Genomic DNA, 1,153,433 nt, shown 5'->3' on the forward strand with positions numbered 1-1,153,433 from the left:
GAGACCTTGGATGCAAAGTGCTTATAGCACTAAGCACTATGATGTGTGTCTCTCTGCCCACACAAAGCTGGGGTTTCAAGCGCACAAACAGCTAACCAGGCAAGTATTCAGAGTAAAGGGATTCAACAGATGCCTTTGGAATGTAGCCCTTTAAGTATGCAGCTCTCTAGCTTCCTATGTTAGTGTTTAGCAGGCTTCACATCCTCTTCCTTCTCCTGCTGTTCCCTTGTCCAGCTGCAGCTCCATTCTCTCCCCACTCCCTTCCAGGCCTCAGGTGAGACTCTCACATTTCCCTTTGTCCCATTTTCCTCCATAGCTGTGATCTCCCTTACTTCTCAGGGGAGAGCCAGGGGCTGAAGGGAAATGGGGCTGGCCCTTTAAGGACACAGAGGGGTCCCTACCATTCCTGCTCCCCCCCTCAACCCCAGCCCCCCCTCCCACTTCCAGCCCCCCAACTTCCTCATGGCTCCAGCCCCTAGCACACCTCCCAACCCAGCTACTCCTGCCCCTCAACCTTCCTGCTGCTGCAGAGTCCTGATTGCCTCTGTTCCTCCAACACCCTCCAGTCCCTCCCTGCCCCCAATCTCTGCCCTCCTGCGCTGCTCCCTGCCCAACCCCTACCCCCAACTCCCCCCAGTCCCTCCCCGCCCTCAATCTCTGCCCTCCTGTGCTGCTCCCCGCCCCCAATCTCTGCCCACCTGCGCTGCTCCCCGCCCCATCCCTCCCCCCCAATCCCCCCCATCCCTCCCTGGCCTCGCCCCCACCCCGTGCAGCTCCCCGCCAACTCCCTACCCCCCAACTCCCTCCCCGCCCCCAATCTCTGCCCAGCTGCGCTGCTCCCCGCCCCCCAACTCTACCCCGGTCCCCTCGCGGTCAGGACTGTCCCTCCCCCAGCTCCCCCCAGCAGGCGGGACGGCAAATGGCCGCAGCCCAGCCCAGCCCCTGCCCCCCGCCGGACCTTTCCGCCCCGCCCTCCCCACGGGGGGCAGTTGAGGGGGCTCGGCGCAGGCGCCCTGCCCCAGGGGGTTCGCCGGCCGGCCGGCCGGCCCTCGGGAGTGGGGAGGGGGTGAGGCGAGGGAGCCTGGCCGGCGGCGGCGGCGGCGGCCACACAAAGCCCCGGCTCCTCCCTCCCCTCCCCGCTCGGCGAGGCGGGCAGCGCCGGGCCGCTCCCGCCGCGGTGGGCAGGAGGCCGAGCGAGGTAAGGGCCTGGCGCGGCGCCGCCCCGCGGGCTGTGCGGACGCGCGTGAGGGGAGGGGGCCCGGGCCGGGCCGGGCCGAGCCGAGCGACGGTCCCCAGCGCTCCCCCTTGCCCTGAGGGGACTCCCCCGCCTCGCTTCCGGGGCACGTCACCGCGCTGGGCTGGGGCCGGCTCCTCTCGGTGGCTGGGGGGGGCAGGATCTGGGCCTGTGTTGGGGCGGCGGCGGCGTGGGGTGGGGGGATGTTCACACCCCTCGCCGTGAGTGAGGAGCCGCTCTGGAGCGCTTACGTGGCTCCGCTGCGTTTGAAATCCCCCCCCTTTGGCCCAGGGAGCCACCCGCTCTTCTGAGCCCCTGCGTGTCGCAGGTAACCTCAGCCACCGTGGGGCGTGAGACCAAAGGCTTGCAGCCTGCCCGAGACTAGGCTGTCCTGTGCCGCAGGCAACAGGGCCGCCCCCGATGCCTGGTATTCAAGGCCCCCCCTCCCCCCAAATGGCAAGGGCATGGCTGAGCTACACCTCGCTGGTCCTGGCAAGTGGCCCGCACCCATACGCTGCTGAGGAAGGGCACTGCTGTGGGGGCACTGACCGGGGGGGGGGGTTCTTTCCTGACCCCAATATATGGTGATCAGTAAGACTCCTAACCTCTGGGTAGCTCGAAAAACTGAATAGGAAGTTGTTCTTATGAAATGCCAAGCAAAAATATGTTTCGGAGTGGTAGCCCTGTTAGTCTGTATCAGCAAAAACGAGGAGTCCTTGTGGCACCGTAGAGACTTAACACATTTATTTGGGCACAAGCGTTCGTGGGCTAAAACCCACTTTAAGGTGCCACAAGTACTCCTCGTTGTTTTAACAAAAATATTAGCATTCTTATGAAGTCCTATTTTTAACCACCCTTTAAATTATCTTATCACTTTCCTTTATTGGCTGGTTTCAGTGGTAGCCATGTTAGTCTGTATCAGCATGAGGAAAACTTCTTGGTTGATTTTCTCTTTAGTAGTTTTAAGCGGTAGATCCTCCCCAAAAAACACACAACTTTAAAATGATTCACAATGACCAGGTCGCACATGTAACTGACATTGATTATCACATGATCTCACCTTAGTTTGCCTTCTGTTGTTGGTCATGCATACTTGTCACTTTGTCTTAACTTAAATTATAAACTCTTTGGGGCAGGGCCTGTGTCTTACTGTGTGTTTGTACAGTGCCTAGCACAATGGAGTCCTGATCCTAACTGGGTCTTTTGAAGCTGCAGCAATACACATGATAAACAGATTGACCAAAGGTAGTGTAAGATTACTTGGTCCAGTAGTCTGTTCCAGTGACTGTTAGTCTCTTTCAAAATGGAATGGGTGTTCCCGTCTTCAAAAGGAAGTGACACACACGCAATATCACCAATTTACCGTCTTTTAAATCTTTCCTTAAAACCTACCTATACTATGATATTTACAGATTGCTCCCATCTGGGATTGGCAAGCAGATGGAGAACTTTGACTTCTGATTTTCTGCAAAATTTTGTTTTTTATTGTTACCTCATCCTCCCAACACAGCCAGCCTCCACTTATCTGTTTTGCCCACCTGTTGCATCCTGTCTGAGGTGTAGATTATGAGTTCTTTGGGCAGGGACCATCTTCTAGTATATGGCGTGTAGCACAATGGGGCTCTGATCATTGAGTGGGGAATTCCAGGCCTACAGTACAAACTTTTGCCAGCATAGCTATGTTAGTAAGGATGATCCCTGGCCAATGTAGCTGTGCAGGCAAAAGCCCCTGGTGTAGAGTTATACTGGTATAATTTATTTCACTTGGTAATTAGGGGTAGGGCACTGGAATAAGCTATGCCAGCAAAAACACATTTTGCTAGTATAAGCTTCATCCACGCTAGGGGCACTTTGCCAGTACTATTCAAGTCTGTTCTAGGTTTTGTATACTGCACGCATCACTGTACTGTCTAACTGCCTAAAAAACAATTGCTCCTTAACAGGGGACAAATATATACTGGCATCGCTATACCAGGAAAGTGCTCCTTGTGTAAACCTGGACTGAGAAAAGGCAACCACTTCTTTAATATGTAGGATCTGTTTATGTTGGAGATAATTTAATTATTTCCTAAATAGTAGACTCTATTTGGGACAGATTTTTTTGACTGCTACTTGATTATATGGGCAGGTAGGACAGTACTAGCTAGAAATGTCTATTAATAACATGTTGTTTGTAGTGTTGTCATTATAGCAGCCCTGTTGGTCCCAGCATACAAGAGAGACAAGGTAGGTGAGGTAACCATTTGTTGGTCCAGTAAAAATATATTACCTCTCTACTGTCTCTCTCTCTCAATCACATAACTAAGCAAGAAAAATGGGTCATGTTTCTTTCTGAATTGAATTTCTGATTTGGAGTTGTCCTCTTTAGCTGTACAATATTAAATACAGAATGCATTTGATATCACTTACAAAAGGTGTTGCTAAATGCATTGATTTATCTTTTATATTACTTAAAAATAAAACAAAATGCTTACCAACGTTAGCATGGGGGGGGGGGGGGAGAGAAATGAATCTTTACTTTCCTCAAAATATGGAGGAACAGTTATGTAGATCAAAATCCTTAATCTTGCAACTTTCCCTGAATCCACTCATCGAAGATTCTGTTTATAGCTTTCAGTGCTCTCATCATAATTTTGTTGGGAATCTATCTGGCAACTTGTTCACATTTAATAAACTAATAAGAGATTATTTATGAGGTTGTGAGGAGAGCTGGTCAAAAATGTCAATTAATTTTTTCCCCCCAAATTTCCCAAGGAAGTTTTCTGGTTTTATCAAAAACTGAAATAAAAACTCAAAATTGTTCAATTTAAAGCAACCCAACTCTTTTAAGAACTGAACACCATATACTGTTACCGAAAGAAAATCAATTTCTGGCTTTTCATTGGAAAACTTGAAGAAAAAACAAACTTTTTCTGTGAAAAGTTTTGCTTTGGTGATACAGCCATTTTTCATCTAAAAATGTTTAGATGAAAAAATTGCAACCAGCTTTTGATATGATCATTGTGAAATGAACTGGTGGATTTGTACAGCTAAATACGCACCTCCTTTTCCCCAAGGACCTTCCATGTCCCATGGTGGTGGGTTTCTGAGGATTCCCCACACACATACTATTATTTTTAACATCCCTTCAGGCCCTGGGTTGCAGCTGTAGTCTTTCAGGATGAGGAGAATTGGACTGGTATTGGTATTCTATAGAATGTATTGTTCTGAGGATCATTGTTGAGGGAGAGAAGGTAGTTCCTTCTCTAGGGCCTAACTGTGATCTTTCTGCAGCATTTTTTGTGTCTCCTGACCCAGATGATAAGGATGGAAACGGGAACCCAGCTAGTATGTCTTGCCTGGAAATGGCAAGTATCCCTGATAGGTCAGTGAGTCAGTAACCCACATATGTTGTGGAGCAAAGTAATCTAGCATTTAAAAATAGCCTCTAAAAGTGCTTGTATAAAACAAACCAAAGTTACTGATTGATCAAGAGTTTGGAATGGCAGAGTAAATATTCAAGTCCAAGCAAAAAACATTGAAAATTTCATATTGGTCATATCTTTGAACATGAGAATTAGTGGACTGACTTGACTATGTGAAATGAGTTTGGTGGTCTCAGTCCAACTCTTAGGGCACATCACAAAACCAGTGCCATAATTACCACTAATTGGTACCTTTATTGGCAGTCTCTGCAGAGGGATAAGGCCCTATCTAAAGCCTATTAAAGTCATGGGACACTTTCCATTGATTTTTTTTTCCAGTGGGCTTTGTATCAGGACCTGACTGGCATGGAAACTGAACTGTTGCCTCACCTCCTAGAGGTGGTAAGATTAGGTAATTTGCTAAGGAAACAAATTGATATAAAATAACTTAATATGACATAGTAGCAGTGTGATGGATATGTGGTTTGTTCGTTTTGTTTTTGTTTTGAGGGCAGGGGGAGTATCTATCCAATATTTGTCTGAGTTTAGTTCACTGAAAACAAATGCCTCTGTGCTCACAGATGGTAGATAATAAGGTAAAACACTTTAAGCAGTACAGTTGCTATTGAAACTGTGCTTTTGTATGCAACAGAATATCAGTGCTGAAAGAGACTGTTTATACATCCAGTTCTTACCCTGCTGTAATTACACAGTCCTATCTAAAGAGCTGAGTTTCACTGTGAATGAGTTCTGCCCCTGCTGCACAGAGTCTGAATGAGGGTTGAGGGGGGAATGGAAATCTCTCCTTCAGTGTATAAGCAGGCTGTGAGGCTGCAGCACAGTTCATCTATGAGTACTAGTCTAGCCTTTATGCTGGAATAGTGGCTGCTATTGCTTCATATCTCTGTTACTGGATTGAAGTGTCTCTGATGTTGTGACCCTTCTTTCAGCCTGGACCTGAAACTTCTCTTGTACTGCAGCCTATTATGGGCTGGCACAGAGGGATCTCGCCAAGATGCATAGCCTCTTCCCCTTCTGCGCCCCCACGCCCTTTGTAGCCCGACCACAGAGCTGAAATGGGTTGAAGGGTCCTCGTTTGCATCAAAAGTGAATCTCGCTCTAAGGTTGTGTCTACCCTAGACCTCTTATTCTTAAAAGTTCCTATTCTTTCTACCACTGAGTCATCTGTATCAGTGGTAGCAATGGTGGGAGCACTAATGCAGCCACTAGTGCCTTCTGTTACAACTACCATGTAATCTAATCCCCCACACAGCAGTTCTAGACAAAACAGTGGTTAAAATACAAGTTGTCTACCTATGCTGATTCTCCCACTCTTCGATTCATCCACGGACCCGAACCAGTTAGTGCAAAAATGAGAAGGCCATATGAAAAGAAGGCTAGTATAGACAGGGTGCTGGTAGGTAGCCTTTCAACTATTAAATGTTGTTGTTTCTTAAAGACAGGGTGGATTTGATTTAAATCACAAGTCAGGAAGACTAGATTTAATCATGGATTTCTACATAAAAGTGCATTCTGGAATATGCTGCTCAAACAGTTTCACTATTGTTTCTACTGCCTGTCCCTCCCTTCTCACATTTATCTCCAGACATCTTCTCCTTGTCCAGATCTATTCTGCCCCCACCAATCTTCTATTCATTGAATTTTTTGAAACTTTGCACTTTCAGAGAGAGGTAAGGGATTGACTCTGTGTACACAAATTTGCAGAGGGACAATAGAGTGAGGTCTGTTGTTTCTCACCTCTGTTTATTAATTTAAAAACACTTTTGCTGTTAACAAGCATTTTATCTCTGGGGACACAAATCCATAGTTTGAGAATTGCAAAACTAAGCATCTCTGATGGTATCTTCTAGACTGAGCACTGAGTCCCATTGGGTAGATAGAAAGATTAAACTTCGTAATCTATACAGAAGCCCCTGGAACCCCATAAAATTGCGTCCCTAATCCATGAACTATTGGAACTTATTTACAAAACTTTTCTTAAATATTACATAAATATATTGTCTCATACTGTAGAATTAGAATTTATAATCCCTATTCCATGATGAGACATCTTGGAGCCTTAATGTATCATAATTAAAACTATCTTTAGATATTTTTTTATAAAAATGCTTTTTGAGGAAAAAACCTATGATTTTTTGATTAAAAAAATCATTGATTTTTATCCACCCTGCTTAAAGACATTAATCAGGATAAAAGCAAAAGTAGGGAACAGTGTGAACTTTGCAAGGTTTCACAGCTTATTACAGTATTTGCACAATAACAACAGCAGAAAAGAGCCTTTATTAGATCCAGGTTAGGGGTTGGATTCTCCTTTTACACTTATTTACACTTCAAAGGGAGTTACTTCTGATTTACACCATTGTCAATGAGAGCTGAATCAGGTCCAAGTAGTTGATCATCTCAACTTGCTTTTGCCTCATTGTACTTGCATGTAAGCGTATATATTATTCAGTGCTCTTACATTGAGCACATGCTGTACTTTTAAGTACAATTGAACATTTATTTTGCAAAGAGAGTCCCTGAAACTATACCCTCATTTAATCTAACCAATAGTATGGGGAAAAAGATATTTAAATCTTATTTCAAAAATGGGTGGCTTTAAGTAAAGTGACAAACAATTGTGATATCCTCTTAATGCATTTTCATGAATGGATTTTTGTGATGTAGCCCTTTCTAAAGCCATTAAGGAGCAGGTCAGGAATATTTTGCATTCTGTGTCTAGTCATTTAAACAATAGCATAATCAAAATTCACTTCAGTATTGTTGACATATGGAACATATTCCTCCATTTTTGACTGCATGCTGTTTATATGGACTTTACTGTTGCTTTGATCTTCATGCGGAGAGTGCAGTTTGGAAACATGGTCCAGGTGTCAACATGCTGTTTGAAACTGAGGGCTTGTCTACACTGGAAGTTTACAGTGCTGCAACTTCTCGCTCAAGCGTGTGAAAAAACACCCCCCCTGGGCGCAGCAGGTTCCAGCACTGTAAAGTGCCAGTGTAGACAGTGCACCAGTGTTGGGAGCCGCGCTATTCCCCTCGTGGAGATGGGAGTTTTTTTAGAGCGCTGGGAGAGCTCCATACTGGCAATGTTAAAGCGCGCGCCCTGAGTCCTTCTAATCTTGCAGCTTTCTAAGAAGAATGTTAAATCAAGACCTGTGGGCCTGGATTTTATCAACTAGAGAAACTTTCCAGTGAAAACAAGCAGGTTTGATAGAGGAGAGACATTCCTTTTCCCTATTCCTTTTTAAGAATAAAATTTACATGTATCAAATTTTGAGGAAAAGAACTTTTGGAGTACCAAGCCTATTTTCCCTCTGGTAGGTGATCTCTATTCTCTGTGGGTATCCTTGGAAATAGCAGTCTCCTATCCTAAAACAGATATATGGATGGGATTTTCCAGAATATTCAGCATAGGTCTAATTCTGCTCCCCTTGGAATCGATGGGAGTTTTACTATTAAATAGGAACAGAGGTTTTGAAAATCCCACAGTAATTTATATGCTTTTGCAACTTTTTTCCACAGATTGTACCAGAGTTCAAATAACCCTTTAACTGAGCCTTTCCTGATATGTATTATTTATTTATACATACTGTGGTGGAACCAAAGAGCCTCAACCAGGTTGAGGCCCCATTGTGCTGGGTGCTGTACAAACATATAATAAATGACAATTCCTGCCCCAAGGTACTTGCAGTCTAAAACACAAGACATAACACGTGGGTGAGACAAAAATGTGGGTGGGATGGGAAGGAGGACAAGGTAGCAGTAATGAAAGGGAACTTAATCCTCTCCTTCCTTAAACCTCAGAACACAGGTGAGTGCAAAATTCCCTGCAACAATAGATTCTTTTCAGAGTAGCAGCCGTGTTAGTCTGTATTCGCAAAAAGAAAAGGAGTACTAGTGGCACCTTAGAGACTAACCAATTCAGTTGAGCATAAGCTTTCGTGAGCTACAGCTCACTTCATCGGATGCATTATGTACTCCTTTTCTTTTTACGAATAGATTCTTTGGAGAACATGTGTTTAAATACCCAGTTCAGGTTCAATATCCAATTTTGCCCTTGGGCGATGATTATCTCCCTGAATTCAGAAAAGGTCTGCCCCGTGTAATTTTGTAAGCTATTTAAATACTGAGAGCCAGATCCTCAGATATAAATCAGTCCAGTTTCATTGACATTAATGAAGCTATGCCAGTTGACACCAGCTGTGGACTTGGCCTGCACTGCACATGCTAATTTGAGGCCTGTTCAATTTTCAAAGCCTTTTCTCAAAGAACCTCTTTTTGCTCCCCTTCGCACCATCTCCGGAATGTGTATGTCTCTCTTTTGGCTTAACGCCTGGGACTAAGCACAACGCTAAATGTGACCTCACAAGTGCTTCGCAGAGAAGAATTGTCTTTCCTTACTTGTAAAATGGTTCCCCTGCTTCTGCATTCTAAAGTATTCTTTTTCCTTTTCCTTTGTTTTTGGTCAACACAGAGTCCCTATGTTCAAATAATTAACTCTGGGGTTCTTTTCATTCTGTATTAGAGCCAAAATACATTTCAACATGCAAATAAGCTATAGTCTCATTGGCTTTCCCTACCTGCATGACATTACATTTGCTGACATTCCCCATCCGATGAAGTGAGCTGTAGCTCACGAAAGCTAATGCTCAAATAAATTGGTTAGTCTCTACGGTGCCACAAGTACTCCTTTTCTTTTTACCTGAACCTAACATCCTCTTTCAGCTAAACTCTTGCTTCCTTTGTTCTGCTAATGATTGACTCTGGGCATATGCCATATAAGATATTTAAATACCCAGGTAGAGAAAAGTTCCAAAGTACCCAAGCTGCATCTTGGCCAGACTTAAAATAGCAGATTCAACTGTATGCTTAGGAGGGCGAATATATGGAGAGACTTAGAAATCCCAGCTTGGCCAACCTGAGACTGCTTTATGTTCCTCTAGGAGCTGAAGGGTAGGGCAGATTGGGTAATGAGTGGATGGAGCCTGGACTCAGCCAGCTAACATAGCGGAGCCAGTGCATAGGGGGAAGTAATTTGTGTCATGTAATGGACTGGCATGGATTAAATTCCCCCATGGAGTAAAGAACAAAATTGTGCCTCTCTTGAGTCCCAGTTCAGCCTCATATCTGCTCCTGGGCAAACATAACTATGCTATGTCCTGCCTTTTACTGAGGATTCACAGGCACTCCATAATTGAGTCATGTATTAGGTTTGACCTGATAATGATCGAGGGCCAGATTGCGATAGGAATATTTCCACTGGCATTAATTAGACTGTGTGTATGGAACAGCTCATCAGTTTGAGCAAATGAATTCAGTTTGGGATAAACATATTGTTATAAAGAAGAACATCAAGTTCACGAGAATAAACACCCACTGCTTTTGGTGATTGGGCCCTTGCTACATTCCTGACCCTGAGTTTATTTGGCCAATAATTTCTTGGGGAAAAGTTTAGATGTTGGCAACTGTGGGACATAGACAAGGAGTAAAATTTTTATAATAAGTTGTTCTAGCAATGGTTGGGGATTTAAAAAATACCTGTTTTGCAATGTTCAGAGCAGTTAATGCAAGATGGAAAAAACACTGTGATTTAGACAGTTTAAATAGCTATCAAAAAGGAAGCCAAAATTCTTAGTGTGTTCATAAGGCCCACATCTGCTTGGGGAACGCCACAGTACCATATATCATTTAAAATTTCTCTGTCCAAGTGCCAAGTCATGAGCACTGCTGTTGTACATGGCTGTTATTAGGGTCCAGAGAAAACCTTATAAGTTGTGATTACTTTGGAATTGGAATTTGATCAAAACCTCAGTATTTGACGTGAGTTTCAGTTTTGGAAAGTGTAACTTGGTGATGTAATATTTTTGGTCCTGTAATTTTTATAATATGAGCTGTTCAATCTTGATTTTTGTACATATGAAGCAGTTTATTGTAGCTAAGATCAAGTATCTTTCATTACGTACATTAGGAACTGGGAGCTGAATGCTTTGTAACTTGGCTATAAAAACTGAAACTTGGAAAATGTCTTAGCAATGAGCAAACCTTTCCTCTTTTAGTTAGATTTGTTGAACTATAAATATCGATGTGGGAGTTTGTAAGTCAAATGCCAAAAATGCAAACACAGGCCCAGGACCTGCAAAAGGAGCACAGGCACCAATCCTGGAAAGACTCCTGTTGACTTTGATTGGCTTTGTATTAAATCAAATGTAGGCAGAACCCATTGGAACTTGTAGGAAGGATCTGTCTGCATGGATACAGTTGCAGGATCAGGATCCTTACTTGCACAGAAATCTGCCAGAGAAGGCTTTGGTTTTATTGCCTTTCATAATTTCAAGAAATCCCAGAGAGTTCTCTGTTTTAATATCAGGGAATGGAGTGGTGGAAATTGTTCCTTGGTGACACTTGATTTTTTCCAAGTGTCAGCACAGCAAAAGAATAGAAAACTCAGTTACAAATTTCTGAGAAACAAACCCTGAGCTCAGAATGGAAGAGCTACAAGAAAATTACCTACAGTCGCAGTGACAAGTGCACAGGTTTCGTGAAAGTCACATGGCACAGAGCAAATTCAGGCTGTAGAAGATATATTCCATTGCCACATTACCCCATCCTGTGTTAAGAGCCATAGGAGGGGGCTCTGTGGGAGGAAATATCTGAGGAGACTCACAGCATCTTATGATGCCTCTCCCTCCCAGTGTAAAAAGTGTGTGATGCCCATGCCTGAACTTGGAGTGCTACCAGGCATGAAACCAAAATATGCTAATTCTGTGATGGTATCAGGGTTATTGAGAGTTATATTTAGTAGTGGCAGTTCTATTTTTCCTTGATGCAAATATAAAAATGTAAGGAAACTCCCTATAAAAGTTATCGTTAATAGACCACAAAGGTTGTAGATACCTATGTATTACATAAAGAAACACCATCCATTGAAACCTGGTCGGTTTTAAATTTGTGATAAAAATAGCTTCAGGTATTTCATGTATTCTTTAGTCCTTTTGACAAGTTTTGTGATTTTACAGCCTCTCCTTTTACCATGTGTTTAAAATATTTTTCTCTTCCCACATGACCCGCATAGGCAAAGAAAACAAGATTTTATTGGTTATGCAGAGTAAATAGTGGAATTGACTACGTACAAAACAGAGTCAGATGCACAAAATTAATTTTCCTAGATCTTTCAATTATAATAATGTTAGGTTGTGGTCCTGCAAACATGAACCCAGTCCCGGAAAGACTTAAGCACATTGACGTCAGTGGGATTACTCGTGTACTTAAAGTTAAACATGTGTACGTGCACAAGTGTTTGCTGGATTGGGGCCGTGACTAGTTCCACTGAGTTTCCTGGGACTATGTGTGTGTGTGTGTAAGTGCTTTTAGGAATAGGCTCTTGACTCTTGCCTGTCATTGGTAAGTATGACAGGTTTCAGAGCAGCAGCCGTGTTAGTCCGTATTCGCAGAAAGAAAAGGAGGACTTGTGGCACCTTAGAGACTAACCCATTTATTTGAGCATAAGCTTTCGTGCCTCCGATGAAGTGAGCTGTAGCTCACGAAAGCTTATGCTCAAATAAATGGGTTAGTCTCTAAGGTGCCACAAGTCCTCCTTTTCTTATTGGTAAGTATGACATTTTCAGACAGGTTTTTTCTAAAGTTGACAGAATCCCTTTAAAAAAGTAAAGTTGTGATTATAAAAAACAAAACAAACCCCCAAATGTTTGAAAGCCAGGAACTAAAGTGAAGTAAAAGTTTTGAAAAAATATAACAGAAATGTTTCAAAATCTGGCAAATTATAAACAATGATCACTAAAGGTTTCACAGTCTCAAGTCTGAGGGCTGGTCTACACATACAGTGCTGCATTGGCACTGGTGCGGTGATGCTGCTGCAGTGCTTAGTGAAGATGCTCCCTGTGCTGATGGAAGAGCTTCTCTCATTGGTACCCCACTTCCGTGAGAGTCAGTAGCTATGTTGATGGGAGAAGCTGTCTCAACAGGAGTTTGGGTGATATAACTGCGTCACACAGAGGTGTGAATCTTCCACACCAGTGAGCGATGTAGTTATACTGAAATAAGTATATAATATAGACCAAGCCTGACCATGTCTCAGTTCCCGTTTACTTATCCACAATGCTTTTTGCTAATTACTGTGCTTGGAATTATTGGCATAGTATCTGGAGAGTAATAAGCCTTACTCAGGTTAATTCAAGTTTTCACATAATTTTTTCATCAAATTTTGCAATTATAATCAAATTTCTGTCTTGCTCAGGCAAGTGGATAACCTATCAAATTGAGTAGGAATTATTATTAAACATATACTTACCATTTTTTATATGTGTCTTTGAAAATATACATGTTTGGTGTGGCTTTTTCCAAGACATGCAAACTTCCAAGATAAATATTTGATTTACTAGATTTCAGATTCACTTTTTTTATGTTCAGAAGAAAAGGATTATTTAATCCCTTATTATTTCAGCAACTGTTGCACACATGTAAACTATCATTTATAATATATGTTTCCCATATGGTTAACAGTGGTTCTAGAAACCAAAGAAGTGACTTGGCTCTACTTCACATCTCTTGTTCCTTGCTAAACATAGCTTAATGATATGTATACACCTTTCTTCTAGACTAGGCATTTCCCGTTTACTGCCTTCCTTTTATTGGTAATTTTATAGTTGCCATGTGTTGTGCTGACTGAAAATCCCTACAGTTTCTGTGATGTGGCATATAGTGGAGATTAAATAGCCCCCAAACACCCCACCTTGACAGTTCTGTCAAACTAAAGCCTTATTCTGCTTCAGCTTTCTTTTGAGGCCAACCAATCCACAAAAATATTCTGATCAAATTTATCAGAGAATCATAGAATATCAGGGTTGGAAGGGACCTCAGGAGGTCATCTAGTCCAACCCCCTGCTCAAAGCAGGACCAATCCCCAATTTGTTGCCCAGATCCCAAATGGCCCCCTCAAGGATTGAACTCACAACCCTGGGTTTAGCATATTCTGCCAAGTTTCTTGATTTTGTATGACTTAATTTTCATAATATATTGTATTTTGCCAATCACTGAAAGTTATGTTACAGGTTGTGTAAGAAACAGTAATAACACAGTAGCAGTTACCTTCTTTAACAGTTACAGCTACTAAAACCGCAGCTTTATTACTAGCTACTCATGTATTTTGCAGAGCTGTCTGTGATGAGGTGGGAGTACAGAGGTTTACTCTATAGAATTGTGGAAAAGTTTGGAGCCTTTGAATATGCCATTAATATGTTTAATAGAAGACAGAAAGCAGAAAGTGCTATTCTAAGTGCTCATAAAACACATTTATTTTCTACTAGTGACTAGAAAGGGCTGCTCTCATAGGACCAATTAATATACTTTGTCATACAGCCACCTCTTCCTTCCAAATAAACAACTTTATTGACATCATTATAACTCCACCTACCGGGAAACTGTGTGTCAGTTGTGACTGGCAGACTTCTATTTTATTTTTTTGCCTCCTTGCTTCCTGGTATAGGTCTAGCTATAATACTGTCTGCTGGGATGTTTCCTTTCCGGGATGGGAGAAGAGGCAGACCGACAAAATACATTACAAGTAAGTAATTATTTTCTTCTCTGTGTGTAACTAAGCCTGGTGTACTCCTTTGAATTCTGTCAAATTGTATGGAAAGAAAAAAACTTTACTTCATTAGCAGAGCTTGATTTGGATTTGGAGTAGTTTCCTGACAGAAATCTGGATTTCATAGGACAAGTGTGATGAATTTAAGAAAGGCAGCTGAAAGGAACTCAGCCCTGCTCAGTAGTGCCCTGATGCAGTGAGGTACCTGACCTTGGTGGGACTATGCACGTGTTTAAAGTTATGCACATTCTTAAGTAAGCATTATCGTGGCATAGGCCAAGAAGAGATTTTGCTTAAGTGTAACTGTTAGAGTACCTACAATGGTCCTAGTACGGTACTGGCCTTGGTGGTTTAGAGGTTGTATACCCACTCCCCATTGTTTTTAAAACCTGTACAATATTCAAAATGTGGTTGCTCATTTAAATGTATGATTGCAAAGGTCTCATTATGGTTGGTACCTTTGACAGCTATACGTAAGTGAATTTTATAAAGGCATTTATTCCCTATGAATTGAGAAACTCGGGGCCAGATAATCACAGGTTTAAGGTTAGTACTTTAATTTTACTTTTGGGAGCACCAGACCTGATTACTCAGCAGATGTTCTTTTAAAATTATACAAGATATTGTTACTTGATAACTAAATAGCACAAGTACATGTAGAATATTGAACTTTACTAAATGCAATACAATGAATGTTTTTTGGGGGTTAATTCATGATGATGGATTTAAATGTCTAATACTGTGAAACTCTGTGCCAGTGAGAAATCACTCCTTTCAACCGTATTAAATGTTTCCACTATCTTGCACTCTAAACTTTTCTCTGTATTGTAGTAACCCAGACAGTGAACAAACTCAGACTTTTTTGGTTCCAGGTAGCTACTACACAGTCTATTAATCAAACCCAAATAGCAGGTTTACTGACTTTATCTCCTCTGGAAGATTTTGGTCCAAATTTTCAGAAATAGGTACCTAAAATTTGGCTTCCAAATCCATGTTCGCAAGAGTGTTTGATTGCTCAGTAGCTCCCATTGACATCAATAGAACCTTCTGGGTGAGCAACACTTTTGAAAGTCAGGTCACTTATTTAGCAGCCTAAATAAAGACATAGGAGCCTAACTTTATGCACCCTTCTTTATGGAGGGCGAGATTTTTTCAAAGGCATACAGGGCAGTTAAGCATCCAACTCCTTTTAACTGTGGATAAAAGTTGGGTGCCTAACTGCCCTTTGTGCCTTTTGAATATCTGCCTCTTTAACTAGGGCTCCTAAATCCCTCCATAGGTACCTATATAAAGTGTCCTGATTACCAAAGGTGCTGATCAGTGAAGCTCTCATAGATTTCAGTGGAAGTTGAGAGTAGTCAGCACCTCAGAAAATCAGGCCACTTTTATTTAGGTACCTAAATACCTATTTAGGCACCTAATTTTGGGCACTCAAATTTGCAAAACGTCCCCTTTATCCCTGTCACTGCATCCATTAACTAGGATCTCACTCTGGTCTTCAGAATAGAAAATATATTTGGAAGGTCACTTACTCAAGAACAACCTGACTCTCACATTTGGTTGTATGAGAAGAAAATATAATTATTCCAAATGTCTGGTTTTCTTAAAATTAGTAGTTTTGGTTTTTAAAATGTTCCTTCTTCAAGAGCAAGATGCTGAGTGAATCTAGAGGAATGATGGCCCGGAGATCAGAGTGCTAGTCTGAGACTTAGGAGACCTGGGTTCCATTCTCAGCTCCTCCACAGAGCTCCTTTGTGTAAAGGAGGGTAATATAATTAATGTCAGTCAACATGGGTTTATGGGAAATAGATAATATCAAACTAACTTGATATCATTTTTTTATGAGATTGCAAGTTTGGTTGATAAAGTTAATAGTATTGATGTAGTATACTTAGACTTCTGTAAGGTGTTTGACTTGGTGCCACATGACATTTTGATTAAAAAACTAGAACAATATACAATTAACATAGAATCATAGAAATGCAAGGTTATAAGGGACCTTGAGAAGTCATCAAATTCAGCTCCGTGCTCTGTGGCAGGACCAAATAAACCTAGACCATCCCTTACAGGTGTTTTTCCAACCTGTTTTTAAAAACCTCCAATGATAGGCATTTCTCCCTTGGAAGCCTATTCCAGAGCTCACAATTAGAAAGATTTTTCTAATATCTAATCTAAATCTCCCTTGCTGCAGATTAAGCCCATTGTTTCTTGTCCTACCTGTAGTGGACATGGAGAACAATTAATCACTATCCTCTTTGTAGCAGCCTTTAACATATTTGAAGACTGTTACTGGGTCTCCATCTCAGCCGTCTTTTCTCAAAACTAAACATGCCCAATTTTTTTAACCATTCCTTTTGTAGACCTTTTTATAATTTTTGTTGCTCTCCATTGAACACTCTGAGATTTGTCCACATCTTTCCTAAAGTGTGCTGTCCAGAATTGGACACAGTGCTCCATCAGAGGCCTCACTAGTTGCAATGCACACGTTAAATGGATTAAAATGGGGAATCATCACCAAGTTGGTGCATTTGTGGTGGGATCCCGCACGGATTGATTATTTGCCTTATACTATTTAACATTTTTTTCAATATTTTGGAAGAAAACATAAAATCATCACTGATAAAGTTTACTGATGACACAAATTGGTAAGTAATGAAGAGGAAATGTCATTGATACAGAGTGATCTGGATCTCTTGGTAAACTGGGCACAAGTAAACAATAAGCACTTTAATATGGCTAAATATAAATATGTACATCTAGAAATAAAGAATGCAGGCCATACTTACAGGATGGAGGACTCTATCCTGGGAAGCAGTGACTCTGAAAAAGGTTTGGGAGTTGTGGTGGATAATCAGCAGAACATGAGCTCCCAGTGTGACACTGTGGCCAAAAGGGCTAGTGCGATCCTTGAATGCGTAAACGGGGGATACAAGTAGGAGTAGAGGGGTTATTTTACCTCTGTTTGGCAGGGTTGCGACTGGTATTGGACTTCTGTGTCCAGTTCTGGTGCCCACAATTCAAGAACGATGGTGATAAATTGGAGAGGGTTCAGAGAAGAGCCGTGAGAATGATTAAAGAGTTAGAAAACAGGCCTTACAGCAATAGACTCAAGGATCTCAATCTATTTAGCTTAACAAAGAGAAGGTTAAGGGGTTATTATACTCTGTAAGTACCTTCGTGGTGAACAAATATTTGATAATGGACTCTTTCTTTCGTCTTTTTTGATCCCACGTCTAAATAGCAGTTACTCCCAAGACTGTAGTTTGGGAACAGTGCACATACTGTATAGTTGGTCATTTTGTCTTCTCAAAGTGCAGGATGGGGTCTGACTGAGCTGTCACAGAGGAGTTTAGGAAAAGTAGGGAGCCAAATGAGCAAATCAGCTTTCTTTTTGCATCCAGAGGCGTTTAAATTACCCTAAGGTAAGGGTGAGCTTTCATTTCCAGCCTTGAAATGGACTGCACCCATCAGTCCATGCTCTCAGTATTACTAAGTGCAGAGGAGCAGCTTGTCTGGGAGGCAGCAGTTAATTGTCACTTTTCTGGAACTAGTTTTGGGTTGTCCTGACCTGATGGACAATAGAATTTTTTTTGGCTTGTTGTTTTTCAACAGTTGAATGCTTGGCATCCAAAACACGTGCACAAAGCTTCAGAGGCTCGGTGAAAAATCTGGTCAATGTAACACCCATGACAATGAAGTAAATATCGGATATGTTCCAGCAGCCACTGGGCTCTATTGGCAAGCATTCAGTTCTGGAATAGATCTGACTTGTATGGTGGAGATGTTTAATTTACATGTATGCTGACAAATGTTATTAGCTGGCATTACAGATGTCTCTCTTAAAATGTTATTTCAAAAACCTACCTTTTATGTTGGAATCCCAACCTCTCCCTCGTGTAGTTTTGGGACTGGCAAAGCTGCTTGAATGAATCACAAGGGTTATAAGAAATGTTAATTTTATAACATTGTTAATCTACAAGGTATACTGCACGATACTTCTTTTGCCTAATATGAACAAATTTGTAATTTATCCAGTTATATGTACTTTATTTTGGTTTGCATCACCCTGCCTGCTGTTTTGTGGGATCATTTCTTTATTTTGTTTTGATAAATTGGCATTGGATTAAGGTTATGTTTTAGGCCCTGATTCTGCAAATACATAAGCACGTGCTTAACTTTACACACAGGCAATAGTTCCATTGACTATAATGAAACTATTCCCAGTGTGTAAAGTTAGGCACGTACTTAAGTCTTGACAGGAGTGGGGACTTAGACTGTATGTTTTTCAGGACAGAGTCTGTATCTTTCTCTGTGAGATTACAGTTGCACTTGAACAAGAGAAATATCAGTTCAGATCTTCCTTCAACATCTCAAACATTGAAGATGAACCTGCTGCTTCAGGATTCTCCAAGACAGAAAGTAAACATGTTTTCTTCTTCTGAACTACTCCCTCTTCTGACAGATGTTTTCTCAGTGATCCAGCACAAGGAGGCACACTTGTTACGGCAGGTGTCACCAGGTGTTTCTTTTAAATGTAGGGTATGTGTACACAGCTGCTGGGAATGAGTCTCTCAGCCCAGGTCAACAACCTCATGCTAGAGCACTAAAAATAGCCATGTAGACATTGCTTTGACATATGGGCTCAGCTGGAGCTTTCCTTAGAAGTGGGTGAGTAAGTTTCAGAGCCTGAGCTGAAATGTCCATATTGCTTTTTTAGTTGACCTGGGCTGCAAGACTTGCTCCTAGCAACTGTGTAGACAGATCCACCATGTGAGCAAATGTTTAGTTTTAGGAAATCGTGCTTTGTTGTAGTCAGTTTTTGTTGTGTCAGGTTCTGTGTTGAAGCAGTGAGTGGCCCTTAGAGCATGAGCTCTGTGAGCAACAGGGGAGTTTGCTCTCTGGTTAGAGCCAGTTCATGAGACAGAGATGTTTCCTGAGAACTGGGCACTGGAGTTAGGCTGAGATTCCTGAAAGGATGGATTGCCTTGCATGCTGTTTGACACTTCTGTTCCAGGACTGGTGCATATGTATAAATAAAAGAAGTTACACATCAAATACACTCATCCTGGGTGTCGGTGATTTTTTTCCTGTGACTGAGGCTGATTTGCTACCTCTTAACAGAAGGGCAGTGTTTGTATCGGAATGTAACACTGGTGTCAGAAGAAGGAGCAACAGTATAAATGAGAATCAGACCTCTTGTCTGCTTTTCCAACTCATTTAGTATATTAGGCCTCTGTCACACCATACACAATAATTCCTTTTTGAACATACTTATCTTATTTTGAAACTTTAATAAAATGCAGACGGAAATACTAAGCAAGACAGACAACATCTGTTATGTACAAGATAGCTTTATAGAGCTATTTATAACCTTCACAAGACAGACAGGCTGCTAGGGGTTTACCTTTCATAGATAGTTTACCCCCTTGAAAGCTTTCAAACCTCCACTTTTCTGCATTAAAATTGATGCAGATAATCTATACCCATCAAATTTTGCACCGCAAAGCAGAGTCCAAGATTCAAATTCTAAGCATAGTCTGCAGAACCATTCTTTGTCACGTGGGATAGTGAAACACAGCTGCTTTCCAGCTGAGTCTGTTGTGAAGTTGTTAGTTTAACTCTATCTATCTTGTCATTTCTAATTCCCTTTTTGCTATCTATCTTGTCATTTCTAATTCCCTTTTTGCTAGCAGACTGAGTTTAGTGCTGCGCATGTTTTTGTAGTATCATTGTATTAAAGCACCGTTTCTCAAACTGCAGTGCACGGACCCCTGCGGGTCCTCGGAGGGTACTCCAGGGGGTCCGCAGGCCCCCTCCCTCCCCTCAACTCCTCTCCCTCCTTTCTACATGCTGGGGAACAGGCTTCCTACCTGCTCTGGCTCTGCGTTGCTCCTGGAAGTGGCCAGCACATCCCTGCAAGCCCCTAGGGCAGGGCAAGAGGTCTCCGTGTGCTGCCTCCGCCCCGAGCGCCAACTTCACAGCTCCCGTTGGCCGGGAACTATGGCGAATGGGAGCTGTGGGGGCAGTGCGCAGAGATCTCCGGCCCCCCCCACCTAGGAGATGCTGCCAGAGGGATGTGCCAGTCACTGGTTAGAGGGATGTGGGAGTGGCCCGAGGTAATCGCCGTCCGGTCAGAGCCCCTCACCTTCTCCTGCACCCCAGCCCAGAGCCCGCACGCAAACTCCGCACCGCTCCTGAAAGTGGCCTGCACGTCCCTGCAGCCCCGGGGGAGGGGGGAGAAGGAGAGGGAGGGGTCTCTGTTCACTGCCTCAGCCCCGAACGCCAACTCTGCAGCTCCTATTGGTCGGGAACTGTAATTCTGAAATTGTGTGTGTTGTTAGAAGATTGGAGAGAATATTGTGCATCACAGCAAGACTTCTCATTCTTTGATGCAAGTACTGAGGGTGGCAATCTAATTGAATGTCAACGTGTTGGAGAAGGTGTTTAGTGTGCTGAGCTGGGTGTCATGATGGTAGCAGGCTGATGCTTGGAGGTTGTTGTATTGGGTGAGAATGTTGTCTTGACTTGTTACTTCCTTATTTTTTAGTGTCTGTGTTTTGTGAGGAAATACACATGAGAAGCCTAACTTTTAAATTAATGGATTTCTGAAGCGTGGGATTATATAGCGAGAATCTGTGGGTGGCATTGTACAATTTTGTTTGGCATGAGTTTGTTATGGCTGTATTACCCATGATTGCTAGTGAAACCACAAGTTTTGGGATGAACTGAGTAACTTGCAAGTTCCCCCGAAAACTTCATCTCTTATTATATGAACATGTATTCTGTAAGTAAAACCAACAGGACAGGAGAAATATGAGCTTCCACGTGATCCCTCTGACCACTTTGCTTGTACCTTGTATCTTTTTCCCTCACCTTTTTATTGTTTTACTTTGGGGCAGGGACAGAGTCATCTTGCATGTCTGTACATTACCTAGTACCCACATTTGGAATGTCACTGGTATAAAAATAAAGTCTAAAATAAGCTACATATAACAGGAAGCCACTTAAAAGTATTTGAGTACTTAAAATTTTTTTGATTATTTTTTGTGTACCTCTGTCTGTAAAGCCAGGTGCCTTATGTATTGTGTCCAACTGTGCTTAGAAGCAGAGGGAGAGAAAGAAATATAACTAATATGTTTTGTAGAACTTCTGCAAATAACCTAAAGTAGCTTTTCTGGACATAAAAGAATCATCTTTAAATATTTAATATCTCTAGACAGCCCGGGACTAGATGCATGTGCTTTGTCTTAATGGAAAGCAGCAATGTTCCAGGGGTAAACTCCCCAAGATCTAGCCTTGGTAGTCATGAGATCACAGATCTTAAACTCACTGTTCTAGGAGTGACTATGAAAAGGTGCCACCTGTGTAACTTGTATGTGGGTGTGGGATGGGTATGTTCATGTGAAATTCCGCATTGGGGGGAAGAAAGAAAGGAAGCATGCTTGTGGTAGGCTGCTTAAAGAAATGGCAGCTGTTTGAAGCTGCTCACAGGATTGGAATGTTAGTAATCCTGGCAAAGAGAGATTAATGGGCTGAGGCAGTCAAAGGTCTGCAGTAAATTCATTTTATCAGACGGATGTTGCCACTAGATGTATGCTTATTATCATATTTTATACTATGGCAGCACGTAGAATGCTGCCTCTTGCACTAGGCACTCCACAAATGCATAGTAGGAGCCATTCCCTGGCCCAAAGAACTTAGTCTCAATCAGCAAGGTGGACAGTGGGTGGGAGGGGAAACAGAGGCACAGAGAGGGGAAAGTGACTTGTCCAAGGACACGGCAAATGGGGCAAAGCTGGGATTAGAATGCGGGTCATCTCCTCTGAGTCCCGGTCCGCTAGGACACGCTGCCTCTGATTTGTAATAGTATCTTTGGGCAAGGGAGACTAATGTGGTCAGGTTCTGCAGAAACTCAATTTATTTAAAATAAATGTTAAAAAAGGTTCTCGCCCTTAAGGCTGTGAACAAAACCTTAAAAACATGAGCTGAGTGTAACCAGCTGCCAGGCAGTAGGAGAGGAGCTGGCGCTGCTGTTACACTTTTAAGCCTGTCCCTTGCTCTGCCTTCAGCAGCAGAACATGTGGAGGGTCAGTTGTGTAACAGCTGAATCCTCTGGTCCCAAGAGGAAGGGGAGGGATTATCAGCAGCCCTTCCGGGCTCTACCTCTCCTGGGCGAGGATGGTGCCCTCCTCACCAGATGCCATACCAGTGGCGCTCCTACTTAACCACTCTGAGGCTTTCTCCCATGGCTGGTCCTAGCTGGCTCCTCCTCTTGCCCAGTTCCAGCGATTGCTTCCCCAGGCTTAGTAAAAGGAACAGATAATACCCAGCTCCTTACCCACCTCTAGGGAGAGGCCAAAATATTCTAGCAGCCCTGGTGGCAACTCCTTAAGTGGAAGAAGGGACAGAGCAGGACCTCCAGCCTTTTTTGGGGGGACTGGGGAAGGGGAGCAGCCAGCAGGAGAGGTGAGAGGGCTTCCATTAGGGGAAGACTCAAGGCTCAACTGAGGGAAAGATGCTGCAATCATGAGGAAGCCAGGGTAGGGCTTATATGGCTGGTGCAACTGTGGATAGATGGTACTGAAAGGTGGGTCGGAGAAGAGAACTGGTGAATTTGGGGTGTGGGTAGAGAATTGATAGGCTGAGGGTAAATGGAGAGGTGAATGGCAGGCATGTGCCTGAATGAGGTAGCCTTCAGAACTGAGTGAATGATGGGGTGTGTGGTTGTGTAGTTTGAGACACAAAGAGGATTTGTGTGTGTGGGTGAGAGATTGGTATGAAGTTTGCATGTATCGGTGTCCATGAGTGTGTGCATGTAGAAGTGCACGTATTGGTGTTTAAGGATACGTGAACAGATTTCTATCAGGGATGGTGAGATATATTTTTGGACCATTTTGCCAGGGTTGTTATCTATCGAGAGAAATACTGTTGGCTGGCACTAATGGCAGTAGCAACAAAACGTTGTCTCAATATTGCCATATTAAAAACAGGTCTTGAAATTATGGCATACAACTGAAAGAACAATTTTTACTCACAGGCAGTTTTCTTTTTTATGGTCTCTGGAAAGAGATGGGATTTAATCACTTCCCCCAGATGTTAGTTGCATTACTCAAACAAGCTAACTTATTCTTTTCCAGAAGAGCACTAAAACCTATTTCCCAGCACCCTCAGCGATTCTAACAACTCTACTGTTATGGCACTTCTCTAGTGAGTGCTTGGGAAGAGCCCACTGTGGTTGTTCATATTGGTACTACTAATAAAGAGAGGCCTAGGAGAGAGGACCTGGATGCTACATTTCCCTGGTGCTAAACTAAGAAAATGACTCACATCCAGAACCCCTATGCTAGATTTTTTCCAGTTCTGTGGATAAGGACAGCAAGACAGTAGGGACTGCAGCATGTCTGTGTGTGGAGATGATATCAAGTGGAGTAAGTTACATTTATAAGGCACTGAAGAACTGTTTAGAAAAGGGAAAGATCTCCCTTAACCAAAGTGGAACCAGATTGCTGGCACAGATGGTTGGCTGACTATGTTTTGCAGGGTTGATTATTAAAACTAGGAGCTGGAGGAAAGCTGGCAGGTGCCAAGGGACACTGGCGTTTGCCAAAGACATCTGGTAGGGATCTCAAGAATACAAATGTATCTGTCTCCAGCACAGGCTAGGAGAGAAATTAAACTGCAGGAGGGGCAGGTGTTGAGTACAGGGAATAGAGCCTTGACAGAATAGGCATCTCTGAAACATGAAGGGATGGCAAAACTCAAGGGGATGCTGTAATACTCGCTATGAACTATTTAAGAAGGGTAGCTGAGGTCCTAACAGTGTGAGAATAACACTCTATCAAAAAGATTCCACAGGGTACCATTACTAAAAAGATTCCACAGGGTACAATTGTTTCCGTTTTCCTATGATATATAAACTGCTGTAACCTCAATAACATGGAGCAGTGCCTTGCTGTGTTATCGTCCAGGTTGCAGTTATGTTTCTGTTTAAAGCCAAATTTTGCATTAATCTCGGGTACCTGTAAAGTTTGCTTTAACGTAGCAGAACAGTGGTGTGTTTAGTGCATTCTGGAGAACTTCAGAATCTTAGAGCACCAAACATATTAGATGAGAAGTAAGGGCCAATAAAACGTTTTTTTTCCAGAGGTTTCATCCACTGTGATATGTAGCTAGCCTCACTGAAAAGACAAGAAAATGGTTGTGCTTTGAGGATTATCCTGCTTGGTATGTTGGCACACTTGTCTGTGAATCAGTGCAATGCTGTACATGGCTCAGTCCCTGTTTATTTCCATAGTTTAGTTGAGAGAGTATGATTCAAGAACAAATTACACGTTCTGAGCAAGACAGTAATTTTCCCTAAAGGGATCTTAATACCCTATTGCCACCAGTACACTTTAAGGGGAGGGGCAGTGGGGTATTATGATCATTTTATTCATCTGTGTGGCTTACTCACATCACCAGTCTGGTCCTGTTCCAAAGTGAAGCTAAATAATAGTAGTTATCTGATACAGAATGTTTCATACCAGCATATCACCAATGCATTCTAACTGAATATAGGACAATCAAAGCTGTGTGTGTTTAGAGCTCTGTTTTAGGCCTGCTCTCATTAATGTCTATTAAATTTAGTTGGAGGGTTTTTTGTTATTCTGTGGGATAATAAAAGTCTGTTTTCGTTAGATAAAGTATTTGTCTGCGGCAGTCTTTGTGTGTGATAAGGCAGAAAATGAATAAATAGAGACATTTACCCACCATCGTTTCATGTCTGTGGTTTTTTCCAATGAAAACCTTTTCTTTCAATGAGTGAGTCATAAATGTGCTTTTCCCTGGTACTAAACTTAATGACTCACTGTATTTATACAGTGTATCTTCAAGAGGAATTGACAGCAGCTTAGAAGAGTGTGCTGCAGAAGAGAGGACTAAAAGGAGCTGATGGTATTTTTGCAAAATATCTTACAGGTGAATGTTCAGTGAGAAAATAAGTGAAAACTGGCTGTAAATCCTGTCTCATGTGGGTGGTGGGGATGAATAATAGATGGCCTTATTTATGGTTCATATAATGTGGGATATCCATGCATTAACTTTCTCGGCAGGAGGTGAAGGTTCTGATATCATAAAAACAACTGGTCTCTTTGTTAGAAGTATTTCATGCACAATTGTTCACGAACAAAAAGCCCCCTGAGACTGGAGGGTGTGTGTGTGTGTGGAAAGGGGGGGTGTCGTGTGGGGTCACATGCCCTCCCCAATTTGCTGCTTCACTTGTACTGAACATGCTCACACGGACTGAACATGCTCAGTAACATCTGCTGAAGCCACTGCCCTCCCACTATCGGCAGGCCAGAGTCGTCTCTGCCGGAGACTATGTAATTTGTATGTATAATTTACTAACAGTAAAGTTAGTAAACTGTAACTGCTTGTGAGAATTCAAAGTCAATAATGTTTCCCAACAGACATGATGAAAATTCAACCATGATATTTCTGAAGTCAAAGAATTTCAAAAGATTTACACCAGCTGGTCCAAAATGTTCAGTCTGTTCTCTTTCTTGGTTGGGAGGGGGGGAAGGTACCTTTCCATTTTTAAATTATTATTATTATGCAGTCACAGACTTTTAGTGTTGTATGGTAGTCACATGTTGTCTCCTTATCCTCATCTCCAGTGTTTTTACTGGAACAGGGTTCCCTGTTATGCACAACCATCTTTTCTCCTTTCTTTCTTGTGGCCTCTACTGATTTTGCTCTCTGCCCTCACCCCACTGTTCTTATGTTTTCCCTCCTGCTTATTGCCTTCCTGTATTTTGCCTATCTACTGCTGGTACTTACAGGGCCCCCAGAACACCATAGTATCTGAGCGCCTTATGTTCTTTGATGCATTTATTTTCACAACACCCCTGTGAGACAGGGCAGTGCTGCTATTCCTGTTTTTACAGATAGGGAACTAACACAGAGGGACTGGGGACTTGCCCAAGTTCACAAAGGAAATCTGTGGCAGACCACTCAAATCCAGGTCTCCCAAGTCTTGGTTACTGCCCTACCCACTGGATCTTCTTTCCCCTCTTCCACCATATGGTTCCCTATCCTCTGACAAAGATAACTAATATTAAACTTTAACCAATATGAGAGTTAAAACAAGAACATTAACTTGTGTTCCTAGGACATGCAGCATGCCAGCTGTAAAGGGGCAACCAGCTCTATACTGGGAGTTCTTCAAAAAATAAAAATTCTGAAAGTACTGGGTTTTTTAGGACAAGCAGGTGATACCCCACTTCATAAGTAAAATGTTAGAGTAATGGGAGCCAAATTATTTGAAATTCTAAAAGATAGGCTCTTAGAATGTCTTACATAAGACAAGGAGTACTTGTTGCACCTTAGAGACTAACCAATTTATTTGAGCATAATCTTTCGTGAGCTACAGCTCACTTCGTCAGATGCATGCTGTAGCTCATGAAAGCTTATCCTCAAATAAATTGGTTAGTCTCTAAGGTGCCACAAGTACTCCTTTTCTTTTTGTGGATACAGACTAACACGGCTGCTACTCTGAAACCTTACATAAGACAGTTCAAGGTTAGTAGCACAATTAGAATTTACTTTTCCTTCTAGTAAATCATTACCTCAACTTCTAATGCTGTGCTGAAGTCCAGATGCACAATTAATTGTAGCAAATACACTAAGAAATTGCATGCAACAAAAACGGGTGAGTACTATAAATTACTTCTATTTTAAAATATAATTTGGAGTGACAGGTTTACTGTCTTAAATACTTCATTGGCTTTTTGTGCAAGCTGTTTCGTGCACTGTAATTTGGGTCCCAATCCAGTGCCCGTGGAAATCGATACGAATCTTTCTGTTGACCTTAAAGGCATTGGATTTGGCCTCTAATGCATTAGCTACTTTAAATGGAAAAATCTTTCACTTTCTTAATCTCCAGAATTTAGTGAAAAGTAATCACTAAAAATATCCTCCAGGATGTTTTCATCATAATAAATTTGCAGAACGGAAAAAAATTAAATACTAATTATTTTGCATTTACATAATAGATACTATAATTCTAAAATAAAATGATCTATTAAACAGAACTGATATATCTAGAATAGCAGACTAGTAAAAACTATAAACTGCTCCAGTATTATAATTTGACAAATAACATTTGATAATTATGAACTTGAATGCAATTATATTTAATAGTCTTAAAAATACTGAAATGGCAAAAAGATGCATGTTTTCTTTTCACTGAAATACTACAGAGCATCTAAGCAGCTTTTTCAAATTACCTTGGTATCTTGTGTGTGTGTGTGCTGAAAATATCAAGGTGGCATTTCTGAGCACTAAAAAGTCAGGAGATACAAAGTTAGGGTTGCTTATTTAACTCTGTCCTGCATAAGAGTAGTATCTTTTACTGCACGCTACTTAATGTAAACAAACAGAATCCTGAAAGTCAATCATATACAGAATTTGGAATTTTCAAAACCATTTGCTATTGGCCTAACACTGGGATCGGAATTGTCTTAATTGAGAACCAGCCAACAGCCATTACCGAGGACCTCTGAAAATTCCTGTCTAAGTGCGGCGTGAATGAGGCAAGAGCTCCATTTCAGCAAAAACCCTACAAGTCTTTGAGAAAACACTGTAAAATAGGAATACCTGCTTCACAGGGGAGCTGGAGGACTAGTTCATTTGTGTTTGTAAAACTGTTTGTAGGCTGGATGGAAGGAGCTCTAGAAATGCAAATTATTATTGTTTGGGCTAACCAGATTGGTGGGAACCATGACAGGTCTTCTGCTTATGAATAAGGCTAAGATTTAGTCATCGGTATTTTTAGTAAACGTCACGGACAGGTCATGGGAAATAAATAAAAATTAACGGTCCGTGAACGGTCCATGACTTTTACTATATAAATAGCCCTGATGACAAAACTTAGCAGCTCCTGGGGCCCCGGATGCTGCTGCTCTGGGGGGCCCCGGATGCTGCTGCTGTGGGAGTCCCGGGGCTGACTGCCCCCAGCCACCCCTTCTCTGAGGCCCTGGGCCCACTGCTCAGGTGCTTCTTAGGGCTGCCCCTGGGACTGCTGCTACAGTGCTCCCCAGGGGCCAGCTGCTTGGGCAGCTCTGGGATCAGCTGCATCAGCCATTGCAGCTGCGAAAGTCACGGAGGTCGCAGAAAGTCATAGAATCCGTGACTTCCGTGACTGAATTGCTGGCTTATTTATGACCTAAGGCCTGGCTTGCTGCACTCAGCTCCTCTCAGTGTGGTCTGCGTATCACAGTTACAGTGTAGCAGGATGGATTTAAGAGTGAGAGCAGTATCCAAATATAAGGAGTGCTTTTAGTCATCACTTTGATTGAGTTGAACCACTGGGTTCCTGACATGAGGGCAAAAAAGACATGAATATAAGAAAATAGTTAAGTGTTTTCAGGCTAATTAGACAGTGCATGGCAATTTTAGATCAAGATTTTCAAAAGAAAGTAGCAATTTGCAAGGGCTTAAATTTTTGAAGTTTCAACCTCAGTCAGACATCTTAAAATGGCCTTATTTTTTCATGTGGTGGGTGCCCTGGACTTTCTGAAAATCAGGCCACGTTTTGAGATGTCTCAGGTTGGGCACCTAGAAACTGAGGCACCAAAAATCACTAGCTATTTCTTAGAATCTTGACCTTTATGCTTGAGTAACATACTGGCCATTCCTGCTCTCAAAATTAATAGAATGGATTACTTACAGAGCATGCCTTCAGCACAGTATTGAATCTCCCCTTTCTTCAGACAAATATGCCGTGGCCATTGGATGGCAAACACTTGTGTAAGGACACTGCTTCTGCTCTGTGGACGTATGCTTCATTTCACCTCTATTCTCTGGTCCCTGATTTTACTAGGTTGCCGTTGTTGCCATTTTGTGGTCAGTCTAGGGACAACAGGAAACTGACTCTTTGGAGGCTTAGACAAAAAATGCCACTTCGTTGTAATCTGAGGACGTCTGTGTCAGTTCTGGCAAGTTACTTAAAAACTTGGTTTAAAGATTGGTTTAAAAATATAATCATCCATAGGTTTTATACTTTATAGGTTACTTACTATATTGAGTAGATTTTATTTATGTTCTCTATTCTCAGTCCCTTGGAGTTCATGTGTGTATATGTGTACAATATAGGATATAGGAAATTACTGTTGAGTGTGTGTGTATTGCTGAATTTAATGTTGGGTAAGCAATTATATACAGGTGCATAGAGAGAGTATAGGAACTGTTAAACTGTCAGTGTTAGGATAGTATTATATAGTATAAGTATATGTAATCCCTTAAAGCTAGATTGTGGAATTACTGTGAGACCAAAGTAAGCAGTGGGTTGTAATTGCACTGCTCTAGGAACAGCTCTGGTCCCTGCTTCCTCCATGGTTTGGGAGGAGGTGGGAGAGAAGTTATCTGTGACATCACTATAGTCAATGCCCAATGCCTGCCCCAACTGCCCACCTGCCCAAGAAGGAGAGTAGTTGCCCCATGGGAGCTGCTCTTCCCCCTTCTCCCCATAGTCCGATCTGTGATGCAGGTACCCCATGCAGGGGAGTAAAGGGGCACCTTACATAGGGGCATAAGACAGTTACATAATTTGAAAGAATGAATATAATCTCTTTCTGCAGTCAGAAAACTGACGGAAGTTGGAATCCTTTTTAATATAATTCTCTTACTTTTGCTTGTGGATACAGCTGTACTAACACAATGCAACGTTTGAGTTAAGAGGTCTGTTAAAATCCTGGCACCAAAGATAGTTTTCATACTGAGGCCCTTAATTGATAGATATTCAAAGTGATACTGTGTTTGGTTGCATCAATGTGGTGCTTGAACTAGGCCTTCAGCTGACCTCCAAAAGGAAATAATTTCAAAGGGAAGAATTTAAGTTTGCCAACATCCAGATAAGGACATCGGAATTAGACAACCTAGGGCTTTGTGGATTAGAAATAAAATACAATTCTTTTGATGGGGCAATGCAGTTGCACCAAGAAAATGGGAAATAAAAGGTGTGAGGCTCATATGATGTGATTACAATCTGAAGTTTTGAGTCTGTCTTTTAATTTACCCCGAAGAGCAAATCTGATTTTTAGAAATGTTCCTTCTCATTAAAAAGAGTTTGAAAAATGTATGTAGCCTACATTTTCTTAAAGCTAGGGAGCTTTTAATATAACCCCCAGAAAAAAGATTCACTGAAAAATTGAGTGCAGCTTTGTTGCTGGGGTTGTTGTTAGCATTTTGTTAATTTAAGTTAAAAAACCCTATATTTACTCTTTATTGCTGTAACATTATTGCTGTGATGTGATATGTGGTGGCGATTCACAATGGCCTACTAGGTACATAAATAATACTTCCAGACAACTAGCATATCTTTCTGTACTGAGGTGGTGAAGAGTATATTTCAGCTACTATATCATAATCAGACACTGGATAAATGAAAGGCAAGGGGCCAGATTTTAAAATGTGTAAATGATTATAACTCCAGCAACCGCAATGGAGCTATGCCAGTTTGCACGTGCTGAGGATTGGCCTTATAGTTGGTACTAGGGTGACCAGACGTCCCGTTTTTATAGGGACAGTCCCATTTTTTGGGACTTTTTCTTTATAGGAGCCTATTACCGCCTCTCCCCCCGACCCATTTTTTCACAGTTGCTATCTGGTCACCCTAGTTGGTACTATTCTTCCATGGCAGGGAGTAACAATAATTATCTATTAATTGCAGTGCAGCAGCTCCTAGTAGCCCCAGTCATGCATCAGAGGCTCCATTATGCTAGGCACTATGCAAACATAACAACAACAACAAAAAAGACCGTCTCTATCCTGACAACTTTTAAGTAACAAAAATGGGATCTAGAGTGGGATTTTCAAAAGCACTCAGTGTTGTCTTCAGTGGTAGAAGAGTTAGGTCAGTGCTGAGCACTGCCGAAAATCCCACCCCTGATCTTTTTGAGCCAGCTGGGATAGTAGTTGAGTTTGACAGTAAAATTGTTACTTTGTAACAGAAAAAGCAATTGCAGCATCAAATGCTGCATTGCACTGACTTTTTCTCCATTGCTTCAGTTCAGAGCTTTCAGATACCTAGCTTATGGGCTGGATCTGGGCTGCTTGATGTATTTATGCATTCCCTGTAGCATATTCGATTCTGTGGAATCTGCTTATCTTTTTTTAAAGTTTCTAGCACTCATAGTGTCAAAGGAAAGCTTGTAAATATGAAATGAATGTATCTAATTCAGTTCTGTCTTCCTGAGTCTGCAGACAGCCTGAAACAAGGGCACTGCGAGGGTGTGAACTCATCAGCTTCTCCATTAATCTGATTGGGGTCTTAACTCCAAATCCAGTGCATGCACTGTACTTGCTATTGTTAACTGTTTCATCACTGGTCATTGTATCAGATGGGATTGGGAACTGGGCTGCAGTAAACCCACAGGTTCCAGGAATTGGTAGCTCCTGCAGGGAAGGGAGAAGAAAGGAGGAGAGATGCAAAGACAGAAAAGGGGAGAGAAACAGGAAGGAGGATGTGGAGGGAGAGAAACACAGGGCAAAAATGAAAATGGTCCTAAAGACGAGTTTATTTTCCCCATGAGGGATGCTAAATGAGACCTAATAAATAACAACAGTGATAACTAAAAGTACAGGACCTACTCTTCCCTGATAATGTGCTTTGGGATTACTCTGACTTTGATTATTGTTCGATTAGGTTGTGTAGCTTTCCAGGCTGGTCTGTCTAGACTCAGAAAACTAGGTAGGGCTCCTTTATCCTCTATTCTTGTGTGTAGCTTCCAGTGATGTCAGTGGGAGTTGGATGCACTGATTGAGGCATGATATGGCCCCATAAGTGTGTGAATACTAGAAAAAAAGTACTCAGTAGACTGCTCAGAGTTAATGGATTCTACAAATGTTGGAGCTTTCCTCACTGGGATTATCTACACGACCCTAACCACAGTAGGTTCTAGTGATTTTTAAATGGGCTTTGGATCAGAAGCTGTGTGGCGTTAGCAAGCTAACATTTTTCACAGGTGGGTCTCTTACTCAGGAGAATACACATTTTCTAACTAGCCAGGGTTAGGTAGGTCGACACAGGTAATATAAACTACATGTTCAGTATAATTAGATAATACTGCTTATGTGTATGTAATTTGTTAACTGAAATTATTAGAGCTTTATGCAATACTGTTGTTCTGGTGTGTCTCTGTCCCACAAAATGGGCCAAAACCTCAGCTGGTATAAAATGGCATAGCTCCATGAAGTCAGAAGCATCATTTTTCTTTCTTTGCCTATCTGTAAATTTCAAATATTATTGATGGAAATATTTTTTGCTGGTTTCTGTATGTACAATGAAGTGGATATTTACTGACCTTTATCAATAAAGATCTAATCCTTCCAAGCCTATTGATAGTCATTGTTTCCATGGCACCAAGGGAGCTTCCACTGGTCTTCATTAACACTCTTCATTGAAAAGATTATTAAATTGAACACCATTTCACAACTGCAGTGTGACAACTGCTTCATTGTTGATTGTTGTTGGAAAAGAGAACCAAAGGATTTGACTGGTTTTTGGAAGCATTTTAAATTAAAAAAAAAAAAAAATCTCTGAACTTAGTGGACTTTGCCTTTATTAATATTACATTTTTAATTTAAAAACCTCTTAACAGCCAGTTTTAGTATTTGTATCTTTCAAAAGATATGCAGATATGTTCAGATTAAGATTAAATGTGTATTTCTTAAACAACACATTTACACGGATAAATAGATTAGTTTTTTTTAACAAAGTAACTCACCACCTTTTTGTTGCATTCCTTATTAATATATTTTATATAATTAATGTGTTGCATGAATTCCTGGAACAAGACTTAAAGTAGAACATTCTAATCTGCTATTCCTCCTCCTCCTCCAACATTCCTGCATAACTAAGGGCTCCTATACGCTTAAAGTGCTACAGTAGCACAGCTGAGCCCCTGTAGTACTTCAGCGTAGACCCAACCTATGCTGATGGCAGGGATTCTCCAGTCAACATATCCATCTCCCCAAGAGTCGCTAGCTAGGTCTACAGAAGAATTCTTCCATTGGCCTAGCACAGACTACATGGGCTGTAGATTGGCTTAACTATGCTGATCAGGGGTGTGGATTTTTCAGACCCCTGACCACCATAGTTAAAACAACCACATTTTCTGGTGTAGATAAGGCCTAGACAGCACTTTGAGATTGTAGTCAGCATGGATGGTAGGGGCACCAGTCCTCTCACTTCAGGTAGAAAAATTCAAGTGAGCTGTAGCTCACGAAAACTTATGCTCAAATAAGTTGGTTAGTCTCTAAGGTGCCACAAGTCCTCCTTTTCTTTTCACTCTGCACTGAAATTAGAAATATCTGGTTTTAGGCACTGATTCAGTAAAACATTCAAGCGTGTGCTTAACTTTTATTTGCATGCCTTGGCTTTTAAACTTCTGTTTTGCAATCATTTCATAGTATGAGCAAAAATATTTTTTGGCCTGAATTCTCATTTACACTAAGAATCTCTTGACATTGCTTTAGCCATGTACAAGGGCCAGAAAGGTGGAGTGAATTATAGTTACACCTAGTTTCAGGCTTCTTTACTCTCAGGCTGCCTTTACACCTGATCTGCATGTGTAAAGTGCCTGTTTGAGTGAGGAAAAGGAGGAATTGTAGACATCCTGGGCCTGATTCTGTGCTGCGTTCCACCAATTTTATATGGCGGTAACTTCACTGAAATCAGTGGAGTTGCTCTGGGCAAAAACTGGTATGACAGCAGAATCATATTTAACTGACAATCAATTTTAAAAATATAATAAATATGCATTCATTACATATAATGTAATAAATGCTTAATTGTATATAGCATACCAACCCCAGAACAAATCAGATTATTATAACCACTCTCTTTAAAAGGCCTGACCTTTTCTTCTGGCTACTTACTACCCAACACAAAAGTAAGCCTGCAGAGATGATACTCAAATATGTGAGTAAATTGTGTTTTACCCTTTCATGAGGTTTTTTCAGAGTCTCTTTTTTTAAAAAAAAAAGATGAATGTCCATATAAATGCCTTTTAAAAAAATAAATATAAACCCTTATCTCTGTTTACTGTATAGCTTCAATATGATTTTATGGCTCTTTTCGTGACCTAAACATAAGTTTCCACACTTAATGTTTTTCTCAGTAACTTCCTGATCCAGTCAACTTACTTAGCAAAGTTTGTTTTGTTTTTAACTGTTAGTCCTGTAATCTCACCCCAGGATCTGAGAGCCAAACTGTTTTCTTTCCTTCTCATGGATTGTCACAAGGAATCCGGGTTCTGTAGGCCAAATTATGCCCCCTGTTACATCTGTGTCATATTCAGCTGAACCACGACTGGGTCTGCACGTATGTTCCTCAGGGCATGTTTGAAGACAAGGGAATTGCACAGGTGTAACTGAGGAGATGGTTTGACCAGCAGAATCTCTATTACCGAGGATGATGCTCGCACAGGGAAAATCCCAGTTTGACTTTCAGATCTCAGAGTGAGTTTATGAGGTTGGCAATTAAGAGAAGAAAACGGAGTGTTTCAAACAGAGTACATTTAATCTGGAAAGTAGAGAGATACAATAAACAGAATTGCACAATGACGTTTTTCACAGCAGAACAGCATTTTGTGTGTAACTGTAACTAATGGGAACTATCTGTGTCCGTACCTTTTGTCTACCCAGCTGGAAGGTAGCATCGGTAATCTTGCTGGTTTCGTGTTCGTGAAAGTATGCAGTGCATTAGCTGCATTGTAACTCATAGAGCTGTTGGTTCCTGAAAAACAGAGGCAGACGTTATCACTGACATCTTACCTGATTCCTGGGTGGAGATGCAAGTCCTCTAATTCCTGGATGGAATTGTTGTTGTAGAATTGTGGTAGCAATGCTATCGCTCAGCCCCCAAAGCAGCAAAATGTGTAAGCCTGGGTTTAAGTCCCGTTAAAGTGAATGGGACTTAAGCTGTTAGTGGTTAGCTGAATTGGGGCCTTAGGTCACCATAGCACTTCTGTTCTTACAACTCTCTCTGTACATCAGCATTTTAGCCAAAATTTCTCTTGCTTCATTTTAGCACTACGTTTGTTTTTTTTTAAAGTTTCATTAAAATTCATTGAGCCGTTTTTTAGGATATGGGTGTGAATATTTTTCACTAGTTAAGAAACTTTCCAAATCTTTTTTTGCACTCTGTCTCTAAGGCTATGTCTACACTGCAAATTGGTGGTGGGATTGCAGCTTGCATAGGCTCAACAGTCTAGCTAATGTGGCTAAAAATAGCACTGAAGAGGTAGTGGTGGGCTTCAGGGTCTGCTGAAAAAGCCCACCTGGAACCATGGGTACATACTTCCATTTCAAGCCAGGGCTGAAGACTGCACCTTCACTGCTATTTTTAGCCACGCTAGCTAGACTAAAGCTAGTGGGGGTATGCCTGCACGAGCTGCAAAATCATACCTTTGATTGCAGTGTGGACATACCGTAAAATAAGAGGCTTAGATTTAATGAGGGAACCTTTTTCTCTTGTTACATTTACCTGTTGATAAGAAAAGCCAGAGGGCTGTTACCTTGCTTGTGGGTTTTCAGAGTGTGGCACTAAAATATTCATTCATAGATTCCAAGGCCAGAAGGGATCACTGTGATCATGTAGTTTGACCTCCTGTATAACACAGGCCATGGAACGTCCCAAAAAATAAGACCTAGAGCAGATCTTTTAGAAAATCATCTAATTTTGATTTTAAAATTGTTATGCAGTTGTTCCAATGATTAATTACTATCTGTTGAAAACTTATGCTTTATTTCCAGAATTCATGAGACTTCTTTCCTAATCTCCTGGTTATATGGTTCCATATGTGCTGTTTTAGGAGAAAGGCAGTTGCCACTGCTAAACTGAAGGCTTTTGTTCTTTACCTACTTCAGCCTGTTTTACACCTTTATTTGAGTAAATGAGTGTGTGATCAAGTGTGGCTCAGTTCATTGTGAAATGCTAGAGTATGCATGGAGCTTACTCTGGGCAGATTAAGCTGTTTCTTTCTCTGGCAACAGGGGAGATGAAACAGGATATTTTAGAGGAGGAATGGATGTAATTTAAGTAGTCTGTGTTTTTCACAGAAACTAGGGCTTGGCTGATGTATAAAGTTGCACTTCGTGCTGGATCTTGAATAGAGAGGCATATTTGGAGCTGAAAAGTTCTGTTTTAATGTGAAGCACAAAAGGAAATATACATTATTATTTATTATTTAGAAAGATCTTCTAAAGAGGATAAGGGACTGGTGTGGAAGAGGAATTAAGAGTACTGTAATTGGTTTAGCAGAAGGTTTTTGAGTCAGATTTTGGGGGAAATGTTGAAGAGTCAACTGAGTTTGATCTTGGGTTTTCCTGTACACTTTAAGAAATCAGCTACCTTGCTGGGAATTTGTTTATTATAAAGTCTCTGAAAGCAAAGGTGATCAATTTCTTTGATTGGTTTACCGCAGTGAGGCTCTCTCTGTAGCAATTCAGTAGTTGAATCCTGAAATACATATTATAATGTAAATCAACAAAATTTGGATATTATAGGGATGAAGTAACAGCCTAATAGATAGCGCACTAGACTGGCAGTTGGGAGAGCTGGGTTCTGTTGTCAGTGCTGTCATTCACTTGCTGTGTGACCCTGGGTAAGGTAAGTCATTTCCTGCCTCTGTTTCCTCCCACCCTTTGTCTTGTCTGTTTAGACTGTAAGATCTCTGGAGTACTGTTTGTACAGTGCTGAGCACAATGGGACCGTGATCCCAGTTGAGGCCTCTGTGTTACTTTAATACAAATAATAGTAACCATAGCAGCCATGCAAACGTATACAGCCTTGAAATACCCAACAAGAAAAGGATGCAGTTTTCCAGATGCTATTTATTATTGATGCTGAATCTAACACCTGCGCTGCTAGACTTAATGGTTTATAGATCTTCACACTGTAAATGTTGCTCTTTTTCTTAGTATTTGTAACATAATATATTTGTTTTGTGTGTGTTTGAAATCTTATAACATACTTTTCATTTCTACAAGTGGCAATAGTAAAATTAATTTAAAAATAAAAATCTTGGCGTCATCTTATTTGGTAGTACCAGTGCTGTATGCAGATATACATCATGTACAGTAAAACTGAAGATTAGATTTCCTGTGAAAGGGCTATTTCTTACAAATGAAGTTATTAATGACACGGTTTTATGTGAATGTGTGGAGAGGGATGTGTAATTAAATTACATAGCTCATAAATCTCCAGTGTAAGGCTCTTGAAGTTTGTGGTGTTGCATGGGGGATGAATTTGATGCTGTCTTTTAAAGGGACATCATCAACTTGGAAATTGCATTTCTGTCTTAATTTCTTTTTACCTATACTTGTTACAGAGAACTGCCTAAGATGCCTGTAACTGAAGGAAGATAGTGAGGAAATAAATATTTGTTTTGTTTCAGTTTATGTACTTTAGGCCAAATCCTCAGCTGCTGTAAATGGGTGTAGCTCCCTTGCAGTCAGTGCCAGCAGAGGATCTGATGCTTAGTCAGTTTTGCAGTTAGTTGGTCCTCATTTGCACTTCCTGTCTAACGTGCTGCTGTGGGGATGACTGAGGTGGAACTTGCATACGTGCCCCAGATCATGCTCTTCCCCTTGATCCACCTTTCTGACAGAAGCCCATAAAACCCTTTGGAGTGAAATTGGGGTGTGTACTTGGGGCACTGGTAATGGCGCAGTTCGCCTCATAATATGAGCACATCAGCAGGAATTACCAGCCTGGGATATGATCTGTGGCCTTTTCCTAGAGCATCTAAACCCCTTTGGTATTCTTCCTGTGCTGTGGTCCCATATCTTAGATTCTCAGCTCAGTGAGCTGTTTAGAAATCTCATTGTAGAGCTTGCCACTTCTGTTCTTCCTCCCAAATTTATAGGCCCTGGTAGCCTTGGTGTCTGCCGCTAGCGAGCTGGCTACAAGTTGTGGTGCTGTCATCTTTGGGGATGTTGTCAGAAAACCAGAAAAGAGGTAGATTGCAAGAAAAGGACAGAGGGAAGGGATCTTAGTGGTTGTGGGAAGGTATTGGAGGATGAACAGCTCTTGACGGTTGTGTAGTGGTACTAGCCTGCATCCACACTACATACAGATCAAGTTAGCAGCTCTCACGAGAAGCTGACTCGAGGTCTGCACACATGGTCGTGCCAACCAGCTAGTCTTACTACAGCCAGTACACACAAGTGATGAGTCTGCATGTGTGCATAGGGGCCAAGTTAGAGAGAACACTTGAACTATATCTTGTGTTAACTCACTAGTGAAGGCAAGCCCCTGAATTGGAGGTTGGAAGAATCTCTCTCTTTACTGGGATCCCTACGCAGAGCTTGAGAGCAAGAGGAGTCCTGGGGCATTGAAGGGTGGATGGGAGAGTTGAGAACTCCCTTCTGTGCTTCATGGAGCTCCCAGACTCCTGCTTGGAGACAAAGCATGACCAAAACCTTTGGGGCTGATCTTTCCTCCAAAGCTCCTCAACACTTCTGGGATGTGTATGTGTGTGGGGGGGTGGTGGTGTTAGCATTACAGTAGCACCTAGCAGCCCCAGCTGCGACCAGAACCCTCCTGTGTGAGATGATGAAGTGGGTTTTAGCCCACAAAAGCTTATGCCCAAATAAATGTGTTAGTCTCTAAGGTGCCACAAGTACTCCTCGTTGTTTTTGCTGATACAGACTAACACGGCTACCACTCTGAAACCTGTACATGAACATAGGAAACTCTTTGGGGGCAGTCTCTTACTATCTAAATGGAGAAGAGGGTGGGAGAAGGGAAGAGGTTTTATTCCCATTTTACAGATAGGGAACTGAGGCACAGAGAGATTATTGTGGCACAGAGAGGCACAGAGAGATTGAGGCACTCTCTGTACTGAGGCACAGAGAGATTGAGCTAGCATGCTAAAAACAGAAGTGTAGCCATGGTGGCACAAGTGGTGGGAGAGGACAACTGCCCCATCCAAGACACTAGGCGCATAGTAGGGCAGCTAGCCTCTCCCAGTATTCATGCTGCTGTGGCTATACTTCAAGCTACCGTGCTAAAAATAGATCAGAGCTAACATGGGTATGTCTCCTTCCGCTGGAATTTACACCTCCACTTCGAAGTGTAAAAGTACCCTGGTAAACCAGTGGAGTTTGTGTTCAGTTTGGTTAAAGGTACAGAATTCCAGATTCGTATCTGAACCTCTGCAGTCTGCAAAATCAGATTGAAAGTCTCTTGAAAACAGGCTTGTTCATGAGTTTCCCAGCCCTTCTACTTTTCTTTCTAGACGCACCTTGTAAGTGAAAAACGGTCACCTTTTCTAATGTTCTGCACTTTCAGAGTAGCTCCAGTAATGGGCACAGGTTCAGAGTAGGGCGAATGGTAAGCTTCCTGCTACATGCTAAAATGAAAGAAAATCTTCCGTTTTATCTCTCTCCTCTTCTAGCTCATAGTTTTACCTCTCATTCTTTTGTAGGTCTTTTCTTTTGCTTCTGCACTCTTTTCCGTCACCCGTTTATTATTTTTTTTTAAACTCCTCCTTCGTCCTTGACCTTGGTCTTTGCCCTTTTTGGGTCCTTCTAATAATGCCAATAAAGGAAAGCAAGAGTGTCTGTTGTTTTGGTTTTTTTCAAGCAGACATTTTTGGCTCAGCTGCTACTTTCACTCAGACTTAAACTGCAGCTATTCGATGCACTCAGTTTTTCACTGAGTGCATCAAAATAATCCAAACAAGCGTCATGTTTTCTGTGGTACATTTTGCACATCCAAGATTTGGTGCAATAATTAGGTGAAAACTCCAACATAATAAACTAATGTAATTTAATGAAGGGGTGGGCTGGGGGAGGAGAACGAGTTTTTAACTTACAGTGAAAAATGATGACTCACGACTGCAGATTTTGGCCTTTGTTTACTATGTTTGCAGGAAATACAAACTTGAGTCAATTGAGACGTTTTTTAAACATTGCTAATCAGCTAAATATATTTGTGGATACATGCATATAGTATAGATATGTTTGTGCAATCATTATATTCTTCTGGATAGTGAATCACATTTTATTCAGCTATGGAAAAAAGTGATATCTTTGTAATTGCACCCCCCATATACATTTCGCTGATGCAAGGGTCAGAAAGGTTAATGATTACTTCACCGTCTTAAAGTAGGATATTTTCCCCCCTCTTACATTTACAGTAACTTGTTTTCTGTCCCTTGCTGGTGATATTTTTTTTCTCTGATCAGCTACATTAAAGCTGTAATCTTTGGGAGCAGATTGTGGTGACATCTAACATTTGTTCTATTTGTACTTCAGACTGAGGTCAAGCAAACAAACAAAGCAATCATTATGTTTTAGCATTCTTCTTTAATGAGTGCATTAAAATCCTCTCAGAGAGCATTACAGGATCAGTTGTGAAGGGGAAGGGGGGGAAAACGGAACTCCTAGTAGCTGTCTTTTGAAGCAGTGCAATTTATAGGAAATAATAGACAAAAAGGATATGTAAGGGCTTTGGTGGGAAATCAATGGCACTATGTTGTTGACGGAAAAAGATCTTGGCAGCACTGTTGTTGTGACTGTTCCTGTGGCTTAGAAAGGAATTTCCTACAGACTGGACTAACCATTAAAAATGTCTCTACTTTTAGGAGTTCAAGACGTTCAGTGGAGTCTTCCCAGGGTAGATGTCGTCTGTGACAATGGAAGCCCGTTGTCTGGAAAAGAGAGGAAGTTTCTTTAAGGTAAAAGGAAGATCTGATTTACTTCAATAATTAGGAAGACACATTTGCTTTGAAAAGTATGGCTGTTTATAATCTCACTACCAGCTGCAGAGAACCTTGGTCCTTTTACAAAGCTATGCTGCGAGAACTTGCCTTAGCACAGTTGGAAGTTTATCCTGTCTTCCAGCAGTTGAGGATTTTGTAATTGAACGGACAAATACAAACACAAAGCACATGGCTTTATGTGAAACTGATGCTGCAGAATATGCCAAACAGCCATTGATATGTAGAGAGCTTTATTTGTAAATTGGTAAGCATCTTACTATGTGTCTCTTTTTACAAGTTTTGAGGTCTGATTTAAAGTCCAGTCCTTTCATTTGTATGTTTTTGCTATATACTGTATATAACGATACATTCTGTGTAAAGGTTTCTCGTGGCTTTTCCTGCAGCTGCTACTGACAATATACATCTCTCACACACACACCCCCAAACACCCCCCCCCCACATGTTCGTATAGTTAGTTCGTACAGCAGGTATTGCTGTCGTTAAAGTTGCAAGACAACCTTGACTTTTTTCATTCTAACTCCTGATTTTGCTTTGTTCATAATTTTTCTGAAAAAATTCTCCCTTTGGTTGAATCTTTCTGTGCTTAGTTTCAGTCCATAGATTATTTTATGAAAACTCGTAGAAAAACTCTTTAATGGTTTTTGAGTTATCTGAGCATGAAAAAATGTATTATTTTTCTACTTTAAGCAGATATTTAAGACTTTTTTTAATGTACTGATAAACTCAAATGCCTGGACTTTTAAAATTCTGGATTTCATACATGGCTAGTCCTCAGTGAGGAATAGCTGTGTTCATTCTCAAAAAGAAAACGAGTACTTGTGGCACCTTAGAGACTAACCAATTTATTTGAGCATGAGCTTTCGTGAGCTACAGCTCACTTCATGGTTCATTCTGAGACCATATTTTAAAACACCCAGTTAAAAGTGACCTGAAAAAGTGGGGTTCATGCATTTACTGTTAAATAATGTACTAAGTTTAAACTACATGCTCACCTGCAACACTATGGAATAATTGTATAATACCACAGTCCTACAATCAGGATTTTTCTTTCTTCCACTCCTCTGAGTTATATATTTGTAAATAAAAACAAGGAAATTAAATGCAACAGCCATTTTTCATGTGACATTAAGACAGCAAATTTCAACACAACAGTCACAAAATTGGAACAGTTAAAATTCTCACAGCAACATTAATTTACCCCCATGATGCACAAAGATATAAGAAGATCTAGTGGCTGGAAGTTGAACTTAGACAAACTCAGACTAGAAATAAGGAGGAAATTTTTAACAGTGAGAATAATTAATTGTTGGAACAATTTGCCAAGGGTTGTGGTGGATTCTCCGTCACTGGCAATTTTAAAATCAGTACTGGATTATTACTAAAATAGATGCTGTAGTCCAAACGGAAACTATTTCAGGGAATTATGGCCTCTGTATTATACACAAGGTCAGACTAAATTATCACAATTGTTCCTTCTGGCCGTGGAATCTATGAATATGTTTTTATTACTACTGTAGTTGGTATGGTAAAAGTATACTTAATGTGCAGAGCATGCCCCAAGTTAGTTAACTCACTGTTGCACCAGCAATGTATTGCTGGAGTGCATTTCATTTTATATGAATATTTTCATTTTATTTAAGAAATCCTTTTTCCCCCCTGAAGATAAGGATATAATGAAAGCTTTTACACAGAAGGTGGTTGCATGCTGACATAAAAATCATTCGTTTGTGATGTGGAAAATGTATTTGACTCCTGGGGGGGGTGTGTGTGTGTGTGTATGTCTGAGGTTTTGATGATACTTGCCCTTTTGCATATTATCCTCCTGTACATTACAGTGAAAACGGTGTTACAATATACAGTGACACTCTGATTCTTAGGATACTGTTTTTAGCTGTCATGGTGGCATACAGGTCCTGATATCCTGTGTTCCAATAAAAAGGGCCAATGAACCCCTCCATTCTACACTGCAGAATAGAGCTAAAGTGTAAGAATTGCATGAAATGGGCCAGGAGGACATTTATAGAAGAGTGGAAAAGAACCAACAGCCTGGCACACTGTCTGAACCGCTGACACCTGTTGTGGGTTCTGTGGATTTGGAGGGGAGATCTAACTGCTCAGAGCTGGGTGACAGTGTGCAGCCCCGGCTGTACGCATCATAGTCTCCTCAGAATCCCACTGAATACATCTTGGAAGTGCCTGAATTCCTCAACAGCATTAACTTCAGATACAGTGTTTTTTACCCCCACTAAGCTAATTATGAGCATCAGCTTGGGGAAGGTACACCCTGTGGATTCCCCAAACCAATGGGCCAGAGCTTTCCACAGATCCTTAGGCTCCCCATGAACAAAAAGTCTACTGCGCCCACTCTCCCTCCACCGCCAATCCCACCCTTTGTGCACAGCTACAAATTCTTACCACCCCAGGGCGCATGTGTCAGGAACTGTCCTGCTGAGTTTTTGACCTAGCTGAGTTTTTGACCTTTTCTGTTCTCCCTTTTCATTGCCGAGTCAACCCAAGTGATTAGAACCTGGGTAGCTCAGCCTGGGTGTGAGCAGCCACGCTGCAAAGCCATACCCCATTTACTGCATCTACACTGGCGCTATGCTTCCCCATGTGTGTTGCTAGGATGCTGTGCACGCCAACTGCTCAGATTCTTTCCCAGTGATTTGTGGGAGAACTTGTTTGTCATTTTGGGCACATGGTAGGGAATTGTGGGAAGGAACTGGAGGACACTGAGTGGTTTAGCCTGCATTCTTAGTGCGAAGTAGGTGGATTACCCACCCAAATGAAAGCAACACTTGGGTTTTGGCTAATGGCTCAGATGAGCCAGCTGGCTTGGACTGAAAGTCCCACTAAACTTGGGAGAGAGGATTTTGTGTGGATGGGAGAGGAATTGCGGCAACACCTGCTTAGAAGCCTGAGTTAACTCTGCAGTGAAGAGGTATGCACAGAGTGACTCTCCACTAGGACTATCTGTAATTCTGCCCCAGCTCTACCGACAGCATAAACAGTAGTTCAGACCAGACACAGGCATTTCTGTTTCATTCTGCTCCCAGACCAGTCTGCGCTACACCTTACACTGTTGGTAACACCACTGCTGAAAAAAGGACAGTTTTCCCTAATGTAGACAGGGCCTGTAAGTAGCGACTGAAATGCTAGGAGGGCTGGTTGGTGCTGAATTAATGTTTGGATTGTTTTTGTCTCAGAATATTGGCATACTACTGCAAACTTGGCTACTTGACACTGAAGAGCTGGATCTTTCAGAAATAATGGTATTGACTCTCTTCTCCTGGCATTGCTGCTACCATACATAAAAAGCTAAAACGTAATAGATGCCTGAGTCTTAGTTGCCCAGCCTTCCCCATCTGTTCTAGTCACACCCAGCAGGTTACATTCCAGACATTTCACAGCTGTGACCCTTCCCACACCAAGGCTGAAAACATCTCTTGCTGTCTGAATCTGAATCCCTCCCAGGAAACTACCGTAATGCCTTGTCTACAGAAGAGACATTTGGTATGCCTAGCATGCCAGCAACACTGCACGTGCCCATGAACCTCCGTGCTCCCAGTGGTGCAGAGACAAACACAGCAGTTTGGATTAGACTTGCTTCCAGCAAAGCTAACCATGGTGTGCCTCTCACCAGTGTCCGTATGAATGGGGATAGCTGATATAATAGCTCCACTGTAAACAGTCTTCCCAGAAGGCATTCTGAAATTTCCCAAAAGCCACTGCTTCAGGGAACTGTGCGCTATATGTATGCTGGAAAGTGGAGGTTGTCCAGAATAGTGCAGTGGGACATATGGGTATGGCAGGTCAGACACAACCTACTCACTGTCTGTCCTGCAAGATGGCATAGGATCAGAACTACTACAGCGGAGAAGTTAAAGCTTCTATAGGCATTTCGTAGCTAGTATGTCGGGTTTGAATTGTAATGCTATAGCCTGGGGTTTAAAAAGAAAAAAACCTAAAGGAGTTAGGTGCCCATCTTCCTCTGAATTTCAAAGGGATTTGGACACCTTAAGTTCCTTGTAAAATCCCAGCCATATTCATTTTAAAATATATATTTATCTATCCAACTGTTTTAAAACCAAAGTGTAATTCTTCCTTTTAAGTCCTTAGCTGGCAGTGGATGTGCCTAGACTCCCCAGAACATAGGGGCTAATAATGTTAGTTGACAAAGCATCGTGTCATTAATTTTCACTTTGACAGCCTCATAGTACGATTACAATGACATACTTACACACTGAAATGCTCAGTTGATGCATCACAGATTTTGTTTGTCTATTATTTTAACACAGTCTTATTAGGCAAGTCATTGGAAAACAAATGAGGCATGAGTTATATTGGAATGATAGAGCTTTTTCCCCTGTGGTAGCTTATGCAAAGCCTCATGCAATCAAAAATAACCAGGTTCATCTGGGGACAGAATTAGCTTCTCAGTTTTTGGAACACATTCTGGTTATGTCCTGCTTTGTGTAGACCCAGCCATTGTCTTTATTTGGTGGCAATCAACAGTCTTTTTCATTTCGAGTGAATGGCCAGGCAATTCATTAATATGATCAAACTATCTCAATTTCTCAGGAGTATGCAGAGATTATCTTCAGATATGGTGGAGGCCGGGAGTTTAGGAGGTTGGAGTGGGGAGTCCTATTCTGTGTATTGTCTACATTGACTTCAGTGGGACTTAAGCACAAGCATTGTGCTTTGCTGAATCGGTCTTGATGAAGGGTTTGTTTTTTTTTGGTAAGGGAGATGCTCTCCTTAGTTTATGTATAATTATTGAAAACTATTGCTGTTTTCAGCTAAGAAACAAAAAAAGCAAGACCTCATGGTAACTAAAACAAACAAACACAAACGTACCATTTTATCTCCTTTATTTCAAGCCTCCTTATTGTCAGACAATTATATTAGGAGACCAAATTCTCCAGCTTACTAAGGCTTCTTTTTGACACTATAGCAACATAAACAGCCGTAACATAAATTTAACTGGTCACTGAAGATTTCCACCCTCCTTTCCCCTCCCTCCCCATGCAAGGGAATTTTTGGGTGGTACAGGCACCTCGCGCCAGCCTTGCCCACTGGTATGTGGGTAACTAGACAAAAAAGGGTATGATTAGGGCATGTGTGCCCTAGTAATCTCTAGCTACCAGAATGTCCCCTTATGGCATTAGCAGCCAATGTAAAAAAACAGCCCCAAGGCTGCTCTAATTTTTGCCAGGGACCAGTAGGTGGCTGGCCCTTGGATTGGACGGAGGGAAATGTGGCCCAAAAGTACCTTTTCATTCCCACTGGAGAATTATGCTGAGTAGACTTTGGCTGTAGCTCAGGATATAGGCTAGAACATCTTGGTAGTTTCAAACAATTTGTGTATTCAGGCTGACTGCATTCCTTTTGTATTGTACAGTTGGAGAGCAGATGTATTGGTGACTTCTTTCACTCTACAGGGGTGTTTCCTTCGCTTTCTCCATATGTGAAGTCATTAGAGCACAGCTAAGTAACTTAGCTGCATCTGGATGGGTTAGACAAGAAAACACTTCCAAGTTCAGATTTAAAAAAGAATGCTATATTATTTTATCTTTTTTAATTTGTATTACTTCACCCAAATATTTTACTTACTCTTTCATTGCTTTGTGTTTGGAGAGCATATCAGAGACATTTCCATATCCATTATGACTCCGAAGATATATTTCTCAGAATGTCCTCCCAAATTCACAGCCTGTCGTCAAAGGAGAATTTAGGGACATTTTGCTAATATATTTTATTTTACATTTATTCAAGTTTCATTTAATCTGCTGCCTAGTTTCTGAATGTACTTAAATCTATCTGGACTGTCTTGCCATTCTCAGTACCTTTTACTATTAAAAAAAACTAACCAACACAAAAAAAACCCCTAGCAGGTGTTGATGGCAAACTTCATGAACTTGTTGTCCTTTCTCAAGAATATTGAAATGGTCCCCATTGTAATAGCTTCTGAGCACCTTGCAATTTTTAGTGTTCATTCTCAACAGAGAAAGGTAGGGAAATATTACTGTTCCCATTTTACAAAAAGACTAAGAGCATGTCTGCATTTACTGGGGATCAGTGCTGTGGTGATCGATCCGCTGGGGGTTGATTTAACAGGTCTAGTGAAGACCCGCTAAATTGACTGCAGATAGCTCTCCCGTTGACTCCTGTACTCCACTGGAGCGAGAAGTGGACTGGGGATCAGCACGGGTACTCCACAGAACAATAAGCGTAAGGTAAGTCAATGGGAGAGTTTCTCCCGGTGACCCAGTGCGGTGTAGACACCACAAAAGGTCGACCTAAGCTACATCCAGGCCTGCCGAGAACAATTCTGGGCCCTAGGGCCAGGGTTGTCCCTGGTGAGGGCAGGGCATGGGGCAGAAGTGATGTTTCGTCACTTCTGGGACCGACCGCGCCGGCCTGTGGGGACCCCCAAAGTGCAGGGCCCGGAGAGCTCGTTCGCGCCCGTAGGAGCCCTGCAAGCCTCCTGGGTGATTTAAAAGGGCCCGGGGCTCCTAGCTGCCACCACTCCTACTGCAGCAGTGGTGGTGGCCAGGGGCCTCCAGGCTCTTTTAAATCTCACGGGTCCCTGGGCAATTGCCCCTTCGCACCCCCTCCTCCCTACCCCCTGTGTAGACCTGCCCTAAGTGACTCACTCACCTGAAGGTCACACAAGATTTTTTTTTTTTTTGGCAGAGCAGAGAATTGAATCTTCATCTTCCTAGTCCCAGATTAGTACCTAATCAGCAGGTCATCCTTCCTCTCTGTTGGCTCTCCCAACCGTTAAAACATTTTAGAGGGACCCATCTATTGTCTGTCTACCCTGAAAATAAGCAGTTTCTGAGACTTGCTTATTACTTAACCAGATTTTAATCCATAACAGAATTAAATGTTACCAGCCCAAGGGGGGATATTAGAAATTCCTGGCTCACAGCACAAATTGCAAGTTGCTGAAGTATATAAATACTTCAGTTCTATACAGACATTGGGAAAAGTCCACAAATAGGAACTCTCAAGCATTCGGCCATCATTGGCTTTTTGCCAGGCTCTTATACAGAACGCCCTTTGAGAATTGCTGCACTCTACTTATCAAAACAGGAAGGAAAAAGCTCAGATGCCAAAGAGGATGCAAGGCTCCAGAAAGAATGAAAAATGGAAAAGCTGGGGGGAAAAGGCGCAAGAGCAGGGAGTTGCTTCCTGATTAAGTACAGCATTGGTCCTTGTTTTTAGGCCGTGCTCCCTTTCCAGGTTAGAAATGTTTATCCTCCTTTTTCCATCTTAGCTATTTTAAAGGTCTGAGTTTGATCCCTTGAAAACATTCAGCGGTGGCTACTACACTTGGTCCTTGAAGTGCATTATGAGCAACTTGGAGGTTTCATAAATTCACAATGAACTTTTAGTTACATTGCAGTACAGAAGCAGGTACTGTAATGCATCTGCCATGCAAAGATAGGAATAGTTTTTCTTTCTAACAATTGTCCTGCAACAACCGTCTAGACAAAAGGCAGCTCTTCTGCAACACTGGGACTTTTTGCTCCAGTCTAACGAATAGAAAGATCCACCTGTAAAAATCAATGGTATGGATATCTTTCCGAGGGCTATGTGAGACCGTGGATTAGATTATCCATTGTGGCTGCACTCCTCTAGACACAGGGCAGTAGTGTATGGTGGTGGGAGCGGGACTTCTGGGAGATGGTTATAGGTCCCTGATTCTGTGCTGCTTGGCCCTGAATTCTGTTAGAGTAGCTTAGAGCAGCAGGTCTCAAACTATGGGTTGGGACCCCAAAGTGGGTCGCAACCCCATTTTAATGGGGTCACGAGGGCTGGCTTATGTGCCAGGGCCTTAGGCAGAAGCCTGAGCTGCACCTCCTACGGCCGAAGCCAAAGCGTGGGGACTTCAGCCCTGGGCAGCATTGCTCAGGTTACAAGACCCCTGCCTGAGGCTGAAGCCCTTGGGTTTCAGCTTTGGTCCCCCCACCTGGGGCAGTGGGGTTCAGGCTTTGGCTTTGGCCTTCCCCCACTCAAGGCGGCAGGGCTCAGGCAGGCTTAGGCTTCGTTCTCCCCTCCCTTGGGTCATGTAGTAATTTCATTGCACCGCGACCACCTTCTGACAGCAAAAGTTTGAGAACCCCTGGCTTAGAGGCTGCTCTGACTTATACACTGATATAAGGTCCTGAAGATGTAAAGCAGAGTGGAAGAGCAATTTCATCAGCTCAGTAGCAGAGGAAACTGATGTGCATGAATAGCAGTGGTCTACTCCATTTGTGGACAATGTATACTAATCACTATACCATCTGCACAAGCCTTCAAAGGCCAGGTCTATGGGGATGAATATTCTTGGCTGACATCAAGCATAATGGGTTGCAGTACAAAAGAAAACATTGTATGTGTGTGATTTTGAGATGTTTGTATTTTGTAATTTCATTCCTGGATTTTGAGAATGTAAACAATTAGTACTTGGGTATTTCAGGTAATGTTTGGATGTCTGGCAATATCATGCCAGAGAAGAGTTCTTTGGTTGCTGATGTATACTATGATGTTATTCAAGTATGTGACATCATGTACTCTGTGTCACGGTAATTATCATTTGGGTTTATAATGGCTGTGTATTTCTTCAAATGAAGATGAATGGCAAAATGATGGTATTACAGAATTTGACCTTGAAAAGGGTTTTCCTTTTTTGGATTATTTCTGAGGAAGCATTGTGGACGTGAAACTGGTTGTTATATATGTAGAAATTACTGACTTAATTTAAACTTTGGCTTCCAGATGATGACTTTCTATTTTCACCTAGGAGTTTGCTCTGTGTTGTTTGTTTTTTAATGTTTTTATTCTTTGTATATGTGCATCAATGGTCCCAGTTTCAGTAATTTCTGTATCATTGGCTTTGGTATCAGTATCTCATTGCCATGAATAATCCCTGCAAGATCTCTACAGATCACTTCCATGGTCTTAAAGCTTATGATTGCTATGAGCTTGGTACAGAGCCTGCAGACAGAAATGTACTTCCATCTGATCTTTTAAGAAAATGTCCTTAAAATATTAGTCTTTTGGGGCCTGATTCAAAACTCCTTGAAAGTCAGTGGTCTTTTTCCATTGAGTTCAATGAGATTTCAAACAGGCCCTTTGTGAAGGCAGAACTGAATTTCAAGAATTCAAATATATAGGGCCTTTTGAGGTTAACAAGTGACTGCATTGACCTCTCACCATCATAACTGTTGTCATCATATGTTCAGCGTTCTAGCTGGTACTTTTGGGTAGAAGTGTGTTTTTTAAGAGCTCCATGTAAAGATCTGCACACAAGCTGCCCTTTGTGGTGTACAACTGTGAGGGACTGGGGAATCTGTCTGTACAGCCGTGGTCAGCAACTGGTAGATCGCGATCGACTAGTCGATCCTGGAGCAGACTCTGACTGTCGATCATGATCTCCGGCCACTAACCAGGAGCTGCCAGAGGTAAGTGCCGCCCGGTGGGAGCCCGTACCCCTCCCACACCCCAACCCCCTTCCCCAGCCCTGAGCCCCCTCCTGGAGCCTGTAACCCATACCCTCTCCTGCACCCCAACACCCTGCCCCAGGCTCAGCCCAGAGCCCCCTCCCACACTCCGAGCTCCTCGGCCCCAGCCCAGAGACCGCACTCCTTTCCTGCACCCCAACCTCCTGCCCCAACCCCATGAAAGTGAGTGAAGGTGCGGGAGATTGAATGACAGAAGGATGGGGGAATGGAGCGAGCAGGGTGGGGCCTCAGAGTAGATCCTGGGTGGCACTTAAATTCAAAAAGTGATCTTGTGCGTAAAAAGGTAGAAGACCACTGCTGTACAGTCTCTGCATTCTGTGTGAGATTATGAACTCTGTATATACCAAAATACAAACTCCATTTTGAATGTGCAGCCTTTTGCCTTGTCTCTTGTCTGTTTCAGATTATCCATTCATATGGGTAGGTTCTATTCAGTTCACGTTAATGATTCTGGTCTCGAACCAGAATGTTAAGTGATTCAAATATCTCATCCCTTCCCTTTTACAATCAGTGTGCAAAGTGCATAGGGAAGTTCAGGCACGCATACTAATCATTAATATATTATCAAAATTTCCGCATCTATCCCATCAACAAATACATTTATTGATCCTAGAAAACCCAGGAACCATGCTACACATTCTTGAGCTCCATCTGCTGGTACATCAGCTGTTAGCACCTCTTGTAACAATATCTGCCTGTAAACCGCAAAAATGTAAACATTCTTATAACAATTTCCAGTTGGAATTCTTTCAAGACTAGGTCAACTATTTTTGCTTTGACTTTTTTGTTTTGCAAAAAATTGCTTGTGCTTTCTGTGAAAAATTCATTTTTCTTTTGTCAAAACAGAAAACAAACAAACCTGAAAACAAAAAAATTTTGGCCAAAACCAGATATTTTTATTTGGATATGTTGCCACAATGCCTTCTGGGAATTGCAATTCAGTTGACTTATGTCCCCATTCTCTTCTGTGGTTTGTACATCTCAGCTGGGCTTCAACTCCCATGATGCATTGTGGTCAAAGGACTCCCATGATGCACAGCCTCCCCTTAACAAATCATTGCATCCTGAGCTTGCGCCAGCTCCCTGCCACTGTGACAGGGAGCGATGTTGCTCCCCACCTCCAGTGAGTACCTCAGCTGCAGGTACCCCCTCGGCTGCCCCTCTGGCAATGTCCTCTTTTTGGGAACCTGAAATATAGTAACCCTAGCATGGGGTCACAATGCCACTCATTTTTAGCCTGCCCACCCCTCCATTGTGGACCTTGGGTGGATTGCCAAAAAAGAGAAAATGCAGTTTATGGGCCACCTTCATAAAACGTTTGGGAACCGCTCCCTGAATAAACTCCACACAGACTCTCTCATGGCTAACACCAGTCTTGTCTGGAGCAGATTTAATAACAAACCGTTCAAAATAATCCTCAAAGTCATAAAACAAAGTCCATCACCACAACAACATAAACATTCATACTCTGCTCTGGAACATTCAGCTAGTCCTGAGGCTCTTTTGTTCCAGTAGGCTCTTCACCAAGCAACCACTCCCAGGCCTTCCTAGCTGGAGCTGAGCCTTTTTTGTCTCTTGGTCTCTGGATAGCCCCTTCTGCTGCTCTCCTGGCCTTCTCCTGGTTACTCAGGGTCTCCTGCAGGAACTTTTTGCTCTCTACGGCCTCTGCCACAACTTTCTTTAGCAACATCCTCACCTCCCTGCATTGAGAGAAGTCAGCAGGTAGCCAGCCTTCCCCTTTTGCTGTCTTCCCCTTTATAATGCCCAGGAGCTTCTCCTTAAGCCCAGTTGGGTAGCAGGTAATCCGTCACAGGAGCACTGGCCCCTGCTCCCTCTTAAAGGGGTCAGTCATCCAGTGACAAAAAATTGCTTTCAATAGAAAAATAACACAGGGCTACTATATCACTTGGTTGCTTTATTCCAATATTTAATTAATTAAAAACCTTAATTTTTCAAAAATAGGTGAAGCTGCTGCAACAGGGACAGTTTGATGCACCATGGATTCCAGGGATTTTGCTAAAGAATTTAGGGCCAGCTTTCTGTGGGCTAGCTAGGGCCTTTTCTCAGATGGACAAATGGTTCTCTAGCTAGATGAGATTTTGCGTGAGTCAAACTTAAGAGGCCGTGAGCAAACAATTGAATAGCAGAACTTTGGAGAGGCAACCCACGTTGTCTTTAGATTCCTGTTGCTTCCTTGGAGTGAAGAATGCCGTGATTTTAATGTTCTCTCCTGCTGTTCAGACATTTCCTTTTGGCTAGTTTTTCCCCCCTCTTTGGTTTAGTTAGGCATGGCTAAGAGGAAAGCAACCAAGTGCTCCTATTATGATGAGAGTGCACAGTCAGGTCTGACTAGCTTCTCTGTGTTTTATATGGCAAGCTTCTCAACTGTAATGCATGATCATGGCTGAGATATCTAAAACACCCAGTTTTGCCTCCGCTGTAGCTACTGAGGAGAGCAGAGCAGACCTCTACAATTGAAGAGTGGGCAAGGTTGGTAGACCTCTGGGATGCCAAAGTCATACAGGTAATTAGAGAAATGACTTTTTTCCTTCCCCCACTCCTGATAGACTTCTCTGTACCAATTGCCTTTGTGGCGGCCAGAGGGCAGCTGGAGAATCCTTCCTCTGTTCCTGCTAAATCCTAAGAAAGCACCTGAAATTAAAAGGGAGACCTATCGTGGAAGTCACATGGGTTGCTAGTCACTGCTCAAGTAACCTCTGTTCCCTTTGCCTCATTTGATAATGTCTTCTTAAAGACTGTGGCTCCCTCTTTTGATGAGCCAATTAAGAGTAGTCCACACAGTTATTCTGAATCTTTGCATTATGTAAGATGCTTGCAGGGCAGACCTTAGGGCTTATGAGACCTTGTGCAAAGAAGCGTGAGGTACTATTGTAGTTCCTCCCTCCTTGCGATCAGGCCCTCCATTCTCTGTGGTGTTGTTGGGGGCACTCTAACAGGAGGATTGAGTAGGAGGAGCGGGGACTCTGTGTCACCACGTACATAGCATAGGTCTAAGGATGCTCCTAAAGATCCAAAATGTCACACTCTTGATTTCAGAGATGTCCCTGTCATCTTAATACTTCATATTGCAAAGGTCAATTTTAGAGTTGGTATACTGAATTAACCAAATAATTAATTAATAATATATTTTAAAAATCTGCTTCTGTGTAGTGATTTTCATTGGAGGATCTCATACTTTATAAAGGTAAATAGAATTACAGGTCACACAGTGCATCATTGGCAATCAAGAGTTCGAATCCAGGTTTTCTAACTCATAATCTTCCATTTTAATAATTAGCTGATGATGTCTCTTTCTTAAATTACTTGGATTGAAGAAATAAGGAAGCAGCAAATGTCCTGGAAGTAAGTGGTTACTCATCCCTTCCAGCATTTCAGCCACTTAGCATGCTCAGGGTTTGAAAACTCTATTTTCCCACAGTGAATAGGAAACTTCTGAGGACAAGTGCCATCGCTTTCTGCAGAACCGAAGCTTTCTTCTTTTTTCCAAAACAGACCCCCCCAAATAACCATTTCAAGCCCTTATTGTGCAAAAAACCTGCTAATCCAAGGTTAATCCATTGCTCTGCTGCCTTTCTGAATGTGCAGACAGATTGTTCCAGTGCCTCTGCTGCTGCTCATTGCTGTTTTGAACAGGCGCAAAGTGGAAACAAGCCACAATCTTTCAGGTTTTCAGTTCTCTGCAATGATCGTGAAACTGACTAAAATAGTTTAGTTGCATTCTACTGCCTCTTTGGAAAGCTCTTAGCAACAGCAGAGATGGACAGTTGAGGTATTTGCTGTGAGGAGAGACTCAAAAAATGAAGGCTGTGGGAAGGGTAGAGTAGTGGAAACACCCATATTTCAGCCAGAAAGCTGAGGGAAGAGGTAGAGTAGTAGACTCACACTTCTCTGTTGCAGCAGTCAGGAGACAGAACTGAGGTATAAAGTACTGGAACCTCGAGAGAGAGAGAGAATTCTCCTTCATTCTTCCAGAAGTTAGGCAGGTTGGAGAGGGAGAGAGAAGGTGCATGAGTTTTCCAATTTATCAAACACCTACTAGCTGGAAGCTGATATGAAAAATGGAGAGTCCTGGAACATTACCCTTTCCCTATATCTTGATGGGGTGGGGAAGGATGGTACAGTAGAACTTCGAAGTTACGAACACCTTGGGAATGGAGTTTGTTCTTAACTCAGAAACGTTCATAACTCTGAACAAACATTATGGTTGTTCTTTCAAAAATTTACAACTGAACACTGACTTAATACAGCTTTGAAACTTTACTATGCAGAAGGAAAAATGCTGCTTTTAACCATCTTAATTTAAATGAAACAATCACATAAGCAGTTTCCTTACCATATCAAATCTTATTTTTTAAACATTCCCTTTATTTTTTTTAGTAGTTCATTTAACACAGTACTGTACTGTATTTGCTTTTCTTTTCCTTTCCTTTCCTTTCCTCTCTGCTGCTTCCCGATCGCATAATTCCAATTCTAAATGAGGGGTGGTGTTGACTGGTCGGTTCGTAACTCTGGTGTTCATAGCTCTGAGGTTCTACTGTAACTGATTTGCTGAACAGTGAGATTCTGAATCTCTTGTCTCTGTCTGCAGCCAGAAGAGTTAGTTCTCTGAAAAAATTTCCCAGCCTTGTGTTTGAGTGCACAGATGATGGGATAAGTTTGGGTGAGGGTGAGGGAAGCACTCTGTATGTATTTTGTGCATATCTGTATAAATACGTGTGAGATTTTATTGTGGGAGAGAGAAGTGACAGAAAGAGAGACAGAATATATAATGGAGGAGGTAGCATGCACAATTTAGGGAAAAGGAGAAAAGAGAGAGAAAAGTGGAAGCAGACCCTGAAGACAATTCATAAAAAAGATACACTATGATTTATTACAGGAAGGAGAGAGGAAAAACTAGAGTGGAGTCAGGAACAGCAAGAAGGTTATAAAAGCCAGAAAAGTGCAATAAGTCGTACTGGTTGTGTAGGACTTGGCATATATATTTCTTGACTAGTTTAGCTTATGATTAAATCTAGCCTGGTGATCTGGTTTCAGTTCCCTGTTATGTCACAGACTTGTGTGTGACCTTGGCCAAGTCACTTAATCTCTTTGTGGCTCAGTTCCCCACCTGTAAAATGGGGGATAATAGCACTTCCCTGCTTTGTAGGGGTGCTTTGAAGATAAATGCATTAAAGATTATAATGTGCTCAGATACTGTGATAATGGGAGGCACATAAAATAAATAATACCTCAAAGGGATCATTCATCCTTGTGGCCTAGGTCTATCAAGGACTAGCCTGCTTTTTTCCCACCAACAGGGTTGCCAATTATTTCTAGGAAGCGTCTCCTACCTAGTACTTCACAGTAGCTGGTTGGTTGATTGGCTTGTTGTTCACGGTTTCTAACCTCAGAAATACATGACCACGTGCTAGAATTGGATTAGGTTTGGCCAGCGATGTCTTTTAGTTCAGATTTTCAAGTATGGGAACAAGGGCTCTTTATTTTAATCATATAAAACAGGACTGCCTGGGCTGGATTCATCCCTACTGTAAAACAAGGAATGAATTTGGCCCCATGTAGTAAAAGCCAACTGAATACACGGCTCGGTTCTTGGCAGTGAAGATGCCATTTCCATTGGTGTGTAGTGCACAAGAGGTGGGTTGCCTTCTAGTCTAGGGTGAGAAAACGACTTCAGTACAATTTCACTGTCGATGTGGCTACATCTGATGCTTTGAGACTGACCGTGCTTTTTCCCAATTCGCTGTAGTGGTTCAAAGGATGCACTATGCACATTTTCCCTACTCAATACAAGGAAGTCTTTTGTAAATTGTCAAAACAGTAGTACACTGGTACTTCATATTACTTACTGGGATAGTGATCCTGAAATGGAAAAAAGCCTATGAAAAGATAGAAGGATGTACTGTATTTCCTGTAATTTTATTATATAAACCCTGGGGCCTATAACAGGACTGGAGAGCTGTAATCTAAATGGAGACTGAAACCTTTCCTTTGGATTGATCAAAATAATCATGTGCAATAAAAGAAGGCATGCCTGTCTGAGGTCGGAGGAAAGTATCCGTGTGATTATGACATAATGGGGAAAAATGTTGTTTGGAAATAGTACAGGACTTTGAAAACACTGCTCTTGTAAGGCTACCGATATTACTGAGATCTTGTTATTGCCTCTTATGTAATGAAGACGATAGCTTTGAGTTGGGTTGGAAAGGGTTTGGTTATTTATTTATTTATTTATTTATTTATTTATTTATTTTTAAAGCTTTGCTTACTTTTGGCGATTTTATTTTTAAAAATCTGACTACTCCTGTATTTATTCTATCTCACTTGAATCATGTACCAAGCACACTTTGATGCTATCCCTGTGGAAAGTATAGGAGGCTGAATGATTATGACTTGTAAACTTGATGGGAGAATCAATTTCTGCTATTTCCTATCAAAATATTTGCAAACTTTTGATTCATATATGCCATAATTCCCATAGTTGCTCAGTCACTGAGAATTCTCAGTAACCCTAAACTGAAGCCTCGTTCTGATCCCTCAGTTAAAATACAGGAACACGGCATCATTTAACTAAGAACCAGTCTGTTCAGCTGCAGTCCAAGAGTTAGTGCAAAAAGTAATTACTCTTTTATTTGTGCAAATATATTTATATTTATTTTTGTACCAAAGAAAGTTGAAAATATGGTTTTGTGTACCTGTGAAAGAACTTTTGAAGTTTGTGGTTTTTTTAAAAATGTTTTTATGGAACTTTTTTTTTAATTGCAGAATTGAATGTTACAGTAGTCAAAGCATGTGGTTTTTTTAAAATTAATACCTTACTATGTTTGTGCCTATTGAAACTACGGTATTAATATATCTAATTAAAATAATAATCTGATCTAATTTCCTGGGATGTTATATAGTGTAGTTAAACTTCAATTGTCCTGCCTCCAAGAACAAGTACAGTCTGTCCCTCACCCTTATTTTTTCTATTGTAAGGGAAGTCCAAATAGAATGGGATAAAAGGTTTGTAATGTCTAGTGACTAACCTTGTCCATTTGGTTTCCACGCCTCTTCCGCTTGCTTGACGTCATACTATTTTTGTCCCTCTCTAGCTCATTGACACAATTGCCTCAGAAATTGGAGAACTGAAACAGGAGATGGTACAGACAGATCTCATGCTGGAAGATGGATCCGCTGATTTGCAAAGGTGATTAAAAATATAATATAATAGTTGCTGCCTATTTTCACTGTGCCACTTTATTCGGGAAGCTGACATTTCTGTCACATTCTTTAGCTTTCCTCCTGCGAACACAAAACGTTGTAGGTGCTTTGTAGATCTGTAATGAAGGTGTTTGCCTCTGAGCAGTGGGAGTGTCTGCTGATTATGTTGTATGTGTATTTGTTTTAATTTCTTTTAGAAGCAGTTGAACTTTGTGCACTCCCAGTTCCTCATAACAAACAACAGAAACCTAGGAAGGAGATACACTTTTAAACACAGAAACTGCTAACATTATTACTACTGGTTGTGGAAATGAATCTAACTTTTACGTTGTAAAGTGTTCTAGAAATATTCATTGCTCCAGTCAACTTCGTGAAAATTCAATGGAACTTTCATACAGTAACACCTGGTGAAATGGTTAGTATAGTGAAGTATCGACTGCTATAATGTGACCCTCATTAAAGTATTTGTGAGATATGTGTGAAGTTAGTTTAATTAAGACCATCTTTAAATGTAAGAACAGTAGACTGATGAATTTTGGGAAGGCTAAGAAAGATGTTACAGTACAAATAAAGTTCTGACTCTTTTTTTAAAATGAAACACCGAGTGCAGGTGTGGGTTATTATAACTGTTAATCTAAATCTATTGCTTTCTGTTGTCAAGCTAGGGAAATAGATAGTGTACGGTAAATATTAGGGCCATACCTCTTTGGTTTTATCTTTTTTAATGTCTTTTTTAGCAGTACTGATAGGAGAAATGTTTGACAATTCATTATGTTGAATTTTAGGGGATTTTTATTCCTCCTAAAAGTTGAAATATTAGTTGTGAAAGGAAAGTAACAGATTCAGACCTTTGAGTGTATTGAGTGAATACGCAGGTTTCTAAGTAACTGATCTTTTATAATATGCAGCCTTGTTGTAGCTATGTGGGCCCCAGGCTATTAGAGAGACAAGGTGGGTGAGGCAGTTTCTTTTATTGGACCAATAAAAGATATAACCTTACTCACCTGATCTTTTATAAGGCAGTGAAATGACTTCTTGTTGCAGTACCTATTCATATCTCTGTAGCTAGGGCTTAGTTGCTATTTTCATTGCAGATGCTCATTCAGGCATCTATAACTTGATACTGGAATTTGAATCCAGAGAAAATTTAACATACAAATTGTGAGCCAGTAGAGGTCTGTGTGTGTGGTTTCCTTTTAAAAATGGTTTAAACCCTCTTAACCGCTTTTCAGATCTCCAGTATTTTAGAATTGTAGCGGCTGCAGGTACCGGTAGTTGTGTTCTAAAACCAGCTCTAAGGAAACGTTCAGATTGTGACGTTTCAGCTTCCTGTGAGTCCTAGAGTCATAGAACCTCAGGGCGGGAAGGGCCCTCAGGAGGCCGTCTAGTCCAACCCCCTGCTCCAAGCAGGACCCATCCCCCATAGTTGCCCCAGATCCCAAATGGCTCCCTCAAGGATTGAACTCACAACCCTGGGTTTAGCAGGCCAATGCTCAAACCACTGAGCTCTCCCTCCCCCATTCCATTCATTTCAGCAGTTGTGGGGCACAAAGAAATCTTAGAGAGACGGAATCAGCATCTTGGGGAGTGTAGCTAGTGTTGCCCCACCTTCTGTGAGTTGACTCCCTTCATCAGCTGGCGTGAGGGGGAAGGGCATACTTTTTGGGGTAGCAGTAAGGAGCGCCGCAAAGCCCATTGCTCTGCATGCTTTCTGAGCCATCCTGCTTTGTGCCTACAGGATAGCTCAGGGGGCTTCTGTTTGATGCTGCTATTCTGTCTGTCCGTGTCCTCCCGCACCCCCCGGCTATTGTCCTGATAAGGCCAGAATTTGGCCCTGCCTCTTTCAAATGGAGTCTCATGTAGTTGTATTGTTTTGTTTTTTAACTGATTAAGTGAGACTTGCAGCCTTATGTCCCTTATGTCTGTGTTTTACATTTCTCCCGGCCAATTAATATCGTATTTAAATAGTTTTCATGGTGTGGTATTCTAAGGTATATTGTTCATATTAATGTCATCTGGCAGAGATGGCTTTTTTTTTTTTTAAATCAGTGACCCATTCATTTCCTTCCAATCATAGCAGCATGGAGAAGATTCATCACAGAGCTACCCCTTCCTGAGTGGAGGAGAGGAAACAACCATGTCTGCAGCTCCGTTCCCTCTCCCCTCCTTCCTCCCCCAACCTTGCCCTGACCCCTGTAGTTGGGAGAGAAACAGGCTGGGAGAATGCACATCACCGCTGTTGTATGAGGAACTTGCTGTCATACGCTACACTGGAAAGTTATGCAGCTAGTTGCTGTCTTGACTGCTGTGCAGCCCTTCCACTCTAGTGAAGTTTCCTTGAGGAGCTGGGACTCAGAGGTTCTGATGACTAAAGGAAGAGCTGGCAGCAAGTCTTCATTAAGCTGCGCTGTCAGGGAGGTGTGAGGACCCCAGAGTCAGATTCGAGACACAGGGCCTCTGTTTGTCTGTCTAGAGACCATGATACCCATCATCCTAGTATCTGAGGAGTGGAGACAAAGTAAAAGTGGCCTGGAAACCAGTTGAGGTGGTGTCTTGAACGTGGGCTAGCTGGCCTGTCTGGAGCTGTAGGCTACAGCGCTACCTTGGGGCTGGTAACCTAGCTACATTGCTGAGGACACAAGCTAAACCACTCAGGTTGCTAGTCTTCCAGTGCCTTCCCAAAGTTCCCCCTTGTGCCCAGAAGGACAGACAGGTTCTCCCTCAGTTTACTGAAAAAATGATTGAGTGGATCAGCTTATTGCAGCATGGAGAGCCATGGGATATGCCCACAGACGTTCCAGTAACACACTGGTGAGAACAGCACCTGTGAGAACACAGTAACTTGGGTAGGAATTTGCAGTGTGCTTGCTCACACCTGGGCTAGGCTAACCTGCTGCTCAGACCCAGGTGCTGATCACTGAGTTCGCTCTGCAGTGAAGACATACCTGAAGTTACAGAGCAGGGAAAAGACTCGATGTGTTTTGTGTGCATGAAGAGGGAAAGCTCCACCATCCTCTCAGGGCTTGTCTTGGCTGCGGCTTTGCTATAACGACAGTCATCCGAGCTGCACCAGCACAGTCCCTAGTATAGTCAGACAGTCTGCAAACAATTACTCTATCTGTTTACACTCCAGGGTGGACCAGTGTAGCTACACTGATAGCTGTCATTGGAGCAAATCCTTAGACAAGGCCTTAGACTTAGGACACATCTAAACTGCCTAATAGTTTGGACTACAGGGGTGTGAACAGAGTGAGCACCAAAGTGCTTTGCTAGAACTCCCCCATGTGGACGATGCAGGCATGAACTGAAAGGTTCCTAGTTCTCCTTAACAGTCTTCTTCAAACAGAACTACATTAATGCAAAGAAGGAACCTTTTAGTTCACACCTGCAGGGTCCACACAGGGGAGTTACAGCGCAGCCCTTTAGTGCACATTGCTGTTCACACCCCCAAAGTCTGAATTACAGAGCGGTGTAGATATGCCTTTACACAAGACCTTAGACTCCAGGAAGGGACAGCAGCTCAGTTATTGCTACTACAACTACAGCAGCATAATTCATGTCTCTGAAATATGTGCAATCAGTAATGGCCCTTTAAAATTCCTGTGGTGCAATCTGTTAATCATAAATGTTGAACTTACAAATGTAGAATTATGTACAAAAAAACTGCATTCAAAAATAAAACAATGTAAAACTTTAGTGCCTACAAGTCCACTCAGTCCCTCTTCTTGGTCAGCCAATCAGTCAAACAAACAAGGTTGGTTACAATTTGCAGGAGATGATGCTGCCTGCTTCTTGTTTACAATGTCACCGGAAAGTGAGCACAGGCATTCGCATGACACTGTTGTTGCCGGCATTGCAAGATATTTACGTGCCAGATGCGCTAAAGTTTCATATGTCCCTTCCTGCTTCAACCACCATTCCAGAGGACATGCTTCCATGCTGATGATGGGTTCTGCTTGATAATGATCCAAAGCAATGTGGGCTGACACATGTTCATTTTCATCATCTGAGTCAGATGCCACCAGCAGAAGGTTGATTTTCTTTTTTGGTGGTTTGGGTTCTATAGTTTCCACATCAGTGTTGCTCTTTTAAGTGTCAGGGGGTAGCCGTGTTAGTCTGTATCGACAAAAACAACAAGAAGTCCGGTGGCACCTTAAAGATTAACAGATTTATTTGAGCATAAGCTTTCGTGGGTAGAAACCCCACTTCTTCAGATGCAACATGAAGAAGTGGGGTTTTTACCCACGAAAGCTTATGATTAAATAAATCTCTTAGTCTTTAAGGTGCCACTGGACTCCTTGTTGTTTTTGCTCTTTTAAGACTTCTAAAAGCATGCTCCACACCTCGTCTCTCTGATTTTGGATGGCACTTCAGATTCTTAAACCTTGGGTCGAGTGCTGTAGCTATTTTTAGGATTCTCACACAGGTACCTTCTTTGCATTTTGTCAAATTTGCTGTGAAAGTGTTCTTAAAACGAACATGTGCTGGGTCATCATCTAAGGCTGCTATAACATGAAATATATGCAGAAAGCGGGTAAAACGGAGCAGGAGACATACAGTTCTCCCCCCAAGGAGTACAGTCACAAATTTAATGGACGTATTTTTTTTAACGAGCATTATCAGCATGGAAGCATGTCCTCTGGAATGGTGGCTGAAGCATGAAGGGGCATATGAATATTTCACATATCTGGCATAAGCGATTAATCGCGATTAATTTTTTTGAGTTAATCGCGTGAGTTAACTGCGATTAATTGACAGCCCTACTTTTTACAGTTGAGCTCACAATTAAGGTAAATTTGTAGGCCCAGTTATTACAACAGACTTTACAGTGAGCATAGATTAAATTTAAAGATCACTTTAAGGTTCTTTTCTGCTTCCTGGGTGGTATATAGGGGCCTTCGTGTAAATGGGAATCAGACCCACCATCCTGTTTGCAACAGTCCCGGGAAACAATAAGGACTCAGCTTTGAATTTCCTAACCTTTGTGGGTTAAACTCATTGTTATATGAACAGCAGACTAGCCAGATCTCCTGTGTTTTGGGGTGTGTCTATCCTGCCCTTTTGCTCTGAGAAGATAATTTTCTCTCGGGAAGGGATAAACTATCATAGTAAAGCTTGCAGGAATTAAGAAGAGACTTGGCCTAGGAATGGGCAAAAACCTTTAAAGATTCTATAATCCCCCATTTGTATAAGAGAACAGCTATTCTTTTGTGCCCTCTCCTGAAAAGGTATCTTTTTCTTAGATATCACTGATTTCATATTAGATTTCTAACTACAGGTGTTTTAAAATCAACACTGGTTGATTTCAGTTTCTGCAGTTTTGGTGAGGGCTTCAGTGGGGCTTTCTTGGCTTCACTGACAAAGAACTGTAGTTTTGATTCCAAAGCCCAGAATGGACATGGCTGTTAAGCACAACAAAATCCTGTTATATCGGTTTCGGTTTTTTTTGTATCACTTCCTGGACTAACAAAGAGAAATACTGTATATGGAGGTGGTCTGTATTGATAATGCCTGAGCAAGTCATCTGAACTTAAGCAATGATGGGTAGAGATAGCAAAAGCAACTAAAGGCCTGCTCCTTCAGGTAAAGAAGGGCCAGCTGAGGCCCGAAATGAACTGATTATAGGGGACTAAGAATGAAAAAAAACAGAGTCAGGAGTACAGGTTACAGGGTCAAAGCAAGAGATCAAGAGGGGATTGAGAAACTGATGAAAAAGCCACTATAGCTGACAATCCGAGGGGAAACAGACGTGTTAGGTGGCAGAAGTGTGCGCATGGATGTGGACACTCATTCCAGCCCTCTGTTTACAGGCAGTAGATCATACTGATTACAAGTTTCAACCTGCGCTGTGGACTTATTACCTTGAGTTAATTGTAGTTAAGATACAGCTAATTATTCATTTCAGCTCTTACCTTCCAAGTATTTCCCGCATAATTGTGGGGTTTCATGAACATAAACAAACTAGGCAAAATGACTGGTTTTCTTTAGTCCCCATGTGAGTTACGCTGAAACCTAGGGAGAATATAAATCTTTCTCGGGGGATTTGAACATAATCAGTGCAAAACATACCAGAATCTATAACAGTTTTATCTCAAACCTACAGAACTTCCATGCAGATATGTTTGCTTTGGTTTTCTGGTTTACTTGCCACTCGTCTTGAATATCAACAGAAGATATCCTGATAAAACACCGGGAGAGTCATTAAATAGTAAAATGAAATGCATTTTAAACTTCTTCTGCTATTGCACAATGTAAGTTGTATCAACTTTTTAGTATCTACTATCTCAATCAAATACCCTTCTAACTTTCTATTGTTCGGTGTTAAGGTATTGTTGTTTTCAAAGGTTTCAGAGTAACAGCCGTGTTAGTCTGTATTCGCAAAAAGAAAAGGAGGACTTGTCTCTAAGGTGCCACAAGTACTCCTTTTCTTTATGTTGTTTTCAAAGAAACAATACATAACAAGATCCCAAGGAGTTTTTCAGCACTTCTCCAGTTTCGATTGTATATCTGTAACCCCCTTCTCGCTGGAATAGTCCTTATTCCTTTGGTTTGTGGACCATTTCTTAAAGAAAATGCAAAGACTAAGGGCTTGATTCTCATTTACACTATGGTGGTGTAAAAGTGTCCTTCTAGTGGTGTAAATGGCTGGCTGGATTTATCCCTTGGTGTCTATTAAATTAGCTGTGCATAAATGATTTGCAGGTTATATAATCATTTGCCAACTGGTATTCCTGGAATTTTAGTTCACGCATGACTGGTTCATGCAAGACTGGTGTCTCTTCCTTCCATCTACTATGAAGAAAACCTGTAGGGAATGGGAATATTATATATTTAAAAAGGGCAATTTGTTCCGAGTCAACTTGTGTGGGGTTGCTAAGATGAGCCACTGCTGATCCTGCTCTAAAGCATTAGTTCATGTGAATCAGAGAGCATTTGGTAGGGGTGGAAAGACACTTTACACTGATGTGTCCATAATCCTTTGTCTCTATGTGAGAGGCCAACGCACACAGCTGCAAGGAGCTTCTGCAATTTAATTTTGTGTATCTAGGTTACGGAGGTGTGGACACCTGTATTATGTTTCTTCCTGTACCTGGCATGTGGAATGGTTTGTGTGGATAGACCTTCTGATAAACACTCTCTGGCTTAAATAAGTAGATGTCAAGGTTAATCTTCTTACATATAGCATAAAGGGCGTGTATGACTGTGTGTTTGGAAGCATTAAGATCTGAGTTGCTTTTAATCCGCTGGTAAATAGTGGGGAGCTAGGACACATGTACACGTACGTTATCCCTTAGCATTCTTTAAATATTGGTATTTAAGCAAGCAGTGCATTGCTGATGCCAGTAATGCTGCTTCTCTTACAGTTAACATTGATGTTCTTACATGAGTAAAACTTACTCCCTCTGTCTCCATCGCCTGAGTAGGTAAAAGGCAATAGTCTTGACGTGGTTAAGTTTGCAGCCAATGCTATTAAAAAGATCTTCTTTAGCCGCCCCCCCCCCCCCACCACCACCACCACCAAAAAAAAAACCTCTCTGGCTTGGAAAATTCATTTGGCTTGAGTACTGCTAACTTGCTCTGAAGGCAAAAGCAGAAAGTTTCTGTAGAAAATGTGTTAGACTGTTTGAGTTTCAGCTTCAGAAAACATGACTGTGATTGCAGAAGTAAAAAGTCTCTAACTGGTTATAACTTATCATTTGTTTCTGGCAGCACCAACAGCAGCCTAGGTATTTTGCAAATATAAAAGGTACTGTCTCTACTTATAGCTTGTATTCTAATGTAACAAGCAGAGATGGAGGGTAGGGGAATGGGGAAATGCAAGCCAGGCAGGTGGTGATTGGACACATCGTGGTCATATACAATTTTAATGACTGTTGCAGCTCTTACTTAGCCATGGAATAAGAGTGAGTAAGGCGTGCCCCCCTTCCCCCAATTTTCCTTCTGAGACTTTGACCATAGTGGGGAGAACTGGGACTGTTTGTTTGTCCAGCTGTCCTGGCTGTGAGCAAGTAGTCAGGGAGTGGGGGAGCAATGGGGTGTGGGGCATGGCTCTGCCCCTCCTATTCTGACTAGAATGGCTGGCTGGGTGCATAGTGGAAAATGAGCTGATCCATGAAAAGGGGTGAAGCAACTTACTCCCCCTTCAGAACAAGCAGGGAGCATGGAGGAAATGTGACCTACAATTTGGTCCCTGGTCTGTTCCTGGGGTGGCGGAGCTACATGCCAGCCCTTCTTACTCAGGGCAGATTGTAAAGGCACAATGTAGTCTGGTGTGACTGGTAGGACAGAGAGCCACGTTCTTTCATTAGGAGGGACAACATCTCTGCTCTTGATCTTTAGGGCATACAGCACTTGTGCTCAGAGTTTTCCTGTGCCTGCTCTAGTTTTTGCATCAGGAGATCAGTTGCCAAAGTAACAGTTCTGTAATTGTTTCGAACAACACAGGATGTTCTTTAGTTGGGAAATAAGGAAGGACTGCAGACATTCATGCGCAAGCCATACTGCGTGTTCAAAAGTTTGGAATTGAAGAAGAAAATTTGAATAAAACAACCATACAGTGCTGGGTTCATTTAGTTTCTTTGCAAGTGCATGTTTTTAGTATGTAGTATCAGCAGCCCCAGCGCGTGTTGTTATTATTCAGTTAAACAAGTATTTTAATAACTTGCTACCCTGCCACAAAATAAATTTAACTCAGATTAGCTTGCCAAGTTCCCCTTTTAGGGACAGCTTCTGCCTTCTTTCCCTACTTGGGAAGAATTAAGTGTCAAAACCAAAGCACTTTAAACTTTATACATCTGTTTATCTGTTTATTTTCAATTGCGAGGCAAGGACATTTAAAAAAAGGTAGTGATGAAAGGCCTCACTTTGACGCACAGTAAAATGTCTGATAGAGAAGCTGGAAGAAAGTGGGTTTAAAATGCAGGCCATGTTTGTTTGCATTACTTTAGTACCTACAGGCCCTGGTCAGGATCAGAGTCCCATTGTGCTTGGTGCTGTTCACACAGGAAGGACAAAAGTAGTCTCTGCCCCAAAGAGCGTACAGTCTTTGATTATGATAGAACACAACAGATGGGTAAATGGGAGGATGAGGGATTGGTGAAACAAGCCAGTTTTGCACTGTAAGTGATAGTCACAGCTCATTGTGGTCAGCTGGCAACATATTGTAGGCATCATAGTCAAGGTGAGTCTTAAGGAGGATCGTTTGAATTTTTTTGGAGGGGTTTCTCCCATGCACAAGGGTCATCAAGGGAGAAGGCATAGAGGTGTTTGAAGGAGAAGCTGAGTGACCGGCGCACTGGTGGAGCAAAAGTGGCAGTCAGTGTTGTGATAGATTAGTAGAGTGGCTAGTTAGGGGGAGCCTAAGCCATGAAGAGCCTTAACAGCAAAGAGAAGAAGCAGGTGTATCGTGTGGAGGAAAAGGGAGTGCCAATTGAGTGGTGCAAAGAGGGGAGTGCCATGGTAAGAGCACTGAGCAGCATTTTGAATGAACTTGAGTGGGGCAAGGTTTCTGTAGGTGCTAACTTTGGGATCCAGATGGGAATAAAAATATCTGAATAATAATAAAAAAAACTCTCTTAACATGAACATAAGAGAGGAATGGATATTAAAATTGATACCCTACTTAATTAATATAGACAGGCATGCATATAGGTGTGTATAGTATCTCCTTGTAGTTAATTGCTGGACTTCAAAAGGCTATTGTCCACCTCACAGTAATGTACTCTAACTTGCTCTTGAAGAGAATTTGTGATAAGATACTAGTGATATGAAATCTCAACAGAAGAAATACCTAGTAAGGGGGATACCCACAGTGTTGTCATTTAAGAGAATTCCCTGTTTGTAGATTTGTTTGTTCTTTGAGTAATGTACCTGCCTACATTTTAATTGTTGTTTAATTCTCTTCCTCGTAGCCCGGTAAAGGACATGGATAATGTCTGTCCTGAGAAAAAGGACTTAAAAGGCTGTCCCCGGGACTCTGGCTATGACAGTCTTTCCAATAAACTCAGCATACTGGATAAACTTCTCCACACCCATCCTGTGTGGCTACAGCTTGGCCTGAATGATGCTGAAGCAGTGGAAATTCTGCAGTCCCAGCCTCCTGGAGTAAGAGACAAATCTTCAAAATGTTTTAATTTATTTAAAGGTTTCAGAGTAGCAGCCGTGTTAGTCTGTATTCGCAAAAAGAAAAGGAGTACTTGTGGCACCTTAGAGACTAACCAATTTATTTGAGCATAAGCTTTTGTGAGCTACAGCTCACTTCATCGGATGCATAAAGTGGAAAATGCAGTGAGGATGTTTTATACACACAGACCATGAAAAAATGGGTGTTTATCACTTCAGAAGGTTTTCTCTCCCCCCCACCCCACTCTCCTGCTGGTAATAGCTTATCTAAAGTGATCACTCTCCTTACAATATGTATGATAATGAAGGAAACCTTTTGAAGTGATACACACCCATTTTTTCATGGTCTGTGTGTATAAAACATCCTCACTGCATTTTCCACTTTATGCATCTAGTGAAGTGAGCTGTAGCTCACGAAAACTTATGCTCAAATAAATTGGTTAGTCTCTAAGGTGCCACAAGTACTCCTTTTCAATTTATTTAAAGTATCTCTTCCTAATGTAGCACACACTCACCAGTGGGTTGCATGCATAAAAGGAAGCTCATCCCTTAAAGCCACAGCAGTTCAAGTCTGGGATGAGTCATCCCCCTTATGTGATCGCCACCATCTTGGCTGACGCTTTGTGGATTGAACTAGGGCCAAAAACATGAGCTGATATAGCTACAGAGCCCTGCCTCTCTAGCTGGGGCTGTAGATGACTCATGTTCTCTATGGATCACGCACAGAGGAGGGACCTGTAAAGCACACTGACCAGTGGGTCACACTATTATTAGATTTGCTGGGCTGGACCCTGGGCCCAGCTAAAAATTCTCCCAAGGTGAGGGAGCTCTGGGCTAGTGTAAAGCTGGAGTAGCCAGTTCCGTCTCTAGGTGCACCCCACCTCCAGGTAAAGGGAACTTGTCAGAGGTGGGAGTGCGCAGCGTGAGGTGCAACTGCACTCCATTAGTTCTTGGCTGGTGTATGAGCCTTGGGGACTCTGAGACTCCAGATCTCTCTAGCCTGTGCCGGAGCTGGATTAGATGCAGCATGTTAATTCGGGGAGCCTTATCTGGCTCTCTTATGGTACCCCTCTTTCTCGTACCCTCAGCAGATCTCTGTGCAGGAAAGAATCTGACCTGCTAGGCTTACAAATGCAAACAAAAATCTGTTTCTATCAGCACATCACACTTGGCTTCGGGCCTAAAAGGGCCATCATCAATTTAAATAGCTCATTTCTGTCTGAAAATGTTGATCTTCCATTATTATGAGTAATAGTGTGCCTAAGCTGAAAGCAATTAGTAGAAAACCATTTTTTCCTCCTTTTGTTTACTTTGTGCCAGTGACAGCATTTGTGTACAATCACTGTCATTGTTTCCCCTCTGCAGTTAGGCTCCAGTCCTTCAATGAGCTCCATGTGGGTGGACTTCACTGTCCATGTGGAGCCCTGTTGACTTATATGGATTATTCCTCAAATATGTGAAAAGCAGCCTGCAAGACTGGGACCAAAGTTAGTTTCTTTCTTGATGAAAAGCCCCTTATAAACATTGGGAGGGGACCAGAAAAGTGCTTATAAAGCCATTTAAAAAAGCAAACCTTCAACTGAAGTGAATTTCAGTGGGAATTGGGCACCTTAACTCACTTAAATTCCTTTGAACATCCCAGATTTTACTTTTTCAGCTCTATTATCCCTGTAATCAAATCAAAATTTACATTTTATTAAACATATTTTGGGGGATTGAAATTTGCATTCTTGATTATAGCGGTTTACATCCTCAGATATTTGTGTTGTGTTTCAAAATGTATAACCCTGGAAGTTGAAGCTAGAGAAATTCAAACTAGAAATAAAGCTCACCTTTTTTTAATAGTGAGGGTAATTTAACCATTGAAGCAGCATACAGATGGATATAGTGGAGACTCTGTCATTTTGTCTTTTAAAATGAAAATGGGATCTTTCTAAAAGATTTCTGTAGTTTAATTCCACCATAAATTACTGGATTTAAGAAGACAGGTTAGTAGTGGAGAGCAAGCTAGATCACTTAATAAACTGGATATAAGCAAACAATATGCATTTTAATACAGCTGAATGTAAATGTAGACCACTGGGAACAAAGATGTAGGCCACACTTATAGGATGGGGGACTGTGTCCTGGGAAGCAGTGACTCTGAAAGATGTGGTGTGTGGATAATCAGATGAACATGAGCTCTTAGTGTGACTCTGTGGCCAGAAAGAACTAATGCAATCCTGGGGAGCATAAATGGGGGAATCTCAAGTAGGAGTAAACAAGTTATTTTACCTCTGTTTTTGTCACTGGTGTGACCACTTGTGGAATACTGTATCCAGATACCCACAATTCAAGAAGGATGTTGATAAATGGGAGAGGGTTCAGAGAAGAGCCACAAGAATCATTAAAGGATTAGAAAACATGCCTGTAGTGATGAGCTAAATAGACGGAGCTCCTTGTATCTATATGGGGAACAAATATTTAATAATGGGCTCTTCAATCTAGTAGAGAAAGATATAACATGATCACATGGCTGGAAGTTGAAGCTAGATAAATGTAGACTGGAACCGAGGTATAAATTTTTAATGGTGAGAGTAATTAACCATGGAACAGTTTACTAAAGGTCATGGTGGATGCTCCATCACTGACCATTTTTACATCAAGATTGGATGTTTTTGTAAAAGATCTGCTCTAGGAATTTTGGGAAAGTTCTCTGGCCTGTGCTATGGAGGAGGTCAGATTAGATTATTTTAATGGTCCCTTCTGGCCTTAAAATCTATGAAAAGCATCTATAATAAAGATTTCTAAAATCTTATTTTTCCCCCCCCTCGATAGATCTTTCTGGTTAGGAAATCCACAAGAATGCAGAAGAAAGTCCTATCGCTCCGTCTACCCAATGAGTTTGGATCTCGCCTCAAGGAATTTGCAATAAAAGAAAGCACATATAGTAAGTCATGTATTATGGGAGTCATTTGCTATACTGTATGGGCCAGATTTACTTTGCATCGATGAAACCCAGCTCTAGACTGTAGGCAGCGCAAAAAAAAAAAAAAAAAAGTCAACCAGGGTCAAAGGAATAACAGTGCAAGCTGCCTACAACCCCCACTCTGCTGAGGGTTCCTAAGCCATCTGGGCAGACCTTCACGTGAGTGAGGCTGGCCCTGGAGGGGTTGGGCAATGGGCAGAGTAAGGCTTTGATTAAATAAGGTACTTAAAAATATATGCCTAACTTTCCATAAGCAAGTGAGTAGTCCCACTGAAGTCAATTAGAATACTCATATGCTTAAAGTTAAGGCATGCACATAAGTACCATGCTGAATGGGGGCCTCAGTGCTTGTTATAGGCAGTCTCCACTTGTGAGGCTTCCATAGAACCCTACCAGAATTTAAAACTGTCCTTCCATGATGATGCCACCATCACCCTCCACCAGGTGACTTCTCTTCTGGCACATCTTTGCCCTGGGCACAAAGGAGAATCTGGGTTTATGTATTATTTTTAGTCATTTACTTGTTTCTCAGACTTAAGAACAATTTTCACCAATCATGGGGTCAGAAATTTAACCCCATTGAGAAACATTTCTAATAATCTTTGGTTTTCATGATGATGCAAGTATTATTTGTTCCATGTCTCAGGCCTTGTCTACACTGCCACTTTACGGCGCTGAAACTTTCTCACTTGGGGTGTGAAAGAACACCCCCCTGAGCAATGCAAGTTTCAGCACTGTAAAGTGGCAGTGTAGACAGTGAGCGGCTCCCAGCGCTGTTAGCTGCTCCCCTCATGGGGGTGGGTTTTTTACAGCACGGGGAGAGCTCTCTCCCAGCGCTGGTGCCGCGACTACATAGCCAGGTTAAAGCGCTGCCATGGCAGCGCTTTGGCATCAGTAGTGAAGACATACCGTTAGTTACTAGAAATAAAACATAGGCAGGGTTCCAGTAAGTTTCAAAACAAAGCTGTAGTGATCTCTGTGAAAAGAGGGAGTGAAAAACAGTTCTAGGTAAAACTGAAAATAAAAAGAGGAAGCTGTATCTTCCTCAGATTGGAGCAGAGTTTGGAAACTGCAAATAGAACAAAGGGGGGTTATTTTAACAATGTGCTGGAAACTGCGACTGAAATTTAGCAACAGTTTCAGCTAAGCAGCCTTCTTCATGAATGATCTATGAAGGAAAAGCTATCAAGACCTTTATCCTTTTATAGTGTCCTTATGTGATTGAGCTTTTTTTCTTTCATATGTTTATCCATTACTATTCCCCTGAGTCTTTACTTACATGGCTTCTTTACTCAGAGTGACATTTACTACTGACGGGAATGGGTAGCTCTGTGTTTGAAGTTAATGGATTTGTACCAGCTTGTATTAATATTTATCCATGATCTGTAAACATGTATTGATATCAATACAAAACCGTGGTGGAAATTACATGGTAAAGATCTTTATTATTTCTGTGTATTTAAAATAACAATGTTTGAATTTTTAGAAAAGTTCTAGTGCAACTTTATTAGAAAAAAATATTTAGCTAAAGAATTCGTAATGGCTATCACAAAGCATTCGTATGAATGAGACTTGATTGAAGAGTTTTGTTAAAAGGAGAATGATTCATAGATTTGCCACCGATCCTTACCAGTGGTTACTGTATTGCTGCTAATGTAATTGAGGCAAAAAATGGAAAGGATGGGTGCCAAGAGAAGGAAAGAGGTTTTTAATTAACTTGTCTATATTAGTACTATGAATAACACAAGGTCTCAGTGTTGACTGGCTGTTCTGTTAGAAGTTGTGCAATTTTAATCTCTTTGATTCATTTCCCAAGGATTAGAACACGTTTGGAATGTAAAAAACAAACCCACTGCCCAGACTATCAGTATGTTTACTAGAATGTTTTTGACTGAGACACATACTCCTCCACACAATTGTTTTTGATTAACAAAACAGTAGTCAGTTTGATGCTGCAAACTACTTACGCTGTGCAAAAGCCAGGAGTGTTTATATTAAGCCTGGTTTCTTGGAATGTGCATTAAAAGACTGATCTGTTTTTTTCATAATCTTTCTTTGCAGCCTTTTCTTTGGAGGGCTCTGGAATAAGTTTTGCTGATTTATTCAGGCTCATCGCTTTCTACTGTATTAGCAGGTAAGATTGTATTATGTTATGTTTTGAGTAGCATTTGCTAGACATCCTTAAAAATGAGTAACCGTCCATAAGGATTTTCTTGATTAAATATGGTATAAATATTCATCATCATCATCTCCTTTTGCCAAGGTTGGGTAGGGTTGACTTCCATTTGTTTCTTGGCTTAGATAAGTACCTAGACTGCTAGCCACGTTAAGTCTAGTATAAATATTACTAATCTATAAATATTAGTAGACTGTTTTAGAGGATAACTGGCTAAATAACAAGAGAGTATGAACTGAAGCTAAGAACAAAAGATTTGTAAACTGAAGAAAAAATGTGAAAGTTTTGACAGATTTCAGTGTTATGATGGTCTTGTTAAACAGTTGCCTCACTGGTTCTCCCTGTTGCGTGTGTGTTGAAGTGCCTGATATGTGCCCCTTAAATTCATCTTACTGTGAATTCAGTACTTGTCACAAGTCCCGGATTGATAGCTCCGGGGACTCAAGTCCTATGTTTAGCCATAGAACAGGTAGAGTAAGGTCAAAATTCATATCTTGGGGAATCTGTTCTAAAGGCGGAGTTGGATCTCCTTGGCTCAGACTGCCAACAAGGTTGCCAATTATTGTTGGTTATGGTGGTGATTTATGGCAGTGTGAATATTTACCCACTGGAGACTGAGAGCACCAACCTTCTTGTTGTTGTTTACGTTATGGAGCACACAGAACCCCCAAGATCAGGACCCCATTGTGCTAGATGCTAGAGACCAGGGGTCGGCAAACTTTTTGTGCAGAGGGCCACATCTGGGTGGAGAAATTGTATGCAGGGCCGGGGCAGTGGGTTGGGGTGCGGGAGGGAGTGCGGGGTGTGGGAGGGAGCTCAGGGCAGGGGGTTGGGGTGCAGGAGGAGTGTGGGGTGCAACAGCGGGCTCAGGACAGGGAGTTGGGGTGCAGGAAGAGTTCGGGCTCCAGCCCGGTGCCACTTACCTAAAGTGGCTTCGATGTGGCAGCAGCACGCACCGGGGCCAGGGCAGGCTCCCAGCCTGCCTGCCCTGGCCTCGCACCACTCCGGGAAGCAGCCGGAACCATATCCCTGTGCAGCCCCTGTGGGAGGGGGAGCACAGAGCTCCGCACGCTGCCCTTGCCGTGCCTCCAGATACCTCTCCCGAAGCTCCCATTGACCGTGGTTCCTTGTTGCCAGCGAATGGGAGCTGCGGGGGGTGGTGCCTGGAGGCAAGGGCAATGTACAGAGCCCTCTACCTCCCCTTCCCCAGGGGCTGCAGGGACTTGGTGCTGGCTGCTTCTGAGAGCGGCGCGGGGCCTGCGGCACCATGGGGGGGCAATCCTGCGGGCCGGATCCAAAGCCCTGACGGGCTGGATCCGGCCCGCAGGCTGTAGTTTGCCCACTCCTGCTATAGATGCACATGGTAGAAGACAAGCTCATTCATATAAATAACTTAACAGCACTCAGAGAGTGACTGAGCCAGACTGGATTGAAACTGGTAACCTAGCAGTGAAAGGTCCCCTATCTCATCCCCATTCACACTCTGTTTAAAATTCCATTTTGTCAAAATAGCTTTTAATTTTCCATATGGGGCTTTACATTCATTTTTGTTCAGGGCAAGGTTGATCCTGAATTTCCAGTTAAGGCCCAGCAGTTGCATGGAATCATCCTGCCTGGGAAAATCAGGAATTGCAAGACTGCACCGTCCCTGCAGCTGTGCACCAATTTGCAGCCCTGCTTCCTTTCTTGCTGCACCCTCATACAGAGAAAGACAAAGAAAAGTGAGGAGAAAATAGAAGGGTGATGCAAATCCACACATAGCTGTAACTATTCCAAAATGCTACACCTGGATATTCATAAAGACACCCGCACCTGAAATCATATCCAGGGGTTTTAATAGATTTTTTTTTTTTTTTTTTTTTTACCTTCCGACATTAGCAAGATGCTCCTAGAAGCTTGCGGTTTATTTCCCTGCCAATGTCTTTCTTTGAATATCTTATTTTGCTCTTTCTCAAGCAGCAGAAAACATTCCCGTTCCTATCCTTTTCAGACTGTGTCTTGGCATCATGTGGGATATAAGTGGGAATATGCAAAGTACTGGGGGAAGCTGTAGTCAGTGACTGTGACAGAGCAGCAGAGGGAGTATATGACATCTCTTAGTATATCTAAGGCCTTGTCACACTACCGGGGTAAGTAGACCTAAGTTATGCTACTCCAGGTACGTGAATAACAGAGCTGGAGTGGACGTAGCTTAGATTGATTTACTGCGGTGTCTATACCACACTGGCGTCAACGGGAGACGCTCTCCCATTAACTTACCTTACTCCTCTTGTTCCAGTGGAGTACCGGAGTCAACCAGAGAGTGCTCTGCGGTCGATTTAGCGGGTCTTCAGTAGCCCCGCTAAATCGACCCCCACTGCATCAGTCACAGCTGTGTCGATCCCCGATAAGTGTAGACATGGCCAAAGAGAAAACAGGATAGATTCTTGACAAGAATGGAGAATTTAAAAAAATACAGCTGGGGTTTGCAAAGGAGCCTGTGAGAGCTGGGTACCAAAGTCACAGTGCAATTCAGTAAGATTTGGGTGCCTGATTTCTTTAGGCTCTTTTGAAAATCCCAGCTGATGGGTGAAATCTGTGCCCCGGTGAGATCAATGGGAATTTTGCCATAGCCTTAAGGAGGATCAGAATTTTACTCTGTATATTTAACATTTGGAGACATTCCTCCCTAGATTAAAATGGACTTCAGATTTTGGCCCATGGAGATGTTGACAGTGTCCTTTCAATTACTTGTTAGTAAGTGTGTCAACTCACTGCAAACGTTTGTGATTTTCATCGGTTTGGAGTTTGCTGTTGCTGATTTTTGAGGGTGTAAACATCAAATATGGCAATTCATTGAGCAAAGAGCTGTTGTCTGTATTACACCAGATGCTCAATGTGCTTACAGTTCTGAAAATAAATCACCTGTATTGATACCAGTTGTATCTGAATGTACATAAAAGTGTGTAGGACATTTTTGCTACATGAGCAGTTCTTATTTCCTTACTCTCAGTACACAGGTACTTCTAATACAGATTTTGCAGTTTTTCAGACTCTGGTGTTTAAAAATGCACTGGTACCAAGTATAAACAAGTGGGTAGAGAAGAGATTTAATATACAATGTAATAAATGCTTACACAAAGTACTTAGACAAAGTAATTCTTAAGTTCTTGTTTCAAAGATTTATATAGTCGATGTGGTTTGTAGTTAAGTACCATTTGTGGAGTCCCATATGTAAACATCCATTTATTATTTTAATACGTATTGAGTAGAAAACAGATATGGTGACAGTAGTATGAATGTAGTTGTATTTATTGTAAAAAATTTTTCAAACTAAAGGTATGTTCAGACTGACAGAGTTTACAAGCACTTCTGTATTCTCTGTCTTAAGTCTTCATTCAGGTTCTTTTTGAAAACTGGAGGTTAAATTGGAACAAAACTCAAGTTTTATGCACAAATAGGAATTTTGGGTAAAGTGCTGATTTTGGCAGATGAATGTTTCAATAATCAGACTGACATACTCTAAAAGAGCGGTGGAAAAGCTACTGCTGTAATAAGAGGAAAAGTGGGTGGGACAGAGAGAGTCAGTCCAGAAGAAAGGAACATTGGGGGACTGATTCTCATTTACACTAAAGTTTCTTTACACCAGTGGGGCTTAAAAGATTGTTAATTACATCATACTCACTTTATGGCCCCTTTAAACTGGCAGAGCAGTTCAAAGTAGCTTTGCTGTAAATGAGAATCTGACCTGTAGTCATTGCATATGCTGGAAATAATGAAAAATTTAAAATATGGAAATAATTGCAAAAATTACCAATACTGTTCTTCCTTTTAAAACAAGGGATGTCCTGCCATTCACCTTGAAATTGCCTCATGCTATTGCGGCAGCAAAGACAGAAGCTGAACTTGAAGACATTGCTCAGCTGGGACTGAGTAAGTGTGACTATTTACATAGGTTTATTGCCTTGTGTCATTGTAAACATATCAGTCAAATAGTCCTTTCACAAAAAATTGGTAAACGATGGCCCAGTTAGTTTTTTTAAAGATGATTTTTTTGTTGCAAGTAGCTTAATTCTCCCACTTAGTGGCACTCTATTGCCTTCCTAGCCTGCTGATAAGCTTCTGTGATTTTGTTTGCTATACTGCTGCCCCCTACTTTCTGTATAGCTATATGCACTCTGTCCAACAGAACACCTCATACTGATCCAAATACAGTCCCATAGTCCCGAGAGCAAGGGTTTGGTGCAGTCCCACATGCATTGTAAGTTAGAGCACATGCAGCTGAAAGTGGAATGGCTGTTATTGGCTCGTACAGCATAGCTCTTAGTTTGGTAATTGCTGGAAGGTTTTGAATGGAATTCATCATGAACAGCATTCTGTACACCGATTGGCACATGCTTACATTTGCAAAGCGATTTAGGACTGACTGTTCAGAGGTGTGCTGATCTGAACGCAAGTAGAAACACATGTCAAATATATGTATTCACAATGGTATGATGAGTATTTTCAAGTGGGAGGGAAAATGCAGGGGAGTGTCCCTAGGAAATGCTTAGTTCTACTGCTAAAACAAATATGGGCACATCCCAAAATGTGCCTTGAGCCTAAAGCAGAAGTGAAACCTGGCAGAATTTGAACATGGGCCTGAAACAGATATGGTTGAGCACCTCGGGGACATGCTGAATTATATTTGAAGTCAGTGGGAGTTGCGAGCACTCAGCACCTTTCAGGATCTGGCCCTCTTACTCATTTAACTGAGAGCAGAATTTGGCCTAATAAACTTTTGTGTGCACTACCTAGCACAGTGATTTGCACTGTAATAGGACTTGAGCACAGGGAACTTCACAGGATTTTATACAGCAGTGAGCCCCTGAGGTGGCTCTGGATTTTGTTTTGCAGCAGTAACCGTGGTGATCATTTTATAAGACTCTGGTCACTGAAGTCAGTTTAAAGTGTGCTGAAGAGTGTTGTCTTTTGCCTTGATAATCTGCAACTTTAGGTAACTAATGAAAGTTTAGACTTACACTGGCTGCAGCCAGGCTATGGGGCAAACACTCTCTTGGGGGAGTTTGTTTGGTCAGTGTATCCAAAGAAGGGCATGATGAGCTGGGTTGGAGTGTCATTGGCATCTCAGACCCTTGTATAGATGGCAACACCTACTAGAGGAATCTGTCCAAAGGAGGGGCATATGCCACTGTTCAGAAGCTCTCCTCTACATCCATACCTAGAGTTATTCTGCTTGTGTTTGTCCTGTGCAGACAGAATACCTGAGAGCACCACTGCTTGGGTGCTGCAGGTCTGTAACCCCTATCCCTAGACTTCCTCTGGCTGAATTTGTGCCCTTGGTTTTGAAAACTAATAATATGTTTGAAAGCTGAGGGAGTAATGGTCTAGTGATTAGGTGTAAGCATGGGAGTTAGGAGACCCAATTTCAATTTCCTGTTCCACCACAGACTTCCGATGTAACCTTGGATGATTCACTTAGGCCTGGTCTACACTGGGCCCGGGGATTGATCTAAGTTACGCAACTTTAGCTACGTGAATAATGTAGCTGAAGTCGACATACTTAGATCTACTCATTGCAGCGTCTCCACTGCAGTGAGTCGACAGCTGACGCTCCCCCATCCACTCCGCCTGCACCTCTTTCTCTGGTGGAGTGCCGGAGTCGACGGGAGAGCACTTAGCGGAATTGACCTCTGCTGGATTGATCGCTGCCCGTCAATCCTATGGGTAATGTAGACAAGCCCTTAGTGTCTCTGTGCCTCAGTTTCTCATATGTAAAATGGGGTTAATAGCATTTCTCTGCCTCACGGGGTATTGTGAAGACCAATTGGAAGGGAGTGTTGTTTACTTCTCTTAACACAAGAACTAGGGGTCACCAAATGAAATTAATAGGCAGCAGGTTTAAAACAAACAAAAGGAAGTATTTCTTCACACAACACCCAGTCAACCTATGGAACTCCTTGCCAGAGGATGTTGTGAAGGCCAAGACTATAACAGGGTTCAAAAAAGAACTAGATAAATTCATGGATGATAGATCCATCAATGACTATTAGCCAGAAAGGGCAAGGATGGTGTCCCTAGCCTGTGTTTGCCAGAAGCTGGGAATGGGCAACGGGATGGATCACTTGATGACTGTCTATTCTGTAATTCCTTCTGAAGCACCTGGCATTGGCCACTGTCAGAAGATAGGATACTGGGCTAGATGGACCTTTGGTCTGACCCTGTATGGCTGTTCTTATGTTAAATTTGTTTGTGTGACACACTCAGTTGCTGTGATAATAGGGGCCATATAAGCATCTAGATAGTTTTGAACATTGCTGTCAGTTAATGCCCGAATTTATTTCTGTCTGGTTTCTTCATTTTTGAGTCAAGCTGAAGCATGTTGAACACCTGTAGTATAGTTCACAGGAGTCTATGGGGTTGCTGAAGGAACTGTTGTCTGATTTCCATAGACTCTCACAGATGTTTTACTGAGGGCTATGAGGAGACTGCAGTTACAATTTGTCAAGCTAGTACAGATTTTAGTGTTAGTACAGTTTTTGCTGATGGCCCTGCATATTCAATCTATTTATATGCTGCTGAGTATCTTAAAAAACTCAAACAAATTGTGTAATTATTACAAATGCACAGCTGCAGGTTGAAACACTTAGAGACATGAACGCCTGATCAGCATGGCTAAAGATAGTATCTGCCAAGGGGAGAAAAACTGATTCCAATCTTGTCATGCTTAACTTGTTTTATTTTTTACTCCAAACAAAAAATATAGTTTATTTGCAAATTCCCAGGTCTTAACCTTCAGGTTGTGTAAATCAGCATAGTCCTGCTAATGATGATGGAGCTACGCTGATTAACACAAGCTGAAAATCTGGCTCTTATTTTCTAATCAAGGTCGGGGGTATTATCTCAGGGTCTATTTGAGTCTCAAAACAGGAATAATGCATACTTTATAGCAATCATTCTTTTCTGTATATCCCAATTTACTTGCTATGAAGATTCACATTGGCCAAGATATTTATAAACTCTGTAGACAAATAGCTGCAGCCTGAAGGTTTAGCATTCAGTTGTGTCTGGCAGTGTTTTATGAGGTTTATTAAGAAAAAAGTTTAAAAAAGAAAAGTTTGCCTAAAGTTTTCCATGCTTCAACATTGTTATATTGAGTTTAATGTTCTGAAAGCCAACTGCATAATATCTAAATTCTTATGTTAACACAATAATGATTTTCAGATTTTTGGAGCTCTCCGGCTAACAACAACCCCCCAAATCCTTCACCTCCCCGTAGGCCTCTGCCCTCAGACAATGCTTGCAAAGACTCACGTCAGCTCTGCCTTATAAATGGAGTGCATTCTATAAGAACCAGAACGCCTTCGGAGCTGGAGTGTAGCCAGACCAACGGAGCCTTGTGTTTTATTAATCCTCTCTTCTTAAAAGTGCACAGCCAGGATGTTAGTGGAAGTTTGAAAAGACAGAGCCCAAGAACTCAAGATGTGAATGGGACAGAGAAGCCTCGCTCCCCCCCACCCAGACCTCCACCACCTTCTATTAATAGCCTTCTCACAAGTCCACAGCTCTCCATGTCTATAAAGCAGGCGAGCATGCCAGGAACAGTCAACCATAACAAATATAGGAACTTGGATTTGCTGCAGAAGAAACCAATCCCTGTTCCGCCTCCTCGTCTAAAGAAGCAGGCTGTTAGCTTAGAAGGGGAAGGTAATGCAAAGACCGTGGCAGTAATTCAATCTAGTCATAACTCAGTGCGAGGGTCAGAAACTGCTTGCGATCCAGGTGAAGCCCTGTGTGAGCAAAATTTAACAGCTTGCAGAAAGACCTTGGCTACAAACTCTGAGTCACTAGTACAGTGGAATGGAGGCAGGCAGAGACTGAGCGACATGAGCATTTCCACCTCCTCATCTGACTCGCTGGATTTTGATCGTAGTATGCCGTTGTTTGGCTACGAAGGGGACACTAACAGCAGCCTGGAGGACTTTGAAGGGGAAAGTGACCAGGAAAGCATGGCACCCCCTTTGAAGCCCAAAAAGAAACGGAATAGTTCATTTGTTCTTCCCAAGATTGTGAAATCCCAGCTGAGGAAAGTAAGTGGGGTGTTCAGTTCTTTCATGACCCCCGAAAAGAGGATGATCAAGAAAATTGCAGAGCTGTCCCAGGACAAGCGCACGTATTTTGGGTGCCTGGTGCAGGACTATGTCAGCTTTCTCCAGGAAAACAAGGAATGCCACGTTTCGAGTACTGACATGTTACAGACAATTCGGCAGTTCATGACACAAGTTAAGAACTATTTGTCACAGAGCTCTGAACTGGACCCCCCCATTGAGTCACTGATTCCAGAAGACCAAATAGGTAAGAACCATTGTGTCTCTATTTTCAGGGCACTTAAAAAGAAAAAAAAAAAAATCTGAATCCGTGGTCTGAGTCTTTGAACCAGATTTGGGGATATAGATTTTTCTAGCAAAATTCAAAACCACTGATTTTTTTGTTTTGTTTTTGTGTTTTTTAAAGCTCAAATGCAAAAGTTCCATACAACTATGTTAGAATGAAAAGAGTTTTTGAGAAGTTGCCTTAAAACTGTAATGATGAATGTTGGACTTAATTTACAAGTGACTAACTTTTTTAAAAAATTTCAGTGCTGAAATGTTACATTGACGGATTCTACACTGCGTTTTTTCTCTGAAGTATGTGGAAATATTTTTAGTATTTAATTAAAACAGTGTACATACACACACGTGCACCCCCCATATGTTAATCATATATGGCAACCATAAAATTAAAATACATTGGAAATGAAAAACAGATGGTGACATGGAGAGATTTCATAACTTACTTCGAAATACTCTCTCATTCACTATTGGCAACTTTCACTGTCTCCACAAGAGATTTTTATAAAAAGGAGAGGGAGATGCTAATCTCTGGATTTCTGTGCCCCTCTGTTTGTAAGTGTTTTATAAATGTCTGAAAATGAACTGGATGATTGGGTTCACATTTTACTAACAGAGAAGGATTTATGTATGAACAAAAGTGAAATAGTTGGATATACATGTTTATAACAGTCAGGGATTTGTGTATGCACAAAAGTGAAATAGTTGGATGGATACACATGTTCTACTAACAGACAATGACTTGTGTATGTACAAAGTGAACTGGTTGTACAAAAACTGACTGTCCCTTAGTCTTGATGTTTCTCAGCGGTGTTAGTGAAAGAGTTTGTAAGCCACATTGACGAGGTAAACATCCTTGAAGGAGAAATACTTTCCTCGTGAGCTCATTTCAGTCATAATTCGCTTGTTTTTCCCCTTCACTTCAGTGTCCTAACAGTTTGGCCAGTGAATAATTTAGTGACTTTTAAAATTGGCAGATATTTCTTTCACTGGCAGTGGTTAGTGTTTTTGTTTTGAAATTTTGGAACGTATTGAGTAAGAGGTGCTTTTGTCACATTGCTATTCAACAATGAGGGAGTGAGGTTAACAAGTACTGCCAGGCAAATAATACACTCTGAAAAGTTTCCTGTAAATCAAGAGTATTTAAAAGATTCTGATTGCTTTAGTTAGAAAACTAAAAGTATTGTGTGGACGTTGTCTGTTGGGCTTTTGCTCTATACAAGTATCGGTTCTATTGTGTTTCTGCATAATCTTAGATATTTGACAAAGAAATAGAGCTTCTTTTTTGTGATTTGGTCAAGGTTTAATTTTAACTTTCACTGTTCTTTGCAAGGGTGTGGTTTAATCCAGCCGGTGCGTCTCATAATAGCTTGCTAAAATGATGCTTGCTTTTGAATGTCTCGGTAAATTAGAGTGACTGAAGTTATTGAGCACTGTAACTAAACTGCCTTAGTTTTCTTCAGCGATTGAGCGTCTGACTTTCTTTGTGCAGCTTCTTCTAAATAATTTATACAGTGAGGAAGTTTAAGCAAACATGGAACTTGCATTTGAACAATCTGTTGCTTTCACCACTCCTGAAGCCCGCAAAACACCACAGCAGAGCAGGAACATTAAATGTTGCTGACCTAAACAGATAGCTATGTGGCAGACAGACTTAGTCGTCCTACATAGCAGAATCTTTTACAACAGAACAAAGACCAGTCTAATCTCCCATCTAGTGTTTTATTTCACGGTTTTGGTACTGAATTGCGACCAGACTTGTGACTACAACTAAATAGTTCGTTAATTTATGATTCCTATTAAAGTTACATTATGAGACAAAGGGCTGGTTTATACTACACAGTTAGGTCGACATAAGGCCCCTTATGTTGGCCTAATTATGTCAGTTTCTACACTACAGCCTTCCTCCCACTGATCTAAGTGCCTTACTACACTGACATCATAACTCCACCTCCACGAGAGGCATTAGGTTTATGTCAGTGTAGTTAGGGCAACACTATGTCTGTGTAGACACCACATCCCTTACATCACCTGTCTTGTCAATTTCATGGCAGGAGCCCTCAAATTGGAAAGCCGGGGTGGCTTTGGATCCCGCCCAACCCCAGTTTGGAACTGGGCAGCTTTGTCAGTTTCACAGCTCAGTGAACTGTGAAACTGACAAAGCTGCCTGAGTCCTGGGGAGCAGGCGGGGGTGGGGTGGGAGAGAAGCTGGGGCAGTGGAACTCCACTCCCGGATGGCAAGAATCCCCGGGCGGCTTCCCCCTGCTCCCGGCAGGGAATGGGGTGGGGGCGAGGAGCCCCAGGCAGCTTCCCCCCATTCCCAGCGGGGAACAGGCATGGGGCAGCCCACAGAGACCTGCCCCTCAAACGTCGGTGGAAGTGCTCCTGGTGAGGACATGCACCACTGACCCAAGGGAAGGCAGTGTGGACATGCACCACCACAGTAATTACTGCGGTGGCTGTAAGTTGAACTAATATAGGTCGACTTATATTTGTAGTGTAGACATAACCAAAGGCTCTTACTGTAGGTACATCTAACTTGCTTATAGATATGCCGCACCTTCTGGCATGTTTGGAAGATGTTTCCTTTTAATATCCTTCATAGAGTATGCCGTGGTGTTGGTGGTGGTTATTAATAAATGTTTATTTTATGATTATATACACTTGTTCTGATCCCATTGTGCTAGGCTATTTACAGACATAAGCCTGGTCTACACTACAGCTGCCGGTCAATATAAGCGACCCAGTTTGAGTTACATTAGTAGCCTAACTCAAGTCGACGTAGTTTAGATCTAGTTACTGTGGGGTCCACACTACGTTATGTTGACAGAAGATGCTCTCCTGCCGACATTGCTTCTGCCTCTCGTTGAGGTGGAGTACAGAAATTGATGGGAGAGCGCTCTCCATCAATTGAGCGTGTCCTCACTACACCCACTAAATCGATGCCACTGCATCGATTGCAGCAGTGCCGATTTAGCTCCATAGTGAAGACAAGCCCATAGAGGCAGTCATGGTCCATGCCACAAAGAGTGGATAGATTTAGAGCCAGTAGGCCCAGCTGCACCCCATTGAGAATGCTCAGGAGGAGGAGAGGTGACTGCCCTCCTGTGGGGAAGGGCAGCTTTATGTTGCCACTAGGCCTGGTGGAGGCTGGATACAGGACACTTTGGGCATCTTGACTGTTTCCTCTTCCCTGGCCTGTTCTGCACACTTTGAGAGCTGCACTAGCCAGTTCCTGCCTCATTTTCCCCCCCAACAGAAAAAGTGTTTTGGCCAGCTTGTTCCACTGCAGCTGGTCAGACTTTCTTCAAGAGGCTCCCCCATATCCTAGGTTATGCTTCAGGAAGCTGGTGTAACCCTGGGCTTAGTCAAGCCCCAAGTATTTAGGCATCAGAGCTCCAGTTTCTGAGGGTTCTATTTAATTATCTGCGTGACCATGTGTAGTTTTTCTCAGACTCCTGAAAACAAAAAATATTGGAGAAAATCTTCCAGGTTTTCCAGAGAGAGGCAGATGAAATAGTTTAACTTCTGCCAAACCGTCAAAAGAACATGCACCAGCCTTTCTAATTATTCCTGACAGATGCAACCTAATGTTAATGCTGTAGACTGCTACCCCTTTACGAAATAACAACCTTCCCCTGGTAAGAACAAAGAGTAGGCTCCTGTGCATTAGGACTCGGCAGAGAATGCATGTATTCCTCTTTTGCACCAATTTGGAAATGATGGGGGAGATTTGTGGAGGCATAAAGGGGAGTTAGGTGCCTCAATTGCATAGGAGTTGGGTGCCTATCTGCCCTTTGTGCCTTTGAAAATCTCACTTCTACATCTGGGAACTTGTTCTTTTTATTCTGTATTGCTAGGATAGTAAAAGTGTGGGTATGTTTTTACATTGATGGATAGTAAATTAAAGTTGATCAATAAAATAAACTTAAAATAAAGCTCTAAGGTGGGATTTCAAAGAGCTTAAGGGATTTGGTTACTTAAATCCCATGGATTTTGAGCACTTAATATTTTAGGATGCTTTGAAAGTCCAGTCCTAACCCATTTTATTATTTAAGTCAATAGAAACTAAACTGCGTGTAAAGAGTTGAATCCATGTCTAGCTGTATAAGCACAAAATAGAGATTGAGACTGGTTTTGGAAAACCCAGGTTGAATTCAAAGTTCACTGATGTTTGAATAGCAGACATTGGATGCTTTATTTATGTTTAATCTCTGTGGCACCTGACAAAACAGTAACAACAACCCTGATTCTTCTTCTGTCTCTGGCCAGAAAAAGATTAATGTGAATGCTTATTGAAGGCAGTTGAGGCTAGAAAAGATCTAAACAACTCAACATCTCCTGACCCCCAAAATCTAGGTCTATCCCAAGAAAGTCCTGGTTTAAATACAAACCGGTAACAAAACGTTGAGTGGTGGAAAAAGGCACCTACATATAAACTAGATTGTTTGTTTGTTCTGGCACTCTTAGCTGTTCACAGCATGCTTTTTAAGGTTTGTATTTTAATGCAGGGCCTATTAGTATCAGTGTGGAATTGGCCAGTCCCTTCATTCAGGACATCCTTTGTCACAGGCAGTTCCACAGTTGAGAAATGGAGTCAATGTTATCCTGTGGGGAGAAATCAGAACTGAGAGATGTGACTTCTAGTTTCTTTTCCTGACTTGCTATGGGACTTTGAGCAATCATTTAATTACCTGTCCTTCAGTTTCTTCTTTCTGTAAGAAGAAAGAAGAGTGTAATGAGATATACCTATCTCACAGGCAAACTGTGCAATTTAGTTTAATGTCTGTAGAAGCTTTAACATACTCTGATGAAAGGCACTGTAGAAATGCCAGGAAGTCCACCAAGCGTAGGAGGCACAGCCTTTCCGAACTAAACTGTATCTCTCTCGAAGCTCCATGTGGTGTAATACCAACCTGCTGATGTATGCGGGGTGTTGAGAAAAACCCAAATTAGGCTAACAGAGTATATAGTGTGTAGCAATCAGTTCCCCCACATTTCCATCTCCACTGTACCTAGGTGATCTTTTTGTTTTCAGCCTTCCAAGAAATTCTGTTCCTACAGGCTGCATCTTGCTGTGACATTGCCCAGACTGGGCACATCTCCCCTCAACACTGTCAGTCTTAAATTATCAAAGTGCTGAATAGAACAGTGCATGCAGTCATAATAGAGGGAAATAAGGCGTGTGTGTGAGCCTGGAGGCTGAAGGGGGGAAGATAATCTCAGTGGAGGAGCAGTAGTTGGAAACTGAGTGCAGAGAAGTTTTAAAATTGGGACCTTGGAGAAAGGCAGGGGAAGGTGGAAGACCATGGTATTCTCAGTGCAGGGAGGACTGCAAAGACACTTGCTATGACCAGTATATCAAACATCCCAGATTTAAACTTGTCCTTTGTTGCTCCTTTGCAGAGTTACACAACAGCAGGTCAACACAGGATACAGATGTATTTCTACAAGCCACAGCGAAACTCGCTAGCCTTTCATTTCATTTATCAAAGCACTTCCTGTTCCCAATTTGTGGCTAGTGACTAATAGTAAATATTGAGTAAAGAAGGCTTAACAAGACTTAATTTAAAATTATGTACGTGGAACCCCTCAGTGAGTGTGTGTTATAGGTCCCCCTTTGTGCTGATCCACTGAGGAGATGAGTTGTTACAGCCCCCGGCTAGGGGGGCTTGGGACTTAAGCTGTAGCAGCTCATGCTTTTAGCTCTGGAGGTTCCTGGTTTGATCTCCAATGCATTGGCCAAGATGGTGGCCCTCACATCAGCACTTAAAAATGTGAAGTATATGTATTTTTTTATAACATCCACTGAACGCTCTCGCTATAATTTTCAAGAATGCTGAGCACTGACCAAACTCTGCTCTTGTTTAAATCATTCGGAGCTATATCACTGATTCCAGTGGCAGTTGAGTCAGGCCAATGCTGAGTGCTTTAAAAAATCCCACCCTCAATACCTTAGAAAAACACAGGCAACTAAGGCTGTCGGTGCAATATATCCTACAAAATATTCATGAAATGCCATGTTTTCAGTTCCCAGATTTCCACTGGTCACCAACGCAGCCCATTAGGAAGACAGTAATTGCCAGACTGAGGGCTATCTAACACAGTATCCTGTCTCTGACACTGGCCGGCACCAGGTGTTTCAGAGAAAGATGTAAGAACCCTACATTAAGAACATTAGTGGGTCTCTAATAGCTGGAAATTGCCTTATGATATGAAGCATGAGGTTTAATAACTTTCCCAAGTTTTTGTAATTCATTGTGATCACTCTGGATATTCTTGTTTATCCATATAGAGGTCCAATCCCTTTTTGAATCTAGCTAAATTCTTGGCCTCAACAACTTCCTGTGGCAATGAGTTCCACAGTCTAACTTCACGTGGTGTGAAAAAATATTTCCTTTTATCAGTTTTGAATTTGCCACCTATTAATTTAATTGAATGTTCTTTTGTTCTTGAGTTTATTCTGATAGTTTGGGAGGGAGGAAGAAGAATTTTTGCAATAGAGACTGAGATTAAAAGAAAAGCAGCTGTTTACAATAATTAACCAATGGGAAATAAAGCAAATGCCAGTGCAGTCAAGTTGTCAGTTATATTCTCTTTGGCAGTGAAAAAGTAAATGACTTCCTTGGTCATTGATTATCTCTGTGCAAAACCACTATATTAAAAAAGGGCCATTAGCCTCAATTTGTCTAGTCAAGTCTAGGCGTGATCAGTGTCTCTTGAATTGTGTATACATTTTCTTTCTCAAAATGTGGTTTTCCTTTATTTAATTTTCATCTTTCTTATTATGTGTCATGAAGTAATTGAGCCATATGGAGGATTCCCACCCTCACCCTACTCCTTTCCACACACACACTTACGAATATCTCCCAGATACTCTGATTTGTAATGTAATAGAAGACATTAGGAACAGACTTGTATTAAACTTTTCACTCTGTGCAGAAAGGATGAGAACAGGTACTGTCAACATTCATGAATCACCAGCAATTATTCTGTGAATCCCAGTTAGGAGATTTCTGCACTAGACCATGCTGCTGCTCATGCTGCTATGCTGCCTTCCTTATGGCAAGATTGTCTTGACTGCTTAGCAGAGGAGCTGTCACATCTACAGGCAGCTGGCTAGTGGTTGTGTGGGAGCTTGCGATGCATAGCACTGTCAGCAGTTGCACTTGGCAGTTCAGCCTCTCTCTATGTACAGTTCAAGATAGGCTAAGTTCCTTGAAAAATTGGCAAACCTGATTCATTGGGTATCGCTGGCTCCAAAGGCCATGCCTGCGGATAACTCAGGATTGTTAGGAATCACTATGACAAATTGCAGATGTGATGGCAGAGGCAAAGACCTTTGCCTCTTTGCCTTCCTGCACAGCCGCAGTATGAGAATTAAAAAAAATCTCAGTGATGCATTAAGGATACGATTCTAACATGATGATCACAGAGGTCACAGATTCTGTGACTTTCCAGGACCTCCACGACTTCTTCTGGGGCTGGAGCAGCAGCCCCTGGAACAGCTGGCCAAGGGCCAGCCTCGGGGCTGCTGGAGCAGCAGCCAGGGAATGGGGGTGGGCGCCTGAACAACTTGACCAGTGGTCAGCCCTGGGGCCGCCAAGCAGCTAACTGGCAGCCAGCCCCAGGCCCGCCAGAGCAGTGGCCCCTGGAACAGCTAGCCACTGGCCAGCCCCAGGGCCCCCGAACAGCTGACGGCTGGGTGCTGGAGTAGCGGCTGGGATGTGTGTGTGTGTGTGTTACTAGAACAGCTGATCAGGGCTGGTCAGTCTCAGGGCCCCCATACAGCTGATGGGTGGCCAGCCCTGGGCCCGCCAGAGCAGCAGCTGGGGTTGGGACAGCTGCAAGCCCAGGCAGTGCTCTGTTTGTCCTTCCTCTCCGCAGTTATTTTTAGTAATAGTCAGGGACAGGGTACGGGCTTCCATTAATTTTTGTTTATTGCCCACGACCTGTCCCTGACTTTGACTAAAAATACCCGTGACAGAATCTTAACCTTACCTGTTTTTTATCCATAAAGCAGGGTGACCCGTGAGACTGAAGTCAGGGAAGAGAGTACCACCCATACAAAGGTTAGAGCTTCATCATAATCTTTTGTCCTCACTAACTTATTGGTAGAGTGAGTCTGCTGGCAGTATTCTCCCTCTCAGCCCTTTGAGACTGCTCACGATCTGTTAGCCTCTGAAAACTGGCCAACATAACAGGTCCCTTGCCCCAATAGGAAACAAGTGCACCAGCTTCAAACTACAGGAGGTAGTGATTAATCCAAGATGTGGGCAAGTGTTCTATTCTCAGATCCTAGCCCAGGTGCTCCCTTATATGCGTGCTTCAGATAAAGACAGTTATCACAGACATCCAACTGCCATTAGAACCAGGAGATGTAGGGAATCTAAACTGTACCTGTTACATTTCAGTGGCCTTGGTATCACCAAACATGATTTTAACACAATTTGTTTAGATCGTGGTCTTTGTTAAGGGTCAGATCCTGCTAGCTCTCTATGTAAGGAACTCCAGTTGAAGTCAGTCAATGGGAGTTTTGATTCACAGGGAATGGAAAGTTCAGGTCCTAAATGTAATGTTTGGCAGCACTTAAAAAATAGCCTTTGATTTTGAGTTCAACAAATTCCAGCAGATGAAATGCTGGCTACAGAAGTGTCTCACTTAAAAGCACACAAATTACACAGAGCTTTTGATATTTAAAGAGTCAGTTGGTAAAGTTTTTTTTTTAAAGGTAAACTGCCAATAAATACATAAATAAATAAAAAAATCGGGCATTAATGATGTTAGCAAGGAATAGTATGTGGCATATTGAAATAGGGTTATCCTAGTTCATTTACATTGAGGATGAGGGTGTATATTTCCTGGATGGGAACAAATCTCTCTTCTACCAAGTATGAATGTAAGTACTTTCTTATCAAACCTGATCTTGAGTGAATGTCTGCAGCCCTCACCCGTGGAGAGGTGAGGGCTGCAGGCTCCGGGGGCTGAGGGTGGGGCTGGTGGTGGGAAGGGAGATATGCGGGGGTGTGTTCTCTGGAGTTGGGGGGTTGGGGAGCCCGGGGGGGGGCGATGGGGGAGGTCTGGGGAAGGGTCCGGGGGAGAGGGGGATATAGGGGAGGGTTCTGTGGGGGGATGGTGGAGGTCGGGCGGGGGTTCTGGGGATCTGGGGCAGGCTGGGGAGGGACCCATGGTCTCTGGAGGTAGAGGTTTGGGGAGCAGGGGTTGGGGGGGGGGATGAGAGGCTCTGAGGAGCCAGGGGTTGATGGGGGAGGCTGGAACCAGGGAGTGGGATGGGGGGGGCGCTGGAGTGGGGGACATATGGGTGGAGCTGGTTGAGTGGTAGAAGCATAAGAAGTGGCTCTGGGAGGCTAAAAGATGGGAGATGGCTTAAGGGAGTCAGTGGAAAGAGGGCTGGGAGCCAGGAGATGATGGGGGTGGAGCCAGGAGCCCTGGAGAGGAGATGACCTTGGGGAGCCAAGGGGGCTGGAGGTAGGGGTTGAGGTGAGAGATGGGGAGCCAGAAGATGATTGCAGGGGGGAGGCCGGAGCTATGGGACCAGGGGGTAAGCAGGAGAGTCAGGGAAGTAATGAGAAGGTGGCTGGAGCCAGGAAGTAGCAAAGGAAATGGGATGGCATAGGGGAAAGACAGGAGCTGTGGGATGGAGGGACGGCTGTGTGGCTGGAGGAGCTGCATCCAGCGGGTGTTGGGTGAGAGAACTGGGGGCAGGTCTCTAGATGCTGTTGTGATCCATGTGCTCTACATGGATGGATGTGTGGGGAGCAGTCTTGGGTTATTTTCATTTACATAGGCTGGGGTTACTGGATGCCAACAGGGGGATCATGTTAATCTTTTTCTCTCTGGTTAGGCAAGTAGAACTTGTGTTAGCATGGGCGTGAGCCCAGCAGTGTCTCAGATGGCTATGAGGAGGATTAGTGGGGGTTGTTAGGGGAAGGATGGTGAGGTGTAAACTTTGAAAATTCAGAAGGCTTGGAGAATTTGTCCAAACTGAAATTCTAGCTGTTTTAGGGCCCCTCAGCCCCCTAATTCATTTACAACCACTTCCTGCAACCCAAAATGTAGACACTTTGGTTTAAAGGTTCTGTATAAACAAAACAAAATTACCTGGAAAAACTAGCTTTGTGTTCCTGCTTCCCACTCTGTTGCTGGTGTATTGGAAGCAGCATTCTGAATAGTCATATTCAGTGTAGCTACTTGTTTTGAGAAGAAAGCATGATATTTGAAATTATGTTGAACGTTTTATTGATTCCATCTCTACATTCAGTCAACTCAAGTTAAGCACCAGTTCGTGTGCACCTGTTGGGGACATATCATTTGACCTGTTCTGTTCATTCCCTCTGGGGCACCTGGCATTGGCCACTGTCGGAAGACAGGATACCTGGCTAGATGGACCTTTGGTTTGACCCAGTATGGCCGTTCTTATGTTAGTCCAAATGGGGTCTAAAGATTCTCACTCTATTCTGGAATCCACCATTTACACCTCTGTTCCTTCCTGGTATTCCTTTATGCTCTTCTTCTGGCTGGGTGGGCAGTTGATCTCAATGGATGGGTCAGGAGGGGATTGGCTGGGTCACTCTCTAATGCTGTAGATAAGATGCAACTCATTTGAAACGTCACATCTTGTCACAATTGGCAGCTATGGCATAATGGAGACTTACGGGTAAGTTAGCTGAATCCACCCTTCATGTTGTATCTTGTATACTTTGACCTGGACAGACCATCAGTGTGCCTGGTCTGTGGACAGCTGGCGGGTCACATGGTAGTTGCTTCTACAGGCTCCGTTGCCAAGCGCCTGGATGCCTATAAAAGCAGATGGAAATGAGGCAGAACCAGCTTCCTACCTCCATGAGGGGTTGCTACCTAAGAGGAGGAGTGGCAACAGGAGATTGGAGCCACCAGCAGGACTGGAGCATGCTAGAGGAGGCAGGAGCTGCCTATAGGACGGGAGCTGCCTGTGTGGGGGGAATAGGAGTTGGTATTTTGGAAAGTATGTGCAGGGAAAGAGGAGATGGGGTCATGTGGTGGAGAAATCGGTAAGCATTACTGACCTCAGCCTCAGCTCCACCCGTGCGGCCCCAGCGGTTAACCGATTAAATGATATAATTTTAATCGTTTAAATGGTTAACTTTTTTACATCCCTAATTGTTACCCTCATCCTCCCTCCCTCCCTTCCTTCCTATTGGTTTTTGCCCTCACTTGTTAGATCTCCTAATTTAGGCTCCATTCCTGCAATGCAGTTGGTGGGACTTGGCAGGGGTCTGGCTCTGGTGGGTTATATTGCAGGATTGAGGTCTGAGATTGAAAGCTCTGCAGGGTATAGATTCTTTCTATGTATTGGTACAGTGCCCAGCATAATAGGGCCTCAGTCCTGATTGAAGCCTTTGGGAGCTACTGCAGTACAATTAATCATGTAGTGACCATATACTTTCCTAAAGTTGTTTTTCCGTATGATCCACTATTGTCATTGCCATAAGAATGCTAGATGATTGTGAATGAGAGGTGATGTGGTCTGTGTGACTGCGAAGGATAGAAGAGGAGACCTGTGCACCCATGGTTTGGAAAGGAGGTGATGCACAGAGATGGGGTCCACACTGAAAAAATCAGAGAATCTGTTGTTAAACCTAGGTGAAGTAGCAATAAAAGCCAAGTGGTTGCTATAGCATGTGCACCCAGTAGCTAAACAAAGACCATTAGGATTGATGACAGAGTTGTGCATAACTTCCATAATGAAATCTGAACTGGACAAAAACAGTTTGATTTTCATTTCGGTTGAAAAACCTATAAACAGGCCAAAGTTCACAAACCTTTTGGCAAAGCTGGGCTAAGTTTTAGCAAATCTCGATTGATTTATGGCTTCTGGTGGAAACTATGCAAAACTGGATGGTTTCAACCCCAAACCAGAGAAAAGTTATGGTTTTTGACTGAACTGTATGGAGTTGGGATTTGTTTGAAACTGAAACTCAAAGCAAAACTCAGTCCCTAAATCCTTGTCCATCAAATCCAAGAGGATAGGTTTGCCTGAACTCCTGTGAACTCAAGCCACTATGTTCCATACACCTGAATAGTCTGTTTTTATTTTGTTTTCCATATTTGCCAGACTACTGTGAATTCAAATGGAATACAGATTCTGTTTTGCCTTTTGATTCCTTCTTAGCAAACGTCTGGAAACTCAACTGCATTAATACATAGACTTGAGTGAATAGCGTCTACTCTAATTTCTCCTTTGGGAGTGGATACGTTAATACTGATTCTACTCCAGGCGATGAAATCAAATGAACTTGTGTTTCCCTTTGCAGATGTTGTGCTGGAGAAGGCCATGCACAAGTGTATCCTGAAGCCCTTGAAAGGCCACATTGAAGCAATGCTGAAAGAGTTCCATACTGTGGATGGCTCTTGGAAACAGTTAAAAGAAAACCTGCAGCTGGTGCGGCAGAGGAATCCTCAGGAACTGGGTGTATATGTCCCAACACCAGACTTTGTGGACGTTGAAAAGATTAAAGTCAAGTTCATGACCATGCAGAAAATGTATTCACCTGAAAAGAAAGTCATGCTGCTGCTGAGAGTGTGCAAACTGATTTACACTGTGATGGAGAATAACTCAGGTAATGCTCTCTTCAGGTTAGAGCTCCCTGCTTTGAAACAGTTAGGAGGGGGGAGTAAATCCTTTTTCTCCCTGCTGATTGGAGTTCCCCTTTCTTCACTTAGCTTTGATCTCTTGTCATCTGCCTCTCTGTTCCCCGGAGTCTCTGATAGACTCTGCGACTCAGTTTCTTTCTAGAGTGCTGTGCTGCTCCTGGCAGCGGATCAATTAAGATACGCAGATTTATGAACTGCAGGAACAGCCCTTGGAAGAACAGCTCTGGTTAACTACTGGCGTTTGAAGTAGACATTGAAGCTATGAGCAAGGCTTTCCATAGCTGTTCTTTGGAGCCTGAATTTGAAATTCTTAGGCTGTATCTATACTACAGCTTATATCGGCAAAACTTTTATGTTACTCATGGGTGTGAATAAACCATGCCTCTGAGCAACATAAGTTACGCTGACATAAGCGCTCATGTGCACAGCGGTATGCCGGAGGAAGAACTTCTCCTGCCGACATAGCTTCTGCCACTCAGCGAGGTGAGGTTTTTTTATGCCGACGGGAAAGCTCCCTCCCATCAGCATAGAGCATCTTCACCAGATGCGCTGCAGTGCTGTACGTGTAGACATGGCCTAAGTCTGAATGCTTTCTGGAAACCATAGTAGATTCAGTTAAACACATTCTGTGTATTTCAGTAGTGGAGTCTAATAAGGTAGAAACAGTACTGCAGCGTGAAAAATACTTTGTAACTGGAAGGTGGCAAACAAAGCCTATACTTCTGGCTAGCAGTGCCTTGGATGTTCTACTCCGAGCACTATCTTTTATGTTTTAGATCAAAAATAACATTACCACTTCTACACTGCAACAAGTATCTAAAATACAACCCCAGACCTTGAAAGCTAGGTAATGAAATGGAGTTACATACCGATAAGAGGCATTTTTAAAATACTTGTGCAGAGTCAACAGGAGGCATCCAGCTAAAATATGCTGCTAGGTGGTGAGAATGCAGGGGTGTCACCCTGTTCCCAGGCTGTGGCCTTATGGGGTGTCACGAACGAAGCTGGGTGAAGCTTGTGTTGGGAGAGTTCCCAAGGCAAATACAAGATGTTGCAGGAAGTGATGTTGGTAGGTGCATTTTCCCCCTCTAAGGACGCACTGAATCTGGACCCCAGGATAGGGTGACCAGACGGCAAGTGTGAAAGATCGGGACAATGGATGGGGGGAGGGGGGGGTAATAGGAGCCTATATAAGAAAAAGACCAAAAAATCGGGACTGTCCCTATAAAATTGGGACATCTGGTCACCCTACTCCAGGATGGTGCTAAGGGCCCAGTGCTCTTGGAGGTGCCATCTTTCCATCCTATGGATGGCACTTCTGCACGAGTCAGGTCCGGTATTCTGCCCAGCTTATATTCTGCCTGTCTGAATTCCTCTTGCAGTTTTAGTCTGATTTAGTAGTGTTTACTTCCTGGCCCTAAACTGCTGCAGGTTGTTACTTCATGGTATTTAAATGGCTGTTACGTTACAGTGTTGGGTGAAGTGTTTCTTGCATGGATAATAAAAATATTGACTGTCTAAGAAGGCAGTATCAGTAAGTTACTGCACTGTGTGATGGGGCTGGGAGCGGGTGAATGTTCCTGAGTTGTGCTCTGTTGCTAGCAAGCACATTGGTGCTCCTAAGTGTTATGGTAATATAACTCATGAGGGGTGGGGTGGGAGGGCTGGTTCAGGGGTTAGGAGTGGCTTAAGAATCTCTGCTATATATCCAGCCAGCAGAGGGCTCTCTAGGGGGCCATTTAGCTGGTGTAACGTAGGGTCTGTCTACTCAGCAGCTGGGAATGTGTTTCACAGCGTGGATAGTCAGACATGCGCTAGCTCTGCTTCAGCGAGTGTGCTAAAAATAGCCGTGTGGCCATGGCTGCAGAGGTGGCATTGCTACTATACAAGTGCAAAGTACCATTATTTTTATTATTCTTAATAATAGCAACAATGGAGCTCAGGAGTCTAATGCTCCTGTAAGTTCAGTCTTCTATGCTGGGCTATCTGGTTCAAATGCAGGCTCTAGGATTTCCAGTAGGGTCTTCCTAGAAATAGAATTTTATTCTTAAATATAAGAGAGAGAAAATTGTTGTTTTCTGTTAATCTGCTCGTAGAAATCTATGCGGAAAACATCGGAATTGTATGGCAAGCTTAGCCTCAGTGAGTCAGTTAGCTGCGTGCCATCAGCAATGGATACCAACATAGGCCTTGCTCCTAAATTCCTTGTGCAGCCAAAACTCAGTTTTGGGCATGTCAGCAATATAAGATCAAACTCCAAGTTGGTATATTGCAATAGCCGATTTCCAGAGACTCCCACCTTGCCACACACCAATAAACACCATTCTGTAAAATAGTGTAATTGTGCAGTATCGTGAAAACAGCAACAGAATGTAAGCTTTGACCAGCTGAAAACAGCAAAAGGGTTTGGCCATTGTATCAGTGTCTGTGTTCCTTTTGCTCCAGGGAGGATGTATGGGGCGGATGACTTCTTGCCAGTGCTGACCTATGTAGTGGCCCAGTGTGACATGCTGGAGCTTGATACTGAAATTGAATACATGATGGAACTGTTGGATCCGTCTTTACTACATGGAGAAGGTAAATGTTTGTTTTTGTTTTTATTAAAACCAGGTGGAAGTGTGCGTGGCGGGAAGTGGAGGGGAGTTCCCCCATAACATAATTTTAACCAAAAGTATTTAAAGGAGCCCCAAAGCTAATGGTGTGCTGCCAGTACGTTATCAAGAGACTCCCAAAACTGTCCTTGTTCGGTTGTGATATAACCTGAGTCCCAAGGGTGCATGTGGTTGCAGCGTGTAGAGGTGATGGACTGGAGAATCTGTTTGTGTTGGTTCTCATTTCCGTGACTAGGATTTCAATAACCTGGGAGGGACGTGGCATGACTTGGCAAACAAGCTTATATTACGTGCACATGCTGGATGTGTTTATACTTCAAGTCCTGAAAAATATTCTGAGTCTATTTATAGTGCAGCAGCTTTCAATTCACATGTAATTTGGAATGGAGGCTGGGGTGAATGCCTGGGGGATTCTCTCCTGGGAAATACTTTGAGAATACCTCCCATGTGATACACCCATTCCAAAGGCAAAATATTTGCTTCTTGGGAAGTATTTTTTTGAGTCCCTGAAACAAGTCATCTGTGGCAGGGAAGACAGAGAGGGCTAAATGTCATCAGAGGCAGGAAAATCACCCCAGCCCTCTCCTGTTTCATAGCGATATTTAACAAGGTGCTCCTGAGAACTGCCCCTCGCTATCTGTAGCTAGGAAGATGGTTTTTAACTCCTGTGGTCAAGGTCACTTTTGAGTCTAAATTTATGTATTTTTGCCATCAAGAAAATTTGACTTCCTACTCTCATTAGACTGAACAAAACTGCTGTATCCCATTGGATGTTGGCATGTTTGAGAGGATTATGTCAGGCCTCCTCCAATCCTACAGTTGTCTGTTCCCTGCGTTGGAGTATAGAGCTCCTCCAGCACATTGTTTAGAAATCTCATCATGGAAAACATTTGATGTATGAAGCTGGAGAACATTAACATGCTTGAAACGCAGAAACATCTGCTGAACTAACAGGAAGTTTTGTTTTTAGTTCAATAAAAGGAGAAGTCCACAGTTGATTGGCTCTTGTCTTTAACACCAGATGCTCTGATAATTTGTAGGAAGAACTGTCTAGTGATTTGGGACTATGCGATTCAAAAGGAATGTACTGTTCACTTTGGTGGGGTTAGTGGTTTTGTCACATTTTATGTATGAAACTTGTTCGGAGACTAAAAGACAAGAGGACACTAACTATAATCCTGAAACTACTGCCGCCGGCAGTAGTTTAAATGGCAGTGAATGGCTAGAGCTTCAGCTCAGTGGAAATCTCCTATTTGACTGCCTTGTTTAAAAAAAACAAAACAGGGCGTGCCTGTGTCCCCCACTTGCAGAGAGCTCAGTCCCATCAACTTCACTCTGGGACTTTTACTACTTCGGGCTTGCATTTTCTGCTGTAATTCTGTCTTGGCTTCATTTAAATCCCTAATAAAGATGAAGTAAATAGCAAGAGAGGATTCCAGAGACCACCTCCTGAGCTAGACAGAAACAAGAGGATGCGGAGGAGATAAAGAGGCCATGGGAGATTCCTTTTAAAAAAACACAAACTAGGGCCAGCCTTCTGGCCAACAGAATGGATTGTGTCTCAGCCTCCAAATTGTAGCAGACTCTCTGGAATATTTCCTGGGTGTAACAAATTAAATTCTCAGCTGTTGCTTGAGGGCAATTACAATAATTTGACATAAGATCTGTGTACTGTAAACTGCAGATTTTTGTTTTAAAAACCAGCCTGTTAATTTTACCCCTACCCAAAACTCAGGAGGGGAAAAAAAACACTATTTGAAAATGGGGTGTTCAGATTAAGGGAAAATAATATCCAACTTCAAAGAGCATAGTGCAAATGCTCAGAAAAAAAAGAGCATTGCTTATGTGTCGGGTTTTTTTTTAAAAAGTAACTATGCACAGTACTGCTGCGCCTAGTGATATAAATGTCCCATCACTTCATAACATGCAGTGTCTATAAAACTGAGAAACACGGGTAAAGAGCAGGGGTGGCCAAACTTACTGACCCCCCCAAGCCACATGACAATCTTCAGAAGTTTTGAGAACCGAGGCACGCCTGCCGGGGCTTGGGGCTTCAGCCCCACTCCTGCCCTGGAAGGTGTGCCCCATGGGGCTGAAGCCCTGAAACCCCCCCTCCTCGCTTGGCAGAAGCCCCTACCCCACCACTGTGCTACAAGGCAGAGGTCCCAACCTCCCCCCGTCCCAGTCTGGTAGGTGGAGAATGTGTGTGTGTGGCAGGGGGGTGTAGGGAGCTCCACGAACTGGAGTTTAACTGTAAAAGAGGGGCATGTAGCTCACAAGCCATGGTTTGGCCACCCCTGGTACAGAGCAATTCTAATCAGCCAACACATTAACCAAATCCATTACTGCAGACTACATGGATGGATGGGTGGATAGACTGATTTCAACAGATGAATTTGTGTTTTCCAATAGTGTTAATAAAAGTGTTGTCTGGTTACATTGTTAAGAATGTTCATATAGGATAACAGGCCCACTGCAGTTTGTTTGTTTTTCTTTAACCAGAATATGACTACTTTGGAAATAGTATAAAGAATTTTATGGTATTCTGATTATAGTTTTTCCCCTGCTATATCAGCAGGGCTGACTGATTTCATATTCCTGAATATTCTGAAAATCTCTTCTCTTGCACTACTTCACAGGAGGCTATTACTTGACAAGCGCGTATGGAGCACTTTCTTTGATCAAGAATTTCCAGGAAGAACAAGCAGCCCGATTGCTGAGTTCAGAAGCCAGAGATACTCTTCGGCAGTGGCATAAGAGGAGGACAACTAACCGAACAATTCCTTCAGTTGATGATTTTCAGGTACTGCATATGGCTTGTGAGAGAAATAAAGGGCCAGATTCTCTGTTGCAGCTATGATCTCTTCGGTGCAACAGTTAATTTGGCCATGAGGAAAATGGTTATGGCTCCCTGATTCTTGTCCAGCTCTGCCTTGGCCGTGGCACAGCTTAGAGCAGCCTAGAGGTTGCTCTAACCTACAGCAGTGGGCAGTAGCCCTTCAGGCCACCTCCTCTGTCATTCCCCACCATATTCCCCAGTATAAAGGAGTAGTACGGGAGCCTGTTACACAAGCTGTATGCCTACTGGAGACAACCCCATGCTGGGAGAATTCCCAGCTAGAGAGGAGATGTTAGTTTTCACTCCAGAATCTGACCCAAAATGTCTCACTTAGTTTCTTTGAGAGTCCTTGGATCATATTGTAAAGTTGAATTACTGAATGGCCTGGAGAAAACATATTAAGTGAAGGAACTTAATTTTTCCCTCCCCTTTGTACAATATAAAGGCTCACAAGTGTGCTAACCTGCGTCATCTTCATTTGGTTTCACTTCTCTGTTTGCTTCACTGTAAGATAATGGAGCCAATCCAATTTATGCCAGCTGGGGATCTGGCGCACTGTATTTCTGAGAAGCCTATAATAGTGAGCTGAATTGCAGACCTTTAGTAGTCTTTCTGCCTTTCCTTGCTACCCTTTAAGTGTAGGGCAATAGATTCCTCTAAAGATAACTGATATTAGCATTAGGATTGTGTCACCCCTTTAGAGCAGAGCTGAGAGTTGTTCACAGAAATTGTGGTATACCCAAATACTGTCTAGACAGACTATTCTTGCAAGTTACTTCAGAATAGTTGGCTAGATTAAGTAAAAATCTAATTTCTCTCTGTCACAAAGTGACTTTTAAAATCATTTGTTTAGTTGCTCAGACACACTTATTGCCTGGGACGGACTCACCCTGCAACTTCTTGTGAATGTTTTACAGTAACAACTTGTCCTTTCAGATCAGCTTTAATAAGAAAAGCTGTTTCTTTCTCAGTTCCATCCCGTCTCTTCACTAGGTATTTCCTGCCTAAAATTGTGTTTTATGGAAATTTTATTATATTATAATTTGTGAGCCACTTATTCAAATTCCTATAAACTCAGAAACTACACTGGTATTTCTTTGTACCTTCCTCTCCAGGCTGAGTCTGTCTATCCGTTTAAAACTAACACACAATCATTATTTTGCTTTTCTCCTTTTATATAAAAGCCCAACTTCAATAATTTTGCTCAAAGTCTGAAAGTTCCATCTCTCTCTGAATGTTTCTTGCATTTGAAAATAAAGGCCAAGAATTAAAAAATGAGTGCCTAAAGTTAGTCTGTTAAATAAATTTGACTCAAAAGTACTGCACACCCTTAGCTCCTGCTGAGTACAGTGGTTTTGAAAATATTGATAAAAATTGTAATTACAGTTGGAATTTCTAGGCTATCTTGCTAACAGACTGACTGCAGTAATGACATTGGCAGTATTGACAACCTAGTATAAGAGGCTGTAAACACACCATAATCCTTGTGCAAAGTTTAAACATTATAAAAGACCTTAGTGTGGTTCTGCTCTGAAAAGTGTCTGTACAGACCTGTGTTCTGGGTGTATTCAGAATCCTATCAGCTGTCAGTGACAAGGAAGTGTTTTACTTCCTTCGAACACAGCTAAGAAAGGGTGAGCTGGGGACAACATCTGTATTAAGGGAGGATTGTTTTTCAAGTCCAGAGTTAGACAACTCAGATAAGTCAACCGCTGGACTAAAATATGTGGGTGGAGGGTGGATCCATAGAAAACTCTTTGGTTTCAGTTATTTACAATTCACATCATAGTCTCCAAAGTTTCCGTACTAGTTCATGATGACTCTCTAGTGGGAATTGCACAATTAAGGTCTGAGGAGGTCATCAGTCGATAGTGAAAACTTATTTCATTCAAGGCAACCATGATGTTCTCTCTGCCTGCCTGGTGGTTTTCTTGCAAAGAATTAAAGATTGAGGTTGAACATGAGGGAGTTGGGGAAAAGAGCAGACTTGCATGATGTGTCTTTTTAGGAGGAGGATTAATTAACTTAGGCAGTTAACCATGACCACTGCACGGAGATAGTCGCGTCTCGCTGAGAACCATTTTATAAATACATCTCAATTTTCCTGTGCTTATATGACATCTCAATCTACCTGAGTCTACCCTCCCCATCTACCAGAGTATTGCAAACTTTTTGTAGCAGCTTTGCTAAAGAAATGTCCTAATCTTAATACATCTTCCATGGAGGACTTCATCTCAGAATGCTTCTGCTGTGGGCTAAATTCTATACTCTGTGCCACCCCTTCTTCCTGTGCACCCAGATTTCAGAGTCAAGGTGTGTCACATGACTGAGAATCCTGCTGAGTGAGGATGCCTGGAGAACAGATTTGGCACTGTGTAAGAGAGACCACAGCTTCCCTTTCTGGGTGCTTCTTCCAAAACAGAATCTTGAATCATCAAGATTATACCCCAGACAGACTATGCTTGGCAAAATTCATGCACTCAGCTAGCTGCTAGAGATGCCAGAATTCTTCAGATCCTTTCTCACACATCCTGTGTTCCTGAAATAAAATATCCCCATATGGACAGATGTGCAAAGCCAGACCCAGATGATTTGAATTGCTGCATACTTTCTTGGTCCAGCTATTTCTGGAGGAAGACATGCCAGTTTCATCACCATCATTTTTACATTGCACAGCAACAGCCTTGACGCTAATCAAAAAGTTCCTCTTTGGACACTGGAAAGATTCTGTTACCCAGGGTTTTCAGAACTCCCAACAGTGGTAACTTAACTATTTCGCTCTAGGTTGTGTCAGGAATAAATCAATAGGAACACAGCAATTCTGTCTGATCAAGAATTAAATGCAAGTAAGCGTGCCCTTGTCTAACATTGCAGTTTATTAGATTTAAGCACACACAGACATAAGCAATAGGTTTAGAACATCCCAAATATTTACCTAACATCTGGAATGGTATTGAGTAATTAACAGCAGGATCGCAGTGATCCGTTGCTCACTCGCCGGGGAGAAAAGTTGTCAGGAAAAACATTGTTCAAGATGTCTTCAGAGGACTGCTCCAGAGTACTCTATTAGCTAATTTTTTTACAACTAACTTCTACAAAACACACAGGTCATAGTGACACCTACTAAATCATCACTTTTCCTAACTCTCAATAAACTTCTAATATCAGAGTAGCCCAGACTCAAGGTCTTCAAATCACCAAGGTTTTCAGTCTCTGTTGACTTGTCTGTCCCCTCCTAACATTCTGATTAGCAGAAACTGCCAGCTAGTTTTTGACCTTGTATCTAAAAGCCTGCTTCAAATTAACCCTTAACTATGTGGTCTATTTTATTAATTCATGGTGGCTGATTGCACATAATATGGTTCCAGTTAGCTTGATCACATTCTGGGGTATACACACCCCTCATCTGAGTTGAAAAGCAAACTAGCCCTTAAGTTGATGTTGGATAAATAATCACCCTCCTCATATATGTGATCTTGATAGTTGTGAGTTATGGGGGAACTTTTCCAAGTTTTAACTTCTCCTTAAAGCAACCCTGTCAGGGTTCAAATCGTGCATGTTTAAAACTTCTCTGTACTCATGTTAGTAACACATTAAATCATTAAAAAAATGGAGGAGAAATTAAAGCTAATTTACTTTTCCCTATTTATGCTATTTACTTTTTGCATTCACTCAGATAGGATAATGAAAATAGAATAGTTTTGCTTTTATTTACAGTCATGTTCACTCTAGTCATCTCATTCACTGTCACTAGCCTGAAAGGTTTGGGCTACAAACCCCACAGGGGAATATTTAATTATTAAGTATTTCCATTGGAATTTTTAAAAATTATACAGGTGTTATTGTTGTCTTAGCTTTCAACAGCTATGCACAACTCGCATGTGAGTTGGCCCCTTTAATGACTCATTCCATTTAGTCGCACACAAACACAAGTCCCATCTGCAGTTCTCACTCAATGCTAACCTCTTCTTCCTCGATACTACCCCCTCCTTTCTGACTTTTTCCTTTCCTCCAATTCCCCTCCCAGATACATTTTTTCCTGTAGAAACTCTCTGCAGCAGACTTATTTTTTCTTGCGTTAAAAATTTGGATGTTATTTCTCAGTTTCCATATTTTACTTTTCTAATGCTTATTGGAAAGCAGAAAGGTAATATTATTTCTTCTTATGTTGTAGTATTTAGCATTTATATGTAGTGCCTGGGGGAGAGGGTGTCGCTTTGCAAAGAGAAAAAAGATCGAATTCCTGCCTTAAAATTATATCGATGCATTCAAATATTGCACGGTGGATTGTCTTCATGTACTGTCTTTCTGTGCCTCTTAAAGAAAAGTAAAAATGTTCCTTCTTTTAAAATAGGCGGAGAGTTCAGTTTTCATCTGATTTGTTAAGCCAGTTCTGGTGCTTTCCGAAAGTCTCTATCCTGCAGTCTAGCACAGCAGAAGCATTTTTTGGACATACTGCCCCGGGTGTATGTGTGTTGCTTCCCAACATTACAGATCACATTGTTCATCACAAGGGATACCAGTTTTGTAGCAAGATGGTCCCCACTTACAGGGAAGCTTGGAAATGTAGTGTGATATTTCTCACAATTAATGTGTGGTGAGGCTTGCTGCTTACTTGTTGACCTTTCAGTCTGCTGCTGGGCTGAGCAGAACAGTTTCACATTTCTTTTTAGGTGTTTAATTTGACTTTTGGTTTCTATCTGTTTTCTCACTTTACAGAACTACCTTCGAGTTGCATTTCAGGAGGTTAACAGTGGCTGTACAGGAAAGACCTTATTAGTAAGACCTTATATCACCACAGAAGATGTGTGTCAGCTCTGTGCTGAAAAATTTAAAGTGGACAACCCAGAAGATTATAGCCTGTTTCTTTTTATCGATGATACCTGGCAGCAGCTAACAGAAGATACTTACCCTCAGAAGATTAAGGCAGAGCTGCACAGCCGTCCCCAACCCCAGGTTTTTCATTTTGTCTACAAGCGCATTAACAGTGATCCTTATGGTGCCATTTTCCAGAACAATGATGACAACTCCACTTTATAGAACAGATGCTTGTTGTTTGGGTTCCTTGTTACGTAGTTGAAAACATCTCTTGCGTGGCTGCCTTCTTCTTTAGGAGGCAAAAGTCTATAGATTAAATGCCTAGTAAGAACACAAGCAGCAGCTTTTAGCACTGCCTATAGAAAGTATACGTACAGTACTTATGGCCAATTGTGCAGTGTGTGCTACCACTGTGTCTGAGTGAACAACCCATGCAGCTGAGTTTCTTGGTACACAGAAGTTGTTACACTGTGGCCCTCTGCAGGTCTATCCCTGTAAGCATGTTGAGATTAAGTTTCTCATACTTATCCTTCAGCCAAATGTTGTTGTTTTGATTTAAACATGTATTCTAGACAAACTTTTGGGTGAACTGGCTGGTACACTCTCAGTTTCACCAGCATAAGTGTGACAAGACTGTCCGATGCAGGGCATCAATTAATTCCCAATTATGTGGATGGTTGCATCCTTTTCTATCTAAAACTAATTTTTTTTTTTTTTTTTTTTTTTTACAGAAAGACTCCATGTTTTTATGTATTTCATAGAAATTTTATAGCAGTTGCAGGTAAACTGTAAGGGTGGGTTTTTAAAATATTTTTTTAACTATAAAGTATTCTATAATTATGCATGTGACTTTAACATTTAATATACAAAAGTAAATCTCTTGCTGGTTTTAGAGTATCGCATTAAATGTCTGTGGTTTTTCTCTTCCTTGTTACTGGAGGGTTTTATGCAACTTTTGTTTTGAGATTGTTGTGTTTCTGTAAGCCATTTGTATTGTTGACACTGGCCACATAGATGCCTTTATATGAACCTGATGTACTGTTATCCAGACTATTGTTTATATACAGCAGTTTTAGAAAAGCAGATACAAGAGTGTGGAATGGGGATATGAAATAAATGGATGTAGAGAAGAGGTAGAGAATGTAGAGAAACTAATTTAGGAATCAAATGTGTTTAGTCTGCTGGTTCAGGCTCCTTGCAAAAAATGGGTGAAGGAGATTGATAAGGAACAATTGTATGTTTAAAGTACTGTAGATATGCTGATGGGTAACTCTCCCACATATTAGTTGTGTTAGCAAAGGATTAAAAGCACCAATAAAATGGATGAGAACACTAACCATTTTATATAGATTGATACTAGCAACCTCAAACATGTTTTTGACTGAAACAAAGATTGTTGTAGCTTTTGATGAATCTGAGATTGTCTTTAGACAAGAGAGAAACTGTAAAGACATCTGAAAGTCAAAACCTTAAACATAGAAAGGTACAATGAAATGAATGTGTATGTTCTATAAAACCTGTTCAAAATACTGAATATTGTGGTTGAAATTCTGGCCCCCATTGAAGTCAATGACCGTTTTACCATTGACTTTAACAGAGCCAGGATTTCTCCCTAAATTCTTGTAGTAGTGTAATTGAAGACAGGTGGTCACAAGAACATAGACCTTGGACTTGTATGGATGTGTATATATAAGATCTGTACCTTTTTTCATGTTGGTTTGCCACATATCTGAAATTGTTGGCACATGTTTGTGTTTTTATTTCATTTTGTAAATGATAAATGAGTTTTGCACATAATACATTGTAATACTATATTATAACCACAGGCGTTGTGTGATTATTTTGAAGACAGTCCACGTGTTGAATTTTTGTTCATCAATAGAATTTTATGATACAGATCTCATAGTGTTTATCCGTGTGTAGCCCAGCTGTAAGAGAAGGCTCAGGAAGTATTTGCTAGTCTGTATAAAATATAGTTGTGAGGAGAAGCTGAATGATTTCATTAAAGGAAAACAGCTTTTCATTTTTATTGAAATTAGGAATAATTAATACAAAGAAAATGATTGAGTTGGATGGTACAGGAAGGCAGCAGCAATATGAAGGAGCCTAAAGTTAGATTCCCCCATCCAATGTCTTCCTCCATAAACTGGAAGCAGTGCTTATTTATAAAATGTCAGTGCACATTTTGTTAGGCCTTAGCCCTGCACTGACTTTTGAGGACCATGCACATTGAAGGTAACACCTGAAATTCTTGGTGCCATGGACTAGAACCAGTCAGTCATTCTCCATGATAAAATCCTAGAAATGCAGGGCTGGAAGGGACCTCGAGCGGTCATCTAGTCCAGTGGTCTCCAAAGTGGGGTGTGCGAGACGAACAATTGGGGGGTGCAGCAGGAGGAGCACCACTGGAGGGGGAAAAAAAAAAAGGGAGGGGGGGCTGCCCTGAGTCCTCCGGCCTGTGGAGGAGCAGGGGCAGCCAGCGGCTGGAAAGAAGTGGCACTTTCCCCTTCAAAGCTGGCCGGAGAGAAGCGGCACTTTGAAGGGGAAAGCGCTGCTTCTCTCCAGCCGCTGGCTGCATGGCTGCCCCTGCTCCTCCTGAGTCCTCCAGCCCGTGCTCAGGGCCACATTTTGAAAGGGGCTTTACAGCTGCAGGCCAGGGCCTCGGGGCCCCCTTAGCCCAGGGCCCTGAAGCCCCTAAAGCCCCTGCGTTCCGGGTGGCCCTGCCTGCCATTGGAGGGAGGAGGGGGCACCTCCCAGAATTGCGGCTCCCAGAATCGTGGCCATGGGGGAGGGGCTGCGCTGTGTAGAGCCACCTGCACACCCCCTGCACCAAACAGGAGCTGCCCCAGGTAAGTGCTCTGCACCTCCTGCCTGCCCCAGCCCTGAGCCTCCTCCCGCACCCCCACCCTGAGTGCCCTCCCACACCCTAACTCCCTCCCAGACCCCGCACCCCACCCTGAGCACCCGCTGTATCACAAAGTGTTAAACCAAGATTTTCAAAAATAATAAAGCATGTTCAATCACATTGCTCTCACTAAAAATATTAATATTTTTTTGTAGTGAGAGCAAAAAGGTTTTTTGTACTGTTAATAAATAAAATAAAATAATTTTAATATTGTTTTTCATCTTTATCTCATCGTTTTTTAATTTTTTTGTGTATGTTTTATAATTTACATAATACATTAGTACAATAGTACATGTATATAATTTATACATATATTGGGGGTGCATGCTCAAAAATTTTTTACTTATAGGGGTGCGTGATCAAAATAGTTTGGAGACCACTGATCTAGTCCATTGGTTCTCAACCAGGGGTCTGGGGCCCTCTGGGGGGCTATGAGCAGGTTTCAGGGGGTCCTCCAAGCAGGGCCAGTGTTAGACCTGCTGTGGCCCAGGGCAGAAAGCCAAAGCCCCACCGCATAGGGCTGAAGCTCAGGGCTCTGAGCTCTGCCACATGGGGCTGAAGCCAAAGCCTGAGCAACTTAGCTTCGCGGCGGGGTCCTGTGGCATGGGGCCCCAGACAATTTCCCTGTTTGCTGCCCCCTAATGCTGGCTCTGGCTTTTACATGCAGAAAAGCAGTTGTTGTGGCACAGATGGGCCATGGAGTTTTTATATCATGGGGGGGGCTCTGAAAGAAAAAGGTTAAGAACCCCTGATCTAGTCCATCCTCCTGTCTGAGGCTGTGACTTATTTTTAAAAAAAAGGCAAGTGAAACGAGCTGCTAACTTCATTGCTCAACCATTTCTTGCTTAGTCAGGAGTGACACTGGCTCCACGGCTATGATATGGGAGGGAGGAAAAGAGAAAAATTGTTGAATAACTTCAGAACTCCAAATGTGAAATGCAGGAAGGCAAAAAAGGAGCCGGGGTGGGAGGGGGGAGACACGTGCATTAACCACCTCAAGATGACTCTTCTGTACACTTACGCAATTAGAACACAATGTTTTTTAACTAATTTTCTTCACTGGGCAAACATTTCTCACTTCTCATAAAGCCAGGAAACAGATGCTAGTAAAGGTTTGGAAAGGGTACATTACAGAAAAAATAAATTGCTCACGTCTTGTGGGAGGAACAAAAGAGCATGCCATGAAATATTATGAAACCAGGGAAAGGTTTTAAACTACGTATTATTTGGAAGTTATATAACTTATTTTTTGAAAGCGCAGTCCCTATCAATTTTCCTTTCTGAGTTGGAGAAGCGACCAGGGCCTAGGTGTGAATAAAGCTAAACACCTTAGAAGACCGCTTCAAATTGAATATGAGTCAACAATGTGATGCGGTTGCAGAACAGGCTAATATTCTGGGGTGTATTAACGGGTCTGTAGTATGTGAGATAACTGTCCTGCTCTACTCGGCACAGGTGAGGCCCCAGCTGGAGTACGGTGTGCAGTTCTGGGCACCACATTTCAGGAAGGATGTGGACAAATTGGAGAGTGTCCAGAGGAGAACAACAAAAGTGATAAAAGGTTTAGAAAACCTGATCGATCAGGAAAGGGTTTTTAAAAATAGCTACTGGGCATGTTTAGTGCGGAGAAGAAAAGAGGGAGGGAGCAGGGGGACCTAATACCAGTCTTCAAATACCTGGAGGGCCGTGATCCGTTGTTCTCTAACTCCACTGGAAGTAGGACAAAAAGTAATGGGCTTAATCTGCAGCAAGGGAATGGAAATTTAGACATCCGGAAACCCTTTTTACCTATAAGCTTTGGAACAGGCTTCCAAGGGCGTTTATGGAATTGCTGCCTTGGGGGGGAAGAGTTAAGAGCAAGTGGGACAAACGCCTGCCAGGGACGGTCTTGGTGTGCTTGGTCCTGCCTTGGCGCAGGAGGGCGAGAGAGCGCTCCCTTCCCAAGGTCCCTTCCAGCCCGCTGGGGTCTGTAATTCCTTGGTGGAGCCTCGTGCTACCCAAAAAAGCTCAGCCCCCACCCGGCATCCGTTCAGGCCCAGTGCTGGAGCTCGCTCCTCCGCCACCACCTCTGACTTCAGACACAAGGGCTTGACGCTGGTACCACACGGCGGCGAGGTGGTTTCATTTAATGTTTTATCTGTGCCCTGAGGCTCATGGGCTATCGGGCTTGGAAGGGACCTCAGGAGGCCAAGCCCCGGCTCACAGCAGGGCCAATCCCCAATTTTTGCCCCAGCTCCCTAAATGGCCCCCTCAAGGCTTGAGCTCACGAGCCTGGGTTTAGCAGGCCCATGCCCAAGCCCCTGAGCTATCCCTCCCTCGTTTCTCCGCTCTCAGCGTGACCGTTTTAACCTTCCTCGCGCTGCCGGGGTTCGCTGCCCGCGCGGGGGGGCTGTGACCCCGCCCTGTCCAGGGCGCTGGCCCGCGCCTCGGAGAGGAGGGGGGGGAGGGCGCGGCCCCCTACCCCGCGCGCGCGGCCCCAGGCGCCGAAATTTCAGAGGGGGGCGGGGTCTATCTCGGCCAATGGGGCGCCGGCTTCTCAGCGGCTCGCAGGCACAGGGTGTTGCTAAGCAACCCCAGGAGGACGGAAGTGAGCCCGCCCGCCCGGGCGGGGTCAGAGGCAGCAGTTCCGGGTCGGCGCCTGGCCGGGCGGGGCGGTACCATGACCTCGCTCCGGGCCTTCACCTGCGACGACCTCTTCCGTTTCAACAACATGTGAGCGGCTCCCGCCCCGGCCGCGCGCTCGGGGGGAGGGGGGCTTGGTCCGGCGCGGGAGCGGGTTCGGTGTTGGTAGAGGGGGGGATGGGAGCTGCCCCTGCCCGGTGGGACTCCGCCGGGCCCGGCCCCCCCTCACCCGCGGCAGCGCACTCGCGGTTCTGGGCCTGCCGCCTCCCCCCGGCTCCGTGCCGAGCCGCTCGGTCCCGGCAGAGCCCCCGCCGCCGCCCGAGGTGGGTTTCCCAGCCGCCGTGGGAAATCTGTCTGCAGAACAGAGAGTGAGCCGCTGACATGTCCCTTTATGAGCTGGCTCCCGGAGTGAGCCTGGCGGACGCTGGCCTGTACGAGAAGGGACAGTCCACAGAAGAAAAAAGAGCAGGAGGACTTGTGGCACCTTAGAGACGAACCCATTTATTTGAGCATCAGCTTTCCTGAGCTACAGCTCACTGCATCGGATGAAGTGGGCTGTAGCTCAGGAAAGCTCAGGCTCAAACAAATGGGTTCGTCTCTAAGGTGCCACAAGTCCGCCTTTTCTCTTGGAAGTGTGTTGTTTGGAAGTAAAACCTAACCAGGTAAATATTCCACGAGAAATATATTTTGTAAACCTTTTTAAAGTTTAATCTGTTTTTACTTTTTTACAGTAATTTGGATCCACTTACAGAGACTGTATCCTTATTAAGGTTTTCATTTTACTGTACATACAATGTTGGTATCAGCAGCTTTGTTTCTTCCCATTATTGTAGTTCTTATTACTACACACATCTAATGTACCCAAAACTGTAATATGGTCTTTACTAAATTTATCCAAATTAGGTAAATTAATTTACAATAATATGTAAGTTTCAGAGTAACAGCGGTATTAGTCTGTATTTGCAAAAAGAAAAGGAGTACTTGTGGCACCTTAGCAACTAACCAATTTATTTGAGCATAAGCTTTCGTGAGCTACAGCTCACTTCATCGGATGCATACCGTGGAAACTGCAGCAGACTTTATATATACACAGAGAATATGAAATAATACCTCTTCCCACCCCACTGTCCTGCTGGTAATAGCTTATCTAAAGTGATCATCAGGTGGGCCATTTCCAGCACAAATCCAGGTTTTCTCACCCTCCACCCCCCCACACAAATTCACTCTCCTGCTGGTGATAGCCCATCCAAAGTGACAACTCTTTACACAGTGTGCATGATAAACAAGTTGGGCTATTTCCTGCACAAATCCAGGTTTTCTCACATCCCCCCCACCCCCATACACACACAAACTCACTCTCCTGCTGGTAATAGCTCATCCAGGAAGTGGATCTCTTGTGTGGACTGGACCAGGCTGAGGTTGGTGGTGGGATGGAAATTGTTGAAATCATGGTGGAATTCCTCAAGGGCTTCTTTTCCATGGGTCCAGATGATGAAGATGTCAGGCCCTACGCTACCAGCACTCCCAGCTACCTTCGAGACACCACTGACTTCCTGAGGAAACTACAATCCATCGGTGATCTTCCTGATAACACCATCCTGGCCACTATGGATGTAGAAGCCCTCTACACCAACATTCCACACAAAGATGGACTACAAGCCGTCAAGAACACTATCCCCGATAATGTCACGGCTAACCTGGTGGCTGAAGTTTGTGACTTTGTCCTTACCCATAACTATTTTACATTTGGGGACAATGTATACCTTCAGATCAGCAGCACTGCTATGGGTACCCGCATGGCCCCACAGTATGCCAACATTTTTATGGCTGACTTAGAACAACACTTCCTCAGCTCTCGTCCCCTAAAGCCCCTACTCTACTTGCGCTATATTGATGACATCTTCATCATCTGGACCCATGGAAAAGAAGCCCTTGAGGAATTCCACCATGATTTCAACAATTTCCATCCCACCATCAACCTCAGCCTGGACCAGTCCACACAAGAGATCCACTTCCTGGACACTATGGTGCTAAGAAGCGATGGTCACATAAACACCACCCTATACCGGAAACCTACTGACCGCTATTCCTACCTGCATGCCTCCAGCTTTCACCCTGACCACACCACACGATCCATCGTCTACAGCCAAGCTCTGCGATACAACCGCATTTGCTCCAACCCCTCAGACAGAGACAAACACCTACAAGATCTCTGTCAAGCTTTCTTACAACTACAATACCCACCTGCAGAAGTAAAGAAACAGATTGATAGAGCCAGAAGAGTTCCCAGAAGTTACCTACTACAGGACAGGCCTAACAAAGAAAATAACAGAACGCCACTAGCCGTCACCTTAGGCCCCCAACTAAAACCCCTCCAACACATTATTAAGGATCTACAACCTATCCTAAAGGATGACCCAGCACTCTCACAAATCTTGGGAGACAGGCCAGTCCTTGCCTACAGACAGCCCCGCAACCTGAAGCAAATACTCACCAACAACCACATACCACACAACAGAACCACTAACCCAGGAACTTATCCTTGCAACAAAGCCCGTTGCCAACTGTGTCCACATATCTATTCAGGGGACACCATCACAGGGCCTAATAACATCAGCCACACTATCAGAGGCTCGTTCACCTGCACATCCACCAATGTGATATATGCCATCATGTGCCAGCAATGCCCCTCTGCCATGTACATTGGTCAAACTGGACAGTCTCTACGTAAAAGAATAAATGGACACAAATCAGACATCAAGAATTATAACATTCAAAAACCAGTCGGAGAACACTTCAATCTCTCTGGTCACGCGATTACAGACATGAAAGTTGCGATATTACAACAAAAAAACTTCAAATCCAGACTCCAGCGAGAAACTGCTGAATTGGAATTCATTTGCAAATTGGATACTATTACTTTAGGCTTAAATAGGGACTGGGAGTGGCTAAGTCATTATGCAAGGTAGCCTGTTTCCTCTTGTTTTTTCCTACCCCCCCCCCCCGCCCCCCAGATGTTCTGGTTTAACTTGGATTTAAACTTGGAGAGTGGTCAGTTTGGATGAGCTATTACCAGCAGGAGAGTGAGTTTGTGTGTGTATGGGGGTGGGGGGGATGTGAGAAAACCTGGATTTGTGCAGGAAATAGCCCAACTTGTTTATCATGCACATTGTGTAAAGAGTTGTCACTTTGGATGGGCTATCACCAGCAGGAGAGTGAATTTGTGTGGGGGGGTGGAGGGTGAGAAAACCTGGATTTGTGCTGGAAATGGCCCACCTGATGATCACTTTAGATAAGCTATTACCAGCAGGACAGTGGGGTGGGAAGAGGTATTGTTTCATATTCTCTGTGTATATATAAAGTCTGCTGCAGTTTCCACGGTATGCTGCATCCGATGAAGTGAGCTGTAGCTCACGAAAGCTCATGCTCAAATAAATTGGTTAGTCTCTAAGGTGCCACAAGTACTCCTTTTCTTTTTGCGAATAATATGTAGGCATTCCTCAGAGCCTTACATTTCCCTCCTGCAAGCCAGCCTAACCTTTAATTTCTCCTAACATATTTAAAACCATTTTGTTTTATGTTGCTCTCACGTAGACTATTTCCTGGCTTATCCCTACTCTTCTCTTAAAATCTTCTCTTAAAATCTGGGTGGGAGACCCAGACATAGGAATCTACTTTGTCTGAGTAGAAAGCTGGCCATCCAATATACTGATAAAAGGAAGGTATAAATGCAACCGATGGAGCTAAGACTCTCAACAGACAGCACGTGCTGTTCAGTGCATGCCATTTCAGTGCTGTTCTGTGGCAAGCCATATTCAGTCCAGCATTGTGTACTGAAGAAAGTAGTATTGTCAATTAGCTGTATACTTCTTAACAAGAACTCTGTAGTATGGGATACCTTTTTACCTACAGTATCTGGCTCACTGGCCAGAGTATTTTATTGTTGCAGAAGCACCAGGTGGAGAGCTAATGGGTTACAGTAAGTGGAGTATTGTACACTTAGTGTGACAGCTTATAATTTTTAACCATTTAAGATTCTATTGCATTTTAATACTTAGGGGCTATAAATCAGATTTCAGTTCACTTCCTGTTTTTTAATATTCACACCAAACTGGAGCATTTACTGCTAACACCACCTCAGAGATGTTGAAGGGCATTTCATAAATTATGCAGTTATGTTTTGTGGTGTTGGTCCTTGTGTGGCAGTGACGCAGGACTAATGCTGAGCTCTAGCAAGACACATGCTTAATGTTTCATTTGTGTAAGTCTTTGCAATATCAGGGCCTTTGTCATTGCACTGGACCTTGGCCTACCATCCTTCTGCTTGCATGTGAGGGGAAATGTTATCCTTTTGTTCACACTCTTGCCTTTAACAGGACACAGTCAACTGGATTTATTTTTTTAAATTAACTAATTTCAGCACATTCAGATTTCTCAGAGTGCCCTCCTAATAGAAAGGGTTGGGGTTTTTTTGGTTAGTTCCTTAAAACTGTTTTTCTGCTCCCCTACTGCATTTATAAGAGGCTTGTGGGAGGGTCTGAGAGCAACACTACCTAACATGCTCAAGCCTGCCTCTTCCGCCCCTCCCTTTTCCTGTATACATGCCCACCTGCTTCTGCTTCACTTTATTCAGTTCCTTACATAGCAGTGAGAGTGAGTGGTGTCATTATGGTAGTGCATGAGACAGGAAGCAGAAATGACCCTTCGTAAAGCAAAGCTGGTCAGGCACAAAGTGCTGTCAATCACATTAAGTAAAGACATTGAAAAAACCAGAGAGACACATTTTTCTCTAATGACCCCATCTGTGCAGAATTCACTCTCCTGGGGTCTTGGCTTTCTGGTGTCAGACTGGCAAAATTCCCCATGCTCTAAAGGTTTTTGTCCCCTAACAGCAGCAATATTGGCCAGGGACATGACTGGCTAGTCTCCGCTTCAGGGGGTCTTTGGGCTTCCAACTACTGTCCCTTGACTATAACAGTCCAGAGGACTGATTGAACACTTATCAAAGTCTTACCATAAAATGTATCCCTTGAAATTTATGCTTCAAAGACAGAAGCAATAAGCTTAGCTGAAAGTCAAGCATGAGAGTCTTGCAGGATGGTGTCTGGAGAGGAGCAGAATTACAGGAAAGCAGTTTTCCCAATTTTTCTAATCTCTTTCAGTTCTAGTGTTCTAACGACCTGATCTTGCGAGGAGCTCTACCCACAGACAATGTGAAGGACCAGGGCCTTGGTGATTAGGGTTACTAGTAACAGTCAGAAGTACACAATTTTCCAATGGAAATGTGATTGTTTTTTTTGTTTTTTTTACGTTGCCTGTCCCCTGTACCGTCCAAATGAGGCTTGTGCAGTTAACTGTAGTAAAACCATTTCATTCCATCATTGTGAAACACCACTACTGCAGTCTTCACAGGATCACTAAAACATTTTGGCTTAGAAAGCAGTTTGAAATAAATCTGGGCTTTCCTTTGCGGGGACGTCGCTGTGGGGATGGGGTACGTTAATTCCAGCGTGCTAGTTAAGTGCTCCTTCCATTTGCAGTAATGGGTAAAGCTGAAGGCTCCGTGGCCAGGGAGGAGTGGCATGGGCATGTCACTGCTCTCTCTGTTGCGCCCGAGTTCCGCCGGCTGGGTTTGGCCGCTAAGTTGATGGAGTTACTGGAGGAAATTTCAGAAAGGTGAGCACCATGTACAAATTCTAAGTAACTTTTTCTTGTGTCCCAGAAAACTGACCTTGCTTGCCCACTGAACATGTGATGTTCTGATTATAATTCCCAGTGGTTACAAAGCGCGAGGTTTAAATGATAGCTGGCAAATATTAAGACATTCCTTAGCTGTTGTTTCTGAGTGGCAGCCGTGTTAGTCTGTATTCGCAAAAAGAAAAGGAGTACTTGTGGCACCTTAGAGACTAACCAATTTATTTGAGCATAAGCTTTCGTGAGCTACAGCTCACTTCATCGGATGCATGCATCTGATGAAGTGAGCTGTAGCTCACGAAAGCTTATGCTCAAATAAATTGGTTAGTCTCTAAGGTGCCACAAGTACTCCTTTTCTCTTAGCTGTTGTGAAAGCCTATTTGTGGGGATGAGAGGGAAGAAACTCCAGGTCCCTGTAAAAATTTCTTGTCTGGGGCAGAGAGAAGATTCCCTTCACAAAGAGTCAACTCTTTTTCCTGTGGTGCTCACAACACTGTGTGCAGTGTGCAGACAGGGTGGGAACTGTCCCTGCCTCAAAAAGCTGACTGTATGAGAGAAGTAGAGAAACAGATGAAATCTGTGAGGCTGCTGAGTTTACTGCTCACAGTTTTGTTTTGTGTGTGTATTGGGAATGAGATTGTTTCCCGCTGATGTGATCTGAAAACACTGGAGTCTTTTTTTAAGAGCAGATAGTGTGATCTTTCGCTTAAAATCTCTACAAAATGATCACGACACAGCTTAGCGATAGATCAGATAACCACTGTCTAGGATAAATATACATAATGCAAGGGGAAAGGTAAAACTACATTTTTTTGCAGAGCTGCAGTCGGCAGTAGAAATACAGAAAATAATTACATGGATGACTAAGGCTCATTTCTAGTGTACAGGACTCTCCCCTTTCTTGTTTGAGAGATGAGGCTAGCAGGGAAAGTTATTTATGTAGGTCTTTAAATGAATGGATAAAAAAATCTGCTCCCTCTCTCCTTCTGGAGTGCAAAATATATCAAATAACTCACCCGGTGTTTCTTTGGTCACTTGTACACAACTCAACTCTGCAGAGTTGTGCATTGTGTGAAAGCCTGAGATTGTTCGTGTGGCTAGACTCCTCAGTTGTACCTCAGAAAAATACATCTGCCTGTAATATAAATAAAAAACACACCTTTTATCATCACTGAATAGGATGTATTCTGTGCAGAATCTTTGAAAGAATTTGTTTCTCTTCTCTTTGATTATTGGCAGTAGATTCATCATATTATGAAATGTATTCTTTTGCTCTTCCTCATTGTTTTTTTTTTTTCCCTTCACAAAGAAAGGGTGGGTTTTTTGTGGATCTCTTTGTAAGAGTGTCGAATCAGGTTGCAGTAAATATGTACAAGCAACTGGGCTACAGTGTCTACAGGACAGTACTAGAGTACTACTCAGCTAGCAATGGGGAGCCTGACGAAGATGCCTATGGTAAGTACTTGGTTCCGTAAAAGCAAATCACCACATACGTGGAAAGCTCCAGGGTTGTTAGCTTTATTTTCAAAAAAGTAAAGAAAACTCAGACAGTTGCTTATCAAGTACACACATATATACCTTTGGATAGCTCTTTAAAGAACAAATCGGACTTGAAATTACACTTCAGTTACAGAATTTGATTTTCAACAAGTTATACTTTGTGGTATTTATTGTATCAACAATACTTCTGTTTTGAATGGTCCTCATTATTAATTGATACTTACTCCTTTATTCCAATAGATAACTTGTTTAAACTACCAAAACGATTTTGCCATTATAACAAGTACAAGCAATGCCTTCTATAACGATGGTTAAAGTTCCTGTTCTAATCTCTCTTTTCATATGCACAGAACTTTATCTAGCAAATTCATCTTGGGCTGAAATTATCGACGCTTTGCCTCACCGCAAAAGTGAATTTATTTTATAAACAGCAGCAAAATTGGTTGAGTATTTCTGCGGGGATTGAAAAATCCATTCACTTAATCATCAGTGACAAGCAGAACGCTTTCCCTGGTTCAGGATGAGTCCTTAGTCTTCAGTTTCTGCAGAATGTGAACTTGTTGTGTCAAGTGGTTGTGAAGATAACCTTCCAAATGTAAATGAATGCGGTGCTGTCTTCCTGAGACTACAGACACATGCTGTCTGAGCACTGCTAATGCCACTTACAGCTTTTCCAAGCAGCTGAAGCATGATATTGACATGATCCCTGTCCTTTTTAGGGTTACTGTTCAGAAACATGTGGACAGCTGCTGAAGCTGACCAGAACTTGTGTTAATTTCACTCTGCTGCTGCTTGGGAAAGCTGTAATGAGCAACAGATGTGAGGAATAGCAATTCACAGGGGAAGAGGACCCAAAAGAAGTTGGGACAGGAGAGCACCTGACACTCCCAACTTTCAAACACCCAGTAGCCAGGGGCTGATATGAAAGCCCTGAACCTGGGAACCAGCTCCTTTCCAGCTGGGAATGGAGAGGGCTGGGCTTTTTACTAGTTCTATTCGGGGGGTGGGGGCTAAGCCAGCCATTCATATTTTGTTTGGCCTTTCAATAGCAGATGCTGGTAACCCTTTGAAGCCTTGCTTTTCGCAGACACCCTGATCTTAAAATTGTGAATGTTTAAAGTCAGGCAACGATAAATGTGTGCCTTGGAACGGTTCTGTGAACGCATCTGTTAATGATGTATTCTGCTGCTGATGCTTGTCGGTTCCTCAGGCAATGGAGCCCTGGATATTCTTTTCTATTAAAAAACAAAAACCCACATTGATGATAGCTCAAGTATAGTGATGCAAGCACTCAGTTTGAATATTATCTTTGTTTGCTCCCAGAAGTTTTACTTGGCTGCTTTGCACATGTTGTTTTTGTTCCTGCTTTGTTACATGTAAATATAGGTAATGATTTTATTAAAGTATACCGTAAAATACAAAGGAGGTGGCGGCTCACATTCTTGGAGCAACCTTACATCCAGTGTTTACTATTTTGACTTTAATATTGCATTAAAGCTAATATTTTTGCATCTAATTGTATTTTTTTTGTAGCAGTCTTATAGTATTGGAATTTCTCATAAAAGATTAGCTTTTTTATTCTAATCTACAAGAACATTCACTTAACATGGGCTTGTTTAATGTTGTCTGTCTTGTAGTAGTAACATTTGTGTTTGTCAACAGATATGAGGAAAGCGCTTTCCAGAGATTCAGAGAAGAAATCAATTATACCATTACCTCATCCTGTGAGACCTGAAGACATTGAATAACTCTAAGCTGTGGTTCTCAGGCAATTTACCAAAAATAATGTTTATGGACAATTTAGAGCGCAAAGAACATCAAATGTTTTTTTTTTTTAAGGTAACAGAAAAGATCTCGGATAGATGAGGAGGAAGAAGGCACAGTCTTAAAAAAAGGAGTTTAGGCTCAGTTTTTACTTTTCATAAAGCCCCAAAAGAAACAGTAGGAAGTGTACAGTTAATTGTTTATATTTTGATTTCCCCTTGTTGTTTATAAAAAAGCAGACAAGTTTAAACATTCCACCATCATGTTTTATACCACATATTAAAACTCAGTGATGGAAAATATCACTACTTCCTCTTACTGGGCCTGAGAATCACAGCTGCAAATGTTCTTTTTTGTTCTAACAGTTGAAGCTCTAAGGGTAGATATGAAAAAGATGAAGTGCATAATAAAATACAAATTCAGTGTGATACTGGTTTGTGTAAAGTTGATCCATGGCTTTCTCTCACACTATTTTATGTCATGTTCACATGTTTTGTTGTAGCCTTCCTTAATTAGTTTTCTCATTTAAAAATCAGCTTTGGCAGAAAGTGGGATATTGTGCATAAGTTATTGATTAGGCCAATTCAGTTCTGTGTGTGTACTGTACAGTATTATTGGAGGTAAGTCAGCAATGTATTCGCTCTTTACAGAAAACAGATTCTCTTGGCCTGTAGAAGTCCTGAGATCAGAAAAGGTGGCGCCATTTGTTACCAAGCTAGAGTAGCAAGTCCTTTACTCAAAAACGAAAACTTCAGGCTACAGTCTAGTTGTTATTTTAATACTGTGCTCAGCGGCGGAGCAGTACTTTTAACAGTTCCTCCTTGCAGATTTGTAATTGATGGAAAGTTAAACAACTGACAGAAGCTTTGTGTGGGTGCTGTAATGTTTTCAGGGACTGAGTTTCAGTTGAAAGCTCTAGAACATCTCCCTCATGTGGTTAACAGGTCTGTGGTTCCATCAGAATACAGCTTGCTGTGGATAGTCATGATCAGTTGGGATTCCTCAGGTAATTTTAGCTAGGTCCAAAGGCTTGCATGCCATAGGAAGCTAGTGGAAAGCAGAGCAGTAGGGCAATATGTGTTTGGCAGTTTCTGTTGCTGAAGCGGGAGGCAGATGCAGGCCTAGGCTAAGATCTTAATCATATGAACCTCACAAAGTGTTTTTGGCTGGTGTGCTGCAGGCGTGATTTGTTCTAAGATGAGGATTCCCATACTATGTAGCTGTGCTTTGCTCTGTTTAGTGAGAGGCGGGAATAAGAAGTGAGCAGGAATAGCTAAGTCGTGTTCCCAGACTTTTTCCACAGAAAGATTTGAGTAATACATGGAATTTAGTCTGATCATTGAAATAAGCCTCTTTCCTCAGAAGTAGGGAACAAAGGGGAGATTGGCTTCTTGAGGCACAGAAGGGTCAGTAACTCCTCAACTCCCCTCCAAGTTGCCCCTACAAGAGTTACAAAACATATTGGTCGCTTTGGGCGTTACATTGTATGTAACAGTTCAAAAGAAGTGACGTTCATTCACTGCTAGTGTTAACTGTAGAGAAGATCAAACTGTTGGAAGAGAACAGAATCAGGTGTGTTTTAACATGCGGAGCTCCAGGCGTCCTGCAGCCTACTGTTGCATATTAAAGTCTTATATTAGAAGATAATGTAGTATATAGTTAAAATCTACAAAGATGTCCAAGAGCTTTGTCTTTGTTAAGGCAAAGAGTGAGGCAGAGAAGTTTTAAAAAGCCAATTTTTAGAATATAATGTGATGCATTTGACATAAGCTAGCTTAACAGTTTCCATCTGAAGGTATCACCCCTGTTTTACAGAGAGGTGAAATGACTTTCCCGCAGGCCTACAAAGCAACAGTTGGGAATAGAATCCAGCTTTTGAGTCCCAGGACATGTCTGTGGCAATCAATGCACGGGGGGTCAATTTAGCAGGTCCAGTAAAGACCCTCTAAATCGACCACAGATTGCTCTCTGGTACTCCACTGGAACGAGAAGCATAATGTAAGTCGATGGGAGAATGTCTCCCATCCACCTAGCGTAGCGTAGACACTGCAGTAAGTCAACCTAAGCTACGTCGACTCCAGCTAAGTTATTCATGAGTTGTGTAAATTAGGTTGACTTACCCCCATGGTGTAGACATGGCCCCAGTCCAATACCTCCCTGGGAACTTCTAGCTGAATGGAATATTAAACTCAAATTTACCTTTAGCTTTAGAGAGAGGGTGGGCAAATGTTAATTTTTTTCAGTGAGTTAAATATCTGCACACTGGCATATAATGAAAGGGTTTTAAGCCCCCTTTCAGAAGGCTTAGAAAACAGCTGGACTGTATGTGTTCCATTTCCAGCTACTGGGATTAGCGAATGTGAAAAGGAATTTAGGGAGAATTTAGAAAGTGTTAAACGAGGTTCATCCTTAGTCTCCTAGGAAAGAGGTCACCTGCTTGGAGCTTTTCTAACAACTTAGCAGTATTAAAAAGTTACTCAAATACATTTATTCAGTCAATCACAGATGAAATATTGTACAAAAATCAAATGCACAGAGGGGAGGCGGCGGCGGAGAAATGCAGCGTTAGGATTCACTCTCATCAATGTCATTGTCTGGAGCCATCTCTTCAACCTCATTTTCTTGTTGCTGTTTCTTCCAAAGTTTAGCCATAGCAAGCAGTTTGAGGTTGGGCTGGTTGGCAGCATCTTCTGGAAAGATATAATCATAGTATTCCTCCCAGCCAGCGTCGGACTAGAAAAGAAAAGTACAAGCCCCAGGTTAGTTAGTATTTAGTCTGAACGCATGCTTTCACAGTAAGTTGCTGGAGTACTCCGAATACTCCTCTCTAACAAGCATGGCAATAAGGACTAAATCAGAACTGAGGTTTTTAGTCTTCATTCATTAAATGACTGCTAAAACTAAAGAATCAGTGGGGCATGGAGTCCACTGCCCATTAATGTTGCTGCTTCTCTTACATGTAACTAAAAGGGAGAATGCATACAGAACAGAGATTTGAATATACTTCCTTAGCTTTATTCTCAGAAATAACACCATGCATATAGTTCAACTACATTAAGTTTAGTCTCATAGATGTATTATTATAATGTATTGTACACAAACAACTTTCTGTGATTGTAGGTGGCATTTTATTTTCCCACCCTTTACTCTTACCCCATCTTCAGCCTTTAATTTTCTTCTCTTCTTGACTTTGTCTGGCATAAGTTTATCTACTCTCTCTCTATTACAATCTGTTCCAAACTCCTCTTCAAAGTTTCTCCAGGATTCCAGAAGCATGAGTCTCTCCTCCTTCTCTTCGCAGTTTCGCATTGTTTTATTAGCCTCTTCATATACCTGTCTGCATCTTATCAAGCTCTCCTCTTTTCCTGCAGAAAGTTCAAACTGAGCAAAACTGATCCATACCTAGGGGAAAAGCAGAGCAAAATCTAATGGAAATTTCACTGTGAAAACGTCATTAAAATAAAAACCAGGAGGATGTGGCCAAGCTGGAAACCATTTGTTAGTTTCAGCACTTTTTCAAGCTTTGTAAACAACCAGCTAGACAAAACTCATGTCAGAGTAAGATTTGGTTAAGGCCCCATTTTAGTACTGAAGAATATTCTGATTTTACAGCAGAGTACCATTGTCAATGGTTGTTTTTTTTTTTTTTTTTTTAAAGAGGGAAGTGATTTCAACAAGGCTGAAGGTCATCTTTGCAGAAATCTTGTACCAAATCCTATCTTAGAGACTCCACATAATTATAAGAGGGGTGAGACTAGTGTTTTGGTTCACTCCATCTTTGGGCTTTCTACTCAATTTTCTGCCAGTTTTTGTAGCCTGACCATAAGAAACTGGATTAACACTCCCAATTCATTTTCTGTAAGCCACTTAGTTGGTGGCAATTATTTTTGGTCATAATAAACCTGGCTGAATTTAGTCAAATTATAGATCTAAATCACATTGCTAAGGCTGGTCATTTGTCACAGCATCTGCAATTTTTTGAGCAGTTAAAAAAGAGGCCATGGCTGCTCAGAAGAACAGATGAGCTTCTGCAGAACTGATTTAGTTTTTTCTTTTTTAAAATTAATTATATAGCCATTGTGGGGTTGTCAAGATAATCATTCAAATGTGGGAAGCCTAGGAAACCTGGCAAAAGAAGCAGTGCTACCTCTAAGTCCTGGTAACCCAGGGCTTCTGCAGTGTGATCCTTTTTTTAAATAGAAAGCTATAAAGACATCTCTTATCTCTAAACGAGTCATTTCACAATACTAACCTTTTCCCTTACTTATTTCCAATGCCCTGAGTCACGAAAGTCCCCACAGAATAATGTTGATAGCTACTTCAGTGGTATGGCATTTTAAAATTAACTGAGATTCCTTCCCCAATGTAGGATTCTGACTCTGGCACATAAAATGTTGGGAATCATTAAGAAAGGGATAAATAATAAGACAAAATATATTGCCTCTGTATAAATCCATGGTACGCCCGCATCCTGAATACTGTGTGCAGAGGTGGTTGCCACATCTCAAAAAAGATATATTGGACTTGGAAAAGGTTCAGAAAAGGGCAACAAAAATGATTAGGGGTATGGAACGGCTGCCGTATGAGGAGAGATTAATAAGACTGGGACTTTTCATCTTGGAAAAGAGATGACTAAGGGGGGATATGGTAGAGGTCTATAAAATCATGACTGGTGTGGAGAAAGTAAATAAGGAAGTGTTATTTACTCCTCCTCATAACACAAGAACTAGGGGCCACCAAATGAAAATAATACACAGCAGGTTTAAAACAAACAAAAGGAAATATTTTTTCACACAACACACAGTCAATCTGGAATTCCTTGCAGGAGGATGTTGTGAAGGCCAAGACTGTAATAGGGTTCAAAAAAAAAAAACCCTAGATAAATTCATGGAGGATAGGTCTATCAGTGGCTATTGTCCAGGATGGACAAGGACTGTGTCTCTAGCCTCTGTTTGCCAGAAGCTGGGAATTGGTGACAGGGGATGGATCACTTGATGATTACCTGTTCTGTTCATTCCCTCTGGGGCACCTGGCATTGGCCACTGCCGGAAGACAGGATACTGGGCTAGATGGACCTTTGGTCTGACCCAGTATGGCCGTTCTTATGTATGATCAGTTGTGACTACACAAACATTACCTTGACATGCTGTGTCCGCTGAAGCAATCTGCGGTAAAGGTTTCTTGTTTTCTCATACTCTTCTTGCTCAATTTCAAAGTCAATGTAGGATTTCCAAAGAACCTGAGAGAGAATGGGTCAGTCTTAGATCAAAACTCTTGAAGTTATGATTGTTCAATGCACTTCATAATACAAGCCTTAAGAAGTTATAGAGATCACCAAACAGAAAGGTAGCCAAATAATTTTCAACATTAAGGCAGTACTAGGTATTACTGTCACACATAATATCACCTCTAATCTATAGCTCTAGAGGTAAGGGTAACAGGACAAAGGCCAAAAACCACTATCACAAACAAGGGAATCAATAACTGGTTCTGGGCTGAATGAAACATTGGGGTTCCAAGAGAAAGTGATGACATCAAATCATTAGAATTTACAGGGAGGAAAGAGGCTGAAAAGAGATTTAAGAGGCAAAGAGTAGGAAAAACAATGCAAAGACATGAACAATGAGGCAAAGTAAACCATTTGATGCTCTGCTTGCTTTTGGACTGATTGAAGAGAGGATGCTGGAAGACCACCCTTGATATTTCAGACACAGAAGCACAAGATCACAAATGTGGGGGTCGGGATTTTTGCTCTAAGGCAAAACTTGTGGCTTTGTGAGCTGCTTACACTTATATGGAACATTTAATATAATGAGAAATGTGGTGGATTATAAATTGCTCAACAGACACTATCTCAATAATGGGAGCATTGTCCAAATTGAAAGGTGAGCAGTAGAAATAAATGGGGGAGACATTAATTTGCCATTGCGGTACTTAACTTGAGGCAATAGGAACTGGAGAGCAACAACATTCCAGGTATGAAAAGAAGGAGGGACGTAGTTGTATACAATTAGCTTATAAATGACAGCTTAGGCCCATGAGGAGAGAATATGGAGAACTTGAACAGACATCCTATAAGTAACAAATTATTTGAAGATACCCTAGAAGACTGACCAGCTATATAAGGATGAAACTACAAAACACTGGAGTGCAGCCTTAGAAAAGCCATTATGTGCTAAGCAACAGAAATAGACAGGTAAGCTGTAGTGTCCAAAGCATCTAAACTGGTAAGAACAGAAGTGTGAGCTATTTTATTTTACAAATATATGTATTGCACCATTTATTTGTGTGTGTGTGTGTATATATATATATATATATATATAAAAAGCAAACTTGATATTATGCAACCCTGACCCTAGCATCCTCATATCGAATACTACGGCAATATATTTCAAAAATAAATAAATGAATAGTTAATCTTTGGAACTCATGGCCACAAGATATTGAGGCACAGAATTCAGAAAAGAATTAGACACATATAGAATACCCAGTTATACTAGCTAGGATGAGATATAAGTAGTGTCAACTCTCATGCTACAGACACAAGCCTATCACAAACTGCTTACATTAGAAAATTATTCTCTTAGGCATGTTACACCACACTTGTTTATTGTGGACTTATATACCACCTGCTGAAAATGTAGCTGAGCACTGTCAGAAATTGGATGCTGGATTAGATGGACCACTGGTCTGATACGCCAGGACAAGTCCTATGTTCCAATTAGCACAGGGGTGGGCAAAGTATGGCCTGTGGGTCCAAGCCCTCAAGCTCCCACTGGGGAGGAAGGTCTGGGGCTGCTCTGTGCATCTCCTGGAAGCAGCGGCATGTCCCGCCTCAGGCCCCTATGTGTAGGGGCAGCCAGGGGGCTCTGCGCTGCGCGCTTCCCCAAGCACCGCCCATGCGGCTCACATTGGTCGGGAACCACAGACAATGGGAGCTGCAGGGGTGGCGCCTGCGGATGGAGCAACATGCAACAGAGCCGCCTGGCCACGCCTCTGCGGAGGAGCTGGAGCAGGAACATGCCGCTGCTTCTGGAAACCGCTTGAGGTAAGTGTCACCCTGAGCCACCCCCTGTGCCCCAACCCCCGCCCTGATCCTCCTCCCACCCTCCAAACCCCTCGGTCCCAGCCCAGAGCACCCGCCTACACCTCAAACCTCCCCAGAGCCTGCAGTCGGAGCCCTGATCCCCCCCACCGCACCTCACCCTCCCTGCCCCAGCCTGGAGCCCTCTCCCACATCTTGAACTGATTTCTGGCCCCACCCCGGAGCCTGCACCCCCAGCCAGAGCCCTCACCTTGTCCCGCACCCCAACCCCAATTTCGTGAGCATTCATGGTCTGCCATACAATTTCTATACCGAGATGTGGCCCTCAGGCCAAAATGTTTGCCCACCCCTGTATTAGCAGGTTAGTTGATTCCCCCCCCCCCCCCCCCAACCATCCAGTGTGTTGAGGAATAGGTTACTTCAGAGTTCTTCATATACTCCCTTACCTCTGGCATGTCTAACCGAGGTTGACCAATAGCCAATTCGTATATTGCCCGGGCTCTGTCTGTATCACCAAGAATGGTTTCTAACTCAGCAAATTTAATCCATGATGTGCAGTTTTCAGGTGTGAACTCTAGGAATTTTTCATACAGTTTCCGGCAGCGATCGAACTCCCGCAGTTGCAGCTCCAGTTCAATGTAGCCTTTAAATAGTTTGTTCTTTGGGCATTTACCTATGGACGTTCCCTGTAAAATGAAAAAAACAATAACTGCTTATGCCATCTCTCTGAAGAAATGCTTTTTTCAATGTCCATTTACTGTTCAGTACTAGCATTTAAATTAATCTTTGTTTAACTACAATTTCTGTAGACTACTCCAATCAGGACTAGTGTGAAATCTAACTAGTAATGATTCAGCCAGATCATTACAAAACTAACGTGCATAAAGTATCTAAGTGCTCTGAAGACAGAAAAAGTATAACTTGTTGCAGACAGTGTTCACGTGTATAATGTTTCTTCATGAGACGACGTCACTCAAAACTGAGCTTACGCAAATGAGTGCTTCATCTTCTGAGTCTTGAGACTGTTACCATACAGACAAAGTGGCTCCAGCCTCTAATCCTCTAGGTAAGGGGTCCATAAATATATTCAGAGTGTGAACCACATCTTAATAAATATGGTCTCAGGGACCACCTCCCCTCCTACTCACACTTGCACAACCGCTTTTGGGTGCCTACAGTAATAACTACCAGGACAGGTAAGCTTAGAAAAGTACTGAATGTATTTTAGCTCCTTTTAATTCACTTTAGGAGCTGAAAACAAGTAGAACCACCACCACCATGTGCCCAGCCATGATGGGTAGCATTCAACAGGTAGCATTCTGTGATTCATAGTTTGAGAACCTCTCAGATTAAACAGGTTCAGTCAGATAGGAGTGCTTGAGGACAGGAAAGAAAGGGCAAGCCACGTGCCTCCTGCATTATCGGACTGTTATATTGGAAGAACAAAACTCACGCCCCTCCCCAATCACTTTTGAGGGAGGCAATGAAGGCAAGAATATTCAAATATTCATAAAATGCACCCAGTAGCTTAATCTCTGCCCATGAGCTAACGTAACTGACTTTTTACACCAAAGTCCACACACTCCCTCAATATAGTCCCCCACAAAACCTTCCTTACACTTGGGGTTTTTCTACTTGGGGTGTGACTCTTGTGCATTTTCTATCAATATACTCACTACAAATCAAGGAAGCCATAAGTCAAGCTAGCATAAGCATTCAAGTCACATGTATTACCAATCAAGTCATCCATTCCAACAAATGACTACCCATGCTGCACCCACCCAGTTCTTTCCTCCATTTCTCCTACCATTACTTTTGTTTTATCCATATTAAGCTCCAATTTGCTGTCATCCAAGTCCTAATTTCACACAAATACTGGAAAAGCAAAGACCCCACACCATATGGGTCCAATGAAAATGAGGCAGAACAGTGTGTTATCTGCATACTGATGACAACTCAAAAGCCTATCTCTCCACATGGGTGTGTGTGTGTGTGTGTAAAATCTTCAATCGAAAACAGGCACAGTTTTCCTAACATAACCAAATCAAAAACAGGTCTTTGAAAGGATCAAGGAAATCTAAGATTTCTAAATGGGATCACAACTACCTCTTTAGAACCTACTAAATCATCTACCCCCAAATGGGAAGGTTAGAGACAGTGATAATTGGTGAGACTCCCAATGTGAAGAGACGGCATCTTGAGCAAAGCCCTAACAGCAGCACAGGACAGATGGCAGACTGTCCTGCAGGGAGGCATTAACAACTTCACAATGGACTTAACCCTCTACTTCATTTTACCAGCCAAGGGCAAGAGTCCAGCTCAGCAGGCAAAGCTCCCCCAGCATTTCAGTGATCAATCTAGCACACTCAGCCAAAGAAGACATTCATATTTACTCCAAGCCTGCACTGCCACTGTAAAATACAACAAACCTGATCTGTTTTATCTGCAAAGAAACAGATGTCTCTTCACACCAAGAAGAGTGACTCCGTCATTACCAGACTAGTTTTCCCTCAGTCACAAGTAAAATGCCTCAGTTTTTAACCAAGACTACTGGAAAACTAAGAGTGGAAGGAAAGGGAGAGATTTTCATTTAAAAGGGTCTTCTGTCAAAGCCAACTCCATCTTTGGAAAGGCACTAGTGTGTTACTATATTTGGCAAAAGGGCTTGATGCAGTTTCTTAAGAGACTGTCCAAAGTCCCTAGTATCGCTTTAGCTAATATTCTGGATGTTGCACTCAAAACTCCCAGGAAACAAGGCCTGTTACATGGATGCTCAAAGTTCTCACAGATCAAGGGTGGTTTTTAAATGTTTTCAATTTCTATACCAATTAATACTCTTTAAGCACAGAAAGCTGATTCTCTGGCTTCTCAGCCGAATGCTTTCCAGCTGAAACAAGTGGAGCTCCATTATTTCCATTATTATTATTATCCAAACCTCTAAACAAAGCCATGCCTGCCTTTACAATACGCACAACAACATATATGGGATACATGCAGGTCTCCAATAGGCGTAGGCATTTTGATTTGCTTTGATGAGTTGTAAAGAGGAGACTTTTTCAAAATTCTTTCAACTCTTGTTACCCCTAAAATTCTTAATTTCCTAAAACACAATTCAGTAATTACCCTCTTGTCTTCCTTTACTTACCAAAGCTCTTCTGGCAAATGGAAGATTTTTCTGTCTTATTTCAAACTGTGCATACAACAGCCACATTTTGGCAAATGTAAACTGGAAGAAAAAAAAATCAAGACACATTTGGCTTAGATAGATTCTTAGCAAATAATGCTACTTATGTAGTTTCAGAAATTATTTCAGTTTTTTACTGATTGTGTAGAGTCAAGTAATATTACTGTAACTACATGGATAGTCTTATTTGAATTAACATTATTATTCTGATTAACGGGTGAATGTTACACAATCCAAAACAATTTATTATGACAAAAACAATTTATTCATGACTCTGATAAGGTGTTCACCCCACACTGGCAGAGAAGAGGTTAATAGAGTCTAGGGAGGCTGTGTGGGAAGCAGCCAATTAGAGGGAAACTATATGGGTCAGCCTATCAGGGCCCAGCGGGCTCACATAAAAGGGAGATGCAGGGCAGCAGAGCAGATTCAATTGGTGTTGGAAGTGCAAGGAGTGAATACTGCATCTTTAGCAGGCTGAGACCTTGGACAGAGCAACTGCTGACAGAGACCATGGAGCAAGAGGAGCTCCTTGTTAGCTTCCAGGACTGAGCAGCTGAGTGTCCTGAAGAAGGTACTGGGGCCAGGGAGACACAGCAGCAGTGAGAGGAATAAGAGGGCTGGGACCCAGAGTAGTGGGTGGGCCTGGGTCCAGCCCCTGTTGCCACTGGGGAAGTGGTTAGACTATAGAACTGAGATACCACTCCCAGAAGGGGGGGAAATAAGGATAGTGACCTGGCCAGAGGGCCGAGTCATGAAGAGGACACTGTAGTACTTGGACTGAAGCCAGTTAGCAGGTGGTGATGACAATGGGCAGGGCACCACCAGGAGAGGGTACACTGGGTAGCAGAGCTAATCCCTGTGATGGCCAGCAGGAGGTGCTGTGCTGGTGAGTGAATCCATGACAGTGACTGGCAGAAATTGTTCTCCCATAGGAAGAAAAAAAGCTATAGTTTGCAAATTAAGGCTTTTGAGATATATCTTTAAGAACTAATAGAATGCATAGATTAGGACAATGCCACAAGGGAAGAGGAACTGACACACAACTGTTTCCAACAGCCATATACACACAAACTAAAATTAATTTCTTCTTACAAAACAAATCAAGTTCGTACTATCTATACTAGAAAAAAAGAAAATCAAAAATGTAAAGTCTTGAGTCCAAATAGACCAGGCTAACATATGGAAGGTTCTTCTTTAACTATAACATTAAACTTTTTAAATTTAAAAGCAAAACAAAAGGTACATCCACATTTTCTCTAAGTCACAAGTTCCATTTTGTGAAGCAGAATAGCATCTTCCCTCTATTTCACTAGTAGCAGCTTTAAAAAAATTTTTCCCATTAAACAAGGAAACAAGGCTTGTATGGGGACAATATTAAGCAAGTCATTAATATGCTAGACTGTACTTTGATTGCTGTAACAAGGTGAAATAATGTGTTAACTTAATGTTCTGAGAAAAGAAGTGAAAAATACCCCAACAACTACAATTCCTATATTAGGAAATACAAGTAACACATTTGGCCTGCTGTTACTCATACACCATAAACACCTACCAAATTTCTATTAGGCCCATGTAGGCAGCATTTACTGATTAAAAGATCTCCTTTTTTTAAATAAGGGACTAGAATCCATTTCATAAAAGGCAGAAACAAAATGCAGAGAAAGGAAAAAGTAGTGTTTTTATATCTAACATGATGCTGGAAAGGAACCTAATCCAAATCCAGAGTAACACTCTCACTCATATTCCAGAACAAAGACTACATGACCTGTGCACAGAATCACCAACATACCCACTTCTGTGGGTCTGAGTCCTGCATCCCCTGCTGACTGACAAGGGAACAGTTCAATTGATCTCTTGTTACCAGGGAGGAGCATGTAGACCTGGGCAGTATAGGGGTAGGTAATCTCCAGGATTTTGAATAGTGTGTTTTGAACCATTCTGGGTTTTGCACTGGACCCATTAGAAAAGTCATACCTTTTTGTGGGGAATGAGTTCCACACATGCTTGATATACTTGTCTGGTTCGTTCTGGATCCTGAAAGGACAAGCAAGCTGGGTTAAATATTCTATTCAACATAAACATTACCAAAACTAAGGAATTTGTGGAGGAGTAGGTTTAAGGCTAAATGTTTAGAACTGTGCAAACTAAACTTTTTTTTTATACACACAACTCGCCCATCCATTTGTGTGCACAAATCTAAAAAGCTGGCCCTTCAAGATTTAATATTAGATTCAAGAGTACAGACCACTTTTTAGACCAAAGTATTATGGTAAGGGTTACAGACCTTTTACCCTCATAGTGGGAATATTTTTGTAGAAGAATAGCTAAGATGCTATGTAATCATATTAAACAAAAAACTTTAAAGCAACTACAAAATGATTGATTATAAACATGGAAAAGGAGGTTCTATTTCCAATAGTAATTTATATCATTTACTCAATGTCCGAGGCCAGAGTAAGAAGGATTTCAGATATTCCCTGCAAGAGAGTCATTTTTAAAAGAGTTCTTTTACTGAATTTGAAAATGCTACCACAAAACGTGAATTCAGACAACAGCCTGCCATGAGTAATTTAGCTAAGCCTGAGGTGGCTTGGTTCTACTTTTCTATACCAATAGGTTATCAGTACGGATTGGGGAAAATGTTGAAGGATGTACCATTAGCAACTTCACAGCGTACTTCTGCAAAATGACTGTTCAATTCATGGCAGATTACCAGAGATAGGCATATAATTTTAAATGTCTATTCTAAGTAGAAAGGTTAATTTTTCAGAGAAAAACAAACAACAACTCTACCTAGAAAGTCAAACCCCATTTCAGTTTTGAAATCAAATGAGCCAGTATATTTTTCTTATTTAATAAGAAAAACTCAGAACCAGACAGCAATTTAGTAGGTCACAGACAGATGTGGAAAAAGAGGAGACTTATGTTTTTACCTTTGCCTCCAGTTCTTCATACAATGCATAGTTGATCCAGAGATATATGTATCTCTTCCAATGTCTCTTCTCTTGAATTGGTGGAACATTGGCAATGGCTCTTTCATAAACTTCACGTACGGTATCAGGATCTGCATCACTTTCAACCAACCGCAAGTAATCAAACCATGCGTCGTAATTGTGGGGATTAGCCTTCCAGAAAGGGATAGGAGATCATTTCATTAATGCAATTATAACACAGGTAACTCTCCCTATAGTTTAAAGCAGAATTGTGTAAATCTGTAAACTTGTACATCTAGGTTTTTTAAATTAATCACTGAAATATTAATGAAAGGTAAAAATGTGTGTGTCTAAGTCATGTAGGCATTTTTGCAGATTTTACTCAGATTCATGAGGGTTAAATGAAGAAACTAGAGTGGAAGAAGAATTGTCACCATTGTATAGCTTCAGCAATTCAACACCCACACTTAATAGAAAGTGGGCATGCCAGATTTTTCCCCACCACCCAAACATATTTAGACAGAACTAAGATGTTTTGTAAATGTCTGTGGACAAGTATACGAACCAAATTTAAATCTAATAACTGACTATCAGCAATAGTGCTATTTGAAAATATAGTAACTATGTTCCAAAGTAACAAAATCCTGGTTTTGATTTATATTTGATTAATTGGGTTGTCAGGCAGGCTTCAGTCTATGTGATATTATAAGTACTAAGGGAAGTGAGGAAGACAATCAAACTAATTTCATTCCTTCCCTCAATCTTTCCACTTAAAAATTTGAAAATATAACTCCTCCATTGCATCAGTTTCTTGGCAACATCATAGTGGATAAAGAAAAAATTTAATTCATATCCTAGCAGGTAATTTTGGAATATGTCAAGTTAAGGGCCAAAACACTGATCATGAAGCGTAGACCCCAAAGCTGATAAATACCCAGAATGTTTAAGTTTCTAGATGAGAGGGAAAGTTGTCAGGTTTAACTATCAGTGAGACACATTAAATATTTAAAGCCAGTATGCAGTTCTAACCATTTAATAAAAACCCAAAACCAAACAAACCCAAGATTAGCTGGTTTTTGTTACACTTTCTATAGTTAATGTAGTGGAACTGAATCTATCCCACTCAACTGACATGTATCCCCTGTAGCCCAATTCCCATTAAATCCAACAGCTAGACGTTTTAAATGCGGTATGAGGAGCTCCAGATAAACTGTTGTATCACTTGCAGATAAGTTACGATTAAATTAAAAAGTCAATGGTTTCATATGACCAACACATGTCCTTTAAAAGCAGTGCCTCAATACCATGAGACACACGAGAACCTCGTTCAGCACTGGAGATTGGAAAGTGTACCCAAGCATGTTTACACATCTGTAAGCCTCTAGATTAACACTTACCTTCACTTCCTCTTCGTACTGGAATCTCCTTTTACTGACAATAATGTCTTCAATGCCTCTTCTGTCTCCATACTTTTTTTCAAAGACGGTGTAATTTTTGAAGAGTTCTTGGGCCTCCTGTTTCGGAATTCTATCCAGGGCATATTTGTAGATCACTCTCACCCTCTCAAACTGAAAACATGAATACATGACAAATCAGAGTGATTTGTACTACATTTTATAAAACATCTCCTTTCTTCCGGTCTCCGTAATCCATAGCTAGTGGTAGATTAGTTAGGTAAAGGCTATTTCAATCACTCCCTGAGTACACAGCAACTTTCAAACATAAATGTGGTGTTTTTATCACAGGGCTAACATGCATTCTTTCATGAGCTCTGTGAGGAGTAAAACTTGGAATAATTGTATTACTACCATCAATTAAGCTGATATATAACTTTCAACACTGCAAAGCATGGCATTGCTATCAAAGAAAGGAGCAAAATCAAAAGCCACTAGCATATTGAAAAATAGGCACCAAATATCTGATCCTGCACCACAGAAGTAACTGGGAGTTTCCCCACTAATTTAAATGGGAGCAGGAGCAGGCCCAAGGAGAGGAAGAGAGAAAAAAGCCTTTTACCTAATATACAGGAAAACCAGAGATGCAGATGCCTCAGTGGGTTACTACAGAGAGAAAATGAAATGGGGAATACAGCAGAAACACACTCTGGACTACTTTGTTGCACAGTAAGTGTATAAGCTTTAAAAACATATCAAGATGCTCTAGGTCAGGGACTTTGTTTGTAGAGCATCTAGCACCATGAGGTCATAACCTGATTGGCCTCTAGATGCTACCACAATTTTAATTAATAGTAACATGCAAAACTTGTTTTTCATATTGCTGTTAAGTCAACAATCATGATATGACAATGTTAAAAAAACATAACTATAAGCCACAATCCCTGCCTTGCGCCACTAATAAAAACCTACAACAAGCACCTATATGGTAACATCTAAGGGGCTGGAAATCTGACAAACAAAGCAAGGGTCATTGATAGGAGATAAAAGGATGCTTTGATGGGGAAATGTTTTATGGCAAGCAGGGTTCACACAGAAGGAATCTAAAACATCAAATCAACAAGAGAAAATTGTACACTAAGATGTAATGTAATATACCATTGGCTCTAAGTACTGTTTTTCCTAATGAAACTTCTCTCCAGTTTATACTTTTAGACTGAATCCACGCTTTATAAAAATCTGACATTTAAACCAAGAGCAATGAGACACAGCGTATCTTTACAGGGTTCTTTAGGCTCCCTAGCTTCCTAGCTTATCACAAAAGCTCTACAAGTGGGCAGTGTTTGGTGTATACCAGAACTGGAAAACATTAGGAGTTAGAATGAGGAACATGGTATGAGGTACTGTACACAAATCTGTGCAGAAAAGTAGGTACTGAGCCAGACTCTCAGCTGGAGTCAGTGAGTGTAAAACCATGCTGATACACCAGCTGAAGATCCAGCTCATACCAGCTATAAAATGTTGTTAATTTGGGGTCCTATTTTTTCCCTGTGTTGGTCCCACACTCTCTCTCTTCTCTCGTTTAAAGTTTCAGGCTAATTCTTTAGTGGGTGGATTATTTATTTATTTATAACTTTTAGGATGTTTTTAGCGTATTGTTACTAACTCTCCAGGTGGGACACATTTTTATCCCTGTAAGTTTCTCATATATTGGGTAAAAAGACAAATTTCGGCCATTATTAGAGCCCTGTGCAGATAAAAAATTTGTATCCACATCCAATCCACAAACATGGTCTGCAGATATCCACAAATTTGCAGGGTTCCTGCCATGATCCTGCAGAAACTTATCCATGTGAGCGTTCCCACTGAGTTAATCCCATTAGTTCATGTGCATAAGTGTTTGCTGGATCAGAGCCCGAGTCTCTTGATGGCAAGCAATAGTATCTTGCAGAGAATAAGTTTCCCTTGATATCAACAAAAAGCAAATATAAAAAACCAGCCTCCTTGTTACTACATTCTGAACACGAGTACGAAGAACTCAGTTAAGACACCGAGAAACTACAGCCAAAGAGAATTCTAAATGGCACAGAGGACAATATTCAACAAGAAATCTGCATTTTTATATTCGTTCAATACACTTCAAGTCCTTACTTCTTTCTGGTTCTCCTCAAATTTTGCAAAGGCCACAAACAAATGCTCATTCATATGTTCTTCTCCAAAGAACTCCACTGCTCTCTCATACACTTTTCTTCCATGGGCAAAGTAACTGTGTTTCTCTTCAAAGCGGGCGTACTTGATCCAATTCTTAACATCAGGGTGCACAATGACAAGTATAGAAATGTTAAGAAAATGGCAACAGTTCTCCATTTCAAATTCCATTCTTCCCAGGGATCACATGACCATGGATCATGTGAGAACAATAGTTAAAGCTGAACCATGCAAAGAACATGGCCAAGAGGTAGAAGAGGAGGGTCAAGGGGTGATCCACACACAGGGGGTTTTAGACTCAGACCCTTCAGTTTTTAGGAAGGAAAAACAGTGAATAAAAAAGGAGAAAATACAAGATGAGAAGAGGAGGAAAAACTTTTAGTAGCTCTGACAGTAAGGAGGGGCAATCATCTAAGAAGAGATCAGTGACCCTCTACCTCATAGCAATTTTTAAATGCAAACTTCCAAAGCTCTCTCATATGTGACCCACCAAATTTTATTGCAGTGCTTTGTAACATTTACTGTTTTTGTCTGTGTTGAGTTGTTGTTGTTGTTGGTTACAGTGCTTAAACTGTCAGCATCTTCCAAGCCAAAAATATACACCTGTTGTGGCACAGTTAAATTACAAGCTCTTCCAGGACACTTATACTCATTTAACTGAATTTCACTGTGGTAAAGAAAAATTTCCATCCATGTGTACTCCTAGGTATCAGCAGTGTTTGTTGCCCACAATACAACTAAAGTGGAGAAAAGACACACAGAAATTCATGGGCATTTAAGGTGGATAACAATGAAGTGTAAAATGTGGATCTAAGTGCAAGTCTCACTGTTCTAAAAAGGATATATCTCTCATAAATGGTGCGTGCCCTCTCCACCTCCTTGTATCTCAGTTCAAAGTTAATATACGAATGCCAAGCTTGTTCCTCCGGTTGCCACTCCATCCAGCGTTCAAACACCTGACGTGCTCCAGCAACATTCCCCAACATCTCTTCCATATAAGTATACTTATACCTTTAAAAAAAGGCAAACAAGAGTTATCATTGACACAACTATTTAGAAACGTACTTAACAAAATTATTATTTATAGGTAACTCTCTTTTGGCAGTATTCATTATTTGCATCACAGAATTGTCCAGAAGCCCCGTTGTGCCAAACCCCTACCCTGGTGAGATTACAATCCAAGGGGGCGGGGGGAAAAGAGGAGGGTAACTTTCCAATAATGAGTCTTCTTTTTAATATTAGCTTGCAGAATCTCAGAAAAAGAAAACTGCAACACTAGAGATGTTGAAGACTTTATTTGCACACGCAGACATTTCACTTTTTCACTAAGTGAAAGATCAATTGTTTTTATTATTAGAGGTTGAAATAGTGAGTTTTACTATCTGAAAACTCACCAGAACTGGTTGACCCTGGGGAGGGTAGTGATGGCTCGATCCCAGATATTGCGGGCATGGTTAACCTGGCGGTTCTTCATTTCCATTTCTGCATACTTCAGCCAGAGAGTGACATTTCTGTAGTCCACGTCTAAAGCACGCTCGTAGATGGAACGAGCTCTGGAAAGCAAACAACATTGTTGAAGTAAATGCATGTATGATGCAGTTCAAGGATTCTGACAGTATTAGTTGCACATATTCTTGAAGTGCAAAATGCCCATCTTCATAATTACCTTTGTATTTCTTTTAGGCTTTCCTCCCATTGTGCGTACTTTATCCAGTTACTGATAACAGTCCTGTTTTTTCTTATATTATCTTCAAAGGTCTGAGAAGAAAGTTATAATTTTTAAAAGTAAAATGTTTCTCTGTGCAAAAAGATCCCATTATAAACCAAGAGTGACGTACTGATAACTCAAAAATAAGATTCCAATAGATTGGACTAAAAATCCCAAACATATTACAATTAGTTTAAACAGAAGTTACAATAACTGAGATCAAAATGAATAAAAGGTTTCTTAAGTCACGTACTTGAGCAGTTAAAAATATAGCTAGAGTTGTGATAAGTGTAGATCATAGGAGAGCTGTAAGCCTGTAAGAGCCTGTGTCCCTCTGTAACACCAATGGACTAACAATTATAACAACATTCAAAATTCTTTTTAAAAAACCCTATGTTGAGATATTTTAATAGTAACATTAATTGAAGTTATGGGGCTCACTTTTTGCACACGAGACTGAAAATATATTAATTTGAACATGCCATATTCATTCTTTGTGGCTATAAACTGATCACTTGGTGCAAGTATCGTATATCAGACATGCCATCACTTATGGTCCAAACACCTATAACATGTACATACTTTACTAGAGTTTATAGGCCATAAGAGACACCTAGGAACTCTACCTCTTCTTGACTAAGTATGTTATGACTCATGTTTATGTGTCCAAATGTCAGGAGGCAAGTTTTCAGTTCCATAACAAAGCATTTCCACAACTTGATGCACCAGAGATGGCACATTCAGTGTTATAGGTTGCCCCCAACCTATGTCCAACTCACATCACAGTATCATTCTTATCTAACAGATGGGTATGAATGGAGAGAACCCTTTGTATAGCCCTCAGCACAACAGGGCCCTAATCCTCATTTAGGGGCTCTACACACTAATCTAAATTCAGATCCCTTTGGAGACTAGCTTCAATAAGCGTTCAGACACAAGACACCAGGGGTCAACAACCTTCGGCACGCGACCTGTCAGGCTAATCCAGTGGCAGGCCACAAGACATTTTGTTTACGTTGACCGTCCACAGGCATGGCCCCCCGCAGCTCCCAGTGGCTGCGGTTTGCTGTTCCCAGCCATTGGGAGCTGCGGGAAGCAGCGGCCAGCACATCCCTATTCCCTCCCTTTGGCCGATTTTTACTCTTCTTCCCTTTTTCTATAGCCTACCTCTCAAGATTCTAGCACATATGAATAGACTATTTAATAGTATAAATACAGTTTCCAATACAAAATCATAAGTTGTACTGTTAATTTGCTACTAAATCCAAATTCTAAAAAATTATGCATTTAATTGTTTAAAGGGAACAGGTTAAGTACCCTTAAACAGCCACTTGTGGTTTTAAGGTAAAAAATCACAGAATATCTGTGTTCTCTCTTTCCACAGTATGCATCCGATGAAGTGAGCTGTAGTTCATGAAAGCTTATGCTCAAATAAATTGGTTAGTCTCTAAGGTGCCACAAGTACTCCTTTTCTTTTTGTTTTCTCTCTTTGAAGTTCATGAAGAATGAATGAAAACGTTCAGCAAAGTTTAAAAATATGCTAGCTTCTTAGTACTGTACAGGAGTATCAAGTCACTTGTGCACTTACCTTCCTTTTTCGAAGCTTGTAGTCATTTAGTTCTTCTTCATCTGTGATCTTTTGTTGCGGAGGTGGTGGAAGAAGTTCAAGTTCTCTCTCCTTTGCTTCTCTTAACAGCTGTTCTGCTGTGATCTGTACTTCTGCTGGCGCTTTGTTTTTCACCTTTGGAAGAAGAAAAAAATTTTTTTGTGCTCATCTTATATTTTTTTACGGCCATAAAATACCAAAAAAAACAAAGTGAGTTGACCCAATGATTTAATATGTGAAATATACAAAGAAGTAGGATTTGGTGACTGGCTGAGAAATAAACAGAACTGAGTTTACAAACAGACAGGAAATAGCAAGGCCAAATATAATATACTTGTTACTGTGTCCATTTCACCCCATAAAAATGTCAAACTCAGAAGCTATAACCCTACGTGGAGTGCAAAAAGATGGAAAATGTTGGAACAAATCCTAGGCGTGTATTCATGCAAGTATATCTGGGACAGAGGTAACCAACTACCTTGGAAAAAATTTAAATATGAAAATAGATTTGGAAACCTTAGTTTGTTTATCAGATGACATGTAAAGTTGGGAATATGATATCCTCTTTTTTTTAAAAATACTGTAAAGTAAAAAATCATATCACAGACAATTTTACTTTTTACCTATGTTACTGATAACTCCTTGATATTAAATATAAAAATTTTTTAAATCCAACTTGACTGTTTATGTTCTTTCTTTACTTTTAGCATTCCTCTCAGCTTGGACAATGAAAACCAATGTTGGTTGTTTAACTTTGGTTTCACATTTTCAGTACTGTACTGTGTTTTAAAACTGAAGAGCAGTAATTTGTTTTAAAAACTGTTTGCTTTTCAAAAAAAGGTGTAAACATTCTAAACCCAAGCGTTTATAAAACCTGTAATAGCAGTAGAAAGTTTAAACTGGGGACAAATTCAGGCTGATCTCGTACCTCTGAAAAAATGTCATAAAAGCTATTGATTGGATTAGAGATACCACAACTACAAAAAGCATAAATATCCTCTGAGAGAAAAAGTAAAGTATAAAGCCAGGCGTTTCTACATTTTTTGGAATATAGAGTAAGGCTCCAATCCTGAAAACACGCATATACTTAATTTTATGCATGTGAGTAGTTTCACTGAATAACAGGATTATTCACACCCATAAAGCTAAGGACATACATGTCAGAACAACGTGGGAATTTTGTTAGGATACATTTTTGCTGGAAAATGCTGATTTGTCAAAACCAGAACATTTCACAGAAATATATACTTTCACTGAAGTTTTTTTCAGGTCCCAGATGGAATTTCTGGTCAAAATCAGAAAAAACACTCAACCAAAATAGCAAATAGCCAATAGCCCAATGACCAGAGCACTCACTTGGAACGTAAAACACCCAAATTCCCACTCTGCCTGATTCAGAGCAGGAACCTAAACCTGGGTTGCCCACATCCCAGCTGATTGCCCAAACCACCAGAGTATTGTCTATTCCAAGATGGGTCTTTTTCAATATCTCCTGTTGGAGCTGTTCCACTTTATATAAATTAAATATCCATTGAGCCAGAGTGAGAGAGAGAGACTCTATGGCACTGGTCTTCAATTGGCAGCCCGCAGGCTAGATCCTGCCACCAGGGATTTCTGATTGGCCCACTGCTGGCATTAGCTGTTCCTTCATACCCTCAGAAGCAGCCAATTAGAGCTCCTCGGGAAACAGTGGCGCTCACTCCCCCACCCCTCAGGAGCCCAGCCTATCCTCACAGGAAGGGGTGGGGGGAACTACCCCTGCTCACAGGAAGGGTGGAGAAGAAGGGTGCAGAAAGAGCCCTGCAGCTCAAGGTAGTTCCACTCCTTTCTACCCTCCTCCCTCCCTATAACACCCAGCCGGAGGAGCAGGGCGGGACAGGGAAGAAGCCCTGGAGTTGCTTGGAAGGAGGAGGCAGAGGGATAGCACTGCAGCCACCCTCCCCTTGGCCTGGAACAGGGGGGTGGTGGTGGTGGTGAAGAACCCAGTAGGAGCAAAAGTGAGGCTGGAAGCAGGATGGGCTGGGCCAGTGGTTCTCAAGCTGTGGCCCAATCAGCGCACAACTGTGGCCTATGTGACATCCTTAGGGCCGCACAGGTAGAGTGTGTGTGTGTATATATTGTGTGCATGGGACCTACAATGGTAAATAGGTTGAGAACCGCTGGGCGGATGGCAGAAGGCAACAGGGCAGAACTGATGGGAACTGGGCAGATGCACTTCCGTTTATTTTCCCTATGTTTACCATCATGTCATTTATTTAATTTAGAAATTTTTCATTTACATTTAAACAAGTGGAACTAGACTGATACACTTCAACTTATGGTGATACGCTTTTAATCAGGCACTTAATCAAATGCTTATGCAACATAAAGTGATCAGTAATTGATGTACTTTCATAAGTTAAACTGACTGTGCAGTACTTTTTTGGGAAGGTGTGCAGGGGGAAGGAGGAAACACTGCTTGAAATGTTGACACTCTTGCAGTAAGAAAGAGAAATTAGATGTCTCAATTTCCTGTGAGGTTTAACTTCTAATTTTAATGTCATAGTTGTAATAGAATTAACATTAATAGCACAATGTTTTAATAGCATTAGTGTATTTGTATAATAATTTGTTTGCAAGATTTTGTTGTACTACTGTCCACTGGCATGCTTAACCTTTTACTTTGAGATTAATAAATAATATCCGTCACACCACTCTTTAAAGGTGCAACCCCTGGCCAATGGCAGGTTTACTACAGAGCAAACACCAGAAGAGCCCTTTGACCTGGCAAGATTTAGACACTGCCTTATTCAGCCCACCAGAAAATGTAATTGAATACCACTGCTCTACAGTGTGGTAGACAAAGCACTAAATCAGGCAAGCAGGGACCGGGACCTGGACCTGAACCTGGGTCGTCCCACATCCCAGGTGAGTGCCCTACCCACTGGGCAACTGGCTACTCAAAGAGGGGTGCTCGCTCTTGCTCACACTCACTCACTTTTGAATGCTCAGGGTTTTTTCCAAATATTGAAACAAATTTTTTTTCATGAAATGGAATTCTTACTTTCTGGTCTGCCCTAAAGCACACGTGTTTGCAGGACCAAAGTTTTAGACATTCACAATTCTCGTCAGCCTGCTGAAAGTCAGATTAGCTTGCAAAGAATGGTCTGTTTGGGTCAATGGGGCTCCGTGTGGGTGGAGAAGGCACCCATGTGGGGACCGAGTCCAGGATCATGGCCTAATAAATAACTGATGTTATGGTAGCAATGCTACACCTAGCAATAATTATTGGAGGATTCCATTTTTGTGACTTTTGAATGACAAGTATTTTTTAGAGTAGCAGCTTTATTAGTCTGTATCCACAAAAGAGAAGGAGGACTTGTGGCACCTTAGAGATTAACAAATTTATTTGAGCATGAGCTTTCATGAGCTACAGCTCACTTCATCGGAAAGCTTATGCTCAAATAAATTTGTTAGTCTCTAAGGTGCCACAAGTCCTCCTTCTCTTTTTAAGTATTTTTAAAAAATTAACGTGGATGAGTTTGCACTAGCAGGAAATTAAAAATCTAGTAAGGCCCTTAACTGGCCCAGAGCTTCATGGTGGTAGCCCCTGTGTGTACATAAAGTTCTACTGCAGTCAATGGGGAACTATGCAGGCCTTGGAGTGCTAGCAATGTCAATGGGGCACCAAGGAGGTGAAGTGTCTGCCATGGTTTAACTCAGTGTATGGTCATTGCCTATATCTGTGTTTAGTCAAAATAATGACCACAGAAGCAGAGATTCAGAATCGTAATCCTGGAGTACTGACTGATATACATTTGTCACGGTGAGGGGAAAAAGTCACAGATAGCATGATTTCGCCCTCAGCCTGTGACTTCCTTCCATATCCATGACTCACCCTGCAGTAGCAGCTCCTGTGGCTGAGCCTGGCTCCCTGCCCTGGGTATTGTGACCTGGTGCACTGGGACACAGCCCTATTCAGGTTTGACCACCCTGGTCATGATGGGGGGGTGAGGCACAAACTTCAGTGAGTGGCATTGTGATCTGGTGCACAGGGCTGCAGTGCTGCTCAGGTTTGGCCCACCTGAACAAAGGTGGGGGGTGGAAAGAAGAATCCTGAACAGCTTTGCAACCGCACATGCCGGGTTTCAATGCCTGGAGCAGGATCATGGGCCCAGCCTGGCATGACTAGGGGCCGCAACAGAGAGGTGAGCTTGCTCCCCAGCCTCCCCTCCACACTAGACTGGGATTAGGGTTGCGGTGCTGGAAGCAGAGGGTGCTGCTGCAGGGTGAGGAGAGGGGCATTATTTTGTTAATCAAATTTAGGGAGCAGTCACAGTAAATTTAGTGATCTGTGATTTTTACTACATTTACCATGACTACGCTGACTTGATTTTTAAAAATGCCATGGTAAATCTGCATCTCTGTTCATGAATTATTACCCAATTGAGAGCAAAAGATTGCAACATGTTTAACCTTCCTTCTCTATAACTTTCTTAATGTTGGGAACTGCTTGTTACTTGTTGGGAAAACTGATGATTGCTAACATTATTAAAATCTAATCCTTCCAAGACTATTTATTTTGATACATTAATTCAGATGACCTTTCTGAACCATAAAGACTGAAAATCACCATAACTTGACTACATTTAAAGACGCACAATTCTCCACCAGTGGTAGCAACATTGGCAGCTGCAGCATAGACATAGCTCAGGTATTTTTAACATGGTGCCATACAACCCATAAAACTGAGAGGGTTGGCTGATCATACAGTGCTCTTCATTGCCAGCTACTAAGTATGATTAAAATATAGCTTAAAAAATACATTTGATACTTTCCTAATTTTACAGGGAGGTGATGGGATAGGAAAGGGGAGTGGAAATGATCCACAAAACAGTCTCCCCATTAAAACATAGGGATTATGATGGCAGTTAAATACCCTCCCTCTGTACACTACAGTCTCCCCCCTTACTACTTGTGCTGTAGCCACATCAGTGGTTCCCAGGTGCCATTTTTCCAAGAATAAACAGCTGGGATAACTTATCTGTAACCTTGAGTTCAGCTTTGTTCTCCCCCCCGGGTTGGGTTATTTTCACATTCTTTAAACTAAAAATGGCTTTGAAATTGTGAGTACATGGAATCTGGACTTGGCTTTTAAAAAGAAACATCATAAATTGGTTGAACGGAAATAGTGCTTTGTGTTAACTCCATACCAGGACTTTTCTGGTAGTCTCCTGTTTCCTTAACATTTAAGATTTTATTTGAAAAAAGTGTGTTTTGGCTTTTTTAATTGTTGAGAAAACTTTCCCTGGGGGGGCCACGCACAACAATGGGCCACATTCAGATCCAGATGTAAGTCAGTGCAGCAGGGCTGAATTTTGCCCTGTAGGTGGGAGACGGACAAACTGACCTTTTGTATCTTTGATACCTACAACTGTTAATCATTTAAGTGCTGGTCATTTTAGCAGAAGTTTCCGACTTCTTTGGTACCATGGGATGAGGAAAAGGGGCAGCATAACAAACGTTGTTTTTTTTTCCTCCATTGAACAAGGATGGGCCACCATTCTAAGAAATGTCCCATCCCATTGTGGTCCACCGGTGTGTGTTTGATCAGATAAAAGTTAGTTTTCAGGCACCAATCATGAGAAGCATTACGGAGTGGGGGAAAACACATGACTGTGTTGTACCAAAAAAAAAAAAAAAAAGCGAGCGAGTGAGGCTGTTTCTAAAACGGAGCCCCCCCCGCTAGCTGGGCTCATGCTCCATGTTACAGACGACTCGCAGCAGAGTACTATGTAAAAGCTGCTGTATTTCCAGCAGGGCTCGCACCAGCGACTCCCCTTCCCCTCTCCCCACTGCCCTTTCTCCCGCTTCCCCCACTCTGGTCCAACTGGGCACCCCCAAGTCCCCAGCTCCCCTGAGCCCCCCATCCCCTGACCCCCAATTCCTCAGCACCCCTGAGCTTCCCCGTCACGGGTCCCCCCCAATTCCCCGGCACCCCCAAGGTCCCCCACGCCGTGGTCACAGGTTCCCCCAATTCCCTCCGTCCCCCGCTTTGCCCCTTCTTCCGAGTTCCCCTCCCACAGACACCCCGGCCCCCGAGAACTTTCACCCCCCCCCCGTTCCCTCCACTCTGCCTCCCCCTCCAGGCACCCCCGCCTCCTTCGCCTGGGCACCCCCACATCCTACTCCCCCCTCACCGCCGGGTCGCCCCGCGGGGCTCGGTGACACCCATGCCCGGGCCCCTGGGGGCAGGGTAATTCCCCCACCCGCCCAGCACGGACCACCACCCCCCGCACCTTCGCCACTTTGGGGATTCGCTGCTTCCCGGCCGCCGTAGACGCCATGTTGCCGCCGCTGTGAGCCCGAGCGCCGTCGACCCCGCCCTGCTCTTTCACCTCTCACCCCGCGCAGCGTCGCCCGGGGCGTTGCCACAGTAACGGCGGCCGCGCGTCTCTCGGCGGTTGCCGCGGAACCGCTGCGTCCTAGGTGAGTCGTCGCCGGCTCCTCTGAGCCCTGACCCGGTGGGGACCGCGGGACGCGCCGCGCCCGACGGAACAGCGGCGACGCTCTGGGCGTGCTGGGAGGAGCCGCTCCCGGGACTGCGACGCCCCAAACAGGTGTCCCATATCGCACAACTCCCCTCAGCTTGGGACTACACCGCCCAGCATGCAATGCGCGTTTCCCCCCCCCCCCCACGAAGACTACAACTCCCAGCACGCAGCGCGTCCCATTCCCCTCCTTCTCTCCCCCAGGAACTCCTTCTGGCGCCTGCTCTGTGCTGCCCCCTAACCGCCCGCCCGAGAACTGCAGCTGCCCGAGCTCCCCCAGCGGGGTCACGGGCACCCAGGTGTTGGGGATTGCGGCCATCCTGCTCTTCCCTATATTGCTGGGTGGGAAGGGTCGGGGAAAGGGGTTGCAATGGAGAAAACAGGCTGGGTAGCTGCCACCTGGCTTGTCCCTTGTCTTTGCAGCCCCATGTCCTCCTGCTGTTGGCACCTGCAGACCCAGGTGCCAGCGGCAAGCTGGCCTGTCAAAGGACAGTTGTTCCCTGTAGTCGAAGGGTCAGATTCCCGCAGCAGTGTAGCATTTACAGTAAGTGCAACAGGGTTACCACCACAGAATTGTCTCCAGGCAGCAGATCTCTGCTAGCGAGCCAAAGGGAAGACTTCCTGTGAGCTAATGAATTTCCCACTTGCTCTAAAATGCAGCCCAGACTGACGGCAGAGGGCCAAAACTAACCCCCGTCCAGTCCAAACCTCAGCCCACCCCCAGAGTCCTCTCTCCCTCAAACTCAATAGCCCACTGTCAGAATAGCCCAGCGGTTTTCAAACTTTTTGAGCTAGCTCCCCCTTGAGTTGCAATTCTTGGTCGCACCTCCCCAGCCTAAACAAAAATAGACACAATAGCCCTCAGGTTTTCAGGATTGGCGAAGGCGTTTGCGACCAGAGCCAGTGCTGGGTGTGGAGGCTGCTGGGAGCAGAAATCGGTGCGGCCACAGTGGATGTTGACACTGACCCACAGGCTGGGTGGCCCACTATGGTGAGTTAGGGAGTGGAAGTGATATTCCCTCCCCGAGCCCTGCCTGGCGTGGCTGTTCATCCTCCCCCTGAACATTGCACTGTGTCCCCATAGGGGAGTGTTCCCCACAGTTTGAAAACCTCAGGGGTAGCCCTGCTCTGAAGCTTGATGTGTCCAATTTTATTCCTTCCAGTCTTGATGGTGGTGGTGTGGGAGGAGCTGCCCACAGTCCTTGTCTCCAGGACAGTTAATTAACCCCTTCTTAACCTGATCCAGTGTCGAGTTTGTGCATCCCATCACTCTTCCACAGTCAGAAAGTTGGGGCTGTACTAACCTTTTCCTACATAGTCTTACCACAAGTACATATATGACATGTTTGATCTGACTTGGATGTAAGCATCAGCTCACTTAAAAAGAAAAAATGGTTAGGATGGGAAATTTCTGTTGTGTTTGTTTTTTTAATGTTGATAAACCAGTGAGGCAATTACTGGAAGAATTGGAGCAGGCAGGGAGCAGAGTTCTCTATTTATCTCCAATGTTCTCCAGGTTCTCCGCTCCTAAACAGTGTTCCCTGTCTCAGCTCTTCTCCACTCCCCAACTTCCTTCTTTGCCCTTAATCTTCCCTGTGTTAGTTCTACTCTAATGTATGTGTAGCATGGAATGAGTATTGGTGGATGCGAAGTCTGTATCTGGAAAGTGAGGTCTCTGACTCATCAGGATGGTGGATGTGGAGGGTAAAGTGAGATTCCCAGTTCCTGTAGGGACAATGGATGGGGTCTTTTGCCCAATACTGGACTGGCGGATGGGAAGATGTTGATTCTGGAATGTATACAGGCAGTAAGGCTCAATTCTGCTCAGAGAACCACATCAATATAATCCCATTCAAACAAACTGGTCTCAGTGCGAACACAGAGATCCGCAAATATAAACTTGCAGGACTGGAACCTATGATACTATACGGTGTGGTCTCTTGACCATAATGGGAAGTTGGGGTGGGCTCACATCTCTATTCTATAAAGGGAAGATATGAGATGTTGGTGTCTCTGGCACACATTACACAGGAGTGCTGGTAGATGTTCTGAGATGATGTGGGCCATACTTGGGATGGTGGTGGTTTGCAACCCTGGTGGTAGTTTGCCTGAGGTTGCAACTGATATTGGAAATATATATGATGTAGGGTGGATGAGTATAAAAGTTTTTCTAGTCCAGTGTTTTTCAAACTGTGAGTCATGACCCAGTACTGGGTCATGGAATGTAAGGCACTGCGTCGCGGCGGCTCAGCACCACCAACCAGGCTTGCGTGCCTCTGCCTAGGAGCCGGACCTGCTGCTGGCTGCTTTCGGGGCACAGCGTGGTCCGCGGTGCCAGGACAGGCAGGAAGCCTGCCTTAGCACCCCCACTGCACTGCTGACTGGAAGCTGCCTGAGGTAACCCCGTGCCCTAACCCCGTGTCCCAATCCCCTGCGCCAGCCCTGATCCCTCCAAACCTGGTGCCCCTTCCTGCACCCAAATGCCTCATCCCTGGCCTCACCCCAGAGCCTGCACCCCCAGCCCAGAGCCCTGACCCCTTCCCGCACTCGAACCCCCTGCCCCAGCCCTGAGCCCACCCCAAACTCAGAGCCCCCTCCTGCACCCCAAATCCCTCATCCCCTGATCAACCCCAGAGCCTGCACTCCACTGTGCAACCCTCACCCCCGCACCCCAACCTTCTGCCCCACCCCTGAGCCCCTCCCACACCCCAAACCCCTCATCCCCAGCTCCGTTGGGTCGCGGGCATCAACAGTTTTCTTCAGCTGGGTCACTAGAAAAAAGTTTGAAAACCACTGTTCTAGTTTACAGCTAGAGTCTGGGTGGGGATTGGGAGCATAGTGAAGTTTTTTTTTTTTTTGAATGGGCAGTGTTATATTTTACATATAATCTTGTATGTGAGTTATTGTATAAACTGTGATGGTATTTGAACTGTTCATTTTCATACTTTAATGCTTAGGCTTTTTATTTTAAATTGTGACATTATTTGGTATATATACATTTAAACTTTAATGTTAGGTGGCAACAGAATTGAAAGGTAACTAAGTTTTTGTTGGTTAATCACAGTTGGACTGAATTCATATCACATTATCTATTATGAAACTGTTAGGTATACAAAGGACAAAATGGGTTATGAGGACACTACAAACACACTGCACATGGCACTGCAAAATAGATTTTTATTTGCATCCAGGGTTAGGGCTATTCAGAAAAGCCTTCCACTCCTCCTGAAGTATAAATAATCTTATTGATTTAAAAACTTGGCTTTTGGACAAATAGTTTGAAACCATCAGATACTATGATGATGAGCATTATAGAAATGTCTACAACTAAATGTGAAACCATTTCATGCAGTTGTAGGCCATTAAAAACATTCCCTCACTGTTCAGTAATATTTTAGGTGGTAACCATTATACTACATCCAATTTGAGACTGTGGTTTTCAGAGGAGCCTGGGGGAGTTAGGCACTCAGATCCCATTGATTTTCATTAGGATTTAACTGCCTAACTCCCTTCCTTCCTTTGAAAATCTCATCTAGAAATACTAACTTCAAGGCTGAAATCACTGCAGAAGCCAATCTCATTAGATAACATTAGTGTTTTCTTTGTTTTTGCTACAGTGTATAAAATGACTGCAATAACTTCTGCAAGAGGACGTACAGAAGTGGTCAATGCCAGAAGAACAGAATCACATGATGTTTCTGGTATTATTAGTCTCATCAGATATTTTACTGAAAAAACTTTTGGAAGGATTAATGTCATCTATCTTTTGTAAGTAGCAACATTTTAAGAACATACATGACATTCTTCTCAAGGTACCCAGAATCATGAGCCACTGTGTTAACTCTCTGCCTCTGCAAGAGAGAGCTTTTCTGGAACTTAGATTGTGTATCAGCTCCCTGCCACACCTGTCTGTCCTTCTCATCAGCAAATGCCTTGCAACTCTGCCAGTCTTAACCTTGTCTTGCAGGTAACAATCAGTGAACCCCAGTTCTCAAGTTCCCCAAGGAGGTCTCTCTCAGTATCCGCAAAAAGAAAAGGAGTACTTGTGGCACCTTAGAGACTAACAAATTTATTTGAGCATAAGCTTTCATGAGCTATAGCTCACTTTGTCGGATGCTGCATCCGACGAAGTGAGCTATAGCTCATGAAAGCTTATGCTCAAATAAATTTGTTAGTCTCTAAGGTGCCACAAGTACTCCTTTTCTTTTTGCGAATACAGACTAACACAGCTGCTACTCTGAAACCTCTCAGTATCCTGTTATTCTCACTTTATTTCAGTATAACAGCACTGAGATAATTCATAGTAAAACTAAGAATATGTTTCTTAATAAAGAATATAGATTTAAGTGATACCAATGGTGGCAGAGCCTACCCAAAAGTTGGGGGGCCAGGGGCCAGGGCCCCCTACCTCTACTCTTCTGCCCAAGGCCCTGTCCCAAGTCAGAGCCGGCCGGGAGCCACAGATTCTTCAGTTGCCTGGGGTGGGGTCGGGGTCGAGAGCAGCCCCCGGCCTGTGTTCCTGCTCCGCTGGCCCCCGCCCAGGGCAGGTGGAGGGTCCACAGCGTGGATCCCCCCAGTTGCACTCGCGGCTCTTACCATGGCTGGGCTGTGGCCCCCCAGCCGGAGCCAGGTCCTGGTAAGAGCCACATGGGGACAGCTGTGGGGAGCCACGGACCCTTCTGCCCTGGGTGCGGGGCCCATGAGGCAGGGACATGGGCTGGGGGCTGCTCTTGGGCCCCCCTAACCCGGGCAGGTAGAAGGTCCATGGCATGACTCCTCACAGCTGCCTAGGACCCGGCTTGGCTCCAGCTGCCGTGCCAGCCTGGTTGGGGGTACAGGGCCTCAGGGGGAAGAAGAGGAGTGGGGGTTGGGCCCCTGCCAAAAAGTGGGAGGGCCCTGGCCCTCCCCCCCCATTCCGGTGCCACTGTGTGATACTAAGCAAGAGTAAACGAGGTACAGTAGTTGTGGTTACAAACAAAACAAAATAAAATACACTTTCTAATGTCCAATTCTTAACTTTAAAAAGCTACAATCTTTGTCTAAACAGCTTTCTCACTTACATCAAGTTACCAGCACCTCCAGCCTTACAGCAAGAAGATCCAAGGTTCACAGAATCAGAAGGTGCTGTCCCCTTTGTTCCCTGAGTGATGGGTAACATACTAGTTGTGTCATGTGTAGGCTAACAGAGTAGTCAGTAAATACCCAGTAATAAATCAGAGACAGCTTTATGGTCCATATTTTCAAAAGTGGCCACTGATTTTGGGTGACTCGGTTTCTGTGCCCAGCTTAAGATCTCTTGGGCTTGATTTTCAGAAGTGGCAAGTACCCACAGCTCCAGCTGAAGTCAGTGGGAGTTGCAGTTGTACCTCTGGAAAACTGGGTCCAATATGTCTCAAATGTATGCTCTAGGTATACTTAATCCTGCCTCAGCCTGGGCAGATGGACTACATGACCTCTTCAGGTCACTTCCAGCCTTACATTTCTGTGATGCTGTGAAGTTGGGCGTCTAAAATCAGAGGACCCCAGATCAGTGGCCAATTTTGAAAATGTGATTGTTAAACTCTGTTGGTCCCACAGAGAAGATGGATTTACTGGCAGGAAGTGTTTGTATAGTGCGTATCGGCAACCCTATCCTCTGGTTCCCTTATGATGCTGTTGAACAGTTGTTAACTTGAAGACTAAGAAATCTAAAATCACTTTCTGAATCTTCTTTTTGTCATTTCTTTAACCTTTGCAAATCAAAATTGTTTCCACAGAGAAAAAGCTAACCTTGCCGTGACACTCAGCAATAAGAAGAATGAGGTTATTGCCCATGCTGCATTTCTGGACTATCCAAATTGGAATATTGTTGATCAAGCTGATTGGGAATCATTCTTACATGAAAACTACAGTGACAAAAAGTGCACAGTAAGTAATTATTTTTTCAGATGTGTTTTCACTTGAGGGACATCAACTTGGTTTCATTTTGTTCCTTTTGAATACTGTATGTGTTCAATTTTTGGTATAATATGGGGGGAAAACAATTAAATTGCAACAGATGTTAAGAGATGCATTGCCCTTGTTGCATGTATTGCTATTTCCTGGGATTTGGGAAGATCAGTGTAGAAAATGGTATTCCTTTTACTGGAGATTTTTGTTTTGTTTTCCATTCCAAGTGATTTCTTTGTTGTTTGACTAAGTTGGCTAATGGGTTTTTCTACACAAATGTTCTGACTCACTGAAGGCACATCACTTGGGGTCCTAAACATTCTCAACACTAGAAAATTATAACATATTAGATTTTATAACATTACATCTCATTCTAGAGCACTGTACGTTTTTACGGTATTGCCAGCTCTTAGAATTTTATTGAGAGTCTCACTATGTTTGGCATTTTTCTGAAAGCGCTAGTTCCTGGAGTCAAATCATTATGCGAGAATCTCTACTTTCCTTTTTTCAGAAAAGGAAATTTCTAGTCCTTTTTGGTTGTGGAGAAAAGCTGAAAAATTTGAATTCTAAAGGCTCAAACCCCAGAAGGCAAATAGAGAAACCAAAATTTATTATTGTTAAGCCAATCTCATGATTTTTGAACATCTGGGATTGGCAACACTGAAATTATCCAAGTGATAGGCAAACTGCCTTGCAATAATGTTATCCACTAGGGATGTTAGGCAACTGTTTTAAAGAAACTATCAACTCCAGTATTGCCATCTGAAATTGTTGTGTATACTGTTATTAAAAGAAACTCTTAATGTTGTTATAACTGAAGACGCTAAAGGGAAAAATACTATGTTTTTTCAGTTTTTCTTTGTACACTTGACAGTATTTTGAATATCGTTGATCCCACTGTATTGTTGATGGTGCATGCTTTTCCCCAGGCTGTGCATGGGGTGCTTACCAATATTATCATCAACAAAGCTGTAACTGAACCTGAAGAGACAGCTGGCAGAAGTGTGTCCAGAGAAAAGGTGGAAAAGAGAAAGCTTGAGCATGTGTGATGTTATTGCTCCCATGCCTGCCCTGAAGTCCTTTCTGAACATGGGCAAAAAACAGAACCGTATATTTTTAAAAAGAGGATTTTTTGAAATTGAGGATATGTCATTTAAAAAGTGCTTTATGGTCCTGATCCAGAAATAAGGATGAAAGGACAACACTCCTGAGCGAATTGTAGTTTTCCTCTCCACTTCAGGAGTACTCCTCTGGTTGACATTTGTGAGGTTAGCTCTGCAGAGCTCTATATGCCAAATATGAATCTTTAGACTGACCCTACTTTAGATGGAGAGGTAAACATGCATCTAGATAATATATGTTGATATAGTGTAAAGGTTTGATTGGCATGAATTTGGGATGGCTGCATTACGTAAAGAATAGCCAAGCAACATGTGAATTATTCAGGCAATTCGTACATCTTCATATGGTAGCATTGTTTTTGGTACTCATTTTACAGAATAACTGTTTTAGAAATGTTTCAGAATAGCAGCGTGTTAGTCTGTATTCGCAAAAAGAAAAGGAGTACTTGTGGCACCTTAGAGACTAACAAATTTATTTGAGCATAAGCTTTCATGAGCTACAGCTCACTTCATCGGATGCATTCAGTGGAAAATACAGTGAGGAGATTTATATACACACAGAACATGAAAAAATGGGTGTTTATCATGCACACTGTAAGGAGAGTGATCACTTAAGATGAGCTATTACTAGCAGGAGAGTGGGATGGGTGGGGGGGAGAAAACCCTTTGTAGTGATAATCAAGGTGGGCCATTTCCAGCAGTTAACAAGAACGTCTGAGGAACAGTGTTGGGGGGGGGGGTGGAGAGGGCGGGGAATAAACAAGGGGAAATAGTTTTACTTTGTATAATGACTCAACCACTCCCAATCTCTATTCAAGCCTAAGTTAATTGTATCCAATTTGCAAATTAATTCCAATTCAGCAGTTTCTCGTTGGAGTCTGTTTCTGAAGTCTTTTTGTTGAAGAATAGCCACTTTTAGGTGAGAAATCGAGTGACCAGAGAGATTCAAGTGTTCTCCGACTGGTTTATGAATGTTATAATTCTTGACATCTGATTTGTGTCCATTTATTCTTTTACGTAGAGACTGTCCAGTTTGATCAATGTACATGGCACAGGGGCGTTGCTGGCACATGATGGCATATATCACATTGGTAGATGTGCAGATGAATGAGCCTCTGATAGTGTGGCTGATGTGATTAGGCCCTATGATGGTGTCCCCTGAATAAATATGTAGACACAGTTGGCAACGGGCTTTGTTGCAAGGATAGGTTCCTGGGTTAGTGGTTCTGTTGTGTGGTGTGTGGTTGCTGGTGAGTATTTGCTTCAGGCTGGGGGGCTGTCTGTAGGCAAGGACTGGCCTGTCTCCCAAGATTTGGGAGAGCGATGGGTCGTCCTTCAGGATAGGTTGTAGATCCTTGATGATGCGTTGGAGAGGTTTTAGTTGGGGGCTGAAGATGACGGCTAGTGGCGTTCTGTTATTTTCTTTGTTGGGCCTGTTCTGTAGTAGGTGACTTCGGGGTCCTCTTCTGGCTCTGTCAATTTGTTTCTTCACTTCAGCAGGTGGGTATTGTAGTTGTAAGAATGCTTGATAGAAATCTTGTAGGCATTTGTCTCTGTCTGAGGGGTAGGAGCAAATGCGGTTGTATCGTAGAGCTTGGCTGTAGACAATGGATCGTGTGATGTGGTCTGCGTGAAAGCTGGAGGCATGTAGGTAGGAATAGTGGTCAGTAGGTTTCCAGTATAGGGTGGTGGTTATGTGACCATCACTTATTAGCACCGTAGTGTCCAGGAAGTGGATCTCTTGTGTGGACTGGTCCAGGCTGAGGTTGATGGTGGGATGGAAATTGTTGAAATCATGGTGGAATTCCTCAAGGGCTTCTTTTCCATGGGTCCAGATGATGAAGATGTCATCAATGTAGTGCAAGTAGAGTAGGGGCATTAGGGGACAAGAGCTGAGGAAGAGTTGTTCTAAGTCAGCCATAAAAATGTTGGCATACGGTGGGGCCATGCGGGTACCCGTAGCAGTGTCGCTGATTTGAAGGTATACATTGTCCTCAAATGTGAAATAGTTATGGGTAAGTACAAAGTCACAAAGTTCAGCTACCCAGGTTAGCCGTGACATTATCGGGGATAGTGTTCCTGACGGCTTGTAGTCCATCTTTGTGTGGAATGTTGGTGTAGAGGGCTTCTACATCCACAGTGGCCAGGATGATGTTATCAGGAAGATCACCGATGGATTGTAGTTTCCTCAGGAAGTCAGTGGTGTCTCGAAGATAGCTGGTAGTGTAGGGCCTGAGGAGGGAGTCTACATAGCCAGACAATCCTGCTGTCAGGGTGCCAATGCCTGAGATGATGGGGCGCCCAGGATTTCCAGGTTTATGGATCTTGGGTAGCAGATAGAATATCCCAGGTCGGGGTTCCAGGGGTGTGTCTGTGCGGATTTGTTCTTGTGCTTTTTCAGGGAGTTTCTTGAGCAAATGCTGTAGTTTCTTTTGGTAACCCTCAGTGGGATCAGAAGGTAATGGCTTGTAGAAAGTGGTGTTGGAGAGCTGCCGAGCAGCCTCTTGTTCATATTCCGACCTATTCATGATGACAACAGCACCTCCTTTGTCAGTCTTTTTGATTATGATGTCAGAGATGTTTCTGAGGCTGTGGATGGCATTTGCTCTTAGTATAAAGAAATTACAAACTTTTTTCAATCAAGTTTTGTTAAATTAAAAATGTAGCTCTGGTGCTTAAAAGTTATAACTGTAATATTAAACTTGAGTGTAAGTCAAGTTTTCTCGTTTTTGTTTTTTTTTGGTTAATTTACTGCATAGAGAGAGACACAAATCCAATCATTAAGACCCCGCTCCTGCAAACACTTATACACATGAGTAAATTTACCCATGCAGTTAGTCCCATTTAGTCAATGAAGCTACTTATGTGTGTCGAGTTACTCACATAAGTATGTACTGACAGGATCGGCAATTAAATTTGTAAATTAATATTTTAATTAATTAAAAAAACACTACATGCATTATCTTATTTTATTTAATTCATTCGTTTCTTTTTACTATAGCCTCTGAATACACTGTTTCTGCATCTTTTTGTGGCAAATGATGAATATGCGGTTGGATGTGCCCAAGAAATCATTAGGTGAGTTGATGTGTAAATTGATGCATAGGGAAGCATGTACAGTTTCCTGCTAACTCTCATCTGTAGAGACTGTGGAATTAAAAGATGGTCATGTAACAAAAAAAGCTTAAAGGTAAATATTAAAAAAAATTAACTGAATTTCTTAATTTCAGTATGTGACACGACATGACACAACTGTGTGTAGCCTGATATACATTCTAGATTTCAAAGCTAGACTCTTACAGTTCTGAACATATTTTCCTAACAGTGTAATCTCTTGCTATATCTTTTGCTATTATTCTTGACATAAATATCATGCAGTGATTGGGACAAATTGATTTTTTTGAGTGGAGGGAGAAGGTTCATGGTGCACAGTTGTGCAGGAAGCCTAAAAGCTGTGGCTATTTCTGAAAAATCATTGTCTGCAGGTTATTCTTTGAAATGTTTGTTAGGTACAGACTATGCAGCAGAAATAATACAATACAGCAGAGTGCTAGCTCAAATCACAAACAAGAAAGTGCTGCTTAAATTAATGTGGTTCAGCGCACAGCATCGCTACATAAACAGAGTAAATTGCATTTGGTGCTGTTGCTGTCAGTTTTACAGTTACAGAGTAACTGTAAAAGCCAGCTCATCCAGATGCCAGGTCAAATATCTGCCGGCAGAGATCTGCCATCTTTAATTTTTCACCACTGGGGAACTGATATAAAAAGAAAGCTATATGAAATCAAAGGATTAGGAGATTAAAGAGAGAAATGGGGTTGAAAAAACTGAAAAGGCCTTAATAATTTTCATATAATCTTTTTTGAGAAATCACATTTTAATTTTTTAGCCATGTGCATTTATGAGGGAAGATATAGGCACTGGAGAGCAAAGTTTCTTTCATTAAGAGATTTGCTGCTAAATTTGATGTGTAGTTACTGAGACTAAATAAAGTTATATTGTTTGTCCAGGACAGTTTTTAATGCAGTACCAGAAGTGCACTTTATTCTTCTTTTTGTACCAAGTCATGTGGATTTAGGTAAGAGTTTATTTAATATTATTTTAATCTTTAAACAACCACTGTAGTCTTAAGTATCATTATGATTAATACAATTGCGTGGTTTTCAGCATATTAAGGGAAGTGATTGTCCTATAGACCTGTGGAAGAACCAATCCTAACATACCATTTTATACTTCAAATAGCATAATCTCAGCTATATTGCTTAACATTACATAAAAAGGCTAACAGTGTGTGGTCCTGATTTGCCATGGCAGTAGATCATAGTGCAGTATCATGGCCTAAATTTGAAACCATATTTTGCTCCAACAATTCTTCTAATGGGTTAAAAAATTTCTTGGTGAAATTCCTTGATAGTTTTTAACTTGTTTTTGTCATTCTTAGGCCCAGGCTTAGGAACTTTTTTTGAGCGGATGATGAGTGTTCCAGGTTCGATAGTTGATGTGGACTTTACTTTGTTTGTGTGCCACAGGCACCAACATTGTCCCCAGCTGTACATTCGCAAAGCAAGGTAATATGCCTTCGTCTGCTTTGTCTGTATGCGTTTGTCTGGATCAATTGAAGGACTCCCATGACTACGAATCGAGAAAGTGTAGTTTTCATTAAATCACCTAAATATGTCCTCCTCCCATTTTCCAATTTTCTTGATGACCCAATGTTGACTCATGACAGCTACTTTTATTAAAGAGACAAGATGGGTGAGGTAATACTTTTACTGCACCAGGATACTACCTCACCCCATCTTGTCTCTCTAATATCTTAGGACCGACACATATATGACAAAACTGCATAATTACTTTTATTCTAATTTGTCACAAGACTTGTTGTATTTTTTGTAGATAGGTGGCCTTATTTCCATATGATTAAACTGAGTGTTTTATAGCAGTAATATAGTTTCCAGATTTTGATGTTTCTTCTATGCATTTGTTTATTTCCCCATGTCATGTTGCTACATATTTTACTGGGTACAGAACTTTTGTAACTTCCACATTGCCTCTTGGAGTATCTTGCTGTGTAGTTCCTGTTTTCTCTTATTAGGCCAAATTCTGACCAACTGGGCAAAGTCTGGCTAAGTAGATTTTGTTGTAAAGGAATTGCATTTGCATAATAAAACTGAGTAAGGAGGCCTTAGGCCAAACAAGCCTTCAAACATGCTAATACCTGCCTTCCTAAACATTGTTTGGCACTTGTGAATTTACTCTGTGTACAAACCCCCTGGGGAACCCCTTAGCAATATCTACTCACTGTCTGCCTGGGCAGGCCTCCTCCATGCTGCTGAGGGGGTGCAAGAAGAAAACAGGGATAATAATCCTACTTTTCTCCCATCCTTTGTCTGTCTTATTTATTTAGATTGTAATCAGTTTGGAGCAGGAACTGTATCTTACTATGTGTTTGTACAGTGCCTTCCACAGTGGAGCCCAGAACTTGGTTTGGGCTTTGAGGCACTAGTATAATAATAATAATTAATAACAACAAATAGTTAAATAATTAAATAGCCCAGAATCCAGCTGTGTGGCTGTCTGCTTCTCAGTCCTCCAGCTCATTGGAAGTGTAGAGTTTCTGTCACACTGAAGCCTTAGGTGGTCAAGGATATCCCTACAAAATTCATCCCTAGTTCTTTGCTCTCCGTTTTATTATTCTCTATAACATTTTCAGTACGGTTGTTCTGTAGTCTAGGTCCTTATAACCAAGAGGTGTTATTCACAAAATACCTGCACGTGTTTTCTCCTCTCAGAAAAGGTATTCCATTGCATTTCCTTTTTTAAAGAAAAAAATAAGTTTATTTTAACTAGCAAGTTGGAGGAATATGTTTCTTTGATCATTCTGTGTGTTTACGTACTGTGAATTGCTGCTCTAGGATGTTCTTTACAGGTCTGAAACCTACACTTTTCTCCAAAGAGCATCCACCACAGCAGAGCCCCAAATGCAAAACCATTTAACACGTATTTCAACATGCCAGCATTGGTGTGTAGACTGTTTCGAGTTTCTCTGAGTCCACATTCTGTCTTTTTTTATATTTTGTACTCCACACACACTATTGATTAGTAGTGAAGGGATCTTAGTGTTGAAGTAATAGTGCAAGGTAAACTCACTCCTGGGTCTTGAAAGGTATCCATGCCCCTTGATTCTGTCCATTATGTTTGTCTTTTATTAATCTGAAGTACATTTTTACCTTTGGGGCTGTCAAACAATGCAGTTTGGGAAATAACATTTTTGACATGATTGAAAATGTTAAGAAAGCCATTCCAGTATTATACTGAGGGGATACCATCTTGCCTGAGTTTTTGTAATACATATAGGGTAATAATGGAATGGTTCACTTTAATGAAAAGCAGGGTAGAAAACTAACCAACAAACGGTTTACTCCTTTTAAATAATGTAACTACTTGTCCTGTAAAATTCATAGTTTAGTATAGTTTGTCGTGGATTCTTCAAGTAAGCTAAATTATGTTTACTACTGATGCTTTTCCTTCCCTTTTCCTCTGTATTTGCATTTATACATCACTAGCACCCGTAGTGACATTCAGTGGAAACTCTTTAGAGACTTATCCATGAAAGGATTTTGACGCAGTCCCCAGCCACCTGCCTAGCAACACGTTCTGGGTCAATGATATGAGATTAGAGTAATCTCTGTTCCCTCTCCCCCTTACCCACAGGAAAAAATATGCTGTAAATTGATCCTTTGCTTAACCCCTGTATATTGAAGTTATTCTTTATCTGACCTTTAAAATGGGAAATAAAGCTGTAGCATCCTAGAACACAAACCAATGAGCTTTCATATTGAAGTCCCTTGCCTGTACTTTGCCATTTGTTCTAATTATCATTGTTTGTACTTCTCTGTACTTTACAGCTGTGTACAATAGATCACAAATCTGCCTTTACAGTGGTGTTTTGTTTGTTTCAATCTGGGAAGACAGTAGAATAGTATCCATATGAGTGAAAAGCCATTGCCTCTTATAAAATAAAGAAGGAAGGGGGTGGTTTGTAGAGGTAAACATTGTGGTTCCCATTCTGCAACACGTAGCATGTGGGGAGGCTGTTGCACTCATGGGGAGCCCCACTGACTTCAGTGGAGATTTGCATGCATGCCAAAATGATCTCATCATGCTACAGGCTTGTGGGATCAGGGCCCAAATCCTGACATGTGATCTCAGGCAAACTCACGTTTTAAGAGGGAGAGTGTAATTTCAGTATTGCACTGCTTTAAAAGGGCCAGTGGCAGCAGTATAATGAAATGTCATAGTGGTAAATATATAGGTTTAACTCTTGAGTTTAACTGAAAAAAATTGTGGTTCTTATCACTTTCTACCTTTCACTGGTTGGCACAATAAAACAGCAAGTTTAAATTACAGTACAATCTGATTGAATTGAACAGAAAGTCTAGTTTTGATTATTTGAAATTTCATAGTAAACACACTATATAAAATTCAGTTAAAGTAATGAAGACACAGTAATAGACCCCACTAGAGGATTCCAGCCATGAAATCTTCCCTGAGAAGAACGGAGAGACCACCATTTCTGAGTGTGAATTATGAAGTGTGTAGATTATTAGTTTTAGCCAGGGTCTGCTGTACTAATGGAGTCATTTTAGGTAGAGGTTTAATCAGGTGAATAACTAGAGTCACAATTTATAGTGTATTATGTTTACCCATAGTTCCTTCTTGCTTATATAAGCCCATTCAAATTAGGATTCCACCTATCCAAAAACTGCAGTAAGGGATGGAGGTGGAATGTTGGGTGGGAAATTTTTGTCGCTGATGGCAGTTTGTGCTCCCAGTTTGGAGTGGGCAGCTGCAGAATCCACCTGTATAGGGTCCCCAAGATTGTCATCCAAACTTAAAAGTCATGTGAAAGAATCCAGTCACTACTAGCAGAAAAGGAACGAGATCTCTAAACCTATTATGCAGAATGAAACAATAGTCTGACTGCTTGGGTGTATTTGTCTTGACTCACTGATGGAGACAAGGTGGCATGCAGGCACCCACCCTTCCTGCTACAAAAATGGATACGAATGAGTTACTAAGAGAGATCAAGGCAGGCATTGCTGATATTCACTCCAAACTACTAGATATTAACAAAACAACCCCGCCTCCCCGCAAAAAATCCCACTTGGCAGACCTGGATGAGAAGGTCAGCACTACTGAATCCAGTGTAGTAGAGACTGCAGAGGAGACACTGAATATGCCCACCAGAATCAAGCAAATAGAGAGAGAGGGACACGGTGGGATCTTTAAAACTAATGGTACAGAGAATTATAAAAGAAGGAACAATGTAAGAATAAAAGGAATCATTGATGATGGGGAGAAGGGTAGTCTTCTCTAAGGGTCAAATTCAGTCCTGTGCATGAGGTCAGCACATATCATCTATGCACCACTTAAGCCACACTTAAACCCTATGTTCAGTTATACCATTCTACCAATATTTACAAATTCAGACACAATATTTGTCATAAAAATTAATAAACAGAACTTTTGAAACATTTACATCCACTTTAAGGCCTCTTTAAACTGCCAGAGTGGTCTAAGTGGGAATCAGGGCCTATATTTATTTGTTTTTTAATCACTGGCTGCAGTAAAACTTGGTACTAAGGGTTTCATTTTACATACTTGATCAATAGGAACATAAAGGATGTTATGTTGGTTTCCTGAAAAGTTGGAGAAAAGAGTTAACAGAAAAATAGCCATTGAAGAATGGTTATCAGTATGATCTTCAGAAAAAAGCTTATCAAGTATGTACTGTTCTAAAGGAAAATTATTTTTAGATATTGTTTCAATGGCACCTTATTCCAGAAAAGCTTAACAAAAATTATAAAGCAACTGGTAACTAATGGTGATGAGGTTGTGGATATATTGGAAGCTTTACTCATATTTAGTGGGATTGCTCACAGGTAGAATATTATTGGGGTGAGATTACTAGTCAGATTGGGTCAACAACTGTATGTGGTCTGTTTTAAGGGACCAGTAATAATCCTTTTAGGTCTCACAATTAATATCATGGCCTTCAGTGAGCATAATTCTTCAAGATTTTTTAGTAGCACTATGGCTCTTATTAGCCAGGGATTGGAAAAAGAATATTCTCGCTTTTGTTAATATTTTGATTCATTAGAGTTTTAGGACATAGTGGAAATGGAGAAATGGATGCGTTAAATTAAAACACAATAAAGGAGACAAAAAACTAACAAATACCTAGCTTCCCACCTTTCTTCTATTGGATTTTCATACCAGAAACAGCCACTCGCTGTAAAACTGACACAGTTAAACACGCTGCGTTTTAAATGAGCGGTTGATGGTGAAAATCGCCAGTGTAGAGGGCTCTCAACAATTGCAAGAAATACACATGTGCAACTGCCCTTCCTGGGGAAAAGAAGAAAGAAAATAGACTTAAGACTGGTTTTATTATACAACACTTAGCAAATTAGGGCCCTGACCCAGCTGACTTCTGGGAGCTACCACAATATAAATGTTATGTAATAATTAATGGACTAAAAACAAAACAATACGTAATAAACAAGAAAGAAGTGTAAATTAACCAAGGCTTTTATAATGGAAAATATTGCATTGATTCATGTATTGATATTTTTATTTTTATTTTGTAAATCATTTTGAAAAAAAGAAGTTATTTTTTAAATTGCAGGATGGCGCCAATTTTGAGCACTGATCCTGTTTTGTGACCTCTGTTTATAAAAGAAACAAAAACTTGAAGAAAAGGGAAGCTACTATAGTATATCAGGCAATCCTTGTAATCTCTGACCTTTCAATTGCTAGAAGTACAGCATGTAATGATATTTTCTGGTGGTTTTCAAAGGCTGTTTAATAAAAGGATTGGCCTCAAGTTATGAAGGAAGTTGCTGAACTAACAACTAAGAGATTTAAGACCATTAATCTTCTGAGGGATTCGGAAGTTACATGGCCCTAGCCTTATAAAAAGTTTTCTGAGTAATTAATTTACTAAGTTACAGAACATTTTCAAATGTGTTGTAGCACTGTGTGAGTGCTTCGATGAATAATTTATAAGAAATGTGTTGATAGTTGACCACTAGAGGTCACTAGAGACCTTGCAACGAAATAATCACTTACATTGCTTCCAGATGGCAATACATGTCCTAGTTTTGTTTTTATTATCTGAATTGAACCAACAGACAGGCCTAATTGTATCCGCCCCAGCCCTTTATTACTTCATATCTGTATAATACTTGACAGGTTGACATGATGACAGTGTGATAAAGATTATGACTGCATCACCTGTGGGTGTAGTGTGACCACTCTTTGCCAAAAATGTTAACAGTCTTGGGGTACTTTTGGATCTCCAGCTCCTTTTAGATTTCAAGGTAGCAATAGTGGTTCATTCTACTTTTTAAAATCTGTGGTTAGCTAAGAGGTTGTTAGATATTGCTAGTCATCATGCTCTAGTTATCTGCCGTGCATTATACTTGCAAGGTACCTTTAAAGATGGCCTATAAGTTTTAACAAGTGAAGAATGTGCTGGCCCACTTGTTTTAGTGCAGGGGGTTGGTGGGAACATATCACCCACATGCTCAGTGAACTTCAATTGATGCCCATCTTCTCTCAGGGCAATTCATCATGTTGGCTCAAATGTCTAAAGCTTGCCTGAGTTTGCTTCTTGGCCCTTTAGGGACCATCTCTCTCCCTGTGCATTCTGTGACAGCTGAGATTAGCAAATGCACATTTTATAGAAGTTCAGTCATGGAGATTTGGAGGTGTTTTCAATGGGGAGTCCCTAGCTGTAGATCTTATTCCTTCTTGTGGTCCATCACAGCCTGAGTTTCCTGACTCTTAGGGGATAGTGCAAGATGCATCATTTTAGTAAAGCATGTATTTGTTGGACCATTGATGAACTGAATGGTTTGGGTAGTACAGGATTGGGACAGTTTATCGTGTTTATTATAGATAGTTTAATGTTAGATATATTTATTTTGTGACAGGCCCATGGTGATAGGCACATTAAAAAACCAGCAAATAAAACAATCAATAGGTACTGCGTTCCCTGACTGTACTTTTTATCTACATTATTCAACATGCATTAAAATTCTCTTTTAGTCTTGTGCTTCTGATTAAGAACTAGGATTTCAAAAGCTTAATATTGGATTTTAAATGAGAAAACATTAAGTATCAGTAAGTGTGTTAATCTCTTCAGGTATTTCAATGAGAATCTATCTATACACTTTGAGTACTGTAAGACTTTTACTGCCAACAGTGTATGTCAGGCCAAGTGGAGACAGGTTGAGGTAGCTTTCACACTGACAGCAAGTTGAATGTAGAAGGACCAGTAGAAGTAGATAAGATCTGCATCCTGCAAACTGCAACATTATACCTGTGCTGGAGCCTCATTTTGACTTCAGTGGGAATCCATGTGGACTCAGGGGTCTGTCTTTGCAGTAAGTTGCAGGATTGGAGCCTAAGTCTTTACTGGCCCTCTTTAGTTGTACGTGATTTATGTTGAAAAGTTGATTGGCAGGAGTCAGTTAGGCAGAGAAGGGAGAGGAGATTTTGACCACCTTTTCAGGCTATGCCTCCATCTTCAGACATCTGCCACAGGAGCCATGGAAGACAGCACGGGCTCTCCACACAGAAGGAGCTCCACCGAGGAGCTCCTTCCAGTTCTTTGCTGCAGGGCTGACGTGCTGAAACATCCAGCCATGAAGTGGTTCCCCCGCCCAGATGGCTGCCAGTGGGTGCAGATCTGAACAAAGTGACCTCATTTCAGAGCTCCCCTACCAGAGCACAGAGAAAAAGGAGGAAGGGAGTGTAGCATAGGCTAACGTTCAGAAGTAACTTACTGGGCATTTTAGAGGCAATTTCTGGAATGGGAACAGTTTGATGCTAAATCTCCCTTTTGATTGGTCATTTGCTGACTGACACCAGAGGTGAGGAAATGCCCCCATTGCTCACGCTAGCTCACCAAGTCACAGAACACCAACTAGCGAGTAAGCACATTTAATTCTTTTGAGTGAAATTATATAATTTAATGGTCTCTTTCACACAAAAGCACACAGTTACGGCAGATTCTGCACAGGTGTGCTGGGGGGATAGTAAAGGCACAGGGAGCTCCTCCCTGCCCATGTTTGCACCATCTTTGGTATGGCTCCTTTAAGAGATTTCCACTGGCTGAGGATCTGGCCAATTGAATGTAGATTTTTGACAGCCCTGTGTTGTTGTTTTTTTGCACCTGGGGATTTTAGATGAACTGTTTGAGTGTGTAGGCTTGCTTTGTAAATTAGCAGTCACTGCCAGCAATACAGCAGAATATTAAAATGAGAAGTTTTTATTTCTTATCTTCAGGTAAGTAAGCATCCTCCTACCTCAATCATTCTCCCATTTTTTGTTTATATTTTGTCATGGTAGTAGTTATGGACCACTGACAAGTACATGATGATGAACCTGACAAGGCTACTGGTTTGTGAACAGTATTTGTTTAATTCCTATGTTACTGTCATGGGTCAGTATACTCCCCTCTGTTGCATAGCAAAATCACAGAGAGTTTGTGGTAAATGCCATTGGATGCACTGCAGCGAAGAGGGTTATTCAATATGTTCATTCCCCATCTCAGAGTGAATGGCAGCCCCTTTTTAACAGCAGTGTGGAATTTGTGTAGTATACATTATTTTTGGCCTGCAGTAACTTATCCTGTTATCAGAGGCGCCATTTGCATCTGCCAATGGAAATATCACAGCAAAGAGTCCGCTATATTGCCAATACTGGAATAGTGGGTCTGGGAAGTTCACAGAGGTGTATAACTAGGCCTGGCTGTTTGAAGATGCCTGGGGTTAGGTTTCCTTATGGATCCTTGGTTTCTGCTTCAGCAGGGGCCACACCTCCAGTAAGGAAAGAGGTAGTCGATGTTTACAGTCACAGCTTCAGCTACATTCATAAGATCTCTTGTTTAAAGTGTTGTAAAGAGTGTCTGTGCTGTAAGAAATAACAGCTATCCAAATTTCCCTTTTCAGTTACCTCTGGTATGCCCAGGAAGACATCTGTTCTTTCATTCTCTGTAGTGCATCAGAGTAAATTAATAAAGAGTTTTAAAAAATATTTAACAATATACACTGAAATGATCAGTCATGTTTGATTTACAACATTCTAAAAATGACAGTGTAATTGAAATCAAATAAATAGTTGACTTTGTATAGAAGTTATCATTTGTCTACACTCTGAAAAACAAATTAGGGAGTGAAGGATCAGTATTCTAGTATTAGAAAGTTTTAAGACATCATTGATTCTGTTTTACAGGGTGGAAGACCATGATGATCTCATGCCTATCTTCATGCATCAGAATGAAATTCTGAGAGAAACCTATGGAGAATACTTCCTTGCAGAGCTGATAGAAGCTCAGGATGAAAAAAACCATGCTGTTGTTTGTGAGGTAGATCCTTGACATGCAGTAGGCTTGGGTATCCTTAACATTCATTATGCTGTATTTGGTAACAGCTGGTGCACTGGTTTCTTGAATAAAAATGAATTAAGTAGGACTAACTATGCCTTAGAAAGCAAAAATCATAATTTTGATGGCCATTTGACACTTGAGAAATTCAGCCCTTTTCTTAGTAAGCTTTCAGTTCTTTCAGGAAAATGATTGCCCCTTTGCAGTGGGTATCTCCTTTAAGGATGGAACATGACAAGTGAATCAGTAATAAATAGTAACAATACTTGGCATTTCTAAAATGCCTTTCCATCAGAAGATCCTCAGTTACTTTACAAATCTCATTTGTACCTCACAATATTCTTAAGAGGATGACAGGGTCACCCATTCTACAGATGAGGAAACTGAGAATAAGCAAATTAAGGGCCCATTTCTGTGGGATTCTGATTGTCTGTGAGGATCCATATGACTTTAACTCATGGTGACCTCATTACGCTTTGAGGCTGCTCACAGCAAGTGCTCACCCCTTTGCAGACTTGGGCCTTAAGTGACAACAAAATCATAATTGTATGTCACCTGAGAACTTTTTTCAGAAAAGAATGGAAATGTATTAATTTACTCTTGACTGAGAGCTCGACCTTGGGCAGCTCTTCTCTGGGAGGCAGTCAGGAGCATCCCTGTCCCTGCCCTTGTGTAGCTAGTAAAAGAGCTAACCAGAATAGCAGCCCCTCTGGTCAAGGAAGCGTAGCAATTACTGCTGCGATGTTTCCACCAGGAACAACTCATTGAAAAGGGACAGGGAGTCATGGTTCTGCCCCTCCTATGCAGAGGCCAGCAGAGTTGGCTGGACATACTGTGATCGGTGATGCATACAGTGATGCATCCAAAGAAGTGGGTTTTAGCCCAGGAAAGCTTATGGTCAAATAAATTTGTTAGTCTCTAAGGTGCCACAAGTACTCCTCGTTCTTTTTGCTGATACAGACTAACACGGCTACCACTCTGAAACGTGAGCAATATGTTACACCCTTTAAAGGGCTGTAGCAGTTTGTATTCACCCTAGCACAACTGGAATGCGCAGGCAGGCACTGCCTTTCGATGCTCCCCCTGGCATCACGCTTCTGAAGCTATGCCTCCAAAGGAGGACTGTGGCTAAATGCCACCGTCTAACCCAGTGTGATTTGTTTGTATATTTTGTTTCTTATTGTAATATAAATGAAGCTACAATTTGGTAGATTTTTCTGAGATAATTGAAAGAGGTGATCTTAAATCAGTTATTGTTATTTTAGACACTTTGCATTATAAATAACCAAATTACATCCACTAGCAACATTAATACTGCATGTGATGACTGGTAACCAAGGATACATAGTCAAAAATATCTCCAAAAGGTAGAATTAGAGATGCTAGAGATGGACAAGATGAGTGAATATTGTAGTTTGTTTCCATCTCCTGATCAATGCAGAAAAATGTATGCTATCTCCAAAAATCAGGAATTAGTTTCTTAATTAAAAGAGAAATGAGAGTGGCCAGCATGAAAGAGATTTTAAAAACCTTGGTATTTTACAGTGTCTCAGAGGCATGCATTTCTAAAAGAACATTCTATTTTACAATATGTAATTGCCATACTTTATAATTCTATGAAGTATTGTAGGCAGATAGGAGCTATAACCTACTTTAACTGCAGAAATCTGCTTCCTTGAGCAAAACAGTTAAAAAAAAAATCCTTAAAATGTAATCACTGCAGTTTGAAACCAAGCGGTAAACAATAAGCCATTAGTGTAATAACACATTACAAACAGTTATTTTATAATCTTATAAATAATATATTTCTATCATACATTTATGGCTCAACATGAAACCTGCAAAACGTGCTTCAGGTCTTCATAGTATAGACTCACCAATGCTGCTGCAGATTGGAAAGATACCTCCATATGAACCAAGATAGCTGCCAATTTTCCCTGCAGAGAATGAAGCTGGCAACCTCTTTTTGCACATATGGTAGATGGATTGGTTAATCAGCCTCTGCTGAGCCTTGGGCCTAAAATTACACAGCAGCCAGACAACTGCAGAGACCCATCTTTTGTTCAGTTACGCAAACAAGACAAGCAAACAATCACTTGTTGTTTGGGGAAAAAAATAAACTTTTTTTTTATTTTTATTGAAATGTTGATGGCTTGATAAGACAGCTGGACAAATTCAGCCTTTTATCACAAGATTTTATTAAGTATAGGAGGAAAAATACATATAGTGGTTATATGTTTTATCAGTAGGTTGCATATAATACTAAAAATTAAGTTATCTTCTACCTGCCTTATTTTAGTGAAAAATCAGTGATGATTCTTATTGTCAGTGTCTGTTTCTTGTTTACTATTGTAACTTCCAGGAAAGCTCCAATTCCGTGCATTAAACCAATGTCACATGCTATTTCATCAATGCAAGGTCCTTATCGCTGTCATATCTGCCTGTGCAGTTATTAAGGCATTTGTTGCTTGATATGTCTTGAACTTGAAATTATCTAGTGCTTATAATTACTGTGCTTTCTGTCCCTGAATTAAACCATGTCACAGGGAAATAAAGTATTTTCTTCCATTTAAGAGCACAAAGAAATTTTTACACTAGTGTTTAGTAATTAGGCAACCATTGTGTTTAGCTAGATCCAGATTTTCCTTAACAGTTTTAGATTAAGCAAGAATCTGTTCTGAAATAGCTAAAGATGACGCTTTGTAATTCTATATGTTTTGTGTTCATTTATAAATAATTGTTGAGATACAAAACACCTTACAGACCATAGCTAACAATATTTTTTTATTCTTCCCCTGTGCATATTTAAATCAAGATTATTACATTTTCTTTTACCCTCCTCTGAAGTATCTGGTATTAGCCACTGTTAGAGACTGGATACTGAGCTAGCTGGACCTTCAAGCTGATCCAGTCTGGCTATTCCTATTTAAATCTTTCAAACCCTGGAACAAAGTAGCTTTGTTAGGTGGGATTTAAGATAAAAAGTATGAAGTATATTGGATTGTGTGGCCTTTTCTTGTGCCCCAAATTCATGTCTTTATATAGACTTGCAGCTTTTAAGAGTGTGATAATGTTATTTTGATATTTCAGGATGATGGCACTGCAGTAGGTTTCATGAGTGTGTGCTCGGAAGTGAATATACAACTGCTTCATGACTGTTTTGACCTGGGGCCTTTCCATGGTCTCTGCAAACCACATCCTGATGATATTCTCAAACTACCTCAGGAGCCAAGTATTGAAGCAGGTAAAAACAGAGTAAAATATATATATTCAAAATCAGCTAGGCTACATTTATTTTTAACTTCCAAATATATAATTATTTCATGGGGTTGGAAGGGAACCTTTTGGAATGGTCTAGCTCAACACTAGGCAGGGAGGTCTGAGAAGGTTTGACAGCTGTTGTCTCTGGTTATTAAATGCTTGTCACTGTTGAGGAGATTGGAGGATCTTTCAGGATCAGTAGCATTATATAAACAAAGTTCAAATCTTGGAAAGTTAAAGCATTAGACATGTCCCCCACATGTCATCTGCAACTGGTCTGTTAAGTTAAGGTCTCATTTTGAAGCTGATTCTAATGTCTGAGAATAGTTAGGCAGCTGACCAGTATCATCTCATTGTTTCCTTGTGCTCTGTCTGTTCTGCTTATAGTCTTGTACCTAGTCTCTGACTTGAAGAGTTTATAATAAATCTCTTTGTTATGTGTTTGTACAGTGTCTAGTGCAATGGGGCCCTGCCCTTTAAGGGCTACCATAATACAAATAAATGATAATGATAATAATAAAGTTGGTATATGAATTGCTTGAAGAGTAGAAAAGTTCTCTAAATGATGCACTGTCATCCTCTGGCCTCTTTCTTAAGAAGCACTGAAGAGTTTTTTTGCTAGTGTTTGTTTTTTTGCATAGACAACTACATTTTGCTATTTGTTAATAATCAATAATAGAATAAGAATGAGCACTAATAAGTTACCACAATTATCTGTTTCATTGAATGCTTCTAATGCCTTGTCTCAGACCAAAAAGAGGGCCACTGAGCAGCCTAAAACCAGTCACCCACAGATATCCTAGAACTGTCAGCCTCAGGGAAGAAGATGGAGGAAAGAACACACTCCTAGCTATCCTATCAACTTTCCTTTCCCTCCCCTGCAAAGAACCACCATGTTAATAAAGGAACTCCACCATTTTATTCTATCTCACCTCCTTGCCCCTGGAGCTGCTGGAGTGTTACTGCAGACCTAGGTGAAGGACAGTGTTGGGAATACAAATAGGGCTGTGGGAGGAGGAAAAATCATTAGTACAAGTCCACTGTTTGTTGGGAAGCTCCAACCTCTTGACTGTAGTGTGTATGTGGGTCCTCTCTTTCCTAACCTTGCATGCTGGGTCAGCCTTCTTCAGGATCAGTTGGCCAGGTACACAGTCAGCTGAATGGATCTTATAAAGCCATGTAAATTAGGGTCAGGATTGGGTCTTTAAAAGGCCAAATGACTATTTTCCAAAAGACACTAAATAACTTAATCTTCATAACTTTAAGAAACACCTTTAAAACAATAAGCTGCACCAGTAAATTCTTAGTAGGTATTGCATGTACGCTTTAAAGAGTTAGTCTATTGTATCTGGCCAAAATGGGCAAGAGGAAAATGGTTCTTGTTGTTTTTAAAATCAAAGTAAAAAAATTAAGCTAGCTTACATTTATTAATACAGTATAACATCTATTACCAAATTAGTTGATATACTAGCTGCTTGGAGGTTACAAAAATTTGTATGCCCTTTATTTGTTGTCATTTTGCATGGTTTCTTTATTGAAAATTTGCTCTTTATTTGGTAAATTTTCCAAAATCTGCACCTCGGTTGATTATCTTAATAAGAGCATTTCTTCCTATTGTTTGTTAGGTATTAGAGTTTAATGTCTGTTAACAGAAAGCTGGTGTTTTAAACAGTCTGTAGAAAACCCACTTCTGCTCTCAGTTAATCAAGTTTCACTTATGTGGCATATGTGATGTTATAAATCTTGTCGATCTCCACTCATTCATAAAGAATGTCAGGAAAAACAGCGGTGATGCAAAAATTTTAATGTAAAAAACAGCATATTTAAAACCAACCAACCAAACAAAAACTTTCAAGCTTTTTTTTTTTAATGAAGTATTCAGGAAAAAAAGGCATAAATCTAATTCCTCCCCTCCTTTCTGTCATCTTTAAAAGTATATTTTTTAAAAAGCAATGTTATATGTTATAGCTTGATTATGGTAGAAATAGAGTCCATTTATAGCAATTGCATCTTGCTATTCCATGGATGAGTCTTTGCAGAATCAGGGTTTACGTACATGCTTGAAATCAACAGAATTATTCATGTGGCTAAAGTTAAGTGCATAGATATATCTTGCAGGATCAGTATTTTTTTTTTGTGTGTGTATGGGTACACCATTTGTGCACTGCTTTGAAAATATGGAACCAAATTGTCTGCTGGTGTAAAGAGAATGAAGCTGTGTTAATTTACACTACCAGAAAATATGGGCCATTATATCTTTAATGAATTCAAAGTCTGAATATTTAAAATGTGAGCTGTACAAGAAAAGCTTTGTTCAGATATAAATAGCTGTAATAAAGAATTTCCAAGCTGTTTAACTTGCTTTGGCCCTTGTACATGGAGACTGCAGGTGGTTGTTGTTTTTCCTTTCAAAATCTAATACTGGGCAATAAAAATGAAAGAGTATACAACATCTATGTTTAACGTAATGTTGATATGCCACTTGCATTTCATTATAATTATAGTAATTTGGCTGTTACTCTATATGGAGTCAGGAATTGGTAGCTAGAACACACTATGATACTGTGGGAATGATTCAAGAGGTTTTCATCAGGCTTCTTATTGAACTGGCTTTTTGATCCTGCTGACTTTTACATCTACCATCAACCCAGCAAACAGAATCTTTTAATTTTCTTGTGGTTGAAGTCTTTCTTACTTCAGTTACAGTAGATAATGTGCTTCCAGATCACACGTTTATGGTACATATACAAATAACAGTGATGCAACTATATTTGACTGTGTTGGATAGAGGAGCCATTAAGGGTTTCATTTTAGTATAAAATCAGAAACAACATATAAATATTGGTATGTAAAGTAGAGGCATGTATTAGTTAACTTCTGACACCTGCAAGCCTGTTTATAATGAGAAATACTGTTGGATTAATCAGAATGACATTTGATCATTTCTATAAAGGTGCCCATCGGTGATACCCCTAGAGAAACCACATATTATGTATAGTATATGCACTTGTGTTTGCCTGCACATTGCATCAACGTTTATTTCTTCTGACAGTGATTATAGCTTTTTAAAAAAATATCATGCTGAATTATTTTAGGCCTTTAAACTCATTATTTAAAAAATTAAATTGCCTGAGATTGTCCCAAAAACTACTTACCTAAGGGAATTGAACTGTAAGTTAGTTAGGTTTCTCAACACAAAGCATGCATAGAGTTTTTTGAAGCCCCCTCCCAGGGCTCAGAAGTCTTCAGATTCATAGGTTACTGTTTTGGCATACTTTATCTTAAAATCTCAAAGAGCTTTTGTTAATTAAAGCTTTTCTTCAGAGACTTCATTTTAAGTATATGAAAAAATGAACTAGGAATATGTCTTTAGGATTTGGAAAGTGACTTTTAAGGAATTTTGATAGCTAATTAACATATATGAAATGGCTTACATATAGGGATCCCAGATTTTATTGTTGTGGGGTTTTCGTGGTTATTTGCTTTAATTTATTGACTCCATCAGTGTTTTTAACTGTTTCTCACTTTAATTAACTATAATCAGTTAATATTTGGTTCCACATATTGAATATAAATTTGGCAATTGCAGCAGGATTTCAAATTATTTAAAGTAACTCACCTTGATATTCTACTGTAAACTAAGGGACCGTTCCTGCAAGATGTTAAGTAATCTCACCTCTCATTGACTTCAAAGGGAATATAGTGTTCATTACCTGGCAGAGCTGGGTTAGAGACTGTTTTTTCCCAAAATTGTGTAATTGCTGTCAAGCAGCTACCCAAAGGCTGCCAGGCACATGGATGGAATGAAAGTAACACAGCAGTCAACTTCTGCTGCATTGATGTCAGATTTCAGTCATGTCCTATTGCACAAATTGTACATGAGTGTAAAATAGGTAAGTCATATGTACATAGTAGTTAAGCCATTACAAATCAAATGCAATAATGCATCATAAACATTCTGAAATTGATTTTGGACATTTTTCTCTGGATTTTCCTGCCATTTAGCATTTTAAATGTCAGGAAACAACCATGGGCCAGATCATCATCTGATGTAAATTGGCGTAGCATTGATTTCAGTGAAGCTATGCCAGTTTACACCAGCTGTGGATTTGGTCCATGTGAATAAAATGTTGGACATGGTGAAAATTGTGAAATCTGGTGTTTATCAGTATTAACAAAATTAACTCTATTGTTCAAATGTATGCTTTAATTGGATTTTACTCGTTTAAACTGTAATCCAGAAACTCTATTTACACAATATTCTCTCTCTCTCTGTATAAATAATACAAATATCATGTCTTTCAATGGCTAAGTATAAGTGGATAGGCAAGTGACTAAAATTAATTGAATCCTATTGCTTTAGTCATCACTTTTCACACCAAAAATACTATTAACCTGTTAGCAATTGACTAAAACAGAATCCCATCATCATTGCTTTCATTACTAGGAATTGAGCTCAGTCAGTGTGCTCAGTGCTGTGTAGACTTTAAAATCTGGTCTCAATAAATTTTAATGTGTGTTGTCCTTTCCTTTCTTGTTTATAGAGCCCTTTCATCCCTTCTTCACTTACCATAGTTTAAAAACTGGTTTCTTTGTATTTATCTGCCGCCTCTGCTAAAATGGGTGTTCATTAAGGAGATTAGCCAGTGTCTGCCTTTTGGGACTGAAAAATACAACAAAGATCCTTTCTAACTAGTTGTCACAGTGCTTTAAAGTAGTTACTTCAGCATCCCGTGGAGAGACTCCTGGCTGGTACTGAAATCATAGGTAACCAAAACCCTGGTTCATACTAAGAAGGTGAAACCCATTGCCCACCCAGCAGCTCCTCTGGGGCTCAAATGTGCTCCCAGATCCATATGCAGATGCTGCAGTGCTTCAAAGGAGCTGCAGCAGTTGTGTAAAAGGATCCTGGAATATGTCTGGTCTGAGCCCCAAAGGCAAGCACTAGCTGCAATGGAGGAGACAGGGAAGTAACAAGATAGGAGAGGCACCATTAACCCTTTTAGACTGCCAGCCAAACTATTGCCTAGGGCCAGAGTTTAAAAATTGCTCAGCATCACTCCCATAAAATATGGCCTTTAGTTTCCAAAAGGTTAAGAATCCGTTTTAAAAAAACAACTGGAATAAAAGTAGTAGTGGGAGAGGAGAGAAGGGAAATTTTCTTATTTCACCAGGGTTTTTTTTTAGTAAGGGGTGTATATAGCAGTTGGAGTAACTAGTTTATAGTGAAAACTAGTGACCCTTGGATTTAAAAAAAGAATGAGACTATTAGTAGACTAGTACCTTCATTTTTGCCTTTTGAGATGTCAAATTTGTCCGACAATTTTTCAAGCACTGTGTGATAATTTCCCATTAAAATACACATTGTACTTATATAGCACCTATAATCACAGGCTCTCAAAGGGCAAATTCTATAAAATGTAACTATAGTCCCTTTGAGGTAGGGAATTAACTATTTTAATTTTATAGATGATAATCATAATACTTCAGATTGCTCTGGCACCTACCATCTGAGGATGTCACACTTCTTCACAAACATTAATGAATTAAGCCTCACAGCATCTCTGTGAAATATTATCTCCATTTTACAGATGGAGAGGCTGATGGGAGACAGGTTAAGTGATTTACAAAGGTCATATAACAAGTTAGCAGCAGAGATGGGTACTGAATGGTAGGAGACAGACTATCCAATCGGTAGTTCAACCATTGACCACATTGTCTCCCTTCAGTTAGAGTCCAAATATAATTTTACATCTAAACACAGTATTAGTCAGGAATGTTTCCAGGTTATCTTTTGTTCAAATCCTCTGTTTTAAAATGACCTCTACAGTTTTGTCTTCAGAGTAAATATTCAGATATGCTGAAGTCTTAGTAAAGTGAATGTAATGGCTCAATCTTAACCATGATCATAAGAAACATCTTAATGGTGGTGTGCTGCTGAGAGTTATACTTCATGTACTGCTGTGATGCTGATGTTTATGGATCCATTTTGTAAGCTGCTTTGATACATTTATTCCTTTTCATTATTCAGATGAAGAAAAAAGCAGCCAAACAAGTCAAGAAGCAGAATCTGTTTTATCTCAAAACTCTGAGTGTATTAGTGCCCATGACATGGATATTCAGGTAATATTACTAAACATAATTCACTGGACATTTAAATAAATGCCATAACTATCAAATGCAGGATGCCTTTTAAATAAAACACTAGAAACATAGTCATAAATTCAGAAGGATAAAAATTGAGATTTGTTGTTGGTTGTTTAAAAACTACATGCAAAAGAGGAGTCCAGACTACATTTAGTCTCACTATATGTCTCTTTACTCACCCAAGTCATGCCTCCCTGTTTACACTGCTCTTTTTAGCAGTGTAGTGTCCCATTGCCTCCCTGCAGGAAAAGACTGGCAGTGGGGAAGGGATCTGGCAACTGGGAGGTAGCGGGGAAAGGCTCTGCCAGCTCTCTGCTGCTTGGATCCCTTCCCTGCAGCAGGGAAAGATTCCAGGAATGCGGAAAGGCTCTGGTGGAGGGAACGCTTCCCCACTGCCATAGTCTTTCCTCGCTGCAGTGAAAGGCTCCAGCAGTGGGGAGCTGTTTAAACCTTTTCCCGCTGCCTCCCCTCTGCCAGAGCCTTTCACTGACACATATAGCTACACACTGCAGGGTGGACACGACATGCTTTTCACTGTGGCATGTTAGCCATATGCACACTATACCCCGCCTCCAATGGTGTGTAGTGTAGATACAGTCAAAGTAGCCTAAGTATCTAGCAACATCCGCTGGAGCTGGGTAAGTACTTAACTATAAACCTGCTTGTCAAAACTGTTCTAATTGCCTGGGTCTCCTGTAATTTTGAAGAGGTCAGACTATTAGGGTCCCTCTATTTCCAGCTCTTTTGCAGTACTTTACAAGAATTCATACTCACCTGTGCAGTAAGGCTCGGGGAAGTTATGAAGTAGTCATTAGGATTAGTTGGAAACCATTGGCATCTGAATTGTCTTGAAGCCTCTGGAAAACAGAAGAGGAAATAGCTAGAATGAAGTTGGCCCTGGTGCCGCTTTGGGGAAGGCACTGCCCATCGACTGGCTGACTAAGTATGAATATGCTTGCATTCTGTAGCGCTATGGGAGCTGGGCACTTTGGCCTTGTCTACATTAATAAACACCATAGCTGTAACTGAACTCCAGAGAAGCTCCGCTGTGGGAGAAGCACTAGTGTAGACCAAGCTTTGGAATTTTTGCCACTATGCTGTAGAATTAAGTGAAGTGGTAAAAATCCCCACGTCCTGTCTATGCTCCATTGTTGCTATCACTGGTGAAGCTCCAGGGATGGTGAATCATAACTATGACATTTACTAGTTCAGATGCAGCCTTTACAAGCCAACGTAAATCTGGTAAGGCAGATGGCAAGGAAGGTGGAGTTAGGATTGCCAGATTCCAGTTTAGTTGCAGTAACAGCCTGACTAAATGAATCCCTATCTTCCAAAGGAATCTGGGATGAAGAAACCAAATGGAATACTCTGGAATGTTTTTGTACGTGTTTTTATTGTCCTTGGTGTTGCAATAAGCTGCCTTTGTCTGCAGACATAATTGGTTTTAAAAGGACTAAATGGCAAGAGTTATGAGCCAGTTATACTATGTAGTGCTTCATAGAGGGGACTTTCAAAAGCGTGCGAGTTTTTACATTGATTTAAAAGGAATCAGAGTTATCAATGAGAGCTTAATATGTCCAGAATTAGTGATCCATAGGAAAACAAATGATTCATGAATGTTAATTTGTATGTGTTACTGATTGCTTTCTCTTCAGATGGACACTAAAACTGAAGATGTCCTTCTCCAAGCCTTGGATATTGTCGCCTCACATTCTAGTCTGAACACTTTCGGTTGTAATGTTTCAGAGGTGAGGGCCAGGTACAATCAAGAGTTTATCAAAATACTCATCATCAGTGCATTTTTGAATGAAATCTATTTTTTGGCACGTGGGCACCCAAGGCTTTCCCATTGTTGCCAACTTTTGCAATACTTGGTATTTTTTTTAAAGCTTCAGTTCCTGGAGCCATGTTATTACAACAGAATCTCAGCTTACCTTTTTTTGTTTTTGTTTTAAGTGAAAGATTCTAGCCCTTGTGGTTCCAGAGAAAAATTTGAAAATGTGTTACCTAAATGCTGAATAACCAGAGGACAAAGAAAAAAGATGCAGTTGTTACTTTTTCAAATCATTAATTTTTGTGGCCTGGCTCAAGACTTCTGAACACTTGGAGCTGGCAAAACTGTTTTCCATGCATGTCTACCTGTGCATATAGAAAGGTGGGCTCTCTAGCTCATAACGGGACAGCAGTAGGAGACCGCATGGGGCCCAGCTGGGGTCAGGTAATCCATAGTTATGTGACTCCAGTAACCAAGAATCCTCGCAGAAGGGCCACATTGCATTGTACCCCCTGACTAGAGAAAGACAGATTCTAAATTTCCTCCTCTGGCAAAAACCTGCTAGATTTCCCACCCAAATCCTATTTATTTGGGCCTTTTTTGGGGACATGTTAAATTCACTTGGAATGAACAGTGAATTTGAAAGTAAATGTCAATAATTGGCTGTTTCTCAACTGTATTGACACTGTGATTTGCTTCCACTCTTTAAAGTGAAATAATTTTTTAAATAAAATCTTTATTCAATATTAGCATTTATGTGATATAGCAGGTTATAATAAATCAATTGACACGATGCACATTGAGTGGATTGATTATTTTAAATACACATAAGGTATGGATATTTTGTGCAAAGTTCCGTTTTGAGACCTATACAATAGTAATCAATTTTAGTATATTGTTAGATTTGGTATTGGATCTCAGGGAGACCACTATACCAAATCTGAATTCTTCCATGCAGATCTAAAAAGAAATTTTTTTTAAGCAACAAAGAATAATATTTATGAAGTGCAACTACTCATACATAGGAAATCATCATTTCTTTAAGTGAGATGACTCAGGTTCCCTTACTATGCCAAACTATGTCGTGATTTATACCCCATGCTACCCCACTGAAGTAATTTGATTTTGTATGGGGTCAAAGTTAGCAGAGAATTTGGCCCATAGAATTTTAAACAATTGTATCTGTCTTCTATTCTTCCTTTCAGTATATTTTCAAAACTAGTCTCTTGTTCTTCAAATATCGCAGTTGTTAATCTCCAAGATGACATTTTCTGAATTGCTCTCATTTTTGTTCTTTCAAATTTTTTTAAACTTTGGATGGAATCCAAATTTTTACATTCGAAAATATTTCCTGAGATTAAATTTCTGTTACTGTTCCACATAGGGACAGTAATGAGAAATATCTGTTCCCAAACATATTGTTGTCTTTATTTCAAACCTCTTACTGCAGGCATTAATCAATTTATAGCCATGCAGAAATTTCATTAAAAATGCACCCCTAAACTTCTAGATGGGGCAGAATGTATTGTGCTGGGTGAAGTACAACCCTGTATTTCAGCTGGGAATGATGTAAAATAAGAATGATGCAACAAAAGACTCATTAAACAAATACACAAAAAAGGAAATGTGGTTTCAGTTTGGTCCCTTGTCTCTTCTTGCTGCAGAAGGAGAGTGTAAACACTGTTTCCAGAGCTGAATTGCCAATAGATGATGTCATAGACACCGATTTGAAAGCCGCTGGGACACCTACCTTAGAGACTGATGAGAGAGATTCCTTTCATCCTGTGTACAGAGGAGCTGTAACTGCTTTCTGTATTCAGCTATTCTGTATTGATGAGAAACATGAAACAAGGCAAGTATAGACATATAGGTATTCGGTTTCTAATAATTTAACAGAAACCTGATTTATTAAGGCAGTTGGGGGAGTGACTCCATCTGCTGCAGTTAAGGTTGAATTAATTTCCATCTAACTGCTTGCGTGCATTCACTCGTAACTTTATGAAGCATTCACCTTCCACTTAAAATTTTTCACACATCTCCTCTGATGGGGTGTCCTATGAGAGAAAAGTTACCAGGTTGCAATACAAACAGCCATCCTTTTGGGGCAAATACTAATTGCAGCTGTGGAACAAGGCTCACATATCCTGTAATGGGGTATATCTGTCTTTTTAGAGTGGAAGGGGCCAGAAGATCCCATGCCAGGGAGCTGGAATGAACAAAGACCCAGGAAATGGCCTGGTAGAGGAAAAGAGAAAGCAGTGCCAGGGAATAAGGAATTGGATGGCGGGAGGTGGGGGGAGGGGCTCCAGGATTCTATTCCTTTAAGGGCCTGGGATCAGGAGCCCTGTGGGTAGGATGTGCCAGGCTCTCCTCTCTTCCAGTCAATCAGGAGGAGCTCTCTGGAGGAGGACAGTATATAGACTGCCCTCTCCTTCAGAACAGGGGAGACAGTGGCAAAAGAAGGAAGCCAGAGTCAGAATGCTAAACTCCAGGGAGAGAGAGCTGTGAGAAGCTCTACACCTTAATACAAATAATAAATAACAATAATATGTGTTTGCTCTGGATCATGTTGATATTTCCATAAGGATACATCTGAAGCACGGAATGTATTTCAGATTTCATATGGAAACAGCAACAATACTGTGCATTGCCTGTTGGATTGGTATCAGTGTTGCATGTTTCCATCAAATGCTTGGTGATCGTGACCGTGAGCCTTAATAGATGAGTGAATGTCCTTCCTTATCTAGATGAAAGATGTCAGATATACAACCTGCAGGCCAGATCCAGCCTTCATAAGATATTTATGTAGCCCACATGACCTATTTGGATGCTCCAGAATCTAATATTTTTAAAGTAAATTTGTAGCCCGGGCGACTGCAGAGTGTAGTCTTCTAAATATGAACTGTGTGTACACAATATTTGCCTGCTAGTGATGTATGCCTGAGTCTGCAGATGTCTTGGAACAATGACCCAGAGGAGTCAACTCCTCTGTTAATCTGATTGGAATGTCAGTTTTACAGTCCCATGATGACACTTGGGTGTCAACTGTAACTATTCGGTCACTGATCACTCTGCAATAAACATGGGTAAGAGGATGGCAGTGAAACACACTGAATTGGAAGTAGGGGATTGAAACTGAGAGTTGCTGCAGGGAAGGAAATGTAGGGGAAAGAATAGAGGAGACTCACAAAGGCCGAGAAAGTGGTGGGAGAGAGGAGGCTGTTGAAGAAAGAGAAACAAAGAGCAGAAATAGCAGTGGTCCTAATGGGAACAGATTTTCTCACTGATTGATGAATGCAACAATAAGCACCAAAATAACAAAATGTTTCATTATTATTTATAGGTCTTATTGTCCCTTTGATCTCTGTGCATATCTCTCACTGACACTGTGCACTATGTGAAGCATATAGTCCTGAATTTATACCCCAGGCCACAGACCATAAACATAGAATTTGACCCTCTCCTTCAAATGAGTGATGCCCTTGATCTAGATGATTGGTTTATCAGAAAACACTCTAAAAAGTCTCCAAGGATGAGGTAGTTTACTCACTAGGAGCTTGTCTACATGGGGAAATGAACAGGCACAGTTATGCCGCTGTAGTTATATCAGCGTAATTTCTGCATCTACACTCATTATTTGGAAATAAGAGAGTGCACACAATGAGTTTACACCAGTTTAACTACAATGGTATAATTATACATTGTAAATATGTTGGTAAATTTCCCCATGTAGACATACTCAAAGTCCACGTTTGTACCTCAGAAAGAATTATAGTATGTAGCAGCTCTGCTAGATTCTACTTCTCCAGGATGAGATCTGTATCACTATGGATTTGACAGATGATTTACCAGAGCCAACAGGTGTTTCCTAGAGATGAAGTCATGAATTTTGAGTCTGATGATTGTAACATTATTTGAAATACCTGTGGCACATTTCCACATGAGACAGCCTCAGGAGACCCTCAGTGACTGACAAAATCTAAGCTTCACTTAGTGGTAGTCGAGAAACAAAGTACAATTAGCAGTGGACTTCAAAATTCCTTCAATACCAACTGGATTCACCAAAGATGCATCCTGCTTGGAATGGGCAGCCCCCCCCCACTCCCCCAAGGTGTTATGCACCCCATTGAGTATCCGCAACTGTATGTCTATTTTCTGGATATGATGGCAGTCCTAATTGTTCTAAGAAACTTGTGATATTTTAGAATCCCAACAGGTGGCTATGTTTCAAAAAGACAATCCGGTTTTTATAAACAAGCAAGGAGGGCCAGGATCATGCCTCTTAGGTCAGGAAACCCTGTTAAGTGTAAGACTGGGCAGTGTCCCACAAGACATTCCCTTGTTGCGTACCTGGAAGAAAAAGGAAAGGTTGTATCGAGAGGTATATGTGCTACATGTTCAAGTATCCATTATGTTTGCATTCAGGAGAGATGCAAAGCAGCCACATAATCTTCTGTATGTTTTTTACCAAGCAATCTTGCCTAGATTCAGCATCAAGAGAGAAATCCCACTTTGCGCTATCAGTTTTACAAATCTATGGGTTTGTATACCAAGGGAAATTGATGGCACAGCTACCACTGAATTCCACGATACCTATTCTGGAATAATTTCCCCATATGGACACTCTAATCTAAAATAAGAGAAGTGGAGTGATTATTCCATAATAAGATCACTTTTATTTTGTGACAGTGTATCCATATGGGACAGTTATTCCGGAATAGCTCCCAATGTAATGGAATAGCTATAGTGGAATCGTTATTCTGCTATAACTGTGCTGGGAAATTTCCACCATGTATACAAGACCTATTTGTGGGTTAAGAACATCCAGCTCTCCTGTCCTCTAGCAGTTTTGTTTTGCTGGGGGATGTATCTTTAATTTATTTGTCCACCTTTATATTTTTCTCTTGACATTTCCCCCTTCTCACACACCATTGTTAATAATGCTCAAGGTATGTTCACCTTGCTTATCATTATACACTACAGATTGCAGTCTCCTTTAATTTTTTTCTTAGAGACATCTTTGGAATTGTTCAGACTCCAAGATGGATATCTTTAGGAAAGAGATCATTACTTACCTGTAACTATTTTTCTCTAAGTTTAACACTCAAACAGCCTCCTCTCCATTGAGTTGAGTTGTCTGTAAATCTTGTGACTTAAATATATATTATAATAATAATAATATAAAATATATATCTTTCTCTCTTTAATTCACTTTACTTGAGTGTATGTTTACCTTTTTCTGGGAAAGAAACAGGCCATTAGAGCACTGGGGGTAGCATAGGTATCTGAGTGGATGGCATGAGATAACCTAGACTGGGAGTGGTATCTTAGAATTTGTACTGAAGGAGTTCCTGCTGAACTTGCATGCAGAAGCACAGATCCAAGAGCAGTAATTTGCAGAAATGTAACAGTTACTGAGAAGTAACTATCTTTTACCCCTCAAGGGGAATTCAGTAGTGAAGAATTTGTACTATCCATTAGGTTATCAAATGTTTTCATCTCTTTAAATCTAGAGCCAGAATGTGGACTGCAAGTGATATATGAATGAACTAAACTTCCAGTTGATCTGAAATGAGATTCTTTGATCCTTTGCTAGTGACAGAAAAAAGTTTGATTCCTCTGGTGTTTCCCCCCATTCGTGAGCCCATTTCTGTTGAGAAGATACTGAGTGTTGGAGAAAGGGAAATTGCATTGTCATGGATTTACTATATGTGCGGGGGGGGGGAAAAGACTCATCTCAATGAAGCATAGCTTTACATTTATATTGTACAGGATAGGCGAATGTTTTACTGCATTATTTTGATTCTACAATCCCAGTCCCAACATGTGGAGTCATTGTATTTTAGCATGACCAGACAGCAAATGTGAAAAATTGGATCGGGGGTGGAGGGTAATAGGTGCCTATATAATGCAAAGCCCCAAATATCAGGACTGTCCCTATAAAATCGGGACATCTGGTCACCCTATTGTATTTTCATAAAGTTTCACTTTTATCCACTCAATTATAAACACCTGAGTTAAAAATGATTACTCTTTCCATTCTTATTGGGACTGAAACCACAGGAAGGTTATTTACGTTAATTGTTTACTGCCATCATGGTTAGTCTTTTGAAATAACTCTGTGTGTGTTGGATGCATATAAAATACATACTTTTTTCTCTTTTGAGAGCATAGAAATAAAACTTCCACATAACTCTTGCTGGGTTTAGAACAGTTTCATTTTCTTTTATGTAGCAGAAACCGGATAAAATAATTAAGTTTCTATTGTCTTACTCAACTTGAACATTACATTTCACTTTCACCAGGGAAAAGAAAGGGGATTTATTCTAAAACGATAGGTGAAAAGTGAAAAGAAGGGAAATGTACAGGAACAATTTTCAAAGTATACCTATCAGAGGGGTAGGCCTGTTAGTCTGTATCCACAAAAACAATGAGGAGTCCGGTGGCACCTTAAAGATGAACAGATTTATTTGGGCATAAGCTTTCATGGGTAAAAAACCCACTTCTTCAGATGCATGCACTGAAAGCTTTTACCCACGAAAGCTTATGCCCAAATAAATGTTAGACTTTAAAGTATAGATATTCCTTTTAGTTTTATAGGTATTGGATAGGTCTACTAAATGGGTATTAGTGGAACAGTAAGTCTTTTGGTGCATGATGGAAATACCTTAGTCCTTAGCTACAACTGTTTGTACCCCCTGGTGATCAGACTTACTGGGCACTAATGCTACTCAGGCAAAATTTCTAAAAGTCTCCTGCAGGATTATTCTGATTAAACATCATCTTACTTTTATTTCTTTCTCGCGCAGAGGAGACTTCTCTTGAATTAACAAGCTCAAATCTCTAGGTTTACTGTTGCTTCCATTGCTGCCTTAGGTCCTAGAAAATGACAACTGACATACAGCGTACAACTTCTGCAATTGATTAGTGCTGAACTAAATTTCCGATTAGAAAGTATGAGTAAGTGCTGCCTGGATGGATGGGGGAGAGAAATCTTTTGAAATATACAGTATATATTGAATATGATTTTGTTTATTCACATAAAAGTGTTTGCTCTTGGTTGCAGGTCACTGGATTTCTTGCAATATGTTTTCAACCTCTTTCCAGTACGTATAAATGAAATCTTAAGGTGAAACAAGTCTTTTCTTTGAAAGTGAATGAAAATGGTATGATAAGAAATAAAATCACTTGTAACTTGTACATCGCTAGATTCCCCCCTCTTTTTGGGGGGACCCCCCCACACACCAGCGTTAGGGGCCTGTGGGAAGGAAATCTCTGTGAGGAGTCACTTGTTATTGTGGGGTGGTAGCACCACAATGGATAAAGTTGAGATTAGTTTACAGTTTAACGGCTGTTATTTTTTTTTCAAAGTGCTCTGAAATTCACATGCTTACTCTGATTGTCTTGAAAATTGCTGTACTTCATGGGGATCTGGGATAGGGTTAATTATCCAAATTTGATGCTCTTTGGTCAAGGAGTTGTCAAGATACAGGCCCCCCCCAAAAAAAATCACGTAACATCAATGTTTTAGAATTCCTATACTTCGTTGTGTACCACAAGGATTCAAACTTTGGCTCAGATGCACCACAAACTGATTTCACCCTCTTGGGATTGATCTCAGCTAGAGATCAGCACCCACTACCCCTATAAGAAGCAATATTTTAAAAGTTATTCAAGCTCAAAGTCGGATCTACAAGGTGGGTTGAGCTAGGTTGATGAGTCAGAGAAAGTAATTTGTGTACGTGCAGCAGAACTGGGGCTCTGTTGCAAGTCAAAGTATTTGCAGCCAGCCTGATGTCAGAGTAGGGGGCTAACTCAAGGTTACAGCCTGTGGCTATTTAACCTGGGAAGTGCACACGTACTCTGAGTTTGAGTCCTGGCACTGAGGCCATTTCTGAGAATGTGTGTTGTACATATTAGTTGCTCTCTGCCTACATTCTGCCGTGGATCCTCAGGAAGTTTTGCACTAACAAGTAAATTTCTGGTTTGACAGCTGATATTTCAAACTGCTCTAAAATCTACAGAAACAATCCTCCATCCCACAACCTTAACTCTGCCCTCTGAATGATGCCTCAACGTGGTCCTGACAGACCTCATAGCACTCTATCCTTCCAGATGGTATGGAGCACTGTGGGGAAGTGGCATATGGGTACAGTAAGAGAAACTGTCAGATTGGGTCCCCTTTAAGATAAAAGTTGTATTTAGGGGACCTCGGATCTTAAAGCATGAGGTTCAGTTAAAAAGTCTGGTTGGACTTGTAGCCAAAATTCATCAACATCTGTATGTGGTCCAATCACCACTAGAGGGGGACAGAGCGCCACAGAGTGTAGGTGTGAATTATACTTGCAGCACTGTGTCCATTTTAAATGTTGATCTACATTTATGTGTCAGTTTTTTCTTAAGTCTCAGTGGGAACCTTTTTAAAATTTGTTTTTAAAATCACTAATAACCTGTTTGTTGTTTATTGACCGATATAGAGTATTCTTTTTAAATCTTTTCAGGACAAAGACTTTTGCATCATCACAGTGCCACATCTTGTGCCGGAATTCCTTCTGATCCAGAATTTTGTTCGAGTTAATCCTTCCAGCAACTCCACTCTTGATCATGAGCTCTATGTGTTTCACCGTGCAGGCCTGCTCAAGTAAACGCTTTGTTATAACAAATTATATTAACATAAAGGGACTGTATAGACAGTGGCTAAAGTACATTATATTTTTATTTAAAATTAATTAATTAATTACTTTCCTTCAGTGACATTACAAATAGGGAGATGGCTACAAATGCAAAAGCAAACAAGCTTCACTGGCTTGCAAAAATTCATATTAAATGTCTTATAAAGTAATAAGCACAGTAAAATGCTTCATTAAAATGTTACATTAACAGATTCAGATTAGTTATAGATGCAAAGTGGTATAAAGGGATTAAATTCTCTGAATTATGTAATTGTAGACTAAGAGCATGTAATAAACATTTGTTTGTTCTTTAACTGTCCCATCTAATATCTTTCTTTGACAGATGACTGGCCTAGTGGATAATGGGGAAGCAATAGACATGATATAGCTGGACATTAGTAAGGCTTTAGACATAGGTTCACATGACATTCTCACAAGCAAACTAGGGAAATGGGGTCTAGATGAAATTTCTATATGATGGGTACACAACTATTTGAAAGACCATACTCAGAGTAGTTATCTATGTTTGCTGTGAAGCTGGGAGGGGAAGGACATATCAAGTCGGGGCTTGCAGTGGTCTGTCCTGGGTCCAATTCTACTCAAGATTTGAATTAATGACTTAAATGATGGAGTAGAGAGTGCGCTTATAAAATTTGTGGCTAACACCAAGCTGGGAGAGGTTGCAAGCCCTTTGGAGGACAGGATTAAGTTCAAAATGACATTTATAAATTGGAGGATTGGTCTGAAATCAATCCGATGAAATTCAATAAAGTGCAAAGTTTCAGAGTAAGAGCCGTGTTAGTCTGTATTCGCAAAAAGAAAAGGAGTACTTGTGGCACCTCTTGCGTACTTTCCACAGTATGCATCCGATGAAGTGAGCTGTAGCTCATGAAAGCTTATGCTCAAATAAATTGGTTAGTCTTTAAGGTGCCAGAAGTCCTCCTGTTCTTTTTGCGAATAAAGTGCAAAAGTACTGCACTTAAGAAAGAAAACTCAAATGCATAAATACAAAATGGGGAACAACTGGCTAGGTGGTAGTACTGAAGAAAAGGATTTGGGGGTTACAGTAAATCACAAATTGAAAATGAGTCAATGGTGTAATGCTGTTGCACTAAGGGCAGACACCATTCTAGGGTGTATTAACAGGAGTGTTGTATGTAAGACATGGGAGGTAATTGTTCCGCTCAGCTCTGGTGAGACCTCAGCTGGAGTACTGTGTCTGGTTTTGGGCACCACACTTTAAGAAAGACATGCTGCAGATTGCCTGAACTGTAAGGTCCTTATTGCACCTTCCTGTTCACTGTTTTCTGCCTACTGGATCATTACCATTTTAATCAAAGTCTGCCTTACCTTTGAAGCAATGCGTTTCTGAAACACACAGAACACAATGATAACTTCATTGGGAAAGTCATTTCATCACTTTATTTACCTCTTAGTTTTCTCTTGTAGTGCATGTACTTTGTATCTTTTGAGTTTTGAAATACTCTGAACATTGCTGTTTGCTGGGATATTGGCCATGGTCTTATGTCATGAAATGAATAGTTTATTATAACTCTTATGCTGTTTAGCATGATAAAGTTTCTTGCTATGAGATTCATGTCTTCCACCTCTTTCGTAGTGTAGTAGCCGTGCTGGGCCTGTAGCCTGCCTTAAAGGGCCTAGTGCACCCTGTTACAATTATATAGTGTTGTCAAGGTTCCTCCCACACTCTGAACTCTAGGGTACAGATGTGGGGACCTGCATGAAAACCTCCAAAGCTTACTTTTACCAGCTTAGGTTAAAACTTCCCCAAGGTACAAATTAATTTTATCCTTTGTCCTTGGAATATCCACTGCCACCACCAAACTCTAACTGGGTTTACTGGGAAATGTAGTTTGGACACGTCTTTCCCCCCAAAATCCTCCCAACCCTTGCACCCCACTTTCTGGGTAAGGTTTGGTAAAAATCCTCACCAATTTGCACAGGTGACCACAGACCCAAACCCTTGGATCTGAGAACAATGAAAAAGCATTCAGTTTTCTTACAAGAAGACTTTTAATAGAAGTAAATAGAAGTAAAGAAATCACCTCTGTAAAATCAGGATGGTAAATACCTTACAGGGTAATTAGATTCAAAACATAGAGAATCCCTCTAGGCAAAACGTTAAGTTACAAAAAAGACACACAGACAGAAATAGTCATTTTATTCAGCACAATTCTTTTCTCAGCCATTTAAAGAAATCATAATCTAACACATACGTAGCTAGATTACTTACTAAAAGTTCTAAGACTCCATTCCTGGTCTATCCCCGGCAAAAGCAGCATACCGACAGACACAGACCCTTTGTTTCTCTCCCTCCTCCCAGCTTTTGAAAGTATCTTGTCTCCTCATTGGTCATTTTGGTCAGGTGCCAGCGAGGTTACCTTTAGCTTCTTAACCCTTTACAGGTGAGAGGATTTTTCCTCTGGCCAGGAGGGATTTTAAAGGGGTTTACCCCTCCCTTTATGTTTATGACAAGTGTCCATCCCATGGTCTTGTAAATTCAGTTGTTCATTGAATAATTGCTCAGCAACACTTCCATTTTGAACTTGTAATTAGTCACCTCATGAATTACACCAATAATTCATGCAGTAGCGACAGTTACTCATGGGCCTAAGCAAAGCTTATTTCCAGACAAGGAAACTGGGCTTCTGTGTGTTATGTAAAAACAAAAGGAGTACTTGTGGCACCTTAGAGACTAAACAATTTATTTGAGCATAAGCTTTCGTGAGCTACAGCTCACTTCATCGGATGCATACTGTGGAAAGTGTAGAAGATCTTTTTATATACACACAAAGCATGAAGAAATACCTCCTCCCACCCCACTTTCCTGCTGCTAATAGCTTATCTAAAGTGATCACTCTCCTTACAATGTGTGTGATAATCAAGTTGGGCCATTTCCAGCACAAATCCAGGTTTTCTCACACACACCCCCACACACAAACCCACTCTCCTGCTGGTAATAGCTTATCTAAAGTTACCACTCTCCTTACAATGTGTCTGATAATCAAGGTGGACCATTTCCAGCATAAATCCAGGGTTTAACAAGAACATCTGAGGGGGGGGGGGGTAGGAAAAAACAAGGGGAAATAGGTTACCTTGCATAATGACTTAGCCACTCTCAGTCTCTGTTCAAGCCTAAGTTAATTGTATCAAATGGGCAAATGAATTCCAATTCAACAGTTTCTCGCTGGAGTCTGGATTTGAAGTTTTTTTGTTGTAATATCACAACAGACATGAAAGTTATGTCTTATAAGCTTATGTATTATAAGCTTATGCTCAAATAAATTGGTTAGTCTCTAAGGTGCCACAAGTCCTCCTTTTCTTTTTGTGAATACAGACTAACTCTGAAACCTGTGTATTATGTAAAGAACCTATTTCATCTTCCACTTGGCCACATAGGAAGTCATTGAAGTAATTACTGGTAATCTCAGGCACAGCTGTTGAGTAATTCATCAGTGAGAATGGTAGCCATGTGTCCTTTTGATATTTGTGATCAAAATTTAAACTGGTCTTCAAGGTTTTGTAAAAGTCTCTATAGTTCCACATAAATCACGTGCGTTCCAAGTGGTATGCATGTTTCCATGAAAGCACAAGGGTTAGGGCATCAGTGACCTTTCCTCCGACTGCTTGCAGTTCTGGAGGACTTTCCTTCTGAAGAGTCTCTGAAGTCAGACTTCAAAATTAGCTTGTGAGTGAAGTTCCATGATCAGAAAATCTAAAGGGGAAAATGGTTCAGGGTAGTGGGAAGATTCTGAAGAATAAACTCAATGTGCAGCAGCAAACTCGCTGTCACTTAAAGCAAAATATGTAAAGTAAAAGATGAATATATTCAGGGTTGAGTTAAGGGGCAAAGTATAGACATGAAAGGGCAAAATCAGAAAAAGAATGGCACAGGCACAAAATGAGGTACTGATTAGTAAAGACAGTAAAAAGAATAAGAAAAAGTATCAAGTACACAAAAAGAAAGAGGATGGCAAATGGAAGTGTAGCTCTGCTACTTAACAGAGAAGGAGAACAAATAATAGATGACAAAGCAAAGGCTGAAATGCTTAATGGATACTTTCCTTCGATTTTCACTAAAAAGCATAATAATAATAATAGTTTCCTGCCTTTTTGAGCAGTCAGAGGAACTGGACCTCTAGAATGGGTTTATTCCATACTGGGGGAGAGATGAGAATACACAGACCCAGGACAGTGTTTCCTAATCTATCGTAATGACAATGGACCCGACTTTCTTGTTGAATGCAGCCTCCTTTTTTTGCAGGTGCTATTTTATTCATGCTAAAAAATTGCTTCCTCCAGCTAACTGTGGGTACAAACATGACCTCTTGGACATCTAATTATTTAATTTGCTTAAACAAATATGCTAGTGCAAATCGAGTATCTAGAGGTAAAAGAAGCCAAGAAGCAAGATTCAACAGAAGAGCTAGGGAGCCAGGAAGTTCTGGTACAGAGACTAGAGTTCATTGGAGTGGTGCTTGACTCAACCTATGCCAAAGCGTTCCTGCTGCTTGAGAGGTTCAGGACATTACCGGACCTCATTGCAGAAGTCTATGCATTTCCCCTGACCACAGTCAGGGTATGCCTGCGCTTCCTAGATCATGTGGCAGCATGCATGTATGTTGTGTGCCAGGCCAGGCCAGGTACAGTATTTAAATTGTTATTTTTCTCTCCTTTTTAATTTTTTTTTATTTTTGCAGACTGCGCAAAGCTGAATTTGCGCACGTTAAATGCTTGTAAGATGAGACTCGTCTGTATCAACAGCGGGGGAGCTCGATCCTCTGCCCTATGCTAAGAGGCACTCCATCTTTGGGATTTCTGCATCGACCACGGAATCCATCTAGAAGGGTGTCACCTCCCAGTGGTCAAGAACACGTTAGCAGATCACCTAAGCAGAGACTTCTCTCATCACAAGTGGGCACTCCAACCAGAGGTAGCCTGCGCGATATTCCAGAGGTGGGGATCTCCCCAAGTGGATCTGTTTGCCACCAGGCACAACAGGAAGTGCCATTGCTTCTGCTCCAGACGGGGTCTGGGCAAGGGCTCCCTCTCCAATGCCTTCCTCCTGTCCTGGGCAGGAAGCCTGATGTACACGTTCCCCCCGATCCCGCTCGTCAGCAGGGTCCTGTCGAAAGTCAAGAGAGACAGGGCCCAAGTTATCATGATCGCACCAGCATGGCTGCGTCAACATTGGTTCAGCATGCTGTTGAGCTTGGCAGCTGTCCCCGCCGTGGCCTCTGCCGAATTGACCAGACCTGCTGTCACAGGACCACAGTCGACGCTTGCACCCCAACCTCACGTCTCTCCACCTCACGGCATGGATGTTGTGGCTGAACCCTGAAGAACGGACTTGTTTGGAGGGGGTCCAGCAGGTCCTCCTAGGAACCCTCAACTAGACAGACCTACCTGGCAAAATGGACAAGGGGTCCCACTGGGTGGCTGAGTGGGGCATCTCCCCTTCGCATTCTTTGGTGCAGTTGATCTTAGACTACCTGCTTCATTTGAGGAATCAGGGCCTGGCACCCTCCTCTACCAAGGTGCATCTGGCAGCCATCTCCACCTTTCATCCGCCCGTCCAGGGGCAGATGGTGTTCTCCCATGACTTTGACAGTCAGGTTCCTCAGAGGTCTTGAAAGACTTTTTGCTCAAGTTCGGTCCCCGGTCCCTCAGTGGGATCTCAGTTTGGTTCTGTCCAGGCTCACGGGCCCGCCCTTTGAGCCTTTGGCCTCATGCTCCCTGTCTCACCTATCATGGAAGGTAGCTTTCCTGGTGGCGGTGATGTCGTCGAGGCAAGTATCCGAGCTGCATACCCTGACCTTGGAACCGCCATACGCAGTCTTCTATAAGGACATGGTCCAGCTCTGGCCCCACCCGGCCTTCCTTCCCAAGGTGGTGTCTGCTTTTCACATGTGCCAGGACATCTTTCTGCTGGTCTTCTGCCCTAAGCCCCGTGAGACTAGTGAAGAGAGGCACCTCCATGCTTTGGACATAAGAAGGGCCCTGGCTTTCTACCTAGATCAGACAAAGCCTTTCTGTAGTTCGACTCATTTTTTCATCTCTACAGCTGAAAGGATGCAGGACCTTCCGGTGTCCATGCAGAGGATTTCTAACGGGATTACCTCTTGCATAAGGGCTTGTTACGAGCTGGCAGGGGTCCCACCGCCAGTTGTCAGAGCCCACTCGACTAGAGTGCAGGCATCCTCAGCAACCTTCCTGGCACACTTCCTGATCCAAGACATCTGTAAAGCTTTGACGTGGTCCTCGGTGCACATGTTCATGGCCCACTATGCCATACTCAGCAGGCCAGGGACGATGCTGGGTTTGGCAGAGCTGTGTTGCAATGTATGTTGCAATGTATGGGAACTCCTTACTCACCTCCATGGGTACTGCTTGAAGTCACCTAAGTTGAATGAACATGAGCAATCACTCAAAGAAGAAAAGACAGTTACCGTATTCCATAACTGGTGTTCTTCGAGATGTGTTGCTCATGTCCATTCCACATCCTGCCCTCCTTTCCCACTGTCGGAGTTTCTGGCAAGAAGGAACTGAGGGTGGAGGGGGCCGGTGGCATCCTATATGCCGCAGCACACGCACGCCACTCTAGGGGGTGCCAGACCTGGTCCTCTACAGATCCTGCTCAGAGAAAAACTTCCGGCACAAGTGCATGTGGCAAGCAAACACACCTAAGTTGAATGGACATGAGCAACATATCTTGAAGAACACCAGTTATGGAAAAAGGTAACTGTCTTTTCCTGGTGTTATAGCAATTGTTAAATTTTATATTTTTGAACCCTGCTTAATGGAAATACTTGGTTTTGTGAAGGTCAGGTCTGACATCCTCCCGTTGATGTCTGCAGAAGCTCATGTAATGTGCAACAGGAGGCAGATCCTTAGCTGGTGTAAATTTTGATAGCTCTATATTCACTTTATGCGAGCTATGACAAATTACACAAGCTGAAGATCTGTCCCCGGGTCTTTGACTGGAGTTGGAGAGGATGTCAGTTCTGGCATGTTCACTGTAGCCTTTGTGCAAGCTGAACAGCTCTGGACTATAGACAAGCTTTCCACTGAACAGATACACCTCTTGCTGGGCTTGTGGGGTTGCACACATAGCAACCTGTCATCTTACCCGGTGGGCCCTGTCAGTTCCTTCATCTGGAGCTAGTCTGCTCCAAAATGGAGAGCTACTGAGCTTCCAACATACCAAGCTGTTAAGCCTCTTGAGTCTTCAGTCCCCTCTGCTTCATCAGCAAATTCCCCTAACCAAATCGCTGCACATTTAGTTAACTCGCTGTGCACACATGTATGCCATACCTATCCCTTCTTCTCACTGATTATTAAAATAGTAAAAGATTTCAGAAAATTACTCACACTTGTCCCAAGTTCCTTGAGAACATGGTAGCAATAGCAGCCAAGAATACTTTTTTCCACCTTCAGATAAGTCTTCATGTCTTCCTCTTCTTCCTCAAGGGCATGGCAACCATGATCCATACATTCAGCATGTCAAGAATGGGTTACTGTCATTCCCTTTACCCGGAGCTATCAGTCAAAGCCAGTCAAACTCCACCTTTCCAAGACACAACAGCCTGTGTGGGACTAAACTGCAGTGAACACATAATAATAGATCTCCAACCCCCCATCTCCCTTTTCATTTTAGGGTTCATTTCATAGTCACCATCTTTAAACATCTTCTTGGGCTGGGACAAGGCTTCTGTAGCACCTGCCTCTTCATCCCTAGCTCTCCAAGACTGCTGTGCTTATCAGGAACACAGTAGTGGAAGAGTCCAAAGGGAAGCTGTCAGGAGTTGGAGGTATTTTCAGTGCTGGGCGGCTGTGGAACGTGCTAGCAAAGAAGATCAGAATATGATTTTTTTCTGGCCATAATCTGGCCTGTGTTGTAAAACTCACCTCTGCACCAAAGCCTACTCTCGATAACAGATGCCATGACAGTGATTAAACAAAATAATAATTTTGAGTACAAGTGATGACACCCTAGGAAGGCAAGAGTGGAACTCACCATTGCTTTTTGTTTTATGCCCCTATAATTTTACTGTATTTCACCACTATTTAAGAGAGAGTAGCATATGAAAACAGAAGGATGGAATGGAAAACGTTCTGAACCCTTAGTCATAATGGTTGCTATCAGCAAGACTACAGCATTACTTTCTGGTTTAATTTAAAGCCCAATTCAAAACCTATTTTCTGCTCTCTTTTACTTTATTATACCCCACAAGTGACTCTCCTTGCTTCCCATCTGCTAGGCCTTCATCTCTTCTGCACATTAAGTGTTTGATTTAATGTTCCAGCTGAATCTATTTTAACTCTAAATTCAGTTTTACAAATTTAGATTTAAGGCCTGCTATTTTAACATTTAGTGAAAGGAAAACTAACCCTGCAACAGTTTTTTTTTTCCCCCTCCTTGGACTGCAGTAAACTTTTCCTTTTTTTGGGGCCATGTAATTTCATTTAGTCTGTGCCATTTTTGCTGACAGTCTAAGGTCCCAGTCCAGCAAACACGTGTGCTTAACTTTAAACATACAGGTAAACCTTTTGACTTCAGGTTTCAGAGTAGCAGCCGTGTTAGTCTGTATTCACAAAAAGAAAAGGAGTACTTGTGGCACCTTAGAGACTAACAAATATATTTGAACATAACCTTTGTGAGCTACAGCTCACTTCATCGGATGTATCCGATGAAGTAAGCTGTAGCTCACAAAAGCTTATGCTCAAATATATTTGTTAGTCTCTAAGGTGCCACAAGTACTCCTTTTCTTTTGACTTCAGTAAGCCTACCCACATGCTTAAAGTGAAGCAAGTGAGAAGGTGTTTTGCAGGATAAGGGCCTAACACAATGGTTCCTAGCCTTTATTTGTTGGAAACTTTTTGGTGTGTCCTTGATGTCCCCAATGTCCTCTTGCTCAGTGTTCCAGCATGGCTTCTTTAATCTGTTTTCTCTCTCATTATTCTTTTCTGTCTCTGTCCTTTTTTCCTAGTTTGGTCTGATAGTTTCTCTCTGTGTATTTTTCTTTTTTGGTTGATTTCTATTTTACAAGATTTTTTGGGTTCCTTCGTATGGTGGCTCCATCCTCATTCACTAGATTGCTACATGCTGCTTGGGAGTGGTGATGATGGGGTGGGCCGTATGTACTTTAACATTGGCCAAGTATTGTGCAGATCCATGTGGGACATTTTATGTAAATTATGTAATGAGATAATTTACAGGTTTGAAAATAATTTGCATAGAACAGTACATTTCATGTTTAAATAACTGTGTGGAGGTAGTGCTAGCGAAAGGCATTGACTTGATTGAACTGGCAAATGAAGTCTTCTGTTGATCAGCAGGGCAAACTTGTCATTTTTATCTCCTTTAATAGGTCATTTAAGGTCAGAGCAGCAACAACCAGTGATACACCTGCTGTTGAAATGCTCATCAAAACTCTTGACTTGAATGAAAGTATACTGGATGACTTAAAGGTCTTCACTCAAGCTCGCAGAGATCCAGTGAGTACTTGTTGCAGACATACCAGTCGTTGTCCATTGCATTGTCCAATGTTAAACCTACCATATACTAAACAATCTTTCTTAGGGTCCAAACCTATTCCATTGAAGTCAATGGGAAAGTGGCCATTAGCTTCCAGAGGAGCAAGATTAGGACAATATACCTTACATCAATGGGACTCTGTTTCGGCACAGGGGTCCATCCATCTGGAGCTTATTGCAGGATTGGTCCCTATGTTAGGGAAAGATGACTGTAATGCAGTGCACAGAATGTACAGAGAGCAAAGTATTTTAAATTTAGTATGTTATTGGAATTTACAGTTAAGATCAAATAGCAAACTTAGAATTCTAATATTGTGTGTAAATCAGTGATCATATTATCATTTGTCTTTCAGGATGGGACACCAGTTCAGGCATTTGTAGCAGAAGTTTTGGATCAGATAGTTGGCATTTCTGTTATTAAAAATGAAATGGTAAATCTCGTTGTATTTTTTTCCTTTTCCCATTTAAGATGTGTGCCCTGAGTTTGCACAGTGTAATGCTGACTTCATTATTATTTGTATTACATTGTCCCAGCCAAGATCTTGGCCTTGTGCTAAGCACTGTACACACACACCATAGAAGTCCCTTCTCCAAAGAGTTTGCAGTCTACACAAAGATAGACAAAGGCTAGGGGAAAGGAAGGATTATTATCCCTTTTTACAGATGGGGACCTGAGGCACAGAGAGAGATTGTGACTTGTCCAAAGTCACACACGGAGTCTGAGGTGAAGCAGAAAATGGAACCCAAATCTCCTGCATTCCAATCTGAAGCCCTAACCACAAAACCATTCTTTCTTTCTCTCTGTGACTTGATACTTCTTTAAATCTGTTACTGCAAACCTGTATTTTGGCCCATATTTTCCAAACAGAAAATCAGCAGTTTGTCCCAGCATATTGAAAATGGCACTTCCACTCCTCTCAAATTGCCTTTTTTTACAATAGCTTCTGAGTAAAGTGCGTCATACACATTTAATTTCAAAGAAATTAATATTGTTTTAAAAATAGATGATGGGGTGGGAGGGCTGGAGGGTAGAAGCAGACAGAAAAGCTGTTAACTGTAATTGGGAGGTGAAGAGAATGAATATTTCCAGTTCTGTTTTACGTTAGTTGCTGCAAATTTAAAACTTTCCTGGCATTTTGTTGGCACTAAAAAGGCAAAATCTTTCTTGAAAGATTTGTAATATTCAGTTTTAAAACCATATCAAGCAAGGTAAGGAACAACCATCTCTGTTTTCAGAGATGGTTTTTAATTTTTCCAAATGCATTGAAATTAGGGGTTACTGTCTGTAAGGTGGCTAAACTAGCGCAAATCCCTAACAGGATGATGAAGGAATCCATGCATGGGGCTCCTCACAGAGATTTTCTTTCCAAAAGTCTCCTGCTCAGCTTTTACTGTGAGAGAGACAATCTGGCCTCTGTCTGATACCTTGCAAAATTTCTTTGTAAATATCTGTCAGAAAATGTCAGGCACTCATATGCTTTACTGCTGGGGTCAGATATACATTTCTTATAGTAAATAAAGCATGATGAGTTATACAAATTGATTTTGATACAAAGGAAAGATTATGAAGAAACCATTTGTTTAGCTAATGTGCTTTGCTAGTGAATAGCTCTCAAGGTAGTCTTGTTTCAATGTTCAAATTTCATCATTAATAAATATAAAGGCAGTTTGCTGTGACATCTTTATCACAAAAACACAGCTCTTTCATCATCACTGATTTAAAATGTCTTATTTCATAGGATATTGAATATATCCGTTCACATTACAACATTGAAGATTTTATTTACTTCAATCACCACCAGCAGGAGGAACATGGCCATCTGTACCACTTTGCTCTAAATCCCATATTCCATCACTATACCAAATATTTTCTGAAAGAGATCCTTCGCTTAGCCTACAAGTCTTGTCTCTACTACTCTATTTATCCACAGTCTGTGGACGGCGAGGTAAAAGAAAAAATTGGCAGTGATTTTATTAAATATCATACGTCCTGACCTTTATTTTCCTTAGGTTTTTTGTTTTGTTTGTTTGTTTTTCTATGACTGATATATGGCAGGTGATTGGTATAGAGAAATTTCTTCAGAAATGTTGCAAACAACACTTTGTTCTCCTCTCAGATCACACAGTCTCCATTTGTGTTGATGGGTGACACATGGTAGAGCTAGACTGTGGGTTTGCTACAAGCTCTGTGTTTGGGGCAACACATTTAGTGTCTTCCCTCAGTGTGGGAATCATGCCTCAGAGAGGAATGATTTGCTCTCTACTTCCCTGCTTGCTTCAGTGTTGGCAGTAGTTTGGTTTTTGTCCATACCATTACTTTCCCCTCTGCTGACCAGTGCATTGTGGGGACTGTAGCCAAAATATTCCCTGCCCACTCCCAAAGTATCTGCTCTAGGACAGATTAGTAATACCCCATACCACTGGCACATCTGGACACAATATTCAAATAGCCAAATGGGAGCAGTTTTTCCTCTACCTTTTGCCCCTCTATGGATGCATAGTTGAAGGAACAGTCCTGCTCATACTGTGTATTAACTGGGGAATACTCCATGATATTTTCATTGAATTGTTTAAGATGCTGATGCAGCTTGTGTACCCTTATATGACTTGCAGATCAGTTACATGACATATTTTAAAATGTCAAGATATAAAGCATTCATAGCTTCTTTGTCTTCACCTTGTAGTTCTATTTTCTGTTACTTTTTAACCAAACTTTTCTGATCAGTCGTGTTCTCCCACCACATGTTTCTCAGACATTGCAACTCAGTTGCATAGTGGGTTTTGAGATGTACAGATGCTCACTTTTTATTTAGAGATTTAGGGTGGGATAGTGGGAAGAGGAGAAGGGGGAGGAAGGAGGTCACTGACTACAACATGATGAGAATAGATTAAGGATAAAAATTTTAAAAGTGCCTAAGTGTCTTAGGAGCCCTATTTTCAGAAGTGACTTATACACTTATAGAACATAAGAACGGCCATACTGGGTCAGACCAAAGGTCCATCTAGCCCAGTATCCTGTCTTCCAACAGTGGCCAATGCCAGGTGCCCCAGAAGGAATGAACAGAACAGGTAATCATCAAGTGATCCATCCCCTGTTGCCCATTCCCAGCTTCTGGCAAACAGAGGCTAGGGACACCGTTCCTGCCCATCCTGGCTAATAGCCATTGATAGACCTATCCTCCATTAACCTATCTAGTTCTTTTTTGAGCCCTGTTATAGTCTTGCCCTTCACAATATCCTCCGGCAAGGAGTTCCACAGACTGACTGACTGCATTGTGTGAAAAAATACTTCTTTTTGTTTGTTTTAAACCTGTTGCCTATTAATTTCATTTGGTGGCCCCTAGTTCTTGTGTTATGAGAAGGAGAAAATAACACTTCATTATTTACTTTCTCCACACCAGTCATGATTTTATAGATCTCTATCATATCCGGCCCTTATTCGTCTCTTTTCCAAGCTGAAAAATCCCAGTCTTATTAATCTCTCCTCATACGGAAGCCATTCCATACCCCTAATCATTTTTGTTGCCCTTTTCTGAACCTTTTCCAATTCCAATATATCTTTTTTGAGATGGGGCAACCACATCTACACACAGCATTTAAGATGTGGGTATACCATGGATTTATATAGAGGCAATATGATATTTTCTGTTTTATTATCTATCCCTTTCTTAATGATTCCCAACATCCTGTCTGCTTTTTTGACTGCTGCTGCACATTGAGTGGATGTTTTCAGAGAACTATCCACACTGGCTCCAAGATCTCTTTCTTGAGTGGTAACAGCAAATTTAGACCCGATCATTTACATATAGTTGAGATTATGTTTTCCAATGTGCATTACTTTGCATTTATCAACCTTGAATTTCATCTGCCATTTTGTTGCCCAGTCACCCAATTTTGAGAGATCCTTTTGTAGCTCTTTGCAGTCTTCCTGGGACTTAACTATCTCGAGTAGTTTTGTATCATCTGCAAATTTTGCTACCTCACTGTTTACCCCTTTTCCCAGATCATTTATGAATACGTTGAATAGTACTGGGCCCAGTACAGATCCTTGGGGGACACCAGTATTCGTGTTTCTCCATTCCTCTCTCCACTTAGGAATCTAAGGGCTTGTCTACACTGCTCTTCAGTTTGGACAACAAACAAGACTACACTAACGTGAACTAGGAACTTTTTAGTTCACACCTGCAGCATCTACACAGAGGAGTTACCTCGCAGCACTTTGATGCATACTGCTATTCACATCTCAGTAGTCATAACTGGAGGGCAGTGTAGATATAGCCTCCGTGTCACTAAAAGTCAGTGGGGCCTTTGGCATCTCAGTCACTTTTGAAAATGGGACTTAGGCTCCTAAGTCACTTAGACACATTTGAAAATTTTACCTTAAATCTGCTTTTCTTTTCTAACACAGGGCCTGTCTAGATAGAAAACTAGTACATAGCAAACTAGGGTGTAAATCTGTAGCACACTAGCATGCTGTTCATGGCTATGTAGACCCTTCTAGTATGCACTCAAAGTTCCCTAGTTCACATTGACCTATTCCCATTTCAAAGCAGGGTAAATCAAAGCACACTAGGACACTCTTAGTGCACTGGAGCAAGTTCCACACTGCCAGTTAGTGCACAGCATGCTAGTGCACTGTCAACATACATCCCAGCTTGCCACGCACTAATTCTCTGTCTAGACAAGCCCATATAGGAATCTTGATAAGATAAATACACAAATTTTCAGAAGAATCTTTTTGCTTCTCCAGCGTGTGTTCTTCTATACAGATTACCGCTCTGTGGAGGTTTAGTAATTGCCTCCTTGAGGAACTAATCTCACTGAGTAACATTTGGCTAATTGTCATTCACAGAAATGAAGGTAAACAGGAATGGGTGGAGAAGATGAGTTAAATCTTGGTAGTATTTTCTCCTTGGTCTATTTACAGGTTAAAACAATTTAGCTTTAACTCAGCAATGCAATTCTAATAAGTGGTAAAATATTATTTTGTTCAGCTTACATTGTAGTAACATTAATCATGATTTATTTTTTTGGTGTTGTGGCTATGATATAGACTTCAAAGGCACTTCAGTGTAATTTGCTTTCCATTAATGTCCACTCTGTTTCTCATAATTCTCCTGTTTTGTCTTTTCATGTGATGTATAATTGGGCCAGTCATGCTGGAATAAAGCTGCTTCTAATGACCTGCCCTATACAAGTTAACATTTGGAGGTTTTGTTCAGTTCAAATTTTTTCCAGTTTATTAACATTTATCACTTGGGTGAAATTGACATTTCAGTCAGTATAGATTTACTATATAAATTCTTATACCATCGTTTGCCAAACAAGCAAAGGTTAACAGTAAGCAGATAATACAGCTTAATGAGGTCAAATCAAGCTGATTCATGATCACTGTGGAGAAAAATATCCTCCTGGGGAAAATACTTGTGCTGAAAAATCCCATAAACCAAACCACTTGTTTATCTGTCATTCCCACAGAGATAGTAACGTAATTACTCTCATAATTATCTTCATTAGTGTCAGGAATTATCTGCAATTCATTCCTCTGCTCTGAGTATGTTTGTTTGTTTACTGATTTTTCTCTCAGATTTAGCCAACAGAATTAAGAATTTTGTATTTGCAAAGCCATACAACAGACATCTGTGATGCACTGTTCTGACATTCTCTGTGCTAAAATATAGATTGCTCTCTTTCAGTTTCAGAATCCCTATGCCCATTCCCTGACATCTGCCCTTCATTACATGGTTCCCGTGCGACCAAGACGACAGATTGTCTATCCTCTGGAAAAGCTTGGCATAAACGCTCCATCAAAGCAGGTCTCCAAGGATCAGGTGGGTAACAGAAGCAGCAGCAGGCAGGAGGCATAGTGCCAGCTAATGCAGGGTTTGGCAGATGGGATGACATTACTGTCTTAGTGTTGATAGGCTGCTTCTTAATTACATTGAATGTGGTGTTCATACCCTTACAGTCTAAGCTTTGCTTATGCCATACTGTATCTTTCTAAGCATATATTTCAAACTGACGATTATAAAGCACAGCCACTGAACTCTACAGTGTTTCCCTATTAGTAAATATTTTCAGGTTTGCTGTATTTCCTATTAAATTACTTTGAAACTCATAGATTTTAAATTATTTTAATTAAAACACAGATAGCTCTTTGTACTGATGATTTTATCCTTTATGTTGGTGGTCTGCTTTCAAGACAAAAAGTACAATGATACTCTTCGGACAACTCGTGTAGAAATACTGTTTGATGTATTTTAAATCAATTTATTCTTCAGACCCGCAGCCAGGCTTCTTTAATGCTCCAGAACCCCTTCAAAAACCACTCAAAGTGTCAGGAATGATTTAACAGCAAAGTAGATCCCCTTAGTCAAAAGTATATATTTATAGAACTCTCATACAGCTTGAAGATGCTAAACTGGAAGCTTGTTAAAGTTAAATTTGTTACACTTTTGTGGATAGAGTTTTTTAAATGACTAAAATCTACAAAGATGTTTTTTCTGAAGTAACCAATGCAGTTAAAATGTCAGGGGAAAAAACACATCAGTGATGGATATTTTCTGTAAGTGGATGTAATTTACTTGGGGAAACATAATTAGAGAATTTTACATCTCTTTAATGCTGATTCCAGTTCACTGAGACAGGATAATGTATAATATCCTTTAGCACTGTCCCCTCCGTAGTTGGTAGATAGTTTATGGCATTGGAAACTCTTAATTAGATAACAGTTGACAAAGCAGAATCCCAGAACCTGTCTCAGCCAGTTGGATTGTGTGTTGCTCTTTGGAGCAACACACAATCCATAAAAGTCTCTAATTAATCTTCCCCTTCATATGCAAACATTTCTCCTGCCTGCCTATCCTCTGCCTCATTGGCTGCCTATCCTTTTCCTTTAAACTTCTTCCTATGTGTCTTCAAATTACACTCAAGTTGCCTTAATGGCAGAACCCATTACCATTTTTGCTGGAGCCACAAAACACGACCCTCACTTGTCATTTTTGAGAGTTTTGTGTTTATGGGGTTCATAAAACACTATGCAAAGGTCCTTCCTGAGGATTTTGGGTAAGACTAGTGAGAATTGCTTGAAGCCTTCCAAACTTAACTGATTCCTTTTATATGAAAAGGTGTGGACTTTTCAGGTCACCACTAGCCTTTTGCTGAAAGAGAAATGGAGCCCAGCTGCTTCGCTAGGGTCTTCACATATGCACTAACATTCATAAATGATTTTCAAAGGGCTATTTTCTATCTAAACTGGAGGTCTTGGTCTGCTGAGTCCCCAGCAACTTGAGGGTTACTCTAGTCCACTACCACTGCTCATAACTTTTTGAAGTAGTAGCAGCATGAAACTAACAAGACTGAATTGGCTCTTCTGCTAAGCAACTACCGTGGCCTTTGACTACAAAGAATTGTGTCATTTTAATAACTTAGTGAGGTAGGCTGATTGCAGTACTGAAAATAGGAGGCAGCCTCTGCTTTCTGATCCTGTCTCTTTCACCGATTCCCTTTGTGGCCTTGATCAAGTCATTTGCCCTCCTTGCACTCAGCTCTCTCAGGAAGGAAGAACTGTACCCATGAATAATCCTGTTCACCCCACAGAATCCCACAACCAAGTCAACAATGTATTGTGATGAAGGGAACTGGAGGCTACAGCTAGAACTAATACAATCAACTGACATGGATGTGATTATTAAATTTTTATAATATGGTAGAACTCAAAGGTCCCAGTCAGGCACAGAAAGACGGTCTCTGCCCTGAAGAGCTTAAAATCTAGACCAGACAAAAGTGCAGAGAAGGAGGTGGTCAGGTTGAAAAATGTCATTTTGTTTCCACATGTTAAAAGAAGTCTGCAGTGTGGGGCCTAGGTTAAGGTAAGTAGGGTTAGTGAAAGAAATGAGCTAATAGGAGCCCAGAGTAAGAAAAAGGGAAAGAGTATATTGATGAGGGAAAAGAGAGGAAGCAAGCAACTGATCAGCAAAGAAATAAAAATATCCAGTGTTCAAACTTAAAGCAGAGTCTGATGATTATATCCCTTGCATCCAGGGGTTCTGAAGCAGGATATCCTCCTAGCCACATGGATGGGAAAAGGGGTCGCAGTGGGTCGTGGTGTCCCGGAGGGGTGGGGTCACACTTCTAGATCTGAACTAGCTGGAGGGTCCCAGTTTCGCTTCACCCACACATCTGTGTTCTTGTGTTCCCAGCATCTGTTCAGTGGGGGAGCCTTTCTCCTGATTGTGAGAAGTATTTCTTCTTGACCAGTGCTGGTGATCACTTTGTGCCTTGATGCATAAGGACTGAGATTCCTTGTAATTTTCATCTTAACTTGTGTAACTGCAAATCTTTTCCCCATTAAACACAGCACAAAAGCTGTAGTGTCAAACAATCATAATTCGGGAAATGTGACATTTTTCATTTGAATGTCCATTATGACCCACTACTGAGTTTCTCTGTACATTTTTGCTATGGAAACAATTTTACTAACATTCTTGCTTTGGTGCCCATACCCTGCTCCTTAATGCCCATCTGCCTCTGCAGCTTCAGACCTGCTTTCTGCCTCCCTGTTGCCTGCCCTCCTCTCACTCCAGCTGCTGGGACTTGCCCATGTCTGTCTCCTGGAGTAACAGCTTCAGGCTGAGCAGCTCGGAAGTTCCCTCGCTAAGGACAACCTTTGATTTGCATGCACTTGCATGCGCACCCCCCCCCCCATGGACCGTTAATAGCTTAGTATCTTAGGGAACTTCGCAGATTGGAAGCCCTGGGGCACTAGCGACTTGTGCAGCCACTGTAACATGTTCCAGCCGCCTTGCGAGCATGAAGAGATTCACTCCCAACTATTGTTCCACTTGGGGTAATTCTGATAGGGTCTCCAAGGACCCACTTCACCCCTTTCATTCCTCCGAAGATCAGATCAGAGATGTAAACCAGAAGACCTTTGCCTCACTTAATTCACAGTGCATGAGATTGCCAGTCCAGACTGAACTCGGCCTTGTTGGGAGGAGGCAGTTTCCCTGCGAGCCTGGACCGGTTCTGTCACATACAAATGAGCGTTAGTTGTTACCTCTTCTCGTTATGTGCTAATTTTTCTATCTGCCCCCTCCATCAGCTTTTTCTGCTCTCCTTCCATGGCTTGAAAAGAAATCTATCCTCCTGCAGAAGATTCACAACCTGCTGAGCATTAGGGCAGTTCACTCTGTGCCACGCTCAGAGAGAAAGAGCTCTGTTTTATAGTGTCCAAGACACCATGGATCTGTCTCCCCTCAATCCCGTTATATGGAGAACCATACTCAGGGTTGAGACAGTGACTCTTCAGATCCAGGAGATCTGTAATATGATTGCCTGTCTTTGGTGGACCATTACCCCTGTATGTCCATACACCCTGTTCTCCACCCTACATACACCCATACACCCATCCATACACCCTGTTCTCCAGGATCCTTCATATCTGCCTAGGTTAGTATCACTTCTAGTATGGCCCTGGCCTCTGGATTCTCAGTATCCCTTTGCTTATGGTCATAATGATTATGGCTCTGAGGAAAGACTGAATCCACGGTCTCAGTTCTTTGTTGCTTTGAGCTCTGGTGCCTGGCCCCTGTATCAGAGCAGCCAAGGGGCTGTTTTAACTGACACGACTGCCTCTGAATTGCCCCAATCCCTATGCTGTGTCCATCTCATGATAACCCATCTCATGAGGGCCAGAGCCATGTGTTTTATACCCCAAGAGACCTATGAATCTCCACTTTCTTATGGTGTAAATAATTTGCTTCCAGATCCAATAAATCATATTATATTGAACCTTAAAAGCGTGACAGCACTGTGTGTGTAAAAATTGTTTTTCTTCGAGGGCTGCTGTTTGTGATCTCACTTGTGGGATTGCATTTCCTGGTCGCAAGCACATGGAACCATCTTTTGAAGCCAGGTCCATTGTGGAGCACGTGAGCACCCTCGCATGGCAACTTATGTCAGATGCCCTAGTCTATATAAGGGTGATCCCCTCTGAAACTCAGGGGATCACAGAAGTTCCTTTTGAAAGGCATACCCTTTTTAGTGATGAGACTGACATGATGCTGGAAAAAGTGAAGCCTTCTAGAACCACAGCTAGATCTCTTGGCCTTTCCCAGACTTCCATTTCTTCGCAGATGATCCTCCTCCTGTCCAGCCTCCAAATTCCAGAGGCAAGAGACAGCATCTTCTCAAAGCTGCTCTTCTCAAAGGGTGCTCCATTTTCCCCCAGAGCCAAATTATGGAAGGAGGCCTCAGCAACAATATAAGACTAAGAGCACTGGTGTTCGCATACTAGTCCACCGACTCTGCTTCTAAGTAGCAGACTGATAGGCCACCTGAGAATCAAGTTATTGTCTCCAGTACTATTCTCCCTCACCTTTCTCCATTCCCTCCCTTTCAGTCCTTGTCTGTCCTTATTTTACACCAGCTGGTGCATAATCACTTCTGATCCCTGGGTCTTAGAGACCATCCTCAGCAGATATTCCATCCAGTTCTGCACTAGGCTTCCCTCATCCTCCCTCCCTCCCTAGGCACAGTTCCCATGAGAACATACTCCTATAGAAAGTGGACTCTGCTATCAGAAAGGGTAATGGAAGGAATTCCTGCCCCTCTTCCCCCACCCCCATAATCTATCAAGGAAAGAGCTTGGGGATGAGGAAATACCAGGAATAAAAGAAGGTGGATGGTGTAAGAACTATTTTGAGCTTTAAGAACCTGAACAGGTATTCCAGACATCAAAATTCAGGATGCTCGCCTTGGAGGAGATTATTCCTTTGCTTACCAAGGAAAGTGGTGCAGCTCTCTCTTTGAAGGATGGGTACTTCCACATGGCTATTAGGAAGAACCATTACAGTTGCCCTAGTTTCTAGGAAACAGACTCCCAATTAAGATTTTTCCTTTTGGCCTATCAGCAGCCTCATGGATTTTTACCGAATGCCTAGATGGAAGTTTATCTCCTCACCCAGGAGTACATGTATCCCCATATTTGGATGTTTGACTGATAAAAGCCAAATCAAAACAGGACTTGAGAAGAGTCATTGCCACTACTTGCACCCTGTGCCACTACCCAGGGCTTCAAATAAACAAGAGAGTCATTGATGACTTCTCCTAGCAAAGGATTTTTTGAGTGATGCAGTACTGGGCTTGGTACCAGTCAGTGCATTCCTTGTGGAGGAAAGATTCACTGCCATTCAGCAAGCCCAAGTCACATTAAGGGCTCAGAGAGAGCTGTCTGCTCATCTCTTTCTGAGGCTCATGGTTTTCATGGAATCATCAACCTACATGACTGCTCACACTAGAGTACTCATGAGACCTGTTCAGTGGGTAGTGCAGCATTAGACCCCAAATGTAGACAACCTGCACAGAAGGCTGTCAATCCTGCCCCAGTGTCCACCCAGGGATGCCTTCAGATCTCCTGTTCCCACAGCCATGATAACCGTGATGCCTCTACTTTGGGTTGTGAGGAATGCATTACCAAGCTCTGGAGGTGCATGGACTATGGAACTTGTGGGACTCGAGGCTCCATATCAAGGTCCCAAAGCTCAGAGTGGTATGCTGACCTTCAAAGTATTCCTACCCTCATTTCATCATCATGTAATACAGGCGTGACAGACAACAGCATGGACATATATTACAGCAACAGGCAAGAAGGAGCATAGTCTCTACTCTTTCGCATAGAAATAAAAAAAATTAAATGTCCAGTCCATGTATTCTGAATCAGTAACCTGAGTTGAACAGTCAACTTTCATAAGAGGAAAAGACTCAAAATTTTAATTTCCACATTATTGAAACAGGTTTGATAATATTGTACAGGAGTCCTGACCACCTGTCAGTCATTTTTAGTCCTGTTATATGAAAAAAATTAAAATAATGGGAATAAAAAATCTATTGTCATAAAGTGCTACTTGTTTGTAAAGTGCTTATAATTAACTGGAGAGTAGAAAACTATAGATAATTAAATAATTTTATAATGATATCTTCATAAATAAACAATTTATACATTTTTGTTTACTTTCTCACCATCTGCCCCATGGAATTATCAATGTAAGAAAAGAATAGTTTGATATAATTTATGAGAATAACTGACCCCAAATGAAAATATCACGTCTGTTGAATTCTTTTTTGTTTGTCCCTTCGTTATTGTTCTGTTGGTTTTTTATTGCATGGTTGCATTCAAGCTGTTAGTTTTATTGCACACTTCAGGATTGTTGTTTCTGCAACAACTCACAAAAAGAAGGCAGAGCAATTATTAAAGTATTAAGGAATCCCACACAGCTGTGTGTGGATTAATAAAGGGCATCTTTGTATTACTCAGATAATTCTGTACTGCTCTAAATACACTACAGGTAAAGCTACAGAAAACCTTAAAATCAAATGGGATATGATGGAGCGAAGTCATTAAAACATAGGGGTCCATATCCTCACTTGATGTAAATCAGCATAGTTCCATTGACTTCATTGGAGCTATGCCATTTTACACCAGCTGAATATCTGGCTTTGGACTGAATTGCTTAATTTGGATACAGGAATTCCTCTACAGTACTGGTGGTTCTTTGAGTAGTGTTCCTATTGGTGCTCCACTTAAAGTACGCATGTGCCTCTAGAGTCCTTGATCAGAGAGTTTCCGTTAGCAGTGTCCATTCAGCCTGTGCATCCACTCTGTACAACCTTGTGCCATACACTGAGGGTATGCAGGGCTGCACGGGTGAACCTCACTAAGTTCCTTCTCTAATGCCTCGACCTGAGAGGGAGCTCTAGTTTGTCCACCTTGTGTATACCTCAGCATTTTCTACAGTTGTTCTTTTAGTTTAGTTAGTTTAGTGTTAGTGTTAGTTGTTATTTAGTTTAGAATGAATTAGATAGTAATGTGGGAATTGGCTTTTTCCCTCTCCTTCCCACCCCCCTGTTTTTTTTCTAGGGAGACCTATCAGCCTGGCTGGGCATGCCTGGCTTCAAATGCTGTCTCTGTTGGGAGGGTATCCCGGTCAGCTATGGCCACTGTGTGTGTGTCCATTGCTTGGGAGAGTCCCATATCTCCCAAAAGTGTAACTTCTGCCTAGCTCTCAAATCTAGAGCACAGAAGAATTGGGAGAATAAATTGAGGTTTCTGATGATAGAGCGCTCCCTTCAACCTGCTTTTGAGTCAAGTCAGGAGACCCACCCCAGTACATCTGTCTTTGAACTGATCCAGTGCCCCATGGCCTCGGCCCAGGTCTCTCCTAAGAACGTGAGGACTTTGGAGGAGTCAGGGAAAGCTCAGAAAAAGAGGAGCTCAGTCTCCTATCACAAGGATCTGGCTCCCAAAAGGCTCTGGTCTCTCACTACATCTACAGTGTCAGAGGCCTCGATCTCTCAGCTTGGTACCACAGAGGCAAAAGACTCTTCTTCCAGTACCAATGGCATGGGAGATCTCAGAGCATTTCATAGAAGCACAGTCCCAGCAGGTCCCCAGTACCATCTGTGAAGGATCAGGAGGCCCAGGACATACACTCCTCTACAGCGGCACTATTTATATCAGGCTTACTATCGGTGACTTCTCACTCGGCACCTTTGGTACTGGGCAAATCAAAGTGACAGACAATTTTGGCCCATTTGTCAACACGCTGCAGATTGATGGTACCATTCACCTCAGCTGCTGCATTGGTACTGACCCACTGGGTACTGCAGGAATTCCGGTACTCCAGAGACTTCTCAGTCTTAGATGAGCTGGAGTCCCCAGTACTTATGGGTACCAGCCGACTCTTGTTACTGACACCCTGGTCTCTGGATTACCATTGCTTCTTGGTACCATAAGATTCTCTGCTGTTTTTGTTTGTTTGTTTGTTTTTTTACTGGGGCCTCTCCACTGGAGGATGTTGAGGAGGATGAAGCAACATTCAGTCAGTCTCCTGTACTAGTCCAGTATTTCCCTCCACGTCCATACAGGAATCCATAGTTCAACAAAGATCCTCCTCTATGACAGATGGTGTGAATCAGCCCTTATGGGCCTGCAAAAGACCATACTGGGATTCTTGGGCTGCCTGTCAGCAGCAGTTTGCCAGACCTCAGCTCCATTGCACTGAGAATTTAGCATTACACAGCCCCCTTTCTTCCAAACCCGCAACACGGGGAGACCTTCAAATAACAGTAGACTTGGGCGGATAAGGAGGCCACCCCAATAACTTCTGTTACATATTCGTCTCCGGACAAGGCAGTCGTGCCTCCACCACCATCAATGGCCAATGATTTTTGCCAGTTCCAGGACCTTGAGAAAAGGGTGGCCGACACCCTTCAGATACCTCTTGAGGAGTTCAAAGACTTGGAACACAAGCTCCTGGACATTCTGCAGTCAGCAATGCCCAGCTGCATTGCACTGTCCATCAGACCTGCACTATATTACACAGGTTGTGAGTTTGATCCCCAGCTGAGACAAACTATTCCCTTTATAAGTTTAGGGGAGGTTTACTTTTTCTGTCAGTTATTCTTTTAATTCAATACGTTACCAAAGTGAAGCGTACTACCCTCTCCTCCAAGAAAGGATTCTTTGACCCCACTTTGGGCAAATTTTTTAAACTCCCCATCTTTCTACAAACTCTTCTTGCACCATCCTCTGGAACTGCAGCGCTGTTAGTACTCCTGTCCCTCTAGAGGATGAAATCAGGAAAAACCGGAAGCTTGTTCATGACGATAGAGGTGGTAAACGCTAGCACAAGCACTGGTACTACTTGATGGGAGGGGAAATAAGCTGTGTACACTGCATTACCACCATGGTGTTTAGTGCTATATCACAGCATGTGTGTGCATTTAATTGATTCCAGACTGGTACTCATGGCAATTACTGGGGCAGGGGGAAATCCCCCCCCATAAAAGAAAATTCAGAGACATCATCAGAATAGTGTGAAATGAGAAATACTGGTTTGAGATCTATAGAATAGTTTTTGTTGAACAGGAAAAATTATTAATAACGGAATCTTATTCCTTATCCTTTTTCTTTCTAATTCCTTTCATTCAGAAAGAGCCTTAAGTGTTTTACAAACACACACAAACTGTATGGGAGTCAATTTATCCTCCACTAAAATGTAGACATTTCTGGATTTGAAGTTGGCAGCTGTTGTATAGCACTGCTTTGTGCTATACAAGTTTAGTACGGGAAGAGAAGGCAAATCTGCCTAGAGTATTTGGCATGTTATCTAAACACCATATATCATATTCAACTGCAAAAAATCTTAAACTTTTTAAAACTGATGACTGAAACATTTATATGCCACTTCTATCTCAGGAAGCATGTGCAGAAGTTGATTCCTCCCACCAGTATTTGAACTAGAAAGCTGTGGCTGCAAGTTAATTGTTAAATGACTCTTGCAAAGCAAACCATTAACCTTATGTATTGCTCCAGTGCTCTTATTGTTGAACTGGCTAATTGAAATATGCCAGAAGTACCTTATTAATATCCCAGTCGACTTGGGACACACTATTCCTGACCACAGGTCCCCCAACCACCACTTTTTACCTGTGGAAAAAATCAGGTGCGGATCTTTAATGTACTGAATAATGGCTGGACAAGGCCAGCATAGACAGGACCCCTCATCCCAGGCATGTTGCACTGGCAGGGCTCTTTGTTGGTGTAATCAAGCTGGAATGTTCACTCCTTGCAGCTGACATCTTTCATCCCCCTCAGTAATAAAGTAATAAACCTAAATTAGTAACGTCAGTTAGAAAAAAGGGGTGGTCTATAACCTGTGGTCTGCTGGGACACTTCCCACTCTCCAGTGCACTTTCCCTTAGGTCAAAGGATATTTTGATTTTCAGGAATCAGCAGTGGAAAGAAGATCCAATTTGCCTGCATTTCATCAGAGATTTAGTTCTGTGTGGCATGCTGAAGTGACAAACTGTGGAGCACATTGTGACAGGTTGGATCACAGAAACCCCCTTGGGGCTGCCAACTGATGTGCCAAGACTACTTCTGCCCCTGCTTTCCCTGCCAGCTTTGGACTCCAGCACCCTGTCTTGCTGAGCCAGACACTCCAGTCTACTCCAACACAGACACAGGGTCTGAACCACATGCCTCAAAGCTGCAGACTTAACTGAAAGCAATTTAAGAAGTGTTCCTGTCTTTAACACTCAGCTGCCCAACTCCCAATGGGGTGCAAACCCCAAATAAATCCGTTTTACCCTGTATAAAGCTTATACAGGGTAAACTCATAAATTGTTCACCCCTTATAACACTGATAGAGAGATATGCACAGCTGTTTGTCTTCCCCCCCGGTATTAATACATACTCTGGGTTAATTAAAAAGTGATTTTATTAAATACAGAAAGTAGGATTTAAGTGGTTCTAAGTTGTGACAGACAGAACAAAGTGAATTACCAAGCAAAATAAAATAGAACATACAAGTCTATGTCTAAGAAAACTGAATACAGATAAAACCTCACCCAGTAAGCTTCCTTTTACAGACTAGTCTCCTTCTAGTCTGGGTCCAGCAGTCACTCACACCCCATGTAGTTACTGTCCTTTTTCCAGTTTCTTTCAGGTATCCTTGGGGGTGGAGAGGCTATCTCCTTAGCCAGCTGAAGACAAAAATCCCAGGGGTTTAAATAGACTTCATTCTTGTGGGTGGACACCCCCTCCTCTCTCCTATGCAAAGTCCAGCTCCAAGATGGAGTTTTGGAGTCACATGGGCAAGTCACACGTCCACGCATGCCTCTGAACTTACATGTGGCAGCCATGGTTCACATGCTTCCTTGAACATCCTCAGGTAGACTTCTTATGTGGATTGGAGCATTCCAAGATTCATTGTCCTTTAAGTGTTTCTTGACTGGGTACCTAATTTGCACATTCCTTTCTCAAGGAACTGACCAAACGCTTTACAAAGGTTACTTAAAAATCAAGCCAGTACACAGCCAATATTCATAACTTGAAATACAAAATTGATACATGCATACAAATAGGATTAATAGATTCAGTTGATCATAACCTTTACATAGATATGTTATGAGGCATATATAGCATAAAACATATTCCAATTATGTTTTATATATATATATATATATATATATATATATATATATATTTATATATATATATATATATATAAAAGCATATTTCTCTAAAGCCTTATGGGGGGCACCATCACACACATTCCATGTGGCAACAAGTCTCTAACAATCTCTACTAAGCCTAACACAGGCTGCAGATGGTAAATTTTGATAGCATGTGACTGAGTCAAGTCTGAACAGATTTTCATAGGTACAGAAAAAGGCACCTTCCTGGCCCCAGGACTAGCTCCCTGCCATACTTCAAGAACTGCTGTAAACAATGTAAGTATTAGAGGTCTTAAAAAAGTTGGACAATGTTTTTAATAGAAAGAGTTTGGCAACCTTTATATAGTCGCTGCCCTCTGTCATAAGGAAGATGTAGATTTTCAGTTTTATGATTTTGTGTTGTGGCTTTTCTCTTAAATATCTTGCAATGTGGAGCTATTCCTTAGTTATAGTACTGTCGTGTATTGTTTTTAACATTGAAAAATACTTGTGGCCCAAGACATGGTAAAGAGCTGATTCCCTGATCTAAACATAAAGGTTAATATATAGTTACATTACAGTTAAAATTAAATGAAAACAATTCTGTATCTTATAGTGTATGTTTGGGATCATGTTGAAATTGCAAACAAAGGCTCAGGGTGTATGGTTTTCATTTACCAAAAGAGAGGTATTAATTTTTAAGAGGTAACTGTTGCTTAAGATGCTGTTGTGCATGAGTAATAAATTTTTAATGATTTTCTTGTACATGCATGGATTAAAATCCATTATTTATTGTACCTTCACTTGTCTAGTAAAGGTGCTGCTTTTATAGCACCAGCACTCATGCAAACACATTTATTTTGAACTGGTGGCTGATAATAAATTTCCTTACTGTAAATGTCAGTGGGTTTTGTGTGTTGCTGCCATTACATCTTGTTTGGAAGGCTGAATATTACACAATTATGGGAGGCACCAGATGGCATCATTAACAGGAATGCTCTGAATGTTTACCACTTATGTGCATGTGTGTAATTAAAAGTAAGATGACCTATCCTTACTTTGAAAACATGATGTCAGTAGTATACAGGTGTTAATGACATTTGCAGTGAGCTAGAATATTCATTCCTGCCTACAAAATAGGATGGTTTTTTTTAGCTTTTTGAAAACAGCTTGTAGATTGGACCCATGCTAAGTGTAAGAGCAGTTTGCAAAGAGGGAATAGACGTTTTTCCCAAAGAAACTTGCTGTTCAATATTACAAAATGAAAAGCCACAGCTGCTGTCACTAAAATGTAACTCTGTTCCAGTAAGCAACAAATAAATCTCCCCTTGTATCACATTATTTCTATTTAGCCTTGCTGTGCTAATTATTGTCAGTGTAAAATTTGATGTTGCTGGTTTTATTTTTATTGAGGTTTATTTTTAAAGGTTACAGGTTTAGGCCTGTTCTGAGTTTGTCAATGTATTTTGTTCTCAGGCAAGATGCCATTTTGATAACTTTGGAACATGTTGTTATGTGTTTATCTACAGAATAGGTACAATAGGTAGGGTGCTGAAGTCTTTCATTCTGCCCTGCTAACGTGCAACAACCCCGTTTTGAAAGGGGTGAGAAGGTAGTTGTGACATGGTAGGTATCTTTAGGTGCCTCCTGGAGGCATTAATGCCCAGCAACCATGATGTATCCATCTCCAAAGCAGCCCCTACGGGGAGACCTTGCTGAGTCAGACAGCACTGTGGAATTTTCTGAATTAAAGCCCAGCAGGTATTTTTACAGTCCCATCTATTAAGTGCCTCTCTGAGCTGAGGCAGTAAGGTGCAGCTGAGCCAGGTTAGTCTCAGAACCTTAAAGAATCTGGGTTTCTTTCAGGGGTTTCTTTCTAGTTTGCTCTCTAGAAGCCAGGATACAGAGCTCTAGAGAGAGAATCTGCTCTGTTTATATTATTTTGTATTTATAGCTGATCCTTATTTAGTTTTATTTAAAGGTTTTAAGCTGCATGAAGGAATGTGGCCAAAGACTGATTCCCTGTGTGTGCTGTTTTGGTTGCACAATAACAATGTGAAACACTAGAGATATTTTTTGTAGCCCAGTCTAGGTCATCCGTGACATTTCTCTGCAGCTGCATAGACCCTGGCTCTGCCATGGAATGTTATTCTCCATGCTCATGTAAGGCCTGATCCAAAGCCCACTGAAGTCAGTGGGAGTCTTTCCATTTCACTGAGTTTTGGATCAGGCTTTTAGACTTGGGAGGCTGCCAATAAAGGACAAGCTTTGGTTTAAAAAATGCATTTTCAGCTCAGCTACTTAACTAGTGGCTGTATAAATTAATACTAAGAACAGGGCTTCAATAGTACAGAGAGCTTATCTCTTCCTTCTTTCACTGTGCTTTCTGACATCTTGGTAACAGTCATAGCCTCATGCAGGCCTTGATTCTGTGAGCTTTTCCTTGCAGGCAGAATCCTATGCCCATCTAGAGTACTGTTGACCTCACTGAGGCTCTCCATGGTCATAGGGGTCAACCTGCAGGTCGCAGCCTGCAGGATCAGGGCCCATATCTTTTCCTCTGCAGATACTGCCACCTTTCCGTCTCAGTTAACATTCTACCTTTGTCTCAATTAATATTCCTCACCTGTTGACTTCAAGTGGAGCTACAGGTCCTCAGTGCACCTTAGAACAATAAGAAGGAATTTTTAACATATATTAGGAACCAAAAGAATCCTGACAGAGCTATTGGTCCACTGCTAGGTGGAAATGGTAGATTTATCAATAATAATACTGAAGAGGCAGAAGTGTTTGATAAGTGCTCCTGTTCTGTTTTTGGGATATAAACAGATGATATGGTCTCAACTTATGGTGGTGATAGCACTTTCCATTCCTCCATTCTGGAGGATGTGAAACAGAAGCTACTAAAGTTAAACATTTTAAAATCAGCAGGTCCAGATAACTTGAATCCAAGAATTTTAAAAGAGCTGGCTGAGAAGCTCACTGGACTGTTAATGTTGATTTTCAAAAAGTTGTGAAGCACTGGGGATGTTCCAGAAAACAGGAAGAAAGCTAATGTTGTGGCAATTTTTTAAAAGGGTAAATGGGATGACTTGGGTAATTATTGGCCTGTCAGGCCAACATAGATCCTAGGCAAGATTATGGAGTGGCTAATATGGGACTTGATTAAAGGAGGGTAATGTAATTAATGCAAATCAGTGTGGGTTTATGGAAAATAAATCCTGTCAAACTAATTTGATATCTTTTTTTGATGAGATTGCTTAGAGGGGCACCAGATTAATTCTGTAATGTCCGTCTGATTGGAGGTGGACATGGAATTTATTATAGTTGCCCAGGTGAATGGCAAAGGTAGAGAGACCAGATTTCTCTGGTCATTGAAAGTATTGTCAGGGAGTCTGACTTGCTTCAGGAATGAAGTGTGGAACTCCTGGCATTGGGAAAATACAGTATAAAACTCTTGCATCTTTAGCTAAAGTGCATTTGGAGTGTGGAGGATTGGTTGTTGGATTGTATTCTGGGAAATACAAGGATTGTGGGAAATGATGTATTAACTATGACTAAAGCTGTTAAAATTGTAACCCATAGTAAAAAGGAATATTGTTCTGTAATTCCAAAAGGGAATGGTACAGACAAAGAAACCAACTCTTGCGTAGTAGAGGAAAGTAGAATGCCCTGAGGGCTGATGTGGAGGAGTTAAACCCCATCTTGCCAGCATTTTGCAGATGAGCAGAGGGCAGACCCTACTCTAGAAAGTGCAAGGGGAAGGGAAATGGGGCAAGGTTTTTTGAAGAGGAAGCAGATTTTACAGGAAAGCTCCCATGGGGAAAGATAAAAGCCCTGGGAAATCTTACAAGCAATTAGTTGTGCATGCTTAGCACCATGGGGAGTTAATATTCCTGGACCATGACTGCCTTTTTCCTGGTCACTTAAGAACTCAGAGGACCTATGATAGGTTAAAAAGGAATTTTTACTGGCCAAGGATACAGAATAATGTGAGAGACTATTGCAGAACTTGTGACTTATGTCAGAAGAGAGAGAGACCAGTATGACCCTAAAAAGTTACCCTACACCCCCTCCCTGGGATACATGAGGCATTTTTCTGGGTAGCAGTGGACAGTGTGGGCCCTGTGCCTTGTCCTAGCCAAAGGAGGAAGAAATATGGTTTCAATGGATTTTGCCATGAGATACCAGAAGCAGTGGCTCTGTCTAACATAGAGGCTGACGCTGTGTCAAAAGCCCTTTTCATTATTTTCAGCAGAGTGGGTTTCCCTAAAGAGATTTTATCAGATCATAGGTCAAATTTCATATCCCAGCTATATTGAGAATTATGGAAATTGTGTGGCGTGAAACAGCAGAAGGATGCCCCATATCATCCAGAGACAATTGGTTTGGTCAAGTCATTCAATGCAACACTGAAATCTATGCTGGGGATGTATGCAAACACGAGGGCCCAGGACTAGGATGAAATTTTACCCTATCTATTTTATGCTTATAGGAAGGTCCCCCAAGAGTCCCCAGGGTTCTCCCTGTTTGACCTATTCATAGTAGAGCTTCACTCTTGGATCCGTGTTCCAGGAGTGTGACTAGTCAGGAAATGCCTGCACACCTGCAGACAGTGCATTCTGCTCCAGCTAAAGTGATACAGCTGCTATTGTCTCTATGACTTTGATGCAGCTCTGCCTTGAGGAGCTGATCCAGCAAATGATGGAAGTACAGAGGCACTGTTGTTGCTCTTCTTTGAACATAGGACAAGTCAGGAAAACTAATACCAGTGGTGAACTAGATTCACTTGGTGAAAGGGTCAGGAGAGCTGGTCTTGTTTGAACTGCTGGCACATGGAGGGCCAGCACTGATGAGTAAATGGAGCACAGTGTAGCTGACATTGAGAGGAAGATGGGTGGTTACCACCCCCACCAAGCACTTAGGAGCCATGGAGAAGCAGCAGATGAAGGGTTGCTATAGTAAACATTCACTGTGCTGAGGAAAGTTACTTATGGGGCTGTCATTAAGGCCACCACCTGAAGCACAGAGATGTATGTCTGTCCAGTGCTCGTCACCACTACACTGCCCAAAGCAGAGAGGAGCACCGAAGAATACCCCAGTTTAATGGTGTCCATGGCAACATATCTGAAGCATGCTTTCTCTGTACAGCAGACCAACCTCCTGCTGCTATCTCCAGGTGGGCTGGCATGAAGCAACACAACTCTGAAAGGCTCAATGCCATACTTTGCCTCCTCAGATAGGCCACATCTCTAGCTGTCCTCTTGGAACAATCTAGCATCATGTGCTCACTGCCTGAGAGAAACCACGCACCATGCAGCACTCCCCCCAGAGCAGCTTGGTGCATAATAGCATGCCATCTGAGCAGCCTACCAATCTGCGGGGCTACCTCTGAATGGCCTGCAGCCAAGCAATGACGGCAGGAATGACACTGCCAGAGCACAGTGTCTCTGATACATGCCTCTACTAGAGGAATGTGACAGCGATGCTCTCTGGATGTTATGGACAATTACACACTCCTGAGGATACAGTTTAGCCTCTGCATGTGTAACACAATTTGCATTTCTGCTAGGAGAAAAGCCCTGACAATTAGCAATAACTGCCCTTTGGACTACAGTCAGCATTGTGTGTGTTTATAAATGCTTAGCAGCCTTACCTGCTTTTCTACACAAGATGGAAGATGTTTCTCTCCTCCTCAGATGACTGATTAATCAAAGGCAACATCTTGGATTGGATCCCAGGATCAGTCAGTGCCACTAGTAAGCAATATCAGCACTGGCTTATTTGTCCCTGCAAGGAAATGGGATGTTCATGCCAACTGTTATTTTTTTAGGGAGTAACTGAAATTAGTCTCTTTTTGGTCCAAGCTGTGCAGAACTCAGAGTGTTCTTATAGGAGTCCATGCTGTACAGAAGGGCAGTGCATGTTTCTCCCCCACTGTGTACACTTTCAGCATATTAAAGTCAGCTCCTTGAAAAGGATTGTGGAGGGGAGAGTTAGGAAGCCATTCAGCAGTGCTGCAGAGATGCTACAAACAGTAGAGCCCATAGTAATTACCTGCAAGCCCCAGCTTTACTGTTGCATATTTGGGACCAGATCCTCAACTGGAGTAAATCACTATAATTCTACCGAAGTCAGGTTATAAGAGAGCTGTGTTAATTTACACAAGCTAAGGATCTGGCCCTTGTAATACAAAAAAGCACAACCAGGCATGGCTATTCTTTGAGCCTTCCTTTCAGTTCATGATCCACATAACTTTTTGGGTTTCAAAACCTGGATTCACCAAACCCAGCATCCCAGATTTTTCCGCACCTACACTTGGACTCTGAAAGAGCCCTGCTAAACAAGACCCCTCCACCAATCCCATCTTTGAGGGTATCTCATACAAGTTAAAATTCTTCATTGTTACCATTTTAGAAGGTCCTTGAATCTTAGCAGAAAAAAATCTTTTAAAAAATACTTGTAGTATGGTGTAAATTGGGGTAGCAATAAACAATGGATAAAGATGGAGCAGAAAGAGTTCACTATCTCTGTACGGTCAATGGCTTTCTTACAAAAACAGATGAAACCTGATGAAAAAAGGGCTCCCATTCAGAAGTTTCCGTTACCTTAAAATCTGGGGGCAACCCAGAGCAAAAGCCAGCCTTGCTGTGCTGCTCTAAGATGATTAGCTCAAACCCAAGTTTCCTTTCAGGAGATACTAGAAACCACTTTTTAAAAGTGGGCCTGCAAAGAGTAGGACCATTAATTTATGTGGGGAGAGGGGGAAATGTTGGGCCCAGCCACATTACAAAAAACTTTTAATTTAGAGAAGATAGCAATATTTAATTGTGTACAGTGGGCACACTGTATTTGAAACCCCCAAGAAAGGCCAGTCTTCAAGACACCACACATAGAAAAGGTGATAATCAACTGTAGAGTCTCAAAAGGCATCATTTAAAAGCGACATAGTGACTTTATCAAACTAGATATGGAAGGCAAATGTGTAATTTCATGAATATTTGGGAAAAGATAAGGAAATTCCCCTTCAGCACTGGGCCCTTATTTGGCATAAGGCTGCTTTGTCTTCCATATGTGTGAGGGAAAAAGAAAATCATAAGTTACATCTGCAGATTTTCTTTAAATGGGGGTACTGCTAATAGAGTATCAGCTGGCTGTTGGAGAGTGTGGAATTAAAGGTACCTTTTTTATATTTGGTGGGAATGTCTCCAAAGCATAGAGATTTTAAATCTTGTAACAAAAATGAAATTACCAGTGGATCCATTGGCCAGGCTTTTGGGACTCCTAGATTAAAAGACCTACCCACTGCAAAATAGTAAATGGCTGTTTCTCCTTCGGATTGGATCAAGGTGTGCTCTGTCAGAATTTGGAAGTTGAGGGAGCCCTTTATTAGTGGATCAGATCCACAGCTAGTGTAAATCAGTTTTAAAACTCTAAGATTTTGTTTCAGACTAGTAGGCCTTTTGTATGTCTGTCCAGCTGAGACCATTGCATTGCTAGTGGAGAATGTTTCATTGCCTTCACCTAGGTGGTGACCAACTCATCACTGTTCGTGCTGCGTTTGTGTTCTCCCTTTTGTGATGGTCGAAACCAGGACCTTTTTACAGAGGCGACCCTTCATTCTGACTCCACTGGCAATTGTGTTGATGATAGATGCTTCAAGACTAGGCTGGGAAACATACCTGCATCAGCTCACAATCTGTGGCCTCTGGACACAGACTAAGCTTCACATAAATGTCTTGGAATTGAGAGTACTCAACCTGGCCTGCCAGGAATTCCTTCCTTGACTGAAAGGCACGTTTAGATTTGAATGGACAGTATCACCACCATTTATTATATCTGCTGATAGGGTGGGAGCATATTAGAGACCTCTGTCTTGGGAGGCAGTGAAACTTTGGAAATCGGGGGTCCATCATAGGCTTTCACCTACAGCAATATTCTAGGAAAAGAAAATCTTAGCAGATGACCTCAGCAAGAAGTAAAGTGCCTGGCACTTGTGGTCTGTCAAAGAGGCAATAGCCAGCAACTTGTTCTTGAGGTGGGGATCTCCTCAGCTTACCCTTTTTGCTGCAGAACATGGTACCAACTGCAACCAGTCCTGCCCCAGAGGTGGGAAGAGCTCAGGGTCTCAGCCAGACACATTTCTCTTGGACTGGAAACATATCTGCCTATTCAAGTTCCCTCTGATTCTTCTCATCCTTAGGGTCCTGTGGGAGATCAGACAAGACAAAGACAAGATGGTCCTCATAGCATCAAGTTGGGCCCATCAGTTTTGCTACCCAACATACTGGAATTGGCAGTGCATCCTCCGGTCCCTCTGCCTGATCTAGTGAACTTCTGTCTCAGTAGTACAGCCAGATTCTGAGGTCTTTGAATTGGGCATTCTGGATACTTCTGGCTGAGCAACTTGGACTGTGATTGCTCTGTAGGGGGGTTCAGAAAATTCTGCTGGGAAACAGGAAACTTTCCACCAGAAATCTGTATGAGATGGAAGTGGTTTTTCTATCTGGGCAAGGCAAAAAGGACCTGCTCTTCATCAGTCTTTCATTGCACTCCTTCTGAACTACTTGCTTCACCTCAGATGATCTGGTCTCTCCCTCAGACCAATGAGAACTCCCCCGGCTTACAAATTTGGTCTTTCATCCTCTGTTACAGGACTATACTGTGTTCTTTGATCCCACAGCCCTATTCATTTCCAGGAGAGGCGAAGTGACACCCTCTAGGTATTAAGAAAGCTCTGAACTACTATCTGAACAGGACTATGCCATTCCATAGCTAACAGCTAGATAGCTTGAAGTGAATGGGGCACTGGGGGCCAATCAATCCCAATCCAGAAGACTGTCCAAAAGAATCAGACTGTGGATAAAGCACTAGACTGGGACTCAGGAGACCCGGGTGCTATTCCATGGACTATCACTGGCCTGCTGGGTGTCCCTGGGCAACTTACATAACTTCCCTGTGACTCAGTTTCCCCATATATAAAATGGGGATAATGATACTGACCCCTTTGTAAAGTGCTTTGAGATCTACTGCTGAAAAGCACTATAGAAGAGCTAGTTGTTATTTTAGAATACTCTTTTGCTATGGATTAGTAGTTATTCTGATACCAGCAGGCATCAGAGCCCATCCACTGGAGCTAAGGCAGCCTCAACTGCCTGTCAAATAGATTTTGATATATGTAAGCTGTATCCTAGTGTTCCATCCATACCTTCACTCTGCATTACTAATAGGGTCTAGCCTCGTCTTCAGATGCTCTGTCTGGGAGAACAGTCTTGCCATCTTTATTCAAAGACTCATCAGACCCTCCTCCTTTGGGCTTGGGGACTGTTCGTTCATGCTCTGAGAAGGCAGAACAGTTAATTGCCCTAGTAACTGTGTTTTTTCAGGATGATCCACACCTGCCCTCCTTCCCTACTCTGTTGGACTCTCCCAACAAATCCACAGTGAATAGCAATTGAGGGCAAATGGGGCATGAAGACATAAGCAGGGTGTGTATGTGGTCCCAGTGGACAACGTTTGTCAGTAAATTCTGAGGACCCAGGCTTCACTTAAAGTGGGGCTCTACTTTTCTCATCTGTAAAATGGGGATAATACTTACATCATTTGAAAGTACGTTGAGGTTTATGGTTGAAAAGATCTTGTAGAAGGTCCGCAACTGCAAACAGTGCTAACTAGTGGTCAGGTGGGGGTTGGCAGGTTGGTTCTCATTGAAGCACAGTCTTGTCCTTCAGTGCCTCCACCCTCAGCGTTTCCAGTCCTCCTCTTTAGCAGAGGGGATTTTGGGGCTGGGTCCCTGAATAAACAGTCTTTTCCAACTGGCCCCTCACCCTAAGTGATGGGGGGAGGGATAGCTCAGTGGTTAGAGCATTGGCCTGCTAAACCCAGGGTTGTGAGTTCAATCCTTGAGGGGGCCATTTAGGAATCTGGGGCAAAAATTGGGGATTGGTCCTGCTTTGAGCAGGGGATTGGACTAGATGACCTCCTGAGGTCCCTTCCAACCCTGATATTCTATGATTCTATTCTATGATTCTTGGTGTTGTATTGTCCTCTCGGAGTGGACAGGGGAGCCCCGGCCTTCCCTCTGCACTGGGCTCCTGTCCAGGGCCCAGTGGTGGGCAGCAGTACCCAACACCTTCAGGTTCTAAGCCACTGTCCCCCTGGACCACTTCCTTCTCCAGTCTCCTTCAGCTTCCCAGAGTAGATTACTCCAATCAAGTCTCTTACCTGCACACTCTGTCACCTGCCTCTCCTTTGTGGGTTTTCACAGGTCTGTATTGTCAGGATCTACGCAGTGAGCTCCTGGGCAGTACTTCCCACTCAGGGCAGCCATCTGCTCCCTTTCACTGCCTGCCTCTGAACTGCCCTGCTCCCTTTTTTTTAAAGCATTCAAACATGTTAACTGTAAGTACCCGAGCAATATCACTGGATTCAGTGGGGCTACTCACATGCTTAAAATTAAGCAAATGCTAAAATGCTTTTTGCTGGATCAGGCCAGAGTGCTTAGCACCTTACGGATCAAACCTTAAATGCTTAAGTTTTGTTGTATCTAGTCTGCTCTTGGACAAGTCTAGTGACTGTGCCATAACACCATCCCTTGATACGATATTTCAGTGTTTATTAGGATATGTTTCTTAGTATCTGGTTCAAAAAGCCCCACAATTTCCTTTTACAACAAAGCAACAAAATCATCTATCCCAATGTTTACACCTCACCTTTTCATTTTTGGGCCGGTTCATATGCTTTGTCTAAATTTTAACATGTTTTTCAGTTTAAGATGTAATGTGGTCCCAAATAAATGTTCTTTCAGGAAAAATGTTTTTAGGCATATTCTAAATAAACCGTGGGTCAAATTTTAAAAGCCGGGCCAATAGACGGTGCACCTGTTAAAACACTTCCCCCAGAGTCTGCTTCCAAAGCCCGTCATGATCACAAGCATACCTATCTACTCTATTTGCACAAGCATTGGATTTGGCACACACAAAATGGGGTGATGTTTGCTGGTGCGCTTATCACACCCTGCTTTGAAAATATGGCCCCAAAAGTATATCAGGTTATGTCAGAAAAGCAGAAGGCAAAGCATTTCTTTATTTGCATTGATGGTGTCTCTGTGAGAGGGGGAAAAGGGTTAATACTGTAGAAGTTGCCTGCTCAGGCATATGTTGTGCTGTGAGACCATGAGCCTGAGACATGATTTACAGACAGGATTTGCATTTTCACTCAAGTACAGTGCAAATTGAGCAAGCATTTTTAATTGCGGTGAAGTATGCAGTCTTCTAAGTGGATGGAATTGGCTGTCCACATGCAAAAACAACCCCCACAGTTCAATCAAGAAAAGTCACCTTTGTCAGCAGTTGCAATTGAAGCAGCAGATAGGCACTCTGCCCTCCCAGGTGGAAGCAACGTGACAGATGGTACAGTAGTAGGTGCTTTCAGGGACAAGAGTAGGAGAAAAAATATAAAAAGCCATCCTAATAAAAGAAAATATTACTTCTGAGCTGCATATTCCTTTTCTAATAGTAGTAATACTTGTTCTGTGCCTTACTGTAGTTAATGGTTGCTGTTTTATTTAACAAATGGATACAAAAATAAATAAGTTGGAGCTCACTATTGACCTATCTAAGGTGATGTCTGGTTGCTCCTCTGGGGAACTGTCACCGTCTCATGGTATAATCTTTCCAGGGGTCTCTGCTTCTTCTGACTGATCCTCCTTAGTTTGCTCTTGGTCATAGCAGTTCCTGGAACCTCACCTCCAATTACATCTAGCATCCCTTCAATTTTAGGGCTGGCAGTCTGCTTCGGGCTCCTGTCTGTTTTCTTGGAAGCAGCCTGATGAAGGGCTGTCACCCCTTTCTGTCCAAGGCCTTTCTGCCTCCTCCTCCTCTCTACTCTCCCCTTTATAGCAGGCCTTCTTTTCTCTGTTGGTTGCAGCTGTGGGTGCCTGCCTCCATGATTGGCAGCTATGGCAGCTGCGTGGGGGTGTGATCAAGCTGTTTGCTTGTAAACAGGAGAGGCTCTCCTCCCCCGTCTATCTATGCTCAGTATGGGGTTTGTGGACCCCATTACATATCCGCCCCTGCAAGGCCAAGGCCTGGCCTTGGCTGATGTAGGCTACTTCCCTGGACAGAGAATTGGCATTACGATAGAAACTTCCTGCCTGGTGCTGTACCTTAAAGGAGTATGGTTGTAGTGACAGGTACCATCTCATGATCCTCAGCTTTGTCTCTTTCATCATAGTTAGCCAGTATAAGGGAGCATGATCAGTAATTAGTGCCAACTCGTTTCCTAGGATGTAGTACCACAAGTTCTCTATTGCCCAGCTGGCAGCCAAACACTCTTTTTCTATCACAGAGTATAATTTTTCACAGTGGAAGAGTTTCCAGCTGATGTATACTATTGGGTGGTGGTCTCCATTTTCATCTTGAGAAAAGACCGCCCCAGTTCTACCTCCAATGCACCTGTTTGTAGTACAAGTTCTTTTTCAAAGTTCAGGCTATAAGGCACTGGGTGTCTGCAGAGCATGGTCTTGAGTTTTTGAAAGGCACTTCTGCAAGTTGGTGTCCATAGCATCTGTCTTGGGGCAGCACTGTCAATTAGCAGGACTGCTGTGGTGGTGGAATAGGGTATGAACTGGCGGCGGTAGTAGCCAGATGAGCCTAGGAAGGCAAACATTTGCCTTTTGGTCCTGGAGGTCTTGTATGCCTGTAAGGCATGATCTTTAGCCATCAAGGGGCGGAATTGTCCTCCGCTGACTCGGTGTTCCAGGTAACAGGCTTCTTCCTTTCCTATTGTATATTTAGCAGGATTTGCCGCTAACCCAGCTTCTCTGTGATCGGAGAATGGTGGCTACTTTGTCCAGATGAGAGTCCCAATCCTTTCTATAGATAACTAAGTCGTCCAAGTATGCCACCACATATTGACTCTGCAGTTGGAGTAATTGGTCCATCAAATGTTAAAAAGTGGTCACCACCCCAAGTAACCCAAGGGGTGTGGCCTAAAATGAAATAGGTTAAGCAGCACAGAAAAAGCCACCTTCTCCTGGGAATCTGGCGCTAAGGGGATCTACCAATACCTCTATCAAATCCAAAGCGGGCTTCTCCCAGTTGGTATAAGAGTTCATCCACTCATGGCATGGGGTAGGCATCAAATTTAGAAACTGTGTTCACTTTTCTGAAAGTTATACAAAAACGTAACAAGCCATCTGCCTCTGGGACCAGCAAAAATCGGTCTCTTCTAGTCATTCTGGGATTCTTCTATCACCCCAAGTTCAAACATGATTCTGATCTCTTTCTCAATGGCCCCCCTTAATTTGTTGGGAATTGGTCAGAGCCCTTCCTGTGTTACTGTACTGGATTTTGTATTAATGCAGTGTTGTGCCAGGAACATCTCCCTGGGGAGAGCTGAGACTACCTGTGGGAAAGCAGTCACCATTGGAGCACCTGTTCCTTTTGCTTATGGTTTAGGTTCTTTGGGAGGGGTACTGAGCTTTCTTTAGGTAGTCATTAACTTAGTCTAGTTCCTCAGGATATGGTATGAAGAAAAGATTTTCCCTAGCTTTCTAGGGCCCTGCATTCTTTATTACCTCACAAGAGCCTTGGCACTTGGCCATTAACTTCTGAGCTTGGAAGAAGCAACAAGATTCTGTCGCCAATTTTCTCTAGCGTATGTTCCCATAGCAGCCAACCTGTCACTTAACTTTACAATTCAGCTCTCAGTGTTGAGGCTTGGGGCATTTTTCTAATGTTGAAGAGGAAGGCTGGGAATTGTTAGTCCCATGATGAGGATCCTGGGAAATGAATTTGTTGAGCATCTTCTTGTATGTGTATGATTGAATCTACAAGGCTGTCTGTCAGCGGTTGGTACACAGATGTGTGTAATGCTTTAATAATTCCCATACTTCTTTCATCAGTCAGGATGTGAAATTTGTCTTTGGGAACTCCTACCCCCACGAAGACCTTCAGCAGCTCATTAGCAATAGTCTTGGCATTTGTAGAGCAGAGTGGCATGGTTTGCAGCTATCTGGTGGCATGATCTACAGTGACAAGTATATGATGATGTCCAGAGATGCTCTTCTCTAGGGGCTCTATCAAGTCAATTCCTTTTCTTTCAAAGGGAGTCCCCACCAAGGGGAGGAGTACTAGTGGCGCCTGTAGGATTTCCTTAGGGGCTGTTAATTGGCATTCAGGACATGATGCACAGAAATTTTTGACTTCCTTAAAGACCCTTGGCCAAAAGTGCCAGGCCAGGATCCTAGACTGTGTCTTGTCCTTCCCAAGATGTCCCACACATTGGGTTGCATATGCCAGATGCAGCAATTCTCAGTGATATACCCAAGGTAGTAGCAGTTGTTCTGATCTCTTGTGTCTGCTTGTCTTGGTCTATGAGATATAGCAAGAAGTCTGCCTTAAGGGCAAAATGGAGGGCATCCACCTCTTCATCAGCTATCATGACTACTTGTTCAAAGGCTTGGCTCAAAGTCTTGTCATTCCTTTGCTCCACACAGAAATCCATGAGTCTGGTTAGCTTCTCCAGGTTTAGTTGTGGAGGGGGTGTTGTGTTTGGGCCCATGGCTGGCCCTTGTCCCACGGGCATCAGCTCCAGTGTCTGTGTTCTCTGATGCTATGGAAGGGATTGTTTCTCTTACCTCTCTCCACTCTTTCCTTGCTATCCATTACTCTTTCCAGGATTTTTTTTCCTTCGGCCATGAGGTAAGAAGGTCAGTGCCCTTAAAAGGTTAAAACAAAACCCCTAACATCTCTTCTGGGGTATCTTTCTCAGGCTCCTGTGTTAAGGGAAGCCTCTGCAAGAGCTCTGGGAAATACAACCAGTCTTGACCTAATATCACAGGGTGGAGAGGTCTGGAGCCATGCATAGTCTCATCAACAGTCAGTCTTACTGTCATGCTGGGATACTGTAAAATATCTCCTTGGATACATTTAATGGTGATTTTCCATTTCTCAAGTCTCCCTACCGCTTCAGCTATCCATTCCTGGATAAATGTGTGATCATAGCCCGAGTCCACAAGGGCCAGTGTCTTTTGACCCTCCACTTTCACTGGGATTGTGAGTTTCTCTGGGCTTTTCTTCCAGGCCCTATTCTCTCCAGTCAAGACCTTTCCAAAGTTACACTCCATGCGTGGACAGTCATGAAATCTGTGTTCTGTTGTTTACAGGAGTAACAGGTTATTGTGTCTTCCTTATTTTCTAGTGGCTGGGTTACCGCCTTTGAGTTTCACTGGGCCCTCATTTCTGTAAAGGCATGGGGCAAGGCGCTGGTGGAACACTTAAAGGTGTGGGCCTACTCTTGTAGGGAAGTCTTACCTACGGACCTTGAGGTGTTTGCCTGCCCCCATCTTGTCCATCAACTAGTCAGCTATCTGTGTTTTCTTGGTTTTTACCCAAGAGGAGCCACCACTCTTGGATTCTCAGCCCATTTCCTTCTCCACTTTGTCTGGAGCAGTTATTTCCTCCGATGAGGGTCCCCAAATGGCTTGAGCAGCCATATAGTCCTCCATGAATTAGATTGCCTCCACTAGGGTTACCCGTAGGGATCTACAAACCCAGTCTCGGCCAGCAGATGGAGGAATCTGTATGAACTGTTCCATAACTACGAGTTCCCCTATCTGGGGTTGGGTCCAAGACTCTGGCTTTAGCAAGCACCAGCAGAAGTCCTCAAGTCTTTGGACGATCGTCCATAGTCATGCCTTGGAGGCGGGGGTAGCGCTTGTGGCAAAAACATTGGCGCTAGGTCTCTTCATCTATGTCTAACCTGTCCAACATGGCTGCCTTGACTTGCTTGTAGTCCTGGGCCACCATGTCATCAAGCCTCCAGAATGCTGCCTGGGCTTTCCTGATGAGGAGTGGGACGAGCTGGATTTCTGGCTGGGATGGAGGCCAGTGGGAAGCCATGGCTACCTTCTCAAAGGTTACCAGGAATGATTCTGGTCATCGTCTGTCATCATCTTGGGGAGCAGCAGGGTCGGAGTGGTTACCTGAGTTGTGGGGGATGCAGACCCTGTAGGATACGAACTCTGAGGGGTAGCAGCCAGCACTAGATCTACCACCCTTTGCAACAGCTGTTACTGATGAGCTTCCGTTTGTTCAAACAGCTGTTGTTGTCTCGCTTGTTGTTGTGTTTGTGAGTCAGTGAGCCATTGCCATCGCTGATTCACCTCCATAGTTCTCTTGTGTGTATATATAGGCGGGGGGAAAAGGAGGGAAGTTTTGTTCTGTTCAGTTTCGGTTTTTTTGGTTTCCCATTTCTGCATGAATGGTTAACTGCAACCAAGGGGAGCGGGGCTGACTGGTGTGTGCTGCACTGCAGTAATCCCTGCCTCTCAGAGGGGCATAGGCAATCACTGTAGATCTTTCAAGGGGTCTCTGCTTCTCCTGACTGAGTTTGTTCTGTCAGGGCAGTTCGTGGACCCTGACCTCTAAATACATCTAGCAGCACTTCTATTTTAGGGCTGGCAGTCTGCTTTGGGCTCCTGTCTGTTTTCTTGGAAGCAGCCTCATACAGAGCTGTCACCCCTTTACTGTCCCATGTCTTTCTGTCTCCTCCTGCACTGGACTCTCCCCTTTATAGCAGGTCTTGTTTTCTCTATTGGCTCCAGCTGTGGGTGCCTGCCTCCATGATTGGCAGCTCTGACAGCTGCATGGGGGTGTGATCAAGCTGTTTGCTTGTAAACAGGAGAAGCTCTCCTTCCCCCTCTATCTATGCTCAGTATGGGATTTCTAGACCCTAGTACAGGAACATATGTAGCCATTTGTCCTGACATTTTGTTAAAACAGGGTGGTATTCTGGGACCAATTCACCTAATTCCTAACTCCCTGGGGCCATTAGCTTAGCGTTAGAAAGGTGTTTCTGAAGGATAACAGATGCTGGTGTTCGGTCTATTGTGTGGTGAACAAAAACCATAATATTGTGTTCATATGTTGCCTTTGTATCATTGATACAGGAGCCATTTCACAAATTAGGTACAACTCTTCCCCAGCAAATTGCATTACTGCTTTATATTTCATTGTTGGGCTACATTTTTTGAAAATAACAGCACTGTAGTGGAAGAGAACAGTTGAATTTAGGCCTTGCTATAAGGCATGTTGGGTTTTGATCTCATTAGCTGCTGGCATTCCTATCTAGTTTTGTTGGTTGATTGGCTACATTTGCAGAAGTTTCTCATGTCCTTATATGCTTTTTACTACCTTAATAGTTTTGTTTAAAAGCCACATTTCAGTAAATACATTTCTAATCATTTCCCCCCAGAAGGCACTGCTTTTTAGAAAACTGCTGCTCAATCAGCGATCAGTGACTCACATTGGAGAAAGCCTTCCACAGTCCGTGCTTGCAAAGCACAGATAACTCACTGCACACACAAGCATGCCTAGCTTATTCCCAAAGTTCTGCGGACGATGGAATTATTCAAAAATAGTACAGTCCTGCATAGACCATTCTTAGGCCTGACATTTTTAATTTCATAGAATCATAGACTTTAAGGTCAGAAGGGACCATTATGATTGTCTACTCTGACCTCCTGCACAATGCAGGCCATGGAATCTCACCCATCCACTCCTGTAACAAACCCCTAATTTATGTCTGAGCTACTGAAGTCCTCAAATCGTGGTCTTCAAGGTGCAGAGAATCCTCCAGCAAGTGACCCATTCCCACGCTGCAGAGGAAGGAGAAAACCCCTCAGGGCCTCTGTCAATCTGCCCTGGGGGGAAATTCCTTCCCGACCCCAAATATGGTGATCAGCTAATCCTTGAGCATGTGGGCAAGACTCACCAGCCAGACATCTAGGAAAGAATTCTCTGTAGTAACCGAGATACCACCCCATCAAACATACTATCACAGGCCATTGGGCATATCTACCACTAACAGTTGAAGATCAGTTAATTACCAAAATTAGGCTATCCCATCATATCATCTCCTCCATAAACTTATCGAATTTAGTCTTGAAGCCAGATATGTCTTTTGCCCCCACTGCTTCCCTTGGAAGGCTGTTCCAGAACTTCACTCCTCTGATGATTAGAAATCTTTGTCTATTTTCAGATTTAAACTTCCTGATGGCCAGTTTATATCCATTTGTTCTTGTGTCCACATTGGTACTGAGCTTAAATAATTCTTCTCCCTCTGTAGTATTTATCCCTCTGATATATTTATAGAGAGCAAACCTATCTCCCCTCAACCTTCTTTTGGTTAGGCTAAACAAGCCAAGCTCTTTGAGTCTCCTTTCATAAGACAGGTTTTCCATTCCTCAGATCATCCTGGTAGCCCTTCTCTGTACCTGTTCCAGTTTGAATTCATCCTTCTTAAACATGGGAGACCAGAACTGCACACAATATTCCAGATGAGGTCTCACCAGTGCCTTATATAACGGTACTAACACCTCCTTATCTCTACTGGAAATACCTCGCCTGATGCATCCCAAGACCGCATTAGCTTTTTTCACGGCCACATCACATTGGCGGCTCATAGTCATCCTGTGATCAACCAATATTCTGAGGTCCTCCTCCTCCTCTGTTACTTCCAAGTGATGCGTCCCCAGTTTATAACTAAAATTCTTGTTATTAATCCCTAAATGTATGATGATGCACTTTTCACTATTAAATTTTATCCTATTACTATTACTCCAGTTTACAAGGTCATCCAGATCTTCCTGTATGATATCCCGGTCCTTCTCTGTATTGGCAATACCTCCCAGCTTTGTGTCATCCGCAAACTTTATTAGCATATTCCCGCTTTTTGTGCCAAGGTCAGTAATAAAAAGATGAAATAAGATTGGTCCCAAAACCGATCCCTGAGGAACTCCACTAGTAACCTCCTTCCAGCCTGACAGTTCACCTTTCAGTGTGTCCTATTGTAGTCTCCCCTTTAACCAGTTCCTTATCCACCTTTCAATTTTCATATTGATCCCCATCTTTTCCAATTTAGCTAATAATTCCCCATGTGGAACTGTATCAAATGCCTACTGAAATTGAGGTAAATTAGATCCACTGCATTTCCTTTGTCTAAAAAAACTGTTACCTTCTCAAAGAAGGAGATCAGGTTGATTTGACACAATCTACCTTTTGTAGAGCCATGTTGTAATTTGTCCCAATTACCATTGACCTCAATGTCCTTAACTATTTTCTCCTTCAAAATTTTTCCAAGACCTTGCTTTCTACAGATGTGAAACTAACAGGCCTGTAGTTACCCAGATCACTTTTTTTTCCTTTTTTAAAAATAGGAACTATGTTTGCAATTCTCCAGTCATACGGTACAACCCCTGAGTTTACAGATTCATTAAAAATTCTTGCTAATGGGCTTGCAATTTCATGTGCCAGTTCCTTTAATATTCTTGGATGAGGATTATCCAGTCCCCCTGATTTAGTCCCATTAAGCTGTTGGAGTTTGGCTTCTACCTTGGATGTGGTAATATCTACTTCCATATCCTCATTCCCATTTGTCATCCTACCATTAGCTGTAAGCTCCTCATTAGCCTCATTAAAGACTGAGGCAAAGGATTTGTTTCGATACTGGGCCATGCCTAGATTATCCTTAACCTCCACTCCATCCTCAATGTTTAGCAGTCCCACTTCTTCTTTCTTTGTTTTCTTCTTATTTATATGGCTATAGAACCTTTTAGTATTGGTTTTAATTCCCTTTGCAAGGTCCAAATCTACATGGCTTTTGGCCTTTCTCACTTTATCCCTACGTGTTTTGACCTCAGTAAGGTAGCTTTCCTTGCTAATCCCTCCCATCTTCCACTCCTTGTAGGCTTTCTGCTTTTTCTTAATCACCTCTCTGAGATGCTTGCTTGTCCATTTTGGTCTACAACTCCTGCCTATGAATTTTTTCCCCTTTCTTGGGATGCAGGCTTCTGATTGTTTCTGTAACTTTGACTTGAAGTAATTCCAGGCCTCCTCTGCCTTTAGATCCACAAGTTCTTCAGTCCAATCCACTTCCATAACTAATTTCCTTAATTTTTTTAAGTTAGCTCTTTTGAAATCAAAAACCCTAGTCACAAATCTATTTTTCTTTATCCTTCCATTCAGTTTGAACTGAATTAGCTCATGATCGCTCGAACCAAGGTTGTTGTTCTTCTATGAGGTCCTCACTGCTCACCAAAACCAAATCTAAAATGGCATCCCCTCTTGTTGGTTCAGCAACTACTTGGTGAAGGAATCCATCAGCTATTGTATCCAGGAAAATCTGAGCACTTCTCCTCCAGTCTATATCTGGGAAGTTAAAATCTCCCATGATCACACAATTCCCATTAGTATTTACTTCATTAAAAACATTAAAGAGGTCTCTATCCATATCCAGACTGGATCCCGGCGGTCTATAGCACTCCCCAAGCATTATCCCAGGGGAGGCTCTAATAGCTTTCTTCCCCAATGTGATTTTTGCCCAGACAGACTCTGTCTTATCCATTCCATCACTTCTTATTTCTTTACAGTGTACGTCATCATTGATATACAATGCTACTCCACCACCTTTGCCTTTATTTCTGTCTTTCCTAAACAGCACATACCCTTCAATACCTGTTGTCCAGTCATGACTGCTATTCCACCATGTTTCTGTTATCCCGATAATATCTGGTTTCACTTCCTGCACCGGTAGATCTAGTTCCTCCATTTTGTTACCTAGGCTCCTCGCATTAGTATACAAACATCTTAATTTTTGCTGTTTGGCTTCGCTCACATTCTTTACCCAATTGGGCACAGACATTCTACCGCCAATATTACCTATTAGATTGGTATGTACGCTGCCCTTCCGCCTTATGTCCATTCTCCTACCCACAGCTGTATCCTTTCTTACTTTGTTTTCTTCCCTCTGACAGAGAAAATCTGGCTTGGAGATTACCTGGACATCTCCCAACCATCTCCCCCGAATTCCTAGTTTAAAGCTCTCTTGATCTGTTGTGCCATCCTAGAAGTTTATTTCCCTCCTTACTCGGGTGAAGGCCATCCCGAGAGAACAGTCCTCTGTTCATGAATGCTTCCCAGTGACCATACATCCCAAAGCCCTCCTTATAGCACCACTGCCTGAGCCATCTGTTGAGCATCATAATCTTGTCACACCTTTGTTGCCCTTCTCTAGGAACAGGCAGAATCCCATGGAAGATCACCTAAGCCTAGATTTCCTTAAGCGACTTCCCCAGTCTGGCATAGTCTCGGTTGATACGTTCTGGCGAGAATCTAGCCATATCATTTGTTCCCACATGAAGAAAAATCAGTGGATTCTTTCCCGCTCCCATTAGGATCCCCTTCAGCCTCAGGTCCACACCCTGTATCTTAGTACCCGGCAGGCAGCACACCCTTCTGTTCTCTGGATCAGCTCTTGTTACAGTCCTGTCTATTCTTCTCAGTAATGAGTCCCCAATCACGTAGATCTGCCTTTTCCTGGCGATGGTGCGATTCTCCAGTCTATCCCCTGTTCCATCTGGTTGCAAGTCCTCTCGATTCCTATTGTCCCTTACAATCCTCTTCAGCCCATCCCGTATCCTCCTGGGGCTCATATTTTGTGTTATCTCCATTGACTCTTGCCCTCTTCCTATAGGACTATCTGCTCTTCTCTTCTTCCTTGCCCTCTCACCTTCAGTGACCACCTGCTGTGCCCCTTCTTCATGTTCCAACTCTGGAAACCTGTTCCTGAGCACTATTTTTCCTTCACTGCCCCATCTTTTCCTCTGCGTGGTTCTCTTAGTCACATGCTTCCACTGTCCACTTTCCTCACCCAGCAGTATCCCCTCAGAGTTCTTTGGTCCTGCTTCAATCCGCAAGTCTGAGCTTTTCCCTTCAGCCGCCTCATGTCTTTGCTCCATCATCTGCTCAAGCCCCCTTCTAAACTCAACCAGAGTCTCCACCTGCATCTCTTATCCTCCGATCTTCTTTTCCATCAGCTCTATCAGGCGGCACTTCATGCAGACAAAACTCTTTTCAGGTCCCCCCTCCAGGATCATGTACATGCCGCAGCTTCTACATCCAGTCATCTTCATTGTGTCTTCCACTGCTTGGGTCACTATCACTGCTGCCTCTGGTCTGTCATAGCCTTCCCACCTAAGTCCTGTTAGTCTGGGAAACACAAACCAAACCAAAACACCACCACGCAGAGCAACACAAACCCCCAGCGAGCACCAAAACACTGCCAGACCACCACACACTCCCTTCACTAGCCTGTCTGTTCCTCTGCCCCCTCAAACGCCCCCTCAAACTCCCCTGTTTACAGCTGTGTTTGCTGGCTCCTGTGCCCCTGCAGCTGTCTGCAATATAACAGGAAGTACAATGGTGTGTAACATCCAAGCCCTCCCAAACTGGGGTGAAATATTGGTCACGTTGAAGTAAATGACAAAGCTACTGATTTCATTGGAGCCAGGATTTCACCCCTGCTCTCTAACATTGTCTGCCAGTCAGAAAGATCTAGCTCATCGAACCTATTTAGGTGCCTAACTCCCATGGGAATAGGTGTCTAAATGCCTTTGAAGATATGGGACAAAGTGCTTTAAATGTGAGAATAGAAGCATGTGTATTAGAACATCCAAACAGTATTTTGGGTGAAAAATGTAGATGATGAACATTAAAAAGCAGTTTTAATCGTGATTTGTATGTTTGTTGTTTAAACTTTTTGTTGCGATAATACCTAGCTCTCAAATAATGCTTTTCATCAGTAGCTCTCAAGCACATTACAAAGGGGTTCAGAATCATTATCCCCATCTTACAGAAAGGGAAACTGAGGCACAGAGTGGCACTGTGGCCTGCCCAAGGTCACCCAGCAGGCCAGTTGTAGAGCTGGAAATAGAACCCAGGTCTCTTGAATCCCAGTCCAGTGCTCTATTCACTAGGCCACACTGCTATATAGTGCAGCTGTTGGTTCAAATAACTAAAGGAACACCACCAACTTAAAATTCATAGTTCTGCCTGAAACTCCCCCCGCCCCCATTAGTAAAAATAACACCTAAAATAACAGCTGAATGAAATTAGAAGAATGTTTTTCTCTATTTTTTCAATTTGTTTACTTTGTGCATCTGACAGCATGTTCTGAATAGGTAGTTCAGCTGATTCCTGCCTCTGTTATTAATTAGGCCTCAATCCCTACAAATACCTTAATATGCACTTAACTTTAAATATGTGAGCATTCCCATCAAAATAAAAGGGGCTACTTACCATGGGGCAGATCATCAGATTGTCATAGCTCATAATTGTCGTGGCTCCATTGACTTCAATGGAGCTCTGACAGTTACAGCTGCTGAGGATCTGCCCCTATCTGGTAGTAGGACCTTACTGACTTTCCGTTGTTTGTCTGGGTCTTTCACAGAGCAAAAGGTGAGAGGAAACTGTTATCAGAAATGTGATTGTACAACCACAAAAATTGTCAGAGTGACTCATGGATAGATTTACAAATTTATTTGAGCATAAGCTTTTGTGAGCTACAGCTGATGCATTCAGTGGCTTATGCTCAAATAAATTTGTTAGTCTCTAAGGTGCCACAAGTATTCCTTTTCTTTTTGCGAATACAGACTAACACGGCTGCTACTCTGAAACCTGTCATGGATAGATGTAATACCTGAAGCTACCTTTAATTTGTTTTTTTTTAAACTGACCAGATTTCAAGTTCATAGTGTTGCTTAAAGTATATTTAAAGAGTCAAGGGGTTCCTGATCAGGAATCCTAGCAGCTGAAATTTAAAGTTCAAGGCCCTGACTGCAGTCGCCCATGTGTAGAACAACGGAAGTCCAGTGGGAGTTCCATGTAGAGCACTTGCAGGGTTGGCCCCCAAAATATTACATTTATCATATTGCATAAAGGTATAAATATGCACGTTTTATTTTTTAAACAAAACTCTGCTGTAAAGACAATCCATTAATAATTTGAACTTTGTTTCCTGATTTCTCGAATTTCGTTTCAAAAGATTTTCACTTTTTGTTACATTATAAATGCATTCAAACTTCTGAAATGTTGAAACATTTTATATTTTCATGTTCATAAAATAATTTTCCTTAAACATGGAGTTTATTATAACAAATCTTGCTAAAACAAATGTCTAAGTAGGTGAAATACTACTGTTTTTGAGTTAAATTGTTTAAAATGGTTAGCAGAAATTTGTGAAATACTCAGTAAAGCAAAAGTTCTGACAGTGTTGCAGTCTTCTTCATGATCAAACCATTTCTCTAAACATGGGTAGCAGCTGAACAGTTCGGAATCATATGGAAGATGTGCTAGATTTGATATGTTTGACATCTGTGGTGATTGCGTGAATCCTAATCAGAATGGTAAACTTCCTAGAATATCTTCTGGAATATTCTTAGGGAAATCCCATAACTGAGATTAAACTAACTGGCCACTGGATGTCATCATTGTACCATACAAAAATACAGTTGGAGGAACATTTATCTGGCAGTAAAAAAAAAAAAAAAAGAAAACAAAAGTGGAAGGGCAAAAACATGCATTTAACATACATTTATCTCTGGATTTCAAAGATTATAAAATACCTTGTCTGGTACAAAAAGACTTCTCCAAACCTTTCACATTTGTAGTTCCTGGCATGGCCAGCCTCTTTAAAGTCACCTTGTTTGTTGACGCTTGATTTTTAACACATCAAGCAATTGTGTCAACTAATTTATATGAAGAGAAATATTCTCTAATCTAAATACATAGAAATCTTTGTAAGAATAATTTATTTGGAAGAATAAATGTTGTTTTCCCCCTCTTGTCTCCTAAAGGTAATAGAGGAAAACCTGTTAGAAGTTTTAGATTGTATCCTGAATAAGTGTGTCTGCAGAAATGTAGAGCAAGAGAAGAGTGTCTCATGAATAATAAAAGTAGTTCTGTTTCCTATTTCTCCCTTCAACGCACATGTGAATTTACAATTATACATTCTATGGCATGTGAAGTTTGTGCAACCCAAAGCAATAACTAAAATGCAAAGTGTGTAATGCTTCAAAATGGAAAAAGCCTCTCTGCTTTCCATGAGAAAACTGAAAACTATATATAGCACACTGCAGAGATTTTCTGTCAAGTGCACTATTATCTCTTGACCCCTCTCTCACATATTTTCTGGCACCCTCTGTTGGTTAGCGAAACCAAAGGACACCAGTAAAGATGACTATACCAAGTTTTACTGTTTCAACCAGTGTATACTTTAGGAAGAAGTGAACATGAGAAACTATGAATTAATTATTTAAAGTCTGCTGACCAGATCTTCAGTTGGTGTAAATTGGCATAGCTCCATTGAAATCAATGAAGATGAGCTGATTTATACCAGCTGAGGATCTGGCCCTCAGTCTAACTTTTCTTTATTTGGAAAAATGATTTTAGAAGCCATTTCTCAGTGTGCTGCTTGAACACAGAAAAATCCAAAATATTAAAACTATGTTAAATTTATGCTTCAGGTAAAGATATTCCCATGAATTAAAAAAAGGTAAAATCTAAAACAATTGCTCCAGAAAGCATAAAAATAATCAAAAGATTATATGAACATATGCTCCTAGGTGCCAGGTGAATGTTAATAAATCATAGAAAACTCTCCAAGTTCAGTCTCTAGCCACCAACAAATACTTCATAACCTCTTCTCCAAGAGAAGTTGGAACATTAAGTTCTAGTACTTTTCTGTAGCATGTTAAACGTGTATACTTACTCAGAAATGTTTAGCCACTAGGTTGATTTGTGGTATGTCTGGGGCAATTCATAATGTTGGTCATGTTGATAAGCCATAACAATAGTTTTAGAAAAATGGAAGATAATGCATTACTAACATTCTAATGATTCTTAGCTGGTTTCTCCTGGGTTTGTACACATGTCTATACAGTATGTCTTGTTTTTGGTTTCTTTTACAGTTAAGCTATGCTTTGAACCACATAAATCGAAAGCTGATGCTAGAGCCTAAAGTGTCTGTCAATGCTAGAATTGTGGTGGTTGGTGCATCAAATGTTGGAATCTCCTTTCTAGAAACACTGATTTTTTGGTAAGTTTTTTAACTTTTCTGGCTTTCCTACAGTGAGGGAACTAAGCTACTTTTTTAATTTTAGAGGTCTTGATTCGGCAATGAAGCTTCAACTCAGCTTCTATTTCTTTTGGTGCAGTTCTGCACCCACAAAAATAATTGCACCTGCATTTGAATTATGGATGCAAAATTAGTAGTCAGATCTATGACTGTCTGATATGTGGAGGTAAAGAGGTAAATTTCTCCCTATTAATTGATTCAGCAGTTCAAAAGTACTAATGTAATTGTTTGCAAGTGCAAAACTGCCCACAAAAATGAAGGTCATCTCTGAAAATCAGGTCCTCACTAGCAATGGAGAGAACTAAAAATACAAATTTTAGAATGAAAGGACATCCTGTATATCAGCCACTGAAGGTCTCACAGGAGGACTGAACAACGAGAGTGCAAAACTACATTGTATTCTACCTGCAGAATCTTGGCAGTAATGTTGTAGGGTGTGTGTCTTGTACATTCCAAATGGATTTGAAGTTAGAAGCTTGGTGAGGTAAATTAAAAGCCTAGAGCCTATTCTAGAACATGTTTTGGGTCTGTCAACATTGGGCAGCCAGTCATATTAGAACACTCTTTAGCTTCAACTGAGTCTAAGTCCTCTTTGAACATTCGTTGTTTGACTTGGTTGCAAAGACAATATAGATGTGGCTTAATATTCTAGCCATTTCTATATAAACCAGTGTACTGTTGACCTTTGGAGCTAGCTCTGCACAATACCAGGGCTGGTTATGGGGGGGAGGAGGGCGGACGGGCGGGGTGTCATACTGCTGTGTCGCTTGGCCATTTTTTGGTTGTTTGTTTTTTCTTCACTGATTGGCTGGCCCTGTGGTTTTTGTTGGGTTTTGGTGTAGGGGGGTGGGGGCAGGCAGGGTGGGAGGGTTGTTGGCGTTTTTTGTATTTGGGTTGGTTTTTTTTTATCAGCTAGTCCAGAAGAGTGGTACTGAACGTTTTCCACCCTGGCTGGCAATACATTTAGCACCTTTCCTTCTCAGTACTATCTGTATAGTACCAGAAAGAGAGATGAACACTTCTCCTTTCATTTCACTTCATTATGGGATTATTTTCAGAGCTAAGTTGGAACATACATAATGGGCTCAAACCAGAGCCCCACTCAGCTTCCATAGAAGCCATCAGATCTTTCCTGCTGAGGATTATCCTGGCATTTGGGAGTCTTCAGGAAGCACAGAGATGCCATATCTAGCCCCTACACCATTTCCCTTGCAGCCCCTGAGATGGGGGTGGGGAGAGCGTGCTGCACTCCAGTAATCCCTGCCTCCCAGAGGTCCCACTAGGGGCATAGTCAGTCACTGTAGATCAGAAAGCTGCAAACCAAATTGCCATGGTTATTATAAGTTGTCCAAACAAAAGCAAATCAACTGTGCAGGCAGAGTCAGGGAACAAGTACTAATATTTTTAATAGCTAGTACTTTCTAACCTTGACTTAGACTGTTGAGATTTTAATGACCATTATCTTGTGACCTGCCACGGCTAAATACAAATGCTGCTTCCGGTCTGGTTAATTTATAGTTCTCCACACTCATTTCTAATCCTTATGGCTCATGAAATCCTAATGGCTCAGAATTTAAAACCGTCACTGCTCCAGGACCAAATATTGCAAGGTTTGGACCAGAGACCAAGGTCATTTTTGGTCCTTGCACTCATCTGTTCTTAGCTGCCATAAATGGGGACAAATAAATGTTTTTTGTGATAGGATATTTTCCTAAACAAAATTTTGGCTGTGTTAAAATTACTTGACAGGATTAGTAGCAGTCCTCGTGTAATGATGACGTGGATGAGCGGAATTCAGGAGAGAAGATCAAAGATTCATAATAAACTATGTTTATTCGATGGATGGAGAAATAAACAAGTTTATTCCATGATTATCATGATCTCATACACATCAAAACAAGAATCCCGTTCTCCTACAGCACATACAATCTATTAAAGTAAAAGAGGTCTAATTTTATGTCTACCTTTCTTATTGTCATTGTTCTTGGAGCACTCTTCTTAAAGAAAATGTTTGTATAATTTTCATATCTTGTGATATGAATGTCTTTTCCATATGAGTGCATTTTCAAGCAGATTTAAAATGCTTAAATTTGTGTTGAAAAACTTTTTAAAAACCAGTATAAAGTTTTAGATGCCAGATTCTGAGTAGAATCCACACAGCAAAGTATTTGTTACAGAAACAAAATAATGGAAAAAAATATTGCCAGTTTAATGACTCTGTGCCTGCTAAGAGCTGAGTTCAGGGCTGTTTCTACTACCACTGTTGTTGATATTACAATTAGAAATATCTGTATAGCATTGCGGGGGGGGGGAATAAAGCCCTTTATGAATGGTATTGCACTGTTATAAGCAATTGACAGAATAGCTCCCTTTCCCACTCCCTCTTCCGGGTTGCCAATGCCTTTCTTTCTAACATTCGACGCAGTGTATCCCCCGTTGGTGTAAGGCCCTTCTCCTCTGGTGCTTCTGCCCACTGCACCTTAGGCTCTCTATCCCAATGCGTTTTTTAGCTGTTACTCTTTTTTCTGTTTCTCACCATGTGCTGTTACTTACTAAACTCTGTAACTGTGTTATGTATATGACTCTTGCAATGTTGTTACTAATTTATATTATAGTACCATCCAGCGAGCCTAGCTGTTTCCAGTGCCCCATTATGCTAGGCACTGCACACAAAAGGAAGACACAGTCCCTGACAAGCTTACAGGGTAAATAGACAAGACAGACAAAGGGTGGGAGAAAAGTAGTAGTATCCCCATTTTACAAATGAAGAACTGAGGTACAGTGAGATTAAGTGACTTGCCCAAGGTCACACAAGAGGCCTGTGACAAAGCTGGGAGTTGAACCCACATCTTATGAGTTCCAGTCCAACACCTTAACCACTAGAGTATCCTTCCCATTTGTACAGCATTTTTCATACAAAAATCAATTGTATCCTTGACAATTTACTTTTACAGCTCTGAGAGAGTTCCACAGACAAGACTTTTCAGCAGTAAGCCTTATTCCAGCTGTGTTCTAATTAAGAGTTCTCACAAGATCTGTTTGTGTGATATTTAGGAGTACTGGTCTTGAAGACAATATAATTGGAACTTTCAGATTCATGAAACTTGAGTGCTGCCACATAAGAACCATTAAGAACTCAAAGAATCAAAGGAGCTAGTATTCAGCATCAGATTTTTACATATTTTTATATTAATGTAGTATAAGTTTAACAAGCTAAGTTTTAATTTTCATATCAGCAGTTGATAAAGAAAGTCTCCTGGTCAATGCAGAGACCTTTTAATACAATTTAATTTAATATATTCACAATTTTCTACCATTGTTTGCAAAGGTTACATGTACTAAAAATAACTAGATTGAATCAATTTATAAACCCCCTAATCCTTAAAAGAGGAAGTAGTTTTCTCCTCATTTTTCTTCCTACTTAATTATTTTACATTAGTAGTCACCATAGAAACACACAAATATAATTCACTTACCTGCATACAGTCATTACAACTAGATTTTAGAAGTGATTTCAACCTGTTTGAGACTGAGGAAATATATTTTTCATTAAATACTGAATTATATCTACTTGTTTCAAAGATGTAGAAAACTGCTTCTTGGTGCTATATTGCATTGTAGTATAAAATGTGGCAGTAACACTGTAGTTTGTGGAAAATCCATTTGAGGCAGAGTGCTCCAGTTATTTTTCTAAGACATTCAGTGCTTTCACTGTTTGAATAGGGCAGATTCTAGCATCAGTTCTTATCATCCAAATGTAAAAATGTGCTTTGAGGTCCATCCTCCAAAATGCTGAAGTATATTTTGTATTATATTATTTTATTAGAAAATGCTTCTTAAGTCCCTCATTTTCACTCACAGAGTGAATATCAGGAGGTTGTAGGAACACCCGTAATTGCCATACTGAATCAGACCAATGGCTAATTCTGTGTTCTGTCTGACAGGGGGCAGTACCAGCTGCTTCAGAGAATCCTATAGTGGACTATTATACCCTCTAGAGAAGCTTCTTTCTAACACCCCTTCCTTCAGCAAGTGGTTGGTTCATGCCCTGAAATATGAGGGTTTATAGCCCTAATGTTTTACCCCAGTGAATGTGAGTGCAGTGGTTCTTATTTTCCATGTGCCATTATCCAAATAAATGACTCCCGCTCCTTTTTCCTGAGTTCAGGCTCCTGCTTTAGATGTTAGTTTTAGCTCAAAAGTAATTTTAGTTTAGTCCACACAAGAGTGAGAATTTTTTCTTCGAGAATTGACCAAAAAGGGCACAACTGTCAATCATTCCTAGGCAGTTACACAGGAGAGTGAAGACCCACCTTCATCAGCTGCATGGCCTTCCCCGATTGTGAGTCCAGATACAGGTGTGAAAGCAGGCTTCAGGCAGCCACTACACCCCAGCCCTAATCAAATGTGTGGGAAGGGGCAAAAGAGAGGAAGCAAGCAGAGCCTTGGTTCTGCCCCGTAAGTTCATCAGCCAGCAGAGCTGAACTAGTAGGGGGGAATGAGTAGCACCATAAATTGCTACAGTAATTAGCTTCCCTGCAGGAGCAAGGGCAAGCAGGGAAGGAATTGTGACTCCCACAATTCATACCCAGGGCTCCTCCTGGCCAATGCAATTATATGCTTCTCCTCACACAAAGACAGGAGTTAGGGCACTGTCTAGGATTCAGACAAGGTAGTGCAACATCACACCTTTTGTTAAACCAGCACAATGTTTGCATGTACACCAGCCCTAAAGCAGAGGCAGCAGCCTAACAATGCTCTTTTTGTGGAGAAGCAGTTCAACCCAGCAACATGTCAGTCCCTGTTGTTGTCCCCACTCCAAACTGTCGCATTGGTGCTCTTGCCTACCGTTTGTTGTAGAATGTCAGAAGAAAAGACGATTTTGGATTGACTCAAACTAAAGAAGTACCAGGGACAGATTTTTAAAAGATGGACTTTTTTTTTTTTTGCATTGAAATACTTAGTCTGAGAGTTTGATCAGACATCAAGTAAAAATATACAATCTTACATCCTCAGTGTTGTGAACACCAAGATATAAAAAAAAAAATCATGTCAGGACCCCCCAAAACCATGCGATTGGCTTAAAAGTAATGAGATTTTTGAACTAAGTATTGGGTTATTTTTATTTGCCTTCTGGTTTTTGAGCTTTTAGGGCTTATGTTTTTAAGCTTTTGTCTACAACTATGAGTTCTAGAAATGTTCTTTTTTTAAAGCTGAGATTCTGATTACACAATTCCAGGAGCTGAGGCTTTAAGAAAAATACCAAATACCATGAAACTTGTGACTAAACCTGGACAGTTGGCAACAATGGATTTTTTTGGAAGTTTGGGGTATACGGAATGCAAGATCTGGTTCTACCTGAATCTATTTTAGTGTGTGATCCTTGAAATGTTTCCTATTATGGAGCTATAGTCATATTGGAATAAATATACATGCTTCCATTTATGTCACTGGATATTGAAATATCTACTGTAATTATTAAAATAATCACTGCAGTGAACTTAATGTACTGATCATGTGCATTATAAAATTTTAAATTGCTCTTAACTTCCTCATTTCAAACTTGGTAAAATATGCATTCCTTACTGAGATATACTGGCATATACATGCTAAATTTAAAGTTATAAAACAAAGCCATATTTGAATTGTTCAGCAGCAAAAACAGCATCTGAAAGTATTTTTCAAGTGTGAATTCTGTTTTTAAAAGTAAGTACTTAGTTCAGAGTTTAAAAAAAAGACCTTGAAGCTGAGATCAAGCAAGAGAAATGCCAACCTGAGTTAAATATTTGATTTGAGAAAATTATGAGCAACTGGAAACTGAGTATAGAATGAAAAAGACATCTCATTTTAATCACTGTTGCCTCAACAACATTTCCACTTGAACATAGTTTATAGCATTATATTTTATGCATTTTCTTACATATTGACATACTCTGAAAAAATATCCTAGCCCCCCATCCCTCGGAGTACCTGATTTGTTGTTTTTCATTTATTCTAGTGTTCCACAAACATTTAGTGTCAGACAGTATTTAAGAATGGCAGTTACAATAGTAAAGTTAGGCCAGGGAAGAAAATAATTCATGTTATGTCATTTTTAGTTTATTCCAGCATATGATTCACTATACAGCATGCTAACTAGCATGCTCTGCCAACAGTTGATTGGAGTTTGGCTACAAGATCCCAGAAAGTTTCCTCACGGCAGTATCTTGTCATTGGTTCCAGTACAATGAACCAATTCGCTTTTTATTCATCTCTTTGCATTTAGGTGGGGGAAGTGTTATTGTGTCCTCATTATGAAAAAAGTTCCTTTTAATCCATGATTTTAAAACCTTGTTAATCCAACCTGTGGTATAAACAATGACTTATTCTCTGAACTCTATATACATAAATGTACTGTACACATAACAGATAAGAGGTTGCTGAGATCACAAAATGTAAAACGATGACACAGAATAGAACATATTTTGGCACTTAAAGGATCATAGTCTTAAAGTTTATTTCAGTAAGACATTGAATCTGGTCTTAAAATTAGATGGTCTCATTAATTTGCTAAATCCCCGATTTCCTGTCAAGAAATCAGCTTCCCTCTGAAGGTACCTAAGAATAGCTTAGAAATACTAGGGTTTTTTTTAAAGCACTATTTGCAACAGACCAACTACAACTTCTGTTATCTGGCAGCACGCTATTGCATAATATCCTGCACATCTGTCCTGTTTGGCAATAGCGAGCATAATGCTTGCTGTTTAATTAGGCTTTTTATCTTTACATTTGTCTGAGAACATCTGAAGCTTTCCATGTTGCCTGTCACTAATTAGTTGACTAATTAAATAGTTAGTGCTTACTTGCTGATCACAGAGCTAACATGTAATGAAGGGTTTAGTGATCTTTATTGTTTTATTCTATCGGTCTTTGCCACATGAGTTGATATATGTATGGTTCCTTTTGACTGCTTTTTTTTCATACCAAGGCAAATGCAAAACAATGTTGTAGTCTACCATGTGTTCAGTGTCACTGGGCCTGCATCATTCAGACATTGTTGCCTTCCATCATTTCTAGTGAATAGAGATCAAGTTGTGACAGAGATAAATAGGATAGGTCATATCTTGCCTTGTTGTTAAATCAATGTCACAATGGATACTGTCAGTGACTGATACTAGCATAACCTATGGGGAAGGCTATGAGTCAAGATCATCTTTCCTAGCAATCATTTGACTTTATTCTGCCAAAAATAATTCTGAATTATTACAGCCATATTATTATTTTATAATGAAATGGCTTGTTTTAGAGTATATTTTCAACTCAAAACCAAGACTATTTCTGTTTTAAGCATTTGCCATTTTAAACATATTGTGCAAACACCAGGCTGGGACCAAGCATTCTGGCATGCCTTGTATTTGTATATATTTGTAGGTGTTGCTTTTTATTTTAAAAAAAACCCCTATATTTAGGGCAAAGAATATTATACCTCACAAAGGGCCTGTTGTAATGTTCAAAGTAATCAATGAGAAGAAAAGTTGATATTTTAATTCTGAAAAAAAAACCTGGGTGACTAAGCATGATAATAGCACGATCAGCTCATTATGGAGCTTTGTATCTGAGTGCCTTGGAGTTTGTCGTAATCTGGACAATGCAGTTGAGAATAAAAAAGGAGCATTCAAACTGCACCACAATCCATTTATGTTTTCCATTTCCTTAAGTGGCATTGGAAATCATTGCTTTTCAGTTCTATTCATGGTTATTTTTCCTTGTTTAAAGATGCATGCTTTGGAAAAGAGATTTTTCTATCCATAATTGAGATGTGACTATTGGGATCTTCAAAACAGGCTGTCAGGCGCCCATTGGGTGTGGTTTTTTTCTGCTTGATTGTTTGTTTGTTTGTTTTGTTTTTTGAAGTACAGTGGAATTTGCCAGTTGAAATGTGAGATAGCTGGCTTGTTGTGCTAGTAACTCTGCCCTCTGGTGTAACACAGGATTTGATTCTTGCTTATTCATTTTTTAATATTAATGTGTAGACTTTGTATGACAAATTAAGACATTTGTTTGAAGGTATTTGCTTATTTCTTCTTTTATTTTTGGATGCCTTTTTGCAATGCCTTTTAGAGATCACTTTTGGCATAATTACCTCCGGCACCCTATGTTTCTGCAGCGCAAAGAGGAATACTGTGAGTGCAATTTATGTTGAAATGGGATTTGGGGGATGCGCAAGGAATGGTAATGTAACTGCGTAGTATGTTCCCACAGCAACATAACTGTGAACAGCATCTATACACCAACCAGATGTGTGATTTCAGTAGTATGCGAAACAGAAGGCATGACCTGCTGGACGGGGAGGAGTTGGAGAACAGCCTTTGTTTTCAGTATGTTCTCCTTTAAAAGAGGTGGGTGTACCATGACTTAATGTTACTCTCCATGGCAGAGCTCCTCTGCCTCCAGGGAAGCCAATGCCAGCCAAGCAACTGTGTTTGGGATGTTGGGAGAACCAAAAGGGCAGCTGCTACATGTTATTGCCTTTTATTTTATTTAAAGTGAATTTTGTAATGTGGTATTACACCACCGTGGGTTCGGCTCTGGAGGTTACAGTTTCAAGCTTAACAGAGTGAAAGTCACCTCTGCTACTTGCTTCAAACTTAGAATCTCTAGGAACATACAAAGACCAAGGGTAGTGACCACACATACATTCACCAGTACAAAGTCTATTTTGTAAGTTTTAGTAAAGTTACAAAAATTATTAAAGTTATGATTACCCAAGCATACAGAAATTCTATACAGACCTATGAACAAGTTACAAATATAGTTCTACTCACATCCTTAACAATAGTATTAGGGTCTGATAGGTCTCCCATGGCTTGATCATCAGTAGAGGGATGGTTCTTGCAGGAGTCTCCCATAGGGAGCTCAATTTTCCCATTCTGGGCATCCCCTTTTTATAAAGTGATTCTGTCTATACCTATATTCTGTGCATGTCCATAAAAGTGTCAACCCTCTTTTCTCCTATTGGTCTGTGTCCCCTGGAAACTTAAGGGACCATAATTTTCTATAGGGTATGTAAGTTCCCTTTATTCTCATTAGCATTGACGCACAACCTGTATCCCATGGTTAAGACACATGTCTGAGATAGATGTGCCTTTACAGTATCTTTATGATCTAATATTAATCTTCCGGGTAATTTTTCGCAGTATTACCACTTGGTACCTCTTTTCCCGTAATCTTAGGGCACTGGGTTATTTCTTGCTCATTGGCTTAAGTCATCATTTCTTGCCTCCAAGGCCTAAAATAGCTAAGCTAAAGTCTTGCAGGCCTCAACCTACAGGTTGTTGTGTTTCAGCTTGTCTTACTCATGTCTAATACTTGGTTCCTGTAAATACTGATCAATCTTATGCTTTTATAATCCTACAAAGTAACTCTAATTAACATACAATGAATATATATAATATAACGTTGATTAATCATAAAATCACACAATAAATGGACAATAAACTAAAATCATTGGCTACAATGTGGATGTTCTGAGATCAGGGTTTTGGGGCCTAGTTTTTCTTTGGATCTTCAGCTACCCATGGCCCCTCCCCTTACACAACTGCCCACTTTCCAACAGGACAAGATAGCACCCTGCTGGCTGCAAAAAATCATACAACTTTGTGAGAAATGCTCTCTTTCTATGTGGAAGATGTCTGGGGAACTTCTGGCCCTGAGTCAAGAGGGAGAACAAGCATGTAGGACTGAATCTAAAGCCAATGGGAGTCTTTCTACTGACTTCATGCTTTGGATCAGGCCTGTACTTTTTCTCTCAGTCAAGAGCAATACATTCAATATTTGTGCCAAGCAATAGGGAGCATTTCAAAATATTAGGTCCTGTCTTGTAACAACACTGAAAAGGATTCAGGTTAAGCATTAAGGTTTCAAAAATTGACTTGTGGCATAAGGAAATAGACCATAGTATTAAAAATGCCATGTTAAAGAGCTAGAATTTTCACTGGATGTTACTCACTGAAACATTGGGAGCCATTCTTTTGCCACATTCATACAGCAACAACAGAATAGTAGCAGACAGGAAACTCAAACACACTCCTGGTGTCCTTTCCTAATCTGCAGCTTCTCAGTGCCTTATTTGCAGAAGCCAGTATTAGTAAGCATTGTAAGAGTCTACCTCATCGGTGATTTTAACTTTGCTAAGTTCCAGGTGGTTATGTTTAACAAAATCAAGTATACTATTCCCAAGGTGGTCATATACATTCAGCAAGGGTCGAACGGCTGGGCCGAATAGCTCACAGGTTCTGATTATGGTTTGAGGTTAGATAGCATAGCACCATGCCAGATGGTGAATTTATTTCAAAGTATGAGCAAAAACCATTCTATTTTTAAAAGTATTAATAAATTAATAACCTTGCAACATTTTTGACCAGCTCTAGTACTGAAACATCTGGGGAAAGGAAGTTTGAAATTCTGACACCAAAATAGCCCCTCAGAAAGGAGAAGTCATTTTGTGTGTTCTGGTGAAGATAGGTTTTGATCAAATTCTAAACCTTTGAAAATTGCATTTTGTACTCGTTCAGTAAATTCTGCATGAGAGTATTTCTCTTGTAAACTGTGCAGCTAAGGAGGTTCATAAAGTGTGTGTCTGCCTGAATAATTTAGCTGCACATCTTCCATGCATGAGCTGAGACAAGAGCTTTTGTAAGGTACTCTGCTCTGTCAGATAAGCTTACAAGTTCTCTCCTGTGGATTGTTATGGACTAGAAGATCTTGGAAATACCACAAACCCTAAGTGAGGCGTGGTCTATACCTGTGCTGGCCAGGAGGAGACCAAGGACCAAATTATGCCTCAGAATTATAATTTGGTCCCTACTTACTCCTTGTTCCAGGCATGGGGTAAACTGGATCAGACCTATAATGGGTGTAGCTTACTTCTGCTTCTGTGCCAATTGAGCTGTGCTGGCCAGTGTGTTTAGGAGCAGAGACAAGGCTCCAAACATCCTCTCCCCCTGCCCATTTACCTATACAGGACCCTGCATCAGCTATACTTTCCCCATCCCACACACAGACCAGGAATTCAGGTAGCTGGTATAAGGAGGCATCTTATACCACATTACTCCCCTGCACAGGCAGGTAACCCAGCTCATACTTGAGCCTAAAGTGGAGCTTGGGTAAAGGAAGAGAAAGTGCTGTTAGTCAAGATTAGTGTGTAAGTTGGTTTTAGTAATGTGTGGTCCCTCAGCTTGCCTCTACTGTTGACTGTGTTTTTCACTTTATACGTATGCTGTGGGGGTTTTATTGGTATGCATGGAGAAACAATACCAATATTCTTTAAGAATATTGGCAAGATGCTAGGCAAAATGATGATGTTGAGAAGAGGGTTTCAGGAGAGCCAAGGGGCAGAAGGGTTGGGGGTTGAAGACACGTGGGTTGATCAGGGGTTAGATGTCATGTTTGGAAATGAAGAAGACAAAACAGAATAAAAAGAGAACTAATTTAATTATGGGGAAGATAGTCAAAGATGGAGATTGGAGCAGAGTGTGTGTGAAGAAATCCAGGAAAGGAAGCAGGAAATAATTTGTGGGTCAAAATGAATTTACTGGAGATGTAGCAGGAGTTCCAGGGGTATCAGGAGGAGAGAAGGGGAGCACAGATTGTAGGAATAATCCTAGCAGAGAGAGAATCTGTGGGGCACGTATGAAGTCTGGAGTGAGGGGTCATTCTATTGCTCCCCTGGCATTCAGGGAGGCAAAGCTGCAAGACAGGGAGAGAGAGGAACCCTTGTAGCTTCCTTGAGGAGAGTCAGTCATAGGTCAAAGTAAAAATTCCTTGACTTTTTGGAAGAATTGCCAATAAGATAAAGGAGACAGTGACTGCTTAATGGGCTGGTGCTGCATGGTGCTTTCCTTATTCTGTCTGTGAGGTATAGCACTGCCAGAGGGTTGAGGAAGAATGTCATTAGTAGAGCTGGTGTGAAAATTTTCCAACTTAAAGTTTTTCTGTCCGTAAATGACACTTTTTTGACTAAATTTTGTTTTGATGTTTGATCCATTTTGGTGTTGTTGGAACAAAACATTTTTATTTTTTGTTTCAAAAGACTTTGTTATAAAAAATTTTTAAGTCAGAATTGGAACAAAAGTTCGACCAACTCAAAATGAAATTTTTAAAAATATCGTTTTGTGGGAAATTTTGAAAATTTGGTTCAATTTGGAACAAAAACAAATTTTGAAATGTTGGATTTTCTCACAGAACATAAAAAGTTTTGACCACCTCTAGCCACCAGAGCTGGGAAGGTATGTTCCTGTGCTGAGAGAGCCTACATTGGATGATGGTTTTGGGGAGCCTGGGAAAGATAAGGGGTGAAAACCTAGCCCCACTGAAACTCTCGTTGATGTCAGTGGGGCCAGGATTTTATCTAAAGTGTCTGCTACTGAGAAGCCCTATGGAGCAACTGACAACTAGAGTCATTTTTAGCTCTGGTGCTGCAACTCAGATGGAGAAGGGACTGTCGAGGAAAAGCCACTAATGATTGCTGAGAAGTTTTACAGAGAATGCAGCAAATTCTGGTTTTGAATTATTCAGACAAAATCTTTGAGAACCATTCTGTATGCTTGACCCAATGAAGCATAATTCTATACCCGGGAATCCTATTAATTAAAAATTCCACTAGGACAAAAAAAAGTATTTAAGGTCACTTCCTGGAGTCCTGTCTTGAAAGGGTCCTGATAAAAACTCCACTACAATGCCTCTCTTCACCAAAGCCATTTCAAATGCCTTGGCATTTTTTCTCCAGTGTTGGTCCCATGGAGAACTGGTTTATCTTGGAGAACTCTTAATTAAAACTGTATAACTTTTTGATGAATATCTGTGTATCAGTTCTTAAGTAGGAATCCTGTTTTGAAAACCTAAGCTGATGCACATAGGTAGTTTCTTGTCTGCCAATACATTCTTTGGAAGTCATTGTTCACACAATGATCTCTTCTGCTTCCTTCTTGGTTGGCACTCTCACTTATAGCATAGTAAACAAGAAAGTATGACCACAGGTGTGGGGCCTTCATGATGTTTGGTATGACATCCTTTCCACAGAGCGATAATATTGCTGCTTTGTTTTCCCATAACGACTCATACTTATAAAATCATAGAAATATAGGGTTGGAAAGGATTTCAAGAGGTCATCAAGTACATCCCACTGCGCTGAGGCAGGACCAAGCAAGCTTAGACCATCCCTGATAGGTGTTTGTCTAACCTGTTCTTAAGAACCTCCAATGGTAAGTATTCCACAGCCTCCCTTGGAAGCCTATTCCAGAGCTTAACTACTCTTATAGCAAGAAATTTTTTTCCTAATATCTAACTTAAATCTCCCTTGCTGCAGAATAAACCCATTCCTTCTTGTCCTACCTTCAGTGGACATGGAGAACAGTTGATCACTCTTTATAACCGCCCTTAACATATTTGAAGATTGTTATCAGATGCCCCATCAATCTTCCTTTCTCAAGACTAAATATGCCCAGTTTTTTAACCTTTCCTCATAGGTCAGATTTTCTAAACTTCTTCATTACTTTTGTTTCTCTCCTCTATACTCTCCCCAGTTTATCCACATCTTACCTAAGTGTGGTACCCAGAATTGGATACAGTAATCCAGCTGAAGCTTCACCTGTGCCGAGTAGAGTGGGACAGTTACCTCTCATGTCTTACGCACAAACCAGAATGATATTAGCCTTTTTCGCTACTGCATCACATTGTTGACTCATATTCAACTAGAACTAGATCCACTAGAACTTCCAGATCCTTTTCAGCCGTACTATCACATTTTGTAGTTGTGCATTTGATGTTTCCTTCCTAAATACTTTGAGATTATCTTTAATGAATTTCATCTTGTTGATTTCAAATCAATTCTCAAATTTGTCAAGGTTATTTTGAGTTCTAATCCTGTTCTTCAAAGTGCTTGTAATCCCTCACAGCTTGTTGTCATCTACAAATTTTATAAGCATACTCTGCACTTAATTATCCAAGTCATTAATGAAAATATGGAATAGTAGCAGGTACCCAGGACTGACCCCTGCAGGACCCCACTATATGTGCTCTCCCAGCTTGACTACGAAGCACTGGTAACTATTCTGTGAGTATGGGTCTTTCAGTCAGTTTTGTACTCACCTTATAGTAATTTCATCTAGCCCACGTTTCTGTAATTTGCTTGTGACAATATCAAGTGGGATTGTGTCAAAAGCCTTACAAAAATTGAGATATGTCACATCTGTTGATTCCCTCCCTATCCACTAGGCCAGGAACCCTGTCAAAGAAGGAAATTAGGTTGTTTGTCATGATTTATTCTTGACAAATCCGTGTTGGCTATTCCTTATAACCCTATTATCATCTAGGTGCTTACGAGTTGATGGTTTAATTTGTTCCAGTAACATTTACTGAAGTTAGGCTGACTGATCTATAATTTCTCTGGTCCTCTTTGTCCCCTTTTTTAAAGGTAGGTACTATTTTTTCCCTTCTTCACTCCTCTGAGGCCTCAGCTGTCCTCCATGAGTTCTCAAAGATAATTGCTAACAGTTCAGAGATTGGTTCAACTAGTCCTAGGATGAACTTCATCAGGCCCTGCTGACTTGAATACATCTAACTTATCCAAATAGTCTTTAACCTGTTCTTACCCTATTTGGCTTTCATTTCTTTCCCCCTGTTGTTAATATTATTTGTGTTGTATGTCTGGTCATCATTAACATTTTTAGTAAAGACTGAAGCAAAACTGGCATTAAACACCTCAGCCTTCTTGATGTGATCAGTTATTACCTCTCCTTCCCCTATAAGTAGTGGACCAACACTTTTCTTCATCCTTTTCTTGTTCCTAATGTATTTAAAGAACTACTTCTTCTTGCCTTTTATGTCCCTTGCCAGGTGTAACTCATTTTGTGACTTAGGCTTTCTGATTTTGTCCCCACATGCTTGTGTTATTCTTTTGTTCTCCTTCCTAACAATTTGTCCATGTTTCCACTTTTTTTAGGATTCCTTTTTGATTTATCAGGCTATTAAAGAGCTTCTGATGAAGCCATATTGTCCTCTTAATAGCTTTCCTTTGCATCTGGATAGTTTTACACTGTGCCTTTACTATTGTCTCCTTGAGAAACCACCAGCTCTCCTGAACTCCTTTGTCTCTCAGATTTTCTTCCCATAAGACCTTATCTACCTGTTCTCTGAATTTGTTAAAGTCTGCTTTTTCAAGTCCTTTGTCTTATTCTGCTGCTCTTATTCCTTCCTTCCTTCCTTTCCTTAGAATCATGACATCTATCATATCATGATCATTTTCACACAAATTGCTTTTCACCATCAGATTTGCAACCAATTCCTCCCTGTTTGTCAGAATGAAGTCTAAAATGGCTGTCCCCCTGGTTCCTTCCTCCATATTCTGGAAGAAGAAGAAAAAAGAAGTTGTCCTCTATATATTCTAAGAAATTTTGCATTCTGCCATATTACTTTTCCAACAGATGTCTGAGTCATGAAAGTCCCCCCATTACTACCACTCTTGTGTTTGGTATATTTCTATTGTTTGATCTAGAAATGCCTCATCCACCTTCTCTTCCTGATTTATTGATCTGAAATAGACCCATATCATGACATCAATCCAATTTTTCCCCTTTTATCTTTACCCAAAGACTTTCAACTGGTCTGCCTCTCACCTCCTTCTGGACCTCAGAACAAGTGCATATATTCTTGATGTATACTGCGATACTTCCTCACTTTTTCCCCTGTCCATCCTTCCTGATCCCCTGTATACCAATGTTCTGGTAATGAGAACATGATCTTATGTTGATTCTTATATGCCAGAAAAGAATGCTGGTACCTTGAACAATGGGGGAAAAAGAAAGGCGTGTAACTGACTTCAGCTCTGGCTGGCAAAGCAACAAGTCACAAGGCAGCAAGTGGCCAAGAAAGTGGTTAAAATCATTTATAGTATCATAACATAGTTAACATGTTGAGAAAGGTGCACTGAATGAAGGCCACTGTGCCAGACTTTAATTGAAAATTAAAGTGATTTCATTTATCTGTCATATAATGTATGTACTAATTTGATTTTCCCCATTTCCCCAACCTAGGGAGGTTATGGAATCTCCATCACTGGGGATTTTTAAGAGCAGGTTGGACAAACACCTGTCAGGGATGGTCTAGATCAGTGGTTCTCAAAGCCGGTCTTCTGCTTGTTCAGGGAAAGCCCCTGGTGGGCTGGGCCAGTTTGTTTACCTGCCACATCTGCAGGTTTGGCCGATCGTGGCTCCCACTGGCTGCGGTTCACCGCTCCAGGCCAATGTGGGCTGCGGGAAGGGCAGCCAGCACATCCCTTGGCCCGCACCGCTTCCCACAGCCCCCATTGGCCTGGAGCGGCAAACCGTGGCCAGTGGGAGCTGCGATCGGCTGAACCTGTGGATGCAGCAGGTAAACAAACTGGCCTGCCCCGTCAGGGGCTTTCCCTGAACAAGCAGCGGACTGGCTTTGAGAACCACTGGTCTAGATAATACTTATTCCTGCCTTGAGTGCAGGGGGCTGGACTAGGTGACCTTTTGAGGTCCCTTCCAGTTCTGTGGTTCTATGATTATTATCAGCTACCCTTGTTATACTGTAGCTGTGTAGCATTTGCTTCTCTAGTTTGATTTACTGCTCGAAACTGGCAATTTGTTACAATTTTTTTAGAACTGTCTTGAGCTTTCATATTTAGAACCACTTTTATGTGACAAGGTTAGAGTACAATGGAATTCAAGTTGTCTGTGCCTTTGACTTAGTACATCATATAACACCAAATATTAACATGGTTATTTAAATACTGTGCTTACAGGAGACCAGCATATCGGATAACCTTTTCTTGTTATTCAGAGACTGTATTACTTCCTAGTACAATTTTGTCATTTACTTTAAACTACTGGAAAAGATGCACAGGTGTGTAATATTTAGGTTCAAGTAAATGAAATGGAAACATTTAGATCCATGTGGGCTACTGCTCTTTACTTTGTGTTAAAAGACTATTTGGCTATTTATTTGTTCAAATGAGAGGTTTAATGAAAGCAGTTAATTAAATGGCTTGCTTAGACAGATTTTTGCTAAAAACAGCAAAAGCTAAAGAAGAATAATCTGGTAGATTTGCAAATGGCTCTTGCCAAGATCCCTGTAAGTAATATACTAATTTTTTTTTGCTTGCTGTTTTTATTATGCTGACAATAAATTGGCAATAGGAGCCTTTTTTATTTCAAGAACAAGGATGTTTAGGCCTTCTTTTGTAGATGTCCTCTAGAACCATGCAATGAAACTCAATACCTTTTACTTATTTCCCTAGATACTCTAATCCCTCCCCGCTTTACGAGTATCTTTGGCTGTTCTTCCCTTTTGTATCCACAGCAACATGAATCCCCACAGGAATTATTTGCTTCTAAATTGCAGGTGCACTTGTGTAATGTTTCATTGGTTTCAGCTTTTGAAGACTTTTTCACAAAATGGTGACCTCTCCTTTTACAGCACTTGATGTTGGGCATTTTTTATATACATTAAAAGCATATAAGCCACTCTGTTTCCTAATATACAGTAACTGTTTGTCAGTGTCTATTGTTTTTCAGTTATCAGGAGCTTGCTTTTAGACCGGCAGTGAGGAACTAGAGCCAGAATGTATGAACCATTCTTTTATCGGCATATAAATAAAACTATATAAAAAGAACCCCAAATGTATTGATGGAAAGTATAATGATACTCAGCAGTGTCATTGGCCAGAATTTTCAAACCTGGCTGCTTATGCATAAATCTGTATCCAAGCTCCTGATTTTCATAGATGTTGAGCACCTGCAGCCTGCATTGACTTGTCAGGCTAATTATATTTATGTGCCTATATATGGATTTAAGAGCCCAACTTTTGGTGCACTGGGTAAAATTTTCCAAAGCACCTTTGTCACTTAGGCATTTTTGAAAATGGGATTTATGCACCTACGTTACTGAGAGCCAGTTTTTTAACGCTATTTAGGTCCTTATAGCTGCAAATAAGGGCCTAACAGGATTTTCACAAACATCTATCTGCATCTTTAGGTGCCTAAATACCTTTAAAAATCTGGCCCTTTGGCTCTTTTGGAAATGTCACCCACAGACTTGAACATTTTGGCCACTAAATTTATGAAAATGACATAATTTCCATTATTGGGGGGGTTCATAATTTGGCTAGAAGAGATACTTTGGACTCTTGACATACAAAATCTTATTTTAGATATTTAAAAAGATGTATTTTACTATTCAGTGTTAAAGAAGGGCAAGTAGTACAAAAATGTTCACTGCGTTTTCATACTTTCTATATGACCCTATAATTTAAAAATAGCCTTCTATTTAAAATGGCATTGTTCATATTATTAGTGTGATAAATAAACTCCTTTTGGAACACAGAAATTGCCATGTTGGATCTCTCTAGCGGTCAGTCTAGTCCGACCTCCTGGTCTGGTCTCCAGCTATGAATTTGTCAGTTCTTAGCTAATGCCTGCAGCGTGGACAAGAGCTGGCATCTGGTCTGCCAGTGTAACAGTTACACCCCTGTGATGTTCCTCACCGTCTTCTCTAGTATTGCCCAACTTAAATGTTTTTGTGTCTTCTGCTAATTTTGATATCTCATTCTTCACCTCCTTTTTGAGATAATTATGAATATGTTAAACTACACCAGTCCTAGTAGTGAATCTTGTGGCACTCCACTGCTAACCCTTTAACATGTTGAAAACTGGCCATTAATTTCTACTCTGTTTTCTGTCTCTTAGCCAGTTTCTCATCTAAGGAAGTACCTTACCGCTATGAATACTTCCTTTGATTTCTGTTTGTGAGGGATTTTGTAAAAAGTTGTTTTGATAAACTAAGGGTGGTATTTTCAAAAGCACTCAGCATTAACTTTGCTCCCATGAAAGTCAGTGGAGTACATTGACATAAATGAGAGCAGAGTTAAGCCAATGCTTGAGCACTTTTGAAAATGCCAACCAAAATAATTTCAAGTGGTTCTCCCTTACCTTTTTGCTGACATGCTCAAAAATTTCTAATAAATTCAAGAGGCACAATTTTCCTTTACAGAATGCAGGCTGCTTTACCCCTTGTTGTATCTTCTTTTTCTAGGTGTTTTAGAATTCTACTTGTAATTATTCTTTCAACCAAATTATCTGATAATGGGGTAACGCTGACTGGTCTCCAATTCCTATTTTTGTATTTAAAAAATAATTAAAATATCAAAGAATATGAAGTTCTAAACATGGGACAACATGTCAACTACTTATTGTAAGGGCTTTCACTGTGCAATTATGTTTTATTATATGCACAGGAAGCGACACCTAACATTAAGACTGCCCAACACACCCCATCATAAGACCTGGTTTTCTGTTGCTTATAATTAGGGCTCCGTGTCTGTAATGGAGGTTGCGGAAGTCACGGATTCTGCAGCGTGACATCTGCAGTAACCAGCATGGCTGACCCCAGGGCCGCCCAAGCAGCTAGCCCCGGGGCCAGCTACTCCAGCGGCTTGGTTACAGCCACACCGGCCGCTACTGGAGTGGCTCCACAGCCGGCTGCTCGGGGAGCCCCACAGCTGACCGCAACGGACAGTGCTGGAGCTGCTCTGACAGCAGCCGCACTGGCTGCTACTCGGGCGGTCCCTGGGCAGGGACTGTACAAGCAGCTGCCGGTGTGGCTGGCCCCAGGGATGGAGGAAGCAGTCACAGCTCGGTGGCCCCCGGCAGCGGTCCCATGGACGGCCGGAGCAGCAGCGGGGAGGCGGGCGGTGCAACCGCTGCTAGGATGGCCCCCGGCAGCTGGTGCCATTGGCCCCGCTCCCTGGGGCAATCCCCCAGAGCAGTGGCCCCCACCGGGTCTTCCCCCAGCAGAGGGTCCCCAGAACAACAGCCTCCTGGCTAAAATTTAGTCTGGGGTATTTATAGTACAAATCATGGGCAGGTCTCAGGCCGTGATTTTTTGTTTATTGCCCATGACCTGTCCATATCTTTTATTTAAAATACCCATGACTAAATTGTAGCCTTACTTATAACTTTGCAAAACTTTAACCATCTGTGTTGAGATTTTTTGTTCATTTTCTCTGCCTCAGGCTGAATTATTCTAGAAAGTTTCTACAAAAAGAGTTCAACCTTTTCTTAGTACAAGGTTATAGAAAAATACTTTGTTTTCTCATGTTAATGAAGTAGTTGTAAGAAATTATTTTAGATCCTCTAGTGTCTTCATGCCTGGGAGAAGGGTTTTCCAATTTGGCAGGGAGCCTTCCTAGTGTCAGGGATTTGCCTTTCATTGTTCTTGAGAAAAAATGCCCAAATTTGACCAGATTATCAGGCTTTGTAAAATCTCAGTTTGCACATGCTTGTTAGAATATGGAGGCTAGAATCTCTGAAGTTTCTATCTGTACTGAGCATGCTCCAGCCCTTCATATCTTCTAAGTGTGACTGGACTATAGTATGGTCCATTCTGGTCAATTTCATGGTCATAGGATTTAAAAAATCATAAGTTTCATGATTTCAGCTATTTCAATCTGAAGTTTCACAGCATTGTAATTGTAGGGTCCTGACCCAAAAAGGAGTTGGGGGGAGTCGCAAGGTTATTGGGTGGGGCAGTGTTGTAGTACGGCTACCCTTACTTCTGAGCTGCTGCTGGCAGTGGTGCTGCCTTCAGAGCTGGGCAGCTGGAGAGTGACGGCTGCTGGTCGGGATCCCCGGTCGCTGCCAACAGTAGCGCAGAAGTAAGGATGGCACGGTATGGTACTGGCACCCTTAGTTCTGTGCTGCTGCCTGCAAAGCTGAGCCCTCAGTCAGCAGCCCCCACTCTCCAGCCACCCAGCTCTGAAGGCAGCAGCGCAGAAGTAAGGGTGGCATGGTATAGTATTAGCACCCTCCCTTCTGCGCTGCTGCTGGCAGGGCGCTGCCTTCAGAGCTGGGCTCCCAGGTGACAGCTGCCACTCTCCGGCCACCCAGCTCTGAAGGCAGCTCAGAAGTAAGGATGGCAATACTGCAAACCCCCTAAAATAACCTTGCAACCCCCCTGCAATTCCCTTTGGGTCAGGACTCCCAATTTGAGAAACGCATGGCTTCCCCCCTGTGAAATCTGTATAGTATAGAGTAAAAGCACACAAAAGACCAGATTTCACAGGGGAGAAACCAGATTTCACGATCCATGATGCATTTTTCAGGGCCATGAATTTGGTAGGGCCCCAACTATAGGAAGAGGATGACTATTTCATGATTAAGTTGAATGCTACCCTGGAGAATTGGATACTATCTTGACCTCTGCCACAGAGTTCCTGTGTGATGCTAGGCAAGTCACTTAAACCGAAATGTTCAAAGTTGCCCAACATTAGACAGCTGGGGGAAGATTTGCAGAAGTGCTGAGCTCTGACACCTGCAGCCAGACTCAATTAGAACTGTGCTTTTAACATATTAAGTGCTATAAAAATGGTGTAAAAGTATTCTGAAAATTCAGGTCCCAAGTATCTCCAATTGGGCACCAAAATTGGTGAACTTTTTTGACAATTTCGGCTTTAATCTCTCTCTGCTTCAGTTCCCAGTCTCTAAAATGGGGATAAAAAAAACACCCAATCTCACAAAGGTGTTGTAAAGATAAATTATGTAATGTTTGTGAAGCACTTGGATGTTATGGTTAGAACATCCTAGAAATGTTGAGGAGGAAATTAATAATATTTTATTCAGTGCAGTGTTGGAATGGATAATAAGGCCTTGGGCCACACAGTGAGGATGAAAAGAAATATTAAATAACTACGCATTTACTGATGAGCTGGGTTTCCTGTAGAAAAAATAATATGGGATCATGTAATTAAAGACTGTATCAGAGTGAGAGGGAAAGTTAAGTTTCACAAGCAACCTTAAAATTGTCATTTCCTGACTATTGAGTGCCTGACTTCTTTTAGTGTAATTTAGTATGTACATTGAGTAGCACTCAAGATTGGAGCCCCTATTGTGCTAGGTGCTGTACAGCATCCATGAAGAAATGGTCCCTCCCCCAAAGTGCTTACAATCAGAGATAACAAGTGATGTATGAAGGGGGCAGAGGGACAGATTTATACACTGAAACATCAGAAATTTGTATATCAGTTTCCAGTTATTGTCCTGATAACTGTATGTAAATTGTTAAGTATCTGAATATTATGGATCTTTACGATTAATGGTATTCATTCACACTCACACCCACAGTAGCAGCTCCAAATGCATATGGCATACTGTATGTTTTAAAATGCAGATGAATGGATTGGGTCTGATTTTCATTTACACTAAAGCCACTTTAGAACACACTGTGAGTATAAAGCGGCCTTAAAGTGGGAGAAAATTACATTTATACCCACTTTAAGGATCTTTTGCACTGCTGTGTAAAATTACTTTTGTGTAAATGAAAATCAGGTCTATAATCTGTATAAATATATGCACTCTGTTACATTCAGGTTATTTATTACATTGTGCCCAAAGTATGCATGGAGATTTATAGTAGATGATCCATAATCCAGAATTAAACTATTAATATGCATTTATAGAGTGGCAGCCATAACCTTGAAATTCTTTGGTTTAAGTATGACCTTTCACTTTGTTTGAATATATTTTTTTAAATGTATGAATAACAAATTAACATTAGTAGATAAAAAGCATACCATTTCCTTGTAGCACTTATATCTATCCATATTTAAGTTGTACAAAGCCTTGAAGATTATAAGGCTTAATCATTCATAATATTTATTTGTTTTTAAATGTCAGATCTAGGTTACTTTAATATATTGTCAGAGCCCACGTTGTTAATTAAAATGCAGTGGGACAAATTCTCTTGATATGTGCCAAAAAGCACATGCAATTGAGAAAATGGCAGAATCTCCTGGTGCTTAGATTCTGGCCCACTCAAATGAATTGCTCTGTGGAACCTGATGCAGATGGCATTGAAAAATCTGCTGTTCCATTGACGAACCCTCCTAGTTCCAAGAAATCCATTACAGGCAGTGGATATAGTCTCCTTGTTGTCAGGAATCCATTACAGGAAGTGGCTAGAGTATTGCAGGCCACGGGGCTCTCTCATGCCACAGTGGCCTCACTGTCCAGCTATCTTCCTTTGGTGGCTGAGCCACAAACAGCACTGACAAAGTCGGGCTAGCCTTATTTCAACAGTCCCACCAGCAGGACTGCTTCCTACCTTTGTCACATGTCATGTGATGGCACGTTGGGAGGAACCGGTTACTCAGGAAAACACTATATCCTGCTTTGGGCAGTGCTCAGCAGGCATGTGATTCTGGTCTAAGCATAACCTGCACACTGTTGCTAAGGCTCTGTCATTTTCCTAGCATGTACCCAACAAGCCAAGTGAAAGCAGTAATTGTAGCTGTCCACTGATATTCATCAGCTGTCTGAATAACTGCACATTTCCAGCATGCATTGTGTCTGTCTGAACATGCGCTTTGGCCCCAATTCTGCAAACCACTGAAGCACATGTCTAAATCCATTCCTATTCAGCAAAGCATTTGAAATCAATGGAAGTCGAATGTGTGCTTAAAGTTAACGTTGCTTTGCTTAAACAAGGGCTTTATTTCTGCTTTGCCTTCTCTTCACTTTCATTATCTTAACTTTGCATGGATGTGGTGAGCCATATGTTTACTAGAGAGACAGAAAGATATAGCCATGTTTAAACTCCCACATGAAGATAACACAAGGGTCTTCCTTCTACCGTTGCTGTCTGTCAGCAATGAACAACTTTATTTTTCGTGTTATTCCCAGAAGTGAAGCCTCTGAAGGGTTCCACCAGTGGCATAGCCAGGTGGAGAAAACAGGGGGAGCGGAGATAAAAAAAAAAAAAGGCGCCACCCGCTTGTACTCACGCAGCGGCGCTCTGGGTCTTCAGGGGCAGGTCGAAATGCCGAAAAGCTGCCGAAGACCGGAGAGAGTGAAGGACCCGGAGCGTCGCCTGACCCATAGCTACGCTACTGGGTTCCACTTGAGGGTCTGATGCAGGAATGTCAGCCAGGCCCTGCTTACGAAAACATCTGCTGAATCTTAACCTTATCAAAGAATTTGAATTAGCGATCCAGATTGTGGCTGGCACTAATGCAGCTCTACAGTGATTAAAGGGGGAGTAAGATCATCTTCACTTACCAACATGGCCTCCCCAAAACTTGGGTTCAGATGTGAGGGGAAGAACAGGAACTGCACCCCTGAGAAGGTGGGCAAGGAAGGGGTGGAGAGGGGCAGGGAGTGGACACAGCTCCATCCCCTCCACAGTGCCAGCAGGTAAAGCTGAACTGGCATGAGTGAAAGCAATCTGCACCTAGTGACATGTATAACTTTCCAAGGGAAGGGAGGATCAGAGAAGGAATTCTAACTCTATAGAGCTTTGTTTTCCCCAGAAAATTAGGTGATGGGGGTGGGAGCACTAACTAGAGAAGCTGCAGCGACTGGCCTGCTATTAACATTCAGGGTTGACAAGGACTATTGTGTTTAACATCATGCCAGCTACTACAGCTAGCCAACGCTATGTCAAACACAACAGTCCTCCTCTACTCAGAGTGCTAAGTCATGTTTAACACTGTTCATTACTATGACTCGTCAAGGCCATTTTCTAACACAACCTAATTTGCAAGTGAAGGCAAGGCCTGAGTCAATTCCTGCCATACTTCTTGATACTCAAGTAATTGAGCAAAGGCTCAGTCTAGCTCTAGGATGACTTTCAAGTTAAGTGGTGACTGAGGTAATTTATGCCATATAGATCTACGGGGACAGATCATAATGATTTTTATTTTATTTCTTATCTGTATTATGATGTAGCCCAGAGATTCCCAATCAGATTCAGGGCCCCATTGTGCTGGATTCTGTACAGCTAAACCAAACTTCTCAGGAATAGACTGGGAAACCCTGTTGAATGTAAACACTAATTATAACAGTACGTTTTAGCAAAATCAAATTACAAGTATACCTAACTGAACTTCATCAAACTCATGTTGATCTATGTTTTGCATTTTGTTTTTACTTCTTTAGTCCGCACCTGAAATTTAACAATCTGACCCTGATTTCAACTCATGGGCTTCCAGGAAAAAATCCACCAGGCTCTACGAACAGAGGATTTTTAATTGACAGGTTTGATTTAATTTCTAAATATTTGTGATAGTTTCAAAGGAAAATATAAAACGTGATCTTTTTTTTGTGAATTTGTAGTACAATTCAGCATACACAGGTACAGAAATGTGTATTTTCCTCAAGTCTTAGTGCTCATAATAAGAAACTAAAATACAAACATAATCAGAAAAACTCTCCAGGTCCAGGTCCAGTTCTGTTATGAGTCTCAATCTAGATGTGCTTTCTCAAAGGCATTCTCCACGTCTCCTGTCTCCCGAGCAACCACGCCTTGTGGATGTATGTATCTGTACCTACAAATGATGGAAAGCCATGTCACAGAGATTAATTTTGCATGGAGTTCAGAACATCATGAAGTATTGATCATTTTTACCTCTTGCCAGAAGAAATTCCACTGCCAGAGCCTTTTCCTGCTACCACCCACTGCCAGAGCCTTTCAGTGCCATGTATAGTGACACACTGCAGTGTGGACACAGCCTACCTTTCACTAGGGCATGTGGCTACATGTACCCTACACACCCCCATAAGTGTAGGCAACACTTTAGGTCTTTGTCTTCAGGGAGTATGTCAGTCTAATGCTAGGTGCCAGCCCAACTAATAGGACAAGACAAAGGCAAAGAAGATTTGAATTTAATAGATAAACCACATCCCTACATATATGTTTCATACGTAAACAAATATTTCCAGTGACATTTACAAAATACCTACATTTATAGAAAATTGTAGTTCATGACTGTCTAACCAGAGCTAGTTGTTTAATTTGAAAATAGATAGATAATGGATATGAATTAATTTAATTAAGGAGCAGCTGAAAATTAAAACGATCTTTGGTGGGATTTTCAGAAGCTTCTAAGTGATTTTGGAACACAAGTCTCACTGACTGCCAATGATATTTGTGCTTCTAAATCACACATGTGCTTTTCCAAATCCTACCTCTCTTTATTATTCACTTTATGGAAAGTCCTTCCTCTTCCCTTCTTCCTGTTTGTTTATTTCTGTCTCTTATTTGTGTCCTGTCTGAACTTATGGCCAGATTTTCAAGAGCATTGATTGTCCAAAACTCTCATCAAAGTAAATGGCAGATGTGGATGCTGAGCACCTCTGAAAATCTGGACATTGGATCACAGAGCTTGTCAGGGCATGGAAGCACTTTTACTTGTTTCTGTGAAGCATGTATCCCATTTCTGGGTACTCTAATAACAATAATAATTAATAATCATTAGCAATCAGCCCTGTGTTTTGAATATGAATATTTATAAATATGAATGTTTATATTTAATATTCATCTTTAATATGAATATAAAATATGACCGTATTGGTACAAACAATAATCATTGTTACTACTTTGTTCCTTTTCAATTTTCTCTGTTATTGTTTATAATGCCAAAGAACTTAGGGGTTCAAACTTGATCAGGATCCCATATTTTTTAGTCAAGCTGTGTTTGGGACCTGCTCCATAGCTCACTGCAGTGGAATAACTCTCATTGGATTTATATTGGGCCTCTTACCACTATCCACCAAATAAGAAATAAAGTGGTGCTTGAGCCACTCACTGCTGATGAGCTTGGTTTGCTAAATGAAATATTTTATTCCTGGCGGCAGTGACTACAGCTCACAGAATGAGTGAGTTCCAGGCTTTGCACATTGCTTCACAAGGATAAAGGAGTGCTGCAGATTGGTCCTAGATTCTTTTTAAATGTGGCATCTGCATTCCATCTTAATCATTCAGTTACCTTGCCAACATTTTCTGATGTATATTTCCCCATAAAGACCTTACTTCACAAACTTGATGGTAAAAGGTCTATGACTTCTATCTAGACCATCCATTCAGCTTTCTATTTCATTCAAAAGCCACTGTAATTTGAATCTTCAGGGTCCGTCCCTCCATGGACCTGTAAACAGCTTGTCTTTACGAGTAGCACAAACCTCTAGAAGAACCTTGTGGAGTTTTTAATAGATGATTTTCCCTCTTCTGGTGTGAGGATCTGGGTTCAATCCAGACCAGTAAGGTGTTCTGTCACCACCTGTCCTGTAGCCCTGGGTGCCTTTGTACCGTGCAGCTTTGGTTCAGAGCCCTGATACCAACAGTCTGATCATTACCACACTGATCTCACCCTGGCTTCCACCAACTTGGTTGCTCCTTGCATGGTAACACCAACACCCTTCCAGTCCCAAGTTCTCCCCAAACAACGTCTTTCTCTGCAGTGCTCAGCCTCTCTGACTGTAGCACTCACAAAATCTTAACAAGTTCACTGCTCCTTTAAAGTGACAGTACACCGCAGTTTATTAACTTAACTGGGTTTGACAAACTTTCCACTTCAAACAAAGCACTGAGTTGGTTTATAGGTAAAGTAAAACAAGTTTATTAACAAAACGACATAGGTTTAAGTGATACCAAGCAGAAAGAATAACGATAAAAATGGTTATCAACAAAGTAAAATGCATTTTTAAGACTGAAACTTAACTTAATTCGTTATAGTTCTTGTTCAAGATACTTTCCCTACTTAAAGTAAATTCTCCAGCATGACTGGTTTTTCCAGCCAGGATCAACCCTTACAGATTCAAAGAGCTGGCTTCTTTGTTCCCTAGAGATGGATAACTTAGAGGTTCAATCTCCCTCTCTTTGTAGTCCCGCAAACCTCTGAAATGTATTCTTCTATAGGGTCTCCCCATATAAAGTTCCTTTCCCCTGCTGGGTGTGGACACCATGCTGTCTGATTCAGACTCCATGCTGGTTCCTCCCCCTGTTGATTTTTACAATGCAAATGATCTCTTCCTGCAACTTCCGATACAAATGAATAGCCCACTGAATTTGACCGTGCCTGGTTTGAGGTGTTGACCTCTTTCCTTTGTCTGGAGAAAACCTGTTTATGAACTCCTGCTAACATGCCTGGTTTAAACACAGTTTAGTCACATATTTCCAGCATATCTATAAAGTTTTTTGTGGGTTAACCATACAGACCTCACACAAGAATATAAATAATCCACTGAATGCATCCAGTGAAGTGAGCTGTAGCTCACGAAACCTTATGCTCAAATAAATTTGTTAGTCTCTAAGGTGCCACAAGTACTCCTTTTCTTTTTGCGAATAATCAGAGAGTTATTAGTTTTCCAATTATGTATTACATGCCACCTTTTGAGTAAATATCATGACAACTGGCATTGTGGTGCTCTTAGGGTCACATCTGGGTTTTTGTAAGGGAAGTATCAAGACTCAGAGGATTTGAAGAGCAGCCAGCCATGTGGCGTTCTCTACATACTTCCACAAAGCACTATTGCAAAGACTCAGCTCTGTGCAATAATTCAGATTATTATAGTTTCCAGGTTGAAAATGCTTTCTCCCTGGTCTCCTAGATATTTTGTGGGAATAGGTCTACAGATTATCTGTTGTTTAGGTATTTTATCGTCATATATGAGAGAGAAAAACAATTTGGGGCAGAGTGTTTTTCTTCACACCAGTCTGTAAAGCGGTGAGCACACTGTTAGTGTAATATAGTTGAGTTTTAAATGAATTTTGGGATTGCTTATAATTTGAATGCATAAGGGTGCTAAAGAGGCTCTGTTTCTTTCTGGTTTTGCTAGAAAGATCCCTTTGTAAACAACAGCTTCTAAATTTTTGATACCCTCTCTAGAAAATACTGGACAATCACATACCTATTTAAGGAGGCTAGATTTAAAACAGGCAATAATCCCCCTCCCCCATGGACTTTGGTGCAGCAAAAATAGATCTTGGCCAATATTTTCAAAAGCAACCAGTGATTTGGGGTGCCTACCTTTAAACACCTTAAAAAGGTCTTATTTTCAGAAAATACACAGCACCCACTCACTGAAAATCAGAATCCTTTAAGATGTCTCAGCTGGACATCAAAAATTGAGGCAATGAAAATCACGGGTCACTTTTGAATATCTTGATCAAGCTTATCACCATTATCTTCAGTTTATACCTTCTGTCAGACTTTTGTAACAGTACTAAAGGCAATGGTGTTACACAGGTTTAACTGAGGGCAGAAGTTGACCTACAAAATTTTAATTACTGAGATAGTGTGTGAGCCAGAAAGAACCAGCTTTGCTTTCAGAACCCAGACTGAGTTTGCGTGCCTGACTGTTAGGGGTGGGGGAATAGTAAAATTAGCAAATTTGATATGGAGTCATTGAGACAAAATAAATGGGGCATCCCGAGAGGAGAACCACCTTTTAAGATCTCAGCACTAGGATGAATGTCTGTTGGTAGTCTCCCATCTTCCAAAATAGATGAATTTCTATATACAAATGTCATCTGTGGCACCAAAATCCTGTTTCCAAAAGAGTTTTAGGAGGTTGTCGCATTCACTTTCATTGAGACTTAGGCTCCTAAGGGCCAGATTTTCAAAGGGAGTTAGGTGCCTAACCTGCTTAGGTGCTATTGAAAATCCCATTAGGCATTTATCTACATCTTTAGCTGCCTACACACCTTTAAAAATCTGTCCCTGAGTGCCTCATTCACTTTTGAAAATGGGATTAAGGCTCCTACATAACTGGTACTTTTAAAAATTGTATCTAAAGTACAGGTTTTAGCATTCACAGTGTAATTGGGCCATCAGTCTTTATGAAAACCTTGAACAAAATTAATAAATATGACACTTGCTAAGAGTTAGGATAGAAGAAGTGAGTCTGTCTGAACAAAACAACTGAGTAATCCGAGGCCTCTTTCCTCACTTACCACCAAACATGCCAGGGTAAAAAACGGCTCTGTGGCTGCAATTGCTAATTGGAAGAGGGCTTTGTTTATAGAAGAATTGCACATAAACTGTTCTTTGTTGCACTGTATATAAATTAATTGGTTTCAAAATTCCTCTCTCCTTAAGGGTTGGGAATGAATTGCTTGTCAGTCAGTCCCTGTGTTTATGAGGATTATCAGACATACCCTTACGAGAGAGAGAGAGAGAGAGAGATTTTCATTTGCTTGCTAATTTCTTCCTTTTAGTGCATATGATAATCTCCCTCTCCCTCCTGTGAATGGCATCTCTTTGCTTGCTTCATACAGCATTTTGAAGGTTTCTTTAATGTCATTACAATGTTTTTCATCCTTACCATTTTGGAGGAGCTCATCTGGAGAGGGAAAGCAGAAGAGCAGATCTGATGATATCTCTGCCCTTTACTGGCATTTCTGCTGTAGTAGCCGTCTTTGTAGTTGTAAACACTTTCCGAGCAGGGCTCGGTAAGACAGTAGTTATACTAGTGGTTAGTGGTCTCACCATAGCTATTACTGGTGGAGCTGAACTAGTGGTAGCAAAAGTGGGACTATTTTAGCAAAAGAGCATTTCGTAGAGAGAGCCAAAGAGAGGAAATTATCAGGTAAGAAAAACAGTTTCTTTTACAGGTGCAAAACTGCACTGTGCATCAGACTGCAAATTTGAAGCATGGTAAAGTATATATTTGACTTATTTTTAAACTCTATTGTAGTATGGCCTGACATTGGGAGAAATTATTTGGTTTTAACAGGAACTTGTCAGTTTGTACCTGAGAGTTTCATAATGAATAATCTCTCACTATAGGCCTTAGTAAGCTCACAGCAAGACAACCACTTGAACCACTAGGGGACTTCAACCAACTCACCAGATGTCTAATTAATGCCTGCTGTCAGCTGCTAAAATGTCACTTATAGATATTCTTTCTTCACAGCCACTGTTTTAATGATAAAGATTATGCATTGATGTCACTTTGTTCCTGGGTTAATGTTGTGGTTGATAAAATGACTGGCATAGACCGAGCTGCCAAACATGTAGTGGTTTCCAAAGGAAAAAAAGTGCCATACGACCACCTTGTTCTCTGTACTGGGCAGCAATGCCAGGTAAGATTGTGCACATAGTGAATAAATGAACATTTGATGTTTACAGTGATTAACAATTAATATGTTTGTGGAGAGTGTCACAGTTCAGGGCAGCTGCACCCGTATTTTCCCCCCTGATGGTTCAGCAAGGGTGGTCGCTTTAGACTCTCAGCTTTTCAGCAGTCACCTCTCTTGTGTGGGGACCCACATCTCTCTCCTTGTCTGGGGTTTTTCCAGGCTGCATAGTTCCCTGGCTACACTGTGAGTTGCAAGCCAGGTGGTTTAAACGGCCAGTGTCTGTATGTTGCTTTCTCCTGAGGGACTATAAACAGCGTAATTGCCCACTGTCAGGTATCACCCAGCTCTTTCTAAGCAAGGACATTATTCTTATGAGGAAAGCATTACAGAGAAAACGTATTAAAATAATAAAACAACCTACAGGCACGCTACTAAGCTTACATCAGATCACCTCCAACACCAACAAGGGCTCTGGCAGATGATCAGTCCATTAAACCCCACCAAGCAGTGGTTACAAATTCATAACAGCTTCAGCTCGGAACAATCACCCTTATGAGTCTGTTAGTTCCTCCTTTATACAGTTTGGGCCTTTGATCTTGGGATCCTGGGAACAGGTAATCGGCAGACAACTGCCTTGTCCTCATGGTATACCTTCAATGGGCTGGGCTTTTGCAAAACTGGAGGTGGGGGTGAGGATGGAATTTGCATTTCCCCCTAGATATCTCCCAGGAAATCCACTTTACATATATTGTCCCAAAAGATCATTCTTGTTTGCTGCATTGTCCAATATAATCCTTTGGTCATCCAGGCCCTGCAATGATACATTGCCTTTGCATTTAGTACAATAGACTCCAAAGATGGTTAAACTTTATTCAGGAAGGTTTATCACAGGGTAATGCAGGAAATTGTCTTATCTGTCACAGTGAGGACAGGAGCAGAGAAGTCCACAGCAAGTCTGTTACCAAAGGCCAACAGCTGCAGGTCTGTTACCCTATAAAAGGACTTAGGTTTCATCCAACAGTCCTTAATGGAAAACTGTTGTTGAATTCCCTGGGAATTGTGCTTGAATAAGGCCTGCAGAATTAGGTATTACTACCATGACTTTTGGTAAGGGGTAAGATTTTTGACCAAAATAGTTAAATTGATACAACCTCTAATGGGGACATATTTACATAGCTATAAAGGTACTTTATTCCGGTATAGTTTATTCCACCTCCTGTATGGGAATAAGCTATACTGGTATAAGCACATTTATATCCATGTAACTGCATCATCACTGGGGGGTTGTATTGCTTTAACTGTACCAATATAGTTAAAGTGTCTTGCCTACACCAAAAAATTGTATCAATATTACCAAAACCTTCCACCAGTGATCGCATGAGTGGGAGCAGTCGGATGAACAAGGTTCTGGCAGCTCGCAGCCTTTTTGCTACCGTGACAATCAAGCCTGCTGCAAAGCAGGTGTAGTTAATACAACAGTAAAAGTAGGTCCAGCCATGGAAACCTTATCTGTATTAGGGCTATGCCCCGCTAAACCCCTGGTAGCGCTGGTAGGAATTTTTTTGTAAAAACCACCAGCATACACAAGGCTTGAGAGAATTTCAGCTGAACATAATAATATTCCTAAATCCACACAGGCATATATTACAGTAACAAATATTTTCTTTAAGCATAAAATGAAATATATTTCTATTGGAAATGTAGATTCTGTTTGTTATGCAGTGAAGTCATACAGCATTTACTTTACTGGCCAGAGCCTTAGCATAGGAGAGAAGGGGAGCCGTCCGGGGCCATTTCTCAAGCTGCAGAGGTTTTGGCCTCAGTGTAAGCTGAAGCAGTGCTGGGGCAGCTCTAAATTACTACACCTGGCTGTGGTCCCTAATGGGGAGAATTGCAGAATGAGGCTGAGCTCTGCTCTCTCCCTGACACATGCCGCTTTGTGGGTGGCTGGGCTGCTTTCAGTTTTGTACCGTTAATGGGGTTCTGCTCTCAACAGTGACTCTAGAAAGGGCATTGTGGAGTTCCATGTTTATTGTGCCTATGACTTCCATATTAAATGTGCTCAGATATAAATAAAATGATGCTATCTGTCAGCCCTGCATACACAGCTTGGACTCGGACAGCCACATTGGGTTCTTTTTCTTGTGTATCATCACAAGGCAATAAGATTCTAAAACCAAGTTGTGTCCTCTGTGACACATGTGCAGCTGCATTGCCTTCAATGAGTTTACGCCAGTAACTAATTGGCTTTTATGTAAAACCCATCAGAAACCTATTTTTGTCACTAAAATCAGCAGATGTGACTGAATATGTTTTTTAGCCTTTTTTATAGCACTTGTCCCCGTAGTCACAAATTTAATGTTAATCTTCAGCCCCCAAGTGAGATCAGGAATGGACACCACGAACAGAGCTCTTAAGTAAAAAGGTACCATTTTTACGTAGTTGCTTTTCAGAGTAGAACGTCGCTTTGAACAGCTAAATATGTTCACAGTTCGACAGATGGACTAAAAAGTTAAACCAAAATGCATCCTGAACTTGTTTGGATCTCCCTATATAGCTTCTACAGTGTGAAAGAAATCTTTTGGAAGCACCCTACCACCTGCAAACATGTTGGGGACAGTAGCTAAGCTGGAGGAGAGAGAGAGAGAAAAATAAGGAGGGGAAGGGGAAATGCAGAATTTATCCGCCTTTGCTGTTAAAAAGCGCAAGATTTTTTAAAAGTTCAGATGCTAGGAAGAAGTATTTTATCATCCAATTTCTATTTTATTTACGTAGGGCTAGCTTTTGCCACACTTACGAGTTGTACCTTGGCAAGTAGTGGCATTGATTTCAATAGGTCTGCTGACTTAAGATCCTATTCACTATAAATGGGAGTGGCAGAATGTTTCCTTATTAGATAAATAAGACATGGAGATGCCACATCGGTGTTTCATGTGGCTAGATCACATGAAGCCCAGTGGCCAATGAGAGCATTGCTCTGAACAGTTCTTGCCCAATGCTTCAAAATCATAGTTGATTCTTCAATAAAATCATGGTTTAATTGCTTACTGTACTAGTAATGTTAAACCATTCAAATGTTCATGTAATTTTTATCTTACACACTCAAAAAAATTATAGCCTCCTCTCTCACACAGAATTGCGCCAATTTTAGAAATTTTAGTTTTGTTGTGAAAAGGAAAAAAGAGCTCGTTGTAGTTAAAATTTTGCTTGTTAAAATTGCTAACTGTACGTTAAACAAATAGTTACCAAGATGCTTTATCTGCATATTTATACAATTCTGGTAGCCAATTGTTGTGAAGTCCCTTTTAGTCTGTACATTATTCACATTTTTGTTGTTCATTTTTCTTATGTTCACTTCTTAACACCACTATTTTAAATGGACACTTAGGGTATGTCTACACTACGAAATTAGGTCGAATTTATAGAAGTCGTTTTTTTAGAAATCGGTTTTATATATTCGAGTGTGTGTGTCCCCACAGAAAATGCTCTAAGTGCATTAAGTGCATTAACTCGTCGGAGTGCTTCCACAGTACCGAGGCTAGAATCGACTTCCGTAGCGTTGCACTGTGGGTAGCTATCCCACAGTTCCCGCAGTCTCCGCTGCTCATTGGAATTCTGGGTTGAGCTCCCAATGCCTGATGGGGCTAAAACATTGTTGCGGGTGGTTCTGGGTACATATCATCAGGCCCCCGTTCCCTCCCTCCCTCCGTGAAAGCAAGGGCAGCAATCGTTTCGCTCCTTTTTTCCTGAGTTACCTGTGCAGACGCCATACCACGGTAAGCATGGAGCCTGCTCAGGTAACCGTCACCGTATGTCTCCTGGGTGCTGGCAGACGCGGTACTGCATTGCTACACAGCAGCAGCAACCCATTGCCTTGTGGCAGCAGACGGTGCAATAGGACTGGTAGCCGTCATCGTCATGTCCGAGGTGCTCCTGGTTGCCTCTGTGAGGTCGATCAGGAGCGCCTGGGCAGACATGGGCGCAGGGACTAAATTTGGAGTGACTTGATCAGGTCATTCTCTTTAGTCCTGCAGTCAGTCCTATTGAACCATCTTATGGTGAGCAGGCAGGTGATACGGATTGCTAGCAGTCCTATTGCATCATCTTCTGCCGGGCAGGCAAGAGATGAGGAGGCTAGCAGTCCTATTGTACCATCTTCTGCCCAGCAGCCATGAGATGTGGATGGCATGCAGTCCTTCTGCACCATCTGCTGCCAGCCAAAGATGTAAAAGATAGATGGAGTGTATCAAAACAAGAAATAGATCAGATTTGTTTTGTACTCATTTGCAAACCCCCCCTGTGCCCTCCCGTCTAGGGGACTCATTCCTCTAGGTCACACTTCAGTCACTCACAGAGAAGGTGCAGCAAGGTAAATCTAACCATGTATCAATCAGAGGCCAGACTAACCTCCTTGTTCCAATAAGAACAATAACTTAGGTGCACCATTTCTTATTGGAACCCTCCATGAAGTCCTGCCTGAAATACTCCTTGATGTAAAGCCACCCCCTTTGCTGATTTTAGCTCCCTGTAAGCCAACCCTGTAAGCCGTGTCGTCAGTCGCCCCTTCCTGCGTCAGAGCAATGGCAAACAATCGTGCATCTTAGTTGAGAGTGCTGTCCAGAGCAGTCACAATGGAGCACTCTGGGATAGCTCCCGGAGGCCAATACCGTCCAATTGTGTCCACAGTACCCCAAATTCGACCCGGCAAGGCCGATTTAAGCGCTAATCCACTTGTCAGGGGTGGAGTAAGGAAATAGATTTTAAGAGCCCTTTAAGTCGAAATAAAGGGCTTCATCGTGTGGACAGGTGCAGGTTTACATCGATTTAAAGCTGCTAAATTTGACCTAAAGTCCTAGTGTAGACCAGGGCTTATTAAGAGTTGCGGGAGTTCAACAACTATGGATTTCCCCTACAGCCAGTTCCTGTCAGTATCTGTTTCTGGATCATCAGAGCACACCTGGCTTGAACAGGGTGACATGAGATTCAAATTCTATTTTTTCCCATGCCATTCTTGATCATCTTCTTTACTTTTAAACCCCTAAGGCTGTTCAGTTGCAATTGCAAGATTCTTGTGGAACTTTTTAACATTCATCTTCCTCTCATTTATGAAAACTGGCTGTGATGCTTTGCATACTGATCATTGTATATAACTCATTACAAAAAGCAATAACCATGAAATGAAACATAGTTTAATACCATTGCCAGCAATTTTGCTGTTTAGCAGAATGTTTCCACAAAAGTGATAGTCATAAATAACTCATGTCATTTTTTTGGTGAAACCCTTTCAGTGTTTCAAGAGGTATTTTTGAAAATATTGTTATAAACAATGGCCCAGATCCTGTTGTTTACCCGAGCTGTTCTTGTACAAGAGCAAAGGAAGGGGGATCAAAGGTAGCTTTTAGCATTCTTCATACTGGGACTGACCTAGACTCTGGTTCTAATTTATGCCCTGCTGTCCGCAGTGTCAAGAGAGTGTTTTGGCATTCTGGGATAATCAGGTTATAGAGAAAATCCAAGATACATCTTCTTTCAGCTACACTCCCTATGCTGGAGATCAGGAGAGTGGTGGCGTGGAACTAATATTCCTCTGCCACCCCAGTTTTCTCCTACAGTGGAAGAATCCTCTGATAGCTGAACTCACAGGCTGTCCAGCTACTCTGCACAGCCAGAGCAGGGCAAAGCATGAAGAGCATGCCCCGAGATGGGAGCCAATAACAATTGTGGTAAAGGACAATTCCTGTAAAATGGAGAATTGAGGGGTTTTTGTCATTTCCGTTTTTAATTGACTGTTTGAAGATAAATTTAAGCATATGATGTGTGCTGCATTTTGTGTGTGCACTTGCATATACACATAGCAAAAAAAAATGGTTAATCCTTGTAGGTTCTTCAAAATCCTGCATTGCTTCACAGATCCTGCAAGGAACAGAAAATTAGATATAGTAACACTCATCTGTTCTCTTTATGACCAGTGACTTGTTGATTACAAATTATATGTCCAAAAAGAATCAAACTTTTACAGGGCTAGCATTTTTTATATGGTCAGATACTTTGTGTCATTGCTATTCAAAGTCTCAGTTAACAGTTATATGTGCATTATATTTATGTCAGGTTCCATGTCCCACTGGAGCAGAGATCAGTAAACTTTGGACTAACAAGGAAATCATACACCGCTGTAAACAAAGATATACTGGTGAAGTTCCGACCAATCTCTTTAATCTCTCTGATGATCAAGAGTGCTTAAAGGCAGGGCATTGGTTAAAAGAAAACTTTATCAATTCACACGGTAAGGATTTTAGTGTAAACATGTACATTTTCAGAAATGAATTTAGGCTTATTGTTTCTCCTTTTCCAATGTATAATTAGTGCCTAATTAATTCTAACAAAATCTTTCATCTGCCAAGCTTTGTTTTCCATATTAATTTACAATTTGTTGTTATTTTTGGGTATCCAGCATATTTTCCTAGGAAAAATGGCTTGAGATTACTTAATTATCTATAATTATTATATGACACAAAATGAATGTCCTAAAAGCAAAGCCTGGCTAGAATAATTAACTAATTAAAGAATAATTTAATTAGTAAACATGTTTTGCAATTATATAGGAAAATATGTAGATCTGGAAAGCGCTATGGAGAAAAAAATTAGCATGGATATTTTTTCAAACACTATTGTCTCTGTGTTGAATATCATTGTTAGTTACAGCCCTCAGACAGAATTGCCTGTGTACTATATTTTCTGTTAAACTATACAAGTCACACATTTGTGTGAATCTCTATATCCATCATCATATTTCTGTTGTCTCAAACTATCTTCAGTAGATCCTCCATTTATTGCTCACAAGCTATTAAAATTAGACTAAAATACACCTTATATCTTCTTTGAGAGCCTCTTACATTTCACATACATGGTGCTGAGTTCAGTTTGTGTATGCAACAGAAAATATGTGGGATCCTCACGCCTTACTCTACAGAAAAAGAAATAAAATGGGCTCACATTATAGCTCTTCCGAGTTTCTGATCAGAACTAATATATAGCTAGGAGGAGGAAATGTATCTTTAGAGATAGGTATTCTAGCTGATGGTTACAACTGGATTTCCATAAAGGTGTAGTCTAGCCCAGTGGTTCTCAACGAGAGGTTCGGGGGGCCCTAGGGGGCCATCAAAAGGTTTCAGGGGGTCCATCAAGCAGGGCCAGCATCAGACGCACTGGGGCCCAGGGCAGAAAGCTGAAGCCCCACCACCCGGGGCTGAAGCCAAAGCTTGAGCAGCTTAGCTTCATGGGGCTCTCTGTGGCTTGTGGCCGCAAGCAGTTCCCCTGTTTGCTACCCCCTAATGCCAACCCTGGCTTTTATATGCAGAAAATCAGTTATTGTGACACAGGTGGGCCGTGGAGGCTTTATAGCATGCTGGGGGGCCTCAGAAAGAAAAAGGTTGCTAACGCCTGGTCTAGCGTTCATCTACTCACTTTCAACTGAGAGCATAATTAAAAAATGATGGTGACAGTGTATGGTCTACAAAAGTGCACGTCCTACTTAATAGGCCTTTAAGGAGATTGTCAGAGTGCTAGAACTTTTTATTCCTCCTCCAACTCCTGCCCTATGATCTAAAAGTGTAGGTCCTGGATCTGATCTATGCTATCATTCATATAGTCTCACAAATAAATTTTCCACTCGCAGCAGCTTGGCCCAAAATGTGTAAATAAAACATCTTTGCATCTATGTTTCGTCAATACTAAACCCTAAGGTACACGTTTTTGTCTGGTTTCCAGCTGATATACACACCTGCATTTGTATGTAAATTGGGGTGTTAGCTTTCTGTCTACACACTATGCATACACACAGTTGCTGAATTTACCCATACAGTAAATGTGTAAATGGCGCAGTAATGTTGTGAATACACCAACTGAAGGCTTTAGGATATTTGGGTTTAAATACCTTGACAATATATGCTTCTTAAGTATAAAATTTTATATCAGGTAAGTTTGAGTGCTGATTTATTTTGTGATTACTCCCGCCTTTTATTTTAGTTTGATGGCTGTGGTGTTTTGTTCTGATGACAGGATGGATATCTTAATGAGATACTGATCTCGTCTTTAATTATAAGTTTAATCCAAAAGTGCACAGTTACATCAGTTAAAGTTTCTTTCTTAGCAGAGCCATAGTGAGCAGGACACATGGTGCTTTTTCCCCTCACACTACCTCTTTGGCTCCTCCTTCCCTTTCTCCATCTTCCATCTTCCTCCTTTGTTTTGTGTCCCTCTTCTTGCTTCTACATATACTTCCCCTATGTTCCTGTCCCCTCTGCCGTCTCCCTTTCACTGCCCTTGTTCTGTCCCCTCTCCATTTATATCCCTTATAGATCTTGTTCTTTCATACCTCATCTCAGCAGTATACAAGATACCTGCTCTCTGGGGAAAAAAAATCAATTTTTCACCAGCTAACCTATTTGGGAGACAGTCTGATAAGTGACTGGGTCAGGGTAGATTTGGGAGCAGAGAGCTTGCAAAGATTCAGCAATTGATTTGGACATTTATCAGCTGTCTTCAGGCCATACTGTCACTTCCATCTGGCTGACTGCAGCTTGTGGGCACCTCTGGTTTAATCTTATTTTTAACTTTTACTTTTCAACTTGGGAACCTTTCTAGAACTTTGTCATCTTTAAGAGAGAGTAATACAGTAGGTGATACATTTCCTTTATTCAGACTTGATTACTATAAACTGTTCTTCATCAGATTTCCAGTCGAAACCATTAATTCATTTTAAACTTTTTTTGGAATTCAGAGCTTTTCAGATAATGCTGGAAGTTAAAAAAAATTCGTATTAAGATACTACAGTGGGGAAAAATGGATTACCAGTGACATGCTACACTGATTTTTATTTCCAACCTATAGCATATGCACTTCATTTTTCCAGTTCAGAAAAATAATTCTTATTTCTTTGTATTATACAAATTATATGATGCATCCTTCTAATTCCAGTTATTTTCATGCTTCTTTCTAACTAATGCATTGTACTACTCATATTTTAGCTGTCCACTAACTTCATCTAATGAGGTTCCTTTTGTGGTTTCCAGCCTACTGTACCAGACAGATGCTTTGTTGCTTCTCATCTGGAGTAAATCATTGTAGCTCCACTGAAATCAATGCTATGCCAATTTACATTAGATGAGAATCTATACCAGCTGACATTTGTTCCTGACTTAAAATCCCAGGCCTCGATCCTATAACCAAAAGTGGGAGTTGAAGGATTGAGCCCCAGATCTTCAGTTTGTGACTTCACAGTAGGTTGCACTGGCAGTGATTATGAAATTACTAACCAAATATAACAAAAAGTTTTGTTTTCAAATAAATTCCATTCTTGGTTCATGAAGAAAATTGCTTCTTATTTTTTGAACTCTTAGACTGCTAGGTTGAGCAAAATGAATAGTTTTCCTTTAAGAGTATGTGAGGTCATGGGGGACAGATTTAAAAGGCATTTAGGTGCCTAAAAATGCAGATACATGCCTCATGGGACATTTGAAAGTTCCTAACCATGTCAGACACCAACTCCCATTTAAATTAATGGGATTTAGACTCATGTGTCTTTTGAGAAAATCATTCTAGGCACCTATCTGCACCTTTAGGTGCCTAAATACCTTTGCAAGTGTGGCCCACAGTTGTCTCTCTCTGAACCTGTTACTGATGGGGGGCTTTGTCTTATTCACAAAATGGTACCATCCATAATATTAACATTATAAGAGCACAACAGAAGACTGTCATCAAGTTCCATTCTGCTTTAAAGTGTGTTTCTATCCTAACAGGTAGCTTTGTAATAATGCCAGTGTGGAATTCTATATTCATTGCATCCCTCTGGTTTCTATATCAAATATGCTTCATTTGAAAGCATAAGATATTAACTCACCCTTATAGAGGGTGTGTAGTGAGGTTATACAGCTTTATGAGAGGAACTAATTTTGCCCTTCCATTCCCCTATTATTGGTGATGAAAAAAAGCCCATATTGACTCTCAGATGCATTCTGAGTTTGCAGGACTGGCAATTTGTGGGGTGGGGAAACATCCTTGTACTTTCAAATATTCTCAGTTTGCTATAGAGCCCAGGGAGATGCAATAAATATGTAACTTTTTACTGTAGAACCTCACTTTAGAATTGTCAAGGTTCCTTCCCCACTCTGAACTCTAGGGTACAGATGTGGGGACCTGCATGAAAGACCCCCTAAGCTTATTCTTACCAGCTTAGGTTAAAACTTCCCCAAGGTACAAACTTTTACCTTTTGTCCTTGAACCTTTATGCTGCCACCACCAAAGTGTCTAACAAAAATAACAGGGGAAGTGCCCACTTGGAAATGTCTCCCCACCCAAAATATCCCCCAAGCACTACACCCCCTTTTCTGGGGAAGGCTTGATAAAAATCCTCACCAATTTGCATAGGTGAACACAGACCCAAACCCTTGGATCTTACGAACAATGAAAAAGTAATCAGGTTCTTAAAAGAGAATTTTAATGAAATAAAAAGTAAAAGAATCACCTCTGTAAAATCAAGATGGTAAATACCTTACAGGGTAATCAGATTCAAAACATAGAGAATCCCTCTAAGCAAAACCTTAAGTTACAAAAAGACACAAAAACAGGAATATACATCCCATTCAGCACAACTTATTTTATCAGCCATTTGAACAAAACAGAATCTAACGTATATCTAACTAGATTGCTTACTAACTCTTTACAGGTTTCAGAGTAGCAGCCGTGTTAGTCTGTATTCACAAAAAGAAAAGGAGTACTTTGTGGCACCTTAGAGACTAACAAATTTATTTGAGCATAAGCTTTCGTGAGCTACAGCTCACTTCATCGGATGCATTCAATGGAAAATACAGTGAGGAGATTAATATACATAGAGAACATGAAACAGTGGGTGTTATCATACACACTGTAACCAGAGTGATCACTTAAGGTGAGCTATTACCAGCAGAAGAGTGGCGGGGTGGGGGGGACTTTTGTAATGATAATCAAGGTGGGCCATTTCCAGCAGTTCACAAGAACGTCTGAGGAACAGTGGGGGGTAGGGGAATAAACATGGGGAAATAGTTTTACTTTGTGTAATGACCTATCCACTCCCAGTCTCTATTCAAGCCTAAGTTAATTGTATCCAGTTTTCAAATTAATTCCAATTCAGCAGTCTCTCGTTGGAGTCTGTTTTTGAAGTTTTTTTGTTGAAGAATTGTAACTTTTAGGTCTGTAATCGAGTGGCCAAAGAGATTGAAGTGTTCTCCAACTGGTTTTTGAATGTTATAATTCTTGACGTCTGATTTGTGTCCATTTATTCTTTTACGTAGAGACTGTCCAGTTTGACCAATGTACATGGCAGAGGGACATTGCTGGCACATGATGGCATATATCACATTGGTAGATGTGCAGGTGAACGAGCCTCTGATAGTAGTGGCTGATGTGATTAGGCCCTATGATGGTGTCCCCTGGATAGATATGTGGACACAGTTGGCAACGGGCTTTGTTGCAAGGATAGGTTCCTGGATTAGTGGTTCTGTTGTGTGGCTGCTGGTGAGTATTTGCTTCAGGTTGGGGGGTGTCTGTAAGCAAGGACTGGTCTGTCTCCCAAGATCTGTGAGAGCGATGGGTCATCCTTTAGGATAGGTTGTAGATCCTTGATGATGCGTTGGAGAGGTTTTAGTTGGGGGCTGAAGGTGACGGCTAGTGGCGTTCTGTTATTTTCTTTGTTGGGCCTGTCCTGTAGTAAGTGACTTCTGGGTACTCTTCTGGTTCTGTCAATCTGTTTCTTCACTTCAGCAGGTGGGTATTGTAGTTGTAAGAGTGCTTGATAGAGATCTCGTAGGTGTTTGTCTCTGTCTGAGGGGTAGGAGCAAATGCGGTTGTATCGTAGAGCTTGGCTGTAGACAATGGATCGTGTGGTGTGGTCTGGATGAAAGCTGGAGGCAAGTAGGTAGGAATAGTGGTCAGTAGGTTTCCGGTATAGGGTGGTGTTTATGTGACCATCGCTTATTAGCACCGTAGTGTCCAGGAAGTGGATCTCTTGTGTGGACTGGTCCAGGCTGAGGTTGATGGTGGGATGGAAATTGTTGAAATCACGGTGGAATTCCTCAAGGGCTTCTTTTCCATGGATCCAGATGATGAAGATGTCATCAGTGTAGCGCAAGTAGAGTAGGGGCATTAGGGGACAAGAGCTGAGGAAGCGTTGTTCTAAGTCAGCCATAAAAATGTTGGCATACTGTGGGGCCATGCGGGTACCCATAGCAGTGCCGCTGATTTGAAGGTATACATTGTCCCCAAATGTGAAATAGTTATGGGTGAGGACAAAGTCACAAAGTTCAGCCACCAGGTTTGCCATGACATTATCGGGGATACTGTTCCTGATGGCTTGTAGTCCATCTTTGTGTGGAATGTTGGTGTAGAGGGCTTCTACATCCATAGTGGCCAGGATGGTGTTTTCAGGAAGATCACCGATGGATTGTAGTTTCCTCAGGAAGTCAGTGGTGTCTCGAAGGTAGCTGGTAGTGCTGGTAGTGTAGGGCCTGAGGAGGGAGTCTACATAGCCAGACAGTCCTGCTGTCAGGGTGCCAATGCCTGAGATGATGGGGCGTCCAGGATTTCCAGGTTTATGGATCTTGGGTAGCAGATAGAATTCCCCAGGTCGGCGTTCCAGGGGTGTGTCTGTGCGGATTTGTTCTTGTGCTTTTTCAGGGAGTTTCTTGAGCAAATGGTGTAGGTTTTTTTTGGTAACCCTCAGTGGGATCAGAGGGTAATGGCTTGTAGAAAGTGGTGTTGGAGACCTATTCATGATGACGACAGCACCTCCTTTGTCAGCCTGTTTGATTATGATGTCAGAGTTGTTTCTGAGGCTGTGGATGGCATTGTGTTCCGCACGGCTGACGTTATGGGGCAAGTGATGCTGCTTTACAGGAGTTCTGACCTGCATTCCTGCTCTGGTCCCGGCAAAAGCAACACACAGGCAGAGAGACCCTTTGTCCCCTCCCCACCCCAGCTTTGAAAGTATCTTGTCTCCTCATAGGTCATTCTGGTCAGGTGCCATGAGGTTATCTTAGCTTCTTAACCCTTTACAGGTGAAAGGGTTTTTCCTCTGGCCAGGAGGGATTTAAAGGTGGTTAGCCTTCCCTTTATATTTATGACAAGAATTTTGTCACAATTATAATTGTAGCTAATATACAAAGAGCTTTGTTCTTATGCAGTTAGGATTCCAGCACACACAACATACCTGACACAAACCCACAAAAGCAAGGAAATAAAAAGTTCAGCCATCTAGTAACTACTCCTTTTCTCACAATCACACACCTTACTAGTACCACAACTTCATATCACAGACCATGTACCACAGCCTTAACTTTTTCCCCCTCAACGCAGCCTCCTTCACACACCTCTTTATCAAACTTCCTCCGATGGTAACTATCAGTTGTGGATGTTTGGTGTAGTACTATTCAGTGTAGTAGGAAAGGAAAGATAGCCCGTAGTCTAGGGTTCTAGCCAGCAACTTGTGCTTCCCAGGTTCAGTTCCTGGCTGTGCTACATAACTGTGCAATTCACTTAGTCTCTCTGTGGCTCAGTTCCCCATGTGTAAAATGGGGATAATACTTGCTATTTCAAAGGGTTGTTGTGAGGCTGACAATGTATATATGGTAACAGGACCATATCAAATTGCTAGTGTGTTGTGTCTCTCAAGTGATTAGCCCTATGAATTAGTAATTGTTAGCTTTAACTGGGTCTGAATCTATTCCCATAATTTATTGCTGGATCTTAAGAGATTCTAGTAACCCAAAAAATAATAACAAAAAATATATTTCAGTTAGCAGTTACAAAGAACATTTACTCATGGTGCTCTTTGCTCCTCATCAGCTAAAAGATCACAATTACTTTGTTAAACACATCACAACAAATAGAGAAACGCATCCCTTCTCCATAATACAAATTAACCCTTGTAAGCAGGACAACAGAGGAAATCAATCCCTCATCTTACCTTCAAGCACATCATCCTCCAGTACTCCTAAGAAAACACTTGAGAAAATAGATGGCTTTTGCAATGTGTCCTGAAGGTCAACCAGTCTAGTCTATTTGGGATCAAGGAGAGAGGATTGTCTGATAGTAAAACTTGCTTTCCCACCCATAAGCTGGAATTCTTGGCCTTGAAATGGGCCATCACTGAAAAATTTCGAGACTATTTATATGGTGCTCAGTCCCAGGTGTGGACAGACAACAATCCACTGACTTATCTGTTAACAAGTGCTAAGCTGGATGCTACAGGGCTGAGATGGGTGGCTGCCTTGGCTAGCTATGAGTTCAGCATTCAGTACCGATCAGGGAGAAGCGATGTAGATGCAGATGCATTGTCCAGACGTCAGGCACCAGAAGTTGCTGTGATACTCACGGATGGAGTGAGAGCTATTTGCAGTGTGAGTCGCCAAGAGTCAGAGGCCCCTGAGAGCCTTCATGGATGTGTTGCAGAAGCTTTGGGCCTGCCCCCTGAATGCATGCATTCTGCTTCAGTGAACTATATTGCATTAGACCAATCTCCCTTGCCCATGCTCAATGCGGCTGACTGGCAAGAAGCCCAGCTGCAAGATATTGACATTGGTGATACACTACTTGCTAAAAGGGAGGGGCAAAGCCCAGCTGTGGTTTTCCCACCTAACCCGGAGGGTAAACTACTATTGAGAGAATGGGCCAAACTAAAACTGATTCAGGGAGTACTACTCCGAATGACCACCGACCCTTTACAAAAGCAACGAGCACAACTAGTGTTGCCAAAAGAGTACAGAGCGCTGGCCATGAGGGCCCTGCATGATGACTTTGGACATTTAGGGATGGAGAGGACCTTGGAACTTATTCGTAGTAGGTTCTATTGGCCCCGGATGGCTGAAGATGTTCGCAAGAATTGTGAGACTTGCGCTCGATGTGTTCAAAGAAAAACTCTGCCCACGGGGGCTGCATATCTCAAGAACATCACCAGCAACAAACCTTTGGAACTGGTATGCATTTCTTGTCTTTAGAGGTAGACAGGAGGAATGTTGGGAACATTCTAGTAGTGACTGACCATTTTACACAGTTATGCACAGGCATATCCCACACGTGATGAGAGGGCCACCACCGTCGCTCGAGTATTGTGGGACAAATATTTCTCAGTCTATGGATTCCCAGCCCGGATACACTCGGATCAGGGGCGGGACTTTGAGAGTCACCTTCTGAAGGAGGTGCTGTGGATAGCAGGAATTAAAAAGTCTAGGACAACGCCTTATCACCCACAAGGTGATCCTCAGCCAGAGAGGTTCAACCGAACCCTATTAGATATGTTGGGGACTTTGCGACCAGAGCAGAAGGCAACCTGGAGCCAACATGTCGCATTTCTGGTGCATACCTACAACGCCACAAAGAACGATGCTACAGGAGTCACCCCATATCTCTTGATGTTTGGGCGAGAACCAAGATTACCTATAGACTTGTGCTTTGGTGTATCAGAGGATGGAGATAGCTATGAAACTCATCAGCAATATGTATCCCGACTAAGGGAAAAGCTGCGGGATGCTAATCACTTAGCTTCATCTGCAGCTCGGAAGAACGCAGACTGCAACAAACATCGATATGATGCTAGGGTACGTTTGCAGGAGCTCCAGTAGGGGGACAGAGTTCTGCTGCAAAATTTGGGTATTGCTGGCAAACACAAGATAGCTGACAGATGGAAGGCAATACCTTACTTGGTGATGGAAAAGCTGGGAGACCTGCCGGTCTACAGGATCAAACCTGAAGAGGGTCCAGGTCAAATAAAGACAGTGCATAGAAACCTTTTGCTCCCTGTGGGGGAATTGGTAGGCACCCCTTACGAGATGGGCCGCAACCGGGCAGGATAAAGGTGCTAGACCAAAGCCACCATCCAACATGGATAGCCAGCCCCCTGCAGCTAATGTACCCCTATGCAGCACATCTGTGAGTGAGTCTGAGGAGGAAGACACAACCATGGTGTATCCTGGAATGGAGACAGGATTTCAGTCTCGATCAGCTGAACCAAAAGAGAGTTCCCCCTCTTCCACCCTAAACCCCATAGCAGAATTATTTAGGCCCATTTCTGACACCCCTGTGCTGCTGATGGGACCGCTGTATGACGACACAGACAGGTTATTGGATAGTGGAAACACACAGATAGAGGATGTCCTGGGCACCTTGGACCCCCCGAATGTTAGAACTAGAAGTGCAGGGGCCTATGCCAGTAGCCGAGGGACCCTCAAAGGAAACCTCTCCATCTGTTGCTCAAGAGGATGTCCCCCCACCATGGCAACAGAGTTTCTCAATAGACAAGACAGGGTGATAAGACCAGTAGAACGGTTAACTTATGATGCACCTGGGGTGACTAGTGAGAAGCCAATACATTTAGCACACAGGCTTGTGGAAGCTAAAGTGGGCTTCCTGAGGCCCTTTGGAGGAAACCAATGAGTTGGTATAAAGGGAGTGTGATTTGTCGGGACGACAGATTCTCAGCTAGGGGGAGGATGTAAGCAGAGTCAGGATGAGCTCCACCCTGACATCTGGTGGTGAGTTGTGGCAAGTTGTGGAAAAGAACTTCAGGGGCTGATCTCATTTGCGTAGGCACACCCAGCCCACCTAGCATGAGCCCATAGCTGCCCAAATGGTCACTTTGGCTGCTGTGACCACTTTGGCTGTTCGTGGGACAGCTGGAGCGGCTCATGGGGGCGGCTGGCAGAGCGGAGCGATTCGTGGGACGGCTGGCGGAGCAGAGCCCCATGGAGAGGCGGGGCAATCGCCTTTGAACCACGTAAGGTGCCCCCTTAACCCCCCGCCTCCACCCAGGTTGGGAGGTAAAACTGCAGATAAACTTTTGAACTCTGACAATGCACTGACCAGGGACAGAGACTTTTGGGTTGTTGGACTTTTGGGACTTTGGGTGACTTTGGGTTGCTGGACTAAAGAACCAAAGGGAAAGGACACGCCCTGATTTGCTTGGGGTGGGTTTTTGCTCATGGGTTGTGTTATGAATCCTGTTGGTGGTGTTTCCCCAACATAATGCCACATTGTTTCTCTCTGTTATTAAAAGGCTTTTACTACACTCAGACTCTGTGCTTGCGAGAAGGGAAGTATTGCCTCTTGGAGGCGCCCAGCGGGGGTAGTATATATTTGTTCCAGGTCACTGGGTGGGGCTCGAGCTGGTTTTGCACTGTGTTATTGGAATGGAACCCCTAGATACTGAACCCGGTCCTTGTTGCTGCCAACTCTGACGGGTAGAAGGGTTACAGCAGCTTGAAGTGAAGTTTTAGAAATCAGTTGGCCTTCTTCACAGATCAATTTCAACTTATCTCTAAATTTTGAAGATAATCTGTCCTTGAAGTCTGACAGTCTATCCCATAAGATATAATCATATTTACATAGCACGGCCTGATAGCTAGCTATCCTGACCTGTAAACAGGCCAATGAGTAGATTTTCTTCCCAAAGAGATCGTCTTTTGGGTTCTTTCTCCTTGGAAGCTGATTTCCCTGAATGTTTTAACTTCTCATTGGCAGCAGCAACAACCAATTAAGATGGAGCCGGATGAGTATAAAAAAATTGAAACTTTCCGATGGTACTTAATATCTATGATCAACAGGCTTTGAAGTAGCTAAAATCAAGGTGGGATAATTGAAATCAAGGTGGGTTAGTCAAAGACCTTTCATCAGATTCAATATCCCTTCATTAATAAGTAGTGCAACTCTGCTTTGAGAAGTTGGTTGTAAAATATCAAACAGCTTATAAGCTTTTTCTGAACAGTCTCCAATGGAACTTCCAGTATTTTCATCATGCATTTCAATTTTTCTTGAAAGGTTTTTAAATCATCCATTATGAGATGGAAATGGTAGAATTATCAGTAATAATGCAGAAAAGCCAGAAGTATTCAATAAGTATTTCTGTTTTATATTTGGGACAAAACAGATAATGTAGTCATACCATGTGACAATGATAACAACACTCTTTGCATTCCACTAGTATCTCAGAAGGGTTCTAAACAGCACCTGCTAAAGTCAGACATTTTTAAATCAGCAGGTCCATGTAACTTGCACCCAAGATTTTTCAGAAAGTTGGCTGTGGAGCTCACTGGACCGTTAATGTTGATTTTCAATAAGTCTTGGAATGCTGAGGAAAGTTCAAGAAGACTAGAAGAAAGCTAATGTTTCTCTCCCTGCTGAGAAATTGTTTGGAAGAGACATCTGTGCTGAGGGTGCTAGTGCTGTCTTCCTTTCTGTTGAAGAATCTTCAGAGGCTGGGACCACTGGTGCCAAGCTGGATTTAATGAATAATGAGGATGCCAACAAAGAAGAGGAATAGATCATGCTGAGCACTCTGGTACAATGGGGGACAGTGCCAATAAACCTGGTGCCATGGTGCGGTGTAATAAATGTATCTTTGCACGCCTATGCCCTAGAGCCCTCGTTATTGATGAAGATCTCAGTGCTGACTTTTTATTACGGTGCAGCACTGAGAGTTCCAGTCCCACTTTTTCCTGTGCTGATAGCAGTGGCTCCTTTGAGGAGCCCCTCCTCTTACCTGGCAGTGGGGACAAGCTTGGTGTTGAGAAGCCAGCTTGGAGTCTAAATTTCTCAGTTCTCAGACAGCAGGAATCCCTGACTGCTCTGATGGATTTTTGTAGAGTCTCTTTCTATTTCTTTATTGGTCCTGAGCTCAATATCATGTCTCTAGTGACTGGAGCGCTGGAAGGACGAGCCAGGAGCGAAGAAGTCTTTTTGGTCTATGTAGACCCTACTGGTGTGCTTTAATATAGTGCTGTTTGAAAAAGTACTGGCCTGTCTCCTTGCTAACAGAAAGCTCCCCAACCTGAAGCAAATACTCATCAGCAACTACACACCACACAACAAAAACACTAACCCAGGAACCAAACCCTGCAAAAATCCCCGGTGCCAACTCTGTCCACATATCTATTCAAGGGACACCATCATAGGACCTAACCACATCAGCCACACCATCAGGGGCTTGTTCACCTGCACATCTACCAATGAGATATATGCCATCGTGTGCCAGTAGTGCCCCTCTGCCATGTACATTGACCAAACTGGACAATCTCTACGCAAAAGAATAAATGGACACACATCTGACATCAAGAACTGTAACATTCAAAAACCAGTAGGAGAACATTTCAGTCTCCCTGGACACTCAATAACAGACTTAAAAGTGGCAATTCTTCAACAACAAAACTTCAGAAACAGACTCCAGCGAGAAACTGCAGAACTGGAATTAATTTGCAAACTGGACACCATCAAATTAGGCCTGAATAAAGACTGGGAGTGGATGGGTCACTACAAAAACTAATTTTTCCCCTGCTGATACTCACACCTTCTTGTCAACTGTTTGAAATGGGCCACTTTGGTTACATTGAACTCATTAGCACTACAAAAGTGCTTTTTCCTCCCTACTTGTCAACTGTTGAGAATAGCCCACTGTCACCTTAATTGAATTGGCTCTTTAGCACTGACCTCCCACTTGGTAAGGCAACTCCCATCTGTTCATATGCTGTGTATATATACCTGCTACTGTATTTTCTACTCCATGCATCTGATGAAGTGGGTTTTAGCCCATGAAAGCTTATGCCCAAATAAATTTGTTAGTCTCTAAAGTGCCTAAAGGTCTCCTCATTGTTTTTGCTGATACAGACTGACACGGCTACCACTCTGAAACCAGAAACTTCTCAGTTATTAGGAAAATTATGTAGCAAAGTCCTGAAATCCCACAACATAACCCTCTCAACAAAAGTTAAAACTTTATAATGCTTTTGTGCTCACATCTCTCTGCTATGGCTGTGAGACCTGGATACCATACAAATGGCATATGAAACAGCTAGAGGCCTTCGATATGCAGTGTCTGCACACCATTATGAGGATCCACTGGCAGAACAAAATTACCAACCTGTAGGTTCTCCAAAAGTCAAATGCCATAAGCATCGAGGCCATGCTGATAAAAGCCCAACTACGCTGGGTTGGACACATCATTAGGATGCCAGAATATTGACTCCCCAGAAAAATTTTCTATGGAGAATTGGCACAAGGACATCAGACTCAAGGCCTCCCCAGAAAGCGCTACAAGGACAGCATCAAGAGTAGCACACACTTTGGTACGATAAAACTGGATGATCTTAAGAAGGCTGCGTTAAATAGATCAGCCTGGTGACACACAATACTCAGAGCTTTCCAAGCCTTTGAAGAGGACAGAAATAATCAGTGGTTAGCTGCAAGGGAAAAGTGTCATACTACTGCTATAGCTACCAAGATGCTCACCAATGACTTTGTCTGCCCAATCTGTTCACGAGCATGAGAGTTACGCTTTGGACTTCAGAGTCACTCCAGAATCCACAAAAAGAGAGAGCATGAAAATGTCGTTGAACTGACAGACTACACACACACACTTCAGACCATTTCTCCAGTTTGTCCAGATCATTTTGAATTTTAATCCTATCCTCCAAAGCACTTGCAACCCCTCCCAGCTTGGTATCATCCACAAACTTTATAAGTGTACTTTCTATGCTATTATCTAAATCATTGATGAAGATATTGAACACAACTGGACACAGAACTGATCCCTACGGGACCCCTCTCATTAAGCCCTTTCAGCATGACTGTGAACTACTGATGACTACTCTCTGGGAATGGTTTTCCAACTAGTATTCACTCACCTTATAGTAGCTCCATCTAGGTTGCATTTCCGTAGTTTGTTTATGAGAAGGTCATGCAAGACAGTATCAAAAGCTTTACCAAAGTCTGGATATACCACATCTACCACATCTACATAAGTAGGATCCACATGTGCAGAACATCTTGAAGAATCACAGTTACTGTAAAGTAAGTAAATGTTCTTTCTGTGATAAAATCCAGCAACCTAATGCACTGTAGCCTATTATAACTCTAATTGAAACTAATTGAAATTTATCTGCTATTACCTCTCCATTTTCCATGAAAATAAAAAGGTGGGATGGTTGTAAAGTAAAGAACAAAACTTCTCTAATGACCCAAAATGGATCAATTATTTTCCTCTTTAGGTAAAGACAGTTTACTGCCTTATTAAAAGCATGTTTGTAGAAATGCTGTAGCATTAAAATTCCAGTGCACGAATTACCGAGCAGAGCTTCTGTTGTTCTGTCTAATGTGGTTGGGTCTTTATTTTTCCAAGCTGAAAGGATTTAGGTCATGCTGGGGTCATAGAAATCTTGTGTTTCCACTTATAGGAAATGATGAGAATGCTCTGTCGTGGAACATGGTCATGTAATATTAAATGATAAAGTACTGTGATGGTCTTTATTTATGATTCCTGTTTTTCCGCTGAATATTATTATGTTTACTCACAGATGCATTTTCATGCAGTTAAATAATAAAAACATCTTGAGGAATTACTGTCTGTCTGATGGACATAATTTTAGTCTATAATGAATATCTGTAGTTCCTACAGTACAAGCACTGTAATCTAAATTCACTAATATTGTAATAAGCAGAAACCATAAATTGTTGATTTAACAGAGGTCAGTAAAGGAACAATATTTTCCTTAATCAAATGTATTGCATTTAATGTTACTATATAAAACAGCTTTTTAATTTTCCTTGAGTAACTCAGTGCTTAATTCTGATCTTGCATATATAGAAATGCCAACATATATTACAGCAGCTGACCTTTCCACTGAAAATGTTGGCCTACCAAATTCCTAGGATCTGTGGGTTTCTCAGACTTGTATGCCTTATAGCGAGAATGAATATTTTGCTGGATTGGTTGTCAGTGAGTATTGCTCACTCTTGTTTTATAGTCACTGCATCCTCTGCAGCTTTTTTCACCACCCCACAAATTAAAAATTTCTAAATGAAATGTGAGACACTGTCAGCGTCAGCAAAGCCACATTCTTTACCTGCATTACTAATAATGCTTCAGATTTATTAGAAACGAAAATATCAAAACTCACATTTCATCATTGTTCTTTATTTTCGTTTTCCATGGCACTTAGCTTGGACAGTGAAAAAGATGGTTCAGTCTCACTTCTTAATTTCCCATTCCGGGTCTTGTATACTAGCACAATATTGCTGTGTCAGGTCCACGACTAGGTGTTATGGCAAAAAAGATGAGAAAATAAAAGTGCTATCATGGCTCAACAAGAGTATTTTACAATGTACACCAGGAGTAAAATTTCCCATTATCTGTAGTGGGCAAATTAAGGTTCTATGTTAAACTTAGAAAGGTAACAGTCTATTGCCAGTTATTGTCATAATCCCAGAATGGCAAATAAACTTGTTCCTTTCCAGTCGTCATTCATGTGATCAGCAAAAAATGTTTCCCACCACTCATGAGAATCTATATTGATGGTGAAATACTTTTGCATTCTCATAAAACTATGAAGAAATATGTTTATTTGGCATCGACAAGAAACTAATGTAAACAATGTAAGATAACATTAAAATCCATTATTCATTAGCCATTTTGACATTAGCATTCTTCAGAGCTAGGGCTTTGTATAATAACACCTTCTTAGCCTCCACTACAGCACTGTGGAAGTGTCAGCATCACATGCTTCCAGTAAAAACAGTTTAGTTTATGGAATAATAAGATTTAGGTTGTAGGGATTTTCTTGCTTGCAGTGATACCTAAATGTCAATATGAATGTACCAGTTAACTGTACAGGAGAGAGTTTGTCTGTTCCAGTCATTCACTCACCTCTTCACATGAGCACAGTGCTCAGTGCAAAACCAGAGCACTGGCCAATGCACTGAAATGCAGAAAAATAAATCCTACCAGAAAGCAATGTCAAGCCAACTGTGTATAGAAAATAAAGTTATGGGGCCAAACTCTATTCTCACAGCTATGCAACTCCAATATAGCCAATTCCATCCTCTCTGTATATTTCAAATATCATCCCTTATTGCAGTGGTTTTCAACCTGTGGTATACGGACCTCTGGAGGTCCGCAGACTATGTGTAAGGGGTCCACAAAAAGTTGTCATTACCATATAACAGTGGTTTTCAACCTGTGGTCCACAGACTTCTGGGGGGCCTGTAGACTATGTCCAAGATTTCTGAAGGGGTCCACACCTCCATTTGAAATATTTTAGGGGGCTGAGAATGAAAAAGGTTGAAAACCACTGCCTTGTTGGAGTGGCTGCACTGTTTCAACCCTCTGATATCCTTTGAAGCACATGTTTTCCCGACAGATTTTTGTTGAACACCAAACCATGGGCCAGTTCTGTGTGTGCAGGGAGGACTCAAGACTCCTCTGCCACACCATTCCCCCTCTTCCCATATCAGGCAGAACCCCCACTATGGTGTCCGGAATCCTCACTCTGAGGGAAGAGATGGAGACTGGACATGCTGTGGAAGGCTGCAGTGTGCACATCCTACTCATTCCAGTTCTATGAACCGTACCTGAAAAATTACATCCTCAAGCTATAGTACCTTCTCTTCAAATTGCTGTTCTGGAGCTTCTGAGGTCCCCTGCAACCCATTGGTTCCCTCTGTTAGCATGGCTCAAATGGAGCTGTGCTGTCAGAGAGCTGGCAAAGGGATAGGCACCAGGAGCCAGAGCTGGTACAGAGGCTCAGGACCTCCCAATGATTGCCCAGACCTCTTGCAGCTCACCAGAGATCTGCCAGATTTGGAGGTGGGTCATACATCCTTTCCCACAAGGGAAGAGGCCTCCACCCTTCTCCCACTGATGGGACAATGAGGGGAAATCTCTGTGAAGGATTACGCATGATGATTTTTTCCCCTGAAGTCCACTCCTGCGGCTCTTAGAATCATAGAATCCTAGACTTTAAGGTCAGAAGGGACCATTATGATCATCTAGTCTGATCTCCTGCACAACGTAGGCCACAGAATCTCACCCACCCACTCCTGTAACAAACCTCTAACCTATGTCTGAGCTATTGAAGTCCTCAAATTGTGGTTTAAAGACTTCAAGGTGCAGAGAATCCTCCAGCAAGTGACGCGTACCCCACGTTGCAGAGGAAGGCGAAACCCCCCCAGGGCCTCTGCCAATCTGTCCTGGAGGAAAATTCCTTCCCGACCCCAAATATGGCAATCAGCTAAACCCTGAGCATGTGGGCAAGGTTCACCAGCCAGATACCCAGGAAAGAATTCTCTGTAGTAACTCAGATCCCACCCCATCAAATATACCATCACAGGTCATTGGGCATATCTACCACTAATAGTTGAAGATCAATTAATTACCAAAATTAGGCTGTCCCATCATATCATCCCTTCCATAAACTTATCAAGCTTAGTCTTGAAGCCATATATGTCTTTTGCCCTCACTGTTTCCCTTGAAGGCTGTTCCAGAACTTCACTCCTCTGATGGTTAGAAATCTTTGTCTAATTTCAAATCTAAACTTCCTGATGGCCAGTTTATATCCATTTGTTCTTGTGTCCACATTGGTACTGAGCTTCTCCCTCCGTAGTATTTATCCCTCTGATATATTTATAGAGAGCAAACCTATCTCCCTTCAGCTTTCTTTTGGTTAGGCTAAACAAGCCAAGCTCTTTGAGTCTCCTTTCATAAGACAGGTTTTCCATTCCTCGGATCATCCTGGTAGCCCTTCTCTGTACTTGTTCCAGTTTGAATTCATCTTTCCTAAACATGGGAGACCAGAACTGCACACAGTATTCCAGATGAGGTCTCACCAATGCCTTGTATAACGGTACTAACACCTCCTTATCTCTACTGGAAATACCTCACCTGATGCATCCCAAGACCGCATTAGTTTTTTTCACGGCCATATCACTTTGGCGGCTCATAGTCATCCTGGGATCAACCAACACTCCGAGGTCCTTCTCCTCCTCTGTTACTTCCAAGTGATGCGTCCCCAGTTTATAACTAAAATTCTTGTTATTAATCCCTAAATGTATGACATTGCACTTTTCACTATTAATTTCATCCTATTACTATTACTCCAGTTTACAAGGTCATCCAGATCTTCCTGTATGATATCCCGGTCCTTCTCTGTATTGGCAATACCTCCCAGCTTTGTGTCATCCGCAAACTTTATTAGGATATTCCTGCTTTTTGTGCCAAGGTCAGTAATAAAAAGATGAAATAAGATTGGTCCCAAAACCGATCCCTGAGGAACTCCACTAGTAACCTCCTTCCAGCCTGACAGTTTACCTTTCAGTGTGACCTGTTGTAGTTTCCCCTTTAACCAGTTCCTTATCCACCTTTTAATTTTCATATTGATCCCCATCTTTTCCAATTTAGCTAATAATTCCCCATGTGGAACCGTATCAAATGCCTACTGAAATTGAGGTAAATTAGATCCACTACATTTTCTTTGTCTAAAAAATCTGTTACCTTCTCAAAGAAGGAGATCAGGTTGGTTTGACACGATCTACCTTCTGTAAAACCATGTTGTATTTTGTCCCAATTACTATTGACCTCAATGTCCTTAACCAGTGTCTCCTTCAAAAAATTTTCTAAGACCTTGCTAACTACAGATGTCAACTAAGAGGCCTGTAGTTACCCAGATCACTTTTTTTTCCTTTCTTAAAATAGGAACTATGTTAGCAATTCTCCAGTCATACGGTACAACCACTGAGTTTACAGATTCATTAAAAAATTTTGTTAATGGGCTTGCAATTTCATGTGCCAGTTTCTTTAATATTCTTGGATGAAGATTATCTAGGCCTCCAGATTTAGTCCCATTAAACTGTTGGAGTTTGGCTTCTACCTCAGATGTGGTTATATCTACTTCCATATCCTCTTTCCCGTTTGCTGTCCTACCATTAGCCCTAAGCTCCTCATTAGCCTCATTAAAGACTGAGGCAAAGGATTTGTTTCGATACTGGGCCATGCCTAGATTATCCTTAACCTCCACTCCATCCTCAATGTTTAGCAGTCCCCCCTCTTCTTTCTTTGTTTTCTTCTTATTTATATGGCTATAAAACCTTTTACTGTTGGTTTTAATTCCCTTTGCAAGGTACAACTCTACATGGCTTTTGGCCTTTCTCACTTTTTCCCTACATGTTCTGACCTCAATAAAGGTAGCTTTCCTTGCTAATCCCTCCCATCTTCCACTCCTTGTAGGCTTTCTGCTTTTTCTTAATCACCTCTTTGAGATGCTTGCTTGTCCATTTTGGTCTACAACTCCTGCCTATAAATTTTTTCCCCTTTCTTGGGATGCAGGCTTCTGATTGTTTCTATAACTTTGACTTGAAGTAATTCCAGGCCTCCTCTGCCTTTAGATCCACAAGTTCTTCAGTCCAATCCACTTCCATAACTAATTTCCTTAATTTTTTTAAGTTAGCTCTTTTGAAATCAAAAACCCTAGTCACAAATCTATTTTTCTTTATCCTTCCATTCAGTTTGAACTGAATTAACTCACGATCGCTCAAACCAAGGTTGACCCCTACAACCATTTCTTTTATGAGGTCCTCACTGCTCACCAAAACCAAATCTAAAATGGCATCCCCTCTTATCGGTTCAGCAACTACTTGGTGAAGGAATCCATCAGCTATCGTATGCAGGAAAATCTGAGCACTTCTCCTCCAGTCTATATCTGGGAAGTTAAAGTCTCCTATGATCACACAATTCCCATTAATATTTACTTCATTAAAAACATTAAAGAGGTCTCTATCCATATCCAGATTGGATCCCGGCGGTCTATAGCACTCCCCAAGCATTATCCCAAGGGAGGCTCTAGTAGCTTTCTTCCTCAGTGTGAATTTTGCCCAGACAGACTCTGTCTTATCCATTCCATCACTTCTTATTTCTTTACAGTCTACGTCATCATTGATATATGGTGCTACTCCACCACCTTTGCCTTTATTTCTGTCTTTCCTAAACAGCACAGACCCTTCAATACTTGTTGTCCAGTCATGACGACTATTCCACCCTGTTTCTGTTCTCCCGATAATATCTGGTTTCACTTCCTGCACCAGTAGCTCTAGTTCCTCCATTTTCTTACCCAGGCTCCTCGCAGTAGTGTACAAACATCTTAATTTTTGCTGTTTGGCTTCGCTCACATTCTTTACCCAATTGGGCACGGACATTCTACCACCAGTATCACCTATTAGACTGGTATGTACACTACCTTTCCTCCTTATGTCCATTCTCCTACCCACAGCTGTATCCTTTCTTACTTTGTTTTCTTCCCGCTCAATGTTAAAATCAGCCATGGAGATTACCTGGACATCTCCCAACCATCTCCCCCAGATTTCTAGTTTAAAGCTCTCTTGATCAGTTGTGCCATCCTCCATCCTAGAAGTCTATTTCCCTCCTTACTCAGGTGAAGGCCATCCCGAGAGAACAGTCCTCTGTCCATGAATGCTTCCCAGTGACCATACATCCCAAAGCCCTCCTTATAGCACCACTGCCTGAGCCATCTGTTGAGCATCATAATCTTGTCACACCTTTGTTGCCCTTCTCTAGGAACAGGTAGAATCCCACGGAAGATCACTTGAGTCTCGATTTCCTTAAGTGTCTTCCCCAGTCTGGAATAGTCTCCCTTGATATGTTCCAATGAGAATGTAGCCGTATCATTTGTTCCCACATGAAGGATAATCAATGGATTCTTTCCTGCTCCTGTTAGGATCCTCTATCCACCCGGCAGACAGCACACCCTTCTGTTCTCTGGATCAGCTTTTGTTACAGGCCTGTCTATTCTTCTCAGTCACATAGACCTGCCTTTTCCTGGTGATGGTGCGATTCTGCAGTCTATCCCCTGTTCCCTCTGCCTGCAAGTCCTCTCGATTCCTATTGTCCTCTGCAACCCATCCCGTATTCTCTTGGGGCTCATATTTGGTGTTGTTATCTCCATTGACTCTTAACCTCTTCCTATAGGACTATCTGCTCTTCTCTTCTTCCTTGCCCTCTCACCTTCAGTGACCACCTGCTGTGCCCCTTCTTCATTCTTGAACTCCGCAAACCTGGTCCTGAGCTCTGTTTCTCTTTCACTAGCTCACCTTTTCCTCTGGCTTGTTCTCTTAGTCACATGCTTCTACTGTCCACTTTCCTCACCCAGCAGTATCCCCTCAGAGTTCTTTGGTTCTGCTTCCATCTGCAAGTCTGAGCTTTTCTCTTCAGCCACCTCATGTCTTTGCTCCATCATCCGCTCGAGCCCCCTTCTAAACTCAAGCAGAGTCTCCACCTGCATCTCCAATCCTCAGATCTTTTCTTCCTTCAGCTCTATCAGGTGGCACTTCATGCAGACAAAACTCTTTTCAGGTCCCCCCTCCAGGATCATGTACATGCCGCAGCTTCTACATCCAGTCATCTTCATTGTGTCTTCCACTGCTTGGGTTACTACTACTGCTGCCTCTGTATCTGTCATCGCCTTCCCACCTCAGTCCTGTTTACAGCTCTGTTTGCTGTCTCCTGTGCCGCTGCAGCTGTCTTACTGCAAGAGGGGACAATCCAGATCCATTTCTATGTAATTTTCAAAACTTAAAAAAAAAAAAAAGTGTTTTCCTGTTAAGGTGATATTTCTATATTTCGTAGAGAAAAAACATATGTTGTGATTTCTATCCTGTGTCTCTAATACGTGCTTTAATTAAGCAAAACGGGGGAAGGGGACAGAGGGGGAAGGAAGGGTAAGGAACAAAATTTTTATTATAGAGGTTTTCCATCAACATAGTTTCAAGTTCTGGGGTCATAATCCATGTCATACTTCTGCAGTAAGTATTTGCCTACTTTGTAGGATGTTTTGCACAAATTCTTCACTAAATTATCTTAGTTACTGTTGCTATGTAGCATTGTTTGCTTCATCGCATCAGAGCAATAAGGTCAAAGAGAGCAATTCTGTATTATCATCGTCTGAGTTACACTGATAGAGTTGTTGTTGTGTGTCTTAGAATTTTTTTCCCTTTTCCCTCAGGGAATGTCATTGTCTATGGGAATACCATTGACATTTACTCCACAGCACAAACCCTCCTATCTCTTGGAATTCATGGTTCTCGCATACACCTCGTGCAGCCACCACTTAGCTCAAATGTAACTTGCCTTAACAACAATGCAATCGAAAAAGCTGTTAAAGAGGCATTGTCAAAGAACGATGTGTGTGTCTATTATGACAGTATACTGGCACAGTGGAATGAAGGTGACCACCCAGATCCTATAAAATGTGCTTCTTTCACGACTAATACAAGACCATTTAAACTGCAATGTACAGTAAGTATATGCTTTGTATTCCTTTTGTTCAGCCTGCAAAGATAATCAGACCAAGCTAATCCTGGTTGGTTTATCTAGGTTTCAGTGTATCTGGAAGATTTAACATTCACTTATTAATCTGAGGGATTTTTTTAAAAAAATAAAACCATTTTAGATTTCCAAACAGATTTGGATTAAAGAAGTGTTTAAATCAACGGACATACAAATTGCTATTCACTGTTGAATGACAGGTAGTTTTAATTATTTTTCAAAATCATTCTTAAAATACTTACTTACAGTACTCCTACCTATAGTGATCTAAATTTGTTTAGGGAACTGAATTCAAGTCAAATTGTAAGATCACAATGTTAATACTGATATGCATGAAATTTAACCTACACTTATTCTAACTATTTTAAATAGATTTTCTTTACCAGAAGGAAATATGTATCAGCCCTCTAAATTCAGGATTGCAATTAAAATACAATATCGGCACTGCACTATTTGGGCCAATCCTTTAACACTTACTCATCAGTTGGCTTAGTTGTCTGACTAAGAACTGTTTGTATGAATCTAAGTTTCAGGATATGCACTTACAGGCACCCACATGACCATCTTGACATGTCTTTGCTTTGCATGCATTCCCCATTTGTGTAGTAAGTTTGCCCACCAAGTTGGAGGGGAATTCCTCTCATGAGACTCCCAGCAATAAAGTTCCCTCCCAATTCTCTACTCCTGGAATCTATAAACCCTTTCTTCTCCCCAAACATTTCCTCTCGTCTCGCCCTTCCTCCCTCCTCTTAGCAACTTTCCAGTTTCTCCTCCTCCTCCTCCTCCCTATAAACACTTCATTCTTCCTTCCCTTACCCCATCCCTCCCTTCCTTCCTCCCTCCCTTCAACCTATCCTTCTCCCTCCCTCCCACACAGAACCATTAGTCTGCTCTGCCACCAACTCCCTCATTTCCCCTCCATCTCCCCCACACTCCCTCATTCTTTCCCCCTTCGTCTCCTCAAAGTGCCCCTATTGTTCCATCATTCGCCCCTCTCACCTACTTTTTTGTCTCTCCCTTTCTGTTTGCCCCTCCAACTTCATTGCCTTTCCCAGCTCTCCCCCTGTGATGAGTCTGCCATAGTCACTTCCCAACTCCATGCTTTTCTCACCCCAAAGATGGGAGAAAGAGTCCTGCTTTAGTTGCTGCTGATGTCAGGGACTGATCTCCTCTCCTCCTGGCCCCGCCCCATCCCTGTTTGGCGAGGCTCTGCTCTGCTCTGCACTCAGTCATCTGGGTGAGAGAAGCCCAGACACTGAGAATCAGAGCCTGTTCCAGAGAACTGTCTCATTGCAACCGCCTGCCTTCCCAGCCAGGGGACAAAGTGGCTCATAGAGTGTCATGCATGGTAGCAGGCAGCATACCAAAACGTACAATTTTCTTGCCCCCTCTTGACGGATATTATACAGCTGGTAAGTCTAATTTTAGACCTACCATTGTTAGTATTCCTTTAATAATACTGTACTGATTAAATGTTTTAATGTATGAAGAAGCATACATACATCATAGGAACGCTTATCTCCTTCTGCAGTGCCTCTGCTATGCCAGGGTGCCAAACTCCATGCGCCCTTCATTTCCCTCTCCCATTGCAGCCTCTATGTTCTCTTCCATGCCGCCCCATGTGGATGGAATGCTTTCTCCAAATCTTAATGCCAAGTCACAAGTCTCTCCTCAATAACATTCTTCCAAAAGTCTCGCTTCTGCCATGTCACCTACGTTAAAAACTATGTGGGACAATCAAGGCATGTTCATATCTTAATTGTGTAACTGCTCTCATTATTGATCAATCCTTGTTTCATCCAGCCCCTTCCATGCCTTTTTTAATTTGTTTCTTTTCCTCACTTATTATTAGACTTGGCAGCATTTGATTTGTTTAAATAATTTTGATGGATAATGTCAAAGCTTATTTTTAAGCATTTTTTACTATTTTTATCAATTTAAATTTTCATGGTTGTGCATGGGTTAAGAATTTTTTGCTGATTTTTATCACTTTTAAATTTCACAGTTGTGGAAAATTATGGGAGGTCAGACAATGGTGTTTGGAGTCAGACAATAATTATTTAATGACAGCAGAGACTAAGATTCAAAAAGATAAAGCTTTTTAATCATTAATACACAAACCATCAACATCAATGTAAAGTTTTTAGATTTAAACTCTAATAAGCTCTCTAGCAAAAATGTTCTTTCTTTGACTATCAGTAAATTTTTATTATTGATGGAAATTTTTTTCTCTGTTTGTGTGTGTCTGGTGAAATGGACATTAATCAGCATTTACTGATAAAAAAAATCTAATCCTTCCAAGTCTACTTGTAATATGTTTGCATTCAAGGCCTGATCCAAATTTCCACTGATCCTGAATCATCTTGGGTGAACACCCTGAGATCTAGATTGCTGACATGATTGATGAGAGCATTTTTCAGATGTCTAGTGTGGTTTTTCTTTTTTCTTTTTATCAAAAAGGTAATTTTTGACCAAACAATCTATTGCACTTCAAACATTCAGAACTGTGATATGAGTTCATCCAGACTGCATGGGTTGTAATTTCAGCTTTTACACTCATATGCTTGGGTCAACAGGTCCTCACTCACTTGGCAATATCCTAGGTTTTGGAAGGATTGGTCCATGTACCACAGGGGTTAATTGAGGTAGCTGCCTTACCTTCATGGCTGCTCCAAATGACTCTGGATTTCTTTGTAGCAGGATTCTTGTGTTGTGAGTACCCCAAGGTAGATGAATACATTTACCTGCCCAGGGGATATGTCCTCTTGTGCCAGTGTCTCATTTGATTTGGGATGAAGCCTTGTGTGTCGAAGCTCTTGCTCTGCTAGTTGTCAGAGTATTGTTCGCACCATGCACTTGAGGAAAAGACTTTTACTCATAGTCATAGCTACTGACCAGACTTACTGAGGCACAAACCACATGACCAGTCCTCTGGAAACTGTAGTCTATATGTGAAATGTGATTGTGACAGTTGGTACCCTCAAATTCCCATTGTCAGTCTAAAGTCATCTCCATTTCTACCGCGAATAGGCCTCTAATCTGTCTGCATTTCCCAAAGTCTCTTTTACATCCCTATTAAAATATGCCAAGAGTTCATTCACCCAGTTATATCAAAAGTATTCAACTAATTTGAAGACAGCATCCATTGCAGCTCTCCTATTTTTTGTAGAATTTGTTAAGTTCTTGCTTGAAGCTGTAAATGTACATATTTTGCAGAGAGGGAAATGTCCCTCACTGCAGTCTGATGTGGGAGTGTGAAACAGTGGCCACTTCCAATACGCTCTTGGACTGCCATCTACAGCTGATGCCAGTTTGGGCAGGTTTAAAGTCCTCATTTGCCTAGAATGTCTCCTAGGGAGCTGAACTGCTTACTAATTTCCCCAAAAGTGGGGCATATGCAGAGGGCACTTGAAGAAGAGAGGTTGCTTACCAGTAACTTGTTCCTTGAGAGTATTCTCTGAATAGTCATACTACCTGCCCAGCCTCCCCTTTCTTCACAGTCTCAGATAAAGAATTTCAAAATTAGGGAAGGAACTGAAGGGCAGATGGGGCCACACACATCCCTTTTATACCCTTAAAATCCTCCGCAGGGCCCTGGGGGCAATTGGCCCCAATGGGACTGCTGACTAGAAAAATCCTGCAGCTTGACACCAGGGGTGTTATATTCCACCAGATGCTTCAAAGGAAGGAGCAAGAACCCCACAGTTGGCAGATGTGGGATAATCTGACACCCCTCGTAGGTCTCATCCTGATCCCTAATTATTAGAGATTTTCTTAAGCTTTGAAGCATGAGGTTTAATAACCCTTCCAAAATTTTCATCATAATTAATTATAATCTGGATATTCTTGCTATGCATATAAATATCTAATACCTCTATCAATCTTGCTAAATTCTTGGCCTCAATAGCTTCCAGTGGCTATGAGTTCCACAGTCTAAGTAAAAGAAAAAAAACGAGGAGTACTTGTGGCACCTTAGAGACTAACAAATTTATTTGGGCATAAGCTTTTGTGGGCTAAAACCCACTTCATTAGATGCATCTGATTTTAGCCCACGAAAGCTTATGCCCAAATAAATTTGTTAGTCTCTAAGGTGCCACAAGTACTCCTTGTTTTTGTTTTTTTTTTTGCTGATACAGACTAACATGACTACCACTCTGAAAACAGTCTAAGTAGACATTGTGTTATAACATTTCCTTTTATCAGTTTTGAATTTACTAACTTTTTATTCTTCTTCAAGTGCTTGCTCATGTCGATTCCATTCTAGATGTGTACGTGCCCATGTACACAGTTGTCAGAGATGTTTGCCTTAATGGTATCCGTAGGGTCAGCTGTGGCTCCCTCGGGAGTGCTGCGCTCATGCGTTGGTATATTAGGCGCTGCTGGCCCTACGCCCTCTCCGTACCTTCTTACCACCTGTGGCGGTTGGTTGGAGGCCTTTCCCTTGCCTAGCAAGTGGTTAGCGGTTCTCTCCTTTCTTCCAGCTCTTAGCGTCTTGTAAACAGTTTGTTCACAGTAGTTAGTTAGTAAGTACCTGTTAAGTAGTGTAGTTAGTAAGTTAGGCTATGTCTACACAACAAAGCTTTCAGACATTTACGGCTTAATATGCACTTACCCAGCAGGCCCAAGACGATGCTGGCTTTGGTAGAGCAGTGTTGCAAGCCGCACGGCCATGAACTCTGAGCCTGCCTCTAGGGATACTCTTTGTGAGTCACCTAGAATGGAATCGACATGAGCAAGCACTCGAAGAAAAAACAGTTACCTACCTTTTGTGACTGTTGTTCTTCAAGATGTGTTGCTCATGTCCATTCCATTATCTGCTCTCCTGCCCCTCTGTCAGAGTTGCTGGCAAGAAGGACCTGAAAGGGCATAGGGCTGGTGGTGCCTAATATATCGACACATGAGTGCGGCACTCCAGAGGGTGCCACAGCCGAACCTACGGATACTGCTAAGGCAAAAATCTCCAATGACTGTGCACGTGACAGTGCACCCACCTAGAATGGAATGGACATGAGTGACACATCTCAAAAAACAACAGTTATGAAAGGTAGGTAACTGTTTTTTTCATTGTTTTTGTTTTTGTGCTGTAAATAATAGTAAAAAAAATGTTAAGTTAGAAAGAGATGCAAACCTTGTTGAAGAAAGAACATGACATATAATCAAGAAAACTTAAATAGAAAGCTAGCACCTCATAATTCTGATGGAAAAATCTTTTACTTAACTAGTTTATATTTTATCATTCATCTTCATGTACTAATAAATGTTTGAAATTAACCCAAACATTTGTTAGTTGAAAAATAGAATATCATCATATCTACAGAGTATACAAACTAATCTGACAAACATGATAGTTTTGGTTTCTCATAAATATTATAGCTTTAGCATACAAAAATATGTGTAATGAACAAATACCTTTTCAAAGGCATGAAATTGTGTTATTTTCAAGTACACTGTTTTTAAATTTGGCTTGTATGTTGTGTGGGGGAGAGTTTTGTAAAGCCTTGTGTTCTTTATCATATACTTGTAATGACAAAGATAAAATATGTACTTAAGTTCAGGATATTTAAAGTACTAAATAATATATAGCTATTAAAATACAGTACATCTCTTTAACCAGAAAGTAAGAAATTATGAATACTCTTAGCTCAATAAATCTCAGCTCTTTGGGTCCCTTTTACTTTTAATTAATCTCAAAATTTGGTCAGTAGGCCACATCAGGGTATACAAAGTCATGTTGTATTTTGTGCTGTAGTTTGTAAAATAAATAAATAACATGAAATAATGAGTCACACGACCTCATTTATTGTATTAGACAATGACTAATGTAGTATGACCTACACTTATTACATCTTTTTAGGCATTCTTTAACTTTTCCAACAAGGGAGTGGATTATGAAACCTTCAAGGCGATTAATGATGCGTGCCTTGTTTATGATGGAAGACTTGTTATTGATGCCAACTTCCATACTAATGACGTTAGTATCAGAGCAGCAGGTCCTTTAACCAAGTTCTCCAATATATATTATGCAAATGAATGGACACACAGCAATTTCAGTTCGAAAGAGATCGGTTTCCAGCTTGCTGCAGCTATGCTGAATCTCTTTGATCCAACTCTTGAGCCAGTTTCTGAGCCACCAGAAGATCTGGATAGACTCATACCTATGTACAAGGGATGTAAAATTCAAGGTATGTCAAAAACAAATTCTTCAGTCTGTTACACTTCTATGTTTTCTTCAGTACTTTCTTCTGTAGTACAAAATGCCATAGTATGGCATGAATTATATTATTATTGTTGGTATTTTTTGTATAAGTAAATATTAAGTAACAAATTGTTGAACTGTAGTAAATTTTATGCTGTACACCTGAGCTGATGGGTACCTGCAGCAGGAGTAATGTTACTTTATTTATAGTTAACCATGCTAGTGAAGGAAGACTCCATGTCCTCACACTTTTACTACCATCAAACTAGTTCTCTGTTCCATTTGTTTGCTGTTAATTCTTCATCTCTATCCTTAGACTCACTTCTTGATGATAAAGGTGTGTCTAGCTTAACACTGTTTGATGAGAACATGTAGTGCAGCTAATTAGACCACTTATACTTAGCTTGTAACAACACATACAAGTTTTTAGCCTACAGTACTTGAAATCTTTCAGATTTGCCTCTCCCAACCTTGCAGTTTACACCTTTGACCAGTGATGAGCTGCCAAAATCTTAACAACGGGTTCCCTCCTCACCCCACGAGGGGGTCGTTGCCCACCTCTGCCCCCCGGGACTCCTGCCCCATCCAACCCCCCCACATTCCTTGACGCCCCTGCCCCATCAACCCCTGTCCCCTGACTGCCCCCAGAACCAGGCAGGAGGGTCTCGTGGGCCACCGTAGTGGGTGCCCACCCCACCCCTAAGAGCCAGAGGCACCTGCCGGTGGGCAAGGTGGGGAGTCCCGGCAGTGCTTACCTGGGGCAGCTCCCAGAAAGCATCCGGCAGGTCCCTCTGGCTCCTAGGAGTGGGGGAGCATAGCTGGGGGGGAGCAGGGGGAGCAGCCACTCCCCCTACTGATCACATCAAAAGTGGCGCCTTAGGCGCCGACTCCCTGGGTGCTCTGGGCTGGAGCACCCACGGGGAAAAATTGGTGGGTGCAGAGCACCCACTGGCAGCTCCCCACCCCCCACCCAGCCCCACCTCACCTCCGCTCCGCCTCCTCCCCTGAACCCACCACCCCGCTCTGCTTCTCCGCGGCATCCCCCCCCCGGCTTCCCGCGAATCAGCTGTTCGGCGGGAAGCCAGGGAGGGCTGAGAAGCATGCCGCGGCTTCCTGCTCAGGCCGAGGGTGGTGGAGGTGACTGGGGTGGGGAGTGGTTCCCCTGCGCCGCCCCCCCCCCCCCGCCCCGGCTTACCTGCTGTGTCGCGGACGGCCTTCCTCGCGCCCCCCCCCCCCCGCCCGAGCTCACCTCTGATCTGCCTCCCTGGGCCTGAGCGGGAAGCTGCGGCTTGCTTCTCAGCCTGCCCCGGCTTCCTGCACGAACAGCTGATTCGCGGGAAGCCGGGGGGGGCGGGGGCAGAGAAGCAGAGTGGGGTGGCGCATTCAGGGGAGGAGGCGGAGGCACAGCAGAGGTGAGGTGGGGTGGGGAGCTGCCGGTGGGTGCTCTGCACCCACCAAATTTTCCCCGTGGGGGCTCCAGGTCTGGAGCACCCGTGGAGTCGGCACCTAAGGTGCCACTTTTGCCAAGTTAAATTTAGAAGCCCTTTTAGAACCGGTTGTCCCTCGCAGAACAACCGGTTCTAAAAGGCCTTCTAAATTTAACAACCGGTTCTAGCGAACCGGTGCAAACTGGCTCCAGCTCACCACTGCCTTTGACTGATTGAATTTTCTGAGAATTTCATATTCATGATCTAATTGTCAGCAACAAACTCTTATGAAACAACTCAGTTTCTTGCTATCTGTGATTTATCCTTGTTCTTATTAGGGACTGAGCCAACAAGTTCAATAAAATAACTTTTTCTCTAATCTTGCCCCAAAGGAATCAGTTTTGATGCTGAAATCTGCTGTAAATGATTCCTAGTAACACATAGAAGGTTACATTTTAGTGTGTCTCTGCACTTCCTGGTTTAGTCCCAAAACAGAAGGTTCAGAATATACCAAGAAATTCTATTCTCTTGTTATTTCACATCGAGCCAAATCCTGGCGGTAACAGAAATTTTGTAAAAAAACACTTAGACTTGTGAGATTTCCAAAATATAGTTAATCTGAAACAAACTGGGTAGCTGACATTTTGGGGGCCAAACTTTCAAAATCCTTTGCAATGGATCAACCACATTGTGTGAAATTCACCCCTACACAGAGAGCCAGCACTAGTGCTCAAGGCTGAGTTGACTGGTTCACAGAGCCTGTGGAGTTGGCCCTGTGTGCAGGTATGATTTCAGCCAATGCGTGCAGGCCTTTGGGCCCCTTAAAAAATCACAGTAGTGTATGCAAATGGGGTAACTGCAAGTAAAATGTGTCCTCTGATCTATTTGCACATGTAGTATGTCTGATATATGTTATAATTGGACCGGCAGAGAAGGAGATAGTCACAGAGGGAGCAGATAGAAAAACAGCTGTCTGCTGTGGTGGTAGATTTATTGTTCTGGCAGCAAAACTGAAACCAATGGGAAAGTGAGGCAAGGGGACTGCAGAGCACCCAAATGTTTAAAGGGACAGGACATCACATTCCTCCACCCTACTTTAAAGAACTTCACAAACATATATATATTATCATTTACATGACTAACAAAAAACACTCTATAACCCAGTTAGAGGTTACAGGTGGCCTACCTCAGACTCTTAAATTGCATGGGATTATTCTGCCCTGGAATAGCAAATCACTAACTAAACAATTTATAAATTCAGATGCACCACCGATGTTCACACTCTTTTGTGATAACATGGTGATGGTGGTGGGGCAGTGTGCTGAACAACAGGAACAGCGGATGATAAGGAATCAGTTGGACCTGGTAAGGAATCAACTAGACCAGATACCAAAGTTTCTTTCACCAAGCCATCAAAATTAGTAGTTTTAACTGGAGATGATTCAATCAGAGGAACAGAAAATCCTACTGGAACATCCTTGGATTTTGGTACTTGCTGAGACTGCAATTGATCCATATGTCAATCAATAGAGTACCACTGGATAGTTTCACCACAGACAAAACAGATCCCATGAATTTTACAAGATCTCCAGGTACCCATTTAATTCCACAACCATATTTGCAAGTCCACACTAAGTCTCCTGCTTCAAAAGAATTCTGACAAATCTCACATCATTGATCAATATGCACAGCTTGGGATTTGGCTGCACCAGAGGCACCATCAGGATGCACACCAACAGGTATGCAAAGATCGCTTCAAGAAAAGAGTTGCAGGTGACTCCTGGATAGTGGCATGTGGGGCATTTCTGTAGACAAGCAAGAAATTGTCTAATTTCTGCTGATGACTCAAAATACATTTGTTAGCTCTTAAGGCATGGTTAAGTGTCTGTACAAAATGTTCTGGTAGTCCATTTGTTGCAGGATGGTATGGAACAGAGCATATATGATCATTCCATTTGAAGCTAGGGACCTCTGAAATTCTCCAGAACACAGTTGAGGTCATTTGTCACTCACCAACTGTAACAATAAACCAAATTGATTAAACAAGGTACAAAGGTGTCCAATGGTCTTGGTAGCTGTAGTAGAAGTCATTCTGAAAACTTATGGCCATTTCAAATGGGCATCAACTACAACCAAAAGTATGTAACCTTCTCATGGTCCAGCAAAGTCCATGTGAATACGTGTCCAAGGAGTCTGAGGCCAAGACCAAGGATATAGATGAACTGGGCCAGGATCATGCTGAATTTGCTAACACATAGCATAGCACTTGATCTTCCTCTCAACGTCTTTGTTGATCCTTGGCCAGCAGACATGACTCTAGGCTATTGTCTTCATCCAAACAATGCCACAATGATCTTTGTGATGACCTTCTAAAACCAGAGGTTGAAGTGATTCTGGAAAGATCACTCGCATTCCCCGTAAGATGCAACCATGATTCACAGATAATTCACATTGACCTGACACGAACTGTGTAAACTGGGGATTCTTATGTCCTAACACTGTGCCTTTTATTACCATTCCCTTCACAAGAGAAAGCATCAACCTTAGCACTTTCTTTGTTGAAGTCTGTGCTAGTAATGGGTAACCAATACATCAAACAGAGATAAAACACTTCATTGGAAGTTTCTTTGGGTTGACGAGAGTGCTATCTGTGCTTGATCAACTTCTGCTTGCTGAGTGCCTACACTGCAGAATGCAGAATTCTTCCTTTGGCTGCAGTTGGGCACCCTCTGCTGGGTGAAGCCCTCAGTACAGGATAAATCTGTCTCCCTGCCTGCTTGCACATGGTTCAGCCAAGATGGCTGCTTGTTTCCCCATCACTAGGGTTGCCAGTGTTGGTTGGATGTATTCCTGGAGATTTCATCACATGACATAATCTTTAATTACAGATTCATCTTTAATCCCAGAGACTCCAGACCAATCCTGGAGGGTTGGCAACCCTACTCATCACTGCTCTGTTTAAACAATTCTGGCAGCTCAGCAGCAATGGCAGAAACCTCTTCCTTTGTTCTACTTCTAATTGCCTACTTCCTCCTCTCTAGCTGGCTGGTTCCAGCTATGCCTGAAGCACAATGCAGCAGCAGTCTGCCACCTTGTTTCTAGAAGTTTTTTCCGTTCTTAAAATATTATCTGTTTACTTTTTCTTCTTCTTTTTAAGAAAATGGCAGCACTGGACACTCGTGGGATAGAGGGTCCTTATAACCAATATGTTATATTTGGACCCAGCAGAGAAGGAGATAGACACAGAAGGCATGGATAGAAACACAGCTGTCTGCTATAATGGTAGCTTTATCATTCTGGCAGCAAAACTAAAACCAACACAAAAGTGAGGCCACTGGGAAGGGGGAAGTGTAGTGTGTCCAAACATTTAAAGGGACAGGATATCGCAATATATATGCACAAATCCATTGCTTTGTTGATGTATATTTGTGCATAACTGTGTATGTTATTTGCAAGAGTTACATGCTGCACATATCTTTGAAAATGTGTCCTTTGAGATGCACTGTCCGTAGTTTGTCTTTAGTTGCGTACTACATCTTACCAGTTACCAAAAGAAATATAAATAATATATTATTTACTAATAATGGACCAGATTATGATGTCATTTACACAGTTGTAAATCTGGAATAATTCCACTGAAATCAGTGGCTATATTCCATTTTAACACCAATATAACTGGGATCAGAATCTGGCCCAGTGTGACTATTGCACTGAAATACACAAAAATACAAAAACATACACAATATGAATGCCATCAAAAAGCAACATTTTCCTTTTCTCTGAGGAGTTCTTTAGTAAATAACATATGACTTGGGTCAAACTTGCTTGTTTTGTTTTATGGCTGAATAAATAAATTGTGATTTACAACATTAACAAAGATATTAATCTTAGCTGTTTTCTCTGTGGTAGGAGGTGTTCTTCCCGGAGGTTATAATTACTTGCATATTTCCAAACCAGGAATCCCTACACGCTTGGATGTACAAATTGCACAGCCTAATTATGTAAGTATTATTACGGATTTTTTCTTTGCTTTGCCCTTGATTCAGGAACGCATTCTTATTCAGGACATTACTTAAGTACCATGTGCTTGAGTAATGGCCTGAATAATGATGGACTTAAGTATATGCTTAAAAGCTTTCCTGAATCAGGGCTTTTATCAATAGATCCATGAACTGTGATTCTTTATTACCAGTGTCTTTAAGGCATTTTTAGCTTTTCATTTACCAGAAACCTAAATTCACAGGCATACTACAAATACAATATACACACAAACAACCTAAAAGGACTGATTCTCTAAGATACCATCTGTGCAACACCTTCACTCATGGCATGAGGCCAACAGAACCCTCATAGCTTTTCAGGGGTTTTTCGTTCCCTAAGTTCAGAGATCCTTAGTAAGAACAGAGAGTTTAAAGGGGAGAGATAGACTTAGAACGGTGGTTCCCAAACTGGGGTTTGCAGAACGTTACAGGGGGGTTTGCCAGAAAAATTTCACTAATGGCGGCCAGAGGACCCCAGGCATTGGAGGCAACAGGTGAGATCCAGTTGCAGGGCAGACAGCCTGAGCCCCAGGGAGAGCGGGGCAGGGCAGTTGGGGCTGGCAGCCCGAGCCCTGCCCCTGTCAGCGGGAGAGCTGGCAGCCCGAACCCCAGAGCTCAGCGCGGGGCTAGCAGCCCGAGCCCCAGAAAGAGCGGGGCTGGGCAGTTGGGGCTGGCAGCCCGAGCCCTGCCCCTGTCAGCGGGAGAGCTGGCAGCCCGAACCCCAGCGCTCCGCGCAGGGCTGGCAGCCCAAGCCCCAGAAAGAGCGGGGCTGGGCAGTTGGGGCTGGCAGCCCGAGCCCTGCCCCCATCAGTGGCGGAGCTGGCAGCCCGAACCCCAGGGAGAGTGGGGCCGGGCAGTTGGGGCTGGCAGCCTGAGCCCCGCCCCCGTGAGTGTGGGAGTCAGCAGCCTGAACCCCAGCGTTCCATGCAGGGCTGGCAGCCCAAGCCCCGATGGTCAGCGGGACCTGCAGCCCGAGCTCAGTTGAACTCAGTTGACCAGGGCGGTCAGTGGGGTCCAGCAGCAGGAGCCCCACGGAATGCGGAAGAAATTTAAACTTAAATCTCTGGAAATGTTCATTTTTAGGAGGGGGTTCACGAGATTTCACAATTTAGTGAAAGGGGTTCGCAGGCTGTTAAAGTTTGGGAACCACTGACTTAGAAGAAGCTATGAAAATCAAATCATTGGTCCCCCTCTCTTTTGGGTTCTGTGTCATGGATCCAGAAGGAACCTTACAACAGCCCTTTTGGGGGAGGCCTCACAAGGAGTGTCTCCTCTACTCTAAATACCAAAAGCATTATTAGAACTCTTTCACTGCACCTTTTGACTTGTTCACAGTCCTCTTAAAAGATAACATCTTTTAAAACATTCCAAACACTTCATGTACATCATCAAAGAACATACTGCAGAAAGAAATGAGAAGAACTAGCAAAACGCTGTGGGAGTAAGAGAGCTTGCTGTAACCTAGCAACTAATTTTACAAAACTAGAACATGAGCACAGCTCAAAATATACCTGTGAAATATTTGGCCACAACACTGATATATGAGGTTTAAAATGCATGATTATCTTTTGTCTATTCATTCGGTAGCTGATTGATTTTGGCTAAGTGAAAGAAAGCACAGTCACACCAGAATTAACCTCCAACACCATTAGTATTTCAGTTGTAGTGGTCTTACAGTAAAGCCTAGAGTCTCCAGCGAGGATTGGGGTCACATAGTGCTGGGAATTTTAGAAAAATATAGTAAGAAACAGTCCCTGCTATGAAGAATTTACCATTTAAATAGATCAAACAGACTGCATCTCCGAAAGAGAGTGGGTAAGTGATTTATCCAAGGTCACGTGGCATGTCTACGGTAGAACTGGGAGTAGAACCAGGTTTCCTAGTCCCAATATAGTGCCCCATCCACTAGACCACACTACCTTTTGGCAGTTTAAAAGGCTGCTCTGCGGGGTTATTTCTCACAAAATTCAAGCAAAATAGAAACAATAAGCATCCTCTGCTGAGTAGAAGGAAAAGCGAGTTCAATAAGTATACCTTCATTTGTACGCTTTTTGGGCCAGATCCTCAGCTGGTGTAAATCTACATAGCATCATTATTTTCGACAGAACTATGTTGATTTACACAAGTTGAGGATTTGGCTCTGTAATTTTAGGAGGTGCTCTAGTACTTCAGTGATGGAGGTCATAGAAAAACCTACATAGATGTAGCACCTGAACAGATGAATATGGTGAAAGAATTGCATGACTAGATGATAACTGCTCTTGCAGCTTGTCAAGACGAAAGTATCATTTTTAGATACTGTAGTTGATAAATACAGTTTACCCTAAAGGCTGGGATGGCTAAAAGTGTAATATGCATTTCTAAAGTTAGTACAACTATATTAAAGTAATAATAAACAGTGATTTACCAAAGAGAATATTTACTAATGTGGTTTAACATCTATGTGAGGTCACTGTTATCTTTGGATAATAGCAATTCCAAATCAACTCCAGGAAAAAAAAAATCTTATATCAAGGTCATTGCTCAACAAAATCGCTGCAGAAAACCAAAATGCTTGGTTAAGAGATATTTGCTCAATGCACCTGTTTTAACCTTTACATTCTTTTGTAATTCACTAATTTTTTGTGTAATTTAATTATGCTAAAATACTGGACTTTGTGTCTTTTCTTATACTGTTAGCAATGCTAAATGAGTTTCCTTTTATTTCTGTCTGGTTACTGACTTGGCTATTCTTGCATCATAATAGTAGTTTTTTTAATCCACTGTCCCTTGTTACTGTAAGCTATTTTTGATAATAAAAGTAAATAAAAGAGCTTAAGTCTGAATCTTCCAATTGATCACATGCAGGCAGACTTCTATACCATCTAGGTCCCCACTGACTTCAAAGAGGTGCCACAGCAGGCAAATGGCCATTTTTAGACTTCATTCTGACTAACAGGGAGGAAATGGTTGAGAGTCTGAAAAGTTGAAGGCAGTTTCGGTGAAAGTGAGCATGAAATGATAGATCTCATGATATTAAGGAAAGGAAGAAGTGAGTGCAGCAGATTAAGGACAATGGGCATCAAAAAGCAGACTTTAACAGATTCAGAGACCTGGTAGGTGAGGTCCCATGGAAAGAAAATCTAAGGGAGAAAGGAGTTCAGAAGAGCTGGTAGTTTCTTAAAGCAACAATATTAAAGAAGCAACAGCAAGCTATCTTGAGGCAAAGGAAAGATAGGATGAGTAGTCAGAAGCCAGCGTGGCTCCATCAGGAAGTCTTTAATGACCTGAAAATCAAAAGGGAGTCCTACAAAAAGTGGAAACATGGATAGACTGCTGAAGAGGAGTACAAAGGATTAGCAGGGACAAAATCAAAAAGGCTAATTCACGAAATCAGAAGGCCTCAGGTACACCTAGCAAGAGGCATATAAAAGGTAATAAGATGACATTCTATTAATACATTAGGAGCAAGAAAAAGATGAAGGAAAGTGTAAGTACTCTGCTTCGTGGGGAAGGAGAGCTAATAATTGATGCCATCAAGCAGGCTACATTGTTTAATGCCTATTTTGCTCCAGTCTTCACTAAAAAGGTTAATAGTGACCAAATATTCAACACAATTCATATTAACAAGGGGGAAGGAACAAAAGCCAAAATAGGGAAAGAACAGGTTAAAGAACATTTAGATAGGTTAGAGGTATTCAAGTCAACAGGACCTAATGACATTGATCTTAGGATACTTAAGGAACTAGCTGAAGCAACTTTGGATTATCTTTGAGAACTCATAGAGAATGGTTGAGATCCCAGAGAACTGGAGAAGGGAAAATATAGTACCAACAAAGAGAGCCTGGGAAATTATAGACTAACTTCAATAATGGAAAGTTTCTGGAACAAATTATTAAACAATCAGTTTGTACGTACTTAAGGGATAATAGGGTGTAAGTAATAGGCAACATGGATTTGTCAAGAACAAATCATGCCAAACCAGCCTAATTCCCTTCTTTGACAGGGATACTGGCCTAGTGGATAGATGGGAAGCTATAGACGTGATATATCATAATGATTGACTCATTCCCACATGACTTTCTCATAAGCAAATTAGGGAAACGTGGTCTAGATGAAATTATTATAAAGTGGATGCATAACTGATTGAAAGCACATACTCAAAGAGTAGTTATCAGTGGGTGCTGTCAATCTGGGGGAATGTGTCTATTGGATCTTGCAGTGGTCTGTCTTGAGGTCTAATACAGTCAATATTTTTTAATGACATGGATAATGAATTAGAGAGAGTGGTTATAAAATTTATGACTGACACCATGTTTGGAGGGGTTGCTAGCACTTTGGAGGACAGGATTAGAATTCAAAATGACCTTGATAATTTGGAGAATTGGTCTGAATCAACAAGATGAAATTCAGTAAAGACAGGTGCAAAGTACTACACTCAGGAAGGAAAAATTAAATGCACAACTACAAAATAGGGAATAACAGGCTAGGCAATAGTACTGCTGAAAAATGGTCTAGGGGTTATAGTGGATCTCAAATTGAATATGAGTGAACAATGTGATGCAGTTGCAAAAAGGCTAATATCTTTCTGGGGTGTAATAACATGAGTGTTGAATGTAAGATATGGGAGCTAATTGTCCCACTCTGCTGGACACTGGTGAGTCCTCAGCTGGAGCATTGTGTCCAGGTCTAGTCTCCGCACTTTAAGAAAGATATTAACAAACTGGAGAGAGTGCGGAGGGAAACAAAAATGATCAAAGGTTTAAAAAACCTGACCAATGAGGAAAGGTTACAAAACCTGGGCATGTTTAGTCTTGAGAAAAGAAGGCGGAATGGAGATCTGATAACAGTGTCCAAATATGGTAAGGGCTGCTCTAAAGAGGATAGTGATCAATTGTTCTCCATGTCTACTGAAGGTAGAACAAGAAGTAGTGGACTTAAGCTGCAGTAAAGGAGATTAAAATTAGATATTAGGAAAAAACTTTCTAATTATAAGGATAGTTTAGCACTGGAATAGGCTTCCAAAGGAATCTCTGTCAGAAGTTTTTAAGAATAGATTACACAAACATCTGTCAGAAATGGTCTTCGTTTACTTGGTCTTGCCTCAGATCAGGGGGCTGGACTAGATGACCTCTCAAGATCCCTTCCAGTCGTATATTTCTATTATTGTGCCATCAGCTTTACTAAGGCACCTTGCTTTATAAACTACATTTCCTATAGCTGCTATTTGCTACTAAAATCTTCTTAGTTTCAGAAAGAGCTAGTGAACTATCAGGATGTGTAACAACAGTGTTAGCTGATACGATACATGTGCCAATTAGAATGTCCCCTCAGTCTAAATAGTTTTCTTAATATTCATACTATTTTTGTTCCAGGGGATGGAAATCATAACAGGAGATGCAACAAAGGGGAATTACTTCAGGATACATGTGAACCAGTACAGTATTGTAGAAACCATTACCTGCCTTTCAAAGGAGCCCTTCCCTGTCTCCAACTACATTTGTTTGTTTGGCCAGCATGAGCGGGTCCTTAATAATCTTTGTTCTCGCTGGAAGGAGGGATTGATCAAAGATCTTTATAGGTAAGATGAGAGCAAATTCTGCTTTCTGAATAAAATTGTTTCCTTTTATCACAGTATGCATTCTATGCCTAACTACTCTATTTGCTGCCCTGGAATACCTGGAAAACTAAGGCTCTTTAACACACATGTATGTATATAAATCTTTCAGTAAGTTGGCTAAGTCATTCATTGCTGTCTAACAGCAAAAGTATTTCAGAGACTTTCTTTCTGCTCCCAAAATTTTATTATAGATGAGTGATAGCCGCTATGTTATGAAGGTTGCAACCAGCTTTTATTTAAAAAGCCTAATTTTAGCACCCCTGAAACCTGGACTTGGAAAATTAATTTGGCCTCAAAATTACCTAACTTACTTGGAAGGCAAAGGAGAATGTTTATGTAAAGTGTGGTTGAATTTCATGAAACAGTTTTTAGTCATATGTCATCGCAAATATTTGAAGTAATGTGTTATGTGTGGAATTGGGTCTAGTCATGACATTCCTGCGCTGATTAGTTTGTGGCTGCTTACCTGGCAATGTAACAGACTCTCTGGACTTTCCCCTCTAGACTTTCCATGTCCTGTGTGGCAAACTGTGCCTGGACTCTACCTGGACGCACAACAGAGATTCCCGTACCAGTTCTCAGCAGGGGGATGGTTATAGAGATTCTCTATAAAGCTGATCTGCTTGTGCCATCTGTGGTTAGGTATGAGGAAGTCGTTTGGACTAAGAATTTGAGGCAGAGCCCAGTTCCAAAATTCTTCTCTCAAATGATAAAAGACAGTAAACCCTGTTTTGGAAAAGAGGCCTGGTTATTTCCGTTTCTTATGTCTCCTTCCAGAGAATTTTGTGTGGCTTTTGGAAATTTTTCTCTTATTGAACAAGGTATTTCAGGGATATGAGTGTCTGAAAAATGAGAGAAAGTGTTTTTGAAGTCTTCTGATGCTTTTTTGCAGTGTCATATTTCAGAAGTGCCTTGGCCTACAGACACTGCAAATTTATTTTATTTAGCAGTCCTCAGTCAGAGCCAGTGCTTTTAAAGACAGCTTCTGCAAAGGAAAGTTATGCATCAGGACTTTATTAGAATTCTTTGATGATGTCAATAAAATAGTGGATAAAAGAGAACTAGTTGACATCATTTATTTGGACTTTTTAAAAGTCTTTGATAAAATGCCTCACAAGTCTACTAAAGAACCTAAGTAGTCATGGAATGAGAGGCACCAAATACTGTCCTGGAACAGAAACTGAGTAAGAGACAAAAAAGAAAGAGTAGGAGTGGATGGTAAATTTTCATTATGGTAAAAGGTTAACAGTGGGGTGCCAACAGGTTCCAAAGTCAATCCGGTCTTGTTTAGTATATTTATAAATGATTTGCAGATGGTGGCAAAATTTGCAGATAAAACAAAATTATTTAGGTGAGTCAAGACTAGACAAGACAGAGAGTAATTTCACAGGATGTATCCAAGCTTGTGAACTGGCAGCATGGTGGCAGATGAAATTTAATGTTGACAACTGTAAAATAATTAACATAGGAAAGAATAATCTGAACTACTCATACACCTTAACGGATGCTAAATTAGCTGCAACAACTCAAGAAAAAGACCAGGTCTTGACAGAAGACTGTTCAGTAAAAAATCTCCACTCAATATGCAGTAGCAGTTGAAAAAGCAAAATGGGATAAAGCATGATACTGTATATATTACTGTAACCCTTCTGCCAGGCCAAGTTGATAGCAGCAAGGGCCGGGTTCAATACACAGGGGTTCCCTCTCATTAAAGCAAATGCAAAACTGGCTCGAGCCCCCACCCAGTGACCTGGGAAAATCTTACACACCCCCTGGGCGCCTCAAGGAGGCAATACTTCCCCTCTTGCAAGCACAGAGTCTTGGTGTAGTAGAGAATCTTTAATAACATGAGGCAAACAACATCAGCATTAAATTGGGGAAACACCACAACTAGTGTTCATTAACCAAACCATGAACACTGACCCACCCCAGAAAATTTGGGCCACATCCTTTCCCTCAGGCTCTTGAGTCCCAGAACCCAAACGTCTCTTGAGTCCAGCAATCCACAAATCCCCCAAAGTCCAAAAAAAAAGTCCAGCCCCGGAGTTCAAAAGTTCACCTGCAGAGTGTTACTCCCCAATCTGGCTAAAATGTGCCTGGGTGTGGGGGAAAGAGGTAAGGGGCACCTTACGTGTCCTGAAGCTGACTGCCCCACAGGGCTCTGCTCCGCTCCACCACGACCGGCTCCGCTCTGCACAGCTCACCGTCTCACGACCGGCTCCGCTCAGCTCGCCGTCTCACGAACACACCGCTGTCTCACGACCGGCTCCAGACAGCTCGCCGTCTCACGAACACACCGCTGTCTCACGACCGGCTCCGGACAGCTCGCCGTCTCACGAACACACCGCTGTCTCACGACCGGCTCCGGACAGCTCGCCGTCTCACGAACACACCGCTGTCTCACGACCGGCTCCACTCAGCTCGCCGTCTCACGAACACACCGCTGTCTCACGACCGGCTCCACTCAGCTCGCCGTCTCACGAACACACCGCTGTCTCACGACCGGCTCCGCTCAGCTCGCCGTCTCACAAACACACCGCTGTCTCACGACCGGCTCCACTGCACACTAGAACTTCCGGCTCCCCACTACTTGACACAGTGCTCAGTGATTTCAGCTCTCAGTGATTTCAGCTCATAGTAGTGGGAGCCTTAGTGCTGGTGCACTATAAGGCTGAAGTGAATTCAGCACAATACCTGTAACAAAACTCTTAATAGACCCAAAATTAGCTCTGACATTCCACAGTGGAGAGAGACAGAGGTGCAATTGGTGCTTCAGGCCCTCACAAAGGGGCCTACACCACCAGGCACTAATACCTGTCTCAAGTCTCTCTCAATTCACAGAGTTTTGGAACCCATGTCCCTTGCCTAGTGAGTGCTACTCAGTTGATGGTGAGTCCTCCATCATAACAAAAAGGCCAAGTACAGTTCCAAGCACAGTTCCCATAATCAGGGTACTAACAATTTATTCTTCCCGCCCCAATAACAGAGACACTGGGGATCCCACAGCAGCCAAAGTGACGATTTGGGCAGTTATGGCCTCATTCTAGGCGGGGTGGGTGTGCCTATGCAAATGAGATCAGCCCCTGAAGTTCTTTTCCACAACTTGCCACACCTCACCACCAGATGTCAGGGTGGAGCCCACCCTGTCTCTGCTTACATTACAATGCCATTATGTAAATCAAAGGTGAGCCCTTATCAGGATAGCTGTATTCAGTTCTAGTCACCCTGATTCAATATCTTCAATCTTCAGTATCTGTCAGAAAGGGAGGGCTTCGGATATGGGCAGGGAAAATCATTAGAGGCATGGGAAAATTCTTACAAAGGGAGAGTGAAAAGACTGGAACTGTGTACTTTGGAGAGGAGATGAATAAGAGGGATAAAGATATAAAAAATGGTATTTAGAAAGTTGATTGGAAACTTCTGTTCGCCTTTTCTCCAAACACAAGAACAAAGGCGGTATTCAATGAAATTGAAAAGTGAAAAAGGAAATATTTTTTCACACTGCGCACAATTCACTTGTAGAAATCACTGCCACAAGATAACACTGAGGCCAAAAGCTTAGCAGGATTCAAAAAAGAATTGGACATTTATATTGATAGCAAGAATATCCAGAGATACAATAATAAGAATTAAAAACCAAGAGTTTTGGAAGGGATATAAACCTCCCTGTTTCAGGGCAGAAACAAATCCTGACTATTGAGGGTTAGGAAGAAACTTTCCCTATGGGCAGGTTATTCCAGATTTCTTGCATATTCCTCTGAAGCATCTGGTGCTGGCCACTGTCTGAGTCACTAGTCTAGAAGGACCGCATGTCTGATCCAGTCTGGTAATTCATATGGTTCTGTGTGCTTATTTTTGGATTGTTGCATGGTTCATGTTGGAGATACTCAAAATCTTTTGAACTTCTCAGACACTTGTGAGCTCTTTACAAATTTTAGAAATTTCGCCATCAGCATGTGTATTTCCCAACTTCTGCACTCCAGCTGATTTCAAAGACTTTGAAAGCCCTCTTCCTTAATGTACCAAAGCAGTTGTGCACAGATAAACATGGGGATGTGGGAATGCTTCCTGAAAATCACAGGAACCAGACTTTCAAAAATGTAAATATAACCCTCACTTAGAATTTCCTGGCTTCCAGTTTTGTTTTGTTTTATTTGTTTTTAATATAATTGCAAGGTTCCAATAAGGCTTTTTACTAAAGAACAAATGAGCATTTACAGCCTTAAATTATTTTAAGAAAATATGTTGTCTTTGAAGATGGATAATAATTTCAGTTGTGCAGCCTGAAACAATGATAAGAGAGTAACCAGATCAGATACTTCAGAGCGTAAGACTGATTCCCTCTTTCAGGAAGTACTTTATTGCACATATTAAGCATTGCACAGTTGCAGAGATGCATTAAGGACAAGGCTATCCTGCCTATTAAACGTTAGATACTGGCCACTTCAGGGGCAGAATCAGATTAGATGGACCAGTGAACTAATCTGGTATTGCCACCCTGTGGGTCTTGAAGTTACATTTCTACAAGCAGTCAGGGCAGTTTCATGTCTGCCAGTAGTCAGGTTTTTGCCTCTTGTTCAGGCAGTGTGTTGTTTTTCCCAAGCTGTCTGATACCAGCCCGCTTTATTATTATTATAATTAATGTTGTTGTTGTTGTTGTTATTTGTATTACCGTAGTGGCTAGAAGGTCTAGTCACGGAATAGAACCCCACCGTGCTAGGTGCTGTTTTGCATGAGAATACTGGGCCACATAATGCCATGTACATTTGTTAGCTGGCATACATCATCCTCTTCAGTTAATGGTGGAAGGTTTTTTTGTGTTCATTTTGGGGAGGAACATGTTACTAAGTGTCTCCTTAAATAGTGAAGTCCTTTGAAAAGGATTCACACTCCCTTAGCAAGGACTGGACCTACATCTTGTCAAGGACCCTCAGTTGTGTGGCGTTTGATTTCTCCTCCTGATATCTCTCTTCCATGTAAATATTCTGGCATTTATCTATTTGGCTGGTCTGTTCTCCCTATCCTGTGCAGGAAGATAGGGTTGAACCAGATGAAAAAAACCCTCAGTAATGTATTACTTGAACTCGTACATTTTTTAAGTTTCCAGGTCAATGTTTCTATGTTCCAAGTACGAAACATTTTTCTCTAGGTAAGTCTTTCCTATGGCAATCTACATAGAGGATTGTGAAGTTTCTGATTTATTAATATATCAGAGATTGGTTTTGATTTACAGGAAAGGTTAATTTTGATTTACGGAAAAGGTATGGCACATAGAAAATGTGAAGTTAAAATAAAGAGTGCATTACCAATAGCAGCTAAAGAATAAGATACTGAGGGAGAATAAGATCACTATAGTAGGGATGGACTAAGATGGCAACGTTTATTTACATTTTCACTGATACTGCTCAGTTAATACATTTTTAGATTTACCATGAAAATGACTCCATAATCTGGTTGTAGTTAGATGTCATCAGTCTTTTTTTAATTGCTTATATTTGTGTTAGTGTGTGTGCACGCAGCTGTGGCCACATCTTTATCATGAACCACGAATTGTTCCCGACACTTTTGCCTTTGTTATGGCCCAGACATGGTTACAGTGTCACTTGTTGTTAGACATGCTAGCAAGGTTCACACCAGTGGCAGCAAAAGGAAAGATGAATGGTTAGCAATTGACCTTGGCAAAAGCAACAGTTGTTCCCTTTTCCTCTGCTGCTGTCTAAAGTGCCTATACAGCTCTGCAGCAATTCAGGACTGATCGTTAGCTTGTTTTATTGTCTTTCATTCTTTCATGTTAGACATGGTTTCATATATACCACTCAACCAAGTTCAGGACCCCTTCTGGTTCCTCTGTTTCTCCTTCCACTGATTCATTCTCTCTCTTGTAAAGATCGAGCAGTATTAGTGGTGATGCTGAGATCATAAGGCAGTAATCTCAGAAGTGGCAGTGGATGGCAGAATCATGATTTCAATAGCAACATGGTCGCTCAGGCTTTCTGTATGAGAGGAGGCAGACAACAGGTTCAGCAGCATTTATATTAGTGGCAGAAATGCTACACCTACAGTTTTTATCAAACTTGTAATTGCTACTGATGAGCTTTCCAAGGACATGTCATCTTCTGGATGCCAAAATCCACAACCAGATGAATAAATCGTACTGTATTGAGCGCATGAATCACTCCTGACTGCATATTTTTGGATTTACTCTGGGACATGTGAGGGAGAGAACTCTCACCATGTATTAAAAAACAAAACAAAGCAATAAAATGTCTCAATTAGAGCTGTTCAGATCCCAGAATTCCCATTCCATGCGAAAATCCAAAATGTCAAAACTTCAAAATTGTGATGTTTTTCCACTGAACAAAATTCCAAAATTTCATTTTTTAAAAAAATTAAATTTTGTTTTGACCTCATCAAAATGTTTACTTTTGATAAGGTCAAAATTGTTCAACCATTAGGTGACCTGGAAAGCTTGTCTGCTAGCCAGCTTCTCAGCAAGCTGGCCAGGGAGCCCAGTCACCAACCAGGATCCAGGAAGCCAGCCAGGCAGACCGCAACCGGGCAGCTGGAAATCTGGCAGGCTTGCCTGCTGTCCAGTCCCTGAACAACTCCTGCTCACCTTGTGGAAGGGCAGGCTCTCCGGCTGCCCACCTTGCTTGTGTATCCAGGCTTGCCAGGTAGCCAGCCAGCAAACTGGGGAGCCTGGTTAACTAGGGAACCCTGGCAGCTGGACTTCCTGCCTGGTTTCCATCAAAGCTTTTGGCAAGCATCAACATGTTCCTGTGGCACATTTCAGTTCCAGTGAATCAGCATTTTCCAGAAGAAAATTGTTCCAGCAGAAAATTTTCAACCAGCTCTAGTCTCTATACACTTACTGTTTACAGTATACTTGTGTTCAGACAGCTGGGCAAAATGAAATCACTATGATAGATTCCAACAGCTAACGCCAGTTGAATTGTTTTTGCTTCCTAAAAATTAAAGGATTCTTACTGTACATAGCATCAGGATTTCACATTGGGAAGCCCAGGGGAATGACATAGGGGCTGGTGTTTGCCTTCGTTGAAGTAAAGGCGTCCTTATTGCGTACCTTTGTGTCTCCACCCCCCAGGTATCTCAGCACTGTTGAATCCTTTGGGGGTGATGGAGGCATTCTATGAATGTAAAAGTAGTAACAGGCAGAAGATGGCACTGGCCCAGCATGCTCCAGTCAGGGCTTCCTACCCCTGGTCCAAAATGCAGTGGTTGAAACTTCACTTAGGAAAATCTGTGACTGAGAAAAACAGTAATTATAGCCTACTGCTTAGAAGGAATTACCAGTAAAAGGAAGTGAGAGAGAGAGAGCAAGAGATGGCTAATTATTCATCATAGCAAAGGCTCTCAACTGTCATCAGAGAACAGCATTGTTTACTTTGTTCTTGCACAGATCACCCTGGCAGCCTTCCCCACCCCCACCCCCCACAGGCACACGCTAATAACCTTTTGAAATAAGCCTTAATGGGTATCTGGTCTAAACTTCTTTGAGCTTTAATTCTTGGTCTTGTATTGTACCTTTAGCCTGTAGTGTGAACAGGTCTTGCCCTAGATTCTTTGTACAAGCACATCAAGTACTTCTACACAAGGCTTAAGTCCCCTCTCAATCACCCTTTTTCAAGGCTTAACAAATTTGACTCTTGAAGTCTATGCCCAGAAGGCAGATCCTCCCCCTGCTCCATCCAATTAACTTTGCTGTCTTACTCCACAGTTTGACAAACCCTTGAACATACTGTGCAAACAACATTGCACACAGTATTCCAGATATAGTTGGGGTAGATGAGACATTAACTTTCTGAATATGTAGGTCATTTCTTTGTAATTACACCCACCAACCTATAGGTCTCCCTTGCTTCTAAAGCACCTGTGTCCTTATCTTCATGCTGGGATCCCTCCAGAAAGAATCTCCATAGAAACCACAAGCCGGTTGTCAGGGTTGCAAATAAGGACAAGGCACAAACATTTCATAAGACGTACATTTTCAATTGCTGGATAGATGAAGACCCCTTGAGTGGATACATTAATGGGAGGATTTGGGGCAGCCAGTATCATAGAGGTAACAGGGGTGACTGGATCAGACAAGGTTACCTTATCTTATCCCAGGAGAGTCACACATGCAGGAAGAATCCCCAGCTTCAGTCAAGGTTTGGCTACATGTCCCACAGGTCTTGCCTTTCTCCATGTAACCATGGATTATCTGGTGGCTGAAACTCATTCACACCAGGATCTAAGCCACATGCTCAAATTACTTGTTGAGGAGCCAAGGGCAAGACAGTCTACTGCAGCAGGGGGAATGAGACACTAGCAGACAGAACTCAGCTGCTCTTGCCTCCTCCCACTGTAGTCTATTCCTGTACGGCCTGCCAGGGAAGAGGGAGGTCTGAGGCAATAGAGAAGATATAACAAGAGAGAAAAAGATGGAAACAAATTGTCTGCAAAAACCAAAGTGGCAGGCCTTCCTCAAAGCAATATGGCACAGGCAGCTACTTCTGTCAGATGGAGGCAGAACAACCGTCTTGCAGGGCAGATCCTGGCTATATATAGCGGGAACTCTTAGGTGCCAAAATTTCTATTTGGTGAGTTGCCTACATAAGTGCTGCTGGGCATGGTTATCCAGTAGCCTGTTTCCATACTGGTGGATTCCTTGTGTATGAGAATGTATAACATAGATTATGATATACTATTGCCATTTTATAACGGAGCTATCCAGCCACAGAACACAGTCTAAGGTCACTTTTGTTCCAGGAAGTACTGCTACATCTTCTGAGTAATCCTTTTGTTTATTTTTTGAAAAGTTTGAAAATATCTTAATCTTCTGTCAAGTTCAGTGCTGTTGACTTGTTGCAGAAGGTGAACATAAAGTTTAATCAAGAGGAGAAGTAATTGGTGGTGTTAGTTCACTTTCCTAATCTATACATGTACCAGTGAATTCATGCCTGATGACACTTAGTGAATGAGGACAAAATTAGGAGCACAAAGTCTCCATAATTATTAGTATATTCTTTTAGATATTTTATAAATCACACCATACACGCTCACATAAAAAATTTCATTCGAAGAACATCATTAAGGTTGCAAAGTTAAGAACTCCAGAATTAGAATATGCCGTATTCAGGTTCCTTGTGCAACCTTAATTCAGCCTCCTGTGTAAGCATTATGATACAGTCTTTAAACACATGATGACTTACTATTTTTTCCACAGGACCCCACCTCATTCCATGGACAGGATAGACATTGCTCCCTTAATGAGCAGCTTTTCAATATTTTGTTTTCCCCTCATTGTTCATTGTGTGGCCCCAGGCCTTATTTACTTCACACTGTTCAAACCTTGCTCTGAAGACCGAATTATTAATTTCGTCATGGGCTTTTCTGTGGTACTCATCACTAGAGTATCGGAGTGCTTCATAAACATTAATTAATTTATTTTTACAACACCCCAGTGCGGGTGGTGGTAGTATTATCCTCGGCATCACGCCTCTGCCAAATTTCAAGGCTCTGCCCCAAAGCATGAGGCACGGAAGCGTCTCAAGAAAAGGTTGCCAGAAATGTGTAACATGGGCAAAACAAGTATTTTTCCTCCGTCTCATTCTAGGAAATGGCTGAACTGTTTTGGCTGAAATTTTCCAAAAACTTCAGTCCTAACCGACAACGGATATAGAAGAATTCAGCACAAATGTTGAAAGTTTGGCAAAATTATAAGCAACTAAAAAGAGGATCTTACAATGGGAAGTGTCGGGCAACTTCAGTAATAGGTAGTGCTACCTGCTTTGCCTATAATAAATCATTCTGTTGAGACAGGGCAATCTGCAACTGTCCCCGATATCCCTGTCACGCATCTTCCCTTAGAGTACGTCACTTGCATAGAACTCTGAAAGTATTCCTTAATATATATCTTTTTAAAACCTACTCATTAGAAAGAAATAAAACATAAAACATTATGTTTCTGCATCTCTTGTGAGATTCTCAAGTCTTGAGGCTTTGATCCAAAGAAAAAATTCTGTGTGTGTGAGAGAGAGAGAGAGAGAGAGAGAGAGGAAAAAATAATAACTTTACGTTACTGCAGTCAGAAAGCACAAGAGTCTCCTTTTCATTGAGTAAATTACATTTACACCCATTTTAAGGCCCCTTTACATGGTCAGAGTGGTGTAAAGGGACCCTAGTGGATGAGAAGTAGGCCTACAGAAGTGCTCACAGTCTAATCAGTTACATTTCTCATACTTACTGTAATTTTGCAATATGTATTTTCTCTCTCTGTTTTTTTATGACAACTCTGACTTGGGGAAGTCCCTTACTGTAAGGCAAGAAAATCCTAGCTCTGTTTTAATCCCTTTGTGTCTATTCAGATTTTCCCGGCATGACATCCATTGCCAGGAATGGACACAGTGAAACAGCTGTCACCTGGGAGATCATTTGTCTCTGTGTAACATGCAAATGATCTTTTAAATAATTAGAGGCAGCACCTAGCAATGAATTTCCTCACTGCCTTGCATTCAGTAAAAAGGCGGATGGTTAACCCTGTGGTACTGGATTTCCTGAACATAATGTGCCAGCGTGGTTTTCAAATTAACATTAACAACAGGCCCTCAGGATCCTGCTAGCTCTAAGAAGTAGCCTCTTTCTGATGTGTGCATGAAACTGCCACTAATGCTAATAACAGGATAAATCTTGTACTCTGCATCCAGGCAAGACTCCAATTGATTTCAACAGGAGTTCTGCCTGAGTGACAACTGACAGTTGCACATACAAATCAAGGATGAAATCCCCCCTCCACACACACACAAGCATGAGTAAATTTGCTTTGTGCAGGAAACTAAGTGGGGTTGTGGTGAGTCCATCCTTTAGCCCAGGGGCAGGCCATGGGACACCAAGTGCAGCGTTTCCATGAATGCTCTTCCAATCTAGAGATTGGAAAAGCAGCTGCTGTCCCTCCAAGCCCCAGATGGGGTTTCCAGCACTAGATCAACAGATTCAGCAATCCAGGACTACAAAACTACCCCACACCCAACACTTCCCTCCATGCTGGCCTATTCAGCGCTAACGTGGAGCCCACTTCCTCAGTGAAGATGGGGAGAGAGGTCTCCTTTGTACAGCTGCTGTATCCACGTCCCCTTTCCCGAACAGGCATGACAGCTCTGGATCAGCACAGAGGGCTTGTGTGGCCTTTCACTGGCAGATGCATTTCATCCCAAAAGAACTCTTTTGTGGCTTTACAATCTACTAAGAATTCTGATCTCTTAAGTTTAGTTACCATGTCAAACCTAAGTAAATTTGGTTAAATCTTGAACCTAGCAGCTTCCACAACACAGAGCAGGCAAAGCTCATGGCCCTGTGCCCACAGAAGCCTCTGCAGTTCCTGAGAGTTGTGACACTTCTCATCCATGCTGTGTAGTCTGGCTCTGGCTGTCCATATTGGCCTCTTCTGCACGGGAAGTCATGGACTCATTCCCTAGTGGGCACTTGGGAGTGGTGTTAGGGAGGCCCTGAACATGTGCAGCGCCTCTTCAAAGTCCAGATGGTGGGGTTGGTTCTCCTGATTGCAGGCAGCCTGGGGGACCCTAAAGGGGCTACATCAGTCTCCCTGAGTGACAACTAACTGTTTCAGAGTTGTCAGCCAAGAAGAGACTCAAGCCCCAGTGGCTCTTGCATGGGTAAAGATGGGCCTGATGAGCAATGAAGATATGCTTGAGCGTGGAGTCTTGCCATTGACTTGAGATCTGTCCGCCAGTCTTTGAGGGGCTACATACCCTATTCTGGTAAGGTGGTTGTCTATCCCTTCCACAACCAAAGCCTACTGAAATATACGGGAGTCTTTCCATTGATTTCAGTGGGCTTTGAATCAGTCCCCAGATCTGAGTTGCCTGGCCCAGTGGATTTGCACAGCTAAATGACAGAGAAGTAGCAAATATTTCTTGCAATTTCTCTTCTGGTATTGGCTGTATGTATTAAAAGACTGATGTTCTTAAGACTTTAAATTCATGAACTGTCTAAGCAGTAATTGCAAAACAGCATACGATCGTCTGGCTGCATTTCCATAGTCACTTGATTAGAAGATGCTTTAGAATACTGTAGGTTAAAAGCACTGGAAACTTTTATTGAGTTAAAGATACTGTAGGGTATAGTACTTCCACAGCTCAGTAAAAGCTTCCAATACCTTTGAACTACATTTTTTTCAAGGGAATAATGCTTTTAGTTTTCATGGTTAAACCAGCCAGCACTAGATCTGACAGAGCTATGCAGTTTCAGAGTTTAAGATTTTTTCCTTTTTTCTTTCTATTAACAGACAACTAGTATGGATGTTTTGCAAGGGTGCATCAGCGTAGTGTGGTAGATGCACATAAGACCATAACTACGGACATATTGGGACAGACTAATGGTCCATGTAGGCCAGTATCCTGTTTCTGACCGTGGCCAGCACTAGATGCTTCAGAGGGAATGAACAGAACAGGGCAATTATCGGGTGATCCATCCCCTGTCGACCAGTCCCAGCTTCTGGCAGTTGGAGGTTTAGAGACACCCGGAGCATGGTGTTGCACCCTTGATCATCTTGTCTAATGGTCATTGATGGACCTGTCCTCCATGAACTTATCTAATTCTTTTTTTTAACCCAGTTATAATTTTGGCCTTCACAGCATCCCCTGATAACGAGTTCAATTGTAGGTTTACTGCATTGTATGAAGAAGTACTTCCTTTTGTTTGTTTTAAACCTGCTGCTTATTAATTTCATTGGGTGACCCCCTAGCTCTTGTCACGTGAAAGGGTAAATAACACTTCCCTATTCACTGTCTCCGCACCAGTCATGATTTTATAGACCTCTCTTATATCCCTCCTTAGTCGTCTCTTTCCTAAGCTGAACAGTACTGGTCTTTTTAATCTTTTCTCATATGGAAGCTGTTCCATACTCATTTTTGTTGCCCTTCTCTTCACTTATTCCAATTCTAATATATCTTTTTTTGAGATGGAGTGACCAGAACTGCACGAAGTATTCAGTGTTTGGGCATACCATGGATCTGTATACTGGCATTAGGATATTTACTGTTTTATTATCTATCCCTTTCCTAATGGTTCCTAACATTCTGTTAGCTTTTTTGACTGCTGCTGCATATTGACTGGATATTTTCAGGGAACTATCCACCATGGCTCCCAGATCTTTCTTGAGTGGTAACAGATAATTTAGACCCCATGATTTTATATGTATAGTTGGAATTATTTTTTTCTGATGTGCCTTTTTGGACTTTGCCCACCACACCACCAACCAGATGATCTGGCAACAACAACCAGTTCCTCCAGCAGCAGCAGGAGTTTTAGTGGTGGTGACAGAGAAAGTGGGACAAGGAGGAGGAAGAAGAGGACATCACCAAGCAACTGATCTTACAGGAGCTATTCCTTGAGCAGCTTCAGAGTGTGCAGCACCATTTCTGGAATTGGGAAACCAGTTTCGACTGGTGAGAAAGGATCATTCTGCAGACCTGGAATGAGCAGCAGTGGTGTGAGAATTTGAGGATGGCAACGGCAGCCTTTTTTGAGATATGTGCTGAATTAGCCCCAGAGCTACAAAGGCAGCGTGCCAACATGTGGTGCCCCATAACTGTGGAGAAGCTGGTCGCCATTGCCATTTGGAAGCTAGCCACCCCCTAATGCTACTGGTCCATAGCCAACCAATTCGATGTAGGGAGATTGACTGTTGGAGCCATTGTCATACAGATGTGTGATACCATGCATAAGGTCTTCTTGCACTAGGTTATAAAGTTACTAATGCTCAGAAAATTATTGAAATCTCTGTACATATGGAGTTTCCAAACTGTGTGGGGGCAACTGATGGGACCATGTGCCCATTATTTCCCCCCCAACCAGGACTCAGAATGTATAAACCAAAAGGGGTATTTCTCCATGGTTCGCCAAGGGCTTGCCAACCACCATGACAGGTTTACAGACATATGTGGTGGACAATGCAAGGGTGGTCTGGAAAGGTCTATGATGCTAGGATCTTAGAGAATTCAGCTCTAGTTATCTTATTGGATAAAGGATGGTTTGCCTTGAAGAGCACTACGGACATTAATGGTCTGGAGATTGCTCCAGTTGTCCTGGGAGACATGAAGCTATTCACGGGCCATTTGGACAGAAGAAAGGAACTGTTTATCAATTCAGTGTCACCTCAGTGGAATGTGGAAGATGACGGGGTGGAAGATAACAACCTTCACACAGTCCACCCTGTTAAGTTCGAAACCATGACTAATGTCATCAAACCATTGACCGAATGTCAACTGTGGACCTCCCAGTCGAAAGAACCACAGGATAAGCCTCCCCTTTCAGGGCCAACATACTAGGCAGATCGGACTTGGGGTAAAGATCTGCCCGTTGAATGTTGAAGGCCTCTCACAGTCCAAATGTGACTACCTAGAGAAAGACGACCAACATCACTGCTCTCACCCTCCAGGAGACCCATGTTGCAAATGAAGAAAAAGCATATTGTACAAAATCAATGGCTATAAATTCATAGCCAGCAATTACCACCCAAAATATGGGCTTGCAATTTACATAAAGCGGCAAATCAACAAATATGTGGTCCTTCCTCCTATAGCGCACAAAGAAACAACTATAGCCTCCATGCACATCGGCAAGCTAAACATCATTAATGTATATAAACCACCGTGTGCACAGTGGCTTCAGCCAGCTCTGCAGAATGCACAGGACCCTGCTGTATTTGTGGGTGACCTTAATAATCACCACAAACAATGAAACTATGCAGCAAACAACATTGCAGGCAAAGAACTGACACAGTAGGCATTAGAAAATGATATGCTACTCCTTTTTGATGTGAATTGGCATGCCACTTTCCACTCTGCAAAACAGAGCGGAGAATACTGCCATGACCTGACACTCATCTCTAAAGAGGATACCAGCATACCGATACCTCGATGATTTCCTGAACAGCCAGCAGAGACCAGTACTGACGCATATTGGCGTTTAAATCCCAGTTTTCTATTCAAAACTGGCACTGCACTGAAACTTCAAAAAAGCAGACTGGGCCACTTTCTCCATGACTAGGGATAATACAATCTCCTGCATTCTCCCAATGCTGAACACTTCTGACTACTTTACTGTGCTCCTAATCTCCACCACAAAGAAGAATATCCCCTGGGGATACAGGTCATCATACACTCCTTGCTGGACTGCAGAGAGCCAAGAGCTCCTCCACAAATATGATGGGTGTAGAGACCCAGAAATTGGAAAAGCCTTCTTGGTATCACTGGATGCAGCAAGGCGGAAACAGGTCTAAACTTCACACTCTCAAGCAGATTCTAGAACCTGCAGAGATACCTGGGAGCTGCAAATCCCACACATGCCATTAGGCTGCAGGTGAAAGTAGATAGCCTTGTTTCTAAATTTTAGGGACATCAGAACAGCCAGTGGACAAACAGCATCACAGACAAGTCCAGTATCAGCTTTGGCAGGTGACGTCCAGATGCACTCCATCATCTCTATGGTCTGGACCATTCACAAGGAAGAAAATTGATGCAGCCACAAAATTGGGGAAAACAGTGGGAAAAGATGGTATCTATCCTGAGTTCCTATATAAGCTGTGTCTTCTGGCATGGAAATGGATGATGCAGCTTCTCACCAGCATCCTGAAGACCAGTGAAATCCCCTGCGTATGGAGAGAAGCCAAGGTCTTTGCACTCCAAAAGCCTGGAAAATCTGCAGCTCACTCTTCTAGTTATAGGTCTCCCTCCCTCTTGAGCACCACTTACCAGGTGAGGAAGCACATGATTCTGAACTGAATCAAGCCCACTGTGGACATCAGCCTATCCAAGGAACAAACTGGTTTTCGACTGCACAGAAGGGCTGCAACCAGGTCCTGGCCCTCACTACAAACATTGAGGCTGGATTCCAACGAAAACTCAAGACCAGTACCACTTTCATCAATATGACACAGTTTGGAAGGATGGTTTGCTACTGAAAATGAGCAAAATGATTCCTGTGTGCTGATCCTCAGGTGGCTGAACCCCATGCTTAGCAACCGAAGGATGTGCATATACTTTGGAGATCAAACCAGCAAGCTGTGCATTTTGAATAATGGGCTGTCACAGGCTCTGTACTTGCTCCAACACTCTTCAATGTATACACGAGTGATATGCATGAAACGATAGTGCAGAAGTTTGTGTATCCTGATGATTTGGCACTCACAACTCAGGCTTGTAGCTTTAACAAACTTGAAGTGACCCTTACACCTGACCTTAAGATCATGGAGGAGGACTTTCAAAAGTGGCAGCTGAAGCCAAATCTACTTTTCACATTGACAATAGAATCGCACAAAACACTTTAACTTATGAGTTTTGTGGTGAAACTGTGCATTATGACCCAAATACACATATCTCAGTGTCATTCCTGACCACACTCTGTACTGTGGCTTTCTGTATTAGCAAATATTGACCCTACAGCTGTCCAAGATATAACCATAGCATGAGAACTTAAATGCACTGAAGACTACCCAGAACTTCCCCTCTGGCAGATTATGAATAATATACCCCAACAATTCCAGAAATTGCCAAAGCCACTATGGACCACATGTGACCACCTCTTGTCTCTGGATCCAGCCATGGAATGGCAAAATGTCTGGACCTTCTCTTCCATTCCAAAGAAGCACATTATTACTGACCCAACAAACTGTCCTCCCGGTTTCAACCTGCCGTGCAGACTTTGGACCACAGTGAACCACATCAGAACAAACCATGTAAGATGCAGCTACTTGATAACAAGTGGAAAATCAAAGATCCCCCCAACTTGCGGTGATAACATCTGAATCATCAAACACAGCATAATGCAGTGTCCCAAAAATGGATTCAAAGGTGAACTGGGTGATATCCACGGCGTCACAAAGGAGGCCTTGAAATAGCTTATGGACCTTCAACTGCATCTATAGAATGTTGCTGTGCAGATACCATATGTGAGAGAGTGGAGTGTGTATTTGGCCATTTGAAAGGAAGGTTGTGGAATAGGTTGGAAGCTGCAGAAAAAAATGTGCCCACAATTATAGCTGCATGTTGTATTTTGCACAATATTTGTGAGAGTAAGGGGGGCTGAGGTGCAGAGACTTGATCAGTGGTTTGAGCAGCCAGCAAGGCATCCAATAGAAAATGGAAACCACAAAGGCAATACTCTCAGAGATGCGTATAGCTCTTACTTTGAGTCTCAGGCTTGAAAATGTGCAGTTGTATATTCAGCTGTTAATCCCTCGTGCGGGTTGGATGGATTCTGAGCAGGCAGAACAGATACTGGGAGGGAAAAGAGGGAGGTAGGCATGCGCCCGCCGTGGTGCGGTCTTGAAAACGTTCGATAATCGAGGCTTTAGCATGAGAGCCAATTGCCGAGCTGGAGCAGCCACATTTTGAAAATGCGTTTGCGGGAGGGGCAAAGGAACACTGTGGGCCGAGGGATGGGGCAGGGCTGGAGACTCAGAAAGGCACCTAGCTAACATCTGCCTAAAATGACCACAGGCATGAGGCATCAGGAATAGAAGCTAGCATGCCAATTAGCATAACAAATTTTAAAGATAGATACTTGCATAATGAGCTGCCCGCAATAGGATCTGCCTCCTCAGTCCTGGCATGGGTTTCTGGCTGAGAGGGCATCAGGGTCCTGAGCCTGAAGAGACCATGGCTTTCCGGGAACAGCTCTTCACTGGCCACCCCGTGTTCATCCTCAGATGTCTCTTGCTGCTCGGCCTTGGGCATGGGACGGGAGAGGAGGGGGGCAGCAGAGGCAGCAGCAGGGTCCACAACCTTCTTGGGTTCAGTAGTGGAGTAATTGATCAAAATCTTGTCCAGTTCCTCAAAAAATGGACAGGTCACATTTCTGCTGCCAGACCTTTTCCTGGCATCATTGGTTTGTGTACATTCTCCTGAGCTGTTTGCTCTTTATCCTGCACTGGTAGGCATCCCGGTTGTGGCCTCTCATGGACATCTGCTTAACAATGTCCACAAAAAGATCTTTATTCCGGTGGCTGGCCACAAGAGCTTGCTGCATCCACACTGCTCCCCCGATGGCAATGAGATCTAGGGTTTGGGCACAGCTCTAAGAGGGTGCATGAGACATGTGGAAAGGCTATAATCAATATTACATGGTCTGGCCAAGGTTTTCAAAAGTGGCTGCCTAAAATTAGGCTCCTAAATCCATATTGGAGCACCTGAATAAAAGGCCAGTTTTCAAAAGCACTGAGCATCCAGCAGCTCCCTTTGACTTGAGTGTAGCACCTTAGTGAACCCATTTAGTCAATACCTAAATATGAGTATAAAGCCCATTTTTGACTTTTGGCTGTAAAACATCAGTCATGGTACAAATTCTTGGGGGAGCATACTATTAAGGTAGAAGATGAGTGCCCCCATGATCAGGCTGCTGCCCCTTTTATAACTAGTCAGCAGTGACAGTCTCATCACCTTCTCCTCCTGATGGTTTTAGAAAATTCCAAAATCTAATGGGGGGAAATTGCAGATCTGTTACTGTGCTCTCTCTAAGAAGAAAAGTAATGGTTCCCGTCAAAGATGGTCTACTTAATCCAGCTCAAGTAGAGCTGGGTGACATTATAGTGATTTTGCTGAAAAATACGTTTTGGGGGTACCAGAACTATTCGTTAATTTCACAACCTGTTTGTGGGGGGAGAATTAAATGTTTTGACCATTTGGAAATGTTTGGTTTCAACATTTTCATTTTGAAACATTTTGTTTTGAAACAGCATTTTGTTTTGAATTTGGCCAATTTAAACAAAACAAGGATGAAAAACACCTAAAAACAACCAAACCAAAACAAAAAACTTGGAAAAAAAATTGTTTAGTTTTGGGTTGACCAAAAAGTTTCCGGTCAACCCCAAAAAAATGTTGGTTGCTTTGATGTGGTGAAAAAAAAAATTAAAAAACAGTTTTCATTTTATTGAACTGAAATTTTTTGGAGGATTTTTTTTTTCCTCTCTGGCCTCCAGGTCAGTCGCTAACCCCTGTCTCATTCCCTCCAGTTGTAAAAGAGATGATAGGCTCTATCAGATGCCCTAAATTCGGTTGCAAAACCCCCTATATTCTGTGGCACAAGTGGAAATGGGTCTAACAGGCTTGCATAATATCAGGGCAGTGAAGAGCTGGAGAACCCAGAAGAGGAAACACTGAAGCTGAAGACTTTGTATACAAACCTGTTATACTGCTGTACCCCAGGGTCTAAGGACACACTTCACAAGGTATAAGCAGGCAGAGAAATGTATAGGGCTTCTACTTGGAGATTTATTCATATTTTTACAAAATTAGTTTCTTAATGTATGGGCTAGGTCTGATGCCCATGTCAGGAAGGAGGTACTGCAGTCTTTATTTAATTATTTTTCACTGCTCAGCCTTAATGGGTTGAAGCTGCTCCACTGAGGATAAATAATTGTAAAAGTCATTGGGCCAGAGAGAGCACTCACCTGGTAGGTGAGAAACCCAGGATTCAGTCCCCCATGCTCCAATTACTTTTTTATTTATCCACAGTGGAACAGCTTCAAGAGGAGAGGCTGAGGAAGCCCTACAGCAGAATATACCATAGCCCAGTAGCAAGAGGGTCCTCACTATTGAGGGGGCAGATTACTTGTTCAGATCCCATCTGCCCCTCAGTTGGTGAGGGGACTTGAACCAGAGGTCTCCCACATCCCAGATGAGTACCGTAACCACTGGGCTAAAAGTTATGAGCAGAGGGCGCCTATCTCAGTGAGAGTGGTAGGGATTAGGACACACCCCTTGGCCAAATACCTCACATTGGCTAGTTTAGGCAAGGAGCCACCCAGCATGCTGGCTTTGTGAATCCCATTCTGAGGCACCTATCTCTCCCCATTCATTGTATAGGGAGCCTAGATGCCTAGCTCAGGTTTGTGAATCCCAGTGATTTTCTAGGTGCCAAAAAGTTGGGTGTGGCAATGCTGTGAGTCACCCCATCTAAGGTCCTTTGTGACTCAAGCCCTAGATATTTACAATAATTCCCAAAAGAGGAGTGGGGTGAGTTTTGACTGGCAAATTAAATCACTTGTTCCTTAGTTCCTCCCCTTTGTTCTCCTGCAATAAAACAACCACTGTGGAAGCCATAAGAGACCGTGGCCAAATTATGGACCGTAACCTTAGAGCAATGGCTATTAGCCAGGATGGGCAGGGATGGTTTCCCTGGCCTCTGTTTGCCAGAAGCTGGGAATGGGCAACAGGGGATGGATCACGTGATGATTACCTGTTCTGTTAATTCCTTCTGGAGCACCTGGCACTGGCCACTGTCAGAAGACAGGATACCGGGCTAGATGGACCTTTGGTTTGACCCAGTATGTCAGTTCTTATGTTCATTGGCATCTCCCGCTGCTGCATCTTAAGTACAAAATAGATAATTAGAGGATCCTCCTGATACCTGGCAACCAATTGGATATTCTTTGGTATCAGGGCATTAATCTGATATGAAAGTGATTCAGATAAGCTTCATTTTGCATTAATGAAAATCACATTTGTTAATACAATGCACAAAATCTCTCCTTACCAGCTAGTTTCTAAAATACTTAAGTTGCTTATTTAATGAATTATGTGTGAGCGGTTTTCATACGTGAAATCTGTAAAGTATCAGATGAGTGAGTTTGCTTTCAATCATACTATGTAGAAGTTGATTACCATGATATGATGCAGTAATGTTGATGCCAAGGCAAGGCACGACTGCTCCTGAGATTCAGCCTAAGTACCAGTGTATATGTCATAACTGGAAAGAATAAGATAACATAGGACAACGATGAGAAATGTGACTGCCTTTGTTCTCCATGTCCATGTTACATTATAAAAGAACATATCTAGGGGGTGATGTTACTGGAAATACTGTGTGGGAAGCTGCATCATGCCAGTCTTTCTTCAAAAGCCAAAATGGAGGGTTTTTTAAAATGTAATGACAACAGACAATGTTTATTACCCTTATTTTTAGTGTTTACAATCATCAAGGTTAAGGGTGAATTCCTGCGTCTTCTTATAATATTGACTTTCATACACTTTGAAGGTGGTCACATTACACTGTATTCCTGCCACCAACCTCTTTTTGTACATTACTACTGTTTAGTTTAAAGTTTGTGTAGGACTCTAGTGGATTAGGAAGCCTTTGAGCAGATCCGAGATTTGAGTTTAAATCCTAGTCCTTCCACAGACTTTCTGTGCAACTATTGCCAAGTCACTTAATCTCTTAAGTTACCCCCTCTGTAGAAATTAGAAATAGTAGACAGTTCAGAATGCTCTGTTTGCGTATTAAGATGTGCACTGGCTATCGATTCCTTTCTAGGTGAAATTTAAAATGTTGTTTTGGACCTATAAAGCCTTGGTTATTTTAGAGACCTCTCTGTGTTGTACTGTGGCAGTTGTGTTCAGCTCAAGTGCTCCGACGAACATCCTCCTGGTTTAAATGGAAGCAGGATAGGAGTTAGGGGATTCTTGATGATGTGCCCTTGACTTTGGAATCCACTGTCCCCGCTTTGTTCTGCAGAGCAGTGGTGACTTTCATGACATGCCATGACACAAGTCTTTTCCAAAGACAAAGCATGCAAATTTTCAGCCCCAAAGGTAATGTTATAGCCATGTGAAAACAGGAAGTTATAATGGGAACGATTTTGTATTTTTGTAACATTTGCTATCAGAAATAATGCTATAATTCCATCCTAAAAAGCTACAATAAAATGACATTAAGGTTGCAAAGACCAAACAAGTGGAGAACATCACTGGATGTTCTGGTAGCTGTTCTCTTCAGTCTTGTCTACTTGTCCCCAAGTCTATGATCCTAAATGTTCAAAAATATTTCAAAACGATATAAATAATACTGACATTTACAAAATGTAACCATTTGGCCTTCTCTTCTCAGATTCACTTTGCACACAATATGTTTTGCAGTAGGCTAGAATTAATGAATTAGTGTAATTTTTATGAGATTTCTGAGCAGAAACACTACAATAGAATGTTTAATGGCCCAATTCTAATAAATCTCAAAACATAATAGAGACATTAGCGAGGAGAAAAATATTTAATGTTTTTAATTTTATCTTTAATAGGACTGGTGAAAGATATTCATTAAAAAGGACTTGTGGACAGGATAATCATTGCACATCAGGAATTATATTAAACATGGTATAGGCGCTGCATATAAAGATTTAGATCAGCCTTTCAAAAAGTTAAGAGCATTTGTTTATTAAAAGAAATATTAGAATGCATTGCTTTCTGGAATTCACTGGATCCTGTCGCATTAGTGTGCCTCAGTTACATAAAAGGGATTCCACCTTACTCTTTTGTTAACTCCGCAGACCTGTATGAGATATTTTTTCCCTGCAGGGAAAAAAAAGAACGAACGGAAATGGGAAAGGCTGTGAGCATGGTTGAGTGGGACTAATGCTACTCAGTACCCTTTCCAGTCTAATTAGAGGTAAATAGGTGTGCTTTTTATGAAGAGAGAACCAGAATAAGAGGAGCTCATGAGGGATGGATACTGAAGCCCTAACAGCTTTTCTTTTTTACTGGAATTAAATGCTAGCCATGATTCACACTATTAAAGCTGTACTTACATAACAAATCAATATAAATAGCCTGACATCTTTAGGTGGCTTAAATTTATTTTATATATTTAATTAATATTATTTTTAATGAGCAACTAAGCTTCTAATGAACAGCTAGGTTACTAAGAAACTCCAAGGCCAGAATTAATAGGGAAAGGCTAGTCGCATAATCTTAACATAGTTTACTTATGGTAGAACCTTGCTAATAATTCATATTAATAATTAGACAGACCATTGTGAATTACTGAATGTTCTGACTCTGTAAATGAACAAATAATTTTAGATAAGTAATCATACTGCACCACAAAGTGTATTTTATTGATTTGGTTTGACAGTTTTGTTTCCTTTTAATTATTTTTCATAATATATTGAATATACATCATGCAGTATGTTGTGTAGAAATACACAAAACCTTAAAACATCTGCTATTAATTTTTTTTGAGAGAGAGAATAGGGGAGAAACTGCCATTTTGGTTGCCAGCTGTAATATGTTTGGTTTAGCACACTGCAGTTTAGCAAGGCTCTATTGTGCAGTAGCCACCATTAAAAAGTGAACATTTACTAACAGTTCAATCTGTAGTACTGAGGTAATACAGAATATCTGTATAGTGTACTTAGAATAGGAAATAACTGCAGTACCCCAGTTACTGGGGTGAAGTAATTGTTAGTAAATGTTCACTTTTTAATGGTGACCACTGTCTATGATAATATAACATAATATTCCTTTGATATTAAAAATACAGAAAATAAAAATGAGAAATCAGTATGAGATGGATGAATATTTTTTACAATGTGAAGATGCTGGCAAACATAAATAGGTACAAGTATAACCCCTGATTCAAAGCCCATTGAAGACAGTGACGGTCTCTTCATTGACTGCCGTGGGGTTTTGATCACATCCATTGGGACTGTTATTTTGATCAATAGGAAAAACCCCTATCCAATTCAATGGTTGTTTTTCCTGAATGAGGATCACAAGATTGGGCTTATAGTGCAGTGTACTTATGTACTATTATTAAATTATAACAGTATTTTAAATGCGAATAAATCCATGTTGGATTTGAAATCAAATGTTTAACTATTTCTTAGCAGAATTATTGCCAGTTTAACAATAATCCCAGTGTTCTTTTAAAAAATTATAAATATCTGCAAATTTCCTTCTCTGATTTTTATATTCCCATTGAAAGAAGCTTGAAATAAATGTCTTCCTCTCAACTGGTGAATTGTATCATTTTGTAATCCTGCTTCAATAAAGTAAATCATAGGGCCTGGTTGAATATCCCTTGAAGTCAACTGTAATCTCTGTTGATTTCACTAGGCTTTGGATCAGGACAACAGTAGCAGAATGTAGGGTTGTCAATTTTCTAATTCCAGAAAACTGAACACCATTGCACTGCCCTGCCCCTTCCCCCGCACACTGCTCCGCCCCTTCCCCGAGGCCCCACCTCTTCCAGAGGCACCGCCGCCCACTCACTCCATTCCCCCCCCCCCCCGTCGCTTGCTCTCCCCCACCCTCGCTCACAGGGTCATTTTCACTGCAAGGCCCAAACAGACATATTTATTGTTTTGACAGATATATTATGCTAATTTCAGGTTTTATTTGTTAAAGGACACCAGAGCTGTCAGCAAAATAGTCAAAAAGGATAATTTTTTAAAAAATGAAATTTCACAAAGATTTTCATGATTCTTTCCCTCCCCTCTTCCCATTTTTCATAACCAGCTCCATGGTTTTTTTTCACTAAAGTTATTGTAATTGTATGTGTGGAATTAGGACCACACATTATCACAGCAGCAATGGGTGGCCCACTCCTGAAGCCCAAATACAAATCCATAGAGCACAACCACAGAAATGGACCCCTGTCCAGATACCTATATAAATAAATCTGTAGAAACTGACTCCCTCACCTACATGCAGATATACACATGCGTTCACATCTAGCATACACTAACACATATACTTCCACATTATTGATTATTCCAATGATTGTTTAATGCCTAGAGACCCCAACTAAAATCAGGGCTCCAGGGTGGCAGGTGCTGGACATAAAAAGAGAGAGTCTGCAACAAAGAGTTTATAATGTAGCTAGACAAAGATGGGGAGAAAAGTACGATACATTGGCTCTTCTGCAATTACTAGTCAACAACATTCAGTTTTTAAGAAATAATACATTGCTTTTAGATTTCCCTTCTCTTTTAAAAACGTGTTATGAAATGAATACACACATATTTTATGTCATCAATTTTTTTGTGTGCAAGCCAGCAAAAGGAATAAAAGTCAAAGAGTTAGGCTGCAAGTTTTATTCACGCAGGTATACACACATGCGGCAATACACACACCTCCCTACACAGAGACCATCTCTTACACACATACAATGCATGCATGCACACGCTTGCCTACACAGTGATGCTTTTTCATACACTTTTCCAGGGGCTGCCTAAATCACTCAGCCAGGAAGGGAGGAGGGTGGACTGGAGGGGAAAAGATGTTGGCGGGGGAGAGGAGAGAAGAGGATGGGGAGGGAAAGAGGCAAAAGATGAGAGCAGGGTGGCGTGAGAGGAGGCAGTGAAGGAGAGATGAGTGGGTGTGGGGGGGTATGTGGGGTGGGTGGGGATGCAGGCGGAGGCAGAAGGATACAGGTGCATGAGGATGTGGGGGACACAGGGGTGTATAGGGACATAATGGGAGTGCAGCAGTGTATGGAGGTGAATGAGGTGCAGGGCTGTGGGAGGTGAGGGCGGCTCTGGGAGGTGGAGAGGATGGGTGGGAGAGAACTGAAAGGGGTGCTGGGATGGGTAGGTGTGGGGAGCAGGACGGGATGGGGGGTTGGGACAGGGAGGGATGCCTTGATGGGTGTGTGTGTCGGGGTGGGACAGGAGGGATGCAGCGATGGGGGATGCGGGTGCGGTGGGGTTGGGACGGGGAGGGATGCAGTCGGTGGGGATTGGGGTGCAGCCCCATTCCCAGCACTCGGAGACAGGGATACACATACCTCCAATTCCCGGGGGCTGGTGATGGGGTGACAAACCGTGGTTTGCTGCAGAGCACGTGCTGCAGCTCAAGCCCAGCCACAAGAGGAGCGCGAGGAGAAGAGGGCTGGGCAGCTGCGGGAGAGGCACACACCAGGCGACCCCTCAACAGCTGTCTGCTGAGCGCTCACAACAGTTCCTCCCCTGCTAGTGACCCAGCCAATGGGAGCTGCGCCGGGCAGCATGCACACCCACCGTGGCAGCCCCTAAGGCTCGGAGCTGGACAGGCTGTCTGCTTCCTGACCCGGGAGCTGCACGTCATGGTGGCTAGCAGAAAGCCTGCCAGCCCTGCTGCACAGCGCCACAAAACGGACAGGGCCTGGTCAGCAATGCCAAAACCGGACACCTGGTCACCCTAGCAGAGTCCCAAATCTCTGAATTATCCACGGAATACCTGAAATACATGGATAAATAAATGTTCAATGAGTAGTGTTTTTGTGCAAGGAATTAAACAGTACTCCTGCAGTAGTTCTGCTGTAATGTACTTCTGTTTTCTTGTTCCACGATTGTAAATAAGTTACAAGCCCTGTAAAAAAAAAAAATTACAAAACCAGTTAAAAATTTGTATGTAGACAATTTAATATTATTGTTTGCTTAGCCATGCAATATAGCTTTTTTAGTACATTTAAAGTACATTTAAATCAGGTGGGGTTGGTAGCAAATTTTCAGTATTATTTTCTTCACTGTGAATTTCATTTTCTGGTCTCATCATAATCTCATTGTAATTCAGCATCTCACAAGTCAGTCTCTCTCTCTTTCTTCCACATATATGATTCACTGAATAACTTCAGTTTCAGTCAATTAAATTGTAGTCGCAATGCCACAAGCCCAGCAACATCAGGGTCAGTAACCCTGCTATTTATTTCCAGCAGGGTTGACTTTTTGAGTACTTTTTACAATTGTCTTTTTTTACTTTTCGGGATGTGGTGTTTGTTAGCAAGTTTTTTAAAAAGTCGTCTTCCATTGAAAATAAGACATCTTTTGGAAGGTAGTTGCTAAATTCTTTGTTTGTATAGTCATAAATAATACTCTACCATAGACTTAACCAACCTTTACTGTGTGGAGAGGCTGGTTCTCAGCATATAGGGAACGTGATTTTTTTTCGTGATTGTCACTTGTCATTTTTCACAGATCAAAAATCGTTATCTGATGTGTCACCATTACAAGCTTCCATTATTTTCTATTCATGCAGACTGTCTCTGAGTCTAAATCTTGATCAGAGTTTTTTATTTTCAGCCACCTTTGATGTCACTACTTGTTGTAACCCCATTTCCATAATTCTGATCAGCACCGGCTGCTGAAGATGTGATTTTCAGTAGATTTATAGGACCAGATTTTCAAAATTGCACACATATCCTGCACTCTTAATGAATGTGTCTGCACCTTCATAACACACAGTTGTGTGCAGAAATTACCAGAAATGGCCATTTGCATACACATATGTTCTGTGTGCATCTGCAGTTATGGCAATTACATGTTCAAGTTAGGCACATAGTTGTACATGCCTAAATGTCATATAAAACTTGCCCATGTTTTCTGTGACAGAATAAGAATTTTCTTCTTGTGCTTCTTAAATGTCCTTGCAACTGAGCAAAGGCTTTAACTATTTAAATATGGCACTTAGTGTCAATGCGAAAACATACATAGCTGGGGGGCAACCTAATGATAACCTATGGGTCTAATACAATGAATGCTTCAGATTAAATAGAGCTGTATATGTCATCCAAAAGATAATAACCAGTGGTGTGTTGCTGAATAGCTGAGCTGCTGTATTCTAAACTTGAAATTCTTGAAGGGTCAGAAATGTCTTTCCTAGAAATGAGCTACAATATTTAAGCCTAGAGTCTGATGGGATAGGACACAGTCTTCTGACCAGCTCTAGGTGGGCATTTTTAGCAGCTGTAGCTATTTGGATAACTACAAGGAATGCAGAAAGACACTATGATTATGATCCATCTTGATGATTGTAAGGCAGTCACCTTGATAAAGGGCGAAGTTATGGACATTGTGAGTGCTTTGAAACACTTCCTTCTCTGCACCAGCTAACTTCCATCTTTCCATGCAGCTGTTCTTCAGCTAAGTGCCAATGACTCCCAAGCCATACCTAAAACTTTGCCAACCCTATAGCTCAACTGTAGAGGTTCTAAGTAATGTCTTGATGAGACTAACAAAAGCCCCCATGCAAAAGTTTACCACGTAGCTTCCATAGGTGCTGAAACTAGAAGTGCTGGGGTGCTACCACACCCCCTGGCTGGAAGTGGTTTCCAACATATACAGGGTTTACGGTTTGGTTCAACAGCTCTCAGCACCCCCACTATACAGATTGCTGTAGCACCTGCGGTAGCTCGAAATGTGCTTGTTATCTTTAAACACATTGCAGTAGTGATGAATACTTTGCGTGGTCACTAGCATAAAAAAATGGAAAATATCATTCACTACAAAGGCAACCAAATGATTTTGAACACAATAAAATTTTCCCTGCAGTGCTCTCAAGTGAAATTTGCTATTTCCATGTGCAAGTCGAGCTATTTTTTACTTAATAATCACAATTTACATTTGAGCCAATATGAGCTGGCCAGCCTATATGAATAACGGCCACATGTGTCAGTCAGTTCAGGCCAAGATTTGTTGCAACAGCACAGGTGTTTGTCATACCAAATGTCCAGTGATAACACTGGGAAGTGGGGGAAGCAGAGTGTATAAGAGTGATGGCACACTCCAACATTTGGGGGGTTTTACTTTCCACCAGTGAGAAGGGTCTGGCAGACCCACTACTATTCACCTGGCTACATCCCACCTCCTAGATCAAGCCTTGCCAATCTTGAAAGGCTGCATGTCAGAACAACGATGGTTTCCATAAATGGTACCGCATAATTATAGGCTTACGGCGTATAAACAGGTGAGGAAAATTGCTTGGAATATTTTGGGTTATTTCAAATTCTGAACATTTGAGAACTGATATAGTATCTCCAAGATGTACCTGATCAGCCAGGTTTTGCATATTTACTGTATTTTAAAAATCCAATTTTTGTCAAAAATATGGTTAAAACTTTTTAAAAAAATCTTGCTTGGCTGTCCACTGAATTGCACTCTGTATAGGCAGCCATGCCCAGTGGTGTGGGCGTTAAACTTTACCACCCAGGAACTACACCCACTATAAACTTCTATTTCAGTTATGCTAGCTGGTTCTGTGAGCTGAGTGTTATGCTCCAAAACGGAACAACAGTCTACCCTGCACGTACTCTCTATCTGACTAATTGCATAAAGTTGGTGTGAGTGGCTGATGTAAACTATAGCAGCCTGGAAGCTGAGCTGATCTAAAGTGCAAAGCTAGTATGGCTCCTTTGAAGAGCAACACCTGAGTTGGTTGAAATATGGATTTTTCTGTGTTCCTCCTTAATCCCAACTTAAAACAGAGGAAAAGTACTCCTAAGTACATTAACAACCTCAGAGTTTGGGGCTCTGATGTGCCAGTCATCTATTGGCATACTTGGAGTGCTAAGTGAGGAAGTTGAGAATATTTAGGGCCTGATCCACATCCCACTGAAATCAGTGGAAAGACTCCCATAGAGTTCAGTGGAGTTTGGTCAGGTCCTTAGTGAACCATACTGTTGTGGCTGACCCTAAAAGGGGGGCATTTTATTGTATTAATGGTCGATTCACAGCTTAAACATGAGATTCTTCCAATGAGACTGCCTTTTATAAAGATATGAAAGTCAACGTCAAGAGATCCAAACTAATCCTGCTGTTTTAGACAGTGAATTATGACACTCAAACACACCCAGACAAATTTGTCCTGAGTGATAAATTTGTTAGGATTCTGAAATAAAGAGAATTGGGTGTGTGGGAAGCTGGAGGGAAGAGTGGGGAGAGCGGGAGTAGGAATAAGAAAATAACAGACCCTTGCTTTTTACTTTAATTTGATTTTATTATTGCTGCTATTATAAAAGGTTTTTTTAAGTGGACAACTGAACACCAAGCGGGGACTCTCTGTCACCATGGATAAATAACTCTAGCTGCAAGCACAGTGGTAACTTGTGCCAATATTTTCAAACGGCAGTTACGTACCCAGATCCAATTGATTCTTGGCAGGAACTGGGTGCCTAACTACCCTTTGTGCCTTTGAAAAGCCACCAGCCATCACCACACACACTCCTTGGTCTCATCTGAGAGCAGAGCCAAAAAATCGGTAGCATAAGGCAATATAGCAATGGTAGAAATCTTATAATATTTATCTATACAGGTTGTTTTCTACATTTGTTTAAATTATATTAACATGATTCTATTCTAGAAAAAAAACTGTCTCAACAGACACAAAATTCAGATCATTTAATAAACTCACCAGAAGGAAGAGGTTTTTCCTGGGTAGTTTAATGGGTCAGTAAGTCAGCCATTCCCAAAGTGTAGGGTGTACCTCAAAGACAAGCCAGCTTGGGGGACAAAAGGGCCCCTCAACTGTCCTCCAGAATCCCTGCTTGCTTGCTTGCTTTTTTTTAGGTACATTTTTGTCTGTTCTGGTTGTGAAGAAAACCTTGAAAGCATGACCTAAGTGTGCAGCAGCGTTTGCCAGGGAGTCTGAAACTATAGCGCTGAAGTACGAACTGCCATATTCATTACAGTTGGTGCTAACTCAGATGCCACTGATGACACTTTAAATGCCAACATTGTTAAATATACTACTGTTCATTGAAGTATGTGAAAAAGGAGGGGCTATATCATATTAAGAAAATCTACATAGCCTTACAACATCAGTGTTAAAAAACTATAAGTTGCGACACAGACACATACACACACACACACACAGATTGGCTTAAAAATCATGAGATTTTAAAATGTAATGAATATTGGGTACTTTTTATTTACCTTTTGTGTGTGTGTGTGTCTTTATAATACACTTGAGTCATATTTTCAAGCTTTTCTCTACAACTATGATGGCTATTTTCCTTTTTTTATTTACTTATTTAATGAAAGCTAAAATTCTTCCACACTCATGGAAGTCCAGCAGCTGAGACGAAGAGAAACACAAACTATCACAAAATTCATGGTGAAAATCACAAGACTTCACAACATTATACTATCTACTCTGCATGATTGCTCATTTTGGACAGATCTTTAACAACTTATGGTGGGTTTGTGGTGGGGATGTGATTGGTTTAATTTTCCTGAAAGAGGGGCTCATCTTTCAGTGCAGGAGTGGGTGGTAAAAATGAGTGTCATGTCTATATTCCTTTTTCGGAGTATGCCTAAATGGCTAATAACCTGTGCCTGGCAGAATATGGGCTCTGTTGAGAGATCTGTAGTTCCTATTCTCTTTTTTTATCATTCACTACAGTTGCCCATTACTCAGATGTCATGGGACTTTTTTGATGTGATAAAGTTCTAATTAACCCTTTAATTATTTCTGTCATGGTTTCTTGTTGTGGATGCTGAGCTTGGCATTCTCAGTGTAAAAGTACCTCACAACTTTCAAAGTCTTTAGATATTTTTTTTTACATGTTCACATCCAAGGAAAGATCTAATGTCTTGGATGGTGTGGATGACTTAAGTGGTGCAAGTGCGGACAAGGGTCAGTGTGCTGTCCTCATTTCTTTTTTTTTAAAGTACCAGTAAGCATCAGAGAGCTACTGCTGCTTCAGAATTCTTGAAAAAAACATTGTCATATGAAAGTGGTGTATAGCAGTACATTAAATAAGAGTCTGGAGACTAAAAATAGATGGGTTTTGGAAGGGAATCTATTTACATGCAGATTTCAGAAATACCACATTATTATTTCCCAAGATTGGCCAACTTTATCTGCTCATTTTTATCATGTGTCGTCCCCCCCCTTTAAATTAAAAAGATTCAACTCCTATTGCATAGGATGCCAGTAGATAATTTTATTTTTTCTCCCCTTCATCTAATATAGGTTACACATCACAGATGAGGCAGAACAGACTTTATGTATTGTTTGTCAATGAAAGGAGAGAACAGCTTCCTAGCAACAAAAAGGATGTCACATATTGTCTTCAAAAGGAGACCATTTCACCCCATCTAGTTACAAATGCCTTCCAATGATAGCTTCTATAGATATAAAAGCCTACCAGCAGGGGATCCCCCCTTAAGAAGTGACCACGTTTTAAAATCGGTTATGCCCCTGGCAAACAGTCATCTTGTACATATTTAGCTTGATCATTTTGGCAGGTTATGAAAGACTAAATGGTGCAAACACATGTGGCAGATGCTGTTCTCATGATAGTTGAGGAGCCTCTGAGCTTCTGTTGGTAGCATGCCAGGTTCATCTTGTACACTGAAGAGCATTATACTTTCAAGCTTTCTACAGCTTGCCCTTAGGGACTACTGTTGAAGTGGTAATAAAATTTAAAATGAGCCAAAGAAAGTCAACTTGTTGGTTTGGCTTCAAGTGAATCGTTTTCATTATTAAACTTCAATTTAATGGAACATGTGTTGTATTCTGAGAGAGTAAATCTAAATATGGTTGTTAGAAAGGTGATTCTGTCTTAAGGATAAATATGCACTGCCAGAAAGGGAAGAGAATTGCTTATATATTAAAACACTCTGTAATGGTTGCATTTCTCCATTTGAAATAAGGTAAAGGAAATTTTGTATTAAATAGCTGGCTATTAGTAACCCCTGTACAACCAGGCTTGAAAACATAGACAAGAAATTGCCCACTTCCAGAGTAAACACATTTTTATTTGAGCCAAATACTGCAGGTTGGTGAAAAATTTCAGGCCTTAAGCTCCGAAATTTGGAAATGCTGTGATGAACTGTACAAGTATGAGTACCTGAAGATGTAGTTATCAGATGAACTGGTAGGAACAATAATACTCAGTATCCTCAAAGCATTGTACACACATAATTTAATCCTCATAACATCTCAGTGAGGTATGTAAGCAGTTTCATAAAGGCAGGGTGTTTAAAATACTAGCCTCAATCACAAGATGAAATCCATGTCAGGGGCAGAATTAAAACGTGTGAATTCCAGGCTCCCAGGTCTGTGCTCAGATCACTATTTCCTGCTCAATGGCTATTTCTCTGTTAAAACAGATTTACCAGTAATAATTGCACAACTAAAACTAAGATGCCAGGTGAAAATACAGGAAAAATATTTGGCTACAGGGCCATGCATGCCAGTGTAATGTGAGCATCTTTAATTATCTTGGTATATCTTTTCTTGTGCCCCTCCTATCTTGCTTTGCCATCTAACTGTTGACATTAAATGGAAAATGTTTTGAGATGAGTTAGTTGTTTAAATGTTTTGGGAAACTCTTCATGTCTATGTATGTATCTTATAGAGATATGATAAATACATTTTAAAGTACATTTTTTAAAGTGGCTCTTAGAGCTGAGTTCAGCTTTTGTAAGATTTCAGCCCCAAATATAGAGATGAAATCAGTCTTGGTAATGTGCTAGCAGTGTGCTGCAAGATGCTCCTATGTCTGTCAAAATGGAAAGGTAAAGATGAATAGCAGTGGCAGTAAATATTTATATTGTGGAAATGTCCTTCATTCTGTTTGAGGCCCTATTGTGCTGGGTGCTGTACAAACACAGAAAAGAGACAAGCCCTTATCCAGAGGGCTTACCATCTAAAGAAACACCCGGAGGGAAGGAGATGGGGGTATAACACCCAAGTGGATGGGTGTGGTGAAGAATAAGAACAGCTCTGTTAGTTACATACTGTGGTGTTGATTGAGTCATTAATATCTGAAGTCCAATGAAGCTTTTATTTATAGAAAAGTTGCTGATAGGAAATATCACAATTCAACATTTATAAAAGGTTGGCTTCCTTTTAGAAAGCAACTGAATGCTGGTTTTCTGTGGAAATTGTCATTAAAATTATGTAATTTGAGTTTTTATTTTAGAAATTAATATATTTATTGTAAGGACATTAGGCCAAATCCCATCAGAGTTACACATGCAATATTGCTTATTCATGAGAGCAATCCCACTGATGTGAATAGACTACACGCTTCCAATGACACTGTTCACGTCTAAGGACTGTGGTCATAATTTTGCAAACATGTACATGCTTAACATCAGTGAGATGACTGAAATGAGCAAAGTTAAGGATTTGCGTAAGTGTTTGCAGGATCAGGCCCTATTTATCTGGTACCCAGTTTAATAATAAGTTACACTGATTCTTTTGGTCCTATTCTTTCTTCAGTGGGTCCTTTTAACTTCCATTAACATTAATGAGAATTGCATACACACATCAAGCAGAGAATATACCTCGTGTAATCTAAAGATTATTGACACCACCACAATTATTTTTCGTTATATAGGAAATAGAAATAAACAGCCATTTTCTGTGTCATCCAGTTGCCTCTAGCTGCATTTACAGTATCTACTTATATATCTTGTTATGGCCTTAACGATAAATAAATACTTACAGTTTTCTAACTTTTCACAGAAAAAGTGTAATGAATGCTTTCTGTCAATAGATATAATATAAATGTTAAGATAGTTCCTCTTAAGATAGATTCAATTTAGCTTTAGTGCACTAGTGGAAAGAACATATTGCAACACTGTGGTGGCCTGTTTTTCTGGCCTTTATTAATCCAGAAACCTTAATGATGAACAACATTTGTGTCATTGTCTACACAAATTTAATTTGTTTATGCAGGAGTTCAGTTAATCCTGCAATCTGCTTTTCTCAAATGAGGACAGATAATGGAGACACCGTTCTTTACAGGTCTTCAGGCTTTTAAATTCTGATAAAATCAGGATTCTTCACTGGGTCTTGCCACAGCTCTGAATTAAGCCACTTTAAATGTAATTACTGAAGCTGGCTGTACATCAGGAACATCCATTAAAAGAATTGATTGACCATGCTGTTACGGGAGGCATTTTATGAACAAACGATCATGATGGGTCCAGAACTGTAATTTATAAAAGCAAAAAAGCAGGTAAATACTTTATTAGTGGTTAATGAGAGGTTCACTGGATAACTAAATTTCTTCTTTTTCAACCAGCTATTTCAGGGAACCTTGGTCCATGGCCATCTATCATGATCGGTTTATTGATCTTAAGAAAGAACTGCGCCAAATCCTAATATCCAGCCAGGTAAGAAAAATGACTAGCAATTGCTTTTATTATTGGAGTAATTCGTTATTGTTGAGCACTTCTTTTTTTTTTTTTGCTCCCATATTCTGCCTTAAATTTCACTTTTTTCTGTTTAATTACTCACTTTGGAAAGCCTAAATAGACATAGTCTATGCAGCATAAGGGAGATTCAGTAAATACTGGAAATTGCTCATTTTAATTATTTTTACAAATCTCAAAGTTGCTGGTAATGTTTTTTTCATCGTTTACCTTGCTCCATTTTCTTATGCAGCATTTTTATACCCCTTATATGTTTTCTAGTGCAAATTTGCCACTGAGACTTGGAATTCCCATTTCTTTAGTTAACACTGCTTTCCATACAGTTTTGTTCATTTTTTTGCATAATGATATAAAAGCACCCTACGAACCATCCTAAAATTTCAGATCCTGTGAGATGTAAATCTTTCTATAAGTACCTATGGCCACAAGCTACATAGCTGATAAAGTAACACAGAATGGCTTTTCAGTGATAGATGAAATTCCCAAATATAGGGATGGGGAGAAATTAAGACATTTGCTAATGTCATTTGCACTGTTGACCTGAGCATAAATTCATAGTAATTTCTCCATTTTTTCCTCTCCAAGTGTCTGACTCAAAACCCATTGAAGCCAATGGACAGGCTGCCACTTGATTCAGTGGACTTTGGATCAGTCCCTAAAGACAAAGTTGTAAACATATAATTGCCTCTAAACAGAATTTTTTCTCTACAATCTAAAGCTTGCTGCTGCCTAGTGGGTGGTTTAGTGCCATTCTACCGTATCCCTCCACATACCCCCTTCGCTTCTGTTTTACATATCGAAATTCTATATTCCTGCACTACTTTTTAATGGATTGCTGCAATTACCATACAAAATTGTTAACTGTGTATTGAGGTAACATCACACTAGTCTCTAGGAAAGGTTAAAATAAAATACAAAGGTGCTAGATAGTATTGTCTCTTCTGTTGTCATAATATGAAGAGTACTTAAGTGAAGTATTATTTTTAGATTTTCTTGAAAACAACTTACAAAGAACAGAAAATTAAATTCTAAGGAAAAAATTGTGCCTGAAGGTAGTGATTTTCTGCCCTGTTTCAGCAGTGCTTCCTGTATTGTAATGTGAACAGCTTATCTCTTATGTGCTATCTGTTTTATTGTCTATGGACAGCCTGGAAATGGTGTCTTACGTATTTCAGGATTACTGAATCCGTCATGCAAACTGTCTCTTGTGAGTTAGTCATGACACACACACGCAAGTAGTCCTGTTGAGATCACTGGGACTACTCCTATGAATCAGGATTACTCACATGAGAGAGGGTTTACAAGATCAGGTCCTATATCTGACAGGGTGAATGCACATTTGTCATTCCCTTTGTCTGTTTTTATTCTAATTCCCTTCACACAGGTTCTGATATTTAGAAACACTAAGTTTAGTAAATATGTATCTCCTATGTCTGTTTGTACAATACTGAGCACGCTATCAAGTGCTTAATAAATACATACTGCACCGTTGGAATATATCAAGTGTCTTTTAAATTGTCATTATATAATTTGGGAGCAGGAGGACCAGGACCTTTACTACCTGTTGCTCATATTCCAGTTGACCAAGGCATTCAAATAAATGTTCAGTCAAATGCAAAAATAAGTAACATAATAAGTAAAAATGTTTAACTAGCATTGTTATAGTTGAGATTGTAAACTACAAAAGTCAGGAATTTTAAGTTCTGATTACCATAGAAAATGGAACTCAATTAAAATGTAACAAGACATACAGTAAGAGAAACTAAGACATGCATAAGAGCCAAGTTAGAATAATTGTGTGGACCATGTCTGTGAACTTGCGTGTTTAAATTCTCAACCATAACATTGTATTTATTTGAGTGTCTTGCACAGGATGTTCTTCATCTTCAAAAGCCGATCATGCTTTGAATATTTACCCATTTTGTAGGATCCCAAACATGTATTTATTTCAACATGCAGCGCTCCAGCTACGTAGACTTGCAGATGATAGAGCTGAGGTTTTGCACCTCCATCCAGGGCTAGATTCACAAAAAAACTGAGGCATGGTGATGCTGAGTATTACCACATTTAACCTGAAGGGCAGCTAGAAAATTGCTGGGATTCACAAACCTGGGTTTGGCACCTAGGCTTCCCGTGAAAGGAGGGAGAAGGTGCCTCAGAATGGATTCACAAAAGCCAGCATGCTGGGTGTCTCTTGCCTAAACTAGCCAATGGGAGATGCCAGGGAGAGGGGTGTGTCCTCAGCCCCTCCCTTCTCAGCAAATTTGGCACCTAAATCTAGAGAGGCACCTCCTTCTGCTTGGGTTTCTCAGCTACACACCCTGTCCTGGAGTTAGGCACCTATGCTGATTGTACAAGAAGCTGGAAGGGGACGGGAGAATAGAGAACATCTCTCATAACTTTAAGCCCAGAGGTCAGGGTACTCACCTGAGATGTGGAAATCTCCCACTTCAAAGGGATTCCCCACATCTCAGGTGCAAGCCCTTACCACTGGGTTATGGGATATTCTGGTGTTGGGTTCCCTCAGTCTCTCCTGTTGAAGCTGCTGCACTGTGAATAAATAATTTTAAAAGTAACTGGAGGTGGGAGACTTGATCCTAAGTCTTCCAGCTGTCAGGTGTGTGCTCTGACCACCAGGCTCCAGAGTTATTCTTCGTTCTTGTATACGCTCTCGCTCTGGTCCAGTGATTCTTTTATTATTTCTCCATAAGAACAACTTCAACAGGAGAGACTCAGGGAGTCTCACATCACAATATCCTCTAGCCCCGTAGTTAGGGTACTCACCTAAGAGGTTGTGGATACCTGTTCAAATGCCATCTTTCCCCCTTAGGTGAAGAGTCAACTCCCAGATGAGTACTTCAGCCATGGGGCTAAAAGTTATGAGGGAGGTCCTCCCCAAGCCATTTTATGTAAGCTCGCATATAGAGGCCTGATCTGGTAGGCAAGTTCTTAGTCTGCTTTACAGATGGGGTCCCACAGAGGAGGTAAGCAGAGGAACACTTACCTTCCCCCCAATTCATGCGTTGCTTTGGGGCTGAAGCGTCCAGACATCTAGAGCAGAGCTGTAGTGTGCATGCACAGACGGAGCAAAATAGGTGCCTAGGAATGTTTATCATGAAACTTCAGGTGCCAAGTGAGTTTAGGCTCCTACAAGGTGCAGTGGTAGCTGAGCAGGGATTTTGTGAATCCCACTCAGGCCATATTCTGGGTTTTAGGCACCTAAAGTGGCAGCTAGGTACCTGAGTCCTTTTGTGAATCTAGCCCCAGCTGTTAAAGTATTAATAGAAAATTGTATAGTACACATGTGCAGTATGAGCTTTCCAAGCAAAGGCACTTGTCTTCAATAAGAACCACTAACCTGGTTTTCACATGGCAGCTGGGGTTAACTGGAAAATCAGGCCACACGTTGCTTGCAAATTCGACCTTTAAAAACATAAACCGTTCTGAACTATCTGAGCACCAGAACTGTGTCTGGAAATTCAATTTCTAAGAAATTCAAATACTGAAATTGTTGTTTCTTGCTCAAGACATTTGTCAGACTTCGTACACACATTATATGTATATCTGTCCATACACACACAGAAGCCTTTTGAACTGTAAATAGGTGAGAATTTTCAGACCAAAAGATTAAATTAACACCTAAATTTATGGTCTTATCAAAGTGTCCTTTGAGCCATTAGTGTCACCGCACTGCCACAGTGTGATAATCCTTCCACTGCGTTCCTGATAGCTATTGCCACCAAACACCCCCTTCCTCATCCAAGGAATGTGGCGACCAGCTGTCTCTATATTTGTTGCCAGGGAGAATGAAGGGTGAAAGGCAGGCTTCAATGTCTGCCTCAAACGAGCGGCCTAATATCAACAAATCCTAATGTATCTGGTGCCTGAGCCTTGAAGACTGTTGCTGAACTAAGTCCATCGAGTTGTACAAACCATTGAGTTCTGTTACATGTATTTGTTTCTCTAGTGCTGTTTGGAAATGTGTGTGCATATCCAGCCTGCCTGTTTTAGTGTAGTAGAAGCTAGTGTAGCTATACCTGCCCACAATGTTTTGTCAAGTCAATGCTGCTTTTTCAGCTTATTCCTGTCTTTTACAGGTGGATGGCCTTCCATCACTGGACCAGCTTGTTCACCAGATAGTGGATGGCGAACTCATTCTTTCTGAAAAACCAAAGCAATACCTCAAAAGGTTCTTTCAGCAAAATATCTACAAGAGACTGGTGGAGGGAAGCATCCTCAGTTATCTGAACTACAATAATTACCACCTGCCTATGTATGCATGGCCAGGGATTGTTTAGTTATGATTGGCTAAATGAGGCTCGCTTTTCACTCTTGATCCATAGGGCCCCTGACTCCCAGCCCCTCTCTTAGGGAGCACTGAGATGGCTTCCAGCCTGAGGCTGCATTCAGCGAGCACCATGAAATGTTCTCTTTCAATTCTCCAGTAGGTGGAGCGGGCCTCGGATTCTCCATTCAGCAGGAACCATCAGGCCCGGGCCCAGCCATTCCTATGCAAAGCTGGCCTGGCTTTTCAACAATAAAAGCCCGCTCCTATCAGCCATGCCTAGTTCGTGTTGATTTGATCCGGGCCTGGCCGGGCTCCTGGTGGCTTCGCCAGGAGCAGCCGCAGTTTGGCTGCGCGGGGGCAGGGGTTGGAGGCCGGCTCCCTTGCGGGCCGGGGGGGCTGGGCCGGCAGCCCCCGCCCCGCTGGCAGATGGCCGGTGGGGGCTGGAGATCGCCGTGTGGCTGCTGAATTGTTCATGGCCCGCGCGGCCGGCCAGAAGGTGCATTGTGGCGGGGGGAGGGGGGCGCGCCAGTGGGCAGCCTCGTGACCCAGCAGCTGCGGGGTTAACTCCCTGGCTGGAGGCGCCTCGGCAACCAGCTGACCAATGGCCGCCGGCGCTGGGCTGCGCAGCCAGCCAATCGGCAGGCGAGCGCCCAAGGCGGGAAAGCTGAAGCCAGGCACGGAGCCGGGCTGAGGCGCTCCGGCCAGGTGTCGTCTCGCGCCCGGGCCTGGGACGGGCCGGCGCCGGGCTCGCGGGCGCTGCCCGGCATCCTGCGATGGCCGCGGGGGGGGGGGGCGAGAAGGGGAACCGTGACCGGGGGCGGCGCTCCTCTCGCCGCTCAGCGGCATCCCTTCTTCACACGCCGCCCCCCCGGGCCTGTTTAACGAGCCGGGGCAGCCGCCGCGACGCCCTTCTCAGCGGGGTGCTTGTCCGCTGTCACCGCCTCACTGCGTCACTCCTCAGGAAAAAACATGTCCGCGCCTGGGCGAGCACGGGGCCGGCGCCCATTGCGAGTTAGGCAGGGAGCGGGCCCTAGCGGATGCTGACTTCGGGCGAGAGTCACCAGGCACCCCGGAAAGGGAGCTGGCAGGGTGGGCTTGGAGGGACTCGCTTCCCGGCCGTTGTTTAAAATGCACCCACGCTGCAGAGGGCCGAGCGGCCGCGAGCACAACCTGGACCGAAGTGCAGCCGCAGGAACAAAGAGAAGGCCCCGGCCGTCAAGGAGCGGGCCAGCTCCTGCCCATGGACGCTGCTGCGTGGGGCATACGCTCCTTTGGGCAGGGGCAGTAGCCTCCCAGCACCCGCAGAGGACAAGCGTGTTTCTGCCCCATACACAGAGCTGTTGAAACCCCCCCCCCTCCCCCAAGCGGCATAAACTCTGGCAGCACAGGGAGACAGCTACACGGATTAATTAAAAAAAAAAATCCTATGTGGCACATGAAACTAGTCGCTCTGCTGTCCCATGTTTCCAATCTTAAAAAGCGTGACGCTAAATGAGCTTTTGCATCGCAACAATGACTGACGAATGTAAGTGAAAAAAAGATGCTGCCGTAATCCCAGCACGCCTGGTTTTCTCTGTATAACGAATACAGCCCCAAAAAGGGAGATGAAAAAGTTAAAATATTCTTTGCAGCGGAAGATGTAGAACACGTCTATCACTATTCAGACATAGCGGGGGGGGGGAGGGCTAGGAACCGGGGCGGGGGGGGCGAAGCCATGTGTGAGTAGCTGTTGATTGTTTTCTGGTTGAGAGAAGTGATGATAAGCCTGGGCTAAAGTGTACGTTGCTCGTGTGGGGATTGCTCGTGTAACCTGCAGCTGTATGCTAATGATAATAGAAACAAATCCGCTGCCTCCCCCATTAAACAGCGAGGAGGCAGGGACGCACACATCACTGAACAAATACACTCGCACTAGACAAATAAAATACACATACACACACACCAAAACCAAGAGAGAAAGAAACAAGAAAGGGGCAACCCACTCACCAGCATGTGGCTCGATGTGAATCTCAGTTATTCTCTCCTACTTATCTTTACAGGGTATTGCCTGATCACTCAGTTTTAGGACATGCTTATTGGGGAGGCTAAAGGAAATCAGTGCTGGATTGCTGTGTGACACGACTGAAAGGTAACAGTCTTTAGGGTGTTTGTCATGCTGGTCCTGCAACAAATGCCATCGAGTCCTGTTCTCTCACACTCGGGTATTTACTTTTTCCCTCTCTTCCCAGAAACGGTGATCAATTTACCCACCCTGGGCTGAAAAAAAACAAAACTTTCCGTTCATTTAGGCCTTTGGGCAGCTATGCCTGAATAGCATAAACAAATCGCCATAAATACGCCACTTAAAGAGAAAGCTCCTCTACCCAGTATACTTTGCGTAATAAAAGAACTGCTCTCTTCCCCCGCATACAGCCTCCCCCCCCCAAAAGCTGAATAATGGGAGCAGAGCAGATTGCCATTGGGGGATACTTGAAACTTAAGCAATAGAAAATACTTCAGGTCTTTTTCTTCTGGTAGCTGGGTGAAATGGAACAGACTCGTGGGCTCTCTCTTGTTTTCTCTCGCTTTCATGTAGTATTCTTTTGTGTGTAATTATTTAAACGGGAGATCCATAGCAGCTTTATGCTAATCTGCTGAACAAAGGGAGCGGGGCGGGGGAGAGGGGAAGGTGAATAGAAGGCGCGGGGGGGAGGGAGCGGTTGAGGGATTCGCGTGTCTCTCGCGTGGCCCGCAGACAGACACAACAATCGCTAATTCCTCCAAACGCGCTGCGCTCGCTCCCGAGCCCTAGGTCAAACAGTAGCAACCCAGCAATTGTTTATGCGTCATGCAACAATGGGGGTTAGAAACCTGATGAACCTTTCTGATTGCAACCTACAAGGTGTGTGTGTGTGTGTAAAACAATCTCTGGTCAGCTTGATCCGTACAAAAATGGGGTTTGTGAATCTGATGAAACGGTCTGACAAGGGGGGTGTGGGTGTGTGGAAGTAAAAATCTGTAATCCACTTGATACTTACACCAGGAAGGGGGAAAGGTCGATTTTTAAAAAACATCTAATCGGAGGCAGGGCTCTGCTCTTTGCAGGTCACACTTCAGCCCAATTCTGGGTTTGTTCCGCCAAACGCATGAGGCTGGTGCTGTGTTGAGTAATCAAAACCGCTCTGCGCCTGTCGGCTGATACAGGGAGGCATGCTTAAAATCTGGAGTAAAGTAGGCAAATCAATAAAGCTGAGGGGTGGACAAACCGTTTAGCCGTTCGCTCCGATGCGCTCGCAGGAACATTCAAAATAGCAAACTCCTTGACCCAAACTGGCTGTGCTCTCCCCCCCCCCGCCCCGCAATGCCTTGTCACAGGACAGGGTAATAGGGGATCTTGTGGAAACGCGTCTCCCCAGCAAGCCTCGCCAAAAGGAAAACGCCATGCAATTGAGCTTTGCTGCCACTGATTTTCCATCTTGGCAGAATACAAACGAAACCGAGCGAGAAAAACACAACATGCCTTATTCCCTTAAAAAAAAAAAAAGTTGCAAAACGTGGCGCTGAACTGACTCAAGACTGGATCTCTTTGTGAAAGCTGGGCTCTGTTTCAAACAGGAATCCATTCAGAGGAGGCTTATGGCCTGTGTCACACAGGAGGTCAGACTAGAAGATGACAGCGGTCTCTCCTGGCCTGAGGAGCTATGAAATATTCCCTGTGCAAATTCCCACATATGCCGTTGGTCTCGTCTTGCTTGTGAAGGGAACTGGGCGCAAACAAAGTGGTTTGTAAGGGAAGGGGGCGGGGTGGACTCAGCTGGGAATCCCCTGGGGGAAACGTGGAAGTTTTCTGCTGAAGACAAAGAGTTAAATAGGGTTGGAAGAGAAGCTGCTTTGTAGTTTTAGAGGGACTCATTCAGTTCAAACGCTTCAAAAATAACAGTCACGTCTTGAGTTTCAGACACTGATACTATTTGATTTTTTAAAAGGCTCTGTTTATCACAACTGACTGGACAGCGCCTTTCCCCAGATCGGTGCTAAAGTCATTATTACTGGTATGTTGTGCCGCTTCATGCAGCGTGCCGTAGTGCCCGCGGGGTGCTCAGGTCGGAAGCTGCCCAAATGGAAAGGAAGGCCCAGTCCTTGCCCCGAAGACTCCCCAATCAAAAACGGCTTTAGGGTTCAACGCAAGCCGTGTTGTCTGGTGAGCCATAGCGGCCGTGCGAGAAGTACTGCACAGCCCAGCAGCAGCTCCAACTGTCAGATGATGCACACTGCTGCACCTGCTTTTGAAGACGGGTGTCTCCCCCTCCCCAACATTTTTTTCCACTCTGTTGTTGTGAAAATTAGTTTAGAATACTTGTACCTTTCAAGTTGCAATTAATCTTTACCGTAGTACACGACTGAAAGCAAGGAGGGGTTTTTTGTTTTGTTTTGTTTTTTTCAAGCTGGCTGGGGCTAGCAAAACAACAAAAAGAAACGGATCCTTTGACTCGAAGTATCTCAATAGGGTTCAATAGATTCCCTTTGGTTAATTCATAGCACTGTTTGAATTCGCTGTGCTGCAACGGGTTTTTGTCGGGTTTTTTTTTTCTTTGCATTCAGCTTTTTAAGGTTAGGTATTTTGACTTATCTCTTTTAATGAAAAAGAGTGCCTATATTCCTCACATATTATAGAGCAGGAGAAGAGTCTGAGCAACTACAAAACTAGCCAAACTGGAACCTACAGAGTAATAAAACGGGGAGAAAGTAATTGGGGCGGGGGGCAGTACCGCTTCTTCTCTGTCGTTATAGACGCAATATAAATCAGGATTAAAACGGCTAACATCAGTTGCATTTGGATTAGCAGGCATTTCTGGATGTTTGCAATATAGGCAGGAAAAAAATGTTTGATTAGATCCAGTATGAGGCTGATGTGGTGGGGAAGGGAAAGAGCGCTATGGGCCCATAAACATTTTTCTCGTTTTCCCCAATGGTCTGTCATTAACTGACTGTTTGCCCGATAACGAATGGCAGGCAACATATGAATTATTACACTAGGGTCTAGCTTACATGATTATTATCTGAGAGCTACCTTAAATTCCCAATCCTGCAGACACGCACGTGCTTCACTTAACTTTATTGCCGTGACAATAAAGCTTTGGCAAAAGCGTTCAAGCATCCTCAACATCAGCCCATTTATTTTGGTGGTCCATGCCCAACCCTGGCACTGCGCAACTAAGGGCAATGAGTAACCTACAAGCAAAAAATACCACCATGTAGCTCGGCTAACAAACTTCAGCGTTAGGGCACTGGGGTGAGGGGGAAGGGGGGGCTAAGACATTCCCTTCGATTAGGAGCAGACACAAGACTCACACGGGAAGCCTGAGCAGGCTACCTGGCTTTCGATCCAGTTCTTCTAAGGGCTGGGGGGGACAGGAACAGAGAAAATCACTTTTTCTTATCCCTCTCCTACTTCTTTCTCTAGACAAGATTATAGGACAAGCAGCTCTGGGAAGGTTTTATCCCATACCCGTGTAACAGGTATTATTGCCTGAGACTTTTGTCCATGCTTTTCCTTGAGCAATCTGTGGAGTGACAGAGAGAGCCTTTAGAAGGATAACGCCTTTTGCGTCCCAAATGTAGCAGGGAGGGAGGCGGGGTATTGGGGTTTTGTTTGTTTTTTCGCTCTTATGACTTCTGCTGGCTGGCGGGTGTGTGTGTGTGTGTGTCTTGTGCTATTGCAGCCGCTGCCTTGTCTGGTGGACAGATTTCTCTTCTCTCCACCGCCCTCCCGTCTTTCTCCCCCTGCCCCAGCCCAGCAGCACGCGTCTCTTTCTCGTCCAGATTGGCCGCGGGTCGCATTCAATAGAAAGAGGTTAATTTCCTTCACAAAGGTGAAGGGGGTGAGGCTTTGGGAAGCTACTGTGCAGAGACAGACAGACCCTTTCTTTATTTTTTAGCTACTTGATTAGACCCCTTGATTTAGCATCTGATGTCAAACAGCAGACAAAATGCACCAACTGAATTAAAATGCATGAGGCCGCAGAGGATCGTGTACAAGAAGTTTGTCAGATATATATAATGATAAACTAGAGATGCATTGTAATAATAAATAACACTGAGGTTGACACACTGTGCTAAGTGGTAGAGGCTTCATTTACCAGAATGAGTAATTGTATTTTCAGTAATTTAACAAAAGTTTTTTTTCTTTTGTAATTAAAGCCTCCCCCCAAGTCTTACACCCCGCCCCCCCTCACCAGCGCCCAATCTCTTCAACTCCAAAGTGTACCAATTCAACAATTTGCTTTGCTGATAAAGTGTTTATTTACGGTCAGAACATTTCCAAGAGATTCTGGACAGGAACAGCAGTGCTGGATTTTATGAGCGCTTCAGACTAGAATAACCAGTATACCAGCATGTATGTTTCTTCTCGAAATGGCTTCCCATCAGTTCCTGAGGACACTTCCTTGCCAGTATATTTAACGTCCTAATTTTCAGACTCCAGTGGCAATCTCCTAAAATGTGTTGTTTGCAATTATACGCCCCCCCCCCCCAGCATTTCCTTAGGGGTGAGAGCTTTTAAACAATTCAGAACCTACATTTTCTTTCTCTTCTCCCCCACTTCTCCAGTTTGCATATTGAACCCTCCTGACATATTTCTGACCATTCTTCTCCTTTGTTGCTATTTTGCTCCAGAACCGCGGGTAATCCCCCCGATTTGAGATGCTGCTCATTGTCATGCTGATGGACATTTCCATTTGGCAGATCTGTGCCCCCCGGAGGAGACACACAAAGGCCAGGCACGTGTGCCTTCCTATAGAAAACCATCAGACCGTGAAAAGAGGAGGGGCCAGGCGTGTGCCTTTAGCCGGGAGGGGCCAGAAGTAAATGGGGGGAAAGGAGGAGGGGGGGAGAGAAAGGAAAGCGAACGAGAGAAACCCCTCAGGTACATCTGCTGTACCTAGCAAGCGACCCCGCTGTCCCTGCCCCTTTCTGCGAGCCTGCACCCTCCCACACTCCTCCAATCCATAGGAGCCGCAGGAAGCGCTGATTGGCTCGGGGATGGAGCAGGAGGCTCGAACAATGGCATCCTCTCCCCTTAAAAAGAGTGCAGCGATCCGGGCAGGGGCAGACGGGACCCATTTGCGGGGCGCCCACCAGACAACAAGTGCAAAGGGGGACCAGCAGCAGCGGCACGTCGGGGGTCTGTCCCTCTGCTGCTGAGCCCGGACTGGATGGCAGGAGCAGGCAGCAAAGCCTGAGCGAGGCAGCCGGCTGGAGCCAGACGCACAAGCCTTTTGCTGCAGATCCGCGCCCCTGTCGCCGTCGCCTCAAGTGCCTTCCCCGCCGGCCCAGCCGCCAAAGATGCCCCGGGGGTTCCTGGTGAAAAGGAACCGGAGGGCCACGCCGATCTCCTACCGGGTCCGTTGCGGCCAGGAGGGTGAGCCTGAGCTGTTGCTGTTCGCCGGCGGCCAGCAGCGCTGCTCCCAGCCCCTCCCCTGCGCCGGCCTGGATCCGGCGGCCCCCCCAGCGCCCCGGGAGCCGCCGCCGCCCCCGAAACCCGTGCAGTTCGGCACCCCCGAGGCCGCGTGCCAGGCGCTGTACAGCCCCACCCGGCCGGTCAGCAAGGAGCACGAGAAGAAATCCTTGGAGCGCAGCTTCAACCTGGGCTCGCCGGTCTCCGCAGAGTCCTTCCCGGCCCCGGCGGTGCCCAGCACCATGGACCCGCTGCTCTTCGCCCCGGCCGAGCTCAAACTGTGGGTCTCCTCCTCCAGCCCCGCGGAGACCAGCGGCCCCCAGCGCAGCACCCCGAGCGACCCCCACAGCGAGACCCGCTGCAGCGCCCAGGGCATGCCCAGCAGCACCCACGGTGACACCCACTGCAACGGCCAGGCGAGCGCCGGCACCCGCAGCCTGTCCGCCCTGCTGCCCCCCTCCGCCTCCTCGGGCCGCCCCCAGCCCAAGCGGCCCCCCGCCGGCTCGGAGCCCGGCAAGCACAAGCCCCCGGCCGCTAAGAAAGCCAAAGCCATCCGCAAGCTGAACTTCGAGGACGAGGTGACCACGTCGCCGGTGCTGGGGCTGAAGATCAAGGAGGGGCCGGTGGAGCCGCCCCGGGCGCGGGGGGCGGGCGGGCCGGGCCCGCGGCCGCTGGGCGAGTTCATCTGCCAGCTGTGCAAGGAGGAGTACGCCGACCCCTTCGCCCTGGCGCAGCACAAGTGCTCGCGCATCGTGCGCGTGGAGTACCGCTGCCCGGAGTGCGACAAGGTCTTCAGCTGCCCGGCCAACCTGGCCTCGCACCGCCGCTGGCACAAGCCGCGGCCGGCCCCCAGCGCCCCGCCGCCGCCGCCGCCGGCCGCCAAGGCGCCCGAGGAGCGGCCGCCGCCCAAGGAGGCCGGAGGCAGCGGCAGCGAGCGGGACACGCCCAGCCCCGGGAGCGGCGGCGGCGGCGGCTCGGAGTCCGGCTCCGAGGAGGGGCTGTACGAGTGCCCCATCTGCGCCCGCCGGTTCCGCCGCCAGGCCTACCTCCGCAAGCACCTGCTGGGCCACGAGCCGGGGCCCGGCCCGGAGAGGCCCGGCCCGGAGGAAAGCCCCAGCCCCGGCCCCGGCGCGCCGGCTGCCAGCGAGTGCCACCTGTGCCCGGTGTGCGGGGAAACCTTCCCCAGCAAGGGCGGCCAGGAGCGGCACCTGCGCCTGCTGCACTCGGCGCAGGTCTTCCCCTGCAAGTACTGCCCGGCCACCTTCTACAGCTCGCCCGGCCTCACCCGCCACATCAACAAGTGCCACCCCTCGGAGAACCGGCAGGTCATCCTCCTGCAGCTGCCCGTGCGCCCCGCCTGCTAGGCCGTGCCTTCCCCCTCCTGCCCCCCGGGCTGCAGCCTGGCAGCTGCCTCGGACCGGCTTCGCCCTGCAGAGCCGAGCTCTCCAGGACCCCGGCTGATCCCCCCGCCCCTCCTCCAGCGCCTGGTTTATTTATAGATGAAAACAAAGGGGCTGGGGGGGGGGAGTAATAATAAAATCCACTTGTGCCAGTGTCTCCTTGGTGGTGATTCCTCCGTCCTTGCTACTGTAGCTCAGTCTCTGAAAAGCAGCCCCTCTTTGATCGCTAGCGGGATCACGGTCCCCTTAGGAAGTCTCTCTGGTTTTCCTCTGCCCCCATCTCTCTGTGTACGTAGCCTAGGGGTTGGGTTGGTTGGTGGTTTTATTTTTATTTTTTAAAGTCAATCTCGAAGAATAATGCCTTTATATTTCACAGGCTGTAAACTGAATTTACCACATGATTAGCTTTATTATGGCTTGTGAACTGCTGGAAGCTGGCTTTACACCCCCACCCCCTTTTATGTGAACAAATAAAACTGCTTCATTTTGTTTTCTTTAGTATAGCCACAAATGCCTTGACTCTACTGTTGATGGTCTCCAGAATATGCTGTAGAAACTGCCTTAAATATTACCTGCCAACTTTCTTTTTTCGATTGTTTGTCCTTAGCGAGGTAGAATCACGAGCTGACTATATGTATATGTTGATTTGAGTAATTGTTATTTATTCTTTATTTATTTATATTATGAAGATTGATATTATTTGATCGTGAATATTTTGATGCGCTTTTCCCCTTCCCCGTCCTGCCATTTCACTGTGCATTTTAGAAGAAGATCTTGTTCTAAAGGGATCTGCTAAAAGGTTTTAACTTTTCTACCTAGAATAACACACAATCTTGACCATTTTATCCTGCTCCAAGGGCGCAGACAGCTCTTGTGCAACCGACAGCTCTTACTTTTAGATGCAATCTCTTTTCTACACACATTATTTTCTTAACTGTTAGCTATTTATAGAATGCTTCAATAGAACTGTTTCAACTGTATAACTATTTACTATTCAAATAAAATATTTTCAAATTCAAGTACACATCCTTTCACGTCTCATATTTCTCATTAATCAAAGCCTTCCTACTTTTCTTTAACGAAGACTAATCTATTCATTTAAGCTTAAAAGAAGTAAGAGCTTAACAGAGCCCGCTGTGGTATATAAAATATCGCTCTGGTGATTATTTTTCACACACCCTCCTTTGAAGGTGACTTAGCAAGCTAAAACCTAGGCAGCCTAGTTACACCTTCCCCTACAGCTTTAAACCCGCCAAGAAGAACGAAGCTCTTTAGGCATTTGCTAAATCGTTATTTCTTTGAGCGCGCAGCTTGGGAGACCAGAGGAGTTTGTCCATCGTTTGGTAAAATTACCAGGAAGCAAATTACTGTAAACCAACGCCTTACAAAGGGGAAGGGCTAAAGCTGAGGTCAGGCTGGCTAATCCCCTTTCTCTTGCTAATTGACAGTTCCTCACCGAGGGCTGCCTCATGGCCTGGGCCTGAATCAACCAATACGTTAGCTCCAGCCCCAAATCACAAACACAGTACAGCTAATGTTTTTTTATTAAAAAAACCAACAGCCCTCTGTTGTAACGATCAGCGCTAGCATATGGCTTGTAAGCGCGCTCAGCTGATCCGTGGCGAAGGTGAAAGTGAGCGCTCCAGACTTCAGCCATCTCAACTTTCATTTCACTAGTGCCAGGGTCTAACCACCGGCATAGCCCCATTGCAGAAACCTTCACCCGCTCGGCTTCGGGGCCCCAGGTGAGAAAGTTTACTCTAAAGCACTTCCTATTCTCGCCTCGCGGGGGGCGGGGGGAGCTAGATACATGCACTGCCCACCACATTGAAACTACTGGCCGAAGGGTTTGGAGCCGAACAGAAACAGCGGGAAATCACGGTGGAGACACTCTCAGAGTAAATCTCACTTGTTTTGTTTTCCCCCGCCACCAGCAGAGCGACTGCCCTTAACCCTGGCTGGAATTAATTCTCGTCAGGGCTAGTCCTTTTAGCTGCGTTTCTGCTACAGTCCAGAGCGCATCACAAGCAAACACGCGGCTCCCTCCTTCATGTCCCTTTTCGCGGCTCGCCCACCTGCCATTAACCTAGCACCACCTCCCTCCCCCCCCCCTCAGCGGATTCAAACACCCAGGAGTGAAGCACGGAGAAAATAGCATCACCCCCACAAAGGCGACCGCTTTGAGTCCTGATCTGCAAGGGGCCTTGCAGTGGAGACCCACCCTCCACCATTCACAGACTAGCCCTGGCACAGAGCAGCCTAGATTGCACACGTACTCCCAACCCCCTGCCCCAGCCCTGCATACAATTTCCCCACCCAGATGTGGCCCTCGGCCCAAAAACTTTGCCCACCCCTGGATTACACTGTCAGTATGGGCATTGTAGGCTTACTTCTGAAAGCCAGTAAGCAGGACAGTGTCTACACTGAGTCGCTGTAACTACTTCAACAGTATGTTGCTCATGGAGGTGAAGTTATACATAGCAGGGCAGTTATGTCGGCAAGAACCAAATCTAAGTGTAGACACTTCCATAGTAAGGTAGACCAGACCTCAGTTGCTGGGGGTGCAGGCTCTGGGGTGGGGTTGGGGATGAGGGACTGCAGGGACATGTTTCCACTTCTGGGAGCTGTGCAGAGCCATGGCAGGCAGGGAGTGAGGGGACATTCTGGTAGAAAACCAGACACTTGGCAACCCTAACACACGCCCCTAGAAAGTGCTTTTCTCATCTCCATGCTTCTATTGCCACATTGTAATCAGTCTCAGATAGCATTTTGGGGGCGTGATCTGTTGCATCTGGAAAATTGCATATTCAAGCCATAAATGTTTTCTTCTGGCATCTATAAATGGTGAGCAGATGGGCCTGAGGGTGAGTGTTGACATGCATCTTCTTGTTTTATGATTTGTACATAGTGTTGTTTGATTATTGAGATTTCCATGTAACCTATCAGTAACTGCCTTTCCTTGTTGTTAGGTGCACGTGCCCATGGTGACAAGCCAATCTGGTCTAGTGAGAATGCACACCAGGATGATATTTAGGCACATATCCACTGATAAAGTACAGTCTTCTGCAGCATCCTCTCTCTCAGGTACTATGTACAGGTTTAAAAAAAAAATCCAAGGGTGGGATTTTCAGAAGTGCTCAGTGTTGTCCTAACTTTGCTTCCACTGCAGTCAAATGGGACCAATAAATTAGTTAGTGTGCCAGAACAGTGTAAAGGGGCCTTAGGGTAACTGAGAATTAAGACTTAAGTGTTTTACTATAGAGTTTACAGTATAATTTAAATTGTATTTCATTACTTGGAATATCACTGTGGTTTTCTTAAGGCTAGTTTTGGTAAAGTATCAGCACATTTGGACTTGACGCATCTAGCGCATTTCATCCAAGCATCTCAAACCTACACACACACACACACACAAGTCAGATTACAGTTTTAAATAATTTTAATGAAACTTAGTTCACTGTAAAACTCACATAACAAAGATTTCAGATTTGCATCATAAAAATTTTTTGATATGTTAACAAGAAGGATGGGCACTTCAAGCATGGGTTTTCATCTTACAGATGTTATAATACAGGTAAATGCACCAAAACAGGACATTGTAGCACCTGCTTTTTATAACTGAACAGATGATCTTATGCAGTCTAAGATATGTATAGACATCCCAATGTGACTGTACTTCTGGATTCTGATTTTTCCATTATTGTTCAGCATTGAAGCCAAGTCAAGACTAAAACCATGCAGAAAGGAGTTCCACATCTTCCATGTAACCCCACTGCAGAATACAGCACTCTCATAATCAATACATTTTGCCTAGTGACATGTCAGGTGAGGTAAGGTAACATTGGAAAAGTTTTCAGAATGCACCCTTCAGTTATGAAACTTGATTTTAAATGGTTGTCCTGTAACAGTAAGTGCCTACTCTCCAGCATAATACACCTTTGCCTAACATTACTTTTAGAAAAGGATCAGTTACTATTTCTAGAAAAGAGAAAACTACTTTGAAGCTAGCATAGTCTAGTATAAATAAACACACATTCAATATTTTTCACAATGCCCTGGGAATTTAAATGGATTAGTGCAAAATGTTAATTTTACATCACCTTTCTTCTTAAGTTAGAAAGTTGACTTCTTTTTCCTTAATCTACACACAAAACTATTTCAAAGCAAAGCAAAGCTTCTCTCCTATCTCTTAATTGCCTGGCTTTTGTCAGTTTAAAGCTGAAAGTCCACTAGAAGTTTGGATCACTGTAGTAACTGATGACATATCTGCTGTAACACCAAGGTACAGCAGAGTAGGTTAACGGCATACATCAGCGACAGTTCATACGTTGTTGGGTTAAGCCAGCATTTTACTGCTCTTTTCTATAGTTTTTCATTTGTAAATTAAATATTAGTTCAAAAGAAAAAAAATCTCAAAATATCTGGCACCTCCATCTGGTGGGTACTTAGATTCTTTTTAACAATGCTATTTACTTGGCAGACTTAAGAGGTTTGGTCTATTGTATACATTTCTATTTAGGGACATTTATGCTATTATCATTAATCATACAGGCCCTGATTCAGGGTACACAAATGTTCAAGACAAGCACATACTTAAGTGCTTATGTTCACCTTTACTCTGTGAAACATTTAAAGCACAAGTAGCCCCACTGACTTCAACGGAACTTCACATGCCCGATCCAAAGCCAATTCAAGTCTATGGAAAGAATCTGCATCAACTTGAATGGGCTTTAGCTCAGGTCCTCTGTCTGGTGGCAAGTGTTTGTAGGATCAGGCCCATAATCATTAGAGGACTCAGTACTGATCTTCACTATCTGGGTGATCATTTAAGCAATAAGGATCATGATGTGGGTCATTTCTCAGGGAGTGATGTAAATGGGAGAAGTTAATGGCCTGAAGCACAGTTAAGAGACCCTAGGTGATCATTAAACCTGAGCATCAAACTTATTGCTATTTTGCATGCTGAAAAAGAAAAGAAAAATCTCATGGGTGGAGAGACTTGTTATGGATCAAATAATGATACAGTTTCAATTGGAACATACAATTAATGCCCTGTAAATTAGCCAGCACTGCATTCACATTACAGTACTGTTCATCTTACAGAATTAGCGACTGCTCACCTCTGTGCAAGTGCACTAGCTCAGGCATATGGCAATGTGGACTAGAGTATCTGAAACCATTCTTCAGCTGTTCATGTCTTTTGACTACTCAAATGGATTAGTTAAGAATGGCCATAGTGGGTCAAACCAATGGTCCATCTAGCCCAGTATCCTGTCTTCCAGTGGCCGTTGCAAAATGCTTCAGAGGGAATGAACAGAAAAGGGCAATTTCGAGTTATCTATCCCCTACTATCCAGTCCCAGCTTCTGGCAGTCAGAGGTTTAGGGACACCCAGAGCATGGCGTTGTGTCCTGGATCTTGGCTAATAGCCATTAATGGACCTATCCTCCAGGAACTTATCTAATTCTTTTTTGAACCCAATTATAATTTTGGCCTTCACAACATTCCCTGGCAATGAGTTCCACAAGTTGACTGGACATTGTGTGAAGATGTATTTCCTTATGTTTGTTTTAAACCTGCTGCCTATTAATGTCATTGGGTGACCCCTGGTTCTTGTGTTTTGTGAAGGAATAAATAACACTTCCTTATTCACTTTCTCCATATTATTCATAATTTTATAAACCTCTACCATATTCCCCCTCAGTTGTTTCTTTTCTAAGCTGAATAGTCTCAGTCTTTTTAATCTCTCCTCATATGGAATCTTTTTTGTACACCTAATCATTTTTGCTGCCCTTCGCTGTACTTTTGCCAATTCTTATATATCTAACATTAACCCACCCAAATGTAAACATCAAAGATATTTTGGAGCCATACAAGAGCAAGATACTCCTGAATGAATGGCGGGCAACAACCTCCTGATAATAGGCGTGTTTCTGATGGGAACGTTGACATATACCAAGACAGTAGTAACAATGTTAAGACCCTGATCCTGCAAAGACTTAATAGGTGCTAACTTTTGACTTAAACAGGTGTGCAAGTTTTTGCAGGGCTGGGGGGGTCTCTCCCTTTTGATCAACTAAATCTCATGCATGTTACATGTATATAGGGAAAGGAAAGGTGAGATTTTCAAAAGCACAAAGAGAACTTAAATGCTCAAATTCCATTGAGGAGGTGGTTTGCTAACTGCCCTTTGAAAATTTCCCTCTTATTTCTTAAAACATATCAAATATTTTTTTAAAACAAATTAAGGTCCCTGACCTGCAAACACTCGTGTGTGAATAGCCCCACTGAACTCAGTGGGACTACTCATGTGTGTAGTCACTCACATGTGAAAAAAAGTGTGCACAGCATCAGGGCCTTCATCCCCATCAGTGCTGGAGAAAACAAATGTTTTACACAGTCTCACTAACAATTTTACAAACAAAATGACTTTAGAATTCATCTCCTGCTGTGTAGGATTAACTTTCCATTTCAGTATCAAAAGTTCACCCAAAGGCTATTTAAAAGAGAACTCTCTCACCCCCTAATCTCTCCAATATAGACACTAGGGGGTCCTTTTCCCCACCAACAAACAAATACCCCCATAGCATTCCCATTATGACTGAGAGAACTGACCCCCTTCATTTTCCTATGTAAACTCTCTGTAGAGTAGAAAATCAACAGTAGAAAGAGATCATTTTGAATGTTCATGTAAATCACTCTGCAACAAGGTGTTATGAGGCTTAGAAGAGGAGGAACTCTCATTAAGCATTTCTTACACTGAATGGTACATAAATAACGTCTTTGGGGGTTGGTAATGGTCTGTAATTATTATTAGCAAAATGCTGCAAAACCCCCTTCAGAGAAAGCTGAAGATAATGCCATTGTTGCACAGCCTCTGCTGGTTCAAACCATGCCAGAGGCTACGGCTGAGAATGCTTGCCAGGTTCAATACAGTGAGAGTGCTCTCATGAGGGCCTCACTTCTGCACTTATCCAAAGGGCCATTTCTTTGAAAATATTGATCAAATGTACTTACTACTGGCAGCTGAGTGCTGCAATGAATGCTCCTAAATATCATCCAGAGAAAGGGTATCAGTGGCAATGCTGGCTCTAAGTTCAGTAGTCAAAGATCCTTTGGAGGAGGCGAGGCTTACAGACAGCGGGGGGAGGGGCAGGGGATGAAAAAGGAGCAAATTTCAGTCTGAATTGCCTATGTGCATCAAGGACACAGCCATCTGTGTGAATAAAATATGTAACATTCCAATGAAGAATCATTTTGATTACCTTGAGTACCCTGTCTGGGCCCAGTTTGGAACTCCTCACTCAGGCAAATCTCTCTCTGCCATATGGATGGTTAGGGGCCTTGCTGAACATTTCACTTGAAGGCAATCCAAGAGCTATACAGCTTTGCCCAAAAGGGGAGAGAGGCTTTGCTAATTGCAGCAGATTGCATTTTGGACTTTAAAGCATTATGTCAAACATTATTAGTTGATGATAAGGATCAGACCCTGTATTCCTAGTGAATACACCTTGCTCCCATGAGGAGTTCTTATCAAGTCTGATAGGGTGAATTCACCCCTGGGGACTCTCTTTGATTTTGATATGGTCACATGAGGGATGACTCTGACCTTCCTTGTGTGAGAGTTGCATGACTCAGGCCCAAAACAATCTGAGAAACCAACTTTCTCAATCAAGTTCTAAGAGGAGCAAAAGTTGTAACTGCCCTATCCAGTGAAAGTCACCAATAGGGCTGTTTTCACTTTCTCCCAGAAATCATCCTAGCACATATTAAATGGCTTCAAGCGAGGCAGTGCCTAAGAAGCTAAATAATCTGGGACATGGTTTCTGAACAATCACAGGATGCGACATGAGTGCATCATTTGTGCACGGGATTACACAAGTGTGCATTGTGGAGTTTGTACCTTCTTCTTTCATTCAATCTCAAACTAAAAGCACAAATGCAGATGTGATAACATTTCAAAGCCTTTTAAGGGCTGGACTGTGCTTTCTAAGCCATTAGCCACACTGGGGGACTGAGGAAAGGCTCCAGCATAGCACGAACCCCAGATGGAAATTCAACTGGGGCTCTGGAGAAGCACATGCTGCAATGACGCATTGCCACTCTGTTTAAAGGTGCAGCATGTACTGTGCTCCATGCCAGGCCAGCATGGTTGCCGGGAGTGGGATGCTCTTACCCTTCACCCTTTTGGGAAGTTAGTATTGCTGTCAGCATGAGCTGGGCACAGTGCCTATGCTCTCCACTGGGATTGTTCTTGGCCCCTGCCCAGGAGTGTAAGGGAAGGCAAGGCTCTCTGCATCATCACATCTTTGGGCATCGGCCCTTAGGTCTGATCATCACCTAGACCGTAGACTAGTAAAGGATTAGTGTGGTACGTGACACGTTGGAATCCAGTCTCAGAGGGGACAGTTTATTTTCTGAAATTCCACTGTTTGACTTTCGTGAGGATAATGAACTGGGAAGATTGTTTGGTATGTTCAGAGACAAGAAAATTACAAAGCACAGCCATTTCCACTTCACCTGCTTCTGCACAGTTCCGTATACTGGACATTACAAATGGGCCCAATAGGAGAACATATAAAAGATTGAGGCTCTTCAAGCATCCTTTTCTAGTAAAAGCAACAGGAGCCCTGACTTTCTTTATAACTTGTGATAAAAGCAAAGCCACTGTTGTGGAAATATCCATGTAACCAGTTGTATATTAGGAAAACAGACTCCCTTCCTAATGAGCGGAGACGTTCAAGTGTTGTATCTTATTGGTTCCTGGAGGCATTTTTAAAAGACTCACAATTCTCCTGCTTTACTAGAGGATGCAAAATTGCCCCTTCACGCTGAAGATTGCGGCATTTTGAAGGAGGGAAGCTTCCTGAGTTTTCTAAAGATACCATGATTGTTCCCTCCGTTGTTAGAATACAAGCATTTACAAAAGAAATATTGCATAAGCACAATTCACTTATATTATATGACTACCCTTACACTTTGGGAAAGGTATCTACCCAACACACATGAAGGTATATCTAGGTTATATATAAAATTCCTGGATGTCTTGTTTTTGTAAATTATCTTTCTGACAACTGAATGGTAAAAATATATCCACTACAGCACCTTAGCCAAATGACAAATGGAGTTGCACTATGGTAATAAGGTCTTGCATCACAACAGCACACACTTCTGGAGTGTTTTATTTCCCCAGTTAAGGGTACTATGAAGCAAACTGTCAAGAGAACTGGAGTTGGAGAGAATTTTCAGCCACAGCTGTTGTAGAGTTTGGTCCAACAGAAACTGAAAAATATCTTTAGTCTCATGATTTATAAAAGGTGACCCCCTCACCCCAAAGTTTTACCAACTATTTTTAGACACTAGTATTATTGTCACTGTATGCAAGGGTTAATTGGAGGTCTTCTCATGTCATCAGATACTGAAGATGTTCTGGAGATTTCCCTTGAATATTGAAATGAGCATATTTGTAATATTAGTTTTCAAATTTCTAGGAAACCTTATGGAAATACAAATACTGTTATGATGGGGGCAGGGAGTGAACTGTCCTTAGATTACATGAAATCTAGTTGTTGGTGTTTAATTATGCCAAATGGAACCTGGACTAGGCAAGTATGTTGCCGGGTAGCTGAACAGTTTTCACTGATAAAAGCTAAACAAAAACTTCCATCTGTCAGAAGCCAGCTCATTTGTAAAGTATAATACACTCTTACAAAATGGGTCTGATCATCCTGTCAGGTGACTTCTCAAGGACCTGCATGTGCAGATGTGATGGAACAGTCTGGTCCCCTGTACTTTTATGGATTAGCAGTGTACTTGTCTGTCTGTCAAGTCTACAATAGGCCAAATTCACCAGTGGCTTAAGAATGGTGTAAGCAGGACAGAAAAAAGGTACAACTCTTTGGTATTCAGCAGGAGTCCAATTTACCCTCCCACATCCCACCTAACATCCTCATGTTAGCAGTTCTTCCTGCTATACAGCCCATTCTGCTACTCAGCTTCAGTTACAGGAATGCCAGATCTGCATCAGTTACATTGTTTTACCACTTACACCAGATATGTAACTTATTTCACCATGGAAGTCACTAATGAAATTGTTCGGAGCTTTCCATGAGAATTGCATTTATTTATACCAAGTCTGAATTTTGGCCAATAGCTCTGTTCTCTTAGCCAAAATGCAGGTGGTCAAAAATGGTGCAGGTAAGCAAATGACACTCTATTGTATCCATATTCATCCAATGCATTCAAATCTACATTTATTACTGCAATACTGGAAATAAAATCCATTGCCACAGGATCAATGTACCTTGTTTTAACTTGGCATCTAAACAAAGGACCAGAGTAGCTGTATATATCACAAAGATACATTTTTTACATTTAACATATTTTAAATCAGAATTATGCAGTGAACTGAGATTTAATAGATTTCTGAGGAGTTAAGAAAAGGGTGTACTTGTTTGTTTTATACTACCAAAACCCTCAGATTCTAATTTTCATTTTTTAAAGAAGAAAATACACTTTTTTATAACAGGGAAATAATAATTCTGCGCTTTCATTCTTCCCTGCATTAGAGATTGGTGTCGTTTTAGAAGGAAATATTTTGTCTCATTCAGAAAAATGCTCTTTGAGCTACTCCACCTGGTGTGTATTTGACACACATTTTACTGGGTAACTAAGCACAGTAACTCCTTACCCAACAATGATTAAAACGAAAACACATTAGATAATGCAATACACATTTTTTTCTAACTTATTTTATAGACACACAATCAGAAAGTTGCAAAGAACAAGGTTTGAACAGAAAGTCAAATGGCAATCAGAAATGTCAGCAATTCAATTATGCTCTGTGCCAGGAGGCTGGCTGCATTTACCTGTACATGCTAGCTAGTGTAGACTATGTACTAACATCACAAGTAACAATTTCTAGTTTCTGCTCTGGATAATGAGTGCATCCCATTTTAATTTTTCCTGATAAACTGGTTACCACTAGAACCAAATAAACTAATACAAAAAGTCAATAACAAAATGCCAAGCTATAACTTATTACTGTAAAGATTTATCAAATAGCATTCATTATTTACAGAGAATAAGCACAGATCACTGTGAACGTGAAAATAAACATTCACTTAATGTATACACAGAAACTGAGTGCAAAAACAAAAAGCCCAAATAAAAATGGCGACCCAATGGTGCATTTAGCTTTACTTAAAGTAGCTCCCCTTCAGTTCAGGTAAGAAGTCACATTAAGTTTTTCAGGTGTGCATCCAGCTTAATAAACACAAACAAACAGAGACTATGTTAACTAGACCTGAGGAAGATTAGGAAGATTACAGGGGTATGATACAAAAATCAGACATATATATTAACACTAGTAGCCAAAATGTCAAAAAACAAACTTACGGTAACGTTAGGTGTCTGACAACTGCCCCTTGTCTCTCCATCAAACAAAAAAAGGGTCAGGAAATTCAGTTTTGAAACTCCGCCATTTCATACCCTGTTGTTCCTAGGTATTACAGCATTATTATATGGAAAATCAACTTCTGTTTAGAGACCTTTGCAATACAAAGTCATAATGGATGACAGAATTTCAGCCTTAAATCTGAATTCCCTACCTTCTATTAAGTGTTTAAGTGGTTACAGTGTGTGTCTCTTATTTTCCTTGCTTTTATGGTAATATTAATTTTCTAAAAGTACAAAAATTTCCCCTTAACTCCTCAAAACCACTATTCACTGAAATTGTACTGAGGTTTTTTTATATCCAAAACATTTGCACAATATGCAGATCACCAAAAGAACACAATGTAATGTATCCTGGGAAGGTTATTACAATATCTAGGACTAACTAGGGATACTTTAATATGCAGATTATTGCGCTGTTGATGTGCTATGTCAGTGTGGCTACTGAGGATGTGTACTGGCTCCCAGTTACACAAATCTGGTTGAAAAGTAGTTATTGCAAATGTGCAATATTTGCTTTTCTAAATGAAATCACTGGTCATTTTATTTTTTTCACACAAACAGAAAAAAGTGATTAGCTCACATTATGCATTAATCACATGCAACATTTCATATGACAAAATGACCCTATGTCCAAAGATAGTGCTGCAAAAGAAGATTTCTATCAAAAAATAAATGGACAGACATAAACTAAATGGTATGAACCAAACTGTACAGGTTAACATCTCTAACCTGTATTACATTTTATGGTATAAGTATGAATCTTTGTTAAGATACCAAAAAAGCCCAAACCGCAAACCCTTAAATTTACCAGCATTGGCATGTGATGGTTATAACCAACAATAAGAGATAGAATGCAGGGGTCCTAATTCTGCTCTCTGGGATGTTAATATGCAGCATCCCACAAAGGGCCCAATCCTGCGAGGGTCAGCGCAAGCTCAATTTCAGGATTTTACTAAATGAATGGGGACATGCATCCTTGAATAAAAGGGCAAGATTAAGCCAAGTGACTTTAATCCAGGTCTTCGTGATTTATGCAATTAGCAGCACTTTCCTAGATTACAAATAAATTACTTAAAACAGCTATTTGATACTTATGGTTTTTATGCACAAAAACTGTACTGGGGTATCAATTCAAAACAGAAAAGGAAGGGAGCACTTGATGACATACTGAAAAGCACCCAAGTCATTCACCCACACTTAAGAGAAAAAGTCCATCATGTTTAATTAAATGAAAACTTGTTTTCCATTTAGACAAAATTTGCTAATATACACACAGGTGTTAAACTATCATTGGAATGATTAAACGATCAACACAATGAAAGTAAATTAAATAATTGGTTTCAATACTTGCTTTGCATCCTTTTTCTGTGACAGCTGTACTTGCATCTACAGATTCTAAGGGAAAATAAGTGAGTTACCCCACATCAGTTAAATGCCTCACACACTGAAAAAGATCCAGTTTTGACATAGTTATTTTGGTGACAACAATAATCAAGTGTAATGCATGACAGGTAAATCAAGTGATAGCTGTCCATCAATAATTTAAGTTTTGCCACATAAGGGAACTGTACACTTCCTTATATGCTCATCCAAAGCATGTAGCAATGTTCTAGTGATACAGTAAATTATTTTATTCCGATTTTTTTTTCAAATTCCCTTGAATAGGCTTCCCTTTCCAAAGTGCTTTAATTTGAAGATTTGCTGAGAGCACTAGCAGAGTGCCGAAGTTTCCCAGAGGCTTTGTTTTTCGTGGCATTGGGTAGTGTTGGAGAGGTCTGCTCTGCTAACTCTATTCCTGTGGTTACAGTAAGATCAGCACTTGCACTCATAGTGAGACAGCCTGAAAAGCAAGTGGGCAAAGAAAATAAAAAAGTATTATTAGAACAATAGAATGTGTCCAATGACAAAAGTGCTTCCTAAGATACAAAAAAGAAACCAAAATTCATCCCGTACGACTCCACTGAATTGACCAGAGTTGCACTAGGAATATGTTTGGCCCAAGGAACCTAACGGTTAAGAAGAATGAGCTTCTCATACATGGTAAGGAGGCTAGTATTGGCTGCTTCCAGAGAAGGTAACAAAAGACTAGGTTGTGACTTGAACTAAGTGTTTAGGCAGGGGAGGTCGAACCTTCTTTACACCCCTCTGCTGGCTACCCAGACCTTGAGACTGAGAGTGCAGGAATGAGCAGATGCTGCCTGCGCCAGCTCCTCCCCCACCCCAGAGCAGGTGTGTGGGGATGGGTGGAGGAGTGGGTAGAGTCTTGGCTCCACTCTCTCAAAGTGCTGGCCAGTTCAGCTGAGCTGGCACAGAGGCTATATAATTTACTGCTGCCCCCTGAAGCAAGGAAGGAATTGTGTGGGACTCAGAGGAGTGTTTCTGGGTCACAGTGTCTCTGGGGTCTACTCCTAGGTTGGTGCTTCAAGGTACAGTATAGCACTAAATCTCCCTCTTGCACATGTATTATTAAAAGTGCTAGTTTTTGTTTTGTGTTTCACTGAATGGCTCTGCAGTATTTAATTTCTCTGTTTCTGAGGACTGAAAATTAGTTTCCTTAGTATTACTATTTCTGATCATACAACAACAGTAAGGTGCCTTAACTGCTAATGCTGAAGAGAAAAAAGCAACGTATTTTTAAACAATTCCATTAAGGAAGCCGTAAACGAAATCACCATAATTTCTGTTGTATTCAAGAAGGCTATTTAAGAACTTTATGCAAAGCTTAGCAAATCTCTGTTGGCTACCATATAGTCCACATGTATTTACACATTGTTATTTTACACATTTAAGTTACAACTCATTCATTCCCAAAAGGTGATTACAACTAGAGGTCAGGACCAAATAGCTTGTCTGAATGAGAACAGATGAGGACACAGCCATTAAACTCAAAAGTAAATGAATAATATTAAAGCATGTGTGCAACTCTTGTCTTTCCCCAGTGCAATTATAATCATGCTCTGAGGAATACAAAAATGCATGCTGCAACACAGTTCTGTTGTTGCTACTGTCGTTTTGACTTGTCCCAGGACATTTCTGTAAGCGTGAATGCCATTTCATCAGCTCTCTCCTGGTGCAATATTTTTAAACAATGGTATAGTTCTCCCTGTAAATCCTCAATACAAATATTTTTATTAGAGATGGGACTGAAGCAAAGCCCCTTATCCAAACACCTCCAAACCTCTGGGGATGGAGGAGGAAGATTCAGAATCCAAACTCAAATCTGGATCTAAACTTCACAGTTGGCCTCTATGTCTATAAAGGGCTAAGCATCCACAAACTTCAGACCTAGAGCTACATTTTTCAGCGTAAGCCCATCTCTAATTTATCTACATTCTATATTTTCAGATTGCTCCTGTACCTGGATTTAATTTACTTGTGTTAAGATAACGTTTTACATGTTTATAGAACCTTGCATCCCGAATGATCCCAAAATGTTGCAGATACTGTGCACAAACCCCACCACTGAAATGCATCTGCTACTGAATTACATCTGCAGTGGAAGTTGGCAACCAACTGGTTGAATAGCACACTATACAACAGCGGGAGGAGGGAAATAATTGGCCCAGAAACCATAGGGTAAATCATGCCCTTATGAAAGCTATCAGGAAATCCTTCATGTCCAAGAAAAGATGACAGGACATCAGTTTGTAAGGTCTTAACTGAAAGATACCCCTGTACTAAACTGCATGATACTCCATTTACCTTGGAAAGACAAAGGACTAACTTGAGTCTGCTAGGATTTGAACATATGGTTCTAGGTATTTTAAACCTGATGCTAAGGTCCACTAAACTACCTCATCCCATCCCTTCTTGTAGTGACCATAAAACTAATGAGCCAGACTCCCTTGCATACTATGGATGTGTAAAGGAGCTGTAAACCCAGTCTAACGGGTGTTTTGCTTTGCTGAAGCAGTGGAAAGCAGCCTCAGCGCACTGGTGAACCTAGCCCAGTATGTTTCTAAACTAAAGCATTTTCATTTGAATCATTCTTTCCTTATGCTTGACAGAAGGGACCCATTCTAATGATTGCAGCTAGCATTTTAACCATGACTCCATGGCTTTAGTTTCTCCCTGAAGGGGTTAAGATATTTTACAGAAAGAATATTTCATAAATTATAAGTTTAGCAGACAGATTCTCACAAATCAATTACACAAAAAGCAACTCCCAGTGGTGTAGCTGCAAGCAATCCTGGGTTGTCTTCTGAGTGCTTCTAGAAATTCAGCTGCACCACTGTGAGCTAGATGCCTGTATTAATCTTACTTCCTCTCAGAAGCAAAGTCTGGAAATGCAACAGCACAGTCAGTGTCTCAATTTGTTTCCTTACTGTAAGGTTTAAAACACAGCACTTATGACAAGAGTGAAACTTGTAATAATTAAATGCAACTATGTTACTAAATATCATTCTAATGCATGAAAAAACAAAAGAAAGGACAATTCAGTTGCTGTTAATCTGAAAGCATTTACTGCTCATTTGAAATTCTTAAACTAATTAACAAACCCGATACTCACATTTCATATGATAAAATATAAAACTGGTAAGTAAAAAGTCAGTTAACTATTTCGAGCAGAAAAAAAGCACTTCCAAATAAGTGAAAAATGTGATTTAATATGCAAAGACATTTTCTATGAAAAATGTGGACCTATTAGTTTTGGCTTAGAACTGGAAAATTGCTGTGTTTTCCCTAAGAAAGAAAGTGTGTGTGTGGGTGGGGAGGATGGGATGGGGGGATGTGCTGTATTTTACATTCCTACAGCTAAGCAGAATGGCAGATGGTCAAAATAATACAATTTTCACCAAACGGGCAAGCTGAAGCAATAGTCATGCAAGCTCTCAACAATACAGGTCCTGCACATATGAAAAGCAGGGCAGTTCAAACAGTGTGTAAGAAGGCATAGCCACACCTAAGCATTTAGAATCATCCCCAACATTCCTTTAGCCTTTGGAGTTTGTACATTCCATCAGTCAAAACTTTCTTCTGGCAAGTCCTTAACTATGCAATCAACCTTGAAGGTCCCTCTAAACCATCTTGATTGATAGGTAGACAGCAGCTGCAGAATGAGCAAGTAATAACCACAAAAGATAAAGGCTTTCATACAAATATTGTAATTCCACTTGCAAGCTGTCTGGCATGAACTCAAATTACTTGGCCTTCTTCTAGCAATGGAAGCTTGGAACTTTATTCAGATAACACACTCTAGCCCACTTAACTACGCACCAGTTTAGTGACAGGAAACAGGACAATACCCACATATGTAAAAATAAACAATACATTAATATAAAGGTTACAATGAGATTTCAAGATTTTCCAACAGCCCAAAGGAGGTTTATCTAAATTTATATTCTAATTTTTTTTGGGGGGGAAATAGGCAGCACAAAAGTTCTAACTCATCAAAGCAATTATAAAAATGGCCTAGTAAAAAAGTCCATCACTAAATAATGAACATTAGCATCTGAGATTCTGATTCATAGATGGCTCCATTTTCGCCCTCTGAAATACACAATTCAAACACAAACACCTACTAAAAGATACTCTAAGCCTAAAATCCTCATTTCAGGTAATGTAAAACAATCAATCATTTATAAGCATGGAACACTTTTTAGATGATACAATGTGGGTTATAAATAACCATTCATCAATCCACTGAGCTTCTAGTTTGACAGGTTATTATTTAAAGGCTCTGGGGTTGCATCCATCTGTGAATCAGGATTCAAGGAGTTAATTCAGTGTTTCAAGCCCTCTTTGCCTAAACCCAGGCTACCGCTGAGCGTATCCAGCCAGCATGCTGCTGTCAGGCTGCTTCCTTCCATTCGATCAGTGCATTGGAAATTGCCCAGACAAACAAACAGAACCGAGGAGCCTGCAAAGGTCACACCTGGCGTGTGGCCGGCCGGCCTGCCTGCTCTCCGGGTCCTAAACCGCACCCCCAATCGCCAGGTTCAGGACACTCTGTGTTTCCCCTCTTTTGTTTTCTTTTCCTCCCCCAGCTGTTCCATTCAGAGGCCCAAGTTCAGCAATCTGCCCTCCCCAGAAAGGGAGGCCCTTATTAAGCTGAGCTAACTCAAAGGGCCAGCACAGCACGTGCCACTCCTTATCGGCCCCATCTCAAGATCCTATTCCATGGTGCTTAGCCAACAAAAAAGTAAATGGACTTAACTCCCATTGGCTCCCCTGCAGCAATTCAAACAAAAGTGCAAAGCAACAAAGACATTTTCCACTATGGCAGGTGTTGGTGTCAGATTCCGCCTGCAGCAAACAGGAGCAGAAGAAAGAATGAAAAAAAAGTATGCGCTTCTCAGACATGCAGGGGGATGCTAACAGGGCAGGCAGCCGGGCTCTTAGAGCTGTTACTCAGAGGTGAGCATAGTCAGGGTCGCTCTTTTCCAGCACAGAGCTTGGAACTCATGTTTTGGGGGAAGAAAAAGAGACCCGGCCTGAAGATGAGGTGGGACTGCAGTGAGAGAGAGAGAGAGAGAGAGAGAGAGAGAGAATGAACCACACAAACCAAGAGTTGTTTCAGCTTTATATTAGCAACAGAAGGAAGGAAGGAAGGAAGCTGGTTAGTAAATCTAGCGTGATGCCAGTGCGGTAGCCTGCTCGAGGTGTCACTCTTACCTTTGTCAATTACTGTAATGAGACCTTTACATATTTTAATCTAAAGGGAAAAAACAAAATCATATAAATAAAGGAACAGCACACCTACTGCTCTGTTATGAGGCTCATAGACATTGCTTACACCCATTTAGTTGTGCAAGAACACTGTGCATCTTAAAGCAAACTAAACATTCAGAAAGTAACTAAGATATCATTCATAAGTGGAAAATAATGATATTCTTTAAAGTTCACATTAGTGCTGTTATCTGGCGAGGTGTAAGTGGGAGGAGCGGACCCACACTTCTCTCCAATATCGGTTGAAATATGGAGAAAAAATTTGAGCACACAATTATTTCCACCCAGTTTAAGGACATATTACATGCACATTACTATGAAATTATAGACATTATAGTGCTCTGTTCCTGTCAGTCAATTAGTGGCTGTATAATTTCCAAGAGTGGTAAACTCTGAAGTTTCATGAAGATTTAAATAGCTTTTACCTGCTGGTCAAGTTAAAATCAGCAAGTGATTATATAATGTTAAGCTCTTTGGACTACATTTTTATAATGTAGAAGCCCACTTGTGCATGCAAAAATGCATGTACAATTGTGTGCATGGGTGTGCATACAATTTGTACAACCTCATGGACAAATAAGATATTTGCATGAACAAATGATGATTCAGATGATTCTGTGATCATTTGCATAAGCAAATACTTGATTTGTGTGAAAAATTATGATAATTGTATTGTGCAATTGCACATAGTTTTTGTGCATGGATCTCAGGCTTTATATTTCTGTTGCTTTATGTCTAAAAGGGGATTACAACAATCAGTTTGTAATAAAGAGGAAAATTATACTTCTAATGAATGGTTTGTGATCCCTGGAAAATTAAAGGAAGTCAGTTTAAAATAATTCAAGTTTCTGATAGAGCACCCTTTAAACTGCATGTAGATTTTTTTTTAAATCCTTAAAAAAAAAAAAAGAGAGATTTTTCTTCTCTGCTGATATTTATAAGGCTCTTTCCATCTGGGGAGGAAGGGCAGTCCTGAAAGCAATACCAATAAATACGCTCTGTCCCATTCCTTTTTACCCCTCTCCCTCCTGTCTATATGACGGCCTGCTGCCTCAGTTTCAGCTTTTCTGCTAACACCCTCTTGCATTTGCTGTGGAAGAACATACATGTGAGCTCTCCTAGTTCATGAAGGTGATTTCATCCCCCTCGAATATGAGACAGGAAGTGCGACTGACCAACACCAGAACAGTGAAACTGACTGGAAGGGATGTTAAACGTACAAAATAAATAAACTGAAAAATACTGTTTTCTCTGTGATCTCTCTCCATTCCAATAATTTTAGGTGTTAGTGTAAAAACAGATGCATGTTATTCAGTGGAAAAATGTGGTTTTCAAGTTGATAGCATCCTTTTAATAGTATCTTCAACAACTACATTTTAGATGAATATAGTGCATGTCATCTCAAAGAGTTTGATAAATGGTATACACACAAGAAATTCAGTGCTGCCAACCATCAACATTTTTATCATGAGTCTTGCAGTATTTGGTGTTTTTTCTGAAAGCCCCAACTCATCTCATGTTATTAGATGAGAATCTCATCTTTCATTTAAAAATAGTTTCTAGCCCTCATTGGTGCTAAGAAAACTTGGAAAATGTGAACCCTAAAGGCTCAAATACCAGAAAAACAAATGAAGAGAACCCCCAAATTTTTATTTTAAAAATATTCTAATTTTTAAGCAAATCTCAAGATTTTTTGAGGCCTGACTCATTATGTTTGAACACAGGGGGGAGGGGTGTTTGGCAAAACTGGCAATTGCTTTATCACTAATATCTCACGGGTGGGAGGGTAAAAGGAAGCAGAAGATGGACAATCAGACAGCACCGTACAAAATGGGGAAATTTTGACCAAGTTGACAAATCTTTCTTTTTTCACAAGAAAAGCTTGCAGACTTCATCTGAGTGTAACTGATAGAGCAATACCTGCCTGAATCTGCGGAAAGCCTGGAACAATAGTTCAGGTGTCTAATGGGTTGTTAACTCTGACATCTGTTGCGCTGTGGGCAGCCCTGACAACACCCTCTCAGCAGTTACTTGATCATAGCTCTGCTGAGGTGGTGTTGGCAAAGCAGTCTCTGCTTTGGTGGGTAGCGGTTGAATTCTCCCTAGCTCTCGGATGGAACTCAACCTGCCAACATAGGGACAGGTGGTGAGAGCAGGGCCAGGCCTACCTGAAGAGAAGTGGTGGAGAGCTCCCCATCACATAAGTTTATTGGATTGCTCTTGCCCCGTTCCAAGGAAGGCCAGAGCCATGAGGGGGCCTCATTTAGGGAAGTGCCTAGGATCCTTGATTGTCTAACTCTAGTCCTACAAACCAGTAGTTCCACGGTGTTGCAGTATTTTGCACCTGATGTTTAGGTATCTAAGGGTATGTCTATACTGCAATTAAAAACCCATGGCTTGCCTATGCCAGCTGACTCAGACTAAGGGGCTGTTTAACTGTGGTGTAGATGTTTGGGCTCAGGTTGGAGCTCGGGCTCTATGACCCTGTGAGGTGGGAGGGTCCCAGACCTCAGGCTGTAGCCTGAGCCTGAATGTCTACTCCACAATTAAATAGCCCCGTAGACCAATCCTGAGCCAGCTGGCACCAGCCAGCCATAGGGTGTCTAACTGCAGTGTAGATATATCCGTAGAGTCTCTCTTCAGTGCAAAAAGTGTGTTCTTAACTTGGGTTACAATAACAGTGAAGACAAGGCAACTCTGCTTTCAACTCGGATTAGCAGCTCTAGTTCAATCCAGGCTCCTCTATAGGCTTCAATTCAAACTGTTAACCCAAGTTTAAAAGCCAGCTGCCGTGTCTTCACTGCTATTTTAACCTGAGTTAGCTAACCTGAGTTAAACACTCATTGTTTGGAATGAAGACATACCCCAAGTCATCTTTTTTCATTTTATTACATCTTTATTCACGTCAAACCAATAGAAATAGGTTAGCTATCTGCCATTCTCAACCGACTCTTGAGTCTTGGTTCTGAAACTTTCTCGTGAACTCTTCTTTCCTTCTCTTTTCTCACTTTGGTATAAGTGTGTGATTTTGGGGGGTAAAAGGATTCTTCTTATACCAATAATACTGACATTATCATCTGTCCATTTAGTGCATGATAGTGTCTCTTTCCCCCAAATAATTTTTAAATCAAACACATGCTTGAAATAAAGCACGTCATTTTATAGGCGCAATGCCTGAATCAAAGAAAAAAAATACAGTAACCAAGGAAAGAATGCTCTAAGAATATAGATGGACTGCAACTTTGCCTCAAACCTCTTTCACTTGACATTGAAAATCTTAGTTTTAGAATATTAAATGCTAAAAGTATTGAAGATACATTTCCTTGGGGAGGGAAGGCAGGAGTTTCCCAAAAGGGTTCATCACTGGGAAACAACAGGCATGTGTGTTTGGTACTGAAAGGAATAAGCTGCGGACATGTTCTCTCTGTCTGTCTGTCCCTTTTCACAGCAGCATCTGAGGGAGTTTGGAGTGTGGCTGTGTGTTGTTAAGAACGAACAAAAAGATAGAGAACAACAATATCTCATCTGTAAATTCAACCTTAGTCCCTTATTCCTGCCACTCCTCACTTTCCATCATACTTATATGGCTCCCATTACTGTGGTCTCCACCTTTAACACATTAATAATCACAACACTCCTGTGAAGTAGGAAAATACTATTACCTCTATGTAAACACGGGGGGGGGGGGGGGCGCTGAGGCACAGAGAGACTAAGTGACCCACCCAAGGTCACACAGGAAACCCATAGCAGAGCAGAAAACTGAACCGAGGACTCCGAAGTCTGAGACAAACACCCTGGCCACTGGGCTACCCTTCCTCATAAGTTATTCCGTGGTGGTGGTATTTCTTAGGTGGCTGCCTCAGTAGTATGTTCCAGGTTAGGAACTGTTATCTACCCAAATATCCCTGCCCAAAGATTAGAAGAAGATTGTCTTCCCTTCAAGGTTATAATGCAGTGACTTTAACTCAAAACAATTCAAGACTCATAAGAATATAACAGCTGCCAGACTGGGTCAGACCACGATTTATCTAGCCCAGTATCCTATCTCGGACAGTAGCTTGTACCCAACCTTCAGGGGAGTGTACAAAACAGGGCAATTATGAAGCAATCCACCTGTCTTTCACTCCTGGCTTCTGGTAGTCAGAGTTTTAGGTCATTCTGAGGAGGGGGTTGCATTCCTGACCATCTTGGCTGATAGCCATTGATGGACCTATCCTCCATGAACTTACCTAGTTCTTTTTAGAACCCAAGTTATACTTTTGGCCTTCACAACATGCCATAGCAATGAGTTCCACAGTTTAGTTGTACGTTTTGTGATAAAGTACTTGCTCTTGTTTGTATTAAACCTGCTGCCTATAAATTTGTATTGCATGAAATGGTTTTTGTATTGCATGAAATGGTAAGTATCAGTTCTCTATTCACTTTTTCCACATCATTCATGATTTTATAAATCACTATAATACCCACCCCCTTAGTTGTTCCTTTTCTAAGATGAATAGCCCTTATATACACCATATATTTCCAGTGTGTGTATCTTTTTTCCCTTCTGACCCTTTCAACATGTGGCATGTCAGGCAGATCTTCTCCTTTCAGATGTCTTGTGTCATGGCCCCCTCCCTCCCTGACTCACAGCTCTGTTACACTGTTCAGGATTCTTTGATATGCCTGACTTTTCAGACTTGACACCCTCTTCCCCTAATTGTACTGGCTTATGGTATCTCTAAAGAGGGAGATTTTAGTCTCTCCCTAATGTAAGGGATTAATAATTTAGGTTCCTATTTTTCAGAACATCTTTGGGCTTGCCTACAAAAACACTGTGTTTGCAGCAAGCTGGGGTGCAAATATACCCTGCACTAGCTTGCCAAGCAGTAAGGGTCAGTATGGACCCTGCTGCCACATGCTAACCGTTCACTAGTGTGCTTTGATATACCCCACTTTGAAATGGGAGGAGATCAAAGCACACTAGGGAATGGCTAGCGCACAGCAGCAGGGTCCAGAGGCACATACTGCTAGTGTAGGGCAGACTGACACCCCAACTGCCACATACTAAATGTTTTGTAGACAAGCCTGTTCATAAATTGAAGTTTCTTTGTAGGAGTTTCTGCGCTGTAATTGTTTCTCAGTTGACCCTCTCACCTTATTACCCAAAAAGGTGTCCCTCCCTCCAAGGGCCTTCTGGTCTTTCTTCTGGACCAATAACCATGATTTCACATGATGATTGTCCATGCTGGACCTGTTAACCTAATCCCAGCATACTGTCTGTTTTACATCTAAAGTTTAGAGAGACAAAGCTCATAGAATTCTTATCTGTCTCAACATTTAATTCTAATCAAATATGGATTATTCACAGTTTAAATGTAATCTGTCACATATCTGGGGTAATTATTAAAATACAGTTGTAAATGTGCCTTGCTTTAATTTCCATTTGAGATTGGACTTATGCAAGAATATAAACATTTTTTATGATGATCAGATTTATCCAGTGATTCAAACGTTTACAAATAAAATTGTTATAATGATTCTGACACTTCTAATTATAGAGTATATTGGGACAATGGAACTGAGATATCGGCTTTCTCTACAGGAGAAAGACTAGGGCCAAGTCTAAACTACAGACTTTTGCAGTATTAGCTATGTTAGTCAAGAGGTGATGACGTGTGATATAACTGACATAGCTGTGCCAACAAAAGCCACTAACATATAAATGGCCTAAGATATTTAAGGCCTATGAACTATTCCCTGGTACTCTGGGAAAGAACTAAAATCACTCACCCGAAACTATGCTAAGGAGACTCCAGTGCACTTTGTTTTGAGAGCTGGCCTTTTGTCAATAGGTTCTAAGATTGATCAAAGCTGCATTGTTTATGAGGTAAGATTGTTTGGGTAACAAGAATACTGAAAAATCTCTGGAAAAAAGACTGCTATGGACTAGTGCCTAAGAGAGTGTAAATCAGGAATAATCCATAGTTGGGATCTGTATCGATTCTGTCTTTCCTTTTCTTTGCCTTCCTTTATTTCCTTCTCTCAAGCTATCAGTCTAATGGTTGTCATGTCCAATGAACCTGAGGCCATGATGTCTTGTAGGTTTAAGAATGGATCCTAGAGAGTTCTGGATTTGGTCTTTATCTGCTTATCTGACACCATCCCCACTGTATCCTGCTACCGGGAAAGAGGAGAAAACTTACTCTAACAACAGGACTTTGCCTCCAATCCAGCCATCCAGATTGACCTAAGATGTACCAGGGAGTCTGCCTGCCAGAGAAAAGCACAACTCCTACCTGAACTTGACAACAGTCACTGCTTATCTACTTCAGCTGGACCATAAAAAGGAGTACATATTTAAATGTTTTCCTTTTCCTTTCTCTGTTGTCCAAGTTTGGCTGGGGAAACTGATTGGCAAAACTAACATCAGAGTGTTTTGGTTGTAACTGGGTAAACATTTTCCTTCATTTAATGAAAAGATTGAGAAAGAAAAGCTGGGTTTATAACATGCAATACTTAAGTAAATAAAGACAGAAGGATTAGCATCGGGGCGGTGTGATACAACATGGCCAGAGGGCAGCAGGAAGCCTTATTCCCTGTAGAGGGAAGAAAGTTTGCTATAGATTAATTAAAACACCTGAAGCCAATTAAAGCACCTAAAGCCAGTCACCTGATAAAACCTTCCTGCTTCATTCAGACAGGGGAAGGAGTTGAAGCAGAGTAGTTTGGAGGGAAGCAGAGGAGAGTTTGGAGAAGTGCTGCGGTGGGCTAAGAAGACCAAGACCCTAGGTAAAGGGATGCCTGGTTTGTGCAGAGGGAGGGTAGGAAGCCCCACAAGCTGAAGGGCAGGAGAGGGAAGAAGTCCAGGAGAAGAAACCACTAGTTCAAGCGGTTTACCGCTATCCCTAGGGCCCCTGGGCTGGGACCCGGAGTAGAGGGCTGGCCCGGGTCCCTCCCTCTCCACTCCCCTCCTCTAGGACACTAGTGGGGCAGTTAATACCCCAGTTCAGGGGCGAGAAACGGTGCCCTGAACCCTTCCCAAAAAGTGAAAGTGTGAGTAATGCCGGCAATTTGCTACAGCAGTTATTAAAGAGTTTAAAGCCTTAGACTATGAGAAAGAACCTTAAACTATTCTATTACCCATTATTTGTGTTACCGTCGTCACAGACCAGGACATTACTGTGCTAGGTGCCGTACAAAAAGCCAGTCCCTGGCCCAAGTAGCTTCCAATCTAAGTATAAGATAAGAGACAACAGATTGATACAGACAGACAGGGGAGTACAAGTAAACAATGTGAGAACACTGGTCTGGATGGCAGTCAGTGGTCTCTGCACATCAAGAGCTTAACAATTGTCTAGTTTTTTGTAGGATATCAGGGCAAAGGAGAGTGCTAAAGAAGGATCTGAAGGTGAATAATGAGGTAACTTTGCAGATATTTATGGGAAGTGCCTCCCATGTGCTTTGGGCAGCATGAGAGAAAGCACAAAGGTGCTTGTTTGAAATTTTAACAGGTGGACAAAGGAGTCCAGCATCATGGACCGATCAGAGGGGAGTATAAATAGTTTGATAGCAAATGAGAGATGATAGGTAGAGTGGGGATTGACTGTGAGGGGCCTTGAAAGTGAAGACAAGTAGCAAATGAGTTTTAGCTGTGTGAATACACAGGAAAGACTGTATCTTAAAGATCTTATACAGAAAGAATTGGCATGAATTAGCTATAGCCTAGATATGAGTTCCTAGAGTTTTAGTGCTGGCCCTGGTGTGCACAAAACAACATGTAATTAACCTATACGCCATGACAGGTCTATGAAAGTCTTTGGTTTCAGGATATTACTGTCATGTCTACTCTTCAAATAAACAGCCACAAAGAAACTCCCTAGTAACTCTGCTTAGCACTTCAATATCCTGTATTTCTAAACCTGCATGGACACTGGTTACTGCAGTTATAATCACAGTGTAACTGGAAACCTTTAGCCTACGTGTTCAATTCAGTATATTTTGAAGAAACCATCAATTTAACAGACAATTGTGGCTACATTCACTCAGAAACAAACATGTTTTAAACACATTATGATCAGAAATGAAGATCTACAGTAACAAGCTCCAGGAGTGTGGGAAAGGAAAACACTAGAATTCCATTTGCACAATGTGTTAAGAATGTCGTGTCTGGTGTAATCTATTAAAGGATTTGATAATCTTTGATTATACATAACCACTTATTTCAATCTTTATTTGGATCTCTCTCATTTGTATCTTTTTGCTCAAAAAATTTTTTAAACCACATTCACTACATAATCTAACTTTTAGTTATATTTGGAGATTCTTTTTTTAAAATAGTTGAATTTAAACTGAAAAGAATGTACATGAAAATGCTGCATGTGATCTACCGTTCCCCATGCCATAGCTATGACAGCTGTTATGCAGCACATTTCTTTGGGCCAGCAGAACACACAAAGCATATGGAGGATGTCAATGCAAAGGCCAGCTCAGCCCTGACTCTGCTGGAGACTGAAATACGATAGGACCCAGCCTTTATTTTTAGGTTCAGATGCAAAGCCGACTCTTTCCAGGGACTCTTTCCAGTGACTTCAGTTGGCTTTGGATCAGGCCATTGATAAATGTCCAGAGGAGGATGTAAAACTACTGTACAAGAAGGGTTAAGGTAATAATACCTAGCTTTTATACAGAGCGTTTCATCAGTAGATATCAAAGTGCTTCAGTCTTTAAATGCATTTACCCTCACAACGCCCCTGTGAGGTAGGGCTGTGTTACTCTCCTCAATGTACAGAAGGGGATCTGAGAGACAGAGGGGCTAAGCGACTTGCCAAGGTCACACAGGAAGTCTGTGGCGGAGCAGGAAACCAAACAGGGGTCTAGACTAGTGCCCTAACCTCTGGGCCATCTGTGGTTCAGAAAAAGACAATCACCTGACGCTAAGAGCCCCTTGAAATATTTCCAGGGATGTGAACTTATCCTGAGAGAAGCTAATCACCCATGACTCCCACTGATGGCAATGGGTGCTCAACACCCCTCAGTATCAGGCCCTTTGTTATATTAGAGAAGTTAAAATCAAAAGCAATGCTCTGCAGTAAAGAAATAATTAAAGCAGAGAGGGCTCTGATTAGCCTGACATCACTTCTGCAATTTCTCCCCAGCCATCAAAAACTCCACAAGCCTCCTAAGCTCCACAGTCAGAGGAACTACAATCGATCTCAAGGAAGTATGTCCCTCTTGAATGAGGCCATAGAATGCTGGAGATCACCTTAAAATGCCAGCCAACTCTGCCTCCTTCTCGGGGTGGAGTTGGTGAATGGGAATGACACCATCACACGGGGGGCTAGCTCATGGCTGGCTGGCTGACATTTGTCAGCCAGGGAAGAAATTTTAAAGGGGCCATACTGCCTGGAGTGCTCTTGCTGGCTGACAGGTCAAGCAGCTGGAGCTGTCAGCTCTAAAGAAGAGAGAGGCCCATCAAGTTAATATTTCTTCCTCTACAAATTGATTGCTAGGGAGGACGCTCTCCCCACCAATCTATTGTCTCTTCCAGAGATCATGGAGGGGAGAGTTTCCCCAACTCAACCAACAATTTAAAGAAATGGGACCAGGCAGAGAGACTGATTGCTCTTTGCAGATCATAGCCACTCCATGCATAGTGGTTACAACAGTTGAGGCCGGGAGTAGCTCTGTAGCCTAAGCAGCCCTAGGGGGACAGATACAAATTGTGAGCAACGGTATGCAATGGGCAGGGACAACTTCCAGCCATGCACTGTTTTTTCTTCCCTTTGTAGAGCAGGACGGCCTTTCCACATGGCAGGTCAAGCCTGCTGCATAGCTATTGTATACAACCTTCTTAAGCCTCACAATTTTGCCTGACTAGATCCCTAAAAGAGCAGGGCCTAGATCCTCAGTTGGTGTGAATCAGCATGCCTTCAGTGGAGTTCACCAACCTACATTGATTGACACTATCTCAGGATCTGGCCGTTGGTATTTACTACAGCTTTTTAGTCACTGATTTAATAGAACATTCCTGACACAACTTACACATTTTACTACTTAACTCCAGTATTTCTTTTTCCTGAAAAATATGCAAATCATCTGCCAACATACGCAATATTAAATAATTTTTAAAATGTTAAGCGTGTGATCAACCTACAAAAATCAGGAGAAAACAGTGAGTTTAACGTGAGAGTGTCTTCTTCTCACATTCCATTGCACATAGCTAGTGGATGAGTCTCAGAATTCTGAGACTCATCATACCCATTAGCAGATCACTGAATTAACGAGGGTACAGCAGCCTGAAAGAAGAAATTTCATTACTGGAAAAGGAGAAATGACTTTGGCTGTAATTTTTAGTGTTGTCCTTGTGACCATGGCAGGCATTTGTGTTTGAATGAGATTTCTTCATTACTGCCAAGCTTCTTCAGTGAAGTTACAATTTTGCTTATGATATCAGTTTGTTGCCAAGGAAATGACTCTGATCTCACAAATTCACTATTTAGCATCCAGAAGATGGACCAGAATTTCTGTGCTATGTTGTCTGAACACACTGATTCTAAATTTACTATAATGAGCCACACAAAATTATGGAAAATGTGAAATGGATTTATGTTTCAGTCAGATCTAAGATTTCCCCAAGATGAAAGGGTAAATTTTGCTCCTCCCTGTAAAATGTGTTTCTATGGGGGACTCCAACAATCTGAAAACTACAGAACTTTTCCTCTCTTGTTAAATCAGTTAGCTCCACCAACCAGCTAACAGAAACTTTGGCACCTCTTCATCCTCAGCTACCAAAGCACACTCTCTGGCCTGTTGATAGCTTCCCAAGATGGAAGGACCAAAATCTCCCTCTCTGCTTAGGGGGCTCTGACAACTGGGTTGCTGGGCCTGGCCTAGCAAAACCCAAACCCAGACTGGGAGGACTTATCTAGGGAATTTTCCATAGGTTCCTTGTACTACAACACTCAGGATCACTGGCCCAAAAGCTGCATCAGTGGAAGCTTTGATGCAGATGGTAATGGCATGGATGGAACGCCAAGAGTCCATTTGACAGGTTTCCTGTACTGACACAGATTCTCTCTTGGCCTAGGAGGAGACTACGTTATCAGAGGAGGGAGCTCTAATGCCTATGGAATAGGGAGACTGCTGTGTATGCTTCCTTAATACATACACAAACCCATGTAGCAATGACTAAATCTGAATGGGAATGATCTTCCTCTTTTGTGGGAGGGAGGGAGGGAGGGAGGGCAAGGAAACAGAAGAAAGCCTAAATTCCCTGTACGTAAAACTTCAAGGCCCCACCACCACCTACAGAATGCCAAACCCTTTCCCTACACAGAAAGAAAAGGAGGACTTGTGGCACCTTAGAGACTAACCAATTTATTTGAGCATAAGCTTTCCTGAGCTACAGCTCACTTCATCGGTTTCCCTACACAGAGTCATCTGAGGACAAAATGGTAAGAAAATCAATGTCCAGATCCCCATGGAGCTCAGAATTAATCTTGTGAATAGATCTGGGAAGCAGATGAAGGTTTACTTTACGGGATATCTGAAAGAGGAACTGGCATTGCAGAAGAGGGCTGCCAGCTCACCCACTCTCCACGGGAAGGAAATGGCTAACAGGAAGGTCATTTTTATTGAGCCAAAATAAGGGTCCCAACACTACACACTTGAAGGGAGAGGTATGGAGACACAATGGAACTAGCAGCAATGGAGATAGTTACTAAATTGTGGTTTCTAGTTATTGAATCCAAATTTGGAGTCAAAAGGGTCCTTTAGGCATGCAGTACCTTACATAGTGAGAGACGATGACTTTACTGAGGATGCAACTGGAGGATCTATACAGGTCAGAGTATCCCAGAAGATGACACACCTTTTTGGTAATCTATAAAAGTTATGCTTAGCCTTACCTAAGGCTAAGCATGACATAAGGTTTCTTACAGGACTCAGCAATTAACTTTTAAATATCTACGTGAATTTGGAAAACTCTGTCTGGGCTTAGACAGTAACTTTCTCTTATCTATTATCAAGGCTTCAAGAATCTATCCTGAGGGTCTTGTGAATCTCCCTCCTATCACTGATCTATCTCCTGGCACCTAACAATTTTTAGAATGCAAAGTCATATTGAGTTCAATCAGACTTTGCAACAGACTCCGTACTAATCATAATCTATTACGTTTCCTCTACATTTGGAGATAAAAATTGTTTTTGAAATGGAAGAATTGATAACAGGAGCGATCCAAGCACAATGCAGGCATGGGCTATATATGATTCTTCAGCCACAGCACTCCAGGCTGGACATGCAACACCCCCGAGACAATTCTAGTTTTGCCTCTTTCCTGATCAGAAAATGTCAAACTGCCACATGGTGTTGTGAAATGGACCTATCTCCTCCGCAGAATAGGAAGCCACCATCACCCCGGAACCAGCCTGAACCCAAACGTCTACACTGCAATTTTACAGCCCCACAGCCTGAGCACCGCGAGTCTGAATCACCTGACCCAGGCCAGCTGCGGGTGTTTAACGTGTTCACAATGAACAGCGAGGAGTACAAAGAAAATCAAAACTAGAAAAAGTGTCTTTTTAAATAACATGGCTGCACTGAATGTTTCTTTCCCTTTAAATAGCAAAAGGGATCAATGAAAGCTAAACACTCAGCAAAAGGTATTTTAAAAAATAGTAAATATGTCTTGGGCAGAAAAAACATTTTTATTATACATTCTAGAAATAAAAGAAAGATTAATTCTTTATATCATTTTTTTAAAACAAAAGCAAAACAAACAAAACAAAAAATGGAGCAACGAGGCTGCTAAGTTTCAATCTTATGTAAATGAGCATGCAAGATTTCCACAGCCTTAAAAACCTGGGAATGCTGGAAACAGCTACAGTTCCTTAACTGAAGTGTTGCTCCTGGGCAATGCTACAATACTCATTAAAGAATCCCTTTATCAACATATATTATTGGGTGCCACAGTTTTCCTATATAGTTTTCCTGTTAGTCCAGTGACAATAAATAAAGGCTGCCTAAAAGAAAAAAAAAGTGCAATCTGAGATTCATTTGGCTTTCTTTTCATTCTGCAATAGCCATCGGCTACTAAAAAGTAAAGATTTACACTATTTATATGCTTTCTGATAATGTCAAGCATTATGCTTTATTTTCCAAATCATTAGCATGCACAAGAATGACCTCATGGTGAACAGATGCACTTGGATATGGCAGTGATTAGATCAGTCCTCTCAGCAGTCAAGTGTGCCCGTTCCAATTAACCCTTTGAAGAATCAACTGCAAGTCTACAATATTAAAAGAATGCTTGCAGATACAATTTCTGGATTCTCATGGTCAGCAGAAAGCGACCATGATGGAGTATCCAAATGTGCAGCACAAAGCTCTTTCTGAAGGAACTGTTATTTAAAGTCTGAATATTGATTCCCTTTTCTAGAACTTTCAAGTGTTTACATCTCTTAGCAGTTAAAACCACTGTCGGGCTTCTAATCTTATACTGCTACTCTGTTTCATCTATAAGGGCAATTAGACTTGGAAACATATTTTATACACCTGTTTGTACATAAGTATTGACCATTTAGGATTGCTTTTTTGAAAGAATGCACCATCAAGTTGCACTTTCTGAAGTTTGTGTGGAGTACCAGTATTTTGTCCAAAAAGTTGTTTTTGGTTTTTTGACCAGGGGAGGCAGGACGAAGAAGAGGAAAGGATTGTAGCTAAGAACACCCTTTAAAGTAGGAAAATCTGCAGAGGGACAGGATGAGAATAATTAAATACTATAGGACTACTAAGGACTTCTTGGGTTGACTCTTATACACAGCCTAATTAAAATAAGGCATGTAACCTACCAGTTTAGCAACAAAGGATCTTATTCTGATCTTTTGATCCTAAATCTGCACTTCCCATAAATGAGTTATGGGGTGTTCATTCTGCCTAGTATTCTGTATTTTCAATGTTTAAGATGCATGGAGATCTAACACTACATATAAAGAGTTAAAGGCCCTGGTCCTATAAAGAGTTACACAAAAACAATTGGACTACTCCCATGCATAAAGGTAAGCACCTGCATAAACGTCTGCAGAATGGGAGCCTAAATCAGTGCACACTTTATAATCCATGTCACATGCGAGTCTGGGGGCAACATCCATTTTGCAGCATCTTGTTATTTGCTAGTAGTCTGAGGTTGTGTAACAGAACATAAAAGCACAGAAAAGGTAATTAATAATAATATACAAATTGCATACGTTAATGGCTATATTTTCACTGCACTAATTTATAGTATATCACAGGATGCTTTTTGAATCCTATGTTGCATTAACTGCTTAAAAAAATCCTAGATAAAATAAAACTGTACTACTGGGATTGTGTACAGGGCAAATTGATCCCTGGGATTGTGTATCTGTATATGCAGTGATCATGGATTACGATGAGGTGATGTTGAGGATAGCATGGGTGGAAGAATGGGCCCTAATTTCACCATGAAGGCTTAAGCTGTTCAGGGTCAATTTTTTCAGTTGGCTTGCTACTTGGAAGAGGATAAAAACATAGATAGATGGGCCTGCCTTGGGCAGTTCCACTTTTCTTTGCAGGTTTCATTTCTCTGTTTTGGGATGAGCATTCCCCTTGGAGTAACCTGAGATCTTACCAACATGTGTCAAATTTCTTAAATGGAAGAATGCCACTTCCACACAAATTGCACAGCCAACCTGTGCTACATACACATGTAAATAAGGTAAAATTCTGAACTACATGAGACATGATGGATGATATAATGTGTATCTACAAATACAGCACTGGTAATACTTGCTAGCTGAAATTATCACAATTTGTGTTTGCTTGCACTCAAACTTGCTCTGGGAATAGTTCACTTCAAAATAAACCCACCCCCCTTTTCCGGACATTGATGTGAATAAATAAATGGATGTGACCTAATTCAAATGAATTTAACAGTAGCTTGCTTTTTATTTTAAAGGAATCGCATTACCGTCTCATGAAGGATCACAATATTCCATATCTGCTCATAGAGATACAAATACACAATGTTCTGATTCATAGTTTTATATATTGAGTTAGTAAATGGAAGATCTACTGCAAAGTACTAACCTAAAATGTGATGATAATGGAAATATTATATGAATACAGATGTCCCTGATCTTACAGGTGGATGTGTGTGGGCAGACCACTGTGCCCATCCTGAGCTGCACTCACTTCAATGGGGCTCTGTTGGCTCTTTTTGCAGCATCAGGGCCTATATTAGTGCTTAAGCCCTGGGACTATTCAGCATTAACAACGATTGTGGAATTACATCAGTTATATCTGGTTTCAATATTGATTTAGAGCCTAAGAGTTCACAATCCTGAAATCTGATTATAATAGGACTCAGTAATCCTGACACTAAACAATTTAGCAACTAAGCAGTAACAGGTAAAAGTATGGATAGTTTTTCTTTTAATCCTGGAATAGGGAAATTCTTGAGTCACGAAAAGAAAAGGAGTACTTGTGTCACCTTAGAGACTAACCAATTTATTTGAGCATAAGCTTTCGTGAGCTACAGCTCACTTTATCGGATGCATGCATCTGATGAAGTGAGCTGTAGCTCACGAAAGCTTATGCTCAAATAAATTGGTTAATCTCTAAAGTGCCACAAGTCCTCCTTTTCTTTTTGCGAATACAGACTAACACGGCTGCTACTCTGAAACCTGTCTTGAATCACGGATTTACATGTCTTTGTAAAGGCTAATATGACAAGTAATTTTCATGATTTAGGGAGTTGTCTAATCTAGAAAATTCTATTTTAAAAATAATAAATAAATTATTCTCTTCTAATACACAGCTTGAAACCTTACAATATAGAATTTTCTAAAGCCCATAAATGAAATGAATTTCTCGAGTATACAGTTTGCTGTGTTGTTCTTCCAACATTCTCTAATTACAACAGATCTTTTAAATCAGGTATTAGCTGTCTTATAACACTGAGTAGACTAAAGATTTGCTCAGTCAGAACAACTTGAAACCTTGGAGGGGAATAAGGGAGACTGGCAGGGGATGCTTCTAAATTCAAGCCTGGATCTGGATTTTGTGCCTCTGACTATAGCTGGGCAAACTGAAATCCCACATCTGAACACCCCTGAACTTTGGAGACTTGAGTTTTGGTATCTGACTCATGACTGGCCCTAGTATTATAACAGGCTGAACTAAAAATATGCTTCCAAACATACCCAAACTTTGGAAGGCTGAAAAGCAGGATCTGAATTTTGTGACAAGTTCTGATCAAGAAAAATTAAATCACATAAAAAATGATTCTAGTACTTAATGATTATTTAACAGTTCTTCTGAACAATTTAAACAGATCTTAACTAAGTTTTTTTTTTTGCATAACAGATATAGAATTTAGAAAATAATGTCTTTTCTAATTATGCTTAATTTGATCAGAATAAGATGACCAAATAACATATGCAAATGTGGTGGAACAGAAGTATGGAAGACTGATGAAGACAATAAAATATGCTTAAAGTATTTTAAAATTCTGCCAAGATGCCTGTATTTTTATTTGCTGATACCTAAACAGATACATGACTCAAAGTTTCTAACAAAACTGGGTATGAAATCTACACTTCTAATGAAATTGATAATTTTTTTGTCTCAGAGTTTTGGCAGGGTATATAAAAGAATTTAATTCACAGCTGTTCTACTTTTTTAATGTAGAAAACATTAATCAAAGCTTTAAGTTATAAGCTTTTCTAATGTTTAGTATTCCAGTTCAACAAAGATCAATAGAGGCCATCCCTGTGTTTCTTGACGCCTCTCCAGGAAGCAGAGGCGCGATTATGTAAATAGCACTGGTTCCCCTTTACTTCTGCCAGCTTGCTTATCTCCAAAGCCTTCTGCCTGCTGCTACTGGCGACCAATACAAGTACATGCATATACCTCTTATCTCCTAACAAAGCTCTGAAAGCTCAAGGATTGGAGCCAGTAATGTTAAACAATGATGCATGGCTGATTTTATTTGTAAGTGATTTATTTCAGTAAACGTAATTTCTTCCTTCAATTTTTCAGTTTAGATGTCAGAATATAGGGAATAAAGCAGATGTGTTGAAACATTTATACAGGGTTGAAATAATTAGAAAGTGTACACCCAATGGGTGCAAAGAAGGGATTAAGGAATTCATCAGGCACTGACTGTATACTTTTCTGCAAGAGAGGAAAATTAATCCTTAGGGTGCTAGAAACCTACTCTTCAGAATTAATGTTTCCTTTTAAAACCGATTTATCAAGAATTATTAAAATGACAAAGTAGCAACTGGTATCTTACTGACCTTAGAAGTTAACTTAAAATCTTGTTATGATGTTAAGAATATATTCACTGAGTTTTACATAGATTTCCATCTTTCAACAAGATTAATGAAATAATTGTTGAAATAGAGTTTAAAAATGAGATTCCTATCCAGGCATTGGTAGGAAGTTTGAAATTTGTCCATCCATATATCAAATATTAAAAGGAAAATGTTAGCATACTGTATTACTGTTATAATATTCTAACCGAATACTATCCTTACATTTCTTTTGCATTAATCCCTGACCCTGGTATCTCAGCAGCATAATCCCCATTTAGCATTAGTAGCAACGGCTTCTACTGTGAGGAACTATTTTTCGATAAGTAAGCACTGATTCAGGCATTGCTTTTGAACAGCATATTCCCAGCTCAGCAAGAAACCCACACTCCTGAATGAACCAGAGCACATTACTGAGAGAAAGTTCATTAACCTTGCTAGATTCGGGGGTTAACAGGATAGCTGAAGAAAGGAACTGAGTGAATAGCTCTGATGCAAAACAAATTAAAATGAATGTCATCATTCCTTTTGATATTCATTAGTTGATTCAGAGGGAGAATGCTCTTCTTAAATTTGCAAGCATTTATCTACGAAAAACAGGTGTACATCTGCTGCTCAAGTGCTTCTTAGTGCTAAACAGAAGAATAATGTACAGAGACTCACCAGTTCCACTGAGAGAGTAGCTAGGAGAGGGAGAAAAGACCTGAGCTGCAAAATCCTCAAATGTCATTACTTCTTTGTGATTCTGGATTATTGCTTCAAGATACAGAGCTCTTTCCTCATAACTGCAATACTCAGGTTAAGAAAATGCACATGCAAAATTAAATGCTGTTACACAATGTCCTAGAATGCTAACAGTTCAATCCATACAAACACATTTAGAGAACTACATCACTGGTGTGAAAAATATGCCTTTCAAAATTTCTTTAAAATATTTAAGATTTCTAAACATAAGCTCTGAACTGTAATAACACTGTACCTTTTGAAATTATTTATAATATCAATAATTTTTTTTACCTTCAACACAAATATTATTGAAAAAGGCATGGCTTAGTGACTGAATCCAAGAGATCTCTGAAGTTAGTGGGGATGAAAACAAAGACCCTAGAAGTATATTCCTGGGGAAAAAAATGTTATATTTTTAAGGTGAAAAACCATAATGTCAACAGAAATGTATTTCATGATTAGCACGCTCCTGATAGATAATATTTGCATTACAATTATTCTTTTCATCCTACCAACAATAATTGAATTGGGAGTACAGGTTATAGGCAAAGGAAAAGAACAGATGCAACTGATCATTGTGCTACTTAAAATAAGGAAGTATACAGCATTGAATAAGATTCCTCAGCATACGAAGTTTACATTAAAGTTATACTGTAGAAGATATCATTGGATGTACTAATAAATTATACATATTAATAAAATAAGACCTTGTATTCAGTACAGTCTACATAATACAGACAACAAAGCAATCTAAACCAAGACTATTGTCTTTTAATTAAAATTCGGCAACCTGGAACATGCAGCATTCAAATGTGTAATCAAAAACCAGTCACCAATAAAACTTACAAGCGTAACAAGCTGAAGCAACTTTCCAGCTGTCTTAATAGGACCCCTGCTTGCAGCAGCTTTCCACAGTGGAGAAAGCAAATCTTTTCCTTTTGTGTGCAGCTTCTGTTTTCTCAGAAGGTGAATCATGCATTTCCAATAACAGGATAACGTCTGAAACAAATCTACAATGGACTGAAGAACCTCACATAGACTTTATGAATTAACACTTGAAGAAGCCAGTATGACATCTCATTCCCCATTTCCTCATTTAAAAAAAAAAAAGTTTTCAGATCTTCATTGCGTTTTTGTCATGTGGAAAAGCATTCTAATTCTACGAGATCGCATTAAGTAGGAGAAAGTGCCAATTCATAATTACCAAATTATGAGAAGATGAAATAACACCAGTGACTCAATATAATGTAGGTGATTGGATTTTTTTTAATTGAAAAGCCTACATTACTCATTAGAATTATTCCAAGGTGCAAGTTTGTAGTTTCCGCTACATTAATATGATACTTTAAAAATGACTGAACATTCTTTTCAATTCAGAGTAAAATAATGCAGCATTAGATTTCTAGTGCTCCATCTCAGAGGGGATAATCAATGTGTTTATGTCTTAATCATATGCAAGTTAATGTAGTCACTGGGGTTAAAAGACATTTTAGGAAGATTTTCATGCTAATGGAGACAGATACACATATGATAAATCCTTCTATAAACTTCCTTTGGGAAACCGAAGAAAGAAAATGAATACTAAGCATTTCAGAGATTGCACCTGCTGACAATTTATTTACTTATTTTCTTTTAAAGCCCAGCAGAACACATTCCTGATAGCACAAGTATTAGGCTGAGTGTATTTGGGGCTGCTTCACTATTATAGGCTGAACTCCTGATGACTCTTGCTAATGAATAGGCTGCCAAACTTCCTAAGAGAGGAGGCACACGCCTAGACCCTATTCTAAAGGGACTGACTGATGCCATTCACATCTCATTATGAACATGCTTATTCTGCACAGCACTTGGCTGTTGCCAAGGCTCTGTATTCCATACTGCCACAGCAAGCCGCTGGTCCTGTTAACAGCAGGATGTTAGGCCTGAGTGGCCGTCTGGCGAACAGGCACTCTGACACTAAGCTGGCACGTGCTGGCGCAGCAGGAGCAGACCAAGGCGTGACAAATTACTGAAAGAGCCAAGCTAAACTTATGGCTGACAACCACCTGAGCCTTAGGACCTCTATGGGCCTGCCATCAACTCTCAATTCATTGCTCACCCTTTTAGTCTGCAGTATGCTTGTGGGCCAAGTTTAAACAAGGCAGATACACTATAAAGGCTTTTCATGCTATGCCTAATAATATCCTGCTGTTTAATGAAAGGCCTTGCACATCTAACACATAAGCATACAATGCAATAAACCATTGCTGACAAAACAGAAGTTCCTATGTATTTTCCTAAATATTGCATGGAAAGATAGCAAGATGGGGCCCTTACTATGTTAATTCATAAAAAAATGAATTCTTATTTAGGATGCTGAAGATGTCCCTAATATAGAAAAAGGCAGAGGAAATATGTCCATTATCTTACAATAACAACATTAACAAAATAATACATGTATGCAGGCTAAGCAAACATTCAGAAATCTACAAAGATTTAACATGCTTGAACGGCCTAAAAGAATATTTCAGTTCAAAAACCCAAAACCAAACAATTTGCACTTGAATTTCTTGCGTGTGAAAGATTAAAAGCACTACCTGTAGCTCAATCCATGCACAGCGTGGGCAGGTTTTGTGCAAATTTCCCCACACGACTGTTCTCATGCATTTTATTCTTGAATTTAACATATTTTTTATTCCAGTTTAAGACTACCAAGAGGGCCAAGTTGCAGTGATTTTTGTGTTGTAGGCAGAAATCCACTAGGGACTAGACAATGATCAAACTCATTTTCACGTGTAGCCTAAGCCAGGAAATATTAAATGATTAAATGAAAATGAACTAAATTCACTGTTACCTATTTTAAATGTGCAAAAATATTTGTAAAGGCAGTCTAAGAACAAAAAACGGTTTTATCAAGGACACGTAAAAATGATAGCTTAGATGGGAGGTAAAAACCCTAATTATTTTAAGGGAGACTATAGAAGGATTATTAATTATAGTATATAGTATAGTACAGTAATAAATAGAGCCCTTTGACAGTAATATATTTTTTAAATAAAGGTAATCCTAACAAATATATAAATGGGCCATTTTCAGAGAAATTTTCTCCAAAGCTAAATATCTAAGCACATAGGCTAGGATTTTTTAAAAGTGCCTAATGGAATCAGGTGTCCAAATCCCATTGAATTTAAACAACAAACAGCATGACTTCATCCTGAATACCTGTTAATCACTCAGGCCAGGTCTACACAAGGAGAGCTTTGCAGGAAGAGCTATATTGGTATATACTACACTGGCAAAGTGCTCCAACCGTGGACACAGTTTGTTCTGGCAAAACTACACAGGTTGACTATATTTTTTCTGGCATAGCTTATTTCAGCCCTCCCAGAAAAATAAGTTATGCCGGCAAAAGCACAGTTTTGCCACTCTGAGTCGACACTAGGGGTTTTTGCTGGCACAGCATTGTCAGTCAGGGATCACACCTCCTCATAGATCTCACTGGTAATGCTATGCCAGCAAAAGTTTGTAGAGTAGACCTGTCCTTAAAAAGACCTATAATTGTCCAAATGAGTATTTACCAAAGGAAAAAAGGAGAACGGAAGGATCATTTCAAGAACTTTTGTACTGCTACAGGTACTCTGGTGATTTACTACTGTTTAATTTATCAGCTGGAGTAATCTGTCATAGCTCCCTTGTCATAACCACACGCTTATCAGGATTGTTTCTGTTGGTAAAGGGAACAATGTCAGGTGGAGCTGGAGAGAAGGGGAAAGTAGCTACAAGGCGTGCTCCCCTCTCCACCTGAAAGTCCCTCTGCAGATATGTTTGGGTTATGTGGGACTAGAAAGGGTGGAGACATGGAACAATCATTCAGAAAGCTGGCACAGAAAAAAATCAACAGGTCTACTTCACTAGTAATGAAAGATCAGTTCAGAATGGGATACAACATGATGAGAAAAAAAGAATACTCTGCGAATAATAGGAGTGATGAAAAGCAGACAACAGCTAGATGGCTATATACTGCAGCAACCTGAGGCCTGAAGACAGAAGGTATTCCAAAACATGATACAAGTGGCAAATAAAGGAATCTAGGGAGAGACTTGAGTATCACAATGAAAAATGTGTTCACTTAACTCCACAGATTGGAAGGTTTACTATCTACTGTTAACACCTGCCTGCAGGAATGGGGAATATTATTAAAGCTTTCAGACTATTTCCTTTAGAAAATAGTTGATATCAACAGCAGTTCATATTTATATATAGTGTGTTTCATCCCAAATGATTTCGGAGTGCCTTATCAACTCATACACACACATTTTTATACATATACTTTATCTATATAAACACATACATTCTATTTACACACACACACACACACACACACACACACACACACACACACACACACACACAGTACACTCTTTGGGGGTAGGGACTGTATTTTTTGTTGTGTGTACAGCACCTGGCACAATGGTTCCTGGTCCATGACTAAGGTTATTAGGCAGCACAATAATACAAATAATAAATAATCTCTCTCTCTCACACACACATACACGAAATGAGCATTAACTCCATACCTCAGCTCTAGATTGAACTGCTGCAACAGACAGAAACAGACTCCCTGATAGACATTTCTAAACTTGGACATTTAAAAACCAGGCCTGAACTTTCCAAAAGTCCTGAACGTTTGGTTTTAGTACTTGGATTAGGCTAGTTGTAGAGAACTTGGATGCAGACCCCTCTCCAATATTTTATTTATATTATATATATACACACATACATAGGTATATGTGTATGTTTCTATTTTACAGTTATTTTGGTGTGCCGCTCTTGCATACATATTATATGTATAATGTGTATGCAAGAGCGGCACACAAAAATAACTGTAAAATAGAAACATATACAGTAGACAGAGCCATTATTTACCTTATGGTAAGTGTAGTTTTTCGAGATGTCTGCACATGTGGATCCTACTCATGGTGTATGGGCACCCCAGCACAGTAGCTTGGAATAGTTTCACTAACAGTGTCCTGTAGGGGTCATGCTTGCACTCTTCATTCTCTTGTGCTCCCCTACCGAAGGCAAAAAAGCATGACATCCCCAAAATATATAAGACTCTGAGTTGTGGGGAAGGAGGGCAGGTTGTGGGATCCATATGTGCACAGTTACTCTAAGACAGTAACCACTCTTTCTTCTTTGTGTACGACACATGGAGGAAAATTTATGTAAGACTTTTAAAAAAGGCTCCAGAGGTGATCCTGGCAATTACAGGACAGTGAGCCTAACTTCAGTACCAGGCAAATTGGTTGAAAAAATAGTACGGAATAGAACTATCAGACACATAGATGAATATGTTGGGGAAGAATCAACATGGCTTTGAGACAGGGAAATCACACCTCACCAATCCACTGGAATTCTTGAGGGTGTCAACAAAAATGTAGACAAGGGTGATCCAGTCGATATAGGGTACTTGGCCTTTCAGAAAGCCTTTGATAAGGTCCCTCACCAAAAGCTCCTAAGCAAAGTAAGCACTCATGGGATAAGAGGGAAAGTCTTCTCATGGATCTGTAACTAGTTAAAAGACAGGAAATAAAGGATAGAAATAAATGGTCAGTTTTACCAATGGAAAGAGGTAAATAGTGGAATCCCCCAGCGATCTGTACTGGGACCTATGCTGTTCAACATATTCATAAATGATGGGGAAAAGTGGGGGGTCAACAATGAGGTGACAAAGTTTGCAGATGATACAAAATTACTCAAGATAGTTAAGTCCAAAGCTGACTGTGAAGCGTTACAATGGGATCTCAAAAAAACTGGGTGTCTGGGCAACAAAATAGTAAATTAAATTCAATGATGATAAGTGCAAAGTGTAAAAAAGCACACTGGAAAACACAATCCTAAGTGAACATAAAAAATGATGGAATCTATATTAGCTGTTACCACTCAAGAAAGAGATCTTGATGTCATGGTGGATAGGTCTCTGAAAACATCTGCTCAATGTGCACCAGTAGTCAAAAATGTCAACAGAATGTTAGGAACTGGCTAGGTTATAAAACAGAAAATATCTTAATGCTACTATATAAATCCATGGTAGTCCCACACCTTGAATACTGCATGCAGTTCCAGTCATCCCCTCTCAGAAAAGATGTATGGGAACTGAAAGAGGTATAGAAAAGGGCAAGAAAAATGATTAGGGGTATGGAACAGCTTCCATATGAGCAGAGATTAAAAAGACAGATTGTTCATTTTAGAAAAGAGACAACAAAGGGGGGGGATAAGATAGAGGTCTATACAATCATAAATGGTGTGGAGAAAGTGAATAGGGAAATATTATTTACCCCTTCGCATAACACAAGAACCAGGAATCACCCAATGAAATTAATAGGCAACAGGTTTTAAACAAACATAAGGGAGTACTTCTTCACGCACCACAGAGTCAACCTGTGGAACTCGTTGCCAAGGGATATCATGAAGGCCAAAGGTATAACTGGGTTCAAAAAGTATTAGATAAGTTCATGGAGGATAGGCCCACCAATGGCAATTAGCCAAGATGATCACAGATGCACCCATTCTTTCAGTATCCCTAATCCTCTGATTGCCAGAAGCTGGGACTGGACAACAGGTGATGTATTTATTCCCTCTGAAGCATCTGGCACTGCTCACTATCAGAAGACAGGATACTGGGCTAGATGGACCTTTGGTCTGACTCATTTATCAATGATAAAAGGTGAATTGGACAGCTTGGTAAGGTTTCAAAGGGGGGTTCCATTAGAGGAGAAAGCACTAGATTTAAATCCCATGTTTGAGTATTCTTTCTTACATGAGGAAAAACTCAAATCAAGCCTCCCAGAAGTCTGCTCACTGATTGATGAGAGAAAACAGAACCTCCTTTTACAGGCAGATGAAATGCTGATATCACGGCCAAATATACCTTAGTTAAAACAACAGATAGACTCGAGTACTTTAAATATAATAAATAATCCAAGATTATTGAAATAAACCACTAAGAAGAAATGTGACCCTTTGATACTGTCCATAATAAGAAATACTTTTATTTTGCAGAATGCATAATTCCTTTAGAAAATTTCCTGCTCTAAAGTAAGATATTCTGTTCTTCTGAAGAACATTCTGTGTCTAATGTAGACATACAGAATCCATCCAAGCTGTGAGATGTAGCAATGCTGGATTTGGGTGAAGAACTAAGTGGATGAGAAAGCTTCATCATATAAAGAAGAACCATGTGGAGGACCAGATGAATCCTTCTGGTGTATCGATACCTTCTCATCACTGTAAATTCTGTTGTTCTTATCTCAAAATTATAGTAGATCTGGTGCATAAACTTCGGTAGGATGTACTGCACTGCTATCTTCCTGTTGTTCAAACCACTGCAAAGCGATTTCCAATGCACTAAAGTTATTGGATGTGAAGAGATGTTGACTTGTTCTTCCTCAACAGCACTTTTGTTGTATGATTTCCCCCTTCCCCCGGTCAGGAAAAACGGTTCATATAACTGGTCATTTGTAAGACTGGCATTCAGAAAATGGAGATTCTACTGTAATTAGAAATGAAACTGCTGTGGGAACTGAGGTAGGCAGAACATAGTTGCCCAAAGCAGAAGCTGAACATTCTGCTCTCACAAACTCCCATTGGCTCTGCATTCCTTACATTTGGAGATCATCATACTTTTAAGTCTCATCTTAGAAATAAAGGGATTCTAGACAGCAGTTCAGGGTAACATTTAAATACTTTCACCAACATATGGAGCATGAACACCATCACACATGCATATAGCTGACATGCCATTATTTTTAGGAAAACAGAGTTAAACTCTATGAAGGTCTGTGCATAGGGAGAGGAGGGACTGACTGACCACAATATAATTATTTGTACTGGGGTAGTGCGCAGGAGCCCCAGTGACGGACGAGGACCTTATTGTGCTGGACTCAGTCCAAACACAAAACAAAAGACTGTTCTCCAACCAGCCCTATGGGCTTTGCCAAGCAAGCTAATGCTAACTATTAGTATTAACCTATTAGGGTTCCCATCACTGGTATGAATTCCACCCTGAGAGGGGACTTCCGAGTATGTGGCAAGTGGACAAGCTGAGAGGTAATGTGGAGGCAGAGGGCTCCCCTCACGTAGATGGCCGTGCTCTCTAGGGGATAAGCCAATTTGTTTAACTCACTCTTATCCATTCAGTGAGCAGGCAAGCTTTGCCAACTGCAAGAAATTAGGAGGACATTTCAACAGTCCAAACTTGGAGTTTCCAGCTTCCGACATAGGAATAACCCACACAGTTGATTATCTGGCCAACAATTATTGTAGACAAGACCAGGGAAACTCTCGTTTGTGATGACAGATTTCCTTCTGTCAGTTTTTCAGTTTACAGGATACAGAAAGAGTACGAGAGCTTACTGAGCTTTTATTTGTTTTGTTGATTGCTCCTTCAAGACTCCAGTGCCAAAGAACAACTGACTGGTAATATCTACCACCCATCCACATTAACAATTATATCTTTTGGGCATTAAATTTACTTTCTCAGTTAAGTGTAGGAGTGTCCACAACATGCCTCTTGATGTGCAGCTTTAGAATTAGTCGTGGTAAAAATAAAAGAGGCAAGTTCTTATATTACTGGAAATAGCAACAGCAGGACAAACATGGTTTGTTAAAGTTTTGCCATCCAATTTCCATCCTAGGCACTGTGATCCTGTTCTCAATAAAATCAATGGCAAAACTCCCATTGACTCTAGTAGTGCAGAATCAAGCCACATATGCTAAAGGAAGCTGACTCTTTGTTCCTGAATACTCTGAAGTGTTCAGCCTCAGTTCCCATGTAAAATCACCAGAAGGGGAATCACCACACTCATATCTAAAATATGCACTAGATAAAAATGCGGTTAACAGCCAGTTAAGCCCCACCCAAGAGCTGGAATATGGATGTGTATTTTAGTTGTCCTTTTCATTGAATATTGTGAAGCTAAAACATCCTTATTAAATAAAGAAATTGCACAATAAAAATAAAATACGAGCAAATATGGTACCTTATTAAAAAATGGGGACTGGAACACTTCGGAATTGCAGGTCCGAAATATGAATGTAGCTTTACATTTTATTCAACAACCACCTTACACTGTCTTGCAAATGGCAGAAATGGTTCTCTGAAGAGCTATTAACCATAACACCAAATTAATGTAGGAAAACTAATATGGATATAAATGTTAGGGGGTTACCAAAAGGGAACAATGTAGGGACTATAAAAAAATATTTCAACATGAAGTGTTAGTACACAACCCTTATATACCTAATCAGCCTACTGCTCTAAGCACTGTAAAAACATATCATGTCATACTTTAAAATACAATGTCTGATGGTCGATTTATGTCTGAAACTCAATACGCTTGATAGGCTTGCTATCAGTTATGGTCCAGTTACTGCCACTACTGCATAAATTTAACTGAAAACTTTTGGGGGAATTCTGGTTGCATACACCCTTCACAGAACAGGTGCAATTAAACCACATTTGTTAACAGTTACACATTTTTAAAATTATATTTTGGGTAAATAAAGCAAAGCTTTCCATATTATAAAAATATCAGATGCTAGACCTTGTAAAATGAACAAGAGTTTCTCACTGATTGAATTTCACCCCATATTCTTAAACATCCTATCAGCCCTGCACAACTCCCTGAGTCAATGGCTTTATGTGAGGGACTAGGTGGGAGCTGAGGATGAAACTCACTGCTTCAACCCACAGCCAGGCCACAAGAATGTAACGCAGCCCCTCTGTGGCAGCTACTCCAGCCTTTGGGATGTAATAGTTGCTGCTGTCCACAGTGGAATTGGACTGGCTTAGAACAAATACTGTTGCTCCTCCCTAGTCTTTCCCTTATTCAGAGCAAGCACAGAGTCGTCCTCTGCAGAAATTGGGAGGTGCAGACACCTTGCCTGCACACCCCCGCCTCACACACACGGACTTACGTTGGACAGAGGGCCTTGTGCTGCCACTCCATACTACGTTTCTCCTACCCATGAGGAGCACATGCTTTAGAAAAACTAGACAAAGCAGCAAACTTAGAAGGAGGTTTTCAAAGGCACAAAGGGCAATCAGGTGTCCAGCACACATGGGCTTTCAATGGGAGTTAGGAAACTTTGTGCCTTTGGAAATCTCCCCTTTAATATTTTCAGCAGCTAACACCTGAACCATTTGTCTGTTGTACCTGTAGATAATGCTGTGAACAGTGAGAACTCTGCTGTACCTTTTCAACTGTAAATTCCTATATATTTATACAACCCCTAAATACAATGGGACCCCATGCCCAACTGGGGTCTCCAGACACTATCATAATATAAATAATAAAAGTAATTATATATGGGAATGTGTTGAACTGTTCAGCAGTAGTCTGTAAATGTAACCTGAAGGGATACTGCATGTTTCTCAATGATGATTAATTACACTGGCTTTAAAATGAAAATAAGACAATTTTATATTAGAAGTCTAACACCTTGGAAAAGGAATAATGTAATAACAAAAACATATCGTGGCTGCCCTTAGGTGAAAAACTAAGGCGTCTGCGCTTATGTGCTAAAATGCTCTGTGCCATCTGCTCCTGGCTCTGGTTCAATCTGTGGTAGCCCAAGATGTGCTAAGGACTACCAGTTTAGTAGGGGATGCTTCTGCCCTTCTCTAGGATGTCAAGAATATGTGATAAATTAGTCATCTCAAGTGCTTCGGGGGGAAATGTTTCATTTGTTATGAAAAAGGGAGTAAAGCGTTATAATTTGTTTACTACTATTCCTTCCTTGACGGAGACCTCCTGGGAGCAGATGCATGATATCATCTAGATGATTCATTTCATGATAGCATTGAAAGAGCAATGGGTTACTTTCCTGGTACCATCCAACAGTTCTGCATTTTCATTGCATTGACGCATATCCACCACCTTTAGGTGTGGTTTTTGTTCTCGTTCTTTTAATTGCCTTTGTAATAGGCCACTTTTATTTGTACTGCTATCTGTTCTGCAGAAAACCATCACAAATGCAATTTATCTTCATTATAAGTTACTTCTCTTATTACAGATCATTCTTAATATAAAACTCCCACATACTTTGGAAACGATTTTCCACTGCAGCATTTAGAAGGATTGAAAAAAGAAAAAAATCTGTCAAAAAAAATTGTGGTCAAATCAACAAATCTAAGGAATAAAAAGACTGAAATCTCATGAGACACATTAAATTTACCTTAACAAGAAAACTATATGTTAGATAGACTGTATTTTTCATTTTAAAAATATTATGTAGGAAACAGTAGAAAGAAATCCAAACTATTAATACTTATGATTTTATATTCAGACCTCTAATACAAAGTTGTCAAGCTGTGTGACAGACAAGAATAAAATACTGTAATTCTGAGAAAAAGATACTAATTCCTTACTTTTAACTTCTCTGTATAATTCTCCATACAAAAAGTATTTGTCAGTTTGACAAATAAAAAGCTTATTCAAATAACTTGTACTATTAAAAATAAAAAAGAATAATATGGAGCAATCCTAGCTAACAACCCGTACCTACAAATACACTCCCATATAAACTGGTACGCCAAAATATTGTCATTGCTCCAAGGACTTCAATGGGCTCTGACAATTTACACCAAATGCGCTTCTGTCCCACTGATTTCCCCCTGCTATTCAAAAGCAGAGCTCATAACCCAATACATCTCTTCTCCAGGCCTGAGCTTTGCTGAATAGAGATTGCTGTTTGTCAAAAGCACTAGGTGATGAAACAGAATGGAAGCAGCTGGAAAAAGGCAACAATATCTTACTCAATTAAAGACAAGAAAACTTTTTGAAACTAAGGGCTGGAAGTGCTGTAGGTGGGGAATGGGCGAGTGCCTGGTTTGCTCACAGGGACAAAGTCCTTGGTCAGATTCTTCCCAGTCTCATCAGATGGTCAAAAACCGTATGTGATCAAGGCACCAGTAATGTTACCTACCCCTCATTTCAAGAAATGGAGTCCACCACAAAACAGTTGAACCCCCATCAATTTAAGTGATCTGGACGACGTTACAGAAAAAGTAATATATCCCCAGTCTTCCAACCACTATGCAGTTGAGAGATCGCTCCCACGCACCTGAGAGCTGTGTGGTGGTAGCTATTTGGACCCTTTCTGTCAGGGCCATCAACCTGGTTGTCAGCGGTCTAAGAATGGCAGTCTTATGAGAAGAAAGGAAAACTTTAAAGAAATCCCATGCTAATGCATCAGAAAGGAAAATACATAATTGTAGCTGTGCACAAGACAGATAGACAAGTCATAATAATACCTGTGCTACATAAAGATAATGCATTAAGAAAACAAGCCAAAAGCTGCACAACAAAATGGAACTTTTACACCTGAGCTATAAAGAGGGAATTTGTTCACACAAGGCATTGCAAATGGCAGACTCAATCCTCTACAAGCTCCATATTCCACTTAGTACTATGGTCCCTCTGCACCCCACTGGTGAGGTTTTAATCACCATAGTTAAGAAGCCAAATCTGCCTAAGGAATAAAGTTAGCCCCTATTATAGGCATATTATGTGCTTTTGTAAAGATTTCAGTATTTATCAGTGTACAAAGCTAGTATATTAAAAAGCAAGCTTGACAAAACACAAGTGCTGCGGCTTGTTGGCAATGCATTTAGTTGCAGTGTAGGAGACTTAAGTTCACAGAGTCTGATGCAAAATTTCAACAGAAGTCAGTGGAAACTGTGGGTGCTGACCTCCACAGTCTCCTGTGCCTTAGTGACTGCCAGTGCATTTTTGTCCTGGGTTTCCCCTCCTGGCTTCTGTGTGCCTTTATAATTCTGTTACGTAGACCCAAAAAACCCTATTTTGCCTCTAAATTTGATAAATCTGAATAAAACACAAACATTTACACTGATAACTAAAGAAGAGTTCTATAATGGAATGCAAAGCAGAATCCTAAAATTAAAAGATGTTCAATGCCTCTCACTTGTAAATTCATTTTTAAACCATAAACACTCCTTCTAAGCTAATGAAATAACTATGTACCATGCACAGCAGTCCTACAAACGTCTTTAATACTAGGTAAGTTCTCAGAACATCAAAGCGTTCAAATGCTAAGGCATAGATATGTACTTTCAAAAGAGCTCTCTACTCTGGGGTGAAATCCTGGCCCTACTGAAATCAACAGGAGTTCTGTCATTGACTTAAGTGGTGCCATGATTTCACCCCATGTATATTTCAGAATATGGATACCCTCTGGTTTAATATTTTATGTCTAGTCATATGATGTTGAGAGACTAAAGCCACCATTTCTCATTCTGACAGATAAATGTCATAGCAACAGCAAAAAGGACTAGGAACTCTAGAATTAAAATATAGAAGTCCAGACCAATTCATTCATGCCTAGGGGACTTTCCATATTTCAGCCTCACATGGTTATAAGATACTTGATACCTACTTTGAGAACAATAATTCAGACAACTAAGCTTGCTGTTATGCATAAGAAACTGTTGTTACATTCCACTAAAGGACATACTTTCTTCACTGTATTTTGATATCTATCAACATAAATAATCTTAAAAATTTAATAAGTTGTCCTGTTTGCTTTAAAAAAAAATGAGTTCATCACCTGTTTGAGAAAGTATGACTTTTCCGTTGCAGAAAATAAAGGATTCAAAATAAAGAACTTGTGAACAAACAATCAAAAGTGTCAAACATAATCAAGACACTCATGCATCTTGAATGGAGGATGGCCCAGCATTTCCCAATTATTCAATCCTGAAAACATCTCACTTCAGCCACTTGTAAGGTATAAATGATCAATTTAAACCAACCTTAATGGGAGAGAACACAGTGGAAAAAACTGATGAAACTATAGTGCTAAAATTCTGGTTACCTGACAGAAAATGTTTATTACAATATTGTATGATGAAATGACACACACCACTATAATAAATGAACCATATTCAGCAAAGCTTGCTCAGGGAGGTGTAAATACACTTGCCTACACTAGCGTAACTCACTGCACTCCCAGAAGATTCAACTCTGCTGAACCCCCAAAACAGACGTTGGTGCTGCTTTGCATGGCTGCAATCTGGCCCTGGCACCTTCCACTACCAGGGATCTCTGCTACTGTTTACATCAGTGAAAACAGTGGACAACTTACCTTTGTACATATAAAATGTCTATGCATATTGTTCTGAGTCATTTAAAAAGATATTATGCATGAATCAAAACTGAGAAGGGTCTTATATCATTACAGAGCTTTCAAATCAAGTCCAATATTGAATAACCAGAATGAAAAGGAGGTTGGAGATTTTGTTTTTAAAATGTGTTTGATTCCAAAATAAAGCACACACCATTGCAAACGAGGAGCAAAGTTCTATAAGTGCATGGGAAAAAGCTTCTCAACTAAGGGAAGGCATGCCCTGCAGCTTGAGCCATGCTAGCCTGAGTCAGCTGGTACAGGCCAGCCATGGGTTCTTAATTGCAGTATAGATATACCCTAAAGATCCTTAGGGAGTTCAAGGCCACTAATATCCAGAATACTGATGATGCAGAAGTTATTCCTGGAGAGGCCAAGCTGCTTGGGTATCGAGTTCCTACGCAGAGGCTCCTCATCCCAGGATGGACATATCTGTAGTGACTGCAGTTTGAATAGGGGGCATAATGAAGGCCCTGTCCTCACTGAAGATTGTCTATGGACTGCCACTGGGCCAGAGATCATTTATCACCAGTGCAATCTGAAAGACCCTGTGCTGGCTGCTTCCATTAGAGGGCTTTTTGTTCAGTATGGTTGTTAGGTCAGGTTTATAATGCTCAAGACCCTTATATCTAAAGAATTACCAGTTGGGCAGAGGGGTGATGGTGGCTCATATATCAACACAGTACTGCTGCCCTCAAGAACCAAAAAGCTGAGAGCTTGAAGTGAACTGCCTGTCTCACTTAAGGGAGCACAAAACCCAGGAGTGAGAAGGTATATTCAGAGAAACCTAATTACAAACAGGACTTGGGCACCTGTGATCTTTGCCAGTGCAGACAGCAGGTGTTGATTCTTAGGCAAGTGTGAAAGGGACCTGTTGTCATGCAGAGGCTTTATGCAACACTCATTTCACTGCAAAGATCCAGGATGAAAGAAGCCTGATGATTACAGAAGACAAATCCCTACGTCATTTTTCTACAGAGATCATTATAACAATGTGACTGTACCATTTTATCGATGTATGTACAGCTGCCGATGGTCATGTTCTCTAATTATCTAGCTTGTTCCACAAACTAGGTGATCATAGAGGGATAAATAACTGGAGGAAAGGTCACATGTTACTAAGCAATGCTTCCCCAGTGCTTTGTTAACGTGTTAATCTTATTCAAAATACTGGCAAAATACACCCATTTCAACAAGTCCACTAATGAGCTGTTACTTTTGGACTTTAAGAAAGGGGACAAAGTTAATTGAAACCTACTTTTTATTTATTAGTCATTTACTAAGCCCTTCCAGTTCCCTGAACTAGGACATTCTAACTGACAGAAATGGCATGCCATCTTTAGTGGGCTACTATCAAGAACTACATACAGCTAGGTTTCAGATGTCAAGAATTATAACATTCATAAACCAGTGTGAGAACACTTCAATCTCTCTGGTCACGCAATTACAGACATGAAGGTCGCTATCTTACAACAAAAAAACTTCAAATCCAGACTCCAGCGAGAAACTGCTGAATTGGAATTCATTTGCAAATTCGATAGTATTAATTTAGGCTTAAATAGAGACTGGGAGTGGCTAAGTCATTATGCAAGGTAGCCTATTTCCCCTTGTTTTTTCCTATCCCCCCCCCAGACGTTCTGGTTAAACTTGGATTTATGCTGGAAATGGCCCACCTTGATTATCATACACATTGTAAGGAGAGTGGTCAGTTTGGATGAGCTATTACCAGCAGGAGAACAAGTTTGTGTGTGGGGGGGGAATACGTGGATTTGTGCTGGAAATGGCCCACCTTGATTATCATGCACATTGTAAGGAGAGTGGTCGCTTTGGATAAGCTATTACCAGCAGGAGAGTGAGTTTGTGTGTGTGGTTTTTGGAAGGGGGGTTGTGAGAAAACCTGGATTTGTGCTGGAAATGGCCCACCTTGATTATCATACACATTGTAAAGAGAGTGGTCACTTTGGATGGGCTATTACCAGCAGGAGAGTGAGTTGGGGGGGGGGGGCGGGGGGTGAGAAAACCTGGATTTGTGCTGGAAATGGCCCAACTTGATTATCATACACATTGTAAGGAGAGTGATCACTTTAGATAAGCTATTACCAGCAGGATAGTGGGGTGGGAGGAGATATTGTTTCATGGTCTCTGTGTATATAATGTCTTCTGCAGTTTCCACAGTATGCATCCGATGAAGTGAGCTGTAGCTCACGAAAGCTTATGCTCAAATAAATTGGTTAGTCTCTAAGGTGCCACAAGTACTCCTTTTCTTTTTACATACAGCTAATTATTGAAGAGCTGATAAAACTGAAAGTGAAAAGCCAACGTTGTGTCAGGACTGTCTCTGCTACTTTATATATATGCTTAGGGAGGATGAGATATTTCTTTTCCAAGAATGAGATTTTTTCCCCCTTACAACAACATTCTAAGCCATTTATTTATTTGTAAAAACTACAGGGGGTTTTCCAAAAGTGCTCAGCAATGCCCAACTCAGCTCCCATTGTAGTCAATCCCAAAACACCCATTGGCCTCAACTGGACACAAGGTGGGCTAACCCTGAGCGCTCTTTTGAAAAATCCCAACCCTATATCAATTGCACATCTGCGCTATTGCTCATATAATAATTCAAACGGACATAAGACGTGACATTTTGAACCTATGTCATTCCCATATGTGTATTTACTTGACATGGGCCTATTTGCATGTTTAAATGTTTGCAGGATCAAGGCCTTGGTTTAGACAAGGAAGCAAGCTAAGAACCTTTAAAAAGTTGATGGAAAAAACACTGTACAGTCACATTAGGTGACACCCGAATATTTTCATTGCCTTTCATTTTTTTCAATTTAGCGAAAGTGATTAAACACTAAACAGCTGTACCACCTAAGAGACCATTCAACTGCCAGATGTAAATTTTAAAAGCGAAAATATTTCTTTTGAGTTATAAAAGAGTCTGACTGTCAAAAAAGAGCACTCTAGCTGAGCATACGCATACTGTACCAGCCTTCTGCTTAGTATGCTTGATTTCTCAGCATGTGCAAGTTGCATCCTGGTTGTCAGATTGAAAGGAAATTCTTCATTCATTTATTTGTACAGTATTTCGGGACTGCATGTTCAATTAAACTCAAAACCTAATCCATACTCTCACAACACAAAATACATGAAGGTGTGACAAAGATATTATCTGCATGACTCTAGGATAATTGCATTTGGGGCTTAAATTCAGCTGAAGCTGTCCAGAGCGGAGCTCCAGCAAATATTTTCAAACCCTTGGCCCCAAGCCTCATGGCACCTACCACCCTGTATGCGCAAAAGCCGCAAGGTGCCCCCCCACAGACACCCGCACCATGGGCTAAAGCCCCGAGAACCCCCCCACCGCAGCTAAAGCCAGGAGCGCCAAATGGGGTGTATGGATGGCTTCAGGAAATAATCTATGAGAATTTAAGTCCTGGCTGCATTACTTATGAGTAAGGATATGATTACCTCACAGATTCCGTGACTTTAACAGACCTCCATGACTTCCGCTTCAGCTTCGGCCCTGGGCAGTCAGCCCTCCCTCCCTCCGTATAGGGTTTCAACTTCAGCCCCGCATCACTGGGGACAAGCATCCACAATTTATGGTTTATTGCCTGTGTCCTACCTGTGAATTTTAATAAAAATCCCCATGCCAAAATCTTAACCTTATGGACAAATGGTGAAGCCAGATGAGTGTTATGCAGATCATCCCAAATAAGTGGTATTAATTATTGAATTACAGTAGTGCCAGAGGTTTCAGCTAAGAAAGGGGCTCCATTATAAAAGGCAATGTAAGAACATATAGTCAGAGACTGTAAAATATTCTGACAGGGACAATCTAAACAGACAAAACAGATAAAGTAAAGTAATATCCCCCATTATTATCCCAGAGAACTGAAGCCCAGAGAGGTCACGTAGGATATTTGGGGAGAAGACAACCGTTGAACTCCTGAGTTACAATACAGTCCCTTAACCACAAGAATATCTTCTCCTTCAAAATAAAACATTTGTACCATACCACACTAGCATGTAATGTGTATTATAGAGAAAAATCTATTTCAGAGCTGTTTTGATGAGTTTTACAAATGTAACTGGTACTATTTTCATTTCTGTCACTCTGCAAAACCAGGCTCCCCGATTTACCAGGAATCCAAAAGCATAGGTCTCAGAGGAAGAGGACAATTCTGCTAATAGAGCAGAAGTTGAAAACATTTTTCTGGTAGTTTATTATTATTGTTGTTATCTTCATTGACAGCTGTTGGAAGCTGCTGGTCGGAACATTCGTAGTCATTCTTATGAAGATGGATTAAAGGGCACCATACAGGTGAGTAAGCCAAAGATGAATGATAAATGCAGTTTAACACATGGCTCTATTACATGGATGCAACTTCACCTAGACAAGATTGATAATATGGCTTGGTCATGATAGGCACTCAAAAGAGGTGGTGGAATTTATATTTTGTCCTCCTGATTGAAAAATTGCAGCAGTGCTAACACAAATGCCAAATTTATGTTTATTATTTGATCCAGGGAAGCTTTCGGATGTCCATATAGGGTCTGTGACCAAGATCACTTGTTTCATGCGCCCATGGAAGAAGAGCATGATCTTTTCTCTTTGATGTGGTCAGTGCCTCCATGCTCTATGCCTTAGTCACCTCCTGATTACATTGCTGTGATGTGCTATACATGGGCCTACATCCTCAGGCCACTCAGACAATAAAGCTAGTATAGAATGTAGCAGTCCAATGATTAAACAGAATTACATATTAGGAACACATTACGCCAGACTGTCAGGATCTGCATTGGCTCTTGTCATAAATATAAAGGGAAGGGTAAACCCCTTTGAAATCCCTCCTGGCCAGGGGAAAGCTCCTCTCACCTGTAAAGGGTTAAGAAGCTAAAGGTAACCTCGCTGGCACCTGAACAAAATGACCAATGAGGAGACAAGATATTTTCAAAAGCTGGGAGGAGGGAGAGAAACAAAGGGTCTGTGTCTGTCTGTATGCTGGTCTTTGCCAGGGACAGAACAGGAATGGAGTCTTAGAACTTTTAGTAAGTAATCTAGCTAGGTATGTGTTAGATTATGATTTCTTTAAATGGCTGAGAAAAGAATTGTGCTGAATAGAATAACTATTTCTGTCTGTGTATCTTTTTTGTAACTTAAGGTTTTGCCTAGAGGGGTTCTCTATGTTTTTGAATCTAATTACCCTGTAAGATATCTACCATCCTGATTTTACAGGGGGGGATTTCTTTATTTCTATTTACTTCTATTTTTTATTAAAAGTCTTCTTGTAAAACACTGAATGCTTTTTCATTGTTCTCAGATCCAAGGGTTTGGGTCTGTGGTCACCTATGCAAATTGGTGAGGCTTTTTATCCAACATTTCCCAGGAAAGGGGGGGGTGCAAGTGTTGGGAGGATTGTTCATTGTTCTCAGATCCAAGGGTCTGGGTCTGTAGTCACCAAGGCAAATTGGTGAGGCTTTTTACCAAACCTTGTCCAGGAAGTGGGGTGCAAGGTTTTGGGAAGTATTTTGGGGGGAAGGACGCGTCCAAACAGCTCTTCCCCAGTAACCAGTATTAGTTTGGTGGTGGTAGCGGCCAGTCCAAGGATAACGGGTGTAATATTTTGTACCTTGGGGAAGTTTTGACCTAAGCTGGTAAAGATAAGCGTAGGAGGTTTTTCATGCAGGTCCCCACATCTGTACCCTAGAGTTCAGAGTGGGGGAGGAACCTTGACAGCTCCCAAAATGTTTCCAGGTGGAGTTCGAACTGATGGTGTTAACCTACAAATTGGTTTGTGACATGGTCACTGAGGAGATCATCTTCCTCCCTGGGACTTATTGAGACAGTTCAGATCAGTGGAGACATCTGAACTGGAGCTCCCTTGCTATAAACCCAAAGGAGCTGCCAGCACTGCATTGTGTCTGAGACTTTAGAAATTGTTCCCCCACTTGGTATGCCAGAACCCAAATTTCTTAAACTTCATGGCACACTGCTAATGTCCATCTTTTCCCAAGGCTTTTGTAGAAGTTATAGGCTCAGGGCTGCAAAGGTTAGGGTGTATTATATTACCCTCATAGAGTGGGATGAGCAGTATTGTGTATTGGGGCCCCAGACCATAAGATGGGGGCTTATACATGTCTTTATAGATGTAAACAAATGTTATCACATCTGGACATGTGTCCACATATATATATGTTATATATTTATTATTTAATTTATATATGTGCCTATCACATTTTCCAAGCATAGGCATATTATTAAAATTAAATACGTAAACACTTAACAAAATCAGCACAATGTCAGTTAGAGAACTCAAACTCTACAGCAAAAGAAACTCACACTCTGCCCCTCTGCCCACGACCAGGCCTTGCAGCATACCCCAAAGGTCTATCAAATCAATATGGAAATGAGTACCAAAGAAGAGGGCCCTCTACTGAGAATGACTTGCCTTGCAGCCATACAAATCTTGCAGCTGGCAATGATCACAGCTGTCTTTAACTTTGGGGATGGAACAAATGGAGAGGGGGAGAGAGATAAGGGTACTGCTAAGATAAACAGGACCTAAACAATAGAGCTTCATAGTTTAAAACCAATGGTTTGGGAACTCCACCCACAAACTAACTGGAATACTATTTAAGTAAGTAATTCTTTCATTTTTTTCTTTATCCTCCTGCATCTTCATCATTTACCAGTTTCCGACATTTATTTTGATCTTGTGTTTGTCTGTTTAGGTTTCTGAGTCATGTTCATGGTTTTGGTTTTCTCTATTTTGCATAGTTTCTCTAAAGGCTCATTTTTTCTCTTTCCATGGGCTGTTCATATTATCACTTGCCATGCAAATCATGATGGTGGCAACCTTAAAGTGTGTCCTAAATATGTCCATCGTCTTCTTACCATATTTGATGCTTTAGATTGTTTTACTCCACTTAGAAATTCTGATGCTGCAAGAAACGGTTTCCAATGGATCTGAAGATGTTCCATCGACATTTACTTTGGAATGAGTTGATCTGATCAATTTCTGTTGTAGGTTTTTGTGACTCTGCTCCATAGAGGAGCACAGTCATTATGCTGGCATTAAAAATTAATATTTTTGTGTTAATGCCAATCTTGCTACTTTTCCAAATATTTTCAAGTTTATGAAAGTTGTCTGCTGCTTTCAAAATTTGTTAATTAGCATCTAGTGTGGTGTCACCATCACTGCACATCTCATTCCCCAGGTAGGTAAAATTACTTTTTCTAGTGTTTCTTTGTCCTTTCTAATGGTTAACATTTGGGATATTGATAGCCATATAGTTTATCTTCCCCATGTTGATGAACAAACCAACTTGTTTTGCTATATGTGCCAAAAGCTGTGTCTTTTCTTCCATTAAGCAATGTACAGAACTAAGTAGGACAATGTCATCAGCAAAAATGAGGTAATCCAAGTTTGCTTTATCATTTGTCCATACAATTCCTCAGTTGCCTTCTGTGGTTACTTTCCTCATGACATAGTGGCAAACAATAGCGGGGACATAATACACCCATATCTTACTCCAGTAGTCACTGCAAACCTTTGGCGGATATTGTCACCATTTCTGACTGCATATTCAGCATTATCATATAGATCCTTGATGATTCTAATTCTGTTTGGCTGGCACTCCATAGTATGCCATAATTTCCCAAAGACTGTCTTTGTAATTATGAATGTAATTATCAAGTAATTATGATAGAATAATTCAATATTTTAAAGTAAAGATTAATTTTAAATCTTTGATTGTCTGAACACTGTATCCAAATTTCAAGGAAACCAAACATAAAAACTATCAAAAATATTTTTCCATGTATATTTTAGACTTATGGTGACTTTGGTACTTAGGAAACTCAGGATGTGATTTCACCCAACTTGATACACTAGATATGTTTGGAACAATTCAGCAGCAAAATAAAAAGTCTGTACCTACATCTGTAAATAATGAAATAAATAATCCTGTCTACTTTGATATATAGCTCTGTCTAAGAACATAATACTTAGCACTTACATGCTACTTTACATTTTTAAAGCACAGCAGATTCCTTAATCTATAAACTTGTACAGACAAAAATTATCCATAGTAACAAGACAACAGTAGATGACATGGTTTTTTTCCTGCTGGGTGCTGAAAACAGCTCCCTGTGGTTTTCTCAGAAAGAAAAATAGCATTATGGGTTCAAAAACTGTATAAATAGTTTTATAATTGCTAAAAATCACAACTATGATGCAATTTGAAATGATTTCTTGAATAATGTAGTCCAAAACCTTTTCTTGAAACAGAAAATAACCTATACCTTCCCCCATAAACTTATCTAACCTTTCCTTGAAGACATCTAATGATGGAGGAAAAGCTACCTTATCTGACATACTGTTCCACTTAGACAAAGCGGATGAGGTAATATATGTTATTGGACCAACTTCTGCTGGTGAAAGAGACAAGCTTTCAAGCATACACAGCGCTCTTCAGGTCTGGGAAATGTACTCAGAATGTCTTAGCTAGGTACAAAGTGGAACATATTGTTTAGCATAAGTAGTTCACAGATATTTCAAGGGACAGGAGGGGAAAGCTGGGTGGGAGGGGTAAGTGGGCTACAGATTGTTGTAATAAGTCATAAATGTCTCTATTCAGTGTCTCTATTCAGTCCATGAAATTTAGTATCTAGCAAAGTTATGAATTTACACTCCCCAGTTCATCTTTTGAAAGTGTTGTGGCAGGTTTCATTTGAGAATGGGAACTCAGAAGTGAGATACAGAGCGATAACTTTGTGAAAAAAAAGTGTTCACCCACTGGTGATATAGTGTTTTTATCTTTTATCATTTTTCTGAGTGTGAGTTCATTTGAGAGTGTAGTGATTGACTGGTTGTTATTGGTGCATTTAGTGGATGAGGTACACCACATGTTGTGATAGGCACATGAAGGATCCATTGATCTTGAAAGGTGTTGTGGGGGAGGGTGTTGATTACTGTAGCAGTGGGAATATGTCTAGAGGTTTTCCATCTCAGGGACTGGTGCTGCTTTGAGTTGGTGGGACCTGGTTTTGGGGGAGCTTGCTGAGGAGCAGGTTGGAAGGTTGTCTGAAGGCCAGAAGAGGGAGTTCAGGAAAGATTTCTTTCAGGATGTGGTCCCCATTGAGTATGGGTTGAAACTGAAGATACCTTGTTTGGGTTCCAGTGTGGGGTGATAGGGGACAACTAGAGGTGGTTTTATTTCTGTATTGAAGCAGGTTCTCTCGGGATATTTGGATGGCCCATTCCATGATGCAATCTACTTCTCTGGTGGAGCATCCTTGTTTAGTGAAGTCGGTTTTAAGTGTGTTAAGGTGTATATCATGAACTTTCTCCTCAACGCATATTCTGTGGTATCTGAGTGCCTGGCTGTAGATAACAGATTTCTTGGTGTGTTTGGGGTGGTATCTGGATCTGTGAAGGTAAGTGTAGTGATTGGTGGGTTTCTTGTATATAGTGTCTGTAGGGTTCCATTGTTGAAGCTGGTCATTGTATCCAGGATGTTGATGCTAGCATGGGAGTGTTCTAGAGAAAGTTTAACGGATGGGTGGTGATTGCTGAAGTTGTGATGGAAGTTTATGAGAGGTTTTAGATCACCTGTCCAGAGGATGAAAATATCATTGATGTATCTCAGGTATATTATTGGTATCATGGTTCATTTGTCTTCACAGTTAAATAAGATATGCCATTTTAGAATGCAGTAGGGTCTTAAATAATGCATTTTGTCCCCAGCCTATTGAAATATATACAGTAGACAAGATGACAAAAGATTTGGTTCTACCCATATTTATGCCCCAATTCTTCCCTTGATTAGGGCAGCTCTGTGCCATTCCAGGGGCACAAAGGAGTCCTACAGCTGGTGTACCTGGCCACTGGAAAATTTTCAGAGTATTCCTAGATCTTATGTTACTCCACGGACAAACAGCATAGAAAGTGTGCCTGGGAAAAAGTATCATTTTGTTTTGGCTTTTAGTTGAAAAAATAAGTGAAATGACATTGTATGTCCAAATGTTTAGTTGAAGTAACAATTTTTATTTAGTTTTGACTTAAAATGTTTTGCTTCAAAATGTGATTTGAAACAAAAATTGTCTTTTCAAATTGGCTCAAAAATCAGCCTACTTCCTTCCAGAGCCTGGGGAAAAGATGAAGGCTAAAAGCCACCTTCGAACCCTACTCCCTAGGGTTGCACCAAGCATTCCTTAGCTAGACCAGAGAATCTGGTCCTTAATATACTGAGGAGTAAGAAGCATTACAAGGTAGCTACGAAGTAACAAATGAACTAATCTAATGTAATTGAGACTGCAATGCTCACTATCATTTGAACAAAACCCTATTTGATTTCTGATGTTCTATAATGGAGCTTTTAATTATTCACAGTTAACACCTATTTACATCTGAATAACATTTGAGTAGGCCTAAAGAAGAGGATTTAATTTGAATGAAAATGTATGTTTTGTAAAAGTCAAGTTTTAAAAAAACCTAAAATATACAGAAATATTTGCATGCATTCAACATTTCTGTTCAAGATAAGAGAACAGCAAAAAGTGAACAGTTTAATAGTGAAAAGTACATAAAATTTCCTTCAGTCTTAATAATCTGAGGTTTTATCGGAAATCAATATAAGGAAATGAGTTTCTACAAGTGTATGGAGCCTTATTTCCAAAGGGCCTCAAAGTGGCTTTCACAACATTGAGATAGACTTTTGAGCACTAACACACCTACACATGTGATTTGTATGTACCAGTTCTACCACACATCTGCACATTTGTAAATACTCAAAAAGCATAGGTAAAGGGGTTTCCACACACACAAATGAAGTCCACACTTGGAAATTTGGACCAAAATTTGTAACCTGACAAAATTTGTTCCCTGCCAATGTCTATTTAACAATACATCTCTTTGCAGGGATGGTTAGTCTCTAAGGTGCCACAAGTACTCCTTTTCTTTTTGCGAATACAGACTAACACGGCTGTTCCTCTGAAACCTGTTTTTCAACTGTATTTCAAAATCAGTATATTTTTCCCTATTGAAGATATACCATAACTGCCAGTTGATAACAGAAAATGATGCTCAGGCAGCTGTAATCAGAACAAAATGTAACTATACAAAATAATCCCCAGGTAATTTATTACAGAGCTTTTAATTATTTTGAGAAAAATACTAAATACCAAAGTTTTAGGTCTATTACAGTTGATAATTTAATTGCAAAACAGAGATACGTTACCAGGGGGCTTATCACTTAGTACCTTGCCAGTGGTACTCTCTACAGATGCTGGATACTAAATGTATTTTACTGCTGTGGTGCTAGACCACAGGGAATTGTTGCCCCAAATAAAGTTCTACAGTAGAGCTTATGGAGGAAGAACAAACGAACACTCAAAAACATGCTGTCCTAACTTGCATTAAAAAACAGATGAAAATCAGAATCTGACAAATACTCACAACTGCTATCAGTAACCAAAACTATACTGGAACTTGGAATTCCTATATTTATAAAGTAAGGCCAGAAGGGGCCATTATGATCAAGTTCAGCCTTCTGCATAACACTGTCCTGAATTAATTCCTGTTTGATCTGGAGCATATCTTTTAAAAAGCACCCAACCTTGATTTAAAAATGCCCAGTGATGGAGAATCCTCCATAATCCTTGGTAAATGGTTCAAATGATTAATTACTTTCACTTAAAAATCTGCACCTTACTTCCTGTCTGAATTTGCCAAGCTTCAATTTCCAGCCATATATCACGCTGGCTAGCCTCTTGAACACAGACACAGAGCTCTCTGTAATATGAATATCACCTTCTGAAACAGTTTTTCAGCTTTCCATGTTGCATCCCTTGGAAAGCCTCAGCTTTGACTAATATCAAAGCAGATATTCCAGTGTTGTTTCCTTTTATTTGGTGCAGAAGAGTCTAATTTCAGCAAACAGATTCAGCATTAGCTCTACCTGAGCTCATCAGAAACACTTGCATACTCCAGCGTCAAAAACTAAAAAGATAGTTGGCAACAATCTGCAGATTCTAGCCTCCCAGCCATACTGTGAAATCATGCTGTTTATTCCATTGTAACAATCAGACAGACAGAGCAGAACACCTGGTACTCTCAATATTTGGCCTTCCTTGGCAGTTGCAAGCAAAATCTCCCTACCAGGTGGTTGCACTTCAATTAAATTAGCTAGTCATTGTAGGGTTAACAAGTACCAAATGGCAACCTTTTATTCATATAACACAGCATCCTTTGTTGATCACTGAACAATGTTGCTTAAAATCCATTAAATTAAAATATTGCAAACATGCAGATTGTAGTGGTATAAGTACAGCAATAAGTTTCCAATGTGTTCAGTTCGCAAAGTATTGTAATGGTTCCTACCAGTTTCATGATGATTTAATCCCCAAAGATAAATGATTAGGTCAAAATTTGAAACAGCAATTTTTCTTGACGTGACCTGTCCATAGGTAGAGGAAATTCCCTCTCACTATCCATCTCAACCCGAAGTACATGTATTGATGTTTTTCAGTTTCCCCAAAGGAGTAAATTAAAACACTAGTGCACCTTGGTGAAACCTCTAGTTTTCACTTCGGAAGTATGGTAATGACGCAAAACTGAAAGTGTTAGCAACTCCTTTGCAACAAAGTTATATGTGAAAGTTTGCCCTCTTTTGTTGATTTCTTCTAAGCTTTGTTCCTATATCATGATTTTTTTTCAAAGCAATGACATTTAAAAATTTGAAAAAGGAAGAATTTTGTTTAGTTCTAAGGGGGTGGGTAAGAAAGAGGCACAGGTTTGCTGTATGGTCTTACAATCATGCACTGAATCGTGGAGTATGAAGTAGAGGGAATGATTCAGTACAGGTTTAGAACATGCTGTTCACACGAAGAACTCTCTCAGTACTATACCAAAGTAATGGTCACAGTAAGAAGGTGGGAGAATGGGTGGCGACACGAGACACAGAAGTGCAGGGATGGGTGTAAAAGGCTGGTAATAGTCCTGGTGTGCAGAACTGATTGACAGGTCACTGAAGGGAGCAGAGAACACATCAGTTTTGAGCTACATCTATAAAAGGGATGTAAGGCTACGACACATGAAGGCAACAGGCTGTTCCAGGTAGATGATGTGACTTCTGACAGACAAGAATGGAGACTACAGAGCAGAGAAGAGGGCCAGGGATGGCAGAGAAGAATATATCAGTGTATATAGGAAGAGATTAGTTTAGAGAAATACCTTGAAGTGGGTGGCCATGAAGGGTTTCGAAGAATAGGATTTTGTAATGGATAGAGAAGAAGATGGAAAACCAGTGGAGTTTGTTAAAGATAATGGTGATGGTAATGTGTTTCTGTATAAACATTTGAAGGCATGCTGCAGCATAATAAACAAAGTGGAGTTTGGGGAGACAAGGTGGGTGAGGTAATATCTTTTACTAGACCAACTTTTGTTAGTGAGAGAGACCATCTGAATAGCTGAGTGTGGCACGAAAGCTTGTCTCTCTCACCAATAGAAGTTGGTAATCCTCACCCACCTTGTCTCTCTAATAGCCTGGGACTGATACAGTTACAACTACATTGCATACAAGGTGGAGTCTGGATATAAAAGACTGACAGACATCTGAAGAAAAGAGTTGTAATAATCAATGTGTGAAGCAAAAACCATTCAAATACAATGGTGATGAGGCTACACAAGTATTTAGCTAGAAAGACGGATAGAAAGCCTCAGTGAGAACTTCTGTAGTGTAAGTGGTGAGATAAGTTCAAATTCATAATGGCACTTAGATGTTGCTTCTACCCACCTAATGGAATCCATAAATCCTGGATTAGCTGCCTAGACTTCCTAAAAATGCATGCGGAAAAATAGGTGCCTGAGAAGGTGCTAGAACTACAAAAGCCAACATGCTAGGGAGGCAACGAGAAGAGTGTGTCCTAAGCCCTGTCTCTCTCTTGCATTTAGGTTTCTATATCTGGGCTGGAGCAAGATGCCTATCTTTGCTTGGGATCCACAATCAGGAACCTTCTCCTGGAGTCAGGCACCTTTGCCGTTTCTTGATAATAGCAGCAGTGCCTGCCTAACTGCACACAAAATGACTTGTGGGGGTCAGGAGAAGGAGGAGGCTTCCCTTATAACCTTTAGCTTAGTGGTTAGGGAACTCATCTGGGAAGTGGGAGACCCTGGTTTAATTCCCCCCACGCCGACCTAATAAGAAGAGATTTGAACATAGGCTTCCAACGTCTCAGTGAGTGCCCTAACCACTTGACTACAGGGTCACTCATACTCTCTGGCCAAATGCATATTTAGTTTTTTAATTCTTTATATGCAGTGGAACAGCTTCAACAGGAGAGACTGAGAAAGAGTATCCCATAGTTCAGAGGTTAAGGCACTCACCGGAGAAGTGGGAAACCCAAGCTCAAATCCCATTTTCGCCACAGAAGGGGAAATTGAGCCTGGGTCTCCCATATCCCATGTAAATATTCCATCGACTGGGCTAGAGGATGTAAAGGGAGGCCTCCTCCTTTTCCACACCCCAGCTGGCCATTTTGTGTGGAGTTACGTGAGCTTGCAGCATGCCTACTAGACTGGGCCCTGCAGGAGATGGGGAACACACATTTTCACCCGGTTTGAGGATCATGTTGGAGCTTAGGGGTGAAAGAGGTGCATGCCCAGAGGCAGAAACTTAAGCACATAGGGGACTTTTACAGTGAAAGTTTAGGCACTAAGGGATTTTAGGCACCTACAGAGTTAGGTGGCACCTAAAGGAGGAGGAGTTTAGGTACCTAAATTTGTATGTGGATCTGGGCTGCAGGGGCTAAGGGTTTTATATTGCTGCTCATCACTGCAGTATCTGGGCTGCTGTGGAGTATGCTATTGCTGTTGTGATATTAGACTGACTTGTGAAAAGACAGCTCAAGGTTCAACGACAACATGAGGTGAAAATGAGATCAGATTTGAGAAGGAAAATGAATGAAACAGTGAGATGACTGAGGGATTGCTGGAGTTGAATTTTGAAATGATTTGTCCAACTGGATGTTGGTGAATAGAGAATAGAAGGTAAAGAAAGAAGCGGATATCAAGAAAAAATGGTTTTTGGAATTCTACAGAGCAGTGGTCCTAGGTGCTACTACACCTCAATCACAAATTATTTTATGTGCATATTTAACAATGATAAAAATAAAGATTAATTTATTATTCTAATTTGTATGTGCTTCTTTCTACACTAAAGTTTAGTAGGATTTCCTTTAAATATCAGTAATACTATATTAATTAGGTGTGTCAACCCATCAGTTTGCTAGACCATCATCTTTTTTTATTGGCACAAGAATGAAAAATAATCAAATAATGTGATACCAGTTAAATTCACGAGTCTTTTCTTTTGTTCGCTGTTTAATTTACAATACATTTTCTTTTTAAACTTGACTTTTATGAATCATCTCCTTTCCTATAGCCTGAAGAAGAGCATTCATAAATTTTCTGAAATGAGAGTTATTTACCTGTAAACTGAGTTCTTTGAGATGGACTCTGCATATTCACACTCTTGGGGACGTGCAAGGACCGATGCAGCAGGATGGTGGAACCTTCTAGAAGTAGTGTCTATTAAGCACTCATGCTTTCCCACCCTCCCTGTTGAGTACTTGAGTATGTTCTGAGGGTGTGAATAAAAGGGGGCATGGCACCGTTGCCATCTCAGTTCCTTCCACCACCAAAATGGAAAAAACACAGAGATTTTAATTTGGACTCTGCAGGAGCGGGGAAGGTGGGCAGGAAGTGTGAATATGCAGAGTCCATCTCAAAAGAACTCCAGTTACAAGTAAGTAAACTTCACTTCTTCTTCAAGTGTCCTCTGCATATTCCCACTCTTGGGAAAGCATGGCAAGCAGTTGAGTAAATTGGAGAGCTGTGGAGTTCTAATTAAACAAAGATTGAAGTACTGTTCTACTCAGTTCGGTATCCAACTTAGATGCCATATCCAATGCATAATGCTTCAGGAAAGTGAGAACAGACTTCTCCATAGTGGCTTTGCATATTTCAAGTAGGGGAATGTGTTTATTAAAAGCTGTAGATGTCACCTCAGACCTACAATCTGACATTAGGCAAGGAAGATGTAGTCAAGGAGTTCTTTGTCCTCATCCTGGACTAGTAGAACTTTTTTTCCTCTTTGCATTTGAGAGTATGTCAGTTGGTGGTGTTCACAATAAGGCTGCCTCTTCTGGGTATAAGAAGAAGAAAATAAAAGTTTTGTCTGTGAAATCAGGACATAGGCCTGGTCTACACTACAGCAGTAAATCAATCCAGGCTATGCTACTTCCATTATGTGAATAACGTAACTGAAGTCAACGTAGCTAGATCCAATTACCGCTGTGTCTACCCCGCAAGGTGTTGAGGGGAGATGCTCTCCCACTGACTTACCTTATGCTTCTTGGGGAGATGAACTACAGAAATTGACAGGAGAGCGCTCTCCTGTCAATTTAGCACATCTTCACCAGACACGCTAAATCGATGCTGCATTGATTGCAGCAGTGCTGATTTAGCTCCGTAGTGAAGACGTGCCCACAGATGCAGATGTTTTTCTACAATGAGGAAGTAGTAACCCCAAAGATCTCACAGTGTAGTGTGTGTCCTTCACTTTCTCCAGCACTTCATCAGTTTTCAAAAGGTAAATCTCCTCAAAAAGTAAATCCTCTAATTTGTCTTTGTTTCCAAAGGTAACGATGCTGATCGTAGTCGTCATGTCTGTGGAGAACATGAGTGATGCCACAGATCTTAATGCAGTTTCAGAAATGTTGAATGAAGCCCGCAAGTCATGTTTTGCCACATTCTGGCCCTCTGTAATAAGAGCTGTTGTTAATTTCCTCTGATTGTCTGGGAGGTTCTTGGTTAAGAATGAGATCTTCTCCTGCAAGTGAAATTAATATCTTGTCATTATTGTTTGATAATTGTCCACACACATATTTAAAGCCAGCAAGAATAATCTTTTTCCTAGAGAGCCCATTTTTTCCCCCTCTTTGTCATAAGTTGAGTGCTTAAGACCTGACCTGGATCTCTAAATTATTATTGCTGCGACAAGAGTATTAGGTTGAGGGTGCAGATGAAAATAGGAGAACCTTTCATGCGGGACTTGATCTAATTTTTCTGCCTTTTTGTAATTGATTGACATGAAGATGGATTGGAGTACAGAGATTTTGCTGTTGCCAGAGACCTTCCAACATGAACAAAAAAAAGACCTAACTGAGTGTGGAAGAACCAAAATGTCAAAAACTGAAGGTGTGGATTCTTCTAAAGTGACTGATGGTAATTTTAAATTTGATGCCATCCTATCCACTAGCTCATGAAACTGAATTGCATCCTTAAAAGGAGACAATGCTGTAGCTGCACCCACATTTTCACCAGGAGATGAGCCTCTGTCCTGCTCCATAACTTCTTGTTGAAATTCCTGTAGTGGAGATGTTCTCTGATGTGTCCTCTGGTAAAGATGGGGGAACAGTCTCTAGATGTCGGATCTGCAACCCTTAGATTTTGACCCTTCGGATCTATTTGTTCCGGTGAAAGGGGTAATGGCACTGAAGAGTCATGCTTCCTGGAGTGATAGTGGTAAGTAGGAGTTGGCCAATATGGCCCAGGCATTCAAGGTGGTACATGCAATCCTGCCAGTCAACCCAATTCTGCCTCACATCCCTTGTTTGGAACTCAGGGTGCCAAGGAGGAAATCCTTACAGTATCTACCATAATAAGCTGGTTTATAACTGAGTGATTAACCCTCCAAATGTTGCTCTTGTCTTTTCTTTCTTTCTTTTTTTTTTTTGGTAAACAAACATTGCTTTCTAAAGGAAAAGTCTAAGTTCATTGTAAATTACTTTGTCCTCCACAGAATACTATTAGGGTTGAGTGGTCTTAAATATTGCGAGGTTACTCATATCCTATCATCCTGACATTTTCAATTTTTATCTTTATTTATTATGAATTCAGACAACTATTGCTTGGTGCTAACAAATAAAAGGAACACCTAGCATTGGCTAGATCTATAAATAAATATTGTGAAAAATTTACCTGTGCAGATTTCCCAATTTTACTCTTGACAGGCATCAATCCCCTGCTATTCAAGTCCTGGGTGCAGAAACTGCAAAACTGCGTCTGTTTTCCAGAAAGCATCCACCAGGGGCTAAAATGAGGCTGCCCAATTAATTTAATTTCCTAATTAACTTTTCAAATAGATTACAAACCAGTTCTCAAGAGTTACTGTAAAAGGCCAAAAGAAAAAGCGTACTTGTGGCACCTCAGAGACTAACAAATTTGTTGAATTTGTTAGTCTCTGAGGTGCCACAAGTACGCCTTTTCTTTTTGCTGATACAGACTAACATGACTGCTACTCTGAAACCCGTAAAAGGCTAGTGTAATCGCCTTCTATATCATCTCACATTCTTTTTATTTTAAAAATGAATTACATTATTTGGTGTAATAGCAGTAATGCTAATGGAACTACATGTAGTTACTAGACCACGATCAGATTCTTTGAAAATAAATGTTTCAGTTTTTCTTCAACATGTATTTTCAATAAATTTGATGGCATTTATCTTCTGGGGCAGACTACTATCTGGTGCCAATGTATAATGCCATTAACGTTGTTGTTTATTTTTACCCTACCTTGGACAAGGTTTGACTACAAAGGTATTAGAATGTGCCTATTTGAAGCAGATACTCTTCTACAGCTCAAAACAATAACCAGCACTTCTGAATAAATACAGAGAAAGTGAACATTAGCACATCAAAAGGCCCTTTCTGTAAAGAAAAAAAATTGCATGATGCACACTTTAATCTTTCTGACAATCTATGCATGGATTGAATTGAAGTCCATTTTTCATACAAATGTGAATGCTTGGTAACAAGGACATCTTTACCAAAAGTAAAAAAGAACACAAAAAGATAAGCTAGTGCAGCCTTTGAACTTTTAAAATCTTTATCGTTAGACAAAAATATTTAACTAGTGATTAGTAATATACAATTTTCGGTTGTTTCATTAGAAAAACAAAATAATGATTACATGTAATATAAGGAGAGCTTCAAAACAGATATTATAACCTTAAAGTAAAAACACAAACAAACCTTTTTTAGTACTTTTGATCAACTGACAATGGTTTAAAAATCTGTTAAATCATGATTAGAGGAGAGCCAACATGCGAAGTATTAAAGTATATCTTTTTACTCCATTAAACTAACTATTCTTAATATAACAGTCTGAAGTTTCATAGATATCAATTGAACTTTCACCTGGGTAAGAGACAAATTGGGCTCAGACTCAGTTTTAAAGGAACAATGTTAAAAATAAATTTGAAATTTATATCTCACAACGCATGGCTTTGTAGGCCTAACTGGCTTAGCTGTTTTGATCTTCTAATTTTGCACTAATCATTCTTCATAACAATTCTGAGAAAAATACATTTTAAAGAGCTAAATCCTTGGACTTGGAGAACTCTTTCTCAACCAGACCTGGAGAGCAGATACTTTCACAAAATCAAATGACATGCCTGTAAGCCAAAAGTATTTATTACTTCTGGGATGTGTAGTTGATTAGTTTCTCTATCTACCCTAGATCGAATGATTATTTCTTACAGTACAATACTTATTAACAACTTCGATTAACCCCTGTTTTGCCTTGATGAGTAAAACCTCATGTTCCATTCTATTTATTTATTTTGAGTAGGGGAAGTTAAAGGAAGATTATTTATCAGTAACTAGAATATTCTAACTATATTGCCGCAATAGCGTACAGTGCTTTCTGAGTCCCAGAACTATTACAAACTGTTTTTCATTAAGGGTCATGCACGCAGATCAACCCCTAGCCACAAATATTCTGACAGATGGGGTCAGAATTGTATATTTTGAGAGGAAAGGCAAGAATAGCTTGGGGGTGAAGGGTGACAGATTCTTCAACACTTCTCTTCCCATTCCCCCACAAGGATGCTCTAGCTGCTCCAGTGATGTGCTGCCAACATTTTATCAGGGGCTTCCACTCAAACCTTCCCCGTTACACTATGTTAAACCCTGTGCACTGTGGGCTGACATGCCTTCAGAGAGCAGGGATGAGGGAACTAGGGAATCTATTAGTGTGTACTTCCATTGAAATGAAAATGCATTCCCATAATTATAACTTTGGAGGGAGATGAGGGGCCAGGAAGCCTCATGAGAAGGAGAACGGATACTGCTGGGAGATACTAATACCTTAGAAAGAGGCTTGAGTCAGTTAGAATTGGGGCAGTCATGGTGCTGGAAGGAGACTCATGATGGAATAAAGGCAGATAACTGGTGCTCCCTCTAAACAATTCGCACACAGCCTCTGAAAATTTGAAAGACAGGCTCCTGTGCTTCACTCTTGAAAGGAATCATAAGCATCAAAGTTTTGACCCAACCTCTATACCAAGGAATCAAGATTCCTCCCTTATCCTGGATGCAGTCCAATCCCTATTAACATAAGAATTACCATACTGGGTCAGAACAATGGATTATCTAGCCCAGTATCTTTCCAACAGTGGCCAATGCCAGGTGCTTCAGAGAGAATGAACAGAACAGGCAGTCATCGAGTGATCCGTCCTGTGTCGTTCACGCCGAGCTTCTGGCAAACGGAGGCTAAGGACACTTAGCATGTGGTGGCATTCCTGACCATCTTGGCTAATATCCATTGACGGACCTATGCTCTATGAACTTATCTAGTTCTTTTTTGAACCCTGTTATAGTTTTGGCCTTCACAACATCCCTTGGCAATGAGTTATAAATCCTTAGTTCTTGTATTATGTGAAGGAGTGAATAACATTTCCTTATTCATTTTCTCCACACCAAGCAAGATTTTATAGACACTATCATATTCCCTCTTAGTTGTCTCTTTTCCAAGTTGAAAAGTTTAAATCTTATTAATATCGCCTCATACAGAAGCTGTTCTATATCCCAAATTATTTTTGTTGTCCTTCTTTGTACCTTTTCTAATTCTAATATATCATTTTTGAGATGGGAAGACCAGATCTGCATGCAGTATTCAAGATGTGGGCATATCATGGATTTATATAGAGGCATTATGATATTTTCTGTCTTCTTATTGATCCCTTTCCTAATGGTTTCTAACATTGTTAGCTTTTTTTGGGCTGCTGCTGCACACTGAGTGGATGTTTTCAGAACTATCCACAATGACTTCAAGATCTCTTGAGTGGTAAAAGCTAATTTAGACCCCATCATGTATAGTTGGGATTATGTTTTCCAACGTGCATTACTTTGCATTTATCAACATTGAATTTCATCTGCCATTTTGTTGCCCTGTCACCCAGTTTTGTGAGATCCCTTTATAACTTTTTGTAGTCTGGTTTGGAGTTAACTATCTTGAGTTATTCCACCTCACTGTTTTCCCCCTTTCCCAGATCATTATGAATATGTTAAACAGAACAGGTCCTGGTATAGACCCCAGGGGTACTCCACTATTTAGCTCTCTCCATTCTGAAAATTGACCATTTATTCCTACCCTTTGTTTCCTATCTTTTAACCAGTTACTGATCAATGAGAGGACCTTCCCTCTTATCCCATGACTGCTTACTTTGCTTAAGAGCCTTTGGTGAGGGACCTTGTCAAAGGCTTCCTTAAAATCTAATTACACTACATCCACTGGGTCACCCTTGTCCACATACTTATTGACCCCATCAAAGAATTTTAGTAGATTGGTGAGGCAAGATTTCTCTTTACAAAAGCCACGTTGACTCTTCTCTGACAACTTGTGTTCATCTATGTGTCGGATAATTCTGCTCTTTACTATAGTTTCAACCAATTTCAACTGGGTACTGAAGTTAGAATTACTGTCCTGGTAATTGTCGGGATTGACTCTGGAGCCTTTTAAAAAAAATTGGCGTCACATTAGCGATCCTTCAGTCCTATGGTACAGAAACTGATTTAAATGCTAGGGTTACATACCAGAGTTAGTAGTTCTGCACACCTGCCACCAAAATGCATTCCAATCTCCCTGACCTAGGGAAAAAAGACATACCCGAACCCACCCAGCTGTCCTAATTTTGGATGCTGAAAAGTAATTTGACAGGGTTGAGTGGGATTTTGTCCTAAATATATATATTTGGATTTTTGAAAAAAATGTCAAAGTAAGGTAAATAAAATAACACCATGCTACAGCCACACTACCTCAGTATAAACGAATTATCTGCAGATCACAAACCCAAAGTAGGACACCAGGAAAGCATGACCTTTCTCTACTCTACTAGCCTCTTTAGCCCTGAAACCACTAGTGACAGCAATTTGATATATGGATTTGACATATCAATTTCATAATATGAAGTCTTCCTGAATGCAGGAGTTATTACAAAAATGTCAGTGGTTTGAAATCCTGTCTTGATAATTACAGAAATGATAAAGGCTATATCTGACTGTAGAGTTATCGTAGGGTCCAAATTCAACTGGCTCTAATTCTGAAATCCTGTCACTCTTGAAATTTTGTCCTCTCTATATCGGTAAGAAACAACAGTTTACTTGGATTAAAACAAAATATAAACTACTCATCCACTCCTAAGAAATCAGGTACTCAAAGTTATTGAACTATCGGTTAAAACATATGTACAGAGAAATAAAATATGAGAAAGAAATGTTTTCCTAAAAGCTAACAAATCTCCCTTGCTGTAAATTAAGACCATTATTTCTTGTGCTATCTTCAGTGGGCATGGAGAACAATTGATAACCATCCTTGAGTTAATCCTGCCTTCCAAAGTGCTTGTAATCCCTCAGAGCTTGGTGTCATCTGCAAATTTTATAAGCATACTCCCCCCACTCCATTATCCATGTCATTAATGAAGCTATTGACTAGCAGTGAACCCAGAATTGACCCCTGTGAGACCCTAATAGATATGCCCTTCCAGTTTGACAGCAGACCCTTGATAACTACTCTTTGAATATAGTATTTCAACAAATTGTGCACCCACCTTATAGTAATTGCATCTAGACCATATTTCCCTACTTTGCTTATGAGAATGTCACATGGGACTGTGTCAAAAGCCTTACTGACATCAGGGTATATCACCTCTTCTGCTTCTCCCCTATCTACTAGGCCAGTAACCTGTCAAAGAATGAAATCAGGCTGGTTTGGAATGATTTGTTATTGATAAATCCATTCTGGCTATTCCTTATAACCCTATTATCCTTCAGGTGCTTACAAATTGATTGTTTATAATTTGTTTCCATACAGGTATCCAAGTTAGGCTGACTGGTCTATAATTTCCTGGGCACTCTTTGTTCCCCTTTTAAAAGATAAGTACTATGTTTGCCCTTCTCTCGTCTTGAAAATAACTGCTTCAGCTAATTCCTTAAGTACTCTAGAATGAATTTCATCAGGCCCTGCTAACTCGAATATATCTAACTTATCTAAATATCCCTTAGCCTGTTCTTTCCCTATTTGGCTTGCATTCCTTCCCCCTTGTTAATATTAATTGCACTGAGTATCTGGTCACCATTAATTGTTGTAGTAAAGACTGAAGCAAAAGTGACATTTAAACATCTCACTTTTCTTGATGTCATCAGTTCTTAGCTCTCCTTCCCTGATAAGTAGAGGACATAAACTTCCCTTCATCTTTCTCTTGCTCCTAAATGTATTTAAAGAACCTCTTCTTATTGCCTTTTATGTCCCTTGCAAGGTGTACCTCATTTTGTGACTTCACCTTTTTGTTTTTGTCCCTATATGCTTGTGTTATGGTTTTGCACTCTTCTACAGCAATCTGTCCATGTTTCCACTTTTTTTTTTAGGATTCCTTTTTGATTTTCAGGTTATTAAAGAGTTCCTGATTGACCTCTTATTACTCTTCCTATCTTTCCTTTGAATCAGGATAGTCTGCAGTAGTGCCTTTAATACTGTCTCCTTGAGAAAATGCCAACTCTCCTGAACTCCCTTTTCCCTTAGATTTTATTCCCCTGGGATCTTGCCTACCAGTTTTCTGAGTTGTTAAAGTATTGTATGCTTTTTTGAACTCCATTGTCCTTTCTCTGCTGCTTTCATTCCTTCCTTTCCTTAGAATCACAAAATCTATCATTTCATGATCACTTTCACGCAAATTGCCTTCCACAGATTCTCTACTAATTCCTCCCTGTTGATCAGGATCAAGTCTAAAATGACTGTCTCCCTGTATACATCCTCCACTTTCTGGGACAAAATGTTGACCCAATACATTCCCAGGATTTACTGGAAATTTTGTGTTTTGCCACACTTCTTTTCCAAGCGATGTCTGGGTAGTAAACGTGCCCCATAACTACCAGGTCTTGTATGCTGGACATTTCTGTTATTTGGTCTAGAAATTCCTCATCTACCTTCTCTTCCTGATTTGGCCCCTCATATGGTGTCATCCATATTTTTACCTCAAGACTCTCAGTTGGTCTGCCTCCCACCTCATTCTGGATCTCAGAAAAAGTGTATATATTCCTGATATATAATGCAACAATTCCTCCCTTTTACCCTGCCTGTCTTTCCTGAACAAGCGAAACAAACATTTCAGTCATGACACTTATCCCATCAAGTCTCTGTGATGCCAATTAAGTCATTATAGGCCTGTCAGCCTGACTGTGATCCCGGGCAAGAAAACGGAGCAGCTGATATGGGACTCGATTAAGAATTAAAGGAGGGTAATATAATTAATGCAAATCAACACAGTTTTATGGAAAATAGATCCCATCAAATTAACTTGATATCTTTTTTTGATGAGATTACAAGTTTGGTTGATAAAGGTAACAGTGTATGACATAATAGACTACAACGTGTTTTGGTTGGTACCACATGACATTTTGATTAAAAAAACAGAATGATAGAAGATTAACACGGCACACATTAAGCTGATGAAAAACTGGCTAACTGATAGATCTCAACATGTAATTGCAAATGGGGAATAGTCACTGAGTGGGTATGTTTCCAGGAGGGTCTTGCAGGGATCATTCTTGGCCCTACAGTATCTAACATTTTTATCAATGACCTGGAAGAAAATTTAAAATCAACCAGATGATAAAGTTTGCAGATGACACAAAGATTGGGGAGTGGTAAACAATGAAGAGGACAGGTCACTAATTGAGAGTGACCTGGATCATAGAATCATAGAATATCAGGGTTGGAAGGGACCTCAGGAGGTCATCTAGTCCAACCCCCTGCTCAAAGCAGGACCAATCCCCAATTTTTGCCCGATCCCTAAATAGCCCCCTCAAGGATTGAACTCATAACCCTGGGTTTAGCAGGCCAATGCTCAAACCACTGAGCTATCCCTCCCCCCCCATCATGTAGTAAACTGGATGCTAGTAAACAACAGGCTTTTTAATACAGCTAAATTAAGTGTGTACATCTAGGAACAAAGAATTTAGGCCATACTTACAGGATGGGGGACTCTATCCTAGGAAGCAGTGACTGTGAAAAAGATTTGAGGGTTGTGGTGGATAATCAGCTGAACATGAGCTTCCAGTGCAACACTGTGGCCAAAAGAGCTATTGCTATCCTTGGACATATAAACAGGGGAATATTGAGCAAGAGTAGAGAGGTTATTTTACCTCTATATTTGGCACTGGTTTGACTGCTGTTGGAATACTGCGTCCAATGTTCCCTCTAATTTTTAACAGGCCGTGTGCGCAAAAAATTTCTTCTGTGCTGCCACCGAAGCAAAAAAAAAAAAAGCCACCGCCAAAGCCAGAGTGCGTGTGGTATTTCGCCGTGTGCACGGAATTTAAGATCTGTGTTCGTGCGCACATGCTCACAGCTTAGAGGGAACAGTGACTGTGTCCACTTCTGGTGCCATAATTTCAGAAGGATGTTGATAAATTATACAGGGATCAGAGAAGAGCCACAAGAATGATTAAAGGATTAGAAAACATGCCTTAAAGAGCTTAATCTATTTAATTTAACAAAGAGACTGTTAAGGGGAGACCCGATTACAGTGTACAAATGGGGGAACAAATATTTAATAGTAGGCTCTTCAGTCTAGCAGAAAAAGTATACCGCAATCCAACTGCTGGAAATTGAAGCTAGACACATTCAGATTCGAAATGTGGCATAATATTTTAATGGTTAGAATAATTAACCACTGTAACAATTCACCAAGGGTCATGGTGAACTCTCCAACATTGACAATTTTAAAATCAATACTGTATGTTTTTCTAAAAGATACACTCTAGGAATTATTTTGAGGAAGCTCTATGGCCTGCTATACAGGAAATCAGATTAGATGATCACAGTAGTCCCTTCTGGCCTTGGAATCTATGAAAATTATAGCAAACTATGGAAAACTGCAAAAACAATTAAAATAATCTTTATCATAATGCCAAATGTGCAGTCAGAGATGGTGATAACATTGGCTAATGGTTTGCACTGACAACTGGAGAGACAAGGATGTATTATGTCCCCACTTGTTGTTTACATTGGTCACTGACTATGTCCCGAGGAAAGTAATTGCAGAAGACAACGAGTAATTTTATGGACAAAGTATAAAGTCCAATTGGATAACCTTGTTTTGCTGATGATATTGTCTTGCCTAGTTCAACACATCGCTAAAAGGAACAAAACCCCCAGCTTTTGACACATACAGAAAAATAAGTTGGTTTGTTCATCCACAAGGGGAAGATAAGCTGTATGGCTATCAATGTCCCAAAGGTTTCAGAGTAACAGCCGTGTTAGTCTGTATTCGCAAAAAGAAAAGGAGTACTTGTGGCACCTTAGAGACTAACCAATTTATTTGAGCATAAGCTTTCGTGAGCTACAGCTCACTTCATCGGATGCATACCGTGGAGTGAGCTGTAGCTCACGAAAGCTTATGCTCAAATAAATTGGTTAGTCTCTAAGGTGCCACAAGTACTCCTTTTCTTAATGTCCCAAAGCTAACCATTAGAAAGGACAAAGAAACACTAGAAGAAGTACATCGTTTTACCTATCCACGGAGTGAGTTGTGCAATGATGGTGACACCATGCTATTTGCTAAGCAACAAATATGAAAAGCAGCAAACAACAGACATAAACTTGAGAAGATCTGGGAAAGTGGCATGATAAAAATTCATATTTTTGAATGCCTAACACTGGCATCATGTCTGTTCTCCTTTATAGAGCAGAGTTACGGAAACCTATAATAGAAATTGATAAGAAGATCAACTCATTCCAAAATAAATGCCTGTGGAAGATCTTCAGAGTCTATTGGAAAGAGTTTCTTGCAACATCAGAAATTCTAATTTGATGCTTTAGATTTGTTTGCCTCTAATATAACATGACAATGAACTTATTTGGGACACAATTTCAGGATGCCACCAACACAACTTCCATGGCGAGTGATACTATGGACAGCACATGGAAAGAGAAAAAGAGGGCAATCTAGAAACATTACACAGAACAACAGAAAAAGAAGCCAAATCCATCAACATGACATTAAGAAGCTGGAACAAACCAGCACAAGACCAAAATAAATGGTGGAAGCTGAGGGATGCCCTGTGCACCTGAGAACATGGGAGGACAAAGAAAGAGAAAAGGTAGAGAAGTAAAAGCATTATTATTATTTATATTAAAATAGCATCCCAAAGCCTCAATCAGGATCGGAATCTCATTGTGCTGGGTTCAAACAGAAATACAGAGTAAAACGACAGGCCCTATCCTGGAGCTTACATTTTAAATAACTAGGCAGATGAAAAACAAGGGGAAAAAATAAGGGTTTATCTGCCATATCTTGACTTTCATTGCATTCCTTTCAGAAAACACTAAAGACACGCATACTGAAACATGTTTTGACTGCAATTATCCATATATCCTTCTCACCAGCTGTGATGCTGTGTGATTGAAATATGACCATGTAGAACATTAATATTGCTACTGTTAGACAATTGCAACAAATCTTGTACAAAACATATTACGGAAAAAGTTATGATTTGCTAAATAAGATTATCCCATTTAAATCCATCTGAATTAATAAATTAATAAATGTATCTGAAGTTATGAATATTGGCTATATATCTGTACCCCAAATGTGTTTGTTCCTGGGGTAACATACACTAACTAAACTCTACATTGAAGCCAGACAGGTAGGTGTTCATGGCCTATTAAAGACATTTAACTCTCACAATGGGCCACAGAAGAAACTCTTTCCGCCCAGCAAGTCTACCTGTGGACACCTTATCACAGCCTACAGCTGCCACTTTGAATCAGCAAGCCATGTAAGACATGTGACCTGCTCATGTGACCCTGGACTCCATCTTATGCCAGTAACTTTCCACAGACAGGGGCTATGACCTGTGTTTGGACCTGGCAGAGGGTATAAAAGACCCTTGAAACAACTCCATGTTGCCTCTTTCCTGCTCCAATTCTCTGGATTGGGGATTTACAAATAAAAGGAGCACACAGGAACTGAGGACCTTCCAGTCTTTTGGAAGTTACCAGAGACTTTACAAGCCAGCAGTTCACCACTACAAACCTGATATAAGAACTTTGCAATGATTGTATGTATATGATTTATTAACCAATTTAACTCTCTTCTTCTTTCTTACAAATAAACCTTTAGATTTTAGTTATTAAAGGATTGGCAGCAGTGTGATTATTGGGTAAAATCTGAGTTATACACTGACCTGGCTATGTGGCTGATCGCTTGAGCTCCGCAAAACACTTTGTTTGATTAAATTGGTTTTCAGTAACCACTCATCATAAAGTCTAGTGTCTGGGTGCTGAAATAAGGACTGGAATGCCTAAGGAGACTGCATTTTTGACTTCTTGATATCCAAAGTGGTGAGACAGTTTGTTACTAACTTGGTATATCTCATGACAGAATAACCACCAGTTTGGGGTGAGTCTGCCCTATTTCTCAGCAGTTTGTCTGAAATCTGGTATTCTCATCTATGAACCACTGAAGCACGGTGACACTGGCATACACAGGAAAAAAGATCAGAAAGATTTAAAAAATGCTAAAACCTTTAGACATCAAAAACAGTAATAAAATTCATGTGAGAATTTTATTTGTAGCCCCATCTTACACAAATTTTAGTTAATCAAGTAGTCTTTATACAAGTTAAATCTCTCCAATTTGGATCAAGAATTATGAATACTTTGAATGTGACTTTTGGAATTTCATAATTAACACTACTGTAGGTTTTTTTTTAAAAATAAGGTGGAAATGCTGGCATGCATATCCTATTCAACAGCTTGAGAATACTAAGAGCTTTTACAAGGGAAAGAACACATTAAAAGTTCATTAATTAAACAGTGCTTGTGGAACAGATGGAATGGCTATCTGGACTCTAATTACTGTACGTTGGTACAGAGGTTTGCAGACCTTAACGAGGTTCAATAAAATGAATAATTACACATTAGTCACAATTACAGAAACCTGCAAGATGAGCTGAATTATCATGACAACAAGTCATAAAACATGGTAACACAAAGACCAAAAGGCACTCCAAAACCTAATAAAGAAAATGCTTTTGGATTCAAACAATACATTCTCACATCCAACTCCTTGGAAAAAATCATCAGGATTTAAAGTAACTGTTTACCATCTTTATACATGTTGTAGAATCAATTAGTTGTAGCAAAGTATCCAGGAAATGTAGCACCTAAAGGGTTAACCAAATGAAAGCCAACAGGGCAATGATCTGAAAAATAACTAGCTACAGAAATGAACAGAACAGGAATCTTTTTGTCACACATTAAATACATTATTGAAAATGAGACACTGAAGTTTCCTTTTATCTTTACAGGAAAATGGAGATGTAATATGTCAGGCACTGAGGCTGTTTAAACCAGTATGATTAGTAAATGCAGCTATCCAGAAAATTGGATTATTAAGATTACTTAAAATTTATGTTTTTTTCAGTAGCTCTAATTAGACCCTTACTTATATAGATATAATAAGTCCTTAACCTTATTTATTTCATAGCTGATTTTTGTTTCATGTAATACTGAGGAGACAGTTGTCATGAAGGATGAGAAAATATTTTATTCATTAAATACAGTAAAACCAATTTGATGAAGACCTTTGACTATGTTTTCACTTTAATAGAACATTTTTCTTAATGTTTTTATGAATCAAGCACATATTTCATCAGCATAAATTGTCACTGTTCCCCATTTAGAAGACCAGTTATGATGATGTAATTAAAGGTGGCTGCATTAAGTACAGAGAAAATGCTTAGAAGAATGTACAACAATACAATCATCACAAATCAATTACAATCCTGTAAAATACTTTAGACACATTTGTACTTAACTGGTAAAAGTGACATTTTAAAACTAAAATTATAAAATTTAAAAGTAATCTATTTAAATCACTTTAACTGAAATTCTGTCAGACTCTCTATATTATTGTTTATTTTAAAGGCATTTACAACTTGGATGAAAAATCAACATGCACTGAGGTTAAACATAGCATGCAAAATTTTAATCCATTGAAAATTTAATTTAGCATAAAAATTTTCATATATTTATATGGTTATCAATATAAAATTCAACTTTAGGACATATATTTGCTGTGCCAGGACTCTGCATCCATGGAGTACTGTCCATATTCTAAATGGGAAGCACTCTCTATGTAAAGCTAAAGCAGCCATGCAAGTCCTGTCGCCTTCCTGGGGTGGAATCTGTGACTTATTGCCTAGCCCTTTTTGTCATATATGGCACTGGGTTCCAGGGAATGAAGTACAAGCAGGCAGTGGGTATGCTCAACAGGTGGAATTTTTCTCTGAGTGACAGCAAAGAACATGAACTTGGCCAATGAGAAGATAGGTTAGGGGGCCCTCTGGCAATTGGAGGTGAGGAAGGAGATCACCCTCACTGCAATTAAGGGAAGGTGAAAGGGGCCACAGTCACAACTCAGAGATACAGAAGACCTGCCCCTTATCAGAGGCAGAAACTCCCTCAGCCTGACATACCACCAGTCAGTATGAGAGTGATTCACATCATCCCCAACCCTCAAGTTAACATGTTGGTTTGTTTTCTTTAAATAAAAGGACAAGAACTTAGTTTCAGTCCCTTCCTCTCTCTGACATTGGAACTGCTTAGTGGGAAAGGTTTTACTAGAGCCCAGAATTTTTAGGCCAGTAGTAAAACTCAGTAGCTCCAGAAAAATGGAGAAGACGCTCATAGTGGGGAATGGAAATAAGTAGTAGGGCTACTCGTGGAGGGGCTGGGCTTATTTACAGTTCGAGTTCTTAGCATTCCAAGCAGTTTCAGTGCTGTGCCCTGGGCACTGGGTGAGTCTGGCTTCTGTACCTATCTGCTTTGGAAGATGTTCTGGTGCACAGATTGCTTATGTACTCCAGAAATCAACATTCTATATAATGAAGACTAAATAGGGTCCTAAAATATGTAGCAATGAGTCAGAGGTGAAAGTAACCCAGATAACTTACCGGTACGGGGGTCTGGCTCTAGGCCCCCAGAAGGGGCGGGGCCTTGGGTGGAAGGGGCGGGGCTGTGGGGTCAGCCTCCCCCAGCTAGCCCATCCGCGCTGCCTGGCCTGTGCCTCCCAGGGCTCCGGTGGCGATTTAAAAGGGCTTGGGGCTCCGGCTGCTGCAAATCACAGGGGCCCCGGGGCAAGCTGCCCCTTTTACACACACACCCTCATGTCAGCGGTAGTGGGGGAGGAAGGGGCAGCGACATTCAAGCGCTGCTGCAGCAGCGCTTTAATGTCAGCTGCGTGTGTGCCTGTACCGGGAGCCACTTCTTACCGGTACACTGTACCGGCCCGCTTACACCCCTGCAATGAGCCAAAATGTGAACCTCCAAAAATAAGAGGAGAAAAAGAAAGGAATCTCAAGGTCACATGTATAGTTTTCTACAACCTCAGTTTCATAATTCAGCATTTTTGATGTCAGTACTTTGCAGTACGAGCTATGACTATGTTTGCATGGTGGAGTCATGACTTTTGATTTAAAATGGAGAGACATACTACCTAATCCAGCTAAGATGTGCATGAGTGACTGATCCATTTTGCTTCATGAAGTTAGCGATTTGCAAGCTAAGGTCTGGACTACACTACAGACCTATATTGGTATAACTACGTTGCTCAGCGGTGAGAAAAATCCACATAGCTACCGCCTCTTGGGAAGGTGGATTAACTATGCCGACGGGAGAGCTCTCTCCAGTTGGCAAAAAGTATCTTCATTAAAGCACTACAGAGGCGCAGCTGAATCAGTGCAGCTGTGCCGATGCGGCATTTTAAACATAGACCTGCCCTAAGAATCGTTATAAGATCATCTCCCTAGTAACTGTTACTGCTTAGGTGTACAACCTACCAGATTTATAACAGCCCATAACTTTCCAGAAGATACCATTATGGATTCTGAGGAAAATTATATTTTTTCAAATAAACAAGTAAAATAATATTTACCTACCAGGTCTTCAGAAGGAGCCATCATAGTGTATCGGGGAAACTGAAAAAGGTTTTCCAAGTTAGTAATTATACGAAAACATTACTTATCCATTGGAATCTTATTTATGTTTAGATTTAAGTAATCATAAAAAAGGACCACTGAAACAAGAGCTCTAGCCACTCTGACAGTCATCTTGCAACAGTGTAACACACCCACAAGCATTAAAAAATAAACATTTACACAGAAATTAACTCAAGTCAGCAGGCAGGAAATCAGTTGCAGAAAAGTACCTTTCCATCAGCCCTCATTACTACGGTCTCCAAGACCATAGCTTCAACCTTCTACAGAAGCCCTATCAGATAAATAAGCTGAAAGTTGCCTTTTTCAAGAGCTTATAGAGAAAAATGTCATGATGTGCTTAAGAGCGGAGACAAAAAAACCATAATGACGTGTAGTATAAAAGCCCAAAATAATTACCGTATATCCTCATTCATTAGCCTGTTCGTTTATAAGTCAACCCCCCCCAAGATGGATAGGTAAAAATAGTAAAAACTGTATGCCCTTTCATAAGCTGACCCTATATTTCAGGGGTTGGCAGACTTTGGCTCCTGGCCTGTCAGGGTAAGCCACTGGCGGGTCGGGACATTTTGTTTCCCTGGAGCGTTCACAGTGCCTGCAGATGCTCCAAATAAACAAAACGTCCCGACCCGCCAGCGGCTTACCCTGACAGGCCGGAAGCCAAAGTTTGCCAACCCCTGCTATATTTTAAAAGCTGGCGTCACAAGAAACACTCAAAAGTTTTGCTAGAATTATGTAATCTAACGAAAAACCTGTTGTTGTTATAATAATAACTGAACAAACATGTATTCACCTTCAAAATTACAGTCAATATTTAAAATCAGTAAATGGATATTTAAAACAAGTAATTTAGAACAATATGAGACTTTAAAAAGTCTTAAAATCCTTCAAAGTCTGAATCAGTTTCTGATTCACCAAACAGTTCATTAAACTCCGCTTCAGTCACAGCTGCACCTGCAATGTCATTGTAGATGTCGGCAGTGTCATCTTCACACTCAGATTCCTTCTCATCAGCTTCTTTTGTGTCATCATCAAATATGGCATCATCTTCTGACCCGTCGAGTGCATTGCTGATACCACATTTCCTAAATGATTTTTCTATCACTTCCGAGAGAATGGACACCCACATGTCCTTGATCCACTGGGAAACTAGATTGATTTCGGGCTTCATAAGATTCCCACCTTTTGTCAACTTCGCCATAACTGAGCACATCCATTCAGACCACATTTTGCGTAGCCTGTCTTTAAAGGGTTTGTTCAGGCAGACATCAAGCGGTTGTAGAACTGAAGTTAAGCCTCCAGGTATTACAGTCAAAGTAGTTTTCATATTTTTGGCCACATTTTTCACCTCATCCGTCTTGTGTGCCCTGAACATGTCCCAAATGAGTATAGCAAGTTTCTTGAAAAGTGTTCCTGGTCTCTTATTCCACACTTTTTCCACCCATTCAATATTTCCACTTTCATCCATCCATTCCTTTTCGTGTGCATGCATGATGACACCAGCAAGAAATTTCATGTTTTTAGGCAAGGTTTTTCTTTTAAAAATAACAGGAGGGAGCTTTGATCCATTTGCCAAACGCGATAAAACCACCGTAAAATGGATTTTTTCATGGCCAGTGGTTTTAATTAAAACTGTTTTTTCACCAACACCGGTTACTGTTCTGTTGTTGAGGAGATCGAATGTCTTCGGTGTTTTGTCCATATTTCCTATTTGTGACTGTTCAAATGCATATTCCTTTCGATATTTTATAATAAAACTTTGGAAAGACTGGATTTTTTCTTCCAGATCTCTCGGCAGTTTTTGCGCTTTGTTCGCTGAGGAAGACAGAGACTATGACGGTTCATGAAGCGAGTACACCAACCTACTGATGCGACAAACATTGATGGCTTTACTGACTTGAATTTGTCATCTTTCGACATTTGCAGAGCATGCAGACGAATTCCAGTTCTAGTAACAATGTACCCATTTTGTCGACATTCAACAACCCAATTATTGAGATCTTTCTCCAGCTCAGGAAATGAAACGCACCTCGTTGGACATTTTTTCTTGCTTCTTGGCCGGTCTTTTAGTGTTATTTTATTTTTTCACCATTCTCTTACTTGCGTCTCATTGATACAGAATTCACGAGCAGTGGCACAATTATTGTTTGCTTCGGCATATCCAACAACTTTAAGTCTGAACGCTGTGTGATAAGCAGACCTTTTTCTTTTGATTTCACTGTTGTTCATTTTAAATACTAGTATGAAAATAGATTATTATTGTAATTATAGATTTTGTAGGATTTTATATAGGAATGTCACCTGCTTTATCACTGTCAAATTATTATTGTTCTTTGTTTATTTCAAAGCAGCCCTGTAGATTGGCGTGTCTGTGGGGATAACAGGCTATTTCAATTTTATTAGAGATTCTATTGATTATGCACATTATATTTTCATATTGGCTCGAGATTTATGAGGTCCATTGGTAGAAATGCATGAAGAGATCAAATTACACAGTAGCGGACTGACACCAGTGCTATAGTACTATCGTTCATTGTATTTTTCTGATTGGCTTGTAAGGCAGAGCATTTTGTGAAATGCATGGGTCAAATGTCATGAAGATCTGCAGCACTGCTCTTTTAGTATTCCTTTCAAGCCAATCTAGTCCACTAAACAAAGCCTTTGCAACTTTAAAAGGCTGCAGTATTGACATCAATAAATGGGTCAGCAAACTTTGGCTCCCGGCCTGTCAGGGCCTGTTAGGTTCACTCCCTCTGGGGCACCTAGCATTGGCCACTGTCGGTAGACAGGATACTGGGCTGGATGGACCTTTGGTCTGAGCCAGTATGGCCATTATCCTTCAGAGGAAGGTGCAAGAACCTAGCAGTCGGCAGAGTTTGGGGCAGATTATCCTGAAAAGATCTCATTCAACTCCTTAATACTTAGAGATAGGCTTTAACCCTGAAGCATGGCATTTTATTTCTCTTCCAAACTGTTAGCATTAATGATAAGAACTCTGTATATTCTTGAATCTTGCTAAACTCTTGGCCTCAAGGATATCCTGTGACAATGAGTTCCACAGTCCAATGATAAGATGTGTGAAAAAGTATTTTCTTTTAGTCTCATTGACTGTCCCTTTGTTCTTATGTAATAGGGAGAACAGGAACTCCTGATCTATCTTCCCTATTCTATTTCTTATTTTATATACTTATCTCATGCCCTCTCTTCTTTGACTTGTCTCTAAAGTAAGCAATCCTAATCTCTCTTCTTGAGTTTTTTCATGCCCAATACCATTCTTGTACCCACACACTCATTTTCCAATCTCTTTGTTTTATTGTTTTTACTCTGAATCTCTTTGATTTGTGCAATTTAAATTGTCCACGTTACATTGTAAAAATTTGGTTACATCCTCTTAAATATAAATTAAATTAAGTACTCAAAGTAATTTAATGTAGTTAAAATACAGAAGTGATCACTGTATGTTCTGCAGATTGTGATTATATTGGATGGTTTGAGAATACTATAAGCAACATCAGTAGCTCCCTCTAGTTGGAAAATTTGTTTTTGTCCCCCCCCCCACTAAGAAGAACACGGTATTCTGGGGAGATAAATAGATGTTTCAACCTTCCCATTATAAATTGGTGGCCTCTGAATACTATGACATTCAAATATGATAGTTGCACACCCAGTAGTTATATTAATATATTGACTGGTTCTCTTCCTTCTGAAGTACAATTTAAAATGTTCTGTGTTTGTACAGGGTGACTGATTAGCTTTCTGAAACAGAACTATTGGGAAAATTAGAAACCTCAGATTTAGAATAGAAAAATGTCTGGTTTAACTTGTTAGAAAATGAAGCTGGAATTTTTCTATTATTCTTAGTTTTAAAAAAAGACAAGAACTTGCATTAATAAATATAAGGTTTCATATATTGATCCAGAAGCCACCTACTTACATTTCCAAAGCTTTGAAACTAAAGAAGAAGCTTTTTAGCCTGAGGGGTTAAAAGTGTGGGTGTGGAAGTGGGCTTTTGTTTGAAAAATTAGCAATGCTATGAGTCATTGTGCATTAGTGGCAGAATAGTTTTGCATCTTGTATGAATCCAGACACCATATGCCATGCGAGGACCTATTACTTTATTCGGTGCCATTGCTGACAGGCAGACACGTGGGTATCCCCAGTGGAAAGGCTGTCTCCTCTCCGTGGTGTGTACAGGAACCCAGTGATCTGAACACATCAGACATTGTAACTAGCAGCAGGAACAGCTGGTAAGCAAGCAAGAAGCAACGGCAATACAGACCTAGAATGTTAATGAGACTGCATGAGCTCACAGCACAAACCTCAAAAGAGAAAATATCAATTTGAATTTTGTCAGTTTCTGCATCTCAAAATGTGTAAATTTTAATTCATTTTTGAGATCTTAAGGCTGAATCCTGTGATCTTTATTTAGGCAAACTCCCACTAAAGTATGGGAATTTACCTGAGTAAGGTCTGGGTAAAATCTGAGTAAGGGCTTTTGGATTTTGCCATTTAATTTTATTATTTTTAAAACAGTGATCTTTATTTCAGGCCAATAACATAGTAAATGGCCAACTTGGCAATCTTTAGTCAGGCAAAACTTGTGGTAAAGCCAATGAATGTTTTGTCTTAGAAGGGATTACAGAGGAGCTGCACAACAAATTCCCTAAGGATTGCTTTGGAAATATCAGAGTAAAGTCCTTACTTTGTGCTAGTGCGGGGTTTAAAAAAAAAAGCCACAACTGTTTAGAGCTATCAATTCAGTGTTAGTCCAAACATAGGCAACGATGGTTAATTTTCTTTTATGTCATAACTTTAAAATATATTTTACCTGGGAGTATCTGAGTTAGAGGTTCTTTGTTTTTCCTGATAACCCAGGTGTAGGGAGCTGTATTCAGCTCTTTCTTGGAGAGAAAAGAGCCCTACACTCAAGGGAGGAAGTGACTATCAACCATTTTGTTTTAAAAATCTGTTTATGATGGAACCTAATTCTCTGTTTGCTAATCGGCAAACCTGATATTGTAAACACACTTCTGGTGTTTCACCATAGTTTCAAACACAGATCTAATACTAAGAACTATGTGTAGTGAGGGCTCATAATATAAATATTTCATTATTTTAAGAAAATAAATTGCAGTACATTTACTATGTAGTATGAAATTAATGTTAAAAATAAAACTATATTTCTCTTGAAGAGTGCCCAATTTTGCTACTGTAATTTACACAGAGTAGCATTGTGCTCTGTGAGTAACACTACTGAAATCAGTGTAATTACTCACCGAAGAAATCACTACTCAACAAACAGCGAGTGGCTCTGAATGAGCAATGGACATTTCAAAATTCAGGATTACTGTTCAGTATTTCTATAGCTCTTTACAGACTGGATCCTGGCCTCAGAGTCATGAAGACTATAAAGCTACCTTAAATGCAACTGAGGATATTCTCGTGGTGGGCCTTACACAATCCCCCTTTGCAGGCTATGGCTGGGATAGGGGATAGGTCACCTTTGAGCTCTGACAATCCCATGTTATAATTACCCCAGGAGTGCTATTACCAGCAAGTAAAAATTAGAGTACAGTGAAGTTCCCTTTACTCGGTTATTGGTTAAACCAATCTCAAGCAACCCAAGGAGAAAAAAGGTGGTGTACTGTCACTTATGTGCAACTCAATCTGATCCAAGGACTAGGACCTGCGTGTTCAAAGAACTATACACATAACAACTAACAAAATCCTGCAAAGTGAATGGTGCTGTATAAATAAAATCGTTACAGGTGGGAAAAAAAGTCAGGAAGGGAAAGTGATCTGTATAAAACAACAGCGTTTTCCATGACAGAGCTAGGATTAGAATTCATAATTCCAAAATCCAAACCCTGTGCTCACTTCTGTAGACTATATTGCTTCTAAAATCACAATGGACCTTCCAGTCCTCAGTGTGAATGATAGAGGTTTTACTGTATATTTAGGCCAAAAGTTTTAATTTAGTGGAATTACTCCACATGTATACCAGTTTCACAGAATGACTTGGTATCTCACACAGTTACTTTATTATTGGTTTTTAAAATTATTTACCCTAGGACATTATTTAACCACAGATTCTGTTTTATGAACTGTGTTACTAAACCAATATAACAAATAACCACATTTTTAAAATTGCTTTTATTTACTGGAGAGACTACGGTTTTTGCACGTATGGTGATCATCATCAAGAGAGGAGGCAGTCAGAGCAATTGAAACTTCTACCAGTGGATTGGAACTATATCAGTGACATCACTGTTAAGAGTCACATCACTAATAACTACATCAAAAACATGGAGATGCAGAAAATAAGCACTCTCATACTGAGACTATGGCCTATACCAATAAAGGGACCGGGCTCAGTTGTCTGGCAAAGCTCACATCACCTAAATGGGGTGAAGGGTAATGAAGTTCAAAGTCAGGGTGGAAAGATTAACTAGATTGTTTTCGGCTAATTCTAAGGCAGGGGTGGGTAAACTACAGCCCATGGGCTGGATCCGGCAGGTCAGCTGTTTTAATCTGGCCCTTGAGTTCCTGCTCGGAGTGAGGTCTGTGGCTTGCCTTGCTCCGGCGCTCCAGCCGGAGAGCAGGGTCGGGGGCTGCTCCACGCAGCTCCTGGAAGCAGCGGCATGGCCCTCCTCTGGCTCCTATGCATAGGGGCGGACAGAGGGCTCCGCTGTGCTCGCTGCTCCCACCCCAAGTGCCGCCCCCGCAGCTCCCATTGGCCGGGAACCGTGACCAACAGGAGCTGTGCGGGCGGTGCCTGTGGATGGGATAGTGTGCAGAGCTGCATGGCTGGTGCCATGCCTCTTGCTAGGAGCTGTATGGGGGCATGCTGCTGCTTCTGGGAGCTGCAGGGGTGGCACCTGCAGGTGGGGCAGCACGCAGAACCGCTGCTTCCAGGAGTCACTTGAGGTATGCACAGCCCAGAGCCTGCACCCCTGAGCCTCCCCCCGTGCCTCAACCCTCTGCCCCAGCCCTGATCCCCCTCCTACTCTCCAAACCCCTCGGTCCCAGCCCGGAGCACCTTCCTACATCCCAAACTCCTCATCCCCAGCCCTACCCCAGAGCCTGCACCCTCAGCCGGAGCCCTCACCACTGCCGTACTACATCCCCCTGCCCCATCCCAGAGCCCCGCTCCCGCACCCTGAACTCCTCATTTCTGGCCCCACCCCGGAGCCTGCACCCCCAACCAGAGCCCTCACCCCCTTCTGCACCCCCAAGCCCAATTTTGTGAGCATTCATGGCCCGCCATACAATTTCTATTCCCAGATGTGGGCCAACAAGTCCCCCCAACCCCGTGTTATAAGGCATATGAAAACTGGGGGGAGGGGGACAACAACAAAGGCCTCTGTGCCAATAACCTTCTTCAGGGTGGTACACTCACAGTGCAAGCTGGATATATATAACCTGCAAGTCTTTATTCGGTAACCCTGACTATAGTGTCAGCAATGATTTTAAGGACTCAAATGGAGTCTTGAAATCAATGAAGAGGAGCAATGCTCCTGTTATGATGAGAGATTTCAAATTAAAACAAGAATGAATTGGCAGGAGGACTACACAATTCACTACCAGAGACAATCCCTCCTATCACAAGGCTAAGAGATGTTGAAAGTGTGAACTATAATTGTTGTACCTGTTCTATGAATAAAGAGGACTTTGCCTTCTGGGGCTATTGCTCTGGTTCTCAATTCTGTTCTTAATCCTCTTTAACACTGTATACATGAGATACAGAAAGGTAGAAATGGCATCGGTTTTTTGGGATGTTGATCACCCTCAGAAGTGAAAAGGAATTTACATCCAAGATAATGTGAAGAGGGAAGATGAGCAGTCATTAGTACATGAGAGGAAGCAAAAATGTATCTGAAATGTAAAGGTTTAGATTTTTATGAATACTTCAGTGTGAATCTGTGGAAGCGAATATATATAGAACTATACAGTACCACTGGAATGCAATGTATTTCTCTCCAAGTCTAAGTAGTACACTATGAATAAGAGCTGAAGAGCTGCCTCTACAATCTCATGTAATGCCACCTAAACGCTTTGCCTCGCGTGACTTATTACAGGCTGGAACAGATTAGAGCTATTGATTGCTGCCTGGAGAAGGTTCTCACTGTGAGAACGGAAGGCAAACAGCAGAGACAGACAGCTAAAACTATTGATCTACTTCAGCAGGGAAACTGCACTTCAAAATGAAGGTCAGTACTCCTTTACACCACCTATTGGAGCAACTGTAGCGTTCATCAGGATACTTCAGAAATTGGTGTGACTGGACCACTACTCCGGTCTCAAACTCCAACCTGTCTTGTGATAGCTGGTTACAATAGCTGACAGAGAAGCTAAACATGGCAAGTTAAATCTGTTGCTTTCCTGTAGATAAGGTATCAGAGACTGACTATAGATACTCCTGAGAGTCAGAACTGATCATTTCAACAGAAAACTGTCAGGTGCCATGTCAAATAAATTGCCAAAGCTACAGCGATACATTCTTAAGAATTTCATACTAATTTCTAACATGATCTATATAACTTGAAGGTACAAGCTTCACTGGATTAAAAAAAAACAAACCTTTTCTGAAAAGATTCTTAGACTTCTTCCTTGATTTTCAAATCACCATTAGAATCAAATAGATCAGAATGGTATTCTTCTTACAGACCAACAAAGAAAGTAACACACATTTCAAAAAACTGCATCTGGCATACAAAAAATGTTTTAATCCACCAGATAATCTATGTACTTAGAAATATATTTTACACACAAATGTTTAAATCAAGCACAGTGACTATTTACTCTCTAAGGAAAACTATTAAAAATAAGGAGGTGTAATCAGAATTAATCATTGTACGAAAAATTAATATTAAGGGCTTGACCTAAACCAACAAAAGGAAATTTATTCAGAATTAAAGTTGAAAATCTGCTCTTAATCTACCCTATTCTGGACATCATATAAGGTAGATACTTCAATATCTTAGCACAATATGGTGAGCTGAAGACTCTGAACATCCTTGCTTTTGTGGTTCTATAGGTTAGACTTTTATACTTAAGCTAACGTAGCTACCTGTTTTAATATAGCTAAGTACATGTACAGTAGAACCTCAGAGTTACGAACACCTCAGGAATGGAGGTTGTTTGTAACTATGAAATGTTGAACAAAACATTATGGTTGTTCTTTCAAAAGATTACAACTGAACGTAGACTTAATACAGCTTTGAAACTTTACAATGCAGAAGAAAAATTCTGCTTTTAACTATCTCTAATTTAAATGAAACAAGCATAGTAACAGTTTTCTTACCTTGTCAAATCTTTCCTTTTGAAACCTTCCCTTTATTTTTTTTAGTAGTTTATGTTTAACACAGTACTCTACTGCATTTTCTTTTTTTTTATTTGGCCTCTCCTGCTGCCTGATTGCATACTTCTGGTTCCAAATGACGTGTGTGGTTGACCGGTCAGTTCGTAACTTTGATGTTCGTCACTCTGAGGTTCTATGTACTGTATTCACTATAGCACATAAATCTTTAAGAATTGCTCATGTGCCCAACTACTGTACTGGAAGTAAGGAAAGAAGGGGATTACAGTGGACAAGAAGCTGGATATGAGTCAACAGTGTGCCCTTGTTGACAAGAAGGCTAACAGCACATTGGGATGCATTAGTAGGAACACTGCCAGCAGATCAAGGGAAGTGATTATTCCCCTCTATTTGGCACTGGTGAGGCCACATCTGGAGTACTGTATCCAGTTTTGGGCCCCCCACTAAAAGAAGGATGTGGACAAATTGGAGCGAGCCCAGTGGAGGGCAACAAAAATGATTAGGATACTGGGGCATACAATTTACGAGGGGAGACTAAGGAAACTGGGCTTATTTAATCTGCAGAAGAGAAAAGTGAAGGGGGATTTGATAGCAGCCTTCAACTACCTGAAGGTGGGTTTCCAAAGAGGATGGAGCTAGGCTGTTCTCAGTGGCGGCAGATGACCACTTCAGAAAAACAGACTTTGACTCCCTCAGGGAACAGATAGGCAGGATCCCCTGGGAGAATAACATGAGGGGGAAAGGAGTCCAGGAGAGCTGGCTGTATTTTAAAGAATCCTTATTGAGGTTACAGGGACAAACCATCCCGATGCATAGAAAGAATAATAAATATGGCAGGCGACCAGCTTGGCTTAAGTGAAATCCTTCCTGATCTTAAACACAAAAAAAAAGCTTACAAGAAGTGGAAGATTGGACAAATGACCAGGGAAGAGTATAAAAATATTGCTCGGGCATGCAGGAGTGAAATCAGGAAGGCCAAATCACAACTGGAGTTGCAGCTAGCAAGAGATGTTAAGAGTAACAAGAAGGGTTTCTTCAGGTATGTTGGCAACAAGAAGAAAGTCAAGGAAAGTGTGGGCCCCTTACTGAATGAGGGAGGCAACCTAGTGACAGAGGATGTGGAAAAAGCTAATGTACTCAATGCTTTTTTTGCCTCTGTCTTCATGAACAAGGTCAGCTCCCAGACTACTGCACTGGGCAGCACAGCATGGGGAGGAGGTGACCAGCCCTCTGTGGAGAAAGAAGTGGTTCGGGACTACTTAGAAGCTGGACGAGCACAAGTCCATGGGGCCGGATGCGCTGCATCCGAGAGTGCTAAAGGAGTTGGCGGATGTGATTGTAGAGCCATTGGCCATTATCTTTGAAAACTCATGGCGATTGGGGGAAGTCCAGGACGACTGGAAAAAGGCTAATGTAGTGTCCATCTTTAAAAAAGGGAAGAAGGAGGATCCTGGGAACTACAGGCCAGTCAGCCTCACTTCAGTCCCTGGAAAAATCATGGAGCAGGTCCTCAAAGAATCAATTCTGAAGCACTTACATGAGAGGAAAGTGATCAGGAACAGTCAGCATGGATTCACCAAGGGAAGGTCATGCCTGACTAATCTAATCGCCTTCTATGATGAGATTACTGGTTCTGTGGATGAAAGGAAAGCAGTGGATGTATTGTATCTTGACTTTAGCAAAGCTTTTGACACGGTCTCCCACAGTATTCTTGTCAGCAAGTTAAAGTAGTATGGGCTGGATGAATGCTCTATAAGGTGGGTAGAAAGTTGGCTAGATTGTCGGGCTCAACGGGTAGTGATCAATGGCTCCATGTCTAGTTGGCAACCGGTATCAAGTGGAGTGCCCCAAGGGTCGGTCCTGGGGCTGGTTTCGTTCAATATCTTCATAAATGATCTGGAGGATGGTGTGGATTGCACCCTCAGCAAGTTTGCAGATGACACTAAATTGGGAGGAGAGGTAGATACGCTGGAGGGTAGGGATAGAATACAGAGGGACCTAGACAAATTAGAGGATTGGGCCAAAAGAAATCTGATGAGGTTCAACAAGGACAAGTGCAGAGTCCTGCACTTAGGACGGAAGAATCCCATGCACCGCTATAGACTAGGGACTGAATGGCTCGGCAGCAGTTCTGCAGAAAAGGACCTAGGGGTCACAGTGGACGAGAAGCTGAATATGAGTCAACAGTGTGCCCTTGTTGCCAAGAAGGCCAATGGCATTTTGGGATGTATAAGTAGGGGCATTGCCAGCAGATCGAGGGACGTGATCGTTCCCCTCTATTCGACATTGGTGAGGCCTCATCTGAAGTACTGAGTCCAGTTTTGGGCCCCACACTACAAGAAGGATGTCGAAAAACTGGAAAGAGTCCAGTGGAGGGCAACAAAAAGGATTAGGGGACTGGAACACATGATGTATGAGGAGAGGCTGAGGGACCTGGGATTGTTTAGTCTGCGGAAGAGAAGAATGAGGGGGGATTTGATAGCTGCTTTCAACTACCTGAAAGGGTGTTCTAAAGAGGATGGATCTAGACTGTTCTCAGTGGTAGCTGATGACAGAACAAGGAGTAATGGTCTCAAGTTGCTGTGGGGGAGGTTTAGGTTGGATATTAGGAAAAACTTTTTCACTCGGAGGGTGGTGAAACACTGGAATGCGTTACCTAGGGAGGTGGTGGAATCTCCTTCCTTAGATATTTTTAAGGTCAGGCTTGACAAAGGCCTGGCTGGGATGATTTAGTTGGGGATTGGTCCTGCTTTGAGCAGGGGGTTGGACTAGATGACCTCCTGAGGTCCCTTCCAACCCTGATATTCTATGATTCTATGACAGAACAAGGAGCAATGGTCTCAAGTTGCTAGTGGGAGCAGTCTAGGTTGGTTATTAGGAAACACTATTTCACTAGGAGGGTGGTGAAGCACTAGAATGGGTTACGTAGGGAGGTGGTTGAATCTCCATCCTTCGAAGTTTTTAAGGCCCGGCTTGACAAAGACCTGGCTGGGATGAATGAGTTGGGGTTGGTCCTGCTTTGAGCAGGGGGTTGGACTAGATGACTTCCTGAGGTCTCTTCCAACCCTAATCTTCTATGATTAATTATCACACTTTCCTACTAATCTGCAGGATTACCAACTCTCTCTAACATATCTGAGGAGAGAAATGATGACATCCAATGCTCAGCTATTACATAAATCAAGTGTGTGTTCTTATTCTGTATGTACGTATATACAGACATATACACAAATATATAATTTTGCAGTGGAATAGTATGAAAATTCAAGATAAACTTGAGGGGTTTATAACTGGACGAAAAAATCCGAACCCTGGGGTGGGACACCACAAACTGTCATACTGGGAGTGATTTTTTTGCTAACCCAATGAAATGTGGTTCAGCTTTACTTTTTATTTATAGAAGAGAAAACAAAAACAAAACAAAAAAACAAACAAAAACAAACCAATAAATGATACAGTTAATATTTTCAAACTTTTGGAACCTTTTTGCTCTGCTACTAGAAGCAATGAGCCTAGCAAGCAAGAGGAAGAGGTGTGACAGAGTTAGTGCTTGGGCTATCTCCATTTCTGCTGAAGACAGGAGACAACTCAGTACAGCACAGTAATGGAGATCTTACAAAATGAAATGATAAAGATATGCAGGAATCTGAATTTGCAGGACTCAAGTGGCTCGAAAATAAAAGAAAATAGCATGTCCTCTAAAATGAGGCTTTTAAAAAGATGTCTTTAGATTGACCATGTATTTATTAATCCAGAGCAGATATTAATTTAACATCTAATGGTTCTTGAAAACAGAAACTGTAGTTAAACTATTAAGGAAGTAGTTAGGAGACCAGAGTCAGATTACCATAGATCGTAGAAAGCATATCAAGCAGTGTGTGTCCCAGGAAGACAGACTGTAAATCTTATGCTCTTCAATGGATGCCTTGCAAAACCTGGGACAGAACTTCAGATGTGTACCCAAACATTTGATTTCTTCACATTGTTCTAACCAATGAGAGTTAGTGAAACAGTAAATTGGATGGGAATTACTATGGTCACATCCAACCAATGAAGACACCTAGTCAATACCCAAAGTCAATAGAAGACTAGCAGATTTTAGCACCACAGTCTCTTCTGAAGTTAGAAAGAACCGTACTCACCAGAACTATCAGAGGATAAGCATGCAGGCATTTCCATCAAAGAAGTGAATGCTCCAATTAGCTATGTGCACCTCTTAAAGTTGAGGCTCAAGGCAGGTGATCTCCCTCAGAGTCTCACTCAAAGATCCAGTTCACCATAGATCAGTGTGGCCATTCTTCAGAGGCAAGATATGAGATAGGCTTCTCTCAAGTTTAGAAGCAGGCAGAAAGGCCTCACTGTCCTAATAGATTCTGTCCTATTTCAAACTGTATGGGTTTCCCAGCGCAAGTGGGCTGAGTTTATCCTTTCTCATTAATCAATGTAAAGCAGCACTGACTGATTGTACAAAGAAAATTTTGCATAACACCAGCTTTTTGTGATCCATAGACAATCCAGGAATGGTTCCATTTCTAGGATGCTGACATGTAACATGTGCTCCTGGAGGGACAAAGTATCCTGGGTATAAAATTTCCTGCCGAGCGGCCCAGTTGTAAACCATAGACGGCCAGAACTAACTTAGATTTAGGAAGCTAGGAAATTAATCTACTTAGACAGATTGAATTTGAAGTCATGCTAACTCAAAGCAGTATTTTTCAGTTGCATTCTGAGAATATGTGCATAATGTGAAGACACTGAAACTTCAAAATCCTTGTGGCAGTCAATGTGAAATTATGAAACAAATATTGCTTAAGTCCCTGAAACCTGCAGACTGAATTGCACCTTCACCTCCAGAGGATAAAACTAGTACCTAAGATTCAAAAGAACAAAGCAATTTAGATTTAGAACAGTATGAGTGCATGTTAAGATACAACCTTGTTTTGTTTTCTTTTTTAATCTTTACAGATAAACTGAGCTTTCGATGCATTGTAAATGACTGCAAGACAACTTAGGAAACAGTACCTGGATACTCAAAAATACCTTCATAATGTACAGTTCATTTAGGAGAATCTGGAGGAAAGCACAAAAATACATTGCACATGTGCCATTGTCAGAAGTTATACTTACTTAAATTACAAATACATAACCATGTTTAACCTTTCTCCATACTGTATGAGATCTGGATTCCATCAAAAGCAAAGTACATAAATATATTTCATTATGGACTTTAAAGGTATATATTTCTTCTAGGTGTTCCAGCAACAGCAAATTCCAATTTTATATATTTCAGTTATTGTATTTTTATATATAATTCAGAAGATGTATTGTTTAAGAAAAAAAACAAAAGGAGCCAGCCTGAAATTCACTGGGCTAAATACAAGCAATCAATAACTCAGAAGAATCCATTGTTGACTAAATCAGATTTTTACATGCACTCAGGGTTCCAACAAACCTGATCTCTCAAAGTACCTTACATAATTTCATCAGCATATGCCTTGAAGTCAGCAACAGGCCAGTTTGGGTTTTATTAATTGCTTTATTAAATTTACACATACAAACACTAGTGTAGCCCATAATATTTTTTTCTGACATTCTGATTGTTTTCAATTAGCCCCTCTTGCTTTTGTTTTAGATGATGTCTCTCCTACACATACCAAAAATAAGTATTTTCCATAATACAAGGGACTGAGAAACTTGCAGCTTCATACAATCTGTCTGAACCAATTCTTGATCCTCACAAGCATCACTTCGTATCATTACCACATGCTCAGATATTTCTCTAACCAACAAAACCAGCTTCTTGAAATTGTCTTGAACATAAAATACCATTATTTATTGTTTTTTTCCCCACTTTTGGTAGTCATTTCTCAAATTATTCCATGGGGTGGACTCCTATCCAAAGAACACAGGACTTGGTAGTGAAGAATATGATCATGTAGCTTATCTAGATATTGCCTGGTTTCTCACAAGGAAACCAAGCAGAGTTAGCAGAAACAGCAATTTAATCTTACAATATTCCAAATAAGGCCTCAATAGCTTATTATAAAGTACTTATCTATCAAAAAAAATCATGTTTTTTTTTCTTATGACATTACTTGATTAGGCTCCAAAACAATCTTCTTACACAAGGGTAAATCTAGAGAAGGACTTGCTGTCTCAAATTTTTACTGCCATGAGTTTGGGATGGCTGAGTCACACATATGCAGAGGAGTTGTGAGTGACTTATGAAGGTCTTTCTCAAACAGTTGTCTATGAAAACTTTACAACAGCTCCACACGATCATATTTTGTATATATTAGATTTTTAGACTCCCCTCCATTCCCTCTGCCCCAAAGTATAACTGATGCAATTGTTATTTGGGGCAGGGAAGGAGAAGAGGAGAAAAAGGGGAGGAATTTACTGCTGTCCACAAGTACAATATAAAGTCATTTTAATAGTAGTTTGAAAGTTTATACCATGATTTGTGAGATATATGATTTAATGTGGTGGCCATTCTACATACCACTTCACCAAGCACCAATCATTCTCTCTCAGATGCTTAGCTAACTGGTTCTTGCTCATATGCCCAGGAAAGTGATCACCATTTGTGCGGTCAGGAAGAAATTTTTCCCTAGGTTAGATTGGCAGTGACGTTGGGAGTTTTTTGCCTTCTTCTTCAGCATAGATAATGGCATAGAGAGTACACTTATAAAGTTTGCAGATGATACCAAGCTGGGAGGGGTTGCAAGTGCTTTGGAGGATAGGATTAAAATTCAAAATGGTCTGGACAAACTGGAGAAATGGTCTGAAGTAAATAGGATGAAATTCAATAAGGACAAATGCAAAGTACTCCACTTAGGAAGGAACAATCAGTTGCACACGTACAAAATGGGAAATGACTGCCTAAGAAGGAGTACTGCAGAAAGGGATCTAGGGGTCATAGTGGATCACAAGCTAAATATGAGTCAACAGTGTAACCCTGTTGCAAAAAAATTCTGGGATGTATTAGCAGGAGTATTGTAAGCAAGACACGAGAAGTAATTCTTCTGCTCTACTCCACATTGATTAGGCCTCAACTGGAGTATTGTGTCCAGTTCTGGGCGCCACATTTCAGGAAAGATGTGGACAAACTGGAGAAAATCCAAAGAGCAACAAAAATGATTAAAGATCTAGAAAACATGACCGATGAGGGAAGACTGAAAAATCTGGGTTTGTTTAATCTGAAGAAGAGAAGACTGAGAGGGGACATGATAACAATTTTAAAGTACATAAAAGGTTGTTACAAGGAGGAGGGAGAAAAACTGTTGTTCTTAACCTCTGATGACAAGACAAGAAGCAATGGGCTTAAACTGCCGCAAGAGCAGTTTATGTTGGACATTAGGAAAAACTTCCTGTCAAAGTGGTGAAGCACTGGAATAAATTGCCAAGGGAGGTTGTGGAATCTCCATCATTGGGGATTTTTAAGAGCAGGTTGGACAAACACCTGTCAGGAATGGTCTAGATAATACTTAGTCCTGTCTTGAGTGCAGGGGACTGGACTAAACAATCTCTCGAGATCCCTACCTGTTCCATGATTCTATAGGGTGCAGGCCACTTTCTGGGATTATCTGGATATATTTCACTTAATCAACTCCCTGCCATACAAGGGGCATTTGGCAGTGGTGCACCTCAGTCCCTCTTGTTCTCTGCCTCTGGCACATAATAGTTTAGTCTCTTGTGAGCTGTAATACTTTGGTCTAAGTTCAGTTATTGGCTTCAGTGTGGCGGTGCTGTTGGTGTCCTGTGATACAGAGGTCAGACTAGATAATTTGCTGGTTCCTTCTGGCCTTAATCTCTATGACCAATTTGCCTCAATCCTGATCTAGAAGGTTCAGGCCAACCTGGGAGATGTGCTACTTTCACACCTGCTTCACATAAAACCAAAGACAAGTTAGATGTACAGCAGCAACTTGACCTGCAGTCTTGAATTACAAGAATGTATCTGCAAAAAGAAAAGGAGGACTCGTGGCACCTTAGAGACTAACCAATTTATTAGAGCATAAGCTTTCATGAGCTACAGCTCACTTCCTCAGATGCATATCGTGGAAACTGCAGCAGGCTTTATATATACACAGAGAATATGAAACAATACCTATTCCCACCCCACTGTCCTGCTGGTAATAGCTTATCTAAAGTGATTTCCAGCACAAATCCAGGTTTTCTCACCCTCCACCCCCCCACACAAATTCACTCTCCTGCTGGTGATAGCCCATCCAAAGTGACAACTCTTTACACAATGTGCATGACAATCAAGCTGGATGACCCAACACTCTCACAAATCTTGGGAGACAGGCCAGTCCTTGCCTACAGACAGCCCCGCAACCTGAAGCAAATACTCACCAACAACCACATACCACACAACAGAACCACTAACCCAGGAACTTATCCTTGCAACAAAGCCCGTTGCCAACTGTGCCCACATATCTATTCAGGGGACACCATCACAGGGCCTAATAACATCAGCCACACTATCAGAGGCTCGTTCACCTGCACATCCACCAATGTGATATATGCCATCATGTGCCAGCAATGCCCCTCTGCCATGTACATTGGTCAAACTGGACAGTCTCTACGTAAAAGAATAAATGGACACAAATCAGATGTCAAGAATTATAACATTCATAAACCAGTCGGAGAACACTTCAATCTCTCTGGTCACGCGATCACAGACATGAAGGTCGCTATCTTAAAACAAAAAAACTTCAAATCCAGACTCCAGCGAGAAACTGCTGAATTGGAATTCATTTGCAAATTGGATACTATTAATTTAGGCTTAAATAGAGACTTGGAGTGGCTAAGTCATTATGCAAGGTAGCCTGTTTCCTCTTGTTTTTTCCTACCCCCCCCCCCCCCAGATGTTCTGGTTTAACTTGGATTTTAACTTGAAGAGTGGTCAGTTTGGATGAGCTATTACCAGCAGGAGAGTGAGTTTGTGTGTGTATGGGGGTGGGGGGGATGTGAGAACCTGGATTTATGCAGGAAATAGCCCAGCTTGATTGTCATGCACATTGTGTAAAGAGTTGTCACTTTGGATGGGCTATCACCAGCAGGAGAGTGAATTTGTGTGGGGGGGTGGAGGGTGAGAAAACCTGGATTTGTGCTGGAAATCACTTTAGATAAGCTATTACCAGCAGGACAGTGGGGTGGGAATAGGTATTGTTTCATATTCTCTGTGTATATATAAAGCCTGCTGCAGTTTCCACGATATGCATCTGAGGAAGTGAGCTGTAGCTCACGAAAGCTTATGCTCTAATAAATTGGTTAGTCTCTAAGGTGCCACTAGTCCTCCTTTTCTTTTTGCGAATACAGACTAACACGGCTGTTACTCTGAAACCTGTCAAGAATGTATCTATATCTGACACTGTCTCTATGTACAGGTTTCAGAGTAACAGCCGTGTTAGTCTGTATTCGCAAAAAGAAAAGGAGGACTTGTGGCACCTTAGAGACTAACCAATTTATTAGAGCATAAGCTTTCGTGAGCTACAGCTCACTTCTTCAGATGCTTCTTCTCTATGTAGCTGTTCTAGTCAGAAGCTACATCATGTGCTAAAACAAGAAGCAGTTTGAATCCTCTGAATCTGACAGTATAAAATATAGCATATTTTTCTGAGCTCTGTGTACAATATTTAGCAAACATATGCATTACTGTCAACAGAAAATGCTTATAAGTAAATTTTATCAAGAAAATACACTTAGGGAATCCTAAATTGACCAAAAAACTATTGGCTAACCCTGAAGAAGAGACCACACAGAAGGAAGATTCTTTTCACATGGATGCCTTTTTCATTGCATCATAGCTTTTACGTGCTCTTTGCTGTGCCCTGCCTTTTTCTCTGTGTGTAATTAAACTGATTTAAAGTCTAGTTTTACACATACATTGTTTATCAACCCTACTCCTAATAAATGCCTAGGACATGCTGCTCATAGCATTATATTCAAGATGGTACTGACAATTAGCAACCTCAGATTTAATTGCCATTTGATTAGGAAGATCTTTTGTTTATCTGCAGTCAATTGTTTTAGTCTGAGAGAGAATGATATCTCTTGAAGATTACTGGTTCCTTCCGCTCTCCAGGAAACAGAAGATGGTTTTGAAACCCTCAAACTCGTATGTAATACTTATTATGTTAGTATACAGCAATTTCTAGTAGCTTTGCATATTAGTATGCTATATTCTTATTATGATGTTATGTCATCTGAATGCTTATGGTTAGTCATTAAAACACATATAAAATAAAATTCTTGCCTCAAAGAGCATGATAGTGAGGCTACTCCCTGAAGCATATCAGCTAGCACTCAGTAGCATCTTTATGTTTGTGAGAGCACTCCTTAGCGTGGGTTAAAGCCAGGAGTCCAGACGTTTCTAGAAGCTTTACGAATAATCCTCTCATTTTCAGGAGTACATTTAAATGTATACTAATACCTGGCACGTGAACTCTATAACACTTCAAGAGAAGTTGAGTTCAGATCTTTCAAAAGAATACTATTCTATTCTCTGTTTTGTTATTTAAACTTAACTTGAGTACAACTGTATACTTTGATTTTGTGTGATGCCATCTCACTCGGTCTGAATTGTGTAAATGAACCAGTTTCACGAGTGGCTTTGAGATACAAGACAGCAGCTACTCCAATACTTGACAGAAAATTTGAATACGCCAGTTAACTGACACATTTTTGAATACCTTCCGTGCTCTAATAAATGCTTTAACACACAGAAATCGCTGCAGCAACATGAAAAGTATTTAAGAACAAGAAAAAACACTCATACACTCTGAAGTTTTTACCTTTTCCACTTTTTAACAGCTTTCTAATAGCAAAAAATATATTTCGGTACAACAGTGGAATTTGAGTCATCGTGGCCAAATGATTACAGTGCAAACCCCAGATTCTTCTGTGGCTCTGCAGGCTTCTGGTCCCCATGGTAACTAAACCTCAGATATTGTCCTCCACTCAGCTGGAGTACAAAGTATTGGGAGGCTTTTGTGTCTGATGAGATTTCTTCCACAACCTTCTAGCAACAGACCCTAGTGCTTCCTCCTGACTCTTTTCTAATTGAGATGCAAATTAATCTCTGTGGCTGATTACACTTCCCTTAAAAAGAAAAGGAGGACTTGTGGCACCTTAGAGACTAACCAATTTATTTGAGCATAAGCTTTCGTGAGCTGAAGTGAGCTGTAGCTCACAAAAGCTTATGCTCAAATAAATTGGTTAGTCTCTAAGGTGCCACAAGTACTCCTTTTCTTTTTGCAAATACAGACTAACACGGCTGTCACTCTGAAACTTCCCTTAAAGCTACTGATAAGTGCAGCTGTAACCAGAGTTTACAGACTTTCCAACAAGTGACTTCAGTTGCCATTATTTGCATGAGACTGCCAGGACTTTACAGCCCACTATCTAGGAGATGTAGATCACTTCCCCTTCGGCAGTGCCAGATTTTATTCACTGTATGTTGTTTAAATTTAAAGTGAAAATGAAAGCAAACTCTGCTATTTGAAATAAATGTTTTACAATTATTGTACTGTCCCCAAAATTATTTTGCTCTTTGCACCATGTTTCTGACTACACTATCATTTGCCATAATGCAGTTTTTTACTTTATTCTCAAGTCTAGGTCATAAACACATTTCTGAAGCCCCCTAATTGTTTTTGTTGCCGTTCTTGGAAAGCCTTCTGCTTTGTCAATATTTTACTGCTACTGAGATGTCCAGAACTAACTGGAATATTCCAGGTATGGACTTAGCGGAGATACAATGCTCTGCATCACTATAGTTTACCACACCATATAGTGTCAGATTACCAGTTTCCACCTATACACAGAATAAAAAGTATCTTTGGTAATTTTGTGGTAATGGTTGACAAATGTTGACTTTTTAATGGCTTGTACTTTAACGAGAATGGGAACGCCAGGTCTCTGGTTTTCAGCCAGAAAGTCCGGTTGAAAGGAGACCTGTACAGTGGCCAGTCACATGTACTGACCGGATACCAAAAGTCCAGTTGCCATGGGTGGGGGGGCCAAGGGAGGAGGCTCTGGGTCATCAACCCATGCCAGCCCCTGCTCAGTGGGGGCTGCCTCCTACCTGCAGCTCGGGAGCCTGCCTGCCCAGTCCTAGCCCCGAAGCAGAGGGAGCGCTGCTGCTGCTGCTGGTGGTGGTGGATGGGGGAGAGGAGATAAGTGGACAGGACCAAGTAAGGAGGCAGGGGTTGGGGGGGAGAGCCAGGCGGGATGAGGGCAGGGCCTCGGGGGAAGAGGTAGGGCGAGAGGAGGTTCCAGCTCTCCTGCTGCGGTGTTCAGTTTTTAGAAATTAGAAGGTTGGCAATCCTATCCATGAGATGCACTTCTTTTATACATACGTACCCTAAAGCTGCAACAACTTTTTTGGTATCATATCCCCAGTGCAAAGTCATGTTTATTTTGCTGTCCAGTCTCAATCTTAATTCTTTCAGCGTTATTGCTTTCTGGGTTTACCCTTTCCATTGAATATTTTTTTTTTTAATTATTTCACTCCCAGTGGCGCTGGAAGAGTTTTTGGAGTGGGAGTGCTGACCTGCACCCCTCTAGCTCCAGCCCCTAGAGCTGGGACCGGGAGCAGGGCCATGGCTCTGGGAGGGGGGACGGGGCCACAGCTAGGGGCAGGTCAGAGTCCCAGGCATAGGGCTGGCAGCAGAGCCCCGGCAGCAAGGCAAGACCCTGCATGCGATCTGGCGGCCAGTGGATCCCCCGGGCATGGGATCGCGGTCAGATGGGACCCTGTGGCCTGCAGTGGAGCCCCCAGGCTGTAGCGGGGCTGGTGGCCAGGACGCCAGGCACAGAACCTGGGGTGCTGAGGCACCCCCTACATCCCTTCTTTCCGTGCCTACGTTCACTCCAGATTTCCTAACAAGTGTTTTTTCAAAGTTTTCTTTTTCCTCATTTAAGTTTAGAACTTGTGCAGTTTTTATCATCTGAAAAATTTTATTAAATGCTAACTAACCCATTTCTTTTTGTCATTTTAAAAAACTGAACCCCTAAGAATTTATGATCTTAGGGCCTAATTCTGCAACTCACGCCAAGTAGCACTTACTCATGATCGGAGTCCCATTAAGTGGGACTAGTTACTCAGCATGCATAAGCATTGTAAAAATCAGGCCCTAAACAAGGATGTAAATGAGACGGGACATAAACTTCAGCACCTGCTAGACATCGTCCCTGAAACTCAACACATTTCTGTTTATCATTACAATTTGGTTATGGTTCTTCAGCTCATTTCCAGTCTATGTGGCGCTGTCCATACCTAGGAAAATCTCATTAAATGCTGAGAGTAAGCTTTCCTGAGACATCAGAAAAGCTTCAATAATATTTTAACACTGTACACTTATTGAAACTACTGTTTTTTGTAATTTTGTCAAAAATTGAAATAAATGTACCTGGCAATATGTGTTCATGACTAACTCATGATTCTATTAACCTGTAGATGCTTAGAAACTTTTTCTCAGTATTTCTCCTATTATTTTACTGGGGTTTGGAGCAATTCTTTTTTCACAAGGAATCGCTGGGAGATAATTACCAGGATAATTATCCTTTCCCTTTTTAGAAGAAAAGAGGACATTGATCTTCTCAGATCTTATAACTCAATCACTACCTTATTCAAGTACTTCTGTTTAAAAATCACAGGGCGCTGCTCAAGGAACATGTTTAGTTAGTAATCAAATAAAAATTTTCTTCTTAACATAGTCACTCTCAAAACGCCAAGGTTGGATATCACCAAAATACAATATGAAAACTATGGAAACGTATACATATTGAGCATTTCATTATATTACTAATTCCTGAAGTTTCTCCCTTTTGGTTTAAGCATTTTATGAGCATATGTGTGCATGGAAAATTATAGTTGTATATATGAACTTATTGAGCCTATCCTGTCAATCCCCCTCCATTCCTTTCCTATTTCCAAACAATAGCCTGACAGATTCCTCCACCTAACAGGCTGAAGCCAAACACCTGCCTTCTCATCCCATGACAGATCCTCAGGTCCCTAGAGTGCTCTGTTCTATCTTGTTTTCCCCACCAGCAATCACCTGTTTCAACAAACTCCCTCTGGCAGGGGTTTCCAACAAAATGTTCTGTCCCCTTAAGAAAGTTACCAAACCTTTACTTTGTGCTTAAAGGTGAATCTTTATTCTCTCTCACATCCAATAAAAGTTGCTTAGGACTTTCCACCCTACTCCAGCTTTTTCCCTTCTCTGATGTCACCTCCCCACTACATTACCTGTTGTGAGGTCCAGCTGCCTTTGTCAGGCTCCAGTATTTCTACTTTCCATTCACATCACATTACCATATGCACAGTATGGTTTGATGCCAAAGTGCACATGTGCAAAGTAATGATGCTGCTAGACCTCACAATGGCCCCAGAAGGGTACAGTGGCATGTATCATACCTAGTCTGTGTGTGTTGCATTTAAGTAGAGAGAGAAAGAGGCCTGGCGAATGTTGGGTCATAGCAGGCTGGTGAAAACCAAATGCCTATGGTGTGTGGAGAGACTCTAGAGAGCCTTAAGGCCTATGGGAGATGAAAGTCACTATGATCTCTCTGCACATTAAGTGGATGGAGCTGTGACAGTGAAGGAACTGGGGACCTGTTTATGGGGTACTGTTACCTTAATAGGAACCTTAAATATGGTTTGTTTTGGAGAAAACATCTGAATGATATAGTTCCTTATGAAAACCAGTTTATTTATCCCTAGTATTCTTGTATGGATATATTCATTTATATAAAATAAAACTTTTCTTCTTAACACAGTCACCCTCAGGCTCCAGCATATCACCCTCAAATGCTATTACACACACACACACACACAGTTAGATACACACACAAACACACACATATATATATATGCTCGAGTGCTAGGGATTAGTCAAGTGGTTCTCATCAGGTAACTGTATCAGACCTGAGCTCTTTCTTTAAAACTAATCCAAGCCTCTGGGTGCGCGCATGCACACATATATGTATATCACTGCCTATGCCACAGACTCTGACACACAAGCATAAACTGTTAAGATATGTGTTTTAATATGTATACAGTGCTCTGAAGCTAGAAAATGCTACAGTATTTATACTTGCTATGTATCATTGTTTTAGGTGAAGGAGCTCAGCTTTAGAGAAATAGGTTTTGGACTTGATATCCAATGACCATGATTTGATTTTAAAATCATTGGTTAACTTGGGAATTGTAACCATAGCAAGTGGCAAACTTCCAGTTTTCAGCACTCTAGACGTTGAAAAAAGTCTACTGATTGCCCACTAGGGAAAAAAATAAGCAGATGGCAGTTGAGCTAGCCCTCGCCACTGAGAAAGAACAGTGACCACTAGATAAAGGCTAAACTTGACAGATTCTACTTAGCCTGCTGAGGAAGTTATTACAGGAAAATCTAGGAGGAACAAAGGGCAAGGATGAACATTACATCAAATCATATCTTCTGTTTTCCTACTGTGTCAAAGATCATTTTTCCCTTAGAGGTAATGGCATGTTTTTCACTCTTATAATCTCTGTTACTGTATTCCGGTTACCAGCAATACTAGACTGATTGTTTTATTGTCAAACACAGCTTAACACATCTGCTCATACAGTCAAGGTTACAGACAGAGGGAACTACTTTGACAGTAGTACTTAGCTGAATTACCCACTCATGACACAAAAGTGAAAAAGCTAGCGAGTTTTGAGTCTGCTTTTAAGTACTGACATAATCTTATAACTAAGGTAGCGTGTGGGCTTGCCTGTGCAACTCCAAACAACTTCACCTGGTTTAAACTGAAGAGGAAAAACAAAAAAGATAATAAAATGTTATTTAGTGTCTTTGATTCTTATACAAATCTTCATTTCTGAAGCTTTCCACCAACACAATTAATCAAATTTAGCTCTTCTACAAAAATTACAATTTCTTACATAGCCATAGTAACTAGAAAAATTGAACCTAAAATGTGCATGCCTCTGATAAACTCTAACAAAGCCATCTTTTCTTCATCACAAAGATTGAGCATTCCAGTTGTTTCATCTCAGGAAAATCAAGCGAGGCATCCCTCATTACATAATTCAAAAGCCCCCAAATTAAAAGCCTCCAAAATAAACTGAAATAAGATGAGTGCTGATCCATAGAAACATATGGGACTGTTAGCAATGTGGTTAATGAAGCACGCTAGAGTAATTTTATAACATTAGTGGCATTAAGAGAAAAGAAAACCAGAATGTCAAGTAATGAGTGATTTTATGCGATTAGCCTGCATACCACGCAAGAATAATAATTCACACTACACAATTCTACAATATTGAAGCATGCCTTCCAGTTACCTATAACTACTGCTGGAAGAATGTGTTCTCAAAATTCTATGATGCAATGTGGGTAAAATGAAAAATGGAGATAAAGACTGATAAATATCAATACCATTGGCCAAATGCTACCTATCTTAGTGATGTGAAGATTCCCAAAGAAGACTGTGGAAATACTTGCATTATTACATAAGGGAGTAGAACTGGGCTCCTTTTGTAAATATTAAGCTAATATAAACAACTATTTTCTCTGTGCTTCAGAAATTTGCAAATAATCCCTCTTAAATTTTAAAGCACCATTACATCTAACAGTATACCTGTTGACTCTGCAATTAACAGGAAAGTCCAAAAATGCTTGTATTGTTATCCTTTATTTTTAAAGCATACCATATCAGATTAAAGCTCAGCAAGAATGAGTCTAAAAACCTCCTGCTTGATATGAAGAAAGCTTTGACATTTTCCCGATGCACAGTTCTTAGTATAAGTCCAAGTGAAGAGATCTCATTCGCACTTACCTCTACCAGAAGAATATTTGTACTTATGATTCCTACATTCAAATTGCATAAAATGCACAGAAGGAAAGGATACAAGCTCTGGTAGAGGGGTATGAGAGATTTCACAGCCCTGCTGGCATTGATGCATGTGGCACATATAAGGCTTGGCAGCAGTTTTGCAGTCACTATTGCTCCATCAAACAGAGGACCAAAAAATGGCACCTGCAATCCAAAAAATAGAAGTAATAGTATTTTCAGATGCAGCATTCTCCAGTCTTAAATTGATGGTATAACTGGGGGTGGAGGGAGATTTTCAAAGGCACAAATAGAAACTAGGTACTCAATCCCCATTGACTTTCCAAAGGAGTAGGGCACCTAACTTACCTTTGTGCCTTTGAAAATCTATTCCGAGGACATTATATTAAATTCTGCAATACACAAATAGGGATCAATGAGGTTTTGGAAGGGAAGATTACAAAAATGAAAAATATCCAACACATTATCTCTTTATAATGAGCCTGCTCCACTATTTCTGACAGAAACAAAATAAGCATGTTATTATATGTACCAAATAATCTTCTAGTAAGACATTCATGGCGATATTTTGTTTTCAAGAAAACATACATTTGTTGAGATCTGGCATTGTGCTCTCAGCTAAATATTTGTATACCTAAAGTTTTGCCACTGGATATTCTTCACAAATACCATCAGTTCCCATCTCTCTTGGAGACCAGGAAGATACTGCTAAATAGTTTTTCACAGGCTGATTACAGACATAAAAAAATTGATTAGTTCCTACTGCATGCATATTAGGGTTGTAGTCTCTCCTCCATCCCATCACTTGGGCTACAATCAGAAGAAAGGTAAGTCAATCATACTCAGTAGAATTTAGCTTTGGTAAGTACTGCAAAGCAGGTTTTTTGGTCACAGATTTTTCTCCTCAGATTGTAATTTTTGCTTGAGCACAAAGCTATAGCTTAAACTGTAGCACAGATTAAAGTAAGAACAGAAACATTTGTTGGCAGCTGTCAGTATTTGCATTTATATATAAAAGTAGCATTAAGATATAATGTGGAAGTAACTTAGATACTTAGACATCCATAACCTGTTTTGAATAAAGTGAGTCTTTAGGTTTATTCTCATAAACCATAGCATTGGGGTGTAGTCATGAGTTTGGAATGGCTTCCTGTCTAGCTCCCTGAAGAACAGTCACACAAGGAAAAGTATAGCTTAACGAAAAGGTAACAAGTAAAACTGAAGTCTCCATGGGATGCAAGAAAAGAGAAAATCCCCAAAGAGGTCAAGAATCTGGTACAGGTGGTAGGTAAACTTGAGTGAAAGACTGGATTGAGCTAAGTATAAAAAATAGGGCTGTCAAGGGATTAAAAAAATTAATCACGATTAATCACACGATTAATCGCACTGTTAAACAATAACAGAACACCGTTTATTTAAATACTTTTGGACGTTTTCTACATTGTCAAATATAATGATTTCAATTACAACACAAAATACAAAGTGTACAGTGCTCACTTTATTTTTTATTACAAATATTTGCACTGTAAAAAACAAAAGAAATAGTATTTTTCAATTCACCTAATACAAATACTGTAGTGCACTCTCTTTATCATGAAAGTTGAACTTACAAATGTAGAATTATGTACAAAAAACCCCTGCATTTAAAAATAAAATAGCATAAAACTTTAGAGCCTACAAGTCCAATCAGTCCTACTTCTTGTTCAGCCAATTGCTCATACAAGTTTGTTTACATTTGCAAAAGATAATGCTGCCTGCTTCTTGTTTACAATGTCACCTGAAAGTGAGAACAGGTGTTTGCATGACACTGTTGTAGTTAGTGTCACAAGATATTTACGTGCCAGATGCACTAAAGATTCATATGTCCGTTCATGCTTCAACCACCATTCCAGGGGACATGCATCCATGCTGATGACAGGTTCTGCTTGATAACCATCCAAAGCAATGTAGAAAGATGCATGTTCATTTTCATCATCATGAGCCAAATGCCACCAGCAGAAAGTTGATTTTCTTTTTTTGGTGGTTTGGGTTCTGTAGTTTCTGCATGACAGTGTTGATCTTTTAAGACTTCTGAAAGCATGCTCCACACCTCATCCTTCTCAGATTTTGGAAGGCACTTCAGATTCTTAAATCTTGGGTCCAGCACTGTAGCTATCTTTGGAAAATTCACATTGGTATCTTCTTTGCATTTTGTCAAATTTGCAGTGAAAGTATTCTTAAAAACGAACAACATGTGCTGGTCATCATCCAAGACTGCTATAACATGAAATATATGGCAGAATGTGGGTAAAACTGAGCAGGAGACATGCAATTCTCCCCCCAAGGAGTTCAGTCACTAATTTAATTAACGCATTATTTTTTTAACAAGCATCATCAGCATGGAAGCATGTCCTCTGGAACGATGGCCGAAGCATGAAGAGGCATATGAATCTTTAGCACATCCGGCATGTAAATATCTTGAAACATCAGCTACAACAATGCCATGCGAACACCTATTCTCACTTTCAGGTGACATTGTAATTAAGAAGTAGGCAGCATTATCTCCCGTAAATGTAAACAAACTTATTTCTCTTACCAATTGGCTGAACAAGAAGTAGGACTGAGTGGACTTGTATGCTCTAAAGTTTTACGTTGTTTTGTTTTTGAGTGCAGTTATGTAACAAAAAAACCCTCCATATGTAAGTTGCACTTTCCTGATAAAGAGATTGCACTACAGTCCTTATATGAGGTGAATTGAAAAATACTATTTCTTTTTATCATTTTTACAGTGCAAATTTTTGTAATAAAAAATAATATAAAGTGAGCACTGTACACTTTGTATTCTGTATTGTAATTGAAATAGATATATTTGAAAATATAGAAAAACATCCAAAATATTTAATAAATTTCAGTTGGTATTCTATTGTTTAACAGTGCAATTAATCACGATTAATTTTTTGAGTTAATTGCGTGAGTTAACTGCAATTAATCAACAGCCCTAATAAAAAGTGAAGTAATCCAGTATATCTCTCAAAGGGATTCTAAAGACATAACTGTAATTACTTCCTTAAAGAGTTTTGTGCTGGAGACTTTAGGTGACGATGTCCTCAAGAGCCTTACTGTCTAATTTAGGGATTTAAGATATGGATGGAGGATCAGGTTCCAAAGGCAATATACTAATAATAAATACTGTACATATTATGTCTCTTTTAGACTGTAAATTCTTCATGGCAGGGAACATCTCTGCTATTTAGGGTAGTATATACATGATTTTTTCTATAAGGTAGGAGTTAGCTTCTATTAAGCCAAATTTTAACAGGTCCTTACATTTATTAAAACTGAATAAATTCATTAGATATTATCCACCTGTGATCTGATGCCAGTCAAGAAATTTTCTGGAAAGCTGTGGGGGGTAGGGGGGAGCAGGCAAACCAGACAGTGTTGTCATGAGAGCTTAGAAATTGAGTTTCTACTTGGAAACTTTCCACCGTTTGGGAGGTGGGGGGGGGGGAGTTGGCTTGTTATTTTTTAAAAAATGATTTGAACTAGAATCTCCAAATTTGTTTTATTCTGTTGGCCTAAATGAGGATTGATATTTAAAAATACATTAGGGTAGATTTCTGGGTTCATATCTAGGCCACAATCCTGCACCCTCAACTGCACATTGGGACCCTAGTTATTGCATGCAGTGTTCATAAACATTGAAGTCCTTAAAAGGTCTACCAGCTCTGGAACATGGTGCTCATTGCCCACAGGTTGTGGGCTTCCTAAGCTCAGGAATGGAGTAGGGACAAGGGGTCCAGGAAGGCAGAAGAGGAAAAATGAGAGACATGGAGCCCCAAGGGGGTCTAGTGTGCAGATGAATGGAGAGAGACCGAGCCACATCAGGAAAGGGCCATAGACCCACATAGCCATTGTTGTAGAGCTTCTAAGTTCTGCAAAGCTTAGAAACATTAGCTCTGCAAAGTCTGCTGTGATGATTGTTAGTTCTTCAAGGCCAGGGCTGTTTTAAATTAATTCATAAAAATGTAAGGAAAATACATTACTAAAAAGCCTATGACAACTGAATGATATTGAAAATATGTAGCTGTATCTTCAAAGATGCTTTAAAATAATTTACATCTTAAAAAAAAACCAAACAACCACCCCAGCTCTCAGCCACTAGATAGACACCACAAATTCAATCAAGAGCACCCAACCAACCAACCCTAACTTAGCCCCTATTCTCACCATGCAGATACTACTGTGATAGCTTCAATATAGAAACCAAGACAGTATTAGATATAATTCAATGCATGTAAGATAGATACATTTAGCTTAGCAGTTAAACTCTACATAGCTATCCTCAGCAAATCTAATATGTAAACAAATATTTTCATAAGCTTTTTAAGACTTAAAATGTGCTTAGTTTTTATATTCTGTATCACTGCAGAGTTCACCTATGAACTTGAAGGCGGCAGTGTGCTTCTGGTAGATATTACTTTATGATATTCAAGCTAGATATCTATCTATGCTGAATCTTACAAGTGGAACCCCACATAGGGTTCCCTTCCCCTGTACAGCCCCCCCCCCCCCCGGGGAGTTAAATAAGGGAAAAGAATGATCTGGCCCAAGGTAATTAGCTTCTAAGCAAAGGGCCAGTTAATAGCAAAAACAAACCAAAAAAACCCATCTTAAAAACAGTATCTTATAGATACATCTAGGCAAGATGCTGACAGGCTTGCCCTATTACATGAGTTAGAACTGCAACACCTCTCATTGGTTTAGAATCTCTACCTAAGGAACTGATCACGTAAATGTAGGTCGACAACTTGCAGTACTCTCAGTACCTCTGACCATCACAAGTAAATGCTAGAATAAGCACAACACACGGAGAAGCCCAAATTATTTATAAAGTGGAAAAATGTGTGGAAATACACATAAGTAAAATGAATATGGATGGTTAAAAGAAAAATGAAAAATCTTAAGAATATTAAAAATGTATAACAGATACTGATTTTCAGAATAAGTCAACCATGAACTAATTTCTCGACCACAAAAATCTAAATGAAAAAGAAACTAAATGGAACTAGTAGTAATTATCAAAATTTAATCTATGGATTTTTTCCATCTGTACTGGGGCTTATCACATAAATAAATACCCTCTATTATTCTTCTGTAACCGCTTTGTGGGTGACTGTGACAGTCATTCAATAAACGGACAAAAGGAATAATATAAATCCCCTGCATCAGGGGAATCCCTCTAATTAGAAGTGGCAATGAATCACAGAAGAAATTTGATTTTAATATAACATCTGCAAATGACAGCTGTCTTTTCACACAGTTCTTGTTAATGTCATTCCTTTACTTAAAATAATTATTAAAACCAGAAAAAAAATTAATATAAAATATTTCCATAATTTGACTAATTTTGGATCATTTTCAGAACATGCAGTTTAACATTTGGAGCCTTCATCTATTTCTATATGCAAGATTTAGTAGATTCCCAGCTGGAAAAAACAAAACAAACCATCTATGCCACAGACGTTCTACAGCATCAAGTTTTATGCTGACTTTGTTTTTAAATTAAGAATTGCTAAGACCAAAACATTTGTAAATATAAATTCATTTGAAGATCTATGAAAGGAAGAACAATTTTTAAAAGTACTGAGACAGGGAGCAGCGAGTCAGACCTGTTAATTTTGTATGCCAGGTGTGAATAACGAGGGTACACACTTATAAACAACATATGCAGACCACACACACATTTTCAAGTGAGTTATGAACGTAAATGCCCAGAAACTGATATGTATTAGTCAACGTATTAACAGTTAATTTTACAGAGGTTTTAATATCCACATAAACAAACAAAAAAGTTCATAATGTAAATCACTGGAATTATAAAATGAAAGTAATAGTCAAATATTCTTATTGACTATCAGTCATTGCTGGTAAGGTTAAAGAAAATGATTTAAAATCTTGGAAATGTGTTGGGTTGTCTTAAGGCAGCATCATACAACAAGTTACTAAATTTATCATGCCATTTTCTGAAATTCAATAGGTAATCATTAACAAATGTCAAAACATTAAATGTTTCAAAACTGAGCCATTTTCATCGGAAATGCTAGATTCTGACACACAAATCTATTTCAATATTATATACCTAAAGAGAAAAAAGCATGTATTTTTCCATCCATGATTGTATTTTCTTAGTATTCAAGAGAAGTATGCCATTAAATCACCTTCTGAGCTAATGTAAAATGTTTTTCCGAACAATACACAATTTAGAAGGAAAGCAGAATTCTGAAAACCGCAACTATTCTTACTTTGTACCACAGAAGAGATTTTTATTATTATTTGTATAACTCTAGCAGTATCATAGATATTTATGGATAAATGTGAGGATAAGGTTCCTGCCCTGAACAGCTTACAAAGTAAGGGCTCAATCCTGCCAACATGTGCAAGTAATTTTACTCATATAAGTATTACCATAAATCTACTCATCTGCATAAGGATAGGTTCCATAAAAAACGGTTACCTACTTTTTGTAACTGTTTTTCTTCAAGATGTGTTGCTCATGTCCATTCCATTCTAGGTGTGCGCGCACCCACGTGCACAGTTGTCAGAGACTTTTGCCTTAGCGGCATCCATAGGGCTGACTGCGGCACCCTCCTGAGTGCCATGCTCATGCATCCGTATGTCAGGCGTCGCTGGCCCTACACCCTCTCAGTTCCCTCTTGCCAGCAACTCCGACAGAGGGGCAGGAGGGCGGGTAATGCAATGGACATGAGCAACACATCTCAAAAGGTAGATAACCGTGTTTTTTTTTCTTCAAGTGCTTGCTCATGTTGATTCCATTCTAGGCGACTCACAAGTAGAAGAAACAGAGGTGGGCTCAGAGTTCACAGTCTTGCAGCACTGCTCTACCTAAGCCAGCGTTGTCTCAGGATTGCTGGGTAAGTGCATGGTGAGACATGAATGTATGGACGGATGACCGGGTGGCAGCCCTGCAGATATCAGAAACTGGCACATGGGCCAGGAAGGCCACCGCTGAGGCTTGTGCTCTAGATGAGTGGGCGGTTACGATCGCTGGTGGAGGCACCTTTGCCTGATCATAGCAGAATTGGATGCAGGCAGTGATCCAAGATGAAATTTTCTGGGGATGTAGACTGACTCCAACCATGCCTGTAGTGGCCGGAGGTGAAGCTGGGCATGACGGACCACATAAATACAAGCAACCATGTGGCCTAGCAGTTTTAGGCAAGTGCGGGTGGTGCTGAGCGGGTGGGCCTCTCACACGGGAAATTACATCGGACATGGCTCAGAAACAGGTCTCCGGAAGGAAAGCCCTGGCCCGTGTGGAATTGAGAACCACCCTGATAAACTCTATCCGCTTCACTGGTACGAGGGTTGATTTCTTTTCGTTCGCTAACAGACCCAGGTCACGGCATGTGGACCCCACCAGACTGAGACTGCTCTGCACTTGATCTCACAATCTGCCCTTGATGAGCCAATTGTCAAGATAAGGATAGATCTGGACCACGCTCTGCCCCCAATGCCTCAGGTAAGTGGTTAGGGGGACCATACATTTTGTAAAGGCCTGCGGGCCAAGGAGAAGCCAATGGGGAGCACTGTGAACTGGAAATGGTGCTGGCCCACCATAAAACAGAGGAACCGTCTGCATCCTTGGAAGATAGAGATATGGAAATAAACGACTTTCAAGTCAAGAGCGGCATATCAGTCTGCTGAATCCAGGGAGGGGATGTTGGAGGCCAGGGATACCATGCAAAACTTCAACTTCTTGAGATACTTGTTGAGTTGTCGCAGACCCAGAATTGGTCATAGATCCCCTTTTGCTTTTGAGATCAGGAAATAGAGGGAGTAGAAACCCTTTCCCTTCATTTCCTGAGGGACCTCCTCCCGCATAGTTGTAGGAGGTGGTTCACCTCCTGAACAAGGAATTGCTTGTGAGAAGGGTCCCTGAAGAGGGACTGGGAAAGGGGGTTGCTGAAAACTGTAGCCCAGCAACCAGGCCAAACGGTAGGGATGGAGACATTGAGGAAAGGGTGAGGAAGATCTGGGGAGGTGACTGAGGTGTCGCTCTCAAGCGCACCCTCAAAACACCTGCTTCTGGCCCCCATGGTATTTCACCAGGCCAGGTTGCACAGGTGAACAGGAGGAGGAAGGGCTGCGGCAACTGAACCCAGTGTCCCTTCTCCTCGTAGATCCCTGCCAAGGCTGCCAAGGCCTTGGCGGCAGGGGTGGCTGGAATGACTTCCTTGCAGACTGAGGTGTATGCATCCCCAGGGAGCGGAGGGTGGCCCGAGTGTCCTTCAGATCGTGCAGCCTTGCACCCATCTGATCTGAAAACAGCCTAACTCCTTCAAAAGGGAGATCTTGAATGGAGGACTTCATCTCCTGGGATAGGCCGGTGGTCTGAAGCCAGGATCTGCGCCTCATGAGAACTGCTGAGGTGACCACCCTGGCTGCCGAATCGGCCGCATCCCAGGCCATCTACAGGGAATACAAAGCCACTGCGGTACCTTCTTCCACAAGGGCCCTGAACTCTTGGGCCACCTCCTGAGGCATGGAGTCCTTAAACTTGTGGAGAGAGTCCCACAGGTTAAAATTATAACGTCCCAAAAGTGCCTGGTCATTTGCGACCTAGAATTGTAGACTGGTTGTGGAATAAATTTTTCTTCCAAAAAGGTCTAGTCTCTTGGCCTCCTTATTTTTGGGGGTGGAACTAGCATTCCCCTGCTTGTCCTTTTTGTTGGCCGCCAACACGACCAACAACCCCAGGGTGGGTGGGAACCTAAGTATTCGAACCCCTTGTCAGGGACAAAATACTTTTTCTTAGCCCTCGTGGAAGTGGGTGGGATGGAGGACGGCTTTGGCAATGTTCAAGACCCCTTCGTGCACTGGGAGCATGACACATGCAGGGGTGGACGTGGAGAGCACGCTGAGCAAAGTATCTGATTGCTCTGACATCGCTTGTGCCTCGAGACCTAAGTTAGTGGCTGCCCGTCGGAGCAGGGCTTGGTGCTCCTTAAAATCGTCTGGTGGGCTAGCACAGGAGGGCCCCGCCACCGCCTCCTCTGGAGAGGACGATGACAACTGAACCACCAGGGGAGGGCCCAGGGCATCATCTCCCACTGAGAAGTGGGTCTCGTGGTGGGCATCTGTCCTTCCACCTCAGCTCCTGCTGGCACTTCCTGCACCATGATGGTGCCACTGGTGCTGTCAGTGCCGATTGGCGTTTGTCTGATGTGGCGACCGAGGACTGGTGAGATGGGACCATCGGCATAACCAGCATGCCTCAGCTATTCCAGTAAGGCCACTGTGCTGGCCAGTAGCCCTGCTGCCAGGTCAGCATCACTGCGGTGGATGAAACCTCTGGAGCCCAGTCACAACAGCCAACGGGGAGCACCGTGAACTGGAAATGACGCTGGCCCACCATAAAACTCCCTCTCCATGCCAGAGAAATCCTCCTCTGGTGACCAGGGCAGGGCCTGTGTGACCAGTGTCTCGAATAGTCAGACTGGTAGCAGGAGTAGTGGGAGCGGCACCATGTTGGGGAGCATCTCCAACACCTCGGTGACGATTAGTGTCGGCGCAAAGTTGACCAGTGCCAACTGTAAGGTAACCAGTGCCTCCCTTGGGCCAAAGCCTGGCATGAAGGTGGAGACCCGGAGCGTGGTGCCAGTGATCAGTAGCGGCAAACTGGTGACCTGGGCTGATGCAGAGACCAAGGGCACAATGACAAAGGGCTCTGCCTTGGCTCCAGAGACCGGTGGCGCTCACTCGCCTTCTGGGAGGCCTTCACGGCTGGCTTGCCCTCGTAGGGAGCCTTTGCTGGGTCTATCGCAGCACACAGTGGGAGAGTTCTTTGCTCTCTTTGCGCTGAGAGCTGAGAAGGCGTTCACTGGGCCATCAGTCTGGGTCCCCTATCGCTCCCCGGAGTTGGTGGTGGCTTGCGGCTCTCGTGTAGGCAGGCAGACCAAGCAGGGTCCTTTGTCCAATGTGTCTTGGTCCGACTTGCTCGGTACTGGGTCCCTCTTCTTGGTCTTCTTCTTGAGTAACGGCGAGGGGAATCGGAGATGGGAAGAGCCCAGTGCCAGGGGTGCGCTACGCACCGAGGCTGAAGTGCTGGGCATTCCAAGGCTGGGCGAAGAGCGGCCTCCATAAGGGGGCCGCAAGCGAATGTCACACTCTTTCTGTGTCCTGGGATGAAAGTTCTTACAGATGTGACACTTTTCTTTAATGTGGGATTCCACCAGGTACTTCAGACAGCTGACATGCGGGTCACTAACAGGCATAGGCCTGTTGCAGTCAGAGCAGGGCTTAAAACCCGGAGACTGAGATATGCCCTGCCTGGGGCAAAGTCTCCGCCAGGACCATAACTGGCTAGCTATAGTACTTAACAGCTACTTACTAACTAATCTACTACAAAAAACAAACTATTTAAAGCTGGAACATGAGGTTCAAAGAGTCGGGACAAAAAAAGAAAACGGATCACTTGCGAAGCAAGGGAAAGAGGTGCTCTGACCAACCACCACAAGTGGTGAGAAGGAACTGAGAGGGTGTTGGGCTGGCGGCGCCTGACATACTGACGCATTAGCGTAGCACTAAAGGGGGCGCCACAGCCAGCCATACGGATACCGCTAAGGCAAAAGTCTCCGACAACTGTGCACGTGAGCGTGCACACACCTAGAATGGAATCGACATGAGCAAGCACTCAAAGAACATATGATATACAAACAAGGATGTGGTAGGAAGGGGAGCAACAAAAAGTTGTCCTGTCAGTTCCATAGTTTTGTATGGATTACTTTTTATCTGAATATCTTTCAGTACATCAGGTGGAAGGGTGGCCTATGGTTTACAGGCCTCTTTAAAGAAGCATATTTTCAGGAGGACCTTGAAGAAGAAAGAAAGGGGTAGACAAATTTTGGACGAGGTCAAGGGAAGTTCCTGGCAAAGGTTTGTATGAAAAGTATTTAATTCCTGGGTTTTATACAATAAACAAAAGATGACAGGTGCTGTCAACATGTATACACAAACACCCTTTATGCACACATCTCTTTTTCAATGCAGTATGGACTCAGAGAATGTGAACACAGGGAGGTACAGAATTGACTTTGCATGACAGTTAATGAATGCATGCTATGAAAGACAAATATTCAGAATGCCAATATGTAACTGGTGCTGGGGCATCCAGAGCTGTGAGCCTGTGTTACCGCTCTGCCTCATCAAAAGTGAGGAGTTTCTTGGTGAGGAAGACTGGGTCAAACAGTAAAATATGGAGTTAATAGTATTTTATTATTAATAAAAATATGTATGTATCGATGGCCAGGTATACTTATAGCACTTCTCAAAATGTGTTAAATCCATAACATAAAGTGCTTTCAGTTTTAGGGTCCAATCCTCTGAATTGTTGAGAATGCTTAATTCCATCTGAATTCAGTGGATGTTGAGGGTGTTCTGTACATTTCAGGACTGGTGTATAAATCCCCAATTGTGGACTCTGATTCTATGGGAGTGTTAGCTGCACAAGGAATACACAACTGGGCCATAAATCCATATGAAGAAAAAGACTAGAATTATCAATTCCTGTGCACTCGCAATGCCCATGCTGAGGCCCATTGAAATCAATGGGACTCCATGCAGTCATAAGCTTTCACCCATGTGGATCTTTTTGCCTTAATGAGGGAGTTTGGTTGAATAAGTAAATTGAATATATATTACAATGTTCTCTGTTCAGTACTTTATGTGAGTTGATATTATTTTAAGGAGCCAAAACAAGATTACCTCTTAAAGAATCCTAAGTGTCAGAGGGATGAAAGATAAATATAATAACAGAAATAAACTATAGTCGGATAAAATTTACAGATGTGGAGAGAAATGTACCCCTTCTTTGACCACTACTAATTCTGAAGTAAGTTATCCAAGAAACACAAAAATTAATATTCCCCACATTGCAAACACCTGCTTCGTTACAATCACTAACCTAAGAAAAAATAGGGTTTTTTGTTGTTGTTGTACACACTAAAAGAAGGCAAAGTTAAAGAAACCTTTTGAGTATAACTACCTCAGTTCTATAGTAAGCAGCACTAGTTAAAAGACTTGGGAATGGGTAAATTATAGTACCAAATGGCTGAGAATTAATCTCTGACGACTAGCTGCAATCTAACGAGGCATCTGTGTCCCAGGGAACCCACAGTATGTCCCTGGCGGTATGTGTAGTGTGTAGAGTCTGCATGGCATTCTTTGTCCTCTTTTGCAGGCGGCTTTTCGTCTCATTGTTTAGAATATCCTCATGCATCTGTGACGCGTGGAATGCATTCATACTAACAGACTTACTATTGTTTTCTCTCAGAAGCTTTGTTGAGCAAAGACTGCATCACAGTTCCTGATAATTATATTGCTTAATTAATCAAGACAAAAAAAATTTGCAAATCATTGCCTGGTTGCCAAGCAGGGAGATAAAAATGAAAACAATACAAGCTGAAGCAATATAACAAAAGTAACAGCTAGCTGATCAGAAATTCTTATATAATGAAGCTATTAATGCTAAATCGGTTAATGTTAACATTGCTCCAGGTGTCTCTACTTAGATGCAAACAAAAAGGCTAACATTATGTATATAAAAGGCCAAATGTTACCATGGATTCTGTAACCTGATAGAGAGGACAGCCTTTTCATTTGATTAGGGAATGCAATTTAAATACCAGGGACTGAAGCCAAACAACAGACATTTCTCTCTGCAAGCCTCTTTCATTCACCCTGGGGTCAGTAGCTGGTGAACAAAAGGTCAGCCACACTTGCCCTGGAAATGTCTGGATTAATTTTATTACATTGTAATGGTTTGTACTTTAAATGTAGGGATAACACTAAATTTCCATTTGGCTATTATTCTTTATGCCTTTGGGTGTTTTTTGAGTAATATGTAAAAGAGACAGCTTTTCTTGGATCGATTCACACAATTTTCAAACCAGCTTATAATGCTAAATTCTAAAAAATGTTTATGAAACTCGTGACAAGATACTGTTGGCTATATGATTTATAATACTTCAGCATTCTAAGATGTCATTTTCACTACTTTTAAGTCCCTGACAAGTGGATTGCAGATTCTTTATATACCCAAAATAAAGTTTAACAGCAATAAAAGGTCATAATTTAAAAAGTTGCAAATTCTAAGGTTTATTTTTGTAAATGTATACTTACAAATTACTAATTGTTAAACTGTACAATTCTTGTATCTTTCACAGTTCTGAAAGATGCATCATATTCAACTTGAAAAATGTGTCACTGGATTTATGCATCATTTCTGCACTTGGCTGTACTCCAAGATAAATATCATCCTTTATGTATGAAGGAGATGATATTGTGGACTATAATTACTTTTATAAAATAAATTTTGCCTTGAAAAGTTAACATATCAAATATATTAGAACCAAAATTTACACTCACACACACTCACTCACACTCAATTTCTGCATTTCAAATATAAATATTCCATCTTTATCTACACAACTTTTTAGACACTGGTTGCTTTTGCTTTGAGATTTAAACCCACATTTATAAGGAAGTTGAAAAAAGTTATACTATTTTAAATTGTTGACAAAAACAGAAAAGAAATTAAATTAAGTCTTACAAATATAAATTGTTTGACATTTCACACAAAAACAAGGATGCCGAGTGAGAGGAATCACACTCAATCCTTAAATCATCCCAGTGAGTCAGATTATTGCAGCGGTCTCAAACATTGTTTGAGGGTACATACAATACCATATGTGCTGCAGTAGCTAAGCATGATGGGGTGAATTAATGCCTAGTGAAAGCCTGAACTCTAAATTCCCTTGCTTTTATTAGTTTAAATAGATCTTTGCCATTGTTTTAAATATCTTTTTTCATATTTCATCTCCTACAGTTTTAGAAATTTGAAAGGTTGCCCCAAATGCTAAGCATTAATGTAATATTAATATGTTCTTCATTTCATATCTGACCATTTAAATCTCTACTCATATTAAATTCTCGGAATAAAGTTTCCTTTAAGCTACACAAGAATTGTTGGCCATTTGAACAATGTTTATGATGGACACAATAAAGTAGCTTAAAACATACCTCTGGTTTCTTCATTATCTCTACGAAAAACATGTGATTCTTCATTGGATAAATAATAATTAAAACATCTCCAAAATCTGTTGGTATAATACCCCTGCGGTAGTTCCTGGTGTGCTCAGACCAGACGATGTGAACCTCATCATTTCCCAAGTGACGAAGCTGCAACAGCAAATTGGCTCTTTATTAATCAGAGTGATAACAACAGTTTATGAGGGGTCATGGCTTACAAATTGAATTACAATGCTTGACAGTAGAAATATTTCATTACAGAAAAGGTTAAAATATTGCTTTTTCTCTGCTTGTTGGAATTAAAAGCAACTAAATAACTTGCCTCATTCAAAACACATTGTTATTTAATGGTTTAATTAAGTAATTATCAAACTATCAACTTGCATGAGGTGTACATGCACAGTATATATACAGATTTCTGTGCTAATCTGGATTACTAGATCAAAATGTTTATTAGCAGAACATTTTAATTTAGTTAAAATATTATAGTTTTCACAGTGATAGTAATTACTATGATTCAGGTTGCAAACACACTTTCCATTGTGATTTCCCATATCCTATTTTCTCAGACACCTGAAAGATTCACTTTTGGGTCTGACACTTACTGTGCTATATCTGTCAGAAGGCAAACTGTGTTTTGAAAATGTGAGCAAAATCTCTGAAGTAGTTTTTGAGATATGACAGAATGGGAGAAAAGTACCTTTTTTAAAAAAACGTAAAATATGTCTGAAGTTTAAAGTTGAAATGTAGCATAGAAAAATAGTCCTTATTAAGTAGTAGTGCCTTTTCTTTGTGAAGAAAAAAATGTTTGTGATTTAACAAAGGTAAAGTCATTTGAAAATTACATATTGAGCATCCACAATAGACTGTTTCTGCTATACACTTTACCTTGACATTATATCTATTATTAAAGGTGAAATTTACCCCTATGCAGTGGGCTAGCACAAGACCTGTGCAATACTTAAGTTCCATTTAAACCTTAAAATAGATAAAGCTGGTGATTAAAGTGAAGCATAGGCCTTGTTCTGGCCTTCTGTATAGTGATGAATTTCACTCTACTAGAATTGGATGGTAATTTTTAACAGTAAAGGATTTCTATCAAAGTTGCAAAACAACATTGCGAGGATCAGAATGCTAACAGTACCTTTGCTTAGGACATTATAGGTTAATAATACCTGGGATTTATACTTGGGAAAAGCAAAATAAGACCTGTTCATACAATACCTCAAATTCACAGCTCATTATTTGATTTTACTTGACACAGAAAAGTTGCTGAATTTATTTCTCTGATTTATATGTACAAATGAAAAATCCATTTCAATCCTATCTACAAAACAAGTAATCATCAGTCCCTCATTCCTCAGTTTGAAATGTGTAAACACTACACAAAGTATTTTTTTCCTGGACCAACACAGATTAGCGTAAATTAACTTTCTCACTATCATGCCCATGGCTACCAGCATTTCATTATTTTGTAATGATATCTGATGATTGAGATAAAATAACCATAATGTGTGAATATTGTGTGTGTGTGTATATATATATATATATATATATTTAGCAATATTAAGCGGTGGTACTGTGAGAATATACGGTGAAATCTTGGTTCCACTGAAGAATAGCAAAACTCCCACGATTTCACCCATAGTGAGCAAATAGATTCAACTATAAAACATAAGAGTGACCACAAACAAGATGTGAAGCAAATTTGCTACTGAAAAAAGAAACTACCTGGGCTACACTAATACATACATTTCACCTATTCAGAAATAGTCTGTATTAATCTAACAAAAGGTAAAAGGAATGTGGAAGGGAATGTGGTGTGTTAATATATTAGTTTACTAGCTGAACAACAGTAAGGGCTCAAATCAGGCCACCTGTATTCACTGAGTACAATTTTTGAAAACAGTTCAATGGGATTATTTTTGGAAGTGCTATGCAATGTAAATGAGGATTAATATATACAGATGTATAGAAAGCAGTGAGCAAAACATAGGACCAAATCCTTTTAAAAAAGGGACATCTTTTTTAATCATATGAATTCTTCAACCAATGATTTCTTAAATTTATCAGCACTTTTCATTCTGAAGAATCCCAAAATACTTTACAAACATTACAGTGATTGCTCCACCTATGTCTGAAATACAGCCACGTCTAGAGCGTTAACATAGTAGCCATTCTGAATCAGCAACGCCATATTTTGTAGAAGGACTTAGATGCAAGAAAACATCCAAAATAGGAAGAAATTAGGCCAAAAGAATGTAATTTCGCTAGTTGTCATTTAGCCAGGAAACAATGGCTTACGCCTCTACCTCTTGCAAAAACCACAATGACATATTTAATCATCACATGATTGGCGCCTTGGTTTTATCTTTTCTCAAAGATATCTCCCTTCAGCAGCACAGTGCTCCTTAGTACAACACTTTTGGCATCAGTTTAATACTCACTTAGAAGACAGACAGACACCTACTGAATCATGACCCTTACTTCCTATAGCTCCTAGGGTTCTCTGAGACGTTACCCATCCAAGTACTCGGAAGGCTACATTCTGCTTCATCTATGAGATATAACACAATCACAGCCCAAAGTAATGTGCCAGAAACATACACTTGCTTTATATTAGAATGATAATTGCCTTTAAAGCATAAAAGACCATTTTATCATAATATTTCTAAAAGGACATATCTCCTTGATCAGTATTATTATTATTTGTACTACAATAGTGCCTAGGAGCCCTAGCCATAGACCACATTGTGTTAGGCACTGTACAAACACAGAACAAAAAGACAGTCCCTACCTCCAGAGACTTACAGTCTAGCGTACAAGACGAAAACCAACCGATCGATACAGACAGACGGGAGTACAAGGAAACAACGAGACAATATTGGTCAGCATGACAGGCAGTGGTTTCTCCACGCCAACAGCTTAACCATTGTCAGGTTTTTTGTCGATATCATTGCAAAGGAGAATTTTGAGGGGGGATCTGAAGGTGGGTAATAAGGTAGCTTTGTGGATGTTTATGTCAAATGCCTTCCAAACACATGGGGCAACAAGGGCAATAGCACTGCCTGTTTGAAAATTTAACAAGTGGGCAGTAGAGGCTGGCATCATGGGTCATACAGAGGCAAACATCAACATCTCAGTAGTGAATGAGAGATAAGTAGGGTGGGGATTTACTATGAAGGGCCTTGAAAGTGAACACAAGCAGTTTATGTTTGATTCAACAGAGAAGGGGGAGCCTACGGTGGGATTCAAAGAGAGAGGTGACATTGTCAAAGTGATGGGCTAGGAAAAATTTAGCAGTAGCATTCTGAATGGATATGAATGCCAAAAGATCGCATTTCTCAAGGCCAGAAAAAAGAATGTTGCATTAATCAAGGCGCAAGATGATGAGAGCTTGGGTGAGAGCTTTAGTGGATGTACAAAGGCCATGTCTTAGAGATTTAGATATAGCCTGGCTATGAGGACCCAGAGATACTGGAGTTGAAGGTGACACTCAGGTTATGGCCTGTCTGACAGGCATGATGGTGGCACTGTCCACAGCAATAGAGAAAGGAGATAGTAGGGAAGATGTCGGAGGGGAAAGATTAGGAGCTCTGTTTTAGCCATGTTTAGCTAGACATTCACAAGATGTCAGAGAGGCAGACTGAGGCTTTACTTTGAACAGAAGACAACATGGTGTAGAGACATAAATCTGTGAGTTGCTGGCATGGTTGTTAAATTTGCGTTCGCAGATGAGATTACCCAGAGATGAAATGTATAGGCAGAAGAGAAGGGGACCTAGAACAAAAGCCTGTGGAAGCCCCACAGAAAATTAGAGGGCAGATGAGGAAGGATATGCTGAAGGAGAGCTTAGAGAGTTAGGAGGGGGACCAGGAGAGGACTTAGTCTTGTAAACCAATGGAGGAAAAGATTTCACTGAATTTTCAGTTAACTCTGACAATATTGATTATATTGTTATAATACTGTACTTATCAGCTTTTGTGTTTTGCTAAAACATCGTTATATTGCCAGTGACACAGAACAGTAAAACCATAATACACTAACTGTAGACTTCTTACTTGGATCACTGAAAAAAAATAATGTTTTGGATTTTGTGTGATATATATCTAAAGCTTCTGAGCACAAACTAAACAAAAAAGGAACAGTTTTGGCTATAGTCAAATAAGCAAATAAATGAATAATCCAGAGCAAAACTGATGAGTTCTCTCTCCTCCAATATACGTAGTTTGAAAAAACCAACCAACTGACCACGAAAAGGATGAAACTGGAAAATAAGACAAAGAAGTAGATTGTCGTTTTAAATTGAGCCCTGCTCTGAAAGCTACCGGAGATGTACATTAGCAAATACTCAAGGAAGGAAGCTCTTGCAGTTGTTTGCATTTTCCTTCTCAAAACTTAATAGATTAGTATTAATTTATAAACTGCACATAAAGACAACTTTAATAATGTGAATAAGATTTACACACATTTTTAACCACACATTTGTTCAAGTACAGTAGTTTCCTTAATGTCTCAATTAGATCAAACCATGAATATACATATAACTTTGGTCAATTTATAGCCTCTAATTTGAATTATGCCATCATTAATCATGTCTCAGCTGCACTCCCTCAGCTAGAATATGTGCTTCAGAATGTACTTGTCAGTTACAGCACAAATGCTCATTTTTCAAGCCTTACAAAAACAACTCCATGTTCTGAGGCTAGTCGTGCGCCACTTCCACTCACTCACTTGAGTAAATAGTTTTAAAGGCACTCTGCTTTAGCTAGTCTGCATGCTGCCTGCCAGGCAACACGCCACTGCTGACACTGGTCATGGTACACACCTAATAGTCTGACCTCCTTTTCCTACTAATTGCATTACTTAGCCAGCTGGCTCCAGAAAGGAGTCGTCTGTTTGATTGAAGAATTCCTGCTTTTGGGTAGGCATGGCTGCTACTTTTACTAAGTAACAGTGAGGCCTGACATCCCCATTGTTTGTCTGACAGTGAGCCCATCCTAAAATCTAAGTTTTATTTGTAAATTAACCAAGAAACTTCCTGCCAGAACAGCGCTGCCTGGAGACTGATAATGTGTGCCTTTCATTCCCTTTCACTCTTACTGTATCACTGCCAATTTGTTTTTCTGCTGCTGGCCAGCCTTAGGCTATAAAAGCCTTGTAAGACATAAGTGCAATTATAGTCCTGGAGTCAAATGAATTGGACAAATCCAATAGCACAGCTCTGTCCCCACTTTGCAAACCCCTACAGCTGTTAGATTAGCTGCTAAAAATCTAATCTAGCTATAGCTAACAAATTTCTGAAGCGAAGGAGCAAGAGTTCAGTATAGGGTTGCAACCAGATTTCTGAATTGAAAACGTTCTACTATGACAAAGGAGAAGATGGAATAAATCACTTTGAAATTTTGCAGCTCATTTTTAAACTGTTAGGTATAATTTAGTTAGACTAAGACAAGGAACTGTAGGATGCTGTTACTGAGATTGATTTTTATTCTAGCTGTGAGATATCTGATAAAAGTTTTAACACTAATGATACTAAATCTTACAGCTGGAAAAGGTACCAGTTGAATTTTGATTATGTCAGTAGGAAAGTTTTTGTTCAGGGCCAAGTCTTTTAATATTATTTGGAGTTGTAGTATTTATTTTAAAAAGAGCAACAACATTTTTAATATGAAAACCTGATTTTCAAATATGTAAAGGAAAAAATATTTGTATTGTTGTTGTCTACAGAATTACTGGGCCAAATTCATCCCTCATGGATGTGCACTACTTTTAGTGAATTTTAAACCAGAAGTGGATGCATCCCCTTGTGCCTAAAAAACAAAACACCATAACAAAATATTTAGGTGGAGTTACTGCATCAGACTATAATTCCACAACCCATAGAATATATAGCCCGCTGTACAACTGCAGTATTTACAGGATGCTTCCTTGGCTAGCAGAGGTAAGACTTTCTGTTATACTCTTGGGTTTACAACCTCAGTAAGATGATCAGCACTCTGATTCTTCTGCCTGGAGACAGGCAGAAAGAATAGAGCAAAGAACAGAGATATGAAAATAGAGCTACTGGCCTAGGAGCCACCAGGTTTCACGCAGGATAAAGTGTTATTTAGAATCTGCCCGGTGGAAGCAGAGGGAAAGAGAGGAAGAGAATGCTACCCTTCTCCCATCCTTGAGTGGCAGCACACTAGGATTCTCACCTCTCAGTAATAAAATTTTTTTTTTTTTTAAATAGCATTGGATATTTCTGTAGCAGTAGCAAATGAATGAAAACTACTCAAAAACATGAGGTCTTAATGCAACAATATATAATTCTCTTTCTCTACTTCTGTTAGGAAGTTATGACAGGGAAGGGAAGGAGTAGAAAACTCCTCTTGACATTCTTCTCCACTGATTTAAGATGGAAACATGGATTCCTCCTATGTGAACATTTGATACTCTCAAATAACATCAGTCCTGTTGTGAATATGGCAGATACTCTCACCAAGATCTCGCATCTCTCTCTCTTTCTCACTCCTGGACGAGTGACATGACAAACCCAATCTTTTCATGACTTGTTCTGGTCAGGTATTGACTCATGTGCAAAAAAAAAAAAAAAAAAAAAGGTGTGCGTGAGGGCAACTAGGACATTTTTCTTCAAATTGAGCTGCACGGGAGAGTCACATGGACATGTTTATTCAAGCACATAGTCCTATCTGGTTCTATTGGTATATAGACCTCTAACCGTGGGATTTCATAGCTTAGTTCTCTGAACTGGTCTGCATACTGCTGTTGGAGTCCCAGTGGATTATTGTTTTTGGGGATTTCAACATTTATACTGATATCAGCTCTTTTGGATCAGCAAGTAAGATTCGAAGAAACGGACACCTTGGATTTTACTGTAAGGATGAGGAAGGCTCCCATAGGGCTTGTTGTATATTCATCCTTGTCTTTGGAGCTGGTTTGGATATCACAAATACTCAGGCTCAAACCATCAGCTCACTGGTTTCACTGTGAACCTTATTTCATATGTATTATCATTGCTAGAACCAAATCTCACAGACCCCAGTGAAGATATGATCTGAAGGCAATGAGATTGCATAGGTGTGAATGAACACCCACAGGATCTTTATTACAAATATTATGGGAAAAGGAAAAGACACAGCTTGACTATCAAAAAATAGGGTGAGTTTGCAGGGCGAGTAGTCAAATTCCATCTTTCTAATGTTAACTAAGCAAATGTGATATGGAAATCAACATGACAATGAATATGGCACCTCACAATGACATTTTACAGTTATTTCTCAGGGCACAACCGTATTTTAAAGCAAATGAGGTAGCTATGGTTCCATTACTGATAGATCTTAACAATTCACTTTACGAGGGTAGGGTGCTGACCATCCTTAAACCATGCAGAAGTTTGCCAACTGTCCAAAATATCTCTGATCTTCTGGAGTGCCCACCAGTTACTGCTCAATCTTAAACAAATAAGTAGCTGGATATCAACAAAATTCTGAGCTGGTTTCCGTCTGGGTTCTGGCCATCCTTTGAAGCTGACACTACTTGTCAGGATTGTGAATGATCAAATTATGGTTTTAAATTGAAGTCGGTTGGTGATTTTTGCTACTATAACTCATCACTTTTCTTTCACTCCCTTTCTTTTCCTTTATTAGACTCGATTGCTCATTTATTCATCCATGTTTGTACTTTAAGAGAATGATATTTTATCACATTATATTGCATGTGTTTTTATTCTATTGTACTGAACTCTGAAGGTTTTGACAGTGAGGCAAATGAAATAAAATGATTGTTATTATTATTACTAATAATGGTATTTGATGCTGCCATGGAAATGCAGAATCCAATGTTCACAAGGCACTGCATTCGGGGAATCTAGTTGCAGAATTTAACTCCCATGTGCTGCAGAATAAAGAGGGGCTTGCATACATAGTACAATTTATGTTCCATACAAATTTTGATTTGAGCATATGAAGATTAACTCCTATATTTCAAAATAATGTACTAATAATATCTTAGAAATTTCTATCATAGTAAATGATATAAACGAGTTACCTTTTTGGTCAGTGAATCATCAGAATCTGACGGCATTCTTGTGGACACATGAAAAATGACTTCCACAGTAGAGGTAGCGTAATACGGTGCTGTTTGTCCTGTGCTGCCATTACGTTGCAGACCACCCATAAATCCACAATGTGTTGAAAGATCAACCTTATTGATATAAAAGGGGAAACAACAAGGAAAAAACCTTCTCCTTACTGAGCCACATTTAAAGGATATTATAGCATAGACAATCAACTCTGTGTGTGTATGTATATTTAAAGTGTTAAGGCTTTAATTTTCTGCGTGTGTGTGTGTGTGGGGGGGTGTCTTTGCACAACATTTTAGGATACGCCAGCTTTCTGTTTCTGTAAGCTGCTAAAAAGAAATATCTCTAAAACTAATAACTAGACAGTCATAATGGAGACAAGGTGATTTGCTTACCTGTTAATATAGTTTCTTTTAGTCTTTAGTGGGTCATTACAGACAAGTGGTATTCTATGTTTCTACTACCAAATGACAAGAGGGATCAAAATAATTCTGTAACACTATGCTCCTTTATTCTGACTAATTCTGTTTGAGCAAATCAGTTCAAGAAACCTCAGAGTAACGAACCACACCTATGCACCCTTAATTAAAAATCAGTGTCAAATACAGAGAAAACACGAACAGGGAAACATAGGTGAAATGAAGAGCCTCTCTTGCTAAGTGCAGTTACCATTACAAGTTAGTAAAAAATATGAATATCTAAAAGGACACATGCTCACTACTGCTTCAGTCTTAAAAAACCTTTATAACTGTAAAACCCCACTTTTAGGCAAAGGGAAGTCAAAGTTTCCACTCCACTCCACTTCCAGTTCAGCAATCTGGGCTGACCCATTAAAAAGTAAGAAAAGCTAAAATTAGAGCAAGAGAACTATCTGTTTTCTCTTATATCCTATGGATCAGTGCAGACAGTGGGAACTTTAATGGCAATATCACTATAGGCATTACTGTAACAACAATCAACAGACCATATTATAAAGGGCTTCCTTGCAGGCATGCCAAAGTAGCAGTGGCAAGAGAAATGATGTAGGAATGCCTAGGTTACAGCCCTGCAGAGTTCTAGAAGGAAGGCATCTCTCTTTCTGCCTGTAAGATGGCTAAAACCCTGTTAAAGTGGGCTCTGATGGTTGGAAGGTGATACCTGCTTTAGACCACAGAGATGAGAGAATGACTCATAGGTGTATCTGGCAATTAAGTCCTTCAACTCCCTCTACTGCTGTAAGATGAACAAAATGTCAGATGACTGCTTCTAGGGCTTTTTTAAGCATGACCCCCAGTTTCTTCTTTACATTAAAGGTATGCAGTAATTCTCATTATTTAGAGAGGAACAGAGAAAAGGAAGGACTCTCTTCAGCCAATCTGTCAGGGAAAGGATCATGGGAAAGGAATTAGTGAGCGGCCAATGTTGGTTATCATTGCATTTTGATTAAAGATTCAGTAAAGATCTTTGAAGGGAAGGGCCTGAAAATCTTCCATTCTCTTAGCTGAACTGATGGCCTCTAGAAAAATTGTCTGAAGGGTGGAGAATCTTTTGGAGACTTGTCTTACAGGCTTGAAGAGAAAACACAGGAGGACATACGAGACCAGGTTCAGATCGAAAGGGAGTATAAACAGATGGGAAGGGACCAGAGCTTTGGCTTGTTTATTGCCTTACTGCCTTTGGTTCTGATCTAAAAAGAAATGGTTCAAATTTGCTTACCTTACATGTCAAAAGTTGTTTTTTTCTGTTAGCCATGCAGACTCAGCCTCCGAGCTGAAAGCTAAGCTAGGTTCTTTTTACCGTTTCATGCATTATCACTAGCATTATGGATCCCCGAGGTCAAATTCTGCCTTCAGTTGCACCTCAATAGGATTGCACAGCGTACATGAAGACAGAATATGGCCATGCAGTTGGACCTTAATTAACAATCCTCTTGATGGTATGTGATCCAGAACAGAATCCAGCTCACTCTTCCCCTTGCTGCAGTGGCTCTGCAGGGCTAACAAGAGTAAACAGCTGTAAACATGTACTTTTCTCACTGACGCAAGGAGAGTAAGAGGAAAGACATGGAGCAGCTCTGTTGAAGAAGAGGATTCCATTTTTGGAGTCATTTTCTGACCATAATTTTCTTTATGGAATAGGGCCACTTCTGGGTTGAGATTCCACTGGCCTTTCTCGTTGCTAGTTTTAGCACTCTAGCTCACCTGTGCTAACACACGTCTGTCTATTTGAGCTGGAAGGCACACTTCCAGCTGCAGCAGACACATACCCTGAATGGATGAGGTGATATACTGCACCAAGGTGCCCTGGATCAAATGAAGAATACTGGGATGCCACTAGCCTAAGATCTCAATACCTTCTAATGTAACTTTTCCATTAGCAGGGAAAGAGAAAAGACGTACTACCTCTAGCGTATAGGTGGTACAAGGCATCAACCTCAAGAGCATCATCCTCATTCAAAAGGTGGACAGCAGAAGAGGAGCTTCTGTACCTTCCCATTTCCTGGTATAATGTTTATGTCCCTGTGGGGTAAATGCCCATAGCTGTCATATAAGGAGAACACCTAGAGCTTTGGTTCCCCTTAATGGATCTGATGGAGGATTAGCCAGTCTGTTCTGCAATTCCTTTTTTGAGACTATGTGAATGGCAAAGAGGGTGATTAGATTTCTCTCTACCCATAGAAAGACATAACATGCTTTTCATTATTTTCCAGGTTTTTTTAATGCCATGAAGGCTGACTATGCAAGTGACCATGGTTAAGTTCATCTTCATCACTTTGCCCTTTAGATCACAGCTGAAATGAAGGACAAACTACACTGGCCAGTGGCCTTAGTTTCAGAGGTGCTAAGCATCTACAGCTCTCATTCAATTCCACTGGAACAGTGGGTTCTCAACACCTCTGAAAATCAGGTCCTTAGTTCCCAGGCAGTTAGGAGCTCTCTGATTTAATCTAGCAGCCTTATGCTACTTTGTGACAAAAGTGAGCAGTACAGGTCAAGAAGCTACAGATGACCCATAGTAGAGAATATCCTTTCACAGTCAACAGCCCAGGGATAAGTTCAGGTCTAGTGGAAGAGAGAGTAGCTCTAATGGGTACAGAAATCTCATGAGTCAGAGCTGAAGAGAGTACTTGTGGAAGTGAGCCCATAAATAGATGGATCTATTTATTGAAGTTGTTTATTGAGTGCTAGTCTTTGTAGTATGCAAGCTTTCTAGGCAGAGCAACATGAACTTTGAGGTAGGCCTCTGCAAGAGCAGAGATCTGATCCCTGAAAGCCTAGTGACTCAAGGCTCTAGGAAGAACAGCTTGCCTCAGTAAATACTGAGTCAGGGTAGGGGTAAAGGATTTCTTGGACTATAACTTCGCTCTGGGATTACAGTAAGGATCGGACAATACCTCTTGGAATATCTGGTCTCAGAATGTGGCTCAGATGAGTAGGTCTTCCACAGAAAGATGTGTAAAGAGGTTCTCCCACTAATGAGTAACAGTTAACATCACCATCACTTTGATGGAAATCTGGGGGTCAATGGCAAGACCAAACTCTAGGGCTTTGTAACAACAAACCACTGTCTGGCCTGACCTACGGGAAACAGGAGAAAACATGTTTTGTTCTGAAACATGTCAAATGTAACACAAGCTGCTCCTACAGTAATTCCTCTAATAATTTAAAGCAAATTTCTCTCTCTTTCTCTTTTTAAAAAAAAAAAAAAAGTTAATGGAAAGTTGCATTTAGGTTGCTCCCCTGAGCTCAGCTCCCTGAAACACCTGATGGTAAGAAATATTTCACAATTGAATAAACTATTAAAATACAAATATATAAAAATAAACAATTGAAATTAGTACTTTTAGCCTCCTTTTTTTAGAAACTATTTTCTAAAATATTTCACAGTTTACATGTGGCAGGGAGTGCTTAACATATGGACTGTCAGGATTCTGCTTTGTATATTGCTCAGCATTTTTTTAAATGAACTTCTACCAAATATCATGCAGCAAGTTAAAATTATTTCTCTGGTTTTGAAAATTAAAATATGCGTAGGTAATATACAATTTACCCATTTTAAAAATGTTGATTTCAACAACCCTACAAAAACATTTTAAGTTTGCTACTATTACCTCCCAGCCCAATCCAGCAACAAAATCTTCATATGGTTGGCTTCCTCTTGCATTGGACAATATTGAGCATTTGTCCTCTTGTCCTTCTGCAATGTAAAACACTGCAATCTTGTGAGTTTCACGGCTGCAATTAGAGGTAACAAGAAATCTAAGTTCATTTTAAAATGTGGAGGTTACTTACTGTAACTGGAGGTTCTTTGAGATGTGTGGTCCCTAACCATAGTCCACGCATGGGGCACACATGTGCGCCATATGCCCAAGTCTAGAAGTTCCTCAGAGCAATGCCTGTTGGCCTGCACGTGCACAGTAGCTCTCATGCTCCCAACAGAAGATGTGAGGCAGTGAATATTGACGCTTCTCCAGTTCCTCCTCTTACTTCAATCCAGCAGTACCTGCTGCACTACCTGGTTCTAATATGGCCTCATTGATGGGTAAAGTCACCTTACTTGGTCCTTGAGACTGTAAGATGTCCAAGAGCTGGCGTTGAGGGTCCTGGACCTCCTCTAAAGGGATTTGTAGTAACTGGCCACTCTTTGTAACAGCTCCTGGTAATGGCAATCGTCATTTGGCGGAGAAGGAGTGACTGCTTCATATGGGAATGACAAAGAGGTACCCATTGGAACTGTTGGTACCTGCTGATTTGGTTCCACCTCTTCCTCCTCTTCCACTGACAGAACTGGCTGGAGAGAGGGAGAGAAGCAGTACAACTCCTGAGAGGGGCTAGGACACCTTCCATAAAGATTCAATGGACTCCAATGAGGCTAGAAAGAGGGATCAATTGGTTGCAGGGGACCCCAAGGAAATCAGTTTCAGCAGTCCCTGGGGAAGTTGTACAAGGGAGAATGGTGAGTGTAACCTCTTGACTGTCTATCGGGCTTGAGTGCCTCTATGGAGACAATGGTATGTCCATCTCCTCTGATTCATCCAAGTCCAAGAACAGCTGCATTGGTAGTGGCAGTGCCATCAGTACCAGGGCATTCCTGATGGTTGGAGGTGAGACAGCTCCTGGGACAGCGATGTAAGGTCCTCCTCCCGAGTAAGGATATCTTTTAGGACAGTGGTTCTCAACTAGGGGGCCGTGAGCAGATTTCAGGGGGTCTGTGAAGCTGGGCCAGAATTAGACTCGCTGGAGCCCAGGGCAGAAAGCCGAAGCCCCACCACCTGAGGCTGAAGCCTGGGGCCCTGAACCCTGCCACCTGGGGCTGAAGCCTGAGCAATGTAGCTTTGTTGGGGCCCCTGTGGCATGGGGCCCCAGGCAACTGCCCTGCTTGCTATCCCCTAATGCCGGGCTGGCCCTGGCTTTTGTATGCAGAAAAGCAGTTGTGGCACTGGTGGGTTGTGGAGTTTTTATTGCATGTTGGTGGCGGGGGGCGCTCAGAAAGAAAAAGATTGAGAACCCCTGCTTCAGGAGGGCTGGGCCAGAAAGAAGTGGAGACTGAGGATAAGGAGGAATATATCCTCCGATATTATATAAGTCTTGGTATGCCCCGATGTCTGATGGGTTCCTGCAGTTAAGTCTGATGGATCCAACACATCAACAACAACTGGATAGTCTTTAGATGGACGAAGTGGTACCAATGATGGATTTGGAGCAGAACTCAGACAGAACTGGCAAGTGTCCGTTCTTATGCTTTGGTACCAGGGTGACTGACAGAATTGGCGGACCTTTCTTTCTATGTATCTTGCCCTCAGATCTGGGGGACTTCATTGGAGCTGGCTCCTTAGGTTCCGTTTGCGACATCTCACACAACCCAGACTGGCTTGGTGAGGAAATGCGTTTCTTACAGACAGTCCTCAACAGGGATCTGACCTTGCACTCATGAGAGTGCCCTCTACGCTCATGAGGAGCCCGAGAAGAGTCGTCCTTGGGTTTCGATGTTGACGGCACCACTCCAAGGCACATGCCAGGTAGGTGAGGATGGTCTCCCTGGTCTGGATCGGAGAGGGGCCCCATAACTTTCTCCATCAGGTGCTTCTGTAGGAGAAGCTCCCAGGCTTCTTGAGTTCTGGGTGGGAAGAAGCAGCAAATATTGCACTTTGCAGAGATATGCACCTCACCCAAAGAGTGCAAGCATAGCTGATGTTCATGACAGATGGAGAAGGATTAAGGGCAGGAGATACGATTTTTGAATTGCAGGACTTTAGGGCACAGTCCCAGAGCTGGCGGAGGGGATCCCCAACTGGAGAAAAAGAAATACTCGATACTATATTATAACTTTTTAACTACTAACCTAAGAATATAACTATATACAAATAGATTATACAACAAAGTGAAGGAGGACAAGAGTCCGACTCAGGCCATGCGGTGGTAAGAGGGAACTGGAGAGATGTCAACCCTCACTGTCTTTTATAACACTGGTCAAGAACACAAGGAGAGCTCCTGCACTTGTATGGACCAATGGACACTGCTTTGAAGAACTTCCGAACTTGGGCGCATGGCAAACATGTGTACCCCACATGTGGAATATACATAGGGACCATAACTTGAAGAACAACTTGTTAGTTCAATTAATTTTTCTTCAAATTAAGAGCAGTGTACTCTGAAATGTGACTATATAAAAATCACACCATTTTACGCAACAGATCTGATCCTTGTAGGAATACAGTCATGTCCTACTTAAGTGGCAAAAACTAATTTTTATCATGTTTTACTTCTGATTACACTGAAGAGTCAACACCATAGGGGAGAGTGAACTGGATTCTATTCTTTTTGTGCATCAGCAAAAAATTGATTACCTAATTACAATTACAGGATTAAACACTCACATCTGTGCAACCTCACTGAAGAGTTGCCCAGGTATTAATGAGGGCATAATTTGGCCTGTAGAATCTTAATTACTGATGTAGAAGAAGGAAAAAACATTCATGGACTTTCAGAACCCAAGCTGAGTCTGACATACCCAGGTGTGTAAAAAAGGGTTTTTTGGGGGGTAAACTGAGCATATTTGTTCTGAAAATTATTGGGACACAATAATGCCCCACAATGCTATCTTTACAGTCATTTTTCAAAGAAAAAAATCACATTTTAAGTAATGGCAAATAGTACACAACATTCAGAACTCTATTCTGCCATTGCCTAGTTCTAAAGAGATGGGTTTGAGCTTGCTCTTTAGAGGACTGCTATTGTCATATGAATCATTTTGAAGAAAATTCTTCTTTGGGAAAATATTCCTTGGTTAATATACATTCAGAATAGCTCCTTTCACCTACGTCATTATGGACACTGACATGAAAACAGAAATATATATGACTCCTTAAACAAAAATCCTGCTACTTATATTCAGTCTCATACATAGTGGCACCAAAAGTAATTTGCTCACTCCAGCTAAAAAACAACAACCAAGAAACCTTTTCATTTCACACTTGTGAAGAGGGTGTCACCCAAATGGACTGAAAGCATGGGGAAAACAGTAATAGGCTGATTTACTGGTTCTCTCACCAAAAACTCAATATATTGAATTGAATACACAACAACAGGTATTTACATTGCTAACACAGGCAACTTCTTCTGGGAATGATTAGTTTTGGGAATGCTGTTGTGGTGCCCTCCCTTGAAAATGTGGCCTTTAACATTAGAACTGTTGAGTAAGTTTCACTTACCATTGACGGGAGTCCAGATTTTTCAACTCTCTCAATAATTTAGAATTTTTCTTAAGTAGATGAAAGCTTTTTCTATAGATACATAAAACATGGATTTAAGGGAAAATGCATCATAGAATATATGTCATGAGTTTCATAATTCACACAGCTAAATAAAAGGATGACTTAAAATATACATTAAAAAATTCCATGCATTATGACTAAACTGCATCAGTTCTGTCCTTTATACCCCCAACCAGCAAAACACTGAAAAATGCTCTTTCCCCAACTACTAACCAACCTCACAGTTCTCTCTCTTTTTTTCAATATTTGAGGAAACAAGTATTTTTCAGCCTATCCTGAAGCTAATCAAAGTGGGCCATTTCAGACCCAGGGACCCTTCTCTTCGAGAATGCTATGCCAGTGGCTCCATCTGATTAGTACAAGGGGACACCAGCATGAGCATCTTTGTAAATCACAATTGTGGCAGTATAGCACAGGGAAACTGAAGACTTCTTCAGCTTTGTGAGATAGCAGCAGCATTACAAACATATATTCATAGATACACGCTTACCTTCTATCCCAAGAATTCATTCCTAAGTCGTTTAGCAACAGCCTACAGAAATAAAATGGTGCTTGTGGTTCAGCAGAACTTGGTTCTTCTTCACTCGCTATGTTCATATCAAGATCAGAACTGCATTTACGTACATGCTCTTTTTCTTGGGCACTCTGCCTTATTATGGCTTCTATGATCTCATTCTCTTGAACATGGCTCATACCAAATGGTGGTGGTGATGGCTCATTTAATTTTAGCTGTGGATGTAAAAGGCATTCAGGACTAGTGTTACCAATCTTTTCTAGCAATTCGTTAAGAGCATCCTCTCCTTCTTCTGTTTGAGAAAAGTCTGCCTGGGCCTCAAATTGCCCTTCATGACTGCCCAAAACCACAAATGAATTATTTCCAGTCTGACGTGCTAGACAGCCTTCCAAAGGTCCGTATAATATCGTGCCATCCCAAGAATATTTCCCTGAGATATCTCTGACAATTACTCTTACATCTGAGAGGACTCCTGCTGGCTCGGTATCCACAGTCATTTCTGCAGGAATTTGAAGGTAAGATATAAGAGTACTGTCATTAAATACAAATAATTGCAAGTTTGGACTTCTGAAGACTTCTGAAGACAGCTCAGAAGATTCCACATAAAAGTTGTCATGATTCTCACTAATAAGGCTGTGAAGAATGGCAGGTCCTCCACTGAGGGGATAGTGACTTAAGTGGTTTACTAGATGTGTCATAACCATCCGTGCAGTTAGAGGTATTAATTCCAAGCTTCTTCTTTTTTTTTCTAAAAATCAATCAATACAAAGATAATAATCAACCACAGCAGCAAAGAGTAATTAAAATGAACACCCACACATTTCAATCAATATATAGTCCATGGCAGGTTATAAGGCTGTTTTGATTTTTTTTTCTTTTAAAGCCATCTATTTTTCTTTTAAAGCCATCTATTTTTCCATTAAAGAAACATTTTTAAATAATAATAATAATAATAAAAAAAACCACTTTATATTCCTTTTCAAATAATCTTTAGATTTCAAAATTCTCTTTTGGGTATTTTACAGTTATTCTAATTCACATCTCCCTCAAAATGTAGTTATCTGGGTATAAGACTACAACGACATCCTGTGAAAGTGGTTACATTTATTATTGGACCAACTTCTGTGGGTGAGAGAGAGAGAAGCTTTCGAGTACAAAGAGCACTTCTTCAGGTCTTGGAAAGTTACTCAGAGTGTCACAGCTGAATAGAAGGTGAAACAGATTGTTTAACATAAGCAGTTAACATATATTCTAAGGCCCCATTCAAGGTGAAGTGGCCAGTTAATAACCACCACTATCACTGGACAAAAAGAGGGGTTAGTGGGATATGGATTGTTATAACATAATAATTGTTGTAATCTAATGAGGCAGAGCTGATGTATCACTTCCTGATCAATCATAAAGCATTTGTCTATTTGCCATGACAGCACTAGTTTTCCTTGCTAGGTGAGTCGCAATCATGAATTCTCTCTGTATACTGCCAAATTTGATGTAAAACAACACTGATGAAATATTGGTGTGGTCGTGCTGGTCCCAGAATACTAGAGAGACAAGGTGGGTGAGGAAATATCTTTTATTAGACCAACTTCTTTCGGTGAGAGAGACAAGCTTTTCAGCTTACACACAGCTTTTCTTCATGTCTGTGTAAGCTGTATTTCACAAACCCCCTGATTTCCCACTCCTCTTTTTTTTTTTTTTTTTTTGAAAGAGTGGAATCTTCAAGAACACTTAATTTTACTGCCCCTGTCTACCATCAAAGACAGAAAACAGCTGCCTGCATTCTGTCACAATGGGCTGGAAACAGCTCTTTCTGGACCTAATCAATGATATTCCATTCATCTGCAAAAAGAGGTTACACAAGTGTTGTCAGGTGTTTCCTCCTTCCTACGGGCTGAGCACTGACAAGCCTCTTAATAAACAATACTTAACATGTATACCGTGCTTTACATCTGCAAAGACAGACACACAACACACAGATGACTGTTTTCAGATGTTCTTTGCTGCTACTCCAGTCTAAAGTCTCATTAAATCTTGAATACCATAGTTCTCAAACTGTGGGTTGGGACCCCAAAGTGGGTCACAACCCCATTTTAATGGGGTTGCCAGGGGTGGCATTAGACTTGCTGGGATAGAAGCTGAAGCCTGAGCCCCACCGCCCAGGGCCCAAGCCCAAGGGCTTCAGCCCCCGGTGGTGGGGCTCAGGTTACAGGCCCCAACCCCCAGCCTGAGGCTGGGGCCCTTGGGCTTTGGTCCCTCCCGCCTGAGGTGGTGGGGCTCAGACTTTGGTGGGGTTTGGGGGGGCTCTGACTTCAGTCCCCGCTCCTGGGGTTGTGTCGTGATTTTTGTTGTCAGAAGGGGATCACAGAGCAATGAACCCAGCCATAGCGTACTAGCAACAGCTTACTTTCATCTTATTTGACATCTTATCATGACTTCTTAGCTGTGTTACATACTCTTTAGAATGAATTTATGGTCCAAACAAGTTCATAATCTAGATCATCATCATCACCATTACAGGGCGAGCTGTGATTTAGACCCCTTTCAGTCCCTCTTCAGTGCATCTCCCAGGTGACCAGCCTGGATTCCTGCAAGTCACTTTGGGTGGAACCACATCATCCTAGCATTCTTGGACTAGATTCTGAGTTACAGCTCCCTTACCAACTGTGTTAACCTGACAGGCCCAACTTGGCATGCGGGTTTGGCACCTGCAAGACCATTTCCTCTGGAAAACTGTGACAAAATAAGTTTGAAGTGACACAGAAATAGCTTCTTCAGAACAAAGCATTATTTATTCTTTCAGCCAGAGGTACCTAGCAACAAGAATCAAAGTTTAAAATGATAAAGGTCTATATGCATATTTCCCGTTATCTAAACCCTGATCTTTCCTTGCAGGTTGTAATAAGTTCCAGTCAGCCCAGTTACGCCCATCTCTGGGCTGGTAGAGACAGTCTGCATTGCTGCAGAAGCATGCTCACTCTCTCTCTCTCTCTCTCTCTCTCTCTCTCTGTGTGTGTGTGTGATGAACACAACTCCAGCTGCTACGGACACCCCACTCAAACCTGCACTCCCCTTCCAGTCTAGGCCAGCATATTTAAGGTTTTAGTGTACGCTTTGATCCTCAGTTTGGCCTTGGAAGAGTAAACTTTGCCAACTTAGTGGGCATTAAGCCAGGGGTTATTTCCCATTTCCCTACAGTTTCCCAAAGGACCCTTGCTATTCCTTGCAGTTTCCCCATTGGTTCTGCCCTTACAGCATCCTTTGATTTAACTTGCATTCAAACAGGATACTATCAAACTGATATACTGAGGTGCATAAGACATTAAGCGTATTTTTAACTCCCTCATTCTCTACACAGAAAGATGACTATCTCCAAGTTCTTATTCAGATATTCAGCATTTCTTTCACTGGGGCATAATCAATCACCTAACAGGCTTCAAGTTCATCCCAACACTGCAACAGGATATCAGTGTCTGTAAAAGTCAGCTGAATCAGGCTGTGAAATAGTGTCCAGGCCTCTGTCCATAATTCATAGTTCATGACAAAAGAACAAAAAACTTGCCTAAGGGCTTTTAACTAGGGCCCCAACCAAAACAAGATACAACCAGGTCTGTGAAAGATGGCATCTGAGCTAGGTCATTAAGCTTTTATTGTTCAATAGTCATCCTCTCCTCAGTGGGCTACTTCCTGCAAGATGAGCCATGAATCTGGTACCCTACTGTGTGTGTGACTGAGGCAGAGAAAACTGGTTTGAAAAGTGGAGATATCTGCCCTGGATCAAGGATCTTGGTACTGACAGTGAGCAGAGCAGTGCTGAGACAAGGACCAAAGTGGTTAGATACAGAGGACTGCTTTCACGAGCTGTAACTAAGCTGAAAATGCCTTACCTAGTTTATGAGAATTAAAAATCTAGATATGTTAAGCAAACTATTTCTCTTGCTGCAATTCTATTTCTCTCTGTTTTTAATAAACCTTGTTTTTGTTATGATTATTGTTGTATGGGTAGTTTAATGCAGTCTGTCCTCAAAGAGAAGAAAACCCTTACCACCTCCAAGAAGAAGTGCTGAAGGGTAAAGAGGCTCTGGAACCTACACACTCCCCTCTCAGTCTCAGGCAAGGAGTATGAACAAAGGTATTCTATCCCAGCGAGGTGTGTTGTCATTATGCTATAGTGGGTAAACACGAGGTTAGAAGCTGAAGGGCCAAGCAGAAGAAAGCTGAAGGGGGTGGGCATTACTCCAGTGCTTGCTGGTTATACAACAAACAAAAAAAGCGCCCAGAAGATCCAATCAAAAGGGAGAAAAAAATGTCCAGTTTACTGCATAACCTTTGGTTTTTAGAATAAATATGTTTAACATTCCTAATGTTGAAGTTTTCATTAATATAAAAATAGTGACAGTGATTTCAAGCTGTCAGATTTCCATATTGTTGGGGAGTATGTCTAATTTTCTTGTGGATGCTGAGAATATTAAAGAAGTGGGAGAAGCAAACAGCAGAAAGCTTTATTAATTTTAATTGATCTTGTAACAATTAACTTTTTGTATTTAACTTATTTTAATTATCCTGGATAGTTACCTTGCAAAATTAATAATCTGCTTTTTGCCTACACTATTATGATATTTTGAATTAAAATACACACTCAGTATTGCTTCTACAATGCCTGTTGCTATTATAGCAGCTGTTACTGTAATGTGTTTCCTCTTTTCTCTGACCTGATTAAACCTATTGTATTGTTGTAGCTAGCTATAATGAGTGATGAATAATGTGATAGGTAAAAGGCATATGTAAATAACAAAAATAAAAAAAAGCAGGAAGAATCCCTTTTTAACATTAGTCTGAAAATAGCATGACAGTAAAATAGAAGAGTGTACAAGGCACAAACATATCCAAGATGAAAAACATTTTGTTCTACCTAAAATGACAAATCTCTCTCACGTCTATTTTTATCTTTCTGCTCTTCACAAAATGTACCCACTCAGAAAGAAGTGTGTGCAGAGCAATTGGTTTTAATGCCTCTAACCTTTTTGTTAAACTAAAAATGCAGGTACAAGGGAAGTAAAAAGAAAACATGCTGTCGTGATGAAAATTTGTTCCAGCATGAAATACAGAAAGAACTGTATTTCAAAGTAGCATAGAAAGTCTAGCATTATTTTGCACATCCTTATACTGCATCTGTTTCTGAATCCTGTGTAAAAAAATATTTCTGTGAAATGATTTACATAAAGTTTTTAGAACAATATTGTACTCTGGAAGTTATTCTTAATCTAATGCTTGAATTAATGATATTGACCAAGATACATAAATAGATGTTTTCCCTTAGTGAATACATCCTTCTAGCAGTTCATTTTTTTTGTAATGGGTGAATCAAATCATGTGACATACATAGAACTGAATTCACTATAAAATATTGTGAGAGATGTGTCTTTCTCTCTCTCATCTACAAAATGTTATTTGGCCATTTTATGTATTACAATCACAGGAGTTTTTCTTGCAACAATCCCCGAGAAATGCTGCATGATTGAAATGGGCCACCCTGATTACACTGGCCTCATTAGCACGACAAAAGTGATTTCCACCCCTTCCTGTTGAGAATAGCCCACTTCCACCTTAACTGAATTGGCTCATTAGCACTGACCCCTCACTTGGTAAGGCAACTCCCATCTTTTCATATGCTGTGTATTTATAGCTCTTTACTGTATTTTCAACTCTATGCACTTGATGAAGTGGGTTTTAGCCCATGAAAGCTTATGCCCAAATAAATTTCTTGGTCTCTTAAGTTGCCACAAGGACTCCTTGTTGTTTTTGCATGTTTACAGTTTTTTACTAGAATTTTATACCATTGAGCCTGCCAGAATCTATGGATGACATGTTTTGGTTTTCAATAAATCAGATCAGGTCCAATCAGATAAGGTCCAAGTTCTGCTCTCAAAAGTTCCTAGTGAGACTCTCCTTGAAACCAATATTTACAAAGTTAAAGTCATTCTTAGTAAAAAGTGAAGAGCCACTGCTGTTTGGAGAGTTTTCATATTATTCCATCAACATCAGATCACTCATGACTACGTACTTGTTTAGCTTCCCATAAAGCAAAAAAGGTGTTCAAACAAGGTACACAATGGACTAGCCACACAGTTCTCAAAAGGATTTGATTTGGAGTTAATTTTATTCATAGTTTTAATTCTGTATATGTAACCACAAGCAAAAGTGATTACCCAATACCATCATATCTATGACTTTCTCACTTTAGAAAAGGCACATGGGAGAAGTGACATTTTCTTCTTTGTTCATAGATACTAAGGTCAGAAGGGACCATTATGATCATCTAGTCTGACCTCCAGCACAACGCAGGCCACAGAATCTCACCTACCCACTCCCGCGAAAAACCTCTCACCTATGTGTGAGCTATTGAAGTCCTCAAATCGTGGTTTAACGACTTCAAGGTGCAGAGAATCCTCCAGCAAGTGACCCATGCCCCATGCTACAGAGGAAGGCGAAAAACCTCCAGGGCTTCTTCCAATCTGCCCTGGAGGAAAATTCCTTCCCGACCCCAAATATGGCAATCAGCTAAACCCTGAGCGTATGGGCAAGATTCACCAGCCAGATACCCAGGAAAGAATTTTCTGTAGTAACTCAGATCCCACCCCATCTAACATCCCATCACAGGCCATTAGGCCTATTTACCATGAATATTTAAAGATCAATTAATTACCAAAATCATGCTATCCCATCACACCATCTCCTCCAATGATCTTGTGAGGTTGCGAGATCCTAAGAATTCCATACCACATATCTGCAGTCTATTAATGGCTTTGGGAAGTTTTCAAGATGCTCTGACAAGCAGCAGAAACAGAGCTGTCTTGAATTTAGCCCCAAACTGTTGTACAACAGAACCCTGCTTTTATTATTACGAACTCTTATATATCTGAGGATTTGAATTCAATCTAAACTCAGAATTTTTATGTAAATTACATTTGAATCAATAGATAAGGTCATCTTCTCTGTCATACATCACTAAACAACTAAAATTAACATAGAAAGCATATGCACAATTAACATTTTTTATATACGTTACCTCAATACTACTATCCTTCTAGACTCCAAATGAGAATTTCAATTAGACTTCTTAACTGGGACAAATATTTACTCTCTTGCCATTCTAGCTCAAATGTGTTAGGAGTTCCCAGCTCTCTCTCTTTTCAAAACAGTATATCAACTTCCCTATGTGGTTAACTAGTTGATGGTTTTCCCTTCCAAAAGAGGGCTCTTGAGGTAAACATTTAACGTTTGGAGTCGTATTGAAGATGTCTTTATGTTTTCTTTTGACGTATTTGCAGTCATAATTTATGCAAGTCTGTTATCTTTTCTACAAAGAAATTATGGTTTTGACACATTTTAGTAAGCATCAAGAAGTGTCTGAAATTTTCTGGTTCCTCACTGGTATTCTCCTAATATACTGAACACACTAACGTAAGTGAACTCCAGACTATGAATGCGTTGAACCACATGGCTTTCCCTGTAAAACACCTGTAGAATTATTCAGCGTTACCTGTGCAAGCATGTTTTTCAACGAAGAAATGCCACCTACTAGGTTATTAAATCCTCATATTGTTAATGTTGAAATCCTAGCAATATTCAAGTTATTTTCTCTGGAGTTACTTACCTTCAACAACAGTGAGTAGATTTCCCAAATCTGGAGTGGAATGGGAGTGTGCTGGCTCAGAATTCTTGACATTTCCCAATGGCAAAAATGGATCATAGTCATTAGATGAGAGATCTGCAAGGCTCAATATGTAATGGCTTTGCTGCGTATATGTGCTTGAACCATAAACGCAACAGTGCAACACCTGCAAGAAGAAAAGAAATGAAAATTGTACTAGAAATAAATTGTACAAAAAAAAATCAAGTCAAGTGACATAAAGTGATGAGATAAATTTACTATGCTATTAAATTCTGACACATTGTAGTATATTCTACAATATAGGCTATGTCTAAGGCCTTGTCTACACTGCCACTTACAGTTCTGAAACGTTCTTCGCTCAGGGGTGTGGCAGTGTAGACGGTAGCTATTCCCCGTGTGGAGGTGGTTTTATTACAACACTAGGAGAGCTCTCTCCCACCGCTGGAGCTGCAACCATACAGCCATGAGCTTTAATGTCGGCTGTCTAGACACACCCTAAATCTTGCTGCTTCTTCCTACACCACTTTGCTAAAATAAAACCCTAGTCCAGGCCCCCATTTTGTATCGTGACTAGCGCAACAACCTCTGTTTACACCATTCTCCCATCTGGCCTTGACCAATTAAATCTCACCCTGTTTGCATCAATTCAAATCAATGCTGCAAAGATTATCATCACAGCTCATTGCTTTGACTAAGTCACCCTTCTCTTTGCATTTCTCCACTGGCTTTTGCTTCTCCATTACTATTCTACTTGTCATCCCTTTTAAGGTTCTTCATTGCTTATCCTTATCCTACCTCTCAAACTATCAAGATGTTAACTCCTGCCTCCACTATGACAATGACACCCGCCTTTATCATCCACTTGCTAAATTTTCAAACAAGCATCTTTGTGTTTCTGCCCTTCATAAACATTGTAAACTTCTCCATAAAACTCTTCTTTGCTGTGATGTCTACTAAAAACTTGACAACACATATACATCTGGTGTGCTGAGAATGCTGCCCATTATGCTGACCAGTATTGTCTCTGTCTCCTGGTGCTCTCCCAATCGGTCTTTTGAATCTACCTGTTCTCTCGTCTTATATTTAGATTGTAAGTTCTGTGGAGAATGGACCATCATTTTTGGGTGTTTGTACAGCACATAGCACAATGGGACCCTGGTCCAAGACTGGGGCTCCTCTGGGCTAGTACAATGCAAATTATTATTAATAATACTACTATATATTATTGATATAATAATGATGCCCATTGTTAAATTCTCACCGATTCTTTAAGAATGAAAGAAAATGCTTTTTCTTATCAAATTATCTTTTTATCAGTAAACTACTATATTAGCCATGAAAACAAAACTATTTATCATCACAGATCTTGATTTTAAATAAAAGCAATATCAACATGCTATTTTTATATTTGGAAAATGTGTTTATGCATATTTTAAAGGAAGACTGACTTCATGCTTGTTAAGTACAATTTCACAATTAGGACAAGATCTATTGTGGTATATTGTTATAAATTGGAATGTCATTATAGAATATCATCCTTCAGGCATTTGCAGACGTATTCAAAAGTGTATTACATCAGTTATAAACTAGATTATTTTATTTACTTGAAAGATGTACTGATATTTCATAAAACATGTTTAACTTACTTATGGAAAATGTTGCTAATTATATGTAGTTGTACTGTACTTCTTGTCTTCATTTGATTATTATTAGCATTTGCATTAAATGAATAAGTTCTACAAATGTCTTAGGACGAGCAGTCATGGAGACTGCTCTTTATTTTGAGTGGGTGCTTGTCCATTGGGAAATGGCCACAAAGCTGAAACTGGCTTTACACAACTGTAGACTTCTATCTCCTCAGTGTCGGCCTTGAGTATTAAAAGTGTGTGATTCTACAGTCCTCCTCTAGGGGGACCTCATTCAACAGTCACAGCTTTGACAGCAGGAGGTGCATATAGTTTTCATCCAGATCTAGCAGTCCTCATAAACACGCGTGAAAGAAAGACAAACATTGCCATGGATCTCCTAAGGTCCTCAGGACAGGAACTCCTTTCTTTGTGACGTTTACTAGTCATGCCATTAGAATACAGTAACTCCTCACTTAATGTTGTAGTTATAGTCCTGAAAATGCGACTTTAAGCGAATCCAATTTCCCCAGAAGAATTAATGTAAATAGGGGGTTAGGTTTCAGGGAAATTTTTTTTTGACAGACAAAAGGCATCATATACATTTTAAACAATTTTAAACTAGAAATTTAATACAGGTATAAGTTTTAAACAATTTTAAAGAAACAATTTAATACTACGATCATCATTGCTGAGTATGAAGCTCAGTTGATGTGGTGGAGTTAGAGAGTGGAAGAGGGTGGATTGTCCGGCTGCTCCTCTTGCTGTTCTTGCAAGCACACGCACAGACTTTGCCAGGGGCGGGGGGCTCAACCCTGAGCCCGTCCACTCCACCCCTTCCGCCAAACCCCACCCTTAACCTGCCTCTTTTCACCCCCTCCACCTCATCCCCCCCTTACTCCGCACACCATGTCCTTGCTCCTCCCCCCTCCCTCCCCTGCCTCCAGCCTGCGGCAATCAGCTGGTTTGTGGCGTTAGGAGGCCAGGGCGAGGAGCGAGGACATGGCGTGCTGCTTCCTCACGTCTCCCCCAGCCTCTTGAACACCGCAAGACAGCTGATTGCTGCAGGCAGGAAGCGGGGGGAGTAGGGGGAAGGCGTTGATTTGTGGGGTCTGCCGGCCGGCGGGAGGCACGGGGGGGGCGCAGGGGAGCTGATGGGGGAGCTGCCAGCCATGGACAACGCAAGAGGCCAAACGACATTATAGGGGAGCACTGCACAACTTTAAAGGAGCATGTTCTGTAATGGAGCAGGGACGTAACATCAAAACAACGTTAAGCGACAGGACATTAAGTGGGGAGTTACTGTAGGTGCTTCCCCTGACAGGACTCCTAAGCTCCTTGGGAGCCAGGACTCTGCTTCTGTAGTGTTTTAAGATCTATTGGCCAAGGCACTTTCTTTTTTCTCTCAAAACTGCCAACGTTTAAAATTTTATACTCCAGAGTTTGTGTGTGTAACATTTCAGATCTTGGCATCAAATGACTTTTTTTTTTAAAATTGGTATTTATAATGTAATAGAAAGAGTCATGACAACCAATGCTCAGAATATGTTGTACTTTTTAATTTTTTAAACTAACCTATACATACTATTTTGTTTAGTTATTTATCCACCCAATGATTGAAGCATTTAAATAATCATTTGTAAGTCAACATGATCCCCCAAACACTACAAACCAGCCCTGAAATTTCAAAAAGGAGCCATTTTAACTCCTTTAAGCTCCAAAGCTACTGAGCAGACTTACTTGTAACTTTCCAGAAAATAAAATCTACCCCCTAAATGTTAGGGGTGAAATTTTAATTTGTTTTCATAACTAACCCATGGATTTAAACAACAGTAACTGAAAAACTTCAATGTAATTCAAATGATGGAATCATCAGTTATGCTTCCATAATGCATCTGTGCCTCAATGATCCAGAATAGACACATCTTTACACATTTAAAAACTTTGTTAAAAACAATTCATACTGAATCGATTCTTCATACTCACCCTATATACGTAATCCAGTAAGGGAGCTTTGGAGGAATGTTGATCTTCCAGAACAGTAGATACTGGCTCTAGTAAGGTTTTCATTGGTAGTGCCATGCACCAATCCAACAAGCAAAGTAATAATGAAACTATAAACTAAACAGAAACATGCAAATGAACACATAAGCAATACTCATCAAATTCATCAAAATGTTTAAATGTTAGCTTAATATTTTAAAATCAGATTTAGGAATAAATTTCCTTTAATATGTAGTTCAAGAAGCAAAAACAATGATGGAGTTTGTGTTTTATGCCACATACCTTTTTATCTGTTTCTACAGAGGAGTATTCAGCACTTGGCAAAAGAAATGCAATGGTGGCCACAAGAATCTGCGCAAAAACCAAACCCAAGGCAAACAAAATTACAAAAAGACATTTTGTATCTTTAATAAACACAAGGCCTGAACCATTGACCTTCAATAGGCTTTGGATGAAGACTATAAAGAGCGGTTAGCAGCCATTTTTGTAAATAGCATCTGAACCAAACTGAGAGTTCCACATGGTTAGTAGATTCTAGAAATAAATTAGAGCAAATTGGAAAAAAATCACAGTGGCTCCAGCAAACTAAAGCAAAGAACTCTCCTAATAATGATTGCAGAAGGAAGCAAAGAAAGTTAGAATTCTAAGACTGTAATTTATGATAAGCAACAATTCTTTCAATTGTAAAAAATAGCATCAGTTGGACATTCTGTTAACTTTGAAGCTTTTTCAATTCTACGAACAATCAACACAGAACATCAGATGTGTCATTTTCAATTCCCATACATGAGTATTTGAAGAGATAAGACATACCTCAGTAATTTTCCTGGATAGAGAGGATTCATACTTCTGAAGCTTTTCCCAGTAAGAAACTAGCAGTTGAAGAACATCACAGGCTATCTGGGCTACCAGTTTATTAGAAAACTGTAAGAGAAAAAATTAAATTAAACAAGGTAGTATCATGCCAGAAAAAAATATTCACATATAATAAACAGTAATGTCAGAGTTTCTACTATTTTAAATGGTACTACATCCATAAAAACTACATTAAAGGAAAATGAAGTTTACTTGCAACTGGAGTTCTTCGAGATGGCTCTGCATATTCACATTTATGGGTTTTGCACTGCCTAGTGGCGCTTAACAAGAGAACCTTCTCCAAGCTGTGTCTATTAAAGTGCTCATGTGCCCCCTCCTAGCCCACTCCCTAGTGCCACCAAATGTTCTGAAGGTGAGACTATATAAGGGGGAGTGCCCTCTACCAACTCAGTTCCTTTCGCCAACCCAGAGGGAGAGAACGAAAATAACTCTGAAAAAAAGGGGAAGCTGGGTGGGAAGTGTGAATATGCAGAGCCCTCTTGAGGAACTCTGGTTACAAGTAATCAACCTTCATTTCTTTTTTTTGAATGGCTCTGCGTATGGCCACTTATTGGTAGTTTGATAAGCAGTACTGAAAATAACCTGGAGGAGGGAACAGAGTCCAAAATAAATTGAGAACATGCTGATGTGCAAAGCTCTCTTCTGAAAAGTCCAGGGACCCTGAACTATAGGATGACTCAGATGTTGCCCTACCCCAACCACTGTTTGACACATCTCAAGTTATCTTCAATGAAAGTGAAGGGGGATTGAACTGGACACCCTGAGAACGTTTTCTCTGATTGACCATCACATCAATAATTCCAGAATGTTTTGAGGCATGCTGACTAACATCTGGAGATTGTCCAGATTTGGTCTGTAGACCTGAGATAGCCAAAGCTGCATTGGCCTCATTGTGAGTTGTGCAAATGGAGTCACATATGTAGTAGCTGCCATAAGACCCACAAAGGTGGTTACTTTCTGTTTTTTGACATATTTGAATGTATAAAACATATTGACCTATTTTTGAAAATCTGTCCTCTGGTAAAATGGTTTTCCCTACTACCAAATCCAATATGGAGTCTATGAATAAAATTTCTGAGTTGGACAGGGACTTGACTTTTTTGACATTCAGGAGAAATCCCAGGTCTGAAAAAAAGCAATGGGGCTTAATAAATCATCACAAAAAGCCTTTAACAGACAATAATCAGAATAGGGAAAAAAAAAAATACCCTGCTTTCTCAATTGAGCCTCTATGACAGAGAAGTACTTTGTAAGAACCCTTGGTGCTGTAGACAGGTCAAACAACAGCCCTTTGTATTGGAAATGGTGTCCCACCACCACAAAATTAAGGTACTGTCGATGACTGTGTCAAACAGAGATATGAAAATGTGTCTTTTAAATCAAGAGTCACAAACCCAATCCATAATTGAAAGCAAAGGGATTCTGGAAGCCAGAGTTAACATATGAAACCAAAACTTCAGAATATACTTGTTATACCTCTTAAATCTAAAATGGAATGACCCTCCTTCCACCTCATCATTTGTCAGCACCAGAAAGTACCTTGAATAAAACCCCTGATCTTGGAGGTGCTCTGATACCTCATTAACAGCCCCCATGAGAAGAAATTTCTGTATGTCTGAAAGTAGACTAGCTTGTGAGAAGGTTCTCTAAAAAGAGAAAGGCAAGGGAAATTGAAAGGGGTAGTTTAGGTGTAATACGCCTGCATCTGACGATAAAATGGGCTAGCACGTCTCCAAACACAGGAAGGGAAGGGTCCTCACTGATTGGTTCTAGACTTTCAATCCTCATATCAAATTTCAGGGCTAATGTGCAATGAAGATGACAGAAAGGTTGCAGATTGCTTAGAGTTGGGCCTCGATTTAAAAGACCTTTTCTTAAGGTGGCTCTGAAAATACATAGCCTGCTGGTGCTGTTGTCAATGTCTTTGATTTGATAAGAAATAAGCTGAAGATAACTGTGGATAATACTGTCTCTGACAATGGAAATAAAAAAATAGAAGGTCTCTGTGGCAGGGTGGTCACCCTACCATGCCTTGAAGGGCTTAAAACAGCCCTAAGAGAGGGCTGTAGCCGGAGGAAAGCTAGGCTGATTGGGGGAAGTAGCCACAGGTGGGGCCACGTCCCAATCAGGCCACAGCTGGCCCTATAAGGGGGCTGTTAGCCAGGAGCTGAGACAGACACTCTATCTACATGGAGAGAGGAGGACCTGGCTGCCTAGGAAGCTGAGGAGGGTACCCAGGGCAAAGCAATGCTGGGGAAGGGCAGAGGGAGCTGGGGAGCTCCAGCCTAGCAGAGCCCCAGGCTGCAGGCCGAGGTAAAGGCCCACGAAAGGGTACATAGGCTGCAGAGGAGCAGCCCAGACCTAGACAGAGGCAGCTGGTCCGATCCCCCTTGCCGATAATGAGTAGTAATACTGCAGTCTGCCCCAGGGAGCGGGGGCTAGACGATGACTGACAATAGCCACTGAGGCAAGGAAGGGATAGGGGGTTCGGGGTTCCCCTGGGAGGGGAGACCCAGACTGTGGGGGATACTGCCAGGGGGCAGAACCCTAGTCTAGAAGGGCACCGGGGTCCAGGAAGGGCACGGGGTCAGTGGCAGGCGAGACACCGACCGGCAGAGGGCACTCCCGGTTGAAAAGAGCTAACTCCCTGTACAACCAGCAGGAGGCACCACAGCGGTGAGTAGTCGCCCCGTGACAGTCTCCTAGTAGAAGTAATAAAGCACAAAGATCTTGTCTTCTTCAGCTTCTCCAGCAACTCATCTGTCTTTTCACAGAAAAGACCATCTCCTCTGAAGGGGAAATCCTCCACTTTAATTGTAGTATGATGAGTCAGAGAAGAGGAAAGAAGCCAAACATGTCTCTTCTAAGTAACTGCAGAAGTCAGTGATCCAGCAGAAGAATCTAAAGGATCAAATAAAGTCCTGAGAGAGTGCTTTGCTACATTTTGACCCTCCATTAGGATTGCATTTCCCAATCTCTTTTTGTCATTTGGGAAATCCTGCACAAACAGTGCCTTCTTTTCCCACAGGTGAAACCGATATCGAGCTATAACAGTTTGGTAATTTGCCACCCTATTACCAAGAGAACATTGTTCTCCCTAGGGAATCAATCTTTTTCCCTTCTCTACCTACAGGGGGCCAAACCTCAATCTACTACTGGCAGCAGTCACCACCAGTGTAGTTGGTACAAAGTGTGAATACAAATATGAAAACCCCTGTGCTGATATAATTTCTCTGCTTTCTTGGAAATAGGTTGGCAAGAGGCAGGAGTGGACCAAGCAGCCTTAGCAGGCTGCAGCAAACTGTCAAGGATTGGTAACAACATCCTATTCTTGGAGGTAGCCCCAAAAATGAAAACACCAGGTAGAATGTCTCCTGCACAGGCACTAAATCATAGAATCATAGAATATCAGGGCTGGAACGGACCCTCAGGAGATCATCTAGTCCAACCCCCTGCTCAAAGCAGGACCAATCCCTGATTTTTGCCCCAGATCCCTAAATGGCCCCTCAAGGATTGAACTCACAACCCTGGGTTTAGCAGGCCAATGCTCAAACCACTGAGCCAATATTTGTGTGAAGCTTTCAAGTTTCTGTTGTTTGACCAATATATCTCTACGCACATAATGAAATTTCAAACACACATATGTTTATGAAAATTAAAGGCACATGCTAACAAAGATGATCACACTGTGATTATTTCAAAAATGCTCACTAGTTGAATAAAAATGAGTGAATTATTTGAACATTAAAAATAAAATATATTTCTTCCACTTCTTCCTTAGATGGCTGAGCCTTACCTGTAAGATTTTGAAAAATTATTAATAATATTTACTAAATGAAAATATTTACTATTTTAAAAGAACTGCAAGTTCATTCTGTTCTCTATAAGCCGAAAGAAAATATAACTTTCCAATAACTGCACCTAAGTTTGATACAATGAATAACCGTCACTCCCCTGCATCAACCAAATTACCAATCATTTTATTTGACAGAAATGTCATTTAACACAATCTCTAGGCAAGTGTCTCCCACCTCTCATCAAAATTTATTTTCAAATGAATGCCTTGTCTTAGACAGTATTTATACAGCTGCAGGAACTTATCACCCTGTAACAAAACTCTACTTCTTTGCCACTACGTGTCTTCAATACAGCTGAAGAGGCTGTATCCAGAAAGCAACTGTACCACACAAAAATAAGATAATCTTTACACGATTCTTTCATTCCCCCTGCTAATACATTAAAGTAAAACTGTTTCATTCATTCCATCTCAACTGATATTAAAGACAGCATCAAGCAACCTGTGACAGAGTGTTAGGAAACTGTGGCTGATCCGGCACTCTGGTCATTGGTACTCCAATTAGATGCGCTAGAGCTCTTTGAAAAATCGGTGTCTGTGCTAACAGTGCTATTTTAGATAGTCATTGAGTGAAAGACAAGCCAGGTTCACCAAGTCTGTGGAGCAGCTGGAGAACATGTGGAAGATCCTGAAGAAAATTTCAATCAAGCAAAAAAATAAATTCACTGAGCAGTTCCATGGTCAGCAAATTCCTAATAATGCCCAGAGCATTCAAAAAACAAGCTTGCAGGCAGATAATATTGTAAGCATAAAGAACCAAATAATCAGAATACACAAAGGAGCCCGGGCACACTAGCTCACCTTGATCCTAAGTCAGAAAAGTATTTAAGCACATGCTTACCTTTAAACATATGCTTGATGAATATTTCAAATATCTAGAATACCTTGTCCATACAAATGTTCCCTTTGTTAATCACACAAACACAATTCATACTAATACCTTTAGTGTTACACCTATAACATTTATTGCATCCCTCACTTGAGGATGGTTTGTGCACTGTACCAGTTCTTCACATATCCAAACTCCAAGGCAGCAAACAGCTATACACCTTTAAAAAAAAAAAAGGGAAACAATGATTCAGTTATAAGCTTAAAAAGAATATCCTCCTTCCTCAATATTTCTCACTTTCTGAAAAATGTATTTTGGAAGATTTCATAATGATTTCTCAATGACACAGTACAGATCTTTTTTACTGACATAAGATTTTACGGCTAATTACAGAAAGCTACAGAATCAAATAGAGAGTTTGACATTGACATTGTCAGTCAACCTGGGATAAATTTTAAATGAAATTCAGGCTGTCTGTACCCTGAGGGTGTGATTTTTTTTTAAAAAGTACTCAGAAGTGGCCTAACTCTGCTCCCCACTGAAGTAAACAGGAATAACTTTAAAGTAAGCAGAATTAGGGAATGATGAGCACTTCTAAAAACCCACCTTAAGTTTCCCTTTCAGCCAAGGAGAAGAGAAAGGGCCCATCAAGCCACATCTCTCTTTCCTACCTCTTGGCACAACCAATGATTTTTGGAACAGGGAAGAAAGAAAGAAGGCTCCTTAAACATTCAGGGATGATTCTTGCAAGCAACAGAGCTGCCAGCGAAACCTCTAATGACTGTGGGTGGGTAGGAAAATTCCCTTCCTAACAAAAAGCCCCGATAGATTTTCTATTATTTTATAAATGACAGATGGTGTATTAAAGGTGCAGCACACACATAAATGTTGATAACAGACTGGGCTCTGTTTTCTGTCCCCATCCACATAACTGAGGTCAGTTTTGTTACAAAAGGCTATACTCCTGTCATAAGGCAGGACTCCAATGGCTACTGCATCTTCCCATTAAAAAATAATCAACTGTAAATAAAACATCAGCCAAAAACATCAAAACAACAAATTAATGCAAGAGTAAAAGAAAGAAAACAAACCCAAATCCAAACAAACTAACTGATATTTAGGATAAAAAGAAAAGGAGGACTTGTGGCACCTTAGAGACTAACCAATTTATTAGAGCATAAGCTTTCGTGAGCTACAGCTCACTTCTTCAGATGCATATCGGCAGTTTCCACGATATGCATCTGAAGAAGTGAGCTGTAGCTCACGAAAGCTTATGCTCTAATAAATTGGTTAGTCTCTAAGGTGCCACAAGTCCTCCTTTTCTTTTTGCGAATACAGACTAACACGGCTGTTACTCTGAAACCTGATATTTAGGATGGAGGTCAGGCTAGACAACCATAAGCCCCTCCAACAGATGGCAGAACTATTCTGGTTCTTAGCAATCATTTGTTAACTACTGTCTCTGAACCTTTTTTCAGATCGCATGGCCACTTCTTCTCTGTTAATTTAACTTTAGCGGTCTGTTCAGTACTCAAAACCATTCTTCTGCAATAACCCATACAACCATGAGGTGTCTCCACCTCCTGGAGCCTGTGCTTGCTGCTCCTGGTATTTTTCATCATCAGAGACTGAGAGGGCATTCTTTACATCCATAAGGTCACAAGCATGATCAGTAGCATTCTAAATGCTCTTGAGAGACAGAGACACCATGTGCTTGGTTTTGTTTGAATGTCTTCTGTTCCTCCTGTAAGAATGGACTTCATGGGTCACTAAGAAGTAACACCTTGGTGAGGAAGGTATTGCTCTTAGTTCTACAAGTTGACAGTCACTTTATGTTTGAAACCTTACAGTCACTCTCATTTACAATGGAGATAACTGTTTGGCATTCTTGTTGTAGCTTTCCTCTAGTTCTAGGGCTTGGCTACACTTGCGAGTTACAGCACAATAAAGGAGCCCGGGCACACTAGCTCGGCACATAGAGCGCTCTGACTCTGCAGCAACAGCGCTGCTGGTACTCCACCTCAGTGAGTGGAATAACGTTTGCTGTGCCCCTGCTGGAGAGCCATTGCACCAGTGTGGACGCCCCCGTCCTATAGCGCGCTCTGATCGGCCTCCAGAAGTGTCCCACAATGCCTGTGCTAGCCACTCTCGTCATCACTTTGAACTCTACTGCCCTGCCCTCAGGTGACCAACCGTCAGACCCCGCCCTTTAAATTCTCTGGGAATTTTGAAAATCCCCTTACTGTTTGCTCAGCCAGGCGTGGAGTGCTCTCAGCGAATCTTTCCAGGTGACCATGCCTCCATGCACCAGGCGATCCCCAGTATGGAGCAACGACAAGGTGCTGGACCTCATCAGTGTTTGGGGAAAGGAAGCTGTCCAGTCCCAGCTGCGCTCCAACCATAGGAATTACGATACCTTCATGCAGATAGCAAGGGACATGATGGAAAGGGGCTATGAGCGGGATGCACTGCAGTACAGGGTTAAGTGAAGGAGCTGCGGAATGCCTACCGCAAAGCCCATGAGGCAAACAGCCACTCCGGTGCTGCCCGTGACCTGCCGTTTCTACCAAGAGCCGGATGCGATACTTGGGCCAGACCCCACCTCCACTCCGAGTACCACCATGGACACTTCAGAGCCCAGTTCAACAAGGCGGGAGAAGGAGGAGGAGCAAAGCAGGAGCAAGGGTGCTGAGGCGGAGGAAGACATCTCAGAATCCCCAGATGCATGCAGCCAGAAGCTGTTCTCAAGCCAAGAGGAAGGTAGCCAGTCGCAGCGGCTGGTGCTTCGGGAAGGACAAACAGAGGAGGTTCCTGGTAAGTGGCTTTTATTTTGGGAAGGAAGTTATTCAGTGCAGGCTCTTGGTGGGGGGAAGGGTTAGGGCTGCATGCATGCCTAGATGCGGAATAGGGCGTTGATGTGCTCTCTCACATCGTGGTAATCGGCCTCAGTGATCTCTTCAAAGGTCTCATCCAGAACTTGGGCAATGCGTTTGCACAGGTTTCTCAGGAGAGCCACTGTGTTCCTTGTCTGAGTAAGGCTAACTTGTCCACGCCACTGTGCTGTGAGGGGCACGGGGACCATTGCTGCACACTGGCAAGCTGCATATGGGCCAGGGAGGAATTCGCATTGCAGTAGAAGACCCTCCCTTGCTTCCCAGGTCACCCTCAGCAGCGAGATATCTTCCAGGATGAACTCCTGTGGAAAATGTGGGGACAGTGTTCAGTGTAGGAGCTCCCTGCTGCTGTTGGCTCTCCCCAAGGCACAGAAACCCAGAGAACAGTACAGCCGTGAAACAATCAGTCACACTTGACCCTGTGCTTACTCACCATTTTGGGGCTCCTGTGGGTTATGTGCGCTCGCTTTGGGACGGGCAAATTATGCTGTTGTGTAGACTGTGCTTGCCCTTAAGTACAGGGGAATCATTGCTCTGTCTGGTGTGAATAATGCTGCCTCTGTTAAGTGTTGCATTTTCCCTTTACAGGCAACCTTGAGATCTCAGCCGTCTGTGTTATCACCAGCAGAAAGACTCCAAAGAATCAGAAAGAGGCCACGTAGAAGCAAGGAAGATATGTTGCGTGAAGTAATGCAGCATTCAAGTAATGAAAATCACAAAGTGCAGGAGTGGCGGGACAGTGAAAGGAAGATCCGCCAGCATAATGAGAAGCATTGGCACAAAAGCATGGTGCTCCGGCAGCAAAGCACGGATCAGCTGATAAGCATAATGGAGCACCAAGCGGACTCGATCCAGGTGCTCGTAGCCATTACTGTGCCCAACCCCCCCGCAGCCCTTGTCCCAAAATTCTTTCCCTTGTATCCCCATGTCATCTCCAACCCACTTTCCCCAGCATCCGGGTTCTCACCGCCACCAGCTGCCTCCAACACCTGTAGCTTCACCACCCAGCCCTGAAAACTACGACCCTCACCCTCTGCACTCAACCCCCATCACCATGCAGTATAGCCACCCTGAACTGCAGCACTCATTGCACAGCACTCCAGACAGGAAGGCTGAGTACGATAACAGGACATATGCAAATCTGTGATTGTACCATTCCCCACCCCTTTGCCCTTTCTGTTTCCCAGGCAGTTGTGTTTCTTTTTAGTAAATGAATTTTCTTTTCAATAAGTGGATTTTTTGGCTTTGAAAACATTCTTTATTATTGCATAAAGTAAAAGATACTTTAGTCCAGGAAAGAAACACTGCAAGTCAGCGTAGCAAACACAGATTCCTACTAACATTGGAACCATTGCACTTCACACCCGTGCAGGGCACCAGACATTACTGGTGGCTTTCAGCCTCAAATTGTTCCCTCAAGGCATCCCTAATCCTTGCAGCCTTGTGCTGGGCCCCTCTAATAGCCCTGCTCTCTGCCTGTTCAAATTCAGCCTCCAGGTGTTGAACCTCCAAGTTCCATGCCTGAGTGAATTGTTCACCCTTCCCTTCACAAACATTATGGAGGGTATAGCACATGGATATAACCGCGGGGATGCTGTCATTGGCTGGGTCCAGCTTCCCATAGAGCGCCAACAGTCCGTTAAATGGCCAAAAGCACACTCCACAGTCATTCTGCACCGGCTCAGCCTGTTGTTGAACCACTCCTTGCTGCTGTCAAGGCTCTCTGTGTAGGGTTTCATGAGCCACGGCATTAAAGGGTAAGCGGGGTCTCCAAGGATCACAATGGGCATTTCAACTTCCCCTACGGTGATCTTCTGGTCTGGGAAAAAAGTCCTGGCTTGCAGCTTCCTGAACAGGCCAGTGTTCCGAAAGATGCATGCGTCATGCACCTTTCCAGGCCAGCCTGCGTTAATGTCAATGAAACGCCCACGGTGATCCACAAGCACCTAGAGAACCATAGAGAAATACCCCTTCCAATTAACATACTCGGAGGCTAGGTGGGCTGGTGCCAGAATTGGAATGTGTGTGCCATCTATCGCCCCTCCGCAGTTAGGGAAACCCATTTGTGCAAAGCCATCCACAATGTCCCGCACGCTACCCAGAGTCACAGTTCTTCTGAGCAGGATGCAATTAATGGCCCTGCAAACTTGCATCAACACGATTCCAACAGTCAACTTCCCCACTCCAAACTGGTTAGCGACTGATCGGTAGCTGTCTGGAGTTGCCAGCTTCCAGATTGCAATAGCCACCTGCTTCTCCAACGTCAGGGCAGCTCTCAATCTCATGTCCTTGTGCCGCAGGGTGGGGGCGAGTTCCTCACACAGTCCCATGAAAGTGGCTTTTCTCATCTGAAAGTTCTGCAGCCACTGCTCATCATCCCAGACATGCATGACGATGTGATCCCACCACTCAGTGCTTGTTTCCCGAGCCCAAAAGCGGTGAGCATGTCTGTGAATGCCACAAGCAATCTCATGTCATATGCATTACTCAAGTCAATATCATCATTGGATCCCTCACTGTCATTTTGGTTCATAAGGAATAACTCGACTGCCAAACGTGACGTGCTAGCGAGACTCGTTAGCATACTCCTCAGCAGTTCGGGCTCCATTCCCGCAGACCGAAAGGGAAGACAGAGCACGCAGCACAAAAAATGTTGAAAGATGGCACCAAATGTGGACAGAAGCACAGAGATTGCTGGGATGTGAACCGATGCATCATGGGGTGTTGGGACAGGACACAGAATGCCCCGCACCCCCCGCCCCCTTCCCATAAGCCACAGCGCCAGAATGGGAAGAGGTGCTCTGTGGGATAGCTGCCCATAATGCACCACTCCCAATGCCACTGCAAGAGCTGCAGATGTGGCCATGCCAGTATGCTTGTTCCTGTCAGTGTGGACAGACTGCAGCGCTTTCCCTACTGCACTCTCCAAAGGCGGGTTTAACTCAAAGTGCTCTACATCTGCAAGTGTAGCCATGCCCCTAGCCTCTTGAAATATAGCTCTTCTGTAACTACCCCAGGATTAACTGTCTTTGGCTCAAGAAGCTTGTTAGATGCTGTGAGACTTTTATCCACAACTTTCTAAACTGGTGATCCTCCTAAAGTATTATGAGTTGTATTGCACTATTTTAACAATAGTATTGAACCTTTGAGTTGGCTTGGAGTTGTTTTATTTTTAAAATCAAGTTGTTTGCTATTTTTTCCAACTTTCCAGCCAACCCATCTGACTGTGCAAAAGTAACCTTTGGAAGCCCTTAGGAATATATAAACCACTGTCTACAAAAATGATCCATGAACTTCCTGGTTGGGGAAAACCAATGTTCTCACTAATAATGGAAATATTGCTCCAGTAAAGACTCCTCCAATAAAACCCTAGTAATACATTAACCAAATAAACATTTCCTAGATGAGACACACACACTTCTCTTTCACATTATTATATAGTGAATATAGATCTATTTATATCATGGCATATGACTCACCCATTCAAAAAAATCAACTCCTAAAAGGATGTCTTCATCAATGGAAAACATCTTTTTATTCATCTTGGTGACTAAGTCTCCCCTTCAGATAGCAACCCTGCCAACTTACCTGAAAAAAGCTCATTCTTGAAAAACCCAACATTGAGTGAGAAAGACCTTTCCAACTCTCACCCCATGTTCAACCTTGCCTTCTCAGGACAAATCATCAAGGATGTAGTGTGCTCATGCTTGCAAGATTGGGCCCTTGTGATTACAAAAATTATTTGTAAAAGAACTGTATATTGCATTAAAATATATTAGGTCTGATCCTGCTGCCACTGAAGTCCAGGATAAAACTCCCATTGACTTCAGTGGCAAAAAACAGCACCCACAGGAATTTTTTTTTAACTTCTTTCTTTGTCTGGTATCACAGTCTTGATTGTTTACATGTAAAGTTTAGCATTTCTTTTAATTTAGAATCCTTAAAAGAACCTTCTCCCAAAACAGGTGGCAAGCTCTTGTTTATAGCTATGATCTACTCCGTGTATTTTCTGACTTTTAATTAAATGTTTCACGTAACTAATAGCATGTTAAAAATATGCAGATTTTGAATATCTAGAAATAGATCTGATGGATTCAAATGCCTCCTTCAAAACTATATACAATGTTGCTGTAGCCATGTTGGTCCCAGGATATTAGAGAGACAAAGTGGGTGAGGTAACATCTCTTGTTGGACCAACTTCTGTTGGTGAGAGAGACAAGCTTACACAGAGCTCTTCTTCAGGGCTGGGAAAGGTATTCAGCGTCACAGCTAAATAGAAGGTGGCACTGATTGTTTAGCATAAGTAGTTAGTACATATTTCAAATGGACCTGCAAGGTGAAGTGGCTCATGAACACCGTTCCAGTCATAGGGGGGAAAGAAAGCAGCTAACACCACCACTCCCACAACTGACTTCCTCACCCCCTTCCTTTACCCCCTATGACTGGACGGATGTTAACGGGCCATTTTACCCTGAATGGTCCCCCACCTTGTCTCTTTAATAACCTGGGTAACTGGACACCATTAAATTAGGCTTGAATAAAGACTGGGAATGGATGGGCCATTACACAAACTAAAACCTACTTCCCCATGCTATTTTCCCCCCCACTGTTACTCATACCTTCTTGTCAACTGTTTGAAATGGGCCATCCTGATTATCACTACAAAAGGTTTTTTCTCCTGATGATAGTCCACCTTAATTGATTAGTCTCGTTATGGGCTGGTATGGCAACCCCCATTTTTTCATGTTCTCCGAATATATATATCCTCCTACTGTATTTTCCACTGCATGCATCTGATGAAGTGGGTTTTAGCCCACGAAGGCTTATGCCCAAATCAATTTAGTCTTTAAGGTGCCACAAGTCCTCCTCGTTCTTTTTGCTGATACAGACTAACACGGCTACCACTCTGAAAACTGCATACCTTGTAACATGGGCAGTCAACAAATGGACCGCAGGCCAAACCCAGATGGTCAAATACTTTTGAATGGACCACAAAACCTTTTTATTTAATTATTATTATCATCATTGTTTTTATTGTTGTATTATTTTCTCTGGAGTCTAGACCTTGAATATACCTTGAGCAAGAAGTCTGGACCTTGACAAAAAACAATTGATTACCCCTGCCTTGTATCCTTCAAAGTTGTCAAGACACATGTAAATACATTTGACATCCAGCAAGACACGATGAAAATATCTTAGAGTGGATGCCATACTGTTTACCTGCTTTTTACATTATTCAGGATGATGTGCTTTGTCTATCAGATTAACCTTTTTAGTAAGAAAATGCATAGGACAGATTTTATTAAAACTAATAGTTGAAAAGGGAAAATAAAGGTTAAAAAGAAACTTTTGGTTTTCTTTTACATATACGTTTTTTTTTTAAAGTAAGGATTTGAAAACATGAGTTGTAGTGATAGACTCAATTTATTTAGCTTAACAACGAGAAGGTTAAGGGGTGACTTGATTACAGTCTATATGTATCTATATGCAGAACAAATATTATATAATGGACTCTTAAATCTAGTACAGAACGGAGTAACACAATCCAGCAACTGAAAGTTGAAGTTAGACAGACACATTCAGTGTGGAAATAAGGAGTAAATTTTTATCGGTGAGAGTACTAAATGATTGGAACAATTTATCAAGTGTCGTAGGGGATTCTCCATCAGTGGATATTTTAAAATCAAAATTGGATGTTTTTCTGATACGCTCTAGGAATTATTTTGGGGAAGTTCTATGGCCTATGTTATACAGGAGGTCAGACCAGATGATCAAAATGGTCCCTTCTGGCCTTGGAATCTATGAATGAATACAAAATCAAAAAAGACAAAGCTTCAAGGTATGTATGTGGGCTAACAGTCCAAATTCTGGTCTTCCTTACACTGCGATTGAGAGCAAAATTTGGCTCCACTGTCTGTGCTACAAAACAAAAGTTCAAAAAGGGAACCATGGACATAGTTACCTGTTTACAGATAGATGAAATAATAGTAATAAAAAGCACCCACAAGAATATAATATTCTTTTACAAGAAGTTTCAGTCTAATCCGTTTAAAAAACTTTACAACACACTCAGTTTCAACTATCCCCCAAAACATTGTCATCCAACCTATTGTTTTTAATACTGTTCAAGTTGAATGGCCTCCAAAAAGTACAGCCCTTTCACACAAACTTATTTCTGTTTCAATTTGCCATCTTAAGACTCCACAGTATTTTCTCTTTCATTCAGGATTTTACCTTGCAGTTTCACTGGGCTCATCTGTGGCATTCTTCAACAGAATATTTATGAGGTAACACTAAAACAATAAAATTCATTAGAATAAACACTTTTTTCCACAAACAGATTACTTCTCTATTAATTCAAGTGTGTTAGACATTTAATTTGGACTGAGTCACAAGTGAAATAAATTTGGTAGTCTCAGTACACTCTTGTCAAAATATGATATGAAACAAATATCCCTTAGAAAAAGTGAGAGCCATATTGGTTACAGCCAACATTTATAAAATTGGGTGGATGACTCTAAGTACCTACAATTAAACATCGGCATCCAAATTGAAGTCAGCTGATTTTCAGAATTGCTGAGCACCCACTGGTCTCATTGGGAGTGCTCAGCATGTCTGAAAAGTCAAAGTCACTTTTAATAGCCTAACTAGGGATTTATGGGATAGATACACAAAGAAATGTAGATGTGGTGATGCTGAGCGTCTCCACGCCTAACCTCTAGGTGCCTAGAAAATTGCTGGGATTCACAAAGCCTGAGTTCAGGCCTAGACTCCCTATACAATGAATAGGGAGAGACAGGTGACTCAGAATGGGGTTCACAAAAGCCAGCATGCTAGGCAGCTCCCCACCCAAGCTACCCAATGGGAGATGCCAAGATGAGGGATGAGTCCTAAGCCCCTCCTGCTGAGGGAGTTTGGTGCATAAACCCAGTCTGGAGGGAGGCACCTTCCCATCTTCTTGGGATTATCAGATGCAAACCCTCTCTTGGCATTAGGCACCTATGCTGTTTTTGCAATAAGAGGGGGATGAAGGGAGGTTCAGAGGAGACGCTCCCTCCTAACTTTTAGCCCAGTGCTTAGGGTAATCCCGGTTCAAGCCCCACTCCACCTGAAGAGTAGATGGAATTTGAACAGGGATCTGCCATCTCTCAGGCGAGAGATCTGGGATATTCTTATGTGGTGCTCCCTCAGTCTCTGCTGTTGGAGCTGTTCCACTGTGGATAAATAATTTTAAGAAGTCATTGGAGCAGGGGTACTAGATCCTGGGTCTCCCACCTCCGGTGGCTAATCCCCAGGCTACAGAGTCATTCTCATATTTTCTCTCGCTCTCCCTCTGGCCCAACTATTCTTTCACTATTTATTCACAGTGGAACATCTTCAAGAGGAAAGCCTGAGGTAGCCCCACATTAGAATATCCCATAGCCTAGAGCACTCACCTGAGAGGTTACAGGTACCTGTTAAATCCCTTCTCTACCTCAGATGTAGGGGATTTGAACCAGAGGTCTCCCACAACACAGGTGAGTACTCTAAACACTGGGCTCAATGTTATGAGGAGGGTCCTCCCTCCCCCAGCCACTTTGTATAAGTCTGTCCATGGGGGCTCATTCTGGTAAGTGCGCTCAGAAACCCCCTTCCACACTGGGCCTTGCAAGTTAATTAGGCAGAGAAATGCCTATCTTCTCACTGTTGGTACATTGCTCTGGGACTAGGCATCCAGATGGCTGGCATGGGGCGGCAGTGTGCATGAGCAGAGGCAGAAACATAGGCGCACAATGACAGGTTTCAGAGTAACAGCCGTGTTAGTCTGTATTCGCAAAAAGAAAAGGAGTACTTGTGGCACCTTACAGACTAACCAATTTATTTGAGCATGAGCTTTCATGAGCTACAGCTCACTTCATCGGAGCTGTAGCTCACGAAAGCTCATGCTCAAATAAATTGGTTAGTCTCTAAGGTGCCACAAGTACTCCTTTTCTATAGGCGCACAGGAACTTTTGCTGAAAAAATTTAGGCGCAGAGTGAGTTTAGGTGTCTATACAGTGTTCGGAGGCAGCTGAGCAGCGGGGTTTGTGAAACCCAGTTTTGTCAGACTTAGCAGTTAGGCACCTAAGCCCTTTTGTGAATCCAGCCCTAGGGTGTCTCAGTTCTAAGCAGACAAGTCTGAAAATTTTGGCCTACTTTATTTAGTTCAGAAAAGGACTCAACCCTAATTTGCAAAAAGAAAAGGAGTACTTGTGGCACCTGAGAGACTAACCAATTTATTTGAGCATAAGCTTTTGTGAGCTACAGCTCACTTCATCGGATGCATTCTGTGGAAAATACAATGAGGAGATTTATATACACACAGAACATGAAAAAATGGGTGTTATCATACACACTGTAAGGAGAGTGATCACTTAAGATGAGCTATTACCAGCAGGAGAGTGTGTGTGTGGGGGTGGGGGGGACCTTTTGTAGTGATAACCAAGGTGGGCCATTTCCAGCAGTTAACAAGAACTTCTGAGGAACAGTGGGGGGTGGGAAATAAACATGGGGAAATAGTTTTACTTTGTGTAATGACCCATCCACTCCCAGTCTCTATTCAAGCCTAAGTTAATTGTATCCAGTTTGCAAATTAATTCCAATTCAGCAGTCTCTCATTGGAGTCTGTTTTTGAAGTCTTTTTGTTCAAGAATTGCCACTTTTAGGTCTGTAATCAAGTGACCAGAGAGACTGAAGTGTTCTCCGATTGGTTTATGAATGTTATAATTCTTGACGTCTGATTTGTGTCCATTTATTCTTTTACGTAGAGACTGTCCAGTTTGACCAATGTACATGACAGAGGGGCATTGCTGACATATGATGGCATATATCACATTGGTAGATGTGCAGGTGAAGGAGCCTCTGATAGTGTGGCTGATGTGATTAGGCCCTATGATGGTGTCCCCTGAATAGATATGTGGACACAGTTGGCAACGGGCTTTGTTGCAAGGATACGTTCCTGGGTTAGTGGTTCTGTTGTGTGGTTGCTGGTGAGTATTTGCTTCAGGTTGGGGGGCTGTCTGTAGGCAAGGACTGGCCTGTCTCCCAAGATTTGTGAGAGTGATTGGTCATCCTTCAGGATAGGTTGTAAATCCTTGATGATGCGTTGGAGAGGTTTTAGTTGGGGGCTGAAGGTGACTGCTAGTGGCGTTCTGTTATTTTCTTTGTTGGGCCTGTCCTGTAGTAGGTGACTTCTGGGTACTCTTCTGGCTCTGTCAATTTGTTTCCTCACTTCAACTGTAGTTGTAAGAATGCCTGATAGAGATCTTGTAGGTGTTTGTCTCTGTCTGAGGGGTTGGAGCAAACGCGGTTGCATCGTAGAGCTTGGCTGTAGACGATGGATCATGTGGTGTGGTCTGGGTGAAAGCTGGAGGCATGTAGGTAGGAACAGCGGTCAGTAGGTTTCCGGTATAGGGTGGTGTTTATGTGACCATCGGTTATTAGCACTGTAGTGTCCAGGAAGTGGATCTCTTTTGTGGACTGGCCCAGGCTGAGGTTGATGGTGGGATGGAAACTGTTCAAATCATGGTGGAATTCCTCAAGGGCTTCTTTTCCATGGGTCCAGATGATGAAGATGTCATCAATATAGCGCAAGTAGATGCTGGAAATGGCCCACGTTGAGTATCACTACAAAAGGTTTTCTTCTCCCCGCCCGAGCCCCCCGCTCTCCTGCGGGTAATAGCTCATCTTAAGTGATCACTTTCCTTACAGTGTGTATGATAACACCCATTTTTTCATGTTCTGTGTGTATATAAATCTCCTCACTGTATTTTCCACAGAATGCATCCGATGAAGTGAGCTGTAGCTCACAAAAGCTTATGCTCAAATAAATTGGTTAGTCTCTCAGGTGCCACAAGTACTCCTTTTCTTTTTGCGAATACAGACTAACACGGCTACTACTCTGAACCCTAACTTGGTTCATTTTAATATTTCTCATAACTCTATCAAGCCCAATTCATATCCGGTGGAGAATGCAAGAATATGACACCAGGTGTCAAGGAGGGGGTGTGTGGGAGGGTGGTCCTTCTCCTCTTCCCACCACCTGAAGTTCCCTACTTGGCATTTGAAGATTCTCCTACATCTTTACCCAAATTCCCCAGTATATTACTGTGGCACTGTATCTCATGGCTTTTGTGCAATCTTTACCACTAGGGCTGACTTCAGCGTAAATTAAACATTTTATCACTTGTTTAAAACAAGGCCCCCATACTGAAAAACATTATACCCATGTGTACAGTTACTCTCCTATGGAGTCCCATTGAAATTAATGCTCTAAGAAAACACATCAGAGCAAAACTGATTTCTCTCTCCAGTAAATGTACATTGTTTCATACTTTAATATAACATGAAAAACAAATATTGTGCATAGCCCCGTCTGTCAATGATGTACTTATATCTAAGGAACAGATACACTACATCATAATAAAAATAAATAGCTTTTTTATAATTTGAGATTTAAATGATTTGACTGACACAAATGAACAGCACCTGATTTTAGCTAGTTCTCTCTCCTTTAAATGAAAAAATTAACTTCACAAGTTGAAACATTTACACTATATTTTTAGTTCATTGCTAAAAATGGTCTGTAAAATTAAGAAAGTATCACTTATCAATTAATGTATGATCATTTCTTTAATGCATGATAAAAATAATCAAATTATTTAACCAAATGTAAAACTTCACTAGATTAGATAAGAATTAACTAATATAATTTTACTTTACTTTGACATCTGCAGCTCCTGCGATGATTTCATCAGCTTCACTGATGGGTTGTAATAGAGGGATTTCTTGGTAGATATTTGGAAAGCAAACAAGAGAACCAAGAATGGTATGAGCTTCTGACCGAGGGGCCTAAAGGAAAAAATACAAACATAATATATGTTATTTTTTCCAATAAGCTATAAAAAGAACATTTTAAAGAATGGTGATACTGTGTAACATCATCAAAGAGACTCAAAGTTCTTTGTACTTGATCACATTTCTCTTCTGCTCTTTTTTTGCTGAATTTGTACAATAAACTATACCCTCAATAGTAATCAGGCATTACCTTTGCATACTCAGCATAAAGTTTTGGTTTTATTATGATACATATTGTTCCTCCCATTGTTTCCTCCTATTTCCATTTTCAGATGGTCTTTAGGGTCAGTAGTTTGGCAAGAAGAGGCAAGCAACTGCTTCTGTAGGATCTAGCTCTCCAACTGACTGCACTGACCACTCTTGGAAATTAGGCCATTACATCCCACCTCAGGGTTAAATTTTCATTGATCCTCATCTGTTGTTCATGCACAATGCTTTATTGCCAACTCTTCTGGATAATTCTGTAGCTTCACCATTCTGGGGCTATCTGTGCTACTTGGAATCAATTCAAATATACGTGTAATACAGTAGAACCTCAGAGTTACGAACACCAGAGTTACGAACTGACCAGGCAACAACCACACACCTCATTTGGAACTGGAAATACACAATGAAGCAGCAGCAGAGCCCCCCACCCCTGCCAAAAAAAAGCAAATACATTACAGTACTGTGTTAAAAGTAAACTACTAAAAAAATAAAGAGAAAGCAGCATTTTTCTTCTGCATAGTAAAATTTCAAAGCTGAACGAAGTCAATGTTCAGTGGTACACTTTTGAAAGAACTAGAATGTTTTGTTCAGAGTTACGAACAACCTCCACTCCCGAGGTGTTCGTAACTCTGAGGTTACACTGTAATCAGAAACTACAAGATGTGTACTGTGCTTGCTGAACCAACGATAGAGTCATTAAAACCTTTGCTAGCTTTAATTATTTCTCTCAACCAAGTGATATGGAAGTGCTCAAAATGCTAGATACTTTCATGCAGTATCATATCAATAGCAAATTGTGCATAAATTATTACGCTGCATGCATTACAAATAAAATACTGCATTTAGTTTTACTCCATTAACTCCAAAACATGAGCCTCTCCTTTTAAAAATGGACATTAACATACTGATCTAAAATGAGATCTTTTCTACGATTTGGGGAGCCTAATTTTCATACATAAATGCCTAAATAGGCTGTTCAAATCCCATATTTGGAAGCTTAAAACACACAGCTAAACATATAAATGTCTGTTTTATGTGCCTATCTGCCGATTTGAGCATCTAATTGTAGAATTTGGATCCAATGTTTGAAAATTAGACTCACATGCACTGGATGCTAAAAGTGACTATACAATTAAAAATTAGAAGCCTATTGATATACTTGGAATGCCCAGGTAAACAGAGAAAGATAAATATCAGATTTATCTTTAAATATTTGAGTTTGAAATTTTTAAATATTCTTACTTTCTCTCTCTCTAGGATAAGGGGGGGAAATTATTTACTAAATGTTTCTCTTAACCTAGTTATCTGATACATTTGGCATATATGTTGGTAGTTACTGATGTTTATAATTTGAGCTCAACCTATAAATTGATACATATTTACAATCTCTAAATCTAGCTATACCTACCCACCTATCTGACTGTAGTTTTTTAGGCAGTTCTCATCAACATGGTATCTCAGTGCCCTAACTGTAACTTAATTAAGAAGTCTGTGCTTTGGACCTCTTATTTTGGTTACTATAACCTCTCTCTTCTCCAACAACTCCCCACTTACTACCTCTCTGCATTCCTCCCTCTTCAGGTGCTTAATTTAGGTTACTCTCATGCGCCTATGACCAACCAAATTCTCCCTGAAGCACTCCACTATTATAAATTTAAGTACTTTACTTGGAAAGGGCCTGTGCTACCTTGCTCCAAGTTTCTTTCTACACCCCATCTCTACTCTCTAGTGTCCTCCAAATGCTCCCCTAATTTTTCCACTCTGCTTTGCACTCTTTCATGCTTGGAATGTCTTGCCTAACAAATGCATCCTCTCCCTTCCTCCTCCAAGTGCTTCCTTAAAATCAGTTTCTTCTAGAAATCCTTCCTATCTTGTTTCTGCTCTCCAGCCTCTTCACATCCATCCTCACTTCTGTTCAATTTATTCGCAATTTTTGCTATGTCTTTGATAGTCAGCGTTTCTGGTGTAATGTATTTTGTACAGTAGTGTAGATATTTATGGCACACTATAAAACAATTTTAATAATATAGAAAACAGTAATGCTTCTATTTGTTATGGGGTTTTTTATGCAAAATAATTTAATGTAAATATTCTTTACATAAACTTTCTTTGCATTTGAACTGCAGTGTTACAGAACCAAATTTAAATCAAATTTGGTACAGGTTAACAAAAATTGCTCTTAGGTCAGGGTCAAGCATGGAAAATGTCAGCCTACATTTTAGGTATTAATTTTGCTCTCTAATCTAATATTTCCATCTGTGGCCTGATCGAGAAAGTTCATATGCGTGGGTATAATCCTGCACCCATGTGGAGCTTCCTTGATACAGATGGCTCCAACCTCATATATGAGCTTTCAGCACCAAGAGCTATGTGTTTTTATAACATGCCCATTGTTGCAATATCCAAGTGTCATAGTTATGGCTGCAAAACCAATCAACCAAACCAACCAACCTCCCCACATACTCACACAAGAGGTGTGCATGGGTCTTGAATGGAAATTCAGCATTTATAGTAACACTGATAGCATGACACTGGAAGGAGAGCATAGAGCATACACTAGAGTAGACCATATAAATAGACCAGGTATACCACAAAATGTTTCTTATGTAAAGCTCTATTCCAATTAAACTGTCCAAGAAAACGAAGGGCAAATAGATATATGTGCCTTAAGTATATCAATTAATTCTGCATATTTAGTAATCTTTCAAATAAAAATATTGCATAGCAAATATAAAATGGTTTGTGCCCTACAAGTGTTTTGTCAGAGGAAGGATTTTTAAAAAAAAATTCTTTTACATATTTACAAGGTGTTCTGCAGCACTTACTAGCTCTGCAAGCTTTTGATCAATAATCAGGTTGGTTAATTTTTGTGAGAACTGTACAAAATTGACAAAAAGTAAACTAAAACTGATGGCTGTAAATCCAAGGATCACCAAAAAACTCAGTTTATGGATAGCTAGGGGCAAAATGTTTCACCATTTGAATTCTGCTGAAAAAAAGAGCAGGTGATCTTTCTTCTTCCTTAACTCATACTCTGTGCCTATGCAGCTAACATACCTCTACACAACAATCTAAAGTTACTGTGCATAAAAACATCAATAATTACACTACTCACAAACACAGAGAAAGAACACCCTTGTTCTGATGTCCCATTCTTACGCACAAGTTCTCCTTGCTTTTGCAGGCTTGTCAGACTTTTAAACTTATTTTCGCCTACCAGTAATAGTTTTGTATTTTATTAAATTTTTTAAATTAGATTTGATGGTATCTGGTTCACATTGCTATTAACCCTTATAAAATGTAGGAAAATCTGCATTTGTTATGAGAAAGCTTTGTGTTTTCAATATTCATTTCTTGTAGAAAGCTAATGAGATTCTGAAACCCAAGTCTTGCTTTTAGTGTGTAAATGTGCTGCAATATTAGTGAGGATATGATTTCTCACATTTTGGCCTTTTGATGAAACACCTTTGCAATACTAGTGTCACCTTATCCTACAATTTCACACATCAGCTGCCATGGTATCTGCCCTGAGAGCCCAGTTTCACATTGCACTAATGAGTCAACACCTGTTAGAGTAGAGAAATCTGAACCTTGTTAGCGACTGTGCACTCTCCTGGGAACTTGGATGTTGAGCATTGTCATACTCACCTCCAACATGTCTGTACTAAGGATTCTGGCTGCAGCTGTGATGAAGTCTCCTATCAGCATTGTAAAACCAGGTAAACCCAAGAAGAAAAAGCAAGATGGGCAGTGTTTTATGACGGTATTTAAAATATCCTGAAAAGAAGGAAACGCTCTCTCAATTTTTATAGAAAAAAATATTTGAGAATATTTATCGTTGTATTTTATAATGATGTTACTGGTAACAGAAATTAAGTGCTAATACTTGATATATAAAACATAAATATACATATAATGGAGCACCCCAAAACATTGATATGGTTTACTATTCTGTCCTCGAGGTGCACACCTCCTAGAATGGTTTCCAATTCTTACTCCCTTTGAGAAAAATTCATAGATTTCTTTATTTAGAAACACACTGAAAAGGAAACAACTGTTTATAAGATGATGTGTTTTATGTTTATTAGATGTACTAAAACATTCAGTTGGTTTGTAAGTTTATGATACACTGATATACCATCAGAAATGGGCCACAAAATCATTTTATTCAGGCTTCCATGGCTATGTAACATTAATGAAATTACACTAGCTACTGTCCTTGATTCTGAGTAATTCAAGACAATAACTTACAGCCATTATTAAAACTTTAGTATGACTGCTTCATAGGAACGCTCAAATGTCAACACAAAAAGTACCTGGGCATAGCAAAGAGAAAGACAGTAACCGAGAAATCTTTGTTTAACTTTTACCAGAAGTCACACCTACCTATTACCATAATAAACTAGATAGGGGGAAAGATAATTTTTTCATTAATTATTTCATATGCTAAAAGGAAGTCTGCATTAATTTTAAGGAGTAGAACACCATCAAAAGCATTGCTGCCACACATATACGTATTGCGCGCGCACACACTTTCTTGGAGTGAGAATTTTTTCATTCCTTTGCCATCTGCTCAATTTTTTCACTGGCTGTCCTTATCGAGAAATGATCCCAACAATGTCCGAGTTGAAGTTCCACATCTACAAAACTTGAGTGGGTTCAAAATTAGACACAAAGTTTGCATAAACCCTGACTGCAATTATTATTTTTTCAGAAGAATGGAGGTAGTTGATTTCCATTGAAGTTCAAAACCTCGGTTTAAATTCTCATTCCTACTAAAAAAGAAAACTTATTCAAGAAAATTAGGCTCCCTCCCTTCCCCACAACTTTTTTAATGCACTAAAGAAGGCCTGACCTTATTTTAAATCGCAAAATATTCTTCCTGCTTGATTTTTAAATTAGAAATAAAGATTTGTCTACCTTGGAATAGTCCATCAGTAGCTAAAAAATTAGCAAGAATTTGACATCACAGGTATCAAGGCAGTGAAACTTGATTGATAATACAAATAATTTTATTCAAACGGTTTAAAACACTGTTTGTTTGTTTTTTTAAAATCACTTATTTAAACAAAAACACCTGAGAAAAACTCCCTTTGTTAAGGATTCAACATTTCCATCCTTTCAATTAAGATCTGAGAAAGTTATCAATCTACATTAATTCTGAAACCTCCAGTTATCCTCAACAATGAAGACCAGATTTGACATTTCTGAGAAAATTGGTCGTTAAAAAAGCAAGTCTTCTTCATACACATCATAAATAAGCAAAAAAGCATAAACTCAGTCTTTTTCCTACTTGCAGACCATTCTTTTAAATTACATCAGTAATTTGGAAAACATAGAAGTCTGAGCAAAAACTACTTATTATTTCTCCTCTAAAATATTTACATTAGCATACTGTGAAATGATAAACCAGCTTGTCTATTATAAAATTAAGAGATAATTTTTAATTTTGGCATTGCAGAAGATAGTGTTTTCACCTCTCTGAATGACCACAATGCCACTCAAGTTAATGTTTAAACTAGTTTTAATCACTTCCTTTGATACATTTTAAAGTCAATATCAGTCAATGCAAACATTCTAAAAGACTGAGCAGATGGATGCTGCAGCTCATAAAGTGGGTGGTAAACTCATGCTCTGAGGGCAGAACAAAAGATCCACCCTTTTTTTCATAATTAAGGAGCTGATTAATGCATTGGGCTCCTCACAACACACCTGTAATTACTAACAGAGGTAGGTATTGTACTGTGCTCTGAATATCAGGCATCACACTATACAGCAGCAGATGGGAGTACACTTCTGCTGACATATGCTACAATAAAAAAAATGCATGCAAACCTGGCTTAAAAGGTGGGAGAATGTAGCATATTTGATGATGAACACCACAAACAACTGCATTAACTTTGTCCTGCTTTCATTAATTCCATCTGTTCAAGTTATTAAACCAAATCTTCAATTTTCGTTTTGAAATCTTTAAAAGTTGGCTGTGGAAACTACAGAGGGCAGGGCTCTGTATAGACAAAAGGTCTGTGAACCTCCTGACGAGGCTTCAAAGATTCAATAAACACCCAGTCTTTTGGGTATTTATCCAACCTGAACCTGAACCTTTAGGACGATCACCCTTTACTAATGTCTACTGCTAGCACGGTTTTGATTAGGTTAAGAAAGCACTGCACACATGATTATGAAGCTTTAACTTTCGTCCTTTTTACATCACCTTCTGTAAATAAGCAAAGGAAGAAACGAATATAAATGGAAGACAAAGCTGTAGGAGTGAGAATACAGTTGCAATATAAAACAAGATGATGCAACTTTAGCACCAGATATGTTTTTACACTGCATTTTTCTAAACAATGCAAGAATTTAGTTACAGATGCCACATTTGCTGCTGAAGAACCATAGTAAAGTATCTTTTACAAATTTAAAAAAAAAGATTTTTTCCCCTGAAGTAAGTCAGAAAACTTCTATAAAATTGTTTTGAAAAGACTGCTATTACAGTGGAGTGACCCTCAGCTTCTCTTTTTCACTATTCACACTCAGGATTTGCAATTTTACACACGTCATGCTACTGGGTGACGTGGCAGGCTCACAGCTATTGGCACCAAAGTTATCGATGTATAATGGAGTAAAAGTCAGTTTACACTCAGTCTTTGACTTTATATCAGTTTCCACAGTCAAATTCTGATCTCAGTGATACCAGTATAAATCCATGATGGTTCTATTGACTTGTTTAACATTAATCCTGTTTTATACCACTATAAATAAAATCAGAATCTGAAAAAAAAAATAGGAAAAAGGCTTCTGCTTTACTTAAAATTAATACAAATAATATAACCTTAAAAATGAGAAGTTTAATGACAAAGTTTGTCAAATTTTATCTCTTATTTCCTGATTAACACACTTTTGTGCATTATATACATCTAGTGATAAAAGTTAGATTTTATGTAGTAATACAGTAGGTTTGCAGCTTATCAAAAGATTCAGATTTATGAGAAAGCAACCAAGTGAGAACATCTGTCCTTTATTCGTGATCTTGCAAAAATCAAGTAATTCAAACAGAGGCAAGTTGCTTCCTTCCCTTCCAAGCACGGTTCTATAAAAGTAAACTGTATTCAGCAGCTTACAGCCTAGTAAATGAATCACTTTAATTGAATGCTATGTACACAGTAACTGGAAAAACACAAGCAATAAGAAAAACATATGGTGATGGCAATAGAAATTGGTTTACTCATTTTGTACAGTGTTGTTTCTTTACTTCTTTCATAATTGACCTTTAGAAGGATAAATGTGTAAAATAATTTTGGTTTATTATGGCTCCAAACCTTTCAACAATTACACAAAATGAAAATCTAAAATGAAGTATTCATTCTGGAAGCATTTCCATTGTTTACATAATTGCACAGCTATAATTTAGTGTTCACGTTGTTATGGAAAAGTGAAAAAAAAAACCATTATGGACTATTTCAATTCCAAATGCTTCACCGTAGTGTCAAAAATGGAAAAAAAAAATCCTGTTTATGCCAGTCTAAAACGGATTAACCCTATAATTGATAACATAACATATTTCAATACAGAGTATTCTAGCAGTGAACAAAATAACATCATATGGTCATCACCATCCTCGGAGTATGTGAAAAAAATGTTTACGCAAGTTCACTGGAAGGTCAATTATAAAAATATTCTTCACTTAGTTTTTGCTCAGGCTATTGCAGATTATAGGTGTAACAAAATAGCTTGCCATCTGTCTTTATCAGGTTTCCCAACTGTCCCTCATCAGGAACAAGCTGGGTTTTTCACTGAAAGTTCACCTTGTTCTTCAATGAGATATCACCAGGGACTGGAATTTACAAAAAGGAAAATATTCATCACAAAATTGCTCTGTTTGTTTTGAATTTTTTAAAAGGAAAAAATACTTAAATATGTTGCTTTATTAATTTTCCAGAGAAGATTTTTTGTCCTTTTCCTTTTTCAGAGTTTCAATAGAGCTACTATAAGGTTTGAATAGACAAAGGATAAACAGGCTGAAACACTTGATAAAGGAACCCTCACTATTCTAGCTACAATATTTTAGGTTTCTAAAACACTAATCTAGTTTCAACAAAAATGTATAAAAGAATTTTAACTCACATGAAGCAAGGTGATTATTTTGATAGAAGAGCTATGAAAGTCTGTCACTAAAAAGTATTCTCAAAACAGTAATAGGTACTAAAATGTATTTTCATCTGACAGAAGGGAATGGATGTTAAAATTATGTATGGTCAATGCTTTGAAGCTGGTGACACAGAGATGTCATCCTGAGGAAAAAAGAGAGCTTAATAAGTGAAAAGAATGGAACTAGACACGGAACCAGGGATGACTGGAGATGAAAAGGGATAAGAACATAAGAACGGCCATACTGGGTCAGATCAAAAGGTCTATCTAGCCCAGTATCCTGTCTCCCGACAGTGGCCAATCCCAGGTGCCCCAGAGGGAATGAACAGAACAGGTAATAATCAAGTGATCCATTCCCTGCCACCCATTCCCAGCTTCTGGATGGATCTTGGTGCCAGCCTGAAGGGTCAGGGGCATAAAGTAGGAGACTTCAGAGTTTGAAGGGAAGAAGAGTGAAGAGGTGGAAAGAAGAAGGGGGCAGAGGGAGAGAAGAAATCAAGTTGGATGTTATTTATTCTGTACTTAAATTCCTGGGCAAAAAAGGGGGAGGGAAGGGCAGGGATGTGGGTTTAAACAGCTGGGAAACAAAGGCACAGAAGAGACTGGTGAGGCCTTCAGCATAAGAATTGATTAGTAAGGAAAGGTAAAGTTATTTACCAAGGACAAGGGCAGAGATGAGAGGCAAGCAAGGGAATTTAAATTGTAGCATGTGACCATAGCTACCAGACTCACTCCAGAGTTCCTTGTTTCTGTAAGAGACAATTTGCAGCTGGAGGGGAGGAGCTATGGAAGGGGGAAGGGATCCTATTAGGTTGATGTTATAGGAGCTCTCATTCCCTGACCTCTGAAGAAGGTATCTGAAGTTCTACCAGGCATTGGTAGAGCAGCTTCATGGAATGGCTTTAAATGTAGCTTTGTGACTCTCTTTAATACTATACACATAATACCCATATGTCTGTACAGTAGTGTAAGATTTTACTGAAAAAAGGTGCACTGCTAAATGCTTATCTAGAAAATAGCATTTGGGAAGAGAAGGGGAGGGGAGAAATTCATTATAATTTTGGTTGCCTTCCAAGAGTTAACAAAATAATAGTAGAATATGAAAGTCTTATGAAGTTTGATGTTTTTATAAAACTAATAGATCTGTAAAGATGAATGTAATACACACAATGGCTTATGGTTTCTGAAATGCCTCAGAACTAAGGGTCCTGATCTGCAGCACTTCATTAGCCACATAAATATCTACAAAGAGTACTTTTTCTATGGAGAACAAAAGCAAAGCTGCTTGCTTATTGTGTCTTTAGAAAACAATGCTCTACCCAGCTAATACTTGTTCCAGTAAACACCACTAATAGCTTGGCAATCTAAAAGTTCTACACTACTCCTCATTGTATTTATAAATAAGAACTTAATACAAAAAGATATAAAAGCCCACAAGTACTTTTTTTACTTCAAATCAATGGTGATACAAAATAGATAATTTAAATGGCTTCTATAACAGCTGTCACATAAAATGCTTCATATTACAAATTACTAAGATGCCTAGCTAAATCAAAATGACATCTCTCCATACACATTGTTTCTACAGAAGCTTGCTACACAACTACTGTGTTATTTCCTTGCCACAAGTACCAAAAGCATATTCAAAATATGTTAAAAAACCCTCCTCTCACATCTAAATATGCAGACTATATTTATTGACATACGTGGCATAAATAATTTGTATCAATAATGTACATTCACTTTTTCTAAGCCTGGTCTGGTCACACTTGTTATTAAAATGAAAAGAAGAAATGAAGTGAAAATCTAACCCTTAACTTTTCAGTCTTCAGCTGTGCAGCAATTTGTTGGCTTACACTTTCTATATGAAGGAACAAATCCAATCTCTCTGTATTGAAATTTAATCACCAAGTACATCTGTTAACTCAGCAGGGCTTCTTCTTTAGGTTTTAGTTTTACTCTTAACTTCATGGAAGTAAAACATGGTGCAACTGCAGTGCCTTCCCGTTATTCTAAAACTGCAGTTATCACTGAGCATTTCTAAAATCCTGTTCTTTAAGAATATTCTCTAATATATTTTTTATCTTAAAATCCCAGCTCCAAAATGAACTGCTCAATTACATTGAGACTGCAGCCATGAAATCTAATTGTTACACTTCCACATTTTTTATGGAATTAAACCTCAAAGTTTGGAATGTTATCTAACCCATTTACCCACATCTCAAACATTCTCTTTTGCCCAATGGGCATGTATTGTATGGCGTATGTTATCAAGACATTATACTAAGTATATTCATCTATGTGTATAGTTGTGGCAGGAGGCGAAGAATCTCTGAGGGAAACTGACACCAAATCAGGTTGGGGTTCTTTAAAAGAATCTCTCCTTTCAAGTTTAAAAAGAAAAGACTTTAAATCTACACAGTGAAGTGACCCTGCCCAATAAAAGCATAGGTTTGTTTTTTTTGTTTTTTTTTAAGAAGAAAATCCAGAGGGACAGTTTCAAATGGCAGCTAGGCACCCAATTCACCCTGAAAGCCCTCCTCAAACTACATGGTGCAGCTCTTGCCATAATAGCAAGAAGTGAACCATGAAACCTGTGAAGATTTGGTTAAAGAACAAAAAAGCATCCAAAAGATGGAAATGCTTATTCAATGCAGATCTGGAGTTATACAGACCTCTTCTGTCTGGAAATTTGAAAAGAACTGATCCAGTCATAAGATTTCTAGTATTTCTGGTTTCAGATGACACCAGGAAATTACAGAGCTGTATGAAGCACGTCTTTATTAAGGTTTCTGAAATAATAAAAAATGATTTCTTACCACAGTAAATATAGGTCTTTGAATATACAGAGGCAACATTCTCAAACACGTTGTAGGATCTATACCCTTTTGGATCCCTTCTCTGACCTTTTGGAAGACCTGTGTGCTCCAGTGCTTTGGGAACCATCTAGAAAGCCAAACCGATTGAAGCTACAGGTATATCCTCCTGTGGCACTGAACTTTTGAAGCTGAAATCATAAACAGGCCATGCAGCACCAATCACATCAGACCCTTTTGCAAAACCACTATGGCAACAGAAGATGGCGGGAAGGTGGTTGGGTAGTGTGAATACACAGAGGCAAAATTTTCAAAGAAACAGTTATTATGGTAATAATTTTTCCTTCTCTGTAGGGCCTCTGAATATTCCCACTTGGGGAAGATTCGTGAGCAGTAGAATCCCCAAGTGCTAGTAAATAAGCAAGCAAGAATAGATGTAGATGTCAAGTGGAGAAAGCTAGGCTGTGTGAACGAGTGTACCGAACTCCAGGTAGGAGTCCTACAGATATCTATTTTGAATGCATGCCATCAGTCCCATCTTGGTAGTGGTAGTAAGCTCTAAGACCAAGAGATACGGACTTCCTTGCTAAAGCATAACATGTCTCAAAAGACATCCTATTCTACTTAGATAATTGTTGCGTGTAAACAGTATTCAGGTTATACTAAAGGCTACAAAAAGTTTAAATGCCTTAATCCTTCCCAAATAAAAGCTCAAAGCCCTCTTGAAATCTAGCCTGTGCTATCTAATTTTCCCCCAAACAAGAATGAGGTTGTGGGAAGAACACCAGAAGAAAAATGGTCTCAGGTGGAAATCACACACCATTTTTAATATAAATTTGGGTTGAAGACATGGAACCTGCATGATACCATGAAAGAAGGATTATAAGTTTATAAGCCTATAGTGCACAGTTCTTCCAGATGTAATTGCAATTAAAAAGCGCTGGGCCAGAGTCACAGTTGGAGCAAATTGGCATAGCTGTACTGAAGACAGTGGAATAGGATCTCTGACCTTTTGGAAGAGTTTAAACAGATATTTCAGGTGACTAAAACCCATACAGCCATCCACTGGTAGAAGATTGCTTGTTCAGTGTGATAGATGCACCCTGAAAGAGAAGAGGCAGCTGCTGACAACAGAACAAAATAAATTATACAACACAGACCATGGAGACTGACCTCTCTGGTGTACCTAGAGGGAAAAAAAAGACTTCACTTCTCATAATATTTAAGCATTGGTGACTTTCTGGACTGCAGCAGACTCATGTGGAATCTCCTAAAGAACATGTCATGTGAGAATTAGACAATGTCCTATGTTCTAGCCCACAAACAGGGATAACTCCAGATCAGACTCAAACTGTTTTCCTGAGATAGTATGTTCAATGATACTGATGGAAGAAATGACAGGTCTATGAATGGCCAGTCCCAATTCTTCAACAGCAGATTCAGCACAAACTGTTCCAAGAAACACTTATGTTATCTCTGAAGCTTGTGACTGGGGTTGACTGCCAGCATATGCTTTTTGCCGTCCAGATGTAGAGCTATCAGATGCACTTGATGAAGCAAACATTGCTTCCTAACAGGTTTTTTTGAGCATCAGGCTGGTTGTTGATAGAATATATAGATCCTGTGCTGTCTGTTTTCCCTTAAACAAAACCCTTGATGAGTGGTAGAAAATATTTTAGAGCCCACCATTTATAGCTTTCAGATCCAAAACATTTAAACGGAATTCAGTCTCCACACAGTCCACTGAGTATGAACTTTCAGCTCCTGGGGGATGAGCTCCCCAGCTTTAATAGATAACAATGACTATCACAAGAGTTCTTGGTGAAAGATTGAAAATTTCAACACACTGTCTGGAAGCTCCCGCCAATGGAAGGTCATAAGGCTTTCAGAGGAACACATGCTAGAGCTGCCATATCATACACATTTGGGGTGAATTTTGTTGCATGAGATGGGTACTTGCTAAACATCTTGGTGAAACAGACATGAAACGGACAACACCTTGCACTGATGTTTAGTCCCCCCACATAAAAATTGAGATTTTTTTGTGAGATTAGGAAAGTGGCATCATTTGAACCAAGAGCCAAAATCCAACTGGAGTTGGAATGACAGAAGCTAGCGTCAAGCATGTGAAATTTAAATCTTTTGATGAAACTGCTTCGTTTCCAGGAGGCCATCTTTCTTTTCTGGTATAAAGAAGTACTGTAAATAAGAAGCTTGACCTTTTGCCTCTGTACTGCTGAGGAATGGCTCCCATTCTTAAAAAATGTACTTCTAATCTGAAGAGTTTCCAGAGAAAAACACTGATAAGGGAGGGTTTATGCCGTGGAACTGGATTATATTTTGATGAAAAATGAATGGACTCTACTACTGCATCAAATAGCAATTCCATCTCAAGACACCAGGAAACAGCCTCCAAAGGTTGGTGGGTGGAGTACAAGGGAAGGAAACTGTTTATGGGTTCATGGGCAACATCAAATTTGAGGCCTTCCTCAGAAATTACTGCTGTGTATTAACATCCTTAATTCCATTAAATAAGGTCTCCCCCCCTCTATTGGAATAACTAAAAGGAGACACAGAGTATTTAATTTGATATAAAAGAGGAGAATCCTAACAGTTTCTACAAAATCAAGTGTTAAGAAAAACATCATTCTAGTGTATCATCTTTTCAGAGACCATTATACAATCAAGTCCAGAATTTCGATGTTAGCGTCAGTTAAAGGAGTATCATACAATTTGCCTAGCTAGCAAACAAAAAGATTGACATTTAATACACAAACAGTGTACAAAGCATTTGAAATACTCTTAAATAATTTAAAACAAACACCATAACATAGTCACTCTACTACTGTGGTAGACATAGAATGAACTTTGGTTTGTAACATTGGGCTTGTTTTTGTGTCCATTGAAATCAATAGCAAAATTCCCATAGACTTCAATGGTGCAGCATCAGGTGCATAATGCAATACTACATAAGGTTTTAGTATAACATTTATGTATTTATACTTTATGCATACACAGTATGTTCTTTCTCTTCTGATCTTCTTTCAGAGGTCATTTTTCACTTTGTAGTGTGGCCTAAAACGTAGCGTGTCACCTAGATTCTTTAAAACCTGAAAGGAGACTGGAGTGTTTTTCAGTTGAAATCCTCACACCTCTGTCTTGGCAACAAAAAAAAGTCTGGTGGCTCCTTCTAGCTAGTAGCACCCAGTCCTTTGTTAACAGGAACACAGGAATCCCCACACTGGATCAGACCTGGTCCAGTATATGGTCTTTGACAGTGGCCAACACCAGATGCTTCAGAGGAAGGAAGAACCACCCAGCAGTAAGCAGATATGGGATAATCTCTCCCCACATTAGGTCTCATCCTAATTTCTAATAATTTGGAATCAGTTTAATCTTGATGCGTGAGGTTTAATATTCATTCCAAAATTTCTGTTAGTAATAAATAACAAGAATATCCAGATTTATAATTATCTGTTTTAGTATCTAATCAGTTTTTTTTTTTATCTTGCTAACATTTTACCTCAATGCCATCCTGTGTCAATGAGTTCCACGGTCTAATTACATGTTGTGTGGAAAAGTATTTCCTTCTATCAGTTTTGAATTTATCACCATTTACTTTCACTGAATGTCCTTATTCTTGTGTTAAGAGACAGGAAATAGAGAACTACCATATCTACCTTCTCTAGACCATTCATTATTTTATATACATTTATAACATTGCCTCTCATTTCCTCACTAAAATAAACAATCCCAATCTTTTTCAATCTCTATTCATATAAGGGTTTTTCTGGGAATTTGATCATTCTCATCACCATTTTCTGAATCCCTTTAATCTTGCAATATCGTTTTTGAGACAGGGTGACCAGTACTGTGCACAGCCTCCAGATAAGGCTGTCTACATCACTGGATTTATATAACGGCATTATAGCTATATATTATTCTCCATCCCATTCCTTAGGCATCTTAATACCTTTTCAACAGTGAACTTTATTTGCCATTGTGTTGTCCATTCACCTGGCTTGGGTAGGTCTCTCTGAAGTTCCTCAGAGTGCTCTCTGATCTTGGCTGACTTAAAATAACTTTGCATCATCTGCATAGTTTGATACCTCACTGCTCACTTCCCTTTCCACATTTCTGTAGGCAGAGCTGGGAGTGCCACCTGTACTTAAGGTTGCCATTTATACGACTCTTCAGTTCCTCATAATTTTCCAAACTAATTTGTAGGGCTGAAATTTTCCATGGTGGGTGTGTGCCTCAGGTTGAATTTGGGAGGGAGGAGAAGAAGGGAGAGAATTTCAGCAAAAGTTATTCAGCTGTTCCTGAGAATGAGATTAGGGGAAAATATGTTGCCCAAGTTAAAAAACTTCTTACAACCATTTTGTTGAGAAGCTCTGGGGCCTCAGTGCTTTACAGCAGCGACTTAAAATTTGGAAGGGGAAAAAAACATCCCCAGTATCAGGGATGTGCCTTTTGCTGCTTCCACGAAAAATGGCTCAAATTTCACCAAATTATAAGACTATGAAAAATCTCAGTTCACATGCTCAGTAGAAGACAGTTTAGCAGCTAAATTCTTTGAAGCATCAATCTGCGTTAAGCATGTTGCAGCCCAGGAGGGCCAGGTTGAGCAGGACATTTTTTGAAATTGCTGCTCCTGGCTGCTGAGGTGCGAGGCACTAGAATTAAGAGACTGTCTCTTGTGTTCTCAGTGCCCCTCCTGGGCCCACACAAGGGGAAGAAGCAGAATTCAAATGCAGAAGTGACAAAAGCTGGACCTAGGAAGGGATGGGGGAAAAGGAGAGGACGGAGGGAGTAGATTGGGACAAAGAGTTAGGGGACATGCAGCGACTGGGTCTAGGAGCTAATAGTGGGTAAGGAAACTAGGACGGAGAGCCAGTGTAAAATGGGATAATACCACCACTTCACCTCACAGAGGTGGTGTGAAAATAAACGTATTAATGTTTGTGAAGCACTCAGATGATAAAGCTCCACAGAAAAGCTATCAAGAAATTAATAATTCTGTATTCAGAAAAGGGTCTGAATAGTTTATAATAAATAAATCACAGAGCCACACATTGATCAATGTGGACCAAACAAAATGTTGAATAGCTGCTCTTTTCGTAAGCATCATTGCACAGGCTACCCTAATTCTGGCATATCTGCAGATCTAAGAGTTGTCTTTGCCACCTACCTTTCTTTTAACATAGTTTGGGGGTAGGGGGTGGTATACATGTAATTCATTACTATACTTAACACAGGATCTAGTATGGATCCTGGAGGCACCCCACTATTAATCTTTTGCCATGATGAAAATTGACCATTTAATCCTACACTCTTTGTTTTGTCTTTGCCCACCGCAATACTTTGCCTCTCACCCCATGACTATCTAATTTCTTTTGTAGCTTCTTGTGAGGGACCCTGTCAAAGTCTGAAAAACTAACTTGTTTGAAAGTCTAAATTATGTTCACTGGTTCTCCTTTATCCACTACTTCACTGATACAGTTCAAAAATTCTAATAGAGTAATGAGACATGATTTTCCTTTGTAACTTTGAAACTATGTTGGCCAGACACTATCAAACCATGATCTTCCAAGTGTTTTATAATTCATTTTCAATTATTTTAATAGGTCATTCACTCACCATTCCTTACCCATCCTGGCTACTAGCCATTAATGGACTTAACCTCCATGAACTTATCCAGTTCTTCTTTAAACCCTGTTATAGTCCTAGCCTTCACAACCTCCTCAGGCAAGGAGTTCCACAGGTTGACTGTGCGCTGAGTGAAGAAGAACTTCCTTTTCTTTGTTTTAAACCTGCTACCCATTAATTTCATTTGGTGGCCCCTAGTTCTTATATTATGGGAACAAGTAAATAAGTAAATCCATTCCTCCTCCCCCGTCTTTGGGCTTACAAAAGAGAAGTTCAGGATAATCATGTGGACTATGATGGCATATCAGCCCAATATGTTCTCTATCTGTATATAAAATTTTAAAATTATAAGGTGGGAGGGTATTCCCACACCCATATGTTATAATTAATTCTTATTTTCCACTACACAGTATGATTTCTCCTGTCTGAAAAAAGGTGATGCAATTGTTGCATAGGATTGTTCATGTCTTGGTACTGGGATGTTTGTTATTAGAGGCAGGTATGGCCAAATTACAGGCATCTCAGTTACATCACTATCTTTCTTTCTTTCTCCCTCTCTCTGTAAGCTAATTGCTAAATCTTAAACTCAGAATGCCTTTGGGAGCTTTGCATAAAATACTCTCTCTTACATTGCTCTTTTATATACTGTACCTCAAAAGAGGAGACAGACATTTCTGGCAAGTTTGAAATGTTAGGTCACATTTGCCATTAATTATACTGTATTTCTGTATGAACATAAATCAAGAGGATATTTTTTAGTTTTATTCCTTTTCTAGCAATATAAAAATCGATAACACAGAGAAGAAAAAAGTGCAAATTTTGCATACATATAGCCTTCAATAAGGAGTGCTGTCTTTGCCAGTCTGACTAGAGTTGTGAGAGAAATAAAGTGATAAGCAAATAAAGACAGTATATGTGCTTTAACTATGAGGTATTGTCCTTACCGATTTAAGAGTACCTTGTATGCAGTTATCCAGACACATACAGTATGCAGATAAATATGCACACATATCTGGATGCCTGTGCACTGACATAAACCCAACTGTGTTGGCTGTTCAACTAGTATCTTCTTGCTAATACTTTGCATGATTTCTTTTCCGAAAGAAAGTTGTCAAACCTTTGTCAAATTGAAAACCATGCCAGCTGTGTTGTGAGCAACTATTCAACAACAGGTTTGAATCTGTGATAAAAAGTCTGTGGGATTTTTGTTTTTAAATAATGAAACATTTCAGAAAAGGCTTATTACTTATGCCATCTTCCAAGCGGAACCAATGAAACTCTTGATAGCACATTTCAGTGAAAAGGCCCCTGGGCTGTATATTTACTTAAGTATATAAACACAAGAACTTTAGCTCAAATAAGCAACATAGTTGTGTGGTGTTCCTCAGTCTTTATGCTCTCTCATCACTGTGAGCTTTGAAGACCGGGCACTCTCAATGCCCAGCCACCTGGGGATGTGATTATTAGTCAAAATATTTGCTTAGATTGTAAGGTCCTTGGGGTGAGGACTGTCCTTCTGTATGTGTCTGTACAGTGCCTAGCACAATGAGTCCCTGGGTCTATGATCGGGCCCCGTATGTGCTACCATAATACAAATATTAAGTAACAGTGATATTACTATACTGTATAAAAAATAGTTAGGCATTCATTTAAACAAATCTATTAAATACCACTGACTTGTGGGGTTTTTTACCAATATCTACATTATTAATTATATGAGGTTTAATAAGTTGTGCTGATTCTGCCACAGTAATTTGTTTATGACTGAGGCATCACTTAGTTCCCTGAGAAGCATTATCTAAATTCTGCCCCAAAACCGCTGCATTGTAACATGCCATTGCAGTCGTTTTGGGGCATCCTGAGGCAGCTTCAGATAAATTTGAAAATTTAGGTTATTGAATTAAATATGGAAATAAACATGAAAATAAAGATCACAATATCACCTCTATTTTAATGTGATGTTAAATTAGATTGTGTTCTAATGATAAAGTTTAAATTTTGACTGTGCTGTACATTTCTGTATTGAAAATCTACAGCACTGCTATAGACTCTGTCAGGGGAAATCAGAAGCTTTGGCAGATAAGGCAAGGAACTGTTGGGGCTTCCGGCACCAAAGCAGCTATGGTAAACGTTTGAATCTGTGTGAGAACTACTACATTAGCTAAACGTTAAAATGATCAGAAGCGAAATAGTTAACAAGACTGATGATGCAATTTGCATAATTAGATTTCAAAGTAAATACCCCGCTGAGCTGAAAGGAGTAATTCATATTTGTCAGAGCTACTTTTTCAGGCGGCCTGCCGACTCAAACAAATATCACTATATAAGTTTGTACCATTTCTTCTTTGGGAGGCTTTCATCACAACCTTAAGAGCCATGAATTTTTTTTTTTCAAATGAATGTTTAGGTTCTGGTCTACAGCTCTGAAGCAAGGGTGAATTCTGCAGGATTATTACATACTTAGGGCCCTGTTTATGATGCATACTATGTGTCCAATGGTACCTCATCCCATTACACAAATATATCAGTAGGTAGCATGTTATTAACAACTATGTAGGTTCATGTAATCAAAAGTTTACACAGTAGTATATAGTAGTATATTGTAGTTGTTGAGCAGCAGGCATTAAGACTGAGTACTTTGATGCCAGGTTATAATGTTACACCACATTTGGTACCAAATATGCTTGCTGTGTTTCTAGCTGAGAAACAAAGTTTTCCCAAATCAAATCAGTTATTTTTGGCTAATACAACCACCTTCTTTGTAAATATTCATACGTCTATTTATAGCAGATTTTATCCTCAGTTTATGAAACAGATCTGAGTTGTTGATCTGGCAGCACGATATTAATCACAGGCATGACACTCAGATAAATAAAAAATAGTAATAATCACAACAAACATTTATTCATGAGTTTTGAAAATCAAAAGGAACAAAGAGTTAATGATTCCTCTGAGCAGTTTTTCAGATAATTTAAAAGTAGACAAAAAAGTAAGGGAATATAACATGACAGGAAACTTGCAGTCAAGTGTGCCACCAAGAGGCAAAAATCAGCAAGCCACGTAAGAACAAAAGGACAGTGTTAACATGTGACAAAACTGAAAAACTTCAGAATGGTTTATAACTAAGAATCTGCATTCACTATGCAGTCTTTACACCTTGACCAGATTTAAATTCTAGACTGTAAGAATATATTAAAGATATACAGTCATATATAAAAATTAAATTAAATTAAATTAAAAGCGGCTCCAAGGTGAAAGTGTTGTCTGGTAAGTAAGTTCACTGGTTTTAAAAATGCCAGAGAAATTCTACTTTGTGACAGTAAGTTACAGTAAAAGAGAAACAAGAACAGTTTATAGTTAGAATACATAGCAGTGAGCATTTCATTTTACATTTTTGGCACTGATTTTTTAAGAAACACAAAACAAACATTGCAATAAAAAGATGAAAAATACAAGACATTTAAATTAATAGAGCAGTCATTATTACCAACACTAAGATAAAGGAATCCAAACACACAGGGCTAGATTTCCAAAATGGCTCAGCATCATCAACAGAGGCCAGATTTTCAAAAGAGCTCAGCACCCAGCAGATCCCTTTGTTCTCAGCAGAAGCTTCTGGGTGATGCATTTTTTGAAAGTCTAACCAATTTGTGTAGATACTGTGACAAAGTTCTTCCTCTGCCTTGGTGGGTTATGTGCTTTCGTGCGGATTTGCTCGCTTCAGAGGTTCACAGCTGTCCTCAGTTTGGCTCCTTTTGTTAGTGACACAAACCTGCCGTTCACTCAGCTAACCTCATCACTGGCCGGCATGGAGAAAAGGAGGACAACAATCCCTGCAGTCTCTGCTGGCCCACCTAATGGGTCAGGGGACGGGCCAGAGACCTTCCCCTCTGATGGGACCCACAGTCCAGGTCAACTCCTCTTATATCAAATAGGGAGTTGGGGGGATGGGGTGAACCCAGGCCTGCCCTCTACTCCGGGTTCCTGCCCAGGGCCCTGTGGATTGCAGCTGTCTACAATGTCTCCTGTAACAGCTGCATGAGAGCTACAATTCCCTGGGCTACTTCCCCATGGCCTCCTCCCAACACCTTCTTTGTCCTCACCACAGGACCTTCCTCCTGATGTCTGATAACACTTGTACTTCTCAGTCCTCCAGCAGTATGCCTACTCACTCTCAGCTTCTTGTGCGCCTCTTGCTCCCAGTTTGTTGCATGCACTTCACTAACTGAAGTGAGGTCCTTTTTAAAACCAGGTTCCCTGATTAGCCTGCCTGTCCTAATTGATTCTGGTAGCTTCTTAATTGGCTCCCGGTGTCCTAATTAGCCTGCCTTAATTGGTTCCAGCAACTTCCTGATTGTTCTAGAACAGCCCATTATCTTACTCAGGGGAAAGGGACCTGCTTAATCTGGGGCTAATATATCTACCTGCTATCACTCTCCTGCAGCCATCTGGCCTGATCCTGTCACAGTACCGAAATGGAAGAAAGAATTTTGTTGAAAATGCCCCACAGCCAACTTTAAAGTTTCTGTTGGTTCTTTGTTTTGTTTTTAATTTTTGTATGGGGGAGGGAGGGTCCAAGACCACAGTGCCAAAGAATACTAGTTTTCTTCTTTTTGTAATGTCCATGTAACAGCCATGCTACAGCATTAATGCACCCATGACACATCAAATTATAGGTGTGTCTGCAGTTCTTTTACCCATTTGGAATAAACTGGACCTATATTAGCTTTCCATTGTATTAAACCTTTTGCTACCACAAGACACATCAGTTCCCTTTTCTTGGTGTTTGCTGGAAAATTTAATGTGTCTACTAATTGCAATATAAAGATTTATGTTGATATTTGTATTCTTGAACAACATTCTTCAATGATGTGCGCCATGAAAGGGCTCTCTCCCCACGTATCATCGTCACATGAATACATTTTTAGAAGATTTACTAATATCCTCATAAAAAACATGGAAAACTATTTTTAGAGATGTTCCATTTTGTTTAAAATATCTTACTTCCTGTAGTTTTTACACGATGTATATTTGCCCAAAAACCGAAACTTAGTTTAAGAGCAGATCTCTTTGTGTTGCCTGCTCCTCACATTAATCCATAATTTCTAATATCACTCATTTCCTGATTTCCCATTGATTTATTACTAAGTCTTTCACCAAGATTTAACACAGGAGCTAGAAACTGTATTCATGCAAGCCACACAAGTAAGCAGGATCACACTGGTGGCTCATAGTCATCCTGTGATCAACCAGTACACCCAGATCTTTCTTCTCCTCTGCCACTTCCATGTCCGCAGTTTATACCAAAAATTCTTGTTGTTAATCCCTAAATGCATGACCCTGCACTTTGCACTAATGCATTTCCTTTGTCTAAAAAATCAATTATCTTCTCATAGGAGGAGATCAGGTTGGTCTGGCAAGATCTACCTTTTGTAAACCAGGTTGTATACCATTACCCCTAAGATCTTCATTAGCCTTATTAAAAACTAAGGCAAAATATTTGTTTAGGTGTTGAGCCATGCCTAGTTTAACTTTAATATCCACCCCATCCTCAACGCTTAGCAGTCCCACTTCTTCTTTCCTTGTTTTCTTTTTATTTAAATGGATATAGAACCTTTTACTGTTGGTTTTAATTCCCTTTGCAAGGTCCAACTCTGCTTGGCTTTTGACAGTTCTCACTTTATCCCTACACTTTGACTTCCAAGAGGTAGCTTTCCTTGCTGATCCATCCCATCTTCCATTCCTTGAAGGCTTTCTGCTTTCTCTTAATCATCTGTTTGAGATGCTTGCTCATCCAGTCTGGTCTGCAACCCTTCCTTACAATTTTTTTCCCCTTGCTTTGGATGCAGGTTTCAGATACATTCTGCAACTCTGACTTAAAGTAATTCCAAGCCTCCTCCACATTCAGATTCTTGAGTTCTTCAGTCCAGTCACTTCCCAAACTAATTCCCTTAATTTTTTTTAAGTGAGTCCTTTTGAAATCAAGGACCATAGTTGCAGATCTATTTTTGTTTATCTGTCCATTTAGTTTAAACTGAATTAGCTCATGATCACTTGAGCCAAGGTTATCCCCTACAACCAGTTCTTGTTGATTCCATGACTATTTGATGAAGAAATCTGTCAGCTATCACAGGAAAATTGGGGCCCTACTATTATTAGTAGCGCTTGTCCTCTAATCTATATCTGGGAAGTTGAAGTCTCCCATAATCACACAATTCCCAGTACTATTTAGTTAGTTAAAAACATTAAAGATATATCTATTTATATCCAAATTTGATCCGAGGGGGAGAGGGAATTGTAGCATACCCCAAGCGCTAGCCCAGGGGAACCTCTAGTAGCTTTCTTCCCCAAAGTGAGTTTGGCCAACACAGACTCTTCTAGTTTGGAATTGGCCCATTACATCACTTCTAATTTCTTTACTCCACCACCTTTAGTTCTGTATTTCGTGAACAAATACCCTTCAATACCTGTAGTCCACTCATGACGACTATTCCACCGTGTTTCTGTTATCCCTGTAATATCTGGTTTCACTTCCTGCACCAATAGTTCTAGTCCCTCCATTTTGTTATCCAGGCTCCTTATATTGGTGTACAAAAATCTTAATTGCTGCTGCTTGGCTTTGCCCACGTACCTCACCCGACTGCGTACAGTCATTCTGCTGCCAGTATCACTTACCTGACTGTTAGTGCTAATACCAATGATGCTATGATTCCTCTTAATGTCCATTCTCCTACACACTGCTGTTTCTTTCTCCATTGCTGTATCCTTTCTTACTTGATTTTCCTCCAGCTCAATAAAATCATGCATGGAGGTTACCATGAGCATCTCCCAAACATCTCCCCTCCCCCAAGATCCTAGTTTAAAGCTCTTTTAATCAGTTGTACCAACCTCCATCCCAGAAGTCTATTTCCCTCCCTACACAGGTAGAGTCCATTCCAGGAAAACAGTCCTCGGTTCTAAAGGATAAGGTCCTTTAGAGTAAGGGACCTGTTGAGAGAGAGAAGTTGTGCCCATTATTGAACCCAGAAATGCTCCTATAAAAAGAATTTGCTGTGCATGGGCCAAAATTTATTTTTTTTGAGATTTATCTGCAGACTTAGACTTCAGAATAGTAAAGTAGTAGTTTGAACTGCCAACCACACCTGACATGACCAACCCTTGAGGAGCCAGTTGTCAAGACAGGGAAAGATTTATTCCTAGACAATGGAAATAGGCAGCTATGACCGCCAGCACCTTTGAAACCACCCTTGGGATAGATGACAGGCCGAAGGCTGGTAGGACTTGGTACTAGTAATGATTGTGACTGAATGTGAAATGAAGAAATTTTTCATGAGAGGGATTAATCGCTTTGTGGAAGTACGCACCTTTCAGGCTGAGGGTCTAAAGACAGTTCATTGATTCCAGGGAGGAAATTGCTAGGGATACCATCCTGAATTTCAGATGTCTGACATTCTTGTTCAATCATCTGAGATCTAGCATCAGCCCCTCGGTTTTTTGGGGTATCAGAAAATATCTTGAATAGAACATTTCCCCCTGTGTTGAAGCGGAACTGGTTCTATGTCTCCTAGACTTGGGAGAGATGAAATCTCCTGTGTCAGCACTGATTGTGAGAGGGTTCCCTGAAGAGGGATGGGGCAGGAGGGTGGAATGGAGGTAAACTGGTTAGTTATTCCAATGTAATGGTCTCCGATATCCATTTGTCCGATGTTAAAACTTCCCCATGCTTGATGGAATAGAGAGAAGTGGTGCCCAAATTGAGGCAGCGGGTTATGTCATGCAGATGAGAAATCCTGATTAGTGGGTGGTTTGGTCTCAATCAAATCGCACCTGGAGCTGCAGCTAGCGAGAGATATTAAGAGTAACAAGAAGGGTTTCTTCAGGTATGTTGGCAACAAGAAGAAAGCCAAGGAAAGTGTGGGCCCCTTAATGAATGAGGGAGGCAACCTAGTGACAGAGGATGTGGAAAAAGCTAATGTACTCAATGCTTTTTTTGCCTCTGTCTTCACGAACAAGGTCAGCTCCCAGACTGCTGCGCTGGGCATCACAACATGGGGAATAGATGGCCAGCCCTCTGTGGAGAAAGTGGTGGTTAGGGACTATTTAGAAAAGCTGGACGTGCTCAAGTCCATGGGGCCAGACGAGTTGCATCCGAGAGTGCTAAAGGAACTGGCGGCTGTGATTGCAGAGCCATTGGCCATTATCTTTGAAAACGCGTGGCGAATGGGGGAAGTCCCGGATGACTGGAAAAAGGCTAATGTAGTGCCCATCTTTAAAAAAGGGAAGAAGGAGGATCCTGGGAACTACAGGCCAGTCAGCATCACTTCAGTCCCTGGAAAAATCATGGAGCAGGTCCTCAAAGAATCAATTCTGAAGCACTTACATGAGAGGAAAGTGATCAGGAACAGTCAGCATGGATTCACCAAGGGAAGGTCATGCCTGACTAATCTAATCGCCTTCTATGATGAGATTACTGGTTCTGTGGATGAAAGGAAAGCAGTGGATGTATTGTATCTTGACTTTAGCAAAGCTTTTGACACGGTCTCCCACAGTATTCTTGTCAGCAAGTTAAAGTAGTATGGGCTGGATGAATGCTCTATAAGGTGGGTAGAAAGTTGGCTAGATTGTCGGGCTCAACGGGTAGTGATCAATGGCTCCATGTCTAGTTGGCAGCCGGTGTCAAGTGGAGTGCCCCAGGGGTCGGTCCTGGGGCCGGTTTTGTTCAATATCTTCATAAATGATCTGGAGGATGGTGTGGATTGCACACTCAGCAAATTTGCGAATGATACTAAACTGGGAGGAGTGGTAGATACGCTGGAGGGCAGGGATAGGATACAGAGGGACCTAGACAAATTGGAGGATTGGGCCAAAAGAAATCTGATGAGGTTCAATAAGGATAAGTGCAGGGTCCTGCACTTAGGACGGAAGAACCCAATGCACAGCTACAGACTAGGGACCGAATGGCTAGGCAGCAGTTCTGCAGAAAAGGACCTAGGGGTTACAGTGGACGAGGAGCTGGATATGAGTCAGCAGTGTGCCCTTGTTGCCAAGAAGGCCAATGGCATTTTGGGATGTACAAGTAGGGGCATAGCAAGCAGATCGAGGGGCGTGATCGTTCCCCTCTATTCGACATTGGTGAGGCCTCATCTGGAGTACTGTGTCCAGTTTTGGGCCCCACACTACAAGAAGGATGTGGATAAATTGGAAAGAGTCCAGCGAAGGGCAACAAAAATGATTAGGGGTCTGGAACACATGACTTATGAGGAGAGGCTGAGGGAACTGGGATTGTTTAGTCTGCGGAAGAGAAGAATGAGGGAAGATTTGATAGCTGCTTTCAACTACCTGAGAGGTGGTTCCAGAGAGGATGGTTCTAGACTATTCTCAGTGGTGGAAGAGGACAGGACAAGGAGTAATGGTCTCAAGTTGCAGTGGGGGAGGTTTAGGTTGGATATTAGGAAAAACTTTTTCACTCGGAGGGTGGTGAAACACTGGAATGCGTTGCCTAGGGAGGTGGTGGAATCTCCTTCCTTAGAAGTTTTTAAGGTCAGGCTTGACAAAGCCCTGGCTGGGATGATTTAATTGGGGATGGGTCCTGCTTTTGAGCAGGGGGTTGGACTAGATGACCTACTGAGGTCCCTTCCAACCCTGATATTCTATGATAAACCATCAAAAGTGGTGTTTAGATGATGCTGACGGCTGGGATGAAGCAGCTGATGTAGCGTTAAGGCTTCTTCTTTGAAAATCTTGAGCTCTTAGCTGGTGGCCCGCAGAAGGAGGAAAATTGAACAGGGCAGGATCTTTGTGTCAACTGAGACCTGCTAAATTTTCTCTTATTTGCAGGTGTGCATATCACTGAAAACCTGAGTGTTGCCCTAGAGTCACTTAGGGTATAAAGCAAATCATCTTTGCAGTCCACGAAGAACTTGTGCCCATCGAAAGGTAAACTTTCCTCCGTCAACTGTACTTCACACAGCTGAAGCCAGGAAACACTTTTCATGAGTATTGCAGTGGCTGTGGAAATAGACCTGGCTGAAGTGTCCACCACATCAAGTGAAGCCTGCAGAGATGTTTTTGCCAAAAGCTGATCCTCCTTTATTATGGTGCTAAACTGCTCTTCGTGTTCCTGTAGGAAATGGTAATAAAAGCATTAAACTTCCTGTAGTTCAAGCAGCCATATTTTGACATCAGTGCTGGTGGGTAGCTATCATGAGCTGTAACGTTGTTGATGAGTAGCTCTTATGACCAAAAAGGTCCAGATATTTCCAGTCCTTATAAGGTGTGGCTTTTGGGGCATGTTGCCTGCCCCTTTCATTTACTGCATCCATGACCAGAGAATTTGGTGCTGGATGAGAAAATAAAAATTCAGAATCCATGCCCAGGACATAGTAATTTTTTAAATCATTTTATTGGCACACCGGGGGGGGGGGGGGGGGGAGGATTGCTGGAGTTTGCCACACAGTCTTGGCTGACTCAGGAATGGCTTTGTTAACTGGCAGTCCCACCTGTACTGAAGCAGAAGTGTGTAATATGTTCAGGAGCTTACGATGGGATTCCTGTATTTCTTCCAGGGGAATCTACAGGGTGTCAGGGACACACTTCACCAGGTCCTGGAATTGCACAAAGTCATCAGCTAATCATGGCAGTGGTGTCATGACTGCCTCTTGAGGTGACGATTCCAAGATGTTTATAAAGGGGTAACCTCCTTGGCTGCCCTTGCCTCTTGCTTCTCAAAGGTCTCCTCTAGCTAAAAGTGGAGAGCAGGGATAGACAATACCAGGGAACGTGGTCTTCTGTGTTCCTTATGGGACTGAATCAGGGTCCCCCGAAACTGCTGGTGGTACACTGCCCATGGACCCCAATTAGGCCAATGAGAAGGACCACAAGGCATGGGGGAAGGTATCCAACATTGGTCATCCCAAGTCTTAGTAGCCAGGGGTCTCTTATCCTGCCTTTGTTGCATCTTCTGACAAAGTTCCTGCTCTACCTTGGTGGGTCTTGTGCTTCTTGGTGGATTTACTCGCCTTGGAGCTTCACGGCTTCGCAGCTCTCAGCTTGGCCGTTTTTCTGAATTTACAGTCCAGGTCGACTCCTCCTGTGTCTGACCAGGAGTTGGGGAGGATTTGGGGGGAACCCGGGCCCGCCCTCTACTCCAGGGTCCAGCCCAGGGCCCTGTGAAATGCAGCTGTCTAGAGTGTCTCCTGGAACAGCTGTGCAACAGCTACAACTCCCTGGGCTACTTCCCCATGGCCTCCTCCCTTCTTTATCCTCACCATAGGACCTTCCTCCTGGTGTCAGATAATGCTTGTACACATCAGTCCTCCAACAGTCCGCATTCTCACTCTCAACTCCTAGTGCCTCTTGCTCCCAGCTCCTCACATGCACACCACAAACTGAAGTGAGCTCCTTTTTAAAACCCAGGTGCCCTGATTAGCCTGCCTTAATTGATTCTAGCAGCTTCTTGATTGGTTGCAGGTGTTCTAATCAGCCTGTCTTAACTGTCTCCAGAAGGTTCCTGATTGGTCTGGAACCTTCCTTGTTACCTTACCCAGGGATAAGGGACCTACTTAACCTGGGGCTAATATATCTGCCTTCTATTACTCTCCTACAGCCATCTGGCCCGACCCTGTCGCAATCTGTATCAAGAAATAAAGTCTCCTGGAATAAACTGGAAAGCCTTGAACAGAAAATTCAGAGTCTGAGTCAGAATGCTCCTCCACATATTGTATCGTAGCTGACAACCCCTCGTCATGGATAACAGAAGTTGTGGAAGAGGCAAGTTTCACAGCAACATGAGCAGTTGGTGACCCAGCAGACCTTGGTACCGAGAGATGTCTGGAGGTCACAAGCTGTAGAGATTCAGGTTCACTCAGTACCATGAGGTCTTTTGGGTACCAATATTCCCACAGTACTGGGAGCACAACAGAACTTGGTACAGACACCAGTTATGTTCTGGATGCCATTGTCCAAGGCACTGATGTCGGTATTGAGGGGAATCACAGATTCCATTGAAACCGCTTTGTTGCTCATATTATTCTTCACTATAGAGTCCTTTACTGCTGAGGTATGGGACTTAGTTGACATCTTACAGTGCTTTGCAGTGGCTGAAGTTCTCAGAGCCTCATTAGCACTCCACTTGGGGCCTGAAGTCTCTAGTGACCAAGTCGTCTTTGAGGAGAAATTCTCTATTCTGCTCCTCTTATTGCCCTCTTTAGTCTGAGTGGGAAGCTCTCGGTACCCCCTGCACCGTTGTCGGTACCCCACTCATGGACAATGTCGGAGATCAGGGTTTCGATGCCATCTTCACCTTGGAAGCTCTCATGAGTTGTGACCATGATCTTGACATTGACAGGGCACTGACAGAAGTAGAGGGTCTCTGTATAGAGGGATTTCTCTGCAGCCGGGACAGAAGCCAGTCTTAAGGCTTGCTCCATTATTAAGAGCCAGTATGTTTTCCCTTGCTCTTAAAGGATCTTCCCTGAACAGAAGCTAAGATCTTGCATTTGCTGGGAATATGAGTCTCTCAAACAACTAATACACTGAGATTGCCCGTCACTGACAGAGATTGCTTGTTGACAAGAGAGGCATCTTTCAAACCCTGAGGAGTCCAACATTCCAGATAGAATCAAGTTCGTTAGGGCCCCTCAATAAGGGATAACACAAACAAAAATGTATTTTTTTTAAAGAAAAGAAATAAACAAATGTGAACAAACATTCCAAAAGCTATAAGGAGGTAAACGTACTACTACTACTACTGCTGCTGCTAAGAACTAATAATGCTAGGAATACTCATAAAAGAGGAAAAAGGGGCACACTAAATTCCATCTCTCCCAGGAGGAGACTGAGAAGAAATTGAGAGCAGTTTGCCCATGCATCCCTGTATAACCTCTGTATGGGGCTCAACAATGCGTAAGTCGCATGCGTGAGCCCAACGGGCACTGCTACCAAAATTCTCCAATCAAAGGTGGATGCGCAGCTGAAGTGGAGCGCCCACAGGGACATGACTTGAAAAACAACAATTATTCTTACTGATGAAACAAGCACACCAGCAGCAGTTTGAAAGTTTACAAGCTGGAAAGAACAAAAATTGGGAGAACAGAAAAGGAGGCAAATATACAATACACAAATAGGGAGAAGAATCGTTTAGGCTATAGGATAAATAATTTCTAGCCCATACTTTATTTCAGTTTGTGTTACAGCCATTTCCCTCCAACTTCACAGCTTCAAATTTGCTAATCCAGGCTTCGCCATCAAAACAATGTAGTAAAAATGTGTAAATGCAGTAGTAAATACAGTAAATGCAATTAAATTACTTTAAAAAGAAAAGTCAAGCTTTTACCTGATCTTCACTAGTTAAGCCAATGTGCATCACGAGATAAAAATGCACTAGGAAATCAGAATTTGGCAAAACATCTTGGCGCCTAGTCATCATAGCACAGATCAACCTGTATGCTTGAAGTTTGCCTTCTTTATATTCATTTGGCAAGGTTGTTGCCTGAAAAGAGCAGAGAATTTTTATTAACAGACAAACAGCAACCAACTGTATGTATACTGTATGTATACTTGCCAATAAATGTTTTGAAGCCACATTCTAAATATGGATTCTCAAGAGTCGCTTAGCTGTTCTAGACAAAAGTATAGCTAAAGGGTGGACGCTGATTATTTTTCTAATACATCTAGAACAAGGATTGCAGAAAGAAACACTGTAAAAATGCCATTAAGTGATTCAATATAGACATGCAGTAAAATACTACTCTGCGCAGAATTTAAAACTAATTTACCTTGAACAACCATGCTGCAAATATTCTGAGAGGTGGAATTAAAACAGGAGGAGAAGGTGTAGACTGGTTGTCCAAACTTATAGCAAGATTGTCCCTTATCTGATTTAAAAAGAAAAGGGAGGGGATTAACAAAATAATATTTAATACATTAAAATGAGTATTATTTACAATACATGATTACTTCCCAGCCTTTCTACTGGAAGTGCTGTCATCTGTCTGTCTCTCTCTCTTGCATACACATACATACACACACCCACACCCACTTTCCAATGAACTCAAATTCAACAGAAAAGTGAAGGGTTAATGTCTAGCTATTCCACCTGGAAGCAGGCGGGGCACACCCTGACTGTTTCCTAGGAGCAATGCACACATTGCTCTATCCAAGGACAAGGGCTAGATATGAACCCTGAGAACTTGATTGTTTGGACAGCAACTGTGGGAGGTTTCTTTAGCCTGGGCTCAAGGCCTGAGAACCAGGATTGTAGTAGATAGAGGATGGTAACTAAGCATATGAATCAACGTCATACATTCCTTTGTGTAGCAGTGTGTAATGCTTAGGGGGAGAAATATAATAAAAGGAGAAGGTGGAAGGCAGGGGGGGCAGAACAGCCCATCTCCGCTGACCAGCCTGTTTGCTTGCATAAAGCTGTGTTCTGTCTCATCACTGAACCGCAACAGAAAAGTGTGTGGTAGTATTCCTCCATCCTAATCAAATATTATCATGTGAGGTTGTACTGTGGAAATTTACACTAACTCCCAACATTTGTGGATTATTTTGTACTTTCAATTCATTGCTTCTATTTCACTATTTTACCATCTCAGAATATACTAATTTAAATCCTTTTTGTTACTGCACAAAATTGTCTTTTATTAGGTGTTTTTACTGAAATTTGAACATCCTTTTTCTTTATTTACAATATAACCTTTCCCTCCAAACACCACACTTTATTGATTTATTCACTGTTAAAGTTACAGTATCACTAAAAGAACCAGCATGAGCAGTTGAAACTCCTTAAATATTCTAATAAAAAATCTATTTTACTGCTTAGTAAACTTTTATTAGAATATAAATTAATTTTTATAGCAAATACAAAATCACTCTCTTTGCATTAGAATAAAACACATTAAAAACAATACCTTTGCCAGTTTGTACCATAGTTCATAGAGATACCCAAAAACTTTGGCATGGATTTTAGGAGACTGGATATTATTCACATCTCCAAGAATTCCCAAGATCCTTCTCCATAATACAGCAGCTGAATCAGGATGCCAACCTATGAGGTTTCCACCAGCAATTATACTGCAGTCATCAGCAAGGAACTCGCTGCTGTCTATAGAATAAAAAAAATTGGTTTCCATCCGTTATAAATGCAGTGGGTAGTCTATCTGTGGTCCACAAAACCCAAACAATCATTCATATAAAACAAGGGAGTAATGGTTATGAAAAAAGTTCTGAGCTATGAATTTAAGCATTCATTATGCAAAATATATATTCAGAGCAACACCTTTCTCAAGGAATGTTTCTACAGATAATTGGTAAAATTGCCCTGCCAAGTCATCTTTTCTCCTGGAGCTGCATCCAATTTTGGCCCTTTTATAGCCTCTTGAACTTCCTATTGTGAGGTATCCTCATCCAGTCTCTTCTTTTCTAATTCCAACATGATTGGCATTTGAAACTCAGAAATAAAACATCATAAAGACATTTAACCATTTGCATTCCCTTAGATGCAGTGAGGAAATAATGGGAACAAACAAATGCTTTCTTTATAAGTTTAGAAGTCAAATATGGGAATTTTTTACTCCAGTACAAGTAATTTAGTTAGGAAAAAATAAACTTTACCTAATACCCCAAGTACTGTGTGATGTTCCCCATTCAGAAAACACAAAGATTCAAGACAGTAAAATAATGATTTTCATTATTAAAACACAGACTACTACTTACTAAAATCATGGCTAGCACATTAGGCAAAATGAAAGGGAAACTGAGCTTCATTAATTATTCTACAGAAGAAATGGGTAGTATCTACAGATAGTGGCACACTACATGACAGACAAAGAATAATTTGTAGTCACTGATGGTCATGTAATTAGAGAAGGCTTTTATTAGGGTTTAACAGCAGTATCGAGAGTCTCCTAAATAATTTGCTCTGGATTCAAAGTGTAGGTATTTGATTACAATGATTTATTCATGCCGTGAAGTGGTGGTACATACAAAATGTTTACAATTTCATTTTTTCCTTATTTCACTAGGTAGGATTGCCCCTTAAGCACCATTCTCACTTATCAATTACTAGCAGAAGTAGAAGGCTATGTCCGGGATTACACTGCAAGGGGATGACACGCTAATATTAGTAAGAAATCCATGTAAAACTATTTCTATCACTTAGATCATCATGGAGAAGACGAGATTTTTCTGGATATAAATTAAATCATTCTCAATTAGCAAAAAACCCTACAATTCCACCATGTTTATGCTGTGAGAGTTTAAATGGGTAATAAAAAACTTCATTTGTTTGGGAATTAACATGACTATGTTATTAAACAATGCAGACAGGCATACACGGAAGCCAATTATAGAAAACATCAAGGAAGAATGACAAGTGGGATTCCTGGAACCTTTGCTGGGTAGGTCTTTGTAAAGGTGATTTCTACCGCAGAATTAAATTTTCACTTAAAATGCATCCTTTGGAGTGTATCCTTTTCCGAGCAGGGCTTAATGTGGGCTTCATCCAAGCACTTTAAGCAGGTCAGATGGGGATCACTGACCAGCATAGGCTTTTAACAATTCTCACAGGACTTAATCCTGGGGAGCAAGGCATCCTTTTGGTACCGAGCACAGTACCAAAAGAGGAAAACTGGTCCAAATGGATACAAGCATAGAAACCTAATGTTAATTTACTTAAGAAAAAAACAAAAACACAAACCAACCAACCATAACTAACTGCAACTATCTACAAAGAGAGAGGAAGGCACTTGAGTTAATAAGACCAAGATCATTCCAACCACCATCACTGGTGTTAAGAAGGAACTGAGGGGAGTCGGGGGTGGCCCCACCCTGTTATACCAGTGTGTAGCGGCGTGTGGCAACACAAAGCGCTCAAGCGCCTGATTGGTACTGCTGAGGGGAAAAAAATCTCTGACCTCTGTGCACAAGGAGCACACACACTTACAGTGGAATGGCCATGTGCGATCACTCCAAGAACTCACACAATATGCATGCATGAACTTTAAATTAGTATAACTTTTACTGTCCTTGCTATTTTCATGTTATTTCTCTTTTCTGATTGGTTTATTACCACCGATTACACACTCTTACCCAACACCAGCACTCGAGGCTTCTACAAACAAACTGCAAGTTTAGCTTGAGAGAACTTTTAAATCGCAAGTCCAAATACACTTACCTTTGGAGAAACAGGTATTAATGAAACCACTCAGTAAAATTAACCCAAATAGCCAAAACATAAACTGAAAACCATAAATGAGCTCCAATTAGATGCATCATTTTACTGTATCTATTGAAATTGATCACATTGTCTCCTTCACTACAGTGCACAGAGGGGAGCTAAAACAGGAGTATTTACAGTGGAAACTCCAAAGGAGTAATGGCAACAGTTCCACAGCATGCTCTTGTTCTTTCCCCAGCCAACAGAAGCCATTAAAGCAGATGCACTACAGAGTAGGGGCTCTGCACATTGGGAGGTAGTAAGTTTAGGAGAGGGATGCTCTCTGCAGCAGCATCCCCCAAGAATTATAATGCATTATTAATATATGCTGGTTGGTCAGTAAAACCCTCAGAAGTTCTGAGGGAGCTGTAGTGTCATAGCAGAATGGGGTGTCTCAGGGAGCCAGCTCTACAGAAGTTTCCAGCTTTGACAAGGAAACCTGAATCACTCAAAGGATATGAAAGGCCAAATCCTCCGTCCTTTCTGCATGAACTCAAAACTTTACATCAGACAGAAGAAAATGAAGTTAACTCAAAGAATTAAACCTAGGAATTTCTGAGCCCCACTAAATCTAAAAATGGTTTCAAAGAAAGAAAGATATTAATATTTAACATGACTAACACTCTCTCAACATGAGAAATACAGTTATGCACACTCATTCTGTTAGGTAATTACAATCTTATTACTACATTTGCCTTTCTGCTCTAGATTAATGATCAAATTATTTTATAAAAATAGTTTTCTTTTGCATATGCAAAGAGCAAAGTTCTTGTATTATGGATAGAAAGCAAGCTAGCAATTTGTCTTCTTCACATAGGTAATAATCCTTAACATATGTTATATTACAATTTCCCTTTGTACCGATGACAAGCTGAACTATTGAACTGGATGAACTTATTCATTATGTTAGTAGTATTTCAAAGAATAATTGAATAAATGGAGTAGATAACCCTGAAACTATATATCTCATTATAGAAAATAGCCTACCAGAAAAATTCTTATGTTACCTGATTAAGTTACTGAAATAAAATCTATGATGCACTTATTAAAAATTAGATGAAAAGTAGCCTTTACAAAGAACAAAAGCACCAAAAGAATACAATACATAGTCATAAATAATGAGTCCTATATGTCAAAGTTACAATAATTAAAATGAAAAAGGTAAAGGAAAATTACTAACAAACTGACTTTTCTTAGGGTGTTCCCTTCATTAGGTCCATATTCTAATGTATTTCCTAATGACACTGCAGACTGCTAGATAATTAAAGCATATGCACAATACTATAAAAAAAACCCTGCAACATAGAGGGTGAAATCCTGCTCCTCCCTCAGATCAGTAAGATTTTTGCTCCTGACTTCAACTGGACAAAGATTATACCTATAGAGTGATTGTTTCAGAGAGTATAAATACTGAATTACAATTTACCATTATCTTCAGTCTGACTTTCTAAATCCTTTAATAAAGGGAGTCTGCAATTCCCATTTCTGATTCAGCATTCACAGCAAAAGCTTGGAGACATGGATTCCAAATGCTTAATCTTGAGAAAATCATTGTCATGAGGAAACAGCAGCAACTGAAGAATAGTACATTCAGGAAGAAAGAATCATGGCTAGCAAGTAGGATTTTCCCCCTTATTTACTTATAAAATCTTTCTAATCTCCAACAAATGAAATCTATGAAAGTAAAGTGGTAATGAAGTTTCTATCTGAAGGAAACAAGAGACAGAAAATGAAAAGCATGGAACAAAAGCATGGAAGTATAGTCAATACTGCTATATTCTTTGATAACCTTTGGAAGGAACTTTGTATAGGCCCTTGACATGTCTTTAGTTTTGCTCCCTTACTGCTTTCTATATGAAACAGAAGTTAACTACCATTTCAGTCTTCTATTTTTATACCAGTTACCTATCATAGGCCATAAGAACTTTGTTCTGTAATCTCCAAAGCTACACTACAAAGCTACCAAATACCTGCCCTTGTGTATAGACAACCTCTCTCTTAAATCTTCATAAATATATTAGTTGCTTCTCATTAAAATATGACACATTTCAAGAGTTGGCAGGCTGGAAGAGATATTAACTAAATATTGGATTTTCAAAAGCGTCTCAGTGATATCATCAATTATTCCCTGTGTCCACTGAAGCTAGGATGAGAAGTAATGGGCTTAAGCTGTAGCAAGTGAGATTTAGGTTAGATAATAGGAAAAGCTTTCCAGCTATAAGGATAGTTAACCTGTGGAATAGGCTTCCCAGGGAAGCTGAGGAATCCCCATCATTGGAGGTTTTCAAGAACAGGTTGGACAAACACCTGTCATGGATGGTTTAGGTTTACTTGGTCCTTCCCTCAGGGCGGGGACCTGGACTTAATGATTTCTCAAAATCCCTTCCAACCCTACATTCCTATGATTCTAAAATGGTATCTAATATAATTAAATAGTATGATATTAAGTTCTACTGCCAATTTTAACTCTAGTAGACCCAGTTTCTTAACTCTTGGATGATATTTTTGTGACTCCAGATCTTTCTCCACTTTCTAAATATCTAATTACTTATGTCACTACCACACCTCAAGATGAAAGACAACCAGAGCACAAAGAAGGAACTTGGAGAGGTCCTTCCCTTTGAGATACTAGTGATGTCTGACATTCTTTCCACTATCATGTTTTTCCAGAATTGTCCCTCATTTAACAACATATAGTATACATTTGCTGGGTTTGTTTCATGGTCTTCCATTTTTGTGTGTGTCTGTGCATATTTTGTTGTGCAACACTTGACCTAGACAATCAAACTGATACATCATTGTGATGAAGTGAAAGAAGATGTTAACACATTCTCTGAGGAAGGGTTAACTTTCTAGACACTAGTACTGTACACAGTGTTATTAATATTATTCAAAATTAAGAAAATGAAGCATTACTAAGAGTTTACAATGTTTTATTTTAAAAGATGAACTATGCCATTAGGGTTACATGTAATGTCAAATAATTCTCATCTACTTTAAAACAAACACTTTTAAAAGCAAAAAAGTGCATGCAAATTGAGTTGTATAAACTAGCATGTGTAAGTTCTACCGTTTTGTGACAAAAATTTACAATATCTATTGTATTTTCTTGAACATAGGTACCTGTTAAATTTGCAGCATCTGAAGGACTAAGCTGCAGCCAATGACGTGCATCTGCATCTACACAAACATCTGTTGGTATATTAACTTCATGTTCTTCTTCACATGTTTGCCAGGGGACCAGGGTGATCTCTACTTCATTATTGTAGCCAATGAACGTGTCACTGCTAACACTTTCACCTAAAGCAAGCAGGAATTACTAAATGTCATAAGCAATGTTCTACAATAAAAAAAATCTTAATTTTCAAAAACATGATTAAAAGTAATCAATATTATATATGTGATAAGTCAAATTAGCACATGCCACCACAAACTACTACTCCTTAGAAAAAGAATTTGGTTTCCTGGAACTCACTCATTTCTCTTTCTCTGTGATTTCCATGTGACTGCTGCAAGTCTGCTTTCAAATCTAATTCAGCTGGACTGCTGCTCCTTCGTATTAAAACCTTCAGAAAAAATATAAAATTGCATTCCTCTCAATTCATTTATGGTTAATTTGAAAAATATATCCCATAATATTTTAGAATAATTCCCTCTATTAAGATACATATACATTTTATACCTAAGTATCACTGAAAACTAACTCTGACTTATTCAGGGGTGGTTTAGACAATAGTTAGTCCTGCCTTAGTGCAGGGGACTGGACCAGATGGCCTACTGAGGTCCCTTCCAGTCCTACATTTCTATGATTCTATTAATAAAAAACCATATCACATAAGGCATAGAGTAGGAGCATGTTACTAGAGTTAGTTGCTGTGGAAACTTTAACTCTAAATTTCCTAGATTACATGGGTGTTAAAAACTTATCAGTTAAAATGTTGCATCAATACAGGGCTGGGGGGGAGGTGTATTTTTGTATTTGCAATTAATATTCTTCATTTTTAAAAAAGGAAAGATGACATAGATGTCAAAAGAACTTATATGTTCTTGATACATTGATCAGGCCTTATGACCAACTTTTCACCCTACTTGGTTTCTCAGGCTGAAGCACTGCCACGCAGGAGGCAATGAACTCATTTGCCGAGGCTGTCTTTCTGGAACTTGTGGCCCCACAGCTGATTTTTGTGGGGAAGGAATTGGCACTCATTCCTCAGGCACATGCAGTTGCTTGCACTGTTTGGAAGACTGCCTACAGTTTTGTTTTTCCCACCAAATTAGGTTCATGTTGAGTAGATAAATCCAGCATGTAGTAATATTTGAGCTTTGCACTGGTTCACATAATATTTTCAGTTATTTATGCAATAAATATGGCCACAACCTCAATATCAACTTGCAAAGAAGGTGGGAAATGTGATATTGATGGCAGCATTATCAGGAGGTGGTAAATATTTTGACCAGCATGTCAATAACACAAAAGCAGGGGAGGAGGGTTAAATCTCTTACTCCCACCACCATTGCCTTTGCCTGAATTGGGTAAAGAAACTGCAGCAGAGCAATACGTAGTGTTCCCACTTTGCTCGAGCCAAATGTGCAGTCTCCATGTTGCTTTTAGACTACACCCACTTAAAAGCAGCGGACCAAACCAGAGTTTCAAACTACATTAATCAATTTGATATTGCATTGCACTTCTAACAGTATCAGCAGTTTCAAGCATCAATTATTTCTGCTGTTTATTCAAAATTAACATGAAAAATTAAAAAAAACCTGTCAGTCAGAATGCTGACATACACAAAGTTTTGAAATAAATGGCCGATGGTGCAAATTGTGCTGAGAAAGGCATTTCTCTGAACACTTCATGAACGATCAAACATTTGTTTAAGTACTATGCAATTTGGTAATGAATATACTTTATTTATAAGACCGTTATGAACTCTGTGTTTATAATAATATATATCTACCAAACAAACAGAGTTTATAACTCTTATAAATATATTCATTACCCAATATATTTTTTATATATATATATATATATATATATATATATATATATACACACACACACACACACACCCCCCTCTACCCCGATACAACGCGACCCATTATAACACGGGTTCGCATACAACACAGTAAACAGGCCTCCCCCCCACCCTCAGGGTCTGGGAGGCAGGAGCTGTGGGGGGGCACTTTTGGGGGCCCCACAGGCCCAGAGTGGCCCGGGTGATTAGCAGGGGGCCGGGAACAGCCCACTCCGCTTTCCTCGCCCCGGCCGTGTCACTCAGGGGAAGGGATTCCCCCCTCCCCAGCACTCACTGGCAGCGGCGGAAGTGGAGCAGCACAGCCTCAGCCTGCTCCACTCTGCCAGCTCCCAGCCACGGCACTCTGCTTCCCGCCGCAGGTGGGTGTGGGGGGCGTCCTTTCCCCAACCTCCCCACACTCACTGGCAGCGGGAAGCTGAGCAGGGGCGGTCAGGGGACAAAGAGCAGGGGGAGCAAAGTAAGTTCAATATAACGCCGTTTCACATAACGCAGTAAGATTTTTTGGCTCCCATGGACCGTGTTATATCGGGGTAGAGGTGTGTACGTACACACACACACAGTCTTTATATGTTGCTTTATGTAATCTTCATTATAATATTTCCATAAACAAGTGTTACAGTCTTATAGTATTAGAAGATGCAGAATATTCATAACAACATAAGAATGGCTATACTGGGTCAGACCAAAGATCCATCCAGCCCAGTATCCTGTCTACCGACAGTGGCCAATGCCAGGTGCTCCAGAGGGAGTGAACCTAACAGGTAATGATCTAGTGATCTCTCTCCTACCATCCATCTCCACCCTCTGACAAACAGAGGCTAGGGACACCATTCCTTACCCATCCTGGCTAATAGCCATTAATAGACTTAACCTACATGAATTTATCCAGTTCTCTTGTAAACCCTGTTATAGTCCTTGCCTTCACAACCTCCTCAGGCAAGGAGTTCCACAGGTTGAATGTGCACTGAGCGAAGAAGAACTTCTTTTTATTTGTTTTAAACCTGCTACCCATTAATTTCATTTTGTGGCTCCTAGTTCTTATATTATGGGAACAAGTAAACAACTTTTCCTTATTCACTTTATCCACACCACTCATGATTTTATATACACCTCTATCATATCCCCCCTTAGTCTCCTCTTTTCCAAGCTGAAAAGTCCCAGCCTCTTTAATCTCTCCTCATATGGGACCCCTTCCAAACCCCTAATCATTTTAGATGCTCTTTTCTGAGCCTTTTCTAATGCTAGTATATCTTTTTTGAGATGAGGGGACCACATCTGTACGCAGTATTCAAGATGTGGGCGTACCATGGATTTATATAAGGGCAATAAGATATTCTCCGTCTTATTCTCTATCCCTTTTTTAATGATTCCTAACATCCCATTTACCTTTTTGACTGCCGCTGCATATTGCTTAGACTTCTTCAGAGAACTATCCACGATGACTCCAAGATCTTTCTCCTGATTCGTTGTAGCTAAATTAGCTCCCATCATACTGTATGTATAGTTGGGGTTATTTGTTCCAATGTGCATTACTTTACATTTATCCACATTAAATTGCATTTGCCATTTCGTTGCCCAATCACTTAGTTTTATGAGATCTTTTTGAGTTCTTCACAGTCTGCTTTGGTCTTAACTATCTTGAGCAGTTTAATATCATCTGCAAACTTTGCCGCCTCACTTTTTACCCCTTTCGCCCGATCATTTATGAATAGGTTGAATAGGATTGGTCCTAGGACTGACCCTTGGGGAACACCCCTAGTTACCCCTCTCCATACTGAAAATTTACCATTTATTCCTACCCTTTGTTCCCTGTCTTTTTACCAGTTCTCAATCCATGAAAGGATCTTCCCTCTTATCCCATGACAACTTAATTTACCTAAGAGCCTTTGGTGAGGGACCTTGTCCAAGGCTTTCTGGAAATCTAAGTACACTATGTCCACTGGATTCCCCCTTGTCCACGTGTTTGTTGATCCCTTCAAAGAACTCTAATAGATCAGTAAGACATGATTTCCCGTTACAGAAACCATGTTGATTTTTGTGCAACAATTTATGCTCTTTTATATGTCTGACAATTTTATTCTTTACTATTGTTTCAACTTTTTTGCCCGGTACTAATGTTAGACTTACCGGTCTGTAACTGCCAGGATCACCTCTAGAGCCCTTCTTAAATATTGGCATTACATTATCTATCTTCCAGTCATTGGGTACACTAGCTGATTTAAAGGACAGGTTACAAACCATAGTTAATAGTTCCGCAATTTCACATCTGAGTTCTTTTAGAACTCTTGGGTGAATGCCATCTGGCCCTGGTGACTTGTTACTGTTAAGTTTCTCAATTAAGTTTCTCTGCGATGACTTTATCATCTTTAAGTGTTCCTTTTGCATCTCGATCGTCCAGGGACCCCAGTGGTTGTTTAGCAGGCTTCCTGCTTCTGATGTACTTAATACTTGCTATTAACAGCTACAGTTTAATTCCAATTTCTATTTCATCAATGTGATCCACAAACTTAAAATTTCAGTTGTTATCCTTTGTAAACATTTATATTAATAATTAGAAATAAAAAGTTCTTAGGATCTTGGCAATTATTAGAACTTGGATCAGAGTCTATTAATTTTGCCTTACGTGTTGGGCTTCATTTTCTTTCTTCATATATCCTTTCTTGTCTTGAATGGATTTGGAATCCACACAATTTAAATTCTGCGAACTCTCAGTCTTTTTATCTGCATAATCAAAATTTTAACAAGTAAACAAATGAGACAAGAAATACAGACAGTTAAGGAAATGGAGCCTATGGGCTAATTCTAAAACGATTCAAAACAGCACTAAATATGTGCATGTTTTTCATCTTTCCAGTATTTACAGAGAAGTGATTGAATATGACACTCTCATATGATAGTGTAGAATTGTTGTGGACTCATTTATATTGTGAAAGCATTCAATTATGTGGATAATTCCCTCATAAATAGTGTAAAAAACTGCAGTTATTGGAATACAACTAAAATCTTTAGCTGTGGTGTGTGAAATGTAAATGCAGTGCTAGATACTGGAAATGACAAGTTACACACCAATCACAGATATTTTTCAGTGGCTTTCATTGTGAGACGAGCTCTGCTTCAACACAGATGATATTCTACACTTCCAAATGACAATTGCCTAAAGCCAAATTGATTTTTTACAAATTAATTAAAAACAAGACACTTGTCAAAGAGAATTCAGTGCCTGTGAAAAGTGTTGGAACAACGGAGCTGGAAAATGAAGTTATATTTCCCACAAAACAGATACAGCACATAGAATGGCCACTCAAGATTCCCAACACATTTCCACTAATGTTACCTGTCTGCCGATATTTTACCTACTATTCCCCAGAAATGAAGTATCAGGCTACGTGCTAATGGCAAATCAATTATACAGTTAAGTCAAATATCTTACTAAATTGCTCAGTGTCCATTTATGAGACCCTTCAATAAGGCAGATAAGAAAGTTTGCTTGACTGTTCCCTACACTTCTTAGATGAATGGAGCACAAATGGATGTAGCCAAGAGTATAGTCAGCATCACAGCAGATAAACCCTGGAGGAAACATCTCTAAAACTATATAGGTAAATTATTAGCCAATGATAGCTGTCTTTCAATCATTGGTAATGTACTTAAAGCCCTGGTCTACACTGTAGAATTACTTCAATATAACTACACTGCTCAGGGGTGTGAATAATCCACTGACCTAAGCACCAGTGTAGACAGCCTTATGTTGGCAGGGATCTAGCCGATGCAGTGTTTTAAGTGTAGGCCTGCCCATAGTATAAAGCACCTGTAACTAACTCACGTGGAAGGTTGCAACATATTTTCCTATAAACAAAACATTATAAACAGGAAGTTTGTATGAACGCTCTTGTCCACACTGGGGAAGAGCAAGAATTCACTGAAGCTATTTTGAAAACTGGTCAACTCATTAAGTTTACCAACAGTACATAATTAATGTAACCACTGTATTCCTCTACAATGGGGAGTATGTGCAAAAACAATTACTTATGTAGCGAGAAGTGCTAATGTTCTATTGGTGACCACTCTAAGCTTACAGCTATATAGAAATTAGGACATGCAATTCATCAATGGTTGCCCAAGGAGTGGAAACTGTAGTGTTCTAATGTGTTCACCAAGTCATCTAACCATGTTAAGAGTTCAAATTAATTAACACTACCAAGTCCTCCAGTATAGAAAAATACAATCATTGTACTACTTTTTTTGCAAGAGATAAATTACATTTTAATTATGATCACTAAAGCAAAACTTGTTTTTAAAGTATGATAGTAAAAATGAATGGCTCTTACCTACACAACAGCATCCAGTGATGCTGAATTAGGAGCTGCCCTGGTAAATTAAATCCTAATTTTTCTAATGTAGCCAAAGACTAAGGTTAAATATACTTTCCTTGGCCATTTTTAATGCATCTTCAAAGGGTTAAACTAACATTTTAAGTGAAATATACATACTATTGAAAATCCTCAGTGGGTGGGTGTGTGGATGGAGACATTCAGAGGTATTATTTTAGGAGCATGATTGTGTTATACTTAAATTTATTATTTAATAAAATAGGGTTTGGAACACTGAAAAACAGGATTTATTGTACCATAGCTTAAATGAACAGACATTATGGCATAAATACACATTCATACAATAGCAATGGGACATTTTTCCTTCCTATTCACAAATGTAGTTTAATGAGATTCAAAGGCAGCTTAATACAGTATAGCCACTGTATGTCTGTCATAAATATAAAGGGAAGGGGTAACCCCTTTAAAATCCCTCCTGGCCAGAGGAAAAATCCTCTCACCTGTGAAGGGTTAAGAGGCTAAAGGTAACCTCGCTGGCACCTGACCAAAATGACCAATGAGGAGATAAGATACTTTCAAAAGCTGGGAGGAGGGAGAGAAACAAAGGGTCTGTGTCTGTCGGTATGCTGCTTTTGCCAGGGATAGAACAGGAATGGAGTCTTAGAACTTTTAGTAAGTAATCTAGCTAGGTATGTGTTAGATTATGATTTCTTTAAATGGCTGAGAAAAGAACTGTGCTGAATAGAATGACTATTTCTGTCTGTGTGTCTTTTCTGTAACTTAAGGTTTTGCCTAGAGGGATTCTCTATGTTTTGAATCTAATTACCCTGTAAGGTATCTACCATCCTGATTTTACAGAGGTGATTTCTTTACTTCTGTTTACTTTTATTTCTATTAAAAGTCTTCTTGTAAGAAAACTGAATGCTTTTTCATTGTTCTCAGATCCAAGGGTTTGGGTCTGTGGTCACCTATGCAAATTGGTGAGGATTTTTACCAAACCTTTCCCAGGAAGTGGGGTGCAAGGGTTGGGAGGATTTTTGGGGGAAGACGTGTCCAAACTACGTTTCCCAGTAAACCCAGTTAGAATTTGGTGGTGGCAGTGGATATTCCAAGGACAAAGGATAAAATTAATTTGTACCTTGGGGAAGTTTTAACCTAAGCTGCTAAAAGTAAGCTTAGGAGGTTTTCATGCAGGTCCCCACATCTGTACCCTAGAGTTCAGAATGGGGGAGGAACCTTGACAATGTCACAAAAGTTACCTTGAAAAAAATCAGAACTAAATTGGTCTATAATGTCTGAAGTGCTACTGCTTCGAGTTAGTTGCTGGTCCTGGTCTGCAAAGAGGCCACTCGACTCTGGTCCTGTTGTATTTTCTGATTGTTGAGCTTCTTCAACTTCTGCAGATTTCAATTAAAATAAAATGTGTTACAAGGATTCTAAAACTCTTTGCACATTTACTACACACTAACATAACAAAGTCAGGTGAAAAGATGAACAAGCTAAATATTTAAAACACATAGAAATTATGAGAATAAAATGAAAAATTTCAATTTTAGTTACCAAATGCTCTCCACAACTGAAAAAAAATTCATTAAAAAAATGTATTCCAGCAGCAGAATTAGGAAGAGGTTCAGAGAAGGGAAATTCAAATTATTAGAGTCATAGAGTGGGTGCTAAGGGCCAGAGGTATGTGGGGTTTTTGTCTCACATGGAGAGAGATTAAAAAGAAGTTAAGACTGTTTAGTCTAGAAAGGAAAAGGGTGAGAGAAGATATATAAATTAATGAACAGTATAAAGAAGACTAATTTGGTGTTCCTATTTACTTTTCTCATAATAAAGGAAAAAGAGGAAACTTAAAAAGTCAACAAATTCAAAATGAATAAAAATAATATATATATGTTTAATAAACATCTTGCATAACTCTCCAATGGGACTCACTTCTAAGGGATTTGATTCAGAAAAACAGATTAGTAAGTCTCAAGCAGTATTAGACACTCATAACAATAAGTAGGGGGCAGGTAAAATCTAGGGGCAGAACGTTCTCCCCATTCCAACTGACTCCCTCATAGCCTGTTCACTTAGTTATACCTTCCTCAATCATCCAGCATTCATCACTGGCACAGACTGGACACTGAACTAAATGGACCATTGGTTTGTTCACGTGTTGCAACTCAGACTTAGGTGCCTCCACAGACATACAGGAGGGGGATCACCTCTCCTGCATTCCTTAGAATGTGCACAGAAAGCTGGATCTTTTCCTGCCGACTGATGAGATTTGCAAGTTGGGAGAAGAATAGGAGATATAAGGAGCAGCACACTGGGGGGGAGGGGGGGGATCCCTGTCCTTCCAGTGGATCATCTCACATCCATAAGAGCAATACCTGCACACCTTAGGAGGTCCACAGGAGGTCCACTCTGCAGGTATTAGCAAATTTATACCCCTCCCCCTTCCCTAAACTCCCTACATGCAGGTGCTAGAAGGAATGTGAGGTTCTGTTATTAGCCTTATAAGATAGGTGGGCAGAGCTTAGAAATATCCAGTGTCCTGTGAGCCATAGCTTCCTCTTCAGTGGCCAACCAAATCTTCCTAACCTTAGAAAACTTGTTCTTTCTTGATGAGCAAAATCTGAAACATTAGTAACCTGACAGGCCTAATAAGATTGTCAGTCTTTGGACAGTTCTATCTGGGCTGATGACCCTGAGGGCCATGAAAATCTGCCAAACCTAATAAAACCATTCTCGCCCACCAGAATCCTTAAGGGATCCCAATTAACCTATTAAGGCTTATGAACGATTGGACCCCTCTATAAGTCTACTAAGGCATGTTAGAAAATCCTCAGCAAGTGTCCCAAGGCTATTAGCAGGATTAGTTAAGTATAAGCAATAGTCTTTGCCTTGGTGGGGACTGGATAGAGTTTTTAGCATGTTAAAAATTTTAATTTACCTATTTATTTATTTAACTGCCTCAACGACAACATTAACTTGGTTCAGGTTTATGTTGCAAGGAAATTTGTTTTGCTTGTTGTGCATTACCAATTTCAGAAACTCTGTTCAATATATATATTAAATATACAAAAAGAAAAAAGTTTAGAGATTTAAAGCATTTTTAAAAATTATGTAAACCATAACTAACATACTTTCTCTCTCATTCCTTCTCTCTTTATAAGACAGCAAAATCCCTTACTTGACAGTTTCTTATAGGATATCAAATATGCTTGACGGGAAAAATGGAGACTCAGTTTTAAGTTTTAGCTCTTGGGTTTAGGTATTAAAGTCTGATCCTGTTTCTTCATAAGACAGAACAAGACAAGCACACAAAGGTGAAGAAAGAAAACGCAGCAAAATTCAGCATCTGTCTCTGTTTGCAGCTGTAATTCATTTGCTGCAAAAGTAACATGAGTAGCACACAATCTTATTAGCCTCTTCAGGATCTGGCAAAACAATTACCAGAATTGGACTACAGTATCTTTTTATCTTGCCTCTCGGGATACAGCAAAAGATTGCATGGTTTGATTTGTCCTGGCAGGTTAAGCTGAACTCTCATTAGACTGAAGTCAAATAGATAGAGAGAAGAGAGAAATATGAGGGGTCAAGTGGGGGAAAATGGAAACTAACACACAAGCAAAGGAGTGACAGCGGGAACTTTAGGTTCATATCTCAGGAGTTAGTCAGAACACAATTGTGGAGATGATTCTTTTTGACTAGTCAGAATTTCTCCCGGGATCAAGAAACAGAAGACCTAAGATTTTGATGGTAAAGTCGTGGGTCCTAGCATGTGGTAGGGACAGGCCTGGCAGTGATGCTAGTTAATGCTCCCTGCCACGCCTAAGCTAACAGTCAGCTCTTTCCTAGAAAATGTCCCAATGGTATAGCAAACATATCCTACCAAAAGGGACTCATCAGAACAAGTATCCAATGATTCACATATGCACTCTTCCTCTCTTCTTAAAAATGTTTTTAAGGTCTCTTGCTAGGGCAATTCCTTGGGAGCCTTGAAAATCCTACTCAGAATCTTAGTTCAGACAAATACAGATTACGCCATTGATTCCAAGCTCTGGTTTCTTCAAACAATGTTACATAACAAGCATATAAGTTACACTGAACTTTCCATCAGCTTTCAACTCACTGTGGGACAATTCAAGACCATCCCTGAGAATTCAACACAACTGTTCTCCACTCCCCCAACCCTTCCTTACTCCTCCACTATGCCTTTCAAACCTTTGTCTGTTGGCACCTTTGTTCTGCTGCCCCTCTTCATGCCTACCTCCTGCATATCTCCTAAAGTCTACATGAAGTGAACACCAAAGGCAGTCTGCAGAAGGGAGCAGTGGGGCTAGCAGGGGATTGTGGTGGGGACCAGAAAAAAAAGGAAGACATTCCCCTCTCCACACTCTCTGACCACCCCACCTTTGAGTGTTAGTTTATAAATGAATTGCCTGATTCACTTCAATTTTAATAGAAAATAGCCTAAATTTCACATTGATAAAACTCTATTAGTTGCTTTACATGTCGAGGCTTCTCAAAAGCAAGAATTTACATTTTTATTTAAAATAAAGCTTAGCTCTCTAGCAGTAATTTAATGGGTCTATTTTTAGTTCAATGAAGTGGTCAAGCTTGTCTCTGTCACCAACAGAAGTTCATCTAATAAAGATATTACCTGACCCTGCCAGTCTACATAATTAATGGGAAAGCAATTAAATTCAGATACATTTTAATTTAGTTACAAAGGAAGACATACCTAAATAAACTGTAGGTCAAGATAAATCCTTATGTTTAAGTGTATAAAACAGAATAGTTTGTGGGGCTCCAAACGTCTGAACAAAAACAGAAAAATGATACTGTCTAAGCCTTGTATGTTTAAATATTTTTTTGGTAATAAGAAGCATAGATAGAAAGATTTTTTGTTTCTGAAATCAGGATCCCCAGGAAAATGTCTTTAGAGGCAAACATTTACAATTAGCATTAACTTGTGTGACCTCATTGTTAGATTGACAGTGAATGGGAATTATTGTCAAAAAGCTGTGGCTAGCTGGATTTCTCCAGCATGATTTGTTTTGAAGCATTGGGCCCAACCATCCAAATAGCTTTGGGAATATTTTCCCTGAAACTACTCCAAAAAAGAAATATTTAAAAAGCTTTTGTTCTCCTCTTCCTCAAAATGGTGCCCCATTTTGACAGTAAGTACAGTTCCAGTAACCCAAAAATAAAAATCACTAGAATTATTTAAATATCAGAACTTACCATCCAAACAAAATTTGATAGTGAACATGAGATAACCTTATGATTAAAGGTTTCAGAGTAACAGCCGTGTTAGTCTGTATTCGCAAAAAGAAAAGGAGTACTTGTGGCACCTTAGAGACTAACCAATTTATTTGAGCATGAGCTTTCGTGAGCTACAGCTCACTTCATCGGATGCATACCGTGGAAACTGCAGCAGACTTTATATATACACAGAGAATATGACTCAATACCTCCTCCCACCCCACTGTCCTGCTGGTAATAGCTTATCTAAAGTGATCATCAGGTGGGCCATTTCCAGCACAAATCCAGGTTTTCTCACCCTCCACCCCCCCACACAAATTCACTCTCCTGCTGGTGATAGCCCATCCAAAGTGACAACTCTTTACACAATGTGCATGATAATCAAGTCTGGCTATTTCCTGCACAAATCCAGGTTTTCTCACATCCCCCCCACCCCCATACACACACAAACTCACTCTCCTGCTGGTAATAGCTCATCCAAACTGACCACTCTCCAAGTTTAAATCCAAGTTAAACCAGAACATCTTGGGGGGGGGGGTAGGAAAAAACAAGAAAACTTCAAATCCAGACTCCAGCGAGAAACTGCTGAATTGGAATTCATTTGCAAATTGGATACTATTAATTTAGGCTTAAATAGAGACTGGGAGTGGCTAAGTCATTATGCAAGGTAGCCTGTTTCCTCTTGTTTTTTCCTAACCGCCCCCCCGCCAGATGTTCTGGTTTAACTTGGATTTAAACTTGGAGAGTGGTCAGTTTGGATGAGCTATTACCAGCAGGAGAGTGAGTTTGTGTGTGTATGGGGGTGGGGGGGATGTGAGAAAACCTGGATTTGTGCAGGAAATAGCCCAACTTGATTGTCATGCACATTGTGTAAAGAGTTGTCACTTTGGATGGGCTATCACCAGCAGGAGAGTGAATTTGTGTGGGGGGGTGGAGGGTGAGAAAACCTGGATTTGTGCTGGAAATGGCCCACCTGATGATCACTTTAGATAAGCTATTACCAGCAGGACAGTGGGGTGGGAGGAGGTATTGTTTCATATTCTCTGTGTATATATAAAGTCTGCTGCAGTTTCCACGGTATGCATCCGATGAAGTGAGCTGTAGCTCACGAAAGCTCATGCTCAAATAAATTGGTTAGTCTCTAAGGTGCCACAAGTACTCCTTTTCTTCTTATGATTAAAGAGGAAACATCTCCCAAGGACGACAGAATGCTGCTTTAACAACAGAAGTTGTTACTGATTAATTGTAAGGGAAGGAGAGAGAGAGAGCGCCGTGTAAACCATACTAACGCACAGTACTGTAGAATAATTAAAGAGACAGAAAAAGCCAGCAACAGCAGTTTAAAAAATATAAAGAACATTTAGATACAAGGTGGCTTTAAGTACAGTACCTGAAAGTCTGTGAGAGCAAGAAGTGTAAGAGATACCAGGTAAGAGAGAGCTCACAGTGTGAAGCAGAAGAGGTACACTTTTAGTGGCTGGCAAAGCCTCATAAAGATGAACACAGTTGCTGATAGACTGGCTTCGCTTAGCTTCCAGGGAAAAATAAAGTAATAATTATGTCAGAAGAACAGTAAAATATAGGGATTTTTTCTAAGGTGATTCTTTAAGTGTCATGGCAAAATAAATGCAACACACATCTGAAACAGTTCTTTAACATAAATATTCAGAAATCCTACATAAAAATGAATTCCCATACAGTAAACGTTTGAATGTGTTGGAATAAAATTGCCACATAATAAATGTGCAATAATCAGCAGGGTCTTTTTTCTTTACAAGATTGTGAAATCTTACAATACCATATCTTCCCATAAATCCATTTTGTCAATTAACATACTGGTTATCTTACTAAATCTTACTCAGTAACTCTGTAAAATTATGATGTGCCACCACTCTAACCTATCCCAAACCTTTGTTTAATACTTAAGAATTTTAGAAAACAGAAGAGAAATATATCCAACTATGTGTGCATCTCAAAACTAAATGAATGGGAAATTTCTTCCTGGATCATTTCTTTTCTGTTATCTGTCTCTCTCAATTTGGAGATGTATGGGCTCCTCTCTGCAGTTCTGGAGGTGGTTCAACATTGTAACACAGTCTGTGCAGGCCATGCCCCTTCTCTGGCTTGCCACCAGATAATTCATTCCAATATTGTGTACAAACTCTGAGAATATAACATGCAACATTAACTTCAAAGCCAATCAGTAAACTATGTATAGGTTTCAGAGTAACAGCCGTGTTAGTCTGTATTCGCAAAAAGAAAAGGAGTACTTGTGGCACCTTAGAGACTAACCAATTTATTAGAGCATCTGATGAAGTGAGCTGTAGCTCACGAAAGCTTATGCTCTAATAAATTGGTTAGTCTCTAAGGTGCCACAAGTACTCCTTTTCTTTAAACTATGTATAGCGGCCCACGAATTGTAAATATAAAAATTAAATTTTGTCCCTTGGCTAAGAAGCCATGTAGGGAAGGTAGAAATGTGGAAGACGCTGCTAGTAAAAAGGAAACGATCTGTTAAGAAATTTCCCATTCTGCAGCCCCAGCTTCTCCACAATTCTGAGGTGTATGGGAAGCAGCAACCAGTGAACATAAGTAGAGAGGGATAAAGAAATAGACTGAGATAGGGAAAGTTTCCCCCTGAAATTAAGTATCAAACTGGCAAGCTGTTTGTGGACCATCGCACGCAACATGACGTAAAGCAAGTCTGCAGAGGATAGCAAGTCCATATTCTAGTATCTAACAAAGGTGTTAACAGAGGACCTTGTTGCTGCCCTGCAGATTTCCTCAGTGGAAGCAAAAGCTTTTTTCTGTTCATGATGTCACCAAAGACCTTGTGGAGTACGCCTTGATTCCATCAGGAAAAGGTTCACATGATTCATTGTACGACTCTGTGATGCATAATTTGATCGTCCAAAGTCCATTTTTGGCACTTCTGATTAAAGAAGATAAAGAGCCTGACCTCCTTGTTAATTTGATGCTCATGAAGTATATTTTTAGTGTTCTAAGAGCATCTAGATTCTGCCATAGCCTAAATTGTAGGTCAGGGGAAAAAGATGGGAGGACAATTTCCTGCAATGCACGGAAAGAGGAGTTCACCTTTGGTAAAAAAGCATCTAGATTCTGATATCACAGCAGTCATACAGCATATTCTTGCATGCCTCAGAATCATGTACAACGTCTGTCCCCACTTTGATATTTATTTAAATTTATACACAAAATAAAAAGGAGCATCCATTCAACGCTCCAGGTTCCCCTGTCATAAATTACAAAAACATTAAACTGCCCACAGAACACCTTCAGCACTAGAATCTCAACCTTATGCCAGCACTCCTTATGGGTTCTGCTGGGTTAGAAAATCATCCAACTCAAGGAGAATTTTTCCTCTGCTGACAGCCATGGTGCAGAGCACTGACTGTCAATTTTGGGGGGCTGCTTGCCACCTGGCTCTGCCCCCCTCCACCCCTTCTCCCAAGGCCCCACCTCACCTCTTCCCACTCCGCCTCTTCCTGCCCCTGCTCCGCCCTGCATCTTCCCACTCCCATTCCGACCCCTCCCCCGAGCATGCCCCGCTCTCGTTCCCCACCCCCAGCACCTCCTGCATGCTGCTGAACAGCTGATCATGATGGGCGGGAGGTGCTGGGAGGGAGGGGGAGGAGCTGATCAGCGGGGCCAACAGTGGGTGGTGAGCACCAACTATTTTTTCTCCATGGGTGCTCCAACCCCGGAGCACCCAAGGAGTCGGCTTATGCCGTGGTGACATTCAGAACTATCCCTCCTCCTCCAAAACTGCATCTATGCATATAGGAACAGTCCCCCCCACTCCATGAAGCTCTTGCAACTAACCCACAGTGCAGCCAAACAGTAGAAAATTATACTAATGATTTTGTTTAAAATTTTGGCAACTGAGGCTTCAACTTCCAACTGGCCATTATAATGCACTGCAGCATTAACCTCCAGCCCTCTCCTGGACAGTTCAAATATATTATGTTCATTATTCCTTTAAGGAACTAACAAACAACAAGGCATCACCTTACATGGAGTTACCCAGTCACAATAACTTGATAAAACAGCAAAACAAATTTACTAACTGAGTACAAGCAATGAGACATAAGAGTCAGAAATGGTCACAAGAAAAATAAAGATAAAACGCTTTCTAGTGCCTAACTTGAACTATATTAAATTTAAAGGAAAATTTCTCACCACGTCTCCAGCAGCATTACTGACTAAGTACTTCAGGTCAGGACTGCTCCCCCACAGTCCAACAGCTGCTTCTTTTGTCTTCTAAGGTGCAAAGAGTGAGGAAAGGGAGGGAGGGAGAGGTGTCTTGGGTTGTTTACCCCTTCTTTTTATAGTGTCAGTCCCTCTTTTAAAAGCATTTCCAGCTGAGAACCAAGAGACAGGGAATCTGGTGGAGGAAGGAGACCTCATGCTATTTCTTTGCTAAGATGCAGATCTCTTTGTCCCTGTCCCCGTCCTTGCCAAAGAATGGCCACTTGATAGGTGGTGGCCCACCAGCTTTGTTGACACGTGGATGGGGCATCAGCGTACCTTTTGTCTTTGAGAAACTGGTTTAGCTACTCCTGAGACTTGTCTGGGAAACACACTTCAGCCATGATTTCAAATTATATGAATAAATTTACATATAATGTTGCTACATGCATTTTACCATGATATTACTGCTCAGCAAGTTATGAGTTTTCAAAAGATACCTCACAAGGCATGCCCTGTACAAAGATTATTACTTCAGGTGCAGGGTGTGAATCCAGGAGTGCATTCCACCACACTTCCCCCCCTTATAAAACTGCAGTAGGCTTAGCCAAGAAAAAAAATATTTTGCACAAGGCTGCAAGAATTCAATCAGAATGTGAATCAAACATCTCACACTCAAAGCGAGATTCATACCCTTAGACAGAAAACTACTTGCTTGCCACCAAGTAGTCTTTCCTTACTAAGAACAGGGAATGTTTCTGGTCTGAGTGACCATACTCAAGAGTTAAAAATTTCTGTGTCGAGTATCCTAACTCTTATCTTCAGTGGGATCTTTTGGAAGGAAGTCGCTTTGTAAAGGTGTGACTGTCTTTCACTGGTAGAGCTAATGTTGCACCAACCTTAGTTTCCCCAAACACATTAAATTTCCATATACTCTTATAAAATATTTTAGTGTAAAACATTTAGTTTCAATGAGAAGACCCCTTTCAGATCTTACGACATCCTCAGCTCAGGAGACGAAAAGCAGAATTAGAAGCTGAAATGAAGTCACTACCACACAAAAATGAATAAAAGGAAATGTTATTCATCCTATGCAGTAACTGTATTTCTTCAAGGTGTGTCCCTCTGTGTGCGCTGCACTCCAGGTGTGCATGTGCCTCTTGAGCCCCCAATTGGAGATTTCTAGCTAGCAGTCCCTGTTTGGTCCACACACTCACCCTATGTCTCATCGTGGCAGATACCAAGCTTATATAGGGGTGCATGGGTGAACTGCACTCAGTTCCTTCTCTACTCTGTCATCATCCAAAGAATTACTGAAGGAGAGGGAAAGGAGGGCAGGTAATGAAGAACCCACACACTTCAAAGAACTACAGTTACTGTACAGGTGAGTAACATTTCCTTTTTTCTTTTAGTAGTGGCTCTGTGACTTCTAAGCGATATCCTCAGAAGGAGGAGAAGGCGGGGGTAGGGGGGCGGTTGCCTTTGGAACGAGTTCTAGAACTGAAGATAGTACCACAGAGCCAGGTGCCACATTGGATTTGATGGCATGGAGTGGGGTGTAATGCTCTGAAAACGTATAGATTGAAGATCAGGTAGCAACTCTACATATCTCAGAAATTGGGACATTCTTCAGAAATCCACTGTATGTCACTTGCAATCTGGTTGAATGAGCTCTCACACCCCTGGGGGGCTGAGCACCTGCAGATTGGTAACAGGTGTAAGATACAACCCAATATCCATTTTAAAAGTCTTTGGGCAGACCTTTGGGCCTTAGATCTAGGGATTTAGTATATGAAGCGTCTAGGTGATCTCCTAAACCACTTAGTCCTATTCAAGTAGAAGGCTAAATCCTTTCCAACATCCAGGATATGGAATTGTGAGGTTTCAGAAGGACAGACTGGTTAAGATGAAAATCCAATGTAACCTCAGGTAGGATCCTGGGAGTTAGATGTAAAGAGATTTTATCATGAAAGAACATGGTATAGAGGGAATCTGCTCCAAAGCTCCAATCTCCCTACCCTATGAGCCAATGGGATAGCAACTACGAAGACCGTCTTCATAGATAAAAGAAGAATGGAAAAGGTAACTATTGGTTCAAATGGGGATCTCGTGAGGTGGTTGAGAACCAGATTGAGGTTCCAAGAAGGAGTGTGGTTTCTAATGTGGGGAAAGAGATTATGCAGACCCTTAATAAATCTGGATGATACTGGGTGAGCAAAAATGGAGAATCCCTCCATCGGGGGATGGAAGGCTGATACAGGAGCCAGGTGAACCTTGACTGAGCTGATGAATAATCTGGATGTCTTCAGATTCAGCAAGTAATCCAAGATGAAGGAAAGGGGAACCAATTCAGATCACAGGTAGCAACAACCGCAGCAGTGGATGCATCTCTTCCGTTTCTGCAGGTAAGCAGTGCAGGCAGACTTCATTCTGCTGTGTAATAACAGCTGCTGCACCTCTCTGGAGCAGGAAACCTCTATTTATGAGAACCTCCAGGAGCCAGGCTCTGAGATGTAGAACCACCAAGTTGGGGTGAATCATGTGACCCACATTCTGAGACAGGAGATGGGGAACTTGATCATTGGTTGTACTCAGAGCTAAAGCAGGTAATGGTACCAAGGTTGTCTCAGTCAGGTAGGTACTTTGAAAAGAACTCTGGCCTTGGCTGGCCTGCCTGATCCTGTTTATCAACCTTGGAATTAGGGGCATCAGAGAACAGACTCCTCTTCCATGGAAAAAGAAGGGTGTCCCCCAGGAAGCAATGACTCAGACCTCCCCTTAAACAGAAGAGAGAATACTTCCTGTTCTTGGAGGTGGCATAAAAATCAATCTCTGGCTGTCCCCATCTCCGGAATATGTCCTGGAGGACCTGCGGGTCCAGCTCCCATTTGTAGTCATGGGAGAACTGTCTGCTGAGCGCATCGGCAGTGGTGTTCTGGATGCCTTTAAGGTAAGCTGCTGAAATCTGGATGTGGTCTCTTCATCTGGCTCAGAGGGCAATTGCAGGAAACGCTCCATTGCCAACAAGTCTAAGCCTTATCTCCCTGTTCTTCCTAGACTTCCTGGACTTAAGGACTAAACAAAAGGAGCACTTCTGGGAGATATAGGACTCTCCCAAACAACGGAGCCACCTGGAGTCTCCATCGCTCACTGGCATAGTCTCCCGGCAGGAGAGGCAACATTTGAAGCCTGGCAAACCAGGCACACCCTACTAGAGAAGACAAGTCTCCCTGAGGAAGAGAGAAAACAGTCCTCTCACCAAAACTAAATATACTAAACTAACTTTAATAGCAAAAGTAAAGAGAAAGGCCAAGTATGCTCTAGGCAGGCACACTACTGTTTTGTGTCAGGCCGAGGCTGTAGAGAAAGAACTGAGGGCTGTTCTTCCACACACTCCTCTATAGCCTCAGAGTCTGCCACGAGGAGGCATAGGGCACATGCGCAGGATGAACAGGCATAACTAGCTAGAAATCGTCAATCAAGGGCTCGAGTGGCGCATGCGCACCTGGAATGGAGCACTAATAGGGACACTACTTGACGAAGAAACTGAAGTTATAACAAAGTGGTTAGGAGAAACTGAACCACCAACTTGTTTCTATTATGAAAGACTGAATTTCTGGTGATCTGACCAGGAGGGCAGGGCCTAGTCCTGGAGCCTCCAGCAACAACGTTTGACTGTCTCCAAATTCAACAATGAGCTACCCGTTTGTTATGAATGAGGAGAGAAGCTGTGCAAAGGAATATCCCTCACTCAAAAGCGGTAATGAACATCTGCTGTGGCTGCTGCTTGATGGCCCATTGAACTGGAATGAGCGGCACTTGTAACTATCATATCAGAGAAAGACAATCTACTATCTGAAGCTCAAAACCAGGCTTCTGGAGTGTTTGAAAACCCTGTATTCTCTTCTGCATCTCAGGAACACTCTTCCATCAGCCTCATTCCCTGACCTGCTCTCACTTTCCTCTTATTTTTCTCATTTTCTCTCTCTTTCTTTATAGAACAAACAAGAGAAAAAAGAAACTGGTGAACACCGAGCTACTGTATATACATATTGAACTACCATACATATTTATTTGGCCATATTTTCAAAAGTGCTGGGAACTCAGCACTGCTGAAAATCAGGTAACTTATTCGGGCACCTAAAATACGGATTTAAGAGCTTAATTTGGGTACCCATTTTTTAAAACTTGCCATTATGCACAGTGCTACAGATGTATATTTCACTTTAGAGAAATCACAAAACAAATTTTAAAAAGGTCTCTATATCGAGAAAGTGTAAGATGTAATAAAGTATACAAAGGGATATAGATATGGATGTTAAGTACAACTAAATACAAAGAATTCTTATCCTGGTTAGCTTTATCAGATAATGATGATCATTTTTAAAAAGTTGACATTTTAGAATTATTAAAATAAAAATCTCTTATTAGGTTGTAAAAGTGATAGACTATGCCATAACTATTTATTAACTGTTTGATATTTTTACAGTTATAAAAATACAATATTTTGTGGAAAATGGCTTAGTCTTGCAGCTCTTTTTCATTGATTGTAGTAAGAGAATTCCTCAATAATAGGAGGTATTATATATTTCCTAGTATTCTGTAAACCTCTCATTAATTTACTTGCTTAATTTACAGGTACTAGAACTGTTTAATGAAACTTCAAAGTATTTCTACACCTCCATATAATGTTTACCAAATACTAAATCAGGTAGTCCAGAATTTAGTATACACATAAAAGAACCTATTCATACTGAATACACTAAAATATTTTCATCCAGAATCCTTCACCAAAAAAATCCAAGGGTGTTTTACAATTCAGATCTGGTAAAAGCAGCAAGGTGGAAGAAAAAGATTATTGTGAACACATACAGTTTTAAAGCCAGAAAATACAATATCTTAATACTACACTAACAGGATTATTTTGCACAGAATATATGTAAACATCAGCAAGACATGATAATCTGGGTATTTGTACCAGTGCTTGAAAGTCTGAGAAAAGTTTTAAGGAATGAAGCCAAAGTGTCTTGATTCACTAGTGAATGCTGAATTTTCCTGGGAACAGTGGCCTGTGATGACGTGAGTTATTGCTTTTATAAAAAATTACTCTAAATATCTGAAAGGTAGTCATGCTGGCTAAAAAGTCCCAGCTTTTACAAATACATTAGTATAGTATATCTATATAGTTTACAATACTTAGCCAATCATTCTTTATTATCAAGCCCATTTAATAAAAAAAACCACACTCAACAAAATATTAAATCATTGTGTCCTAACCTCAGTAATCAATAAATCTCTCCTATTTTATATAATCATAGTATGTTTGACTAAAAGGATTCCTGACGTAAATAAAACTGACCTCGCTTTCTAGGTATAAGAAAAGTGAAGAAAAAGATTTAGAGACAGATTTGCAAACATTTATTCCTAATTAAAAGTCACGAGAGGAGATTTTAAAATAATTTCAGTTTTATAAATGTTGATCTTGCAATTTATAATTAAGATGTTAAAGCAGCCAGTGCCTAACCTGTTGCTCTCTGTCGGACTATGTTTCTTGCTTTCTCAATTCCGGGTGCTCCAGAGGTAGTAGCACTCCTGAATCTCATTGGTTCCGCAACTTCAGGATGACTTCTCCAGCTTAATGAAAACGATCGTCCCATTGTAGTTGTCTTTTGAGGATCTGAGATGCCACCTTTGAGATAGAGCAAGCAAAAGCAACATCAATCTAGAATCATTTACAATTAATGCTATGCTTATTTCATACTACATAGAGTTAAGTGTTTCTACAAAAAAGAACTAAAATGGGACAAGTTTTAAACCTATTATTTTTGGCAGAAAAATATTATTCAAAATAATTTAAGAGATGCCAACTAGGAAGAAGTTGTCCCACAAAGCTCATGTATTACAATTCCTCCCATTGTTTCTTCTTTCTATTCATTTTTTCAAACATAGTTATTTGTCACTTGACCAGAACCCAAAGTGTCAGGACTTAATCAAGAATCAAAATAGGTTTTTACAGTAACACCATACTGTACTGAGTATTCCTTGATTTAAATTCAAGAATCAAGTCACTGGCACTGAGAGTCCACCTTGCTCCACCTATTAGACATCCTGAAAATCAGGGAGTCGAAGTGTTAAGTTTAATCTATGACCAAATCTAAAAATAAGGGTGCTAAAAGTTGAGAACCTGAGAAAACAAACTGATTTCAATGGGTGCTGCTGGGTGCTTGGCATTTTTGAAAATCAGGCCACTTATTTAGATGTCTAACTTTAGACACCCACTTTTTAATAATTTTGGTCTACATGCTTCTAAATCCTATTCCTTTTATGGAGGTAGTAGAGAAAACTAAACTCATCACTAGACCTATAAGCTTGTTAGTTACTTTTTCTGAATCTCAGATTATTCATGGTCAGCACCCAGGGATGGCCTTTGGGAGTTGTGAAATTGGACCTCTAATTTTTGAGGGAAATCCTAGAACAAATAAGGACTTGAGGTAAGGGATGGACAGTGCTGTCATTAATCGTGTAAGGTCAATGCAAGCTTCTCTGTGGGTAACAGCCTGCAGTTGAACTAGCTCATGTGCTGAGCTACCAGTGAGGCTTCTGCCCACAACCGGTGACATTTCAGTCGAGTTAGGAGCAGCAACCTAGTAAAGCAGATAGTTAATACATAAGTGAGAGCAAGGGATTCCTGTGTTTTAATCCTGGTTCTAATATTAACTCTCTATATTGTCTTGGGCAAACCTTAGGGATGAAATTCTGTGCTGTACCTCTAAGACACAATACAGACCTTGCAGCCCAGAGGGAGGAGATGCTAAGATGACTAAGTCACCTTTCCACCCTCCTGATCCTGAGTTGCTTCAGAGGCTAGAGAGGCCTAGGGGTCTGCCTAAATTATGGCAACTTCCTGAGACTACCGTATGGGCAAAAAGAATAGGAGTACTTGTGGCACCTTAGAGACTAACCAGTTTATTTGAGCATAAGCTTTTGTGAGCTACACCCCACTTCATCACTGTAGCACTGTATCCCTGCCCCCATAAAACATGCTCCTCCTGGTGTCAGCCCTGACCCCTGGCTTGTGAGGAAGTCCTTGCAGGACAGCCTTAAGGCTATCTTGGACAGTGCCTTTGCCAGGTGAATAGCCTCCTGGCCAGTTATAGTCTATAAGACCCTCTATGCTGCTCTGGCCCTTTTACCCAGCATAAGAGGGTTGGTGCAGGGAAAAGGATCTCACCTTGGGTCTTTTTGCCTTAGTTTTCCCACCTGTAAAATGGGAATTACATTTATCTACCTCACAGCGCTCTATCCATGTTCACTAAGATAATTCAATTAGTTAATTATTGTAAATTGCTGTGAAAGTGGTGCTAAGATTCACAAGACTGCACACAAAATCCTCCACTGGCCCCCAGACTCTTACTTAAACAGGTTTATTAAAATAAAATGCAATTATATGAAAAAGGATTTCTAGTGTTGGTGGCTATGCACAGATTGCAGCACAAGCAGCTGTGCTCCATTCCTACTACTGCAGCAGAGACTGGTGTTGAACCCCTAAGCATCCATCTACATTTTTAAAAAAGTTTATAAAAACAGATCAGTATAAGTATCTTACTAATGCAGATGCTCGATTTTTTGCATGTAATAATACTAAGTAAAGTAAAATGGAGTGCATTTTTTCAAATGAATCTTTACAATGTGTAAAGAACCATAATGTTTACATTTGAAAATCTAATATAGTCCAACTAAGTTTGAGTATCTTAACTTATTTAACATAAAATACACTGAAGAAGAGAGACTTTACCTTTGCCTCTTTGTTTTTTTTCCTTTTGCTCACTTAGTTTATCCAGTGGTAAGTTTGTCATTTCAACTCCATACACCATTCTTGCTAACACCACCGTTAGAGAATCCATGATGTTGGCCCATTCAGTTATCAGCTCCTCCCAGTCAGTAAGGGAAGACAGTATGCTGAGCAGCTCATCCCAGAGTTCTCGAGAAATGTAAACACTCAGATTTGCTCGGATCCAAGCCACAATAAGAGTCTGGGAAATAGAAAAGCAATGACATTTTGTACATTTCTAAAAAGCACAGAATTAAAAAATTTGAAAATGTATGTCCAAAGACCAAGAGAATTTAGACTTTTGTAACAGCTTTTCATATTTTTAATTTTCAGTCACTAAAATGAATTGTCTTTCTTTCCTTCTGTTATTCTTTACTTTCAGAATTTGCCACTTCCTGAGGCTGTTACTGAAAAATTATCAAGAACTACGAACAGAAATCATGGTTTCATGGGAGTTAAATGAGTTTAGCATCTAACAAGAAAAGAACGATAAAATAGGACCCCGTGTATAAAGAGACAAAATTCTGCAACAATAATGCCCCCCCTATTTCAGCAGCACATCAGGACTTAATTCTGCGTGGGAGAGGGGGATGATCAGGACTTCTGGCCATGGAATGGAAAGGAATAGCTCCTCTCCCACCCCCTCTAGGGGTTTTCTTTCACTTGATTCTACCTTCCTTCCCCTGCTTCTACAAGAAAGGAGATGGCCCTGTCTTTCTTTCCTCACCACCAGAGCTGAAGAGCTGGCTGGTACTGTAACAGTACGGATACAGGGCACTAAGAGCTGAGGAGAGTACTAGTAATTCAGGTTTAGCAGTCACCACAAGATCACTTAGTCCTGAAAATAATGTGGGTGCCAGGAATATTAGTGCTGGGAGAACCAACAGGGTTGGCACTGGAGCTGAGGAGAATACGTCATCAGCACTGTGTGAGGTGATGTCAGTACCAACAGATTGGTATCAGTGACGTGCAGAACATTGTCTCAAAGGCTACCAAGTGTTCTCAGTGATGGGTTTTTGCCAAGGTGTCAGAGGGACTCAATTTGGACCTTTTGGCTGAGAGATGAGGAGATTTATGCCCCGTTTTACTAGGTTCCAGTAAGGGTAACCTAGGCCTGCACTCACTGTGGAAATAACATTCGTTCCTACCCCTTTCAGATAACTGAGTGGAGGAGGACTTAGCTTCCCTACTCCTCTGATTGTAGAAGGGTCTGAACTTTTTTATGAACTGTGAGCCTTGGGGTCTTGGATCTGAGCTGCCACTTCCAGGAGCACTAACTGTGGACACCTATTCAGGCCTGGTAGGCACGTTTTCTCTGGTTCTGAGGAGACTCTCATAGAGCACTCCTAACTTGTGTGTCCTCCTGAAGAAGGAATGACAGATTGAGCATTTATCAGACATTTGCCTCTCTCTAAGAAAGGCCCCTCAAATGCCCATCATTAAGTGGAATAGCTGCATCACAGGAGGGACAAGTTTTAGCCTTCTTTGTATCTCCCCCTTCCATCAGAAGGCATAAAGGGCAATGGCACCCAGGGCACAGGATTGGCCTCAATGGACACTTCTGACCAAAAGAATTTGATGAAGTGTGTGTGGGGAGCATGCACACCAGAAGTGGAATACACATGCACAGTCACGCAAAGAAGAAAAGATGAATAATTACTTAAGATTTCAAGTAAATTATTCCATTTAAAGAAAAGGAGTACTTGTGGCACCTTAGAGACTAACAAATTTATTTGAGCATAAGCTTTCGTGAGCTACAGCTCACTTCATCGGATGCGTTCAGTGGAAAATACAGTGGGGAGATTTATATACATAGAGAACATGAAACAATGGGTGTTACCATACACACTGTAACCAAAGTGATCACTTCAGGTGAGCTATTACCAGCAGGAGAGCGGGGCGGGGGGAGAGGGGAAGAGGGGATAAACATGGGGAAACAGTTTTACTTTGTGTAAGGCACCATCCACTCCCAGTCTCTATTCAAGCCTAAGTTAATTGTATCCAGTTTGCAAATTAATTCCAATTCAGCAGTCTCTCGTTGGAGTCTGTTTTTGAAGTCTTTTTGTTGAAGAATTGCCACTTTTAGGTCTGTAATCGAGTGATCAGAGAGATTGAAGTGTTCTCCGATTGGTTTATGAATGTTATAATTCTTGACGTCTGATTTGTGTCCATTTATTCTTTTACATAGAGACTGTCCAGTTTGACCAATTTTCACGGCAGTGGGGCATTGCTGGCACATGATGGCATATATCACATTGGTAGATGTGCAGGTGAACGAGCCTCTGATAGTGTGACTGATGTGATTAGGCCCTATGATGGCGTCACCTGAATAGATATGCGGACACAGTTGGCAATGGGCTTTGTTGCAAGGATAGGTTCCTGGGTTAGTGGTTCTGTTGTGTGGTTGCTGGTGAGTATTTGCTTCAGGTTGGGGGGCTTTCTGTAAGCAAGGACTGGCCTGTCTCCCAAGATCTGTGAGAGTGATGGGTCAATCCCTCTGGTCACTCGATTAGAGACCTAAAAGTGACAATTCTTCAACAAAAAAACTTCAAAAACAGACTCCAACGAGAGACTGCTGAATTGGAATTAATTTGCAAACTCGATATAATTAACTTTGAATAGAGACTGGGAATGGAAGGGTCATTACACAAAGTAAAACTATTTTTCCATGTTTATCCCCACCCCTACTGTTCCTCAGACGTTCTTGTAAACTGCTGGAGATGGCCCACCTTGATTATCACTACAAAAGGTTCCCCCCTGTAAGGGACTGTGGAAGACTTTGTTACGGCCTAGCTAGGGAACTTCCGCTTTCTCGAGGCCACCCTGTCACTGTAGGACATGGGAAATCAGCTATAACCAGCTTTAGGCCAATTCCGTCTGCCCTGCATGGCCCTTTGCCAGGTAGCAGAAAGCCCCTTTAGGAAAGTACCTAATTACATATTCATAAGCTGTTTCTGTGTAATGCTTATTATGGCTTGCTGTTTACCCCTGCGTCGGACTCCGTCCCAGGCAAAGCACTGATGTGCTGGGTTCTCCGCCTCCATGACAGCAATGCTTGGAGTCCCCGTTTCGGGTGTGTAACTAACCTTCAATAAATCCAATAACTCGCTGCTTAGCTGCGTGTGGGTCTCATTTTCCAGAGTACTTCTGCCGGCCTACGGTGCTTCGAACACCTTGGCCCAGAACACCCCCTATACCCCAGCTCTCCTGTTGGTAACAGCTCACCTTAAGTGATCACTCTGGTTACAGTGTGTATGGTAACACCCATTGTTTCATGTCCTCTATGTATATAAATCTCCCCACTGTATTTTCCACTGAATGCAGCCGATGAAGTGAGCTGTAGCTCACGAAAGCTTATGCTCAACTAAATTTGTTAGTCTCTAAGGTGCCACAAGTACTCCTTTTCTTTTTGCGAATACAGACTAACACGGCTGCTACTCTGGAACCTGTATTCCATTTAAGAAATCTAAATACAACATAAAAAATTAAAGGCTGCAGAAGCTAGTATGGCCCCAGCAACCTTTAACTCCAACATGGAACTTTTTTTAAAAATACAGTCATTTTAAAAAATTGCTATAAATTACATTTACATTAGAAATTAAATGCAGTTAAATGAAACTGACATTCATACAACTGTACTGTTTTTCAGATGTGGCTCTACTGTGACATCAGCTAATAATTAGCAACCCTTGCTTTATTGCAGATATTAATTTAACCAGTTTGTGGAAAATATAATTTGAAACAAAATTCTAATGGAAAAGCACAGCCTATGCAGAAAATGAACATATAATAGCCAGAAGGAGTTGCTAGAGATCCAACTTTTCAAAGCTGAGGATGCTGATTAAAAAAGATAAAAGGTTACATTTGTTTTTATATTTTGTCTTGAGCAATGTTTCTATGTCACCAAAAACAAGAAAACTAATTTATTTTATATGTGTTCTGTTATGATTTTTGAGGAAAAAAAAATCACAGAAAAAAATTCCTTTCCAACTCCTCATTTTCTTTTTTCGATTGATTTCTGAGTATAGATGCATTAAATTTTATGACTTAGTTTTCCTTCCCTTCTGCTTGTATTCTTTTCTAAAAAAATACTTGATTTGGCTTAGTGGATGTAACTTGAATGATGTTATGAAATTAAAAGAATCACAGTATCCTGAAACTTTGTTGATGCTGGTACACACCATGTTGTGCCACAATGTGCTATTTAAATTACTTTTGTTTTTTTATATTATTTCTGACTACTTTCATAAGCCATAGGAAAATTTATTACAAAAAAGAATATAACCATGATTGGTAGGGGGAATGTTATTCTCAATCTCCTATAAGATTATTTTAATAAAGGAAGTTAAAATTACTACTTTGATGGTGGAATTTCAACATCATTTTAGTAAGGAATAGGTCACTCAATTCACTTGTAAATCCAGGTATATACATAGACCAATTTGGTGTCTAAACATTTTAAATAATATGACTGATACCAAAGAATTCTCTAAATCTGAAATTATTAGAAACAGGCTATCATGTATCCATCAATTTAGGAGTCCACATAGACCAATTTACACATAAGATAAAAGTTGTCCTATTCACATTGAGGTGACAGACTAATCTCGAATAGCTTCTGACATGTAATACCCAACAGTTTATAAAGATACACAGGTAAGGCACCCAAACAAAATTAACTCTGTCCTACAATGATGTCACAAAGGACAGGGAGGGATAGCTCAGTGGTTTGACCATTGGCCCGCTAAACCCACGGTTGTGAATTCAATCCTTGAGGGGGCCCATTTAGGGATCGGGGCAAAAATTGGGGATTGGTCCTGCTTTGAGCAGGGGATTGTACTAGATGACCTCCTGAGGTCCCTTTCAATCCTGATATTCTATTCTATTCTACGACAGGAAAAAAAAAATCTTTAAAAATCTGTTTCATCTATACAACCTGAAGCAACAAACGCTAAAATGACTATATGCTATTTTATTAAAGCATCCAGGTTAAGTTTATATGAAAATAAATATTGTATGACCACAAGGGGGCAAAATGAACAGAAAGCAATAAACTACCATGATGACTAAACAACAGAAAACCTACCCAGCACATGTAAATAAGGGATCAGTGAACATAAGGGAAATGCAAATTTTTAGTACATCCTGTACCTAGCAATAGTAACAAAAGCAGATCCCATAACATATAACATTTGCAGGTCTGTCTGCTTATTAAAATATACAAGTATACTTGACAGACCTGCTCAAGTCTTCCTCTAGTGGCTATAATCTACAAAGTATAGAGTACCCGATACCCTAAACTGTACTATTAACAAGAGTCAATATTTTATGGGTTACAGATAGTATTTTTTTGTAATACAGTGCAATATTTAAATAAAACCATACCTTTTTGAATGGCATAAAATTATCTCATAAAAAACCCACTTCTTATATGAAATAAGCTGTCATTGAAATTTACTTTCCATTCTTTCAAAAACACTTAAAAAGAACAAAAATAGCACTCAATTTCAGTTTTACATTTTCTTATCAAAAAGAAAGGCACTTACCCTGAAAAGTAATCCTGCCAAGCTTTGAGCAAACATGTCCTTTACTTGGTTATCCTTTGGCTTCTGCATGACACCTTCTGTTATTCGCAGGAGTATTTGTAACATCTGTTCCCTGGTACCAAAATAAAACCTCACATTTCAATTACAAGTTTTATTAATCTTACTTGTTCAGTTTCCAGATATGAAAACCACTCTTAATTCACTGATAGTCTCACAAACTGAAAAAGTGACAATACTCAAAACACTTCGAAAGTCACCTTTAAGACAACTTTAACTGTCTGTGGAGACTTATGTTGAAGATAATCACTTTTGGAGCACTTTGCAGAGAGGGGGGAAAAAAAACCCCTTTCATTTTAGAGGACGCCAAGTTAGGGGTGGAAGTAAAAGCCTGGTCCCCAGAGTCAAGGGCAAGAAAGTATGAAATTGCTATGAAAATCTGCCCTAATATGTCCAAGTTTAATCAATCAGTTTCCACATATTCAGGAGACTTGTTAGAAGTTCTCAGCCAAAAATCTCTGAAGATGCACCATCCCCACAAAGTGACTGAGCACTTTCCATCCTCTCACAGCTCTTAGTGCTGACCAGACTGCACATGCAGTCTGGGTCGGAGACCAGACCCGGGACCAGAGCCCTCTTTCTCAGTGACCCCCGCTGGCATTCAGGCAACGTGGAGGAGGTAGAAATCTGAGTCAAATGTTGAGGGACAAAAACTGAACTGGGGGGAAGGATGGGAGTAGATTGGGGGACAAAGAATCTGGTAAGACTGTATCATGAAAAAGCACACACATGAAGGGGCGGAATTAAGGTTGCACATTAATACTGGCATTTCCCGACTTTTGAGTGCTTGATTTCGCAATTGGCTAAGTGAAACAAGGTCTTACACTCAACTCAATGGCATTCCTACCTGTCTGCCTGTAATGCGATAACTTTTGAATGCAGAGTCTAATCAATTCCAAAATTTAAGGGAATGTTCTAGGTATCAATGGCTATAACCCTATTGATTTGATGAAAATCAGAAAAGCCAAAAGGGGGAAATGGGGACACAGCACACATGGAGCCCCTGTCATCTGGTTAGCAGAGCCAGCAGCTTCAACCACCTTTATGCATGTCTACAGATCAAAGAACCAGTTGATGACAGCCATAACACATGCCAGCACCCCCCCATTTTAGCTCTACCCATCTTCACAATACAGATTTAAACCCTGAAAGATTTCTCTCCCACACTGTAAAGAAAAGAAATAAGAATGAGGGTGAGGTGACAGAATGGTAGTACACACCGAGGGGGAAAAGGGGGCAGACTCCCTAGCGTGGGGAGCAAAAAGCCCCTCATATGTGGTGGTGTGAACTGGGAGATCATAGAATATCAGGGTTGGAAGCGATTTCAGGAGGTCATCTAGTCCAACCCCCGCTCAAAGCAGGACCAATCCCCAACTAGCCAGGCCTTTGTCAAGCCTGACCTTAAAAATATCTAAGGAAGGAGATTCCACCACCTCCCTAAGTAACGCGTTCCAGTGTTTCACCACCCTCCAAGTGAAAAAGTTTTTCCTAATATCCAACCTAAACCTCCCCCACTGCAACGTGAGACCATTACTCCTTGTTCTGTCATCAGCTACCACTGAGAACAGTCTAGATCTATCCTCTTTGGAACCTCCTTTCAGGTAGTTGAAAGCAGCTATCAAATCCCCCCTCATTCTTCTCTTCCACAGACTAAATAATCCCAGGTCCCTCAGCCTCTCCTCATAAATCATGTGTTCCAGCCCCCTAATCCTTTTTGTTGCCCTCCGCTGGACTCTTTCCAATTTTTCCACATCCTTCTTGTAGTGTGGGGCCCAAAACTGGACACAGTACTCCAGATGAGGCCTCACCAATGTCGAATAGAGGGGAACGATCACGTCCCTCGATCTGCTGGCAATGCCCCTACTTATATATCCCAAAATGCCACTGGCCATCTTGGCAACAAGGGCACACTGTTGACTCATATCCAGCTTCTCGTCCACTGTAACCCCTAGCTCCTTTTCTGCAGAACTGCTGCCGAGCCATTCGGTCCCTAGTCTGTAGCGGTGCATGGGATTCTTCCGTCCTAAGTGCAGGACTCTGCACTTGTCCTTGTTGAACCTCATCAGACTTCTTTTGGCCCAATCCTCTAATTTGTCTAGGGCCCTCTGTATCCTATCCCTACCACTCCTCCCAGTTTAGTGTCATCTGCAAACTTGCTGAGGGTGCAATCCACACCATTCTCCAGATCATTAATGAAGATATTGAACAAAACCAGCCCCAGGACCGACCCTTGCGGCACTCCACTTCATACCGGCTGCCAACTAGACATGGAGCCATTGATCACTACCCGTTGAGCTCGACAATCTAGCCAACTTTCTATCCACCTTATAGTCCATTCATACAGCCCATACTTCTTTAACTTGCTGGCAAGAATACTGTGGGAGGCCATGTCAAAAGCTTTGCTAAAGCCAAGGAACAACACGTCCACCGCTTTCCCCTCATCCACAGAGCCAGTTATCTCGTCATAGAAGGCAATTAGATTAGTCAGGCATGACTTGCCCTTGGTGAATCCATGCTGACTGTTCCTGATCACTTTCCTCTCCTCTAAGTGCTTCAGAATTGATTCCTTGACGACCTGCTCAAGGAGATGGGGAAGTCAGATACATACAGACCATTACATGTGGTGAGGGGGTAATGTGGGGCATACTGAGACCCTGACATGAGGGAGGGGTTACTACGTGTTCCAAAAATAGAGTGAGATGGGAGGGTGGTGGCATACCAGGAGCTTTTGGAGGGGAGGGGAAATGGAAGGATGCACTTGGCCTGGAGAAGCAACCAAGTGTACGATCCTCTAGTAATGTTCTTTTACCAATTTTGTGTGTGTAATGTTTTACATATATTGACAAACAAAATTAGTTCAGTTAGCATTAGAAAGACAAACATTTGTTTATTTTAAATTCCACTGATTGATTAAATGTATAGTTAGGTGTATGTGTGCGTGTGCAAACCCATGCAAACATGCACACATTTGCATGTATTTAGCGATTATAAAGCATCTGGCAGCCCTAGCTAGCCACAGAAAGTGTATAGTAAGAAGTTAAAAACTGATTTAAGAACACTTATCTGTACTAAGCATTTCAAGATTTGAATAAACTGTATTTTTAAAAGTTGAAAATGTAGTTTGAATAAGAATCAAGTTTGAGCTAAGAACAGTAAAACGGAAGGTTACATAAGCAAAAGCTTTAAACAAAAATCTCTTACATTCAGTATTTTAGGAATTTCCCCCGCAGTGGAATCATGAACTGTCTTACAAAGTAAGTACAATCTTATCATACTTTTTACAAAGGCACACAAGGAAACATTAAAAAAACTAAAATGTTATGGAAATTCCCTCATCTTTTTTCAATTATTCTGTCTTAAAATTCTAGAAGCAGTAATATTATTAATTAATTTATTCAACCTTTAAGATACGTTTAAAACTTACCATGTCTTTTTATTCATTGAAAGTTCCATTATCATGTGCCTAAAAATACTCAAAACTGCTTTGCAAGCATCAACTTGCTCCTTCAGGAGAGCAGGGACTTCAGTACATGGTTCCAATAAAAAAACATTTGCAGAGTTCGTCAAAAACACCTTGAAAACAAAGCATTTTAATTAGGAAAAAATAAGTTTACACAGTATCAAACAAGACCAACGGTAAGTTTCAAAACAAACATGTTTTCCTCTTCTAACCAAACCCTTATCTTTCCTTAAAGAAAGATATGTTATATTATCTAACACACTATTTTCTTCTCCCATACCATTTAAAAGAAGAGAGTCATGTTATATTCACTATTATAGTAAAAGTATAACATATTCTTGATCTTTTAGATGCTTGTCTTTTCCATTCTACCACATGGGGGTATTCTTCCCCTCCCAACCCATTTTCTAGCTGTACATATTTAAAGAATGGCCACTGATATTTTTGATCATTTACATTCAGCACTAGCAAAATGTACGGATTTCTGAGTAATTCCCAACTCCACAAATATAGAAATAGTGTCTGTCTGTCTAGTGTTCTAATGTCTCTAGAACTTGTGTCTGGTTCTGCAAGATAGGAACACACAGTTAATATGAATTTTTTTTAAAAGAGAGAAGACCAATCGTTCACAAGGTAACCCATGAAAATGCTCAACTCCTCTAACAATTGCTTCCTGACATCTGAGAGCACAAACAAAAGGATCTTTATCCAAGCTCTCCTTAAAAAAAAAAAAAATCTAGAATTATTGTTTACATTAATCAGAACTCCGTTTTTTCACAGGAAGAGAAGGTACACAGTGCTTTCTGGCATGTAAATGCATTCTGACCACTTTAATTGAGAGTTCTCTTTTAGGATCCAATCCAACATCTGTAAGGTTAATGAAAGGACTCCCACTGACCTTAATTTAACTTGGAGGGCCATTAACTAGGATCATTTTCTCAAAACACAGCACTCAAAGACAGAATTTTGAAACTGGAATGACCGCATATTAGCAGAAAAGGTCTTTCATCATAGACTACTTAAGCAGGTCATTTATTGCTAGGTACACAGAATGGGACCCCAGAAAGTCCCAAAGGCTAATCCAGAGTAATTAGGTTTACTGTACATTTAGCCATTTTTTTAATGGAGTTCAAAAGAAAGGAGGTGATGAAGAAACTGCATAAACCAAATTATGTTTCCCCTTGAAAAACAAAATATAGCTCCATGGGTTACAAATCTTTAGTTTGGATTAAAAACTGGGGTAAATTGCATTACTCATATATGACACAGTCTCTTTGGCGTCCCTTAGATTTTTGCAACACCTAAGAACAAACTCTCTGTTGAGCTGCTTTATTACTGGAGTGCATTTTACCTGCTCAGTTAGTCTGCTGTCATGCTCAGAATGTCACCTCCTGATCGTTGATATTGCAAGTAGATTTGTTTTTAAATTCTAGATAGCTAGCTCTGTGACCTTCCTCTGCCATATTTGTTTCTTGGCTGATCATCTTGACTTATATATACTAGTAAAATTAATGTGCTTGACTGAATTTTATGCTTTCCCTATCAAATATTTCTGCAAAGAGATAAGAAAAAAAGTTCATATTTTGACCAACAGTTACTTCCTTTCTATGGGTATTACAAGGTGCTCAGTTCATAGCTACTGCTTTTGCTGATCCTACCTGTATGATCCCTAAGATGTACAAGTGACTGAACACTGCAACCTAATGACAGCTGTGTCACTTCAGTTATCTGGTCATATATGCAGACCGAAAAGGAAGAGACTCAGATTGTTGTACCAATAAAATAAAAACCAGCAGGATCTTATTAAAGGGAAAAAGACAAAATACCACATTTATTGTGAATACAGAAAGAATCATAGTAAGCAGTTAGTTATAGCTATAACATTCCATTCAATCTCATATTTATTCACACATTCATTCATACAAACACACACACACACACACACACACAGGTTCTGCAAGGTTATCATAGTTACCAGCCTTAGAGTTGCTCATGCCAAGCCACTGGCCAGGTGGCCTGGACATGAGGAGGGAGCAGGGCCTGTCAGATGCTCATCTGATGCTCCTGGAAGTTGGTTTGCAGAATCAGACCCCAAAGTTTTCACTTTTTAGAGTCTATTTTTATAGGAATTTCTTCCTATGCCAGTCTATGGGAAATGCTTCATCATGCTGTTGCTGAATCAATCAGCAGATAGCACATTCCTGACGGCTCCAAGATGTTATCTTGTTCTTTGGTTCTCCCATTCTTGAGGCTGTTGGGTGGATTCCAGTCTGCCCACCGGGGGGGGTCCTCTGATTATTTCCACTTGACGCCTTCTTCAGCCGATGGACACTGGATTCTTAGGCTGGCACCTCCCTGATCATTCAGTTATTATCCACACCAAGCATCCATCCACATACATCCTCTATCTCTATTTTAATCACAATTGTTAATACAACAAAAGGGCGGGGAGTCTCTGGGTGCTGTTTCTGTTGTTAGAGTATTGCTTTGAGTCTCTCTCTCTGTGAATTGCTTTGAGAACAGACTCTGTCTTAGAATGTACTAACACAATTAGCAGCTTGCAAGTTTCACACATAGAGGGAGAGAAACAGTACCAAAAACCAAGAGACCTCTTAATTAGTAATACCCTGGAATTTAAACTCTGGGGAATCAAACTCATTTGTGATTTTAATACAGAACTTCTTTAATATGATCCAACAAGATCAGCGGAAGTGAGCACAGTGCAGTTGCATGCCCCCAAACAATTCAGGCTGTAGAGAGAAAGTAATAAAACTCTCTCTCAACTACTTGGCCTATATGAAAGTTATGTTCTATGCTGCTTATCATGCTAAAGACTACATAATATCCTTAAAATCACCAGGGATTCTACTGTTCATGTCCTCTGAATAATCAGTAATTATATATGTTTCCTATCCGCTGGGATGGAGAGTCCCGCTGTTTGGAATATAGTGGGAGACCAATATAAAAACAACACTTTCTGAAGGGTGGGATTTTTGGAAGTGCCAGGAAACCACCTACTATTAAGGTTGCCTGGCACTTCCCATTATAAACTGTTTTCAATTGTTAATGACTTCGTTAAAAAAGAAAAAACAACAACAACAAAAGAAAAAAACCCATCCTCTAACCATCTGGGCTGAAATTTTTCAGGCCAGATGTATTTGCCAGGCTAAATAGTTTTGGAAATTTTCAGCCAAAAATAATTCAGCCATTTTGAGAATGAGGCTAGTAAAAATTATATTATTTTGCCCACGTTAAAAGATTTTGGCAACCTTTTATTTGAAATACTCTAACACCCCCATGCTTTGGAGCAGGGACTTGAAATTTGGTAGGGAGGAGCTTTTGTGTCAGGGATCAGTCTTTTGCCATGTTTGTGAAAATTTCCTCAAATTTGGCCAAGTTATAGGCCTTTGAAAAATTGCCATTTGCACATGTTCAGTAGAGACTTGCTAGAGCTTAGCAGCTGACTTCATCCTCATTGCTATTAGTGCTGACAAGACTGAACATGCAAATAAGTAAGTTTTTTTACCCTATAAATGGCCAGTTGACTTCACGAATTTTACTTAAACTTACCCCAGAAACATTAATCTTTGAGCAAAGATTAAGTGAATATTTCAGAAAGTTATAAGCATGTGAAAATTGGCTTAGAATGGAAACTGCTTTGCAGCCTTTAGTACAGCAATTGGAAACCTTATATTAAATTTGTCATCTTTGTAAAAATGTCCCTTCTGCTGACTTCTCAAACAATTTAATGGAATAATTACAAATTTATTTTTAAATTGATAACCTAATGTTTTCTCTATATACCATACCTGTAATGCAGCCTGAGCACCAGCCTTAACGTTCTTGTCTTCGTCTTCTAGTACACATCCTCTGCTAACAGCATTAGAGAAGGAGTAAGTTCTTCCCCAACTGGAAGATCTTTTATGTCCAGAATGACCAGAGGCAAGCTTTCAAAAACACAAGTAAATTAGTAATACAGGATTATAAAAGATGGATTCCTATATAGATCATATAAAAGCTAAAAAATAATATTTTTGAACAGTCATAGGTTCTGTGCTCATTTGCATAACCATTAATTAATAGTTACTCTTATTCAGATATCTAATTTCTATAGGGTATAAGGGCAGTCCACATTACCTTAAAAATATTTAATAATGCTTTTCATAACCCATTCATAGCTGTAAAATTTCCCTTTAAATTTTTTTTAATAAATAAAAAAAATTATTAGTTGAATTTTAAGCTCTCTGTAAAACAGCCTGAGCAAAGACTGGTACTGTAAGTTTTTTTATATTCTAACTCTTGTTCCCCAAAATGCAGAAATACCCTTCACAACTCAGAATAGGGCAGATACATCTGGTTCAATATATTAAGATATGAGCACTCAAGCCACAAAGTTCAGATCTGAATCTGAACTTCCCAAAGGTCAGGGTGTCTGGATCCAGTGTTTTGGTCCAGATATTCCATAGAACTGATGGAATATCTGCAAATATAGCCGGGCCCTTAACAAGATTTTATGATGGATTTAGATAATCAAATATTTGTAATTTTAATTGTGTTATCGTATACTCATGCTAAAGTATTTCTGTCAAAAGGAAACAAACATTCATGCAAACGGGGAATATTAAACCAGTAGAATGTAACACTATTTGTTCCGCTAAGTCCATCCAAAATGGTATTTACATAGAGAGTTAAAAGAAAGATTAAAGATCAGATTTTCAAAACAGCTCAGCACCCAGAATCACCCATGGTTGAGAGCAGCTGGGTGCTCAGCACATTTCAAAATCTGGACTTAAAGAAATAAAAAGGTGCATAAGCAAATATCTATCATTAAAAAAAAACAATTTTATGAAAAAGAATTGACAAATAAGAATAATATCCATCATTCAGCTTGTACACAGTAAGTAATGATTGGTACCATACATGTTTGCAATCTGTCTCTGTATGTTCCAAGTTGGACACATTATCTTGAATATTTTCTTGTTTATCTGGTTCTTCCATGAACACAGGCTTGTCTTGCAATATCCACTTTTTATATACCTTAACCACTTTCCGTGTTGCAGATATATCAGAGGATGGCAACAAAAAAGCCTAAAATGCAAATTTAACTCAATTTACCTATCACAGAATATTGCAAATTACACAGACCAAAAGAAAATAGTTTAAAATCTACTTTTAAATCACTACTATCAAGAGCTATGATTATCACTAAGCTACATAAAAATCAACCTAAAAATACATTTGTGAGGTTCCATAATCATTGAGGTTAGCCGACTTCCATATTGCATGTGCTCAGACTGCAAGTAAAAGAATATTTTTCTTCACTGTCTCTCTGCAAACTCAACCTGGGTTCTTTTCCCATCTTGCTCAACATTATCAGTGACAGAAGTTCTGTAAACTAAATTATGCGCTTAGATACACAACCTGTAAAACCCCACTGATTTCAGATTATGTTATCAGTGTCACATGTAAAATCCCAGTAAGGCAAATGCTGTTAAAGGGGTGCCACCAAGGGCATAACCTGGAAGATGGGAAGAACAAGTGGCATTCTGTTGCTTCCTACTAAACTTTCTGAGGTCACAGAAGAACATATTTTTGCATACTTTTTATGGTCTGCAGCTGGGAGCCTCTCTGTAAGGTCCACCGTTCAAGAGCCTTGGGAGGTTAAGCTCGCAGTCTCCTAAATTTGACAGACTCATCAGCTCCTAACATCCCTAAATAGGTCTGTCAGCCCTTCACAACATTTCTAAGTATGGTCACGGGACCTGACAATCCTACTAAGACTTCAGAGGGTGAAATTCCCCCGAATAAGTGTAAGGCTCAAATGGGACCAGAGGACCATCAAAACATGTTATATATAGGGCTGTCGATTAATTGCAGTTAACTCATGCGATTAACTCAAAAAAATGAATTGCGATTAATTGCAGTTTTAATTGCACTGTTAAATAATAGATTACCAATTGAAATGTATTAAATAAATATTTTGGATGCTTTTCTACATTTTCATATACGATGTATTCTGTGTTGTAATTGACAGGTTTCAGAGTAACAGCCGTGTTAGTCTGTATTCACAAAAAGAAAAGGAGTACTTGTGGCACCTTAGAGACTAACCAATTTATTAGAGCATAAGCTTTCGTGAGCTACAGCTCACTTCCTCAGATGCATATCGTGGAAACTGCAGCAGGCTTTATATATACACAGAGAATATGAAACAATACCTACTCCCACCCCACTGTCCTGCTGGTAATAGCTTATCTAAAGTGATCATCAGGTGGGCCATTTCCAGCACAAATCCAGCACCAGCAGGAGAGTGAATTTGTGTGGGGGGGTGGAGGGTGAGAAAACCTGGATTTGTGCTGGAAATGGCCCACCTGATGATCACTTTAGATAAGCTATTACCAGCAGGACCGTGGGGTGGGAGTAGGTATTGTTTCATATTCTCTGTGTATATATAAAGCCTGCTGCAGTTTCCGCGATATGCATCTGAGGAAGTGAGCTGTAGCTCACGAAAGCTTATGCTCTAATAAATTGGTTAGTCTCTAAGGTGCCACAAGTACTCCTTTTCTTTTTGTGTTGTAATTGAAATCAAAGTGTATATTATTTTTGCTTACAAATATTTGCACTCTAAAAATGATAAACAAAAGAAATAGTATCTTTCAGTTGACCTCATTTGAGTACTTAGTGCAATCTCTTTGTCGTGAAAGTGCAACTTACAAATGTAGATTTTTTTTTGTTAAATGACTGAATTTAAAAACAAAACAATGTAAAACTTGTTTTTTTTGTACATAATTATACATTTGTAAGTTCAACTTTCATGATAAAGAGATTACACTACAGTACTCATATTAGGTGAATTGAAAAATATGATTTATTTTGGTTTTTTACAGTACAAATACTTTTAATGAAAATAAATAAGTGAGCACTGTACACTTTGTATTCTGTGTTGTAACTGAAATCAGTATATTTGAAAATGTAGAAAACATCCAAAAATATTTAAATAAATGGTATTGTTTAACAGTGAGATTAATTGCAATTATTTTTTTTAATTGCGTCATTAATTTTTTTTAATAGTTTGACAGCCCTAGTTATATACTTTCAGCCTAAACTCTACCATAACATTCATCTAAGGAAATGTCCCTTGTTTGGTAAAAAGACACTGGATAACAGGAGATCTTGAGGAACCGCATAAAGATCACTGTAGTCTGTTATGCCAATATCAAATTCCTACTTCAACATTTAGTAATCTTTAAAATTAGAGTTTAACCAACTAAAACTTTGATTCTCTGCATTCGATAGTGGTTAAAACTTCAGATTACTGAATTTATCTATCTTTCACTTCGTATTCATGCTATGTAATAACAAACAAAGTTAGAAGATTTTTTGGACTCTAACGAACATTTATTTTGTAATGTTTTATAACATTGCACACCTTGTGTGATTAACTCCTAATAGGGTAGAAACTTTTTATCTTGGCAACAGATGTGCCATTCTCCCCCCCCCCCCCCCATATTATGATGCAGGCCAAAGTCTGTTTTATAAGAGACTTACTTGTAACTATGGAATAGTTACCTACTTTTCATAAATATAGTCTGAAATGAGCGGATATAATGAATCCAGTCAATCTTTTTCCACCTGAGCTACCCGGATGGTGAGCACTGCAGTGACATCTTGCTTGGAACCTGGATATCTGTCAATATGATTCCCTCTGACCAACATGTGGTGAAGCATTAAGAGGTTAGAACGGGCCTGGGCAACTGGCAGTCCGGGGTCTGCATCCAGACCACCAAACCATTTATTTGGCCCACCCATCGACGGGGTCGCAGCCCCAGAAAAAGTTTTTTTTTTTAAAAAAAAGATTGAGCCGGGTTGTTGAGGGGCACAGTCTTTTAGTAAAACTGCTGCCTACTCATACCATTCTGCTTCACTCCACTTCTCCATCAACACAGGCTCTGACTCCACCCCACCCAGTTCCAGCTACTGCCTTCCCATTCGGTGCCTGTTTGGGAGCTGACCCCAGCCACCGTTCCACACAGTAGGTGGGGACAGAGCACATCCCTGCCAGTCGGAAGGAAGTAACTAGAGCTGAGTAGCAAGGGATGAAGCTGGAGCCTGTGCTGATGGGAAATGAAGGGGAGCCTGGAAGCAGAAGCCTATGCACCATGTCGCAATGCCATTCACTAGCCCAACCACTTCTCCATCACGCAAGCAGGAGGTGGACTCTGCCCCATAGCACCCAGCTTTGATTACTGCTGTACCATTGGCTCCCACAACCAATTTGTTTGTGGCCACATGGTGGAGCCTGTGCCCTTGGAGCAGCAGAAACTGGGAGAGGTAGAGAAAAAAAAAATTAAAGACAGAATTGTTTTCTTATTTCCATTTATTAATCCCCTGCTCTTCTGCACATGGGAAAAAAGGGTTTTAGATGCATTTAATTGGTATTTATTTATTTATTTATTTAAAGGCTGGGCTATAAGGGACTTTTATATTTAAGAATACTTCAGTTTTACACTGTTAATACGTGGTTAATTGTATGTTAACATGCTGTATTGTAGGAAATATTTTTGAGTTATGCAATATGTAGCCTGTAAACAAAAAAAAAACCATGGTCCGCCAAAAGTGCTACTTTAAAGTTAACCATTCCCGGGGTAAAAAACAGTAGGACAGTTTTAAGAAGTCCTCAGCCCTCATCAGCTAGAGGGAAGAATGCTTCAATATACATCTTCAAGGGAGGGTTCAAGAGAAGCATGAGAATTAATTTACATGGTGACCAGAAGAGATTCTCACTTCCCCTTCTTTAAAAAGAAAAGAAAAAGAAAAAAAAGACTAAAAATCTATTCTCGGTTTCAAATGCATAATCCATATGTATATTAAATAAAAGGCAAAGCAAATTTCTGTTGTGATGTTCTTTATTTCCGTAACATACAGTGAAGTTTTAAGTATTTTGAAGGTTTCAAAGTAACAGCTGTGTTAGTCTGTATTCGCAAAAAGAAAAGGAGCACTTGTGGCACCTTAGAGACTAACCAATTTATTTGAGCATGAGCTTTCGTGAGCTACAGCTCACTTCATGAAGCTCACGAAAGCTCATGCTCAAATAAATTGGTTAGTCTCTAAGGTGCCACAAGTACTCCTTTTCTTTTTAAGTATTTTGAAGGAATGCTGAATTAATTTATCATAATGCCAGAAGAGGGCAGCATAACACAGTATTCCATAAAGGATACCTAACTGTTCTTTAGTGTCAAACCACCTCCACCTTTTTTCAATATAGAAAGCATCTTCACTGCATACAGATACTTTTTCCTCTGAAATCTTTTTTTAAAAAAAGATGGCAAGTACATACCAGGGGCTAAGAGAAAACATCCAATAATGACGTTTACTGTTGTCTACATAGAAATTATGTATTTGCTTTGATCATAGCTGCAGAAGCAAGCTTCTTGCAAACTCAGCTTTGCACACACATATGCAGTAGCAGACGCTACATGCTTTTTAATTATATGCACCAGTATATGAGACATCAAAATTCATATGCAAGGCTGCATTAAATGATCTAGGAGAATGTGACAGTATTGCTATTTTGATCTGAGCAACACATTTGTATTCCTATTTGACTTTCTTATCTTCATCTATCAAATTACTAATTTATCCCGATAAAAAAGTTTGAGATTTTCAATACTGGCAAATGACAAAACGTCTTTTAATCATGTTAATTCAGCATCTTGTCATAGTATATAAATAATACAGTTTTCCTCACCTGCATCACTTTCAAGTTATCTTATTTCAGAACCCTCTTCTAAATTTATCACATAGATATACAAAATCTTAAACTTACTTTAAGTTTTCAATGGTAACCACCAGTTAGTTTATAATCAGAAAATGTGAAACAGACTCAAATTGATAAGCATAGGGGGAAAAGTGTCTCTCTGATCACACTAAGAAATGGCAGACCACAATATCCCATTTCATGGGTTTTAACTGCACATGTCCAAGCTTAAAAGCTCCATCTTTAGATAAATTATATTGTATATAATATACATGAAAGCTTCTTTAACAAATGGTGCTTTCCTGTATTTGGAACACTATAAATAATAATCATCTAAGGACTGGACTTAGAAAGGACTCCTAAATATAAGGATTTGCAGAAAGGACCATGGTCAAGTTTAGTCAGTCATTTGGTTCAACAGCATTTACAGTTTTCTTTCACATAACACTTAGCCACATAGTGCACTTATATTTGTGCTTCTGCAGTTTTTTAAGTTATACAATAGTATGTATAATCTCCTACTACTTACTTGGCGAAATACTTCATTAACAAAATTGACGTAACCTCGAGTGGACAACAGAATTCTCTGTACCATCTCATACACTGTCCGATGTTGTTCTTCAATGCTGCAAAAGCTGGAGTTACTGAGTCGCCTATCAGACAAAGTGCTGCTATTGGAATGATTTTTCTCTTGCTCTGATAGCACACTAGTTTCCAGCTCGGGGTTTTTATCTTGAGTTGTACCACCAACAGTCTAGACAGGAGAAAATGCAAGCCTAATAAAATACTTGTATAATACTGCATATAAAACATACCAAAAACCTGGGTTACTTATTATGAACTCCAGTTACCAGCAACTTTCACAAACCCATGGAATCCCAGGAGCAACTGAATACAACTTTTAATAAACTTGAGCCAAGCAAAAAATTAGTGATATAATATTTAAATGCCTAATGTGCATCCTATTCCCATATCTCAGATCTGTTGTCTGTAAGACAGGAAACCACAAGATAGGGTGAGTTGGACCACGGAGATTTAAAAGAGTTTACCAATATGGGGTACACCAGCAACCTTGATTTTCCAACATGAGGAGGAGATCTACCTTCAAAGATACTTGCTTTTTAGTCTTTAGAAAATAGATGGCACATTAGGACACAGTGCTAGGGGATGATCCTTAGGTCACTCTGCTCCATCGGAAAGAAGAGAGAAATTGGGGAGGAAAAGATGCAGGGAGGAAGAGAACAAACAGAGGAGGAGTTCCAAGTCACTTTTTTCGTTTGGAAAAAATTGTCACCCTAGTCACATTCATGAAGCATCTTGGCAAAATCGTAAATTATGGGGTTATATGCAATAGCTGCAACATTTCATAATAAAAGGGATCCAGTCATGAGAGAGAAGATGACAGAGGATGTTGTCCTTTGAAAAGAGATTCTTTAAAACTTATCTACTTAGTGGAAGAAATGTTATCTTAAATGAAAACATGTAATCCACATGCAACAATACTCAATTCACTGAAAGTATTGCCTGGGCATAGGCACTGATTAGAAAAAACTTCCTTTCTTTTTACTGTATCAGATTCCAGAAATACCTCTGAGTGAAGTTCACAAGCTACAAGGGAGAGCAGCCACATTCGGTGAAATTCAAAGTCATTAAAAAGTCAGCACTGCCAACAACTGCCACACAGTTCTTACCAATTTTGCTCTATACTTAGAAGAGGAATCTCATATCCAACTATGGGGTAACTGTTGACAAATTCTGACTTTGATGGTAAACAGTTTACCATACCTCACTGGGTTTTAAACCAAATATTTTTTTCAGTACAAGCTTTCAGACAGTTTTACTAGAGAGAAAAAGTCTCTTCCAGTTTATGTGGCTATAAGTATGTTGAACAAGGCAAGACAACTCTTCAGACAAAAATCTGGGAGACACAAATTGATTTAGAGTACTTGAGCTTCAGAGAAACAAAACAAAAAAGCCCTTCCTGTTAAATAGCTACACAAATTTCAACTTTAGACTTCTGACTTTCTATGTTTTCTTTAGAGAATCTGCAGCGAAGGCCAATTGCTTGCTATGAAACTTTTGGTGTGTGAAGCTACCAATCCTGGCCAGATTAGAATCAGTAATTTGTAAATTAAATGTCCACTCCGCAAACTGCTGGTGGATTATATTGGTACTGTTTTTCCTCATTTCCAGATGCTAAATTGTATTAAAAAAAGCTAAAAATACATTAAATACTTTCCTAGTATTTCACTGTAAACAACTGCTAAAGTTGTTGTAAAGATGTTGTGTGATTATTAAAGATGGCCAGCAAGACTCTCTCTCTCTATTGATTATACTGTATTCAGAAGGTTGCTTTTCCTCTTTAAATAAGGCAAAGGACAAACAGCTACAGAAATATTTTCCGGTACATTGCTAAAAGTGCTCCTCCAAAGACTCACTCCTCCATCAGAGGAAAGCTAATTTAAACACCATCATTCACCCACCTAAGCAGAGCATTTCCTTTTTGTTTCAGTTGTCAATATATTTTGATCATCTGCAGCTTCTCTAGCATATACATAAGGAAACAAGTAAGTTTATGACATACCTGAATGATTTTAGGCAGCATTTCTCCTCCATTTTTAGTATTCTGCTCTGAAGTTAAGTACTTCTTTTCGAGAAAGAAGGTTACAAGCCATTTAATAAAAACAACACGAGCAGCCATGAATGGGATTTTCGTGCTGTAGATGTTCTCATTATTCCGAATTGCAGTAATGTATGCTGGTTTTGGCCTCAAGTCAGGAATATCTGGCGAGATTAAACAGATAATATAATTAAATCTTTTTTTAAAAAAACAACAACAACTGCTTGGTGAAATGAATTGAACATTAGACCGAAAGCATTTTTTCTCCATGTGAACTAATAAATGTGATGCACCAGCTGTTTATACCTAATATTATTCTTATTAATATATATTTATATACTGCCATCATTTTGATTGGTGCTGGAGAGAAACAAGACAAAAAAAGCACAGCTCCTGCCCTGAAGAACTTAATCCATACCAGATAAATAGCAGACAATGCAAGCAGCGAACAAAAGAAAGGGACAGGGAAGGGAGGGACAAGAGTTTAAAGCAAGAATACGTAGAATGTAAAATTATCTTATAAATTCTGATCATTCTTATTGAGAAAAGGTAAAAGAGGGATGGAGTATATAAATCAAGAGCAGGCAAATAGTGCGAAGCCAAATGGAAGGAGTGAGGCTTGAGGAAGAAAAAAGGATGTACTAAGGCACACTAGAAAGGGGAGATCAACTCAGGTGCAAGGAGCAGTATGAGAAAAGCACAGAGAAAGTGGAGAAAAGGCAAAGTGCTCAAGGTGTGAAGAACGACCAGAGCACAGAAGAAGAACTATAAAGATCAGAGGTAAAACACAGGTGGGGCACGGTTGTGCAGAGGCTTAAAAGTGGGAATAAGTACTTTGAATGTTGTGAAAAAAAATGGAGTGAAGTTTCTCTAGGGGTGAATAACATGGTTGAAGTGGCAGTGAAGTAAAATTACTTGTGGCACCTTAAAGACTAAAATTTATTTGAGCATAAGTTTATGCTCAAATAAATTTATAGTCTCTAAGGTGCCACAAGTACTCCTGTTCTTTTTGAGGATACAGACTAACACGGCTGCTACTCTGAAACCTGAAGTAAGATTGTATTAGCTGCTAAATGCTGGATAGACTGAAGAGGAGAAGGTTCACAGTCAGGGAGGATGTTGAGGAGGAGTATTTCTACTGGTCAAGTATTAATGGCTTTGGTTCCATTCAAACACCAGCACTTGAGTTCCAATGCACCACTTAATTGATGTATTAGGAACAGCTCAAAAATAAAAGGATTTCAACATTTCTAGAGTGACGGAAGCCTTTAATCATACAAATGGATTTTTTTTTCCTGGCTCTGCAGCTCTAACCCTTACTCACAGCATGTCTGTACTCACATCTACATCTCAGCCTCCTCTGACCGTCCTACAGTGTGTCTACACTTTGAGCTGTGGGTGCAATTCCAGCTTGAGGAGACATCCTTGTGCTAACTCTCATTGAGCTAGCACACTAAAAATAGTGTGTAGTCACAGAGCTGCAAGTAGCAGGACAAGCTAGCCACCTGAGCATTTGCCTATGGTCTCTCACGGTCATGCACTCAGAGCAGCTAGCTTGTCCTGACACTGAGACACCCCCAGGCTACATTCTGTATTTAGCACACTAGCTCAATGAGAGCGAGCACAAGTATGTCTCTCAAGCTGGGAATTACCCCTAGCTCAAAGAGTAGAAATACCCTTAAGATGCCATTCTCTCTCTCCCCCGCCCTTCAAAGATGAAGAAGATAAAAATGATTTTACTTGTATCAAAACTAATGTCTGGCTTTTTGGCACCTGAACAATTCTTTCAACAACCACTCTGTATCATGTATTTTACCATATTTATGCACATTCCTTGTTAACTTAAAACATGAAGGCAATGGAAGTTTTGGGTGCTCAAGGAATGCAGGACTGGCCCCAGCCCACATGTAGGAAGTGAAGTTTAAAAAAAAACAAAAAAAAACAACACAACTTTCTGTGTTCAGTCCACTGCTCCCAGGGGGACATGAGGGATTGAATCCAGCCATGGAACTATTACAACCCATTTTTTCCTTAAAGCAACAGTAAACAACCCATGGAACTAATATCTGTGACTGCATGTGAAAGATCACGGTTTATTTTTTAAATTAATGGCACCTAATAATTTGATAAAAATGCAAAATAAATACAATTATGTTAACATAATCTGTTTCACCATATGAGAATATAAAAAGGGGAATCTAAAATAGTACTAGATAAAATATTTTTTTCTTATAAGCCATTAAAAATAACACAAATGTCACACATATGCTCATCAAATATAGTTGTAATGATAACAAAGAAACTACAGAAAGTAACCACCAAATATTTTTGCTACTTAAAAGTAAAACTCTCTACTTACCAAGGACAGGTTTGTAGAGGCTGGTTAGTTTTGTAAAAGATGGAAACAAGTGAGGAAGATAATACTTTCTAAACAAGGCGAAGAGAAACTTAAAACCAGTGTCTTGGTTCTCCTTATTCTTCCACTCTAAGCTTGCAGCCTTTGACATGGAGTCAAAAAAAAAATGTTTCAAATTAATACATATTCTATGAAAAATTTCTTCATGTTGAGGATAAATTCTGCTTTACTGAATGTGGAAGATGGAAAACAACACTTCAATAACAGATATGAAATATGAGTATTCTATTTCCAAAGCGCTACAGAGTACAATAAGAGCCTAAGAAAAAAAATGATGCATGCCAGGTCATTTAAAAAGCAAGCATACAAGAAGCTCATTAAAAGCTGACACACTTCTACGGTTATAATCCAATCACTTACATAAATGTCATAAACTAATGTCATTATATTTTGTTAAAATATTTTACTAAGATTAAACAAAGCTTCTTACCTCTAAGTAGGATTCTATGAAGCTACTAGTCTCTCCAGAGTATATTTTTCTATCATAATCAGCACAACCAACTCCTGTCATTAATGGAGTTGCATATGCACATACAAGATAACCTTAGGAAGCCTGAATCTTGAGCCATACGTATTAGCCACTGGCATTGGGAGCTGACTGCAAAATCTGATTGTTTTGGTGCTTCAGTATGTCAGCCCTGGTGAGCATCAGGTGTTGTGAGCACACATTATGTGAGCTTCCACGTACCATTATGACCAGTCCTGATCTGCAGTATCTTGGTACAGACATTGTTAAATTGTGCTAAAGACTGTGGTGATTTTTTTCACTGAAATACAGGCATGTTAAAAATAGTAAGCATGTTCCAATCACAAAACCCTACATGTGCTAGTTTCCCCTAATTATTTGTGCCATGGATTCCAACACAAGAGCAAAGAAGAATGGTGAAGGCAGACACCCCTGCAATAAGGGAAAGACAGACTTCTACTTGCTCAATCCTTCCTGTGGATTTTGATCTCTCGTATCAACTTCACACCATGTAAATACCAAACCAGTTTAATTTATTTACCATTCTTCTGAGGTACATTCTTTCAACTCGACTCAATCCCTGCCCCCATTTTTAAAGCAGCTTCAAGAACAAATAAAATTCTCAGTAACTGAAAATTTTCCTTTTTTCAAATTCCCACAAAAGTCCATCTGTACACCAAACCAGGAAATATCAAGTCTAGTCATCTTGCTAAGAATTTCATATTTTCACATCTAAAATTAAGGGATAATGATTCTTCCTTTACTTTCTATCACTGATTTGTTTGCTTCAGCCATAGTCTTATTAAATTTTCCCACTTTCATCAATAATGAACCTACATCCCAATGAAATGTTTTTAAAATTCCAAAATCACCAAAGATCCTGTAACTTGCAAGGCCCCATTCTGTAAATACTTACACATGTAAGCTCTGGGAGTGAAAGTATTGTCTGGAGTTTTTCCACTTTTACTGTCTACTGTCTGAAGTAAATTGTTGCTCCTACTTGATTATTTTAGGTTGGTGGAGTCAATTTTAATATATTAATGCCACAGCGCATTTATTGTAAGTCTAATTATTGTCAGAGTACTCAGGGATTTTGTATACATGTTCTTTTTATAATGTCAAATCTACATAAATAAAATAAAATGAACCTATTTGTGAGTAGCATCACTCAACACAATGTGTAACTTTATTCATGTGTGTAAAATTACTGTTTGCCCTGATGCTGCAAAAATTGCACAAGAATATAAATTCACTATTGCCTTTAAAATTTACTGTCCAGTGATTGCTTTCTTTGGCCATCTCAAGTCACCTGACATAGTCAGCTGTATTTCCATTAAATATTTCTTGATTGCTTCCACTTTAAGCTGTTTTTCCTACTTTCAAAAACTAAATTCAGTTAAAAAGTATGTATTTTTGCCAAAACGTTTATTTTTATTTTGCATCAGGGGTATCAGCTAACTTTTCTCTATTCTCAGTTTACATGCTATAAACTAACTGGGCCATTCTTTTGGTTCTAATTACACAATATACTGAAGCTAATTAATTTACAAAGCATCAGCTCTACTTTCTCCAGAAACCAAAAAACTGACAACAAAATTGTGGTCTGAATTCAAAGACATAAAAATTTGTTTCCCTCAAAGAAGACTCTTCAAAATACATGCAGCCTTTAGCCTCCGTTAAACATGAGGGTGTTTGTCTACTCCGTTCTTGCCTAAAGCGTGGCTTTTCCCTAAGTGTCCGCTCTGAACACTCATTCCGTACTCTGAATGGATGCTTTTCATCTCATCCATCACCATCATTAAAAAAGGTTTGTACAGCCAAACTGGGTCCTTAGGTGCACTAGTGCAACACCATTTTCTGCAAGTGTAACTGATCAGAATTTAATGCACAGTTCTGTTGATGAACCAGGATGGAACAGAATCTGCAGTGCACGCAGTGCTAAGGTATTTTGGCTTTGCAGGCCAAACAGCACTAAAAAAAACCTGTGAACATATTTTTGCACCACAGTATGTTGGAAGTTTGTATATATAAAGTGAGCAGTTCTGTTGAGTAGGAAGGTATCATTTTTACATTGTCACTTTGTACAGTAAAACTGCACTTTAAGCAAGATGACACAAACACTTAAAACCATTTACCATTTTGCTCACATAACCTTCCTAAAACATGTCTCCTATAGAAATAAAATATCAATTTTCAACTTTTTAGTTTTTCACTACCTTAGTTCTTTTTACAGGAAATATCAGAGTTCTTTAACACCTAATTTGTATATGTTTACTTGTTCTATTAGGATTGCTTTTTAATATTTCACTCCCTCATTTTACTTTAATTTTGTTTTAATCTCAATTTTTGTATTTTTAGAATACTTTCATAGTTCTTCTTTCCTACAGAAAGAGTATGTAGACACTATTGTGTCTTATCTATTTTTAATTAAAATTTTGATTTAAACCAGCCTTCACATTCTTTTACAAAAAAAAAACCCCTCAATCTCTCCACTCCTATCTCTTCTCCACTCATTCCTGGTATCTGTTTTCATCATTGTGTGTATCACTAATAAGTTATATCTATATCCCCTAGCCAATATTCTAAATGCAAACCCATACACATAAGATTATCCTGATCAAACCAAATAGTCCCATGGCCTCTCCTCCTTTCCTCACTTACCATATATTGGGGATTTAAAACACCCAGCCTGACTGACAAATAAATATGGCTGTAAAAGGCAATTTTGTAAAAGGCAATTTCATCGGCATCATCCGATGAAGTGAGCTGTAGCTCACGAAAGCTTATGCTCAAATAAATTGGTTAGTCTCTAAGGTGCCACAAGTCCTCCTTTTCTTTTTGCTTTAATATTGTGGTTCAGGCCGGAGCTCAGGCTCTGAAGTCCTATCCCAGGCTTCAGAGCCCAGGCTGCAATGTCTACACAGCTATTTTTAGCATGCTAGCATGAGACAGTGGACCCAAGCTGAGAGACTCACTCCCAGATGCAGTGTACACATACCCTTGGAGACGAGCGGTAAAATAGGAGAGAATATAGAATGAAGTCCTGTGGAGAACACTAAGTCAGAGGTGTGGCTTACTATAATGCATTTCATATACTACTTGGCCTTATCTTGATTTAACAGGATGACTTTCCTCAAAGGTTACATGAAGAGTAAATTACTTGTTAGAATTCTTTAGGATTCTGTAACATAACCGGCAACAGGGATTTGAAGAGTTATGACAATCGTTTGACTGAAATGGGTCGACCACCTCTTATCATACTAGCAATACTGATTGCTGAGAGAGGAATTATTCTATTAACAGCTTTTGAAATATGTGCAAAGTGCACCTATTGTACGAAAAGTCAAAATTAATTAAGCTTTGAAATCTGCTTCCTGATTTCAGATGCTGAAGCATAGGTGACTAGGAATTTGTGTGAAACTCTTTACCGTGTTAGAAACCTTCTTTATGGATATAAACTAAAGCTTTAAAAACACCTCACAATATAACATCATCCCTTACTTGTTTTACTTATCTGAGATAGAAATAACCAATTTCAATATAAAAGCCACAACAAAATATTTGACTTCTTTTCTTTTATAAAAAATAAGCAACTCTCTGAATGACAATAACCTCCATCTGAAAAATATTGTACAAGTAGAAAGAACGAAAATAAACTTCCACCACAGGTACGTTTCCTCACATATTAAAGAGTTTACAAAATATTCTTTTCACACCTGGATTACCATATACTTTAACAATATCTGAAGAAAATAGCAGGTTTGGTCCTCAGCAACCTTTTCACCAGAGACAGCTGGCAGAAGTGGGGTTACCTCTTCAGGATAAATCTTTGCTAAAATACAGAGAAAGATTTTTTTAAAAAAAAGATTAACATTTTAAAATAGTGGTATAAATAAATTAAATTTGTGTTGTATTCATGTTCTATAAAATATTATAGTATAAATACAGCTACTGATTGCACAAAGCCATGTTCCATTGGTCAGTTGGATTGTTTTGATATCTACCCACACCCCAAAATATATAGCTAGAAACAGCATCAGCCTTGGCCCCCAACCACCAAAACCTAACACACACATTTTTCTGTAGGAGACCAATTTCTCAAGAGAGGAATTTCTAGCCTTCACCGTAGTGACAATCCTGAAAATAATTGAGTGAGAACTGATGCAGTGATGTCTGAGTTTGCAGATAGCCTGAAACAGTAGCTCTGAGAGATGTGAACTGCTAGATTCATTTTAACACCTTGTTAACTATGAAAATTAAAGATGATAATCTGTGGCACACCGAAAATGTGAGAAAGCATAAACTGAATTTAATACTGAAATGAATAACACAAGGTCTATTATTTATACTAAGTTTTAATTTAAACCTCTGTTTTTAAAATGTATCTGCAGTTGCCACCAAATAATGAAAATTTCCACTGGCGTGCCACAGAATCGAGGGAGCTTACTACAGAATATATGAAAAGACTTGACAACACTAGACATATTAGCTCTTTACAGAGAGCAAGATTGCCAACAACTGAAAAAAGAATAGAAGGAAGGGATTAACTAACGATGGTTGGAACCACAGTCTCTTATACACCTTTGCGTCCAAATGTTCAGATCAGTGAGAGGATGTGTATGGAATCAATAGTCCCTGATATCTAACTGAAGTATATCAGTAAAGATTCTAATGTAACAATTAAGAATGGCACTGAGCTTTCCCAGAAGGTAACATTCCCACAGATGCCCCCCTCCCTTTTATACTATGCATTTTTTAAGTTTTCCTTCTCCTGTTCCTTCTCTCCCAAACCCACTGTTTTTTCTTGCCTGCTACACTTTTCCCTTTACACCCTGTGGACTCCTCCGGTGGAAAGACCTTAGCAAAGAGATGATTCTTGCATTTACACTTGAATAGTTAGGATCAATCTATTTGTTCTTAAATGAAAACTCTGGAATTTGCTGCCCTGTTTGGTCTGCAAGAGTCCAGATTTGAAGAGCTTCAGGGATGCTGCAAGACTCATCTGTTTTCCTGGGCTTTATCTGGAGAGAGAGAATTGGGCCAGATGGCTGAGAAGACTCTTTGTTAGCAATGAGTCATTGTATCGTTTTCTTAATTGGTATTTTTAAAATTTTGTACATATATTTAGATGCTTGTGATTGGCACCTTTCAGACACATGAGTAAATTAGCCATTTGCACTGGAACCCTAACTGCCTTCCTTTCATATGATAGGCTGAAGACATGCAGAAAAGGGGGGTGGAGCCCCTTACTGTAACAGTCACCAGAACTCCCAGTCCCTTCCCCCTCTTTGTTTAAGGGATACCCTCCCCTAATCTTGATTTAAGTTTCAGTTGATCAGGGAATTTGACCCCCTACTGAACAAGTACCTGCACTGGACACCTGCCAAATTGTGACAACATGAACACTTTACAACCTAACCTACCCACCAGGTCACTGGACTGCTGATAGAGGGAGTGGAAAAACCCACACTACCCAGCCAATCCACTAGTGAGAAAAATTCCTTCCCAGACCCAAAAAGCACTTAGTGTGATGTCCACACCATGACATAGAAACCCCATACCCCACATGTAGAATGGCATCCTGGGGATGAGCAAGGACCAATAAGACCTCCCCTCTAATGCACAGAAACCTATAGGCTGCCACTGCATCCTTCAATCTAGCCAGTTCACGAAAATCCCTCCCAAACCCACAAGGAGACTAAATGCCCACAAAGAGAGAGGAAGGGTGAGCAATCCTTAAAGGGCCCCAAGGATTTTCTTTCCCTTGCTAACACAAACAGCCTTTCCATCTCTGAGGGGGAGAAGGGGAGGTGCTCATGGTGGATCTCAAATATGGAGATCCACGCTGACTATATATGAAGTAGAATTTGGGATTCGTTTTCTACCTATAAACATCTAGAAAGCAATTTTCACCTAAATATAAGCATTGGCTATATAGTATTTAAGTTCTTTTTAAATTTTATACTGAAAAGAACTGTCTAGATATACTTACACTCAGTGACCAGCGGGAAGTAGCAAAGCAGTGCAAAAAGATCTGGTGACTTCTTTTCTATATCTTTAACACTAAGTAACATAAAAATGTTCTGCACTCTGAAACTACAGGACTAGAGGGATACAGTGCTATGAAAATATTTTAATAGATTACTAATCTCAATATGACATGTCTCTGGTTCACTGATTTACAGAGACAGATAGTATGATCTATTAGATATTTTCCCCTATTAGCAACATCTGCAATTCTATGAATTAGCGACCAGAAAGGGCTATATATTCAGCACTTTAATTCTGATGATTTTACTTACCATCGGGCAAATTAGGAGTAGGGCTAATGAGTGTATCCAGTGTACAGGGACCTCTTGATGACATGATCGCTGGAAAACCAGGCACTAGGCATGCAAAAATTAACATTTGCTCCTCTGTGGAGTTTGTCTGAAGTGCTTGAAGCCAAAGAAGAAACAGTCGGATTCCTTCACGTCTTATCTAAAAGGAGAAGAAAGTAGAAAGGTACATTGATATAAACAGGAAAATGCAGTAAAAATACTGAATATTTAAAGAAAATAAAAAACGCTTTTTCAAAAATAGTAAGATAAGCACCTTCATTCTTATCACTCTCCAGTGAGCCCTCCAACTATATTAAGAGGCAGCACTGAGGGTGTGCTGGAGGCATATTTAGGAATACTGCTGCATTCTGCCAATATCCAGCCAATGTAATAGTCGCTCAGAAGCCAATATTGCCACCATAAGTTAGAGCAGTGCTGAAGCTGCTCTGCCTTGAACCAGAGGCCAAATACCTCTGGTAGCTCTGGAATTAAAAGTAGCAAGAAACACTAATATGTCATCTAAGGGAAATACCTTAATAGAGTTTCCAGTGTGCAAAAGCTTCTTCAAAACTGACCCTGAAATTAGAAAAATGAAATGGGAAAATACATTACAATTATTAAAGCGGTCTGCTTTTGTCAAAAATGCATTTTTACCACAACAGACCGTTTTAATACTGCTAAACAATATTACTACTGCAATGTGTTCATTTAAGAAATAAATACCTGTGAGGAATTAGCAATGTTATAGCTAACACTATATGTTCTGTTGAATAGAAAGATGGAAAAAAATTTAATTTAATGTATCTGAAGTCTACTTTGTTTTACTCATATTCCTCTCATTTAAAAAATATTACTAGTGGACAACTGGTTACTTTGACCCATTAAATTTATAATTTTATATTTTTTTTAACTATTGTATTAACGTTTCTTGCCCATAGTTCACATTATGGTATACTGACTGGAAAACTGGTAATAATGGTTTTGACATTTGGGGAAGGGAGAAGCATGGGAACAGTAAAAGAACTAATACTGACAACAATTGGTGAGGAAAAAAATATATATATATATACACACACTAGGAGGCCTGCAGATGTACAAACAACTAAGAGAACAAAGACTAAAAACTGTTTTCAAATAAGACTGTGTGAACCAAAATTAGACAACCTTGAAAATGCCAGTCAACTAACATAAAATACTTTGCTAAATATCAGAGCAAATCTGAAAGTGTGGAATATCATTAGCTGAACCCTCAAAAATAATATTCTCTCAGGTGGAGAAGTAACATATCCATTGCTTGTTATTAAATGCATTACTTAAACATGGTATTCCATGCCCTACTGAAGATTTAACCATTTTGCAACACAATAGTAAACCTAGTGCACTAATACATTTGCATCTTTAATGTGTTAGTGCACATGAACGTTAAGTAACTGTTTGTCAAAGCAAACCATTTGCATGTGCAAATACTATTTGTACACAAATGTGCATGCACAAATCAACGTGCCATCAAGTTTACTTGCCCATTGAGGCTGGCTAAAAATTTCTCCAATTATGACTTTTTGACTGAAATCAAAACAATACAACAGTTACTAAATCCCTGAGTAAAGCCCAATTTATGCTGTTCAAATTTACAGGAAATTATAATGAAGTAGTTCAAGCAGATGTCTCCTTTTATTTTTGTATGTGCTAACTGGAAATTTGACAACAGCCCTTTCCTTGACCTTTCATTTCCACCCATTATTTCTGCTGCCATCACAAATTCATTGCTCAGCTAGAAAACACACTGGTTGATTAAACAGCAAAATCAGTGTTGAAATCCCAAATAAAGAATACTGCTTTAAAAATGTGCCATGTGTCCAAATTATAGTCAATAAACAGAACAGTAAATGTTCTGACTGCTTTAGTGCTAATCAGAAGTACAGTTTTTCATTTTCAAAGCAGTAATAAGTCTAACATTCAAATTAATTTGTAGGGACACAATCAGGTTAAAATATATATGTTAAAGTTTCCTTCCGTTGTCACAAACAAGTTAGATTATTAACACTTAAAGAACTTTGAAAATTTAGTTTACTTTTCAGTATTTATGGTTTCTCTTTACTCTCTTGTGAATTCATCCAGGTCAATGAAACAACAATGATCAGTTTTGCTTTCTGGTTCTCAAGCATTAACACAAGACACAATGATTGGCTTACAAATATTGCTGTTTAGAGCCCTGAACTAGCTGACAAAAGCTTGTCCCTTCAAGCTGTGAAATTTAGTCAGAAAAATTATTTCTGCCTCATTTTATTATTGACTTTTCCACAGTACACAAGAGAATAAGATTAGCTTGTTAGCCATATTGTGCTATATCTTTATGTTTATTAACTAAACAAACTATATTAAAAGAACATTAAGGTTGCAAAGTCAAGCACTCAAATATCAGAAAATGCCTCAATTAGGTTTGCCTATGGTATCTTAATTTGGCTTCTTTGTGCATGCGCATAATGATACAGTCTTTAATTGCATGACCACACACAATTTTTTCACAAGACCCCAGCCTCATTCTGTGCAAGGGATGGAGAGTGCTCTGGGAATTAATCAAGGTTGTAAAATATGAAGCTGTTGATTGTAAGGACCCTTTCCTTATTTGTTGCAGAAGTTGGAAGGTGTGTAGTGGAACAAGGCAAGGAAAAATGAAGAAAGGATGTTCTAAGGGTTGAGGTTGTTAAACGCTGTCCTGGATAATGGAATTTTATCCCTGCCTCTGCCACAGTTTTTCATTCTGTGGGTGCCCACATAAGATACCTGGGGCCAGATATTCGTAAGTGCTGGGCATACACAACTTTAACTGAAGGTCATTATAGCTGTGCTTTCAACATATTAAGTGCTATAAAAATGCTAAGTACTCTGAAAAGTCAGGCTGTAGATGTCTCACATAGGGCATCCATAATTAGTGACAATTGACAATTTTGGCCTTATTCTCTCTGTGCCTCAGTTACCCAACTGTAAAACGGGGACAACACTACCACCCTATCTCACAGAGGCATTGTGAAGATTAATTCATTAATGCTTGTGAAGCACTTGGATACTACGGTGAGAGCACCCGACATGTCAAGGAGGAAATGAATAATTTTGTATTCAGTGGAGGGTTTGAATTTCCTGTGTTAAATAAGACCCAGGCCCAGGCAACAAATAAGGAGGATAAAAAGCAATATTGAATAACTAACTACCTATTCATTGAACGAGACAGGGGTCCAATGGAAAGCATATTATGTGTTCATGTATTAAGGCTATCATAATGCATAAGCACACAGGAGCTGAATTAAGATTTCACAGGCCACCTTAATTCTGGCATTTCCTAACTTTCGAAAGTTAGGATTTGCAACCTTAACGTTCTTTTAATGTAGTTTTTAAAAATGTAATTTCCTTAACTAAAAAACCTTAAAACACCATCATGTGGAGGCATACTGACACTCCCCTGCCACCCTTGGGGTCATCAGCAAGGTCTGGATCTTCGGATGCACAGCACGGACTTCCCACTTGATCTAACAGAATAACTGGTAGCAGTAATAGGCTGTTATCCTCTATGTTGCTCAGGCACTAGTGGGGATGAGACACACTTTGTCTGTGGGTTTCACAGTTGGTTGATAACAGCAAAGGAAACTTCAGACAGGGTTGGGCATAATTCCAGGTTCTATAGGGGAACATTCTAAAGTGGTTTACAGATCCTTCTGCCTCTGTACCCCCAACCTGTTTGTGGCTGTTCCCCTCTGTACTTATCTGCTCCACCCCTGCTCCTTACCTCCTTCCTCTTATCTGATTGCTACCCCAAAATCATCCTGTCTCCTGTCCCCTCAATCCAGTTCCTCCTCCCCCTGCTCCTGCCCTCTCCCTCACCCCTCTTATCCAACTCTTCCCTCAGACCCTCTCCCTGCTCCTGCCCCCATCCTTCCATCCAACAAAAGGCATGTTACTTTTTTTTCAGATGTGGTATGCCACATAGTTTGTGCCACAATACTCCTAGCTTGCAAAACAGGTATGACACTCTGATGTCATGAATGCTATTGTGCCACAAAATACAACAAAACCCTCTCTCATATTGTAATCTCCATTCTATTTTTTCAAGAACATGATGTTGTGCAAGGAGTTAAAGATTTTTCAGATCTGCTCATCCCAGGGACATGAAGTTTCAAAAAGATAATGGCAAATTAATTTCCATATTTCTCAGTTTATGCACGCTGAAAAGGGCAACTTATCGTTTTGAAATTTCAAGTATTGGTGTGAAGAAAATGGATAGGTTTTCATATAAACAACAAAACATACTGGAGCTAGATTCTACTCTAAGCACAGATGAAAGTTCTCTATTTATTTGTCATCCTAATCCATTAATCGGTTTATGGATCGAAACTACCTCAGAGTGCGTCACCTTGTGTGCTACCTTTTGCCTTTCAGTGATTAAGTCACAGACACTGTACTACTTTTCATCCAAGAATCTCAAAGAACTCTGCAAAAGAATGCCTAAGTATTATTCCCATTTTACAGATGGGAAAATAGGCACAGAGAGGTTAATAAATCTGCCCAAGGCTCCACAAATCAGCAACAGAGTCAGGTGTAGAACTCAGATCTTCTGGCTGGCATTTTCCTGCTTTTATCACTCTACTAAATACAAATGCTGAAGACATGAGCCTTGTAATTCACTCTTTTTGTGGTGCCCAGGATCTGTACTAATTGGGAGGAAAAAATCCCTGGAAGAAAAGCTACAACTATATAATAACCCTTGCGGCAAAAGAAGAAACTAAGCAGCCAAATACCAAAAATAAATAAATAAATAGATAGATTTAAAATAAAGCAGGGGACGTAGCTGAAGGGTTTTGTGACTGCTTTAGCAGGGAGAGAAAAAGAAAAAGAAATTGAGGACTGTAGCTGAATGGAGCCTTTAAGAGCTGAAAGTTCAAGAATTTTTAGTTCTGGGGCTGGTAATGAAGTTCTTCCTATGCACTTTTCTACCACTACTAAATGGTTCTGTGGTTCATTGGGCATAATGTGCACTTCCTTCTGTGGGGATCTTCAGGGCAATTTATGCAGGAGGACAGTAGCCCCACTGGAATTTTTATGATGACAAAGATGCCCTTGAAAATGGCATTACTAACCAGCTTATATTTATACTAATAGAAAGTTTATAATGGTAAACAACCATATTTTACACAGGCATTGTAATACTGCTGTGACAATCAAGGTTCAGGCACCCCCAGGGAGAAGAGGGGGGCTGAACCCCAAAGAATAAGCAGTTGAATCAATTGATTGTATACAGTGTTACTGTACTATAAAAATAGGTTGAGTAAGGTCTTTTATAAAGCATGTAATGTTCTGAACTTGATGTTCATTTGAGATATGTATATAGACTGTGGTTATGAATTTATGTATTCATGAATACAGCAAAAGTGTGCTCACAATCTGTAGTGTTGTCAGGCTGAGGAGGGGCTGCCTTCCTAACCAGAGGAGTCTAGCTCCAACACCCACCATTGTACTACCCAGGAAAAGAAAAACAGTCGTCCATTGAAATTAATGGGAAAACACTGAGAGACTTCCTGTCTATCAGCTTAAGAAGGAATTTCCCCCACTCTGAACAAACATGAATCACCATGGAAAGAGAGGAGGAAGGCTTTTTAAATGGAGGCATTATTGTTTTCATAGAGAAACTAAGTGACAATCACTTAGTGTGTGCTGTCACTGAAGCACTAGATCTGATCTATAGCAGGGGGTACTTTGGGAAACTGTTCAGAGACTATGGGTAAATTGCATTAGAGAAGGGAGTTTATCTAATTTGATTTATGTTTATTATCTTTATGTTTATTTGCTGTGTAACTTGTATATGTTTGCTATTCCATACTATTTTATCTTTGAATCTGTGATTTTTTAAATTTAATAAGCCTTTTGTTTATTTTTACCCCAAGCAGGTCTCTGGCATGCAAACTGTCTAGTGTGTGCACCAAAGTAAGCTGGGGGGGGAGGGGAAGGGAGGGCTGGTTTCACACTTTTGGGGGAGACAAAGCAGAGGATAAAAGTCCAAGTGTTCAGTACCTAAGAACGCAGGGTGGATGGATTTGGGGAGACTTGGGACTGGAAGGGTTGTTGGTCGTACTCTGCAAAGAGTAACTAAGCTGGTGGAAGCCAGGGTGAGACCTTGTGCTTGTGGACAAACTACGGGCATCAGGGGATCTGAATGAAAGCTGCACAGCATAAAGGCACCCAAAGTAACAGAGCAGATGGTGACTAAACCCCTTACTGGTTTGAGTAATCCCCAAAACATCACATTGGCATAGTGGTTACAGGAGTGGCACCCCAACATCAGCAAATCAAGGTTTACACTCCAAACACTTGCAAAACAGACTCTAACAGATTGAAAAGTGAGGGAACGAAATACAAGCTTACGGTTTGTTATTTTTCTTTACTTTGGGATAAAAGAAATACAACAAGGAAAGTGGAAAATGAGCCAGTTAGAGTTCTTGCATGATCAAGCTAAATATGAGGGGAGGGGTGGGAAATCAGTAGTGTGAAAAAAGAATCTTATTTTAAGCTGCTACTAAAATATTTTTTTTAGAAGTGTTTCTTCTTACCTATACTGTGGAAATGCCATCGATAAAATATCCTCTCAGGTAGCAGTTGTAATATTTTCTGCAGAAAACAAAACTAAACAGTTAACTTTTCCATAATAAATTAGATCATTCAGAGAATCTTATGGAACAGTTGGTGTGTCCCTCTAAGCCAAACACGAATTAAACAATACAAAAATGGGCACCTAGAGTAACAAGGATTAGTGTCCACTATTTTACTTTCCCTAGATATTTAGAGTATATATCATGTTCATTAACCACAATTGTAATTACATTTTAAAAAGGATCACCGTCAAGGAATTTTTTTTTAAACTTTCCATTGTTTTAGAAAGGATTCACACCCTAATATTTTAGAGCATAAACCAACTTCTAACTGAAGGAGTTAGAAGAAACTTTATTTATGGACAGGGTATTTCAAAACTGCACACTTATACGGTCTTTTGAAGCACCTGATATTGTCCACTGTCAGAGCCAGGATATTGGCCAGATCTGAGCAAATGTTACACTCTATGGATTAGAAGGATAATGAACTCTTGTTTAAACCACCTAATGTTGGCAGATCCACCAGTTCAAGCAGCCCTAGGGGAACTTTCGTGAGTACTCTTACAGAGAACTGATTTACCTGCACTTTCACCTGCTGAGTGGAACTGACCAGAATCGCACACAGTTACATTAATTACTCCACAGCAGATGCAGTTGGCAAAGCACTCATGTGGAATAATATACAGTGGTCTTCCTCTGTAGTTTTGGGAGGACTCTCACAGAGGAAGATCAATGCAAGGAAGAGGGGAAGTCTTGACCACAATCTCTAACTTTGGTATTTTATATGGTCCCAATAAAGCAAAGCAATTAAGCACATGCTTAAATACTTTGCTGAATGGGGGCCTATAATCTTGGTAGGAAAAACAGTTGGGGCCATCAGATTTTGCTGTTTGCCAACCCAGTGAATTATAATGCTACAAAGCAATTTGTATGAATCACCGAAACTTAATTTTGATGTTTTTACATTTGGCAAAGAAAGCTTTTTTCCTGACTTTTAAGTGTAGTGCAAGCCAATGTAGCTAACTTGCAATTCAAGGTCTTTTTTATGAAAGTGCATTACAGGCTGATATCCAACAGAAAGATAACTCTGGCAAGTAATTGCTAGCTTGTTGCTGCAGAGGATATAAAAGGATCAAATTAATACAAAACAATGAATATGGATTTCTTTTTCTTTTCTGAAAACTTTTCAGTTCTGAGCAATGGATTTTAAGAAGAGATTAAGAATCCAAAAGGCAAATTAGTTTTAACACTAAATTTTAAAGGTCAAATAATTCTCTCTAAAGAAACTGACAGTACTGTTGAATCGTCACACAAAACAATAGGAACAAACTTTCACAAAACTTAAAGCACCACCAGTTCTTAAGAAAAACTACATGCAGGATGCAAAATGAGTGACGAGTAATAACATAAGCAACTGTGACCCACTTCTTGGTCTTTAAAGATAAAGACTCATAAGAGGAATTAAGGCAACACAGCCAAGTAGACAACCCTTAACATTTTAGTTATTTCTTCATATAAGGCCAACAAGTGAGCCATTATTGCCATTGGAACGATATGCTCAAAAAATGGATTACGACAGCATAAATCTGTTGGAAAACAAAGTGTTTCAGAAATTGTATACAGTACTCCAATGACAGTCTCTGAAAATGGAACATTCTTTCCTTCACAGCAAAAAATGATAGTCATGGCAACTTCATAGACATTGAGAACTAGACCTCAGGTCATATCAGTTTTCTACAGCAGCCAGGGTAGGGTAAAAGTCCTCTACAACCATTACCATGGGAGTTGTCCCATAGTCAGTATTAAAAACCTTCTTATAGTTAACTCAGAAGAGAAAGTAAGTCTGGGATATCCCTTCTATGTTCCTCATTGTACTTTGCTTCAACAAGTCCTTCCGTAGGCTTTCACCTGGGGCTTACCTTGGTAGCAGTGGCTAACAATAATTATCTTGAAAATCACATGGCCAGATGTCTAGCTCTCTGTCTATGGGCAAGGTAAATGTGCTTGGAATGGAAAGGATCTGACTGGCTAAAAATGAGATCATGATTAAAAAATTTGGGGGGTTACCTGTTAAGGACCATGTTTCTGCCAATCAGATTGCAGGATATACAAGGATATAATAATTATCCATCTAAGTATTAAAATACTAGGAGATCTGCACCTTTCAATACTGCCTTTGACATTAATCATCTAATCTCTGTTTTTTTCTATCCTAAATTGTGAACTTTTCTTTTTGGTTTTCATTCTAAGTTTTACAGTACTACATGTACCAAATGTGAAGAATAAAAAATCATGCTGAACTTTTCATGCATTCAGATAATTGTTAGACACACAATATATTGTAAATGCAAAGTGCACAGTAAGAATTCATGGCTTTTAAGAAGCACAAATAAATTTGCTACTAAACCTGAATGAACTGATGGACCTTCAGAATGTATCTTTTAAAAGGGATCCAATGTGGAAACGTTCAAACTTTTTTGTATTTATTATAAATTGACTAAAAAAAAAAAACCACAGCAACAGACCACAAGGAAATATATCAAAGTATTTATTTCTATTTATGTCTTGGGTATAATTTCCTCTAAAAATCACTCGATACCCAATTTTTTATACCTCTAAAATGGGCCAGTGACCATTTTCTGTACCAGAATATTTCAGGACAATCCTGTTAAAAGACCGTAGATGACATAAGATTTTAAAATGCACTACGCTTGCTCTACTGTACAAAGAAATGTAAAATGTTACGCTGTAAGGCAACACTATGTAAATGGGTACCCAATGAAATACAGGTAAATTGTAAATATGACTTCCAATAGCATGATCGTTTGCAGTACATGGCATAGTATGTTAGTCTTATAAATATATGAAATTCTCCATATTAAAGTATTATTAATAAATGTCTGAATATAATGTGATGCACAAATTGTGTCAAAAACATAATATAACAACTTCAGATGCAGAACAAACAGAAGTAAATGAAAAGCAAACAAAGAAATTGCTTCCATGGAAATACTTTCATTGAAAAACAGTGGGAAGAACTATAGAAAATATAATATACAATATGAAAGCAAATTGCTTCTAAAAACTAGTGTTTTTTAAAGGGTGGACTGTAAATGCAGAATACTGAAGAATAATTAAACTTGTTGTAAGATTATGTGAAGAATACCCAGCCAGTCAAGGACAAGCACTCTGAACGTAGCTTATTCGTCCACCTTTCAGCAACCCCAAAATCATGACTCCATCATTTTTGCTCTACAAGAAGCACCAGCATGCACTATGTTGATGAGACTGCAAACCCATTAGAAACCTCACTGTAGCATACAACCCAGATTACTGGAGGAAAGAATGTCAGAGAAATGACTCTTTCAAACCACCAGGGTTTTGCAAAGGTTTATTTTATGTGTGTGACATGATTCCTTTACAAGGTTCCTTTATTTGCAGTAAGAAGTTAAGTGTCCAGTCGCTTGGAGGTTTCTGTGGGTTGCAGGAAAGTTCTCAGAATGGAAATTGTAAAATGTCTCATCTCCAGATGGGTCACTGACTCAAATAAATAAAGGTTACTTACCTGTAACTAGAGAGCTTGGAGATGGCTCTGCATATTCACTTATGGGTACTGAGCCAACCTTGGGGAGCCTTATGGTAAAAAGCTCTTCTAGCAGTCAGCTAGAGTGTTCCCGCACCCCCATCTCACCCCTCCCCTCAGCATTACAGCTTACCAAGGGCGATGCTATAAAAGGGGTGGCGCATTCTCACCACCCCAGATCCGTTCACTGCAAAGCCAAAGACACAGAATGACAAGGACTTTGAGAGGAAGGCAGATGGGAAGTGTGAATATGCAGACCCATCTCAAAGAAATGAAGGTTACCTTGATAGACTGATAAGAAGTGCTGAAAACTAACCTGGAGGTGGGGACAGAGTCCTAGCTGAATAGAGACTAAAGCACTGCCTTACCGAATCTGGTGTCCATCCTAGAAGTCCAGATCATAGTGCTTGGTGAAAGTATGTTGCAGCCTTGAATATTTCAGCAACCGGCATTTGCCTAAGACAGGCAAAGGAAGTAGCCACCAGAGCTCTTATGTGGTTGAATTGCAGCAAGTAAAGGGATTTTCACTAGCATGGAGCACTCAGCGACATGTTGTTTAATCCACTGAGAAAGGGTCTAGGAAGAAACCATATATTCTTTGTGGTTCTTGGCATAAGAAAAACAATATAGGTAATTTACAAATACTTTTAGTTTTGTCCAAGGAATAGGCAAGAGCCCTTCTAACATCCAAAGTGTGTAGAACTGATTCCTCCTTATTAGAGTGAGGCTTAGAGGAAGAAAAAAAGGCAAATGAATGGTTTGATTGATGTGGAAATCAGACACTACCTTAGGTAAAAATCTGAGATCAGGTCTGAGAACTACCTTGTCTGTATGAAAAGAAATGAAAGGTGGGCATCATTCACTCACTCTCCTGGCTGATGTGATGGCAATAATGAAAGCTATCTTAATAGCTAAATGGAACAGAACACTCAGCCAAGGGTTCAAAGGGCGATTTCGCCAACATCATATTGCGATCCCAAGAAGGAAGGGGATCCCTAACGAAGGAATACACGTTTGATAAACCTTTCATATAGATCTTTTAACTAAACAATGAGCAAACAGTGATCTACAGTCAGTTAGACAGCGGTATGCAGAGATGGCTGCCAAGTGAATCTTTAATGATGATGGGGATAACCCCTGATTTTCTAAGTACATGAGGTATTCCAGAACACAAGGAATGGAACCAGATACAGGAGAATCAGACCACCCCTTCATCCAAATTCGAAATCAGAACCACTTTAGATGGTAACAGTTCTGGTAGACTGTTCTTGCAATTTAATTACTAGATCCTACACAGATGAAGAACATGACTACTCAGCTGTGCCATCAGGTGAAGAGATTGTGGATCCAGATAAAAGATCCTGCCCTCCTGCTGGAACAGGACATCTGGGGACAGATGCATGAAGACTCCACCAGACAGCTAAAGGAGATCGGTGGTTTACCACTAACATGGCTAAGCCAAGGCAATGAGCATCATCCTTGACTTATCCTGAACCTCTTCCTTACCACTATCTGAAGGTGGGGGGGGGAAATGCATATATCAAGCCCTTCCCCCAGTGCAAAAGGAAAGCATCCAACAAGGACTGACTGTCCCTACCTTCTCTATAACAGAAGAGGCGACACTTCCTGTCGACCCTCACTGCAAACAGCTCCACCTCCGTGGACCCCAGTTGACTAATTTAGTCTAAACCAACTGATCCCTTAGGGACCATTCATGCATCCAAGCACTGTCTCTGTTGAGATGGTCCATGACTATATTGTTTTGCCCTGCTAGATGCAAAGTGTTGACAAATACACCAATCCCATAAATGTATGGCCTCTGTGCACAGAAGAGTGGAATGGGCACCTCCTTGCTTGTTGATGTACTACAATCACTAATGTATTGTCTGTCACTACCTGTACAACCGTCTCTTGCAGGTGGGAGAAAGGAATGACCTCAGAGCCAGATGAACAGCTCTTAATTCCAAAACACTGATATGCAGGGATCGCTCCTGAGAGGACCAGTGATCTCAAACTGTCAAATGACTCAGATGCGCTCTCCAACCCATGACTGACGCATTTGAACTCACTGTCCAGGATGGACCCAGATAATTGAACTGTACATCCCTGAGCACATCCATTCTGACTGACTACAAGTCTAGGGAGACTATGATATTCTGCGGCATGGTGATCAATACCTGAAGGCTGTCCCAACTTGGCCTATAAACCTGAGACAACCAGTGCTATAAAGGTGTCATTCTTAGATGGACAAACAGAGTCACTTATGTAGTGGCTGCCCTAAGACCCAGGAAAAGTTTTACTCTCTGGGTGGGACATTGGTGGATCCTAAGCATATCAAGCCCCAGGCAAGAATCTCTTCCGCAGGCACTGGAAGATGATGATCCACAAAGTTGTGGAACTGAGTAGCGTCCTTGGAAAGGGAGAAGGCTGAAGCAACCCCCCACATGTTCATCTGGTGATAAATTGAGCTCAGTTCATTTCCAGATGCGCCTGATCAAAGATAGGACCTATCTCCTCATCTTGTTCCTCAGATATGGTTTTAGGCATCACTGTCAGTAATGTCAACAGATCTGTAGGAGTTAAATCAGAAGATCTCTAGACTGCCAAATCTTTAACAGACAAAACATTACCACTTAAATCACTTGGAGAGTAACTGAAAGGCTCCTAAGGTGGCCTCCAGTAAGACCACAGGCCCCATGATTGCGAGGGTCCCCAGCAACTAGGGTTCAGGAATATGCCTGCTGGAGGACAACCATAGGAGTGGCACAAAGAAAACTACAGGTCTCTGTATTCTTTTATCTTCCTCCTGGTAAGGATCCAGGTCCAGATCCGATATAGAATACAGTGGTGGTAACAATGGATTCAAAGGGAAGAATAGAGATTCAGCTCTTTGCGGAGACCCTGCAGGGTCTTAGGAGGAGGAAGGAAAGTGTGAGCCAGATGAAGACCCACAGCCTCTTCTGGACTCCTCTGCTTAACAGGGAATGAGCAAGACCACCTGGACGACTTGGAACTGAGGAACCAGTTTCCCCCACTCGGAACTGAAGAAGCAACTAGAGCTGGCAGGTGAACCTGGGCTGTCACAGTGACAGAGCTCTCTGGAAACGAGGATGTAGCCAGGGCTGACCCAGGAGCCAACATCAGATCCAAATCCCTTACTACCAAAGACGGAACAAAGCTCTGCTTCAGAACCATAGCAGTCTTGTCGGAATCAAGCAGATCTGACAGTTCTGATGCACAGGAACCAGCTCTGGTAACACGAGCTGTTTTGTCTCTATGCCTCTTTTTCTTGGCACCACAACCAAAGGCTCTGGTGGCCCAGAATCTGACACACTGAGCTATTCCATTTTCCTGGATCCAGAAGTGGATGTCAGAACCAGCCCCAGTCCTGCAGCCACAAGGGTTCTGTCAGGGTTGGATAGCTAGGAGGCACAAAGTATGGGCACTTCTTTTGACCTCTCTTTTGGAACCAGGGCAGTGGGATCTGACCACATGCCCCTCAGTTTGGGCATGTAGCCTCAGAGGCTTGACTGAGGGAGCTACAGTAGCTGAGTCCGACCCCGACACAGGTTGAGATTTCTTGGAATCCAACAGTTGCTTGAAGCTGCTGGTAGCCACACGGGCTGAGACTAGTCGCGTAGGGCATGTCTTCGCTAGCAATGTTAAAGCGCTGGCCGCAGCAGCACTTTAACATGGCTGGGTAGTCACGGCATAGCGCTGGGAGAGAGCTCTCACAGCGCTATAAAAAAACCACCTCCACAAGAGGAATAGCTAACAGTGCTGGTGCACTGTCTACACTGGCATTTTACAGCACTGAAACTTGCAGTGCTCAGGGGTGTGTGAGCGAGAAAGTGGCAGCGCACTAAAGTGCCATTGTAGACAAGACCTTAGACCTATGATCCAAGTCCAGAGGATCTAGCCTCAAAAATAAACAAAACCCCGGTCACAATCAAGGTTGAACAGACAGTATGTAGCTTGTGGTCCAAACAATATCAAACAAAACAACTGTTTCACTTGAAAACAGGCTGGGGTTGACTTTACCACCAGGTGATAACCCAGGTGCCAATGAATTTCAGGGTGTGTCTCGAGCCAACACTGATTAGAAATGGTACAGAGGAGTCTATAATACACATTGTGAAGAGAAAATTCAGGTTCTCAGTTGCATGGGACAGGTAACATGAAAAAAAATACACCTTTTTGTTTTTCCCTGGAAAATGCATTATTTGGTAGAGTGTCAAGGTTCCTCCCCCACTCTGAACTCTAGGGTACAGATGTGGGGACCTGCATGAAAAACCTCCTAAGCTTATCTTTACCAGCTTAGGTCAAAACTTCCCCAAGGTACAAAATATTCCACCCTTTGTCCTTGGATTGGCCGCTACCACCACCAAACTAATACTGGTTACTGGGGAAGAGCTGTTTGGACATGTCTTTCCCCCCAAAATACTTCCCAAAACCTTGCACCCCACTTCCTGGACAAAGTTTGGTAAAAAGCCTCACCAATTTGCCTAGGTGACTACAGACCCAAACCCTTGGATCTGAGAACAATGAAAAAGCATTCAGTTTTCTTACAAGAAGACTTTTAATAAAAATAGAAGTAAATAGAAATAAAGAAATCCCCCCTGTAAAATCAGGATGGTAGATACCTTACAGGGTAATTAGATTCAAAAACATAGAGAACCCCTCTAGGCAAAACCTTAAGTTACAAAAAAGATACACAGACAGAAATAGTTATTCTATTCAGCACAATTCTTTTCTCAGCCATTTAAAGAAATCATAATCTAACACATACCTAGCTAGATTACTTACTAAAAGTTCTAAGACTCCATTCCTGGTCTATCCCCGGCAGAAACCAGCATAAGACAGACACACAGACCCTTTGTTTCTCTCCCTCCTCCCAGCTTTTGAAAGTATCTTGTCTCCTCATTGGTCATTTTGGTCAGGTGCCAGCGAGGCTACCTTTAGCTTCTTAACCCTTTACAGGTGAGAGGAGCTTTCCCCTGGCCAGGAGGGATGTCAAAGGGGTTTACCCTTCCCTTTATATTTATGACATAGAGGTAGGGCTTTTGGTAGATCCTTGCGTTAGAACAGCCTTTTTAGTCACGATCATCAGCTAGGGAGAAGTAAAATGAATGGGAAGGAAAGAACGCAAAGTGGTCCTGGCTCAGAATAGCCTTCATGTCTGAAACCTTGTGATAAAATTAAATTTAGGACACATCTGACCCACATCACTTCCCCTTCTCCTCCACTGCTCTCAGCAGTTCAAAATCAGAGATGAAAAATTATGCATTTGGAGAAAAATATTAAATCGAATAACAGTGATCAGATTAGTGAATCATCTGCATAGTCCAATCCTGAACACTTAGCTGAAGGGGTCTTCCAATCTATGTAATTATCTGAGGTCAATCATATCACAGCTAAACCACTTTAAAACTGTGCAAGTTATTAAGAGAATGGATATAAGTAATCCAAGTTAACTTAGCACACTTTGCTCCTGGTGCATAGGAAATGGTTCACAAAGTATCTGAACTGCTAAATGAGGTGAAAAACACAAATCTAATTCAAAGTTAAGACAAACTCTTGTGTTATTAGTGCTTCTTGTGCCTATGTATTACTGGGTCCCAAGATAAATGTGTTACTTTACATATTAACATTAGGGAAGTGAACTCACAATCAGCCAGACAACCACCCATATTTGTATTCCTGAGAATCCATTCTTCACTCTCTCCTCTCCCACACAGTTATAAGAAATGTATACAGCCTTTACTGTGAAAGCCAAATGACATTTTCTTCCACTCCAACCTCGATTCTTAGTTAAACTGCTGTGAATTCCAAACTGGCTATTGACATCTTGCTTGTAATTTCACAGTAAAGTAATATGAAATATTTTAAGAAATCCCAAAGTGTGAAATAATATTACTTTTTCCAAAAAACACACAGATCTATTTAATGCTTTGTGCTTTGCTGCATCTATATGGTAATCCATTATAGCACACTTGAAATAGAAATTAGGTATTACTACTGATCAACACATCAGGGTATCTGTCAGTTCTTTTAACTGATTATCCATAGTTCTTTTTCTTCTGGGCTTACTGCATGACTAGGAATAATGTGAAGTTTCAACCTTAGTTTATACAGGATGCTGCTTTTTGAAAGAAACACTTTTGTTTTTAAACTCAGTTTTCATTTTGTATGTGTAGAAAGAATCCTATATCTCAGATTATTAGGGTGAATGCATCATTTTTTAGCAGATTCACAGTCTCGATTAATAATGCAGTTTCTGGGGGTGAAATATGAAGATTTCATGGTTCTATTTTCATAACTTTATTTAGCAATATAGGGTTGGAAACCTGCACCCAGTAATGCCCACTACCCAGTGCTTTTAAGGGTAAAAATAACTCCATAAAGTAGCTATCCATGTGGAAGGGGAGAAAAATCCTTCCTGATCCCAGTAGGTTTCCAGCTTACACCTTTAAGCAAGAGAAATGATCCTCATAATTGTCTTAACTTATACAGCTATAACTGCAGGTGGACTGAAACACACTGTGCTGAATGCCTTACTAAAAAAAGGCAGGGAGTGAGTGTATTCTTGTTGACTGAATAGGGAAAGAAAAAGGTGTATGCCAGTGAAATAGAGATGGTGTCAGTCATGGGTTACATATCCAGAAAGCAACAAATGTTTGATGCAAACTCTCACATTACAGGGAAGTCTTATTATTCAGCTGGTGAATGGATCTGCCCTGAGCCAACAGAGATCCAGGGAAGCTCTTCTACTTGGCTATGTGTGAGTGCTGCAATTTTGCTGGTACCTGTAAGCAAAGATTTGGACCTTTAGTATTAAAGGATTCCAATGGTAAGGCCCGTAGCAAATTAGGATGTAAGCTATTATTCACAGACTTAGGAGCTTGGTTGAAGCAGTGAGAGGCCACCGAAGTTAGGATGCCAGCAGCAGCTCAATCTAGATTGCAGGATACTCTCTTAATTACATCAGAGGCAAACATTTAAAAGTTCTTGAAGCCAAGTGGAATGTGTGCCCAACCATGCAACTGACTCCTTCATGCTCCAAAGAAGCACCTTAAAATTAATATTTTAGAAGTGGAACATAAACAGCATACTGCAAATTTTACAACAGAAAGCTATCAGAATATTTTAAGGGCACACTCGGGCAGATATGTCTGAATGAACCACAGTCATGGTAGACAGATCCTTAGAAGGTACGGAACGCCCTTTCCCCTGCGTAAGAGAGAATCAACACTCATGAACTGAGGAACTCCCTCTAAAGGTCAGAGATATAGTGATGAGAGAAAGGTAAGAGAAAGGAGAGAAAGAAGATATAGCGAGGAGTGATGGTAAACAATTCCATTATTAAAAATAAAAACTGCTTAACTTGCGAGGACCAACAACAGACTGAAGACCTACCAACCTGGCAAACTTTCACATCCCATATGCCAGAGTAAGCTCTCATACAGATATAGGAGAAGCAGAAAGCAGAGTTTCAGAGGCTCCCAGAATAAGATATGGCTGAACAAGAGAACACAGAAGACTGGAAGTCTTACTCTGGCCCCATTTTTATGGGAATAAAAATAAATGGTTTGTCAATGCTACAGTTGACTATTTAGGTTTGAGTCAAGCTGTTTAAAACAAAATATTGCTAACATACTGTATTATGTATGAAGTAGTACTGCATTGAGATTTTTACATATGGTGAGATGATGTAACATTCATGACAGTCTCACCATAGTCCACAGGTGGCTGAAAATTGTATAATTTTAAAATATATTTATGCTAGTTATGTAGCACTGAAAGGAACACACATTCTCTTGAAGAGTGTTGGTCTTTGGGGTTATTGGTCTCACCTTAAATATACATTCTCAGTGAGTATTTGCCTGATTGGCTGACGCTTCTCAGGTGTATCCAGGGTTGTGAGACACCTTGCAATCACCTTCCTTTAGTGTGAGGAAGTCTTCACTGGACCTGTTATGGATCAGTGCCCTAAAACCACCAGCCTCAAGCAACACAAGCACTACCTTCCAGGCCTCACTCACTCTGCAGCAAGAGTCACGCACCCCTAGGTGCCGACTCCATGGGTGCTCTAGCCCTGGAGCACCCATGGAAAAAAATTAGTGGGTGCTTAGCACCCACCTGCAGCCAGTAACCCCCCCACTCCTCCCAGCACCTCCTGCCCACCGACAACCCCGCCAATCAACTCCTTTCCCTGCCTCCTAGTGCCTCCCGCCTGCCACGATCAGCTGTTTTGCGGCGTGCAGGGGGCTCTGGGAGGGAGGGGAAGAAGTGGGGACGGAGCACGCTCGGGGGAGGGGTGGAACTGAGTGGGAAGAGGTGGGGCGGAGGTGAGGAGTTGGGAGAAGGGGTGGAATGGGGGCAGAGCCTGGGGTGGAGCGGGAAGAGGGGGGCACAGGTAGGGGTTTGGGGCAGGGCTTTGAGCACCCGCGGGGCCCGCAGCAAGCCGGCGCCTATGCACACGCCAACCCTCATGTCCTATTAGCATCCCTCTAGAGCACTCAGCCCTTATTCCAATGAACACGGTCAGAACTTTCAGACTCACTATTCCCAAAGGAACGGTACACACCAGCTTATAAAATTCAACTCAGGATCACTCTACTCAACACATAGCACTTAGAGATACATATAGTGAAAACCTGAATAAATTTATTATCAAAGAACAGAGATTCAAGTGATATTGGAAACAAATGGTTACATATAAAACAAAATTATAACATTCTCTCGAGCTTAAACTTAACCCACATGCATTCCCCTATTTCCTACAAGATAGCTTACCCCGAAAGACCTTTTCCCAGGAATTTTAAGCAGTTTGGCTGAGACCCCCTTCCTATAAGATCAAGCTCACTGGCTGCCTGTCCTTAGCGGATGGAATCCCTGGCAATTCATCTGCACTCCAGATATAATTTCAAAAGGTCATTATCTTACTTCTAAACAGGATAACCCCTGTTTTTGTTTTTCCCTCCAGGCCCTGCAATCTCCTGATTAGCATTTAGCTCAGACTGTAAATGGGCATCCATTGTGAACCATATAATACTTAATTTGGACATGACCAGCTACAGTGAGGTAAACATCATTTCCCCTCTGCCTGCCATGGGCATATGCATCATCTTTCTATGACTTGCCTTAACTCACAGTGCTAGAGAACATAATTTTTAGTATAAATTTATAACTACATATTTTCCGTATATACATCTGACAATGTGGTGACACAGGCTTTCATTAGAGACCTTACCGGACATTCTTTGGCAGAGCAGAAGGTAGAGATCAGACTCTTATGTATACCTGTGCCCTCTGCCAGTTGGCATCAAGAGGTCCTTGGGTCACACAGACATCTTAACATTTGTTTAATTATCTTGTTTGCTGTATATTATTTACACTACATTTTCCAAAAAAGGATGTGGGTGACCTATGTTCCATTAAGTTCCTACTATGACTGTATGCACAACCTATGTGCACACACAAGTGAATTTGTTCACAACGACACAAATAAATTTAGGACATAAAAGTATATATACCTATTCCATTCAGATTCTTAAACCACGCCCATCAGAATGGCATGTGTGTACCATACATTCGTATCCTTCCCTTTCTGAAAATATGGGCCTTTAAGATTTTATATCTAGACATATTTCTAAAGAGCAATAATTAGTTCTAGACTGAAACAAGCAGTACTGCATAGTATGGGTTTGTGTAAGTTCAAATATTTTTATTCATTATGCTCTTTGAAAAAGAAAAATATATACCCTCATGGGAAAACCAGCATAAAAACTAGATCTTTCTGCAATATAATTCTTATAATCTTTTGTCTTCCTGAAAGAGTTGGCACTTATAAAAGTTAGGAAACTATGCTTTTGTGTTTAAAAACAAGTAACTGCAGGGATTTTGAAGAAAACTATCTCCAAGCTATGCCACATACAGCACAGTACAATTGTCTAGCAGCACTAAGGAAGCAGAAGGCAATTTTCTTTTCTTTGTCTGAAGCATTAGATATTGGCTGTTGTCTGAGGTAAGATATCAGAGGTTCCTAAGTATGAATGGCTATAAGAGAAATCAAGTTCTCTCAAAATCCAGTTGTCTCAATTACCTACTCTGGCAGTGAATGCCACAGATTAGTATATGTTATGTAAGGTTACATTTATGTAAATATAGTGCTCATAAAAGGTGCATCATGACCGAGTTCAGCCTTAATGAGTAATGCCTTAATGAATAATGAGTAATGCCTTCTCTAGTCACAGAAAATTACAGCACAGACAATGTATGAGCGTCCTGAAAATATTCTGTTACTTCAACAGGGAGTGACCATCGAGGAAGAGAGGGAAATTCAGTCTTCACATTTATCCAGTCTTTAAGCTCCATGGTAAGACTGTGAATAAGGGTGCTAATTTATTTCAGTTGTGATGGTAATTGATACAGAACCACTGGGAACTGGACTGAGGCCAAAATCATTTTACAGAAGATTCCAGAGAGCTGAGGTTTAAATCCTTACATTTTTTGTTTAGTCATAAAAACTTTCCAAGATAGTCATTGTGAACAAGTATTGATGTCTGATGTTATTGCCTTTTAATTTAATAGTCTTTCCCCCTTCTGATTGTTTCATATTCATTTCTATATTAGTTTTAATTAGATATTAGGTATATAAACACTAAAGCTGATGTGCAGACAAGTATTCCAAATTAGAGCAGAAGCAGCCTTTTCTATTTGGAACTAAAAAGGTTTTATGCTTTCAAACTATTTGTGGAGAAGGGAGTTACTTTCTTTTGTTTTAAACAAACACTAGGTGTCACTCTAAAACAGTAGCAAATACCACCAAAATATACTGGAAAAAGTAAAAAAAAAAATATGTAAATCCCCTTCCTCAATATGTTTATTGATTCTTAAACTCAGTTAGCCCTCAGCACCTGTATTGAGGATGTTTTAATCCTAACTAATTAACTACTTACCTAATTAGAAGAAAATATTGGGAAAAGCTTGGCTCCTGCTGAAATAGGATTACATATGGTAAACTAAACAACCAATTAATTTCATCTCCTATGGCTTGAGGTATGAATGTTTAATTTATCGGCATTTACACTGTTTTCTCTGTCCTATATTCACATTGAGGTATCCTTTCGTCTATGAGTTAAGAGCTCCTTCCAAAGGACCATTCTCCTTTGTGTGTTACTTTACGAACTGTGTAACAGAGATAATGAGTGATAAACTTAAGAGTAAAATGGGTTGTCATCTAATTTCCAACAGATGACCATTATAGAGCAGGTCACTCCTAGTTTTATGGAAATATCTTATCTGTGGATTTCCTCTTCCTCATGTTGTTGATAACTATACAATACGTATTCCTGAACGGTAAACATCTCAGTAAGTCTTATCCACCAATATCCTTTGATTTCTATTAGCTTTCAAAATTTTTGGTTCTCTTTCAAGCCTTTAAAGCCTTGTTTCAGTAAAGTACATAAGCGCATGTTTAAAATTAAGTAAATGTAAGGTTTTTAATGCATTTTATTCAGCAAAACACAACCATGAAATTTAAACACATGCATAAGCAATTTGCTGAATCGGGACCTAATTCTGTTATGTTCATAAAAGTTACTGTGTAATATTTTTCTATTTTACGCAGTATTTTGTCCTAAGTATTTTTTTTTTTTTTTTAGTATTTGTCACCCGTACAGTGCCTTGCATTTTTAAAATTAATGTAGAAAACATGAAATACTAACATACACTAGCTGGGCGGGTATTAGCTCTGTTTCTTGAGTGGAAAAATAGACACAATTACTTTTCCAAGACCACAGAGTAAATTAATATAGATTCGAGATTAAAGCTCAGGGAGCATCTACCTTCTGATGCCTTGCTCAGTCCACAGTGCCTTCCTCTTACTCTTCGGGGGTGGGGGGAGGGGAATATTTTTCTGCTGTTGCCACTGAAGAGCTAAAATAGCTATACAATACCTAACATGACTCTGTTGCGCCTCATATATAAACTTAATAGCTAAATTCCTACTGCAGATTCTTTTATTAGTGTTAGCATAAATAGCGGAAAAGGTAGCTTGATTTTCAGATTACAGGTTGAAAATGAAGTGTTGCAAGTTAGGAAAAAACCACCACAAAATTCTGGAATATACAAGTCAAAATATAAGAGACTGAAAATTCCAGATTGCCCAAACTCTCATTTCATAATTTTTTTTCAGATTACAGACACACATTAAGATGATCAAGTGTTTTTGTAATTGTTTATAATCCTAGTTTATTGGCAATTAAAATATAGATGCATGTAAGACAAAAGATGGAGTGTTTCACTGATCCTTGCTCTGTAAGAAGGAAGATCAGTACGCAGGAGTTAAGAACAACCTTAATTAAATTTCATTTTAAATTTTTGTATTGAAGAGTCTTTTCTTCCTGGTTCTAGAAAATAATCCCCATTACTAATGCCATTTTGAGTATAAAGTCAGCACTGGAGAAGTAGTTCCCAGCTGAAGACAAAAATTCACTTCTGGACTAACATCAAAGAAAGACACTGCAGTCTCAAAATTGCTTTTTTAGCAATACTAACAGGGAAATCAATTACAGCTGCTATATGCTCAGCACTTTTGAAAATCTGGCCACCTCTTTAGGTAGCTACAAATGGATTTAGAAACCTAATTTTAGATAGTCATTGCTATCTGGGACTTCATGGGCAGATTAGGATTATACTGTGTGATATGGCTTCTGGAGTACACTAAGAGCATTTTCACTTTCTGCTCATACAGTTGAGACTCATCCACTCCAGTAGCAACGTTTCCTCCCATCCAAATGCACTTAAGCAGCCGCTCTAATCATTTAAAATTATCCTTTAAATAATCTTATCCATTACAGTTCCATTCCTCTTAATTTTTGCTTAAACTAGGAGGGTCTTAATTTAATTATTTGGCTAATCTCTCTGCCACGCCCAGTGCAAAAGGCAGGGACCACAGACTAAGTGCTGATTGCGGGTTTGCGGTTATGCGAAGAACAAGGTTCTCCATTGGTTGTAAGCAAAACAGATCTAGACATACCAACAGTTCAGCCCTGCATTTAACACAGTCACACACCCAGATATCTCTCAACCTCTTGTATTTTTTTTTTTGTATCAAGATCAAGTATTGCCATCAAAATGGCTGCCCCAATTTAAAAAAAAAAATGAGTACAGGCTAAATAGCTCTTATTACCCGTCTAGTAAATTTAAACATTTCTTGAGGTTTCATATTGACATGGAAGAGGAGGACTCCATCTGTTGTTGTCAGGACACACATCCCCGCTATTAGTGCCTTGAGTTATACATTTTTAAGCATTCATATTACCCCTCAGAAACAGCCAACAAGTAATAGAATTTACTTTGCTTAAGCAAGCCTTCCCTCCTATCCCATGACTACTTGCTTTGCTTAAGAGCCTCTGTCACAGGATAGGAGAGAAAGTCCTCTCCTGGATCAGTAACTGGTTAAAAGACAGGAAACAAAGAGTAGCAATAAACGGTCAGTTTCAGAATGGAGAGAGGTAAATAGCAGCGTCACCCAAGAATCTGCACTGGGGCAAGCCCTGTTCAACATATTCATAAATTATCTGAACAAAGCGGTAAACAGTGAGGTGGCAAAATTTGCAGATGATATAAAATTACTCAAGAGAGAGTGAAGTCCAAAGCAGATTGCAAAGAGCTACAAAGGGATCTCACAAAACTGGGAAACAGGGTAACAAAATGGCAGATGAAATTCAGTGTTGACAAATACAGAATAATGCATATTGGAAATAATTCCAAATATACATACAAAATGATGGGGTCTAAATTAGCTGTTACCACTCAAGAAAAAGATCTTGGAGTCATTGTGGATAGTTCTCTGAAAACATCCGCTCAGTGCGCAGCAGAAGTCAAAAAAACTAAATGTTACGAACCATTAGAAAACGGGTAGATAATAAGACAGAAAATATCAGTAATACCACTAAATAAAGTCATGGTATGCCCACACCTTAAATACTGCGTGCCGTTCTGGTTGCCACATCTCAAAAAAGATGCATTAGAATTGGAAAAGATACAGAGAAGGGCAACAAAAATGATTAGGGGGATGGAACAGCTTGCCTATGAGGAGACATTAAAAAGACTGAGACAGTTCAGCTTGGATAAAAGACGATTAAGGGGGGATACGATAGAAGTCTCTAAAATCATGAATGATATGGAGAAAGTGAATAAGGAAGTGTTATTTACTCCTTCACATAACATAGAAACCAGGGGGTACCTGATGAAATTAATAAGCAGCAGGTTTAAAACAAACAGAAGGAAGTAGTACTTCACACAACGCACATTCAACCTGTGGAACTCTTTGCCAGGGGATGTTATGAAGGCCAGAAGTATAACCGCATTCAAAAAAGAATTAGATAACCTAATGAAGGATAGATCCATCAACAGTTATTGGCCAAGATGGTCAGGGATGCAACTCCATGGCCTGGGTGTCCTTAAACTTCTGTCAGAAGCTGCAAGTGAATGACAAGGGATGGATCACTTGATAATTGCTCTGTTCATGCCCTAGGAAGCATCCAGCATTGGCCACTGTTGGAAGACACGATACTGGGATAGATGGACCATTGGCTGACCCAGTATGGCTTATGTTCTTAATTTAAATACTGGATAAAAGTGAAGTCTTCTGCTTCCTACATAGACAAAAGGAGTTTTTCCCACCAGTGTAGTTAATCCATCTCTCACTGCTGCCTGCAAGGCTGAATCCTGACCCTACTTCTTTGTCTTCAAGCATTCTGCAATCTGCCACTGTCAGTCCTCTCAATTCTTCTCAGAATCATTTCCTTGTATTTTTGCTCGGTCTTCTCAGGGAGTCCCAGAGAAGGAAGCACCTTTTCTCCTTTTAGTTTTCACACACTGAAAATCTTGCTGTGATAGGTAAAATGAGTTTACAGGGAAAATCCCATTTACATTTTTGTTCTCTTTGCCTTAATTCTTCTGTTGCTTTCCTGACTCAAACTTTCAGTGAAGTCTTCAAATACTTTGATTTAATGACCTCAGAAACAAAAGTTCTTTTTGCTCTTACATCTCCTATGAGTCACAGGATTCTCTCAGCTGTTAGTAGTGCATCTTAATAATTACAACTCTAGAACAACTTCCAGTTTTTGGGGGGAGAGAGAAACCGGTCTCAGAGCTCCATCAATAACTATTTCTGCTTTAAATTCAGTGCATCTTAAAGCTCTGCACCAGCAGAGGTGGTTTTCTTTATTCCAAAATTTTCAGAAACTCTTTATTCTCATATTATTTCTTCACTAAGTCAAGACATTTCTTGCCGTCTCTTTTCGAGCTGCTTGATCAAAGGCGTGAACATTCAGGACTGCATCAGTAGCTTCTCCAACTCCATGTTGCACAGTGTGCCCACCCTCTAATCTAGCTGGACAATTTTAAATATTTTTCAGGGCTGGGAGTTTAGTTTTAATACTGTTTGGATAGCTTTAGCTCCAAGGGAAATAATTGCATATCAGTTTAACTGCTGGAAGTCTGTGCATGTTTTTCCACTTTTAACTTTCACTCAAAGCTGCAGATCTTCAGAGGGTGGCAGGCTAGCACCCTGTTAAATACTTAAGAAGTGGAGGGACCATCTTTTAGGTTATGAGAACTGGGGGAGGTTGTTAATGGAAGCAGATTCTGTAGCCGCTAACTCAAAATTCAAGTTCAAACAGTCATCCTCAGTGGGTCCACCTGACTGGCTAAGGATCTACAATTGTTAAAATTTACGCCTAGTCTATACTTAAAAGTTAGGTTGACATAGCTACGGCACTCCCAGGTATGAAAATATTCACACCCCGGAGCACCGTAATTATGCCAACCTAACCCCTGGGATAGACATGGGTAGGCCAACAGAAAACCACCTTCCATTCCCATCGGAGGCATCTACACTATGTTACCACAGTGGCACAGCTGCACTGCTGTAGCTGAGCCATTGTAGAGCCTGCATTCATGAACATGGGTCTGAATTACAAACAGGATTTCTGAATAAGGTATATATAGCTAACCATAGTTCCAGCAAAAAATAAATCCAGGCAGGTCAAACAGCTGGTAGACATTTCTTGGTCAGAAGTGGAGATTGATTTGATTTTTAATTCCAGAACAAAGTGGGGTCATCCCAATTTCTCCTGTGACAACCTACATTCAAATGAAGTTATGGGCTTCCCATGATTTTGTAAAGAATTCAGCATGTGCATTGGAGTACTCTATACTGGTATATTTAGCCTCTTTTCACTTCCTTGAAGTGAATATGCAGTGTGAATGTTGTCTCTCCACCTGAAGTCCAGGAAAAAGGTGAACTTAGTAGAGTTATTTGAGAATGTTTTTAATCCATGCTAGCTGCAGGATCTTATTCATATCCCAGGAATTGAGAAGAAGAAGAATTCACATCTCAAAGCTATTGTTTCATGCTGTTTACAGTCAGTCGTTAAAACTGATTTTTTGCATGCCAAAGTAATTTGCACCCAACCAAAGCCTCAAAACTTCTTCCTCCCTCATTGATCTCCATGGATCTTGATAGCCTTAACACATTCTTCCGTTATGTGTTTGTACCACAATGGGGTTCTGGGCCATGATTGGAGCTCCTACATGCTACTGTGATACAAACAATAAATATATCGTAGACCAGACATCCTTATCAAATTCACACAAGCACTTTCAAATGAATATCAAGCATCCCATTTCCCCCCCTCCTTCAGCAATGTAGTTCCCCTTACATGATTTTTCCTCACTTGCCTTCACTCCCTTAAGCGGTGTTAAATGTGTTAAAAAAAAAGATGTATTAAATGACATGTTAAAATACAAATTGCCTTGTCTACCCTAGGGACAATCCCAGCATGCTAGTTTTTTGTTTCTGGACATAATTACAACTATTTAAAAAAATTACTTTTTAGTTAAAAGAAAAAAATATCTGATCCCTGTGTGAATTCCAAATGATATCTGTTTTCTTCAGCTGAGAAGATATATATTTAAAATGTTTAAACTCGTTAGCACTGTAGAATCAATATAAACTCCCAACAAGTGTACTCTGTTCTTTGGTGGTTTGCACATAGTCATTAAATCCGTTAGCTAAGTTCCAAACACAGAGTCTCTATTTCAGAAGGTGATGTGCAAGACTGACAGACACGTTGGCTTTTACATCTCAGCTTGAGTTTGCACGACTGTTTGAAAACCATCCCTTTTTTCTGTGAAGTGCAAAACTTAGATCCAGTTGTTATTGATGTTTTGTCTGCACTGGAGAACTGAACTGTTTGTAATTAGTCATTTTCTGCACCAATTGAGAGAGACAAACAATTCAGTCCATTGACATTAGGCATGCTGATCAGTTATCTTTCTCCTAGGCACCCACATTGGCATTGCCTTAAACCGTTTCATTTCAAATGCCTTTTGAGAACTTATCTTCACCTCAGAGGGGTGTCAGGATCCAGTTATTTGTTAGATCTTTCTCTAGGCACCTTCCCCAGGCCCTGTGAGGGATAGAAATGGGGAGTGGGACCGTCTTGGACCTCTCCCCACCCCTACTTCTCTAAGGGAAATGACATACCTCTGCCAATGGCCCCACCAGCCAATGAACCACAGCTGGTTTGCTAGCTAAGGACCAAAATAGGGGGGCACTAGTGAAGATAAAGGGACATATCTAAGGGATAGAAAATGCAGTGTGGTGGCCAGTAAGCATTAATCAGGGAAAGCCCTCATCTTTCTCTGCAACATTGCTCTTATCAGGTACATCAGAATTGTTTCACCAACTGAGGACATGAGCAGGAGGAACTTGTAGAGGTTGAGGGCATTTCTGGAGGGGAAATGGGGAAGATGACGTGGGTGGCAGAGAGGAGACTCTTTGGTGGTGAACCAACGGTGGTTTGCCAACTGAGGCAGCTATGGAAAGACAGCTCCTCCGTCCACACTGACACAAACATTTGAGGCAGGAATAACAAAATCAGTGGTTTGTTAACCCACAGAAACAGTGTGTGTGAAATGTTCCTTAGAACTGAATCACTTGTATGTGGATGTTTACACCTTTCAATTGAGTAAAGGGAAACAAATATTACTGAGCATGTAAGTTTTTCTACTATATACAAGGCCAGAGACATGTGGGAGCTTTAGAAATGTGTAGCAATATTTTTTGTTTTCAAATACAAACCTAAGAGTAAGACTGCACACAGATTTGTGTTAAAAAATTCCACTAGCTAGGCTGCAGGGCGCCTTTAGCTCAAGTCTGTGTTTTAACTTGCCTTTTTGCTTTTCATTTTCTTCCCTCTGTGAAAGTTCTAAGAAGTTCTAAGAGCATGTCACTCTAACACTGGACATCATAAGCTATGAAGAATCTTTGGGTATCTGAAATCGTAGAATGATGCACTCGCAGAACTTTAGTGAAGCAGGAACTGAACGGTGAATTATGGAGTAATGCATGCTTGGAGGGAAATGGAGAAAGAAATTTTAAAATGCACGGTAAGACTTATTCTGCTGCTGAATACTTTCCTAAAGCCTAGTGGAAACATTCAGCAGTCAAGTCTGTGCTCCCCATAATTTTCATTTCAGCTTCCATTTCATCAATATGGGCAGGAAAACATTTGTTAGTGGGTCAACAAGACAGAAACATACACAGGAAACATGATTCAAATTGAAGGGGTAACTTAGAAAGTTATTCCAATTTGTTTTTAGCTATTTCATCTCTAATTATAAATCATATCTTGCTACCAGCAAGCAAACCCTCAACCCCTTAATGTGCTGAAGCATTCTTATTCACACTTTGAAAAATGAGAAGTTTTGATTGGCAGGTTAAATTTAATTTTTCTCCTGGTCTGACGTAGCTACCGCAACATAAGGGGTGTTCAGTGCTTTGAAAAAGCATAGATGAAAAGAGTACGTAGGGAATTCTTAACTGCAGAAAGTTAAAGGATTTATAATATCTTTAGAAATAAATTATCACTTTTATACCATAAATGTCATCTCATTCAAGGCACTGGCAGAGGCAACACTATTAGACATAGTGCCCCCAACACCACAAATTAACATACAGAATATTTATCTCCAGATTGTGTGTTTTATATTTCTACAATATTTATGGTCTAAAATAATTTAAATGTGATTTTTAGTGATATTTTTCATTAGCATTCATCAGAAAGCCTAAAAGGCTGAAGTCAAGCGATTTTAAAAATTCCTTTATTCTGATTGGAAGAAACGGACTAATACAATATATAATAGTGATTAAAGGCCAGAGGAGTCTACAACTAGGCTCCATATAATGTTGCAAGATGAAATAGCTTTTATTTTCATTTTGAATTTCTTAGGTCTGGATATTACTCAAGCTCATGGTTATTCATGTATCATAATACAGAGTTTATTTCTGCAAATTTATTTAAAAAAAGAAGTATTACTAAATACAGGGCCTGAATCTTATATGGTCACTGACACTTGCGCAAAATGGGAATAAAACAATACCACCATTTTGATTTGTGCATATTAAATTTACTCTGTACAGGTGTAAATGATTATGCAAGGAATGAAGTAGTGAAGAATAATATTTGTAGGTCTCACTGTGGAGTAAACAGTGTAATAAGATAACTTACTTCAAAAAGAAACAGAATGGAGTCCAGCTCCTCCCTTTGTGATTTATTCCCTGCAATACAGAAAACAGTATTTCATATCAAAATAACGTGGTTTGTTGTTCTATAATCGCAAGAAAACCTAAAAAGGAACAGAATGATTTTTTTATTTAAGTGAACTGAAAGGCTTTGAGCCACAACAGAAAGGTATATCCCCATATTGCAGTATATTAGCAGTTAATCAATATATAACACCTAAGGCCCCAATCCTGCAAACTCATATCTTCTTGCTTAACTTAAAGCACATGCATAGTTCCACCGAAGAACCTTCATGTTAACTGAAGTCAAAGGAACTATTCATATGATTAAAATTGAGCACAAGCGTATTTACAGGATCTGGGACTTAATTATTCCGCAACAATATATATAAACATTTGGTGTATATACAATGCTTAATTTTTGTGCCAAGGCATAATCTATATTAAATTTATCATTACAGTCTTTAAATAGCTTTCAGTTAATAAAGAGAATATATTTAAACATATATTTTTTAAAATGTGTTTTTTAAATAAGCCATTTGAAGACTAGTTAATCCTTTCCTTCCCTGAAAAGGCTTTGTCTACACACAAGTTGTACTAACTTAAATTGGTTTTTAAATGGATTTAGTTAAATCAGTGCAAATTCAAAAACCTATCTGAACACACTTGTCAGTTTAAAACCAGTTATATTAGATTAGCTGGTGCTTGTAAATTTACCAACGCAAACAAAACAGATTTAAGTCAACTTAAAACTGGCTCATAAGTGTCCACACAGCATTTTTCACGGATTTAACTAAATTGCTTTAAAAATCTCAACTTTAGTTGATGTGGTGCAACTTTGTGTGCAAACCACACCTATGCTATAAACAGTAGCAAACTGCCATTTCCGCTTGTGCCATAGAAGTTGAAAAACTGCCACCAATTTTCTGAATGTTCCAGCTGCACTTCAAGTGTTCAGGGTCCTGCTGAACCTCCTGCGCCGTATGCATACAATACACACACAGAGCTAGAGCTCCAAGCAAGACAAGCAAAAACAATGTCATCCATCAAAATATCTTTTGGCTTATAGAAAGACCCACAGTGATGGGAACCAGGAGACCATAAGGCCTAGTCTTACCTCTTCTACCAACTAGTGTTAATCATTTTCTGTTAATTTCACACCCCTGTTGGGCAAGGACTCATTTCCCTTGTTTGAAGCAGACAAAATATCATGTGAGAGCTGGGGAACTTCTGTTCAAATCCCTTCTCCTCATTAGAGGGAGAAATTGAATCAACTTCTCCTACATCCCAGGTAACTACCTTAAAACACTGGGTTAAAGATTATGAAGGAGGTCTCTGCTGCCTCTGGCTCCTCCTCCTCCCTCCCAATCCCCAGTCATTTTCCATGGTATTAGGTGCTGAAGCCATCTTACTCGAGGAGAGGGTTCATGGCTGTGGATCTCAAGCAGAGATAGGAATCTCCCTGCAGCCCAGACTTCAGCACCAAACTCTGTTGATGGGACTTACCACACCTTCCTCGTTGGCATTTCCCATTAGGTAGCTTAGGCAGTTCCCCACCTAGCAGGCTGGCTTTTTTGGATCCCATTCTTAGGTGCCTATCTCCTCCTATTCATTGTACAGGGAGTCTAGCTGCCCAATTCAGACTTTGTGGATCCCATTTTTGTTCAGTGATTTTCTAGGCATCTAAAAGTTAGGAATTGCAACATTTAAGTCTCTTTGTGGATTTGAGCTGAAAAGTTATGGGGGGTTTTGAAAACTCCTTGTCAGCAATCGGTATCATATGAAGCGTATTTTAGAAATAATGTTAGGGCATATTGCAAATATATTTTCCTCATTCTTTACAGATCTTATTTTCCACCTTTAATTCATAGTTTCAAAAAAACCTCTGATTTGTAGATATGGGTAGAATTGTTCATTGCTAAGTGGAAAGTCAACCACATAATGATCAATGGATTTTAAATTAGTAGTAGTTAAACCAGCAATATCCCCATACCTACAAGTGTTTTTGAAATGCTTTGTTCTAGGTCATGATTTTTGCATGTACCTATAACAGCTTCTATTGATCGTTCTAGCAGCTTTCCTTTGTTTAAGATTTATAAATCCAAATTCTTAGGAAAAAAAATCAGAAGTTGAAGGGAATGCTCAAGAGTTACTTTAACAAGTTACTTTTTCTGGCTTGAGTTTACAAAATGAAGCTTAAGTACCTGAAAACTTAAAATGTAAACAGTATTGATGCTAAGGGTACATAAAATATTATAATGTATGGAACTATGAAAGGATTATGAATACAGCAAGGTATGGAAGAAATACCAATTAGAGTGTGTGTTTATTGGAATGCTTTTAAAACTGATTAAGAACACCTGCAGGTTTATGGAAAAAATCCTGGCAAAACTGTAGGACAGGACAGATTACCTTTTTGTTTCAAGCTATTTTCCAGTGTTACGAAATTTTCATAGAAGATAAAATAAATTTGAGAATAGTTGATCTCAAAAAATTGCTTCAGGTCACTTCCTTCGACAATATCTGAAAAATTAAGAAAAAGTACAAGACAAGACAATGTAACTTACAAACACCAGAAATATGAAGCCAGTATTTTCCCCAAACAAAAGTTACCATGAAAAAAATCTACTATTAACGTAGCAATAACAGAACTGTCACATTATTTTCTATAAAATATTTAACATTACATTTATACTGCACTACTAATGTTCAAAAGTGGATATTTAAAGTCTCTTTCCATTTCCCTTTATGAAAGGGAGCTGAAGAAAAATTAGTATTTTCAAGAAAACAGTTCCCAATACTTCAAGCACAAGTTTTGTCCTATCACTTACAAATAAAAACAAACAACAATGGGGGGCTGGAGGGGGCCCAGACACTCATACTTATACATGCATTTGCAATAAACAAACACAGAGAGCCAGCAAGCTGTCTAACTGGCCACCTACATGTGCAAAAAGAATTGCAAGTAAAACTGCAGTGATTGCTCCATGTATAGTTATGAAAACCTAGAAGAGGCTACCAGAATTAATTTGGTGCACCAGATTTCTAAGAAGAACGTGCAGACCTCTATTAATAACATTTGCTAGTCAAATTCTGTCGCAAAACCAGCATGGAAGCTCACCAATATAAAATTACATTACATTATGGAGGTGCCTGGTAGTGACTCTACTGTTAAGGTTGTACTCTGAAATGGGCTTAGAATGGATCATAAATGCCTGTTTTTCTCTAGACATAGGATGGCCAATCTGTGCAAAATTGCACAGTGGGTTAGTTTCTATATCCTTTGAATTTTCTGTGCCACCTTTATTTGGTTTCTCATCATAATTTGTTGTTGCTGGGAAGAATGAACTTGGACACTGGCTGACACTTTTCTTGGTAGTCCTACTGATCTTTTATGAACAATAGCAACACTAAACCTGATACAGAGGAGCACTGTGAGGCGACCTGGTGCATCTGGTAGTTTTCTTTGAAATTATATATATATGGATGTTTCTGACTGAGATATCAAATTTTGAGCACACCATAATATCAGCAAGATCACATTTTACAACAGTAAAATTAGTTTACTATATTTTTGCAGAATCAATGTTTATAATTGTTTCAAAAGCAACATTATAATCAAATATGTTTAGCAAGTCAAAGCATACAGTACATTCACAATAGTTAAAAAAAAATCTAAATTTATTATCCTAGTAAGTGGTCTGATTTTCAGAAATACAGAGCACCCAGATCTCCTATTAAGTCAACATGTACTCAACACCTCAAAGTCATACAGTTAAGTAAGTGGTTCACATTTGAAAATGTTGGCTTCAATCTCTTTGGGCGTCTGCTTTCTTACCTGTAAAATGGAAAGAATATTCCCTTACCCCACCAGGGAATTAATGCTTGTTTAGCATTATATAAACATTAGGGTCCCACCCGCCCCGCAACAGCGTAGAGAAACAGACCAAGTATCCCTCTGTGTATCATAGCTCTGCCAGCTTCCACTAATGATCTTTTAACTGAACAATTCTTCTGTGACACAAACATGTCTATACTGCATTAGGTCGCCATGAACCTAACAGAAAACTGATATCACCATAAAAGTCTGTTACTCTTTATCATTGATTTACACAGAACTACCACTTATATAGATAAGATTCCAGGATTGCTGACCTATGTGTCACTCTAAGGTAGGGGTAATCAACAGGCAGACTGCAAGCCAAATCCAGACTGCCAGATGCTTTTGAAGCGATCCCAAAATCTTTTTATTTACTTATCATTGTTAATTTTTTTTATTTTCTTCTCTGCAGTCCGTACCTTGACTAAGCCTTTACCAAGAAATTTGGACCTTGACAAAAAATTAATTCATTGCCCCTGCTCTAAGGCCTAGCAGGTCTGTCGAGTCAACATGAAGTGACGAAAACCGCTACAAGTATGGTTGAGTGCTCATTTTGTTCAGAATTTCACCAGGTTCAATCATCACTGGAATATGCATTCTTTTAGCATCCAGTTTTTAAGTTCTCAGCCATTTTGACTTTATGAACTATACCTGTGCCATATACTGCTATAGTAAGGGCTTGTCTACACTGGCAATTTACAGTGCTGCAACTTTCTCGCTCAGGGGTATGAAAAAACACCCCCCTGAGCGCAGCAAGTTTCAGTGCTGTAAAGCGCCAGTGTAGACAGTGCACCAGTGTTGGGAGCCGCACTCCCAGCAGTGGGCGCTATGCCCCTCAAGGAGATGAGTTTTTTTTTAGAGGACTGGGAGAGCTCTGTCCCAGCACTGTGCTGCAACCACACAAGGCAAGTTAAAGCGCTGCCATGGCAGCACTTTAGTGTTGCCAGTGTAGACTAGCTCGAAGGCATGTAACTAAGCCACGTCAAGAGTCCTAGACCACTAGTTCTCAACCAGAGGTCCATGGCTCTCTGGGGGTCTGCGAGCCAGTTTCAAGGGTTCCGCCAAAATAAACTGAGCTTCAGCCCTGAGTGCCGCACACCTCCATCCATTGACTCACTTCAGTAGGCCACCCAGCCTCTCTGGGCTGGGGGAGGGAGGGAGCACGACCAAAATGACCAGTGTAACTGCAGAAGAGAGATTTCCCCCTGCTTTCAGAAGGGGTTACCTCTCAGCCACTGACTCCATAAGCAGGTAGCAGCTAGCCAAGATACAACACGGCTCTGACCTGCTACATCAGCACTTCAGGGAGCACTGCCAACTGGAATTCAAAAATCGGGGGAAGCACGTGACCACACATGACCCACCCCACCCCCATGCATCACCTCCAGTTGGAGGTCTGCAGGTTTGCCTATTTAAGTTTAGGGGGGCCCTGGGTAAAAAGGTTGAGAACCTTTGAGAAGTAACTCCACCAGTCACCACCCCTACTCTACAGCTAATTTACATGCAGCAGTTTCATTGCTTGTGTAAAGGGGAATGCACAAATGGTGGATTACTTGGTTCAACTGCCATAGTTCTTCAAAACCAATCACACAACCAGCACACACAAGAACCCCAAACACAGATAGTGCCTCATTTTCCACCAGCACAAATCAACACAAAATCTACCAGCACATCACACACTCACTCACCACGACAATACACTTTATACATGTTTATTTAAGCAATTATATAGCTCAATATATATTTGTTCAACTTCTTCATCTTTTACTTTTTTTATTATGTTAGAAAATAGTGAATGACATTTATTTACTAGATAATTTTTACTTGTGCTTCAAGCTGCTTCTTAATGGAAACTGGAATCCAATTAGAAAGCTAAAAAAGCATTAAGATTATTTAACTAGAACAAACAAAGCTACCTTAAAGGGCTGCATACATAAACAAATAAGTTTATCAAAATATTTTTGTATTTAAAACTTATTTTATTAAACACAGGAACTACCGCCTGTAGTTAGTGAATTGCCATATTGCTTCTGATCACTATGGGTGGAATTTTTCAACAGCACCTCAAGATTCAGATTGTTGAATATCTCACTAGGCATCGATTCGCACCTTTAGGTGCCTAAATACTTTTGAAAATCTGATCCCATGTCCTCTAAGTTTTTAGAATTAGCTCTCATCCTCTCCCAACTGGTTTTAGTTTATAAACTGGAAGAAAAGCTTGCCTGCTATTTTAACTCCCAAACGGTTTGTCAACTTTGAATGAATTAGTTCAAATGAAGAAAATACTCTCTCTGATGTGCTCACTAAGATGAAATCAAAAGCAATTAAGGCAGTGGTTCTCAAACTTTTGTACTGGTGATCCCTTTCACATAGCAAGCATCTAATTGAGACACCCCCCCTCCCCCACTTATAAATATATTAAAAAGTGTTTTTAATTTAACACCATTATAAATGCTGGAAGCAAAGCAGGATTTGGGGTGGAGGCTGATAGCTTGCAACCCTCCATGTAATAGCCTCACCACCCCCTCAGGTAACCCCTGAATTAAGGCAAACCCATTCTGCGCAACAGAAACTGGAAGTATAGTACTTCTATTTGGAAAAATGTAAATACTAGCATTTGCTGCATTGTAAAGATTGAAAATAGTAGTATACTTAATGCAGTACATAACTGTGACATATTTATAAAGTTTGAGATGTTTCACTCCGATTCTGTATGTAATTCAAAAAAAGCAGCAGCACTCTTTAACTCATTAAAATTTGAGGAATTGCTGATGTAGTATCTTGTCTATTTATGTTAATGGATTATAAAGCAGGCCTTAACATAGGTAGACATAATTTCAAAATTAATTTTAAACAAATTAAAAAAAATATATTTAATTTTTTTTTAAAACAAGTTTTTTATTTAATCAGTTTTTATCCACTCTGGTCATGGTAGGCCAAACCCAACGAGTCTATCTAACAATGCACTGGGAATAACAGCACGGTAGATAATGCATGTTCTGTTGTCCCAGGTTTCTCTCTATTGTGGTGCTATTTCTCAAGGGGCCATTCCTTCTTTTAATCAAAGTTATAGAGACTAATTGGAAAACAACAGCTCCACAACACTGTACAATTTCAGAATGTAAAATAATAGTTTTTGTTGACTTGCTATTTATACATTTTGAAGGGCCAAGTTTTGTTTGTTTTGTTTTTTTAAGTCTGTACTATGAAAGTGATCTACCCATGGAAAGTGTTTTGTGCCAATTGTTTCCTACAAATACAGGTCTTGAATTTGCAAACTAAATGTTTTACTCCTCTCTCTGAATGCCTTCTGTTAAATACAACAGCTAGTAGAAAACAAGGCTTCTATTTACAGGATTTTGCATGAAAAAGATGAGATCATTTAAAAAAAACAAACACCACTTTCCCTTCTATTCATGGGGGAGTGAAGGGTGGAATGCCTAATCAAAAAATAAACTCATTAACAACGGGGTAGATAACTACTAACAAAATTACTGTTATTCTGAGATAAGCATACGTTTTTATAGCTACATCCTTTTCCTTCCAAGCTATTTTGTTCCTAAAATTCTCTTGCAGAGCACAGAGAAACAATTTGCAACTTTGAATGACAAAAGGTCAAAAGGGCACCCAACAGCAACACTCTCTTTTTACTGCACCAGTGGCAGCTAGTTCCAGTATAATTAAGGTTCTGCTGAAATTCTGCACACAAGTTGTCAGTTCTGGTGCAAATGATCAATTGATGTAAACAAAATTCTGAACACTCGTGTGTGTAAGATCACTGGATTTCCTTATTCTGTTGTACCCAATGAAAAATCATATCTGTCCTCCTCCATACTGTGCACCCTCACAACAATGAGAGGAATACAGAAACATATTCTACCAGCATAGATGGAATCTTACACTGGTGAATGGAGCTCTCTCAGATGGAGAGAAGAGCAAAAAGCAAGTGAGCCAAATACATAAGGCTCGTCTGGTGGCAGAACTTCTGACCTCAATCTTGCATTTCTGTGCCAACATGAGTTGGACGCTCCAGAGACGCAGGGGCTTCCATTTCTTGCTAGTGAAACTTTCCAAGCCAAATGAAGCAGCAGTATCAATGGTATTTTTTAAACTTTTCAGACTTCTTCCTCCCCCTCAGTTTCTGTGGTTCTTCCCACTTTCCTGCTCAATTTGGTCTACTATTCATTTAACACCCTGTTTTTTGTTTTTTTTTACGTAGTAGTACCTATGGTTATCACGGATTGAGCCTTTTTCATTTCTGGGTGTCTAAGATGAATAGAGACTGCTTCTCAATAAAACTGATTATGAAGAGTTGTTTAGAAGACCCAAAACAGACACATAATATCACTATCATGGCCACATTTCAATTAAGGTATCAGACATAGCACCTGAAGGATCAAGCTCAATGTTCTCTTCCTCAATTTCTATACTGAATGAAGCTTTCATTATCTTATTTGATCTTTAAGACTACAAAGCAATCAGTAGATTTTCTGCACTTTTTTTTTTGAAGCTGAGCACCAACCTTCTTGTTGCTTAACTTTTGACAATCCCTTCACATTAGAATTATTTTCATCACTTCAATCCATTCAATTCCTTGACTATCACTCCCTTCAATTTTAAAGCATTAGTAGATTAACTGACTTTTCATATCTAAACACTAAATACCATTTGTATTATTGATCAGTAGCTTTCAGATTTACTACAATTAGAATGAGAAACAGCCACCTACTGCATTCAACCATTTGAAGACTAAAATAAAAGACAAGATTGCAAGCTTTATACAGAACCATGCTATTAGACACCCTGCCCATCTTCTAGACATGTCTACTTTCTAGCTTTGTTTGTCAAAAGTTCGTAATTCCAATTCTTCTCCAACAAATAAAGGCTGATGATGATTCTATCTACTGGCCAAACTCCTCTCTAATCACCAGTGATTCAACTCATTGCCCTTCCCCCCTCCCAGTATTTCAAACAATTCTGAAACTTTTTCATTATTTCCTAACACATAAGAAACTCAGTGTTCTCATTACTGAAACTGCAGAGATTAACTGTGTAGTCTGGTGGTTAGGGTACCCACTGGGATCCAATCCCCCTGTCCCAATCACTTTATTTATCCATAGTGGAACAACTTCAACAAGTGTAGTTTCCTGAGACTCAACAGAATATCCGATAGCTCAGTGGTCAGAGCACACACATGAGAGGTGGGAGACCCCTGTGCAAATCCTCTTTCCCCACTTCTGGCAGAGAGGGGGAAATTGAACCTGGGTCTCCCAAATCCTAGGTGAATGCTCTAGACACTGGGCTAAAAGTTATAAAGGTGGCCCCACCACCACTACTTCCTTATCCAGTGGCCAGACTGTAAATGGGGCCTGAACGGGTAAGCAGCCTCTCAGCACACCCACTGAACGGGAGCCTGGACATGAGTTAGTTATTTGTATGCCTATTTGCCCCCGATTTGTGGATCACTCTGGGGCTCAAGCAGGAGATAGGCACCCAGATGCCTAGTGTGGAGCACAAGCGCACATGCTCAGAGGCAGACACATAGGTATCTAGGGAACTTTTACATTGAAATCTTATGCCATCTCTACACTTACAAGATTACAGTGGCACAGCTGTACTGATCCAGCTTGATCGCTTGTGTAGCCACATTACACCAATGGGATATCTCTCAGGAAGCAGGTAGGAGAGCTACAGGAGGTGGATAGGCCGAGGAGCATCCGTGCACATGAGGAATTCATTGACAGTATTCATATGGAGACTTCCAAGGCTGAGGATACTATCCAGCTAGAGAGGACTGCTGTCATGCCACCAGGGGAGGATAATAAGGCTCTGTCACAGGGAGGACGATGGCTGCTGGTTACTTCTGGCAGCAGGCAGTGCTCCACCTCTGCTCCCAACCAACCCACCATGCTGATGGAGAACCGTTATGCTGCCCTGGCAATGAGTGATGAGGAATCACCCCCAAAGGTTAAAGAGGAGAAGCCACGTACCCCCAAGGCTGGGAGGATCACAGCCACCACTCCCAGGAGAAAACGAAGAGCAGTGGTGATTGTGTGGAGACTCTCTTCTGAGGGGGACGGAGACAGCCATCTGTCGCCCTGACATGGCATCCCGGGCAGTATGCTGCCTGCCAGGGGCCCGTATTCAAGATGTTATGGAAGGACTGTCGAGGTTCATCTGGCCCTCTGACTATTACCCCATGCTACTCATCCATGTGGGCACTAATGATACTGCAAGGTATGACCCTCAGCAGGTCAGAAGTGACTACAGGGCTCTGGGAGTAAGGGTGAGGGAGCTGGGAACACAGGTGATGTTCTGTTTAGTCCTTCCAGTCAAGGGTAGGGGCCTCGGCAGAGACAGATGCATCCTGGAGGTGAACGCCTGGCTGTGAGGATGGTGTCGCTGTGAGGGCTTCAGCTTCTTTGACCACGGGATGCTGTTCCAGCAAGAAGGACTGCTAAACAGAAACGGGGTCCACCTATCGAGGAAGGGGAACAGCATACCTGGCTACAGAATGGATAACCTAGTGAGGAGGGCTTTAAACTAGGTTCCACGAGGGCAGGTGACCAAAGCCAACAGATAAGATTTAACTTGATAAGTTTATGGAGGAGATGGTATGATGGGATAATATGATTTTGGCAATTAATTGATCTTTAAATAGTCAGTGTCAATAGGCCCAATGGCCTGTGATGGGATGTTAGATGGGGTGGGATCTAAGTTACTATAGAAAATTCTTTCCTGGGTAGCTGGCTGGTGAATCTTGCCCATATGCTCAGGGTTTAGCTGATTGCCATATTTGGGGTCGGGAAGGAATTTTCCTCCAGGGCAGATTGGAAGAGGCCCTGGAAGTTTTTCGCCTTCCTCTGTAGCATGGGGCACGGGTCACTTGCTGGAGGATTCTCTGCATCGTGAAGCCTTTAAACCATGATTTGAGGACTTCAATAGCTCCGACATAGGTGAGAGGTTTATTGCAAGAGTGGGTGGGTGAGATTCTGTAGCCTGCGTTGTGCAGGAGGTCAGACTAGATGATCATAATGGTCCCTTCTGACCTTAATATCTATGAATCTATAAGTCAGAAACCTGGAAGAAGGGTCGGAATCTGGTGGAGCATGGCTGTTATAGCAGAAATAAGGAAGAGACGAGACAGAACTGGGAGGGAGGGGGAAATCAAATCAGTATCTTAGATGTCTATATACTAATGCAAGAAGTATGGGGAATAAGCAGGAAGAACTCAAAATGCTAGTAAATAAACACAACTATGATATCACGGAGACTTGGTGGGATAATACGCATGACTAGAATATTGGTACAGAAGGATACAGCTTGCTCAGGAAGGACAGGCAGGGGAAAAAGGGAGGAGGTATTGCCTTATATATTAAAAATATACACTTGGACTGAGGTTGAGATAGAAATAAGAGACAGACTTGTTGAAAGTCTCTGTGTAAGGATAAAAGGGGTAAAAAACAAGGGTGATGTCACGGTAGGGGTCTACTACAGGGCACTTAACGAGGTAGAGGAGGTGGATGAAGCTTTTTTTAAACAACTAACAAAATCATCCAAAGCACATGACTTGGTGGGGATGGGGGATGACAACTGCCCAGACATCTGTTGGGAAAACACCACAGCAGAGCACAGATAATCCAAGAAGTTTTTGGAATGTATTGGAGACATTTTTTTATTTCAGAAGGTGGAGAAAACTACTAGCGGGGCTGTTCTAGTTTTGATTTTGACAAATAGGGAGGAACTGGCTGAGAATTTGAAAGTGGAAGGCAATTTGGGTTAAAGTGATCATGAAATGGTAGAATTCACGATTCTAAAGAATGGTAGGAGGGAGAACAGCACAATAAAGACAATGGATTTCAAGTTTCAGAGTAACAGCCGTGTCAGTCTGTATTCGCAAAAAGAAAAGGAGTACTTGTGGCACCTTAGAGACTAACCAATTTATTTGAGCATAAGCTTTCGTGAGCTACAGCTCACTTCATCGGATGCATACTGTGGAAAGTGTAGAAGATCTTTTTATATACGCACAAAGCATGAAAAAATACCTCCTCCCACCCCACTCTCCTGCTGGTAATAGCTTATCTAAAGTGATCACTCTCCTTACAATGTGTATAACCCACCCCACTCTCCTGCTGGTAATAGCTTATCTAAAGTGATCACTCTCCTTACAATGTGTATAACCCACCCCACTCTCCTGCTGGTAATAGCTTATCTAAAGTGATCACTCTCCTTACAATGTGTATACACATTGTAAGGAGAGTGATCACTTTAGATAAGCTATTACCAGCAGGAGAGTGGGGTGGGAGGAGGTATTTTTTCATGCTTTGTGCGTATATAAAAAGATCTTCTACACTTTCCACAGTATGCATCCGATGAAGTGAGCTGTAGCTCACGAAAGCTTATGCTCAAATAAATTGGTTAGTCTCTAAGGTGCCACAAGTACTCCTTTTCTTTTTAATGGATTTCAAGAAGGCAGACTTTAGCAAACTTGGGAATAACAGGTTAAATCCCATGGGAAGCATGTTTAAAGGAAAAAAAACTGAAGACAGCTGGCAGTTTTTCAAAGAGACATTATTAAGGGCACAAGAGCAAGCTATCCCAATGTGTAGGAAAGATAGGAAGTATGGAAAGACACACCCTGGCTTAACCAGGAGATGTTCAATGATCTAGAACTCAAAAAAAAAAAAAGAGTCCTACAAAAAGTGGAAACTCGGTCAAATTACAAAGGATGAACATAAACAAATAACACAAGTATGTAGGGACAAAATTAGAAAAACCAAGGCACAAAACGAGATCGAACTAGCTAGGGACATACAAGGAAACAAGAAAACATTCTACAAATACATTAGAAGCAAGAGGAAGACCAAGGACAGAGTAGGCCCATTACTCAATGAAGGGGGAAAGACAATGTGGAAGTGGCAGAGGTGCTTAATGACTTCTTTGTTTCGGTTTTCACCAGGAAGGCTGTTGGCGATTGGATGTCTAACATAGTGAATGCCAGTGAAAATGAGATAGGGTCAGAGTCTAAAATAGGGAAAGAACAAGACAAAAATTACTTAGGCAAGTTAGATGTCTTCAAATCACATAGGCCTAATGAAATGCATCCTAGAATACTCAAGGAGCTGATTTAGGAGATATCTGAGCCATTAGCAATTATCTTTAAAAAGTCATGGAAGATGGGAGACATTCCAGAAGACTGGAAAAGGGCAAATATAGTGACCATCTATAAAAAGAGAAATAAGAACAACCTGGGGAATTACAGACCAGTCAGCTTAACTTCTGTAAGCAGAAAGATAATGGAGCAAATAATTAAGCAATCAATTTGCAAACACCTAGAAGATAATGAGGTGATAAATAACAGTCAGCATGGATTTATCAAGCACAAATCATGTCACACCAACCGGATAGCTTTCTTTGACAGGGTAACAAGCCTTGTGGATGGGCTGCGGGGGGTGGGGGGGAGGAAGTGGTAGATGTGGTCTATCTTGACTTTAGTAAAGCTTTTGATACAGTCTTGCATGACCTCATAAACAAACTAGGGAAATACAACCTAGATGGAGCTACTATAAAACGGGTGCACAACTGGTTGGAAAACTGTTCCCAGAGAGTAGTTGTTAGTGGTTCACAGTCATGCTGGAAGGACATAACGGGTGGGGTCCCGCAGGGATCAGTTCTGGGTCCGGGTTCTGTTAAATATCTTCATCAATGATTTAGATAATGGCATAGAGAGTACACTTATAAAGTTTGCGAACGATACCAAGCTGGGAGGGGTTGCAAGTGCTTCAGAGGATAGGATTAAAATTCAAAATGATCTGGACAAACTGGAGAAATGGTCTGAAGTAAATAGGATGAAATTCAATAAGGAAAAATGCAAAGTACTCCACTCAGGAAGGAACAATCATATGCACACATGCAAAATGGGAAATGACTGCCTAGGAAGGAGTACTGCAGAAAGGGATCTGGGGGTCATAATGGATGACAAGCTAAATATGAGTCAACAGTATAACACTGTTGCAAAAAAAAAAAAAACGAAAACATCATTCTGGGATGTATTAGCAGGAGTATTGTAAGCAAGACACGAGAAGTAATTCTTCTGCTCTACTCCGCCCTGATGAGGCCTCAACTGGAGTATTGTGTCCAGTTCTGGACGCCACATTTCAGGAAAGATGTGGACAAACTGGAGAAAGTCCAGAGAAGAGCAACAAAAATGATTAAAAGTCTAGAAAATATGACCTACGAGGGAAGATTGAAAAAAATGGGTTTGTTTAGTCTTGAGACGAGAAGACTGAGAAGGGGACATGATAAGTTTTCAAATACATAAAAGGTTGTTACAAGGAGGAGGGAGAAAAATTGTTCCTCTTAACCTCTGAGGATAGGACAAGAAGCAATGGGCTTAAATTGCAGCCAGGGTGGTTTAGGTTGGACTTTGGGAAAAAGTTCCTAACTGTCAGGGGGGTTAAGCACTGAAATAAATTGCCTAGTGAGGTTGTGGAATCTCCATCATTGGAGATTTTTAAGAGCAGGTTGGACAAACACCTTTCAGGGATGGTCTAGATAATACTTAGTCCTGCAGGACTATACTAAGATAATACTAAGTCCTTGATTGCAGGAGACTGGAATAGAGGACCTCTTGAGGTCCCTTCCAGTTCTATGACATCATAAAACCAACTCAATGAATAGCACTAGCTATGTTGGAGAGTATCTCCTGCCGATACGAGCACTTATGCTGGCAAAATTTGTGTCTCTCGGGGAAGGGGGGGTTCACACCCCTGAGCAACAAAAATTTTGCTGACATAAGCACTAGTGAAAACATACCCATCGGCTCAGAATGAGTTTAGTTGCCCACAAGGGTTCGGCAGGAATTTTGTGGATCAGAGTGGAGCCTAAACCTGGGTCTTATGCACCTAAATCTGAGCCTGAGGCACCTAAGTCTGGAGTTTAGGTGTTTTAGTACCTTTGATGATCAGGGCTTAAGTGACTTGCCAAAGGTTACACAGAAGTTTAAGACAGTGCTGAGAACAGACTGCTGACCTCTGAGTTGACAGAACTACATCTTAGCAACAAACTGCCACTTTTTAATACAAGTGGGCTTGAGTTTCTGTACTGCCGCCAAACATAAAATAGGGATAATAATTCTTACTCACCTTTGTAAAGTACTTAACGATCTACAAATAAAAAAAAAATACTAGCTAACTGGAAATCATTAGCCACATTTTTCAGATAGTTTAACCAAGGGACAGAAGTACATTGATTTGCCAAGGAGGCTTTAGCTGTGCAAAAAAACCTATGTGCGTTCTAGTTTTGGGTCTGACAGTTTGCTGACTTAACCAACATTGGAAATGAAGTTAGACTGTGCTGCACATGCATGTTTTGATAATTTAGCTACCTAAGGAGTATATCTTGTCAGGTGTGTATCAAATGAGACTGGTTCCTTCAAAGCCTTTTTCACCTCTCTTAGTTTAATCTGGTGATCTACCCCATCCCACTTTGTTATATTTCCTATTGTGTAGATAAATGAAAACACTAAAAACAAAAGTAAATGTTTAAAATAAAACAGACGTGAAATTCCAAAACCTTTACAAAGACCAAAAAAAAAAAAAAAACCAAACCACCAACTTTGTTTCAAACAACAATTAAGGCTGTTAAATAACAATGTAGTTTCTTGTCACATTATTTACAAAAATCAAACAGTAGAAATGAAAAATTAAGGACATTTACTCACAACAACCTTCACTCTGATCTAAAAATACTATTCTTTCACCAGTAAACTCACACAAAACCCTTTTGAAAAGAAAACCAACAGAATTTTATATTTGAGATTAATGACACATGTTGACCTGCTTCTAATGCAGGCTCACATATATACATCATTTTACTAATCACTAACAATTATTGTCTTAACATTAAAAGAACAGTCAAATTATAAGTACTTTAAAAAAAATTCAAATGTCATTTGATAAATATTAGCTAATAATAATTTCCATTTAAGACTATCCCTTGAAAGAAAACTCTACTGAAATAAAGATAGCAAAAAATCTTCAAATAAACCAGCAAACCATGGGTTCGTGTTAGGGTTGTGCTGTGATGAAATTTCTTTATATGGATGAGAATGCGTTCATCTAGGCAGTATATGGGTTTTTTTTAATTCTTAACTATTAATTTCTTTACTTTATATGCTTGAATTTTGTGATTGATAGTGTAGTTTACTCTTAGGCCTGGTCTACACTGGGGGGGGATCGATCTAAGATACGCAACTTCAGCTACGAGACTAGCGTAGCTGAAGTCAACGTATCTTAGATCGACTTAGAATCACTTACTTCGCGTCCTCGCGGCATGGGATCAACAGCTGCCGCTTCCCCATCAACTCCACTTCCGCCTCTTGCCACGGTGGAGTTCCGGAGTCGACGGCAGAGCGATCGGGGATCAATTTATCGCGTCTACACTAGATGCGGTAAATCGATCCCGGATAGATCGATCGCTACGAGCCGATCCGGCAGGTAGTGTAGACACGGCCTTAGCAACACTCACTCTTTTTAAAATTACATAAACTTTTCTATTAAATTTCTAGCCGAAGAATAGTTTGTTAAGTTATTTAGGTGGATATAAAGAGTAACCAGTCCCCCTGTAATAACGTCACCAACTTACTGTATGAACCAAGATGCATGTTTTAATGTTCTTGGCTGAGTGAGAATGAAATGTAATCAAAGAATGACTAAGCAAAGAAACAAAATGTTTACACAAATTTGGTTACTTTGGTTTGTGTTTTATTTTTAATATTTCCAACTAACTATATACTGATAAACAGAACACGTTCAGAATGTACAGAAAGTCACAAGACTGTATTTGGGCAAAAATTTTTATTTCAGAGAACTAAATTCATCAGGAAATAATTAATGGACTGTAAACGTTTCTTCTACATTGCCTTTTATCAAGGACATCTTCATAGCATAGACTGATTCCATACAACTGATATGACACAACAAGAAATTAACCCTGCAAGGGCTGTTTTGGATTTTATTATTTTAAATGACAAAAACATGGGGTTTGTTCTCCAAAGTGGATTGATTTAAATCATGATTTAAGTCAGCAAGTAGGAAACCTCCATTTAAATAATTGATTTTGATCTTGTTCTGTATTTGTATTTTTAGTTCTTTTCCTAAAGAATGTTGATTTTCATTGATTGGTATAACCATTAAAACACGTTCATACGCAACTACATATAACCTTTACTTTAAATTCAGTACTTTTTTGCTAACCAAAACGATACACTAAATCTATAAACATTTATTTAATCATCTGCACAGCTGAATACACATTTTTTCAGATTCTTAGTTTTTACATTTTTATTATGTTAGAAAATGGTGAATGACATTTATCTACAAGATTATTAATTTTTTTACTCATGATTTGTGTCAAGCTAGATTTGGAAAGGAAATTGGAATACAACTAAAAATGCACAAAACAGCATTTTAAAATTAGTTCTTTATTAGTTAAATAAAAGTACCTTAAAGTACTGGGTACATATATAAAATAAGTTTATCAAAACATATTTTTCACTTAAAGCTAATTGATTTATTAAACAATTAAATATTATCTATAGTGAACTGAACTAATTGCTTCAAGATTTTAGAACTAGTAGATCTCGTCCTCTCAGACCTCTTCAATATTCATAGCTTGAAAGACGAAAAAAGTTTTTCTACTTTTTCGACTCCCAACTGGTGTCTCAACTTTGAATAAGCTAGCTACTGAACTAAACTAGTTCAATGAACTGAAATGAAGAAAATATTCTCTCTGTACCTGCAGAACAGACTACTGCTGTCAAAACCTGGTCTTAGCACATCAGCAAGTTCTGGTTCCAGGTGCTTAGCCAGTAGTTTGACTTTCTTTAAGAACTTTGGCAGCAAACCTGTACTGCCTGAATATTTTTGTTTTATTTAAATATAAATGATTTTAATAGATTACAAAGTTAGGCCTTAATGTAGGTTATCAAATTCATATTTAATTTTAAATTTATTTTTTTAAATAAGTTATTTAATTTTAAGAAACCTTCAAGTTTTATTTAACCTGTCATCAATCTCCACCTCAACCACGTTCACATAATACTCACAGGTTAATTTAGTGTAAGAATAAAGTATTCCATCAAAATGTCACTAAAGTGATTTGAATAACTGATTTATATTTCACTTCAATTAGATATAATCTTGTTACATTTCCTGGAACATCCTGAAAGGTTTTACCCATCCTATTGTGCCCTTTTCCCCTAATAGTTTAGAACTACAGTTAAGACATCCTGAATTCTGATTTTATAAAGCAGCCATTTCCTTTTATCCTAATAGAATTTAAAATATTTGCTTAAATGTATGTAAGAGACATTAATCATAACAGTATCAGCTGCAATGTTTACAATTAAAACAGAAAGTGGGATGGAGACTATCCCCTTGCTTAAGTTTTGCTCAGTATACACTAGTCAGTAGATTTTATTTGGAAAAGAAGTTTTTTTTTATTATTATATAGTACAGCTACAATCAGGAATGACATAAAATCTCTCTCTTTGATTAACTGATATGTAACTAAGGTAGTTTTTTTAAACCAAAAAATGAAACTGAGAAAGAAACAAAAAGCAGTTTTTCCCCCCATTCTCTGAAAATGCTCACACAGAGACAATTCCCCCTTTGGGGGGGGGAGGGCGCGGGTTTGGGGGAAAGAAAGAGAAAAAGATTTCAAGGCAATTTTAAAACTAACTCCTTCTTGTGCTGAAAGACTATGATGTGACCACTGAGGTCCCCCTTCCCAGTCTTTTTGTAGCATCCACATCTTTCATCTGCATGCTTAGACTATAAGCTGTTTGGGGCAAGGGAGGTCTTTTTGTTACATGTGTGTTCAGTGCCTAGCAAGATGGGTCCCTGATTTGGGGCCTTTACATGCCACCATAACAGAAATAAATAAATCAGAGATGCTTAGCAAGCATGTCCTCGGAGCCCAGGAGCAGCAGTCCCTTGGCTTGTAAGAGTCATGCCCTGACCAGAGTAACTGGATTTCAGCCATGTATTCATTCGTTGAAGAGAAGGAAGTGACAGACCCAGAGCTGCTGTGGGGACCTTTCAATCCCCTTTTACTGGTGCCTGCTCTCAGAATACAATATTCAGCACCCAGCAGGGCACAGTCCTGCAGTGGGGAGGAATAATCCAGTGGGGAGGGGAAAGAGTATTTAGCAAGCCAACTGACAGCTCCTCACTCCCCTCCCCAGAGTCCTTTAGTTTAAAGCCCCCAAGGTCTGCACCCTGTCTGCTGCCACCCCACCCCGACTCACCCAGCAGCGCTTTGAGGTGCTTGAGGCGGGTCAGGACGTCCTTCTTTGGGTCCAGAGCTTTCTGTGTAGATTTCTTGACATCGGCATGGCTCCTTCTGGAGAACATCCCGCAGGGAAGGGAGACTCCCTGACGGTGAGGTGGGGGATCAGAGACTCCCTGATGCTTGGCGGGTAAAGGGGAGAGCACCCTCTGCCGTGGCGGGGGGGGGGGGGGGAGCGCCCCTGTTAAGTGGGGGAGGGAAGCTAGAGATCTGCTGGTTGAAGGAAGCAGCACCCCTGCTGCGGGAGGCAGAAGAGACCCTTGCTGGGTGGGGGAAGGGCTAGAGAGCTCTTCTGCGGGGATGGGGAGCAGCACCCCCCGCTACTGTATGTCTGAGGAGGAGGGGGGGAGAGGGAAGCGTTCCCTGCTGGGGGGCCCGAGGGACCCCCCGTTCGGAGGGGCCGGAGAGCTCTTACTACGCTGCGAGAAGGCTCCCTGCTGCGCCTCGCACCGCTCTCACTCCCCGGGGTGGGCGTGTAAACACGGAACTGACCGGACGCCGCGACGGTTAACTGCCTCCAGTCCGGCGCCGCACTGCGCAGCCGCCCCCGGCCGGGCCGGGCCGGCCTCCCCGCGGCGCCGTGGAGCGCGAGCCCCGCGCCCCCGCCGCCCCGCGCGCGGCGCCCCGCCCCCAGCCCCCCGAGCGAGCCGCGAGGACAGCAGCCACCTCCCGCAAGCGGGGGGGACCCGCCGAGCGCCCCTCCGCGCGACACTACAGCCCCCAGCGTGCAGCGCGGCCGGACCCGCGGCGCCGCGTGGAGCGTGGCATGCTGGGAGCTGTAGGCGCTGTAGAGCCACTTTACAGACACTTCCCCCCGCCTCTTGGCACTAGCTCTGCGCTGTGACCTGCAGGGCCCGCCCCTCACTCCCCTCCCCCATTGACACCGGCTCTGCGCTGTGACCTGCGCCCCCCCCCCCCCGCATTGACACCGGCTCCGTGCTGTGACCGCCAGGGTTTCCCCCCACACACACACACACAACGCCCCGCCCACTGACACCGGCTCTGCGGTGCGATCTGCGGGGCTTCGCTCTCCCGCCCTCCCTCCGAGACACCGGCTCTGTGCTGTGACCTTGACACCAGCTCTGTGATGTGACCTGCAGAGCTCCCCCCTCACACACATATTGACTCCAGCTCTGTGCTGTGACCTGCAGGGCTCCCCCCCCCCCCACATAATCTGAATCATGTTTTGAATAGCTGTGTATTATTTATGTATTTATAGTCCAAACAATGTTCTTAAACTCTACACCTAGTAAGAAAACAAAAGGCCAAATAGATTTGCAGGGGTATAACTGAGAGCCAAAATGTGACTCAAAATTCCAGACCACATACAATTTAATGAGATTCTGGGGTGTGGGGGGGTTTAATGTTAGTAAACTCCAACTCAGAATTAAGGCCTAAAAAAAAATCTACCTCATGCAAGTAAATTACCAATACCTTTCTTTTTTATATTACTGTCAATCACAGAAGAATATAAATTATTTATTGGTGAGAAGGGTTGGATGGGGAAACTACCAGAGCTCACAAAACTGAATACTCTTCTCCACCCAGCTTTATTGTACCATTTTAACTAGACTGCTTTAAAATCAGTTAAATCAGTGCAACTTTCTCATGTGGACAAGGCCTCAGTCCCCTGCACCTCCTTTCTCCCACCCCTGAACTCTCCAGTACATCTTTTATTGGGCAAGGGCAAAGTGGAGGTTGAGCAGGTCTCTGCTTCCTCTTCTTCCTCACAAATGCTTATTTTACTGGTGGCAGTAGTTGAGGGAGTCTCTGCTGCTCCCCACTGCTCCCACATTTCTTCCTCAGCAGCTGCTTTTCTCCCTGGAGATGGGGGAATTTCCTAACAATTCTCCCCTTCTCTGTCCCCTTCCTTTCAGGCTCCTTTTGCTCCAGCAGCCTGCCTGTCCGTGGTGTTTCCTCTTTCCGCTCCTTTAAATAAAAACAGGGCGACCCAAAGAGGCAGAAGCGTATGACGGCAAAGAGCAGGCCTGGGAAAGAGGGAGGTCTTGGCATCTTGCCTCATTGAGGCAACTTATGCTACCTGCCAAGGTAGAATGGATGCGGGTGGGGAGTGAGCCTAGCCGTAGAGGAGGTGGAAGAAAGTCGTGTAAGGTTGCAAGCAAAGACTGAACATCAGAATGAGAGCTGGAGGGGGGGGTGTTGAGGAGGGTTGGGACTTTTCATGCTAGCATGTCCTTTTGAGTTCTGATGGATTGGGTCTCAGATTTACTGAGTTCTGTTGAATTCTATTCCAATTCCAGCCCTGCAATTACTTTCATTTGCTCTCTGCTGAATATTTCTGATTTTTGTCCTTTAGTGTTGCCAACTTTTGTGATTTTCTTTATCACTATGTTCACTATATTTGGTGTTTTTCTTAAGGCCCCAGCTTCTGGAATCAGTTGATTATGTGAGAATCTTAGCTTTCGGTTTTGGTTGTTGTTGTCGTTGGGGTTTTTTTTTGTTTGTTTGTTTGTTTGTTTTTGGGGGGGTGGGGGGAGAAATAAGGAACAGTCTAGCCCTCATGGTTTCAGAAAAAAAGCTTGAAAACATGACCCAGCTGTAGCCTTGAGGTTCAGAAACCAGAAGGCAAAGGAAAAGAACCCAAATTTAATATTCTGTTAAAAATCTCATGATTCTTGGGCCTGACTCCTGATTATTTAACGGACTTGGGGTTGACAATCCTGTATATTTACTTGGTCTTTTTATCCCAGTTTTACAGGCTAACATCTCATATTGGAAAAGCTTTAAACCTTGTGACATTGTCTTAAGTTATTTGTCAGGTGTTATTTGTCAGAAAAATTGCAGCTTCCCGAGAAGAGTGAAATAGGTCATTGCTGTTCTCACGTTTAAGTACCTTAAATAACAAATGTGGTTGGTTGAGGCAGAACATAACTCACGGTTTGGCTTCCTCCTTCCTTATTTAAATTAGAAAAATGATAAGTTTCAGTTTAGCTCTTTTGATATTTTCTGCTATTTCCACATTTCTGCCTCTACATTGTTAAAAAAGAGTTTTTTATTTTTACATAAAATCTGTTGCTATTGAATCAGTCTAATTTTCCTCAAATCACTTAACTTCACACAGCATTCCTGAATTAAATATACTATGCTCTTCCAATAGTGTTTCCTGATTAAAAGCTACTTCCATGCAGCTATGTTTTAGATACAGAAGATGAACATAATGTCACTGTGAATTTCCATTACTAAAACAAGAAGTCAGTGCCCTAGGAAAAGCTGAGACATTGAACCTGTGCCACTTTCTAATCAAATCTGTAATGCTATTATTTGCTACACTTCAAAGATAAAATCTTAACTAACAAAAATAGTAATCAGTACACAACTAATACTTTGTTATTTTATGGCACTTACACCGAGGAGTCAAAGCACTTTACAATAATCCTCAGAAGACCCGTATGTGATAGGAAAATATTATTTCCATTTACAGATGCTAAAATTAAGTTAGGCTGCATGCCTAGTTCACACAGCAAGTCAGTGGCATGATTAGGAATAGAACCGAAGAATCTGAAATCTCAGTCCTCTGCTATAACCACTCAATAATAATATCATAATAGTGATACTTTATGGCCATATAGTGACTTGCATTCAAGGATCTCAAAGCCTTTTAGAAATAGTAAATTGAATCTCACAGCAACCCTATGAGATGGGTAAATATTATTCTTTCCATTGTACAATGATTCGGCTGAGGCTCAGAGAGGTGAAGGCTATAATCAACTTGGGTGCATACCTACATCCATATTTAGGCAACAAAAGTTAAATGGTCCTATTCGTCAGAGGTGCTAAGTAATAGTATTGAAGTCAATGGAAGCTGTGGCTGCTTAACACCTCAGAAAATCAGCTAACTTTTACCTTGTTAACCAAATATGGATTTAGACCTCTAGCTTTAGGCACTCACATTGAAAAGTTTGGCTTGAATTATTGCTGTCAAAGTCACACCAAGATGGGCATAGAATCCAGATCTCATGACGCATTCCTGTGCTTTAACAAGGGCGTCCTTTCTCTATTAGCACTGTGGAGCACAGTCCCATAAAGTACCGGGTGACTCAGCATAGCATAAAATTTGTACAACTAGAAAGAATGGACTTTTAAAATTGCATGCTTTAAACACTGAACTAAGGTTATCTGGGCCTAACTCTCTGACTTTAGTGGTGTTCTGCTATGGTGCTATGTGGTTAGGTCCTATGATGGTGTCCCTTGAATAGATATGCGAACAGAGTTGGCAATGGGGTTTATTGTAGGCCCTAACCACATCAGCCACACCATCAGGGGCTCGTTCACCTGCACATCTGCCAATGTGATATATGCCATCATGTGCCAGCAATGCCCCTCTGCCATGTACATTGGCCAAACCGGACAGTCTCTATGCAAAAGAATAAACGGACACAAATCAGACATCATAGAATCATAAAATATCAGGGTTGGAAGGGACCTCAGGAGGTCATCTAGTCCAACCCCCTGCTCAAAAGCAGGACCAATCCCCAATTAAATCATCCCAGCCAGGGCTTTGTCAAGCCTGACCTTAAAAACTTCTAAGGAAGGAGATTCCACCACCTCCCTAGGCAACACATTCCAGTGTTTCACCACCCTCCCAGTGAAAAAGTTTTTCCTAATATCCAACCTAAACCTCCCCCACTGCAACTTGAGACCATTACTCCTTGTCCTGTCCTCTTCTACCACTGAGAATAGTCTAGAACCATCCTCTCTGGAACCACCTCTCAGGTAGTTGAAAGCAGCTATCAAATCCCCCCTCATTCTTCTCTTCTGCAGACTAAACAATCCCAGTTCCCTCAGCCTCTCCTCATAAGTCATGTGTTCCAGACCCCTAATCATTTTTGTTGCCCTTCGCTGGACTCTTTCCAATTTATCCACATCCTTCTTGTAGTGTGGGGCCCAAAACTGGACACAGTACTCCAGATGAGGCCTCACCAATGTCAAATAGAGGGGGACGATCACGTCCCTCGATCTGCTCGCTGTGCCCATACTTATACATCCCAAAATGCCATTGGCCTTCTTGGCAACAAGGGCACACTGTTGACTCATATCCAGCTTCTCGTCCACTGTCACCCCTAGGTCCTTTTCCGCAGAACTGCTGCCTAGCCGTTCGGTCCCTAGTCTGTAGCTGTGCATTGGGTTCTTCCATCCTAAGTGCAGGACCCTGCACTTATCCTTATTGAACCTCATCAGATTTCTTTTGGCCCAATCCTCCAATTTGTCTAGGTCCCTCTGTATCCTATCCCTGCCCTCCAGCGTATCTACCACTCCTCCCAGTTTAGTATCATCCGCAAATTTGCTGAGAGTGCAATCCACACCATCCTCCAGATCATTTATGAAGATATTGAACAAAACCGGCCCCAGGACCGATCCCTGGGGCACTCCACTTGACACCAGCTGCCAACTAGACATGGAGCCATTGATCACTACCCGTTGAGCCCGACAATCTAGCCAACTTTCTACCCACCTTATAGAGCATTCATCCAGCCCGTACTTCTTTAACTTGCTGTCAAGAATACTGTGGGAGACCGTGTCAAAAGCTTTGCTAAAGTCAAGAAACAATACATCCACTGCTTTCCCTTCATCCACAGAACCAGTAATCTCATCATAGAAGGCGATTAGATTAGTCAGGCATGACCTTCCCTTGGTGAATCCATGCTGACTGTTCCTGATCACTTTCCTCTCCTCTAAGTGCTTCAGGATTGATTCTTTGAGGACCTGCTCCATGATTTTTCTGGGGATCAAGAATTGTAACATTCAAAAAGGAGAGCACTTCAATCTCCCTGGTCACTTAATAACAGACTTAAAAGTGGCAATTCTTCAACAACAAAACTTCAAAACCAGACTTTAATGAGAAACTGCAGAACTGGAATTAATTTGCAAGCTGGACACCATCAAATTAGGCCTGAATAAAGACTGGGAGTGGCTGGGTCACTACAAAATGTAATTTTCCCTCTGCTGATACTCACACCTTCTTGTCAACTGTTGGGAATCGGCGATGTCCGCCTTGATTGCATTGGCCTTGTTAGCGCTACAAAGGTAATTTTCCCTCTGTTGATATTCACCCTTTCTTGTCAACTACTGAGAATAGGCTACTTCCACCTTAATTGATTGGCCTCGTTAGCACTGATCCCCCATTTGGTAAGGCAACTCCCATCTTTTCATGTTCTGTAATATATATACTGCTTACTGTATTTTTCACCCCAGGCATCTGATGAAGTGGGTTTTAGCCCACAAAAGTTTATGCCCAAATAAATTTGTTAGTCTCTAAGGTGCCACAACGGCTCCTCGTTGTTTTTTCTATAGAGTTAGGTTGATGTAAGGCAGCTTATATTGACCTAACTCTGTAGGCGTCTACTCTAACATGTTGCTCCCGCTGAAGTTACTCGCTTGCTATGCCGACTTAAAAACTTCACCTCTACGAGAGGTGTAGCACTTAGGTCAATATAGTAGGTTGAAGCAGTGTCTGTGTAGGCACTGTGTTACTTACACTGGCTTCAGTGGCCTCCAGGAGGTGTCCCTCAATGCCACACTGTGACCACTCTGGTCACCATTTTGAGCTCCGCTGCCCAGCAGCCAGGTACACAGGTATGTATCCCTCCCATCTAAAGCCCCGCAAATTTTTGAAATTCCGTTTCCTGTTTGATTGGCATGGAGAGCTCATCTAGGGACTGCCCAGCTGACCATGCCGGCTGCACGCTGCAGATGCGCTCCTACCTGGAGTACCCAGGAGATGGTGGATCTCCTTGGTCTGTGCAGAGAAGAGGCTGTATAGGCAGAGCTCCTATCCAGCCCTAGAAACGTCAATATCTATGAGCAGATTGCTCAGGGCATGGGGAAGAAGAGCTACAAGAGGGACCTGGGGCAGTGCCATGTGAAAGCCCAGGAGCTGTGGTAGGCGTACCAGAAGGCAAGGGAGGCTAACAGTCACTGCAGAGCCACAGACATGCCACTTTTACAAAATGCGGCATGTCATCCTTGGCAGAGGCCATTCCCGCCCCCTCCCCCCCCCGCAGAGCCCTGTGATACTTTGGAGGAGCCAGAGATACCGGTCCTCAGAGTGAACAGTGAGGATGAGGTGTTGGACGAGGAGGAGGAGGAGTATGGGGGACAGGGATCCAGTGGCACAGTGGGCCAGGACCTGTTTTTGACTCCAGAGCAGTCAAGCCAGTCCCTACAGTCCAGCACGGCTGAGCCTGATGCAGGGGAAGGAACCTCCAGTAAATATACAGTTTGCTTTGATATTGCAGGGACACATCTGTTCATTTACTCTTTTTAAATCATGCTAGAAGAGGTAGTGAAATAATCAATAGACAAAGAGTTGCTATCTGCTTCTCATTGCCCTGTACAGTCAGGCAGAGGGAGCCCTGCAGAACAGTTTGTTTATGTGCACTAGGATCCTCCATAGAGATCTCGATGAAACTTTCCTGAAAGTAGTCTGCAATCCTCTGCCGAAGGTTTCTAGGGAGGGCTGCCTTATTTCTTCCACCGTGGTAGGACACTTTCCCATGCCAGTCAGCAATTACTTCAGCAAGCACCATTGCAGCACTCAGGCTCGCAGCATATGGCCCTGGTCTGCAGCCATACCCGTGCAGAAGCTGTTTCCTTTCAGCCTCTGTTACTCTCAGGAGTGAGATATCAGGTTAAATAACCATCGCTGTGGAAAACGATGCTGCTATTCAGTTCAGTTGCCCTATTCACATATACTGATACCCGTGTACTCACTTCCATTATAGTCCCAAATCGTCCCCTTTCTCCCCCGGGCGGTACTCACCATGTCTGGGACTGCCGCCATGTTCTATGAGTTCCAAGGAGAAGTGAGAAACTAGTGCTTGCTACTTGAATGGATCAAGGGGAATGCATATGCTCTCATTAGTACCTCTGTGCATTGTATTTTTTGCAGCTGGAAATATGGCCTTGAGGGTCTCTCCATCCACACCAGTGGAGTGGCTCAACCACATAAGGAGGAGAAGGGAGAGGCTGTGGGATGACATGTTCCAAGAGATCCTGGAAGCCTCTGGTGCTTCAGATACCGAGCACAGGAGGATCACCCTCACAGACAGAATGGACAGGGATAGCGTGGAGAGGAGACAGGGGCAGGAAAAGGAGAGGAACATGCAGCAGGAGATGCTGGAGCTTCTCAAGTGGCAAACAGACATGCTGGAGACTCTTGTTGACCTTCAGGTTCAGCAGACCCATGCTTGCCTCCCTTTGCAGCCCACAGAGAACGGCATTCCAGAACCTCCCGACTCACCCCCTAAATCCCCCCCCACACACACACACACACATACATTCTTTCAAAGCCTCCCTGAGCCGTATAGCTCCCCATTGAGCTCTTCTTATAGCCTTGGTATCCGGCTGCTCAAAATCAGCAGAGAGCCATTCCACCTCTGCCCTCCACCCTGGCAGAAATTTTTCCCCCTTTGCTTCATAGATATTATGAAGCACACAGTAGGCAGCTATAACCATTGGGATATTTTTTTCACTGAGATCTAATCTCATGAGTAGATAGCACCAGCGGCCTTTCAAATGGCCAAAGGCACATTCAGCTGTCATTCTGAACCTGCTGAATCTGTAGTTGAAGCACTCCTTGCTGCTGTCAAGGTGGCCTGTGTACAGCTTTATGAGTCATGGGAGTTAGGGGTAGGCTGGGTCTCCAAAGATCACTATTGGCATTTCAACATCCCCAATGGTAATCCTCTGGTCTGGAAAGAAAGTCCCGGCTTGCAGCTTTCCGAACAGGCCTGTGTTCCTAAATATGCACTTTCCCTGACCATCCTGCGTTGTCTGTAAAATGTCCCTGGTGATCCACCAACAGGGGCACCAGAACAGGGGGGAGGGGCAGGGTGGTGAGGGAGCCATAACTCCATCACTTTTAAGGTGGGATGGCTATGAGGGCTGAATTAAAACTGTACAGGCAACATCAATTCTGGCTTTTCCTAACTTTTGAGTTCTGGACTTTGTAACCTTCCCATCCTTTTTAATGTACTTTTTGTGCATAATATATACTTGTTAGACACATTAAATGCCAATGGATTTGGGATGGATTTTTTGCTAGCTCCAAGTTTGGGAAAAGCAAATTGTCCATCCTCTTCCATCTCTGCCAAACACAAATGAATAAGACAACATCTATGACAATACACAACTTCAAATGGAAAGTATATATGAATCACAAGGGACAGTGCACTGTAAGCCATTTTTAAAGAAAAATATCTGCAGCTTCGTCTATCTTTTCCTGTGTAATGTTGTTCTTTCTGATAGAACTTCAAACCCTGGGAAGCTGGCGTCTACAATGGATTAGCTAATAGAGCCGGGGTTTCCAGCCTGTTGTTGTTAGAGCTCCACTTTAGGATGGATTAGCAGATGAGTGCCGCCCATTTATCTCCTTGTACCATGTTTAAACAAAGGTGTCGTCATCTCTCCTTTTTCCCATCCGTTTTCCCTCTCACTTCTCCTTTTCCATTTCTCTTTCCATTCTGTGCATTTTTTCTTGTTTCTTCTCTTTTGCTCTTTCAAACGTTTTTTCCAGACAATTCTTCTCCACCTCCCTCAACAGCCCAGATTGCCACACTCCCTAGAATGCTAGGGCGGGCATCAATTAGTGCCACCTGAGACAGAGCTTAGTGCCAGAGAGGAGGGAGGCTTGGGCTCGAGGTCTAAGGCCTGAAGCCCTGTATATGTGAGCAGAGGCCCCAGCAGCCAACTGCATTAGGAAACAGAAGGGAGAGAAAATGAGTGGATTTGGAGGAGCCACTGGCTGGTTCCTGGCCAATGGGAGTGCGGAGCTGCTGCTTGGAGCGGGGGCAGCGCAAGGAGCCACGTGGCCCCCACACCTAGGAGCTGGACCTACTGCTGGCTGCTTCCAGGGTGCAGTGTGGCATCAGAACAGGTAGGAACTAGCTTACGTTTAACGGCCTGGTCGGTGGTGCTGACCAGATCCGCCACGACCCAGTGCCTTACATTGGGTTGCGACCCGCAGTTTGAAAGTATGCTCAAACTGCGTAGTTTGAAAGAATATGCTCTATAGCTGATAAAATTAACCTAGTTAGTTGCAGTATGTTGGAATCTGCTCCCCATTTCCCTAGCTATATGAAATAAGGGGGCATGTTTGGTGTGTTACAAGGGGGTTGTGATCCCTTTTTTAATCTTTTTTTAAACATAAAACATGCAGTCTAACCTGTGAACACAGCCTCTCAAACTGCACTTGACTTGCTGAACAAGTATGATCACCTTCCTCTAAGTCTGAAATGATAATGGCAGGGGTTGCATTATGGAACTTCTCTACTTTGTCAATCCTGCTTTGTTACGACTGAGGTACGACTGCTAGGAAACAAGCAAATCATGTAAAACAAATTTATCTCAGATAAGAGTCAGTGGAACCAATTATTTTTATTACTATAAAAGATGCTGGCAGGGGGATAAATATTTTTTAATGAGTTGACCAAGATAGTCTGTCTGGAAACAGAAAATTTGGTGCACACATGCATTAGAGTTTAGATTAGGATCGATGAAGGAGAGTAATGGTAAGATCCATGAAAACTGGTGCCAGATTTAGGCACCTAAGTCCCTGTTTTGGCTCCACTGTGGTCCACAAAACTACCTGTGAGGGGCTCCATAGGTTTCAGGGGAGCTCCATCAGCCTATACCAGCTGAGGCGCTAGCCCTATATTGTCATCTTGTTACAAAAGGGTTTATTCTCCCTGTACCTGTGGCACATGAATTAAGGGCCCTAGATGCCTGCTGGGTTCCCACTGGCTAGAAGTCCCTGGGAAGCCAGACGATATCACTGTAACTAATACTATTCCTTGCCCCTGTATGTCTGCTGAAAGGGGAGCTGTGCAAGAAAGCATTGAGCGGGCTTGACAGTGCTAGTGAAGAGTGTGCTGGCTTCCAAGAAGAGTACGTTGCATCCGTCTCATGTCTTTGAAACCCTTTATTTAATAAAAATTGAGAATTTGCTTGAGGAAATCCAAGTGGGTGCTTTGGTATTCCTCAATATTCAGTGCTTGCATTTCTTCTCAAGGATATAACTAAATATTGATTGGCCAGAGCTGCAAAATTCAGATCGAGTTGTGCATCTGGATTTGGAACCAGTCACTTTCCCTTGGAGTATAAAGGGGTTCAGATATGGGCTCCAGCTGGATTCCCGAACATCAGAACAATACCCTAGCACACTGGCATTGTTTGTTTTTTAGATGTAAAGATCTAGAGACTCATAGAAATACAGAGCTGGAAGGGACCTCAAGAAGTCATCTAGCCCACCGCACTGTGCTGAAGCAGGCCCAGCTTAACCTAGACACTTCCTGATAGGTGTTTGTCTAGCCTGTTCTTAAAAACCTCCAGTAATGGGGTTTCCACAGTTTCCCTTGGAAGCCTATTCCAGAACTTAATTACCGTTATAGTTAGAAAGTTTTCCCTAATATCTAAAGTAAATCTCCCTTTCTGCAGATTAAGCCCATTGCTACTAGTCTTACCTTCAGTGGACATGAAGAACAATTGATCACGCTCCCCTTTGTAACAACCCTAAATATAGTTGAAGGCTTATCAGGTCCTCTCATCAGCCTTGTTTTCTCAAGACTAACCATGCCCAGTTTTTTAACCTTTTTTCATAGGTCAGGAGGTTTTCTAAATCTCTTATCATTTTTGTTGCTCTTCTCTGGACTGTCTCCAGTTTATCCACATTTTTCCTAAATTGTGGTGCCTGAATACTCCAGCTGAGGCCTCAGCAGTGTTGAGTGGAGCAGGATGGTTGCCTACCATGTCTTACATACAGCACTCCTATTAATACAATCCCAAATAATATCATCCTTTTGTGCAAATGCATCAACTTGTTGACATATTCAGTTTGTGATCCTCCATAACTCCCGGCTCCTTTAGGCAGTAGTACTCCTAAAGGCAGTTATTCCCCCCTCTTATAGTCCTGCATCTGACTTTTCCTTCTTAAGTGTAGTACTTTGCACTTGTCTTTATTACATTTCATCTTGTGGATTTCTGACCAAATCTCTAATTTATCAAGGGCATTTTGAATTCTAATCCTGTCCTCCAAAGTGCTGGCAACTACTCCCAGCTTGGTGTCATCTGCACATTATATAAGCATACTCTCCACTCCATTATTCAAATCATTAATGAAACTATTGAACAGTACTGGACCCAGGTTTGACCTCTGTGGGACCCCACTATATGTGCTGTCTAGTTTGACTGCAAACCATTGATAACTACTCTTTGAATACGTCTTTCAACCATTTATGAATCTACCTTATAGTAACTCCTTCTACACCACATTTCCCTAGTTTCCTTATGAGAATGTCTCAAGGGACAGTGTCAAAAGCCATACTAAAGTCAAGATATGTGATGTCTGCTGCTTCTCCCCCATCCTCTAGGCCACTGACACTGTTAAAAAGAGAATTATGTTGATTTGGCAGGATTTGTTATTGACAAATCCATACTGGCTAGTTTTTGTAAACCTATTACAGTAGAACCTCAAAGTTATGAACACCTCAGAAATGGAGGTTGCATCCAATGAAATGAGCTGTAGCTCACAAAAGCTTATGCACAAATAAATGTGTTAGTCTCTAGGGTGCCACAAGTACTCCTTTTCTTTTTGCAGTGTGACAAAGTTCCTCCTCTACCTTGCAAAAAGAAAAGGAGTACTTGTGGCACCTTAGAGACTAACAAATTTATTTGAGCATAAGCTTTTGTGAGCTACAGCTCACTTCATCGGATGCATTCCCCCTGTTTGCTGTAGAGGATGTTGATCAGGTGGTTCTACAGTTTCTTTGAGAGCGTGTGGCACAAGCTGTCAGCATAGTCTGTGTGGTATATAGATTGTAATGGATTTTTTACCTTCAGTCCTCTACCTTGGTGGGTCTTACGCTTATTGGCAGATTTGGTCGTCTTGGAGCTTCACGGCAGCCCTCAGTTTGGCCGTTTTCGTGAACCCACAGTCCAGGTCAATTCCTCCTGTGTCTGACCAGGAGTTGGGAAGTTTGGGGGGAACCCGGGCCCGCCCTCTACTCCGGGTTCCAGCCCAGGGCCCTGTCTAGAGTGTCTCCTGGAACAGCTGTGCGACAGCTACAACTCCCTGGGCTACTTCCCCATGGCCTCCTCGCAACACCTTCTTTATCCCTCACCATAGGACCTTCCTCCTGGTGTCTAATAATGCTTGTATTCCTCAGTCCTCCAACAGTATGCGTTCTCACTTTCAGCTCCTAGCGCCTCTTGCTTCCAGCTCCTTACACGCGCACCACAAACTGAAGTGAGTTCCTTTTTAAACCCAGGTGCCCTGATTAGCCTGCCTTAATTGATTCTAGCAGCTTCTTGATTGGCTGCAGGTGTTCTAATCAGCCTGTCTGTCTTAATTGTCTCCAGAAGGTTCCTGATTGTTCTGGAACCTTCCCTGTTACTTTACCCAGGGAAAAGGGACCTACTTAACCTGGGGCTAATACATCTGCCTTCTATTACTCTCGTGTAGCCATCTGTCACCCGACCCTGTCACAGCGGATACAGACTAACACGGCTAGTACTCTGAAACTTAACTCTGAAATGTTCGTAACTCTGAACAAAAAACATTATGGTAGTTCTTTCAGAAGTTTACATCTGAACATTGACTTAATACAGGTTTCAAACTTTACTATGTAGAAGAAAATGCTGCTTTTAACTATCTTAATTTAAATAAAACAAGCACAGAACATTTTCCTTACTTTGTCAAATATTTTTTTAAACTTTCCCTTTATTTTTTTTTTTAGTAGTTCACATTTATCACAGTACGGTACTGTATTTCCTTTTTCTTTTTTCTTTTTGTGTGGCTCTGCTGCTGCCTGATTATGTACTTCCAATTTCAAATGTGGTGTGTGGTTGACTGGTCAGTTAATAACTCTAGTGTTCGTAACTCAGAGGTTCTACTGTATCTTTTAGGTGCTTACAAATTGATTGTTCAATAATTTGTTCCAATATCTTTCCAGGGATCAAAGTTAGGCTGGCTGGTCCATAATTTCCCAGTTCCTCTTTGTTCTCCTTTTTAAAGATAGGTACTATGTTTGCACTTTTCCCATTCTCTGGGACTCATCTTTCCTCCATGAGTTCTCAAAGACAATTGTCAACAGTTCTGAAACTGCTTCAGCTAGTTCCTTATGTACCCTACAATGAATTTCATCAGGCCCTTCCTCCTTGTTAATATTAATTGTGTTAAGCATCTTGTCATCATTAACCAGTTTAGTGAATATTTATATGAAAAAATATTTCCTGTGGGAGCACAATAATTTAAGGGCTAGTAGCCTGTTGGAAAGGTTGGTAGGATCCAGCCCACCCAATATTTTGAGCACTGGTAGAAATTTTCAACTTTTCATTAAAAAAAAAAAATTCGGCAAAACCATGAAAGCTTTCAGCCAAAAAGCTTTTGATGAAAACTTAACATTTTCAGTAAAAAGCAGACACTTTTCTCCCTAAATTTGTTTAATAAAAAATGGAGTTTTCCCTCTAAAACCAGTTGGGATGGAATATTTTCAACCAACCTCATATACAAGGCTACATAACTTTGTTCGTATGGTAAAGATAAAAAGGAGGCAGTAAAAACAGCTAGTTCAAAAGAGATGTGCATGTTCTGTATGCCAGGTGTTCAAACCAAGTCCAAAAAGAAAGAAGAGAATTTACAACTGTGAATGGGAAAACACCAGGGAAAAAGGAAGAACACATCTCTTATGTATCGCACACTCCTTAACACACTTTGAAAAGAGTAGGCCGTGATAGAAAATTTCAGGGAGTGAAAATGTCCACCAAACATAGAAGCAGATGGGAGAGCTCAAACTAGGTTTGCAAAAGGAGGAGACATATAAGGAAGCTTATGGCAGGCTGGGCCAGCCCTGGATTGATTGGCCGAGCAAAGAACTCTTCAGACACAGGTGGTGTGGTTTATCCTAAAAATTAGAAGAAAAATCAAGAATGTCCTGCATTTTTAAAGCTTGAATATTTACTACTCCAGGCGTTCCTCAGCCGTATTCCATAGTACAGAGATAACATGTTGCTTTTCTCAACTGCACTAAATCCAGGATACAAAAATGTTTGCTTCAGCCATATCTGAGGGGAAGGATCACTACTACTTCAACTCGTGACTCTAGCCTTTTCATCTTGCAGTGTATACACCTCAACCCTCAGGGAGTCAGCTGCCTGCTGCTAATGAGGTTCATCAGCATTCCTTGCCATGGGCACATGCTAATTCATTATGGCTGGTAGCAGAATGCAGGGATGTTTGGCTCTTTGGGGAGCTGTTTTAATCCCATTTCTGCCAGATCCTGTGCAGGGCTTGCCATTAAAATTCTCAAATCAGAGATAGGTCAAGACAGAATTTAATATAGAACTTCATATGGTAGCTAGGTCCTACCTAAACGCAGGTAGTGACAGCCAGGCTCCAGTAGCATCAAGGGGAAATTCACCATGGAGTTCAACAAGGCCAGGATTGTTACCCATGCTGTATATAGGTATTTCTATACCTCTCACCAACCACAGTAGCTGAGTGTAAGAGAGAGAAACATGAAATTTTAGTCTGAGCAAAAATGTAAGCACTTTAGGAATCAAGGATTTCTGAATCATAACCCTATGTCTGATATTGATGTCTTCTTGGCCTTGGGCAAGTCATCCACCCTGATTTTCAGAAGTGTTGAGAAACTTCCACACCAGAGCGCTTCAGTTGGAATTGCATAGTCTCAGGTATTCAACTTCTCCACCTCTTTTTTTCTCCATCTGTAAAATAGAGATCATCATACTTATCTATGTGAGCAGGGTCCGCACTAGCTCTCCCTTGACCTCTAGTGATGCATTGGGGGAAAAGACCTCGGGGGAGCAGAACGTATTTTCATTGACACACCTACTATGCCTAGGTGATTAGCAGAGACAAGGTGGGTGGGGTAATATCTCTTATTGGACCAACTTCTGTTGGTGAGAGAGACAAGCTTTCAAGCCCCACAGAGCTCTTCTTCAAGTCTCAGAAGATAGACCTGCTTTACCACAGTAATCAGGGGTCGGTCCTGGGGCCGGTTTTGTTCAATATCTTCATAAATGATCTGGAGGATGGTGTGGATTGCACTCTCAGCAAATTTGCGGATGATACTAAACTGGGAGGAGTGGTAGATACGCTGGAGGGCAGGGATAGGATACAGAGGGACCTAGACAAATTGGAGGATTGGGCCAAAAGAAATCTGATGAGGTTCAATAAGAATAAGTGCAGGGTCCTGCACTTAGGACGGAAGAACCCAATGCACAGCTACAGACTAGGGACCGAATGGCTAGGCAGCAGTTCTGCGGAAAAGGACCTAGGCGTGACAGTGGACGAGAAGCTGGATATGAGTCAGCAGTGTGCCCTTGTTGCCAAGAAGGCCAATGGCATTTTGGGATGTATAAGTAGGGGCATAGCGAGCAGATCGAGGGATGTGATCGTCCCCCTCTATTCGACATTGGTGAGGCCTCATCTGGAGTACTGTGTCCAGTTTTGGGCCCCACACTACAAGAAAGATGTGGATAAATTGGAAAGAGTCCAGCGAAGGGCAACAAAAATGATTAGGGGTCTGGAACACATGACTTATGAGGAGAGGCTGAGGGAACTGGGATTGTTTAGTCTGCAGAAGAGAAGAATGAGGGGGGATTTGATAGCTGCTTTCAACTACCTGAGAGGTGGTTCCAGAGAGGATGGTTCTAGACTATTCTCAGTGGTAGAAGAGGACAGGACAAGGAGTAATGGTCTCAAGTTGCAGTGGGGGAGGTTTAGGTTGGATATTAGAAAAAACTTTTTCACTGGGAGGGTGGTGAAACACTGGAATGCGTTGCCTAGGGAGGTGGTAGAATCTCCTTCCTTAGAAGTTTTCAAGGTCAGGCTTGACAAAGCCCTGGCTGGGATGATTTAATTGGGGATTGGTCCTGCTTTTGAGCAGGGGGTTGGACTAGATGACCTCCTGAGGTCCCTTCCAACCCTGATGTTCTATGATTCTATGAATCCATTTTGGCTGGTTTTGGGTTACAATTCACTTTAGTATTGAATGCAGGGGCAATGAAATGTTATGCTTATTGTATGAGTAAAGGGCAGCAGAACTGCCCTTGCTATGCCGTGATTGAGGGGGTCACTCTAAACTGAACTTCTCTTGCTAAGCAGCAGGTAGGGATATAAATTCCCACTGAGGATGAGGGGATGCTGTTTAAATACAGTAGTTGTGGATGTCATTTGATCTTCCCCTCTCTCGTATTTAAATTGGATAAAAATAATTGGACTCGTATAAAAATGATTGGACTCAGTTGAGACTCCTTATTCCTGTTGAATGATTACTAAAGCTGAAATCACTGATGAGCGCACCTCGGGGGCTAAGCCTTAGACTTGGTATGGGGATAGTAGCATTGCAGTAAAAGACCATGAAGAGGATGTAGCATAGAGGTTCTTCTCCCCTACCAAGTAAAATCACTAAGAGCTGGGCTGGGGGGTGGGGGGGACCTCAAACATGGCATTGCAGGCTGTGGTAGTAAGCTGCGAGAAGCAGCAATGAGCAGTGGCAGAGGCTGTCGCAGAGATAACAGTGACCGCAGCAGAGGTAGTAGTGGAGGCATCGTTCAATGCCCCACCCCCCCACTTTTCAGGGGTGAGAGGTGGACCCATGTGAATGAGCCTCTGAACTCTGAGTCTTTGATGACTAAAGACAACCAGCTGTGTGAGTGGGGTGCAACAGAGGGAGAGGGGACTGGTGTGTTAAAGGGACATATGTTCATTGGACTTTCAGGCCACAAAGTGAGAAACTGAGGCAAAGGACACTGCCCAATGTACTGTGGGGTGGGTGTTTGCTTATGGGTACATGCTTTCCAGTGGTGGTTGTGGTGTGTTCCCAAACCAATGTTACATTTCCTTTCCCTTTTAATAAAACCTTTCTTTTGTTCTATGCAGACTCAGTGCTTGCAAGTGGGGAAGTATGGCCTAGAGGTGCCCGGGGTGGTGTTTAGTTTTCCCAGGTAACTGGGTAGGGGCTTGAACCAGTTCTATTTTTTATTGTTAAGAGGACCCCCCCCCAGATATTGAACCTGACCCTTGTTGTTGCCAACTCTACCTGGCAGACGAGTCCACTCAAAGAGGTGGTGTTGTGGGCATTAAGAGAAGATTTGCAAAGCACTACACTATTATCACTTCTTGTGTAAGGCTGAGGGAGTTAAAAAGCATGGATGTTAAGGAGGAATTAAAACAACAAAAGTGAACATAAAAAAGAAGAAAAATCTGTTTTTTCATGAGGTATTGCATTTGCATCATTGTTTGTAGCTTGAGGTGGGGGAAAGGAACTAAAAAGTTGGGTTACCCTCTGAAAAAAGTAGAGGAAATTGCAATTTAATATAAACAAAGAAAATAAGAGAATTTTAAAGGGGTAAATTATAATTTAACATTTTTGCTCTTGCATTTCATTGATGGAAAAGGGAGAATTTTAAAGGAGAAGAGAGGAAGTAAAACGCAGAGACTCTGAGGTTTGTTGTGGCCCTAGTTGCTGGGAAGAAGAGGATACCACTAATCTCTCCTGTGTTTCTATTACATTTTTACCCTGCATGACTCTTAATGTTTCTGTGGAGACTTTGTACCCGCCTTCCCTAATAAAACTACTTAAATAAGTGTGAACTTTGGGACTAAAATAAGTGACTTGCCTTGGAATGAGGGAAATTTGAAAGGTATGCACCTCAGTTCTGAGTGTCTTGGCCTGCTGACTTTATTGCTTTTAAGCACTTATCCCCAACTGACTGTTGGAGCTTTAAGTTGACTATCTATACTCCTGCACAAGCTGACTCTTTCAGGTCAAATAAGGAAGCCAACCTGTTTGCAGAAGGGTGGAGATTGGGGGTGGTGTGCGTTGTTTATATACATGAGTCACCTAAAGTTATGTGTACACTTTTTCCAAACACCTGCAGGGGGCAGGAGCCTGTGGAATTTGTATCCTGCTTGGATTGCTCGTTGGTCTGAGGTAGTATGGAAGTTTCATATGAAAAGAAATGGGATACATTTCCCCAAGCAGTATAAGCACCTCTCTGACATCGGCTCTCTGGTATCATTTATATGCATGGATAAATTCTTCAGTTAGCAATAGTTTTGTAGAGATTTTTAAGCCTTAAATTAGGAGGTCATTTTATAAATTAGCATACATGGGAGTTATTTTTCTAACAGTCATTGTTTAACTGTCCTTTGAAATAATTCCACAATATACATTTTTCTGCCACCAAAGCTTCATCAATCCAAGGTTAATGTTGAGAAACTAAGCCCAAAATATCAGGAAATTCAAAGTGAAGGTCCAGAAGAATCGTATTACTCCTGTTGGGTGTAAACATTATAGTTTGGACAAACTGGTTCTTCCAAAATAAGAACCGGTTCCAACCTGAAGGTACACATTACAATTAAGTGTGGGAGAACTAGTATTGTCAAAATAAGGATGGAGGGGAAATTTTTGCCCATCCCTAAGGCACATCAGCTGATTCTTCAAAGTTTTAGTCACATGCTGAACTTTGCTGTGTTTTTCTGGAGACTCACCCATTTGTAATCTGGGAGCAGAAAGCCTCACCTAGAGGATACTGAGAGCTCTAACTTGCTGAGCAATAGGAGTGAGCAGGGAAAAGCTAGAACACCCTGAATAGGTCCCCATGCAGGCTGAACAGGCATTCAGAGGATATTTCTAGGGTAACTTTAAATGTCAGTGAGATCCTGCTAGTAAGACTTACAGATGGAGGTTTGGATAAGGAATAAAGATCATTTATGGTTAATACAAGCTATTTTTGAAGTATCCTTTCCTGTATGTACAAAGTGTTTTTCCTTCTATTGTTTTGTAAATATAGATCAACTTATTCTAATGGTCCTTTATTTGTTTTTCTTCTTCTGCATGGACTTAGCCGGTAGTGTACTATGTTAGACTTAAGAATGTGCTCGTTTTGTAATTTCCCTTACCTCCTGTCTGCTCTTTATCACTCCAAGGAACAGTAATTGAAGGAGGGAGGCAATCCAATGTGACCACCCTTGAATCAACCACCTTGCCAAATCAAGAGTGATCAGGCAGACAGTCTTAACCCTGAGCACAGTGAATACAAACAAAATTGCGGTTATTTGGTGGCAGTGTAATTCATTAAATGTTCTCTCTGAAAGTAAAACATCAAGTTCCCTGGTGTATCAGGAAGGGGAAAAGAAACACAAAGCTACCCACTGGTCACTGATGTTGTGTTAGAGATATTTTTTTTTTGCAAATGAACTGCTGCAGAATCTGGTGCAGTAATTATACCCTTCAGGAATCACTCACCCCCGCCCGCACCAATAAGCATGGGGGTGGAGGGGAATCTAACTAACACAGCTGGTGTTTAGATGAAATTAGGCAGTTAGCTTTGAAAATATATTAAAAAAAAATTTAATTAACCTGTTCCACTGAGTCATAAGATAATATCTGATGCATATAACAGGCAAACAGGTGAAGTATGATAAAATAATTATTTGCAATTAGATACATGCATTACAGACAATGCCATAATTAAAATGTACTTAATGTCATAGGAGGTCCTTTATTATCAAAATCATTCATGGAAGAACTGTAAAAACAATGTGATTATTATCCAGAGTTCTGAAAAATCTCAAAATTTACTAACAAGACCAAAGAATTTCCTATAACACTTTCTGTTACTGGACTCCTGTTATTTTAGTACCTAATCCATTTGTTACTGGAGTGGTGCTTCCGTCATTTGTTCATTGATATTCTTTTCTTTCATACTCCCTGAAATCTGATATGCAGCAAGCTCCAGACTAGCTATTGCCAAGGAATTAACTATTAGAACAGGGCATGTTTTTAAAATAGAAATGGATTTTTTTGCAGATCAGATGGGGGAGGGGAATGATATTATGCTGTTCTCCCCATAAAATTAGATATTTTTAATTCTGCAGTTAGTGGAATAGTCCAGTGGTTAGAGTGCTAGCCTGGGGCTTGGCAGACCTGGGTTCAATTACCTGCTTTGTTACAGGCTGCTGGTTGGGTCGGGGAGTCAGTTTGTCTCTGTGCCTGGGTTCTCCACCTTGAATACTGTGTGCAGTTCTGGTTGCCCCATCTCAAAAAAGATCTCTTAAAATTGGAAAAGGTACAGAGAAGGGCAACAAGAATGATTGGGGGATGGAACAACTTCCACATGAGGAGAGATTAAAAAGACGGGGACTGTTCAGCTTGCAAAAGAGTTGACTAAGAGCAATATGAGAGAGGTCTATACAATCATGACTGGTGTTGAGAAAATTAATAAGGAAGTGTTATTTACTCCTTCATATAACAAAAGAACCAGTGATCACCTAATAAAAATTAATAGGCAGCAGGTTTAAAACAAACAAAAGGAAGTATTTTTTCACAAAACGCCCAGTCAACCTGTGAATGCCAGAGGACGTTGTGAAGGCCAAAACTATAACTGGATTCAAAAAAGAACTAGGCAAGTTTGTGGAGGATAGCTCTATCGATGACTATTAGCCAAGATGGTTAGGGAGACAACCCCATGCTCTGCTGTCCCTAAACCTCTGACTGCCAGAAGCTGGGAGTAGATGATGGAATGGATCACTCGATTATTGCTCTGTTCTGTTCATTCCCTCTGAAGCACCTGGCACTGGCCACTGTCGGTGGACAGGATATTGGGTTAGATGGACCATTGGTCTGACCCAGTATGGCCACTTTATGTGTAAAATGGGGATTATACTATTTCTCTGCCTCATGTGGGTGCTGTGAGGATCATAAAAGCATAGGGCTAAAAGACACCTAGAGAAGTCAAGTTAAACCTCCCCCCCACCCCCGGCCCCGCATCCCCCAGTGCTAAGGCAGAACCAAGTAAACTTGGATCATCCCCGACAGGTGTTTTTTATTCAGCCTGTTCTTAAAAACCTCCAATGACAGGGATTCCCCAACCTCCCTTGGAAGCCTGTTCCAGAGCTTAAATTCTCTTATAGTTGGAAAGTTTTCCTAATATCTAACCTAAATCTCCCTTGCTGCGTGCCGATTAAGCCCATTACTTCTTGTCCTACCTTCAGCACAATTGATCACAGCCCTCTTTATAACAGCTCTGAACATATCTGAAGATTATTACTGGGTCCTCCCTCAGTCTTCTTCTCTCGAGACTAAACATGGCCAGTTTTTTAACCTTTCTTCATAGGCCAGGTTTTCTAAACCTTCGATCATTTATGTTGCTCTCCTCGGGTCTCTCTCCAATTTGTCCACATTAAGGGTTGTGGGGCACTTAGACAGTACAGCTATGGGGGTTGTTACCTACCTACCTATAATCGCTAAATAAAATCAGGTGCATTTCTTGAAAAACTTGCCATGTTTATGAGAATGTACGTGCCAAAAATCTATGGAATTCTTTTTTTACCATACGTATATTATTTTCTCATACTTGTCAAAAAAACTGTTGTTCATGGTATTTCATGAGGCATTTAACTAGTATCACCTCAGATTACCATAGGATTTCATGAGGCATTGAACTAGTATTACCGCAGATTACCATACAGGGTGGGAAAGACTGGCCCCATTGAAGTCAATGAGAGTTTTGTCGTTGACTTCACTGGAACCAGGATTTCACCCAGGGTCTCCCAGAGCTCAGTAGTACAACAGGGGTCATACACCCATAGTTGTGAACTATCTTTGAACAATATCTGAAATGTATTGGATTCACTAGTGGTGGAAGTAGTTTCAAAGAAATACAGAGGGTCAGACTGTGATTTGCACTAGGGTAAATGACTTGTTGGTTCTGGTCATAAACTAAGATCATAAGCTGTTAGCGGCAGAGGCTTTGTCCTTCCTGTCTACAGCACCTAACATAATGGGGCCCTGATCCCTGATCTATGCCTCTAGGTGCTACTGTGTTACAGATAAAGAGTAACTCCATGGATGTCTCATTGGTGAGATCATAGACCCACTCAGTCTGAGAATGACCCTAAGTTCTCTAAGGGGTCTTCTCTGAGTATTCCTTTCAGGTGGTGTCTTCGAAAGCACCCTGTCTTAATTTAATTCTGTTGCCACTGAAGTCAGCATGTACTGTTGTAATCGTGTTGGTCCCAGGATATTAGACAGAGAAGGTGGGTGAAGTAATATCTTTTATTGAACTAACTTCTGTTGGTCAGAAAGACACATTTTCAAGCTTACACATTGTTCTTCTTCAGGACTGGGAAATGTACGCAGAACCTGCAGAGTGGGAACCCGGGGGATTCTGGGCTGCTGACACCTCCACATTCCCTCTGGAGTGTGTTTTAACTTCCTGTGGGTTTATCCACAAGTGGGTTGACTGTGGGCCTGTAATAATCCAGGGTGTTGCTGGTCAGGAGTGAGGTGCATTGAAGGGGTCTGTAACCTGGCACCTGATTCTGATCTGCTGGTAACCTGACCCTGCCTGCCTCCTGACACCTAACTCTCAGTTAATCCTCTGGTCTATCTTGGACTCTGACTGCCTGGTATTTGACTTGGCATGACTCCTTCTCTGACCACTAGGTATGACTGCCCACATCCTGATCACGACAATGTAAGCCCAGAGTTAGTGGGACTACAGATGACCTTGGATTAGAAAAACCCAGGGCTTGAGTATCTACACTGACTATGAACCTATGTTAAGAAATTTCTAACACAGGCTCAAACCTGGGGTTCTGGTGTCGACTCTGCAGCATGCACACCCAAGTCAAACCAACCATATCCAAGACTCCTTAGCACCCTGCCAAAAAATGGCCTCTCTAGCCCTTTGATTGTGGTGCACTCTGAGGAAACTTGACTGTCCACCCTGCACATTACAGGAGGTTTGAACAGCCTGCCAACACATCCTGCCAAACAGTCTTGTTGGTCTGTGTGCTCCCAGCTACTGACTCAGCAACATGGAGGAGGCATCTTTTGAAGAACTTCTCTTGCTTGTGCTTTCACACCTGTGTCAGGAGATGGGCTGAGTGTCTGAGACTCTGGTGGACATTTCCTCAGTATTTTCTGACCCACCAAAGACACCTGACATAGGTCATGATGGAGCAGAGAAGGAGGAGGTGTAACCAGGCATGGTATACTCAAACTGTCTGCTTCTGACACCTGGTATAGCCACCAATGCCCCTTTTATAGACCAATGCTTCTGGAGCAGGGACACAAGCACAGACAGGTGGTATCATTGTGCAAACCTGGGATGATCAGCAGTGGGTCCAGAACTTTTGCATGAAGAAAGCTACGTTTCTGGAGCTTTGTAAGCAGCTTGGCCCAACCTTCCAGGGTAAAGATACATGCATGAGGGCATCCTTGTGCAGAAATGGGTTTCTATAACTGTCTGGAAGCTGGCTACCTCAGGCTTCTACAGGTCTGTTGCCAGTCAGTTTGGTATTGGAAAGTTGACCATGGGCAAAAGTGGTGATGTAGGCAATCAGATGTGTGTTTTAGCCCAACCTCGTGGGTGTAAAAGGTATCCCTGAAGTAATTGCAGGCTTTGAGAAAATGGAGTGTTCTAACCATTTTGGGGCCATTGCCCCTAGTTTACTCTCCTCAAGGAGCACTGGTTGAGCTGGTAGCTGAATCGTTTTTTGGTGCTGTCAAGACAGTTGGTGTACCCCTTCATAAGCCAGGGGAGCAACAGATAGTCTGTCAGCAAGTTAAAGAAGTATGGGCTGGATGAATGCTCTATAAGGTGGGTAGAAAGTTGGCTAGATTGTCGGGCTCAACGGGTAGTGATCAATGGCTCCATGTCTAGTTGGCAGCCGGTGTCAAGTGGAGTGCCCCAGGGGTCGGTCCTGGGGCCGGTTTTGTTCAATATCTTCATAAATGATCTGGAGGATGGTGTGGATTGCACTCTCAGCAAATTTGCGGATGATACTAAACTGGGAGGAGTGGTAGATACGCTGGAGGGCAGGGATAGGATACAGAGGGACCTAGACAAATTGGAGGATTGGGCCAAAAGAAATCTGATGAGGTTCAATAAGGATAAGTGCAGGGTCCTGCACTTAGGACGGAAGAACCCAATGCACAGCTACAGACTAGGGACCGAATGGCTAGGCAGCAGTTCTGTGGAAAAGGACCTAGGGGTGACAGTGGACAAGAAGCTGGATATGAGTCAGCAGTGTGCCCTTGTTGCCAAGAAGGCCAATGGCATTTTGGGATGTATAAGTAGGGGCATAGCGAGCAGATCGAGGGACGTGATCGTCCCCCTCTATTCGACATTGGTGAGGCCTCATCTGGAGTACTGTGTCCAGTTTTGGGCCCCACACTACAAGAAGGATGTGGATAAATTGGAAAGAGTCCAGCGAAGGGCAACAAAAATGATTAGGGGTCTGGAACACATGACTTATGAGGAGAGGCTGAGGGAACTGGGATTGTTTAGTCTGCAGAAGAGAAGAATGAGGGGGGATTTGATAGCTGCTTTCAACTACCTGAGAGGTGGTTCCAGAGAGGATGGTTCTAGACTATTCTCAGTGGTAGAAGAGGACAGGACAAGGGGTAATGGTCTCAAGTTGCAGTGGGGGAGGTTTAGGTTGAATATTAGGAAAAACTTTTTCACTAGGAGGGTGGTGAAACACTGGAATGCATTACCTAGGGAGGTGGTAGAATCTCCTTCCTTAGAAGTTTTTAAGGTCAGGCTTGACAAAGCCCTGGCTGGGATGATTTAATTGGGGATTGGTCCTGCTTTGAGCATGGGGTTGGACTAGATGACCTCCTGAGGTCCCTTCCAACCCTGATATTCTATGATTCTATGATTCTGGTCACCCAGGATCACTACTGGCATTTCAACATTGCCAATGATGATCTGCCATTCATGAAAGAAAGTCCCTGATTGCAGCTTCCTGAAAAGTCCTTTGTTCTTAAAGATGTGAGCATAATGTACCTTTCCTGACCAGCCCTCACTGATGTCAGTGAAGCATCCCTGGTGACCCCCCAGTGCTTGCTTAACCATAGAAAATTAGTCCTTTCTGTTGATATATTCTGTGGCAAGGTTGTCTGGTGCCAAAATAGGGATATGCACACTCTCTATCGCTCCACCACAGTTCAGGAACCCCATTGCTGCAAATCCATCCACTATGTCCTGCACATTGCTGAGAGTCACAATCCTGTGTAGCAGCAGGCAATAAATGGCTCTGCACTCTTGCCTGACAATGGCTCCCGTGATGGATTTCCTGCCTCCAAATTTCAGAGTAACAGCCATGTTAGTCTGTATTCGCAAAAAGAAAAGGAGTACTTGTGGCACCTTAGAGACTAAATTGGTTAGTCTCTAAGGTGCCACAAGTACTCCTTTTCTTTTTGCCTCCAAATTGATTTCCGACTGACCAGTAGTAACGCGGCATTACAAGTTTCCATAGTGGGATTGACACTCTCTTCTCCACTGTCAGTGCAGCTCTCATTTTGGTGTCACTGCACTGGAAGGCTAGGGCCAGCTTGGCTCACAGATCCAGGAATGTTGCCTAGCACATCCGAAAGTTCTGCAGGCCACTGCTTGTCATCCCAAACCTGCACCATGATGCGATCCCACCAATCAGTGCTCGTTTTTCAGGCCCAGAAGCAGCACTCCACCATCTGCAGCTGCTCCCTGAATGCCACCAACAACCTTGAATTGGTTCTCGCTATGTCCCACAGCAATCTGTGGATTCGGTTCTTCATGGGGATCTGTAAATACAGCAGGATCATGGACTCTGTGCTTGAAAAACTCATGACAATAGTGCAGTGAGGAAAGCTGTGCGGGTCTGTGTGATTTTGAAAAAGAAGTGCAAAAATTATGGGATGCAGATAACATTATGCGATGGAGATTGTTGCAAACTGGAAAGTTGACCCCATGTGCCAGACATGACTTGTTTTGACCCAATCATGCATTGACAAAACATCTCAAAAGACGGTGGCGGGTTGCACACTGGGATACCTACCCATGGTGTGCTGTACTGTGCATCGATTCAATCAATCCTGGTACCAACAACACAAGGAGCAAAATATGCATGCACACAAGCAATGAACTAACAGCTGTGGCTTTATCCAAAGCAACTTAGGTTGACATAAGTGTGCAGTGTCGACATGGCCTGAGTAAATTTTCAGTGTCAGCGCTCAGACTTGTCTCTCCCACCAACAGAAGTTGGTCCAATAAAAGATATTACCTCCCCCACCTTTTCTCACTGCTCTGAGATCAATGGGAGTAAAGCTAGGCCAAGGAGAGAGCTTTCAAAATCCTTAGAGTCAAATGTGTGGAATGCTGCATTCCAGTCATTTAATAAGCACAATTCAGTGCTTTGAAATAAAAACCAAATACAGCAATACATTTTCTACAACAGGGGACCCACGCTGTGTTGTCTTCATTTTATTCTTCTTTCCTCTAACCCCAAGCTTCTTTTCTTAAGTCTCTTGCAGGCTTGTTCATCTGCATGGAACTTAATCCCATTCTCCAGACACGTCCAAAGCTCGGAGCTCCCGTACTATCAGTGAGGGTTTTGCCTGTATGAGGAAGACAGGATTGGTCCTTAATATTTCATTAATCCTTTCTATATTTGATTGAACACCAAGCTATCTATTTCATTTCTCTTTTCCTTTCAATTGTTCATGTTGTGCTTTCCACTTCTGTTCTTTTCCTCCCCCCCACATCCCTTTACAAAAAAAGCAATTTAAATTTTGTAACACTTAGCATTCCGAAGCAGCTCAAGGTCCTTTCCAGTAATATTACAGTATATTTTTGAGACTCACTCTCATTTACAGTAAGGCTCCTTTACAGTAAGGGTGGACTGAAAGTGGGCTAAATTACATAATCCAGTGGATTAAGATAGTTTGGAATAAGGCACTTTTATTCCAGAATAAGAGTGTCCACACGGAGAGTTAGGCCTGGTTTATAGAGTAACCCTGGCCCTGGCACCTGCTTCTATTTCAACCAAGAGAGCTAATGTTAAGGCCTGCAGCTGTGATGTAGTGGCATAGAAAGCTGTCCTGGGGAGAGAAGCAGCCAATGAGAGGGGACAGTTGGAAGGTGGGTAGAGAAGGAGGCAAAAGAGACTGCACTAGGGTGAAAAGGGGGGTTGCTGGCAAAGAGGAAGCTAGGCCACACAGGGCAGTGTGCAAGGAGCCCGGTGCGAGGGGCACAGAGTATATGACCAGTGAGGTTGACCACTGGGCTGCTGACAGGGAATACAGATTGGGTGCCTGCAGAATGGGTGGGGCTATCTGGGTGAGGAGTTTACGGGTGGATTGGCTGGAAAGAGGTGCAGTCACTGCCGTGTCAAAGCAAAGGAGCATCACAAGCTAGAGACAGGCACAGGCAGGACAACTGGGTGAAGCTGGACATTGCAGCCAGGGAGGGGAGGAATTGGTTCCCTCTTGTGTGTTGTTGAAAAACATCTTTCAGTGTGATGGTAATTCACAGTGTATCGTTTTCCTAAGCAAGTATTTCTTACTTTATATTATTTAGTTTTATATTCTATTATTTTCCATTATTTTATTGTTCCTGCCCAATTTCTGGGTTTTTCCAGGGCAAAGTTTAAAATTTAAGGTTATCTCCATTGCTCACTGGAGGCATAACCTAGCCGAGGCCTGGATCGCTGCATCTACACCTAAAACCTAGACTGACCTAACTATATCGCTCCAGGGTGTGAAACATGTAACAGAGACCTCGTTACGCCTACGTAAGCCCTGATATAGACAGCACTAGGTTGCCAGAAGAATTCTTCTATCAACCTAGCTACTGCCCCTTGAGCTGGTGGACTTACTATATCAACCGAAAACCCCTTTCTGTCACTGCAGCAAGTGTCAATGCTACCGTGCACAGTTGCAGCCCTGCGACTGCAGCACTGCAGTATAGACAGAATCAGACATAGTTAATCCACTTTAAATTCACACCCTGCTTTAGCCTGAATCAATTTCCTTGTGTCGGAAAGCCCTGAGATTTACACAGGAAAAGCAGGGGACATGCATTACCACAGGCAATAAATTACATAAAGCAGTTCATGATACAGTAGTCGAAAGAGTGACCAGCTGCTGTGAAACATTTTGACATTGAAGATACAAGAAAGCATGCCTCCATTTTGCGGCAATCCGTAGCGAATGAGCAGAGCCAGTAAGTCAGATAGCTGGCCTGGTTTCTGTTTGTGCACAGCTTTGTCAATAAGCAGGATCACCATATAATGGATGCAAAACTGGACTCATAGCTTTTGTAGCTGCGCCTAGACTGGGTGCACAGCTGAGAATTCTGGCTTCTGTGCTTTGTTCAAGTTGCAAACTCTAAATCAAAGGGGCTCATATGCCCATAGGAAAAGAACTGCAATAAAGACTTTATGAATCCTAATAAGCCCCCGATAGAACTTGAAGGATGCTGCTGTAGCTAAGTGAATGACTTGTGCTAGTGTGCCAGGAGGTAGTCTGGGGGCTCATATAGCTGCTTATCTGAAAAAAGCAGCAGGATACATCCCCTGAGAACACATGCTGCTGACCTTGATGTATATACTAGTCAGTAAAGACGGTCACATTTTTTTAGATGGAACAGTTTTCTACCAGAAAATGTAGTTTAACTTAAATTGAAACATTTGGCTTTGATAAAGTACAAACGTTTCATTTTCACTTCATCACTTTGATTCATTTCATTTAGCGTTATACTATATTTGAGTGTTATTATATTTAATATATACGATATTATGTTTTATATTTGTTTCAGGGATTCCAAATAAAATATCCTCAGAATTATCATTCTGTGGGATGTTTCAAAACGTTGGGCTTTTTGTTCTGATTTGGAACAAAACCATATTTCAAAATGCTGAATTGCTCACAGACTGGAAATACTAGTTTCTGCCTAGCTCTACTGGTCAGCTTTGAGAGTCAGCGCATCCCCTAGGACCAAGGTGTGCACAGGAATGACAGTACCTGACCCACTCTTTTAGTACCCAGGAGCACTTAGAGATCCTGGTCCGCTACTTGAGTGCGGCAGGCAAGGCGCTCTCATTTCTTGCCCATCCTTCCGGTTTGTCACTGCAGAAGAGGGCAGGCTGCTGCTCAGAGTGTGTAACCCTCACCCACCCACAGTGGCCAGCTGGCCCGCTCTAGTAGTGGCTGGGCCACAGAGATTGATGAGTTTCCTCCAGCCTTGGCTAATGGTGAAGGCAGTAGATGCTCATACTTTAAGATTCCCAGGTTCAATTGCTGATGCTAACCACTCCCCTGAGCGGTCTGGTGTCACTAGTGCTAATAGAGATGTCACCAAATCGTTGCATTTGACTAACATTTTATCTCCTCGGAGTTGCCGTGCCAGGATTACTGAGATATCTGTTGTTGTCAGCCATAGCTAGAGCTTTCTCTGCTTGCAAGGGTTCAGTCGTGCACTGCTGCAAAATTTCCCTTGAAGTCAAAGGAGGATAAGCTCTGTTAAAGTGCATGTATTTTCCTAGTGCTGGGTCTTTCTGAGAATGCTACATAGTAGCAATCTGCCACTGTCCAATCAGTGTTTATTTATACAAATACTCATTTCTTCAAACTGTAAATAATAAGTCATATTGTTTTTATACATATCAAAATAAAGAAACTTCCAGCAGGAGCGGAAAACATCCCCGCGCCATACAATCTGCTTCCTCTCCATGTCCCTTAGGCATCTTCACTTTACAGTTGTCAGAAGAACAAAGGGAATGTGCCAGAGCTGCGTTGGGATTTTAATGAAAAATAATGAGAATTCATTGCTAATTAGGGCAGCAATTAAAACATAACGATCGTTGCTGGGGCACTGTTAATGAACTTGTAAATTGCAGCTGTAGACTTGTATCCATATCCACATTACTGTTGTCTTAACTCAATTTGTATATCTAAAAACAGTAATCAAAGTATGCTGGCATTTATGCATGGCATTGCAATAATCACTTGGCCCCCTTACAGCAGTCTAATAATCCCTGCTGTTACTAGCTGTACAGTACGTTCTTTGGGTCACATTTAGGACATGAGTGGCATATAGATGATCATGGTCTCTATTCCAGAGGAATATCAAAAAGCTTAGTGATTTTAATAGCTAGTCTCTTGTCAATATGCACTGACTTTGCTGCCCACAGGGATGGCACAGGTACAGGATTGCTGATTCAGAACACTCCTACTCTGCATAGATAACACATGTTTAAAATCTCATGTCAGAGTCAGGACATTATTCCAAATTTGAGAATGATGTTGCACTCAACTCCTCAATGACTTTCATGTGTTCTGTGAGGGTGATCCTCTATATCACACTCAGGGAAACAGAGGCAATAAACTCATGCCTGTCCAGGGACGGGAGTAGGAGGTGCACGTCTTACCAGCGGACATTAGTGGGAGATGGGGCAGCAGGGCCGGCTCCAGGCACCAGCGTTCCAAGCAGGTGCTTGGGGCGGAAGTTCGAAAGGGGCGGCAGTTCCTCCAGCCGCGGCAGCAATTCGGCGGCAGCTTCTTCCTTTTGCCCTCCACAGTGGCAGTTTTTTTCAATGCTTGGGGCGGCAAAAACTGTAGAGCCAGCCCTGGGTGGCAGGCAGAGAGCATAGCAGTGTGAGATGTTGTGGCTTACTGGGGTTGCTGCCCTGCACACCAGCTTTGCACTTCAGATTCAAGCAGCCTTGTGGCTGCTCTACTTTACTTTACACCAGTCACTCACGCCAGCTTTACCCAGGCAGCCAGCTGGAGAATACATGCTGTGTGGGTGTCCCTTTATGGCCTACCCACACCCATTTTGAAGTTTATATCTCAGTTCCCAGAGCCTTCCACCACTATGGCAACTACTCCATGTACTTTGTTCAAGGAGAGAACCACCTTGGTGGTGTACAGTGGATACAATTCACTGGCAGTAAAGTTTAGTACCCAATTAAGATAAACTCAGCTGCCTACAAACAGAGCAGAGAATCAGAACTCATGTGTACATGCCACACTCGGTTGCACATACAAACACATTTCCCACTTTTGTGCCTGAGGAGCCATCATCCAGGAGATGTTTTTAATCAACAAAGAACCTATTGGGTTCAAATCTACAAAGATAAATGAAAATTATTATGTAACACTCCCTGTGGTGATGCAAAAGCATGAGTACCAACCTCAGGGCAGACTGTTAAAAACCAGGGCACAAACTCCTAATGGGTTGTGAATTCTCAGCTTAGATTTCACCAACCAACCTCACCAAGTGCACACGCCTCAGGGCATTTTAATTGTCGTAACAGGGAGTCATAAGCATTCTTCTTGGGCACTCCTGTCTGTCATGCCATGCAGGTGAGTATCTCTGGGGTGTGTGGCCCCTTACACCAAGAAACTCAGCAATATTGACGTTATTTCTGATCCTGAAGAACCAGTCACTTACCCCAGGTCACTTGTGCTCTAGGTCTCATACAAAAGGCAATGCTCATAGCCAATCCTATAGTAAACTATAAGAAGATTTATTAAGTAGGAAAAGGAAATTAGTTATTTTCAAGGGTAAAGTGAGCCAACATAGACACACAAATGAGTTAGTATGATATAGGCTTCTATCAACAAGCTCTATTTGACCTTTAGGGCTAACCCAGGCTAAACAGCTGGGGTTCTCTTACCTATGCCTAGAAAAACCTTGTCCCCCAGAGTCCAAGCAGCATGGAGATTCCTTGTTCCTTTTGTTTGTTTGCTTTTAATCCCCCTCTTGCCATGTGCTTTGAGCTGCAAAATCAGCTGAAGGGAGGAGTCCACTTGCATGACTCATCTTCAGGGGGAGGGGGGAGAAGGGGGAGAGAGCAGATCAACAATATGAGTCTTTAGCAGGGGTGAAAGTAAGGTGGGTACGGGCTGGTACGGCATACCGGTAAAAAGTGGCCTCCGATACTGGCCTGCACTGCTGACTTTGTTGCCCCTTTTGCCCCCCTTCCGCCCAAGGCCTCACCCCTTCTGGAGGGGCCGAAGCCAGCCCCTGTACTGGTAAGAGATCAATTTTACTTTCACCCCTAGTCTTTAGGTCTTTTTTTGAAGATTCCCTAATCTAGATTTGAGGAGTTTCCAGTTGTAAGAGCCACCCAAAGCCTGTCAGGTATCAATGGATATCCTCTTTCAGGAGGGGCGTAACAATTTCTGTAGAAGAGCAGCTCTTCACACTAATTAACGTCCCTCTCCTGTATGGTGATTCAGACAGTCTCGGAGTACGCGTGGTGCGGGTTTTTTATAACCATGTCAGTATAACCGCTCAAATATTACATTACAGTATGGACCACAGATATTACAAGTAAGATTAATGCAACCAGCAACTCTCAAGCATTCAATAGTCTAAACACTAAACACTTTCTTATCATTCTAATACTTATTTTATCAATATTAACCCACAAGTGAGCCAGACTGCTTCGAGCTATGTATTTTATATTTTGAGACCTGGGGACCATGGCATGAGCTGGCGCATGGCCTGCCAGTGGATTAATAAAGGGGGTTGTATAAGAAAACTGTTATGGAAAATTCATTTGGGGGCTTAAACAAGATTGACAGTCTTATAAAAGTTTTGGTATTATAATACCTTCATAAATAGCATATTTAAAGGATGAAGCCTAATTGATTATATAATTTCAATCAGTCTTGATTTAATTAGGATACCTTTTCTATTTCTGTAATGGGTGTGTGTAGAAAGAAAAGTGTCGGTTAAGGGTACTTCTGGATAATTGTGATTGTGTGAGTGTACAATAGCACAAAACAGCCAGTCGCTAATCAATATAAATATATAGATTTACATGTTCTGAAGAGGTATGGTTACCACAACCTCCACCCACTTTTAACAAGCTAAGGGCCAGTGGCTACAGCTGATCTGTTCAAGCTTGAAGGGAAAAAAACCCGACCTGTGTATAGGTAAGGGGAAAAAATAAAAGGGTTGGGAAAAGTTGATCTCTTTTTTGTTCAACCGGTAATTCAAGGAGAACAAAGCAAACTGAGCCTGCTGTAACTCCATCAGCTACAACAGAGTTACATCAGAGAGGCAATGGGTCCAGTATTTGTTACTGTGGTCAGCTGCCAGGTGAAGGATGTTTTGCAATACGCTTCGGTTTAAGGATGAATGGAGCATGACATGATGTTTGTGAAGCTGGTAAATATCACGGACTTCAAACAATCCTGTTAGGGAATTAAAAGGACAACGATAGAATCAGACAGGGATGTTCAGAAAGCATCAAATGTATTTCATTTTTAACTCAGGTTTCAGAGTAACAGCCGTGTTAGTCTGTATTCGCAAAAAGAAAAGGAGGACTTGTGGCACCTTAGAGACTAACCAATTTATTAGAGCATAAGCTTTCGTGAGCTACAGCTCACTTCTTCAGATGCATCTGAAGAAGTGAGCTGTAGCTCACGAAAGCTTATGCTCTAATAAATTGGTTAGTCTCTAAGGTGCCACAAGTCCTCCTTTTCATTTTTAACTCAAATATTTTAGGAGCAGTATAACAAGTGCCATTCTTTTTCCAAAATTATTGCTATGCAGTAAGGGTTTTGGTGGAAGTTGCAATATCTCAAGTATTTCAGTTTCTTTAACTCTCATACCCAAAGATAAATTCTTAAACATCTCTCACATGTGTATAAAGTCTTAGGACCAAATTCAGTTGAATACTGGGTATATTCACATTTACTAAGCTCCAGACTTCCATTGTCTGGAAGAAGGTCTTTGGACCTGCAGCAAACAAGAGAGCTCACTGCTACCCTGGGAAGGCCCTAGGAAATGTAACCCTGATTATATCTCTGATATGTCCATTTTGCTTGGCTCTTTTTATTAAAATATGGAAGCATTTTTTCCAGTGACCAATTCAAAGTAAACCACCACTTTCAGCCTACTTTGGAACCTTGATTGTTTTTTACACCACTCTATGGGAGCACATGGTACTTGTCATACAAAAATGACAGATCCCCTCACCAAGAATCTTGCACTTGAAGTTAGACTTAACAGGCAAGCAAGTGATGACCATAAACAAGGGTGATGGAAGAGGATATGGTGGAATGAGGGTTAAAGCAATGAAAGCTCAAAAGTTCTTATTGTCACATTCATATTGTCTTAGCTCATCTTGAATTTAATTCAAGATGAACAAACAACATGTGAATATATATGTCTATGACTGTGTTGTTCTGTAGCTCTTGAAACCAGCTTCATATCATCAACATCCACGCTGTGAAAGGGTGAGGTCTTGGGATCCATTAAACCACTCTGGAGAAGAGTCTTTCCATTCTCCAAGACACATAATTATTATTATTAATCATGTTTATTATGATAGTATCTAAGGACCAACCAAGAATGGGACCCTCTGATGCTAGTAGATGAAATTGGAACTCTCCTGGTGTCCTTTTGGGTAAACCTTTCTTTTGGTGTTGGGTGTAAAGAATGTAGGGAAAGCATGGAAAGAGGTTAAATATTTTTTTATTTTTAATAAGAAATGTCTCTTTAGTGTTAATATATTGCAAGCCACTAGCTTAATGTTTATTAAAGTAACTGTGTTCTTTAGTTGTTTTATTGCTATTGTAATATCACACTCACCAGGTCCCGAGGGGCTTGATCCAAAGCCCACTGAGGCCTATGAGTGGCTCACAGGCTCAAGCCCTTGAATTGGAAAATATATTAATTAACTTAGTATTTTAAAATACCCCCTTGCTCTTTTAGAGCACTTTTCATCAGTAGATCTCAAAGGGCTTTACAAAAAGAGAAGAGCATCATTAGTCCCATTTTACAAATGTGGAAACTGAGGCACAGGGAGGGCTGTGATGTGCCTCAGCAGTAGAACCAGGGCTAGAACGCAAGTCTTTTGAGGCTCAGGCAGTGCCTTAGCCACCAGGCCATGCTAACATGGCTCCTTAGTTGGAAATTATAATGGCAATGTTGTTATTACACATCTGCCCAATATTTGAGCAGAAAGGTTATACAATGATAAGCAAAGTAAGCACCTCCAAGGAGAGTGATCTGTAATTCTCCCAAGTCACAAGCAGCAGTGGGATTGAATGGCTGAACTGTCTCATTCTGAATGGGCACAAAGGACTCCTGCAGGGATAATTAATACAAAAGTGATGCAAAAGTCAACAAGAAGTTACCACATTGAGGAAAAATACTTTGTACTAACAAAGATGGAAAGAAGAAAAGAACAAAATGTTGGATTGTCAGTTTAGAAAACCTGCCGTTGGCTTCTTGGGAATTATTTGTTGCATGGTTTGATGCTCCTTAGCAAACAGTGCAAGGCTGCTTAGTGTCTATCCTGTACTAAGTCTCAAATATGTCTTTTCTTTTAAAGAGACCTGAATGACCCCTGATGAAAATGCTTAGACTGGTAGGTCAAATGCAGTCAGTGGCACCTAACTGATATGAACATACCTGCTGACAAGCAATGCGACACTTCTGAAATTTGCCATCGCTTACTTTGGACTGGGCACATGTTAAAGGCAATTTTGTGCCACCACCGATTGTTCTTGCGGAAGTTATATATGGAAATGTTTGTATCTGTGTTCCAACGTGTGCTTAGTGTTGTTTTCCAAGTCCATGCGGCTAAAAATGCCTATAGTACTCAGTGAAAATTGCTCTCTGCTTCCTAGCCATTTTATTTATAAATGGTTTGTACATTTTTGTTCTGTTATCTGTGAGAGAAATTACACTGTAACGTGTGTCCCTGTTTCTTTCCTCCATTTAATTCCACTATAAAATTAAGCAAAAGTGAGTCAAGAATGTGGTATAGCAAGAATGTGGGTATATTCTTTCTAAGGTGTTACCATGATTAATTTCACATTGTGCCACAAAATAAGCTACCTCATTTAAATACTTTGAAACTTTGTAGAGTTTTAAGTGATAGCAAGATATGCATGCTTGCCCTGCAACTCTAGGACTAGGCATATTAAACTCTTGAGTGTGAACAGATCAGACAAAAATAGGCGTTAAAAACTTTACTGGACAACATTAGTACTTTTGGAAATTCCAGAATTGCTAGTTCAGTTCTGACTTTATTGGTATGTTTCCAAACAAGAACACCAAGATTTAAAAAAACAAAAACAGGTGCCTAAAATTAGGCTCCTAAATCCAGTTTTAGGCAACTAAATAAATGGTCGGATTTTCAAAAGTTCTGAATATTCAACAGTTACCATTGACTTCAGTGAGAGGTGTAGACTGATCAGAGCTTTTAAAAAATCAGGATTATATTCTGGTGCCTTGTCTACACATGCAAATTAATCTGGAATAAAATAGGATTTGAATTGAAAGTGGATTAACTATTCCTGATTAACTCCATGTGTGGAGTCTCTTATTACAAAGTAAGAGTACTTTATTCTGATTTATCTTAATCTACTTCCAAAATGGATTAAACTCATTGTGGAATAAAGCACTTTTTTTTAGAAGTGACCACAGATGGAGTTAATCAGGAATGGCTTTCCAGAATAACTCCCTGTGTGTAGACATGCCCTAAATATGGACTTTGAAGCCTAACTTTGGAGAACTCATTACTGAAAATCTTGGCCAAAGTCTCTGATAGGATATTCCTGGCTAGTAACACTCAAACTTGTGAATTTGTAGGATGCACCTAAACAATGGGTTCTCAATCTGGTGGTCATGACCACCCCCTCCCTTTCTTTACAGCAGCGTGGAAGAGGGGTGCTGAAACTTCTCTCTGTTATAACACTATAAACCACTGTTCTAATCCAATTCTGTTTTGTATCACATTCAGTCACTCACTCATTTTCCCTGTACAAAAATGAATAAATGAATGCAAAAAGTTTCCTTCTGTGGTAATTCGACAGGAAAAGTCCTCTAAAACAGGATTTAGCTTATAAGCATAGCAGTGATTATAAAAGGATAAAATGCTGTGTAATGGGAAAAGTTTTTAAACTCAATTGATTTAAGGCCCTGATTCTGTTGCCACATCAGTGTAAATCAAGCGTAGCTCCACTGAAATCTAGTATAAGTGAGAGCAGAATCAGGCTGCAAATTATCACCATGAGATGCCTAGACAGCAAATATGACATGGAAAATAGAAATAATATATTTTAAAATGTAGGAGGCAGGACAGTACATATTTTTTGTTTGTATCCATCTTTCAACCTTTCACAGAAACTTTTCTTTGGCTGTGGATTTAGAGACAAATGTATCCATCCTGCACACAAATCTCTGGCTGCTTTCCAAGGGTGTTCTGTATGCAGAGCAGTGGTAGCATGATCTCTTTCCTTGATCGCAGCCATCCCAGCCTAGGGTGGCCCTGCCAACAACAACACAGCTCATAGAGTTGGCATGCTGAAAAGAGGGGGCGTTGGAGGGCAGTGTGGAGGAGGCGGGCTTTCACACGGACACAGCGGCCTCTGCACTTCTTTGGATCGGTGGGGTTGGTAGCTCTCACAATCTGCTCCTTCTGAACTTCTGCAGAACTCCTCCCGGGTGAGGAGATGATGATTATCTGTAAACCCCACATGGAGTAGGAAGGATGATCTAGTAGACAGGGGACTAGACTGTAGCTATCTGTGCAAAAGACTGCCATATAATATAACTGTTAATAAATGAATCAAGCCACCATAACTTTTGTAGGTGAGCTAAAGTCCCACCATGCCTTGTGTATAATTCTTTGCATTTAAGCTAAACCTAAGTTGAACTTTAGCTGATCCTAGTGAGTTATCAATAAACTGATTATTATAATTAGTCCCTAGTGAGTTATCAATAATGGCTTATGTGTCTTCTTACTCTGACCTGTTGACCCTTAGGAAATGTGTCCAGGTGGCCAGAAAGGGCCTACTTGTAATTGATGAGAAGCAGGTATTTTCTGTGTTTGATGAGACAATGGTCTACTGAGATGTTTTTAGCTTGTCAGATATTTATCTAACAGATATTTTCTGTCATAATGACTAGGTTAGAAATATCTTTTGTGATTGATAAAATAATGGATTGTTGAACAGGTGTTTTATGTTTATCAATTATGTAAACCAGATTCCATGAGAAGAGCTCTCAGGGTCCATAGGTCACTTTCTTTGTCTCTCTTCTGTACACATGCTGAGTATATAAGGGGATGTAATTCTGGGAGTTAGTTGCAACAGTCTAATGCTGACAGCTGCTCCTTAAATTGGGTCTGGTGGGTATAACCTTCCTTTCTGTCTTGTGCTGTATTAATTTTTGACCAATAATCTTGGATTAATAAATTCCAGTTGAGCCAGTTATCTGACACTTCTTATTAATATTAATATATTACTAATAATACAATTAATACAATTTTAACACATGACACAACTTTCTGCTGAAATTGTGGATATTTTGCATTCCTGGCTAAATTCTGAAGTGTCTGCTTGCTTGCTTTCTGTAGCTGTAACCTTTTGGAGTGTTACCCAGGAGGTAATTCAGTAACTTCTTTCCTTTTCTCATTAGCTTTCACAAAATATAACTTTTCCACAGGACACTTGAGCGGAGTGAGATTGATTAGTTTCACTAGCTCTTTTCAGTTGCCTGCGAATCAGGTTTGTGACAGTCTGTCTCTACAGAGTTCTCTCCACTTACATGCGAGCGGTCACAGATTCCCATTTGTAATGCTATTGCAATCACAGGATGCTATTTCCTACTCTGTTACACTTCAAAGGACCCTCCTGCAGCTCTGTGCTATAATAGCGAATGCTTGTTTACCTATTGAGAAAACAGGAATGTATTATTTTGTGTGTTCACAATGGACATCCCCTTCTTAACCTGACTGAATGCAAACAATAACAGCTGACTGAATGGATTCCCTCCATTCGCTTGCAGTACTAGAAGATGAAGAAAAGCTGCATTTTCATGTTTATTGGCGACATTAAAGCAAACATAGTAATGGACACTATCAGTCTCCAGTTTGGCATGCAGCTAGCAGAAGGACATTTTATATTTGCACAGTGCATATAAAAAAGCAGGTGCTTTCCTTTTTTATATAGGTTGGGCCTTACATGACTTTTACAAGAAGAAAAACAATGCCATGGATATGCACACGCTTTAAATCTAGCTAATAAAAGTACCCAGGTGCCATGACATTCAAAACACTTTTACTGCGCCCTGGGGACAAATTATGCAGTCTCAGTCACTGATGCATAATAAAAATAAAATAAAGGGCAGTTGATTCACAGAGGGAGATGTTCCTTTTTATATAGAACTGCTCCTGTGAACTGTATTAGTGTAGATATGCACAAGGGTGCTATTCAGCTCTGTGCAGAGGGCCTGTACAAAGATTACTGGCTACTGAAATGCCATCCAAATAGGGACAGATTCTGATATCAGTTACACCAGTGTAAATCCTGAGTAATTCCTTGGACCTCAAAGTTCCTCTCTCTTCATGCTGCCCTGGTGCAGAAGCTAGCGGGGAGTAGAAGAGGGAGCACAATGCACTCTGGCTATCTCCAGATGGTGCACGATCCTTTGGGGGACCATAACTAGTTGGTGCAAGTTACAGTAGACTACAGGTTGTTCTTGCCTGGGCTGGGGTTGGGGTAGAGAATCAGGGAGTCATAACTGGTTTTAGTTCACACATTCTCCTCTTTTGTCACCCTTCTGGGTGGAAGAGAGCCATCTGTGGCTAGATGTTCCTCTAGCCTCTGGAAGAGCCAGTTGAGTTCTTGATCTCGCTGGGGACACCAGAGTCTGGCCAGGAAACAGGCTTGTTCTTGCTTGTCAGAGCTGGAAGAGAGACTTATTTTTGTGTTCCCTTCTCAAGGAAGGAGCTCACACCACGTACCAGGGTGATGGATGACGTTCTAAACACCTTGTTAGCTAGCTGCTCTCTTCCCTCCCCTGCCATACAGAAGGCGGCCAGCAGGGGACTGGCTGAGGAGGGACAGCAGCAGCTCAGCGTGCTCTTGGCTTGCATCAGAGCTGCTCCTAAAGGCTTGTCTACACTTGAAACCCTGCAGCTGCTCTGCTGTAGCGCTTAGTGAAGATGCTACCCATGCCTATAGCAGAGCTTCTCCCGTGGGTGCAGGTAGTCCATCTCCCCGAGAGGTACTACGCATATTGACGGAAGAAGCCCTCCCATCGATATAGCACTGTCTACTCCGGGAATTCGGTCAGTGTAACTGCGTCGCTGGGGGGTGTGGCTTTCCCACAGCCCTGAGCGATGTAGTTACACGGACGTAAGTTTACAGCGTAGATTAGGGCTAAGACTGCAGGGGAAGCGGTGGGAAGCACATCTATGGAGGCGGTGCCATCTCCCTCCTCCCTCCAGCAAGCGGGGCAATGGAAATGACAGTGTGTGGCTCAGGGACCACATTTTCAATTCATAACCCAATGTCCATATGTCTTAAACACAGCCACCCTGGAGTGCCACCATTGAGAACCTCAAGAGCTATAACTGGCCTTCGGGCAACAGGTAGGGCACCACTGGTCTCGTTGCTACATTTTAAGATTTGGCATCAGATGTCTGGGATCCGTTCCTAGGTCTGCCAGTAGCTTGAAGTGCCAGCTTGAATCTCAGGTCCCTTGCTGAGAAATGGACAATATCACCTCTCTGATGGGAATTTTGGCAGGTTTTATTACAAGGACTTTAAAACACTTGGGAATCTTCAGAATATTTGTAACGTGCCATTTCAGGGATCCTGAAATTACTGTTTTGTGTCAATATCTGTCAGTCTGGTAGCACGGCCCTGGGTACACAAACGAAACTTAGAATAATCAACTCTCTTCCAATGAGACCCCCGTGCCATGCATCCTATCCCAAAGACTGAAATGAAAAGAGAAAATTAAGTCTCTCACATCAAAAGTCTTGCTCAGTTTTTACTGTTGGATGTGTCAGGAGAGTCTGCATGAGAGAGCAGTATCCCTTTAAAGCAAAGAAAACTCCTAGGGCTTAACTTTCAGCAACAACAGAAACAAGCAAGCACCTGATTAGAGCATTCAGTGTGGAGATGTACTAGGAAAAATTATTCTATAACCAGAACTGTGAAACCTTTGCTGCACTGTCTGAATGTTTGTGAATCCAACACTGTATACTCCATGTGTTAGTCTTTGTTAGGACTCAGAGGAAAATATCTGTGAACTCTGTTGTAAGAGAGAGAGATTTGTACAGGGGATTAATGTTGCCAGGCTGTCAAGCTGTGACAATTTGAATGAGGGAGATTTCCAATGTCTCACTGAAACGCACAGCAAAAACCTTCACTGCAAGAGAGGCATATTTTTAAAACTACCTGAAATGTAATTCAAATGTGGGAGTTTTCCTCCCTGAGAGTAAGAATTAGGAGCTTTAAACACTTCCCAGTTCATGTTGTAAGGCGGACTTCTTTTTTACTATGCTCCGGCGAGAATTCTCAGAACAGCTCAGCACCTGCAACAGGGCACGGATGTTCAAAATGTTCAGATGTTAAATGTGCTGGGCTCCTTTGAAAATCTGGCTGTAAGGGGCACAATGGAAGCTGAGCGCTTTTGAAAACCTGACCCTTAACAAAGTGCCTAAATGGATGCTGAGTGCTTCTGAAAATCTGGCCCCAAATGTGGGTGCTGAGCCCTTGAAAATCTCTTTTGAAAATCTAGCCCTAGATGTTTCCAAGTGGCTGGATTCTGCAGCAAATTAAATGAAATAAGTGTCCTATGGAACAATGGACACATCAAAACTCAGTTGTAGGGGGTTGCAAGGAACTTCCCCAAAACTGAAATGCTGATAATCATTGCCACAACCGTGTCTTTTATTTTGAAGGACTGACACCCTGCTTTTTATACCTGCTCTGGCCTCTGCTACATCAATATCAGGCCCTGTTTCTTCACCCTTTGTTCTTAGCTTGGGGACTTGATGAGTTGCCCAATCAGTGGGTCCAAGTTCCCACGCAGGAAGCCATGCCTGATGTCTTCACTCCTATTTGTTCAACTGGCTTTGAAATGAGTAAGGCCTGCCAGAGTGGCACCTGAATGGGTCGGTGATGGTGGCAGTACTTAAGTAGCACCAGGGCTTGCCAGGTTCTGAGCCCCAGCACCTCTAGACGTGGCAGTTCATGGCAGAGTAGGCCATCAGCACTTCTGCCTCACGGCCATTCTTGTGACTTTCTTGAGTTTGATACTTACGTTTTCTCTTTTTTCTTCCAAATGTGGCTATCTTACTTCTCGTAATGGTATCCCAGGGGACACCAGGACAACAGAGCCATTTAAGGGATATTTCTATGAATAGACATTTCCTGATATAAAAATATTCCTGAAAATTTGAAAGACTGAATACTGGTTTGCCAATAAAAAACAAACAAACACCCATTGGAAATGCTTGAAAAGTTCTAAGGCTTTACAGAAAACTGACGGAACAGCGCATGTACATTTAGAATGCTATTGACTAATAAAAGAGAAGACATTTTGATTAAATTGTATCAAAAGCCTTCATCATAAAATGCTGTGGAATAACCACAGATTTAGACTTCGTTACATTTGCAAATGATCTGTTACACAAACTCAATTCTTACCTACAGTGTGACTTCAGCAATTTGCTGATCGTTAGTACAGTGTTTTGTTCAGCTACAATTAAACACCAAAATACAAGGAAAGGTGTAATAATTCATGATTGGAATGCATTTTCTTCCAGCTGTAATGCTATGCCTACATTTTATTTTGCACTTCGGGTTTTTGAGCCATAGCCCTACAGAATGGCAGCTCAGCATTGGGTATTCTGCTCTTCTCACTCACACTAGTAGAAAGCAGGAGTAATTACTATGCGGTGAAGCCAATGGTGATACTGTGACCAGCTGCTATCTTGGCAGATACATCAGGAATTGAACTGGGGACCTCTCAGGCTAAAAGCTCATGCTGTTGCATGAGTTAAACAACGAGTACTGGTTCTGTAACAGACTCCTATTCTTTGTGGATCAGGCAGAGGGGGAACCTGTACATAGAGCAGATTCAGGCCCAGAGTGCTTGAGACCACTGTAACACTTTTCACAAGGTTCATTGTGCATTTCCTCCTGCACTAGGTCAGCTTCCTTGGCCAAGAGGGACAGGAGGCAGGACCTGGCCTTCTCCGCCCTCTTTGAGTCTTCCATTGCTGGTGCTGGATTCTTTGCAGTCCTTATGCTAACGAGATGAAATTCACCCCTGTGCCATTGACTTCAGTGATGCCAGGATTTCACCTAAGGTCCAGTCCAGGCCCCACTAAATTTCCATTTAAACCCTATGGCCCTGATCGTCAAAGGTATTCAGGCTCCTAGAAGTTAGAATGCAGGCCTTAGGAGATGCTGCAAAACCTTCCTCTTCACAAAAGCTTCTCTAGGATAAGAATGTCACTCACCATATTCTACCATTAAATTCCTACCAAAATAAATAAATAACCCAGAGCAGAGTTTTCTCCCCAAAAAGGGAGAAGTGCCAAAGCCTGCCTAAAGTCCACTAGGGGCTTTTATTGCTATTGGTTTTATGTGAAACCAACCATCACCACAGTATATAACCCCCTAAAGTAGATTGTTACCCTGTGGCAGTAACCTTTTTGCTTCCCATTATCCTTTCTTGCTATCTCTTGAACCTTTGATAATAAGCTTATTTTCACTATAAATATTTCAGTGCTGTGGTATCATGCAAGAAACTGATCCTGAGATGAGTCACACAAGCTGGTGTGTGCACTGCTCCCTTGGAGACAGCAGAACTGGTGATGTTGTGAGTGCTCAGTGGATAAAGGGCTGGACACTACGGGGGAACGCTTCAAATGGGCTCGGACTGGGATGCACCTATTCTTAAACTGCAAGGCAAAGCAAAAAATGGCATAGCCCAGAGGAGGGTGGGGCTGACAGGCTGGTGGTGTCTGAGTTTAGCACAAGCAATTCTTCCTCACTGGAAGCAGGGGGATAACAGGGTGTCTCAGTCCTGGGTACCCTAAGAATCCTCACAGGCTCCCAACTCCATTGGTGAGATCAGTGGGAGTTGGGCACCCAACTCCCCTTTGTGCCTTTTGAAAGCCTCTGCCACCCAACGTGTGTTGGGTAGACAGTCCTTTTCAAAAGCATTCAGTAGTGGTCTGCCTCTGCTCCTGTTAAAACCAATGGTAAATCTCTCTTTCTCCTCAACAGGAGCAGAGCTAGGCCACTGTGGAGTGTCTTTTTGAACATCCCATGCTCCATTATGAGCTGTGATCCAAACTGATGCTGTAATAAGCTGCCTTTATTATGCAGAAGCTTTATCACTCAGTGCTATGTTTAGATAATCTTCCCCACATCACCAGGCTAATGAGCAGTTTATAGGCTGGCTGTTGGCCAGTTGACCACTGTTCCCATAAGCGTCTCTGATTATGTAAACCTGGTCTCTTTCCATGGGGATCATTAATTGATCCTCTGAGCAGCAGGGCTGGGCTGAGCGTTTCTGCTGCTCTGTGCAAAGGAGGATCTCTCCTGATCTTTAACTGGGTTTATGACACTGGATATAGGTTGTGTGTGTGTGTGGCGGGGGCCGGGGGAAGAGCCTTGTGGTAGAAAAGGTAGCAAAGATATAAAGCTATTCTGAGCAGGGCAACCTAAACCTGGGAAACTGCCTTTTTCATGAAGACATACCAAGAAGGAGCATTTGAAAATCTCACACAAGCAATAAAAATAATTTGAGGCATCACACCTGCAGCCTGTTGCTTTTGCTTGCAGGATCTTTTTTCGCAGGGAAAGTACAGCAGTCAGCTTGGTCCGGTGAACAATTGGCACATCTTAGGTTTTTCAAAACTGGTCTTGCCCTGGAGTAAAGCGATCTCCCCTATGGTCAGAAGTAAATGCACACATGGATACTAATAGTTTCAACTCTGTTCCTCAGTTGCACCTTTGCCATAATGGAGAAGCATAAATCCAGACTTGGAACATCTAGATAGAACCTTGCCGTGGAGATGGTAAAATGAATGCCAGAAAAGGAATGCCAAATGAATACACACCCTATTGGTTGAAGATATCAATGCAATTTTTGAATCTTGCAATAGTTAAACCCAAAGTCTTACCTTAGCATTAAGGCAGTGCTGACGGTTGGGGTTTTAATACCAATAAGTATTGCTGTTGCAGAAGGATGACTTAGCATCCTTTGGAGGGTAAATTCTTGGCTGAGGAACAGAATAAATGAGGGATACTTCACTGGACTTGGTGCATTTCATAGAGCTCATCAGTAAACTGACAGACGTACAGAGCAGCTCATAACAGCTGTGCTTCCATGCAAAAATTAACATCCCGGTGCTAGTAGGGATTATTTAGTTTATAGGATACTATTGCTTTGCAAGACTCTGTAATCCCAAATGTGCAACAGAAAAGCATGTTCTATATCTCGGGGCTTATTTTGAAAGGGACATGGCAAAGTATATAGGTCTCACAATAGCTTATTTTAAAATTGTGGTGGGAAGGAGGTGGAGGCTGTTTGGGGTTTTATTCGCATATGGGTTAGGACTGCAGGATTCTACCATTGACTTTTGTTTAGACAAAGCATTTTTGCATTTCTATGGTGCTGAAGACCTGTAGCTCCAATGAAGTTAGTGGCAATACCTTTGAAAAAATACAAATGGATAGAGTCAGAGACTTAATGTTTGTCTCCAAACAACCTTTTGTATGAGCCCTGCACTAGAAGTAGAAGTGACTGTCAATGCCTCACATAACCATTCAAATCTTTTCCTCTAAGAAACAAGGAATAAAACATGGCTACATGACACTTAGTTGTGTACCTTAAGGCTAGATCTTGCATTTCAAATAAGTGTTTTTGTTTGTGGGTAAAATCCACCTTTGATTATAAGCCCACTCCCCCACCCCCACCCCCATTTATTTTAAAAGTAGTTACATGACTTAAGGCTCACAGTTCCTGAATATCTACCTGGACTTGCTCAGGATAGAATAAAGTTTCAGTACCATGTCAAAGGCAGAAAATAAAACTGTCAGGGTTGTGTTTATATTTCAGTTGTGGTGGAGAGTGTAAGTGCATGTCCTGTATCGTGTGCAGTTGATTTTAACTTTCTTCACAGGGAAACTGAAATTGAGCAAAAATTGCAATTTACAATCCGCTGTAGCTACATAATTTTAATAGCTTTGTTTATCCCTTCTCTGCAAGCCATCTAAGTTTTTCTTCCTTATGTTGGGTACTTCCCTGGCCTCTATTACGGTAATATCTGAGCACCTCACAATCTTATTAGGTTGGAAAATGCTTGCTGTCCCCATTTTACAGGTGGGAGAACTGAGATACAGAGACGGTCTCTAAGGAAGTCTGTGGTGGAGCATGGACTAGAATCCAGGTCTCCTGAATCTCTGGATTGCACCCTAACCGTTGTTCCTTTACCCCAGCATCCTGACAAACCAGAGTGCATGGAAGCAGTATGGGGGGATCACAAGGACCCAGATTAAAATATCTAGTTTCAAGAGATTTATTACAAACAAAGAGTGATGAAAAGCATAATACCCTGGTAATATCCCTTGTAATTTTAATTAAGGCCTTGGTTCAGGAGATGGCACTACTCAGGAGAGCACTTAAGTACATGCTAAGCACATAACTTCAGTGGGACCTGAAGTGCTGTACCGAAAAGGACCAGCCTTGTGCTTAAGTGCTTTCCTGAATAAGGGCCTTAAGAGTTCATAAAAAATTTGTTTTGACGTATTGCAATAGTTTATAATATTGGTACAGTTGTATGTTAGTAAATGGAGCCCACTTAGATATGGCTGTCAAAACAACAAAAAACCTTCTCCACAGACGGCGAGCCCAGCTCCTGCTAGCTTTCCTCATGCAATATCAGAAGGACTCTGCATGAATAAGGCCCTGTATTTTCTGCACACCAAGTGAAAACCTATTGAGAAATGCACTGACACTCCGTGGCCTGTGTTATACAGGAGAGCAGACTACATGATTACAATGGACCCTTCTGGCCTTGGATTTTATGACTATATATTGAATTTTCAGTAAGGTAAAATGTAGAGCTAATCTGTGGGTGGGTGGGTCAGGGGAGTTTAAACATGGAAAAGCTTGACTTTTCATTTAAAACAAGGGGAAGTGGAATATTTTAGCTTTCTGGCAATTGAAGACTAATTGCCAAAATGTAAGCAGACACCTTTTGTGGGAACTTTCCTTTAGTCTAAACCCCAATTTTCTATTAAAGGTTTTGATAGAAGATTTTCAACTAGCTCAAATAAAACGCAATAGAAAATTCACCTATTAAAAGAACAGATCTGTTAAGTACATCTTCAGTATCTTAGAGGAAAAATCTGAAAAAAAAAAAAAAGCCTTCATATCTCAAAACTTAATTTGAAAAGCCTTCATATCTCAAAACTTAATTTGAAAGCGAACGTGTTAAAGGAACAGAACAAGGTGAAGAATGAACTTGCTGTACAAGAAAGTAATCCCACTTAATGTATTTCTGCTAAGTTACTGACAGGTTTCAAAGTAGCAGCCATGTTAGTCTGTATTCGCAAAAAGAAAAGGAGGACTTGTGTCACCTTAGAGACTAACCAATGGATCTAGACTATTCTCAGTGGTGGCAGATGACAAGACAAGGAGTAATGGTCTCAAGTTGCAGTGGGGGAGGTTTAGGTTGGATATTAGGAAAAACTTTTTCACTTGGTGAAACACTGGAATGCGTTACCTAGGGAGGTGGTGGAATCTCCTTCCTTAGAAGTTTTTAAGGTCAGGCTTGACAAAGCCCTGGCTGGGATGATTTAGTTGGGGATTGGTCCTGCTCTGGGCAGGGGGTTGGACTAGATGGCCTCCAGAGGTCCCTTCCAAATCTGATATTCTATGATTCTATGAATTTATTTGAGCATAAGCTTTCGTGAGCTACAGCTCACTTCATCGGATGCATTCAGTGGAAAAAAACTGAATGCATCCGATGAAGTGAGCTGTAGCTCACGAAAGCTTATGCTCAAATAAATTGGTTTGTCTCTGAGGTCCCACAAGTCCTCCTTTTCTTTTTGCTATGTTACTGACTGTCTCTATGTAAAGAGCAGAAGAACTTTTCCATTACTCTGTGCCATAATATTGAAAAGGAGAGGCGCAGAGATGTAGGTCAATATACACACAGTGTGAACCAGCCCAACTAGATCTCAAAGAAGGGCCCGCTACAGTTTTGGCTTGTGAAAGGCGTAAGTCTTTAGCCCTTTCTTAGTCTACAATTGATCCTAGTTCATGACGTGTGTTACTATATGTATGGGAACGAAAGACAGCAGTTTTAAGTTTTTCTACAGTGCCCTCTGCTGGATGTTAGTTACTATAAGGAATCATAACATTCAAAAACCGGTAGGAGAACTCTTCAACCTCTCTGGCCACTCAGTAAAAGATTTAAGGGTGGCAATTTTGTAACAGAAAATCTTCATAAACAGACTCCAGTGAGAAACTGCTGAGCTTGAATTAATATGCAAACTAGATACCATTAACTTGGGTTTGAATAGAGACTGGGAGTGGCTGGGTCATTATACGTATTGAATCTATGTTCCTAAAGTTAAGTATCCTCACACCTTCTTGTCAACTGTCTACATGGACCACCTTGATTATCACTACAAAAGTTTTTTTCTCCTGCTGATAATAGCTCATCTTAACTAATTAGCCTCTCACAGTTTATATGGCAACTTCCAACTTATCTGTATGAATATATATTTCTTCTTACTATATGTTCCATTCTATGCATCCGATGAAGTGGGCTGTAGCCCACGAAAGCTTATGCTCTAATAAATTTGTTAGTCTCCAAGGTGCCACAAGTACTCCTGTTCTTTTTATAGGATGTATAGTATCTACAAATGTATTGGATAAGTATAAATTTTAAATATGAACCCTGTTCAAATCTTTTTGGGAGGGGGCTACTTAAGGGAGTTGAGCGCTTTTCATAGTGCTCATTGAGAGAGAATGGTTAATGGGTTAGTTCAGATATTAGCTTTCTAGAAATTTAGCTTGGGATTTTCAAAAGAGCCTAAGGGAGTTAGGCCTCTAAATCCCCATGAAAGACAATGGGAGTTGGGTTCCCATTGTCTATTTGTGATTTTGAAAATCAGGCCCTGTTCAGGCCACTGAACACTGCTCCCTACCTTCACCTGCTCTTACAGAGGGGCTGCTGCAGGTTTGCCGGGAACAGGCAAGAGCTACCGCTCCATCCTTCAGTGACTTTTTGGAAGCAATACCACCTCTTTTCACACCCCTCTGCTCTGCCCCATGGAGGGAAGAGGCTGAGCTACAGTTCTTTAACCAATTCTTCCCAAGAGGAATCTCTGCAGTCACATGCACATGACATGTGGCTGAATTAACCTTGCATGTACCATAGTTCCAACACCTGTAAATGGCATGTCTGCGAGATTTTTCATAAGATGGGTCAATGGTTAGGGCAATAGCATAGTATCCTGGGTTCCTGTATGACCTTGGGCAAGTCACTTAGGCTCAGATCCTCAAAGGTATGTAGCACCTACAAGTAACTCAGGTGAGAATCTGGGCCTCACTTCCCTACTTCTAAAATGGAAATGCAAGTACTTCCCTTCATCACAGAAAAGATTGTGAGGTGCTCAGACTGCAATGATGGGGGCCATATTAGCACTTAGATAGTATAAGATAAAGATTTTTGTCCGTATTCATTTTAGTTCCACACCCGTAGCAGAGGTGTTGATGTTACTTCAGAGACCTCTCTTTATTTTACTTTGTTGTTGCAATACAGGTCTGTTCCCCATTTCGCTCTCAGTTCATTCAAATTACGTTTCACTGAGGAATGTAGAAAACTGCAGCCTTTCACAGCTAAAGAAATTCTGCTATTTCACTTGAAGGAACAAACCAGGTCCTTTAAATGCAGAAGCACACCCCGGGAAGGGACCTCACAAGTATGCACAATCCAAACCTGCTTGAATGTGGCAGGGCCTATCTTGTTTTACATCAAAGCATTCCCCATTTCAAAACAAAACACTTACTACAGTACTCAGTATCGAAGTATTCCCAATTAAAGTGAATACTTACTTCCCAGTGTCCCCTAGCACCAGTAAATCAGATCATAGCAGTGCCTATCTAGCAGAAATTGTTGCACATCAAATTCATCTTAGGTTATGTCTACACTAGAGATTATGGCAGGGGTGTGGCTGAAGAAGATTCCCTTTCTTAACAACACAACAATGCTTGGGGAAAGGAAGGAGCCTCCCACAATGTTTTGGTGTCTGTGGCTTTCTCTCACTCCAGTGTAAAAGCTTTATTGAATGTTCTATAGTTATTTTGATTTAAATAGAGGAAAAACGCCTATCCCAGGCAGTCCAGCCCATAGGTTGGGTGTCACGCAGTCTGCCTGCTGACTTGTGCTGCAGACTTATTCATGTGATTTGCGTGGCTTGTCAGGAAAAATGTATTCCATTCACACTAAGGGGTGCACAAGCAGGCAGAGCTATAGGAAGAGATCTTTAGGAACATACACCAAGCTCAGTGCTATAGGCCGAGAGGCCTGTCTTTGGGTGCTAGCTGCATGGCCCAGACTGCGTGCTTGAGCTCTTCTGGTGTTTCACTAAGCTAGGTCCCTCCTAAAATCTGACCCTATTTCTCCAGTTCACTCATCAGGTTACAAGATGGACATAGCAGGCATAGGATGCGATTGAGCTGGGAGACCAGAAGCTTTTGTAGAGCTCAGTACTGCAGAACTCTTCTGCAGGGATGGGATTTTTCAAAAGTGCTGTGTTGGTCTCACTGTAAGACATCACAACTTATAAGTAATACCCCTTCAACTCATGAGATTAAAAAAACCCATCAAAGAATGTTTTCAGTCTGTCTTTTGGCTTTTTAACTCCCTTCTACTTCTTTGCCAATGTGGGTCTGAGAATTTCCAGTTGAAAAGCCAACCTCTAATGCACACATCAGTCTGGCTCTTCAGCTGGAGACTCCACCCACCCTCCCTCAGGTCTAAGACAGGGGAAGTGCCATCTCTTTCCTACTCCTGTCTTGACTCTCTCCCCTCCTAGTTGGTTTCCTTTGATAAAAGAGGGGCTGGATGGTAAATGGTCTGAGAATGGCTTACCTGACCAATGCACCATGATTCACACCGGCACATCGAACTTGTATTATTTTTTAGGGTTGATGAGTTATAAATATACCTATTAAAGAACTTGATACTTACATCAATCATTCAGATAAGCGATAGTGTCACAATAAACACACTAGGGAATTGGTTTAGCCTTTTACAAAAAGCACCACTCCAGCTACGTGAATAATGTAGCTGGAGTCAACATAGCTTAGGTCGACTTACTTGGTGTCTACACCACACTGGGTTGACAGGAGACACTCTCAGGTCAACTTACCTTACTCCTCTTGTTCCGGATGGAGTACTGGGGTCGACTGGAGAGTGCTCTGCCATCAATTTAGTGGGTATTCACTAGATCCGCTAAACTGATCCCTGGTGCATCGATCGCCAGAGTGGTGATCCGGCGGTAGTGTAGACATAGCCATAGTAACACAATTCCTAGAAGTGAGCTAGCACAATCAGTGAGAATATTCTAACATAAGCTATTAAAATATAATGTTACTATTGCGGTTTGTGTACAAAGTCCAATAAAAATACATGGCATGGTGGCACCTAGATTCTATGGTGAAAAGTTCAGTAGAAAACCTTATAATAATTTAATATTCCAATACAGTACATAGAGTCTGTGGTATGAAACACAAATCAAGAGTTCCAGAAGCGACTAGTGATATTGGGTGCCTCAATTTTGGGGTGTCTAACTTAAGACACCTTCAAGGGGCCTGATTTTAAGACAAGGCCGAGCACTTGCAAATCAGGCCCCTCTAAGATTGCTTAAATTGGGCATCCCAAAACTGGGGCCCTCGGAATCACTAGCCACTTTTGAAAATGTAAGCCACAGTACATAGTATACTAAATCATTAAGTAGGTGGCTTCTAAAGCATAAATAACTTGGTTGTTTCCATGATTTGGAAAAGGAAGGACTGGATGGGAGGATATAGCAAAAGCAGTTAGTCCACTTTGAGAACTGGTAAAATTCTCTTTCCAAGCATCTGCCAGAGCACTGCCCAGCTATACAGCCTTCAGGAATTACGTTTATCATCCAAAAGCTGATAGTCTCTTAACTACCTGTTTTAGTTGGTGCTGCTATAATACTCTATAATTTTAATTGCAAGCTGGTTTTCTACCTTACACTTGTTGATGGCTATTTAGAGCATCCTTGTTTTAATGTTTAATTACACTGTAATAGCACAATAATTACCAAGTAGCTACAGAGGAATTACATATTTGTCTGTTTCAGAGTAACAGCCGTGTTAGTCTGTATTCGCAAAAAGAAAAGGAGTACTTGTGGCACCTTAGAGACTAACCAATTTATTTGAGCATGAGCTTTTGTGAGCTACAGCTCACTTCATCTGTACTCTGTAAACAACGTTAACCCTATCTGCAAACAAAGAATTATGCAACAAAAGTAGTTGTGAACTTAAACAATAATGACCAAACATGTAAACGAAACTTAAAAAGTGCAGTGACCTATGACATAAACAATATTTTAGTATAATTTCTTAGTAGTTAGCTGATTACCCTTTACTAGAAATAGGTTATATGGTATAATAGATAGTACTAAGAAGAATGTTGTTACTGTACTTTAAAGCTACATTGCACGTTCATCATGCAAATACTATGTATCATGAATATTTGTTTCTTTCTACAGAGATGGTTTTAAATCAAGAGAATTGGAAATATTTCCAAATGAGTCATATTTGTTTTGGATGGATTTGTGAAGCCTTTTAAAAGAAAATTAGTGATACCACTGCCACAAGGTGGCAGTGTGTACAAGGAAATAAAAATCTCACATTTAAAATTATTTTTTCCTGAGAGGTATAGAGCCCCTTAGACACACTGGCCAAGTTGTTGGCCTTTAAAATTAAATTGTATTCACAGCTGTCTCGTACAGTAAGATTTAACTTCAGGATTTCAACTATTGATACTTTAAAAAAACCCACAACTTTATAAATTACTGCCACTGCTATGAAAGCATTCACCCAACCTGTTTTAACTACCTTGTCTCATACTGCAGAGTGCCTTAGTTCAATAGATATTTTGCATTGGCATTAAAGACTCAAAGATGCCTCATGAAGCACTTTGAGAAACATTCCATTTAGAAACACATCTGCTCACTTGCCACGGTTCTCATCTAAAAATTGAAATGAATGTAATCCATCTGTGCCTTCCTTATGCAACCATCACTGGGGCATCTAGGCACCAGATACAAAATTAAGAATAGCATGATTTCAGTCCATGAAAGACCATTTTCTCCACCTCTCCCTTATTTTTCAGATGTTTCATGTAGTGTGTATTTTCACGAGGAAGATTGCCAGGCCATTCTTACCCCATCACTGGTGAGGAAAGGCTTTGCAAAAAGTTGGGTCAACCTAAAACGTCAAGGCCCTGTTGCATCCTGAGTTTTGGTGCGAAAGAATTCCATAGCCAAGGATCTTCCCGTGGCAATGCCCTGCCCCCAGTCCCCGAGAGATACACACTGGGCTCTGTTGGCTGCAGTGTTTGACTGAGCATAAGCTTTCGTGAGCTACAGCTCACTTCATCGGATGCATTCAGTGTATTTTCCACTGAATGCCTCCGATGAAGTGAGCTGTAGCTCATGAAAGCTTATGCTCAGATAAATTGGTTAGTCTCTAAGGTGCCACAAGTACTCCTTTTCTTTTTGCAAATACAGACTAACACGGCTGCTACTCTGAAACCAGTGTTTGACTGAAGAGGCAGCCTGTAATACAGATAGGTCCAAGACCATTGAGGGCTTTAAAGATTAGGATCAGAACCTGGAAGTGGGTCTGGAATTGGATGGGGAGCCAGGGAAGAGCACAGAGAATCACTGTGATATGATCAAATCAGTTTTTTAGTTTTTTTGGCCTGCTTTGTGTCTCTTTCTTTGTTAATTGTGGATATTTGCATAAAAACAAGATCTTTGACCCTTAAGAGTTTATGTGCTCCTCCTGCTTATTCCTCACCTGAGCTAACAATCCTCTACTGCTGATGATAAATTGTGATGTCACAGGGAATTAATACTCTCAGATGGGAAATAAACAGGAGTAGATTCACGTTAACATTAATTAGTCTTCTCAATATACAGGGCGGATCTCAGTTCTGATATGCTGCTTGCCCCAAATGTGCATTTCTCATCAGCATCAGTGGGATATTTGAGCATGTGGGTAGAACAGAAGAAGTACTGGAGTTAGTGTCCCCCCTGCTGATCTGAAAGGCAAGTTTTGACCCTGGGGAACAAGGATGCAGTTTTCATGCAAACATCACTGGTAATGGAGGAGGAGAAAAAGGGGGACATATAGTGTGGATCTTGACAGTGGGATCCATGACCTACAGTGATCATGGTCACACACAATATGTAATTGACCTATGGGGAGATTTCCCGTAGCACTGTAAGGTAGATTCTATTGCTTTTGCCATAGCAAATTCAGAGTAGGACAATCCCTCCCCTTCCTCCTGACCACATTAACAGAGCTATTTCCAAATAAAATGTTTTCCAGAGTTTCCCATGAAACACCAATAGCTCAGATTGTCTGGGAAGTTGAAGCATTCGGTCAGTGTTTTCAGAACACTTCTCAGTAAAACCCTCTGTCACACGCACACAGTCCAATTTATCTCAAATTAGAGCATCTTTCACTAAAAGATGCTTATGCGCTCTCCTTCTGGGATGTGCTTGTGTGTTTCCCATTCCAGTTTTTAGAGAAGGGCCTGAATTAAAACCCTGTATCTGAACTATGGCGTATGGAGTCAAAAATTATCTGGCTCCAGTAGGATTCAGTTTGCAGACTGAAGTTTGGCAGACTCCAGATACGGGATTTGAGGTTTTTCAGGAGTGTTGTACTGGGGCGCATCACATCTGGACTATAAAGGTGCAACAGGAGTGGCTCAGCGTGTTCTCGATTTTGGCAGTGGCAGATGGACTTGGGAGCAAACAATTGTTCAGTCCAGTTGGATCCAGGGGCTGGATTTGGGTGTTTGTGGTGACTGATGTCCTGGGATGCATTAGCATCCTGAGTTTTTTTTTGCTGAAGTAGAACTGGCTAAGTTTATTCTGTATGAATGTGTTAGAATTTGTGCAAGAAGGGCCAAAAATTGACTGGATAAAGGATTCGGTGGTGCTGTCGTGCCAGGATGTGTCAAGGTCTGGATTGTGTTGGTGCAGTAGAAGCATCAACACTTGTTCTCTGTTTAGGAATTAGAATTTGGGGCCTGGGTTCAAAAATTGTCTGGATCCAGCAAGATCCAGCTGTCAGATCCGGTTTTTGCATGCTCTTGCACTGGGGTGTGTGGGGATGTGGATCTTCCGGAGGCAGTAGGAATGGTCAGACTTGTTCTCTGTTTTAATAATACACTTTGTGTACAAAATCCGTCAGGATCCAAGTTGATCCGTCTTTTAGTTATTTCCTACCGCGGTAGCTGTGCTGCTTGCTCCAGAGCACCTCCCTTTCCTGGGCCTCTTGCCAGGGCCAAGCCACCTGCTTCGCCTGTGACCTTTGCACTGAGCGAACCGAGTCCTGGGGCCCAGCGCAGAGTCCTGGCCACAGGAGGGAGTCCAGGGAACAGGACAGCCACCGTGCAGGGCTCTAGGAAATTTAATATGGTAAGTTAAACTGCTCAGCTTGCTCTGCAACTTTGTTTCCTCTGCTCCAACTTCCCTGCTCCAACATTCACCTTCCTTGCTGGGGGGCTCCTCTGAAATTCAAGGCTGCGGTCCTGGCCCTGCTTTGGTCATTTTGGCTACTTCAAATCCCAGTGTCTCTGGCTGCGTCTGTGAGATGAATCAGCCATGCGAGGTTGTAATGTCCGTGTGCGTGGAGGTGATTAAACATCTTCAGGATTTAATTTCAGCAGCAATGCAAGGGGCAACGAGAGGTGTTGCCACAGGAGAGCAGTTCACCTTGACTGCACACGATGATCCCAAAGCACTGCACAGACTCCATAACATGTGGTACCACACTGTGCCTGCCTCTCCAAGACAGAGGAGGACAACCAGTGTGGACAAACACAGGACAAAGACTGTTTTCAAGGGATACCTCACTCGCACATCGGTAAAAAGAACAGGAGGACTTGTGGCACCTTAGAGACTAACCAATTTATTTGAGCATAAGCTCAATGAAGTGAGCTGTAGCTCATGAAAGCTTATGCTCAAATAAATTGGTTAGTCTCTAAGGTGCCACAAGTCCTCCTGTTCTTTTTGCGAATACAGACTAACACGGCTGCTACTCTGAAACCTGTCACACATCAGTGTTTCATTTGTAGTGTAAAATCAAACAGGTGGATCACAGTGTCTAATTACCACTGAGAAACAGGATGAAGTTTATCCTGTATTGACTCACTGTGGGATGTGGGATATTAGATACTAAATAAAGAATGTGCCTTAAGATAAGGAACAGGTGATCACCCTACTAATAGGAGAATTTGAAATTTCCCTCCCTTTGCGAATCTTTTCCCCAACATCATCCTACGTTTCTTTGTGAAAACAAAAATTGAATCATCTCCATGTATTTAAATTATGATTTATAACTGGGAGGCTGATTGGTCTAATTTTCAGGTGCACTAAGGACCCCTTACACTATTCTGGTAAATGTTATTTACATGGGTTTTCTGTCCACTCTTCATGGTCAGAACAGTGTAAAAGGGCCATCGTAAAATGAGAACCTGGACTAATATATACCCCGTTCTGTAAGTGTCTCTGGACAAAACATGGACTTAGCACCTGCCTTTTATGTGGCCTTCCTGGCTCGTCTAAAGGGCCTGATCCTGCGTCTGGGTCTACGTATGCAGAGTGCAATCGGGGCTCTGTGCAGGAGCAATGGTTTGCCTGCACAGATCCAGTTGCAGGATCTGGCCCTAAGAAAGAACTAATGTCTTTCTTTTGCCTCTGTTCTACTCAAACTTACTTTAATGGTTGCAAGGAATATAGCTGCTGAATCTCCGGCACCCTCAGCTGCTACACTACTGAAAGTCCAGAGGATTCTGAAGCTAGTCTGAGAAATTGCTCCTAAGGACAGGTGTGTGGGCAGCACCACAGGGAATCTCCTGTGCCTGGGAAGAGGTGATATTAGTCCAAGTACACAGGGGCAGCCTTGTAATTTTACTAATATTCTGTGTGATTTCTGATATCCATCTAAAGCAGAATAGAGGAGTCCTGTGGATGAGCCAGACTGAGCATTCAGTTGACGATCTCTGACGCTGACCTTGTTAGGTTGGGTTGGGGTACCCGTGTTTTGATATCATAGCTGTTTTCAACCTGATGCTTAGACTGTTAAGCTATGAAGAAGCCCCCATCTTTAGGATCTGGGTGAGAGATTGGCAATTTTGGCTAGGGAATCAGTTTCCTACTTCTCTAGCAAATAACCTCATTTATTTCCTCTCTGCATTGAGATCATTCAAATCACTTTCTTTATAGCCTCTTTAGATATAATTTGGACACCGATGTCATGTATAATATCTCTAGCATTGAGACTCTGTCTGCTTGAGATGGGGTAGGGCATTTTGGGAATACAGTGATGTATATCATGACATTCCATCTAGACAATATGACTACTGTTGTATATGCAACCCTAAACCTGATATATATGGGATTAGAGCATAGTGGTTCCACTGAAGTCATTAACAAAAATTTCCAAGATTTAACCCTCAAAGCCCCAAACCGCCTTGTAAGGAACAGCATTTGGTAATATTGCTCACCATCTATACAGACACGACTAGGTACGATTTGGTTTGAGTGTTGTCAGCATAGGTACAGTGCACTCATTATGCACATGTAGATATTTAACATTCAACTTCTTCCTATAGGTTTTGTCCTTTTTTCTAAGTCCAGATTTTTCTTTTATTTCATTCTCTGCTTTGTGCATCCACGATGACTAGAATTTCACAAAAGCCTCTGTGGCTCTGAAAGAAACTGGATTGAAGCAGAGTTGACTGTTACATGAAGATAATTATGTAGTGATGCCATGTAGGTTGTCAGCGGATAGTATTTTGCAGAGAAAAAACATTTTGCTACAGTATTCAGTCCATTGTGTTTAGACGTGAGAATATTATGTGGATTCCTTTGGTGTTCCTTTTGCCGAAGTCTATTTGCAAAGGTTTATAACTTTCACTCTATTCTTACCCTAAACGGACCCTAGCCCCAGTGACTTCAGTGGGGGTTCTGCATTTATAAGGGATCATCCCCGGTGACCATATTGCAAGATTAAGGCCTTCAGAATTATTGTAAAATGAAGGTCTTCATCTTTCATAATGAGCATGTACTCTGGGGCTAGAGAGTGTCTCTTCTCCAAGCAGATCATTGCAGTTCCGCCCCAAAATAGTACATACAAAAAACCACCAAAACCATTTTTGTTAGGATCAAAGCCATAGACATTTATTAAAAATGACACAAATATGCTTTTACAAGTCTATTTAAAAAGAAGCTATTTTTATAACAACTCACAAAAGAATGTTCTCTAAAAATTAATCACTTTTTAGTATCAAAGTAACTGCAGTGACACATTCTGCAGCATGCATGCAGACCAAACGATGCACATCTAAAATGGCAAATACACATTGAGATGAGACCAATTGCTTTTTTTAGACTCTCAAACTACATGAACTTTTATGGAGCACTTTAGCTAATCAAGTCTGATCAAGACAGCCTAGTCATAAAAAAGATTGAAAAGGTAAAGGCCAGATATTCAAAGACTTACCCGCATGCTTAACGACACCTATGCTTAACTCTAAGCACGTGCATAGGTCTTGTGGATTCAGGACCCAAATGTTCATAGACAACCCTAGTGGTTTTGTCATGTACTTCTCTACGCAGAAAATAATGTCAAGGTAATAAAAAGGCATGAAAAATAATTTGAAAAGCTAAATAGGAGTGCTTTTGTACTCCATCTTTGCTGCCAAAATACATTAAGTTGCACTGTTGTGATTTTTTCCCCCTGAATTTTCTTTAAATTCTGTGTCTAGCAGCCTCCTTATATGAGGCTGGAAAAGTCAGCTGTGCCTTTACTCATTTTAACCACCAGGTGTCATCATTTTAGAGAGACAGGTGAACCAGATATGGAGAAGCTCTAAGAGCTTTACTGAGTTTTTCTGGGCATGGTTCCAAATAGTAATATCTTTTCCCACCAGTTGTGTTACAGAGCTACGCTTTAGTTCACTTAAAAAAAGGGGGAGGTAGGGGAAGGGGTCAGTTAACTCCCCCACAAATCCCGTTTCACTCATGTACAGTACTTTTGGGATAGCTGCTTTGTGAGCAAAGGGCCTGATCCTGCAACTGACTCCCTGTGCAAAGACCCCTGTGCTGGCGTGCAGCCTCACTGAGATTAGTGGGTCTCTGTGCAGGAACAGGGATCTTCTTGCACAGAATTAATTGCAGGATCACAGCTGAAATCATCTGCAGGACTACAAAGACGAACTGCATGAAAGGAACAACAATAAATCTCTGGTATTGTGCCCGGCGAAGCAGGGGTGGCATTGTCACATCACAAAGGTGCAGTTTTTATTAATCCAGCAAAGCCTGGGCAAAGGTTTTCAAAAGGGGCTCGAGATTTTGGGGTGACCGAGAGATGCCTTAAATGGGCCTGATTGTCAGAAAGTCCTTGGCCAACCCCCTGAAAAGCAGGCCCCTTTAATGTGTCTCATTTCAGGTACCCAGAAATCGAGGCAGCTAAAATTACTAGTCACTTTTGCAATTGCTGACTCTGATGTCTCTGTGGTTAACTGAACATCACCTACATTCTGCCTCCCTTGCGAGAAAGCTCTTACCTCCAGGACTATTGTCTATCCGCCTTTTCTTTTTCAAAGCAGTACAAGCTGTCAGTAGTGGACTACTCCGTACCACCCACCTACCCCTAATGTACAGGACTGGCTTTGCAACTGACATTCAATCAGATGCCCTGCAGTACAGATAGGATCCGTTATCACTTTCCTTCCACCAACCTTCACTTTTTTGACTTTAGGCAAATACATGGTGTGCTGGATAATTTGGCAAAATAGGTATTAGGCTCGAAGCAAATATATTGATAATTTCTAGAAAAAGGCTTTTTTTTTTCCTTTTTCTTTTTTTTTCCCTTGCAAACCTCATTCCTAGCCTGTAGCCAGCAGGGCAAATTCACTGCCAGTGTGAGTGGGCACAACTGCATAATTTAGACAACCATGGGGGTCCGTCTGAATTATGCCCGCCTCCACAGGGCTGCCCTATGGGCTTCAGAGCTGGATATTGCAGCCCTGCCCCTAACCTCTCCTCCATCCCTCAGCCCTGCTGCTGGCATGCCCCCTGGGCCCAGGCTTGGGATAGCATCCTTAGGAGGCAGCGCTTAGAAGTCTTTGGCTCACCCTAGTCCTTATTTGATACAGTCTTCTATCTAAGGTATTTATACGGCCCTCATAACCACAGTATCTATGGTCCTCACAATCTTCTTTTTTTTAAATTAATTTACTCACACACACCCCTGTGAGGTAGGGAAGTGCTATTATCCCCATTTTAGAGATGGGGGTACTGAGGCACAGAGAAATTAATGGTATGTCTTCATTGTTGCGTTAACCAGGGCTCTTAGTCAGGTGTTAGCACCTAAGCCCCCTCCCATCCGTACACAAAAATCTCTCCCCCAGGCTAGCTGGCCCATCCTAGGGTATAGGGTAAAGCTTAAGCGCTGCTTTCACTCAGGCTGGTAACCAGCCTGCTTTGCAACACAGGTGTTGATAGTCCTCCAGTGCCTTCCCACAATTCCCCTCTGTGCCCAGAAGGACAGACAAGTTCTCCCACAATTCACTGGGAACGAATTGTAGAGCAGCTCAGCACACAAACCCAAGGGATCTGGCTGCAGAAGTTTTAGCAGCACACATGGGGGAGCACAGCACCAGGGAGGACACAATACCTTGTGTGTAAGTGGCTGCTCATGCCCTGGCTAGACTATGACACAGGTGCCGATCACCTGTTACTTTGACAGTGAACACACATGCCACGTGACTTGCCCTAGGTTACACAGATAGACTGTAGCAGAGCAGGGCATCAAACTCAGGTTGTCCCAGTCCAGGCCAGACCTGGGTCCATCCTCCCTATCTTTTCCTCACAATGCTTTTTATGAAATTAGTTCTTACAGCTGGTTGAAAACGTCTGGGTTTTCAGAATGTTGATTCTTTTTTTGCTGTTTACCGACCAGCACATCGAGTGGTTGAAATGTTTTGAAAACTTGAAATTTTGACACAAAATTTGCATGAAACAAAATTTAGAAATGTTCTCTGAAAAATATTTGGCATTTTCCATCCAGCTCTACTAACAATGTAAATGAACAAAGCCACCTATTCCTTCGGGATGCTAACCACTGGAGACTGGTACATAATAGGCAGAGGGATTCTGTCTTAGCCCTTCTATCTGAGAGCTTTACCCCCTGGATTTTGAACAATTGGGGTTTTTTGCTGTGGACTTATAATGGTCCGGTCCAGCAGAGAGACAGATTGCAAGGCTGATGCTCGCTTATATTCTGTCCATTGGTCCCTGAGCCCATTCAACTGCAGAGTTGGACACCAGCCTTCAACAGCCCAGCTGATTTTAAAATGAGTCCCCGGGCTGGGTGTGGAAATCAGTGGCTCTTTTCGAAAGAATAGAACTGTTAGTGTCTGAATGGCAGTACTATGCTCCTTTTGTTTTTCTTTCTTTAGCTCTTTGTTATAGCAACATCTGTAGTCTTGAGTAAATAGCATACGGGGAGAATACATCTTGTATTTCTATTAAAGAAGCAAAACGGTGTAGGGGCCATGTTAATGTATAAACTATATAGTCTGCATGTGAAGGAAGTTGATACTTGCTGGTTTGGGATTAAAGGCAGCATCTTCCTTTGTAACACCTCTAGGCCGATCATGAATAATATCATTACTATTTATATAGCACTTCGTGAGCCACATCCTCAGCTTGTGCAAATCTGCATAGCTCCATTGACTTTAAGAGAGCTCTGCTCATTTACACGAGCTGGGGATCTGTCCCAATGACTTAAGACGGTGCACAGACATTTGTTAATTAGTGGAGCATATGAGAGAGCCCTGATAGTCTCTTCCCATGAACGTTCTACAAATACAGGTCACTGTCATGTCAATGTGAAGTTTTAAAATATACAGTTATAAAGGATTGCTAAAATTCTTGCAAAGAGAACTCATTTTGAAATGATGCCAGAGCTCCTAGGTTGAATGTCATCCAAGCAATGATCTTTAATGCAGTGTATGGTTGCTAAAGGAGAGCAATTTAATCATGAATCCGCTTGAGATTGCACTGCTCCAGGACCTATTCATCGCTATGAAAATTTTTCCATGGACTTCAATGGGGCTTCAGATCTGGCCCTTAAGGAGAAAAATCAGGACTATAGTTAGGGTCTAAAAAAGAAATCTTTCACAAGGAAAAATTGTCAATACAAAACATATTTAGAGTCTCAAAATAGTGAATTTTGGAAGGGCGAGTGGAGCTTGCAGAGATTAATATGGTAGAGCAGGGTCTCGAGGCAATGTATTTCCATAGACACCACACTGTAACTGGGAGACTAGCAGCTGGATGCTGTTCGTTCTATTTCTGTTGTGGCTATAGGAAACAGTGATGCTTGTGGGCCTGCGGGAATCAGGTAGTTGCTGTGGAATATTGAGACTATCTGGTACCACGCTGGTCATGTTGCAGAGCTCACTGGAGAAGCTGCCATATGATGGGGTGGGGTGGGGTGGGGAGGGTGAGAAGAAGTGACCCAAAGCATGAACTAAAGAAATTATAATCTTACCCATGGAATATTAGCCCTTATTACACAGTTCCTGGAGATCTAAATGTCAAACTTGTTCCTTGCTCATGTGACTACTTATTTGAGACCAGTAGGGTAAGCATGACTAACAGCAGGATTTGGCCTCAAGGCTGTATTGTTTTTCTCTGCAGTCCTGCCCCAGCTTTCACCAGTCTTACTAATAGGATCAAAGCACATACCTCTGAATGACATGTTAATAAATGAGTGACATCTGTATGTCCCTGTAGAAAATCTCCTTGGTGAATCATCATTTTTGTCTTTTGCCTGTGTTCAGCTGTGAGCCATCTTTGTACCTGTTATTTTAGCTCTGTATTCTGTCCTCTGTGTTGTTTTCTACCGCAGACTCAGTATTTGCCATGCCAGCCTGTGTTTTGTGTGTGTTTGTGTTGGATTAAAAGATGTGGCGTGTATGCATAGAGAAGTTAGATTTAGCCAGAAAACCACACAATATATGGGATTCTTCCAAATTTGGAGCTTGTTTTTCACACCTGATGTAAAACCAACTAACACACAATTCAACTGTAATTTCATGGTTTTCATCTCATTTGAGCCCTTGCTTAGGTCAAGGGAAATTTACCACCTTAAAATGGGATTGAAAGCATTATCAGTCCAGGTCCCACCTGCCGTGAGGTTAGAAGGACTCCTAAAAGAACTAAGTCAAGTGAGAACAGGAAGGGAGGAGTGAACTTAGAGACCAAACGGCTGGCAGAATTGCTGAAATCTCCCCCACTGCTGGAGTTAATTCCCTCAATGCAGTGAGGAGACAGGTGATAGTTTTCTGCATTTTAAAAGCTGTTGTCAAGACCCAGCTGGGGAAATCTCATGCCACAAGTTGGTCTTAAAAGTCTGCCAGAAGAACTTTCAGAAGCAGATGAGATGACGAGCAGCTTGAAGAAGAACGTCTTGTGGGCTGTGTGTGTCTGTGATCCGCAGGTGCAGCAGCGAAAAGAGAATGGTCTATTAATAACCTGCACCATCATGGCATTTGACAGCTGACTAGTTAAACTGAAATATTGGCATTCTTAATATTATTTCACAAGTTACCTACAGGCTTAACCTAATTTTCTTTAAAATATTATAACAGATTTTAAGGCCAGAAGGGCTCATTAGATCACCTTTCATCCTGTTACTCCTGTATTGAGGCCAATAACTTGTGTTCGACTAAATTTGTTCTTTCAGCCAGGGGTCCAAGATTGATTTGAAGACATTAAGAGATGGAGAATCCGCCACTTTCCTGGGTAGTTTGTTCCAGTGGTTAATCACCTCACTGTTAAAAATGTGTGCCTTAGTTCTAATTTAAATGTGTGTGGCTTTAACTTCCAGCCATGGGTTCTTTTTCTGCCTTTCTCTGCTAGATTAAAAAGCTGGTATTTTCTTCCAGTTTAGATCCCTCTCACAAGATTAATGTTAGTTGTTAATATTGTCATTTATTATTAATTATTGGCTGTGCTTGGCCCAGAGTAAAAAGAGAGACTTGCCTCGAGGACTGTATTCAAGGGACCCAATACTGCAAATATTGTGTATGTCTACACTGCAAGTAAAACCCCATGGCTGACCTGTGCTGAATGACTCAGGTTCAGGGGGCTTGGGCAGTTCAATTGCAGTGTAGCCTGGGCTCTTGGACCCTGTGAGGTGGGTGGGTTGCCAAGCCCAAAACTTTACACTGCAATTAAACAGCTCCTTAGCCTGAGCCCCACCCACGCAAGTCAGCAGGCACAGTCCACCCGCAGGTGTCAAACTGCAGTGTAGACATACCCACTGTGAGCGTGTTTAACTTCACTCATGGCAAGTGGTCCATCAAAAGCAAAGTTAAACAAGTGCATAAGTATTTGCAGGATTAAGAGACAGAAACAGACCAGATAAGTGTGAGTCTTCCAGTACAGGAGAGTGCAAGCTAAGACCTCAATGCACAACTTTACTTGTGTGAGTTGTTCCACTGAGTTGGAATGCAGTGAAGGAGAGTGCAGTGTCATCCAATGGACAGGGCACTGAACTGAGACTCCAATCTCAGATTGGGGCCTGTCAGCATTATTGTAACACCAATCATTAATAAAAATGAGTTTGATGGGCCTACCCATGTGAGTAAACTCGTGCGTGTGTTTAAATGTTTGCAGGATCAAGGCCTTAGAGTTAGTTGGTTTCATCTTCCTGATCTCAACCTGTTTCCTCTGTTAGAATGCTGGGTGCAGCAGACATTTCATGAGTTCATGTTTGCAGACGTACATTTTTTTTTCTTTTTCAGAATATTGGGTATCTGTTTCTTTCCTCTTCCAAATTCAAAACACTATTTGAAGAGACAAAATAAAAATTCCCTTGTTTGTAGCTGCCTTTTTTAACCTTTGTAGGGTATGTCTACATTGCAGCGTGGAGGTGTGCTTCCTGGCCTGGGTAGATAGACTTGCACTAGCTCTGTTCCAGCTAGCATGCTAAAAATAGCAGTGTGGACTTTGCAGCATACGCGGCATCTTGGGCTAGCTGCCTGAGCTTGGACCCGGGGGTTGGATGGGCTTGGATGTGGCCAAGCCACCATCAGTGCCGCAATAACCACACGAGTGCGCTATCTTGTGCAAAGCCGGTGTGAATGTCTGCACCCATGCTCGCAATCATTCCGTCTCCAAGCTGCGGTGTAGACGTACCCTTTGAGGCATGAGAGTGCAACTTGTTTCCCTCGAATTTAAGTGGGAGATTTTCAAAGGCCTGCACAAAGGGTGGGTCAAGCAATCCCAAAGGAAATTTGGTGCCTGACACCCCTTTATGCCTTTAAAAATCTTCCCATATATGTTTTTTCATTTGTTTGCTTCTATCGGTTATGAACAAATGTATCCGGTGGATGTACCTGGCTCATCGACATCAACACAGCTGTGTTCTCATAGCTAACAACATTAGCTGAAAATCAGCAGGAGGCTCCCAAGAGCACAGAACGTTGGTTTTGTCTATGTCGTGGGCAGACAGTTTTCTGCTTAGGTAATATCTCGTCTATGGTTTTATAGCTCTCCTGGCAGTGGGGTTTGTAAAGAGCTATCATTTAACATAGGAGGGTCATGGACTGTTCCATTAGAACAAAACATTAATGTAAACATTTATCAAATATAAACAGGGTGGTACTAAATCTTTATAAAAATGCAAACTGATACTCTGCAGCAGGGCCACAAAGAAAGGTGTGTGTGAACTGTAAATTCCAACAATTACAGTAAATACACTAGCCTGCTCACAATAGCTTTAGGTCTTGATCCTGGTAAGTGCTGAATGCCTTCTGCGAGGCACACAGACATGATATCCAGCACGTCTCAGGAGGTGCTCAGCACCTTGTGTGATCTAGCCCTGCTAAGGAAAGTTACCAGACAAAAGAAAGAACAGACATCCTGTTTTGATCCTTCATGGGATCTCCCATGTAGCAGTGTCTCAAGGAGAGAAGGAAACCAAAGAAGGGCAAGGGAAAGAAACACGTCAGCAATAAACACCGCCAAGCAGAACCCACTTAAATGTAATCTGTAATGGTGCCACAGGTGAAGTCATCCTTAGTTGACTTCCGATAGAAGTTCTGCTGGAGATAGCCCAGAAGCAAGCAGTGTTGACTGATATGCCAGGACTCAGAGTGCTTTATATGGGTCCGCTGATTTTTGCAGAAGTCTTTTAAAAGTCTGCTCTGCTCTCTCTCCCTCCTCGTTGCTTGGGGAGAATGTGGACTACTAGTATGATCTTCAAAATCAAAGCCCTGTGCAAATGCTAGGAATGTTGCAGAGGTAAATCCAGGCCCATTATCCAAGATGAGGACTTCAGGAACTCCATGTCTTGCAAATATTGACTTTAGTTTCTGAATGACCTATGCCAGTGAATTCTGAATATAGCCAACTCTATATATCTCAAAGTAATCAACTGCAATTATGTATGTCCTTTCCAGAAAGACTGATCTGTGGCTACCAGCTGCCGAGGTCTTTCAGATTGCTTTGTAGAGAGCAATGGTTCTGGAGACTGTTTCCCCACCCTACCCTCCACCCACCAGTTACATATTTTACAACCCTCTACTAAGGTCTGAATTTGCCTGTTCAGATCAGGCCACCATACAGATTGTTGTGCTCATGCCCTGCATTTTTGTTACTCCTTGGTGTCCTGCCCGGATTTTGGATAGCATCTCTTTATGAAGTACCATAATGATAAGAATGGACCTTCAGCCATGTAAAGCTCATTTCAGTCCTGCCAACATGGCAGTAGGTCTGTTGGAAGTTGCCTTCTTCAACCACACCCTCTTTGACAAAGTTGAGTCCATTTCCAGCATGTTCATCCTTTAGTTTTTCATCTCTAATTTGCTGAAGTTGGCTGGCAGATGCTGGGGTTGCTGCCATAATAAGGTCAATGTAGCCTTCGACATCTTTCTCTAAAGCCTCTTCTTCCATTGGTGGCTGCTCAGCTGCTGCTCTAGATGGTGTCTGCTGCTATTGGTGCTTTCCCAGGTATGTTTTCAATGTTGAAAGAAAATTGTATCCGCCTGACTCGAAATCTTTGATTCTGAGGTAGAAAGTCATCCAGTGGTTTCGAACCCAATAGTTCCAATAAGGGCTAGTGGTCTGTTTCTATATTAAAATTCACGACAAATACAGTAGAACCTCAGAGTTATGAACTGACCAGTCAACCACACACCTCCTTTGGAACCGGAAGTACGCAATCAGGCAGCAGCAGGGAGAGAGGGGGGGAAAAAAGCAAAGACAGTACAGTACTGTGTTAAAAAAAATTAAGGGAAAGTTTTCAAAAAGATTGGACAAGGTAAGGAAACGGTTTCTGTGCTTGTTTCATTTAAATTAAGATGGTTAAAAGCAGCATTTTTCTTCTGCATAGTAAAGTTTCAAAGCTTTACTAAGTCAATGTTCAGTGGTAAACTTTTGAAAGAACCACCATAATGTTTTGTTCAGCATTACAAACAACCCCCATTCCTCATAACTCTGAGGTTTTACTGTAGAAAACAGAACTTATCTGAAATCTCTCAGCTCTCTGGATCCATCCATTTAATAGGCAGCAGGTTTAAAACAAACAAACGGAAGTATTTCTTCACATGGTGCGCTGTCAACCTGTGGAACTCCTTGCCAGAGGACACTGGGCTAGATGGACCTTTGGTCTGACCCCATCTGGCCGTTCTTATGTTCTTATGAACGTCCACTGCCTGAGCTGCCAAAATCAAATTTTTCTAGCAGAGCCATTTATGCTATTTAGGCTCCACTGCTGCCTTGAGACAGGGTGCTGACCACTCCTGGCTGCAGCTTTCACAGGTCTCCTTCCTAACTTTCCACTTGCCCCACTCGCTCACCACCCTGGCAGTCTGGGGTTCTCTTCTTTCCTTTACTACTTCTTTAAAGAGAGGGATTCACTCACTGTTGACCCCAGGTATTGCAAGGAAGTAAACATAACGAGCCATGCTTTAAGCTGCAACTAGTAAACTCTCCCAACCAGGAAGTTCCCACGTTGATTAAACTCCCCACTGCAATGCATCCTGGTCCTCTCTGGTAACACTCCAAGACCTCCACAATGTGCTTTGCTGGATCAGGAGCAGAGCGCACAGCACCTGGCAGAATTGAGCCATAGACCATAAAGGCCGTGTGACCCACCCAAGGAAAAGTAAATGAAAGGTGGTGATGCTGAGCTCCTGAGCAGATTGTCTTAACTTCACTGCTGTAATTAATAGGAACATATGTCTTGTTGACTGGGTCAGACTTGAGGTCCATCTAAGTATCTTGTCTCTGACGTTGGCCAGCACCAGATGCTTCAGAGGAACCCCTCTGCAGGTGGATGCGGGATAATCTGCCCTCCATAGAAGTCACTCCCTAACCCACAATAGAAATTGGCTTAAGCCCTGAAGCATGAGATGTTATATCAGTTATCAAACTCTTTTTTAGATTTACTATCCCTCTGTATTCCTGTTATCCATATAAATGCCCATTCTCTCTTACAACCTCACTAAGGTCTTTGTCTCAAAGACACCCTGTAGCAATGCGTGCACAATTAGCCTGTGGAGCTGAGCTGTGTGTGGGGGAAACATCAACTAATTTTGTCACCAGTTAATGGGTTGGTTGGCACTAAACCTGATTTGCAGACACAAACCACGGCGAAAGCTCAGTAACTGTGGCCGCTAAGTGTTTCACCTTAGCCAGACAACAAGTCTGGCACATCGGTGCCCACCTGTAAGTCACCCAGCACATTTTCCTTGTAGTTCAGCCCTCGACGTATTTGCATAGCGAGGTTGCCACCCCTCCTTCCAGTTCCTTGTGGTAGGATGTCCTGCAGCACGTTGGGCCGTGCGCTGCTGTGGCGTTGTGTGAACGTTGTTAGAGCACTCTGTCCTGCTGAGGCACTAGGGGACAGCTGCATGGATTCGTCCAGAATAGACTGGCACAAGCAGCCATGTAGATTCCGGTGCACACACGCAGCTGTGCCAGCTGCTATGTGGACAGAGAGCGGCAGATCCTCAGCTGCTGTAAATTAGCTATGATCATTTGCACAAGCATCGGATCTGTCCCCAAATGAAGCATGTTACTTGCAACTTGTTAGGGTGATAGTGCCTCTACTGGGTTACAAAATTACAATTAAAAGTTGCATTATGGGCGGAGCCAAAATCTAGTCCAAACTATCCCCCACCATATACACTGAGTGGCACAGGAGCCAAAACTCAGACCCAATCTTAATTCTCTCACCATGGCAGACACAAATGATTGTGAGTGCAAATGAAGGGCCAAACAAGGTGAAACATTCAGCCAAAGCAATAACAGGTGATCCAGCATATGCACAATGACCCTGATAAGATAAATACAAATCCAAACAGGACAATGGAGAGCCAAGGAATAATTATGAACAGATGAATTTGCAGCTATCCCATGAAACAACCTTTGAAAATTATCGTGTGACACAATCATATCCCTACTTATCAGGGTTTCTGCAAAAAGCATGGAAGATTCAGACAATGAAAGCCAAGGAGGAAGTTCTCAAAGACACAAATAGCAGCTTGGTGCCTAAATTCCATTGAAAGCGAGTGGGAATTAGGCACCTAACTCCTGTCTAAACTTTGCAAATTTTCCCCTTGGCCCTTACATGATCCACCTGGAACTCATAATTTTGAGTAAGGATCAGCAGAGCACTTAAGCACATTCTTAAATTTAAGCACATGCTTAAATGTAAGTGCACAGGGCCCCAATTCAGCAAAGCATTTAAATGTGTTCTTAATTCTATTCCTGTTAAGCAAAGCACTTGAATTCACACTTAAGTGTTTTGCTGACTTGGGGCCTAAATTAGCTCTACACATTTTATTGGACTCCAATAAAATTTAAACTAGATTATTTATTGGACAAATTCTCACATAAAATTCATAATCTAGTTGGCACCCAAAATATAATCCATTTTTATAGAAACTGATGCAATTCGAAATGCATCTTTTTAAAAAATGAATTGTTTCCATCCCAGGTGTTTGCCCTCTGCTTTTGCCTATATGCAGTGTTCAAGTGTTTGGTTTCAAAGTGATGACTTATATGTGTTTGAGGAACAGCAAACTTCTGAAGAAATGGTATGTTAGAGCTTCCTGCTCCACATTTTCTGAGGCAAAACATGAGTGTAAGATGAAAAGAGAGTTCTCTGGCAATCTTTCATTTTGTGTTTGCTTATAATTCATCATCATTTGTGGCAGATCTTTTATCATCTACTCTACCTTATGTCTTTTATCTTTTCTAATACTGTATTTTAATATTTAAATATGCCTTGCAGTTCAATTAAAAAGTGACCATCCTTTGAGAAAAGGACTCATCATACACTGTATGCTTTGCTTTTTTTGTTTTGTGCTTAAAGGCGATTTCAAAAAACAAACAAAAAACAAAGATATAACTGTATTGTAGTACAATAAGAAAATGCAATGATTACTTTCCACCACCTTTTTGCCAGACAAATTCGTCTGTGCTTTTTGCTTTAACAGTAGGGAACAAAAATGTGCAAAATAAGAAGATATATTTTTAATTTATGGGAGTTTTTTAAAAGGCTGCATTAGGTTCAGATTAAAGCCTCCCGCAGATTCAAGGGAAAATTTAAGAAAATCAGTTTTCCCAGATTGGGGGGGTGGGGGAAGGAAGGAGAGAAAAACACTGCAGCTTATAGTGTTCTTTGTTATTTGACTCAATAGCTCTGTTCCCATGAATAGCTGAATAATCACTGGTTGACCCAGCGGTGGTATACATACAGACTTATTTCCTTCAGACTCTGTTCTTGAACCTGCAGCAGCACGGTTTTGATCATTAACAGTTTCTTGCTCTTATCGTTGTTAATTTTTTCTACATCTGTGAGTCTTACTCTGAGACTGGAACACAGCCATTATTCCCTGCTGCGGAACCGGCAAGCTCTATAAAAACATGGTTTTCAGATAAATTAACATTCTCACAAGAAATCATAAGGAATGTCAAGAAACCAGGAGCTAAATGTAACAATTTTGGTGGGGAAATTTGCAAATGTGCTGTCTTACAGAATTCAGAGCATGAGAGGAAACATACATAGCTTAGTAAGTAACAATGCTTCAGAAGAAAACACTTGAGTAAAATTTGTATTTGGAAAGGCTGCGTGGTTTTGCTACCTGTTATTAGAAATTGGTAGTGTGTAATATCTGTGATGTCAGGACTGGCCATGGGCACCTGCAGATGCTGCAGATGCTGTGAATGCAGCAATTCTCAGCTGCAGCACAATGGAAGCAGAATTTAAAGTGGGTATAGATTTCTAATGTGCAAAGGCCCCTGGGAATTATTGTTTGCAGGGAGGTATCTATTACCTAAGGTAAATCATGAGTGGTGTTTGGATTTTAGTGGAATATTAAATAATGAATGGCTTGATAATGCTAACCTTATTTATGTTATGGTACTGCCTCAAGGGCCTACCTAGATCAGGGTGGTAGGTGCTGTACAAACCCATAGTAAGAAACAGCCCCTGCCCAAAAGAGATTATGATTATTAAATAGACAAGTGAGGCTATATGCGTATTATTGTATAGAGGGAACTAAGGCAGAGGAAGACTTGTCTGAAGTCACACACAGCATCTACGACAGTGCTGGGAACTGAATCAAGGTTCCCTGAGTCCCAGCATTAGAAGACTATTCTTTCTTTCAGTGTGGGTAGTTCTTTCTTATGCAGTAGTCCTGTGTCCTTGAATGGGTCTACTTCCAATAGTAAAGACTACGCACATGAGCCATGCATCACTAATAGGATTGGTCCCTTAGTGCCTTGCAGGTTAAAAGTGATGGTAAGAATCTTCTTATTTCCTTTACAGTTCTGCAATTTAAATTGTTGTTGCATGTAGTCCTGTGAGGGCACCATCATTTCAGAGGCTAACGAAGACATGAATAACAAAGGAAACTGAAAGCAAAGCTTTCTCTGGTTTTGGTTTGATAATTCATACTTATTATCTCTTTGTATTTTGAGCATCACCTTTCCCACTTACAAACAGTTATATGGTTAAAAAGATATTTCCAGAAGATAGTAACCTTGGCACTAGTTGTCAAGGCTAATAGTTTGACATTTCATATCACCCACAGCTAATCAACTGAACATGGCAACACATTTGAAAAACCCATTATAGATGTACAGCTTAGGAGTAATATGTCAAAGCTAGCACTAACAGCTGTTATGTAAACTGGCTGATTTTCTTCTGCTGAATAGTCACATGGTAAAAGAAAAAGTGCTTTTGAAGGACTCAAGAGCATCTAAGCATGAGGACCTGAATAGTGTACTGTACTTTTGAATGCCATATATTTATAGAAAGTTCGCCATGGTGATAAGCACCCAGTCTTCTCTTTCAGCTGCTTTAAGATATTTTTTTCTCCCCCTAAACTGCTGTAGTTTCCAAAAGATGTGCTGTAAGATATACTATGTGACAGGTGTCTCTGATAACCTCTGAAAACAATCTTTGGTACAAATGGTTTCCATAACTGTTGTCTATACCTTCCTCCAAGATCAGGGAAGCTCAAAGAACCCAGAAGTTACATTCAGAACTGTTTGTACGCCCCATACACCTAAGTCCAGTAGGCAGAGAGAGAGAGAGAAAATAATTTTGTTCGGAGTCTTCTAGAATAACTAGTTGCTCAAGATAATAATTCTTAAATTAGTTGCGCTTGCTAATTGCTGAGGAAATAATATTTTTCTTTAGGTGCTGGGTAGGTTTCAAAGCTTGTATATAGAGGAAAAGAACTCCGTGTGCTTTGAAAACACCAGCTGAGCAACCTTTTACAGTGGAGTTAAGAAGATCATTACCAATCACATAAAGGGCTTCAGCTGAAGGCTGGCAGCTTTATTTAATAATAATGTTTAATTTAGCAACATTGTGTGCAAAAGGATGGCTCAGACAGGTTTATTGTTTAGGAAAGAATTGGAAACAAATACAGAAATACACTGAAAACTTACGCTTGCTAGAAGTGAGGTACAAGTCCTTTCTTTGCAGATTCAGATGTTAGTGAAAGAGACAACCATCTGCAGTCTGCCATGGCACTGAGATGATACCGGCCTTCAAATGCACTGTTGCAACTTCCATTGATACCAGCGTGAGCGGTGTGTGTGCCTCAGGGGCCAGAATTGGCTTACTGACCTTAGCAGAGATATTGAGTGGAGGTTCATGCTAGTTTTGTTCAAGTGAAGAAATTAGTCGCATTGGACTGGGGTTCAGGAGACCTGGATTCCAGTCCTGGCCCTGCCACTGGCCTGCTGGGTGACCTTCTGTAAAACAGTTTTCCCATCTGTAAAATGGGGATAATAATTACCTTCTTTTGAGCTATATGGATGACAAGCACCATGTAAGAATTAGATATAATTTCTTTTCTCATTTACAATAACACCACCACAGTGCTAATGCCTGTGGCTGAATGTAGAATCTTCCTAACTTAGTGGCTGCCACATTCTATTTGTTCACTTCGTTGCTTGTGTGTAGTTAGAAACGTTATTTGCAAAGGGTTTGGGGTTGTTCTCTAAACAATACAAAAAGCACAGTGGAAATGCAAGGTGTTAACTTGTCATCTGCTTATTCATGAACACTGCAATCGAAGTAGAACTAATAAACAGACATCATTAAATAATCCAGTTAATTTGAACTATGTGCAATGAAGTAGCTCACAGAGTGCTACAATGCAGGACTAATGGAATTGGGACTGGCCATGGGACGCTAGCTTTCCTGCTCAGTATGCACAGAGGATGCCGGTTTGAGTTCTGTATTAGCACCCTCCAGCTGGCCACTGAATGCAGCGTGGTTGCTGGTTTGAAAACAGATATGCTCTCCTGGCTGGAACGGAAGTGTCACAATGACAGCTGTTTTTTTAAAAGAGGATTGCTAACAGAATAGCTAATGGGAAGTGGTAGTCACAGAATGAAACTGGTTGGGCCAGGCTGAAAGGATGAGTTAGATCTTCCATTTTCTTTCCATTCCACTAGTATCTCCGGAGGATGTTAAACAGAAGCTACCAGCATTATTTGCACTGTTGTCCAATGAAAGATATTACCTCACCTACCTTGTCATTAAACAATTACAACCCATACTCCATTGGGAGCACATCCTGAAAGAAATCTTTTCCAAACCCTCTCATGTGGCCTTCCGAAACCCCCCCCCAACCTTGCCAAGCTCATCATCAGAAGCAAGCTCCCCACACACCAGGACCCACCAACTCAAAGCAGCACCAGACCCTGCCATAACAGCTGATGCAAAACCTGCAGACACATCTCCACTGCTATGATGATCAATTCCCTGCACAACACACTCTTCAAGATCCATGGGTCCAACACATGCCTATCACAGTGTATGGTGTACGTCATCCAGTGCACTAAATGCCTCGATAACAATTGTGTGGATGAAAGCAGACAATCACAGAAAAAGGATAAAAGACAAAAACATTATGTCACCCAAGGATGAACACTTTTGACGAAGTGATCACTGCCTTTGTGGTCTCTCAGTCTTCCTCCTCAAAGGAAACCTGTACAACACCTTCAAAAGATGAGCCTGGGAGCTTAAATTTATAACATTGCTAGATGCTAAAAGTCAAGGACTTAATAAAGTTACTGGATTTATGGTTTGTTACAACAATCGGAAAACCACTAGCCTCCCCCCGCCCTTTTTGTCCTATGACTACAGAGGTATTAACTGACCACTTCACTTTGAATGGGCCCTTGAAATATGTGTTCCACTTTGTGTTTAGCTGTGACATTCTGAGTACCTTTCCCAGACCTGAAGAGGAGCTCTGTGTAAGCTTAAAAGCGTGTCTCTTTCACCAACAGAAATTTGTCCAATAAAAGATATTACCTCACCCACCTTGTCTCTAATATTCTGGGACCAACACGACTACAGTTGTTGTCAGATGTTGGCTGCGTGTGGGTGTCTTTTGGCATGCTGACCTGGCTCTGCGCAGGTAGCTGACAGAGCAGACCTCCATCAAACCACCCAATAAGACCACAAATCTGTTTCAGTCATGAAGGCGCCCAGTCAGGTTTATTGTCGACAAAGTATGGTATAAGTGCCTGATACGTGCGACAACTACACTTAACACATGTATGTCCGTGACAATGGACTCAGCTCAGTGAATGTCAGGACTTTCCAACCGCCCCCTCAGCTGGCCAAAGACACTCCCTCTGAGACCCCTCATTATACCGATACACACTAGTTACATACTGCCCCTCTGATGTGGTTAGTTACCACCCTTTACCTCGTACATGTTGGTTCAATCAGAACATCTTTATTCATTACCCTGTCATCCTGAACTTATCTCTAAGAGATGTCTACATGTTCTTGTTATCTTTGTTTGTACTGTACTTATAGATTCATAGATAATAAGGTCAGAAGGGACCATTATGATCATCTAGCCCGACCTCCTGCACAACGCAGGCCACAGAATCTCACGTATCCACTCCTTTGAAAAACCTCTCACCTATGTCTGGGCTATTGAGTCCTCAAATCGTGGTTTAAAGACTTCAAGGAGCAGAGAATCCTCCAGCAAGTGACCCGTGCCTCATGCTACAGAGGAAGGCGAAAAACTTCCAGGGCCTCTTCCAATCTGCCCTGGAGGAAAATTCCTTCCCGACCCCAAATATGGCGATCAGCTAAACCCTGAGCATATGGGCAAGATTCACCAGCCAGATACTACAGAAAATTCTTTCCTGGGTAACTCAGATCCCACGCCATCTAACATCCCATCACAGGCCATTAGGCCTATTTACCATGAATATTTCAAGATCAATTAATTACCAAAGTCATGTTATCCCATCATACCATCTCCTCCATAAACTTATCGAGTTCAATCTTAAAGCCAGTTAGATTTTTTGCCCCCACTGCTTCCCTTGGAAGGCTATTCCGAAACTTCACTCCGCTGATGGTTAGAAACCTTCGTCTAATTTCAAGTCTAAACTTCCCAATGACCAGTTTATATCCATTTGTTCTTGTGTCCACATTGGTACTGAGCTTAAATAATTCCTCTCCCTCTCCGGTATTTATCCCTCTGATATATTTATAGAGAGCAAACCTATCTCCCTTCAGCTTTCTTTTGGTTAGGCTAAACAAGCCAAGCTCCTTGAGTCTCCTTTCATAAGACAAATATTCCATTCCTTGGATCATCCTAGTAGCCCTTCTCTGTACCTGTTCCAGTTTGAATTCATCCTTCTTAATCATCGGAGACCAGAACTGCACACAGTATTCCAGGTGAGGTTCACCAGTGCCTTGTATAACGGTACTTAAACCTCCTTATCTCTACTGGAAATACCTCTCCTGATGCATCCCAAGACCACATTAGCTTTTTTCACGGCCATATCACATTGGCAGCTTATAGTCATCCTATGATCAACCAATACTCCAAGGTCCTTCTCCTCCTCCTTTACTTCTAATTGATGCGTCCACAGCTTATAACTAAAATTCTTGTTATTAATCCCTAAATGCATAACCTTACACTTCTCACTATTAAATTTCATCTTATTACTCCAGTTTACAAGGTCATCCAGATCCTCCTGTATGATATCCCAGTCCTTCTCTAAATTGGCAATACCTCCCAGCTTTGTATCATCCGCAAACTTTATTAGCACACTCCCACTTTTTGTGCCGAGGTCAGTAATAAAAAGATTAAATAAGATTGGTCCCAAAACTGATCCTTGAGGAACTCCACTGGTAACCTCCCTCCAGCCTGACAGTTCACCTTTCAGTAGGACCCCTTGTAGTCTCCCCTTTAACCAGTTCCTTATCCACCTTTCAGTTTTCATATTGATCCCCATCTTTTCCAATTTAACTAATAATTCCCCATGTGGCACGGTATCAAACGCCTTACTGAAATCTAGGTAAATTAGATCCACTGCGTTTCCTTTGTCTAAAATATCTGTTACTTTCTCAAAGAAGGAGATCAGGTTGGTTTGGCACGATCTACCTTTTGTAAAACCATGTTGTATTTTGTCCCATTTACCATTGACTTCAATGTCCTTAACTACTGTCTCCTTCAAAATTTTTTCCAAGACCTTGCATACTACAGATGTCAAACTAACAGGCCTGTAGTTACCCGGGTCACCTTTCTTCCCTTTCTTAAAAGTAGGAACTATGTTAGCAATTCTCCAGTCATACGGTACAACTCCTGAGCTTACAGAGTCATTAAAAATTCTTACTAATGGGCTTGCAATTTCGGATGCCAATTCCTTTAATATTCTTGGATGAAGATTATCTGGGCCCCCCGATTTAGTCCCATTAAGCTGTTTGAGTTTCGCTTCTACCTCAGATATGACACTTGGTATCAGGTGTTCTGGTACCATCCTCATGGAATGTGCTAGGCCCCAGACGTTCATGTCAGCTCTTCTTCGGAATGTGTGTGTTTTTGCAATACCAGCCCTGTTCTTGCCAGTTTCTGTGAGACTGCACGCAGGCAGAGCCTGACTTCTGCTCACAACCTGAGATTTGCTAACTTTGCTTTATATTAGCAGGACCTGACTACCACTTTAGTTCAGGCCTCAGGCTTTGTACCGGGCCTCTGATACTAGGCCTCATGTTTCAGGCTCTCTCTTTCTACTACAATGACACTGAAAACAGTAAATGTATCCCAAGCAGCTTTGAACAGCCTGTTGGTGGGAACACTGTGTTGTGGAGTTCCAAGAAATGACCTTGTCATAGGAGTGAGGTTTGGTAGGTTGGTAACGCAGCTTCCACCATTAGAGGTTCACTCATCATGGCTCTGTCAGATACAGACAGCATAATAATTAATAATACATTGTTCTTGTTATTGCGGTAGTGTCTAGGAGTCCCAGTCATGGACCAGGACCCCATTGTGCTAGGCTCTATACAAACATATAAAAAAAGATTGTAAAGCTCTTTGGGGCATGAGCCATCTAAATATAAGCAAGAGACAAAGGTTGGATACAAACCAGGGGAGCATACGGAAGCAGCAAGCGGATGCTGATTAGCATGGCAGGCAGTGCGCTCAGCACACCAACTGCCCAACTGTTGTCAAATTTTGTGTAGGGTTCATGGTGAAGGAGAGTTTTAAGGAGGGATTTGAAGGAGGACAATGAGGCAGCTTTGCAGATGGTTACACGGAGCTCCTCACAAGCACAAGGGCAGCATGAAAGGAAGCACAAAAGCACATATTTGACAATTTAACAAGCGGGTGATGAATCTGGTATCATTGGCAGAGTGGAGGTGGAAGTCAACATCTTGATAGCGTTTGAGAGATGATAAATAGCTTAGGCATAGGTCAGGAAGGGCCTGGAAAGCAAAGATGAGTAGTTGACGTTTGATGTGATGGAGTCAGTGGAGTGATGAAAGAAGGGTGACCTTCAAAGTGATGAACTAGGAAAATGATCTTTGTAATTCTGTAATTCCAGCAATTCAAGAATGGGGGCTGTGCCTTATCTTGGCAGTTCCTCCTCCACAGACTTTCACTCTCCTTGCACAGTACTTGGAACAATAGTCCAATTGGGATCTTTTTATTTTCAGGTTTTACATCACCATCCTATCCATTAGCATCCTTCTTTTGTTGGGTTTGCTTAGAGTGGCTGCTTTTGTGTCAGAAAGGATACAAGCAACTATGTTTTTCCTTGTTCCGATTCAATGCACCAAAAGTGTAAAGAAATAGAGTTCAGCATTTCTACTTTGTATTTATGCTTTTGTTAGGAACTTGTGCTTATGTTCATGTTCAAAGCACACAGAATGGGCAGAGCAATAGAGATGCAGGTTTGGTTTGTGCTAATCTCTCTGGTTAATTCTTCAGATGGTTTAGGTATACAGATTACACTTTTAGCACTATGAAGGAGTCAGCAATGTTACATTTGGGTCCTGTAGTATGCACTCAAAGATAATTTATTCTCATTGACACTTCAGTATATAAAAGCCATGTTCCATCTTCTAACACCATCTTGGAATAACTGATTTATGGGCAGGCCTACTTCTTTTTGTGCATCTGCTAAGGAGTTTAAAAACTGCCAAGGACAAGTGTTCAAAATGGCCGACACCTTTCCAGCTTAAAGTTATCGAGTTTGACATATCTGTCTGGATAAACAAAGCACCGTTAAAGCATAGCTGTGAGATGTTTGCAAGGAAAGCCGAACTGTAAACTTAAGAGTCATCATGAAAAACCTTTTTCACATGTCATGGACAACAATGTGGCTGATAATTCTTTATCTCTCGTTTTCCCTACCATTTTCTGAAAGGCATAAGAAATTTCACTATCTGTATATTTTCTATGGGAGAATTTATAATGCAACACTATACTACTTCTGTTAAGGTTGTTATCCGATGGCAGTCAGTACTCAGGCATATTACTTGGCATTCAAATATCAAATAGTAACGGAAAGCAAGAAGGCATTTATTAGGAGCATTAAGACTTGCAAGACTCTTTTAATAGAAACTGGGGAGTGCAAGTCTTCCTTGTTGGGGCTGTGTAATGTGTTTCAAGCGTCTTTAGCAATCTCACTCCTTCTGTTACATAGCAGAATGTGGCTGCTGACCTAATATAAGTATAATCCACTGGTGTATGTTTGCTGCAAGTCCCACAGTGCCGGTCCACACAGCCCCAGATATGGAGCCTTGGTTCTTGAGTTCAGGCGGTAACGGCTCATGCTTTTAGCCCTGAAGGTCCTCAATGCGTCAACCAAAATGGCAGCTGTCACATAAGCCTCTCACCGAAAGTGATAGATGTCTGCCTAGGCCCCTGTGGTATCCATCGCACAATACATTTGGCGAACTACACACTATTCTTACTTCTATTTCATAATGCCCAGAGCAGAGGTGCCAATTGGTGTGGAGGGGAGAGGGCAGCAAAGGAGGGCCATGGAGCCAGGAGAGATGTGGTCTGGCAGCTTTTAAGCACTGGTCACAGGCTAGATTGGTATGGCTGCTGGCAGTCTGATCTGGCGTGTTGCTCCGATTGCGTGGTCACAACACCACTCACTGAGGTTTGACCTAGCCGCTCTTCCCAACAGACGGAGGGGCACCTGGCTCAAATTTCAGTGAGTGGCATTGCGATCTGGTGCACAGGGTTGCAGCAATACTCCAATTGTCCTGGCTGCCCCTCCGTCCCAATGTAGAGGTGGCCGGGCCCAATGGTGTGGTGAATGGGTGCAAGGGGAGTCTGTCCTGTATGGTGGAGAACAGAGGAGTCTGCTGAGAGCTCGGCTCTTTGGGGCACTGTCTCATGCACTGTGTGGGTAAGAGAAAGGTGAGACTCCCCGGCTGAGGACACCTGGGATCTGAAGGGGGTGGGAGAGATGAGCAGGGACACGAATGAGTCTCAGCTGTGCGGGGAAGGAACCAAAATTACATGTCCCCCCCAAGAAATGTCTGAATTGGTCCCACTGGCCCAGAGGCCCCAATAAAATCAGGGACCCATAGCACTGAGCAGCGTAGAATCCCTAGTCTTCTGTACACACACATTCAGGCAGTACCAGGTTCTTACTGACATTACCTGAGACCTGCTCAGCAGACTTGGCAACTTCTGCCACCGCAACATCTATGCTGGGCATCGAGCTGGGTCCTGTCATTGATGAGGCTTGGATTCCCCCCCAACCGCCTACCTGGAGAAAGTGAGCAAATGGAACAAAGTATTTCTGGATGTGAGGGATGCTAAACAGATCCCGCTTACATGGCTCCAGTCACTTCTGGGTTTGCTGTTCTTTGTCAGGGGGTGGCCCCTGGTCAGGCAGCCTGCTGGTTCTGTATTCAGTCGCAGCTTGTCACCCATCATATTTTCCTCACCACAGTGAGTGGGGGGAATTGGAGTCGGGGATCTATTTCTTCAGAAACTCAATGAAGTGTCATTGGGGTGTTCAGAGTGACACTTGTCCCTCTACAGCCATTTCTACTCAGATGCCTCTGGAGACACTGGGTTTGGCACATACTGTATTGTCTCCTGCTTTGCTAAGTGGTGACCAGAATATTGCATTACCAGAGATGTCATTCAGGATTAGACCTGATCAAAATTTCCCCAAATTTGACTTTTTGATGACATTTTTCAATAAAACGTTGAATTTCAAACACAATAACGTTCCGCTCCCATGCGTACATACATACAAGTATTTCGCTCCCACGCTGACTCACTCCAGACACTTTTGGGCCTTTCACAGCACAGAGAATTGTGATTCAGAGCTTGCCTGTATGGTGCCGCACTGCGAACTAGGGGGCTGTCATTTCTAGAGCGCTCAAGCGTGTTGTGGTCTAACTGCCCTGGTGCAGACTCTGCCGGCATGCTCTAAAAGGTACCTACCACATGTTAATGTCATTCTGTTTGAAATGGGACTACAGCAACGCGAACTAGGTACCTTTTAGTGTGTGCCAGCAGGGTCTTATTAGATAGAATATATATTCTGGGCACAGTATACACCATGTTAATGGATGTTTTGGCATGGTCTTGATATGGTGTATATCATGTTAAATGTAAGTGTTGGGTAATCAGTATGCTTACTCTTGCTCACTTATGCTAAGTATCCCACAATGCCTTGTATCAGTACAACTCAGCATTTGGCATAGGAAGATAGAGATGCTGTCAAAGGCAAAATACATAAGTGTTCTACCTTGGCACAGATAGGGAGTGCCTTCCCGGCTCAATTAGTTTGAAATGTCGTGTTCACAAACAAAAGATAAGAGGGGTACACAATGGTACTAGAAAAACAAGTTTAAATTGGTGGGTGGAACTTTCAATTGGGGGTTTTAGCTTGTAAACAGCCCCATTATCAATAGAGAGAATTCTGGGGGTGTATTTTTGGGAGCCCACCTTCTATGTCAGGTGGACTTAACATAGTGTGAGTACTTGCTTCCTGGAAAGACTGGGGTTGTATTAGTTCATAAGAACGGCCATACTGGGTCAGACCAAAGGTCCATCTAGCCCAGTGTCCTGTCTTCTGACAGTGGCCAGTGCCAGGTGCTTCAGAGGGAATGAACAGAACAGATAATCATCAAGTGATCCATCCCCTGTTGCCCATTCTTTCTTCTCCGTACCATAATGTTTTGTCTATACATTGGCTGAACTTGGTTATTTGGTCTCTTGAACATCTTTAATAATGAACCACAAGTGTAGACAAAATCAATTGGCTATACACAGTCAAGCAACAGTTTACATGGGGCAGTCTGAGTGCAACACATTCGAGCTCTCTAAAAATGACACCCCTCCAGTTTGCAATGCCATGCTGCATAGACAAGCCCTCAGATTGTTACTTCTACTCCTGACGCAGTCATTTTCTGAAGTGAGAAACAGAGTTTCTTTCTTGCACAACAGGTAACCTCACAGACCCCACGCAGTTAAAATTGTCTTACATAAAAACAAAGTTTATTGGCATAGGATGGAGAATAAAGAGGAGAATCACAAACAAATTGCTGTAAATGTAGACGACTCCCTATGGCTAGCCAGACTCCAACCTTAGACACACAGACTATTAGAGCAGAATTATTCTAATTGTGCTTCATTGTCCCAGAAAGGAATGTGGCTCACTTTCTCCTGATCGCTTGTTTTGATATATACCATTTCCCTGTGTTCTGGAAATGAAGACTTTACCCAATTGTGAAGGGATCTTATGGTTTTGGAATCTAGGCACAAGAATCAAATGTATTTCTTCTTGCTGTACCACCATGTATTTTGGTTTTATGGTTGCACCTCAAGGCGTGAATCGGGACTGAGGCAATGTTACGCTAGGTGCTGTACAAATGCAGTGAAAACAGGCGCTGTCATATTATTTTATGTTAGCTTCTTGTTTCTTTTCCTCTTCCAGTGTTTGCAAGAATGTGTTACTAATGTGCCTATAAATAAAAAGGTTTTCTGTACTTAAACCAAAGGATATTTGATCTAAAGGAATGCAACCGGCAGGAGGTTTGCACAAAACCTCATTAGCCTCCTGATTATTTTCAACACCTTTCTGAGAAATCTTTATTACCATGGAAATGTAGCCCCTCCTAGGACTGCAGGGGGAAAAAGAGTGGTATTATTTGAGAAATTATATGTGAACATATAATAAAAGAATGTATACAAGCAAATTTGCATCTACAACTTTTAACTTTTCCATTCCTTGGCTTTTGAATGCTAATAATGTTCTCTTATGGTTGTTTTTTGCCATGCATCTGAAGAAGTGAGTTTTTTACCCACGAAAACTTATGCCCAAATAAATCTGTTCATCTTTAAGGTGCCACCAGACTCCTTGTCATTTTTTGTATAGAATTTGCTTGGATTTTTGTTATATATAAAAAGAGAATGAAAATAAGTTCTGTAATCAGGGACTAGTTCACTAGACACCTAGAATGCTATTTCCCACACACATTTCCAGATCCTGGGAAAATGTGCAGCATTTGAGAGCTCGTTAAGAGCCCAGGTTCATTTAATCTTCACTTAATGCGATGGACATATTTACTGTACAACCAGCTAATTATGCACATACACCCTGTGCAGTCTACCTCCCTTCTTTCCAAATGTTGGTAAAAAATGCTGGCATAATGGAGCAAACTAAGTGCTAGAGAAGGACTAACAGCACTTGGTCTTTCAGCCAATGTCTCACCCACCAGGCGAACAGTGTCTCCCAACCAAGGCACTGGATCTCTCTGTGCCTGAAAAATATAGCAAATAATAATGTTCTGTGTTTACCTAGTACCTTTCCATCTGTAAACCTCAAAACAATTTATATTATTATTACTTGTATTATTGTAGTGCCTAGGATACCTAGTCATGGACCAGGATGTCACTGTGCTAGGTGCTGTACAAGCACAGAACAAATATAGGGATGGGTAAGAATTACTAACCTTATATTTGTGTTGGCCTAAGTACAAATATATAAAGTGATTGGTATGACAGCCAATGTGATCTAGTGGATTAGACATGAGCCTTGCATCTCAGAGGTTAGGATTTATGTTCCTAGCCCTGCTGAAAACTTCTTTTGGCAAGTTGCACCGAAATGTCCTATCTCTCAGGTACCCCATCTGGGAAATAGAAACACTGATAGTGGGCCCCTTCAGTGGGAGGTGGTGTGAATTCTCACTAACTCACCTTTGGGAGGAGGGGTAGAGATATCTTAAGCCTCTTCAGAGGAGGAGTAGGGCCTAGAACACAGGAACTGTCCACATGCCTCCTAGGCCAAAGGAAATTTTGGTAGCAAATGCAGATCCTGCAATTTGCTTTGATTACTGAAAAGCAGCCTAGATTGTTTGAGTTGTGACAGTGAAAATAATCTCTGTTGTTGAAATCTTGCTAGACTCTTAGTAGACTAATTAAAAGACATGGTCCCTGCCCCAAGGAACATATGATTTATAGACATGACTCAAAGAATGAAAGCAACAAACAGTAGTGAAAGAAGGAACAAAGATTACAATAATATGATCATGCCAATACTTAGGTTTGTTATATGCCTGACATGATGCATGACTTTAAAATGTAAGTTGATATCTTTATTTCATTTTATGGCTGATCAAAAAACCTGCAGAAAAGTATTTATGAAAAATATTGGACTTTTTTGTGGAAAAATTTCATTGAAATTTTTGGCTTTCCAGAAAATTTCCAGAAAATGTCAGCGATTCTATAAACCAGAGGTGGGCAAACTACAGCCTGCAGGCCACATCTGGCCCGTGGGACTGTCCTGCACGGCCCTTGAGCTCCTGGTCCCTCCCCAAGTGTCCCCACTCCCCCGCAGCCTCAGCTCACCATTCTGCCAGTGCTGTGGGCAGCAGGGCTGCAAGATCCTGCCAGGCAGCACGGCTGCGAGACCCGCCGGCTGTAGTATATTAAATTGCTCCCCGTAGGAATGTGCTACTAACAGAGCACCAGGACTGGCCGCCGTTAACTAGTACATCGTAAATAGCACATTCCTACGGGAAGCAAATTAATACACTACACCAGTCCTCCATACAATTTCGAAACCCCAATGTGGCCCTCAGGCCAAAAAGTTTGCCTGCCCCTGCTATAAACTGTACATTGAAAACTGCAAAAAATATGGAAAATTTCTGCAAAACATTTTAATGGAAAATTTTCAGGCTGCTATGTTTTTTTATGTTGGTTGTTAGCAGTCTGAATTTGTTTTCTTTAATTTACTTCAACACCCTTCCCTTTCCCTCCTTACGTCGCATTGAGAAGGAGAGGTTACTGTGCTCAGATGCTGTGGTGACGGGTGACAGTACAAAACCCTAAAAGAAGACATTTGATTGATGAGGGTTTGTGGTTATGCCATTAAAACCGTGTCTTTAGGAGGGATTTGAATATAAGGACAGAGTCAAGACCTAAGCCCTGATGCACTGCCGATGAAAGACTCCCATTGACTTCAGCGGGTTGTTAAAGGCCTCTCTGGTGCATTGAGATTGGAAGGTTGATCCATGCATAGGGGCAGCATGGAAGACAGGGTTGGGAGGGGACACACAAAGGGTTTGTCTACATGGGGCATTAGCCTGCACCAAAGGGGAAAATTCTAGTGCATACTAGCGTGTCACACAATAACTGGCCCCTATGGCCCCTAGTACTGTGCACTTCAAGTTACCAATTCACATTAATGTTGTGCTGTTTGAAACAGAACTACATTAGTGTGTGCAAAGGGAACTTTTAGAGTGCACTAGTAGGGTCCACATGGGCCAGCTGGTGAGCACTAGAATTCACACCCCTCTGGTGCAAACTAATGCACTGTGTCAACAAGCCCAGAGGAGGCATTGGGGCTTGAATGGTTGGTAGAGCAAAGTAGAAGAGCGGGAATGCAGTAACAGACTAGCAAGGAGATGTAATCTGGGGCAGAGCTGTGCAGAGGCAATGATGGTACAGGAACTGTAGTTGCCTTCTTTCTTTCATCAGCTGCCAGGATTCCTGGCTATATGAGGCCTTTTCAGCCATATTTTAAAATTCAAATCATGTCTGTCCCCATTCATGCATGCCCTCAGCAAATAACTTGTTTGCTTTGTTTTAAAACTCCCAAATAGCTAACATGTCAACTATGTTGTTGTGTTGATTCTGAGTTCTTGTTATTTGCAGTCACATTGTACTAATGTAAATTCATCTTTCCCTTTTTCTACCATTTGATGACCCCAGGGGTTTTTAGGAAATAATAAGAAAAAAACATGGACTAAACATCTTTGTATTTTGTGTGTGTGGGTTTCTTGTTGGCTTAATTGCAATAACATTTATATCACATAATATAGTGCACCAAGGTTGTAATTTTCCTATCATCTAAATTGCAGGCTGAAAATTGTGTTAAGAAAGGACTGTAGAGAATGAATTACTGCTTTCAAAATGACTACTGTTAACTGACAATGTGACTGACTGGCAAATGATTACCAAAGACAGGATGTTTTTGTGTTTAATGTTAGTCAACTCTAGCATGGCGTTTTTAAGCATAGCCCAGGATAAACTGTGTGAATAATACATTTTAAACTAAGAAATACTGTATCTCTCTAAACATAGATATAGATATTTGTTATATACACTTTGAAAAAATTAAAGGAAACAATCAAGATGCCCTATCAAAAATCTTTCTATTACTAAAAGCAACTAGATAATGAAAGCTGAAATATTTTTTAAAATTTCATTTCCTGCTCTGTTTACATTTTGCTTGAATACTGAAACAAGACGGGTAAGTTTCACACATGTTTCTAAATCAATTTCACTGACTGGTTCTCATGAACTATTTCCATTGCTATTGTAGACTTGACACAGAGTGATTCTATATGAGACACAAAAACCACAGTCCTTGCCTCATAGAGCTTAGTATGTACCAGACAGACCAACAGAGACACATATGGGATGATTTAATTGGGGATTAGTCCTGCTTTGAGCAGGGGGTTGGACTAGATGACCTCCTGAGGTCCCTTCCAACCCTGATATTCTATGATTCTATGATTCTATGTATTTGTACCTATATGATACTATGTGGGATTTAAATGAAACAATAGTGGAAGCCGAGTGGAGTGGGGGATTGTCCCATGCCTATGAGGTAATGTGGGCGAAGACATGGAGACAAGAGTGGGAAAAGAAAAGAACGCAGTGGTAAAGCTTACATCATTGGAACAAATAGGGACAGGGGAATACAACAAGAAACAAAGATCTGAGGTGTCGACCAGAGCAGTGCAGGGCTTTGAAAGCAAAAATGAGGGGTGAAAGCCTGGCCCCACTGAAGTCAATTGCAAAACTCCAATTGACTTCAATGGGACCAGGGTTTTACTCAAGGAGTTTAACCTTGATATGATGTGCAAAGAGAAACCAGTGGAGAGATTCAGACAGGGAAGAGACATGGGTTTGCTATCTGGCAAAGAAGGTGATTTTAACAGCTATGGAATGGATGGACTGGTGGGGGGTGATGTGGGAATCAGGGAGATCAGCATGAAAGAGGCTGAAGGAAAGGGGACAAGTGTTTTAGCTGACAATAGACCTGGAGCCCGGTAAATGTCAGGGGAACTCAGGAAGTTCCTGGGTACAGGTTTCAGTTAGCCATACTACACAGGTGTTGTGTTCCTTGTAACCATGCTTATTTCCAATATCACTTTTTAATTTAATGTGAAAAAACCTTGACTTCAACCAGCTAACACAATAAAAGTCAAAGTAAAGCATGCCACACACTCGCTGGTAGACAAGGAACAAATGGCTGGGAGGGTAACAGCTGTAAAGTATTGCTCAAGGGGAAAAATACCTCCTGAGATTGTAGTTTGACACTGAAAGAAGTCAGTATTTTTTATCCTTAGGACCTTTTTAATGAGCCGAAGTCCTTGTGCACATAAGGATTTCAGTGACTGAAGTGTTCATCACGTAACTCCTTAGGCCTTGGATATAAGGAAGTTAGAAATTTAAAACAGAGACAGGGAACTCAGCTACCGTCCTGAGTGATCTCATTGGTGCTGATGTCTGAGAGACTCCTGCTCTCCAGCTTCTGAGTAATCTAATGGTGATGTTATTTCTTTGGAACCAATCAGATTAGTTAAAAAAAAAACCAAAGAGGTTAATTAGGCACTTTATAAAAAAATTACCGTGAGCTGGTCTTGGACCTCTCAAAGATGGTATAAATGAAGGATGGAGTGGCAACACTGATTTGGAATGTCAGGCCCTCCCCCCACTATAACTTAAGTGAGAATTGGAGCTGGGCAAACATTGCAAATATTTGCAATACAATTTGAAAACACCCAAATTGAAGGCTTTTGCAAATTTGCGACTGTTATCCAGTTGCACAGAAAACCTTGGTGTGCACTATTTTTTGAGTGAAAAGCCACCAATTTTGAAATTTCAGATGATCAGGGTTTGTTGTGTGTGTATTTTGTTTTTGTTTTGTTTTAATTTGGGGGGCTGTAAAATAGAATGAAATTGCAATTTTTCCCCATGCAGTTTGGTGGAGATACTTCAGTACATTTTGCACTCCACTGATTATAGTTTTAATATTATTTTGGAGCCTGATCCAGCAATTTGTTGCTTGTGGCCAGATCCCTTCACCTGTGCCAGGCCCCACTGAAATCAATGGAGTACTACAGTTTAGGGGTTTGCCAGTGTGGAGTCAATTGCAGGATTGAGGCCTGAATTAGAAATGATCTCAAGGTACAAAATCGGGATCTGGGTTTCCAAGATCCTCAAAGTTCTGGGTCTGGTTATTTGGTTTGACCCATTGTGGTCGTAGGCGCCAATCACAACAGTGTGACTGGGCTCTTGGTTTAGAATGTTAGTGCCATCACAAAATCTGCTGGTGTTTTGGTTCAGGCCACAGATCTAATGTGAATGGGGAAGGGTATTATCTGGGGAATGAATGAAAGTGCTGTATTGTAAAATAAAAAACAAAAAGTCAACTGTTTCATTACTGTGCGTTCTGCTTTGCTTCCAGGCTTTGCTATTTCAGTCAATGCGGTGGTCCTTTTAGACGTATTAAAGTACATTACTGTGCATGGCACATCAAATGTCCTCGAAATACTGCAGAATGGATTTTTGAAATGCAGTTAATGCAGTTTGGGAGCTGTTGGGTTCTCACCTGTCCGCACGTAGTATGGTGCCTTTTTGATGATAATACAGATGTATGGTTTAATAATACACATTAGGTGGGTAGTTAATTAACATATTGTGGCCCAATTGTTAAATATTAATAGTGGGATTGCTTTTTATTTATTTATTTTAAATAGCAAAGTGGCCAGGTCCACAAAGTACATGAACAGCCTGGAACATGGACAATTTTTTTTAAAAAGTGAACCCATTTTTAACTAGTGGATTCGAAAAAGGTACCCAAACCAATCAAATTGCTACGCTCATTTTCCCCTTCCCATTAAACATCCAGACTGTAGAATAAAAAAATGTCATAGCTTCCAAGCTGAGAACTTTAATGGGATATTTCATATAAGAATAAATTTTAAGTAACAAAGACTTGACATTTGTTTCTACGGAAAATGTTACTCTTCCATATCTGCTTCATACTTATATTTTTATTTTACATTATCAGACAAAGTGTAAATAGATGTTGATGTCTTAAAATGTATAGTCAGGGTCATAGTCTCATTTACATTAAGATCCCTTACCTTACTCTGTCTTTTCTGTTAACTACAATTCTGTAAATGACATTTATACTAACTTTAAGACTGTTTTACATTACCAGCGTGCACTGTAAAAGGGACTAAGTGTAAATGAGAATAGGGCCTTCAGTCTATATACTTGTTGCTGTCATACAAAGTCCAGGAAAGCATTTGTTTATTTAAATCTTAATATTAATTTTAAGAATATATTTTTTGCATATAAGACTTCTTGCTTGTACAACTCTCTGTACGTCACATCAGTGGAGGTCCTGACGTTTTGAAGCACCTGGTGAAGAAAGCAATTTCATGGTTCATGCCATCATTAATGCTTTGTTGTAATCTTTAGAGAGCAAGACCCTTTTGTTTAAGTTTGGCATAATGAAGGGTTTAAGTTTTCGGTTCTGTCAAATTAGTCATCAGAGTGAAAAGAGAGGCCCACTTCTCTTTTGGTTTTGTGTAGATTGCCTGCAAACATAAATAAGTGAGCATTACAGGTGATTCTTTCTATGTGCGGAGGTAGAGAGGTTCCATTTATTGCCATCAAATGCATTAAGCTGGAAGTCAAAGCCCTTAGCTTTTTGCTTGCTGCTAGTCTGGACCAGAAGACAATCAAACCATAAGGGTCATTTTCTGCATGAGCTAACCTTTTCCTCTCTTATGGTTTGAAGCCTTTGTTGACAATGAGATGCTCAGTGGGAACATTAAATTAACACTTCATATTCGTGGCTGTAAATTTACTGGCAGGCTGAAGAAAAGTCAGGGAAAACAAACACTCCATCATTTCTGCTTCATTTAGCTTGTGAATGGGGACGCTCTCACCTGCAGAGAAAAGAGGTCAGGGCAAACAGGGATAATTTTAATCTGACTCTCAGCCTAGTCTTTAGTTGTAGTGGATTGTGTTGCGTTCTGTGCTTAAAGTAAAGGTGAGAGGGAGGTGAGAGCAAGAAAATAGATAAGTACTATATGAAATGCTTAAGAGACCTTGTCACACTAAGGAATGCATGGATAGTTACTAAGGAAACTAACAGGATAAATACTGTTAATTTTGCAAACTACAAAATCAGCTCACTGTCGGATAACAGTTGCATTAGGATCTGGTATATCATGTATAAAACCAAGAGACCACTGAATTTCACAGATGAAGATTTTCAGATGTAATATTTACTTTCTCTCCAAGATAATGACACTTGATTTTTAGGCTGCATGCTTCCTGGTCATGTGTTAAATATTTTCCGTCTCTGTCCCAGGTCAAGATAAGTACTAGGAATGGTGTTCAGGGACCGCTGAGCAAATAGTGCCTGTTTGTGTTTCACAGCTAAGTAATGTAACAAACACTGATTCATTTCTTACTGTTGGTGTTCATCACTTTGACCCCATAGACAGAACAAAGAAAAATGATCAATGTTAAATCCAAGCGTATCTTAAAACTGATTTATACAAAGGACTCCCCACCCCCAACCTTGTTCCATCCATACAGCATGTGAATTGTATAGATACTAATTATGAAAGAAAGAAAAATGAATTCTGAAGAGATGTTTGTTGCTGAGTAGGAAGACAATTGAAACTCTGTATGTATACACACACACGCGTTAGATCTGCTAAATCTGTTTTATGTGTTACTGTATGTTACTTTGTCTTCAAAAAAGTCAATGTTAAAATGTAGTTGATATTTGAATGTTCATTTTTACTGACTCTTGTTTGAACCGATGCCAGAATTCAAGCCCAATCTTAAGGATAAAACTTCCCTCCTCAATGGCTGAGGATGGTGAGGTGGGGTAAACAAAATAATTGCACTTCATATTCCAGGCAGTGGAAATGCTGAAAATTGTCAACCCCTGTGAATTGGTGTGCTAATTATTTCTGAAACTGAAACATTTCAGTTTCTTCCTGCTGTGAAATCTCTCATGTTCTACATCAGATCAACCTTCCCCACTTTCTGATATAGAAATAACCAGAAAATTAATAATTATGCTCCCATTATGTGTGTCGTTCAAGCTGAATATCGGCTTGTTGCTGCTTTAAGGTTTTGGTTTTATTTTTTTAAAATTAATTTCTTGTGAAATGGAATCACTTCAAAGACTGAAAGTGACAAGAGGCAAACACATTCCTCAGCCTGTTTATCTCTCCTTAAGTGGGCCAGAAAAGACTGATTTGTCACGCTGCTTTGAGTAAAACCGTCATGCTTGGACCAGGGATGGATTAGTTGATTACGGTGAACGGACAAGCAAACATGAAAAGGTGCTCAAATTGTGCCCAAAGGGATAATTATTTTTGGCCATGTTTTTCATCACAGGTGCCATCAGACAAGAGTAAAATCATGTAATCCTTTATTAGATAGCCCATGTTGTGTAGTTTTAACTTGGGACGTTTCAGTGGACGAGTGGATTAAGAGGAATTTCAGTTTGTATTTAGGCTGTGTGGGAGAATTGAGGACTAAGTGGGAGTGCTGAACTGGTGTCATGTTAAAATTAGCCTACCAGGTGGTCCAGAAAATAGACACAGTGTGTCAAGTAAACTGAAAAGCTGGGACTCTTTGCAATTCCCTGGCTGCTAGCAAGCCTGGCAAAGGGTGCAGGCTCTGGGGGTGGCACTGATGTAGCTATTGAGGCCTCAGGGAACTCTGTGTCAGGCTTGGTTTACTACAATCAGAGCAGTGATTAGAGTTCTTTTGATCGCAGGTTTAGTTTTCAGCCTATCAAGGGAGTGGGGGGTGGCGATGAGGGGTGGGATACATATTAATGTCTTGCACGGGGCCCACATAATTTCCCAGAGGGTTATGAGGTCAGGTTTGTATTTAGTTAGCAGTAATGATCTCGTTAGGGATCTGAATGGACCACCGTCCAAGCTCTTTCAGGGATCTGAGCGTGCCTGGCCTTCACCCTTCTTTCCCTTCGTTGTGTGGGCTTACACAGGACGTGAACTGTGATTAATGGACTTCCAGTGCTTAATAATTTGCAAAACAGTATTAAACAAGGAAAGTTGAGGACAATTGGAATTGGACACAGGAGGGGCAGAAGGTTGTTGTAAACAGAACCGGTACAATCCAAGTGCATGGAATTAACTAAGATGGATGCATACAATGTCACAGCTGGCAACTGGCAGGGAGCCAGGCCTGGGAGAAAGCTCTATTGCGACGTCCAGGTGGTCAGGCTGAGCTGGCCCTTTTAACTTCGTAAGTATTAAAAAAGGGGAGAGAAAAAAAGACTACTTTTGCAGTGGGAAAGAAAGTAAGAGGAAGCCATTGAGCAACAGAAAGAAAGAGATTAAGAAGCTGAGAAAGTGACATGCTGATAGTAGAAAGCACTTTCAGTAGTAGTAATCCTTGACATACAAGGACAAATATGAATACTTTTGTTCTTGAATTTAGATTAACTTTCAGTTCAGGAGCAAAACTTCAAGCAACTCCATATACTTCCATTTCCTGGCGTACCACACAAAATGAAAGTTTGTTGTTCATTGCTGTTGACCTTGTAAAAGTGCTTCTACAAAGAACATTGGAAAAAAACACAATGTGGCCCTGGTAGCAAGTAGATAAAAATGCTGAGAATGAAATATGAAGTAGAAAAATGATTAAAAATATCCATGCTACTTTTCTCAGATTTATGTTGGCGGATCCTTGGTGTGTTTGTCTGCCATGTGCATCATCCCCAACCTCTCGGCTTACACAATAAAGAGCTGGACACATTTTACTTTTAATAAATTCCCTAGTGCACTTATGAGAAAATAGGTTTTGATAAGAGGGTCTTCAAAATCAGACAGTTTGTATGGGCATATGATTTGCAGGGATCAGAAGCAACAAGAAACTAGAATTCTGTGAAGTAGTGATATTTTTATGGTAATTAGGCCATGTGATATCATGAATAAATGAAACTGTATGAAATAAAAATCTAATAAAAAAAATCTCATATACATAAAGTTTATTTTTTTAGTTTTTGGCCAAGCAAGAAGTCAGAGCTTTCTGATTCAACTGCATAGCATTGCAGTACTGTCATTCAGCTCAGTTGATTTGTTTTCTCTGCTTACCAGTTGGTTGGAATGAATGTCTATTTGCCCCTTTCTCTTTGATGTTCTGAGATCTAAATGTGAGCAAGTGACTCAAAGGCTGGTAGAGAGTGGAAAGTTAGAGGGAAAAGGGGCAAATTCTAAGATCCCCAAAGCAGTGAGTTTCTTTAGTCAAATAACTAAAAACTGCCTATGTATAACAAAACCTAACCAGAAATTCTGTGGATGTAGATTTCCCTCAGTGCCATAAAAAAAGTGGCTTTGAAGTAAACAGCTGGAGAAATGAGCTGTGTTAGCAAGAGGAATCAATTCGCAAAATGTTGACAGACTGCGGGTGCCTGACATCCTTACTAAGGGAGGGCAAAGGCCTCAAGAAAGACCTCCCCCTCCCTCCCCTGAATTCTTGCTCGTGGTCAAGGAGATGAGGTGAGGTTGGCTGCCTGAAAAGCCTGGCAGCAAGGTAGGGGAGGGAAAGACAAACAGCCTATGAGGGCTGCTGGTGGTGATCAGCTCGTGTAATGTTGTCAGACTGATGTACAATAGCACTTCACTGTTGCAGTACTTTTTGGCTCATGTTTTATCCAGTAAGGATGACTAACAGCCTTACTTTGAGATTTCCTAGCTTCTAAGGACTTGATAGACATCCTTATAAATTCCTTCCAGGTAATGGCAGACTGTGTGGAATAAAAGAGCTTGGGAGATTTTTTCCCCCTCCTATCCAGGTGGCCCGTGCGTTTACTGTAGACCACACTGGATGTTGATGTGTGTTTGCCATCTTTTTATTCTGTGTTTGTACAGTGCCTAGCACAATGGGTTCGTGATTCAGGGATGGGCCTACTAGGTACTCCTCAATACAAATAATGCATGTATGGACATAGGCACTGACTTTCCCTCTTTCCCTTGGGTGCTTGTTCCCCCCGGCCCTGCCATGAGGCCCCACCCCTGCCCCGCCCCCATTTCAACCCCTTCCCCAAAGTCTCCACCCCCTCCCTGCCCCTATTCCGACTCCTTCCCCAAATCCCCGCCCCAGCCCTGCCTCTTCTTTGCCTCCTCCCCTGAGCGTGCCACATTCCTGCTCCTCCTCTTCCCTCCCGGAGCATGCTAAATGCTGCCAAACTGCTGTTTGGCAGTGGCTGGGTAGGCAGCGCTGGGAGGTAGGTTGAGGAGTAGGAACGCGGCGCGCTTGGGGGAGGAGGAGACGAGGTAGGAGGAGGAGGTAGGAGGAGGAGCACCCACAGGGTCAGCGCCTATGTGTATGGAGGTTTGGTGTGGAGCAGAAGATTGTTTGATTGGTCATGCCAACCTGTTCTGTCTGCTTCCATCCCCCATCTGCAAATCCCAATTGCTGTACAGGCCTCTCAAGGTGAATATCATTTTGGAAAGTCTAAAGAAAAGTCTACGGTTTTCAAGTGCTGAACATCAACAGCTCGTGTTTTCTGTTCTGGAACATTTCTGGTTATTTTGGGTTCTTGGCAAGCAAGAAAGCAACTCTGTTTGAAGCTTTTAACTGGCCAGCTTATAGTACTGAGCAAACCATCACTGCACCAACCTCCACCCCATCCCCTGGCCACTGCACACACACACACACACAACATTGACACCTTTGAAATGATGGTGATATGGAGATCTAATTTTCTTCTGACTGGTGAACTTCTTTACTGGTGAACTTCTTTAAAAGAGAAATGGCCTCTCTGTAGCTGTGAGGAAATTTGCTTTGCTTTGTGACTAGGTTCTGTGATTAGCAGAGCTCTCAAAACAGTGCAAAACATTTTGTGTAACTATTCACGTGAATGAAAAAAACTGACTTCAACAATTGGCTGTGTTCATTCCTTTTCTTGTGTTTGTTTTTCACCTGTATGAATTGACTGGCAGGAATATTTGCAGAAGCAGTGAATTTAAAGGGAATATTTACAGAGTGAATTCTGAGGTAGGAAATAGGATTCACACTGGAAGACTGACACTAAAAATTGCTGTAGTCATTCAGGGTATGGAAATGATACCATGTGATTTGTGTGACCAATCGAAATGAACCAACACAGCTTCAATTTTGAATCTCAGATTTTCACAACCAAGTGTTCATGACCCTACAGACAAGAATTATTCAGAGAGACTATTTGGGGTAAAATCCACCCTTGCACGGAGGGGTTAGCACTTAAATCCTTCTTAAACCCTATTTAAGGTGATTAGAGTGACGTATAGGCCTTAGGCTGGCCCTCTGGGAATTTCATGCTTGTAGAATAGTTTCAAACAGGGAGTAAATCTGAGAAAATGCCCCCTCTCCCCCAGTGTGAATATATAGATCAGACTGGCAGTGGGATAGACAGCCCAGAAGGGACTGGGAAAGCATGTCTGAGAATGCAGGGATGGGCTGCTTCTTTCTGGGTTCTCTGTCTCCTACTGGCTAGTTGGCTGGGGAGCAGATTAACCATTTGCTCCACCCCATTAATTTAAACCTCTTCCTGGGCTCTAGGGACCTCTCCCCTCATTAGCTGCCCCTCCCACCCCATAGGATAGGAGCTATGTTTTTAGGATGCTCTGTTTCTGACCAATCGCCTGCTTTTAGATCAGGAAGGAATTGTTCCTATTGGACCAAATTGGCAGAGTCCTGGTGGTGGGCTGTTTTTTTTTTTCCCCCTTCCTCGCAGCATCGTGAAAGGACCACTAGGTTAAAGAGAGTGTGATTTGGATATTTAACATTAGGAATTTATAGGAATGTTTAGTTTGTCACAGCCGGTGTCCAGTACAGAGAAAGCCCAAAAGGGCCAACTCCCAGAGGTAAAAGAGACCCAGGATTTCGCTGGTAGACTTTGTGCTTTTTGGAGAAGGGGACTCCTGAAGTCTTTGCAGACTGAGGTTCCCCTTTGGTACCCTCTACGCCCTTTGCGGGAAGGTGGGTAAGAGGATTCAGAAGTGATTTGAGTAGGCTGAAAAGGATGTACCCCAATTTATTGGTTATAGGGTGGGAAATCTGTAACCCTGGACTGGATCCAGTTAAATTCCTGATACATGGGGTGGGAGTGGGTGGATAGCACCCATTCTTAGTGGTAAGTTAACAAAGTGGCAGCCTGCCACTTAAATCAATCTCCGTGTTTGTCTTCATTCACCTGCATATCCTGGTCATTCATGAACTGCTCCTGGATAATTTGTAGACATAAGAAGAGACTGATCTCTTTGAATGAATTATTTGATCAGATCTAGAGTAGAATCTAGCTCACATTACATTGCAGTTTAATTGGTCATAGTCATTAAGCATGGAAGAGGTTTTATGGTTCATATGGGGGTTGCTGGAAAGATAACTGAGCATCCAAGGGCCAGATTCTGATGCATTATTCAATGTAAGGAATGGCCTGACTCCAAAAGAGTAAGGGACCACCCAACACTAGTCTGGCTTTTGGAATCTGCCCCAAAGTTATCTTCATTGGGGTAGGGGTGGGGCGGATTTTCTTGTCAAAGAGACATAAAGACATTTAAGTAAACCCTTTGCTCTAGGCATCAGCGCTCATTCTACAAGGTAGCCTCATGAATAGAGAGAAATAGAGCACACTGTGGGGAAATTCATAGCACCATCACCTGGGTTTCACTTGGCAGCCAGTCTCATTCCCATTGAAATTAATGGCCAAACCCACATGGACTTCAGTAGGCTTTTTATTTCTTCACTGAGACTCAGAAAACACTTAAGCACCTACTTAACTTTAAGCACATGAGTAATTTCATCCAAATCAATGGAGTCGATTTGTACCATCTGAGGATCTGGCCCGGCACATGCAATATTGGACTTATTCTACAACTGTGCAAATATTACCATTTATTTTACAGATTCTCTTAAAAAGATAAGGTTGAAACATATAGGGCAACAGATAAAAAGGGAAAACAAGGAGGATCAGACATATAACTCCCATGCACATGTGATAATTTCTAGCATAAGCTTATCTTGTAGGAATTATAATATATTGTATAGGAAATAAATCAGAATGTCAGGGCCAAATGCCATTTTCCTCATCTGCATGATTTGCAGGATCACAGTCAAACAGATTTTTTTCTCTCTCATAGATGTCTTCTCTTTAATTGAATTATGCCCCTGACTAGCACACAGAATTCATTGTTTGGTGAGATACAGGGAAATTACCATTTGATAAAACAATACTGTACTCTTCCGTCACCTGCAGAAACATCCTTCAGGAAAACCATTATGTAGATTTCCTTGATTACAGACTATTGTCCCTTTTTATCTAAAACTTCATTTGCCATAATCAACTATAGAACATATTACTGCACGACTATTATACATTGAATGCACAGATGCATTTGAACTATCCTTGACAATTGTTTGCTGAATATTGTCTTTAGAACTTCAAAAAAGTTCCCTGAACCTATTTAATTAAGCTTTTTTTTGCTTAAGACAATCAGTTTATAGGCAGATATTTTCTCAGTGAATCATTTGGTACTTAAGGCAAAGCCTATTTTGGAATCTCCAGATATCTAAATCCAGCCCCCTTTTGCCCTCCAGGTGGAGACATTTAAGAATGATTAACTCTAATAACCTTCCATCCTGACTTTCTTATAGGAAGAGGCTTCAACAATTATTATAACTCCCAGTTTAAATTGATAGTTTTACCTTAAAAGTTATGCACGGCTGTCACAATGAAAATCAGATAAATCATTATTAAATGTCAAGATTCAGTGTTACCAATTCTTGAGAGCTGTAGCTCACAAAAGCTTATGCTCAAATAAATTGGTTGGTCTCTAAGGTGCCACAAGTACTCCTTTTCTTTTTGCGAATACAGACTAACATGGCTGTTACTCTGAAACCTGAGACATCATTGTGGGTCACACAATATTTGTGGGGGTTTTTTACAATCCCCAGCTCCTGGAATCACATGATTATATTAGACTCTCAGGATATGTCTACACTACGGAGTCTGTCAGCATAGCTATGCCAGCCTATCCTGCTCATGTAGACACAGTCTATACCAACAGAACCCCAAATGATGTTTGTTATATTGACAGAAGTCCTTCTTGTCTTCACTGGGAAGTTAATTCGGATTAAGGTCAGGTGTGAATTTAAAGCAGAATCACTACTCCTGATTAACTCTCTGTGTGGACTCCTTTATACTGGAATAAGAGTGCTTTATTCTAAATTATCTTAATACAAATTCATCCACTGGATTAATTATAATTATATAATAATAGGTATCCCAGCAAAACTTCCTGTGTAGGCAAGTCCTAAACCTCTATTAACCTGATTATGTACATGATGTATATCTCCAAAAATCTTTGGTCTCGTAAAATATTTGTGAATATTTCTAAAGATGTCTTTAAAAATGAATCAATGAACATGGCAAGTCTAGTAAGAAAATCCTTACTGATAAATGAGGTGGAGGGACAGCAGCTAATCTGATTACAGTAATGACATCGGATGTATTTACTTGGAGCAGAGATTGATGAGCACCGTCATTGGCAAGCTTATTCTGTTTACAGGAGTTGTGATAAATATTCAAAAATCTGTCTCCCCTATGTAGGCAGAGAGCTTTGTCAAAGAGTGGAATCCTCCCCGCACATATAATCTGATCTGTCTGCTTTGTCAAAAGCCCTCTCTGCTCATTGCTGTTGTTTTTGTAGCCTTCCATGCACCCAGGTTTTTTTCCCAGTTTAATAAGAAATAATTTCCCGTAGGCTCATGGCATAAATAGCTTTAGCTGAGTACTAGCTCTGTCTGTGAGCTTTCTTACGACTTCCCTTACTAAGATGCTGTATGGACTGACTGTTTCACATGCCTGATTAGTTGGTTCACCAACCTCATAATTATTGCATTTGTAATTTGTAAGAAGGATTAGTTCCTTAACACATTCAGTCAGCAGCATCACCAGCTGAGTGCAAAAATATTATAAGAAGCTTTGAACCTATAAGCTTAAATCCTTTCTGAGGCTGGGCCATTCATTCATCAACTGTAAATTCTACAGTGCCATGTAACCTGACGGGGAATGTCGCTTCCTGAAATTCTCTTCTGCTTTCTACAGATGCTTTCAGTCTACCTCTCCATAGCCTCGCATTTGAGCCAGGTAGATGCATGCAATTCCATTTCAAGTGTAAAATTGGTGCCTACTCCAGCACTATCAGAAACGAAAGGAGGACAGCACAAAAATAATTATTTACTGATTCAGCTGCTAGTTTAATTTATTATGGTTTCAGATCCCTCACTGAGCTAATTATGGTGAATCTCATTAACTCTGTGGAGTGGACTGGGGAGCGAGGGTTTCCTGAGACTGGCTGCTGATGTAAACTCTCCATGCCACTGCACCGATGGGTACTGTCGAGAAATCCAGAATGCTCAAGGCGAAAGGGTTAGCTCATTTGTTGTGCATGTTGATATACACGTGTGGAGACTTAAACTTCCACCTGCCCTGCAGGGTGAGTTCTGTTGAGTAACATGACTTACTATAACAATGTTGCTCCCTTCCTGAAAGGCAGGTGTAATTTTAAGACACCAGGGACCAAGTTCTTCCCGTTGGGGTCAGAGTTACACCAGAGATGAATGTGGCTCCAGGACTGAAGTTTAACTCGTGTGGCTGCAGAAGAACTCACTTTTATTTAATGGTTGATTTTCTCTGTTGCCCATGGAATGGACTGTAACCCTCGTTACAGGCATTCTCTAGACACACACATTTAAATGTCCTGTAAGACTCAGACTTTTAAATACGTGACACAGTACTATGTGCTTTATCTTAACTGATTTAAATACAACAAAGTTCTGTGGTGAAACTAATGATTCTCAGAGGCTAAGCTTTACCACTTAAGCAAAGTTAAGCTGCTTTACATTAAATCGACCTAATGTTCATTAGTTTTAGACTAAATCAAGGGTAATTATTGCACTTTATAACATATTCTTTGTATTTTTCATTTGAATGTGCCTTTCATTCAGAGGTGCACAGTCTGGGTGGCCTGTGTGTCTCTAGGACAGAAGGAACAAACTTATTTTCAAAATGATTCTGAGCAATCCACTATTGCCAACCCCAAGCATTTGAAAATCATGAGCCAAGCCCCCCGACCTTCGGATCATGAGACTGTCATAAAAGTCGTCAAATTTTAACAAATAAAAATTTTGAGGGTTATTTTTTTTTGCCGCTTGTTTGTTTTCGAGCCTTTAGGGCTCATGCTTTCAAGCTTTTTCTCCGCAAAAACAAAGGTCTGAAATTTACATTAAAAATTTTAAAACTGAGAATTTATGTATTCACATGACTCCATAACCTTGGCCTTTAGGAAAAGCATCCGCTTTCAGGAGACTGGCAGTAAAATCACCATAAGAATTAGTATAACATTGCTATTTGGTTTTTGGTTTTGTTTTTTAATCTAAATATGGTAGGAAAGTTGCATCATCTTATTCTATAAAGGGATTAAGCTATTGCAGTTAAAGACTCAAAAACTGTGTGCTGAGGCCTGGGGGTCGTGGATTCTTTGTTAACTAAAGCCCTAGAAAACTAGGTGGTGCTCCTAGTGCCCAGAAGACCTTCTGAAAATTGGTTTTGCAATTGCAGCATCAGTCTACTTCTTTCCATAATCTCATGATTGTTAGTCATACAGGAATGGGACTCGTATAAACAGAAGGGATACCCTCAAAGCTGCAATATCCAAAGATCAGTCTATTGTATCAATAATTACTTTTTAAAAACATCCTCCAACTGTGGAAAACTCTTACTAGTCCCTCCAAAGTGAGGCCTGTAGCCATATTAAAATCCTAGTTCCTCAGGTGGGAGACGTGCTACCATAGGCTACTGGCTTATTGGGATTATGGTCTATCTGTCCCTGTCTGGCAAAATTTTGTAAACCACCCATGTACTGTGAAACTTGTAAATATCTGTAGCCTTCCTGGTGTCAATAGGGAGCAGGCAGAAAGAGCCAGAGGTCACTTTTTGAATCATGTCAACCCTGAGCGTTCAAAAAGCATGAGTCAGACCATGAAAAATCATGAGATTTTTTTAAATAATAAATGTGGGGGTCTTTTTTGTTGGTTTCCGGCTTTTGAGCCTTTAGTATGCATTTGGGTCATGTTGGAAAGATTTTCTTCACAGTCACAAGGACTAGAAACTTACATTCTTTAATGAAAGCAGGATTCTCTTCTCAACTAACTACAGGACTCCAAGAGCTGGAGATTTAAGAAAAATATCAAATATTGCAAAATTTAGGATAAAATTATGAGAGCTGGCAACACTGATGACCCAGTAGTGGAGCTGAAATGTTGACACGTTTGCACTCCTTGTTTCAGAGTTGCTGTTGGCTGGAAAGGGAGCAGCTAAGGGTAGGGAGGAAGGTCATTAAAAAAATAATCTGTAAGGCACAGTAGGTTACGTCTTGGGACTCTTACTGGATCAGGTTAGACTGTCAGGTCTCTGAGTTTGTGTGTTTGATTCAAACAAATTTTACGGCTCTGTCCTTTTAAAACCTGTGTGGCTGGTGCAAGATATCACAAAGCCACAGGAAAGCTTTGATTGTGGCACCTTTTAGCACATGCCTATGATTCCATTTGAGTCAATACAATAAAAATAATGGTTTGACTTCCAGGCTAGAAACTACCTTTAGCTAAAGATCTTGGGCTTGGGGTGGGGGTTGTAACTTGAATAGCATCTCTAACCAACCTTCAAAGTGAGAAAATTACATTTTGAGTTTGGATAGGATTATAGTAACAGCCTCTTTGCAGCCTGTATTTTCACAGAAGTCAAGCAAACTTTTTCATATATGCTCCTTGGGTTGACTGGAGCTTAAGGGCTTGGAGCTGCTTACGCATCTTGTGCCTTTTCATGCTGATAGTGAAATAAGGCTAGGCCAGAAAGACTGTTGTTTCCTTTCTGCTACACAATGGGTAAATAATTTACAGTGGAAAATTTAATTTGCTATTTACACCTGATTTATAAAGAAAGACGAGTGCCTCACTAGATACATATGACCTGCATCTTTCAAACCTGCCCCTCCTTGCTTGTCTGAGATTACTAAGGGCTTGGCAGAGCTAAAACTGGGATTGTGGCTAGGACAAGAATTAACAAGCGTATGTCTAACCGGTATATAATAAATACATTACTGTTAGTACGAACGGGTTATTTGTTGATGGTTTATGGCGGGCTCAGCCCTATACAGATCATGGAGGAAGGAAAGCCAATGACCCCATTTGTTCCTCATGTCTGTTTGGACACTGCTATAATGTTTATGCATGTCTGTGTTAGAAGACTTGGACAATTTGAAAGGTTCAACAGTGGGGTGCCGGGGGGGTAGAGGGGGGCACAACTTGCTTAGAAACTGGCTGATTTCAGCAGGATTCTGTTTGCTCTCTTGGCAATTCCTTACATTTTTTCCACCACCATTGGGGTAACTCTGTGGTGAATTAATGAGCTGATTGAGAAATCCCAACTAAATTGTCCCCACTGCTAAAACCGTTGTCCACAGTGTAACCGTTAAGCCCCTCCCCTGCCTCTCACCTCTGCAGCCTGTCAAAAATAGCCTGCTCAAGTCATCTTCCTCGCCACCTTCTCCTCAGCTCTGTGAGTTCCTCTATTGGCTTCCCGTCTCTTACTACATCAAATTCAACCTCCATGTGCTCACCTACAGACCGTTCCTAATCTTCCTCCCAGGTGCGTTTCTTCCTGTTTCCCTGTATTTCATCTTCTGCCCAAATGCACCATCTCATTATTTCACCTTATTCCTCCCTCGGTTTCCCTTCTTCGCTCTTGGCTTTGGGCCTGGTACCCTGCTGCCTTCTGTCACCTGGATCGTTCTCATTCACAGGGCCCATTCTCTGCCACTGCCCCACTCCCTTCAGATCTTTCTTGATCCAACCAGCAAACCAAATTCGGTGATGAATCCTGGTCATGTGTCTCACATTGCGCATATGCTAAGAAGCAGCAATCTCTCCTGCCTTCTCACTGTTGCTAACCTCCATGCTGTCCCTCTCCTGAACTCTTCTCCTATGCCTTGCCTTCCATTTCCCTTGCTTTAGTTACATAGCAAACACCTTGGAGCAACTTTATTTCCCTATTGGCCAGATCACTGCTGACCCCTGTGCATGTGTAGACGTGGAGGGTGAGAGGGGAACACAAGGCGTCTTCAGGGATGGCTGCAGTGCTTGAGCTCAGGTGAGACCGGGGGCTGCTCCCACCAGGCATCCATGGGGGCCACACGTTGCTTCAAGGGTGTTGGGGCCTCAGGCAAAGTCCACTGGAGTCAATGAGAGCCTTTACACTGACTTTAACATGATTTGGATTATGCCCTTGAGGAGGGGTGGGGGCTACTCCTCCTTCCCCAGCTGGCAGGGTGGCCTGGACACAGTTGGGGAAGGCTGCCCCATCCTGAGGTCACAGGCATGACGGAGCCCTGCGAGTGGGATTTTCCAAAGTGCACAGTGCATGGGCCTAACGCCGCTCCCGTTGAAGTCAGTGGTACAACTCTCGCTAAAGCCAACGGGAACAGCGTCGCTCTTTTGAAAATCTCACCCCGGGTGTTTCTGATGGCACGTGAACAGCCTCACCCGCTGCTTCTCCTGGAGGATACAACTCCGCAGGATCCCTTGAGGAAGGTGAACCTACCCCCTTGCCAATGCGTCAGGAGCCAGCTTGGCCTCCAGGCCTCTTTGGTTCCTGGCCTTTGCTGAGACTGCCAGTGTCTATTCAATAAGAATGACCTTATGTATAGGGTACTTAGGGCAGCCCCCATTGCCATAATATCAGTAGAGTCCTGCAAATCGGCAGATGGATGTGATTCCAAATTTTGTATCCGCGCAGGGCTCTAAGTATCCGAGCACCTCCCAATCTTAATATATTTAGCCTCACAGCACCCCTGTGTGGTCAGGAGATGTTACTACCTTACAGCTGGGTAACTCAGTGATAATTCATCCAACCTCAAGAGTAAATCTGTAGCAGAGCAGGGAACAGAACCCTATTCTCCTAGGCTAGTACCCTAACCACTGGGCCATCTGTCTTCACATGCATAGCCCCTCACCAGTTCATTCTACAAATACCACTTTGCAGCCAAGCTCCAGGAATAACTATCAGCCAGCTTGGATTGGATTCAGACCGCTGAGCTAGAGCTGAAAGGCTCCAGTTTCTGTTATCAGTGCCCTGAGCCCTCCAGCCCCCACAGCCAACAGCCATTTCATAAAAGGACATAAATACCTTTCGCGGTTCAGGCGACATCCCAGGCCACTCCGGCGTTGCTCTGATGGTTTATTATAATGCTAACAAAATCCTTCAACATATTTAATTCACAGTTACTTATTATTTATTCTCTCCATATGTGTGGTGTGTGTTTGTGTTCTGCATGTGTAGTTATATAAATTCTTATTTATCAGCTTCATAAAATATCCCTTCTGAGTGGGGCCGTGTGAGGATGACCCAGATGCACAAGAGGAAATGTTTCATATCTCAAGGAGTGCCTTATGTGCACCCTAGACAACCCCTCCCCCTGGTGTGCCATACATAGAACTTAATGGTTTTAAAAATTAGAGCATCTGTGTGGCTTAGAATTTATTGACCTACTGTGCATAACAAGTGGAATTTAAAATATAATTAGCTGAGCTGCGTCGTGTCAGTTCACAAAAGTTTGACTTTGTCTGGTATTGTCACGGGCCTGACTTTGGAAGTGATGTTTTCATGGGGCTTCTAGACTTCTTGGGGAGCTACCCAGGGCTGGATTTTGTATCTTAGATTTACAGAAAAATAGAAAGCCCCTCTGTTATCACTGTACAGCGCTTGACATCCTGCAGGTATCCCTGAGAAGAAGGTGAAGGGAGGGCAGCTGCGCTATCTACAGCTCTCTGCACTGCTGTTTCTGCAGAAGCTGCTAACGGAGGAGGTGGACAACATCAACTGTCTTCAGCTGGGGGAAGACACCCTCACAGTCTCTCTCCCAGCTGTGTCCAGGCTCAACAGGTCACTCTCTGGTACATCCCAAGTTGCCACAGTTATATACTGGAGTGGCTTCTCCTTGCTTGAAATGCTAACCCACAGTCCTAGCAATACGTCTGACTGGACATCTGGAAGGCAGTTTACAATGCCTAGCCTCCCTTGATAGAGAAGCTATCCTCTTATTATGGAACTAGGACACTGAGCGCTGCACATTAGAAGAAACTGGGTCCAGTCTCAGAGGTGCATAGGCCCCAGTTCAGCAGCTTATTTAAACTTATGCAGTCTGGCACAGTGGCTCGAGCACTAGGCTGGGAGTAAAGAGGTCTGGGTTTTATGCTTGGCTTTGCCCCTTGGCTGGTCAGGCATCCTTGCATAAGTCACTTGATCTTGCTGTGCCATAGTTTCTACAGCTATAAAATGAGGAGAATGATGCAGGGACCTCCTTTGTGAAGTGTTTTGAGATCTGTGGATGAAAAGCACTGTATAAGAGCTAAGTATTATTATCTTGAAGTCAGTGAGACTTAGGTACGTGCCTAAAGACATATGCATGCTTTAGTACTTTGCTGGATCAGGGCTACAACCTGCAAACTTTGTCAAGTTACAGAACCTGGCAGAGGAAGGCAGTAGATGATACCCTAATTACTATTATTATTTGTATTACCGCTCTAGTCACAGACAAGGATCACATTGTGCTAGGCTCTGTACAAACACAGAACAAAAAGACAGCCTCTGCCCCCAGGGGCTTACATGCGTAGTCAAGTGAATGGTACTGCAATGCCTGGCACTGCAGGGCTGATTATTAATTTTGCTGTCAGTGTGTGTCTGTCTCCCACAATTTCTCTGAGGCAGGGGGAGGAGGAGGAGAAAGATTTGACTTATACATTTATAATGTGCTATGCATTTGCCGTTCCATGCTTGTCTAATTTAGATCATAGAGCTTACAACCTAAATCAGACAGGAAAAGCATCTGAATGTAACAGATAACAGAAGGGGTAGGGAAAGAAGGGACAAGGGTAAAAATCAATACAAATAATATAAGAACAGTATCTGAATACAATGGATCTGGACAGATATAACTGAGGGCAGAAACTAGCCTGTAGAATCTTTATTACTCCTGATGACCCCTGGGCCAGAAAGAACCCAGCTTGATGCTCAGATCCCAGGTTGAATTTGCAGCACTGGCAATTAGAAAAATGTTTTTTAATTGTCAGTTGAGCTAATCGTGAGAGACAATAACTATAGAATCCCATTTTTATAAGTCAGTTTTCAGAGCAGGTATTGACTTTAAGGTGGAATTTGTTTCTATTTATAAAATTCTGACTGAACACGTTGGTTCAGACCCCAGAGGATGCTGTCCCCTTCCAGCACCACTCCCTTGGTTTTCTACCATCTGGGACAAAATTTTCAGCAGAAAAAATAGATTTTTCTGCCATATTAAAAAAAAATGGAGCTGACCGTGGAAGCAAGAGAAAATGTGATTTAAGCATCGATTCAATTCTTTGTAGAGAACCAGTGAAGCAGAGCACATCTACCTAAGGCAATGTAATATCTTTCCTTCTGATAAAACTGTCTCATTAAATTCCTCCCCTGAAGAATCCTCACCTATGCCTTTCTGTCTGCCTGTGCCTTTTGGCAGCTATGTGTGTGGAATGAGAGAATACAGGGTGGTATGGCCAAAAAACCCCAAAAAACAAAAAAAGTTTGGGGTCAAAATGTTCCCAGCAGGGGGCAGCGTGGAGCCAAATCGCTCCAAGGGGAGCTCAAAGAAGGATTGTGTCTGCTAGAGGTGCAGTCCTTCCCTGAACATCCCAGTGTGCAGCTAAACTGCTCATGTGGCCCTATCCTTTAGTCCTGTGCCCTCAGTTGTGGCCAGTGTGATCTGCCACATGGCGTGGGGAGAACAGAACTATGGCTTCACTGCCTCCCAGCCCTCTCTGCCCCCTTTGGGGTGCCGTGCACCCTGAAGCACACACTGAGAGTGCTGTCTCTGTGCTCAATCTTTTACCCTTGGATGGAATTCTTCATCAACACACATGCTTCAATTAATTAAACCCTCACCACACCACTGTGAAATCACTAAGTACTATTATTTATTATACCCATTTCATTGGGGAGTAAATTGAGCCAAATTGATGTTCACTGTTTTGCCTCAGGTTATAGACAGTCAGTGACCGAGACCCACTGGGGAACAGAACCCAGGAGTCCTGAGTACAAGAACCCTGCTATACACCCTAGACAATATTTGCTCTTAAACCCTTCTTTATCGGGAGTGATTGGGAGTTATTTATTTGGACTCTGAGGAAATGTTGTTTTTAAGGGCCTTTCCATATGGATACTGATACCTGGGGGAATAGCTGTGGTGACTAATAGTGAGGTTCGCTCTTTTTAAAGTAATTTAATTACTTTAAGAGCTAAGCCTTTTTAAAGTAATTTAATTGCCTGATGATCTTATGAAGCTTCTTTCTTACGAGGGTACAACATGCAAAGTGAAGAGTGGTATGTTGTGTATCCAGGACACACGTAATGTACTGCTGCACCCACAGAGGTATTCCAGGACAATTCTTCTAACTGCTTGCTACAGGTTGCCAAGACCCTTTTGAAAAGAAAAAGTTATATGCTTTGTATATGCTTTATGTACCAGGATCTGACTATCATCAGCAAGACAGGAGAAGGTTTTCTTAAGAGCTTAGATGCCATTGTGATGGGTGTAGTAAGAGAACCTAAACAGAACAGATTTCTTATTGGTCTAAGGTAGGTTTGTTCTGGACCCTTTTGAAGTTAGCTCCGGGTGGAGATAATGCCTACATATTCTGTACCCTGAGGAATGCCTCGCTGGGCCCAAGCCTGTGTTCTGCTGAGCCATTACAACCAACAAGGATTAGAGGAGAAACACTTTCCCCTTGTATCTCCTGCTCTAGGAGAAGATGAATGGGCACTGAAATAGCTTCACTTAAGGGCATATCTCATTACTCCATTAAGTCAACAACCACTTGAGTGCCCAAGGATTTCAATCAAAGCTAGATGTTGAAAAGGGGACAAAGAGTGCCAAAGTTAGCTGATTTCCACTTACCTCCAGAGGCTGTTCAGCACAACTCTCCTCACTGCATGAAGTGAGAGTCGAGACAGAGGAGCGCTGCCCTCCACCACCAAAATGACTGGTCAGGAGCTTGTATAGACACTGGGGCCATATGAAACATGGGTCTGCTATGTAAAAGAAGGCTGTGGCTAGCTGGCCTGAAAATTAAAGAAGGGAATTATCCAAGCCCTTCTTGGATACTTAGCTCTGACATGCAGCAAAAGGGGAGACAGAATTGTTACTGACAGTGGCATTATCCATGTTAAATTTTGCTGTATTTAAATCCTCAGAAAGAGAACCGGCAGAGCAGCCTGTTTGGATGTTAATGCTGCTAGAGGCAGGGAACAGATAGTAGGACTCTGGGGAGAAGAGACCTACGACGTTTTGCACATTAATTTAGGTGGTCGGCTCTCCTGGCCTAGGCTGAGTGGAGGGGGAGGAAGTATTACAAATTACAGATTTCTGCTTCAGCTCTGTTTCTTTATTCACTCGCCTTTCTTTTTTATGTACGAATAAATGAACAGCTGTTCATGGCTTCCTGAGACTACGTACAACTCATCACTTTAGTAATCATTAACTTTTTAGCAGAATGGTCTTACAGTCAATGTGGTTGTCTGGGACTCAGGAAATTAGGATGCCTGCCTCTGCTACAAACTTCCTGTGTTACCGTGGGCAAGTCACTTCGCCCCAGGTCCTCAACAGTATTTAGGCTCCTAATTTGCATTGAAACCTTTGAGGATCTGGGCCTTGCTCTCTCTGTGCCTCAGTTCCCCATCTGTAAAATTGAGCTAATAATGCTGCTTTTGTCAGTCTTGGCTATTTAGATTGTGCGCTCCATTGAGCAGAGACTGTCTCCCACTACGTCTTTGCATGGTGCCGAGCACAATGAAGCCCCGATCCCAGGCTATTTTCTCTGCAAAATGTCGTTCTTTTTTTACATCGGGATAGCAATCTGAATGGAAAATGCTAATGGAGGAAAGGCGTGGCTCGTTGTTACCTCAGCCTAGAGGTTAACGCTGCCCTCTCCATTCTCATCGGGGCTTTACCGTGACTATCTACATTGAAGTAAAAACTGCAGCCCTGGTTCCACTCACAAAGAAGAAAGTCAGCGCCTGTGTAAGTAGGCTTTGCAAGTTTGTGTATCGTTAGTAAACTTGGTTATTTGGGACCCAACTTGTGTGTGGTTTCTTCACGTGTCTGTTGTTTAAAGAGCAAAAGGGGCGGCAGGGCCTGTAGGCGCTCCTGTAATACACCGAACCTCTGCCCCACCTAGCCAACAATCCAGTGATGCTTTGGAAATACGAAAGGAAAAGTTGACTTCTGTGCTCACCATACGGGAAAAGCTCTTGAAGTCCCAAGTTTAACAAAGGAAGAAGGAGAACACCAGCATGGGCACTTCAGATGAATGGGCGGGAGGGGGGGGCGGGGAGGGGGAGGAATGTGGGATCTGGGAGAAGACTGCCTAGGAGGTGACAAGGTATTCATTAAAAATAGGTATAAAAAGATGGAGTTCAAGGATCTGGTGACAAACCAACAAAGCTCTTTTTTTCCTCATTGTTTATATCGTCACTGGCTCCCCACCACAGAATGACACTATAACCTTGTACTTCATGGTTCATTACCTATTATTCTATTTATTAATGCGTTCTTGGGTCCTGATGATGTGACAAATCAGCCATGCTTTTCTCTTATGGTTTAATAGGATTTTTCTGAACCCCCTCAATGTTTACATAACCTTGCAATTCACAGTTATCTATCATTTATCCTCTACTTTATAGGCATTCAGTAGAGCTGTTACAGTGAAGGTTCTTTCAGTCTGCACATTATAACAGTAGTATATTGCTGATTAATATTTTCCAGTTCTTATAATGAGTGGTTCATTGAAATCAAATTCAATGAGCCTTTGGAGATGCACGTGCACCTAAGTAAATGGGAGCTGCAATGTATAGTATGTGAATCCCAAGCCAGGATCCGATACGATGAGCATTTGGGCGGGGATAGGTAACCAACCAAAATTCTGCAAGCATATAGAATTCGTTCCTTTTTCCTTGGTTTTAAAATTTGGAAGGGCCAAATCCTCAGCTGGTGTAAATGGGCATATCTCCATTGGCTTCGATGGAGCTGCATTGATTTACAGGCTTAAGGTGTCTCAGATCACCAGGCAGTGTTAGTGAGACAGCAGCCTGGCATGGGCTTTATAAAGATGCACTGTGGTGCATCACTCCCGTCATTTGTGCATATTGTGGGTTCAAGTCCTACATGAGCTGCTTCTTCTTCTTGTATACATTGTCTTCCAGTAGGGGAAAGGGTTTTCTCTCTTCCTGGGAGCACTCACAAACAGGGGCAGGGAGGTGTTCTCCCCAACACAGGACAGATTTGGGGGGAGCGGCATAGTATGGTGATGAGCATGGTATAAGACCCTATGTAGAAAGAATAACGTTCTCTTTGGACGACAGGTTTGCTCCCTATTCTGGAGCTGGACACAGCTGCTGGATGGGAATCCTTTCCCACAAGACTATATGTAGTTGTGGGATGGGTTCAGAAATGACCAGTGCCGGCTGAGAGCTGGGGGGACAGAGTTAGGACAGCCGGCTTCAGCAGTGTTACTGAGCATGCTCAGTACAATCCAAGCAGCAAATGTGGAGATGGGGGGCTCCCTGGCACAGGTAGCCATCCTGAGTCCTTACCCAGGGTTTTGGATGGGATTATACTTAGAATCATAGAATAGAATATCAGGGTTAGAAGGGACCTCAGGAGGTCATCTAGTCCAACCCCCTGCTCAAAGCAGGACCAATCCCCAATTTTTGCCCCAGATCCCTAAATGGCCCCCTCAAGCATTGAACTCACAACCCTGGGTTTAGCAGGCCAATGCTCAAACCACTGAGCTATCCCTCCCCACAGCGGCTAGCCCACGCCATCACCTGCACTGTTGCAGCGACACTTCTATTTTTAATGCCCTAGCTCAGTCAATGCTAGCATCTATACATCTACCGGGGCTGGAAATTACATCGCAGGCTGCAGTGTCAACATATCCTATGGCACAGTGCAAACTCTCTTGCTGTTTGCCTCAGCTGCCCCGAGAATCTACAGGAGCAGCCTCATAAAAAATCTTCATGGGACCACGTGTTAAAGTGTGCAAGGGCATGGCCAGTTGGACCCCCTGCCCAAGTCCCCCTGGTTAGCAGCTGTGGAGGCTACTACAATCCATTGGGGAGCAGTGTCAGGCTCTGTCCTCTCAGACTTCTGGGCGTTACCCGTGTGGTATCATTCTCTGTTTGTATTACGGTAGCACTTACAGGCCCCAACTGAGATCCGGGTCCCATTGTGCTAGGTGCTGTGTATACACAAAGTAAATGAGAGTCTGTCAGCTCTTGGGAGACAATCTAAATAGGAATGAAAAGAAGTGATTTGGCATAACTCATAGAACAGCACATGGCAGTGCTAGGAATAGAATGGAGGTCTCCCGATTCCTTCTCCAGCACCCTACCCACTGCACCATACTACCTCCTCATCCGTTTATTTGAACTTTACACAAGAATAGAACGTCAGTGCATAGTCAGGATTTGCCTATGTAAATTTGCTTAAATAGCCTCTGTATAATAGATGCTTCCAGTTGCTGGATAGCTGCATAAAACATAGGCAGAACATTATCTAAATATGATGTCAAACATGTATTAATAATATGCATGAGTAAAACTGAAGACATCATTTACGATTTTGTTCAGAATCCCTTCAAAATGAGTTAGCACCAGGATGTGATCCATGGATTATGTGTTAGTCCCACGGAAAGCCAGCCACAATTGATGGTTTAATAAACTGGTTGTATGCAATACTAACAACTAAGCCATGAGGGAATTAACGTATTTACAAACCCTAATTAGTAGTTTGTTACTGTGATACCAAATTTAAACAAATCTGTAGCATCACTGACCATCTGGGTTAGAAATCTCCATTTTGCATTTAATTAGAAAATAGTTGCGACAGCAAACTGGTCTTATTAGTTAGCTAATGATCCGCTATACACTAATTGAAATGAAGAATTCTATCCTGCAGGTTTGTGAAATGTTTTATATGTGAGAGTGAACAATCAAAAGACATGCTGTCCTTTGGGGCTTAGGAAAGTACAACAATTGATTAAATAAAATAAAAAAGATATTTTATTAAATAAAATGCGAATGACATAACTTTAAAAGTGTGTGACACCAATCTGGCAATTAGCGAGAGAGTGAGGGTTCATCCATTTCTGTTCCAGTTTTTAACTTTTACTTAAAACTACTTTGAGCCTATGCAAAGTAGAAACCAGGAAAGCTACACTATGTGAATGCAATTTCAATTTGAAGTTTCTGGCCCTTGTCAACCTGAAAACCCCAGGCTCAACTGGGAGCTGTGTATTTAGCTCATGCTTTGCTGTGGCTCAGGGAAGGGGAGGCAAAGTTGGCCCTAAGCCACCTTCATGCTTCCTTCCACCTTAGGTCCGACTGCATGACTCAGAGCTGTTCCAAGGCTGTTCTAAATTGCGCTGGCTGGAGAAGGAGCTGGCCAATGAGCAGGAGGATTGTGGTCTACTATCATTCAAATGTCACTGCCCCAGGGTGCACTGCTCAGAGGATTCAGGAGCATTGTTCACTGCTACACATAAATACTACGGAAGCCTTGATCGAAGTTTGAATAGTGCCTCTCTCTAAGACCTCGTCTACACTGGCAAGTTTCTGCACAGTAAAGTAGCTTTCTGTGCTGTAACTCCGGAGGGGAACACACTCCCAAGACACTTAGTACGCAGACCCTGTGCAGTTGCAGCGCTGTAAAAGAACCATCCTGACAAGAGGCGCACAGCGTTCTGCACTGGGGGTACAGTGCCATGGTGCCAGTGTAGACACCCTGGTGGATTACAGCGCTGCGACTGGCCTCCGGGAGGTGTCCCACGATGCCTGTTCTCGCCTCTTTGGTCATCGGTTTGAACTCTACCGCCCTGCCCTCAGGTGACCAACCGTGGGCCCCATCCTGTACATTCCTTGGGAATGTTGAAAGTCCCCTTCCTGTTTGCTCGGTGACGCATGCAGTGGTCTCAGCGCGTCTTTCCAGGTGACCAGGCCTGCTCCACGCACCAGGCGATCCCCCGCTTGGAGCAGTGCCGAGCTGCTGGACCTCATCGGCATTTGGGGAGAGGAGGCTGCCCAGTCCCAGCTGCGCTCCAGCCGTAGGAATTATGATACCTATGGACAGATTTCATGATGCATGACAGAAAGGGGCCATGACCAGGACACACTGCAGGGCAGGGTCACGGTGAAGGAGCTGCAGAATGCCTACCACAAGGGGCGGGAGGCAAACCCACGAGCTGACGGTTTTACAAAGAGCTGTATGCGATACTCGGTGGTGACCCAACCTCCACTGCAAAGGCCACTGTGGATACTTCAGTGGCTCACATGCCAATCAAGAGTGGACCAAGCCAGGAGAAGGAAATCTTGGACAAGGATGGGGACCCAGAGGCAGAGGACGACTTGGAGTCAGAGATGCAGCCAGGAACTCTTTTCTATCCCGGAGGAGGCTAGCCAGGCACAGCTGTCTGAGCTTGGCAAAGCACAAACAGGAGAGGAGGCCCCTGGTAAGTGGATTTGATTTTGGGAATTGCTGAAGTGAGTTGCTGGGGGCAGGAAGGTTGCAGAAAGTGGGCTTGTGTCTGTGTGATGTGCGTACCACCACATGCCTAGTCTGAGTGGCGGAACAGGCTGTTGATTGACTCCCTCACTTCATGGGAATCTGCCTCAGAGATCTCCAGGAAACTCTCATGGAGATACTGGGCAATCCACTGCTGCAGGTTCTTTGGCAGAGCTGCTTTGTTTCTTGCCCCATTAACAGTAACTTTCCTGCACCACTTTGCCATCACGGGGTGGGGGACGGGGGCTGACCATCGCTGCATGCAGACAAGCCACATAGGGGCCAGGGCGGAAGCCACAGGCTTGGAGAGGACCCTCCCTTGATTCCCTGCTCACCCTCAGCAGCGAGATATCTTCCATAATGAACACAGCCTGTGGAAAGTGTTGGGACAGAAACGATTATCAGCCCCCCACTACAGTGCTGGCTCTCCCCAAGAGTCACCTGCCCAGTGTACAGCAGGGTCTGGGAACACTGATTTACCCTGCCCCTGCGACTACTCATTTGGGGGTCTTGTGGCTCATGTGTGCTTCCCTGGGGTCAGCCAGTTAGCGACAGGTGTGAGAGTACTGGCTGTGTCTTAAACCCCAGAATCAGTGTTCTGTGTGTTGCAAACAATACTGCTTCTGTGAAATGTTGCATTTTGGCTTCACAGAGATGACCTTGGGAGCCCAGCCTCCCTTTTTGATATCGCTGGCTGAATGACTGCGCAGAATTAGAAAGCGGCCACGAAAAGCTAAGGAGGACTTTCTGCATGACGTTATGATGCACTCTGCAGCCGAAAAAACAGGAATTGAAGGAGTGGCGGGACAGTGAGAAGAGGGACCAAAAGGAGAAAGCGGCGTGCCAGAACAAAGCCATGGAGCAGCTCTTTAACGTTATGGAGCACCCAGTGGACACGCTCCAGGTGATACTAACACTGCAAACTAAGCAGCTCCATGCCTGCTCCCCTGCAGCCGCTGTCGCAAAACTCTTTCCCATGCGCCCCCCAGACACCGCCAACACACTTTTATCAACCTCCTGGCTCCAGTCTGTACCCACAGCATTCCACTCATCCCCTGTCACAGTCCAGCACTGCAGACCCCCAGTACCCACTGCACTCAATACCCATCTCTCTTCAGTTTAGCCCTGTACTCTAAAGGAGAAGTTTGGATATGCTCCCTGGACATACACAAATCTTTAACCGTCCTGGGACCCCACTGCCTCCTGGGACCTTCCCTTCTGCATCCCCCTCAGTGCTGATGTGTTTTTTTGTTTGTCTCTCTCCTCCAGTTGTTTTTTTTAATAAAATAGTTGTGCTGGTTTGAAAGCAATCTTTATTCTATTAATTGAAAGCAAACAGAGCCCTGCAAAGCAACAATTATCTTAAACCTTCATATTGCATCGTCTGCACCAATCACAATCACCTCCTAGCATTACAAGCACTGCACTCCCGAGCATAGCAACAAATATTAGTGGCTTTCAGCTTCAAATTGCTGCCTCAAGGCATCCCTGATCCTTATGGCCCCATGCTGCACCCCTCTAATAGCCCTGGTCTCTGGTTGTTCAAATTCAGCCTCCAGGCCCTGAGCCTCAACAGTCCAGCCCTGAGTGAAGCTTTCACTCTTCCCTTCACAAATATTATGGAGCATACAGCATGTGGCTATAAGCATAGGAATATTGTCATTGGCCAGGTCCAGCTTCCCATATAGGCAGCGCCAGCGAGCCTTTAAATGGCTAAAAGCACACTCAGTCATTCTGCAGTCTTGTTCAACCTGTTGTTGAACTGCTCCTTGCTGCTGTTAGGGTGCCCCGTGTATGGCTTCGTAAGCCATGACATTAAGGGGTAGGCAGGGTCTCCCAGGATCACAATGGGCATTTCGACTTCCCCTACGGTGATCTTCTGGTCCAGGAAGAAAGTCTCTGTTTTCAGCTTCCTGAACAGGCCAGTGTTCCGAAAGATGCATGAGTCATACACCTTTCTGGACCAGCCTGCGTTAATGTCCGTGAAACACCCACGGTTATCCACAAGTGCCTGGAGAACCATTGAGAAATACCCCTTGCTATTAATGTACTTGGTGGCTAGGTGGTCTGGTGCCAGAATTGGAATATGCATGCCATCTATCGCCCCTCCGCAGTTAGGGAAGTCCATTTGTGCAAAGCCATCCACAATGTCACGCATGTTGCCCAGAGTCACGGTCTTTCAGAGCAGGATGAGATTAATGGCCCTGCAGACTTCCATCAACACAAGTCCAACGGTCAGCTTTCCCACTCCAAACTGGTTAGTGACCGATCGGTAGCAGTCTGGAGTAGCCAGCTTCCACAGTGCAATTGCCACGCTCTTCTCCAGCATCAGGGCAGCTCTCATTCTCGTGTCCTTGCGCCGCAGGGCTGGGGCGAGCTCATCACACAGTCCCATGAATGTGGCTTTCCTCATCCAAAAGTTCTGCAGCCATTGGTCGTCATCCCAGACATGTGTGACAATGTGATCCCACCACTCAGTGCTTGTTTCCTGAGCCCAAAAACGGCGTTCCACTGTGGTCAGCACCTCCATGAATGCAATGAGCAATCTTGTGTTGTAGCTACTATGCATGGCGAGATCAACGTTGCACTCCTCTTGCCTTTGCAGTTTAAGGAATAACTCCACTGCCACTCGTGACGTGTTAGTCAGAGCGAGCAGCATATTGGTCAACAGTGCGGGATCCATTCCTGCGGACCAAAGAGGCAGAGCACACAGTGCACAAACCGTTGAAAGATGGTGCCAAATGTGGACGGAAGCACAGAGATTGCTGGGATGTGAAGCAGTGCATCATGGGGCATTGGGCCAGGACCCAGGATGCCCCGTGACCCCCTCCGCCTTCCCACAACTCTTAGTGGCAGAAGAGGAAGAGATGCTTAGTGGGATAGCTGCCCAGAGTGCACCGCTCCGAATACCGCTGCAAGTGTGAACACGTTATTGCGCAGGCAGCTGACAGTGTGAACACACAACAGCGGTTTCCCTTCAGCGCTCTCTGAGCAGTGCTGTAACGGCCAGCGCTGTAACTGTGCCAGGGTGGGCACACCCTAAGTTATATGGCCACTGCCCTGTGCTGATTGCCACTTTAAATGTTTGCTATTCTGCTTTTCTAAAGTCATAGACATATGAACACGTTGTAGGTATTAGGACAGGAATCACAGATTAGTTGTCATATTCCTAGTACATATTTAGAACATCCCTGGTTCTTAAATTGTTTCTGTTTTTAATAGCTTTACAGTTTTGTCAGCATTGTTTGAAGATAAAACTATCTGCCTTAGGTAGCCTTTCCCACAAAATAAAAACCAGGAGTCACCTGATGAAATTAAGCAGCAGCAGCTTTAATACAAACAAGAGGAAGTACTTTTTCACACAGTGCACAATTAACCCGTGGAACTCATTGCCATTGGATGTAGTGATAGCCAAAAGTAGAACTGGGTTTAAAAAAAGAACTAGATAAGTTCATGGAAGATAGATCCATCAATGGTTATAAGCCAAGATGATTGGTGATGCAACCACAAGTTTAGGGCAATCCTAACCATCTGACCGCCAGACCTTGGGAGAGAAAGATGGAGTTAATCACTTCAGCTGCCCTGTTCTGTATACTCCCTGAAGGTCTGTACTGGCCACTGTCGGAGACAGGATACAGGGCTAGATCGACCATTGCTCTGACCCAGAAGGGCCATTCTTATGTTCTTAGGCTATGTCTACACTTGAAGAGGTTTTGCGCTGTCAGTTTCACCGGTGATAGGGAATGGGTGAAAGAAAAGCGCTGGTTTGTGTACTCACTCACTTCCATAGGCATCAGAGAGTGTTCACGTTTGCAGCATTTCCATCGTGGATGAGAGCAGCACACTGAGGGCAGCTATCCCACAGTGCAGCTCTCTCCAGTTTGACTATAGGTCTTGTGGGAAAGGCGGGGGTGAGCACAGGGTCCAAGTGGAGGATCATTTGCTCTGTGAAGCAGCCGTGGTCACTTGGCCAGATGAGCACTTGCAAACAAAACAAGAAAGGGAGTTTCAAAGTTCCTGGGGCTTTACAGCGGGAGGGGCGGACATCTGTTTACCTGGTGTCAGAACAGCAGAGCTGCTGACCAGAGTGGTCATCCTAGGCACTGTGGGATATCCTCTGGAGGTTAAAAGCTGTTTACACAGGAAGAACATGTCTCCACTTGCACATCACCGCAAAAGAATCACCGGTAAGAGCTGTATGCCTCTCGTAGAGGTGGTTTCTTCTGAGTTTCACCACAAAAAGTCATTGGCAAGTGTAGATACTCCTGCGGTTTTTGCGCAAAAAAGGGACTTTTTGTGCTTTAAGTGGCAAGTGTAGACATGCCTTACAGAGACAAGGTGGATGAGGTAATATCTTTTACTGGACCAACTTCTGTTGGTGAAAGGGACAAGGTTTCCAGCTACAGGGAGCTCTTCTCTGGGAAAGGTACTCAGTGTTGCAGATAAATACAAGGTGGGACAGATTGGTCTCTTTGAATATGTTAACTCCTTACGCTAAACATTCAAGGTGAAGTGGCCCGTTAACACCTCTGCAGTCATAGGACAAAAAACGGGGGATAGTAGGTTGCATTAATAACATGTTTTTAGGCCCCCATCAGCACAGTGTCTGAGCATCTCACAACCTTTAACATATTTACCCCCGTACAACACCCCTGTGAGTTAGGGAAGTGCTGTTATCCCCAATTTACGGATGGAGAACTGAGGAACAGAGAGACCCCATCAAAGGTCACCCAGGAAATCTGTGCTAGAGCAGGGACTTGATGCCAGGCCTACCAAGTCTCAAGGTAGGATTTTACCCATAGGACCACCCTTCTCAAGTAGAGGGGATGCAGAATTTCTGATCTTCTTTCTAGAAATGTTAATCCTTACCTGTAACGTGAAACGGGGGTGCTCCTCCCAATTATTTTAATACAGGGGACAAGTTTAGAAAAAAAATTCCAAATCTTATCGTTCATGAATATATGTAGATACAAACACATTGACTGTAAATTAATGTTTTTTTCAATTAAGATGGAACATAAACCATCATGATACAAATGGGGCTTGATCTGACACCTGATGAATGGCAACAAAAAGACTCTGACTGATTTATTGGTCATTGGCCCACCCCCATAGGCTGGGCAGGGACTCTCTTTAGTTTTGTGCTTTGTACAACACTGAGCCTATTGCTGGCATTTAACAACTAATCATAATGGGGAGGCAGACCTGTTTCCTTTTCTGCAGATGTACACAGATTCCCAGGGATTGTCTCAAGCTTGCGATCGAATGTTAGGTAGCTCTTTAAAAACACAGGCTGCAAGTCTTAGTTAATTTTCACTTTGTCCCTTTATAGTTCTCTGCAGGACTATAGATATCGGGGGGGGGGGGGGGGCTGAGAAACTTTCCAGATTAAAGCAAAACATATAAACTGAAAATAACAAACAACCAAATTGTTGCTGTTTTAACATGACTTGATATTGAGAAACTCTTTATATATTATAACAGACAATGAAGTTTCTGTAGGAGCTCTAAATCACTTAATGTTGAAAGGAATCCCCAGATGGCTTTATCAAGTCACTGTGTAAAATTGTTGGACATCTCCACCAGCTAATAAATTTGATTTGGGATTTGTTTTGCTGGCATTTGTTCAAACTCTCCGAGAACTATAGTTACTGTATTCGAATTCAAAATTGAAATGCCTGGTTTGCCATCCTCCGGGACCGAAAATAAAACTCAGGCATAGAATGTGAATGTTGGTTGGTTTTCTTTTTAAGTCGGTACATTATTATTTGAGGAGATATAGTGTAGGATAAAACCATTTATTTTGTTTCAAATATTTTATTGAGTAATAAAACTAGCTTACATTGTTGCCACATATGGGGATGTGTGCCTGTTACCATGGAAGGCAGGTAACTAAAGAAATCAGTACCCTAGTCCCACCATTTTTCACTTTATGATTCTGGCCTCCATGCTCCTTGTTCTTTATACCATGCAAAATACAACAGATGAAAAGACTAGATTGTGCTGTTAGATACAGCCCAGTGCAGACGCTGCGCTCTCTCTCTCAGAAGTAGCCCTGGGTGGCGCTGTGACTAGACACCAGGGGAGGTTGGGAAATGTGCTTTGTTCTTGTGAAAAACATAAATGAAAAGAAAAACAGTTTTGTTTCTGTCAAAAAACATTTCATAAAAAAAATCCAAACCCCAAACACTGAAAATTCTTTGAATTTCAGTGGCCAAAATGTGACAAATATTAAGTTTTTAGCTGATGTTTTTCTATCCCCCGCCAAAAAAGTTTAGTTTAAAAAAATGGAAATTTCTCATGGAATCTTTAACCATTTTTTAAAAGCTGTTTCAGATGAAACAGCTCTGCTAGCGACACCCTTCTGAGATGCAATTCTCTCCCCACTCATTCTTGCTCTGGGAGAGTAGCAGTTTGCTGCGGATCGATATCAGCACTGACCTATGCTCACGGCTGGCTCACCTGTGCTGGCCTGAGGCTCTGCCCCTCTCTGACCATCTGCTCTGGGGTGGAAGTGTGCAGCCGTGTAGTCCCGCTTACTCCTGTCTGATTGGATTGCCAGGTTCAGGTAGCCCACACGCGGGTTTAAACAGGGGGTGTCGCTGCTTTGTGCAGGCATCTGGCAAGGGACAATCTTGGCCTAAAACCAAAGGAATCTGGACTACATAACCAACATTTAGGGCCATTACTGAGATTTTCAAAGTCCACTGGTGGATTCAGCTGTGCAATGCTCATTCATTGCTGTGGCAGTTTGGTGGCTAAATCCCCTAGGTCAGCTTTGCCAAACTCAACCAATACCTCCAGGAATATGCAAGCTGATCATGATGCTGCCTCCCCAGACACTGTGCATTATTTGTCTGCCTAGCTGAGCCTTATGTAGGCAGTCCATTCCATTCCCACTGTGGTTCTGACTATAATCTCCTACGGCAGCTTCCTCCTCTCTAGCCTGCTGGACTCTCTCCATAACCCATTTCAGTCTGTCTGAAATGCAGCCACAAAAATCATCCATTTTGTTTCAAGACCAGGAGAGGCAAGTCTCCCTGGGGAAGCGGAGAGAGAAGCCATGCAGTGCCCGACTTTCCTGATGCTGCGCCATAACACTGGAAGCCACCTGTTATTTATCAGCAGCCCCAAGAACTGTGTGTGGATATTGCCCAGTGTGCAGAACCTTGAGGAGCTACTAGCAGCTCCAGAAACATGAGGCATCACTGGGTGCATCTCTGAAAGGAAGGTTGGTTTTATGGTGGAGACACTGGGCTGGCACTCAGGAGGTCTGGTTCAAGTCCTGGTTTTTCCATGGACTCACTCTGTTGCCTTGGCAAGTCACTTAATTTCTTTGTGCCTCAGTTTCCTGTCTGCAAAGTGGGGATGACAGTACTTCTTTTTCTCCCACCCTTTGACTATCTTGTCTATTTGGACTGTAAATTCTTAGGGACTATGTGTTTGGACCGTGCCTAGCACAAGGAGCCTTGAGGAGATACAATTAACACTTGCTTCAAAATGAGAGATAATATCACAGAAAGAGGGCTGCTCGAAGACCATGCAATAAAAATGGATTTACTAACATATTCTGATGTACTCTGCTGACCCACTGAAACTAGGCTATAAAGGATAGATTTATTAAGGAAGTCAAGTACGAGCTATTACCATTGTAAACTTCTCTTCTACACAGACTGGACCTAGTGCCTTTTCTGTTTATGCCCTCCGTTTGGGGCCTGGGGAAGACATTGTCACCTCTTTGTTAAAATTTGTAGAAGATAAGAAGCTAAAAGCTCCATTTGTCATGACTTGTGTGGGAAGCATCACCAAAGCAACGCTGAGACTGGCCAACGCCACTGCTTCGAATACTAATCAGGTACCTGACACATGTAGTGATGTCTTAGCAATGCATATGCATAAATTGATGTGTGCACAGAGCTTTCCTGGAGATGTATTCTGTTCCCGATTAACTCATGGTGAAGTTTAAGGGCCAGATGTTCAGCAGGTGTAAACTGGCATAGCTTCCTTCAAGTTGATGCAGCTGAGGATCAGGCCCTCAGTGCAGCACGGCAAGCAGATCTCTAAATCTGTTCTGTTCTATGTCTAGCCATAGCCCATAAACCATATTTTCTCAGTAAGTGCGTTATCTTTATTGCTGTGTGTTTAATTAAGCATTGAGGTAAATTAGATGGTACTAGTTCAATATTCAAGGATGTTTCTTAAACTATAAATAGACATTTCGATCATGTGTCTGGGTCCATTAACGGGCTTATGTGAACAATAAAATGTCTTCCTGTTAGTATTTATAGAAGGGGGAAGTGTCTCTGTGGCCAAGATTGCTGGGCTCTCCCTTCAGAGCTACGAGCCAAGTCCTGTCAGGCCACGGAACAGAGGTACTGGCCAGAAACCCTGCGACCAGCAGTGGCTGCATGGGATGGGTTCTTTCTGTGCCACGTCTGGCTCCCCAAAGTTAAAGGAAATGCCCTCTGCAACAGGACCCACTGGCTGGCTTCCTGAGATGGGGCCTTAGGCAATGTACATTTTTTTCACTTCTGGTCTGACCCAAAGTCCATTCACTTTGGTCACTTGAGGTATGTCCGAACTGCAATTAAAAACCCACAGCTGGCCTGAGTCAGCATGGGCTGGAGCCTGCGTTGTGGGAGCCCACAATGGGGGAGGGTCCCTGAGCGCAGGCTCCAGCCCTAGCCTGAATATCTACACTGCAATTAAACAGCCCCTTAGCCTAAACCCTGCTAGCCCAAGTCAGCTGGCCTGGGCCAGCCGCCGGTTTTTAACTGTGGTGTAGACAGACCTTTGCAGAGCTGGGAGTAGAACCCAAAGTCTTTATATTGTTGTTCATAATAAAAATAACAATAATTGATCATTAAAAATGCTACTTTTTCTATATTTAAAAAAAACCATAAATGCCCTGCTGTTTATTGTATGGAGGAGAGATCAGTGAGTGGGAGTTTGTTTGTTTTTAAATCAGTGAGAGCTTACCCTTGAATCTAACATATTTGCTCCAGGACTATGTCGCCATGGGAGTTTTATGCTACATGGAACCAAGGAAAAATCAATGTAAAAATTGGGGATTATACAACAATTGTGCATTATTTCTAAGCCAGGTCTGAGTCATGTGGGCTTCTCCTTTGTTAATAAATCTACTGGAAGAGACAAATGTACAAGCCTACTTAAAAGGGGCTAGTGATTTTGAGTGTCTGGGTATTTGAGGGGCCCCACTTGGTGCCCACTAATGGGGCTTGATTTTCAGAAAGCGCTGGGCACCTGTCCTTTAAAAATCAGAGCCCTTTGAGGTGAGTCTCAGGCAGAGCACTCCAAAGCAGCAGCGCCCAAAATCATTAGTCAGTTTCTAAAATGTGAGTGGTGTGTGCACGTGGGTGTATGCATGCCTGTGCATGTGTGTATATAATGTCCATGCAGTGGCAACAAACTATTCCAAGACCCTGAGTTTCCCGTAAGTGCAAATTTGTTGAACAGCATCTTTCCCATGTTGCTGAAAAGTTCCTTTGTTGGCAATATAAACAGAGACTATATGTGAATAATGATTAAAAACTTGGTGTTTGAACAAGCTGGGAATGCTCTTTTGTTTCCATCTAAGTTACAGTTGCAACAGAAGCTGTTTACAAGAACACTAAAGATCGCTTGGTTGGTATTTTAATGGTAGTTCTCTGCATTTCCATTCAGGAGACCCAGTATAATTCCCACTCTTTGGCTCTCCTGTCCATGAATGACAGGCGCTTCTGGGGCAGGGAATGCATCTTTTGTCCTTCAACTGTGATTCCTTTTGACAATGAAAGAGTGATATTGATGTTTTCCAAAGGTTTCCCATCCACCCCCCTCAAAGACGAATGACAGCTGCAAGAAAAAGTCTGGAAGGCAAAAGGGTTTAATGTCCTAGAAAATTCAGGGTTCTGTGGAGCATGCAGAAGATTTTCAAAGGGGTACCTCACCGATTACTCACCTGTCACTTTCCATCCCCCAAAGCACCCAGAAATGACAAACCAGTGGCAGAGAGGCGACTACACCTCTGAGGAAGAATGGACTTGTTAAGATGCGGAGCTGCAGCCTGGGCACTCTCTTTCCTGTGTGATCTTAAATAAGTTAGAACCACTCTGGCCTTTGGGTTCCTTGAGTGTCAAATGGGAGTCTCAGGGCTTCCCCACCTCCCCGTGTTGCTGGGAGGCTTCCAGTAGTTCAGTGATGTCTGGGAGGCACTTTGAATTCTTTGTATCAAAGGCATTTTGTGATGGCAAATTGTCATGCATACCTGGAATTATGCCAGGTCTAGGCCTGAGTAATCCAAAGAGTCCAAGTACTTGTCAAGCTGGCAGGTCAAAGGAAAACAAGATATTATGGTGCTTTCCCATGTCGCTCCACGTCTGGCAGCTGAATTCCAACATTCTAGTGATTCCCCCCCCCCCCAATGTTGAGTGCTTCCACAAAAAGAATTCTAACGCTCTATGCTACTCTCTGGCGTTGCCGCTCCACACATTCCCCCACTCATTCAGCTTCCCCAGGGGTGACTTACCTGACTGCTAGGGGAGCTGAAACATGAAGACCTGTATTTCCTAAGCAAAGCCAACAGCTGTGCCTGCTAAATTGCTTACACATCTGTTGCACTCTCAGACCCCTATATCTGTATACCACACTGCCTATTTGCATGCATGGTTACTCACCTATTGTATCCCCACTATGATCATCTGACCCAAAGCAACTCTCAGTACTCTTTTTCAGGTGGTTATTTCAAATGGTTTGAATATATACCAGTAGAGCTTCTGTTAGGTATACTGACCCGCCTTTCCAAAAGTGACTAGTAAACTGAGGTGTCTCCATTTTGGGATGTCCACTTTGGGGTCTCTGAAAGGGGCCTGATTCTTCTTAAGATTCTAGAATGAATGTAAAAAGAACAGGAGGACTTGTGGCACTAGAGACTAACAAATTTATTTGAGCATAAGCTTTCGTGAGCTAGAGCTCACTTCATCGGATGCATGCAGTGGGAAATACAGTAGGGCGATTGTATATACACAGAGAACATGAAACAATGGGTGTTACCATACACACTGTAGCGAGAGTGATCAGGAAAGGTGAGCAGGAAAGAAAAAAAACCTTTTGTAGTGATAATCAAGGTGGGCCATTTCCAGCAGTTGACAAGAACGTGTGAGGAACAGTAGGGGGGGAAATAAACAGGGGGAAATAGTTTTACTTTGTGTAATGACACATCCACTCCCAGTCTTTATTCAAGCCTAATTTAATGGTGTCCAGTTTGCAAATTAATTCCAATTCAGCAGTCTCTCCTTGGAGTCTGTAGCTCACGGAAGCTTACGCTCAAATAAATGGGTTAGTCTCTAAGGTGCCACAAGTCCTCCTTTTCTTTTTGCGGATACAGACTAACACGGCTGCTACTCTGAAACCTAGAATGAATGTGTGTCAGCCTATTGAGATGTCCTTGATACCAGAATGTGAATAAAGCAATGTACACCATGTTGGCAACTGACGTCCAGTTCTGCTGTTTTAATTGTTGTTAGATTATTCATCTAAATGAGAGGTTTGAAATCGTCTCCTTGGTGGGAACCCTGAACAAAGCACCTCATCTCCACATCTGCCTGTCTGATAAGGATGGGAAGACTGTCGGAGGGCATGTTATAAGTGACTTGGAAGTCTTCACTACAGCTGAGATAGTGATCGGCGAATGCACAGGCCTGCAGTTCACCCGGGAGATGGATGATCGCACAGGTTTTCCAGAACTTGTCATTAGTTCTTGCTCTGAAAAGGCTTAGTAATTTCTGCCCTGTAAATTATGTGCCATGCCTCAAAAAAAGTGGATTAAATAAATGGGGTTGGAGCATGCCTTCCTTTCTCTTAGCTTTTAGCTTATTGATTCAGACATATTTTCACGCAGAGAATAATCAATTCTTCAGTGGGTGGACAGAATAAAATAATTTCAGGCAAACTCTTCAAATGACTTGTCATTAATTTGCCTTTTGCCAGCACTTGTTCACTCCAAACAAGATGTGTTTAGCTTCCTCCAAGTATTAACTGAGTTGTGCCCTGGGGATTTTCTGGGACTGATTGGCCAGGAAGGAGGGGGGCGGTGGGGGCTGGCGAGGGCTAATGAATGCACTATGTTTGCTCATCTTTACAGAGTCACTTATTACCACTAATTGGGAGGGACAGTTCAAACAAGCACAGAGGAGCAGTTGTCACATGAGCGTGACATGGTTTTAAAGAGGCAGTCAGGGACGATTGCACTGCCTGGTCCTGGCCCCTGAACTCTGCAGCATCCTGGCTGGCAGCCTAGCATATCTCCTCCTCAAAGTGGAGCCTTTGTCAGGGAGTGCTATTAGAAGTCAGCAGTCTTAAGAAATCTGGGCAAGACAAGTCATTTCAGGGAGCTATAGACAGACATGCAGCTGTCTGGGACACTTAGAAAGTCAACAGCTGACGGAAGGGGTGGACTTCTGGCTTGGCTCAAAATGGATTTAAAGATGTGATCTGAATTAATTTGTGGTGCATAGTTTGGGTTTGTTTTCTTAAAGAGTTCCTTTGATTTAAGAATACTTGGTGGTAGTAGGAGTCTAATATTAATACCGGACATGCTTTGTACATTGTTTCACAATGGCATGACGGTACCTGTTGATTGTTTCCTATCTGCTGTACTTAGCAGAATGCAGAAATGTTAATTTCTGACTCTGTTCGGATGGAATGGCACCCCCTTCAAACTCAGCTAATATTTCCAAGTTATTTTTGCTTTAAAGTGTTTCCCTTCCAAGTAAATACTCTTTTATTCACTGTGACATTCCCTGATTAAAACTATTTGAATTAATCTGTTTGTATCAGGATGTGTCTTTCACATATAAATTTACCTTCAGCTTCAGCATCAATATGTTTTGCTGGTTTTTGTGGGGGAATCTTTTATTGAAAGAATTAACCAGGGGTAAATATATTGGAAATATTAACACAATTTTGTTTACCTGCTACATTTTTGGTTCAGGATAAGTTGTCCAATGGGGAATTGTAATAGGTTGGAAGTAATGGGTGGCATGTGATGTTATATGGGTGTGTGGAAGTGCGTGAGAGAACAAACTTTATGGAACAGGGATATATAATGAAGACTTGTTACATTAGGTTGTAAATCCGAAAGCTGAGTGTAGTCCAATGGGACTATAGTAAGGGCCAGATTCTGATTTACACTTAGGCCCCCTCTACACGTCATTGGCAATTAATATATTATTATTATCAATCATGATAATAATATTGTGTCCAAAGTCCCTCCAGTTGGGATTGGGGCTGCACAGTGTAGGGTGCTGTACAAACATCCCCTTTAAGGTCTATTTACATTGCCAATGTGGTGTAAAAGGCACTCTGTGTAAATGAGAATCAGACCCCAAGTGTTTGCACAATCGGGCCCTTAACGCAATAAAATTAATCCTTGATGACCAAGCGGTCGGGCTGAGCTTTGAATTCTTGTTTTATTAATTCTTCCAAAGAACTGACCAGTGTAAAACTAGACGGTAATGGAGTTTATTGATGTGAGGCCAAATTCCATCACCCTTTGTCCATTCTGAGTAGTGCCTGCCTCTGAAAATAGCTCCCCTGGTGTCAGTAAGGTTCCTCTTGGAGTCAGGAGCACGAGTGAGGGTGGCAGAATTGGTCATTTGACTTTTATCAGCTCACACATGTCCATTTCTGGGGGTGTAAAATGGGAGGCCTGACTCCAGGGACAGTTGCAGGTGCTCAGAACCTCTCAGGATCAGGCCCTCAGGACCCCGGTACCAAGTCAGCCAAATTGTTTCATCTGAAGTATATGTGTAAGTGCTCTGGTAAAGGAGGGTGGTTTGTTGAACGGGAATCCAAATCCTGCTCGCCTGTTCGCTCGATGAGTCCCTATTGAAGTCAATTAACTGTTCTCCCAGGCCTCACAGAGAGCTGGTTTGGGGTGAGAATGAGTAGGGCTGAGAGGACCACACATCTCACTCCCCCTTAACCCTATGCCCTACAGAGGTAGTATAATCCTCAGGAAATACAATACAGCCCACACTGTAGGTATAGGGGCACCCCGATAGGCATCCTGGAGATTATGTCTTTAGGGATAATCCTTGGTAGCATGAGTCCTTTTGCCAGAGAGTCTGGACACCATGGATCCATGGCTGAGGTGATGGCTTTGAATGGTTATTGATTCCCTGGGGGTCACCATGGATCTCAGGGGATCTGCAGGTTTGGGGGAGTTGGTCCCATGGCCTCTTCTGTCACCTAGCAGAAAAATGTGAGGAAATCATGCAGTGATTTCCTCCCCCTTCAGTTCCTGGGGTGGGTTTTCCAATAGGAGGGGAGTGAGCCAGACCACTGGATTCCATTAGTCCTTGTTTGCTACCTGACTTTGAATTGTAGATTCCAGTTAGGGTCCAGCTTTCAGCCAGCGTTTCCAATCTTATATTCTAGTCTGATTTTTTCTTTTTTTTTAAAGGAAAAGTGGAAATGACAGGCTGGGTTTTTGTTTAAATAGTTATTCCTGTTCCCTTGGCAAAAAGTGCTACCTTTTCTGTTTCATTGCGGGAATACAGAGATTATGTGCATCTGCAGCCTGGCTGAAAGTACGTTCTCAAGATGCGTTCTACACACATTGTTACAGAAGACGATAAAGCTAAGGAAACCATCTTAATCTGAGAAGTTAGACTAAGCGGCAAACGCACCAGAAAAAATTGTTTGTGTGTGGTTTGAATTCTAATTGACCATAAAGATACTTTCAAAAATTATATTGTCAGGGGACTTAATAAGAAATTAGAACATTTATCTGAGCATGGAGAAAAGAAAATGAATTTGTTTTGCACTCTCGTCTGTTTTAGATTTCTTGTGTCATAATAGAATGAATTTGTTCATTGATACCTTAAGATACATAGGGTGTTGTGTTTTTTGAAGGATGAAAACAATGTGCCCTTCACTTTTGCATGAATGAATGAATTCATTTATTTTTCTTGACATCCGGAAGTCATTTATTTTGCCCTGAGACATCTGCAGGGTCTGTTTACGTATGATGGTTGCAGGATATTTGGCAAGGATAGAAAAACCATGGGCTGTAATTGTTCTTGGTAAAGCCTAGCATTGTGGTGGGCTGTGGGTAAATACTGGAATAATAAGTATATGCTGATCAATTAGGAAGCTTAAATGAACTTATTTAAGAAATATTTAAAATGTTTAATTTAAGCAAAATAAAGGGGACATACCTCAGGTAATTTTGCTGATCATTTGCCCTTACATGGGCAATGATATTTACAGGCAGCCACAATTTATTTCTGCCTTCATTTCCCCAACAATATTTTAAACTATTTTAATTGTCCTTTTAAGGCCATGAATGACTCAGAAGTTTTAGTAAATAGCAATCACAATTAATTGAATGTTCCGGTCGGTGTCATGTGTTGTTTTCTGTCATAGTTTAGCATTAATTAATGGATATCTCTTTATTTAAGAAAGAATGAAATTACCAGCTACTGAAGGCAAAATCCTGGTCCATTGCAGCCAATGGCAAAGCTCCCATTGATTTTAATGGGGCCCAGGTTTCCATCTGAGGGTTTAAACATTAATATTGAAAATACTCAAAAGTAGAAAAACAGTTTTAAAAAGGGTTTTCCTTTCCTTATTTTTGTGCATTATTGTACACTGTATTCCTTATGGTTTAATACCCACAAACTTTTTCTACTGTTAGTTTTTCATTTCATAACAATTTCTAGATTTTTATATTTAGAAGAGGCATTTTTTCTATTAGTTTTATTTTTATACTTTAATTTTTTTTAAATTTCTCCATATCTGTGGAAAGCACCTCTCCTGTAGCTTTAAAATGCTGGTATTAAAAATGTATTAATGTAAGGGAAAATCCTAGATATATTTGACTTGCCTTCTTTAAAACTAAGACCATATTCAGCAAAATATTTCAGCATGTGCTTAACTTTAAGTGCATACCTAAGACCATCCTTATTTAGCAACGCATCTCAGTAGCTGCTTAAGTCGCATTGAATCAGTGTTAAAGTTAAGTGTACATTTAAGTGTTTTGATGAACTGGGACCTTAGTCATCCCTGCCAAAAAGATTGCAAACCACTCATCATCTATCAAAAATGCCCTTCTCATGTCATTCTCCAGTCCCCAAATCCCAAGAAAATAAAAGATCCTTGAGATACTGTTTTTCTTTGGACGGATAAATACACATCTTTTATCTTAAGTTTTTCTCTCTTTCCAGTATGCATCGTGGACCATGTCACTCGAATTGTAAATTCTCCAAAGAGACAATAACTTGCTTTGGAACGGCGGTGTCATCATCTAAAGTGTGCAGTTGTGTTTTGGTGTCAACAATAAAGATGTTCTTTTCTCTGCATCCACCTCCTATTCTCTTCTGCATAGGAGCTCACAAGGGTGTCGAAGGACCACATTCTTCCAGGGATGTAGGCTTCTACATTTAATTGATTTCCATGGCAGTTAGAAGCCGTAATACCTTTCAGGATCTGGGCCTAGGTGCCACTTTGCGAAGGAGGAGTCCCCTGGAAACTAAATCCTTTGCTTCTGCTGTTCTGGGCTCCGATCCTACAAGCTGATCTATGTGGAAAGACTCCTGCAACCTGCACAAAACCTCACCTATCTCAGGTTTGGGGACTGGGCCATTTTGAATCCAGAGTTCATCGTTAAACCTCCCTCTCTTACTTAGCGATGCCTTATTGCTACCCTCCTGCTGGAGAGCCTCCAGTGGGGTTTACCAGGCAGCAGCAAAGACGTTAGAGATGGAAGACACCCATTCGAGCATCAGATCCATCCCTTCTGTAAGTGCAGAACACGGGGTTCGCACAGGTGTTAAGCAACTTCAACTCCCATTGAATCAGGTGGACACTCAGCCCTTCCCAGGAGGTACTAAGGCCCAGACCCTCAAAGGTATTTAGGCTCCTAAGTCCCAATGGGATCTTGGCCTCAGCACTTTGAAGAAGGGACCTGCAGTCCCTTCATTCCTTCCGCAGACTTCTGCAAAGCAACTTTCATGCTGGTGCCAACATCCTTCCTTACCTACCCCGGGAAGCGTAACAATGATAGCTAGCAAAAAGAAAAGGAGGACTTGTGGCACCTTAGAGACTAACCAATTTATCTGAGCATAAGCTTTCGTGAGCTACAGCTCACTTCATCGGATGCATACTGTGGAAAACACAGTATGCATCCGATGAAGTGAGCTGTAGCTCACGAAAGCTTATGCTCAAATAAATTGGTTAGTCTCTAAGGTGCCACAAGTACTCCTTTTCTTTCTGCAAATACAGACTAACACGGCTGTTACTCTGAAACCAATGATAGATAGATAGAAACACCAGCATTCAGAACACTAAGGGCCAGATTCTGATCCCCTCACTCCTGGGAAAAGCATCTTCCTCCATAAGTAGTCCCAACGGTCTGCAGGAGGAAGAGTGGCAGGATCTACCTCCGAATAAAAGCAATTCCCCCCCACCCCCTGAACACTTACTTCTTTGCATCCTGATTTCATGTCGTTTATATTTTCTTTCACAGTCTCCCCTCCCCCACAGCTCCTCCGGTGGCACTTAGAGTGCAAAGCCTTGGCAAGTAGCTTTCCCCCAACCTTCTGCTCTGCACACAGCCTAACAGAGAGCGATACAGCCTGCTTGCTACCTCCCCTTGAGATCAAGTGCTCTGTATGCCTCCACTTTATCCGGCCGGAGTATATTTAAAATAATCTAGTGGTTTTAGACAGGGGCAATGTAGGATTCTCTTTGGCTTGGTTAACTGGTGTTCCCTACCAATGGTGTAGCATTCGATTTAATTGTAGGTGTGTATAAAGTACACTGTGAATGTAATGCAAAGTTTATGACGGCATCTCTGAAGTAGATGTCCATGGATTCGATTGTTGCTTTTATCATCCGGCAAATACCAGGGTATAAATAGGATGGCACTTAGTTGGTGTGATAATCAGGAATAATCTGATTTTTAATATAACGTCTCCATGAAAAGGTTTTGGAAATAATATATCAAATTAATGGTTTACAAGAATGGTTTTAAACATTTGAAGGGGGAGAGAAAAAACCAAACAGCTTACCTACAGACCTTTTCTGTACCATGAATAAATTCGCTCTTGGCCGAAAACTGAAGCCTAAAATTGGTTTTGATTTTTCTTTAAAATTCAAATGTCTGATGTTCTTAAATTGAACAAATGCTATTTTTAAAAAATATATCAGGCTCCAACATCTGCAGATTATGATTTGCATTTTGAAATTGGCTGCTTGAATTGAACAGGGATGAATACTGTCAGTCTTCTTTTATTCACTCAGTTTATTTAATGAAATGCTAGAGGTCAACCCTTTGTCCTTAAATTAGTTACTATAGAAATCTTTTTGTACTTTTCTGCTTGTTATGATGTCTTCTAAGCAGAAGAAAAGGTTGCCATTAATTATGTCTTTGTTGAATATGGATATCTATTCATAGTTAGTTAAACAGTTTCAAACAAAATTAGCATTGAGCAACTCTTAGGCCGGCTTTAGGTTGGTTATCAAGAATTTTTTGCTAAGAGAATGCTCTTCTGCAAGTGTGCATTATCTAATATATTCAGCTTTCAGTAGCTAATTTTTTTTCCAGATGAAGATGGGCTTAATTGAGGTTGTGCTTTTAAGTTTGTAGAGCTCTTCAGCATCCCATACAAAAGCATCTAGAGGCTTTTCATTTGTCTTGAGTATGTTTTAGATGTAGAAATATTATTTACTTTAAACTCCAAATCAAAAGGCGCACAGTAACTGTTTTAAATACAACATTATTCTCTGCTGAAATATATATAAATTCAAAGCAGGCATTTTTTTTCATTATCGCTTAATAATTTATTTGAAACAGCCACTATTAACAAATTCTAGGATAACACTGGAATAGCAGTTGAGCAACTAGTCTCAAACAGGCATTTAATAATGTAATTTGTTGTGAGCTCCTCAAAAATAGAGGACATATATTAAAATTAAGATATAGCTACAGTTCATATCTAACTCTCAGCTAAGTGCCATTTTGAATAGGACTTTAAAGATTAATCTTCCATAGTTTTTAGAAAGGTCTAAATATAATGATAAAGTTCAATTCTTTAATGAAACCAGCACGTTGTGTATTAATCTGTAGTGATTTTTATTTTTTGGATTCCAGCCAATAGTACAACGCATAATAGTTTTCAGCAAGTAATAGGAAATCCAAGTTCAGTGGCAAGTCTAAAAATACTGCTTGGTTAGAAACTTAGGATCAGGCTTTTGGACAGTGAATAGGGTATCCGTGCATGAGAGTTTGCTTAATACATTTCTGAGGACCAACGTAACATTGGTCATGGTTGTCTGGCCTTAAAGTCAGATAGTAAAGTGCTTGGCATTAAAGAAAGAAAAAAAAAAGAGCTAGCAGGAAAATTAGAGGTTAATTAGGAAAAGCCATAAGAAAAAATAATTGTGGTAGCTGAGGATTAATCCTAATTGCAAATCAAATGAACATAATGATCACTCACAAAAATAAAATGTATATTTCAGAAAAGCTTTCTCTCCCTATTTTCCCCCCTGTAGCTTGTCTTCAGTATACCATAGCTGCCTTTCCACCAACACTATAGATGCTTAGAGAGGAAACCGTAACCTTGTAATGCTTTTAGGTATAATGTACATATTTTTCATTTTAAAAACTAGCTCGCAATGACATTGTAAAGTAGAGATCCCAAGTCACTCTTATTATCACAGTGTCTCCTTGAGCTGAACCTCTGAGAAATGTGAAGGGGAGACTCTTTGGAATGAACAAATCCTTTAGCTGCCTATAGTTATTTATTAAAATAGACTGGAGAGATAAAGAATGGGGATGGGGAACAGAGGGAGGGGAATATCTATCTAATCTATCTATCTATCTATCCCCAGATAGAAAAGATTGAGACCATCAGAACACAAGGATCTGTTAGGTATACATTTAAGGAAAAATACTAACATCCTGACCATTGTATTTAGCATTTGGATAGTTCGAGTGAAAATGCTTGTTACGAAGGTGGGGTGAATGCGTTTGCATATTTGTGCAAAAGAGTTAAAATAGGAAATAAGAGAGAAATATAGGTGGGACAAAATGTCCTCACTGAGTGCAAAGAAAGATGGTGAAATGGAAAACATACTACTTTGTTTTCTGCGGGCGGGTGAGGGAAAGTCGTTGCAGTCATTTCATTTAATGGACTGTATTCATTGTTGCAGACTTGTCTAATTCTATTACTCAGCCAAAATAATCCCGGTGTTAGCATTATGCTCCTATGTGTAGTGGGAATAAGGTAATGCAATCTTCTCTCTACATCTTAACTGATTTTATAAACTTAGCAGACTATTAAAAAAATCTTTGAAGTCAACTTTCCACTTGTGCCTTTAGCTCTTGAACAAGTACTTTTCTAGTTTTTCTTCTAATATATAGGATTCATCTTCAGTTCTGTGAAGAGCTTTTACATTTAATCCAGCACTGGAATAGCAATTTGCTGCCACGGCTTTAAACCAGGTTTTCTTCCTTTAACAATCTCAGGATGTAGGTACTTTGGGCTAATCTTGAAAAACAATGTCAACCTGTCTTCCTTGTGTTTCAGTTTTGGATTGCAGATGTCCTTAAAATATGAGGACTGAAAGCTGGTAAAGTATGTCTTGACCAGACTGATCAAACAAAAATTGTCTAGAACTGATACTCTAAAAACAATAAGAATCCTCCAGGTTTTATACCAATGTCACAACAACAGTCAGTATTCTTAACTTTGTGTCAACTTCAGTAACCACTGCACTAAAAGCGATTCACTGATCTGATTTTTAGTAATCCCATCATGATTTTGGGCTCATCTTTTCATTTTTATTTATTTTTTTAATCTCATGAAACTTTTCTGGGAATTACTGTGATTTTTGATGTCACTGTATGTTAACTGTTAATCACTTAGAATTGCTTCTTTCTCTCACTTGCTGAAATTGATGTTACTTAGGTATTAAAAATTTGTTTTGCTTGAGGAGACAGCAGTGTAGGCTATCAATATGTTTATTACAGAGGAAGAAAAAATCACAGTAATGGAGAAGGATCTTTTAACAGCTGTGTTTGTTATTCAGGCATCAATGATTTATTTAAAAAATACTTTGTAAAAAGATAGTTTCACAGTTCTGGCAAAATTCTGCTTTAAAGAAACATTCATTTGTCTATTATAATAAAAAAGTACTTTTAATCTCTTATGATTCTAGCAGTGGTTTTCAACCTGTGGTCAGTGGGCCCCTGGGGGTCTGCAGACTATGCCTTAGATTTCCAAAGGGGTCTGCACCTCCATGTGAAATTTTTGAGGGGTCCACAAATGAAAAATGTTGAAACCCACTGAATTAGAGAATATTTTGTTCCAGATACAAATGCATATTGGAATCATGTTTAGGCATATTGTAAACATTTGGAAATGTGCACCACAAATATGAAATATTCTCTCATAAATAAATATATTGAAACCACAATATTGAGAAATGAGACTGTCTGCCTTTATATTTCATCAGGAACAATTCTAAACTAGACTGTGTCATTATATTAAACTTTTTGGACCCAGTGCCTTGGTCAAGAAATTTTGATGTATTTATGTGAGTTGCAGTGTGTCCTTTGTGCTTTAGTGTCTGGACAAATATAGATATTTTTTATACATCTTTCAAATTTGTTCTTAGGGCAAAGTATATGTTAGCATATGCTTCTTTAATTTACAATAGTGGCAAAATTGTACATCTGGGAATGTTAGGGTTCTAAGGTATGTTTTTATTTTTTTTTAATAGTTTATTGAGAAACACCATGTGAACAATTCTCGTAAACTTTAATCAATATCTACTTCTGTTTCTCTCCTTACTACCATCTCATGGAAGTAAATTATTGCTGTCCTAACAGTAAATTTAAAAACAACAACAATCTGACACCATTTGTTAAACCATAAATAGGGGAACATTCAGTTATGAGTATAATAGCATATATTGAATTTTCATAGGAATGATTTAGTGAATATTAGAACATATTTTTACTCTATTGTTTAGACTCAAGATGGCATAAAATCTTTAACATCTATTTATCATGTAGTTATTTTAATGTAAACATTTGTCCATTTAGATGAAGTGTTTTCATTATTAAGCTAATTTCAACATGTTTCAGATAGACTGATGAATTAGAAGCAAAGCACTTGCTGATGAGAAACGAAATTCTGTCTCAGCTCAGCCTGCTGTCAGATACATCTTCATTAGTTTTTGTCATTCACCGATGGCAAATGCTGTATAAATGAGATGACGATCAGGTCCGCCTTGATAACTTGCCTTATCTCATTAGTTTTCACATCAAAGTTAATCAGCAATGTGAATTGTAATTGCTGGAAGAGACAATGCAATAGATCACTAGGCCTTTTTTCTGTATGGCATCTTGAAACATCAGCAGGCTGGTGTGAGTAGATAGGCTCAGAAAGAAAATGATGTGGAAAGCATAATAAGCAAGCTGCTCAGAATTAATGAGCTTACCCAATAAGAAAAGAATAACCAATCAATGTGAGTTGGGCAAATATAATTTAGGAATAATTGCTTGATTGGTTGTCTATAGTAGACTGATTTGACCACACACAAGGATTAAGAATTAAGATGTCAAGGTAAAAAATAATTTGGCAACTGAGGGCATGTAATTTTTTGTTTCCTTTCCTTTATGACTGAAAGAGATTGCTGTTTGATATGTTATTCCCCAAGAATGAAAACATTAGATAGAAACACACTGGCTTTTTCCTTTATGCTTCCCTTATAACTCAAACTCTTTCAAACCCCAGTGGTGATATTGGAGTATGGGACATTAAAAATGAATAGCGTTATTTTTTTTTAATTCCAAATGTTTTCATTTAAAAGCATTGCACTGAAAAGAGATATACGTTTGTAGGCGTTGGGCACAAAACAGTGGTATCCAGCTAAATTGTGTACACGGGAGTTTGTAAAAAAAAGCAATTATTCGGTTTAAAGCTGAAAAGCAATTCTTGCTTTTAAAATAATTTCCCCTACAGCCATTCCCCAATTAGTAAAGAACCCTTATATTCGTCTATCTAAACTATTGGAAAGGTTCAGGCAGAAGGTAAATTTGCTTTGATCTACGTTACATCTAATTGAGTCACTACCAATGTCTCTATCCCAACATCAAGAAATGTGAAAATGGTAGATTATTTCACTGGGGATTAAACCTAATTTTCGCGTGTTCTGCATTAACCTATTAGGCTGACTCATCTGCATTGCTAATGTGGCTCAGGCAGCTGTCACTGCTAAAGAAAAACATGATCATGCAATCCTTGAATGAATGATTCCAGCTCTGATTAGTGTTAGTGAAGTTAGCTGAGCCCTAGTGATAAGGAAGGAAAATTCCCAGGTTGCCAATAGCTTTGAAAATTATCAGACTGTAGGCAAAAATGTACCTCATGACTCATATAGTGATGAGTGACATTATTTAAGGCTGCCTATTTAGGCTAACTAAAATTGTCACTTGCATGAATGTGTTTGTTTCTTTTAAGGGGCTAATGCAATGGATACATATTAAAATGCTAATAGAAAACAACCTGAAATAGAAAACAGCATTTTACCTTTTCTCCTTCATTAGCAGTATTTAACTGATATTTCTACAAATATACACAGAGGGAAGCATATCATGATTCATGCTAAATAGTAGCTTCGATGTTATTTTTTTAAAAGGTGCTTCGATATTCTTTACATAGTCACTCATTTTTTTTCTTAATGTGCCGTTTTGTGACTAACAAATTCCAGCCATGAAAATGGGATTTAGATGCACTGTACAAACCCAGTGCTCTGTCCCTGAAGTGAGTTTAACGTTGTGCGTTTGCACTCATCCCTGTTCTTTGTTCACATTGCAGCAGGCATTGCTGTAATCTCAAGCCTTTACTTATTTCTTTCTATCCATCAGATTTAAATAGTGAAAAAGCAACAATGACACATCCCCTTGAGATGTGAAAAATTTTGGAATGAGTTAGCCCCCAGCAATAGAACTAGGAGCCAATTTAATCCGATTAGTGCTTCCCAACAATAGATGTTCCTAGCCCATTGTGGACAGAAGCCTTTACTTTATTTGTTTCTATTAGCCAAGAAGCTCAGATATCAGAAAAGTGGAATTTTGCCCCATCAGATTGCACAGACAATCAACAAAAACAAATTGAGAAAATAGTCTAATGTGTCAATATTTATCTTTTGGCCCTAATTGTCTGCAAAGAGGACTTGTTGAGTGTATAAAGTTTACAGCATTGGTTTATCTATGTACTCTTGATTCTTCCTATTGTATGGATATAGAGGCAGTGACTCACAATGCCATGGTATTTAAGAAGGGCAGTAACTACAGAGACACAATGGAAGCATTTTAATGGAAAAAAGACGAGGATTTGTAGACCAAACTGTGGTATTAGATAGAAAATATTTGTCAGAGGCTTTAAACTGAAACATATATAGATATATATATATAATTTACAAGTCATTTATGAATACATTTAGTGCAGGTTCACGATGTAGGCATAAACCAGTAGAATCTGATACTGAGAAACTTGTTTTTAAATACTTCTGAATGATTTATACGGTTTTACTATTCCTTCTGCTTCTCATTTCCTTTTTTTTTTTTTGGACTAAGGCCCATAGTGACTGTAGCAGCAGAAATTAATATCACTAGTGGCTTCCCTCATCATATTTTATGTTTGTGGTATTTTTAGAAGCAGGTGACTTATCTGCACTATGGAAGATTACTGTGTAACGTGACCTCTCTCCCAGTCTAAACTAAAGAAAGACTTTCAGACTGGTTTGGGAGGATCAGTTGTAGTTTGCAATCCAAGTGGAGAAATAGAGAAATCTTATTACCAGTCATTTGCAGAAGTATGCATGGTGTCAATTGCCTAAAACAGGAAGGCACTTCACTGCTCGAAGTGAACTATAGTTTGTTGTCCAATATAAAGGCAGTAGGGCAGCTTCTGACCAGTTATACCAGGGTAAATCCGGAGTAACGATACTCAGTGGAGTTACACCAGAGTTGCACTGGTGTAATTGAGAAACAATTGTTATGAAATAGTGGCGTAGAAAAGCGTAGAAAAGCAATGCCTGGTGGCAGCTAAAACGAAATACACTGCACTCATATTCTGGCTTCGACTTTTCATAATGAACAGAAATTAAATCTGGGAGTGGAACTTTTAGTTTCTATCTGCAAGGCAATGTCCCAGGGCCTGTCCTGTAATTTCAGCACCATGTCACTCCTCTGGACAGCTCAGTGTCATCATCTTAGGAGACCCAAGCTCATGAGTCTACAAGTCTCCCCTCCCACTCCTAATCCTTAGGTCAGTGGTTCCCAGACTGGGGTTTGCGAACCCCTGGGGGTTTGCAGAACATTACAGGGGATTCGCCAGAAAAATGTCACTAATGGCGGCCAGAGGACCCCAGGCATTGGAGGCAACAGATGGGACTCGGTTGCAGGGCAGACAGCCCGAGCCCCAGGGACAGCGGGGCTGGGCAGTTGGGGCTGGCAGCCCGAGCCTTGCCCCTGTGAGCGGGGGAGCCGGTAGCTTGAACCCCAGCGCTCCACGCAGGGCTGGCAGCCTGAGCCCCAGGGAGAGCAGGGCCGGGCAGTTGGGACTGGCAGCCTGAGCCCTGCCCCCATCAGTGGGACCTGCAGCCCAAGCTCAGTGGAGCTCAGTTGACCGGGGCGGTCAGTGGAGTCCAGCAGCAGGAGCCCCATGGAGTGTGGGCCATTAGCCTGAGCCCTGTGGTGGGTAGGGCAGCAGCCGAGACCCTAGGCATGCAGGTGGCAGCTCGAACCCCTGTCCTTGTCACCGGGAAAGTTGGCATTGAGGGCAGAGTGAGCAGGGGCCACGCTGTATGTGAGGGGTGGTCCAGGCTAATTTGTCCCTCGCAGGGCACCCTTGTAGGGATGGACCTCTTGGCAGAAGAAAAGCTGTTTGTGAGTCAAACCAGCTGGAAGCATGTTGTAGCCCGTGTAGCAGTGTTAAGGTGCCTCAGTAATTGTCATTTCCTCTGGAGTGTGTTTTGCTTCAGTGAGACTTGAGTGAATCTTCTCATTTTCTAGTTTGTGGGCTGTTAGCAGTCTCTCTGTGTTGTTTTTATTAGAACGTATGTACACGAGTTCAATGGATAAGTGGCTGAAAAAGGAAAGTGTAAAGACGCAAGAATCCGCTAGTGTTTCCTCAAGTCCACACTGTAGAAAATCTAAGTCTAATGATCATGATGGTCCTGGAAAGTCACTTACAAAGAAAAGAAAATATGATGATGATTATATAAAATATGGCTTTACATGCATTGGTGATCAAGACCGTCCGGTACCACTGTGTGTGATTTGTGGTGATGTTCTAGCAAACAGCAGCCTCAAACCTTCTCTACTTCGGTGCCATTTAGAAACTAGGCACTCTGCACAACTTGACAAGCCTGTTGATTTTTTTCAAGCGAAAATTAGCTGAGAGGAAAAGTGACATGACCAGTTTTATATCCAAAGCAAGTACTGATAATGAAAATGAAGTCGAAGTGTCGTATCGCGTGAGCTACCGAGTAGCAAAAGCTTCAGAAGCCCATACCATAGCAGAGAGCTTGATTGGTCCATGTATAAAAGACGTAGTTCATTGCATGCTTGGAGAAAAGCCTGCAAGAAGGATTGACATGGTACCTTTGTCCAATAATACGTTGTCATGAAGAATTAATGACATGTCAAATAATGTAGAGACCACAATTGTACATAGAGTGAAAAATAGTCCATATTATGCTATACAGTTGGAAGAATCAACTGATGTCACTAATCTAGCTATTTTGCTACTGTTTGTACGTTATATGAATGAAGGTATGGTCGAAGAAGACTTGTTGATTGGCTGACCATTGGAAGAACGTACAACTGGAGAAGATATGTTCAATCTGACTAATGCATATTTTCAAGAAAAGGAAATAGATTGGTCTCGTTGCCTAGGCATTTGCACTGATGGGGCCAAATCAGTGACGGGGAAGTATACTGGATTTGTAGCTCGAACAAAAAAGATTGCATCAAAAGTCTCTTGGACTCATTGCAGTATCCATAGACAAGTCCTCGCAACAAAATGCATATCTGAGGGACTGAAGGAAGTGCTGGACAATGTAGTGAAAATGGTGAATTTCATAAAATCATGGCCAACAAATTCCAGAATATTTCATGTACTTTGTGAAGAAATGGGCAATATACACAATTGTCTGTTGACCCATACTGAAGTTAGATGGCTCTCACAGGGCAAAATCCTTGTGCGCTTGTTTGAGCTTAGAACAGAAATCCTAGTTTTTTTCAACACCCACCCTTTCCACCTTGCCAGCTGTATGGAAAATAATGTCTGGTTCTAGAGCCTAGCTTATTTAGCAGATATTTTCTCAAGACTTCATTACCTAAATTTATCTCTTCAGGGCCTCAATGTAACAGTTTTCAATGTGCAAGAGCGAGTTGAATCCATGGTAAAGAAGTTGCAGTTCTGGTAAAGTTGTTTGGAAAACAATCAAACTGAGTGTTTCAGTAATCTTCATGACTTCCTGGCAGAACATAAACTTCAGTTGGACTAACTAAAACCAATATAATTGCACACCTAAAAGGACTTTGCACAACTTTCAGGGAATACTTTTCAGCTATGTCAGGCGATAATGACTGGATTCACAACCCTTTTGATGATACCACTTTCTCAACACAGATATTGAACACTGAGGAAAAAGATAAATTGATTGAGATCTCCTGTGATTGCGAACTGAAAAGGAGTTTCAGAAATCTGTCATTGATCAACTTTTGGCTGAGTTTAAGAAGCAAGAACCCCCTTCTGGCAGGAAAAGCTGCTGCAGTTTTGTTACCATTTTCAACAACACAGTTATGCGAAAAAGTGTTTTCCTTGTATGCACATAGGGTGATCAGACATCCTGATTTTAGGGGACTTGTCCCACGTCCCGACCTTACATCGGTTGGGACGCCCTTTGTCCTGATACCGGGACCGTCCGGACCGCAACCGCGGCCGGGAGTGAGCACAGAGCCCTTCCCCCCCACCCCCACCGACCCGACCAGCAACCCTAGGAGCCAGAGGGACCTGCCTGCCGGATGCTTCCCGGGATGGGAGCCGCCCCAGGTAAGCACCACCAGGGCTGCCCACCTTGCCCCCTGGCAGGTCCCTCTGGCTCTTGGGGGGGGAGGGGTCTGCGTGCTGCTGGCACCTGCAAGCCCTGTGCCATGGCTCCGGCAGCTCCCATTGGTGCTTTTCCTGGCCAATGGGAGCCACGGAGCTCGTGCTTGTGGTGGGCGCAGGATGTGGAGAGTCTGGAGACCCCCCTCGCCGCTCTGACCCTAGGAGCCAGAGACCTCCCAGCAGGGCTGGTGAGTGTGGCCAGGGAAGGGGGCAGGGTGTGATGGTGAGTGTCTGGGAGGTGTGTGGGGGGTGCTGGGCTGTGAGAGTGTGGAGGGTGCTGGGCAGTGGGGGAGGTTTGTGTGTTTTGGGGTGCTAGACAGGGGGAGCCTGTTTGGGGTGCTGGGAAGTGGGGGAGATCTGTGTGTGTCAGGGCACTGGGCAGTGGGGGTCTGTGTAGGGCATTGTGTAGTTGTGGTGGTGGGGCTGTGGGGAAGGGCACTGGGAGGGAGGAAGGGAGAGAGGGGAAATCTGTGTGTATTGTGAAACTAGTGAGTGGGGAGTTCTGTGTAGGGTGCTGGGCAGCTGTGGTGGGGCTGTGGGCGGTGGGGGCTGGGCAGCGGGGGGTGTACACAGCACTGTGCATTTGTAGGGTTGTAGGGGGGCTCTGGGCATAGTGGATCCAGGGGGCGCTGGGAAGGGGAGCAGCATGGGACCACCTCCAACAGGAAGGGGCACGCTGGTAGCCAGTGTGCTTCTGGCTCCAGTCGGGGCTGTGCACCAGTGTCTGTCTCCCCACCCCAACCCAATGTGTCTGGATATTTCACTCTTGCAATCTGGTCACCCTATATGCACATCTGAAAACCAAATACAGAAACAGACTTGATGCTGAACCAGACCTGAGACTTTATATTTCTCCAGTGGTTCCAGACTTCCAAGAGCTATGCAGAGCAAAGCAAGCGCATCCATCGCACTGAGGAAATGTAAACTTAAATCCCTGGAAATATTCATTTTTAGGAGGGGGTTCAGGAGATTTCACAATTTAGTTCGCGGGCTGTCAAAGTTTGGGAACCACTGCCTTAGGTGGAACTGGGCACTCTGATGGGGTAAACATTAATTAGGTGTCCATTGACAAGGCCTTACCCTCACCAGTGAAATGACCAACCCCCGTCAAACCCACCTCACTTTATCCAATGCTTTGAACTGCCAAAAACACTGCTAACAAAGCTGTGGCAAATCCCATCACCCCACGGGGCTCTGGGAAGATAACAAAAATACTGGTTTTGTGGCCATTGTGAGCATCTGCTCCGACCTTCCTGCATAGCACAGGCCTTAGAACTTCACCCTGCATCTTGCCCAATAACGTGTGGTTGAATGTGAGTGTATTTTTCTGAAAGACGTCCAGCCTTGCGTTAATGATTCCAAGCGATGGAAAAATCCACCACATCCCTGGGTCAGTTGTTCCAGTGGTTAATTGCCTTCACTGTCAAAAACTTGTTCTTAATTTGCGGGCATGCCATCCCTCTGGACGCTATGTGTATACATAGAGGATGCTGCTCTCTTCCCACTTCAGTGGGAAGATTCAGAGGTTGTTTCTGTCTCTACAGTGATAGTCTAAAAAAACCCCAAAATCTATTGTCTGCCCTTGTAAAAGCATAACCCCACTGTTTGTGTTTTCCTGTTGAGGCTCTCCCCTGGAGACGTTGCATTCACTTCATTAGCAGGCTGCTCAGGTGAAACATACATTACGCAATTTACATGTAGACAGAGATAAACATCTTTTGCCTGAAAGAAACCTGTCTCTCACCTTTTCTGGTCACCAACCCCTAGTCACTGAAATAATTTTCAGTCTATATACATAACTCTTTACATATTATCCGTACATACATTGTGCAGTGATTATGATGAACAGTGTGACACAGGCTTTCGTTAGAGACCTTGCATGGCGTTCTTTGGTGAACCAGTCTGTAGATACCAGACCCAGGGGATTCCTGTAATTCGTATGCACCCACCTCCGTCAGTGGGCACGAAGAGGTCTCTGGGTCACACAGACCAACCAAGCTTACTTAAGTGCCAGGAAAACTGGCTGACATGATAGTTGAAAACAGAAATATAAAACACCTAGGTGTCTTGTTGTCGCTCATTGTAGATTGTAAACTCTTCAGGGCAGGGATTGACTTTTTGTTCTGTGCTTGTACAGTGCCTAGCACAGTGGGGTCCTGGTCCATGATTGGGACCCCCTAGGCACTACTTCAATGCCGGTAAATAATAACAATTAAGAATTAAGGAAATTACAGCACCCCTGGGGTGAGAAGTAAAGTGCTGCCATGGATCAGCGACTAGCTAAGAGTCAGACAACAAAGAGTTAAATGATCAGTCTTCAACATGGCAAAAGGATAACAGGAGTGTACACCAAGATTTTATAGCAGGAATTGGGATGTTTAAGACATTTATCTAATTAACTGAAAAAAAGCATGAACAGTGAGGTGGTAAGGGTTTGCAGATGAAAATTATTTAAGATAGTCAAGACCAAAGAAGCCTGTGAAGAACTTTCAGAGGACCTAACAAAGGTAGGTGAATGGGCAACACAATGGCAGATGGAATTCGTAGATTCTCAGAGTTTAAAGCCAGAAGGCACCGTTAGATGATCTTGCCTGACCTGCTTTATAACCCAGACGATTAAAATTTCACCCAGTTACCCCTGCACCAAGCCCAATTATTTACATCTAGCTAATTTCCCAGAAAGGAATCCAATCTTGATTTGAAAACATCAAGAGATGGAGAATCCACCACTTCCCTTGGTATTTTGTTCCAACAGTTAATCACCTGCATCGTTAAAAATGTGTGCCTTATTTCTAATTTGAATTTGTCTGGCTTCAGTTCTTGTTCTGCCTTTCTCCGCTATATTAAAGAGTATTTTACTATGTGGTATTTTCTGACCATGAAGGTACGTATACACTGTAATCAAGTCACCTCACTCCATCTTCTTTCTGATAAACTAAACAGATTAAGCTCCTTAAATCTGACACTTTAAGGCATTTCCTCCAGCCCTCAAATCATTTTGTGGCTCTTTTCTGCATCCTTTCCAATTTTTCAACATTCTCTTTAAAATGAGAACACCAGGACTGGATGCACTTTTCCAGTGTTGGTCTCACTGTATACAGAGGTAAAATCATTGCCCTACTTGTTTAACATCCTCCTTAGTTACTAATAGACTGGAAAGTACTTCATTAGCCTTGTATGATAGGAGTACATCGCTCTTGCTTCTTTCCAAATATAGAACAAATATTTATTGAACGTGTCTACCTTTTCTGCATCATTATTAACAATTTTACCATCTCCATATAATCGTGGACCTATACCATTGCTAGGATTTCTTTTGTTCCTAAATTACTTTAAAAACTCCTAACTGTCCTTAGCCCAGTCAGCCATGGATTTTTCCTGATGTCTTCAGCTTCTCTTATCAATTTTCTACATTTTTTATCTTCTAATTTATAGAAGCATAGCATATAGTGCTGGAAGGGACCTTGAAAGATCATCAAGACTAGCTCCCTATGCTGAGGCAGGACTAAGTAAACCTAGACCATCCCTGACAGCCGTATGTCCAACCTGTTCTTAAAAACCTACAATAATGGGGATTCCACAGAGTCCCTTAGAAGCCTATTCCAGATCTTAACTAACCTTGTAGTTAGACATTTTTCCTAATAACTAACCTAAATGTCCCTTGCTGCAGATTAAGCCCATTATTACTTGTCCTACCTTCAGTGGACATAGAGAATAGTTGATCAAAGTCTTCTTTATAACAGGCCTTAACATATTTGAAGACTGTTATCAGGTATGCTCTCAGTCTTCTTTTCTCCAGACTCAACATGCCCCAGTTTTTTTAGCCTTTCCTCATAGGTCAGATTTTCTAAACCTTTGATCATTTTTGTTGCTCTCCTCTGGACTCTCTCAAATTTCTTCACATCATTCCTAAAGCATGGTGCCCAGAAATGGACACAATGGAGTGGCAGCGGAAATCTCACCAGTGCTGAGTAGAACAGGACAATTACCTCCTCTGTCTTATATATGACATTCCTATTAATATACCCCAGAACAGTATTAGCCTTTTTTACAACTGCATCACTGTGACGTTGCACTCCATATGCTTTATGGAAGTACGCTTATTAATGTGACATAACTGGAATATGATTTATGCTAAATACCCCTTGTATGGTGCCATTAGAAAGCTTGTAATCTACAAAGTGTGTTCATCATATTTGTTTGCATGTATTTCTATATCTGGAGTTAGGAGAATAAGATATAAACTTGTATCACTGATGTAAACATATTAAGTGGAGGCCATTAAGGGTGCTCCAGAAACAATCAGTTATAAATGGCCTTAGTTACTTGAAAGCCTTCCTGTGTACGTGTGGGCCAGCCCATGGGGAATGGAGACTAGGGGTCTTACAGAGACATGTGACCACGTCAACCGATAATGAAATCCATCTTAAATCTGGTACTCTTCCATTTAGAAGGAGGGGTGGGGACCCAGAGAGACAATAGATTCCAGCCTTATGCCAAAGCTATAAAGGGGGGGTGGAGCATGACAAAAGGCTGCCAGTCATTAGAAAACCCCTGCTTGCCACCTGAGGTGTCTGCTGGAACTAACGAGATTGTACCGCGGAAAGGATTGGGCCCAGACTAGGAAGAAGTCTAGTCTGTGAAAGAAGCTTATTGGAACATCTCTGAGGGGGAGATATTACCTGTAATCAATTTCTTAATGTATTAGGCTTACACTTGAGTGGTTTTGCTTTATTTTGCTTGGTGACTTACTTCGTTCTGTCTGTTATTACTTCAAACCACATAGATCCTACTTTTTATACATAATAAAATCACTTTTGTTTATTAATAAACCCAGAGTAAGTGATTAATACCTGGGGGAGCAAACAGCTGTGTATATCTCTCTATCAGTGTCATAGACGGTGGAAAATTTATGAATTTACCCTGGAAAGCTTTATACAGAGTAAAACAGATTTATTTGGGGTTTGGATCCCATTGAACCGGGTGTCTGGGTGCTGGAGACAGGTAACTCGCTGAGCTGTTTTTAGTTAAAGTCTGCAGCTTTGGGGGCATGGCCCAGACCCTGGGTCTGTGTTGCAGCAGGCTAGCATATCTGGCTTAACAAGACAGGGTTCTGGAATCCCAAGCAGGCAGGGAAAATGGGCTCAGATGTAATTTCAGCAAGTCAGGTGACAGTCCCAAGGGGATCTCTGTGACTGAACCAGTCACAATCATATTGTTGACTCATATTCAATCCACTAGGTCAGTATCTCTGTCAAAGAAGGAGATTAGGTTGGTTTGGCATGGTTTGTTCTTGACAAATCCGTGCTGTCTATTCTTATAATGCTATTATCCTACAGATGCTTACAAATTGATTTTTTAATCATTTGTACCAGTATCTTTCCAGGTATTGAAGTTAGGCTGTCTGGTCTATAATTCCCCGAGTCCTCTTTGTTCCCCCTTTTTAAAGATAGGTTCTGTGTTTGCCCTTCTCCAGTCCTCTGGGACCTCACCCATCCTCCAGGAGTTCTCGAGATAATTGCTAACAGATCTGAGATTGCTTCAGTTAGTTCCTTAAATATCCTAGGATGAATTTCATCAGGCCCTGCTGACTTGAATACAACTAACTTATCTAAATATTCTTTAACCTGTTCTTTCCTTATTTTGGCTTGTGTTCCTTCCCCATTGTTGTTAATATGAATGGTGTTGGTCACCATTAACCTTTTTAGTGAAGACTGAAGTAAAATAGGCATTAAACACCTCAGCCTTCCTGATGGCATCAGTTATTAGCACTCCTACCACGTTAAGTAGAGGACCTACACTTTCCTTCATCTTTCTCTTGTTCCTAATGTATTTAAAGAACCTCTTCTTGCCTTTTATGTCCCTTGCCAGGTGTAACTCATTTTGTACCTTAACCTTTCTGATTTTGTCTCTACATGCTTGTGCTGTTCTTTTGTACTCCTTCTTAGCAGTTCATCCATGTTTCCACTTTTTTGAAGATTCCTTTTTGATTTTCAGATCATTAAAGAGCTCCTCCTTTTAACTCTTTCCAAAACTTTCCTGTGTGCCATACCTGTTTACCAGCTCAAGCGATTGCTTGGCATTGACTTAATACATAAATCTCATGGTTTAACTCCGCCCCTTCACTCACAGAAAGGGATTAATCACTTAAACTTCAAACACTTGCTTCGCTCAAAGACCTGAGGGTTCCAGCCAGACTGTTTATTTGAAAGAGGAAATGAACAAGAGGCGATAAGTTATAGGTATATCGAATAACAAACAATATAGAGAAGGTAATTGGGTGCTTTTATTTACCCTCTCATAACACAACAAAGGAACCTGCAATTATATTGTAAACTCTTTGGGAGGGACCATCTCTTGTGTGTGTGTACAGTGCCGAGTACAATGGGGTACTGGCCCATGAGTTGGGCTCCTAGGAACTACCATAATACAATAACTACTACTACTATTAATAAATGAAACTGAAAGGCAACAACTTGTAAATGAATAAAAGAAAACACTTTTCTACCCAAGGGATGACTGACCTGTGGATCTCATTGCCATAAAATATTTTAAAAGGTTTAGACACGTAGAGTCCAATTATCCGCTAGTGTACATGGGCGGAATTCCTTTGAAGTCAATGAATCTGTGCTGATTCACACCAGTAGAGGATTTTAATATCCCCAGTTACACTAGATAGGGTTAAAAAAATGTTCAAAGGGATATAAACCGTCATGCTTCAGGGTGTAAGCCAGCTACCAACTCTTGGGGTTAGAAAGAACTTGTGCCCTTTGGGCAGGTTATTCCATAATTGTGCACTGCAAGGTTTCTTGCACCTTCCTCTCAGAGCACTTCATGCTGACCACTGTCAGACATAGGATTCTCGAGTCGATGGACCAGGAGTCTGATCCAGTGGAGCAATTCCCACAGTCCTAGAGCTTGTAATTCTACTCCTAGATCCACTCAGCATGCCAACCTAACCTATTAGATGTGCTGGTGTCAACATTTTTATAGTGAGCTAGGGTTTTATAGCAGAGGTGGGCAAACTATGGCCCGCGGGACCGTCCTGCCCAGCCCCTGAGCTCCTGGCCTGGGAGGCTAGTCCCCGGCCCCGCCCCAGTTGTTTCCCCTCCCCACACAGCCGCAGCGTGCCGCGCCACCAGTGCAACCCTCTGGGTGGCTGGGCAGCACAGTTGCAGAGCTGTGGCCTGACCCGGTGCTCTGGGTGGCACAGTAAGGAGGCAGGGAGCGGGGGGGGAGGGCGGGTTGGATACAGGGCAGGGGAGTTTGGGGTGGTGGTCAGGGGGCTGGGGTGTAGATAGGGGTCGGGGCGGTCAGAGGGCAGGGAACAGGGGGGTTGGATAGGGCAGGGGTCCAGGGGGCCATCAGGAAGGAGGGGGGGTTGGATGAGGCAACAGGGGGCAGTCAGAGGCAGGGGTTCCGGGGGCAGTCTGGGGGCAGGGAGAAGGGGTGGTTGGATGGGGCAGGGGTCCTGGGGGGCAAGTCAGGAATGAGAGAGGGGGTTGGATGGGGCGGCAGGGGCAGTCAGGAGTTTATTTGGCTAACAGGCTCCCAAAGGACATTTTTGAAGTCCCATTAGTTAGGGCTTTAAAAGCACTAGAAAATGGGTGGTATGGAGCAATCTTGCATTGGCAAGGGGATGGAATGGGGTGGTCAATTGGAACGAAGTATGGTCTTGTGATTATGGCACTCAGCTGTGATTCAAGTGACTTGGGTCACACTATCTTTATTAATGTCGGGCAAGTCAATTAATCTCCCTGTGTCTTAATTCACCATCTGTAAAATGGGGTTAGGACAACCTCGTCTGTCTAGTCTACGAGGAGTGTAAGCTCTTCAGGGCAGGAACTGCTTCTTACCATGTATATGTACAGCGTCTATCACAAAAGGAGTACTGATCTTAGGGCTTGTCTACATGGCACAATTGAGTCTGGAATAAGGTGTTCCACAATAGCTCTTTCAGAATCGTTCCTGTGTGGGCACTTGTATTCTGGAATGAGAGTGTCCACATGAGGAGTTATTCTGGAATAGCTACAGTGCATTAAATTCACACTTTACCTTATTCCAGAAAAACTTCCCTATGTAGACAGGCCCTTAGCTGGGGTCTCGAGTTGCTAGTAATAGGCTGATCTAATAGGTCTTTTAAATCTCTGGTTTTGAAAGCTAAGATTGGGGAATTAATTTCAGACAGGTTCAGCAAGGTCAATAAAGAGCAAGGGTGTACTATGGTTGTGTGATGGATCCTAGTTTTTAATCCTACCCACTGGAGAAACAGTTAGATATCCAACATCCTGTAAAAGAAATTAGGTGGAAGGAATACAAGACGTGTATAGATCTGCTGACCCATTCTCAATCTCCAGTTAATGAAAATGCAATGGAAAGGGAAATTTAAGAGCCTGCCGTGCCATGGAAAGTTCACCCCAAAAGACTGGTGGAAACCAAATTCTATCAGGCTTCAGAATCTTTCTTTAATCACAAGGGGTAAAATTTTCAAAAGAACCTAAGAGACTTAGGAGCCAAAACCCCACTGATTTCCATTAAATACTCTGAGCACTTTTCTTTCTTATGCCAGTTAAACAAACACATCCCACTGTGTGCAGTCTGAGATTTCTCTAGCTGTACCAGTGTATCTCCTGTCCATTAATCTTGCCACTCTGTCTCTGTGTGTGTATGAAATGTGTGCTGTATGTTGCACTTTTGTCCATTAACAAATTGCTTTCTGATGTAGTTTTATAGGTTTACACCTGATTTTCAGAGCTGCTGAGCAGTTCCCCAGGACCAAATAAAAACCAGTCCCTAAGCTCGGGTTTCTCAAAAGCATGCGCTCAGTGAGCTTTTTTGAAAACCCATTCATAAGCTGTATTGTTCAGCTGGTCACTGGTTTTTCACTGAAACATTTTTTTCCATGAAAAGTGAAAAATGTTAGTGAGAAATTTTCATTTTGGTAGCAATGTTCCAATTTTTCAATAGAAAATTGGAAACTAAGCACCATAAAATGTTGCTGGGTTTTTTCTCAGTAAAATAAATAAATAAAATCTTGGTCTCTGTTTTTCATCAAAAAACCCAAACGAACAAAAAATGTGTGGGACAGTTAGTAAAAAAAAGATTTTTTTTACAAATTCTCTTTAAAAATAATTGAGATTTTTTTTCAACCACATCTTGTCCATTGGAATAAGTCTGACAATCCTTGTCAATGACTGGTATTCAGCGTTTCATGAACCTTAAAACTAAAAGCTTCATCCCAGCTCAGTCCACATCTCTGTACACTACAAAGCATCTCCACACAATAAGGTGTGTTTTTCAGGCTCTAACTAAGAAAGGCCCTGGTCAGGAAAGAGATGCAATACTAGAGCTGTGTAAGGAAGCTCAGACAGTGCCTCCTCATATCAGCCTTGCATAAAGTCAGTATATTCTTTCTTCCTCCCTTTCACAAGCACTAAATTCACATGTAAATGAAGAAAATTACAAATGCCAGTCCATTTTCAATGTAATAAACAAGAACAAGAACTTATTAATCATTGTTGACCTTCACTACTCTTCAGGCAAGCATTGTCACTATGGATAAGTTCAAGGAAAGAGCCACTGAAGACATTGTTAATTAAACAATCAGAGTGAATTTAAGAAACAAATGATAGTTCAATTAGGATTCCAATGGAAATATTTGAACGTCATCCAACAGCACCACATGATGGCATGCTGAGTAAGATATTGAACCATTTAGAAACATTAAGAAAAAGAGAGATTTTGGAAATATTATTTTGGGTTTGTTTTTTTTTAAATGACACAGGGAAGATATACGCTAACTCTGCAGCATGTGTAAATGGATCCACTGATTGGAGGTATGTCAATTTTCACCAGCTGAGGATCTGGTTCTGGTACTGTACAGGGATATTTATACAGACTTACAGACAATATGTGTTCATGCTTAATTTTTGTTTTGGTGCTTTCCTAGACATGGAAGGATTTACTTGTTATCTATTTTTTAATATAAATGGTTAATATCCATGTTTATTTTTCAAGTATTTATTTTTATTGACTTATATTTTTGTACTGTTTGCAAATAGCTTTTTTCCCATAAATTCAGATACTAGTTATTTGCTTAACATATGTGGAAGTGTAGAAGTCAAAATTCAAAGCTGATTCAGAAACAAAATATTTAATATTTAATAAAATATTTAATATTCACTTTTAAGCAGTGTCAGGCATCATGGAATACTGAGCTCTTTGCAAAAGACATACACCCAGATACATTATTATTAGCACTTGTACAATCTGGTAAATTGTTTTATCATCTCTCCCACTGTAGATTTTTGTTTTTAATTAGGGACATTTTGTGCTGGTTTTTGGGAGGAGGAAAAAATAATTTTCAGTAGTCAGTTATTAAAATCGCATCCTTATAACCCGAGTTATACTTTATACATTATACCATAAGCGATACATGCCTTGAGAATAAGGTAGACCACTCTGATGTGTGTATTACTGTGTAACTCTATTTCCCTTAGTCTTACTAAAGAACATAAAGTAGGTACAGAAGTGATCTATAGATTATAGGCAATGTTTAGTCGTCAGTGTTTTTAAGGGCTTGGCTGCTCACAAACGTAAAGTGGTTTAACTTAAACTAAACTGAAATTAAACTGGTTAAATCAAAATAAGCACTGGTTGAACATAATACCTTAAGTTGATTAGGAACAGGTTTAATTTAAACTGAAATAAGACACTTTAAAATGGAAATAGTGTCCACACAGGAGTTTGCACTGACTTAACTAAACCGATCCTAGTACAATCAGTTTCACTAAACCTGTGTGGTTTGTGTATAGACAAAGACTAATGCGTGTCTTTAAATAAGAAAGCAATAACATAAGAGGTCTGCGATTCGCTCACTGGAGCATAGGACGTTCCAGATCGCTCTGAGATTGCATGCTCATTGAAGAGCATTGTCATCCATATGATTTTAGAAAAACAAAATCTTGTAAAAAATGCACATGAACGTACAAATGAGCACAGCAGAAAACTTTCAAGCTATGTATATTGTGGCATGAGGAGAAAAACACGGGGAGAGGGGGGACCAGCAGATGGTGCGTATCGGGAGGCTGGTGTCAGGAGAAGAAAATGAACTCTGTGACCACCTGGACAGTGATGGGTGATGTATTGGATGACAGCTAGGGAAGATTTTGGTACTGCTGGGTTCTGGCACCAAGACTGGAAGTGAGCGTAGAAATGAATGCTTCCAGGCAGACATGGCTTTCCATTGCATGGATGCCTTACAATCCATTTAGAAGTCAGTCTGTTTACCTCCTTGTCCAGCAGCCACTGTAGGTTATCTTGAATGCTTTGTCTTAACCACATCTTATACCTCCTTGGGTTGCTGAGCGGTTCAGCATTGGTCTTGGTGCATTTCCTTTTTCTACTAGAGCCCACGGCGCTGCTGGAAGAGGCTGGGTTGTCGCAACCATCATCTTGCCTTGCTATAGGAGTGCTGCTGTTTTTGTCACTGTCTTCCAAATCAGTGGCTAAAGACAGGAGAAAGGGCAGGGTGAGGGGGCGACCTTCGAAAATAAAATAAAAATAACTCATTTTTCAACATCAGAACAGCTGTGTATAATATTTAAGCCCATTATTTCCAGCATCCTAGAAGTATTTTTGCCGCTTTTCTGTCTTCACTTTAAAGGAAGGACTACACCACCATTCTTCCTCAGACCAGACCGACTTCTGAGAGATCCAAGGGAATCACGGTCATTATAAAATTGTTCCCCAGTTCACATATATTTTGCATCTATTGGATGGAACAGCCAGGTTACTATGACAAATCCTGCATTGACATCTGGCAAGCCCGGGCATGGAGGCAAAAATGCCTCACCAACATTGTTCCGTTGTGAACCTCTGTATTTTCAACTTCTTGGGTAATGGTATGTTTGTGGGGCAGTCACAGCTGTAAGGATACATTTGGACTGGAACCTGTAAAATGGCTTATCACCATACCTACTGGTGTGGATCAGAGAATGATGGTGGGACCTGGGGGGAGAGTAGCTTCTCCTTAGCTTGGTGCAAAAGAATTTGCCATGGAGACAGTTCGTGGTAGGGGAAAATGAAATCGAAGATCAACTATTATTTTCATTGGACGTTAGTGCTGTGACACTGGCAGACCAGATGCCAGCTCATGCCAAGGCCGCTAGGCCTCAATTGAACACTGACGAATGCAGAGCTGGAAACCAGTCTGGCTCACCTGTGTGTTAGTGTTGTTAATAGATGTTAGGTTTACAAAAATGTGCTTAATGTTTAAACTTTAAGAAATGCTTGTAGGATGCTGCATGTATTAATCTCACTTAACATCTGTACCCCATGTTATCGGGTTATACTAAGTGTTTGCATTATAAACCTCTGTAACTGTGTAACTCACCAAACAGGAAAGAAGCATTAATTAACGTAAAGCCTGGTGTCCTATAGAAGGTGTTAGGTCCTGCACACAAGAAGGCCATTGTGAAACATTATAAATTGCTTATTATAGAAGCTTCTACCACCCTTTTGAAACCTAAGACTGTAACTTGTGTGTGTGTACGTTTACCTGCTTTAACCTTGTAAATAACTCATTTTCCTTTTCTAGTTAATAAATCTTTAGTTAATTTATTACAGGATTGGTTACAAGCATCGTCTTCGGTGAGAGATCGAAGGTGCAATTGACCAGGGGTAAGTGACTGGCCCAGTGGGACTGGGAGTAACCTGAATATTGTGATTTTTGGTGGAGGGGATCATCTATCACAAAGGCAAGCCTGCCTGAGTGGCAAGACAGGTCAGAGTACCCAAGGGGGCTGTCTGTGATGCTATGCTAAGGGTATTCTAGTGCCTGAGGAGTTCATACTTGGTTGATGAATCTAAGTATAGAACTCCCAACCAGTTTGGGTTTTGTGCCCTGCTTCTTAACAGTCTCCTCTGAGGTTGGTACTCATGCTCCTGAGCCACTACAGACAGCTTGACAGTGTCATTAGTGGGACTGGACTCAGCACAATGCTTTGTTTCATTGTTAAACGTATGGATAGCTAATTGTGTATACTGAGGTCCTCTTTTCTCTATTTCCTTAATCCCCTCTGATGTAGCTTCCAACTGCACTCTGCTGAACCTCCCCTCACCTATGTCCCTATGACCTCTTCCTTGCTAAGTCTAAGGGGTTCTTCGGTATTCATCTCTTTGATCTTTCTGTTGCCTTTGACACAATTATTTGATAATTGACTGATCCTTGAGTTCGTCTCTACTGTAGGCTTCTGTAGCTCTGCTTTCGTTCCTTCTTGTCCTTTCCTATGTCTAGGATTTCATTTACCACCTCCATGTGAATGATTCCCATCTCTTCCTCTGCCCCTATTCTTTCTCTAGGAACCCAACACAAGTTTTGCTATTAACTCAAATGGAAGCAGATCAGACCCCAACTGTCCTCTCTCACAACTCAATTTGTGTCCTGGACATCTTCTGGGTGTTCTGTTGCCATCTTAAACTCAGTGATCCTTAGCCCCTTTCAGGCTGCTTCGGGCTCTTATGGTGGTGCAAATTAGGCTTCAAGACAGTTAAATTGGTTAAGGGATGATTCGTCCTGCATAAGGAGAACCTTCATCGTGGAAGCTTGCTGTTGGGCTCATAAACCAGCACCATTCCTGATGTTGGGGGAAGAATATGAAAAGGAACATCTCATGGTCCTGGCTACTACCAGATGCTACATGGTCCCGTGGGTCTGTTGAGAGCTGGGTGCAAAGTAGAACCTCTCTGAGCCTTGTTTCCCTGAGTGTGCAGTTTGGGGCACTGGGCTCCTTCCGGGTGCTGTTCCATTCCATGCCTGTCTGCAAAAATCTGCACATTCAATAAGAAATTCCACTCAATTTGTTATCCATGCATGCTCAGTAGAATGGTGAGTGATTGCAACTCAGTTTACACACAAGCACACATCAAGCCAATACAAAAGTAGAGCTCTAGCTTTGTAAATATTGTAGGTCCTGCTGTAATTTTCAGATAAAAAATAGTGCATTTGCCTAAAACATATCTTTGAAAAACCTTATTTGGCTGAATCATATTGGATTTCACCAAATCTCCGAAAGAGATACAAAACATTTTAAAAAGTGCCAAAAACTTTTTAATAATTGACTCCCTGACTCTGCTTTCCTTGAGCACTTGATACTTATTCACCGATATTTCAATGCTCCATTAATATATAAAGATTAAATAAGTGAAATATAAGTTGCCTGGATAATTCTTGGATAGTCAAAATGGGTTCAAATGACAAAAAATTAACAAGAGGTTGAAACCTAACTTGCCACAACCAACATCACAGTGCGACTCAGCTATTTCGTGGCAAGGTTTCATCCAAGATTTAGCAACGTTCAAAATCTTCCTGATGGAAAAACCAGACAGCATTTTAACAGGCATTGGTTCTCGTAGAAGTGATGTCTCAAATGTCAAATCCTGAATTTAGAAAATGAGCTACCAAAAGTGTCCATTGAAACAAGTCAGATGAAAGTGAAATTTTTTCCCTGAATGGATGATTGTGAAGAAAAACTGGATGGCCTGGAAACCGGATTAAAGAGAAATAATCTTTGGACTCTGGACATGACAGAGGATTTGGGAGGTGAAGATGCCCCAACTGTCTTACAAAAATGCTCTCAGGCTTCCTCAAGTTAGAGTCACAGCTCTCTCCAAATGGTATAGAGTGTGCACAAAGAGTACTTCTACAAGGCGGGAGCATAAGAAACCCGGGGTAACATTTTCAAAACCATCCATGTACCTAAGTCCTATTTTCAAAAGTGACTTAGGCCTAGATCCCTATAGGTATTTAGGCACTTAACTCCCATGGATTTCAATAATAGGCACCTCAATACCGTTGATCTGGGCCCCAAGTGCCTACGTCACTTTTGAATATGGGACTCAGGCTCCTAAGTCATTTGAAATTTTTACCCCAGGACTTTAATATTAAAGCAGTTGAAATATAATGAAGCTATTCCTGATTAATGCAGCTGGAGAACAAGGTGAGTGAAATTATAGTGGTATCATGATTTCAGTCATTCACCTCATACTCGGTCAGACCAATCATCCGTCTAGCCAAGTTTCCTGTTTTCTAACAGTGGCCAATGCCAGATGCTTCAGAGGGATGAACAGAACAGGGCAATTGTCAAATGATCCATCCTCTGTGGTCCACTTCTGGTAATCCAAGGCTAGGAACACCTAGAGCATAGGGTTTTATGCTTACTATCTTGGCTCATAGCCATTGATGAACCTATCCTCCATGAACTTATTTAGTTCTTTTTTGATCCCAGTTATAGTTTTGGCCTTCACAACATCCCGTGGAACTCATTTCCGTGAGTGACCGTGCATTGTGTAAAGAAGTACTTCCTTTTGTTTGTTTTAAACCTTTCATTGTGTGAACCTTGGTTCTTGTGTTACATGAAGGGGTAAATAATACTTCCCTATTCACTTTCTCCACACCAGTCAAGATTGTATAGACCTCTATTATATCCCCTCTTAGTCGTCTTTTTTTTTAAGCTGAATTGTGACCTGAGGTGCCTAGGGTAGCCCACACTGAAAATGTCAAGGGCAGGGCTGGGCAGGCTGCAAAAAGGAGAGCAGATTCTCCCAAAACTGGAGGTTAACACTGAAGTTAGACTCCTGACCAGTCACAAACTGTGCTCCTGATTCCCCATGCTGGTTATCGAGAAGCTGAAAAAAGAAATCACACATCCCCCTTTATTGCACTCCAGTTCTTTGGTTCCCAGTCATCACATAGATCCAGTAAAGTGAGAAGTTATTTAAAAATTCTGCTCAAATATATGAAGTGTTCTTCTGATCCCCAGAGAACCAGCCACATTACCAGGTCAATTTGGATTAATTAATTTGGATCTTACCCAGAATACCACGCAATCCTTTAGTATCTAAAACTAACGGTTTATTATAAAAGAAAAGAACATGAAGACAGTTGTTAAATGGTCCAAGCAATCAGATACATATATCAAACTTCAGAGTCCATATATCAGATTCTTAGCAGTGTTAGTGAGTTTGCTGGCTTGAAAGTCCCTTTGGAACAGATCCACAAATAGACTAGGTCATTCAGTCCTTTGTTCAATGCTTCAGTTTGTAGAAAAGTTCCTCCAGAGGTAGGAAGCAGGATTGAAGACAAAATGGAGAAGATGTGGCTGACTTTTTTAGCCTTTGCCATGCGGTTTGTACTTCCTTTGTCCCAAACTCACAGCCATGGGCATGGAAAAACCCTGAGGGGTTGTCTGTCCACAGGCATGTCCCTACATGTCCTGCTGACTCATAGGTGTAACCTCTGCCTTCTCTCAAGGGTTAATTGTACAGCTGATTGCCTTTGATAGGCCATCAAGCATGCTGGATAGTGCTGATGCCAATCTGTCTGGGGGTGTCACCCAGAAACACAGCACAAGTTTGATATACAAATATACCACACATTTATAACTTGCAATACAAAGATGATACATACGTGATTATTATATTTAGCCAATCATACCTTTACCACTGATACCTTACATGGCATACCTTGTAAGATTCATTGCAATTTTATAATATAATATTATAAATGGTCACTCATATTCCATATAGCATCACATGCATAGTTCCAATCTTTTAAATCTTGCCTCAGATGGAAGCTGTTCCATACCTTTAATCATTTTTGTTGCCTTACGCTGTATCTTTTCCAATTCTAATATATCTTTTTTGAGATGGGGCAACCGGGACTACATGTAGTACTTAAAGTGTGGGCGTATTATGGATTTATATAGAGGCATTATGATATTTTCTGTTTTATTATCTATCCCTTCCCTTATGGTTCCTAACATTCTGTTAGCTTTTTGACTGCCACTGCACACTGAGTGGATGTTTTCAGAGAACTGTCCATAATGACTCCAAGATCTCTCTCTCGAGTGGTAACAGCTAATTTAGACCCCATCATTTTGTATGTGGAGTTGGGATTATGTTTTCCAAAGTGCATTACTTTGCATTTATCAACATTAAATTTCATCTGCCATTTTGTTGCCCCATCACCCAGGTTTGTGAGATCCCTTTGTAACAACTTGCAGTCTGCTTTGGAGTCAATTATCCTGAGTAATTTTGTATCGTCTGCAAATTTTGCCACCTCACTGTTTACCCCCATTTCCAGATCATTTATGAATATGTTGAACTGCATTGTCACAGTACAGATCCTTAGGGACACCATTATTAACCTCTCCCCATTCTGAAAACTGACCATTTATTGCTACCCTTTGCTTATTACCTTTAACCAGTTACTGATCCTTGAGAGGATCTTCCCTCTTATCCCATGCCTTCTTGCTTTGCTTAAGAAGGGAGGTGAGGCATCTTGTCAAAGGCTTTCTGAAAGTCCAAGTACACTATATTCACTGGCTCACCCTTGTCCACGTGTATGTTGCCCCCTTCAAAGAATTCTAGTAGATTGGTGAGGCATGATTTCCCTTTACAAAAGCGCTGTTGACTCTTCCCCAACAAATCATGTTCATCTATGTGTCTGATAGCTCTGTTCTTTACTATAGTTTCAACCAATTTGCTTGGGACTAAAGTTAGGTTTATTGGTCTGTAATTGCCAGGATTGCCTCTGGAAGCCTTTTTAAAAAATTGGTGTCACATTAGTTATCCTCCTGTTATCTGGTACAGAAGTTGATTTAAGTGATAGGTTACATATCACAGTTAGTAGTTCTGTAATTTCATATTTATTTGTACAGTATCAGAAAACTCATTCTGTACTCAGTGAGTAAGTAGTGCTGTAGGTTGGAGGAGGATACACTGGATTTCTCCATACAAAGCAAAGAGGTGGAATCCCCACTTTATGTTCAAGAGTTCAGCCTTAATCAGGGAGTCATGACTGGCACCTCTGTGACTGGGCCAGCGCTGGTGGAAGTCTTTAGCTTTTGCTCTGTTTTCACTCAGGGAAAATTCTTATTAGGCTGAAATCTGAGAGGTACTCGCATATTTTGGGATTTCGTCCAATTACTTCCTTTGGAGTTTTGCCTGAATAATGATTTTTGCTCATCTATTAGAGTGAGTCCTTACTTGGGAGAAGACTTTAGAATTTGGCCCTTCCTGTGTAAATAACACTTCCCTGAGTGTAATAATTTTGCATTGACAACTCATGTGTTTATCTGTGTATAAAAACTCCGCACCAATGACCGAGGTGCTCATGCTACTCATAGCTATTGCTTCCAGCTGTCTGAAGACAAACGACAGGGCATCAGTTATATGCTGCCTCATTTTTAAGGCTGCTGAGGTGTAAGAATGTTATTTTTAAATGAAAGCTGAGATTCTGCTGTCATCACATGACTCCAGAAGCTGGGGCCATAGGCACATGTCTATGATGCCAATGCCTTAAGGGGGTCCTGCCTGGGTCTACAGGGCTGGAGCCTCCCAGCGCTGTGGAGCTGTAGATTCCATAGGGAAAGTCTTCCTTCATTCCAGAGAATCAAGAACTGGAGTCATCTTCACAGACAGCACTGGCCTCTGTATTGTTCATCTGCTCCCATCTCCTTCTGGACAGCTTCAACCTACAGTGCTTCCCACCTGGATCTCCACATGGACATCCTGAAGGGGGCAGCTTGGTGGGAATTGGCCAGTTGTTCCCAACTCTCCTAACAAACCTTCTCTGGCAAAACTCCACTGAGATTTGTCCCCAGTGCAGGAGCCCGTGTAGAGTTCCAGGGAGGAAGGTGTGGTACTGTACTATTAATATAATTTATTGGTATCCCTGAAGTGCCTCGGAGCCCCAGGCACGGTCCAGGCCTCCATTGTGCTAGGCACGGAACAAATGCAGAACGGAAAGACAGTCCTTTCTAGAGGGAAGGGGGGAGATCTGCCTGCAGAGGAATCCCTTCTGCATATGTATCTGGAGGGGACACTTTTGCCCAGCTATGCCCTGACTCCTCCCACACGTATGCAGGCCACCCTCCTTTTTCTGAGGTTGCAGATCTTTTGGCTGGGACAATTTTAACGGTGTGAGAATGGCAGCCAGCACCCCAAGATGAGGTTTTAGCGTGGGCTTAAGCTTTGGAGTCTTTGTAGAGAGCTGCTACGCTTTTCGGCAAGTGAGTGATGGGAGCATATGACCTTAAGGGTACGTCTACATTGCAATAGGGGGTGGACAAGAGCGACAGGGGATGGATCACTTGATGATTGCCTGTTCTGTTCATTCCTTCTGGGGCACCTGACACGGGCTACTGTTGGAAGACAGGAGACTCGGCTGGCTGGACCTTTGGTCTGACCCAGTATGGCCATTCTTATGTTAATAAAACACGGAGTCACAGAGCCCAGGCTCCAGCCTGAGGATGAATGTCCATCCGCAGATACCTGCTTTATATCTGTGGACCATTTTTGTGGACCATGGATGGATGCAGATCCAAATTTTATATATAAAGCCCTGCAAATCTGCAGATATCCGCTTTATATCCATGGATCATTTTTGCAGATTTGATGCAGATACAAATTTTGTATCTGTGCAGGGTTCTATGAATGTCTACACTGTCATGTTATAGCCCGAGTCCTGTGAGTTCTAGTCAGCTGATCTGGGCCCGCTGAGGACTCAGTTTATTGCAGCATTGACATATCCTAGGTGGCCTATATCTCAAGAAACCCACTGCTCTTATCTTCCCTTTGGTAAGACATTCACTATAAGTAAGTGATGAAAAGCATTAGGGATGCTTCCCTGTGTAGCAAACAGGAGTGCTCTCCTGTCTCCAGTTCAATTTGCTCCTGCATTTGTGTCTCTCCTAAGCTAGGGAAAACACAAACACAGGTGTATATTTTTATTATTAATTATTTTGAGCACAGCAGCATGTAGGGACCTCAGCAGAGATCAGGTCCCATCATGCTAGGTACTGTCTGCACATGTAGTCCTGCCCCAAAGATCTTCCAGTCTAAATAGATAAGGCAGACAAAAGGAGCATTATTAATCCTGTTTCACAGATGGGAAGCGGAGGCCCAGAGAGATTAAGTGATTTGTCCAAAGTCATTGCAGGAGCCTGTGCAGTGCTTAATTTGTGCCAGGGCTAAGCCCCGGCACCTCTGGGCTTGTCAGTTCAGAGCCCTGGCACCTCTGGGCTGGCTGCATCAGTTATGAATGTACAAAAATTACAAATTAAGCACATGGCCTGAAACTGAACCCAGGTTTTCTGAGTCCCCAGTTCCATACCCTAATCACATGACCAACCTTCCACTCTCCATTTTTAATCTTTACCATAAAAATGGCAGGGAGGGGAATAAATAATTGTTATTCTTTAAAAGGAAAAATAGAAAAGTTTATTAAAAAAACCCCAGCCTTTCCCTCCAATGCTGAATAAATGTTTAAAGTATTGTTACTCTGTCTTCTCTTTTGTTAGTCTGAAATGAGTGGAGGTAGATTGCAAACTACAAAGCTCTTAAACCTGACATCGCTGGAGCAGACAGCTTCTCTCTCCCTGTAACCAGCTAGAAACTGTTAATTGGTTTTTATGAGATTTTATTCAGACTGGAAACAAGAGGCAGCGTTGAATGATGTAGTATTCTACATGATGGAACCCCCGGTTTCCTATTGGACTCAGAATCCAGGTAACATCTCTAACGAAAGTGATGTGTTTTCTAAATCTAAACCATGTATATTTAACCTTCAGTGAATCGTGAAAGCACCAGGGGGATGGCTTTAAAATCAATTTAAGGCAGAGAGAGAGAGAGAGAGAGAGAGAGATGGATGAACATTTATTAACATCTAATCGTGTTAAGACTTTCTACACCATATGTCTGAGCAACAGCACATGTGAAATGTGTACTAATTACCACGGCTTGTGTCGTGTGTGTATATTTTATATGCAGTCCCTGACCTTTTTGCTAATAACTTCACATTATATTCATTGACCTGAAGCAAATTGAATTCAGTGGCACCCACTCAAGGATTGAATTACAGAGTCTTCCTAATTGGGCTCTGATTTAAATGTGAAAAAGTAACAGTTTACCACCTGTATTTTTTTTTCCCTTAAGAAATTCCTCGAGGGTGCGGGGGTGTGAGTTCAGAACGATCACAGGAAGTTAAGAGTTTTCTGATCACCACCAGAAAAGTGCGATCAGACCCCCCCACCCCAAAAAAAAGAGGGGGAAAAGTTTTTATTCTTTCCCGTCTAAGACAATGGTGAATGTTCCTAAATGCACCGAACTCTTCTCCTGTTCCTTTGGTTTCATTTCAGACAGGGCCGAGGGCCAAGCCCTATTACCGACTACAAGCATCTCAGGCCAGCCCCGGAGAGCTGGCCTCCTGGCCGCGGGCGAGTCGGCGGCCCATTGTTCCCGGGGGACGCTCATTCATTCCCGGGAGGACCCGGGCCCGCGATCGGCGAGCTGGAGGCGGGCTGGGACGTCCCCTCGGCTTCTCTCCCTGCCCTGCCGCGGGGCCCGGCTCTTGACTTTTACCGCGGCCCATTGAAACCTGCGCGTGTCCTTAGCGCCCCGGGCCGGGCTCGAACCGGCGTCGCCGAGGGTTCCCGGGGCGCTGGCGCACCGCCCGGCGTTTTCTGTGAGCGCGCCCGGGGCAGCGCGTCCTGCACAACCCGCCTGGCTGCCGCCGGGAGCCGTCGCGCTCGGGTCCCCCTCCCCCTGCAGACTAATAAGCCCAGAAATTACCACCGCCTCCCGGCCGAATCTGCGCTAGGCGGAAATAATGATATCAGCGCCCTGCTAATCTCCTCGCCTCGCCGCTTGGCCCCGGCCTATTGAGTCACCTGTCAGGCTCCGCTGTGATGAGGCGAATGCAATCTCGCCGCCGTAATGACAATGGGGCCGCTTTCGCGTTTGGAAATGATTGCGGGAAGGGTTCTCTTTGCTCGGGCTTGGCCAGCCACCCGGGCCAGCGGCTGCAGCCCTGGGCAGGGCGGAAGGAGGCTGGCTGGATCGAAGGCAGCAGGCCATGCTATTAGCAAGGGGACACTGGAGGCTGATTACTTCCTTTGTTGGCCTGCCCCACAGCAACACACAGGCGGGTTGTAGGCACAGGTGTGGGGCAGAGACCTCGCACACCGATGGACGGGGGCACACGCATCACTAGACACGCCTCATCCCCCTCCCCGGCCTCTGCCCCCTACACCCACCCACAGACATCTACACACCTGCCTCACAGCCCACCCATCAGACACAGATCATCTCACACACCTCTGGAGGCTTCACACACGCACGCACGCCTTCCTTCATGACATGCTGGCACTGTCTGTCCTCACCAGAATGCAGACGGCAGGGAGGGTGTCAGTCACGTGTGTATTAGTGGCTCCCCGGGCAGCCCCTGTTAATGGGTTTGGCTCGCTGGTTTGAATGAGCTTCTTTCGGTGAAAATAGCCCTGTTCCCCGGCTGATCATGCTCTCACTCAGTATAGGCTGGGTAAGAAGCCGGGCCAGTTTGGACGTCTGTAGGAAGGTGGGCTCTCACAATCCGTCGTGGATTTTCACCTCACCGCGGGCCAGGACAGCACCCCACTTTACAGATGGGAAACTGAGGCACGCGGCGGTTCAACAGGCTTGCTTAAATTCACACTAGAAATCTGTGGGTGAGGCAGTAACAGAAACCAGGTTGTCCAAATCCAGTGGCCTGGATTCTTCCCAAAGGGCATATTCGATTTCATATGGGGATTAGCATCCACCGTGTTCCCAGCAGACAGACGCAAACATGAGGCGACAACCTTAAGGATATCCTTTACTGTGCTAGAGAGTTATTTTCCTTACCCCTTCTCAGATCTAAAAGACAGTGTCCCTAGCTAAAGGGAGAATTCATCTTTGTGCTCAGGGCTCAGTCCCTTCTGTTACCTGCCCCTCTGAGCAAGCCACAACTCAGAACTGGTTGTGCCCATTGTAGCCATCCTGCCATGGCTTACAGGGGAGTTATGATAGCCTTTCACCCCATGCTGACCATTTTCAGGGAAAAGGTCCCTGTTCCGATGCACTTGTCTGGAGGTACAAATATTGGAACAATAAAGCACAATGGGTGCGTGGTCCTCTTGGGTAATCACAGCCCTGGGGAGCTGCCATGTACCCAGCATAACCCCAGGCCTCTCAGTCTCCAAGGGGAACTCTGCATGGGGATTTTAGTTGGGTGGGTGTGTGTGTCTGTGGGTGGGTGGGGGGGGGGTGTATAAATTCGGATGTAATAATGTAATCATCCTGTTCCCCTCCCCCGCCCATGAATATACTTCCTGCTAATTTGTTGGCCAGATCTCAATATGAGATGTAGCCTAGCAATCAGATCTCCTGCCTGGCTTTTTTTTTTAATTGCCCTGAAGTAATCTGTCCTCAGGTGTGTATTTGGGGGAAGAAGGTAAGAAGTAACCATACAGCTCTGCTGGCAAAATCTGTCTCCTTCTCTTGAGAATCTGGTGCCTGATTCCCAGCCAAGGGTATAAACCGCCCCCCCCCCCCGCCCCCTCTGGTGCTTTGCAGTAATTTTCTGAATGTTAATGAAAAACTAGTGGCAGCTTTCTTTATCTTAAAGCAGATTCTCCTCCTCCCCCTTCCCTTGTAAAGGGAGAATGTGTGTATGCAAATAAAAACCCCTCAGCCCCCCGTGGCGTCCCTGAGTCAGCATGTGCCACTGTCTGAATGGGTGTTGCAAGCAAAATTCATCCTGAAGGGGAATATGTAGCTATGCAAAGCAGCCCTGGGGGTGGGGGGTTCATTCTCCCAACCTTGGGGACAAGGTGCCATTTGGGCCTATTTTTTCTCCATGTTGATTTCCTCACTGTGTTTGTGACGGGCGCCCACCTGGGATGCAACAGTTTAAAATGACCTGCGTGCCAAATAAATCCACCCAGCAACTGCCCCTCCCTGGTTAGAGCAAAGCTTGGGCTGGGGAGAAGGTAGAAAAGAGTTGAAGCAGTTATGCCCCCTTCTCCTCTGCCCATCCAGCAGCATGCAGGGGCACATGGCCACCTGAGAAATGCCATGCTCAAGTGGCCCGGTGCATTTTAGCCAGCAAGGGGAGGTTTTCTTTGGTGGAAAATCAATCTCCAATTTGGAAAATGTTCCCAAGAAGCTAGGATCTTTCTCTGCCTTTCCCTGCTCTCTCTGTTTTACAACACTCACTAATAACTGTTACACAGAAGGGGGAGGGGGGACTTTGGAAGTGTGTATAGTCATGGGGGAGCTGTTTAAAAGTCACAGTCATTACCTTCTGTTTGTTTAATCTGTCTGGTTTATGCCAGAGCGGGATTGTAACTGTTCCAGAGGTGTGTGCTCCAAGTAGTTTTAGACAATTCCATAGCAGCAGGCCTGTAATGTTAGGCCGTATATTGAGCTAATTTCATTCTGCCACAAAGGAACCTGAATTCCTTCCTTTTGGAACAACTGGGGTCTTTCAATTGACTTCAGCAGGTGCAGAATCAGGTCCTCAATGCACAATGTAAAAGTGAGCTGACAAGGAAAATAAATACTTTTTTGTTAGTCTCTAAGGTGCCACAAGGACTCCTCCTTGTTTTTACTTTTGTTGTTGTTGTTGTTGCAAAACCCTTTGAGATCCCAGATGCACAGCCCAACTCATGTGTGGTCTTAGTGAGGGTTTAAAGCCCGTTCAGAGAAAGTGCTGGGTCTGGCAGTACCCAAGGATGGGATTTCATTAGTTCAGAATAAAAAATTTAAGGCTTTCCAAGCTGATTTGAATACATCTCTAAGCCTTCCTCTGACTGGCTCTTGACCTGCCTCAGTCCCACTTCTTGTTTTTTAACTTGTGGAGCTCTGCAAACTCAAGTGATTTCCCCCCAACCTTCCATCCCTGGCTTAAAATTACAAACAAATACATAATGTACATAGGAGGCCACATTCCACAAGAAAACTCCTATTGATTTTGATAGACATAACCTAGTGTACCAGGATCAGGGGTGAACTTCAAAGTGTATTTTGCTGCCAAGACCTGAGCTGTAGCTTCTAGATCTCTCCCCCCAAAGCAGCTGTCGTTACTCAGAGCTAAACAGTGCCCTGTGCTCTAATCTCTGCATTTCTTTGGGTGTTAATAATGCCATCAACACTTGCAGGGGAGACACAGAACCTGAAACTCAGGTCTTGGCAGATAAGTAAACAAGGAAGGGATGTTTCGGTTATTTTTGTGTTTAAAGCATATTGATTTGTCAGTGTTCAGGGCTTAGTTTGGGCTTTGCAAGAGGCAGCTGTTTATGCTGCCCTAGGAGCTGCCTGGAGGAAGATCTTGGCAGTCAGCACAGTCTGCCTCATAGATTCCCCCTGTTTTGCAGGGTAAGTAACTTGCTATATGCTTGTACCTGGCACAGTGTGATTTCCCCCTACAGCTATGCTACCTTCTATGTTGGCCAGGAGCCTTGGCAGTTAGCTCTGCTCATTTTAACCCCATTTAGCCTCATCCTGCCCACTGGAACCCCACCGATGCTGCCACCAAAATCTGGCCATTCATTATCTGGGACATCAAGCAGCCCCTCTCTGGCCCCCCCTCACTTAATCTATTTTTCAAAGCATTTCCGCTGAACGTTCGCATGAATGGAAGTGGGGAGTGTGCATTTCAACGAGAGGCAGTACAGCTGGTAGGGAATTGACTGCAGATGAACATAAAATTTTATAATTGTTTTTGTTTGTTTAAAGAAACCACCCCAAAATCGATAGAAATTGACATTTTTCAAGAAAATTTATGTTTTGTTGAAAATGCCATTTTCTGTCAAACAGATTTGACCCTCTCCAATGAATAGTTCCCCCCACCCCCTTTTGACATAAGTGTCTCACCTCATGGGGAATTGTTTTAATAAAAGCACCAGTCTCCTTCCGATCTGTTTTTTATATTTACCAAGCCTCATCCAGCCACCTCTATTAAGGTACCCAAAGATGGTCGTAAAACCCATAAAACATTAGTCATAAATGAAGCTTCTGAAATCAACTGGCCTAGTGGGTAGAGCACTGGACTGGAACTTAGACCGGCATACAATTCCTGGTTGTGCCACTGACTTGCTGGGTGACCTTGGCAAGTCACATTTCCTCCCTGTGCCTCAGTTTCTCCAATCAGTAAAATGGGAATAATGAACCTGACCTCCTTTGGAAAGCACTTTGAGATCTACTGATGAAATGTATGAGAACTAAGTATTTTTTTCTCTCTTCTCGGTCTCCAGAAGCGAGGGGATGTGTAATATCTTTGGCTCTTTGCATAGCAGATATACTGTGGACAATAAATAACAACCAAGTTTTCTGCAAAATTTTACATTGTATCCAGTGGGGTTAATCTAAAAGGCTGATAATTCTATGGGAAACATGCCACTGCCCCTCTCATACACCTGCTTTGTCTGCTTCCCCATCACATGGTAAATTTCCCACAGGGTGGTCAACCTTTTGTATTACACACACCCCTTCTTTGCATATTTTTCTTTGGAACTCTTCCCCCCCCGTCCCTCCTCCCCTCACCTAAAATAAACCAGCTGTCTGTTCTGAACGTGTATGTTCATAGTGAGTGCAAATGATGTCACAGTGCCAGGCAGTACATGCCATTTGGAAATGACAGAGCTATTTAGGTTTGAAAAGTGGCTTTGCATATGCTGAATAGCTACTTTTTATAATGTTTTCAATTAACATTGGGCCTGATCCTGCCTTTGCTGACAGGAGCGTAACTACACTGAAGTCAGCGGTGCAACAGCATTGTAAAACTACTATAAATCAGAGCAAAATCAGTCCCCTTGTGTTCCATATGGTAGAGTAGGTAAGGATGCCTGGAAATTTACAAGCGTAACTCCCTGTTGCATGTCACATATTAGTGCCATTTAAGCTGCAGCTGCATTTAACATAGAGGGAATCTATGCCAATACTGCTAAAGAAACAAGCCTTTGGAACCATTTTATGTTATGCTCCTCTGGAACTTTTGTAGAGTCACAGATTCTTCTCTTTTGAAGGAAAAAAGGACATACAATGAAATTGGCCGTGGGTTTCTGTGTTCTACAAAAGCAGCAGGAATTTCCTGCCCCTTCATTTTAATGGATCTTTATGTAGATTTGGGGCTGGTGTTACTATACTTAGGGCCTGTTCCAAAGTAATTGGAAGCCAATGGCTATCTTTCTATTAACTTCTTTGGGCTTTGGATCAGTCCCTTGACCGGTGTTTAACCCATACATATGGCTTTATATGAGTCTCTGCTTACACATTTTTGTGTCTACCATATGCCTCCTTTTGGCTGTCTAGTACTAGAAGTCTAGAATGGGCTGCCACAAGCATTTCTTTAGCAGACATAATATAGCATCATAACAGTAAACCATATATGAGGAATCACTAATTGTAGAGTCTAAACAGCTGAGCAGTATGTGTGTGGCTCAGTAATGCAATATTTATACACATTGTGATTGTCCTCGTCTCTTATTTATGGCTAATAAAATCACAAAATGTATATAAACAAGTATACTATGTGTATGTATTTTACCTGTGTATCTATCTGTTTATCAACACACACAACTCTCGTTTTTGTGTTCAAATCATTTTCTGCATCCGACTGAGTTCTTCCCTTTCATGATATCTTGCGGCAGGGGATTCCACAGATTAATTATACATTCTGTGAAAGAGTGTATTCTTTCATCGGTTTTAAATTGTTGCATTTCAGCTGCATTGGGCGTCCCCCTGTATTATGAAAAAGGGTAAATAGAAATGTCTAACAGACCTTCTAGATACCAGGCATCGTTTTGTATACCTGTATGATCTCCTTCTATTTGCCTCCCCTCTAAGTAATATAAAAAACTTCTTTTGTGATTCTCTTGCCTGCCCTATGGAATTCAAAAGGAAATCATTGTCAAAATGTGTGTTACAGATAAAAATAGCTACGTACATGGATCAGTGTAATACACTCATTTGCTTATGGCTTCTGAATTCTCCAGGGAGAGTGACAAATCCACATGCTGCCCTGAGTACTTTGTTTGGCATTTGTCTCTCTGCTTTACCTGACAGATAGGTATAACCTGATGGAAACCGCCATTAGCGTCACATTAATTCAGGCTCATAGTCAAATGTTATTCCAGCTAACGTAAACAAAGTCGCTTCCACCCTAGAGCCGTATTTTTCAGATGTTGGTATACAAATAACTTTTGGCGTGGGTTAAAGGAATTCATTGGGAAGCAAAACCATTCCCTCTTTCAGGTGGTTTGCAAACTGTCTAAAAAGTGAATTTTGGGAACTGCACTTTCTTGGGGGAGAGTGGATTTTTTCAGAGACAAATCTATGCCTAACTGAAGGCAGAATTTGATGCTCAGACCATCCTTCTCCCAGTGGGCCCTATGCTGGCCTCTGACTCTAGTGAAACTCTAGATGCTATCAGTAGGAATTGCATGCATGGTTCAAGAGCCAGTGGCCCAATTTGTGACTCACTGAGGTCAACGGGAGCCTTTCTATTGACTTCATTGTATTTTGGATCAGGCCCAATGTGCCTAACTCCCATTACTCACCATGGGGAAAGTGGCTCTCGGATCATTTGATAAAGCAGCTTTTAAAGCTTCTGCTGCCGTGCTGAGACTAGATAAGAGATTATGGGGCTTCCAGTGAGCCCAGAGGTAGGAGAGCTTTTTGCTAACAAAATAAAAGCTTGAGGTTTCCACTTCATGGAAGAAATGTCCACAAAAGATCACCCTCTCCTTGTCCCATTTGTAAGAGAGATTCATAGATTTCAAGGCCAAGTTGTTCCGGTGGTTAATTACTCTCATGGTTAAAAGTTTACACTTTATTTTCAGTCTCAAACTGTCTGGTATCAACTTCCAGCTATTGGATCATGTTATATCTTTCTCTACTAGATTGAAGAGCCCATTGTTAAATAGTTGTTTCTCATGTAGGTACTTCTAGACCATGATCAAGTCAGCCCTTAACCTTCTCTTAGTTAGGCGTAATAGATTGAGCTACTTTAGTCAATCTCTAGAAAGCAGGTTTTCTAATCCTTTAATCATTCTCATGGCTCTTCTCTGACCCCTCGCCAATTTATCAACATCCTTCTTCAATTATGGACAACAGAACTGGACACAGTATTCCAGTAGTGGTCACACCAGTGCTGAATATAGGGAAAAAATAACCTGTCTACTCCTACATGACATTCCCCTGTTTATGCATCCAAGGATCACATTAGCTCCTATCGTCACAGTGTTACACTGGGAGCTCATGTTCACCTGATTATCCACCACAACCCCGAATCCTTTTCAGAGTCACTGTTTCCCAAGATAGAGTCCCCCGTCCTGTAAGTATGGCCTACATTCTTCTACGTTCTGTTTGCTTGTGTCTGTTTGCTTGCGTCCAAGTGATCCAGCTTGCTCTGAGTCAGTGACCTGTCCTCGTTGTGTACCACTCCCCCAATTTTTGTGTCATGTGTAAACTGTATCAGTGGTGATTTTATGTTTGTCCTGGTTATTGATACAAATGTTAAATAGTGTAGGGCCAAGAACTGATCCCTGAGGGACCCCACTAGAAACTCAGTCATTTGATGATAATTCCCTGTTTACAATTACATCTTAAGACTGATCAGTTAGCCAGCTTTTCATCTATTTAATGTGTGCCATGTTAATTTTAGGTATGCAGTGGTGTCGTAGCTGTCTTGGTCCCAGATTATTAGAGAGACAAGGTGGGTGAGGTAATGTCATTTATTGGACCAACTTCTGTCTGTGACATCATTCTGGTTTTTAAATCAAAATGTCATGTGGTACCAAGTTCAATGTCATACTAAAGTATAAGCATATTACAGCAACACTGTTACTTTAATTAACTAAATTTATCTCATTTTAAAAATATCAAGTTAGTTTGACAGGACCTATTGTCCATAAACCTGTGTTGATTGGCGTTAATTATATTATGCTCCTTTAATTCCTTATTGAGTCCCTCATCAACTGCTTCATTATGTTGCTGGTAATCAATATAAAACTGACAGGCCTATAATTATCCGTATCATCCTGTTTACCCTGGTTAAATATTGACACAACATTAGATTTCTACCAGTCTTCTGGAACTTCCACATTGTTCCAAGGCTTACTGAAAAAAAATTTTCGGCCCAGCGAACTCGTCAGCCTGCTCTTTTAAAACTCTTGGAAGCAAGTTATCTGGGCCTGCTGGTTTTAAAATGTTCAACTTTAATAGCTGCTTTTTAACATCCTCCAGAGATAGTAGAGGAATGGAAAGAGTGTTACCATATGATATGACTACATCATCTCCCGCCCTCCCCTCACCCCACAATACATAATAGAAATATTTACTGAACACTTTTGTCTTTTCTGCATTAGTATTGATAATTCTACTATTTCCATCTAGTAGTGAACCAATACCATTGTTAAGACTCTTTTTGTTCCTAATATATGTTTGAAAACTCCTTCTTAATGTCCTTAACTCTGCTGGCCATAGATTCCTACTTGTGGCTTTGCGTCCCTTATCAGTTTTCTACAGTTCCTATCTTCTGATATGTTTATTACTACCAACTTCCCCTTTCTTCCATTTGTTATTTTTTATAGCAGCCTTCACTTCCTCTCTGAACCAGGTCAGTTTTAAAACCAATACGGCCTTCTTTCTCAGTTGTGGTATTTTGGTCCTCTAATAAAATATTCTTAAACAATTCCTAATTATCATCCATTGATTAATTTCTTCCTCCCAACTGATTTGGCTCACAATTATTTTCAGTGTTGTGCAATTGGCCTTTTAAAACACCAAGTGTATGTTTCAATGGTCTGGACTTTATTCAGTTAACACCATTAACTCACAAGCCTGGGAAGCCAAGGGCCTGGAATTCGGTCTCCAAAACTTGTGCAATATCCATGGAGAACAGCTGCTTTAAATCTGAGGAGCAGAAGTGACTGGTGTGCGTGCAGGTCAGAAGACAAACGAACCCACATGTACGTGTCTTTGTGGGTGCCCCGTTCTGTGGTAGGAGAGACTTAATTACCTCATTCTATTGTGCCACCCTGTCTGGGAGTGTAACAGTAACACTTTCACTGTCTCAGAACTGCAAGATTCTTAACTTCTCATTGAAGCCAGTGGAAGTTGAGGGTGGTTAGTCTCTTACAGGATGCTCTTCTGGAATGTAGTCAGGTAGGCCCCAATCCTGCAAAGACTTACACACGCTATTCTTTGTATTGGGGTAGCACCTCCAAGCCCTAGTCACGGATCAGGACCCCATTGTGCTAGGAGCTGTACAAATATAGAACAAAAGATACTCACTACCCCAAGGGGCTTACACAACCTAAGTACAAGACAAGAGATAACAGATGGAGACAGACAGACGGATGGAGGAGTACAATGAAACAGTGAGACAGGACTGGCCACCATGATAGGCTGTGGTCTCAGCACACTGGCAGCTTAGCCACTCTTAACTTTACACACAGGCATACACCAGCTTGTTTACTCACATGAGTAAAGCTAGGTCCATGAGTAAGTATTTGGAGAATCAGAGCCATGATTTGGCATCTACAAACCTAGAGTTACAAACAGCATCTTTCCAAGAATGATATTCTTGAGCTTTTAAGATTGTTGTCTTAGAAATGCTGTTCATGCATTGTACGTGTGTAGCTGTATTAAGGTAAATGGATGATGTACCTGACATTCTTAGGTCCCCCTCCCCATTATTAGTATTTATTAATATGACATTAATTTTCTGAAATCTTGACTAACTCTTTGATAAGGGACGAATAAAGAAGTGGAATTTCAGATGTCAAGCTTTTATTAATGAAAGTGTTCAAGGCCATCTCTGGATGGATATTACAGGCTGCATTCACTGTGCTCTCCAGTTTATGAAAAGCAATTGTTTAGCTGTATAGAGAGTATAGAGCAGAATTAAATTGACCTACATGATACAGAAAGTAGCACTGAGCCCATTTAACTAAGGGTCCTTTGAAAGAAATCTTTTTTATTATAGATGAGTGCTGAAATTATTTCAAGGAAGTGATTATCTGTCTAATAATTTTAAATGCATGAATGATTTCAGCATATAAAAATTAGAGCCGACTGAGATATGTTTAAAAATATGATAAGCAGCGCAGATAGTTGAATGTTTAAGGCTTGGAGTTTTATGTGATTAAATTATGATTACTGACAAAAAAAAAATTCCCAAACTATCCAGTCACGGTAGTGGAGATGAAACTGGTGGAGATGAAAGGAATTTTGGTGTGTGTAAAACCGTTGGTCCAAGATGTATCCACATAAAAGCACTTGCTGGACAAATATAATTGTAGCTTTTGAGGGAGCAATTAGTCAGCAGGTGGTTCTTCAGACTAATGAATTTGGAGGGTTCTCTGTCCCAGTGTCCTATGGGATGGGCTGACAGCACCAGTAGGGCTGGACATGTGGAATCTGCTTAGACAACATGGACTTCATTTTATTTATTTATTTTTTCAAACCAATGTGCACACCTAGGGCTCTGGCCAAATGGGGGAAGGTTGACAGGGCCACCTCCCACGGATATGCCTATGAAATCAGTCACTGGTTTCAAAACCTGGTAGCTGGGGACCTAATCCAAGCCAGATCGTCTTTCCATTGACTTGGATGGACTTTGGATCAGTTGGGAATCCCTGCCCTAAACCAGAGACCGGAAATCTTCTCTAGCTCACCAAAGAGGTTCATGTGTCTTAGGGATAGTGAGGATGGGTTGTTGTTGTTGTTTAACTGTTATAATTTATGAATTAGACACTGCATTTAGCATTGTGATCTTCACCAGGTGGTTTGAAGAGTGGCTATGGGATAGTAGTTTGCAGTGTGATCCCAGAAAGACATGGCCAGTGGTTTGCTAGCCAGAGGTTGGACCTCGACTGAGATGAAACAGTTGTTCCTCAAGAACAATATGTATTAGGCAGGCGAAATCTCCACACCAGTGGGTTTGTAGAGTGAGGCGCTGCTAATGCACATTTATTAACAGCCACAAACAATGGCTCCTCACAGCAGGCCCGGGAGAGAGTTTGCCTAGATCCAAAGGACACTATTCACACTTCCCTTCCAACAAAGCCTCATTGAGAGCCTCGTGTTTTGTAAATAGCCCCATTGAAGTCCTGTGTGATTTTTTCCCCCCCGCAGGAGATTCTAGAGAGGAGACAAACAGGTGACTAATGAGGGGGAGTCACACGAAAATTGGTTCTCCTGTGCACAAAAGGTATTGTGGTGGTTATTTAAAAGCCAAGAGAAATGCAAAATTCCGAGCTGAAGACACCGCGAAGGATCGGGGATTTTTATTACAGTGCCTTGCCGTTAAATTAGTAACTGTAGATTGTGTGTGACACGCGGCTGACCTTTAACGTAATGCAGTTTAGGGACCAAGGACAGTCGACTTTGCATTCCGAAGTAGGAATAATAACCTTGTTTTAAAAAAGAAAAGCGTCCCCAAGTAATTACATTTTCTTGGCCCCCCCGCCCTTCTTAGCGTGGACCCTGTCTCACTCGCAGGGATGAAAGGAAGACTTCGCAGGCATTGTTGTTCTTCCAGATCCACTCCGACTCAGAAGTCCTTCATATAGTTATTTAATTGAGGACTGGAATTGCTAGCACGGGGTCAGCCAATTGCGGCCTTGCGGTTAGCTTGGTGGGGCTGGATACTTCGACATTCTCGGGGAGCGTCGTTCACTGCAGCCCCTTTTGATGCCCAATCCTGTATTTGTAAACATAAAAAAATCCCCCCGGCCCGTCCCCAAACACACACGAGGGCGAGGAGGAACCAAAGGCATGAGCGGTGTCGAACTCGCAATAAGGCTCTGCAGGCAGCAGCCCTTACCGCTGGCCGGAAATGAACAAGGGAAGGAAGACAGTACACGCAGGTGTGCAAAGCATTCCACGGGGGGAGCAGCCGTTGGGGGCACACGCTCGTTGGGGGGGCAGCTGAATTCGGAATTCTGGGATTTGCATTTCACAAGCGGTGCAACGTGCCCCCGACAAAGCATCGACCCACTAACTCCTGCCCGTGGCGCTCCCTGAGCGGCTGCAGCTGGCCGCCTCTTATGAGCTCAAAATATGAGTTTGTAAAGTGATTCCGAGTACTTCCCGGGAAATGAGCACACTGCGCTGGGGATTCTCGCCAGCCTGGTCCTCGTTCCCTCTGCCACGCGATCCCTGCCGCGCCGGCGGCTCACCTCCACGCCAGGCCCCGTTTTGCGTGTAGACAAGAGTAAAACAGGAGCGGTGCTCTGTTTTGGGGGTACACTGGCAGCACCGCCCCGCGCAGCCGTCCAAGCAGAGCTCGGAAGAGAGACAGATGCACAGATCCTGGTTGTAGCTTGTCTTACCTGGGCGGAGGAGGAAAGGATAACACCGGAAATGTGGGCATCGTGAGTCAAGACCAGGAGTTGGTGTCTGGGCCCTTCGTTCTGGCCTGTCTCCTGGTCACTACGTGTAAAATTATTTGTGCATTTAAAAAGAAAAAACCCAATCCCAACCTTCCCATTCAGTTCATGGCTGATTCAACGGGGGTTGAGCTTTCCTCTCCTGAGCGTTGATAATAAGACACTACTTGCCAGTTTAGGATCGCTCACACACACAGAGAGAGCGCTGTACAACAGAGTGTATCCTATTTCATTAGTATTGTGTTAGAGAGAGAGGTGCAGACATAGAGATACACACGTGTGTGCGCCCCGCGAGCTACACAGACCGTTCACCCACATCCACACACCCAACAGAGAAAAGGATACATGTCTATAGAACACACTTCGCAACAGGCACACACACGTGTGTCTGTACAGCTGTAGCTGTGTCTAGATCGATCTAGACGCACCCTACACCCACATCTACCTACCTATTTATAGACCTATGGATCCTTCTGACCTACACCCAGCTAGCTGGAGACGCACACAGGGGTGTGCTGTACAGGTGGCTGGTTGTGTCCAGGTGAGTTTGTACCCAGGGCCAGAGCGGTCACTCTTCATCCTCGCTAGCGGTACGGCGCTCTGTCTGCGGGCCCGTACCGCTCTCCGGCCCCCGTGGGGAGCCAGACAGGCCGGATTGCGCCAGCCGCAGATACCCGCCCGGGAGTGACCTCTCGGCGCAGCGGAGCGGAGCATTCCGGCGTTTCTTGGCTAATTGCATTACCTGGGCGTGGGGGAAGAGCCGGCTCGCTAATGAAGTCAGAGAAATAACTTTGCAAGCGGCTCCCGCCCCTGCCTGGCCGCAAAGGAAGCGAGAAGAAAGGCCCGGGGGCTGCCGGCTCGCCCGGGATGCGGGGCGCGCTTTGTGCCGGGGACCCCCTGCGAGCCCGCCGCTCCCCATCCCAGCGCCGCGGAGACGCGGCAGCTTCTATTTGGCAGCCAACTTTCCCCCTAATGAAGCCAGTCAATCTAATTACGCGGCGTTCTCTCGGCTGGCCCTGCAAACGGGCTCCCTGCTCAGCCTGGTGGAGCTGATCAAAGACGGGGGGACTTCTGATGAGCCCGGCCTGCCTGCCCGGCTCGCGCTGCCGCGGATTTCATCTCACTCGGGTGCAGCTGCCGGGGAGCCCTGGGCTGCCAGGCCCCCTTCATTTAGCTCTGTTGCCTGCTATAAAGCGGAGAACATAATTACGAAAGTTAAGAAAACGTCCCTGTAATTAGCCAGGCAACTCTGAGCACAAGAAATGGAAATTAGTCACAGGATAATAAATTAGCTTGTGCATACATTACATGCCACGAACACCCTGGGGGCCTTGTGTTTGCAGGCTTTGGCTTGCAACCCCGTGTATCTCCATAAAGCATTCATCCCTGGGTGATTATGTGCCAGCAAAAGGGAGGGGTTGTTGTTTTTTTGTTTTGTTTTTCGGAATTACAAATCTCTTTTCATTCTTTTGTGGAAAGAATTTGGCTTCCTCACTTTCTTTTCGGGGTGGGGAAGGAAAAAGCCACAAATGTTGACACCCCCTCTACCCCTTAGGTAATGGTTAATTTTTCAAGGTGCTTCAAGATCCGGCATTGTTTGTCTTCATTAGAACCAGTAGTTAAGGAACTATTTAAATGCCACCGGATTTTGAACTATTTTAGTCGTCCTTTCTTTAGGAAAGGAAAAGAAGAAGCAGGGGGAGGGATGGAGAAGCAGGAAATTGGACTCTAGCAACACATAACATTTGCATCAAAATAATACAGCAGGCAACAGAAAATCACAATCACATCACTCAGAAGGAAGGAACAGAATACAAATTAAAGGAATAATGTAAATTTTTTGCCATTAAGCTTCAATGACCATTTGAAATGGTGCAAGGCACAAAGGTTTTGATGAGCATCATCCAGTTTGATTATTCATACTTGTGTTTCTGCTTGAATTAAAGCAGGAGTGCGAGTGCCTGTTAAAGCAAAATGTTTGAATTGGTAGTGAACTCTCACCTTTACTTGCATCCATTTACTTTTCAAATGAATGCCAGATAAGTTAGTGCATTTTATAATCGGCCTGTTTTCCAGTGAGTGCTGTCATTACATACCAATTTCTTTTAGAAGTGCTTCCTAAGAAACATTAAATACTTACAAATAAGGATCTGTCCATCACTAGCAGTCATCCTGGTGTAACTATCTGACCAGTGCTAGAAGATTCAGGAGGTATTTCGTATCCCTTTCCCCCCTTTGATTGGTTCTGTGTGTTACTTTTTCTTTTCTTTTCTGCAGTGAACATTCAGAGGCATTGTTAAGTCTTGCTTGCTACGGAGAAGACAGAGTCAAGTTTACATGTATCTCCAGCACAAATATATTGCCCGTTTGTAAACATGTCACCTAGCTGACACATGCCTCTGGCTCACATTGAGTATGAACTGCTCTGAATCTATGGAGTGGTTTTTAGAGTGGATATCATAAACATTTCCTTGATTCCAGGAAACAGGGCCTGATCCAAAGCCCACTGAAGTCAATTTCCTTTGGCAGTGGCTTATGGCCCTGATGTGTCTATTGCCCCTCCATATAAAGCTGTATCAGGTATCACATGTTATAAAGTCGCTCTCCCTCTCTCTCTCTCCCTCTCACATAATAGTGTGTGTGACCCTATGTTTGTGGTACCTGATATAGATATAAACTCCCCATATAGATACAAGTATGGCAATGGACAAAAATATGCTTTTGAATGTTGTCTCTGAATGACAAAATTCCAAATTCAGGTCAAAGATCTCCTAGTCAGAAGATACTGATTTCTTAGCCTCGTATAATAAGGGCACAGGACTTTATTACTTCTGAGGAGGTAGCATACAAGACACAAATATTCTTGTTTATCCATGCACAAAGGCAAACAAGATAGTGATGGCTCAGGGGGTGCCTTTGGGGCCCCCAAAGCTCTCCATGACACTTTCCCCTTGAATGCTATTGTGTGTCAGTTATTTAATGACCACTTTTTGTGTGTGTGCCGATCATCAGAAAATACAGGGTAGCTGCAGCTGAGAAAGCTGGTAGTAAAGAACACTGAATTATCTGACTTGTGCACGCTGTTTTGCACATAATGTTTAACGTACAGAAAGAGCAAGAGGCAATAAAAAGACTATAAGTATTAGCAAAAACCAAGGCAGACAAGCTCTAATAATAGGGGCCTGATCCTCCACCCACTGAAGACATTGGGAATTTTGCCATTTACTTTAATGGGAACAAGATTAGACCCATAATTTGTTCAAAGATGAAGAGTAAATATAGGCTGGATTCAATATAACTTTATAAAACCGACAGATAGACTTTAGATCAATACTTCCATCTTCCTTTCCTTGCCTTTTCTTCTTTTTTTCACAAAATGCAGTTGGTTTGATGATCAAATTCCTGATTTCTGATCTAAGAGGTAATGTTCCCCCAGGGTCAGATATTGAAAAACACAATTAGCACTAGAAGTTTGCCTCTTTAATAGTGTGTGTGTTTAGACCTAAAATGATGAAGCAACGTTAGTTCACAGTATAGCCAAATCCTAGTAAGAGTTTAAAACACAAAGTTAGAATAGCTGAGATATTCTGCTTTTAAGAGGAGCTGCAGAGAATGTATTATACCCATTACCCAGAATAATTCATTATTACTGAGCACGGTATTAATCTTAAACATGTGGTTATGCAATAGAACAGAAGGGCTCTGAGTGTAGCTAAGGTCATTTTAATTTAACATTGTCAGTTTTAGAATAATATATTTAAAATAATAACAAAAATCTCTTGTAGCCTTTGTTACTAAAAAGAGCTGCAGGATCAGACCCTGAAGCTGAAGGGATTTTAAAATTGATTTATTTTTTTTTGACCCTTTATGGTGTTTATTTTTTGCATTTTTCTCAGCTGAAAAAATTGAAAGAGAAAGGTCAGTTTCTCTTTTGTTTCCAACCAGTTTTATTCGTCTGCATGTCGTGTACTAGCACATTGTCACAGTGTTCTGGGCTGCAAACGCTACAGAGGACGTGTTGATTTTGTTTAAAAAAATCTATTTGCATGGGAATTTTTAAAAAGTAGGTGGAAACAATTTGCAATAGTCATGGATTTTGGAAAAGTATGTTTCTAAAGTAAATAGCTATTTTCCTATCCATAATTATGGTGAAGTTCCCATTTGCATCAAAGAGTTTTCCCTGAAAACTGATTACATACCTTGTGATTTTGGTCCAGATCTGACCTGACAGCAGAATTGATCCCTTAGTCATACAAACAGTCCCATTGTTATGTCTGTAAAGGAAACAGGAAGAGAGTGCGACTTTTAGCATGTTAGCAAGCTCTGTTTATGCAACATGAATTTACCTTTCTTTGGACTTAGGAGAATATTTCTACTGGGTAACTAGTGGATGATTATGTTGAGATACAACCTTCTAGTCAATACACTTGCAATAAGATATTAATGGGACTTCTGGCATGCAAAAGAGTATTCCTGAGAGCAAGGATTGGGCCCAGTATCCCTTTAATTTTTTCTTTTATATACAAACATATGCAAATACAGTGCCCTTCAACTGTTTTTGGTACATACTGCACACTTTTTTTAAATGGACCAACATGGCTACAACAACACTAAATAATATGTACAGGATATAGGGCCCAATCCTGATCTCATGGATATTCCTGGTTAAATGCCCATTGACTTCAATGGGATCAGGATTGGACCATTCATTCCTGTGTATGCACATAAATGTTGTGCATTTTAAAAGAAATTCAGAAATATATAAACTAGAAGTGACTTCAAATGAGTTGTTTCCATTTGTGGTGAATATTACACAGTTCTTAACCTTCCATAAAAATGATCTTTTATGTAAAAATGAAGAAAAAAATCAAGACAATTATACATTCTTTTAAAAAAAAAAGAAAATCCTACATTTAAGTAATTTTAAAGTTCTCCACCATGGACTAACCAAGGCCGGGATAGGCAAGTGATAACCAACACTGAAGGAATGCCTATGACTGTCTGTCATTTTTCCACAGTGGTATGAGTTAACATCAGGCTCTCAAGTTTAACTCTGAACTGCAGTTCTTTTACAAATGGTTTTCACACCGTTATTATTTAGTTTTATTTAATCTGCATAATAGTTCCCAGGCTCCTGTAGAGTACAAGGTTCTATCCAGGAAGAGCTTTGCTGACAATGGCACCGTCCAAACTCTGCTCAATGTCCACAGCTGAATAGTTCCCATGGTGCCTTCCCCAGCATGACAGAAGACAGCAAAGTCCAGGGGTTGTTGCTTTCAGGAGCCCCTCTGCCAGGGATGGGATGCTCTTCACCCTCAGCTTTTGTTAGAGGTGCTTAACATGTAATGTTCCTAGGGTTTGATTTTTTTAAAATAAAATCATGGTGTAGAAAACCATTATTTTGCAGCCCTTTCACCAAAGATCCCAAAGTGGTTGCACAACCATTAATTTGCTAAGCACCCTCACTCTCCTGTAAGATAGGCAAGGGCTGATATTTTACAGCTTGAGGGACAGAAATGTTGGGCTAATTATTTTTCAAGGGGCCTCTGATTTTGGGTGCCATATTCTTTTGAGTACACACCTCACGTCTGATTTTCAGAAGGGCCGCCCCTGCAGCTTCCACTGACTTCAAATGGAGACGTGAGTGCCTAGCATCTCTGCAAGTCTTGGCCTAATTCCCTCATTCAGCACCACCCAGGAAGTAAGTAGCATGGTTGTAAGAAACTCAGACCCACTGGCTCCCAGTCCTTTCCTCTAATGCTACAGGGAAGCAGGGTTTTCAATGAAGATCTGTTAAAAGCGGTAGTCACCTAGATGCCAACAGGACTGGGGGAAAGAGGGAAGAATCATAAGCTTGGACTTCTTGTAATTCGTGTGACATCATCCCAATGAATTGCCACTTTATTTTTTTACACAACCAATTTGTTACATTGAAAAGCCATGTACGAAAGACAGAAAATACTCTTTGTGTGGACAATGAATCTTCCTTTTGATTTCATGAGTGGCATAAAACAGAAGTGGCAAAGCCATGCATGAGACATGAAAGCATTCATCCCTTGACTGGGGTGAAAAGCATGTTCATCGCCCATGCTTGGAGCAGTCATTTGGTGCCAGTAATTTTTTTTAAATGGCATGCCGTATTGCAAACTGTTACGCTACTGTCTCTCCTCCTGGCAGCTGGCTGTGCAGGTACCCAAGAGAATTCCACAGGTGATTTTGCATGGCGTGGGGCAGTATGGAATGTTGTCCTGCCACAAATCACCATTGTGTCTAGTTGGGTTTGGTGCAGGTGTGAAAGAAAAGGTCCCCTTTTCCCCCTGATCCGTAAGCACACTCTCACACACGCTTCATTTTAGGCAAGTAATCCCATTGACGTCAATGGGACCGCTCACGAGCTAAGACATAAGCCTGGACCTTATGGTGTTCTGAGTTTGAACAGCGCCTAACACAATAAGATCCTGATCTGTGACTAGGGCCCCTGCGTGCTATGGGTAATACACATAATACATGAGTGTTGTGCAGAGTCGGGGTCTATGTAGATTTTGCAGTTGTTATGTTATTGTTGAATCTTAGACTTTTGGGGAGGTGTCAGCATGTGGCCCTCATGCTGAATGTGAGCAAGAAATCCAGAACCAGGACCTCTATTTGGAGTGGGAGTGGAAGCTCATGCAATAAAGGGCTATGCAGTCTTGCACCTCTAGGGGGCTCTTCTGGACCCTCGCCCAGCTCTGTAGTCACATTGTCACCATCTGGTGGCTGTTTGGAGGCCTTTCCCAAACGGGTTGCTCTGTGTCGCAGCTCTTCCTGGACAACGGTCCACATCACAGAATGATCCCCACAAGTGGTGTTGATTTGGCGATCTCAGAAGAGAGGTCTAAGGCGTGTACCTGAGTGACCTACCCCCCCACACCAATGCAACTGGTGCCTCTGGGTGAGGCGGGCTGGCCTTCAGGCAGCTGCCTCCCATGCTCTGCTGGTTCTGTAGATAAACTGGAGCTTTTGTTCTCCAGGACTCCCTCTGGCTCCTTCCCCAGTGCTAGATGCAGTGGAGAAGGAAAGGATGTAGGAGAAATGCTGCTGACTGTGAGAGCGCTGACCAAGTGAAGGAAAATTCAAAAGGCCCTCAGAGATCCCACTAAACCTCTTTGCACTCTTGTCTCAGACAAACATCTAACGAGATTTACATTTTTTTTCTCTTGTTTCACCTGATATTTCTCTCATCTGACCTTCACCCCTCTGGATTTTGGATAGATCCAAACTGTGTGAGATCAACGCAGTAAATCACAAAACTGTAAGATTGGAAGTCCTGTTCCCTGCACTCACGGCAGCACCAAGTATTGGCTGGACCATCCCTAACAGGTGTTTGTCCAACCTGCTCCTAAAAATGGTGCTACACTCTCTGACACCAACTGAAGATGTCGCCCATGTGTCTCTTTCATGGACAGGCTAAAACGAGCTGGATCCAAAGCAGGGGGAAACATTCTGAATTCAGGAATGACTCTGGAATCACCCCACTGAATCCATATCAGAGTTTGGTTATCCAAAATTCAGCTTAGCTCCCCATCTCCCCCTTCTTCAAACCAGTCTCCTACTCTCCTGTCTTCTTCCCCATGGAAATATACAATGGAGGAGAGTCATAAACAGCAGGGTGAGATCCTCACCATTGCATCAGCTCTTTGACACCAGGGTGGGAGAGGTGGAAAGGGGCCCTAAAAACCCTGCCTCCAGCCTGGGGAGTTTCCCCGCGGAAGCACTGTAGAAGGCAGCTATGAAGCTGCCGTTAAGGGCCCCTCACAAGCCCTGGCCCTTAACTGTGCTTAAGCAAGACAGAACATTCAATAAGACCGCTGAAGAAGGCTCAAGATGGGAACCTCAACTATCCCATAGAAAATAAGATCTATACAGCCTTTAAGGAAAGAGAACTGGGTAACAGCATGAACATTGTCCTGTTTAGGTGACCAGATGTCCCAATTTTATAGGGACAGTCCTGATATTCAGGGTTTTTTCTTATATAGGTGCCTATTACCCCCCACCCCGTCCCAATTTTTCACACTTGCTATCTGGTCACCCTAGCCCTGTTATTATATTGTATGAAGCATTGCCAAGCCAAATATTAAAATATCATGAGTCAGGTCCCCAGAATGATGAGGTTGTCTTAAAAATGAGTTTAAAAAATATGTTGTGGTTCTCTTTACCTGCCCTCTGATTTTTGACCCTTTAGGATACACTTAGGTCATGCTTTCCTGCTTTCCTCTGCAGCCAGCCTGTCTAGAAGCCTTTTTAAAATTAAAGCTGAGGTTCTCATGCATTCACATGACTCTGGCACCTGGGGCTTTAAGGAAACAGCAGTCATCACAAGACTTGTGACACAAATCATGAGAGCTAGCAACACTGTTCTGTTTTACTTAATGATTTGTTGTAAGATATTCATCTCCACGTTATCTGCACAGAAAACCCTCCTTCCTCACTCCCCAAACACTTTATGATCTAATTTCTTATAATGGTCTGCCCATGAAATATGGTGGTTTGCAGGGCATTTTTCCCCACAGTGAGTGATTTTCAGGTTGCTGAGTGTTCTTACCTTTTGTGCCACGTGGATTTGATTTTTGGGATGTTTGATTTCCTCCTTTGAGCCTTCTCCTATTTGTTTATATGCTATTTCAGTGTGCTTGCTCAGGTCTAAGGACCCTATTATTTCCCTGCAATTATTTATCCCAGATGGTGCAACCCTTGTTGTGCTATTCAGAGTTTTGTTCAGTGAGGTGTTATTCTGAAGTTTTCACACACACACACACACACACACACACACACACACACACACACGGTGAGATACAAAGACATACACAGGTTTCAGAGTAACAGCCGTGTTAGTCTGTATTCGCAAAAAGAAAAGGAGTACTTGTGGCACCTTAGAGACTAACCAATTTATCTGAGCATAAGCTTTCGTGAGCTACAGCTCACTTCATCGGATGCATACTGTGGAAAGACATACACAGTGAGAGAAACAAAGGCAGACAGAGTGAAACATGCACACACAAACACACAATGCTGAAGAAAGCCCTCTAGAAAGTTTTGGTACCACGTACATTGCCCATTTCAGATTATTTATCTCCTTTTTCCTTCCTTTTTCTTCTGCTCTTTCCTTCCCCAGCAGTATAATGGTCTATTCTTAAACCATTGTATCCTTCACTTTTTCCTTATCATAGAAACAAAGTCCTCTGAATAGCCCTCCCCAATCTGTGTGTGTTTGTGTGTTAATCACAAATTTATGATGATGCAGGGAGTTTGGAGTGAGAAAGCTGAGCGCATTTCTCTGCCACAAACCATTGCTTTCAGGGATCATTCCACTTGACTGGCTAAGGAGAAAACTGCTCTGATAGAAACTATGTTATAATAGTTGGGAACTTTATAACAATTCAGTACCAACTGAGCTGATTTATTCTAATATGCCTGTGCAGGGAATTGTTATTCACCAAAGCAGAAAATGGAGCTGGCTTTTCGAAAGTGTTTAAAATCAAGCAGCTCTGAAGTCACCATCCAACTGTTGGGGTAATCTTTTAGGTGGCCAGGCAATCAACTTTCATTAAGGGCCATGCTGTTCTACAAAGCATATAGCACATGGCCAAAATGGAGCCACCTCTTCCAAAATGCTGCTTGAACGCTGTTTGTTTTCATTTGGCTGGGGATGGTAAAATTGCTCTGGCAAAATATTCTACACAGATGGCCTCGCCTTCCGATCTGGATGTGATGTGTATGTTACAACATACCGTATGTGTATATGTATGACTAGCATGCTTCATTATTTTTTTTGCAAGACAAATTTTAACTGATTATCTCTATTTGTCTACAGCCAGTGTATCATTGGAGGTCAAATGTTTTTGATGAGCCTTCAGTGTATGTGTGTGTGTGTGTAATGAGAAAGAGAAGTGCTTTTTCCAAAGTTTTCCACTGCAGAGAAAATGCCATAACTTTTTTGTTTGTCTCTGTAGTGTCATTATGTAATTAAAATGGCTATGTCAGAACAAAACTCTTGCTCAATTAATTTCTCCTCTTCATGTGCTGATTATCTTTTTAATTTTACAAAGAAAGGTTTCAGAGTGAAGTCGAGTGCCAGCTGCCCACAACTGAACTACTCACATTTGGAAGAAAGATTAATTGCTTTAAGTTGGGTTTAAATGTCACTTATGTAACCTTCCATTATGCTTTTTCACAACTTTAGATGCCAATATGCTAATAGTCAGTGGTGTGTTTTTGAAAGAGCTATTGTTTAAACCCCAAACACCTTTCTGTGTGTCTCCTCTCTTTATTATATCGCGCATTCGGAGATAGTTTCAAATCAACTTGTGCTTGCTTTTTCAAGGGCACTAAATTAAAGCTGGGGGCTGTTGAGTTGAGCAGTTCTTCTGCTGTGCTGGTTACAGTGCTGATCAGTTCACTAAATGGGTTTGTGTGCTTTGTGGTGAGTCTGCCGGGCTTGATGCTAGAGGGAAACCCTGGCATCGTTGCTTGGTTGTTTGATGTTAAAAGAGGCCTTAATGTTCTGGCCCAAATGTAGCACTGCACAATCCCTTTTCCCTGCATCTTCACCCCGGGGGGGATTACGAAACCTGGAGTCTGTTGTGACTGGGTAGAATTGGTGCTATCAATGCAGTGTACTTGTAGGCAATCCTGAAACCAAATAAAGACCCTGAAGTCAATGGAAGGACTCCAGCTGATTTGAGTGGGTTTTGGATCAGGCCCTTAACCAAATTAAGGGTGCAGTCCAGCTTCATAATTTAATGGCCCTACCAAAGTGACTCCCTCTTGTTCATTTCTACTGAGGGACAGGATGTACCAAGAGGTAGGTTTCCCTGCCTGGATCCTCCTCCCCTCTTGGCAGGGCTGCTGGAACAATGTGTATCGGGGGGGGCTGAGAGCCATTGAACCAAACTGTAAACCCTGGATATGATGGAAACCACTTCAAGCCAAGGGGTGCTGCAGCCTTCCCAGCACCCCTAGTTCCAGCACCTGAGTGGTTTATATATGCATGTCTTTACAGGAGGTAAGGCTGTTTGCTTCCTTGATCAATAATCCCTCCTTGAAAAACCCACCAGTTGCACTGCTGTCTAATGGGCAGGATGGGCAATTGGCGCCTGGCAATTGGCGTTTCTCCGCTTGTTATCACTTCTCTGGGCTGCAGTTGCTGTCACTGAGCAGAGTGCAGACACCCCAGGGAAGGCAGGAGAGGAGAGACAGCACGGCCTCTCCCCCTCCCCCACCCCAGCCACTGTGACCTGCTCCCCAGGGCCTGATTCTGCTCTCTCAGCTGTGTAAACTAGATGTCACTTCTCTGACACTAATGAAGCTGAACTGGCGTGACTGAGAGCAGGATCAGACCCACTCGTTTCCAGAGCCATCCCAGCAACGGGTTAGCTCTCCAAACCAAAAGCCTTCTCAAGATCATCAGCAAGCAATCCCTGAACCCCAATTAACTCAGGTTCTCCTTAACAGGTCTGCCCCTGTCCTGTCCAGGCCCTCACATTCCTGGTCACCCATGTACAGCAACACATGGCGTGTTCACTGAAGTAAAAACTGCCATTTGCCCTTCTGATCTTCCCTGTTGATTCAATCTGGCAGGGGTAGTTTGGATACACAGGTTGGTTTGCTCTCAACAACATCAAGTGGCATCAGGCCACTGCCTCTCTCCCAGCTCAGTATTAAACTTTAACTTCTCTTATCAGCTCCCTGCAGAGAAGCAACAGCCGGGAGTCATAAAGTTATTGACGCTGGCTAGAAATACCTGTGAGATGTGTTTTGTTTTTTTTAAAGTGTGAATGTTTAAGAGCAACAGCTAACTGATAATGAGGGAAGTGACATATGTTGTGGATTACCCAGAAATGAAAAACATCTGTCCAGTTTTGCTTTAGAAAGGAATAAATGACAAGGCTAAAAAAAACCAAAAACAAAAAGGAGTGCTGGGTGCTGCCTGTCTTCATACAGGGGAGGAAAGCACAGCAGAGGGTAATAAATCAGTTATTCAATTGCTAGAACATAAGTGATATATATGTATAGCTGCACACCAACACACACAAATATTTGATATGGCTATAAAATGTGTATAGGTAACACTCCCTTTCTCCAGGCCCTTTAATCTCAAAGGGGCAGAACTATACACAGACAGATTCACAAGCTAAATGCAGCCACCTCTAGAGAGGTAGAGCTTGCAGCCTACTACCAAATAGCAAGCTACCCAGCAGTGGAGAGGGAAGAAGAGAAGAACTTTTAGCCGAGGTCACCCAGGCAACCCCCCTCTTTATGGAAAGCGTCTGGGATCTGACAGGAACATAGAGGTGCCTCCTGAATGATTCATGGTATCAATGTTTTATTTTACTACCTTGCTATTGAGAGTCTCACACTGGAAATTGCATGCTAACCAATTGATCTACCTGGAAGGATGAAGGCCTGAACTAACCCTGTCAAGATTCAAACCTTGGTTCCAGGGAGTCTGAGTGTCCAAACCGCTTCATAGGCACGCAACTAAACCGAGCCCTGTATTTTATGAGCATGCACCAGTTAATCCCTTTGAGAGTACAGCCCTGGAGACCCCCTTGTGTGCTTAAAGACTTACAGCTGAACCCACTGCTACTGAACTCAGATAAGGACCATTTCATTTAGAATGAAGCCAACTAAATGGCCCATAGCGTTCCAAGGCATAGCAACGTGCACATTGAAATCCTGCTTTGCAGTGTTTGGTCCTACACTCCCTGCTTGGAGCTCACTCAGATGAAATTCCCCCGGCCTGAGCCAGGAGTGGGGAGCATGGACCAGGAAGCCGATCCTGTAATTGGATCCATGTGGGCAGACCCTAGTCCTATATAGAGTCCTGTGAAATCAATGGGCATTCCACGTAGTCTGCCATGTAGAGCTAGCTGTAGGATCAAGTTTAGCTCAAAAGTCTTCCCCAGGAATTGAAATTAGAGGGGGTGTTGGAATTTACAGCGCAGGTTGCAAAACGACTAAATTTGCAACACTGGAGCAGAATGGGAGACTTCAGGGGGATGTAGGGCAATTCCAGAAGACCTGGGTATATTTCCCTGCTCTGTCACAGATGTCCTCTGGTACCTTGGACAAGTCACTTAGCTGCTCCTTGCCTCAGTTTCCCATCTGTAAAATGGGGACAACATCACTGCCCTCCCTCACAGGGGTGTAATGAGGACAAACACATTAAAAAGTGTGAAGCATGCAGATACTTTGGTAATGGGAAACCATACAAGTATGTGAGATTGAAGATGGGTTTGTGGGGAAAAAAAATTAACTCCATGATAAAGCACTTCTACGGAGAATTACTTCTTTCTCATCCCACATGACATATGTTGTATCTGGAAGGTGTTTTCAAATCAGCAAGGGAAGAAATGAGACCAATCATTTGAAATCACAGCTATTCCAGACGTGTGTATTATTTTACTTGAGCAGATCGGATAAAAAGAGTTCCCAAGTGCATAAACTTTTTCAGTCTTCAATTATTTTGGGGGATTAAAAAGGGAAAATTTTTTAAAAGCAAGCCTGAGTATTTTGCTTGTGTGGCTACCTAAAAAGCTGAGCAGTGCTGTCATCAAGGGATGAGAGGGGGATGATGTGTGTTGGGAAGGGAGGGGGATTGGACTGAGGGATGTCAACAAAAAAATCCTGGAAACGTTTTATGTAGGGTTTTGTTCAGGGGAGGTTTTCCATAATACATTTTGACGGTTTTGAAATTGGCCCTGTGTAGGCCAACAATGAGGGATAGTGGAGCTTACATAGCAGAAAATCCATACTCTCCAGACACCTGCTTACCACAGAAGAATCACAAGATATTGACCTTCAATTCAGCTTGCGGTATGAGCTGATTCAGGGAGATAAGGGGAACTAATCTGTCAGTCTTCTCAGGCTCTTCTTTATTGACTAACTGACAGTTGGTTATTTCAGCTTCAGCTACGCTGTGGTAACACTGAAAAATATGATTCAGACACCTATTGGGTTTTTATTGCAAGTTAGATAGAAACCCTTCTGTTAAAGAAACCTCCAGAGCAACAGCTGTGTTTTGGGTTAAAATTGATCTGCTGTATTCCCAACCTTTCAACGCTTACCTGACTGACAGATACAAAGTTAAACTTTTGACCACAGGTTGCTAGTTTATAATTTCACTCCAGCCTTATGGCTAATTTATTTACACACACACACACACACACACAATCTGGAAACACTTGGAATTCACACTGCACAGAGACACACACAAAAATATGCAGCCAATGGATATTTCATGGACAGAATGAAAGCTACATCATAAATCAAGCTCTTACTGAAACCACAACTTATGGTTTCAAATTTGATTTTTCTATGGAATAAAAGGAAAGCTATCTAACAATCGGATCTTTTATGGAACTTTGCAAAGGAAGTTTATTGCTGGCACAGAAAATATCTTTTAATTACTCATTACAACATCTCAACTGGGTGCCCTGCTGTAAGTAGATGTTTTACAAACAATTATTTGAACACCAATTCACCCAGGCACTAAAAAGCAATTATTTTATAGTTTTTGTTACTCCATTTCCCCCAAAGTACTTTGTGCAGTTGAAGTTGGTTTATGCAATAAATGAACAAGGTTCAAAAATGTGACTCCTCTGAACTTTTTAACCTTATATAAAGGAAAGAATTCTAAGAGCAATGGATAAAATTCAATTAACTGAGATGACAGAAAATAATCTACTAAGCGAATACATCAGGCAATTGGAAGCTTTCATACCTTTCAAAAAGGAAATAACCTATTTCTTTCCTTGTTATCTAATGACACAGGAGTTTATTTCTCCAGAAGCAGTTACAAATCTACCTAATGGGGCCTAAATACTGTTGCCAAGCAATTAGGGTTTTTATTGTGTGGTTAATTCCTTCATTTCCTCAGTTGGTGATAATCATTACAAAATTCAGTACTTACAAGCTTTCTCATTTAAGAGCATGCGTGCACACACACACAAACGTGATTTATATCTTACCCCTTACGTATACATGTACGAGGTTATCTAGAAACAGAGTATGTATATCTCTAATAAGTTGGGGTAAATCTACTGTCAGATAACCAGACCTATTTTGCTCAATATGTAGCCTGAAAATATTCAACCAGATCCTCAGCTGGTGTAATCAGCATAGCTTCGTTGATTTCAACCGAGCTCCTCTGTTTCACCTCAGCTGAGGATTTGGCCTGTTATTTATGAGTTATTTATCAATCCATTCACTTGTGTGTTCATGTATGTTGTTTGTACTGAATTAGGCTGATCCAGTCCTCATTTAAATTAATGAAAAGATTCCCATTTTCTTCAATGGAGCTGGGTCAAGCTCTTTATGCCTAGGCTCATACATGATGGAGGAAGAAAAGCCCGTTCAATAAACATACAGTGAAGAAGCTGCACCCGACGGTGCATAATATTTATTTGATCCATAGTTTCAGTGAGGGTGACCTACAAATGATTTGTACATGTCATCACCAGAAAACCAAAATCAAAATACAGCTCCAGAATATATTCATTTGGGGTGTATTCTATTTCTTTTTAAGCACACCAGATAACAAATAAAAAGCAGATTTCTAATGCATGTTTTGAATTTTTTATCCAGCTTTTGGCTTCAGTTCCTGTTTTCTCAAATACATTTGCTGTTCCTTCCTCTCCAATCAATCAGGTAATAAAAATAATAAATCTGTTTTTTGAAGACATAGTCCAGAGATGGGAATTCTTTGCAGGCGGGGGTGGTAGGAGGCCTCTGAAGCAGTGAAACTTAGAGGCTGTGTAAGAGGACTCTGCAACATCTGCATCTGACGCACAAGGTAGCTAGGCGCCATGCAACCTCTGCCTAAACCAGCCCTAAAGCCAGATTTGAGAGCAGATTAGGGCAAGGCCAGGACACGCCTACTTGACCCATGATTATGCAAATCTAGTAGAAAACATCTGGGTTTTAGTTCCACCTCTGCCACATGGCTTCCTGTGTAATCTTGGACAAGTCACTCAGGCTGGGATGGGAGTTGGTGCTGGATGCCTTTACATGCCTAATCTCTTTGTGCCTCAGTTTCCTCATCTGTAAATAGGGAGCATTATACTTCCTACCTTACTGACATGATGTGAGGATAAATCCAGTCATGTCTGTGAGCTGCTCAAATGCTATGGTGATGACAGCCATAGAAAAGCCCATAAAAATAAGCATTACTATATAACACAGTCACATTACTTATTCATGTCATATATGGCAGAGCCTTGTGGTAAATACATTTATCACACCACATTGATCATCTCCCTGCCCACTCATCCATCTGCTTAGGAGTCCAATCAAGCTATACTGACCTACATCAAGTCAGGATCTGGCTCTTTGTTATCAACACAGTCATTAATGGGTGACACGTTTCTGACATACAGAATGACTAACCAGGCAGTAGGCAGCTGACCCGTTCATTTGCATCCTCCAGTCCTATTGGTTAAAATATAATGAAAGTTGTTCCGGAAGTAACACAAATGAATAATAATTTTGTTTAGTTTACATAGTTTATTTTTAAAAAATTAACCATATTGTCTATTCACTTTATCTAAGGCAATATGAATTGAAGCTATGCCGATTTAGACCAGCTGAGGATCTGGTCCCTATTTTACACTTTAAAAAAAACCAGACGATGTTACAAACAGACTATCCCATTCCAGGGCACATGGTTGTGTGAAAGCCACACTGTGGGGTGCTGGAGGCATGAAGATAGATGCAGAACAGCTGCCTGCCCTCTTATGCGTAGTTCCTTACCTATGTAATTGCATTGACTGATGGAGACAATCTGACTGGCTGACAAGGATCCCAAGCTGTGTAATTGTAAGACTAGACCTGCATTGGTTTCAGCTCATTAATCAAAACATCATCATAATTGTTTTGGTAAAATGACCATTTTATATGCACAATGATACACTTCAGGGTGTGCGATCACTGTGTCGTAGACACACTTCTCAGGTGCCGGTACCACTTGAACGTTGACCTTGCTCCTCATGATTCATCTCAGACATGCATTTATGACATTACAGCTGAACACTCAGAGCCAAACCCTTTTCACCTAGCTCACAGAAATAGTTCCAGACTACTCACTTGAGAAAAGTGAGCAGAACTTGTTCCCCTGGCATGTATTATGGGTTAAATATTAAACACGCACATGCCAGGGGCAGTTCTGCCTATGAATTGAGAACACTATTAGGCCCCTCGTGTGTTCAAAAAGTCACATGAAATATTTCACGAAACTAATTACAATATTGATAAACGGAAACAAAGGTAACAGCTCTTCTAAGACAACCAGCTTGATCTGAGACCTCTTTATCGTTCTGGAATTGAGAAATTGTTTCCCAACAGGTGTTTAATTGTAGCACTGTTGTAGGTTGGTTGTTTTTTTAAATAAGACGCTGAAAGAAATTCTTTTGGGTTGCCATTCTTTTTAAACATCATTGCACTTTGGTAACAAAGTAGCATGAATAAAAGGCATGGTAAATATGAAGGAGATAGAACATTTATAGTCATCCTTCGACAATGAATTATTTAAATAACAATGAATTAATCATATTTTGGAATCTGTAAGTACAAAAGCTTAAGTGCTATAATGAAGAATAGTGATAGGTTCAGAATTGTTATTAAGGTCTTTTTATAAAAAGACATCCTTGGCAAGGCTGAGTGAAATCATTCTGCAGGGACTGAGAATATAAAGGAGAACAGAACGGAAAGATATTAGCATCTTGGGAAAAAATATCCTGTTTTGACTTTTCCCTCCCTCTTTTTCCTCCTTTCTCAATATAATCTGAATGAAATACAATATGTGGAGCAATTGCATATGAGGTGTCTACTGCTCTAACTGATTTCTACATCCATAAATATGTCCCTATACAGTGGCAGATGTACGTACACAAATAGGGTACATATATCCTAAAGTGACGTACATGGATATGTGTGTGCTAAATGGGGAAAGACCTCGATTATGGAAGACTATTTAAGACTTTGGAAGAAAGATCTCGAAGGGATTTTCCTGCAAATAAATATCCAAGGAACAAAAGAGCTAGCCACACAAAATCTCATGGTTTTATCCCTTTTAGGTACCATTACAATAGGCGATACCTAGGGGCTTTTTGATTTAATAATTAGTCCCATGTCTAGCATGCTCGCCACCTCCTCCTGAATTTGCCTTTGAATTTCTCCTTTAGCACAGTAGGCTCTGCCAGGAGCAGGAAGTGGCCCTGTAGTTTCCATCCTCTATTTTGTTAGTTTAACCTGTCCGGTTGGAAAAGACCTGGCTGTGGTATTTCAAGAGGGCCAACATTGCCTGCTTTGGGTCCAAACCCTCCCAAATCTCCGTGTTTTCCAGAGGAGTCTCTTCCTTACTCTCCATGAGCCGCCCCAGACAGCCTGACATAGCTCACTAGGATTTTCTCCTGCTCTGCTTCTGCCTCTTGGGCAACTGTAGTGGCATTCACAGTGGAAAGTGGGGGTGTGGATCCTGCGGTTACCTTAAGTTTTGGGCAATTTAATTGTATACAGCCAGGAGCCACACATATATGGCAAATGACCTGCCTCCCTTTTTGGCAGTGGGGTTGTGCTAGGGTGTACTCCCCACACTGGCTTTGGGAGGGCTGAGGTAGGCCAGGAAGGCCCAATCAACCAATTAGGCTGAAAGCTGGGGGGATTAAAGGGTGAGAGGAAAGCCCTAGTTAGGAGGAAGCTCACTTGAACAGAGGTAGGCAGGGAAGCTGGCAGCAGCAAAGGCTGCTGGGAAGAAGTTTGCTGTCACCCTGTATTTAATAGTGAGGGAAGAAGGGAACCCAGGGGAAAGAGTACTCTCCTAGGGCCTGGCAAGGTGAGAAGAGAAGAGGGTATCCTGAAGAGAGCAGGGTGGAGAGAAGACCCTGTGGGATGCAGGGTAAGAAGCAGCAAGACTGGAGACTGAACAGAGCTTGGTTGCATGTGGTAGGGTCCCTGGGCTGGAAGGAACCTGGAGTAAAGGGCAGGCCCAGGTTCCCCTACCCGCCACTGGGGAAGTGGTACTAGCAGAGTAGTGAACTGGAAGACTGCCTGGGTCACTGTGGGAGTGACAGACACTTTGAAGGACTGTACCCTGGAAGGGGGGAAATGCTGAGTGACCTGGCCAGAGGGCTGAGTCATGGAAAGGCAGCTGCAGCTCCTGGAGCAAGAGAGGGGCTGTGGGGCAGAGAGAGAGACAAAGAGAAGGGGTTTTGGCCTCGTGGAGCTAATCCCCAGAATGGCCAGAAGGAGGTGCCATTCCAGCTGTGAGCAAAACATCTCGTCACCAGAATTTAAACCCTAGGATCTCCTGGGAGTTTTTATCAAAGTTGGAGTTAGGTTTATTTCCAGTTACCTCTTAACCTGGGTGACATTAAGATTTTTCCCCCAGGGACATTCCTCCCACCCCATGGGCCCTTGATTCAATTTATTCATCCTCAGTTTCAGACACCTTTAATATAGTTAGGGATGCAATCCCATGCTCTAGGCAACCCCAAACCTCTGACTACCAGAAGCCAGAAGTGGAAAATAGAGGTAGATCACTCAAGAATTACTCAGTACTGTGTACTCCATCTGGTACAGGCCACTGTTGGAGGTGAGATACTCGGCAAGATGGACCATGGTCTGACTCAGTATGGCAACTCTCACGTTCTTATTCAGCCTCCTGGCAGTTGGGAGGCCCTAGAGTCCCCCATGTACCCTTTCCAATATGTTGTCCTGCAAAGTCTGTGGGACTATAGTATGATACCTATAGGACTCAGACTTTCAGCTTTGGGGAGTTCCTCTCTCATTGCATAGAAGTCACAGACTGGAACCGGGACCCATGATAATTGGGCCAACCACGTATGACAGTGTTGGATAACCTGGCTAATAGCCATTGATGGACCTATCCTCCATTAACTTACCCATTTCTTTTTTCAACCCACTTATATTTTTCGCCATCACAACATCCCATGGTAATGAGGAGGGCTCATCATTGGCAGGGAATTTCAGTAGGAGATGGAACTGTGTGAGTCTTGCAGAATAATCAGAAAGACACAACTCAATGACCCTGTCACTCCCACCGCATTACCTGATAGGTGTTGTGTGCATATGTAATTGGTGACTAGCTGCATGCATACATGTAGGTATGTGTTCATGGATAGGTGCAAGTACTATAATTGATTACAAAAATATTATTATATTTGAACACCTAAAAAAACAACTAAACAATTAATCACTGCCACATATGCAATTAGTAGTAGAAGTAACTGTATTCTGGTAGTATTCAAAGGACCCAAATGGGATCACAGACTGATTGTGCTGGGTACTATACAACTAGAAAAGAGACAATCCCTGGCCCAGAGGTCTTATCATCTGCAAGCCATTATAATAAAAAACACCTAATAGCATATAGCCTTAAGAACCAGATCCTGGTACCCATACTCCCCTTGAGTAGCATGTTGCTTCACAAATGTTTTCATTGGTTTTAGCGTGAATGGATATGGAACAAAGTGTTACTCAAGGTGAGTAAAGGGTTTGCAATCTGGCCCTAAATGAGGGAATTACACAAACATACTCTGTCTACGGTTAGGTTTTCAGAGTATGCAGCGTTCCGAAAACTTATAACTGGGCTCTTTTGTAGGAAAAGCTTCTGGGGATGACCTACTGCTTCAAAGTGAAGAAAGGAAGAAAGTTTCTTTCTTTCTTTCTTTTTTCTTTCTAATGGCCTGATGTTACAAGATGCTGAGCATCTCCTCTGATGTTCTGAGAATCTTCTGGGCTCTGGTGAGTCAGTGGTGTTCAGCATTTTGCAAAAAGCAGCTCTTCACAGGAACAGGTCCTTAATGAGAAGACAGGAAAAGGCATTTGCTTGAATGGTAAAATTGGATTTGACACGAATGATGAAACTCCATGGGGAAAAGATCATTTCAGAGCATGACTGTCATATTTGGATTGATTTCTTTGTATGAGTGCACGCACGCTCCCGTATCTGTGTGTGTAAATATCCTGTCCAGGGCTAGTCCAATAGCCTTTATAGAGAACATTTGCTGCAAAAATCCTTAGCCTCATCTACCAGTTGGGGGCATGCGGAGACAATAGAAAAGCTCTCACAGAGCAGCACAGACTCTCAGTACAGCCAAAGTACAGTGCTGCTCTGTGAGAGCTTTTGCCTCCACAGCAACATCATTAATTACCCAGGGCATCTCCTAAAATGTTTCCATTTTTCAAACAATAAAAACAAAGGGGATTTTTTAAAAAATGCTCATTTAATTAAATCCAGAACCTTGTCTGGATCACAACAGGGAATATGACTGTGCAATTCTCAGCTATATAGGTGGAGAAACGTTATCCTTACTTCAATACTTAAAGAATTGTCTTTTACAGCTGGAAATGTTGGGCAACAGCCACTCTGGAGAGCTCTCAGCTGGCGTAAATTGCTGCCACTCCACTGATTTCAATGGAATGATGCTGATTTACTCCAGCCCAAGGATCTAGCCCTGTACTGATTTTGTTTCACAATGTCAGCACATTACTAGCTTTTTAAGATGCTCTGGAAATAAAGAGCGATTAGTAAGAAATGTTTATTAAAAGTACCTGTAAAGTAGGTGGTCCTTGCTGAAATAGGCCATTTTAATCTTTCAGGGCCAGATCCGCACCCAGCGTCAGTTGGCCTATTCCCACCGAAATATTTCTGTTTGATGGAAGATAAAAAAGCAGTGCTGCCAAATTACATTTTTTCAGGCTGGTGATTAGAAAACAAATTTGTGAAAAAACAGAGCAGGTGAATTGCCATCGCATTCTGAAGTGAGCAAAGAGAAATGAAATTAATTAAATACTCAGCCACCTGCTTCTGTACCACAAACACTTCACCCCTCCAATACGATCTTAAAATCAAACAAAGAGCCTATCTGAGACTTACAAGGCACCATCACTGAAAATATCCTCCTTCAAGTGCACCAAAATGTTTTAAATATCTATGTTTACGAAACTGTTTAAGAGGCAACTTCAGGCCCTGATTCAGCAAGGTACATGCCTAGTTTGAACTCTGGTTTCTCTTCAGATCGTATAAATCTTTCGCCTTTTACTAAAGATTTCCATGGAGAGGAACATTTCTGAGTAGTTTTTTGACCCAATTTTTTGAGCAGTCTCATTGATTTCAGTGTACCGGGATTGACGTTAGGCATGCAGTTAAGTATCTGGCTGAGCTGGGGCCTTAGGGGGGTATGTCGACACAGCATTTTGGAGCTTGTGGGTCAGCAGACTGGGGCTGGTGGGCCTCACATTAGCACTCTAAAAATAGCTGCATAGACAGCACTCTGAAGTTGGAGCTTGGGCTCTGAAGCCCACCCCCCTTCACGAGGCTTCAGAGCCCATGTTCCCAGAAGGACAGACTGGTTTTCCCACAATTCACTGGGAAGCATCATAGAGTGGCTGAGCTTCTCCTGCCAACACTCCTGGGTGAGGATGGCACCACCAAAGACACAGTAACTCGCGTATGGCTTTGCAATTGGCTGCTCATACCTGGGTAAGGCTAACCTTGGTGCCAATCGCAGTGAAGACACACCCATATAGAATATGGTATCAACGCTTTGAGGTGCTGAGCGCCTCCTGAGAGGAGCCAAGAGCTTTCAGAGCCCAATGACTTCAATGGGATAACTTTCTCACTGAACTTTCATTACCCAAAACCAATCTCTCGTCCTTATATCAACCTATTTCTAGGTCTCACGAAGACTTAGGGCATACCAGAAATGCCCTCTGGGTATCTAGTCAGACTCTCTGGAGAATTTCCAACCCCCTATTCCTTTATTTTCAAGTCTCAAACCTTTTGATCTAGGTCTGCAACCTTTACCGATGGAAGCAGTCCTTACTCAAGTGAGTAATCCCATAGCTCATTCACAAGGACAACAGTCTGCAGGACCACATGGGCAGTCCTCCTCACACGAGCTGTAGGCTATTAAGATGTTACTCTCACTATTTGTACCCTTGGAGTGCTTGTCCGAAGTAGGCATGTCTTTCAGAGAAAATAAGTTAAAAGCTCCGAAGTGACAAAATGGTAGTTCAAGCCACATGTCAGACCCAAATTAGCTATAAGATGGATATCAGCGGGTATAAATAGCAAAATTGTTTAACTTGGCCCAATTTGGCATTTAGTGTGGGAGCTGGATGGCTGTAATTTACACGGCTTTAGGAGTAACTATGCTAAATGCCCCTGAGCATGCCCAGTGTGAATCAAACATTCCCAGAATTCCATGTAGACTCAGTATCAACCAATGCTCATGTCGTTAATAAAGTTCTGTGCTGTCTCCCTAAATGCCTGCTTCAGAAATATTTACTAAAAACGACAGGGTGTCAAACCAAAGTTACAGCAATTACTCCCTCCAAGCTCAACAGATTTACAAAGACACCATATTAAAAAGGGGTATCAACATAAGCAACCAGTTTTCTCGTTGCTATAGGGAGGCCAGAGAAAGCTCAGGAAGTGCAAGGGATGACGATTGTTCATGTTGCAGGTCCAGCAGCATTGCAGATATATAATGCTCTTCTATTTTATACCGGAGAGAAAAAAAATAAAGAGCACTTGGCTCACATGGTGTGTACTTTTGAGAAGTATTGCAACAGTGAGAGGAAAAATGTTACTTAGGATGAAAGACACTTTTGTTTCTAAAGCCAAGATGAATGAGTAGGTGGTGTGAGCAACTTGTAGCTTAAAACTGAAATGTGAATTCAGGGGAAGTATGGGACCTCTGAATGAAATATGGGTTTGTATGTGTCATGGCGACTGATCAAGTGCGGCGCAGGAAGGAAGCTGAATTTACCTTTACAATTGTTTTGCCCTAGGTGTGATGAAAATCAGAGGCCAAGAAGTTGCTCAGAATTTGGCCAATGACATAAATGAAACATACAAAATTCACACAGCGCCAGCCTCCCAAAGAAGATATTAAAGATGTATTCCGCAGCTAGTGCAGGCAAATGTTCTCTAAGCTTGTGGACATTTGTCTGCACTAGTTGGCAGTGTTGCATAACTCCTTGTACTTGCACAACTGCAGAGCAAACTGATTCCCATTGGACATGCAGCTAACATATGGGGGTGGGGGGGGTGGGAGGGTTGATATCCTTCCAACTGGTAACTGAAGTACAGTATAGTATTAGTCCAAGGAAAGTATATAATGCTCTGGCTAAGGCAAGGGTCCAGAAGTCTCAATCAAAGCTTGCTTCATGGTGCGAGGTGGTGCAGTCAGTAGACCAGGCACCTTCATGGGACTCAGAAGACCTGGGTTCTGTTGGTGACTCTGCCACTGACCTCCCGTGTGACCTGAGGCTAGACACTTCCCCTCTTCTGTGTGTCCTGCAGTTTCCCCTCTGAAGACAATGGAGCTGGTCAGCTTTGTGGAAGGAATAAGCTAGTCATAGAGTAACTGTGTTTAAGGCTAGAAGGGACCACTACATCATGTCTGACCTCCTGTATATCACAGGCCACCACCACCACCTAGCACCGGCATACTAAACCCAACAACCAAAATTAGACCAAAGTATTACAGCCCACAGGAGACTAGACTATTATATGCCACAGGCAGAGAAGAGGAGGGACTGCAAAAATGCCCAGGGCTTCAGCAATGGCAGAGAAATGAGTAAATGAGATACCTCCAGATAATTGTGGCAAGTTACCCGCTGCAGAGAAAGGTGAAACCCCCCTCCCCCAAGGTCACTGCCAATCCGACTTGGAGGGAAATTCCTTCCCAACATCTGTAACATCATTGTGTCTGGGGATGAGCCAGAAAGAACCCAGCTTGACTCTCAGGACCCTGGTGGAATTTGCAGGGCTGACAGTCAGAAAATCCTTCCTTTGGCTGCTTACATTTTTACAGTATGAGAGACAATCAATGATGAATCCCACAATGCCATTTTTTAGAGTCGCTTTTCAGCATTTCAACTATTTTCCATAACTTGCCAAAACCAAGAAATTAAGCAAAAAAGTCAAACCTCTGTAGTGTGCCTTGGGATACATGCAATAGCAGATATCCCACTCTAGCAGGCCCAGAACTGTCCTACTGAGAGGAGGGGATCTAATGTAATATCCTTCCTGCCCTATCCAGGGGTACGCTAGTTCAGGGTAGCTGCCATGGTGAATACATCCCAGCATGTTTGTCTCGTTGGGCACACGGATTTGGATCACCTGGGTAATTGTGTAGTGTTAATATGTTTGCCCCTTTAAAAATCTGGCACAGAATCTCAAGGTGTTGTCTCATAAACTAAGCAGAGCTAAGGCTGGTCATTACTTGGATGGGACATCTGGTGTTGGCAACCCAGTAGGTGCCTGCATGTCAGTGTTAACACGGGTATGGTGTGTTAGACGGCACTGTGCAGTCTTTCCGATAAAGTGTAGAACAGTGGTCCTGACTATTGATAATTAAAACTCACATGACAATTTGAGAAGGTAAAGCTGTTCTCTTCCTCACCCTTCATATCCTGCTCCAAATCCAGTTTGGGGTGATTGCTCTCTGGCTAACAACCCTACCTGAAGTGTGCTGAATTCCATATTCCTTTTCCCTTCCTAGCCTGAACTATTGTGTAGTGTTTCTATGCACTGTTAAACAGATGCCATGTTCCACCCTAGAAGTAGCTACATTGATGAATGGGTGAAATGTTTCTATCCACACATCAATCAGTCTGACTTGGGTCAGCAAGCACTCGGAACCCAGGTGCCAAGACCTTGCTTGGGGGGTGAGTGCCAAGCCCTGCCATTTTGCAGTGTGGATGCAGCTCAAGCTGTAGACCCAAGTGAGAAAGGCTGCATAGTCCAGTATGAATGCACGAGCACAGCGGTGAGACCCAAGTCCAGCGGTTGTGAACCCAGGTTTACAATGCAGTGTGGATGCTCAAGTGCAGGCTTGGAAACATTCAAGTCCACACGTCCAGGTCCTGCACATGCGGGTTTACAATCAGTGTAAACGTGCCCTTAGGGTATGTCTGCACTACCCACCAGATCGGTGAGCAGCGATCTATCCAGCGGGGATCAATTTATCGCATCTAGTCTAGACGCGATAAATCGACCCCCGAGCGCTCTCCCGTCGACTCCTGTACTCCCCCGCCGCGAGAGGTGCAGGCGGCGTCGACAGGGGAGCGGCAGCAGTCGACTCACCGCAGGGAAGACACCACAGTAAGTCGATCTAAGTACGTTGACTTCAGCTACATTATTCAAGTAGCTGAAGTTGCGTAACTTAGGTTGATCTTCCCCCCTGCCCCCTCCCCAGTGTAGACAGGGCTTAGTGACTTAACCAAAGTCACTCAGGAAGTTTCTGGTGGAACAAGTAATTGAACCTGGCTCTCCCACATTCCAGGCTACAGCCTGAAACTCTAGGCCTCAAGGTTCAGATGTAATGACTATATAGGTGATTTTTCTATTGGGAGCACTGGACATGGTCGTTCTTCCTGGTTCTCAAACTACTAGGTTAACTAAGCACGTACCTGTAGCAGAGTGTGAGTAGTCTAAGGCTAACTCACCGCTCTGTGCACTTGGGAAGCCTCCCCACATGGGGCAAATGGATGAGGTAAGACTTTAAGTACTAAGTAATTAACTAATTAGCTGGGTGATTGAGTTCATCAGCTGGAAACAGTTAAAAGAGAGGCAGGAAGCAACTGTAGGTGGAAAGTGTGATGTACCAGAGCAGCATAAGAGTGCTGAAAGGTGAGATTTCCCCAATGCCCTAGTAGTAGGTCAAGGCTTGGGGGGAAAGTCTTATGCTGTTGAGGGGAAAAAACATTTGAAATAAAGCACTTGGTGCTGAACTTGCCACCGGTGTGTGTGAAAAGTGTTTGCAGTAAGGATCCAAGGTGAGGAAACCTTGTCCAATACAGGTTTCAGAGTAACAGCCGTGTTAGTCTGTATTCGCAAAAAGAAAAGGAGGACTTGTGGCACCTTAGAGACTAACCAATTTATCTGAGCATGAGCTTTCGTGAGCTACAGCTCACTTCATCGGATGCATCGAAAGCTCATGCTCAAATAAATTGGTTAGTCTCTAAGGTGCCACAAGTACTCCTTTTCTTCTTGTCCAATACAGTCTGCTAGAGTCTCCTCGAAGGGTGTCCTTGAGTCCAGACTCGACAAAGGGGTCATGAAGGCAGGGAGTGGTGACTACATTACAAAATGGCTCTTGTGGGTATATATATAGAGCCAGCTCTCTCCTGCATGGATTCTCATTTTCTTTGGTGGGTGGTGAGAAACAGGAAAATGTCTGGGCTGAAACTTGTGGAATGTCCTTCTGGAACAGATTTTGCTCCATTTAACTGATGGAAGAGGCCCTGGGGTTTTTTCCTCCTTCCTCTGCAGCGTGGGCCACAGGTCACTTGCTGGAGGATTCTCTGCACCGCGAAGTCTTTAAACCATGATTTGAGGACTTCAGTAGCTCAGACATAGGTGAAAGGTTTATTGCAGGAGTGGGTGGGTGAGGTTCTGTGGCCTGCATTGTGCAGGAGGTCAGACTAGATGTTCATGATGGTCCCTTCTGACCTTAATATCTATGAGTCTATGAGACTGTAGAATAGGCAGACACCCCAGTCTCCTAACCCAATAGATGTCCTGAAATTTGCATGGACCTGGAGGCATTTGTGAAACCCAGTTCAGTGTTTCAGCTCTCTGTCAGCCCTGCCCTCTCGGTGCAGTTTGGCTGTGCTTCCATTATCTGGCCACAGACAGGCCTGGCTTGGAGCAACATTAACCCTGGAGTAGATAGCCAATCGGATATCTGCAGAGACTGGAACGAAGCATGCATTGGTGCTCCCTAGCTCCATGCCTCATGCCTCTGGCCCCACCCTGAAATTCCTCCTGGAGCTCAGGCAGAGGGTCTGTGTGATTTCACCTAGGGTAGCAGAAGCATGGTGTGGAGCTAGCTGTCTCCCCTTTCTGCGCCTCCACTAATTCAGTCTCCTGTCTGCACACAATGGACCAAATGTGGGTCCCATTGCAGACAACAGCAAAACTCCCACAGACTTCGGTGGGATAAGAGCAATTGGGGGGGGGGGGGGGAATGACTCGGTGCTCTGATGGCACTTTAGAATCAGAATAAAAGCTGCATTCTAATGTGAGAGCTGATTTCCACTTGTACCTTACTGTTATTTGAATTCTGTACAGCAGGCAAACATTGTCACAAATGGGGCCAAATTCGGCACAGGTATAAGTAGGCACAACAGCATTCAGCAGACTTGCATCTGAGGTGAATATGCCCCATTGTTACAAAATGAAGTCAGAGATAACCCAGATTAAAAGGTAGCCCTCATTAATAAATCAAAGCTCTCCCCCACAGTAAATGACCTTTCATGTTCTTAATTCAGGGGATGATCCTTTCCTGGGCACCCGCTTCAAAGGGTTAAGCAACCTCAAATCTTACTGAAGCCAATTAAAAGTGACAGCTCTGAGATCCTTGTTTTCAGAGGTGCTGATCCATCCACAGCTAGCAGCTTCAGGCTCAGAATTTCTGAAAATCAGGCCTCAGGCCCCTTACGGAACCGGCCTTCATTCACCTGAATGGTTTTTCATGCATAGCAGCAGTGCAGTACACTTCTGTTCAGATGCAAAATATTTAAGATGTTCAAAGACCACTTGTAATTGCATCATCAAATGTAAATATGAAATCTGTCCAGGTAAATTAAGAATATGCTTCATTTTTCATCATACCGTTCACTTTTTTTTTGAGAAACTTTCTTTTGTGGGGATTTTGGGGGGGGTGGGGTGTAGTTCATTGTGCTGATAAAAGTAAGTAGCCGATTGCATTATGCTGTTAACTTCCCTTGTTTGCTACAGTGACTTATTTTGTGTCTGATACATTAGTTATTCAATTTTTGTAAGCTGATTTTAAATATGTTACTACGCAAGCTCTTTTTACAGCTTGTTCAGCTCTTGATTATGAATGAGTGCAGTGATACACGCAGGAGTATTTATTATTTATATAAAATATACAAGCAGGAAGACTCTTCATAAATCACAAAATGCTATTCTCCTAGGGGTTCATGACAGCCACATCTTTTTTATGGAAAGCCAGAATACATTCAACAACATAGGCGTTGGCAAGACACATTTCAAAAATTATACGATTGCGGTATTTGTTCGATTCATTTGGTATGTAGCATTTAAAATCTAAAATCTGTTTTACACAAATAAATCTTAACATTAAGATTGAAGTAAAAATGCACAGGGAAAACTACTGTATCAGCCTGTAGTAGCAGTGTATTTTATGACCTAAAGAATGTCATAATAAACAAAGCAAGCTTCAAATGCTTGGGATTTAATCTTGGAGGGGGACTTTCTGAAAGCTATTTTAAATAAATTTTCTTTCTCGAATCTAGAGCCTGTTTTGCCACTGTATATAGGGTACCTTGCTATGATGTGATTTGTGAATGTCTGCTATGTAGCACAGGAAACCGTAATAGGCAATCCATCCAAACAAAAAATGAATTCCAGAAGCACATTACTATGCTAAAACAGTACATCACTATATCTGTTACAAAAAAATCTTACTTTGGGTGCACTGCTATAGGGTTTACTATACCATTTAATTAAATAAATTTACCTTTTAAAGGAAAGTCCATTGCAAGCAATTTAGGCACGGGTGTACTGCAACCCTTTTTTTGAGGTTACTAGTTCTTTTAACCACTGTCTAAAGTGCATACAGTGTTAATTAGCATATTTAGGATTAAGTAGATTTACCATGCAGTAATCATTCTCTAATTCAGTAAGAACTATCTCTGGTGAATAGTGGACATTAATGACAGTTGCAAGAGCTTAGATATTACATAATCACTAATTACATTCTGCACAATTAGCGGAGACTCCTCCATGTGATTCGCTAATGGCGGATTCATGTCATCAGCCTGTTCTGGCTGTAAAGAAATATAAACAGTCTGCATAATTTTCTGATTGTATTAGCATAGACAAGGACATTATTAATGAAGTTTTGGGGACCATGAAGAGGATTGATGCATGTGATGGACCAAAGCAAAAGAAAGTGCTATCCTTATATAGACTTTGCCTTGATATACACATATACTTCCTTATCAACTCCAAAGCTGCAGGTTTTCGGATGGTGTTGTTTTTGCCTGATGCAGATATTACGTGAAATATTATTCTCTTTATACCATTCAGATGGTAGGAGAAAATAATCATAAAACTACAGCCTAGGCAATAGAGAAATACCATGAAAGAGGGAACCTTTTAAAGGTGCACTGCTGAAAATTTGATTTAAGAGAAATGTACCGTAAGCATATAAGTGGTTGCATATTTTAAGTATGCTGAATTGAAATGTATACTGATTTAAGAAAATCTAATGATACAATGTGAACTCTTCTGTCATTTTAATTTTTTAACACATTGGCTACCAGAAGATTTTTGCAAGTTTGTTTTTTCATAGCATAGGATTGCGTTACCATTATAAAAAAATCTTACATTTTAATAGTCTTGCAGCCAGGAGGACACAGAGTCTGTAACAGACTGTGATCCAAATTCAACTCTCAGTCACACTGGCACAACCCTCTTGAAGACAAATGGGATTGCACCACGATAGCTGAAAGGAGAATTTAGCCCTGTGTGTATAGGGATCATTACACTCATCACTGAAATACAATCGTTTCAGTTGTGGGGCTGGAAGATATTCTGCACCTACTGCACTGTACAAGAGTTCTCCTAGAAACAGGGAAGAAGCACGTATCCTACTGAAACTGCAGGGCAAGGGTGGCAGAAACAGATATATTCCACAGAACATTTCAGGGTCTGATCCTGCTATGTCAAACTCATATAAGTAATTCTTTCTCATGTGAGCAGCCCCATTGACATTTATGTGAGTGCTTGCATAAATAATGGTTATTCAGGTGAGTAAGGTTTGCAGGGTGGAACCTTCCTTTGCATGTAATTTACATTACTATTTTGTATTTATTTGATTATATTATTTATTGTACCGAGAGGCCTTAGCCAGGAATCAGGGGTCCATTGTGCCATGCACTACTCACACATCCTGAAAAGACAGCCCTGGCCCCAAAGAGCTATTCTTCGCTGTTCTCAAAACAAATGTACTGTAGTCGATCAGTAAATATTTCATTATAAAGTACATTCTAGTATCACAAAACATACACAGAAAAATGTACATTGAAGTCTTTTTTTGTGTGTGTGTCTGTCTTTCTTGAGTCAGTCTTTGGAAAATAAAACAACAAATAAACAATGTCGCAGAAGAATCTTGGTGTAATAGATGATTCTGGGATTTTGCTATATGTTACTTTTGCTTCTCTTCGTTCTCTGCAAATAAATGCAAATGGTTAGGTGTTTTTCTTTAATGCCTAATCACTGTGATTAAAAGAGAGCCTTTTGTTTGGAAATGCCCGTATTTAACGTCTGGCCAGGCTTATGAATTAACCCTTCACTATTTATGGTTTGCTTGTTTGGGGTTTTTTCTTTCTTGTAAGTGAAATGTGACAAAGCTTCAGCCAAAAGTGAAGAACATCATTTTGGTTTATAGACTTCATTAGGAGACCATAGTCAGTAAATACCTAGAGCCCAGTTATGTTTTCAGATACATTGTGGAAATAGGGACTAATTTCACTGAAGTCAATGTAAGTACTCTGGACTTTCACCGGTCTTACTGAGATCAGAATCGGGCTTTCTTTAAACCAATAACATGTGTGCTTTTACAGAGCACTGCTCCAGCAAAAAGGCAATGGAGCCGGTAACCACAGCAGAGCTCCCTTCTCGCAGAGAGTACCTTATCGTGAGGGTGGACTGAATCCAGTGAATGTTCTATACTGGTCTCGTCACTTTTAAAATAATTCCTATTTTTATAGCTCCTTTCATTCTGAAGGGTAGCAAAATATTATGCAAACATACCCGCCACTAAAATGCTGCCACCTCTGGGTGGAAGATGGTAGCTGTTTAACAGCACACAACAACATTACATAACAGTTTTGGGCAGAAGGTGAAGAAGCCACATCTAGTTGAAATTGCTAGGGGAATTGAAAGAGGTAGGAGAAAACTTATGGACTGCCCTCTGCTGTTTGGTAGAGGGCAGTCCATAAATTACATGCCACATTTGTTGTGGTTTTTCGAGGCCCACCCACCTTTTGTAACTCTGAAACAAATATACATAATTAAGAACCCACCCCCTAATGCATTATATAATTTATGGACAGCCCCAGACTCCTCCTCACATACTGACCTGACCTGATCCTGTTTTATCATGTGAGATTTAAAGGGATTTAAAAGTGGTGTTCCTGTTAGGATGACCTATCCACACTCTGAGCTAGCTACTTATGGAACCTAAATCCATAGGGACTCGCGTAGTGAGCTATTGATCAAAAAGCACCCCGCCTTGCTAGGCGATCACGCTGGTGGGATCTGAGCCATCAGCAAGTTGTGTATGCAGTGGTTGCTCGGTATGTAATTAAACACATTGACACCCACTAAATACATCCACTGTTTACACTTGTGACCTTACTAGTATAGGAAAGGAGGCAGTGTACAAAGACGGCAGTTACACAAAATCAAGCATTGTATTAAATGCTAAACTCCTACTTTGATAAGGAGAACAACGCATTTTGAGCCTGAACCGACTCCCATTGCAGGCCAGGGCAGTTTTGATAGCAGCTTTATTGGCAGCAGCCTCATGGGGATGATGTTTGGCAAACTATTTGACTTACACTGATGAGGTTGCCAGGTGGGCTTGGCTCTCCATTGTGTTACCCTAATTCTGTACCAGTGAGATCCCATGAAAATCGAGGGCATTGCACTGGCGTGATGCAGTGGTGAATTGGCCCTTATGTTTAAACCATGTTAGCAGGAATTATGTTTAAACCAGGCTTACGGAGCATAGTTTGGGGATTTTTTTTAAAAGCAGGAGCTAAAATAGCATTTATGTGGGGGCCCCAAATGAGCTAACTGATGGTTATTCATGTGAATTGTGATGGGGTGTCTACCCCACACAGTCATGGAAGGGGTTAACCCCAAGAGGTAGCAGTGGAGGTGAGTCCTCCGGGCAGCCTAGAGTGACTGTGTGGACCACAACCAATCAGAGAGGGGTTGCAAGGAGCAACCAATCCGGGCTGAGCAGAACTCATATAAAAGGAGCGATGGGGCCAGAGTAAGGCATCTGCGGCCTGGGGCTCCGGGCGTAAGGCCTGGGTTCCTAGCAGGTAAAAGAGGCACCCGCACCATGGACAGAGCAGTTGCTGGCAGGGACGGCGGGAGCACTTGGGACTGAGTAGCAGAGGCCCTGAGGCGAGGGTGAAGAAGGTGCTAGGGCCATGGGGAAGTAGCCCAGGGAAATGTACCGAACAACTGGAAGGGATGCAGCACGAGCTGCCAGCTATAGGGTCCCTGGGTCAGGACCTGGAGTAGTGGGTGGGCCTAGTTCCCCCCCCATTTGCTGCTGAGGGAAATGGCTGGATGAATGGACTGCAAGGTACTGAGCCTTGGAAGGGGGAAACACAGATGGTGGCATGGGTTGAGTCATGGAGAGACTGCCGGTGGAAGCAGAGACAGAGTGATGGGGTGCAAACCGTGGACGGGAGGGTGTCATCCTTGAGCTAATCCCCAGAGGAACTAGGAGGAGGCGCCAGTCCAGAAGTGAGCGTTGTGCCCGATGACATAAATAAATATGTTCTAATGGTCTTATGACTACATTCTGAGAGAAGTCATTGGGTGTGAATGAGAATGAAGCTGATCCCTGAAGACTATTCGAGACACAAGGCGGGCGAGGGAATATCTTTTATCGGACCAACTTCTGAGCAAGAGACAGGAGCAGAACTTGAATACAGTAGAAATGCAAATGTTAAGATGGATGCTTGGAATTACAAGGATGGACCAGGGCCAGAATGAATGACTAGAGGAAGCGTGAAGGTTGTGTCAATTATAGAACAGCTGAGGGAATCCAGGCATGTGAAAGAACAATCAGAAGAATTTATAGGAAGCAGGGTATTTAACTTAGAAATGGAGAGTAAGAGAAGGGCTGGAAGACTCAAAACTAGACGGATGGAAGTCATACAAATGGACTGCCTTGCTGTGAAGTGACTGAGGAACTGCTTCAAGACAGGCTGGAATGGAGAAGGATTCAGAGCTGACTTTAGAGAGAAAGGACTAAGGCTAGAAGAAGAAGAAAGGTGTTCTAACGCCAGCAAGATGTTAATAAATAACGAATTGCTAAATGAAAGATGTGATACAATCATGATTTTCAAAGCTCTCAAAATATTTTTTAAAATGCTGTGTTAGGTTTCTGCTTGCTCTCTCTCGCTGCCTAAAGGAACAAATAATTAGAATTAGTTCACATGATGGGATAAGATTAAAAAACAGCTGATAAAAATTGTAGTGTGTATTTTGTAACAGCCAAGATAGAATAACATTCAGTCTCAATTCTGAAAGTATGGGACGTTAGGGGTCACAAACAGGGACTAAATGTATGGTCTATGGGCCAGATCCTCAGCCTGTGTAAATCAGTGTAGTGTCACTGAACACCAGCTGAGGATCTGGCCTGACATGCATGCATCCATCCATCCATTTAATCTCCATAAATATTTCTAGATGGATTTAAAATATATTTGATGGGAAGAATTAAATTGTACAAATATAGCATAACGTAACAAGTGGGGTTTGTTTGTTTTACAGTCATGTTTAAAAACACACTTTCATTGTTTCTGACATACATGGGTGTTTTTCACTGCTGTGACCTGGCTAATAATGTAACTCTTTTCTTTTTCTTCTTCAGAATGATTTTTAGAGACTTTGACTCTTCCAAAACCAGTGCTATCTTCTTGGATATGGATTAAATGTAGATCTTTGTACGGAACAAATTTACATAAGTGCTGCGTGTGAAAACAGAATCTATTCCTTACATTATCACCAGAACATTTAAATCTTAATGACTGGCATTGTTGTCTAAAAGACGGTGTTTTTCCTGCTGAGAAACTGCATTAGATTCAAGAAACAGAGCTCATTTCCATTCACTCAGCAGTCTCTCTAGAAATGACATGCAGTGCTTGAAACTGTTTATTTCCAAATTCAGGCCTCCTCCGCATCAGTCATCAGCTTCAATTACCAGTTTTCCGGAGCCAAGCCATCAGGCAGTCTGACACCAGGGTCCAACCTAATTCCCACCTTCTCCAAAGTCAAGAGCATAATGTGCAGATGAAAAGGTGGAAAATAGCCTGGACTTCATTAGCATGCAGAGCTTGGTTGTTCATTTGCTTGCTGCGAATGAAAGTTCTGACACTCAGCGCTTTCTGCAATATGAGAAAAGTCCTCTTCAGAGTATATGATGTCCTTACTAGCAAGGAAAGGTCATCAAAAAGGCAGACACTGACCTTGCTCCCTGCTCTTCATGACTAGTTTATTGATTCCAGGAACACCTCATTACATGCTGGATCAACATATTATTGCCATGTTCAGTGACTGAATTGTTTACAAGTGTCTTTATCACCAGCAAAAGCCTTCCAGATGATGCATGACTACACTCATTTGGATGTGACCTGCCAATTATATGTTATCCGATACGTTGCTGTGTGTCTTGATCCCTGACCAGGTCTGCTGCCCTGCATCAACACAGTCCCATTTACTACTTCTTTCTAACCGCTCTTTGGGAAAGTATCCATTAGCCTGTCAGTGTGTACATTTTTTTTTTACCTCCGCTACAGGAAATCTGAGCGTTATTGCTCTGTCATTTGCTATGCATGAGGTTCATAATCAGTTGGGTGAAGAATTATTTTTTTTTATGGCATTGCATGATAACCTGCACAATTTGCAGTCAGTATGCATGGCGAGAGAGTAATGTGACTTGTTATAGAGCTGCATATAGGCCCTACGAGAGAGACCTGTCATATTTTATTCAGGCACAGCCACGGCAAGGCCAGTGATTTATTCGCAGGGGAGAAGCTAGAGAGTGTTTACCCCTTCCCCCAACCTCCCTGTTCCCTGGCTCTAAAGGTTCAATAACTTATCACCCAGGGAATGTATTTTCCCTTTCTATGTATTTTTCTGTGGTTTGCATTATCATGTGCTAAATAGATGACAATATGTTATTTACCTTGGTCTGTAGCTTTGAGGTTTGCGTGTGGGTTACACGCACGCGCACACTTCTAGGAATTTCACAAATAAATCAGCATGCATGACGATTATTTTAATCTCTCATTACAGGCCCTTCTGTAGCTTAATAAAAGAGAGAGTGGAATAGCAACTTGATTCAAAAGTCGGTAAGGAGAGATTGTTCCACAAAGCACCACAGAGAAGACTTCAACACACACCCAGGCACAGACACCGAGCTTAGCATATTTGTTTTCCGTTACCTTTAATGATGTTTATCAATGATATTTGATCACACTATTGACAAGTCTGCAAATGGCATTCGTTACCAGCAGCGTTACTCAGAGAGCTCTTAATTGCCTTGTTAAGCTGTTTGTGCAAACTCTTTGCATTCAGTTTTATACAAAAGAGGTGCTTTTGCTATTTGCGTTTCTCTTTGTGATCTGTGATTAAGCACGACAAAAGTGAGTTATACCATACTGAGTTTTAGTTGGATAAGAGGCAAAGGAAAATGTTTTTGGATGCTATTTAAGGGATCGTATTCATCCCGCTGAAGTATGTGTATGTATCTGTTATTTATTATAAATACATGCTAGTGGAAATTTTAGGAGCTTCCTAATTCCACTGACAATCTCTGAGGATTCTACTATCTCCAAATCCACATCTCAAGGACTTGCTAAAAAAGGTGGCCTTTGACCAAAGGTATAGGTATTTAAGTTGTTTGTATGCTATCATTCTAAAGGGTTGGCCTTGGAACTAATATAGGCCTCAATTCAGGAAAGCACATAGTCATGTGCTTAAGTCTCTCTCTATTCAGGGTGCTTTCCTGGATCAGGCCGATAGCAAGTGTAATTTTATTTTTACCAGGTACAAAAGGAATGTGATCGTGTGCTAGTAATGACGTTTACTTGCAGTATATTATTCAGCCTCTAGTTGTCTCTGTGTGCTGTAAACACTTTTAGATTGTGAGGTCCCTGGTGAACAAGAGAGACAAAGCTGCAGTTGAAGCTATACGGAAGCCTATTTATTGGTGTTTATAGCCTAGCAGAGTGGGGTCCTGGTCCATGACTGGAACTCCTAAGCTCTATGATAACACAAATAGTAAATGATAATAATAATTTACAGCTATTTTCTTTGATAAATATCTCCGGGTCAAGGTAGACTGTGATTGCATGTCTCATGACAGTATATATTTAGCCAATCATACATTACCTGGATACATTTATTTGGGAAGTCCCTTAGCATTTGTTTATTCTAAGTCATGTGTATGTTTGAGGTTTTTATATATACTGATTCTCATCTCTCTGTGGCATTCCGAGAAGACATGTCAGTCAATGGCTCCTTCCTGAAACTAAGTGCTGATGGTGGCCCTTTGGCCATTCATGTCTCAAATGCACTCACGTTGTGTGCGATGCAGGATGATACCTGTCTTGTGTGTAGAACAGAAGAACATGTCCCCCAACTCAAACTCAAGTCATCTCTACATACCCCTGGATTGGGGGCAGTATGGGGACCCTGGGCATTCCTGCAGATTGGCTGAGCACTGGACTGACCTATCCTGGAGCAGATTAGCTGCTGCATAAGAGTGTGAGGAAGGACCCTGCATGCTCTGCCGTTTGCAGCAGTGGATTGTAAATGAGTTCAACAGACCTTGGTGGAGCAGCACTAGGTGTAGCCTTGATCTTGTCCCCCAACCCTTGCTGGGGACATGCAGGGTGCAGTAACTATTACCACCGTCGAGCTCCAGGCCACTGCTTTATCTCTACAGGAGTATGGAGGGGTGTGGGAACCAGAACCCACCTTCACCCCTTATTCTCTTTTTCCTTTCCCCTCACATGTATTTGTGAAGGTGGGGCTGGTGAAGGGTGGGGTGCTTTCTCCTTTCTCCCCAAATTGCCACAGGAAGACAGAGGCTACACCTTCTCTCCCTGGAGGGGCTTCGTTTCAGAGCTATGAACCAGGCCACATGGCTCATGCAGTTTCTCCCTGGCTCCATGCCAGCAGGATGCTGACGATGTCTCTTGATGCCTTTCCCCAGTGCCTCATGGCCGTATTTGGCAGGCAGCCTGGGTGAAGCCTCCGAGGCCACTCTGGAAGAAGGAGATGTTGACCAGCTACATAAGCATCATCCATCCACCGCATGGAGGACCTGCCCATCAGGACCCACTTCAGCCTCAGCCATAGCTAGGGCCCTATCAAATTCAGGGCCCTTTTTGGTCAATTTCACAGTCATAGGATTTTAAAAATTGTAAATTTCATGATTTCAGATGTTTACCTCTGAAATTTCAGTGTTGTAACTGTGGGGTCCCAAACCAAAAGGCGGCCATGGGGTGGGGGTGTCACAAGGCTACTGTAGGGGGGTTGCGGTATTGACACCCTTACTTTGGGGCTGCCGCTTTCAGAGCTGGGCAGCCGCTGGTCAGGTCCCTAACTCTGAAGGTAGCATCACCACCGCCCCGAGCAGCAGCGCAGAAGAAAGAGTAACAACACCACACCAGGCCACCCTCACTTCTGCGCGGCTGCTGGCAGCGGCGCTGCCTTCAAAGCTGGGCTCCCGACCAGCAGCCGCTGCTCTCCAGCCACACATCTCTGTGAAATCTGGTCTCATGACCGTGAATTTGGTAGGGCCTTAGCCATAGACTGCACACAGAGGTTTTGGTCTGGATGCTCAAAGTGGCAGAATTAAATCCTGAGGCGGGACTAGCATGCTGGTGTCTCTTTCCAGGTCTTCAAATATTTTAAAATGCAGCAGGGCACAAGGCTGCTCACTCCCATGCAGTGGCTTGCTCTTCCCAGGAACCTCATCACAGCAATTTGCATATCTACAGCACCTTACATTCAAAGATATGCAACTATTAGCTAAACCTCAGGACACCACTGCAGTCCGGGGAAGTATGGCTGCTGGAACTCCTCTTACTGATCGTTAAACTGAAGGACATAGGGATTTAAATGATTTTTCCCAAGTTTGCAGAGTCAGAGAGTGACAGATCTGGGGATAGAACCCAGGAGTCCTGGCTCACAGCCCAGTGCTCTAGAGAGACAGCACTGCCTTCAATGTTTAATCATTAATGTGTAATAAATAGGGCCAATGCTGCTTTAAAGATTCTTCAAGCACTGTCAGGATCCTATGACCATCTGAGAAGAGCTCGCTACTGTGTTAAGATATTGAGAGACATAGTCAAGAATCCATCTGTGGCTACCAGGCTGAAGGTAATAGGGAATGATGCTTTGAAGAGGAGTCGGGTGGGAATTGCCCAATGTGATCCTCTATTGCTGGTTTAAAAAAAAAAAGTGTAGGAAAGTTACAATTTCCTTTCACGAATCAGGATAAGTCTTTGCATTTACAGAGCTTCTGCAAGCCAACAGTCACCAAAGCTATTTCTGCTTGACTGAAGCCCCAGTTGAAGAGATACTAACAGAGCCTACCTCAGCTCATGGTGTATATTAAAAATCCAATCAGAAATCACCTTTTCTTTAGTCACATCTGTTTTGGAACTGTCCACAATATTTGCAACATAGCACGATAACGATCAGTAGAGAGTGTGCAAAGGAAACTAAAAGACTAGTCTAAAGGATGACACCAATACAGATAAACAGTGTAAGAAGTACAGGTGGGAACACGCTGTACAATTTGGATCAAGCTCTGGATTTCAAAGACAACCCCTCCCTAAAGTTTGAGGGCATTCAGATCCAGAGTTTTGGTTCCATGCATTATAGAGAAAGGGATAGAGACAAAATGCAAATCCAGATCCCTCCCCCTATCTATGTTTAACTCTACGGTTTTAGTTAAGGCTTATTTCTAGGGGGAAGGAAAATTGGATTCCTTAATGCAGCCTACTTAGCTTTCAAAGAAACATCCTTTTAAATAGGGTTTTTACACTGCTATTTATTAGAGATGGGCCAAAATAAAATCCTCGGATCCGAATATACTCAAATGTAGATGATGATCAACATTATTAAATGTGGATTTTGAAAATGGACTCTGTCCTTATGAAGGGATGAACCAAAACCCCAGCTCTGAACAACCCTGAAACTTGTGGGCATTCTAAGTCCCAGAGCTTGATTTCCCACTGTGATATTCCAGTTTTATGCTCATGGGCTTCCACTGAAATCATTGTTACACTAGCATAATGCTGTACCCCAGGGGATTGACCCTGAGATCTTTAGATCTCAAAACCCTACACTACTTCAGCTGTCAGAGACACCTCTCTAAGCTGTCCCAGTAGCCGTTCACAACCTGTATGTGGCCTAGCCACCAGTAGGGGTAGACAGAGCACCACACCAAGTGGCCATGTCTTACACTGTCATAAAACTGGAGTGGCACTCCAATTCCCAAATACGCATCCAAGTGTTGTGGTTGAGCTTTTCTCTTCTCTTGATGTCATTATCCCTGGATTCTTATTCATTCTGTAAATTTTCTCTTTAAAAGGGAGAGAGAAACTAACTAATCCTCCTGATAGGAAATATGAAACTTGCATAACTATGGAGGAGAGAATTAACCTTTTCTTTAACCTGAAGAACCTCATAATCAGTTTAAAATCAACTTTTTATTAATTTTGGAGTGATTTTTAATGCACATGTAAGTGAGTAGCCAATATCTGTGACTGTAGTTTGATACAGTTTAGAAAGACACTGTGCAATATTTCACATGGTTTTTCAAATGCTTTTCAGTTCTAAATTGCAGTAACCGGCAAAACTGATCCTAACTTTACGTCCATACTTAAATTTAAGCCTCTGCTTAATTCTATTGAAGTTAATAGGATTACTCCTGTGCTTAAAGTTTGGCATGTGCTAAAGTATCTTGCTGAGGTCTTCAGTATGGCCTAACTTTTGATTTTGAAAATGGGACAAATGAAGGTATCTTGTGTTGAACTTTTGCCGTGAATACTAAAACTAATGGGAAATAGCTTCTATTTAGTGCTTTACATTTTCAAAATGCTTTGATATTAACCAGTCATCCACCAGACCAAATTTGTTTTAGCTAATCAGTGACAGTAGTTTCATTATCTAGGTTCAAATCCATTTTACTTCTGAGGCTAGTGCAGACAGGGTTGGTCTGTGGACAAATGCCCAATAGTTAAGGCCTCAAACTTGTTAAAGAAAGTTAAACAGCAATCAGATGCCAAGGAAAGAGTGAACATTTTAGCATCCACTAACTGTGCTTGTTGAGGTGGGAACACTATAAGATTTCCCTCTCCCCTTTTTCTTGCCCATCTATTGCACTGATAAACATACACAGAAATGTGAAAAAGATCAATTTAAAGCCAACTAAACACAATGATGGCAAGTAAGGATAACACACCTAGAAATAAGGAATTGATCATGGAACTAAATAAACATGTGGAAAATGAGGCTGTTTAAACTTATATGTAAAACACGACCTTTTAAGAAGTGGATTAACATTGATAACGCCGATCCCAGTGCCAAAGACGAAAGTCCATATCAAGTGAAAGAAAATATAGACAGAACCAAGCCCATAAATGATACTGGAGACATACACACTCTTTAAAGCTTGGAAGGCCCTGTAATGCAAATGCATTTAAAAGATCAAATAAAATGCAAATAATATTAATATGTTAAGAAAATATTAAATGCCTTAGAAGTGAATGTGACTAGCATGAGCTCTATTGTGATTAGAACTGAATAATGCACAAAGAATAATGTAGTCCATGAATTTAGCCTCTTTTTAATGTTCATAGGCTGTCCATGAGCTGATTGCAATTTCTTCAAATGTGTGAGTTTACTGGGGGATAAGGCCGGGGGAGGTTAGGAGAAGAAACCCACAAGCTGTTTTATTCTATGACTTAACTGAGGGCAGTTCACTACAAATATTCCATAATACAGATATGAAATCTAAGCTGGGTTGGATAGTTTTGTTTGGCCACATGATATTGTTTCTATTTCCTGATTGGATGAGTGTAACTCCCGCCATCAGGAAGCCACTGTTTGGCTACGTGATATTGTTTCTGTCTCATGACTGGATGAGTATAACTCTTATAATCAAGAAGAGGGCTGGAAGGAGCCATTGGGGCTTGGTTCTGTCAGGCAAAGGGAGGGGACCGGAGAGAGGCAGCAGATAAGCAGGATGAGGGAATTCTACAAAATTTTAAACCTTTTCTGGGGCATAACAGCTTTGCCAGAATTCTCATTAATAGAAAAACTAGGTGACTGGGAGATTTACTAACTGCATTCAGAGTTTAAATTTAATTTTCTCTCATCACATTTGAACAAAGTAATTGCATGGATATTCAGCCCCAGTAGCAAAGGGTAAGGTCAGTAATTTGTCCGGCAAATGTCCCAGAGCTCTGAGCGCCAGGCAAGAGATTTTGGGTACCTGTGTCAAGCAGTGTTCTGTCCTATCTAAAATGTACCTTGTCGAGCATAACTAAAGTACTTGAGCATGTGGGCTTAAAATTTGCTTTCCATGAGCAGTCACCTGAGAAGACTCCATTTCTCAAATGTTTTCAGCGTGCAAACACAAAAGGGGAGGGTATAATGGAGATCATTCAGATTTTAACTCAAGTGAACAGTCATGGATTGATTGATGGGTTTTTTTTTCTTATTTTTGGTGGTATCCATCCAGCTCTCATAGCCATACTCCTCTAACTTAATTACATCTTGTCTGAAACAAGGATTCTTTCATACAGTTCTGGGAAGTATTGTGTTATCTTCATTGCCAAGTTAGATAGTTAGACCCTTATGCTGAAGAAAGTTAGCCAGTATTTTAAGATCAATGCTACCATACTCTCAACGAAGTGCAAGGACATAGAGCTATAATACTTTTTATTCAAGCCTTCAGAAAACTTGGATATAGTTTTCAGTGCCTTCAAGTACTCATACTGTCAATGTTATGTTAAGTGGGGAAAAAGGAATAGTTCCCTACTTCCAATTTAGAGCTATGAATCCAACGGACAGAATATTAAAATACAAAACCAGTGGAACCATCCTCTTGTGAAGTCATATTTTTTTAAAAGGACAACTTTACTGTGGAAAAGATCCTGCAAGGTCCTGAGTACTCTCTCTCTAAGCAGGGGGCCATCATTACTGAAAATGAAAGTCGCACATTGCAATACATGAAAACAATTTAGTACATCCATTCAACTTCATTACATGCTCAGTTTCACTATATCTGACTTCTCTATAAGTGGGTTCCCAATATCTATGTAAATCTCTCTCTCTCTCTCTCTCTCTCTCTCTCTCTCTCTCTCCACCTACTCACACAGACACTAATGCCTTTATTAACATGTATTAAAAGCTAAAACCACAAGACATGCATCAGAGGAAAACAGTAAAGAATCTTCACACCAGTGTAAGGTTATCTGATCAGGCCCAGTTTCCAGTTATACAATAGAGGTGGGATATGATATTTGCTGATTAAACACATATATTTTCCAAATAAATCAATACCCAAATTATCCATTTTAATAATGGATTGATCCATCAGTATTCATATATTTTTAAGACTAGTAAAACCTGGTGTCTAAGGGTCAAGATGTTCAAATAGGGGTGTGTGGAGTTAAGACTTTTGCATCTAGATTTAGGCACCTTAGCTGGCTTGGTTTTCAGACGTGCTGAGCACCCAGAAGCTCCCATTGGAATCACTGGGTATTCAGCCCTTTTAAAAATCAGGCAATTTATTTAAGTGCCTAAGCCTGGATTTAGGACTCTAGTTTTAATCACTCGAAAGGCAGAGAATCTTGTCCAAGATTTCCCCTGGAAATATATCCACCTTCCAGTCTGGGCTCTGGAGAAGGGGTTGCAAATCAGGGCCCGGCTGATGTGTAGTGGGGAAGCTTGTACAAGCCTGAATCTAGCGAGAATTATTAAATTCTCATTTGTATGGGTACTGCCATTAACCACAAAACGACATGGGCAAAACAAAGACGAAAATCTCAAGCCAAAAATGTGTTATTGCCACCGGGCAGCTCCTGGAACTAAATTGCACGAAACAGAAATGGATCTTCGTCCTATCTAGTATCTTCAAATCAGTTTCCTCCCCCACGCCCTAGGTCTGCACAAGCGACAATCAGCTGAAACTTTTAAAAAAAAGCTTTTATTAATTACTGGTAATTGCTTATTTTACATATTGTTATTGATAGGGTTGTGTTGAAAGTAGCTGATTATATGTAAAGGATAAGGACGAAAAATGTCTGCCCGGGCACCTAAATCTCTAGACGAGAGAACCTGAGCTCAGACCACACGTATGAGACCTTGCCAAACGTTTCAAAACTGAATAGTCATTGGGTTGGCAGATAATTCAGAAACTATTTGTATGAGCTGTTTATCAAATTATTAACTGCACAGATGTTGTTTGGTTGAAGAGCAGCTGAACCTTCTCTCTGCCAGCCGTGGAGACAAAGGTCTGCAGGAATAATTGGAGATGTGCATGGAATATTAAATTAATTTACTGCTCTTAATTCTTATGCAAATCCTGACCTCTGATAGAGCCTATCAATTACCCTGCATACAGGGGAAAGAAAGGAGAACAGTTTCTTTCTTTCTTTTTTCCCTCCCCCTTTTCTTCCCCCCCTAAAAATAAATCAATCGGGCAAGGAAATATTTTGGAATAAAGCCACGAAGAAGGAGAAGCGAAGAACTGGTATTATTTATTTGAGTCTCCAAGTTGCAATGCTGTCCTTTGGGAATAAAGGCACGTTTTAAAAAAGCGGGGGGGGGGGTGTTTGGAAATGGAGGGCAAACGGAGCAGAAATAGCTGCACATCTGTGAACAGGGCGGGGAGAGGCCAGACTTGTCCAGTGCCACGTTCGTTTTCAAAGATAAGGTAGAAGTGGGACGAGCAGCCCGGATTGTGTGGGATTGGAAGTGGGGGTGCACAGCCAGCTTGATGGGGAGGTGTGTGTTGGCTTGTCGCCAGAAGCGGGCCCCCCACCCTCAGACATCAGCGGGCCTGTTGGGCACAACCAGATCAGGAACAGGCCCTGTTTCCATTCGGGTCGCCTTTAGTATAATCCCACGTAGCGGAAGGGTTGGGAGGCTGCTCACTGGGGGGTGGGGTGGGGGGGTTTAGATGCTGACCTTTTGTTGGGGTATCTTGATTTCCTCAGAAGGATTTTGCCCTGTCAGAACTGGGCCTGATTTCAAAGCCCGGTCCGTGGGGCGTCAATGACTGGCAGAAGCCCAGGCAGGAGGGAGAGCGGTGGAATCGGGTCCTTGTTCAAAAGAGCCAGTTTTCGAAGAGTGAGAAATGACCTGGCCTTGGGCATCTGAATGGGGGGACGGTGTAGTGGGGGGGGCGGCGTTGGTTAGACAAAGTTTTTTTTTAAAAAAGACTCTGGTCTCTATTCGTTCGACATATTTTCTGGCAGGGGTAAATAAATCGGGGGGCTGAGGCGCTCGGGCCGACCCCCTGAGAGGCCGCGGCAGGGACAGGCTGCTCCCGGCTCCTCTGGCCACATCCCGAGCTCCCTGCGCCGCCCCGGGCAAACGCCCTGGAACAAGAGCGATTGATCACCCCGCCGGCGAGCAAGGGGATTTCCCCCGCTCCAAATAGCCTCCTGGGGAGACGCGGAACGGGGTGATTAGCATGAGAAAAGCGGAGCAAAACTCCACCGTTCAACAGCTAAAGAGCAAGTTGATGGGGCTGGGGCGGGGAAATTACTCGGTCAGCCTCGCTCGGAGGAGACCAGCTCGGCCGGGCAGGCCAGCCCCGGCACCAAACACGGCGGGCTCCCCGAGAGAGGGACCCCAGGACCTGCCCAGCCAGAACAGAGCCGCAGGCAAAGGTGCTTCGGACACGGGGGCGGGTTTTGATATGAAAAAACGTCCACGGATTTCTCCCACCTCCAGCAGCCAGTCTGCCAGGAGCTCGTCGGTGCAACCTAGAAAACAAGCCCCCAAAGCGGCTCTTACAAAACCTCCTAAGTCACTTCTCAAAAGACCAAAACAAGCTGCCAAAACAAGTCTCCTTCGTAACCCCCTTAGCATGCGCTGGCTGTATTTTTTTCGGGAAAAAGACATGCCCCATCTGTTAACCGCTGTCATACGTCGTGCCAGCCGGCCAACACCTGCCCCGTCGACTGGCCCCTATTCTTACAGCAAATGCCCCTGTCCCTTGTGAAGGTGTTTGGAAATGGCCAGCAGCTCTCAGTTATTGTCCCATTCCCTCCATCAGATCTCCCCAATGAGGTGTCTGCGTGAAAGGTGTCTACACGCAACCCTGTGGCGTTTAAATGAGATCCTCTGCGCCTTTTAGGTTGCGCGTGTATTTCAGAACAGCAACACCTTTACCTGCGCACACACGCTTAGTCTCACAATCACGGTCATTTCATTTAACAATTCTATTTTGAATGATGCCCAGAATGCAACTGGCTCCAGCTAACGCTGGATCTTTTTTTTAACAGATCCCCGAGGACAGAGCTTTGTTACAACTGGAAGAAAAGGGAGCTCGCCTCACAATCACATGTGGGTTTCTTTTCTACTTGCTTTGGGAACAGCTTGCACTGACCTAAGCCTGCGTCCCCGAGACCGGTTTCCTAAAGGTGAAAATGATTCCCGATGGCTCTCTAGCGTGTTTATCTACAAACGTCACGGTGCAGGGTAGCCATGCGACCTGCCATCTCTGCCCCAGAAGAGGCTGAAGGCGAAAACAGATCAAGAATGAGTTACGTATTAGCAGAGTAGTGTGGGGAAATCTGCCCTATGTGGTTCATTCAGAGATTAGCGCTTAGTTCCCCTATGTAAAAAAGATTGTTTGTGGTCAGCATTTTCGGGGTTGAGCCTGCATTCTGCTTGGGTTTACACGGAACGGATACGCTGCGGAAGGTTGGCTTCGAATGAAGTTCCGAATCGTAAAGCATTTACCCTGAAAAATCCGTCTACTTTCATGATCTCTATCAGAGCACCCCCCAAGTGTTTACACCTAAATAGTAATAACTCTCTTTCTCTCTCTCCACTTTCTCAGCCTGGAGAATAAATTGCTTTCAGATGAAAATGACCAACCCCAATTAAAAACAAACAAACAATCCCGCACACCTGTTTGAATTCAGACTAAATTGGAAAGACTAAAGGTAAGGTTCACTGTGCTATATATTTTCAATGGCCTTTTGCATGCAAACAATACACTGGAGTTTCTAATCTCAGGATCTTCTGACCACACTGGATTGTTATTTTTTTAATTCGTGTTAATTAAGTGAGTTGCACACTCTTTAAGAATGACGTTTCTCTGCTCCCAGTCTTTCCTGGGCTTATTTCTATGAAGGAGAACCAGCTGTTCCCAACTTTGGGCTAAATCTTAAAGTTCTTAGGGCCTGATCCCAAACCCATGGTAGTCAGTGCAAAAAGTCCTGTTGACTTCAGTACATTTTGGATCAGTCTCTTAGTGGATAGAGGTTTTTGCTTGAGCAAGGACTGCAGGATCGGGGCCTTTAACGATTCTGAAGATTCATTCTCACCTCCCACCCGCATTTTTTTGAGCATTTTCCTACCTGATATTTAAATGCCCCATTTTTACCCAAAGGAAATTTTGGTCAGAGAATCCACAAGGGTTTTAGAGAGCTGAAAATCCAAACTCTACCTAATCTCCCAAAACACTATTTGGGCCGAAATTAATAAGAAATGTTATAGGATGAGTTCACCTAGTTATCTAAAGTCCTATTAAATGTTTAGAGATTCCCTCCGTACACAGCCCATCCTTGTAATTTTCAATTATCCAGCCAATCTAATTAGTAATCCGAGGATGACATTAATACTAATATAATGAAGTCTGTGATGGCCAGATTAGCAGAGCAGGCACTGATACCCTTAAAGGAACATTACACCTTGGCACGTATGTAATCAATGCAACAAAGGGTAAAATCTTGCTTAAAAAAAAAAAAAAACCCTCTAGCAAAATCGCGCACATCAGGCTTAGCGGTTCAAGTGCCAATTAACAAATTCAGCGCATTGCTGAGCGCTGCTTATCTGTCTCGAAAATGCCAGGGACTGCAGTTTGTGCAGGAAACTTCGCGTGTCTCGCTCCCTCTCCCAAGACTTTGCAATTAGAAGAGAGGCAGAAAGAAGAAGGAGAGAGACTGCGGCTCCCTTCGCGGGACTCGGTGGGGTGCGAGTCTCCGATTCAAACGCAGCCACACAATGAAACAGAGCAAGCCCCCCCACCCCTCCCCGCACACACACGCAGGCTGGAAAGGAGCCCCGCGGAAGCCGGAGGGAACCCGTGGTATGTGTCTATCCGAATCGAAGTCTAGAGAACCAGGACTGGAAGGGGGAGGAGAGAAAGGGGGATGGGGAGGGAGCTGGGGAGCAAGTCCCAGATATTACAGCGCCTAGCAAGCCCTGCGCTCGGCATTGCCATAAGCAGTGAGTTGGCCAGTAAAAGCTACCGCCTGGCTTTTACCCTGCGTGGCTTTGATTGAAAGTTCACTTTCTTTTGTAAATTTCAGCTTGCAAGAGCCAGTGTCCGAACCTGCCAACAACCCGACCGTGTCTTTGCGGAGGGCCCTGTAATGTGTCCGTGTGTCTGATTTGATCGCTTCAGTTCTTTCCTATCTAGATTTTTGTAAAGTTATGCCCGAGTCACATAATATTGCTCTGTCTTCCCCTCCTCCCCCAAAATCCCGATGAGTAGCGTGGCAATTTATTCCAATGGGTGGTTTTTAAGACGCTGGCAATTTGAGACGGCTGGGTGTTATTTAGTGCAATATGAAATCAAATGATCCTATTTCTCAAATAACAGTGTCTGTGAGGAGAAGTGAATACTCTGAAAGGGTAATTGTCTCCTGATGATATTTCCATTATACCCAATCTTGGCCTAAATGGTATTCAGCGGATGGGCTGAAAGCACAAAGGTGAAATCAATAATAATAATAATAATTAATATAAAAAACCCTCTGCATTTTAGCAAGTTAAACTGATTCCTTGCGTTCTGTACACTGCCCTCAGGGCTCTCCTCCTAAACCCAGCTGAACTTGTTCAACTAAAGTAAACCTGCCGCTTTTGCTTTTAATGGAGGAACGAAACTAAACTTTTCTCTTTCTTCCTTAGAAGTTTTCAGACTTTTTCTTTTATTATTATTATTATTATTAATTTGAAAGTTGCCACGACGGTTGTAACTTTCCCACTATAGCAGGAGATGGGAACAATGGGGATTCAGTTGATAACTTGGTCAAACAAAGGTTTCAGGTAAATATAACAGGAGAGAAAAGCCTTTCTTTCTTAGCCGCATAATAGTTGTCTATGACTTTCCAAATCAGTTTCACTGAATGCTACATTTGTGGCTTGAACGTGCAGTTTCCTTCTGTGCGCCGAACATTGTTTGCGCAATGTTACACCTTTGATCGATAACATTATGTTCTGTATTTTTCAATGTGAATTTTGTGGCCCAGCCGCTCGCTTTAGACAGATGCTCTGTAGTGGTTGTCCTATGTTTCTGCTTGGTCTCTCTCACACCTACAAACACACACACGAGCGTGAGCACAGAGTTTAAAGAACCATAGGACCCCATAATAACAAAAAAGGTCGCTCTCTAGAAGCACGTTTGTTAGCTAGCCCTGGCTAGGTAGATATCACGTCTACACCTTTGCACACAGTTTGTTACATTCAAGTGGGTTTTGTCTCTGTCGAGCTATTCTTTAAGCATTGTGCCTGCCACAAAAGAAATTACAATTTAGCCTGCGAGAGCAGCTAATCCGTCGGAAGGCTGTTTGTTATGAAAACTGACACAATTCACCCCTAAGGCAGCGCCTTGCGTTTCAGATCTCGTTGCTAAACAGGAACCAAGCCGGAGTCAAGGTAAGGGGCTGGGTTCCGGGGAGACGCAGTGAGGAGCTCTCCACCTTTTCAGCAGCACCGGGGGTTTACACACAGAACATGCTTCTGGGAAATGAGTGAAGCATCGGCGACTTCTCTGTCCTTTCAAATGTTCAGACAGCTTTTTTTTTTTTCTTTTCTTCCGCGAGATTTGTCCCTTTGAAATGTTAGTGACTTTAATTCCATGGACAGTTTAGCTACTTTTAACTGAAAACAGCAGACAATTAAACAATCGCCTGAAATTAGACAAACCAGGCTGAATCCAGACCGTACAAATCACTCCCGGTTTGTTTTTCTAAGAGCTCTTTGGGGATGGAGACTGAAGGTTTCCCTGCACTGTAGTGAGTGGTCTGTGTGTGAACGCTTATTTTCTTACTGTTACTGAAAATAATGTACCCTTTTATCCGCTTAAAGCGCCAGCTAAATCTTGTATACTAGGGGATACAGGGAGGGTTATATTTATTTGAAAGCTAAAGATCAGTTTAAATATATCGTCTCGTTCTTTTTGTAACTATGCTTAGCTATTGTCCCTTGACAACTCTCTCTCTCTCTCTCTCTATATATATATGCCAGGATCAGGAAGAGAAAGATAAGAAACTGACCGATTCTTCATCATTTCCCCCCTGAAAAACACAGCTTGACTTTACACGTGTGTTTCCATGCCTGGGTGCCCTCGGATTTTCACCCCTTAAATGTCAGAGCGGTGAAAGGAGGTCTTGAACTCGACTAGTTCCCAAGTTTTATATCCTAAATCAAGCAATCAACCGACGGCAAACTTCTCCCCCAGTCGTTGGGGTCTCATAAGAGGGTGACTCCGGTTATTCATAGGCATTGTTGATTATAGTCACTCAATATCACTTGAAAAGCAGCAGGGACTAAACCAGCTCGCTGCATTATTTGGCAACGCTGTCTCTTTTGCTGGAATGGTTCTGCCTTTTGAATGTTAATTTCTTAAATGCAGTGATTTTAAATGGGAGGGAACCTTGCTCTCTTTCCTTATTATGTAGCGTCTCATTATGTCCCACCCCGGCTGCCTGGCTGAAATGATAAAATTGCTAGACTAAAATCAATGAATGGAACCGACCATAAAGAGAGAAACACTGTTACCCAGAAACTGCAAGGAAAAAGAACCAGACCTACCTCCGTGCGCGCATACCTGAATAGCTACCGGGCGGCTGAGGGGAAGTCCACAGCAAGGATATTTTAATAGGAGGTGAGAGATGTTTGCAGCTTTCTAAATATCTGGCGCACAAATTTCTTCAGGGAAAGAGGCGGGTATAGCAGACTATTTACTGCCCCCCCCCCCTTCCCAGAAAACGAGCAAGATGGAATGATTAAATGGCTAGGTTGCATTTTTCAGTAATCACCATTACAACAGAAAGAAAGGATTAAAACGCTAGCGTCTTGTAGGCTTTATTACGCGCCGAGAAATATCAGGGGTGCAAACCCAGGATTTGCTACGAAGGACTAAAGTGTTTTATAAAGATCTATTTCCCCCCTCCCCATGGTGGGGGTGGTGGTTTCTTTTTAGAATTCTAAATCTGTAGGGAGCAGGTCTTTTAATTTGGCAGTTTGCATCGACCCATAACAACAGGGATTCCTCTGCTGGTGGAAAGGGGGTTCTGGAGCAAAACCACCAGCAGCCTTTGCAAAGCCTAAAATTCGTCGAACCTGCCTGCACTCCCTTAAAACGCGTATGTGAGAGGCGAAATCGGACCGAAGTTACAAAGATCTTATTGCGACAGTGTAGAAGTGGGGCTGGTTTTTGTGTTGTGTGTGTGTGTGTGTGTGTGTGTTTACTCTACAAGCACGGTCACTTGTAGAGGGATTTGTGCCAAGAGCGGCCTGGGTTAGTAAAATACAAAGCCGAAGAAACCTGAATAGCCGAATGAAAAGGGCAGTGCAGGCCCTGTCTGAAAACTTCAAGGGGCATGAAATTACTTCAGGGAAGAGGCCACGATCCAGCCATTCCTTCTTCGCCAGCTAGCCGGAGAGTCCCTGGAATTAAATACCCTTGCAATAGGCATTTTAAGCTCCGCATTTTTCTTCCAGTGGCCCCGTTTGTACTCCCTACAGAGGCCTCGCTGGCTCGTTGAGTTTAAGATTTGCCAAGGGCTGAGCCTGGGGGCTTTAATCAATGAGGAGGTCGCCGCAGAATGACCCCATGGAAACCACAAACCTTGCCCGCCTCCAGGGCCAGAGAACCTGGCTGCGTCTAGAGTCCAGCAACCAGAGATTTCATTTGCCCTGGGGGTCTCTATCCAGCTGGCTCCAGAGCCTCGATTTCCATATTTTTCATCTAGGAATAATTGAATGATTAATTGGTATTAAACGATCAGCCGTTTAATTAATCACCACGCTCTTTAGCGGGAATCCATAGGCTTCTCTGCTGCGTGGGGAACCGAAGCTATTTTGTTGCCAACTTTAGAGAACCTGACACCAGAACCCAAATCATGAGCGTCAAACACTTCTTCTCCCAAGGGAACCCGAGCTTTTTGACCTCTTGGGTTTTATTTATTGTTTGTTTGTTTTTATTTATTCAACCCACCTTTTTTTTTGGTTGTTGTTGAGATTCCTTTGCCATTCCTATTGTGTCCTTCACCTTGGCTAGTCCCCCCCCCCCCAGGTAAAAAACAAACCGCCTAAATATTCGGATTTATGGAATTATTTCAAAGAAGTCCCGCGGGGGGGGGGGAAAGCATTTTAAAATGCTAAGGCCCTATTGTTCAGAAACAAGAATAGCTTCCTTTGCATGTTAGGCAGAACCCACCTGAATGGAATTACCCAAATGTACATATCTATTAAAGTAATGGACATATTTATATATCCAGTGTATATCAATAGATCTACAGGGCAAATTCTTTATTCACCTAAATAGTCCCATTGACTTTTAAATGAATAAGGGCTGTAGGACTGAGCCTTAGAGACATCAGTGATGTAGGAGGTCAGATAATAGTATATTTCCAATGTTCTTTTAACAGAACCTGGAACAAACACTGCACTTGATTCTCATAAACTCCATGTTCCAAGTGCATGCTCCCCACCTAAATTTGCAGCATTCTGTTCTTCCCCTCTGAGCATAGCTTGAGGATTCCTGCCTTATACCTCCTAGGTCTCTCCACCCCTAACATTTGATTGTAGTGCATGCAGTCACACCTTGGCCATGTACTGCCATCAGTTAACAACACAGGAAAAAAACCAGCTGTTCCTGATAAATCGGTAATTAATTTGTATTTATTGGGGGAGTGGGGAGTGTCACAGCATTTCTAGCCAAGAAGAAGCCACTATCCTGTCAGAATATACATCTTTTTGTTTTTATTTTAGTCTATTCTCCATATTTTTAAATATTGTTATGTACATAGAAGGGGCAAAGTTCTCATTCCCTTATTCACCTGGGCAGTCTTATTGGAATCGGTGGAAATATTAATGAGAAGGGCAAGCAGAGTCTGGTCTATAAAATTAAAAAATAAAAAGCCTTTGGACAAGTCAGAAACCAATTTGCTTTGATGCATAAGCTCTATGTCCAAAAATGTGAAAAGGCAGTATTTTGATGCACCCACAAGAAAGACTTGCTTATCAAAAGTTTCTGATCTTCTACCAAAGGCTACATTTATTTTTCTCCATTTTAATTTATTTATTTATTTATTTGCTTTTGTTGAAAACAAGAAATCTGAATGCCAGATTCATTTAGGGAGAACTGAACTGTCATTTATATACATTCTAGTGGAAATGACTGCTCTCAGGAAGACTGAGAACTACACAAAAGAACTTCCACTACACAACCACACACTCTCACTCTTTTCAGGGGTTTATAATTTTCTCAATTAAGTTCCCTTAGGATTAATTTTTTCCCTCATGCTTGATCTCCACCAAGAGGTAATATATAACTTAGCACAAACCATTCTGCTGCTTTTGAGTTCTGCATGGTTTAAAGAATATCCTTGTCCCATATGTTCCAGTCAAATAATTTGTACACATGTAACTCAGTCCTCAACAATTTTGTCCAGAATTAGCTTGCTTTGTAGATCTCACTGAGCTCTTAAAACAAGCTGCGTTTGAAGAAAATTGGTTTAGTAGTTTTGAAGTTGTGAGCCCTAGAATTGTTTTTACATATGCACAGTAGTATGGGTTGTTTAAAACCGTACAATGATGGATATGAACTAGTGCAGCAGGCCTCATTTAGTTTCTGTGGCCAGTATAACATGGCTTTGGACACAGGGGTTCTGGGTGGGTGAAATCCTGGCTGGGTGAAATCCTGGCTCCATTGAAGTCAATGGGAGTTTTGCCATTGACTTCAGTGGGGTCAGGATTTCATCGCATCTCTTCAGAGCATCATTTCCTGTTGCGAGGATGTTAGAAAGCTGGCTGGTCTTATAAAAGCTTTAGGAAGTTTGGGATGTGGTAAAAATCCACAGGAGAAGAGGTGGTGGCAAGTTCCTAGAGGCCCCATGGCGCACATGAATTGGGGTCATTTTTGGTCTAGTGCTATCTCTCGTTGACTAGCCATGTTTCATAGAATCATAGAATATCAGGGTTGGAAGGGACCCCAGAAGGTCATCTAGTCCAACCCCCTGCTCGAAGCAGGACCAATTCCCATTTAAATCATCCCAGCCAGGGCTTTGTCAAGCCTGACCTTAAAAACCTCTAAGGAAGGAGATTCTACCACCTCCCTAGGTAACGCATTCCAGTGTTTCACCACCCTCTTAGTGAAAAAGTTTTTCCTAATATCCAATCTAAACCTCCCCCACTGCAACTTGAGACCATTACTCCTCGTTCTGTCATCTGCTACCATTGAGAACAGTCTAGAGCCATCCTCTTTGGAACCCCCTTTCAGGTAGTTGAAAGCAGCTATCAAATCCCCCCTCATTCTTCTCTTCTGCAGGCTAAACAATCCCAGCTCCCTCAGCCTCTCCTCATAAGTCATGTGTTCCAGACCCCTAATCATTTTTGTTGCCCTTCGCTGGACTCTCTCCAATTTATCCACATCCTTCTTGTAGTGTGGGGCCCAAAACTGGACACAGTACTCCAGATGAGGCCTCACCAATGTCGAATAGAGGGGAACGATCACGTCCCTCGATCTGCTCGCTATGCCCCTACTTATACATCCCAAAATGCCATTGGCCTTCTTGGCAACAAGGGCACACTGCTGACTCATATCCAGCTTCTTGTCCACTGTCACCCCTAGGTCCTTTTCCGTATACTTTACAAACATTATTTAATCAGACCTTGCAATGCTCATGCAAAGTAGGTAAATATCATTATCTCAATTTTACAGATGGTAAAAACCGAGTCTCCAGGTATATCTATGTTTAAACCGCTCCAGCGGCACTGGTCCAGCTTCAATGTAGACATCGCCTATGCTGATGGGAGGGGTTCTCCTGTCGGAGCAGGTATTCCACTTCCCCGAGAGGCAGTAGCTAAGTCTACAGAAGAATTATTCCGTTGACCTTCACTCTCTAACACAGTGGGTTAGATCAGCATAGCTCTCTCTCTTAGGGGTATGGATTTCTCAGAGAGATGTAACTATGCCAGGATAGACCAGCCCTCAAGTACTTGCCCAAAGCAATTGGCAGTCCAACATGGGTCTAGAAATTAGGTCTCTTGACTCTTAACCCTATGTCTAATCCACCCAGCCACACTGCTATCCAGGCAAATTACTCAGGCCAAACTTTTCAGAAGTGGCCGTTAACTTTGACAGGTTTCGGAGCAGCAGCCGTGTTAGTCTGTATTCGCAAAAAGAACAGGAGGACTTGTGGCACCTTAGAGACTAACCAATTTATTTGAGCATAAGCTTTCATGAGCTACATCCGATGAAGTGAGCTGTAGCTCACGAAAGCTCATGCTCAAATAAATTGGTTAGTCTCTAAGGTGCCACAGTAACTTTGAGTGCCTCAGGGTTTTTGTGGGTGGTTTTTGTTTTTGTTTTTTTAACTATTTGTTTCTGAAGTTTTAACATGTTTACAAATCCTTGCCAAGTAAATATTGGAAACAAAACAATACTTACAACAGTGAGCTTTTGTATACAGGAATATTGTCATCTAATCTTTCTATTTAACAGGGTGTTACCATATTCCAGAGAGAGCATCATTCAACACCTGTGGTGTTTTTAGTGATTTTATTAAATGGAATGAAAGCTCTACATATACATTTTTAACAGACCGGACATGTCTATCAAATGTCAATATTCAAAAATATTGGACAACAGTGCTGGGTTTTGTTTGTTTGCAGGTGAATGTACTTTGTCTGAGTGTTGAATAAAATGTAACCAAATGTCTAAGAATCTATCTGTCCTCTGTTTTTTTTAGGTGAGTACGTAACCGGTGTGTTGTCTTTCCCCCCCATAACTACAACTTCCCTTTTTTAAAAACCAGTCCTCTATGGTTGGGCTATCTTTCTTTTTGCAGTGCGAAGCTATTCTCTTTGTGTGTGACCATTTACACTAGGAACCCCGAGGAGGATTACAAAAACATCATTTGCTAATAAGTATCCAATAAGCTGTGATATTTGGTTACAGATTGCCCCCTCAATACACTATCAGGACTGGACATGTCCACCCTAGATGCATAAAATCTCCTCTTGTATGTCTCAGGCTTTAGGTGCCCAACCAGAGGCATGTCTATGTCTCAAAAGATGAGCACCTAAAAGCTGTAGCAGCTAAAATGAGTGACGTTTTTGACAATGTTGGCCTTAACTTCTCTACACGCGTTTTTTCTTTCCTATTATGGGCATAGTGTCCACTCACCTGACTGAGTTAGCCACCCATTGCCAGGGTTGCTTAATACGAAGCTGTCGCTCTCTTTGCTGGCATTTTCATACGTCGTTATGGGGAAGGAAAACTCTCCTCCCAGCAAATATTTGAAATTGTCACATCAATAATGCTACACATGGGAGCGCATTCATTCGGGTCTGCTGTGTGGGAGGAAGTTTGGGCAGGGACAAGGGTCATTAGCAGCCAAGGGCCAGTCTGAGTGCTCACATGCAATTTCCAAAAATTACACAAGAAGAGACATTGGTGGCTGACCAGTTCCTTTCTGCTTGTTGGGCTTGTGGCATTTGATAAGGATGCCGATGTGGTGTTGCCATAAACATAAAGGGAAGGATAATAACCTCTATGTATGCAGTAATATAAAATCCCTCCTGGCCAGAAGGTTTACCTGTAAGGGGTTAAGAAGCTCAAATAACCTAGTTGGCACCTGACCAAAAAGACCAATGGTGAAAGAAGATACTTTCAAATCAGGGGCGGGGGAGGCTTTGTTTGTGCGCTTTGTTTCAGGGGTTCTCTCTCAGGACTGAGATGGCCAGGTAGAAATCCATCTCCAAACAATCCTGAACAAGTCCCTAATATTACAAAAATAGTAAGTTAAGCCAGGCAAGGCAGGTTAGGTTATCTTTTGTTTTAGCTTCTGAATTTTCCCTTTGCTATAGGGAGCTTTATTCCTGTTTTTTGTAACTTTGAAATAAGCCAAGAGGGAGTTCCTCTGTGTTTTTGAATCTTTTGTTACCCTGTAAAGTTATCTTCCACCCTGATTTTACAGAGGTGATTCTTTTACCTTTTCTTTAAATAAAATTCTTCTTTTAAGGACCTGATTGATTTTCAGTGTTCTAAAGACCCAGTGGTTTGGGTCTGTGCTCACGTTATAACCAATTGGTTAGGATATTATTCTCACGCCTCCCCAGGAAAGGGGTGTAAGGGCTTGGTGGGATATTTTGAGGGAATAGGAACTCCAAGTGGTCCTTCCCCTGAACCTTTTGTCTAAATCACTTGGTGGTGGCAGCATACCATCAGTCCAAGGACAAATAGAGATTTGTGCCTTGGGGAAGTTTTAACTTAAGCTGGCAGAAATAAGCTTAGGGGGTCTTTCATACAGGTCCCCACATCTGTACTTCAGAGTGGGCAGGGGACCCTGACAGGTGTGTACAGAGTAGAGTTGACATGATGAAGCTGTGAGCGTTAGTAACTCTCCTGTTGAGTAACAAGTTGTAGCAGATTACATACAGGCCTAGGAATTAGGAAACCTACATTCTGCTCTTGCTTCTGACACTTGATCTCTCTGAACTTAGTCTGAGACTGAATGATTTTACAGTGTGAAACCTTTATATCAGTCCTTGCATGCAAACACCTGGAGTTAACCAAGATGCCAGCCACATGGACCAACAGGGTTTCATGGATGCTATTGCAGAGGTTAATAAACTTTTCTTTATGCTTTACACAGCCATGGCATAAGATTTCAAAAACTATTCTCAAAAAGAAAAGGAGTACTTGTGCCACAAGTACTCCTTTTCTTTTTGCAAATACAGACTAACACCGGCTGCTACTCTAAAAACTATTCTGAAGCTATTTTGATTTGAATAGGACTTCCTTCACAGGTGTTCTAGCCACCTTCCCTTCTTCATCAGTCTCAGTTCTCCTGAATATCCCACCAATGCTGAGGAAGAATAACCACACTAATGGTGGAGGACAACAGACCATTATAACGTCTTACCAAATCAGCAACGGCATGGTCCATTGAAAAGACAACACTTCTTCAGAGACCTCTGAAACCCAACTTGTGCCAAGAGCTCCAAGGGTGGACTATCAGAACAGCTTGCTCATCACAGTGGGAACAAATGCCAGTCATCCTCCTCCTCATTATTACACTAGAGCTATGGTCACCCCATCATGGATTTGGTTGGACCCCACTGTGCTAGGCACTGTACACATTTATAACAAAGGTATGGTCCTTGATTGAAGATCTTATGGTCTAAGTATAAGATAAGAGACAACAGGCAGATACAACAAACGGATGAGGGGAACATAAGGAAACAGGGAGACAATACTGGACAGCAGGGTAAGCAGTGCTATCAGCCCGCCAGCTGCCTGACCATTGTCAGATTGGGGAAGGCAGTGTGGAACTCGGCCAAAAAATGGCCGGCAGTTAGAGATCCTTTCCTCAGTTTCTGCTTCCAGGATTTCTTGGCCAATCCAGGAAAAGGTTGATGAGGATCCCTGGGATTCATAGCAGGAGGCATGAATGGAGTTCTGATAAACAAAAAGGCATATGTTTGAGGGGTAGGGGGAAGGATAGGGTGGGGTGGTGCGGGTAACAGTGAATAATGGGACACCTGCCCATCACAGAGCACAGAAGTGGTGGAGGAATCTATGGAGTCTTCCAGCTTCTTGGCCATGATCAGGGCTTTATGGAGGAGGCTCCAGCTGTTAGCAAAACAGAGATCCCTTTCAAAGGTCCAGCCATGGTACTGAAAGGAAACAGTTATGCAGCCTCTCCCTCAATCCTGAATTGCATAAGCCCCCTTCTCTCACACAATATCAATTCCAGGATACTATTACTGTGTTGATGCAAAGTTAAGATATGGCGGCATGGCTAAACAAAGGAGTCACCAGGAGGGACAATTCCAATTTCGGTAATGGTGATGGCCCATATTGTGGTTGTCCTTTGTGCGGGGAGTGAGGGAGCTCAAGGAGCCACTCCCCACTCTCTCATGTGCCTCATGCAAGAGCCTGTTGCAGTCCCTCTGCTCAGGAGAAGGGCTCATCGCTTGGTGCGTATCACTCTACCAGGCATTGAAAGGAATGGATCTGGCCCACAGCTGCACCAGCACATGAAGTGGGCCATGGTCAGGAGGGGGAATGGTACAGGAGCTGGTTTTGCTGGCTCCTACATCACCCAGGTATCCCCACACGCAGAGCTGGCAGGCTATTTAAATTCTCCAGCCTCTTTGCCCCAGTAGAGTGGGGCCAAGGACTTGGCCGTTAGCATTGAATTTCACAATGTTATTTGCAAGAGAGAGACTATTGTAAATACCAGGGTAAAGGTAAATACATAGCATTCCAACTAAACTTTTTGAAAGCCTGACCTTTGGAATATTCAGTGCATCTTCTTTATATTACAAATAATATTGTCAAGCTTTTACTTTGAGAGACACAAGGGGGGGTGAGGTAATATCTTTTATTGAACCAACTTCCATTGGTGAAAGAGACAAGCTTCTGAGCTCCACAGAGCTCTTTTTCAGATTTGGCTTTCACTTTGTCTGTGCAGCTTGTGCAAATACCTATTATTTGAAACGCTGACCCAACTTTCTAGTAACCAACATCATCATGAGGTTCAACTAGATGATCATAATGATCCCTTCTGGCCTTAAAATCTATGACTACTGGATGTTTTGTGTTAAAACGGTGCCCAGCTATACAGGTAGTACTAAGTGTAGGAAAATCTTTCTTTGTCCACACCCCACCCACTGTTACAATACTTTCAATATTTTAACTGAACACAGGATCAAAGAAGTTAAAGACAGCAAAGATCCAGTGTAGATCACTACATCCATCCTCAAGCAATTGCAGGACATTAGTTTACTGCAGGGGATATGCCAGATATTCTACTCATACGACACTTGATCTTAGCCAAAAGTCCATTGCAGAAGATAAGGTAGTACAACAGATATAAATTATGGACTATTATTTCACCCTTCATTGATTCACTTGTTAAAAGAAGGACTACATCACTCACACAAGGTGTAACCTCTTATGGATTATGTTCCCTTCTATTACTCATGAACCAGTGAGAAGAAAATTAAAGATCCCATTGATACCTATTGCATGCCTGCTATTTACCAATTATCCCTGAAACTAACAGTATTATGCTAATCTTTCATAACCAGGTAGACTAGCTGTCACAACAGTATTTATTTTCTTTTCCCCTGACTAACCCTTCACCAGATAATCTGTCCCTTAACCCTGTCTCAACTAGCCCCTGAAGTTTGCTAAGGAAAACTTTCTCATAGCCCAGAATTACTTCTTTCCATAGTAATAGAGCCTTCACGTCACCCCCTTCATTCTGGGCTGTGGCCGCCATCTTTAAGAGTTCAGATATGTTATGTATTTGAACAAATATTTGAAACACTTTCTTTCCTTTCCTCCCATCCCTTGGAATTAAGTTCCTTGATGAGGTAAGGTCTTAATGGGGAAAATGAGCAGCCAGATTACACATAAATCTTAAGCATGTGCCTAACTTTAAGCAAGTGAGTAGTCCCAATGAAATCTTTTCTGCTTCAGTAAGACTACTTGTGTGCTTAAAATTAGACACATGCCTAAGTTCCTTGATGAATTGGGGCCTAAATCTCCTCTGTGTGTATATTTCATTGTTGCATTGCAACACCTGACTTCTCTGTTGACAGGCATGGCTGTCTCCACTGTGACTTAATGATGGTTTGGATCCTTCACTAGAAGCTATTTGAGAGTAATGTGGTACTCTACGCTTCCCATATGCTTTCAGCTCCCTCTGGTTTCATATGTGAAAATAAAATTATTGGAAGATGACATATTATGAATTATATAAAGCAGTGGGTTATGGCTAGTCATGATGGCTACGCAACATGTAATTGATCATTCACTAAGTGATCATTCAACCTACACAAATATTCTCTACCACTCAAAAGACAGATCTGAAACATTTTAGGAAGAACTTTACCCTAGAAAAAATTCTAAAAGTGCAGTATTGGAGTTTCTCAGTCTATTGCAGCTGGCATGTTCCTAAGCCTCTACGACAGCTCATACTTCAGGTTTTTTATTTGGACTGGTTATTTATTATTAAATATATGTTACCATAGCATCCAGAGGACCAAGGCTTCCTCGGGCTAAGGTTGGTACAAACACATTTTAATAAATTTAATAATATCTTACATTTCCTTGCTGTCTTTCCTCCAAATGACTGACTGATTCACCCACCAATGAAATGCAGTCATTGCCATGGTAGGTGGCAGTGGCTGCTTAACAGCACACAGAAACACAGAGCAATAGTTAAGACAGGAAGTGAAGACCTCTTTGTCCACTTGAAACTAGATGGAGAATTCAATGAGGCAGAATGTAATTATAACCCTACTTGAAATCAGGCCAGGACTCTGGAGTTAACACTCTTATGAAAAGTGCCCTGGGCTTTTTAATAATCACAAGTGGTCAGGGCTTCAGTTTTACATCTCCACCAAAAGTAAAAATAAAATTGGGGGAATGAGCAGGAATTCTTGCTGAACACAGAATAATCTGTCTCATTCAAGATAATTGGCTCTTTTTAATTTAATTTAATTTAATTTAACTGAAATGATTGATTGCATATTGCAACTGCTAGTGCAATGTTTTTGTTGATTTGCTCTATTAGGACATTATGAATTGCTACCCTTTGCTTTGACAAGGCATGCTACAGAAATAAAAATGGCTTTCGAACTTTTAAAACCCTTTTGCTTTATGGTCCTGCATAAAGGTTGATGTAATCCATGTTTATGACTTTATACAGTGTGAAAAGAAACATTTCACCTCTTGTGACACTAGCTGGAATTAGCTATAGAATCTTATTACATTCATGCCTAACTTTGCTAAACTGCAAGACTGTCCAAGTACTTCCTTTTGTTTCAAATCCTTGTAGCTTGGAGCACTTGTTGAACTTGCTGAGAAGTGCATCCGAGTTGCTGGCAATTATCATATAAACAAATATCATTTGAGGGCAGAATGCAGTTTTACATAGATTAGTTTATTGATGTTATCATATTGGCTATTATTCATACTCCAGATATTTCTGCTGAGCAATAGCATTGCATGTTCAGAAAGCACATTATCTTACTATGTAAAAGGCTTCATTAATCAAAACAGACAACAGGCCAGACATTCTTTCTTTGAGTCCAGGGTTTTGGATCTTTGAGTCTTTTTACCTTGTTTGAGCCTCTTGTCCCCATCATCACAGAAAGCAAGCAACTCTCTCCAGAACAGGTTAGTATAAAATGTTGTGGTAAATGGAAAACGTTATCTAATTTAGTTAAAGAATTGCTTATTTGTTATTTTACAATGACTTATAGTCTTCTTTTTTTAAAAAATAAATCACTTGTCAAGTAAAGCTCTTTCAATAATCCACTCAGAATATTAGATTAATTCACTCACTCATCTAAAATGCCAATCAAAGGAACTGATTTATGCAAAGGCCAGCCAAATTCTGGGCTGAGCTGCTCACATACTTATGGGGAAAAAGAAGGAACAATATGTTTATGAAGCTTCTGCTTATTAAGAATCGGACTCAAAGGAGCATACAAAGGATCACCTTTTCAAAAGGCTGGCCCTTTTGGGGTTGTAACAGGGTGATGGGCCCCGTAAGGGTAGTAATGCCTAATGGTCAGTCAACGCTTAGTTCCATGGAGTATCCCTTTAAGATTCCTGGGAATTTTAGAGTGGATGAAGACCTAGGGAAGGTCAGATCTTCTTGTTGGGAGAGAGAGGAAGATGGTCACAGGAGAATAGTTAATGCTTGGCTACTGTTTCTTTAAGAGTCTGGGACCAGGAGCCTTGTAGTGGGGCAAGGATCTCCTCTCTCCCAGCCAATCCAAATGATCTCTGGGAAGAAGGCTGTATATATTTTGTCTCTTCCCTCAGAACAGGGCAGATAGTGCCAGATAGGAGGACTGCTACTTGTGGGTGTTTCGCAGTCCCTGGAGGTAGGGGAAAGAATTGCACAGAGAATGGTTGAAGGAGTTCCTGAAAGAAGCAAGTGGTGAGCTCCTGAGAGTCTGGAAATGGGCTCCAAGAACAGTGGGTGGTGGTTTGTGGTTTGTTTGTTTGTTTGTTTTGTTTTTTGCAACCTCCTGAAGCCAAAGGGAGAGACTACAGGCCAGAGAGCTTTCATTTCAACTTTATTTGAATTTGATAAAGTAAAACCCCAGCAGGGGAATTTTTTCTTAACTTTTGAAGTGTGTGGCATTCTGAAAATGTCCTGAGACAAGGGGATACCGAGGCAGGGCACTATAGCACCATGCTTGGCCAGCAGGGGGTGCTACCTGCTATTTGATGACAGTACAATTTTCAACTGCAAAACTTACAACCCTGTTTTTTGGGTCCACTTCTGAACTACATGTGTAAATCTGGGTACTTCAGTCTCCAAGGCAAATTACTTAGCTTAATGCTCAAGTACACAGATTTGTTTATGCATCTGGAAAAATCTGAGATTGTATTGGCTCTCTTGATTGGAGGCATCTGGCCCATGTTTGTTCACAAAGTGCAAAACTTGGGGGTCTAGTTGGATTCCCCGAGGCATGTAGACTCTAGCTCCGAGGGCTGCACACAAAATCCATTAATCAAGAAGATGAAGCTTGTCAGGTGGAGTATCCCACTTGAGTGCATGATGCCAGTACTCCGTTATCTAAACGAGGCTCATTGGCCTTCAGGTGGAGTTTCAACTGTTGGTTTTGACCTACAAAGCCCTGAATGTCCTGGGGCCTTCCTGCTTTATGGAGTGCTTCTTCTCAGGCCTTTCTGCCCCAAGGAGTGAAGAAAGATGCCTAATGTTAATTTTTAAAACAGTAAAACTCATCTAACAGAAGTGAGTGTTCTCTGGCCCAATGATTGTTCTGCTGGTAGCCTGAGGGCAGAAGACTGACTTTCTGTAGTCCAGTGGTCAGAGCATGCAACAGAGAGGTGGGAGACCCTGAGTTCAGTCCCTGTGCTCTTGGATAAATAACGAAAGAGTGATTGGAACAGCTTCAACAGGAGATACTGAGGGTTTCCCCTCACATCTGAATAACTCGTAGCTCAGCGGTTAGCACACCCTCTTAAGTGCTGGGAGATCCCTGTGCAAATCCATTCTCCCCCTGTGCCAGAGATAGGGGACTTAAAACTGAGTTTCACATGTCCCAGGTGAGTGCTCTAACCACAGGGCTAAGCATTATCCAGATGGATTTTGTAGGGGATCCCATCTACTAAGCATGCTCAGAGGTTCACACCCTTAATGCTAGTGGTGCAAACAGGATCATGCAAGCTCATGCTTTTATGGTACCTAAATACTTTTGATTTCAGGAGCTCCCAGCCACCTGAGACCCAACACTGCTCTACCCACTGTACCAGTATTCCTGATCAAGGCAGGAGTTAGCCCAGACACAATAGGTATTAGTTAATACACTGACATTTAATTGTACTTTCATTCCATAGGCCTAATCCAAAATTCACGTCTTCGGATCAGGACCTCGGGTGCTTGATAAACATTGCATAGCTATAAACGGTATGGTCTTGTTCTTCAGACTTTAAGACCATCAGCTTCTACTTCATCCAGGCCCTTGCTTCAAGAACTCACTTTACCTGTACCGTAGGATGCAAAAACACATTCTGCATGAAGACAATACATTGGCTATTTATACGTCAGAGACAAGTAATTATTGGGTTTCAAGGAATTGTAGCATTTAATAAAAGTATTTTATTACATTTAAATTTGTTAAAATTTAAAGTTAACATGTTAATTATGACTATTGGATGTGGACTGATGCTGACAGTAGGAAATAGATCCAAACAACTGCTCTACAGAGATATGTTCACTAGTCGTGTTTGCTCTTTGATTACTAACGTATTAATAGTGCTCTTAAATTAGGACTTGATTCATTAACAAAAAGACCTATATGGACATTATGTAAATTTGTCTTGTGTCTTTTATTCAGCTAACAGGGCATGTATTATAAATCTAATTGAAAATGTACTCAGTTATATCCTGACTTGTGGGCAAGGTTTAGCTAAATGCATAGCTGCACACAGAAGTCAAATAAGGGCCTATAAACCGCCCTGTTTTGTTAGATGACTTCCAATTTATGCAAATCTGTATTCAATAAAGCAGCATTAGAACTACATTGCAGTATTTCTACAGCAAAATGGTGGCAGGGGAGCGAGAAGAAATTGTCAACTGTCTCTTGTATCTATCATAACTTCATTGCCACTTGTAACCAGCCATCCCTTTTATGTTTAACCAAAAACCCTCCATATTTTATTTTTCAATTGAGGTGTTTGATTATTCCACTGCAGCATCTGTAAAGTTACATTTTTATGGCTCACATCAGGTGAAATTTAGTTATAGTCATAAAGAACATGAAAAGCTTACTACTGTTCTTGTTGTTTGTTTTTATGGTAAAACCAAGAGGCCTCAACTGAGATCAGGGATGCAGCCTGGTAGGCAGTGTACAAACTCATAGTATGAGACTCTTCTTGTGCTGGAGAGCTTATACCTGAAACAGCCAAAGGATGGGAGATAAAAGTGTTGCCTGCATTTTACAGATGAGGATCCGAGTCACAGAGAGGCAGGTCCTCAGTTATTGTGAACTATCATAGTTCCATTGAATGTAGACTCTGCAAGTGGGAGGAAAAGTCTTGAACCCATTACTACGGAAAGACCAAAAACCATGAAAAAGAACAATCTGTAGCAAATGAGTGGGGTTAGTCTTAGGTGATATGAAAACAATGGATGGGACAGACTGCAGAGGCCAGTAATGACTAAAGGAGAGAATGGAGTACCTGAAGAAGTTGACAAGTACAACTATGCAGGAGAGATCACCAAAAAAGAAAAAGGGAAAAATAAGAGGAGAAAGGAGTGGCCTGCAGAAGTTAGGGCAGAAATAAAAGAGAGAACCGGACAGTGAACAAGGCAGACATACTTGCCTTTTCCCCTCCATTTCATAGAATCACAGAATATCAGGGTTGGAAAGGACCACAGGAGGTCATCTAGTCCCACCCCCGATCAAAGCAGGACGCAATCCCCAATTCCTCTACCTTGCTGGGTTGTGCAATGGCCTGTGGGGCCTGAAGGGTAACTTCACACTTTATTTTGTGTTCCTAGGGCCTGATCCAGCTCCAATGAAGTCAGTAGGTCTTTCTATTGACTTCCACGGGGGTTGGATCACTCCCCTAAAAAGCCAGACAGGAAGCAGTGTAAAATTAAAAAGGATTGTACAATAACCAATGCTTGCTTCACCCTAGACAAATGCAGCTGGGTACAAATGCAGCTTAGCAATAGGTGGTGCTATTCTATGCAGGGACAGAGGCAGAATCTCCAGACCAATGGGGCCTTTGCTGGGTAAGGAAGCAGCATAGACAGTTTTTGTGGGCACTTACTTATTTAGTCCCCTCTTCCCTCAAAATACCCACACCTCCTTTTTTCTCGTTAGCACCCTCCTCCCTCATTTCTCTTGTTCATTTCCTTAGTCCTCGTTCTTCATCTTGTTCCTCCTTTCTTTTCCATTTCACTCTTTCCATCTGAGTCAGCCCTTGGTCAGATAGAAACCAAAGGGAGTCACATTCTGTCCCCTGCAGAACACTGTTAAACCTCCAAAGGGAAGTGGGATATTAAAAGCGCACAGTTCCTCCCCACCCATAATTGAAAAGGAACATGTAAAACAGTAAGATTAGTGTGCATCAGTCCCTTCATTTGAAGCAGGAGACACCTTTGTTTAAATGTTACGCAGGGAAAACCATTTTCTGATTCAAAGCACGTTTCATAAACTGCTCAAGATCATGAAAACTTAAATTAAAACCATTTAAAAGAAGTGTGAAATATTAAAGAAAGAACACAAACAACCCACTCCTCAGTGTAAGCTTTCAGTGAGCCAGGAAATGGTGCATTGATGCCAGTGTGCAGGGATGTGAGTCATTATTCTTTAGCCATTATTAAGAGCCCCTCAGTGTCAGCATGGAGGATCACAGCACAGAACTAGGTTTATAATACCTTCTCCTTCAGGGCTTTCCTTCACAGTAGAATACGCTTCCCTGAGACAAAAGCATAAAAGTCACAGGAAACACAAATGAATGAGTACGTCTGTTGGAGGGAACTTCATTAGGGCCTCGTTCCTGTTTCAAATCCCATGTGCTCATCAGGGCTGGTTTTAGGGCGGATGACGCTCAGAGAACAATCTTATGGTAAAAGCCAGGATCTGGCTAATCTTTTTCCTTTTCAGGCAATGACTTTTTTTTCAGACTTATTTTCACATGTTCTGCTAGATAAGAGAGAGTTAAAAAGAGTAGGACTGATTCTCAGTTACTCCATTCTTGCCCCCTCCCCCGACTTGTCTGGTAACCACATTTCAGTCATAATTTCAGTTTATGCCCATAATTTTATACATAATGTTGCTAGACACATTTCACCATGATCTTATTGACCAGCAAGTTGTTAATTTTCAGACAATAACTCACAAGGCATATTTTGTACGAAGATTATTACAATAGCATGTAGGGTGTGAATACAGTGGTCCATTCGATCACAAGAGGGCAAGGGACAAAAATGACATTAAGCGACCTTTGCTCTCCCTGTATTCTGTGGCTTGCCAGTGCTTCCCATGATTCCCTGCATAGTCTGGGAAGCAGAGGAGAGCCGAAGTGCAGTGCATTTTGGATATGCTCTCAACATGGCCTCAATCTGTCCCCTGTGCGGGAGGGCTAGGAAAAAAAAAGCTTGCAGAGAGCTCTTACTTCAGCTGTCTGCAAGCTGCCCCCTGGCACAAGGGCCATTCTCAGGGCACTGCCCGTGTTCAGTCAAGAAAGATATTTCCTCATATTATCAGGAACCATAAAAAAAGAAAAATAAAAAGGTCTCAGCGAAAAGTGACAAAGAAAAACTGAGCTTGACCCTGGGAGAAAGATGGCAGAGATCGCTCTACTTGCCACCAAATCAGGAATGACCAAGAGTGACAAATGGATTTGGGATCCAACCTCAAACACAAGGCGTAACCCTATCCTGGGAGGGTTGTGCCAACCTCGGACAGATACCTGAGAGCTCTCTCTCTTGCTTTCAGTTTGGCAAAACCTGTCCAGCTTGCCATGCCAATAAAGTCTCACTGAACTGAACTGAAGGCCTCTTCACAATATTGGAGCAGCATGAAGGCACCTGAGTGAATTGATAATTAGGCCTGTTATCTTAAAAAGCTGCTGTATAGTAAATGAAGGATTAAAACACTTCAGGCAAAATTCTGCTCCGATTTACCTCTATGCAACCCAAATGACCAGAGGTGGTAGAAGCTCACTTTGAATGGGGGAGTCAGGCAGAGGGAGGAGTGGGGTGGGAAGCAAGGGGGATTAGTAAGACTCAGGGAGGAGGAGCTGGCTCCAGCTAGGTCTTGGCACTTTGCATATCTCTTGCCAGGTGCAGCTGCTTCTGGCTCTCTCCTGGTTCCTACCTGCTCCCTGCCGCAATCTTGGATGCCGCAGCAGCTGCTCCAGCCCCTCCCGGTCTTCCTATTCAGTTGCATGTGAGCACAGTTTACAAGGAACATTAGGTCCCAGAAGGTGAAGCAGAATGGTGCATGGGAGCAGAAACGTAAATCAGCCCCTCCATCGTCTAGTTACACCACTCCTGCACCTGCACACAAGCCAGGGCACTACAAATTGTGTGTGGTGCATTTATTACAACACCTGTATACACGCTACAGATAACTTCTAGTGAAATGCCTGTTACACTAGAAATGAAAGTACTGGACCTAATTTTCTGGGGCAAAGTTAATGGGAGTTACAATGATGAAAATATCAGACAGTATATTGTTAGAAAGTGGAGTCAGTTTTGTCAAATATATACAGAGGGGTCCAAAAAAGAAGAAAAAAACAGTAAGAGTAGGGATGGTGTAAGGTATGCCAAAATTGGGAATTAGTACATCGAAAAGAATAGCCGATTATATAGCTGTCATGACAGTCCAACTAGTAGCAATAATGCTCGCATTAAATTGGATCTGGGATGTATTTCCAGCATCTTTTATTTTTTTTTCAGATTCAATCTCAGGCTTTTTGGCAATAAAAAAGAGTGTCTCAGTATGTTGAAGTGATTTGATCAATGAAATTATGTTTCTAATCACAGAGTTAATACAGAGGGATACATGTAGCACTAACCTGGATCCCAGCACATTTTGGGACAACAGGGAACAAAATGGTGGACAAAGCTGCTAAAGACATTGTAAGAAATGGATGGATTGACATAGAAATACTCTTGAGTTAACAGGAATTCAAAAGCCTAGTACCAAAAAATCTAAAAGAGGAATGGCAAAAAAATTAGAATTAGTGAAAAAAGAGGAAGAAGATTTTTTGAATTGCGCCCGAGAGTTGAGGATAATGATGTACTTCAGGGCCTGGATAGCACTAATGAAGTTCTTTTGTTCAGAATACTAACGGGCCATTGTGGCTTAAACAAAAGTCTTTTTCAAATAAATAGACACAAAGATGAACTACGTGTACACTATAAGGTGGAAGAAACAATTGATCACCTTTTATGCATAGGTAAGGGCTTTGATAAAGAAAGGGAAAAGCTTTCTGAGGAATTCAAATGTCTTAAGGTAACAAAAGTTACATTGTTATTTAGTAAAAACATTGGGGAAAAGGAGTATTCTTAAAAAGGTGTTGTATTTCTTGAAAGATACAAGGCAGTGCAAGAGACTATAAACCACTAAGTACTGAGGAATTATAATTGGTGGCAGCTATAGACTATTCAGTCTAGTCTGCTTTGCCATAAAAAAAGAGAAAACAGCAAAAAGCAGGTCAGTTCCTGGCTGGGACCAGAGGAGTGAGTAAGAGTGCTTCTCTCTGGCCTGGAGATAGAGAAGAACCTTAGGACACTGCCCATGAGATAGGGCTAAAGATAAAATGGTTCCAGTAGGAAGAGGCCCAGCGAAATAGCAGTGACAGATTGAAGTAAGGAGTAAGTGGCTGCTGAGAATAGGGTTCCTGGGTTGGAACCTGGAGTAGTGTGTAGGTCTGGGTGCCCCTACTGGCCACAGGAGAAGTGCCATAAACCCCAAAATAGGACCTTTTTTGGGAGCCCGAACAAAGGGATGGATTTAAAGGGTCCAGAGCAGGGCTGAAGACTCTACCAAAGGCAAAGAGACTTTTATTTGCTGGACTCAATACCCCAAAGGGGTTAATTTGGACTTTAACTTGGCCAGAGGGCCAAGTCACTGAAGACCTGCCAAAGTTGGCTGGCAACCTGCAGGGGGGCACGGGGGGCAAGAAAAGGACTGCAGTTTCACCGCCGGCTGCTAGGTGGCACTCAAGAGGTGAGTGCCCCATCATGGTGTGCTCAACCGGCAGACAGTATCTCATGGATGCCATTTTGAAATAACACTTTCTTTAATGTTTACTTTATACAGGATCAAAAGTGGGATAATATTTATTCTGATTTCGGTGTTAGCAGACAGGAATGGAAAAAGAGATCTTATTTATTATTGCTCAACACAAGCTGAACTATGGAGCTGCAGCAGCACCCCTATTTATTTTTAATTTACCTTCCACCCCAGGATTTAGCAGGAGATCAGAGTGAAACTGATGAGGGTTTTCTTGGCTTCAGTCTGTTGCTCCTCCCAGTGTGGCTGGGGGAAGTGCTTTTATGATTAGGAGCTGCGGAACTTTTCAATGTAGCCTGCACAGTGTGTAGTGTCGACAAACTCAAGTATTCAAAACTCACGAGTCAGGCCTCCCAAAACCATGAGAGTGGCTTAAAAATCATGAGATTTAAAAATAATACATTTTGACCTCTTTATTTGCCTTCTAGGTTTTGAACCTTTAGGGTACTCTAGCTAGAATCACATTTTCAACTTTTTCAGCATAACCAGGAGAGCTAGACGTTTACTTAAAAAAAATAAAATAAAATGGATGCTGAGATTGTCACAAAATCATTTGACTCCAGCTGCTGGCGCTTTAAGAAAAACATAACATACAGCAAGACTTGTAAGGAAAACTGTGTGTTGGAAACACTGATGCGGGAGAGGGCAGATATGATTCTGGACCCACTGAAGTCAATGACAAAATTCCCATAGATTTCCATGGTGCAGGAGCAGACCAGACATTACAACACTTATTTCTTGATTTTAAGCAGCCTGATATATTCTGAGCATGGTTCAATTATTTTCCCTATAGGTGTTGGAGGAAACATCAGGGATTGATAGACCTGAGATTTACAAAGTCTGGATCCAGATCCAGCTTTCAAACCTCCCAAATTTCAGGCATGTTCAGGTCCAGGGTTTTGTTCAGAATATGGTAGAAATAGGGATCAGTTGCAAAACTGTCTTTCTGGTTGTCAGTAGGTATGAAATCATCCTGCAACAGAGGCCTGAATACCATTTATGTGCTTTCAATAGAAAGAAAATAGAACAGCAGGGCTTTTCTTTTAATCACACTTTGTGTGAATTCAATAATAAAAGGCTCCCAAATCTGCAAATCCTTTGCATATGTGTCTTATTGAGTGTGTAAGCTTTTCCATGAGCTAAAACCTCCCATATCTTTATGAGAGCCATTTATTTATAGTGGATATGTAAGGGCTAAGCCAGGCAGCAGCTATGGTTATTCAAGTGATGAAAGTTAATTTAGAGGCTGTTAAGTACTACTGCAGGTATCCAGTAATGCCTTTTACTTTAAATTTAAAATTTGTTATCCAAATTTGAAACTAAGAAGTATTGAGATTCACTAGGAGTAGCGCTACAGAACACTAAAAACTGACAGAAGTATCCTGAACTGCAGAAGTGGTCAGTTACTGTAGGAACTGGGCTACTCAATCTGCAGTTTTTGAGTCACATGCAGTTCTTTAGAGCCTGGAATGTGGCTCTCTTCACAAGTTCAAGTGATGCCCTGACTGCCATGTGGTTATCGCCCTGGGGGCAGGGTCAAGGAAACCTGAAGCAAAACAAACAAACAAACACACTCTCTCTCTCTCTCTCTCTCTCTCTCTGTTGTATGGGTAATCAACTAATGTAAGTAAATACTGATGCTTTAGTGTGTTAGCTTTAGGACAGTTATTCTAATGGAGGGTGATTGTGACTAATGCCATTAATCATTTTATTATCAATGTGTACTGATCACTTTTCTGTTCTAAATACATTTAAACCTTTTGGAGCTGTCTGCACCTCCTCTCAGTGTAGCATTTCTTCTGTTAAAGGTTTGAGTACCACTGGTTTAGAGGCTGACCTTTTTTTTTTTACCATAGTATTTGAGCACCCCCCAACTACTTATGAAATTATTCTCACAACATCTTGGGACTGTATTTTCCACATTTTACAAATGGGGAAAATGAGTCACAAAAAGAAAAAGAAACTTGCCCATGGGTACACAAGAAGCCAGGAATACTGAACCCAGTTCTTTTGAGTCCCAGTACAGATCCTTAACTGTAAGGGAGAATCCCCTCTAATCACACTATCAGAGGCTTGTTCACTGCACATCTACCAATGTGATATATGCCATCATGTGCCAGCAATGTCCCTCTGCCATGTACATTGGCCAAACCGGACAGTCTCTATGTAAAAGAATAAATGGACACAAATCAGACGTCAAGAATTATAACATTCAAAAACCAGTCAGAGAACGCTTCAATCTCGCTGGTCACTCGCTTACAGACCTAAAAGTCGCAATTCTTCAATAAAAAAACTTCAAAAACAGACTCCAACGAAAGACTGTTGAATTGGAATTAATTTGCAAACTGGATACCATTAAATTAGGCTTGAATAAAGACTGGGAGTGGATGTGTCATTACACAAAGTAAAACTATTTCCCCGAGTTTAGTTTTCCCCCCTACCGTTCCTCACACATTCTTGTCAACTACTGGAAATGGCCCACCTTGATTATCACTACAAAAGGTTTTTTTTCTCTCCTGATGGTAATAACTCACCTTACCTGATCGCTCGTTACAGTGTGCATGGTAACACCCATTGTTTCATGTTCTCTGTGTATATAAAATCCCCCTACTGTATTTTCCACTGCATGCATCCGATGAAGTGAGCTGTAGCTCACGAAAGCTTATGCTCAAATAAATGTGTTAGTCTCTAAGGTGCCACAAGTCCTCCTTTTCTTTTTGCGGATACAGACTAACAAGGCTGCTACTCTGAAACCTCTCCTCTAATAGCTGATTTGAAGCTGGATCTTTCAGACCTCTACTCCCAGGAGTAGGCCCCATGACTTCAGCAGAATTACTGCTGTATTTAAAGATTACTCAGGTGAGTAGCAGGACTAGGCCTCTCCTGGTCAGCTCTATTAGTGAGCTGTTGACCACCACCTCTGTTCTGCCAGCAATGCCAATGTAAGAGGAGGAATCGTGCCGCTATTGTGAGGAACTTTCCTAGCTTATATACTACCCTATTGAAATGGGCTAGCGAAAGGATCTGAGTCCTTACTCCCACTTCCTTTACCCAGAGGCCTGCCTGCCTTCGAGGATTCCCCTTCCACTCTCCTGTGTGGCAGAATCCTCATAACCCCAACAAGGATGGGCCCAGGATTCCTGGGGGGCTCGACCCTCAGTCTTGTCGTGGTCACTTAGGGCAGGGGCTAGGGTGTCCCACTCTGGGGTGCTCTCTCTGCACTAGATGCTTCCCTGACTCACTGATCATTTCATACAGTTCAAAGCAAATACAATTTATTAAACAGCAAACAAGTACAAAAAATAAGGAAAAAATGGGAAAGGTTAAAGGAAAACACATAACCCTGTTTTGTGGCATGGGGACATGATAAACAGTGTCTCTGGAATGTAAGGGAAGTTCAGTATGTTTCATGGAACGGTACAGGCCACATGCATTGTAATCCAATCCAATCGATTCACAGTTGTGGGGAGCAAGAGGCAGCTGCAGGCAGGAGCTAGAGGCAAAACATTGAATGAACAGCTGCAGCAAAATGCCTGGCTTATATGGCATCATGCAAAAAACAAGCCAAAAACTGTGAGCAAAGAATCACAGTCCACAGGGCATGGACTGGGGTGACTGGGGCAAGCCACCTCCTTGGCGCTCTGCTACCAAGCTGTCTGCAGACTCAGGCAAACGTTACTACCTCGGTCATACTCCGGTCACGTTTTCAAACTTATTCCCCCCCCTCAGCAAGAGGGTTAAAACCGTATATATTTTTTTTAGAGGGAAACTGAGATTCTGGGGCCCAATCCTATGGCACAGATTCATGCCACAAAACAAGCGGGGCCCTTTGGGAAGAGCCATAAGGACACAGTGAGGGGCAACAAAGCTGGGGTGGGGGGCATAGTTGAGGGTCATCGCCTTCTCCTCTTCTGGCCCCTGGGGGCGGCTGTGAGAAGCCAGAGGCCAGGGAGGGCACTGGCCAGCTCCCAGGGGCCAGGTGACTAAGGGCCCCATCTCAAGGCCTGTCCATGGCCTTTCTGGGGGACCTGTCCCCCCTCACCCCGGGGCCAGCACCAAGGGGCGCAGGGGGCGGGGCTTATGGACAAGCGAGGGGCGGGGCCTGCGCTGCACAGCCCGCCGTGCGGTCCACTGGGTGGGGGGGAGGAAGAGAGAACGAGACCCCGCCCCCTCCCAGGCTGCCGCCAACGGGGGGCGGGGCCTGGGCCGCCCTCGGGACTGAGAGCGAGGCTCCTCTGCCTGCCCAGCTCTTCCGGGGTCCGCTCGGCCGCGCTGCATGCTGGGAGCCGTCGCTTAGGACACCGGTGTAAACAGGGCGGCATGTGTGGGGCGCCCGGGCCTGGCGCCGCGGGGGGATCCCGGCGCCCTCAGCCCGGCGGCTACTGCGCGATCCTGGGCAGCCTCCAGCTGCGGCTCCGGGACAGGTGAGGAGCCGGGGTCGGCCCCGCCTGCTCCGGGCCCCCGGGGGAGCCGAGCCCGTCCGCCCGCCCGGCGCTGGGGCCCGTCTGTGCCCCGAAGTCCCCTTGGCCACCGGTCCCGTGTTCACTTTCCTGTCTGCCCCCTGGCATCCCAGTCGGGTCTGTCCGTCTTTCTCCGTCTGTCCGCGGTCTCGCCGTCTCCTCTGCCCGTCCTGCTTTCCTGCCCCCCGCCCCTTGTCTGTCTGTCCTTCCCCGGGCCCCTTTGCCCGTCCTGCTTTCCTGTCCCCCCCCTTGTCTGTCTGTCCTTCCCCGGGCCCCTTTGCCCGTCCTGCTTTCCTGTCCCCCCTTGTCTGTCTGTCCTTCCCCGGGCCCCTCTGCCCGTCCTGCTTTCCTGCCCCCCGCCCCTTGTCTGTCTGTCCTTCCCCGGGCCCCTTTGCCCGTCCTGCTTTCCTGTCCCCCCTTGTCTGTCTGTCCTTCCCCGGGCCCCTCTCTGCCCGTCCTGCTTTCCTGCCCCCTGCCCCTTGTCTGTCTGTCCTTCCCCGGGCCCCTCTGCCCGTCCTGCTTTCCTGTCCCCCCTTGTCTGTCTGTCCTTCCCCGGGCCCCTCTCTGCCTGTCCTGCTTTCCTGCCCCCCGCCCCTTGTCTGTCTGTCCTTCCCCGGGCCCCTCTCTGCCTGTCCTGCTTTCCTGCCCCCCGCCCCTTGTCTGTCTGTCCTTCCCCGGGCCCCTCTGCCCGTCCTGCTTTCCAGCCCCGCCCCTTGTCTGTCCGTCCTTCCCCGGGCCCCTTTCTCTGCCCCTCCTGCTTTCCTGCCCCCCCCATCTGTCCGTCCTTCCCCGGGCCCCTTTCTCTGCCCCTCCTGCTTTCCTGCCCCCCCTTGTCTGTCCATCCTTCCCCGGGCCCCTTTCTCTGCCCGTTCTGCTTTCCTGCCCCCCTTTTCTGTCTGTCATAGATCATAGAATCTCAGGGTTGGAAGGGACCTCAGGAGGTCATCTAGTCCAACCTCCTGCTCAAAGCAGGACCACTCCCCAATTTTTGCCCCATATCCCTAAATGGCCCCCTCAAGGATTGAACTCACAACCCTGGGTTTAGCAGGCCAATGCTCAGACCACTGAGTTATCCTCCCCCCTATCCTGCCCTAGGCCCCTCTCTGCCCGTCCTGCTTTCCTGCTCTCCCCCTTATCTGTCTGTCCTTCCCCGGGCCCCTCTCTGCCTGTCCTGCTTTCCTGGGCGCGCCCCCCCCTTGTCTGTCTGTCCTTTCCCAGGTTCCTTGTCTGTCTGTTCCTCTGTCCCTATCAATTGCACATCTTTGCTCTTCTGTCTGACCCCCCCTGCCCAGCTTCCCTCTCTGACTGTCCCTCCCAGCACACCCTGTTTGCTTCCTCACTTCCAGCCTCTATTTGTCAGTCTGCCCCACACACTGTTGTAGACCTCTAGCTCCTCCTATCCATCGGACTTCCCTTCTCCTACACTCCCCCACCCCCACCCCAAAGCTGGCCCAAATAAATAGGAAGTCTAGGGAAAGGAAATAAACAACACAGAGACTAAATTGATCATAACCAAGCCACTGCTGTAAAGCCACTTAATGTTATCTTAATACTGTCGTGAAGTTATGTCTTTTTGTAACTAAGAACTGGTTATTTGTGGAGGATGCAGAATTGGGACTGAGAGTTTAGGAGGGTGGACTAAGTAATGTTCTAAGTAATGCACTAAGTACTTAGTACTGCACTAAGTAATGTTCCTGCATTTGGTAAACTCTGGCACAGTGGCACCATGTTTGCTGCACACGCAGCAGGAGAGCATCTAAATGCATCTAAATTAAAATGTCCTCATTTGAAAAATTTGGCGGGGGGAAAAAAGCCATTAAACCACTTCTATTATTAGGAGTGTTTAAAACTTTGTTTTTTAAACAGAACTACATTTTGGCCGAAGTTGCTTTAAATGCCTCAAAGGATGATACTTCTGCCACTTCCTTTTGTTTTATTATTTTATGTCAGGCAGTTATATTTTGCAGTCGAGTGTGAAGTACGTATACAGATTGTTAAACTTCTTAAGTTAATTATTTAGCTTCTTTAACACACCACTTTTGTGATGTGTAGGCTGGTATTGTGAATAACATCTATAACAGCTGCTGATCTGTTGCTGATATTCTGAGCTTTTCAAGTGACACAGATGGCACTTTGACTTGGCCCTATTTTCAAAATGGTACACTACTTTTAAACAAACAAAAATGGAAACCAACAGTTTGAGGACACACACATGTTTAAAGGGCCATATATATGCACGCTTCTCTAACAGAAGTTGTTATAATTACAGCCTAAATTAAAAAAAGACTAGTGATTTTATATGCCCTCGGTTTTTGGGTCACAGCATAACACACTTTAAAGGGCATGATTTTCAGAAAGTGCTGAAAATCAGGATTCTTCAAGGTATTTCTGGTTGAGGCACCCCAAATAACTAGTCACTTTTAAAAAGTTTGGCCTTTAGTAATACCTCAAGCTGTGTGAAATGAATTGGTAGTCTCAGTTACCTACTGGACAAGTGTCTGCATTGCAGAAAACACCACTACAATTGATACTAATTACCAAGTGGTTTGGGCAGTTTGAAAAAAGAGATCATGGAGGCTGAACAAAAAAGGTCCCTTGGGGGCACAGAGTCACACTGATGGAGCACTGTTGGGAAGTTTGTATTGCTGCTGTGGTTCCCGACCTTTTTAGTAAGGCAATCCACCAACTGCATTTTTGTCTTTTTTATGACCCACTGTGATGCTCTGTACCTCAGGGGAACACCCAGCACCCCCATGTTCATCCTTGTCAAATGATTGTGTGATATCTACTGCAAAGTTTGTCATGTTGGGTGTTTTCAGAACGCTCATTGTTGTTATAGTGATGTTATAGTAGTGGTTGTTACAGTAATGTTATAGGTTGTAATTTCATGTATATAGTTATGAGGCTGAAAATGTATCTTCATGGCTTAAAATAAGCCCAGGAAAAAGCTCTCTAAGAGCAGAGGGGCAGTTCACACCTCATGTATGGGATAAACCCAGCCCAGCCTCACGGGAACAAAGGATCTGTTGGACTCTCGAGTGAGTCACCCCCCTTCCTTTGGTCAGTTTGGGACTGTGATGAGGTAATGCTCACCTGACTCTGAAGGAGGGGCAAAGCCAAGGGGAAAGAAAGAACTTAATAAAAGGGAGAGACGTTTGCCATGCTCTTCCTTTCTCTCCCACCTCCATCTACAGACATCACCACTAAGTGACTGATGCGCTGATCAAAGGGGAGCGCCTGGCTGAAGGGCAACCAGCCAGCCTGTGGTGAGAAGCATCTAAGTTTGTAAGGACATTGAAAGCGTTAAGATTAGCTTAGAATGTGTTTTGCTTTTATTTCATTTGACCAAATCAGACTTGTTATGCTTTGACTTATAATCACTTAATAAATCTGTTTGTTTATTCTACCTGAAGCCGTGTGTTTGGTTTGAAGAGTGTCAGAGACTCCCCTTGGGATAACAAACCTGGTACATATCAATTTCTTTGTTAAATTGACAAACTCATATAAATTTGCAGCATCCAGTGGGCATAACTTGACACTGCAAGACGGAGGTTTCTAGGGTTGTGTCTGGGACCAGAGATATTGGCTAGTGTCATTCATTTGTACAATCCAAGGAGCAGCTTACATGCCAGAGGCTGTGCAAGAACAGCCCAGGAGTGGGGGTTCTCAAAGCAGAGCCAGGTAAGGCTGGCTCCCAGAGTCAAGGATTGGAGTGACCTAGCAGATTACCAATCCAGATAATACCAGGGGAAGGTCACACCCACGATTAAATATATGCACCATCTGCCCCAGCACTTCAACCCTAATTCTGACCCAGTGTGGAGGGAGGCTGGGCCTAACTGTATTTCCAAAGGAACTAGGGCCAGATTTTTAAAGGCATTCAAGTGCCTAAAAATGCAGATAGGTTTCTACTGGGATTGTCAAAAGTACCTATCTGCATCTTTAGGAGCCTAAATACCTCACTCAAGTTTGGCCCAGCTGCCCATCCGTCATGACAGAGGAATGGCTGGGCCAAACCTGAGTGGTGCTGCGACCCCATGCACCAGGTTACAAAGCTTGGATGGGGAGCCTTTAAAAATCTGACTCCTAGTGTAGAAGAACCTTTTAAGGCTGTCCAATTGAGTATATTTTTAAGCGCAGTGTAGATGTTCATGAAAGCAGGATAGTGAGACTGGATATAATAAGTTGCTTCAATTAGAAAGTGTTTCTGGATTTAAAAAATCCACCTGTCCAAGATCTTGGTGGTAATGCAAAAACTAAGTGACAGTATTTACTTGTAGCTAGCATATCATGGCCTTAGAAAAATACTGTTAACAACTTTACATTTTTCACATCTATTGTTTCTAGTACAATATTGATATAAAGATTAAAAGCCATGGACTGAGTACTTGGCCTAGTGCCTTCCTCTTAGCATCACTCTGGAGGGGAAAAGAGGGATGGAAAGCTGGCTTAAAGCCAGGTGGTGATTCCTCTTGCATAGGGGAAACGCCAGGTGGCATAAATCTGGGAGAGCTGGCTCTATGCCATCTGCTTCTTACATTCTCTCTCTGACCCCCATGCCTGTTACAGAGAATATGGCTGGAAAATGTTGTGCTGGTGATCCTGTGCCATTGAAACCACCCAGCCTTAAGATGCTGTCACCAGCTGCTGTAATTTAAAGTAACTTTAAGTGACCCCCTCCCCAGAATCAGGAACAGAGAGGTGGCATAATGTCACTTCTGTCTCCACTCCAGGTCCTGAGCCAAGTATATCTTGGCCAGACTCAGGATATGTCTGAACAGCTCTATCTAGTTTTGTTTTAACAAGATGTCTAAAAAGAGTAATATCCAGTGGGCCTTCTCCAGTTGGAACATACTCCTTCCCTCCCTTTCTCCCCATTTCTAAAGGAAATTAAATTCGCATGTTTGTTTACTTTTGTGTTTGCACTAGTATTGTCAATTATATTAATACCAGTGCTGCAAAGGCTTCTGTAACGTTACCTTTATTGTAGGTCCAATGTGAACGCTGGCCATTTCAACATTTTGTAGTGATTAAGTGGCACTTTAAAAAAATGTGTAGAATGTGAGGATTTTTCTCACTAGATTAAGGCTAAAAATTTCAAAAGCACCCCAGTAATTTAAGAACCTAAGGCCCTTTTGAAAATTTTACCCTGTATCTATAAGTTCAAGGAATGCTAATATTGCACTAAATCTCCTGAGAGCTTTGCATCATCCTGTAGTGGCCTACATTCTTCCCTTAAGTGATTGGTTATGTTCAAACATAATATTGGGACAATATTAAGAAGATATGCGCATAAAAGGGATCTACTACTTGGTTATATTTTTCCCCTCCCATCTTATTTTTGCTGAAGAAGAAAGGAGTTCCAAGTGACTTCCCTTCTCCTCCTTTAAATCCGTCCTCAAATCTCACTCTTTTTGTGAGACATTTCAAGAATAAGCCACTAAGGCTTGTACATACAATAAAAATCCACCAATTGCATGAAGATTCCTCCCCCTTCTCCCCTCCTTCCCAGGTGTACGAGAGTGTACGTTATTGTTGAATGTATGAGATTACATTTTGGACTGTATTGTATGGTCTTCATTCTCCTAGGCCGTGCACCTTGTATAGTAATGTCAACCTGTGATAACTTGATATAAAATGTTACCATTTGTGTAAGCCACTGGGCACAGGTGTTAATTGCTACACTAGGTGCAAGGCAGTGGAGATTCAAGCCCTTGGTATCTAAGACAGTGAGCTCATTGGAGGATGGACTGTCTTCTGTATTACGTACAGATCTGAGCATGTTGTGATTACTCAATACTTAAATAATTGTGCGTGACTGTTGGTGAGAATCGGAATCTTCTTATATAAGAGGTGTGAAAATCAAGTAAATGACTTGTATAGCTAAGTGCTGTACTAAGCATATGGGAAAATATTTAATTGTCCTCTACAACAAGATTTCAAAACTATAGACCTACTAATTATCTTTACATTTTAACAGATATTTGCATGCACCATGCATACACAATTTTGGAGAACAGGCTTTGATATAGCTGTCACAGTTCACCCATGCAGGCAGAAGAACAGTTTGCTAAAGGAGATTTTGACAATAACAACTTTCCTGGAATTGAGAAGTAAAACAGTCACACTGTCCCAGCAATTCATTGCCTCTCTCAAGTCTCAGCTGCTCTCTCTGAGAGTGTTAACTTTCATAGTTCTGAAGAAACCATACGTTTCATCTTGAAATTTAATCAATCTCTTGCCTTATATAAGGTTTTTGTGCCTTATTTTAGAGGAGTATGAGGAGATTGCAAATTTAAGGCATCAGGAAATATTAGTTTTTCAGCTGGAGCTCAGTGCAACCTTGTGTCATCCACTTTAATGCTCCCTGAACTGGCTCCCCCAAGCAGCCCTACACTAGTAAGCTTGGATGCTACTTTGGTTGTGAAACACTGATTAGTCTATATCAGGATGGCAGAATAGGCAATTGTAAAACAAATTGATCTGTTATATGTCTGTGGCACTCATTACTGTTGTATGTGAGCACCTCACAATTTTCTAGGTACTTGTCCTTGCAACACTGTATGAGATAGGGGAAGTACTGTTATCCCTGTTCTATGGATGGGGACTTGAGGCAGAGAGCTTAAGGCCTTGTCTATTTGCAAACTTTTTTGCAGCAAGCGGGGGTGTAAATCTACCTCATACTAGCCTGCCACACACACTGTCCATGTGGACCCTGTTGCTGCATGCTAAAAGCTCCCTAGTGTTCTTTGATTTGCTCCCATTTCAAAATGGGGTATGTCAAAGTGCATCTGGGAACTTTTTAGTGTGTGACAGCAGCATCCACATGGACACTTACTGTGTGGCAAGCTAGGGTGGGGTAGATTTACCCCCTAGCTTGCCGTGAACTAAGTGTTTGTCTAGACAAGCCTTAAGTGATTTGTCCAAGATCACACAGGAAGTTTGTGGCAGAACAGGGAGTTGAGTCTGGGTCTCCTAAGTCTCAGATTTGCACCCTAACCACTTGATCATTCTTCCTCTCTAGAACCTGAAGATTCTGTGTGGCTTGAAAATGATTCCCTTAGACTCACTGGTAGAATGCTCAGGAGTGCTAGCTAGTCTTGCCTATTAAACAAAATGTTTTACATTATTGTGAAGAGCCAGTGTTACATACTGCAAAACTGTGCGAGCCAAAGGGAAGCCTCAGGCTGACTGACTTGGTCTTTTACGTGAAAATAAAGGTATCCACAGTGTGGCGTGGCTTAGAAAAAGACATAGTAAGTATTTTGTTTGATACCATCTGCATTTAAAAAAAACAAACAAACTAGGCAAGGGCTAAAGCGACCATCTCCAACTGATATGAAGGGAATCCGCTTTGCACATAGTTTATTAGGCAAAGTTACATTTCAGGCTACTCTAGGCCTTTACACTAACCATTTAGAATTTCCCAGATGATGATACTCCAGACATTGACTGTCTGATCCCTAACACTTTAAGCATTTTTGTTTGATAGAACTCCAAGAAGATCCCACTTTCAGTAAAACCCTTGTTAAATCAAAACACCTGACATACAAGCCAGTTATAGGGATGGTGGGGAGCCCAAGTGGGACCAAGGAAAATGAACATCCTCAAAAACCAAACTAAGCAATATATTTCCTGTTGACATTTTATCTGTTGTATCAGAGAGTGGGAAATGGTATTGTAGCTTAAACCATCAGGCTGGGATCAGATGTTCGTGACTGAATCAGGAGCCAATCAATGTGCTGTGGCAGTCAAAAAAACTAAGTGTTAGCAACTGTTAGGAAGGGGAGAGATAAGACAGAAAATATCATAATGCCCCTACAGAAATCCACTGGCTGGCCACACCTTGAATATTGCATGCAGTTCTAGTTGTCCTGTCTCAAACAGATATGTTAGAATTGGAAAAAGTACAGAAGAGGGCAGCAAAAATTATTAGGGGTATGGAACAGCTTCAATCGGAGGAGAGATTAAAAAGATGGGGACTGCTCATTTTAGAAGAATGAGGACTAAGGGGGAGGGGGATAAGATAGAGGTCTGTAAAATCATATATGGTGTGGAGAAAGTGAATAAGAAAGCATTAATTACCCCTTCACATAACACAAGAATCAGGGGTCACCCAAGGAAATTAATAGGCTGCAGGTTTAAAACAAACAAAAGGAAGTACGTGGCATGTGCTGGTACCTGGCCTGTGCTGGCATCTGGCCTGCCAGCATCACACAAGGCCCTAGGTCTCAACTGAACGCTGAGAAATGCCTAGCTGGAAACCAGTCTGGCTCACCTGTGTGTTAGTATTGTTAATATAGGTGTTTGCATTTGGTGTTTAGACTTAATGAATCACTTGTATGATGTTGCATGTGTTAATCTCATTTATAACGTCAGTGCCCCTTGTTATAAGGTGGTAGTAAGTGTTTGCATTGCAACCCTCTGTAGTTGTGTAAGTCATCAAACAGGAAAGAGGCATTAATTAATGTAAAATGCTGGGTTCCTACAGTAGGTGCTAGGTCCTGTCCATCAAGACGACCCATTGAAATCAAATGAACCATTGTGGAACATCAAAGGGCAAAGACTTTAATTGCATTCATCCTCCACCCATGAAGAGGAGAGGTGTGCATGAAGTCATCCCATTGGCTTGAACTCTGGGAGGAAGAGAATAAAAATTCCTAACAAGAAGAAACTGTATTTCTATACTGCTTGGACTTTGGGAGGGCAAGATTTCTAAGCATAAGCAAGGGATTCCCCAGGTGTTTAGCCCGGGTTAGCTCTAAAGGGCATATAGAGCTTGTATGTTACAGCAGCTTCTACCAACTTTTGGAACCTTAGACTGTAACTCATTTGTTGGTGTATGTTTACCTGCTTTAACCTTGTAAATAACTGTCCTATTTCTTTTTCTTTCTTAATAAATCTTGAGAAAGTTTATTATACAGACACTCCCTGGGTTACGCAAACCCGACTTAAAATCTGCACTTACGGAAAAAGTTCTGTAAGCTAGAAATAGGAGTGGTGTGGGTTTTTTTGCATAATGGTCGGAGATACGTTTCTGACTTATGCAAAATTTGAGTTACGCAAGGCATTCCGGAACTTTTGCGTTAGTTGGGGAGCGTCTGTAGTATTGGCCACAAGTGTTGTTTTTGATGTGGGATCTGAGGTGCAATTGACCTGGGATAAGTGACTGGGAGTAACCTGAATATTGTGATTTTTAGTGTAAGGGATCACAAAAGCAGGCTTATCTGGGTGGGAAGGTAGATTGGAGTGCCTAAAGAGACTGTCTGTAACTCCTTGCTAAGGCTGGTATAGTGCCTCAGGAGTTTACACTTGGTGATTAGTTGATGAAATCTAAGTATAGAATTCATAACCAGTTTGGGACTTGTGCCTGGCTTCTTAACAGTCTGTCCTGAGGTTGGTACTCTGGCTATTGAGGCACTGCAGACAGCATGACAGCATGTTCATACAATGCACAGTCAAGCTCTATATGCCCTTTAGGGCTAACCTGGGCTAAACACCTGGGGAATCCCTTGCTTATGCTTAGAAATCTTGCCCTCCCAAAGTCCAAGCAGTATAGAAATACGGTTTCTTCTTGTTAGGATTTTTATTCTCTTCCTCCCAGAGTTCAAGCCAATGGGACGACTTCATGCACACCTCTCCTCTTCATGGGTGGAGGATGAATGCAACTAAAGACTTTGCCCTTTGATGTTCCACAATGGTTCATTTGATTTCAATGGGTCTTCTTGATGGGCAGGACCTAGCACCTTTTTGTTGCCAGGGGATGTTGTGAAGGCCAAAAGTATAACTGGGTTAAAAAAAGAATTAGGTAAATTCATGGAGGATGTGTCCATCAATGGCTATTAGCCAAGGTGCTCAGGGATGCAACCCCGTGCTCGAAGTGTCCCATAATCTCTGACTGCCAAAAACTGGGATTGGATGAAAGGGGATGGATTATTTAATAATTTCCCTGTTCTGTTCCTTCCCTCTGAAGCATCTGGCACTGGTCACTGTCAAAAGACAGGATATTGGGCCAGATGGGCCATTGGTCTGCCCCAGTGTGTTCACACACAGCAGCTGGAGGAGGATATTCGCACTGTATAGCTTTTAGCCTTGTGGTTAGAACATTTGCCTGGGATGTGAGAGACCTAGGTTCAATTTCCCCCCCTCTCTGCCGGAGGGGGGGGAAAGGATTTGAACAGGGGTTGCTCCCTTTGGTGGTGAGTGTTCTAACCACCAAGCTATGAGATACTTGGGTGTGGGGCTCTGTCCATCTCTTCTCTTGAAGCTGTTGTACTGTAGTTGAATAATGAAAGAGTGATTGGAGGAGAGGGACTAGACTTGGGGTTTTACACCTCCCAGGTGGATACCCTAACAACCGACTACAGAGTCGTGTTCACACTCATCCCATAGCTCAGTCGTTAGAAAGTGCACCTGAGACGTAGGGTTTGCACAGTGATCTTCCTTCTTCTCCTTCTGGTTGAGAAGTTGGGAGTCAAACCTGGATCTTCCATATCCCAGATGAGTGCTCTGACTACTGGACTAAATGCTATAGCATGGGCTACTCTTCCCCTGGATTGTGAATGGGACCTGATCCGCTAAGCAGCCTCTAAGCATGCCTACTGAATTGGGCCCTGCATGTGTCTTGCTTAGTTGAACACTGTTATTCACCTATCTTTTCCTGCTTTGTGATTTGCTCTGGGGTTTAGGCTGGAGATAGGCATCCCCACTCCTAGAACGAGGCAGCAGTGTGCATGCTCAGAGGCAGAAACTTAGGTGCTGAGTGAATTTAGGTGCCTACAGGGCTCAGTAAGAATTTTGTGGATCTCGGTGAAGACTGGGACTTAGGTGCCAAAACCTGAGACTTAGGGACCTAAATCTGGGGTTTAGGGAACCTAAGTACATATGTGGATCAAACCTTAAGACCAGTCATCTTCAGACATTGGTGGAGGCAAACTTGTAAGATGGATGCCTTGTTCCTGTGGTTTACTTGTGGTTCCTTGTTCCTGCAGCTGTCTCCGATGCTTGGTGTACAAGAAGACCCAGAAGGACAAGGCTAAGTTTACGTTAATATGGACTCCAATCTTCTTGGTTTCCTAAGATCAGTGTGGAAACCTGAGAACTTTTGCTAATCACCAAGCTTGTACAGCAAACATCTTTGATATATTGAGACAGCCCAAGGCTGAACTTGTCAATCTTGAACACGACAGCAGAAATCAGGAGTGCAATTATTTGCAACAATTTGTAGACTTGATATTCAAAGCCAGAAAAGATTTTGAGGTTGCATAAGATAATTTGGAGTACTTTCTTTGTTAGATGCAGGATTAGTAATATAAATCCACTGCAAACCTCTACATCTACTATATTAGACTTTTTACTCATGCAGTGTAGTTGTAGCCAAGTTGGTCCCAGGATATTCGAGAGACCAGGTGGGTGAGGTAATACGTTTTATTGGGCCAACTTCTGTTGGTGAAAGAGACAAGCTTTTGAGATTACACAGAGCTCTTTTTTTCAGGTCTGGGAAAGGTACTCAGGGTGTTACAGCAAAATACAAGGTGGAACAAATTGTTAAGCATAAGGAGTGAATTCATGTCACAAGAGACCTTTCCAGGTGAAGTGGGCAGCTAACACCCCTGCAGTTCTACGGCAAAGGAGGGTTAGTGGGTTACAGATTGTAATGAGCGATAAATCCCGTGTCTTTGACACCATGATTTTTAGGGCAGGCCTACACTTGAACTACTGCATCGGTACAGCCGTAGTGCTTTAATGAAGACGCTTTAAGTCAATGGGAGGGAGCTTCTCCCATCGGCTTATTTAATCCACCCCTGCCAGAGGTGGTAGCTATGCTGGCTGGAAAAGCTCTTCCGCTGACATAGCTCTGTCTACACTAGTGCTTAAGTTGGTATAACTACATTGCTTAGGAGTGTGGATTATTCACACTCCTGAGCAACGTAGTTATACCGAAGTAATTCTGTAGTGTAGACCGGAGCTAAGTATCTAGCAAAATTTTGACTTTAAGCTCCCAGGCTTGTCTTTTGAAGGTGCTGTGCAGATTTTCTTTGAGGATGGTGGCCTGATAGATCAGATATGGAGTGATTGCTTTGTGAAAAGTGTTCACCCATGGGTGACATGGTGTGTTTATCTTTTATCATTTTTCTGTGAGAGTTCATTTGGAAGCATAGTGATTGTCTGGTTTCACCCACGTAGATGTTATTGAGGCGTTTGCACTGGATGATGTACACCACGTGTTATGATAGGCGTAGGTAGAAACCATGGATATTGAAAGGTGTGTTGTGGGAGATATTGATCATTGTAGCAGTGGAGATATATCTGCAGGTTTTGCATCTAGTATGGCAGGGTCAGGAGCTGCTTTGAGTTGGTGTATCCTGATCTGGGGGAATCTTGCTTCTGGTGGCGAGGTTGCTCCTGGAATGAACTCCACTCCCGCCAATCACAAGTTAGCTGTGTGACCAGGTCGTCATCTTCACCCTTCGGCCTCTTTTTCTTTTTCTTTTCTTTTTTTCCCCTTATGCTATTTTTTCTTGATTAAGGTCGTCCATAAACCAGCGACAGAGTTTCTTTCATATCATTCAAAGTATTTGTTTATTTTCCTTGAAGCCCAGTTGTTGCACAGAGGCATTGCTGTGTTCTGTATTTGAATCACACTTATTTGTGTAGAGCACCACTTTCAGTATATGGGAAACCTCCATGTGGACCATGTTTCCGAAGTTGAGTCCTGATGACCATGCTTTTAGTGCAATGGATTTAGCATCTCTCAAGGACTTCAGTATTGTGGATCCTGTCCTGCCACTTGCTGTTGCATATGGATCTTTGACAGTGGGGATGGAAGCTCTCCAGCTTTGATGTGATGTTGGTAGAGCATCCATGTTTCACAGAAGAGTGAGATGAGTAGAACAGCATGGTAGATTTTTATTTTGGTTCTGAGGTAGGCTCCACGTTCCCCCTAGTTCCTGTGGGTGAACCTCCCAAATGCCAACCTGGCCTCTGCCAGGCACTGAGTGATCTCATCATCCAGCATGGTTGCTGGAAAGTACGCTACCCAGGGAGCAGAATTGCCTGACCGAGTTGAGGGGTTTGTTGTCAGTTGTGATGATGGGATCATGGTGCTTGTGATGCTGGTGGTCTGGCGCTGGCTGGTACAGGACCTCTGTGTTTTTCAGGCTAATTGTGAAGCTGAAGCATTTTGAGGCACAGGCAAAGGGGTGCACAATAAGCTAAATGTCCTTGAGTGTGTGTGCAATGAGGGCACAGTCATCAACAAACAAGAGCTCTTTAAGTAGCTGTTCAATTACTTTAGTGCGGCCCTTGTGTCAATGTAGACTGAATAGATCCCCATCCAATCTAAACCAGAAGTGAACACCTCTGTTGAAGTCCTGGATTGCGAACAAGAGCATGGCTGAAAAGACAGTGGCAAAGAAGACTGGAGCCATTACGCATCCTGGTTTGGTGCCACTGGTAGCAGGGAAGGCTTCTGATGAATGACCACACTCCATTACCCTGGCCATCATGCCATCGTGAAATGAGAGGATGACAACAATCCTCTTCGGGCAGCCGCATTTATGAAGGAGTTCCCCCATGATTCACCGTATCAAAGGCCTTGGTCAGGTCAACAAACACTATGTATGGATCCTTGTTCTGGCCTTCTCTAGTATTTGTTGGGCTGCAAACAACTTGTCCATGGTGCCATGGCCAGCATGAAAACTGCACTGTGACTCTGGATACACCGAGTCCACTGGGTGAGAGGTAAGCCCGTTGAGCACAACCCATGCAAGGATTTTCCCTGCTATAGACAGCAGTGAGATTCTGCAATGGTGGTCACAGATAGATATGCTTCCCTTCCTTTTGTATAGCTGGACTATACAAGCATCCTTGCACTCCTGGGGCATGGTACCCTGTCCCCAGATAGTCTTGAAAAGGCTGGTGAATTTCCTGAGCATGAGGGCATGTCTACATTTGTACACTTTGGGTGGAATGCTATCAGGGCCTGCAGACTTGCCTGTGGATAGTTGCTTGATGGCCTTAGTAATCTCATCTAAAGAAGGGTTCCTGGACCGCTCCTGCAGGACAGGATCCTGTGGGAGTGAGTCAGTGGCTTCATCGGACATAGTCTCCTGAACTATCAGTCCACTATCAAAGTGCTCTGCCCAATGAGAGAGAACAGCACCTTTGTCTGTGAGCAGCCGGTTACCATCTGTTGTGAGGACTGGGGCTGTACCACTGGATTTTGGGCTGCATGCAGCTCAGAATTCTTCATAGAAGGCCTTCATGTCATGTTTGTCAGCCACTTTCTGCAGTTCTGCAGGCTTCTGCTCTCACCAGTGGTTCTTCATAATCACACTTATTTTGTTACATCAGTGACATCATATTTAAGACCGCCAAAGACTTTTCCTTTTAGTGATACCTTTGTAATTTGCTAATTCCGTTCTGTTCTGATCTAATAACATAGGGTAGAATAGCTTGTTCTGGTTTGAATATTTTTGAAGGGGCATATTGGAGATTATAAATTTTAATGTGTTTGAATTTTCTGAAGTATTTTTGGATTCTTAAATTATATATAGTTGTTTCAAAAATAGCGTATTTACAGCATTGTCAGGTGGATTGGTGTTCACCTTCTCCAACAACTACTTTAACTGCGTGCTTTTGTTCAATTATAACCATTCCATGCACATATCTGGAGAAACCTTTTCATCCACCAGCAAAAATGTAACTGCATTGACTTACTAGTTAAAACTTTACAAATCTATTACTGTTAAAGTTTATTTGCTTAATGTATTTGTCCGGTCACCAGTTTTGGAAGCCCTCCTGTAGGGCTCTGACTTCAGGAGGGTAATGTAGCTGGTAGGCCCAACAGTGTCCTATGATTAGTTGATATGTTTCTTATGAAGAAATAAAATGTAATGTGAGTAAATTTTCCACTGCTATAAGCTAGAAACAAAGAAGCTTATCTATTTAACTGTTAATGTGCATGGAGAGCTTTGCCCAGTATTCACTCTTTATTCTCAAGGGAAAGCTGATTTGCTGACAATTTAAGGTCCAGCTGCATCATGGGCCACTGTATTAAGCACTGTATAAACATGTAATAAAAATGCTGGTCCCTGTCCCCAAAGAATTTATACTGTGTTTTCTTTACTCTTTGGCAGCTTAAGTTGTACATTTGAACAATGGCTTGATCATTCTGTATTTCCTTTCTTTTTTGTTTAGTGAAACAAAGAGGCTGGAATTGGAAAGAAAACTGTTTGAGTACAGCAAATCTGATACATACATGTAAGTCTATTAAAATACTACTTATGCATTATTTTATTTTCATTAGGACAATGTAGAGATCACTAAATGCTTTTGAAATAGCATTGTAAAGTTTGTCAGTTTAAAAAAGAATTTAATATTCACATGTTCAATATAATATAGGAGCTTATTAAATGTCTGTTTGTTACAGTAGCAGAAACAGTTGATGAAAAATGTCTTGAGTGTCTAATGAAATGTGACCATATTCTCCTTACTCTGTATTATTACTGAAACTTTGTGTATGACTTTGTTAGACTTTCTTTCTGCAAAACCTTGGTGATCTAATTCATATGAGGAAGATTCAGACAATTGTCATGGAAGTTTACCACCCTGGCCATAAAGTGTAGTCTTTTATGATAACTTAAAAAAGGATGATATTTTACGTGTCCCATAAAAACAAATAGAAACTGTCCCTGAGCAAATAGACCCAATGTTCAGCTTTCCAGAATTCAAATTCTTTCCATGATGCGTGTGAATGAATCCCATTAAAGTAAATATAAATTAACCCATGGACATCAACAGGAGAATATTCTTTCCACAGTGTATACTGCCACTACTAGAAAATAAAAGGTGTGTGCTGGTATGATGGGGTCTATAAATCCCCCACAAAACAGACTGCAAGACCAGTCCTGCCCCTGCTCAGTTGTGAGAAATGTCAGTTATGGAGAGACATACTCTCAACTGCTTTAGCTAATGAGGGCAAGCCCAAGTATTAAGAGGGAGGAAGAGGAAGGGAAAGGGTAGAATAGCTTGAGACTTCAAAGGAGTAGCAACTCTATCAGACTGAGAGATTTATAACCTTCTTGAGTACAAGGGAGGTAACCAGAGATGGAAGCACTGGGGGCCAAAGGCTTTTTGACTCAGTTCTATTACGTTCGTTGATTCTGCCTTTTTTTTTTCTTGTTGATGGGATTTAAGCCATTGCTGCCCAGGTCCTGGACTGAGCCATGCTGCTTCGACTGGGACTTTGGACAAGGTGGTGCCAGTCTCTGCTGATAGCTTCTTGTACTTGACTTTTAAATAACCAAAATAAAAAAAAACCAAAATACCACAGCCACCCAGGAGATATATTAATGGTGAGGATAGAATTTTATTTTGATGAAACAGAGATGACTGCCTCTTCTACAACTTGCATAGTCACAAGTGGGAATGAGCATGGCTGTGATAAGAAAAGCACAGAACTGGGAGTGGAGGAGTCAAAGCATCAGTGACAGCTGCGGGGAAAAACAGCCTTGTGGTATTCACAAAACTTTTCTTTTCCCTACTTCCAGCAGTCATGGGTAGGAAAGGGGAGCCTGGACAGGAGGCAAAAACCTGCCTCTCTTCTAGCCAAATTGAGACTGCTGGCAAGTATTATTTATGATTTGTATTATGGTATTTGCCAAGAAGCTCTGGTCAGAATTAGGACCCCACAGTGGTGGGTAGGCTCTGTACAAACATATAGAAAGACAGTCCTTGCTGTGATGCTTCATATAATACAAATGAAGAATCTTTCTTCTTCAATCTCTCAATCTCTTCTGAAAACACATGCATGTAGAATTGTATCTTTGGAAAACTTCATGAGAGATCTAATAACATATATATTCCTCTGATTCAAAAGATACATCCTCTAAGACTAACTTTACAAATTACAACCTGAAAAACTGTCTAGTATGTGGCAAGTGAAAAATATAGAAAATATCCTCCAGTTTTCATGCAGCTTTCTCTAGTAATAAAATAATTAAGGTAGAGAAAAAATTCATGTGTAAGTAAAAGAGTTTTGAATGGTAAAATGTATCAATCAGTTCTAAAAGATACTGTATGAGGGATTGATGCTGTAGAAATGCTCTGTATATACAGTGAAATTGAATCACCAAGAAGGAAGAATAAACCATCACTGTGCATTCTGAAATAAATAATATTACAGGTATACAGTTTTGATCTCTTAAAAAACACCGTTCTATTTGGCTAAAATTGCCTTCTGCAGTTGCTGGCCCACTGACGCTCCACGAGCATCCCTGGTGGTTTTGTTCCAGTGGGGTACTTCCTTGTCGGGCAAACATGTAATGCTAATTCGACCCTCACTTTGCCTTCCCAAAGTTGAAGTCATAAGAGTCTACCCAAGCATAACTGTCCTTTATAAAATATATATAATTTAAATCAGTTTTTCCTGAAACAACACATATACCAAAATACCAGACTCATCAGAATACACAAAGTAAATAAATAGGGTTTGGATAAAGGGAGGGGAAGCAACATATCTATCTTTAGGGTCTACTTTAATCATAGACCTCTTAAAAACCAGCTCAAATTGCTTTGAATTTTTTGGGCTTTCTTTTGCTGCAGAATGATAGTCATTTGTTAGCTGCGAGGTCAGTGATCTCACTGAGCCCTGCATTAATATTTGTGGGGATAGACTTTTCCATTTTTGCAGGAATAATTTTTTAGAAACAAAAGCTGCACATTGGAACCAGGCTGCCTTGTTACCAGGTAAACTTCAGGTATCAGGAATATTTCCAAGAATGAAACTTAAGGGGGAGGACTCTAATTTAGCATCAAATATGAAATTGGTTCTTAAACTGACCTCAGACTAGAAATTCTTGATACGGGACACTCCCAAAATATATGTGCTAATATAGAATCCAAGGGAGTTACATTTCCAACAGTGGTCAGCATTTATGAGGCCCATTACCATTAACCTATGTGAGGACCAGTATATTCAAAAAAATTTCTTTTGGTGAATAAGCTGTAGACTCGGGTCTCTAGTTGCTTTTTAAACATTAGATAATAGTGTATTCAGTGGACAGAGATAGTTGTGTATCCAAATCTCTATTCTAAGCAACTCAAATTATCAATCTTTGGCAGAGATTTTTGGGCCAAAAATAGTAAAAGGTTACTGCTGGCTGAATAAATCTAAGACGTTTCTTCCAAAATAATAACAATTCTGGGTTTTGTCCATCCAGTCCCTCCACATGAAGGTTTTGCCACTGATTTTTAAGGCTAGGGATGGAAGCAGAATTTTCTAGTCAGGTTTGACCAAGCTAGCCTCGCAGCCGTGATTGTGGGAGCTCTGGAGCCATCAAATCTATAATAATTTGATCCCACAGTAATGTTAACTGGGAGATTGTATATACTCATTCATTCTGAACCCAAGGTGGGGGTTGTGTGGTCATATCTAACAGCCACAAAGATGTCTGGCTTAACAAAAAGGAGATCTAGTTTTCCAAGTTGGGAAAACAAAATTCTCCCAGAGATAGGGGGAGCTATAATTTGTTCAGAGTCAGTCTAGGTTTCTTACCTGTACCCCAAAGGAATGTTCTGAAAATATTATTGAATTTCTTAAAATAAGTTTGAGGAATAGAAATAGAAAGTTCTGGGAAAGAAACCCAGCATGACTGTCTATTATATCGCCAAGCTCATGAGAACGATGATGGATGAGTACAGAATATGTTCAGTATGTACCCTGATTCACTAATACAGGGATGGGATCTCCCATGGCTTATGGACAGTCAGCCTAGGACTTCTTGTTTTTAAAAAGTCTGTCTGGCACTAAGAAATCCATCCTTCTCTCCAGAGAGAGCAGATAGCTTTCCCATGATGTTGTGTGCATTTTGTCTGAATAGGGCTCATCTACTGGAAAATAAACGTGTGAAAAGGCTGGGGAAATCAATATACTGAGTTATTCATTTCCACTGACTGTCTGTCTGTTTCTCTTTTTTTATCCGATATTACTTTAGATGAGTTGGAATTTCTCTGAAAACACTGGCAGTTTGGAAGACTTAACGTTCCTGTCTATATGACAATCATTCAACAAACACCGTTCCTTACAAACCCAACTAATTTTTAATGTGAACTAATATAAATTGGTTGGAATTAGAAATATAATGTATGAAGTCTGAAAATATAGTGGATTTTTTGGGAAAGTTTGTTTGTCCACTTATTTTTGTGTCCTTTTGAATGCTATTTTAAAATAAAATTTAAATCTAAGTTACTTAGGTGTAGCATCTTGCCATTTATAATGTAGCCCTGAATAAATTGCTCAGATCTATACTTAGGCTTTTAGGAGAAAAAGAGTAATACTGAATACTGTACTAGCATTTTTTAAAAAATCTCTCTCCCATAAATAAACTGTCAAATTGTTACATCTGATTTCACTGTACATCATAAAAAGTCTTGTTTTCCCCCCCCATAGGGCGAAAGTAAACTTCATAAAACTAAAAAAATACTTAAAAGAAATACGTGAACGGCAAAAAAATGCTGTGTTGCGAAACCAAGAATTTTTAAAGGACTTTGATCGTATTGAAGCTCATCTTAGGACTTTTACAAGTTCAGAGGCACTTCAGAAATTGAAGGTAATACTTGTTTAAATACCATAATACAACAGTTGTAATAATACAGAGGAAACTAGATTGACTTTGGCAACGTGTTATGCACATCAACATTTCAGATATCAGTGAATCCTCGTAATGTATTTTTGCAATGCTTAATATTTGTCCCTTTGGGAGTAGGGAAACCTGAAATGAGCTAATGTGACCTTGTAGACAAATGGGTAGTCTGTAAGGCTTTATTATAGTTTGTGGGTTTAGTTTTGTGAAGTGCTGAGCATCTCTTGTGAGATGCCAAGTGCTCTCAAATCCCTTGGAAGCAAGGAGGAATTGAGGGTGCTCAGCACCTTGCAGGATTGCGCCATGTGTTTGCAATAATATTTTAGTTCACTGTTGTTATGCCAACTATTAGCCAAGTAGATGCTGCTGTTCCATGATCAGTTAAATTGGAACTTTGGGAAGGTTATGCAAAGTTTTCCTAATGATTTCTTTCCAAGATTTTTATTCTTTCACTAGATGGTTTTCAACTTTTGTAACAAAACATCATTGCATTTGACATAGCAAAATAAAAAACACCTCATGAAACCAGCTGGAAGACCATCCTAGTATAATTGGCGGTGTCCTGCTTTGCTCATCACTTTTCCTCTTACTTTTCTATATTGCCTCTGCTGATGCCATTGGAAGAGTTTTAAGGGTTTGTCTTCACGTACAACTCTGCATTGGTGCAGCTGCGCCACCATAGCGCTTTAGTGAAGATGCTACTACACTGACAGACAAGCTTCTCCTGCCCTTGTAGTGAATCCACCTCCCTGAGAGGCGGTAGCTGTGTTGATGGGAGAAGCTCCCGTTGACATAGCACTGTCTACACAGGGGGCTAGGTTGATATAACTACATTGCTCAGGAGTGTGGATTTTTCATGCCCCTGAGCGATGTAGTTATATCGGTACAGGTCTGTAGTGTAGATCTGGCCTTAATTGACTGATGAGGCTGTTATGTTAGACATAGTTCAGCCTTCTCCTGCCTTTCTTTACTGCTGCTGATATATCACCAGTTCATTGTTTAGTGGCAAGATTAATGGTTGGTTTCAGAGTAGCAGCCGTGTTAGTCTGTATTCGCAAAAAGAAAAGGAGGACTTGTGGCACCTTAGAGACTAACCAATTTATTTGAGCATAAGCTTCCGTGAGCTACAGCTCACTTCATCGGATGCATAATTAAAGTGGAAAATGCAGTGAGGATGTTTCATACACACAGACCATGAAAAAATGGGTGTTTATCACTTCAAAAGGTTTTCTCCCCCCACCCCACTCTCCTGCTGGTAATAGCTTTTCTAAAGCGATCAAGATTAATGGTGACCTCAGATTAGCTCTGCAATTTATTTGCATGCTTCATTCTTGTTGGTTATAATGCCATCATTTTTTCATTAAAAGCCAATTCTCTAACATTTTGATGGCAGGCACAGCAACAGGGAAATGTGATTCAGGTGAAATCACACTTTTCCAAAGTTGATGAGAACTTTAAACTTTGCTATTGGGGTGATAAATTAAGGGAACTATCCCTGTGGGATGCTTTACCTCATGTACTTTGAGTATAGATAGAAAGTGAACTAATAGGAACATCTGAGCATCAAATGACCAGATTAAGTGGAACCAGAAAATTGTAGAATTCATACTTCTAGGCTCATCTGTGGTGGCTGTTTCATGCAGAATCAAAAAGAAATCTGATAACTCCCAGCCTCTCTCCCCATTCAGACCCCTTACCAGCTATGTTTGCAGCCCTGATTTTGCAAAAGAACTCATTGCTGATCTCACTGAATGTAATGTAACCAAAGTATGCCAGTTTTATAAAGTGAGACGTTGTCTTAGTATGAAGGAGATTATGAAACTAGCGCTTAAGTCTGTTCTGCTTTTTTCATTTTTTACAAATTAAAGGCATTTAGTATGTAATGTGCAAAACGAAATAGTCTTTTCTTACTCCTTCCACTGGCCAGTGACATGGTACAACCACGGCCCTTCTCTTCTTACTGTATTGCTTCCTGGTCTCGGTCTATCACTAGAAAGATCTATTTTATTTGACGCTATGGGAGTGGGATGTTGCAATTAATTTTAGAAAGGCAGATATCATTACTATCTGCGTTACTTGTTGCTGGCTCACATGATGTAGAAGCTGTGCACCAAGCTCTGTCATTTTGGTCATCAGTAACTTATTATGGAAGGTAATAGACATACAACTCCTCTGACCCTAAAGTTTTTATGGTAATGAAGAAACTTTATGATTGTAGGAATAAAAATAATGTTTAATACTCACTTCATGAGTATTCTGAGAGAGAATAAATTGCATAGGGAGGTTGTGGAATCTCCATGATTGGAGATTTTAAAGAGCAGGTTAGAGATGGTCTAAATATCTAGTCAGGGATGGTCTAAATAATATCTAGTCCTGCCATGAGTGCAGAGGACTGGACTAGATGATCTCTAGAGGTCCCTTCCAGTCCTATGATTCTATGATCTGCTGAGGCCATAATAATAGATCATCATCATAATTACCAGTCTGGTCAGTTTTTATGAAAATTTTTGACTTTTGGTCAAAAAAAAAGAAGTTTTTTTTGTTTGCTTATTGAAGAAAAGGTTTTTTGTGGAAAGTGGACACTTTTTATGAAAAGTTTTGTGTCATCAAATACCAAATTTCTCTTGGGGAAAAACAGTTTAAAGGGGAAATTTTTGACCAGCCTTAGTCACATAATATTGACATAGTGATTACATTTTAATCTCATCCTGATAAATTGAAATTAGTTCTACCTTTTCAAAATGTAGCTTTCTGACACCAAGCAGAAGAGTAAAATTTTCAAATGTAGCGGTTTCTTTGCTGTTCAGGAAGGTACAGTCTCTGATCCAGATATATCTCTAGATCAGTGGTTACCAAACTTTAACAACCTGTGAACCCCTTTCACTAAAATGTCAAGTCTCGCAAACTCCCTCCTAAAAATGAATATTTCCAGGGATTTTCTTCTTTACCTGAATATAAATTATAAAAGCATGATCTTGGAAATATAAAATTTGTTTTTATGACATGCTTATTACACACTATTTACTATTATTTATCATTATAGTATTTTTATTACACTATGAAAACAGCAACAATCTTCCAATATCTCACTTTCGTAGCTTGTATCACTTTGAATAAGCCTGTTATAAGACAAGGCCCCTGTGTTTCATCAAGGAGTATCAGATGTGAAACAGCATGAAGGTATTTAAGAAGCCAACTCAAAGAGTTCCTTCCTCCTACAGAAGCATTCAGGTCTTGAGCAGTCCAGGCAAACAACGCATGTTACAACAAAGCTTAAACTTTTTCTTCATAATAATTTTTAAAACAACACTAGCTGCCTATTTAATTTTAAAAACAGCAAAAATATCCACCTCCCTTTCCATTTCTTATAAGAAGTCTTTAAGTTTAAATCTCCTCCGTGTGATAGATATGCTTGCTTTGATCTGCTTAGCTCTTGGAAGTCCAGGGGCTCCGGGCTGCTGGCCCCATGCTGCCGGCCCTGTGCTGCCCAGGGTTCCTAGGGACAGCTCTGTCCACTATTAGGGAATTTTTTCCCAAGAACCCCCTGTAACATTTCATGAACCCCCAGGGGTTCACGAACCCCAGTTTGGGAACCACTGCTCTAGATGATATTGGTCACAAAGGCCAAGGGTTTTTTTTTTAAAAAATGAAAGGATGTGTACAGTAGGCTCTATGTCCAGTTTTTGAAACCTAAGTGGCCCAATTTTTCAGAAGAAGTGTAGAGTCAGCAGCTCCTGTGGAAGTCATTAGGAAGGAAGCTGAAGAGACCGAGAGATGTGAGGGGACTAAGACTGATAATGTGAGGAAAAAGGATAGTTGAGAAATCCATTTGTGTTGGGAAGAGGGAAATAGGTAAGCATTCCTGAAACAGAGAGAGGATGAGATGTGAACATAAACAGAAGAAAAATAGAAAGGAAGGAAAAAGTGTGAAATTGTACATGAGAATAGGAGAGAAGGCAACAAAGGGAGAAAAGTAAAGGAAGAAATGATGCACAGTGAAAATGTTAGAAAATTTAACATTTTTTGTCATTTCTGGCTCTCTTCCCTTCATACACACCCCAAATCCCTCATCAGGAGGTACCATATGAGTCCCACAGTGCATTTGCCTACCCAGGTCTTTGTTTTCTTAAATTTGTCTATGGAAATCAAAATGATTTTGAACAGGTGTGTCAAGTAGACTTGACCATTCAGAAGGATTGTGCCAGAAGGTCATATAACTGTAAAAGAAAAATGTCTGTGAGTGGGTACAAAAGGCCTATCTGGATTATTTTATGTACCCTACACTAGTGCTTGATTTGCCCGCCTGCTTCACCTGGCAAGAGATGGCATTAGACCTCCGCCCACGGAGTTGATTTGGCAGCTATTTCAGCCTAACTTCTTGTCAGCAAGTTAAGGAAGTATGGGCTGGATGAATGCACTATAAGGTGGGTAGAAAGCTGGCTAGATTGTTGGGCTCAACGGGTAGTGATCAATGGCTCCATGTCTAGTTGGCAGCCGGTATCAAGTGGAGTGCCCCAAGGGTCGGTCCTGGGGCCGGTTTTGTTCAATATCTTCATAAATGATCTGGAGGATGGTGTGGATTGCACTCTCAGCAAATTTGCGGATGATACTAAACTGGGAGGAGTGGTAGATATGCTGGAGGGGAGGGATAGGATACAGAAGGACCTAGACAAATTGGAGGATTGGGCCAAAAGAAATCTGATGAGGTTCAATAAGGATAAGTGCAGGGTCCTGCACTTAAGATGGAAGAATCCAATGCACCGCTACAGACTAGGGACCGAATGGCTAGGCAGCAGTTCTGCGGAAAAGGACCTAGGGGTGACAGTGGACAAGAAGCTGGATATGAGTCAGCAGTGTGCCCTTGTTGCCAAGAAGGCCAATGGCATTTTGGGATGTATAAGTAGAGGCATAGCGAGCAGATCGAGGGACGTGATCGTTCCCCTCTATTCGACATTGGTGAGGCCTCATCTGGAGTACTGTGTCCAGTTTTGGGCCCCACACTACAAGAAGGATGTGGATAAATTGGAGAGGGTCCAGCGAAGGGCAACAAAAATTATTAGGGATCTAGAACACATGACTTATGAGGAGAGGCTGAGGGAGCTGGGATTGTTTAGCCTGCAGAAGAGAAGAATGAGGGGGGATTTGATAGCTGCTTTCAACTACCTGAAAGGGGGTTCCAAAGAGGATGGCTCTAGACTGTTCTCAATGGTAGCAGATGACAGAACGAGGAGTAATGGTCTCAAGTTGCAGTGGGGGAGGTTTAGATTGGATATTAGGAAAAACTTTTTCACTAAGAGGGTGGTGAAACACTGGAATGCGTTACCTAGGGAGGTGGTAGAATCTCCTTCCTTAGAGGTTTTTAAGGTCAGGCTTGACAAAGCCCTGGCTGGGATGATTTAATTGGGAATTGGTCCTGCTTTGAGCAGGGGGTTGGACTAGATGACCTTCAGGGGTCCCTTCCAACCCTGATATTCTATGATTCTATGATTCTTGAATATTGTGATGGTAGACAGGTTTGCATGCAGGCCACCACAGACCACTGTTTAATAAGGGGCTTGCTATTTTAAAAACAAACAGAAAATATAAATAAAATGAACCCCCCTGTGATACAGTATATTAATGTGGCCCTAAGTAAGAACACAGGAATTTCCATGTTGGTTCAGACTAGTGGTCCATCTAGTCCAGTATTCTGTCTCTGACTGTGGCCAGTATCAGCTGCTTCAGAGTAAGGTGAAACTTCTGTAGGGTTTGAGGTTGGCAAATGTGTAGTACTATAACTAGATAGTCTTGTTATCTATTTGGGTGTCCAATCCTTTTTTGAATCCTTCTAAGCTCTTAGCCTCAGTGATATGTTGTGGCAGAAAGTTCCACTCGGTAATTTTACACTGTGTAAAAATGTATTTCTTTTTAATCACTTTTAAAAATGTGCTGCCATTCATTTCCTTTGATGCCCCCTAGTTTTTGTATTCTAAAAAAGAGTGACTAGCAATGCCTGATCTGCCTTCTCTCTACTATTCCTTCCTTTTTATCCGTTTGTCACGTTCTGGCCTATTCATCTTAAGGTAAAGCTTTGTATTCTCTTTTCATTTGGAAGTTTTCCATCCTTCTAATCATTCTTGTTCCCTCTTTTGGAACACCCTCTATTTCGGATATGTCATTTTTGAAATGGTTTGATTAGAACTGTTCATGCTGATGAAAATTCCTTTTGAATTCTAGTACCTTTGCACTTAAATCTCTGATTCGGAAGGTCCTTTTCCTGGAGGCAGTGACTTCAGTTTATAGAATGAATAATTTTCAGGTTCTAGTGGCTGACCCACCTGTATAAAATTCTTCAGAAGCAGAGAGCATCTTTGGAGGAAATCTAGGATGTGTTCATGGGTGGCAATTGATTTCCACTTTAATAAGTCATGCGTGCTTCTAACATCCTATGCCTGCATACCCATCCTAATAACTTTTTTTCATAGCTACGTCTGGCTTATATCTGTTAACTTTTTTTTAAATCTGTGAGCTGCAGCTGTAGAACATCCTTTCCCCACACAGCTGGAGATCTGTTAGCCATGCCCCAGATCCCAACTATGCATTGCTGTAGATGGAGTCTGGAGGAGCATGCTTGGTTTGTAACTCCTTGCATGGGCTGACTTGCACCATACCTCTCCTTTAGAGTAGAACTGTTAACAGCTCTTCCTACAGACTGTATGCACCTGTGATTGGGACAGGAAAGATTGGCCTAAGGTTATAGATATCCTTCAGATTGGTGCATTATTCAGTGTGTCCTTATAAACAAAATGTGATGCACATTATGATTTAAAGTGGGCCCAGTAAATGTTGTAAATGAACTGATGTGGGCCCCAATTACTCTATATACTGTTCTGTATGTAATGTCTTCAGTACTCCCCTTTAGAAGTTCTTATACCATCATTTCATTTTTTTTTTTTTTTTTTTACTGTGTTGGTGCCATTTTTACTCAGCTTGTTGGAGAAAGCACAGCTCTCAGAGCCCTTGTGCAATACTGGTGGAATGATTCCACTGTCTGATTTCCTATTTGTGGCAATTTTCAGGATTAAATGGATTAATAGAGAATTATGAAGATAGTAATCATTCAAACTGGCCTATAGACGTGCAGGAAAAAATTAAGTTATTAATTTTCAGCACCTTTTCTTTTTTTGGGTGGTGAGAGAATGCCTGCAGGAGTGAATTAGCTTAACTCCACGTTCAGTGTATTAAATGGCTATTGTTACCAACTACTTTTCTTTACAAAAAAAGCTTAACTTGTTTCCGTGTGCTTCTGCAGTTTGTTCAATAACTGTTGGAAGCTTAACTGAAATAATTTATGTAAGCTTTTGGGAAAACTGAGTAGTTAAACATTAATTAGTTTGGAGTACCAGGTGTAAAATGCTTGGTTGAATATAGACTTTTTTTCCTTGTATTATTGCAAATGTTATGAAAAAATGTATGTGGAAAATAACACTTTTTATATATGCAGATTGAGAATTAAAGTACAGAGCTGTCCAAGTTGATTAGTTATCAGATGTATTTCTCCCTGTATACTACCCAATTCAAAGTACATAGTGAAGTGCACCCACTCAGGACCAGTGTAATCTGTTCTTAAGGTTTACAATTACTAACATGCAGTACTAATTATAGGTGCTGTATATGCTTAGCTTCTAAGCAATAGTCCTTCTATGACTGCATTACTTTTGGTCAATTAAACAATGTAGTGGAGGAGAAGATATTTTTATGTAGTTCTTTGTTAGTAACATGAGAGCAAGTTGTTTTTTTCATGCTGTGTTGCTCTTTGTAACATCTGCAGTATATTTTCTCATTAGAATAGCTCAGCAAATTGTAAACTGACTTACATAAAACAATACAAAATTTAAAGCTCAGCGTTTCACTGCAAAGCAGCAAAGTTATTATGTAGAAATAGCCAAAATAATCTGGAATTATAAAAAACATGAATAAATGTCTGAGTCCACAAGTTGTTGTTACTCTTTAGAATCATGAAACAAGTGAACACATGAAAACCCACAGGAGGATGCACAAGCCACATACAACATATGTTTTTCCTGGAAACTAAAACATATTTTGAAAGAATGGTGTCTTTGGCTATTTTCTTATGAGCTGTTAAACATCTTTGTTTTTCTCAGATAAGATTATATCTTTGTGAATAACGAATTGTCTTACATTCCAGTTAATTACTTTTATGCCATTGATTTCCTTGATTACTGTACAAATTGTGCCATATAAGTATTTGTTGATCTGTGTGTGTGTATGTATGACTACATTTTTATCATACATAAATCATTTATATGATGGGTCTATTTATATGTAGGTACAATACGAAGGAGAAATTAAAAGTATGCTGTCACTTCAGAAGAATAGCATGCCAATAAAAGGTGACGAAGATAGCAATGAGCAGGTAATGGAAAAGAAGTGGAAAACTGTATATATTTTGTTACTTGAACACTTCGGTGTTCTCCTCTAAGGTGTACCATTCAGTAAATGGTTGTTGCAAAATGCCTTTTAAGTGTGGAATTTTTGCCATATCATTTCTATTGTGAAACAGTGCTTTCACAACAAAATCAAGCAGATAAAAAATTGCACTAATATTTTTATCATGGTAAAAAGAGAACCATAATAAACTGAAGAAAAAGACCGGTGTTTGTTTGTTTTTCTGGTCAGCTGCTAGTTTTATATTTTAATACCAAAGATTGTGAAAAGAATTTTAAACTCTGAAAAATATTCTTAATGAAATTACACAAAATACAGTAATTTATTTATGACATTCATAATTTTGTACATTTTGAGCTTTTCTTGAAAGAAGCAAAAAAAATTGCATATCTAAGCAACAGACAAAAAGACTGACAAGGAATACTTAAATATATTCTGCTATATATCTGCAGTAATGCAGGCTTCTAATCCCTCCTCCTATCGCCGTATAAATGATACAGTTCAAGACCATAGCTGTTTTCTTCACTAAAAGCAGTAAAGCTCTTTTAGATGAAATGTCTAAAAACATCTTGTAATAACTTGGAGCATGCTGGCAAGAGTAGTCACTTGTGACTATGTGTGAAACCCCCTCAGCTAGTCGATATTGTAATAAGCAAAAATGGTAGAATCACTCCATTATTCAGAAAAGCCAACAGCATGCTTGTCCCTTAGGCTACAGCATTCATTAAGAAAAGCTTACTGGGCTGAAAGCTGGAAACAGATGATAACGGGATATGATTTTCATATTTAATGCATTCCTTGGAAGAGTATGTGTGCTGCAGATTGATAGAAGAATCAACTGCTACTTTACTAAAAGACTTTCTAGTTTGCCCTATAGCTACCGATGGAATCATTCAGCCAAGAAATTAACTTTTTCTCCTTTTACCTGCTTTATATATCTGCTAAGCAGGTTGCCTGGCTGCCAGTAAATGTTATTATGCAGTTAACTGTTTGGTATTTAAGACTCTTATCAGAAAAGAAACAGAGGCCACACTATTTTGTTTTTATAGTAGGAGGAAGGTTTTCGTTTTTCTTTCTTCAGTGCATTAGCAGGCATTAATCTGAGTTTATGGGAAGTTTTCCCCCATAGATTAAAAAGTTAAAAACCTTGAATTTAGAGCATTCTTTAACCTATAATATACAAAGCAATGGATCCGGCAACCTTGACTTATATAAGCAGGCCTTTAAGAATGCATGAATTATATATATTCAGTTTAGATGTACAGGAAGTCATAGAGTTCTGAAATGCTGAATTTTTCTATTTGTTAAATAATGTTTGATTTGAAAATAATTTTCATAGAAGATAGACATTTTAATCTATAGAATTTTTTCTCTTTATTGTACTTGTTACATAAATACCAGAATACTAGTGTTGCTATGGTTCCAAAAAATTCTTTTTCCCATTCAAAATAGAGAAACATTTTGGGTAATGTTAGGAAGCTTAATACGAACCCAAAATTGTCAGTTTACATTGCATTAAAATGATAGTTAAAATTCGGGGGTTGGTGGGGGGGTGAAGGTTTATTTGCTGTGAAATACAAAGATGGCGTCTTTAAATTGTTCTGTGGGTATGATGTTTAGAGAGAGATTTTAGCTTATCTGAGTAGAGGGTGGGTAACATGAACACATTAGTGCAACTTAAAACAAAATATCCTTTTGGTGGGTGGTTGTAATTCTGATTTTAATGGCTCTTTCTGCAAGAAATAATCTGAAGAATGTCCCCACTTGTTTACATCTCATTTCATTTTCAAGAATGTTGTAATTGTTGTTTTTAATTTGGCACTATTTTTGAGCCTAATCATGCCTTTTTCCTTCCCATTCTTAAGTTGACTTTAGATCTCTTTCATTCAGATATGTAAAGAAGGTGAAAGTCATTCTGGTGCTTGGGGTTTGTGCAGTGCCATCAGCATCACTCTAAAGTCCTGCAGTGAAGCAGTGACAATGCCACTAGCAGAGTGGGTGGCACAGAAGGTTTCCCTGTGAGGTGGATGATTGGCACACAGGGTGGCATTGTGGATGGGAAGGGCTATGGACTCTGCCACTATTTGGAGTCTATGGCCCTACTGCCCACATACGTTTTGGAGGCAGGCAGCAGAAACTTCTTCAACTTGTAGGCCAAAGCAATGACCTCAGGGAGCTGCACTGCACACTGATAGGTAGATAAGGACTTGGGTTTCACGTCTTCCACAGCCCTTGCCTACACTTTTCCTGCAGAAAGTCCAGTTTCTGTCTTTTGTGGGAGGGTAACGTGAATAATCCCCAAAGCATAAGCTAATACAAATATAGTGTACAAATTGTGTTCATTGATTTGTTGCATAGTATGGCTTTCCTTACAACTGTTGCCTTTTGGACCAGCACTCCAACAGAGTGATGGGCCTGGCCCGCATTCCTTCTCTCTGACTTCAGTGAGAGTTTTGCCTGGCTGAGTACTGCAGGATCATAGCCTAAGTAGAATTACAGTATTTCTGTACGAAAACCAAGGAGAAAGTGCCACATCTTTTTCAAGACTTTATTAAAATTATACAGCAGGTTGTCGCAAGTAATGACAGTATATCAGATTTTAATTCTGTCTGCATTTACCTAAATGATATATGTGGCTCCTACATGATTTATTTTTATCTGAATAAACTGTAGTGTTGGGGGAAAATAAGCATCATATTTTATTGTTTAGTCTGAGAAATACAGCTAGGAGAAGTCACCCAATTAACAGGTTCTGAAATGCTTGGCTTGCTTAAAAGTGATGTCTGAGCATCATTAAGGATACTAATGCAAGACATGAAGGCGAAGAGGATGTATATCCTTTGTGTATGGAACTTACTGAGAGAACACATTTGGAAGTAGAAACGTCAAGAGAATATTGTCTAATGTTTTTTCCTGTCCCCAAATATATATGAATATTAGTCAGTCAGTATTTGGAAGGAATAGGTTTGGTTATTGAATAAACTTAATGCGGTTGGCCATCTTAAACTGAACTGGATGTTAATGTAATGCCAAATGTGAATGGTGACATGCAGTACTTGGACTTCAAAAGCCTGACAGGACTGGACTGAAGGCATCTGGGGGGCTTAACTGTAAACAGACACAGAGTTGGATTTTTTTAGCAGCACTTTGCCCTGAGAAGCTCTTGCATGGTTGTCTGATGAGTCAGAAGAAACAAGCTGATATCGTGCTGTAGGTTTATATTTTAGAATTGTTGTAACTAAATTGAGTGTCTGTTTAGCAATGTATTTGTATAGGTGTGTTTATTTTCCCATTTTTTTTCTTTCTATAAAAGGTGCTTAATGTGATAGGGAGGAGGTCAAAGGCAGGTGTTTCTGTGGGGTAGAGTGGCTATGAGAAGCTTCCCATCATTGACCTACCGTTTCTAGATGTGGTGGTGGAGTCTGGCCCTTAGCATTCTTTCTTCAAACATCCCATAGATAGCCCATGTCACATTATGTTGTAGGTAACTTACCTATTGCATTTATCTAGCTGTTCCAGTCTAACATATGTCCGCTTCTCTCATCATATGTTGTGAAACATCTAATTGTTAAGGAATTCAAGAAGGGTTTTTGTTTCGATTTTAGCAAATTTTTTTGTTAATAAAATAAAACTAACAGCCCACAAAAACTTTTTTTCTATCTATAAGATTAAACCCCAATTTTTATGTAGTGTGTTTTGGGTTTTCTTTCTTTGGGGATGCCAGGAGAAGAGGATGCAACATAAATTAAGTGCAGTCTACTCTATATGCTAATTTAGTTGGGCCTTCTCAAAACAGCACCTTGGTAGCCAAAGTAAGAGAGACTGAAGGATGGTGTTGGGGGGAGAAATTACATTCCTTTAAAGATTTTCACAGGATTCTCCCTTGTGGGTTTTGTGCCTCCAGTATGAATCAAGTGAGAACTCCCTACATTCTATAAGCCTTTGGTTCTCTGAGTCAACCCTTCCTCAACCCTCTCTGAAAATGCTCCAGCTACAGGTATTTTAGAGGTCTTGAAATACTGTAATCTGTTCCTGTCTGACATTGGCAGCCAATGAAGGATCTCCCTCCTGAAGTTGTACAACAGTTTCCAGCTACTGCAGTTCTGGCTTTCATTTCCCATCCTACTTGAGGTAGATGCCTAGTATCCTTTATAGGATAAGTTCCCTGGCATCTACTCAGGACATAAGACTTTTTAGTTTGTATTTAATCTGTTTATTTCCTTTTACAAAAGCTGCATTCACTCTTCCCCAGTATATCGTGTTAATCTATGTGTCAGATAGTTCTGTTCTTTACTATAGTTTCAACCAGTTTGCCTGGTACTGAAGTTAGGCTTACTGGCCTGTAAGTGCCAGGATTGCCTCTGGAGCCTTTTTGGAAAAAATGGCATTACATTAGCTACCCTCCAGTCATCTGGTACTGAGGCTGATTTAAGCAATAGGTTACATATCACGGTTAGTAATTCTGCAAGTTTCATATTTGAATTCCTTCAGAACTCTTGAGTGAATATCATCTGGTCCTGGTGACTTATTACTGTTTAATTTTCAGTTTGTTCCAAAACCACCCCTATTGACACCTCAATCTTGGACAGTTTCTCAGAATTAATAGGAATATACCAAATAGCCGAGATATCAACGATCACTGGCACTGAAGACTGAGATGGATGATGTGGATTGGCACCAATGTTCCAGAGATACCCAGTTACATTGAAAACACCATGATGGCAGTGCCTAGCACTTAGGGAGCTCAGTGATGAAAAAATTACCTTCTATTGAGACTCAGATCTTCTGCAAGCCTTTCTACCTCTGTGCATCAGGTCTTTAAACCACTCTGAGTTTCCATGTTTCAGGAATTCCATCCCTGGATCAGTTTGTTCCTCAGTAACCTCATCCTTCTCCTTGAAAAATGAGAATTCTGTGACTTTCTGAGCACAATTCCTTCTCCTCTAGTGCCATGGCAGCTATCTATTGGCAGAGTTGTGTAGCTTGGGATGGAGCGGGGGTCTTTTCCTAGAGGAATCGCTCTCAGCTCTGGGTTTCTGAACTGTGTGTGCCATGAAGTCTGGCTTCTGCAACCTTCAGGGCATTGTGGGTTTTTTTGAGTCACGAAAGCCCTGGTCTTTTGATGCTTTGGAAACTCTTTACCCAGAAACTCCATGTCTTTTAGGACAATGGCATTGTAATCATGAAACTTTGCAAAAACTTCTCAGCAGTGAAGCATCCTAATTTGTGGAAAACAGAAGACCTTCTATGGCAGTGCTACCTCACATCTGTTAAGAGAATTGGTTTACCAGTGCAGCCTACCGCACAGACCTACATTTGGCCTGTTTTTTGTTGTTGTGCTGAGGAGTCAATACCTACTCATGGCAGAGCTTGTAGACGTACAGAGAGTAGGAACTCAGCATAGACTCCTTAACAGCATAGACCCAGCATAGACTCCTTAACAAATGGAGTACAGAATATGGAAGCTTCTAACCTTCAAATCAGAGAAACTCTATGCTGAGTAAAACTCAAGGTTCTCCAGATCCCTGATCTAGGTTGCTGTAGTGCCAAATATCAGAGGACATCAAGGAATCAAACTAGGCACAAGACGACTCTGGACTGCTGGGCATTCATGCTGAATAATAGGACTTAATGCTGACCAATGAAGCTTCATGCTGCCACCTCCCCTGGAATGGCTCACTGGGAATTAACGCTGACCTGTAGTGATCTAGTGATGAGACGTTTGGCCTGGGCTGTATCTCAGGTGTCTCATCTAGTACAATGTCAACCGAACGCTACAGGTGAGACTGTGTCCTCATTGCAAAATAGCTGAATTTTGATGCATTAGGAAAGTAAACATTTTATTCTTGTGAAAGAAAAGTGCTTTAAGAAGGGCAATATTGTGTGTGTATTGTGGAGAATGAGAGGAAATACCTGGGTAAAACAAATAGAAAAGATGGCAATTGAGAGGGTGTAATGGATAAATTAATTTGCCATTTTCCTGTGGGGATTTGACTTCAAATGTGTCGTAGCTGCCAATGAGAGTTGTGTGAGATTCTATAATTTTTTTTTTTTTTATAATTTTAGCTAAATCTCTTCGCACTTCCCCCCCACAAAATGTACCTCCTTTTCCCTTCATTTTATTTTGCTGCTGGGTGAAAAACTACACAGGAACCAATCCTTATCTTTCAAATTCTAAAATTCAAAGCAGATGAAGAGAAATCCTTATGATCAAAAAGGAGTTTGCTAGCAAGGCAACTTTTGCTATAACATGCGGAGCTGATAAATTCTGATAAATTCTGTTTTGGAACACTAAATCCAGGAGCCACTAAATCCATAAAACATTTGCTGGATAAATTTGAGAGCAGAAAATCAGACCCAAAGGATAAAAAAGAGGAACCCAAAGTAGTAGTGATGAAATAAATTGTAAGCTTAATCTGAGTAACATACTCTGAATCTTTCTGCGAATACCTTAGTTTATAGAGTTATTGGATTTTCTTTTGTTTGTGTGTTTAAAAAAAAAAAAAGCTGTACTGTGAAGTTTTGTCACATTGCCAGACTAGGTAAATTTAAGACCCTTCCACAGAGAGGTGGTAGCTGAACCTGTGTGACGGATAAGACCACCCAATGAAAAAGGATGGAGGATGCAACAATGACGCAGTCTACGGAACTCTGTTTTGTTGTCACGCTCAAAAGTGTTAAGATGTTGTTAGAATCCTTCTCTTACTATTCAGCTAATTTTGGTTCAAGGTCTGTTTATACTGACACTGGCCTCCTACTTCTTCTAGTAACCATTCCACAGAAATCTGTTTCATTTATTAAGAAAACCAAAACAAACTTTAAAAGTACGTGAAATTTAGAAAGTAAGTGGTCATTCGTTTTGGAAAATTTTTCATTTAAGTTCAGCCAAGTCTTTCAGAGGGGAAGTGTCTCCTGTGGCTACCAGACGTCTTTGAGAAGAAAGAATTGATTCAGTGGTGGATTTTTGGCACAACTGTTGTTGTTCCTGCTATTGAGACAAACATACAAGAGAGAGAAAAGGGCAGCAATGAAAGAAAAAAGACTTCGGTCTCCCTAATGCTTGCTTTGTTGATGTGTCTTCAGCAGGTGTGCTTTAACATCTGTACCCAGCTCAAGTACCCAGTTTGGGTTTGGTCCTTCTTCATATTGGGGTAAGGTTGCTTACACTGCTTTAGCCTGTTGTGCTGATCATAGTGATGATATGGAGCTCAGCTAATTTAAAAAGTTGGTTAGAAGCCCAAAGAAGGATAGGTGTGAGAGAGAATACAATAAATGTCACAGAAGGGTGTTGTGTAGGGTTTGGCTATAGGGGTGGAGGTGGTATTTGCCTCCTTCTCAGTCTGGCCAAAAGATCTTTCAGGATCAGAGAAGGGTGGCCCAATGGTGTGATGGTAAATATCTGGATGATGTGGTGGTGGCGGCAGTGGTGGTTGATGACACTGATTAATGCTCTGGCACACTTGTAAACTTACTCCCTCTCGATCCTGAGTTTGCTACATCCATCATGAATTACCAAGTGCTTTCCTGTAAAGCAATGCTCAGAAGGTGGCAACTGTGTCCCGTTAAAATTAACCAATTAAAATAGTTTTCAGTGGTTCATATTTGTACATTTTCTTTTATCTGAGTACCTTGGTTTGTTGCTAAACCAATTTTATAAACTTATCAGGAGATATGACAACCCCTGTTAAAGAGTTTTTTAGTTTAGACAAAGTTAGTTTACATTAGTCCTTTGAGTTCATTTTGTATTTTTTTCCGACCATAACCTAGTTATGGGTGTCGCGGTTCTATAGGGATACGTTGCCTTGGCCTTTATACAGTCTCCCTATTTCTTGCCAAGCCATAAGTGTAGCCTTTAACAAGGGCAAGCTCTGCAACTCTGAGACGGAGCCTTCAGGCTCCAGCAACCCTTGCTTCTCATTGTGTGCTCTTCACAGCCAGTCCTAATGAGTTCAGACCTCTTTTGAAGACTTTTACCCCTTCAGGAAGCAATGCCTTCAGAAAGTGTCTGCAGTGACACTAGGCAGCCGTTTCAAAACAAGATAGCATTTATTAGTCAACAGGAATACAGCATCTGAGAGCCCTTAGATAAGCACAAAAAATACAAGCTTCAGGCAGAGTCCATATAGGCAGAATCAACTCTCCTAAACAGTCCATGCCTTCCTGGAGCCCATCTTCTTTCTCTGGCTTTGTGTCCCTGTGTTTGAGGAGTCTACACTACAAAGCCTATTCCAGCACAGCTCTGCTGACATAGTCTCCTAGTTTAGGTACAGTGAACACCGACAGAAGCTTTTCTGCTGTTGTAGAAATACCACTTTCTCAAATGACGTTAGCAATGCCAGTAGAAGCTCTCTTCTGTTGATATAGCATGTCTACATTGGGAGTTTTGTCAGCATAGCTATGTCACTAGGGCAAGTGGCTTTTTTTCACATCTGACTGACAGAGCTATGCCTGTATAGTTTTAAGTGTAGACCAAGCCTGAGTTTTTTGTGTGTCTGCAGCAGCACACTTTAAAACACAGCCTCTTCACACCTCGTCCGTTTGTTTTCCTACTCAGGACTTTTCCACTCTGCTTCCTGGCACAGAGTTGGAGGAAATAACGTGCTCTTGGCTGCTGATCATTAGGATTAATGGTCATTGGGTATTCTATTCATATGTGTTAATTCCAGCCAGTTCTTATTAGTGATCTGGTTCAAACCCAGACAGACCCATTTGTCTAATAACATCTTAACCTGAGATTCAGCTATGCCTCACTTCCCCTGTTGCCCGAGTAGGAATTAGCCCCTTGTGTGTTAACTGAGTCACACACACTGTTCATAAAAATATTATCAATAAAGTCCCATATTGGTTTACAATGATTTTTTTCAGTCCTTTACCTATTTTGGCTTGGCAGAACTTTAATTCAGGGTATAGACATCAAAACAACAGCTCTATCCTACTAGCATAGGAATTTCTTTACTGGACCAGACCAGTGGCCATCTAGTTTAGTATGTCTCCCACAGTGGTAATGTGCTTTAGAAAATGCTTTAGAAAATGATGTAAAGCTGCCATAACACCCAATTATATAATTTATGCTTGGGAGAAACCTCTTCTTAGCCCAGGTAGTTAGCATTTGGTTTATGCCTTAAAACATGCAGCTTTTGTGAATCACGGATACATTTCAGTGCATTTTATCGTTTGTATAAAAGCAACTGTATATAAAAAAAGTAGCCATTTCTTTGTGAAAGAAACACTTCAAAAATATCAGAGGGGTAGCCGTGTTAGTCTGGATCTGTAAAAGCGGCAAAGAGTCCTGTGGCACCTTATAGACTAACAGACGTATTGGAGCTTTCGTGGGTGAATACCCACTTCGTCGGATGCATGTATTGGAAATTTCCAGAGGCAGGTATAAATACGCAAGCACGAATCAGGCAAGGGATAAGGAGATTAGTTCAATCAGGGAGGATGAGGCCCTCTTCTAGCAGTTGAGGTGTGAACACCAAGGGAGGAGAAACTGCTTTTGTAGTTGACTAGCCATTAACAGTCTTTGTTTAATCCTGAGCTGATGGTGTCAAATTTGCAAATGAACTGAAGCTCAGCAGTTCCTCTTTGAAGTCTGGTCCTGAAGTTTTTTTGCTGCAGGATGTCTACCCTTAAATCTGCTAGTGTGTGTCCAGGGAGGCTGAAGTGTTCTCCTCCGGGTTTTTGTATGTTGCCATTCCTAATATCTGATTTGTGTCCATTTATCCTTTTACGTAGGGACTGTCCAGTTTGGCCGATGTACATAGCAGAGGGGCATTGCTGGCCCATGATGGCGTATATTCCATCGGTGGACATGCAGGTGAATGAACCGGTGATGGTGTGGCTGATCTGGTTAGGTCCTGCGATGGTGTCGCTGGTGTAGATATGTGGGCAGAGTTGGCATCGAGGTTTGTTACATGGATTGGTTCCTGAGTTAAGAGTTACTATGGTGTCGTGTGTAGTTGCTGGTGAGAATATGCTTCAGGTTGGCGGGTTGTCTGTGGGTGAGGACTGGCCTGCCTCTCAAGGCCTGTGAATGTGAGGGATCATTGTCCAGGATGGGTTGTAGATCACTGATGCATCCGACGAAGTGGGTATTCACCCAGGAAAGCTTATGCTCCAATATGTCTGTTAGTCTATAAGGTGCCACAGGACTCTTTGCCACTTCAAAAAATAGTTTGCACTCTACCTTTCATTGCTGTGATTTTGCTGTTATGGAGAGTATATGACTAACTTGTCTCCTGCAACCACCAAACTGAAGGTAGATCCTCCAGATGAAGATTCAAGCGAGTTGGAAAGAGAATATGGAGAATTTTTTATCACAGCTGTATATGGAGTACTTGCTTTCTGGATAGCAGACTTCAGTTTCTAGGCTATCGCTCCAGAACCTTTCATAAACACTCTTTTACAAAAAGTGAAATTGGGCAGCTGGGCTTCCAATTTATGGGCTTTCTGTGTGTAAAACTATAGAGAATAAATGATTGCCCAGAATGTTAAACTGCTATAATTGACATAAGCTTTGTTTAATATGCCATTTGACAGAATGTTATTGCCATTCCATGCAAAATACTGTACATTAAGTGAAATGCTGTGAAGACTCTTAATAGCAGTTAAAGCTGTTTTCTTGTTCTTGTAGTTCAGCAGTTAACAAACCTAATGGCAACATTAGCATCGTCCATTTTTTCTAAATACGGGCTTTATATTTGTTTTCCAATGTTTCTCTCTTGGTGCAGCTACCTTTGGTCTGGATCCTGCAAGGTGGTGTTTGCCTCCTGTGAAGTGCTGACAGACTTAATCTCCTTTTGGCTTCCCTGGAAGTGGAGGGTGCTTAGTACCTGGGACAAGGGCACTCAATATCTTGCAGGAATTGGGCCATTCAGTCTTATTTTAGTTTTATAAAATAAATGGACAAAGAAAATGTTTCATTTGTGGACTAGCATAATATGCTAGAAAAATATTTAAATTGTATAGAACATTTGCTCTTCAAAGACCAACACAAAACCTTTAAGAAACTCCATTTACTACATGAAATTCATTCTTAAGCCATCTCAACCTCTGTTTTTCAGATGCTGCCGGTTGCAAGACAGGCAGGAATTAACTCCAGGACAGCCGCGTCAAGAGGATTGTATCATCCAGCAACAATCTTTATGGGCCGCCAAATGTCAGCCATCTCAAGCATTGAAGATTTCAGTACACAGCAGAAATCTTCCCAGCCCACAAAGAGCTTTTCAGTTTCTGACCCACATTCATGCAGACAGGCAGCACAGAGCAGTAATATGACAGACAGCTATGTAGTACAAACTAATTGTGATATACGGTGCTTAAATAAGTCTGACAAAATAGATGGGAAGACATATCTCCAGATGGGTGAGAAAATGCCAGTCATATCCAGTGTATCATCTGAGAATGGACAAACTCATTGCTTAGAAATAGAAAGCAATACATATGATGGCAATAGTAATTTAGTAGAAAGCAAAAAATCTGCTCAACTCAACTCCCTGTTATGTGAAAGATTAAGTCCAGAGAACAGAATCACTGATTTAAAGAGTGACAGTTATAGCAGCTCAGTAGAAGCAATAGTGACAGAGGAGCATTTTGTAGCAAATGAAGAAAGATCTCAACAGCCAATCCCATTGGTGTCTGCTCCTGAACAACTTGTTTCTGGAAATGAGCAGCCAGGAGACCATTTCCCAGGTATGATGATGGTATTTGTGTGATGGCCTTGCTGTGGGCAAAGTGCTGTCTTCCCCCATTGATCCAGGTTTTCAGAATACACTCATCACCACAGGGTCTGAGTGCCTCCACAAATGGAAAGGAATGGCTAAGGCTCGGTTTAACAGGCTGTGGAGGGCAGTGCAAGAGGAGTCTGCAGCTGTTGTGTGCTGTAGAGCAGGCAGCATGGCCTAGTGAACAGGGCACTCCCCTGGTTGTCAAGAGGCATGGATTCTGTTCCTGGCTGTACCACTGACTGGCTGTGTGACTTCGGCTAGTCACTTCCCCTCGGTTTTCCTTTCCTCCCTTTGTGTCTTGTCTGTTTGTTTGGTGCAGGGACTGTCTCTGACTCTTACTGCTTACTACAGTGGGGCCCTGATTTTGGTTGGCACTGCTAGATGCTACTGTGGAGTCTTCCTCTGCTGTGTGTCTGTGAGCTACAGTGCTGGGGAAATGCTGAAGCTCAGCCAATGAATCTGCCACTTTGCAGCTCCAAAGGCCTAAACTTTCCACACAGGTAGCACGCAGAGGTCCCAACTGCTACTACTGGCCCTGGCAACAGAACAGTTCTGCAGCTGTTTCACGCCAAGCTGCTTAGCTGTGGAGGAGTTAAGAGGACTCCTTCTTTGTACCCTTTCTTTGAATCCCAGCACAGAAGCGTGTTTCCTTGGACTTTGTCTTGGTTTTGGGGTAGCAAGGGATCTCTGTTTCCCCTGTTAGAGTGGTTTGTCTCTGAGAATGGTGCATTTGAAACAGTGTCCCCATTAGTGGTGCATCTGATTGTTATGACCAAAGACGTGATTCACAGTAGTACGAACCACACACAGGACCATTAAGAACTCTGTGAGGAACTTGATCCTGGCCAAATTAGGTAATTCAAATAGGCATTTCTCTGTGACCAGCCTCAATACCAAACAAGTAAGGTTTTGCTTTAGAATAGATGGGGATCCAGTTTGCTGACACATGCCTTTCTTTTGCATTGGTGGATATGTCCAAGGTCCTGTAAAAGATTTGGTAGGACAAATCACAGTTTAACCTGACAGCCCTGGCATGGGCACATCATCTGGAATATCCAGGTCTGCTAGGTCTCTCCAAAGAACTGATATTTTTATTTTTTCCAATCCCAGCTCTCTCTCTTTTTTTGGTGCAGGGGCAGATGTTGGAGGTCAGGCCTATTGATATACTGGTACCCACAGACTAACCAGGGACGTGACTATGGAATTTGGGTCTCACTTGGCCTTTGGGTGCTTTCGTTGAACCACCAAGTGATTTTTCTCTCCCATATCTTCCTTTGAAGGTGGTCTTTCTACTGATCATAACTTTAGCTAGTAGGACAAGGAAAGTCTTTGAGATCCAAGACCTCATTGATAATCCTTCTTTTACTGCCTTTCACCAGGGCAGCAAGGTGTTTTTATTGCCATATCCAGAATTTTTACTAAGGTACTGTAGTATCAGATCTTTCTATTAACCACTCTAATGTTGTTTGTTTTACTTACTTAGGAAACATGCTTGGTCTCTGCCTCAGGTTGATTTTGTTCAGAAAGTTTGTGCAGAATAGTTAATCTATTTCTGAGAATAAAGCTACTGAAAAATAGGTAGGTTTGCCAATGATACAATATTTTCAGATGATTAAAAAATATATATCTAGTGCCTTAGGTCTTTAGAGGAGAAACTTGAAATTTGCCAGGGAATTGTCCTGAGGGAAGAGAGGTGCTATTTGCTATCACTGTGAAAATCCATCCAGATTTGACCAAGGCTTGGTCTGCACACCAATATGGCAGTTATACATGTGATTTTCTTTTTTTACTAATGTAGTTATACTGGCACAAACCCTGCATACCAATATAGTTCTACCATCCTGGAAGGGGCATAAGATGTACTGCTATACAACACCTTTATACCATATAACTACATCCACACTAGGGGGATTGGTCCACTTTAACTGTATCGGTATAATTAAAGCAGTACAGCTTTTGCGTGTAGACAAGATTTTGTATAAGATTTGGGAATGACTATTTGTACTATTAGATGAATTCATTACATGCTTACTCATTATTCTCTGAATGTCCCATGCCCTGCTGAGAACCATGTTTCATAGGCATATGATTCACAAACACTGTTTCCCACAATCAAATATCCTTTGGCCTAGTGGAAGAACCATACTTCTCCCTGCTCCCAAAGCCAAGAACAGAACCCAGGAACCATGATTCCCAGTTTTGTGCTACAATCTGGCAAACTACCTACTGGGAAACTGTGTCTTAGCCCCCTCTAATGGCTTGGTGCACAAATGATAACAACCCACCATTATCTGCTAATGGAGTTATTATTTTTAGCTCAAGTGGTAGAGATGAGAAACTCAAGAAAATTGATCAAACTGCTCTTAACAGCTTGCAGAAATATTCTCCTCTGCCTTTCCAGTAAATATGTCAATTTTCAGGTTAACCCAATTTTCTAAGTCATATAAGGATTGCTAAAATGGAACTTTATAATGAAAATTACTGGCAACTTTAATGGGGGCGGGGGCTACTGCCTCTCAATGTAATGATCACAATTTTTTTGGACAAAAGCTGGCAGTCTCCTCATATTACCCTGTATACTTCTTGTTCTCTTCTTTGGCATCCTATTGTTGCCTTTTTTGTGGTTTTTCCATTTCTCTTGCTTTCAGGACTGTTTGCTTTTCATTGTCTCTACTGTCACTTTGACATATTTGCCACTTCTCCAGTTAATGAAAGACTGTCATTATTTGAGGTGGAACAAGACAACACCAACCTGGCTTATATTAGTCTTAAGGCTCTGCAAAGCAGATTTGGCAGAATGTCTGTTCTCTCCCCTTTTGCTCCCCAAAGAAATGTTAAGGTGGTCAGTGTCACGTTTGGAAAAATACTTTTAGTTTCGGAATGTAATACTTCTATCTTAAGGGAAACCATAAGTTTGATTCAAAATCAGAACGATCGGTGACCACCTCAAATTTCCCATGAGGGTAGGGGGAGAGCTTCTATGTCTTTATGATGTCAAACCTACATTATAGAGTTCTAAGGTTAAAGTAATCCAGGTCTGAATTTTTTGTTCTAGTTCTCATAAAAGTTTGATCTTTCATGCTGCAAATTACAGGGAAGTTTGGCTCTGCTGTGTGTACCACAACTGGACACAAGCTATGCTTTAAGCTTCAGGGGTTTATGCAGTACATTGTGACTTGAAGCTGTTTTTCCTTTGAGTACTTTTCTGTTGTTCAGAAATGGCAGCATAATATGTATAAAAGCAACATAAAATAAATAAAAGTAATAGCTTATCTCTTACATTTATTCATATCCTGAATGCTGGAAACAGAAAATAGAATATAAGATCTTGTCGTTATTTGTATCAAAAACTATTTTTCTGAAATCTGCCATAATTTCAAATAAAAATGAAGCTCAGTGTAGGGAAGGGAGGAAATGTTCTGTTTTGCAGCACAAGCAAGACCCTGTGAACACTCTTGGGTTAATTTTAGAAATAACTGATACTGCAGTGAATCTTGTGGGAACTTGGGAGTTTCATGGCAATGTTACTTGATTACCGAATTGTTTGATACATTTTCATGACATTCTAAAAATGCACCAGAAAATGAAAATGTTAGTAGTGCTTATTTTTATTTGTATCGTAGAAGATTAGTGCAACCTCCTTCTGCTGAGCAGCAAGGGGAATCAGCTGCCATGCACAACTTCCAAGCCAACAGGCATATAGCTCTGCTCCTGCACAGATTAGAAGCTCCAGACAACAGCTGCCTCCTCTTCAAACACACTTCTGCCTTCCCAAGACCGTTTTTCAGGCCATTCTTCCCCATTATGTCGGAAGAGATTTGCTGGAGGAGGCTGTCTTAATCCTTGTTGCTGTTTTAAATTGTGGAGGATCCCCTTCACTTGCAGCCCAGAGGAGGCATAGGGGATCCACTGAACACCCCTTGTGAGGAAAGCATAGACTAATACACAAATATGAAGAAGGAGGTTAGGTAATAGGTGGACAAGTTAGAGAGTTGAAAGATACTAAGGAAATAACCGTTTTTATGGATTTATGCAGCACTAACTGACTGACAGCTTCTTGGCAAAATGTTGAAATATGTGGCCACTCATGCAATTGCATGAACTCGTTACACATGAGACTGAGCAGAAGGAAACAGTCCAAGGACTTTGGGAAATCTTTTCTGCCCGGCAGGCCGTGGAGTATTCCTCTGGTTGGTTAAGAAGCGGGGCCAGCCTATTAGGAGTATTCCTATTGGGGCAGTCCCTAAAGAAAAAAAAGCATAGCAGCTTCAGAGTGTGTCTCTGTAGGTTGAACACAGATCACAAGGGAGTTTCTCCAAAAAGGACAGCAGGGTCAGCATGTAGGGAGAGTACCTGCAGGGTTAGGAGTATGTCATGGCGAAATTTCTGGGTGCTGTAACGTGGCATGTGAGTCCCTCTTATAATAATAGTTTGACATATTACTTAAGGGGAGGTTTCAGAGTAGCAGCCGTGTTAGTCTGTATTTGCAAAAAGAAAAGGAGGACTTGTGGCACCTTAGAGACGAACAAATTTATCTGAGCATAAGCTTTCGTGAGCTGAATGCATCCGATGAAGTGAGCTGTAGCTCACGAAAGCTTATGCGCAGATAAATTTGTTCGTCTCTAAGGTGCCACAAGTCCTCCTGTTCTTTTTACTTAAGGGGGAGGAATCCAAGTACAAGACTCAAACTTAGTTCCTCATTTCCAAGTCAGGAGGAGCTTTGAGCATTGTAGAATAAGCGGTGCATCTGTTGAGAGAGAGGTTTGTGGTGATCGTCAAAAACTCTGAGAATGACTCCAATGCCACATTGATGGATTCCAGAGAAAGCTGCATCCATCCCCATTAGGCAAGAATGTCAATGAAATGAATAAAGGAATGGAAATCTGGGATATCTGGAGAACCCTGGAAAAATGTGCAGAAGGAGCAGAGGTTTTAGACTGTATGAATTAATACATATATTAAATGTACTTGGCTGGGTCTCATTGCAACGCAGTGCAATGTATATTTTTTGTCATGCTCCTGTTACTATGTTGGCAATATTTGTCATATTTTTATTGCAGGTCGAGCCCAACACACAGATACTCTGTGGCCCTCTGCAAACACACTGGAGCTAGAAGATGAAAGTTTAGACAGCAGCAGTGACCTTACAGTTTCTGTGAGTGAAGAGGATCAGATAATAAACACAGTTGAACTACAGCAGAGCCTAGGAGATGTGGATTGCAAGACAGCCTTAAAATCCATGAACTTGGAACAAGGAAAAGAAACCGGATCCACCAAAGAACATTTTTCTTTGCAAACAGTAAGCCGCTCTACGACAGATGAAGACTCTTCGGCGAATTCAGCAACAAGACAGTAAGCCATTAAATATTTTCTCACTGTGATTATTTAGTTAGGATTTTTTTCTGGAGATTGTCCTGTTGACAATCTGTATTACTGTAAAATATGTATATGAATATGCAACTTTCTTAGCTGCTACAAGCAGACATTTTAATGAGGGTCTCTTTTTTGTGATGAATTGACTTTGGAACTCATCACACAATTTGAGATGCCTGTTTCTATGATTTCAATTAAATGCAGATGTCTCACTGTTTTCCTTATTTTAGTATATCAGTTCAGTTTGATAATGGAAATAACTCACTAAACAGTACATTTCATGGTAATTTGAATTTTTCAGGTGGTTAAACTCCCTGGGCATTCAACTTAACAACTTAAAGCAACACCTGCGAGGTGTGCAACTGCATCTTAGAAATGCATTGTTTTGTCTCTGTGTAAGTCTATTTAGATGTTTTTTATGGCCCCTATCATTGCAGTATCCGAGTGTCTTTCAATCATTAATGGCTTTTATCCTCACAACTCACCCATGTGACGTAGGGAAACATGATCACCATTCTACAGAGGTGGGAACTGGGGCACAAGGTATATTAAGGGACTTGCCCAAGGTCAGACAGGAAACCTGTGCCAGAGCCAGGAGGTGAATCCAGGTCTCCTGAATCTGTTGTCTGTTGTATCATATCTTATGGTTGACTCATTTCAACCTGATGGAGCACTTTGGTGTAAAGCAATAAGAATATCACTCCTTTTGCACTGTGAACCTTTGATCTCACAAAGTTTTGTGTTTGTGAGCGCCTCACCAGTTTGTTGTGCAGCTCTTCAATTCTGCTTGTCTCTTCAGCTGCATTCCTGTAGGCAAGGCTCTTCAGCACTCTCCTCCCAGCTCTTCTCCACCTCCTACTTCATCTGTGCCTTTCACTGCTGCTAGTCTCCCTTGCTCCCGCTTGTTGCAAGGTTTCCTGCCCACATATTCTCTTCTTTTCCTTGCTTTTCCACTTGCTGACTTTCCTTCTTTTTGCTCCTCCTAGTTCCTAGCTGCAAACGTTCTCCCTGTTGCCTGCTTGATTGTACCCACTCTTCTCCAATGGCTGCCTGCCATTTACCTGCCTTGCCAGCTTCCCAATACTCTTCCTCCTCTTACTCAGTGCTGCTTCCCTTACTGCCTAGCCTCCTTACTGTTCTGGATCCCAACAGCCTCCCAGTGGCCATTATCAGGAAAAGCCACCCTCCTAAATACATGTATTCCTTTCAGTTTCTATTGCCAAACTGACATTGTCTTCACTTGTCTTCCAGGTGATGCTACCTGTCTGCTTTTTTTCCCCTCCTTCATCCTTGAACAGTTCCCATGCAAAATGTTTAGGACTGATGTGGTTAAACATATTTAGGTGGTGATTCGAGGCATGTGAGTTAGTACAAAAATAAAAACTATGTAGCCAAGAAAAATAGCATTTGTTATCCAGCAAGAATGAATGAGGCTTTTAAACCAATCTCACCGGTGGTTATTTATCTGTTTGTTCATTTGTCTTTTTAACATGTTTAACATATCTCTGCTTTTTTTAATATATGCACATGCACATATAGTCTTATTAGAGAATGATTTCAGGAATGGTTCATATTTTACTAGATGACAGTTAAGCAGAAAAACACAGATATCCATTAAAATACATTTCTGCAACATTATCATTTCAGTTTTTCAAACCATGTGTTAGACTATTGCTTACTACAGAAACATCTAATTTACATCTAAATAGCTTTTATAGAGTTTTCCTTTTGTTTAACACCTGTTAATCATAGCACTTCATAAGAAAGTTGTATAGAGTGGTTGATTGTGCCAGAAAAGTCATAGCTGAGCAGTGGGAATGTAACCTTTTGTCCTGTCCCTATAGATTTTAGTGACTTCCAGCTGCTGATATAAACAGATGGAAAATATTGTGTGTTCTTCTTAAGCCTGGATAGCATTTGTTCTTTGTTCTCGTTATCTCTGGAATTTGACTCAAAGCTGAAAGTGGGTAATGGCCTCTAAAACTGTCAAGTCTTAGTTTTTCAAGGTCATAAAAATGTGATCACAGTTGATCCATTTCTCCAGGAATTATATAGATTTTATTTTGCTTTTGTTTTTGAAAAGTTAAAATACAAATAGAATGCAAAATATTTGTATCTGGGAAAGATCCTATGGAGAGACAAGTAGTTTCTTCATAGTTAATTTTGCAAACAGGAAGCATTTAGATCCTACTGCTCCTATTAGTCACTCAAATTCAGACTTGAATGTTTTGATATTTTGCATAGTAACTCTCAAATGCAAAGAGATTTTTCACAAAGTTTTAAAGTGATTAATAAATGAGTTTGTGATACAAATAACCTTGGTAAAAATATAACCCCTTTTTGAAATGTGGTCTGAAGGTGTGACATTTATTACTATTCTTCTACCCCCCGCCCCCAAATATTTTGTTGTAAACTAGTCAGACTTCCCATATAGTTATTAAAAATACCCAAAAAACTAGTGCACAGGTTATATTTGAAGAAATTATGTTGTAATTAAGCAAAATTTTAATGGTTGGGTATCAAACTGAAATGGTTATAGTTTGGGCCCTCAGCCTCTTGGTATCTTCGTTAATTCTTAAGCATGTTATTGTGACCTCCGTGCCACTTCTACCATTTATCACCTTTCCTCTGGGTTCACGAGTCTATTTTAGGTTTATTGGTTAAAAGTAGTAAGGGGTGTGTGGAAAGGAAATTACAGAGACAAACTATTCTGAGGTCACTATTTCGCTGAATTAAAAACAAAACAAAAATCTTTAGTGCACATCAGCAAGTGACTGGTTTTCAGGTGACATTATCTGCATCCAACTTAGTGGAGAACAGTGGAGCCTCTTCAGTTAAGTTTTTAATTTTTGTTTGTTTTGCAAATATATTTTGTAAAAAGCCTTTTTTCCCCCCCAAAAAAGCCTTTTTAATGTCACATTTTACCTTACAGTGAGTTATTAAAGCGCAGTTACAAACTGCTTAAAGTACGATTTTTATCTTGGATATACTGACAAGCTGTTACCTGTGAAAATACATGAGTGATGTTGCTATGATAACAGGTTTTTTTTAAAAGCTTGTAATGTAGTTTAAGGAAGCAGACTTCTATTCAGTACTTTCTTAAACAGCTGAATGCGACAATTTTGATGTTCAAGTTATTAAAATTAATAAAATATAGAAAGTGAGCTTCATTCATGTGAGCAGTGATGGATTGGCAAATGAGTTTCTCTTTTTATCTGCCAGAGAGTGACAGTACACGTGTGTTTAAAATATTCCACTCTAAATTCAACCTATATTGTGGGAACCAAATAGGAGAGATGAGTAGTTTGTTCTTTGCACCTGTTCATTTCTTGGCCTCTCTGCTGAGCCTGCCAACAAGTGTTCTAGATTTTGCTAATTTTGGTTATAGTTTTTGTGATGTCACCTTGTTTACTGTGAGTGGTACTAGACCTGTAATTCATTTCACATAAAGTACTGAACAGCTATCCTATAACAACTGCTGTTCTCTACTGATTTGTTACAGATTTGAACCAGTGAACTAGAAGTGAAAAGCTCCATATCTTTTTTTTTTGTTCATTCCTCAGAGCTATCCAGTCCTCTATTTAAAAGGCTAAAAAACCAAAACCCCAGAGAATTAATGCATAGAAAGATGATGACTATTTTAAGGCCTGTGTTGGGGGTGGGAGGAGAGACAGCTTTTGCCAGTGCTGCTTCAGCTGCATTGAAGAGGACTTAGCACAGATGGATTGTGCATTACAAAATGTAACACATAATTCAAGCTGTCAGCTTAATCAGACTGTTTCCAGGAAGCAACCTGTAAAAGAGAAGGACCCCTTGTTTGCTGACCTCTGATCCATAGCCTGCTGCAGATTGTCATACATTTTGTTTCTCTTTATGTTGGTGTCCCTTCCTTCCCCTTCTTTTTGTTATTGTATTCCCTTCAAGTGGCACCCTGGAAAGACCACCCAGAGGGAGTAAAACAGTAAGAAATGAGCTAGCCACTAACATACAGGTTTTGTAAGATTTTAGTAAAAGAAAAAGTACTGTTTAACTACATATGTGATCTCTAGTATTGTTGTATGTATTACAAGTCTAAAAACTGCATGCACAGCTGTTTAAATTTAATTTCTTTGTAGTGGAAGACAGGGCTTTAGTATTTTTCAGAACTGAAGCAAAGCTTAGCAAAGTTTAGTGAGAACATATTGCTGCTTTATATATGAGGGAGTATAACCATCATTGCAAAATGAACAAACTGTAATAAACTGTTATATTTTATAAAAATCTTGATTTGGCAACCAGATTTCTTAGAGTTTGTAGCCCAGCTGTGTTGTTGCTTCGTGGAGTTCTTCTGTTGAAACTCCTTAACAAAGCAGGCCATCTGAAATCAAAATCTGAATGGCTATTTACACCTCTGTAAAAGGATTAGCAATGCTCCATTGTTACAATGTTTAAATCTTAATTTGCATCATTATAGAGGTGTAGCTTCATCAAATCCCTGGTAGGTCCCAGTTATGTTTTTGGACCTGTAGGTGGTCACTAAATTTATTCTGTTAGTGGAGTTAAAGGAATTAAATTGTTTAATATGTCAGTAATTTTAAGAAATTATCTCAGGATCTAATTGATTTTGGATAGTTTAAATGCTATTGTAGATTATTACTACATGTTTGTTGCATATAGTTGCAAGATGTGTCTCATACATAGGAAGGGAATGTATGTATATTGCTATGGAGTTTGAATATATATCACTTAAAGAATTTCCATTAGGATTTACAGGAACATGTTTTCACTATAGATTGGCCCAAGCTGCAAAGTTGAGATCTGGATTTTAAAAACCCTCTGTCCCATTGTTCCAGCAGCACTCAGATCTGAAGTTTCAGTTCAGGCCTGTCTCTGGTTTTAATATATATGAGTATCATATGGTCTATGCAAGGGATGTTTAAAAACTGAAACTGTTGTATTACTTTCTTTTGGGAGAAAATAGTCTAGTACAGTGGTTCTCAACCAGGGGTCCAGGGCCCCCTGGAGGGCCGCGATCAGGTTTCAGGGGGTCTGCCAAGCAGGGTCAGCGTTAGTTGCTGGAGCCCAGGGCAGAAAGATGACACCCCCACACACACACATGGGGCTGAAGCCTGGGGCCCTGAGCCCCGCCACATGGGGTTGAAGCCGAAGCGTGAGCAATAGAGGTTTGCAGGGTCACCATGCAATTGCCCCACTTGCTACCCCTAATGCCAGCTTGGGTTTTTATACACAAAAAAAGCCAGTAGTTATGGCACAGGTGGGCCATGGAGTTTTTATAGCATGTTGGGGGAGCCTCAGAAAGAAAAAGATGATTGAGAACCTCTGATCTAGTAGAAAGTACAAATAACACTTTTGTAACCACTTTTATGAAAAACAGATTAATTTTTGAAACCTTTAAAAAAATTAACACAGAGATACTATAGACTCATACGTATAAAGTTCATTTGGCAACCAGGTAAGATGAGCAGAGTTTAAAGAAAGCCAAGAAATTTTTTGGTGTCTGGGTCTCAACTTCACAGGCAGTTTCGTTATAGCAGATGCCAGTAGAACCCACTACAGCTAAAGGCAACCTGCAAGGGAAATAGAGGGCTTGTGCTCTTTTTTTCTTTATGAAGGATTTTAAAAAGAACTTGTGTGTGTGTATTTCTGTATATAAAAATGATCAGATGATCGTATATGTATATGTAATGTATGTATTTTTTCTATTGTTAGAGGTTCAGGTTCTGTCTAACTGGCACACTGGTTGAATAACAAGTGAAGTATTTACACCACAAGTCAAGAGAGTGAAAGATGAGCAAAGAGTGAAAGAGAGTTAAATACTTTGTGAACACCTATGTAACTTCAACATCAAAATAACGTTTGGGAGAAGAGAAGCCTTTACATTCAGCACGCTCACATCTTCAGATCAAGGACAAGAGGTCACAAAATACATGTTCTGAGCCTTCTGGCGCAGTGGCTCTCAACCTTTTTGGACTCAGGACCCATTGATAGATGTTGGTGGCCTGCTGCAACCCAGTGAATAGCTTTAGTGCAAAAAACACCTGGCTCACTAAATATTTTTTACCATGATCTATAATATACACGTTAACCTAATAAGTACACTGTGCGTACCAGAGCAATGAGTCCTGTGCTGCGGGGCTGTTTGAGCTTGGCGCTCTGCTCCGGGCATTGCGACCAGGTGCATGAGGTCACAGCAGCATTCACTCAAATTTGGCCCGGCTGGACTCCCATCATCATGACAGCAATGCAGTTGAACCAAACCTGAGTGGTCTACAACCCCGTGCACCATGTCGCAACATCTGGAGTGGAGAGCCGAGCTCAGCCAGCCCTTTGGACCGGTGAGTCACCACTGCAGGGTGAGCGTGAGGCCTCCCACGTGACCCTTTGACACATTTTGGCGACTCAGTTATGGATCGTGATCTATGGGTTCCTCCAGTTAAATCAGGGAAGACCAGAGTTTACATTCCTGATATTCCTAGAGTAAAAAACAACCAACCAAAAACACACACAAGAAGAGAAAATATCTCTTTAATCTCAGCCTTTCTGGCCTTTTCTTAAACATTGTAAAGAAGCAAAGGAGGGCACAAACGCATTCTTTAAAAAAAACTTAGCAGGCCTTTTTTAAAGTTGCAGTGCATTTTCTATTTTAACCCCTTTGCAGAGGCACTCATAACTTTCTGAAATATTCACTTTTGGGGCTGAAATTTTTTATGCTGCTTCACTTTTCAAAGAGGGTGTGTGTGTGTGTGTGTGTGTGTGTGTGTGTGTGTATGTAAAAGGATAAGCTGAATCCATTCCTTTCAGCCATTTTTGAGTAAAAGGGTGTGGAAAAAAAACACTTCAGCCCTATAAAAAAATTCTGGTGTGTTTTTGATCATGATTCAAGAAAGTTGTGAAGGGTGAAATTTGACATGGAAAAAGTCCCTGGTTAAGGATTAGCATGTGGTTTTGGTTTGGGGGAAAGGAAGGATTAATTTATCAAAGTTATTGTGTTGGTGAGTGGGATATATTATCCGCCCTCACAAGCACTTTATACTATGTATCTTTGCTAGTTCTGACCCACGTTCATCTACTCCCCCATTTGAAATAAACAAACGCCAAAAGGTATCTCTCCACATCAAGGGCAATAAAACAAATTTGGAGTCTGTAGGACAAGCCATTTTGGAGATGTGAGCTGAAACAAGTTAAGAAAACTTCCCAAAAGTCAGTAAGAGGTGAATATTTTTTTAAACCCTGCGAGTAGGATTTCCCAAAGCACTTGGCGATGGCCTAGCTCTGATCCCACTGAAGTTAGTGGTAAATTGAAAATCACATCCCATCGCTGTAAAACTCCTTTTCTGATACTTTATTTTTCCAAACATCCCAGTAGTGTGTTTTGAAAGAGATACCAACTCTTCCTCCATCTCTGCCACTCTTTCTCAAAGGGCTAGGACATTTTATAGTTAATGGGAGAAAACAGTATTTAACCCTCTCCTACCCCTTTCTACATTTTCCCTCACCCATAAACCCTCGTTTTATATTTTTCCTGCTCATACATGCAGAGTTTGTTCTTATATTTTTGTATTTTCCTTTTTGTTTCTCTGCTTATTGATCTGCCTTTACATGTGGAGGATTGTTGGCCTGAGGTTTCTTGTGGATAGAGGGGAGGGCAGGATGACAACATATGTCAGGAAGCGCAAATTTGCCCAGCCATCTCGTTGCCAATTTCACTGACCCTGGTAGCCATTGAAGTCCTTGTGAAGCTCTCTGTCATCTGTGGATGAGAAGTGCTATATAGGTATTAAAGGATTATGGATTATAGATTATGATTCTGGATTATAATTATGGCTTCTTATTCCTTATGTGGCCAAGTCTACAGAGGTTTACAAAAACTAGAGCAAAGTGCTGATTTCTGTGAAGCTGGCAGGAACCCAAAGACAGCCCCTGAAAACAGGGACATGTGTTCACCCTTATTAAAAATAAAGCACACTTTGGTGCTATTGAAACATGGCCTCCAAAGACCACTGGCAGAAATGTAAAAGAATTGTAGGAGTTCAAGATTTTTTTTTTCTTTTTCTGCAGAGCTACAGCAATATTGTTTTTCTGAAAGGTAATTCTCAGTTTCACTAGCAATATAAATGTAGATTTAGCACTTTTCTAAAAAGCGGTTTATATAGTTTTCTGTTTCATATCTGTTTTTCCTCTTATGGTGTTCATTTACCTTATTTTGGGAGTCTGCCTGAGTTCTGTCCTTTTTGTCAAGACTTTTAACCTTTTTGTAAACCTCTTAGTGTGAGTGAAAGATTAAAATAAGGATATAAATCAAAATATTTTAGAATTTGCTCAGAGGCAAAGTCTATCTAAATGTATACATATTGTTTGACTTGTGCTCAGTAGAATGCAGTTTTAAAAGCTTTAAAACATTGTTTGTTATCTGTCTTCAGGGATTGTCTGTCATTTGAAGGATTCTCCCATTTACTCCAGTTCATAGAAGATTTGGTGGCGAAAGCAGCACCTGAGTGCCTAACTTTATACCAAAGTGGAACCATAAGTCTGGCAAAAATGAAGAAGTTAATAAGGTTGATGCAAATTTCATTTGATCTACATCAACAGAACTCTAAATTAAAAAGTAGACATTAGAAACGTATAGTATTTCCTATTCCCCAGTCCTATCCCATTTATATTGGCCTTTTGCTTTAGTGTCCCTAGCTGTAACATCTATAAATAAAATTTTGCTTTAAATTGTTTGTTGGCTACTAGCTTTGAATTTGGCTCTGGTGACTGGAAGTTGTTACCTCTGGCAGCTGTTCAGTGACCTTTGAGATATAAGCTGGTGGTCTGTGGTCTTCATTCTGTTGGTGAAAAGGGGCAGAGAGGGAAAGACCTCCTCCAAACTGACATCTACAGTAGTTAACAAAAAAACACACTTCTGTTGTCAGCAAAAAGCTGAAATATGACATTAGGAACCCCGTCCCACCAAATTATTTTAATAAATAAGGGTTCTACTCAGCCTAAATGTTCAGAAGGTTACTCTAGCCCTTGGAAGTGGCCATTAGTGCTGGGATTAGTGTAAAAAGTGATGATACCATATTCTTCTTTCCGGGTTGGCAGCGGAAAACTGTAACGAAGAATGTATGTAAATAGTGGTGTGATATTGTCCTGTGCCTGTCTGCAGCTATGAAACACATCGTTTGGCATCTCACTATGTCTACAAATCCAGGCACTGGGAGTGAAAGGTCTTTATTGTATTTATTAAAGATTGGCATCTGTAATTAAATGTTGCCATAAAAAAGATCTGTTTATTTTAGGGAGATATAAGGAAGGTTTCCAAAACAAGTCAGAATTATTTGTCTGTACAATGGATATAATTAGAAATTGTTTTCTGCGTCAACATGGTATTTACCTTCACTGTGGCAATTCCAGTAATCCCTATACTTATAACTATATTTAAGAACATAAGAGTGACCATACTGACTCAGACCAATGATCAGTCTAGCTTGTCCTGTCTTCTGATAGTGGCCAGTGCCAGGTGCTTCAAAGGGAATGAACAGAATAGGGCAATTTATTGAGTGATGCATCCCTGGTCATCCAGTCCCTGCTTCTGGCAGTCAGAGGTTTAGGGACACTCAGAACATGGGGTTGCATCCCTGATCATCTTGGCTAATAGCCATTGATGGACCTATCCTCCATGAATTTATCTAATTCTTTTTTTAACTTAGTTATATTTTCAGCCATCACAACATCCCGTGGGAGCAGGCTGACTGTGCCTTGTGTGAAGAAATACTTCCTTTTGTTTGTTTTAAACCTGTTGCCTTGTTAATTTCATTGGATAACGCCTGGTTCTCATGTTCTGTGAAGTGGTAAATAAAACTTATTTATTCATTTTCTCCATATCATTCATGATTTTATAGACCTCGATCAGATCCTTCACACCCCCAGTCATCTCTTTTCCAAGCTGACCAGTCCCAGGGTTTTTAATGTCTCCTCATATGGGAGCTCTTCCATCCCCCTAATCAGTTTTGTTGCCCTTCTCTCTACATTTTCCAATTCTAATATATCTTTTTTTGAGATGGGGCAATCAGAATTGATGCAGTTCAACATGTGGGTGTACCGTGGATTTATATAGTGGCGTTCTAATATTTTCTGTCTCATTGTCCATCTCTTTCCTAGTGGTTCCTAACATTGTTCGCTTTTTTGATGGCCACTACACATTGAGTGGATCTTTTCAGAGAACTATCCACAATGACTCCAAGATCTTTCTTGAGTGGTTACAGCTAATTTAGACCCCATCATTTTGTATATATAGTTGGAATTATGTTTTCCAATGTGCATTACTTTCCATTTATCAACACTGAATTTCTTCTGCCATTTTGTTGCCCAGTCACCCAGTTTTGTGAGATTCCTTCGCCGTCAGCTTTGGACTTAACTATCTTGAATAATTTTGAATTGCCTGAAAACTTTGCCGTCTAACTGTTTATCCCTTTTTCTAGATCATTTATGAATATGTTGAACAGTACTGGTCCCAGTACAGATCCCTGAGGGACCCTGCTGTTTACCTCTCTCCACTGTAAAAATTGACCATTTATTCCTACCCTTTGTTTCTTATCCTGTAACCAGTAACTGATCCATGAGAAGACCTTCCCTCTTATCCCATGACTGCTTACTTTGCTTAAGAGTCTTTGGTGAGAGACCTTGTCAAAGGTTTTCTGAAGTATACTATATCCACTGGATTACCTTTGTCCACATGCTTGTTGACCCCCCTCAAAGAATTCTAATAAATTGGTGAGACATGATTTCCCTCTGCAAAAGCCATATTGACTCTTCCTCAACATAATGTGTTCATCTATGTGTCTGATAATTCTGTTCTTTACTATAGTTTCAACCAATTTGTCTGGTACTGAAGTTAGGTTTACCAACCTGTAATTGCCAGGATTGCCTCTGGAGCCTTATTTAAAATTAGTGTTACTTTAGCAATCTGCCAGTCAGCTGGTACAGAGGCTGATTTAAGCCCATGGTTGTCAACCTTTCCAGAATACTGTACCACTTTCAGGAGTCTGATCTGTCTTGCATATCCCAAGTTTCACCTCACTTTAAAAACAACTTGCTTACAAAATCAGACATAAAAATACAAGTGTCACAGCATGCTGTTACTGAAAAATGGCTTACTTTCTCATTTTTACCAAATAATTATAAAATAAATCAACTGGAATATAAATATTGTACTTACATTTCAGCATATAGTATATAGAACGGTATAAACAGGTCATTGTCTATATGCAGTTTTAGTTTGTACTGACTTCGCTAGTGCTTTTTATGTAGCCTATTGTAAAACTAGGCAAAAATCTAAATGTCTTGATGTACCTCCTAGAAGACCTCTGTGTGCCCCTGGGGGATGTGTACCCCTGGTTGAGAATTTAAGCAATAGGTTACGTAGTGCAATTAGTAGTTCTTCAATTTCATATTTTAGTTCCTTCAGAACTGTTGAGTGAATACCGTCTGGTCCTGGTGACTTATTACTGTTTAATTTATCAGTTTAACTACTGTTGATGTCGAGGCCCCAGTCCTGCGAACACTTATGCACATTCTTAACTTTAAGCACGTGAATAGGCCCATTGACTTCAGTTGCACTACTCATGTGCACAAAGTTAAGCACACATGTAAGTGTTTGCATGGTCCCACTACAACGGATGGCATTGAACTTTGTGTTGTTTCAATCTTAATTGTTGCATCCAGACTTTTAGCTCCAAAAAACAGCTGGTAGATATATTTTATTGCATCCAGGGTTCACAAGGCTGTCAGGTGACAAAAGTTATTGCAAGAACTAATCTTGATATAATCAACAATATAAAACTTTACCTTTTTAAAGATTGGTTGATAGGTTGGTTTAGCTCCTCTGGAATATTCATGTGGTGTTTCTTGTCATGGGAATAATTATTTTTCAGGTGTAATATCCACAGCCAAAGGGCATTAAGGAGTTAAAAAGTTGGATTTGATCCCTGGGTTTTTAAAAAAAAATCTTTTTCTAACTACATTGCTCTTATTTTATGTCTTTGTCAAGAGACATTGTCATGGCTGCATTTTTATGTCTAGATTATATTACTGATTATTATTCCATAAACCATGAGAATTATTGCAGATTCTATATCCAAACCTATTTTAGCTGTCTGTCTGGGCTTAAATAAACATTTCATGCAGCACTTGTTTTATTTTATAGCTTTTGTAATCAAACTGGCAATTTGAAAGAGGAAGACCTTGAGGCATGTGAAGCAGTTGTCCTTCATCAGCTTCAGGGATTGTTGCAGAACACATTGAATGGATGCCTCTTACCTGGGAAAACACTTAATGACAGAGGTAGATCTACAGATGAAAAACAAGCCAGGTATCATAGTCACAAAACTAATGCAATCATACAATTAATGTTCTTACTCTTTGTCTGAATTTGTTTCTGAATGTGTCACGAAAAGAAAGCAGAATATAGGTCAAACCCTATGAGTGACATTAAAATTTCAAGTGTCAGAGCGGTAGCCATGTTAGCCTGGATCTGTAAAAGTGGCAAAGAGTCCTGTGGCACCTTCTAGACTAATGGATGTATTGGAGCATAAATCTGACGAAGTGGGTATTCACCCACGAAAGCTCATGCTCCAATATGTCTGTTAGTCTATAAGGTGCCACAGGACTCTTTGCCGCTATAAAAATTTCAGAATTCCAAGAGGTGATCTACACACACTTCAATATCAGCCATGTGATTCAAGCATTCTAAATTAGCAGATTAAGCCTTTTTTTTTATTATTTACTAGTCCGTTTTTAAAATCATTTCAGTTGAGCTCTTCTCACTAAATGGTTGTGCACCTATTTGCTTTTACATGTTAAGTGTAAAGTTTTTTCTCATTTTAAATAAGACATTATATAGATTTAGCTCTGCCTTCCATTTGCATTAACGAGAGATATGTGGCTAAAATCCACTGGTCAACTTCAAAATGTACCATTAAAATATATACTTCCCTAACCTAGAAAGGTAGGTGGACTGACTTTCAACAGCAAAAAAGTGCTCTTTGGTTTGCCTAGTCATCATAGACTCTGCACTGTCAGGGAGAAGACTTGCGTTGGATTCCCAGTGTACTGCACCCCGGCCTGCAAATTGATTGAATTTCTCAACAGTGACTCCTTTTGCTGATTGAGGAATAATATTAAACTTGAAAGGGATCTCATATAGTTGTCCTTTATTTTTGAAAGGCGAGTGGTTGCAATGGGGAACCACAAGGATGTGGGATATAAATTTGAGGAGTAAATAAGGATTCTTACAAAGATGCATCTTTCTAGGAAGGAGAAGAGGGAAACACAGCTGCTTCTAACAGAGTGCTCAGTGTGTGGTTTATATTCTGTTTCTGAAATACTATACAAAGTATCTTTCTAAAAAGGAAGATACATACATATACAATACTTACAGATAAACTGGTAATTCTGTTGAGAGCCCAGGTTGTGAAACATATGGCCAGCATAGAGGCATTTATTTGTGTCCCAGAAAACATTGTGCATTATTATAAACATTCACTTTGTAGTGAAAGTTTAGAATTAAATGTTGCAAAACTGTTTCCGTATAAACTTCTGTTTTCATATGTTTATGCTAGTTCTTAATAGAAACACCTTTTTTGGATGTTTGCTCTTGGTTCCAAGGAGAATTTTCCTCACAGTTTCCAAACTAATTCAATCAGTCATTTTTGAGTTAAATAGAGGAAATAATACTATTTTCACTTAAAAAAACAACAAAGCACTTCTTTATGAGACTAGAATCAATTAAAATGGACTGAAATTTGAAACTTAAATTGGAGATAGCCTTCAGTGATGAATAGTGTCTTTGCTGGATTTGAAAAAAAAAATGTTTGAAATTAAACAAAGTTATGATCATATATTAAAACTTGGAACTGAGCATGCACATTTACAAGTGTGTACTCTCAAGTATACTCACTGCCCCTGTGTGCTGCGCAGGATGTACGCACTTGAAAAAAAGGGATGAGGGGAATAGCAGTTGGTCTGTTTAGCATCTTCACAATTTATACTTTTGACCAGCTTCAAGTCCCTTATTCATTTTTTTCCTCTCATTCATGCCCCTTCACTCCCCCTCCCCAGTAGAGTTTATTTGAATGTGTGATCATGTTTCACAGATACTGAGGCTTCGTATTCCAGCCACGGAAATTTGAAATTCATGGTTCTCCACTGGCTTCCCTGACTGGCCAGTCTTTGTACTCTCCTCCCCAGTTGTAGGTTGGGATTTAAGGCCTATCCCTGATTCCCTTAATCCAGAGGCTGGGATAACTAAATTGAAATTAAAATGGAACTTTATAAGAATGGACCTTAAAGGTTGGACAGTTCAAATAAAAAAATGTAACTTCCCAAGAGAAATTTAATGCTGTCGTGATGCTTTTACTGGCCTGAAGCAAGAACAGAAATAAAAAATACTAATTAAATTGCTTAACATATTATTATAATTTGTTTTTAGTTTTTAAATCTATAGTATAAAATCAACTCTATCTGCCATGTGCTTGAGTTAACATTGCTGAAGGAAATCTTTAGCTTTTGCATTCCCTGATTTTTATTGTAAGTGTGAACCCTTAATGGTTAATTATTTTGTATATACTATTGTAGAAGTCTAGAATGTTTCCTTTTCATGCACGTGCCACAAGGCAAGGGAAGGTTTCATTAGAGAGATCATTTGCTGGCACAGTAATGAAAACAGAACTCCCTCCCCATGCCTTACTCCTTAATGTTTATGCCCTAATATATAACATGAGTAAAGTTACAGGAATGCTTGTGTTTGCAGGATCAGGGCACTTATTAGCAGTGAAGTACCATTCATTTCACAGGATTTAGTTGTCCTTTGGAGACAGATACGTCTCTGAGCACTGATGTATTATTGCAGTATTTCCTAAGCTGTTTCTCAGGAAAATACACCTATAGCATTAAATGAAACTTGCTGCTTCTTGAATTTGTGAAACTTCTTCGGAACTGGAGCAATTTTTTTTAAATAATTTTTTTACCAGATGTAGTAGGGAATATTTTTCAGTATCTGGATTGTTGTGAAAAATTGAAAAGCCACTTTTGCTGAAAAATCCCCATAAGTGTGGATTTTGAAAAAGCTGCTGGAGAAAAAAGTGTTATCAGGCTGTTTAGTAGATTAAGCAAAGTATTATTAGGGCCAGATAGTTGCAGAAGGGAAACGGAACTCAAGACCTCCTAGCTTGCAGCACTACCTTTAATCCACTATATCATGTGACTAGGAATATTTGTAAAGTGTGTATCAGTGCAATAGAATGTTGCTAATTTATAGTAATGACTGGAAGATCTATTATGGAACACTGAATTTTGCAAATTGCCAAGTAAGATGTAAGAGACTAGGGCATACATGGTGTGGCCTAGCAGTCATGATCAGAGTCAGGCTGGAGTTAGAGACTGGGGATCAGAGGTAGTACTAAGCTAGAGTCAGGGTCAGGCTGGGATCAGAGACCACTGATCAGGAGACCAGATGAGGTCTGGAGTTGCACCAGGCCCAAAATCTCTGGTGTTGACCAGCAAACTTCTTGGGGCACCTTCCAGAGTTAAATAGGGTTGCTGGCCAATCAGAGGGCTGCAAGATACGGTCACTCTGGGTCCCTTGGGCTGTACTTCCTGCAGCGCCTATTCTCCACAGTCCACCCTGGCTATGGCTCTGCATGGCCTCCCAGAGGGACTGTGAGAAAGTCAGCTATCCCATGCTCTGCGAACTCAGGTCCTAGGCCCTGCAGCCTTACGTTAGTGAACAAACTCAATAAATCCTGAATAAAGCATCACACTGTCATGCACATTGACAACTATACTGTATTTTTAATCATCTGATAATTCTATGTAGTGTATTATTAAATGTACCCAGACTATGGCAACAACATTGATTATGTGAGCACTAATGTGAGTGCACGAAGGAAGAGGTAATCAGAATAAAAGGAGTTACATTCATTTCATCTAAATTTGTAGGACGGGGATGGCAAGGATTCATCAAGTGTAAAGGGACAAAGTCTGTAGACACAGAAATGTTGTTTTCCACTTTCAGCGAGGATATTACAAATTGAGTTTTTAAAAAGTAGTTAATATCTCATTGGTTATATGGCACTAAACAAAAAGATATGAATAGTGTGGGCTGATTTTACATTTTATTGGCACACCGTGTCTGTCGTATTTACTGCATGTGTCTGTTTTCCAGGTGTGACCTGCCATTGGATTTTGCCATGTTATGGGAACGTTTGTGCAAACACATTTTATTCTTGAAAAAACACCATGTTTTGTTGAAGGAAGAAGTAAAAGAGATGTTTGGAACTTTACTGATTTCAGAAAAAAATGCACAAGGCAGCCAGGTTAGCACTTACGATCATTCAGCAGTTTTGCTTACTGGTAATCAAACTGTTCGTGTGTGTGTGCACGCGAATGTGTGTCTGTGGCTACAGCCTGAGGTTTTGGAGAAAAATAGATATAACAAAATCTTTTTTTCAAAGCCTGTTTAGACTTACAAATAGACTTCAGCTGTCACAAAGGTCCCCTACTATGATTCTTGTGATCAGTGATCACTACTGTGAAAGTTTAATCTCTCACTCTTTGTTCTTTCCCTTTCTCGCTTGTGCACTGATAGCAGCTATTTAGAAATGTGCATACGTTTATAGGAATAAGCGATATTTGTATAAGCACCATTATACCAGTATAGCAGTGGCCAGTTGTACCACTTTACCCGTACCAGTTTCTAAACCATTATGGTTCAGGTAGTGTAAAAATTATTTAGACAAGCCCCAAGGCAGCTGCAGCTTTATCAGCTATCATGTTTTTGTCTTATTCTTTTTTCATTTGAAAAAGCAACACCAGGAAATTCCATACCAAAAAATAAATACTTTAAAGTTGCAAGAATCAAGAAATGCCAAATTATATAACCACTTACTGTTGTGTTCTCAGGACCTTTATCTTGTTCCATGTACTATCTATTCATAAATGTGTATGCATTTATTTGTAATCTCACCAGAAGAAAAATATATAATGTGTAAATCAGTGGCAATATCTACATAGTAAATCATACTGGAGGAAAAAACAAACAAACATAAGTCACTAACCCTATCTGACATTTTTCTTTTATTAAAAAAACCCCGAGAATGTCAGAAAAAAATTGCCATTCTTAATCAGACGCTGAGATAGTTGAAGGGTGGTTGGGGAGAAGAAAGAGGGGTCTCCATTTATTTTCTTCATGGAATAAAGCATTTTAAAGAATTTCTTCAAGATTTTCAGTAAGACATCAGTATTCCCCGGCCTCACAAAATCCATATTTTAAATTAGATAGATGTGCTATAGTGAAACCAGGAAAAAAAATAATCACAAGCCCATTGTATCTCATTGTTCTCTGTCCATCAGTCTCTCTAGATTAATAGCTTTTCATCATGAGTGATAGCTTTTTTTGTTTCTTAAAATAGTATTGTAATGTTTGGTATACTAAATTTATATGGACAATTTTACAAACAAGGCCATTGTGTACACTTTTAAAACTTTAATATGTATGGTTATAAACCAGCTCCCTGTAAAAAGAGCTGGCAGTTTGATGGACCAGATACCGCCCCCACCAATCCTACCACAAATCTCGAGTAAATGGGCTTTGCACAGAGGCTGTAAGGAGATAGAAGAATAGAATCCCCCCCCCCCCCCCGCCCCAGCCTGGCAGCTTGGATTGAACTAGCTGTGCGGCAGCTGGGCTGTCACTGAGCCCAAGAACCATAGTAATAGTTGGGGCTCTTGCACACCCTCTGCAGGGAAAGTGTAGTTACTTTCAGACCCTTTGTGGTTTTCACTCTGTGCAGCAGAGCACTGATGGTTCCATCTGTGACTGAGGATTTCTGTACTTGCTGGCAAGGACACAGAGGCATTTGTCTGTATGTTGTGGTGACTTTTTAAAATTTATACACAGCTGTTATGTAATGCTTTGGATTGTTGATTAGAAAGCTCGTTACAAAAGAAGGTGAGAATCATTATCCCCACTTTACAGATGGGGAAATGAACACAAAGTGACTTGCCTAAGCATCCACAGCAGGCTAGTGTCAGATCAAGGAACAGAACCCAGGTCTCCTGACTCCTAGACCTGTGCCCTATCTGCTAAACCGTACTGTTTTCTCAAGAGGAGATGGATCATTATTGTCATCCAGGGTATCGCTCTTCTCTACCTTTAAATTATGAGTTTATAACCAGACTTCTTTGCATGAATCCATAATCAAAAATCAGCCCTTTGCACATCACAGAGAGCAGATATATTATGAACGGTTAATCAGATTTAGATTTTTTAATCTACTTTTTTTATAGATCGTTCATAGCTCAAAAAATAAACTGAACAAATAATTTACAAATCTTGTTTTCCCCCCCTCATTTAAGCAGTTTCCAGAGGTAACTGATTTTATATTTTTTTTAATGTTTCAGTAAAATCATGGCCCAAACAACAATGTATAATATTTTGGTACATTGGATCTTTATTTTAAATTGTAGTCAAAGTAATTGTACTTTTAAAAGAAATATGGGTAAATAGTTTGCAAGTCTGAAAGCCAATGCACTTTTCCTGAGCAAGAGACCCAGTCAAGGGATGTATCTTTGAACTGATAGTAAATATATTTACAATATTTGTGGAGCTACCCTTATACATTTTATCTTTGGTTATAGCAATGGGGAAGAGATTGCAATGAGGCTAGAACATTGAATGTATGATGACAATCAGGTGAGAATTTGAATAAAGATAGTAAAGAAAACAGGATTTATATCTGGAGTTCAGTAACATAAGCACTTTATTGCTCAGCATATGCACTATAATCTGTTTGCTGTTGTGTTACACTGGTACCCATGTGTGCATGCATTTATTTTTGTATTAGATCTACTAATCAGGATACATTCTCAAGGGAATTTATCTTCAGGATAGATTTACCTTGGAAACCTCTTATTTACAAGGAAATTGCTCAGGACAATAGGCTTCCATGAAGTAGCCTATATAAATAAGGATAAAATACAAAGGCACACAGCTCATTAAATAAAACACATACATTAAAGCTCGTTGGATTCCTGGAAATGTTTAAACTACCTGCTATTAAATTCTTTAGAATAGAACACATTTTATGCTAAATGTTTATTCTGCCTCTACACATGCATCTGCATTTTGAAGTACAAATACCTGCGTATTGAAAAAAGTCAAATATTTGCACTCAGAACCCCCAAATTGACAAAAAGAGGCCAGGTGGAGTTGTGATTTAATTATTTTGTCCATTATGTGCACTTAGGGTTCTTAATTATTAGCACTTTAAGATTAATACAGTTTTCAGGCCATTTTTGAAGATTTACTGTACTGACAGATGACGATTCCACCAAACCATACATTGCTGGCTCCATGTATTACACTGTGATATTTTGTCACAGCATTGCTAAAACATCCAAGAGCATGCAAAGCCCTATCAGCGTTCCAAACGTGCACATAAATCCACTTGTGGAGGAACCCCATGGGCAGAGTTGGGAATGCTTTAAATAAGCATCCTGAACCTAAGGAGATTCCCATCAGACTCTGTAAACCTCCATCACACAATCAGCCAGTTCCTCATTCAACAAGCCTGATGGTCTCAGAAGTGTTTGGCTGTGACCAGTCAACCTAATTTCCCTTCTAGCATCTTCAGAAGGCAGATGACGTGACCTTCTGTTTTGGCATATTCTCTTCTCTTTCCCCAACCCTAGGTTACCTTTGTCCAGTCCCTCCATGTGGTGGTCTCCACTCAAAAAGCTGTGGAGTCTCCCTCTTCCTTCCTGACTGTAGTGTTGCCCGGATTGCTTCCTTTCTCTCTTCTCACTCTCCCCTTGCCCCCCATGTCTTACCATCCATTTCTTTCTCTTCCCCCCTCTTCCCATCCCCTCCCATGGATGTTTCCTCTTTCATTGCCATATACTTTGAGAATACCTGATACTCCTTTTGTGGCTTTAGGGCTAGTTGTAGGGTGTTTCCTCGGATGGGACTCTCCCTGTCTTTTTCTTTTGGTGGGGAGGGCATCTTGACCTTGAAACTTCAGGGTTTGACTTATGAAAGGAACTTTCAGAAAGTATTTCTGATCGAGTTCTTCATGCTCAGTTACACTCCAGTAAATATAGGACCAATGCAGCTTATTTTAGAACATGGGCCATCTTTTTAGCCTGATGTAGATCCTACCAGACTTTGGTTAAGAAGGCCTCTCTCCAGACATGCGGGAGACCCTAATAAGGGTGTGAGAGTTTGGTTCCTGCTGGTCCAGACATCACCCCTTGTACTTTCTGGGATTTCATTGTGGGATGTCTGATGTGAAGCCACCCCATTTTATCTGGATTCCTAAATGTAATACTTAGTTTCCATTTATTACTTGTGAATGATAATTGGGAATGGTTTAACAATACTTCACTAGAGGCACAAAAAGTCACAGTGAAGGAAGAAGGCCATATTAGTGTTAAAAAAAAAAACAACCCAACCTGGTTTAAAGGGGAAATGAAGGCAGCTACAAAAAATAATTATATAATATTAACATATGGAAGAAAGGGGGAATTGAATATAAATAAGTAGTTAGCAATTATAGGAAATTGATAAGAGAAGTAAAAGGGCATGAGAAATCTATGCCCAGTTGAGTTAAGGACAATAAGAAGGAATTTTTAGAAATATATATTGGGAACAAAGAGAATCTAAGAATGGTATTCGTCCATTACTAAATGGAAAGGGTAGAATGATTAATAGTAATGCAGAAAAGGCTGATGTGTTCAATACATATTTGTTACGCATTTGAGGAAAAAATAGATGACATAGTTCTATCATATGATAACACTCTTTCCATTTGTCTACTATCTCAGGAGTATGTTAAGCAGCAGCTGCTGCTAAAGCAAATGTTTTTAAATCAGCAAGTCCAGATAACTTGCATCCAGGAGTTTTAAAAGAGCTGACTAAGGAGCTCACTGAAGCATTAATGTTGATTTTCAATAAGTCTTGGACGAATGTGGAAGTTTCCAGAGGAAAGCTAGTGTTGTGCCAATATTTAAAAAGGGTTAACAGGATGATGTAGTTAATTTATAGGCCTGTTAGTCTGACATCTAACCAGGGCAAGATAATGGAGTGGCTGATACGGGACTCAATTAATAACGAATTAAAGGAGGTTAATATAATTAATGCCCAACCAACATGAGTTTATGGCAGATAAATTTTGTCAAATTTGATATCTGTTTTTTTTAATGAGATTACAAGTGTGGTTGATGAAGATTAAGGTGTTGTAATATACTTTTGATTTGGTACTCAGGACATTTTGACTTTAAAAAACTAGAAAGATCTAAAATTAACATGGCACACATTAAATTGTGGCTCAGAGGTCTCAAAATGTGATTGTAAATGGGGAATCATCATTCAATGAGTGTTTCTAATAGAGTCCCACAGGGATTGGTTCTTGGCCCTGCAGTATTTAATATTTTTTAGTGTCCTGGAACAAAACATAAAATCATCACTGATTAAAACTTTCAGATGACGCAAAAATTGGGGGAGTGGTAAATAAAAAGAGGACCTGTCGCTGATACAGATTGATCTGGATTATTTGATAAACTGGGCACAAGCAAACAATATACGTTTTCCTATGGCTAAATGTATATATCTAGGCACAAAGAACCTACCATACTTATGTGATGGGAGACTCTATCCCTGAAAGCAATGACTCTGAAAAAGATTGGTGGTGGGGGGAGGGAGGCAGGGTGAGAAGGGATAAAGAGCTCAATATTACTAAGCTTAACAAAGAAGGTTAAGAGGTGACTTGATTAGTCTATACATATTTACATGGGGAATAAATATTTAATAATGGGCTCTTCAATCTAGCAGAGAAAGATACAACTTGGTCCAATGGCTGGAAGTTGAAGTAGACAAATTCAGACCAGATATAAGGCATACTTTTTTTTTAATGTATTTATTTTTAAACAGTGAGAGTAATTAACCATTGGAATAATTTACCAAGGGTCATGGTGGATTCTCCATCACTGACCATTTTAAAATCAAGATTGGATGTTTTTCTAAATATTAAGATCTAGGAATTATTTTGAGGAAGTTCTATGGCCTGTGTTATACAGGTCAGATTAGCTGATCACCGTGGTCCCTTTCTGGCCTAGAATTTGTGATGGTGCACATGTCCATCAGTAACAGCATAAAATATATTAGTAGTAGAACCTTTGTTATGGCCGTTGAATTGCTTCTGATATACTACATTAGATTTGCATTGTGATGGACTCTCAATTGGAAATAAGTCTGTCTTTTCAATAATAAAAATATTTTGTGACCCTGGCTATATAACCTAATTATTTTTAACATTAACAAAAAGCAATTGCTTAGAATTTCCCTGATTTTTGTTGATGTGCTTTTGTTATTTTCATGTATTGAAATCCTGTGCATGAGGTCAATTTGAAAAACAAAACAAAACCTTCACTGAAAGTTATTTGCTTACAACTCAGAAAGAGCCATTGTGGTCTCTTGGGTAAATAGCGGATTAAGAAAAAAAGCAAATGAGTAATATTTACCTATGGGACCTGAATGATTCCAGTTGGAGCCATTCCATTCTCACAGGTAAACATATAAAGAAAGTCACAAAATCTAGGATTATTTCCGTGAGACATCAGTCCAGATCCTTGGAGACTGCCTCATTTATTGAACCATTAGATAATTAGAGCTTGAATCTAGTAAGATTTGCAGAATCAGACCCCTAATTTGCACACTATATAATAAAAATCCTTAACAGTTGGTGGAAGTAAAAAAAATGGAAACAATGCTGTATATTGATAAAAGGTTCATTTGAAAATACTTCTTTTAAACTGCCATTTGCTTGGGTGTGTGTGTGTGTATATATATATATAAAATATAATATTGTGTTGTGTACTTGATTTTAAGTTTTGGATAAAATCCATTTTTGAGTTCTACAACCAAAAATTAAAAATATGTCATTTCTATTTTAAAAAGCTTTAAATGCTCAGAAATAACTTATTTTTTTGAGAAAGTGCTAAACTTGTTTCTAGAACTTTGCTAGCTGCTTTTAGCTTGGAGCTATGCTTTATAGCAATTATAGCCTTCTGGGAAAATGTAGGTTTTAATTAAAGATAGAAAAAGCAAAAAAGAAAGCTAATACATCCTTAACTATAGAGGTATGAATGATGCTGGTGAAATGCATATGAGTACACAAGACCGAATAAACTGTCTGGGGACAATCAATAATACCGTACGTTTAGAGCCTGATCCAAAGGCCATTTAAATAAGTAGAAAGACTCCCATTGACTTCCGTGGGCTTTGGCTCAGGTCCTTCAGCCCCAAGCACGTTGGGTTAGGTATAGTTTTACCTAAACTTATTTTACTTGTGGTTTAAACAAATTTAGGTGAACTCCAGGCATGGCCTGCCTGGCCAAAGTGGATGAGGAAAAATGCTTTGAAGCCCAGTTAGTCTGAAGAAATTTAAAAATATTGTAACAATGTTTCTGGCCTAGCATAGGTGGTGGCACACTGTATTTTCTTTCCTTGGTGGGTAACTCATCAATGAGAGAACACTGATGATTTCTGGAAAATGTAAAAATGTGTTTAAAAAAAAAAAAGTCTTTGTAAGTTTGTGTTAGGAATTAAATTAAACTATGAAATACAGTAACAACAATTTAACTTAGAGATAATTTAATATCTAACAATAAATATCTTGGTAACAGATTAGATTGTTAAGTAAAGATTAACCTACATTTATGTTGAAAAAGAATATAGTTCTGAGGCCACGGATAATCGCGTGCTGCAGTTATTTTTATGTATTTATTTACTTTATTTATTTTAAATGCTGTAGGTTACTCTGTTATTGAGAGAGATCCTTCCGGAAGTGCGTGGTGATAGGTCATCTATTCATAGTAATGAATCACCTTACCGTTTGCCATCAATTCTGAATGACAATGGTGAAATAAAGCACACAAAACACGCTCAATGGCTTGACAGCATTGGTACAAGGGAACAAGGTAACTAACGTTAAAAGATCCACAAAAACAAATGCATTCAAAGTTATTGTCATTCTCAGTGTATCAAGGTATATTTATAAAATATAATACCAAAGTCTGTAGAAAACTGTGTATATTACTGCAGTTCTGATGAATTAACAAATTTCTTTTTTGTCTTTACCTTGGGGTAATACAACGTTCTCAAATGTCCACTAGGAGTAATTATTATTTCTGTTCACTTATTTTAAATGAACATTCTATAATGATTAGATTTCTATTTTTCTTTTTTAAATGTAAATTAGAAATGTAAGCCCTGTGTTGAGCTCCGGCTACCATTTATAAAACAGATTTAGCCATATCAAAATTAGTAAGTATTGTTTACTTCTAAACCCAGATTGGGGAATAGCTTTTTATTTTTTTCCCCCTTCCATTTTCCTATCCATGCCAAGAAAAGCTGCATTGCATTTTCGAAGTTATGAACTGAATATGTTTATAAAAGTCTAGTTAATATCTTTAGCTAAAGAAAAGTAATATAATGTAGTCTCTTGCAATGACTAAAATATGGTAACTTCCTTGGTATGTTTTCAGAGCATTCCTTACATGAAAAACTAAAAGCGACAGGCAATTAGGATGCAGTCCTCTTTACACAGCAAACATAAACAAACTGATTTAGATCTCCTAAATTCATGCCAGTTTGACCCTTGGAGGAGATTTAAACTATTTAATTTTCCAGTGTGATGTGTACTATTGCTCTTGGACTATTGGGCAAGACTGTAGTGTTTATAGGTTTGGGATATTGTTGTTGGTTTTTAAAAAAATCTCATCAGGACATACGTTATTTAAGATATTTGGTTAGCTCGCTGCTTTCGCTGGAAGCTACACAGAGGCACAGTAGCATCATATTTGACTAAAGTTCACAGTAGGCTCCTCTTTTAAGAACCGTAATGGACAATTTAGATCAATAAATAAGAGATAACAAATGTGAAAAATTAAAGGGAATAGGGCTTAAAAGAACAAACCAGTCTGATCATTGTGGCTTTGAAATGTGTTTTCATTATTGTGTGTTCACACACAGAAGTCACAAGCTGGTGTGAAGATGAGAGCAAGGAAGAAAGCTTGGCAGAAAAGATCCCTATTACAGGTAAAAGTAATGGCTGCATAATAGCCTCAAATACAGTATTCAACTTTATTATATAATCAAAACATTGCATTTCAGTGGTTTGTGCATCCACTAATAGTGAGTAAATTCTGTTGTACATACTGAGCACAGAGATTAAACGTAAGATCATAGAGTACACGCTTATGTTAACATAAACCAAGATGGAAAAATAACAGTGCCTATTTAATTCCTTGTAATCATGTTATACATTTAAACCATGTGAATATCCTCTGTCATTTAGCCTTTGAGGTCTTAGTATCGGTGTTACAAAGGTCAGTCTCCATGGGGAAGATCCAGTAATTATATGGCAAACTACAGATGTTTCTGATTTGATTCTTTTCTTTTCTGTAGTAATTGAACGTGGGTATCATTAGAATAAGAGCAGAAAAAACTATGCTAGACAGGAAACTCTGCTTGTGCCTCTGTTATAAAGGCTGTCTGGTAATTTTAAACATTTTATCAATAAGGTTTATCAAGACGTGCTAAGATCTCCCTGTAGCAGATGTATGATGCTTGTTTAGATGGAATTTGAAAAATATCATTACCTTTTTAGTGTTAAGGTATCAATAGCATACTCTAGTATCCAGGACAGAACTCTGGATTTGTAATCTGTCTAAATGTATTACCTTATTTTGTAAAGTGTGGTCTACTTCATTATAAATTCAAGTGTGTGGCTCTGTATTTATGCAGGTGTATACAATCATATGGAGGTGATGAGGCATACATGTGCATATACAATATTTGTTGGTTTTCTGGCTTGGTTTTTTTAAAAAAATATAAAAACAGGAGAATAATGCTTCTGAGGAGATTTTTTAACATTTCTTTTGTGAACCCTGTTTTATAGCTCAAATATAAAGACTTACTCCTTGTATTCCAGGGTTTCACCCTAAGAGTGGTTTCCCTTTATTAAACAAACAAATTAAAGACATAACTTTGACCTTTTTCCACTTTGGAGAGGGGAAAAATACCTAAGTTTACTGGCTTTGTGTGGTGTTTTTCCTCTCCTGTATCCAAACATGGGTTTGTTTTTTAACAGAATAACTGAACTGAATTTTAGAGAGGAAAAAACAAAATACAGTTTAGGAACCTAAAACTTTAACAGAATTAATGTGTAGCCTCAAAATGACAAATGCACTTTGAAAACGTGGGTGGGTGGTTAGTTAAACCTACTAGGATACAAGTTCTGAGTTCACTGTTTCTCCTGCAAAGAGTGGATGATATTACTAACACATAGACCAGTGTAAAGAATGCTCATCTTCTCTATGTAATTACATCACTAATAACTCCTTGAGGAGAGCACAGAATCCTGAATTTGCATCTTAGTAGTTAAAGAGCCTTTCAGTTTACTTTTCGATTTCTTTTCATTTTAAGGTACATTCATTGTGAGGTCTGAAAGAGATGTTGTACAATAGATTCCTCTAACTTAAAGGTGCCTTCTAAGTACTATCCTATTTAAAAGACTCTCTTGATTGGGGTCCAGTCTTGCATACAATTGACCCAAGTGGGGAGTCAAATTGCTAGCATCCAGCACTCCAGGGGACACTGGGTATGTCAAACACTAGATTGCTGTGCCGCAAGAGCAGGCAAAAGCGGACGTGCCTCTTTGTGCAAGCAGAGAACTCCCTCCCCTTACGTTATTCTAATTAAATGTTCATTGTGTCAAACTTAAACAAAAACAAATATTACTATTTCTCTCTTTTGTGAAACTACTGAAAAGCTTTAAGTAATCAATATTCAATTACTAAAATAATGGAAAAATCATTTTAATAAATTGACACCTGTGCTTTACAATCAGTTCATGCTGATTGACACCTTGCTTTCCACGCCAGTTCCGTGGTGATTTCGTCAACTAGTGTTCTGTCATTTTCTAAGAGCATGAGATATGCCATTTGAAAGCTAGGTTACTTCTTTCAGATGCGATACATCTTCAGCCCATGATCTGCCGCAGGTTTCAGTTGGCCTTTGTTGATTTCCTGACCCTTCCGTTAGTTTTTTAATAAAGTACCTGTTTACGTTTTGTCTGTCTGCTTGTCCTTGTACACTCCGGGCTTTGTGGCAACACCTAGCCCACTTGATGCCTGGACTAGAATATTCAGTCTGTTTTTATGAGAAAAATTTTTGAGCTCAGATTAACTTTTTTTTAAATGGTTCATGTCTCTGATACTTTGTTACAGTTTTTCTGTACTACTTATATTGAGTTTAATGCATCTAAGCTCAGTCTTGAACACTCAATGCACCCTTTTCCAATGGGGATTCATTGCAACAAGGTGTTGTTTTGAGACCTTAGAAGCACTTGAGGCTTTGGGGAATCATTGTAGCTCTTGATGGGTTTTTTGCCTTTACTGCCAATGTTGAGTTGGAGGGGCTTCAGCATGTTTTTTATGAAGTCTGTGTTGAAACTTCATGGGTACCTGACAAAGCTCCCGGGCAGTTCTGTTTTATTCCTCTTGTTCTACTTTTGTTCCAGAATGTTCTCTTCACCCTTGCCACCTGGGAAGGAGTGTCTGTTGCTTCAGGAAGATGTGTGACTGCTGTATCCTCTGTCTTGGAGTCAAGCGTGATGTTTATGGGTACTAGTTGTTACCCAGAGATAATCCTTTTTCACATGGAGCACCTTAAGCCTCCCCTAGTGGTAACCTGAAAGTGCTTCATAGGATTCATCTTCTAAACAGAGGCCTCAGTTGTTCTGTTCTGCTGAATAATTGGACCTAACTTCCCAATAGGACCAGCAGATCCACTTCAAATGTGATCTCCTGAGAACCTGAGATCTCCTAAGTGTGTAAATGCATTGATACCATCAGCACATTGCCACGGTAGGGTGATGGTGCTGAGCTTTGACTCAGTTCATGAGGCATCACTTCCATGAAAGTGCCAAATACAGAAGGTACCATGTGGGAGCCAGACACCTTCCGATGCATCACTGTAGAAGCTCTTAACTCCTGCCAGCTCCGAACTGGAACTGCAGGATACTTCTCTCCAGCAAGGTGTAGCAATTGGAGACCAAGTTAAGGAATCTTGATGATAGCTTGTTGAGTGAACTGTTAAGTCTTTTAGGTTCCATAGTTTTAGTATCTCGGAAATAATAGTATCATCGCAATACCATGAGAGCACCATCAGAGATTGCTGGCCAGGGCACAGAAGTTGATTCAGCAACTCAGGCAGTGTCATTCTTGATGCCAAGACCCTTCGGACCATGAGACTGAGAGTCTTTATGCAGCTGGTGTTGATGCTTGGATGAACTGAATCATTAGAGTGGGAGGAGGGTTATGTTTCTGAGGTTAATGAGTGCTCTTTGGACATGGATGAAGCCGTTTTTATCTCCATAGCAAAAGAGCAGCAAAAAAGTGACTCTGCTCTCGTGGGGTTTTTTTCCCCACCAACTTTTAAAGAAGCTAACTAAGACAAATGGACTTCACTTAGTTACTGTCCAGGTACCCTCAAGTGCCAAGACTGATTAGTACCTGGATGAGGAGCCCGCTTTGAATGGGATTGCTGTGACCTCCCATCCTATTCTTCATGACTTTACTGGAGAACTTTTGAAAGGCACCTTGCATCTCCTTCCCTTGTCCTGTTGATTAGGGAAAAAAATACTTTATCTGAGGACACTTCCAGCTGTGTCTTCCATTCCACACACACATTTGTGATTGAGGTAGCTGGTATCCATGGCAGCAGTGTGCCAAAACCTTGAGTTTGATTATGGGATTTGTTTGATTATCAGGTTTACTATTCTGCAGCTACTACCAAGCCTGTGTGATCAAACGGCAGATCAAGCTAGGAAGGATGTTGATCTGTCTTGGCAATAGGTAAAATCATACTTTGGTGTGACCAATATTTGTCAGAGCTGCTTCCAGACCCATCAAGAAAAATTTTGGGCCTGGTACACCATGTTTGCTGGGGCCCCACCCCCTTCCATTTCCCCCCTAGTATACACTGAGCTTTAGGGCTGATGGGTTAAATAACAGACATTACAGATGTTTTGGGGGCCCTGATACAATTGTCACCCCTTCCTATACTACTTATGAGAGCTGGCTGCTTCCTCAGGATTAGCTGCCCAGAAGTATTCATAGGTTTCAGAGTAGCAGCCGTGTTAGTCTGTATCCGCAAAAAGAAAAAGAGTACTTGTGGTACCTTAGAGACTAACAAATATGTCTCTAAGGTGCCACAGGTACTCCTTTTCTTTTTTTTTTTTTTTAGAAGTATTCATGTTTGCAATAGAGATTCAGAAAAACCTTGAGGGCCTTCCGTTCCCTTTAGAACATAAGAATACCCATAGTGGGTCAGACCAATGATCCATCTAGCCCAGTATCCTTTTGCAACAGTGGCCAATGCCAGATGCTTCAGAGGGAATGAACAGAACAGGGCAATCATCAAGTGATCCATCCCGCATCGTCCAGTCGCAGCATCTGGCAGTCAGAGGCTTAGGGACACGCAGAGCATGGGGTTCCTGTCCCTAACCATCTTGGCTAATAGCCATTGATAGACCTATCCTTCAGGACCTTAGCTAATTCTTTTTTGAACTCATTTTGAACTCATTGGCCTTCATAGCATCCCCTGGCAACAAGTTCCACACGTTGACTATGCATCATGTAAAGTAGTACTTCCTTTTGTTTGTTTTAAACTTCTTGCCTAAGAATTTCATTCGATGTCCCCTGGTTATTGTGTAATGTGAAGGGGTAAGGAACATTTCCGTATTCCCTTTGTCCACATCATTCATGATTTTTTTTAGACCTCTATCGTATCCCCCCTTAGTCATCTCTTTTCCAAGCTAAAAAGTCCCAGTCTTTTTAATCTCCATATGCTTAATCATTTGTGTTGCCCTTCTCTGTACCTTTTCCAATTCTAATATATCTTTTTTGAGATGAGGGTGACCAGAACTTCATACAGTATTCAAGGTTTGGGTCTATCATGGATTTATGTAGTGGCATTATGATATTTACTGTGTTATCTATTCCTTTCCTAATGATTCCTAGCATGGTTAACTTCTTTGACTGCTTCTGCACATTGAGCGAATTTTTTCAGAGAACTATCCACGAGGACTCCAAGATCTTTCTTGAGTGGTAACAGTTAATTAAGACCCCAACCTTTTGTATGTAGAGTTGGGATTGTTTACCAATATGCATTACTTTCATTTATCAACATTGAATTTCATCTGCCATTTTGTTGTCTAGTCACCCAGTTTTGTGAGATCCTTTTGTAATTGTTTGCAGTCTGCTTTGGACTTAACTTTGAGATATTAGGCCAAGGTTGCTTTTCAGAAGGACATAAACTAAACCACTCAGTATTCTCTGGGCTCGGAATGTCCTCATCCTTTTCCCATGAGGAAAGGAAAAGGCACCTGCTAAGAAGATGTCCGCATTCAGAGCTGCCCATTACCTCCAACTGTTTTCTCAGGTCCTCTGGCTCAAGAGCAGCAGCAGAAGCCAAAACGGACTAAGTCCCCTTTCTCAAGGCACAAGTGAAGCAAATGGTTTTCGAAGGGCTCCACAGCAGTTAGCCAGTCAGCCATTCTCAGTAGTCTGCTGGAACCTTCATTTCAGAAGGAAGCTTCAAGCTGTCTGCCTCTGATGGGCCCTAGTTATGATGGATGACTCACACTTCACCCTACTTTTCCTCCTGGAAAAACTGTGTGCATATGTCAGGAAGTGATGCTGCATGAAATCAAACTCTCCAAAGAGAGTGCCTCTCTGGGTGGCAAACCCTGCATTGTGGAGAAGATGTGAGCAATTCACATGCCCCTCCATGATAGTAGAAGTGGACTTTTTAAACCCTTCTCGAAAGGAGAAAATTGAAGGTTTTTACATGGAAGGTCATTTTCCTGAGAGCCTTGACTTAAGCTCACAGAGGGCCATGTTATAATACCCTTCTACTAAATAGCTCCTTACTCCACTTGGACTTCAGAGGGACTACTTATGGTATAAGGTACTATACAGCATGAGCAAGCGAATCACAGTCTGGCCCAGAATGAGTAAACTTTCAGGTCTAATAGGAGATATCTAAGAAGACCTGCATCATGGCTGCAGCTGGCTCAGGTCAGATGACTCAGGCTCATGAGGCTAAAAATTGCAGTGTAGTTGCTCTGGCTCAGGTTGGAGCCCAGGCTCTAAAACTCTGTGATGGGGGCAGGTGTCAGAGCCTGGGCTCCAGCCCAAGCAGGAATGTCTACACTGCAGTTTTTAGCCACGCAGCCCAAGGTGGCCAGGCTCCAAGACTCAGTGCTGCAGGTTTTTTATTGCAGTGTAGACATACCTGTAGTGACTGATTCATGTTATATAAGATTGTACAAGAATAAATTGGTGGATGTTATGGATTCATCCTTCATTCTAGTTTCTTTCCTAAAGATTTTCACCTTAGAGTGTCAAATATGAGCTTTGTATTTTTGGGGGCGGAGGCTGCTTTATGAAGCATTTACAAGGCTTGAAATATAAAGAATATTAAATCTGTCGTGCTTGATTTTGTTGGAGGACTGCTTGGAAGTCTTGTTTGTGCCTCGTGAGCCAACTCGGCACCTAATTGAAGGGCCAGTCTTTAATGAAGATAGCTTCTCTCCCAACGGGTTGATTGTGTCTTTGAGTTAAATAGATATTAACAAAGATATAAAGAATTTGAATACAAATGACTTCCTTATTCCAGTCATCAGGTTTTACTTGTTGGCATCTTGAATGTCATAATCCTTCTGTTTTCCAGGCATCTTTACTGTCTTCCTGAAGAAGAAGAAGAAGAAAAGTAAAAACAACCTGAATGTCTAATGTAAGAATAGGCAGAAAAAAAAATCTTAAAAAAAACAAAAAACCTACTTTTTAGGCCTTCCTCATACATCCTAAAGAAGATAAAGGGCACAAATCCAATTTTGTTTTTGCTTTTCACGTTGCCTTTAATGAGCCAATCATACTGCCAACTTTTTTCCTATGCCTGCACATCCTTCCTGGTGAGGTCCTTCTTTGAACGTGAAGTTAAAAGGTTCTGGGGGCTCCAATTGGAGTGGACTAATAAAGGCTTTAATAAGTCTTCCCAACTTTTTGTTTCATTTGATATCATTTCATTAGGAATCACTGTTATGGGGAGGTTCATGTGTAAATGACTGCAAGTTGCATTTTTTTACTGTTGTGCTCTGACAGTCCTGCAGTGGGAAGGTCCGGTCACACATGCTATCTAGAGAAATTTGGGCTGCTAGCCTCAGGGATGTTTTGGTACAAGGCATGCGGTTCTTCCTACGTATGTTTGAGAAACACTGAAAGTCTGAGCTTAGTTTTGACATCTAGGCAGAAATGCCTGTTAGATCTTGTAAGTCTTCTCCCAAGTGTCTTTTTTTTTGAATTGGCCAATCTTTGAAAGTTTTTGCTTTTGTGAGAGCATGTCCTTTAAGCTTTGTCAGTTTATGCTTCTTGTTATGATTAGAGGTATCTTATATCTCTCTTCATTAAAATAAAAAACCCAAACAGATACTTTCAGGTTTCTTTGTTGGGTATTGGCCTGCTTTTGGACACTGTTGAAGTGTTTTATCAGTGTTTTAATGCTGAGGTTTCCTTCAGCTCTATATTCTCCAGAGAGTGAATCCTGTGATTATGGTGGTTGTTTTTTTTTTTTTAAAGGGGAAATTATTTTCCTCTAACTTTGCTTCTTTGAAGGTATCACATAAGATTCTTATTTGTGGACCTATTTCCCATCAGAGTTTCGGAAGTATTCTCACCCTGTGTTTGCGCCTCTCTTCTGTATCTCTCTATCTCCGCCTTTATATTAGGGTAATTTAGTGGTTGTAAAAGGGTACTGGATTGACAACACTCAAAAGTGCTCCCCAAAAAACAGCACAGACAGCAGCTGGGCGCACTGGGGAGCGCACTTCTACCAGGGTTAGGGTAGATAATAGTTTGTGGCAATTTAATCCTTGACTACGCTTTTGAGACTACCAAAAATGTAACCATCACAATCAGTTGTGGTGGTGGAGGTTATTTAGATCGTAAGTTGCATGACTGGAACTGTTTTTTATTTTGTGTTTGTGTAGCACCTAGCAAAGTGGAAACCCAATCAATCCCCCAAGTGCTACTGTAATATAAATAATAGTTATAATAGTATACATTATATATGATCTATAATAATTAACAAGGTAACTAAAGCTGTAAGGTTTGTTAGTGGTTTCTGATAGTGTTCATTTCAAGGGATGATTAACTTTAAAGGTGACTATTTAGATATCAAGATTACGAACTGATATTGATCAAAGCATTCAAGAAAGGAGAAAGATAATCATGTTCGGAAGAAGATCTATTGTGAGTGACCTTTCACTTGGGTACCCCAAGGGGGTGGAGATTGGTGTGTGGACACAGCTTGCTGAAATACCACTGATTTCTCCCACTGTGCCCGTCCACCCCCAATTTGCCTGTGTTTGTGTATAGTTCTAGTTAATATTATTGCACAGTAGTGATGACCCCCATACACACCCTGGCTTTGCTGGTCTAGTTTACAGTTTTATGGTAAGTATGAGTGAGGGTTGGGGAGTGTGTGTGTTTTGCTGAGAGATTGTGTCGATTTGTGCAGGCGGTGAATGAGGGGTGTGTGCTGCGGTGAGGGGCTACATGTGTTTGGGATTATTGTGGGGAGTGGTGGTGATGGTGGGGGTATGTGGGTGGTTTTGAAAAGCTATGGCAGTTTATTCTTTCCCTGTGGTTCTAATCATGTTGTTCTGGTGTCTGCCTGGGGGATCTCCATTTCCCATGTCTAAGGAGGGATTGGCATCAGCCACTTCTGCAGCAGAGTCTCCCACCACCCTGCTCTGTGTGGGACCAGGAATCTGCACAAGGGGAGGTGGCAAGCAGTGAACAGGTACAGCTGGAGGATATGTACTTTGTTCCCCAGCTGGGCCTCCATAGTTACACCAGAAAGGATAGGATAGCCCTAACCTTCCATAGCCCTCCTCCACTTTAAAGTGGGTCTTGGGGAAGCTATCAGTTGAGGAGGTCCTGGTAGTGTGGCTTCATTGGTGTGGCACTGACAGACTGGGGGCTCCAGGGATCCCATGAAGCACAGAGCCTATGGAGGAGTGATCCCTGGCCTCCATGGAATCCCCAAGCATCAGTAGTCTTTGAATTCTGTTGGGGACAGAACATATATCCCACTTCTCCACCCCCCCACTTTACAGAACAATTTGGTAAGAATTCCTTGTGGAGATGCTCTGTTTTCCTCCCTATTTTCCCCTTTCATGGATTTTTCTTTTGTGAAAAGTTATCTTTGGCCATATGGTAATTAAGTATTAAAGTTGTACAATTAAGCACTGAAAAGGCAGGAGAAGCAAAAGTGAATGTGCAACCTTAACTCTGCCCCCTGTGTGTGTGTGTATGCTTAATGGTACTCTTTAAATTGGTAGTTGCATGTTACCTAAGCTGCACACACATTTAAGTCTCTCTCTAAACAAATATTGTATTTAATGGTTTAAGGAAAAAGCATGCCATTACATAATTAAAGACACCATTGTCGTACATATGGTTGAGTGCTCTTTTAAAAAATTTGTTTTTGTTGACTTTTGAATGCTGTTCAGCCTAGTGTTATGTTAGGACAGCTTTTTGCATTTAATAAGGTTAATTTAGGTGAGGGATTTCTGTAGCATGATATCATTAGCGTACTAGAATTAGAGTTTTAGACCAAGAGAATAGCACAGAATTTGGTTTTATGTAGTGTTTCATACTATCCCAAAGCTTGCTTTACTGTACACAAGCTGTTTTACAATACAGTGAATAAGAAACCTATTAGGACAATGATTATGCTGGAAAATATAGTAACCGCTACATGCTTAGCAGTAGTTTACATGTAGCCTTAGATATGATGATCTGTTTTACTGGGGAAGTGTGATTGCCAACACTGGATTATTTTCTAAGGGACAATATTGAACTAAGCCACAGTTCTATAAGGAACAAAAATTAAGTCTCTTTCTGGCTGTTCTTAAAGATTTGCTCTCTCAACAGACCACATAGCCACTAAATCTTACATTTTGTGCCTTTACATTGCATTGGTTACCGATGTTTTGTCACAATGACGAAACACTACAAATGCATATAATTATTACTACTTACTTGCACTGCCATAAACCTTGTCAGCTAGGAATCAAGGCCACATTGTACTAAGCACTTGTATACTTGTAATAAGAGACATTTCCCATAACAGTCTAAAATATTGGCATATGACAAGAGACAGGTGGATTCCCCAAACAAGTACGGGTTAAGATGAGGTATGAGCAAAGTGATCACATTTATATAGTAAACGTCAGTCACAGCACACCAACTGCCTAGTCCCCTTCCCCTCACCCCCCAAATGTTTTGTAGGCATCACAGCAGAGATGAGTTTTAAGGAAGGATTAGAAGAAAGATAATGTAGTGTATTTAGATTTTAAAGGGACTTCTCACATTCGTAACGGGTGGGATGCAAGAAAGTACAAAAATGCTTGAGGAAAACGTGGGCAATGAAAGCTGGTATCGGTAGGGCAAGAGTGGGGATTCATGGCACAATATTGTATTACAGTTGAAAAGTAAGACAAAGCTAAGCTATGAAGGGCCTTAAGGGTGGAGGACAAGTAGTTTGTGTTTGATGTGGTGGAGAAGAGGAAGCCAATGAAGCAATGCAAAGAATGTCTGAACAGTCTGGTGAGGGTGGTAAGAGTGCAGGTGTTGATGCTAGAGCAGTGCAGAAGGCAATACTCAAGATGCGAGATGTTCAAGGACTTGAGTTTTAACAGCATGGGCAAAAAAACAAGGCTGGAATTTTGAAAGGTTGTATAGGAAGATGGAGCAGCAAATAGATATGGCTTGTATGGGTGGATAAAAAGAGATATGCAAGTCCAAGGTGAAGCCCATCTGACAACCCTGATGTAACAAGGAGAGGGGAGGAGATGGGTGGGAAAAGAACAAGGGCTCATTTTTGACTGTATAAAGTTTCAGTTGATGGCTAGACATTATGATGAGATGTTAAAGACTGGCTGAAATGAGTTTGAGCAGATGGAGACAGGTTTGGAGCAGAGAAGTAGATTTGAGTCATCAGGGCAAAGAATGTGGTTGAAGCCATAGTTGCAGATATCCTCCAAAGATGGGATGCAAAAGCTTTAAAGGAGGGAGCCTAGGATGGAGCCATATGGGACTCCCACCAAAAGAGGGAAGGAGGAGATGAGGACCCACCAAATGACACTGAAGGAGTGATGAAAGAGGGAGGAGAACCAGAAGATGGCAAAGTCACAAAAGTCCGCTGCTCCTCTCCCACATTTGCCCCGTGGCATTTAAAAAGTTCCTTTGAACCTGGATAGGTGTCGGGCTTTCCAGCCTTAAATGAGGGATAGTCTCGGTCTAGCACTCCATCCTTCCCCAGCACTCTTACCAAATCTTCTAAGAATGTCCAAAAAGCATATTTATCCTAATGCGTAGTGCTCTCTGACCTGTGGTGGTGACACAATGATGCTAATCTAGAAGTAAAGGTCTTCATGGGAAAATGTGAAGATTTGAGCCCATCCATCCTATTTATATCCTGCAGTGCTTGCTCAATATGTGGTTAAAGCTGATATTAATATCCCTGGCTACTGCTATTAGATGATGAACTGCCAAGACTACTTTTTATTAGAACTTCAGTAGGAGTTAAAAGGTCTGGAAAAGTGACACTCTGACCTGCAGTTAGTTGCCTTGCTAGTGAGAATAGTTAACTGAGCAAACAGAAGTCTTTCCCCCCCCCCCCAAAAAAATCTATGTTCCATGGATGCACATGGTTCTAATTTTCAGCCCTGCCTTCCATATGCGCTCATATAAATCTGAAAATCAGGACTCCGATTTGGCCGCTAACTAGCGGTATGATGTAATGACACCCTCTCAAGTTGCTGCCTTATTCTGCTGAATCTCAGCTTTCATGTAAAAAACAAAACCAAAGGAAGTCTCTAACGGTCATGGTTGCAAAGAAAACTTCAAAAACCTGAACATAGCGTAACAGCAGCCAAGATTTCTCTGAGTCTGCAGAGAGCATGCAGCAATAACTTGGGGAGGTGTGAACTGCCCCAGTCCTCTCAGTGAGTTGTTAGTTCAGATGCCCAGGGGCATTAACTATTTGCATAAGAAAGGAGAGAAGGGCATCACAGATCTGCACCATTTACTGCAAGTGGTCTTATTTTGGTGCCACAGTTGGGGTAGCATTTGGGAGATACCACCACATATTTCCCGCCACCAACTCCAGGAGGCTAGCAGAGCCCATGGGCATATTCACGCCATACTCAGAGGAGCTCAGAGGACATGCCCAATCATAGTTTGCACATCTGCATAACCTACTCTTAAGGGCATTTAATTTGATAGGGTGTAGCTTATTTTGTGGGCAGAGCACCACATTTTGTTTTCCTGTTGGATCTCTGCTGAAAATACACCCCATTTGTTCCCATAAAAGAGGCCATGCCTACAATGTTTGCTGCATGTGCAAGATTTGCTGACCCTAAAAGTTCTTAAGATCATATTTTTAAATTTTTTTTTAAAAGCCACAATCTTCAATCTGTTTTGTTCCCTGTGGTCTTTAGAAATAAAGTGATTCCATTAAGACCTAACTCATACAAATTGGATTAAAATTGTTGTAGTACTTCACTGCTCAAAGAAACATACAAATAAACAACTTAACATTATAAAGCTTTCAAAAATAAAATCTCTTTTCTTGATGTGTGCCTGTCTTGATCCCAGAGCTACTGCCTGCAGCTCAACTGCTTTCACTCTCTTATCCAGGAGCTCCTCTTTTGATCTCCCACGGGTACATGTGCTTCTCTGCATGTGTTCCTCACTCTTTCCCTCATAGCAAAGTTTCTTTTCGTGTCACCAGCTCTTTTGAAAGTGGTCAGACTTCTCCCCGTGAAGTGGCATACTGCTGCCACTAGAACTCCTAGACTTTACCTCCTCTCATCTTCCCCCGTGAATACGATTTTTTCTCTTTTTTTGGCCTCTTTGTTGGAAGTGCAGGACACACTGTGAGGAGGGTTTGTGTATTGTAAATCTGTTAACAGACTTGTATGCGTGATTCAGGTTATAGAAACTGTGTCTGATTATGAAATGCATATCCACTTGTAGGGGGAAAACTGTCAGAGACTTAGAAATTATATTTTACTCTTTCGGGGATAGAATGAAGTTGGTAAGAGTTACAGTTATTCATATTTTGGTTTTCAGTTGTCTCACATAAATAATGTTTAGGTCCCAAATCTCATTTACCGTCAATCGCCTTTACAATACAAAGAAGCCTTAAAGTGAGTGTACTGTAATTTGAGAATCAAGCCCTGTAGTTCAGAAATATTTAAGAAAAGACCTGATTATATTGATGAGTTGGAACTAAATTGGTATACAATTTGTACTCATTGAAGCATAGAGGGGAAGTAAGAGGCATGTAGAAAAAAGCAAACCGGTAAAAGAACCTTAAAATACAAATTTTGTTGTCTATTTAAGTCACAACATTAAGTATTTTATAGAATTTGAGAGGGAGCAGGAATGACCTACCACAACAGAAAGAATTGTAGCCCTCTGAAAATAATCCTAATGAAAGAGGAAGGCAAATAAGTGACCTAAGTAAACAAGACTTCAGGAAAAGGGAAAAGAAAACAATTGAGAAAAAATATACATAACAGTGAGATTTTGCTTAAATTGACACATGATGCAAATACAGCTATTGGAACAGAATCTCAGTACCCCAAAGGCTGTTTTTCTAAAATTAGTTAAAATGTGCAAAAATGCACTAATTGTGTGCAGTTATTTCTACAAATAACTTTCCACCTGTCTGAAGGAGATTGTGTGTTGTACTGTTGTCAGTTCTGCCAAGTCATGAGAATAAAACCTCAAGTGTAAAAACAAATGAAACAGAACTAAAGTACGAGTCAACTCCTTGTTCTGCAGATTGACAGAGGTTAGGACTGATAATGGAATGACATGGACAGGTTTTAAAGAGAGTCCCATGTGGTAATGGGGTCAGGGATGAGGATTTTTTTATTTTGTTTTACAAATAAAGTAAACCTACCCCATGGGAGTGCCCCTGTCCAAGCAATGGAGATTGAATTGGCCAGTTTATTAAAAATGTCAGGGACACATTTTGCTAGTGCATTCTGTTCCAGTATCACTGTACATTTTTAAAACAGATTCTTAAAATGGTATCTCTTTGATACTCTTCGATTGTACTTTCTTCCAAAATATCACAAGAAAAAAACACATAGTGAACAGTTATTTTACAATATACAGTGTTGATTTCAGAGTCCAAGACACCTTCTTGTTCTCGGTTGCTTAAATAATATCTGTTTCCATTGATTTCTGTAAGTCAAAAGTTACTGTGTGGACTACCTTTTAATTAAGTGTTTGCTAAATGTTTACATTTGGTGTTTATACTTACCACAGGTTTGAATATCGATAGCAATAGTTTCAAGACCAAGAAAATCAACAAAATCAGTTCTGAAGCTAGTTTTTCATCTTGTGAAGGAAGAAGTCCTTTGTCAAGGTAAAGTCATTAGACCATTTCATTTCTGAATGGCTTTAACAGAGTAAGAAGTGCCAGTAGAAAATGAATAAAACTCTGAATATGTATTATTTTGTCTGTGACTTGAACGAGGGTTAAGGTTCGTATTTGTGTTTATTCAGTATAACAACCTAAACTTTAGTACACCTTAGAAAATATTTGCACCAAAGTCAGGTATTGTTTTGCAGCTGTTGTTTTCTCATTTTAAGACTCAATTGACATCTCAGTGAACCACAAATTAGCGTGTACAGCTGCTCTCAGTAGGGCTACTTAGAGACCAGACAATAGAAGTTGTCAGGAAAAGGGCAGACATAAAACATAAAGTCTTGAAGAAATAAAGTGGCATGTTTCTTCTTGTAGATGTAGCTGAGAAGTAAACTAACTGTAGCTCAATACGTATTTTTTAAAAAGTATTCGATGCCAGAGTATTTGTTACTTTTCTTTTCCTTTCAAAATGACTATGTTTAATTAATGACCTTGCCTTTTTCTTAAAGGTGCAATTTATCTTTTTAGATTTGTTAAACTGCAGCAGTTCCTTTTGATTCTTTGAGCTGTGTGATCTTAGATGTTCCTTGAATTTGTCATCAGCATGAAATACTAATCAAACAATGGCAGTCAAATTAGTGGTCAAGAAACAGTATAAAATGGAATATAATACAACTATCAACTATCTCCTGAAATTTTAGCTTGGCTTTAGATTGTAATCTGGATGCTTATTAAAACATCACAGTAAGTGGGTTCTGTTAGTATGTGGTTCCTTGTCAGAAAACTGACATTTATGACTGCCGATAAAATACTTTTAAGTATTTTGATGAATTATTTAATTTTATCTATATTTACAGCATGTTTACATCCTTTTGTACTTTGTAATATTCATAATGATTTTATTGGGGACATTAATTGTCATAGGAAACCGTTCCAAGATAATTTTAGAAGAGATCTTAATTTCTTATTTTGTGCTGATTTATATTTCATTTTAAAAATCACAATATTTTCTCTTATTCCAATGCAATAAAGTTAATTCATGTGACATAATTAAGACTTATGAAAAATATTGACAAAGTAGGTGTTTGCTTTTGTTTAAAATAAAACCTTCCATTTTAAGATGATTAAACTTAACTTAATTTCTGTTTGGGAGACTGATACGCTAAGTAAATAAAACCTAATATTATGAAGTGCAAATGAGTTTGTTTTTGTAATTTTTTTTAAAAGCCCCATGTTTATACATTTTGGGTTAGCCCTCTGCTCTTGTTGACTTCAGTGAGAGAAGGATCAGGCCCTTAATGTGATTATTAAAATGCAGGTCTTGGGTCTTTTAAGAAAATATGTACAATTTAATGAACTATGCAAAAATATTTTCAGGCATTAATTTTACTTTGTTTAGCATGTTACAGTGCTGGTTTATAATGTATGTTGGCAACTTTCAACATTTATTTAAATGCTATTCATGTAAAATTCTTTAGTCTTAATTTTACCTTTTCAAATTCACATGCACACTCGGCAGATTTTGGAAACCATTTACTTTGCCTTATAATTTCATGCCTTTGGTCTCTTAGAAGTAAACACTTAAAACTAAATTTCCTGGATTAAGATATTTTTCAAGATTTTTTTCTTAAAGTAGTATCATAAAGTTATTTTCCTGAATAACTTAGAAATAATATTGCCTTTTCAACATAAAGTCTATTAGTAACATTTGCTGCTGGACACTTGACATCTGTCTTACAAAGATATTTGGAAGCGTAAAGTACCCAAAGAAGTATGAAAGAATGGGAAATAGGGAGCTCAGGTGGTTGCTTATTTGTGGTCAGGATGCAGTGACATTTCTTAGATGCTGACATTTAAGGATCCCACTTCTTGCAGTCACTTCTTGTGCTTTATGGCTTTTACAAGAGGTCTCGAAACCAGCACTTGAGAATAAACATAACAGTATAGTACTGCTGTGGTACTTTTTAAACATTCTCCTTTGCTCTATCTTGTCACTGAGCTGATGAGTGACCTCGAAAAAGACCCTGCTGGACCTAAATAAAAAAAAAATGGCTTCCTCTGATGTCCTAGAGACAATAATTATGATGTGCCAGTTAAGCCCAAACTACAGCTGAGGGATTTTACTTTAAAGCAGAGGCTTGGGCGCAAAAATGCATTTATAGCTCTTTGTTTGGCACCTCATTATGTGTGGGCCTGATTCATTAAGTAATTGGTTTGCAGTTGTTTACATGAGTATTAAGGCTTTCTATTCAGCAGCCTTTGAGAGATACATTGTGCAAATGTTGCATGTTATGAATGCAGAATGAGGGGCAGAGGACCAGTCCTATTGGCTAAACACTGCACTCTGTTGAAAAGCAAGAGAAAGAGATTGGGTGCTGCTTTGCATAGCAATGACTTTCTTAATAAGCTTTACAGATTAATACACACAAGCTATAAAAGATGCAAAGAGATACTCTTAGCACATTTATACATGCTCATTTCACTATTATGGTACTGGAGATGGGAAGAATTGAGTTCTTTTATATTCAGTTTTTCAGTGCAATGTCTTCAGTGCATGAGACTTAATAGAATCCGATATTTATTGTATTATAAATCATGGGGAAGTAGGCAGATCTGCAACAGTTTATTATTAAAGATTCTTTCAATGTAAATCTTTTTCTGCTATTGTATTTCCTACAGCAAAATCATTTTGTGGTTGAGTGGGGATGAAAGGCATAATGTACGAAGGAGTGAGTCTTAATAGGAAGCTGCTCTCTGAGTAAAGACCACTTGTTCCCTTTTGTTCAGAGGTGCATGCCATAGCTTCCTCTTCTCCCACAAATATTGTCCTGTTTTGCCTTAGCTATAAAACTATTTTCCCTGGATTCATTTACTCTACCGAGAATGTTTAAACTGCCTGAGACGTAACTTTAATTTGAAGAGTATAATATTTTGCCGAAAGAAAAGAATGTGTTAAATAATATAATTACTTGGGAGAAAAGGTCATGACTGAATCTCTCTAAAGCAGAGGGCAGAACACGATGTGTGTGGGTGGCATTTTGTAGTCTTGTAGCAATAGAATCAGCCAGTGGAGGTCACTAGCATTCTGGATAATTCTGTATTTTGATGCGGGCAGTTTATTTTTCTTAGGCTTATTTGCTTTGTCACATTTCAGAATGATCTGAAGATTAAAGATAAATTGTAGACTAAGAAATAAGATTTTTAATTTGTCAGCATATAAACACTCTCTAAAGTATTTTTAATTGTGATTAAATTGTATTCTAGAAGTAGTCTGTTATATTCTGTACAAACTATTTCTTAAGCCAAAGATGCATTTTTATTAATTTTGTGTTTATTCTTAGTGAATAATCTGCCAATTGCAATTCATCCTCTTAATTATTTTATAAAGAAGTATTTAATAATGAGGGAGTAACTAATATGCAATCTTAAATGCCACAGCATATTGTATTGTAGGTAGTCAGTTTGACCATCAGGGGGCACTCAGACTTTGCTAAATTAAAACAGCTTCCAAATTTCATCTGCTTTTTCAAGTTGTTAATGTGTACTATTTTGAGGCCCTTAATTCCTGTTTTCTTAAGTTCTTGTCAATTTTTTAATTGATTTGTAAGAAAATTATTTTTGTCTGAAGTTCTAAGGAGATGCTACAGAGTTCAGGTATGAGGTTAAGTGTATATATTTTCTAGAAAGTTTACATGGACTTAAATAATGATCCAAAACCTTGAAAGTAACCAGTCTTGAGTATATTTATTCTAAATAATTTATCATATTTACACTTATTCACAGAGATACATAAGAGAATGAATGCCTAACTAAGATCTTTGATTAGTGATTTATTGTAACATAATTTTATAATGCTTTTAATCTTTCGAGCTCTTTGCAAAGAAGTAAACATTTTATAAATAATTGATTTCAGGCCTGTATTTCTGACATTGTAGTGTAAGCATGACACATGCAAAACTTACTGTAATGCATTATTTCTAAATCTTAACTGTATGTATCATTAGCTTCTTATGTTGACTAGTCAGGACCTTTTATGAAACTTCTATAAAAAGCAAGTAGATATCAGTTCTATACAGTTGCTGGGACTTTTTTCATTCTCAATTTATGTTTTGTGATTTTGCTGTTAGCAAAGGAAACAGGATGCGCTGGGTGAATATTCATCCCTCCCAGCACATAGCTAGACTTACATGAGCATTGTGCATGGAACTAAGTGGTAGTAGAAAGGAAAAAATTCCCACACACCCTAAACTCACAACTCTTCAGCAGCCACTGTTCCAGCCTATGGTGTGCAATAGCCACCACTGCCCCGCTGAGTCTTTTGTGTCGAGGATTTAAGATATGCCCTAATGCAGATCTGATGGCTCATGATCCCTACACCCCCTCTTCCCCTATGATTCAGGCCCGTTGTGGACTGGCAGAGAGATTCCCTTTACTATACATGGAACATGGAGGCCTTCTCTGCATCCACATCACATGCTCCCCTTACACAGCTCCACCATGGGGTTTAAATGGTCCGGCAGGCCTTGTATGGAATCACTGCACCTGGGTGAATTTCACCCTTTGTGCATCAGTTCTTCCAGGTGTAGTGAGTGAAGGTAAAATGTTCTGCAATCCACTGCCAGCTTGATGACTAGAGAGTCTGGTCTTAAACATATGTTGTCTCATCTTAGATCTTTATATCATAATTCAAATGTGATTGCACTTGGAAGCCTTAGTTTTAATGTAGTCCTGAGTTCTATTATTAATTAAATTACTATTGGATCTAGTTTATAGAAGCAAGATTCATGTCATAATTCTCTGTTTAAGTTTCCATTTATCTTCCTGAAGTACGTTTGTCTGGTTTTTCTTCAGAAATGATCCATTAGAAGTAAACCAACTGTTCTTTTTCATACTTATTAAAAGTACAGAAAAATTTCTTCATCAGCTGCACCTATCTTGAACGAGTTATTTTTCAGGAGGAAATAATAGCTCAGGTTGAAGCTAGTTTTTATTCTAATTCACAGGAAAAAAAAAATGACCGCCCAGGAATGGAGATATTTTGTCACCGCATGGAGACTGGAATTAAGTAGTCAGGCTTACATTTTATCAATGATAAGCTTTTTTAGACATTTTTGAAAAATGAGTAATTTTGGAGAAGGACCACGACTTCATCTCAAGTCATTGTTGGGAAGAAATTCTATACCTGCTATCTCACACTCTGAGGGTTACTAAGAACTGTCTTGTGAAAAAGAAATAATTCTATTTGTCTACCGCACGATATTGTGTCTCAACAATGTTTTTGCAAGATAGATTCGCACAGGCTTCAAGCTATTTTACAAGATTAGCTAATCTATTTCCAGGCATATTTTTATGGAATATCAATGTTGTTATAACTAGGTCCTTTTCAGTTTTGTTTGTTTTTTCTGATGGAACATATTTTTGTTTTCACTTAACATATGGTATAAGGGTTCAACAAGTTCTCTGCCAGAGATGTATCCAGCACAGAAATAAAAGAAAGTTTTCTGTTTTTCACTAAAACTTCTTTGACTTGATTCGCTCTGGTAGAATGTACCAAAGGGAATCTAGACCACCTCTATCGAAATTTTCTTTATGGGGAAAAATATTCTTCTTTAGGAACTTCAAACTTCCTTTTTGTTTCCAGAGCATCTTCCATATAGACCCTTGTCTTAACAGATTAAATAGGCATCAAAATGGGAGATTTGGTCTAGAGAAAAATAGATGCATTTGGATTTGCATTTGGAAGTTAAACTGCTTTTTGATAGAACCTTGACATCACTGGTTCCATGCTGGGATGCATTTTAGAGAAATTGAAGCATGTAGAGAGATATGAGAGTCTATAAATTTGCCTCAACTTATCTCCTTTATAGACCCTTATTGCAATTCTTCCCAAGCAGGTTTGGATGACGACTGTCATAATTGTATTTGCTGATTCCGAATATAAACCTTCTGGAATACAGAGAGCTCTTGTATCTTTTCTCTGCACCGGCCAACATTTAATTTCAGGAGGCTGCTTAGGAAATTAGACTTACCACAGGTTTTCTTTTTGCAACTCTGAATTCAGAACAGTTGGTCGTTCTCCACTGTCCATTCCTCTGGTCTCCCATTTCCTAATGATACCCCAGCCTTTTGTACATGCCAGTGTTTTCATAAAAGACTTTCCAGATTTGTCCCAGAATTCTACCAACGCTCTTCTGATGCCTATTTCAGTAGCCATGTCCCTTGCTGTCCATCCTCTGTTCTACCACATCAAGGCCAAGATCCTGATATGCTGCTGCTGCTCTGTGCCATGTTGCTGGTGGTTTCTGGTCCTAAAGTCAGTGCAATCAGCCATGGGAGAATCATCCCAGTGGGGAGAGATCCTTTGGTGTTTAGAGCCACGTGAGTGACTCAGACACTACTCCTCTCTCTTCTGCTACCATAGAAGGGGGCCAAGATCCTGTGATCGTGGCTTTCCTATAGCCCTGATCATCCCTGGCTACCATATCGTCCCCTTGAGGCCGTTGACAGAAAGCATAACATAGTGCTGGTTTCATGCTGCTTTAAGTTCTGGAAGGGGACCACTGAAACCCAGCTAGCCCAAAATTTGGGGAAAGTAAAGGCCAATTTTCCATCCACACAACTGAGCTGTGCAGTGTGATCCTCCGGCATACTCAAGGATGTGGGTCCAGGTGATCGGTTCTGTCTTGTATGTATTTGGGGCTGGGCCAGACAAAAGAAGCCAGGCACAGAGGTATCCTGAACTCCCTACCCTGGTGGAATAATAATCAACCCTCACTTATTGGTAATGGAAGATGAAGAAGCAGACTGACTGTAAACAGCAGCTATCAACTGATGATTTTGCTTTGCTGAAATACATGAAAGATTAAATGGTTCTCGCACAGTCGGTCACAGGAGCCACTTCACTCAACAACAGCTGGCAACTGATTCTATCCCAGGGAAAAAACGATGCTGCAACCAGAACAGCATCTCCTGAAATCCATTTCTGGAGCCTGAATCTGTAAGGTGTCGAGTGCCTCCTTGAGATATGCCGCGGACTGTCAACTCCTAAACTAAATGTTGAATTGAGGGTGCTCAGCACCTTGCAGGACTGAGCCCTCAGCCCCAGATTCAGCCCCTTTTCAGCAATGTGTGCAGACCACTTAAAGTAAAAGGGACTTGAGCATGTGCTTAAAGTTAGGCACATCTTTTAAGTTCATTGCCAGAGGAATGGGGATGGCCATCAGCGTAAGTGCTTTGTTGAACTGGAGCTGAGGTTGTAAAGTTGAATGTCTAATGAACCTCACCTTGAGGGCAAAATGTGGTACTGTTTGCTTTGTGTGTGCAAGAGTTTTTTAAATTCATGACTAAGGGTCTCTAATGGATTTCGTTTGAATGGTGTAAAATGGTAAGATTAATACTGTAAGATTAATAAATTAAAATAATTTGCTTCAACAAGATGTATTGACTGTTTGGTAATGAAACAGGTTTTTAACATTTGTAATATACAACATATATATGAATGTAAACTCGTCAGTTTAATATTTTGGTTGAACTTTAACTGAGACATTTTTAGTGAGGACAGTTAGCGTATTGTAGACTTAGGATTTTTGCCCATGTTCAACAGAAATATAAAATAACCTATTACACAACACAACATATTTCTTTTACTTAAAAGGGTAAAACACGTTATCGCTGGAGTGTAATTAAACTGCTCTCTTGCTTGTCAGTTAAGTTTATCTTTTCAGTTGTTCGTTAGTAGATTGTAGTAAATGTAGCCCATGTCCTTGAGCCCTTACTCACTAATGGGATTATTTGCTTGAGTGAGAATTTGCAGTGTCAGCCTCTGTAATTAAACAGAGAAATGTGTAAAATAGTTTAAAAAAAAATGTAAAGGAATATTCAGAGATTATTTGTACAAATGTTTTGACATTTAGGATCTTTCACTGACTTTCCTGTGATAGTTATTAGAATATTTCTTTTAAACCCTTGGCTTTAAATCATTCTCTTTAGGATTTCTCTCTCTCTCTCTCTCTTTTTTAATGGAATACAACAGGTGTATAAAATCTCAACTTAATTGATATAAGAATAAGTCCTGTTTTAACTGTCGCGAGGGTTTCAAATTGACATCTGTTTATATTTCAACAGTTTGAACAGCCATATCACAAATATCTCCTATTCAACCTTCCTTATGAAAACCAACTGAAAAGCTATTTTTTAGTGTTTATCACAGGATTGTTAATATAACCGTTAATTCTCTTACATCATTGCCCCCTACATGATTATTTCACAGCACCAACACAATACACATGCTGCACACAAAAGATCAAAATGATTCCAGCTTGTTTGAGAAAGTGAAAAGGGTTTGTGATGCTCTAGACACAAGATCAGTCATTTAACAGAACAGAATTGCAACTGCATATGCATCAAGGTAGATCAAAGGCGGCTGAAAGGCTGCTCATTTACATAGGGACATGGGTGATGCTATGGGAACCCAGTAGCTAAGTTCTAAGAACAGTTTTGGAAATAAGGAAATTTGGTGGGGATTGTTTTTGTTTGATTGTTTTTTTTCTTTACCGTCATGTATTTTTAAAAGCGTAAAGGTTCCGTGCACAGCAAGGACATTCAGGGCCAAATCCTCAGCTGGGTAAATCAGTGTTGATTTCAATGGAGCTATTCTGGTTTACTCCAGTTGATGATCTAGCCCTGAATGTCATTGCTGTGCATGAAACTTTACCATCCTGTGTTCTAAAATGCCTTGAACCCTTTATTTTTGTTTTTTTAATCCAAAAAAATAGAGATGCAGTTATAGAACTTAAAAAATTTACTATCTTAACTTGGATAGAAGATTTGACTTGATTCCTAAACTTTTAATGCTGTTTTACCATCTTCTGAATATGTAAATATCACTTTGTTTTGCAGGAACACAAGCAAAAGGAGAATAACCACTATAAAATCCAAAGGTGAGAAACAAATATTATGCTATTTAGAAACGTCTTTCTCAATGTAATGTATATTGTATATGCAAGCCAAAGTAATGAATCTGCACCATGGATAAGGGGGGACATGATAAAACTATATAAATTGATCAATAATATTGAGAAGGTGGATCAGGAGCTTCTGTCTACCCTGTCTCATAACATAGGAACCAGAGAATCAGGGGGTAGCTGTGTTAGTCTGTATCCAAAAAAACGAGGAGGAGTCTGGTGGCACCTTAAAGACTAACAGATTTATTTGGGCATAAGCTTTTGTGGGTAAAAAACCACTTCTTCCAATGCAACCAGAGGAGATTCAATGAAATTGAAAGGTGGCAACTTCAAAACCAGTAAAAAGAAATAATTTCTAATATAATGCATAATTAAGCTGTGAAACTCTTTGCCACAGGATGTGGCTGAGGCCAAAAACTTGGCAAGATTCAGTAAGGATTGGACATTTATATGGATAACAAGAATGTCCTGAGTTATAAAAGTTAATGCTAACAAAAAGTTAATGCTAACAAATTTTAAAGGAGTATTAAACCTCCTGTATCGGGGTGTACGTCAATCACAGATCTTTTACCCTGAACAGACCTGGACTGCTCCCAGCTTCTGGCAGCAGGGCTGTTTTGGATGCAGTCTAAGACTCCACTGAACATGCCCAAGTCCCTGCCCTGGAACCAGATTGAGGATCAGGAAGATCCCAGACTTTGTACTACTCTCGAGGGTTGCATTTCAGCAACAAAATAAAACAATCCGTTTCCATGTGCCAGCTCACAACTGAACACGTAAATCCGATGTAGAATTGCCAGCAATGTATTGAGCTATTTCCGTAGCTGTGTGCACAAATGTATGTGCGCAATGGTGCATCTTTGCATGTGCAAGTGAGCTTCCTTTTTATAGACGCGTTGCACAATGAATGCCTTATTCTCCTCTAATGTCAGTTGTGCACCAACATAATTCCACTGCCTTCGGTTGAGTTACCCCAATTTGCCCTGCTGTAAATGAAAGGAGTTTCGGGACCTGAGTGTTTTGCATCTGGAGTCCACCTTTACTGGCCCTCTAGTCCCTAACCACAGAGAACATATTTTGGAATGGGCCATCTGTGCTGTGATGGGGATGCTGTTGACGAATCCTGATTTGAAGAGTGCTGAAGACTCCCATCACCGTGCTAGGCTGGTGACTCCCCCGCAATGGAGCGGAAAGGCCGCGAGTGCCAGTTTGTGGAGTTTAGGCTAGGGAAGCTGGGTGATTTGCCCCCATTGTGGCACCCACAGTTGAAGAGGTGAAGCATCAGACCCCTAAGCCGCTGGAGTCAGGGGTCTATGAGGAAGGGAATAGCCTGCAGGAATTGTGGGCAGTAGATGGTTTGTATTTTTGATTATTGCCCAAAGCACTAAGAGCTCTGAGGCCTTTTTAATAGAATGAATGAGTTAAAGTAAAAGTATGTGGAGGCCATTTTCCTTTTCCCTGCTCCCGTTGCCCCGGGCAATATGGCTGCTGAGATCAAGCAGCCGCCACCAGAAGCCCATCTGGAGTGGAGGATTGCACAAGAGAGAGGGTCAAGCTGAAATGTTACTGCACACACTGGCTGTGCTAACTTGTGCCACTTTACACACAAGGCTGGAAGGGGAAGAACCTGGTGGAGCATGGATGAACCCCCATGGGGCTCCTGCAGAGGGGCTTCTGTGCAACTGGGAAGAGGAGGAGGAATGTGCCATGGAGGTAGCAGCCTCATGTCCATGTTTCTCCTCCCCCAGCTGGTTTCTCCTGCTGTAAGCTGTCTCCTATGCTTGCAGAAGTAGACAGGAGCTTTTAACGCTATATTAAGACATTGCCAAAGTCAGTAGGGCCAGAATTTGTCCCATCTTCTCCTCCTAGCTTTTTGTAAAGTCCATGTCGCTTTCCTGTTTATCGTTTTAAAAACAAAATGCTTCCATGCTCTTTTCCTATTAAAAATATTCACAGCAGCAGCCAGACCTGCATTCATGAGCAACCCTCCTATAACATGCCGGCACAGACAAATGTTAGGGGGGAAAGGTTATTACATGGCATTCGTTAGAATGAAAGATAATGAGTTAAAATTATTAAACAAAGAGTTGACAAGTCCCCAGCTTGAACCAAATCTTTGTCAGCATTTCTCCAGCATTTCCCCTTTTCCTGTATTTTTCCCCCCACATTTTTAAACTTGCAGTAATGCTCATGTTTTTCTCTTTAGCACTGAAATGAGTGAATTCACTTCAGAATTAAAATGCTCCTCTCGCTATTATTTTATGTAAATTTCTTGCTACACTTGCTAATTCCCAAAATCATCTGTGTTTAAATTGTTTCTCTGGTATATTTCTATTTGATCCTGCAGGAAAATGGTGGTACTTTATTTGTGACATCACTGCCATTTCCATGCCAGCTCTGTGATGTCAGTGTGATGGTGACTTCACTTCAGGGTCGAGTAGATAGAGAAAGTGGAGTGTAACAGACAAAGCTCCTATTCAGTCAGACTGCAGATGTCAAGTAAATTGCTTTGAGTGGAAATATTTTATCAAACTACCTTGCGCAACAATGAAGTGGGACTTTCTAAATCAGCGTGCAGTATTTGTGCACAACAATCCAATTAACAAATAACAAGCCTTGTAAGCTACACAGTGTGTTGGAAATTCATACCTAAGAGTATAATACCAACTGTACCTATATAATGAGCCTAATACAGTGATGGGTTCTAAATTAGCTGTTACCACCCAAGAAGGAGATCTTGGAGTCACCATGGATAGTTCTCTGAAAATTTCTGCTCTATACCCAGCAGTGGTCAAAGAGTCTAATGGTATGTTAGGAACTGTTAGGAAAGGGATAAAAAGTACAACAGAAAATATCTGAATGACACTATATAAAATCCATGGTACGCCCACATCTTGAATACTGCTTGCAGTTCTGGTTGCCCCATCTCAGAAAGGATACAGTGGAACTAGAAAAGGTTCTGAGAAGAACAACAAAGATGATCAAGGTTCTGAAACAGCTTCCATATGAGGAGAAACTAAAACGATTAGGGCTGGTCAACTTAAAAAAGAGACAGCTAAGGGGGGGGGGGAATACGATAGAGGTCAAGATAAAATCATGAATGGTGTGGAGAAAGTGAATAGGAAAGTGTTATTTACTCTTTCACACAATACAAAAACCAGGGGTCAGCCAATGAAATTAATAGGCAGCAGGTTTAATACAAACAAGAGGAAGGACTTGGTCACACAACATGCAACTGACTGTGGAACCTATACTTTTGGCATCACAACATCCCATGGCAATAACCGAGTTCAAACGAGAACTAGATAAGTTCATGGAAGATAAGTCCATCAGTGGCATCCCCTGCTCGGGGGGTGAGACCTAGACCTAGACCTAGAAGCTGGGAGTGGATCACTCCAAAATTGCCCTGTTCTGTGCACTCTCCCTCATGCGCTGGTACAGGCCAATGTCACAGACCGGGTACTGGGCAAGATGGACTATAGTCTGATCCAGGATGACAGCTCTTACGTTCTTATGAGTTACATAGCATTTCTGAAAAGCTGTTGTCTGTCCTAATTCTGATCTGCTGCGTGAAAGCTTTCTATAGTGTGTGTGAATACATGGTTGCATAAAAACATTTTGATTTATTATTTGCTTTAATTTTTTTCTCCTAGCTTTCTGGGGTGAGTCTGATGACAGCAACTCAGAAATTGAAGCCGCTTTGCGTCCACAAACCCATGATACATATGCCGATGAATTTGATGACTTCTATGACTAACGTATTTAACACGTGCTTAGGCGGGAAAATGTAAGCTGTATTCTCTTGCAGAAACTGCAGTTTTATTCTGTGTGTTTGGGTCCGTATTTCTGCAATGTATCTAATATCTTGTTTGTTTGGCCATATAAATGTTGAACAAATAATGTTCCATGTCTCTCTTTGCTTGCATACATGTGTTTTTATTAAATACATTTTAAGAAATATTTTGAATTCAGACAGATCTCTTTAAAGTTGTCCATACTTTTTAAACAAAAATCAGCTGATGAGAATGTGTGTGTCAGTGGTTGGCTGTTCCCCACGGATGGAAGGAAGGTGATGGTATCTCTTTAACTATCTGTGTGCTATTATCATCAGACTCAGTTCTAGTCCCTATTATTATTCCGGATGTTTTGGACTTTTTTTTGAGGTAACATTTTTTTGTGGGGGTTGGGAGTTGGATCAGTCTGTGTTCTGTCACATCTCTTCCTCTGACTGTGGGTCAGAGCCAGTTCGCCGTCAGCATCTCTCCCAGCCCACATCTATGACTTCCCTGCTGGCCCACAATGCAAGGCAATGTGCAAATACATAGAGTAAGATATGATCCCCTTGTTAAAAAGAATATTCACAAGAGAGTTTGACACACATTAGGAGGGTGGGAGGACAATGGGCACGGTAAAATAAAAACGAATGTGAGATAACTCACACTAATTACAAAATGTAGCGGATTCTGTCCCGGTCATGGATTTTTAAAACCTGTTTATAAGCTACTTTTTAAAAAAAGGCAAGAAGAGATTGCTGGAGAGGTCAGATGGAGGGGAGGGGAGAGGAAAGGAAAGGAGTTGGCAGAGGATGAATAGGTAGGAAAGAGAGAGGGTGGAGCGGAAGGGTAGAGTGGTGCGCTGGGACAGGGACGGGCAAGAGGAGGGGGAGGGAAGGGTGGAGATAAAGATTAGTTTGAAGACTGGGGGCAGCGTGGTGAGGTAGGAGGGAACGTATGATCTCGGTAAGAAACATGTTCAATACAGCAGTAAAATCACCCAATGGTGGAGAATGGGACCCTGTGGTTAGTGGATGGGGGTTGTAATGGCCTACCTCTCCTTGGTTTCTTCCAAAAGCTGACCTCAACCAGAGAGAGAGAGTTGGGAGATGGTGCAATTTCCATCAAAGATGGAGAGCTGGGTCCGATCTGCCCATCACTGGGGGAGGGGGAGGATTTGATCCTTGTTCTGTATTTGCCAAGAAAACAGTATCCTAGTGACTGAATCAAGCCTCTCTTATTCAGGAAAGTTACAATCCATACAGCATGTTTCTGGGACTATATTACCTAGAACTTGCTTTTGCAAATTCTTGTTGCAGTCCTGAATGCAAAAAACATTTTTTTCTGATGATTTTACATATTTTAACATTAAAAGAGTAAAGAGCAAATTGTGCTTAAAAAGCATTCTCAACGGGTGTGCGTACGCTTTGCAGGGCAGTCTGTCTGTTTGATCTTTACCTTATTCTGAGACAGTTCAAGAAGAAGAAATGCATATGTACATTTCTAAAATAGCAGATTTCTAAATAGAATGGCATTTCATTGTGGCAAACCTTTGAATTTCTGTTTCCACTTGCTTTGTAAAATTCAGGCTGCCATAGTTATGTGGCCATCCCAGTAATTGGATGACTCCAGAAGCTTCATGCATTTTTAATTTTCTTCTTGAATTCCTTTTATCTGAAACTGTTAATTAAACATGAGATTTTTCTAAGAAAGAAACTCAAACTCAAATTAAAGAATCTGTCCATAAATATGATAGGTTCAGAAAGAAGAAGCACGCCTCCAGTTAAACTCTGCTGAAAAGCAGTTCTGCATATTTGAACTTACTAGCTTCCAGTAGCCCAGTTGTTGTTTAGGGTCAGTCCACTCAAAAACAATCAAAGAAAAAATTCCTAGTGCTTTGACTTGAATAGTACAAAACAGCTTTGGTCAGAAATCTGCCATAAAAGGTCTTGGGCAAAGAGTGAAAAATATTTACAATGTTTTTAAAAAAGCAGGTTGACTTTTGAAAAGAAACTCAGACCTTATATAGAGTTATGATTTTAAGTGTGATGTTAGCACATGTTGGCTAACACCTGGTAACTAACATGTTTGAAAAGTCTAACGTAGACAAAGGACACTGCCTTTAAAATGCACTAAACGGGTTGAGTCACTCCCTCCACGCTCACACCCAGGGTTTGAGTTTGATTTGACCAGTTTAGCATGTATTAATAGCCCTGGGGCCAATCTTCAACTGGTGTAAATAATCATGGTTCCATTGCTGGAGCTAGGTTGGTTTACACCAGTTTAGGATCTGCCACAGTGTACCTCCCCTATGCTAGGCTTTTCAAGAGTGTTACAATGTGCTCACATCACATCTTTAAATCCTACTCCAGCCAAATTCTTAGGGTGTGAGTCTGAACTGGCAGCGGTGCAGTGAGGTTAGCGCAATGTCAGTTTGCCAGCGCGTGGCATTTTATCACAAGTCTTGCAATATTTGGTGGGTTTTTTTTTTTTAAAGCCCCAGCTCCTGAAATCAAGATTCACAGCTACTTAGCTTGTAATCTCTTTAGGGCAGGGACTGTCCTTGTTCTTCTAGGTTTGTACAGCACCTAGCGCACAGGGTCTTTGTCCATGATTATGCTAATACAAACAATAATAATATCAGAAGAATCTCCTCTTCCATTTAAAAAAAACAGAAAGTTTCTGGTCCCCAGGGTGGCAGAGAAAAGCTGGAAAAGGGGACATGAATGCAGCCGAAAGGCTCGGAAACTAGAAGGCAAAAAAGAACCCTACGTGTATTATTTGGCTTACAAACCATGACTTTTTTTTATCTCATGATGTTTTTAGGGCCTGATGCATGATGACTGAAGGCCTGCAGCTGGCAAGGATGCAATATCTCAATACAAACTCTTCCCTAGTCTATAATCAATTTATAAATAGAGGGTGGACCACTTGATGATTCCCTGTTCTGTTCATTCCCTCTGGGGCACCTGGCGTTGGCCACTGTCAGAAGACAAGATACTGGGCTAGATGGACCTTTGGTCTGACCCAGTATGGCCGTTCTTATGTTCTTATTTGAACCCTCTTTATACCAGGCCACTGATAAGTGTTGTGAGCTGCTTGAGCTGCCTGAGAAGGGGATAAATAAAGAATGTACTAGAAATCCAAGTGTGAACTGGCAATGCAGTGAGCAGTGCTGGTTGGGGAGGAGGTGTACTCAGGACTCAATCCTCTCACCAGCCTCCACAACTGGTGGTTCTTTGGAATCTCCAGCACTTAAAATTGCCTTCCCTGGTGAATTCCCCGCACCGCGGCTTAGGCTGGGGATCAATAAGGACAAGGATATGTAGTTTCCACCTCCTTGCACCGGATTGGTTGAGTCTGGCCCAGTCCCTGCAGAAGTTGCCTCTGTTTTCCAGCAGCTGGAGGGCTCTCATTAAAGAACTGTTGGAGGCTTTAAACCAGCAACCCTAAAATGCCAGGCTGGATAGCAGATTCAAAGCTCTGCCACTTAAGCCATCTATCGTGGACATGAGACTGGAAAATCTGTGCGCTTGTCTGCAGCACGCAGGGGGAAAAACAAGGGAAAGGGTGGTGATGGAGACCCAGAGAATTATTTTAAAAACAGCCCATGGACTGTGGGAAAATCAGTGAATCAAACAGCTTGAGAACTATGCAAAAGCTTCTGAATGATCAGAAGTTTCGGGGATGAAAGATGCTAACACAGCGGGTGGTGATTATACAAAAGGAAACCCCTGCTCTGCCCCATCTGGATATTAAGGATAATCCTGTATGTCTCAAAGCTTGCTACCATCTTCCAGCAAGAAGCCTACATCCAGAGGTCCTATAATTCTCACTCTCGCTGCTTCTCAGGGTAGGGAACAGACAACACTTTATTAGTATTTCCTGAGCTGAGCGCTACATATCAGCCCATTGGCTGCAGTGGGCTTTGGCTCAGGACCCAGATGAGAAGAATACCGACTGTAGTAATGTAAAAGAGTCTCCTGAGGTTTGTCTCCCAGAGGGTGGGAAAACCTGACCATGCCCAGTCACTTGCTCTGGGAGGCTTCTGCACAGGCCCTAGTTCCTTACTTCTTGCACAGGGTCCTTACCGCTTGGGAGCCTGCTTCTGTCTTTGGGAGTTCACTGCACTCCCCGTAGGGTCAGGGTGAAGATCTCCTGGATGGGAGTTTCTCCTGTGGCTCCAGGAGTCACTCCAGCAGTCTCCAGCTTGGCAATTCTGCTCCTTCCCCCACCAGCTGAAGAGCTTGTCTAAGAAGACAAGAAGGTATATGAAGTGGGTGGGGAAATGGCCAAAGCACACGCTCTTGACAAACCAGGAACAGTTAACACCTGCCGAGATTTGGCTGAACACTTCATTTTGAGGCTACTGAAGAAATAATGGACCTATGACGAAGTCCACCTTGAGTTTTCTACCTATGCAGTGGAATCAATTCAAAAATATTACTAGAAAGAAGAAACTCCATGGTATTGCACCTGTCCAGTACAAAAGAGTTGAATCCATGAACATCTCCAGTGCTGCAGTGAAGAAGATGCTGTCTCATACTTGCGCACAGAATGACTTCACTGCACACCTTACAGGAAAAATGCTCCAGCGTGTAAAGAATTGCATAGCACAATGAAGCTGCTGCCTTACACTGTTCAGTGGAATTTCTTCATCGTTCCCATGAGGAGGCTGACACTAAAATTATCTTGCATGCCATCAGTGTCACAGGGAGAGGTACTACTAAGCTCTAGATTTGGCCCAAGACACAGACATTCTAGTGCTTGCTGTGAGATGCTACCCAAGGCTTCCACCAGATTGTTTTTGTTCCTGCTGCTGAGGAACAGAATCACTGTCTGTTCCTCTGAGATGTCCCTATCACCCGAGACATTAAAAGACACCGCACTGCCAGGGTTCCATGCCTTTTCAAGGATGTGACGCTACTGGAAAGACCAAAGTCTCTTACTGGCAGGCACTTGATGCAGTCTCTGAAGACCCTCTCCGCACTCTGAAGGCGCTCACAATGGCTCAGACCATCACTGATGAGATCATAAATGCACTGGCGGTGTTCATATGCTGAGTTTACCATTTGAAGACCAACATTATGACACTTGCAGAGCTACATCAGTGGATGTTTTCCAAGAAGCAGACAAATGGAGAAAACCAGCCACTGTCAAGGGGTGCATTTATACCGGCTATCAAGGGGGCAAATTGTCAAACAGTGGATTGGCTTTGGGATGACTGAGCACATCCTATCCTATCAGGCATGGATGGGTCTTGGAGGATGGACTGATCACACCAGTTGTGTGAAACACCATGCACTTCTTAATCAACCTCCAGCTAATCAAATGGTCGTGTGCAAAGACCAGATGCTCACCAGCTCACAGATGTTTGGCCAGCAGCCTGCCCGGTATGGAGATGTGCAGGTGCAGCGTAGATGAGGATCAATGTGACAACGCATCTAACAGTGACCCAAGACAGAGAAAACACTGATGATGAATTTGATGAATAAATGTATCAGTCCTACACAGCAACGACAACTTCCCTAGTGTTAGCCAAGATCAATGTCTTTTTGAGGTAAGCAATACATCACTATGCTAAAGTAAAATTTTAAAAAATGTTGATTTTTTTAAAAAACCTTTTCTTGACTGTATAGATCTACATCATTATTCTGGGTTTGTCATGCTTGGTGCCACAGTGTCTGTGGGGAAAAAGGCCTTTTGAATGAAACTCAACTCGACCCATTTCTGACGCTGCTATGTTGTCAAAATCTCCACCAACCGGAGGACCTGGAGGAGGGAGCCAGGAGAGGGAGTGGGGAGTGAGTCCCTCCCGCCACACATAAGTGGGTGACACCATTGAAATGATGAGTGTGTCGATTTTTATAGATCAAAGGACACCTTCCTCACCTTTCGATCAGTACCTTGCCCACGAAATGAGATTGGCTACTAGTCCGGGAGCATAATGTAATACATTTGAAATGTCGGGCAGGATGAAGGGGCAGTGTGGGGAAGAAGGTGCAAAGAGGTTTATGCTAATTGCAGATGAGGCAGAGTGGAGGTGGCGGAGGATCTCACAATAGGAGGTGAATGATGAGATCATCACTGTGGCTCTGACCCCTTTACACTGAGCAAAAGGCCCCGAGTAACAGAAAAGGACTCTAAATCCAGTGAGGGCAGAATTTCCCCAGGATGGGCACTGGGGAAGACAGCCTTCCACGGACGCATCAGGGAGGGGATACAGGCTCATATGCCTGCCCAAATTTGCGGGTTGGCTTGTACTGAGCATGCTCAGTAACATCTGCTGAAGCCTAGGGTGACCACGTCCCGTTTAGGCCGTGACAGTCCCTTTTTTAAGCCCTCTCCTGGCTTTTTTTGGCCAAAGTAGGCATTTGTCCTGTTTGCTCTTGCCAGCTGATGATCCTTGGGCTAGCCCCAGGTGGTGTCCGGTTTCCCCTTTTGGGAAATATGGTCATCCTACTGAAGCCACTGCCCTCACTCTGCCCCGCCCTGCCCCCCTGAATCAGTAGGTATGGGTCAGCTCTGCTTACAGTTCTGGTGTAGGGGGCGTGCATGCTGGGGCTAGAGCTTCTAGCACTGCAGAGAATGCAGGCAGTGCTTTGGCCCATAGACAGGCTTTGTACTATAGACAAGCCCCCCAGAGCTGTCTAAATTACACTGGGGGCTGCTGACCTTATCTTTCCCCCCTAGGCAGCACTATGTCAGCAGGAGAGTTGCTCCCGCCTCTCGCGGAAGTACATCTCTGCATTGGAGCGTCTTCACTTCAGTGCTACAGCGGCGCAGCTGCATCAGAGCAGCTGCGCCGGTACCCCATTTCAAGTGTAGACCTGCCCTCAGGCCCTGAATCTCCATACCATGTCACCCAGCTGTTAGATTACCAGTAAAAACAACACCCGTGTTTTCCCCTTCCAGCCTGGGTTCAGTAGAACCTTTACATGACACCGTTTGGTGAACTAGAATGCAAATACCAGACCCCTGGACCTCTATAGCCCTGATCCCAACTGGCATCAATAGGTTCTTGGGTCACAGGTCTCCCTGGTCTCTGCCCCATGTCACAACTGTACCCCTTCTTGGGATGGGAGTGGCAGGGGCCATCAACACAAGAGCCAGCTCCTGGGCTGGTTGTGAGGCCCATCACCACTGGGCACACTGGACCTCCTTTCTCTCACAGCCCTCGCTTCCTGCCTCCAAGCAGGCTGGGGTGTGCTCTGCAGGAGAGAGGATCCAGCCACTCCACACCTTTGTGGGTGTGGAAGCCTTTTCTGACACCATCCCAGCAGAACCACTGTGCCCCATACAAATACAGAGTCCTCCGCTAGGGTAGTCAACTTCTGGACGACAGACTGTATATAGGCAACTCTTTTCTAAATGGATAGAAGTAACCTTTTGACCAAATTTTCCAAACACAGGTAGGCACTGTCCTACAAAAGTGTCCATGGGCTAATTTTACCCATGCAAACCAGCACAAAAATCCGGTAATTGCACAGGCAAAGGAGTTATACACACAAATCCAGTAATTGCACTGAAAGTCTGATGCTCTAATGCAGCTTTTTGTGAGCAGGCCGGGTATACATCCTTTTTTGCAAACACACCTGTTGTGGGTGCCTTTAAAATTTGGTCTTAAACCATTAAAACCTAGACAGTGATTAAATGTCTGGACAAGATGTTTCTGTAGTGGCATAGTAATTTCTCCAAAAATAATTTAGCAATGTCATTTAGTCGTGTATAAGCTGCAGCAATCTATTATACTTTTTTGTATAGTACTTTCCCTTAGATGAGTGGCATACAGCTTTAAATCTGTTATGGCTGTAAAGATTGCAATCCTACTGTCCATCAGCATCATCTGTCATAATCTTTGGGCTGCCAGTATGACAGCTGTGAAAGTGTAGACTAAAGATGACTGGCAGAATGTTTTACATCTAATGAGTTTGGGCACAATAATAGTATCATAAATAATTCTCTAGAGGAACTCGGCTCTCACTTGAATTCCAAAAGTGAGATATTGCCTTATCAGGATCTCACAGAGCCATCTGTCATCAAATATTAGTCTTTTTGTCAATGACTGACCTGGACTGAGAGAATGGAAAACACCTAAGTGTGGAAGTGAATGCACTGCCTCATTCAGAGAGATTTAAAATGGAGTTACATCCCGGAATCAGTGATTTCAAGGTGATTCTGAAAGTGCTAAAAACTACAAAACTCCGCCAAACCACGTTGTGTCAGATCTCCACTGCAGAATGCTAATGAGACTGTCGCCAGATGAGTTTCGGTCTGACGTTCCCTGGAAATTATTTAGCAGCAAAATCTTTGGGTCGCATTGTTTGCTGGCACCTTTTTAATAGATTTGCTATGGTGCATAAAAATTAATAACTACAGCTTAAGGACAGTGTAAAACCAATGTAGCGAGGAAGTATGAGCCAGTAGTTAGAGGACTAAAGTCTTTGGTTCAAATGTTTGCTCTGCTACAGACTTCCGACGTGACCTGGGGCAAGTCACTCAAGCCCAGATCCTCAACGGTCTTTCAATGGGAATTAGTCTCCTGAAGATCTCTAAGGATCTTGGCCTTAGCCTCACTGTGTCTCAGGGCAAGTCTACACTTAAAACGCTGCTGCAACGCAGCTACTCCTACGCTCCCGGCAGTGTAGTTAATCCACCTCCACGAGAGGAGGTAGCTATGGCAACAGGAGAACCCCTCCCATCAACATAGCGCTGTCTACACCAGGGGCTAGGTCAGTGTAACTGCGTCGCTTGGGCGGGGGTGTGGATTTTTCATGCACTCTCCACCCTCCCCCGAGTGATATAGTTATACCGATGTAAGCTTGTAGCATTGGCTTGGCCTCAGTTCCCATCTGTAAAATGGAGTAATATTACTTCCCTACTTCACAGGGGGGTAGTGAGAAAAAAATATATTAAAGATTAAGATATACTCAGATATTAGGGTAATGGCAACCATATAAATACCTTAGCTAGATAAGTACGTTCATCTTGTTGCTTTTGTTCACAAACTATCCTATATTTTATTGAGGGAAAAAATTGTCATTCAAAAGGCCTGTTCGTAGCAGCATATGTTTCATTTTGTTCCTCAGCTGGTGTAATTCAATATGGTGCTACTGAAGTCAAGAGCGCTACACCAGTTTACACCAACTGAGAGATCTGGCCCAAGTGGAAACCAATTAGACCACCTAGTGAGGAAAAAGGAAGGGGGGGAGAGAGGATAGGATTAAGCTAATTTGTTCTATGTGATAAGTACACTAATTTCTAGGAGTAGTAGCGCTCCAATAACATGCTTCAGTGAGGGTACATTTTTGAAGGAACAGAGGCCTATTTTTACCTCACACAACAGATGTTGTACCAATCTGAGGTTACTGAGAAACCTATTCAAGTCACAGATTTTAAAACAGAGATATACTCATACATGGTTTAATATCATAGCTAACTGAAGCTATGAATAATGAGAAGTACAAGATGGGGTTAATTTGTTTTACTGTAAATACCTACAGTTCTTTCCTTCCCGCTCTCCCTTCAATCAGTGTAGATGACTCAATACCCAGTACTGAGATTATTTTTATTAACGTTTCCCCAGAACTCTTTCTTACATCCTCACCACTGTCATTGCCCTAATTGTAACCCTTCTGCCCATCAGAGTTGGCAGCAACAAGGGCCGGGTTCAATATCTAGGGGATCCATTCCAATAACACAGTGCAAACCGGCTCGAGCCCCCACCCAGTGACCTGGGACAAATATATACCACCCCCGCTGGGCACCTCCAAGAGACAATACTTCCCCTCTCGCAAGCACATAGTCTGAGTGTAGCAAAAAGCCTTTTAATAACAGAGAGAAACAATGTGGCATTATGTTGGGGAAACACCACCAACAGGATTCATAACACAACCCATGAGCAAAAAAAACCCACCCCAAGCAAATTGGGGCATGCCCCTTTCCCTTTGGTTCTTGAGTCCAGCAACCCCAAATCACCCAAAGTCCCAAAAGTCCAATGACCCAAAAGTCTCTGTCCCTGGTTAGGGCAGCCCCAGACTTTGAAAGTTTATCTGTGGAGCTTTACCTCCCAACCTGGGTGGAGATGGGACAGGGGTAAGAGGCACCTTACATGATCTGAAGCTGACTGCCCCACAGCTCCATAGGCCTCTGCTCTGCCAGCCACCCCACGAACTCCTCCGCTCCGCTCCGCGGCCCACAAGCAGCTCCCACCGTCCCACAAACTGCTCCACCAGCCTGTCCACAAGGCACTCCAGCCGTCCGGCAAACTGCTCCACAATATATCTTCAGGCTCCCCCACTACTTAACACAACACTCAGTGATTTCAGCTCTTAGTCAGTTCAGCTCTTTGGTGAATTCAGCTTGTAGTAGGGGAGCCTCAGTGCTGGTGTACTGTTAGCCCAAAGTGAGCTTAGCAGCCTGTAACTAGACTCCTAATGAAATCAAAATTAGCTCTGATATTCTACAGTGGAGAGAGGAGGAAGTGCAATTAGCATGTAAGGCCCTCACCAAGGGGCCCATGCCACCAAGTGTTAATACTTGTCCCCAGCCTCTCTCAATTTACAGAGTTTTGGAACCCATAACCCTTGCGTAGTGAGTGCCCCTTAGTTGATGGTGAGTCCCTCCATCATAACAAAGGGCCAAGTACAGTTCCAAGCACAGTTCCCATAATCAGGGTAATAACAATTTATTCTTCCTGCCCCAATAACAGAGACACTGGGGATCCCACAGCAGCCAAAGTGACCATTTGGGCAGCTATGGCCTCATTCTAGGCGGGGTGGGTGTGCCTATGCAAATGAGATCGGCCCCTGAAGTTCTTTTCCACGACTTGCCACACCTCACCACCAGATGTCAGGGTGGAGCTCATCCTGACACTGCTTACATCCTCCCCCCCAGCCGAGAATTTGTCGTCCCGACAAATCACACTCCCTTTACACCAACTCATTGGTTTCCTCCAAAGGGCCTCAGGAAGCCCACTTTAGCTTCCACAAGCCTGTGTGCTAAATGTATTGGCTCCTCACTAGTCACCCCAGGTCCATCATAAGTTAACCGTTTCACTGGTCTTATCACCCTGTCTCCTCTATTGAGAATCTCTGTTGCCGAGGTAGGGGGAACATCCTCCTGCGTGACAGATGGAGAGGCTTCCCTGGAGGGTCCCTCAGCTACTGGCGTAGGCCCCTGCACTCCCAGCTCTAACGCTGGAGGGTCCAAGGTGCCCAGGACATCCTCTACCTGTGTGTCTCCATTGTCCAGTAACCTGTGTGTGTCATCACAGGGGGGTCAGAAAGGGGCCTAAATAATTGCGCCATGGGGTTTAGGGCGGAAGAGGGAAAACTCTCGTTTGGTTCAGCTGATCGAGACTGAAATCTTGTCTCCATCCCAGGATACACCAGGGTTGTGTCTTCCTCCTCAGACTCACTCTCAGATGTGCAGAATAGGGGTAAGTTAGCTGCACGGGGCCCGCTGTCTGTGTTGGATGGCGGCTTTGGTCTAGCACCTCTGTTCTGCCCGGCTGCCCTGTCGTGGCCCATCTCATAAGGGGTGCTTACCAATTCCCCCACAGGGAGCAAAAGGTTTCTATGCACTGTCTTTATTTGCCCTGGACCGTCTTCGGGTTTGATCTTGTAGACTGGCAGATCTCCCAGCTTTTCCATCACCAGGTAAGGTATTGCCTTCCATCTGTCAGATATCTTGTGTTTGCCAGCAATACCCAAATTTCGCAGCAGGACTCTGTCCCCCGGCTGGAGCTCCTGCGAACGCACTCTAGCATCATATCAATGTTTGTTGCGGTCTGCGTTCTTCCGAGCCGCAGCGGTAGCTAAGCGATAAGCATCCCGCAGCTTTTCTCTTAGTCGGGATACATATTGCTGATGAGTTTCATAGCTATCTCCATCCTCTGATACACCAACGCACAAGTCTATGGGTAATCTTGGTTCTCGCCCAAATATCAAGAGATATGGGGTGACTCCTCTAGCATCATTCTTTGTGGCATTGTAGGCATGCACCAGAAATGCGACATGCTGGCTCCAGGTTACCTTCTGCTCTGGTCGCAAAGTTCCCAACATATCTAATAGGGTTCGGTTGAACCTCTCTGGCTGAGGATCACCTTGGGGGTGATAAGGCGTTGTCCTAGACTTTTTAATTCCTGCTATCTTCAGCACCTCCTTCAGAAGGTGACTCTCAAAATCCCGCCCCGATCAGAGTGTATCCGAGCCGGGAATCCATAGACTGAGAAATATTTGTCCCACAATACTCGAGCGACGGTGGTGGCCCTCTGATCACGTGTGGGATATGCCTGTGCATACCATGTAAAATGGTCAGTCACTACTAGAATGTTCACAACATTCCTCTTGTCTACCTCTACAGACAAGAAATCAATGCATACCAATTCCAAAGGTTTGTTGCTGGTGATGTTCTTGAGATATGCAGCCCTCGTGGGCAGAGTTTTCCTTTGAACACATCGAGCGCAAGTCTCACATTTCCTGCGAACATGTTCAGCCATTTGGGGCCAATAGAACCTACTACGAATAAATTCCAGGGTCCTCTCCATCCCTAAATGCCCAAAGTCATCATGCAGGGCCCTCATGGCCAGGGCTCTGTACGTTTTTTGGCAGTACTAGTTGTGCTCGTTGTTTTTGTAAAAGGTCAGTGGTCATCCGGTGTAGCACTCCCTGAATCAGTTTTAGTTTGGTTCATTCTCTCAATAGTAGTTAACCCTCCAGGTTAGGTGGGACAACCGCAGCTGGGCTTCGCCCCTCCCTTTTGGCAAGTAGTGTATCACGAATGTCAATATCTTGTCGCTGGGCTTCTTGCCAGTCAGCTGCATTGAGCATGGGCAAAGGAGATTGGTCCAATGCAATATAGTTCACTGAAGCAGAAGGCATGCATTCAGGGGGCAGGCCCAAAGCTTCCGCAGCACATCCCTGAAGGCTCTCACGGGCCTCTGGCTCTCGGCGACTCACACTGCAAATAGCTCTCACTCCATCTGTGGGTATCACAGCACCTGCTGACGCCTGGACAATGCATCTGCATCTACATTGTTTTCTCCCTGATCAGTACTTAATGCTGAACTCATAGCTAGCCAAGGCGGCCACCCATCTCTGCCCTGTAGCATCCAGCTTAGCACTTGTTAACACATAAGTCAGTAGACTGTTGTCTATCCATACAAGTAGTCTCGAAATTTCTCAGTGATGGCCCATTTCAAGGCCAAAAATTCCAGCTTGTGGGTGGGATAGCGAGTTTCACTATCAGACAATCCTCGGCTGGCAAAGGCTACAGGTTTACATTTGCCTTCCACTTCCTAGTACAGGACTGCTCCCAGACCCTCCAAACTGCTCCACGTCCCACCAGCAGCTCCCGCCATCCTACGAACTGCTCCACCAGCCTGTCCACAAGGCACTCCAGCTGTCCGGCAAACTGCTCCACAATATATCTTCAGGCTCCCCCATTACTTAACCCAACGCTCAGTGATTTCAGCTCTTAGTCAGTTCAGCTCTTTGGTGAATTCAGCTTGTAGTAGGGGAGCCTCAGTGCTGGTGCACCATTAGCCCAAAGTGAGCTTAGCAGCCTGTAACTAGACTTCTAATGAAATCAAAATTAGCTCTGATATTCCACAGTGGAGAGAGGAGGAAGTGCAATTAGCATGTAAGGCCCTCACCCAGGGGACCCATGCCACCAAATATTAATACTTGTCCCCAGCCTCTCTCAAGTCACAGAGTTTTGGAACCCATGACCCTTGCCTAGCGAGTGCCACTTAGTTGATGGTGAGTCCCTCCATCATAACAAAAGGCCAAGTACAGTTCCAAGCACAGTTCCCATAATCCGGGTAATAACAATTTATTCTTCCTGCCCCAATAACAGGGACACTGGGGATCCCACAGCAGCCAAAGTGACCATTTGGGCAGCTATGGCCTCATTCTAGGCGGGGTGGGTGTGCCTATGCAAATGAGATCGGCCCCTGAAGTTCTTTTCCACGACTTGCCACACCTCACCACCAGATGTCAGGGTGGAGCTCATCCTGACACTGCTTACATCATGAAGTCGGTATATTGTCACAAAGTCATGGTAGAGTACAAAATCTTGATCACGTTAATTCCATTTAATATCTGAAGATTTAATTCAGTTTCAACATCCTCAAATGGCTGATTTTAGTTTTATTTGCTTATGTAATGTACAAATGATGTGACAAGGTATGTTTTTTATTGCTGCTCCTTCTATTTGTCACAAATTGTGCCTTCCAATTTTCCAGTTTGTGCTTCTGTGGAAGTTGCACCAGCTCAGTTATGTACTTTCAACGCTCTATAATCATTATGACTTTTCTTAAAGACTGCTGCTGTTGCTCGCTTTGTGAATCACCACAAGAGGCAACATTTCCGTAAATCCGTTCTGAAGGGGAAAAATACCCTCTCCTCTTACATTTCAGACCTGTTTCCTTACTGTGTGCACCCATATCCTTTCTGTGGAACAGGGGGAAAAAATCTTAAAAAGTCTTGGTAGCAACCCCTTGCTGAATTTTCTTTATACAACTGTTTTCTGGATGAAATGTGTCATATAGCGAGAGCCAGAGGAGAATTTTTTTACATAGTTTGTAGTTAATCGAATAATGCATTTGGAAATTATACTTAAGGCAAGATTGCCAATTACCAAGGTGCACTAAGGAAGGGGCAGTGCGATGCAATGCCCCAGGAGTCAGAATTGGGTTCTTGGTCCCCACTTTGCTGTCTATTGGTTTTATACTGCTGCCCATCAGCACACTGTCTGATCGTCTTCCACATAAATCAAGAGTCCTAATGGACTTCATGGAGTCTCTGAACTTCTTTTTCAGGGTAAAAATTCTGCTTGGGGTAAGGTTTTTTATTTTGTGTTTGCTTGGGGTGGTGGTGTAGGGATTTAGGAATAGAAGAGGGTGAAAGTATTGTGGTTGCTTCAGAGGGTAAGTAATCTGCTATTGATCTATACCAGTGGGTCCTGTTGGGTTCCAGGAAGGAATTTCCCCCCAGGTCAGCTTGGCAGTGACTAGGGATTTTTTGCCTTCTGCTGCATTGTGTAGATGTGGGTCATGCGCTGCTACTTACAATGAAGGTGTTCTGCATGGAGAAAAAAAAAGCAGTGCCTTACGCTCCTTTACTCCCCTCCACCAGTATGCAGAGTAAGCAACAATCCTGACCTTAAAAAATAATGTTCTTTTCTGGTTTCAAGAAGTCTTCTTTCTTCTTTGTAAACTCACATCCTCTAAACAAGCTTGTTCTGAAAATCCTTCTGATTGATTTTACACAATTTATTTCTTTAGTTAAATTTATAAAATGATGCCCATACTTATAATTATTACTAATAGGAAATCATAATTCCAATCATAGATCCCAAGATCTGGGCACTTCCACAAAAATTAAAATTCACCATAACCAATAAAGCAATTCTTCCTGAAAGTTGATCAAATGGTTATGGATAGATTGTAAAACAGACAAGGTGGGTGTGGTGGTATCTTTTATCAGATCAACTTCTGTTGTTGAGAGAAACAAGCTTTTGAGTCACTCAGAGCTCTTCTTCAGGTCTGGGAAAGGTATTCTGAGCATCTCAGCTAAAAGCAAGATGGAACAGTGACTCACTCACTAATCCTCCCTTTTGTCCTATCACTGTAGGGGTGCTAATGGGCCACTCTACCTTGTATTGTACCTTATGTCTATACTGGCAACTGAACAACAAAACTTTTGTCTTTCAGAGGTGTTAAGAAACATCCGCCCGCCCCCCAGAAGACAAAAGTTTTGTCGACAACAACCGCCAGTGTGAACAGCGCTTTGTTGGCAGGAAGGCCACTCATTGGGGGGTGGAAGTTTTTTGTCAGCAGGAGAGCTGGCAAACAGTGGCTACACTGTGCACCTTCTTGCAGCCCGGCTGTAGCAACACACCTGGGTCGTTAAAGCTGCACAGTGTAGACATAGCCTCAGAAAAGGGGGTGAGTACTTCTGCAACACAGCCGATTCCGCTTGCGGCCTGCGCTGAGATGTACAAACTCCATGTGAGTCAGAAAAGGGTTAATGGCCTGCTGGGGGCCCAATCAGCCCAGCCCCATGACACCCAGGAGTAGGTGCCAGGCTTCAAGAGAGGAGCTAAAAGCAAAGAGGGCCGTGTCGTGGGTGGGTTGGTGGGTGGCTGGGGTCAGGAGCTGAAGAAGAGTGCTGTCCAGCCGCCCCTTCCTGAGGGAAGGTAGGCCTAGGGCGACCATCTTGGCTGGTTGCCAAGGCGTGCCTCAGCTTGGCGTGCGTCCAAGAGGGGTGGGAGCCTTTGTTGTCTTGGTCTGCTGTAGCCTGGGGAAAGGTGAAGAGGTGGGGGGGGGGGTTGCTTTTGTGTTTGTTGGGGTTTTAAGTCCCCTGGAAAGGCGGGGGGGGGGGAGGGACTTTTAGCAGACTTGGGGCCTGGTCTGCACCACAAACTTAGGCTGAGCAAGGTGAGTGTGTGTGAAATTCCTGCTACGGGGGGGGGGTGCCCTCAAGCAGCCCTGGGGTCGCCCCGGCTGGAGCCCTTCTGCCACCGCAACGGTGTCATGTCACATATGGCAGCTGCCCCGGTGGGCCGCCGGGGGGGTGCTTCTTATGTTGCTGCCCTGTCACGACTGGCTGCCTTGCTGGGCCGGGGGCAGCAGGGGGCACTTGTATCCCCTCTGCCCCTCGCGGTGGCTCTGTCGGGTAGAGCCCCCTGCCCAGCCAGCTCCGCCCTGCCCGACCCCCCGTCGCCGGCAGCGGCTCTCTCATGCCCACCTGAGGGCACCGGCTTCAGCAGATGCCACCGAGCATGCTCAGTCCCTGCGAGCACGCGCAGGAGCAGCGCGGCGGCCCGTCCTGTCAGGCCGTTGCGAACGGGCTAAAGGGGGCGGGCGGGCCCACAACAGCCGACGTAGGCTGGCGGCCCTTGGCGCCTCCTGCAGGCTCAGGCCTGCGTGTGGCCGCGGGAGCCGTGCGTGGGAAGGACCAGGGCTGGCCCCGCCTCTAGCCCCTCTGAGGTGGTGGGCGGGGGAGAGGAAGAGAGCCCGCACTGCGCATGCCCGAATATGGCCGCCCGAAATCACGTGACTTAACCCGTTCGCCGCCGCCGCCCCCCCAGCACTTTTTTCCCTATCATGCCTCGCGGCTGCCCCTTGCCCCGGAAGTCCGGTTGCTGCCGCCGCCGCCTGGATTCCAATTGAGCTACGCGGCCGCGGCTGTATCCCCACGCGGGGCCATGGGAGTCCCGGCCTTCTTCCGCTGGCTCAGCCGCAAGTACCCCTCCATCATCGTCCACAGCGTGGAGGAGAAGGTGAGGCCGGCGCCGCCCCATCCCCTCCGTCCCGGGGCTCGCCCCCCCTCCCCGCACTTCCCGTCCCGGGGCTCGGCCTCCGTCCCCCAGCAACCCGCCCCTCCGGCCTCCGTCCCCCAGCAACCCGCCCCCCCCCTCCCCGCACCTCCCGTCCCGGGGCTCGGCCTCCGTCCCCCAGCAACCCGCCCCCCCTCCCCGCACCTCCCGTCCCGGGGCTCGGCCTCCGTCCCCTAGCAACCCGGCCTCCGTCCCCTAGCAACCCACCCCCCCTCCCGTCCCGGGGCTCGGCCTCCGTCCCCCAGCAACCCGCCCCCCCCTCCCCGCACTTCCCGTCCCGGGGCTCGGCCTCCGTCCCCCAGCAACCCGCCCCCCCCTCCCCGCACTTCCCGTCCCGGGGCTCGGCCTCCGTCCCCCAGCAACCCGCCCCCCCCTCCCCGCACCTCCCGTCCCGGGGCTCGGCCTCCGTCCCCCAGCAACCCGCCCCCCCTCCCCGCACTTCCCGTCCCGGGGCTCGGCCTCCGTCCCCCAGCAACCCGCCCCTCCGGCCTCCGTCCCCCAGCAACCCGCCCCCCCTCCCCGCACCTCCCGTCCCGGGGCTCGGCCTCCGTCCCCTAGCAACCCGGCCTCCGTCCCCTAGCAACCCACCCCCCCTCCCGTCCCGGGGCTCGGCCTCCGTCCCCCAGCAACCCGCCCCCCCCTCCGGCCTCCGTCCCCCAGCAACCCGCCCCCCCCCTCCCCGCACCTCCCGTCCCGGGGCTCGGCCTCCGTCCCCCAGCAACCCGCCCCCCCCTCCCCGCACCTCCCGTCCCGGGGCTCGGCCTCCGTCCCCCAGCAACCCGCCCCCCCCCCTCCCCGCACCTCCCGTCCCGGGGCTCGGCCTCCGTCCCCCAGCAACCCGCCCCCCCCCTCCCCGCACCTCCCGTCCCGGGGCTCGGCCTCCGTCCCCCAGCAACCCGCCCCCCCCCCCTCCCCGCACCTCCCGTCCCGGGGCTCGGCCTCCGTCCCCCAGCAACCCGCCCCCCCCCCGGGATCGGCTCCCAGCCGCCGCCCCCTCGTCTCCAGCCCAGGGCTCGGCCCCAGCCACCACCTGCTCCCTCCCCCCGGCCTCCAGCAGCCTCCCCCCTGCATTCCGGGGCCCGGCCCCCCGTGAACCGCAAACACCCCCCGCCCCAGTCCCAGCTCCCGCTGGGTCCGCGTGGACTCCGGGAGCTGCACACGGGGCTGACTCTGTAGCCATCCCGACCCCTTGGCTGAGCTGGGAGCCCCCTTCCCGCTGGGCCCGGAGCTCTGGTTGATCTTCAGCTCTCCCTGCGTGAGTGTCCTGAGCCCAGGCTGCGCGTGGGGATACAGCTAGTAGCTCTCCAGCCGGGGCAGCCACGAGATCTTCCTGCGTGGAGAGCTGGGTTTCCCTTGACTGCATTGCACTGTGTGTGTGTTGTGGATGTCTCTTCCCCCCACCCCCCATTAGGCTAGGCGCTGTACAAGCATGTAACAAAGACACCGCCTCTCCCCACTTGTGAACAAACCCAAAGGACTGAAAAGCTCATTAGTACGCTGCCGATTCGTGACCTTACTTGCTATGTTAAGGTGCACGGTCAGTTGTCTTTTGATACATTTTGGTAGATTGATTTATATCTAGCAAATGCTGGTGTGTCATATGTAGTGCTAACTAATCCTGTGGCACTGTGTAAGTAATAAATAATAGGGAAGAAGCTGAATAGTGGTGCCATGACATCGTCCAGCATCTGCCTGTTAGTTCTTTGAATGGAAACTAAAAGTTTTCTTATCACGTGACTGCTCCTGTTTCCAAATGTCCTGAAAACTGGACCTTTTATGTAGCATTTCTTATTGTATTTTCTGCAAAACTCAAGAGAACTAAACTTGTTTGCTCCTAAGCTACAGTTAGTATCAAGTAATGGTTTTTGTGTTTCCCCCTCCCGTGCCCTCCTGGGATTGTAAGTCTTGCTGACTTTTCGACTTCCCCCCATGGTCGTTTTGCGTGGCACAGAAGCTAGCACTTCTTATATTTGTTATACTCGCTTTTAGTTCTATTTATGCCATCATCTTTTATTGGCACTATCATTAATGACAATTTAACTTTAGCTACCAGGAAATCATTATTGCTTAATGACTGACTGGATGAATTGATAGCCGAAAGTGAATCTGAAGGTCTTTAGCACGTCTGGTCATTAATTGCCGTGAAATGTCTGACCTGGAGGTCACTGTTGCTGCTATTAAACTTTGGCAAAATGTGGAAAATGTAAAGGAAAAAATACTGTTGAAAAGCTGAATGGCCTGATGCTGTGGAGATGGTGTTCTGTTTACAGTGCTAATTTCTTTTGGGCTGTTAGGCCTGTGCAATAAGTAACTAATAGAAAATATTCTATCAGATTTATAATTGTTAGCAAACTGCAGAGATGTGGAGAGATCACAAGAGTTTTTTTAGCAACTAAGACCACTTCTCAGCTGCAGAGTTTTAGGTTTTAAAGCAAACTTAAATGTAGTTTTACAATACTGATACAAAAATGTCAGTGCTTCATCATAACCAATTACAAGTAAACTTGTGTATGCTATGATATAAAAGTAACAGTTGTAGACTACATACTTTAGAGGTGGAAAATGGTGTAATGGGAAATTTTGGGGGAAGAATGATTGAACACATTTTGTTCAGTTTATTTTTTCTCCTATATAGTCCTCAAACCACTTAATCATGCTTGTACGTTCGCTCTGAATTTCCTTCAATTTCTTCATAATATTTTTGGGATTGAGAGGTATAATTGTGCTCTGACTTCTTGGAACGTTGTCAAGTGTTTCATGATCTCTCGCATAGCCATTCCATTCTTCTGATATTTAAATGGATGATTCAATAGCTTGGTAAGGAATACTGTCTAACAGTTTTGGGTTTTTTTTCTGTCAACGATGAGGTGGGTGAGGATTAACTTTCCCTTACAGCAGTTGCTTGAGCTTACGTACTAGTTTCTAGATTAGGGGTGGGCAAACTATGGCCCGGGGACTGCATCCAGCCGTTCAGACATTTTAGACCCTTCAGACTGCTCCAGCCCTTGAGATCCAGCCAGGGAGTGGGGTTAGGAGGTTGTCCCGCTCCATGAATGCTGGGGCTCCTGGAAGCAGTGGATTGTCCCAGCTATGTAGGGGTAGCCAGGGGGCGCCACACACTGCCCCTGCGGTTCCCATTGGCCAGCAGCTGCGGCCAATGGGAGCTGCAGGGGCAGTGCCTGTGGACAGCGCAGCGTGCAGAGCCACCTGGCCTTGCCTCTGCATATGAGCCAGAGGGAGGGCATGCCGCTGCTTCCAGGAGCTGCTAGAGGTAAGCGCTGTCCGGAGCCTGCACCCCTGACCCCCTCCTGTGCCCCTGCCCTATCCCTGATCCCCCTCCCACCCTCCGAACCCCTTGGTCCCAGGCCGGAGCACCCTCTTGCACCCCCAACCTCTCACTCCCAGCCCCACCGCAGAACCCGCACTCCCCTGCTGAAACCCTAACTCCCTCCCACACCCCAACCCCCAATTTTGTGAGCATTTATGACCCGCCATACAATTTCCATACCCAGATGTGGCCCTCAGGCCAAAAAGTTTGCCCATCCTGTTCTAGATGAAGGTCTAAAAACTGCAGCTTTTTTTGCTTCAGTGTGAAAAATCAAGCAACTCTTTCACTTTTCTTTCACCTTTCTTGGGTTGGAATAGAAGCCAAACACTTTCATGCTCTCCATATATGTTAAGAGAAAAAGGACAAACACAGATTGCAGATTGGTAGTTTTCAAAATTGTTTCTCTTCTCTTTTTTTGAATGAGCTTCACAAAGATAACAATGACAATAAAGTTCACATTGAAGATGACATTTGTAAGTACTTTACTAGTTAAGTAGCACTTACATAGAGAATTTTATTAAACTAAGGCAATTCACAAGCAAAAACCTTGACTTGCTCTCATAAATATACTAAACCATAAAAAAATTAGGGATTTAAGGATTAAAAAGGAGTAAAAGGCTGCAAAGTCAAGCATTCAAATTAGGAAATGCCAAAGTGAATGTTTCCTGTGCAACCTTAATTTGGCCCCCTTGTGCATATGCATTATGGTAGTCTTACATGAGCTCTCTTTTAAACCAAACACGACCCAAGTTCATTCGGGTAGCTTGGATATGCTATGGGAATGAATCGGTGTAATGAGGAAGTCTGTTTTCTATAGGGTCCCTGCCTTTTTTTATTGCAGAAGTTGAAGGTTTGTGATGAATGAGGCAGGGGAGTGTAGGAAGAAGGGGGATGGCCTTGTGGTTAGGGCAGTTGACAACTGCCCTAGAGACTGGGGTTCCATCCCTGCCTCTATCAGAGGTCCTTACCCCCAGATTTTTCACAGGTAGTCACTTCTGCATCATTATGGTTGTATCATAATGCATACACACAAGGCAGCTAAATTAAGGTTGCGTGGGCAATGTTCATTCTGGTATTTCCTAATGTGAAAGTACTTGATTTTGCTACCTTTTTAATCCTTAAATTTAATCCTTCATTTTGTATTTCCTAATTCTGTATGGTTTTTATCTTACTGATGAGAGCAGCCTTTGTTTGTGTATAAACCATTGAAAAGCTGTTTTTATTTGATCAGACATCTGTGTAAGGGTAAAAAACAATACATAAAATCTTCACCTTACTAAGATTGTGATCACTTTCCCATCTTTTGTAACTAAAATTTTCACATCCTGGAATAAAATTGGACAGCTCTCTGAAGCGTTTAAAGTATAATGGTGAGAGTGACTAATGTTTGGGACCACACTTAATGAGATTACATAGAATCGTGGGACTAGAAGGGACCTTAAGAGGTTATCTAGTCCAGTCCTCTGCACTAATGTCCAGAGTGATTATTATCTAGACCATCCCTGACAGGTGTTTGTCTAACCTGCTCTTTAAAAAAAATCTCCAGTGATGGAGATTCCACAAACTCCCTAGGCAGTTTAGTTCAGTGCTTAACCATCATGACAGTTAGGAAGTTTTTCCTAATTTCCAGCCTAAACCTCCCTTCCTGCAATTTAAGGCCATTGCTTCTTGGCCTGTCATCAGACGGTAAGGATAACAAGTTTTCTCCCTCCTCCTTGTAACCACCTTTTATGTACTTGAAAACTGTTATCATGTCATTTGTGTCCTTCCTCTCCCCTCCCCCCCTTCTCTTCTCCAGACTAAATAAACCCAGGTTTTTTCAATCTTTCCTCATTGGTCATGTTTTCTAAACTTTTAATCATTTTTGTTGCTCCTCTCTGGATTTTCTCGTTTGGACACAGTACTCCAGTTGAGGTCTAATTAGCGTGTAGTAGAGTGGAAGAATTACTTCTTGTGTTTTGCTTACAACATTCCTGCTAATACATCCCAGAATGTTTTTGTTTTCTTTTTTCTTTTCTTTTTTTTTGCAACAGTGTCACACTGACTCTCATTTAGCTTGTGAACTACTATGACCCCCCGATCCCTTTCTGCAGTACTCCTTCCTAGACAGCTATTTTCCATTTTGTGTGTGCGCAACTGATTTTTCCTTCCTAAGTGGAGTACTTTACAGTTGTCCTTATTGAATTTAATCCAATTTACTTCAGACCATTTCTCCAGTTTGTCCAGATCATTTTGAATTTTAAACCTCTTGTGGAAACAGTTTATGGCAAATTTAATTTGTCTGATCCTGGTGTTCTTACATTGAATAGTGACTTACTCCATGAGTAAATCCTGTTTTCCATGGGACACTACATGGAATAAAGTATATTTGTGATTGTTTGGTATCGAAATCTGGCCATAAATTCAAAAGTTGAGTTGGATCTCATGGAAGCTTGTCTCTTTTTGAAATATTAACAGGTCGATCCTTGGTCTTTTATTTTACAAAGAGAAATAAATTGGTTAATCTTAAATCAAGCAGGAATAAGAGAAAGATTGAAGATACTACAAAATCCTGGGGAGAATATTAATCAAATTCACATGACCTAATAAAGTGACAGCTAGAGTGTCATATCCGGAGATCTATTTTCAGTTGTTTGAACAATTTAGTTATATCACAAGAGACATCGTTACCAGATACTTCAATCCATTACAAGACTATTTTTCATTGAAAATTTGATGGCGGCGTATTGGTTTTATGAGCATATAAGGGTAAAGTTAAACCAAGCTACTTTACAAAATCTTTAAAAAGAGCCTGAATATAAGCAAAATATAATCTTGAGGGTGAAGCGAAATATCACCAGAGGGCAATTTTATGTTCTATATCATATAGTTGTAAGCCTTTTATACCTGAATCAGTTAGCTATAGTGAGGTGTTTGATTGAAAGAACAAATAGAAGTAAAGAGAAGATGGCTGTCTTGTCCCATTATATAATCAGAATGAATACTGTTTTTTTTTAAAGTGACACTCTCAGTTGACTCGAAAAGCTTTATAATATTAAATTATTCAAAGTTAGGATAGAAAAAAACTTTGGCTAATAGACCCACTCATACATTTGTATCAGATGCATGTATCAATGCATCTGATACAAATTTTTGCTTAATTCTCCATATTACATAATGTTCTTATTTCATGATTAGTCAGATAGTCTGAGATGTACCTTGACTGATCTGGATGCATAATAGAAGGGAGAATCAGAGAGAGAAAATTAGCTTTAAAAAAGGCTGAAGTTATCCTGATCATAAATCTTACCATCTGATTTATTTTATCTTCAGTATTTTTTAAACGTTGATTCGTGCTTTAAGAGAAAATACTGGCAGGATTCCTTGTTTTCATGAATATGGACTATCTGTAAGAGATGTGAAGCAAGACGTTATTTTATGGCTTTTAAAACTGGAGTAATAGTTCTTCTGGACCTGGTGCATGATCTGTGGTATTTTCTGCTTTCAGTTCTCTATTTGAATCTGGTAATACAAGGAATGTAAAGTCTTATCCAAAAACGTCAAGATCTGGGAAACGGATGATTTCATTTTAAGGATGTAGTCAGTGATGATAGTGCATAACAGTAACTCAGAAAAGATTTGATAAAGGTTCTTTCAGACTACTGAATGATGCCACATGAGTTCGAAAATCCACTAACAACTGCCCTCTTTTATTCCTGTGTTCATAATCTGAGCATAATAAAGTGAAGTTTGAACTATATTTGTAATTATTAGGGCTGTTGATTAATCGCAGTTCACTCATGCATTAGCTCAAAAAAAACAATCGCGATTAATCACACTTTTAAACAATAGAATACCAATTGAAATTTATTAACAATTTTTGGATGTTTTCTACATTTTCAACTGTATTGATTTAAATTAAAACACAGAATACAAAGTGTACAGTGCTCATTTTATATTTATTTTTATCACAAATATTTGTGCTGTAAAAACCAAAATAAATAGTATTTTTCAATTTACCTCATACAAGTAATGCAGTCTATCATGAAATTTGAACTTACAAATGTAAAATTACATACAAAAAATAACTTCATTCAAAAATAAAACAATGTAAAACTTTAGAGCCTACAAGTACACTCAGTCCTACTTCTTGTTCAGCCAGTCACTCGGATAAAAAAGTTTTTGGTTTTTTGCAGGAGATAATGCTGCCTGCTTCTTGTTTATAATGTCACCGGAAAGTGAGAGCAGACATTCGCATGGCACTGTTGTAGCTGATGTTTCAAGATATTTACGTGCCAAATGCACTAAAGATTCATATGTCCCTTCATCTTCAACCACCATTCTAGAGGACATGCATCCATGCTGATGACATGTTCTGCTCAATAACGATCCAAAGCAATGCAGACCGATGCATGTTCACTTTCATCATCTGAGTCAGATGTCACCAGCAGAAGGTTAACTTTTTTTTTGATGGTTCGGGTTCTGCAGTTTTCGCATCGGAGTGTTGGTCTATTAAGATTTCTGAAAACGTGCTCCACACCTCGTCCCGCTCAGATTTTGGAAGGCACTTCAGATTCTTAAACCTTGGGTTGAGTGCTGTAGCTTTAGAAATCTCACATTGGCACCTTTTTTGTGTTTTGTCAAATCTGCAGTCAGTGTTCTTAAAACGAACAACATGTGCTGGGTCATCATCCGAGGCTGCTATAATATGAAATACATGGCAGAATGAGGGTAAAACAGAGCAGGAGACATACTATTCTCCCACAAAGAGTTCAGTCACAAATTTAATGAATGCATTTTTTTTAATGAGTGTCATCAGCATGGAAGCATGTCCGCTGGAATGGTAGCCAAAGCATGAAGGGGCATACGAATGTTTAGCATATCTGGCATGTAAATATCTTGCAGTGCTAGCTACAAAAGTGCTATGCGAATGTCTGTTCTCACTTTCAGGTGACATTGTAAATAAGAAGCCGGCAGCATTATCTCCCATAAATGTAAACAAACTTGTTTGTCTTAGCGATTGGCTGAATAAGTAGTAGGACTGAGTGGACTTGTAGGCTCTAAAGTTCTACGTTTTGTTTTTGAGTGCAGTTATGTAACAAAAGAAAATCTACATTTGTAAGTTCAGTGTTCATGATAAAAAGATTGTATTATGATACTTTTATGAGGTGAATTGAAAAATGCTATTTCCTTTGTTTTTTACAGCACAAATATCTGTAATAAAAATAAATATAAAGTGAGCACTGTACACTTTGTATTCTATGTTGTAATTGAAATCAATATATTAAAAAAATTAATTGCGATTAATCGCACTGTTAAAACAATAATAGAATACCATTTATTTTTGATGTTTTCTACATTTTCAATCACTTGACAGCCCTAGGGATTGTATCAGGCTGTTTAAGAATATTCTCAACTTCTACCTTGAGATGCAGTGTGTGCCGGGTCTTATAACTGAGAAGACTTTAAATCCCTTTCTTACTGCAACTTTTTTTTTTTTTTTTGTGCTGAAAGTGTTTTTCTCAGCAGGTAAACGAAGGTGATGTCCTAAACTCGCTTCAAGGATAAAATGTTAGGGTTTAATGCTCCATTATTACAGTCAAACTATAATTTCACTTGCTTAAGATGATGCTATGGGAATCTTAATATATACACACCAGTTGAGTGACCAGCAGCATTATTGAGTTAAAACAGAAACATTCAGACGCATGAACTGAAAAGTTTCCAGTACTGAAACTTGTCCTGTTGAGTTAACTTCATTCTTGAGAATCAGTGTTTAAGCAAAATCTTTAGCCTGATCTTCAATATGTTACTACACAAACTTCATTTTGAAGCGTTCCTGGTTGCTATGTCTGTAACGTACCTGATGCACAGCTACAAAAAGCTAGAAAATGAAGTCATGTGACAAAACATACACTCCACTCTCCCACCCACGTGCAAACACCTTACTATTAACATAGCTGTTATACACCAGGTTATCACTGCCCCCACAGCCTTCTTTCTTGTACACACTCCTTCTCTACACTTCCCTCTCCCAGCAGTAATAGTTAAAGATAGTTGAAGTTGCTAGATGTGTTGTGTGGGGGTATTTTGGTAAAGGAAGTTCTAGAAAGTATGTCTTCCTAGGGAAAGCGTCTCAGTGATGGGCTTTGGATCAAGCCTTAAGACACAGCTGTGCAGTGATCACTTAAAATGTGATTATTAACAGCTTTTGCAGAGTGGAAATGGCTTACATCATTTACCAGGACTGAGAGAAATGGTCCATGTCAGCTGCCCAAGAGCGAATGAGTTGTTTGATTGAGTAGGATAGAGGCTGATTCCAGCTTGGATTCTGTGATTGAATGCCTCTTTTGTATAAGAGCTGCTCGGATATGTGTATGGGTTTGTGGTTTGTGTTTTGTTTTTTTTTTAAAGTAGGATGACATTGCATTGTCCTTATCAAGGCTGAGGAGGCAGATCTTAATAGAAAAGTTGATTGGGTGGTCTAGTACTTCTAGGCTGAGCATAGCATACAGGTGTTTGTGGGGCTGTGCGCTCTTGGTGTACAGACTGTCTTCTTCTGGGTGGCAAGCACTTAATGTGTCGGACGCTACCACAATCTAAATAACTAATGACAAATTGTACTTGATTATGGAACTGTAATTTGGCCCCCTTGTGCCTGTGCATTGAGTCTCTAATTATGTGATCCCATACATTTTTTTTTTCTCTCAATAGAATCTCTGTCTCATTCCATGCACAGGATGGATGGTGCTGAGGGATTAAGGCAGCTTTTCAGTATTTATCATTCAGTGTGTGGCCCCATGCCTGCCTTACTGCATTATTTAGTTCTCTCTACACTGAAAACAGAATTATTAATTTCCTCAAGGGATTTTCTGTGGTGCTTGCTGCCATAATACCGGAGTCTCACAAAGAGCAATCAGTTTGTCTTTGGAACACCTTTGTGAGGTGCAGGGATAGTTGCATGGGAAAATGAAGGTTAGAACTTGCAACAGTCTCCACTAATTTTGGGTGCTTCAGAGATCAGGCCCTCAGGAGTATCTTCCTGCTAAGTTTCAAGACACTGTAGTATACCACGGAGATGCTAGAGCTCTTCAAAAATGATTTGCGAATTTTAATAATGAAGAGCATTAGGTGTCTTTACTATTTATAAGGAGAGCAGTAGCAGTCCTTTTATTAAAGAGGCAGGACCAAAGCATGTGTGATTGTGAGACAGCGGAATGACCGTCTCCAGAAGTTTGAAAATTCAGGGTTTGCAGCCTGTAATCTGTTTGGTGTTTAATGCAATCTGTTAAACTGTTTGTTTTGGGTCTGTTCATTAGGTAATGGCATTTTACAATGTGCCAGAGTGGAAAGAAGAGCGTGGGGCATGAAAGTTGGAAACTACTGATTTGTCTAAGGGAAAATTGAGTAATAGATTTTTGTCTGGTTATTGGTCATGAAATTATGGTCATCAATCTGCTTTGGAGACAAATTCCTCAAACTGGAAGGTAATGGGTGGTGTCTGAGCATCCCAAAACATCTGGTAGTCAGTGGGCAGAATGAGATGTATTCCCTCCCTCCCCACAAAAGGGAAAGCTGACTACTGGTGGGCAAGAGCGTTGGCAGGATCTTATCTGTCTGTGTACAGGGAGCAGGAGGAAGCTAGTCTTTCGAGGCCAATCTTAAACTCTTTTCACACCTTGAACTATAAACAAAAGTAGTGAAGATAGTTAACTCCAAAGCAATCTGCAAAGAGTTACAAAGGGATCTCTCAAACCTGGACGGCAGGTGAAAATCAGTGTTGATAAATGCAAAGTAATGCACATTGAAAAATATAATCCCAGCTATACATACAAAATGATGGGGTCTAAATTAGCTGTTACCACTCAAGAAAGAGATCTTGGAGTCATCGTGGATGGTTCTCTGAAAAGATCCATGCAATGTGCAGCAGCAGTCATAAAAAGCTAACAATGTTAGGAGCGTTAGGAAAGAGAAAGATAAGACAGAAAATATCATGCTTGTATATAAATGCATGGTACGTCCACATCTTAAGTACTGCATGCAGCTTGGTCATCCCATCTTAAAAAAAATCTATTAGAATTGGAAAAGATACAGAGAAGGGCAACACAGATGGGTAGGAGTATGGAACAGCTTCCATATGAGGAATAATTAAGAAGACCGGGACTTCTCAGCTTGGACAAGACACGAATAAGTGTGGGATACAATACAGGTCTATAAAATCTTGACTAGTGTGGAGACAGTAAATAAAGAAGTGTTATTTATCCCTTCACATAACACCAGACCTAGGGATTATCCAATGATATTATTAGGCAGCAGGTTAAAACAAACAAAAGGAAGTACTTCATACAATGCACAGTCAACATGTGGAACTCTTTGCCAGGGGATCTTGTGAAGGCCAAGACTATAACAGTGTTTAAAAAAAAGGAGCTAGATAAGTTCATAGAGAATAGATCCCTCAATGGTTATTAGCCAGGATGGGCAAGGATGCAACACCTGCTCTGAGTGTCCCTAGCCTCTGTTTGCCAGAAGCTGGTAGTGGATGACAGAGGATGGATCACTTGATGATTGCCTGTTCTGTTCACTCCCTCTGAAGCACCTGCAATTGGCCACGGTCAGAAGACAGGATACTGGGCTAGATGGACCTTTGGTCTGACCCCGTATGGCTGTTCTTAACTAATGTTTCCCAAAGGTAAAGGGAAAGCAGGTGCTTCTTTCCTATCCCTATCACTGTTACTAGTGATGCTTAGCATGATTGGCATGAGTGCTTCTGCTGTGCCCCAAAATCTAGTAAGTTAAAGATTGGTCATCTGTTCACCATGATTTTGACTCCTCTAAAAAGAGAGGGAGAACCAAAAAGTAGTGGTGTCTTTTTGTTTTATCTGTGCTGTAAAGCTAAGTATTTAATATTGGAGAAATAAATAATGGCCCTGGTTTATCTAAACGTGCCAGTTCATCTCTTGCATAAAGTTCAAAGACTGAAGTAGGACTGATATTGTAAAACCTCCTACTGATTATAACTATAGACAGGTCCCTTTGTCAATCAAATTTACAGAAGCCATGTAAGGTCCTGCTGGCCCTACAACATTCTCTTTTGCACCGTTATTCTTGCTTTTGTGGACAGAGGGGAAAAATATAAACATGTTAAAGAACAATGTTTTAACCCTGGCTTAAACTTGGTTATGTTACCTAATTGTAGTGGGAGTGTTTTATTTCTTGTCTGTGTGGCCATATAACAACGTATAATGTTTGCCCAGTTTTAAACAAAGCCTGTTTTGTAGTGTAGACATGGTCTATGTGTAATCATTTTGTGGGCTGATATTCAACTCTTTGCTCCTTCACCTTTTTTCTTTTTAAATCTCATTTGGGTCTGACGTATTTAAAGCCTCTCTGATAACAAAATTGTTGCAAATATGGCAAATACTGAAAGACTTGTTATTACTGTGTTCACAGCCTAAAGAATGCAATGGCATCAAAATTCCAGTTGATACCAGCAAGCCTAATCCTAATGAGGTGGAGTTTGATAACCTGTATTTGGATATGAATGGTATTATCCATCCATGTACACATCCTGAGGACAAGTAAGTGACACTTTTGTCACTTCATAAATAGTTTGTATTATATATTATCTGAAACATTAACAGGATGTCTTGCTAAATTATAGACCAGCTCCCAAAAATGAAGATGAAATGATGGTTGCCATTTTTGAGTACATTGACAGACTTTTCAACATTGTCAGGCCAAGACGACTTCTCTACATGGCAATAGATGGAGTAGTAAGTACTGAAATGTTTGTCTTGTTTCCATATAATGCTAAAGTTGATGCTGTCTGCTTTCATAAACTTCATTAGGCAGTAGTTTAGCTTTTCATTTAATGTGTATTGTTTCAATTACTACACCCAACATTTGACTAACACTTCACCTTGGCATATGTCAAAGAACTGTTAGCAAAGAAAGCTTTCTTGTCTAGTGTATTATATTGGGGTGGAGGGTTATGTGGGATAGCTTTTGCTTTGCTTCCTCAGAACACAAGTCCATTGTAAATAAGAGCCAGTCTAATGGTCCCTTCTGGCCTTAAATCCTATGAATCTATGAAATCAGTAAAAAGAAAAGGAGTACTTGTGGCAAATCAGTGGTAGTTTGTGCAGCAAGCAGGCTGTGAAAGATCAGAAAAGCATACAAATGGACACACAACATTTAGCAACTAATTTAATTGTATTTTGAAAGATTTCAAGAACTCAGCTACGTTTGTTGCTTGACTTCTTCCCCAGCTTGCCTTGGCTGACTTGTATACAGTACCTTGGGAAACAAGTTAATACAGGTGTTTTGGTTGAAGGAACAACCCAACAAAAAAGCATTATTCTAAGTATTCCATTTCTGATTATGTAACCCTATCAGTTATACTAAAATTTGTTTCAAAGGCTCCAGATCAGTTTTTCTCAAGATTCTGCCTGTGTGTATCTATTTGAAAGATTTCCCCCTCCCGCCCCATTTGTAGATCTTTAATATCAATTGTGGCGATCTTATAAATGTTTGTATATGCACTCAATTATGTTGCTGTGTCCTTAAAAACAAACAAAAACAAACTTAAATAAAATGTTCTCTGCTAGAGATTTTAGGATACTGTGTCCCGTGTTACAGTTTATGGTATTATGATGCAAAAAAATGTCATCAGTAAACCTATTACCTGTGGTGTTACATTGTGGTAAGAGAGAGTTCATACTAAATAATGTTTCTCAGTTATACAGCACTTGTAAGTTTTTCATTTATGTTGCCAGGGAAATTTTAAAGCTTACACATGGTGAGTGGCTGAGACTTGGATGCTACTAGCACCCACTGCTGAGTTTTCTCACTGAGACAGGCACCTGGCAGCATTATAAAAGGCCTTTCTACCCTCAGTCATGTCTCAAGTTGCATCCTACCTCACTAGCAAATGCTGTTTATAAAATCAACTTTGGCAATGATGTAGTGGCTAACTACTGTGCATTATTGAGCTAGTAATTGGGGATAGATAAGGAAAATAAAGGGATGCATTGTAGCAGATTGGTGTTCCTTTCTGGGCAGGACTCCTGTGATCAGTGTGAGCTGCAACTTTTCCCATTACTGTGAATAATCAGCAGAAGCTTTAGCAGACCCACAGGCAGTTCTTGGGTAACTCTAGTGTAGATTCAGATCTGCGCAGGCGCTCATTCTCCCTTCTCCTTCCCATCCCCTAAAGACACAGGGAGATGGCAAAGATCTAATGAGGAATATCCAGCAGTAGAGGGTAAGACAAGAGAGAATGTGGAGACTGAGTCCTGATAAAACTAGAAATATAGGCATGAATAGGCTAAAGCTAAAGAGGAAACTGATGGGCAGGCACCCTGCCAAGCAGCTGGAAGTTGCACGGAAGCTGAGGCAAGGATGGAGGAAATGGGTGTCTGCTTCTTGAGTCAAGGGAATCCGTTGTTTTGGGATCATCTCTAGGTCTGAAATTGTAACTATAACAAGAGAGAACCTTATACTGGGAGTTCAGAGCCTGAACTTCAGGAATTTCCCTTATGCTTGCACACTTTTTCCATGTCTCCGTAAGGCATCCGATCAAGAACTCAAACCAATCTTGAAGGAGAAGGGAGGAAATTTATCATAAAGTCAACATGCAGAAACTTATTTTTGCTATTAATAGAACAATCCGTACATAATTATCCATCCTCGATTGTGCTCAGTCACTCCACAAATACCTTGAAAAATGAAACATCTAGATTGTAGGAATGTAATTCTTCAGTGGATATTCTGCAAAATCATCTTTAGAAATTTGAGCTATGCACCTCCCAATACTACTTTTCTTGGGATTGAGAAAGTAATGGCTATAACAATTTGATAGCAATATAAGCCCGTATCATCTAGCCTACTGCTCCTGTCTGTAACAAAGGATAGACTTTCTTTTTGGTAACTTATGAGAAGAATCCCTGGAAAGGGATGAGGAAGTTGAAAGATACAAAATATGGCTTCAGAACAGGGGAGAGGGGTATTTTGGGTGGATCTGCGACATTCTGCTAATACAGCCTCCTAGTCCAAAAGGAGAAAAGGAAGGGCAGTCCCCAAAAGAATGGGAGTGGAACTCTGGATGTCAAGAGAAAATTGGGAGCAGAGTTCCCTGATTAAGTACTGTTTAGGAGCTGGTGACTACTTAAGAGTTATGGGAGGATGTTGGCTTTACTGGTTTCCTGGGTGCTTCATGTCCTGAGATGGATGTTTTTAAGGTTTCTAGGGCTGATACCTGAACGAGGCTATTGATATAGGTGGGTGACTAAAAGGATGGTTGAAGTCTGAGTGGTCAGAAGCCTAAGGGCTTGTCTACACTACCATGTAAGTCTGCACCACTTCTGCCTTGTTTTGAGGTGGAGTAATTACGTTGATGCAATGGCAAAGTGCTCTCCCATCGAAAGTGTGTCTTCACCAGACATGCTACGCCGATGTAGCGGGGTAGTGAAGACAAGCCCTTAGTCTGCTTTAATATTCTAAGACTGGAGATACTAGGACTTTATTTTCAAAGTCCATAACTTTATCTTAGACCACATGAGAGAGCCAGGAAATCCTGAGTCACTACTACTAGTTTGGGGTCACTGCAATTGCGGTGGACCTGGCGGACCATTGTGACGCTTCAGAAACTTCCTGGAGAGCATATTTAGTTTTCACGTGACTTTTATCAGCCAGTGATGGTGAAGACCAAGTATCAACATTCTTCCCCCCATTCCCTTTTGAAAATCACAGACCACTTGCCCAGAAATTGGCTCAGCAAAAGAACACACAGTGATACTAGTACTAGCTTCCTGTGGTCTTACAGCTATGGGAACTCATTTGGGGGAGGAGGGAACATGTAAAAGAAGGGAGGAGCCAGTTGGAAGATGCAAAACTTTTTATGTGATTGTCTCCACCCTGATGTATTGTCTAAATAACCCCATAAGGCTGTGTTGGGTGTTAACAAGTCACAGAAAACAGCTGAGCAGATAAGGAAAAAAACATCAAATACAATGTTGAGTAAAATACTATAACACATGTTTTAGGCTCCCCGTGCAAAAATGAATCAGCAGAGATCCAGGCGATTCAGAGCATCAAAGGAAGGAATGGAAGGTGCAGAAGAGAAGCAAAGAATAAGACAAGAAATTTTGGCAAAAGGTACAGATGTTTGCATCATACCTGATGCTACTCAGTAGCTGATGGCTTTAAGTGTGAGAGTGGCATCTTGTTTTGAAATAGACCGTTTTTTACTATAGCAGAGGCTAGATACTACAGAAAAATATAGGGCTCGGTGACTGCCACAAGCATGCATAGTATAGTAACTTATGAAAATACATCCTTACTCCAATGAGCTTACAGTCTAAAGTGAATTGTGCAAAAGAAAAATGCTCCTTCTTTCTCCCATGCACCTCTTGATTCGTTTTAATTTTTTTAAGGTTAGGTTGGGAGAGGAGGGGTGGTTGTTGTAATGGAGAGCTAATCAAAAGTGCTGTGGAGGAAGAACGAAGATGCTTGTGGCATTAAATGAGAGGCAGTGGTATAAGGCACAACGGTGCAGGTAGGGAAAGGAGACATGGGCAGATAGGGTGACCAGATAGAAAGTGAGGAAAATCGGGATGGGGGTGCGGGGTAATAGGTGCCTATATAAGAAAAATTCCCAAATATTGGGACTGTCCCTCTAAAATTGGGACATCTGGCCACCCTAAGTGGAGAAGGTATAGGAGGAAAGTTCTTGGAAGCCAAGAACAGCTTTAGTTAGAGGAAGTCTCTTCCTGGCAAATTCTGTCCAGCATCTTGTAGCAGGGAGAAGAAGTTATCTTTGCAGCCTCCTGCATGAACTAGTTCATGTTTGCAGTGACAGTATAGCAGTGTTGGTCCCAGAGTAGTAGAGAGAGAGATGAGTGAGGTGATTTCTTTTATTTGCCCACCTTTTGTTCTCAAAAGAGACAAGCTTTTGAGCTTACTCATTTTTTTCTTCTCAATGACCTTGTCTGAAATACTTCATGACTATCATGAAGTCTTGTTCCTTGTTAATTCTCTGCTTATTTTGATTGAAGATAACGCAGTGGTAACAACAGCTTGCTCTTGGGTTGGAGGGATCAAAAAATAGTTTTTATTAGAAGGGCTCATGTTTTTTGTTCACTGTTTCAGATAAGCAATTTGTTTCCAGATAATCCTGCAAAAGTGGCGTTCATTTCTTATTTATTTTGACGTGTTTTTGTTAAACTTCTTTCTGTAGGTGGCTTTCTTCCTCCAGAAGAAGTGAAAGAGAGATTTGACAGCAATTGTATTACACCAGTAAGTAGTCTTGTACTTCAACCAGCTACTGCTAACACCTAAATGATGGGTTAATTTATTTTCTTCTCTCGCCTTTTAGGGAACCGAGTTTATGGACAATCTTGCTAAATGCCTTCGCTATTACATTGCTGATCGTTTAAACAATGACCCAGGGTGGAAAAATTTGACAGTAAGTTTCACACTTTCCTACTTCAAAAAAAAATTGTTTTAGTTTAGTGGTTTGTTTTAGTCTGAGCTATAGTATGATTGAACAGTGTAAATTTAAACAGTAGATTAGCTGTGTCTTCTGGCACTATGGTGTTCTTGGAGATGGGGGTAACTTGCACATCAAGGTTTTTCATCTAAAAGATACATTTCATCCTAATAACACCGTCCAGTAGAGCCATTTGTTATGATTTTATATAAAAATGGGGTTTAAGGAGCACAATAATAGGATTTGGTATTGGAAGCCAAGGTACATTGTCTCTAAAGACTGTGTGAGTTAAGACTCTACTCTTATGTTTTCCCCCACATTCTTACAAAAAATTCTTTTTTCTTTTTCTGTATTGGATTTTTAACTTGCGTTCTGCCTCTTGTAGGTCTCAGGCCCGAGTTCTTGATCTCATTTATTACAAGTGATTGGAGGACAACACTCGACAATCAAGTTGCAGTGGGGGAGGTTTAGATTGGATATTAGGAAAAACTTTTTCACTAAGAGGGTGGTGAAACACTGGAATGCGTTACCTAGGGAGGTGGTAGAATCTCCTTCCTTAGAGGTTTTTAAGGTCAGGCTTGACAAAGCCCTGGCTGGGATGATTTAACTGGGAATTGGTCCTGCTTCGAGCAGGGGGTTGGACTAGATGACCTTCTGGGGTCCCTTCCAACCCTGATATTCTATGCTTCTATGATTAACACAATACTAGGCAACCAAAATGATTCCTATCACTTCTATCATCTTGTCTTTTTGGCTTTTCTGTTTTTCCCATCAAGTCTTCCTGCTGACTGATAACATTGCATTTACCCTGTGTTGGGAGGGAGAATATTCAGCCTCTTCAGAGACTGCTCACCATTTCTTTTACCCTAGATGGGCTGTTAAAATGTGTTCTAATTTGGGGGGCAGTTCCCTTCATAAGCAACTGAGTTTGTGAACTTCACTGTTGGTCTGTCTGGGTACTTGTATGATCCACATCACAGTGGTATCTGAGAGTCTGGGATTCCAGAGTTCTAAAGGAGGTCTGTGGGGGGTCTCATACATGTTTTAACTGACTTTTAAACTTGCTTCGAAAACTTTGGATACATTAGCTAACTGTCAGTCCTACTAACTTTAGTCAGTACTCTATGATGAAGTTAACATATTATTTTAAGAGAATTGGTAGAAAATCTGTTTGAATAAAGTAATTCAGAGAGTGTAAATAACAAGTGACTCTTAAATTGGGTGCAATGAGTGTATAATTTATATTGAAGTAAAGGTAATTTAGATGCAATTACTAAACATTTCAAGAGTTTGGCATTCATATGGTCAAGACAAAAAATCTTAAATGTTTACTCGCTTCTTAATGTCAACAGCACAGTTTAAAAAAAATGTTTACATAGCTCTAAACGTTTTACAGGTTATTTTATCTGATGCAAGTGCTCCTGGTGAAGGGGAACACAAAATCATGGATTACATTAGAAGACAGAGAGGTAAGTCAACTAAAATATGCACACTTCTGTTGTATACTTGTAAGACGTGTTCAGAAGAATCGATGAAATTGCATGTAATAGCTTGATTTGAACACACTTGTTTTTCTTTTGTTTAGCTCAACCAAACCATGACCCAAACACTCATCATTGTTTGTGTGGGGCTGATGGTAAGTCCTCCTCCTTTGTAGCAATAAGTTTGTTGATTAAGCTTTTAACACTGGCAGTTTCCAGATGGTGAATAAGCTAGATGCTTAGGGTGATGCATGCATTTGAAGTATCCCATGGATTGGTTAATGTATTTTTGGAAGCTCTACTTTACTTTTGGGAGCAAGATCCAGTATTATCCATAGCTGAAGAATTAATTTATACCTGTAGTATCAAACAACACTGATTTTTACAGGACAGTATTTCAGATTGTACTGAATGCACCCCCACATGCCCTGCTCGCAGTTGTTTAAAATGGAATACACTTGATTCTTTAACTCATATGCAAGCCTTAATGTCTATTTTTCGTTACTTTTCTTTCTTGCTGTGGTTGATAGCTGATCTGATCATGCTTGGACTAGCTACACATGAACCAAACTTCACTATAATCAGAGAAGAGTTTAAACCAAATAAACCCAAACCTTGTGGTCTTTGTAGTCAGTTTGGCCATGAGGTTAAGGATTGTCAAGGCTTGCCAAGGGAGAAACAAGGAGAGGTAAGAGTTTTAACAGTTTGTGGTAGTTCTTTGATTGTTAGTTCAATTGTAGTAAGGTTTAGTGTCCACAGATGGTGGGTGATTTTTTGTTGTCTTGTGTTGTTGTTTTTTTTTGTTGGGGGGGGGGGGGGTTTGAAGTACAACAGCAGTAATATGAATGGAATGACCTGACTCTCTTTTTTACAGTACAGTGCTAATTTGAAAACTACTCACTCTTTCATTACTAGTTAGTTGGGTAAAACTACTATTAAAGTTGGTAGGCAATTTGTCAAAGAAAAAATAGTATAAAGACTTCAGGAATTGGACTTGTATCTCTATACTTAATTCCTTTTGGATTAAACCTTTAATATTCAGCCAAAAAGTTTTAAGGTGGACCAGCATGTGAGTAATGCTTTCCCATATTCTTTTGTACTGCAGCATGATCAGTTTGCAGATTGTCCTCCTGGTTCTGAACAAGAGTTTATTTTTATCCGATTAAGTGTGCTGCGAGAGGTATGCAAAATTGTTTTGTAAAGCTGCTTTATGTAAAGTCTATTTGTAGTAGCATCCGACCAGCTTCCCAATGTCTGGTTTTTTTTGTTGCAGTATTTGGAAAAAGAGCTAACGATGGCCAGTTTGCCTTTTACTTTTGATATTGAGAGAAGTGTAGATGACTGGGTCTTCATGTGTTTCTTCGTGGGAAATGACTTTCTTCCTCATTTGCCATCTTTGGAGATCAGGTATGTAAAGCCACTGGATATACAAGAATAGATTTATTGACATTTGTTTCTGTGGATCTATCTAGCAGCGCTGTAAACGAGAGTGGCAGAGAGACTAGAACTTAACTCTTTTTATGCTTTGTTCACAGGGAGGGAGCAATTGATCGTCTGGTTGGCATATATAAAAATGTGGTGCACAAAACTGGGGTACATTTAAACTTTTTGTGTAGCTATTAGAAAACAAAAATCCAAAATTTTGGGAGGAACCCCCTACACCACATGCATTAACTTTCTTCTTTTGCAGGGGTACCTCACAGAGAGTGGTTATGTCAACCTACAAAGGGTACAGATGATCATGTTGGCTGTTGGAGAAGTTGAAGATAGCATTTTTAAAAAGAGGAAAGATGATGAGGTAAAGCATTTCTGAACTCCACGATCATCTTAGATGGCTTATATCACAGGTTCCTCAACTTCTTGCTGCGTCCTCCTTCAGATTCATGTCCCACGTGTGCCTGCCATATCTTTGGGGCTGGGAAAGGGGTAACCAGTACTCACGATATTGGGGGGGGGAGTACTCAGCACCCAAGGGGGTTGGAGAACAAGGTGCCCAGCACCCAAGAGTGCCCTGTACCCAGTTCTCACAGGGGAGGGAGGAAGCAGGGTGCCTAGTACCCCATGGGAGGCGCAGGGGTATTCACCATGTAGCCGTCAAGGAAGCCGCCTGCGTCTTGCTGTAGTCGCACCTGTCTCAGTTACTGGGAGCCAGCTCCTGATCTTGTCCTCCTGTATAAGTGGAGTGCAAGAGGGGTGCACTGAAGGGCTGGCCCTGGTGTCAGGAGGGGAGCAGGAGGCTGTACCCCATGAATACTGGCCTTCCTGACTCTGTCTGTTTAGTACAATTCCATCCACTTCCCTGGTGCAGGCTTTGTGCCCCTGGGGCCACACAGAAGGGCTGGGGCCAATCTGTCTGGCCCTGGGGAGGGGATTAGTACCTCCCTGGGTGCAGTCTATGGCTCCCTGCTCAAAGTCCCCACCAACCTCCTCAGCAGAGGAGTGAAACTCTCAGTTGGTAGCTGTGGCAGTAGGGGAGCAAGATGGGCATGGAACTTGGTCCTGGCAGCTGAGACTGTCCTTGCAGAACCCCATATGCTTCCTCTGCTGGACAGAGCCCATTTTTGGCCCTGGAGTGCAGCCCTGTCAGGTGTGTGCGCCCCCCAGTAGCCTGGTGGTGCCCCCAGTTTGGGAACCTCTGGTTTTTTGCAGTGTTTAGTAGAATTTAGAAACAGTTTTCCTTAAAACGTTGCTGTCAAGCTGTCCAGAGAGGCTCGTGAGCGTGAGTGCCAACCTCTGGGCAGAGTGTCCCCAAACTGGTTGGTTATATGTTGTAGAACTAGATTTCACTAGCCAAGTAACAAGTGTGAACTCCTAAAGCACAGTAATATGAAGTCACAGATAACCCCCTTGGTACTCCAATCTGTCTTACCAGCCGGGTAAGCTTACCTTTGTGACAGACGGTCCCTTACACCAAGCGTCACAACCATATTCAGGTTACTCCAGGTCCCAAAGGACCAGTCAATTACCCCAGGTCAGTTGTACCTCAGATCTCAAACCAAAGACTATGTTTGTAGCCAATCCTATAATACTAACTAAAGATTTATTTACTAAGAAAAAAAAATGAGTTATTGACAAGATTAAAGCAGATCAACATACATAAATGAGAGTCTTAGGTTCCAAAAGGTAATAGCTGCTATAATGTGCTTGCTTTATATGTCCTTTAGGGCTGACCCAAGCCAACCAGCTTGGGGATCCCTAGCTTATGCTTAGAAATATTTGCCCTGTCTGAATTCCAAGCAGTATAGTGATGACAATTCCTTCTTGGCTAGAATGTTTATGCCCATCCCCCCACGTTCAAATTGTTGTGTCACGAGAGCCTGGGCATGTACCCTCTTCATGAGTGTTGGGGAAGCAGTCAGCCAAGTATTTTGTCCGCTGATGTTCCACAATTGCTTGTCTGGTGTCTATAAGCCACCTTTTGTGGGGGAGGTGATGACACCTCTTGTGGTAAATTTAATATTTCACACTTGGTAATGCTTCTCTCCTGACTAGGGTTTTATAGTTTTAGTAAACATTTTTATAGTTGCAGAGAAAACACTTAAATATTACCTTAAAATATGGGACATATTATAAGCATCCTACATAAGGATGCAGTATTAGCCAAGCATTTCATAAAGTCTAAACATTAAACACTTTCTTATAACTCGATCAGTTTTAATAACACTAACACAGGCAAACCAGCCTGGTTACTAGCTGTGCATCTGTCAGTGTTGAGTGTGGCCCAGGAGCACTTGGCATGAGCTGGCATCTGGTTTGCCAGTGTCACAGTTACTACTTTGAAGATGTTCATTGTATTGTACAATGATATAGGAAACGCTGATAATGAAATAAGGCTAGTCTCTTCACACACACAGTTCCCTTTCCTGCCTCACCAGTCTCCCCTTTGAGTCATCCTTTAGAGTGAATAACTCCATGGCCTTTCTTTGTTTCAAGCAACACTGTAGTGAAACTTGCGTGATTTTTTTGTTAGTTTCACTGCTGCCCACAGTGTAGTGAATAGCACCTTTGAAAATAGACAACCCTGCGTAGTTTTCACTTTGCAGCAACATGGGAAAGTTCTGAACTCTAACAGGCACTGGAATGATCTAAAAGATAAGATTTCACTCCATTGTGTATTTTTCAGTTCATATTTAGTTCTTTTCAACCATAATGATTTGAAAAGTCCTGTTTTAAAAAACAAGCTTTTTTCTTGCCAATGGCCAGTAGGTGAGTGGATTTTTCAAGCCCTCCATAATTAATTATTTTAGTGCAGGGAATGAGGCTGGCACAGTACATGACACTACTGTAAAGACAGTCCTTGACTCGGAGCACTTACTTCTGTGTAAAAGCTGGCTAAAAGTAACCATGTATTCACTTTTCTGCTTTGTGTCAAACCTGTTAGCTACACGGAAGGGTTCTTCAGAATTTAATGTACCAATGACTATTTTCATATTCTAAAAGCATTAACTATTAATGCTTTTAGAATACCAAAATAATTGCACTTGTTCAGTCCTTTTGGCTGTCTGACTTGTTTAAAGCTTCTTTACTTTTATGGATTTTTAGTTATATTTTCTTCCAGCAGGTAGATTTTTGACAAATTCCCTGCTAAATGTGTTGGTGGCAGCTTTGTGCGTTGTATTAAATTTAGTTAAGTTCTAGAGAAATATATTATGTTTGTGTTGTAATCAGTAAATATTACAGTGCTGCTTTTTTTCAGAAGAGATCCTTCAGCTGTTTCAAAGAAATTCGACTTAAAATGGTCAACAACTCGCTACACTGCAGCATTTTCCTAGCACCTGGGTTATACCTGTATTGCTAGAAAGTACTAAGCAAACAATCCTAAATAGTTTATTCAAAAAAAGGAGAGTAATAAAACCCCTCAATCAAGGTAACAGAACTGTGCTGAGTATCCCGTCAGAAAAACATTGTTTCAATGTTGGCAGGATGTACTGTATGTCATAACCATAATCTACAATTCTCTCAATATGATATGCTAAACTACAGTAGCAAACCTGACACTTGTAGAAGAACAGGCTTTGGAGCAAGATCCAGGATCTTAAAATAAAAAAAGGTCAGGAATTTTTTGAGCCACTAGCAACTGTGACAAGAAACGTGTATCTATGCTGAGTTACCTGTAGCATCTGGACTTCTGTAGTATCTTCACCCAGGTGGACAGATGGGCAAAACTCTGTTTCAGCATCTTCACATGTGTGCTTCAAAGATCTTGTTGTCCCAATGTAATTTTCTGGGTATTGTGAGCCATATTGAAAGCCCTTCAGTTTTGCAGGGTGTTTTCCATAGGATGCTAGTGTGGCTTAGAAAAGCCATAGACCAGTAATCCTAGATGGGGCCACGGAAGAGTTCAGTTCTGCAAGCCTCAGAGGTCTGTAGCCATGATGCCTACTCAGACTTACTACTTAATCTTTCTTTGTGTGGTGATTAATGGAGGGTCTCAGGAAAGACCTTTAAGACTGGGTTACTTCAGTTGTCTTTACTCGTGTTTTAGGAGAACTTCAGAAGACGACAAAAAGAAAAAAGAAAAAGAATGAAGGTAAATTTAAAGAGATCATTTTTACAGGCATTTTTATATTGTGACAAACAAGTTTAGTCTCATTTCAGTAAATTAGATAAAATTGCAGTAATGATTAAGATAGTTCAGAGTAAGGCAAAAACTATGCAAAGTGTGTTATAAAAAACTTGCAGTATTGAATGGAAAAATCACGTAATTAAATCTAAACCTATTTAAAATGGGGGAAAAGATTAAGGTGCTCAAGGATAACAATATCTGTACAATGTGACTACGGTATCAAATACTTTACAGTACCAGTTGCTCAGAGGGATTGTGCCATTGGGTTACACTGTCAGCAATCAGCAGAGAGAACAGAAGATGTGCCTCTTAATTGAGAGCCTGATTAAGAGTTTAGTAAACTGACTACAGAAAATTAAACAGTTAATGCTAAATCAAGCTTGAACCTTTAAACAGGCAAGTCAGAATTCCACAACAAGGTCTCTTCTGCAAGTGTAACTTGCTCATATTGTGACTAAAATATATGTGCAGATTTATTCACAGTAATACAAAATACCACTTATTCACAATGGCAAAGTGTTGATTGTTGTGACAGCCTTAACATGTACTTGTGTATGTTAAACCCTTAAAATTGCATTTAATTTGTGTTTTTTGTACTAAATGTCCTTCCTAACTTTTTAGAATAGATTCTGGCATGTTCATTTGAATCTAGGGTTTGTATAATAAACATGTTACTTGCTAGCTCATTCAAATAGGTGTAGCTTCTTTACAATGTGACCTAATGATCCATGAAACCCAGAAGGGCCTCAGTACACTGGGACCTTGGCTTCAAGACAGTATCTCTGTCCAGTGCTTTTAATATGTCAGATGCCCCCAGCCATTTCCCAGAGCTTGATGTCTCTTTGTATTTCCTTGAGGCACAAGGACTCTAGATATACAGTGGAGGAGTGTCAGAGGATCATCGTCACTTCATTTAACCAAAGTTTTTCAAACTTTATAGAGCCCCTTTTCATTGAGTGTTATGTGCATATCAAGTCTAAGTATTGCTATCAGAGTGCAAGAAAATGATTTATCTTCCTTGAAATGTAAATCCTATTTTTCACACACTAATAGCTAGATGGAGTTTCTTCAGTTAAAAAGAAAAAATCATATTTTCTTCTGTTTCTGGAACTTCAGTACAAAAATGTAACTTTCTGAGAGCGCATTTAATAAAACCCTTGAAAATAGGAAGGCCTGAAATTGTAAGTGCCATCTTATCCGAGGGTATATTTTACATGTACAAGATCTTGCTTAAACATACTTCTTCTAAGATGAACTGAATAAATAATTGTGATCCAACTGTGCTCATTTTATATTCTAGCAACTGATAATCTAAGAACTCTAAAGGAATATCAGCTGTACGTGCTAATTTTTATTCTTGTAATCTCCAATATTAGATTTATATCACCATGTGTATATTTGCTTGCTTTTGTAGAGGGATCAGCCTTCTTTTATTCCTGGTGGCCAGTTTTCCCCTCAAGCTTTGGGGAGAGGAAATAGATCTAGTCCTCAGGCAATCAGTAACCCCAGGCAGACAGCCTATGAAATGAGAATGCAAGACAAACAGAACTTGGTGAGTTGATGTTTAGATTTTTGTTATAATTGTAAGAAGGAAAAAAGTAATGAATATACTAGTGTTACAATTTACTTCTAAGCTCTTAATCGCTCCATTTTCACTTTCTTTCTTGAAGAACAACTTAAATAGTCAAGTTTTTAATCAGTTTTCCAAGGCTACTTAAGACAGGTTTTGTTCATTTTAATATTTCAAATATCCTTGATTAAATATTTCTGAAAAGGTAAATATAAGGCAAAGAATGCCCTTCCAATCAAAAATAAGCACTTTTAAGCAAACTTGAATCCTTACACAAGATTATGGAGTTGAGGCTGTTATGAGCATGGGATTTAAGAACTTGCCCTCTGAAGAAATGTAGGAAAAATAAAATCAAACTAAGCAACTGAATTGGGGTTAATATTTTTTAAAAAGATTATTCATTTTTCTAAACTTTTCATTTTTACTTCTGTCATGCTGTGTGACTGGATGAATACTCGCTCCGCAGGGCGTTACAATCTCTAATTAGCAATATGGGGTTGGTGGAATATGTTCACAAAAGGGGTTTTTCGGTTGTTTTTGAGGTTCTAGTACAGGCACTTTAAGTGCTTTAAAATCTGTATGGTTAATCAGATTGCAAGGAGATTTGTTGCATCTCCTAGAGGCACAGGGTATGTCAGTGGTCCAAATTTTGGCCCTTTGGCCAAGAGATTCCTGAGCCCCTGGAAAACAGCTCTTCTTAAAGTTGACACTTTCTGGCAACTCCCCCCTGCCCCCCATAGATAGCGATCAAACCAGAGCTGAGGTCATTGCACTAGGGTCTCAAATGCTTGAGGGTGATCTCTAATACAGTTCCATGCTAAGCCTCACATGCGTATTCAGGAGCCTGATGGATTACTGTGAGCATGTGCAGATGGGTTAACAGGATTTTTAGTTTTCAACGTTTCACCCCAGCTGGATAGCTGAAGGTGGTAAGCAGTAGTCCTTTTGAACCTGACCCATCCCACCTAGTGTCATTCTGAGTCCTACCTTGGGCAGGAATTTGAAAAAGTTTGAAAGGCATATTGCTAAAATCTGTCAGGGTTGTGTGTGTTGAACAGGTGAATGCTTTCTAGCAATAGAGGAGGTGGGGGTGAATCTGAGTGAGAGGTGCTTGGGATTGCATCTAGGGCAGGGGGATAAATGGAATGTGTTGTAGAGCAGGAATGGTTTGTGATCCAGATTTGGGGCTATTTGAACAAGGGATTCATGAGAGACAGCCCTGTGATCCATTACGCTTGTGAAATGGGTAGATGAGCCTCAGCCTTACCTACCTGGAGAAGCAGATTGTTTTTCAAATAACATTTAAACTTGATTTCCCACCCCCCAAAGGGCTGGTGGGTTCCCTGCACTCTTTTGGGGTAACCCTCAAGTATTTGAGACACTGGTGCAATGATCTGAGCCCTGGTTTGATATCTGTGTCTTAAAGCGGACCTATTCTGGCCTCATATTTAGAGGACATGTGGTTCATGTGCCTCATGGATTATGCTACGCATGTGCATTGAGGGAGTTCAAGAATGTTGCAAGGCACCTGAGCTCAAACAGGATCTCTGTAACTCCAAGGAGATGTTCTGGCCACTGAGGAGCACGCCGGTATGGAGTTAAAATCCACTCCAGGTTAGAAATTTTAGCTTTTTTTTTTTTTTTTTTTTTAAATCTCATCTTCCAAGACCAGTGAAAGCCCAGTTTTACATAATAGTAGTTTTTTTTTCTAATTTTAAATGAAAATATTGTTCATTGGAGTACATTGCATTTGGGTCAATGTATAATCCATTCTGTATAGGTTCTTATACTAAGCTCATATTTTGTATGATGCTGGCTGATGCCAGAGCTGTTTACGTTAGCTTTAATTTTCTGTATGCTTTTGTGATTGCCAAAAAAAACCCACACTGTGCTGGTCCATGCAGTCTCTATTCTAACCCAGGAATGGGTATAACATCCAACTTCCACTACAGTGCAGGCAGAAAACAAAAAACCTCTTACAGTCCCACCCCTGTGAAATGTCTGTCACAGCTGAATGTGCTTAGTTCTTTTCTTGTCTCCAACAGATGGAGATAACATTCAGGCTGGCTGAAAAATAGGTAGTTACTGTCTCTGGGAACAATTCTGTAGACTGTCCTTTTTGTAGGATTATTTGGTTTAGAGGGGGATGCTCTCCAGTGGAGAGTATTTTAGTTTATTTTCCCTTGTGCTCTGAGTGAAAACACCCGTGAAGTTGTCGGAAAAATTGCAGTTTGAAAATAAATTGAAAGGTGCACCATTTGATATTTAATGTTAGTGCAATAGAGCAGGGGTTCTCAAAGTGGGGGTCAGGACCCCTCAGGGGGTCGCGAGGTTATTGCGTGGGGGGTCGTGAGCTGTCAGCCTCCACTCCAAACCCCACTTTGCCTCCAGCATTTATAATCGTGTTAAATATATTTAAAAGTGTTTTTAATTTATAAGGGGGGTTGCACTCAGAGGCTTGCTATCTGAAAGGGGTCACTAGTACAGAAGTTTGAGGACCACTGCAGTGGTAACTCAATTAATTAGCCTCTTACTCCACCTTTTCATGTTTTCGGTATGTGTGTAATATATCTATCTATCTTCTTACTATATGTTCCATTCTATGCATCCGATGAAGTGGGCTGTAGCCCACGAAAGCTTATGCTCTAATAAATTTTAGTCTCTAAGGTGCCACAAGTCCTCCTGTTCCTTTTGCGGATACAGACGAACACGACTGCTACTCTGAAACAGCGTACTCAAAAAATACTCATCCAATTGTATTTTTTAGTGTTGGTTGTCAGTGTTACATACTGAATGACTCTTTGCACATACATAAGCTATTTAGCTCTGGTTCGTTCAGTGGACCGTAGAAGGTGTCCACGCTTAATATGCAGCTAAGTCAGGCAGCTCTACGTTATGTACAGGTATCTCCCTTTTGAGCACTGGTGGAAAAAAATATCTATTGTGTATGTGCAAATTGTTCTCCCCTGCCTAGGGCCTTGTAACATAGCCAAGTTCCAACCAGTTTTTGCAATGGCTAGCTTCACAGTGGCTGGGTTTTAACTTTCTAGATTCTGTTTCAGCTATAATGCTGTTCAAAAATCAATTTTCTATAATGCAAAGGAATATCTTCCCTGCTGCCCCTAATATATAAAAATAAAGACTGAACTGCTAATTTGTTTATACTTTCTTTAAAAATTTCCTATACCTGCTTACAGGCAAACTTTAGGAAAGTTGAGTGATTGAAAACTAGAGGTGGTTGTTGTGGAAGTATAGTAAGGATTCCCCTTTTGCTCTGTTTGTCCATCCAAACAGTAAATGCACATTTCAATAAAAATTTCTCCATTCCTAGTAAGTATTTTGTCCAGTAAGCCTGGGTAAATAAGTTTGCCTTTTTAATTTACTACTTGCTTTAATCCTGAAATTTTGTGTATTAAAGCAAATTGTTTGAGGCTTTCATCAGAATTTTAACTTCCTAGCTCTTGTCAGTTTGCCACAACCTTCAGTGTTTAAGTTTTATTTACCGTAAATATCTTCTAACTATGATCTGCAAAAATAAGAGCGACTTCCTAAAACTCTACTTCCTAAAATTTTCTTCTATGTTAAAATACTTACATTTGAATAGAGGGTCACTTGCAATTTTCAGAAATATTCTAAATTTGGCTGCCAGTTCTGAATTCTAAGTCATCTTTATATTCTAGTCTGCACATTGTGACCTGTTTTTTTGCCATGATAAACAGAAGTAATAAACGGTTTCAGAGTAGCAGCCATGTTAGTCTGTATTTGCAAAAAGAAAAGGAGTACTTGTGGCACCTTAGAGACTAACCAATTTATTTGAGCATAAGCTTTCATGAGCTATAGCTCACTTCATCGGATGCAAGAGGCTAACCAATTTATTTGAGCATAAGCTTTTGTGAGCTACAGCTCAAGTGAGCTGTAGCTCACGAAAGCTTATGCTCAAATAAATTGGTTAGTCTCTAAGGTGCCACAAGTACTCCTTTTCTTTTTGAGAAGTAATAAAATAAGCCTTGTATCCAATTGTTTTTTATTCCTACTGTTAGACTGGGCTATACCAAACGTTTTATGCTTTGTCACAAAAAAATCATGTTTTGTTGTTGGTTTTTGTTTTTACATTCCAGTGTTTGATTTCTATTATAAAGCTCTATTTTATGCTAGTGGACTTCCTAATATTTTAGGATTGTGTAGCGTGTAGTTTGTTTTTAAAGTAAAAATAACAAACGTTCTTAATTCTTCACACAAAACCATTAATTTGAATATGAAATGCGTAATAAAACCCTTCTTTCCTGTGTTTATATATGATTATATCCCTAGACTCCTTCAACATCTCCTAATACTAGTTTCACTTCTGATGGCACCCCTTCCCCAGCAGGAGGAATTAAGCGAAAAGTAGAAGACAGTGACAGTGAACCTGAGCCAGAGGATAATATCAGGTGAAGCCATTTTTTGTAGCACTTTGTTAGCAAATTGTTGAAGTAGATGCAGCCTAATTAATGCCATTTAGCTTAGAGCAGCAGTGCCTTCAGATGCTTTCCTATGATCTTTTTATCCATGAGTAATTAATGTGGAGGGTTAGAATATTCAGTAAATTCCAGTGAGATGTGTAAACTATAGCTGTTAAATCTAAGTATCTAGATTAGTATGCATACAGGTTTTTGTCCTCCAAGCCACTACTCCCTTTGAGACCAAGCGCTAAATTGGCTAGACATTCAGTGTTTAGCTTTGATTATGTGAGCTGAATGCCACTGTTTTGCAAGTGAATTTTTGAGCTATTTAACCCATAAAGTTCAGTTATACTAGGTGTGCAGCTTTATTTATATTGATTACTGAAATACATCTTTTAATATTGATTTTATACTGGGTATGTATGTTAGCTATGAGCAAGATGCCCTCTGATTAAATAAATGAAGGGGTAGGAATAAGGTGAAAACAAGTTTAGCCAACTCACTCATAACTCAAATAAGGTTTGAACCAAGATCTCAAAAGGTGAAAGGCTAGAGAAATCCACTGTCACTTCATTCCCTATTTGGAATAGCTTCATGAGAAATGTACCAATTGGTGGTGGTGGGAAGGGGGCGGGGACCTAGGTACAGAGAGGAAGAAAAGTTTATTTAAGTGTAGCACATTAAAATCTTAGTAGGGTGCAAAGTTTGAGTAACATTCATCACTGCATCCTGCATTCCATATTTGATCAATGTCCTTTGATCTTATGCCAAACTATTCTTTCTTTTCTTTTCCTGTGCATTCACACTGAAGTATAAATTGGCAAGCAGGAAACCTTGATTTAAATATTTGATATTTTTGCATTTATACTTATTAATTTTTCCTAAAGACAGGTTTATTGTCATTTGTTGCAAATAAACATGTTTTAATATATCCACCAAATATAGCCATCACACTAAATTGGTGGTTACTTTTTGCTAACTAGGATGCACTGTCTATACATATTTATTTAAGCAATTACAAAGCTCAACATACATTTATTCACATTCTTAATTTTTACATTTTTATTATTTTAGAAAATGTTGAGTGATCCGTTTCTTATGTACTAGGCTGTCATTTTACTTGTGATTTGTGCAAGCCACATTTGGATGGAAATCAGAATTCAGTTAAAAATGCAAAAATCTTCACATTTTAGGATTGTTTTGATTAACTAAAACAATATCTTTAAATACACTGGATACATAAAGAAACAAAGATGGTTTATCAAAACATGTTTTGCATTTAAAACTGATTTAGTAAATGAAGTATTAACGATAGTTAGTGAACAGACTGTGGGCCAGACTTTCAAAGATACTTAGGTGTCTAAAGATGCAGATAGGTGCCTATTAGGTTTTTCAAAAGTTCCTAAGAAGCTTATATGCTTCTTTATAAGCTTATATGGATGGGGGTTGGGGGGGTCAGAGGTTCTGATGAGGGCAGGAAGTGGGAGGGGGTGGAGGCAGTCTGTTTGGGAAGGCATAGCCTTCCCTACATGGCCCTCCATACAGTTTTGCAACCCCAGTGTGGCCCTCTAGCCAAAAAGTTTGCCCACCCCTGAGTTAGATGGTTGTCCCTTGACTCTGTATCTAATTGAAAAAGGGAACTCCTTTCTCAAGTCCTTAAAACTTGAGGAGAGCTCTCTGATGCAGCATATCTTTAAGTGCTTTTAATAGATTATAGTAAGTTTAGGTCTTAACATAGGTTGTCATAGCTTCACATTTTAAATAGGTTTGTTTGTTTTTAAAAATAAAAATGATTTCAATTTTTTTATTTTTTGAAAACTATCCTTATCCACTCAAGCAGGGTTCAGGGACAGCATCTTTTGTAGAAATCACAATGCTGTCCAGGCAGCACAGAATAAGGACTAAACTGCTCCTCAGGGTGTTACTCCTGAACTTTCAAGTTTGGCTTCCCCAATCATAACTTTCATCTCAGTCCCTGGCCAGTGTGTTTACTCCTCTGGCTCTTGGGTCTCCATCCGTCCCTGCCCACCCTCTCCAAGCCCAGGTTTAAATTAGTAGAAGATATGGTCAGAAATCAAATGGTAATTTGGGTTGGAAGTGACTTTAAATTGGTGCATCTCTTGAGATGAGATGCTCGCCATACCATTACCCTCATGCTAATACAGCATTTGCCTTAGCTTTCGTTGCGAAATCTGAGACATTTAAATATGTAATATGAAAACGATTATAAACTAAAATCTAATTGTGCTTCTTGTGTAGGTTATGGGAATCTGGTTGGAAACAGCGCTACTATAAGAACAAATTTGATGTTGATGTGTCTGAGGAGAAATTCCGTCGTAAAGTTGTACAGTCTTATGTTGAAGGGCTTTGCTGGGTTCTCAGGTACTATTATCAGGTACGTAAATTTTTATTCTATTAAATTTAATTTTCTTCCCTGTCTGCAGCCCGTCTGTCTTTCAGTAGATCATGGTTGTAAACTCTCACGGATCCATAGGATTGGTGCTACACCCCCAGCTTTGGAAAGAACCTTGGAGGAACCACTTCAGTGAGCCAGACTCTCAAGGGGTCTCGCTCTTCCTTCGGGGTAGGCCTCACCGCCTCTTGAGACTGAATCTCTGGGCTGCAGCCCTTCTTCACGCTGAGCTCTGTTCAGTGAGTCCAGCTGAGGGAAACTCGGGTAGAGACGTGTATTCTCTTCAGGGATTAATGCGCCTCTACCTGTTATTTATAGTGACACTCTTAACAGCTTTTCAAAACAGCAGGGTTTATTAGGCAACTGGACACAGCATAGGAAGTCCTTAGGTTAGCACAGAGAAATGATGGTTAAAGCATAGTCCATTCTGGTTAACCCAGAGCCTGAGCCAACCTGTAATGAAAGTCCATTTTCAGGCTCTATCGGATGTTCTTAGTCAGTTCCCAGATGCAAGGGCCCCCCAGCTTCCTCCAGAAGCCTGCTCTTGTCTATCACACCTTCCAGTCCTTTTATTCTTGAGCTGGGGTCTTTGCTCAGTTTCCCTATTGAGAGGCAGGGAAATCCATCTCCCCTTGGGTCCTTTGGTATGTCAGTGTCCTGATGATTGGGTTTTCCACTGTCTTCTCCAGTTTTCTGGTGATAAGGGGTTTGCCTTGGCCAATCCTTTTTAATGACCCATTCAGGCTCTCGCAGCCAGATAACACACAGGCCTGTGTCTGTTTAGCCTGTGCTAAGGGCAAACTTAATCCTTTTTCCCCACTGGCAAGCCATGCAAATACATAGGGAACTGAGGCACATGTAGGATTCATAAAATATTATAGAAAATTCATGCTTAATCACAACATCAATAAGTCATTTTAATATTTTCTTACTAACGGTAGCTGAACAGCAGAGGATTGTTTCTAAGGGAATAAAAGCTGTGTGAGGTCCCTTCCAAACCTGATATTCTATGAAATGTCCGGCACTGTAAATATTTGAAGCTACCAAGCTTTTTCTTTGAATTGAGGAATATAGCAATGTAAGGGCTGGTAAAACTAATTGCAAATGAGTGAACAAAGGGGAAAGAATGCAAAATGCTTGTAAGAATTTGAGAGGTACAGAATTGTCAGTCTTCTCTGTGGACTGTAGTGATGTTTCATGAAGTGCATTATAATTGAAGTAATCTATATCTGATTTAAATCTTTTGATAATTGAGATGTCAGATTGGCAAGAGATTAGTTAGACATATTGGGGATTGTAGCAATGATGGTTAATAACTAGTTTCGTGCTCTGAGAACAAAATAAGCTGAAGTTTGTATGAAGTGGGAATAGATAGTTTAAATAATATCAAGTAGCGAAGATAGTATGCAGCGGTGTGTTTTTGTTTGTAGGATGTGTTGTCTGTTTAGTTTTTGTTGGTGCTATTTCAGTATGAAAATATGATATGTAAGTGGGGTTATATTAACTAAATACAAAATTTATTACTAGTTTTTCTTGCGATTTAGATCAGTCTGCTAGGTCACTGATTTTAATTTGTATTTTGAAATGAAATACTACATTTAGAGGTGCAGGATAGATTGAACAGTGTTTTAGGTTTCAGTGAATCATGAAAAAGCCTGGCATCTGGTGTGCCATTTTCACTTTCATGTAGGTAACAAGGCAGGGTGTTTGCCATTCTTTAAATTTTGCGATTGCATGACAGCTAAATATGAACGGTAGAAAACATGTTTGCAAGTTGTTGGCCAGAAATTCCTATTCCCATAAAGATGCTATTTCTTGTGCAAACACACATTGCTCATTTTAATAACTACGGTCTTTTTTTTTTAAATCTGAAGTGGACTAGAGTAGGCTAATTGTTAACTCTATCTGGTTTAGTTTTAAAGCGTAGCTTCTAGAAACTTAAGCTGTGTAGATGAATTTGTCTTTCATAAGAACGGCCGTACTGGCTCAGACCAAAGATCCATCTAGCTCAGTATCCTGTCTTCCGACAGTGGCCAATACCAAGTGCCCATGAGGAAATGAACAGAACAGGTAATTATCAAGTGATGTCCCCTATTCCCAGCTTCTAGCAAACAGGCTAGGGGCACCATCCCTGCCCATCCTAGCTAATAGCCACTGATGGACCTATCCTCCATTAACTTATCTAGTGTTTTTTTAACTCTGTTATAGTCTTGGCCTTCACAAAATCCTCTGGCAAGGAGTTCCACAGATTGACTGTGCATTGTGTGAAAAAATACTTCTGTTTGTTTGTTTCAAACCTGCTGCCTATTAATGTCATTTGGTGACCCCTAGTTCTTGTGTTATGAGAATAGTCTCAGGCAAAGAGCCCTCCTTTGGGATTTGAAAAGGATCACTTTACACTTGAAGAAATGATGCTCAGGGAGACAATAGTTTAAATGTCATGAAATTCACTTGCTTACCCATAAACTGCATCAGAGGAAGAAAAAAGCAGAAGACTAGAAAAAATGGAGGTGTAAAACAATCTAACTGACAGCAATACAAAAACTTCCTGTGTCCGTTCGCCTCCACTGTAAAGGAAGTCAAAAGTAGTACCACTGTTTCCACAACATAATTTGCAAATTCGTGAAGGCAAGCCATTCTGAAAAGTGAACAGAGTAACCAACCCAGCAGATCAAGTCTCATTCACTTAACGTGCTCTTGTCCTTCTTTCCTGTTAAAATTCCATCAAATCAGATATGGTCTCACTCAACCTATGGAAGACCATGAAACTGAAGTTAGTTGCGTTTAAACCCATTAGGACGGTGGCATGCGACCTAGTACCTCTGCATGTGTCCTGTGTCTGAAGAAGCAGTAGGAAAGAGAACCTGTGCTTGCTAGAAAGACGGAACAGTTTTAAGATTCAGCAGCTAGCCAAGCAGTCAGAATGGCTTTTTTCTGCAGCTAACTCTGTAATGCTTACCACCTTCTTCATGAATTTGAGAGACCACTTCCGTTCTTTAAGATTTATCACTTTCCATAGGATTTCACTCTGCGAGTCTGCAGATTTCACTCTGTGAGTCTTCCTTTGATTATCAACAGCTGACAAAAGTATCTTTTTCAGAAACTTACAAAGATTAGATTTAAAAAGGGAGCAAAGACTTTTTTTGCTTGCATCTTCAAGCTTTTTAATGGACAGCTTCACTGAATTAATCTCTTCTATATCCAACTTGCTAAGACCTGTTCAAAAGTAGGATTCTGTGTGCTGAAATGATCAAGAAATGTCAAGATTTAACTGTTCCAAACCGTTCGTTGTGACTATCGTTCAGGTTGACTGCAATCTTATTCTGAGTTTTATACCTAAAGAAGCACAGGCATACGTACAAGCAAAGTAGAATGCTGTAGAATGCTCTGATCAAAGTTTTAAGTAGGAAACTTACTTGATGGTTCTTTGTTCCATCTTTTGCCTTAAGAGAACATTCTTCATCACATTTACACTTGAGAGGAGAGTGAGTTGTGAGCTTTGATTGACAAAAGTTGTCCAATAACCACCTACTAATTTCCTCTCCAAAGTTGTCAATTATGCTTTTTGCTCCTTCCCAAAGTATCACGTGCATCCTGGGGAGACATGACTTCATACTGAAAGGTTATATGGAATTTTAAACTTTTTGCTTAAATGGGACCAAGACTTTGAAGTCACTCAGATACCCAGATATACAGAAGATCAGTGTTGAGGGAATACCGTTTCCACGTAATTTTATCCACTTAAAGACATTATGTAGTGAAATCTGCTACTTATTACATAATGTCTGAATACCTGTCTCTCTTATGGCTCATTTAACTAATACCAAGACAGCATCTGTCTGCCTAAGTAATGTTTCCATACTTGATATTTGCAGGATGCAACATGGAGTTCCGTTCACACCTTTACAAACACTATTTTGTTTTATGACCTCTCAAGCGGATACCATAAGAGGGCAGCTTAGCAATCACTATTTATTTAGAACACCTCAGCCTGCCATCTTGGGGAAGGTATTGGACATGTAGAAGCCACCTCACATATGATTGAGAAGAGGTTACTTGTAACTAGTTCTAAGATAGTTGCCTATACACATTCATACTTCCCTCCTGCCTTATCCTCTTAGATACTGTGGCAGTTGGGGCTGCATGCCCCTCCTACAGCTGTGGCTACCAAACATTCAGTGTTGCAAGGAAGGCTTGTGACATGGCTATTTAGAAGGTTCTGAAACTCTGTTGTTCCAGACGCACATCGCTCTAGGGAATATGCAGAAACTACATGCAATAGTAACTACTTCTGGTTAAGTGACCTCTGCTCATTCTAACACACAAACTTCAGACAAAGTACACACAGCCAAGGATTAAGAACTAGGACTAGAACTACATATGTGCTTCTACGCATTTTGAGGAGAGGGGGAGTATGCCAGTAATGTAGGAGAAGTCATACTTTCATGAGTAAGGTCGCTACTTTGGCAAGAGTGGCTGTTGGAATACTGTTCAGAGAACCTCTTCTGGATGTGTGTTTGGATGAAGCAGTTCTATCTCTGGTAACAGGCACAAAGGGATGTGTTGACTTAAGACTTTGTCTCAAAAGTTCTTCAGGAAGTCCCTGCAGTCTCCTTCACTGCCCATAGAGTTTAACCACATAGCCTTCTGCTGAATTCTTGGGACACATCTGTTCAGCCTTGACCTGAACTCTGGTGGAGTAGCCCAATTTCAAAAGAGATTTAGAACTAGCAACTCTTTCCTCAGTGAACCTGGGAGGCAACTTTCCCAGTTCTGTGACTAAGGATGTGAATCTGTCATGCAGGTCATGGATTCAGTGACTTTCCAGAACCTCTGTGACTTCTGGGGCGGGAGTAGCAGCCTCAAGGTTGGAACAGTGGCTGGGGTTGGATCAGCAACCCTGGGGCTGGAGCAGCAGCGGTCAGCCCCTCCCACAGGAGCAGCAGCAGGGCTGGGGCAGCTGCAAGCTTCTGGCAATGCTCTGTTTTGTCTGTTTTCCCCACCCCGGTATTTTTAGTAAAAGTCAGGGACAGGTCATGGGCTTCCGTGAATTTTTGTTTATTGCCGCAACCTGTCCCTGACTTTTACGAAAAAATACCCTTGACAGGTCTTAACTTTATCCATGACATGGCTATAACACTGGTGCTCACACTGGGTTAAGTTTAGTCATCTTTCGATAGCCACTAATAGTATATGTGACTATTTAGCTCTTCTGAGCTGTATCATTTATTAGTCTCTTGTTTTGCAAAACTAGGGTTGTGCTTCCTGGAAGTGGTACTATCCTTTCCATTATGCGCCATTTGCCTCTGACTTTGAAGGTATTGCAGACCTGCCCTCAGACTTTGAAAAGGGTACAAAACCGGTAAGAGACATTAATTTATTATTCTGTCTTTTAATAGGTTATTGGAAGTCACTCACATTTTTCCTTTCTTTGTTTTGGCAGTTCAGACCACTTGAACAACTCATGGGAGTATTTCCTGCTGCTAGTGGTAACTTTCTACCACCAACATGGCGGAAGCTCATGACGGATCCAGTAAGAATCCTCTCTTTCTGCTACTGGTTTGTTTTAAAGGAATAATACTGACCGGGGAAAGTAACAATTTTACTTGTCTGGTCATACAGCTTTGTGAAACGTGAATCTTTTTGTTTCAAATGTTTGAATGTATTAAATGACTTTTCCTGACCTCATTTCCTTAGAGCAAATCCAAAATCTCTGCTTCCAAGAAACCCTGCGAATTATTCCAGACCTATTCCAGATATTCCTATATTCCTATATTAAAATATTCCTATTCCAGAATTATTCCAGGCCTAGCTCCATTCTCCTGAATTCCCCCAAAATCCTATCCTGCTTGTCTTCTTTTGCCAATCCTTGAATCTCTGTTGGGTTTGTGGGGTTCTCCTGCAGCCTTCTAGCTTGGATGGTATTTTATATTACAGTGTATTCCTTTTCATTAGCCATATTAAACAGTTTTGTGTTAAGCAGGATAAGAAACAGAGAAGGTTCATCCAGCTATATGCAGACTTGTTTCTAATGGTCTTTTGATTTTTCTCAAATGCAGGAATCAAGTATAATTGACTTCTACCCTGAAGATTTTGCTATTGATTTGAATGGGAAGAAATTTGCTTGGCAAGGTGAAATTTAAGATCTTTCTCTATTTGAACTTGAAACCTTAATCTTCATTTTGGGGGATGTCTGAAAAAGGTGAACAAAATAGGAAAGGATTTTAATTAGATAATGATTAATGAGGTTTACTGTCATATTTGAATGCATTATTTAAGGAAGGAAAGAGCATTTTACAGCAGATTTTTAAAAAAATAAATTCATGTGAAGAGCAAATTATGATTCAGTAACTGATCCAGGATTAGCAATGATTAATAGTAATTTTAGCAGTCATTCTGAACCAGTTAACTTTGGCCAGAAATAGATTAATCATTTTTCTATTCTTGACCAGCCTTACTATATAATTATGTCTTTTGTCTCCTTTGCATTTAATTAATGGATCGTATTCTGTTCAATCAGTAGTTCATTAGTTCCTTGTGAACAATGCTGTAGGCAGTAGAGAAACGTTTCAGGTACATACAAACTAAGAATGAAGAAATAATATTTAGTACTTAATGTACTTTTTTTTTTTCTTTAAAATATTAGTTGTATTATTCTGTCAATATTTAAATTAGGTGTTTTGCCAGTTTAATACAACATTGCCCTCCCATGATACCTCTGGTCAATTGCGTGCCCTCTGTCATGTGGTGTCCTCCCAAGTGTCCAAAAATAGAAATAACAAAACATCCTTTTCTTTCCTAGTTAATCTAATTCGTATAGAATAACTCAGTTGGTTTAGTTGGTCTACTAATTCTGGGTGCTGCTAATAATTTTGTTCTATAAGAAATGGTGATCCCTAGTATGGCTAGAAATGATTCCTATGCATATTGCTGACGTTAGACAATAGTGAGGAAAAAATACAAGTCCCCGTGGTGCAAATAGGTGTGCAGAGACTTTTCCCTAAGCTCTGGAGTGTGTACTCCCAGATCTAGATCTCCACTGTCCTCTCCCGTTTCACCTCCAGCGGGTTCATGCACTTTCTCTGACTCACCACCTTCCCATCTGTAGCCCCCTCCAAGCTTATGTGGGCATAAGGGCTGCAGGAGGTGAGATCTGGTTGCTATCTAATGGAGAGAGGTGCTCAGATTTGCAACAGAGATTGGAATGGTGTTTGTGATGAAAATTCAGGGTGACTTGGTCAGGTAGTAGCAATGTTCTAAATCCTGCTTGAATATGGTGGATCTAGAGCTAGACTGGATTTATTCAAAGACGATGCCCAGATTACAGGTCTGAGCGACTGGGAAGATCACGTTGTCCATGGTGACAGGGATCATCAAGGGATGGGGCAGGACACCAAGAGCACAGTTTTGGGTGAAGACTTGGGCAACCATGAGGGGAGGTCAAAAAGACAAGCAGGGACATGCGTTTGAATGGAGAGTGGAGAGGTAGGTTTGAGAATTATCTGCACAAAGTTGATAGTCAAAGTCATGCAAGTGAATAAGATTGCCACTGAGGGAGTACAGAGAGAAAAAGAAGAGAAGGCATGGAAGAGAGCCTGTTGGATAGTTACCAAAAATTGAAGGGAGATAAAAAGAACCTTCCCAATGAAACACTGAAAACTTTGTTAGAGAGGTGAGCGGAGAACAAGGAGAGGACAGTCATGAAAGCCAACTGCAGACACGATTTCAAGAAGGGGGATATCCTTGTAGGCACCTGATAGATCAAGTAGGATGAGGATGATATACAGGGTCTAGGATTTGCTCAGAAAGAGGCTCTTACTGATTTTAGTGAGTTTCACAGGAGTGGATAGGAATTGAAGCTTTATTTGTGAGCCTCTAGAAAGAAAAGTGAGAGAGTGGTTGTAGATGATTTCAAGGAGTTTGCAGACGAAGGGGTGAAGACAGAGGCTGTTTGGACAACAGCTCGAAGATGAGTTGTGGGAGTCAAGTGTGCATTCTCTTATAACAGAGGCCAAAACAAGCTGCTTATTGGAGGGGAAGGAACCTGATGAAAGTGGGAGACTCAGAAGAGTCTATGAAAAGAGAGAAGAGATAATACTAATACCAACAGATAATGCAAAAATAAAGTAAGAAAATTGATCCTTATTAATATTAGAAACATCTTAATAGGGCAGCTAAGTTAAATGCTACATGTAAGCATCTAGTTATTTCTTACTATGGAATTATGCCAAAAATATCTTCAGGCCATGTTTTGTTTTTTGGTTGAGTCTATTTATTGCATCTTTGACTACACATTTTTTAGGCATGGTCCTGCAAATCTTCACCACAAAAAAAAAAAAAAATTTAAAATAAAAAAAGCTAAGGATGGAAATTTACTACACGACAAGTATTTTAGAGGCTTGTCAATCAAAGGGATTTTCAAGGACTATTGGCAAGTTAGTGTCAATCTTGAAGAGTGTTAAATCCTCTGTTTAAATTGACTTCTCCTGATTGAACATGATCTTGTTAATTCATCGTGTAGGATTGGCAGTGCTGTTGCAGTTGAGGATTTGATTTTTTGAGAAGTTGGATCTAAGCAGAGAGTTTCAAATATCTTTGAAATCACTAGTTTCATACATCACTTCTTGTGATTTTTGGTGGTGTTTAGATAGGCTTGAACTCTTTCTGGTAACTTTGATTCTGTTTTGGAAAAGTAACTTTAACTTTATTATGTAGATTGACTGACACTGTAAAATATTCATAGCTAGAAGAATGAGATGTAAAATATTTTGGTAATATTAAATCAAAGTATATGACATAATGTTGATAAATTATAGGGATCCCTGTTAACTGCTTTTCTTAGGAGGTAATGTGCAGCAGTATTAAGAAGGAACCCTTTTCTCCCAATGTCTCCCCTTCCGTGTGCTGTAGCTCTAGTTACTTCTTAAGACCAAAGGTCCATCTACCCCAGTATCCTGTCTTCCTACAGTGGCCAATGCCAGGTGCCTCAGAGGGAATGAACAGAGCAGGTAATCATCAAGTGATGCATTCCCTGTCACCCACTCCCAGCTTCTGGCAAACAGAGGCTAGGGACATCATCTCTGCCCATCCTGGCTAATAGCCATTGATGGACCTGTCCTCCATGAACTTACCTAATTCTTTTTTGAATCCTGTTATAGTCTTGGCCTTCACAGCATCCTCTAGAAAAGAATTCCACAGGTTGACTGTGCGTCGTGTGGAAAAAATACTTCCTTTTGTTTGTTTTAAACCTGCTGCCTGTTTTCATTTGGTGGCCCCTAGTTCTTATGTTATGTGAAAGAGTAAACAACACTTCCTTATTTACTTTCTCCACACCAGTCATGATTTTATAGACCACTATCAGATCCCCCCTTAGTCGTCTCTTTTCCAAGCTGAAAAGTCCCAGTCTTATTAATCTCTCCTCATACGGCAGCCATTCCATACTCCAATCATTTTTGTTGCCCTTTTCTGAACCTTTTCCAAGTCCATTATATCTTTTTTTGAGATGGGGCGACCACATCTGTATGCAGTATTCAAGATGTGGGCGTACCATGGATTTATATAGAGGCAGTATGATATTTTCTGTCTTATTATCTATCCCTTTCTTAATGATTCCCAACATCCTGTTCGCTTTTTTGACTGCCGCTGCACATTGAGCGGATGTTTTCAGAGAACTCTCCACAATGACTCCAAGATCTTTCTTCAGTGGTCACAGCTAATTTAGACCCCATCATTTTATTTGTATAGTTGGGATTATGTTTTCCATTGTGTATTACTTTGCATTTGTCAACACTGAATTTCATCTGCCACTTTATTGCCCAGTCACCCAGTTTTGAGAGATCCTTTTGTAGCTCTTCGCAGTCAGTTTTGGACTTAACTATCTTGAGTAGTTTTGCATCATCTGCAAATTTTGCCACCTCACTGTTTACCCCTTTTTCCAGATCATTTATGAATATGTTAAATAGGACTGGTCCCAGTACAGACCCCTGAGGGACACCACTATTTACCTCTCTCCATTCTGGTAACTGATTAAAAGATAGGAAACAAAGGGTAGGAATAAATGCTCAGTTTTCAATCTGTGAGAGAACCTTCCCTCTTATCCCATGACTTAAGAGCCTTTGGTGAGGGACCTTGTCAAAGGCTTTCTGAAAATCTAAATATGCTATACCTACTGTGTCCCCCTTATCCACATGCTTGTTGATCCCCTCAAAGAATTCTAGAAGATTGGTGAGGCTTTACAAAAACCATGTTGACTATTCCCCAACAAATTATGTTCACCTATATGTCTGACAGTTTTGTTCTTTACTGTAATTTCAACCAGTTTGCCTGATACTGAAGTCAGGCTTACCTCTGGAGCCCTTTTTAAAAATTGGCATCACATTAGCTATCCTCCAGTTATTTGGTAAAGAAGCTGATTTAAATGATAGGTTACAGACGACAGTAGTCCTGCAATTTCACATTTGAGTTCCTTCAGAACTCTTGGGTTCTGGTCCTGGTGACTTATTACTGTTTAGTTTATCAATTTGTTCCAAAACCACCTCTAATGACAGTTCAATCTGGGACAGTTCCTTAGATTTGTCACCTAGAAAGAATGGCTCAGGTTTGGGAGTCTCCCTAATCTCCTCAACTGTGAAGACCAATGCAAGTAATTCATTTAGTTCCTCCATAATGGCCTTATCATCCTTGAGTGCTCCTTTAGCATCTCGATCGTCCAGTGGCCCCACTGGTTGTTTAGCAGGGTTCCTGCTTCTAGTGTACTTAATTTTTGTTGCTATTACTTTTTGAGTCTTTGGCTAGCTGTTCTTCAAATTCTTTTTTGGCCGTCCTAATTATATTTGTACACTTCATTTGCCAGAGTTTATGCTCCTTTCTATTTCCCTAATTAGAATTTAACTTCCACTTTTTAAAGGATGCCTTTTTGCCTCTCACTGCTTCTTTTACTTTGTTGTTTAGCCACGTTGGCTCTTTTTTCGTTCTCTTACTATGTTTTTTAATTTGGGGTATACATTTAAGTTGAGCCTCTATTATGGTGTCTTTAAGAAGTTTCCATGCAGCTTGCAGGGATTTTACTTTTGGTGCTGAACCTTTTAATTTCTGTTTAACTAACTTCATTTTTGTGTAGTTCCCCTTTCCGAAATTAAATGCTACAATGTTGGGTTGCTGGGGTGTTTTCCTTGCCACAGGGATGCTAAATTTAATGATATTATCATCACTATTGCCAAGCAGTCCAGCTGTATTCACCTCTTGGTCCTGATCCTGTGCTCCACTTAGGACTAAATCAAGAATTGCCTCTCCTCTTGTGGGTTCCAGGACTAGCTGCTCCAAGAAGCAGTCATTTAAGGTGTCAAGAAACTTTATCTCTGCATCCCTTCCTGAGGTGATATGTATCCAGTCAGTATGGGGGTAGTTGAAATCCCCCATTGTTGTTGAGTTTTTTATTTTAATAGCCTCTAATCTCCCTGAGCATTTCACAGTCAATATCACCATCCTGGTCAGGTGGTCTGTAATGTATCCCTACTGCTATATTATTATTCAAGCATGGAATTACTATTCATAGAGATTCAGTGGTACAGTTCGGTTCATTTAAGATTTTTTTTTCTACATTTGATTCTGTTTTCTTTCACATATAGTGCCACTCCCCCACGATCACAACCTGTTCTGTCCTTCCAATATATATTTGTACCCTGGTATTACTGTGTCCCATGGATTATCCTCATTCCACCAAATTTCAGTGATACCCGTTATGTCAATATCCTCATTTAATATGAAGCACTCTAGTTCACCCATCTTATTATTTAGACTTCTAGCATTGGTATATAAGCACTTTAAAAACTTGTCACTTTTTAGCTGTCTGCCATTACATGATGTAATTGAATGGGACTTCTTTTCTTTTGACTGTTTCTCATCAGATCCTACCTGTATTTTATTATCATCCATCCTCTACTCCTTATTAGAACATAGGGAATCTCCATTTATAGATCCTTTCCTAAGGGATGTCCAGACCACCTGCACCTCCGCAGCTGTGGGCTTTTCCCCCAGCCCTTAGTTTAAAAACTGCTCTACGACCTTTTTAATGTTAAGCACCAGCAATCTGGTTCCATTTTGGTTTAGGTGGAGCCCATCCTTCCTGTATAGGCTCCCCCTTTCCCAAAAGCATCCCCAGTTCCTAATAAATCTAAACCCCTCCTCCCCTACACCATTGTCTCATTCATGCATTGAGACCCTGCAGTTCTGCCTCTCTAACTGGCCCTGCGCATGGAACTGGAAGCATTTCAGAGAATGCTACCATGGAGGTCCTGACCTTCAGTCTCTTACCTAGCACCTAAATTTGGCCTGCAGGACCTCTCTCCTATCCTTCCCTATGTCATTGGTACCTACATGTACCATGACCACTGGCTCCTCCCCAGCGCTACACATAAGCCTATCTAGATGTCTCGAGAGATCTGCATCCTTTGCACCAGGCAGGAAAGTCACAATTCAGTTCTCCTGGTCATCGCATACCCAGCTATCTATGTTTCTAATGATCAAATCGCCCATTACTAATACCTGTCTCTTCCTAATAACTGGAGTTCCCTCCCGTGGATAGGTATCCTCAGTGCGAGAGGATACCACAACATCATCTAGAAGGAGGATCCCAACTTTGGGATTGTTTCCCTCTGCTCCAGTTGGATGTTCTCCTTCCCTGAGGTTTTCATCCTCTTCAACAGCCCAGAGGCTGTTAAACCCGGGTGGTGGGACCATTCTACGGTGTCCTGGAAAGTCTCATAGTTGTACCTCTCTGTCTCCCTTAGCTCCTCCAGCTTTTTACTTGAAGCTATTGATTCTGGGTTAAGTTGACAGCCTAAAACAATGGAAGATGTTTCATATAGCTTGCCAGAGTTTTCAATGTTCTGTAATCCTTGCTTTGTAACTTTTTAAAAAGCAGAGTTGTATTATAAATTGCTTGTTCTGGATTAGCATCTGGCATTCTCATATTTAAGAGGGAATTGTATGCAGGAAGTATTTTTAAGACTAGGAATAGATTGATCTTCTTGATCAAAAAAGCATCTAGAAATCCTGTATTTTTAACTTATGCTTTTTGATATTCCTCTTAAAGAGGTACCTATATTTTAAAAAGTGAATATTCATCCTTCAGTTTTGCTGGATTGCTTTTATCTTCAAAGATTAATTGAAATATTTTAAATTTGTCTTGCAATAAGGGATTACCATTGTTTCGCCTCAGAAGTGGCTGCATTTCAGTGGGTTTTTAACTTGGAAATACCTGCTTTTATTTGTTTCATGGCCTGCTCCTGTCTTTTTGGATGTGTTTTGTTATGAGATTTGAGTAATTTTTTGTTTGATTAGACTTGAACATAATGGTTGTACGAGGCGTATGAGAAATATATATTTAAATAATAAAGCAAACTAAAGATGTCATTCAGGAAGGAAAACAATGTCAGATTAGTTTCAGAGTAACAGCCGTGTTAGTCTGTATTCGCAAAAAGAAAAGGAGTACTTGTGGCACCTTAGAGACTAACCAATTTATTTGAGCATGAGCTTTCGTGAGCTACAGCTCACTTCATCGGATGCATACCGTGGAAACTGCAGAAGACATTATATGCACACAGAGACCATGAAACAATACCTCCTCCCACCCCACTGTCCTGCTGGTAATAGCTTATCTAAAGTGATCATCAAGTTGGGCCATTTCCAGCACAAATCCAGGTTTTCTCACCCTCCGCCCCCCCTCTCCCCACAAACTCACTCTCCTGCTGGTAATAGCCCATCCAAAGTGACCACTCTCTTCACAGTGTGTATGATAATCAAGGTGGGCCATTTCCTGCACAAATCGAGGTTCTCTCACTCCCTCACCCCCCTCCAAAAACCACACACACAAACTCACTCTCCTGCTGGTAATAGCTTATCCAAAGTGACCACTCTCCCTACAATGTGCATGATAATCAATGTCAGATTAGATTTCTCCAGACTGATTCCCCCACATCTACAACCTAAAGTTTCTATAACTTGTAGGTCTTTAGAATCTAATGAAGTAGGAATATCTGTGGAGAACCATACAGTAGAATTGGTAACGATAAAAATACCAAGTCATGAGAAAATTGATGTACTTTTAGGCGACCACAGCCTTCTGGTTGGGAAGCACTTGAGTGTACAGTGTTGGCGGAGATCAAAGGCAACCAAGTCTAACAAAACTAATAGAGTGACTTCAGCTACTCAAATATAAATTGATCAAATGTCACATTGAGGCAAAATTTCGAAAAGAAATTTCTTGCCACCTCTAATTGCTTCTCAGAAAAGCCAATTCTAGATCACATAAAAGGCTGTTCTCAACTTAGTTCGATGGAGTGCAAAGGGGTGGTACAGGAAATAACCATAGGAGCCACTAAGTACATTGCTCAGCAAAATGGGATCTTAATCTTGACTCGGGCCTCCATTTTCTCTTGGAATACATATAATGGATAATATGGATGGTCTTTAATGTTTCTAATGATACTTCGCTGTATCACCTGTTTCACTGAACCTGAATGATCTCCTTTACGCTGTCTTCCAGTGGCTAGATCAATTTAGATAAGGTAGAATTGATACTTTCTGGCAGAGAGAAATCATTTTGAGTATATACCAGAAGCGGTGGCTGTCTGCAGTGGAGGTTTATGTAATGCAATCCGAGTCTTACCAATTTGCTCTTTATTCCTGGATTCATATGTGTTGGTGATTTTATTTAAGCCTCTTCTGCTGTGCCTGGTCACAAGGTTGCTGCTTTTCCTCCTGGTTTCAGACCTCACTGGATTTATCCTTTATTTCCATGCTTTTGTTGCTTCAAGGCTGTACTACCATAGCCTCAGGGCTAGACCACTGCAACATGGTGTACACTAGGCAGTTCTTGGAAACTTCAGTTAGTACAGAAGGGCAGGTTGCTTGTCTTTTAAATAATCCTCACTGACTTGGAGCATATGTATATTGTGCTACCAATCCTGTTCTGGCTGAGAATTTGCTTTCAGGGTATGAGTCAAGCAGCTTGGAGTTTGCTCCTGCTCGGCTCATTCCAGCCGCTTTTCACAGCGCGGTGCAAAACAGTGGATCTTTGTTCAGTCATTCTACTAACTATAGGTGTATAAATCCCCTTAACAATTAGTCTCTTGCAGTTTGTTCTCCTAGTTGTTACTCTTTGCACACATGCACCCTCCCCCTGGTTCTGATCCATTCAGAGAAGTGGACTTGCTTGCTTTGGAGGGGCATGATGTGTTAACCTTGAACTGAACTGTGTAAAGGATGCTTCTGTGGTAATGGGTACCTGTAACCGTGCAATGCCATGTGTTACTATGAATCAGAGTTTTAAGTCTTATTTCCAAAATTGTCCAGATTTAAAAAAATTAATTCAGTTTAGCAAAGTAAATACTAAAGATTAAAGTTTTTAAATGAAATAATTACTTTAAAAAGTTAAGATTCCTGTATTAAGTATATAGCATTTCATTTCTGTCTTTCGCGGAGCATGGTTATAATCAGAAGTGACTAAAATTGGGATTCCATATATATTTTCTGACTTCTGTATACTACTTTATTAAAATAAAATTAAATGTCAACATTGCAAACACAGCATGAAATCTGAAAAATCAAGCTATTCTTGTATATAACATATAATGATAACATGTAAAAATAGATGCAATATAAAAATGACCCTAGGATTGCCGCTCTCACAATTCAGGGACACTGCACCTGTATTCCCCCTCTGCAGTCCACCATGGGCATCTGCTTTTAGGCTCCTGAGCCATCACCTCTCTTGGGCAGAGACTTACATCTCTGCCTTCTCATTGGGGTTTTTCCAGGCTTCCAGTCTCCTTCCTACAGGGATTTCTATAGAAAATCAGACTGCCAAAGCAGTCCTGCTTTGCCTTCTCCTCAGAGGCTTTAAACAGTGTGATTAGCCATCGTTTTAAGTTACCACACAGCTTTTCCTAAGCAAGCACATTTACTCTGAAGGTGAAAGCATTACAGAGAAAACATTAAAACAATAAAAGAACCTGCACACATGTTAATAAGCTTATCAGAGATCACCCCTCCCACCCCCATTTCCACAAGTGCTCTGATCAGTGTCAGTCTTTCCAACCCTTCCCTGAGGATTGGGACCTTCCCTTTGGATAGAAGGTCCTGTCCATTTGCTGGATCAGAAGGAAGTCCCTGAGTCATTTTAAATTCAGGCTATTTATCTTTGTCTGTTGTCTTTGTCCTTTGGAGAATCCATTTTAAACTTGTATCGGCAAGTCTCCCTAGGAGGGTGGTACCTGTCTGGAGGTGTTACAACCTGAGTGAATTTGCCTAATCACCCCACCCCCGCTACTATTCTTAATTTGTGGAGGGGCTCCCCCATTGAATCACGTGCAGTCCTTGGCCCACAATGATACAAACTTAATTCAGTAAGGTACTGTAGAAAATTGCCGTATTTGTCAAAGCTGCTTTTGTGGTGGTGGGTCTTTTTTTTTTAAACCCTTTTTTTCTAAAGTATTTGGAAAATTCTGGAACAAATGAATTAGATTTTTTTACAATGTTGACTGAATCCTTTTGACTATTGCTTTGAATTTTTACACTGAAAGGGAGAAAAAAACCCATTTAATCTTTCGCTGTTAGATAAGCAGGGTAACTTGGTGGCTTAGCTCAATGACTGTGAAAGTTTTGCATCTTTAACTAATAGCTTGTTTTAATTAGGTGTTGCTCTGCTGCCATTCGTTGATGAGCGCCGTCTGAGAGCTGCTCTGGAAGAGGTTTACCCTGACCTCACTCCCGATGAAAGTAAGAATTATGATATTTCATTATGATGACTGTGATCGTTAAGGCTTTCATTGTTAGTGTACTTATCGTTCATGCAGTATTAAAACTCAAATGAACAGGGTACAATAGATGGCTGCTATCGATTTCCGTATGTCAAACTGCAACCTTTGCTCCACAAATAATTCAGTGGCTTGTAAATGGAGTGATCTTTGCTGTAAAAACAGAATTATCAGACTTCACTTGCACTTATTGAAATTAAGCGGATCCATAGCAGAATTTTAACACAATCTAATTTTCAAGTTATTGTATGAAATGATTCAGCTGGTACGCCCTGCATGAATGAGTAATTGCTAGATGAACACATTTTAATCGGAAGAATGGACTCAATTATTCTCTGTGGTGAGACTGGTAAAACCAAATGGGAATACACCTGTCCTCTGTCCACTGGGCAGTTTGTGTCCTATCAGGATACAGGAATTTTCATGACCAGCTTCTAAGCTCCCTGAAGGTGGATTCTTCCAGGTGAAGTGCCAGCTCAAGGTGGCTTTTTCAGCCTGTCTCTGTCTTCAGGGTGGAAAGCCAGGATAAGAAGCTGGGAGGAGGAAAAAAGCCAGTCAGCAACTATAGACTCTGCCCCGGTGTCAGTGCCACCCTTCAGCTTCTTGTTGTGGTCCTATTTATGAACAGAGTTCATTAGGTCCACATTGCTACAAGCTTCCCTCGTGGCTTCAATATGACTGGGAATGGGGCTGATGCAGGTGCTCTCACAGCAGTTCAGGAAGCATACCCTCCATAAGGTGGGACATCTCTGTTGGCCACCATGCCCGAGTACAGGAGGAGGGGGAAAGTAGTTTGGAGGAGGATGTCAAGATTACCTTTTCGCGCCCTAACCTCCTAGAGAGACTAAATCCAAGGGCCTTATTCTGACTCAGCCAAGCTTATGCAGTGTCCCTCCCGATGCTCCAAAGGGGGGTAAGTGGGAGCTTTATCTTCCCCAGTCTAAAAATCTCCTCCATACAGCCTCCTCTCAGCTTGCTTTTTCTTTTGTCCCTCTTCCATCCTATCATGGGACTCCTCTGCCATAGGTGGCTGTTATAACCTGTGTTTATCTCCCCCCTTCCCTCCAGGGGATGGATGAATCGGCCAAAGAATGGGAAGGTTCTTCCTCGTCCCTTTCCCAGTCCTTACCCCCATTTTAGAATTTACAGGTGGTCTCACTAGATGCACGAACCTATCCAGTGTCTCATGGCATTGACTCAAAATCTCTCCTATTAAGCAAAGGGTCCATGAAGAAAACTAATTCAGAATCCTTTCCATGCATCTCACTATCATCCAGATAGTAGTGAAAGACTGCTCTGTCCTGAACACAGCAGCTGCCATTCTTACATTTTCAAAAGAATTAGTCATAAGTAAACTTTTCATGCCCGCCTGGTTCTGCACCTGAAGATGGATTTGGTAGTGCATCTCACTCCAAGCCTCTTCCCTCTCTGGCACTCTTTTTTTGAACAGAGATAAAAGCACCTGGGTGCAAACAATACCACAGAGGGGAAAAGGTGTTTCCGTCCTTGGAAAAAATTCTGAAACTTGGGTCAGTCATCAGAGGCCCAGGGAAGCCTCAACACATCTGTTTGATCCTACATAGACACAATTCCATTTTCAGACCTTCCAGCATTTCCTCCTGGGAGCCTTCTGGATGCCAGGGGAGAAGAACCTAGAAACCTGCGTTCAGATCCTAGTCATGGTGAAGAAATTACTTTTATGGGCTAGTCAGGGTAAAGATCCCTTTTTAGGACCCCTCCCTGCTTTCATATTGCTCTGCATTTCAGCCTATTGGGTGGAAAGTTAGGGCATACTACACACTAGTCTGCCCTTATCCTGTAGGGACCTATCTATATTTTGCAGCTTTGGAAGCCATTAACCAAGGAGACTGCCTACACAAAGCAGATAGTCAGAGCTAATCATGAGCTCCGAATTGTGACTGGATATCTCCTTCCTGATGGACAGAGGATTGTTTGTACAAGTGTGGTCACACCATTGCAAATAATTAGCAGATGAGAAATATTTCCTTGAAAAGAGACCCATATCCCCCTCAAAAGTGCAAGCCATCGAGAAGAATTTGGACTTATATCAATGGAGTGTGCATTACAGTCTCTCCTTAACAGAAACGAAACTTTCAGTAGAAAATTAGTGAACTACAGCAGACACCTGTCAACACAATGGTGCTATCTTGGCATATTTTGCTGCTTTAAATCTCCTTCATACTGAATTATCACGCAATTTCTCCTTTCTCCTATTCTAGACCGAAGAAATAGTCTTGGTGGTGATGTTATGTTTGTTGGGAAACATCACTTGCTTTGTGACTTTGTATTAGAACTGTACAAATCCAGTAGCACAGAGGTATGTTACATTTGTTCTAAGATTATTGTATTTATGGGAGGGAGCAGTCTAGTTGCCTGCTTCAGCTGAAAAAACATTTTTTCTGTAGCCAGTGGATATACCCCCTGAACTGTGCCATGGAATCCAGGGAAAACTTACTCTGAATGAAAATGCAGTTCTTCCAGATCAGTGAGTATAGCTTTCGGTCTGAGTTGTTTGCCACTGAAGGATACTTTCTTTAGCTTGTCTAAACTAAAACAAAACTCCCCCACTCCCCAACAAAAACCCAGAAAAATCTGATGTCTCTAAATACTTGGCTTTGGAATTAAGTACTGTTTCCATTAGAGTTCAAAGAAGGTTGCTTGCTATTATCCACATAAAACTTCAGCTAGTGTTTATGGTTTTCCGGTCCCATTGCATTGCTCTGTTTCGGAAGGGTTTGGCTTAAGAGCACTGGAAGGTAGTGGACTTAACATGCTTGAGAAAGTGTCTTCATTACTTATGAAATCAACAGTGGTCATCCTCGTTTCAGTATTTGCCTTCCGAGAGAGACTGTTCTTATGTATTTGATATTAAGAGAATACTGTGCACCACGTACTATATGATAAACTTTAACAGGTGAAGAGCTAATGAGGGTGGGGGGAGTTCATAAGTGGGCCTACTGTCTTCAGTAATCTCATGTTTGGGTCTCTGATCATCTTTCAGCAGATCAGGGGAATCTTGTTCCAGTCTGATGTTGAGGTTTCAGCACTGTGTGCTTTATTGGATCATGGCCATCTATATCATGCCCATAAATATCATTTATATCATTTGTCTTCATACTATTGTTGAATTCATGTTTTCTGAGGGTGGTAATACACACTTGCCTATGCCTTGGTTTACTGAAGTTGCAGTTTTTGGTGAAAAGGAACTAACAAGTAGATGGTGATCACCATGCCCAACCAGAGAGTACATAGCACTTGCTGATGACCTAAAGGTTGATCCAGTAAGCTATGTAGTATTCTTAAATCGGTTACTGGTAGCAGCATGAACCAGGGAGTGGGGCTTTTATTTCTGTTATCTTCAGAGAAGGAGAATACTTCTGATTAATAACAAAGGCAGTTACCTTCTGTGTGTCAAGTTGTTGACTGCTTGGATTAAAGGGGCACAGTTTAGCTATCTAATCGGGGAGAGGTATGATAGAACTGTGCACCCAGTGAATTATACTTTAATTAGAAAGGAAACTCTTGCATCTTTTGGAAACTGCTGTTAAAAAGATGTAAGAACAGCTAGCCATTGTTTTAATTGTAAAGCAAGACAATTCTTCAAAACTTCAGTTTGTGTGGGTTACAGACTGCTTTGTTCAGACAGGAACATGTGAATTATGGTAACAGTCTCAAATTAAGGAAAATGAAGTTGGTAATTTTTTCCCTTTCATTAGGACAGTAGAGTCTCCTGTTCCATTGTTGCGTGATCTGACACCGAATTCTTCCATCAGGTGAGTTAATGTTGTGTGAATGTACTGGTGGTTGTGGGGTGTTTTGTTTTTCTGCTTATTGAAATGTATCAATCCGGGGTCCAGTGTAATCTGGGGTTCTGTAGCTGTTGAACTTGCTACAGAATCAGCTCCTTGTCATAGATTGCTTCAGAATCTAATCTCTTATGCAAGTGAAGAAAAAATGAAGGTTAACCAAAGCTACACAATATTGTTAACTTTATCTTGTGTTCTGACATGAAGTATGAACTTGGTCATGGTAGGTTTCTGAACCTGAGTTGTCCTTCAGACAGTATAGACAAGTAAAAATCTAACGTGTCAAGTTAAAATCTTCATTTGCATTTTAAAAATATTGCGGGAAATACTCATGACATACTGCTTATTTGGTGCTCTATCAAACGGAATTTATTTTTGTAAGGGTAAAGATCAATAAAGTCAAATTGACAGTATCCCTTTTTAAAGTTAAACTGCAGTGTAATAGGTTGGAGTCTCCGTTCTTTAGTCTGTCCCTTATCTGTAAGAAACCCTTCCTACAGCTTTCCCCAATAAGGTTGTCCTTAGGGTTAAACTGAGGCGCAGTTCTAAGGGTTTGTTCTCCTCTTTACCTTACCAGGGAATTTTTCTTCCTCCGTTTTAAATTTTACCTTAAGGGCTCTTAAGTTTTACCTTAATAAGGTAGCTTTTTAGAAAGCTACCTGCTGCTTGACCCTTTCTTTAGCACCATGTGTATGCAAAGGTCATATGAAGTTAACATTTCTCAGTGAGTCAAACCCAGTGTCAGTCTGATGTGGTCTAAAATGATGTCCTCTGTCTGGGATTGATTTCCTTCCACTCGTTCACTTTAGACATTGTTGAGGGCTTAAGCAAACAAAAGGGTTACATCTATGGAGTTATGGTATAACAGACTTTCTCCACTTGGGTTTCTTTGTCCACATCTTTATTCTCCCCATGGGGTCTGGTGGCAAAGTTTTATTGCTTTTTTATAAGAAGAGAAGACCCTCCAAGAGACCGAAGCCCAGAAGGCAAAATTCATTTCCCTGTCTTGAGGAAAGGGCTCCAGCCATTCTGCCTCCTTGACTACATGATATTCTGCTCCCTTCCCAGCAATCATATCCTAGCAATTCCAAAGTGCTGAGAGGATTTACCACCCACCCTGTACTGGGTACACTGGTCTCAGGTCTTAAATAGAGGCAGCAGTCTTGGATTACTGCCCTCCCTAGAGCACTTCCTCTCCCTAAACACACACATTCCCAGTCCTATAACTGTATTCTTGGCAGAAAATGCTGGAATAAGGCACTCCCAGACCCACTTGCTGCCCTGACAAGCCTTTGAAGGGCTGTTATACCACAGTACAGGCATCTTCTGAAAACTCCTTTGGTCACAGGATCCTGAAGGCCATTTCCCCTTTAAAAATAAAAATAAATACAATCATGTCTGGAAGCTCATTCTCTTTCCTGTATCTTTTCTGCTGTTCTGACTTAATGCCTTCATTTGATTAAAAGGAGTCTGTCTCCTTTTCTTAGTCTTTTGTGCCTTTTGTGCTGTTGCTTTCTCTGTCCATGTAATAGAGCCATAGACTGACCGATGGATTCTCCTATGAGAGTGGGACCACTTTTCATCTGTAAATTGGAGTCTTCACAGAGAATCCACCTTCTAATGCATGGCAGTCCTCCTGTATTCTGTTGAATGTGTTCTGTCATTCACGCTTTCTCTTTGAGGCTGATGGCATCTGGTAGTGTTTATGGGCCTACTTTGAATGCATAGGGCTGCATCTATGTGGGCGGGGCCCGACCAGTAATGTTGGCACAGATTGACAAATGTCTTCTCAGAGAAGACCAAGTGACAGAAAAAACAAGTATCCCGCTCATTGTGAAATCTTCACCTGTAGCCACATTTCTTTTGATTTGGCCTATTTTTTGTTGCAGCATATTTAGGAATAAATGTTGACTTTGCCTTAACCATGATGTTCTTTATTCATCATGAAGTATACTGTTGTCCTCCCAGAACCATACAAATCTTCCAAAGGTAAATCTTTAGTTACAAAAGATTGAATTACTCATGCACTTGGCAGTAAATTGAATTAGAGCCAGTATGTTGTAGGTCATTCTGATTTACTTTAAGTTGGTACATTGCAATAGTGGGTATCTAATTCTGCGCCTGTAACCTTTCACTTCTGGAGATCTATCAAATACTTGAGACAGTGAAAATCAGTCATGGTCTGTGTACTCCCTAGTCTCTAATGGGGTATAGCATGGCTCAGCTAGATAGGTGTATCTGCTTGCAGGCTGTTCAAGACTGAAATATTCAGGATGCGCCTGTTCAGGATATTATTAAAAGGACAACATGGTCAAATGGGAGTTTGATTACTTTCTAGTGACAAGTTAAAAGTAGTTTCAGGTACTACACCTGTGGGCCCCCCTGCCAGATTGTAATAATCACATTTTTTCTGCTGTAAAGCCTTGTTGCGGTGCTCCTATGAGATACCAAAGGCTTTGACCCTGGTTTGTATGAAGACCCATGGCAGCACCCTGCAATTCTTTTCAGCCACCGGAGCATGTAGTCAGACTCCCTCTAGCCTCCAGCTGTTTTTCCTTCTGACATGTTTTCCTTGTTGAAAACAAACATTTGTTATTGTTAGAGTAGCTTTATTGCATGGTTTCCCTCTTAGTTCTCCTTTTTCATTATTCCTCTCTGTGCAGTGGGTACTCTGCATTGTCATAGGGTAGCCAGTGAGATAACAGGTTTCAAATGATGCTCTCAATGTGATTCAACAATGTCTGTGCTGGACCCACACATACATTGCCTCTGATGCCTGGGTGAGTCTAAGCTTCTCAGCAGGTACTTTGTGTGTCACCAAGGGCTAGAAGAGATGGGAATCTAGGCTCTGGTCACTTCTCATGCAACAGCTCTTCAGAGTGATTCAGAATGACTTGCATCAGTTGGCACCAGACCTTTCTTGGTTAAGGCCAAGCCAGAGTGCCTTATCCTCAGCTCTAGCACACCTGTGCCCAGCGCACTTTGAGGGAAGGGGTATACCTTTCCACCCCACTCTCCCCAGTTCCAGGGGCTGTTCCACTGGCCCAGGGTAGCCAGAATAGTGTGCTCCTGTCACCTTGAGTACTACGTCTACAGAATGCCACTGAAGCCAACTTACATATCCATGTATTGGAACGACAGGCAGCTCAGTTGGGAATTGGGGCTTCCTTCATCAAATGCAAGGGGAAAACGGTACTCTTCCATGGAAGAGAGTCCCACCAACCCTTTCGCTAACTGGCCAGAAGATTCTTCCTCGAGTGCACAGTTGGCCCTTGCCCTCCCCCTCCCCTTTCCAGAGGGAAAATATGCAGATACAAGAATATTAAATACTGATTAATAAAAACTTTCCTTTATTTACTCTTTTACTTTTTTTTTTTCTTGCTTTCCTTGTTTGTTATTTGTATTCACATAACACCTAGGAGCCCTAGTAAGGGACTAACACCCCTTTATGTTAGGTGCTGTATTAGCACAGAACAAAGACTGTCCCTGATCCAAGGAGCTTATAATCTAAGTCTCTTTACCTCTGTCTGCCCACCAAGCAAGCATTACCACCTTCTCCTGTGCATTGCCAACTTCTGCTAGAATGTGAAATACCGTGTGTGGGATCTTCAGTCCCCTTCTTTTCCTCGGGCGCCTGCAAATGCGATGCTGCGCCACAGGATTGCTTTCACTCTAAAATGAATGATCTTCTTAGATAGAGCCTTCGTCTGGGCCTACCATGTTTAAGGGCTTGCCAGATGGCCTTCCCCTATTGCATATGGGAGTAACAACTCCACATCCGTTCCTGGGCTGGCTTCTAGTGCAGGGAGAGATGGACTCTCTCCTCAGGGGGACTGAGTCATCTATCTGCCACCACGACCAGGAAAACCGAGAAGTCTGCTGCTTGCAAGGAGCTAGGATTCACAATGTGACGGAGAGACTGCCGAGACTCATCAAGACCTCAGATCGCTACCCTTTCCTGCTTCTCCATGTGGGCCCCAATGATACTGCTTAAGATCATTCTTGGCAGATCACTGCGGACTACGTGACTCTGGGAAGAAGGATAAAGGAGTTTGAGGAGCAAGTGGTGGTCTCGTCCATCCTCCCTGTAGAAGGAAAAGGCCTGGGTAGAGACCGTCGAATCGTGGAAATCAACGAATGGCTACTCAGGTGTGTGTTGGAGAGAAAGCTTTGGATTCTTTGACCATGTAATGGTGTTCCAAGAAGGAGGAGGAGTGCTAGGCAGAGATGAGCTCCACCTAACGAAGAGAGGGAAGAGCATCTTCGGAAGCAGGCTGGCTAACCTAGTGAGGAGGGCTTTAAACTAGGTTCACCGGGGGAAGGAGACCAAAGCCCTGAGGTAAGTGGGGACGTGGGATACCGGGAGGAAGCACCAGCAGGAGAACGCGAAAGGGGAGGGCTCCTGCCTCATACTAAGAAAGCAGGACAAACAGCAAGTTATCTCAAGTGCCTATACACAAATGCAAGAAGCCTGGGAAACAAGCAGGGAGAACTGGAAGTCCTGACACAGTCAAGGAATTATGATGTGATTGGAAGAACAGAGACTTGGTGGGATAACTCACATGACTGGAGTACTGTCATGGATGGATATAAACTGTTCAGGAAGGACAGGCAGGGCAGAAAAGGTGGGGGAGTTGCATTGTATGTAAGAGAGCAGTATGACTGCTCAGAGCTCCGGTATGAAACTGCAGAAAAACCTGAGTGTCTCTGGATTAAGTTTAGAAGCGTGAGCAACAAGGGTGATGTCGTGGTGGGAGTCTGCTATAGACCACCGGATCAGGGGGGTGAGGTGGACAAGGCTTTCTTCTGGCAACTAACGGAAGTTACTAGATCGCAGGCTCTGGTTCTTATGGGAGACTTCAATCACCCTGATATCTGCTGGGAGAGCAATACAGCGGTGCACAGACAATCCAGGAAGTTTTTGGAAAGTGTAGGGGACAATTTCCTGGTGCAAGTGCTGGAGGAACCAACTAGGGGCAGAGCTCTTCTTGACCTGCTGCTCACAAACCGGGAAGAATTAATAGGGGAAGCAAAAGTGGATGGGAACCTGGGAGGCAGTGACCATGAGATGGTCGAGTTCAGGATCCTGACACAGGGAAGAAAGGAGAGCAGCGGAATACGGATCCTGGACTTCAGTAAAGCAGACTTTGACAACCTCAGGGAACTGATGGGCAGGATCCTCTGGGAGAATAACATGAGGGGGAAAGGAGTCCAGGAGAGCTGGCTGTATTTTAAAGAATCCTAATTGAGGTTACAGGGACAAATCATCCCGATGTGTAGAAAGAATAGTAAATATGGCAAGCAACCAGCTTGGCTTAACAGTGAAATCCTTGCTGATCTTAAACACAAAAAAGAAGCTTACAAGAAGTGAAAGATTGGACAAATGACCAGGGAAGAGTATAAAAATATTGCTCGGGCATGCAGGAGTGAAATCGGGAAGACTAAATCACACCTGGAGGTGCAGCTAGCAAGAGATGTTAAGAGTAACAAGAAGGGTTTCTTCAGGTATGTTGGCAACAAGAAGAAAGTCAAGGAAAGTGTGGGCCCCTTACTGAATGAGGGAGGCAACCTAGTGACTGATGTGGAAAAAGCTAATGTACTCAATGCTTTTTTTGCCTCTGTCTTAACGAACAAGGTCAGCTCCCAGACTACTGCACTAGGCAGCACAGCATGGGGAGGAGGTGACCAGCCCTCTGTGGAGAAAGAAGTGGTTCGGGACTATTTAGAAAAGCTGGATGAGCACAAGTCCATGGGGCCGGCTGCGCTGCATCCGAGAGTGCTAAAGGAGTTGGCGGATGTGATTGCAGAGCCATTGGCCATTATCTTTGAAAACCCATGGCGATTGGGGGATGTCCCGGATGACTGGAAAAAGGCTAATGTAGTGCCCATCTTTAAAAAAGGGAAGGAGGAGGATCCTGGGAACTACAGGCCAGTCAGCCTCACCTCAGTCCCTGGAAAAATCCTGGAGCAGGTCCTCAAGGAATCAATTCTGAAGCACTTAAAGGAGAGGAAAGTGATCAGGAACAATCAGCATGGATTCACCAAGGGCAAGTCATGCCTGACTAATCTAATTTCCTTCTATGACGAGATAACTGGCTCTGTGGATGAGGGGACAGCGGTGGACGTGTTGTTCCTTTAGCAAAGCTTTTGACACGGTCTCCCACAGTATTCTTCCAGCAAGTTAAAGTAGAATGGGTTGGATGAATGGACGATAAGATGGATAGAAAGCTGGCTAGATTGTCGGGCTCAACGGGTAGTGATCAATGGCTCCATGTCTAGTTGGCAGCCAGTATCCAGTGGAGTGCCCCAAGGGTCGGTCCTAGGGCCGGTTTTGTTCAATATCTTCATTAATGATCTGGAGGATGTCGTGGATTGCACCCTCAACAAGTTTGCAGATGACCCTAAACTGGGAGGAGAGGTAGATGTGCTGGAGGATAGGGATAGGATACAGAGGGCCCTAGACAAATTAGAGGATTGGGCCAAAAGAAATCTGATGAGGTTCAACAAGGACAAGTGCAGAGTCCTGCACTTAGGACGGAAGAATCCCATGCACCGCTACATACTAGGGACCGAATGGCTAGGCAGTTCTGCAGAAAGGGACCTAGGGGTTACAGTGGACGAGAAGCTGGATATTAGTCAACAGTGTGCCCTTGTTGCCAAGAAGGCCAGTGGCATTTTGGGATATATAAGTGGGGGCATTGCCAGCAGATCGAGGGACGTGATCGTTCCCCTCTATTCGACATTGGTGAGGCCTCATCTGGAGTACTGTGTCCAGTTTTGGGCCCCACACTACAAGAAGGATGTGGAAAAGTTGGAAAACGTCCAGCAGAGGGCAACAAAAATGATTAGGGGACTCGAACACATGACTTATGAGGAGAGGCTGAGGGAACTGAGATTGTTTAGTCTGCGGAAAAGAAGAATGAGGGGGATTTGATAGCTGCTTTCAAGTACCTGAAAGGGGGTTCCAAAGAGAATGGATCTAGACTGTTCTCAGTGGTAGCAGATGACAGAACGAGGAGTAATGGTCTCAAGTTGCAGTGGAGGAGGTTTAGGTTGGATATTAGGAAAAACTTTTTCACTAGGAGGGTGGTGAAACACTGGAATGCGTTACCTAGGAAGGTGGTGGGATCTCCTTCCTTAGATATTTTTAAGGTCAGGCTTGACAAAGCCTTGGCTGGGATGATTTAGTTGGGGATTGGTCCTGCTTTGAGAAGGGGGTTGGACTAGATGACCTCCTGAAGTCCCTTCCAACCCTGATATTCTATGATTCTGTGATCCCTCTGGAGTATATTGGGGGCTGTCTGAGCCAGTATATCCCGTATGCCCTTGCCTGCACTTTTTGCCGGAAGTTTTGGGATAGATGGATAAACAGCAAACTAATAACTTGGCTATTAGAAAAAATAATTCAGCTAAGTGTTCTGTAAATAATGCAAAAAACTACTATTTCATTAGGCTAGTTTGATCTTACTTATCAGGCCAAATGTATATCCAGCATAACTATCTCAAATATTTTTTTCTCTTAGTATCAATTTCAAAGATCCACAATTTCAAGAAGACTTTGTATTCAAAGCTGTAGTGTTACCTGGAGCAAAGTAAGTAATTGTCATCTTTTTCCTTCATTTTTATAATGATGTGTAGAGAAGTAAACTATTGTTCTCTAATTTTAATATTCAGAAAACCTGCACCAGTTCTGAAGCCGGGTGACTGGGAAAAAACCAACAATAATGGCAGGCCTTGGAGGCCCCAGCTTGGTTTTAATCGAGACAGAAGGCCAGTTCATTTGGACCAGTCGGCATTCAGAACGTTAGGGTGAGTAGCTGTGAGAGTGAAAGTAGCAGTTAAAGTAGCAGTCCTTAACTGCTTTGCTGAGATGCCTTTTATCTTCCCTTTTTAATAATAAAGGAATATACAATGATCTATGGTTAAAGTTGGTATTTATATGTAGGACACTTAAACAATTATATGTTGAAAATCGGTACTGATGAGTTACATTTTCAAAATGTTCTCAAATACTTGAATTTTATAGTAAGCTTACATTCTTCTGTTTGATATTTTTCTGTAAAGTATTTCTAATTGGCTTTCCTGCTGTGTTTCTTCAGTACCCCTTTGAAGTACTGGAGATTACAAGGAGACTATTACACGGAAGTAATAGTTAAGATTGTGTAACTAGAACTGGGATGTCTTCCATGTTTTTGTTTTCTTAAATTACATTTGTTCAAAGTTCATGTGGTCTGCCATAATCCATTTGATTTTTGGTCGTACTTTGAACAAAGATGGAAGTCAGTTCACCAAATTTAACTGGTGATGCAGCTCCAAAATTCCAAATGATTTTTCTGAGATTTAGGACTCCCGTATAGTAATGCTGCAAGCAAAGGGAATGATCTGAAATTATACGTCGGAAACTAATGGTTAGGTTTGTATTCCTCTAAGCTGAGGTGCACAGGCAGGCATGCATAATTTTGAATCTGCTCGTTGGGGAGAGTGAGTCGATCTAACAAGCCACTGTGGAGTATTATCAGTATAGAAGTACAGAAAATGTTTTAAAGGTGATTAACGTTACCAAACAGCCAGCTCAGACTGTCCTAATCATTTGGACAGCTGGGCTTCAACCTCTTTCTCAAGGAGGAAGACAAAGGCACTAGAGATAGATAAGAGGCTCAGGGGGAGAGAGACTGCGCTTGTAGAAAGCTAGGAAAGTGAGAGCCTCTGTCCATTGAACTATAGCCTGGAAGAAGGATGAGGAATGACAAGTTGCAAGCCACACTCTTCCTTCCATTCACACCCTGGGAAATAGAATTGTTTCACTGCAAGTGCACATGAATCAACTTCTCTCTTGCCATGCTTTGCCGTCACAAAATGGTAGCTATGTTGAGAACATGTCTTATTAAAACGTTAATTAAAAATACAAGAAAATTCCAGAACAAGCCAACTTCAGAACCTTCATGTGAAGTTACTTCTACACAAAACAATGAAACCGCTCTTAAATGTATCCGCATTTTCATTTTTCTACAGAATATGTATGATAGTTACCTAAACTTTACACTGTGCACACACACAACCCCCCCCCCCCAAAAAAAAAAAACCACCCACCCTACTTTTTCTTTGGTAAGCTGTGGTATAAGAGAATTTTCACTGTAACCAACCAGCTCATAAAATGTGAGCTTCGTTCATGATGTGCATGGGACCCTTACAGGTGGTGAATTGCTGCACTGTTCATGAGCATCTCCATCACTACACTGGAGAAGCTGTGGTATTTCATTGGCTTGGTAGCAGCTGTTCTAGTAAGATGACATTGAGAAAATAACTTTCCATTTCTTTTACGTTACAGCCATGCAATGTCAAGGGAAAGAGGACAGTCAGGAAGTGGAGTCTACAGTAATGCAGCACCACTTGGGGCTTATCAGGGAAACCCCTACAGACCGCTTCTAGGTGGCCAACCACAGATTCCTAAATTGTTGTCAAGTAAGTTTTTTGTTTGTTTGTTTTTCCCCTGCATTATCAAATTTAATGAATTTTAAAATTGAACTGTCTGACTTTTATTTTGCTGCAACTACATAGTATTCTTCACAATAAAGTTAAAGGGATATTTGGTTTAAGAGCATGTTCGTGGGTTCTTTTTCTTGATAGATTGCTGACTAGAGGAAAGGCACTTCGAATGGTTAGGAGTTACAAGACTTGAGTAAAATGAATTATGTTTCTGCTTCTTCATGGGTTCTGATATAGATTCCCCACTGTCCTGCTTTGGAGAAAGGAACCATTATATAAAACAAGAAGTGACTACTGTTGTAACTGCATTACAGCATGGACCAGTGTCCAGTCTGTGACTATGGTGCCGACGGATGCTTTTTTGCAGTTCCTTGTCATTCTCTCCCCTCCCCTCTTCCCTCCCCAACCCCCAGTGTTACAGGTGCTGACGTTGGATGTTAGCTCGGTTGTATTCTTACATTAGGAGCCAGCCTGTTAAATCACTGCTGAGGAAAGCATTTTTAAAAATTCACGACATGGTGTTTCTATTATGTTGGCAGAAAACAACAAAATAGAAAACTAGTTGCCTGCCAATATAAAACAGAAAAGTGATCAATTTAATTTAAAAGAAGTCTTTTCTCAATCTATGAATGAACATGCTTTGTCGGAATATAGAAGTGCAACTACTAAAATCTAGCAGCAGCATTACCTAAAATTGAGTCTCCAAGAGATTCAGCTGGGAGGGACTGGAGGCAGCAGCACAGATGCCTGTGTCACTGTGGGGGTCCGCTGGCCAGCCTCTGCAATATTAATACGGTACTCTAGTATTGAAATAGGTGCATTTGTGCATGTAGAGTTACCATAGATTCCAAGGCCAAAAGGGACCACTGTGATCATGTAGTCAGACTTCCTACATAACACAGGACACAGAACTTCCCCAAAACAATTTCTCTTTGAACTAGAGCATATATTTTAGAAGAATGTTCAAAATTGATTTTATTGCCAGTGATAGAGAATCCACCACAACGCTTTGTAAATTGTTCCAATGGTTATTTACATTAACTGGTAAAAAATTCATGCCTTATTTCCAGTCTGAATTTGTCTAGCTTCAATTTCCAACCATTGTATCTTGTTGTACCTTTGTCTGATAGATTGAAGAGACCATTATCAAATATTTGCTCCCCATGTAGGCACTTACAAACTCGGATTCAGTCACTCCTTAACCCTTTCTTTGTTGAACTCAAAGCGCTCAATTTAGCTTATCACTGTAAAGCATGGCTTCAATCCAAAAAACCATAAGACATGTCTCAAGGCAACTACCATCATATACAGCCTTTACAAAATTAGTTGCTTTCTTTTTTTGCCAAGAGCTAGAATATTGAACAGACTTCACTTTTTTAATCTACTTAAATTGTTACCTTTGTATTGTGTGTTAGTGCTTTGAAAACTTTTTTCTGTAGGAGGCAGAAAGAAAGGGTTTAAACTGTTGTATTGTGGGAATTTGAAACTTTATTCCTGTTCAAAGATTTGTCAGTTATTTAAGTCCCTCATTATTCAAGGGGTTCTGAATTTTGAGCCCATTTCACTTTTAAAATAAGTGTGAAAGAAATGGCTTGAACTGCTTGTGTTGATGTAAACTAAGTTGAGATGTTGCAAATCTCAATATTTAAACTGTTCTGTCCTGCACAGGAAACTTGACCATTTCCTTGTACTCAAAGGGGAAGTAAAAAACCTGTTTTTCCTTTGTGCCTCTCTTGAGCACTACATGAACATCAGCACTTTTTGAGGTAGCCGTTTGAATGTCAACACTGACATTTTGCATCAAAGATGTTTAACATAAGAGTTACACTGACATTGATTGAACTGTCTAGATTGGAAAACTCTACTCAAAGTAGCACTAAATAGAGTGGAACCCTGTTTATCCGATCTAATTGGGACCGGGGCCAGACTGGATAATAAAAAATTCAGCTAATCAGGAGAATGGGCAAAGAGTTTTCTCTCCATTATTTTAAGATGCGGAGTTGCTTTTAAAGTAGCTGACCCATCTTGGAAAAGCATTAAAACATACCTCCTTTCTCATCTACTTACCTACTAAACACAATATACGAACCCTTAGTTCTTGCAAATAAAGTTTTGTTCATTTATTAACAAGAAAACCAATATGAATTTTTAACAAGTTGTACAGGTACTGATAATTTTTACAGTCTAACCCTGAACATTATAGGGACTGTCTACAACAGTGTTTCTTAACCTTTTAATTGCAATTTCCTGGGGCCCCACACCACAGTGGCCCCTGCAAAGCTAAGTTATGTGCTTCAGCCATGGGTGGTGGGGGCCAGAACTAAAGCGTCAATTTTCCATATTCCTGTGTGTGCACACTGGGGGTTCAGTTAATATGGAGAGACGGAAAATGGAGGCTCAGGTAAATGGGGTTCTGCTGTAGTCAAAATCATATTAAAAGGAATATGGATACTTACAATCCTAGAAAATATTGAAAAACTTCTAAAAGGTAATCTTTAAAAGTCCTCTGTACTTTAATCATTGGGTATTCACTGTATGATTGGAAAAATGCCTGAGCTACGTGGCATAATAGATAAATTTCACTGACTGTCACCTTACACCTGGTTAAATACTAATAGTCATGATTTGAAATGAGTTTAGTCTCCTCTTACAAACCCTTCATTAACCTGACATGCCAATATGTTTGGTGTGCCCACAATTGCTCAATATTCATCTGTTTTAAAGGCCTAAGTCACTTAGGGGTTTCACTTCCAGATGATTGATCTTGTGTGGTTGCTCTCTTTGTTGCACAGCTTTGATGCTATTCTGTATGGTGATAGTGTAGTAAAATGTTCTAAGATCTTTTCTGTAAAACTGCATTTGTACTTCATCAAGCAGGATTGCTTTTTTGACCGTGAGCACACATCCCAATGTTAGAAACAGGAGTGGGGGAAAAAACGTGGTGGGTTCTAAGAACATGTAGTGTGTTTAGACTTGACTGGATAACCTCTCATGAACAACCATGAAAGTACAGGCTTTGCCAGAATCCTGATCTCTGAAGCACCAGCAGAAAACATGTCAGATGAGGATTTTGTATCCTGAACAACAGAGCAGAACAGCAAGAGAAGAGACTGAGCACGGGGAGTAAGACTTTTTCCTGTGTTCAGGCCCAGTTACCATGCTTCAGATGGCAAGAGGCTCTTTAAAGTAGGCTTTTTTTACCCTAAAATGATTAATCATTCATACATTGAAATTCTTAAGCTTTCCACCTTCCTTTCTCCCATGATCAGACACTGCTACATGCTCAATCTGTATACAGTGAGGAATGATGGTAGCAGATATATGGAGAGAACTGAGCCACAGAGAGGCAGGAGGAAAGTTAGGTGAACTGCCTGAAAAGGTACTAAAATGATGACTTTCATTTCTCTATTGAATTCTGGGGAAAACCGATTTTGGAAAAAGGATGAGTGACCAAGCTAGTTTTGAAGAGTTGGGACAAGCAGACTAGAGAGAGCAAAAAGCTAATGGGAAAATGTTATAAATTTGCAGTACTTTTAGCCAGCTTGCATGTATGCATGAGAGAAAGAGAAAATTAATTACAGAATGGGAGTGTCAAATTTCATTATATTTCAGTAATAACAAGCCACAGGCAGTGGAAGTGAACAGTAGAGATAAAATAATGGTAGCCATTTTAAATTAAACTTATTGTCCAGTCCCAAACTAAATTAGGTTTACTTAATGACTGCAGGATCAAACCTTTAAATTTATGAGGTATCAGATTGCACATGCAGCTTTCCCAGCTGCTCTAACCAATGTGGAGTGGCTGTGGCTACTAAGAATAAGAACAGCCATACTGGGTCAGACCAAAGGTCCATCTAGCCCAGAGTCTTGTCTTCCAACAGTGGCCAATGCCAGGTGCTTCAGAGGGAATGAACAGAACAGGTAATCATCAAACGATTCATCCCCTGTTGTCCATTCCCAGCCTCTGGCAAATAGAGACTAGGGACACCAGCCCTAACTACTAACTTTGATTTTTTAAAGAAGTGTTTATAGTAATCAAAAATAGAAGAGAACATGTAATGGTGTGGAGAGAAGAGTGTGATAATCAGAATGGAAGGCATAACTGTCTTTTGCCTTGGTCTTAGGAAATACTGAGACTTCAAATCTTTGTGTTCATCTGAAGGGAGAAAAGGAAACAAATGTTGGGATTGAATAACCCATTTGGAGTACCATGAGTGTCTGGTACTGATTTCTGCATTTTTAAAGATCATGTCTTGGCACTTTGAAGGAGAACTTTCAAAGCAATCCTCTGAGCCTTAGACACATGGAGCTGACCTTTTCATTTAGGTACTTATGTGGCTTGCATCACCACAGCATCTGAGTGCATCTCATTGTATAGAAGACACTCCAGATACAAATATGTCCCAATGCCATCATTCCTTCAAATTGAGTAGGCTTGAATCCACTGATCAGCGTGGAATTCCAGTCCATCAGTTTGCCTCAGGCACGATCTTGGGGTTTCTCCTACGTTTTTCCAAAGGAGCCCCATTCTACCAATTGGAAGATTCAGTAAAAGAGCAGATTGTTCCTTGAATGGGTCCTTGGATTTGATTGGTTCTCATATCCAACACTTGCCAAGACAGGAGCATTTCATTTCGTATTCTCATTTGAGCATCTATCTCCAGGGATAATAGTTCAGCTTTTTTTGGTACTGTTGAAGTCTCCCCTTCTTTTGGTGGGGTCCTGCAAATCTAAAATCCAGTCTGTTCCTAATGTTAGATTTTCCATTTCTGTCATTATTATTTCTCTAGTGCTGGTTTCCCTACTCTTCTGTTACATGAGGATTGGTTCTTATGCCCCTGGACTTTCCCACCCATGTAGGGAAAAGGGATGTCAAGTCAACAATCTTATGGGCAGTTCAGCTTTCCTTTAGCATGTGGCATGAGTTGCCATCTTCAGTCATCTTAAAGGCATCTTTCAAAAAGCAAGAGGGTAAAAATGTTGCCGTTGTGTTCGCCATTTCCTAAGCATCCTGAACAGACTTGAGAGACGGCCTGCTCTTGATACTATCTCCATTTAAGAAGATAAAATCTGAATTGGAGGAAGAGGAGGGACAGAAGATTGAGAAGCTTCCTTACTCTTCACCAGTTTCTGTGTTGCCTATTCCCTTCTCTTCTGTTGATGATACTGAGGCCTTCCAGGAGGAAGCTTTAGCTGAGGCCATGAAAATCTAGTTTGGCCTTTCTGCTGCACTCAAGTTATTTACTAACTACCCTAAATTTTGTGGCAGTTCACTTGAGGCTTAGTATCCATCTCTTCCAATACTTCAGTGATTGGTTAGTGAGGGAGCAGATGCTGTAGAGTATACAATCTGGTTTGCCAAAGACTTACAGGGAGTAAGGATAAACCAAGAGAAATCCGTTTTCAGTTCTGCTCAAAAGATGACCCCTAGTTGGAGTATGGTAGTGTCAACATTAGCAAAAGTTGACCTTCTTCAAGAAGGATCTCAGGAAATGCTTGGTGGTGTCCAGTCAATACCTAGTTTGTGTTCCTGAGGCTCCTGGAATTAATGGCATCATGTATCTTAACTCAGTTCCCATTTGCCAGGTAGAGAATGAAGACCTCTGCAATCCAGTGATGGTACTTCAAGATACCATACAGACTAACCTGATTTCAGAAGAAATCTCTCTTCAGATCACTTTTTTCCTATGGTCCTACTGATGGAGGATGCCTCTAAGAGTGCAGCCCACATCTGTGCCTGCTGACAACCCACAGTTGATGGTTTTCTGTGGAGCTCTGGTCACACACACATATTCAAGCTGAGAGCAATTTAGCTCGCATTTGAGTCTTCCTTCAGTAGACAGTAGCTATCTTACTGAACTGGAGCAAACATTCTATATGTGTTTCCTCCAATACAAATGGTTCCCAAGGCAATAAAGAAAGGATTGAGCTATAATCCTACTGATAGCCCTAATTCTGGCTAAACAGGGTTTTTGGGTACTATGGGCTTCTGGATCTAGCTGTGGCAGCTTTCTTGTACCTTCTCTTTCAACTCAAGGACACATGCCTCACCGAAATTCAAAGGCTCTACCATTGGAGCCTCAAATAAGCCTGAGGACAAACTCGTCTTCTGTCAGGAGTTCTTGGAGATGATGTTGGAAAGTCAGAAGTCTTCAGCTAGGAGGTCCTACACTGCCAAATGGAAAAGATTTTCTAAATGAGACACACGTAAATTATATCAAAATCCGATCTGAGCAGCTTCTTTCTGTATAACTATAAAACAACCACAGATGAGATCAGAAGATAGGCCTTAATGGGTGGGAATGGTTGTATGTCAAGATAGTAATCTGACTAAAGAGCTCCTGAAAACTCTCACAATTTTTGTGTTTAAAATGTATTGGAAAAAGTAGAGAGAATGCAGTTAAAACTGTGGATTGAAGAAGCAGAATTTTATTTTAGGAGATTTGTATTTTATATATGATGAGGTAAAATGGGACTCTAGAAGGGCAATGTGGTCAATCAAACCACCACCTCTTTTTCAAGAGCGTGCTGTGGGTGTTTCTTACCGTTGTTCTCTGATTTGACTTTGATGTACCAATTTTCAGTTGATGAATAATTGTCTGTGTGCTGATAACTTGGGGGAGTCAAGTGCAGTCTGGTGGTACTGTGCAAATGGCATATTTGGTTTCTACAATCCAGAGTATGTGATTTATGACTTTCATCTCAGTCAGTAAACTTGTCAATTAGCTGCATTTGAAAAGTGATTTTGATTAGTGCAATCAGTAAACATGAAATCTTGTCTTTGATTGCTACACTGATTAGATAAATTGTTACTTGAGGAGTTGCTGGGGAAGGCAGTTTATATGGCCTTATAGCTCTAGGAAATGCCTAATTTGTAAAGACCAAAGAAAATATTAACTGTCATTTTTTCCTCTCCTGCTTGTACCTTTTTGAAGTGCAATTCACTTTCAGGCTTTTTTTCCTTCTTAAAGTGATCTTCTGTCAGAACCATGCAAACGAATGGTAATAAGTTTGTTTTAAACTCTACTTCATTATTAAGATATTCCTGCTTCTGAATACTTAATCTGTGTGTTCCTTGGTGCTATACAAGGAGATTTGATCAGAGTTACTTCCTGAAGGGAGCTATGTCCTAACTTTTCAGTTGGAGGGGAAGGTTAAAGAGCTTGAAACACACATACACCAGGTGCTCGTGATTTGGGGGTCAAAATGAAAGATACATCCTACACCTGGTGGGGACTAACCTCCTCTCACTGGAGGGCTTTCCTTGGACTTTATTGAGGAGCAGAAGACATGGGGTTTTTATAAGTGAGTGTTGGATTAAATGTGTAGCCCTGAACTGCCAGGAACAAGGACAGCTTCTTTCATCTGCGTGGCCTCCTGGCTGCTTGGAGTGCTCCCCTACTTTCTGGCTGCAAAGAAAAGAGGGAGCACCGCATCTCCATGCTGCTGGAAGTGTGAGGTTTCCCTCCCTTCGCCTTCCCCTCCACCCCACTCCATCTTCTGTGTACTAGACAGGAAAGGGCAGTTTGACTCGCCTCCTCCTTTTTCCCCACCCCCAGGTCTCCCATACTGCTGCTGCTGTCCATCAGCAGTGACACAAGAATCTGGTCAGTCTGTCTGTCAGTTCTTTTACAGGACCCATTACAGCTGTATCTGAGTGGCTTCCAATATTATAAAGCGTACACATAAAAAAACCCAAACCCTCTTCCCTGTAGTCAGCAGGGATTGGACTTAACTTTTGTTCACTACTTGGTTCTTTTTGCGGGGTGTCTGTGGGACAGCTACATCAAAGGGAGTTTTGCACTTCACTCTGGAAGTGCTAACGTTCATGATCATCCCAGCCTCCTCCAGCAGTGAGTTCCAGGTTTGTGGGTCAGCTGCTGAAAGCTCTGTCTCCTGCACACACATCTGACTTACGAAACTCTTAGTTCTGTTTCAGTGGCATGTGTCTGTTGTGAGTAGGTCATGTTCGCACACTGTGAGGTGGTCTCTGAAGTAACTTGGGGGAGGATCTCATGGGGAGCCCTTAAATCAAGGCCCAAACCCATGAATCTGACCAGGCATTCAAGAGGGAGCCAGTGAAAGAGGCCAGAGTGTTGGGGTGATGTTTCTGAGCCTGTGGAACAGCTGTCCGTTTAGGAACCCCGTGACCGTGTTGCTTAGGTACTGAGAATTAAGGAATCTAGCCTAGAGGTTTCATATGGCTGGGTCACCGTGGTAGAGTCCAAGCCCAGGAAAGGGGACAGCTTTTTTTTGACCTCTATAAATATAAAAGTGGGGCCATTTACCAGGACTATGTATGAGACACCAGGTGGACAGCCTAATTAAAAGAATTATGGGCATACCTTTTGGGTTAAATGTTTAATCCTGAAATGCAGATCTTTCGTTTTGCGTCTCTTTTCAAATGGAGTTTGTTTAAAATGAGCGGTTTGAAACTATGGGTCATGGACGATTGAAAAATGGCCAGTATAGTCAGTACTATTCCCTGTCTACAGTACATAGTCAAGTGCTTTGGTACTGTCCTAGTCTGAATGATGAATCTACTTCTCTTAAAGTATCCTATCCTCTCTAATAGACCTCACTGTTTAAACCTTCTGATTCGTCTAATTTTTCCTTATCCTAATTTGATCCCATAAATTCCCCAGCCACTCTCTGGCAACCCTAAAACATTATTTTTATATATAATGCATTATCTTCAAATTAGCAATTAGTTACAAGTGAAATGAGTTTGGGGAATCCCAGTCTAGTCTCTAACGGATATATTGTCCACACTATAAGTAACTTTGTAATCTGGCCGATGTGAGCATGACCCATTCTGATCGAAGGAGGCCCAAGGCAGGAAGAGCAGAAATGTTGGAGATCAGAATTTATTTCCACCAGCAAAGCTGTTATCTTCAGTAGGACCTGCCTGCACTATACAGAGTTCTCTCAAGTGCTACCATAAAAGGTTTCTGTTCAGATCAGACCATTAAAATGCACAAGCAATCCAGTCTGAGTTCCTAGAAGAGAGGCTCATATTTCCTTCTCTCCATGCTTTTCTTAAAAGCTCAATTGAAAAAGTAAATGTAGAGTTCTATCAAATTATTGCTAAGCTTTGGTATCCTTGAATATTGACAATTTAACAGGCTATTACTATCCTATCACAGTATATCAATTAGACAACTTCTGGAACCAGCTGTTATAATTAGGTCACACTTAAACACCATTGAAGATAATCAAAGATGTCACTGAAACTGAAGCTTTTGACTGAGACACAATTTAAGTGTTTTGAACTGACCAGGGAGCTATTGATTAAATGTTTCTTTCATCCTGTTTACTGGTCAATTTATTTAGAAGAACAGCAGCCATTTAATTGCATGTCTTATTAAAGCAAAGTTGTTGCTGGTACATCTTTATACAGAGCTAGCGCTTGACTACAAGAAAACAATTGAAAAGTGGGTGGTCCCTTTCATTACCGTTTCTTACTGCTACAGTGCCATGTGTCCTGAGCCAGATTTTGCCAATTTTTTCCCGTCTGTATAATAAACTGTTCAAAAGGACCCAGAGTGAATCATTATATTCTGGTGGCCAGCAAAGTTGAAAATATAGTATTCTTAAATCATGTCTACACCCTATCAGCTTTCCGATTGTATGGTGAATAATTCAGCCTAATAAAGAGGACAGAATTATTGGTTGATGCTTATAAAAATATGGCAATTCATTATCAGTGTGTTTCTCCCCCCACCCATTTACAAAGTTCACACATACTGGCTTATTGGTGGATGTATTTGGTGGTAATGCTAAACGTTGTCTGAAAGAGGCTTTTCAAAAGTTGTGGTAGGAGTCGTAATTTCTTTTGTTGTAAAAATTCCAGAAAATGTATTCCTTCAGAGGTTTAAAACATTAACCAGTGTATTGGTCCCAGTAATTGTAATTTTTTTCCTCTTGATTACCTGAAATTTAGCTTTCCATTGTGTATATCAATAAGATACGAATGGAGACATTTTGCTCTTACACCGGTTTCAAGTCACAGTTATTCCACTGAAGTCCGTGGAATTATTTTACAATTACACCAGTGTAGAGTAAAAATTTGGCCCAAAAGTATTTGGCAGCAAGTCCAATTTGGGGGGTTTGTTAGTACTCTGAAACTTTTAAAAATTTGTTTTTAACACCTACTTGACAATAAGTGATGTATGGGACTGGTTTTTGCATATTTGACTTTTTTGTTTCATTACACAGATCTACGGCCCCAAGAATCATGGCGTGGTCCCACACCTCTGTTTCAACAGCCGCCACAGAGATATGAAAGGTAAATTTTGTAAAAAGCTTTTAAATATTTAGCTCCCTCATAGTCTACAAAATGTTATTTGTTAGTCTTAAAAACTAGGCTTTTAATTTTCTATTTAAATTTATTAACTCTTAAAAACAAATTGTTACAAGATCTTAAATCCATGATTTATTTTTATTCTGGGGTGTGAAATTCAGTATTTCTCTTTTTAAAAGATTGAGTTTCTGGCTAAGAAAGAAAGAGAAAACCACGTTCTATTAAAAACCAGAAACTTCAAAATTAACTTTACTGTTGATGCTTTGGTTACCATTCTTGGATCTTTGGCCTTTATCTTATTGAAGCTTTTGAGATACTATGAAATTCAACACAGAGAGCTTAAAACTGCATTAGATTTTTGTACAGGCTAAACAAATTTCTTTTTAGGAGGGTTGTGGAGCTTAATGAGGCATAACTAATTGTGTTCCACTTTTATCATTTCTGTGCTGGAACCACAGCATTAGTACAGACTAGCCATTGATTCTTGCTACAAACCTCTTGAAGTCCTAATCAGCTTCTTTGGTACAACTTTTTCAGGCCTGACAAGCCTATTGTAGGGTAGTGTCACTGTAGGTCAGTAGTTATTAGTTGCCACTGAAAACAGTTTCTTTAACTACTTAAGACTGAACTGAATTAAATGCAGAAGGGACTCAGAGGAGGATTATAGAATCTGCAGTCCAATAAGTACCATGGAATAGAAAGAATGTGACATGGTTTGATAATAAGGGATGTTTTACATGTGTTCCTTCATTGATAAGTTGTATGCCCTTAAGTCGGAAGGACTTTACAAACTCCAGGATATCTGAATGCTATGAATAATTATATTAATATATATATATAGTGCAATTTTAGAATACAGATTTAAAATGGACACTAACTTTTACATATGCTACGTTTACTTACAGCTGTTAATGCTGAAAAGAATCAGACTGGGGAAAAGTTGTTTGGCTGTTAACAAATACGCATATTTTCCATGGCAACATTTTTATCTCTCTCAAAATCAGTTCAGTTTTACTTTAATTTGCCATCTTTAATGTGGAATCTTGCCTTATAAACTTTATTTTCAGGGTTATATTCAACAATGTAATAAACTGAAATACCTGATCTTAACTAAAAGTAGCTTCACAAGTAGCTATTGTTTTCTTTTTTTAATGAAACAGTACTGTGTGTTTTGGTAACTTGTAATGGTTTTTTTACAGTGCTAGGAATTTCATTCTATTGGTCGGCTAATTTCACTGATTCAGTATAATTGAACTAAAATTTCTGTTTGGGCTTCTGGATTTCCAACTTCCTACTTCCACCTCTTCAACCAATCCTGACGTGCGTGCGTGTGTCGTATAGTTTTAATAGTGGGGGAGGTCTTGGCATGGGGGCACAGGACTTAGTTTCCTTTTTAACATTGGAAAGATGCTTGTACTTAGGGTCCAGACATCTGGCTGTACAGCTATATATTGTCTAGTCTAGTATATGGTGGCATCACTGGCTCCTTAACCTTACCCAGTGTGCTTTCAGTATTGTAGGAGGTGGGATATGTGGACGTTGTGCAGTGTGTTAGTAATGTTACAATGTGGAGATCACCATTCATTTCTTAAACTTCCATTTTCAGTATTCCTCCAATTACTTTATGGGACTGAAGTTGTTCATGTCATGGCTTAGCCAAGAAGGGAATCTCTTTGGAAAGTTTGCAGAAAATCCTTCCAGCTTTGAAATGAAAATAAGGTGGCTTTTCACAATTCAAGATTTTTTTTTCTAGTACTTTTTGTGTTCATACCTCTTTGGTTTATAAAACCACTAGCTTGCTTGACTTAGCTCCCCAGTGGGGACAAATACACTCACTATGTTCATGAAGATACTTGATTAGGAAGACAAAAAAAAGTTTAAAATGTTTAAATGCACTGAGCACTGACATTAAATTACTTGCCTTACTGATTTAAGCATGCATCTAAAAGGTGATGGGCGTGAATATTTGCATAGTTGAACAGGCTCTCTGCCAGTGCCTCTAAAGGACTTGAGATTGGGGGAGAGTTGGTTGTAATAGACATGATACTACTTTAGACCTGGGACTATTTTATTGGTTCTAATGCCCTATAGAGTAGTGGTTTTCAACTTGTTGATAGTTACCCAGCAGGAGGGAAGTGGCCACCAAGTTTTTGTGGCATTGTGAGGCTGCTGTCCATGTGCTGGTTTGCCACTGTCCACTGCTGCTGATGGTTTCTCCTCTTGTTCTGCCTGGGTTGGGGCAAATTGGGAAGCAAGTGGGTATTGAAATCATAACAGAGGGCGGGAGCAACACAATAAGGAAGAAAGTCTTCACCTAAAGGAGGCAGGACTGGGAGAATGGAACCTCCTCCACTCACAACAGCCAGCAGGGAATGTGGATGTAGTCCCATCCCTGACAATGAATCTTGAGGGCTCAGTGAAGCCGGTTCAAAGATGTCTGGAAGGCTGGATTGAAAGTGGTCAGATTTTTGGCTTGCTGGAGGGAAACGTGGTGCTTATGAAATGCTTCTCTCAGAATCAAAATGAGCATGTTGTCTGTACAGGAGTGTTTACGTTTTTAGAACCAGTGGTGTGAGAGTCTCAAAGTATATGTAGGGGAAATAAATTATTAAAACCGCAGGAAGTTACTGTTGAACAGAGCAGCTGCTGCGTACTTGCAAAGAGTCTTACTGATCTGAGAAGTTCTGATACAGTCCATCTAAAATCTAAAGCATTTAAGGCCTAATTAACACTGAATAAGCATGTGAGAACATAGGTGCTGGAACGAGAGATGCTGGGCGTGCTGCTGCACCCACTGGCTTGAGGTGGTTTCCATTATATACAGAGATGACAGTTTTGGTTCAATGGGTCTCAGCACCCCCACTATAAAAATTGTTCCAGTACTGCTGTGTGAGAATGCTTTGTGTTCTAGGCTTGTTTTTTCCAATGGCAGTGGCTGGACTTAATTGAGAAGCCTTATATATTTGTAATGTTGTTTGTGAGCGATGTTGATCATAACACTAGAAACCTTGAGAGATCTGGGTTGGACCCTCGCATTTCAGGGAAGAGAACACCATCATTTCACTATGGGTATTAATGGCATAACTGGAAAATCTAAACTGAGCTAGGATCGTTTTAGTCTGTGCTTGGATGAAATCTCTAATGAAAATCAGGTCTGAAACATATTAACATTTTCTTGCTATGAAACACCTTCCTAAAGCAACCATAACTGTCACTTACCATGCATGTTAGGGTTTCATTACACAATCATACAATACTGGGTAATAGATCATGTTTTGTCCTAATTCAAATACAGCACAAAGGGCACTGCCCTTCTGTCTGTGACTTTGTATAACTGCATGTATATTAAGGGGTCAAGCTGTATATTAAGACAGAGCCTAGATCCTATAGTAATACATATGCACAATAGCACAGAATTTATTCCTGTGGGAACTGTAACTTTTAATTTCCTGATTTGTCAGATTAAAATGTCAACTGTAATCTTGCATTAATACGGTTTTGGCATATAAATAAGGTACATAACCTAGTGAGTGAAGAACAGAATAGAAGTCTGGATGCTGGTTTGGTTACTTCTAATACTACATAGTACTTGCACAGCATTTTGAACATGTTAGATGCTATATAAATATTCAGTAACTTAACAGGTTTAGCTAAAATCTTCCAATCATACTACATAGCTGTTTCATTTTTACAGTGGCTTGAAAACAACAGAAGTGTCTAACAAGCTTTTAAATCTAAGGAACACTCATAGTACATTGTCGATCCATCTTAGTAAACACTCCTAATATGCAGACTTACAAAATTACACTGCTGAAGTTAATGTATGTTTTGCCTAATACAAAAATATATTGTGTAAATTTTGCCCTGTGTGCAATAACTGTGAATTGCCAAAATCCTTTATGAATAATTGTTGCTGCACATGCATATTGTCTTATTAAAAATCAACATATTGACTATTTAATCACTGCTTGGGATGGTTTTGGGGGGCGTTAAATACTCCAAATTCATGTTATGCACTGACTGCCTGAATAATTTTAACTCCTTATTTAAGATCACCTTGAGTTACAAATGCATTTTAACCACAGTCCCTTGGCATTTGTATAGAATTTAAACATTCATTTAAATGGAATCTGTTTTGACAGTTTTATTAGGAGAGACCTTACAGAAGCCTATGCCTACATAGACTTTTGTGGCGTAGTGACTTTATAATGGAAATGTTGACAAACTTACTGAAATCAAGGGATTGTTAGTTAATGAAAACCAAAGCTCATGCTACTTAATGTTCATAGTGCTTTGATGGAATTTTCTGCTGTCGCCACTATGATTTATCTGACAAAATATCAAGACATATTTTGAATCCAGTGTTTTGCCTTAAGAGGAGGATATTATTTCCTTGAAAGGTAAAATAAAAATATTGCTGAACATGTATTTAAGCAAAAGGAATATTTCCGCATGATTGTTAGGTGATCTGGAGTGCTTAATTCATCCTGCCATTGATTTTAAATAATTACAGTATTGGCCTGAGTAGTAAATGTTTCAGATAACGTTTTATGAATGCATTGTCTGTTGTTTGAGACAAAAAAATAGGTAAAAGGGGTGTATAATTCAGCAGTAATTAAGGTTTTGCTTCTGTGCAACATTTAGTTCTGTTTCAGTAAATATCGTTTTGCATATTGCTTGTAAGTGCCAACTATGCATTCAGCATGAAAGTCATACTTCATACTAGGAATCTTGTCCTTTTGTCTCTGTGGACAGTAAGAGTTCTCATTGCCTAGGCTTTGGACATCATAACTGTTCTTAAAATCTGGCCAGACAAAGTAAACATAATGCAGTTTTTACAATGTAAACCTAAAATGAATGGGAATAGGAATTTAAACATGAAAGCCCCTCTTTAAATATGTACTTTTCCCCCATCTTGTTATATTTACCTTTTTGTGTTTTGGGTTCTCAGAAACAGCTTGCCATGATCAGTGCATTGGCTTAATATAGACTTATGTCCCCATTCCTATCAGTGAAGTTCACATTAAACCACATTAAAACGTTCCCTACCCCCACCAGTCCTTCCCTCAGTAAGCCCTACACTGATCTTTCAGCTGTCTTACAGGTGGCTATGTGTAATATGCTTGTATAAACTTCAAGAAGGAGAATGTGATCACCTTATTTAAAACCCTGAGTGCTTGCTTGAATAGAGTAGGCCAAATTCAGCCTCGGTGTCACTTCATTGACTTTGGTAGAGTTCTGGCAGGGATGACTTTTAGTATCTTTAATCAAATGGATCCAGCCCCGGGTTTTTCAAAGACAAGGGAAGTAATACTGAAGTTAGTGTTATTACAATCAATTTTAAAATTAAACGGTTACCCCATACATCAGTTGTCCAATATTTTGATATTTTAGGCTAATTACTTTCCTCCTTTGCTCAGAGATCATAATAGAATATCAATGTATACATGTTGAACTGTAACCAAAACAGATTTAAATTTACAGGATTTGTGTATGAATTGTGGTGAATAATATCTAATTTTCTAATTAATTCTCTTTCCCCTCAACACACTGTGGTGTGTTCTCTGCAGAAAATATGGATTTTGAATTCTCTAGCAGTGGAGAGATCATGTCCTAAGCAGTACATGGCTATATTATTTTTATTAATATTTGTAATAAAACAAGGATTGGATCTGCCTGTTTTATATTTGTAATTTTAGACTAGCTACTTAAAGGCAATAAAATATTTCTTGCTGCTAGTAATCTAGGATGAGAAACTAGGTTAAAATAGATGTTGAATTTGTGTTCCCATATAAACTGTACAGCAAATGTCAGTCAGTCCATGCCAATTAGTGCTTATGTTGCTAGGTCACCATGGTCAATTGAAAACTGCATCAATAGAACTTGAAAAGGTTTCTTCCCGATCAGACCTTCTGACATATTGAGCAGAATAATGGATGGGAAAAAACAGCCAAGGCCCCTACCCTAGATTCAAAATACTCGGCAGTAAGAATTCATTTACAACCTGCAATTAACTAGAAAGAATGGACTCCCACAAAGTCTGGACATTTAGAAAATAAAGCTTCATTCTCCTGTGTTGCACGTTTACTCTTTGGATAGTGTGTTACATTTAGCTAACGCAGTGACGTTTTGTTTCAAATCTACATTGGCAGTCACTTCAAACAGACTGGCAAACCTGTCTCTAAAATACAGGATGAGCAAAATCCTTCTAGGGAGTTCAAAAAATCCCTGACTCTGCAAAATTAAATTTTCATTCTTTCAAAAGCATCTGTTTCTTCACCTTAGTATGTTTGAGAGTGAAGCAGTGTGTAAACATGGTCTGATAGTTAAAATTGTGCAGGACTTCTTCCTTACAGGGTGTGGGCCAAATCATTTAGAGGCACTTCTAGCTCCCGTAGATTGTAACATGGCTATGCAATTAACACAATAGATCTGTGCTTAAGCAAATCGAACCATTTATTATACGTCTATAAGAAGTTGGGTTTTGTAATATGACGTTATATATACATTAATAACATGCTATAATACACATGTTCTTTACACAGAAATTCTGGGGCTGCCCCTCTTCTATCTTGGAACCGCATGCTACAATCCCAGGGTGCAGCATTCCAGCAAAATCAGTACCAAGGACTAGGTGGACCAATGAATTACCCCCACAGACCTGATGATCGAATGGATAGAGGAAGACAGGTAATAAAGCACTGTGTGATTGTACGTTGTTTTCTTCTGGGTCACTTGTGCAGTATCTGTGTTATGGGAAAAGGGAAAATACTCACCGCAAATGTTTCTGCCAAGTAAAATCTTCTGTTTTGTTTTGAATCTTAACGTGGTTCTGTTTTAGGGGTTTGTCTTTAACACATCCTCATAGGTGAATTGAAGGACATATCAAACCCCTAAATTTAGAATATCTATAGTTAGAATTTTTTTCTTTTTGCTGAAAGATACTGATTTAACTTAGACTGGAAACTATTGGGCTACTAGACCCTAATAGCCAAAAGTGCACACGTGTATGCATGTGTGTAGCTAGCTAGTCTTGGAAGGATTCAGTTTTCATTGGTAACTGTCGGTAACGGTTCATTTCACTGTAGACACACAAACAGATGAATAAAATATTTCCATCAGTGATGATCAAAACTTACAGCGAGGCAAAATAAAAAATGCTGCTGGAGAGCTTTCTGGAGTTGAATTTAAAGGATATTTACTTTGTATATTTTTGACACGTAGTGACGACAATTTATATCACTGGTTCTCAAACTTTTGTACTGGTGACCCCTTTCACATAGCAAGCCTCTGAGTGCGACACCCCCCCCCTTATAAATTAAAAACACATTTTTATATATTTGACCCCATTATAAATGCTGGAGGCAAAGTGGGGTTTGGGGTGGAGGCTGACAGCTCGTGATCCCCCATGTAATAACCTCGCGACCCTCTGAGGGGTCCCGACCCCCAGTTTGAGAATCCCTGATTTATATTAAGTTATAAAACTTTAATTTTTTTAATATAAACTCTGTCATTAAGTTGTATGAGTGCCCCATAATTTCATTCAACTGTGAACATTTAAATTGATAAAAAGGGGGAAAAAAGCTTAAATATCGTCAGTGTTATCTGTTGAAATTATAAAAAAGCAAATTGAATTCTGCCAAGCCTCTCTCCCCTACACACACACAGTCGCGCACACACACTAAAGTTACTTATTTAGATTTAAGTTAGCAAACATTAGAGAGTTCATATTCAAACCTGAGGTGGTCTTGCCATCATTTAAAAAGTACAATATAAATTTAATAAACAACCAAAAACGACAGCATATCGAACCCCTTCTCCCCACACATGCACACGTTCTCCATTTTCCCAATAAATGGGTAACGCACCAGGATGCACAGTTGTACCCTCCCCCCCCACCCCCAGCAATGTGGCTGAAAGCTATGAAACTTGAAGATACTTTCCTCCTTATTTCTGTTAATTTTTAAAGTAGTTTCTCATACTCCCCTGCTCCCAGCTGTAGGATATGGTTATTATCAGAAGGGTAAGTTCTGGCCTGTACCCCACATGCTGGATAACTACCCAATCTTCTTGTTCTTCCCATTTTATAAATATAAAATAAAACCCATTTAATTGGGAACCTGATACTGATGAATCAGTTGCATTAAATCTGCCTTACACCACAGTAAAATTGAAGTAACTTCATTGGATTCAGTGTTATGCCAGTGTAAAACGAGTAATACAACGATGAGTCAATATCCATATCTGCTTTGCTGGGATAATTGCTTGGATACAAACTTACATTTCAGTGTCTAATGATAAAATTATGCTCTTAATTCTGAAAATTCCATTTTGTTAAAATACAAGTCTATTCAATATGCAATATTGTTGGAGTGGTGTCAATCCCAGGTTATTAGAGAGACAAGGTGGGTGAGGTAATATCTTTTATTGGATCAACTTGTATGTGCTAACCACTTATGCTAAACATCTGTTTGATCCTGTATTTAGCCATGACTCTCTAAGTAGCTTCCCCAGACCTGAAGAAGAGCTCTGAGGCTCAGAAGTTTGTCTCTCTCACCAACAGAAGTTGGTCCAATAAAAGATATTATCTTACCCACCTTGTCTCTCTAATAAGCCTATTAAGATCATTGGACAGTTGTCATTTAGTGCTTGCTAGTGTGAATTTCCTGCTATGGCTTTTTCACCGCATCATGTTTCCCTTCTCTATTACAGTGGGTCATTTTTACTTGAATGATCTATAAATGAGTTGATGACTTGTACTGTGGCTATTCTTTAAAGCAACTCATAACATATATACACACACACAGACACATACCAGCATAATATACATTTGTGGGAGCCTCTGGTAAGCATGTTTAAATAGCCCCATTTCAAGAAGATGTAATTTTTGTAATGAACATTTCAAATGTGGCATCAACCAAAGTGTGTGACAACAACGAAGCTGTTTTGGCCATCTCTGCCCTAGGGAAATTCTTGATAAAATTCCCACTGTAGCCAAGGCTGATTCATCTGAATCAGTGATAGGAGCCCCAGGGAGGCAGCCTGCCAGCTGCCAACACCATTTCCATCCTCATGTCTCTTAGTTTTGCAGGATTACATGATGCTGAAACACCTGCAGCCAGCAGGTGATCTACCCTAGTGCTCCTAACTCTACACTAGTTCAGCTGAACCTGTATTAGCAACAGTGGGATCTTTCCTTGAACTAAGGACCTTGTCACAAAGCTTTAAAGATCAGTCTGGTAATGTCTTTAGCTCAAGCTGCTTCTCTGGTTTGGAGTATGGTAAGAAAGAAGTGGGCTTATCAGGTATAGGCCTGTTAGCAAAGTTTAAAATGCTCAGGAATGGCTGTGAAACCCTGCTGTAGACAAGCCATGTTTTAACACTATTTGGCCTGTGTAGAGGAGATCAGATTGTGTTGGTTCTAGCCTGGGGCACTGACTGGGCTGACATCTTTTAACATAGTGTGATTCTGTCTACACTGGTTTGTTAAACCATACCAGAACCTTCTTCATCTACACCACACTTTTTAAGTATAATGGCTGAACTTTGCGAAAAGATGTGTATTGACAGGGTCAGTTCTGGAAATCTCTAATGGAATTACTTAAAATGCATCTTCACCAAGAAGCTTGAAAGCAAAGAATATATGCATAATTGCCCCAGTCCACAATATGAGCAGTTGTGATGATAAATAAAAAAGGAATGAGGTATTCTCAGGGCTTGGGTGAGGGGAGAGCATTGAAATCAGGCTGGAAAATTGGATACTCATCCTCCCTCTGCAACTTTCCTTTGACCTCCTATGGTAAAGTTTGGGATTATTGGTAACAATGGTAGGCACCACATTTTCAGTTTGGAGGGAGATTCAAGTTGACTTCTCTAAATTCCCCTCAGATAAGCTTATCACCATGAATCTGATATATTGGGTGTGGCAACTAAATTAAATACAAATTTATATCTAAAGCAGTAACCACTTTACTTGAAGTCTTTTGTACTCTCAGTACTCAGTCAGTTGACATGCATTGCTATCATGTCACCTAGTGTTTAAAATGCTCTTTAAAACAGAACGGATGCCTGCAAGAAGCCAGCACAACAGAAATGCATCTAACAAGAAAAGTCTCATGTATCTGGTTTTTGCTTTGGCAGAAGATCAGTTGTCTACAGCTAAAATATACAGACTTGTACTTTTATGTAAATGAAATCGAAATAAAGACAAAACACTGTATAAGTTAATCATAATGGGTAGGTTAAGATGAAGCCTAACTAGGATAGAAGTATCCTAGGTGTCAAAGCATACCCTTACTGTGCATCTGAAGGTATTCTACTTTCCACTATTAGTGTAAAATGTGTGCGCACACGTGAGTGTCTATATATACATAATGGCAGAGCCTCGTTTACTTCATGGATTTACAAAGTTTGCTTTTCAAATCCTGCCCTTGTTTTCATTTTGCACCTTTTTAAATTCCACTATTACTGAAAGCAAAAGGTTAGCAGTTACTTCTGCAGCTCAAATCACCCTCAGTGCTGCCTTTTGACTTTTTGCTTTCTCGTTTAGGATTATTAAATCTTTTCCAACACACATGGAAGTGTGAGGTTGGTGTTGCACAGAGCTCACTCCTTGTGTAGAAGCTGAAGTGTGTGTGTCCAGGAGAGCATTTGTAAACACTATTAAGAGATGTTTAGCTCTTTCTTTGATATCTTTCTGTGTAAAGGCTGTATTGTTTCGGTTTTGCATGGAGTCTGAAGCTAGGCTACCTTGTTTATTGTGACAGTAATCCAGAAAATAAACCCTTGCTTTTGTTTGTTTGCAGGGATATGGCCCCGGGAGGCCCTACCCTTTGCCACCTCCCTCTGGAAGATACAACTGGAATTAGACGCTTGAAGTCTTCTGTCATCAAACCCTGTTTTTACAATAGCCGTGGACAGAAGGCATCTTTGAGAAATGTACTAGTAGTTTTTAAACTGCAATGTGTGTTTTACCTGTGTATATTTCTTACTGATAAGATTTTTTTTGGGGGGGGGAGGGTTTTTATGTTGCTTTGAAACTGTGCTGGAGAAGACGTAAAGCCCTTACGTGCTTGAGAGAGACATTTCATGAAGTAGGAGTACTGTTCTGCCTTTCTTACTAGCTAAGCATACATTGCATATGCCTGTCAATTGCAAATCAAAACACCCTTTACTTCACAACATAAGAGCCCAAAAATAGACACTGATTTTTAAAGAGTGCCTAGAAATAGGGGTTTATTAGCTGTGAAGGTAGGCACAGCAGGTAATCTAAAAAACACAGGGTTTAAAGACACGCTTTTGTCCATATTCTTTTTAATAACACTTCATTGATGTATTTGCCTCTCGAGTTTGATTTCTGGACTTGTAAGTAAAAATGTTTCAACTTTTGTCTGGTGTGTTCTTGCTCTTTTATGCCTTTTACCTGGTAGAATATGAAATTAACAGATCTTTTACAGAAAATCACGTTTTCATACAAAGGTTAACCAACCATTAGCTGGCTAGTATATGGGTGTATTTCTTAGTAATTTTCAAAGGGGTTTGTATTCAGTGTATTGAATATTGAAATATTCTGTTTTTACTTGACTGCCCTATGAAGTGGCTTTTGAAAATGTGCACTAGTATTAAGTGGCTTATGACTCTTTCTTCTGGAATATTTGTGTAGTTTTTATCTAAATGCATATGCACATCTTTCTTTGTTTGGTATTAATTAATAGCTTGGAAAATCCTCCTTTATAAACATCTGTATTTTTAAAAGACTCTAAACCTTTTAGTTTGCCCTTAAAAAAGTAAACAGTTCTCTGCTCCTAACATACACCATCAGGTTAAGTAAACTATTGAAAAACGGATGCAATATCTCTAAGTATCTCATTTTATATTTTTCTTTAATATGCACATGTATGTGTGCGTAACTGTAGCCTACCTAAAATGTAAGTATTTTTTAACTCTTACACAAGGTTATAAGAAATTGTCTCTCCTGGACCATCTGATATAGGCAGTTAAGCGGCGTCCTCCTTCAAGGGCACAAATGTTAATACTCAAATATCAGGAAAAAAGACCAGACCCACGTAACCTTGAGAGGAAGAAATCATGAACCTCGATTCATTTGCAAGTGATTGGGGATGGAGCAGAATACTTCATTGTGATTCGAAAAGTAGTCCTACTGTTAGAAACGGATGTATGCCATCAGATTGCAGTGGCCTATAGTGCATTACGTTAAAATGGTGTGTTGAACGGAACAGGAGCAGCAGTGAAACTGAATTTTCATACATACAGGCATTCTCAAAGCACTCCCCCTGTGTATGGGTGTTTTTAACATCAAATCTAAACAAAATGTGTCCTTTGTTTATCCTTTTCAAATGTGACTGACAGCTAAAATCAAATGCCCTAGAATAAACATCCTGCAAATGAAAACTGAATGCACCTTTGTACCTGGGCTTTGCATTTTTCACACCTAGTGTAGGTCAGGAATTTCTGGTGTTTGTAGCAAAGTATTGCAGTTGTGTGTGTACTTACTTTCTGTTGTTTGTTCTGTGCATTGCAGCTTCTCTCTAACCCCTTCAGAAAAGTGTCTTTATTTCCTGCCAAGCATAATTATTCAAATATATAATTTAATAGTGCAGTTGGAGTATTGGTGTGACTTTCAGAAGGTGATTTATTTGGCATGTCCTTACAATTGCATGAACACATAGCGTTAGTGTGTGGGGTGAGTGCAAATAGCCAGTTGTCTGCAAGCATCAAAATTGTGAGTGCAGTTATTGTGCGGGCAGTTAGCCTGTGTGCAATTGCATGTCTGGGTTTGGCAAAGGAAGAGTGCATTCTTTAATAAGGATTTCAGGGGAGGGATGTAACTCAGATTTATTCCTGCCAAAATCAGCTTGATTTAGGGAAGAATAATTCCCTCCATTGCAGGAATTACTGGGTGAGATTCCATATACTAGCTGTATAGTGCATGAGGTCCTAGAATCCACATCGCCTGATGCTTAAAGAAATAGGCTAACACATTAGCAGTACCAACTTTGGTGGAGGAAGAGGGGTTTGGAGAACTCGTTTTAGCACCATTTCAGGGCTGGAATCTTTCAGGATTACTTGCTCCTGAGGGGATGTTGAGAACAGATAGGAACATGTTTACACAGACTCCAACCAGGGTCTGGTGTGTCTGTGGCTTAAACAAAAAAGTCCTTGGGAGGTGGTGGGAAAGACTTTCCTTTTCTCTGCAAGCGGTTGCTTATAATCGCTCATAACCCTGGGCCAGTCCTGGCATCATTAAAACCGCACCTTTCTCCCTGCATTTGGTTGAGTTGGTCTAGTTTCTAAACTTTCTGCTCCCAGCCTGGGGGGTGGGGAGAAAGACATTGATGGAGCCCTGGGGTGGATCTTGAGGGAGCCAGCAGCAGGGAGGGGAAATGAGAGGCGGAGGGGACTCAGGAGGGAGGGGAGCTGGGCTTTGGAGGAACAAAGGGCTGCCCCTGGATCTCTAGTGGGGACGCTGGTGCAGGGTCCAGTGTGGCCGAGGGCTGCCGGTCAACTTCCCTCCCTCAATGCTCCTCAGGCCCCTTTCTCACCCCCCTTCCATGGATTCACTGAAACAAAGGGAGCAGGTCCGTGCCCCAGGGCTTGGCCTTTCCCAGCCCATCTTTGCCTTGCTGGAGGGAATGGTTCTCAACCCGGCTGTCGGTCGGCCAAGGGGGACAGCGGCTGCAGGGGCTTGGGGCACTGGTGGGTTGACAGGCAGGTGACCCTTATCTACCGATTTCTCTGTCGGGTCCTCACAAGAAACGCGCGGGGGGAGCAGCCCTGTGCAAAGCCGCCTTCATAAAACACAATGACCCCAGAGCCACTGAAATCAACCGGGAAAGCGCAACGGCACTGCCAGCGGGGCAGGATCGGGCTGGTGTAAACCGGCGTTGTGATTTAGACGGAGCTTGACCGTTCACACCGGGCGGGGAAAGACTCCACTGCAGGGCGCCCAGTTCCTGCCTCGCTCCTCTAAAAACAGCGTTTGCTGCCATTTAATTATTTCCGCAAACGACCTGTTCTGGGGGAACCTCTCTGCGAGCGCAGCCTGGAGGAAATTCTCGCTGGGAACCCCCCCTCGGTGAGCCAGCGCCGATCGCCCTTGCTGGATGAAAACTCCCGGTGCCTGCGGCGGGCTCGAAATCGCATCCTCTCCTCGCCCAGCCCGCATGCAGGCCCCCATGGCAGCCAGTGGGAGCCCTGCCACTGAGCTCACAGGCCTCTGGATTCCACCTGATGCCAGGGTCTGGCGCGTCTGTGGCTAAAAAAAAAGTCCTTTAAAGTGGGGACACTAGGCAGGACCAGTCCCTGGAGGCCGAGAGTGGGGGGAGGGGGGACTTTCCTTTTCTCTGCAGCCGGCTGCTCGCGATCGTTCATAGCCCCTTGGCCAGGCCTGGCAGCAGCCCGGGTCCCCCTCGCCTGGCTGGGCTCAGCACGTACCAACTAACCTAGGTGTTGCCTCGGGGCACCCAGCGCGCTAGGCTATACCGCGTGGGGGGTAAGGCCAGAGCCAGGATGGACCCAAATCTCCCCGTGACTTCCTTACAGGAGCGGTAGCAAGCACAGGGCGTAAGAGCCGGCTGCGTCTCTCTTTCTGAAAGGAAAACAGAGACGGGGGCAGCAATTAGCAAGGGAGCGGAACGTCCCGATCTCCAAATCCAGCGCTTGGCTTTTCACTCCCAATTCCCCTCTAGTCAGCTCCACCTGGGGCTTGGCGTGCTACCAAACCAAGCTGAATTTCTGCCCGGCCTGCGATTGCCTCGCCAAAACAAAACCGTTAAAACACCCTAATCCGGCGCGAGGAGAGACGCAAAGCAAAGGGCCAGGTCTGTAGCTCTGCCCTGGCCCCAAACGCGCAGGGCACGCTCTGGGGCGAAGACGGGGGGTGGGATGGTTTTTTGGGTTTGTTTCACGCCTACCTGCCCGCTCGCCGCCTTAGCCGCGTCGACTTCAAGGCTCTTCCCAGAGCTCGGAGCCGGCCGGACCTGCGGGGGTAGCCCAAGGAAGCCTTTCAGTCGCCGCTGGGCCACCCTAAACTTCCGGGGCGGGGGAGGGAGGGGGCTTTGTTCCTCTGAGACCCTTTCCCGCTTGGCTCTCGGTGAAGAGCCTTCTCCTCCTCTCCAGTTAATGAGCTGCACCCCGTCCGCGCCTTGGTATTCGGACTACAGGCCTGGGAAGCCCCAGTTGCCAAAGGAACCCCGACGGCGACTGGCCAGAAAATGCAGCTCAACGGCGGGGGAAGGCTGAAGCGTGGAGGCTGCTAACTTTGAGGCAGGAACACGCGTTCCCCGTATGGTACAAGGCGGGGGAGGTCAGTCGCCGGGCCAACTTCTCTGGGCTCTGCGGAAGAGCCCTGTGTGGGAGCCCGAAAGCTTCTCCCTTTCGCCAGCAGAAGTTGGGCCAATAAACATATGACCTCGCCCACCTTTGTCTCTGCTAGAAAGCCCCCCCCCCCCCCGAAACACACACACACTCAGGACTCGGATTCAATCGTCTACATTTCAGGGATGATGGGCAAGTAGTCTGCTCCATCTGTCTCATCACCGAATCAGAATATGCTCGGTGTGTGTTTGGATGTATGTACACACACACCCCCCGACCCAGAATTGATTTTTTTTTACATAAACCTATTCCCCTCTGTTACATGTCGAGACAAGGTAATCGCTTTATATTTCCTTCTCATTTCACTGGAAGCTGTAAGCGAAACATTATGCGTAGTCAGCCCTATAGCACGGTGACAACGGATTGTTTCTTTCTGTCGTCTCTTTTCTCCAGTATAATAAAGTCCTCACATCTCTATTTTAACCGGGAAATATTGAAGAAGGTCACATTCTCCTAAAGGTTTCAATCTGCTCCCTTTCTCCACAGCATTGCTTGATGTCAACAAAGCTTTTTTGTTCCAAGAGGAAAAACTCAGGCTTGCAAAATGTTACTGATTATATAGATCTGTATCTATCGAATCTGTTTCCCCAGATGTTGTTTAAACATGTATCTTCCTTCTCAAATAAATCATGAGTATCTTAAATTGAAATAGTACCCTCCTATATTAAACGATAAACTCTTAAACCAATTTTCAGTCTCGGAAGCGAATTCGTACATTGACCAAAATAACAAGAATTTTCCATATCCTTTCACTGCATTCACAAGCAGACACCTTTATGTTATTTGCAAATCCTTCCAGTTATATGTATATTCCCCCCCCCCCCCCCCAGAGACCATTCTACGGGTCGATAGTACCGGCCATTTATTCCTCAGACAGTTTGATTGTTTGCGTACCTCCGGAGGAATCCGAAAATTACTTCTTTTTGAAATACTCGCGATTAAATCACAAAATAACTTTTCCTAAATGTTTAAAAGTATCCCTTTGGCCGAACACTCATGGAGGATGTTATACCCAAATTATTTAAAGGGGGAGGGAGCGCGAAGCAGATTATAAAATCTCTTGGCTATAAATGCAGACCAAAAATATTGAAGGAAAAAAAGCAGATGATAAAAAATTCAGTTAAAATATTAGATCAAAAATATGTAAGCCAAACCACCCACTCCCCTCCGCCTCCCCCGCCCCCAAACATCCAAGGAGGTATAGAAATAGTTCGATTAAAAATAGACCCAAAACATTCAGTAAAAACATCATAAACTCCAAAATCTCTCATGTTGAGGTTATATCTCTTTAGTGGAGCATAGATTCCACTTATTTGTTCTGATAATTTATGAAGCACACCTGGTTACTGATATTCCATTTATTTGCATTAATTAAATAACACAAATTGCTTTGAGTGCATTTAACTCCAGTCGCGATTTATTTAATTAAATCATTCTGTACCTTGAGTTTCCCTATCGAACACCCAAAACATACTAGTGTCTAAATAAATAAAAGATCAAATAAAACCCCCTAAATAGACCTACGTCATATAATGGAACCGAATCACCCTCACTTCTTCGAGAGAAGAAAATATTTATGGTTCTCTGAAGTGACAGGTAAAGATCAGCTTGGAACAAAAATTGCTGTATGAAGAGGCAAAAACCCTCTTTTGTTCAATGAAAAAGGAAGCAGAATTTTTTTGTGAGCGACCGCGATTTCTTATATTATGAAAAATTGCTGAAAAAGTCAACGGTTTATTGAGTTTCTCTGTATTTTTTTTTTTTTAATTCGGGAAGAGGCGGGAGGAAGAAAACACGTTGCTGTAATTTATTTTCCTTGTTAATTTCCTTGATTTTTAATTTTTTAAAGACTCAGCCTAGTACGTAGCATTCTGCCTCTCGGGTGTCCCTTTCGGGGGTCGGCCGCTGTCCGTGGCAGGTTCTGGACCTTCCTTCATTTCCCCCTCGGTCGTAGCTGTAGGGGCGCGGCTGGCAATGGTTAAAGGCTTTCTACCAACAATATTTAGCTTCGGGTGACATTATACTGGGATACCAAGAGCAGGGGGGACTTACACTTTGGGGGACTTTTTCTGGGTTTCTTTATTTCATCCGGTCTAGTTTAACTTAACCGGCAATCTTTCATGGGTGGGACGGGTCACATTTTACAGGCAGTGAGAGGGGTGGTTGGTTTGTCAACATACATCCACGTACTTACTAAATAATCATAATTAATAATAACAACAACAATGCTTTTTTGTTTGTTTGTTTTTAAATCTGAGCATCTAAGTTCAAAAGCTCTTCTGTAAAAATATCCTCCGCTGGTATGATACAAGTCTTTTTTCCTCCATCTGATTGTTACTTTCCCTGTCACATAAATGGCAGTAACTGTTCTCAGCTAGCACTGCTATGTGCCTCATCGACCTTGAGTTACAATTCAATTTACTTGCAATCAAATAATAATGAAATTGCACTTAAGGGGCACCCTGATAAAATTAATTCTGCCAGATAAGTTGCACTTCAAAAGCTTTATTGTTCGCGTTCAATTGGTTTATAAGATAGAGACACCAACCAACTGGGGGTTTTGTGTTTTTAACTAGCCTAAAAAAAGAAATAAATAAAAATCGGAGACTTGATGGCGGTAAACACGAAGTCTTGTCACTCTGCTGCGTCGCCTTTTAATTTGGCTAATCGCACATTAAACTAAAGCTACAGCCCAGACTCCGGAGTCAGGCGGTCATCAGGGAAGCCCTCACCTGTAGCCGGCAGTGGCCTCAGATATCCTGAAGCAAGGAGAGTTTTTTGCTTGTTTGCTTCCTTGCCCCTTTGATTTGTTCTTTCTCCCCTTCCCCTCCCCCTCCCGCTCCCCCTCCTCCCACCCCCCCAAATGTGCAAGACTTTCCATCCGCCTTTTCAGCTACCCCCGCAGAAGTCCACAGCGGCGCGCCCCGTCCGCGGCAGCTTTGGCCGCCCTGAGCGATGCACTTCGTTGCAATCCCAGACAATCATCATCGTCCTAATTCACGAATCATATAAAATAAAATCAACCACGACAACGAGAGAGGAGGAAGGCGCGCAGATATTTCCCTCCAGGGACGGACTCACGGGGAAGAAAGCCGCAGGCGCGATCACTGTTGGGGTGGGTGGCTGGGGCGGGGGGGGGGGTTGCAGCCCGCTCCCCAGGCAGTCCCAGGCAGCCCCCCCCCCCGCGTTACCACGTCCTGCTGTAGAGCAGGTTGGGGTTGACCAGGCTGCTGCTGTAATCGAGGTTGGCTGTGTCCATCTGGGCCATGCCGCCGACCTGGCTGTGGAGGGAGGGGGGGCTGGGCGACATCTCCTCCAGCTCCGGGGCCTGGCTCAGCGAGCTGACCTGCTGGTGCGCGGCGCTGCTGGACGCCGGGAGCCCCCCGCTGGAGGCGCCCTGGGGCGCCGGCTGGGTGGGCGCCGCCGGGGTGCTGCTGGGGTTGCCCTGGCAGGGTTTCCCGTCCTTCACCAGCACCGGCACGGGCACCCGCCGCGGGGAGGGCGGCTGCTGGCACAGGCTGGTCTCCTGCTGGAGCTGCGGCGTGGCCTTATCCTTCGCCTGCCGCTTCATCTTGTAGCGGTGGTTCTGGAACCAGATCTTGACCTGCGTCGGGGTGAGGTGGATCAGGCTGGCCAGGTGCTCCCGCTCCGGCGCCGACAGGTACTTCTGCTGCTTAAACCGCCTCTCCAGCTCGTAGACCTGAGCCTGGGAGAACAGCACCCTCCTCTTCCGCCGGGGCGCCGCGTGGAGAGGGGCCATGGTCTTGGCCGCCTCGGCGATCCCGCTCAGGGTGCCCATGCCGGCCATGTTCATCCCGGCCGAGGGGCCCATGAACCTAGAGACTGAGCAGAGGGGAGGCTGAGAGCTAGGCCGGCCCGACGGGAGCCGCGAGCCCTGGCTCTGCGCTTGGCAGGGAGCAGGGCGGGCAGGGCAACCACATGCGGGCGCAGGGCCAGCTGGGCCTGGGGCAGGGCTGGCGGGAGGACCTGCCCCCCAGCCACCGGGTCTGAAACCTCGGCTGGATCGCAAGGGCGTGGGGTGCATCAGGGCAAGGGAAACAGCTGTATCTAATCCCCATAGGGCGCTGTCTGTCTGTCCCACAGACCCCTGTCTGTCTAGCCCCAGACCCCTCTAATGATCTAAATGCTAGCCTCTTACACCCCATCTATCCATCCCCATACACATCTATCTGTCTATCCCCACACTCACTTCATCCATCCATCTATCCATCCCCATAAAACATCTATCTCCACACACTCCATCCGTCCATCTATCCATCCCTAGACAATCTATCTATCTATCTATCTATCTATCTATCTATCTATCTATCTATCTATCTATCTATCTATCTATCCCCCCCACACTCCATCCATCCATCTATCCACCCCTAGACACATCTATCTATCTATCTATCTATCTATCTATCTATCTATCTATCTATCTATCTATCTATCTATCTATCTATCTATCTATCTATCTATCTATCTATCTATCTATCTATCTATCTATCTATCCCCATCCACCCATCTATCTATCTATCTATCTATCTATCTATCTATCTATCTATCTATCTATCTATCTATCTATCTATCTATCTATCTATCTATCTATCTATCCCCACACACACTCCACCCATCCATCTCCATATCTATCTATCTCCACACACTCCATCTATCTATTTATGTCCCGCTTCTCTGGTCAATGCCTGCCTCGCGTGATCTGGGGTAAGGACCTGTGGCTTCCCCAAGACAAGAAAGTCTCAGCCCGGGGGCTGTGGAGTACCCAGAGCCTCCAACCTTCTGCCTTCCCGGCCTCCCGGCAGAGCCCCCCCCAGCCCAGCGTCCCCGGCTCCCCGCCTGCGCCCCACTTACTTGTGGAGTACCTGGGGTCCGGGTTGGCCCCGTACCAGCCGCTGGCGGCTGCCGCCGCGCTGTTCCGCATGCTGTCGGGGTAGGCGGGCAGCTCGCCCATGTTGCTGAGCCCCCCGTTGCAGTAGCCCCCCACGGCGCTGTGGGGGAACTGGGAGACGCCGTGCGGCATGTGGTAGGCGCCGGCCGCCGCCCCGTTGTGGCCGCCCATGGCGTGTTGCTGCATGGCCGGGGCCGCCTGCGCGCCCTGCGCCTGGCGATAAGCCCCCAGCGGGGAGCCCAGGTGCCCGGCGCCCTCCAGCGCCCCGAACTTCTTGTAGCTCTCCTCCATGGGGCTCAGGATGTCGGTGACGGAGAAGGGCGTCGTGTGCTTGGGGCTCAGCGACATGGCTCGGCCGCCGGGCAGCGGGGGAGCTGGCGGGGGCTCAGCCCCGGGCGGCTGCCCGCTCCCCTCCGGCCGGCTGGCTGCGCCAAGAGAGGGGGGCTCCGGAGCGCGCCGGGGAGCCGAGCGCTCGCCGCGCAGGAGGCAGGAGGAGGGAGGCGAGCCCTGAGCTCTCTTATCTCGGGTTTATTTTAGTCCGGCGCCAGGTTTACGACAGACACTGGGGGGCGGAGCGACAGCCCCAAGGAGCCAACAACCGGCAGTGCCCAGGGGCGGAAATCCAGTTCGCTCCCCACTGCGCCCCTCACCTTGCGCCCCGCTCCAGCCCCTGCGCGCCCGGACAGGTCCCCGCGCAGCGCTGGGCTGCGGCGGGGCGGGCCGAGGGCGAGGGGGAACCCCCAGCCCGCTGCCTTCCCCCGCCCCGGGAAAGAGCCCGTTGGTTGGTCCCCGCCCCCCCCGGTCTCCCTTCCACAAGCACCAAAAGGAGCTTAGGAGACGAGGTTACAAGGACCGTCCTCTGCCACTGTAGAGACACCTAATTTATGCGTCCTTGGGGCTCTTACGCATCGTTTGGTGGCAGCGGCGGGGCACTTCCAAATTAGCTCAAAGTATCAAAATCCAGAGGCCAGCGAGACTAAACCCTACCCCGAGACCCTCTCCTGTAAGTATCCTGCTTTTACTGGGGAGGGGGAGGCGCATTTCTGCCTAGGGCCCCCCGGTTTCCTCCTTTCTCGGAGCCCACGATCTGCGGGTGCCAGGGCGCGTTGTGGGAAAGGCTCAGTTTCACTTCTACGCCGCTAGGCGTTATAACGGAGAGCCGGCCTTCTCCGAGGCGTGTAAACCCCACCCCCTCCTCTCTCTGACTAAACCAGATCTCCCCCGGCTTTCCCGACCAGCGTCTCTCACCAAGGTGACTAAAGCATTTTAGTTTTGTTGAAGCCGTAAGAAAAGAAACACCCCAAAAGTCACTGAGAAGCCTCCAAGCGGTGGATAATAAGCATCGGATTTGGGAACTCGAGCCAAATCTGCAGAGTTAGGATTTAAGAGCAAGGATATGGCCAGCCACCACCACAACAAGCCCCAAACGCTCCTGGCTTAGAAATAACTCTCAGAAAAACCGCAGAGATTAGATTTGAAGCCAATATTGTTTTTCTGGGAGGAGTGCTCTGAGAGATGAGTAACAATGCCGCGTCGGAACAAGACTGCGGAGGAAAATAGAGACCAGAGCCCTCACTCCAAGGGACAAGCCGCGATGTAAGTGTAGGAACAAGAAGGTATCAGATACTCCTCTGCCCATCCAAATCCAAGCTCTCAGGAGTGATATTAAACCAGCAGCTCTCCAAAGGTTCACCCAGCGGGATTTCCCTCTGGCTTGAACCAGATGTCTGTCTGGGTGCGTATTGGTCTTCAAAAGAGAAAATCCCTCGAACCGACTTGACCATAAACACTTGAAAGATTACAACGCTTTACCCAGGGTGCCCGCAGGTCCCAGGGGGATAGATCGCCAGGCGCTGTATAAAGACCAACATTATTCGTTTCTCTCCGGGCTCAGCTATTTTTTAGTGTTTCTTCCGCGTCTGTGTTACCTTCACGTACGCTTTGGTTTTACTCAAGAAAAGAGAGGCCAACAAGGGTAGCCTCCTACCCGCAGTATCCCGTCTGATGATAGGGCTTTCCCTCATATTCCCCGGCCTCTGATACTTCCTCGGGTCCCAACTTGAGCTCCCCAGGCCGTAACCCTCCCAGCGTGTGTTATAACGAAATCTGCCTGGCGGGTGGTGGAAACAGTGACCCGGGGTCACTTTCCAGAACCCGAACACTGATTAGCCCCTGTGGAAACGGACAAGGACGCCCCCGCTTTCAGTCCGCAGCTGCTGCGGGACAAACGTGCGGTGCGGGCTAATTCGGTGCCACCCCGGGCTGATTCTTTGAGGAGCGAGTGACTTTCATCTCTGGGAGTTGAAAACTCCGGGGTTTGGGCGGGGGGTTGGCTTTCTGCAGGCGAAGCAATGCCCTCCCCTCCCCCCCCCCCATTTAACGCGAACAGGGACAGGTCGCCGGAAAAGTTTTGCGTTGCGGACGAAATGAACTTTCGGACGGGAGCTGTCGGCTCAGCCCACTTGCCCGGCTTGACGGGCGGGGGGTTGCCCCTCGTCCTAACGCCACCTGCAGGAAGTCTAACCCACGGCTAGGAAATAAAACAACCCCCTGGCCCAGACTGTTCGCCCCTGGATCAGGATCCCACCGACTCAGCAACGAGCGGTTCTTGCTTGGGGTCCGCTCAGCGCTGCGGAGAGTCACCCTCTCAATGAAGCTTGTCAAGGACTGCGCCGGGAAAGCCCTGTCACCCAAGGCCCTGGAATTCACTTCACCGGCCTGTAGCCCACGGAAGCTCATGCCCAAATAAATGGGCTAGTCTCTAAGGTGCCACGAGTCCTCCTGGTCTTTTTTGCGGCTCCAGACTAACAGGGCTGCTGCTCGGAAACTTGGTTAATTACACAATTCTCCCGGTGGGAAGGCTGCTCAGTGCACCCAGGAGAGCCAGGCAAGCCTCCAAAAACTCTAGGGATCAGGGCGGACTGCGGCTAAAACAACCCCCAAACGGCTCTTAACGAATTGCCTAAATTGCAGCCCTAGCTCGGGCAGCTTTTACAACCCTCTCAGGCCAGCAGAGACTTTCTGTCATTTCGGTGCGGACTAGACAAATCCCGCCCAGGACATGCATCCCACAGCAAGGCTCTGTGCTGGGTCTGTCTCGACGAAGGGTCTGGTTTCTGTGTGTATGGTAACTAGCAAATGGTGTTTACATGAGAATGATCAAATGGTGTTTACCTGTATATGCACATAGAGAATATTGCTATGTGATGTCTAGAAAGTGGATGCAAGACTCTGTTTATTGCGCACAGGTCTGTGTAGTATATAATGTATAGAACAAGTATGCATTTAACAGAGACTCTGGGGGTGTGTGTGTGTGTGGTCTCTATTCCATGTATACGCTTTCTATAAGGCACATATCAGCGCTACCGACCTGCACCGGGGTTTTTGAAGCAGATCGATTATTTGATACCGTTTCCCCCCCCCCCCCCCTTCACGCCCCCTTCACGCCCAGTTTGCGGCCCGCTCTGCTCTGCGAGGAGCGGGCACCGAGCTCACACACTGCACCGGCTCAGTGCAGAAACGGTTGCGGGCGACACAAGGCCACATTTCGTCCGGATCGCCCCGCCGGGCTGTGCTCAGCGTGGTTGCAGGCGGCCGTGTTCAGGCGCGAGAGAGCAAGGAGCCCCAGGTGTAATGCATTCACCCCCCCCCCCCCCCCAGGAGCTTTTCGCCTGCCACCTCTGGTCATTAAGGGGGCACGAGACGTTTCCCAGGGTGTCCATGCACGTGCCGTATTTTGCAGGAGCAATCTGCAGTAGGGTTGCTGGCTGCAGGCAGGCCGCCTTCCCCAGACCTACGTCCTACCTATGGGAGCCCTTATCCCCCGGCTAGAGCAGGGTTCGTCCGGGTTCCTCTCCTGTCCCATTCGGTGAGCCCGCCGCTCCTTTCCCCTGGGCGGATCCTGGTCGGGTCTCCTCTTGCAAACAAATCACTGCCTTGGCAAAGCTCGCAGGGCCCGATCCTGCAGTCCTGCCCCCACCCCAAACTCCCACCGTCTCCAAGTGGGGACTTCGTGTGCGAAAGGGAAGCAGGAGCTGGGCTCACAGAAAGCCGAGGAAACCTTTCTTTGAGGGGAGCCGCAGAGAGAAGCATTTAACGCCACTTAGGTACAAATCAGCAACGGCCTAAAAAAATGCAAGGGACAGAGACACTGGGAATGGGCTGGATCCTCCAGGTACAACTCCCATTGAGCAAAATCTGCAGGATCGGGCCCACCAGCCGGAGCTGGTTGTTCCCCACACCGGATGTCTTGCTTCCAGTGCGTTCCCAGCCCCCCGCTGTTCTAACGGTCTTTCCCCTCTGCAGATCGGTGTTTACCTTCCCACTCAAAAACGCTCCCCGGTTTCCTCCTTTTCTAATGAGCTGCACCATTCCAGGAGGGATTCCAGCTAACTAGGAAACCGGGGCCTCCTAACTGCTGCTGGAAAGCAGGAAAGGGAACCGATCTGACAGCCGGAGTTTGACTTGGCAACAGAGGAACCTGAAGTCCACACGGTGGGCTTCCCAGCCAGGACACACCCAAGCAATCTGGCAACACAATTTCCCTTGGGCTGAGTGATACTAATAGCCTGAACAACTGGGGAAGGGGGGTGGGGCTGGGGGGGGGCAGGGAGTGAAGAGCTGAGTGCCACTGAAATCTGGAGATAAAACCAGTTTCAAGTTTGAAGCAGAGCTCGGGGATGTTTCCCTTAATAACCGGCTGGTGCCACGTGTCCCAATGGCAGCCCATCACCCGTGTGGACGCGGGTAGAATCAAAGGTTCGGGGGGGGGGGGAACATTCCCTCTCCTAGCCCTCTGGGCGGGTCAGGTGATGGCCGGAGGTCGGAGACAGACTGTCATAGTCCAGTGGGACCTGATGGCACCAAAGGCCTTAAAATGCCCCATTTTAGGGCAGAAGCAGCAGGGTGATCTCTGGGGTCAGTCCTGCGGAGGGGAAGCAGAGGGATCGGGCCCCATGGAGTTCAATGGAGCCGGGGCCAGGTTCAAGGGTGCTTCCAAGTTCCTGAAAAAAAGAGAAAAATGTCACCCGAAGGCAGCAGGGCTCGGTCGCTGCGCAGGGCACCTGCCCTGGATTCCCAGGCCGTCTTCAGCGGCCCCCCCCAAACCCGCCTCAGCAGGTTGTCCCTTAAACCTACTAAGAACGCCCCCCCGTATGGTCACACCCCTCTGCCCCCCCCCCCCCCAGCACAGCCAGGAGAAGCCAGCGAGCAAGCGGCAGGGCTGAGCTGCAAACGCACGCCCCGCCTTAGGTGGATCCTCTCTTTGGTCTGAACGGGGCTACTCCCTTGAGTAAAGTTCCTTGTGCAGGATCCGGGCAAATGCTCTCCTGGGGAGTCCCCTCGACTGCCCTGCTCAGAGCCACGCACACCCGCGTGTGCAGCAGGCAGCCGACAGCGCCGGCGCTGGCCGATGAAGCGAGTCAGACGCGTTGCAGGATCAGGGCCCTAGGGCAGCGTGTGCCCGTATTTCCACAACCACCCTCCTCCCTTCTTACTCCCACACACACCCTGCCTAACCGGTCACACTCCCCGCAGGAGCGACCGGGCTTCTTTGAACCTCTGTGGGGTAAAACAGAGTCATTCTCGAATGCTGTTAGCTTATAAAATGATTTTAAAACAATTCACCACAGCTACATTATTGGGCTTTTGGACTCATGCCCAGCTGTGCTATGCAGGCAGAAGGCCTTGGTCAGCTGGAGGACCTTAAGTGCCGGACCTATGACTAGAAAATCATCGCCCGGAACCGGTTTGACAGGTTGACCAAGATTCGTGGTAACCCTTGAATTTTGTCCTTAATATCCTGCCCCTGCCATGTGCCCCAGGGGCAGCCCATCCCCGTGTGAACGTGGGTAGAATCAAAGGTTCAGGGGTAGGTGATCCCTCTCCTAGCCAGCTGGGTAGCTAGTTGGATAGTCCGTTTCTCCAGACGCCATGGGCATGTCCGGGGGACACGCATGGTCGTCTGCCCTCACGCCCCTTGTGGATGAGTTTACCGGGTGAGGGATTGATGGTAGAGGCCACATGATGAGCTTTATGGTCTGCAGAGAAAGTGACAAATAATTAACTTGTCTTGGACCCTACTCAATGTCAACGCGGGTTTGATGTACCCTTAAGGCAATGGAGCCTTCTGAACTGGTTTCCTACAGGACATGGTGTGACCGTATCTGATTAAAATATGACCATGTGGCTCCTTGTTGCAACAAATCTTGTACACAATGTGGCATGTAAGATGTCTCTGAAAAGTTTATGATTCACTGAGTGTGATTATGCCAACTGTATGCATGTATCACTTTTGTATTTGAAGTTATGAATATTGGCTCTATACCTGGATTTCAAATGTTTGCTCCCGGGGTACACCCATGAAGTAGTTAGCCAGCACACCTTGGAGGGACTATTCAAATTGAGAAGCCCCTCTACACTGAGTGGACTGTCCTGTAAACGTGCTGTTTGGGGTGCAGGTAATAGCTTCCTGCAATGACTGAGCGAAATTGGGCATGAACATGTGACTTGCCCATGTAACGCCAAATACCATCTCCTCACCTGTGATTCTTCACTAGCTGGGCTGAGGTTTTTGTTTGGAACAATGGGTTCCCGCCACATGGCAGAAGACATAATGGCCCTGGAAACCCGTCCATTTTGCCTCTATCCTGCCGAAGCCTCTGGACTATGAATTTATACTAATGGGAGCATTCTAACCAATGGACTGAGGGCCTTCCAATGATTTGGAAACAGCCAGAGACTTGACTTAAGCCAGAAGTTTAGTCCATCACTGCTATAAGCCTGGACCAAGAACTTCACAATTACTGTGTGTATTTGAGTCCTTTAACCAATTTTAACTCTCATCTTTCTTTCTTTCTTTCTTTCTTTCTTTCTTTCTTTCTTTCTTTCTTTCTTTCTTTCTTTCTTTCTTTCTTTCTTTCTTTCTTTCTTTCTTTCTTTCTTTCTTTCTTTCTTTCTTTCAATAAACTTTTAGATTTTAGATACTAAAGGACTGGCATCAGCGTGATTTTTGGGTAAGATCTAAGTTATATATTGACCTGGGTGTGTGGCTGGTCCTTTGGGATCAGAAGAACCTTTCAGTTGATGAGACTGGTTGTAAAGAACCACTCACCTTTAAATCCGGTGTTTTCGGTGGTAATACAAGGACTGGAATGCCAGAGGAAACTGCTTTTATGACTTTTTGTTAGCCAGTGTGGTGAAACAGAAGTTTACTTTTGTTGCTGGTTTCATATATCCTATGGGGGATTAGCCACCAGTCTTGGGGTGTATCTGCCATATTTCTCAGCAGTTTGTCCTGAATTTGGCATCCTCAGTTGTGACCCACTGAGGCACAGTTACACATGGAATTTGTGCTGCAGTGGAATTTCAGTGGTGTTTTAAAGACAGTCCACTTATGTCAATGTGGGCAGCCATAAACCATGACACAAATTGTGGAGGACTGCAAAATTACCCTAGAGGTCTTCATGCCTTGAACATAGTTGATAAGAATGCTGTGGGTTGGCTTGGTCAGATTGCATGCACCAAATAAATAAATAAATAAGATCTTGTTCATTGCAAGTTGTATTAGCATTGTAGTGCTAAAAAGAACTAGATATGTTCATGGAGGATAGATCCTTCAATGGCTATTAGCTGGAATGGTGTCCCTAGCCTCTGTTTGCCAGAAGCTGGGAATGGGCGACAGGGGATGGATCACGTGATGATGACCTGTTCTGTTCATTCCCTCTGGGGCACCTGGTACTGTCCACTGTCAGCAGACAGGACACTGGGCTAGATGGACCTTTGGTCTGATCCAATATGGCTGTTCTCATGTTCTTATGCCTTGGACCAGAGTTGCAGTTCTTACTCAGGCCAAAGGCCCACTGGATTGAGAGTAAGGATTTCAGGATCAAGCTATATCTTATCGATGGATACAATAGTTCACCTGTAGATCTCAGTGATAGATTCTGACTGGTGATTTTGCGTTTATTTAGAGTAACAGCATGAACAATATATTATTAATCATCGTCACCATCGCACCTAGTAGCCCGAGTCACAGACCTGGAACTATTGTGCTAAGTGTTGTACAAAAAAGACAACCCCTGCCCCAAAGAGCTTACAATGCTAATAATCTACACTCAGACAATATCGGTATGTCCGTAATAGGGTTCATGTAGCATTTCTTTATTGTACGTATTATATTAGCATCTACAGCGTTCTGCTAAGCTCAGGGCCCCTTTGTACTAGGCACTGCATAAACACACAGCATGAGTGGATGCCCTGCCTCCAAGAGCCTACAATCTAAAGACACAAAAGCGGAAAGGGAGACTTACCCCGGGGATCACGCAGAGGTCGGCGGCAAAGCTGGGATTAGAACCTAGCTTTCCGACAGCCAGGCTAGTGCCCTAGCTGCTAGCCCACACTGACTTGGGGTGCAGCTGTTTTCATGAAGACAGGGAAAAGCCATCAACCATGTTTGGATGAAGAGTTTGGATTGCCCTGAATTGCTGAATCAGAGCTGAAGGGCTAGGTTAACAATATGATATGGGAGCGTCTTTGGAACCTTTTATTATCCACTAAAAACAAAAAAATCAAAATCAAAACCAACCAAAGAAAATCTTTGACAATATTTAATACTAAGCTTGTACCAGTGCAGACTGTAAGGGCTTGATCCAAAACCCTTTGAAGTCGACAGGAAGCTGCTCATTGTTTGCAACAGACTCTGCAAAAGTTTGAGGAACTAGATATTATGTATGAAAATACATCTTGGAACATTAATTCCAGAGGGCCTGAGCTTTCAAGCTTTACTAAAGCAAAACCAGAGTGGAATTAAGTTGCAGGTTCCTTTTTTAAAAAACAAAACAGACCAAAATTGTATTGATGTATTTACATGAGTGACATGCTACATACAGTCTTGAAGAGCAGGTCATTTTAATAATAGAACTACAAAGATAACTACCATAAAATTAAAAGAAAAGGAGGACTTGTGGCACCTTAGAGACTAACCAATTTATTTGAGCATGAGCTTTCGTGAGCTCGTGGCATCCGATGAAGTGAGCTGTAGCTCACGAAAGCTCATGCTCAAATAAATTGGTTAGTCTCTAAGGTGCCACAAGTCCTCCTTTTCTTTTTGCAAATACAGACTAACACGGCTGCTACTCTGAAACCTACCATAAAATAAAATTTAAACCAGTGTGTAGTAGGGCAGTCACCCAGCTCTGGCTCTGAAAGGGTTAAAAGGCCAGCCCTTGGAGAGGGCTGGGGCAGAGCCAATAAGCAAAGGCTGGGAGGCAGCCAATCAGGGCCAGGCTGGGCCCTATAAAAGAGCTGCCGGGCCAGGAGGCAAATGGAGTCTCACTCCAGCCTGGGGGTGGGAAGGACCTAGCTGTCTGAAGGAGTAAGGGTACTTGAAGCTGAGCAGAGCTGGGAAAGGGCAAAAGGAGATAGGGAGCTCCAGCCTGGCAACTCTACAGGCTGAGGCCTCGGTAAAGGCCTAAGGAGGTATTGGGGCTGCAGAGGCAGCAAGTCCAACCCCCTTGCCAATGATGAGTGGCCATTACAGACTGCAGTCTGCCCCAGAGAAAGGGGGCTAGATGACTGACAGTAGCCACTGAGGCGAGGTGGGCTTAGAGAGTTGGAGGTTCTCCTGGGAGGGGGAGACCCAGAGTGTGGGGGTACTGCTGTGGGCAGGCACCCCAAGGAAAGGGGCACCAGGGTCCAGGAGGGACACAGGGGCCTGAGGCAGATGAGACACCAGCCAGCAGGAGGTGCTCTGAGGCTGGAAAGTGCTAATTCCTGGATGACAAGCAGGAGGTGCTGCAGAGGTGAGGGCTTGATCGGCTACACAGTGATTTCTACAGTATGTTATTACCAAAGATATTTCAGAATATAAAAGTTTCCAGTTCACTTTAAAGACCAGTTAGTCCTTTAGGATGAAAGGGGAAGTGTCAAATTAACAATTCTGTCAACTCAGAATCCTCCTCAGTCTCAGCGATTGTGTCATCTTGACCATGATGACACAATTTTTGTATGATTAAAATCTAAAAATAAGTTTCTGCTCCTCTAAGCCCCAATGCAGCAAAGCAGTTAAGCAAATATATAACTTTAAATACCCCAAATGATCCTGCTGGCTTCAATGGGAAGGCTCACATGCTTCAAGTTAACGGTGGGCTTAAATTTTAGCAGGATTGGGGTACTAGCGAGCGTTGAACTTTAGCAGAAACAAATTGCAACTGGAGCACTTAATTTGACTGTAATGTTTCAAAAACTTAAATTTAAGAACCTGTGCTTGCATCCATCTTGCCCCCTAAAGAATCCTTAATGTTAACTTCCCCTGAAAGATCCCTTTTCCCCTTCTGATAGTCTATTTTTAAAACCGCCATCACCAACAGGTGGCAAAGCACGTGGAAAGGGCACGATACAATTCCTTTCCCATTGGCTATAAACATCTGCCAGAGCTCAGGCACCTGGAAGGTGATATGGATGCACAGCAGGGACTGGCAGAGCAAAGATATGGTCCAATATTCTCCCAAAAGACTTGGTGTCCAGTTCTGCCAGCTGTAACGTGAATGGTATCTAATAGAACTGCACGTGTAGTCAGGTACCAGTTGTGAGTAAGGGTCACATGGCTGAGCTCTTGGTAAAGAACTACCCATGTTCATACCCTCTAAAGCTATCAGCCTTGCAGACTGACGGTTCTAGATTTAGTCTCTCACGTTGCTTGTAGGATACATAAGAGGCCCGAGGAAACTCTCATTGCAGTCGGAGGGTGTCTCATTTCATCACATTTTTACGGGGTGCCAAGGTTCCTTCCCCACTCTGAACTCTAAGGTACAGATGTGGGGACCTGCATGAAAAACCCCCTAAGCTTATTTTTCCCAGCTTAGGTTAAAACTTCCCCAAGGTACAAACTATTTTACCTTTTGTCCCTGGACCTTATTGCCGCCACCATCAAGCGTCTAACAAAAATAACAGGGAAAGAGCCCACTTGGAAATCTCTTTCCCCCCAGGCCTTACACTCCCTTTCCTGGGGAAGGCTTGATAAAAATCCTCACCAATTTGCATAGGTGAACACAGACCCAAACCCTTTGATCTTAAGAACAATGAAAAAGCAATCAGGTTCTTAAAAGAAGAAATTTAATTAAAGAAAAGGTAAAAGAATCACCTCTGTAAAATCAGGATGGAAAATACTTTAAAGGGTAATTAGATTCCAAACATAAAGAATCCCTCTAGGCAAAACCTTAAGTTACAAAGAGACACAAAAACAGGAATATACATTCCATGCAGCACAGCTTATTTTTATCAGCCATTTAAACAAAACAGAATCTAACGCATATCTAACTAGATTGCTTATTAACCCTTTACAGGAGTTCTGACCTGCATTCCTGCTCTGGTCCCGGCAAAAGCAACACACAGACAGAGAGAACCTTTGTCCCCCCCGCCCAGCTTTGAAAGTATCTTGTCTCCTCATTGGTCATTTTGTTCAGGTGCCAGCGAGGTTATCCTAGCTTCTTAACCCTTTACAGGTGCAAGGGTTTTTCCTCTGGCCAGGAGGGATTTAAAGATGTTTACCCTTCCCTTTATATTTATGATGGGGGGATTAAACTGTATAAAGTTGCTAAGGTATTTTCTCCGTGCTCTGGATTTAAACCAGTGTTGTACTTGTCACTAGCTGGCGACAGAGCCTTCAGAGGGCACACAGATATTTTAGGCCACTTTCTTATCTCCACCCCACCCTAGCCAGTCGGCTTTTCACGGGTGATGCTTTGCTGGCAATTTGTGCTTTTTAGGCATCATCAATTGCACAGGAGAAGTAAAGCTATTTAGCAACTTGGAAACCACAAAACAGAAACACGCCCTCAGATGTTAACATATGCAATGAAAATCTAAGATAGTCAGACTATGGGCCTGATCCAAAGCCCATCAAAGTCAATGGAAAGACTCTTTTACTTCAGTGATCTTGGGATGCTGTATCCCCATGAATCACAATCTAGCTTTGGTTTCATTAGATTCATAGAATCTCAGGGTTGGAAGGGACCTCAGGAGGTCATCTAGTCCAACCCCCTGCTCAAAGCAGGACCAATCCCCAATTTTTGCCCCCTATCCCTAAATGGCCCCCTCAAGGATTGAACTCACAACCCTGGGTTTAGCAGGCCAATGCTCAAACCACTGAGCTATCCCTCCCCCACCCCCTTTTTCCAGTCATTAAAAGTGCATGGCCTCATTTGAGTGCTCATGGTTCCCACTGACATCGGTGCTCATCACCTAGATGAAAATCAGGCCATTGCCTCAGTGGTCTCTGTTGTAGCCCCACCAGCTGTGATGTCGTCTCTGAAGGCTGTGCTCGTACTCCCTCTTCTGTCTGTCCATTGTCTCTTAAATTTTGACTGTAATCCCCTGAGGGCAGGGACTGTTTTTTGTTCTGTCTATGTACATTGCCTAGCACAGTGAAGTCCCGGCCCATGACTGCAGTTCCTAAGTACTATGGTACTATCATAGAATATCAGGGTTGGAAGGGACCTCAGGAGGTCATCTAGTCCAACCCCCTTCTCAAAGCAGGACCAATCCACAACTAAATCATCCCAGCCAGGGCTTTGTCAAGCCTGACCTTAAAAACTTCTAAGGAAGGAGATTCCACCACCTCCCTAGGTAACGCATTCCAGTGTTTCACCACCCTCCTAGTGAAAAAGTTTTTTCCTAATATCCAACCTAAACCTCCCCCACTGTAACTTGAGACCATTACCCCTTGTTCTGTCATCTGCTACCACTGAGAACAGTTCTAGAGCCATCCTCTTTGGAACCCCCTTTCAGGTACTTGAAAGCAGCTATCAAATCCCCCTCATTCTTCTTTTCCGCAGATTAAACAATCCCAGTTCCCTCAGCCTCTCCTCATAAGTCATGTGTTCCAGCCCCCTAATCATTTTTGTTGCCCTCCGCTGGATGCTTTCCAATTTTTTTCACATCCTTCTTGTAGTGTGGGGCCCAAAACTGGACACAGTACTCCAGATGAGGCCTCACCAATGTCAAATAGAGGGGAATGATCACGTCCCTCAATCTGCTGGCAATGCCCCCACTTATACATCCCAAAATGCCATTGGCCTTCTTGGCAACAAGGGCACACTGTTGATTCATATCCAGCTTCTCGTCCACTGTAACCCGTAGGTCCTTTTCTGCAGAACTGCTGCCTAGCCATTCGATCCCTAGGTATGTAGCAATGCATGGGATTCTTCCGTCCTAAGTGCAGGACTCTGCACTTGTCCTTGTTGAACCTCATCAGATTTCTTTTGGCCTAATCCTCTAATTTGTCTAGGTCCCTCCGTATCCTATCCCTACCCTCCAGCATATCTACCTCTCCTCCCAGTTTAGTGTCATCTGCAAACTTGCTGAGGGTGCAATCCACACCATCCTCCAGATCATTAATGAAGATATTGAACAAAACCAGCCCCAGGACCGACCCTTGGGGCACTCCACTGGATACCGGCTGCCAGCTAGACATGGAGCCATCGATCACTACCTGTTGAGCCCGACAATCTAGCCAGCTTTCTATCCACCTTATCGTCCATTCATCCAGCCCATTCTACTTGAACTTGCTGGCAAGAATGCTATGGGAGACCGTGTCAAAAGCTTTGCTAAAGTCAAGGAACAACACGTCCACCGCTTTCCCCTCATCCACAGAGCCAGTTATCTCGTTATAGAAGGCAATTAGATTAGTCAGGCATGACTTGCCCTTGGTGAATCCATGCTGACTGTTCCTGATCACCTTCCTCTCCTCTAAGTGCTTCAGAATTGATTCCTTGAGGACCTGCTCCAGGATTTTTCCAGGGACTAAGGTGAGGCTGACTGGCCTGTAGTTCCCAGGATCCTCCTCCTTCCCTTTTTTAAAGATGGGCACTACATTAGCCTTTTTCCAGGACATCCCCCGATCGCCATGGGTTTTCAAAGCTAATGGCCAATGGCTCTGCAATCACATCCGCCAACTCCTTTAGCACTCTCAGATGCAGCGCATCCGGCCCCATGGACTTGTGCTCATCCAGCTTTTCTAAATAGTCCCGAACCACTTCTTTCTCCACAGAGGGCTGGTCACCTCCTCCCCATGCTGTGCTGCCCAGTGCAGCAGTCTGGGAGCTGATCTTGTTTGTGAAGACAGAGGCAAAAAAAGCATTGAGTACATTAGCTTTTTCCACATAATCAGTCACTAGGTTGTCTCCCCCATTCAGTAAGGGGCCCACACTTTCCTTGACTTTCTTCTTGTTGCTAACATACCTGAAGAAACCCTTCTTGTTACTCTTACCATCGCTTGGCCTTCCTGATTTCACTCCTGCATGCCCGAGCAATATTTTTATACTCTTCCCTGGTCATTTGTCCAATCTTCGACTTCCTGTAAGCTGCTTCTTTGTGTTTTAAGATCAGCAAGGATTTCACTGTTAAGCCAAGCTGGTTGCCTGCCATATTTACTATTCTTTCTACACATCGGGATGGTTTGTCCCTTTAACCTCAATAAGGATTCTTTAAAATACAGCCAGCTCTCCTGGACTCCTTTCCCCCTCATGTTATTCTCCCAGGGGATCCTGTCCATCAGTTCCCTGAGGGAGTCAAAGTGAATGGCATTTGGGCATGCTGCAAACCCTACACATAATAATTTAAAAACAATAATAGCCCCTAGTAGTGACATCCTCAGAAGAAGGCAAGACCTTAGGCCATGGATGGCAAGTGCTTTGGTATGGCAGCTTTCAATGAGAATTGCGTCCATAGACTGCTGGGCTGGGCCTACATGATATGGTCAATATAGCCAGGTGATAGCATTTGAATGGAAAGGAGAGAAGAGTTGCATATTCCGTAGGCGAAAGCCCTCAATGGTTGATTGAAAAGAAGCATTTGCAAAGCCTTTGAACGAGTGTGGCATTGAAAACTACTTGAGGTAACGACTATATAAAACCACAATGGGACTGGTGTCGATCAGCATGACTGCATGGCTGGCTGTGGGGTTGTGCTGCTTTACACCAGAGGAGACGAGGCAATGGCCCAGTGCTGTCTGTCCTCTTAGGAAAGCTGCTCCTACTTACAGGGTAACAAGCCCTTCACACGGCCTGGCCACATGCTGGGAAGCAGGCCAGGGCAAATCGTTTATTTTGGGCAGCGTATTGTGCTGGGAAGCATCAAGGCCTAAGAACTGTCTGATGTCTTCAGAGGGCCCATGCACGTTCACTCCCCGACCACAGAGTTCTGAACAACTTGGGTCAAGCTCATCTGTGGAAGAACACTGCTGGAATCAGGGATCCCGTTGTGGTCATGTGGCAGCATTAAATATTTGTTTGGATTACAGTACTGCCCAGAGCCCTCGCCCAAGATCAGAGCTCTGTTATGTTCAGCATGGTGCAAACACAGAGACACGCCCTGCTCTGAAGCAGGGGGGCAACCTGAATTTTCCTGAGGGAGCCCAGACATGGGCCTCCCCTGCACTGCCCCCAGTCCCACACATTTTCCCTTTTGTGCTCCCACTCTGCTTACTCTGCACCCAGCCCTGCACTCTTTTTCCCCTTGGCCCCAGCTCCACATACACTGTCTGCTGCTGCCCCCTACCCAGCCCCAAGCTCTTACCTGGAGAGGGTCAGGCTGAAGGGCAGTATCCCCAGCAGGGGCCAGGCAGTGCTGGGAGCCTCAGACCCCATCCTCCCTCTGCATCCCCAGGAAGCAGAGCCAGTCTGCCCACTGCCTGGGTACTGGGGGTTCCAGCTTCACTTCTCCCAGGGAGCTGAGGGTGGCTGGTGCCCATGGGCACTGGAAGGACTGCCAAGGTGGTGGTGGGGTGCCAAGCAGTCTCATGGGGTCAGAATGCTGCTCAAATTTGGCCCAGCTACCCTTCCATCATGAGAGAAGGGCTGCCGGGCCAAATTGGAGTGAGTGGCATTGGCACCTTGCACATGGGGTTGCAGGGTCACTCAAGGCAGCATGGAAAACTTAAGTTGCTCCAGAATTCAGCAACCCCCTTATAAAGTAGCATATCTAGGCCGGGACACACAACCCCAGTGCTCTGGGATCTGCACTGGCTGCTTATCTGGGTGGAAGTTAAGGTGTCTTTTTGCTTACTTGGAAAAGGATCCTGCCAGAGGTAGCTGAATGCCTTCACTTTCAATGGGAGATGGGTGCCTAGCTCCTTGGGTGACATCCCAGCCCAAATGACCTAGGACCTGCCTACTTGAGAGAATACCTCTCTCCTTGGGCCACACCACTGCTGTGGGGATCCTAGAGCTGGTGTCCTCCCCAATTTAAAAAAAGGGGTGGCTGGCAGTAGAGTAGACCTGGGAAAGACTCTGAGCTTTGGAATTCCTTTCCTTGCTTGGCCATTTGCTGAATCTTCAGGGCATGCTGCAAAGCCTAAGTGCTTAGGCTCACATTTTTGATCTTGGGGGCATAACATTAGGCTCCTGCAACCATGTTTAGGCATCTAAATAAAAAGGCCGTAACAGTTAACAGGACTGGCATGTGCTAAGCATCTTTATAAAGCAGGCTGCTTGAATTTAGATGCCTAAAGATGGATGCAGCTTTGATAATGTTGATCCTGGGTGCCAGGGAGGGAAGAGGTTTGTGGGGGAGAGGTGCTCTGCTAGGGGTGTGAGACTCGTCTACATGGCAACTTACAGTACTGCAAGCCGGAGGCTGAAACTACAGTGCACCAGCTTGCCATGCATGAATGTCCCACGGGGACACCACAGGGCACAGCTTAGCATATTACTGCTTCCAAGTGCTTGGCACCAAGCTGCATTCTGGGACTGTCACTGTGCCATAGCGGTGGTGTGACAGGGTGCTAAGCAAAAAACTGCTTAGCCAACCCTCTGTCACTCCAGCTCTAATTAAGGGAGGTGAATTGGAGCTGGGTGGGTCATCTGGCCCTGATTGGGGAAGCTGGAACAGGCTGGGGCTGGATAAGAGCCCCAAGGGAAGGAAGCCAGGAGGAAGAAGCTGAAAAGAGGAAAGCTGCACTAGAGGAAAGGCAGTGAGGGGAAGTGAAGAGAGAGCAAGCTTGCCCCATCTCCCCTGCTGGTGAACTGAAAGAAGGGGACTATATGTATGGTGGAAAGGTGGTGGGAACACAACCTGTAAATAAAAGCACCAGATGAGCACTGCACCAAGGTCTCTCTTGGTGTGATTTTCTCAGCCCAGCGGGGGCAGGAGCCAGGTGGCCCCTGAGGGGACCCTGTTACAGGTGGCCACACGGGACGTTACTGTGTGGCAAGCGGGTGCACTGTAGATTCACAGGAACTTACCGTGGAGACAAGCCCTTAGTTTTATAGAAGTGGGTTAGCTGCTGTTTTTTGCTTGACTAAGTGCATTTTTCATTTGTTTCAGAGTAACAGCCATGTTAGTCTGTATTCACAAAAAGAAAAGGAGGACTTGTGGCAGCTTAGAGATTAACCAATTTATTTGAGCATAAGCTTTTGTGAGCTACGGCTCACTTCATTGGATGCATACTGTGGAAAATACAGAAGATGTTCTTATACATACAAACCATGAAAAAATGGGTGTTTACCACTACAAAAGGTTTTCTCTACCCCCACCCCACTCTCCTGCTGGTAATAGCTTATTTAAAGTGATCACTCTCCTTACAATGTGTATGATAAACACCCATTTTTTCATGGTTTGTATGTATAAGAACATCTTCTGTATTTTCCACGGTTTGCATCTGATGAAGTGAGCTGTAGCTCATGAAAGCTTATGCTCAAATTGGTAGTCTCTAAGCTGCCACAAGTATTCCTTTTCTTTTTTCATTTGTGTTCAAGTTAATTGGAGTTTTAGATAGGCACTGTGTGGTACAAACCCCACACTGGGATGGAAGGGGTTAAAGGGCAGTATTGGGTCCAGCTAGCCCTGCCCCTCCATCCCTGCGGAGCATGCTCCAGCTGGAGACAGGGTTGAAAAGGGAGCAACCCAGCTCAGAAGGGAG

The 1,153,433-nt window shown here is 41.5% G+C and overlaps 10 protein-coding genes and 1 pseudogene across 48 annotated transcripts; 8 read left to right on the forward strand and 3 right to left on the reverse strand.

The window, feature by feature from the left end:
• The first annotated feature begins 903 nt into the window (after nucleotides 1-903).
• Nucleotides 904-105,060, forward strand: RIN2 (Ras and Rab interactor 2). Of its 14 annotated transcripts, none has more exons than XM_073339761.2 (14): nucleotides 14,163-14,242; nucleotides 18,556-18,685; nucleotides 40,900-40,992; nucleotides 52,999-53,079; nucleotides 57,668-57,762; nucleotides 67,688-67,880; nucleotides 70,716-70,827; nucleotides 72,928-73,000; nucleotides 76,863-76,954; nucleotides 80,246-81,376; nucleotides 93,726-94,031; nucleotides 96,511-96,642; nucleotides 99,317-99,480; nucleotides 104,236-105,060. In XM_073339761.2, the coding sequence occupies exons 3-14, from the start codon at nucleotides 40,936-40,938 to the stop codon at nucleotides 104,554-104,556; spliced, it is 2,757 nt and encodes a 918-aa protein (XP_073195862.1). In that variant the 5' UTR covers nucleotides 14,163-14,242; nucleotides 18,556-18,685; nucleotides 40,900-40,935; the 3' UTR covers nucleotides 104,557-105,060. The 14 variants fall into 14 exon arrangements, with proteins under 14 accessions (XP_073195857.2, XP_073195867.1, XP_073195860.1 ...); XM_073339758.2 differs by lacking the exon at nucleotides 18,556-18,685 and adding an exon at nucleotides 25,127-25,222; XM_073339759.2 differs by lacking the exons at nucleotides 14,163-14,242; nucleotides 18,556-18,685 and adding an exon at nucleotides 1,112-1,198.
• A 4,775-nt stretch (nucleotides 105,061-109,835) lies between these two features.
• On the forward strand, nucleotides 109,836-119,268 carry NAA20 (N-alpha-acetyltransferase 20, NatB catalytic subunit). 2 transcript variants are annotated; one of them, XM_073339787.2, is made up of 6 exons: nucleotides 109,837-109,951; nucleotides 110,593-110,617; nucleotides 113,750-113,840; nucleotides 115,402-115,537; nucleotides 116,865-117,010; nucleotides 118,718-119,268. In XM_073339787.2, the coding sequence occupies exons 1-6, from the start codon at nucleotides 109,899-109,901 to the stop codon at nucleotides 118,801-118,803; spliced, it is 537 nt and encodes a 178-aa protein (XP_073195888.1). In that variant the 5' UTR covers nucleotides 109,837-109,898; the 3' UTR covers nucleotides 118,804-119,268. The 2 variants fall into 2 exon arrangements, with proteins under 2 accessions (XP_073195889.1, XP_073195888.1); XM_073339788.2 differs by lacking the exon at nucleotides 116,865-117,010 and having other exon boundaries at nucleotides 109,836-109,951.
• On the reverse strand, nucleotides 118,837-145,429 carry CRNKL1 (crooked neck pre-mRNA splicing factor 1). Its single transcript, XM_073339786.2, has 14 exons — nucleotides 145,179-145,429; nucleotides 138,883-139,035; nucleotides 137,253-137,344; nucleotides 136,981-137,139; nucleotides 136,431-136,597; nucleotides 135,530-135,708; nucleotides 133,382-133,552; nucleotides 131,985-132,176; nucleotides 131,026-131,085; nucleotides 129,010-129,090; nucleotides 126,311-126,550; nucleotides 123,957-124,058; nucleotides 121,973-122,221; nucleotides 118,837-121,552 (listed from the first exon to the last, which is right to left on the reverse strand). The coding sequence occupies exons 1-14, from the start codon at nucleotides 145,224-145,226 to the stop codon at nucleotides 121,385-121,387; spliced, it is 2,061 nt and encodes a 686-aa protein (XP_073195887.2). The 5' UTR covers nucleotides 145,227-145,429; the 3' UTR covers nucleotides 118,837-121,384.
• Nucleotides 145,250-354,947, forward strand: CFAP61 (cilia and flagella associated protein 61). 2 transcript variants are annotated; one of them, XM_073339783.2, is made up of 27 exons: nucleotides 145,250-145,368; nucleotides 149,048-149,198; nucleotides 151,187-151,337; nucleotides 155,481-155,557; nucleotides 156,490-156,557; nucleotides 156,921-157,047; nucleotides 165,785-165,917; nucleotides 169,026-169,179; nucleotides 175,228-175,319; nucleotides 176,999-177,091; nucleotides 178,782-178,969; nucleotides 184,184-184,223; nucleotides 185,619-185,758; nucleotides 195,182-195,308; nucleotides 195,701-195,778; nucleotides 197,087-197,293; nucleotides 201,044-201,178; nucleotides 238,159-238,286; nucleotides 263,315-263,413; nucleotides 269,072-269,240; nucleotides 275,346-275,520; nucleotides 298,097-298,389; nucleotides 304,274-304,601; nucleotides 309,952-310,043; nucleotides 315,437-315,642; nucleotides 350,272-350,362; nucleotides 354,499-354,947. In XM_073339783.2, the coding sequence occupies exons 2-27, from the start codon at nucleotides 149,056-149,058 to the stop codon at nucleotides 354,697-354,699; spliced, it is 3,735 nt and encodes a 1,244-aa protein (XP_073195884.1). In that variant the 5' UTR covers nucleotides 145,250-145,368; nucleotides 149,048-149,055; the 3' UTR covers nucleotides 354,700-354,947. The 2 variants fall into 2 exon arrangements, with proteins under 2 accessions (XP_073195884.1, XP_073195883.1); XM_073339782.2 differs by lacking the exon at nucleotides 145,250-145,368 and adding an exon at nucleotides 145,392-145,499.
• A 6,608-nt stretch (nucleotides 354,948-361,555) lies between these two features.
• Nucleotides 361,556-364,546, forward strand: INSM1 (INSM transcriptional repressor 1). The gene has a single exon (XM_073339771.2). It carries the CDS (start codon nucleotides 362,013-362,015, stop codon nucleotides 363,486-363,488), a length of 1,476 nt encoding a protein of 491 aa, XP_073195872.2. The 5' UTR covers nucleotides 361,556-362,012; the 3' UTR covers nucleotides 363,489-364,546.
• Nucleotides 364,547-367,726: 3,180 nt separating this feature from the next.
• RALGAPA2 (Ral GTPase activating protein catalytic subunit alpha 2) lies at nucleotides 367,727-674,490 on the reverse strand. 13 transcript variants are annotated; one of them, XR_013635627.1, is made up of 42 exons: nucleotides 673,886-674,489; nucleotides 657,108-657,218; nucleotides 654,682-654,731; nucleotides 631,471-631,528; nucleotides 625,407-625,450; nucleotides 624,857-625,034; nucleotides 622,271-622,386; nucleotides 618,032-618,170; nucleotides 615,637-615,836; nucleotides 613,582-613,806; nucleotides 608,219-608,386; nucleotides 607,108-607,245; nucleotides 603,263-603,411; nucleotides 599,782-599,893; nucleotides 594,200-594,437; nucleotides 591,929-592,093; nucleotides 583,586-583,726; nucleotides 578,193-578,330; nucleotides 575,226-575,323; nucleotides 571,042-571,132; nucleotides 570,690-570,866; nucleotides 565,261-565,454; nucleotides 564,124-564,222; nucleotides 563,682-563,837; nucleotides 537,384-537,512; nucleotides 533,394-533,522; nucleotides 528,888-528,946; nucleotides 519,871-519,979; nucleotides 515,012-515,122; nucleotides 514,481-514,549; nucleotides 514,181-514,315; nucleotides 510,552-510,735; nucleotides 502,874-503,645; nucleotides 502,321-502,392; nucleotides 498,721-498,844; nucleotides 494,597-494,752; nucleotides 486,536-486,694; nucleotides 472,512-472,639; nucleotides 399,626-399,747; nucleotides 381,138-381,226; nucleotides 379,884-380,030; nucleotides 376,638-376,820 (listed from the first exon to the last, which is right to left on the reverse strand). XR_013635627.1 is itself a non-coding variant. In XM_073339778.2 (41 exons), the coding sequence occupies exons 1-40, from the start codon at nucleotides 673,989-673,991 to the stop codon at nucleotides 381,631-381,633; spliced, it is 5,754 nt and encodes a 1,917-aa protein (XP_073195879.1). In that variant the 5' UTR covers nucleotides 673,992-674,489; the 3' UTR covers nucleotides 376,638-376,820; nucleotides 381,596-381,630. The 13 variants fall into 13 exon arrangements, 8 of the variants coding, with proteins under 8 accessions (XP_073195874.1, XP_073195873.1, XP_073195877.1 ...); XR_012158342.2 differs by lacking the exon at nucleotides 381,138-381,226 and adding an exon at nucleotides 381,596-381,635; XR_013635628.1 differs by adding an exon at nucleotides 381,596-381,635 and having other exon boundaries at nucleotides 379,884-381,226.
• Nucleotides 674,491-730,212: 55,722 nt separating this feature from the next.
• Nucleotides 730,213-844,581, forward strand: LOC140909751 (bifunctional protein GlmU-like). Of its 4 annotated transcripts, XR_012158344.2 has the most exons (4): nucleotides 730,213-730,295; nucleotides 829,827-829,880; nucleotides 837,563-837,770; nucleotides 838,400-844,581. XR_012158344.2 is itself a non-coding variant. In XM_073339789.2 (3 exons), exons 1-3 carry the CDS (start codon nucleotides 789,860-789,862, stop codon nucleotides 800,778-800,780), a joined length of 483 nt encoding a protein of 160 aa, XP_073195890.1. In that variant the 5' UTR covers nucleotides 789,809-789,859; the 3' UTR covers nucleotides 800,781-801,800. The 4 variants fall into 4 exon arrangements, 1 of the variants encoding a protein (XP_073195890.1); XR_013635629.1 differs by lacking the exons at nucleotides 730,213-730,295; nucleotides 829,827-829,880; nucleotides 837,563-837,770; nucleotides 838,400-844,581 and adding exons at nucleotides 767,173-767,557; nucleotides 796,676-796,858; nucleotides 800,529-801,800; XM_073339789.2 differs by lacking the exons at nucleotides 730,213-730,295; nucleotides 829,827-829,880; nucleotides 837,563-837,770; nucleotides 838,400-844,581 and adding exons at nucleotides 789,809-789,907; nucleotides 796,676-796,858; nucleotides 800,529-801,800.
• Nucleotides 844,582-873,510: 28,929 nt separating this feature from the next.
• On the forward strand, nucleotides 873,511-873,633 carry LOC140909823 (U5 spliceosomal RNA; annotated as a pseudogene).
• A 52,718-nt stretch (nucleotides 873,634-926,351) lies between these two features.
• On the forward strand, nucleotides 926,352-1,024,336 carry KIZ (kizuna centrosomal protein). 9 transcript variants are annotated; one of them, XM_078852372.1, is made up of 15 exons: nucleotides 926,490-926,578; nucleotides 929,809-929,880; nucleotides 941,816-941,878; nucleotides 946,068-946,227; nucleotides 954,590-954,676; nucleotides 965,772-966,399; nucleotides 971,495-971,786; nucleotides 980,228-980,362; nucleotides 983,998-984,162; nucleotides 988,015-988,165; nucleotides 995,660-995,825; nucleotides 996,880-996,945; nucleotides 1,011,327-1,011,426; nucleotides 1,020,328-1,020,368; nucleotides 1,024,046-1,024,336. In XM_078852372.1, coding segments are annotated over exons 3-15 (2,097 nt in total). In that variant the 5' UTR covers nucleotides 926,490-926,578; nucleotides 929,809-929,880; nucleotides 941,816-941,876; the 3' UTR covers nucleotides 1,024,150-1,024,336. The 9 variants fall into 9 exon arrangements, with proteins under 9 accessions (XP_073195894.1, XP_078708498.1, XP_078708499.1 ...); XM_073339793.2 differs by lacking the exon at nucleotides 929,809-929,880 and having other exon boundaries at nucleotides 926,352-926,578; XM_073339792.2 differs by lacking the exons at nucleotides 926,490-926,578; nucleotides 929,809-929,880 and adding an exon at nucleotides 939,319-940,357.
• A 16,923-nt stretch (nucleotides 1,024,337-1,041,259) lies between these two features.
• On the forward strand, nucleotides 1,041,260-1,126,598 carry XRN2 (5'-3' exoribonuclease 2). Its single transcript, XM_073339797.2, has 30 exons — nucleotides 1,041,260-1,041,454; nucleotides 1,054,269-1,054,396; nucleotides 1,054,480-1,054,591; nucleotides 1,057,862-1,057,973; nucleotides 1,059,055-1,059,113; nucleotides 1,059,193-1,059,282; nucleotides 1,060,703-1,060,775; nucleotides 1,060,892-1,060,942; nucleotides 1,061,318-1,061,475; nucleotides 1,061,893-1,061,967; nucleotides 1,062,061-1,062,194; nucleotides 1,062,323-1,062,380; nucleotides 1,062,478-1,062,585; nucleotides 1,066,273-1,066,317; nucleotides 1,067,768-1,067,905; nucleotides 1,072,235-1,072,353; nucleotides 1,074,625-1,074,760; nucleotides 1,080,033-1,080,140; nucleotides 1,080,222-1,080,311; nucleotides 1,080,838-1,080,910; nucleotides 1,091,474-1,091,557; nucleotides 1,093,836-1,093,933; nucleotides 1,094,022-1,094,101; nucleotides 1,095,333-1,095,389; nucleotides 1,102,946-1,103,014; nucleotides 1,103,097-1,103,231; nucleotides 1,104,751-1,104,884; nucleotides 1,115,127-1,115,196; nucleotides 1,121,757-1,121,901; nucleotides 1,126,017-1,126,598. The coding sequence occupies exons 1-30, from the start codon at nucleotides 1,041,380-1,041,382 to the stop codon at nucleotides 1,126,077-1,126,079; spliced, it is 2,877 nt and encodes a 958-aa protein (XP_073195898.1). The 5' UTR covers nucleotides 1,041,260-1,041,379; the 3' UTR covers nucleotides 1,126,080-1,126,598.
• Nucleotides 1,126,599-1,133,794: 7,196 nt separating this feature from the next.
• Nucleotides 1,133,795-1,135,864, reverse strand: NKX2-4 (NK2 homeobox 4). The gene is made up of 3 exons (XM_073335323.1): nucleotides 1,135,480-1,135,864; nucleotides 1,134,002-1,134,450; nucleotides 1,133,795-1,133,935 (listed from the first exon to the last, which is right to left on the reverse strand). Exons 1-3 carry the CDS (start codon nucleotides 1,135,862-1,135,864, stop codon nucleotides 1,133,795-1,133,797), a joined length of 975 nt encoding a protein of 324 aa, XP_073191424.1.
• Between the last annotated feature and the right edge of the window lie 17,569 nt (nucleotides 1,135,865-1,153,433).

The sequence above is a fragment of the Lepidochelys kempii genome, chromosome 3 (assembly GCF_965140285.1).
Source record: "Lepidochelys kempii isolate rLepKem1 chromosome 3, rLepKem1.hap1, whole genome shotgun sequence".
Classification (NCBI taxonomy): domain Eukaryota; kingdom Metazoa; phylum Chordata; order Testudines; family Cheloniidae; genus Lepidochelys; species Lepidochelys kempii.

What these genes read in the sequence shown, in the direction of transcription:
- RIN2 (XM_073339756.2), top strand. Translation starts at nt 920, where the DNA reads ATGGCCGCAGCCCAGCCCAGCCCCTGCCCCCCGCCGGACCTTTCCGCC. An exon ending in TGGGCAGGAGGCCGAGCGAG is followed by an intron (nt 1,199 to 57,667) that starts GTAAGGGCCTGG and finishes GTCCCTCTCTAG; the next exon opens with CTCATTGACACAATTGCCTC. An exon ending in AATAAAAGAAAGCACATATA is followed by an intron (nt 70,828 to 72,927) that starts GTAAGTCATGTA and finishes CTTTCTTTGCAG; the next exon opens with CCTTTTCTTTGGAGGGCTCT.
- NAA20 (XM_073339787.2), top strand. Translation starts at nt 109,899, where the DNA reads ATGACCTCGCTCCGGGCCTTCACCTGCGACGACCTCTTCCGTTTCAAC. An exon ending in TGGATCCACTTACAGAGACT is followed by an intron (nt 110,618 to 113,749) that starts GTATCCTTATTA and finishes AGAACTCTGTAG; the next exon opens with TATGGGATACCTTTTTACCT. An exon ending in GCCTGACGAAGATGCCTATG is followed by an intron (nt 117,011 to 118,717) that starts GTAAGTACTTGG and finishes GTTTGTCAACAG; the next exon opens with ATATGAGGAAAGCGCTTTCC.
- CRNKL1 (XM_073339786.2), bottom strand. Translation starts at nt 145,226, where the DNA reads ATGGCGTCTACGGCGGCCGGGAAGCAGCGAATCCCCAAAGTGGCGAAG. An exon ending in AGCCTAAAAGAAATACAAAG is followed by an intron (nt 137,140 to 137,252) that starts GTAATTATGAAG and finishes TTTGCTTTCCAG; the next exon opens with AGCTCGTTCCATCTACGAGC. An exon ending in ATGAAGAACTGGAGGCAAAG is followed by an intron (nt 131,086 to 131,984) that starts GTAAAAACATAA and finishes TTGTCCTTTCAG; the next exon opens with GATCCAGAACGAACCAGACA.
- CFAP61 (XM_073339783.2), top strand. Translation starts at nt 149,056, where the DNA reads ATGACTGCAATAACTTCTGCAAGAGGACGTACAGAAGTGGTCAATGCC. An exon ending in TGTGCCCAAGAAATCATTAG is followed by an intron (nt 155,558 to 156,489) that starts GTGAGTTGATGT and finishes TTGTTTGTCCAG; the next exon opens with GACAGTTTTTAATGCAGTAC. An exon ending in CATTTAAACTGCAATGTACA is followed by an intron (nt 298,390 to 304,273) that starts GTAAGTATATGC and finishes ACATCTTTTTAG; the next exon opens with GCATTCTTTAACTTTTCCAA.
- INSM1 (XM_073339771.2), top strand. Translation starts at nt 362,013, where the DNA reads ATGCCCCGGGGGTTCCTGGTGAAAAGGAACCGGAGGGCCACGCCGATC.
- RALGAPA2 (XM_073339772.2), bottom strand. Translation starts at nt 673,991, where the DNA reads ATGTTCTCCAGAAGGAGCCATGCCGATGTCAAGAAATCTACACAGAAA. An exon ending in TCAATGAATAAAAAGACATG is followed by an intron (nt 599,894 to 603,262) that starts GTAAGTTTTAAA and finishes TTTTGGTACCAG; the next exon opens with GGAACAGATGTTACAAATAC. An exon ending in ATACCCCTCTACCAGAGCTT is followed by an intron (nt 399,748 to 472,511) that starts GTATCCTTTCCT and finishes TGAGTATTGCAG; the next exon opens with TTATGAGGAAAGAGCTCTGT.
- LOC140909751 (XM_073339789.2), top strand. Translation starts at nt 789,860, where the DNA reads ATGGAGCAGCTCTTTAACGTTATGGAGCACCCAGTGGACACGCTCCAG. An exon ending in ACCCAGTGGACACGCTCCAG is followed by an intron (nt 789,908 to 796,675) that starts GTGATACTAACA and finishes TCTTCTACACAG; the next exon opens with ACTGGACCTAGTGCCTTTTC. An exon ending in CTGCTTCGAATACTAATCAG is followed by an intron (nt 796,859 to 800,528) that starts GTACCTGACACA and finishes AATTGTTGTTAG; the next exon opens with ATTATTCATCTAAATGAGAG.
- KIZ (XM_073339792.2), top strand. Translation starts at nt 940,233, where the DNA reads ATGTATGGATCCTTGTTCTGGCCTTCTCTAGTATTTGTTGGGCTGCAA. An exon ending in ACAGATGAAAAACAAGCCAG is followed by an intron (nt 984,163 to 988,014) that starts GTATCATAGTCA and finishes TCTGTTTTCCAG; the next exon opens with GTGTGACCTGCCATTGGATT. An exon ending in GGAAGAAGTCCTTTGTCAAG is followed by an intron (nt 1,011,427 to 1,020,327) that starts GTAAAGTCATTA and finishes TTTGTTTTGCAG; the next exon opens with GAACACAAGCAAAAGGAGAA.
- XRN2 (XM_073339797.2), top strand. Translation starts at nt 1,041,380, where the DNA reads ATGGGAGTCCCGGCCTTCTTCCGCTGGCTCAGCCGCAAGTACCCCTCC. An exon ending in AAAAGAGGAAAGATGATGAG is followed by an intron (nt 1,062,586 to 1,066,272) that starts GTAAAGCATTTC and finishes CTCGTGTTTTAG; the next exon opens with GAGAACTTCAGAAGACGACA. An exon ending in AAAAAAGAAAAAGAATGAAG is followed by an intron (nt 1,066,318 to 1,067,767) that starts GTAAATTTAAAG and finishes TTGCTTTTGTAG; the next exon opens with AGGGATCAGCCTTCTTTTAT.
- NKX2-4 (XM_073335323.1), bottom strand. Translation starts at nt 1,135,864, where the DNA reads ATGTCGCTGAGCCCCAAGCACACGACGCCCTTCTCCGTCACCGACATC. An exon ending in GGACCCCAGGTACTCCACAA is followed by an intron (nt 1,134,451 to 1,135,479) that starts GTAAGTGGGGCG and finishes CCCTCTGCTCAG; the next exon opens with TCTCTAGGTTCATGGGCCCC. An exon ending in CCCAGCCGGCGCCCCAGGGC is followed by an intron (nt 1,133,936 to 1,134,001) that starts GCCTCCAGCGGG and finishes TCGCTGAGCCAG; the next exon opens with GCCCCGGAGCTGGAGGAGAT.